Source organism: Lissotriton helveticus, chromosome 2_1, assembly GCF_964261635.1.
Source record: "Lissotriton helveticus chromosome 2_1, aLisHel1.1, whole genome shotgun sequence".
NCBI lineage: Eukaryota > Metazoa > Chordata > Amphibia > Caudata > Salamandridae > Lissotriton > Lissotriton helveticus.
In genome coordinates, this window is record NC_136059.1 from 1,228,391,553 (window position 1) to 1,229,321,688 (window position 930,136).

The window sequence follows — 930,136 nt, forward strand, 5'->3', positions numbered from 1 at the left end:
ATGTATTGCGTGCGCTATGAATCTTCATGAATATTAATACAGTAATTCTCTTGCATGGAGACAGAAAGACTAGACTAGAGCTGGAGATGTTTATACGGTTCAGTAGCTTAGGAATGTGAAGACGGAGAGCTGAACTGATAACTAGAAGCATAACATATTCTTGGCAGACAGGCAGGCAGAGCCAGGCCGGGCACCGCGCTGCGCGGCAGGAAGTAAGTGAAGGGTCAGGGATGCAGGTGGGGGCTGCATCGCTCCTCGGAGTAGGTTCAGGAGACTGGTGCTTGGATCTGGTGTCCGGGCCCTTTTGAGGCCTAGAAACGGGGACAATGCAGTGAATTAACGTGCACACTGTAAAACGTGGCAACATCGGCCTAATACTCGTTGTTTTCACGAGAACTGGAAACTGGCATACTTGAGTTGGACACAACTGTAATTGCGTCTTTAATTGATCATAGGGGGATATATGCATATCGATCATGCACATATAACATAGGGTGGGGAACACGTAGGCACATATAACAAGGCAAAATTCTATTTTCCTCAGGTGCACCATAATCTTGAGTAGTCAGCACCCGCATATGTAGAGGACTGTATTAAAGTGTGATTATTAGAGATGTAGAACTAAATCGAGAATGTTACAACATGTAGATGTGTGCTCATATCATTTGAAGACTACTGTAGTGCTTTAACTGAGAATATGCCTTAAGTAATGCAGAAATTAATGCTTTGTGTATAAAATGTCGCATTAGGATTAACGACCCATATTAGAAGTTGCACGTGTAGAGTTGCCTATTAATGAATAACGGAATGCTTTAACATGAGAAAGAGTAATGCTTTAGAAATGCTATGACTCGTCATGTTTTAGAATGAATTTGAATGTAATGCTTATGTTGAGGGATTAGAAATGCATTTAAAAGAGTACAGGCCTGGGACATGAAAAGTTAGTAGAGGCCTAACTGCAATATTAGCTTGATTTGATGTTGTAGGCTTAAAATGTGTTCTCCTTGGGAAAGGCTCCTTTTCGCAGTTGAATTTGGATTGCAATATTGTGTGTGAGCAGAGTTGTTTCTCACACGTTTCTGTTACAGGTGCAAGGGCACATAGCTTGTTAGGTAGAATAATCCTTTGTTTAGAAGTTAGGATAGTAGGAGCAAGTACGGAGGGAGTGAATCGGAATGCAAAGATGTTACATTTGGCGGAGAAGGTGTCTAGGACACAAGGGCACAGCAACGGTTTTTGGACGGAGAGGGAGTTTGGTGGAAAAAGCCAGGAAGAAGCACCTGCCCGTGTGTTCAGGGCGTGTTTACTGTTTTGGGTTTTTTGTATTAGGGACAGCACCCAGAGGGTGGGAAAGCAGATTTTGAGACAGAAGGAGCAGGACAGGCAGGAGAGGGGTGTAGGAAGGAGCATCTTAGAACGAGCTCTGTAGCTGAGGCTACTTACCTATGGAGAGTGGGTGTACTTCTTAGGAAGTCTTCACTGCTGACACCTTTTTCTCTTGCCTGGGAAGGATGCTAAGTAAGGATGTCACCTTGTAGTTAGTGAGGGACAGACTAACCTTTTCTTTCCTTTTGAGTAAATGCAGTCAAGGCTTCAAGCAGCAACTGTAATTGTTTGCCTGATGCTTCTTGAACTTACGTTGATTTTCATCTTGAGTCGTCTGAGACACTGGCAGAGGATCATGTTTGTATTAGTGCCGGGTTTATTTCCTGAACCTCTTGCTGAGGTGTCTGTATGTTCAGTTATGTTTGGCTTTGTAATAAATCTTTTAGATTTTACTTTGTAGTCAGTGGTCCTTTCGAAATTGGATTTATTTGGTCATTTGAAAATTGCCATAAGTTATGAATTTGGAAATCTTCCCTTTACACTTCTTAGAAGACAACAAAGATTCAGCCGACTACGGATTCAAAGATTGGTAAGATAAAATCTAGAAAAGAATCCAGCTGTAACAGTTGGTAGCAACCGAGGATGGTTGTCTCTAGAGTAAGGGGAGATCTAGATTAGGGTAAGAATTTCCCAAGGCCCATAGAATTCAGGTGATGATTGCCTAGTGGATTACCAGTGGAAGACGGCGTTTCGTGGAAGCCGACGGAGAGTGACGGGGGGGCTGAAAGCAGCAGTTCGTGGGAGAGTGAGTATGAACAGGGTTATATGTTGTTACATTGCGGTGTTTGTGTTGTGATGTCTTGCGAAGTCAGGATGTTCTTAGGGATGGTTGGTTACTGTTGTCAGTGGATTGCCAACTTCTCATTAAAGGTGAAGCCTTTGCAGAGACTGACGCACAAGGATGTGAGTGATTCTGTACCATGGGACAATGACTGTATGAAGGCATTCTTGGAGTTGCGAGAGGATCTTTGTCATTCTTCGGCACTGGGGATGCCTGATTACAACAAGCCTTTTTCATTATTCTGTTGTGAACAAGAAGGCTGTGCACTATCAGTTTTGGTTCAGAATCATGGAGGTGTCTGCAGACCAGTTGCCTACTTCTCAGCTACTTTAGATCCAGTAGCTTCAGCGTTGCCCGGATGTCTCAAATTCGTTGCTGCAACAGGTGTCAGCATTGAAAGGTGTAAAAGTATTATCATGGGTCACCAATTGACTGTTTTTGTTCCACATTCTGTTGAGTTGTTGATGATGAGGACCAAGACACAGCACATGACCAATAATAGGCTCACAAGCTACGAGCAGGTTATCCTTGCTGTGGAGAATGTGACCCTTAGGAGGTGTTCTGTTTTGAATCCTGCTACATTGACGCCATTGCCAAACACACTTGATGAAGATTGTGCGGACCATGATTGTCTTGATGTGACTAAGCTTTGCACCAAACCGAGACCTGACATTGTTGATGAACCATTGCCTGACCCGATGACATTTTCTTTGTTGATGGTTCATGCTTATGAGACAGTGTTGGTCAGTTGAGAGCAGCATTTGCTGTATGTACCATTTCAGGAGTAGTTGAAGCTGCATGCCTGGAAGGAGAATACTCCGCTCAGGTGGCTGAGACCATTGCTTTGACTTGTGCCTGCTTGGCAGCAGACCAGATTCGAATCACCATGTACACTGACAGCCAGTATGGGTTTGGTGTGTTTCATGACTTCGGACAGCTATTGTCCCAGGGAGGTTACATGACATCATCTCGATCACCTATCCTGAATGGGGAGTTTGTGAGGTTGCTTTTAGAGGCCTTTACAGCACCCTAAAGAGATTGCTGTTGTAAAGTGCACAGCTCATGGAAAGGGGACAGATTTCGTGTCACTTGGAAACCCCTATAAAGTCGCACGTTTCTGTGCCGAACAGGGTTGCTCATTCACTGAAGGTCATGTTGAAGGGAGCCAAGAAAGAACCGAGTTCAACGCGATGTTGGCCATGTCAGATACTTGGAATGAGCTCAAGTGCCTGCAGGAACAGGTTTCAGACAAGGAGAAAAATGTGTGGATCAATTCAGGCTGTGTAAAAGGGGATGTGGATATTTGGTTATCAAGTGATGGGAGAGCGATGTTACCGGATGAGTTGTTGAGCCCGATGGCAAGACAGATTCATGGTGCGGTACATCTGGGAAGAGATGCGATGGTGCAAGTGTTCAGACAAACGTGGTACAATCCGCAATTTTGTGTAGTAACTGAGGCTGTGTGTAAGAGATGTGTTGGCCAGAGGCATCTGTGATAGTGGAGCAGATCAATGGGACTTTGAAAGCCCGAATGGCAAACGTGTGTTCATCCACAACTCTGAAATGGCCTGATGCTTTGCCTCTGGTGTTGATGAGTATTCGCAGTACCCCTGACAGGAGAACAGATCTTTCACCTCATGAAGTGCTGATGGGGAGGGCTATGAGGTTGCCAGCGGTAACATCGACAGCCTTGGTAAGCATCACAGATGATCTGATTCTTGATTATTACAAGGGACTAGCTGATGTCATCCATTCTGTGTCCCATCAGGTGTAGGCTGCTGTGGTTCCGGCTTCAAGGGATCTCTGTCACGACCTGAGTCCGGGGGACTGGGTGCTGGTTTGGAAGCACGTGAGAAAGACCTGCTTGAATGTTCGTTGGAGAGGCCTTCACCAAGTCATATTGGTAACGAACACTGCAGTGAATTGTGGCGGATTGCCGAATTGGGTACATGCTTCTCACACCCGTTGAGTTTCAGCACCCTTTGAAGAAACAGCTCCTCTCCCAAATGAAAATCCAGCTGAAGTGGCAGGTCCACAGGAGGGGACAAGCCAAGCTGTGAGGGTGTCTGAAGAAGCTGGTTGCTCACTAGACCGAGCTGAGGAGGGTCACGGAGGCAGCAACACTGAAACTGCCTCAGACAGGGGAAGGGATTATGAGGGTGACCCAGAGTTAGACTCAGCTGAGAGAAGTTGTGAGCAGGGTGAGCAAAGAGAAAGCAGGAGAACCAGCAGAACAGAAGAGCAGTGGCCGGAGAGACAGAGGCGGCTAAAATTAAGACTAGTCTCCGAGAGGGATCTTGCTCTGGTGTCTGCGGAGTCTGAGTCGGACGAAGGCGAAGAAGGGCAAGCTCGTGGACATCTGAGCAGGTCAAGACGAACGAGGGTGCCTTGCCGGAAATACGCAACTCCAGAGTGGACGTACTTTGTGACTGATGCCAGGAGTACTGAGATCGGGGAGACTGAGGTCAGTGACAGTGATCAGTACCAGTCCTAACGTGAAACTGGATGTGGTGTTGGTACCAGGACTTGAAATTGAAGGAGTACTGATCCTCACAGTTCCGAATCCTCCGATATTAAACAGAATTCATAATCTGATTCTGAATAGACTGATATTTCCTACGGTTGGAACTGAAGTGCCATCTCATAAATCTATTGTTCTTCGTCTTGAACTTTTGCAGCATGTTCTAGAAGCTGTTGGAGCAAATCTTATTTTGGATTAAAGAGACATTGTTGTAAATAAGTTGCATTAGATAACCTAGGTCCAAGTGGAAGAAGAAGAAATGTAGGGGCTTTCCACAGAGGATGGAGAAGGGTTAAGGTTATTTTTTGCAGGGTGTAAAGGAACTGAAATCAAAAGGGAACTTCCAGCTTTCTGAGGTGTGGTTCAAGTTGGTGAAGCAGCTGGAGAAGAAGTGACTCTTGAGTGTTGCTGCTGAACAAGAATTGCAATAAGTCCTGAGACCATGGAGGCTGGAAACCCAAATCGTAGGACTAGGTGCATAGTAGGCACACTTGTAGGAGGAGTGATACTCTTCATAATTCTAGTAGTTGTAGTTTCGTATTGAGCACCACATGAGCAGGTAGTGGAGGTTGAGGGAACACCTACTCCTACTACTCCTAGCAAGAAAGAGGTCACAATAGGAGACCAAAGAGCTTTGCTACTAGAAAGGAGTCGTAGGTTTTATGTAAATCTGTCTAGAGGTGATTTTAAGCAGAAATTAATGCTTTGTGTGTAAAATGTTGCATTAGGAATAACGTGCCATATTAGAAGTTGCACGTGTAGAGTTGCCTATTAATGAATAACGGAATGCTCTAACATGAGAAAGAGTAATGCTTTAGAAATGCTATGACTCGTAATGTTTTAGAATTAATTTGAATGTAATGCTTATGTTGACGTATTAGAAATGCATTTAAAAGAGTACAGGCCTGGGACACGAAAAGCCAGTAGAGGCCTAACTGCAATATTAGCTTGATTTGATGTTGCAGGCTAAAAATGTGTTCTCCTTGGGAAAGACTCCTTTTTGCAGTTGAATTTGGATTGCAATATTGTGTGTGAGCAGAGTTGTTTCTCACACGTTTCGGTTGCAGGTGCAAGGACACATAGCTTGTTAGGTAGAATAATCCTTTGTTTAGAAGTTAGGATAGTAGGAGCGAGTACAGAGGGAGTAAATCAAAAAGCAAAGATGCTACATTTGGCGGAGAAGGTGCCTGGGACCCAAGGACACAGGAAAGGTTTTTGGACGGAGATGGAGTTTGGTGGAAAAAGCCAATTGGATTGATTTGGTCATTTGAAAACTGTCATAAGTTATGAATTTGGAAATCTTCCCTTTACACTTCTTAGCAGACAACAAAGATTCAGTCGCCCACGGATTCTAAGATTGGTGAAATAAAATCTAGAAAAGAATCCAGCCGTAATAGCTTCATTGCCATTTTATCACTGCAATCTTTTTGCGGAACAAAGTATTTGATCCAGAGGTTTACTCTACCAAGGGAAACATCCTTTACGACGAAACTTTTACAATGCGGTACCATTACCACGAAGGTTTTACAACGCAAGTCGTTACAACGACTTGTGCTGGAGGGCGCTGTAGGATAGGGAATAGTTTAATTTACTATCCAACACCTTCCCTACTATCCACGGGGACTGGAGTTGGAATAGTAAATTAAACTATTCACTATCCAGCGCCCCCCAACGCATGTCGTTGTAACGACTTGCGTTGTAAAACCTGCGTGGTAACGGTACGCGTTGTAAAAGCACGCGTTGTACCGTCATACATCCCTCTACCAGCAGATAACATTCTGCACTATCTCTCCCCAACGGGAAGTGGACTGACTCTTTTCTCCACCTGAGAAGTCCATAATTATCCCATACCAGGCTCCCAGCTCCTTCTTTCGTTGTGGCCTGTTGATTAAAAGCTCTTCAAATTTGTTGGTACCAAACTTTCTCCTCCCATAGCCCGAACCCAGCTTTGCAGCTGGTAGAATTTAAACCTAGATACCTTCTTCTAAGTTATACTCTGAAACTGATCCCACAAGCAATGTTTCCCACCTTGAAGGATCTGACCCCATTCAATAACATCTACTTCCCTTAGATCTACAGACAGCCTGTCTTTCAAACATTCCGGGGTGCCCGGGGAGTTCCAGTTTGGAGCACATCTTTTACAGTATGAGAGATTCATTGTTTGCCTGATCTGAGCCTGCAGTTGGGCAACCACCTGCAGCCCTTCTAGTCTCACTTTTTTAATGTATCTTAAGTCATCAATTTTTTACACACATTTTGACCCTCCCCCTTCCACTTCATTTAGCAAGGCATCCCATAACTGGTCTACTCCAGACCCACACTTATCAGACCTAAGGGACTTAAAAGAATTTCAACCAGTTATGGCAAGTATATTTTCGGCTTTTATATAGCGCAGCCAAACCTGCATATCGTAGAAGAAACTCCCTGTTTTCACTCCACACAGCTTTTTGGTCACCAAAAAGACCATCGAAATGGAAGGGTTCAGAAGAGGTATGTTGTAAGAAGTGTAGCTTACAGAATGCTGATGTTTGTGCTCTGCCCCAATATTCAGACTTTTGGAAAGACGTTAGTAAGTTTCTGAATGCCATCCTTCATATCCAAATCCAGGTAAGCCCTGAACTGTTTATTTTTGGGTTGTTGCCGGAAACAGGAGACCTTTAGGGCTATGGCAGCAATCTGTTGTTCTATTTATTCCTGCTGGGGAGAAGACAGATCTGTAAGCCAGTGGATTCAACGTGTGCCCTCCTCAAAAGCAGAATGGCTTGACTCTGTGATATATGTATACAGGATGGATGTGAGTTGACCACTTTCCCAAAAAGCAGTAAAGTGGTGGGCCCCATTTACCATCTGACTGTAGAGGACGACAGAATGAAACTTCTAGGGACAAATATGAAGTCAATGAAACTAGTTAGTTTCATGAGTTTGTCCTATGATTTAAGCAGTTTGAGGACACAATATGGCAGTCGTACCCTTCTTACTAAGCTGAGGTCTCCAGTTTTTTCCTCAAGGGCAGAACACTATGGCAGAGGGAGAGTTTGGAGGCCAGCTGGAAGTGAGCAAGGCTAATGAGGACAAAAATAAAAGTGAAAAAAAAACCCCAATAGCATTCTGCTGACTATGGGTACTAATCTCTGGACACACTAAGACACAAAATTGCACAATTTTTCTCTTTCTGGGTTCTCAACATCACTATACTGTCTTAACACCTGAATGAGGTGTTCTTAGTAGGCATGTACTGGCTCTTTATATTCTTTCATAGTACAAGTTATCTTTAACCAATCAATCTCTTTCTGCTGGGCCTGACCCTTCAGGAAAGGTACTACTTGATAATACTTCTGCATGACCTCAGGGGCTTGAGTATTTGTCTGAGCTTTCCTTGGGGCTCTGCATTTGGCTATTGTACTGCCGCTTTACTTTCCGTCCATAAATCACAAGGAGCCACAAAATTGCAGTGGCAGACCTGAGACAGGTTTGAAGGGCTACTTCTGTGACATAATCAGCACTGCAGGCTGGATAGTAGCATTTAATTTATAGGCCCTGGGTATATGGGATACCACTGTACAAGGGACTTACAAGTGAATTAAATATGCCAAGCAGGTGCAAACCAATCATACCGTGTTAATAGGGGCGAGCATGTGCACTTGAGCACTGATTAGCAGTGGTAAAGTGCCCAGAGTCCTAAAGCCAACAGAAAGAGGGTCAGAAAAATAGGAGGAAGAAGGCAAAAGTATGGGGATAACCCTGCAAAAAGGGCCAGGTCCAACAGCCGTGATTAACAATTGCGTCCATTGATGTGCATTTTGCCCGCAAGAGCACAAAAACCTGCCTAGGCCTCTGCACTGATAGACTTATGAGAAGCTGAGGGACAGAGAATGGAATGAACCTATTTTGTGTGAATTGCAATGGATGTAAGGTTAGCGCCTTCTTTGATGTTTAAGCACATTATAAACAGCCTTAATCATAACTATAAAATGCCTCAAAGGGAAAAACTATATGGTTGGCATCACGCATAGTAGTCACTTGGCCTGTGGTATGTGACAGCAGGAGGGACATGGGTGACCAGAAAATTCACAATCTGGAACATTAGGCTTTTGCAGCTGATTTTCCGAACTGTGCTGCACATAGCCATGTGTGTACCTTGCTGCTTGTCATTCTACACGCACACAGAATACCTGCACGTCGGTTATTAGTGTCTATTAGGAATAAAGGTTATAGCTTAGAAACAATATCAAATTCTTTGGAAATTAATTTCCTGTCAGGACAAAGAGTGATAAAAAACAACCTGCGCTTTCTTTCACGGAGACACGAGCCACAGCATTAAAAAATAAAACAGGTCTATACAATAGAATGAAAACGCATTTTAGTGTGTGCATCTATTAAGACCGAAGATGACAAGCAGGCCGCGTATTGATTCGAGGCGCATATTTTTAAGGCAGCCAGCACAGGGGGACCCTACCTGACTCCTTCCGAGAATGAGGCTACGGATACCCCCTGGGGACAAGGGAGAGAAATCACGCTCTGAAGAATAATTAACTTTCCCAGGAACGAGTTGGATAACAAAGGAGGATATTAAAGTAGATTTTCACCCAGACAAGCCTCGCAAATAATGCGCAGGTGGCTTTGTAATTTGAAGTAGAAATGCTGCAAAAGGTCGGGGGGGAACAAAAGATGCTTTATCTTTCTTACAATCAGGTGGAAATGCATTAACTCTGATTAGTGCTGTTTTGAACATGGTTGCCGAGGGATTCAAAATTCAGATGAAAAATGCAGTCTGCATGTAGCTCGAGTGCTGATAATCTCACAATTTCTGGAGATGAAATTGGCTGGGAGGGGCGTTGTTACATAGCTTGGTGGAGTAAGCAAGCATTGATAAAGTCAGTGGGTTAGGCATTTGGAAAGTGTAAACACAGACACAAGCACATGTAGGCGTAGGTGAGCACAGATCGATGAATGGGTTTGCACATATGAAGCAAGGCACCCACACATTCAGGCAACTTTCTCATCGTTGCCGTTTTCCTCTCTTTCACACTCATAAAGATATATGCACCAGTACTAGCGAAAATAGTTGGAGGACTAAAGGGCATATTTACAAGGGGTTATTGTAACCAGAACGTCTATTTTTCTTTAACGTTTTGTTGGTGATAACGCCTTTGCCTTATTTACAAGCCGGTGTTAAGCCACTTGATGTGGCTTAAAACTGCCATTTAAATAACAGGGCTGGCTTTAGCACTGGTGGCGCCCTGTGCGACAATGTTTGTTGGCGACCCCCCCCAACGAACACCTCCACCACAGATTCCCTCCGTACCACCATATGACAGTGCCCCTCAAGTCTCCATAACCACTGTCATTTCGTTTTATAGCACCACTCATGCCAGTTTAAAATGTCAGAAAACTTCACATCACACACGCATTGCACAGAGACAATCAATCTTCGCTGTGAAAATCAGTATATAGGAAATGATACATAAGACACAGGCCTATAAAGGGGCGAAGTCACATGTCGTCCATACTGGTAGGCAGTATAGTTTAAGAATCCTTGCCCTAAATTCAGAATTTAAAATGTAACAATTTTTTTAGCGGTTTTCTTTAATAAAAAGAATTGATTTCTACCCAAATGTACCCCTTTTGCAATATTAGGACAACGAAAGTCTGCGCAAAAAATATAAAGCTCTTATATTTTCCTTGCAGTTTGCATGCAGCTAATAGCTCACTGCTCTATATTAAGATTTTAACTTATAAACTGCAAGTAAGAAAAGGATCTCTGACAAAACCGGTAACCCATTAACCTATTTATATTATATGCACTTTGTGATGTTAATAGGACACCTTCTTTGCAGCTGGCATGTTAACCCTCTGCCCTATGATCAGTCAAAACTTTCAGTAGACAAAGCTCCTGAATCTCTCCAGGAAGAACATTTAATAACTGAAGTTGTCATATTTATAGCGGGGACAAACTACTCTGCATCCAGTGCTTTTAAAGCGATGAACATGGCGCCCACACCCCAAGTCAGCGCCTGGTGCGGTGGCACCGATCGCACCGCCCTAGAGCCAGCCCTGGTAAATAATGTCCCTATCCATGCAGCACTTAACGTGAAAGGGGTAGGCAACGGGCGTTGTGGTGGGCGTTCTGCTGCAACACTACTACACTAGGACAAGTCCACCCTCTGCTGCAACACCCATTGCTTTTTGATGCAGCTCTCTATTCACAAGACCGGCGTAAACATAGGGCAGCGCCAAAATTAAGATCAGGGAAAACCTGGTCCTAAACTGGCGCAAAGAGGAGAAATTATTAATTTCTCCTAATTTTTGCTGTTTCTATGAGCAAATCGCCATTAGGGATTGTTCATGTGCAGAGAGGGACACCTTCCTGCACAGATCAATCATTCCCTGAAACTCAGGCACCCTTGCACCAAAAGTGTGCCTGCGTTGGTGCTAGGCAGCTGAATTTAGCGCCAGCGCTAGGGGAAACGCAGTGATGTGCCGTATTATTGTAAATACGGCGCATCCCTCTGTTTCCAGAATGTCGGAGCACAGCGTTACCAAATGTAGTAAGTAAGCTAAATTAGTATTTTGCTTCCTGATGGTGTTCTGAAAGCACAAAGGCGTTTCATTTTGCAGTTCGTTAAGGAATGGAAGGGTTAACAGCATAACCCCTTCTTCGCCATTTCAGAAATGAAGGGGATGCTGCCAGTAGAATGGAAGTATACAAATATACTGAGGCCAGTTAACCGCTTGCAGTGTTTGCAAATGCAAGCAGCTGCAGCGCTGGGGTACTCGGTGACACCTCCAGCACTTGACTAAGTCCCCTTTATAAAACAAGCATTGGCATAGCCAATAGGTCTCGTATTCTGGACCTTAGAAGTGTTTAGCCATGCAGCACAGTATCCTGGGTGCTGTGCCACCAGGGATTGAAGAGCCATACAATTACTACACACTGGTTCATGAGGTTTGATCCAGGAATACATGCTTGCCTGAGGAAACACTTATGGACACATTCCAAGGCTTTTTAACCCCTTCGCTGCTAGGCCTTTTTCCCTCCTGTGCTAAGGCTTTTTTTGGCGTTTTGGAGTAGTGCGCGCTTAGGCCCTTGTAACTTTTTGACCACATAAGGTATCCACGCCAAATTTGCGTCCTTTTCTTCCAACATCATGTGGATTCTAAAGGCGCCCAGGGTTTGTGGATTCCCTTGGAGGGGTCCCAGAAATTAACCAAAATATAGTGATTTTTTTGTTTTTTTCAGAAAAATGGGAAAAACGGGCTGCAAATGAAAGCCTCTGGGTTTTTCCCTGAAAATGTTATCAAAAAAGGGTTTGTGGGGCTGAAATCTCCATTTTCTCAGCTTTTAGGGAATGACAGTCTTTTGTCAGAGAACCGAAATTCTTCACTCAGTTTTGGCATTTTTCTGGGACATAGCCTAATTTTGCTATTTTTAGAGCTTTCCACCTCCTTCCAGTTAATGGTAGAAATGAGTTTGAAAGCAATAATGGATCCTGGACAGCTTTACATTTTCGAAACGTAGACACAATTCTGAATTCAGAAAGGGGTCATTTGTCTAAATCCACGAAGGTTTCGTTATAGAAACTAACAGTTAGATATTGGAATAATTGAAAATTTGTTGAAAAAAACAGCCTTTTGTCTCAACGTTTTCACCTATAACTTTTTCTAATTTTGACAGCTCTTGGAAAACAATATACCGTTACATCCGTTAGACCTTCCTGGTTGTGGGGATATATAGGACTTGTAGTTTCACCAAGAACCCGACGAACCCAGATCCAAAAACTGAGCAGCAACTTGCAATGGTATTTTTTCATTTACTGGGTATAGAGCACTTTGTCTTGGAAAATGTATACATGGAATAATCTGTATGAAAGACACCTATGTATTTCTGAATTGGGTACAAATTATAGAGTTCAGAAACAGTATATAATTGCACATTTTCAAAATTTGGAATACTCATACTAGCATGAGAATTATTGGTCATTTTTCAAAAAGATTTTTTTTTACACAATGTCTTTCATTGAAAGGGAGAAATGCATGAAAGCTCAATTGGTAATAACAGTTGATTTACAAATCTGAGTTACCCCAAGTGTCCCGATAAAAACGGTACCTCACTTGTATGGGTCGGCCTTGTGCCTACGACAGGAAACGGCGCAAAATGCAACGTGGTCACACCTAAATTTTGCAGTTACAAATTGACCCTTTTTTGGCAAAGTGCATACCTGTAGTTTTTGCACCCTAGCTCTGCCGGCACCTAGGGAAACCTAGCAAACCTATACATTTTTGAAAAGTAGACAACCAGGGAAATTCAGGATGGGGTGACTCGACTGCCTACCCCCAGGTTTTGTTACCCAGAATCCCTTGGAAACCTAAATATTTGACAAAAAAAACACATTTTCCTCACATTTCTGTGGTGGAAAGTTCTGGAATCTGCGTGGATCAACAAATTTCCACCCACCCAGCGTTCCCCCAGGTCTCCCCAAAAAAATGGTACCTCACTTGCGTGGGTAGGCATAGTGGCTGCGACATGAAACAGCGCAAAACGCAGCATGGTCGCACCTCAATTTCCCAGTGATATCTAACACGTTTTGGATAAAAAGACTACCTTTGGTTTTTGCGCCGTAGCTCTGCCAGCACCTAGGGAAACCTAGCAAACCTATACATTTTTTAAAACTAGACACCCAGGGGAATTCAGGATGGGGTGACTCGTCTGCCTACCCCCAGGTTTTGTTACCCAGAATCCCTTACAAACCTAAAAATTTGACTAAAAAACACATTTTCCTCACATTTATGTGGTGGAAAGTTCTGGAATCTGCGTGGATCAACAAATTTCCACCCACCCAGCGTGCCCCCAGTTCTCCTGAAAAAAATGGTACCTCACTTGCGTGGTTAGGCATAGTGGCTGCGACATGAAACAGCGCAAAACGCAACATGGTCGCACCTCAATTTCACAGTGAAATCTAGCACTTTTTGGACAAAAAGACTACCTTTTGTTTTTGCGCCGTAGCTCTGCCAGCACCTGTGGAAACCTAGCAAACCTATACATTTTTGAAAACTAGACACGCAGGGAAATTCAGGATGGGGTGACTCGTCTGCCTACCCCCAGGTTTTGTTACCCAGAATCCCTTGCAAACCTAAAAAGTTGACAAACAAAACACATTTTCCTCACATTTCTGTGGTGGAAAGTTCTGGAATCTGCGTGGATCAACAAATTTCCACCCACCCAGCATGCCCCTAGGTGTCCCGATAAAAATGGTACCTCAATTGCGTGGGTAGGCATAGTGGCTGCGACATGAAACAGCGCAAAACGCAACATGGTCGCACCTCAATTTCCCAGTAAAATCTCGCACTTTTCGGACAAAAAGACTACCTTTTTTTTTGCGCCGTAGCTCTGCCAGAACCTAGGGAAACTTAGCAAACCTATACATTTTTGAAAACTAGACACCCAGGGGAATTCAGGATGGGGTGACTCGTCTGCCTACCCCCAGGTTTTGTTACCCAGAATCCCTTGCAAACCTAAAAATTTGACAAAAAAACACATTTTCCTCACATTTCTGTGATGGAAAGTTCTGGAATCTGCGTGGTTCAACAAATTTCTACGCACCCAGCGTTCCCCCAGGTCTCCCAAAAAAAATGGTACCTCACTTGCGTGGGTAGGCATAGTGGCTGCGACATGAAACAGAGCAAAACGCAACATGGTCGCACCTCAATTTCCCAGTGAAATCTAGCATGTTTTGGCCAAAAAGACTACCTTTTGTTTTTGCGCCGTAGCTCTGCCAGCACCTAGGGAAAGCTAGCAAACCTATACATTTTTGAAAACTAGACACCCAGGGAAATTCAGGATGGGATGACTCGTCTGCCTACCCCCAGGTTTTGTTACCCAGAATCCCTTGCAAATCTAAAAATTTGACAAAAAAATCACATTTTCCTCACATTTCTGTAGTGGAAAGTTCTGGAATCTGCGTGGATCAACACATTTCCACCCACCCAGTGTTCCCCCAGGTCTCCCCAAAAAAATGGTACGTCACTTGCGTGGGTAGGCATAGTGGCTGCGACATGAAACAGCGCAAAACGCAACATGGTCGCACCTCAATTTCCCAGTGAAATCTAGCACGTTTTGGACAAAAAGACTACCTTTTGTTTTTGCGCCGTAGCTCTGCCAGCACCTGTGGAAACCTAGCAAACCTATACATTTTTGAAAACTAGACACGCAGGGAAATTCAGGATGGGGTGACTCGTCTGCCTACCCCCAGGTTTTGTTACCCAGAATCCCTTGCAAACCTAAAAAGTTGACAAACAAAACACATTTTCCTCACATTTCTGTGGTGGAAAGTTCTGGAATCTGCGTGGATCAACAAATTTCCACCCACCCAGCATGCCCCTAGGTGTCCCGATAAAAATGGTACCTCAATTGCGTGGGTAGGCATAGTGGCTGCGACATGAAACAGCGCAAAATGCAACGTGGTCGCACCTCAATTTCCCAGTGAAATCTTGCGCTCTTTGGACATAGAGACTACCTTTTGTTTTTGAGCCCTAGCTCTGCCAGCACCTAGGGAAACCTAGCAAACCTATATATTTTTAAAAAGTAGACACCCAGGGGAATTCAGGATGGGGTGACTCGTCTGCCTACCCCCAGGTTTTGTTACCCAGAATCCCTTGCAAACCTAAAAATTTGACAAAAAAACACATTTTCCTCACATTTCTGTGGTGGAAAGTTCTGGAATCTGCGTGGATCAACAAATTTCCACCCACCCAGCATGCCCCTAGGTGTCCCGATAAAAATGGTACCTCAATTGCGTGGGTAGGCATAGTGGCTGCGACATGAAACAGCGCAAAACGCAACATGGTTGCACCTCAATTTCCCAGTAAAATCTCGCACTTTTCGGACAAAAAGACTACCTTTTTTTTTTGCGCCGTAGCTCTGCCAGAACCTAGGGAAACTTAGCAAACCTATACATTTTTGAAAACTAGACACCCAGGGGAATTCAGGATGGGGTGACTCGTCTGCCTACCCCCAGGTTTTGTTACCCAGAATCCCTTGCAAACCTAAAAATTTGACAAAAAAACACATTTTCCTCACATTTCTGTGATGGAAAGTTCTGGAATCTGCGTGGTTCAACAAATTTCTACGCACCCAGCGTTCCCCCAGGTCTCCCAAAAAAAATGGTACCTCACTTGCGTGGGTAGGCATAGTGGCTGCGACATGAAACAGCGCAAAACGCAACATGGTCGCACCTCAATTTCCCAGTGAAATCTAGCATGTTTTGGCCAAAAAGACTACCTTTTGTTTTTGCGCCGTAGCTCTGCCAGCACCTAGGGAAAGCTAGCAAACCTATACATTTTTGAAAACTAGACACCCAGGGAAATTCAGGATGGGGTGACTCGTCTGCCTACCCCCAGGTTTTGTTACCCAGAATCCCTTGCAAATCTAAAAATTTGACAAACAAATCACATTTTCCTCACATTTCTGTAGTGGAAAGTTCTGGAATCTGCGTGGATCAACAAATTTCCACCCACCCAGTGTTCCCCCAGGTCTCCCCAAAAAAATGGTACCTCACTTGCGTGGGTAGGCATGGTGGCTGCGACATGAAACAGCGCAAAACGCAACATGGTCGCACCTCAATTTCCCAGTGAAATCTAGCACGTTTTGGACAAAAAGACTACCTTTTGTTTTTGCACCGTAGCTCTGCCAGCACCTAGGGAAACCTAGCAAACCTATACATTTGTGAAAACTAGACACCCAGAGGAATTCAGGATGGGGTGACTCATCTGCCTACCCCCAGGTTTTGTTACCCAGAGTCCCTTGCAAACCTAAAGATTTGACAAAAAAACACATTTTCCTCACATTTCTGTTGTGGAAAGTTCTGGAATCTGCGTGGATCAACAAATTTCCACCCACCCAGCGTTCCCCCAGGTCTCCCGAAAAAAATGGTACGTCACTTGCGTGGGTAGGCATAGTGGCTGCGACATGAAACAGCGCAAAACGCAACATGGTCGCACCTCAATTTCCCAGTGAAATCTAGCACGTTTTGGACAAAAAGACTACCTTTTGTTTTTGCGCCGTAGCTCTGCCAGCACCTGTGGAAACCTAGCAAACCTATACATTTTTAAAATCTAGACACCCAGGGAAATTCAGGATGGGGTGACTCGTCTGCCTACCCCCAGGTTTTGTTACCCAGAATCCCTTGCAAACCTAAAAAGTTGACAAACAAAACACATTTTCCTCACATTTCTGTGGTGGAAAGTTCTGGAATCTGCGTGGATCAACAAATTTCCACCCACCCAGCATGCCCCTAGGTGTCCCGATAAAAATGGTACCTCAATTGCGTGGGTAGGCATAGTGGCTGCGACATGAAACAGCGCAAAACGCAACATGGTCGCACCTCAATTTCCCAGTAAAATCTCGCACTTTTCGGACAAAAAGACTACCTTTTTTTTTGCGCCGTAGCTCTGCCAGAACCTAGGGAAACTTAGCAAACCTATACATTTTTGAAAACTAGACACCCAGGGGAATTCAGGATGGGGTGACTCGTCTGCCTACCCCCAGGTTTTGTTACCCAGAATCCCTTGCAAACCTAAAAATTTGACAAAAAAACACATTTTCCTCACATTTCTGTGATGGAAAGTTCTGGAATCTGCGTGGTTCAACAAATTTCTACGCACCCAGCGTTCCCCCAGGTCTCCCAAAAAAAATGGTACCTCACTTGCGTGGGTAGGCATAGTGGCTGCGACATGAAACAGAGCAAAACGCAACATGGTCGCACCTCAATTTCCCAGTGAAATCTAGCATGTTTTGGCCAAAAAGACTACCTTTTGTTTTTGCGCCGTAGCTCTGCCAGCACCTAGGGAAAGCTAGCAAACCTATACATTTTTGAAAACTAGACACCCAGGGAAATTCAGGATGGGATGACTCGTCTGCCTACCCCCAGGTTTTGTTACCCAGAATCCATTGCAAATCTAAAAATTTGACAAAAAAATCACATTTTCCTCACATTTCTGTAGTGGAAAGTTCTGGAATCTGCGTGGATCAACAAATTTCCACCCACCCAGTGTTCCCCCAGGTCTCCCCAAAAAAATGGTACCTCACTTGCGTGGGTAGGCATGGTGGCTGCGACATGAAACAGCGCAAAACGCAACATGGTCGCACCTCAATTTCCCAGTGAAATCTAGCACGTTTTGGACAAAAAGACTACCTTTTGTTTTTGCACCGTAGCTTTGCCAGCACCTAGGGAAACCTAGCAAACCTATACATTTTTGAAAACTAGACATCCAAGGAAATTCAGGATGGGGCGACTCGTCTGCCTACCCCCAGGTTTTGTTACCCAGAATCCCTTGCAAACCTAAAAATTTGACAAAAAAACACACATTTTCCTCACATTTCTGTGGTGGAAATTCTGGAATCTGCGTGGATCAACAAATTTCCACCCACCCAGCATTCCCCCAGGTCTCCCGAAAAAATGGTACCTCACTTGCGTGGGTAGGCATAGTGGCTGCGACATGAAATAGCGCAAAACGCAACATGGTCGCACCTCAATTTCCCAGTGAAATCTAGCACGTTTTGGACAAAAAGACTACCTTTTGTTTTTGCACCGTAGCTCTGCCAGCACCTAGGGAAACCTAGCAAACCTATACATTTGTGAAAACTAGACACCCAGAGGAATTCAGGATGGGGTGACTCATCTGCCTACCCCCAGGTTTTGTTACCCAGAGTCCCTTGCAAACCTAAAGATTTGACAAAAAAAACACATTTTCCTCACATTTCTGTTGTGGAAAGTTCTGGAATCTGCGTGGATCAACAAATTTCCACCCACCCAGCGTTCCCCCAGGTCTCCCGAAAAAAATGGTACATCACTTGCGTGGGTAGGCATAGTGGCTGCGACATGAAACAGCGCAAAACGCAACATGGTCGCACCTCAATTTCCCAGTGAAATCTAGCACGTTTTGGACAAAAAGACTACCTTTTGTTTTTGCGCCGTAGCTCTGCCAGCACCTGTGGAAACCTAGCAAACCTATACATTTTTGAAAACTAGACACCCAGGGAAATTCAGGATGGGGTGACTCGTCTGCCTACCCCCAGGTTTTGTTACCCAGAATCCCTTGCAAACCTAAAAAGTTGACAAACAAAACACATTTTCCTCACATTTCTGTGGTGGAAAGTTCTGGAATCTGCGTGGATCAACAAATTTCCACCCACCCAGCATGCCCCTAGGTGTCCCGATAAAAATGGTACCTCACTTGCGTGGGTAGGCATAGTGGCTGCGACATGAAACAGCGCAAAACGCAACATGGTCGCACCTCAATTTCCCAGTAAAATCTTGCATTTTTCGGACAAAAAGACTACCTTTTGTTTTTGCACCCTAGCTCTGCCGGCACCTAGGGAAACCTAGCACACCTATACATTTTTGAAAAGTAGACACCCAGGGGAATTCAGGATGGGGTGACTCGACTACCTACCACCAGGTTTCGTTACCCAGAATCCCTTGCAAAGCTAAGATTTTGACAAAAAAAAAATATTTCCTCACAATTCTGTGGTGGAAAGTTCTGGAATCTGCGTGGATCAACAAATTTCTACCCACCCAGCGTTTCCCCAGGTCTCCCGATAAAAATGGTACCTCACTTGTGTGGGTCGGACTTGTGCCTGCGACAGGAAACGGCGCAAAATGCAACGTGGTTGCACCTCAATTTCCCAGTGAAATCTTGCGCTCTTTGGACATAGAGACTACCTTTTGTTTTTGAGCCCTAGCTCTGCCAGCACCTAGGGAAACCTAGCAAACCTATATATTTTTAAAAAGTAGACACCCAGGGGAATTCAGGATGGGGTGACTCGTCTGCCTACCCCCAGGTTTTGTTACCCAGAATCCCTTGCAAACCTAAAAATTTGACAAAAAAACACATTTTCCTCACATTTCTGTGGTGGAAAGTTCTGGAATCTGCGTGGATCAACAAATTTCCACCCACCCAGCATGCCCCTAGGTGTCCCGATAAAAATGGTACCTCAATTGCGTGGGTAGGCATAGTGGCTGCGACATGAAACAGCGCAAAACGCAACATGGTTGCACCTCAATTTCCCAGTAAAATCTCGCACTTTTCGGACAAAAAGACTACCTTTTTTTTTTGCGCCGTAGCTCTGCCAGAACCTAGGGAAACTTAGCAAACCTATACATTTTTTAAAACTAGACACCCAGGGGAATTCAGGATGGGGTGACTCGTCTGCCTACCCCCAGGTTTTGTTACCCAGAATCCCTTGCAAACCTAAAAATTTGACAAAAAAACACATTTTCCTCACATTTCTGTGATGGAAAGTTCTGGAATCTGCGTGGTTCAACAAATTTCTACGCACCCAGCGTTCCCCCAGGTCTCCCCAAAAAAATGGTACCTCACTTGCGTGGGTAGGCATAGTGGCTGCGACATGAAACAGCGCAAAACGCAACATGGTCGCACCTCAATTTCCCAGTGAAATCTAGCATGTTTTGGCCAAAAAGACTACCTTTTGTTTTTGCGCCATAGCTCTGCCAGCACCTAGGGAAAGCTAGCAAACCTATACATTTTTGAAAACTAGACACCCAGGGAAATTCAGGATGGGGTGACTCGTCTGCCTACCCCCAGGTTTTGTTACCCAGAATCCCTTGCAAATCTAAAAATTTGACAAAAAAATCACATTTTCCTCACATTTCTGTAGTGGAAAGTTCTGGAATCTGCGTGGATCAACACATTTCCACCCACCCAGTGTTCCCCCAGGTCTCCCCAAAAAAATGGTACCTCACTTGCGTGGGTAGGCATGGTGGCTGCGACATGAAACAGCGCAAAACGCAACATGGTCGCACCTCAATTTCCCAGTGAAATCTAGCACGTTTTGGACAAAAAGACTACCTTTTGTTTTTGCACCGTAGCTTTGCCAGCACCTAGGGAAACCTAGCAAACCTATACATTTTTGAAAACTAGACATCCAAGGAAATTCAGGATGGGGCGACTCGTCTGCCTACCCCCAGGTTTTGTTACCCAGAATCCCTTGCAAACCTAAAAATTTGACAAAAAAACACACATTTTCCTCACATTTCTGTGGTGGAAATTCTGGAATCTGCGTGGATCAACAAATTTCCACCCACCCAGCATTCCCCCAGGTCTCCCGAAAAAATGGTACCTCACTTGCGTGGGTAGGCATAGTGGCTGCGACATGAAATAGCGCAAAACGCAACATGGTCGCACCTCAATTTCCCAGTGAAATCTAGCACGTTTTGGACAAAAAGACTACCTTTTGTTTTTGCACCGTAGCTCTGCCAGCACCTAGGGAAACCTAGCAAACCTATACATTTGTGAAAACTAGACACCCAGAGGAATTCAGGATGGGGTGACTCATCTGCCTACCCCCAGGTTTTGTTACCCAGAGTCCCTTGCAAACCTAAAGATTTGACAAAAAAAACACATTTTCCTCACATTTCTGTTGTGGAAAGTTCTGGAATCTGCGTGGATCAACAAATTTCCACCCACCCAGCGTTCCCCCCAAAAAAATGGTACGTCACTTGCGTGGGTAGGCATAGTGGCTGCGACATGAAACAGCGCAAAACGCAACATGGTCGCACCTCAATTTCCCAGTGAAATCTAGCACGTTTTGGACAAAAAGACTACCTTTTGTTTTTGCGCCGTAGCTCTGCCAGCACCTGTGGAAACCTAGCAAACCTATACATTTTTAAAAACTAGACACCCAGGGAAATTCAGGATGGGGTGACTCGTCTGCCTACCCCCAGGTTTTGTTACCCAGAATCCCTTGCAAACCTAAAAAGTTGACAAACAAAACACATTTTCCTCACATTTCTGTGGTGGAAAGTTCTGGAATCTGCGTGGATCAACAAATTTCCACCCACCCAGCATGCCCCTAGGTGTCCCGATAAAAATGGTACCTCACTTGCGTGGGTAGGCATAGTGGCTGCGACATGAAACAGCGCAAAACGCAACATGGTCGCACCTCAATTTCCCAGTAAAATCTTGCATTTTTCGGACAAAAAGACTACCTTTTGTTTTTGCACCCTAGCTCTGCCGGCACCTAGGGAAACCTAGCAAACCTATACATTTTTGAAAAGTAGACACCCAGGGGAATTCAGGATGGGGTGACTCGACTACCTACCACCAGGTTTCGTTACCCAGAATCCCTTGCAAAGCTAAGATTTTGACAAAAAAAAAATATTTCCTCACATTTCTGTGGTGGAAAGTTCTGGAATCTGCGTGGATCAACAAATTTCTACCCACCCAGCGTTTCCCCAGGTCTCCCGATAAAAATGGTACCTCACTTGTGTGGGTCGGACTTGTGCCTGCGACAGGAAACGGCGCAAAATGCAACGTGGTCGCACCTCAATTTCCCAGTGAAATCTTGCGCTCTTTGGACAAAGAGACTACCTTTTGTTTTTGAGCCCTAGCTCTGCCAGCACCTAGGGAAACCTAGCAAACCTATATATTTTTAAAAAGTAGACACCCAGGGGAATTCAGGATGGGGTGACTCGACTGCCTATCACCAGGTTTTGTTACCCAGAATCCCTTGCAAAGCTAAGAATTTGACAAAAAAAACAAATTTTCCTCACATTTCTGTGGTGGAAAGTTCTGGAATCTGCGTGGATCAACAAATTTCCACCCACCCATCGTTCCCCCAGGTCTCCCGATAAAAAAGGTACCTCACTTGCGTGGGTAGGCATAGTGGCTGCGACATGAAACAGCGCAAAACGCAGCATGGTCGCACCTCAATTTCCCAGTGATATCTAACACGTTTTGGATAAAAAGACTACCTTTGGTTTTTGCGCCGTAGCTCTGTCAGCACCTAGGGAAACCTAGCAAACCTATACATTTTTTAAAACTAGACACCCAGGGGAATTCAGGATGGGGTGACTCGTCTGCCTACCCCAGGTTTTGTTACCCAGAATCCCTTACAAACCTAAAAATGTGACAAAAAAACACATTTTCCTCACATCTATGTGGTGGAAAGTTCTGGAATCTGCGTGGATCAACAAATTTCCACCCACCCAGCGTGCCCCCAGTTCTCCTGAAAAAAATGGTACCTCACTTGCGTGGTTAGGCATAGTGGCTGCGACATGAAACAGCGCAAAACGCAACATGGTCGCACCTCAATTTCACAGTGAAATCTAGCACTTTTTGGACAAAAAGACTACCTTTTGTTTTTGCGCCGTAGCTCTGCCAGCACCTGTGGAAACCTAGCAAACCTATAAATTTTTGAAAACTAGACACGCAGGGAAATTCAGGATGGGGTGACTCGTCTGCCTACCCCCAGGTTTTGTTACCCAGAATCCCTTGCAAACCTAAAAAGTTGACAAACAAAACACATTTTCCTCACATTTCTGTGGTGGAAAGTTCTGGAATCTGCGTGGATCAACAAATTTCCACCCACCCAGCATGCCCCTAGGTGTCCCGATAAAAATGGTACCTCAATTGCGTGGGTAGGCATAGTGGCTGCGACATGAAACAGCGCAAAACGCAACATGGTCGCACCTCAATTTCCCAGTAAAATCTCGCACTTTTCGGACAAAAAGACTACCTTTTTTTTTGCGCCGTAGCTCTGCCAGAACCTAGGGAAACTTAGCAAACCTATACATTTTTGAAAACTAGACACCCAGGGGAATTCAGGATGGGGTGACTCGTCTGCCTACCCCCAGGTTTTGTTACCCAGAATCCCTTGCAAACCTAAAAATTTGACAAAAAAACACATTTTCCTCACATTTCTGTGATGGAAAGTTCTGGAATCTGCGTGGTTCAACAAATTTCTACGCACCCAGCGTTCCCCCAGGTCTCCCAAAAAAAATGGTACCTCACTTGCGTGGGTAGGCATAGTGGCTGCGACATGAAACAGAGCAAAACGCAACATGGTCGCACCTCAATTTCCCAGTGAAATCTAGCATGTTTTGGCCAAAAAGACTACCTTTTGTTTTTGCGCCGTAGCTCTGCCAGCACCTAGGGAAAGCTAGCAAACCTATACATTTTTGAAAACTAGACACCCAGGGAAATTCAGGATGGGATGACTCGTCTGCCTACCCCCAGGTTTTGTTACCCAGAATCCCTTGCAAATCTAAAAATTTGACAAAAAAATCACATTTTCCTCACATTTCTGTAGTGGAAAGTTCTGGAATCTGCGTGGATCAACAAATTTCCACCCACCCAGTGTTCCCCCAGGTCTCCCCAAAAAAATGGTACCTCACTTGCGTGGGTAGGCATGGTGGCTGCGACATGAAACAGCGCAAAACGCAACATGGTCGCACCTCAATTTCCCAGTGAAATCTAGCACGTTTTGGACAAAAAGACTACCTTTTGTTTTTGCACCGTAGCTTTGCCAGCACCTAGGGAAACCTAGCAAACCTATACATTTTTGAAAACTAGACATCCAAGGAAATTCAGGATGGGGCGACTCGTCTGCCTACCCCCAGGTTTTGTTACCCAGAATCCCTTGCAAACCTAAAAATTTGACAAAAAAACACACATTTTCCTCACATTTCTGTGGTGGAAATTCTGGAATCTGCGTGGATCAACAAATTTCCACCCACCCAGCATTCCCCCAGGTCTCCCGAAAAAATGGTACCTCACTTGCGTGGGTAGGCATAGTGGCTGCGACATGAAATAGCGCAAAACGCAACATGGTCGCACCTCAATTTCCCAGTGAAATCTAGCACGTTTTGGACAAAAAGACTACCTTTTGTTTTTGCACCGTAGCTCTGCCAGCACCTAGGGAAACCTAGCAAACCTATACATTTGTGAAAACTAGACACCCAGAGGAATTCAGGATGGGGTGACTCATCTGCCTACCCCCAGGTTTTGTTACCCAGAGTCCCTTGCAAACCTAAAGATTTGACAAAAAAAACACATTTTCCTCACATTTCTGTTGTGGAAAGTTCTGGAATCTGCGTGGATCAACAAATTTCCACCCACCCAGCGTTCCCCCAGGTCTCCCGAAAAAAATGGTACGTCACTTGCGTGGGTAGGCATAGTGGCTGCGACATGAAACAGCGCAAAACGCAACATGGTCGCACCTCAATTTCCCAGGGAAATCTAGCACGTTTTGGACAAAAAGACTACCTTTTGTTTTTGCGCCGTAGCTTTGCCAGCACCTGTGGAAACCTAGCAAACCTATACATTTTTGAAAACTAGACACCCAGGGAAATTCAGGATGGGGTGACTCGTCTGCCTACCCCCAGGTTTTGTTACCCAGAATCCCTTGCAAACCTAAAAAGTTGACAAACAAAACACATTTTCCTCACATTTCTGTGGTGGAAAGTTCTGGAATCTGCGTGGATCAACAAATTTCCACCCACCCAGCATGCCCCTAGGTGTCCCGATAAAAATGGTACCTCGCTTGCGTGGGTAGGCATAGTGGCTGCGACATGAAACAGCGCAAAACGCAACATGGTCGCACCTCAATTTCCCAGTAAAATCTTGCATTTTTCGGACAAAAAGACTACCTTTTGTTTTTGCACCCTAGCTCTGCCGGCACCTAGGGAAACCTAGCAAACCTATACATTTTTGAAAAGTAGACACCCAGGGGAATTCAGGATGGGGTGACTCGACTACCTACCACCAGGTTTCGTTACCCAGAATCCCTTGCAAAGCTAAGATTTTGACAAAAAAAAATATTTCCTCACATTTCTGTGGTGGAAAGTTCTGGAATCTGCGTGGATCAACAAATTTCTACCCACCCAGCGTTTCCCCAGGTCTCCCGATAAAAATGGTACCTCACTTGTGTGGGTCGGACTTGTGCCTGCGACAGGAAACGGCGCAAAATGCAACGTGGTCGCACCTCAATTTCCCAGTGAAATCTTGCGCTCTTTGGACATAGAGACTACCTTTTGTTTTTGAGCCCTAGCTCTGCCAGCACCTAGGGAAACCTAGCAAACCTATATATTTTTAGAAAGTAGACACCCAGGGGAATTCAGGATGGGGTGACTCGTCTGCCTACCCCCAGGTTTTGTTACCCAGAATCCCTTGCAAACCTAAAAATTTGACAAAAAAACACATTTTCCTCACATTTCTGTGGTGGAAAGTTCTGGAATCTGCGTGGATCAACAAATTTCCACCCACCCAGCATGCCCCTAGGTGTCCCGATAAAAATGGTACCTCAATTGCGTGGGTAGGCATAGTGGCTGCGACATGAAACAGCGCAAAACGCAACATGGTTGCACCTCAATTTCCCAGTAAAATCTCGCACTTTTCGGACAAAAAGACTACCTTTTTTTTTTGCGCCGTAGCTCTGCCAGAACCTAGGGAAACTTAGCAAACCTATACATTTTTGAAAACTAGACACCCAGGGGAATTCAGGATGGGGTGACTCGTCTGCCTACCCCCAGGTTTTGTTACCCAGAATCCCTTGCAAACCTAAAAATTTGACAAAAAAACACATTTTCCTCACATTTCTGTGATGGAAAGTTCTGGAATCTGCGTGGTTCAACAAATTTCTACGCACCCAGCGTTCCCCCAGGTCTCCCAAAAAAAATGGTACCTCACTTGCGTGGGTAGGCATAGTGGCTGCGACATGAAACAGCGCAAAACGCAACATGGTCGCACCTCAATTTCCCAGTGAAATCTAGCATGTTTTGGCCAAAAAGACTACCTTTTGTTTTTGCGCCGTAGCTCTGCCAGCACCTAGGGAAAGCTAGCAAACCTATACATTTTTGAAAACTAGACACCCAGGGAAATTCAGGATGGGGTGACTCGTCTGCCTACCCCCAGGTTTTGTTACCCAGAATCCCTTGCAAATCTAAAAATTTGACAAACAAATCACATTTTCCTCACATTTCTGTAGTGGAAAGTTCTGGAATCTGCGTGGATCAACAAATTTCCACCCACCCAGTGTTCCCCCAGGTCTCCCCAAAAAAATGGTACCTCACTTGCGTGGGTAGGCATGGTGGCTGCGACATGAAACAGCGCAAAACGCAACATGGTCGCACCTCAATTTCCCAGTAAAATCTTGCATTTTTCGGACAAAAAGACTACCTTTTGTTTTTGCACCCTAGCTCTGCCGGCACCTAGGGAAACCTAGCAAACCTATACATTTTTGAAAAGTAGACACCCAGGGGAATTCAGTATGGGGTGACTCGACTACCTACCACCAGGTTTCGTTACCCAGAATCCCTTGCAAAACTAAGATTTTGACAAAAAAAAAATATTTCCTCACATTTCTGTGGTGGAAAGTTCTGGAATCTGCGTGGATCAACAAATTTCTACCCACCCAGCGTTTCCCCAGGTCTCCCGATAAAAATGGTACCTCACTTGTGTGGGTCGGACTTGTGCCTGCGACAGGAAACGGCGCAAAATGCAACGTGGTCGCACCTCAATTTCCCAGTGAAATCTTGCGCTCTTTGGACAAAGAGACTACCTTTTGTTTTTGAGCCCTAGCTCTGCCAGCACCTAGGGAAACCTAGCAAACCTATATATTTTTAAAAAGTAGACACCCAGGGGAATTCAGGATGGGGTGACTCGACTGCCTATCACCAGGTTTTGTTACCCAGAATCCCTTGCAAAGCTAAGAATTTGACAAAAAAAACAAATTTTCCTCACATTTCTGTGGTGGAAAGTTCTGGAATCTGCGTGGATCAACAAATTTCCACCCACCCATCGTTCCCCCAGGTCTCCCGATAAAAAAGGTACCTCACTTGAGTGGGTAGGCATAGTGGCTGCGACATGAAACAGCGCAAAACGCAGCATGGTCGCACCTCAATTTCCCAGTGATATCTAACACGTTTTGGATAAAAAGACTACCTTTGGTTTTTGCGCCGTAGCTCTGTCAGCACCTAGGGAAACCTAGCAAACCTATACATTTTTTAAAACTAGACACCCAGGGGAATTCAGGATGGGGTGACTCGTCTGCCTACCCCCAGGTTTTGTTACCCAGAATCCCTTACAAACCTAAAAATGTGACAAAAAAACACATTTTCCTCACATCTATGTGGTGGAAAGTTCTGGAATCTGCGTGGATCAACAAATTTCCACCCACCCAGCGTGCCCCCAGTTCTCCTGAAAAAAATGGTACCTCACTTGCGTGGTTAGGCATAGTGGCTGCGACATGAAACAGCGCAAAACGCAACATGGTCGCACCTCAATTTCACAGTGAAATCTAGCACTTTTTAGACAAAAAGACTACCTTTTGTTTTTGCGCCGTAGCTCTGCCAGCACCTGTGGAAACCTAGCAAACCTATACATTTTTGAAAACTAGACACCCAGGGAAATTCAGGATGGGGTGACTCGTCTGCCTACCCCCAGGTTTTGTTACCCAGAATCCCTTGCAAACCTAAAAAGTTGACAAACAAAACACATTTTCCTCACATTTCTGTGGTGGAAAGTTCTGGAATCTGCGTGGATCAACAAATTTCCACCCACCCAGCATGCCCCTAGGTGTCCCGATAAAAATGGTACCTCACTTGCGTGGGTAGGCATAGTGGCTGCGACATGAAACAGCGCAAAACGCAACATGGTCGCACCTCAATTTCCCAGTAAAATCTTGCACTTTTCGGACAAAAAGACTACCTTTTGTTTTTGCGCCGTAGCCCTGCCAGAACCTAGGGAAACTTAGCAAACCTATACATTTTTGAAAACTAGACAACCAGGGGAATTCAGGATGGGGTGACTCGTCTGCCTACCCCCAGGTTTTGTTACCCAGAATCCCTTGCAAACCTAAAAATTTGACAAAAAAACACATTTTCCTCACATTTCTGTGGTGGAAAGTTCTGGAATCTGCGTGGTTCAACAAATTTCTACGCACCCAGCGTTCCCCCAGGTCTCCCAAAAAAAATGGTACCTCACTTGCGTGGGTAGGCATAGTGGCTGCGACATGAAACAGCGCAAAACGCAACATGGTCGCACCTCAATTTCCCAGTGAAATCTAGCATGTTTTGGCCAAAAAGACTACCTTTTGTTTTTGCGCCGTAGCTCTGCCAGCACCTAGGGAAAGCTAGCAAACCTATACATTTTTGAAAACTAGACACCCAGGGAAATTCAGGATGGGGTGACTCGTCTGCCTACCCCCAGGTTTTGTTACCCAGAATCCCTTGCAAACCTAAAAATTTGACAAAAAAATCACATTTTCCTCACATTTCTGTAGTGGAAAGTTCTGGAATCTGCGTGGATCAACAAATTTCCACCCACCCAGTGTTCCCCCAGGTCTCCCGAAAAAAATGGTACCTCACTTGCGTGGGTAGGCATAGTGGCTGCGACATGAAACAGCGCAAAACGCAACATGGTCGCACCTCAATTTCCCAGTGAAATCTAGCACGTTTTGGACAGTAAGACTACCTTTTGTTTTTGCACCGTAGCTCTGCCAGCACCTAGGGAAACCTAGCAAACCTATACATTTTTGAAAACTAGACACCCAGGGGAATTCAGGATGGGGTGACTCGTCTGCCTACCCCCAGGTTTTGTTACCCAGAATCCCATGGAAACCTAAAAATTTGACAAAAAAAACACATTTTCCTCACATTTCTGTGGTGGAAAGTTCTGGAATCTGCGTGGATCAACAAATTTCCACCCACCCAGCGTTCCCCCAGGTCTCCCCAAAAAAATGGTACCTCACTTGCGTGGGTAGGCATAGTGGCTGCGACATGAAACAGCGCAAAACGCAACATGGTCGCACCTCAATTTCCCAGTGAAATCTAGCACGTTTTGGACAAAAAGACTACCTTTTGTTTTTGCACCGTAGCTTTGCCAGCACCTAGGGAAACCTAGCAAACCTATACATTTTTGAAAACTAGACATCCAGGGAAATTCAGGATGGGGCGACTCGTCTGCCTACCCCCAGGTTTTGTTACCCAGAATCCCTTGCAAACCTAAAAATTTGACAAAAAAACACACATTTTCCTCACATTTCTGTGGTGGAAATTCTGGAATCTGTGTGGATCAACAAATTTCCACCCACCCAGCATTCCCCCAGGTCTCCCGAAAAAATGGTACCTCACTTGCGTGGGTAGGCATAGTGGCTGCGACATGAAACAGCGCAAAACGCAACATGGTCGCACCTCAATTTCCCAGTGAAATCTAGCACGTTTTGGACAAAAAGACTACCTTTTGTTTTTGCACCGTAGCTCTGCCAGCACCTAGGGAAACCTAGCAAACCTATACATTTGTGAAAACTAGACACCCAGGGGAATTCAGGATGGGGTGACTCATCTGCCTACCCCCAGGTTTTGTTACCCAGAGTCCCTTGCAAACCTAAAGATTTGACAAAAAAAACACATTTTCCTCACATTTCTGTTGTGGAAAGTTCTGGAATCTGCGTGGATCAACAAATTTCCACCCACCCAGCGTTCCCCCAGGTCTCCCGAAAAAAATGGTACGTCACTTGCGTGGGTAGGCATAGTGGCTGCGACATGAAACAGCGCAAAACGCAACATGGTCGCACCTCAATTTCCCAGTGAAATCTAGCACGTTTTGGACAAAAAGACTACCTTTTGTTTTTGCCCCGTAGCTCTGCCAGCACCTAGGGAAACCTAGCAAACCTATACATTTTTGAAAACTAGACACCCAGGAGAATTCAGGATGGGGTGACTCGTCTGCCTACCCCCAGGTTTTGTTACCCATAGTCCCTTGCAAACCTAAAAATGTGGGGAAAAAAACACATTCTCCTCATATTTCTGTGGTGGAAAGTTCTGGAATCTGCGTGGATCAACCAATTTCCACCCACCCAGCGTTCCCCTAGGTCTCCTGAAAAAAATGGTACCTCACTTGCGTGGATAGACATAGTGGCTGCAACAGGAAACGGTTCAAATCGTATGGTGGTGAATTTACAATACCCTATTGCAAAACTACCTTGATTTTGGGGGGGGCATCTGAGTTTGTGGCCCGGGGCTCGGTGGTATTCTTTGTAAAGTAGAAAACCCAAACAGTTCTGAAAACTAGACACCCGGGGGAGTCCAGGGTGGTATGGCATGCGTGGGTCCCCCAATGTTTTCCTACCCAGAACTCCTTGCAAACCTTAAAATTAGGTAAAAATAGCACTTTTCCAAACTTTTTGGCGTGGGATCGCCGTGCCGGTAAAAATGTCCTACCACCCAGCGTTCCCCTTGTTCTCCCGAGTAAAAGGATACCTCACTTGTGTGGGTGCCCCAAAGCAGAACACGCCAAAAATGAATTTTGAAAAAAGTAGTATTTAAGTTTTACAAATTAAGCCCCCCAGCCTGAGTCACATGCCTTGGGCCCACCCACACAAGTGAGGTATCATTTTACTCGGGAGAACAAGGGAAACGCTGGGTGGTAGGACATTTGTGCCGGCAGCGAGATCCCACCCAAAAAAGTATGGAAAAGTGGGTTTTTTGACCAAAATCTAAGGTTTGCAGGGGTTTCTGGGTAGGAAAACATTGGGGGACCCACGCATGCCATACCTCCCTGGACTCCCCCGGGTGTCTAGTTCTCAGAACTGTTTGGGTTTGGTAGTTTCCAAAGATGCCCGCCAAGCCCCGGGCCAAAAGCTCAGGTGACCCCCTCAAAAAATAAGATTGTTTGGCTAAAGGTAATTTTTTGGTCTCCACAGTAAGAATTGGGCCTTTTCCTAAAGCAGCCACTATGCCTACCCACGCAAGTGAGGTACCATTTTTATCGGGAGACCTTGGGGAACGCTGGGTGGGAGGTAATTTGTGTGAGCCCAGTGATGCCACGCTTTCCCACACTAAAACGTGTGAAAAAACTGATTTTTTCCAGCTAAAAATGAGGTTTGCAAGGGATTCTGGGTAAAGGAACGTTGGAGGATCCACGCAAGCCATACCTCCTTGGAAGCCCCCGGGTGTCTACTTTTCAGAAATGTGTGGGTTTGGTAGGTTTCCCTAGATGGCTGTCTCGCACGGGGCCAAAAACCCAGGTAAGCCCTCTTGCAAAAGCTGGTGGACTTGACATTGTCACCATTGTCAAATTCACCAGCTTTTGCAAGAGGGGTTACCTGGGTTTCTGGCCCGTGCTAGACTGCCATCTATGGAAACCTACCAAACCCACACATTTCTGAAAAGTAGACACCAGGGGGCTTCCAAGGAGTTATGGCTTGTGTGGATCCTCCAACGTTCCTTTACCCAGAATCCCTTGCAAACCTCAATTTTAGCAGAAAAAAATCAATTTTTTCACAAGTTTTAGTGTGGGAAAGCGTGGCATCACTGGGCTCACACAAATTACCTCCCACCCAGCGTTCCCCCAGGTCTCCCGATAAAAACGGTACCTCACTTGCGTGGGTAGCCATAGTGGCAGCAACAGGAAAAGGTCCAAATCATACGGTGGTGAATTTAAAATACCCTGAAGCAATATAACTTTGATTTTTGGGGGGGGGCGGCACCTGAGTTTTTGGCCCGGGGCTCGGTGGTATTCTTTGGAAAGTAGCAAACCCAAACAGTTCTGAAAACTAGACACCCGGGGGAGTCCAGGGAGGTATGGCATGCGTGGGTCCCCCAATGTTTTCCTACCCAGAACTCCTTGCAAACCTTAAAATTAGGTAAAAATAGCACTTTTCCAAACTTTTTGGCGTGGGATCGCCGTGCCGGCAAAAATGTCCTACCACCCAGCGTTCCCCTTGTTCTCCCGAGTAAAATGATACCACACCTTAACAGAGTTACTCAAAAGTCAAACATTCAAGCACGGCTATCTATTCCTCAAAGACACACACATACAGGTTGGATTTGGCACGAGGGCGAGTGATGGTTCAGTACATAAAATTTTATTAACAAGATATTTCAAAAAAATGAAATGCTCTGTCAATAAATAAATGCATAAAAACCGAACCAGTGACTCGCAACTCGTGAGCTGTAAAGCCACGACAAGGCACCAACCGTTTTACAGGCCATTCACGTACCTTTCATACCTGATACAAACCAGACCATTGACACCATCCGAATGGAAAAGCAACACATAACAACAATCACAATAAGGGACAAGGTACACCCTACTGCAGAAAGAGAAAAAAAACAATTATTACTGCACACCCATCTAATCCGCAAGCACACACACATACTGGTTGGATTTGGCACGAGGGTGAGTGATGATTCAGTACATACAATTGTATTCGCAAGTAATTTCACAAAAATGAAATACACTGCGTATAATTGAAAGTATGATAAACTGAACCACTGACTCACAGCTCGTGAGCTGTAAAGCCACGTCAAGGCACCAACCTCTTTACAGGCCATTCATACACCTTTCGTACGCGTGACACATACAAAACATTCACACCGCCAGCCGCGGACCCATCACATTTCAACACTCACACCAGCAAACAGCGCCATTCAAGGGCCCATCACTTTCACACGCCCACATTTCTGACACTGCAACTACACAAAATGATGGACTGTGTGGAGTGTCACTCAACTAGCAGTGTGTGTAGTGACCAACAGAAAGTAACTACTCACACACCGCCTGCCGAGCGCCAGTCCACCCACACCACCATCCAAGCACCAGACCATGCACACCGCCAGCCAAACACCACTCAGCGCACACCGACAGCCAAGTACCACTCCACACACACCACCAGCCAAGCATCACTCCACGCACACCACCAGCCAAGCGCCACTCCACAAACACAACACCAGCCAAGCACCACTCCGTGCACAGACAGCCAAGTACCACTCCACGCACACCATCCAGCCAAGCGCCACTCCACACACACCGCCAGCCAAGCGCCACTCCACGCACACCACCATCCAAGCACCAGGCCATGCACACCGCCAGCCAAACACCACTCAGCGCACACCGACAGCCAAGTACTACTCCACACACACACCACCAGCCAAGCATCACTCCACGCACACCGCAAGCCAAGCGCCACTCCACACACACCGCAAGCCAAACACCACTCCGTGCACAGACAGCCAAGTACCACTCCACGCACACCACCAGCCAAGCGCCCCTCCACACACACCACCAGCCAAGCGCCACTCCACAAACACAACACCAGCCAAGCACCGCTCCGTGCACAGACAGCCAAGTACCACTCCACGCACACCACCAGCCAAGCGCCACTCCACACACACGACCAGCCAAGCGCAACTCAACACACACCACCAGCCAAGCGCAACTCCACACACACCGCCAGCCAAGCACCACTCCGTACACAGACAGCCAAGTACCACTCCACGCACACCATCCAGCAAAGCTCCACTCCACACACACCGCCAGCCAAGCACCACTCCGTGCACAGACAGCCAAGTACCACTCCATGCACACCACCAGCCAAGCGCCACTCCACAAACACAACACCAGCCAAGCACCACTCCACAAACACAACACCAGGCAAGCACCGCTCCGTGCACAGACAGCCAAGTACCACTCCACGCACACCACCAGCCAAGCGCCACTCCACACACACGACCAGCCAAGCGCAACTCAACACACACCACCAGCCAAGCGCAACTCCACACACACCGCCAGCCAAGCACCACTCCACGAACACCACCAGCCAAAGACAAATCCAAACACAACACCAGGCAAGCGCAAGAGCACGCACACCGCCAACCAAACACTAGACCACGCACACCGCCAGTCAAGCACCAGTCCGCAGACACCGCCAGACAAGCACCAGTCCACAGACACCGGCAGCCAAGCGCCAAACCATGCACACAGTCAGACAATGGACACTACACGCAAACCAACATCATACTTTAGTTTTTTTTTTAAATAAAAGAGAAACAAAAACAAATTGCAAATTGATACAAATCCACTAACTCGACAACTAAATCTAAAAAGACTACACAAATACAAACTTTGAAACTGAACAATAAGTTTTACAGAATAAAGACCAACCAGTTCACTTTACCACTCATTGATACTCCCAAAAATTCTTTTGCGTGTCGTACAATCTAAAACAAGCAGGTACACACAGCCCGGGCTTTGAAGGGCAGTCAGGGCAGTACATACGAAGCTCCTTCCGCAAACCTCTTCGCCAACAGACTCTACATCTCCGACTGGGAAAGTCTTTTGAGGTTGTAGGAGGAATTGTATCAGGAAAGTGGAGATCTTTCAATCTGGCAACATCCTCCACCACTCCAACTCTAGGAACACTTGCCTGTTCCACTAAAACAAGGCTGCCTGTTACAGACTCCTGAAACTTTACAAAAGTCATCTTTGACTGGGGACAAGATTTCTGGAACACAACAAAAGCATTAAAGGTTGCCAAGTGGAAAAGATGGATAGCCAACTTCTTGTACCAAATGTAAGCCTTACGAAGAGCAGCATACGGTTCCAACCTCTGATCTACTCTGTCAACACCACCCATGTGCCTATTATAGTCCATTATGCACACAGGTTTGCACACTTCTGCAACCTGACCCCAAACAGTCACCGGTTCAGTGCTTTCATCATGTATTGTAGTCTCAACATGTAGACATCTCTCCTGTCTGAAAACTTCACAGCTAGAAGCTCCTCACAACGCAATGCACTGCACTGTCCCCGAGCAAGCTTTCGACAAACAAGTTCTTTTGGGAAACCTTTACGGTTTGAGCGGATTGTGCCACAAGCAACAATGTCCACTTTGGCCAATTCCCTGAACAACCGCACACCAGTGTAGAAGTTATCGACATACAAACGATGGCCTTTGTTAAACAATCCACGACCAAGTTCCCACACAATTTTCTCGATCACTCCAAAAGTCGACGGACAACCAGGGGGGTTAATCCTGGATTCCTTACCAGTGTACACCCTGAAATTAGAGACATATCCAGTCTCACTGTCACACAGCATATACAGTTTGATTCCATAGCGTGCCCTCTTACTAGGAATGTATTGCCGAAATACCAAGCGGCCCTTGAACAACAGCAAAGACTCATCCACTGCAATTTCTTTCCCAGGATAAAAGATCTCAGAAAATCGATCAACCAAATGATCAATGACAGGCCGAATCTTGAAAAGACGGTCACAATCAGGGTGATCTCGTGGCAAAGCAAGACTATTGTCAACAAAATGCATCATCCGCAGCAGAAGCAAATACCTATCACGACTCATGACTGCCGGAAATATAGCTGTTGCCATCAAGGGACTAGTAGACCAATATGAAGCCATTGATGGTTTCCTAAGCAAGTCCATCAAAAAAGTTAAACCCAAAAACTTTTTCATCTCCTCCAAATTTGTGGGAGTCCACCGGGTAGCTCTAGCATGCGGCTTAAGGCTGGCACTGTTCACCCTCAAAAAAATTTCAGCATACAAATTAGTCTGCTCTACAATCTCTGCCAAAAACACATCATCCATAAACAACTTGAAAAAATCAATAGGCAAAAAGTTTTCAGTGTTCACCCTACACCCTGGAACACCAGTAAATTCAGGTAATGCCGGCTGCACCATGCCTGGTGCAACCCAGAGGTCAGAACTTTCATCGTCAAGTCTTGCAGCCGCAGGCTGCGGCCCAGCTGCCTCTTGTCTCACTACACCAACTGGAAGTCTAGCTGCCCTAGGCTGCAGCCCAGATGTCTCTTGCCGCACTATTGGCACAGCAATGTCCTCCGCAACCACAGGCACAGCAATGTCCTCCCCAACCACAAGCACAGCAATGTCCTCCCCAACCACAGGCACATCATCCACACCAAAAGTAGCTTCATCAGCACCCAAAGTGTCTTCATCATCAGATGAAGCCATGTGTAGAGAAAACTCACTACCTGAATCTTCACCTCCCACCTCTGGCTCAGAATCAGAGTCAGACTCTGGACCATGGTCAGAGGAAGAATCAAAAAGCATTCCAACAACTTGCTGAGCAGTAATCCGGCGGCTAGCCATTATCCTTACAAATAAAGGAGTCTGCACAAACAACTCAACAACCCCAACACTGCGCAAAGTAAGATAAAAAATGTAAGACTTTTTCACAAAAAACTATATTTAGAAAAAATATACAATTCACTTACAAGACACAACTACACTCACCAGCACCTACTCTGCAAAGACACAGCAAATAGGCAACGATATCCTACTAGAAAGAAGAAAAAAAAACTTACATCTACAGAAGGACACATCAAAAACAAATGCAAAACATGTTTTACAATCACAACAAACAGAAACCAAACATACTTGTATTACTACACACTTTGCAAAATAAACAATTACATTACAATTGAACAAAAAAAAGGTCTCTTACCAATCACATGCAACTACAGAAACAGCAGAACAACAGAACCACCAGTAACGGAACCGCACACTGCAACAATCGAAAGAGAAAAAAAAAACAATACACATTAGAAGAAACAAAAACAACACACATTACAACAGGCTATGTCACAGGGTATGTCACAAATGGGGTGTCTGTCCCCAAGGGGGGAAGATTATAAATCATTATAAACGTGGGCCCCCTGGAAGCAACCCTACTGAGGGCAGAGAGGCCAAATAAAGACACGGCAGAACATACTGAAAACAAATGGGCCTAAGGAAGCAACCCTTGGCCAAGGGGTCGCTCCCTATAAAAAACAAAAACCTGGAGTATAGTGGGCTTTTCTATCCCCCCCCTGGGACCAGAAACTGTAAAAAAAAACAGCCACTCCGCCCCCAGGGGGGGGCAGAATAGTCTACAATATTTATAATGCCCCCTGGAAGCGACCCTTGCCCAAGGGGTCGCTTCCTTTATAAATATACTAAAATCCCTGGTGTCTAGTGGGCTTTTCTACCCCCCCTGGGTCCAGATGTGGCCCAAAAAATGGCTGATCTGCCCCCAGGGGGGGCAGACAAGTCTAAAAAAAATTAAGGGCCACTAGGAAGCGACCCTTCCCCAAGGGGTCGCTTCCTTTACAATTATAAACAAATCCCTGGTGTCTAGTGGGCTTTTCTGCCCCCCTGGGTCCGGATCACGCGCTAACATGGGCGATCTGCCCCCAGGGGGGGGCAGAAAAGTCTACACTACATTTTTATGGCCCTGGAAGCGACCCTTGCCCAAGGGGTCGCTTCCTTTACTAATAAAAACACAATCCCTGGTGTCTAGTGGGCTTCCCTGCCCCCCCTGGGTCCAGATTCCTGAATAAAACGGTCGATCTGCCCCCAGGGGGGGCAGAAAAGTCTAAACAAATAATAAATGCCCTAGGAAGCGACCCTTTCCCACGGGGTCGCTTCCTTTTATCAAAATAAATAATCCCTGGTGTCTAGTGGGCTTTTCTGCCCCCCCCCCTGGGTCGAGATCGCTCGCTAAAACGAGCGATCTCGACCCAGGGGGGGCAGAAATGTCTGACCTGCAATATTATGGCCCCAGGAAGCGACCCTTGCCCAAGGGGTCGCTTCCTTTTCAACAAAAAAACATCCCTGTTGTCTAGTGGGGCATTACTGGCGCAGGATCGCGACACTGTGCGCGATCCTGAACCAGGAATGCCCTGCATTGGGACATCAGGGGAGAGGAAACAGTGTTTCCTCCCCCCTGATGCCTCAAGGCACCGAGTAATGGCCCCCCCCACCCCACCGGAGAGCAGGAAACAGACCTACCTGCTCGACGCGCTGGAAGCAAATGGCTTCCAGCGCGTCTGGCACTTCCTGATGACGTCGGTGTGCGTGACAGCGCGCTGACGTCACCAGGAAGTACGGGGGGGGCGGGGGAGCAGCGTGAAGTCTTCCGCTGCCACCCCCACTACTGCCACCACGATCGGAGCCCCAGGGGGGGAGCGACAGCGCTCCCCCCGAGGGCTGTACTGATGACGGAGCGGTTCCGTCATCAGCACAGCCCAACTGATGCTGATGACGGTACCGCTCCGTCATCAGCATCGAAGGGGTTAACTCACAGAAAGAAAGACAAGTGCCTTGTTGCAAGTCAACAGCATTATACCATTCTGTGTGCAACTTAATTACTAGAGTATTGAACAGTCTATAAAGGTGATTGAAAACTTTCAACAATACAAAGCACATACAATTTGTTGATTTCTCATTTATTCCCTTAAGAGATTAAACAAATCTTATTGGACATCTCAGGTTGCATATAAAAACAGCCACAAGCTTCGAAGGTCAACCTAATGCACACTGGGAAATGTAGTGTGTTTGCTTCCACTGAGCCAATTAGAGAGCAGCAACAGTCATGCTGGCGTTTATTTTGCATTTTAAAAGGTTTTTCTTAAGTAAACAAAATTAATTACATATAAAGTGGCTATACTGAAAGTCCTACTCATCCTTCTTATTTTTTAAAATGAAACCGCATCAAGTATAAGAAAGTAATCTTCAGGTGCACAAACATGAATTGTCACTCAGGTTCCTGCCGAAAATAGACACTGCTAAGGTAAAGAGACCCACAGCAGTAGTGCGAGCAGGACACACTACAGGCAGAAGACTGCTACACCCAGGCTTGCTATCATCAAATGAAACTGAGTCTCACCTGCGCTGGTTCACAGGATTAAAACAGATCTGAAACTTGTAAAAGCTAATACAAGCAACCTCTTTTGTACCCCTAATAAATCAGTGCTTTGCCACCAATTTCTGCACGTCATTGTCAAATTCCTGGCCATTTTCTAGGGACTCATTGTACCAGGTGACTTTTCTCCTGGGAACACCAGCAAAATTACACATGCTATACAGAGTTACAACATAACCCAGTTTACAATTTTGGAGGAAGCTTCTACTTACAAACAAACAGATATTAACAGGCCACTTGGAATGATGGATAGAGACTATGGACAAAACAAATCCATACCCAGGAACCAACACATGAAAATGCATCATTCAAAAGTGTATTTTAACAATTTTGACATCTACATTTTGTGTGGAGAGGCCCTTACCTAGGTGTGGGCCGAGAGACGCACAAACATTAATCTCTCGGTTTCCAGAACTTACAGAAGAATGCTGAATTAATCATACAATGTGCGATTAAGTGCACATATATAAATAAAGCACAATAGCCATTGCAACGGAGCTAGGGATCTTTGGGAACCAGCCCACTTCCAAAAATGTCTCTAATTCAAAGCCCAGTCTCTGGTTGAATAGAAAACCAGCAACAAGTGTGCAGTGAAGATGGGAGCATAAACTAGTGTGTGCCATAGGAAAGGCATGGGGATAGTGTGACAAGGCAGGCTCATGCAATGCACCAACACATAAACCCCTGCCGGGTCACAGGGTAACAGTTACGGACATTGAAAATGGAGTACTGAAAAAGACAGTGAAGCAAACGAAGGGCGGAAGATGGACTCACTTTCCACAAGGACACTCACAAATAAAGCAGCCATCTCTGAAGTGTTCTTTTCAGTTATGGGACACACATTTACAATAACAACCTGCAATGTGAATGGAAAAGATTTTGGACTGCCCAAATGCGGGGACAGAGTACCGAATAGCAGGGAGAAAAACAGTTATTAATTGTCATACAAATGCATTTTTTTAAAACTCTGACCGGGAAAGAGCTGTAGATGTCTTGAAAGCCTCAAATAAAAAAAAGAGGAGGAGAAGCAGAGACTAGCAAAATCGGAGGTGGAGTGTGATAACAAAGAGGGGCCCAAGTTACACAAGATTTACAGCCCTGTTTACAGAAACAGCAGTCCGGGAACTGGGGCTACTGAAAACATCCAGCACTTTTGTGGAGTGCTCCTACACAAAGGGAAAAGTATGCCCTTTTCCAGTTGCTCAAATGGCACAAGTGGAAGGGTACTAGTAATGTGATGCTGCTCCTTGGGAGTGAACAACCCAAGAAAAGGAGGGACAAAAAGAAAAGATTAACCACTTTGAAGCAAGGATTTTTAAAGGACACTGAAATAAACAAATGAAAAGCAATGAGTAGGCTTGAAACCCACAAACTATATACAACATGTCTGTGCTGTCTCTTTGAGACATGTTGTATATACATTATAGGCTCAACCTAAATAGTGTGGGGTTCTGCGCACCTGCTCTCATCCCTGACTTGTCCTCTAATAGTATGCATGTCTTTTAGAGAAAGAGTGTATTTTGCTGATGGTTGCTGTCAAACTGTGATGATGATAACTCACATCTAAGAAAAGAAAGAGGAAAATCACAACAGCCTCACTGTGACATGAGAAGCCCTCTATTATATAAAAACTGCCCTCACACACTAGATAGTGTCATGCTTCTTCATAGGTTTCTGAGTATTCTCTTCACAACTGCTGTATGGGTAGACTAAAGAAACTGCTCTTTAACAACAAAGCTCAGTCTACTCCCAAAGTCTACTCCCTAAACACCAACTCAACCATCCTCTGGGTATTCCTTGATGGACAATTTCATATCAACCATCGAAATGGCGCACTTTTCTACTCCTCGTTCTACATTTACGCTTCTCACTTCAGTAAAGTCTCAGTCACCTTCTTCTACATATAAGAGACTCAAGCATGTCCCCTCTTCACCAGAAAAAAACACCATCTACTATATCATCAGAGATTTTAATCGAAGAAATTCAAGTCCTTCGCCTTTTTGTTGAAGAGACCAACAAACATATCCAACATCTTGATGAGAAATGGTCCCTCATTAAGACAAGGATGTCTTTGGTGGAGCAGTAGGTCAGTTACTTGCATGATGAAACTAATAAAATTGAGATATTGTAGAACGAGGTCACCCAATTCAAGAAACTATCAGAAGATTTGGAAAATAGAAACAGGCACAATTATCTTTGTATTTATGGTCTTCTGGAAGGTAAAGGATGAGATAATTCTGACTCTTTTTTGTTTCTTTTCTTCCACAACTGTTGGACTTACCTCCTTCCATTAATATCAATATACAACAAGCGCATTGACTGGGTCCTCGTCTTTCTTCTTCTGTGCAATCTACTAAACAGAGAGATTATTCTCTTTTGTTGGGAGTTCACAGATCTTTTGAACGTTCTTACTGTAGCCAAATAAAAAAAACACAACTCACATGGTCAGGCAGGAAGATGGATGTATCGGATGCTACAGCTAATGGTTGAAATTTAGGTGCATGCTATGGACTTTTTCATCCATGCCTCTTTAAAGTCACTTACCAGAATAAATCCACCTCGTATGAAGAACCTGTTAAATTTAGGAAATTTATTATCTTTAACCTGGTAGATACGATGTATGCAGCTGAGTCCTCTATGCACTAATATTTTCTGAAATGATTTATCAAGTCTTCATTTTGTGTTTTTAGATGTATTGTTTTTCCTAATTATATTATATCTCTGTAAACAGTTTCTTTCCTTTTTCCTTACAGATTCAGAGAATTTATTTACCTTGTTCACCCCACCTAATTATATACCGTTCTGTGCCATCATCATATTTGTTCTCACCACCCTATTCTCCCTTTTGCCGCATATTCAGGTATGTATCTTCAGTCGTCAGTCTTTGACATGCACTGTCTATTCTTGTTATCCTTTCTTCTTCTTCTTTACCTTACCCCTCCCTTTCTTCTTTTCCCCTTCTCCCCTCTGCATTAACATATATTCCTATTCTCTTTTATCTTTTTCTATATACTACATGATTTCCTCATTGCTAAAATGTCAGTTATTGGATAGTCCTTATAAGTTATTTAATTTCTTTCTTTTTTAAAATTCAGAGTAATTTCATGGAATATAAAATGTTTTATTAGTCCTATCAAACAACAGAGGAATATTATCCCATTTAGCCAAATCAGATCCTGATCTAGTCTTATTTCAAGAAACTCACCTTACCCAGCCCTAAGCATTAAAACTCAAACATGGAGCGGTAGATTCAGTATTTGTGTCTCCCACTGCTAATAAGAAGAATGGTGTTATCATTTTGTTTCAGAAAACTTTAAATCTTGTTGTTTTATCACAGGATGACATAGACAGATGGATTATTACTAAACGTTCAATCAATAATATTCCTTTAACTGTTTTTAATATTTATGTCCCAACACAACCTGATCATCTTTTTTGGCCTGAAGTCACTCAAAAATACACATAATATAATGATGTTTACTTTATTTTAGGTGGTCACTGTAACCATGCAGTCCTCAGTCCAATTTGCTCCTCACAAAATGCGCAAGCGATTTCATTCCACTATTTCCAATGGTTCTTTTATAGATTTGTAGAAACTTTCCGATCCCACTTCTTGAGATTCCATTTTCAATTCTGCTACACACAGTACCCTTACAAGATTAGATCATATTTTTGTTTCCAATCCTTTGACACAACACATAGTTCAATCCTCAATCAGTCCCATAATACTTTTAGATCAACCTGACCCATAGATGGAGATTTAATAACTCACTGCTAAAAGGTACACAATTTTCTGGGTCCTTTACCTTATTTGCCTTCTGAATTCTTTTTGATTAAGGACTCTCTCAACACCCCTTCCCTCTCATTTGGGAGACGTTTGAAACTGCTATACATGGCTTTATCATAGATTAGGTTGCCTAGAAAAGGAAAATTCTGAATAAAGAATACACATCCTTATTATCCTCCATTAAGAGCTTAGAACACAAATATTATTCTTCTAAATCGAATATGAATCTCCAAAATAAGCTCAATGTCAAATTGCACTTTAATACTCTCTTGACAAAAATACACATAATATAATGATGTTTACTTTATTTTAGGTGGTCACTGTACCCATGCAGTCCTCAGTCCAATTTGCTCCTCACAAAATGCGCAAGCGATTTCATTCCACTATTTCCAATGGTTCTTTTATAGATTTGTAGAAACTTTCCGATCCCACTTCTTGAAATTCCATTTTCAATTCTGCTACACACAGTACCCTTACAAGATTATATCATATTTTTGTTTCCAATCCTTTGACACAACACATAGTTCAATCCTCAATCAGTCCCATAATACTTTTAGATCAACCTGACCCATAGATGGAGATTTAATAACTCACTGCTAAAAGGTACACAATTTTCAGGGTCCTTTACCTTATTTGCCTTCTGAATTCTTTTTGATTAATGACTCTCTCAACACCCCTTCCCTCTCATTTGGGAGACGTTTGAAACTGTTATACAAGGCTTTATCATAGATTAGGTTGCCTAGAAAAAGAAAATTCTGAATAAAGAATACACATCCTTATTATCCTCCATTAAGAGCTTAGAACACAAATAATATTCTTCAAAATCGAATATGAATCTCCAAAATAAGCTCAATGTCAAATTGCACTTTAATACTCTCTTGACAAACGATGCCTCTTGCATTTTGTTAAAAAGTAATGCACTTTATAACGAGGGCAGAAATAAAGTTGGTAAATTACTGGCTAATTATCTTAAATTGAAGAACGACTTAAGATAGATTTGTTAGTCAATTTAAACAGCACTTCTTTGAACAAACATAAAGATATCTTGAATGAATTTGTTAATTTCTCTAAAACATTATTTACTCTTGAAACTACTGTACAACATTCTCTCATTGATGACTATTTACAGCAAGCTCACACATCTATAACTTTTCAGCTTGACTTTGACTTTTTGTAGACGGATATTACTCCCACTGGGATTTCCCAGGCCCTAAATTCTTTTAAGAAAGGGAAAACATCAGGACCATATGGTTTTACTGTTGAGGTTTTTCTACATTTTTCAAATAGTATCACCCCACGCTTGCTATCCTTATTTAATAATTTCATTTAATCGGGATCTATCTCAGGTACTTTTCAAGGGTAGTGAGACAAAATATCGAACTTAAAATATCGATATACAATAATATCGATGTTTTAATTTCGATAGTAAAGAATATCGATGTCCAAAATATCGACAGACAGAATATCGTTTTTTTAAGGTATGTATGTTACTAATATCGAAATTTTGTTTAGTGTTATGTATTTTAATGTGTTGTTTATATGTTTGTTAAACATGTTTTGTAATGTATGTTTGAAAATGTGTAAATTTGTTTACATTTTGCGTTTTAGTATCAGAGCGGGTTGTGGATTTATAGGGGAATAGGGTGGGAAGTAATTTAATAATAATTAATTAATTAATATATGTTTGTAAATATTTTTAATTAATACTTAATTGGTAATTAATTAATATTAATTAGTTAATTAATTAATTTAATTTTGTACATATTTTTAATTAATAATTAATTGGTAATTAATTAATATTAATTAGTTAATTACATTAATTAGAGTAATTTTTTATATATATAATTTTTTGTTATTGTTAATTAATTAATTGGGAAACTATAATATTAATTAGTAAATTAAATTATTTACAGCTAATGTGCTTATATATTTACTTTATTGTTATTGTTAATTAATAATTAATTGATAATTAAATAATATTAATTATGTAATTAAATTATTTAGAGTTCATGTGCTAATATATTTATTTTTTTGTTATTGTTGAATAATAATTAATTGGTAATTAATATTTATTAAGTGAATAAATGATATGATTTATTTCTGTGTAGTGGGTTGTGTGTTTATAGGGGGATAGGGTGTGATATATTTAAATGTAATTAATTAAAGAGATTGTAATTTTCTTTGGTATTTATTGTTAATTAATTAGTAATTAATATGTGTTATTTAGTTCTTTTATAATTACATCAATTTAGTAATATCAATTGTTATTAATTGATTAATTGAAATTTATATTAATTGTCTTTTTTATATGTGTAGTGTGTTGTGTGTTAAAGTGGGAGTAGTGTGGGAATTAATTTTTACCCCCATGCTATCCAACGCTTTCCCTACTGTTGCACCCTCTGGAGTGTGAATAGTAAATTTTTACCCCTACGCTATCCACCGGGGAAACAACCTTTACAACGCAAGTTTTACAACGCATACCATTACAACGTAAGTATAGGTAAGTATATAATAATATTTTAAATTTTATATGTTTTAGTTTTTTTAAGGGGTATTTTTAGGGTTCAGGGTCAGTTTTTAGTTCTTGGATAAAGGGGTATTTTTTGGGTTCAGGGTCAGTTTTCAGTTTTTGGGTAAAGGGGTATTTTTAGGGTTCAGGGTCAGTTTTTAGTTCTTGGATAAAGGGGTATTTTTTGGGTTCAGGGTCAGTTTTCAGTTTTTGGGTAAAGGGGTATTTTTAGGGTTCAGGGTCAGTTTTGGGTTTTTGGGGTACAGGCGTACAGGGTAAAAATAAAATAAATTTATATTTAAATTAAATCAATTTAATGAAATTAAAAAAATTAAAATTACATTAAATTATTACATTTTTAATTTATTTTAAATGTATATGTATTCGTTTTAATTTTTTAGTTATGTTTTAATGTTTTTATTTAATATTTGTAAAATTATATGTATTTTAAAATTAATTTTACATTATTATTTATACATTTAAAAAAACGATATTTTTAATTTCGATATTTTTGTACTACGATATTAATTTTTCGATATTTTTGTACTTACCTTTATGAAGATATGACTCCGCTATTTTTGATTTCGATATTTTTGTATGTAGATATTCTGTCTGTCGATATTATGTCATAGATTCCTTTTCAAGAAGTCACAATATGTGTCAGACATAAGGAGGGAAAGGACCCCACTGTATGCAAACATTGCAGGCCCATCTCATTAGTAAATGTAGATTATAAGATCTTTGAGAAGGTCTTAGCAATTTTTTTTAAAATCTTTTCTTCCACATCTTATTGGTAAGGAACAGACAGGATTCATAGAAGGTAGACTAGCATCCAATAATACTACACTATTTCTTAATGTCCTCAGTAAAGTTCCTCTCCTTGAAACTCTGCTTGCAGTGATAACAATAGATGCAGAAAAAGCATTTGACAGGATCAATTGAGATTTATCTTAGAATTTCTAGCCTGGCATGGTTTTGGTTCTAAGATAATTGCTCTCATCTCTGTAATATATTAATCCCCGCAGGTATATATTCTCGTAAATGGTGTAGTCTCTCCATATTTTCCTCTTCAAAGAGGTGTTTAACAGGGGTGTTCTCTCTTCCTGTTATTATTTGTTCTTGCTCTTGAACCTTACATTTTCTGTATTCACCTTAATATGTCCATATCTATTTTTTCTTATGGTGACAGTCATCTAAAATGGTGGCTTATGTGGATGATGTTCTTCTTTTCCTTCCTTCCCTGGATCAATCCTTGAAAAACAGTACTTACTGAACTAACTCTTTTTTTTACTGTTTCAGGTTATAAAACCAACAAAGACAAAACTGAAGTCCTCCCTTTGACTAAGTACACCTTTAAATAGTCCTTCATAGATGCTGGTTTTCACTGGGCTTTATCCTCTCAGATTAAATACTTAGGCATTTGGTTCACAAACTCAGTGAAATACTCCATTACTATTACCTTTCAGGAACTATTTACTAAGTTTGAAAATGTACTCTCTTCATGGAATACCCTTTTTTTATTGTGGGGTCATCTCAACTTCATTAAAATGATGATTTCTCCTCTCTTGCTCTATACGGTCACTATGTTACGGGCATAAATCCCTAAAGCTACCTTTAAGAAACTAAATTGTATGCTTTCTAAAATTTGGTGGAAAAACAAGAAAGCAAGGGCATCTCTATATCTCCCACAAACATCTAAGCTTGAAGGTGGTGTCAATTTTCAAAATTTTAGTAAATACCTTAAAACTCTCAGTTTATGTCAGGCTTCTTTTTGGGCTTCCAAATCTACTTCACCCTTCTTTCCTCTATGGCTTGATGTTGAAAAAGCTCTCCTTTGCCCATTTTCTCCAAAAGAAGTTCTTTCCTTCTCTTCTTTAGCTCCTATAACTTCTTCTTCTCTTCTTAAACGTACTAGTCTCTTGATAAGATCCACTTTTACTCCCACTACATTGACCCCCTTACATATTTTGTATATGTCTACATGGTATTATAAATGTGTTAAGATTCATAACAGAACAATGTTTGGGAGTTCCTGGAAAAATAAAGACCTTATGTAGAAAGCACAGTTATTTGAAAATTATGTCCCTATCTCTTTCCCTCAATTTCAACAGAGATTTCAATGTGCTCCATCTTTTCACACCACTTTCTTTGCTTATAAATGTTCTTTTCTCCTTACAAGACACACCTACTTCTACATTGCATAATACGGACATAACCAATCTACTCATTTCTTACCCTAAAGCATCTATTATATATAACGTTATATTATCCTCAACCCCCTCTCAAACCAATATTTTGTAACAAACAATAGTGTCTCAAATAAGGGTATTATTTGAAGGTCAAATACATGTGGCAGAATTAGTTGCAACGGATTAAATCCAAAGGGGGAGAAGACCAGGGAGACATTTTTTTGTAAAGGTTACATTTATTTCAATCAAAAAGCATGTTGGACATAGAAACACATGGGATGGTAGCACTGCGTTACATTGAATGACATGTAACCTACAAAATACTGTGCACAAGTGCTCATGAAGTTTAGAGACGGCGCAAATGACACATGCCGTGGTATTTACAGCAATAGTGATGGGCGCAATAAGAGACAAGTGGGATTTAAAATTGATTTACATATTTGGGATACCCAGGCATTCATGTATCATGAATACAAAAATTAAAGTGAGTGGGGTATCCGTAAATGGGGGCGCCAGGAGTTCCGCTGTAGAAGTCGACAGCGTTTCGGCCTGCAGAAGTGTTAGGCCATCATCAGGACCACGTTACGGTTTATTTAATTTGCAGTGATGGGGATAGAAGGATACTTACATTTCCATACTTATGCGTTCAATTGGTGGACCAAGAAGGACAGGTATGTCAGAGTAAGAAGTAGTTTAGAGAGGAATTTTGAGCCCAAACTAGGTGGAGGAGAGAGACGTATAAAGGGTGCTGCAGAAAATTACTGAAATTACGAAAATAGGCCGAAACACCTTTGATTTCCACAGCGGAACTCCTGGCGACCCCATTTACGGATACCCCACTCACTTGAATTTTTGTATTCATGTACCAATAACTGCCTAGGTATCCAGAATATGTAAAGCAATTTTAAATCCCACTTGTCTCATGTTGCGCCCATCACTATAGCTGTATATACTACGTCATGTGTCAATTGCGCCATCACTAAACTTTACGAGCACTTGTGCACAGTATTTTGTAGGTTACATGTAATTCAATGTAACACAGTGCTACCGTCCCATGTGCTTGTACATAAGAAGTTTAATATGTCCAACATGCTTTTCAATTGAAATACATTTAACCTGTACAAAAAATGTCTCCCTGGCTTTCTCCCCCTTTGGATTTAATCCATTGCAAATAATTGTGCCACATGTATTTGACCTTCAAATAATACCCTTGTTTGAGACACTGTTATTTGCTACAGAATATTGCCCTAGTCTCTTTGGTGTTTATGGGCTACCTCCTGTAGTTTGATACTGCTCCTTCTCAAACCAAAGTTGAACTCCATTGGGCAACAGATCTTGGCGTGAAATGGCATAATACTTTTTGGAATAAAATATGGTCATGTGTATATAAAATCTTCAGAACAGCTATTATTGCTCAAACCCTTCTTTTTATTTACCACAGACTCTATTTTACTCCCACCAATTGCTTAAAATTTTGAATGCTCATCTAATCTCAATGCTGGTCTTGTGACTTTCCCAAAAGTGACATTATGCATAAGTTATTCTGGTGTCCCAATACACTTTCCTTTTGCATAAACTTTGGTCACAAATCAAAATAACATTCAAATCACAACATTCATTTAACATTCTCCATCTTTTCTTAGGAAATGTAATCAGTGGATTTTTCCCTACCTTTCCTGATTGTTAACTACTAGATATTTTCCTAGCAATTACCTTTCTACAAATTGCTTTTAATTGCAAATGGTCCTCTAAACTTTCATATAAGGTTTGGTGGGATTGTGTTTGCTCTCATCCTAAATTTGCACACCATGGGGCCGATTCCAATCCGGTAAAAAGCGCTCCGAATAGCCGTTCGGGGTGTTTTTCCCGTACGAATCGTACCCTGCAACGTCCCCCGTACGTATGACGAAGTACGATTCGTACCAGGAGCCGTACTCCATACGAGTCATACAGAGTCCGTACGACTCTAATCTCTGTACGATTCTCCCTCGGAACCCGCTGTACGCGACATCGCGGCTGGTTTTGACGACCCAGCAAGTACGATACGTGTCGGGGACGCACCGTACAACCCTTTTTTTACGGGAGCTGAAAACAGCCGTAAAAGCAGAGTTCGCGCCGAAACAGGTACGGAACGGCCCCCCCGGGTATGGTGCGTACCACCCATGATCACAGGGGCACGGCGCGTACCCCTGCGATCATGGGGTATACGCGCGGTACACCCAGCGTACATGGGGTACGGTGCGTACCCCATGTATGCTGGGTACACGGCGCATACCCCCCATGATCGCAGGGGTACGCACCGTACCCCTGCGATCATGGGGTGTAAGCGCCGTACGGTGTGTATGTGATTGTGCGCTTTTCCGTACGAATCGCCCTTACCTAACGTGGACCGTACGACTCGCGTCCTGATACCCCGGTCCCGATCGTTCTCGTCGGGTCGTGCGGCGTGTGAACGAGTCGTACGGAGATGGCTCCGGATACGATTCGTACGGATGTTTGTTTTACCGATCGGAATCGACGTCCATATATATGTCTCAATGCTCTAATTCTCATAATGCTCAATTGTTATGATTACCCTTAACCTCTTTTCTCAATAATACTGTAAAACATACATTGTCTACAAATTATATATTGCCAGTGAACTTCCAAACACTATGAATATTTTATATCTCGTTGTTTCTTCTTTACAGGTTATTATTGTACATGATTACTATTACATTGGTATTACAATTTCTGTGATTCTTTTTATTAGATTTACAGATATGAGGATACATTTCTTATATTTATCCAAGTATTGGTTATTTTTCTTATTCCCTTTTCTCCTATTACCCGTAGCCCTCCCAGAAATCATAATAGACTTGAAGAGGCTGATTATGAGTTTCAGCTGTGTGGAAGCAGGCAGTATACCGCTGCCGCCTGCCCACCAGATTATGCCATTAAAGTGGTATGGTGGCCATGAAGGAGGAACCACCATGACACTGCCTGTGGAGAGGAAACTTCTAATGTGCTTGGTGGGACTGCGGCAGTCCTGCCAAGCATATTGTGGCCTCTCACTGCTTCACCACCTCGGGGAACTTGGTTTCCTGGTGGCGATGGTGGTCCCAGGGCAGTCCAACCACCCATCTTGTAATGGGGTGGGCGGACCGCCAGTGTAGCCTCAGTGAGACCCTCGGTGCTCGGGCCGCCAGACTCATAATTGGCCCTTAAATGTTTTTTCTGATTTCACTTCTCCATTGTAACAGGTTTAAGGTCTCGTCTGCGTGGGCTGCGCACATGCGCAGTCTCGCTGGCAAGATTTTATGTTTTTGAGGGAGATTCAGTATCGGGCTTTAATCCCCGCCCCTCTTTCCTATTGGCCGGCGTCACCATTTATGCTAAACTGTGGCCAGCCATTGGAAAAGAGCTCTTTGTGACGTGTTCTTTTCTCTTTTTCAGATGGCTCACTTGGACGGGCTCGTCTGACTTCCATGTGTCGTGAATGGTTTCTTATCTTTATGGGGTCATGTGTTCAAAACACATGGCCCCATAAAAGCAAGAAATCGGCTGCAACCAGTTTGTCATCTCCAGTTTCTTTTCTCTCCACCTCCTCCCTCTCCCCTCTGTAACTGCCTTCCAGTGCAGCCCTGCCTCCCTCCCTCCTCGCCTCTCTCCCATAACTCAGAGGAGCTTCCAAGCCCGCCAGCCGCCATGTCCCTCCAACCTAGCCTTGCCGATCTCAGGATCTATGGCACACTCCCCCCTCTCTGCCTCCCTCCGCCTCTTTGTTGCCTGGCACGCCGTCTGCAGCCATGGGTGCCCCCCTTGCTGTGCCTCGTTGCGCTGTTTGTAAGGGAGTTGTGTCGACTGAGGCGTGCCCAGTGTTAGGGCATTTTGCACCTCTGTGCTCCGTGAAGGTTCTGCTGTTCCCGCTCTGCGCATCTGCTATAACTCTGCCCGCCTGCTCCACCTCTGCCCGCCTTGCTCCTTAGACTCTGTCGCTGGGATGTTTTCAGAACCAGAGCAGAAGGTAAGATGTTACTCGCCACTCTGAGGGAACACAGTATTTAGGGTATGTGTTTTTTTTTTTTATGTCAGCTGGGTATCGAAATGAGCGCACTGTGCACTCCTTCCTCTGCAGTCATTCACTGTACATTTCCATGTGCGCACAATAGGTACACATACCTTTTAGGCTTCTGTAGTTTACAGTCCTGTGTTTGTATTACTGATTTGTTGACTCTTGTTCTGTTAGTGAAAGTTTTTGTATTATCTCCATAGTATAACTATTCTGGCTCAAAGTAATTTCATGTCATTTGTGTTGAGCGCTCCAAAGAGGCGTCTGTTGTGTATCAGCACTTTATAAATAAATAGTAAACAAAAGACAAAACAATGCGTGAAGTCTCCCTGCAGAAAGCGCGCCGAAGTATGTGTTGACGGGCAGTGCAAATGGTTATCCCGCGGGCTGGGCGCTCTCCAGAGTCCCACCTTGGTGAGGTGTCCCATTCAGGTTTTAAGTCCACGTAGAGAGGATTTTACAGGGCGAGGCCTAGGCAGGGCTGTCCTCTGTGCAGAAACATTACGGGGGCTGAAGCGAGTCAGAGACGTGGGAACAGGAAATCGTTGTGCGTGTTGGATACACTCTTGGTAAGCCTGTCAAGGATGTAGATTGCTTGTCTCTGGGAAACACTCAGCAGCTGAAGGAGAGCTGGGCCTCGGCTTCTTCCCACAACACTCGTGGTGTCACTCTGTAACTACTGCAGCTGCTGCAAGCCTCGTAGGCAGCTACTGCTGCTGTGAAAAAAATGCGTCGTCCCCACGTTCACTCTGCTTTACGAATAAGCGCTTTGAAGTGACAAATGTGCTGTACCCTTGTTTCTAAAACCAAGAAGGGATTTTGTGGGGCAGTGAAGTTTGTGCTTTCCTGTTAGTGATGCTCCTGTGCTGTGACCTTCTCTGTAGCCCATAATAGAAGCACACTTTCAGAGGTCTTTGGTACGGGTCTGTGGGAGAAGGGGGTGTCAGCCTGACCAGCAGAACTCTCGGGGTGCTAGTTTCATGCGCAAGAAGGTCATTCACTGCAGTTGTTTTTCTTTCCAGTATGGGATTTGTAGTGCTGCCTACCCCATTGTAGAACTAGGACTGGAAGTCCCATAATGCACGATACGAAGAAAAAACCAGCTGTAGGTGAGCCACTCGCGCATGGAACACGGAACTTGAGTGGTCTGTGAATGGTCTGTTGGCGTGGAGAGTGGACGCTTTTAAGAGAAAGGCCGACGAGCGGTGCCACCTTAGTTTACTGGCATGGTGAGTGGATGCTTAGAGGAAAAACCATTTGCAATGCAATAGGTCTTGCATGTACGTGAGTTTAACCTATTGGCATTGTAAATGACAATGGTTTTTAATTATGTTTTAAGAACCAAAACATAAATAAAAGACATTGTTATTTACAATGCCAATAGCTCAAACTGCGTAAATGCGAGACCTATTGCATTGCAAATGCTTGTTATGCATTACCTCTATTGTTATTTCTTTTATGCTGTTCAGAATAGTTAAATAAAGTCTTTTAAGCATTAATACTTAAAAGTCACCCCTAAGGTAGGCCCTAAAGGCTCATAGGGCAGGGTGCATTGCATTTAAAAAGTTGGACATGTGATCTCACTTTTATATGGCCTGGCAGTAAAAAATACCTAAAGTCGTTTTTCACTGCTGTAAGGCCTATCTTTCTCATTGACTAACACTTGGTTACCTTTCTACATTTAATAAGTGCTAAATTTGGATTGGGAGCAGAGAGAGATTTTGCTGTTTACACTCAAATAAATGGCAATTTTAAATCCTCTTCAATGGTAAAGTCGTGTTTAAAGTCACACTTCTGAAAATGCGACTTTAGAAAGTTGGCATTTCCTGTCCCAGTGTCTTGGGTCACATAAACCTGCAATTAGGCTTTGTGCATTCCTCCCAGACAGTGACACTAAGGGGGCTTTGGTGTGGACAGGATAGGCCATCATGGCGGGATGACTTGGGAGGGGCTGTACCCAGCCCCACTTATACTTCAAAGGGTTTTGCCGCCTGCCCACACAAAGGATCTGACAGCAGGCCTGCCCTGCCTCTTGTCACCCCAGACAGATTGGAGCCTTGTCAAGGGAAGGGAAAGACATTTCCAGAACCAGATGTGGGAGTGTGACTGGGAGTCCCCCACCCAAAGTCTGGCGGCAGTTATTGATATTGTGCCTCTAGAGCTACTAAACAGCACACTGCTGAACCTGTGGAACAGAAGAAGGACTATGCTGCTGACAGAAGGCTGCCCTGCTACTTCAAAGACTGCTTGCTGTCTGAGAAGGAATATTGGACCTGCTTGCCTTCATCCCAAGCTAACCAGAGTGACTCCAAAGTACAGTGAATCACCTCATGTGTGAGCTACAGGGACCCAACAAGCTTCAGAGGACTTGCTGTAACTGCTCAGCTGTCATGCTGCAACTGGACCTGCAGCTAGACCTGCCTTAGACTTGCTGGCCACTACTAGAGTGAGTCCCTCATCCTCAAGAGGTGCCTCCACAGGTCCTGGACCCTTGGCTGGTATCCGACTGTGCTTTTCTTGAAGTAAAAGTAAAAATTCTAAAGTTTGGTCTCCCTGCGTCCGCAAACAGGCCAGTTTGTGCTAAGACTCTGCCGCCCACGATAGACTGCGAATGTGAAGTACGATGAGACTTGCTCTTTTCCCCAACAATGACTGTCCATGGCGATGGGCAATGAGGGATCTGCACTTTATGCTACAGTTATGACAGCCTGTGATGACTGCCAATGGTAAGCTACAACAAACACCATCTGTGATGCCAGGCCTGCTCTTCGTGCTACAGCAACGTCTTTCTGCGATCTTCAGTCTGTTGCTTGCAGCCTCCTCCAAAATGAACGGAACTCTTTGCACTGGACTTTATTATTATTATTAGATAACTTTATTCAGTATATGAAAAATACCATAAAAGCAACAAATTATCCAAAACAGGTTACAGGTACGAACATAAAAAGAATTAATAATACATCAGTTTAAAATCCTTATGATACAGTTTCAATCAATATGTTAACAGAAAGTACAAATTACATTGCGCCTTTCCCTCATCAATCCAATTCATCTACAGACGTGGAAACCATTCTTAAAAGTAATAGGTGATTGTAACAAGGAATCTACAAATTACCGCTACCCCTTGTATTCCTTAATCTGAATGCAGCCCTTAAAAAAATAATGATACAAAAAAGAGTAAAAGCATCTGGGGCCAATCTTAAAAATAACAGTGCCACTCGTGCCTGTTTGAATCTGGCTTTCTTTAAAATTCCCTTCAGGAAGAAACTCCTGGGATATGAAAAAAAGGGCATAATAGAACAAAATGGAGGGTGTCCTGTGGAGACCTATGATCGCAGCCACAGGGACCCTTCATCTCTATAGACGATGTGAACCCTGCCGGTTCCGCTAAAACATGATGCAAAAGATTCAGCCTGAACCGGGTCATTAAAAATCTGTCATGTGCACTGCTTATGCAAGACAGGTATGGTTCAATGCCTCGGGCTGACCCAGCTACAAGGTATTCCCTCACCGATGGCTTGGTCAGCTCAGTGTCTTCCCGGAGCATTGAGGCATACCTAAAGAACCAGTCCTTAACCAGAGCCTTGTCCTTCATATCCACTTTGGAAGGGTTGGTGAAAAAATCTACAGAACCAATGTTCTCAAAAGTCTCCTTCACACATTTGAGCCAGGGAATTTTTTGCCCATGATCGAGGGAAAGTCAGTCTTCTATAACCTGCCTGCTGAAAGCCGCCTCTTCGTTTGCCCAGATCTTTATCCAACAAACTAAGGGTTTGACCGCCATATTGTCCTTGATATAACAGACACCCAGTTCCTCATGAACAATGTAGGCTGGCGTGCTCTGGAGTGCTTTAAGAAGGCGCCGAAGATACATATTCTCTTCAGTTTGTAATTGAATGGCCTGGGTAAAACCCCACACCTCACTTCCATACAGCACTTTAGCACAGTACATGGCATTATATAATCTCAGGATCTGCTCAGGGGACCAACGTCCTAGCCTATGTGCAAAACTCATTATGAACCAGGTGCATCTAGTCATAGGCCGGCACTTCTCTTCTATTAAATATTTAAAATTTAGTTAATGGTCAAATAAGATCCCAGATATGAAAAGGACTGTACCTTTCCAAGGTGATGCGATCCGATTGTATACTTATAGGATTTACCCATTTTTTTCCCACTTCCATTACATATGACTTTGCCAGGTTGGGGGATGAATCCAGATTCCCCATAAATGTCACAAAACCATCAATTAGAAGCTGCAAGCGTTTGGGGGTGCAGGCTAAAAGTACTGCATCGTCTGCGTAAAGCAGAACAGGGATCCCCCGAGTACCTATCCTAGGATGTCCACCTGTAGCATACTTAATTCATGGTCCAGACCATTTATATATGGTGTGAACAAAAAGGGAGGTTCCGCTAAAACATGATGCAAAAGATTCAGCCTGAACCGGGTCATTAAAAATCTGTCATGTGCACTGCTTATGCAAGACAGGTATGGTTCAATGCCTCGGGCTGACCCAGCTACAAGGTATTCCCTCACCGATGGCTTGGTCAGCTCAGTGTCTTCCCGGAGCATTGAGGCATACCTAAAGAACCAGTCCTTAACCAGAGCCTTGTCCTTCATATCCACTTCGGAAGGGTTGGTGAAAAAATCTACAGAACCAATGTTCTCAAAAGTCTCCTTCACACATTTGAGCCAGGGAATTTTTTGCCCATGATCGAGGGAAAGTCAGTCTTCTATAACCTGCCTGCTGAAAGCCGCCTCTTCGTTTGCCCAGATCTTTATCCAACAAACTAAGGGTTTGACTGCCATATTGTCCTTGATATAACAGACACCCAGTTCCTCATGAACAATGTAGGCTGGCGTGCTCTGGAGTGCTTTAAGAAGGCGCCGAAGATACATATTCTCTTCAGTTTGTAATTGAATGGCCTGGGTAAAACCCCACACCTCACTTCCATACAGCACTTTAGCACAGTACATGGCATTATATAATCTCTGGATCTGCTCAGGGGACCAACGTCCTAGCCTATGTGCAAAACTCATTATGAACCAGGTGCATCTAGTCATAGGCCGGCACTTCTCTTCTATTAAATATTTAAAATTTAGTTAATGGTCAAATAAGATCCCAGATATGAAAAGGACTGTACCTTTCCAAGGTGATGCGATCCGATTGTATACTTATAGGATTTACCCATTTTTTTCCCACTTCCATTACATATGACTTTGCCAGGTTGGGGGATGAATCCAGATTCCCCATAAATGTCACAAAACCATCAATTAGAAGCTGCAAGCGTTTGGGGGTGCAGGCTAAAAGTACTGCATCGTCTGCGTAAAGCAGAACAGGGATCCCCCGAGTACCTATCCTAGGATGTCCACCTGTAGCATACTTAATTCATGGTCCAGACCATTTATATATGGTGTGAACAAAAAGGGAGGTTCCGCTAAAACATGATGCAAAAGATTCAGCCTGAACCGGGTCATTAAAAATCTGTCATGTGCACTGCTTATGCAAGACAGGTATGGTTCAATGCCTCGGGCTGACCCAGCTACAAGGTATTCCCTCACCGATGGCTTGGTCAGCTCAGTGTCTTCCCGGAGCATTGAGGCATACCTAAAGAACCAGTCCTTAACCAGAGCCTTGTCCTTCATATCCACTTTGGAAGGGTTGGTGAAAAAATCTACAGAACCAATGTTCTCAAAAGTCTCCTTCACACATTTGAGCCAGGGAATTTTTTGCCCATGATCGAGGGAAAGTCAGTCTTCTATAACCTGCCTGCTGAAAGCCGCCTCTTCGTTTGCCCAGATCTTTATCCAACAAACTAAGGGTTTGACTGCCATATTGTCCTTGATATAACAGACACCCAGTTCCTCATGAACAATGTAGGCTGGCGTGCTCTGGAGTGCTTTAAGAAGGCGCCGAAGATACATATTCTCTTCAGTTTGTAATTGAATGGCCTGGGTAAAACCCCACACCTCACTTCCATACAGCACTTTAGCACAGTACATGGCATTATATAATCTCAGGATCTGCTCAGGGGACCAACGTCCTAGCCTATGTGCAAAACTCATTATGAACCAGGTGCATCTAGTCATAGGCCGGCACTTCTCTTCTATTAAATATTTAAAATTTAGTTAATGGTCAAATAAGATCCCAGATATGAAAAGGACTGTACCTTTCCAAGGTGATGCGATCCGATTGTATACTTATAGGATTTACCCATTTTTTTCCCACTTCCATTACATATGACTTTGCCAGGTTGGGGGATGAATCCAGATTCCCCATAAATGTCACAAAACCATCAATTAGAAGCTGCAAGCGTTTGGGGGTGCAGGCTAAAAGTACTGCATCGTCTGCGTAAAGCAGAACAGGGATCCCCCGAGTACCTATCCTAGGATGTCCACCTGTAGCATACTTAATTCATGGTCCAGACCATTTATATATGGTGTGAACAAAAAGGGAGGTAGTATGCAACCCTGCCTGACCCCACAAGAGCAGAAAAAGGGTTCTGTTGTCTTCCCCTCCTGACTGTATCTGACTGTTGCTGTGGTATTCGAGTGCAGGGATTTTAAAATGTTAATGAGCCCTGGGTCCACACCAAGCCCACCCATAATAGCCTACAATTTCTCTCGATTAAATCTATCAAAGGCCGCAGTCAGGTCCATGAATGCCAAATACATCGTCCCTTGGTTGACTATTGTATAATTGGCCGAAACAAGGTACAGATTAAGGCATTGGTCAGTGGTAGATTTTCCATGTCTAAAACCAAATTGGAGGTCAGGTATGACCTGAAGCTCCTAAGCCCAGTCAGTCAACCGATTCAAAACCACCCGTCCTAGCACCTTTGTTGACACATCAGTAAGGGAAATCGGGCGGTAACACTGCGGACTTTCCATATTGCCTTTTTTTTTAAATGGGAACAATCTTGGCTGTGGTCCAAGATACTGGCATTACCGTGTCCACTGCTGCGTTTATGACCCTAGTCAGGAATGTTGCTCAAAGATCCACTTTACTAATAAAAAGATCGGGTGGAATCCTATTCGGACCCGGGGTCCTATTCCTGGTTAGGCCTTCGATTCCTATTCTCACCTCTCCCAATGAAAATCTAAGTGGGGATGTGGCATGCTCCCAGTGCTGCTCCAGAGACTGGTTCGTGCTTGGATTATGGTTTTAGAGCCCTTGAAAGTGCTCGTGCCATTGCTCCGGCAGTATATTATTACTCAGTCCTGGTTTGTCAGCCTCTTGAAAGGATGGATTGTTTGTAATTCTCCAGAAGGCTGTAAAGTCCCTTAATGCCACCTCCTCTGATAGATCTTCCCAAGCTTGTATCTGTAGTTGGCTCTTGTGCCCTTTAACCGCCAACTTATAGCTTTTCCGGCACTTGGTCACCCGGTCCCTATGTCTTGGGGACATCTTTAAGGCGTTTTTCAAGTCTCTTAGGGCACGGGAACATTGATGATCAAACCATTTTGGGAAGTCCAAGTTTGCCTTATGGGCTGGGGCTCTCAACAAGCTGTCAACTATTTGGGCAACATCTATGAAAGCATCCACTAATTCTGCCCCTTCCATTTCGGGGTCTAAACACCTCTGGGTAGCATGTTCACCCTCCTTTACAAATGATTCATAAAAAAGCCTGACCATCAACCTGTGTCCAGTGCAGCCTCCTACCTTGATCCGTGGCCCTGGCCACCCCCCCTCCCCACTCCAAGGGGTATCTGGTCTTGGCATACATTAGCAAGTGATAATGCAAGGGGTTTATGGTCACTAAATGCGCTACAATCAATACTAAACCAAGTCAAACAATTTCTAAGTGATGCAGAGACAAAAATGCAATCAATAAATGAGTAACAACCTCTACCTTTAAATGTGGAATTAACCATTTTGTCCTGCTTGATGGTAATCAGATCCATTGTGTGTGTTATCGCATGTATATTTAAAAGGCCACTGAGTTCCTTTCCCTCCTTTGTGTGTTCCAGGTGTGGACCGTCCTGAAGGGTACATGTTGACCAATCCCCAAGCAATGATCTCAGATTTTGGCACAGGTGACAATTGAAATCGCCTGCTAAAACCAGCTGAGGAGCCACCTTCCCGTGTTCCTGTGATCGATTAATTCTTGTATACAATTCATGCAAACTTGCAGAGACCTGTCCATTTGTGTTAACATTATAAAAATTTATTAAAAGTAACCTGTAACATTTATATAAAAATTTCAGCCCCAAGCAACTTCCGAGCCCCAAGCAAGATCTAACCATCTTCCCTGCAATGTGAGATCTACGTAAATAACCAACCCTCCCCTGGCCCTGCCAGACAATGCCTTACGTGCTGGGCAGAAGAAGGGTTTATATCCTTCAAAGAAAAATTGTTATTTACTGGTTCCCAGGTTTCTTGTAAACAGATTATCTGAAATTCTCATATATAAAGTAGCCATTGCTAGTCCTTCCTTTTGGAAGACAGGCCTGCTATATTCCAAGAGACCATATAAATATATTTCCCAATAAGCCTATCTCCGTTAGCAGTTGCCTGTTGGTTATGAGACCTGTGGGTTGGCTTACTTATGCCACTAGCCTCATGGGCGTTTGCCACCTGGGGTTCACAGGAGTCTTGATCTTCAACTGTCCCCAGGATGAGCTCTCCTCCCCTCCGTCCTAGGTCAGTATTAATCACCCAGCAGCTATGTGCAGTATCTGCTTCCCCCACCCAATTTAGTCAGTCGATGTCATCCAGGTCTCTGAATGGAGCAAAGGTGTTACTTATCAACACTGTATTAGCCTGCCAGGAATCACCCTCCTGTCGACCCACATATTCGTGAGGCATGTTAGGGACGACTGAGTGTCTGCACTGGACTTAGAAGGTAACTTTTCAGTAGGACTAACCTGGGCAATGTATTCGACCTGCACACAATTTTGGTTGGCCTGAACTTGTGACTTTCTCCTAGTTTAGCATAACCAGGAGACTGCGAGTGGCACTTAGTGCTTTTAGGGGCTAATTTCCCTAAACACTCTGAAATTTAATATCGTTGGTTCTACTGATTCGATTTTTTTTGTCGTTCTGGTATCATTTTATTTATTATATTTATAATGATATTTTTTGACGTTCTGGTATCATTTTATTTATTATATTTATAATGATTTAACTTACCCCATTTTTCTGAATTAGTTTGAAGATTTTTCTTATGTTGTGTTTTCACTGTATTGCTGTTTGGGTGCTGAATAAATACTTTACATCCCCAGCAACACCTATAGCACACCCCTTTAACACAGAAAGCTATGTTACAGGGAACAATATTTATGAGGCAGCATTAAGCTAAAAAAAGTGGCTTAGAGCTACCTCGTAAATATGGAGCAGGCTTCTTTCCCGCAGAACGTCACAAACTGTGACTTTCCGGTGGCGCAAGGGGCCTCATAAATGAGTGCATGTGCTTCTTCCCTAAACCTGTGTATAATTGGTGTATGTCTGATTGACATTTTTTTATTTTTTTTTATTTTCTTAACTAAATTTTACAAAGAACAGTCGCACTGAGAGTGCATGATAATGTACAGCTCTTCAGAGCAATGAAATACAGTTATGGCAATAAAGAAAACACCCATATCTCAACAATCAAATAGGGTACAAGGGAGCAATTCCTGAAAAAAATAAACAATTATAATCACAGGGTGTTACATCAAATATATCTGTTCATAACAATACCTGCAGTGAATCAAGGCTCATACTACTTTTAGCAATGATTATTTTCAAGCTACCTCATATTTCAATGCCCAGTATAGTATTTCGTGCCACCGCATCTATATTTACACTTCAATTTTCATCAAGGGGGTATGCAATTAGACTGTTCTTCAGTGGTTGCCAAATGTCACGAGGGCGTGAGGTGGGTGGTAATAGTGTGGCATACACTTAACTCATGGTGTCACAGTGGATCATGTCACAGAACCAGGCCTTCACCGTTGGCACGTGTGCTCTGCCCCAGTGTAGATAAATTTGACGTTTTGCAATAAGCATGGCAATTGCAGTGAACCTTCTGATACATTTTTTTAGAGGTTGAACATACCCCAATAATGCTGTCAATGGTGTGGGTTGTACAGTTTGTTCTACCGTGAGGGACAAGTGTTGAATGATTTCTCCCCAGTACGCCCGCACTGGTGCACAATTCCATGCAAGGTGTGGGAAGTTGGCCTCGTGGGTGGAGCACCGAGCGCATGCGTTTGATATATTAGGATCCATCTTTGATAGCCATTTCGGGGTTACATAAACTCTATGTAGATTTTAAAATGTAATAATTTATGTCGATGATTGTTCGAGATGTATTGTGGTTGTGCACAACAATAGTGCCATATACTGTCAGTTATTGGTGTGTCTAGGTCCCGTTCCCAGGCCGCCCGTGCTTTGGTCCCAGCTACAGGGCGAAGGGATAATGATAGGTGATATAAGTGTGAAACCCAGTGTGTACTATCCTGCGAGGCTATGACGAGTGAGAGAGGGGGAAAGTCCTCAGGTTCCGTTGATGCATCCGGTATAGCCTCATTCAGGGATCCCTGGACCCTATGGAGAAGGAATCTATCCATGTATGTAGCACCCCTGTGAGAAATAAGTGCAGCTATCGTACAGGGTTGAGTCTTTAAAGAGGTCTCCAATCTTCTGAAAGTCTATGTTTGGCTAATGTGCGCTTGGTAAGGGCTTCAGTGGTGGGGGATAGCCACGGATTATCTAATGGTATATGTGTCTAAAAACTCTGTCTGTAAATACTGCCGCAACTTGGTCCATGCCCAACATGTCATGGGCAACGTTTGGATCTCAGCGGGACAACGTGGCAAGCTCTGTGGCAATATAAAGGAGAGTGAATTAGGAAATATTTGAGAATGCTCAGGCTTACGATATTGGAGTCGGGCATCAGGGTGATACCAATAACATGTAAAGTGGATTTGAGCAACAAGGTAATACAAATAAAAATCAGGGACTCCGAACCCTACACGCTCATAAGGCATAATTAAAGTGTTCCAACTTATGTGTGGCTGCTTACCTGCCCAGACAAGACGACTAAGTAGAGACCAGAGTGTATCAAAAAATGCTGTGGTTAAAGCAATAGGAATATTCAAGATGGGGTAAAAAAATCGCAGTAGAACCACCATTTTCAGTATGGCAATTCTGCCGGCCATGGAGAGGGGGAGTTTAGTCCACATTTCAACCTGCGTTGCGAGTTGGTCGATTGTGGGACCATAATTCAGACAGATTACCTCCGGGGCACATCAATGTAAGTAAATGCCGAGGTATTTAGGAGAGTCAGCACACCACTTCAGGGGGAACTCAAAATCTTCTTGGGTAGTCGCCGGAGACAATGGAAAAATTTCCGACTTGGTCCAGTTGATAACTAATCCTGAGTACACCCCAAATTGGGCCACCTCTCGCAAGAGTGGGGAAAGGTTCCCTGCCGGCTTCTGTACAAATAGTATAATGTTGACGGCATAAAACAAAGCAGTGAGAGGACCCATGTGTAACTGTAAACCACAGTGGAGATGTCATTCCTGTATGTGAAGCGCGAGGTGGTCCATTGTCACAATAAATAAGAGGGGTGAGAGAGGGCACCCCTGTCTGGTGCCGCACGACAGGGGGAATCGAGTTGTTATTTCACCATTTAGCTTCAGCCGAGCCACAGGGCCGGAGTACAGCAGGTGGACCAAATTTAAAAAGCCATTTAAAACTACTTGCCAAGCCTTAAGCTCCCTTTTTATCACATATAAGTCACCCCTATGTAGGCCTTTGGTACTCCTAAGGGCAGGGTGCTATGTAAGTAAAAGGTAGGACATGTATTTTTATGTTTTGCATGCCCTGGTAGTGACAAACGTTTGTATGATTGTACCACACATTTGATTATATCACATTCCTTAACACCTGGGCTGCTTGAGTTGATCTTCTGCTGTGCTGAAGGTCAATAGAAACGGGTGTGGTCATGACGAGCTCAGCTCGTCATCAGCACACGAGCACTGTGCTGCATGACGAGCTGAGCTCGTCATGAGCATGAAAGGGGTTAACAACGCTGTCTTTACCACGACCGTGCCATTACCATGCATGGCTTTACAACAAATTTACAGAATGTCATTGTAAAAGCATGATTGGTAAAGGCAGTTGTGTGGTAAAGAATTCACTCCACCCCCTCTGCCCTGAGCTATAAAACCTGGCCCAGTCCTGAAATTGACCCAGACCCCAGCCCTAGAAACACCCCACCCGAAAACCCGGACCCCAGCCCTACTCACCAAGCTGCATCCTGATCCTTCCTGTTCCTTTCATTCTCAGGAATTTATTGGAGGAAGTCCCTCAATGTCTCCAAAACCTTACACCCCCACCCAATTGCTCTGAAACTAGAGCGTTGACTGCATTTACAACGCATATGCCTTTACAATGAAAATCGGTGTAAAGGTGTGCGTGTTAAAGGAATATGCGCAGTAAAGGCATAAGCGTGTAAAACCATGCCCGGTAAAGCTTGCGTGGTAACAGAATGCATGGTTCCACCCGCATTGTAAATGCTGTTTTTCGTGACAAATAGCCTATTTCGTTTTTCACTACTGTGAGGCCTACTCCTTTCAAGTGTTAGGATTGGGAATTCCTTAATACACTTTTAAGCTGTTATGCCTGATCAGAGATGAGTAGTTTTTTCATGATTCATATGTGTGGAATGGCATTGATAAATCCTACTTACTGGTGAAGTTGGATTTAACATTACTATTTGGAAATGCCCCTTTTAGAAAGTGAAAGACACAAAGATGATGGACATTTCTCTACACTTACTGCTCTGTGTGCCTGACAGCCTGTCTCCAATACACGTCTGGGGTGGGTGACAGCTACACTTTGTGCATTTCCTCTAGAGAGCCACAACACAGGAACAAAAGGTGTATCTGAGTACCCATCTACATACATCTTCATGGCTTTGCCTGGGCAAAATGGAAGGGAGGGGCTAACATTTCACTAAAATAGGTAGTGCCCTGTTCCCACATAAAGGGATGACTTACACTCTGGAATAGCCTGGTAGACAGGACAGGGCTGAAAGGAGAACCTGTGCACTTCAGATAGCTGCTTTGATGTGACTCCCACATCAAAGGCACTTTTGGGTATAAGTACTGGGTGTCTGACCTTCTAAAATCAGACACTTCTGGATCTTGAACTGAACCTCTGTCCGAACGACTGGTGTCAACTGGACTGCTGGTCTGAAAGGACTGCTTTTCTGTTTGTTGAGACTCAGGGATAACAAAATCTGTACCCTTGGTCCTGTGTCTAGCTCACTGGAAGTGGCCGAGATACTTGCAACATGGATTTTAACACATTTACTGTCTGTATGTAACAGAACCAGTGGATTGACCTGGTTGCGGGAGTAAAGTTGGCGCATCGCATCTAAACCATTGATTTGCCTCCCGAGATCGCCTCATTGGACCACATATCACCCCACGGCAGCTTGGTTGGATCAATGAATCCCCTCAACTGCGTGGTAGAAACCGGTGCATAGCTCTACGCTTCTCGACTTCTGCACCTGCCTTTGGAAGTGTTGCATCGCCTTCACTGCGTGGAGAAGATTGATGCATCTTGCTGTTTGTGACCAGTAAAGGTAGTTTGTTCAAGGGGGCCTGCGTGAGTCCGTAGCCAGCCGGTGCTCCATCGTAGTCAGCCCGAAGTTTGACTTTGTCCTAGTCCAGCATGACTTAAAGTAACCTTTTAGTGCTACTTGCTTCTAAGAGCGTTACTGCATTGATTCTTTTAAAATTCATCACCTCAACTTGTATACACTGGAGTTTTGTCATTTTGGTCTTGTTTTGTTCATAATATAATAATCTATTTTTATAAACCTGTATGGAGTCTTTTTGTGGTGTATTCATTGTGTTTCTGTGTGAGTGTATTGTACAAATACTTTACAGATTGCATCCTTGGATATGCCTGACTGCTCTGTGCCAAGCTATCAGAGGGTGAGCACAGCTAATCTTTCAGTGTGTATATAGCTACCAGATTATGCACCATAGGTAAAACCATTTTATAAATTAACTTGGTGATCCACGTTACCGCGGGTACCACAGGATACACATATGTCATTGTCAACTAGGTTGACTCTATACCAATTGCATATAAATCACATTTATATTCCAATGCAGAAAGTAATTTTGCACCAACAGAAAACATACTGAAAATGCATTATTGTTGTGACTCAGATTCCAGCCTTCGAGGCTGTCACAACAGCCAGATTCATACATGCAAAAGCCTTCTATCCTAGATAGATACAGTGAGGTAACTCATTAACAGCAGAAGACGTAGTCTATGTCTTCAATTCTACATTATAAACACAAGCATACGTACAACATGAGGAAGAATACCCTGTGCCCAGTGAAATCATGCCTCTAGACAAGTACAATATCATAGTTTATGCTGATGGTTCTGCCTAACTTGAAGTTGGAACAAAATACCAATACTCCACTGCTTGCACATCGATAAGGGGTCAAATGATGTATGGAGTCTTCAAACCTCTAAAAACATTCACACAGTCACTAGGTGAATACACTGCACAGCTGGCTGACTGAAAGCCCTAATTCTAGCACTTGAGAATAAGATCCCGAATTCCCCACATGTATAGTTTGTGATTCGTATTATTTGTCTTATTGTGTCCAGTCTTAAAATGAGCATTTACACTATTGGAGGCAGAATGGATTCAGAAATTCTAAAGGGTATACTATTAAGCACAAGTTGCTTTAGTCAAAAGTGACAAATCGTAAAGCAAGTTTTCTGCTGGCTCAGGTTATTAATGCACTGAGCCACCAGTGTGTAGGAATACACGTTTCAGGGAAATTGTTTGCTGATGAAGCCGCAAAGGTATTGGGGCAAACTGCTGTCATAGCTTCAATAACTCATTCCTATACGAGAATAGAAGAACACATCATGGTGGCTGTCACATCCTTCATGCTGTGGTACCCCATTACCAAAGTAATATCCAGCAAAATACTCCTACTTGTTGAGTGTGCAAAACATTCTGTTTGCTCGTATTCCCCGAGTGGGGCTGGAGTTCCAAATTCAGATTGCAGACCAGAATTATTCATGCAGGAAGATGAGGGGTTAGCATCTGACCATGCTGAGGTGGTGGCTACAGTTTCACTACTGCAGCAATGCTACTGGTGGTCAACTCTATACAAACAGACTAAAGACTCTGTCCGTAAATGTGACATTTGTCAACATATAAATGTTTCCACCACAGCAGGCCCACCACAGATACCCCTCTTGATTTCTAACAAGCCTATGGCCTGTGTTTATATTGACCACTGCAGACAGTGAAAACTCCTTGAAATACATTCTGATAGCAGTGGATTCATAATCTCGATTCCTATGGCCACACCAATCTGCTGACATTCAAACTGCCATAAAAGATTTGGAAGTCTTCATTGGGACATATGCGGTTGCTGCGTTCCATTCAGACCAGGGCCCAGCGTTTGCCTCTAGGGATTACTGGGTGTGGCTGTGCACTATTCCTACCCATATCATCTCGCGGTAAGCTCAATAGTGGAGAGGAAAAGCTTTTACTTAAAGCAGTCTTTAACAGCTACAGTATAAGGTTCGGGTCATAGTTGGATCCATCACCTGTATGAGGTTCAGAGAGCGTTAAACAATCTGCCTAGAAGATCCTTTGGTGTTCGGACTCCCTATAAAGTCCTGTTTGGGATCCATATGTGTGTTCTGGACCGCGACAATCCTTGCACAGTGGCGGCGGAAATGCCTTTTGATATCAGTGAGCTTTTGGCCATTGTGCAGGAACTGAAAAACATCTGTGATGAGCAAAGCAATGAGCTCGAGAAATGTTCAGCCGCTGGAGAAATGAAGCTACAAACAGCAACTCCTGGCTGCATTCCAAAAATCGGGGACCTGGTCCAAAGAAAAGGTTGAGGACAAAAAGGAGTATGATCGATCTTACAGAGCGCAGTTGAAGGTACCAGAACTGTACTTTTTTTTTTTTAAGACCTTTATTGTACAATTCTGAAAGACACAATATAAAGCCTACTACCCCAGGGGCCGGCCCCTTTACGTACATTTTCTGCTCAACATTATCGGAGAGACACAGCCCTTCAGCCGACAACCCTGGGGTCCGGCGGCGCAGTAGAGTAAAATGTACATAGATCAGTCGGTTCGTGTTCCGTGCCCGTAGGTCTATGGTTTTTTATGTTTTGTTGAAAACTGTTTCTAGAACACATGATCAATAAAGCTTGAAAACATTACAATCAGTCAAAGGCAATGTAGCAATCCAAAATCACATTCCATCAGACAACGAGACCTCGCGCCCCTAGATTATCCCAGAGCATCATCGCTACAAGTATTCTACTTCTGTGTCAGCGCCCTACCTATCTATCCTTCACTGAATACCTCATCTATTTCCTCATCTGAGCTATCATCATCAAGTTCTGGCAGCGGATCACAGATGTCCCCCCTGAAAGTATTCCATGCAGCCCATATCTTATTCCACTTCTTCGGGCATTATATGGTGGCATATACAGTACGTTCAGTGACCATGGTGAGGTCCATATTTCTGCTCCATAACGACAGCGTCGGTGCCTCCGTTGCTCCCCATTTCTGTGCAATATCTCTTTTGGCAACTATTAGCCCCAGAGTGACCCATATCAGTCCATATCGTGTGAGGTCGTTAGGCTCCCATATGTTTAACAAGCACCTTCGTGGCTCTGGTAAGAGCGACATTTCTGTAACCTGCGAAATGGTGCGAAGTACCTGTCTCCAATAGTGAGTTATTATTGGGCAATCCCACATTGTGTGAAAAAAGGTCCCCTCTTCCCCGCAGCCTCTTAGGCAAAATGGGTGTGCGGCCCTCTGTATTTTATGCAGGGTGGTCCTAGTGTAATATATCCTATGAAGGATTTTAAGTTGCACCAGTCTCAGCCGCGCCGAGATGCCTACCTCCTTGGGTGACGCCAGCGCTTCCCTCCACTCAGGGTCCTCTATGTCTCCTACCTCCCTAGTCCACTTATCCTTCAAAGTTCCCATGGGGTCTGGAAGATTGTTAAGGAGTTTACGGTACGTGAGAGAAGTGGCGCCCTGGGACATATGGTCCGTCAACAATCGATCTTCCAACGGGGAAGCTTCAGGGACTTCAGTGTCTGGTGGGATTGCCGCAATCAAAGCATGTCTTATTTGCAAATACCTAAACTTTTCATTTTGGCCCAAGTTGTATTGTTGCTGTAACTGCGTAAAGGGCAGCACCGCTCCTTTGTCCCACATGTCTCCCACCGTGGATATACCTATGTTGTCCCACTGTGTAAAGCCCTTACACCGCCTCAGCTGGCCCAGCGCCTTGGTGTCCCAGAGCGGCGTCAGTTCCGTGATCACTCCTTTCCATCCTAGCTTGGTGTGCGCTTTATACCTTAGCAGCGCCGTGTGTTTAGTGGGCCCCACGAGGTTCACGACTAGGCCCCTATTGTAAAGTGCCGCCAGTATATTGTTCGTGCCCAGTTGTGCCCTGTCTGCGTTGTACGCCGGATCATTGTGTGGTGCATGTATCCATTGATTTATGATTTTGAGTTGTGCGGCCCAGTAATACAGCTGGAGATTGGGGAGTGCTATACCACCATCGTACCAGCTGCTGTGTAATTTTGTCTGTGCTATGCGAGCCGGGCGGTTACTTCAAAGCAGGATGGAGACTTGTGCCGCTATTTGCTGAAAATATCGGGGCGGTACTGGATCAGGAGTGTTTTCTAAAGCGTATAGAAATCTTGGGAGCGCTTTCATTTTAAATAGCGCCGCTCTACCGGGAAGTGTGAGGGGTAGCGATGCCCAATGCGCCACGTCACATTTTAGCCACCCCAGCGGAGGGGCCAAGTTCAATAAGAAAAAGTCCGCTGCGGCTGCTGTGATATGGATACCCAGATATTTAAATGAGTCTTCTGTCGTCAGCAAAGGACAATCCTCCGACAACGTCGGCGTCGGTCCCCTGAGAACGTACATAACCGATTTAGACCAGTTTATGGTATATCCCGAGAATGCGCCGTGTGTATTACAGATATTAAGTAGTTCTGGTATGCTTCTTTCTGGTTCTGTGAGATAGACCAGCATGTCGTCCGCGTAGAGCGCGACGCGGTCCTCCCAACCCTCCCTCCAAGTAATTCCTTTTAATAATGGGGTTTGCCTGATTAGCGTCGCGAGGGGTTCCAACACTAGCGCGAATAGTAACGGTGACAGGGGGCATCCCTGTCGCGTACCTCGCGCCAGGGCTATTTCTTCTGATATATGACCGTTGGCTGTCACTCGCGCCAGTGGCTTCTCGTACAGGAGCTTCACCCACGCGCAGAACTTGGCGCCAAATCCCATACGTGTTAGGACTTCAAACAAGTACTGCCATTCCACCATGTCAAACGCCATTTTGGCGTCTAGGGACAATATTACTGCAGGAGCTGTCAGGGCAGAGGCTCTCGCTATGACACCCCGTACTCGCCTAAGATTAAGTGCTGTGTTCCTGTGGGGCATAAACCCAGACCGATCCGGGTGTATGAGCTGTGGGAGATGGCCAATTAATCTATTTGCTAATAGTTTCGCTAGGATTTTGCTCTCCGCATTCAGCAATGAGATTGGTCGATATGATGTGCACTCTGCGGGTGGTTTATCAGGCTTTGGGATCGCCACTATTGTTGCAGTCCATTGGTCTATGGGCAGTTCAGCCTTGTTTAGGCTCTCCTTATACATAGCCAGGAGATGTGGGCTCACCGTTTCCGCCATTAATTTGTACCATTCCACTGGTATGCCATTCGGGCCCAGTGCTTTCCCTGACTTTAATGCATGACTTGCGGTTTGGAGTTCTTCGAGCGTCAAATCTGCTTCCAGCTCCGCGGCCGCTTCTGGTGTTAGGGTATTCGTTGCAATATGTCTGAGAGCCTCCCTTATGTCTGTGTCCGCTGGACTACTCGTGGGGGTATATACCTCTTTAAAATAGTCCGCTAAAGTGTTCACTATTTCTTCGGGATGTGACACTAGCGTTTCCACCTTTGTCCGCAACTGCTGTATTCCCTTCACCCCTTCTCCTCGCCTGTCGAGCCACGCCAGCATTTTCCCAGCTTTGTCCCCTACGTCATATACCCTATCTCTGGTTGCAGCAATATTTTCCACCGTCCGCATTTTCAAATAGTCATGAAGTTGTTGTTGGCATAGCTTTAAGGTGTGGACTGTGTCGTGGGTTGGGTCTGACGAGTGTGCTCTGTCGGCAGTTAGAAGCGCCACTTCTAACTCTGTCAACTCTCTGTATTTTTCCCGTCTGTGCCCAGTAATAGCCGCTATCGCCTGTCCTCTGAAGACAGTTTTGTAGGCTTCCCACAGTGTAATTGCTGAGTCTACTGAGTTCACATTTTCGGTAAAGTATAGTTTAGTTGTTTTACGGAGTGACTTTTTTATAGCAGGGACCGCAAGGTATCCCGGGTGAATGGGAAATAGTCGCCTACGGGCTGTTTCCCGACAAGAGAGTGTAAGTAGCACCGGGGAGTGGTCCGATATGCCTCTGGGTTTTATATCCACGTCCTCAATATTCTGAAGCTTGGAATCTAGCATGAGAAAATAGTCGATACGCGATAAACTATTGTGCACTGCGGAGTGGTAGGTATAGTGTCGCGTTCCCGGGTGCATGTGCCTCCATACGTCTATGAGACCCATTGCTTCTAAAAACCCCTGAAAACGTGAAGGCCCAGGTGTCAGTGTCCGGACGGGGAATCTATCCAGTGTGACATCGAGTGTGGTGTTGAAATCCCCTCCTATGATGAGATCCCCTTCTGGCAGCCCCAGTAGGAATTCACTGAGTGCCGGCAGCACCACTGTGTGGAGTGCCGGTGGTATGTAGACCTATATTACATTTAATAGCTTGCCTTCCCACTGTCCCTGCACCGCTGCAAATCTACCCTGGTCATCTAGTTTTGTCTGCCGGACCATGAATGGTGACATTTTCTTGAGTAGAATACCAGTGCCTCTAGAACCTGTGGAGAATTCCGAGTGCGCCAACATTTCGTAGCCCCATCTATCCATTGCCTTGCATGCAGACCCTGTGAGGTGTGTTTCTTGTAAAAGTACTAGTGTTGGGTTATATCTTTTCAATGCTTGTAGAACTAAACCCCTCTTTATCCTGTCACCCAAACCCCGTACGTTCCAGGTTAGGATCCTAAGGGGATTAACTGCAGCCTCTCTTTCCAACGTGGGGTCTTCACCCGGCGGGGTGTTGTGCGTCATGGGTATGGTATAACAGTAATGGATGTGCTAAGGTGGTTACAAGATATCTCTGTGTGCCGTGGTCTTCTGCCGTGAATTTAACTGGGCAAGAACTGAACGTTGCTTCAGCCCGGGCACGTGTGTCGGGGCCATTTGTTGTGAAAGCATCCGAACAGTATCCTCCGCACGTGGTGTATGGTGGAGCCTGGAGCCTATCTGGTGGTCCCTGATCTGCTTTGATTGTAATGTCTGTATCCGCTACTAATATGCTACACAAACTGACTGTTGTTAACAAAATACCAAAGAAACCAACTCTTCCCTCCCTTCCCTTCCCCACCCTCCCTGCCTCCCTGCTTAGCGGACTTTGAACTACCCGCCTCCCCAACTCAGCAGAGCGCTTATTCCCTCCCAACTGCATAATACTTGCGTGTCCGGGGTGTTAGGTGCAGTGGAGTGTCCAGACCTTCAAGCCCCCCAAGGCCGGCCCGACCCACTTCCAGAGCCGCCAGAGCCTCATTATTGCAAGGATAAACTTGTTCTTCTGTGGCCTCTTGGGCGAGTGTTTTTTGGTTCGCAGACTATTCTCCTTCCCCGTGTCCTGGAGATTGCCCTGGATCCGGACGCTCGGTCTGCTGTGAGTCTGGCCAGTCCTGTCCATCTCGTCGGTGGAAGTGTCTAGTTCCGCGGCTGTTGTCTCCCGCTGGACGCCAACCTTCAATCCAGTCCTGTGCCGCCTCTGGAGAGTCAAAGAACCATGTCCGATCGTGCGCCACCACTCTGAGTCTCGCCGGGAAGAGCATAGAGTAGGGTAACTCTCTCGCTCTCAGTTCTTTCTTTACCTCCTGTAAAATTCCTCCTGCGCCGGGACACAGCCGCTGTGTAGTCTGGAAAAAAGGTGACGGTCGAGTTATGTATACGTATAGGTGGAGAAGTCCTTGCGGCCTGTAGAATCGCATCTCTGTCCCAGAAATTAAAGAGACGAGCGAGTACCGGTCTTGGGGGGCTCCCTGCTTCGGCCTGCCACCAGGCACTCTATGTGCTCGCTCCACTGTGAAGAAATTGGAGAGTCCCTTAGGTTTCAACTCTGTCTTGATCAATTCTTCTACGTATAAATCCATTGCCTGCTTGCCTTCTGTCTCCGGAAGTCCAATGATGCGCACATTATTGCGCCGTGCGCGCCCTTCCTGTTCGTCCAGTTTATCCGTCAGAGCTTTATTCTCCTTCTTAAGCTGAGACACTTCTGTTTGTAAGTCCGACACGTCCGTCACCAGGGATTTGGCCACGATTTCAACTTCTTTTACCCTGTCAGCCATTTTATGAAGATCAGCGCGCAGGAGTGATACATCGGTCGAGATTGTGCCAACTGTAGTTTGCACGTTCGTTAGGGCCACCATGACATCTTCCAATGTAATCTTTTTCTGTCCTTCTCCGTCTTGGTGCTTGCTCGCGGACAATCGCCCTTCAGGGTGTGTCGCAGAGTTTTTCTCGAAGGCATATTTCTCCAGCCTAGATTGGGCGTTGTTGCTTTTAGGACCCCTGCCCGCCATAATTCCTCCTGAGGTGGAGTAGGTGTCACTCCACGTATGGGCTCAGTTGCACTGCGCTCCTATGGCGCAGGGGGGGTTACATGGTCAAGGGTCTATAGTCAGTGCAGTCTCTGGGCAGTTCCCTATTTCCCATCGTGTTACAGTGGTGCATCGATAGAATGGCGACGGGAGGATAGGCGCCGTGTGTTCTATATCAAGTGCGCCAGCTGAGCACTCTTGCAAGACTCACTACCACCACTGCGTCCGCCAGCCCCAGATGTGGTAATTTCATGTGAGCAGGGGGAGCAGCCACAAATAATCTAGTGCCTAGGACACTTCATACGCCAGGGTGCACTCTCTGCGGCGCCCTGCACCGCTCCTTTCTTCGTTTGGGCTTCCGCACTTTCACTACCCACTGCGGGGCTCCTCTACGGGTCTTATGGGGTGCCGGATAGCGTCCGCAGGCGCTGCCTCCAGAAGCGCTATGTGGTAACGCTGCCTCCCGTACCCTTAGCCTCAGTCCGTCTCTCTGCTGCCAGTGGGTGATGCAATGTAAGCCGCCGCAGCAGGTTGGCCTCCAGGATTCCCCTCAGCGCTACACAGCTTCGCAGGATCAGGGGGGTGAGGAGGGGGGGAGAGATCACTATCGCCTCCCCCCGGCCTGGAGTATTCAAGTTGGCCACCTCTCCTCCCTCACACCGCCGTCCGGCCCCCTCCGCTGCTCGCGGCAGGAACCTCCACTTCCGTGACTGCGTCTACCGGACAAAAGGCCAGCTTCCCTCCTTACTGTCAGCCCGGTTGCTTCCTCTGCGGGATACGGCGTATCTGTGGGGAGCTCCGTTTCTCCGGAATTGTAGATGGGTGCACCCGGTATTGCCTGCGGTCGTCCCTCTTTCAGGCACACGGACTCTTCGGGTGCCACCCGATTGTCTCATACCCGATATCGGCGCTGGTGGATATTTCAGCGCCTGGCCTCAGCTGGAAGGTAGGCCGCTTTTACACCATCGGGGAAAATCATACTACCCGGCCACAGATTGAAACCGGAGTGTCACCAGCTGGCACCGCTCGACCGCGGAACCTGGCTCCAACACTTGGGGGGTCTGGTGCACTGCGGATTAATGTACGGATGTTTGGAAGGTCCGCGTCGTCCCCGGAGCTCTTAGGCTAAGCGGCCATCCTAGCCGGCTGTCAGCCACGCCCCCAGAACTGTACTTTTTATCGCCCCTTGCTGGTTGTAAAAACACAAGATTTGTGCCGTTAGATCGGATCAAACCACACCATGTGGCCGGTTTTACATAGTAGGACACGAGGGCTTCTGTGTAGTTTCTACCTACTCTCACTACCTTACAGAAAATCCCTTTACAAGCTTTTACCAACATAGATGTTTCTACTCCCCGGCTGGAGATAAGAGACACTGAAATCTTGATAGTTCCAGTTACACCTACTCACCATACAAATACCATATGCAAAGAGGTTCCTGTTTTTGCACAAACTGCCTCTGGCTACTTTGCCAATATTGATGACTTTTAAATGATTGGCCTGATCAAATCACACCATGTAGCCAGTCCTACCCAGTAGGCCATAAGGGCTTTTAGGTAGTTACCTGCCTCCGCTTACTACCATACAGAAGTTTGATTATTTTTCCCCTTCCACTTTCCCCAGTGTTGCTGGCAATAATTCTGTAGACCCAGAGTCTTACTATTATAGACGTTGCTCTTCCCCAGCAAAGAACCATGTGCTTACCACAGGGGATTCATTTTTTGTGCCCCTTTATTTCCCAGTTGTCAAAACAAGGGTACGAATTTTGGAAAGACAATAATGATTTAAAAACTGTTTGGGGAACCAAAGACTGGCAAGTTCAAGGTAACAAGGCTTTATTTAGAGCATGCAAAAAGAACAATTGATGAGCAGAATGCAGAACAATGTCTTACATTCATCCCAGTACAGAGATCTGGGCCTAAATCCATCGTTTTATTTGCTTACCATGCCATTCCAGTTTGGACCCAGTCATATGCAAATCAGTCTTGACCCTGCGCCCAATGGGAACTGTCCAACCCGAACTGCCAGGCCAGGTCCTCCCTGGACTGGAAACAAGCATCCAAGGACCAGTTTTGGGCTTTCAGGGCTCATCAGCCAGGATAACTTGACTCCAGTGGCATGGAGAGCACAGGACCCATGTCTGGGCATCCCCGTCCCACTGCGGGTAAAAAATGGAAAAAGAACAATTGATGGACAGAATTCTGAACAATGTCATACATTCACCCCAGTACAGAGATCTGCGCCTAAATCCATCGTTTTTTTGCTCGCCATGGCATTCCAGTTTGGACCCAGCCATATGAAAATCACTCTTGACCCTGTGTCCAATGGGAACAGTCCAGCCCGATTTGCCAGGCCAGGTCCTCCCTGGACTGGAAAAAAGCATCCTAGGACTGGCTTTGGGCTTGTGTTTGCTTTGTTTAGAGCATATCTAATACCAAGACAGATGATTTTGACGAACAAAACTGTACAACAAATATCCTGCCTAGGCTTATCTAAGATAAAGTATGTGTATACATCAAACATTCCCACATTTGCATGTTTTGAAAATTGGCAACAATTCACAAATCATATAGAGGAAAAAGCTCAACAGTATGCTTAAGAATGGTTCATACAGTTCTTCACATTCCAGTCCAGAGGGATGGCTAGTGTAACCATTAGATACTAATCGTTGTCATGCACATTTTCTGAACAACATGAAGGGTTTTAGAATATATAGACCAGACCCATGTAATGTGCAGACCCAACACTCGGGGTGGGTACATCGTACAGAGTGGAAAAGTTATGCCTTCAATGGCTATGACATTCACATTGGTTGAGGCGAAAGATTTTTGTTAGGTCCTAGAAAGCCATACTATAAACGCTTTTTTATACCATGTACAATAAGTTGTGGAAAATGTCACAACAGGAAGCTGCTGAGCTAATATATGAGTTGGACAGAGTGAATTTAGAAAAGGCTCTAGCAGTAGTTGATAATGGCATGACTACATTATCTACCAGAAATAACATTGTGTTGTCAGCTATTGACATCATACTGAGTGACATGTCCCTCTTACAACAAGGACAAAATCAGCTTAGATCCATCATGGTATTGAGCGGGACTTTGCAAACTCTGCAGAGTGGTCAAAGCTTACAAAACGGAGATGCTTGTATACTGTGGGTCCCACTTGATTTGGGATGCCTCTTGGTGGCCAGACTCTTTGGGGGATTTGCCCATCCCAAAGAAATCCGCAAAGAATCCTGGACTCATCATCAATAACATTAAACCTGGTTAAAGTTACCTGCAGGAAATGTTTTGGAATCCACAAATTACTGAGAAGGGTGTTTAAGTGGTTGCCAGGAGCTTGGCTGAAAATCATCGTCTAAGCTTTGATCACTAGCCACCAGGACTATGGCAATGCCCTCTTTGTGGACATGGCAGATTACTTGTTTTAGACATTGCATATGATTCAAAATGCAATCATTAAGCTAATCTGCAACATAGACAGATCCAGACCCTCTCAGCATGTTTGTCCTCTTGACATTGGCTACCTGTTCAGAAAAGAGCTGGTTTCAAACACCTAGGCTATGTGCATAAGGTCTTGTGTAACACTGGTCCCGAAATTCTACAGGCTAGAATGGAGTTTTACCAACCATCTCGTGATTTGAGATTACGTAATTTAACTTTGTAAAAGCAATCTGAATAAAGAAAGCTAGAACAGGAGGTCGCCCTTTTTCGCCACAGGCTGTACCCCAGTGGAAATTGTTACCCTTGGAGCTTCGCCTTACAGAGAACCATTTATGGTTTAGAAAGAAACTGACAGTTAGTGCTTTTCTGCATATGATACTTCTTATGAGGTTCTCTCGGCTGAACCTTAGGGAGTTTTACAATTTCATGTTATCCTTTAGGGGATGAGTGTTTCGCTTTATAAATATTTAAAATAAATAAATAAGTAGTCGTGTGCCCTGGAAGCACTTGAATATTACTTACTTATTTATGCCCTATAATTCGACCAGAGAGCAGAGAATAATAGGAAAGAAGGACGTGATAAACGCAATGTTAAACATAGAAAATCTAGAGAAATTACCATTCACTGTGGGGGAAACACCGTCAGCTGATTGGATAATTCATTGGTTATATCTCTGCAATTTCATCATTCCACTTTACGACCTGCTTAAAACAGTATCAGACAGACAGATATGAAGGGTTAGGGGAGAGATTGGTACACGAGACTTGGGACCTACTTTTCGACTGCAGGTGTAGAAATGACGAGACTGAGGTATTTCTTAGCGGCACAGACTGCAAGAACACTTTATGCTGTTATTTAGTTTGCAGAGAAGTTACACTTCATGGGGCATGTAATGCGTCAAAGGCAATCTTAGCTTGTTAAAAAGAAGGATTCCCCAGCTGCAGTAATTCGTCCAGCATTCAGATTGCTTTTAATGGAAGCTACTTTATGTTGAATGACTGAGGCTGCTGTGGGATGAAACTAGTAATATCCTTGTGTTGACGGTTTCCAGGGTCATGACCTGTTGTACAAATGTGCTTTTTCCATCTGCCTGTACAGTTAGGAGAGTGATGGTTTGGCCTTTTCAACTTGGGGATCAAGTGTCTCTGTTGCAGAAACAATTGGCTTTCAATTTCCTTTTTTAATGTGAACTTTGAGCAGATTGAAAGCCTTATTGATTCTGCAACAGAGACATTTGATCCACAAGTTGCAAAGGCTTGTTATGTTATGTTATGTTATGTTAAATGGATTTATTGAGCGCAGCTAACACCATTAGGTTTCTTGGCGCTTATACTGAGGGAGCAGGGAAAAAAGCGTAGAGATTTAACAGCTAAGGATAAGACTCAGTAAAAAGAAAAGTTTTGAGGAGGGATCTGAACCTGGGGTACGGGGAGGACAGCCTGAGAGGGAGAGGAAGGGAATTCCAGAAAGACGGGGCTAGAAATGAGAACCTAAGGCCACCGTGCTTCTTCCTCTTAAACCTGGGAACTGATAACAAGGCCATCTGGGATGACCTAAGATTGCGAGAAGGAACATACGGGTGAAGAAGGGAAGAAATGAAAAGAGGACTGTGGCCAGCAAGAGATTTAAAGATGGTGCAGCCAAGCTTGAATTTACAGCGGGCAGATACCGGGAGCCAGTGGAGACTTTTTAAAAGAGGGCGAACATGTTTATCTCTAGGTTGGTGATAAATCAGGCGAGCGGCCTGATTTTGGATCAGCTGAAGTCTCTTGAGTTGGTAATCAGGAATGCCTACATACAATGTGTTTGCGTAGTCAAGCCTAGACAAGACTAACGCAAGCAAAGCCAGGCTTCTACTGAAATACAATGGCTACTACTCACTAACCTCCCACAACAATTCAGAGAACTTGTGCACCACATTGTCAATGCATTTAATACTGTGGGAGAAGTAAATATTTTCAAAACAATTGAGTCTGGGTTTGTTAGCACTTTCCAGGCTGTGTTTGGTGTGATTCCATCTTTCATACACTTGATTTTCAGTGTCTTTGGAGGCAATCCGCTTGTTCAATTTCTGATTGCCTGGATCTTGATTTTATTTTTGCTGCTCTGCAATCGGTGTCCAGCCAGGCAGCCAAATGAGAATAGCACTACTACATGTGCTACTGTGTCGTGATCGCATGATGCAGTGTTCTTGCTTCATGAACTGAATGACATCTGGTCTTTGTCCTTTCGGCCTGTATGGTTACATTGCATACAGCTGTGTTCCACTGAGCACTTTCAAGTGCACCTTGATATATGGCTTGAGATGCAATTGGTCCAATCTACGGATATGGAAGTGCTTATGGGACGTTTAGAATCAATTTGTAAAGATATCCTGCCTGATTGCTGTTGCTGCTAAATGCATATTATGAGCCTTTCTAGATGCATCGGCTCCTGGGGTGCCAATGGAAACATCATCTGTGGAAGCTGGGAACAACATTGTTTCCTCTTTCTCTTTGAACATTTCAACATTCATGCAGTTTCGAGAACTTTTTAATTCAATGATTCTTAACATGCAAAAATGATTCTTTTAAGTGCAGATATTAATTGGGTGTTTTTTTAAATTGAATTGTTAATGCAATTTGGCTTTCTTGATGCTTTATTATTACAGTACAAAGTATTTTGAGACTTTTTAGGTTTCATAATCATTTATATTATTATGCTTTTTTTGAAGCTTTTAAGTCACCTTACAGGCAATGAGTGTGTGTTGTGAGGTTACATAGGCTATGTCCACAAATACTTCTATTGTACATGCTCTTGTTTAAAGATGACATCTTTTTAAACAATGACTTTTAGCACACATTTCCTTGCATGCATGCATGGGATGGTGAACTCAGAAAAGGTTTTCTTACAATTACATTTCCTCGTAGGCACATTATCATACCTTAGAAACATTCTGATGAAGGACCCTGTACACTGCATTTGCACTGACCTTGGTTGTTGTCTGTTTGGTGACAGCTCTGGGTGGGTAGAATCAACCATGACAGCCAGACCAGAGCTCAGGGACAGTACGCATGGGTTGAGCTTATTAAATAAACTGCGCCAAGCCTTTGTTTAGGCACAGGAGTATTTTGATGGATTGTCGAGGTTGCCCTTGTCTGATTTTTAACCCAGCTGAATCTCATCAGTATCCTGAGCAGGACAAAGTCCTGTTCTACACTAGACTAGCTACCACTAGACTAGCTACCAGATGACACATGGATGCAGGCAAATAGGGAGTTAGATCACTCATATGTATTCATATAACCAATGCATGTGCACAATGGTTGAATTGTTTATCTTCTTCACCATTCTTGCACTGCTTGTAACTTTTCTTTGTGTTCTTCTTTTAATCATTGCAGCACATGTATTTTATACAAGAATCCAATTGCTTCCATGAATGTTTGAAATGCCAGTCTGTGTACTTCTTGTGTCTCCCTTTGGGCATGCCAGAGCTAACAACGAAAAGGTAGATCTGTTTCCATGATTTCCTTTGGGGAATCAGGGTGGTCATGTTCTGAGGATGCACACACAATCCGGTACCTAGAAAGGTTTAGAGGTCCAGATGGCACACTGTGAGCTTGCCAGGAAATAGGTCAACATATTCTGATGGTATGGGTGTACTCAGTCCTCCATAGTTTGATGCTTAGCCACAGGACAGCAAACAATCAGTCTTACTGAACTAGAGGGAACTTTACGACACTTTAATTAATCTTAGCTACTGGTAATAACTACGGCCAAATCCCAATTCATTGTTATTTTGCACACCATGTCACCTTAGTTTGGACTCAGCTATAGACAATCAGTCTTGACCCTGCTCCAGTGGGTGTTCAACAAAGAGGAGCAATAAAGGGAAAAGGAAGCGTCAAGGGCACCCTCCACAAACAATGAACAACCAAAGGAATTCCCTTGTACGCATTACACATCTAGTATAGAACTCTGAGGTTCCCTATTTCTCAACACCAACACCCAGACAAGTCTAAAGAAAGTAAGAATGTTGTACTTGTATGTGACCTAAAAGGTTGCTGGAGACATTGAAACGATGAGCCAGGTGGCTACTGATCTTTGTTGTTTAAATATGTTCACGTCTTTTTCCTGCATACTGCTGGTAGGCTCCCACCTCGTAGCCACATGGTCCGGTACACTTAATGGCGGAATGGGAGCTCTCGAGCCCTGGAGGAAATGGCATTAAATGCTTTGGCAATGAAACATGTCTGCTGCTCTTCTAAAAATGGCCTAAACATGGCGCAAGCTTTTAACCATGAGTGCGGGCACAACAAATTATGGAGTAATACACTGTGCTTTCGCAACTCATTTTTAATTTGTAGAGATGAAGATGTTTCTCCTCCTGTTATAGGGCCCACAGAGAATGGTTTTGATGTGCAGTATACAAAACAGATATTTTTAGGTTACATACACATACATAGTTCTTTCTTTCTTTACATTTGTCTGGGTCGTCGTTCTGTTCCCTATATAGGAAGAGTTGCCAGTGATGACAGAGTGAGCAAGTTGGCAAGAACCTGCAAACTGCTCATAGATGACTGTTTACCTGAGGCACTTCCTAGATGTTCACATTTATCCAATTTGGTGTATCCACTGTGAGGCACTTGGATCTGGTTTTAAGTTAACACACTAAATGGGGGGTTCATAGATATGTGCTAGGACCTTTTCCCTGTCCGAAATTTGAGAAATAGCAAACCCAAGAGTTCTATACTAGATGTGTAATGCATACAAGGGCATTCATTTGGTTATTCCTGCTCCAATGAGAACAATCCAGCCTGAACTGCCAAGCCAGGTCCTCCCTGAACTGGTACTCACAAAAAGAAGGGAAAGTGTCTGTATAATACCACTTGTATTCCTTCAGTAGAAATTGCAGAGTGGGAAAACCCAAGGGGTTTCTAATACTGTCCTCACCAACTAAATACTGGCATGCTTCATCATAGGGCTGCTGACACACCCTGCTGCAGACCAACAAACAGAGTGGACCGCAAACATTTGTGTTGATTGTGCTAGGGATCCACTTTGCAGAAGCATAGTAAGTTGGGTCCTTCTTGACAAAAAGTGATGGCTGAAATGCTTGAATTAGCCTCAGCCACTGGTAATTACTCGGGCTGCATCCCAGTCCATTGTTATTTTGCACACCATGCCACCTCAGTTTGGACCAAGCTATATGCAAATCAGCCTTAGCTATGGGCTATTCAGCCGGGTACAGCTTGGTTCCAGTGGCACAGTTTGCACGAAACCCAGGTCTAGGCATACTCATTCCACTTAGGGTGACATACAAAAGCATTAAAAAAATATTGGATGAAATGCTTGAATTAATCCCAGCCACTGATAATTACTTGGACGCATCCCAGTCCATCGTTATTTTGTATACAACGCATCTCAATTTGGACCCGGCTAGCTGCAAATCCATCTTGACCCTGCTCCAATGGGAACAGTCCAGCCAAAACTGACAAGCCAGGCCCTCCCTGTGTCAAAACACAAGCACCCAAGTACCAATTTAACCTTAGTTATGGGCTCCTCAGCTGGGTACAGCTTAGTTCCTGTGACACAGTGTGCACAGGACCCACGTGTTGGAATACCCATTCCAATTAGAGCAACATACTATCATACAAAATTGATAGCTGAAACACTTGAATTAATCTCAGCCACTAGTAATTGCTCAGGCCGCATCCCAGTCTATCATTGCTTTGCACACTGTGCCACCTCAGTTTGGACCCAGCTATATACAAATCAGCCTTGACCCTGCCCCACCGGGAACAGTCTAGCACAAACTGCCAAGCCAGGCCGCTCCTGAATGCGTACACAAGCAACCCAGGACCACTTTCACCTTAGCTTTGAGCTCATCAGCTGGGTACAGCTTTGTTCCAGTTACAAACTGTGCACGGAACCCACGTCTAGGCATACCTATTCCAATTAGGGTGGCATACTAAAGCGTACAAAAGTGATGGCTGAAATACTTGTATTAATCTCAGCCACTAGTAATTACTCGGGCCACATTCCAGTCCATCGTTATTTTGCACACCATACCACCTCAGTTTGGACTCAGCTCTATTCAAATCAGCTTTGACCCTGTCCGAAGGGAACAGTCCAGCCCGGACTGACAAGCCAGGTCCGCCTGAACTGGAACACAAGCAACCCAGCACGAGTTTCGCCTTAGTTATGGGCTCCTCAGCCAGGTACAGCTTTGTTCCAGTGACAGAGTGTGCACAGGGACCACGTCTCAGCATACCTGGTGCACTTATACCGTCAAATACAAAAACAACAAGGCGATTGATGGAATTTCCTATATTGTATAGAAATGTTGCCTGTATTGCAGTTCAGTTTTTCACCCTATAGAATGTGTTTGTTTTTATTTGGTATCCTCCGTAACTTGACAGTAGATTTGCCTGTCAAATAGCTGAGTTGCCTTCTACATTATTGTTAGCTGCTGGCCATAGTCTGGGTGATTTTAAAGTATGGGTTGTGAGTCCAAATTCAAAGCCAGTGGAGGACTTGCATTGAAATTTGAAATTTTGAGGCTTTGTCTACTTGTATCTTGCACACCCACAACCTTGGACACACACAAAACATGTTGTTGTGCTGGTGAAAATGTAAAATTCTAACACACCATATGTTCTCCTACCTGTTATGACCACTCAAAAGTTTATTTTGACTTATTAGGCATTAATAAACAGAAATGTATTTGCTGGGTTGACCCTGAGAATACCCTGAGATATTGCTTGATCAGCTTGTTTTTCTTCTATGCTTCTGTAAGAAAGTATTTTAGTGTTTACACTCACTTGTTATTCATCTCGACTTATTTCTGCTGTCCCTAAATAGTACCAAATAAGTAAGTCTGTAAGCATGTTTAAAAAACGTGGCTTATCGTTAATCTATCAATTTAGAATACTTGAAATAACAGTTAAGCTGACTGAGCATCAGAGGCCGCTTAAATATTAGGACTCAGTATAACCTGTATAAAAGTACTCCTGTCTTACAACTTGATGTCGATCGATTCAAGCCATTGCTATCCTTTGGGAAGTTTCTTTTCCTATGACCTTTAACAATAGATGGTCAACTCTTTCTTCAATTTTACAATAAATTATGAGATTGTATTGATTAAAAAGTGCAAAATATTACATTTTATATGGAATATTAGCATGTTTTTTTTACTTGAGTGGGGATTTCAATATAGAAAGAAGTGCATTTTTTTCCATCTAAACTCACTGATTCTGAATCCATCGAAATCTTAATCTGTGATTTAAAATCTATTTTTCCTGTTGACTCTTATCTGGTCAAAGACCTTCATTTTTGGTTACAATTTGTTTCACCTTGGTTGGCACACACTATAAACTACTCCCTAGAATTGAGCATTATCCCCACTGAATTTAAATGGGCAGTTCTCTCTCTTTTGCCTACTTTTCCATCCAGTAACACTACCATAGTAGGTTTCAGCCAATTTTGCCATCTACTGCTAATATCCTGTAGAACATCCTGGAGAAAGTGATGTCTTCTAATTTTTTTACCTTTTTGGAAATACCAATTTTTTGGGATCCATCGAGTTTAGTTGTCACCCTAATCATCGAACAGAGATCAGTTTACTGTCAGCTCATGATAACTTGTAGACGGCACTGGAAGTCAATTGCGTTGTGCATTGGTCCACTACAATCTTTCACCAGCTTTTGTCAATGTCTCCCATAATATTAAGCTAATCCATCAGAAAAAGACTGATCTTGAAGAATGAATTTTTAATCGATGTAGGTCTTTCACATTTAAAAATCATTAGGTGGTATTTTGCTCCTCTTCTCTTGGACTTGTCCTCTGGCATTTGGAATAACCAGTTTCATCTATGTCAAGAGCTTACCAGAACTTGTGAACATCTAAAAGAAGACATTGCAGCGTGTTGTAGGATGCAGTACTCAGTGCATGGATGGATGGATGTCTTTGCTGCCTGAACAGAGCTTGCCTTTCTGCGAATGTAGTTACAAGATTGACAAGGGAGATTTTTCCCTAGGTTGATTTTCCCTCTTGACTGGGACACTTCTCACATGAACTATTCCGTGCAGGTTGGCAGTTTTGCTACTGTGATGAGTTGCCCTCTCCTCAGTCTAAAAATCAGCGTCCAGTTCTTGACATACCCAAGATTCCATGCTGGCACCAGATGTCTTCAATGTCTGTGTTGTGTCTCTTCCTCTCCTCGTCCACGTGTATGGTGTCCTATTCTTTATGTATGCAGATGACACCCAGAAGCTCCCGCAAGTGAGAGGTCATGTGTGTGACATCACCTGTAGGCTCGAGCTATGCATGAATGAGTTGAAGGACGGGCATCAGAAGTCACTACCTCATATTCAATTGTAACCTGACCAGGACTGTGGTTGTTGGCATTGGCTGCGTTGGCTCTAAGGATCGACCCTTTGACCCTGTGTGGTGGGAAAGTATGATGTTCTAGTGTGGGAAGTCAGGAATCCGTCCTTCAAATCTTCGGCCTTTAATTGAAGATTTAAATCAAGTTGGCAATGTGCTATCCTTTTTCACCACCGCGTTCTAAGGACAATTCTACCCTTTTGGCGCAATCTGACCCCATAGCAGCTATAATAGCCATTGTAAGAGTTTGGCTTGAGTGTAAAAATCCTACTCACCTGGGTTTGCCCCATTATCTCTTATCTATTGTTCAACTCATCTGGAGCATCAGTCCTTGACAGCTTTCTGCGTCCCGCAGGTTCCACGCTTCTCTTCTCATTCACTACCCATGGTTACCAGTAGCAAAGACAATTCAGCTCCAGGCCTTATGTACTGTTTAACTTAGAATTTAGGGCACCACCCCACACTTACGAAAGACAAGATAAAACCATCTGTTCTATTGTGGTCTCTGCTCTTCCAAACCTTAAACTTCTTACTGTCAATTGATTGCGAGAAACACTTTGGAAGCAATTTTCTTTTTAACACCAACAGCCTGAAGGTCATCTCGGCTTATGTGAGGTGCAGGGCGACACGAGTCTGGAGTTGCTTGTGTTCCTGACCTGGCAGTTCGGGTTGGATTGCTCCTATTGGAGCAGGGTCAAGACCGATTCCCATGAAGCTGGATCCAGTACTTAATCTGTAATTGAACGAGTGCAGGAGCCCAAAGTTCTGCTCTGAAGCCTGCGGCCGGTGCAATTAAATGTCAGCGCACCGAATACCAAGGATGCTTAGTCTTGAACTCACCTCAGCCTTCTTCTATCCACTGTCAGACACTCACTGACCCTTTATCTTACACTTACAGGCTCCTGCGTCCTCCATAACTAAGGTTCTTATATCTTTCTCCTCCTCTGTCTTTCCGCTTTGTTTTGTTTTTCCGTGTTTTACTCTCTTTTGCAGCAAAATAAAGGCCTGTCTCCAAAAATAAGTGCTGGTGACCGCAGGCTCACATTAAGCACTCGCTGGGTTCAAACTGAGGTAGCCTGATTGGCAAAAAAACGATGGATTGGAATGCTAGCCGACCATCTGGCAGTGGTCAGACTTATTGCAAGCATTCTTCCCATCACCTTTGCTGTGCTTGCAGCTGTTGTCAGCGCCTATTGTCATTTAGGAAACCTTGAAGGCGGACCTCTTCGGGATATATCTGTAAGACTATTCACTTAACATAATCTACTCACAACCTCTCCTCTCTGTTGATACTGTGGTTCATCTCCTGATATGTGTCCTGTGTTGTGCGTTTTACCCTCTATGCCTCATTTCTTGTGAAGGGCTTTTCTGCCCAAGTAGCTGGGTCTGTGCTATCTAAATACATTTAATAAACAAATAAATGCAATGAACGCCAGGAAATGCCTGGACTTTGCACGCACTAAAAATAGACTTTCAATATCATTCCATGCGTGCTTTGCAATGAGGGCTTATCTCACGCTCAGTGCCCTGATTTCACCTCTTCTGGCAAAAATGTGTTGGCTAGCGGCATTCCTCAGCAGCAGTCTCTGCCTTCTGTGAATATTTTTTTTTTTATTATTAATCATGTTCCTGACTCGCTTTCACCCTTAATTTCACTCTTAGAAAAAGATAGCAATTTCCACCCAGAATTAACTTCTTAAAACATATTAACTCGCGATTCCAGTGACGCGATGGACACTTGATATAGGGCTTGTTTTATTTATGAGGAAGGGGAAGGAAGCGGTAATGCTCTGACGCAGGGCATGAGGAAAAATGTACCGTGAGAAAGCACCTTTTCGTGTTATCTGCTGCTCATAGTACGTAATTAACTCAAGCGAGGACATTTTTATTAACTATGGTGCTAACGGAAAGTAGTAACCGTGTATTTGTGTGATTTTTCTCATAGACTGACAAACGTGAATATTTTTTCAGGGTTCCAGCCAGTGCCTGGAACTCTTAGCTGTATAGACACACACTGTGATGGTAACCTCTGTGGAGGCTCCAGTGATAATGACGTAGGAGGAAGAGGAAGTGGAGTGATGTCAGGGCAAGCCAATGCAGAGCTGGCCTTGTCTTCCTGATATGGCCTGCTAAGATACACAGCCACATTAAGGAGATCCTGGGGCAGATTTACAAGCCCCCTGCGCCACCAGTACATCACTTTTTGCGACATACTGGTGGCGTATTTTCCTGCTCCATATTTACAAGGACAGGAAAAGCCACCCTGTGTGCTTTTCCTGTCCTTGTAAATACGGCCCCTTTACACACAGCACTTTGCGTGAAAGGGGTGTTCCATGGTTGTTGCTGTGGGTGTTCCCGCACAACTCCCGTGGAAACATACTCATTTCCAGATTTACGAGGAATGGTAAATTTCGAAATGCGTGTGAATGCTACGCAACCCAGGGGAGGCGAAGGGAGGCGCAACGAGGAGAAATGAATTTCTCCTCATTTTTTTCCTCTTTAAATGCGTGCTGCATTCTACAGCACGCACTGAAAGATGAAAATGCCTGTAGTGATTGTTTTCGTGCAGGAAGGTGCCCCTTCCTGCACGAAAACAATCTCTCCATGACGCATGGTGCAAGGGTGCCTGAGTCGGCGCTTGCCAGCTATTTGTGCACCAGCACAGAGGAAAGCACAGGAATACGAAAAAGCATTGTAAATATGTCGTATTCCTGTGCTCTGAAAGTGACTCAGTGCGGCGCAGCAAAATGGCTTGCGGAATGCACTGAGTCACTTTCTTGTAAATCGGCCCCCCAGTCTTCATAGCAGAACCCACAATAGAAAGGTACACCACAACTGCTCACAAACAGAATGCCATATAAATAAATATAAGCAGGTGTCCAAGGCAGTAAGAGGGATGAAAAAAGGGAGGGGGTCTCCAAAAAGGGCTTAGCCTATGTAATTAAGTGTGTGGCTTAAACATGTAAACTGCATTTCTAATAGTCCCTTGGTCTGCCACCCATTCGTTATTTTCTCGCCCCATGTGCTTTCAGTCAATGCATCCAGCTATATAACACAACAACTGATATACACCCAACACCAGCCAAGACTATTGGCTTTGTAAATAATCGTTAGCTGTATAAGATAAAGCACTGTACAAGAATAAGATGCCAAACGGAAAAACATATAAAAAGCAACATCTTGGAAATAGCAAGCACTCATAGGGAATACAACATAAAGTAAAACATGAAATATAAGCAGGAACTATATTGCTGACATGTCATGTTATGTCATGTCATGTTTGGTTATGTTATGTTACTTTATGCAGATTTTTAGAGTGCGCTATCACCAGTGTGGGTATCTTGGTGCTGAGCAGGTGTGAGCCTAGCCAAACCTTTGACCTTGTGGCACTACTCAAAAAGCCAAGTCTTCAGCTTCTTGCCGAATTCAAGAAGTGAGGAGGAGGCTCTAGTGAGAAGTGGCCAGTTGTTCCATGCTTTAGGAGTGATATCGGAGACTGCTGAAAAACCGGATCTGGTTTTCTGTTTGCGTGGGATATGTGCAAGTAGGACTAGAGGAAGTGTCTGGAAGGTTTGTGAAAGTAGATGCGATTGTTGAGGTATTCTAGACCAGTGTTATGATGTTCTTTGACAGTGTGTTTGAAGAGTTTGAAATGTGCTCATTTGTGTGTGGGGAACCAGTGGAGCTCCTTCAGTTGTGTTGTGATGTGAGCACTGCGTGGGAGGTTGAGAGCGATTATGGCTATTGAGTTCTGAATGGTCTGCAGCCTTCTGCAGAGTTTATGTTGATCCTGGCCCAGAGGGCGTTCCCGTAATCCAGCGTGCTTGTGACCAGGGGATGCATGATGGTTTTCCAGGTGATGATTGGGAGTGATTTGAAAATCTTGCTTAGCGTATTCAGGGTATAGAAACATAAGGTGGTGATGGAGGTGACTTGGGTGGTCATGTTGAGTTTGCTGTTGATGATGATCCTGAGATCATGGCGAATGTGGTGGGTGGGTGTTGGTCTTAGTTCTGTTGCCACCAGGTGGAGTCCCACAGTGAAGTGCTCCTCCCAAAGATCATGATTTACGTCTTTTAAATATTCCGCTTTAGGCAAATGGCCTTAATCCTGTGGCCAATTTCACTGATGCAGGCATTGAACTTGATCCGGGAACTGGGTGTCCTGTCTGTGAGGGAGAAAATGAGTTACATGTCCTTCGCACAGGCAAGGACGTTGATGTCATGAGAGTGAATGATGCTGGCTAGAGGGATCTGTATGCATTGAAGAGGGTCAGGCTCAGAGAGAATCCTTGTGGAACTCCGCAAATGATCTAGTGGCCATTGGTTCTTTGGATAAGATTAGAAGGCATTTGGTGAGGTATGCCGGTTAAAGTTGGGGTTTGAAGTTGCTGTACATGAGAGTGATTTTGTTGCTGAACAATTGAGAAAGAATGTTGCAGAGGTCCTGGAAGGGGGTGATCAAGTCAACCACTTGTGAGAAGAAATCCTTCACAATGGTGAAGAGTTCATTGCTTCTGTTAGTGCTGGCATTGCATGCAGTCTGCCAGGTCACTTGGTAGTAGCGTCTCAGGATGGATTTCAACATTCTTCTGTCTGAATTGTCATGGCTCATTCTCCATTTGTGCTCCAGTTGTCTGCAGTGGCATTTCATTAGTCTGAGTTTCTCCATGTTCCAACTGGCCTGGGGTCTAGAGTATGTTGTATTATCATGTGTGAGGGAGACAGGGAGCCGGTGCAAGAGGAAATCCATTTGTTGAAATCTGGGGATGCTGTTGCTGTGTTCGGGTTAGTGGGTGTTGTCAGTGATGCTGTTCCAGTTATGGTAGTTTAGTCTGATGGTAATGTGTGTGTTTTGGACTGGAACGGGGATGCAGAACTTCATGAGGGTGCGATCTGTCCAGGAGAGTGTTATGGCCTCGTCAACTATTATACTGTCAGAGCTGGTGAAAATAGGGTCCAGGAGGTGGCTGGTCATGTGGGTAGGTCCCTTTATGCATTGGGTGAAGCCAGGTTTCCAAGGTCTTCGATGAGTGTTTTTGCGTTGGGGTTGGCGTTATCTCCCAGATGAAAGTTCTGGTCTTTGGGTAGGATGTAATTACTAGCATTGAGGGTGAGTGTTGTGACAAAGTCTTTGATGGAGTTGGTGAAGTTGGTACGCAGTCCCAGTGGTCTGTAGATAAAAATGCTGCTTAAGATATTGTTGGCGATGACATGGAGCTTGCAAAACTGGTGTTTCATGATGGAGGATGATGTGTACTTGGAGGTGGTGTGGGTAGCTGAAGGTGTTCTTGTAGATGATGTTGATTCTTGCTCTGAGCTTGTGAAGTATGTCTTGCCTGGCGATCTTGTAGCCAGGAGGTTGTGGGGTTGCTGTGGTGGTGCCAGATGATGATGCAGGGTTCTGCCAGGTTTCCCAGAGAAAAGGTAGGTTGTTGTTGTACAGTATGTCCCGAATCTCTGCAGCGTGTTGGATAGCGAGAGAGTGGGGTGTTGGATCCTCTTGTTGCACCTGCAGTGCTAGGTGTCGGTATTGCATGAAAACTTACAGGAAGCACATGAACACATTCTCAGAGTGTTGTGTGGTGCAGTGATGTAGCAGCAGGTGGAGCAGCAGCTGAGGTTAAGGGCATGGAGGGTCACAGCAGGGTAGTAACGGGATAGTGGAGGACCAGGGCTTCTGGTGCTGGGCGTGTCCCAGGCGTGAATGGGTCCATATGGGGTTGCCTTTGGTGGACCTTTAGTCTGCCAACGATGTGCTCATGCTGCGGCCACCAAGTAGGTCCTGGGAGGGGAGAACAGTGATTTTTCTTCCTCTGCAGATGGATGACCATAGATTACCTAAACGTTTTTTACATTTGTTGTTCCAGAAATTGTTCAGTATTTTTACTAGTAAGGTTAAGGACAGTGATATAGGGCCTGATAGTGACCCATTGCAACATACTTTTTTTTAATGTCTTTCGTGTCTAGGACCTGGATGGACCCGGCCAACTTAAAATCTGCTGGTGCCTAATAGAGTGGAATATGTTATTGCGACCTAAGGCTGTTTTAATGACATCCACCAGACTAGGACAATGATAGGAGCCCTTGATTCAGTCTGTTACTTAATGTCATGTGCTGGGAATACACTTACAGCAATAAGTCTAACCATCATTCAGCAATTGGTGGAAACTAATGATGATATATGCTGGTCATTTGCAACACCCATGATGTTCCTACAGAGGACAGGTCAGGCACATTCACAAATGCCACTGTGCACTGGAAATGGACAATGGCAGAGACAGCATCCTGCGCACTCAAAATGAATCACAACATCAGTGTGTCAATAGATTCGAATTAGCACAAAAAGAAAATCTTGTCCAGCGTCGTTTTCTTTGGAGGTTCGTGTGTCTCTCCTTTTATTTGGTCATCAGATAGGAAAATTTATATACAGCCAGCCGACACGTGTTTCATTGTAGGACTGTACATAAGCAGAAACTACAACTCCTCAGGGCTGGAAAATACAAAAGGAATGACCCAAGTCTCACTCCTGTGATTACAAATCCAAGATAACTACGTTATAGACTCTATACCAAAAGTGACATTTTAGTCTCTCCTTTTATTTGGTCATCAGATAGGAAAATTTATATACAGCCAGCCGACACGTGTTTCATTGTAGGACTGTACATAAGCAGAAACTACAACTCCTCAGGGCTGGAAAATACAAAAGGAATGACCCAAGTCTCACTCCTGTGATTACAAATCCAAGATAACTACGTTATAGACTCTATACCAAAAGTGACATTTTAGTCGAAGGACACCTTCTTATGTGGAACCCCTCAGAAGTTCATATTACAAAATTTTTAAAATTTTCCACATTTAAATCATAACATAGTATATCCTTGTAAGATTGTTCAAATGAGTCTAATGGACCAGAGTCATGCATCACCCGTGTCGCAAATCCAACGGAAATACCTTTGTGTATGTGCACCCAACCAACATTAATTACAATAGTTCAAACAATGCTGGCCACCACAGAAAGAAACACATTGTGCACAATTAAATCCAAAAATAATGGTACCTTGATTGCTGAAATGTCAATACCTAGGCTAGTCTCATTTGAAGAAAGGATACAATAAGGCAAGAAAAGAGAAAAGAGGGGAGGAAAATCAAGAGAAAGAAATTAATCTCTTAAAATCTTCACAATTGCACTTCCCTAACTTTCAGAAATTAAAACCTCCAAGGTGAAACTTACCCCATTTCCGGTGTTAATTTCAACATGGAAGGGTAACCTTATGTAGTACAATCACGAAATCAGTCGCCACTGTAAAATATAGGGTTCAAGATTATAGTAAATCCTAAACCTGAGGTGTGTAAGTCTACTCACACTCTGCAACACCATATTCACACTACATGAAGTCAACCTTCAATAAAGGTCAAGTTCATCACATCCACCAAGTGCTATCGTATTGTTTTCGAAGTAAAAATTGTGGTGTAGTGATGTGAAACCTCACAAGTCATAACGTGGACACGATATTCCACAAGTCTTCACCCAACATGCACATTATTCCTAACACAATGTAAAATCACCGTCCCCTCAATGTAGGATGCCAAAATGTGTAACCCTGGTCTGGCTTACCCGGTATTCTCAAATCCTCGATCTCAATAAGCCATTATTCACTCTTGCCGCTCCAAAGTATCACTCAAGTCCATATATATCCAATGGAAAAAATTTCTGATTAACAAAAAACGTAATCACGGGTGCGTGTGTTACGAAATTCTATAAAGAAACCAAATAATAACCCATCATTAGTCTTAATAAATATATTATAACCATAACCTTATCACCAAAACAGAGTTCTATTAAAAACTCTAAAGACCGGTATTCCTACCTTAGGCAGAATCGCCCTCACGCTACTGGCGTCCAAAACCCGGAAGTGAATCGGGTTTCACACGGGAAGTGGTGTCTAAATAAACAAAACGTGTAAAAGACTGAAACGCTAACTAGTATACTTCAATGTGGTGTCAGGTGTGTGCTGCCCTCGTGTTGCAGTCGTAATTGAAATCCAAATTATGTCCCATTTCTATATTACAGGTAAGATTTAAATATCTGTTCTGCTTGGGTTCTCAGATTAGACAGAACCAGCTCATCAGAGCCTCACTGACCCAGCCAGAACGTTACCCTCTGCCCCTCCCTAGGACCTATTCACAACAGGTATCTACCCCCTAAGGACAGGGAATTCCTAAGATACATACCCTGCACACCTCCTATAATCAACGATCTCGTGGTCCCATACGAACCCAGACCTCTCTACCCATACGGCAGTATTAGAATCGGCGGCCTCGCGGTCCCATTCGAACCCAGACCTCTCTACCCAAACGGCAGTATCAGAATCGGCGATCTCGCGGTCCCATACGAACCCAGATCTCTCTACCCAGACGGCAGTATCAGAATCGGCGGCCTCGCGGTCCCATTCGAACCCAGACCTCTCTACCCAAACGGCAGTATCAGAATCGGCGGCCTCGCGGTCCCATTCGAACCCAGACCTCTCTACCCAAACGGCAGTATCAGAATCGGCGATCTCGCGGTCCCATACGAACCCAGATCTCTCTACCCAGATGGCAGTATCAGAATCGGCGGCCTCGCGGTCCCATTCGAACCCAGACCTCTCTACCCAAACGGCAGTATCAGAATCGGCGATCTCGCGGTCCCATACGAACCCAGATCTCTCTACCCAGACGGCAGTATCAGAATCGGCGGCCTCGCGGTCCCATTCAAACCCAGACCTCTCTACCCAGACGGCAGTATCAGAATCGGCGATCTCGCGGTCCCATACGAACCCAGATCTCTCTACCCAGACGGCAGTATCAGAATTGGCGGCCTCGCGGTCCCATTCGAACCCAGACCTCTCTACCCAAACGGCAGTATCAGAATCGGCGATCTCGCGGTCCCATACGAACCCAGATCTCTCTACCCAGACGGCAGTATCAGAATCGGCGATCTCGCGGTCCCATACGAACCCAGATCTCTCTACCCAGACGGCAGTATCAGAATCGGCGGCCTCGCGGTCCCATTCGAACCCAGAACTCTCTACCCAAACGGCAGTATCAGAATCGGCGATCTCGCGGTCCCATAGGAACCCAGACAACCTACCCAAACGGCAGCTTATCCTATGATTACCATTATACAAAGGGATCGATCTTACTATTCATCAGGGATATAGAACCATAGTATTCCCGAACACACAAGGGTTGCCAATTTAGATAATGTGCAGTATGGTCGTTAAGTCAAGGGGCTCCTCTCTCCCTTATTCAGTTACCACTTACCTGATCAGGATTAGCATCTGTTCACATAGCAGCATCTGACTAGAAGAATAGGTTACCCTCTCATACAAGAACACACAGCACATGTCGGTTCACTAAGAACTGGGGTACTTTATTTCTCATCGTTATACACAAACACATAACACCACGCTACAACACATAGCCTGCAAAGAAAAGTAAAAGATTAGGCTGTACACTCTAATAAGAAAGGGTTGACATCACCTTATTAATATGGAGTCCACAGTCAGCAGTCATCTAGGTTCCCTTCTAGTCTGGGCTTTGGTTCGTCTTGAAGTCACACCTCCGCAATCACGGATACACGGCTGCACCGCTATGCGCTGTTCCCTTCACCCTTCTCTAAGCCCCTGGGACCTTCCTCTCATCAGCTACTCTCCTTCCCTGGCTGGTCTGCTAGGAGAGTGTATGTTTCTCGATTCTTCTCCGCCTTTGGAATGGCGTCTGTCTTCCCTGGAATAAGTGATAGGCTTTCTACTAACGGCCAGATGCCGCCTACAGACTGACTGCACAACTATCTCGGGCTTTCACTAATATAGAAGCGTGTTTCTTCATGGAAAATTCCAGCCAGTAACCTGCCGCCCACCAAATTCTTGTACCTCCCCGTACCAAGGACACGTTCCCAGCCGGCCGGCCTGATGTTGTGTCTTCGGTATGAAGAAAAATACAATCCTTCGACAAGGGCTGGCCTGAACCGGTTCTCTCCAAGCGAACAACACCTCGTAACTAAAACATTACACTTGACCTAGAAGCATCCCAAGCTGCCGGGGCAGAAAGAAAGATGGAGTCTCTCCCGTTTGAGGCCTACCAGGCCCGAATTCAGCATAACTCCATGGAAAGTATACTAATACCCTAACTAAAGGACGAATTATCCCTAATACTAGCGAATCTATCCCCTAGCCTATATGTATAAGCCCTAATCTAGGGAGGAGGATACAGAATCATGTCAAAGTGCCTTGTAAATAGGCTCTATCCACTATTCTAACCCTTGCACTGGAATGATAAGAGACTGAAGTCACCATCAATCACCTTTCCTCCAAAGAGGGCCGGGAAAATCGAGCAGAACATTTCACCCTTGACTTCAGTCTATTATACATTCATCAAACAGAACTAACATCTGTGGACGAGTAATATGAAACAAAACTAACTGATCTATGTCTAATACCGGGTTTGCAGTATTGAAGTAGAGAAGGAATACACTGAATAAAGCAACAAATAGCAATTAAAATGCTAATAGTAACCAGAATCCCCCCTAATATTTGACGCAACATATGTAGATCAGGTAGCCAATTAAAGAGCCAGTCAAACCAGCCCTGGTCAATGTGTTTTCTAACCTCTTCCGTCAAGTCGTGAAGTTTATCTATGTGAGCCTGAATGGATTTCGTATGGTCAGATAGGTTAAAACAGCAAAGACCCTCAAAATCGGAACAGTCATGTCCATGTTTAAGCAAGAGGTAATCAATAGCCGCCCGGTTCTGCAAGATAGCTCTACGTTCACCCTGGGCGTCTAATAGTATGTCAGACAAAATCTTAGAAGTATGATTAATGGATTTTACCATCCAGCAGGCCATTTTCCCGATAGACTTGGCATTATAGACCGCCAAAGCAGGAACACCAACAATTGAGAAAGCTAAGCTAAGGTATTCAGATTTGGAATATAAATGCATAGATGAATCACAGTCCTCTTGTAGCATTACAGCATCTCGGATCACACGGGAATTAGCATGGGGATGTGAGGAAAACATCAACAAACTCAGTCTAGTAATGGCACAAGGGCCTCCGGAAATGTTCGCGGGAATATATGGCCAGGATGTATTACCACAAGAGAAAAGCCAACCAGAGGGTAGCAGCATTGTACGGTAATGACTAGGGGTCACTACTAAACTCTTACAAGTCATATTATTTTGAACAGAAGTACATGATTTTGGCGATCTTCGGAAGCAAAGAGTCCTTTCATGAGCTGTGAATGATGTAGCGCCTTTCAATTTTAAACGTACACACTCAGAAATAGCATTGGGATCACAAGTAAGAAAGAAGCATAAATCACCCTGCGTGATATTATAAGTTATTATCTGGGACTGGATCAAGGGTGTTGAATCGGACACCTCAGTACATAAAGGGCAGTATTCATGTTTAGCAACATCTCCCAAAAGGACATTAGGACGGGCATTCGATACATTGAAAATATGTGCCAAAGTCTCCAATGAAGCAGGGACAGCAACTAAACAAGTCGCTAGAATGTCAGTCACCGACCGCATCGGCGTTAAGCAAAAATGAGGGGCATTGGTCACCCGCTTGGCCAAAGTAGTCCAAAAGTTCGATGATGAATCCCACGCAGCAAAGGAACGCGGCATCCGGGTCCTCAAATCAGCCCGGGTCGATGGATTCCCGCCTCTCCCGTCGTAGCAGTCCAAAAGGAGTCCAACGCCGACACATCCTGCAGCAACAGTCCAGAGAATGATCTGAAAGAGGATCAAAAACAGGCATTATTCATTCTCGTAGGTAACATTTGTCAGCTGGGACAGCTTCCCAGCTATCTTTCCCTGGTCTCATGACAAGAACTGTATTGTCGTGACCGGTTGCAATGATTTCAGCTTGTTCAGGGGGATTCTTAGGCGATTGCACCCAAACTCTACCTCCAGGATTATCCGTGGAGCCGAAACCTTTTTGTCCTCGTACAGTTAGCAACGTTCGGGCAGTGCCTTTTGTGATCTCACCACTGAAAACAGGCATTATCAACAATTGAGCAATTCGGTCAGTTTTATGAATCGGTAAATCAATCTCACTGCTATTCAGCAGGAGCACCTTAATCTCTCCCTGATAGTCACTGTCAATGACTCCTCCAAGTACTTGAATACCTTTTACAGCCAGCCCCGATCTGGGGGCGATTAATCCAAAATTTCCAGTGGGTATACAGACACCAACACCGGTTTCAATGATAACTCGATCTTTACTCTTTATACTAGTATCATTCATGGCATGCAGGTCTAAACCTGCCGACCCTGGGGTCGCTCTGCATGGAGCCAGTGCTCCGGGGGTAATTTCCCAGTATGTCACAGGGTCACTAACTTGATTGGGCTTCGCATCGACATTTGGAGGAAACAAACGCATCAATGGAGATTCAGCATTTAGGAAGGGACGATTATTCAAAATTAACAAGGCCTGAAATAGACAGTCCCTCCAATTATTATAACGGTCGCCGGTTAGCTTACACAGTTGATGTTTCAGCAAACCGTTCATCCTTTCAATAAGTCCCGAGGCCTGAGGATAATATGGTATATGAAACACCCATTCAATATTATTCTCCACACAAAATTCCTGTACCAATCTTCCACGAAAATGGGATGCATTATCAGATTGAATTTGGAAGGGGACACCATAATAGAGCATAATCAATTCCAATGTCTTAATTGTATTCACTTGGGTAGCTTGTTTACAGGGGAGGGCCACTAACAGGCCACTATATGTATCCACAATGGTGCAAATGTATTGACAGTTTTTACTCATAGGAAGCGGACCAATATAATCAATTTGCCAAATTTGAGCGGGCAGTTTCCCGCGATGTAAATGACCTTTAACAATCTGAGGCACTTTTTGCTGCCTAGCATGCTGACAAATGGGACAATGCAAAATAATGTCTTTGATTAAATCTAAAGGAATATAAATTCCTCGATCAGCAGCCCACCTGCTAGTGGCTTTCTCTCCATAATGTCCTGCCTTCTGGTGGGCCCATTTCGCCAATCCTTCCATATCAGAATCCTGCATGTCCACCATTGCCTCAGCAATTTTAGATTGTTCATCTGCAATATTATGAAAAAATTTGTCAAGGGAGTCTATTGGGGTATGAGCATCCACGTGAAAGATTGTAACAGTACTCTGCGGGAGCATGTCCCAAATCTCTTGCCATAATTCTTTCCCCCACAGTTCTTTTGAATGTAATTCCCAATTATGGGAATGCCAAGTCGGTAACCAAACTGCCAATCCATTGGCGGTAGACCAGGAATCAGTAAAAATATGACATGTGCCAGGTAACTCTTGCTTCAGAACTTGATAAACAGCATAGAGCTCAGCAAATTGGCTACTTTTTCCCTCGCCCGTTGTACTCAACAACCTTTGTGTGATCGGGTTATAGGACACTGCCTTCCAATGTCTTTTTGTCCCTATGAACCTTGCCGAACCATCAGTAAACCAAACGTGGTTTCTGTCCTCCAGGGACAAATCATCAAATGGCTTTCCCCACTTGACAGGGGATTCCTGTACTAAAGGTACAGAGCATTCACTCTCTGTCTCGACCAACGGTGCCCGCGCCACTTGCTCATGCAAGGATGCAACTCCCTTTGGTCCCACACGTGCCCTGTCCTGTATGTACCATTTCCATTTAATCACACTCGCCTCCTGAGCATGTCCAATTCTGTGAGTTTTCGGCGAACTCAAAACCCACTGCATGATAGGAATTTCAGGTCGCAGGACCACATCATGTCCCAAAGTCAATTGCTCGGTATCCACCAGAGCCCAATAACATGCAAGCAACTGTTTCTCAAAAGGTGTATAACGCTCACCAGCATCAGGTAACTTTTTAGTCCAAAAACCTAACGGTACTTTACTTCTGCCTTGTTTCTGCCACAAACTCCAATTTGCATAAAGGCCTTGTACAGACACATTCAATAATAATAATAATAATAAAGAGCTTATAGAGCGCTCAGTAACGCCATCGCGGCGTGTCCCCGCGCTAAGCTACCAGTGAAACCAACAAGAAAACCCAGACTCTATGCAGTATATAGGTGTGTTTTGAGCAGAGCCCTGAACCGCAGTTCATTGCCCTCCAGTCTCAACACCGGAGGTAGTTTGTTCCAATTTTGAGCTGCCAGTAGCGCGAAGGACCGTCCACCTATTCTCGCCTTCCTGATCCTGGGAACTGTCAGCAGACCGGTACCCTCTGAACGGAGGGTCCTGGTAGGAACATATCGGCTGACTAGCTCCTTCAGATATGTCGGTGACTTATCCCAGACAATACGGTGGCAGAAAAGGAGGCACTTAAATAGCACTCGCTTCTTCACTGGCAGCCAATGAAGCGCATCCAGCGCCTGTTTCGAGCTAGCTCTCCTGGGTCTTCTTAGCACCAGTCTAGCAGCGGAGTTCTGAATAACTTGTAGGCGTCCTATGCTGCCCTCGGTTGCCCCAAGAAACAGAATGTTGCCATAATCTAACCGCGAGGTCACTAGTGCCTGCGTTAGTGTTCTTCTGGCCGATAAAGGGAGGAGGTCTAAGGTTTTGTTTAGGGTCTTTAGGACTCCAAAACATTTTCCCACAAGGCGCCTAATGTGGCCTTCATATGAGAGCGAGGGGTTCATCCAAATTCCCAGATTCTTGGCCTCCTGACATGGTATGGGGGTAGGGCCCAGACATGAAGGCCACCACTCATCCGACCATTTTTCGCTTTTTCCCCCTACCACTAGTACCTCTGTTTTAGAGCCATTAAGTTTTAAACAATGGGCATCCATCCACTCTGCTAATGCCTGCATACATGATTTAAAATTTTTTTGGGGTGTTGGAGGTATTCTGTGATAGGGAGATCAGCAGCTGAGTGTCGTCAGCATACGACACTAATTCCACCCCAAAGGAGTGTACAACTTTCGCCAGAGAGGCCATGTACAAATTAAAAAGAGTGGGGCTCAAAGCAGAGCCCTGAGGCACTCCTTGGTCTAATGACAACTCCCCTGAGCGGCAAGTCCCCTGCTGAACTTGGAAACATCTCTCCGTAAGGAAAGATTGCAACCAGCCCAGCGCAGAGCCAACGACCCCAGCTTCGTTCAGACACCGTAGCAAGATGGAATGCGCCACGGTGTCAAAAGCTGCGCTTAGGTCAAGCATGATCAGGGCCATTGTGTGACCCGCATCTGCCCCTGCTCTTAGAGTCTCCGTGGCTCTTAGGAGGGCCGTCTCCGTAGAGTAGCCCGCCCTGAATCCTGATTGCGAGGGATGGAGTAAGTTCCATTTTTCCAGGTGCTCAGTAAGCTGAGCATTAACCACCTTCTCGGCTACCTTCGCCACGTACGGCAATAAGGAAATGGGTCTGAGGTTTTCAAGTACCTCCACGCTGACATTGGGTTTTTTCCTTATTGGCAGTACTATAGCCTTCTTCCACTCCCTAGGAACTTGCTGAGTGGAAAAGGAGGTTTGTAGGACGTGTCTAATATGAGGTTCCAAGGCTGTCAGGCCGTCTGATATGACCCAGGCAGGGGCCGGATCATTAGGGGAGCCGGACTTCACACTCCGACAGATGTTTATCAGCTTGTCCGCTGCCGGAACCTCGAAGGTAAGGAGTGAGGAATCCGGGGCTGCCAATGAGCTGTCTGCTCTGAAATCTGTGCCCTTATCTGGTATTTGAGAGAAGGAGGCATAAATCGTCTTAACTTTACTCGAGAAAAAGTCAGCGATTTTATTACAACCCTCCTTGGAAGATATTATGGGGGTATTAGAACTAGAGACCAGCGATATTTCTTTATATATTTTAAACAGTTCCCGCGAGGAGCTCTCGGCATCCTCAATACGAGTCTGAAAGTATTTAGCTTTTGCTCTATGCACCGCATATTGATAGCTCCGGTGTGTTGAGCTATAGCTATTTTTTGCTTGCTCACTCGGGTTCTTTCTCCAGATCCTTTCTAGCTTTTTGCATTTAGATTTAATTTGCTGGAGTTCAGTAGTGAACCATGGAGCAGTGCGTTGTCTGCCATCTCTGACTTTACCTTTACACATGGGAGTTAGCTCGTCCAGGGTGGCAGTAACAAGTAGATTAAATTCCTTGTTCGCCTGATCGCTATCCAGGGCACTTATTAATTGAGCTTTCTGGATGGCACCTGCAAAGTTTTCTTTGGAGAATTGTCTCCATTTGCGTTTCATAGTGAATCCTTCCCCATTGTCTTTAGTCCTAACGGTCTGATAGAAACATTGGAAAGGGACCAGAAAGTGGTCAGTCCAAGGGAGCTGACGAGGGGTAAGTACTTTTATTTTGTCCCAACTCGCAAAGATAGGGTCTAAACAGTGACCCCTCTGATGTGTCGCTGTTGTGCTTAACAAGGTCAGCTGTAGTTCTTGTAATACAAGGCGAACATCCTCTGCCTCATTCTGTTCGGGGTCCTCTAGGTGTAGGTTCAGGTCACCCAGTACCAGAACCTTATTATGTTTAATAGCGGTCTGAGTAGCCCCTTCAAGTAGGCTACTACGGAAGTTTCCCAGGGACCCAGGGGGTCTATAAATGAGAATACCAGAGATAGTGTCATGTTGCGTCAGTTTAATACTAAATTCACCAGCTTCGCAGTCATCAATTTTAGCTGGCTTTAGAATACACTCGAACGGGTGTTTGACAATAATGGCAATCCCGCCTCCCCTTCCTATTGTCCTGTCAAGTCTATGGAGGGTGTAGCCGGGAGGGATGGTGTCCAGTACATCCGGGTCAGAGTGTTCTCCCAACCAGGTCTCAGTAAGGAACAGTATCTGCATGTCCTCATCCAGTAAGAGATCCCACAGCTGAAGAGTGTGTTTGCTGATGGACCTACAATTTAGGAGACCCCCTTTGGCCAGGATCGTATCAGAGTCAGGAGCAACTGGCACTAAGCAGCAACCACTGAATGAACAATGAGGACATGGACCTAGGTCCAAGGGCTCCATCAAATGCTGACAGTGAGTAGGTAGAACAGGACATAGATCTCTCAGCCTCTATCAGATTCAAATCCACATCACCATCACACACAGGCCATAAATCCAAGGCATACTGAATCGCTTCTTTTGCCAAACTAAACGCATCGTGCTGTGGTTTACCCCATTCAAACGCATTCTTTTTACGAGTGACTCGATACAAGGGGGCCAATATCTGGCTCAAGTGAGGAATATGCTGGCGCCAAAAACCAAATAAGCCAATGAAGCACTGGGCTTCTTTCCTATTCCTCGGAACTGCAAAGTCAAGAATCTTTTGTTTTACTTGTGGGATCACTTCTCTGTGACCTTCATGCCAATTAATACCCAAAAATTTTACAGTCTGGGATGGACCTTGTAATTTATCCGGGTTGATTTCCCAACCTTTTTCACGTAAACATTCAAGGATTTTATCTAATTGGGTCTGAACTTCATCTTGTGTTTCACCTTGAATCAGAACATCATCAATATAATGACATATTTGAATTTTCGAATGTACAGGTACTTCAGCCAAATGCTCTGCCACCAGCCGGTGACATATCGTGGGACTATGCACATAGCCCTGGGGGAGACTTCTAAACGTCATTTGACGTCCATTCCATGTAAAACTGAATTGTTCCTGGCATTCAGGGGCAATCGGAATTGAAAAGAAAGCATTAGCAATATCAATGGACGCATACCATGTACCTGGATGCTTTTGAATTCTTTCAATTAAGGTAACAATATCCGGTACTGCGACAGTTAAAGGGGGCGTATGTTTATTCAATTCTCGATAATCAACAGTCATGCGCCAAGAGTTATCACTCTTACGCACCGGCCAAACAGGATTATTCCAGGCAGAGGTAACCGGAGTTATAACCCCTGCATCCACCAAATCCTGAATAGTGGTACTAATTTCTTCATGGCCACCTGGGATACGATACTGCTTCTGGCAAACCACTTTTGTCGCCTGGGGAATCTTTACGGGGGCATTCTCAAACGACCAACCCGTACGGGTCTGGATGATATATAATGTTTAGTTCCAAATTGATAACATCCATCATCCAAATGTAAAGTCATTCCTTTCAAAATGTCAATTCCAATGATGTACTCTACAAGGGGCACGACCAATACAGAATATTCATTTCTAGGAATCCTGCCTATTCTCATTTCAATCGTAGTTTGTACTGCGGGAGTTTCCTTTCCACCCAAACCAGTAATTGTAAAAAATTGGCCTTTAAATTTCTTTGATTTTCCATGAATAAGAGTGGCCTCCGCTCCTGTATCTACCAATGCTCGGGCCCTTTGAATATTACGATGTCTCCAAAAAATTTCAATATCTACATAGGGTCTATTATCTCGATGAGCCCATCTGTGTACGGGAGCTTGACCTACTTCCTAGTCATTTTTACTGCGTTCTGTCAGCCAGGACAAATCAGGATAAAGATTCTCACGTTTCTCAGGTATCAATATATCATGTTCATATCCATCTCCCTTACGAAATGGATTCCTATCCTCCGTATTGTACTGTGAATTTCGATCGGAAAATCTGTGTCGATCCTCCCTCCTCCTCAACTCAGGGGACTGATCCCTTTCATCTCTGCGTCGGTTGTTACCATAATCATCTCTCCCCCTTTCTCTCTCCCCCTCTCTCTCTCTCTCTCTCCCCCGACGAGGGGACACATCACGTACATACCGTCGATCATCACGACGATCAGAACGCACACGATGGGCGTCATCACCGCTGTCATCAGAATACTCACGATCACACTCATTCGTCCGCACACGCCGGGCACCCTCCTTCCGGTCTAAACCGCGCTTGCGAAACAATTCCCACAAACGAGAAGTAGTTTCACCATCAATATCCTCCTTCCTCACACCATCAGCCAAAAGTGCCATAAACATGTCACGTCTAGTAAGCTTATTGTCTCCAGGAGTACGAGTGTCAGGCCGAGACTGTCGCTCAGGTTTAAACCAATCACCCAGCTCACCGAGCTGGCGCACAGATTCCAGTACCATAGATAATGCATTACCAGTCTGATTGATCAATAAGGTCATCATGACCTGCTTATAAGCAACCGGGGAAGAACGAATAATACGATTCCGCACAGAAGACGTTAACAAACCATCAAGCAATCTGTCAGCAGTACTCAGAAAAATCGCAGTTTTCATCACCTCCTCTTTGAGACGTTGTGCAGCATCGCGCAATGTATACCACGGCTTGTCATTCACAGGCCAGTCAGATTCAGTAGGGTACTTTTGATTACACCCCTCAGTCGCCAACTGAAGCAAACTGATTTGACCACCACCATTATAATTACGAAAATGGTCTTGTACAGTAGAATCCGAACTCAAAGAACAGAATTTCAAAGAATCGCCAGCATCCAACATAATGCCAGCAGCGCCCAGTTCATAAAGGCGCACCATCCACGTAAGCAAGGTCTCACCAGCGCGCTGTCGAAATCGCTGCAAAATATCACTAATTTCCTGCTGAGTAAAATCCTCCAAAGAATCTAAAGGAATACCGTTCGGATTACCGGGAGCCTGCTGCAACTTCCTCCGAAAAACAGGATGTGCAGAGACCGCAGGAAGGGCAACAGGAGGAACCTGATCAACAAACCCAGGAGAACAATCAGTAAGAGAAGTATCAACAGAATGCAAAGAGCGATCGCAGCCGCGGGACTCAACATCCTTAGCACAAGAAGCAGATTTAAAAGCCCGTGTAGAGCGAGAAGACTCGCGATTAGTAGACTCCTCATCCGAGGAACGAGAATCACTCGAATTCCAGATATTACCATCCCACTCATCAGGATTCCAATCCAGTCCGGCTTTCGCCACGACCAGTCGCACTTTCCGCTTAAAAACGCGACCCCGACGATTCTTGTATTTATAACGTGCAATCCGCACAGCCGCCCTTTCGGCGATAGTCTGGTACGTCTCAAGCTTGTCGGCAAGCAATTTATTTTGACATCGCAACAACGTGTGATCATTCTGAATTTCAACAAACTTCCGTTCCATGTCAAGATGCTCCTTCTGCAATTTCAACAACCTCTCATGTACAAGTCTGTATGCAGACAAGACAATCCAACCCCTGCGTCCCAAAATAGGAAGCTCATCGCCCTTCGCCACCGGCGCTTTTTGCAAACAAGAAATCACATCATCCGGCTCCGCCAACCCCAGACAAGAATTCCAACTCTCACTCAAACCAGTAGAATCAGCCCACTCGCGGGCCAAGGCCTCATAAGGCGTCGAATCCCAGCCGGCAATATCAACAGGCAACTTAAAAACAGATTTCGACTTTCTCAAAAACATTGTGACAAAACAAAATTACACACACAAAATAGAAAAAGAAAACACAAACGAAAGCACGTATACGCCGAGGACAAATAAAAAGACAACAACGCACACAGGTTTCGTAAACGGTTCGTGACGCCAAATGTTCTGCTTGGGTTCTCAGATTAGACAGAACCAGCTCATCAGAGCCTCACTGACCCAGCCAGAACGTTACCCTCTGCCCCTCCCTAGGACCTATTCACAACAGGTATCTACCCCCTAAGGACAGGGAATTCCTAAGATACATACCCTGCACACCTCCTATAATCAACGATCTCGCGGTCCCATACGAACCCAGACCTCTCTACCCATACGGCAGTATTAGAATCGGCGGCCTCGCGGTCCCATTCGAACCCAGACCTCTCTACCCTAACGGCAGTATCAGATTCGGCGATCTCGCGGTCCCATACGAACCCAGATCTCTCTACCCAGACGGCAGTATCAGAATCGGCGGCCTCGCGGTCCCATTCGAACCCAGACCTCTCTACCCAAACGGCAGTATCAGAATCGGCGGCCTCGTGGTCCCATTCGAACCCAGACCTCTCTACCCAAACGGCAGTATCAGAATCGGCGATCTCGCGGTCCCATACGAACCCAGATCTCTCTACCCAGATGGCAGTATCAGAATCGGCGGCCTCGCGGTCCCATTCGAACCCAGACCTCTCTACCCAAACGGCAGTATCAGAATCGGCGATCTCGCGGTCCCATACGAACCCAGATCTCTCTACCCAGACGGCAGTATCAGAATCGGCGGCCTCGCGGTCCCATTCGAACCCAGACCTCTCTACCCAGACGGCAGTATCAGAATCGGCGATCTCGCGGTCCCATACGAACCCAGATCTCTCTACCCAGACGGCAGTATCAGAATCGGCGGCCTCGCGGTCCCATACGAACCCAGATCTCTCTACCCAGACGGTAGTATCAGAATCGGCGATCTCGCGGTCCCATACGAACCCAGACAACCTACCCAAACGGCAGCTTATCCTATGATTACCATTATACAAAGGGATCGATCTTACTATTCATCAGGGATATAGAACCATAGTATTCCCGAACACACAAGGGTTGCCAATTTAGATAATGTGCAGTATGGTCGTTAAGTCAAGGGGCTCCTCTCTCCCTTATTCAGTTACCACTTACCTGATCAGGATTAGCATCTGTTCACATAGCAGCGTCTGAGTAGAAGAATAGGTTACCCTCTCATACAAGAACACACAGCACATGTTGGTTCACTAAGAACTGGGGTACTTTATTTCTCATCGTTATACACAAACACATAACACCACGCTACAACACATAGCCTGCAAAGAAAAGTAAAAGATTAGGCTGTACACTCTAATAAGAAAGGGTCGACATCACCTTATTAATATGGAGTCCACAGTCAGCAGTCATCTAGGTTCCCTTCTCGTCTGGGCTTTGGTTCGTCTTGAAGTCACACCTCCGCAATCACGGATACACGGCTGCACCGCTATGCGCTGTTCCCTTCACCCTTCTCTAAGCCCCTGGGACCTTCCTCTCATCAGCTACTCTCCTTCCCTGGATGGTCTGCTAGGAGAGTGTATGTTTCTCGATTCTTCTCCGCTTTTGGAATGGCGTCTGTCTTCCCTGGAATAAGTGATAGGCTTTCTACTAACGGCCAGATGCCGCCTACAGACTGACTGCACAACTATCTCGGGCTTTCACTAATATAGAAGCGTGTTTCTTCATGGAAAATTCCAGCCAGTAACCTGCCGCCCACCAAATTCTTGTACCTCCCCGTACCAAGGACACGTTCCCAGCCGGCCGGCCTGATGTTGTGTCTTCGGTATGAAGAAAAATACAATCCTTCGACAAGGGCTGGCCTGAACCGGTTCTCTCCAAGCGAACAACACCTCGTAACTAAAACATTACACTTGACCTAGAAGCATCCCAAGCTGCCGGGGCAGAAAGAAAGATGGAGTCTCTCCCGTTTGAGGCCTACCAGGCCCGAATTCAGCATAACTCCATGGAAAGTATACTAATACCCTAACTAAAGGACGAATTATCCCTAATACTAGCGAATCTATCTCCTAGCCTATATGTATAAGCCCTAATCTAGGGAGGAGGATACAGAATCATGTCAAAGTGCCTTGTAAATAGGCTCTATCCACTATTCTAACCCTTGCACTGGAATGATAAGAGACTGAAGTCACCATCAATCACCTTTCCTCCAAAGAGGGCCGGGAAAATCGAGCAGAACAATATCTAAATTATACAATATACCATGTCAAATTTTCGGGACAAAAAAACAAAAATCAAGTATACATCGTGATCGCATATGGTGTACGTTAAAATCCATATCGAGTATTAACTGGAATTTCGTCACAGTATATATTCTGTCTTACAAATATGACATCAACCTCCTGTTGTTGATATATAATTGTTGATATATCTTGTTGTGGATATATAATTTGCACTTATTCCATGCTTGTTTTAAATTAATTTGAAACGTTTCTGTCCTTCAGCAACTCTACTCGTACTGATCATCTTGGCCTTTTGAGGTTTAATTGTTTTTCTGTCCTGAAGTGTTCACTTGGTGTCTGCAATGTTGGGGTTGGTTATAGTATTTGGATCCCATTTACTTTATACTATGGTCTGGCTTTGAGCAGGTTGAGACATATTGGTCTCTCACACGACCTATGATAGGATTAGGGATGGTTACCTTTGTCCTTCATACTCACATTCTTGAATCTATACCCTTCAATTGCAGTTAATACTCGATATGGATTTTAACGTACACCATATGCGATCACGATGTATACTTGATTTTTGGTTTTTAGTCCCGAAAATTTGACATGGTATATTGTATAATTTAGATATTTAAATCTTACCTGTAATATAGAAATGGGACATAATTTGGATTTCAATTACGACTGCAACACGAGGGCAGCACACACCTGACACCACATTGATGTATACTATTTAGCGTTTCAGTCTTTTACACGTTTTGTTTATTTAGACACCACTTCCCGTGTGAAACCCGATTCACTTCCGGGTTTTGGACACCAGTAGCGCGAGGGCGATTCTGCCTAAGGTAGGAATACCGGTCTTTAGAGTTTTTAATAGAACTCTGTTTTGGTGATAAGGTTATGGTTATAATATATTTATTAAGACTAATGATGGGTTATTATTTGGTTTCTTTATAGAATTTCGTAACACACGCACCCGTGTTTACGTTTTTTGTTAATCATAACATTTTTCCATTGGATATATATGGACTTGAGTGATACTTTGGAGCGACAAGAGTGAATATTGGCTTATTGAGATCGAGGATTTGAGAATACCGGGTAAGCCAGACCAGGGTTACACATTTTGGCATCCTACATTGAGGGGACGGTGATTTACATTGTGTTAGGAATAATGTGCATGTTGGGTGAAGACTTGTCGAATATCGTGTCCACGTTATGACTTGTGAGGTTTCACATCACTACACCACAATTTTTACTTCGAAAACAATACAATAGCACTTGGTGGATGTGATGAACTTGACCTTTATTGAGGGTTGACTTCATGTAGTGTGAATATGGTGTTGCAGAGTGTGAGTAGACTTACACACCTCAGGTTTAGGATTCACTATAATCTTGAACCCTATATTTTACAGTGGCGACTGATTTCGTGATTGTACTACATAAGGTTACCCTTCCGGGTTGGAATTAACACCGGAAATGGGGTAAGTTTCACCTTGGAGGTTTTAATTTCTGAAAGTTAGGGAAGTGCAATTGTGAAGATTTTAAGAGATTAATTTCTTTCTCTTGATTTCCCTCCCTTCTTTTCTCTTTTCTTTCCTTATTGTATCCTTTCTTCAAATGAGACTAGCCTAGGTATTGACATTTCAGCAATCAAGGTACCATTATTTTTGGATTTAATTGTGCACAATGTGTTTTCATTCTGTGGTGGCCAGCATTGTTTGAACTATTGTAATTAATGTTGGTTGGGTGCACATACACAAAGGTATTTCCGTTGGATTTGCGACACGGGTGATGCATGACTCCGGTCCATTAGACTCATTTTAACAATCTTACAAGGATATAATATGTTATGATTTAAATTTGGAAAATTAAAAAAAAATTGTAATACGAACTTCTGAGGGGTTCCACATAAGAAGGTGTCCTTCGACTAAAATGTCACTTTTGGTATAGAGTCTATAACGTAGTACTCTTGGATTTGTAATCACAGGAGTAAGACTTAGGTCATTCCTTTTGTGTTTTCCAGCACTGAGGAGTTGTAGTTTCTGTTTATGTACAGTCCTACAACGAAACACGTGTCGGCTGGCTGTATATAAATTTTCCTATCTAATGACCAAATAAAAGGAGGGACACACGAACCTCCAAAGAAAACGACGCTAGACAAGATTTTCTTTTTGTGCTAATTCGAATCTATTGACACATTCATGTTGTGATTCATTTTGAGTGCGCAGGATTTTGTACTTATGTTGTAAGGGTGTAATTGTTTCGCTCTAATTGAGTTTTTTTTTCAAGGGTCTCCCCTCCCTGCTTGCACCATTACTCTTGAGAAATACGGATTACGTTTACTTTGCTAGAGCGCCTATAGAACCCGTACACTTAAAACCCTCTCTTCTGATATCAATGGCAGAGACAGCAGCTGTACAACAATCATGTAGCCCCTGTACCCTCCCATCTATTCATGATCAGGGGCCTGCCAAGGCAACCGGAATAGTTTACGGATATTGATGGTAGTAATATTGCACTCTTTTACAGTCGATGAAGCCAGTTAATAATCCTGGTGATTCTCTACCTCCCTGATTTGGATCCTTGGATGATCATGATTGAATATGATTGGGATCTCAATAAATAATGTGTTTTTACAGATTTCCTAAAAGTGGGGCTATCTATTTAACTCTGTTACTAAAAGACATTAGCTAGAAATATTATATGTCTGATTTAGAAATTAGGAGACAACTTACACCTTCACAAATGTGGTGCCTATCCCATCCACCTTATTATAAGTGCCATAGGATATAGTGCACTACTTATGTATGGGTCTGACTGAGAGCCACTCTTGTGAATTCCAGATTCTAAATATGATGATTCACTGGTAGGACCTAGCAACAGTTGGAAACAAAAGCACTTACCCAGTACTGCTATGTGGTGAAGTAATTCCTGCTGCTCTGGAAAGGCTTTCACAGAGCCTGCCAGTACAGCACTGGGTAGGAATGGCACAGCTGCCACAGCAAAGGTAAGAAAAGGCACAAAGTGGAGGAGGCCATGTAGTGTATGTCTCCCATATTACTACTCTGTCCCAACATAGTAGTTGAAAGCAGGCCTGGATGATTTGCGGGCCAAACATATCATAAAATTATAGATGAGTAAAAAGCAAAGTGAGGGAATGTTTTTCACCTTGGGGTTCCAAGTGACATCATGGACAACTTGAGCTTTACACAAGTTATCTATTTAATATCACTCAGAACCCATTGATGAAAAACATCACTATAATTCACTGTTACCCATCTATAATTCAATATGGTATAAGGCAGACAGGATATCCCTCATATTTGTGACAGAGTATCACGTCCTCCGAACTCTAAATCAGACTGAAATTATGAAAAGGTTTGTTGTTACTCAGCTAAATAGACTATATTCTTTTAACTCACTTTAAATCTAATGTTCAACATGGTTGCATTATGCATAGAGTGATGCAGAAGGTGTTTTTTTGATCCATGCTGTCAACATGGTGCCTTCTTTAGCATCTTTCAATGCCAATATGAGCTGGTGGATAGGCCCTTGACTGATTTGCTGTCTCTCCTAAATTAAAGTCACAAACAACAGAAAGGGGTCATTTGACTCCAGGTCTCTCCCTCAGTTTTATATAATACAAAAGTCATTCTTGGCACCTAGGTTGTTTACTAGGTATGTGGTGCTACTGCTAGATATGATTTTTTGAGGATGACATTATGAGCCCTATTACGAGTCTGACAGTCCGAGTACTGCTAGCCTCCTGGTGGTGTGGCGGTCTTGTGATCACCACATTACGCCTCTAGTGGTCGGACCGCCCTGGGACTGCCGACTCCACCAGAGAAGCACAGCGGTCCAGAGGCATCTATATGCTTGGCGGGAACGCCAAGGTATTGCCAAGCATATTATGACTTTCATCACTGTCATTGATTTCATGGAGGTCTTTCCTCCATGAAGCCTTCCATTGGAATAGTGACTTTCCGAGGACAGCGCGCCACAGAAACGGAGACAAATCAAAACACTCCTGTTTCTGACTCCTGGGCCACCATGATCCGTGCAGCTGACCCAGGAGCTTCATGCTGATTTCAACCTAGAGGGACACCGCTTTATTGCACACAAAACGCAAGGACTCAAAGACTTTTATCCTCGATCTCCTCCCTCTAAGGGGCGCCAGACGGTGCACATAGAGAACTAAACCTTTGTGTCATCGCCCCCTGTCCATTGAACAGTGCTTGGGAGCCTGATAACCACAGACTATTCACAAAGCCCTGATGAGGGTTCGAATACGTTCTGCTCGAACCTGAAACGCGTCGGCATTACGCAAGAGTACAGTAATACATTAAATGTATCTATGCTAATGGACATTGTGCATGCTCTTGCCCCCTTTTTCACTTCGCTTTGGTGGTTTCAAAACAGGCATTCATATTTAACCATGAATTACTAAATGTGTTAATATTCCCTTTGTGCTCTTATGTATCTCATCAATTGCCATTGTGTATAATTATTGTTTGTATTTGTATAACCATTGTGTTGATTGTGTGGGTTCTTCCCCTTTTTCTGCTTTTGAAAAAAACATTTTGCCCAAAAATTTCAAAAAATAGTAGTAATTGGTATAAATAAATGTACCTTCACATGTGCAATTCAGTTACACGTGCCTTCTTCGAATAATTGTGTACTATTTTGAGGTGTGGGCATCTTCTTTTTTCCTCTATTATAGGCAGGCATTCTTTGGGGGTCAAGATGTCAGACCTTATTATGCCAATGCTTTAGTATGTACATTGGCCTCCACTGCATGCTTCTATCCAGTTTACCCAGATGTGGTTCCCTTGCTCACTGTGCCACTGGAGCCATGCTACATCCAACTGAAGAGCCCCAGTCAGAAGTGGAACCGGTCTTGAGTTGCATGTGTTCCTGGCCTGGCAGTTCGGGCTGTATTGTTCTTATTGGAGAAGGGTCAAGACTGATTTGCATATGCATATGCCCTGGACCAAACTAAGGAAGCATGGTGGGAAAAGAATAATGGTTTGGAATGCTACCCCAAGCAATTGCCAGTGGTTCGAGAAGTTGCAAGCATTCCTCCCATCAACGTTTGTGCATTTGATCTGATGCCCAAAGTAGTCAAGGATATGCCCAGACGTCCCTTGCTCCCTGTGCCACTACAACCAAACTATACCTGTCAAAAGAGCCAAAATCAGGGCAAACCCAGTATTGGGTTGCTTGTGTTCTTGATCAGGGAGGACCTGGCCTGACAGTTTGAAATAGACTGTTCTTATTGGATAAGGGTCAAGACTGACTTCCATATGGATGGGTTGAAACTGAAGTATCATGGTGGGCAAAAGAATGATGTGGATTCTTTGCTCACTCTACCCCTGGAACCAAGCAGCACCCGACTGAAAAGCCCCAGTCAAGCTAAAATAAGTAATGAGTTGCTTTTGTTCTGGTTCAGTGAGGACCTGATCTGGCAGTTTGGGCTGGTACTGTTCTTATTGGAGCAGAGTCAAGACAGATTTGCATATGGCTGGTTCCACGCTGAGGTGGTATGGCAGGAAAGAGAATGATGGGTTGGAATGGTACCCTGAAAAATGACCAGTGGTTAGAGATGTTGCAAGAATTCACCTCATTATCTTTTTGTTTTATGTCACACTCTATGTGGCAAAGGAAATGCCATGAAATGGGACCCATGTCTAATAGTCCTGTGCCACTGGAACCAAGCTATAACTGACTACAGAGCAATAAAAAGGGGAAACTGTTTGGATAGCAGATACAGAGCGCAGCTATTTGGACAGGTAGTAGAGGCTACGAGTGTAAATCTCACAGACAGCATTGAGATTTTAAACAGGGAATTGGGGAGAATGTTTTTACTTGTACCTTGTGTATTGGCAAACTCTTTGGTCCACTGCGGCTGCTGTAGAAGGGCCGTTTGTTGTGGAGAGAGGTTGCGGGCGAGCCGAGGCACATTCCATCAGCGGCCACCATATTTGAGCTGTTAGCATTCTAGTCTGGCGGAGGGGGGCTACAAAAGCGGGCACAGAACTTGGGAGCGCTCCAACAGAGAGCAGCTATTTGGACAGGCAGGAGAGGCTACGAGTGTAAATCTCACAGACAGCATTGTGATTTTAAACAGGGAATCGGGGGAATGTTTTTACTTGTACCTTGTGTCTTGTGTGTTGGCACACTCTCCGGTCCACCGCGGCTGCTGTGGATGGGCCGTTTGTTGTGGAGAGAGGTTGCGGGCGAGCCGAGGCACATTCCATCAGCGGCGGCCATATTTGAGCTGTTAGCATTCTAGTCTCGTGGAGGGGCGCTACAAAAGTGGGCACAGAACGCGGGAGCACTGCAACAGAGAGCAGCTATTTGGACAGGCAGGAGAGGCTAAGGCCTAGATGTATCAAGCCTTTTGCGACTCGCAAAGGCCGAAATTCTGCGAATTTCGGCCTTTGCGACTCGCAAAAGGCTTTTTTGCATATTTTGAAATGTATGAAAAAATCGCAAAATAAGGAAGCGTACAAATTTGCGATTCCTTATTTTGCCACAGCATTTGAGGAATCGCAATTTTGCGATTCCTTAAATGCTATGTATGTAGCATTTTTAAATTGCGAATTTTGTTTAAGAAATCGCAAATTAACACCAACTTGTAGTTGATGTTATTTGCAAATTCTTTTAAAAATGCACAATTTGGCATTTTTGAAGGTGGCATCTGACGCACACACATGCCCATAGGGCATGTATGTGCGCCATATGCACACACACATGTACATTTCAGGGGTGCAGCAGGGTGTCTTTGAGACACCCCTGCACCCTTGAAATAATTCTCAAATTGCGATTAGCGAATTGCGAATTCGCAATTTGAGAATTATTTCACAATCATTCCTATGGACCTCCTGGCCCATAGGAATGCATGGGAAAATATTCCTTATTTGCGAATTCGCAAAATGCAAATTCACAAATAAAGAAGATTAAGGAATCGCAAAAAATTTGCTATTTTTTACATACATTCCATTTTGCGAATTCTAAATAGCGATTTGCTAAAAATCGCTATTTAGGAATCGCAAAATGGAATCTTGATACATCTGCCCCTAAGAGTGTAAATCTCACAGACAGCATTGCGATTTTAAACAGGAAATCAGGGGGAATGTTTTTACTCATACCTTGTGTCTTGTGTGTTGGCAAACTCTCTGGTCCACCGTGGCTGCTGTAGAAGGGCCGTTTGTTGTGGAGAGAGGTTGCGGGCGAGCCAAGGCACATTCCATCAGCGGCGGCCATATTTGAGCTGTTAGCATTCTAGTCTCGTGGAGGGGGGCTACAAAAGCGGGCACAGAACGCGGGAGCGCCGCTGTTGCACCAAAGGCAAGCCTGTCTTTGCCCGTCCACGCCTGGCTGCTGGCTGGCAGGAAGCGCTGCCCGTGTTTAAAGACAGGATGACTCCAGTCACCTACCCAAGAGAACAACTCTTGGGAATAAGGCAAGGATGTGGGGTAAAGAGTCCACATTGCGGCTTGGATGAGGGACAATTTCCTCTAGCTCAACTCCAACAAGACGGAGATTCTCCTCTTTGGAAAGGCGGAAAACTATGGACTGCAGAGTGGTGGCCTTCGGAACTGGGGGATTCTCCCTCCCCCACAAAGCAGGCCAGGAATCTGGGAGTCCTTTTGGACAGCAAGCTATCTTCTGAAGATGATGTAAAGTCACCGTCTAGCTCCTGTTTCAGGATCTTGAAAACGCTAAGGAAAGGTTTTCTTTGGATCCCTCTGGATGCAAGAAAGACTCTCATTCAGCTGTTGATTGTGATTGGCCTGGACTATGGGAATTCCCTACTGGTCCGGGCCAGAGAAGAACTGCTCTCTAGGCTCCAGGTACTGCAGAACACCACAGCTAGAATGGCTTTGAACAAACCTAGACGTAACCCGTCGCGCCCCTGCGGCAGTCCCTACATTGGCTGCCTGTTAAGAAGAGAGCAGTCTTTAAACTTTTGATCCTGGTGTTCAAGGCAAGGCAAGGCCTGGGTCCCGCATACCTAAAAAAGAAGGTAAGAGCGTATGTGCCGGGGCGTCAATTAAGATCCAGTAACCAAAATCTCTTAGCCCTGTGCAAAATCAACAAAGTGAGATTGGGAGGGCGGGCTTTCTCATATCTGGCCCCCTTCCACTGGAACAGGCTACCGAAAGCATTACGGGGCTGTACATCCCTGGCTTACTTCAAAAAGAGCCTAAAGACCTGGCTGTTTTAGGAGCCTAGGCCGGCCAATCGTCCTGTTTTCTCTGTATTGCCGGGCGCCGAGAGATCACCCTGGGGATGATTTATTGCGCCTTACGAATGTTAAATAAATAAAATAAATAAAAAATAGCTATCCCAAGCTATTGCCAGTGGTTACATGCTTTTTAAGTGTTCCTCTGATCACATATTGCATGTTTGAGTGGACAAAGCTACGCTTTTGGGTTGTTTGTGTTCCTGTTCATTTAGTACCTGATCTAGTAGTTTGGGCTGGGCTGTTCTTATTGGAGGAGGATCAATACTGATTTGTATATGTCTGGGTCCAAACTGAGGTGGCATGGTGGTCAAAACAGCGGTGGGTTGGAATGTTACTCTGATCAATTGCCAGTAGGTAGACTTATTGCAAGCATTCCTCCTATCACCTTTTGAGTGTTTGATGTCACACCTTAACTAGGCAAGGGTATGCTCAGACGGGGGTCCCTTGTTCACTGTGCCACTGGAACCAAGCTACACCCAATTGAAGAGACCCAAGTAAGGGAGAAATCGGTCTTGAGTTGCATGTGCTCAGGTTCAAGGAGTTTTTGGCTTGGTAGTTCGAGCTGGACTGTTCTTATTGGGGCAAGGTGAATACTGATTTTCATATGGCTAAGTCCAGACTGAGGTGCCATGATCTCCAAAGGAACTAAAGGTTGGAATGCTATCCTGAGCAATTGCCAGTGGTTAGACAGCAAGTATCCCTACCATAACCTTTTGTGTGTTTCATGTCAAGCTCTAAGTGGCCAAGGATATGTTCAGGTTTGGGATCATTGCTCACTGTGCCAAGTGAACCAAGCTATACCCGACTGAAGAGCCCGAGTCAGAGTGAACCCAGTTTTGGGGTGCTTGTTTTATGGTTCAATGAGGATCTGGCCTAGGAGTTTGGTCTGGGAAGTTCTTATTGGATATTGTCCAAGACAGATTTGCATATGTCTGGGTCCAAATTAAGATTGCATGGTGGGCAAAAGAACGAAGAGTTGGTATGCTAATCGAGCAACTCCAATTGCCTTTTGTATGTTTGATGTGATGACCAAAATGGTCAAGGCAATGCTTAGACGCCATTCCTTTGCTTACTGTGCCATTTAAGCCACGCTACGCTCGACTGAAGGGTCCCAATTAGGCCAAAAGCAATCTTTGATTGTTTGTGTTTTGGTTCTGTGAAGACCTGGGTAAAGATGAACTAATTTTTCACGTAAATCAGGGCAGAAAGCAAAGGTGCTGTGCTGTGTTGCATGAAAGGGAGACTGCAGAAATGTGCCATACCAACTAACCTATGGCACACTTCTGCTTCCTCCTAGCGCTGGTGCAGTCTCTGCTGCCCAGGGACAATGCAGACACACGTGCACCATGGTGCAAGGGTTCCGGCATTGCAGGCAGGATTGTTTTTGTGCAAGAAGGGCTTAATAAATAACAACAAATCATTTTGTGTCTGGACTGTACCACAGGAGTGACAGAACCCCAACACAAAAACTTAGTAAATCTGCCCCCTGATCTGGTGGTTCAGGCTGGACAGTTCTTATTGGAGCAGGATCAATACTGATTTGCATGTGGCAGGGTCCAAATGAGGTGGCATGATAGGCAAAAGAACAATTAGTTGGAATGCTACCCTAAGCAACTGGCAGAGGCCGGACATATAGCAAGCCTTCCTCCCACTGTTTTTGTGTGTTTGATGTGATATTCTAAGTGGACAAGGATATGCCAAGACATAGGTCCCTTGCTCACTGTACCCCTAGAATCTAGTTACACCTGACAGAAGAGTCCCAATCAAAGCAAAACGATTCCTGGTTTGCTTGTGGTCTGAGTAAGAGAGGACTTGGCCTGGCTGTTCGGACTGGACAGCTCTCATGAGAGCAAAGTCAAGACTGATTTGCATATGTCTGGATCCCAGCTGAGGCGGCACTGTGGCAAAAGGCAGTGTTTTGGAACACAAACTACCCCAAACAATTCCCAGTGTTTAGGGATATTGCAAGCATTCCTCCTACAATCTTTTGTGTGTTATATATGGGGAACATCCTTTACGACGCGGATGTTACCCCGCACTACCATTATGACGCGTCTCTTACAATGCAAGTCGTAACCACGACTTGCGCTGGAGGGCGCTCAAGGACAAGGAATAGTTAATGTACTATTCCAACACCTTCCCCACTATCCACAGGGACTGGTGTTGGAATAGTAAATCAAACTATTCCTAAGTCCGCACCCTACAGCGCAAGTCGTGGTAACGACTTGCGTAGTAAAACACGCGTTGTAATGGTACGCGTGGTAATAGCCTGCGTCGTACCATCATACATCCGTTATATAGTGTCCAAGGGTATGCCTAGGCGAAGATCCTTTGCTCACTGTGTCAGTGGAACCAACTACACCCAACCAGGGGCCCCAATCAGGGTGAACACAGTTTCGGGTTGCTTTTGTTCCAGTTCATTGAGGACCTGTTCTGGCACTTTGGCCTGGATTGTTCTTATTCAAGCAGGGTGAAGACTTATTTGTATATGGCTGAATCCAAACTGAGATGGCATGGTGGTCAAAAGCACGATTGGCTGGACCCAGAGTAATTGCCAGTGGTTAGACTTATTGCAAACTTTCTCCTATCACTTTTTGTGTGGTTTTATGTCAGGCCCTATGTGGCCAATGATATGCCCAGATGTGGGCCCCTTGCTAACTGTACTACTGGAACAAAGCTACAGCTGACAGAAGAGCCCCTATCAGGGTGAAACAGATCTTGGGTTTGTTGTGGTCTGGTTCAGAGAGGATATGGATGGGCGGTGAGGTCCGGGCTGTTCTTATTGGAGCATTGACAAGACTGCTTTGCATATGGTTAGTATTACACTAAGGTGGCATGATAAGAGAAAAAACAATGGTTTGGGTAGCTAGCCCAAACAACAATTGCTTGTGTTTAAAAATATTGCAAAAATTCCCACAATAGCTTTTTGCTTATTTGACGTGATGACCTAGGTGACCAAGGGTTGGCGTAGACGTAGGTACTTTGCTCACTGTGCCACTGCAATACATCTACAGCCAATCTTGTGATGGTTTCTTTGTTTTTTGATTCAGTGGCTGTTCATACTGGGCTATTCTTATAGGAACATCGAGACTAATTTGCATAGGGTAGGTCCAAACTAAACTGGCTTGTGCTCTGGTTTAGTGAGAACCTGGTAGGGCATCCGGCTCAGTACAGATTTGCTAAGGGCTGAGTCAAAACTTAGATGGCATAGTGGGCAAAAGAACAATGGATTGGAATTCCACCCTAAGCAATAGGCAGTGGTCAGACCTATAGCAAGCATTCCTCTCATCAACTTTTGTTTGTTTGTTGTCACACCGTAAGTGGCAAAGAATATGCGGGGACGTGGGTCGATTGTCCACTTTGTCAATGGTACCATGGGATCACTGAAAGAATATCGACTACCACAATATCGAGTACCCAAAATATCGAGGTGAAAATATCTACTACAAAAATATCGAGTTTGTATGTACAAACAGGTAAGTACAAAAATATCGACTACAAAATATCGTTTACAAAAATATCGTTGTAAAAAATATCGACTTTACTAAAAACAATGTTTAATTACATTAATATAAAAAATTAATTACTAAAATATAATTAACAATACTTAAAATAACTTTTAATAATTAAATATTTAATGAAAGTAAAAAAAAATATATATTTTTAATCATATTTCTTAAAACATATATATAGTAACAACATTTAATTAAATAATAGGCAATATTGTATATGTACCCCAAAAACCCAAAACTGACCCTGAACCCTAAAAATACCCCTTTACCCAAAAACTAAAAACTGACCCTGAACCCTAAAAATAACCCTTTACCCAAAAACTGAAAACTGACCCTGAACCCTAAAAATACCCCTTTACCCAAAAACTGAAAACTGACCCTGAACCCTAAAAATACCCCTTTACCCAAAAACTGAAAACTGACCCTGAACCCTAAAAATACCCCTTTACCCAAAAACTGAAAACTGACCCTGAACCCTAAAAATACCCCTTTACCCAAAAACTAAAAACTGACCCTGAACCCAAAAAATACCCCTTTACCCAAAAACTGAAAACTGACCCTGAACCCTAAAAATACCCCTTTACCCAAAAACTAAAAACTGACCCTGAACCCTAAAAATACCCCTTTACCCAAAAACTGAAAACTGACCCTGAACCCTAAAAATACCCCTTTACCCAAAAACTGAAAACTGACCCTGAACCCTAAAAATACCCCTTTACCCAAAAACTAAAAACTGACCCTGAACCCTAAAAATACCCCTTTCATTTAACATAATTAGCAATTAATCAATTAAATAAAATTAATTACCAATTACATTTTAATTAATTAACAAACATTTTTTAATTAACAATTAATTAAATATTACTACCAATTATTAAATTAACATATTTAATTAATTATAATTAAATTACTTCCCACCCTATTCCCCTATAAACCCACAACCCGCTAGAGAAAATACATTATTTTAATTGACATAATTAGCAATTAATCAATTAAATAAAATTAATTACCAATTAAATTTTAAATAATTAACATATATTATTTAATTACCAATTAATTAATTATTACTACCAATTAATAAATTTACATATTTAATTAATTATAATTAAATTACTTCCCACCCTATTCCCCTATAAACCCACAACCCGCTAGAGAAAATAAATTATTTTAATTGACATAATTAGCAATTAATCAATTAAATAAAATTAATTACCAATTAAATTTTAAATAATTAACATATATTATTTAATTACCAATTAATTAATTATTACTACCAATTAATAAATTTACATATTTAATTAATTATAATTAAATTACTTCCCACCCTATTCCCCTATAAACCCACAACCCGCTACAGAATTAAATTACACAATAATTAAAAAAATAATTAATTTTAAAAAATAATAAAATAAATTGACACTTTTCACACATATTATAACATAAACACACTATAAATAATTAAATATTATTTAAAAAACTATATTTTTTACTATCTAGATTATATACTTGGATATTTTCACTGTCTATATTATTTACAGTCGATATTACTTCACTTACCTTAAAAACGATATTTTGGCTGTCGATATTCTGTCTAGTCGATATTTTCTCCAAACGATATTTAAAACTCGATATTCTGTCCAGACGATATTTTGGAGTCGATATTATGTCTGTGCACCGGTACCAAGCTATAACTGACTGATGGTACCCAAAGTGGGTTATACGTTCTTGGACTGCTTGTGTTCCGGTTCAGGGAGGACTTGGCATGGCAGTTTGGACTGGATTTGTCTTAATGGCGCAGATTAAAAACTGATTTGCTTAGGGCTGGGTACAGACTGAGGTTGCACGGTGGGCAAAAGAATGATGGTTTTGAATGATACGACAATCCATTGCCAGTAGTTAGTCATTTTGCAAACATTCCTCCTATCGCATTTCACATGTTTGATGTGAAGCCCTAAATGGCCAAGGGTATGCGTAGACAGGGGTCCTTCTCTGACTGTGTCACTGGAACTAAGTAACACCCAACTGAAGAGCCCATATATGGGTGAAAGTGGTCGGGTGAAAGTGGTCTTAGGTTGCTTTTGTTCCTGTTCATTTAGGACCTAGTCTGGCAGTTTGGCTTGGATTGTTCTTGTTAGAGCATGGTCAAGATTGATTTGCATGCGGCTGGGTCCAAACTGATGTTGGCCAAAAGAATGACACGATGGAATGCCACCCAGAGCAAGTGCCAGTTCTTATACCTATAGCTTACCTTCTAAAATCAGTGATTGCATAAAAATCCATGGGTGGATACATGGGAATGCCAATGCCCCACCCACGGAACGCCTTCCAAATACAGAGAAACACACGGCAGCAATTTGCAATACTCTTGGTTTACTAAGTCATGCAGTGCCACATAAGGTGGCTTAGTAAATCCCACTAAAGGTCTTGTGTTGAATTGTATCATCTTGCGTGGCGCTAGTGCAACACAAACCCTCCATAAATCTGCCCCAAATTTCTCTGAAACTCCACCATCCAACGAGATCCCCTCCTCAAGATTAATCTAATCTCACATCTTATTGTAGTAACCAGCATTTAATAAAGCTAGTGAACCTGAAAATGTGCCAAAACCATATACCTGACCCATGGAGGCAGAACGAGGAGACATATCTTTATTTCCTCTTTCCACATGTGCTGCATTCTGCAGCACACATAGAAAGAGGAACATGCCTCTAAGGATTGCTTTTGTGCAGGAAGGTGTTGCTTCCTGCATAAAAGCAATCCTTCATGTAACACTGGCACCTTGAACTATGGTACAAGGGTGCCTGCATTGGTGCTAGGCTGCACACAGTGTGAAGGTGCAACGAGAGAAAAGATGCTTGATATATTCGTAAATATGGAGCATTTCTGCTCCCATCCTTTCCCACAACACCGTGCAGCAACTCTGATTGCTGCCCTGAATTGCGTGACAGATTAGTAAATATGTCCCCAGATGAATAATGTGAGCCACTTTTAAAGCTTCTTATTGTAATTAGGGGCAGATTTACTACGGGTGAGTGCAGGGCAACTAGCAACGTTGTGTAAAACGGAGAGAACAGAAATGTTCCACATCTACTAAGATATGACATAGTTCTGCTCCTGACGAGCACAGATGCACTGTGTACAGTCTAGCACCAAAGCAGGCCCCCTTGTGCCATGCTGTAAGGGAGCATGAGTTACAAGCAGTATTGTTTTTGTGCAGGAAGGGACACCTTCCTTTTTCTGTGTGATGAGGAATGGATCACACATATAAAAAGGAAGTAACGAGGAGAAGTGAAAGATATTTCTCCTCATTACACCTGGATCTAGGAGGTGCACCATTTTGGAGCCATCCCAGGTTCATAGACATTCAAAAATCTGGAATTGCGTCAAAATCCATTGGTGGATGCACAGAAACACCCCTGCTCCGCCCATGCAACGCCTCCATTGTGAAAGACAACGCAAGGCAGCGCTATGTCTCAACTTGCATTATATTTTTTTTAACAAATCTGTTGAGGGTGCAGCAAATCAATCCTTGTGTGGCTTTGTACATTTCTACTCATATTTTGTATTGCCCAAGAAGTGGCGCAGCCTCTAAGCAAAATGCTAGTGAATCAGCCCCCTAATATTTTCTTCACACACGGTCCCAGTTCTGACTTGCTTATCATAATATAGGTATTGAAGGCTGAGTTGGCATTGTGAGTGTCTTGCCACTCAAGGGATATACTGAAAATTGGGCTATCAAAAGTAGAAATTTGTTTCATAATAATCCTATACACGATTTAGTGGGGCAGAACCTTTATTATAGCTTAAAAACTCAGCTGTATCCACTTAAAGGTTCTACACTACTTTATTATACATTAGCAGACTCTGTTCCAGTGTCCACCTTCTCTGCTGCTGCTTATGTGGGCCCTGATCTCTACTAACACAGCTGAGTGATATGATAGATTTGCTGGTATATGCTTAACATTATGGACTTCCTCACTTAGCACTGTGTCCATCAGAAACTAATCAATCCTGGAAGCATACCCACGTTTCTTCTTCTGAAAAGTGTATTCCCTTTTTTCTCCCACCTTCCTTCTGCAGATATCGCATATACCTAGCTCCTATTTCATCATAGTTCTCACTTATAGATTATATTCGGGACAGAATAAGCAACATGGCATGGCACAAAAATAGGATGTATGCAGAAGAATGCAGGCTGATTGAGGAAGCTATGAGAAAGCTGAAAGAAGAATTGGAAGCAAAAATAATACAAATTAACAAAATAAAACGCTTATGCTGAACTGCAGATGAACAGGAATACCATTGGAAGATTGATGGACGAAATAGTAAGGAAGAAGTGGGAGACGGGTAAACTGACCAACTTCGAATATGGAGAGAATAGTGGTAAACAACTAGCGTGGAAGACAAAAACAGACTTTACAAGAAATCTCATAAGTCAGTTAAAAGGTAGAGCAGATGGCAAAGTAATAACTGGTAACAGGGATATTGAGGACGATTTTTTCCAAAATTTCAAAGAGGTATATACAGAATATTTCGAAATTTCTGAAAATTTGGTTTTAGATTGGCTAGATGATCATATTACAAAACTCACTAATGAGCAAGCCAGAACCTTGAATAAAGACATTGAAAAACAAGAAGTGATCAGGGCTATTAAGGATGAGAAGAAATCGAAATTTGCAGGACCAGATGGGTTCCCGAATGAGCTGTTCAGCTCAATAGGTGATATAATAATTATGATCGTGACTAGGTTATTTGGAGAAATCTTCATTAAGGAACTTGAACTCCCTCCCTTTTGGAAGGCATCAACAATCACCCTAATACTTAAACCCAATAAAAAAACTGATTTGAAAATCATATAGATCAATATCCTTACTTAATAATGATTATAAAATATTCACAAATAACCTAGCAAAAAGATTAAGCAGGGTTATGGGATATTTGGTACATGAAGACCAAAAGTGTTTTCTGCCAGGGTAAGATCGCCACAAATTAAACTCATGGGTTTATTGATGTAATTAACATAGCCATAACATTCAAAGTGAACTTAGCAGTAGAAGCAGTAGATGCCATGAAAGCTTTTGACTGGATAAATTGCCTTCCGACCGCGGCGGAAAAGCTCTAATATGGTGGCGGTGTCTATCAGACACCGCCAGCCATATTAGGATGGGGCAGAACACATGCCTTTCCGCGACGGCTTTTCTGCCGTGGAAAGGCATACGGTCTTTTCATTGGGGGCCCGTTGCGGGCCCCCAGGGTGAAGGGGGGTGGGGGGTGCACATGGGGGGTACCACTGCGCGGTGCCTGCCGCTTTGTGCATGCAAATGCAAAGCATGCATATTTAACATTGCGGCGGGTGCTGCTTAAAGCAGCACCCGCCGCAATGTTAAACATAGAGGATGTGACTGCCAGGGTGGCGGTCACATTCTAATTGCACTGGAGGGAACGCCGCAGCCCCTGCGGATGTTCCCTCCACCTCGGGGGTGGCGGACGGACGCAGGTCCGTCCGCCATCCTAATAGGCCCCTTAGTTGGGAACTTCGTTAGGACAATACAACAGATATATAACGATCCATCCACGAGAATTCCAGGAATTGGTGGTTTAACAACAGATTTTATGATTATTAGAAGCACCAGGAAGAGATATCGATTTTCGCCTTTGATTTTCAACTCATGTATAGAACCCATGGTGAATAAATAAAGAAGAACCTGCGATCAGCCCATTTAGATACAATGGATGGGAGATAAATGTGGCACTTTATGCAGAGGACCTATTAATATATACGAATGATCTTGAGAGAGCCCAACCTGAATTAGAAAGAATGATGCTAGAGTTTGGGAGTATCTCAGGACATCGGGTGAACACCACAAAAACAGAGATAATGACGTGGAACTGTTCCAGTAACAACAAGTAGATTAAGGAGATGAGATACTTGGGAGTTTAGATCACACAAGAGGTAGACGGGATCCCTGAAATTATTTTTCAAAAGCATTGCTGGAAGCCAGTAAGTTTTTGAAGAGTTGGGCTCACTTATCTTTAACACTCGCTGCAGGCCAAATTTGATAAAAATGATTATCCTACCAACGTTCACTTTTTATTCAATACTATACCCTTATCTTTAAAAAAGAGTGGTCTGATGAAATACAAGGGAAGATCTCTAGCTTTAATTTACCCAAAAGAGGGGGGATGATATATTGGAAGAAATTATGGAGGAAGAAGGATAATGGAGGCCTTGAGTTACCTGACTGTCAATATTACTCATGGGCTCTGCAATTTAAAAATTGGCAAGATTTTAGTGGGGGAACAGAAAGACCCACAAAACCTTTGAAATAGGTCTTGTTAGTAGCTATGGTGAAGGATATGAGATGGGGAAACTCACATTTCCTTTAGAAGTTTGGAGATAAGAGATTTTTTAAGATGGTCAGGCTGAAAATATTGCAAGCCGTGGCCAGTTTGTGGGCACAGATCAGGAAAGCAACTGGCTTATCATATTATATTGATCATGCCCTTTTATGTGATTCACCGGGGACACCAAAGTCCTTAGAGAATAAGCTTACCAATTCTATGAGGTCGGGAGGAAAATATAAATGTGGGCAAATGCTGAGAGAGGGGCAACTACTACCATGGGACCAACTGATCCACAACACTGGTGATAGATTCTCATGGTATAAATACTAACACTGGAGAGCTGGGTGCAAGCAAAGAAAGACAAGGGGGCATATTATCAAGGGGGTTTATCTCCGCTTTTTTGGCTTTAAAAGCCAAGAAAGCGGAGATAAAATTATCTCCCTATTACCAAGCTGTCGCTAACACCAGTTAGTGACAGCTAATAGGAGATAGCGACCATCTTGGGCCCCGCTTTGCATGTCAGTGATATTTATCACTAATGACATGCAAAGTGGGCGTGCCAAGATGTTAGCGACTGGAAACAGTCGCTAACATCGCTATCTCCTATTACCAACTTTTGGAGATATTCGCGCTAAGCGCGAATATCTCCAAAAGCTAACACCTGCCCTGAGCAGTTCTTCACCATGTTGTAGGAAAGTCGGAAATAATGCCAGAAGCTCGTAGTTAGTTGACGGAGTTTATTTGGATGCTCACGCCTTAAGATCCCAGTTCGTTATGAACAAAACAGATGACAGCCGTAACTGTCTACATTCTACTTATTCAAGTAATAACACAGTACCCACAACACGAGCTTGCCACGAGCAGCCAGACACACCTGAACGCTCGTGACAGCTCGTGTAAGCACAAGTACATTCCCAACACATGTTATCCAATGGGAGGTGGATAACATGGCTAAGAGCATTTGCTCGATAATGCATGAATATCGCTGACTTTTCAGCGACATTCATGCATTGCGGCCGTTTTTTATCGCATTTGCGATAAACCTTGCTAATAGCAAGGTTTATCTGCGATAAAAATCGCCGATGTGCGGCGATAATTTTTGTCTCTAAACAAGTTAGAGACAAAAATTATCGCTAGTTGTTGGTAATATGCCCCAAGGTCTCCTCAATTAATGAGTTAGAGGAACTGATCCTTAGCAAGGCTCAGAAGAAAAAAGAGATGGCAACATGGTACTGCTCGATACTAAACCTGATGGATGGGGATTTTAAGTTAACAACGAAACTATGCAGAGGAAACCTGCCTGAGAACTCAGCAAAGAAGCATGGCAAATATCGATGATTACTTCATCTGGTACAGTCAGACCTGCTTTATTTTAAAAAGAAACCATCTGTTTACTCTGCTCAGGGTATACTGGAATCCAAAAAGGCTGGAAAAGAATATCAAGAGGAATGTTTGCATTTGTGCAGATTGTGGCACAGAGAAAGCCAACAATGTCTGTATGTTCTTGAAATGCCCGTCCAAAAGGTCCTATTGGGAAGATGTGGGTAAGAGTATCACAAATATTTTGTAAAAGGAGATCAAGGTAAGCTTGATGATGGTTACATTAGGATATTTGAATTTCTCAGACATTATTTTTGAAAATAATTATTTTAAATAAATGACACATCTTTACATATGATTGTGGTCAGTGTTTAGACAGTGTAGGGATTGGAATCAGAGGTACTTTGGTATCCATCTTTACAATACAAATCAGTGTAAATGCTTGGCAGAAAGAGTGAGTGACACAAAAGGGATCCCTTCTTGTTTTCATTATGTATTGACCCTGTCCCTTTTTGGCTAGCAGGGCACCTCTGCCATTTTGTGAAGTCAGACATATTGGGTACAGGCAAAACTAAGCTTAATTTTTACCTGACCAGAAGAGATATTTGCAAGAAATGCTTGTCATAGTTTCCACCCATTAAGAAAGATTGGCTGAGCACTGTAAAATGTGTTATGGAGATGGACATTATGAATGGATCAAATAAGAGAACAAGGATGTGACAACCAGGGATTAATTAGGTCAAAGGTTACTTAACCCCGCCAATCTAACAAACTATTGTTAAAAACATTTGTCAGGGAGTGGTGAACACCCTCCCTGAGACTGACCCAATAATTACACCTACCTCCAATTTTGGCACTTCACCTTGATCAAGTAAATCTGATCCATCATCATCCACCACAAATGAGATACAGAACATCCAGCTCCCCCGGATGTGGAAACGAAGGGCCGACTCGACACCTCAGGGAGTATGGTGTTTGTGGCGAATAAGGACAAAAAAAAGCAGAACTTTGCTTGTTGAATGTTGAAATTACCCACAGTAAGTACACACATATTTTATTGGGATCATTCTGGAACAGGCACGTTTAACAGCAAGTTCGGCAAATATTTCTGGAAAGAAAAATGACACATACACTTTATTTAAATCTGTTTTTATTTTTAAATGTGTTAATCGTGGACAGCTGGTGATGTAAAACATCAAGATATATTAAATATAATAGGAATTTCACCAGGCCAGGAAATTTCAATACCCTGCTACTTCTTCATGCATGTCTCTAAATTTATATCTAAAATGAATTTTCGAGTACATTTTGAAGTTTCAATCTATTGCTACTTTTTACATCGTCTTCAGTCCTTTGTCACTAAAAAAATAAAATACAGTCACAAAAATTAATGTTAGCCCGATAGAAAGATTCCGTTTCTCTGCTACCTGAATGGTCATCAATTAGGACACATTTTATGATTTCAGCAGAATATCTTCCTTTTTTTCCTCATCTTTTTAGATCTTTTCAGTTCATGGTCCCTGGCTTGGAGGGCTGACTTCATTATACTTTAGACCTGGTAGGAGTTGAAATTGTCCACAGCATTTTTTGTCCGGTCACTGTTTACAAAAAGAGCCCCATGAAGAGGAACTTAGCTTTTCTCCATGACAACATTTTTCGAAAGAGACTGGTTTAATTCCCTCCATTGGTGGAAATATCCCTATGTAATTCCCAAGCCTAAGCAGCAAGGAGCAGTGTGCTTATAGTGGAGGTTTTGTTTCTTCTTATTGGTACTGTGTATTCCTTGGTGTGTACACACCTTTATGTCTTAGTATGTGCGGTAAGTTTGTAACCTACCTTTCTCAAAAACATGGATGGATGCATGTCCATGAACTCACACACAATCGCAGACACGCCTAACCTTGCACAAACATGTGTGCTCACTCACACTTATTTGGAATATATACCTCTGGACTACATGGCATATGTTTGTCTTAATCGATTATGGGAAATGTAAAGCAGAAGGGAAACTTTGCTGCTGTAACAGTGGTGATGTGACATTTTTCAAATTCCCTTGTGAAAGACAGTAGAAATTTTGTGCAGTAGTATTCAAGCTGCAGGTACAAACAGCTGTGTGCCATGCAGAGAAAATGTGGACATTTTATTTTTAGAATTTGGGCATTGATGTACTAAAGGCAGTTTGGGAACCATCATGTGTAAACAACACATGAGCTAGTTTTCAAACTGCCCTCCATTTTCCAATGTAACCAGGCGCGGCCGGCACAGGTAAGGGCGGTCTGGAGTGGGGTGGGGGGAAGTCAACAGACATCGGGATAGGTACAATTAAATTAAAAAATAAATAAACCCACTTACCTTGCGGTTGTAGCATCGCCTACTTGGCGACGTGGCAAGAGCAAGGTAAGGGGTGCTCTTTCCTTATTTTATTTAAATTTGATCTATCTTGTCGCTTGTTGACGTCCCACCTTCCCCGCCCCACCGCTGTTACCTGTGCTGGTCGCGCCTGAATGTAACAGATGTAATAATTAGTCGCATTATGACATGGATACTCCCAGGAGGTCGCAAAACCCTCTGCCTCATCAACATTAAAGAGGCAGGATGCAACTTGCAACCTCCCTTCCCATGTCTGTGTTGGATGCCCTCAACGCACACAGACCTCCATAACTATGTACGCATTCCCTGTTTGAAAACATATTTTAAAAGCAACTAGTGCCCCTTAAAAGTATGGATGCTGCTTTAACAAGTGTGTCTCCAGGGAAGGAAGTCATCTGAAGAGCATACAGGGGTCTCCGGGACCACTGTCGCTTACCCAGAACCCGCCAGGAATGATTCTGAAAGGTGAAGCTCTCCCAAGGGAAGAGCTTCCCCTTTAGAATCGATTGCCACCCAACCCAGGAAGTGGTTACTCATTAATGCTTTGCAGTCTTAATTGCAGTCTCAAACTACTGACATATACCTTTGCAACTCGTAAAGAGCAAGGCAATCTCTTTCACACCCCTTCCTGTTTGTGATTCGGGCAGCAAAAGCTCTTAAGTAAACAAAAGATTTTGCACCTTGTTAAAAGGCCTTTTGTGAATCACAAGCTTTGCGACTGCAAAAATACTATATACATTTCACAAGCCATCAGCATCTTTAGTTTAGCACTTCTTGCATCTCCTACACAGTGGAAGTCAATCATCCGTTTACTTGTGTATATTATTTATGACATAATAGTGTGAATGCCATTTACTGAATGGCTTCCTTTGTCAGCCTTTTTACTTTCGTTATTCTTTTCCGATAAGTTATTTGGGAGGATAGCTGGGTTGCAGTACACTTTCGAAGATTTTGAGATTTTCTTCTTTTACATTACAAATAATTTTGTTTTGAGTAATCATTAAATAATTACATTTTTCTTTTACTTGCAAAATCATATGTGTCAGTATTAAAGTGTGAGTGTTTTGAAGGAATTTAAATATAACATTTTATATTTTACTTTCTAGTTTAGTATTCGTTGTTACTGAGTGAATGCTCTCAAATGTCCACTGGGTCATGGCTACTCTTTGCTTGTTTGATCTGCTGCTAAATTCCCTGTTTAATCGTTTTTGTTCAAGCTTTCTTTCATTTGTTGTTTCACAGTGTGATTTTAATAAATTGTCATTGTCCTTGGCACTCATTAATTAGGATCAGAATTAAACCAGAAGCATTCCCTAGAGCTGCTTCTCCTAATCTGGACACCAGTACGAAAAAGAACAATACCTCAGTAGCAGCAGGTACTCGGACAGAGGGATATAAAGTCTTAGGAAAGTATTTGTCACATGTAAGAGTGGGACCAGGTGCACCCTTATGCTAAAGCATGGCAGCTCATTCACAAGTCCTGTGCGCGGCCGGAACATCACTTTCTGTGATATTGTGGTGATGCACATGGCTTAGCGATATCTACAAGGCCACAAAAAGCCAACCTGCTTGTCTTTTCATGGCCTTGTAGATATAGAGTGAGGCAAGTCGTTGCGGTGTCCCATACTACGATGAGGAGGCGTGGCATGGGCATTACGGTGGGTGTTCCCACATAACACCTATGGGATTTGATACATTCCAAGATTTACAAGAAGGTGTAAACCTGGGAATGTGTCAATGGACTACGCCTCACTAGGGGAGGCGTGGAGGAAGCGCAACGAGGAGAAATAACATTATTTCTCCATTGTTTATTTCTCTTTCTATGTCTGCTGCATTCTGCAGCACACATAGAAAGAGGAATTCCCCTCCATTGATTGTTTTTGTGCAGGAAGGTGTGCCCTCCTGCACAAAAACAGTCATCCCTACAACGCGGACACCCTTGCACCATGGTGCATGAGTGCACGTGTTGGTGCATGGCAGCCAATTGAGCACCAGTGCAGAGAAAGAGGACAGTAATGTGCTGTGTCTGATAGATACGGTACATTCCTGCCCTTTTATTTTGCCGTAGGGCAGTGCAGCATGAAGGCTTGCGGCACTGCCCTATGGCAAAATATTGTATATGAGGCCCATAGTTTGTAATTGAAAGATGATTTCTCATGAGACCCTTTTGAGTATTTCATGTAAAGTTCTTGAAATTTTGAAGACTCCCATTTATCATTCGTACAGTAGTGCTCATGCAAATACAAGGAAGTAGTATAAAGCTATTGAAATTTCTGGGCACATCTTCTGTGATGCCAAAGAGCCTCCGGGTAGCTAGATATAGCCTACAGCCTCAGGCGCTTTATTGCAGATTTAATCTGCTTCTGCATTTAAAATTCACCATAAAACGCCATCACCTTTAACAGCAGGTATCTAAATAGCTGTCCAAAATCATTGTCCATAAACCATTAATGGATAAGACCTATTTACCTTGTGTAAAGCTCTCTGCTGTCCTATGGACCTGGATTCGCACTATATGTGACTAAAATAACTTAAATAAAATCAATGCAAAACTGGTCCTGGGTTACTTGTGTTCCGGTTCTCGAAGGACCTGGCCTGGCAGTTCGGCCTGAAGTGTTCCTACTGAAGCAGGGTCAAGATTGATTTGCATATGGCTGAGCCCAAACTGTAGTGACATGGTGCACAAAAGAACAATGGGCTAAAATATAGTATTCTGAGCGATTCCCAATGATTAGACTTATTACAGGCATCCTCTCAGCACCTTTTGTGTGTTTCATATGCCCTCACTTGCACCTGTCATTCTGCTTCTCGAATTTTCTGATTCATTCTTCATTACCCTTTGCTCTCAGTTCCACTTCCGGTTCATCTGTAAACCTGCCCGAAATAGGGAAGTACCGCTCCTTCTTTCTCATCTACTCTCTATCATTTCAACCTCATTCTGTATGACCTTTTTCCTGTCTTCCTCACCTTGCTTGTGAAATTAATCAACTTCTTTCGTCACTGTGAGGCCCATTAATGTTGCACTGTTGAGGAAAAAGGGCCTCATTTATGAGGTCTTGTGTCCGTTTTGCGCTTCCGATGCGTCACTTTTTGTGACGCATCGGTGGCATAAAACATGCCTCCGGTTGAACACCATTTACAAAGTGACGCATCTAAACAGATGCGTCACTTTGTAAACCCCTGCGCTACATTATACCTGCGTCAGGTATAATGTATGGGGGGGGGCGTTCCCTCGCAAAAAGCCTCGTAGAAGTGACGCAGTGAAATCTATGAGCTTTCACTGCGTCACTTCTAGGAAGCCGTTGCGTCAAAATCTTACGCCTGCCTCACAGCAGGCGTAAGACTGACGCAGGCCCTTTCACATGGGGCTTGCCCCATGTGAAAGGACGCATTGCTGGAGTTGTGTCACTTTTGTGACACACTCCAGCAATGCGTCACTTTTGCGCCGTACAAATACGTCAGAAATACTGGCGTATCTGTAACTCCTTGCGACATGATGCGTCATACAGTAAATATGACGCATCAGGTTTGTCGCAAAAAGTAGGCACTGAGAAGTGACGCATCGCTGCTTTCACGCAGCGATGCGTCATGTCTCATAAATGAGGCCCAAAGTGTTTTGCACTTTCAGAAAAATGAAAGGAAATGGAAGCTAGGGCGCCATTTTCTTTCCATTTCACTGCCTCGCCAAATACCACCATCTGGAACACTGTATCTCCCTTACTCTAGAAGCACCTTATTAGCTTGCATCTATATTTGGACTGGCTCGAGATAAAACATGAATTCTTCAGACACCTTTAGGACAATAGGAAGGGTATGTGCCGAGTCCTTGCAAATTTGACACGGAACTGTGGGATGTTAAAAGTCTGAGGCACGTCCCTGGGGTCCTGACAGCACTTCAGGATCAATAGCCCACTTAGGAATTAAAAGTGTCAAGAATCATGTTATCCCTTCCAGTTTCCAAGGCAATGGAGCTCCTTGGCATGGGGCCTGTGTTGGATTCCCGCCTGCCTGTTCATCTATTAATGCTTAACACAGTAGTGCCAGCTAACCTTTGAGTGCACTTTTAATATCTGTCTTATAATAAAGCCTCCCTTACACTGCTCGACTGACAGACTACTTACTTAAGCTTTTTCAACATGGACTGGCAGAAGAGACAGCGAAAGAGAGAGTAGCTGTAAGTTAAAACTGGAGAATGGCAATGAAATAAATGATGTAACTGCATGAAGTGCCAGAGAAATGAAATTCAGAAAGCGCCTTTAGATAGGGCGATTTATCATGTAGAGTTTTTAAAAAAAACATGAAATAATACATTTTTCAGAATGATATGTAGCATATTTCGGTACTTCTGAGTAGGATGTATGACGTTACAACGCATACTTTTACATCGCATGCCTTTACAACGCGGTATTTACAACGAATACCATTACAACGCATAGTGCTTTTAGGCGCTGGATAGTGATTTATTTAATTTACTATTCCAACTCCAGTCCCCGTGGATAGTAGGGAAGGTGTTGGATAGTATATTAAATATATTCCCTATCCTAGAGCGCCCCCCAGCGCAATGCGTTGTAATGGTTTGCGTTGTAAAAGTTGCGTCGTAAAGGCACTGAGTGGTAAAAGTTGCATTGTAAAGGATGTTTCCCTCTGAGTATACCTTTTGATAAATTCAATGTTCTTCTTGAGGTCCGGCTACTTTTCAAGTGTCCAGTCAGCTTTAATATATGGGTCCCCTACATCACACCTTTGTTCTTGGTGAGAAAGGGAAAGGCTGATTGATCAAAGACACGTGTGATGCATTGGCGGCTACAACATGGAACTATTGTATGCCTGGTTGTTGGACTTTTTAAAGGAAATGCAAAACGTCTTTGATATCCTAAAAATAGATGAAGAGCGGCTCTATTGCAATATTGCTGTAAAATGATGCTCCAAGTCATACATTTCATGTCAGATCCCCCGCTATCTTCTTACAGTATCAAGAAACCTACTATATTTCATTTCTTTTGAGTGAGAGATGGATTGTGAAACGAGTCTCTGAGGCACATGACATCCAAAGGTTTAATATGTAAAATGTATTTTTGCCCACATTTTAGCCTAGAGGCCCTGTATATGATACCGTAGGAGAGTAAGGGAGCTTGTTGATGGACAGGAGATGGAAATGAATGAGTGAATGCTGGAGTGAAGAGGGTAAAAGATGAATGAGTCGTCCATGGAGTGTAAGAAGTTGAGTACCAGTGGAGGGAGCGCACAAATGTCCTAAGTGTGGACAGCGGCAGCCCGTGCAGGTGAGAGCGGTGGGCCGGGTGGAGGGGGATTTTGACAGACAACGAGGGAAAATTAATTATTTATTTGATTTTCCCTTGTGGTCATCTGTCGAGTCCGCCCCAGCCTGGCCCCACCACCCCACTGCTTTTACCTGCATGGGCCGCTCCTCGGTGTGGGGCTTCAAAGATTAAGAGCTGTGGTCCTGCTGGATGGAAGAGGGAAGAACGGTTGTCTACATAGGTTCAGCTCCAGGGAGGAGGACTTGAACCATTTTCATGAAATGTTACATGCGACCCCGCTGAGATCGTCTTGAATTTTCTATGTGGTTTCTAGGAGGGAAAACATACTGAGAGATCAGCTTATGATTGATGGCACAGTTGATCTCTTAGTAACTCCCTTGCATTCAGCAGCTGCAGGAGAGCACGCACATGGCACCATTAAGCTGTGCGCACAGAAACAATGGTGTTGCTCCTAATGTGAGGGGCGAGTAACTGAAAGGAAGGACCTTCCACTGTTTTCAGAAGGAATGGGGAAGAGAGCTATAGGTAGGACTACGATATTGGAAATTTGCCAATATCATTGGGCCCAATTCACAGAACTAACTTAAGACAAAATCCTAAACTTACTACCATTTTGGTATTCACAGAAGGCATTTACTCATTTTGGTATTCACAGAAGGCACTTACTCATTTCGGTATTCACAGAAGTTAGGAGTCCTAACTTTAGGACTCATAAATGCCTTCTGTGAATACCGAAAGTCTTAAAGTTAGGATTTTTCTCAGTTGAGGAGTCCTAAAGTTAGGAGTCCTAACTTTACTACTCCTAAACAGAAAAATCCTAACTTTAAGACTTTTAGTATTCACAGAAGGCATTTGGGAGTCCTAAAGTTGGACTCCTAACTTCTGTGAATACCAAAATGAGTAAGTGCCTTCTGTGAATACCAAAATGAGTACGTGCCTTCTGTGAATACCAATATAGTAGTAGGTTTATGATTTTGTCTTAAGTTAGTTCTGTGAATCGGGCCCATAGTCCTTACCTCCAACAAAGCCTCTTATTTAATCTCCCTGGGAATAAAAAAAGTACTGGTGAGGCAGGTTGATGATCGGACTGAATTATACCATTACAGTGCACCTTTAATTTATTTCAGTAAGAAGGTTAGATCTCAGACAAGCAATGATGAAGACCCCTCAACGTTGATTCATTTTACAGAAGATAATATTGAGCTCTGTGATGCCGTGGTTTTACGTGGCCTACCTATTTTGAGTAAATTATCCAATTTTTATACGCTCACCTTATGTACTAAGTTTTTGTTAATTCCCCATAACTGGCATGAACATAGTGTTAACAAAGATGGTGCATAAGCCAACAACATATACCTCTTGTGCCTATGTTGTGTGGCAGTGTTTAACGTCACCCATAGGTGAATTAATGCTGTGTCTTGTCTATGTATATCTGTAAACTTCACTACCTTATTTCAGCGATAATATGGAGATGCAGACTCATAATATGGCACTGAGGTGAAATTAGAGAAAATTTAGCCTACACAATTTTATTTATTGCCTTGGAAAAACATGAGAGCATTCTATTCAGAGACAATGGACTTGTTCAAATGAGAAAACAAATGGGTCTGAAGATGTTTGTCGCAGCTAGTTGAAGAAGCAAAAAAACAACATTGTAGCTGTACAGCGAAACCACAGTCAACTCAACAATTCATACTGCATGGTAGTCAATGAGAAAGGAGAGCGCGACCACCACAATTATACAAATACAGTCTTATATATCCTAGCACGGTGAAGATGACTTTAACAGGATGCAAGTGCTTTAGCAGATGATCAAAGTCGACAGAAGTTGACAGCGAAATAATCTGAGAAGATGTGAACACAGTCATTACACATTCTTAACCAATGTCCAGATATTCTCATTTTAGCTGTTTTTCATTGCTGGCAGGTAGCTGGTGTCACGAGATAAAGACAAAGTGTAATTATTGTTAGACTCTACTTTGAACATTTCTAAAAAATCTGCAGGATCTTCCTGTTGTATGCCAATGCCATTGGGTTGACTAAACCAAAGGTATATTTTAAAGCTCTCTTAAATTTTTCGTGGGTAGAAAAAACAGTAACGCTTGCCCACTGTCTATGGATCTCTGTTAATAGGACACAATGAAGAAAAGCATGTGGCATGACAACGTTTTTGTGACATTTTAGACGCCCAGTGGAGAAGAACCAAATGTTAAAGACCAAGTCCCATAGCCGCTGTCCAAACATTATTCTAGATATTTTCGACATTTCAGGTTGAAATGGCTTGTAAATCCCTACTTTTGTGTGATATGCTTCACTTTAAAGACCTTGGGATGGGGTGGCTGAATCAGCCCCATTGTTCTTTAGCCTCACTATTAAATCAATAGCCACATTATTTTCTAGACATGGCAAGTTGTACTTGTGGGTTGCTGTGATGGGGAGGGTTACATTCTGAGATAAGCTTACAAGGTCTACAAGGCTGAGCTCACCAAACCCATTTCACTTTTGCGCATGGTACATTCATTGGCACTATCACTGGCACAGTTTGGGATCAAAGATGTTTACATAAAGTAACTCAATGCCATTTTAGGTAGAGCCACTGTGGTCCCCATGCAGCATGTTCTCGATGAATGGATGCTTGGGCCAGGTTTTGTGTTGACCATACTTAGGATTCTTGCATTCTTGTATCTTTAAGCAAGATTATGGACGCCACAAAATAAATAAAAGTTCTAGTTTTTCATCATGATTAGTCAATGGGTCTCAACTATAACTAACTAGGAGCATCATTACAGGATAGATATCGTTTCCATGGCTTCTTGTCATCAGACCTACTATTTCTCCTTAAACTCTTAATTTTGGATAAAGGTGTGAAAAAAGATGTGTTAATCCAATTGATTTTTTAGGCTAAAAACTAACTTCATGAAACACTCAGAAATATGTTTCAGCAAATTACATGTCACTTTTAGCTGCCTTGCCTCTTCTAGCGAGTTTATGAAATCACACAAATTGGTGGTCCAAAATGTACAGCCAATTCTCGAAGTCACCGATTGATAGTATGTGAAATCTAGCAATATTTTGGTTACGTGTTTTATATATCTTCATTATTTACATTCCCCAAAATCGGGCGTTAGCTTCCTATCCACAGTGAACCTTTGTATTTAGGGATAATACTTGTCTTGAGTTTGGCAAAAACACTGAGATGGTAAACAACGAGCATACTTGAGACTTGCTACATCCAATGTTATTGCTAGCATTGAAGGCAGGGTATTAAAAGATAAAGTAGAATTTCATTTTTTTATCTGCTTAAACAGCACTAAAATCAGCTTTTAGATCATGGGAAGCTCTCTCTTTGAAACCCCAGACCCTTAGTTAACCATTGTATAAAAAGGCTCCCAACTTAGATTTAAACTTTATTACTAGTCTTGTCCAACATCTAATATATAAGAGTTTTTAATCCTATCCGCTCGTGGGATTGTAAAGACAAACTGTGCTACATCTGAGTTCCCGGAAAATTGGCAAAGGTAACAAAAGTACTTTTTGTGAGCTCTATGTTGTATGTGCAGCCTTCAAAAGAAGAAATCGAGTCCACAGCTGCGGCCTGCCGGTAGAATGTGTCTTTCCTCATCTGTGAGCGTTGCATTTGTAGGACTCCATTTTCTACCTGTATCAGTCTAACACAGCAGAAGATGGAGGGTGAACACAGCAATTTGGTCGTCTAAAGTTCTGAAACAGAGACTGGATCATGTTGTTCTGCCTTCCTTTCAGCTTTTTACTCGAAGTGTCTGAGGAGACGGACTTCCGGTTCTGCTTCATCTGAGCTCTGATCATTTTCTCGTGCTCACGAATTTGCCTGGTCAAGTGGTTCTGGATTGCAATGCCTAAAGCCTCTGGGTCCATGGCCGCGCCGTAAACCTCCCATGTCATGCCCTGCTCATCCCACACCACGTCCTTCACACTCTTGGTCTCCTTGGCTTTCTCCTCTATTTTGGCGGCTGCCTGCTTCTTCCCGACCTGCAATTTACCCTGCTCTGGGGTAGCAGAGCCTGCGAGCCGCTGGTCCTTCTTCTCCTCCCGGGCCTTCTTAAGTCGCGGAGTATGCGGGGAGGAAGTATGGCTGAATTCCGACGCTGATCTGGACTGGAGGCTCAGGCTGTTGGATCGCTTTGCTTGTTCATTCTCCTCTTGGAGTTTGTCTTGCTCCTTTTTGATGAAGACCTGGAGAAATTCCTCCACTGGGCCACCGGTTGCTCCAATGTTGCTAGTTATGTCTCTGTCAAAATTCAGAAATGCTGGCTTGTCTTCCTTCTTTGGCTTTATGATGTCGGTGGTGATGATAGCTTGGGTGTTTCCCATTTCGTTTGTGATTTTGAAGTGGAATGGCTTTCTTTCTTCGTCGCCGTTAGCAGCTGGCGGTTCATAGTCTTTGGCACGGTTGCCACGTAACTGGTTACTTTCTGCAACACCGAGAAGGTGGTGACTGGGTCTCTTGTTTATTTCCTGGCCTGCCATGAACTGGGGTGGCTGAGCATTGATTTCGAGGGGTCTTTGAGGCGGTTTGTTCTGGTTATTGGCTTCAATGTTAATTTGATAGGCAGGCTTCACGTTGTGCAAGGTAGGGGCTGCTAATGGATGCTGAGGTAACCCTTGGCTTTGTCTGGCTGCGTTCATTGCTTGTGCTTCTGATTCACTTTTGTACATCCCTGCGGGGTAGCCAGAGATGTCTTTGCCTTGATAGGTAACCTTTGTTAGGTTTGGAGAGATTTTGCAGGACGCGTCTGAGGGCATTCCAGCTCTGCCGTGCAGTCTGAGATATGCAGGATTTAGTACTTCCATTGCAGTAGCCCTAAATCGTACTTTTGGTGTTATTACTGGATTTAGGGACATATCTTTGTGCAAAGCCATAGGAAAAGCATTACCATGCTGTGGAAGGCCTGGCCGAGGGTTCCCCCTATAAATGATGCACACCTTGTCATCCCGGTCTTTTAGTTGAAATTGATTTTCTCTTATTTGAAATTGATTTTCCCTTAAATATGTAGCGAGTATGCTTGGGCTGGTGGACACCGATTTGCTCTCTACGTGGGCAACAGCTTGGACCTCCGCATCATGACTACTGCAGCTATGTGTCATAGTTCCCATATTTTTGTACTTAGAGTCTGTTTGTAGGTCTGGTTCTGGTGTTTCCTCTAGTGCAGGTTGAGGCGGCTGGGTGTCAGATGTGCCCAACTGTGGAGAGGTTTCCTGAGTTATTGAAGAAATATGGCAAGAGAGGCCATCGGCTTCATCTTTTGGCCCTGTTTGTAAATTAGTATTGGAATTCCCCGTTAGTTGACTTACAGTTGGAGACATATTAAGCTCACAATCTCCTATAGATTTGGCTGACTGTGGAGACTCTGGTGTTGAAGTACCCTTCCCAGATGACTTTTCAGCTTGTCCTACTTGCAGAACATTTGACTGAGATACAGATTTACGAGGTTCGTTATCCTGACGCGTGCTCTCTTCTTGGTGAGGTGAGGTATCTACTGATACGTTGGTGACTGTCCTGCATGTGTTTGCTAAAGAGGTGTCAGTTTGCGGTGGTGAGTCAGGATGAGGCTTGTTACTTTGTTGATTCGGCATGGCAGTATGGGTGCTTGACGGGCTATCTGTCAAGGGCACCCTGGTTGTATCACATGCCAGCATGAGTTCTTCAAGGGCGCGTTGTTCCGGTGGCTTGCAAGCACTGATGGCCCCCGTGACAGTCGGGAGTTCTTTTTCTGCAGGGCTAGAGGGACAAGGCGTGACTGCCTGCTCGGGATCATGTTTACTCAAGTCACATGACTGCTGACTCATGGGTGCTTCAATGGACGTACAGTTAAGGTCAAAAGATCCAGATGGTGCAGGCTTGGAGTCTGGGATAGGGACTCCATTGGCATTCTTCTCTAGCTTATGTTGATGATCCTTAGAATGTGGGTCTATTAAGCAATCCTTCTCTTCAGTTATGTCACCTACTGAAGTTCTGGCAGATCCCTGAGGCTCGGGTACAGTCCCCATGGAACCTCTTGGCGTAGCAGCTCGAAGCCAGCTTCTTCCAGTGCGGGACCCTCTTCACAGCATCACCACCAGCATTAAGCAGAATGAAGTCCACAAAACCTGCCTGCAAATGAAAAAACAGAGAAGTCACTAAGGATACTCATAATTGGATGAAGAAAATGTCTCATGAATTAATACCAGTCTTGGAAAATATCTTGAATTTCCTCCACCTATTATATTAACGTTATATTTTCAAACTTGTGCTCAAATATGTTTTCAGATTAATGTAAGCATGTTTTATCAAAGCATTTAATCAGTTTTGTACTGTAAATAAGGCATTTAATCGATAGTTTGATATATTTCTGTGGTGCACACAGTAATATAACAGGTAGGTGACTTTTCTGAAATCGATTTGAATTGAAGTCCATCTAATTGTGTTCAGTTCAGCATCATGAGAAGCCTTGTGTTTCATTATCTGGTGAAATGGGTATTTAAACAGGCTCACAGCGATTGGATGAGTTGACAATGTATACGAGGAGCCCATTTTATCTTATCTTCATACCAGTTGTCTAAGCTCACAGTCTAAATATGAAATTTGATATATTAATTGTATATAGGTTTTTTGTTTATCCCTCTTGAACTGGAAAGAAAAGCTTTTTTGTAAACAGTCATGTTTTTTAGGCATTTTCTCAACTTCAGAAGGTCTGGTTCAGCCCTGAGAAACGGGTTCCATGGGACCAGAGAGGCTCTTCCATCCCTTATGGACAGCTTAGATTTCTTTAAGGGAAATTTCAGGTTTGGGATCTAAGATGGTGAGTGGGAGCATTTTGCAGAAATTGCACAGAGAAACATTTTAGGCTGCTACCATTAAACACTTAATGGATCATTCAGGTCATTTGACCCTGAGCTTCTTGTTCTCATGGAGCCAGTGTAGTTGTTAAAGATATTCAGTAAGGCTATCCGACTTTTTTTTTAACAGAATCCTAAGAATGATATTCTGGGTTCGCTGGAGCCGAGCTAAACTCTTCTTGGGTAATCCTAGTTAAACTGAGTTGCCATAATCCAACCCTTATTAAATACAGGTTAGATGTGCAGGACATCTAACCTGGGCGGCGATAATTTTAACAAGGTTCTTGCTAATATGCCCTAGCGTTTTGCTGCTGTTGAAATCTGGGATTCCAGAGATCACTGGGCGTCCAGGATAGTGTCCAGGATGAGCGCTGCTTTGCCTGGTTTAGGGCAGCGCATTGTCCCCTTTGTTGTGGCTAGAAATGTCATCAAATCAGGTTTTACATTTATTGGTCCTTTTGTTTATAGCAACACATGCTAATAGTACATTGTGAAGAACATTTCTACGACTATTGTTCAGGCTTTGACTATGTGGATACATTCCAAGATCCATAAGGAAAATTAATAAAACATCAATTACACAAACAGTGCACTGTAATTGTGACTCATTTGAAGTGTGGTGTTATACAGGGGTGGCTGGCAAATAAAGTAACATTTTGGGTGCAAATACCCAGCGCAAATCACACAGTGCAAGCAACTCTGAGTCCTCCTCCCGACCCCCCTTCCGGACAGGAGAACATTATGAAACACGCATTTGAAATGCAATAGGTCTTGCATTTACAAGAGTTTGAGCAATCAGCATTGTAAATGGCAATGCCTTTTACTTATGTGTTGTTTTAAAAACAGGTAAATAAAAGTCCTTGTCATTTACAATGCTAATAGCTCAAACTCTGCAAATGTGAGACCTATTGCTTTGCAAATGCGTTTGGTGCCCATGCAATACATTTTTTTAAAAAGCGTTAGGAGAGAGCTTGTCCTCCCTGCAACAGCAGGCAGGACAAAACTGTGTGAGAAAATAATGCTCGGAGGCTGTAATTAAAGCCTACCAAGTAACAACACAGGTCATGGGGGGTGTTGCCAAGGGAGGTTACAAAATAAGACAAGGCGGTACTAAGGAGGGACTTCTAAGCCTATTGACCAATGAACAGCCACAGTTTACAGTGGACAATGACACAAGCCAATGAAAAATATGGGCAGAGTGGGCGGAGCTTCAAGTCCCTACCTGAATACAGCATGCTTCGCTGAGCACCGCATGCGCTGCCCAGGCCCGACCTAAAAAGCATAGGCAGGGCCAATAGGTCTCGCTTATGCAATATCTATTGGATTTCTGTGTGTTTTTTTTTGCCATGTTGTACAGCAGCGAAGCTGCTGTAAACCGTGGTTAAAATGAAAAAAGAAAACATGATATATACTTTTACCCGCGCTGGTGTAGAACATGTCTAAAAAAACATTCACAAAGCCAATATATCTTGCAGTAGGTGAGATCTACAGGTCTTGCCAATGCTTGTTGCTCACCGCAAAGCGATTCAACGCATCACCAGGCATGCTAAACTGTAAATAAATGCATTTACCATCCATTCAATAACAATGCAGAAAGATGGACGATAAATCCACTGATGGCTTAGACACGAGTCGGTGAAAATCAAGAACCTCATTTGACCTATCAGAACTGCCGCTCCTGCACAGGACCGGGAGGGCGAAAAACACAATGTATGGGAAGTGCTCCGACTACCATAGTCATATTTCACAGAAGCGTCAACCCGCATCACTTTTCCAACTAGTGATCACAAACAAAGAAAAGGTATATGGTCTACAGACTAAACTGTTAAATCGTGCACCCTGAGATCTCTGTTCTAATCTCGGCCTCGTAACATGACACATATAACTGTCTAATGCTGGGTAAAACACTTATGTCACCTTGTAAGGGGACCCGCCTGGCCCTATTGTTTTCCCAGTCAGATAGTTGGTCTTACATGCCTGTCCAGGGCAAGTCAGACAAATGATTGACTCTTGCCCAGCCCTATAGGCTTTTCTGAGTCCACCATGGCACGTGGCTGTCTTCCAAAGCCCTTACATGCAGCTGACTGATACTACTGTGCTCGCCTGCAGACATACCACTGGCTTTATCCTGGTCATTCATGCCTTTTAGTAGCCAGACTACCCATGTGACTGACCTTTCTCCAGCCCTAGTGCCTTTCAGACCAGACCCTAGCATGTAACCAATTGGTACAGCCCTACATAACATTCATCGATAGCTCGACTTGACAATTACCCTGCTACTATCCTTTGGGCCTGCAGACGCACACCTGGCATGCCAGTGACTCTGCAGTAGTCCTGCAAGCCTTTCATAAGCGAGCCTGCTAAGCAACTGCAACTGCTGTACCCTATGCGCCAGTTTCTGGAAACTCCGGAAGGTCACTGATTCTGCCCCAGGCCCCCTGCGACGTCTCCGGCCAGTCCACATGTAGGTAGTAAAAAACCCTTTTCACATCAACCACGCTGCGCTCTTGCACCCTCTGGCTGAGACAGCAGGTCAGCAGGTGTCACACATTTCAAATCATCAACAAGCAATGAAGAAAACACAGCATTTCTCCGTCCTAAGATATAGCACCACTCATTGACTGCTTGGAGGAATAGCCAGCCACGGCCGGTAGTAGGTGTAACTGAAGGGCGGTGACGTGGGGAGGGGCAGGGTGGGGGGTAGTAATGTATGGATTAGGGACTTTAACAGGTAAGTAAACATATAAATAAATAAAACGAATTTCGTTGTGTGCACTGCATCGCATTTGGTGATGCAGTGCACATAAATCCGTAATCCCTAAATTACTACCCCCCACCCTGCCCCACCCCCTCCCCACGTCACCGCCCTGCAGTTACACCTACTACCGGCCGTGGCTAGGAATAGCTGACTGGAAAAAAAAGCAAAAAAAGTGCTATGGAGGGATCAGCCGGGAGCGGGAGGGGTGAAGCAACAGTACCTGAATCACGCCAGATGCAGCAGACAGGCACTGATTTACATGAATGAATCTGTGCTTGGTCCCTGCTCCACAGAAATGATCGATGTGACGTTTGTTCAGCACTGGCCAATAAAGGAGGCAACAAAGAAGAGGGACAATGGAGCCAACAAATGATAAGCAACAGGCGGGCTCCAAGCCCTTTTTGTATTCAATATTGTCTCGCAAGCGAGAGCGCATGTGCTAGTGCATGCTCCTGCAGGCTTGACCCTAATAATGGGGCTAATGATTCATTGGACAGTATTGTGTTCTAAATAAAATGACTAAACTGCCTTTGGTTTTAAATGGCATTATAGAGAGGCACGCATTAATTTCCCCAATACTTGCCCCTATTGAAGTCAGTGATGTTTGAGGAGTTCTCCCCTCAAAAAACTTGAACACAATGGAGTCAAAATAGTGTATTTTAGAGCAATAACTAAAAAAAGAAGTTTATAAGTAACTCACACTATCACTGTGTGCAATTCGACAATGCCTTTAGCGTTTTACAATGCAGCTTTTCCCTACATTTATGCATTTAATTTAATTTCCCATCCCCCTTCTTCGTAAGCAGATTATGGGTGAAATATATTAATAGCTTTTCACAATCACAAAGCTCATGCTCTACAAAGTGGCAGGCTTTGTGAGGGTGAAAAAGCAAAAAGCAGTGTTGCAAAATAACACAGCAAGTTGCAAATGTCTATACGACTCACATCATCATTGTGTTTCCTCACAAATAACAAGTCAAACAAGCACGGGCAATGCCAATAGGTCTGACTTTAAAAGAAACGTTGGATAGTAAGGGGTAGCATTTAATGCAGATAGCATGGGAATGGATATGTATTTGTGTTGAAGCAAAGAACTTTATAATGATTTTAGTGTAGATTAAAAGGTCAGTTGCACTGCCAAGCCAGACATAAAAATCCATGTAGGCTATTGGCCGCCCTCCTCCCATCTGTGCAACTCCCAGAGAGAAACACCATCAATTATCTAGTTATTTAAAACACTTTCATAGCATTACAATGTCATGTGTCATGTGTGTGCCCCTGAAAGGTCAACATCAGGCAGTAGGATAAATAAACAAAATTGTCACCTCAATGTGAAGGGCAAGTACTTTATTTTGTGGAAGCACACAACTTCTGCCCAATCAAAGCATGTACCTCTGGCTCCCAACATGTTAGCAGACCCAAGGTCCCTCTCCTGCTGATTCTCACATAATTCTCTTGTGACACCTGCGCTGTCAAGCCAGGCCAAAAGGGGTGCAAAGGATCATTCTCCCTTTTATTTGATTCACAAGGGAATGTATCAATGGTGTGTGATCGCTCCACTGGTGCAAAGCATTGCTACATTACTGACTACCCTTGTCAGTTGGTGGCCAGTCTCTGAATGGAAGTTGTCCATGAAGGCCAATTTCTACTGTGCAAAAGATACAGTCCATTAATAGGCAGTTGCAATAGCAGCCCCTTTAAATATGAATGAAGTAAAGGAGTTCTGTGGTGTTCTGCAGGCCTCCTCTGCATTCAAATCTGGTCAGAAAGATGTGCAGAAAAATCCATGCCTCAAATATTGATGCGGTATGGTTTCTGTGAACCATATTTAACATCCTCTTAGTATTCCTGCTTGATTGATGAATCTGGCACAGTGCAAACAACTGACTAGGTTGCATCGCTTATGCTGTGCAAACATTGCAATGCGATGAAGTCTGACCAATGATGCATTCGGCCCTATCTGTTCTATAATATGACTGAAAATCTCTTTGAAACTGATGGATATGAAAATGGGAAACTTACAAAGATCTAAAAATATCAGGCTTTATAAAGAAGAGCTGCTGCTCGCGTTAGACAGATTTTACAGGCTCAGAGAACAGAGACAGGTCTTACAGGCTCATGCTTCAGAAAGCAAATGTATATGTATGTGTATATATATATATATTTCCCAAAGATTGCCCTGCAAGCAAGTCCGCACTCAAAATCAGGTAGGTTGCACAACAACTTTTATTCCAGATAAAGCGGCATTTTAGTCCAAGAACTCTCTTTTTCCTACTGCCTGACGCGTTTCAGAGAAACATTCTCCTTTATCAAAGGCGGTGTGAAGTTCACACTTTTTCTCCAGCCAACAATTTCCGCCATTACTCTGTAAATTTCAAACCTCCTGTGCGCTCATGCACGGCTTTTTTATATTAGTTAATTAGGCGCTGATGTGTTCGTGCAAGGCATTGTGGTATTTGTAGTCTTTCATCATTTATGTCCCTCCATTGGGTTTGTGTGCAGACTTCATTATTTATTATAAACAGAGAGTAGCCCTCCAGTAAATGATGAAAGACTACAAATCTTGTAAGAGATAGTATGGTTGCATGTAGATGGAATGTTCAATCCGTAGAATTATATTAAACTCATGAATATGCAGAAAAAAGAAAAAAGTTGTTGCAAATACACAATATAAGCAGCATATGGTAAGTCTTTAAAAAATGACTGTCGTGCAAAGAACTTAAGTCAGTTAAAATATAGAAATACAGCCAGAAATGTCTACTTTCTGCTAAAGACTGTTTATTAAAGGTAAACAGATCAGATGAGCCAAAAAAGCTAGTTCTCCCTTTCATTGCGTAAATAACAGTTGTAATCATGTGTCTCGTGACCTTCCCTTCACACTGTCTGCTGGCTCTGACCGAAGGTTTAGGGGCACTACATTTTTACTGTAATACATTTTAACAATAGAGTATCTATGCCATTTTCTTAATACATACGACTACTGATATCACAACTACGCTGGTATAAAGTAACTCAACTGTATTGTACAAGGATATTGTAAGTAACCAAGAAGTTCTATTGCCAAAGGAAATGCTTTAGGATACGATTGCTTTCACCCTTTGCTTTCTGTCAAAGTTTTCTTCTCCTTGTTAAAATAGCATCACGCAAGTTTGGTATGTATATGAAAAACATTGCATAGATACATTCTAATTTCAAGTACTTATTTTCCTCATAAGATACATAATCATAGACCTTTGCCCTATCAGAAACCCCTTTCCAGAGGATTAAAGTACCACTTTTTGTCTGATTATCAACCAGAGGAAACAGTATCTATGGAGGTGACCACTGTTGGTTGCAGCGATTGTGGTAGGGGTACGTTCACCAATAAATTAGATTAACAAGTGATCCATAATATGCTAAGTGGGACCCATGTCGAGAGCTATAAGTGATGGTTAGGGGCATCTAAATCTTTTTGCACAAATGTTTCCCCACTGGCTATTGGTTGTAGTTATTGTATCTGCAGGAGCGGTCGGTGGTGGGAGTAGCTGCCGGGCGGTGGCTTGGGGGGGGGGAGGGGTAGTGTGGGGGGTAGTAAATTGTGGAGTACGGAGAATTACAGTTAAGTAAATACATAAATAAATAAAACGAATTTCGTTGCGCGCACTGCATCACCAAATGCGATGCAGTGCACGCAACGAAATTCATTTCATTTATTTATATGTTTACTTACCTGTAATCCTCCGTAATCCATAGTTTACTACCCCCCACCCTGCCCCTCCCCACGTCACCGCCCGGCAGCTACTCCCACCACCGACCGTTACTGCGTATCTGTAAACATAAAACCAATAAATAGATTTCAACCATAAGGCGTTCTATTTACCCTCAACACTTACCTATTGTGTCTTCCTGCTCGCCACTTCTATTCCCTTCCCAAAAAACAATGTTTTAATTATTGTGTAATGCTTGCCAGCCTCTGGCTTTAAAATTTCACCTCTATATAGTGTGTTATCAATTTTTAAAAATAATATGTTTATATTCTGTATTTGTAATGCTCGTGGTTGTAAAAAAATCAATCTCAGGTGTGACACTTTCAGACAGCCTTGCATTTTTAGCTACTTGCACTTTGCATACTGCTATAGGACCGAAGCCCAAATTTACTATGATTTTTCAGAGGAGTGAAATCATTTTTGGCATTTTTGGAAGACCTCTTTGCTTTGTTTTGTGTGGTTTAGTGAGGTCAAAGAAACACAAGGTAGGGCATTGCTCTGCCTTGTATAGGGTAGGCTGGGTAGGCATTACTTGAGTAAAGCATACGAGATATCATGTATCCTCCAATGTACTTTGATGCAAACCCTGATTTACAAAGACTTGTAAACCTGGGTTTGCACCAAAATGGCGCACCTACCCGACAGAGGAGTAACAAGGAGATATATCTTTATTTCACCTCATTACTTGTTTTTTTGTGTGCAGCATTCTGCAGAACGCATAGAAAGAGGAAAATACGTCTTTGGACTGTTTTGTGCAGGTGGCCCTTCCTGCACAAAAACAATCCTGCTAGTGATGCAGGTACCCATGCACAATGGTTCAAGGGTGCCCGCATTGCCCTGGTCAGCACACAGTGAACCAGCACAAGGAGAGAGGAGAAATGCTGTTTATCTTTGTAAATGTGGAACATTTCTGCTCTCTGCCTTTCGTGCAGCGGAGCGCAGCATTGTAATTTCCCTTCCTGCACTGCGTTGATTGAAATAATAAAAAATATGTTCCGATACTTGTAACAGCAGTTTTTATTTTGTCACATTTGCTGTGAGTTCAAAGACAGAGGTCAAATGTCAGGCTATGTTATATGACAAATTGCTTGCTATTCTTACATGGATATTGTTTTTTACTTTTCTTTCTCTGACTGAAAGGTTAGAGGATTCAAAGTTACAGAATTTTGTAAAGTGAACTATCTGACAATCTTGCTGGAGAACAGGATTGTGAATAACTAGACTGTACGATGTCAGGCTTTCTTAACACATGACATTTAAACACATGCAAATTAACTGTACAAATATTCAAAAATACATCAACAATCATGAAAGCACTAATGAGACACATTTTCTTTGTGATTCTGAAGTGTATCGGGAACAAAGAAAACAATAGGATCAAAACAAACCGAGACACTTTACCTTGTGAAGCAAAGATAAATATTTGCTGAACTCAGATTTCCACACATTATTTATGTTCTATAGAATTTTATCAGTAAACTGCATGTTAGTGCGAATTTTGTTGCCATTTCAATGCACAATGAGCTGTTTGTAAATGACAGTGCACTACCACACAGTACTAATATATTTGCAACAGTGTGCTCCAAAATGCACAGCGGGCTACACACTACACACTTAACACTTTCCTGCTGAATGGGCGTGATTCATTTGATATACTTTTTGTTTTAACCCTGGGCGAGCAACTATGCTACGCTTGCGAAGTTTGCGTAATTTGTGCTTCTTCTTGCTACCCGAATTGCATGTAGCATAATGCAAAATCGCGTAGCATACCGTAGTTGGCATTTTTTGCTCGCTCACGGTCCTCATCAAGTTGCAATCACGAGCGAGGAAAATAAACCTCCCATGAGATTCTCAACGCGGGGAAGTCAGGTTTCTCATTGCGTGTGGTCGCGTATGCTCGCGTCCGCTCGCAATGAGAAACTACCAGTCCGCGTTGAGAAAGCTGCTGCTCGAGCAAAAATCTACTTGAGCGGCAGAAAACGACAGCTCGCACTGTGCGAGATGCCTTTTTCAATGATTGCACAGTGCGGACAAGCATCCAGCACTGTGCAATCATCGCGAACAGCGCACTACACAATTCGCATAGTGCTACGCGTATCTCGCGTAATGCGAAGTTTACTTCGCGTAGCTACGCGTTGGGCAACTACGTGAACTACGCCCAGAGTTAGTTCTTTTGTGTGATGCTAGATGTTTCACAACCCCTGTAACTTCAGTGATCTAACATTGATGCAGCACCACGACTTTGAAGATTGTGCCAGCACTACTGGTTTAAAGAGCACATTATTAGCGAATTCATTGATCTTATCCAGAAATTTATTTTAAAAAATGTAAATAGAAGTCCACATATCACTAGCCATTTCCACTCTACCCCACAGATGCCATACATTCTTTTCACTCTTTAGTTCATGTGGCAGGTTGCAGATTGAACACCAGTAGACATGATTTGAATCACAGTTTCTCCATTTGAATTGTGTGATCCTGGGAACATAGCACTGTATCTTTGATCCTGTTAGATCTGGGGGTCTCTAGTTGGCAGGGGTAGGTACCACTGTCCAAATAGGGACCCTTGCTTCTAGTCAGGACAAGGAGATAACTCTCTGAGATAACCCCTGCTCGCCCTCTAGGTAGCTTGGCCTGAGCAGTCTAGGCTAATCAGAGGCAATGCGTAAAGTATTTGTACCAACACTCACAGTAACACAGTGAAAACACCACAAACTGATTCCACAACAGTTTAGAAAAATAAAAGTATTTAATCTAAAACTACACAAGACCAAAACGACAAAAATCCAACATACACAGTTCAAGAATATGGTTTCAAAAGAGTTCTTAAGGTTGCGTTAAAATTCTTCAAGTTACGGTAAAAATAACCACAGTTGCGTGAAAAGTTCACAGTTGCGTCACGTTTACTCACAGTACCTTTAGTTGCAACAAAGTTCCAAAAGCAGAAGCTGGTGCGGTGGAAAACAAGCGATGCGTTGCTCCTGAGACCCTGGGGAGGCGATGCGACAGCCCCGCTGCAGCAGCGGGCGTGTTGCGACGAATCCGGTCTGTATGGGGAGGAAGGCCACTTGTATGGATTCCGGTGCGTAGGTTCCGTAGGAAGTCTGTTCTCGCAAAGGCACGATGCGACGATCTCGAAGGGGCTGCGACGATCTCCGGGGCGACGATGCGTGGTCCAGCGGTGAGCCTCTCTCTCGCAGCTCCTCGATGCGATGATTCTGCGACGACTCTCGCAGCGACGTGATGCGGTCCGCAAGCAAGCGGTGCGGCGTTCTCACCCAGCGACGACAGGCTCTGCGACGATACTCGCATCGATGTTCGATTCTCCCGCACCGGTCTGGTGCGTCCCGCAAACGAAGGATGCGACGTCTCTGGCAGCGGCGTCAGGCGCTGCGACGATCTCGACCTCCGTAGCGGCGGGAAACTTCTCGCACTGTCAGGGATGCGCTCCGCAAGCGAGCGATGCGACACTTTTCAGATTCAAAAGTCACTCAAGCTTAGTTTCAAGCTTCCCAGCACAGGTCCAACCTCCAGAGGCCCCACAACTGGATCAAGCACTCTAGGAGGGACAGAACTCTCTCAGCAGAGTTCAGGGAAGCTGGGGGTGAAGTCCTTTTGTTCCTGGGACTTCAAAACAGGGAGCCAGCTCTTCTCAGGCCCTTGGAGATTCCTTCAAGACAGGGGACACAGCTCACAGCAAAGTCCTTCCCCTCTCCTTGGCAGCAAAGCAACAGGTCAGTCCAGCAGAGCAACAGCAGGACAATCTTCCTTCTTCAGAGTCAGCTTTCTCCTTGGCAGAGGTTCCTTCTTGATTTCCAGGATGATCTAATGTTCTGTTGTCAGGGGTCCTGTACTTATACCCCTAAGGTCTTTGTTCTCTCTGTGCATGTGGGCCCTGAGCCCGGTCTGAACCAGTTCTGGGTGTTTCCTGAGTACTTTGTTTTGCTGGAGGCTTCTTTCCTTTCAGAGTGAGGGGCAGGGTCCTCAGCCGCCCAGCAGGGGGGTGGAGCCAGCATTGTGGAAGGCAGGCACAGCCCTATTCAGCCCAGGTGCTAACTCCTCCCACCACTCCAGTTGCAAATGCAGTCATTCAGCCTAGTGCTGACTCATCCAGCCTCCAGGGGAATTCCCCAGCCCCTGTGACTCACAAACCAGACAGTCAATACACAAACAGGCCCAGGCACACAGAAGGGTCAGACAAGAGAACAGCAACTTTCTAAAAGTGCTGTTCTCAAACACAGGATTTAAAAACAACCTTTCCTAAAAGATGTGTTATTAAATTCTGAGTTCAGGGATACTAGATACTTATGCCCTATCTTGTTCCTATGGGAAGGAATGCTGTTAACCACTGTAGCCAGCATCCCCCATGTTAATCTATGGAGCAAGATAGCCTTACAATAGTGAAAAACGAAAATGGCTGTAATTCACTACCAGAACATGTTACCTGCACCAGTACATGCTCTACCTTTCACATACACTGCACCCTGCCCAGGGGGGTATCTTGGGCCTTCCATAGGGGTGGCTGATGTGCACGAAAAGGGAAGGGTTAGGCCGGGTCAGTGTGGACACTGACCAGGAGGACATGGCAGTTCTAAACTGCCCATAGGCACTGCAGTGGAAGGCCTGAGACACCATTTTAGAGCTACTCCTGTGGGTGGCACAATCAGTGCTGCAGGCCCACTAGTAGCATTTGTCATCACCAGCCCTGGCACACTCAGTGCACTTTACTAGGGACTTCATGGTGATACAAATATGCCAAACATGTATATCCAATCAGAATAACACTTTACATAGAGAGCATATGCACTTTAGCACTGATCAGCAGTGGTAAAGTGCGCAGAGTCCTATTGCCAACAGCCACGGGTAAGGAAAAATAAGGGAGGAAGAAGCAAAAAGTTTGAGGATGACCCTGCAAGAAGGGCCAGTTCCAACAGATCCCTTACCTCATTATATGGTTCCAAGAGGTGGTTCAGTTTGATGTAAGTGCCAGGCACGAATAATAATTAAGAAATAGCATTTTTAGTCATAGAGCAGGAATAATAACAAAATGCATGAGCAAAAGGGAATGCACTAGGGCATGTTATAGAATGGTTTGTAATATTCGTTTTCACAACTCTAATATGCTATTTTGTAAAATTATTTTTTGAAACAAAAAGAGTGATGAAATGATTGCACATTAGTGATTGGCATTGACGCGTGTGGACATACTTGTCACTGTTTCGTATTAGTACAGGTTTTACATTCCACATACCTTATGGACTCCCAGCTCACACTTAATTCACATTTGAGGCAGGATATGTGTTTTGGTTTCATCAATGGATTGTGTGCACATGATTGTGATGGGGTGCTTGCCACCGTGTTTGCAGGACATTGCTAGTTTTACAGCACACCAGGCTGCCATTATCTAAAAATATATGCTGTCAGAGAAGTCTAGGCACCTCTGCAGGCGCTTGAAAGTCATTTGTCGGACAGTGCCAACCGCTGACACCTGGAAAACCGTGGAAACAGGGCTCCGGAGTCTGAAAGACTTCCTGCTCCACTGCATCTCTTAGTGCTGCAGCATGGTTTAGTTTTTGTTCATCTGGGGTCAACAAGAATGGTTTTAGAACAAATGAGTGTCTGTTGTATGACCTGACTATTCTCTGTTTGTGTCTATTGGACACAATTATGCTCCTAAAGCTGGTTCAGCCCCGGCATCCCAACGCGGTATGCATGTCCCCTCTCAGCTGAGGCTCAGAGGAATATGGCGGCCAAGGAATTGTAAATCAAAGTTGCCTCCTGGGCATGCATAATATTATTATTATTAGTTATATATTTGCTGTTCTGAAATATTCACAAAAGACCTTTTTCAGTTACAAACCCTTGTGATTTTGCAAATGACAGGGACCTAAATCCCCTACGAGAGCTAAAACACTTGGGAACGTGTTATCTAAAGTGCCCTGGGAGGGGGGGGTGGCACTATGGTATCACAGAAGGGGCCGCCGGCGCTTGTGCGGCCCCTTCTGTAATACCAATAGCGCTGGCGTACATAATTCGACAGCACTATCACCAGAGGGCGTTCCCTCATTTCCATGGGGGCGTGCCCCATGCAAATAAGGGAATCCCTTTGCCTCTGCACCCGTGCCGAATTGCAGACGTTGGCGCAGAGGCAAAGAGGCCCTCAGGAGGCGCACTGTCATGCACCCCCTGATGGTAGGCCTCTGGTGGGGGAAAGGCGGTCCCATGGAGCCCCAGACATCCTTTTCAAAAGTGCAGGTGGATTGCCGCCTGCACTGTGAAAACACAGAGTGGCCTGAATGCGCTGTCCTGGGGGCAGCGCAAGCTTGCGATGCCTTGGGGGCAGCGCATTCATCATAATAGGGTGCATTTCCATTGTTTGCGCTGGGCGCACCTTTTTATAGGTGCGCCAGCGCAAACAATGAAAATGCGCTTATTGTGTAATGTGGTCCTTGAAGTACAATCCAAAAAAAGAAATAACTTGATACTTTGACATTAACAAACATTTCCAGGGTAGGAAACATGAACATTGACTCACCAAAATACCAAGGTTAGTGGAAATAAAATTACATGTCCTTTAAACCAATATAACTAAATAAGAGTCCCTGAAAAGACAGGAGCTGCTAGAGGCACAGCGTGTGGGCCTAAGCCTTTATAATGTTCCCAAAGACTTTCTCAAAATTATATGTTTAAGTATCACAGGATTTTTATTCCCATTTTTGTCAACATTTGCAAAAAGAAACAGGATGTATGACGTTATAACGCATACTTTAACAACGCATACCTTTACAACGCTATTTTTACAACGCAGGAACCATTACAACGAATTACCATTACAACGTAAGTATTGGTAAGTATATAATATTTTTAAAAATGTAATTAATTAAATTTAATATAATTTATTTTAATTTAATAATATTTTTATTTTATGTTTACCCTGTATCCTTGTATTGGTAATTATATAATATTTTTTTTCAAATGTAATTAATTAAAATTAATATAATTTATTTTAATTTAATATTATTTTTAATTTATTTTTACCCTGTATCCATGTACCCCAAAACCCAAACCTGGCCCTGAACCCTAAAAATACCCCTTTACCCAAAAACCCAAACTTAGCCCTGAACCCTAAAAATACCCCTTTACCCAAAAACCCAAACCTTGCCCTGAACCCTAAAAATACCCCTTTACCCAAAAACCCAAACCTAGCCCTGAACCCTAAAAATACCCCTTTACCCAAAAACCCAAACCTAGCCCTGAACCCTAAAAATACCCCTTTACCCAAAAACCCAAACCTTGCCCTGAACCCTAAAAATACCCCTTTACCCAAAAACCCAAACCTGGCCCTGAACCCAAAAAATACCCTTTTACCTAAAAACCCAAACCTAGCCCTGAACCCTAAAAATACCCCTTTACCCAAAAACCCAAACCTGGCCCTGAACCCTAAAAATACCCCTTTACCCAAAAACCCAAACCTAGCCCTGAACCCTAAAAATACCCCTTTACCCAAAAACCCAAACCTTGCCCTGAACCCTAAAAATACCCCTTTACCCAAAACCCCAAACTTTGCCCTGAACCCTAAAAATACCCCTATACCCAAAAACCCAAACCTGGCCCTGAACCCTAAAAATACCCTTTTACCCAAAAACCCAAACCTAGCCCTGAACCCTAAAAATACCCCTTTACCCAAAAACCCAAACCTGGCCCTGAACCCTAAAAATACCCCTTTACCCAAAAACCCAAACCTAGCCCTGAACCCTAAAAATACCCCTTTACCCAAAAACCCAAACCTAGCCCTGAACCCTAAAAATACCCCTTTACCCAAAAACCCAAACCTGGCCCTGAACCCTAAAAATACCCCTTTACCCAAAAACCCAAACCTGGCACTGAACCCTAAAAATACCCCTTTACCTAAAAACCCAAACTTATAACATTTTTATTATAATAATATACTTACCAATACTTACGTTGTAAAGGTATTGCGTTGTAAAAGTATTGCGTTGTAAAAGTTTCGTTGTAACGGTGGTTTACCAAAGAAACAATATGCATTCTGTACATTTGTAAATGGTCACACAATATTTTCTTGTGTCATCAAAGTACATAAGTCAAAGAAATTCAACAAGTCAAAAAGTTCAGTCAAACATTCTTATTGTATAACTGTTAAGTGAGTCAACAATATTCTAAAAACCCAATGCATTTCGGGTTCTCCTGGAACCCTTCGTCAGGGGATAGACTAAATTAACAGTTGAATCTTGTATGAATGGCGTCTTTTGATGATGTCTTTTTGAGGATCTACAAAACAGCAACAGAAACATATCTGTATAGTACATGATTCATGATTACATAAATGCTAGCCACATCAAACGGTAACTGGGGAGTGCCGCTGAGAAGAAACCTGAGTGTGAAAAAGAGGAATCTAAATTCAGTGCTGGAACCAATGTAACACACACTCGGTGCTAAAGGTACGAGGATACAAATGAGAGAGGGCAAGACTCTTAATAACCAAGTAAGTGCCCATGACTACAAGTAAAGCGTGTAATAAACATGCATCAGAAACGTGCTAGACCCGAGGACCTTAGTGAGAAAACAAAACATAATGTTTAACTGAAAAAACGTCCTACCAGACGGTCATCCGCAAAGAGTTGGTGTCTTTAAGCTTATAGGCAATACATCAAAAGACCTGGTTGCCTCAAACGTAATGGCCTAAATAAAAAAACAAAACGTAAGAATCCAAGGGTTCAAAACGTGAGTGAAAGACAGATTCAGCTCACCAGCAAGAAAACTTACCGATTGTAATACACTACGTGCGAAGTTTTTATAACCGGATCCCAGGTTTCTGAAAAAAATATAACGAATGCTAAACTGCCGATTCTCTGTAATGACCTTAACCCCTTCGATGCTGATGACGGAGCGGTTCCGTCATCAGCATCGGTTGGGCTGTGCTGATGACGGAACCGCTCCGTCATCAGTACAGCCCTGGGGGAGAGCGCTGGCGCTCCCCCCCCTGTGCGGCGATCTTTTTTTTTTTTGCAGGGGTGGCATCGGAAGACTTTCCGCTGCCACCCCCTGGCCCCCCCACGCTTCCTGGTGACGTCAGCGCGCACAGCGCGCGCCGACGTCATCAGGAAGCGCTGGACGCACTGGAAGCCATTTGTTTCCAGCGCGTCCAGGAACAAGGTCGGTGTTTGGTGCTCCGGTGGGGCGGGGGGGCCATTTCTCGGTGCCTTGAGGCATCGGGGGGGAGGAAACACTGTTTCCTTTCCCCTGATGTCCCAATGCAGGGCATTACTGGTTCAGGATCGCGCACAGCGTCGCGATCCTGCACCAGTAATGCCCCCACTAGACACCAGGGATGTTTTTGGTTGGAAAGGTAGCAACCCCTTGGGCAAGGGTCGCTTCCAGGGGCAAATATTTTTATAATTCAGGCTTTTCTGCCCCCCCCCCTGGGTCGACATCGCTCGTTTTAGCGAGCGATCTCGACCCAGGGGGGGCAGAAAAGCCCACTAGACACCAGGGATTGTTTATGTTTGAAAAGGAAGCGACCCCTTGGGCAAGGGTCGCTTCCAGGGGCAATTATTTTATAATTCAGACTTTTCTGCCCCCCCTGGGTCGACATCACTCGTTTTAGCGAGCGATCTCGACCCAGGGGGGGCAGAAAAGCCCACTAGACACCAGGGATTGTTTATGTTTGAAAAGGAAGCGACCCCTTGGGCAAGGGTCGCTTCCAGGGGCAATTATTTTATAATTCAGACTTTTCTGCCCCCCCTGGGTCGACATCGCTCGTTTTAGCGAGCGATCTCGACCCAGGGGGGGCAGAAAAGCCCACTAGACACCAGGGATTTATTTATAATTGTAAAGGAAGCGACCCCTTGGGGAAGGGTCGCTTCCTAGGGCCATAATTTTTCAATGCAGACTTTTCTGCCCCCCCTGGGGGCAGATCGCCCATGTTAGCGCGTTATCTGGACCCAGGGGGGGGGCAGAAAAGCCCACTAGACACCAGGGATTTATTTCTAATTGTAAAGGAAGCGACCCCTTGGGCAAGGGTCGCTTCCTAGTGGCCCATAATTTTTTGTAGACTTGTCTGCCCCCCCCTGGGGGCAGATCACCCATTTTTTGGGCCACATCTGGACCCAGGGGGGGTAGAAAAGCCCACTAGACACCAGGGATTTTAGTATATTTATAAAGGAAGCGACCCCTTGGGCAAGGGTCGCTTCCAGGGGGCATTATAAATATTGTAGACTATTCTGCCCCCCCCCCCCCCTGGGGGCGGAGTGGCTGTTTTTTTTACAGTTTCTGGTCCCAGGGGGGGGGGGGGTAGAAAAGCCCACTGTACTCCAGGTTTTTGTTTTTTATAGGGAGCGACCCATTGGCCAAGGGTTGCTTCCTTGGGCCCATTTGTTTTCAGTATGTTCTGCTGTGTCTTTATTTGGCCTCTCTGCCCTCCGTAGGGTTGCTTCCAGGGGGCCCACGTTTATAATGATTTATAATCTTCCCCCCTTGGGGACAGACACCCCATTTGTGACATACCCTGTGACATAGCCTGTTGTAATGTGTGTTGTTTTTGTTTCTTCTAATGTGTATTGTTTTTTTTTCTCTTTAGATTGTTGCAGTGTGCGGTTCTGTTACTGGTGGTTCTGTTGTTCTGTTGTTTCTGTAGTTGCATGTGTTTGGTAAGAGACCTTTTTTTTGTTCAATTGTAATGTAATTGTTTATTTTGCAAAGTGTGTAGTAATACGAGTATGTGTTGTTGCTGTTTGTTGTGATTGTAAAACATGTTTTGCATTTGTTTTTGATGTGTCCTTCTGTAGATGTAAGTTTTTTTTTTTCTTCTTTCTGGTGGGATATCGTTGCCTATTTGCTGTGTCTTTGCAGAGTAGGTGCTGGTGAGTGTAGTTGTGTCTTGTAAGTGAATTGTATATTTTTTCTAAATATATTTTTTGGTGAAAAAGTCTTACATTTTTATCTTACTTTGCGCAGTGTTGGGGTTGTTGAGTTGTTTGTGCAGACTCCTTTATTTGTAAGGATAATGGCTAGCCGCCGGATTACTGCTCAGCAAGTTGTTGGAATGCTTTTTGATTCTTCCTCTGACCATGGTCCAGAGTCTGACTCTGATTCTGAGCCAGAGGTGGGAGGTGAAGATTCAGGTAGTGAGTTTTCTCTACACATGGCTTCATCTGATGATGAAGACACTTTGAGTGCTGATGAAGCTACTTTTGGTGTGGATGATGTGCCTGTGGTTGGGGAGGACATTGCTGTGTTTACGGTTTTGGAGGACATGGTTGTGCCTGTGGTTGCGGAGGACAGTGATGTGCCAATTGTGCGGCAAGAGACATCTGGGCTGCAGCCTGGGGCTGCTAGACTTCCAGTTGGTGTTGTGAGACAAGAATTAGCTGGGCGGCGGCCTGCGGTTGCAAGACTTGTCGATGAAAGTTCTGACCTCTGGGTTGCACCAGGCATGGTGCAGCCGGCATTGCCTGAATTTACTGGTGTTCCAAGGTGTAGGGTGAACACTGAAAACTTTTTGCCTATTGATTTTTTCAAGTTGTTTATGGATGATGTGTTTTTGGCAGAGATTGTAGAGCAGACTAATTTGTATGCTGAAATTTTTTTGAGGGTGAACAGTGCCAGCCTTAAGCCCCACGCTAGAGCTACCCGGTGGACTCCCACCAATTTGGAGGAGATGAAAAAGTTTTTGGGTTTAACTCTTTTGATGGGCTTGCTTAGGAAACCATCAATGGCTTCATATTGGTCTACTAGTCCCTTGATGGCAACAGCTATATTTCCGGCAGTCATGACTCGTGATAGGTATTTGCTTCTGCTGCGGATGATGCATTTTGTTGACAATAGTCTTGCTTTGCCACGAGATCACCCTGATTGTGACCGTCTTTTCAAGATTCGGCCTGTCATTGATCATTTGGTTGATCGATTTTCTGAGATCTTTTATCCTGGGTAAGAAATTGCAGTGGATGAGTCTTTGCTGTTGTTCAAGGGCCGCTTGGTATTTCGGCAATACATTCCTAGTAAGAGGGCACGCTATGGAATCAAACTGTATATGCTGTGTGACAGTGAGACTGGATATGTCTCTAATTTCAGGGTGTACACTGGTAAGAAATCCAGGATTAACCCCCCTGGTTGTCCGTCGACTTTTGGAGTGACTGAGAAAATTGTGTGGGAACTTGGTCGTGGATTTTTTAACAAAGGCCATCATTTGTATGTCGATAACTTCTACACTGGTGTGCGGTTGTTCAGGGAATTGGCCAAAGTGGACACTGTTGCTTGTGGCACAATCCGCTCAAACCGTAAAGGTTTCCCAAAAGAACTTGTTTGTCGAAAGCTTGCTCGGGGACAGTGCAGTGCTTTGCGTTGTGAGGAGCTTCTAGCTGTGAAGTTTACAGACAGGAGAGATGTCTACATGTTGACTACAATACATGATGAAAGCACTGAACCGCGGAATGTTTGGGGTCAGGTTGCAGAAGTGCGCAAACCTGTGTGCATACTGGACTACAATAAGTACATGGGTGGTGTTGACAGAGTTGATCAGAGGTTGGAACCGTATGCTGCTCTTCGTAAGGCTTACATTTGGTACAAGAAGTTGGCTATCCATATTTTCCACTTGGCAACCTTTAATGCTTTTATTGTGTTCCAGAAATCTTGTCCCCAGTCAAAGTTGACTTTTGTAAAGTTTCAGGAGTCTGTAATAGGCAGCCTTGTTTTAGTGGAACAGGCAAGTGTTCCTAGAGTTGGAGTGGTGGAGGATGTTGCCAGATTGAAAGATTGCCACTTTCCTGATACAATTCCTCCTACAACCTCAAAAGACTTTCCCAGTCTGAGATGTAGAGTCTGTTGGCGAAGAGGTTTGCGGAAGGAGGTTCGCATGTACTGCCCCGACTGCCCTTCAAACCCCGGGCTGTGTGTACCTACTTGTTTTAGATTGTACCACACGCAAAAGAATTTTTGGGAGTATCAATGAGTGGTAAAGTGAACTGGTTGGTCTTTATTCTGTAATAGTTATTGTTCAGTTTCAAAGTTTGTATTTGTGTAGTCTTTTTAGATTTAGTTGTCGAGTTAGTAGATTTGTATCAATTTGCAATTTGTTTTTGTTTCTCTTTTATTTAAAAAAAAACTAAAGTATGATGTTGGTTTGCGTGTAGTGTCCATTGTCTGACTGTGTGCATGGTTTGGCGCTTGCCTGGTGTTGTGTTTGGATTTGTCTTTGGCTGGTGGTGTTCGTGGAGTGGTGCTTGACTGGTGGTGTGTGTGGAGGGGCGCTTGGCTGGTGGTGTGCATGGAGTGGTACTTGGCTGTCTGCGCACGGAGTGGTGCTTGGCTGGCGGTGTGTGTGGAGTGGTGCTTGGCTGGCGGTGTGTGTGGAGTGGCGCTTGGCTGGACGGTGTGCGTGGAGTGGTACTTGGCTGTCTGTGCACGGAGTGGTGCTTGGCTGGTGTTGTGTTTGTGGAGTGGCGCTTGGCTGGTGGTGTGTGTGGAGGGGCGCTTGGCTGGTGGTGTGCATGGAGTGGTACTTGGCTGTCTGTGCGCGGAGTGGTGCTTGGCTGGCGGTGTGTGTGGAGTGGTGCTTGGCTGGCTGTGTGTGTGGAGTGGCGCTTGGCTGGACGGTGTGCGTGGAGTGGTACTTGGCTGTCTGTGCACGGAGTGGTGCCTGGCTGGTGTTGTGTTTGTGGAGTGGCGCTTGGCTGGTGGTGTGTGTGGAGGGGCGCTTGGCTGGTGGTGTGCATGGAGTGGTACTTGGCTGTCTGTGCACGGAGTGGTGCTTGGCTGGCGGTGTGTGTGGAGTGGCGCTTGGCTGGTGGTGTGCGTGGAGTGATGCTTGGCTGGTGTTGTGTGTGGAGTGGTACTTGGCTGTCGGTGTGCGCTGAGTGGTGTTTGGCTGGCGGTGTGCATGGTCTGGTGCTTGGATGGTGGTGTGGGTGGACTGGCACTCGGCAGGCGGTGTGTGAGTAGTTACTTTCTGTTGGTCACTACACACACTGCTAGTTGAGTGACACTCCACACAGTCCATCATTTTGTGTAGTTGCAGTGTCCGAAATGTGGGCGTGTGAAAGTGATGGGCCCTTGAATGGCGCTGTTTGCTGGTGTGAGTGTTGGAATGTGATGGGTCCGCGGCTGGCGGTGTGAATGTTTTGTATGTGTCACGCGTACGAAAGGTGTATGAATGGCCTGTAAAGAGGTTGGTGCCTTGACGTGGCTTTACAGCTCACGAGCTGTGAGTCCGTGGTTCAGTTTATCATACTTTCAATTATACACAGTGTATTTCATTTTTGTGAAATTACTTGCATATACAATTGTATGTACTGAATCATCACTCACCCTCGTGCCAAATCCAACCAGTATGTGTGTGTGCTTGCGGATTAGATGGGTGTGCAGTAATAATTGTTTTTTTTCTCTTTCTGCAGTAGGGTGTACCTTGCCCCTTATTGTGATTGTTGTTATGTGTTGCTTTTCCATTCGGATGGTGTCAATGGTCTGGTTTGTATCAGGTATGAAAGGTGCGTGAATGGCCTGTAAAACGGTTGGTGCCTTGTCGTGGCTTTACAGCTCACGAGTTGCGAGTCACTGGTTCAGTTTTTATGCATTTATTTATTGACAGAGCATTTCATTTTTTTGAAATATCTTGTTAATAAAATTTTATGTACTGAACCATCACTCGCCCTCGTGCCAAATCCAACCTGTATGTGTGTGTCTTTGAGGAATAGATAGCCGTGCTTGAATGTTTGACTTTTGAGTAACTCTGTTAAGGTGTGGTATCCTTTTACTCAGGAGAACAAGGGGAACGCAGGGTGGTACGACTTTTTTGCCGGCACGGCGATCCCACGCCAAAATGTTTGGAAAAGTGCTATTTTTACCTATTTTTAAGGTTTGCAAAGAGTTCTGGGTAGGAAAACATTGGGGGACCCACACATGCCATACCTCCCTGGACTCTCCCGGGTGTCTAGTTTTCAGAACTGTTTGGGTTTGCTACTTTCCAAAGAATACCACCCAGCCCCGGGCCAAAAACTCAGGTGACCCCCCCCCAAAATCAAAGTTATATTGCTTCAGGGTATTTTATATTCACCACCGTTAGATTTGGACCTTTTCCTGTTGCAGCCACTATGGCTACCCACGCAAGTGAGGTACCGTTTTTATCGGGAGACCTGGGGGAACGCTGGGTGGGAGGTAATTTGTGTGATACCAGTGATGCCACTCTTTCCCAGACAACAACGTGTGAAAAAATTGATTTTTTTCTGCTAAAATTGAGGTTTGCAAGGGATTCTGGGTAAAGGAACGTTGGAGGATCCACGCAAGCCATGCCTCCGTGGAAGCCCCCGGGTGTCTACTTTTCAGAAATGTGTGGGTTTGGTAGGTTTCCATAGATGGCTGTCTCGCACGGGGCCAGAAACCCAGGTAACCCCTCTTGCAAAAGCTGGTGAATTTAACAATGGTGAAAATGTTAAGTCCACCAGCTTTTGCAAGAGGGGTTACCTGGGTTTTTAGCCCCGTGCGAGACAGCCATCTAGGGAAACCTACCAATCCCACACATTTCTGAAAAGTAGACACCCGGGGGCTTCCAAGGAGGTATGGCTTGCGTGGATCCTCCAACGTTCCTTTACCCAGAATCCCTTGCAAACCTCATTTTTTGCTTGGAAAAAATCAGTTTTTTCACACGTTTTAGTGTGGGAAAGCGTGGCATCACTGGGCTCACACAAATTACCTCCCACCCAGCGTTCCCCCAGGTCTCCCAATAAAAATGGTACCTCACTTGCGTGGGTAGGCATAGCGGCTGATTTAGGAAAAGGCCCAATTCATACTGTGGAGACCAAAACATTACCTTTAGCCAAATAATCTTATTTTTTGAGGGGGTCACCTGAGCTTTTGGCCCGGGGCTTGGCAGGCATCTTTGTAAACTACCAAACCCAAACAGTTCTGAGAACTAGACACCCGGGGGAGTCCAGGGAGGTATGGCATGCATGGGTCCCCCAATGTTTTCCTACCCAGAAACCCCTGCAAACCTGAAATTTTGGTCCAAAAACCCACTTTTCCATACTTTTTTGGGTGGGATCTCGCTGCCGGAACAAATGTCCTACCACCCAGCGATTCCCTTGTTCTCCCAAGTAAAATGATACCTCACTTGTGTGGGTGGGCCAAAGGCATGTGACTCAGGCTGGGGTGCTTAATTTGTAAAACTTAAATATGACTAAAAACTACTTTTTTCAAAATTCATTTTTGGCGTGTTCTGCTTTGGGGCACCCACACAAGTGAGGTATCCTTTTACTCGGGAGAACACGGGGAACGCAGGGTGGTAGGACTTTTTTGCCGGCACGGCTATCCCACGCCAAAATGTTTGGAAAAGTGCTATTTTTACCTATTTTTAAGGTTTGCAAAGAGTTCTGGGTAGGAAAACATTGGGAGACCCACACATGCCATACCTCCCTGGACTCTCCCGGGTGTCTAGTTTTCAGAACTGTTTGGGTTTGCTACTTTCCAAAGAATACCATCCAGTCCCGGGCCAAAAACTCAGGTGCCCCCCCCCCCAAAATGAAAGTTATATTGCTTCAGGGTATTTTATATTCACCACCGTTAGATTTGGACCTTTTCCTGTTGCAGCCACTATGGCTACCCACGCAAGTGAGGTACCGTTTTTATCGGGAGACCTGGGGGAACGCTGGGTGGGAGGTAATTTGTGTGAGACCAGTGATGCCACGCTTTCCCAGACTACAACGTGTGAAAAAATTGATTTTTTTCTGCTAAAATTGAGGTTTGCAAGAGGGGTTACCTGGGTTTTTGGCCCCGTGCGACACAGCCATCTAGGGAAACCTACCAAACCCACACATTTCTGAAAAGTAGACACCCGGGGGCTTCCAAGGAGGTATGGCTTGCGTGGATCCTCCAACGTTCCTTTACCCAGAATCCCTTGCAAACCTCATTTTTTGCTTGGAAAAAATCTGTTTTTTCACACGTTTTAGTGTGGGAAAGCGTGGCATCACTGGGCTCACACAAATTACCTCCCACCCAGCGTTCCCCCAGGTCTCCCGATAAAAATGGTACCTCACTTGCGTGGGTAGGCATAGCGGCTGCTTTAGGAAAAGGCCCAATTCATACTGTGGAGACCAAAACATTACCTTTAGCCAAATAATCTTATTTTTTGAGGGGGTCACCTGAGCTTTTGGCCCGGGGCTTGGCAGGCATCTTTGTAAACTACCACTTTTCCATACTTTTTTGGGTGGGATCTCACTGCCGGAACTGGGGTGCTTAATTTGTAAAACTTAAATATGACTAAAAACTACTTTTTTCAAAATTCATTTTTGGCGTGTTCTGCTTTGGGGCACCCACACAAGTGAGGTATCCTTTCACTGGGAAATTGAGGTGCGACCATGCTGCGTTTTGCGCTGTTTCATGTCGCAGCCACTATGCCTACCCACGTAAGTGAGGTACCATTTTTTTCGGGAGACCTGGGGGCACGCTGGGTGAGTGGAAATTTGTTGATCCACGCAGATTCCAGAACTTTCCACCACAGAAATGTGAGGAAAATGTGTTTTTTTGGTTATATTTTTATGTTTGCAAGGGATTCTGGGTAACAAAACCTGGGGGTAGGCAGACGAGTCACCCCATCCTAAATTGCCCTGGGTGTCTAGTTTTCACAAATGTATAGGTTTGCTAGGTTTCCCTAGGTGCTGGCAGAGCTACGGCGCAAAAACAAAAGGTAGTCTTTTTGTCCGAATCGTGCTAAATTTCACTGGGAAATTGAGGTGCGACCATGCTGCGTTTTGCGCTGTTTCATGTCGCAGCCACTATGCCTGCCCACGCAAGTGAGGTACCATTTTTTTCGGGAGACCTGGGGGCACGCTGGGTGGGTGGAAATTTGTTGATCCACACAGATTCCAGAACTTTCTACTACAGAAATGTGAGGAAAATTTGTTTTTTTGGTCAAATGTTTATGTTTGCAAGGGATTCTGGGTAACAAAACCTGGGGGTAGGCAGACGAGTCACCCCATCCTGAATTGCCCTGGGTGTCTAGTTTTCAAAAATGTATGGGTTTGCTAGGTTTCCCTAGGTGCTGGCAGAGCTACGGCGCAAAAACAAAAGGTAGTCTTTTTGTCCGAATCGTGCTAAATTTCACTGGGAAATTGAGGTGCGACCATGCTGCGTTTTGCGCTCTTTCATGTCGCAGCCACTATGCCTACCCACGCAAGTGAGGTACCATTTTTTTCGGGAGACCTGGGGGCACGCTGGGTGGGTGGAAATTTGTTGATCCACGCAGATTCCAGAACTTTCCACCACAGAAATGTGAGGAAAATGTGTTTTTTTGGTCAAATGTTTATGTTTGCAAGGAATTCTGGGTAACAAAACCTGGGGGTAGGCAGACGAGTCACCCCATCCTGAATTCCCCTGGGTGTCTAGTGTTCAAAAATGTATAGGTTTGCTAGGTTTCCCTAGGTGCTGGCAGAGCTACGGCGCAAAAACAAAAGGTAGTCTTTTTGTCCGAATCGTGCTAAATTTCACTGGGAAATTGAGGTGCGACCATGCTGCGTTTTGCGCTGTTTCATGTCGCAGCCACTATGCCTACCCACGCAAGTGAGGTACCATTTTTTTTGGGAGACCTGGGGGCACGCTGGGTGGGTGGAAATTTGTTGATCCACGCAGATTCCAGAACTTTCCACCACAGAAATGTGAGGAAAATGTGTTTTTTTGGTCAAATTGTTATGTTTGCAAGGGATTCTGGGTAACAAAACCTGGGGGTAGGCAGACGAGTCACCCCATCCTGAATTGCCCTGGGTGTCTAGTTTTCAAAAATGTATAGGTTTGCTAGGTTTCCCTAGGTGCTGGCAGAGCTACGGCGCAAAAACAAAAGGTAGTCTTTTTGTCCGAATCGTGCTAAATTTCACTGGGAAATTGAGGTGCGACCATGCTGCGTTTTGCGCTGTTTCATGTCGCAGCCACTATGCCTACCCACGCAAGTGAGGTACCATTTTTTTTGGGAGACCTGGGGGCACGCTGGGTGGGTGGAAATTTTTTGATCCACGCAGATTCCAGAACTTTCTACCACAGAAATGTGAGGAAAATGTGTTTTTTTGGTCAAATGTTTATGTTTGCAAGGGATTCTGGGTAACAAAACCTGGGGGTAGGCAGACGAGTCACCCCATCCTGAATTGCCCTGGGTGTCTAGTTTTCAAAAATGTATAGGTTTGCTAGGTTTCCCTAGGTGCTGGCAGAGCTACGGCGCAAAAACAAAAGGTAGTCTTTTTGTCCGAATCGTGCTAAATTTCACTGGGAAATTGAGGTGCAACCATGCTGCGTTTTGCGCTGTTTCATGTCGCAGCCACTATGCCTACCCACGCAAGTGAAGTACCATTTTTTTCGGGAGACCTGGGGGCACGCTAGGTGGGTGGAAATTTGTTGATCCACGCAGATTCCAGAACTTTCCACCACAGAAATGTGAGGAAAATGTGTTTTTTTGGTCAAATGTTTAGATTTGCAAGGGATTCTGGGTAACAAAACCTGGGGGTAGGCAGACGAGTCACCCCATCCTGAATTCCCCTGGGTGTCTAGTTTTCAAAAATGTATAGGTTTGCTAGGTTTCCCTAGGTGCTGGCAGAGCTACGGCTCAAAAACAAAAGGTAGTCTCTTTGTCCAAAGAACGTAAAATTTCACTGGGAAATTGAGGTGCGACCACGTTGCATTTTGTGCCGTTTCCTGTCGTAGGCACAAGGCCGACCCACACAAGTGAGGTACTGTTTTTATTGGGAGACCTGGGGGAACGCTGGGTGGGTGGAAATTTGTTGATCCACGCAGATTCCAGAACTTTCCACCACAGAAATGTGAGGAAAATGTGTTTATTTTGTCAAAATCTTAGCTTTGCAAGGGATTCTGGGTAACAACACCTGGTGGTAGGCAGTCGAGTCACCCCATCCTGAATTCCCCTGGGTGTCTACTTTTCAAAAATGTATAGGTTTGCTAGGTTTCCCTAGGTGCCGACAGAGCTAGGGTGCAAAAACTACAGGTAGGCACTTTGCCTTTGCATTTCATCATTCCTTTCTCCCTGATAGTGATGTCACTATAACAATATTATTAAATAACAGAAATAAAAATGTAAATAGATGTAATAGAATGACACACAGTCTAAAGCAATCTAGCAAATATAAAGATAGGAAAGGAAAGGAAAAAGGAAAAACAGAAAACACTCAGCGTACTCCCGTACAGTCTAGTTGTTATAATCAATCAATTACAGAAAACAAAGTAATTCATAATGGTCCCTGATAGTGATGTCACTATCAGGGAGAAAGGAATGATGAAATGTTATAACTGCGGCCAGTGTGGCAACGTTATCATGGGGAATCAGTTCACGCATCCACACACAGGTCTTAACATAAAACTAAGACATAATGCTGACTGTAACAGCGAAGGAGTTGTGTATGCTATTAAGTGTCCGTGTGGACTAGTATACGTAGGTAGAACAAGCAGGAAGGTCAAAACACGTATAGTGGAACATAAAAGTCTTATCAGAAACCACAACACCAACTCACCTTTAGCCAGACATTGGGTAGAAGCGAAACACACTATTCCCCAAGTCAGATATACGGTTTTAGAATGCATCAAACATGTACCAGGAATCGACTTTAACACTCTCCTAGCCAGGAGAGAGACGCACTGGATAAAGATATTAGGTACTGTTAGTCCAGGGGGTCTCAATGACCATTATGAATTACTTTGTTTTCTGTAATTGATTGATTATAACAACTAGACTGTACGGGAGTACGCTGAGTGTTTTCTGTTTTTCCTTTTTCCTTTCCTATATTTTTATTTGCTAGATTGCTTTAGACTGTGTGTCATTCTATTACATCTATTTACATTTTTATTTCTGTTATTTGTCTTCTCTCAGTTGTCCAGGTTATTACCTTCATTCCATTGGTAGTGTACATTATAACCCTAGCTTGTGACAGTTCTGTTATCTTCCATACATATCGTTAAAAGCTACCTAACATAGCCTTTTCACTCGTGACACCTCTATTTTTTTAATATTAATAGAGAATCAGTTATCTGCTTTTTATTTTCCATATTCTTTTTTTTTTTTTTTTTCTTCGACTTTTTTACACCCGTTTTAAGTGAGTTGCAGCCACGTTTGAGTCCAGAGTGTGTTTACTCTTGAGGTGGCTTTTTTCCACGCCTAGTCCGTTTTCCAGTTTTGTCACTCTTCCCTTCTTGTGCTAGCGAGTTCCGCACCATGTGATCTGCTGGGCGGACCCGCGTTCGGTAGCACAGTTTGTTTGGCGAGCAAGAAGACAGAGGTAAATTAGGAGGTTCTGTCCCCCTATGTACTTGGTTTAAGGTCATTACAGAGAATCGGCAGTTTAGCATTCGTTATATTTTTTTCAGAAACCTGGGATCCGGTTATAAAAACTTCGCACGTAGTGTATTACCATCGGTAAGTTTTCTTGCTGGTGAGCTGAATCTGTCTTTGACTCACGTTTGAACCCTTGGATTCTTACGTTTTGTTTTTTTATTTAGGCCATTACGTTTGAGGCAACCAGGTCTTTTGATGTATTGCCTATAAGCTTAAAGACACCAACTCTTTGCGGATGACCGTCTGGTAGGACGTTTTTTCAGTTAAACATTATGTTTTGTTTTCTCACTAAGGTCCTCGGGTCTAGCACGTTTCTGATGCATGTTTATTACACGCTTTACTTGTAGTCATGGGCACTTACTTGGTTATTAAGAGTCTTGCCCTCTCTCATTTGTATCCTCGTACCTTTAGCACCGAGTGTGTGTTACATTGGTTCCAGCACTGAATTTAGATTCCTCTTTTTCACACTCAGGTTTCTTCTCAGCGGCACTCCCCAGTTACCATTTGATGTGGCTAGCATTTATGTTATCATGAATCATGTACTATACAGATATGTTTCTGTTGCTGTTTTGTAGATCCTCAAAAAGACATCATCACAAGACGCCATTCATACAAGATTCAACTGTTAATTTATTCTATCCCCTGACGAAGGGTTCCAGGAGAACCCGAAATGCATTGGGTTTTTAGAATATTGTTGACTCACTTAACAGTTATACAATAAAAATGTTTGACAGAACTTTTTTGACTTGTTGAATTTCTTTGACTTATGTACTTTGATGACTCAAGAAAATATTGTGTGACCATTTACAAATGTACAGAATGCATATTGTTTCTTTTTGCAAATGTTGACAAAAATGGGAATAAAAATCCTGTTATACTTAAACATATAATTTTTAGAAAGTCTTTGAGAACATTATAAAGGCTTAGGCCCACACGCTGTGCCTCTAGCAGCTCCTGTCTTTTCAGGGGCTCTTATTTAGTTAGTGCACACACTTGAGGAGCAGGGCGCGCTCCTTCACCACTAGAGAGCACGCCACATAACTTTAAAATAGTAGAACCATTTGATCCTTGATAGTCAAACATTGGAGTGCGAATCCACCCACCAATTCACTTCAAACCAATATGACATCAGAGGACGTGACATAACTCAGTGACAGTCGAGACATCACAGGACATGTTAAAATACCTTTGTGCTGATGATATCACAGGGTGTCACTGAAGTTAAAAATACTACAATAAGTACAAGATTTAAAAAAAAACTACAGAAGTGAAAGTCAGTTTTATTCACTATGCAAACATTATATATGGTGCTGTCAGTGCTGCAGCCTTGAAACAAGAAAATGAGAGCGCTACAGTCATCAGATATCCAAGTATAGTGATTATATGACCAAGCAATATTTCACATGACCATTTAAAGCTGCAATGTTAGCCCAATAACAACCCAGAGTAGCCAAGCTCAACCTTCTTATACCCAGACACAGCCTCGGATTCACAGAGTTAGGTACAAATGTTCATGCATAACCATTAAATGCTAGAATTCAGTCTTGAATGCTCAAATACATCCACAGATCCCTACGCAGTGTATTGCACAACATACTTACAGGCACTGAATCAAGTGACCACCCACACCATTAATCAGGTATATGCTTTAAAACTATAATTATAGGATTTATAGGTGGATAGCAACGCATACATACATACATCAGTGTTGAAAGTCTGGTTATGGATACCAGGCCTGTCCAGGCTCTCCATTCCAATGTACGCTATTACCAGGGCCATTCGAATTATGCAGCAGGGGGGGGATGAAATTATGTGGCAGGGTTGAGTAAATTATGCAGTAAGAAAAGGCAAATTATGTGGCATTATGCAGCACATTTGTGATAGTAGTACTTCATTACTTAGTCTTGGCATTAGTTGTACCCAGCCACGGTCCGTGCAGGTAACAGCGATGGGGTCCTGTAAGGAGGGATTTCGAGGGACGATGCAGAGGGGAAATGATTTATTTAATTTTTCCTCAGATCGTGCCTCAAAATCCACCCTTCACAGCCCCACTGCTTTTACCTGCATGGACCGCGGCTGGTTGTACCTCATTAGTACCAGTTTAACACCCAAATATAGTAATACGCTACAGAAAGATGAGCAGCCAACCTTTGCAAAGGGCCTTCAAATGTGTGGAATTTTTACAAACTTTCGAACCTTTTGAGCTAGAAACAAATTCTTTTTTTGTGAAAATCTGCCGTTTATGTAGCAGATGATGGATTATGTAGCAAATGCGTCAAACCTACAATTATGCGAAAATCGCTATGGCCGCACAATAGCATAGTTCCTGTGGCCCTGGCTATGACAATATAAACTCTAGTCTACAGCTCTGTCTTTGCTAACTCTTCAGTTACTTCCAACAGTTTGTCCATGCTCCTTTTTTCAAATTCAGTTGCTAATTCTTCCCATCTACTTCAACTACTATTTATCATAAACAAACACAATACATACATCTATTTATGCCCTTTCATATTTTATTAGAGGGAAATTTCTGAACACAATAAATCTCATAAATACACACATACATGCTCCTCCTCAGTTACTCTGGTCATGATTCTTTTGTTGGGCTTGGGTAGCAATCAGTGTGCCTTTGAGAAGGCCACCTTTTAGGATAATAAAACAGTGTGTGAAAAGTAATTTTGATGGTTATAAAACACTTTGTTCCACAGTTTTCTTGTCATTAAGAGCGGTAAATAACACACTTTACAATTTACCTAATTTCTTAGCACTTAATTCACCGACATTAGAGGCATGGAAGTTTGAGTTGGCCTTGGTGAGATTCAATCTTGTGACGCGCTGTCCGCAGCCGGCTCTTAACTCACTGATCTACCCTAACATTAAGTTGCCTTGTTTCTTCTGCATGCATTGACCTGCTTAACTTCAGCTGGTCTCTCTGCATGTCATAGGCAATAAACAGACTTGATTTCTTGTAGTGTGACTCATATAATACAACAATGCTTATGATGTATGAAATGATCACAAACTGCAACCTTATTAGCACTTAAATTAGAACTGATATTATCTATCTGAGCGATATTACGGTTAGTCAAAGTCAAAAGTCAAAAAGTCAAAAAGTTTTATTTGTATTGGTACTCGACAGAGGACCACAAAAGATTATTTTACATTTTACATATTTAAAAATTCAATTTTATCAATATAAAGGTAAAAAGGATTTTAAAAATTTGTACAGATTATAACAAACAAATTCATTCGGAGGTTGTTTGCACAAAAATATAAGTTCTCTCACAGTTGTGATTCTACAGGAGCGATAGATAGGATCTAGGAATCTAGTACGGGCTAAGATTACTTTCTGATTCGGACATACAAATAATACATGCTCCAAAGTCTGATCGCCCCCTACACACAATGTATATAGTGGAGATCCTCCCGGGAGCCATCTTGAAGTATATGATAGAACGGGTAGAATGCCTAATCGAAGCATAGCAATTGCCCTCCTTGCACCATGTGTCAGAGTAAACCCAATGTAGGACCGGTTTTGTTGTATTCTATTGAGTCAGCAAAGGGTTTATAAGTAACCAGTTTGTTACAATGTCGAGAGTCCACTTCATAGCTCAATTTTGGGGTGAAGCATTTTAGGAACAGTTTTACTTGAGCTGGTGACCAAGTAAGCAGCAATTTAGTACTAATATTTGCTATACGAAATGCTTCAATCATGTTCTCTAAGAAAATTTGCTTTTTTGCGTCTGACCCAAAAGTCTCTTTTTTCAGCAATGACCTTAAAGTGTTCTCTTTTGCATGTAATAAGTTGTAGGCCCACCTAATTACATTTGCAATTGCTACAGCGTAGGAGCTTGTGACTGATAGTTCCAGTCTCAATGCTTGTACAGGTACAGCATCTGACACTTTCATAATTTTCCTTAAAATATTTCCCTCTTTGCGATCCATAAAGGCCCATTGTTTTATGGGGATGTACTCCGTCGCATAGGATAATACAGGTGGTATTTTTACTCTGTAGATGTTTATCAGTGAGGAAAAATGTCTGTTCCCTGTTGCGCTATAGAGTCTCTGGAGGGCAGCGGCATGTATATCAGATTTCCTTTGTAAGTTTTTCAACTGTGTTGCGTTTGTTAAATTTTTAGAAAGGATCCTGCCGAGATAGGGATAATCATTAACTTCTTCTATTTTTTCTCCTCCTATCCTCCAAGTATGTTTGACGCTTTGTTTCCTCCCCGAGAAGGCTATCACTTTTGTTTTCTTAATGTTTGGAACTAAATAGTTTTCTTTGGAGTAGTTGTGCAAAATATCCAATGATATTTGTAATCCAAAAGGAATGAGGTCCAGTAACACTATGTCGTCCGCATAGAGTAGTGCGTGTATGCTTTGATTGGCGATTTTAGGAGGTAGGCTGGAGCCTAATTGCAGATGGTAACACAAGTCACTTAAGTAGAGGGAGAATAGGATCGGGGCTAAAAGGCACCCTTGTTTTAATCCATTTTCGTTTTTAATTCTTTTCGTATGACCTTTTTCTCCCCCCATTTGAACTTGACACCAAGTATTGGTGTGTAAACTTACTATAGATTGTAGCAGTTGTTCGTGTATTCCAAGCCTCCTCAATTTTCTCCAAAGTGTAGGTCGGTCTACCCGATCGAACGCGGTAGAGTAATCTATAAAAGCTGCGTAAACGACCTGGGTTTTTCGGGTTACATATTTGTCAAGGATGACCTGGATTACTGCAATATTATCTGTTACCGAATGTTTAGGTCTGAAACCTGCTTGGAACATAGGTATCAGGCCTATCGTAAAAGCCCATTCTTTCAAACGATGTAATATTTCTGCTGCAAATACTTTTCCCACAGCGTCCATAAGTGCTATTTGGCGGTAATTGCTTGCTTAGGTTTTGCTTCCCTTTTTGTGAATGGGGATGATGATACTTCCCTGCCATGATTTTGGTACTTGGCCAGTATCAAAGATATAATTGAAAAGGGGACATAGCAGCTGACTCCACTCCTTCGGGGCAACTTGTAATGCTTTGATCGGAATTTGATCCGGGCCAGAAGCACCAGTTGTTCTTGCATTACGTATATTCAGTTCAACCGATATAGCTGTAGTTTTATTTATTGGACATTTATCTTTTCCTTTGTTGTTAACCTCACTACTTTCAGATGATATTATTAAGTTTGCTTTGTAAAGATCTGTCAGAAAAGTTTCCCAGTCGTTCGGAGGGACCGGTATTGTTTGTAATTTCTTTTTTGAACCAGTTAGTTTTGCAATTAGATACCAATATTTGCGCTGATTGTACTTATTCGCTGCTATCTGGATGTCGACCCAATTACGGTCTTGTGAAGCTTTTTTATTTCTTTGATTCTCACGTCTCAATTGATTTTTCAATTTATTTATTTCCTTCTTCACGTATGGTGTAGAGTTCATATATTGGGAGCGTATGCATTTGTTTAACTTTTTCTTTACTGCAGAGTTCTTGATGGTACGCATATTTTTGTCTTTCTTCTTATTGTTGCCTACTGCGTCCGTTGTTATCATATTTAGGATTACATTTTTGAAATCCTTTATAATAGATTCAAAGTTTTCAATAGGATTTTCAGAAAATATTTTTGTTAAAAATTGAGAGTGATCAATCAGAGAAGTAATTTTATCGAGAGTCGAAGAATTCCAGAAAATGCGTCTCTGCTCGCTGTTTATCACTATATTACTTTTATAGTAAATCATATGACAGGCGGGAGAAGATTTAGGTATCCAATCTGTAGTTAAATTCATTAGTGCGTGATCACTTTCTTGGCAAAACTGGTTATGCAGATATGTGACTGTTTCTAGCAGATCCATACTGCTGATGATGTAGTCTATGATGGATAAAGTCCCGTTACCCCGCCTGGTGTAATTTGCTGGAATGTCCCCTTCCATGTTACCATTCACTATTACTCCATTCATATTAGTCAGTGTTGATAATAGCAATTTACCTCTTTTATCAGTTGATATGCCCTCAGGAAATTGCGGGATTATAGTGTCCATACCTTCTTCTAAGTATAATTTCGCCCACTTATTGATTTCTAAGTTGGAGATTTTACTATTAAAGTCACCAGCAATTAAGAAGGATGAATAAAGATGGTTTTCTGTTGTATTCACGATCTTTTCCATAATTTCTAAGAATACTGTATCGTGCTTTTTACCTGGGGGGGCATATACATTAAAAAGGAGAATTGCCTTTGGAAAGGCCGTGTTATTTGTTTTTGCAAAGATTTTAATACATTGTAAGTTTTCTAGATTAGTATCTACAATTTCCTGCGCCCACTGATATTCATCTCTCAGTAAAATGGCCAAACCACCTTTAGCGTGTCCTCGTTTAGTAGGAGTTGCTGGGATTTCATATACATAATAATTTTTGAGAGTAATAGGATCAGTTGCCCACGTTTCTTGTAAGATCAGAATATCTGGGAGATTCCTCAAAGCCGTAGGAAGTTTGTTCTTAACTCTACCTGCGATATTCCAAGATGTAATTTTTAAGCCTGTGCTAAACGGATTGTTGTTGAATGCTCAAGATTTTATCTCTATTCAGAGTCTCAGAGACCCAAGCCCAGGATTTTATGGTGTCGCAGTTGTCGTATTTTTTAGGAGCATGGTACCAAACTGCCCTTTGTCCTTTATCTACCAAAATTTTTAGTTTTTCTGGCCCTACAGAGTGTGTCTCAAAGTCCATATTTTCTAGATCTTCTATCGCGTCATAATTTCTCTGATATCCTTTCACGTGTGAATTAGAAAGTGCACGAATTTGAGCGTTATACCAAATAGGAGTTTTACTGACCATTACTTCCAATTTTTCAACTACATCGTATCTGTATTTGTGCAATGTCTCCTTTTCATTAAGTATGATCCCTGGGAGAACAGACGACCAGAATGTTACCCTTACTAGTTTCATATTGTCTTTATTAGGAAAGATTACTAAATCTAGATCACTACTGGTCATTGATTGTAGAGACTTTATATGACGTAATAGGTGTATGATCCTTCCTCTATTAAGTGGAGCTGAATCAGTGGGAAAAAGTTCCTCAAATTGTAAAGTTTTAGAGGAAGACTCTTTCTCCCTTTGATTGTACCTGTTTATAGCTTCCCTAGTATTTTTATTGTTATTTTGGACTAGTTCCTCTGAAAGTCTAAGTGGGACATATTCTTTTGCTCTAGGATCTAATTGTGGCATCTTTACTTCGAGGTTTTTGCTGTTGGTTGACTTTTTAGTGCTTTGAGATGTTATTATACTGTCTCCATGATCCTCTTCCAAGTTATGTATTATAACTGTTTTTTGAAATTTTAGTTTGCGATTTTTCTTTTTTTGAATCCTTCTTACTGGTTTTTTCCTCCTTTTTTTCTTTCCTTCTGTGTTATTTTCCTGTTTCTTTTTAGCTATTGGTTCTCCATTTCCTTGAGTTGATATATTAGTAACATGTATTTCTTGAGTATCTAATACAGAATCGTTTGCGAGATTATTTGTTTTGGTTGTTTTTGTAAATATTGGGAAGTGTTTGATTTTTTGTTGATGTTTTTCTTTAAAAAGTTTTTTTAGGGAATATATTGTTGAGTCGTTTAGATTATCCGTCTTCTGATTTTGTTGTACTTTGGTATTTGATGTTTGAGTGCCAAAGTCGCGTATTCCTTTCTTCTGATCTTTATTATATTCTTTGGATATGTCATTTCGCTCAAGTTTGGTTTGCGTTGGTATATTATTTTTCTCCGCTTTGAAGAAGTCTTTTTTCTTTTTTTCTTCAACTAGATGTTTTAATATCCCTATTTGAACGTCCAAAGTGTGGTCGGAATTTTCCAAAATGTTTCCCAGAAAAGAAAGAACTGATTCCAAAATCTCTTGTAGTGAGAACAAGGCTTTAGATATAGGTAAGGTTGTGTTAATGATATTATTATTTATTTTGAGATTGAAGGGGTCCAGCGAAAGGTCAAGTGAGGTGATTGGAAAAGATGTTTTTTCCTGTATATTATCGCTTGTCCCAGGTTCCAGCTTTTGTGACCCTGAGTTCAATTTGTTACTATTTGAATCTTCAAATAACATTGAGCTCCCTCGATTTTTTATCGGTGTTGAGGTTTTTAGGGTAGACGTTTCCTGATCAGGGATAAGTAGATCTCTGGGGGTACAAAATGATTTATTGCTTGACTCAGGCTCCAGGTGACCCAATTTAGATTGTGAGTTAGATATCATTGAAGCGCCTTCAGTTTCCCTGATAATTGCTGAAGAGTTGAGAGATATTTCTTTACCTGATGTATGAGATTCTTGGGTATCTTTAGCAGCGAGCGTGGTAAAGTATGTACTAATTGCCGGAGTTTGAGTTATACGACCTGGTTTTATGGCTTTATTTGAGGATTTCCGTATCGCGTTCTCCGTCCCCATTCTTTTCATAAATATGGTGCGAGAGCGCAGTTTTTTAAAACCCATTTATTAACTGATAAGCGCTTGTTAATTTATTTTATATATCGCTCAATTCGCCAATAATTTGATGGATATTCTACTTTTATTAGTGATTTATTGGCTTACCCCAAATCTCTGACGAGAGAAGAACTTTTATTTATTTTTTTTTCTGTAGAGTTGAGCAAGTTGAAAGAGGGGGGGCCCGTCCCGTCCTCGTACGTCCCCGGACGGCCACAGACGGCCCGCCCTTTGCCCGGGCTTCGCTCCGTGCGCCGACCCGCGCGCGTCCCGCGTCGCGGTGGGGTTGATGGTGTTAATGTACGTTTCGCTGGTGGGTGTGTCCGTGGGCGTGGCGCCTGGGGGAAGAGGAACCAGCTGGTCAGTTCAGGGATTGCTGGTCCTCGCAGTCCCCCAGGTTACGCTGGTAGTTGTTTTCCTGGCCTCTGACCCTGTGGACTCCAGCTGGGAGCGCTGAACAGAGCTTGCCGACTGCAGCTCTCGCTCACACCAGCGAGTCCTCGGGGAGGCAGCACCTTCAAATGCACAAAGAGAGTTGCTCCGTCCTCTCACAAAACAGCGGTGATAGCAACAGCAGACAGCCAAGGAAGGTGAGTGGCGCCCGCGAAGCGGGTGTCACGAATTTAATCTCCTATTCGCTGGTGGGTGTGTCCGTGGGCGTGGCGCCTGGGGGAAGAGGAACCAGCTGGTCAGTTCAGGGATTGCTGGTCCTCGCAGTCCCCCAGGTTACGCTGGTAGTTGTTTTCCTGGCCTCTGACCCTGTGGACTCCAGCTGGGAGCGCTGAACAGAGCTTGCCGACTGCAGCTCTCGCTCACACCAGCGAGTCCTCGGGGAGGCAGCACCTTCAAACGCACAAAGAGAGTTGCTCCGTCCTCTCACAAAACAGCGGTGATAGCAACAGCAGACAGCCAAGGAAGGTGAGTGGCGCCCGCGAAGCGGGTGTCACGAATTTAATCTCCTATTCGCTGGTGGGTGTGTCTGTGGGCGTGGCGCCTGGGGGAAGAGGAACCAGCTGGTCAGTTCAGGGATTGCTGGTCCTCGCAGTCCCCCAGGTTACGCTGGTAGTTGTTTTCCTGGCCTCTGACCCTGTGGACTCCAGCTGGGAGCGCTGAACAGAGCTTGCCGACTGCAGCTCTCGCTCACACCAGCGAGTCCTCGGGGAGGCAGCACCTTCAAACGCACAAAGAGAGTTGCTCCGTCCTCTCACAAAACAGCGGTGATAGCAACAGCAGACAGCCAAGGAAGGTGAGTGGCGCCCGCGAAGCGGGTGTCACAAATTTAATCTCCTATTCGCTGGTGGGTGTGTCCGTGGGCGTGGCGCCTGGGGGTAGAGGAACCAGCTGGTCAGTTCAGGGATTGCTGGTCCTCGCAGTCCCCCAGGTTACGCTGGTAGTTGTTTTCCTGGCCTCTGACCCTGTGGACTCCAGCTGGGAGCGCTGAACAGAGCTTGCCGACTGCAGCTCTCGCTCACACCAGCGAGTCCTCGGGGAGGCAGCACCTTCAAACGCACAAAGAGAGTTGCTCCGTCCTCTCACAAAACAGCGGTGATAGCAACAGCAGACAGCCAAGGAAGGTGAGTGGCGCCCGCGAAGCGGGTGTCACGAATTTAATCTCCTATTCGCTGGTGGGTGTGTCCGTGGGCGTGGCGCCTGGGGGAAGAGGAACCAGCTGGTCAGTTCAGGGATTGCTGGTCCTCGCAGTCCCCCAGGTTACGCTGGTAGTTGTTTTCCTGGCCTCTGACCCTGTGGACTCCAGCTGGGAGCGCTGAACAGAGCTTGCCGACTGCAGCTCTCGCTCACACCAGCGAGTCCTCGGGGAGGCAGCACCTTCAAACGCACAAAGAGAGTTGCTCCGTCCTCTCACAAAACAGCGGTGATAGCAACAGCAGACAGCCAAGGAAGGTGAGTGGCGCCCGCGAAGCGGGTGTCACGAATTTAATCTCCTATTCGCTGGTGGGTGTGTCTGTGGGCGTGGCGCCTGGGGGAAGAGGAACCAGCTGGTCAGTTCAGGGATTGCTGGTCCTCGCAGTCCCCCAGGTTACGCTGGTAGTTGTTTTCCTGGCCTCTGACCCTGTGGACTCCAGCTGGGAGCGCTGAACAGAGCTTGCCGACTGCAGCTCTCGCTCACACCAGCGAGTCCTCGGGGAGGCAGCACCTTCAAACGCACAAAGAGAGTTGCTCCGTCCTCTCACAAAACAGCGGTGATAGCAACAGCAGACAGCCAAGGAAGGTGAGTGGCGCCCGCGAAGCGGGTGTCACAAATTTAATCTCCTATTCGCTGGTGGGTGTGTCCGTGGGCGTGGCGCCTGGGGGTAGAGGAACCAGCTGGTCAGTTCAGGGATTGCTGGTCCTCGCAGTCCCCCAGGTTACGCTGGTAGTTGTTTTCCTGGCCTCTGACCCTGTGGACTCCACCTGGGAGCGCTGAACAGAGCTTGCCGACTGCAGCTCTCGCTCACACCAGCGAGTCCTCGGGGAGGCAGCACCTTCAAACGCACAAAGAGAGTTGCTCCGTCCTCTCACAAAACAGCGGTGATAGCAACAGCAGACAGCCAAGGAAGGTGAGTGGCGCCCGTGAAGCGGGTGTCACGAATTTAATCTCCTATTCGCTGGTGGGTGTGTCCGTGGGCGTGGCGCCTGGGGGAAGAGGAACCAGCTGGTCAGTTCAGGGATTGCTGGTCCTCGCAGTCCCCCAGGTTACGCTGGTAGTTGTTTTCCTGGACTCTGACCCTGTGGACTCCAGCTGGGAGCGCTGAACAGAGCTTGCCGACTGCAGCTCTCGCTCACACCAGCGAGTCCTCGGGGAGGCAGCACCTTCAAACGCACAAAGAGAGTTGCTCCGTCCTCTCACAAAACAGCGGTGATAGCAACAGCAGACAGCCAAGGAAGGTGAGTCGGTTTGTATTACATAACATTTGTATTTACATTATAATAGAATTAAATACACTTGTATGTGTTTCTTTTATACAATTTATGCTCGGTATTTTGGGTGAAACTGCTCAAGAAAGACAAAGTTTCAGGTTTCTGAATCTTTTATGAAATAAATCAAATTTACCCTTGAACGAATTAAAAATTCTGACTTCAAGGATGATCACACACCTCTACAGCCAGTGCAATACACATGGTTTTGGAGCTGCTTTCAGAGTGGGAAAGCTGAAAAAGCCTAAAGCAGTGGCAAGGCTGAGAGTTCTCATGCACTCCAGAGCCCCTAATTCTAACTCCAGTGGTGTTCACCAAGTGAGGAAGCTTCATAAACTGGACATGGTAGATACAAAGTAGCAAAAGGCAAAGCAGATGTCTGTAAAATGTTCATTTGCGAAAGTCTGCATAGAGTAGCTCTTAAAGAGGCCTGCTTTCATTTCATTCATGGTTGAACCAGAGGTAGCGAGAACAGTGACGAGATATCAAACAGAAAGCCAGGGGTAACAGATATTCATGACTGTCTCCAATTGATCTTCTTAGGGAACGTTTTCAGAGTTAGACTAGATGTTCCACTTTTATATTTTATTTATTTCTTGATTTAAAAATTACAAACGTCCAGTGCATTAATACATACTTCAGCCATCGCTGTCACATAGAACTCCAGCGGCATTTACCAAAATAGCCCAAGATATGAGAAATATCTGCGACAATTATACTTACTGAGATCCTTACATCGGAATACAGCATTCATCAAAGCACTACATTGGTCCCTTTCATGATCAATTAATACAGCATTAGTTTCTTCATAAACAAGAATCTCGCAATCTCACTATATTGATTACAACAGGGTGTGCTGTTATGTGTTGGCCTCAATATTCGTAGCAGTGGGGAAATAACTTTGAGCTTGACTCCAAATGTCTCTAGGGCATAGTGCTGTAAGGGTGAACAGGAAGTCAGTTCAGCACCTTTAGGTGTGGTGAGATGTGGTCGAATTTTTTTGAGTCTGTTAAGAGTCTTGCGGCTGCGTTGAGACAGGCTTTTTTTGAGGGGGGCCGTTGAGATCTTGGGTAGGTCAGAGAGGGTTGAGCATCCGTATTCGATCTTAGAGATAACTAATGACTGTACTGCCATTTTAAGGTCTGATGTATCTAGGAATGGGTTTAGTTTTCTCAGGTACCTCAGGTGAAACCTGGCATTTTTGGCCGGTGTGTTAATGTGGGCTCACATTTTCAGGTTCTTGTCCAGTGTAATTCCTAGTGATTTGTCTGAATCCACTATGGTCGGGGTGCAGTTGAGAGCGGTGATCGGTTTGGTCCATTCAAGTATGTCAGGGGAAGTTTTAGAAGGGGAAATTAGTAAGAATTCCGTTTTTTACGCATTTAGTTTGAGCTGGTTGCTAGCAAACCATTAAACAGTCAGCTTTAGAGCCTCATTCATTGTTTTGATCTCCTCTAGGGATCACATTTTGATGTAGATCTGTGTGTCTTCTGCGTACATGTGGATAGAGATATTAGCAATACGCAGTATTTCAGCTAATGGTTCCAGATAGAGGTTAAAAAGAGTTGGGGAGAGAGTTGAACTTTGGGGGACTCCGATCATAATCGGAGAAGGGGAGGATGGATTTTGAATAGCTAAGAGTCTTTGGGAGCGGTTCCTTAGGAAGGATTTAAACCCTTAGAGAACGGCTACCCCTAGTCCCATCCTATTTTCCAGACGTTCTAGTAGCTTCTCATGGTTAAATGTGTTGAACGCCGATGATAGATCCAAAAGAATTAGGAGACATGTTTTGCCTTGGTCTAGAGCTTGAAGGGCATCATCTATTATGTGGAGAATAGTAGTTTCAGTACTGTGATCTGGCTTGAAACCAGATCGGCATTCATCTAACAGGTTGAATGTGGCGATGTGTTGGCTAAGTTGTTGTTGCACACATTTCTCAAGTACTTTCGCCAGTAGAGGAATATTAGAAATTGGTCTGAAGTTGTTTAGTTCAGCAGGATTTGGTGTGGCTTTTTTAAAATTGGGGATGACTTGACCAGCTTTTAGAGAGTCTGGTATGGACCCTTGCGTTAGGGTAGCGTTCATTATTATAGTCTAGGGACAGATGTAGGTAGCCCAATACCGGTCGGTAACGGCCGAATTTACCGAATTTCGTCCGTTACTGACCGGTATTGGGCATTCGGGATGTAGGGGACCCAAAATCATCCGAATCGGTAAAATTTCCGATTCGGAAACCTTACCGAATCGGAAAATAGACCGAATCGGTAAATTTTCCGAATCGATAAAGTTTCCGAATCGGAAGCTATAACGAATCGGAAAATTTACCGATTCGGAAACTTTACCGAATCGGTAAATTTACAGATTCGGAAATTAAGAAATGGAAACAATTAATTTTGAGATGTAGGTAACCTTTTAAATACCGAATTTGCATGAAATTCGGTATTTAAGAGTCGGTAATTACCATGGATTGAAATCAGGTGGTAACCAGGTGCAGGCTATAAAAAAGGCCCCAAAATGCAACTGTTTCACCAGAATGGCGGCATTCTATGTCATTGCGAGGCGGCTATGGCTACAAGCAGAAGGAGAGAGGATCTGGAGGAGGGAGGAGCAGGTGTACAGGCAGAGGATCACTCTATTCTAGCTAACTGAGCCAGAGATCCTACAAAGGTACAGATTGGCTCCCCAAACTATCCTGGACCTTATCAGGGACCTCCACCCACTGTTGGACCATCCAACCCCAAGGGCACACGCCATCCCACCCCATGTGCAGTTGCTGTGCAGCCTACACCTGCTTGCATCTGGGAGTTACCAGAGTGTGGTTGCTGCGGTAGGTGGGGTGTCCCAGAGCTGTCTGTCCTGTTTCTTTAAAAAATTCCTTGATGCCATGTTGCAGAGAATGCATCACTATATCAGCTTCCCTGCAACGCATGCTGAACTGCTCAGGACAAAGACAGACTTTTATCAGATGGCGCATTTCCCAAACATCATTGGCTGTATTGATGGTACCCACATACCAATATGCCCACCTGCTGCCACAGAGTACATTTATCGGAACTGGAAGTCCACCCACACCATAAATGTACAGGTGATCTGTGATTCCAAATACATGATCACTGACATAGTAGCCAAATTCCCCAGGAGTACCCATGACTCCTACATCTTCCAAAACAGTGGTATCTACGCACGCCTGGCAGAGGGGGAATTCGGCGAAGGATACTTGCTAGGTAACACACTGTGTGAAACTCCCTTGATACGTATTGCAGGTGGATGTGTGTGTGTGCATGTGAGTAATGTTTTTTCTTCTTACAATTAGGGGACAGTGCATATGCCCTCCGGTCCTTCATCCTCACACCCTACCTCAACCCTACCACACCAAGCCAGAGAAGATACAACAGGGCACACAAGACAACCCGAAACATTGTGGAGCGCACTTTTGGTATGTGGAAGAGCAGGTTTCGCTGCCTCCATAAGAGCGGAGGGGCCCGCCAGGACACACCTATCACCTGCTGCAAGATGATAGCAGCCTGTGCAATGCTGCACAACCTTGCGGTCAAGAAGGGCACAGCAGTGGATCTCTCAGATTATGAGGACCATGATGATGAGGAAGCAGTGCCTGAACCACACACATCTGGAGTTGTAACACCAACTGATGGCAGACACAGACGGGATGAGATCACACGCAACTACTTTTAAGTAAGTAAAGAGACACAGACAGGTGGAGTATGCACCAAATGTAGTTTAATCTGGTAATGAGGTAGGTTATTAAAGCACAACTGTGCAACAAAAAGTATTTAACTGCAATGATGTCAGTCCTGGTTCACCTCACCATGAACTGTAAAAGTAATTTCCTTCCTCGCTTCCCTGTAACACCTGTAGGTTGCTCACCCTGCTCACTGTCTTGCTGGCCTGTGGCCTCAGCGTGGCGCCTGCTCCTCCTTGTTTCAGGGACAAGGGTGCTTCCTATGCTGCTCCTGCTAGTGCTCTCCTCACTTACAGGCACATCCAGAGCAGCTGTATGTGCAGTTTGGGCATTTAACAGCGCCTCAAGAGCACTGGTCATCCTGCCCATGCCCCTAGTGACCTCATTGGTGTTTTGGGTCATAGCCTCCTGCATGTTACTGCTTCTCCTACATAACAGGGATGTGGCAGTGGCCAGGCGGATGATGGCTTTATTTTGGCCATGAGCACGCTGCCTTTCCTTGCGCCTTGCCTCGAAATCAGTGTCTAGTTTGGTGCATAGCAGCTGCACCGAGTGGCTAATTCCGCACATCCCTGCTGCCATCTCTTTGTTGACTTGTACCAGCTCACTGATGCCCTTTACTATTTTTTCTATGTTGCTGTTCAGGGTCCTCATTTGTCGTTGGCATGACTGGATGGCTCTTCCCTGCATCCTCTGTATTCTCACCATGCTCCCCTCCAGACCACGGAACACACTTGGACCCTCAACTGGTGCATCTGCTGGCCTCTCTTGGACGCTGCGGCATCTTGCACCACTATGGGCCACCCCTGCACTGGAGTGCGTTGTACCAGAGCTGACATCTGCAGGCAAGTTGTGTGTTTCGTCCCCCTGAATGTCAGCTGCTGCTGACTCCATTTCTAGGAGTGGGGCCAAAACATGCCTCCTGCTGGGTTGTGATGCAGGTGTGGGATCATGCTGTGATGCTGGCATTTCTGGGGAGGACAGCAACAGAGGGGATTGAGATCTGCCAGGGGACGCCTCGAAATCTTGAGGCATTTCTGAGTCTTGTGCAGGAGGATGGCTACTTGATGCACCTGTGACCTGTGGTACGGTGTGGGTAGTTGGACCTGCTTCCTGACTCTTCTCCCTCTCAGGTGGTGTGCCTTCAGTCTCCTGCGAACGCCTGCGAGACGTTTCACCTGTGGACATATGAGCGTACATTAGCTAAGCGCTACTGTCTCACAGTCACTACAATTAAATATGTATCACATTGGCTATATTCTCTATGCAGTCATTTCCTTCACTAGTTGGTTGTTGTGCTGTATGACATGTTATTACATCTCCTGACTACATATCGCATCATGCATTGGCCCTGTATAGTGCTAGCAGTACTGGACTGGGGTTCACTTGCCCACAAAGGGTATAGGTAAGGATGATGGTATGGGGGGGGAATGCTGTGCATTTGTCTTACCTTTTTTGCTTGCAGCTCTGGCTGAGCTGTCTACTTCTCCCAGTCCGCAGACGCTGTCTGGTTCAATGGTTGAGGCCACCATCTCCTCCAGGTCAGTAAGGGGGGGTGCTGGGTTCTTGCCTCCGCCAGTTTTTGATGCCTGCTTGTGCTGTTCAGCCAATTTCTTTTTGGTTTGGCTCCTGAGGTCATAAAATTGTTTTTTCAGGTCCTCTGTGTCCAGGTGGTCGCCCCAACTGCATTTACTTTGTCCAAAATGTCTAGCCAGATTTTTCTTTTGGCAGATTCTGCCACAGTGAGGGACTGCCTGCCAAACAGTTTGTGGTGCACCTTCACCACCTCCTCAACAAGGACCTGCAACTCCATGCTGCTGAATTTGAGTTTCCTCCTCCTCTCAGGCTGCTCTTTTTCCTTGCTGCTTGCCATTTTACACTTTTAAAAGTGCACCAAACCCTTTCTGCTGCTCAGTGACTCAGCTCGGCTCTAACTGCCTTTCCAGGAGCTTCTAATTAGTTGCAGCTGTCTGTGTAGCCACTTCCTGGGAGGGAGGGGGAGGGTGGTAGCACCTGATTGGCTGCCTACTTAAGTTTCACTTTTGTTTGCTTTCTGATTCGATATTTACTGATTCGGTATTTACCAAATCGGTATTCCCCATGCATTCCTATGTGCCAAAAGGCCAATAGGAATGCATGGGGAATACCGATTCGGTAAATACAGAATCGGTAAATACCGAATCGGTATTTTCCGATTGTCCGATACCGAATTTTACCGAATCTGTATTTTTTACCGATTTTTTATCTACATACCATTTACCGATTCTAAAATACCGATTCGGTGAAATTCGGTATTTTAGAATCGGTAAACTCGGATTACCTACATCTGGCCCCAGATGGGTATGAGAAATTGGTTGGCTGTGGCCTGTGTTGGTGATAGGCAGCCAGAAGTGCGCTAGCACATGGAACAAGCTGAACCGTGGCATATCTTTGTAAATATGTTACAGTTCAGTTCTCTCCTTTTCACATAATGCAGCACAGCAACTTGCCTTGCTGTGCTGAATTGCGGGAACTGTTAGCAAATCTCCACCCAGGTTTGTAAGCCAGTCTTGTTTTACAGGCATTAATCTTAACCCCCAAGCAATGGTCACCCATCTCTTCCCCAATAATAGAGCAATCGCTGTGAATCACCTAATTCCTACAGTGACATCCACAACATAGCCCAATAGCGTGTTGAGTGGAGTAAGTGTCATAATGTGATATAGAATATAGGACAAAGTGGTCCCTATCCAGTGTCTAATTTGAGCAGGTAGTGGCCAGTGGGGGCATCAGCACAAATTTTTGGGGCCAGTGGGACCCACTGGTAGTCATGTTTTAGTTAATTTTTCCTCAACCAATATTTGCCGAGAGCAAGAGAAGGAAAACGCACATCAGAAAGAGAAAGACAGTTAAAGAGGCATGACAATGGTTTCAGACTATGCAAACTTGGTATTCTGCGGCGCTGGTGGCAGCTGCAGGTTTCTGGGCAAAGTTTTGGGCACCGACAAAAATGTTTCGACAAATTAAGCACTATCCGTATCTGTTGTAAGTATGCCTAAATGTCTTGACACAGCCAAACTAAGGACCAAATTTACTAAGGGCTTGTCTCGCTGTTGCATCATGCAAGGTGACACAAGCCCTTAATTCAGATATATTAAGCCACACAAAGCCACCTGCAAGTCTGCGGCACACATAGACAGTGGCAAATGCCTCTGAGGATGACACCTGCACAATCCTACCTGTGACGCAGGCACCCTTGCACCCTGGTACAAGGGTGCCTGCGTTGGTCATGGCAGCCACCAATGCACCAGCAAAGGGAGAGCAGGAATGCACCATATCTTGATAATTATGGTGCAGTCCTGTCCTCTCCTTTTGGGGCAGGGTAGGAAGTTGTCTTTCTGCATTGCCTTATACCAAATGTTATTAAATCTGCTCCTTGGTGAATAAAGTAATCTGGCGCAAGTGATCGTCTATGGCAGTAGGATTACGAGTTGGGCCACTCTTATTAAGGAGTGCTGGTGGGGGCTACATTTCTCTTTAAAAATAAATCAACTATTCCCTTCCGAACTTTTCCCAACTATTTAATTCACCTTTCTAAACTCATGCATTGTAATTTAAAAGTAATAAGTTGACTTTGAAATTTCAACTTTGTGATGAGTTTATGTAAAATATACCTGGCAGGTGTGTCTGAGGTACACTCCAGCAGCATACCCCATTGCCTAAAGTGTGTTGCAAGTCATCAGTGCACCATCTGGGAGTTCATCCTGCAGTCACCTTTGCACTTTTACACATTATGATAACAAAAAAGTCCCTAAGTAAGAAAGAAGTAAAGTTGGGTGTATTAAGGTCAGCATCTTAATTTGCAGTGTGTCAGAGTAGTTAAACGTGCTACTCTGGGAAATACAGCTGTGGCAAATTGTTATCTGCAAAGTGAAGAGAGGTACCATAGGATGAGATGACCTTCCTGTAGAAATACTCATATTTCCTGAAAGAGACAGATTCTAACACTAGACTATCCTACTCAAAATCATTTCAGTCTACCTAATATGCGGTATTTAATTATAATAATAGCTGGCAGAAAATATTCGAATCTGAAAGAGTTATAAACTCTAGCTCGCAGTAAATCTAATTTCACTGTAGTAAGTGGGAGATTGTTTTGCTCAATACGCAGTCGCACCCTTTCATTGCTATAAATGCATTCTGTTGCGAGAACACCCGTGTAACAAGAACAGTACTTCACAGTACTTCACTACTTGCATGTAATGATTTATTTAATGTACGTAATGCTGTCTCAGAGCCATCAGCTCTTTGCAGCACTGTGTTGAGGGCTCTCTCCCACTCCTGCTACCTCAATTGAGGCAGGGCCGTACTGGGAACCACAACCGGCCTTGGCAAAGTGCTTGCCCCCGCCCCCCCTCCCCACTCAGGGGGGATTGACGTTGCCGCCGAGCTCTTTGCTGGGGCCGGTTTTCGCCCGATTTTGGTACAGGGGCGATTTTGCAGCTATGCTGCAAAAACGGCCCTGTAACAAAAACGCCCCCCAGGGGCTCAAAACCGGCCCCCCACCCGTGTGGCGCACCGAGGAATTGCCCGGTGCCCGCTATGGCCAGTCTGGCCCTGACTGGAGGGAGGAGTGATTCTTAAGGAATACTCTAGTCAGAGCAGGCATGCCTGGTATGCTTCTGGTAGTATCAAGCCTCCTACTGCCTCCTACTGCCTCTCATGCACCTCTCTGAATATGGAGAGCCACTGCAAAGCCATACTGACCCCTGCCATACATGACAGACTTGTATCTGTTTCTGTGGTCAGCGGGCGCCTCAAAACCACAGCCACGTGCCTGCGTGCAGCACTGTGTTGAGGGGTCTCTCCCCTCCCTGCTACCTCACTGGAGGCAGGGCCGTACTGGGAACCACAACCGGCCCTGGCAAAGTGCTCGGCCGCAAGAGTTCAAACATTTGGGGTTGGGTGACCTACTTTCAGTTTGTCCCAGGCTCGGAGTCTGCACCCTATGCTTTTTTACATTCTTTACTTTGCTTATTAAATTACATTTTGAACATTCTAGGGGCAGATTTACAAGGAACTGGTGCATCTGCATAGATGCATCAGTTTTGTTGCACCAGTGCCAAATGTCCTTGCTCCACCATGGATGTTCTGTATTTACAATACAGCGCTCCATGGCGCAAGGATTAAAAGATGCGTCAGAAATACTGACGCTTCCGTTGGCACAAAAGTGACGCATTGCCGGAGTTGCTTATGAAATTGAAGCCACTCCAGCAATGAGCCACAGCAGATAAGTGAGCCCCATACAAAAAGCCTTGCGTTATTGCTTGCGCCTGGTCTGAGCAGGCGTAGGGATTTTGACGCAGTGAAGGCGTAAAGTGATGCAGTGAAATGTTGTAAATTTCACTGCATCAGTTCTACATGGCTTTTTGCGTGGGAATGCCAAGCCTGCATATATTATTCCTGGCACAGGTATAATGTGACGCAGGGCTTTACAACGTGACACATCCCCTTAGATGCATCACGTTGTAAATTGGCCGCATTGTTTGCGCCGCCCATTGCGTCAAAAAAAGTGACGCAATGGCGACGCAAGAAGGTGCAAGGGTATTGTAAATCTGCCCCAGGCGTTTCTAGCCCTGCTTTTGGAATCCAAAAGAAAATCTCTATTAAGTAGTAGAATGCAAAGTGAAATCAGGAGGGAATCCATACTAATATTATAAAGAGAGAGCCCAAACCTTTGAGGCGGGTAATCTCAGTAACCACAGCACCAATCACAACACCCAATACAGCGTTGTAAAGGGCAGTTGCAGCAGAAGGACATAGGCTATGCAGACAGCCACCATATATATATATTTTTTTCAGAGTTTTATATAGCGCGAACTTGACCCAAACTGAATCAGGTATCAGAGCGCTTTACATAGCACCAGTTACGTTACATGAGGACACACATTCATTTTTGTTAGGCACGGGGAGATTAAGTGATTTGCCCAGAATCACAGGATGTTTGGCGTCGTTACCAAGACTCGAACCCAGATCCCCAGGTCCGAGGTCGATCACCTTAGCCGTTAGGCCAACTCCTCTATACATTTAAAAGGTAAAAGAACCGTGCCAGCAAAGTACTCCCTTGTGGGCGTGTCTGCGTTGTGCTGTGGGTGTGGGCTGGGGGCGTGACTAACGCTGGGGGGGTGTGGTACGGCCATCACATCGTGGGCTGTGGGCGTGCGCTGGGGGTGTGACAAACGCTGGGGGCGTGACAAACGCTGGGGGCGTGTGTCCGCCCTTCATGCCATGTGAGTCGTACTTACAAGCGCCAATTACGTTGCTGCGCAGCATCAAGGGGCACGCTGGGGGTGTGACACGCTGGGGGCGTGTGTCCGGCTTTCATGCCATGTGAACGCAATTGCGCCGCATCAAGGGGAACGCTGGGGGCCTGAGAAAAGTTCCGCCCTTCATGCCATGTGGGTCGTACATTAATCAGAAGATCGTCTGCTGTGGCCGTGTGCTGGGGCGTGACAAACGTGTTCATCTGGAGGCCTGGTAAGTAACGTTACTGCAGCCTCTCCTGCGCGCTGTTACTGAACTCTCTCATTCAACGAAATTACACGCGCCTGCTACCATCAACCAGGGCTCTAGCCGGGCTCAGGCGGCGGATCAATACACTAATTACACGCGCCTGATAACATCAACCAGGGCTGCAGCTGGGCCTCAAGCGGGGGAACACGCGCCTGCTAACATCAAACAGGCCTGCATCTGGGCCTCAAGCGGGGGAACACGCAAATAAGCGTGTCTGCGAGGACAATTACTGCAGCCTCTCCTACTCGCTGTCACTCAAATTTACCCACGGCTTATAACTCTCTCATTCAACAACATTACACGCGCCTGCTAACATCAACTAGGGCTGTAGCCGGGGTCTGGCGGCGGATCACTACACCAATAACAAGCGCCTGCTAACTTCAACCAGGGCTGCAGCTGGGTCTTCTCCGTCCCTATTCTAATGAAACAAAAAATGTTGTCTCCCGCGAGATTTTAAAATAAATTGCCCTTGCCAAAAACACACATTACTCACATTCTATTTCATACCCGGACAACGTCGGGACGGGCTGCTAGTCATCTAATAAAGCATGACCTGAGACAATCTAGAGCTCTGTAGGAGGGTAAAGACACCCTGATATTATATGAAATAAGCCACTCCCCACAGCTGTACTTGTAACAAGACACTGCAAGAATCTTCGAGTGCTCTGACATTAGAAAGTAATCCGTTTCTGGCAGTGTGCCTCTAAACAGTAACAGACCTACTCAGGGACTCCAAATGTCCCTATTATGTCCAATTTGGGCTAACTTGTCCAGTTTACACAGCAGTTCTTTAAATTTCACTCAGACTCAGTATGGTCTCCAAACAGACATAGGTATTGCATATCAAAGATAAGCACTCCGCAACCAGCAAAAGACGAAATCAGGAAAAGGCTAATACTTTAATTTCATCTACCAAAATGGGTGACCTAAGCAAAACGAAATATTTGCAAAGCCAATAGGACCTGCCTTGGCTGAACCGATGGCAAATGCTATGGGAGAGTGCTCAAACTATGTAAGAACAGGATAAGAGAGCACAGGATGGTAGCAGACACATGATTACATAAGCACAGGGCAGAGAAAAGCACAAAATCAAAAAGAGCATGGCATAGGAAAGTACAGGAAGGGAGGAGCACACATTGAGAAAAAGCACATAGAGAACTGAAGGACAGAATGAGAAAACAGAATATTCGTTGCATGTAAGATCAGAAAATGGACACAAGAGGATCACATAGGGTAGCATAGGATGAGACGAGCAGAGGGTGGGAAAGAACATGATAGGAAAACATCAGACAACATGACCACAGAATAATAGAGAGCAGATCTGATCTGATTCACAGATTATATGCCCATTTCACGTTATGTTGTGAGTTACTCTTAAAGAAACTGTTGAGAGATAAGCAAGGTTGCATACGACTCCCAAAGACTTTCAGGCGTGAAGCTAAATATTTTACCAAAACATTTGTGCCTTGGGAATGCTACTGCAGTAAAGGTAGCCTTTCCAAAGAATAGGAGGAAACTCTCATTGAGTCTAAATGAATGGATGGAAGTATTTTTTTTTGTTTATTGTTTGTTGTATATTGATCTGTACCTGTATTCAATGTGAAATTGCACTAATTTGAAATTGATTTATTCTTTGTTCTTTTTGTATATGGAAAATGTTAATCTCCTTGACTTGCTTGTCAATAAAAATAAAAAATAAAACTAACAAAAGGAAGTATTTTGCAGACACCTTCCACACCAACCTTTACAATGTCTCTAATAAAAAGACAAAGTGCTATTTTGTGTACCTAACAATATCTGTGTTTTGACTTGATTAAACTACATTTCAAAACTCATGTGACTAACCGAGGAAAGAAATGGTAATGTACCTGAAAGACGCAACCCAAGCAGAATTGAATGAGTTAAAGTTACACTCATTAAGCAACATCCTTACAGAAAACCAGCCTTCAACCATTGTGCATGAAGAAGGTGAAAAAGTTATTTAAGGCATCACTTGCTTCATGTACCCCAATGACCAACCTGAACCTCCAAAACAGGAATGGCTGGCACCTAAGAATATCTTATGAAGAGTTCTATGTTAAATAAACACTTTTATCCAACTGTGTAATAGACTAGTATGAAACAGGTTGCAAGCACAGACTACATTAAATTGACAGACCCTGTAATCCAGGAACCAACCAGGTATCCATGAAGCAGAAAAAGTGATTATGCTTAGGCTGCACATCTCACCAGCTGCAATATGTTAATGGGAACGTGCATATGACTGGGACAGGGACATTTATTTTTTTACTGGAGCGCTACCAGCTTTTGTACTTAAGGGTTGACATTTTTTCAAAATAATCTATGGGAAAGAGAGAAAACATGAACTTGAAAGCAGTGAAGAGAGAAAACATGAACTTGAAAGCAGTGAAGAGAGAACACATGAACTTGAAAGCAGTGAAAGAAAATCTTGCAAAGAAGAACATAAAAAAAGAATAAAACTATCAATATGAAAGTTGAACAGGAAGATACCTCAGTCATGGATCAGGTGGCTATAAACTTTCCGTTTTTAGGGGTGTTTAACAAATATAAGTAGAAACCTGTTTTGTTTGTGTGGTCTATTGATGCAGGGTGTTTTACTCGCAGTGAAGAAATCTAAGTTGTGATTTACTGTAAGCACACCAGGAGTGAAACATGTGGTTATTTGCAATAAGACACTGCCCCCTACATGTGGTGTGCGTGCGTGCCTACTGCAAGCGGACTTGCTTATCCTTTTTTACAGAGAGAGAGAGAGAGAGAGAGAGAGAGAGAGCGCCCGCATCTGCATACAACGCACCTAGAGAAAAGATAATCATTGCTGTGGTTGTGATGAACATATTGCTACAGATTTTGGGCCTCATTTATGAAAAGTGACGCATCGCTGCGTGAAAACAGCGATGCGTCACTTTTCACTGCGCCCTTCTTGCGAGACCAATGATGCGTCATATTTAAAGTATGACGCATCATGGCGCAAGGAGTTACAGATACGTCAGTATTTCTGACGTATCTTTATAGCGCAAAAGTGACGCATTGCTGGAGTGTGTCACAATAGTGACGCAACTCCAGCAATGTGTCCTTTCACATGGGGCAAGCCACATGTGAAAGGGCTTGCGTCAGTCTTACGCCTGCTGTGAGGCAGGCGTAAGAAATTGACGCATTTGTGTCCTAGAAGTGGCGCAGTGAAATCTTATAGATTTCACTGCGTCACTTCTATGACCCTGTCTTGCGTCAGAACGCCCCCCCCCTGCATACATTATACCTGGCGTAGGTATAATGTAGCGCAGGGGTTTACAAAGTGACGCATCTACCTAGATGCGTCACTTTGTAAATATGGTGCAACAAGGCACATTTTTTACGCTGCTGGTGCGTCACAAAAAGTGACGCACCGGCGGCGTAAAAGTGACGCACGGCCTCATAAATGAGGCCCTTTATTTGTAAGTTCTCACCTGCCACCATCCACTAGAGCAGTTTGGAAGTAATTAGGATTAAAAGACGTGCAGCACCTCTAGATGTGGTACTCTCCAGTTTATCCATTAAAACACACAGGCGGCACTGACTCTTTAGTGTGATATGTCTGCTGTGACGTGGCATCACTGCCTGAGCCAGCAAAACAGCAACATCTATAAATTAACCAGCAGTGCAGATGCCTGCATTGTTATAGAATAGTTATAAGAATCAGAGATAGAGATGCCAAGTGCATGCTAATTTAGAACCCTGTATGCTGTAGCAATTGGCCAGGAGGTCCCCTGCATTGGGATTGTTTTATTTTATTTTCATGAATTTAAATAGTGCGGACTTGGCCCGTAGGCATCGGAGCGCTTTACAACAAATTTCTATACACAAGCTTCCATGCAAATAAAAGACTTCTAGGTCAAACTTCAGAGAAATCTCTCAATTAAAAATCCTCAAGACCATTACCAAAACCAACCTGTCTTCTCTCTTCTCTGAATCAATTTTGTTTTTAAACTCTTTATTCAAGACGGATTGCATCAAGGTGGCATTTACATACATTTTCATACTTTACTACCATCAGCCCCATTTTTATCTTTTCACCCTCCCCAAAAGCTGAATAGACAGTCATCCGAGCTGTCGCAACCGTGTGTACCTCCTGCTCCACTACATGCGGGGCTGTCTCAAGGTTATGTACCATCCATAAACAATCCAGCATTTTTGTATTTGTGGTTCATGCTGGTACTGTGGGTACCACCTACATTAATCCCACAGCTCCGTAAAACATGTCAAGGAAAAACAGCTTCTATCTCCCTCCCTCCCCTCCCTCCCCTCCCCAACACACCCACCCTGTCCCACCCTTGTCTCCTGGTCGCAGTGATATAGCTATAATGTAGTGTCTTCTGGTTCCTGGTGGGGAAGTGTGGCTCAATGGTTAGAGCGGCAGACCCTGATGCAGAGGTCTAGCCCGGGACCAGGGTTCAATTCCCTCCTCGGCAGGGTCTTGGGCTCAATTTCCTTGGACCTGATATTTCTCGCCTCAGTGCCTATTCTAATCATGGGTCTCACTCTGCAACTCTGGGCAATAGCTTGCTTAATCTCCACAATGGCCCCAACCATGCTAGGACGCCTGGCTTCACCTTGGGGGTGGCCAGGAGTGGGCACTTCACATGGAAAGCCAGGAAGGGTTCCACAGTGGTGTGCGTACAAGCGCCTGAGATACCCCTTCGGGGGTCGATTCGGGCACTATACAAGTACTACTACATTTACATTTCCTCTCAATACTAAGTAAATCCTAGCGTAGGCTTACCTGTGTCCTGTACGCTGCCCTGGGTGCCGGAAAAACTTGTCCTGCCAATTCCACTCTCCTTGTAGGTATCATTCCCTATCTCCTTGCGGCTCTATAAGGTCCACCCTCTCCAGATCCATCAACATTACCTCCCAGTCCTGTACTATGGGGTATTTCCTCTGTCCCTTCTCTTCCTCTCTCCTCAGGGCTGACCCCTCTGCTCGACCCCATTTCACTAGGTCCGTCTGCCACACGGACGTTTGGGGTGTCCGGGGGTATTTCCATCTCATTGTCAAGGCCCTGACCGCTAGTAGGAGCGCCAGATCTATGAATTTCAATTTGGCCTTCAATTGTTTGGGTCTTTTACGGAATCCCACTAAGCAGTATAAGGCTTCTTCCGGTACCGGCATCTGAGTGACTGTCCCCAGTATCTGACAGATCCCTGCCCAGTATCCTCGTAGGCGTGCACAGGCCCAGAGCATGTGGAGGAGTCCGGCCTCTTCTTCCCTGCAACGAGGGCATTCATGTGGGGAGTTCGGGAACATCTTGTGCAGTCTCTTCGGGGTCAAATACGCCCTGTGTAGTACCATTGTTTGTATGAAACTAAATTTAACATTCCGTGAAACTCGCCTGGGGTGCTCTATGATAATTTGCCAGGCCTTATCAGTGAGTACCTCGTCCGTGGCCCGGGCCCACGTATCCCTGAGTGTGTTGAGTGGGATGGCTGCGTGTTCCCTGATCCCTGTGTACAACCATCTTACCAAGTGTCCCCCTGTTCCCATATAGTATAATAAGTGAACTAACTCATGTGTGCGATGGAGTCGTTGTGGCGTCCAAGTGATCCGGATATAATGGGAAATTGCAGCATGCAAGAAATACAGTCGTGGGAGTGTCTCTTCTCTGAATCAATGATGTCAAATCTCATTAAAGACATCAGCTGTGTCGTCACTCCATTCTTGACAACCTGATAAACATCTCTCTAATGAACAACAATCAAGAACCTAGGAGGTCTATGGGCCAAGCAAATAGCTGGCTGAACTGGCAAGTATAACTTTATATCAGTTGGTGCTGCAGTCACCATGTAACAATATATATAAAGAAGAGAAAACAATTGTGTAAGACACGAAAGAGTGGTGATGTCGAAGACTCAATTAGAAAAAACTGGTCAGACCGGATCCAGTACACATATTATTTGTGAATAACCATCAAAACAACCAAGTGATCAGTCCTATCATTTGGTCGTTCACACTGTGACCAGGCGGGTCTTTAGATCATCTAGACCTCATGCCACACAGTCATAGTGAGTACTGGGTATGGTCTACAGTCAAAATTGGAACTACCAATTGTTGGTCTGATTCTGATGGCTCATAAGAGTGGTGAGAATACAGTGCAACACAACAAAAGAGTGGTGAATCTAAAATAGGGTGATATGTCTAAACAAATGCTTTAATAGAGACTGGGCACATCCCCTAATTAAAAATAGGAACAGCGTAAACGACAATATGGAACAATGACTGTCGCAAATCGGGCCAACATGTTTCTGCCAACCGGGCACTAAGTTCCTTGACTTTCATCAGGGCCACTTGAGGGGGGACTGTGTGTGCAGGTGGTAGGAATTTCGATTTCACTCTCAACCCCGTATTCAAGTCATGAGCATCTTCAAGATCCTCCACTTTGTTTTTAAAGAAATAGTGGAGTTTCAATTTTCTGAAGAATTGGCTCAGTTCACATTGAAGTGTGAACGGGTCTCCGTTGTTCGTCATAACGAAGCCTAAGCCTTTGTTAAGGACTTGTTCTTCCAAAGGAGTTAGTGTCTTAGTGGAAAGATTCACCTGTGTGTGGGCCTGTTTGATCCTGCCACTGGACCCCTGGTTGTTGTAAATTCCGGCATCTGCCCCTGGTCCTCCGTGTGCCAAACCCTAAAAAAGGCTGTGTATTAAAAGTGTTGGGGAATGTCCGGGTGGTGGTGGGTACATCAACTGTTGTTGTGGTGGATAACCCCAGGGGTTAGGTGGCCACCATTGTGGGAAATTATTGGGTAGTTGGTTCCCATGTGGGAAACCTCTGTTCCCTTGTCCAAATCCTCTTTGTTGGAAGTGTGGTGGATTGGTGTTATCCGAATCACTATCATCAGAGCTGGAGCCTGAGTAGTTGGACCCAAATCTTTTCTAGTTATTCCTAAACGTAGGTGGGGTGTAGCTGTCGCTTGTATAGGGGTATACCCGCTCATGCTTAAACTTGGAGAGGTCCTTTTATCCATCATTGGGCCCATATACACTGATATTGAGCATAATAGACGGGACACACCGTTTTATACACTGGGAAATAACGGCAAAAAACGAAGGTTAAGTAGTTCCCTTTGCGGTTTCAGTATTAAACTCCACTCCCTCTCCTGATTGGTGCCTCCCCCAAGTCTCAGGCGAGTTTGGTGGCACCGACGGAGAGGTGAGTGTAGTAGTGGAGTCTTTTTGGGCAGCTGACATCAGTAGGGGTCATTATTAAGAACTTCATGATTCTTGCCCTGTTTGAAGCAATTAATTAGCTCTATATTACTTTTACTTAATGATTATCTGCACTGCCATATAGTGAATGCATAATGTCAGTATGACAGTCAGGCCTTTTTACATTTGTCCAGTGGGTACTAGCCAGACTCCAAGGGTGTCTCTCCACCATTGAGTTTATAGAGGGACAGATGTAATATAGTGAACAGGTTATATCATTAGATAGTCTTAGACTCTATATGTAGGATTGAGTTTTGATATCTTTTCCTGTTCGCATCTATCTGTTTCACAGTGCGGGGCCTCGTATACCTGAGCACGGTCCAGGTGAGGTGAGGTCCAGTCCCCTGTCATGCTGGGTGAGCAAGTAATTTCAAAATTTGTATGAATCATTTCTTGCAGTTATAAGAGAAGTAGAGAGCACGTGTGTATGACTTATTAATAGGAGTGTAATATATATGTCTTTCTAGATCACGTTGTATGTCCACTGACAAGGAGGATGTGTAATGAACTGTAGATACAGGTTGTATCGTTCCTACTTTCATATTCTTGTTTCACCATTATTGTTTTCACACACACTTAACAGTAGCAACTATTTGTGAGCAGTGGCCCTGATGAAAGCCAAGGGACTTAGTGCCCGGTAGGCAGAAACATGTTGGCCCGATTTGCGACAGTCATTGTTCCATACTGTCGTTTGCGCTGTCCCTATTTTTAATTAGGGGATGTGCCTAGTCTCTATTAAAGCATTTGTTTAGACATATCACCCTATTTTAGATTCACCACTCTTTTGTTGTGTTGCACTGTATTCTCACCACTCTTATGAGCCATCAGAATCAGACCAACAATTGGTAGTTCCAATTTTGACTGTAGACCATACCCAGTACTCACTATGGCTGTGTGGCATGAGGTCTAGATGATCTAAAGACCCGCCTGGTCACAGTGTGAACGACCAAATGATAGGACTGATCACTTGGTTGTTATGATGGTTATTCACAAATAATACGTGTGTTGGATCCGGTCTGACCAGTTTTTTCTAATTGAGTCTTTGACATCACCACTCTTTCGTGTCTTACACAATTGTTTTCTCTTCTTTATATATATTGTTACATGGTGACTGCAGCACCAACTGATACTTGCCAGTTCAGCCAGCTATTTGCTTGGCCCATAGACCTCCTAGGTTCTTGATTGTTGTTCATGTGATGTTACTGGGGAAGCGAACCAGTAGTAGGTCTTTAAAAATTCATTCCCTTTGACCCCATTCTCCCGTTTTGTTTTTTGATAAACATCTCTCTAAGCCAATATCTCCAGAAAGTCTCACAATAGGGCAAGTAACACGCATCTAAAGATGTCAGGAGGTATTATATATGACCTAAACAACTTCCATCCTCAAATGACCTCAAATGCCTGCCGCAAATTCTAAAATATATTTGGATGTCTCACCATGACCTCAAACTCAAACCTCTGAGACCAAGTTCTTTCTAATTTTTCCTCCCAATTGCAGCATTCTAGTTGAAAATGGCCTACCAACTGCACCCTTCTAGATTTCAATCCAATAATCAGTTAATAAGAAAATTCTCTAGGCTCCCTACTTGACAAAATCCTAAATCTGCAATCATGTATAAATATCAAGTAATCTTTGGAAAAGAGATGGTTAAGATGTGGTAAGAGATCCAGATAATTCAAGACACATCAGTACAGAACCATCTCAGCGCAGTTCAGCTCCTCAAATGCTCCAGAGTGCACTTTCCTAAAGCAGCTACCTTCCAGATTCCACCATGGTATTCTCAGCCAACTAAATCCCAAGTAAAATGCCCAGGGTAGGTAAAAGATAGAAATTAAACAATACCCATCAATCAATTCTAATTTGAAAGTACTACATATATTTTTTCTTATCTTTTAAAAAAGAAATATGAAATCAAAATCAATGATAAATACAATTGACATGGCATACTATAAGAAAAATAGATTAACAGTGTATTAATCTATTCCAACATCATGTTGGAGATAACCACTGCTTAATTTGAACCAGTGATTACCAGTGGGTCCCACCGGCAGTCATTTTTGAGGACCAGCACTTAATTTCTTCATCAGACATCGACTGTAAGCAAGCGAGGGAAAAACACACAAAGGGAAAAGAAGGAGGGAGACAAAATTTAAAGATGGTTGCAAAGAGAGAAAGAAGGAATCACATTAGAGAACACATACTCGCTACCGTTGAAACAGAGAAACCTTAGTGACTGTGTAAGGCACAGTCCTGTAAAACCAAGGCATAGAACTTACCTAATTCATTTTATCACATTCATTCATATGTGCCCGCTGAATGCACTCATTTAAACCCTTTTCATATGTTCCATGTACTCATTCATCTGAGGATGATATATTTCGCACCTGCTGATTCATATACATTTCTGAATTGATGAACTGACAACCTTAATCCGATAACAGATACTCCAGAAATCCCTTCCTTCTGAATACATCCTTAAAGAATTCATCCGCTTTATGAGATTTCAAAACCAGCAAAAAACTTCTGGACACTGGCCCTCTCAATGATGCAATGATTCATTCTGACATCGAAGCTGTAAGCGAGGAGAAGGACATTTTAAGGCTGCTTCTCTGTTTCGGGCAGAAATGAAGGCAGATGGTTTTCCAGAACAGGCTATACACAACTTCAAGTGAGCAAGAAATACTGAATAATTTGGTTGTGTATGTATAAAGGTTCCACAGCACAACGCACAGCCAAAGTGGTGTTAGATTAAAGAGGGCGGGTCCTAATGACATCGTATTGGACCTACAAAGGGGCATGTCAAGAAGGCTGAAACATGTGGACCTTCCTAAAAAGGTTTTGAATAATTTCCCTATATGTTTTAATTATACACACATACATACCTCTTGGGTAAAGGAAAACCTGTTCCACCAGTAGGTAGTTTTAACCTTCCTTTTTATTTTTTCCCTCTCTATTATTAATTACTCACCTACAAAGAGCCATTAGGTAACCACCTCATATACCAATCCGAAAACGTCTGCTGGATAGTTTGATGTCCTGCCACACCCATGTGAGGAGGGGCAGATGATGAAGGATGTCACCACTGGATGGGTGAGGGCTTCTATCATTAAGAAAATATATTCGGAATGCAGAATTTCAGAGGTATGATAACATCAGTTTGGAATTGTGTTACTATTAAAAACTGTGTATTGATGCATGACACTCCATTATATTTTAGTAATCACTTAGAGTCCACATTCTTAGGGCAGGGACAGTTGTTGAAGAATCCGACCTGTACAACTTGGGACAGTCTTTACAGTGAACGGTTTGGGAAGACCAGTGAAGGTAAAAAGCAAAGAAATCACTTCTCACTTTCAACAATGTCCTTCCTGATTTGAACATACCTACCAACGCTAGGAAAGTCATTGTTGGGATTTACCAAAGTGCACAGTGGTGTATTTTATTTATTGTTGATACTTTTGCTGGCCTTTTCTTTGGCGCTCTGGCAATCAAAACGCTTGAAGTGGTATTCATGCTAGTTGTGGAGACAAGGAAGTCAGGGGTGTGGGAAGAACAGCAGTAGGACCCATTGAAACTGACAGTCTTGTGATCAACTATTGCAAAAAGTGTACCCATGAATTATGAGTGCATCCCTGTAGTATGGCACACCATAGGTTCTAAAACAAGACTCCGAAAAAATGTTCAATTGATTTAATTCAAGGTTTCAAACAATGTTCATTTTGATATTTCAATTCATATCATGACGTTTTTTGGACAATACTTTAAAACACACAAATAATCCATGGTATTTCCAAAATGCTCCGATGCATTTCGGGCCACAAAGCCCTTTGTCCAGGAGCTCTATAAACAAAATCGGATATAGTCCATTACAACAATATATGTATAAGTATCTAAATAACCATTCATATACATGACATTAAGGATACACAAAAGTGACTTTCTAAGGTGCAGCATGCGTGCAAAAACGGCGAGTGAAGGGTGACCATACCCCAGGTGTACGACTGAAACTAATAGAGGATAGGACCAGTGGAATGAGAGAAAACGGGCGTCGACTCAACTTACATGAAGCGCTTGAGGCAGAGAGTAACCCTGAAACGAAAGTAGGGAAAATAAATTAAAACGTGCTTCATGGTACACGAACTCGCTCACAGAACGTGAGGGAGGCAGGGTGACTGCGGTCAATAGCGGCCGACTTGTGATCAAGACACAATTCAACGTCACCCAGAGGAGTGATAGCTGATCGTCAGTCAATATAAAATTCTCAGCAATCTCCTTTATTTAAGTGCTTGTTAAGTGCACCATCCCTCGGATCCGCAAGACCTTGGCTGGAGGAAGATCCTTCTCCTACCTCATTGCGAAGACCTGGAATTTGCTGTTTCTACATCTCAGGCAATCACTGTCACTGCCTCAATTTAGGAAGGACCTCAAGACCTGACTCTTCGACTGAACTGCAGATCCCCCAGCACCTTGAGACCTCAATGAGTAGTCACGCTTTACATGAAACCTGACTGATTGATTGATTGATTGAAGCATCACACTTCATAACTCACTATTCGTAAATCCCAGAAAAGAAGCAGTCTAAAAGGTGGGATTCTTACTTTGCAACACCTGATCTGGTAAACTTTGGAAAGTGATTCAACATATGCTGTAAGTTTTTTCAACACCAGTGAAAGCCTTTTCTTGAACATTGTCCATTTAAAAAAAGAAAACACCTTCACCGTGACCTCCCACAAGCTTGACCTGAGGTAGTGGCCCATTGAGCTCTGAGCTGCACCTGATTTCTGCCAGAGGGAGCCAGCCCCTTCAGTCTGGGGCACCAAATGACATTGTCTCCTTCTCAGAACGTTTCTTGTTTTTCAATACTGTTTGCCAGTGCCACACTTTCAGCCCATCTGATTAGTTGTATGAAAACCTGCGATGAAAGCTGTTAGGGAGGACCGATTTATATAATTTCGTAAATAAGTCTGGAGGCACATTTCTACATGTGGATAACTCTCAGCTCAAATAAGAACTCTTCCACTTGCAGATTAGCCTAACATTTGCCATGGTAAAAAAGACCCCTTTCATCATGTAGGCATTTTTTACTTTTCCACCATTTCCCAAAGACTTACATTGATCTTTATGGACTTCCATACGAACTTAAGCAACCACTGATTTGACAATGGCTGATTAATTTAGTTTTCTTTATGTTATTTTTGTAATGTTTTTTAGGTATCTGAAAAGAAAATTCACTTGTACCTCGCTTTTCTTATTGCGTTAACGGTATTGCTTCTTTTAAGTGTTTGCACTTTAAGAGGCATAGGGTAATTTCCAAACAAGCATAGCTTATAATCTAATAGCATTTACTATACAGAACATGTGATACAAGCATTGACAGCTAGGTTTGCTTTTTGTATAAGGCATTCAAACAAAATAAAAAAAATTACAGGCAGGTATAAAGCACACAGAAATGCACATGTGGACACACAACTACAGACACCCTATCAAATAGGCGAACAGTCACAAGCAGGGGCTGATGTATATGATATTTATATACAAGCACCCATGCACAGAGATGAACAGACCAAGAGTCAGGCACTTTATCTCACAGTTCTACTGACGTAAAGTCACTCATGCACACAACCCAACAGGCATACATAACCCTGACTGGTTGTGCATACCGAGCAACGAGCCATTGGGACAGCAGGTGCTGTAAATGATGGGAGCAAATGTGATGTGCAGCATGATTGAACAGTGAGATGCGCATAGAGGGGCACCGTGGTGATGGGCAACTGAGGAGGGCGCAGAAATGTGCCCGCGAACTGGCACATAGTTATGTAGGCCTTGTAGGGCATAAATATGTACCTCAGGGGATACATTGTTATTTTCTTTACTTTTTTTAATGCAGTTTTATATAGCGTGAACTGGACCCGAAGTTATTGGAGTGCTTTACATGAGCACCAGCTATGTTACACAAGGACACATTCATTTTTGGTAGGCCCGGGGAGATTACGTGATTTGTGCCCAGAGCCAAAGGATGTTAAGCCGACACTGAGGCTCGAACCTGATTCCCCACCTCCAAAGTCAGCAGCTCTGGCAGTTAGGCCACATCCTCTCTGTTATTTCCACAATGAGATCACATGGTTATGTACAGGATGGGGCTGAAAGCAAGACAAGGGCTAGAAACTCAGAGCTCAGAAATGCACACAATAAACTAAGTAAATCAATGTTCAGCTAGTGCTTTATCTTTAGAAAGGAAAATAACTTTAGTACCCGCACAACTAAATAATACACACACAATTACAAATATTCAAAAGTTTGCAAGAGGAATTACAAATTGGAAACTTCAAGAAGAAGTCTTACAAAAACATCAGGGCACAAATCTTTTATATTAAATAAATACCACATGCGGCACCTAATGCCATACAGTTTCTATTATCTGTGAAATATCATTGGCCTGATTCACAAAGAGCCTCCGCAGTTGTGGCGGAGGCTCTGCAGCCGTGGTGTAGTCTCCACACTCATGGCGGAATCGCCGCACTGCAGTTCTCATTACAGAGATTCCACCATGAGTGCGAAGACTCTGCCATAACTGTGGAGCATCCGCCTTGACTGCAGAGGCCCTTTGTGAATCAGGCACCATGTATCAATTTTTGAACCATTGAGCCCTAACCCTAAATTAAGCAATGCCCCACTATTGGCATATTGTTTCAACATACGCTGTTTCACAGTCAAAGTTAGACCTACTGACTTGTGAAGGTGTTTCACAATTTAAAATATTTGGCAATGCATTTTACATTTTCAAATCGACCAATTCTGTTTTAGATGAGGGTAAGGTCTCTGCACAGACCAACCTGAAATAGCATTTGAAGAAACCTAAAATAACACGCAACATATATGTCACAAGACCACCTTTATAGGAACATCTACAGGAATAGCCATAATGAAGGAATTAGCATTTCACAAAACCCACAGTAAAATTGAATAATAAGACTACTGAAACACTTTCTAAACAATTCCCAGTAGACCTTGAACTTCTCTAGGCAGCACCATATTTGCATCTACAATGTCAGAGGCATCACAAAGAGCTACCAGAATCAAGGCCTTCTAATCCAGAAGATCCTACTACTTATACAGCAGCACCTTACCAACCATGCAAATAACATTTTCTAATACCAAATCAGCATGAATAAATTTAATTTTCAACAACCTGTAGATGCCACTGCAAAGCCCCTATACTCATTCTACTTGCTGATCATTAAACTTTCTGTTATTCATAAACAGCGTATTTACTAACTACTACCAAATCAACTATTTATAGATAAGACCTCTAACAAAATGCTGCTTTTAGCATTATTAGAAGAAGGTGCTCGATAGATTTACTGAAGCCAGACCAGTCCATTCACCTATGATCTTTTGGGTCCTCCGAAGGCTTCTGCCTCCAATCAATAAGCCTCACTCACTAATGATTCTCAACTACTCAATTGTAGTCAAGTCCATCTCAACCACAAAACAAACAATTTATTTCCAACAACTTCACCAACATTCATTTGTGATCAATTCTGGTCTTTGTCTCAGAGCACAACACCTTTATTCTTACATTTTCTTAAGACTACTTCTGTCATTTCCTTCCATTCCAGCACCTCATTTTCATCCTGTTCAGTTTCAGTAACTGACGACATCCATCAGATTCTAGATGAAGTGGTCATGCCTTCTCACTTTCCTTGACCAGTTAACAGCGTTTGACACAGTTGACCACTGGAAACTGACTGATATCCTGGAACAAAGAATGGGGTTCCACAGTCTAGTCCTAAAATGTTTCTCTTCATTTTCGGCATGCTACAACAAATTATAAAAATTGGCATCCATACCTTTAAATTGATTACATTATCTGTGGATTAACTGAAGGCTCCACCCTTTATGTTTCAATTTATACTTAAAACATATGGTCAACCCTTTAGCACACACAGGAACCAAATTAACCAAAACGTTTCTCTCAACTCACCTGGCAGTTTCCCATTCTTTCCCCACCTTGCTGTTGGGAGAAAACGGCTCCTATGACTTGTCTTTTACATAGATTTCATAAGTTGTAAATAGCGACGTTATTGTTTCCTAAAACTTGGGACTTAGTTCATGAACTTCAGGAGGAAAGAAGACTGACTGAACTTTGCCAGGATTCAAACTCATGGCCTGCTGATCTATACTTTCTTGGAAGAGTAAACATTTGACTCATTGAGCTATCTATCCAACATGCTACATTGTTGGCAGAAGAATGAAGCACGGCAGAACCCTTGAATTAAATGAGCATTTCCCAGTTAAAAATAACACGACCCTTAAAGTTTATCCAAAGTGCTCTAAATATCAGATTAAAGTAGACTGCTAACATGTAAAATTATATCACAATTTTTTTTAAAAAGCACGACAGACAATTATACTTTAAGATTTCATCGCTTCAAGATACCACCACTCTTTAAAATGATTCAGAAAACTACAAGATTGGATGACGTAAAGTTTCTTAATACTAAATCTACAAAACACTGAATACATCCTAATCTCAAAATAATTTAAAGCAAACTCCACTCTGATGTATTGAAAGGACACCGTACAACACAAAGTAAAATCTCTACGACATACTTCGAATAGTTCAGTGTCAGTAATATCACATATAAATAAGTTAGCTCAATCTGCCAATTCTACTGACACCCACTAAAGAAAAGAAAATGCCTGTTCTCTTCTAATCAACTAAAAACAGCAGCTTACAAAACAGTAATACCATGGCTCAATTGTGAAAATGATTTCTGGGCAGGGATCCCATGATTTTCTCTGACACCAGTGAAGGGGATCTTCCACTCTACAACTCATCAAACACAAATAATGCGACTACATTTCACCCACACTATTAAAGTTCACAGGTAACACCTGGAAGCCTGGATCACGTTCATGACCAAATGTCTGCCATATAAAGCCATCCAACTGAACAAGCTGAGTTTTCTGAACAAAGTAGGGAAACTATTTAACAGCAAACGATCACCCAGAATTAAAGAATCCCTACATCTTGAGGCGCCAGACTTCAGACCATCCACACCATGAAGCAGTCTCTTGATGACACAGCAACTAGCATCCAGAACTCTTAACCAACATAGCAAAGAACTCGACCTACTCTAATGTCCTTCAGAGAAGCTCTCACAACTCATCTATTTAAACTGTGTTTGAGCTAGCCTCTAACAACCTGATAGTTTACTCTTCTGACAAGAGAGCTGCAATATCCTTCTCTCTTCCCTTCTCCCAGCGGCGACCCTTTCAAGTAAGAGCAGTGGGGCAGGGTGGGGGGCATTTTGATGGACGATGATGAGGGAAATGTGGGGCATATTACCAAGGACCTTATCGCCGCTTTAGCGGGAATTTTTCCCGCTAAAGCGGCGATAATTTTATCACCCTATTACCTAGCTGTCGCTAACACCAGTTAGTGACAGCTAGTAGGAGATAGCGAGCTTCTGGGTGCCCACTTTGCATGTCAGCGATATATATCGCTAATGACATGCAAAGTGGGTTGCCAAGATGTTAGCGACTGGAAACAGTCGCTAACATCGCTAACTCCTATTACCAACTTTTGGAAATAATCGCGCTAAGCGCGATTATCTCCAAAAGCTAACGCCTACCCAGAGCAGTTCTTAGCCATGTTATCCAATGGTAGGTGGATAACATGGCTAAGAGCATTTGCTCGGTAATGCATGAATATCGCTGACTTTTCAGCGATATTCATGCATTTCGGCCGATTTTTATCGCTTAGGAGATAAACCTTGATAATAGCAAGGCTCCTAAGCGATAAAAATAGGCGAAGCACGGCGATATAAATATAGCCGCTAACCAAGTTTAGCGATATTTTTCGCTTATGCTTGGTAATATGCCCCTGTATTATTTATTTAATTCTCCCTCGTCATTGTCCGTCTAAATCCCCCCCCCCACCCGCGCAGCCCCACTGCCTCTACCTGCACAGGCTGCATCTGCCTTCTCCTTGCTCCTTATCCCTTCATTGAGTGGCTTTTAGACCGTTTTTGATCAATGAATAGTTGTAGTTTTCACCTTTTCCTGCGATTTTTTGAATGATGAATGCATTGCATCCCACTGTGCAGTCATTCTTTTAGGCTTGGGTGTTACATTTGAAATTCACTTTGTTGCTTTGATTTAAAGTGTGCTAATTTCCCTTGGATAGCCAAGCTTTATAAAATTGTTTAAAAAATAAATAAATACACAGGGTGCATCTTGCTGCATATCTCTATCCTTATCATATCCCGTTCTTTCAGTGACTGTTTGTTTTCACCCGTTGCCTTAGGTTCTGTCTGTGAGTCTGTGTGGTTTTCTGTTGACACTACAAGAGAGCACATATTCTTGCAGTGGCCTCTCAGCTTCCTAATATAATCAGTCCACTAGCCCAGTTCAGCATCATCAGTCTCTCTATGTTCAGGTGAACGAGATATCAGCAATGAGTATGAGGCTAAATGATGTAAAAATGAGTAAAAACACAAGGATCCATCTCCTTTCCATGTTGTTTTGTTCAGCTGCCGCATTTGCCTCGCTGTTCATTTTTACATTCCCCCCATTAGCTTACGGCAATAGTTCCACCACCCGTTAATCATACGCTTTATTACTCCATGAATTAATATGAATTCAATGTTGTTATGCATTGTGCTATTTTAAGTCATATCTATCATTTACCTGCCTCTGTGAAAGGTCACTGTGTTTAGAACCAAAAGTGGTAGCTAAATGTAAAAAGTACAAGAGACAGACCCACAGAAACAAAGGCATAAAAACAAAGAATGAGGTGACCAAAGTGAATAAAGGTCACGAGAACTTACACAAGCTATAAACCATATATGCTCTGTGTTAGAGCTGCCAGCCTTAGGGGGGGTCTTCCCCTAAACATGTTTCCTTCTTCCTCCTATTTTGCTGATGTCATTTTTGTTGGCATTAGGGCATTAGGGCTCTATGCACTTTACCACTGCTAACCAGTGCTAAAGTGTTTGTGCTCTGTCTGCAACATGGTAGAATTAGCATACTTAATTTACTTGTAAGTCCCTAGTAAAGTGGTACCTCATGTACAGAGGCTCTGTAAATTAAATGCTACTAGTGGGCCTGAATCACTGATTGTGCCACCCACTTAAGTAGCCATGTTAAACATGGCCCAGGCCTGTCACTCCAGCCTCTGTGTGCAGTTTAAACTGGCATTTTGACCTGGTAAAATAAAACGTTGCCCAGCCTAAACACTGCCTATTAATACATATAAGTCACCACTAGAGTAGGCCCTGAGCAGTCCAGAGGGCAAGTTGCAGAGCCCAGAGGGCTGGGTGCAGTGTAATTAAAAAGTTGAACATGGACTTTTAAGTTTTACATGTCCTGGTTGGGAAAAACTGTAGCATACGTTTCTCAGCACTGCAAGGCCTACCGCTCCCATAGGATAACATTGGGTTTCCTTACTACAATTATTAAGTGATAACTTTCAATTGGGAGCAGGTAGACACATTGAGTTTACCATCTTAAGAATTGTTAATAAAAGCCCTTTATAAAAGTAAACTCTGATTTCAAGTCACACTTCTGAAAATGCTACTTTTAGAATGTTGACATTTTCTTGTCCAAACCATCTGGTGACTTCAGCCTGTTCTTTGGTCACATGACTAGATGTAGCTGGCAGTTGGTCTTTGTGTAGTGCTGCCAGACAGTGAGACAAAAGGAAGTTAGGTGTTGGCAAGATGGGCCACTCTGACTTAACGAGGGGGAGAAGCTGTCACCTATCACACTTGCACGTCACAAAGGCACTGTATGAGCACTCTCACAAAGGATTTGCCACTTGTCTTTTGTGGCCCCAGACAGGGTAGGGAGAAGGGAATGCCTCTCCTACTTGAAGGTAGACACCAGCTATAAATATTTGACTTCAGACCCCAACTCTTCAGTTCACATCTGGACCTGTGAAAGACTTAGAGGAAGGACTGCTGTGCTGCTTTGCTGCAAGAAGGACTGTGACTCTGCTGGGTTTCCCTACTGCCCTGCTGCCTTTCTGCCTGCGCGAGAAGGTGTGGACCTGCATCCTGAACACAGGGCCACCAGAGTGACTTCAAGGGCTAGTTGGCTGAGCCCTGATCAGAAGCCTCAGGGACAGAACAGGTTTTTTCCATTTTGAACCCAGCACCTTGACTCTGCCAACTGTGAGTCCTGCCTTCTCAAGTGGTGCTATCCCAGTCCTGGACCCTTGGAAGTGGACCTGAATGTACTCTCCCAGACCAACTGTGGTGCCAGCAGAGCCTACGCATTGCGGTTCATTACCTCCCAGAAACTCTGCACCAGAGTCACTGCACGGTGCATCGCCTCCCCAAACTCTGCATTAGGACCACTGCATGATGTATCCCCGGGACAGGACTTTGTATCACCACCAGTAACCTCCTAGGAACTGCTGCAGTGTGATGCATCCTCGACACAGGCCTTCGCATTGTAAGACCCTTGTTGACAACATCCTCATCCACGCAACGTATTTGGTACCAGTCAGTGCACTTTGTATCTTTGACGAAGGACTTTGCATCGCAAGCCTCTTATCAACGGCACCCTTGATGGTGACAAAGAACCTCGCATCGCAGCCTCGTTGCTCCTAGGAACCTCCACTGCGTGACACATCCTCAGTGCGGGGCTCTGCAATTCCCTGCAAATAGGATTTAAGGTACTCTTGTTCAATGGGCCCACTGGGTCCCTGTAGATTCTACTAATTAGATTTTTTTTTTTTAGTTCTCATATGCGAAAATCCAATGAAAGGTGTTTGTTATGGTGTAATCAGGATCTGGAATCGAATCATGCGCCCACATCCTGATGGATATTTTCCTGGCCGTGATACACCTACATTCAACCTTTATTTAGAGGCTGTGAGGTTACCCCAACTTACCTCCCCTTGGTTTAGAGTGTCTTAATCCTTGGACCATTGACCACCTGTTACCTAATTGCGGTTGAGTTATGGATTACAAGAGGTTCCCAAGTGCTGACTCTCTTCTCTGTGCCATTTATGCAGTCCAACCTACCAAATCACCAACCAGCCCTTAACCAGGCTTACAAGAAGGCAAGTTGCTAGAAATCCAATTGATGCATATTTCCCTACGAGCAATTATGGTCAGAATTGATCAAAGCTGCTCTAATAATTTCCTGATCTTCCCAATAAAACCAGTGTTATCCAAGATCCCAAAAATAATCAGAGATAAGCTTACCTCTATTTTTCTTTTAAAAATAGCCGTTAATACCTTACCCACATCTAGCCAATAAGCATGATTTCCAGAGCACTGCCAGAACATCTGTACATTGTCTGCTTTTACCAATCCACATTTCGGGCAACACCTGATTTCCCCTCCTATTCTGGACGGTTTCTTGGGACACCAATATACCCTATATAAAGTGAAAAAAATATTCTTCCTTAGTGGAACATCTTTTACAAATTACCAGAGTGAGTTCATGGATATTTTCCAAAGAGATGTGTTAAGTCAGCGTAAGGTAGGGCATCTTTCCACTTTTCCTCCGGTGGTGTGTTATGACAATCTTCCTCCTGAACTACCATCCAATACCATTTAGTGGTCTCTTTTTTTGAAGGGGGTTGCCATATAATGCTGTCTCCCAATTATTCGGGCCACCCCCCTGTGTTTCACGTGGAGCCCACTTTGTTAGTTTAAAATATTTAAATCTGGACAGCTGGTTATTGGTTTTCTTCGATAAATAGTCCCAGGAGATTATATTATGCTCATCCGTTAGTTGACCCCATTTCTCAATTGTGGCTTCTAAGAGTGGAATAGACAATGAGTCTTGTAAATACAGAGGAGTCCCAGGTGATTTCCAGATTTGGGCCAACTGGCTCTAATATTCTCCGGACCTGACTCCAAAGCTTACACGCCGTGTTCAGATCCTTTAGGCAAACCTTTTTGAAAAATTTGAGATGCCCATATTTAAACAGGAGTTAACTGCCTTGTTCAGCAAGGTTATTGGTTAGAGCTCCTTAGCATGGTTGAATTGATTGACAATTTTTGGTTAGCAATATTCTAAGGTTCTCTCGCTGAAAGGCCCAACAGTATAACTGGAAGTCTGGGAGGGCAAGCCCACCTTCTATCTTTTTATGAGTAGTTTTTCCAGGCCATTTTTGGATTCTTACTGGCCCAAATAAAACTTGTCAATTCACCTTGTAGTTTCTTAAACCACTTTATCTCAAAGTGCAACTGTAAGGCATTAAATATAAATGTGAAATTCGGGAGAATCATCATCTTAATCAGGGTTACCCTGCCAATGATCGATAGAGGTAGGAGAGACCACAGTTGTAAAAGCCTCTAGGTTTCTCTCGTAAGCTTCAGAAAATGTATCTGGGCCTTTTCTTCCAAATATTTGACGACCTGGACTCCTAGGTATCATCTCTCTTTTCACGTTTTTTCCAGGGTGGCATCATGTTGTACATTCCAAGCCAATATCTCTGTTTTTACTTCATTGACATGATATGCTGCTACCCTATCGAAGTCTTTTAGTATGTGCATAATACTGAGAAATTATTCTACAGGGTTTTGTGTATATATAATTAAATCATCAGCATAGAGACCTTCTTTCTTAAACCAGCCTTGATGTTGGAAAGGCTGAATCCTCTGCTCAATCCCGATTTTCCTGGCTAAATGCTCAATGTATAAGTTAAACAGTAGGGGGAGAGGGGACAACTGTGCCCCGTGCCTCTACCTATCCTCAGTTGTTCAGTGAAGGAACCATAAATTAATATAGTAAAGATTGGAAGAGCCCGAAAAAGCTGGTAAAACGGGGATAATGGCGGCCGGGTATGGAGTCGGCTGTGAGCTCCTGTCTCTCCAGCGATTCGCTTACTCAAATTGGACAAAGCTTACAGCGCTTAGGAGCACTGAACATTGCTGAGCATCGGAGAACACGCTTACCTTCGCCGTTTCTTCCTCTTTGGGTTGTTTCTCTTCCCCCGCAGCGGTGGGGGAGATCGTTTGAAACTTTGCCTCCTGAGACACCATTCACACACAGGGTTGCTGTGGTTGTCGGCTGCATTGCCTTTGCCTTTTTTCCTCCTTAGGCTATTTCTTTTCCCCCGCCGTGGCTGAGGAGATTGCTTGCAACACTGCTGAAGGAGACGCCATTCAGCATGCGGCCAGTCACGCACAGGTTTCCATGGTTCCTGGCCGCCCTGCAGCTACGCCGGGATCGGCGGGCTGCTGATTGTGTCACTCTCCAGGGGCAAAGTGGCAGAACCAGAACAGGAGTGCAGCCACAACCAATCCCTCCACAATCACCATCGGACCTGCTTGTGCCTGACTTTTTTCAGCACATGAGCCCCAAAAAAGTGCCTGTGTTAGGAAAAGAACTAAAGGCATCAGGAAAACTGACTTCAAACGCTAAGATATTGCAGAGGAAGAAACCAGAGGACAAACAGTCAGTCTTACATGTGGAGCCAAAGGCACAACGGACTAACAGCTACACATTGAGGAACTGATGTACTGATTTCTTAGTGCAAGAAGAACAGAGTAGTGTCAAGGAATCCCCTCCAGTGACCTCTCCTATATTCCAGGCACCCAGCTCATTGTCAGGAGTACCCCATAAAGATTACACCCCTAAACATATTCATAGGAAAAACGAGGTGCTAATATCTCAGGTCCAGCAAGGGGGGGTCAAGAATTAAAATACCGCCTTCATTAAGGTCCTTTTTTTTAAGGTTAGTGGGAATGTTAAACCACCTGCCAGAGACATGGGGCTGCAGATCTCCTGGGGGGCACCAACAATATGAGTCGATTAACGGCTGGAGAGACTCATTAATTACCTGATCTACCCTTGGCTAACAGGTATCAGGTTCTAGAAGAGGGCACTCCATCTTCCGGATCTACGCCCCCCCAATGAGAATGAATCTATGCCGGCGGTGTCCCTGCCAGTTGAGGGGGTGCCCCTACACATTCTGAGGCATGAAAACATAGGGGAGCTACTACAAACGCTCTCTAAGAAAATTACAAATTGATTTGCAATGTCAGAATCAAATCAAGCCAAAATCTGTGATGCTAGCGAGAATCTTGAAAAAAACGTACTGATTTAACTGACAGGATTAGGGACCTAGAAACCTCCACAGAAGACATGAGAAGGGAGGTAGCTCTCCAAGAGAAAATTGAAATGCTAGAGAATAACTCTAGAAGAAATATTGTAAGGCTTCTCAACATGCCGGAGGGAAAGGAAGGTGAGGATTTGAAAGGGTTTTTCGTAAACCTGATAAAAGGATCAATACCGGAAGTCAGGGATTTAGACCTCTCTCAGGACATCCAACGAATTCACAGAGATCCTTTCAGACGGAATGTTAATAGAGACAAGACCAGAAAAAAATTCTTATCAATTTGATCACATTCCATTAAAGAAAAGATACTCTTCGAAGCACTAAAAGCTGGATCTTACATTAAAGATGGATGGTCTTTTCACATAAGCTCTGACCTTGCAAAAGAAACTGAAACACGTCAGTGGGAGCTGGGCAGGTACATACAGGAACTTAAGTCTCTAGGAGCTGCTGCCACAATACATTCCCTGCCACATTAAAACTAATGTGGAATAATGAAATGCATACTTTTAAAGACCCTGTTGAATCAAAAAGCTTTGTCAAGCAAATAAGAAAATAAAGAGGCTAAGCCCATAGACACTTTTAAGATACATAAAGTCTAGATAGACAAGGGCGGCTGGGCAGATTTTATGCCCATTCTTGTTAAAGGGAGGGTTCCCCGGGGTGGGGGATAGTGTGACCATGGCAGAGAAGTTTTGCACACATTATGTAAATAGCACACAGGTTGGGAGCATTGGGAGAAAAACAAAACAAAGATATGGCCCTCATGTGCGAAAATCAAACACATAGTAGGAAAGCACGGGAAGCATGCTAATATAGGAAGATTGCTAATCTAGATAAAAAACCCATCCTGAGGATATTAAGTTGGAACATAAATGGATTGAGAGTAGCAGATAGGAGAAGGAGAATCCTTCAATTTCTTTAACAATCGAAGAGAGGCATAATAATTTTATAAGAGAAACACCTGCGACTAGAAGAATGGGAGTCAATACTAAAGGGACATAAGTGGATCCAACAGTTTGCATGCACTAACCAGAATAGTAACGTCAAAGGGGTAGCAATTCTGATCAAGAAATCTGCCCATGCAAAAATAATGAAAGCTGTTTCAGATCCTAAAGGCAGGTGGGTCATTGTTAGAGTTAGGATTCACAGCACAAAATATTCCATGATAAGCTATTATGGATCAAACATCGATGACCCATCATCATTGCAGGATCTGTTTGAACAGATCTGGAAGGATGACAACCCCATTATAGTGGCAGGAGATTTGAATACCTTGCTCTATCCTGAATTGGATAAATCAACTCCTAGGCCGACATTTAATACCCCGAAGATGAGAGCTTTTATACAGAACATTATGAAGAATCTGGGATTGATAGACCCCTGGAGGCAGAAAGCCGGCAGAAATAAAGAGTTCACACACCAAAATAGGAACTATGGCCATGCTTCACGTATAGATTATTTTCTGATTGACTCTAGATTAAGTAACAAGGTCAAGGTGATTTTACATCAACGAGCTCATTAATCTGATCATTCAGCAGTAAGCCTTGAGTTACTCTTAGACCACGAGCTACCTAGATTTAGATGGACAATGGATAGGTCTCTTTTATGAAAACAAGAGATACAAAAAAACCTGAAACGAGACACTCAAGAATACTTAGAACTAAATGCAGACTCTGCCTCCCTACGGGTTATTTGGGACGCATATAAACCTTTCACCACAGTGAGAATAATTAGCTATGCTACCCATAGGAAGAAAGAAAATGACAAAAAATGAAGGAGATATAGATGAAAATAACTACCGGGCAAAAAGATCTTTATGACGCAGGTGATTCAGAATCAACTAATAAGATACAAGCTCAAATTGATGAGGGGAAAAAGATCTAATGGAGCACCTTGAAGGCATAGTAAAGAAACAATGGTTTGCCAGTAAACTTTCACACTACGAGTACGGTGAGGGATGTGGGAAATTACTGGCATGGAAGACCAGGGGAGACCTAGCACAGAACTCAATCAAGGAACCAATATTTGGGGGGTCGGGTGAAAGCTGCAACGATGACCAAGATATTGGGAATGCTTTCATTGATTTCTTTCAAAATCTGTATAAGGAAGAGAAACTATTGTCTGACAAGCAGTTATCCACTTGGATCTTAGAAGACCCTTTACCAAAACTCACGCAAGACAAGAAACTCCTTCTCAAAAGCCTAATAACACCTGAAGAAGTATCCTTAGCAATAAAAAGCTGAAAAATGGGAAAGCCCCTGGGCCTAATGGAATTCCAGTGAAGTTTATAAGGCCTTGGGAAATGAAATAACTCCTGCATTAACCTCATTACTTAACTCAGCATACATAAATGAAGCAGCTGTCCTTGATTCCTGGAATGATGCCACAATAACCCATATTCTGAAACCAAACCAAACCCCCCAAAGATGTGAGACTTATAGACAGATATCCTTACTTAACAACGACTATAAGCTGTATACACACATACTGGCTAAAAGGTTAGATAAAGTATTAGGAGACCTAATTGGGACCTCACAGCAAGGGGTTATGAAAGGCAGGCAGCTAAATGACTCCACTCATGACTTGGTGTGCGCCATAGACCTGGCTACAGACAAAAACCTTCCATTAGCCATTTTGACTGTTGACGCCGCCAAGGCATTTGACAGGGTTAGCTGGCCTTTCGTCTATGCTATACTGAGTCAGAATGGGCTAGGGGATAGATTCCAGAATGCAATAAAAACATATACAGATGCCCATCAGCAAGAATATCAACTTATTACATTTTTGTCATTTTGGTCTTAAATTAGTTATAAAATGTTGCTCTATATTTCTAAATTGGTGTGGGATTTTTCTTGTTTTGTGTTTCACTGTATTACTGTTTGAGGTGCTGCATTAATACTTTACACATTGCCTCTAAGTTGAGCATGAATGCTTTGGTGCCAAGCTACCAGAGGGTTGAGCACAGGTTAATTTGGGGTTCCCTTGTGACTTCACCCTGACAAGGATTGTGGTTGCTGCTGCAGTAGGGTTTCACCCCCTCAACCAGTAACCCATTTTCTTACACTCCGCAGTCTACATCCACAGATGCGTCCTGTGCAAAAAGGGCCTAGGAGTATGCCTTGCAAGGAGCTTTTGAAAGCAACTCACTCCTAGGAAGTCACATCCCCTTTTCCTAAGTAGATACATGTAAAAACTAAATACGATGTCTTAGAAAGGAGTGCATATTAACCAAACCTGATCTTTATTATTAGAGATTTAATATCTGCACAATTCTTTACAAAGTACCTTCCTATAGGTATTATAGATGAGGTGTTAAATAATTCTGCATTGCTCTTCCCCTGAGAACCTGCATGTATTTAGACTGTAGAAGATAACCTGACTTATTTAGTCTCTCACTCATTTGTTCACTAGTACTTAACCATTATGAGCCTGATTCACAAACTGCACTTTGTAGTATGTTTTGTAGTACTACACAGTAGTACTGCCTAAAATGTTACTTCAAAGTATTTTTACAAATTGCACTTTTGTAGTTAGTTACACTTTTGCAGTAAGTCCCTACCTCAATTATTTTCTATGGAAGAGTTTTGCGCTACCAGTGGGTAGCCTTGTGTAATGCAGAAATTACTACAGACAGATGTAAGTTACTTTAATAGGGCAGGTTGTGGATATCGAAAATTAGTAAACTTACTCAAGACAAGAGTCTGTTACGTTAGTGAATCAGGCCCTTTGTTTTATATTTTGCATTGGCAAGTATTTGCTATCTTTTTGTCAACATAAGGTTAGTAGAATTGTAATGTGCAAATTTACATTTCATTCATGAATTATTCACGATACAAATCCAAAATCCAACAGTACGAAAAGCATATGCAGCAGAGCCTGGAACTGCACAGGAAAACGAATTTCCCCAATGTAAAATTATATGGATAAGTATGACAAAGAGGTACATTAATAAAAATAGCCTCTTACATTGAAATATGTATACTGTTTACACTAACAAGAGTTTTACCAGTCGAAAAGGGTTCAACTGTCCTGTGTGGTGGAACATTTAGGTAGAATTATGATTTGCACAAAATGTATTCTTTTAGTAATTCTAATGCATTCAGATATATTTTTTTAAATGTGAAAAGAAGGGAAAAACATATATTGAAAGGAACCACAAGTACCCTGAAACTGCTATGCTGCACGCGGACACATTTTTGACTATATTACTTGGCAACATATTAACTTCAGCCTTTAGGAGAATATAGGCACTGCCCTCCAGAAGACTATGCTTGAACCAATAAGGTATTAGTAGTTCTTTTTTGACATGTAAAATCTTCTAGTAGCAGATAGTGTGCTTTTCTGTTTTTGTCATTTTCCCCTTCCTTCCTCTTTTGTAATTCGAAAACTACACCCTGTAATGATCTAAACATTGAATGTTTTCTGTCTGATGATAGAAGTGATTCTGAACAAAATGTATTTGAAACACAAGAAACACTTTGACACGTTTTTGTAAGAATATATCCGGACCAACAATTTAATAAAAATAATTGCGATAAATGTCAAATGTGATTTGCAGCGCTGCAAAAAAGAACCTATTATCTTGAAGTCAGGCGAAAACAAATACAGAGGGAAAACGCATCAGCATTCCGTTTAATCATCTCTTCCCTTTAACATCCCCCTTTCGCCTTTCAGTTTTAGTCTAATGGTGTTCTGATTAATTGGAGCTTGAAGTTGTTAATCATTCGTAATTAAATCGGTGTAATGAGATGAGATAGTCTGCTCCAGATATTCATTGGAGTTTACTGACTGACTTAAAGCATAGCCTCGCTCTTGCAAGCTTTGGTTGTCTGAGCTTAGTTATAGGTTAGCCTGGCCAATGACATTATTGCACGGTTCAGCCAGTCCATTTGCTGTGTGCTTAGGAGCACTACGTACAGTGGTCAAAGTGGGCGGGATCGGCAGGGCAGGGCGTGCCCCTACTTCTTCAATTCCAATGATTCCGTTCCCCTACTTTTTTATTTTGAAAACGCGTCCCAGGACGCAAGAAATCGCCATCGCCTATAAATAAAGCTTGGCGTTCCTGGCGTTCGAGGACGATTCAGCTGCCCCACCCCCTCTTTCCTTCTTCCCTCTCTTTCTGTATAGCCGTTCTTCTCTTACTGAAAACCGTGACTTCAAGACGAGGTTCTCACTCTCTTTCCTCTCCTTTCTTTTATATGCTCCCCTGTGAAAGGATCCAAAAAAGACAAACATTTTTGCTGGAAATGCTGTATTTTTCTGACATTTTAATTCCAAATTGCAGCATCTGGAATAAAAGGGTAAAAATATTAAAAATAACGAAATACAGTAAGACAGTGGTAGCAAACTGGCCAGATTGATTTTATTCACACCCAAACACATTAGCACCACTTTTACAGAGTTTGCCAGTGAAGCGCTATTTTTCTTTACTTGTCTTTGTTTTCCCTGGGCTTGCATTAGTGCACCAATCCTGGAGGTACTGCAATGTGTGGATTGGAAAGCAAAATGTGTACTGTGGCTCTGCGTCCAGGGATGTGGTATTTTTAACATACTGCTTACGTTTTGTAAGGATATAAGCAATGGACATTGAAATGGGTCCATTCAGGGCCTTGTAGTCATGTCCTTAACTTTCAGGCAAAAGCACTCACTGATTTCTGAAAAGTGAGTGTAAAAGGGTTAAGGTAACCATGTTGTTCCTGCTTACATTTCACATGGTTTGCTAATTTTTGCATTCCCTAGGAGTGTTTTCTTTTTCCATGATGTTGTTACTTTTTTTTGTAGGCTGCATACTGCTCGTCTAGTCTGTCATTTAAATTGAGCCGCATCCAGGTGTTTATAGCCGGCAACAATTGGTTTGTAGTTGAAGGCAGTGTGAGTTTTTCTCAGTGGGGCAGTATGGTGTTCGTTCGGGGAGAGGATGTGGCACTATGGCCAGAGCTGCAGAATTTGGTACTGGGGAATCAGGTTCAGCCTTAATATCCAGTCCACCAGACCAGTCTCCTGAGAGCACAAGCCCATGCTAGACCTTAGAAGGCTTCACAAGACCTTAGAAGCTCTGGTGTCTTAGCACCAGCAGGTGGACCCTAGCAGTGGCAAGAGTGAGTTAACCTTTAAGGCTTGTCAACCACAATCCATACAAAAGTTCACCTCCAGTCTTGCCGGCAGGCCTATGAAGCAGTACAGCCTAGAACCACAGTGACTCTGTCACTGTGGTCACAGGACCCTTGAGAAGGGCCGGCTCTAGGGGGGTGCGACCAGTGTGACCGCACCGGGCGCTGACTTTGGGTGGAGGCATTATGTTTGCAAGTATATTAAGGTTTTAAAAGTGCCTGCTGCCTCCTTCCTGGCCACCAGCAATTTTCAGCACCAATAAAAATGTCATGATGACTACAGTGTTTAATGTTCTTCCTAGAGAGAGATAATTTTGTCTAGTGGAAGTTTTGATTCACGTAAAGGTAGCTCAGAGGGTTAATGTGCCTGCTGCAATGAACATGTACCATGCAGATCACAAAGTGCACATAATATAAATAGGTCAGTGAGCTACTGCTTTTGTCAAAGAGATCCTTTTGTTACTTGCAGTTTATAAGTTAAAATCCTAACATAGAACACTGAGCTAATAACTTTCATCTAAGAGCTGCATACAATCTGCAAGGTATAAATCAGAGCGTTCTGTTTTCTCCTCCCAGTCTTTGATTATCCTAATGTTGCAAAAAGTGTTCTTTTGCACAGAAATCAATTCTGATTATTAAAGAGAGCCCCCAACCATGGTATTACGTTTTAAATTCTGAGTTTGTGTTTCTACAGACCAATCCCTATTAAACTATACTGCCTACTAGTATGGTTGTTAAGTGACTCCTACATCTTTTAGTCCTTTGTCTTATGTAACATTTTCTATACTGTGATTTACACACATATTGATTGTCTCTGAGTAATGTGTGTGATGTAAATGCTCTGACACCCTACACTGGTATGAGTGGTGCTGTAAACCAAATTAAATGCATCTGAGAGAGTGTGGTTATGGAGATTTGAGGGGCACTGTTAAAGGGTGGTAGTAAGGGAATCCATGGCAGAGGTGGTCATTGGGGGGCAATAACAAACATTGATGCACAGGGCACCACCACTGCTAAGGCCGGCCCTGCCCTTGAGGCCAGTCTGGCACACCCATAGGTACCTCCATTGGCCTTGTTTCAGAAGTAGTAGCTGCAACTCACCAGGGATTGGCAATGCAGGATTTGCACGCACACCAAACTAAGTTCGCAAACTTAACAGTCTTTCTGCTTCATTCACAAGCGCTTTTAAAAAGTGATGCTTGCTGTGGGGCCACTGGAATTAATTATGCAGCAAAGGAGGACACAATTATGGCCAAGTGTTGATTAAATTATGCATTAAAAAAGGGTGTTCATAATGCAGTATATTTTCTGATATTTTATTATTTTGACATGTGTACACATGCTAACTGTCTCTGGAAAGATTTTGCCTTATTAGTACCAGTGTGACATACAAATGCAACAGTGAGAAAGGTGATGAGTCAACCTTTGCAATAAGCCATTCACACCGCAAAACAAGTCACATTTTTTATTAACTTTGGAAACGTTTGAGCTATAAACAATTTATTAGTTTAAATGGTCAGATCATGCAGCAGATGCAAATATGAGAGCCATAATTATATAGAAAACATTTGCAAACTAGGATATTTTGCCATTCATGTTTGAACTGCTGTTGTGGAAATAGGGAGAAGTGCTGATGACAAACTCCATGGCTCGGCGAGAAATGGCTTGTGCTTTCACATTTTAACGTATTTAGGACATTCTGTGATTAAAAGCATATCCCACTTTGTGAATGTGTTTTAATGTCAATAACTCATTATGACCTTAAATAATCATGTGTATACATTGGCTGATTAAACTGGGCAGTGAAATGCCAAACAAATACTAAAAATTGGGATGTTTGTGCTTTCTGACCACACCTCTGGCGCCGCCCACTGATCCAATCCTTGGGTTATTCCTGCCCTCTTATTCTCCGCCCACAGTTCCCCTACTTTTTTCCCCCACTTCGACCACTGACTATGTATATTTGGGGCCAACAATTATAGTGGGAATGGTAAAAGTGCACGTATGACCAGTGATTTTGGCACAACCAGGTTTGGCAGAACGTGACCCTCATGACATGGGCTCAGTTCTCATTTGTGATATGAAAACAAACAAAAATGGAGTTAAGAATTAATTCAGTCCCAATTATTTTCTCTTCAAACTAACCTTAATTGCATGGAATAAATGAGCTCTTATGTAATCTTATTGTAAAATGATGTTTAATGGTCTCATTAGTGAAGCAGAAATTGCACAGAGTAATGAGAGACCTATCAAATGTGCTCAATGTTAGAATAGCATCATGTATGATATACATCTATTTAAAGAGTTTATATAGATGAAAAATTTAGCTTGAGGAACAAAAACAAGACAAGCATAAATAGCAAAATACAATTCAGTCCAATAAAATGTTATTATGTTAGTTATATGGCCTAAAAATAAACAAACGGTAGAAGAGAAGTAGTGCCAAAAGATGGATATGTAAGTGGGTAGGGCTCCTGAAATAAATGAGTCATTAAAACCTTGTGAAAGGTAGTTCAAGAAAATTACTTTGGGAAGATTTGCATCAGGACTATAAAAGACTCCACTCCACGAGTTGGCGATGCTGCAAGCACAAGGTAAGTGGTTTTATTTTCCCTATTCTCTCGTCTGTCGACTCCCCCCCGCCTGGCGCTGCTGTGCGCCACCGCTCTTAACTGCACTGGCCACACCTAGAGGTAGGCCTTGCATGCATGAAACAACAGTGGAGGCCCTTCATACAGGGAATGGCAAAACTCCTTAAAAATACAGTTCTTACCTTTCCAACACCAGTTCCTGTCCAACACCAGTTCCTGTCTTGGTAGCACAGGTCATGTGAGAGTCCAAAGCCTTCTTCTCACTAGAGTCTCTACAACGACCGACAGCTTCAGGGAAACTCACGCTTGCTCTCTGTCACACATGGACGCCTCTCACGAATGGCTGAAGGTCCATACCATCCTCCATTGCCAAATTATATTGACGCGCCCAGCAAGTAACAGGTAAGAATTACTTTTATTAGAGGGTACAATCTCAACCCCCCAGTGCTCTAGCTAACTGTCATTCCTTCTAACATTCTATAACTACTTCTATGGTTACCAGCTAACTTGGATATCATACAGTGGCCCAGCAAGGGGGGCCCGGGATGGTCCGCCCCGGGCTCACGAGTTTTAAATGAGTGAAACGCAGGAATCATCGCCAGCACCCCCTGCTCTTCAGCACGGCAGGGAGGCGAGAAATTCAGAGACTGCCATGGGCGGCAAAGTGCCTACCTACACCACTGATACCATACCGAGTTGCAGTGCTGTGTATGAATGTTTTGTGACGAATTACAGTTACAAAACTTTAATTTTTTACTGACACCTCAAGGGAGGAGGTAACTATTCGCAAATGGAAAGGTGTCCCCATGAGACCCCTTCCCTCTTGTGAATGTTGAAAGAAAAGGGACCACTGCCTGCTCCTAAAAAATGTAATTTAAACGTTTCATTATATTTTTTGCAATGCATCACTCCAAGAAAACCGTCTTCATTTAAAAAAACAAAAAAAGAATGCTTAATTAAAAAGTAATCACAGACATGGTGGTCTGCTGACCCCAGCAGGCCACCATCCCTGTGATGGCGGCAATTCCTAATGGTCCGCAAATTGCAACCTATTTTATTAATATTCATGAGGTAGGTCTAAAATGTGACCCCATTACAAAATGCTATCTGAAGTTTATACATTTTCTTAAATTAAGAATTTAGATTTCCTAATTGCGATTCGGGAAAAATGGCGGTTAAGAAATCACAGTTCCTATTTCTTTGCACATATGGCATTAAATTCCTTGCACACATACCCCACACTCTTCCTGGCTGAAGGTTGATCCTTGACCCTAAAGATCCACAACTTTCCAGCCAAATACACAGTTGTATAAGGAGGCAGGCCCTATAGATGATGCAACAAACCATGAGAAGAATGTGGTTTTGCAGTAGCACTCAAACGAAACAGATGGGTGCTGTTTAATGTTCGGGTGTGAGTAATCCACATAGACCTGCATATCCGCATAGATATCCCAATAGATACCACACTGCCATGGAAACTAATGACACAATCCTCCGGAAAAATAATCAAGTATTTCTATAGACGTAAGAATAGAAGGGAGCCTGTATTGACTTATTTGCATACCTGGTGCTGGAGGCCTATAGGCTTGCTGGTGCCAATCACATCCTCACAGTCTGCCAAGCTAAATTCAGCTACAAAAACATAGGGGCAACATTTCTAGAGTGAAGAAACTTTGCACTGAAACACTTATGATCAGCAGCACAGAGCTCATTTGAGCTACTTACTTTTTGGGAAGAAACAGAAATTTCCCCTTTTAAGACATGCATTGTTCTTCTCCCACGTCTTATGAAATTGTACCCAAAGGAAACTCTCCCTATGACCTAAATCGGATGTATTCTCAGGAGCAACATTGAGCATCATGCTGGAAACTCCTAGGGCTTGAATCACAAAGTTAACTTACACTTTTGAGTACATTTAATACTTTACTGCCCGTTTGTAGTAACTGACACTTTTGTATTAAGTCCAGCACTACACATGGATAACCACTGGAACTGCAACACCCTCCCAAAGAAAATAATGTAGGTAGGGACTGACAAAAAAAATGTATGTTACTGCAAAAGTGTAATTTACTACTAGTGTGAATAACACTTTGCAGTAAGTTTTGTAATACTACTGTAGTACTGCAAACTTACTACAAAGTGCAGTCTGTAAATCAGGCCCTTAGTGACCACCTTCCATATTTGGATTACTAGTCTGTGCAAAATTTCACTTACACTTCCAAAATCTTCAAATTTTGTTTTGGGTGGTGGTAATGAAATTTTGCATTATGCAAAGTTGTGGCATGCTTCTCTTGTAGGAGGATGACTCAAGCAGAATATCCCTCACTGAGAGACATCTTCTGCTTGGATCAATCTTCTGCTGGTATTTCACATGCCTATTTTATGTGAGGTATGTCCTGCTGTGAAAATTTCATGTGTGATACCAGCAACCACGTTTCACACCATTTACATAATTATGTTCTATTTTTATGACATTTCACTGAGAAAAATTACACTACTTACCACCAACTGCAGGTAGTACATTGTCGAAGCCAACTGTGCTCACATTTCCAAATTTCAGGATATATGCTTCATGTAGGGCTAACCCCAAAGTTGTAAAAGTGCCTGTATTTGGGTTCTATGCAATATGAGTGGGCTTGCTAAGTGATCATTACTTTTCTGCATAAATCTCTAAAAGTCTATAAAATGAAATCTGGGAAGCTAGAACTTGTAGCGTCCATTTTGTATGACTATGTGCACTCTGGGCTTGATTTACAATGGTAACTTACACTTTAGAGTAAGTTTACACTTTTGAGTAAATGTACTACTTTTATAGTAACTTACACTTGTGTAGTACATCCAGCACTATGCATGGTCAACCACTGGTACTGCAGCACCCTCCCATAGAAAAGAATGGAGGTAGGGCCTTACAACAAAAGTATAAGTTACTACAAACATGCAATTTGTGGATACTGAAAAGTAGTACACTTACTCAAAAATGTAAACTTAAAGTGTAAGTTACCTTTGTGAATCAGGCCCAGGGTGGGGCGCACATAGTCATAATAAAACTGACTCTACAAGTTCTACCTTTCACAAATTTTTGCAGAACAGTAAAGATCACAGTATTTATTTGGATGCTTACTAAAAAGTGTAAGTTACTACAAAATTGCAGGTTGTGAATAGTATTTTGTAGTACTACAGTAGCACAACAAACGTACAGTTAAGTGCAGTTTGTGAATAAGGCGCTCTGTGTGTGGAGGTATAACCTGCCTCCATTGCTGGCAGGACAGTAATGCTGACTTGTAGCTGTGATCTGTGATGAAACATGAGGTACGGTTGATGACATACTCAGTGGCAGGAGAAGTCATGTGGGAGGAGGAGCAGGGAAGGACAGAACAACTGTTGGAAAAACAGCAACTGCAAACTCCATTAAAAGAAGACACTCATGGGCAGATGCCACTTTGTGCTGACGTGCCAGTGTATTTTACAGGAGTGGGTAGGGCATGCCTTATGGCAAATGTAACCCAGGGCACAGGCACCACCACACTTTTATCCTGGCAGTGCAAGACTGGAGAAGCAGCTCCACTTACATAATGTGCACAACTCCACTGGCACCCATACGCTTTAAGTTGTGTGCAATTGGCTGTTACAGTCAAATAAAGTGTTAAAACCTCTACTTTTGTGGTTGCAAACAACTAATTTACCTACAGACCACTTGCCTCATTTATGGGATTTGGCTCAGGGCAGTGCAGCAGGCACCTTGCTGTGCTGCCCTAAGCCAAAGTGAATGGGCAGGAATACAGTGCATTCCTGTCTTTTCTCCCTGCGCTTGCACCATGTCAGCAGCCTAGCACCAACATAGGCACCCTTGCAATGGTGCAAGGGTGCCTCCATTGAATGCGGAATTGTTTTTGTGTGGGAAGGGGCACCTTCCTGCACAAAAACAATCCTAAGAGGCGTTTTGCACTTTCCATGTGCGCTACAGAATGCAGCACACACTGAAGGATGAAAAAGCAAGTTGAAATAAACATATTTCTCATTGTTACTCCTCACCTCAGGAGGCGTATGGATTTGGCACTTCCCCAGGATTACATGAGTTTGTAAATCTCGGGCAGCGTCATAATCCATGGTGGTTGCGTGGGAAAACCCCCCCACAGCACCCATGGGAAGTCTCCCAGGAGCAGAGTAAGGCGACGCAGGGCTGTCATAAATAAGTCTCTACATGTATTAGAAGTGTAGCAGCTAATCTTGAAAATATTTAACCCCTTCGCTGCGGCCGCGATTTCCCCCGTGTGCTGTAAACAAACGAACAGGGCGGGGCCGTGACGAACCCCAGCCGTCATCAGCACACGCCCACCGCGGGGCGTGACGGCTGGGGTTCGTCACCAGCATGGGAGGGGTTAATATGTAGACTTGTCTATGAAAGTTTTGGTACTGTCCACTGTTGCAAAAAATCCTTGTGTGGGCATACTGTGGTGCTCTTACTTTAAAAAGTCTTCTCTTCAAGAGGACTTCTGAATTCACTAACGGCCTGAGTCACAAAGGTATTTTACTAAGAGTATCTTTACAACTGCGGAGTCTCCACAGATAAACATATCAGACAGTCTTTGTAGTTTCTCTACGCAGTTGTAAAGACACTACTAGGAAAATACTTTTGTGAATAGCAAACAATCGTAAACTTACACAAAAGTGTAAATTTACCTTTGTGAATTAGGTCCTAAATATTCCCTGCCAGCTATGGCCGTTCCTAAATACCGTGCACGTCATACTTTTCAAGAAACGTAGTAACAGTCAGGGGAATAACCTAATGAGAGTAAAATACTTGAACTGGTCCTGTACTATAGTTTTAGGACAATCATGACAAAAGAGCTGCCAGACATCTAAACCTATCTGTAGTCAAATGTTATGAAAGAGGAGTAATGAAACAATGCTACCACCCCCCCACCCCTCCTCCCCCCACAGAAAATGGTATTGTAGGAATGTCCTGCTGAATATTTCCCAAATATGTTCTTTATGTTATACAATCATACTGTTTTTTCAGATTTGTTTCTCGATCGGAGGTACTGCTCATATATAGGTACTCCAATTAATTTTAAGGTGCATTGTTTTAGTTTAACCTTTCACCATGGCTGTATGTGGCTTGAAGTATTTTTTGCTTTCTTTTCTCAGCCCTCCACCGAGATCATTACTCTGGCCCTTGTGAAATTTTCAAACAAGCCTCATAGCAGGAAAACCATTTCCGGCCTTACTTTGCAAATAATTGAATTATCCACAATATTCAGGATTTGTTTTCCAGCAAATTGGAGTCTACATTAATCAGATCAGCATTAAATCCATCAGTTTTTCTGAATTGACCCCTCACCTAGGCAGCCATCTAAAGCTGCTTCCTTTATTTTATACAGGGGTTTGGCAAAACATAGTGCAAAGGTAAATAGCTGTCTCTTTTGGTATTAGTTCAATTATTTCAGGTCACGACCCATGTTCAAGTTGTTTTCCAAAATGGCTACCCTGTGACATATTTTGTCAGCTCTTCCTCTGTAACACGTCTCTTTTTCCCAATGTGCTTTTGATTTCACAAGATTGTTTGCACCACTTGCTACAAGCTTGTCTTGGGAGTTGAGCACAAAATTGCAGTTTTGAATGTCTGTCCAGAGAAGGTTAATGGACTTGCCAAGCTTTGAGCTGGAAAACTTCGGCTTAGTCAATCAAATGATTTGTTTGATTAGCATAACACTTGGGAGTACACTTGGTGGGGCAGCATGTATTTACATATTCATACGCATGTAAATCTGCTACACGTTACCTTAACGTACTATGATGATTTTGGTGACAGGTCTCAGAGTCATTATAGAGACTTATTTAGGGAAACTCTGGAAGGCATATTCATTGTCTTCAAATTGTTGCCCTTCAATTTCGTAGTGGCAAAATTAGGCTGGTAGGTCAAAATATCATAGCCAAGAACATCGACCCACTCTAATATCAAATGCACAATATTGACTTCTAACATATTGCCAAGGTAAGCATAGATCGGGTATAATCAGATTGGTCGAAGCCGGCACAGGCATCTTACCTGGTAGGCCGGAAGGGTGGGGGCAAGTTTTCAACCATTTTTGTTACTGTGGGCCAGATTTTTGCAATGTTGCAAAATCAGCCGATTTTAACAAAAGCGCAGCAGCAATGTCCCTGCACCCTCCCTCCTGTCGGTCAGACGTCATTGCCAGGGCTGGGTATAATATACTTGGTCACTCCATATCATCTTACCTTGGTGACATTTTCGTAGTTGATACTGGCTGTCAATATAAGTGCAGGTCTATGTGAAGACTTTAATATTTGTCAATATACCCCCTTTTTTTTGCTTTTACATTTCTTTTTATTTTTGCACAACTAACTAACCTTGACCTCTAAATATATTCATCATTTAAAAAAAACTTTACTTGATTCTCCTAACGTTTAAACATATGTCATCCAATTCTACATTAATTTATTTATTAACTTTACCCAATCTTTTTGGATTGCTTTACAAATGTATACATAAATAAAAATTCTAATATCAATTCTTTAATTAATGTAAATATGAAATGGATTTTATTAATACCCTAAACCTTTCTTTACAAAATATGCATCATTCATTCAATTTTGAAACAATATTTTTACATAAAAAAATGTTTTTATTAGAATACCATAGCCATTATCTTTTCTTCTATTTGTTTCATTTTATTTAATAACCCAACATTTGGCTTTACATATATTTGATATATTATTTTATTTATTATGTGCCTTTGTAATTGATATATCTCGGGGAACCGCCAAGCCTCCTTTTCACTTAATATTAATAATTATATTCTTTGAAATTGTAATTTATGTTAATTAATAGTCCTGTTTCCAAAACAATACAATTCAAATATTTTTTAAATATATGTGTGTATGTAATTAATATTTATAGGGAGGAACCCAAAACCCTCGTCCTTAATTATTACTTTATTTATGTATTAAATAAAAAGGGAAACTTTATTTTCAGTAAGTGCTCCGAACCACACAATTACTTAATAAAATTTAAATTCAATTAATTTAGTATAGTAGCCATTAATAACTTGAACCTCCTCAAAAAATGTTTAATTACATTTGACAATCTTGTCAGGAATGTAGTGACCCATAATGTATTTATTCTGAAAACATAGTGGAGGGGATGTAAAGTCAGGGATGTAGTGGAGATGAAGTAGTGTGAAAACCTTGGATATTATTCTTCAGGGACAAATGTAATATGTATGAAGAATTAGAAAGATTGCTTCAGGATTGACTGCCACCCTGCAGCTAGACCTTTAAATGTGTCTGAGCAAGCCCTAGAGATGTGCCTTTGGCCAGATTCATTTCAACCTTAGTGATGCACTTGTCAGTGACTACTGATGTAATCCTATACATTAATATATGTTTCCACTGATCTCCATAATTCAGGTCCTGAGGTGTGATTCATCATCTTCTGAGTTATCAATATGAATGATCCCAGAGTGATATCTATAATGACGTCTGAATGAAATTACCTTTGTGCATTCTGTATGATACCTTTGTAAATTTGAAAAGAATGAATTATGTACATTGATCTAATTGCCTAATATTATAAACATTTAAAAGCAAAATAAAGTGATTTTAGTATTTCAAAAATTGTCATATTTAATATAAACCAACTTCAACTAATGATACCCAGTAGGGTAAAGTGCTGATATATAACATTTTGAAGAGACAAAATTAATACAGATATTTTTACAATAAGTATTAGGTGAGCATCATATGTATTATATTTAAGAACATCTTGGAATGTTCTAAGTAGTTTACACATAATGAAGTTTATGTTAAATATATTTCACAGATAAATAATGTAAAATAAGTATACACTGGTACACATTTAAAGAACATGAACCTTTTTAAAGGGCTTTACATACATTTTGATATACATTAATTGACAATCTTAGATCTTAGAATTATTGACTAGCAGGTCTACTCTTTGTTAACAATAATACAATGTCTACAATGTTGAAAGATAGTTTTTGCAAAAAATCAATTAATTGGTGTTGTTGACTGCCTCTAGTTTTCACATGTTTTAGAATATATTTTTTAATGCTGTACGGGCAAACAGGCAGGCCAATATTAGTAAGCCAATATTAGAGGCGACCAATAGTTAAAGTTTATTCGTTTCCGTTTCTTAAAACATGGCCCAATTGAGTTTCAATTGGTGTTGCTAGCTTGGTATGTCATTTGCTCTCACCAGGACGGTATGGAAATGATGACACTCTGAATATGACTATCACGTGCTCATCCATGTGCTGAAAAGCAGTGATGGCTCCTGTTTATTTAAGATAAGCATTGCACACGTCAGCTCCTGAGAACCCTTTTATGGTGGAACATTCTCCTTCTGTCACTAGTTTTTGTGTCACCACCCTAAGGCACTATGCTGTTGAACAGCTCGTCATTCCAGCGTACCGTGATTTTATTCGAGACATCCTGAACAGCGGCCATAACTGTTAGAGGTGCATAGATTAATTTTAATATTTCCCGTGACATCAGTTGATAATGTGTTTTGGTCGCTCTCCACCAAAAAGCGTGTTTCATTACAAATTACAGCCATGTGTAAATAATTCCTTTATGCATAATGCTTCCATGCTTTCTATAACGTAAGATGTTAAAAAGGAAATGTCTCAGAGATGAGATGTTAAGTGGTTGTTTTAATTTCTGGATATTCGATCATTTTTGCTCCACATTCACAGAATTTGTCAATGAAGTCATCGAAAATGTGTGATATCAGGACTGCGTCACTTCCACAAGATGGTTGCAGAAATGAACTTATGATGGCCACAATTTAGGTCTTTCCTACAGAGAGCTTTAACTGTCTGCTTTCTGAATACCTATTGTGTATCATACCACCCTTAGTGCGGGCTTTGAGTCAGCACATTTATGTATTTATTTAAAGGTTTTATATAGCGCTGGCTAGACCCGGGGGTATCAGAGCACTTTACAGGAGTTTGTAGAAGGAACATAGGTTAAACAATTAGTTCAATAATAAAGCATTCACAGCGGTTACACTAGAAGAACAAATTGATTAATACAGTTGGGGTAACAGAAATGCACAAAAAAGATCTATCTACATAAATATTAAGGCTAATAGGTAAACTTTAGCGAGTAATTGGTAATTAGGCTTGGGTATGGGGGTGAGTGATAGAAAGGGGAAGAGGAAGAAGTAAAGATGGAGACAGAATGTGGCAGGGGATTGATAAGAGTATGCTATATCATTGCTTATGATTGGTTGATTTTCTTGTCTGTCTCATTTGCTGGCTTCTTATTGATAGCCTTCTTTTTTGTTTGTGTTTGTTCTTTCCAGGAACATTACTATTTTGCAGTGTTTTTAATTAGATGAGCTGGATCCTTCCCTGCTGGGAAACAGCCTCTACAACGAAGCCGTTTCCACAAATGCACTAACCACGCATGCTTTACAACGCATGCGTGCTTACCACTATAACCTTTACCACGCATTCCTTTACTACGAAATACGTAGTAAAGGAATGTGAGTTGAAGGTCGAAAAACAAAAGGGGGGCTGGGGGGGGTCTCCCCCCCAAAAAACGAACAAACGAGAGGGTTTTAAAAAAAAAATACCTAAAACACGCTGTTCTGTGCCTCTGTCCTTCATGGAAAGAGCCTCCCTAACAGACGTGATTACGTACGTGCGTCTACGTACTGCATCAAAAATAGAGAAAGGACCACTTAAAGAGTTAGAAGAAGGAGAATACCGTCGAAAGAAAATGTAAGTATATTTTTTAATTATAATAATTTATTTGGTTAGGCTTAATTAAAAAAACATATATATATATAGATTTGAACTACATAATCAATCATGCAGTCGGTTTAACATGAAAATGCAGATATCATGCATAGTTAAACAACGAAAAACGTTGTTAAACTATGCGTGGTAAAGGCATTTTCGTGGTAAACCATATGCGTGGTAATGGCATTCCGTTGTAACGCATGCGTGGAAAAGGCATGCGTTGCAACGGAATGCGTTGTAACATCATATAACCTCCCTGCTTACATTAAGGGAACTACTTTTTTACGTTCTGCTCTTCATGGCAGTGCCTTGTGTTTTCCTTCGCTCTTTCTTTCCCTGTGGGCTTGTGCTGTTTCTTCCTCATATTTTCACCCCTTGCTCTCTCCATGTTGCTCTCTCCACCAAATGTCATCATACACAAAATGGCTGCTCTAGTATCATGACACGAATGGGAACCTACATGCTGATGCATGCACATTCATATCTTATCAGGCTGTGGCTCGCCATTTTCTTATTTTCACTGATACAGTGTAGCATTGGTAAAAATAATTTTTAGTGTCTGGCTAGATAAGTGGCGGCCCCTCCATTAGGGCAGAGGAGCGCCACCCCCACTGCTACCACCCGCAAATAAAATGATAATAAAAACGGTTTCTAACCCATTTTATTATCATTTTATTTTAATCCCCCTGGACCTGCCCCCAGGACTCTGAGAGTCTTGGGGGCGGGCCCAGGGGATGACACTGTGGTGGGGGAGTGCTAGTGCACCTTGTCCCTAGACTGCGCATGAGGTATTTGGCCGTATGTCTCAGGCCGACTAAAAATTTGTGCAGTGAAGCTTTCTCCAGCTGCATTGCCTGGGCTGGAGAAAGCAGGAACAGGCTCCCAGTCTGCCATGGAGTGCAAAGTCATAGCGCTCAGGACAATCCTGATGCTGCTTTCCTGCAGCGTCATGACTGGCCGCAGTGCAATCTGGGAGCCTGTCCCAGAAGCCTGAAGAACGCGATAGTGCGGATGGCAGAGGAAGCGGCGATCAGGTACGTTTTTTTTTCTTCTTTTGTTCCTGACCACCCACCCGGCCTTCTCCCCCCAGCTCCCTCCTCCGTTCCCGCCCGCCACTTTGGCAGGGGACGAGCCACGACTGGGCTAGATATAGCTGTAGTTCTTTCTTTGCTGAGCGGCAATGTTATCCAAACAAGGGGACAGACATATCAAGGATTGGTACACAGTTACCCAGTATAATTTTAGTGCTACCGTGAGGCCTATTGTGTGTACCGCAAGCATGCTAATCCTTGTTTTCCACATTATAAAAGTTTTTTACGGATGCTGTCAGCATTGTCAAAAATAAATTTCAAAGACAAGACCTACTTCCTTTGCCAATGCTTGGATTTCTTTGAGTACTGCATGTATGCAATAATTAGGTAAAGAGTGGTGTAATCTAACATATAGTCATTGTTTAGAAGATGTTTCTGAATTCCTTATACACAGACCTACTGCAGGTAATATACAGACTGGCAACGCCCTTAGCAGATTTGTGCGTCTTTGCCAATATTGGTTAAATAACTTGTCATTTTGCTGTGCCGTTGCAGGGTTATTATTTCATACAGTGTCAGACATTTTCTCAACTGATTTTTGTTGTACACTTGCAAAGCTACAGTAAATGATTGAATTTTCTTCCAAAATGTAATTTGTTTGGCAGGAATGCCCAGCCATGGATGTAATTTATGGGTTGCCTGTGATTGCAAGATGTAACCCCTGGCTTGATCCCTGTGTCTCAAGGCACAGCCTTTGAACCCCCGGCTCAGAGGTGGCAAAATCAGTGTGAAGAAAACAGGAATGGGTTGGCCCTTCTTGTTTTTAGCCCATTTTTAATTACCCTGCTGTATATTATTCACTATCAGTGTAATACAAAATAGAGCATCAGGTCAGTAAAAACTATTTTAAATGTATGTCATGTACGTGCTTGTGGGTGACAAGGTGCGTTTATGTGCAATTGTGTGTGTGTGTGTGTGTGTGTGTGTGTAAGTGGCAGTCAATGATTGGAGTGGCAATAAATTCTATTAAATGTCAATATGTGAGTATGAGTGAGTCAGGGTGAGAGAGAATGATGGAGTGAGGGTACGAGTGAGTATCTGTAAGGGAATCAGTATAAGATTGAGTGATTAATCTATGAGTAAGTGTAAGATTGAGTGCAAGAGAGTGAGAATAAATGAGTGCAGTTTGTGAGAAGATTGAGTAGGAGTGAGTGAGAATGAGGGTGAGTTAGTGAATGCTAATTAGAATGAGTGTTATTGTGGTACACTTGGGAGTTTGCTTTTTCCCCTTGCAAAATACTGTTGTTTGCATACTGGAGGCAATTATTAATAGACGGGGACCGGAGATACTACTTAATATATATGAGACATCCATGGAAAAAGGATGGGGAAGGCATACTGGAGGTAATTCTTGGTATGGGACACCCATGGCAAAATGCTTAAGCTAGCATGGTGTATGTGATTTTTGGCATAAAGTATGACAGCCGTGATGTGTAGGAGGGGGACAAACATGACAAAATGCTGGCCATTTCATACTAGAGGTACATTTTGACATAACGGTCACCCATGGTACATGGAGATCATTAATAGCACAATTCCAGGCATATTATGTATCATTGTTAGCATAAGGGGGCACCCATGGCTTATAGGGGATACCCACAGTTAAATGCAGGCCCTGGCTCAATGGAGGTATTTTTGACATATGGCAGCACCCATAGCAAAATTTTTAAAAAGGGAGTCAACTCCTGTGGTACGTCAGGTTTCATTGGGATGGCACACCGTGAAAAGACTTCTATATTTAAGAGTGCCCTTTCAATGCCCATGGCTTTTTAACAGATTTATGTGAAGGTTTTGCTTTAAAATGCATTATTTTACCATTTTTTCAAAATGCTCTTATGGGGAAAATCCCTTACCCCCGAACCCATTTAAAGGAGCCCTGGTTCATTTGCTTTGCTCAGTACAATTTAGGGTAAGTATTGTATTGCGTATACCCTACCACTTTTAAAGGTTATGTGGATCCTGTGGATACATCTGGATCTAAAAGAGTCATTTGTGTTGCATTTTTATATTAATGACACATTTATAAAGTCAAATATTGTGATATCATCCGGGTTAAGGTCAAGTCACATCACTTCCTGGAAAGATTCTGGGTCAAAGGACATATGATGTCACTTCCTTTGAGGTCGATAATGTCAAAGGTTCTGTGATGGGGACCGCAACAAATACGTTCCACACCCTGGTGCACAGCATATTATTTAAAGGATACTAGATCCCCCTTAAGTTCATCCATTTTTTCTCTGAAACTAATTTATCCAACATTTCTTTGATATAATCTTTACGATATTTCCATCCGTTCCACATATCCATCAAATAACGTGTTTTTCGAAACTTTCACTATTCACAGGTGCCCATCCAAGCTTCCATGTAAATATGATTTGTACACGAAAAAGTAGTTCTCAGCAGCATTTTTTATTTTATACCCAATGCATTTCGAGCAATTCCTTGCTCTTCGTCAGGGGTGGCTGCTCGCGTATTCTCTTCAGCTTAACATCCGGGTTCCTCCCTTAGACTTCTAAGGGAGGAACCCGGATGTTAAGCTGAAGAGAATGTGGAGAAGGATCCCACTCAAGATCTACAGAGAGAACTATTTGCAATTGTCGACCAAGGTTTCGAACAAGGATTCTTGGGTAAAAAAGAAAACGAGTATTTGCAAAACAAACATCCACGCATACCTCTTTTTTATGCATTACCGAAAATCCATAAGGATGAGAAAGAACCACCTGGGAGACCCATAGTTTCCGGGTGTGACTCCCTTTTTGAACCGGTCTCTAAGTTCATTGATTTCTTTCTAAAACCTTTCATGGTAAAAGTTAAATCTTTCTTACAGGACACCACTGATTTCATTAATAAGTTGACCTTTCTGCCATTTGAAGAAAACAAAGACTACTTAGATTGCATGGACATCACATCCCTTTATACCCAGATCCCCCAGGAAGAGGGACTGGAAACACTAAGATTCTTTTTAAACATTAGGGAAAGACCCATGCAGGTACCAACCAAATTTATCCTTGACCTAGCCAAATTGGCATTAAAGAGGAACTTCTTTAAATTTAAGGAGGATTTTTTTTTTTCAAATCCGTGGAGTGGCGATGGGATGCCTCTTCGCCCCAGAATTAGCAGTACTTTTCATGAGCCAATTCAAAGAAAAATACATTTATGAGAACAATCCTTTCGTGCAATGGATCGGAGGGTGGCTCCGATACATAGACGACATTTTTTTCACATGGTCAGGAATGGAGGAACAACTATTGGATTTTCATCAGTGGCTCAACAACCGGACTGAGCACATCAAATTTAGCGTCCAACACTCAAAAGATCGACTACCATTTCTAGACGTTGAAGTATATTGTACGGACGGGGTTTTGGTCACTACATTTTATAGGAAGGAAACAGACCACAACAAAGCGCTGCATTTTTCAAGTTACCACCCTAGGAGCCTGAAAGAGAATTTACCCCTGGGACAATTCCTGCGCATCCGCAGGAATTGTTCTTTCAAGGATGAATATATGTTCCACGCGAAAGCGCTAACAGAGAGGCTACTACTTCACGGTTACCCAGCCAAATTACTGAAACGTGCGCTCAAAAGAGCATGGTGGACACCCAGAGATACACTTCTAACAAAGAATGCCAAAACCAACCAAACTAGAATAGTCTGTGTCTCCACATTTTGCCCTACATCGAATTGGCTCAAAAAGGAAATATGTAAGAACTGGCACTTGCTAAAGGATTTGGATAGACAACTAATGGAATTACCGCTCTTTGCATTTAAGAAGGACAAAAGTGTGGCAAACCACATAGTAAGAGCGGCTATGCCGAAACAAACACCTCTATCAATGAGAGAATACCTGAATCTACCACCAATTACAGGCCATCACCAATGCGGAACATGTGTATGTTGTCCCTTAACGATAGAAGGAGATTTGTTCCAGCATAATGGTGTTTCATGGAAACATTGCAAATTTACAAACTGCAAGACGAAGTATGTCATTTATGGCGTCTTATGCCCACGTAACAGACTGTACATAGGGAAGACTAGCCAGGAGGTGAGACAGCGGATCAGCCAGCACAAATCAAGAATCAAAAAGGCCATCCTTACTGCACCACTTGTGCAACACTGGATTGATCACGCGCACACAGAAAACGATATCAAATGGACAGTCATCTCCAAGGTCGAACCCGACCGGAGAGGAGGTGACCTGGAGGCCAAATTATCCACACGAGAGGCAACTCTTATTCTAAAATATAACTCCGCAGTTACAGGATTGAATGAGATGTCCGAATTATACCATCTATGATATGACCCCCACTAGCTGTGAATACACGTTTAATACACACCTCAAAACAGATGATGAACATTTCTTACGAGCAAACGCTCGCTCGAAAATTGACAATGCCCAGCATACAACCTTTGACTTTGGAACCAATACGGCGATATCAAGTTCCCCCGCAAAAACATGTGAAGTTCGGACAATTAAAATGACCATCTACCTTGCGCAAATAGGAATAATAAAGTTGGTTCACTTTGAATCCCGAAAAAACTACAATTGCCAAAGTACTCCACGTTGGACACTGGTGACATCATCCAACAAGTAACCCCTTTGACATTACTCACAAGTCACGACGATCTTGGAGAACCTGACCTCTTTATATTCATTCTTATTTTTAACAAACTAACAGTCACAGCAACATCATTTATTAACCCAAACGTCGGGATTAAGATCCACCTTTTGACAACATAACTACGATCCCCAGAGTTCCCAGCGTTAGCTTTCATGTAACATTACCCGACGTGTTTGATTGAACGCTCAACGCGACGGCAGATTTGCAGACGCCGAGAGAGAGAGAGGAGCAACGTCCTTGAACTAAGGTAGGCTCTACCGATTAGGTTTCTCCGTGCCCCCGGACACACGGGCTCACGGAGCTGTCAAGAAGGGACAGTTTAGGGCAAGTAGTGACATTTGAAAAAGCTGACGGCAATGACTGATTGTCTGTTCCGTTTTGTTGTATGCAGGAACTGAACAAATAATAAATCAACTTCATGTTTTAAGCTGCCAACTTCGTTCCGAAGGTATGTGGCCTTTTTTGTATATTTTGTTGTTGCTTAAGGATTCAGTCGATTATGTATAGAAATGGAGCTAATAGTAAAAAAAATTCCCACAGCATTGATGGGTGGCTACCATTATATTAGGATCAGATAACGGATTTCCCACAGTTGGTGAAACAATTCGAGAAGACAAGGTAATACCTTGGGGTGTGTTTGTCCGCATATAAGTTGAAGGTTCTGCTCAGAGGTTAGGTTAGTAAGATGTTGTTGTTTTGTTTTTGCAGGACTTACCCCTTTGAGGTCCTGAGGAGAATCCCCATTATAAAGGGGTTTCAAAACGCGTCGACCTTCTTTCTTCGATCACATAAGGGCAATCTCTACGATATATGTCATTGTAAATTATTTATCTTGTATATAGGTTAGATGGCCTGACAAACGATGAGTTTAAATACTATGTAAGAACAAGATTAGTACCCCACCATTCTGAGTAACTGGTTCTGTTGAACCCTGGTGAGGATACTCATTGTTTCAAAAAAGACTTGAGCATTTTTCTTTAAAAATCCTTCCCTTCACCATCCTTTGAGGATAATCTTTCCTTTCACCACTCACTGTCTTACCCCAATTTTTGTTTACCCATCCCTGTGAGTTAGAATTGTTGCATGAGAGTTCTCACAGAACAAATGATGGGTTTTTTAATGAGCCTGTATGAGTGGTACCCATCCAACTTCATAATTTTTTTCCCACTTGTGTGTTCTATTTCACACTTTTCTGAAGTTTTAAAATCACTTCCCTCCCTCTCTGTCCTAAAAATAGTAAAAACTAACTAAAAAATTGTGAATAGCTTTCGTATACTTGCAAAAAGAAATAAAAGGATTAATACAGACACACTGTGTATGGTGTTCATGCGACAATTGTTTAATTTGATTGTGCATTGAAAGTAGATAAATTTATTCTGCAGTACTGGCATCTTGTTTTGTTAAGATTGATATGTGGCGCAGCCTTACTGCGTTTTGAGCCAACCCCTTTTGGTACTTCTTCTCACCAGGCATTTTGGTGAATCGAGGTCTATGGGCTCGTCGATTGATGGGACGATGGTGTGTGTAAGTTGACTGGATGCATTTACTCAAGGCTGCATTCTAATCTCACAGTGTGCTTCCCTATGTGATGTTTAAGATTGATTCCCTGTCATTGTTCCCATCTTTTCTTTGCTTTCCCAATTGATTGTCCACCCCTTAACGTTCACCTGATTTTGAGGCTTTTGTGGAATGGAAAAGAGGCTCACATTATTCACCTCCCTAACTAATTATGCAGTACTTAAAGGCCTGCTTTTCAAGGGAGGGTTGGAGATCATAACAATCCTCATTTGTGAATGATGTTTAGCAAAAAGATGTGCTTATTTAGGTATTTTGGAAGCCTAGAACTGGCACAGGCTTAGATTAACGTATTGTTTAAGCCTCGTTCGACTTTCTTGATCTCTTCAGACCATACTCGGGTCACATTTTCTGAGGGGTCCTTCCCATTGTTTTCTTGATACCCAGTCAAAACCTCATGTTTTTAATGCAGAAGGTGGTTTCTCTGATGCCTTTCTGAATGAGTCCTTCAAATATGTCGTGTTTATTGGATCCCTTAAATTTTCTTACCTTGCATCTGGGTGAACTTGTCTCTTGATGAGTTTCCCCATGTTATCTCCAGATGAACATCATTCTGAGCCTTCTCTGTGCTACCAGTGGTAATAATGAGAGAGAATTCCATACGCTGCTACATCACAAATATTCTAGCATTTTATTTAAATTGGCCTTCATCATAGTCATTGTCCTGTATTTTCCTTGTTTCTGTCGTTTTCTATCTTTCAAATACTGACTACCCTCCTACCCAGTTTTGCTATTATTTGGTATTATTGTAAAGGGTTATCAATCGCTATGATAGTTTATTGTGACGTTGGCTCATGGGAAAGTAGTGCTATATAAAAGTGTAAAATAATTAATATAAATTACAGGGGCTGTTGGACCTAACGATGCTGTCTGGTCCATATCCTCTTCCTCGACCAGCCACACCAATTACATCCTACTTGATTCCTCTACCCATACCAGGAGTTATGTGGGATTTTAATTTAATTTGGTTTTGCGATGGACTGTTGCCACCCTGCTAGATCTGATGCTTCCAAAATCTTTTAATGGTTGAGGACTCTGATTGCTGTCATAATAACTGCAACACTTTCTTACTTCTTCGGTAGGTTTATACCTGGGATATCTTGGCATTCACGTGTTATCTCTTTGTAAAACAATCAATAATGTAGATTCCCTTCTTTTTTAGCAGATCAGAATCCCTTTGAATGGTAAATTAGCTCTTTTTTGTAGGCCCTAAGCCATTTATTCGTCTGATTGCCAAGGCTGGCTGAGCATCATGACCAGTGATGTGCAACTATGTTAGAATATGGAGCGTTAGTACAAATTCTCACAGCTTAGTTTCTGAAGAAGTATTCATTTCTCACTTGACTCTTCTCAGTGCAAGTTGTTTGACCGAGAACTTCCCAACACGGTACTCCCGTGCCCTCTCTGTCTGCGCCCAGTGTCACTTCACATGTCTCTGGTAGGGCTCCAAATTCCCTGTCTGTGATTCAAATAAAGCAACAGAAGAAGGACACCCACCACCTGTGTGCTTCTATAATGAATCTTCAAAAAAAGGGATTTTCAAAAGAAAAAATAATGAATCAAAAATGTATGATGATCCATCCCTTCCAGCATTATTTGGTTTGACATTTCAGGCAAGGTTCATGCAATCTCAGGTCTCTGTTTTCCAAATTGCACTCCAACAATGGTGTCGAATGGTGGATGCGTTGAGGACTTAGCCATGGGACTGCGTCAATTTCACATAACACTGTTGACCCATGGAAAGCTGAATCTCCCTTGAGTCACAGAACTGCAAAGTGGGAAGTGGTGGAATTAGGTATTTACCAGCTTATATTGCCTTCAGAACCAGTATTCCACTTCACTTACTGATACTTACTTGTTATGTCCCTTTAGCGCTGGGATACCATCTCATTACTAGTTCATTACTCTGCATATTTTACTAAGAGATTGCTACTCAGTCTGTAGAATTTAAGATGAATTAAAGGGGTTGGCTCTTGGTACAGACAATTCTGAACAACTGTGACGCGTAAAAACTGGCGGGATCGCTTATTCTTTTTTATGTTGGTTCACTCAGTAAAATACAACATATGACCCTACAATCATATTAGATGATATTTGCCTCCCATTCCTTTAACTCAATCTACTTCCGTTTCGGGACTCACATGTACATTTTTGGATTACTTCACATTCCCTCAATGCCCTCAGATTAAAAAAATGTTTGCCTTGAAAAAGCCTCACTGGAAACCCAGTTGTCTGTACTTTCTTAACAGTAGACACTATTCCACATTTTCACTTGCACTGTATTTCTCTTACAGCCTGATTCATGAAAACCGTTTTCTGCGAATTCTAAATTGCGAGTGACAGCGAATTGTAATTTAGAATTCGCATACCGGCATTCATCAAAATATGCGAGGATATAAAGTGATTCGCACGCGGCCGCAAAAAGCATTAGCGATTTTCAAAAATCGCAGGAAAATCGCTATTTCCGTCAAAATCCATGTAGGAATTGCGATATCGCAATTTGCGAGATCGCTAAATGCGATCTCGCAAGTAGCAAGATCGCAAAAACGGGAAGTCGCATTTCGAGCACAGTGATGACATCACAACCAGGAAGCAGGCAGTTCCCACCCCCATACAGAACAGTGAGGCAGATCTCGAGGCTGCATCTCACAGAGCTCCTTCCAGAACACCTCCAAACTTTTTAATCCTCACTTTTGTGACTGCAGCAATGGCAGAGGATGCAGCACCAGGGCACAGTGACACCGGGCGCAAGCGGAAGCTCAAATTTAGTGAGCAGGAGTTGGAGCACCTGATAGAGGGAGTGGTAGAAAACCACCCAAAACTATTTGGAAAGGACTCCAGGAGGGTGCCTGAAGCGGAGAAACGCCGACTGTGGCTGGGGATGGGCGCAAAAGTCAACGCTGTGGGCGTGACACACAGGTCGCTCGAGGAGCTAAAAAAGAGGTGGTACGACCTCCGAGGTCGTGCCAAGGAGAGGGTGGCAGAGAGGCTGGGCGAGATCCTGGCTACTGGAGGTGGAGATCCTACAGTCTCTCCCAACACCCCCTTGGAGGACCGTGTGGAGGACACACTTGAGCCAGAGGCGTGTATAGGGGTCATCACTCTGGACTCATCCCGACCCACCCAAGACAGCCAAGGTAAGTGGCGTGCGACTCCGACCTTGTCCCCGGACAATGGCCATGACCCTATAGCCTTCCATAATCAACCCAAGTCATGCAATCCATGCACATTAGGTCATGCCCAAAAGCATTGTGGTACATGTAGTCTGCCCACAATGTACAAAAACCCCAATGCAGCCAGACATGTCCCAAAGTACGCAATGCCACAGCCAGTCAGGGAATGTCAGCCAGCATGCATGTAGCAACTGCACGTGTGACAGATACATGCAATTAATCCACGTCCACTTCCCCTCACAGGTGGCGCTGACAACAACAGCAGCGACAGCGACAGGCTGCTCATAGACGAGGCACCAGAGGATGCAGAGGAGGTGCCAACAGCCACACATCCTGCACCATCAGGCGCTGCACCAATCCCTGCTGCCAGACCACCACCATCTGCGCCAGCACCATCAGGCGCTGCACCGATCCCTGCTGCCAGACCACCACCATCTGCGCCAGCACCATCAGGCGCTGCACCAATCCCTGCTGCCAGACCACCACCATCTGCGCCAGCACCATCAGGCGCTGCACCAATCCCTGCTGTCAGACCACCACCATCTGCGCCAGCACCATCAGGCACTGCACCAATCCCTGCTGCCAGACCACCACCATCTGCGCCAGCACCATCAGGTGCTGCACCATTGTCAACCGCAACACCACCACCAGCGGGACCCTCAACATCCGGTGCTGCTAGTCCGGTGACAGTGCGCACACCCACTGTGGCCAGGCAGCACAGCAGCCATGGCAGGGTTCGCCAGCAGAGCACAGCACGCAGCGGCAGGAGGGGAATGGCTGTGCGCGTGCCAGGGCTGAGCATAGAGCGCCAGATGCTGCGCATCCATCAACTGCAGGCACGACGCCAAGGGGCAATTCAACTCCAGCTCCACAACATTGGCCGCAATGTCGCAAATGTGTCGGACAGGTTAGAGCGGATGACAACTGCTATGGAGGCGAACAATGTGGCCATCATCTCGCAGCGCAACACCGCCCGCCGCCGCCACCGCCAGCTACTTACGCGGCTATCTGCCTACACGCACTCGAACTATGTCATTGGTAATGCCACCTCCCAGCTCTCACGCCGGTCCCTAGCTATGCAGCTGCAGATGGTGCAATGCTGCGAGGATGTGGCGCGAGTCTTGGAGCAGGTCTCCAGTGCCGTACTGGCACTTCATCCAACCGGCCCAGCCAATGGTGGTGGGGACGACACTAGTGAGGGGAACTCCAGTGTCAGCAGCCTGTCTGCCTCACAGGTTGGTGTGCTACGCCGCAGCAGCAGGCCCACTGCGGGTTCACGTGCCGTCCCAGAGGATGAGCCTGAAAGGTGATTGGGTGCCGCGCGCCGGAGGCGCACTTGACTTTACTGTCCATTGGCAGGGACATGCTGATGATAGAAGCATGTCCTGTGTATGATTAAGAGCAGTATGGCGCAATACTGCTCACATGTTAAGAATTGCAAAAAGTCATTATCATTGTGCCTTCAACAATAATTTTATTTTACCATCGTACATCGGCCTCCTGTCATTATTTCCATTGGCATGCATTTGTGAATTGTTGGGTGAGGGGAGTGGGTGCACTAGAAACTGTTCATTGTGATGTGGTTGCGTCGTCTGTGTCCTTCAGCTGGATTCTCCCCGGGTGCATGACGCACATGTGCAGCTGGCCGGTCGTCCTCTTCCGACTCACTGCCCGAGATCTCTACAGGTATCCGGCGCTTGGTAGCAATGTTGTGTAGTATTGCACACACAGCGACAATGCGGCAGCACACATCAGGACTGTAGTACATGGCCCCACCAGTCTTGTGCAGTATGCGGAATCTGCTCTTTAGTAGCCCAAATGTCCTCTCAATGCAATTCCTTGTGCGTATGTGTGCTACATTGTAGCGCCGTTGCTGTGGTGTAGCAGGGTTGAGGTATAGGGTGAGGAGGTATTCACGGAGGGCGTAGCCACTGTCACCTGAATGAGAGGAGCAGAGGGTGAGTGCCTGTGCAGCGCAGCTACTTCATCACAGTGTAACATTGTGGGCCAAGTGTACTTACCAAGTAGGTGTCCTTCACCAAAGTCTCCCCTGGCCAGTCGTGTGTGGAGGCCGCTGTGCCGGAATATGAAGGAGTCATGTGTGCTCCCTGGGTACTGTGCCACTATGTCCGTGATGTATGTCTTAGCATTGCACACCATCTGGATGTTGAGGGAGTGGTAGGAGTTGCGGTTGCGGTACATGTACTCCGTTTCAGCTGGTGGGCAGATGGGGACGTGGGTACAGTCAATGCATCCTATCACATGTGGGAAATGCGCAACATTGTAGAATTGATGCTTGGTCTCATCCAACTCCTGTTGGCTGGTGGGAAATTTGATGTGGTGGTGTAGCTGGGTCAGCATTGCATCTAGGAAACTCCTTAGGCAGCGGGACATGGTGGGCTGGGATATCCCCCCAGCAGCGGCAACTATCCCCTGGAAGCTCCCGGAGGCCAGAAGGTGCAGGCTGCACAATACCTGGACATGTGTGGGCACGGCATTGCTCCGCCTTGTTGGGTGCTGCATCAGGGGGTCAAGGTCCTGAATTAGCTTGATGATCATTGACCCATTCAGGCGGTACTTTGCGTATATTTGCTCTCTGGTTTGGCCCAGCAGGGTGACCCGCTGGCGGAATATCCTCTCCTGGATCCTACGTCTCCTCCGTGCTGCTCGCTGTAGCCTTCGCCGCCTGACCACCATGTAGAGTCCTGGCATTGTGAGACTCCTAATGCTGCTGCTGCATCTCCTTAAGTGTGTTTGGTCAGGCCAGCACCTGTTACTGATTGGTAAACGGTTTTTCACATATTTTTTTCCTAGGCTTTGATGGTTACCACCTGCTTTGGGTTGTCCTTAATTTGCGCCTCGCAAAAAGCGATTTACGGGTTGTTCGCAATTTGAGATTTTTCTTGAATAGCGATAGCGATTTCGCAATTTTATTCACAGAATCCATGGTTTCTCGCAATTTCCGATTCGCTAATGGGCTCCTGCCGGGATTCTGCAAATAAGTTTGCGATTTCGCTATTCTGTGTTTGCGAATTCGCTTTTTTCCTTCAAGAATACCGATTTTGACAATTGCGCTCGCAATAGCTTTTTGCGCAGCTATTGCGATCGCAATTTTGCTTCATGAATCAGGCAGTTTGTTTCCATTTTCATGTTTACTTATTTTCTCTAGCTAACGTTCAGTCATGTGTGGTAATCCCTTGGCCTCTTTGCTGCATACTCCTTCCACTTCACCTCCTATAACCCTCACACGTCAATGTTTTCTGAGTAACTGTTGGACCTGCCATTTTTACAGGGTTATCCCTAAACGTTTTGCCTTCCTCCTGTATTTTTTCTGATTGTGTTTATTGGCTCTAGGACTCTGGGAACATTAACACCTCTATTCAGTGCTAAAGTGCATGTGCTCTGTCTTTTAAACATGGTATAATTGGCGTACACCTGTTTGACCTGTTAAATATACCTGTAAGTCCTGTACAGTGGTATCCCATATACCATGGGCTGTAAATTAAATGCTACTAATGGGCCTGCAGCACTGCTTGGTCCAACCACAGAAGCAGCCTTTCAAAACTGTCTCTGCCGCTGCAGGGCTAGTGTGCGTAGTTTACTGCCACAGTGACTTGGCATTTAAAGCTACTTGCCAAGCCTGAAATTTCCCTTTGACTACATATAAGTCACCCCTAAGGTAGGCCATAGGTAGCCCTTTGGACAGGGTGCGGTATAGGTAAAAGGTAGGACATGTGCCTTTATTGTGTGGCATGTCCTGGTAGTGACAAAGACTCTATTTAATTTTTCACTACAGTGAGTGCTGACCCTCCCATAAGTGGTAATTTCAAATTTGAAAGGAGTATCGTTGCCTTGATGGATTTTTCATTACTATTGTAGAAATGCCACATTTAGAAAGTGGGCAATTCTATGTGCTTATAAATCTTTGTCCTTTGCAGCCTGACTACAATCGACGTCTAAGCCAGAGTGACAGCTAGGCTTTGTGCATACTTTCCAGACAGCCTTCATACAGTGAGGTTGGATTGTAACAGGGTTGCATCTGTATATTGAATGGCCTTCCTGGTCTGAAAGAGAGGGAGGTGGGGTGCAATTACATTTGAATAGACTGTGTCCTTCCCTCAAGAAAAAGGGTTGTTTACCCCCTACTTATGTCTGGAGCCAGGGCTGTGGTTGAATGGTGGTGTTGCGCAAGTCTACGCTTCTTATGAGGTTACTTCTACATCAAAGACATTTTGAGTATAAGTACAGGGGCTCTGATCCATGATTTTAGACACTGTGTGAGACTTGTAACCAAATGCTGCTGGCTCTACATGCAGCACTTTGCCAGGGAACTGTTGTGCTGCCAGGAGGAACTGCCATTTGGACTGCCTACTTTGTTGTGTGGCCTGCTGGGCTGCAAGAGGATCTGACACTTTCTTTTGCCTGATGTTATGGCCTGCTGCCTGTTTCCCTGATCATGTGCACCAGTGGGGGCTGCAACTGATCGAGGGTGGTGAGGCGGGGAGGAGTTGGGGGAAGGAATAAATAAATCATTTGGTCTGAGTGCCGTGGTTCAGCGTTCAGATGGGGACTATGAGCCTGTGCATGTTCTCCACCCAGGCTGTGCAGTACAGACTGGTGGAGATCATGCAAAGTGAGCATGACTGTTTGACCGGCCCAAGACGGCTGGCCAAACCATCATGTGCACTTAGAAAGTGCTCACCAGTCCTCCCCCTACTCTGCACAGCCCAGCCCAGCCCCACCCCGCTCACACCCAGAACTGAGAAAGTACAAAAAAATGAAATGATAATTATCATTTTATTTTTCCTTTTTTAACTGCTCAGAGGGCAGTGGGGCGACGCTCCTCTACTTTGTGGAGGAGCTGCCACTGGTGTGCTGAAAGGGCTCTCCCAGGAGCTCAGCGTGTAGTGAGAGTTGTGGTCTGTTCTTGGCTTTTGCCCTGTGACTGCCCTTTCTGGACCAGAGGTCAGCACGTGCTGAGGCACTTCCTTGTGTTCTCAGCCCATCTTCAGCACTCAATACCTGACAGCGTGGTGGAGCGCTCCGTTCTGGGCCAGTTTGAGCGACGGATACTCGCTTTGAGAAGCTACACGGTAGAGTGGCCGAGTGCTCCCTTATTCTGAAGACCAGCAAGTGTTTTAGTGCGGCCCTCCAGCTAGTGAACCGTGACAGTCAACCTGGTAGGAGGCAGTGCTGTTCTCAGGCACCCTTTCCCTGCACGTGGCAGCAACATCGCACCTCAAGAGCCCCCCTGAACGAAGCGCGTTGAAGTCCCCGCCGCACTGAGGGAATCCCAAAGCTGTCTCCCGCCCAGAGCAGAACATCAAGAGGCACAGGACCTGGCACCACAACTTCCAGAGCAAATGTCCTGCAGGAGCCACAGGGCCGTCTTGCATTACTTCAGGAGGCAGCCTGGCTCTTTTTCTGTAAAATCAGTGCAAAAGGGCTTGATTAGCTGCTGCGTCGCATGGCCGTGGGCAGCTGCCTTTTCCTGTTTGTGCACGCGGGACCCGCCGAGGTTGCCCTGCAGCATCCTGAAGTTTGTGTGTGTGCCCTCCCCCTTGTTGACACCTACCATCGGGAACACCTTTTCTTTTCCTACGAAGTTGGTAGTACCGGGCAGAAACTCAACGGAGTCCCCTGTGATGTAGATCAAGGAGCTGGTCGCCATTACCATAAAACTTCCTATAGGAGTGCAGGTGCTCTGGGGTTCAGGTTTGGGTGGCACAACTTCTCTTTATTCTTTGGAAATCTGAATAATGGGAAATGTATCATACTGATTTGGTTTTCCAACAGGACCACACGTGATATACTTGGGAATACATGAACTGTGATGTTTGACTATTGAATAACTGACAAAGTAATTATGATCATGTATCTTTTGCTGTAGCCAAACAGTCCAATTGTTATGCCTGATGTTCGCTAGAATGTATGTTGTTTTTACCTTGCACTGTCAGGCTAATGAGTACTAATTCAGGATTGGCATTATATGCACAGTATTTGTGATTCATGTTGTTTTGGTCTACGTTTAATGTACAATATGTGAATATTTGTATATAATCCTGTGTTGAGTCTGTTTTGTGGTGTATTTATTGTGTTACTTGTGTGAGTGTGTTGAGCATACACTTTACACATTGGCTTTGGGATAAGCCTGAGGGCGCATGCCAAGCTTCCAAGGGGTTGTTCAGGGATTATCTTGGGTGTGTATCTCCCTTGCCCTCACTAGAGTGGTGGGTTCTACCTGCTTAGGTGCTTACCCTAGCCAATCATAAACCCCATTTCTAACAGTAACATTAATTGTTGCTCGCCTTTCAGCTTTAATCCCACCTCTTTTACAAGATTGCCTTAAACCTTCTCTTTATCACTGTCCCTCTTTTTGTGTAATTTACCAGGAATAGATATCCACCACCCCTCTCTCTCCATTGCTACATATGCTGTACTGTTAATCAACTAATTCCCAATAATACTACTATGGCATGGTATCCAAACCAGGTAAATTACGCCTCCTGCCCCCTTAGAGTCTCCTCATTACAAGTGCCTCGGTTACTTGCCATATGTAGGCTAACTCCTCTTGTCCCACATATTGCAATTTAGAACGTTGTCATAAATATGCAGTCAAACCTGCTGATATTTATCGGGGGAAATGCTCTGCATTTACCAGAACATCTGAATTTTGGTGTGGTAAGCACCAAAACAGGGACATGTTATGTATTTTAGGGGACATGGGCCAAATGTATTTTGGGGGGCCCATGTTCCGAACAGCATTGGATTGATGATCCAATGTCAGCTCCTTCATGCCCTTTTTGGCCAGGTCGATGACAGTGTAACGGCTCACTCGCCCAAATTCTAAATGTGTTTACATCTAACATTCAGGGCTAGTGACGAGTTTTCAATATTGTACCACAATGGCAGCTCATTAATATTACTGCAAATAATTTCTGTGCGATCATCCCATTTCTCACATGTGAGGTCCTGTTTTGATCTAAAAGATATTTTTTATGGATATTGCATGAAACCTAAACACAACATTTCTCAGCAAAATGTTTGTAATAGACTCTCATACATCACCCACATTAAAAACTAAATTAATGGAAAAACGGTATTTCAAACAATCTGTTTAGGAATTATTCAAGGTCATCAGGGCAAGACACTGCAGAATAGAACTGGCTCTATCAGGGGGTTCCCTGAAAGGCTGGGGCCCTGGGCCAGAGCCCACTTTGCCCATACCTTAAAACATCTTTGCACCAAAATCTGCACATTATACTGCAAAAACGAATAATTGGGTAGTATTTATCGTATCTGATACATTCCATCAGCAGTGTTGGATTTTATCAGGTGTCATAAATAGCATACAAATTACCAGGCCGCTCGTAATGAAGGCCTCATACTTCTCAAACCGCTGTGTAATATTGAGAATTCGGTTCTTTCTCTCTCTCGCTCTGCAAGCTTCAATTGATATGGCAGCTAACTGTGTGCCAACCCCATTAACAATCTAGATGCAATTGATCCTTTGTTAGAATTCATTATGCATTCGTAATTAGTTGAGCTGTCAAGGTGGGCAATTCATCTGAATCCCAATTAAATACCAGGTGCATAAGAGGACAATTTAAGTAGCTCTCTAAAAGCTTTCCAGCGAAAAAATAATGATAACTAATGATAATTGCAATCATTTGCTATACAGAATGCAGTTAGAAGTGTATGAAGCATTGAAACTCCCTGTGCTGCTTCTTCTCAAGAACAGAGCAAAGAAAATGTTTTACATCATTAAGGAGTTGTAAGAGTAAAATGGTAAATGCTGGATTTTGATTCAATTTATTTGCATGTCATACCCACTATGGACAGCCGCGGCCCGTGCAGGCAACAGCGGTGGGACGGGCTGGGGGCTGGGATTTCAACGGGCGATGATAAGGGAAAATTAAATAATTTATTCATATACCCATGTCATTGTCCATCGAAATACTCCACCCCCCTTCCCCACCGGGCCCACTGCTCTTACCTGGACAGGCCGCGGCTGACTTTGGAGGCTATTGCGCTAGTATAACTCTGGGCCACATGTCCCACTACACTTTGCGCTATTGGCTTAAAAACGTGCCCTTGTTCAAAGTTACGCTTGTGACTAGCTGAAAGACAAGCATGAGGTTCTACTACAAAATGTTTATCAGAAAAGCAATAATACAAATATTGACAAAGCCAGTAGGTGTTGCTAATGCAACAAACACAGCTATGGACACATACTGCTTATATACGTTAGCCTACTAAAGTTGCCATTTGGCTTTGTCACTGTTTTGTTCGACATCCTGGGAAGCAGGCCTGTCAGAGAAGATGCTCTTGGTACAGGACCAGGAATAAAAAAACAGCAGATGTAGCATCCACCTCATGAATCCCCTCCAAGTCGAGATTGAAGACCCCTTGTGGAGAGAGACCTGCAGAAACCAGCAATAGGCAGGGGAGATAGGATAGCAGGAGAAAGAGACAGGCAGTGGTGAGTTGTGCTCGTCTGAAGGACAGAGTTTGTTGCGGAGATTTTCCTCAGAAGCAAAACTATGCCTGGGACCAAAGAACATGAGTATGTAAGGACTGGGTCACCATACCATATCAGTACCTACGGGTGCAAATCCGATTAGCTAATAGTGCCTTTCTTGCCCTCCTAACCTTTCCTTCCAGAGAGACAAGTGAATTGGCACCCCAGAACACAATGCTCTAGACTCTCTCAGGGATCACGGTAGCAGGTCATCATCTTTCGAAAAACTCAAAACTGCAAGAAGAGTGTACAAAAAACATATCATTAAAGAATAAACCAGTTTCTTCTGCACCACCCTCGACAATGCGAAAAACAGCCAAAAGAACTCTTCAACATCATCAAGCAGCAAACCTCCAAACCTTCTTCAACCCCAGTCCAGGCCTCCAAAGTTCTATGCGACAACTTCGCAACCTTCTTCAATAAAAAAATCAACAAGATCGAGCAATCACTCAGCACCATCCTCAATCACGCCTCTAAAAACTCAGCCCCAGCAATCGAAACCACCTCTAGCTTGCGTCCCACTAAAACCTGGAGAACCTTCGACCTCGTACCTATAGCTGAGATTCTCAATCTAATCTCCTCCTCCAAACCCTCTTCACACATCCTCGACCCTGTACCCTCTCAACTGACCAAAAAGCTGAAACTCTCCCTCGCACCACGATGGTGCGAAATCATAAACAGTTCCTTAAAAACTGGCATCATACCAGATTGTCTCAAAGTCGGCCAAGTCACACCTTTACTCAAAAAGCCTGGCCTAGACCCCAACGACCTGAACAACTTCAGACCGGTTTCCAATCTCCCCTTCCTAGCCAAACTCCTCGAAAAATGCGTTCTCCAGCAACTGAATCGGCACTTGGACAATATCAACCTGCTAGACCAACACCATTCAGGCTTCAGAAAAGGCTGTAGCACTGAAACTGCGATCCTTAACATCGTTGATTACATCCTCAAATCCCTTGACACTGACCAATGTTGCCTACTCATTCTCCTAGACCTCTCGGCAGCCTTTGACACTGTGGATCACAATCTTCTCATCAAGGCTCTCAAAGACCGAGTAGGTGCAGACGAGGTGGTCCTTCAATGGTTCTCTTCCTTCTTTCACGGTCGCTCCCAAAGGATAAAAATCAAATCCTTTACGTCAGACCCACACCCCGTCAACAGAGGCGTCCCCCAAGGCTCAGTACTCTCTCCTCAGCTGTTCAACATATACATGGAACCCCTCACAACCATCCTAAAAAAAGCCAACATACCCTTCCACCTATATGCTGACGACACCCAGATCTACCTGGAAACCTCCTCCATTAATGACATTCTACGACTCAACAACACTCTCAAAGAAATTACAACAATGGATTGCCACAAACCACCTTAAACTCAATCAAGAAAAAAACGAAATCCTCCTTATCTCCAACAAAGATGAAAACCAGCAAATCATAGAGTGGCTGAAAGCTATCGATGCTCTCAACGGCAATCTCACCCTGGCTAACTCAGTAAAATTGCTAGGAATCACCCTCGACCAAAAACTAACCATGACAAATCACATTAAGACCTCTGCCAAGAGTGCCTTCCTTAATTTGAAGCTCCTCAACAAAATCAAACCTTTCATCCCGCCCACGGACGTCAAACAAGCCACCCAATCACTGGTGTTATCTAGACTGGACTATGGGAATGCAGTTCTCTCCGGTACAGCTCTCTCCCGCCTAGCCCCACACAAAACAACTCTCAACGCGGCTGCCAAAATGGTCACCGGAATCAAAAAGTACGACCACCTATCTCCCGCACTCAGTGAACTAAAATGGCTCCCAGTGGAATTGCGTGCCAGCTTCAGAACTGCCTGCCTTACTCACAAAGCTCTACACACAGGGAAACCAGAATACCTGGCCTCCAAGCTCAAGAAAGCCGGCCAGTCAAGAAACCTTAGGAGTTCCAACACCCTTCTACTAATCCCTATGAAAGCACGCAAGCAAAAAACTGTAGCTCGTTCTTTCGCAAGAAAGGCACCCAAAATATGGAACTCCATCCCGGTTGACATCAGGACTTCATAAAATTCAAAAGACTCCTAAAAGACTTATACCTCAACCGTACCTTCCCAAACTGGTATCTGAAGTGCACAAGCTGACACCTTGCTGCCAACAGACAATTGCTCCAACATTCCCATCCTCATCCACGCCCCTTAACCCCCTACTCTTCTCCACTCCCGGAGGGAGACGGAGCTCAGGACTTTACCCACGGATCGAAACTACCTCGGAACCACTCTACCTCAATGTGCTCCTCGGACGCACAGCACACTGGAACTTTTTTTTTTTTTAAATGTTTTTATTGTTGCATGTTGACATTCATAATTGCATATATCGACAGTCGTCAGTGTAGCTTCAACATTCAGCCACAACCAACCATTATCGCAACTTTTATTTTCTTTTTTATAACTATTAACTGAAAACGCCACTGATTGGATACTTGGCATCTATTATTATAATCATCATTACATTGTTTATGAGCTATGCAGTAGTATAGGCTGTACATTCTATGACTCGTGTAGTCTGTAGCCCCGTCAGGAGATCGTATAAAGTTTTATAGCCTTCCCACTCCATGCACCATCCCTCCTCCCCTTCAATCCCTATTCCTCGTCTTCATCCTCCCCCGAGCTATCTATGTCTTCCTCCTCTGGCAGAGGCTCGCATAGATCCCCCCTATATGTATTCCAGGGTAGCCATACTTTGTTCCATTTACGTGGGTTATGCCTTTGTTGATACACCGCCCTCTCCGTCACCATAAGTATGTCCATGTTCTTACACCATTGAGCCAGGGTGGGTGTTTCCGCTGCACCCCATTTCTGCGCTATGTCGCGCTTCGCCAACATCATGCCGACTACCACCCATCGCCTCCCATATGTCGTCAAATTGTTCGGGCCCCATATATTTAGTAGGCAAATCCTGGGGTCAGGTGTGATGGGGATTTGTAAAGTTTGAGCCATAGTGCGTGTTATTCTCCGCCAGTAAACCATGATGTCAGGGCAAGCCCAAAGGGTATGGAACAGTGTACCCTGTGCTCCGCATTGTCTCAGGCAGTGCGGGTGTTCAGCTCTATGTATTTTGTGAAGCATAGTACGTGTATAGTAGACTCGGTGCAGTATTTTAAACTGCACCAGCCTAAATCTTGCCGATATACCGGCTTCCCTGGGAGACGCCAGTGCGGCATTCTAACATTCCTCATCTAACTCCCCAAGCTCCTCCTCCCAAGTTTCTTTTAGTTTCCGCAATGGGTCGGGCAGGTTATTTATTAGTTTACGGTAAGTGAGAGAAGTAGCCTTGTCCTCCATGTATTCTGTCAAGAGTCGGTCCTCCAGGGGAGCCGACTCCGGGACCGTAGTATCAGGTTCTAATGCTGTCATTAACGCGTGCCGGATCTGTATGTATCGGTATGTTTCAGTTACTCTCAGCTCGTATTGTTCCCTGAGGGTTTCAAATGGCACCACTCCGCCCCCCGTCCACAGATCCCCCACCGTTGAGATCCCAATGGTGTCCCATTGGTCAAAGCCCTTGCTGTGTCTTAGACCACCCAAGACCTTGGAGTCCCATAACGGTGTCATGCGTGTGATCACACCCTCCCATTTCAGTCGCGTCTGGGCTTTATGCCACAGCGTCACGGTGTGTCTAGTGGGGCCTCTCAGTTTCCTAATCATTCCTTTGTTATAGAGCGGGGCCAAAAGGGTGGCAGTGCCCAGCTGCTGTCTATCCGTCATCAACGCCGGGTCATCTTGCGGTCCATGTAACCATCGGTTGATCACCTTAAGGTGTGCTGCCCAATAGTACAGTTCCAGGTTTGGGAGGGCTATCCCTCCACTATACCAGTCCCTGATCAGTTTCAAATGTGCCACTCTCGCTGGATTGTTCCCCCATAACAAGCCAGACAGCTGAGTCGATACTTGTCTGAAGAACAGTGCTGGGACCGTCGCTGGTGTATTTTCCAAGACATAGAGGAAACGGGGCAGTGCCATCATCTTGAATAGTGCTGCCCTGCCTAATAAAGTCAATGGGAGGGTCTTCCAGTGTCGCACGTCTGATTTCAGTCTCTCGAGCAGCGGCCGTAGATTCAGGTCCTGAAAGGTATCATGATCTCGTGTAATATGGATCCCCAAATATCTGAAGGAGACGGCCTCCATTATCAGTGGGCAGTCTGCGTTCAGAACCGGCGGTGTGCCGTTTAACATGTAGAGCACCAATTTCGTCCAGTTTATTTTATAACCCGACGCCGTCCCATGCCTCTCACACAATGCCAGTAGTGCCGGTATTCCCACCGGTAAGTCCATCAGGTAGATTAACATGTCATCGGCATATAATGACACCCTGTCTTCCCATCCGTCACCCCACTGCACTCCTCGTAGCAACCGGGTAGTCCTAATGACAGTAGCTAAAGGTTCCAGGACCAGGGCGAATAGTAGCGGTGAGAGCGGGCAACCTTGTCTCGTACCTCTCATCAATGATATTTCTCTTGAGAGACGGCCATTTGCCGTCACTTGCGCCACCGGGTTTTGGTATAATAGTTTGACCCATGCTATGAATTTTGGGCCGAAGCCCATGTGTTCCAGAACCGCAAAAAGATAGCGCCATTCTACCAGATCAAACGCCATTTTGGCGTCCAGCGAGAGGATTGCCGCTGGCTCCGTTAACAGCGGAGCCCGTGCCATCACCCCATGCAGCCGCCTGAGATTCATCGCCGTGCTTCTATGCGGCATAAACCCCGACTGGTCAGGGTGTATTAGGTGCACCAGATGTGGCAGCAGCCTATTGGCCAGTAATTTTGCCAAGATTTTATTCTCGGCGTTGAGGAGGGATATTGGGCGGTAGGAGCCGCAATCCTCAGGTGGCTTGCCGGGTTTTGGTATCGTTACTATAGTCGCCGCTCGTTGGTCGGGCGGTAGTTGTCCCCGTTCCAGACTGTCCTGAAACATGTTGAGTAGGGGTGTGGAGAGCGTTTCCGACATTGTCTTGTACCATTCTATCGGTATCCCATTGGGACCTAAAGCTTTCCCTGAGTGTAAGGCTGTTATAGCTATTTGAATCTCCTCAGTGGTCAAGTCCACTTCTAGGTCATCTACGTTGGCCTGCGACAAGGTGCGGGTGGGTATCCCCACGAGAGACGTCTCCGCCATCTCCCGAGTAACCTCGGTTTCAGGGGTGTATACTGCCTGAAAATGGTCTGCCAGGAGTTCGACTATCAGGGAAGGGTGGGTCTGCAATCTACCCGTACGATCCCTCAGATGTAATATGGCCCTTTGGCCGTCCCTTTTCCTGTCTAACCAGGCAAGGAGTCTGCCAGCCTTGTCGCCCACATCGTATATCCTTTGTTTTGTGGTCGTTATATTGTCTACCACCCTGCTGCGTAGATGGTCAGTGTGACGCTGCTGGCACAATTGGAGTGTGTGCTGTGTGTCCGTCGTCGGGTCAGCCTCATGGTCTTTACTGGCCTTGTCCAGTTTATTTTCTAGGTCTAAAAGTTCTTGTTTTTGCGTACGTTTATGTCTCGCGATCGCAGAGATGGCCTGCCCCCGAAGAACCGTTTTATAGGCCTCCCATAAGGTAGTGGGGGAGTCCACCGTCCCCTCGTTTTCGGTAAAGTAGGACCTCGTTCCCTCCTTCAGCGTTTTGGCTACCAGTGGTACTTTAAGGTACCCTGGGTAGATCGGGAAAACGCGTTTTCTGGTCAGTTCAGGGTTTGAGAGAGTCAGTGTTAACGGTGAGTGGTCTGAAACACCCCTAGGTCTAATTTGTACGTCATTAATAGTGAGGAGGCCGTGCCCTAGTGTTAGGAAATAGTCAATCCGTGACAGGCTGTCATGGACCGCTGAGTGATACGTATACTGTTGAACCTCCGGATGGAAGTGCCTCCAGAGGTCTACCAAACCCTGTGCCTCCAGGAAGCCATGCAGGCGGGAAGGCCCGGGGTTGTGAGTCCGCACCGGGAATCTATCATGTGTGTTGTGTGCCACTGCGTTAAAGTCCCCCCCCCAAGACTAGATCTCCCTCCGGTAGTTCCAACAGAAACCTCCCCAGTTCAGGGAGAGCAACTGCGTGCAGTGCCGGTGGAATATAGACCGAGACTACATTCAGCGGCCTCCCCTCCCACTGACCATGTGCGGCCGCAAAGCGACCCTGTGTGTCTATTTTCGTGGATCGAACGATGAACCCCGAGGAGCGGTGCATGAGGATTCCTGTACCACGGGACCCCTTAGTGAATTCTGAGTGGGTGATCATACGATAACCTTTCCTGTCTAGGGCCCGTGTAGCTGTGCCCGTTAAGTGTGTTTCTTGCAATAGGACCAAGGCTGGATTAAAGCGTTGTACACTCTGCAGTACTAATCCCCGCTTGACCTTGTCCCCCAATCCCCGTACATTCCATTACATAATGCCTAACGGCGCTACTCGCCTCAATCCCGTGTCCTCCCTCTCAGTCTCAACTTGTGTTGTGCATGCCATAAGTTCCGTATGTGAATGTGTCATTGCGTCGCCCCGACTGAGCTCGACTGTTGTGCCTGATACCTGCTGTGTGATACGAATATGCCATGTATTTCCAATCACTACCAGTGTAACAGTTCTTAAAATGCAAAACCTCCCCATCCCCAACTTCCCCCCACCCTGCCCCCCTGCTCAACGGACTTAGAACTGCCCGCCCCCCCAACTCAGCAGAGTGCCTGATCCCTTCCCAAAACATAGTACTTGCACGCTGGGGTGAAGGACCCTCCGGAGTCAGCGGCCCCCTTCCTCAGTCACGGAGGTCCTCCGCCCAGTGTCCATGGCGGCATGCCCGGTCAGCGCTGCAGTCGGTCTGTAACGGCAGTCTGGAGAAGTCATTGTTCTTCTGTATCTTCTGTTTCTGGAATGTCGTGCAGTGGTGAGCGTTGGTCCGTTTCTCCTCCGGATGCTTGGGAGCTCGGACGGGATTCACCGTTGCTGTGCATGGTCGTCCTGTTAGAACGGAGCGGGCGGGTTGTTGATCTCCAACCCTCCAGCCAATCCTGTGCTGTCTCCGGAGAGTCAAAAAACCATGTTTTATTATCCGCTACTATCCTGAGCTTGGCTGGAAAGAGCATTGAATAAGGAATTTCTCTGGCCCTGAGTTCTTTCTTTACTTCGAAAAAGGTTCTCCTCCTCCGTGCAACCTCCGCCGTATAATCCGGAAAAAATGCCAGCGTAGAGTTTTGGATTCGAACTGGTGGTGAGTTCCTAGCAGCTTGTAGGATCGCATCCCTGTCTCTAAAATTGAAGAGGCGAGCGATGATCGGCCTTGGGTTAGCGCCCTGTTTCGGGCGGCCTCCGGGAACCCGGTGCGCCCTTTCTACTGTGAAAAAGGCAGAGAGACCTTTTGGTCGCAGGTGTTGCTTGATTAGCTCCTCTACGTACAGGTCCATAGCTCTTGTGCCCTCCGATTCCGGAACCCCGATTATACGGATGTTATTTCGTCTTGAGCGCCCCTCCTGATCATCCAGCTTGTCACGTAGGGCCTTATTCTCCTTTGTGATCCGCTCCATGCTTATCTGTAGTTCTGAGACATCCTCTACCAATGATTTGGTTACTACTTCCATCGAGTGCACTTTCTCTGACATTTTATGGAAGTCCGCTCGTAGGAGTGTGATTTCTGTCGATATCGATCCCACCGTCACCTGTACCTGAGCGAGGGCCTTCATAACATCATCTATGGTCGCTTTCTTGCCTCCCACCGCCTCCACTGTCTTGCCCGGTAGTGTTTTTGTATCTGGTGAAGAGGAGGGAACTTTATCATAGGCATATTTTTCCAGCCGGGCTTGTGCGGCTCCGCCTTTTGTCCCTTTACCGGCCATCCCGGTGGTCACCCCCGTCGTGGTGTTCAGGGGTATGATCTTTCTGCGCAGAGTCTCTGATGGTGCGGAGGCTAATGGGAAGCCACCCTTGTGCCGATCCCTCCGGCGTCGTGAGGGCCGCTCTCGTGCTGTTGCCGCCCCGTTAAACCAGCGGTGGGCGCGACCCTCGCTTCTCGTCGCTTGCAGTCAGTGTAGCGGGTATGGTTCGGAGATCGAATTAACAGCGCTCTGTGGTCCGTTGTGACCCTCCGGCCTCGGTCCCCCGGTGCGTGCAGCCCGAGTCGGCACTTCCTTCCCTGTCCCTCAATGGCGGGGGTTGTTGGAGGTACGATCTGTTTTGACGTTGGTTTAGCGTCAGTCACAACAGCGAGGCCCCCACGAGGCCACCTAAGTGATGCTGTGTGTCGCGCCTCGCCCTACGAGGAGCCGAAGCGTAGCGGAATGCACACCCTTACCCCGGCGCTCAAATCCGTGGCACAGTTGTATCCCCCCACTCCCAATGGAACGTGGGGCTCTGTGAGGTCGGGTCTGTATCCGGGAGATAGTGCGTTCTGTTTGGTGACTGGAGTGGGCCAAGCGTCGGTGCGGTACTTCCTGCGTTCGCGCCTCCGTTGTCTGATAGGCGTTCTTGTGTCAGCCTCTTTCCCCACCGGGGAGTTCGCTGCCTACGGGATGGTGCCCTTTGTTCTTAGGCGGCGGCCGGGACCCGTAGAGGCCTGTGCTGTCACTAGTCTTTCTAGGTCCCCGGGCCTCACCGCGTTCGGCGCTCAAGATGGCGTCCTCGGCTCCCGAGTCCGCCTGGGTATCTCCGCCTCTGTCGCCTGGTCGGGTGAGTCAGGTGAGTCTCGGAATCGTGCCGAGTCTTTGCCTGCGGTCCCCGGTCCTCTACACCCGGGTACCTCTAGTCCGGTGTTGGTTCCGCCTTGCTGGCTCTGCTATCGTCCGGGTCTCGCCCCCGAGCGGGCACTTCCGGCGGCGCCTCTCCCCACTCGTTGCACTTCCTGTCCGAGCACTGCTGTAATCGATGCCCCGGCTCCAACCTGTATCAAGGGCCTGGACGGTTTACGCTGTGAACTGCACTTCTCGCTGTCGGATTCAGAATCCGCCGGTCTCCGTTTGTGCCGCCCGGTCCTGGGCTTCAGTACCTGTCCGCAGGCGATGTTTGTGTGACGGATTACTGGTCGGATTTTCAAGGAGGCCGCTTCAACCACGGAGCTCGCCTTCTAAGCTGCCGCCATCGTTGGCTGCTGGCCACGCCCCCCCACACTGGAACTTTTGATCACTTATGCTTTCCTGTTCCTCTTTTATGTGTTTTTCTCCCCTACTCGCTGTAAAGCGCTCCGATACCTTTGGGTCTGGCTAGCGCTATATAAAACCTCTTAAATAAATAAATAATACATAATAAATAAATAAATAAATAAAGGTTACAATAGTTATTGAAATTAATGTGCTCTATCGTGCAAAAACTGTGCTGCAATTAGGAGACACATGAAAGTCAATAATGTGATTAGCACAATTAATAAACATTACACAATGAAAAGCTCTGTCATAGTGAATGACAAATTAGCCTAAGCCTATCCTCCCCACGTAAATGTAATACTGTATCAAAGATCTCTGGGATTAGTCCTAGACCCCATACCTGAGTCTTACTCAGTTGCTCTCTCTACATCTCAGGCTTGTATCTCATACGTCTCAGGACCTCTTTTCTGAAAGCCTCATAGCACTCTGTTTTTAGAACTGCAAGTCTTGGATTATATGAAAAGACTTGCTCTGTTAGAAAAACAGCAGCTGGATCTCTCTATTATGTCTAGGTGTTAGTGTCCGACCACAGAGAAAAACAGGGTACAGTGTTGTTTGGCTTGTACGATGTACAGACTGAATCCCAGCAGAAAGCAGAATAATAAAACATATGCAGCGTATTTCAAAAATAACAATGTAGCACGCAAATAAACATTACTGTGTATCGTGTGCAAAGCAAAAGTGGCCCATTATGTGTGTACTGGGGCTAACATAATGCAAAACTACAGTGGACCCTATAGTTAGCTTTGTAGCTCTAAGGGACCCAGCAGGGGAGGCACAAACAGAGAAGGGACCGGTGGTAAGGATGAAATAAGGGCTTGGCAGGCTAGAATCAGATGGAGATGCTGAGCTCAGGTGGGAGTCCAGCCACCATGGGAGTTAAAGTGTAACTTTACCTTAGGTCTGGTCATGCCCATCATGGTCAAACTGGAGTGGCCAGTGAGTTGAGTAGCACTAAGTATTGACTGAAAGAATATAGTGTTCAATGTTGAGCCAGACTGCAGGGATTTTGGTGTTGATTATGGGTTTTTGTGGGGGGACTTTTTTCCTTAAGAGCACGGTGATTTACAGACACCCAGGTTCAAGAAAGGGCCATTACATTGCTGTGTGAGGAGTCAGTGAATCCCCTGCTATGATGCATAAGGGAAATGCTCTAACTGGAAGGGTCTCTGGATCTGATGCTCCAATTCTCTGGTGCCGCCAAACAAGTTCTTTCTCACTATCGGTGGTGATTTAAGAGCATCAGGCTAGGTACCTTGCAATTCTCTTTACCTGCCCCTCACATGAAGGAACAGGCGTGTGCACCGCAGCAGCACCCTGACTAGCACCAGCACTTGTGCATCTCTCAATGTACCCCTTCAGCACGTATCCTGTCACCAACTGGCCACAATCCTCCCACATGCCTTAACACCCCTTTCAGAGTCATTGATAACCCTCCTGAACATTTTGTGCCAACCTCCCATCATCCACCAGCAGCACATGATTTCAGAAAGAAAAAAGATGGGACAGGAGAGAGAAAAGAAGCAATCAGAAAATGAGAGAGAGGGAAAATTGTTCAAATTGTGGCATGTTGGAAGATCTTACAATGCCGATACTACATTCTAAGATTGTTTGAAAGTGCTGCAAGGTAAAGAAAACAGTAAGGAGGGTGCAGGAAAGACCATAAATGCTTCAAAGGGCTACATGGGAAACAAAAGAGAAAGACTCATTCAAAACCATTTGTCTTTTGTTCGAGAAACAGCAGCTGAAGACTCTGGGGCCTATTCACAAATTGCATTTTGTAGTAAGTTTAGTAGTAATACAAGAGTACTATTAACATACTGCAAAGAGCTATTTATAGATATATGTGGGGAGGTCTACACCTCTGCCCCTAGTATCTTCTCTGTGCAGACATCTCCACCCCAACTGCAGAGATCTCTGCACAGGTAAATATATGAGGTTTTGAATGGAGAAGGCACCCACTCACAAAAGAGTAAGGCTCTTCCTATTTACAAACTGCCCTTCTATAGTTGCTACAGCCAAAAATGCCCCAAAAAGGTCATACATATACTCCAGTTCAGAGCTGGAGTAAGATCAACCCCACTCATGGCCACTCATAGGTACTGCAACATCCTTCCATAGAAGACCTAAATAAAACCCCACTGAAACTAATGTTAAAATTAATTAAGTCACTTGAACTATTTAAAAATATATAAGTATATGTTAATTAATGTTTAACCCAAAGAAAACTAAAAAGAAAAGTTCATTATTAGTTTAAAAATATGTATTGATGTTTTTTACATTTAAAAATGAATGCAACATTAATATTTATTACATTTAATATATTCTATAAAAACACATTTTAATTTAATGCTAAGTTTGTAATGCTGTAACATTTATATTATTTTACATTTAAAATAGTAGAAAATTAAATACATTTATATTCAACTTTAAACTGTTCGACATACTTTATCATGTGGAGATCCTTGTCCCAATAGTGGAAGTGTGCAGAACATCAAATATGGTTGCACAGTCACTACTAGAAGTAACTTTAAGTATTTGATGTTTTACTGACTCCAACCCCTGTTTCAGTGGGTGGGGACATACTTCTACACGTTTGAATAACTTTACAATTGCACATGGTGAATAGTCCTAAGGAATAAAATTACTCAAAAAAGTAAGAGTAAACTTACACACGTAGATTTACTCATGTAAATTTACCTTTGTGAATAGGACCCTATTCCTTATAGCATGATGATGTGCACTCTGCTGGAGTGATCCTGGACCCTGAGGGAAAGGTGCACTGCACACAGGTGGACACATTTCTACTCATTATAATTACATACATTGTTAAACATGTGCTTGGTATACCGTATTTAAGTCAGGGAGGCATAAACCACTGTAAATTTTTGACAGCTATTTTTGCCCAGAATTCCAGGAGCATGTCCCAATAGGAAGCAGCTCTAGGTTTGTACTGGGTTGAGGATGACTCATCAGCCCTGCTTCCTTTTCTTGTGGTGTGGGTTCTTCTTTCTACAGTATTGAGCAGCCATTAAGCTCACCAATAATGAGTGAGGGTTATATGTTCCTCAAATACAAGTGGATGAGAGCGGTCCATGTTTCTTTATTAGAATTTGAGTCCTGCTTTATAGTTTGGCAGATGGGTTACTTCACCACAAATGTGACAGATATCTAGTCCACTGTATTATAAGTGGCATAGCCTATAATGCTCACGTAATGCAGCAAACGGGAGATCCCCATGTTTGCCTTGGAGTCACCCGCCCACCAAACTCGCAATCAGGCCCCTGATTTGGTACTATGACCTCTGTGATTTCCATCAGTGACAAACATTGTTTACTACTCATGCTCAGGGGCCCATTTAGGGTGTATGTGTTTCACCAGGTTTCTTTGGTGCTATCTCTTATTCTGGAAAGGCAAACCTGGTATATGGTGCCTTTTCATTCCCTTGTGCGATCAATTGTATGTTCACAGCACGGTGGGCTTTAGTGTTCATAGAAGGTGAGGGATTCTGTCAGGTAGTGGAGGAACCACACGCTACCGGTGCAAGCCTAATGGGATCCTTTCACTGAAGTCCCTGGCCATTACATATGCTTGAAGTCTGCTCGTTCCTGTAGAAGAAGTGGGTATCAGCCTAAAACAATCTGTGAACCCTGGCACTTGTTTTTTTTTGTTTTTAACACTGAAGTACTTACTATACACAACTAAACACACCAAGTTAAATATAAATATTCTTTATGTTCAAAAGATTTTTATTAGGAGCTGCAAAGAGATTCATCAGTACAGGAATAGTCGGTTCAGTACGAGTAGTTACAGAGCGTTGAAACAATAAAAAGTCACATGAATAGGAATACAGAAAGTTGGTACCAATAAAGCAATTGAGTCCATAAAACAATGAGTCCACCACGTTACACAAGATTCCCCTTAAAATGTCCACATACATTCCGATGATACCTGTTGTCATGTATAGCCTGACCTGGAAGGAGATAGGCACCACCCCACTAGCGCAGAAGCTTCATAAGATGTACATTATCGTAAACCAAACCTGTAGTACATGAGGGAGATGGAATCATCCCTCTGTGGTAAAGATTGTACAAAACATAGACTGGCTAACAAACGGAATGAACCATTGTGTGGTGACACGCTCTAGAACCTCGTAGACAAGATTCAAGGTGGTTTGTATGCAACAAAATGAGTGTCTAGCGAGGACCAGATTTTCCTTGTTGGGGGTCTCCACGGGGTGGAGGTCAAGGATATATTGTCAGCACCTCTCAAGTAAGATACCCAGTTCAACCAGTGAGGAAAGGAGGCTTTGTTCGTGCTTTTCCAGTTATTAAGTATGATTTTAACCCCAGCCGTCAGTAGCAGGTCCAGTAGGGCTTTATCGTTTTCATTGAGAGTGACGGCTTTGGCAAAACCTAGTACAAGCGTCGAGAATTCTCTTGGTAGAGTAATATGGAGGACTTCCTTCACGAAACCAAAGATCTTGTCCCAATACCAGATAACACAGGGGCATTTGAAGACTAGGTGCTCCAGATCTCCTCCCACCCCTGAACAATTCCAACACGTGTCATCGTCTTTGATCTCGTGAAGAAACAACCTCCTGGGTGTCCAGAATGCCTTATGTAGAAGCCAGAACTTGGTTTGAGACAGTGTGGGGCATATTTTGTGGCGGGTGGTGGATTCCCAAGTTCTGGCCCAAATTGTGTCCGAGTTCGGTACGGAGGAGAATGAGTCCCAGTATCGTTGGATAGGTGCATTTAGGGAGGACGCTTGCGGACGCATTAATTTGTACAATCTAGAGACTTGGTGTCCTTGCTTGTTAAGGGAGGGGAATAATGTCAACCAGTACATACATTATAAGATATTTCAGATTTAAAGAAATGTCAGAGAAAATAATCTTCAAATATTCTTCAATGAGGAATTTAATGCTTTTCCGAAAATGTCCACATTTCTTATAGTAGAAGAATATTTCAAGCCTCTGTCTTCTCAAACTTTCAGACTTTCTTGCAAATGTTTGGCACACCTTACTTGGATGTGACCATAACCTGGCCCTGCATGTAGCTGGCAGAAGGCTTTGTAGAACTCTTCTGGGTATCTCATATAAGACACATTACACTTCCTTGATATCATACTTATTTCCCTAAACACATTACTTGGTGGTTATTAGGGAAAGGTGCAGCTTAAACTGCTACGGATTTCATAATGAATCTCATCTTTCAGATGAGCCACCTGCCATTACTGCGAAATCTAAATAATAGTAGGCCATGGCACTATGCCTCATCTTGCCAATTGGATGTGTCCATGTTTTTTTTTTTTTTTAAATTAGCGGACTCTCTTATGCCAATATTGGCTTTGCCAATGTTTGTCCAGTTGAGGCACAAGTATAGCAAAAGTAATGACTCAGCAGTCTGTCTACTTGAAATGCTACATTTCACACTTGTAGCACTTCAAGATGGCCGCCATTTTGTGCTTACACACCAAATTTAGATACAATGCAATGGGCATTTTGAAATGGTACAAGTATAAAAAAAACTATGATTATAAGAGGGCCACTCTCTGTGTTTACATGCAGTTTATCTGCTAACTAAGGAATTCTAATTAAAAAAGTACCAATTCAAGATGGCCACCTGGTGCTATTAACTTTCCAAATGTTTTTGCATCCGTGTGGTGGAAAAATGGCAAACCTGGAGAGGGAGGAAAGCGGTAAGTCACACTTCGAGGGGGCGAGGGGGAGCATCAGTGGAGGCCTTACTGTGATGGGTTGGAGAAGATGAACCAGTGGCAGGGCATGCTTACACAAAATGAGCAGTGAGTGCAGTGGGTGGAAAAAAAGAATTAAGTAAAAGAGCAGGCATGGCAAAGGGAACAACAGGAGAGCACCACTAAGATGCTAAGAGAAAGCAACAAAGGGAACATGTGGGAAAAGAGTTTTCTCATGTAGTGCAATAGGATCGGGCTGGATATGAGGGAGAACACAAAAAGCATAAGGTGAGAGAGCCAATCACACGTGGGCTGAGATAAAATATGATTGGCAATGTCTGGAGTCAATGGCAGAAACAGGAAGAACACAATAAGAAAAAGATTGAAGTGTGGTTTCTCAAAGTGCACTCGAAGTATGTGTTAAATTGCATTTGACACACTGGGGGCCCGATTCACAGAACTAACTTAAGACAAAATCCTAAACTTACTATTCACAGAAAGCATTTACTCATTTCGGTATTCACAGAAGGCACTTACTCATTTTTTCTCAGTTTAGGAGTCCTAAAGTTAGTAATCCTAACTTTACTACTCCTAAACTGAGAAAACTCCTAACTTTAAGACTTTCGGTATTCACAGAAGGCATTTAGCAGTCCTAAAGTTAGGAGTCCTAACTTTACTACTCCTAAACTGAGAAAAATCCTAACTTTAAGACTTTCTGTATTCACAGAAGGCATTTAAGAGTCCTAAAGTTAGGACTCCTAACTTCTGTGAATACCAAAATGAGTAAATGCCTTCTGTGAATACCAAAATGAGTAAGTGCCTTCTGTGAATACCAAAATGGTAGTAAGTTTAGGATTTTGTCTTAAGTTAGTTCTGTGAATCGGGCCCAAGATCTGTCGAAAAACAGACGGTTAAGCAAAATCTAAAGAGTGACTGATGGAGTACCTAAATTAATCTCAGCCACTGGTAATTACTACATTCTAGTCCATCATTTTGTTCATACTGTGCTACGGCGGAGCAACACCAACCATTTGCCTATCTGCTTTGGTCCTGCTTGATTAGGAACATGCCAGGCAAAACTTCTAGGCCATGCCACATCTGAACACAAACAAAAGCAATCCTGTATTGGTTTTGGCCCTCTTGGGTCTCGTCAGGGAGGTGAACCTTAATTTATATGGCACACTGGGCAACAGAATACACTGCTAGGGTGATATGTGTTCATGGTGGCATGGAATAATTTATTTATAAAGTGCAACATTTGATGACGCATTGTGGCACCATAGAATATACCTTCTGATAAAACTGCACTGAGTCCCAAAAAATTAGATGCTCTTGTATCTCTTTGGTCAGTTTGTGCACTTATGCAAACTATGCTTTCTGGTTCATTCGGGGCTATATATTGGTGAAAAGTCTGCATCAATATCTTATTGCAGCCTGATTGAAAAATATGGAGATATTTTAATTGAAAACACTAATCAAGAAAATGTTGCCCTGAACATCTAAAGTCGGGCAATACCAGATATGTGTAGGTTCCCTAGAGAATGTTTTGTGGCCCATCAATTATGTAATATGAACACTAGGCCTGGGAAAAATTTTAGTTATGCTGGGGTAATAGGAGTCATTTTGGTAATTTTGCGTCAGACACAGATGTGGAAAGCAGGGGCGGCTACTTCGCTAAGGCGGAGGAGCTTTGCCCCACTGCTCTTAAAGCAGGAAAAATCAAATTATAATAACAGGCACTTAGGTGAGCAAACACCACAGCAGGCCGGGTGCCCACTCTGGAAATACACCGCCTTTTAATGCCAGGAACTACAGCAAGGCAGACATACCCCTTACAAGTAGCGGTGGCCCGCAAGTGTATGCAAAGAATACATTGTATGTCACCAGAGAGGCCTCCGTACACACCCCTGCTGCCGCTGGTCAGTTTGCCCAAACACGAATACTATTACACACCCAACGCACTCTGCATATGGACGACATGCGGTATCACTGAAGCAGAGATGCTATTCAAGGGGGGACAACTTAGGCCGTTCCAACAACTCATAGACGACTACAATCTCCCCCCTGGACAGTTTTTACACCATCGCCAGCTACTCGAAAGTTACCGACGGTACCACGACCTATCTTTGGGAGAACCAACTACACACCCGGTCATCCATACAATATTATAGATGGGGGTGGGACGACACCTAACCACGTGGCTTTACAAAGCCATACGGGAACTCACAAACAGACCCCTAGAGACCCTACGGATCACCTGGGAGGGAAAACTAGGGTGCCCCTGCATGAGAAAGAGTGGGAGAAGGCACTTGAATTCCCCAAGAAGGTCTCTAGAAACGCACGCTTTAAAAATATACAATTCTATATCCTACACAGGGTGTATCTGACACCGGCTCGCCTCCAAAGATTTTATCCCGATACCCAATTCCTCTGCCCTAGATGTCACGCACAGGAAGCGGATTTTTACCATATGTTCTGGAGCTGCCCCACTATACAAGCATACTGGCGCAATATACACAAATCACTCAGCTCACCGGGCTCACACACCTAACCACTTGGGAATCCTGTGCTCTAGGCATCTTCCGGAAGCAGAAGCAACACAAAGTACCCAACAGGTTTGTCTCATTAGCCATTTTACTGGCCAAACGAGGCATAACCATGCATTGGTGATCCCTCACAGGCCCCCCGATCACGGCATGGGTGGAAGCAGTACTCAAATGGGCTGTGGCAGAGGAAGACACATTGCTCGAGGAGGAGGTGAAAGGGATACGCAAGCTTCCCATTTCCATGGAATGGGCACTGTTACTGCATCAATTCAAACAGTCCCAGCCCTATGATAACCCAGACCGCGACACATATGTGCCTAGGGCCTCACAACCACCGGATCAGCGCACAAATACACACCCCAGATCTCCCCCGTGAGGCGTCCACGCAAAACCACTAGCGCATAGACCCATACATTACGCCACGTCTGAACACCAGATATCAGAACGCGTCAGGCCATGTATCCCTCATACCCCATAGTAGGGCATAACTGCACCGACCAATGTGTATTCAATACCTCGATCCTTCATTTGAAAACAGGACCTAGAATTCCATGAACACCCCCAGTTTTGTACCCCAATTTTACATGGCAATCACTCGACTCGGCGCCCCACCGCTGCCAGAATAACGGACTACGCAGAGGATGAATATTACTGTACCATATGATAATGGAGAGTATTATACTACAATGTACTATATCCAAGTATACTCTGTCAATGTAATCTTTAAATGCCAATAAAAATATGTTTTAAAAAAAACAACATAGTTATTATCATTTTATTTTTTGTAGGTTTGGTGCTGGGTTTGGGTTGGGCGGGGCTGGAGGCACAGAGGTAGGAGTAGTTTACACACTCCAAGTGTGCATGACTGCTTGACTGGCAGTCTTGGCCCGGCCAAACAGTCATGCACACTTTGCATGTTCCCCATCAGGCTGCATTACACAACCTGGTGCCCACGTCCCAAGTCCCCATCTGAGCGCTGATCCTCGGCACTCAGACCAATCACAGCGCTGCAGTGCAGAGATGTGATTGGCTTAGGGGAGCCAATCACAACACTGCATTGAGGCATTGTGATTGGCAATGGGGAGCCTGGGTGCTTCCTTGTTCCGGCACTGCCTGAGAAGCAGAGGAGAGAAGCAACTGGCCGAAGAGGTAAGTGGGATTTTTTTTATTTGTCCCCCCCCCCTCCCGCCCCTACACCCTCATTCCCTGCCAGCTGCTACTGGTGGAGAGAGAATGTCAGCAACTATCTCACCATCTGAAAACAAAACGGGGACTGCGTGTGGTCAGAGTAGAGGTGCCATGCGCAGACTCCAGAAGTTTGGCTTCCGTTTGAGCCTTTTTCTGACATTTTCAGTGATTCGGTTTCTTATCTGATCAATTTCATTCAGCTGAAAATGGCCTGTGCTTGAAATGGAAGTCTGATGGAAACTCTGCACCAAACAGATATTCTTGAATTTTCAACATTTCGCCCTTTTATTCATTAAGACGGTAGCATAATGCAACTGTGCCAGATCTGGCTTTGCATTTTTAGCTGAATAACTAGTCCTCTCTTCATGCATTACATCTGTCCCTTCCTGCTGCATAAATCGGATAACATGCAAACGAAGGTCCACTGTAGAGACCCTGGATGTGAATAACTTGCCTGAACTGTCCTATGCTGGACTCGCCATGCGGGACACAAGGAGATACCCTGAAGGCTTAGCATCAGGAGGCTTATGTTAATGGTGGATGGAAGGTGGAATCGTTAGCTATCCAGCCTGATAAACAACCCGGAGCGAACACAAACAACTTTATAACAGACCCTTTCGGAAATATCATCTCGCCCACCTAAATCCTCCTGGCAGAGCTTAATTTGAGCGGGTGGCTTCCGGTGCTCAGCACCACACTTAATCATCAACACCGGTGCTTTTCATGCGCACTAGTTAAGGACACTTTAATTTACAGGGAGATTAAGTGATTTGCCCAGAATCACAGGATGTTGAACCTGGTCCCCCAGCTCCGAAGTCTGCAGCTCTGGCTATTACGCCACATCCTCTCCCCACTTTTATGGTTAGCAGTTGGTTCTCTTTTAGGGCCGCTAACAGGAGAAATGAGCTGGTACAAGCTGCCTCCTGACGAGAGCCCGGGCACTTAAGTTTTTTTTACAAATTATCCGTAGGCGGTCCCTTGCTACACTCTATGAGCATATTTTCCAGAGATGCTTTTAGCTCCTAGTCCACCACCGTGGCTGTCAACTAATGTGGTGACTAATAAAAGCCCAGTAATGCACAGTAACTATGCCTTAAACAGTATTGACCGTCTGCTGCTTGTGGAATGGAAGACAGAGGTCCCAAAACTTAGTTCAGCTGGCGTAATAGCCTTGCTATAGCTCAGCAAACCTGCAAAATGGTACTCCTGAAGCACTCTCTTTGAAGAGGTTTGTAAAGGTTAATCCAAAAACAATAACACGAACAGGTAGCTCTGGCATAAAAAGGGCTAAATGATTTTTCACTTATTGTTTAACTCCGCTGATCAATGGAGGGGCCCATGGTTTATTTATGAAGCTTTTTAACAATGCGTCTGGGAGTGGTTGGGTTGCTTTCCAGCGCTCCACTGGATGGGTGGCCTTGAACAAAGTATCGATGACAAATACATTAGTTGTTGCTTGCACGGTGGTTCTGAAAATGGAAAAGTCAAGTGGGATGTTTGCTTGGGTGTGATCCTCTCACCCATGGAGTTGCACATTGGTATGATTAAATATTAGTGCAAAAGTAGACCGAATGCCCCATAGACAGGTTTTGGCATCAGTTATTATAACAGTACACTCACAACATGTGCAGACAGCTTTAACAAAAAAAAAACTAAAATCAGTGCTTAATTTGTAAAATAAGTGGCAGGGCCCTGCCCAGGAGGCCACTGCAGCTTGCACCACCCATTTCCCCATCATCGCAGCCAATGATGGTAGCAAAACAACTACTTACCATCCCTCTCGCCTGCAAGGGCGACAGTTCAGATTATTTCAGGTCTTCACAGCTAAAGGAATGCCTGGGGAGGCAGATATTAGTATATTTTAATGTATATCGTATTCATAAACAACTTTTGTTTTGCTCATCTCTAAATTAGATGAGCAGCGCCACCATGTGGCAGAGTGTCATAAGTGTGGTTATGACAATTAAGTGTTGGTGCTGAGCACGGGAAACCAATTAAGTGCCGTTGCCGAGCACCGGAAACCACCGGCTCAAATTAAGCGCTGGTCTAAATACTACAAACATCTAGTATTTTTGAGTGCAGACAAATTGGTGCGCACCCTATTGTCCCATCTGATTATTCAGAACCCTGAAAAGCCCCAGTAGCCCTCACAATCACTGGCAAAGCCAACAAATCTGGTCCTGGCTGTTGACCTTTTAGCAATGCCTATTTTGCTGGTGAATCTTTTTGTATGAAGCCACGCATTGTATGAAAACCTCTATTATCTGAAAGCCATTATATATATATATATATATATATGTAAGCTCCAGGAAAGTGTCCATCAGTTTGGAATTGCACTCGACCAACAGCAGCAGAGAGTCAGACTCTCTTTACGGTACAGGCGGTTGCCGCTTAAATCACTCCGTGCAGGTGTGCCTGACGCGTTTCAAAAGCTCCTCAGCTTTCTCTTCAGAGGCTTTCACGGAGATTCACGCTCCCATTTCAACAATGCACGTCCTCCAATAGGATGATGATATGGCTGAGCATTGTGGGAGCGGTAGTTCTTATAGATACAGATATTGACTCAGGCAGGGGGTTCCGTCTTATATCCCTGCTGTTACCCCACAAATTCGATGAGGTGCCTCCTCCTCGTGTGGTCCCCTTTTTCCTTCGGGGAGGTGCAAAACCACGCGGCAGGACGGCCGCGTTATATGTAAGCTCCAGGAAAGTGTCCATCAGTTTGGAATTGCACTCGACCAACAGCAGCAGAGAGTCAGACTCTCTTTACGGTACAGGCGGTTGCCGCTTAAATCACTCCGTGCAGGTGTGCCTGACGCGTTTCAAAAGCTCCTCAGCTTTCTCTTCAGAGGCTTTCACGGAGATTCACGCTCCCATTTCAACAATGCACGTCCTCCAATAGGATGATGATATGGCTGAGCATTGTGGGAGCGGTAGTTCTTATAGATACAGATATTGACTCAGGCAGGGGGTTCCGTCTTATATCCCTGCTGTTACCCCACAAATTCGATGAGGTGCCTCCTCCTCGTGTGGTCCCCTTTTTCCTTCGGGGAGGTGCAAAACCACGCGGCAGGACGGCCGCGTTATATGTAAGCTCCAGGAAAGTGTCCATCAGTTTGGAATTGCACTCGACCAACAGCAGCAGAGAGTCAGACTCTCTTTACGGTACAGGCGGTTGCCGCTTAAATCACTCCGTGCAGGTGTGCCTGACGCGTTTCAAAAGCTCCTCAGCTTTCTCTTCAGAGGCTTTCACGGAGATTCACGCTCCCATTTCAACAATGCACGTCCTCCAATAGGATGATGATATGGCTGAGCATTGTGGGAGCGGTAGTTCTTATAGATACAGATATTGACTCAGGCAGGGGGTTCCGTCTTATATCCCTGCTGTTACCCCACAAATTCGATGAGGTGCCTCCTCCTCGTGTGGTCCCCTTTTTCCTTCGGGGAGGTGCAAAACCACGCGGCAGGACGGCCGCGTTATATGTAAGCTCCAGGAAAGTGTCCATCAGTTTGGAATTGCACTCGACCAACAGCAGCAGAGAGTCAGACTCTCTTTACGGTACAGGCGGTTGCCGCTTAAATCACTCCGTGCAGGTGTGCCTGACGCGTTTCAAAAGCTCCTCAGCTTTCTCTTCAGAGGCTTTCACGGAGATTCACGCTCCCATTTCAACAATGCACGTCCTCCAATAGGATGATGATATGGCTGAGCATTGTGGGAGCGGTAGTTCTTATAGATACAGATATTGACTCAGGCAGGGGGTTCCGTCTTATATCCCTGCTGTTACCCCACAAATTCGATGAGGTGCCTCCTCCTCGTGTGGTCCCCTTTTTCCTTCGGGGAGGTGCAAAACCACGCGGCAGGACGGCCGCGTTATATGTAAGCTCCAGGAAAGTGTACGCCTGTACCGTAAAGAGAGTCTGACTCTCTGCTGCTGTTGGTCGAGTGCAATTCCAAACTGATGGACACTTTCCTGGAGCTTACATATATATATATATATATATATATGTGTGTGTGTGTGTGTGTGTGTGTGTGTGAGCTATCCAGCTGATGAGGGCTGAAAGCCCAAAACCGGTCCTTGGATTCTTGTTTCCAGTCCAGGGAGGACCTGGCATGATTTAGGCCCAGATCTCTGTACTGGGGTGAATGTATGACATTGTTCTGCATTCTGTCCATCACCTGTTGTTTTTGCATTTGTCACCCCAAGTGGGACGGGTATGCTCAGTGCTCTCAATGCCACTGGAATCAAGCTATCCAGGCTGATGAGGGCTGAAAGCCCGAAACCGGTTCTTGGATTCTTGTTTCCAGTCCAGGGAGGACCTGGCTTGGCAGATCGGGCTGGACTGTTCCCATGGGGCACAGGGTCAAGACTGATTTGCATATGGCTGGGTTCAAACTGTAAAGGCATAGTGAGCAAAAAAACGATGGATTTAGGCCCAGATCTCTCTACTGGGGTATATGTATGATATTGTTCTGCATTCTGTCCATCACCTGTTGATTTTGCATGTGTTGCAGTAGTCTGTGACAGAAAAAGGGACTGGGACCACATTTTGTGCAGATGTGAACATTTTGCATTGGCTGCATGCCGTCACTCAGTCAGGTAAGCTAATGGCTGACATGGTCTGACTCTGTACCCTATGCTGTTTGCTCTAGTGGGTGGAAGCAAATATGAATCAGACTGCAGCAGACCAATGGATGAAGAGCCCTGAGTAAACACCTGTGTAAGTATGTATAGTAAATATATTTTATTGAAAACCTAACCCAAAACTTGAAAAGGAGAATGAATGCCAAAAAGAATGTATAAAACACACTCAGTTGCTGCACTCAACAATCAATCCTGTTTGTGTTCTAGGTGCATTTTCATGCCTCCTTGATATAACTGCTCTTTATTGTGATACATGTGAGGATTTGTGATGTATTATGTATGATATATGGCTACGCACCTTACTGTGAAATGCAGTTTGCAAATCCATCTTGGGACCAATTAGGCTCTTTTGAAAAACCTTTAAGGCAGCTGTGGCTTTGAGCAGCAAGGCTTAAACAAAGGATTAGGGGCCAGATGTAGGTAGGCTTTTATCGGTCGATAACGGCCGAAATCGTCCGTTACCGACCGGTAAAAGCCTTTTCCTATGTAGGAGGCTATTTTACTGATTTGGTAAATAACGAATCGGTATTTACCGATTCGGTATTTACCGAATCATCATTTACCGATTCAGTATTTACCGAATCGGTAAATGAGATGTAGGAAGCACTGTAAACAGTGCTTCTGGGCTTTAAGAATTCGTTATTTACCACCAATTATTAGTTGGTGGTAAATAAGGAATTCCTATGTAAATGCATAAATGTGCATTTACACCTGTGCCATGTGACGGGCATGTTTGTATGCCACATGTGCACACCAGCACTAATCAGGGGTGCAACAGGGTGTCAAAGTGACACCCTGCCACCCTTGAATTTGTCCCAATTTTACCGAATCGGTAATTACAGATTCGGTAATTGACATTCATTCCTATGGGCCTCCAGGCCCATAGGAATGAATGGCAAATACCGAATCGGTAATTACAGATTCGGTAAATACCGAATCTTAACGATTCAGTATTTTTTACCGCTTAATTACCTACATAGGATTTACCGATTCTAAAATACCGAAAATTCGGTATTTTAGAATCGGTAAAACCTTTTTACCTACATCTAGCCCATAGTGTTTAGAAGCACCAAACAACAAAATAAGAAAGTTAAACAACACATAAGAAATCAAACACCAATTTGTAAATATAGATTATATTTTAATGAATTTTTAGAGCCCAAGATGAGAAAAATCCACTGGAGGGTTCCAAAGATATAAATATTCAATGTAAACCTCGGTTCTTTTAGTCACAACCGCAAATAAGCATTTCTTACTATAACTTTCGGAAACTCTTGAAAAGTTTGAAAGATTCATGTTTGGCTACTCTGGCCCAACTAGGATGTTCAAATCAGGCAAGGAGAAGGTCAGGGGGCCACTAGGAAGTGTTTGGACAGTTACCTATTCACCAAAGCGTTCTCCAGTCCACTTCTGAACTTTAGATCACAACTGACAGAGACTTTAACTGAGTGGTCCTGATGCTGAGAATGCGGAAGATGGAGGATGCTCAAGCTTTCTCTATGGGGCTGCAGTTGACTGGAGTGTCCGTGCAGTTACTCCTTGGTCCTCGGTCCATGGGTCAGGTGTAGCGACTTTGGCCACAGAGATCTGGGTCCCTCAAAGTCCTCCTTGAGCCAATAGAAGGTCAGCTGTTGCTAGACCACCGGTCTCCGTTCACAGCAGCTCCAGCGGTAGCCTTTGGTGGAGTCTAGTGTCCCTCTTGGGTGACCAGTCAGGACTTAGACCACACTCTTGGTTCTAGCAGACTTGGGTGCAACTGTTGGCTATTGAGGATCCGTCTCTTGGGGTGCCCATTGGTGATCCGCAGTGATTCTCCGGAATTGGCTATTAACTTGCTGAGCTAGACTGCTTCAGCTCTGATGGACCTAGTGCAGGTTCCAGGGGGTTAGCTGACTGACCCTTGGAGTCAATTCTTTGGCCTGGGGATCAGGAGTGACTTTTCCTCGAGAGAGGAGCCAGAGGCACAGTCCTCTCTTCCCCAGACCAAAGTGTGGCACGTGCAGTACAGCAGACAGTGCAGCCTCCCTTTGCCAGGTCCAGGGGTCAGCAGGGCAGTCCTTCAGTCCACTATCTAGATTCATAGTGATCTCAGGTTCAGGGTGCCAGGGGTGTAATACCTATGACCAGAAAGTGTACTAGGCGGATGATGCCGTCACTAGCCAATGGGTTATTTGGACCCCCCGGCCCGGTGATGACTTCTGGCTATGTGTGGCATCTAGCAATCCCAGGGTGCACTATTCTACCCACTCCCAAGATGTCTGAACCCTTTCTCGGATGTTAGGAGCTTGGTAGCCCATCCTAGAGGTGTAGCTACCTGTGGGCCACACGCTCATAGGAAAACCAGTTTGGCACTGATCTCCCCTCTCTGTTCCTGCTGCCAGCCAGTCTACCTGAACAAACAAAAAAGTGTGATCGTCGTTTGCCCACCAAAGGCAGCTTCGCCTTTGGACTCCCCTTTTGGGCCAACACCCTGAGTGGTAACATATGTCGCTGTAGCAGGCTACCATTGTTCCTTAGCCTGGGAGTCGTTTGCACTACTTTCCAGGAAGGCAGAAAGCTGTCTGGTGGCTAGCAACCAGGTGAGGCCCCTGGACAAACTGGGCTACAGAGAGACAACATTCTAAAACTTGCCTTTCTTTCAAAGTGATATTAAATTCGATTTGGGCTTCAAGTCAGGTTTAATGCCACAATTAATTGCTAACTTGAAAGAAGGATTTAAGTAGTCCCATTAAGAAATTACTCAGGCTGAGGGGTTTCTCTGTGTTAGCCAATAGGACGACTAACATTTCCACAGAAAAACAGCAATTTGGAAGTGTTGCTGTCAGGACAGATTAAAAGCATAAGTCCTACTCAATGATATATAGCTCCCTGCCTCGAGGCTTGACAGGCCTTCATTAGGGGAGACTTACCTATATTATTAAGAGAAGCGGAGGCTTTGCCATTGGTTTAAATGGTAAAGTCGAGCTAGCCGTTTAAAACTGCTCTTTCGGGCTGCATTGACAGGCTGAGAGCCATTCTGTACCTGGACCCACACAGGGTGGCACAACCAGTGATGCAGTCCTGGGAGGACACTTTGTCTCACATGTCTTCATGCAAAAACATACAACGTCCCCATAGTTGGTCCACTGGTTGCTTCCACATGAAATTCAGGGCCGTTGTGAGTTTATTGTATGCAAGTGTTATTGTGTTGAGTCTCTCGTTAGGAAAAGCTGAGCTAGGTATGCACTCACATGCAATCTGCCTATACAAAGTACTCATAGTTCTGCGTGTGTGTTGCTGCTGCATAAAAGTGAAGCGCGTGCTATGTGTGTTGCTAGGTAAGCTAGGTATGCCCTTGCATTAAAAATGCTCAAGAAAGTGCTCACAGTTCAGCATAACGGTTGCTTTCACATGAAAATGAGGACTTTTGCAAGCATTTTCTATGAGTGTTATTTGTGTGGGGTCACTTGCTATGAAAAACCAAGCCTGGTATGCACTCATACGCACAATGCACATGCAAAGCACAAGCAGTTCAGCACAAGAAGTGTTTCTGCAAGAAAATCAGGGGCCGTATCATGAAGAGCTGTGCTGGCTCAGTGTGGCAGTGCCTATTCTTGGTGTTTGAGGTGTCTACAGTTAATACATATAACTCGGAATTTCTCTGAATTCATGTCTGAAATGCAGTCAGCATAAGTCGGAAACAGTCTGCAGGGATAATCTTTGTCTGTTTCTGGCATGTGCTGTCTAAAGTTCATGCATTAACTAAGAAAATGACCAAGTTATACGTCTGAGCTGTAGACACATCAAACCTAAAAATAACAAGCATTGAAAATGCAATAGGTCTCGCCTTTAATTAAGTTAAAGCCATTTGCTTTGCTAATGGTATTGTATAGCAAAGCATATGGCTTTAACTTAATGAAAGACGGGACCTATTGCATTTTTAATGCTTGTCTGCTTTCTTCTTAATAACCCAATGTTAATTGTACCCTTTTGCAAGGGTGCTACGGGCCCTGGTACAGGAAATGCCCCATCATCTCTATTGTGGCAGATCTGATAGTAAAATACACTCAAAAATGGAGTTCAGTGGATGCAAAAAAAGCCCAACGGGGTCCTGTGCTACTGCACCTGCTGCACTATCGATAACTCCGCTCAGCTGCATTTTACCTGACTTGTCACTGTCAACAACACGCACCATTGCGCTTTTGACTGACCATTTCTTACTGAAGCAACATGCCACATCGAAATGTAACTCACCCGCTCCCTTAGCCTTCCCCAGCACCCTTAAAGTCTCTTCTTAATGCCGCACCACTGACCCCAGTCTGTTCTCCTGCCCGGAGTTCAGACAAGGCCTCATATATGTCCCTCACCTGCCCATTCGTGCACGGTCCAGTCCAATCTGAGTGCGGAGGGGTGTGGCAGGGCCAATAGTTATCAGAGTTGTCCTACGTACCCTCAAAATTAGTCTGAACCTCAGTCCATGGAATTCACTCACCTATAGGCTGAGGTTGCCGGGCGCGAAGCAAAGCCCAGGGCAGGAGCCGGGCGGCCATTGCCAGCTCTGGAGAACGTGGTAAAAGACCCGGAGGTAAACTGAAAGTAGCCCTGGAAGAGACCAGTTTGTAGGTGAACTGACTGACTGTAACGACGATGGAATGGACATGCCGGGGAAAGGGAGGAGTCGTTGAGGGAGGAGGAACGGAGCACTGTTGACTGTCACACACACAGCTGCGGGGAGAGAAAGAGAGAGGACAGGTAATGGTACAGTGGAGGTGGTAGGATGAGTGTTCAGAAGGTGAGGAGGGTGCCGAGTGGGAAGCAGGTACACCAGGACGGGGCCACTGCAGCCAAGCTTATTCCTAGTGTTATGCAAAACAAAAGCTGTGACCTTTGAGGTGACTCAAAGGCAGCCACGGTCAAACAAACATATCATATTTTTTTGTTGTAAATAAAATATTTTCCGTGCGAGCACGCAAGCTGAATCAGAAGAAGGCGTTCTGTCGTCTTCTTACGAGCCAACAGAGTATGCCGCTGTACGTAGCTCATCTGACACCTCGCACCACAAATAAATAAACACAAGCTTCAACCTAGGCTGCAGAACCGCTGCATGTGTGCAGTTGTGGTATACAGTAAGTACTGATGTCATCACGGTGCCTGTGGGCAATTTAGCTCTTAAAGAAGAACACAAAACAAAAGCTTAAATGTAACATCACGCTGGTTTCGAAGAGAACCTCCCTGTGATCCACTTGAACAACTTTGACGTGCTCTTACCAAATTAACAAGCGGCAGTGAAATCAAACGCTTTTTCGTTGCTAAGACAACGAAAGCTTCGCAAGATGGCGTTGGGCTGTCCACAGTCCGACGGGTCTCGCATGCTGTCTGCTAAGGCCACATGGCGAGAGCAGCTATGTTTGTCCATGCAGACGCGTGCATGAAGCCCTCCGCAGAATTGATTACAAAAGGTACTCGCAATAGCGAGAAGCAGCGCATGCACTGCTTTCGCTAGGCGAGACCTAAAAACACAGGCGCGCAGCTCTGTGCTTAGCCGGTGCAGCCCTTCATTGTACAGCCCCCGGAGGTATGCAAGTGTTTTTAAGTGAGTGCTATAAGTGTGTAGTCACTTACTAGGAAAAGCTAAACAAAGCTAAACAATACAGAATACTTGCACATTTCCAGCCCTGCACAGACTCAGAGTTCTCGTGAGGTAAAGCTAAGCAAGGTATACACTCACATAGAATGCTTATGATTTACCGGTCTCACAAGGCTGCAAAATAATCCGAAGAAAAAGCTAAGCAAAGAATGCACTTGCATACAAAATGCTTCCGAGTACTATACAAGTGATTGTGCAAGGGAAAATTTGGGAATTCAACATCCCAATAATCAGGAGCCACGCAAGACTAGGCTTGCTTATCAAAAACTGCTCATAGCCCTACAGCATATACACACGCAAATGTCATTTTGGCACTTCAGTCGACAGGGGCGTAGCTTGGTCAGCTAGACTGGGAGGGGGTGTGTGAGCTTTAGCTTTTCCGACAATCCCCCTGGCATATCATGTTAATCAGAATATGGGAAGTAGCTCATGAGGGGGGTTTAAGGGCCAGTGGAAAGGGAATGGAGTGAGGGTTGTGGAATGCACTTAAAACAGAATTTTCTAAAATAACCATTTATTAAGATCTTCAAAATGGAGACAAGAAATGTGTGTCCATATGTTTTTGTCTGAGTGACGGTTTAAAAATCCTCGGCGAAATCGAACATACATCTTACTATACCCGACTGAAAGCTCCTTTACCCAACCAACTTTATATTATTATGAGCGGGATGTAACACTTCAAACACCCACCTTGAAGCACGCCCCTGTCAGTCGATATGAATGCCAAACAGCTGCACAAGTGTAAAGTTTACAAAGTCTGATCAATGGACTTCATATTTTCGATTACTTTAAGATATGACGTTCCAAACGGGAAAGCTTGCATGTCTGACCATGTAACTAACCATTTCCCCGGAGAAGAATATTTCGGGCAGACATGTCGAGCACTGAGCAATACATCATTATACATGAATAACTCCTCAAACTCTATGTAGTGTCACAAAATACAGAGATATGGCAGATCATAGTCACACCCTATCCCATTAACCAAAGAAAGTTAAGGTGAGACCACAGAAGAAGAAGGTCAAGTAAGTGGTGTCCAACCTTTCCTTCCCTTGATCTTCACGCTTCTAAAATAGCAAAGAAGTAAAAAGTAGATTTTTGTGGTGGCTTCCAAATGAGTCTACATTACTCACCCTTTCCGCGGGCAGGACACGTTAGAGACATGAACATTTACCACCACAACATGATCTACATGTTATGGGTTTGAACTGGACCACGAGAGTCTTCCATTGTTTCGAGGTACGTAAATTAAGTATTAATAAATTGGGTAATGGTAATGCATGTTACTTGTAGATATTAGAAAAAAAGAGGGGCACTATGGAAAACAAGTTATGGTTAAGGTTGTGGTCTTTCTGCATAGCACCATTAGTACAACATCTCCTCATAGTGTTGGAGGTTGGTGTTCTCAAGGCACATAAGAACATTTGACTTTCTGGATGTGAAGCCTAGTGTACAGTGCTTGTACTTCTCTTTCTACGCTTTAATGTCCTCAGATTGCATACTATCTCAAAAGCCTCCTCCCACAATATTCATGCATGAAAATCGACCTTGACTTAAAACTATCAATTGTCATCTTTCCTTTCTTCTATCAAATGACTCTCTCCTTGACCGTCATCCTCAGCATGCCTTACTCTCTCTCCATGTAGCCTACTCTAAATCACATACATGTCTGTTGGCCTTACTCGATAATAATGTATTTCTACATATTGCCCACACCTAACCTCACACCCTCCATCCTCAGAATGCTTTACTCCCTCTGCGTGTAGCCTACTCTAAATCGCATGCCTGTTGGATTTACTCTCTATTATTGTTTTTCTGCAAATTACCCACACCTCATAGGTCACAACCTTTCTTTCTATGAAACCATACCCCTGCAAGCAACAATTCCTCTACCCTATTCACTCATACCACCATGCATTTGCAAGAAGTCACTCTAATAACCACACCTAGCAGCTATTCATTTAATCTAGTACCATGAAACTGTCTTAAATGCAGGGAATGATTTCATTGCACAAGACTAATCCCAATAACCGAAAATAACCAACAAAAGTAACCCATAACCACTGGTTTCACCACTAACATTGGGTTCCAGAGTAGCATGCTGTCCGCCGTAAAGCACTTCAACACCTGGTCAGATGTAGTAAGTGCTATATAAATGCAATTACAATGCAACACGATACAACATATAGTTCATAATTAATGTATGATGAAAGCACAACACACAATCTAAATTACAATGATTACACAAAAGTCAGAACATACTTCAAGCAATGTGTCACATGGATCAATGTGGCTCAATATATATTATTTATGTACTACAGATTGTATTTAGCAATCCATGTCACATTGGGGCAAATGGAAGGAGCAAAAGAAGCTGAAGTAAATAAGGCTTTTTAACCAGAAAACCGGCAAACCCATTGAGGAACATGCCAAACGACCTTGCTATTTCTTACAATCTATTTTTTAACACTTAGTGGGCAATGCTAACAAAACCAGCTAGGTTCAAGTGCATCAAAGCATGTGTTCCTTTATTTTTATATAGGATATTGTATAAACTTTATTCGATAAAAATTTCATCATAAAAGTACACAGTTTATACAGTACGTTAAAAAAATAAAAGAGTAGGGACACATCACTCATGTATATTCAACCAATCCTCATATACTACTCAATTTAAATTATCTAAAATCAAACTCACAACTGAATACGTAAAATTCATAAAAGACACTTCCTGCCATAGGGCTGTCCGGCGATTAGGCTAAGGGGGGGTAGGCTTGGCGGTCCTTGCAGGGGTCTGCCATGCACTACCCAGATATTTGGCTACCCTACACGCCATAGCAGTAGAAGATGTATCAGTGCGGAGAACCCGTAGGGCCATCTTATGACATCTAAGGCCCAACCCCATGCATAGTGGTTTTATCCATATTTTCCTAGCAACCCCATAAGCCGGGCAAGCAAAGAGAAAGTGCGCTACTGACTCATTAGGGGCCGCACAGCCAGGGCAGGATTTAGTGAGAACACCTTTACTTTTCCACCCAGAAGAAAAGTCATTCACCGGCAAGGTCCCATGCCTGAATTTCAGGTAAAGTGCTCTATCCAGGGGTTTCTCAATAAGGTCGAGGAAGGGTTCCAATTTTCTTGTCCATTTGATCTCCAGAAATCGCTGGGAGAGGGGCCCCCCTTCACTCCTGCGGATGGCCATCTCCTGTACATAGTCCCAATAGAGCATTTTAATCACTGCCTTGGGAGGCGGAGTTTGGTTCAGCCACGATTCACTTAGGCCCAGTTGCACAACTAACTGTCTCAGGTTGCACAACCACTTGATTTTGTTAGTTGTGTTGAGCAAGATAAGTTCATCTAAAGCTGCAGCATAATTACATAGCTCCTGTGTCCTTCTTAGTCGCACCCAAAAAAGTAGTGGACGCAAACGTACTATGTCTTTAATGGAACGCCTACCCAGATCTAACCGTAGAGTTATCAGCGGGGTGGAGACTGGGAGGGCCACCAGATCTCGCATGAACTTATTTTCCGATGTGGCTAACTCCGTTATGTTCTCAAACCCCCATAGCTCAGAACCGTATAGGGCTGCCGGTAATACTTGGCCATCATATATTGCGAGAGTCGGTGCCACAGGTTTACTCATTGACTCCCGTTGTTCCCTTAATACCACCCCTGCAAGTCTTTTGTGGTTTAACAACATTTTTGCCAGGTGATCTTTCCATTTCATCCGGCTGTTTACCCTGACACCCAGGTAATCAAAGGAGTCGACCAACTCCAAGGGGACGCCATTAAGTAAAAAGTTGTTCCTAAATCTCTTGGAGGGTGAAATGGACATAAGCTTTGTTTTAGAGGTGTTGATGGTAAGCCCTCTATCAATACAGAACTCACTAAAGCGGTCCAGGAGTTTTTGGAGCCCTATGGGGGATTTAGAGATCAAGATGGTATCGTCCGCGAAGAGTAGAGTAGGTGTTTTTTCCCCTGCCAGGGATGGCGCATCAGCCGCTTCCTCCCTCAGATAATCCACCACACCATTCACAAAGAGGGAGAAAAGGGTCGGTGCTATTACACATCCCTGGCGGACTCCACTCCTCATGGGCACCCTCTCTGTCAGTTGCCCCTGGGTGCCCCATCTGATCCTCGCATAATTCCCCTCATGTAGCTTTACAATGAAACCCAAAAGAGGCTTTGGGAAACCCATCGTCCCCAGGATATCCCAGAGCCTTGCTCGGGGGACCAGGTCGAACGCCGTTTTGAGATCTATGAATGCTAAATAGAGACTACCGTTGTTAATGGTCACGGCCTTCCAATAGATTGCAAAAAAGCGGAAGACCTGGTCCATTGTGCCCACCTTCTGGCGAAACCCTGCTTGGAAGTGGGAGAGAACGTGCTCCTCTTCCATCCAGACACCCACCCTAGAAATGATGACCCTGCCAACCACCTTCTGGATCACGTCAATCAGACTGATCGGTCTGTAATTGGCAGGGTCGTCTCTGGGGACCTTTTTGTATACTGTTACCACCTCTGCTCCCTTCCAAGAGTCTGGCACAGGATAGCCCTTGGAAATCAAATTCATTACTAAGGCGATAAGTCTGGCCCAGGCATCAGGATCATTCAGGAGTAAATCTCCCGGTATCCCATCCTGGCCTGCTGCCTTCCTAGGGGTCAGATGTTTAATGCCCAGAATTACTTCAGGGGTCAGAAATGGTTCTTTAAACCCCAATGGAGTTTGGATCCTGGCGTCTGGATCGAGGTATGGTAAACCTAGTACTTCTCTCCCACCATACAAAGCAGAGAAGTGGGAATGCCATTGATGTTCCGTAATATGGTTAGCAATAGGTGGTATACTTTGCTGCCTAGCCTTATTAATCAAATCCCAGAACAGCATTGCATTCTTCTTATTCGCTGCAGATTTAAGATCCTGCCAATGTTGTTCCTCCCACTCTCGCTTAGCCAACACTAACGCCCTCACATAATCCTTCCTAGCCGCTCTAACTAGTGAGGGATCCTTATGAAGCAGGGCGACAGTTAGCTCCTTCCGTTTCGCCTTGCATTCATCTGTGTACCACGGGTTACTGGTTTTAGCTGGTTTATTATTCATACTGTCCCTTTTGACCTGAACTACAAAGTATTGTCCTACCTCCTCTATCGTATTCTTGTAAGCCGAGGAGAAGGCCAACCCTGGGTCACTAATACTTCCCAGTTTAAGATTCTCCAGCTCAAATGTAAATTCTGCTACATGGTCCCTAATCCTCATCAGGTTCCCTTCCTGGCACTGGACCTTATCCCATTTTAGCCTGCGGTTACCATTGTAAGGGATAACTTCATTGGTTGTCCTCACAGGGGCTGTATGCACACTTCCCTTTAATTTGCCCCATCTTAACTTCGCGCATAAGGGGTTGTGGTCACTATCCTGCAAATGTATGACCTCCATATCTATTAAGTCGCGCCACTGTTTAATGTCCAGTAGGATGTAATCTATTCTGGACGGGCCATTAAGCCGGTTAAAGGTCATTGCTCCAGCGCGATCAGAGATAGTCCTGCCATTTAATGCTCTTAAATTATGTTCCACAGTTAGGGCATTGATCTGTATTGCCCTTGATGACCAGTTTCTAAATGGAGCTAATGGGAGAGCCCGGATAGACCATCTAGAGTCCTCCTCCTCTATGCCCAGGGGATCCTCCCTAGATAGGGGTTCGAATGTACAATTAAAATCCCCACCTACTATGAATTTAGAGTTTGGGGGGCATTTGGCTAAAACCTGCTCTAGGATCGCCACTGTACATGGATCAGTATCCCCCGTGGTCCATCTAGAATAGATGTTAATTAGGTGTATCCTACTCCCCTTAGTATGCCCTGCGAATGAAATATGTAGGATATCTCTAGTCACTACTTCATGTGTAGTAATGTCCCAATTCAGTCCGATTTTTTCTCAGATATGGAGTCCACCCGCCGGTCTACCCCTGCCACAGCTTGATGCGGGCACAAAAAAAGTAGCATAGCCAGATTTATACACTGGGAGTAGGCTCAAACAAGCATACATCGTACTTCTCGATGAACGCGTTCCAATCAGGTAAGGCCATCTTTTTTTGTAGCCCGGCCACGTTCCAAGATAGAAAATTAATCACCTTGTGGTTTATAATAGATATGTCAGTGATTACTCCCTTTTCTCCCACCTGCACACAGGGACTTGGGTCACTAACTTCTTCTAAGGGGTTGACTAATTCTCGAGGTGGAGTGATGTTACCAATATCCCCCAGAGGCTTTGGTTGTATTATAACTACATTTCTACAGCTATCATGGCAGTTGGCACCTATAAGGATCTCTTGCTCAGTGCCAAGATTTGTCGCAGCTGTAGGAACCATGTTTTCCCAATTTAAAATACTTGGTGCAATTGCATGTCAATCCACCATATCCAGGCAGCTAAACCTATTCATGATCGGGAAGCCACCCCAATTATCCCTGAAAACTGGCTCTGAGGATGGCTGCTCCCCCCCAAGACTCCCAGTTCCTGCCCCAGTCTTGATTCCCTACATTATGCCAATTGTTGTTTTCTCTAGGATCCCGAGTGGGCCCTCTCATTTGAGGGTAGAAAAAGGAGAGACGCCTAGTGGCTATGCCCTCAAACCTGTCTTGTGTGTCTCTTGAACAGACTTGGGCAGCAGTGTGTGGATCCGCAAAGTTGATCAACACACAGTCTCCCTGTATAGTTTTCCTCTTGTACCCCAACCATGCCACCCTCCGCACTGTCAGGATCTTACTTATACGATGTGGGGGCAAAGGTCGATTTTGCTTAAGCCTATGTCGAACCTTATTAAATAGCGACCGGTTGGATTCCTCATGGTAATCCTCCAGCTCTGGAACCCCAGTCATGACCACCACATATGTATTGGCCTCCGGGGGGAGGTTCACCACTCTTCCTCTGTTGGCTGCTTCACCCATTTTTTTCCCCTTTGACTGTGTGAGGTGTTCCCTGGATGGTGTGGCTCCTGCGCGGGAAGGGACGGGACCTATAATAATTGTACCTTCTTTTTAGGCTTTTTTCTCAACAACAGGGGCCTGGTTGGTATTGGTGTTCATAGCCAGCGGTACAGGGTTTTTGAGGACTTGTGTTATAGCCATGTTAGGGTTTGATTTATTACTCCCCGCCTTTTGGGCCCCAGAAGTTTTTTGAATATGAGGCTTGATACAGAGATCAGCAAGTTTCTTTGCAATATGAGTTAATCTTTTCTCGATGGGAGAGAGGTAGCGTTTAAAGAGATCCTCAACCTTCAATAAGAGTTGGGTGTCAGCAATTTCCCCACTGTTCCCATCCGGGCTAGGTGGGCCGTCTACATTCCCTGTATTCCCGGGCTCTATTATAACGTCACTGGCCTGAGGATCAAGATTTGCATTTCGTTTTGGGGAGGCGGCCTCGGTAGTCTTTTTCTGGTGTCGTCCCCTTCCCTTCACTTTGTTTTGTTTGTGTCGTTTGGGGATGGCACCCTCCTTCCTGCCTCTCAGTGTAGTAACACTTGTGTCTTCCTGGGTAGTATGAATAACTAGGTCCGGGGTGTTTTCCAGATCAGTACTCAGTTCGGATGCACATGATAAGTGAGAGACTGAGAGGTCTACCGTGTTGGGTAAGCTACATCTAGCAGCGTGTACCTCTGCCTGGACATCTATAAGACCCACAACCTTAGATTGGACGGGGGTTTTAGCCGTCGCAAATGGACCCATAGATGATCTTTTCTTTGCCATAGCAAGGTCTTGGGACACCCTACGCTCCATTAGTGTGATCCCTTGATCAATAAAGGTATTAGCCCTGATGATAAAATTGTCCAGGGTGCCCGTTGTTAGAGTCCCTCCTGCAGCAGTTTTACTTCTGGTCGTTCGGGTAGTCATTATGTAAGGGACGGAGCAGCAGGCTATGCAAAAATCCCAGACAATTACACTATGTACATAAACAGAGTACTCACAAGGGTAGGCCGTATGGTGGATGTACGGGGGGTGGCCCGACCCGGCCTTGTCCGGTCTTGAACGGGCTTAAACGGGCCCGCCCTTGGCCCGGGCTTCGCCCCGGCGCTCCCGCGCGTGACTCGCGGGGCGAGAGGCGTTCCACTCTTTTAACGCGCCTCCGGGTGCTCTGCTGGCGTCACCACCGCCGGAGCACCTGGGAGATGGAGTTCCCTGCCCTCACGGCGGTGATGTTGGTGATGCGGCTGCGCTGGTGGGAGGCGAGCCACTCCCCTCACGGCGGAGTTATGGCTGCCCCAGGTATGTCTGCCAAGCCGTTCCCCTCACGGCGCTGTTGTCTCGGTGGAAAATGCTCCCAATGAGCGCTCGGCGCTCCACTCTTTTAACGCGCCTCCGGGTGCTCTGCTGGCGTCACCACCGCCGGGGCACCTGGGAGATGGAGTTCCCTGCCCTCACGGCGGTGATGTTGGCGATGCGGCTGCGCTGGTGGGAGTCGAGCCGTTCCCCTCACGGCGGAGTTATAGCTGCCCCAGGTATGTCTGCCAAGCCGTTCCCCTCACGGCGCTGTTGTCTCTGTAGAAAATGCTCCTCTTTTTATATAGGATCACCAGACCTGCCAAATCACATGGTCCCACCGTGTGTCACATGATATCGGCTCTGCTCACATGGTCTCCCTGGGAGGAGCCTTTATCACATGGCCTGTGGGTTTCCAGTTCACGTTTGGAGGCTGCACACTACAGATTTTCATGGGACTTTTTGCAAACCCCCCCATGATATTAGCAGCAGCCAAAGAAGTTTTGCTTTGAGTTGAGGGTTGAAGCTCATTTATCAGCACTAACGCCCACCTCCTCGCCATGACCCCACCCCCTCACACCTTATAGAAGCAAAGGGCTTACGCCCCTAACCCTCCACTGACTACGATCCTTTAAGCCCCTATCCCCTCGCACGCAGTGACATTTTTCCTGAACGTTAGCAGGTCTGCGTCAAGAAAAGCAGCCTCCATGTCTTTTTCTGGTCCAATTCTAGACTTACAATCCCACAATATGCGCAGACGTTCAGTGTGTTGTGGTAATTGCATAATAGCACGCTGCCAAGAGAGATAGGTTACCTCTTATCCCAAAGACCTTGTAATGCGCAGAGCCTCTGTTGAGAGATGTATGCCAGGATGGCAGATGATCCTCCATACGTACAAACTGAGCAATGGTGTTTTTCAAGCAGCATTGCAGAATTTATCTGAAAGCAAACATAATCAGTAATGAGCAGGGATACTGCTCCCAAATGTATTCCATCTTTCTTCTCAGCACTGCAAAGCATGGCCCTGTCCCATCTTTTGACAGTAACCACTGAGGGTGAGGGGGGAGGCCGACCGACATTCAAAAACCCGCCTCAACCCCTCATGCCCACTGGACGATTGTCGAGAGCAGGAGGCTGGCAGTCCAGTTGTGTTTTCAGTTACTAGAAGTGAGCAATCTATATAACCCTTGGCAAGTACTGTCTGAAATTAGTTCAACTAAGACACGAGGAAGTGTTGGAATTACTCACTCCAGGTTAACAGGGTCTCTCCCCAAAGTGCACTTCCTTTATTTCGAGCTGGTGTGCCTATGTGTATGAAACAACTCAGTTAACCAAGATTTAATTTCATGTGCGAATATATAATCATTCTCCAGGAAACTATGTCAATGTTTCCTTTAACTACAACCTAAGAGGGCACGGAGCCTGAGGGCATCCTGGAAGTCCACCCTTTCTTTCTTTCCTGCGATCTGCTGTCCCTCCGCAGCTGCCCACGGTGGTCAGAGGAGCTCCTGTCCTCGCAGTAGTGGCTCCACTGATGTCCAACAGAGACCAGAAGAGATTGCTGCTTGAGATCTGAGTGGAGCGGCATCTGATAATGAGAACGGGGCCAGCTCTCTCTCTGCTAGAGAATCCAAGATCGTGGCGAACTGCAGCACCGATGCCTGCAGCATCTGAGCCTGCCTGTGGCAGAGGCGGCCATGAAAGAATGCTAGTATGATAGTGGGGCCCAAACCTTGCCCACGATAGAGGGCTTGGAGAAACACAGGAGTTCCTCGGAGTAACTGATACAGAGGCACATCCTGGAGTCCTGACCTTCACCTGGCATGGAGGAAAGCATCAGGAAGGGAAGAGCTCAGTATGAGGAACTATATGGGAAGGAGGACCCCCTGACAAACTGGTACTTGGGGCAACAAGAACGAATGGCGAAGACACAACATAGGAGAGTAAAGAAAGTTTTGATTCACCCCACTGCTTGCAGAAAGAAAGGGATCTAAAATGAGAAAGACGACAATTCTATTAAGGGTTACTTGAGAGAAGGGCAGAGATTCATCAAGGCTGCATTAGATTTGATCCTGTGCAAAGTGGCAACAGTGGAAAACCCACCAAAGAGTAAGGGAAGAGGAACACATTCTCTTTGTGGGCTGCCTCACTATCTGCTGGGATCTCTAAAGTGAACCATAGTTTGGGGAGAGGAGACCGTGAGGGCAAACGTAAGTCAATTGTAATTCTATATGTAGCAGAGAGAACTTTTAGAGCATGCTTAGGATGATAAGTTTAGGTAGACAATATCAGACAAAATGGAAACTTCTAGTATGGAATAGTCGTTCTTGCTAGTAGTGATGACATTTATTAGAAATGATATATTCCATTGAATACGTTCTTGATGAATCGATGTTACAGGTTAACCAGACAACACTTGTTTTGTCCCCTTAGTTGGCACGCAGTCCTTGGGCTTTTTCAAGGCTTGGCATCACAGGATTAATCATAATCAACAGCATTGAAGGTTACGTTCAAGAAACAGATATAGCCAAGCCAAGGAGAGAACTTATAATCATTCCCATAAGACAATTTATAAGGTACAGAAAATGAAATAAAATTAGCAATGACAATTTGAAGAACATGTAAGAAAATTCAATTAAGATAAAGACGGAAGAAAACGAAACAAGAAAATAAGAGAAGAAGAAACCTATAATTATTCATATATAATTAATATTTGGAATAAGTACAGCGATCCAAAATAGCAGTGTATGTGCTGGAGTACCATCAAATATGTTAGGGACTGCGAGTGAGATCGTTTACAGCTAAAGAGCATGTAATAAGGGTCATTTACCTAGTGATAGTAGGTGAAGTAAGAAGATGTCCCTGCAGTCAGAGGTAAGATGAGGTCTTGCTGTGGGTCCGTATTAGACCCTAGCGCTGAGCACAGTGTTTTAAAGTAGCGTGGCATCTAGTGAATGTGGTGAGAGAGATCATATGTTCTGACAAGATGATTGCGATGGCCATATTAAAAAGTAATGCCTACAAAGAAAAGTTATAGGGTTTTTGAGACGGGAAGACCTGTATGTTTTTGATTTAGCGCAAAATTCCCTTTTTCATTTGTAGGGGTGCATCATAATCATGAATATCTGTGCCTGCATATAGTCCTTGTCGTATTAACCTGGGACAGTAGAGTGTGAACTATAATAACCTGAATTGTGATTTATTAGGGATGTTTTCATGTAAACGTGAAGAAATTAACATTACATTGATATGTGTTTAGCTGAAAACAGCGTGCAGAAATTGGGCATGCTGCTGACAATTATTCACATATTTGATGTGCTTATGTAACATGTTGATATAGAAGTGCTCAGAAAAAGTATTCATTTATATGTAATTTCATAATGCCTGTGTGCTATTTCTTATGTAGCTGATTTCTGTAGGCTTGAAATGCATTTTCCCTGGAAGCTCTCGCATTAGATTTAATAGTTGAATTCCATGTGCACGCTGGATTTGTTCTTTCTCACGTTTCTGTTGCAGGTGGAAGAATCATCCTTGTTAGTTAGAATAATGTCTTTGTTTTAGGAGTTAGGCTTAGGGAGAAGAGGATACATTGAGCATTGATACTGATAGTAGAGAACTGTTGTACTTACTCATCGAAGAAAGCCTGGGAATCAAGGTCATTTCACCAAAGTTTGGGAGCAACGCTGCCTAATGGAAAGTTACCTATGGGGAGGTGGCCTGACTGGATGGCGTGATGTTTCAAAGGACCATTGGATACTACCTGTGGTATTGATGTATCGTAATGAGGGAGGTGCCCGGGGACTTCTGCCTTGCCTTGAGAGAGAGAGCATCTAAGCTCTGTAGCTTTATGCGACTTGACCGAACTGATGTGAAGAGACTTCTTGGGAAGACTTCACACAGTGACACCTTAACTGATCTTGCCTTGGGCAATACTATGTAGGGATGCCACATTAGTGCTAGAGTAGAGTAGCGACAGACTAATGCTTTATACCCACGAACTTCTGATGAAGGGGAATTTGGATGTCTGCTAAATCATTTCTGTATCCTGATTCTCAAACTAATTATATTTTGCATGTTGCACCACCTTGACTTCATCCATAGTTTTGCCTTTGTATTAGTTCCTATGTATTTCTACACCCTGATTTTAAGGTGCCTGTATATCCAGTTGTTCTTGGCTATGTAATAAATCCACTAAACTTAATTGGGAATATCTGGTTCTTAAGAATCATAAAAAATTGGAAATGAAATGATTGATCTGCTAACGATTTCTCTCCCTCCTACGCATTCATGCTGAAAAAAAGTCCCATCAACCAGAGGTTCCAGAGCGGATCTAGAACTTGGAACCCAGCTCCTTCATTTTCTAGGGAAAATAGTCAAATATACCATATGTATACATAACATACAAAAGCTATATAAATAAATTAGATGAATTATATTGAGTGACCACAGGATATTTTCAAAAGAGAAGATAAGATGGTCAGGTGGTAAAACACAAATCATGAGATCTCGGCGGGACGTGCTCCGTGACTATGTTGGAACATTTTAACTGGGTTGCAAAAAAACAATGGAATTAATACGAGGAAGACAAATAAGTTTGTTTATTGCCAAATATTCATTTCGTAATGGATGGATGTCATGTACATGCAGCGTAAAACGATTATAATTAAGTGGACGCAAGAAAAGGCATTGTGGTCACATAATCAGGAAAAGGTCATGTGATCCTTATGACTTTTCCTAGTTAACAGCCATTAAGAAACAATTTGATAGAGATGGTGCAATCTATCAGAATAAAGTATTGTGCCATTCAACAATTGTTAATACATATGAAGAGATCTGGTTGTGAGAAAGTCAAATCATTTATCAGGGAAGGTGGCCACTGTGTGGTTTATACACAAGAAGGATGGTCATGTTACTAATTTTAGGGCACCTCGAATATGTTGGTTGCTATTTCAAAGTAGTCTGTGCAATAGCAAAATCAATGCATGAAAGAAGATTTAAAAGAAAGAAAGTTTCATGAGAAGATGGAGACGGAACGGATGTGATTCCTTTAGCTTGTGTTGTTATAATGTAATCGAGCCATTAGTAAGAGTAAGCAACGGATGTAGTAAGCAACAAACTTAATAACTCAATCATATTCAGTTACTGATGTGACAGATCGCGGTGGGAAGGCTATGCTGATATTACTGGATCTCTCAGCGGCATTTGACACCGTCCCTCACAACCGGCTCCTTTTAAGACTCCATGAGATCGGAATCAGAGGGACGGTGTTCAATTGGCTTAAGTCCTTCCTCTCCGAGCGTCAACAAATGATCTGGTCACCACCTTTTTCAGCTACTGTTCCATCACTGGATGTGGGAGTGCCACAGGGATCAGTTTTAAGCCCTACCTTATTTAATGTTTATCTTTCCCCTTTGGCTGAACTAGTGGAGACCTATGGCGCTCGTATTGTGTCCTACGCTGACGATACGCAGCTGCTTTTCACCTGCGATAAGTATTCCGATTTTGCAGGTGATTCCATCAAAAGCTGCCTGGATGCGGTCTTCTCCTGGTTTCAGCAGAACCAGCTCAAATGTAATTCAGACAAGTCTGAAATTCTATTTTTTGGCTGCTCTCCTGATACTCAATGGAAATCTTGGTGGCCGGCAGACATGCATCCTCCTTCGTCCCCTACTGCGGTCGCCAAGAATCTGGGTGTCAAAATTGACAATGGTCTTACCTTCAAACCCCAGATCCTTACTTTAGTCGGCCAATGTTTTTGTCTACTACGCACGCTCAGGAAATTTCTTCCACTATTGTCGCACTGTCATAGGGGAATTACTGTGCAAGCAATGATTGGATCCAGACTCGATTACGCCAATGTGCTCTATTTAGGTCTCCCAGAGTACCTCCTGGCTCGCCTACAGACCGTACAGAACTCTGCCGCGAGGGCCATTTTTGGCCTGAGCCGCAGGTCCCATACCTCGACCCTCCTTGAATCACTCCACTGGCTCCCGTTGAGGAAGCGTATCATCTTCAAGACCCTGACCATGACTTTCAAATCCTTGCATGGTACTGGTGCAGTCTACCTTAGGAAGCATGTTCAGTTCTATCATCCTTCTAGATCTCTACGCTCGGCCACACAAGCCCTGGCTGTCGTCCCAGCTGTAAAGCATGCACGTATTGGAGGTCGCTCTTACAGGGCTTGTGCTCCGCAGCTTGGGAATAAACTCCCCCTTTTATTGAGAAGAACAGACAATCCCCTGTCATTCAGGCAAAGCCTTAAGACCTGGCTTTTTGGCCTTTAGTGTGTTCTGGTGTGTTCTGACTCCCTCTACAGATCTGTACAGCGCCGGGACACTCTGCCCGAGTAGCCGTGCGCTATATAAACCACCATCATAACATAACATAACATGTAAATTAGGATTTCAAAGTACAGTTCTGGTTTATATATTGTGCAACCAGTAATGCATCTCAGCATCTTTATTGAGGCCTTTGTTGGAGGTCTCTAATTTGAAGGTCAATTCGTTTTCACATCTCCTCGTACATAGTTCTCGATTGCCACCACATGAGTGTTCTAGTCCAAAAAATTGAAATGTCTTGGTATGAGGATAAAATATAGTGTTCTGTTAGTGGTGGGCCCATTTATAGTCTGTTGATGCTTCTATAATGTTGTTGGAAGCAAGTTTTTAGAGGTCGAACTATGATTCCCACATATAGTTTGTAGCAGGGGCAAATAATAATATATATGATATATATACTGTTACAATTTCTCAAATCTTTTATCAGGAGTTTTGTCCCTGGTTCAAAGTGTTCTATGTTTTTTGAGCCACAATTTTCATATGTTGCAGTTGTGACAGGTATAGAAACCCACCAATTTGTTTAGAAAAGTGTCTAGTGTTCTCCTTTTATTGGTGTATTAAGACAGTTCCCATACATTAAACCATTAAACCATTAAAGGGAGACAAAGTCCCTGGTATTTACCCCTAGAGTATACTTAGAACCTGTTTTCAGGATTTACCAGGTGTGGGACCACACCCATTACAACCATATGTGTTCCTACGCACATTTTCCTTCAGCTGAAAGCAGTAGGGAAAATGTGCTTAGAAACGAGCCAGTAACCCATTAATTCAGCAAGTTATTCACCATTCTGGATTTGAAATTCAAAAATGGCCAGTAAATGGAGCAGAGATACCAGCCGGAGGCAGTATTTTTTTGGCTCTGATATGTCTACGTCCAATTACCCGTATACTCATAAGGGGGGCCTGAGACTAAATCTTTCTACCAGGACATAGTATACCATTTCCTGCTGACTTCATACGTTTTTTTACATCTGGGTAGAGCAGAAGCAGAGAATTATTCTTTTGAAGCTGAACAAGGGCTCAATGATGAGGTCACTAAAGGGAAAGTCTTCATTCTCCCTTTTCATTTTCAACTCTCTCGGCCTAAAAGAAAACAGTGTCAACAACTGTTTGGGCCCATTCCAAGTCAATTTGGTGTCCAAGATTCTCCCCTCGAGAAATAATGTTTAAAAATGTTTTCAAAGGATTAATTTTACCCCACCATTTTCTTTAAATATTATATTTGTAACAACACACTTTTGTTATCAAATGTTCTGAATAGAAACTTATGACATCTTGTAGTACTATAGAACATAGTTCCAAGGAGCATGATTTAATGGCAGCAAAGAGACTGCTTTCAGGACTATTGCGGGCTATTCTTGTGGTCTGTATGGCAGGCTAGTCCTTACGCCAATGGTATTGCATGTTGTTTGTCATATTGCATGTATTTGTGATATTTTTTTCAAAATATCTAATACTACCACTTCCCATTCTCTTCTTTAAAATTCAGAGATTGGCAGGAGAACTGCCTTGCCTAAATCTGTGCAATTTCATCCAAGTCTGGCGCATTCTGCAGCAGCATGGTCAGTTGAGGTACAAAAAATGCCTTGTCTGTAGGGGACATTTGAATGATCTGCTTGATCACATTTCTGTATACAGCAGTAGTCCACTCGTCTTTCATACAAGCAGGCCACCATGGCTTCCTGTCCCTATCTCGAGGCTAGCAAGGCTTTTTATTCTGGCTCTTTCAGTAGAGCACCCCATTTGTGGCTTTTTTCAGATCCATTCTAAAAGCAAATTCAGCTCTCTGCTGTAATTTTGAGGGTGCAGCCACACCAAGGCTTACTGGAGCTATGGGACCAAGGAACGGGGTGGTTGATGTTGTGTGTGCAATGCTGTATCACGGGATTGTGTTGTCACTGGGTCTGAAAAGGCCACGGTGAGCATTTGTCTGCGCCTGTCGGATTTACATCTGCTGGGCCAAGCCTACCGAGATGTGGTGAGATCTTGGCTGATTTCAGTCTGCCTGGCCCAGGCGGATGAGGAAAACAGGTGACTGCCTTGTGGCCACCATCCACTGAGGGGTTTTGGCAGAATCTCTTGAGTGTCTCCCTACCCGCATTGGACTGTACCTGTCTTCAAATGGAATGTGGTGGCATATGCGAATGATGGAAGGTTTTGATTTGTTTGCTTGGGGCTCGGGTGGTGGAGGTGAGTGGATGGGGTCCATTTACCTGCACTGTATAGGATCCACCCCCTATAGTAAGAGGAGAATCCTCTCCAGGCATAGTTCCACTTGGCCGGTTGTATGCACGAGCTTAGTCTGGCAGATTACATCAGGAAACCACTGTAACATTAGATCTACAAAACCTCACGAGTATTAGTATTTCCTGTGATCCCTTTTCTACCTCTAGGCTTGATCTCTATTTTGCCATGTAAGGAGGCTGGGTGAGACTCTCGGAGGGTGACAAGCTTGCTACTCACTGTGAGGGTTTCCAGTCTGCTGTCCAGTTCATCATATCTGCTCTAGATTTGAGTAACTCTGCCTGTATCTGCTGCGCCAGACATTTTACCTGCTTGCCCCCTTTAGTGTTTTTGTTGTTTTACCCGTTTCCCTCTATAGCAACAAAAAAGGTCCCACTATGCTCCTTTACCAATTCGCTGCTCTGGTGCAAAGTTCTGGAGCCCGAAATAGTGGACGGTTCAACATGGAAGTGGCAGGCCATTCTAAAATCAAAAGAAATCATTGCTCAGAAGGCCAGGCCTTACCAGTCAGGTTTAATGCCCTGGCTGCTCCTTTGCCAAAAAATCGTCATGGAAACTTATGTCGATGAGGACCTTGTGTCAAGCATATATAACCCACTGTGGATGAGTAATGGCCATTTTAGGGATCTGGTGAAATGCAGATAGGTAATCAGGGAACGAATAAGAAATTGCACTTTCTGCTGGATCCTTGGGCACTTTACATTTTCAGATGCAAACCAACTTTGGATTTTTCGCTTTAAGGACGCAAACTTGCCACTGATGATAACATGTAAGAACATGGGAGTATGTTCTGTATTGCAGCAAATTATGATTTGTGACTGGTGCTTGCTGTGAATTACAGGGACCGTGCACCACACGCAGGGTCCTATTATTGCATCTCAAGCATATTTCTTCATATTCATGGTGCTTGATGTTAAAGATGTCCGTGTCCTCTAGGTTGTCATGTTAGGGTCAGGCATTGCTGTACCTGCTTGAAGAGGAAAACAGATTAGAGCCTGCCTAATGCAAAAGCACACTGCGTGTTTCTCTTATTTCTCAGTTTCCCTATGATGTCTGACATCAAATGTATTTTATAGCCTACTTTGCCGCTGAAATGTTTTCACTTCCTACATTGTTTGCTGCGCCTGCTCCCTTCAAAGAGGTTTTAAGATGGGGGCGAGGAGGGTGTTGTAGTCCTGTCACTTATTGTTATGATGTTTTTTTCAGATAATTGTCAAAACTGTTTTATCCCCTGCAGTACGAACTATTGTTCTCTACTTGCCGGCAGATTTCAGAAGAGGGAAAGGTGAGAGAGAAATAGGAAGTTCCTTTGAGGGTGAGAAATTGAAAGGGGGATTGAATAAGGGAGGAGACATATGGGACATGAAAGAGGGCAGACCATGCCGTCATTCAAACACTTATCTGACAGATTAATCAATCCACCCAGCTATCATCCATCAATCCATTCATCCGTCCACCCGGCTGCCCATCAATGTATCCATGCACACAATCATTCATTCATAATCCACCTACAAGTCAAAGAGAGTAAAAGCAGGAGAAATACAATGAGGTTGGAGAGCACCCAGTCGCTCATACTGCAACACCCATGCATCAATTTAATTATTCATTCGCCTGTGGCTTCATGTTTTTATCACGCCGCAATTATCAGTTTAGCCATCTACTCTCGTCGATACATTAATGTATATTGCACCCTTAGCATGTAACCATTGCCCAGCCTCCTTGCATTCGTCCTTCAAATCACATTCATGCATGCATCCATCTATCCACACACACAGGTGCCAGTGGCGGCTGGTGACATTTGAAAGTGGTAAGGTGTATAACAATTGTGGTATTTCATTGTGACGAGCGAGTGTAGCGAGCGAGCCTGAACCACCCACGGCGGGTTCGGGGGGTTTCTTTTCCCTCCGAAACAATTTTGAAAAATGAGTGCATTTTCAAGCAAATTTGAGAAAGCAGGAAGGTGTCAACCACTCTGAGGTCTCATGACAAGGCACCAGAGCCAGACAGCAGGCAAAGCACTGCAAACAGTGGGTGTCCTTGACCAAACCAACTTAAACAGGCAGCTCGAACATGATGTCACCCACTCTGCGGCACAATACTGCATCACTGCTAGAGAGATTCTGCATTTTGGTTTTTAGTGGGGGTCTATGGCACATCCCAGCTATTACATGTATCCCTACTTACACACATTTATTGATTCATACCGCCCTCCTGTATCCCATTACCTCTGTGCCTAACTACACCTCACAACTGATCCTTTTTTCCATACCTATGCCTGGTGCAATTTTCTTCTTTTTGCAATCCCAAAAGCAATCAATTTCTCTACATTCCCACAATAATTTGTATTAAAACTAAATTATCAGTTACAAAAAGACATGCTTTCATAATTACATAATCACAATTCATATAAGCAAAGACGTGTTACAGTTTATCACATTTTTTATAAACCACTTTAACACTCTTATTACAAGGAAAGAAGGATAATTATACGGTTGCTTCTTGTCAAGCAATGGTCTGAACACCACTCTTTTCACGAATATTAAGCGCCCCAACTGATAGAGAAAAGACACTTCGATTGCAGCTGTATTTTCTTTTTTTTACTACAAGTCAGGTTTGTTTTGGCAACAGCACAGGCATTACCAAGATATCCGGCATCTAAAATACAGCGCTTAGAAAGAGAAGACCCTAATAATTATGGCACTTTCAAACTGTAATCTTCTAAGTACGAGCGTCATGTACAGGATTTTTCCTAATCTCGGCATCAAGAAATCCTCGCTTTTTGAAAAGGCTGAGGTGGTAGCAAATTACTTACGAAAAAGTTAAACGTAACTCAAATGTCTGGGGAATTCACTTCTCTTTCCATCCACATTTCAACTGCAAGGCGAAAATCAATTTGGAAAGAAAAGCACACCGCTTACATGCAGAATACTCTAAACGGCGGGACTCTGAACTACCAGACAGACAGGAAAGGGGGGCCGCTATGCACTCACGCACGTATGGTGGGGCCCGGCTTCCCCCCTCCCCCGTATCCTTGATGGTGGGGCGTGCCCCCCCTTTCTGGCGCGTCCTGATGACGTGGCTGGGGGGCACCCCACCACTGATTGGTCCAGGCCTCCACCGTTGACCCGGAAGCGGTAAGAGTGCTTCCGGGTCAAGGGGGGTGGGCAGATAAGTTTAAAAGGCCTGGGGAGCGCGGGAGGCGCCCTCTTGTACCCGCGCTCCCCAGGCTCGCTCTGTGCCCCTTAGCAAGGGGCTGAATAATTTATATTTATTTCCCAGGAGTGCCGGTTTTGTCGTCGCGAACCCACGGACATCGGAGCGGGCAGGATCGACGGAGGCGAGATCGGCCTACCGGCGGTATCCAGCGCATCGGGGGCAGGCAGTGCATCGGAGCAGTGCGGCAGAGAACTGCAAGGCGGCGGACGGCAAAACTGTGCGGTAATGTGGGAGAGCGTGAGGCGCTCCAGGTCGGGTTGCTGTGAGGCGGGACTTACTGGGTCGAGGCCCATTGTCAAAGTCAGGTGTTTCACGGTAAGGGGCCGACCACAATAGAAAGCTATCGAAGGTAGCGTGGGCCCCCGGTTTTGGATTATGATTAGTACTGGGGTGAATGTGGAGGACCAGTCTGAGATTTAACGCTGTCAGGCACGTTGGATTTGCAGTTTCTGTGGTAAAGAGCTAAGGATCTCAGTGATGGATAAAGAACAAAAGGTTTCTGGCAAAAGTCGGGTATTTTCCCCTTTTAAAAAAAAAAAACGAGGTGGGGCCACAGCAGGCAGGGAGGGATAAGAGTTTGTCTGTGGATGCGAAGCAGGGTTGGGCTTGGTTAGTATCTGGATGGGAGACTACATGTGATATTAAAGGGCAGTGCACAACAACGTTTATAGGAAACCACAGGGGTTATTATTAAGGTGCATTACACCACAACAATTGTGGAGGGACTGGCTTGGAGTTACAAGGTGACAAGTACTTTGAGTATCTAATATTCCTTTCATCGTAGGACAATTATCCCAGTAGCAGACGAGAGCCTCGGTGGACTTGGTCAGACGGAGAGCACAGGGGACGTCGCGATCTGAGTACTCAGGCAGGCCTGCATTTCACTGCTTCTGGCGTGCCGCCGGGCTAGAGTACGCTCGCCCAAGCACCCAGGCTAGCTGGTGTGTTGTGGTCACAGTCGCGTGGTGCTTACGGCCAGCCTGTGAGCCTCCAACTTTGGTGCAGGTACAAGGCACATCGTGCCCATAAGTGTGTCATTTGGTGCAGTGTAGGTTTGTGAATCACAGAGAAAGAATGGCTAGTAGGCGGAGTGCAAAAAGTTCTCGCACGGAGCTCATGTTTCAGAGCATGATGCGCAGAATGTCAGCGATGGACAGGAGGTTAGGGAAAGTAGATCAGTTGGGGAGGACCGTGGCGGAGATGAGTCAGAGGTTTGAGGCTCAAGCTGGGCCATCAGGGAGACCCAAGCGGGTGATAGTGCCCCCTCAACCCAGGGGGGAATTAGATGCGTTGCCTAAGCGGGGCAGAGCCAAGAAGAGCACTGTTCGGGCCCCCAAGTCACGGGTAGTAGGGGGGTCACCCGGGACAGTCCCCGACGGAGTGCCCTCATTACCTCAAGTTCCCTCACCAACTCCGCCAACCCAGATAGGTGTACCAATGGCACCGGCTCCAGCCACGCCGCCGGCACCCCTAAACCTAGTGCCACCAGTGATACCAGCAGTAATTCCAGGTGTCCCAGGGGTAAGCCCGGCGCCGTCCACGGGGCACGAAACAGCATCACCTTCCCCAGTCAGTGAACCCGCTGGGGTTGGTCAGGTGCCCCCTGAACTGGCGGAACAGATAGCGGCAGTACTCCCCTGGTTGGGGATTGGGGGGATGTTACCTTCCGCGGCTGATCCCTCGGCGGAGGCGCAAAGAATGGTAGCGAAGATCATGGTGGCTAGGGGTGGTGGTGGAGTGCCAAGCGCACCAATTTCTCCCCAAACAACAGGTTCAGCCAGCGATGCGAGGAAAGACAAGAGCGTAGAACCAACGCGAGTCCCTGAAAATGGTAAGGAGGCTGCTTTGCCGGTATTAGGTGAAGGTACAATACCCTCCAGAAGGAGAGCCTAGCCCAACATGTTTCACAAGGGGTGAAGGAGCTGATTTGGGCGGACAAATATGTGAACATATTTTCATTACTAATCGATAACAGAGAGATGGAGTATGCCAAGTCACAAAAAGATTGGATGTTTCCTAGCGAATGGTGGTCTCCATTGGCTAAATTCAGGGTGGAGGAGACACTGATTAATTGGATTAGAGCCTTTTCTGTATTTATGGCAATCACCACGGAACGTTCACCCAACTTGCAGGCAGAAATGGCTTGTTACCAGAGTAGGATTACAGTGTTCAGTGTCAAACATTGGGGGGATGGATGGAAAGAGTATGACATAGCTTTCAGGAAAGCTAGAGAATTTGACCAATCATTATCCTGGGATAAGGTAGATTCCATTTCATGGTGTGGCCAGTTTTCAGGCGGTCAGTCAGCGGGGGTGGGCGCAAGCGTGAACAAAGGCTATCCCACCAAACCCCAGCAGCCCTTTCGGCCAGCACAGGGGGGTGATGCGACCGGTACGACCAGAGGCAGTGGGGATCGTAAGGGCGTGTGTTGAAACTTCAACAGACGAAAATGCACCAGGGCAGCGGGCACTTGCAAATTCAGACATGCATGTTACATATGCGGCCACTCTTCCCACCCAGAAACAGCATGCCATTCAAAAGGTAACACCTCGGGAAACAGGGGGAGAAGGAAACAGGAATGCGGGGAAACATTGCGGGTCGCTCGCTCACCCATTGACGGGCTGGCTATGATTCCTTGGCTGAACAGGTTCCCAGACCATGCCTCTGCGAGGATTCTCCAAGAACATTTCTCACATGGTTTCCGCATTCTAGCAGGGGGGTATACCGGGACGCCAGAATGTAAGAACCAGCTGTCAGTTAAACACAACCCAGCGGTAGTGGCATCAAAAATTGAAAAGGAGCTGCGCCTGGGTAGGATAGCGGGCCCCTTCACTGACATCCCTGTACCTAATTTTGTTTGCTCACCCCTCGGGGTTGTCCCAAAGAAAGAAAAGGGCGAATTCAGACTCATACATAACCTCCCAGCACCTAGGGGCGCATCTTTGAATGACGCAATTGACGAGGGCATTTGCAGCGTCAATTATGCGTCTTTTGACCAGGCAGTAGAGATGTTGAGAGTTCTGGGTCCCGGGGCATTGATGGCGAAATCAGACATTGAATCAGCTTTACGACTGCTTCCAGTACATCCCTTGGATCAACACCTGCTGGGTTTTTCCTTTGAAAGCAAATACTATATGGATATGTGTATGCCCATGGGTAGCTCTGTGTCATGTGCCTACTTTAAGACATTCAGTTCTTTCCTGGAGTGGGTTATGAGGCAGGCAACAGGGCATCAGCATGTGATGGACTACCTGCATGACTTTCTTTTGCTGGGGGCAGCGGGCTCACAGGAGTGTGCGTGGGCATTTCAGGAATTTTGCCTGCTCATGCGGGCTTTTGGGGTCCCGCTGGCACCAGGAAAAACTGTGGGACTGTCAACATGTTTGGAATTCCTAGGCATTGAATTGGACTCGTTGAAGGTTGTTTCAGGTTACCCAAAGAAAAGGTCACGAAGTTCAGAGCAGCCTTACAGCAATGTTTGGTTAAAGAGAAAGTCACGTTACAGCAGCTGCAGAAGACTGTGGGACAGCTGAATTTCGCGTTAAGAGTTATACCTACGCCCTTTTTCCCACTCAATCGCGCAGGCCACGAAGGGCCTGCGGGACAAACACCATCGCACTAGACTGTCAGTTGATGTTCGCCAGGACATGCGAATATGGATGGCATTCCTGGAGGATTTAAACGGCAGAGTGGTGTGGCGCGGCCCCCCACTACGTCGGCCGAGTTAGGTCTATGGACTGACGCTGCTGGCAGTGTGGGTTTTGGTGCCATACTTGGCAACAAGTGGGTGGCACAACGGTGGCTGGAGTGGTGGAAGGAAGACGGCTTGACAACGAACATCGGGTTTTTGGAGCTCTTTCCAATATGGGTTGCACTAACGGTTTGGCCTGAACAATTGTCCAACCAATCTGTGATCTTCTGGTCAGACAACATATCTGTAGTGGAATGTATCAATCAACAGGCGGCGCGGTGTAAGTTTATACTTCACCTCATGAAGGAGATTGTGCTAAGATGCTTGAAGTTGAATATACAGTTTAGGGCCAAACATGTCTCAGGGATCTTGAACAACGCAGCTGACGCACTCTCTCGCTTTAAGATGCAGGTATTCAGAGAACACCTTCCATCTGCAGAGGCTACACCAGCACACTTCCCAACAACACTTTGGCAAATTGATGCCCCCAACTACAGAACCTCGTGGCAACCAGCCTAGCACCCAGGACCAGAACAGCTTACAAAGGGGCGTTTATGTCTTATTGTTGTTTTTTGGGACAGGACTAGGAAGCTAAGTGGGAGCTGGAGGGGAGTTTTATCTCGTACATGGACACATTGCACAGAGAGGGGCGCTCAGTGGCAACAGCTAGCAGACACAAAGCGGCCGTCTCTTTCTTTGCACAGCTAAAAGGTGTCAAGGATCCCACAAACAGTTTTATAGTGCGGAAGGCATTGAGGGGGTGGCGGCGCCTACAAGCAAGCAGAGCCAATTCCAGACAACCAATAGGTTTGGACCGGTTGGCAGCAGTATTGGATGCCTTGTCTGACACGTGTAGCTCCCCAGGGGAGGTACTCCTATTTAAAGCCGCATTTTCCTTGGCTTTTTATGGGGCATTGCGGGTAAGTGAACTGGTGGCTAACAACAAACTGGACACGTTAGGTGGTCTCCAGCTTGAAGACACTACGATAAGGGGTGAGTCAATGTGGGTAAGCATACGGAAATCAAAAACTGATCAGGAGGCCTGGGGGATAGCCTGGTATTATATCGGGCACAGATCAATCCGTGTTGCCCAGTGTCACATGTAGAGGCATTCATCAGGCAACGGGTGGGCGGGGCAATGGGAACATTGTTAATACATGCAGATGGTACCCCATTGACCAGGTTTCAGTTCAAAAGAGTGTTAGCAATGGCAGTCAGCAAGGCGGGTTTGAACCCCAAAGATTTTGGGACACATTCATTCCGAATAGGGGCGGCCACTGAAGCAACAGCTAGAGGGTTGCATGCCAACAATGTAAAAAGGATTGGGAGATGGTCTTCCGACGCCTATAAGCGTTATGTGCGGCTGCACATGTTGTAAGGTACAACAAAATCACCCTGACACCTGCCTTGTTGTCTATTTATCTTTCAGTTTCTCGAGCCTGTGACTCAGGGCGGGAACTGGTACCGGGTCATCGACAGCATCCATCATCATCACTGCGAACGCAAGGAGACAGAAAGAGGACACATGTAGTATGGGCTGTTGGTCATTCCTATGTTAAACGTGCTAAACCAGTTTTCCTTTCAGGCGAATGTAGACGGAGGGCAGAGCATGGGGGTTTCAAGGCTTCCTTTCATGGTAGAGGGGGGGGCTCTGCCTTAATCAGCTTAGGGGTTTCTTCTTAGAATTACTCAACAAGCACGCTCCACCGCCCTCAGTTGTTATCTTACACCTGGGAGGAAACGATTTGGTAACGCTGGGCAGAAGGGTCCTGTTAGAAGAGATTATCTCTGCAGCGGGTTGGCTGGCGAAGTTGGTCCCGGGCTGCACCATAGTAAGGTCTCAGTTGATACCTAGACTGCAGTGGAGGGGGGGGACTCAGTTAGGGCGTTGAATCACTCGGTAAAGAGGATCAACAACAAGTTAGAGAAACTGTTCCGAACACCTCAATTGCAGAGTATTCCACACGGGTGCATCTGGGGGGATCATTTCTACTTACAGGATGGGGTCCACCTGACTGAGGCAGGCAATGAGTTACTAACGAAGAACATATTGGCATGGTTAGAGGGTTTTGCGAGGTAGGTATGACCTTTCAGTGTAGGAATTTTTTTTGGGGGGGGCCCAGATAGTCAGTCAACTATGCTGGTCTGTGGCGGTAAGGTCATGATCAGTGAGCGGCAATTTAAGGTCCTTAGGGGGCGGCACCATTCTTGAATGGGGTCGCCCAGGGGTAGGGGCCAATGGTCCCTCCTAGAACTTCAGGGGCAGGATATCCGCTTGGTTGGAAGGGTGCGGGTGAGGGAGTCACGCTTTCCTTGGGCTGTTAGCCACCCCGCACATATACTATGTCATCAAATGGCGCGAGAGAAAGGGCCCTCCTTTTTGGTTTAGTGGAGTTCACGGAGCGTACGGAATAACCATGAGAGGGATGTACTCTCCCGGTAACCGGGCCCTGTCGCACATGCGCACTCATACGTGAGGATGTAGCTGGATAATAAGGATCTGACACCGGTTAACGACCTTGCCGTAGGCCCAAAAATGTTAGGATGCAAAATTCATATGTAGGATGTTAGATTTGGTTAGGAACACGCTGTATTAGACATTTGTTAAGGTTAGCCCTTCATACCTGTCTAAATTGCTGTAAATCTAATGTTTTGCATGTTAATGATTCTGTAAATAATGTTTATTTTAACAATTTTAATTTGTTTTCATATTTTAATAAATACGGCCGGGAGGTCGTGAGACCCCCTGCCTTCCAAAGAAAAACTCCTCGCATGGCTAATTACTTTAGGGGTTGATGTGGGTTTTACATGACAGAGAGGGGGTGGCCGGGAGTCCCAGACCATAAGGAAAGGGGGGCCGCTAGGCCCCCACGCACATATGGCGGGGTCCGGCTTCCCCCTCCCCCGTATCCTCGATGGTGGGGCGTGCCCCCCACTTTCTGGCGTGTCCTGGTGACGCGACTGGGGGGCGCCCCACCACCATATGGTCCAGGCCCCCACCGTTGACCCGGAAGAGGTAAAAGTGCTAACGGGTCAAGGGGGGTGGCCAGATAAGTTTAAAAGGCCTGGGGAGCACGGGAGGCACCCTCTTGCACCCACGCTCCCCAGGCTCGCTCCGTGCCCCCCTAGCAAGGGGCAGAATAGTTTTCCCACCCACCAGCCCTGGAAGCAGAAGTTCGGTTTGAACGTTAGTTGGTGTTACTGTTGATGGTACTATGACGCTGTAAATATGTTTAGTGTGGTTTTCTTCCTTAGGCCTTTTTCCCCTTTTTTACAGGCGGTATTATTCAAATGTGAGCAATCTTGTGTGCATTAAGTGTGTATACTTGGTTTTGTCCTTAGGCCTTTTTCCCTTTTTACAGGTGTCTTATTTGTCGTATTTATTGTAATCCTTGGTCAGGCGGTAAGGTCATGATCGGTGAGCAGCAATTTAATGTCCTTAGGGGACGGCACCATTCTTGAATGGGGTCGACCAGGGGGAGGGGCCAATGGTCCCTCCTAGAACTTCAGGGGCAGGATATCCGATTGGTTGAAAGGGTGTGGGGGAGAGAGTCAAGCTTTCTTCTGGCTGTTAGCCACCCCGCACATACACTATGATGTCATCAAATGGCACGAGTGAAAGGGCGCTCCTTTTTGGTTTAATGGAGTTCACGGAGCGTACGGGGTAACCAGAAGAGGGACGTACTCTCCCGGTAACCGGGCCCTGTTGCGCATGCACACTCATACGTGAGGGCGTAGCTGGATAATAAGGATCTGACACTGGTTAACGACCTTGCCGTAGGCCCAAAAATGTTAGGATGCAAAATTCATACGTAGGATGTTAGATTCGGTTAGGAACACGCTGTATTAGACATTATTTAAGGTTAGCCCTTCATACCTGTCTACATTGCTGTAAATCTAATGTCAGAATTTTGCATGTTAATGTTTCTGTAAGTAATGTTTATTTTAACAATTTTAATTTGTTTTCATATTTTAATAAATACGGCCGGGGGTCGTGAGACCCCCTGCCTTCCAAAGAAAAACTCCTCGCATGGCTAATTACTTTAGGGGTTGATGTGGGTTTTACATGACAGGGAGGGAGTGGTCGGTAGTCCCAGACCATACTGACAGAGTTCGACTGTACATAAAAAATGTCTCTCAGGTTATTGTCTCCCTCGCCCCTGCACGCACTTGAGGCAGCTGCATAACTCGAAGTATGCAGCGTTACTAGTACACGTTTCTCTCAAATTAGAGCAAATGATAAATATTTTCTGTTGGCACTTGCGAGAGCCTTTCTAGCAAAACAACAAGCACTATCGTGTGAGTGTGGAAGGCAGGGGGGCGACACAGGGTTCAATAAAAAAAGGATGTAAAATCGAGCGACATACTCTTCCGTGCTCCTATAACCGCGCTGATCCCACATGGTCAGAATATTGTATTGGTATGTATACCAGAAGTGGAGTGTAGATTAGAATGAACAAGGGACGATTGTGTATGTAATAGGGCAGATCTAGCGATACAGTCTGTAAGGCCAAACAGAGGGGGTTCCAGAACAGTAGGTGATGCAATCTCCCTCCATACTTTCACCCCAGACCATGCTTTGGAATGGAGACGTTTTCTTTGTTCCAGCCCCAGTGAGAATAGGCAACAGACGGGGACATATTTTCAGCAAAGCAGGATTTCCTACAGTACAACACATACATGGCAATTGGCAAGAAGTATTTATTCAAACAACAAACTGCCAAAAAGAGCAATACATTTGTCACACGTTCTCAGACTTTGTTGAAATTGAAAAGGTGCACATTACTTATTTTAGCGAAAAGCTGAGAAGAGAACAGAGTCTTACCTGCTTGTGGGCCCGCGCTCTTCAAACAGGAACAGCCGCAACGTCACTGCCAACCCCTCTGATGCTGCTCCAGCAGTGCCAGGATTGGCTGAGGGCAGGAATACTCCCTGCCCATTAGGAGACCGGGGGCTGCGGCATGAAGCAACCCTCAGTCTGCTAAGGGAAAGGCTAGTGCGTATGTTCGGGCTGATCGTAGAAATTACAAGCCCAAAAATGAACATGGGCACTTTCTGTGACAGTTGTCTAGTGCGCTGCTGTCACTCACTCCCTGAGTGCTCCAGGAGTCCTGATTGGAATTAATAGCGTTGGAGAAGTAGAAAGATTAAACAAAGAATTTGAATGGGATCGGCCGTGGCATTGGTGGGGCAATGTCCCAGTGCCCCCAATGGATGCACCGTCACTGACAGGTGCACTCATACAGCCATTAATCCAGCCACTCTTCGTGCCACACGCCTAATTATGCACACCTCCGTTATTACAATTTGAATGTATTACTTTTACATAGTTTCTGAAAACCATAGCAATACAAATTTCTATTACAACGCTAGGATCATAGTAAAATATTAGTTACACGTTTGTAAAATTTCATACCGTTATTACAGAAATTCATGTATTCATTTCCTCACCTACATCAATCCATGTTTTCTCATTCCTCCATTTACCTATTTACAGACTAATCCTCCCATACTTTTGTTTTCACCAATATCTCCAACCATTCATACCCCTAGCTCTATTCACACCAAATGCATGTATTCATCTATGCATCCATAGACACACATATTAATTAATTCATCCAGTCAGTCAACAAAACACATGTATAAATCAACTCATTCATCCACCCACCCCATCCATTCCTCTGTCCTTCCACCAACACCCATGGAGCTATTCACCCACCCCCCAAGCCAGTGTGTTTTCCATCAACCACACCCAAAAATGAATCCTTTCATCAATCACACCCATTCATACATCCACACCCACTAGTTTTATGTTCACACATACTAATGCATTTTTAAGTGAATTATTTATTTAGTAGCCACACATGCAACATTTTTTTTATCAAAAAGCTGTACAATATGACACAGAAAAAGGTTTTACAGTGCTTATTATATATGAATCGAGGTGTCAAATACTCAAAAGTGAGCGATTAAAGTCGTGTAAAGAAATGCTGTCGTATTTCAAATAAAAAGGTGATTCAAAACAATGGACAACACAAATTGGGTTCCACAGGCGACAGATGAGCATACACAAGTAGATATTTCGATCTCTAAATGCATTTGAAAATTGGCATCCATGGGGGTCGCGACTATTCTTTTCTTCTCAAAAGCAAAAGTAGGGACTTGAGGTAATTTTAAAACTTATTGAGTGAGGAACAAGCAAAGATGTAAAACCTACACGAGTGAGATAGTGTAGGGTGGTGGAATGCAAAGGTCTGAGGAGAATAAATATTAAGCAGCTTTGGTACTCTTCAACCCTGGCATTTAACAGTACTGGTGAAGTGATCCAAAGAAAAACTTTGTACCTCTGCACATTTTTTGTTTTGACAAATTAAACAGTGTAGCGACAAGACCAACATCAGTTCCGTCGAACCTATCAATTTGTTCATCCACTCACACACATTTATACATCCATTCAGCCATATATGTATCCATCCATTGAGTTATGCACCCACCCACCCACCCTATCCATTCATTCACATGACTAGGCAGCCATATATCCTGTCCTTCAAACTTGCAACTCACATATTTGCCCATTCACAGGAGTGACTCTGTATCTTATCCATGTGCAGCGACGGCCCCACCAATGGGGTGGAGAAGCACTGCCCCCATGCTCAAATAAAACGATAAAACAGGTTTTAAACCTGTTTTATTATCGTTTTATTTTAATCTCCTGAACCCGCCCCTAGGACTCTGACGAGTCTCGTGGGCAGGTCCAAGGGATGACACTGTTGGTGGGGGAGTGGTAGTGCACTCCCTTCACTGCACATAAGGATTTGTGCGACAGTCTCAGGCCTGCCAAACCTTCATGTGCAGTGAATCTCTCTTCAGCCCCAGCTGAGTTTCTGGGGCTGGAGAGCGCAGGCACAGGCTCCCAGTCTGCCTTGGAGCACAAAATCCCAGTGTTCAGGCCAAACCCATTGCTGTTTTCATGCAGCGTCAATATTGGCCGCAGTTCAGTCTGTGCCCAGAAACTAGACAGAGCACGATGCGGTGGAGGCAGCGGTGTGGAGGTACGTTTTAAAAAAACAATTTTATGCCCAACCCCCCCTCCCCACCTGCCTCCCTCCTCCGGCCTGCTCCGCCACTTTTGCAGGGGACGGCCCGCTACTGTCCATGTGCATCTGTGTGCTTTTTTTTGTGGTCATGTGCTCTCTTTTGTTAATGCATGCTTGTATTGCACTTGCATGGGTGCGTGTATGTGCACCTGTAATTTTGCTGGCTTATGTGCACTGATGTTTTCATCTGTCGGTAGATGTCCATGATTGACTATATGTGTGTTGGGTCAATGTATATGTATTTGTATATGTGTGTGTGTATATATATATGGAAAGGAAAGGAGCACCGCTTCTGCACGCAGGATGTTACTGCTTGTGAGGAGACCATGACGAGGCTACACTGTTTGCCTTGCAGCACGAGACTCAGCGCGACAAATACAGCCCCCCACCCTGCTGTCCTTTCCTACTAAAGGTACTGGTATAACTTTACACTGAGCACAAGAGGCAGAAACCTACTCAAGGACATTACTTTGCCACCTTACGGACTACGTTAACCAGCATGCTGGCTGACGGAAAATTAGCCACACCCACTGAGGGCGGAGAAATTCAATAAAACCCAATTGAATACCAAAGGTGAGCCTCTGATGCCTCTTGTGTTATGAATCCATGATTAAGGGGCGGATGGCCCTGAAACGCGTCGGATCTGGTGATAATTGCGGAGAGGGGGTGAGGAGCTGTGCAAGAGCTGGCAGGCCGGATGGCAGAGGATCGTGGTGTGCCCTTTCAAAAGCTCAAGGGCATTTGGTGGTTTATATATATATATATATATATATATATATATATATATATATATATATTTTTAGCGTTTGTTATTTGGAGGTATTTGTAGATAACAACAATCTCCAAACACGACTCTATAGAAAACCCACAGCGGGGAACGCCGTGTTGCATGCGGCAAGTCACCACCTGAAGAGTCTAATTAAAAATGTTCTTTACGGGGAACTCTTACGCTTGAAGCGGAATTGCTCAGCGGAAGTAGACTTCGAACATGCCAAATCAGATGCCAGTAGAAGGTTCCAAAGTAGGGGTTACTCGAGTAACATACTAAAACAGGCGGCAGAGAAAGCTTCAACAGTGAACAGGAGGGATCTCCTGGTGGTAAAAAGTCCCCAAAAAAAGATGATCAAGTAAGAATGATCACCAATTTTAGCACTAAATCTGGTGATCTGGTCCATATTTTTAAGAAGAACTAGCACATTTTAACCACTGACAACATCCTGAAAAAACAACTCCCAGAGAGGCCATTGATCACATATCGGCGTTGTCAATCACTGTCAGACCATCTAGTCCACAGCCACTTCTCCTCAAAAACCCAGCCCTATAACCTAAGCAACTTAAAGGGGTTCTTCCCTTGTCTACGCTGTAAAGTGTGTAAAAGCAGTAAAAAAGTCCTTGAATATTCAGGTAGAACAGGAGAGGATGGACCAAACAGAAAAATAAAAAAACTCCTGAACTGTAATTCGGAATATACTATCTACTGTTTAGAGTGCCCCTGTAGAAAGCGATATATAGGGAGCACGATTAACCCCACCAAACTAAGGATCCTCGAGCACATGCGGCAATCGCTAATAAGGACAAATCCTATCCGGTTGCCCGTCATTTTGCAGCGTGTCATCAAAGTAATAGGGATCTCCTTAGTTTTTACTGCATAGATCAAGTAAACCGTCTGGAACGGGGGGGGGGAGGGGGGACAGAGAGAGAACACTCCGAATTTTAGAGTTCAGGTACATCATCGACCTAAAAACTATTACACCATGGGGGTCTTAATAACGATGAGGAAATGTGGGTCCACCTCTGAATATGCACATGGGATCATGTGTAACATCAGTCCTGATGACCTGGTAACAAATTTAGAACTGCAGTATTAATGCAATCTCCCAATACCCGTTAGCTCCACAGTAGACAATTCGACTCATGGGATCATGAGATAAATTTTTCGCCCATTCAGGGCCACATAAATCAGTAGGAATGACTAGGAACGGACTGGGAACATATGCATAAAATTAAAAAACAAATATGGGGATACACCCACTGAATGTAATAAATTACAATAACATGACATCAGGATTATGCTATATGCGACCATGTCCGAATTCCCCTTTTAATTATATTGTCAGTATGTACATGAATTGTTAATTGTTTGATGTCACAACAGTTTTTTAATTGAGCACTTAAGCACTTTATTATTCGCCAGGCTAAACAATTATAATGTATGTGGACACATATATTTAAAGATGGCCTCCGTATTTGCAACATTTACCATCTTCTATGTTGATGAATTAAAGAGTGACCGGTGGGGTTTAAAATGGCGATCGATTTTAGACACAAACTGACACTGACGAAGCTGGAATAGCGAAACGTGTCTGTCAGGGGTGAGGGGGTTTGCAATAAACATTGGAATAATTGGATACCTGCGTGCTTGCCGTTTTTTCGACGACACCAAGTTGAAATGTGCTGCAATATATATATATATATATATATATATATATATATATATATATATATATATATATATGCATGTCTACATATGTATATGTTCTGCAATGTAGCTACACTTGAGCATATGTGCCAGCTTTGTGTGTGCATGTATGTTATGTGTCAATTTCTGCACCCTCAGAAACCATATGCTACATTGAAAACTGCCATTCTCTTCTACATAATACTTAACAGGCGGAAAAGACACAACAGAAATGAAATATGACAATTAGCTAACTTCCTGACCGAGAAATCAGCAGGTTTTCCTGGCATACGTACGATAAAGAATGGAGCTCAGGGTTTAAGCGACCCTGCAGCCTTTAACTGCCTGTCTGAAGTACAGTTCTTAAGATGGGATAATAACGGCATTATTATGCAGCAGACTGTGTTCAAGTAAAATAATCATGCAGTGCAGCTGTGTGCTGCGTGGATGTTGGGGGCTAATTGAGGTGAACAGACCTCGCTGGGTGTCACTTCAGTTGTGAGAGCTTACGTGCTGGCAAAGGGAAGTGAGAGAACAAACCACACATTCTGTCATGCAAAATAGCGCATATTAAATCGCCCACGATGCCTGAACGTATATATTGTGGTGCGGGCAAGGGAAAAGGATACTTCTGAATATGTTATCAAAAACACATAATTCAAGGCCTCTTGTACTAGCGGTTTTAGTATTTGCAAATAATCTGTGGCCAGATGTGCGAAGGACTGTTGTGGTCACAAATGGCCCGATTCACAGAATTGGTATGTACAAAGATGATTTAGAAAAACGTTACAAAATCGCAATTTGGTTTTGAGACCAATTACCAATTATCAATTCAGAATTTGGAAGGGACCTGTTGGGGAATGCCTCTCAAATTCCAAATATGAATCGTACGTATTAATGTTTTGCCACCGCAATCTGTCCCCAAAACATTAATGCTTTACCGGCTACCACACTACACAAACATGTAGTGGAAAGCCATTAGCAAACAGGGATGATGGGAAAATTATTTTTTAAAAGGAGGCAGTGGTCACATGAACACTGCCTCTTCTAAAAAAATGTTAGTAACATTTTCTTTTAACAACACACCCTATTTTCCTTTAAGGAAAATGCCTGAATTTGGAGAAAAAAATAGCTTTAATGATAAACAATAATAGACATGGTGGGGTGCTGACCCCTGCAGGCCACCATCTTGGTGATGGCTGCAGTTCCTAGTGTGTCACAAATTGCGACCTACCTCATTAATATTTATGAGGTAGGCCAATTTACGACGCACTAGGAATCAGTATTTAGTGAACTGACCTATTAGTACATAGGTCAATTCGTAAAATATCCCACTGGTCACATAAATACTGGTCACCAGACATTCACAGGTTTTAACGATACAATGGTACAAAAATCTTGACCACATCCAGCATTTTAAACACACATATCACATATGCTCTAAAACCAATTTAATGAATGGAACAAACTGTCAACCAGGGCATAAGTCCTGAAAATAGAAGTGGGGGGACGCTGTCACCGGAAGTGACGTCACGACAGGAAGTGACGTCACAAAAGGTGGCTTACACTATCGGGCTCATTGCCTCCTCTCGCTCACCCCTTAGATGCGATTGCATCTGAGAAGCCAGCGCATGAGCAGCGTGCGATGAGCTCCGATCTCGTCCCAGAGAGGCCAAAGAGTGAAGTCCAGCTGTTTGGCAGGGGGGACGGCGTCCACCTGGTAAAATAAGTGGGGGGACGCCGTCCACCCGCGTGGTACCCCGACTCGAACCCTGCTGTCAACCCTCAAACATAACAGGTCAGGACAGCATTATATCGATCTATAATGACTGAGTACCTGAGAAGTCATGCAGCATAACGGGGGCTTGTTATTGTAAACGAACGCAGGATCTTTGTTTGGTCATTGATATTGTGGCTCTGCACACAAGACTAGCCGATAATCATAATCAACACAGCTAAACATCTTTCTGACAATTTGTTAATTGAGATACAGACTCTGGAAAACAAAATATTAAAACCACTGTTCAGTTGAGAATGTCTAAAAAATGCCTAGATGAGATGAATAAGGTGATCGCAGTGACAATTCAAATACAGTTCCACGTGAACAACAAAAATTCAAAGGGATGCAGCTCTTACCCCCACCACACATACACCGCCCACGAATGCCATGATGACCACCGCAGCCTTGACCCTATGCACTGAGCCCTTTCCACGGCAATGTATTTCCAACATCTACCATGCAGACTCCTTTTTTAGGCAGAGGAAGAGCAAGAGGGATGAGACAAAAAAAGCAGCAGTTGGACTAGAGACTTTCACCTTCACCATGACAGACCATGAGTCGAACCAGACTGCAACAGGCTATGACCACCCAAGAGACCGACTAGTGGTTCATCTCAGTGACAGGATTCTCACTAAGAGGGAAATGAACCTCCTCTATAAAGGCTTTCATTTTGTCCCCACTTAACAAGGTGACAATTTCTCCATTCACTCTGAATTTGCATGTCTCTTTACAGAGATACAACTTGAATGCTATTCTGGCTCCACAGGAAGTGTTGGAGCCCAGCAAGTAAAACACGGTCTCCGAAAGAAATTCATCTTCAATTCCTCGCCACAGAGTATCTCGCCAGAGGTACACACTTTTGAACAGGCTGTTCTCAAGGATGTTAAGAAGGTGGTAAGGGATCACAAGTGTTCCCTTCTGCAATCTTTTTAATGAAGAGATGAATCTTTCTAATAAAGAGATGGGATCCTTGACAATGATCCTGAGATTACTATAAAACCTGAAGACAAGAGTGGAGCTTTAGTTCTCCTATGCACTAAAGACTACAACAGGAGTGCTACGAAAAAATGTACAATAAACAGTTTTAGGGGAAGATTTATAAGGATTGCACAAACAGATTACAGACTTAGCTCAAAGATATGGTAGGCAAAGGCTGACATTGGGCTTGGATCATGGAAAAAGAAGCAGAATTCCTTCAAACCATGAATCCAAGAACTTCCTACTTCCACATACTACCAAAAATACATAAACACCAAACAACACCCCCAGGCAGACCAGTGTTTCCGGGAGAGGGTCTTTTTTTGAGCCCCTCTCACAATTTACCAACTGGTTCTTAGGACGCCTGTTCACCATCATTCCTTCATACCTTAAGTATCAACCTCTTTTAAACCCTACATGTTGACGAGGCCAAAACTGCGGTAACGCCATGCATATTACGAGTTTCAGGACCCCTAGCGGTGTCATGGAGGTTCTTCCTCCATGAAACTGCTGGTGGTCATTAAAAAATAAAACAGGGCCCTACAGGGACCCCTCGTTCTCCATGCATGGCGGTGCATGCGAGAGAGGCATATGTTGTGCTCCTCTGTGTGCATGCACCCCCAGATCCAGCATGGCATGGACCTCACAGCCTATGCCATGCTTGAACGCAGTGTGTCGGTCCTGTGGCAGCACCTTTCTAAGGCATACCTAGGTGCCTCTGAAAGGCACTGCCGAAGGACGGTCAAGCTGCCCACCCCCCAGACCACAAAAAACTTGTAATCTGGCAGGCAGGTGGCGGCCCTGTTTGGTGGTCCTGGAGCGGGGCGGTGGCGTGGCGGCCCACTTTTGGACAGCTAAACTCGTAATTGGGCCCTAAATCTGCCGAATGGGCTCCATCAATGCTTTGTACATCATGGTATGCTCCATAGCCTAAAGATCACACAGTTTTCCTGGCCTCCTTTGTAACATGTCACAGTAACAGATACCGATGGTGGATGCAGACTTCTAGTTATCCTCACAAATGTGACTGACATTGTCAGCTGTACCCCTCACTCAGTTTCACAGGGTAACTTTGACTGTCCAGAAGCTCTTATTAACTATGTATTCTCTCCTATTTCCCTGATATACGCTATACTTACAAGTAACGTTTGCCATGAATGAATGCAACCAACAAAGTATGTGTATGAAAAGTGTTGGATTCTGATTTAGGGTGTGTGTGTACCATGCCCACTGTTCACATACTCTGTGTATACCACATGCATATTCCCCTAGAGCACAGGGTCTGCTATTTAGCTAGTTATATTAAATCAATTGTAATCACCAATTTTGCTAGCATCCACCTACAGCCGCTGAACCACTGTGCAGAGAGGGCGAGGCCTTCCTTCCTTGATAAGGACGTTTGGTTTCCCTATTCATTGTGCTTGGTGATTACCCTAAATTACCTGGGAATATTCTGTGTGGTTTCGTATTTGCTAATCCTCCTTGTACTCCTTTTGTGATTGAAAGCACAGAAGAATAATCATTATGGGGATGGAAACTGTCTGGGAAAACCAGGGAATGCTTCTGGTTGCAGCCGAATGTGGGAGGTTGGAGGGCTGTGAAGGAAATAGTTTATAGAAATAAAAAAAAGTGGGGGAGAACAGACAAGCAGAAATGCCTTGACCCTTCCCCAATCTAGGAAAGAGCTGAAGACACATCTCTTTAAAGAACACTACATTAAAACCCAGTTAACAGTCCACTTCTAGCCTCCGAACTCAGGAGCATGATGCATATTGCTAAAAAGAGTGAAAAGCAATGTAATTCCTGAGTTAAAGTAGTTTGAAGTGAGGAAACAGTCAGAAAATGAAATACATAGAGTAGAGAATCCTAGTGGGAGAAAATAAAGTAGGAACTGGATTTTCTGCAGTGGTAAGGGCATGAAAATAATTGCCTTGATTCCAAGTTATTTGGAGGAATAGATTATATTTATCGCACCTGGTAGATAACAATGACATGGATATGTTATTTAGCAGGTGTAATTAGTAGTACCTAATGTGTACATTTAGGGAATAACATGCAGATTATGATACTTAAGGCCCCAAATTCCTCATGGTATGGAAAATAAAATTCACTTCCCCTGTTGAATTCCAGCAGGTTTTATCTGCCTAAATGTAATGATGGGTGAGAGATTAAACACACCCTGTAATTACCAGATGCAATAAATACCACCCAACTCGGAATTCTGACCCCAATCAATGCTTAATTTGCAAAACATTGGGTGCCATGGCCCTTATCGGTAGGGCACTGTAGCCAGCACCACACATTGCCCTGCCAGCACTGCCAATGACAGTACCAACAGAACACCTAAGCATTGCCACAATTCAGACTAATTCTGGCCACACAAGGCTATATTAATGGTGTGAGAGGCAGATATTATTATTTTTCAATGCAATTTGACTTAATCAGCACGTTTGTTGCGCTCATCCCAAAATTAAGCAGACAGCACCACCATGTGTTGGACTGTCACTAGAATTAGTGCTGACAATTAAGTGCCGGTACCGAGCACCAGAAATCACCGGCACAAATTAAGCACTGCCCCAGTGTAAACAGACGTTTGCAGAGGAGTTGAAATACTCGGCCAACTCGGAATCAGGACCAATGTATTTTGCAGGTTTTGTAACACTGCAATGCGGGATTGTCAGAAGGTTTTGTGGGTAAGGGACAACATCTTTTGTGGGGTCCTCGCTGCTTTGTAATCCAAGGAACACCTCATAATTACAAAAAAACACTGCTGGTGCCACATAGCGGTTTGTCTGCATTAGCTGGATAGCTAAGGAAAAGGTCATACTTGCTTTTAAATATTTTGTACAGGAGTAAGGGGCCACAAATAGCATGGATCCCAGGGCAAAGACCTACAGCTGTTTTCCCTTGTGAGGTCTTTGAAGCAAGACACATTTAAGAGAAACGCTAGAGATTTGTTCCCTAAACAGAGAAATTGGAATCCAAGATCATATGAAGGTTGCACAAAGATAACAGAGCACGAGGAACTGGTGGAAAAAGAAAGATATATTACAGCAATAATAGTTATGAAAAGGAGCATAAAGCTCAGTTTTAGTCGTAGTTAAGGTTAGCGAATTAGAGGACATCCAATAGGCGATAGCAAATAAGCAGGTGGACATTGTGTCATGTAGTGCTGGGTTTAAAGAAGAGAAGCAAACAGAAATATGCGAAACATCTATGTGGAAGCCATAAGATCAGAGAAAGGAAGATGTAATGGCAGAAAGGGAGGGCATCCTGACAGAGATATTGAAGAAGGCCAGAGAAGAAGAGGGTTTGAAGAAGTTGTATATGCCCAATGAACAGAATAAGGATCATTGGGAAGATAAGAAGAGAACCAAAAAGAGGCTTAGACCAAATGGGAAAAAGAGGAAAGAGTGGCAAGAAGAAGAGGACGATCCATCATCTCAAAAGCGGTGGACAGATGTGTTAGTCTAATTATACAATGTATTATGATAGTGAGATTAAAGCTGCTTTGTGATGGTCAGGAGAGCTCTCACTAGAGTTTGCTGAGTGAGCAAAAGATTGATGAAGGAGAAGGGAGCATGACCTATAAAACGCAGTGATGGATGACATATTCTAGTAGTAGTCAGAGTGATAAATGGGCATGGAAATATGGCATAGAGGGAAAAGGAGAGTAAAAGAGTTCTTGAGTTGAGGAAATACAACTGCATCCTTAAATAAAAGAGGTAAGGAACCTGGAGAGCAAGTTAGTTTGAAAATTGCACCAATATGAGGAAAGTGACATGGTAAGATCAGTGGCATAAAGGATGGGTACTTAAAATACAAATGGGTAACAGTAAGATTAGCTCGTTCCCCCCGCCCCCCCCCCCCCTTTTTAGGTCAAGCCTAGGCAGCGAATGTGCATGCTCTGCAGCATGCTGTATTGGAGTATGGAGTAAAAGCCTTGCCTACTCTCTGCCCATTTTTGCCATTTGCTAGTGTCATTGCCCTTCATAAATGCTGGCTTCTGATTTATTAATAGGCTTGTTAGTCCCGCCTTAGTGCCGCCTTGACTTCATTTGTAACCTCCCACTTTTACTTCGGGTGTTACACAGCACGTTATTTTTAGTCTGTAAGCACTATTTTCTTTAATGAGTTTCTCCTACTGCAGTCATGACATGCTTTCTTGCAACATTCAGTGCACCATGGGTGCTTTCATTTTCTGAGTATCCCCCGGACAATGCCTGACGCATCTTTGAATAGATCTTGCATTTGCAAGAGTTTGAGCTATTAGCATTGTAAATGATAATGCATTTTATTTATGAGTTAATTAACAAAACAGATAAATAAAAGGCCTTGTTATTTACAATGCCACATTGCTTAATCTCTCGCAAATGTGAGACCTATTGCATTGCAAATGCTTGTTGTTACCCTTGCTGTGCAGCATCAGCAACAAATAAAATGACAAGCATTTACAATGCAATGGTCTCGCCTTTGCAAAAGTTAGAGCTATTGGCATTGTAAATGACAAATGTTTTATTTATGTGTTGGTTTTGAAAACAGATAAATAAATGGCATTGTCATGAGTAGTAGACAGTGAGTAGCAGAGAGTGAGTAGTAAAGATTGAATAGTAAAGAGTGAGTAGTAAAGAGTGAGTAGTAAAGAGTGAGTAGTAAAGAGTGAGTAGTAGAGACTGAGAAGTAGAGAGTGAGTAGTAGAGAGTGAGTAGTAGAGAGTAGTAGAGTGAGCAGTAGAGTGAGTAGTAGTGAGTAATAGAGAGTGAGTAGTAGAGAGTGAGTAGTAGAGAGTGAGTAGTGGAGAGTGAGTAGTGGAGAGTGAGTAGTGGAGAGTGAGTAGTAGAGTGAGTAGTAGAGTGTGTAGTAGAGAGTAGTGAGTGTGTAGTAGAGTGTGTAGTAGAGTAGTGAGTGTGTAGTAGAGTGTGTAGTAGAGTGTGTAGTAGAGTGTGTGTAGTAGAGTGTGTGTAGTAGAGTGTGTGTAGTAGAGAATGTGTAGTAGAGAGTGTGTAGTAGAAAGTGTGTAGTAGTGAGTGTGTAGTAGTGAGTGTGTAGTAGCGAGTGTGTTGAGTGTGTAGTAGTGAGTGTGTAGTAGTGAGTGTGTAATAGAGAATGTGAAGTAGAGAGACTGAAGTAGAGAATGTGAAGTAGAGAGACTGAAGTAGGGATATTGAAGTAGAGAGTGTGTAGTAGAGTGTGTAGTAGAGTAGTAGTGTGTAGTAGAGAATGTGTAGTAGAGTAGTAGAGAGTGTGTAGTAGTGTGTAGTAGAGAGTAGTAAGTGTGTAGTAGAGAGTGAGTAGTAGAGTAGTAGAGAGTGTATAGTAGAGAATGTGTAGTAGAGTAGTAGAGAGGGTGTAGTAGAGAATGTGTAGTGTGTGTAGTAGAGTGTGTAGTAGAGTGTGTAGTAGAGAGTGTGTAGTAGAGTGTGTAGTAGAGAGTGTGTAGTAGAGTGTGTAGTAGTGTGTAGTAGAGAGTGTGTAGTAGAGAGTAGTGACTGTAGTAGAGTGTGTGTAGTAGAGAGTGTAGTAGAGAGTAGTGACTGTAGTAGAGTGTGTGTAGTAGAGTGTATAGTAGAGAGTGGTGACTGTAGTAGAGAGTGTAGTAGAGATTAGTGACTGTAGTAGAGTGTGTGGTAGAGTGTGTAGTAGAGTAGTGAGTGTGTAGTAGAGAGTAGTGAGTGTGTAGTAGAGTGTGTAGTAGAGTAGTGAGTGTGTAGTAGAGTGTGTAGTAGAGTGTGTGTAGTAGAGAATGTGTAGTAGAGAGTGTGTAGTAGAGAGTGTGTAGTAGTGAGTGTGTAGTAGTGAGTGTGTTGAGTGTGTAGTAGTGAGTGTGTAGTAGTGAGTGTGTAGTAGAGAGTGTGTAATAGAGAATGTGAAGTAGAGAGACTGCAGTAGAGAATGTGAAGTAGAGAGACTGAAGTAGAGATATTGAAGTAGAGAGTGTGTAGTAGAGTGTGCAGTAGAGTAGTAGTGTGTAGTAGAGAATGTGTAGTAGAGTAGTAGAGAGTGTGTAGTAGTGTGTAGTAGAGTAGTGAGTGTGTAGTAGAGAGTGAGTAGTAGAGTAGTAGAGAGTGTATAGTAGAGAATGTGTAGTAGAGAGTGTGTAGTAGAGAATGTGTAGTGTGTGTAGTAGAGTGTGTAGTAGAGTGTGTAGTAGAGAGAGTGTAGTAGAGTGTGTAGTAGAGAGTGTGTAGTAGAGTGTGTGTAGTATAGAGTGTGTAGTAGAGAGTAGTGACTGTAGTAGAGTGTGTGTAGTAGAGAGTGTAGTAGAGAGTAGTGACTGTAGTAGAGTGTGTGTAGTAGAGTGTGTAGTAGAGAGTGGTGACTGTAGTAGAGAGTGTGTAGTGGAGATTAGTGACTGTAGTAGAGTGTGTGGTAGAGTGTGTAGTAGAGAGTGTGTAGTAGAGAGTGTGTAGTAGAGAGTAGTGACTGTAGTAGAGAGTGTGTAGTAGAGAGTAGTGACTGTAGTAGAGAGTGTGTAGTAGAGAGCAGAGTGTGTAGTAGAGAGTGGTGACTGTAGTAGAGAGTGTGTAGTAGAGATTAGTGACTGTAGTAGAGTGTGTGGTAGAGTGTGTAGTAGAGAGTGTGTAGTAGAGAGTAGAGAGTGTGTAGTAGAGAGTAGTGACTGTAGTAGTGAGTGTGTAGTAGAGAGTAGTGAGTGTGTAGTAGTGTGTAGTAGAGTAGTGAGTGTGTAGTAGAGTGTGTAGTAGAGTGTGTAGTAGAGTGTGTGTAGTAGAGAATGTGTAGTAGAGAGTGTGTAGTAGTGAGTGTGTAGTAGTGAGTGTGTAGTAGTGAGTGTGTAGTAGTGAGTGTGTAGTAGTGAGTGTGTAGTAGAGAGTGTGTAATAGAGAATGTGAAGTAGAGAGACTGAAGTAGAGAATGTGAAGTAGAGAGACTGAAGTAGAGATATTGAAGTAGAGAGTGTGTAGTAGAGTGTGTAGTAGAGTAGTAGTGTGTAGTAGAGAATGTGTAGTAGAGTAGTAGAGTGTGTAGTAGTGTGTAGTAGAGAATGTGTAGTAGAGTAGTAGAGTGTGTAGTAGTGTGTAGTAGAGAGTAGTGAGTGTGTAGTAGAGAGTGAGTAGTAGAGTAGTAGACAGTGTATAGTAGAGAATGTGTAGTAGAGTAGTAGAGAGTGTGTAGTAGAGAATGTGTAGTGTGTGTAGTAGAGTGTGTAGTAGAGTGTGTTGTAGAGAGGGTGTAGTAGAGTGTGTAGTAGAGAGTGTGTAGTAGAGTGTGTGTAGTAGTGTGTAGTAGAGAGTGTGTAGTAGAGAATGTGTAGTGTGTGTAGTAGAGTGTATAGTAGAGTGTGTAGTAGAGTGTAGTAGAGTGTGTAGTAGAGAGTGTGTAGTACAGTGTGTAGTAGAGAGTGTGTAGTAGAGTGTGTGTAGTAGTGTGTAGTAGAGAGTGTGTAGTACAGAGTAGTGACTGTAGTAGAGTGTGTGTAGTAGAGTGTAGTAGAGAGTAGTGACTGTAGTAGAGTGTGTGTAGTAGTGTGTAGTAGAGAGTGTGTAGTAAAGAATGTGTAGTGTGTGTAGTAGAGTGTATAGTAGAGTGTGTAGTAGAGAGTGTGTAGTAGAGTGTGTGGTAGAGAGTGTGTAGTAGAGTGTGTAGTAGAGAGTGTGTAGTAGAGTGTGTAGTAGAGAGTGTGTAGTAGAGTGTGTGTAGTAGTGTGTAGTAGAGAGTGTGTAGTCCAGAGTAGTGACTGTAGTAGAGAGTGTGTAGTAGAGTGTGTAGTAGAGAGTGTGTAGTAGAGTATGTGTAGTAGTGTGTAGTAGAGAGTGTGTAGTAGAGAATGTGTAGTGTGTGTAGTAGAGTGTGTAGTAGAGTGTGTAGTAGAGAGTGTGTAGTAGAGTATGTAGTAGAGAGTGTGTAGTAGAGTGTGTAGTAGAGAGTGTGTAGTAGAGAGTGTGTAGTAGAGTGTGTGTAGTAGTGTGTAGTAGAGAGTGTGTAGTACAGAGTAGTGACTGTAGTAGAGTGTGTGTAGTAGAGAATGTGTAGTAGAGAGTGTGTAGTAGAGAGTGTGTAGTGGTGAGTGTGTAGTAGTGAGTGTGTTTAGTGTGTAGTAGTGAGTGTGTAGTAGTGAGTGTGTAGTAGAGAGTGTGTAATAGAGAATGTGAAGTAGAGAGACTGCAGTCGAGAATGTGAAGTAGAGAGACTGAAGTAGAGATATTGAAGTAGAGAGTGTGTAGTAGAGTGTGTAGTAGAGTAGTAGTGTGTAGTAGAGAATGTGTAGTAGAGTAGTAGAGAGTGTGTAGTAGAGAGTAGTGAGTGTGTAGTAGAGAGTGAGTAGTAGAGTAGTAGAGAGTGTATAGTAGAGAATGTGTAGTAGAGAGTGTGTAGTAGAGAATGTGTAGTGTGTGTAGTGGAGTGTGTAGTAGAGTGTGTAGTAGAGAGTGTGTAGTAGAGTGTGTAGTAGAGAGTGTGTAGTAGAGTGTGTGTAGTAGAAAGTGTGTAGTAGAGAGTAGTGACTGTAGTAGAGTGTGTGTAGTAGAGAGTGTAGTAGAGAGTAGTGACTGTAGTAGAGTGTGTGTAGTAGAGTGTGTAGTAGAGAGTGGTGACTGTAGTAGAGAGTGTGTAGTAGAGATTAGTGACTGTAGTAGAGTGTGTGGTAGAGTGTGTAGTAGAGAGTGTGTAGTAGAGAGTGTGTAGTAGAGAGTAGTGACTGTAGTAGAGAGTGTGTAGTAGAGAGTAGTGACTGTAGTAGAGAGTGTGTAGTAGAGAGTAGAGTGTGTAGTAGAGAGTGGTGACTGTAATAGAGAGTGTGTAGTAGAGATTAGTGACTGTAGTAGAGTGTGTAGTAGAGAGTGTGTAGTAGAGAGTAGAGAGTGTGTAGTAGAGAGTAGTGACTGTAGTAGTGAGTGTGTAGTAGAGAGTAGTGAGTGTGTAGTAGTGTGTAGTAGAGTAGTGAGTGTGTAGTAGAGTGTGTAGTAGAGTGTGTAGTAGAGTGTGTGTAGTAGAGAATGTGGAGTAGAGAGTGTGTAGTAGTGAGTGTGTAGTAGTGAGTGTGTAGTAGTGAGTGTGTAGTAGAGAGTGTGTATTAGAGAATGTGAAGTAGAGAGACTGAAGTAGAGAATGTGAAGTAGAGAGACTGAAGTAGAGATATTGAAGTAGAGAGTGTGTAGTAGAGTAGTAGTGTGTAGTGGAGAATGTGTAGTAGAGTAGTAGAGTGTGTAGTAGTGTGTAGTAGAGAATGTGTAGTAGAGTAGTAGAGTGTGTAGTAGTGTGTAGTAGAGAGTAGTGAGTGTGTAGTAGAGAGTGAGTAGTAGAGTAGTAGAGAGTGTATAGTAGAGAATGTGTAGTAGAGTAGTAGAGAGTGTGTAGTAGAGAATGTGTAGTGTGTGTAGTAGAGTGTGTAGTAGAGTGTGTAGTAGAGAGTGTGTAGTAGAGTGTGTAGTAGAGAGTGTGTAGTAGAGTGTGTGTAGTAGTGGGTAGTAGAGAGTGTGTAGTAGAGAATGTGTAGTGTGTGTAGTAGAGTGTAAAGTAGAGTGTGTAGTAGAGAGTGTGTAGTAGAGTGTGTAGTAGAGAGTGTGTAGTAGAGTGTGTAGTAGAGAGTGTGTAGTAGAGTGTGTAGTAGAGAGTGTGTAGTAGAGTGTGTGTAGTAGTGTGTAGTAGAGAGTGTGTAGTACAGAGTAGTGACTGCAGTAGAGTGTGTGTAGTAGAGAGTGTAGTAGAGTAGTGACTGTAGTAGAGTGTGTGTAGTACAGAGTAGTGACTGTAGTAGAGTGTGTGTAGTAGAGAGTGTAGTAGAGAGTAGTGACTGTAGTAGAGTGTGTGTAGTAGAGTGTGTAGTAGAGAGTGGTGACTGTAGTAGAGAGTGTGTAGTAGAGATCAGTGACTGTAGTAGAGTGTGTGGTAGAGTGTGTAGTAGAGAGTGTGTAGTAGAGAGTAGAGAGTGTGTAGTAGAGAGTAGTGACTGTAGTAGAGAGTGTGTAGTAGAGAGTAGTGAGTGTGTAGTAGAGAGTGTGTAGTAGAGTGTGTGTAGTAGAGAGTGTGTAGTAGAGAATGTGTAGTGTGTGTAGTAGAGTGTGTAGTAGAGTGTGTAGTAGAGAGTGTGTAGTAGAGTGTGTGTAGTAGTGTGTAGTAGAGAGTGTGTAGTAGAGAATGTGTAGTGTGTGTAGTAGAGTGTGTAGTAGAGTGTGTAGTAGAGAGTGTGTAGTAGAGTGTGTAGTAGAGAGTGTGTAGTAGAGTGTGTAGTAGAGAGAGTGTGTAGTAGTGTGTAGTAGAGAGTGTGTAGTAGAGTGTGTGTAGTAGTGTGTAGTAGAGAGTGTGTAGTAGAGAGTAGTGACTGTAGTAGAGTGTGTGTGTAGTAGAGAGTGCAGTAGAGAGTAGTGACTGTAGTAGAGTGTGTGTAGTAGTGTGTGTAGTACAGAGTGGTGACTGTAGTAGAGAGTGTGTAGTAGAGATTAGTGACTGTAGTAGAGTGTGTGGTAGAGTGTGTAGTAGAGAGTGTGTAGTAGAGAGTAGAGAGTGTGTAGTAGAGAGTAGTGACTGTAGTAGAGAGTGTGTAGTAGAGAGTAGTGACTGTAGTAGAGAGTGTGTAGTAGAGAGTAGAGTGTGTAGTAGAGAGTGGTGACTGTAGTAGAGAGTGTGTAGTAGAGATTAGTGACTGTAGTAGAGTGTGTGGTAGAGTGTGTAGTAGAGAGTGTGTAGTAGAGTGTGTAGTAGAGAGTGTGTAGTAAAGAGTGTGTAGTAGAGAGTAGAGAGTATGTAGTAGAGAGTAGTGACTGTAGTAGAGAGTGTGTAGTAGAGAGTAGTGACTGTAGTAGAGAGTGTGTAGTAGAGAGTAGTGACTGTAGTAGAGAGTGTGTAGTAGAGTGTGTAGTAGAGAGTGTGTAGTAGAGAGTAGTGAGTGTGTAGTAGAGAGTGTGTAGTAGAGTGCGTGTAGTAGTGTGTAGTAGAGAGTGTGTAGTAGAGAATGTGTAGTGTGTGTAGTAGAGTGTGTAGTAGAGTGTGTAGTAGAGTGTGTAGTAGAGAGTGTGTAGTAGAGTGTGTGTAGTAGTGTGTAGTAGAGAGTGTGTAGTAGAGAGTAGAGAGTGTGTAGTAGAGAGTAGTGACTGTAGTAGAGAGTGTGTAGTAGAGAGTGTGTAGTAGAGAGTAGAGAGTGTGTAGTAGAGAGTAGAGAGTATGTAGTAGAGAGTAGTGACTGTAGTAGAGAGTGTGTAGTAGAGAGTAGTGACTGTAGTAGAGAGTGTGTAGTAGAGAGTAGTGACTGTAGTAGAGAGTGTGTAGTAAAGTGTGTAGTAGAGAGTGTGTAGTAGAGAATGTGTAGTGTGTGTAGTAGAGTGTGTAGTAGAGAGTGTGTAGTAGAGAGTAGTGAGTGTGTAGTAGAGAGTGTGTAGTAGAGAATGTGTAGTGTGTGTAGTAGAGTGTGTAGTAGAGTGTGTAGTAGAGAGTGTGTAGTAGAGTGTGTGTAGTAGTGTGTAGTAGAGAGTGTGTAGTAGAGAGTGTGTAGTAGAGAATGTGTAGTGTGTGTAGTAGAGAGTGTGTAGTAGAGTGTGTAGTAGAGAGTGTGTAGTAGAGTGTGTAGTAGAGAGTAGTGACTGTAGTAGAGCGTGTGTAGTAGAGAGTAGTGACTGTAGTAGAGAGTGTGTAGTAGAGAGTAGTGACTGTAGTAGAGAGTGTGTAGTAGAGTAGTGACTGTAGTAGAGAGTGTGTAGTAGAGAGTAGTGACTGTAGTAGAGAGTGTGTAGTAGAGTGTGTAGTAGAGAGTGTGTAGTAGAGAGTAGAGAGTGTGTAGTAGAGTGTGTAGTAGAGAGTGTGTAGTAGAGAGTAGAGAGTGTGTAGTAGAGTGTGTAGTAGAGAGTAGAGAGTGTGTAGTAGAGAGTAGTAACTGTAGTAGAGAGTGTGTAGTAGAGAGTAGTGACTGTAGTAGAGAGTGTGTAGTAGAGAGTAGTGACTGTAGTAGAGAGTGTGTAGTAGAGTGTGTAGTAGAGAGTGTGTAGTAGAGAGTAGAGAGTGTGTAGTAGAGTGTGTAGTAGAGAGTGTGTAGTAGAGAGTAGAGAGTGTGTAGTAGAGAGTAGTAACTGTAGTAGAGAGTGTGTAGTAGAGAATGTGTAGTGTGTGTAGTAGAGTGTGTAGTAGAGTGTGTAGTAGAGAGTGTGTAGTAGAGTGTGTGTAGTAGTGTGTAGTAGAGAGTGTGTAGTAGAGAATGTGTAGTGTGTGTAGTAGAGAGTGTGTAGTAGAGTGTGTAGTAGAGAGTGTGTAGTAGAGTGTGTAGTAGAGTGTGTAGTAGAGTGTGTAGTAGAGAGTGTGTAGTAGAGTGTGTAGTAGAGAGTGTGGAGTAGAGAGTGTGTAGTAGAGTGTGTGGTAGAGTGTGTAGTAGAGTAGTGACTGTAGTAGAGAGTGTGTAGTAGAGAGTAGTGACTGTAGTAGAGAGTGTGTAGTAGAGTAGTGACTGTAGTAGAGAGTGTGTAGTAGAGAGTTGTGACTGTAGTAGAGTGTGTAGTAGAGTAGTGACTGTAGTAGAGAGTGTGTAGTAGAGAGTAGTGACTGTAGTAGAGAGTGTGTAGTAGAGTGTGTAGTAGAGAGTGTGTAGTAGAGAGTAGAGAGTGTGTAGTAGAGTGTGTAGTAGAGAGTGTGTAGTAGAGAGTAGAGAGTGTGTAGTAGAGAGTAGTGACTGTAGTAGAGAGTAGTGACTGTAGTAGAGAGTGTGTAGTAGAGAATGTGTAGTGTGTGTAGTAGAGAGTGTGTAGTAGAGTGTGTAGTAGAGAGTGTGTAGTAGAGTGTGTAGTAGAGAGTGTGTAGTAGACAGTAGAGAAGGTGTAGTAGAGTGTGTAGAAGAGAGTAGAGAGTGTGTAGTAGAGAGTAGTAACTGTAATAGAGAGTGTGTAGTAGAGAGTAGTGACTGTAGTAGAGAGTGTGTAGTAGAGAGTAGTGACTGTAGTAGAGAGTGTGTAGTAGAGAGTAGTGACTGTAGTAGAGAGTGTGTAGTAGAGTGTGTAGTAGAGAGTAGAGAGTGTGTAGTAGAGTGTGTAGTAGAGAGTGTGTAGTAGAGAGTAGAGAGTGTGTAGTAGAGAGTAGTAACTGTAGTAGAGAGTGTGTAGTAGAGAATGTGTAGTGTGTGTAGTAGAGAGTGTGTAGTAGAGTGTGTAGTAGAGAGTAGAGAGTATGTAGTAGAGAGTAGTGACTGTAGTAGAGAGTGTGTAGTAGAGAGTAGTGACTGTAGTAGAGAGTGTGTAGTAGAGAGTAGTGACTGTAGTAGAGAGTGTGTAGTAAAGTGTGTAGTAGAGAGTGTGTAGTAGAGAATGTGTAGTGTGTGTAGTAGAGTGTGTAGTAGAGAGTGTGTAGTAGAGAGTAGTGAGTGTGTAGTAGAGAGTGTGTAGTAGAGAATGTGTAGTGTGTGTAGTAGAGTGTGTAGTAGAGTGTGTAGTAGAGAGTGTGTAGTAGAGTGTGTGTAGTAGTGTGTAGTAGAGAGTGTGTAGTAGAGAGTGTGTAGTAGAGAATGTGTAGTGTGTGTAGTAGAGAGTGTGTAGTAGAGTGTGTAGTAGAGAGTGTGTAGTAGAGTGTGTAGTAGAGAGTAGTGACTGTAGTAGAGCGTGTGTAGTAGAGAGTAGTGACTGTAGTAGAGAGTGTGTAGTAGAGAGTAGTGACTGTAGTAGAGAGTGTGTAGTAGAGAGTAGTGACTGTAGTAGAGAGTGTGTAGTAGAGAGTAGTGACTGTAGTAGAGAGTGTGTAGTAGAGTGTGTAGTAGAGAGTGTGTAGTAGAGAGTAGAGAGTGTGTAGTAGAGTGTGTAGTAGAGAGTGTGTAGTAGAGAGTAGAGAGTGTGTAGTAGAGTGTGTAGTAGAGAGTAGAGAGTGTGTAGTAGAGAGTAGTAACTGTAGTAGAGAGTGTGTAGTAGAGAGTAGTGACTGTAGTAGAGAGTGTGTAGTAGAGAGTAGTGACTGTAGTAGAGAGTGTGTAGTAGAGTGTGTAGTAGAGAGTGTGTAGTAGAGAGTAGAGAGTGTGTAGTAGAGTGTGTAGTAGAGAGTGTGTAGTAGAGAGTAGAGAGTGTGTAGTAGAGAGTAGTAACTGTAGTAGAGAGTGTGTAGTAGAGAATGTGTAGTGTGTGTAGTAGAGTGTGTAGTAGAGTGTGTAGTAGAGAGTGTGTAGTAGAGTGTGTGTAGTAGTGTGTAGTAGAGAGTGTGTAGTAGAGAATGTGTAGTGTGTGTAGTAGAGAGTGTGTAGTAGAGTGTGTAGTAGAGAGTGTGTAGTAGAGTGTGTAGTAGAGTGTGTAGTAGAGTGTGTAGTAGAGAGTGTGTAGTAGAGTGTGTAGTAGAGAGTGTGGAGTAGAGAGTGTGTAGTAGAGTGTGTGGTAGAGTGTGTAGTAGAGTAGTGACTGTAGTAGAGAGTGTGTAGTAGAGAGTAGTGACTGTAGTAGAGAGTGTGTAGTAGAGTAGTGACTGTAGTAGAGAGTGTGTAGTAGAGAGTTGTGACTGTAGTAGAGTGTGTAGTAGAGTAGTGACTGTAGTAGAGAGTGTGTAGTAGAGAGTAGTGACTGTAGTAGAGAGTGTGTAGTAGAGTGTGTAGTAGAGAGTGTGTAGTAGAGAGTAGAGAGTGTGTAGTAGAGTGTGTAGTAGAGAGTGTGTAGTAGAGAGTAGAGAGTGTGTAGTAGAGAGTAGTGACTGTAGTAGAGAGTGTGTAGTAGAGAATGTGTAGTGTGTGTAGTAGAGAGTGTGTAGTAGAGTGTGTAGTAGAGAGTGTGTAGTAGAGTGTGTAGTAGAGAGTGTGTAGTAGACAGTAGAGAAGGTGTAGTAGAGTGTGTAGTAGAGAGTAGAGAGTGTGTAGTAGAGAGTAGTAACTGTAATAGAGAGTGTGTAGTAGAGAGTAGTGACTGTAGTAGAGAGTGTGTAGTAGAGAGTAGTGACTGTAGTAGAGAGTGTGTAGTAGAGAGTAGTGACTGTAGTAGAGAGTGTGTAGTAGAGTGTGTAGTAGAGAGTAGAGAGTGTGTAGTAGAGTGTGTAGTAGAGAGTGTGTAGTAGAGAGTAGAGAGTGTGTAGTAGAGAGTAGTAACTGTAGTAGAGAGTGTGTAGTAGAGAATGTGTAGTGTGTGTAGTAGAGAGTGTGTAGTAGAGTGTGTAGTAGAGAGTGTGTAGTAGAGAGTAGAGAGTGTGTAGTAGAGAGTAGTAACTGTAGTAGAGAGTGTGTAGTAGAGAGTGTGCAGTGATTTAACTTTTATATCAAATTAAAAACGGGAACAGAACAAACTCATCCCATACATAATTGTGGTAGGTGCCCATGGATATAGGGTTAAATGATGCGTTAGACCCCACAGAACGCACCAACATGCTTCCTTTGTGATAGGTGCGCTATATAAGTCGCAATACATAGGAGAATGCCCAGCATCACGGAGATTTGCTCTCTGCTCCTTCCAGATATTTGTATTTTCAAATATATAGTATTATCCTGCTAAACGACAGACGATACCCAAACTATAAAAGAAGAGGGTTTCACAGATATGTTAGTCCTTCCGGGCAAACGAAATGACCAAAATAAAGATCAAGTCACAGTTTAGAGCTCCAAGTGAGTCTTATAAAATCAGTGTCTGGAACGCATAGCATCTAAGACGAGCGGGGCATCAAACTGTGGTGTCATTCAATTAAAGCTTCAAGGCTTCTGAGCGCTAGCCGATAATTCTTTTTTTGTGAAGCACTAGTCACTGTGGAAGGTGCCCCTGCTATCCCAGATATGAGAAGTCAGTCTGATACGAAAATAAGCAGTATTTAGAATTAATGTATTTGGCAGGGGGGGAGGTGGGGCGGTGCAAGTCCGTACTAGCGAGTGAACAGAAGCCAGATTGTACCGAGTGATTCTGTGTGCATTAGAGTGCATGTAAACAAACCAGGCAGCAGCATGAGCATGCGGCGGGGATAGGGGAGACGCTGCTGTGGAATGCCAAACGTTCCAGAGAGACAGGAGATTGGGAACACGCGCGCGCGGCCGGCTCCGATCGCTTTCCTGAGCGTGCGCGTGCCAGTCTCCTGTCTCCTGGGAAGCAGACCCGGCAACTATAGTATCGCGCCTGTGCGATGCATATGGCTTCGCCATATGCATCGCAGGCGCGAGACCTAAAAAAGAGTGCAACAACATGTGGGTGCACATGATGACTATCTCGCAATGGGCCCCTGAAAGAAAGCAGAGTTGCCTCTTCTTAGCATTGTGCATTTTATGTTCAGTATAAACAGGAGTGATGACTTCAAGAAAGTAATGTTAATCTCTTTTCTTTTCAATTTTGTCACCCTAAAAATTCATCGAAATTTGTTGGCTCGGTTAATGTATATACTGTAGAAATACTAATTTCTATATTTGATTGCTAGGCTCTGTAGAAGCAACAATTAAGTATGAAAACTCATAAAAATCGAGTTGGCCTCTCTATTGATGCTCATTCATAGCAACACTAATTAAAAGCCTTATTTTTGAAAAAAATAACTAATATCGTAACAATGAACAAATCATGACGTTTGTCAGTAACCTCAACTAAAGGCTTTGTTACTCTTTTGAAGACTTTACTCCTGTCTGTATGAAGGTGCACATGCATGTGTATACGTCATGATGCAAAGGCAGCCAAGTGTTATGATGCCTGTGTGCCCAAGCATGTACACATCTGTGCATGACAGTGTCAATTTGTTAATTTTGTTATTTACTGTTCCAAGAAGGTGGAAGCCTCTTGGAGAGGTAAATAAAAAATGATTTGAAAGCACTTTTTATGGTCTGCCTTCACAGCCTAGCTGTCACCAGACAATTATGTGACCATTTCTAGAGAGGGACATTGGCTCCGCCCCCATGGTGGGACCCGAGTACATGTTTTGATTGGGCCGAAGCTGTGTGCTTCCATTAAAAAGTGCTTGTCCTCCACACAGATGTGAACATTTTGTTGATTCATCCAGCTGCCTGAGGTTGATCTTTCAGGGGCACCCATATGATATTCTAATGCTGTTAAACTGTCTTACATAACTAGACAATGTATGGTGTTATTCTCTGGCAGCAGCACAGATGGGAGGAGGGCAGTCAAATGCAACGCGGATATTTCGGTCTGACTTGACTGCCTCATGACCTTTTACCTGCACCAATATTATTTTACAGTTCTTTGCTTCCACACAAATACATATCCATTTCCATGCAATTTACGTGCAATGCTTCACATTACCATGCAACACTCCTTTAAAGCCAGAACTATTTGCATTGCAAATACTTGTTAAAGGTGGAGTAGCCTGCCAAGAAATAGCAGCTGTTGAGCCTTACAGAAATTTGAAAAAAGTTTTTGGGTAATAACAGCTTTGTGGGAGGAGGAACTGGTGTGGGAGAAATTAATGCAGAGAAGGAGTTTAAGGCGGGGGATGAAATAAGAGAATAAAATAAAATACAAAGAAAGCAGGGGTGTCAGAAACGGTGGAAGGGCTGTGGAAGGTATATGGAGGAGGGAGCAATAAGGAGCGTGGTGGGGTTGGTAATTAGGGGAGAAGCAGCACACAAGGGAGATGAGCAAAAGAAAAACAAATAAGTAGTCCCCTGAATGTGAGCAGTAGAAGGATATGTCATTTAATCAAAAGAAAAGGAAGGAATGCCATCAACTAGGAGGCATCAAAATGAGCTTGACAAGAAAGCCAACCAACCGTGAGCAATGGGCAGACACAAAGCCCAGTATAGGTTTTTGTATTGTCAACAACAGACAGCTGAAATCTGTCCTAGGGGATAGATACTAGAAAAGAATATTAGGGTATAAGTGGATGAAACAGACAAGTTATTTTTTGTGGATACATGCTCTCTGACAGATGTCGTTTCTTGCCAGAATTAGAAACAGGAACTAAAATATATTCAAAGAGTACAATTGGACGCCCTAGACTGGAAATCAAGTTTGTTTTGTATCCTTCAATGATTTTTGAGAACAGAGAGTTTTACACAGAAATGTTAATTCTGTATAGTTCTTTTCCAGAAATGTTTGTTACAGAAGGCATATTTGAAGTGTCACCTCTTTGTAAACCTTTCACAATAAAACTGCTTTTGAGAAGGAAAGTAAACAGAGGAATACATTGTGTTAATGTACTACAGTGTAGTCTAACCTAAGGTTAGATGGTGTTGTGAAAGTGTGGAAATTATATTCCCCTTAAGAAGCTGCTTTATTTACGGTAGATACATGTTTTTGGGGTACTCTGTTCTCCCTTCCCTTGCGCTTGGAGAAATCGCTGACCCTTTGCGTAGTAAGGATGTGGTGGGGAGGAGTTTGTGATGCAAATTAACTCATGAGTTGGTGGATCAAGAGAAAATGCCTCTTAATTTGCGTCCTCCACCTCCTTTTGTGCGGTTTACCTCTGAATAATTGTAAACAGTTGGGCCATTCAACTGTGCAATAGTAAAGGCATGTACTCCTCTCCTACCAGTTAGTGCTTAGTGAATAGCTTGTAGGAGAGGTGTGGCGCCGCGGTCAGGGCGACTGACGCTGGAATCTGGGGATCACGGTTCGATCGCCGGCGGCAGTTTAGCCCAGCACCATGTGACTCTGGGCAATAGCTTGCTTAATCTTCCAGACGGCCCCCAGCACCTGGAGACCCTTACGGGTGGTTGTTTTCGCTTTACAAATGTGGATTATTATAGGCCTAATTGGAGCTGTTTTCACCTATAAATGTAGACTAATGGCTATAATTGACTTTGAGGATGGGGCCAAAGATTGTTTATGACTATATACGCAGGGCTGCCTGATGAAAGAACTATCCCATTTAAACCAACTTATATATTTGCATGTGTTTATACACAGATTCCAGTCTGAATAAAATGTCAGCAATCAGGATGCCTATGTTCCCGTACTCGTAGATCCCTGCCCAAAGGTTTGCTCCGCCTCCACATCAACCAATGGGAATTGAGTAAATAACAGCAACTGAAGGCGGCACTCTCCCACTCCTCAAAGAATAATCTTTTTGAAGCCCACGTGGGGCTTGGAAAATTCTTCCTCAATGTCTTAAGAACAGAATAATATGCAGAGACTTCTGGGAAGGGTAGGGCAGGAATACTGGGGCCAAAGAAGAGTGCGCAAAGATGGACTCTTCTGCTTTAGACTATCACTACAGAAGCACACATAAAAAAGCACGAAGCTGCAACTCCAACTTGATTAACGTAATCCTGAAAAAATATAATTGCACTAAGAATATTTTATGGAGTTCACTAAACTAATTATTTTTCTGAAACGTTTCTGCTTGATTTAGATATGACGTAATGGAACATTAACTTTCTTAAACAATTGATCTACTTATGTACAAACACGAAAAGAGATTTCTGATTGCTCCAAAATTGCCAGGGCTGCTTTGGGTTCCCTGTCTGGCCCTGCTTGCAGCAAACAGATCTCTAGGCCCTGCCATAGCAGCCAAGTTTCAGATTTCTTATATGTGAGATTCCATACTTTGTGTGTCAATATATGTGAAACTTTATAGTGAATAAAACAATGGAAAATATCCCTTAAATGTACTTGCACTAAGGTAGTGCTGCATGGCTGCCAATGGGTTGTTCAGCTTGGTTGTGTGTAGCATTTCCAGTTTGACCCTGCACTTATGTGTACCATTTCTATGTCGTAGCTCTGACATATTATTGTAAGGTAAGCTAAGTCGTAATATTGGTGTAACAAAGACTAGAAAGGGACATCAGAGATCTCCCTTTATTGAAATATTTTAAATTAATGCAAGTGAGTGCCTGTCCATTTCAACAGATGCAATTGGACAGCGGGTAATAGAGCCTTCATCTCATCACCTCCCTCGTGTGCATGTATGTGCGAATGCATGGGTGCGTACGTCTGTTAGTGTAAATGGAGCACGGTTTGATCTTTATACAGAGTAAAGTACTAGTTGTATGGATAAAAATACCTTCACATTCAAATCTGAACTCATCCGTAGGCCTGAAAATCCCACATGTTAAAATGGACTGTCTACACATACTAAGTACATTTCTAAAGCAGCCAAGACCTCCCTGTGCCCTGCTGTCCTCGCTGAGAGATACCAAAGAGGATGATGGATGGAGCGTTTGAGCAAATCAAACACCCACCCCCAGTCAACGGATCTGGGTTTATTCCGTCACCATTCTTTAGCTCACTCCACCACCCCAGTTCAGACATGGCCATATGCAAATCAGTCTGACCCTGTGCCTCATGGGAACAGTCCAGCCCGAACTGCAAAGCCATGTGTTCCCTGGACCGGAAACAAGCATCTTGGGGCCGGTTTCGGATTCATAATCCTAATCAGCCAGGCTATCTTGAATCCAGTGGTAGAGTGAGCAAGGACCCACGTCTGGGCATACCCTGCCAACTTAGGGCGAACAAAGCGATACCAAAGGGGATGATGGACCAGTCATCATCCACTTTGGTTTCGCTTTGTCCTCGCTGAGAGGCAGCAAAAGCATTTGCTCGTGTTCTCTGTATAGTACAATCAAGCTTCAATAAGGGCGGGAGGAGAGCGGAAGTGGCACTTAGGCCACCTTGTTAGTATTTATAAATAGTGCTTACTGCTGTGCACTCCACAGAAACTCGAACCTCCGCTGACAGGGAAATATTTCAGATCTATCCAACATTACAATACTTACTCTTTACCTAATTGCAGAGGGATGCTGGCTCCCGCTTCTCATCTCCTGTGCCAAGACTGCTTCATGTGCCTCTGCAAGGTGCATGCGAAGTACCTGGTGAAATAGTGCAACCTCGTCCTGATCCCACTGCTACTGTGCACTCTCTTTAGTTTATCTGACCTCAGACGTGGGCTCACCATTCATACCCGGATGTCTGCAGACAGTTGCTAATGCAAGGGTCTGCTCAGCACAGCTGCTTCAATACCTAAGGTGCCAGTAAAGACATCAATAGCCAGGGAAGCTCACATGCCACCCCAGATGATTCATGTAGTCCCTACTAGCAGGGAGCTACAGTCCGCGTTGCAGACAGAGACAGCCGCGGGAGATCTCAGCTGCTAACAGCCATGTTACGAGCCAGAGGATGACAGAGTGGCAGTTCTCTCAAGCCTGCTAAAATTAAATTCTATTAATTTGCAGACCTGAGAGGTCATTAGTAGAATGGATAGTGAGCTTGCAGCACCAAATGCACAGCACGCGGCGCGCGCTGCTGTAATCGCAGCTCGATGGTTGCAGTCTCTCTCGGCTTTACTCTCACAGCGCAGGTGGATAAGGCACTAAAAATGCGTGATTAAGGTATTTTAATGCAGTGATGCAGAGCACCACTTTAAAATGCGTTAGTCTAATGCCTGATGCGTGGTACTTGGCAGGACTGCCCTGTCCTTTGCAAAACCCATTCAATGAAATGCTATAAAACCAGCAGAAGGCCGATCTGACGAAAAAGAGTAGGAGCTCCTCATTCAGGGGCTCCTTACAAAGGAGGCAAAGACTTTTGGATGATTTATGCATAACTGATTTATATTTTGTTGTTCCTGCACGCTAATCACTGCATAGACTGCTTCTGTTTAGTGCTGGTTTTTTTTTATCAAACCGCAGGAAGTTTTGAAAAGAGTTTGTGAGAGTTGTAAAAATACGGGGAGAGTGCCACATTAGGTCTGCTGCATTCATTGTGCCAGATGGACTATTACCTGCTGGCAAAATACTGGTCACAACTTTTGACCAGTATTTTTGTGACCAGTAAATCATTTTCCAAACTGACCTGTGTGCAAATGCATCGCTTCAGAAAATTCTGATTTGGAGCGAGTTGCCATTCAACATTCCTCATTATAATTCATGATGTAAGTCACAATATTTCACGTGGACACTACCTATTCCTCAACAAACTTATTTTTATTTGCCACAAACGGGAAGGCACTTTTGCAAATGGGTAATCACCCCAATCTGAGGTTTAGTAACTTTTCAATGGTTTATGACTGCTATTTCAATCCTAATTATTTAATACATAAGGATAGTATATCAACAACACACCCCTTCCAAAAAGAAATTATTTATCCATTTCTAAACCCATTTTAGGAGTTGGAAAACAATTACTGACTCCTAGAATGGGTTTAATAACCATACAAAAAGCAATATTTGCAGTCACAAACTCCGAATTGGAGAGTTTGCAACCTCAAAAATGCTTTGAACATCTAGCCCTTTATTCAGGGCTGGGGCATTAGTTGGCATGCTCCTGCAGCAGCTGCACTGTGACCCATATTTATCAAAGGGTTGCTTTGCTTATGCACCACGCAATGGGGTCAAGCGCGACGCAATGCTTAAGTGTGATTTATCAAGGCATGCAAGGCCCCTTGCTTGGCCCTGAGTGGTGTCATAAATCTGGAGTAACGCAACGCAGCACAGGTCTCTGTGTTGCGTAACTGTGCCCCCAGGGAGGCATTCCATGGGAGATGCATGAATGCTCCCAGGCAACACCAATGGATTTTGACTAATGCCCAGATTTACCATTGATGGTAGACCTGGGAATGTGCCAAACCTGCCATGTATCCTCAGGGGAGGCACAACGTGGAGAAATATCTTTATTTCTACTCGATTTTACCTCTTTCAATGTGCGCTGCAGCACACATAGAAAGAGGGAAATGCCACAGGGGATTGTTTTTGTGCAGGAAGGTGCCCCTTCCTCCACAAAAACAATCTTGCTTACAACGCAGGCACCTTTTCATCGCGGTTACAAGCAGCACATAGTGGGCCACCACTGGGAAAAGGCAGGAATATGCCGTATTATGTTAAATATGGTGCCTTCCTGCCATTTCCCTGTCACGCAGTGCAGCAAGGTAGCTTCCTGCGCAGCGTCAAATATTGAAAAATATGCCCACTTTTTTTTATCCTTGTGAGAGCCTCAAACTCCATAGGTTGCACCAGAGTTGACTTAATTATTCTTAGTAAAAATTCCTCATTTGTTATAATTTTTCTTGAATGTAATTCTTTTTACTTGTGAATGTTAGAGTGCTCACTAATCACACTGTTAAGCAACGCAGATTACTACAGAATCTCTCATATTATAGAGAATGTATTAGAGAAGCTCGTAATATTTGTGTTTTGAAATAAGGAATTTAATATCGTTCAATGTAAACAAATAGGGTTTGTCCAGACCTTCACTGCTGCTAAGACCACAGCAACACGAAGGGACAGATATACAAGGCCCTTGTGCCACTTTTGCATAATTTTTAACATGGGAAAAGTGACGCAAAACTGGCACAAGGGGCTTGTAAATATGCCCCTAAACTTTCAACACTGAAAACAGAAGCGTGAGAAAAATTACGAAAAGTATTTTCAGTAAGAAAACATTGAAACTGGATTACTTGCTGCTCCGTGTTTCTAGGGACGTTGTCCCTGAAATTTTGAGGGGGGTCTTTATGGCAACCTCGGGGTCTGGGGTGTATAGAGGACCCTCCAACGGATACTGACAGTTCAATCCCTGTAACTCTGTCCATGTCTGTAAAACTGCACCTACAGCCTAGTGTGGGACTCTCAACGGAGGGTATTCCCTATGGCAGTCACTCCCGGGGGGAAAGGGGGGTGGGATGGTGTAACTGGAGTGCCACTGTGACCCTTGAGGTCCACTCAAAGAATTTTCGCTGGTGAACTATCTGTGTGCCATTGGTGCATCCCTTTACGTCCTTTTTGACAGTAATCCTGTATTATAATGCACTGGCAAAGCCATTACGTCATTTAGAGGGAGCCATGCCCCCGAAAAAATCAGAAAACCCTCACTTTTAATTGCATAAGAACTAACGGGCACATGCATCAATATTGCATTTTGCGATTCCTTAATTGCGAAAAATAAGGAATCGCAATTAAGGAATTGCAAACTGCAATGCATCAAGAAATCGCTAAAAAAATAGCGATTTCTTAAAATTCCTCAATTGCGATTCTCTAATTGAGAATCGCAATTAAGGAATACCTCACCATCCATTCCTATGGGCCTAGAGGCCCATAGGAATGAATGGGAAGACATTCTTAATTTGCGATTTACCATTAGAAATTCGCAAATTGAGAATGCAATTTCAAGGGTGCAGGGGTGTCCAAAGGACACCCTGTTGCACCCCTGAAATCTGCCTATAAGTACATTTTGCACACACACATGCCCCAAGGGCATGTGTGTGTGTAAACTGGAACCTTGAAAAATGCACTTTAGTGCATTTTTCAAAGTTTTCGCAAATTACCATGAAGGTCAATTTCATGGTAATTTGCTCCCCTTATTTGCGAATTAGCAAATTTTTACAGTTTGATGCATTGCATTTAAGGAATCTCAATTTCAGATTCCTTAAATGCAATCGCAATTTAAGAAATCGCAATTTTGCGATTTCTTAAATTGCGAAAATTACAAAAATTATAATGCATCCCAAAAATTGGAATTGCATTCGCAAACAGCCGAATTCTGCGATTTGCAGCATTTGCGAATGCAATTCCCGTTGATGCATGTGCCGCCAAATGTATGTCCACACGCAAAGTCTTTCAATGAGTATCAGACAATGGGTCAAACATACACATATACATCTTTGACCCCCGTTTGTGCCAGCGTGCTAAATTAGATGCAAATATTATAAAAGTTATGCACATATTCACTTCTAGAACCGGACTACTCTGCAGTAGAAATTGTTATGAAGTTCAGGTATATCAAGTGGAATCTAACTGCACCACATTATGCTATTGTGTTGCATAGTATATCAAATAATACCCTGTTGTTTAATGTTTCATTTGGTTCTGAAGAAACGATGTGGAAAAGCCAGTAATTATTAGAATATATTTCTGTGATACCATTCCATTTTTATATCACTGTTATATTTTTATCTAAGCGTGCTGATTCTTAAAAAAAACCATCTGATTGACTAATAATATAGCTACGTGAAAAGTACAAAAGTCAAAAGTTAAATTAAAGCAGCACGCTATTGGGATGGGGCAACCAGAATATAAGGTTTAATCAACAATCAGTGTAAATAATTATTACAACCTCCAGGAAGGTTAAGTTCATCACAAGAAACTGAACTTACTCTAGAAAAACCTCCAGTTCTCAGTTTCACTCTCCTTTCCGAACAAGATGCAGACACTGTCAAAAATGTTTAAAAATGTGTTTGTACCTCCTCATGTGCATGGGTGCCTGGTCAAGTTGTTGAGTGTAAGAGGTGAGGCATGCAGTGTCATGGCTCCATTTCACATACTTCTTCTTACTGCTTCCTGCTGGGCTTCCACTTCCAACATTGTCACGCGCTGCCAGGCCGGGTCTTACAGTGGTCGACCATCTTGTGTCAATACCTGCGGATCAAGTAAATGAAGCTGTATTAGACACCTACTTGTAGCTGCTCAATTCACTGAAATGAGAATTGTAGATCAAATAAAATAACATCTTTGAGTCAATAATTTGTGAACGAAATGGGATACTTCTCTTACTGTTACGTACACAAACCTAAGAGTGGGAAACATCTGTTACCCTCAGGAACATTGGGTCTGATTACGAGTGCGGCGGTCGTAAGTCTGCTGCGCTCGCGGTGACCCGTTCACCGTATTATGACTACATGTAGTTGTAGCAGCAGAGGACCACCGGCTGCACCAGGGAACCCCCGTTCCCTGTCAGTGGCAGAGCTGCACCACAATGCAATATCCTGGGAGGGGCTGGTGCAGTCCCGCTAGGCATATTACGAGTTCCTGGACCGCCAGCCATTTCATGGCAGGAGCCCGTAATGAAAAGGCTGGTGGTGCGGGAATAAAAAGTGACTCTACAGAGCCTCCATGCCACCCCCCCACCATGGGGATACATTCAGAGGGGCACAACATGAGCTCCTCTGTCTGTTCTCCCACAAAGTTCCAGCTCAGCATGGATGTCACCGTCCATATCGTGCTGGAACTTCTTTTGCCGTTCCCATTGCGGTGCCTGTTTTCCAGGCACCGCCATGGGAAAGGCAAAGGACCATCCGCCTTACACCAATTCAACTCGTGATCAGGTGGGCAGTCTTTGCGCAGGTTTGGTGGTGCTGTGTCAGTGAGAGCCAGTGCAGCACCGCCAAACTCGTAATTGGCCCCATAGTTTTTAGTGAGGTGAGGTGAGGTGAGGTTGTTGGAGGTGACAGATATATGTTAATGCTATCAGTCTCCCTATCTGATTAAGTGATGGTTACTAAAGCAAAGGGGATTTCTCATATTTAATAAGTAGGTGGAAGTGTTGAAAAGCCAAAGACAAGTGATAGTCTGATTCTGCCAGTATACAGGAAGTACCACCCCGAGTATAGCGCTGTGGTTAAAAAGCAAATAAATAGCTTACAAATGTTTATAACAATATGTTTCATGTTTGATTTGAGAAAGAGGTGTTGATAAGTATATCTTTCCATTGCCCTGTGCTGCTCACCTTTGGTTCATTGTCGTTCAAAATTCTCGAAATACAACATGTTGCCACACAGTGTGATTATGCCATGTCATGGGCACAATTTTAGCACAGGAGATGACCACAACGTGACTAGCCCAAAAAGTGAGCAGCTATTGTTAATGGCATTTGTGGTTGTTGTTCTCATTTGTTTCACGCAAAATCTGTCCTTGGATCCAAAATGGACTCAAGGATGAATTTTGCGTTAAAAATTTAAATAAAGTTCTAATTGCTGTTTTGCATTTTGTGGTATTTTTGTGAAATTTCACATACATATGCAAAAGCAAACTATACATATTGTGCACAACTCTAAAAAATAAGTGTGAATGAAACTGACAATGTCTGCAAGTTATGAGGATATCACTCCCTACAAACCACATCCCTTGGAAAGAGGGTGTGACCAAAGTTTTCGACTCATCCTGGGGAGCCCTGAGATAAAGCATAACCTGCATCCGGGCACTTGCCACGCCATTGAGATCACTTCTCTTCCTTGCTTTCTCCATTGTGGTATTGGAAAAGTCAATCTTGTGACTTAGAGTCTCAATATTGTGGTTTGCAACCCTCCATCCTGCCAGGTTGGTGGACAGTCTGGCCTACGCTCCTCGGGCACAGCACTGCCCACCACATTTAGAGATGCCTGAGGCAGACGGGGATCTAAAGCCTTCAGCACATTTGCCAGTGTGCTGGATGCACTACAGGTATAGATGAATGCCAAGTGGATGCCTTGCTTGTTTTGCATATTATGGTTTAATGAATCCATCCAACCAAAGCAGGACTTGCTTTCAGTAAAACAAAAACCACAATGGAGTAGGGATGCTCTTCTTCAGGCAGGTCAGGGCTATTGCTAATTTTCCCTGTCCTGGTCCATGGCATGGTGGGGTTGCCAGGGCCAGCCTTAGTGCCGGTGGTGCCCGGTGCGTCAATCATTTTTGGCGCCCCCACACCCCCATGACCGGCTCCTTGGATTTTCTCACCACCATCAGGCAAAAGTCCCCTCATCACTCCAATCATTAGTTATTGCTAAACACAGCGCCCACTCTGCGGTCTGCGGCCCCTCCACAGGTTAGAACCCAGTGTGTCCGCACTGGTCGCACTGCTCTAAAGCCGGCCCTGGGGATTGCTATGATCTGGGGTAGTTACCCTCTTCGCTGTCATCACTTAATCTGGTTAATAGAATTTACCCTGTGGTGAAGAACCCTCACTGTGATGGACTTAAAAGTCAGTTGGAGGTTGCAGAACTCACTCTGGGTTAGATCCGTGACCGTCACCTGCTTTGGAGTTATGCAGTCTAATACAACTTCACACCGCATCCCCAATGGAAGAAACATGACACTTTGCCCCAAAGTTCTTTACATCTGAACAGCACTGAAATTGCGAGTATTGCTTCCTTCATCCACATCTTCTCTGGAGAATAAGCTCTGAGGTCTAAATGTGATTTTAAAACCACTGAACTGTCTATGCCGCTGGCCGAGCGACACGAAGGGGAGCTAAGCGAGACAGCATCTTAGTCCCACATCCCGCGCGAGCAAAACGGTGCGCGTCAGCTTCTGAGCCGCCCCCTATCAGGCGCGTCCAATGGGCGTGGGTCACCGGGTGGGAGGGGCGGCCCCAAGGGGTTTAAAGTTAGCGCGGCAGCGAGGCTCGGTCTTTCCTGCCGTCGTGTTTCCTGGGCTGCTCTGCGCTGTCACAAGTCAGCAGCTAGACAATCTTTGTCTGCTAGTCTTCTGAAGGAGATAGCCTGCTTGCCAATGAGGTGGACAGTAGTAACATTGATATTTTAAAATACTATAAAATAGCACATCATAGCTTCAATTACAAATTGCCCGCCAATTTTCTTAATGTTTTTCCCTGCCCTAGGTAAAAACATGTTTTACATGTTTTTTTCAGAGTAACTTTAGGAAATTGATCTTTCTGTGCCGATTCGGCTTGTTTTATCCATGGTCTTTCAGACATAGCTTTTGGCTGCTTCCGTAATCCAAATAGTCCATGCGGGAAAAAAAAACTTGTAATTCGGATTGGCCGCATAAATCCTGTTACTCCGCCGATCAGAATTTATGTCCCTCTTCTAATGTGAGCCTTTGTGTAGGTGCTATCCAGCCATATTCATATAAACCCTGAAAATATCTGTAACGAGACCAAACTAATTTCCCTCTCAAATAGCGAACAAAAACCATTTACGAAACCATATACCTTACAAATCTTTACTAACCATACACGACTATACATAATACTCACATGCTCCTGAAGGATGGAAAACTCTTGAACCCTATGAAAATTGCACCTAGACTAAGAAAGCAATCTAGTGTCATGCTTATCTTAAAAGGTGCTATACACCTGCTGATAACACAACATATATAAAAAATCAAGGACTGTCACAAGGCAACTTTTATACGGCTATTCAAATGCATGGGGTGAAGTCAGGGTTTTTTGGATTCCCTTGAAGGGTAGACAGAGTATTTCCTAAACCCATGTGAAAATACAGATTTTTAAAATGTAATTTCTTAGACCGTCACATTCATTTAGATCTGTTCATCATACTATTTTATTTGAAATGCATATCTTGGGTAGGCTGATTTTAGTGGCACCAGAAGGTAAAGGAATATTAATGAAAAAAATAAGAGAAGGCTGTCAATGTAATGCAAAATTCACTCACTGAGATGCTGAGTTTATAAACTCAAATCAATGTAGATTCTATCAAAATACAGCTAAAGAAAAGCAAATCTGGAAGATGTTTAAATTAATGTGTGCTGCCAAAGTCAGGCAGAAGGGCAACTACCCCCATGGAAAGTGTGAATCAAGCTTCTAGCTCAGCTCTTTTTTAGAGTCTGGCTACAGACAATTGTAGCTGCCTGTTGGCAGTGCTAATACATTGTATCCTAGCCGTGCTGTAGAATATCACAATGTGTACATTTACCTATGTCACAGGTGAAACTGACACAGTCACATTCTCCTTCACAATTGCAGCTTTCTCTGCCTTCTTTGAGTATGACATGCAAGCGAGATTTGTTGCCTTTGCCAAATACTTGTTGATTTGTTGTGCCTGTGTGTGATAAGGGGAACACCAATGGGCATTTCAGCACCATAAATCAGGTAGATTTAATGGAAATTGTCTAGAGTATAAGTGGCATCAGTCATGTATATCCACTTTGAATAGTCTCTTTAGCCTACATCTCTTCGAGGATTTAGGATTGGATGGCAACCAAAAAAAGTCTTCCACTTATCCTCTCTTGTCTCACACGCCTCTAGGTTCTCTTGAGACGGTCTCATTCCCTGAGGAGGAGAAAAGAGGGCAATCAGGACATGTTTTAGGACTTCTGTGTCTTCCCTGGGGCACTCTTTCTAGCTGCTTTAATCACTCTTTTTTTTCCCACCCCAGTGATAATGAAATTCAATTGATAAGCTTTACATTTCTTGGCCTCTTGGCGCTCGTTTTTCCAATTCTCATATTTGTCGTAGAAAGGGAGATTGCCAAAGCCAGACCTCCTTTAAATCCTGCCTCACTCTTCCTCCCATAACCACTTCTCTCATGACTCCCATTTTGATAGTGATGTATTCTCAAGGGATCTAGATTCCTGTGATTTGTACAGCTGGAGTTACTTTTGCCAGTTTCCTACCCCACCTGACAAAGATGCCATACTAACCACAGAAGCCATCTTTGAAATATATACTTAATAACAAACATGGCATCTGTGCCTCACCGTCTCTACTTGCAATGTCGGCTGAGCTCATAATCATAGGATGAGGAAGCTGCAGTTAATGAGCCAGTAGGGATAATAGTAGTCAATGGGGCAGTTTGTGTAAACAGTGTAACTGGGATACTTGTGGCATTCTGGTTAAATGGTGCAGCTGGGGCAGTCATGGCTGTTGAATAATCACACATTGTTATATTGTGTTCTGAGGAGTTTGTATGGCGCACCTGTTGAGTAGAGTATCTTAATAATTTTTCAGGATTGTACTACTGAATATCGTGGCTAAGAATATTGCGATACAAGAATACAGCGGACTGTAGGAAAGTGCCCATTTTTGTATGCCCCCCCAATTGTTGCTCAAATGCTGATGGCTATGACTTTGACAGTGCACTGGAGTCTGCTGCTTGTGATCTCTCCTAAAACTGTAATGTTTGACTTGGTAAGCCCAAATTGGCAATAGCTTTGCCCCCTTATAAGTCTCTAGTACATGGTACGAGGGGTACCCAGTGCATTGGTGATAAGGGGTCCCCAGGGCTGCAGCATGAGTTTGTGCATGCTGGGTGACCCATACAACCTACTGACAGCAGGCCTGCCATTGCAGAGAGTAGAAGCAGTGCACACTGCTCAAACTCGACTGTGCCATCACCAAGTGCGGCACAGTCACATACACAGCCTTTAATGCATATAAGGCACCCCTAAGGAAGGCCTCTTCAGCCCAGGAGGCAGGAGGCAGGATACATTACATTTAAGGTGTGGACATGTAAGTGCAAGCCTATATGTCCCTATTGTGGTGTTACCCATTGGAAAAAACTATGGAGCATATTAGCAAGGGCGTTATTTCCGCTTTAGTGGCACTTTTTGCCGATAAAGCGGCGATTTTATACCAAGCTGTCGCTAACAGCAGTTAGCGACAGCTTCCAGGCGATAGCGACCGGTTTGGGCCCGCTTTGCATGTCAGCGATATTTATCGCTAATGACATGCAAAATGGGTGTACCCAAACTGGTAGCGACTGAAAGCAGTCGCTAACACAGCTATCGCCTATTAGCAATACCTGCGACGCGATAAAAAAAAGAGCGTTAACCGCGATTAGCGCCAGGATTTTACACCTGGTAAAAACCTGACTTAGCCATAATAGTCTATGGGTGGTGGATTCTATGGCTAAGTCCCCACCTGCCTATTAGCGAGATTTTCCTTAGTGATAGGATTTTTATCGCTGGAAATCTCACATTATAGCTGGGATTCGCCGCTATCGCTGGATTTTTTATCGCCGTGGAGAAGAACGTTGGTAATACTGCGTTATCTCGCAATAAAATCCAGCGATAGGAGGCGATAAAAAAAATTGTGCTAAGCGTGGTTTGCGATAATTTTCACAAGTTGTTGCTAATATGCCCCTATATGTGTTAGCGGTCCAAAGGATAACATGGTCTGCCAACCAGACACCCCCACGATTGGCAGCTCCATGATGGTACCACTAAATATTGATATTTAGAAAAAGTGCCTTCTCACCCCTGACAAGATTCCATGCCCTGGGTGATGTGGCCTGCACCCAGAGGGCACCTTAGAGATTACCTCCTGGTTGCCCCCGCTTTACTGTCTTCGGGCTGATCAGCCTGTGCTCTCCCATGCCTGCCACCACCAAGACAAGATTCTGACCTCCTGCCAGGCAGTGTGGTCACTCTAAAGAGTCAGAGACAAAGGCTGGGCAGGAAGGAAATTACACCTCCCTCCATCCCAGATGACTAGTGAATTGGTACATCAGAGTAGAAAGCTTTAAAGGCTACACTACCCCTGATATGCATCTGGTATGTCCCCCTGAGTAGGAAACAGCACTCCTCTTGCCCCAGGCTTGCTTGCACCCAGGCAAGGCAGGAAACTAGCTATGCATGAGGTGTACACTCCCAGGAAGGCTGGCGGCACTCTAGGGTGTGCAGCCTGGTCTGTACACCTACAATTGAATACTGGCATCTTTAGGAAATTGCGGGCTCTGGGTAGAAAAGGTAACCTACACCACCGGATGGGATCACCTCAGGGGAAGACTAGTTGCAGGGACTAGCTGCTCATTGGCTACTAGCTCCCATAACCGTAACTCCACTGAATCTAGGATTTAAGGGACCCCTCTGACACCAGTACCTTGGATCTAAACAACATCCTGCAAGAAAGGATCAAGGGGAGAACCTTGTCGCCAACAACAGGACTTAGTCCACCAGCACAAAGCAGAGGAGGAATACTTTGTCCCTGAGGCAACAGGCTTGGAACTTAGTGAAGGAACCTCATCCTTGGCTAAAACTCAAAACTCTCAAAGAGAGGGACCCTTGTGGAAGCCAGAAGCACCACCAGTCTCCCCTGGACTACTGACACTAGTCCCCTGAAAACTGCAGGCCAAAATGCTTTCCGGATGTAATAAATCACTGGCCGTTGGGCCCTACTAGGGATCTACCAAATCCAGGTGTTTCCAATGCATTGTGAGAGTTGTAGTCTCACCTGCCCTTAAGTCTCAGGCTTCTACCTTACTCCCCCGGACCCAGTGAAGTTCCCAAAGCATTTCATTGTGCTTACAACTCTCAAGGCTTGTTGGACACCTATGTGGTTATCGAAGCCTGCACTTGACACTGTAGCTTCAGAGAACATCATACAACCATCATCCAAAATCAGCAGCTATCACCGTGCTGTGTTTTTGCATTTTGTTTCTTGCAGCACTATATAAGCAGTAAAACCAGCACCACCCGTGGTTCCTGCTCAGCACCAAGGACAGCCAGAACAGCTCTGTACAGGACTCCACGACTAAGTAAAATTGATTTGACTTTTGTAGCCTGTCCTTGGGTCCACATGACCACATCCCTATAAGGCAGTGGTCGTCAATATTTTTAATATAATTTGAGATGTCATCAAGGATATCATGAGTGATATCACTGACCATGTCATGAGTGATGTAATATGTGAGGTCATAAGCAGTGCATTGCGGGTGTAAGTTATAGTTAGCTCAGGTAACCAAAGCTGTTGAATTTTAATGGTTTTGTACAAGTGAAATCTGAGCCTTACTATAACATCCCTGTAACCTTTGTTTTTTAGTGAATTTCCACGTTATTTTAAATTATATATCCTAACTATAACATCCCTATACATGTAGTTAGATTTTTTCAGTGAATTTCAATGTTTTTTAATTGTATTTCCTAACTGTAACCTGCAACCTTTGAGAGGGGATGTGTGAGTGGCTATATAGGTAGGTGAGTGGGTGCGTGAGTGGCTATATAGGTAGGTGAGTGGGTGTGTGAGTGGCTGTATAGGTCTCTGAGTGGGTATGCGAGTGGCTGTATGGGTGTTCACATGGCTGTGTAAGTGGGTGTAGGAGTGCCTCTGTGGGTCTGTGAGTGGGTGCATGAGTGTCTGAGTGGGTCTGGGACTAGATGTGTGAGTGTCTGAGTTGATCTGTAAGTAGGTGCATGTGTATCTGAGTGGGCCTGTGAGTTAGTCTGTGAGAATCTGACTGGGTCTGAGTGGGTAAATTAGTGTCTTTGAAGGTCTGTGAATGGATGGAGGAGTCTATGAGTGGGTGAGTGTCTGAATGGGTCTGTGAGTGGTTATGTGAGTCTGAGTGGGTCTGTGAGTGGGTGAGTGAGTGTCGGAGTGGGTCAGTCAGTGGGTGCATGAGTCTCTCAAAGAATCGGTGAGTGGGTGCATGAGTCTCACAGTGGTTCTGTGCATGGCAACATGAGTGTCTGAGTGGGTCTGTTAGTGGGTGGATGAGTGTCTGAATGGATCTGTTAGAGCATGCAAGAGTCTCTAAGTGGGTTTGTGAGTGGGTGCATGAGTGTCTGAGTGGATCTGTGCTTGGCTGCATGAGTGTCTGATTGGGCCTGTGAGTGGGTTTGTGAGTCTCAGAGTGGGTATGTGAGTGTGTGTGTGTGAGTCTCAGTGGGCCTGTGAGTGAGCAAATGAGTGCTTGAATGGATCTGTGAGTGGTTGCAGGAGTGTCTGAGTGTATCTCAGTAGGTGCATGAGTCTCAGAATGAGTCTGTGATTGGGTGTGTGAGTGTATGAGTGGGTCTGTCAGTGGGTGCATGGCAAACAAGTAGAGGGAACATGGGAGCAGGTCCTTTTGCCAGCTCCCCCTGTGATGGTCCTTCTGTCCAGCTTATCTGCAGTCCGCTAACCTCTGCTGCCTTTGTTTTTGTGCCTCCTCCAATTGCTCTCTGCTCATTTTTCAGCTTCTTTTTTCCTCACTCTTGCCCTCTATTTTGCCTCTTTCTGCTCATTTTGCCCCTTATTTTGCCTCTTTCTGCTCTCGCCTGACTTTTTTTTGCCTCTTTCTGCTTGTTGCTGACCTTTATTCTGCCTCTTTCTGCTTGTTTCTGGCATTTTTTCTGTCTCTTGCTGCTTGTTTCTCACCTTTACTTTGCCTCTCTTCTGCTCATTGCTGACCTTTATTCTGCCTCTTTCTGCTCATTTCTGCTCTCTATTCTGCCTCTTTCTGCTAGTTTCTCACCTTTATTTAGCCTCTTTCTACTCATTGCTGATGTATATTTTTCCTTTTTGCTTGTTTCTGACCTGTACTCTGCCTTTTTCTGCTTGTTTGTCACATTTATCTTGTCTCTTTCTGCTCATTGCTGACCTTTATTCTGCCTCATTGTGCTTGTTTCTTACCTTCATTCTGCCTCTTTCTGCTCGTTTCTGACCTCTATTCTGCCTCTTTCCTCCTCTTTTCTCACCTTATTTTGCCTCTTTCTGCTAGTTTCTCGCCTTTTTTGCCTCTTTATTGTTGCTGACCTATATTCTGCTTGTTTCTCACCATTATTTTGCCTTTCTACCCGTTGCTGGGATTTATTTTGCCTCTTATTGTTCGTTTCTGACCTTTATTCTGGCTCTTTATGCCAGTTTCTCACCTTTATCTTGCTTCTTACTGCTCATTGCTGACCTTTATTCTGCCTCGTTCTGCTCATTTCTCACCCTAATCCTGCCTTTCTGACCTTTTCCAGGGCTGCAGGGGAAGTTTACAGGCCTCCATAATCTTAGCCTGCTCCCCATCTCCTGCAGGAGCCGGCATTGTTTCTGCATGTGGGGAACAGTTAGTTCCCAGAGTGCAGGAGCAACATTTTCATCTCTTTCCCTGCCCACGTGTCTGCAAGCAGGGAGAGAGATGAAACCTCTGCTTCCAGTGGGTGGGAACACTTTGACAGCTCCTGCTTGCTGGAGTGTTTGCTTTGCCAAGCATAAGCAAACAGCTAAGTCCTGGGGGTGGGTACCCTGGGACATGGCAGTTGTTAGCCCTGGTGGGTGGCAGTTCCCAGGGCCATTATTGGCTCTTGGAGTGGGGTTGCATTGCCCCCTCCTTCTCTTTTCACGGGCTGGCCAGGGGAGGTGGTCTCCGGGGCTGTATATGGCCTGGGAGGGGCCCCTCATGCCCACCCCTCACATGTATTATTTTTGCAGCCCCGGGAGGTGATGGGTCCAGGGACTCTAAAGAGCCCATGGACGGGGGTCTGTGAGGTCCCCCTCCAATATTTAAAATTAAGCCCCAGGGAGGTGGTGATCCCCATGGTTTAAGAGCGCCATGGAAGGGAGTCTGTGTGGCCCACCTCAAATATCAAAAGAAATCCCCAGAGAGGTGGTGGTCCCGTGTGCTCCAGAGCCTTAGGAGGGGGGCTCTGTACACCCCACTCTTTTTTAATAAATGTCCTGAGACCTGGCCCACCCAGTAGCTCTAATTAAAATGAGCTTGTATATATATATTACCAACTAGTAGTTAGCAGCAGGTAGTTACAGTTAGGTCCTACTTTCCATAGGAAAAGCGTATTTTGTTCTGCTAATAACTTTTGTGCCATTTGATGAATCTTCACCAAATTTCAAAAGTTGTTTCACAGTTACTCCAGCTGCTGTCCATAAAGTTTCATGGTGAACTGTCTAGCCGAGGTCGAGAAAAAGGGGGGGGGGGGCAAAAAACACATTTTTTTCCATGCAATTTCCCATAGGGGTTTTAGATACAACTACAGCCCGAACCGCTGAAAGAAATTACACCAAATTTGGCGGAAAGTTAGGTCTTTGTCCAGAAAGAGTGCTTTTTATAATTTGGTGTAAATCTGTTCAATACTTTTGGAAATATTAAAGTAAAAAGATTTATGTATATCTAGCGATGTGGATGCTCTACTCATTCAGGTTGATTCGCGGATCCACATGCCAACATCAATGCCTTGATTCACTGGCCACAACCTGAGGGGGAAGTTGCAGCATTTTGTTCATTGAGACTTGGTTCCCAGTGGGGAAAATTAAATTCAAAAGTGATAAAAGGGGTCGGGGTAGAGGTACCCTGACAGTATGGGACTGATTGAGGGGCCTGTGAGGGATCCCTCATGAGTAGGATATTGTCCAAAATGTTTTGTTTTTAGTGCATGATATCTGCAGTTCCACCCGAATCCTGCGGGATTTAGGTGGATTCGGATAGATTCATGGATCCAGATCAAGATTAAAAAAACACATGTATCCACTCATAGACCCACACACCTACACTCACACACCCACTCACACACCCATACAGCCACTCACACACCCGCTCACAGACCCACACAGCCACTCTCACACCCACACCCACTCACAGACCCACAGCCAGTCACATATGCCACACTCACACACCCACCACACACTCACACATCCACTTAATGCACTCACACAACCACTCACACACCCAGGTTACAGGGACGTTCTAGGTAGGAAATAGCATTAGAAAACTGTAGAAATTCTTTGAAAAAAACAAAGGTTACAGGGACATTATAGTTAGGAAATAAAATGTAAAAACCTTCAAAATTCACTGAAAAAATTAAAAGTTCAGGGCACGTTATAGTTAGGTTCAGATTTTACCCACACAAAACCATAGAAATTCAACATATAGTTATAGTTATCTCAAGTAACTATAACTCGCACCCTTGTCATGCACTGCTGATTACCTACATATTACATTACCCATGACATCATTGATAACATCACTTTAACATTTGCAGTGAAATTATTATGGGAAAGATATGCATGGTGGGACGCTATTTATAGTTACCTTAGGGCATGAGTTATAGTTACTTGAGATGACTGAAACTATAACTGCTGAATGTCTATGGTTTTGTGTGTATAAAATCTGAACCTAACTATAACATCCCTGTAACCCAGAGGTCTTCAATCTGTGGGGCACGACCCCCAGGGGGGCCCTGGAGTCATTGGAAGGGGGGAGCATATTCCCTAGCCTTATTTTTGGGACAAACTGACATCCTGGCACATGTCTCCTCCATGACCTCCAGCAGTGCCTTTGAATCTTGTCATGTCTGCACACGTACAGGACAGGGAATCAGTTTTAAAATGTGTTTAATTGACCTTTTTATCTCCTCATGCCAAATGATTTTCCTTCACGTCTTCCCTTCCTACAGCTGCCTGTGTGAAATATTTGTACACCACCCATGCGTTGAGCACCAGGTTCATCAGCCCTTGACCATATAACATCCGGGGTGAAAGGGTCTCAGGGAAGTTTAAAGACTTAACCAGGCTATGTCCCCTACTAACCAACATGAAATACTGAAAAAACCTGGGAGTCTAGTAGGAGCAGAAATGTGTCCTAACAAGTGATACAACCAATGCCCGACACTTGGGTGCAGAGGAAAAATCCTTACAAGCTATTAACAAGAAGTGCATAATACCAACGCACATAGCCACCAGCAACTGTAGGTGTGTCCCAATGTCCAAAGATGGATTCCCATCAAAGTCTTGTAAATGATCAATACTATCATTTGGTCATCCAACGGTAGGGATAGTAGGTCTCTAGATCCTTGAGACAAAATCCATATCCTCCATAGGAGACAGGAATATACCTCCTGAGTTGCTCGTAGACCATATGTTTGATCACAAAGTGGGAACTAGTGCAGTGCAAAAAGAAATAAGTTAGAATAAAATGAATAGAGAAAGACAGCGAGGTAAAGTTTAATGGCTATCAGTCTCTTCCAGATTAAAACCAAGAACAGTGCAAATATAGCAGTTCAAACAAATAGCTGCTGAGGGGCCGACATGTTTCTGCGAAACGGGAAAAACTCCTAAGGCTTTCTTCAGGGCCTCTGTTCTAAATAAATCTTGCAACTGCAAATGTATAGTACATTTAAATCAATAAACCAAAAGTCATAAGTGAAAAAATCATAAAGGATATACGTGACTATTCCTCCATGTCACTTGGTGTGATGTTCACCTACAAAAGCAAATAGTGACGTCAGTGCGTTGAGCATAGCAACATAAAAGAGAGTTTAAAAATGTATTCAACTCACCTATAGTAACAGGGGATAGGACCTCACCTCACCTGGACCATGCTCAGGGTAGAGGAGGCCACGCGCTAAAAGGCAAGGAAAAAAGAAGGTGCTAGATCCAACAACAAGAAGATAGACCTTCTTAGTTAACCACAGATCTGTGCCACCTATTCCTTTGCTAAACTTCCCATATCTCCTTACAGCTCACTTTCAAAAAACTCATCCACCCCTCACTATAAGGCAGTCCCTCGAGTATGATTATAATTACTCCAGGTATTACGCTTGTGCCCAACATTGGTGACAAACACTGAGCTCCCTACCTCTCCGTCGTTGCCTCAGACTGATCCTGAGTCTGGGGGAGGCAACGAGGCGAGGAAAGGGAAGATATTTTATAAATGTAAGGGACAAGCCCTTGTCCAATCGTGGCATTGCCCAAGCGAAAACGCCATGTTAGTAGTTTAATTAAGGTCAAAAGCAAGTAAACTCAAACAAGAAACTTACTCTGAGAAAGGGTTTGGCAAACGACGATGTCCATCCCTCGATTCAAACCAGTTCCCTGTACTCGCGAGTTCTCGCGATGGAATGCGGGACTTCGACAGAGAATGCCATAGAACTACAAAATGACGTCATGCGTGGCTACACAGTAGTTTATATTATATCGAATGTCCAACTAATACTAACCACTGCGAGTGAATCGATAAAACTCCATCATGTATTTTATTTCTGGGAGTGTAGGAGATTCGCCGAACTAACACTTTCAAATACTAAACAAACAACTCGTATGTGATTACGACCGAGGTAGCGTAATGCAGGTGCAGAATGATATGATGGTATGGAACAATCTAGTCAAGAGGCATGAGTAGGCACTAAGTTGTCATCGTGTAGAGATGTAATGGCGATAAAATCTATCAACACGTAATACTGTTGTGTTGTTTCAGTATTCAATACATGCCAACAAGGTGTGCTAAGCTGTGGCTTATGTCTCTAGAACATCAGGACTAAGTGATGTAATGTTGTTCTATCCGGATACGGACTAGAATAGTATATATTGCTGTGTTAATGATATATACATATTTCTCTTATGGTGGTATGGGAAGTTGATCAGAGGTAAACACAAACACCTAGATTAATTGAGGTTTATAGGGCTGTGACCTCTCACCATACCTCCATAGCTCTCCCACCACCTAGCATAGTCCCCCAAAAAAACTCAAGAGCTGTCATGATGTAACATCCACCATAAGTGGAGGTATACTGTCTTGTCAATGGATTAGGGCTCTGGTCAGCCACAGACATTATCCTGTACAATTTGATGTCCCAAGTCTGACCAAGGGCTCGGGACCTATACTAGTAGTAAATCATACTCTCAAAGCGTAGTCCACGGAATATCATCATTCAGCCCACCAGTGTCAGTGGATAGTTTATAAATCCATTTTTGCTCTTTGGTGAAAAGATATCTGGTTACATCCCCAATGTGTGAGGGTACAAAGGGTTTCTCTAGTACAGTCCATGTGAAATCTGTTTCGCAATGGTTCAGTTCTATAAAATGTTTACTTAATTTAGAAACACTTTTCTTGCACCTAAAAGAGCTCTTGTGTTCCAGCATTCTGGTGTGGACTTTCCTAGTTGTCATACCTATGTATTTCTTAGCACACGGGCATGTTAGTAGGTAGATAACTTCCGAGCTATTACAGTTTGAAAAATTCGTCTGAATCCATGAGCGGTTCGTCCCTATGTCTATCTGTGTGGATTTAGAAGTCTGTGCACACATGGAACAATTGCCACACGGATGATGGCCAGTCACTGCCGCCAGGTCCCGTATGGTACCTACTGCCAGCCTTGGTTTTTCTTGGGGACGGGTATTTATCAGCCGATCGCGAAGATTACTCGACCTTTTGAAGTCAAACAGAGGTGGTTCTATTTTGTCATTGGTACAATTGAGCACACGCCAATGGTGTCTTACGATACGTTGCACCTGGTTCAATTTAGTGTTAAACGTACTTACAAAAGTGAGTCGTTCAAGGGGAGCCTTAGGTGGAGCCACCTCCAGTAAGGCATCGCAGTGATTATTGGCCGCCCTTTTCAATGAACGTTTGATCAGCTGTTTCGGATAATGTCTGGCTCTTAGTTGGTAAGAAAGACCCTTAGCATGTTTATTGAAGGTTTCTAGTGTGGAGCAATTTCTCCGGACCCGAAGGAATTGTCCATAGGGCAAATTATCCTTCAGGGATCTGGGATGTTGACTGTCATACAAAAGCAGAGAATTCCTTGCCATAGATTTCCTAAATAATTCAGTTTGTAAACCTGACGGGGTTACGTAAATCGATAAATCAAGAAAAGAGATTCTTTCTTTACTGCTCTCCACAGTGAATTTCAAGAACTCATTTTGGGAGTTCAGCCACTGGTGGAAAGCCAGAATAGATCTCGTATCGCCTCGCCATATCACAAGAATATCATCTATGTACCGCTTCCACCAGCGGATGTTGGAAAAAAATTAGTTGGTGGAAGTCAGGACGTGCTCTTGTTCAAAAGAATGAACATATAGGTTCGCCAGGCTGGGAGCAGCAATGCTCCCCATACTGGTACCTGATGTCTGTAAATAGATGGTGTTTTCAAACATAAAGAAGTTCTCTTTCATGGCAATTCTGGCTAATGCCATGATAAAAGGGACAGGCGTGATTGATTCCAGGTTGGTGCTCTCTAGGATGGATGTGATAGTATCGAGAGTTTCATCCTGAGGGATGGAGGTATAGAGAGATCCGACGTCGAATGAAACAAGATGGTCTGTTGCTTCATTGAAATCGATCTCAGGGATTACTCGTAACACATCCTTAGTATCCTTGAGGTATGTGGGCATTGTCTGGACCAAGGGTCTAAGAAAGAAGTCCACAAATGCCGACAAAGGCTCCAGAAGAGAACCTTGCCCCGATATTATAGGTCTACCAGGTGGTGGTCTCTGGACTTTATGGACCTTGGGTAAAGTGTAGAAGTAGGGCACAGTGGGATTCTGTGTTTGTAAGAACTGGGTCTCTTGGTTTGTGATCCATCCTTCACTCAAGGCTTCATCGACCATGTATTTAATTTCAGATGTCAATCTGTCTGTAGGATCCTCCATTAGGGGAATATAAGAGTTGGTATTGGAAGTGAAGGATGGATCACAAACCAAGAGGCCCAGTTCTTACAAACACAGAATCCCACTGTGCCCTACTTCTACTTCCAAGGTCCATAAAGTCCAGAGACCACCACCTGGCAGACCTATAATATCGGGGCAAGGTTCTCTTCTGGAGCCTTTGTCGACATTCGTGGACTTCTTTCTTAGACCCGTGGTCCAGACAATGCCCACATACCTCAAGGATACTAAGGATGTGTTACGAGTAATCCCTGAGATCGATTTCAATGAAGCAACAGACCATCTTCTTTTATTCGACGTCGAATCTCTCTATACCTCCATCCCTCAGGATGAAACTCTCGATACTATCACATCCATCCTAGAGAGCACCAACCTGGAATCAATCACGCCTGTCCCTTTTATCATGGCATTAGCCAGAATTGCCATGAAAGAGAACTTCTTTATGTTTGAAAACACCATCTATTTACAGACATCAGGTACCAGTATGGGGAGCATTTTTGCTCCCAGCCTGGCGAACCTATATGTTCATTCTTTTGAACAAGAGCATGTCCTGACTTCCACCAACCCATTTTTTTCCAACATCCGCTGGTGGAAGCGGTACATAGATGATATTCTTGTGATATGGCGAGTTGATATGAGATCTATTCTGGCTTACCACCAGTGGCTGAACTCCCAAAATGAGTTCTTGAAATTCACTGTGGAGAGCAGTAAAGATTTATCGATTTACGTAGCCCCGTCAGGTTTACAAACTGAATTATTTAGGAAATGTATGGCAAGGAATTCTGTGCTTTTGTATGACTGTCAACATCCCAGATCCCTGAAGGATAATTTGCCCTATGGGCAATTCCTTCGGGTCCGGAGAAATTGCTCCACACTAGAAACCTTCAATAAACATGCTAAGGGTCTTTCTTATCAACTAAGAGCCAGACATTATCCGAAACAGCTGATCAAACGTTCATTGAAAAGGGCGGCCAATAATCACCGCGATGCCTTACTGGAGGTGGCTCCACCTAAGGCTCCCCTTGAACGACTCACTTTTGTAAGTACGTTTAACACTAAATCGAACCAGGTGCAACGTATCGTAAGACACCATTGGCGTGTGCACAATTGTACCAATGACAAAATAGAACCACCTCTGTTTGCCTGGATCACAAATCAAGAGGCCCAGTTCTTACAAACAAAGAATCCCACTGTGCCCTACTTCTACTTCCAAGGTCCATAAAGTCCAGAGACCACCACCTGGCAGACCTATAATATCGGGCAAGGTTCTCTTCTGGAGCCTTTGTCGGCATTCGTGGACTTCTTTCTTAGACCCGTGGTCCAGACAATGCCCACATACCTCAAGGATACTAAGGATGTGTTACGAGTAATCCCTGAGATCGATTTCAATGAAGCAACAGACCATCTTGTTTCATTCGACGTCGAATCTCTCTATACCTCCATCCCTCAGGATGAAACTCTCGATACTATCACATCCACCCTAGAGAGCACCAACCTGGAATCAATCACGCCTGTCCCTTTTATCATGGCATTAGCCAGAATTGCCATGAAAGAGAACTTCTTTATGTTTGAAAACACCATGTATTTACAGACATCAGGTACCAGTATGGGGAGCATTTTTGCTCCCAGCCTGGCGAACCTATATGTTCATTCTTTTGAACAAGAGCATGTCCTGACTTCCACCAACCCATTTTTTTCCAACATCCGCTGGTGGAAGCGGTACATAGATGATATTCTTGTGATATGGCGAGTCGATATGAGATCTATTCTGGCTTACCACCAGTGGCTGAACTCCCAAAATGAGTTCTTGAAATTCACTGTGGAGAGCAGTAAAGAAAGAATCTCTTTTCTTGATTTATCGATTTACGTAACCCCGTCAGGTTTACAAACTGAATTATTTAGGAAATCTATGGCAAGGAATTCTCTGCTTTTGTATGACAGTCAACATCCCAGATCCCTGAAGGATAATTTGCCCTATGGGCAATTCCTTCGGGTCCGGAGAAATTGCTCCACACTAGAAACCTTCAATAAACATGCTAAGGGTCTTTCTTATCAACTAAGAGCCAGACATTATCCGAAACAGCTGATCAAACGTTCATTGAAAAGGGCGGCCAATAATCACCGCGATGCCTTACTGGAGGTGGCTCCACCTAAGGCTCCCCTTGAACGACTCACTTTTGTAAGTACGTTTAACACTAAATCGAACCAACGTATCGTAAGACACCATTGGCGTGTGCTCAATTGTACCAATGACAAAATAGAACCACCTCTGTTTGCCTTCAAAAGGTCGAGTAATCTTCGCGATCGGCTGACACATACCCGTCCCCAAGAAAAACCAAGGCGGGCAGTAGGTACCCTATGGGACCTGGCGGCAGTGACTGGCCATCATCCGTGTGGCAATTGTTCCATGTGTCCACAGACTTCTAAATCAACACAGATAGACATAGGGACGAACCGCCCATGGATTCAGAAGAATTTTTCAAACTGTAACAGCTCGGAAGTTATCTACCTACTAACATGCCCGTGTGCTAAGAAATACATAGGTATGACAACTAGGGAAGTCCGCACCAGAATGCTGGAACACAAGAGCTCTTTTAGGTGCAAGAAAAGTGTTTCTAAATTAACTAAACATTTTATAGAACTGAACCATTGCGAAACAGATTTCACATGGACGGTACTAGAGAAACCCTTTGTACCCTCACACATTGGGGATGTAACCAGATATCTTTTCACCAAAGAGCAAAATGGATTTATAAACTATCCACTGACACTGGTGGGCTGAATGATGATATTACGTGGACTACGCTTTGAGAGTATGATTTACTACTAGTATAGGTCCCGAGCCCTTGGTCAGACTTGGGACATCAAATTGTACAGGATAATGTCTGTGGCGGACCAGAGCCCTAATCCATTGACAAGACAGTATACCTCCACTTATGGTGGATGTTACATCATGACAGCTCTTGAGTTTATCTGGGGGGGCTATGCTAGGTGGTGGGAGAGCTATGGAGTTATGGTGAGAGGTCACAGCCCTATAAACCTGAATTAATCTAGGTGTTTGTGTTTACCTCTGATCGACTTCCCATACCACCATAAAAGAAATATGTATATATCATTACCACAGCAATATATACTATTCTAGTCCGTATCCGGATAGAACAACATTACATCACTTAGTCCTGATGTTCTAGAGACATAAGCCACAGCTTAACACACCTTGTTGGCATGTATTGAATACTGAAACAACACAACAGTATTACGTGTTGATAGATTTTATCGCCATTACATCTCTACACGATGACAACTTAGTGCCTACTTATGCCTCTTGACCAGATTGTACCATACTATCATATCATTCTGCACCTGCATTACGCTACCTCGGTCGTAATCAAATACGAGTTGTTTGTTTAGTATTTGAAAGTGTTAGTTCGGCGAATCTCCTACACTCCCAGAAATAAAATACATGATGGAGTTTTATCGATTCATTTGCAGTAATTAGTATTAGTTGGACATTCGATATAATATAAACTACTGCGTAGCCACGCATGACGTCATTTTGTAGTTCTATGGCATTCTCTGTCGAAGTCCCGCATTCCATCGCGAGAACTCGCGAGTACAGGGAACTGGTTTGAATCGAGGGATGGACATCGTCGTTTGCCAAACCCTTTCTCAGAGTAAGTTTCTTGTTTGAGTTTACTTGCTTTTGACCTTAATTAAACTACTAACATGGCGTTTTCGCTTGGGCAATGCCTCGATTGGACAAGGGCTTGTCCCTTACATTTATAAAATATCTTCCCTTTCCTCGCCTCGTTGCCTCCCCCAGACTCAGGATCAGTCTGAGGCAACGACGGAGAGGTAGGGAGCTCAGTGTTTGTCACCAATGTTGGGCACAAGCGTAATACCTGGAGTAATTATAATCATACTCGAGGGACTGCCTTATAGTGAGGGGTGGATGAGTTTTTTGAAAGTGAGCTGTAAGGAGATATGGGAAGTTTAGCAAAGGAATAGGTGGCACAGATCTGTGGTTAACTAAGAAGGTCTATCTTCTTGTTGTTGGATCTAGCACCTTCTTTTTTCCTTGCCTTTTAGCGCGTGGCCTCCTCTACCCTGAGCATGGTCCAGGTGAGGTGAGGTCCTATCCCCTGTTACTATAGGTGAGTTGAATACATTTTTAAACTTTCTTTTATGTTGCTATGCCCAACGCACTGACGTCACTATTTGCTTTTGTAGGTGAACATCACACCAAGTGACATGGAGGAATAGTCACGTATATCCTTTATGGTTTTTTCACTTATGACTTTTGGTTTATTGATTTAAATGTACTATACATTTGCAGTTGCAATATTTATTTAGAACAGAGGCCCTGAAGAAAGCCTTAGGAGTTTTTCCCGTTTGGCAGAAACATGTCGGCCCCTCAGCAGCTATTTGTTTGAACTGCTATATTTGCGCTGTTCTTGGTTTTAATCTGGAAGAGACTGACAGCCATTAAACTTTACCTCGCTGTCTTTCTCTATTCATTTTATTCTCACTTATTTCTTTTTGCACTGCACTAGTTCCCACTTTGTGATCAAACATATGGTCTACGAGCAACTCAGGAGGTATATTCCTGTCTCTTATGGAGGATATGGATTTTGTCTCAATGATCTAGAGACCTACCATCCCTACCGTTGGATGACCAAATGATAGTATTGATCATTTACAAGATTTTGATGGGAATCCATCTTTGGACATTGGGACATACCTACAGTTGCTGGTGGCTATATGCGTTGGTATATGCACTTCTTGTTAATAGCTTGTAAGGATTTTTCCTCTGCACCCAAGTGTCGGGCATTGGTTGTATCACTTGTTAGGACACATCTCTGCTCTTACTAGACTCCCAGGTTTTTTCAGTATCTCATCAGCCCTTGAGCCATAGGTGTAGATGTCCAACCAAGCGAGGGGGTGCATTTCATGGTGTAGTACCTGCAAGCTTGCTTATGAACTTGGGTGTTGACCCCTGGCACTCATGCGCACATGCATAAATTACTCACAGGTGACACCTCCACGTCTGTAACTTAGACAGTTTTATCACAAATTTCTGGATAAAGACGCACAAGGAACAATCACATTGCCAAAATGTACACAAGGCAACTGGTAACATTTCCTTCTGCTTTATTACTCAGCTGTAGTATAGAATACATACTGGACATTTACCCAAGGAGGGAGCACTTATTAATTAACCAGTAGAAAGTCCTTCACTTGGGTAGATATTTTGTGTAAAACTGTGGACTCTTTTTGAATAAAGGTACAGGTAGGGTTCTGTTGTGACCAGTCACTGACACAGCTACGGACACAAAGTAAACACTAGGAGATGATGGATGGAGCTCTCAAACTTTTCAGACACTCACCCCCAGTCACATATCTGGGTTGAATCCATCATCGTTCTTTAGTGCACTTCTTCACTTCAGTTGAGACCCAGCTAAATGCAAATCAGTCTTGACCCTGTGCTTCATGGGAGCAGTTCAGCCCGAACTGCCAAGCCAGGTCTACCCTGAACAGGAAACAAGCATCCTGGGACCGGTTTCAGGGTAACACCCTTCATCATCCAGGCTAGCTTGAATTCAGTGGCAAAGTGAGCAAGGGACCCACGTCTGGGCATACCCTGCCAATTTAGGGCAAACAGAGCAAACACAAGTAGATGATGGACGGAGCTCTGAAACTTTTCAGACACTCACCCCTTATCACAGAACTGGGTTGAAACCATCATCGTTCTTTAGCTCACTTCGCCACCTCAGTTCAGACCCAGCTATATGAAAATCAGTCTTGACCCCGCGGCTCATGGGAATAATCCAGCCCGAACTGCCAAGCCAGGTCTTCCCTGAACTGGAAACAAGCATCCTGGGACCAGTTTCGGGGTAACACCCCTCATCACCAGGCTAGCTTGAATCCAGTGGCAAAGTGAGCAAGGGACCCACGTCTGGGCATACCCTGCCAACTTAGAGTGAACAAAGCAAACATAAGGAGATGATAGACGGAGCGCTGAAACTTTTCAGACACTCACCCTAGTCACAGATCTGGGTTGAATTCATCATCATTCTTTAGCCAAGAAGAGAGCACTTAGTAATTAACCGGCATAAAGTACTCCACTTGGGTGGATATTTTGTGCAAAACTGTGGACTCTTTTTTAATAAAGGGGCAGGTGTGGTTCCGGTGTGGCCCAGACACTGACACAGCTACTGACACACCCACACAGACACTTAGATACCCACACACACACTCAGGCACTCAAAGACCCACTGACAGACCCACTCAGACACTGATGCACTGATTCACAGACCCACTCAGACACTTACACCCACTCACAGACCCACTCACACACACACTCACTGATCTCCTCAGGCACTCTCACACGCACTCATAGACCTACTCAGATACTCATGCACCCACTCACAGATGCAGACAGACACTCACAGACCAATTCAGACACTCATGCACCCTCTCATAGACTCACACAGACATGTACACCCAGTCACAGAACCACTCAGACACTCATGCACCCACTTACACAACCACTCATACTCTCTCACACCCACACACAGACCTACTGATAGACTCATGCACCGACTCATAGACCCACTCAGAAGTGGACACACCCACTCACAGACCCACACAGAGACTCACACACCCACTCACAGACCCACTTGGACACACATGCACTCATTCACAAACTGACACACACACTTATGGAAGCACTCCCAAACCCACTCAGACACTCCCACACTCACTGACAGACCCACTCAGACACTCATGCACCCACTCAGACACTCACAGACCCACTCAGACACTGATGCACCCACTCACACACCTTGTAAAGGCACTTATGCAGCCACTCCCAGACCTACTCAGACACACACACTCCCACTAACACATTCATTAAGACACTCAGACACTCACTAACACACCCACCAAGACACACATGCACTCACTCAAACACTCACTCTCAAAGGTTACTGTTACAGACCTGTCAACTGAAACAAACATTTTGCAGTGTGAGGAGGAGGTGGGGCCATGGAGGGGCAGGGCCTCTTGCCAAGAAGTACCTAAGAGGCACTTTTGCTGCCATCCGCCCTTCAAGCCCCCTCCTCCAAAAAGAAGAAAAAAAGCTTGCTGAGGCGGGTACCAGTGTCCAGGGGTGTTTTCACACCCCTTAATGGATGTCAGCATTTCAAAGCCTCTGAAAATGAGCTGAAATTCACTGTTTACAGTGGTTCTCAGCTTGTTTTCCCTACCAACATGTGATATCAGCTTCTCACCTGGTGACAGTGTGAAAGGGGCCGATATCATGTGTAACACGTTTGCACCATGTGAGTTGGCAGGTATGCAGTTAGGGAATATAAAATGTAAAACACCTTTAAAATTCACTTAACAAACAAAGGTTACAGGGATGTCATAGTTAGAAAATAACATTTAAAAAAACTTAGAAATTCAGTGAGAAAAACAAAGGTTACAGGGATGTTATAGTTAGGTAATAGAATTTTTAAAAACCTTAAAAATGCACTGAAAACTCCAAAGGTTAAAGGGACATTATAGTTAGGCTCAGATTTCAATCGTACAAAGCCAGTGAAATTCCGCAGTTATAGCTACCTGAACCAACTATAACTTACACCCCCACAATGCACTGCTTATAATCTCACATATTATATAACCCATGACATAGTCAGTGACATCACTAATAACATCACTGATGACATCTTAAATAACATCAATGATGACATTACGGATGATATGATCCAATGAGTGTAAATGTTTTGTAAATGTGTCTGAGACTTAAAGAAATATACTAGGCTACTGCATAAGTTAAATTACTATTCTCTTTGAAAAATAATGAGTGATACTGTTTCTAATATATGTTATACTGTGATTATCTGAATCAGTGTGGGAGTGGGTGTCTGAGTGGCTGCATTGGTGTGTGACTGAGTATGTGAGTGGCGGTATGGGAGAATACATCGGTGTATAAGTAGCTCTATGGGTGGGGGAATGACTGTGTGAGTGGCTGTATGTGCGAGTGAGTGGCTGTTTGCCTGAGTTAGGGTGTGTGTGAGTGGCTATATCAGTAGTCTATGGTTGTGTGAGTGTGTATGTGAGTGGCTTTATGGGTGAGTGAGTTGCTATGTGAATGGCTCCATGGGTGAATGACTAGGTATGTAAGAAATGTAAGTGGATGTATGGGTAAGTGAGTGGCTTTTTGAGTGGGTTTATGGGAAAGTGAGTGGGTGTGTTAGTGGATGTTTTGCACAGAATGCATCCGTATGAGTGCCTGAATAGGTGAGTGAGTGGGCGTGTGACTGCTTGTATCGATGTGTGAATGGACATTTAAGCGGTTTTGTATGTGAGTGAATGTGTGAGTGGCTGTATGGATGAGTAAATAGCTCTGTTACTAGCTGTATGGGTGAGTAAGTGGCTGCATGGTTGAGTGAGTGTGTGTGTGAGTGTGTGTTTGGGTGAGTGAGTGTGTGTGTGTTTGTGAGTGGCTCTATCACTGATTGAGTGGCTGTGAGAGTGGCTGTATGGGTGGATGAGTATGTATGTGACTGGCACCATGGGTGAGTGAATGGCTGTGTGAGTGGCTCTATGGGTGAGTGACTGGATAAGTAAATATTTATTTTTATTTATTTTATTTATTTTTTAATGTATGGGTAGGTTAGTGGCTGTTTGAGTGGGTGCATGGGCAAGTGAGTGGCTGTGTTAGTGGCTGTTTTGCACAGACCGTGTCTGTATTAGTGCCTGTATAGGTGAGTGAGTGGGCGGGCATATGACTGCTTGTATTGATGTGTGAATGGATATGTGAGCATTTTTGTGCATGAGTGAATGGATGTGTGAGTGGCTATTTGGGTGAATTAATAGGTTTGTTAGTAGCTGTATGGGTGAGTAAGTGGCTGAATGGTTGTGTGAGTGGTTGTAGGGGTGTGTGAGTGGGTGTGTGAATGACTGTATGGGTCTGAGAGTGGCTATGTGAGTGGCTGTATGGGTAAGTAATTGTGTGAGTGGCTGTATGAGTGTGTCAGTGAGTGTTTGTCTGTAGTTGTAGGCGTTTGTGAATTGATATGTGAATGGTTGTGTGCGTGTGAGTGGGTATATGAGAGGTTGTATGGGTGCGTAAGTGGCTCTGTGGATGATATATTCAGTGATATAATCAGTGATGTCATCAGTGATGTCATTGACCATGTCATGAGTGATGTAATTTGTGGGGTCATAAGCAGTATATTGCGGGCCGTAAGTTATAGTTAGCTCAGGTAACTATAATTACTGCTGAATTTCACTGGTTTTGCACAAGTGAAATCTGATCCTACCTCGCACTCCAGGATGTCAATTTCCCAAAAAGTTTATTTCACGAAGAGTTTATTTCAATCTTGGTGTATATGTATATATATATTATCAACTCCGTTGATTCTTGGTAATTAGTTCACAAACGGATACAGACCACAGTTACGTGCTTCATGAATTCTTTATTGCTCCGTCGCCTTTACGCGTTTCAGCTCTGCCGAGCCTATGTATATATTCCTCCACAACAACGGATCGCTTACCACCTGAGCCACTTTCCACGGTGAGCCATCTGCGGGGTAACAAACCCCAATACATCCATCTGACATGTTGAGTAAATGAAAACCACACACTCTGTGGCTTATCTGCTTGAGCAAGGTCGATTTATTGCAACAATTCACAGACTACACGTTTCAGAGCTATATATATATTATTATTTACCTTTCAATATTTGTCCCTGATATTTGTTGATCTCAATATTCTAGCTTTAATATTTAAGGGTATACCTTTTTCAGACGCATAAAGCCATTTCTGTCAGATACTTCAACTGAAGCATATGATGGAAAAAGCAAAATTACAACAATGCACTAAATATTCTGGACTGTGGATGAGCTGCTCAATCTAAAGTTGTACAAGTTGATATATCTATCAAAGCCATCTTCTATTCTTCCGATTCTCTTCTCCTAACTTGCCTTGCTGGCCGAAAATGACAGATCTCTTCTCTTTTCTAAAAGGAACTAGTTGAAATTTAGAGGCAAACTAGAATTGCACGTCAGCCTACTCTTCACAAAAGAGGCAAACTCTTCTGTGATAACTTCAGTAAGGTGGAGCTCCTACTCAAGTGTAAAACCGTGCTGTTAAAACATGGGCACAAAACGTGCAGCTTCATGCCAGATACTGATTACCAAAATGAAAATCAGTTCAATTTCGATTAACTGTATGTACATTTATATTATGTGCACATCCTGGAAATCTGGAAAGGATTAATGCCTCATGGACCTAAGCTAGATATCCCTACGTCAGAAAAATGATAATTTAAATGAGACTGAAATTGAAAAAGTATGCTTTTTTGAGAACAATATTCAAAATTCTCATATATGAGGTTTTGAGTTTTGCAGAAGCACGTTCTTTTCCTGAGGCTTCAATGGTTCTACGATCATCTTTATAGGATGGAAGAATGGATGAAACCTGTCCTCATTTGCATTTTCATTCTCATTTCTCGCAACGAGATCAATCAAGCTTCAAGCTGGATGTTACCAGGGCAGCAGATATATCTGGTCCATTGAGGATGCGGCGGACCCTGCTGCTGCAAGAAGCCTAACTCCTGTTCCAGTTTTAATGACAATATGACAGATCATGAGTTGCCAAACGTTCACTTTGAGAGATGAATGCTATAAGAAGGACAGTAGTAGGACCATGATCATACATGCTGTCTTGGTTGGGTCGGAAGATGGCTGGGCCACTCAGGCTTGGAGATGGGGAGATGCAGCCTAAGGGCTCTGCATCCAGGGTGTCCCAGCGATGGCAGGGGCACCCAGATTTAATTTACAAAAAGATGCAACTTCTAAAGATTTTTTTTTTTTAAAGAAATAAAAGAACTTCATCCCTAGGCAATGATGTGCATTTTCAAAGCAAATCTCTGAAAGGCAACAGCATGCCCCTTAAGGCAGTAGGGCGCCCTAATATGACTATAGTAAATAGCACCCAGTGCACAGATGGTCAACAGTGTTGGGGGTGCACCATGTAGCACCAATGCCCCCCTCCCTTGAATCCTCAGGAACCTTTGGTCTAAAATTCAAACTCCACCCTAACTCTCCCAGGAGTTGGTCAGTGACCCTCGGAGAGGTTTCCATGTTTTACAAGCACTTTTGGTGTAGGGGCTGTTAGCTTGATTGTTTTTGATTGCATGGGCTGTTGTTGGATACTAAAGTAGCTTTATAATATAATAGCAGCCCGTCCGACATTGTCCGGGTATGAAATGGAATGTGAATAATGTGTGTATTCATATACGGTCATTCGCGTGTTCCCGCTTGAGGCCCAGCTGCAGCCCTGGTTGATGTTAGCAGGCGCATGTCCCCCCGCTTGAGGCCCAGCTGCAGCCCTGGTTCATGTTAGCAGGCGCATGTAATTAGTGTAGTGATCCGCCGCCTGAGCCCGGCTACAGCCCTGGCTGATGTTAGCAGGCGCGTGTCATTTGGTTTAATGTGATAGTTCAGTAACAGCGCGCATGAGAGGCTGCAGTAATTGTCCCCGCAGACACGCTCAGTCGCGTGTACCCCCGCTTGAGGGCCAGCGACGACCGTCTAACAATTAGAATTGTGTGAGTCTTGAATGATTGTTTCCCGCTGTTCTTATTTTTTTTATGACCCACACCGACGCTCTTCGGCCCGAGTGCTTTTTAGACTCACCCAGGACAAGCCACACACTGCGTTCGGCCCTTTCAGACGCACCCAGGCCAAGGCACACACTGCATTCGGCACCCCCAGTATGTGTGAGACAACGGGCAGTCCCCCAAGGGAGTCTTGCGAATGGTTGCTTACCACGCTTCGAGGTGAATGCCTTTGTGACGCCCCCAGCACACGGCCACATTAGACGATCTGATTAATGTACGACCCAGATGGCATGAAGTGCGGAACGTAGCACACGCCCCCAGCGTTTGTCACGCCCCCAGCATGCCCTTTGATGCAGCGAAATTGCGTAATTGGCGCTTCACATGGCATGAAGGGCGGACACACGCCCACAGCGTCTGTCACGGCCCCAGCGCGTCACGCCCCCAGGGTGCCCCTTGATGTGGCGCAATTACGACACACACGGTATGAAGGGCAGAACGTACCACACGCCCCCAGCGTTTGTCACGCCCCCAGCACACGCACACAGCAGAACGCAGACACGCCCACAAGGGACTACTTTGCTGGCACGGTTCTTTTACCTTTTAAATGTATATGGTGGCCGTCTGCATAGTCTATGTCCTAATGCTGCAACTGCCCTTTCTAATGCTGTATTGGGTGTTGTGATTGGTGCTGTGGTTACTGAGATTACCCGCCTCAAAGGGTTGGGTTCTCTCTTTTATAATATTAGTATGGGTATATATATATATATATATATATATCCTCAAACTCCGTGATTTCGTCGAAGCAGCCTGCGACGCCCCCAGCACACGGCCACAGCAGACGATCTGATTAATGTACTGCCCAGATGGCATGAAGTGCGGAACATAGCACATGCCCCCAGCGTTTGTCACGCCCCCAGCGTGCCCCTTGATGCGGCGCAATTGCGTAATTGGCGCTTCACATGGCATGAAGGGCGGACACACGCCCACAGCGAGGACACACGCCCACAGCATTTGTCACGGCCCCAGCGTGTCACGCCTCCAGCGTTCCCCTTGATGCGGCGCAATTACGACTCACATGGCATGAAGGGCGGAACGTTCCACACGCCCCCAGCGTTTGTCACGTCCCCAGCACACGCCCACAGCAGAACGCAGACACGCCCATAAGGGACTACTTTGCTGGCACGGTTCTTTTACCTTTTAAATGTATATGGTGGCCGTCTGCATAGCCTATGTCCTTCTGCTGCAACTGCCCTTTCCAACTCTGTATTGGGTGTTGTGATTGGTGCTGTGGTTACTGAGATTACCCGCCTCAAAGCTTTGGGCTCTCTCTTTATAATATTAGTATGGATATATATATTGATACCCCTCGGTTCCTTTTCGCCAGAATTTGCAGCGCTCTCTCGCCGGTTCGTAAATCCCAGCGGCAGAACCACGCCGCATTTAAATCCACAACCAATTACCCCAGCTGGGAGAAAAATGGGCCGAACTTGCGCTTGTCTTCACTTATGTGCTTTTTTATTTAATCCTCACAGCATGGAGTTTCTCAAGCAGACAGGCACAAATCTACGAGTTTCGGGATAGCATATCCCTTGTTCACGATCAATTTGGCTCTAGGCTCTCAGTCTCAATATAGTGAGTCACATTATAACATCATTTCCTGTTTGATGTTATTTTGGCCCTCGGCCTTCTGGATGATGTAGTTTTTTGCAATTTGTTTAATACATTTTTTTATCCGTCTGCATAGCCTATGTCCTTCTGCTGCAACTGCCCTTTCCAACGCTGTATTGGGTGTTGTGATTGGTGCTGTGGTTACTGAGATTACCCGCCTCAAAGGTTTGGGCTCTCTTTTTATAATATTAGTATGGATATGGATGGATATGGATATATTGATACCCCTCGGTTTCTTTTCGCCAGAATTTGCAGCGCTCTCTTGCCGGTTCGTAAATCCCCGCAGCAGAACCACGCCGCATTTAAATCCACAACCAATTCCCCCAGCTGGGAGAATAACGGGATGAACTCGCGTTTGTCTTCACTTATGTGCTTTTTTATTTAATCCTCACAGCATGGAGTTTCTCAAGCAGGCATGCACAAATCTACGCGTTTCGGGATAGCATATCCCTTGTTCACGATCAATTTGGCTCCAGGCTCTCAGTCTCAATATAGTGAGTCACATTTTTACATAATTTCCTGTTTGATGTTATTTTGACCCTCGGCCTTCTGGATGATGTAGTTTTTTGCAATTTTTTTTAATACATTTTTGTTATCCGTCTGCATAGCCTATGTCCTTCTGCTGCAACTGCCCTTCCCAACGCTGTATTGGGTGTCGTGATTGGTGCTGTGGTTACTGAGATTACCCGCCTCAAAGGTTTGGGCTCTCTCTTTATAATATTAGTATGGATATAAAAGTTGAAAAAAGACTACTGCATGCCACTTTTGAAATGCATTATTGACAACGAAAGAGTGACCATTGAATTGTTACATGTGCTAATATATGTCTATGTAAGATGTTACCCTTCTTAGTGGTTTTAATGGTGTGGTGTTGGCTTATCCTGACATATTTCTGATTTTATTTTGTGGCGAAAACCTGATAAAACCATGCACCCTGACTTTTGATATCTACACTGATTTATAGAGTGTCTAAAACGAGTGGGGGCGTTGTGCATTTTGGAAAGCGGGCTCGCTAGATATGGAAACTCTTAATATGGTGTCACTATGAGTATTTACACATGCCATCATTTATATATTGTTTAATGAATGCATGGTATTGAGTAGTGTGTGTGTAAAAGAGCACTTTTCCTTTTTATAATTAAAAGCCCTGAATGGCTAATGATTTATTGGGAGTTGTTTGTTGTGTGCCTAAGGACTAGGGTGCAAGTTCACACCCCCTACCTTGAATAGACTTTTGGAAGCTCTCTCTCGCTACCCTGAGAGAGTCAAGCACTGCAAAGATGGTACTTGGTTCCCAGTAAAGGAAGATTGTGAACGTATTACTTGTGAAGGACCCACATCCTTTGCAACTAATAACCAGATATCTTCCATTAGTAAACAACAGTGGGGATAAGATAGCGACTCCACATTGGAGTAACTTAGAATTGGGTCTGAATGGAGCCAATCCGGTCTCCCAGCATGGAGCGCAGCCATTTTAAGCTCATTCCTGTGATTCAGATGTGCCGTTGTCTGGAAATCTTTGTAGAATGGTTGATGGTAACAAAAGCTATGCATAAAGCTAGAACTCTGAACTCACAGCTATGTATAAGTCTAATAAGGCCAGAACTCTGAACTCACGCTTGTCAGCTGCTCTTCTCAGATCCTCTAAGGCAGATACAAATACAAGCTCATTGCTCAGCTTGATGGTGGTCAGGAAGAAAGTTCTGTTCCACATATCTATCTAATTGGTTTTAGACAATTTTATCTAGTTGCTGCCCAGAAATAGGATTGGCACTATGGGCCTACTGTTGCTAAGTGCGGTAGATTTTAGGATGTTTTATTTTAATTTTAGTAGTGGCTTTACCAAGGCCTCTTTCCAGAGTTTTCAGACAATATTCTGTGCAATGGAATGGTTGAAAATGTTGGTGAAAACTTCAAATTGTGATGATATTAAACATTTTGTCCATTTTGCTTTATATACAAAACCATAAAAACAAGCAGCTGTGCCTATCTGGCAGGCAAGCTCACCTGTTTCGTGTCTTTTGGTCCAACCCAGGGCCCAAGTCCTAAAAAAAGAAGTAGGGGGACTAACCTAGTTAATCAGAATGCAAGTAGCATCACAGCACGTGACACCACGGCACGTGACATCATAAGAAGTGACATCAGCTCTTAAGCCCTCACATATAAGCCATAAGTCATAAGTCAGATGTTCTTGTAGAGCGCACATATCACCGTGAGGTCTCAGGGCGCTTAGCAGAGAAAAACACACAAACCTTGACGAGGGCTAGGGCCTGATATCGCATTGATTATTTTGGGAAGAGCCAGGTTATTAAATTTTTACGGAAGGATTGGTGGTTAGTAATTAACAAAAGGTGGGGGGGTTATTTATTCCATAGTTGAGGAGCCACATAGGAGAAAGACCGACGTCCATTGCGTGACGTCTGAGCCCGTGGCTGAACCAGAAGAGATTTTGAGCTGGATCTTAATGATCTTGTAGGATGATACCAGACCAGTTTTTTCCGCAAGATATGCGGGTCCGGTGCTGTAAAGGAGTTTGTGGGTCAAACTTAGTACTTTGAAATGGCTTCTTTGGCGGATTGGTAGCCAATGCTGTTGCTTGAGGCTAGGAGCAGAGGCTGATCTTGGGGGAAGGCCTAGCACCAGTCTCGCAACATTCTGCAGAGTTTGCAGTTTAGAGAGAAGACTCTCATTAATTGTTGTGAACAGAGCATTGCCATAGTCCAAGCGGCTTATAATTAGAACCTGCAGCAGAGGCTTTCTGGTTTCTAAAGGTAACCATTTGAAAATTTTACGAAGTTTATGCATGATCCCATAGCAAACGCTGGATACTTGATTAATATGGGTTTTCATGGAGAGAGAGCAGTCTATAGTAATTCCAAGGCCACGTACCGTCTCCTTGGGGATGGGGCAGGGTCCCAATTCTGGGGGCCACCAGTCCTGTGACCAAAATTCTTTTGCCTTGCCAAACAGAATAATTTCCGTTTTACTGCAATTCAGTTGGAGTTTGTTGTTACCCATCCAAATGCTGATGTCAATCATACACTTTTTAAACCTAGTACAGGTTTCAGCAAAATCAGAATTGCAGGTGATGAGCACCTGAGTGTCGTCAGCATACGATACTGTTGTAAAACCATGGGATTTTATTATATTGGCCAATGGTGTCAGGTATACGTTAAATAACAAGGGGCTGAGAATCGACCCCTGAGGGACTCCTATGGTGAGAAGCCGACTGCTGGATACGAAGGTATCAACCTTAATGGAGGTGAGGCGAACCGCAAGGTAGTTTTCAAACCAGGATAGGGCCTTGCCTCTGACACCTATCTCTCACAGTCGGTTTCAGGATGCTGTGAGAGATGGTATCAAAGGCAGCCGACAAATCTAATAGGACAAGAATTGCGGAATCGCCTCTGTCTAGTGTAAGTCTGATATTATCGACAATCTCCACAACAGCTGTCTCGGTACCATGCGCGGCACGGAACCCCGACTGAGAGGGGCTCAGGAGCACATGCAATTCAATGTAGGTTGTGAGAGGCTATTTCACTAGATATTCCAGTACCTTCCAAAAATAGGGAAGTAAGGAGATAGGGCGAAATTTTGTCAGAAGAGTCTGGTCACATATATGTTTAACATGTCTTTCATGAGTACATTGGAGCATATTTCAACTATATAGGGAAACCCTCTTGATTTAGGGAGAAGATTCACACTTTTGTAAGCTACACATTAAACAATGTTGCCGTTTGTCTGCGTAAACTTCCTCTACCCATTGTGCTTTAAAAGAAAAAATAGTAATACTTAAATTATTTCAACGCCTCCTCAGGGGTAGCAAGCACTATATAAATCTATAAATTATATTTATTTTGTGTAAACACAGGGAAAGACCAACACATCTGACATTCTTACAGTAAATGCATATCTTGTAAACAGGGACTAAACAAAGTGAAAAGCTGCCTCTCTTAAGTATGTGTAGTGCTAACAAGGTGTGAGCCTTTTTTTCCCCCTGCTGCACTTGCATCTAAGTGTGAGGCTCCTGACTGCTGCCAGCCAGGAGACTCTAACAAAAGAAAGCCTGATAACCCCTAAGATTCGGTCTTTGTTATGGGCCAGCAGGAGTCGGAACTGAGAAAGCCCTCTCCCCACCTGCATGTTGTTGCGAATCGAAAGCAGACAACAACGTGCAGGCGGTGCAGAATGTGTTCCAGGCCCGGACTGGCAGTTGGGGGCACCAGGCAATCCCCCGGTGCGCCGCAAGGGTGGGGGCCGGTTTTGGGCTCCTGGGGGCCGTTTTTGTTACAGGACCGTTTTTGCAGCAATGCTGCAAAAACGGCCCTGTAACAAAATCGGCCGAAAACCGACCCTGGCAAAGAGCGCGGTCGCACTCCCAACCCCCCCGGGGGTTGAGGGGTCTGGCCGAGCACTTTGCCAGGGCCGGTTTTGATTCCCAGTCCGGCCCTGATGTGTCCCGGTGTTTGCAAATTATACCAGGACGAGTTCAGCATATTTTTCAGTGGGAAGCAACCTCTTGGCAGGGTGGAGGGCGTCCACCCTGTGAAAATAGTGGGTGGATGCTGTCCACCGCGTGTACTCCCGACTCGTGCCCTGGTCCAGCCATCACACCGTCAGAGTGGAGATGAAGTATAAAAAAGAAACAAACAAGGAGAAATGCCTTCACCATCTATGCAACCAGGACAAGGATGTAGTGAACCACCCGATTTTGCAGTGGCAGCGGGTGTAGAGGATTTCCCCTGGGCCACTGTTGGTTTGTCACATGAAATAATTTGCTCACTAAGGGGCTTATTTTCAAGCCCCTTGCGCCGCTGGCACGCCACTTTTTCCCATATAAAAAGTGACGTGCCGGTGTTGCAAGGGGCTTGTAAATAAGCCCCTATATGTGGCCTTCCTGACTTACTGCAAAAAAGCTCATACATAGCTTGAAAGATAATGTTATGGCAGGACTAAAGGGTGAGGATTATTAAATCCAAATAAGGTGAACACAGTGACCAAGAAAGAGTGCAGAATTAATGACACTTGGAAAGAAAAGCAGAAGTGACAGAAGAATGGAAGAGAAAATGTGAGAGAAAGAGATAACGAGAAGAAAATACAGACACAGGGAAGATAGAAATAAATAAGGGAAAATTATAAGTACCATGCAATGGAAGAGGAAAAGAATCAGGGAAAGAAGGAACTATAGACGTAATGTGAGCCAAAGGAGAAAGGCAGAAGCAAAGAACTATCCCCTTGTAGGACAATTTAGGTCACTTGTTTTGTTCACTTTTTACGCTCGAAATAAAATTCAAGGTGGATGATATTTTATTTCCCTGGTTACTCCCTGGTGCCAGTAATGGAAAGGCCATCGCCTGCCCACCAGGGCAGCCCTAACCACCCTCATGGTCCCTTCTGTGGGAGCAGACAGCAGCCTCTGTTGTTTTAATGACACAAAGCGCCTTTCCCACAAGATCTGCTGTTTTTGCGAGGTAGCCCCAGGTGCGGCGCCGGCTCTCACTGCACTCTGCCCTCTCACAAACACGACGGCTCAGCAGAGGCTTGCCGCGCTAGGTACAGGGAGCAGCTTTGGAATTGAAATTCTGCAGAGCTGGCCAGTTGAGAGAAACTCTGCAGAAGGCCATCTGCGCCAACTGGTGACAGCTGGAGGCTCGTGACACACATTTTATCCATACCTGTGCCCTTTGGTGCGACAGCAGAAATACACAGTGAAATGTGCGGGAGGAATGTGTTGCCAAACTAACAAAGCAATTTGTCTTAAGTGCCACTTCACCCCTTCTGAAGGTCTAAGCTTAAAATCACATATAATTTGCTGCTGAGTGAAAGAAAATTGTATTTTGAGAGAACTGAACGGTAATGACAGTGTAGGAAACACAATTAGGCAACTAATGATGCCATTCTGTTAAACAATGGACCACTCTGCATTGTTTGCGCAAACCGAACTCGAGGGCATATTAGCAAGAACCTCGTTAAAATTATCGCCGTTTTAGCGACAGGAAACTGCCGCTAAAACAGCGATAATGGGCTTGCCAATATGCGTTATAGAATTCCAATAGAAGCCCAGGTTAGATGTCCTGCACATCTAACCTGGGCTTCTATTGGAATTCTATAACGCATATTAGCAAGCCCATTATCGCCATTTTAGGGGCAGTTTCCTTCTGCTAAAACGGTAATAATTTTAAGGAAGTTCTTGCTAATATACCCCTCAATGTTTTTTTGGTACTTCCGCGCTCGCCTCCACACATCACTCTGAGGTGCAGGCCTCTTTTACCACTGTAGAGTGCAAAAGAAACAGAAGGTTCGGGTCTGTGAAGAACAATATTGGGGCATATTACCAACCAATAGAGATAATTTTTGTCTCTAACTTGTTTAGAGACAAAAATTATCGCCGCAAATCGGCGATTTTTATCGCAGATAAACCTTGCTATTAGCAAGGTTTATCGCAAATGCGATAAAAAACGGCCGCAATGCATGAATATCGCTGAAAAGTTAGCGATATTCATGCATTATCGAGCAAATGCTCTTAGCCATGTTATCCACCTCCCATTGGATAACATGGCTAAGAACTGCTCCTGGGCAAGTGTTAGCTTTTGGAGATATTCGCGCTTAGCGCGAATATCTCCAAAAGTTGGTAATAGGAGATAGCGATGTTAGCGACTGTTTTCAGTCGCTAACATCTTGGCACGCCCACTTTGCATGTCATTAGTGATAAATATCACTGACATGCAAAGCGGGGCCCAAGATGGTCACTATCTCCTATTAGCTGTCGCTAAATGGTGTTAGCGACAGCTTGGTAATAGGGAGATAATTTTATCTTCGCTTTCTTGGCTTTTAAAGCCAAAAAAGCGGAGATAAAGCCCCTTGATAATATGCCCCAATGTTCCTCCTTGCTTTGAAGTCATAACGTGCCCTGAGATGACGGGTGTTGCTTTATGTTTTATGCTAAGCTCTTTACTTTGCATTTCTAAATAATTAAGGCCAGTAGCGATTCCAGTGTGCTATGGGATATTGAGAAAGGAAGGAAATGGGCCATGTAAGATTGTAGGATGAGGAGTCTTATTCCAAGCGCCCATGGCCTCAGTGGCAGTGTGGGATGTTCCGAGGGCCACAGGACCCAGTGGCAGGGTTAGATTGGGATTCAAAATGGATGTATGACATTACAACGCATACTTTTACCACGCATACCTTTACAACGCGGTTTTTACATCGCATACCATTACAACGCATAGCGCTTTTGGGTGTTGGATAGTGAATAGTTTAATTTACTATTCCAACTCCAGTCCCCGTGGATAGTAGGGAAGGTTATTGGATAGTAAATTAACCTATTCCCTATCCTAGAGCGCCCCCCAGCGCAATGCGTTGTAATGGTTTGCGTTGTAATGACCGCATTGTAATGGTAGTGCGTTGTAAAAGTTTCGTTGTAAGTAATGTTTACCTTCAAAATCGGCCGTGACACGCTAAAAAAAAAGTAGCCCACATTTGCATATTGCCTTTCCTCAAAACACTGCTTCGTGAAATTTTATTAAAAAAAGGGGGAGGGAGGATACAAAAAAATATACAGATTCATTTACACTGGTGACTGAAAACAAGTGAGGCCACTTCTGCTCGGGCCCCCTGCCCTGCTAGGTATGCATACATGAATGGGCCGGCCCTGCGAGACAAAGAAAGTGACACCTCCGCCTGTTGCTAAACGTGAGGTAATGAGCGCCCATCTGCCTCCAGAAAGGCCACTCAGACACCCACTGGGCTGGGCTGGGTTTCACAACAGACGATTAGCAGTGTGGAGCTTATGTAAATGTTTCCATGGAACTTGGAACATGGAATGTGGGGAAAGTTTCATGTGAGCAAGTGTCAGTCGATGTGAGGAGTCGGTGGTTGAGGTGCTCTGATAAAGCCCACTTACCACACCTTGATCCAGTGTGGTATCTTCTTTGAAATGTTACAGCTGGATGATTCTTTGTCGAACGCCCTACACAACACACAGCACCCCTGCATGGCCTAGCCATGTGGCCGGCCCGAGGAACATAACAAATGGCGTTGAGGATGGTTGCCCCGCTCTTGCATCACTGGCCTGCGGTGCTGCACTATGCCGCTCTATGCTTGGCGTCTACTCTCACAGGTGTGAGCCTTCCGACAACCACAGTGCATGGCGCTGACCCGCCCATGCCTCCTGGCTCATGCAGTTTAGCTCAACTGCAGCCTCCTCCACAGTCCGACACTCATAAATCCTGCAACATGTGATTGCTGAGCACACTTTTTGGAAACAATGTACTGGGGCTGCATGACATTCTCCCTGTCTGGGCACCTCACAGTTTCTTTTATCTCCATACATCTTGGTTGGAAAGAAAATGCTAGTGGTGAGGCCTGCCTCTCAATGCTACTGGTGGTTGCAAGCCCTCACCCTCCCAGTGAACATCGGGCTGTGCCTTGCAACATCTGGCAAAAAACACCAGTGTCTAACCCAGGGTGGTGTGGAGTGCAAAAAAACGATGGATTTAGGCCCAGATCCGTGTACTGGGGTGAATGTATGACATTGTTCTACATTCTGTCCATCAACTGTGTTTTTTGCAATTTTCACCCCGAGTGGGCTGGGTATGCTCAGACGTGAGTCCCAGGCTCTCCACACCACTGGAGTCAAGCTATCCAGGCTGATGAAGGCTGATAGCCAGAAACCGGTCCTTGGATGCTTGATTCCGGTCTGGGAAAGACATGGCTTGGTAGTTCGGACTGGACTGTTCCCATGAGGCACAGGGTCAGAGCTGATTTGCATATAGCCAGTGTCTAACCCAGGGTGGTGTGGAGTGCAAAAAAACGATGGATTTAGGCCCAGATCCGTGTACTGGGGTGAATGTATGACATTGTTCTACATTCTGTCCATCAACTGTGTTTTTTGCAAATTGCAACATCTGGCAGCAGGCATTGTGGTCAAAGCAGTCCTGACCTGGTCGTTGTCACAGCCACAAGGACTTGTGGCCTTATAGACTGCTCTTAAATGCACCGACCCATTGGGCCTCGTGAGGGTGATGTTGCTGCTACACTACCTGCTCCCATTCTCCCACCAAGCAAGTGCGCCCCTTCGCTACTCTTCCGAACCCACCTCTCCCCCATGCCCATGCTAGGAGGCGGCACCTATGGCATCCGTACCGACCGTCGAGCCTTTCATAGTTTCCAGAACCCCATCATCACAAGCTACAAAGTGGGCAGCCTGGGTCGATTGCCTTGAAATGAATTTCACTGCAGTGGGGCTGGAAGCGCATAGGGGCTGGCCTTTGCTCCTTCACCTAGGCAGTACCACCATACATAAGCTGTCCAAAATCGACAGGCGAAGCTTGATCGCCCTATACCTATGCCACACTCAAAGCCACCGTGACCGCCGACTTTGAATTTCAAGGTAACCCAGATTACGAGTGTTTCCTCTATCGCCAAGCCTGCCAAATGCCAAAGACTCTGTAGATGAATTTTATGCTAGACTCTGGGAGCTGGGTACTACTTGTACCATGCCTGATGAGCTGGATGAGATCCGGGCCTAGTTCAATAAGGTTGCTCTTCTGCCAAGCTACAAGAACACATACTCCAGGTTTCAAGCATGACCATGGCAGACGTCCTCCCTTTGAGCTGGTTGAAGCAGCTGTTAAGGTCAAGGGGAGCCCACATGAAGGCAACCATTCAGTGTGCTATCAAGACAGAATAAATGAACTAAGTCACTAGAGACATATCACCTTGCAGCAAACGTGACCACCCAAAGATGCCTCAAACCAACATGCCATGCCAGTGGGGTGGTGGTGCCACCTCGCACTCAGGGGATAGCCCTTTGAAAGGGGAGACATTTTCTGCATGTGGGAAGATGAACTACTATGCCAAGGTCTCCCATTCAACACCTCTGTTGAAAGGGCAAAAGAAGAACACAACCAACCATATGGAAATGGAATAAGTGTTCGTAGATGATGATGGTTTGGTAGGCGATGACTCAGAAGGGACTGGTCATGTCATACATGCAATCAAACCGACCCTAGACAGTGCTCATTATGCACCCTACTGCCAGGTCACAATAGATGAACAACCACTCAGTGCCCTCATAGACAGAGATGTCAATCAACATATTGTCCATAGCTCTACATCAGAAGATGCTATCTTCACCAGCACTTCCTCCCACTGCAATCAGAGTGTACGCTCTTGGCTCTACTACATGCCTCCCTCTTGCCAGCCCGTCACCACCACGATCGAACGCTAAGGACAGTCCACAAAAGGAAACGTGTTAGCACCAGAGGTGGATCTGATATGCTCATCAGCAGCCACATGGCTTAACGCCTGGGGTTAGTCCAGTTCACTTTTGGGATCCATTGCAAGCCCAGTGGACTCTTTTTTCAGCAAGTTCAAACACATCTTCCAAGGCATTGACTGCCTCAAAGACTAAGTAGTCCACCTGCATATTGATCAGTCGGTCCATCCCATCGCCCTGCCCCACTTCATCTTCAACCAAAAGCAGAGGCGGAGTTACAGAAGCTAGAGGCGGCAGACATAATTGAGAGAGTGGAGGGGTCCATGCCCTGGGTTCCACTCAGGCTTGGACTCTCTGCGAAGTACATATATGTGTTGACATGAGGCTTCCCAATGCAGTCATAAAGAGGGAAAGACACATAACTTCAACGATGGAGACTTTGTGGGAGAACTGTCAGACTCCTGCTGGTTCTCAAAGCTAGCCCTGTGGTCCAGCTACCATCAGATCCTCTTAGCACCTCAGTCTCAGCGTGTGACAATATTCTCTACCTACCAGGGATTGAGGTGGTACACCTGCCTCAATTTCAACAATGAGTGCTGCCGAGGTGTTTCAGGACATTATCAGGGAAGTGCTGGCTGATCGTCAGGAAGTCTCAATGTCAGTGACAGCATTCTTGCCCACGCCACCACGCTGGAGGAGCACCTTCACAGACTAAGAGCAGTGCTCAAACGCCTCCCATACTGCAAGCTCACCCTGCACAAGGAAAAATGTGAGTTCCTCAAGGAAGAGATTTTTTTTTTGGCTACTATTTCTATGCTGAGGGAGTCACCCCTGACTCACCCAAAGTCTGTGATGTCCAGTCAGCACCAGCGCTGACCAACATCACTGGGATAAGAAGCTTTTTAGGCATGGTCACCTCTTGCGCAAGGTGGTGCTGAACCTCACCCAACTCACTGGACCGCTTTGGGACCTAACCAAGGCATCAACCCCCTGGCACTGGGGTGCTAAGCAAGAGCAAACTTTTCAGGACACCAAGCGGGCGCTGCCAAAGAACACAATGCTTGCCTACTTTGATCCAAACAAAGACACTGAACTGGCAGTAGACACCAACCCTATCGGCCTGGGAACAGTTTTCTCCCAAAAACAACAATGCGGGGAGTGGACCCCTATTGGATATGCCAGCTCTGCGCTAACCCCTATGCAGCAGCAGCATCCCTACATTAAAAAAGAGGCCATTGTGATCTCTTGGGGATGTCTGCATTTCCACATCTACCTACATGGCCACCTGTTTGAGGTTAGCACCGATCACAAACCACTGAAACAGCTGTTCAAGCGATCTGCGTCAAAACTTCCACAACAAATTAAAAAGTGGATGCTCCAGCTTCAAAAATACCACTTCTCAGAGGAGTATAGACCTGGTGCCCACAACCCTACCAACTACCTGCCACAACACACATGACCTTCTGCGCCCTAGGAAGAACAGGTAGCTACCAAATGCATAGTATAATGTAAGGATGGTTGTGGAATGATGCATTCAATTCCCATCACCTAAACCGACATCATAGAAGCCTCTAAATTAAATAACTGCATTCAACAGGCCATAGCAGCAACCCAGGCAGAAAATTTGAATTCCATCACTGCAGAAGGAAGAGGAACATTAATATCCCTATACAACATATGAGATGGGCTCAATGTTATGACAGATGGGTGTCTGCTAAGAAGTCCCCGGCTCATTGTACTGGCCAGCCTGACCCAGCAGATGGTGGACCTTGCCCGCGGGTCCCACCAAGGGATTGTTGGGAGAAGTTGGCCTGATATGTGATGCTCACTATTCTAGTGGGCACCCTGTATCAGTCCAAACAACCCTTATGGTGATGGTTGTAAAGTCAACCTTATAGACCAGCTATCCTAGTGGTAGCATGGACAAAGCAGTCTTAGGCTAAACTCAAGAGGGCATGTAAAGCCAGCTGTTTTACCATATGTAACCCCTTTAATTCCAAGTGAAAGGACACCACACAGGTTATATATTAAAATATAGGTGTATTTATTACTAACACAATCCTCTGAACTCTTTATGAGGTCAGAGGCATAAGCACATAACAAGATACTCAATTATCATACAATAAGTTGCACAAAATACAGTAGAGCACTAGGGGCACGTAAAACCATATACTAAAATAGTGGTATAAGGACCACGTCATGAACAAAGGATAGGCCTAGGGCCTAGGGAATCGCTGGGGCTATGCTGTACTAACAAGAGTTAGGGAGCAGGAGGCCTACGGGATGCGTGTGCAGTGTCTTTACACACAAGCGAGTTACCATAGAGTTAGAATGGGAACGAAAGAATTACAAACTAGTTCTTTTAGGTCACTTCAGGATGGACTAGGAGAAAGCTACGGAAAACTAGGACACTAGGATAGTTAATACCCACAGGAGCACCAGAGTACTCGTGTTACGTCACCCACGGGAAGCGGGTGCATAGGTGTCAAAGTGTGTCGGGTTTCGTCGCTGAATCCTATGGAGCCTTGAAGAAAGATTCTGCAGTGACCAGGAGAGAAGTGTCCGGTTGGATCAGAGGGCGGGTCGAGGCTGAAGAGTACCTGAAAGCAGAGGGGACAGAGTCTGGGTCACTAGCCAGTGACCAGGAAGGAACCCGGAAGGAACCAGGCGATGTCGTGAAGCAATCAGGTGATGTTGTGAAGCTTGACTCTGCAGCCACGTGGACCATGAGGTGTCGACGATGACCAGGAGTTGGATAGGGACTGTTCCATAAAGGCTCTCACTGTTGGCGGCGTCGGCTTCCGGATTGGAGTCAACAGGCCTTGGGAAATGCAACCCACACAGGAATCGAATATTCGCTTAGGTTTAGACCAGCAAGGTCTATGTGGCTTCTCCTTTGCAGGGAAGCAAGGGCCCACCTGGAGCAACCAGGCAGGTAGTGTAGATTCAAAGGTTCATCGTCACAGAGGCCACTAGCCAATGGGCAAGTGACCGGACAGATGCGTCGAGCAGGAAAATGCAGAAGGGCCCCACGCATAACTCGTGGAGTGTGGAGGGCTGATCTTTGGAGCAGTTGGTGCTCGGGGCTGGGGCTTCTCAATCCCTAATGCACAACTTCGAGGGTGCCTCAGAAGCTGCACAAGTAGCAAAGAGCAGGCTTTTCAAGATGGCCGGTCCCATGTCTCTCGTCGCCTCCACGGGTCTCAGCTTTGCAGGGACAGTGGATCGGGGTCAGAGAAGTCTGGAAGTCTGACTCTCGTTGGACACTGTGCTTGGGCTCCGGCAGGAGCATCGACAAAGTAAACCGCTGATCACTGGATGGTGCCTGTTTGCACAGGGTGGTAACTCCTTGACCACAAGGGAGATTCTTCAGTCGTCTTCTGTAAGGAGATCGTCGAAGGTCCAGAGTTTCGTTTCAAGTTTCAGTTCAGGATAAATCTAAAGTCTCTAGACTCAGCTCCTACCTATATACTAATCTGATGAGCTGGATTACCTGCTAGGTCCCACCTATGGGTGGGACCAGGGAAGGGGGTGGTTACACCCCTTTCCCTTTGTCCAGTTTCACGCCAGAGCTGGGGCTGGAGTGCCCCAGCACCGGTTTGAACCGGACTATGCATGGGACACCTTGTGTGCCCCAGGCAGTGTCTCATTTCATTCTGCCCTCCCTGCCCCAATACACTATGGCCTGTCTGGGGTGGTGCTAGCACCTCCCAAGACAGGAAACCTATTATCCAAGCCTCCCGCGCTGGAAGGACTCCCAGCAGCAGGAGGTCAGACTTGTGTCAGTGGCAGCAGCATCCATTTTGTGATGCTGAGGCTCCGGTTAACTTTAACCGGGATTAACAGGAACAACATGTCTTCTCCCTCTAGAAGGGTGGAATGCTACCCCCGTCACCAGAACTGGAGAGGGGGTAGTATTCCAAAGCGTATGACACCTTACACGACATGTTTTGATAAAGCCAAACCAAAGTTAGCATTCAACCGCGAGGATTATAATGCACTTAAGAGTATATGGTATGGCTATATCATAAAACAGCTATAAGGACATGGTTCCGAAAGCTGCAGACAGGCTCAGCTCATGCTAGAGCACCATCTCACATAAAACCAAGCACTATGCCTTCAGGATTGTTAAGGCCTGCCATAGGAGTGACGTATAGGTGCATATGTGTCTATATATAATGGTAGATATAGGAATACTATATCTAAGCAAGGGGTGATTACACAACCTTGCCCAGCTGAGTGATCAGCCAGTTGTGTCAGTTTGGATGGCCAGCCAGGGGTGGCAAAAGATATGCTGCAGCCCCTGGTAGGCCTTGGGTGCACCTATGCCCTGGGTACCTATAGTACACTATACAGGGGCTCATAAGGTGACCCATAATCCAATTAGGTATGTACCTAAAGTACATAGAGTCCATTTTACAGTGAGAGCAGATAGCCTGGGGCCCTGATTAGCAGGATCCCATGCCAACTAAGTCGAAAACCAGCTAAACACAAGGCAAAAAATCTGGGGTAACCATAGTCAGGTATCCACCATCCTACAATTGTCAAGAGCAAAAAAACAACTGTGCAGCAAAGTGTGGTTCCCCGGTTTAGACGACCGAGTTGAACAGACAGTCTGACAATATGGCCCATGCCAAGCAACCAGAGTTCTGGACCCCCAGCCACCTATCATCACTGAACAGATTCCGGAGGTTCTGTGGCACTGTGCCAATACTGATTTGGCAGCCTCCCAGATGGCTGGCATTTGTTAGTATTCATTGACGATTTCTCCATATACCCAGAGTTGGAGATAGGAAGGACCACCTCAATGGGAAAAACAATTTCAAAGCTGGAGAAAATTAAGGCCACTCATTGCCTCATAAATGAGCTCCACACAGACACTGGGCCCCCTTTCAATGATCAGGACCTTACTAGCTACCTTCTGTCCTGAAAGCCAAACACCACAACATCATCTCTTGTTTGCCTCAAGTTATCAGAATGGTCAAGAGATTCATGAGGACTATCACCATGCCCTTCTGTATAGCACAGGCAGAGCAGCAATGCACTGAAAAGGCCATCTACACATTTCTTAGAGACTATTGCCTGACCTCTCACACCACCAAAGGGTTAGCACCCAGTATCCTCTGTTTTGGTTGGAGGGTCGAGGACACAATCTCTCACCACTCAAAGTGGGAGATGACCCCGGCTCCAAGCAGCCAAGCACACTATCCATGACAAGAGCAGTACCGCCAGGTGCCACAGCACCAGGAAGCCAAGACTTCAAACATATGTGTAGGAGAATGGTCGGTAGTGAGGGACAGACAACCAGGAAGCAAGTTCAGACTCCTGTTCAAGCATAACCCACGGTAAGTTGCCAAGTTCCAAGGGACCATGGTGCCAGCGTAAAGAGGTTGAGAATGTGTCCTGCATCATACAGTACCATGGGTGCCCTGGAGAGGAAACAACCTTAACAACACTGCAATACATTCAGATAGCTGCTTTTACAACGCAATTCGTTACCACAACTTGCACTGGTGGGCGCTCTAGACTAAGGAATAGAGTGATTTACTATTCCAACACCTCCCCTACTGTACGTAGGCTGGAGTTGGAATAGTAAATCATACTATTGCTAAGTCTAGCGCCCTCCAGCGCAAGTCGTTGCAACGACTTGCATTGTAAAAACATCGATGTAATGTACCGCAATCTAAATGATCGAGTTGTAACATCATACATTCGCCCAGGCGGGCCACCTACACATGGGAACTTTCTACCAGAGGATTTGCATCTACCAGGAAACCCGGATGGCCATGAGGAAGAGGCCAACCCATTCAGCATTCATCCTGAATGTTCAGCGCCCATCCAGCAACCCATGGAGGATTCTGAACTAACAACGCCAGCACCCAGTTGCCGGCGGAAGAGGTACTGGAAGGTCTGCCCCAGATGCAAAATAGACAAGACCACGGCCTGACCTGGTACAACCTCGGGAGAATCCCCACTCCATCCTTGAAGTTTTCAAGACTATGTGATTGACTAGTAAGACTGGAGACTAGACCCTAGCTGATACTGTTCAAAGTAGCGCATTATCCAGTTTCTTTCTTTTTTTGTCGTTGGTCCCCCTACGGTATGTTGTTAATGTTTTCTATGTTCGAATCAAGTGCTCTGTTTTTATCTGTTTCGTTTTATGGACGTGAAGGAGGAATGGAACATTGTAGGCCGAGGGTTATTATCTCAAGCGCCCGGACTCGGGGGCAGTACGGAACTTTCCGAGGGTCACATGACCCCGAAGTATAAATAAATGGGCGGAGCCGTGCTTAGGCAGTTACGTACCAATCACCAGTGTGCCAGCTGACCCTTTGTTGCACACCCACACCACTCACAGCACCCACTGAGGCCTAATCACGAGGCCGGTCCCAAAGAACCTAACAGGCCTGCTGATTGAATTATAAAATACAGCAATATTCAGGGTTCAGTGCATGCCTCTGGGCCCAGGCACACCTGCACCTGATGCACCAATGGAAGCCACGCCCCTGATTAAGTGTTTGTACACTGACGGAATAAACAGAGACATAATCAGTTTTTGCCATATCTGTCAATTTGGAATATTTCGAGTTCGAAATTAAATCGTGCCAAACCTAATCACTTCTTAAGTGCTAAGCCCACACTATGGGTGTTCCTCTAAATGGACTTGAGCTGCTAATTACGAAATTGCACTTTGAACGTGCTTTTTACAACCTAAAACTGGCATCTGGTAAAACTCTAAAGTGCAACTGATGCGAACCAGGGTAGAGTTAAAAAAATAAAGTGATAGGTTTAAATACCAGGACATGACCTGCGTAATGTTTCGTTTTTTGTTGCTGCTTTTTTTATGCATTCGGTAACCCAAGGTGTGGTAGAAACATGCCAGGTTTTACCAAATGCACATTAGCTTCTGGTAAACCATGGGTAAGGGGGCTTCAGGCCTCACCACAGCCCGGCCCCCCTGAGGCCTGTCAGTCCCAACCAAGCAGCAGCCTACCTTTACCTCGGACGACCTCCCCGACCCGCAAACATGTTCAGTTCTCATTTAGCATCTGCTTTAGGCAGTCTCTAAATCTGTGTGAGTTCATATGGTACACCACCTGATGAAAAAGATGGATTGATCCGCTTTTGTTTATGTTGGCCCCTACACTGCCTACTTATCACATACCTTCCTGAGAAGGTATTCACCGGGATTAAAAGATGACAGAATTAAACCTTGTGCCTAAAGACTGGCTGTACTCGCGAGGGGGATGATACATATTATTTATTCAGCAGTCTCAGTTAATGAGGAATGCAAAACATTGATCCTAGTGCGGGTAATTTTATTTTTCAAATATAAAATGAGGGCAAACCTGTCAAAGAGTAGTAGAAAGGGGAGAAGTAGCATCTGTTGCAGAAGGTTGGCAATTTCTTGAAATATTTTTCAAATTTTGTGTGCATTTTACTGACATCTCTATCTACCGAGCGAAAAATATTTTATTGTGGTTTCTAAATATGCGTTTCATGGGGCTTTAACTGAATTATGTAGCATTACTGGGCTTCGTGGCACTCTCCCTATCAGTTCACCATGATACTTGACCCTCGCATCCAGTACATTTCCGATATGTCAGAACTGGCTACCACTGGCCGCCCAACCATCATTCACCAAACAACACTTACTACACAACACCTTTCCATATATACAGAACATGCAAGACTGACCCCTAAAGGCTTCCTGTTTACATTATAGCATCTAAGCTCTTTAGCTGGCAAAGCATTGTCACTCATCCCCATATAACATCAATATATCTTAGTAACATATAGACAATGTACGCTTAAACATATGACCCTGTCACGCGCACATCACATAATTATTATTTACCTGGCTGGTGTTGCAGTCTTCAAAACAACGTGAAGAGGCTGGTTTATAGACAAGTGACCACTCAGGTGTAACAGGAGAGTCAAGGTCCTTTTGAAACACCAATCGCAACAAACTACAAACATTGTTAACAAGCTCAAACTTATCTTACAATCACATTGACAAACATGAACCACTAAACTTGACATTTAACAAAATTCTACTAATTATGCACAAGATAAAAACAAAACAACAAACACGACCGATCAATGAAAATTCCAAGCCACACACTAAAGGGTGATCAGATTAAGAAAGTGCATTGTTGCCAAACATGGTAGAAAACGCTTACAACATTTACTGTTGACTTAATATGTTTGCTAGCACTCCTGGAGCACTACGATGTGAAGCGTCAAAAAATGCTTTCAACCTCAAAGTAGAGAAAATATAAAATCTTTCTTATTCATATTCCAAAGTGAAAAATTAGAAAATCTAATAATTTTAATCTTATACCTATTAGAAAGTGAATAATTGGAAAAGCATTTAGGGAACAGGCTGCTGCTCGTAGGGCGGTTAGTGAAGGTACAAAAGCCACAGTGTGCGCTTATAGACTCCTCAAAACAAAGGTGGGAATGGAACCCTATTTAGCACTAACACACAATGCCCAAGACAGATTTTATATGACCCGTTTTAGGCTCAACCTTTTACACCACATTTTGGCTGATCCGGCAGGTTTTACGCCAACGGTTGAGCAGAAGGGTACCTGCGGCTGCGACAATAGGTCTCCGCAGGATACCCTTCATTTTGTATTACTATGTTCATTTTATATCTTACCTAGGCATAAGTTTTTAGTGGGTATTTTAAAACAATCAAAGATTAAACATGCTAAGGAGGCATTGTTGTTTCTGTAAAGGGCTAATGATTCCCACACGCTGTTTTGTATAATTAATTTTATTAGGATTTCTGTAAGGTTGAGGACTTCGAAGAGGACAGTGCTGAATGTATTGTTGTATACCTGTAGAATCATGGGGACTATGAATTGTATTTTTTAATGACCTGATCTGTTTTTATGCACGTTTATGGTATTTTTTAAAGATATATTGAACATTGAATAATTGGAACAAAATCTAATGATTTTAGTTTTTCCAGTCCTTTCACCTGAGATTTCTTTTGTGAAATCATGTATGTTGATAAGCGCTAAAGTTAGTTAAATTGATCTCCAATACTAATAAACTGAGAGGTGGCCACCACGTGGTTAGTTACATGAGTGACATTTTGTGGAAGCCCCTTGCTGTTCATGGACTTCTACATACCAAGTGTCAGGGGTAGCAGAAGTAGCATCATACACTCTTTGCCCTCAATGACAAGGAGTGACATCATATGACCGTTGACCCTGAATCCCAGGAATTAATGCTACAAGGACTTTATTTTTTTTATCAGGATAATTGGCATTTACTCATTGACAAAATGTATTAATAAATCACAGGAAGACACAAAAAATGATCTTAAAAAACAACAGTGGTTTCATGACTACCTGCACTAATTCATTGGGATCATATATTGAATATAACATATTTTATTGGTTTGAATTGCTCCTCATCATTGTTAACTAATTTAGTTTTATGATAATTTGTAATGATCTATCATTCCTGTGAATTACAACGGTGACAGATTTATTCAAACACAAAATGTTGTATGCATTGACATCAATGATACAAAAGAAGGTTGCTAATATCATGCTTTTTTAAAAGTATGTACATTTATGTTGTATTCTAAAGAGTACACATTGCTCAGCTCAATATATCTATTTTATTGAACCGAAAGTGCACTGTGCATGTAGGACCTACAGAAAGTAGACAGTGTTCATGAGGATACTGTTTTACGTGTGTTCTTGGCACTGCTTTTGCCACCTCTGAGGCAAATGTTACATAGACCATGGCAGAGTTTTCAATGGGCAATCCAGGTCCACGGGTAGCTTTCGCTAGCCACAAGGTGCAATTCAGACTCTTTCATGACATGGCGAAATGCAGTGAGCTAGAGTAACATTCTTGTCCCTTAAAAAATGGAATCTTGATGAACACAAATGGGACTGAAAACACTAGTAAGAAGACTGCTGCATATTTGAACAAAGGACACAGTCAGTCAAATATTAAAGCTCTTGCTCAAAGCTGCCAACTGACTCCATGTCATGTATGACACAATAGACCTGGAGGACTGTTTATTAGAAAGTCATGCAACACCGCCCAACAGGGAAAGAGCAGGAATGCACGGTATTTAAAAGAATACAGAGCATTCCTGCCTTTCCCCCTGCACTGGTATCATTTTGGCTGCCTTGCACCAACCCAGGCACCCTTACACTTGCCTGCACTGGAAGGAGGATTGCTTTTGTGCAGAAAGGGGCAACTTCCTGCTCAAGAATAATCCCATGAGACCCTGGTTGCATAAATGAAGATGGCCCTTTTGCCTTGTATTTCTTCTCTGCACATCTTCATCTCCAGTTTAAAGGTGTCCTGGCTTGTCCGCCATTTTAGGGACTGGAGGGAGGGGTAGCGTAGGCTAAAAAGCCAAGATTGTGTGAATGTGTCACACATGACGTGGAAACTCTGGCTATTATTTGCTTAAATTCCACCACTGAATTCAAGGTTACTTACAAGCACAATAGCCTATATGTGCAACACCCACCATTTTAGGGCTGGTTTGAGAGCACATCTGTCTACAGACTGAATGTTATTGATTTAAAATATACATAGAGATGAGCTTGGTTCCACCCAGAGGAGTGTTTCTGTCTCACCTCAAGCTACTGGCTGTTTAATATATGATTTTGCTTCATATGGAGTGCTTGCATTGCAATGCATGGGATGGGTTATTTTACTGCTCAACGTACACTGAATTATCAAATAAAAATGTTCCTTGCCACATATATGCATTCTATCCATAAAACAGGGGTGCTTTGATTTTGCACTGTAGCAGGCTTCTATAAAACCTATTTTCGTCAGGACTCAAAAGGCAAACCAGGGTTATTGACTTTCTATATGCTTGAGTTTAGACATGGTATCAGTCATTTATCCAGCCGTACTGGGTTATGGCGCTCTCATTTCTGGTGTCAAGGCACGTCTCACCGCAAAGGGTTGCCAAACACTTTCTGTTGTAAGGTCTTAGCTACAGGATATGTTGCCCTTTGATCCACTGCCATGTCAAATCTATTTCCAGTTGGGAGTCTCCTAGTTTTAATCAACTGCTCTGCTCTCCCTCATGTTTGGGGCGCTCAGTAGATTGCCTGGAGCTGACCGTATTCACAATGCGCATGATTGAGACTCTCACATCAGATCGATGCCACAGCGGTGCTCAAGGAGCACAAGATGTACACAGCTCTCTCTGGCTTTAATCAGAAGGTAGTGGTTAGCCTGCTAACCAGAGGCAAGAATAAGCAAAGCAAAGAGGAAGAGAATAACTGGAATACGCCACAAATACAGCAGATCTGTGTAAGTAGGCAGCAACCATGCTTAATTTGTGTTCTTGTAGGAAGGGTTTTAGGTGAAATGAAAAAACTGGGGGTCTCTCAATTGTGGTGCCCGATGAAATTAAGGGACGTGGCTCAAAAATAGATAAGCTAAAAACCCGTGCTTACCATAGTGTGCCGCCCGACTGGTATTTTGCTGCTTCTGTCATTGTACCCAGATATATAATGCAACACGTAACATTACACCTACAACAAGCCAGGACTATTAGCTTTGCCAATGGTTGTTAGTTGTGTAAGATAAATAAGCAACAACTATAGATTGGTTATATATAATATTGAAAGTGCTTCAGTTCTGAAATGATGAGGCTTTGAAAGAAGTAGAACGAGTCTCTTTGATGTTACCGAAAAGGCAGTTAAGGGTGGAACTACTGCAGAGTAAAGGTGTTTTTTTCACCCTGAGGGTGAGGGCAAAAATAGAGAGCCCGATAAGGACCCTGTTCAGCACCTGCTTTTAAGAACTGCCGGTACTGAGCACTAAGAAAACAAAATGTAGGTGCCAGTACTGATACAGAAATTGTTTAACAATTAAACACAACACCCGAAAAAGGAATTCAAGGCTGGATGCTGATTAGTAGCTTTTATTATTTAGTTCCAAAGAACAACTATATTTTAGAAAAACATATTCAAAAAAATAAGCAATATTACATGCTAAATAGAAAAATTAGGGGTAAGGGGAGCTTTCATCATATCAAGCATGTCACAAGCATACAACATTCAACCATTCAGGAACAACAAAAGTTTTAAACAAGTGCAATATATTACAGTGGTTAATATGTTTGTGATAGACAAACAAACACAGCAAGGCTGGAGACGGCCACGGTCTGCAAAATATTTTTTAAAGAATATTACTAGAGAAATATATACAGAAGTACATTCATCACACCAATTGTGGTATTCTTAGTTTTTTTTGTAGTTTTAAAGAAAAAAGTTAACAGAGTAATGTACAACACTGGTGAAAAGCAACAGAGCGGTTCAAACGAGCTTATCACCCATGCAGACTCAAAGGTGGCTAGGGCCTACGCGTTTCGAATCCTGCAGATGTAGGAGGATTCTCATCAGGGCCTTTAATTATATCTATAACAAGAGAAAAAGAAAAGTTTTTTGAAAAAAGAGTTGATATATACAAACAGTGGATCAACCTCAGATTCCCCACTCAGGTCACCACCCCTCATCCGCCGCTTCCCAAAGTGTTAGGAATACTAAGCCGGAGCGAGTGCATAATAATGGAAGCAGGCTCATGGTACGGGGCCTAATCAAAGTGGCTGAGGTTTAAGGACATTTTAAGATCTTACCTGCCTTGGGGGTAGGCGGAAATGCTATGTGGGAGGCTGCGTCGCTTTGAAGAACAGAACTGGTACCTATAAATAGATGGACACACATTTAATCAAGGCATGCATTTTAGTGAAGCAGCGCTGCAAGTTCTAAGGACCACTGTCTTTACCTATTCTTAAAGTGCCTTTAATTTCGGGTGCGACGTCCGTCGAAAAGGGAATACAAGGAGCACGAAGTCTGTAAACATAACGGAACATAAGCCTTGGTTTAATAGAATTACCTTGAAGCGCTAACTAGTAGAGGAGTAAACGTTGTCATTTCTTACCAAAAAGAATGGGCATTCAAAGGTGAAATTGCTGTACTCGACACCTTATCTGAGTTGTTTTCGGAGACCGTGACTGGTTGCGGGGGGCGTGGTCCACCGAACGCGGTTTGTTAATTGCACACGGATCAGAAGCCCTGCAACGAGCAACACAGTGAATGAAAATGGACCATTTACACGAGTCTGACTTAGTTTGAAAAAATGGTCGGTATATTACCATAAACGCGGCGTGACCCGCTGGTATCATTTTAAAAGAAGGGTTGCTGTAGAAAAAACAACAAAGACCAAGTCAGTTACGGAGCCGAGTGGTGTAACTGGCTCACACTACGAGGCAATACTTATGCTGCTACTTACAAATAAATCACTCGATCGACGGCGTGGGAGGAAGTGAGCACTCTGGCGCGGGCGTCTTAGCTAGCAGAGCTGCTGTGCAACCGCCCATATATGCAGGTCGTTAATTGGTAGACGCCTACTTAGTTTCCAGTGTTCAATATGGAAACAGAAAACCCGGGACGGATTTGGGCTCTTCAGTGGTTCATCAGAAAAGAAGGATTTTGCATGCATAGGGGAAATAAAAATATTCACAGCTTGAATATTTCACTCAGTTCGTTCAGCCCAGACACCGAGGTGTCAAATTTGACTATTAAAAAAGCTTCCCGTTTTGACAAAGCGAGATTATGATCGCCACCACGAGGGTTTTTTTCCACTTTAGAAATTACAGTCCATTTAAGGTCACTCACAGTGTGTTGCATCCGCGTCCAGTGGAGCACCAGTGGGGCATTTTCGACCTTGTTTTTAATTCTCGATTTGTGCTGTGAGATCCGGTGACGGATCTCTTGATTGGTTTTACCTATATACAGCAGGTGGCAGGGGCATGTAATGCCATACACGACAAACTTACTCTTACAGTTACTAAAGGATTCGTGTTTCCAGAAAGTACCGTTGTGCTGGAACAATGAACCCTCGATAGAAGATTCACAGCAAAGGCAAGTTCCGCATTTGTGGTGGCCAAGGATGGGAGGCATCCCCATCATTTGGCGCAATGTCGCCGGTTTGGGTGCTGGCATCGCAGCACGAACAATGTGATTCGCAATGTTATTTTCCTTTTTAAAGGCAAAGAGGGGCATGTCTACAAGGCTTTCATCCAGGTCTTTTACTAGATGCCAGTTCTGCCTTATGACTTTTTTCAGGTGGTTGGCATTTGGACAATACGTCGTGACACACACCTGTCGGTTCAGTTTGGGTTTAATTTTTCGTTCTAAAGTGGTTTCCCGTGGTGTCCATTGTGCTCTCTTCATACAGCTCTTCACAAGTTTCTTTGGATAACCCCTCTCGCACAATTTAGATGTTAATTTGGCTGAATGATGTTGGAAGTCTTCTTTAAATGTGCAGTTCCTGCGGACTCGAAGGAACTGCCCATAGGGGAGATTTTCTCTGAGGTTCCTGGGGTGGTTACTTGAAAACATCAGAGACTTGTTTCTGTCAGTTGGCTTGCTGTATAGAGTTGTGGCTAGTTTCCCTTCAAAAGGGAAAACCTCCACGTCTAGGAAGGCGATCCTCCTAGTAGAACTGGAAATGCTGAATTTTATATCAGCTGTTCTGTTATTTAACCATTGATGGAATTGGTCAAGAGTGTCACTATCACCTGTCCAAGTCATAAAAACATCATCAATAAACCGGAGCCTCGCTCCGATGTATTGAATGAAAGGATTGTTCTGGTAGATATACGCCTCTTCATACATTGCCATAAACAAAACCGCCAATTCTGGCGCAAAGGGACACCCCATAGCCACTCCTTTGACTTGGTAGTAATATTCGCCATTAAAACAGAAGTAATTCTTCTTTAAGGCGAAAGCTGCCAGGTCCTGCATCGGTCTAGGTCTGGAATCAAGATAATGTGTAAGTACTGCTATCGCCTCATCTTGAGGGATCTGAGTATAGAGAGCAGTTACGTCTAAAGCACAGATCCGCACCCTGTGCTAGAACCAGCAGCTAAATATGTAGACTGTTTTTTAAAAGAATTCATGACCAGTGTAAAATCCTATCTTCAGGATACAACCGATTTTATCAACCAACTAGAAAGAATCGAGTTCTGTGAAAACAGAGACAGACTAGTTACTTTAGACGTAACTGCTCTCTATACTCAGATCCCTCAAGATGAGGCGATAGCAGTACTTACACATTATCTTGATTCCAGACCTAGACCGATGCAGGTGCCCACTAAATTCATTGTGGACCTGGCAGCTTTCTCTTGACCAATTCCATCAATGGTTAAATAACAGAACAGCTGATATAAAATTCAGCATTTCCAGTTCTACTAGGAGGATCGCCTTCCTAGACGTGGAGGTTTTCCCTTTTGAAGGGAAACTAGCCACAACTCTATACAGCAAGCCAACTGACAGAAACAAGTCTCTGATGTTTTCAAGTAACCACCCCAGGAACCTCAGAGAAAATCTCCCCTATGGGCAGTTCCTTCGAGTCCGCAGGAACTGCACATTTAAAGAAGACTTCCAACATCATTCAGCCAAATTAACATCTAAATTGTGCGAGAGGGGTTATCCAAAGAAACTTGTGAAGAGCTGTATGAAGAGAGCACAATGGACACCACGGGAAACCACTTTAGAACGAAAAATTAAACCCAAACTGAACCGACAGGTGTGTGTCACGACGTATTGTCCAAATGCCAACCACCTGAAAAAAGTCATAAGGCAGAACTGGCATCTAGTAAAAGACCTGGATGAAAGCCTTGTAGACATGCCCCTCTTTGCCTTTAAAAAGGAAAATAACATTGCGAATCACATTGTTCGTGCTGCGATGCCAGCACCCAAACCGGCGACATTGCGCCAAATGATGGGGATGCCTCCCATCCTTGGCCACCACAAATGCGGAACTTGCCTTTGCTGTGAATCTTCTATCGAGGGTTCATTGTTCCAGCACAACGGTACTTTCTGGAAACACGAATCCTTTAGTAACTGTAAGAGTAAGTTTGTCGTGTATGGCATTACATGCCCCTGCCACCTGCTGTATATAGGTAAAACCAATCAAGAGATCCGTCACCGGATCTCGCAGCACAAATCGAGAATTAAAAACAAGGTCGAAAATGCCCCACTGGTGCTCCACTGGACGCGGATGCAACACACTGTGAGTGACCTTAAATGGACTGTAATTTCTAAAGTGGAAAAAAACCCTCGTGGTGGCGATCATAATCTCGCTTTGTCAAAACGGGAAGCTTTTTTAATAGTCAAATTTGACACCTCGGTGTCTGGGCTGAACGAACTGAGTGAAATATTCAAGCTGTGAATATTTTTATTTCCCCTATGCATGCAAAATCCTTCTTTTCTGATGAACCACTGAAGAGCCCAAATCCGTCCCGGGTTTTCTGTTTCCATATTGAACACTGGAAACTAAGTAGGCGTCTACCAATTAACGACCTGCATATATGGGCGGTTGCACAGCAGCTCTGCTAGCTAAGACGCCCGCGCCAGAGTGCTCACTTCCTCCCACGCCGTCGATCGAGTGATTTATTTGTAAGTAGCAGCATAAGTATTGCCTCGTAGTGTGAGCCAGTTACACCACTCGGCTCCGTAACTGACTTGGTCTTTGTTGTTTTTTCTACAGCAACCCTTCTTTTAAAATGATACCAGCGGGTCACGCCACGTTTATGGTAATATACCGACCATTTTTTCAAACTAAGTCAGACTCGTGTAAATGGTCCATTTTCATTCACTGTGTTGCTCGTTGCAGGGCTTCTGATCCGTGTGCAATTAACAAACCGCGTTCGGTGGACCACGCCCCCCGCAACCAGTCACGGTCTCCGAAAACAACTCAGATAAGGTGTCGAGTACAGCAATTTCACCTTTGAATGCCCATTCTTTTTGGTAAGAAATGACAACGTTTACTCCTCTACTAGTTAGCGCTTCAAGGTAATTCTATTAAACCAAGGCTTATGTTCCGTTATGTTTACAGACTTCGTGCTCCTTGTATTCCCTTTTCGACGGACGTCGCACCCGAAATTAAAGGCACTTTAAGAATAGGTAAAGACAGTGGTCCTTAGAACTTGCAGCCCTGCTTCACTAAAATGCATGCCTTGATTAAATGTGTGTCCATCTATTTATAGGTACCAGTTCTGTTCTTCAAAGCGACGCAGCCTCCCACATAGCATTTCCGCCTACCCCCAAGGCAGGTAAGATCTTAAAATGTCCTTAAACCTCAGCCACTTTGATTAGGCCCCGTACCATGAGCCTGCTTCCATTATTATGCACTCGCTCCGGCTTAGTATTCCTAACACTTTGGGAAGCGGCGGATGAGGGGTGGTGACCTGAGTGGGGAATCTGAGGTTGATCCACTGTTTGTATATATCAACTCTTTTTTCAAAAAACTTTTCTTTTTCTCTTGTTATAGATATAATTAAAGGCCCTGATGAGAATCCTCCTACATCTGCAGGATTCGAAACGCGTAGGCCCTAGCCACCTTTGAGTCTGCATGGGTGATAAGCTCGTTTGAACCGCTCTGTTGCTTTTCACCAGTGTTGTACATTACTCTGTTAACTTTTTTCTTTAAAACTACAAAAAAAACTAAGAATACCACAATTGGTGTGATGAATGTACTTCTGTATATATTTCTCTAGTAATATTCTTTAAAAAATATTTTGCAGACCGTGGCCGTCTCCAGCCTTGCTGTGTTTGTTTGTCTATCACAAACATATTAACCACTGTAATATATTGCACTTGTTTAAAACTTTTGTTGTTCCTGAATGGTTGAATGTTGTATGCTTGTGACATGCTTGATATGATGAAAGCTCCCCTTACCCCTAATTTTTCTATTTAGCATGTAATATTGCTTATTTTTTTGAATATGTTTTTCTAAAATATAGTTATTCTTTGGAACTAAATAATAAAAGCTACTAATCAGCATCCAGCCTTGAATTCCTTTTTCGGGTGTTGTGTTTAATTGTTAAACAATTTCTGTATCAGTACTGGCACCTACATTTTGTTTTCTTAGATACCGGCTCAGCCATACTGATTAGAGCCATCCCTTTTCTGTTTTTTGGTACTGAGCACTGGCAGGACCCAGCCCAACTAAAGCCCGAATTGTATGTGATATTTATTTATTTATTTGACATTTGTATGGTGCGACAAATCATCCCCAAGGGGATCTCACGGTGCCTAGCAGCATGAGAACCGACCACCCGCTCAGCCTGTCCCCTAGAACAGCCACGTTTTTAGGCTCTTCTTAAAGTGACCCAAAGACATACAGCCATGCAATCCTTCCGGTAGCTCTAATTTTTGAGGGCTGGGAATTATTTTGGAGCATCAGACTTTGGTCCAGAGCAAGAAAGACAAGAAAGTGAGAAAGGAGGAGTAAAAGAAAGATAAGAAAACAGTGACAAAGAGCGAAAGCAAGGATGAAACTGTGGTAGACACAAGGCTAGTTGGTCTTAGTATTCTGCAATCCTGGCAGTGCCAGCAGCCTGTCTCTAAGAATAACTTTAGGTCGCTGCACTTAATTTTTTTTAAATGTATCTGTACATAGAGGTGCAAATGAAGTAAAATAAGCACCACACATACATTTAAAATATGCCAACAGACCTCTGATTAGCACCTTTTTTCTATCAGTTATTTCCGAATGTCTGACTGTGTTAGCATCTAGAAACAAAACATTGACAGCTTGGTATACAAAGTCAGAAACTGTCATGGAGTCAGGTGGAGATGAGGAGTACATTCACACAGACTTCAGCCACAAAATAGTTACTATGTATTCTTTACATCACCGCTACTTAATATTCACCGATGTTTTCCTTTGTGTACTGATTCTCTTGCTCGTTTACCTCAAAACAGCATTCAAAGGACTGTGTGATACGCGATGTCGGTCAGGTACCGAAAATAATCATGGGCACCAGAAAAAAAGTGGTCCCATTAGCAAATCAGTTAGCTAAAAAAGTGTTTAACATTTGCAAATCGAGGCAATTTTAAATGTGTGAAGCGATGCTGAGTAGGTGTTTTGCAAGGTATAGGAAATGCATGCTTTTGAGCTAGCTGCTGGTAGGGTAGGTAGTAATATCGGGGAAATCTCCAGTAATAACTGGCCCACCAGACAATAAAAAAGGCCTACAAACAGCCCAAAAAATGGCCCACCCACTGACCAGTCAGACCTGCCCATCAGGCCCTTCCCATTTGACATACAGGCCAGTCAGCCACTGGTGGTATGTAAACTATGATGAATTATCACTCTGAACAATGGATGAGTTGGTTCCAAGAGTATTTTTACACTTCCTGCAACCCCCTCTTTTCAAATTGCCTTGTTTTAGGTGTCATGTGTAATGCGTCTAGAGTAAGAGAAGGAAGCAGACAAAGAAGCCATGCAGAGAATGTTGCGTAACCTGATTGCTGTACAACCTGTGAAAATCACATTCATTTTTTATATCCTCATCAACTCCATCATCAACAGAGCAACAGATCCAAATGTCCCTCACATCAACAGAAGAGAAGTCATTGGTCCTATGTACAACCATGCCTTGCTGCACGTTTGTATCTGGTTTTGAGCAAACATGTTCTACTCTTGTACCAGCCATATCACAATCAGCCTGTGGAAACTGACCTCAAAATACAGACACTCAATAATTAAGCATGCCCACAGCATAGGACATCCCCACTCAGACATAAAGTGTCAACTGCATCAGAATGGTGCACATAAGGCAAATCTATTGGGGCAAATTATTGCTTCTACTCACAAGGAACAATACACCTTCATAACACAAACCATAATTAATGCCAATGATTTCATCTGAGATGCAAATTTCAGTGTGCCAGAGTCCTTCCATAACTGAGATATTTCTCGATGTATGGTCCATATGGCACAGAATGAGGGCTGGCACACTATCTAGGAAGTACAAGATCACAGACGCCCAAAACAAAGAGAACTAGAGCACTGAAGCAACAAAACGCCTCCCACACAAGGCAATTAAGTTAAAACACAGATGACATCTTGAATCATTAAACAATGCATCAGCCATTTGAATGCATCAAATGTAAAGTTGGAATCACAAAACATAATTTGCATCAAGCATAGTATTGCCTTGCAGAATGCAACAAATTAACATCCAAAAACCCAGCAGGCAAATCTGACGGGACAGCACTTGTTTGTCAATACTAACAGAGTGGCAGATAAACCGGAGCAAATCTAATCAAAGGCTGCCTTATGGAAGCACCATGCTCCTGAAGCAGACCTACTTGTTTATGTGCAGAGCTGCCACATAAAAACACACACACACATATAAATAAATAGCAAACCTACATTTCTTAATGAGACACACAGAACAACAGTGTAATGACCATGGTGTAGTGCTCCTCTTTATTATTGTGGAGCGTTGTCCTAATCCACACCCAACCAAAACATTCTGCACATACTCAAGGGGTGAGCCTTTCTTTTACTATGTATCAGGAGGTGTTAACACGTTTCGCAATATTTAAAATAGTTTCTCATCAGCAAATAATGCTCATTTTCAATCCGTAAACATTTGGTCATATTACACACTTTGGTTAGGTCTTTCGTACTTTCTCTCCTTTCCTAGCATAAAATTGATTTTATCTCACTTCATTTACACAGCAGTCATGGTGGTAGTTTATCTGTATTCGAAGAAGTCCCAAGGACCAAGACCTAAAGATCAAAAACAATACAGGAAATTGATGGACTGACTGAAAGGCTGACCACACCACTCTGCATCTCACATCCACAGATATTTCTACTTTGCAAATGTACCTTTCTGGAGCAGCAGCTTTCAGTTCTCAATAATTGAGAAATAGCTAAGAATATCCAAGAATATGACCAGAATGTGAACAACATCACAAGCAAACTACGATTTCAGTCTTCCGTGGTGACCCTAGACCCATGTGGAAAGTCACAGATCTGATTAAAGTGCTACAAGGCCATATATGGCAGTCTGTGAGTTATACAAGTGCCCAATAAGAGAGCATTACATGGGTAAAGTGACAGTTTTCACAGGTGGAAATTGGGCTTGAGTGGCCCTGTTGATGAATCTTTTTAGCACATAAAGCAGATTTTAGAGAATTTTATTAATAAAGAGGAAGGTCAAAAGTTTACATAAAGCCAAGTATGAAAAAAGAAAAACAGTACCAAATATTAAACATACTTTTAGAGAACTACAATCTACATGTCATTCAAACAACTTTCCATTTAAACATGACACAGCGTGGATATTTCTGGTGGTCTCATAAGGACAGAGTATGATTTAAAGAAAAAATGTTCGATCTCTAATGAAGTGCTGTGTGACTGAAATGTAAGGATTGTCTGGTGGAGCACTGGAAAAGACTAAGGCGAGTTTTCCGTGACCAATTGGGGTTATTGATGAGGTCGAACTGTTATGCTATTGTAAAATACTATGCCCTGTGTATAAAGACATTGTCAGATGCTAGTAAAACAAGAAAAATAATCGTCTCCCTGATAACGTGGTTGTGTAGTTAAAACTATGTTTAGAAATTATTAATGAGCACAGTGTGCAGATAGGTTCTGAAGACAAACAAGCATACCTTAGGGAATATAGGCTAGTACATAAAAGAGTGATTTGCCGCCTCCTCAGGCAATGGACAAATAGAAAGAAATGATATGTTAATCGCAAAAAGTGTACAATTGATATTGGCAAGTATTTTTAATTAGTCCAAAATAACTGTAAGAAAAGCCTTGTGGGAATACAGGAATGCTGAGAAGTCATTAGGGTGCAGGACCCCTTTTTAGTTATGAGGAGGTGGAAAGCAGGGACCAGATTACATCAGTAATATTATGGATTACGATGGAAAGGTTGGAAGGAACGATATATAGTGACAAAAAGAGCAGAGAGGACACAGAAGCACAGAGCAAATCAATACAAGCAAAGAAGGCTTTGAAGGAAAAAAAATAAGAAATGAGTGTGAGGATTTGATACATGATATTATAAAATCTATGTTGAAATAAAACTTTGTAAAAGAGGCATGGTGGTTTCGGCCGTCAAACAAGATGAGTTTGGGAACCATGAAACTGTCCCAGAAAAAAGGTGTATGTGATTTTAGTGACTGTTATGTACAGTGGTAATTTAAAGGTAGCATCAGATGGGAGTTGTGTGCTGTGCTTGTGCAATTCCTTGTAACCAAACAAAACAATAACAAAGGGCTTAGAGTCTGCCCATTTCTAACCACTGGTTGCCTTCGAAGTCCCTCTCATTTCCTTTAGTGTTTACTGCTTTCACTTCTCTTCCTGTGTTTGTCATTAAGTGTGGAGCATGCACCAAGTACCGTTTCCTGTCTCAGTCGGTGTCCCTCGTGGTTTTGCACTTCTGTGGTGGTACTTATTTTTTTCAGATAAATAAGGAGCACACCCTACGAGTGCATTTTTTGCAGACCATCTCCTTTCTTCCCCCACTGTTGCTTGCATCCACCTCCTGACCCAATATATATATATATATTTATGTTAGATTTATACAGTACAAACTCAACCCAGAGGTATCAAATTGCTTTACATGAAAACTAGTTGGGTTACAAATGGACACATTCATTTTGTTAGGCACAGGGAAATTAAGTGATTTGCCAGAGAATTACAGGATGTTGAGCGTCTCTGCCGAGACTCGAACCCGGTTCCCCAACTTCTAGGTCGCCATTTCCTGCCCTAGTCATTCCTTGTAATAGCCTCCCTCACCAGTCTCCCTTCCCCATCGTTGCTACTCACACACAACCACACCCCACTCTCCTCCCACTCTATTGCTGCTTTTTTTAAACTTGATGATTTTTCGGTCTTTTAAATGTGCCTTGAAGTACTTGTATTGCCTTTTCTTTTAGTGACACAATACAGTCAACACAGAGTGAATTATTTCTGAAATAATAACAATCGGGTACGCACAAATGTTTCTGTTTTCTGTGGGTGCCACAATACACACAATGGGTTCTAATAGCAAGTATTGGGGGCACAAGGAGCAACTGCCCCAGCAGCTGGGGGTAAAGTAAAGTATGTGGGAAATGGTGAATGGATTGCTCTAATGTTAGGTGTTACCTATGGCACGATAAATCATTCTAAGTAATTCCTGAAAGATCGTGAGGAAGTCTGGCCGGGTGGGCGCTGTAAGGTTGTACGACAGATTAATATTCCTACTCCAGTCTGTGCAACAGTAGGGAACGCGTTGGATTTTAAAGTCCAACACTGCTTTACCGAAGGCATGCCGTTGTAACGCCATGCGTGATAAAGGAATGAATGGTTAAGACGCATTCGTTGTTCCGACCGCATTAAAAAGGCAACGTGTGGTTCGGCCGTCGTTGTTATTGCTGCTTCCCGTGCTATAAATCTCAACGTTTTATTGCTATATGCCATAAGCCATGAATGAAGAAGGCTCAGACCTTCAACTGAAGGCACATTCCAACAAAGCTGCTGTAGCTTCAGCGGCAAACATTCACACTCTTAATTTGCTCTCTCATTTACATCCATGTTTAAACTTTGCCAGGAGCTGAACAAATTGTGTTTATATCACTCAGAAAACTCGGAATGCTCACACACCAGGCAAAGTGATTTGTTTCCAAGTACATAGTTTTGAGAATCATTCTAAATATGTGGAACTGAAATGCTATTTTTTTTTTACATGAAATGGGTTTTCATGCAATAATCAATGTAACCGCACAAATCAATGTAACCGCACCCCCACATTTACATGTCCAAAAGTTCTGACTTGTTTTATTGTTTAACATGGCCAGGGCACTGTGTATGCTGGTGGCAGGCAGGATCCCTGCAACAAATAGTAGCAAAGAGAAGCTAACGCCATAATAGCTACCAGTGGCGTAACGAAACTTGAGCCCCCCCCCCTTGCAAGGCGCAAGGAGGGGCCCCTACCGGACTCAATTGTGTGCTCTCTGGCCAGAGGACCGTGTATGCAACTAGTAGTATCAAACAGAAGCTAACACACCATAACTGCTACAGAGAAATGTAAGAGGTTCTGAATAAGGACTAAACTTAACCCGCGTCTACAGCAACTAATACCTGGCCCGTCTCAAACGTGGTGGAACTCAATTTCAGAAGCTCACATCCTCACTCTTGTGGCAAATGTTTTCCCATTGTGGTTCTTGTGTGTCCCTAGTGAGATTGTTGGCCCGCCATTTTCACCTGAGCCAACAGTTGCCTAAACACAAGGGCTTAGTTTATGGTAGAGAGGGAAATCTAATTAAAAGCCATTATTTAAAATAATAAAATGTGAAGAAATAGGGCAACATCAAATGTTTCCAAATTAATCCCAAGCACGGTGTGTGCAGCCACATCAACTTTTGTTGCTGAACAATTAAGAAAAGGCATTTAATGGACCTGTGCACTGGGTGTGCTAGCAATGCATTGGGAAATTTCTCACCAGAAAGACTGACAATGTGGGAGCTGCTACTGCACTCCAAGTCCCTGTATTCTGATCACGGGAACAACTAAGGCCAGGTTTGAAAAGCAGCATTGCCTATTTTACAGAATACCACCCCTCTCCCACTCCAAATTCATAAATGATGAGGTTTAAAGAAAACAGCAATACTGGTGAGCTCCCTCCGTGTAATTTTGCCGGACTAGTGATTGCAAAGGGCTGAGTTTCAAAAATTTGCAGCGGGCCACCTTTTTTTCATTGGTCTTTGAGCTGAAGCGCACCGATTGACAAAGCCAATAGATCTTGCACAGGGAAAACCTGTTGCCTTTGCCAATGCTTATCTTGTAATGTTCTGTGTATTTAAAAGCACAATTTACCTTCATGCATGGGTCCAATCATTGTTGTAAAGATTGATAATGATGTTTATTCTGACTCTGGTGCCGAATTTAGCAGTGCTAAATTTGAGCCGGTGGTTTCTGGTGCTCAGCACTAGCACTTAATCATCAACACTGGCGCTTTTCATGAGCACAAGTTAAGGACACATTCATTTACGGGGAGTTCCAGTGATTTGGCCAGAATCACAGGATGTTGAGCTGACGCCGAGACTTGAACCTGATTTTGCAGCTCCGAAGTCGGCAGCTCTGGCCATTATGCCACATCCTCTCCCCAAATCCATAGTTCTGTAGATGGTTCTGGTTTAGGCCGCACATACAGGAGAAATGAGCTGGTGTAAAGCTGCCTCCTATCGAGAGCCCCAGCACTTTTTTTTTTTTTTACAAATTAACCACTGGAATTTAGAGTATGGTTCAATATCTTGTGGACAATAGAAGGTGGGGTTTCATGCCGCATGGATAGTGGCTGGTCGATTTGGGCAGAAGTTTCATAGTAAGGCGCTCAATAAAGTGACCAATAATTCGGTAGTATCAGCCTGGTAACCCTGACCGCCACTCAGTATGCTCTTATCTTGGTGTCTCTAGAACCATTTGTCATATCTACTCCTGTGATCTTTGCTCATTTTAAAGGGCAAGTGTCATTTTATCCCATTTTGTAAACAACTGGGCCCCTGCAGTTTCATGCACATTCGGTAAGGAGCAACAAATATACCACTTTTATTGTCTTTTGACAGATATATACACGACCTGAAGTGAGTGGGGAACCTGCCAAGGGGTGATTCATTCCCCTCTCCAGAGGGTCTGTAGGGGCATACACGACACCACAGCGGTGCCTTATAGAATTATATTTTATTTTATTTAATGCCATTTTATATAGCGCGGACTTTACCCAAAGGTGTCAGAGCGCTTCATAATAGAACCAAGTGCGTTACATGAGGACATTTACATACTTACCATTACAGATGCAAACGAGATGGATGAAAACGTAAAATAAAACAATTGGTGGCAGTCACACAAAAATCAAAAACACATTAGGATTAGGGTCGTACAGGCATAGATTACATATATACAACATTGTAAGAACAGAAGTGGGTACAATTTCACAAATTATGGTCTTTGGAATGGCTTCTGTGGAATGTTTCCATGGGTGCTCTTGGAATTAACTACAGAAATAATGTTGTAATCCAGTGGAGATTTTTCCTGTAATTGTCCTGATGAGGAAAGGTTCTGTAATGTATGTACTGGCTCTCAGATCAATGGCATAACAACAAAGATGCTGGGTGCCGCGTGGTGCTAAAGTCTTAGTGGTGGCTTCTGTTAGGGTTGCTGGGGTCGCGACTCACCAGCCATTGTAAACCCGGCCACACAGGATACGCACTCACAGCACTGGAGGCAGTCCAATGCTCAGCAGCCTATCTGTGCCACTTTGAATGAAAACACAAGTTTGTCGGTTCTTGCATCCCCGCAAGATGAATGCATGAAGTGCGCGTGCAAAGCCGAGTAACCTGATGTGAGTGAAAGAGAGCTTCTGAGGGCTCGAGCCTCGACCTGGCGGGATGACGTACATCTGCAATCTGCTGCGCGTACAAGAGTTTGCAGAGGGATGTCTGGATGGTCTATGTGTGAGGAGCGTGATTCAAATAAAACCCGGGCCCTCACAGAAACAATCAATGTTGCCTAGCAGAAGTACTGCACATGCTTCGGGCAGCACAGTACATATGCTGTAATGGGGAAGCCAAGCCAGGGCAGTCAATGGCTCCCTGGGACCAATGGAAAACCAGAGAAAAGTGCAGGGGTGGTGTTGTATGCTGCTTGCGTGTGTCCCAGCACGCAAGCTTCTAGAATGTAGAATGTTCCAACGCTGCTCTGGGTGAGTTGGAGCTGGACTGTCCTTGTGGGCAGTTGGTGGTTGTCAAGCTGTTTCCCTACTTGAAATAAACCTATCTTATGAAGACTACGCTTGGTGTGGACCTCCTATGTTTTACAACATACTGGCGACAGTGGGAGCAACCCTAAAAGGAAAACGAGTCTTCAGGTTGAAGGGGAACAGCGTTCACATGTGTTCCAACTAAGAAGTAAGACTTTAAATTTATCTTTGAGTGAATGCGCACTGAAAGCGCCAGCGGCGGGTTAAGAAAGTTTTACGTGCCTTGATAGCACCTGCGGCAGTGTTTGACCTTCGTTACAAATTTAAATTTAGAGCGAGCGCAAATATTCACCATGTCCCTGCTCAGCGGCGGCTTACAGTCAGTGCACTTGATGGCACCCGCGGCTGATATTTAATTGTAAAACCGCTCGTAAAGGGTTATTCTACTGCAGGGGAAGTGAACATTGGAAAATAAAAACGTTGTGGTATTTCAAGGCCACTTACTTGAAAGGCTCGAGCGCATCGAAATTCAACTGCGCGGTAGAACGTCGAGGTTCACCATTCTCTCCCTCTGCTGCACAGACGTCAGGATCAGATCGCAGTGCATTCTGGGCGTGACGCTTCACATTTTTTTTTTTTTTTGGTTCGGCCTTCTTGGTTTGGGAAAGTTCGAGGAGCATGTTGAGCAACATATAAGTTTACTGTCAAAAAGTGGTTTTTAATCTGTTTTTTGCAACAATTTCTAATTTTACAACGGTGTAGTGCCAAATATATATATTAATCCATTTTTTTTTAAAAAAAAAAAGAAAAAAGTGGAATTTTGTTTTGTTAAAAAAAAAAAGGGAACTTACTTATTTATTCTGTTTCAAAACTCCAGCAGTTATGGCGAATATTATGGTTCCACCACATTTTTTACCAGTGGCAGGAGAGCCTAAAATGGATTGGGATTTGTGGTATCCAATGTTTCTGGCCTATGTCAGTGTTTTAGAAGAGGAAGGGTGTTCGGCCAAAAGGAAACTAGATCTATTACGCTTATCTTTAGGTGGACAAGGGCTAAAGGAGTTATCGGATTTGCCTCCCTTGGAAGACTCTGGCTCTGAAACAGATGTTTTTGAAATTGCTGTCAAGCAACTTACCATTAGATTTGGAAAAAAAGTGAACACAGTAATGGAACGTTTTAAATTTTACTCAAGGGCGCAAAAGGATAACGAATCCATAGAGAACTATATTTCTGCATTACGCGCTCTGGCTGGTTCCTGTGCTTTCGACACAATTAATTATGAACAGGTGCTTAGGGACCAGATCATGATGAAGACTAAGAGCAAGAAGATACAGGAAAGATTGTGGTTAGGAACGGAAACTTCACTTAAGGCTGTAGTCAACATAGCCAAAGGGATCGAACAGTCAGAAAAGTTTGTGTCTGAAATAAGAGGTCAGAGTCAGGGCATTTCAGTCAAGATCCAAGAATCCGTACCAGAAGTTTCTGTTGTCAGAGGTCAAGCATTTCAAAAGAAACCTGTTGTTCCGAATTTTAAAAGAGAAGGTTTCACGAGAGATAACAGGTTTAATGAAGGTTTCACGAAAGAAAATAGGTTTAATAATAGACGCTCTTTCATTATCTGTTACAGATGTGGAAGTTTTGAGCATGTGGGGAATTTTAAAAGTTGTCCTGCTTTAAATAAGATCTGTGTAAAATGTAAAAAGACTGGTCATTTTGGGAAAATGTGTCGTTCACCCCAAAAAGTTAATTGTATTCCTGTAGACGAAGAGGAGTTCGATGCAGAATTTAGTGAGTTCAACTGTATTTCTTGTGTATCCTCTGACGAATGCAAAAGCTTTCCTTCTGCTTTATTTTACATTGATGGTAAAGAGGTTTCTATGTTAGTAGATTCCTGTGCCTGGTATTCCATAATTGGGAAAGATGTGTTTGAAGAATTGTGGCCTAATAGAGAATTCACATGTCCCGATATCAAACCTGGCAGCTATTCTGGCCACAAGATCGAATTAATTGGTTTCTTTTGGGCAAAGGTTGAATTTAAAGACAGGTTCACTCAAGCTAAAATATATATTGCTAACAAAGGGGAGTCGCTTTTAGGCTGGCCCCATCAGAAAGAGATGGGCATTAAATTAGATCCCAATGCCTCACCCCCTGTATATATTGACCCAAGCATTCCATGGCCAGTTTGCATGGTAGCCCCGGGTGACAATGAATTTGTAGATAGCATCAAGAAGGAATTCCCAAAAGTATTTAATGAAAAGTTAGGCGAGTACGCCCTATTCAAACATAAGATCATCCTTAAGGACAATGCGGTACCTGTAAGGCATAGGGTTAGGAATGTACCTTTGGCCTATCGTAGCAAAATGAAAGGGATTCTTGATGATTTAGTTAAATCCAACATCATTGAACCTATTGAGTCTTCTCCTTGGGTTTCCCCAATTGTTTTGTCCTTAAAGGCTAATGGCGAGCTTCGCTTATGCGTGGACCTTCGAAGCCTCAATAAAGAGATATGGTCTGACGTGCATCCCTTACCCAAAATCAATGAGCTTATTTCCACTCTCTCTGGTGCAAGTGTATTCTCTACATTAGATCTTGCCAGTGCATATCACCAGGTTGTCTTGCATGAGGATTCTAGGAATCTAACAGCTTTTGTCACTCCTGAGGGTATGTTTCGCTATTTACGGATGCCGTTCGGCCTTGCCAGTGCTGCATCAGTGTTTCAGCGCTTAATGAAGGAGGTGTTGAATGGATGTGATGGGGCTATTGCATTCCAGGACGACATCTTGGTTTTTGGCAGTAACGTTCTGGAACATGATAAGAACCTCAAAGCTGTGTTGGGGGGGATACAATCAAAAGGCTTGACCCTCAAGTTTGCTAATTGCAAATTCAGACAGGAAAAGGTAGATTATTTGGGACATGAGATTTCCAAGGAAGGGATAAAACCTAAATTTGATCATATTTCCAGTATCTCAGAGGCCCCTTCTCCTACCAATAAGGATCAATTGTTTTCTTTCCTTGGTTTAACTGAATACTTTAGCAAATTTGTGAGGAACTATGCTTCCAAAGTGGCTTCACTTCGTCTGTTACTAAAAAAAAAGTGAAAAATTTGTATGGGGAAATGAACAGCAACTGCAATTTGATGTGTTAAAAAAGGAAATTTGTTCTGCTCCTTTCTTGAAACCATTTGTTGTGGGTCAAGAATGTATTGTTTCAGTTGATGCATGTAATACTGGGCTGGGTGCAGTTCTGATGCAGAAAGGTATGGGTGAAGAGAGTATTATCTCTTATGCTTCAAGAACATTGAAAGGTGCTGAGTGTAACTATTCGACGATTGAAAAAGAGCTATTAGCGTGCACCTGGGCAGCCCAGCATTTCCGACAATTTTTGTGGGGCACAAAATTTGTGCTTAGAACCGACCACAAGCCATTAGTAAGTATGTTGGCTGCGGGTGGTGGTAGGATTCTGACAGCCCGTTTGGCCAGATTGGCGGCCAAACTACAGGAGTATCGATGCACTGTAGAGTATATCCCCGGTAGACTCAACGTCCATGCTGACTGCATGTCAAGGATAGCTTTACCTCATCACGAAGTTGAGCACTCTGATGAGTGTGACGTAGCTTACACCATGAAAGACATTAATGTGGATGATTCAGAGGTCATCAGTGAAAGTCTTTGGGTGGAAGCCATGTCAGAGGATAATACTTTGGGTTTGGTCAATACTTATCTTAAATGTGGTTGGCCTGAAGAAAGGAAGTTGTCGGGCGATTTAAGTTCATTCTTTAAGGTTAAGGATGAACTCATGTGTTCTAACAACATTATCACCAGGGGTGACAAAATCATTCCTCCTTTGTCAGTCAGGGAAAAATTAATTAAGATTGCTCACGAGGGTCACATGGGCATGTCCACCACCAAGAGGAGGTTAAGGGAGTACTATTGGTGGCCTTCTTTAGATGCCTTTGTGGATAGATGGGTCAGGAATTGCGTATCTTGTTCCAATAGTGACAAGAGTGTGAAACCACTGTCCTCCTCGATCACGCCCATTAAATATGCTGAAGGACCTTGGAGAAGGTTAGGCATTGACATCATTGGTCCTTTAAATTTGCCTGGCTGCAAGGAGGTCTACGGGTTAGTTTTAATAGACTATTTTTCGAAATGGCCAGAGGTCAAAATTGTTGAAAGAATTACCTCCAGGCAGGTCATTGATTTCCTTAACAATGTTTTTTGTCGGGAGGGCCTTCCTTCTGAGGTAATATCAGATAATGGAACGCAGTTTACTAGCAGTGAGATTGAAACATTTTTTAAAGATCATGGCATATCTCACAAGAGAGTTTCCAATTATAATCCTCAAGCCAATGGCCAGACCGAGCGCTTTAACAGAGTGGTCAAAGAATCTATTCAGTTAGCGGTCAGGAATGATTTGAATTGGAAGAAAGCATTAAGTGCCACCTTGCTTACATATCGCACATCACCCAATTCGGTGACGGGGTGCTCCCCTTTCGAATTGTTGAGAGGTCGCAAACCTGGATCTAGGTTGATACCTTGGTGGTTGAAATCCAATGGCCCCAGTGTGTCTGTTTTCAATGCCAAGGAAATGGGAGAACGGGTCAAGATTTATCAAGAAAAAATGGGCAAATGTTCTGTGAAAAACGTTTCACGCCACAAGGTCAAAGTTGGCGATCTGGTGCGTGTGAAATTTGGGAGTTCGTCTGCCAGGAATTGGGCTAAGTGGTCGGATCCTGTTAGAGTGGTTGAAGTATTTAGTAAGGCTGTACGTGTTGAAGGGGGGAAAATTTGGAATTTCAGACGTGTCTCTGTTGTTAGATCTGACAAATTGCTTTTGAATCCAAGGAAATGTTTTTCTCACTCTTATGCTGAGGATAATGATCAATTGTTTTTGGATGATTTCAATATTTCGCAAAACTCTCAGGTGTCTCTGCCTATTAATTCTGATGTACCTGTTGTCACCACCCTCGGCCCGCAGGAGATTTTCAATGACTCAGATGGTTTGTTTGATGTCGTTGAATTGAGACCTGTGGCTCAAGATGAGTCTGTGCAAAGAGATGCAGACGTGGTACCCAGAAGGAGTGTACGTGTCTCGCGGCCACCTGCAAAAATGAAAGATTATGTTTGTTCTTAGTTTTTTTTGTTTTGTGTGTTTGGGGGGGGAGGTGTGTTGTATGCTGCTTGCGTGTGTCCCAGCACGCAAGCTTCTAGAATGTAGAATGTTCCAACGCTGCTCTGGGTGAGTTGGAGCTGGACTGTCCTTGTGGGCAGTTGGTGGTTGTCAAGCTGTTTCCCTACTTGAAATAAACCTATCTTATGAAGACTACGCTTGGTGTGGACCTCCTATGTTTTACAACAGGTGGGACCCTGGGACCCCTCAAGCCCTCTCTCTGCTTCTTATAGGAGTGCAACTGTTTGCCCTATCAGAAGATGGGAGAAGGCTCCAGAAGGACCGTCTTATTCTTAATACCACCACCCATGCGGTTTAATCTGCTTTCAAGGCACCTACATTTTGAATTGGCATACTTTGAGCTGCCCATCAAAGAGAGAAAAAAAATCTGGCACGTAATCAAAATATTTCATCAAGGTAAGCAATCAATAAAAGTAAGTGTGTGTGTGTATGTGTTTTTCAGTGAGAGAATCCCTCGAGATCAGAGTTACTTTCGTTTTCTGACTACGTATACTCTAAGATGGTGCATGTAAGTTCAGCATATAATACCCGTTTTTAAGTACTCGAACTTTCAATACGTAAGAGCGCTGTGATTATGGGAAAGAAGACTTTTTGCCCACGATCACGCAGTCTGTTCCAGTGCAGGAGCTGTGATTAGGTGTTTCATTCCACTCCTGGCAATAATGCTAATTAACCTCCTTCTTTTGACTTTAGTGACGTTGACACGTTTTTGTTCTAGAAACGTCTGGATAATGAAGCACAGGAAACGGAGTAATTTATGGTATACTCACCTTTAGATTTAGGATTTGTGAGAAAACACGGAATTAGAGTTGGCGCACATTTCGGCTATAATTGGCTTTTGCTTTTTCTTTTGAGGGACACAATGAAAAGAGTTCCTGCTTGAGCAATTTTTACTGTAATTAAGATGAAAATATGATGCCAGTTCATGCTAGTTCCTTGTGATATTTGAGCAGTATTTGCCCTAGGGCATAGTTCAGGCTAATTAAAACTGAAAAAGACTCCCACCTTGCCATACAGATAAAAGAGGGGAAAAAAGACATGAATTGATTAGTGTCCTATTAGCAGAGCCATAAATGAGCTTAAACAGTATCTTTTTTTACACTGAAAAAATAGAGAATGCTAATAATTCTTCTAAAGAACTTTTCTCCATTCTTAAATCTTTATTCTTGCTATAAAGCAAGACGGCCTCTGCACCACCATCTCTTGAGAAATGCCATAAGATTGCCTACTTCTTTGCTTCTAAAGTGGCAAAGATCTTCCTGTTAGAAGCTCGTAGCTGTATTAATCCAGATACCTCTTTTGAAGAAACATTTAGGGAGAATGGTTCAGCGAATTTAAGACCCCTGCTTTGGAAGATTTTTTTTTTTTTTAAACATTTTTATTGAAGTTATTTTGCAGTGTCTTGAATCGATACAAAAAGTATAAATTTCACCAATATACATTATCATTCTTGCCAACATAACATAATATACAAAATGTTACTTAAAATACAGTCCCCAGATTTTTGCAAACTTTTTTATCCCCCCCAACCCGCTTTGCATACATATGTTCTTATTTCCTGACCCTTTTCATTTTGTCAAACCACGCCAGAAACACCGGAGCCTGCAATGTACGCCAATTCTGCAATAGCAGAGATCTAGCAACAGCCATTGCAATGCAGACCAATTTTGCCAAGTACTCTGAGAGTTTACAATCCGGATCGAAGCCAAACAGTATTAATTTTACATTGCAGGAGATCGGAATCACATATTAGGAATTTAGAAAATCGAAAATTTCGTCCCAAAAAGACTTAATTTTTGGATAGTAGGCCATAATGTGCGACCAATTAGCTTGGTCGTATTGAAGACATCGGAAACAATTGGCAGGCATATTATCGTACATTTTGGCAATAATTGCAGGGGTACGGTATAAAAGCCATTTGCTAAAAAATAACATTCTGCGCCAATTGGCGCCGCGTAGTGAACCAAAGTTGAACCTATTAATAGTTTTCCATATATCGATGGGTAACACTAAATTTTCCTGTGTGTGCCATTTTCGTATAGCCTTGGAGCTCAGCTCTTCTTCCCGACTCTGTGCCAAACAAAGTTTCCATTCCCCAGGTTTCTTTATTGAGACATTTACAAAGAGATCTTCTGCCAACTGGGATGGGAAACTAATATGACTAAGGTCTAGTTGCGCCAGAATTTTATAAATCACAATATAAGACCCTATTAATAAAAAGTTGCCAGGAATTAAACGTGACATTGCATCAACAGAAAGCCAGGACCCATGCCCCATAAAATCGGCTAACGTTTTAAACCCAGCACGTCCCCAGTTTATAATAATTGAGGGTTCAATTTTAATCCTTAAGAAAGCGAAAGCTCCTATTAAGGGAGTTGTTAGATTAAAAAGGGGGAGGGAATATCTCTTAGTCATGGCATCCCGTCGTTTGAAAAACCAATTCAGAATCTTGTATCGAACGAATTTGGGTGATTTAGGCACAAGGAGAGGGGATGGAATCTGAATTTCTAAGCATATTAACTCAAAGAAAAAATGTATAAATAAACCCGTATCTGAAGTTATGTCTTTAAATCTATCTAAGTATTGCGCAAAGTATGCATTGTAATAATCTTTTAAATTTGGTAATGCGAGGCCTCCATATTCAGTTTCTTCATATAGAGTCCGTATATCGATTCTAGGCGTTTTTTTTGCCCAGATAAATTTAGAAAACATAGATTATATGCTAACAAAAAAGACCCAGGCAGAAATACTGGAATAGTAGAAAATAAAAAGTTAAAAAGAGGAAGTATTGACATTTTAATCAGTGCGATGCGACCGAGAATAGATAAAGGTAATGGATCCCAGCGAGCAAACATAGAGGGGACCTTCTGAAGCAGAGGGACATCATTGAGTGTATATAAATCCTGGATTGTAGGAGAAATTAAGATCCCCAAGTATCTTTTAGGTTTAGGATTAATGCAGCTCTTCAAATCTGGGTGTAGTACTGGGGCTGCACCTCCACAAACCAGAATTTCTGTCTTTTTTGTGTTGATGCGATAGCCCCCTTAAACCTCAAATTCTTCAAAGATCTGAAGAGCCAGTGTCTGTGATTGAAGGTCCGGTTTAATTAATAACATAATGTCATCTGCATAAAGTTTTATCTTAGCCATAGAAATGATAGGTGGAATGATCTGTACACAATTCCGAATAGCCTCAGCAAGAGGTTCGATGAAGTGGGCAAAAAGGATAGGAGACAGGGGGCAATCCTGCCTAGTTCCCTGCTGAACTAAAATTGAGCCCGCTGAAAGCTTATTGACAATTATATTAGCTGTGGCACCCGTATACAGATTCTGTATTAGATTGATAATTTGTTGTGGGATCCCGAAATATTTCAAAATCATAAAAAGTGTATCCCAAACTACCAAATCAAAAGCTTTTTCTGCATCTAATAATAAAACCAAAGCCGGAGATCCCCGTGACTAAAAATAATCTAGTGCCTCAGTCAAAAAATGTGTATTTGTGAATAATTGCCGGCCTATAATAAACCCGTTTTGATCGGGATGAATTAAATCCGATGTGGTATTATTAAAACAAAGTGACAGTAATTTAGTGGTAATTTTATAATCCATATTTAATAAAGTGATCGGTCTATATTGTTAGACCTGCCTGGCTTTTTGCGTAGTCCCTCCAATTTATTATTAATTTTGTCCCCTTTTTGCCCCTCATACCTTTATTAATTTTTGTGTCCACTAGCTTTTTCTAGGTGTTGGTCAAGGGGATAGGTGTTCTTCCCCCCCCCCCCCCCCTCATAGTTTTTCACCTCAGGCCTAGAGGCCTTTTCTGACAGGGAAATAGATGGAGTCACAAAATGGTGGCTACTAACTGTCCTAACTGCCAAACCCAGAACCTGTCCCATAGAGTAGAATAGGGCGTTCTAGAACCTTCTGGTCCCTTCTGGACTCCTGAGGGTCAGCCTATAAAAGGCGGAATGCTGGACAGCCATTTTGTCTAACCAGAGAGAGTCAGCTGGAGGACAGGCTGTAGCAAAAGGTGGGGGTAGGATAGTCAGAGGGTTGCCTTACTGATTCACCACCCTTCCTCCCTTGGGTTATTTGTCCTGACCCTGCTGTTTTGGATGGCTGGAGACCCTGGGCGCCTGACTAACCCCTAGCTTAGAAATAGCGGGGTGTCAAAAGGAGAAGGAGACTGCAGCGCTGCGGAGCGCAGTCCTCTGCCCAGCGGGAGAGACTTTTGAAAGGGTGCTCTTCATCCCCAATCTCTACCCAGTACCGAGGGTTAAGAAGTCTCTGAAAGGGATAGAGATTAGGAGCTGACACGTGAAGAGATATAGCTCTATTCCCCATTGCCTTAGGTGTACATCAGACTTGTGGCCGTGTGTCCCTGTGGGACCTTACCAGTCACGCAGACGACAGAACTCCACTTCCACTCAGGAAACAGAGGAAGGAAAGGGGTGCCGGTTTCTAGGAGGCAGCGCTGATCTCGCCGTGTACAGGACCCCGGGGACACCAGCCGCGTTGTTGTGGATGTGCCACTGATTGAGAGGTAGTCGAGCGCTGTCGCGCATGCCCCAAGCGGACCCACTGCTACATTTCAGGCGAGGCCTAGGACCGAGCAGGCCCGTGGGAGAAGCGTTCTTCCTTGGGTGCCAGCGCAGTGAGAGGCGGCGCCAGCGTGGGTGTACCGCGCATGTCAGCCGGAGTAGTGTCCTTTCCCGATCGACGCTGAGGAGAAGCGCCGGGAGCCCACAGCAGCTGGTGAGCGTGTTCTGTCTTCTCCTCCCTGCTCGAGCGCCGCACGGAGCACTTGGCGCGAGCGGGAAGGGAGAGCTGAGGGGCCCGGTAGCGGCCTGGGGGAATCGCTGAAACTGCCTTTGCTTTCCGCTTGAGCGCCACACGGAGGAGCTGGCCCGAGCGGGGAGAGAGAGCTGAGGAGCCCTCAGAGGCAAGAGAGGCTTATCAACATTCGGTTCCTTGGCATTACCGGCCATTTTCCCCCCTTCTTCTGGCGCAGGAGGTTTGAAAGCATCGACTTCACTGGTGGTAAGGAGTTGATCAAGAGGGGGAAGTGACTGCCACAAAAAGAGTAAAACACATGCAAGAGATTGAGACATAACAAGTAGTAAACCAGAGAATCTGTCCCAAGGTGTGCAGTGCCCTTGAGGAATCCCTAAAGGGGCTTCATTGAATGTGGGCCTAATCTGGAATAGCCAGTTCTTCTGTGGTCAGTAGTGAAGGGGAAAGAAATGTGTAATCTTTTCTAGAGGAGTACAGGCTCTTCCACAGGGGAACTATTGTTCTATGATGTGAAAGTGATAAGCTCAGAAAAAGGGGAATTGTGCTCATAACTTTGCGTAGGTTAATAAATGCCTAGCCAAATGTAATGAATTGTTAAATTAAGAGAATTGTTGTGTGACATGATTTGACAACTTCAAAAGCAATATTATCTTACCAGATAGACTGTATCCCAATAAGCTGTGAAAACTACAAACAAGAGAACAGATATTATTTTTATAAAGCAGCTCATATTTTTCCATACTTTGGTGTAGTGTCATTTTTGTGTGTTATTGCGTGGATTTACTGCTGGGTGGTTTGCAACCTTCGCACTTGTGCCTCTAGTATTTATGTCTTACCCTAGGCCAGGCTACCCTAGGTGACCTGTCATCCCAGGTTCCAACAAGTTGGTGGCAGCGGTGGGATCCTGACTGTGGTTGCAACTACTCAGTAGTAATTAAACGTAATACACTAAGCCTACACCAGGAGTTTTCTCCTAGCGGCCCTCCTAATTTTTACTTTTGTTTTTCCAAATTTGTTCCTGGTGGTGGGGCGGAGGTAGCTTCAGGTTGCCTTGCAACTCTATTCTTCTTGTGTGTGTAGCTTTGAATTGCCTGTGGTAGAATGGAGTTTGCACTAGAAAAACTAGACACCTATTCGGTGGCTCAGCTAAAAGATTTCTGTCAACAATTGGGAGTGTTCTTTAAGCGTGGTGCCAAGAAGGGGGAACTCCAGACCAGTCTGAGGGCTTGGGTGGAAGCACGCAATGAGGAGGGAACGGTGGAAGAGGAGGAATCGGACAGAGGTACTGTCATTGATAGGACTGCGGAATGTTCCCCGGGGGTGGGTGAGATGTCAATCAGCCCCAAGGCAACCGCACGGGAGGGCAGCAGTGTGTCATCGAGAGGGTTGTCAGAAACCGAGTTAGCTGACAGGAGAGAGGATAGACTGTTAAGGTGGGAAATGGCAAAAATGGAGTTGGAAGAAAAGAGGGAGGGGAGGAGGTTAGAACAGGAGAAGGAAGAGCGGAGAATGGCTCATGAATTCAAACTAAAAGAGTTAGAACTCCAGGCCCTGCAACGGGGACTCTTTCCAATTCCAAATGGTGGCAGCGAAACCAGAGAACCAACCAGGGAGTCCAGACCCTACCTGCCTAAGGATATAATTGCCAGCTATAGTCAGGGGGATGACATAGCCAAGTGGCTGGCAGCCTATGAGGTCTCCTTAAGAGCCCATGGGATCCAGGAGAAGCACTGGGGGGGTGGGTTGTATAAGTACATGCCTCCTACTGGTCGGGATACCTTGCTGGCCTTGGAATCAGAGGAGCAGACCAACTACCCCACCATGAAGCTAGCATTGGTCAGGAAGTTTGGGCTTACCCCGGAAAGGTATCGCCAGAAGTTCAGGGGGAGCCACAAGTTAAGCACCCAGAACTGGGTGGACTTCCTTGATTATGCAAGAAAGGCATTGGAGGGCTGGGTAAAGGGCAGTGAGGTGAGGGATTATGAGGGGTTGTATGATCTATTTTTGAAAGAGCACCTCCTCGAGAAATGCTTTCCCGAGCTGCCCCAAAACTTGGTGGACAGCAAGCTGACCAATCCCCGGAAGCTTGCAGAGGAGGCGGACATCTGGGCAAGTACCCGGGTGTCCTCAAAGGGGACTGGAGGGGATTCCCAAAAGGCTGGACAGGGCGCCCCCCAGAAGAAGGAGGGGGGAGATAAAAAGAGGGAGTTCTCTAAAGGTCCCCAAAACAATTTCCAGGGAAAGGGAACAGGTTTCACCCCTAGGGCAAACCCGCCCAGAAACCCTAATCCTGGCCAAAGCCAGCAGCCAAGGGTTCTCCACTGTTTTGAGTGTGGTGGTGTTGGACATTATAAGGGAGATGTCAGATGCCCAAAGAGACCACCCCCTCCCACCGGAGGAAAACCACCGGGAGTAGCTAGTGTAGCGCTCGGGGAGGAGTTGCCCTTAGATAAGGGGGGTGAGTGGGCGGGTGTCACCTTAGTGTCCCTGGGAGAGCGGGAGATGGTTCCTAAGATCCAGGTGCCCCCAAATACTGCTAAGTATGGGCAATGGGTCACCATCAATGGCCAGAGAGGGGAGGCTCTGAGAGATACAGGAGCCAGTATGACTATGGTGAGAAGTCAACTGGTGTCTCCAGAGCAGGTGATTCCCAATGTACTCCACCCCGCCGCGATGGCTGACGGCAGAATGGGCCACTATCCAGTGGCTGAGGTTCCCTTTGAGTGGGAAGGGGTTGCAGGTTCACTTCGAGTTGCCGTAAGCCCTGCCGTGCCAGTTGATTGTCTGCTGGGAAATGATATGGAGCACAACACTTGGAGAGAGGTGGAATACCGGACGCACTCTGCGATGCTGGGTACACCTGACTGGGCCTGTGTGAGCACACGGTCTGCGACTACCCGAAGAGGGAGTTCGCCTGGGTTGGAGCCTGGAACAATGGCCCAACCCGCTGCCAAAAAGGGACAGACCCGGAGACAGGAAGAGCCTGCTTCGGCTTCCACGCCCCATGTGACAGATCGGCCACCTGTGGTGGTGGACCAGGAGTCCGTGGAGGGGGAGGTAGACTCTCTGGAGGATTTACCCATCCCTGCTGAGTGGCAGGTTGAGGGAGGACCTACCAGAGAGGAATTCTGTAAGGGGCAGAGGGAGTGCCCTACCCTTGAGGGACTGAGGCGTCAGGCTGAAGCCCAGGCAGCAGGTGATGCTACGGGACACCACCATATTTACTGGGAGGATGGACTCCTCTACAGTGAACCCAAGGTACCCTTACCTGGCTCATCAAGGGCCTTGGTAGTCCCGCAGCAATACCGAGCCTTTCTGCTGGAATTGGCTCATGCAATACCCTTGGCAGGACACTTAGGCCAGGACAAGACCTTTGCTCGGCTTGTCCTCCACTTTTACTGGCCTCAGATGAAAGTGGCGTCCAACACTTACTGTCGGACATGTGTATCCTGCCAGGCCAGTGGGAAAACAGGGGTAAAGCTGAGAGCTCCCCTGGAACCACTTCCAGTCGTTAGCACCCCCTTTGAAAAGGTGGGCATCGACATTGTAGGGCCATTGGATCCACCAACAACAGCTGGTCACAGGTTTATCCTGGTTCTGGTGGATCATGCCACACGGTATCCAGAGGCCATTCCTCTGAGGACTGTCACTGCACCTGTGGTGGCTAGGGCCCTGATGGGGATCTTTACCCGAGTGGGATTCCCCAAAGAAGTTGTGTCTGACAAGGGGGCCCAACTTTATGTCAGCTTACATGCGGGCAATGTGGAAGGAGTGTGGAGTGACCTACCGGTTCACCACTCCTTATCACCCCCAGTCGAATGGACTGGTTGAGAGGTTCAACAAGACCTTGAAGGGCATGATCAGTAGTCTGCCCGAAAGCCTGCGGAGGAAATGGGACGTCCTCCTACCCTGTTTGCTATTCTCTTACAGGGAAGTGCCACAAAAGGGAGTGGGCTTCAGCCCTTTTGAACTGTTGTACGGGCACCCTGTGCGTGGACCTCTCAGCCTGGTGAAGGATGGATGGGAAAAGTCCCCGCCACCTCCAGCCATAAGATAGCAAGAGTAGAGTGCATTTTGCTTAATGCTCGCTCTCTTGTTAAGAATAAAATAATGTTCAAAGAGCTGGTACTAGAGAAAACACCTACCATAGTATTTATCACAGAAACATGGGCTAAGGACTCCTCTGACCCTGATCTAATTGAGGCGGTCCCAGATGGGTACTGTCTGGTCAGATCCGATAGACAGGGTCGAGTAGGAGGGGGCTTAGCGATCCTTTACAAAGACCACTTGCAATGCCACTTTGTACCTCTACTCGACTTCCCTGATAGTTCTCAAGCACTTCATTTTACAATAAAGGAAGGGCAATGTCCTTTTTTTAATGGTATCTTAGTATATCGACCACCTGGCTCGAGAACTCATTTCACTTACAACCTTCTCCAGGCTCTGGAACCCTATTTTGGCCAACATAACTTCTCAATCCTAGGTGATTTTAATTATCACTTAGAACGACATGACTTACCGGATACATCATGCCTTATCGAGGCCCTGGAGTCCTGTGGACTCAAGCAACGAGTCAGAGGAGCGACCCATCGTGCTGGCCACACTTTGGATGGCCTCTTCTCTAATGACCCTCGGCTTACTATTAAGGATTCGATGCACCTATCCTGGTCTGACCATCTAGCGGTTCCTTTTATTTTGGAACACCATAGGTTGGACTCTTGTAAAAGAGGGAATCATGTTTTGGAAACTGCTAGAAATTTTAGGAACCTTAGCAGTGATTCTTTTGTGCCCTGGGCCGCAAGTCTCTCTGTCACTAGCCTGGACAGCGTAGAGACTGCAGTTGGCCATTTTGAGCAGGTCACTACTGAAGCCTTGAACAAACTGGCCCCAGTACAGCTCCGTCGCCGAGCCAGAAAGAGACCATCCGCCCCCTGGTTCTCCGATTCCCTCAGACTTCTTAGGCAAGAAGTGAGACGAAAGGAGAGGCTCTGGCACGCCAGCTGGGACTTTAAGAACAAGGAAGCTCATAAACTCCTTGTTAGGAAATATAAAGCTGAGATTATCCGGGCCAAACAAGATTACTTTGTAACCCTGACCACCTCGCTCTCCTCGCCGAAGGAGCTCTTTAAAACTGTTGACTCTCTAGTCAACCTGCAAGCCCCTGACCCTGTCATTCCTTCGCAGGATCTGTGTGACAGGATTGCCTCCTTTTTCCACACCAAAATACAGGATATCCATCTGGCCCTCGAGGAACAAAGAGTCTGTGTTAGTGCATCTGTCACTTGGGTTGAGATGAATATGAATACTACAGACATCTCCCCATTGTGCACCCTGGACTCCTTTCCTTCGCTGGCCCTACAAGATCTGGAGATCCTGATCAATAAGATCAAATCAGGATCCCCTCTGGATACCTGCCCACTGAAAATCATCAAGCAGTGTAGGGAGACTCTCTTACCACCGCTGCTAGACATAATGAATCTAGCTATCAGAGATGGTATCTTCCCTATGGAGTGGAAGAAGGCGGTAGTCAAACCTCTGCTAAAGAAGGCATCCCTTGATCCGGAGGTCCTAAAAAACTTCCGTCCCATCTCGTTGCTTCCTGCTCCAGCGAAGATGCTTGAGGCACATCTTAACAAGCATCTCGCTATCTTTGTGGAAAGCTCGGGATGCTTGGACTCCTCCCAGCATGGATTCAGGAGGGAACACAGCACCGAGTCAGCCCTCACCATCGTGCTTGATAAGATCCGCACGACAGTAGATGGGGGCCAGACCTCCCTCCTGGTCCTGCTAGATCTAACAGCGGCCTTCGACACCCTCTCCCCCTCAGTGCTTACATCTCGCCTGAAGGAGGTGGGGGTGAGGGGGGCAGCCTTGGATCTCTTGACCTCCTTCCTTACTGGGAGAGAACAAAGAGTCAAGCTGGGAGAGTTCCTATCTCCATCCCGACCAGTGCAGTGTGGGGTCCCTCAAGGGTCGGCGCTTAGTCCGACCCTTTTTAACATCTATGTGACCCCACTAGCCAGATTAATAAGATCTTTCGGGATGGAGGTAGTCTCTTATGCAGACGACACCCAAATACTCGTCTCTCTCCCCCATTCTGATGTGCTTACCGCCTCCAAGTTTAGATCCTGTATGGAGGCGGTTGGCCACTGGATGATTCAGAACTCTCTTAAACTGAATGGGGAGAAGACTGAGATATTGGTGTTTGGGGGAAAAGAATACATCTGGTCAGCCCTTTGGTGGCCTGACTCACTAGGAATATGTCCCTCCCCCACCACGTCTGCTAAGAACCTTGGGGTGATGTTAGATCCAGCCCTTGACATGGGCGCTCAGGTGAGCAGAACTGTCTCTACCTGCTGGGGCCTGATCCACACCCTGCGAAGGATCAGGAAATATCTTTCCCTGCAGGCAAGAAAGCAAATTGCTGTTGCATTGATTGGCTCTCGTTTGGATTACTGCAATGCGCTGTATGCTGGGCTAAACCGGAGCCACTTACAGCGCTTGCAGGTGGTCCAAAACGCTATAGCCAGATTTGTTCTGGACATTCCCAGGCGCTCCTCAGCCACTGCGGCCAGGAAATCGCTGCATTGGTTACCGGTGGAATCTCGAATCCGGTTCAAAGTGCTATGTATGACCTACAGAGCCATCGCAAAAAATAGCGACACAGGTCTCGGCTCTATCATTTCCCACTATACCCCTGGTAGGAGCCTGCGTTCCTCCGGGAAATTGCTCCTTAAAGCCCCGCGTGTACGAAGAGCCAAATGGGGTGGCAGGGCTTTTTCGACGCTAGCCCCCAAATGGTGGAATGACCTTCCGCTTGATTTGAGATCTCTTCCATCTCTACAGAATTTCCGCAATGTTTTAAAAACTCACCTCTTTCGAGAAGCCTATGTGTAAGGACATCTGTTTCAATTTGATCGTATTGTTAGGCGCCTTGATACCTGCGGGTTATTGTTTATGCGCATTATAAATTTTTATCAATCAATCAATCAATCACTCCCAGAAAGCCTCCTCAGGATGTGGTGAGCTACATGCTGGCCTTCCGGAGCCAAATGGCAAAGTTGTGGAAGCAAGCTTCTGACAACTTGGAGGCCAGCCAGGCAGTAATGAAGGAATGGTACGATCACAATGCTCACCTGGTGGAATTGGAGCCTGGCCAGAAAGTGTGGGTGATGGAACCTGGAGAGCTAAGTGCCCTTCAAGATCGTTGGACAGGCCCATTTGAGGTGTTGGAAAAGAAGGGTAAGGCCACTTACTTGGTGGATCTTAAGACCCCTCGACAGCCCCTATGGGTGCTGCATGCCAATCGCCTCAAACCCCACCACGAGAAGCCAGAGGTCATCCTGATGATGGTGACTGATGGTGCCGAGGAAGCAGAAAGCGAGCCTCTCCCTGATCTCTTCTCATCTCAAGAGAAGGATGGGTCGGTGGAGGGAGTGATTCTCTCCCCATCCCTAACTCCTGAGCAGCGAGAGGATTGCCGCCAGGTATTGGAGCAGTACTCTTCGTTGTTCTCCCTTGTCCCGGGAAGAACTCACCTGTGTACCCATGATGTGGACACAGGGGACAGCCCACCAGTGAAGTCAAAGACCTACCGGCTGTCCGACAAGGTGAAGGCTAGCATCCATGGAGAGGTTACCAAGATGCTAGAGCTGGGAGTCATAGAACCTTCCAACAGCCCTTGGTCCAGTCCGGTGGTGCTAGTGCCAAAAGCCGCTCCACCAGGCACCACACTAGAACTGAGGTTCTGTGTGGATTACCGGGGACTGAACTCAGTTACAAAGACTGATGCTCATCCGATCCCTAGGGCGGATGAATTAATTGACCGGCTAGGAGCTGCCCAATATCTAAGTACCTTTGACCTCACTTCAGGGTACTGGCAGATCTCCTTGACAGATGGAGCAAAGGAAAGGTCAGCCTTCTCCACGCCTGAGGGACACTTCCAATTTTGCGTGATGCCCTTTGGGCTCAAAAATGCCCTTGCCACATTTCAGCGGCTGGTGAACCAGGTCCTCTCTGGAATGGAGAGTTTCTCTGCTGCTTACCTGGATGACATTGCTGTCTTCAGTAACAGTTGGAAGGACCATTTGCAACATTTGCAAGCAGTTCTCCAGGCCCTGAAACAAACTGAATTGACCATCAAGGCCAGCAAATGTCAGATTGGGCAGGGGTCGGTTGTGTACCTTGGACACTTGGTGGGTAGGGGGTCAGTGCAGCCCCTGCAGGCAAAGATTGAGGCGATCATGGCCTGGGAACCCCCCAAGACACAGACTGAGGTCCGAGCTTTCCTGGGCCTCACAGGCTACTACCGTCGCTTTGTGAAGGGATATGGCACTATTGTAGCGCCCCTCACAGAGCTCACCTCAAAGAAACAACCTCCACGGGTAGTTTGGACGAAAGCTTGTCAGCAAGCTTTTGAGAAACTGAAGCAGGCAATGTGTGCAGCACCGGTCCTGAGGGCCCCAGACTTCTCCAAGGAGTTCATTGTCCAGACAGATGCATCAGAACATGGCATTGGGGCAGTGTTATCGCAACTAAATGAAGAGGGCCTGGATCAGCCTGTGGTCTTCTTATCCAGGAGACTGCTTCCCCGGGAACAGAAGTGGAGTGCAATTGAGAGGGAAGCTTTTGCGGTGGTGTGGGCTCTGAAGAAGCTGCGGCCATACCTGTTTGGCTCGCACTTCCTGGTTCAGACTGACCATCGCCCCCTTCGTTGGCTAATGCAGATGAAGGGGGAGAATCCCAAGCTGTTGAGGTGGTCCATCTCCCTACAGGGAATGGACTTCCGGGTGGAACATCGGCCTGGAGTGGACCACGCCAATGCAGACGGTCTCTCCAGGTATTTCCGCCTTAGTGATGAGGACTCCCAAGGGGTTGGGTAGTTCTCCCCACTTTCAGCTGGGGGGGACGCGTGTTAGACCTGCCTGGCTTTTTGCGTAGTCCCTCCAATTTATTATTTATTTTGTCCCCTTTTTGCCCCTCATACCTTTATTAATTTTTGTGTCCACTAGCTTTTTCTAGGTGTTGGTCAAGGGGATAGGTGTTCTTTCCCCCCCCCTCATAGTTTTTCACCTCAGGCCTAGAGGCCTTTTCTGACAGGGAAATAGTTGGAGTCACAAAATGGTGGCTACTAACTGTCCTAACTGCCAAACCCAGAACCTGTCCCATAGAGTAGAATAGGGCGTTCTAGAACCTTCTGGTCCCTTCTGGACTCCTGCGGGTCAGCCTATAAAAGGCGGAATGCTGGACAGCCATTTTGTCTAACCAGAGAGAGTCAGCTGGAGGACAGGCTGTAGCAAAAGGTGGGGGTAGGATAGTCAGAGGGTTGCCTTACTGATTCACCACCCTTCCTCCCTTGGGTTATTTGTCCTGACCCTGCTGTTTTGGATGGCTGGAGACCCTGGGCGCCTGACTAACCCCTAGCTTAGAAATAGCGGGGTGTCAAAAGGAGAAGGAGACTGCAGCGCTGCGGAGCGCAGTCCTCTGCCCAGCGGGAGAGACTTTTTGAAAGGGTGCTCTTCATCCCCAACCTCTACCCAGTACCGAGGGTTAAGAAGTCTCTGAAAGGGATAGAGATTAGGAGCTGACACGTGAAGAGATATAGCTCTATTCCCCATTGCCTTAGGTGTACATCAGACTTGTGGCCGTGTGTCCCTGTGGGACCTTACCAGTAACGCAGACGACAGAACTCCACTTCCACTCAGGAAACAGAGGAAGGAAAGGGGTGCCGGTTTCTAGGAGGCAGCGCTGATCTCGCCGTGTACAGGACCCCGGGGACACCAGCCGCGTTGTTGTGGATGTGCCACTGATTGAGAGGTAGTCGAGCGCTGTCGCGCATGCCCCAAGCGGACCCACTGCTACATTTCAGGCGAGGCCTAGGACCGAGCAGGCCCGTGGGAGAAGCGTTCTTCCTTGGGTGCCAGCGCAGTGAGAGGCGGCGCCAGCGTGGGTGTACCGCGCATGTCAGCCGGAGTAGTGGCCTTTCCCGATCGACGCTGAGGAGAAGCGCCGGGAGCCCACAGCAGCTGGTGAGCGTGTTCTGTCTTCTCCTTCCTGCTCGAGCGCCGCACGGAGCACTTGGCGCGAGCGGGAAGGGAGAGCTGAGGGGCCCGGTAGCGGCCTGGGGGAATCGCTGAAACTGCCTTTGCTTTCCGCTTGAGCGCCACACGGAGGAGCTGGCCCGAGCGGGGAGAGAGAGCTGAGGAGCCCTCAGAGGCAAGAGAGGCTTATCAACATTCGGTTCCTTGGCATTACCGGCCATTTTCCCCCCTTCTTCTGGCGCAGGAGGTTTGAAAGCATCGACTTCACTGGTGGTAAGGAGTTGATCAAGAGGGGGAAGTGACTGCCACAAAAAGAGTAAAACACATGCAAGAGATTGAGACATAACAAGTAGTAAACCAGAGAATCTGTCCCAAGGTGTGCAGTGCCCTTGAGGAATCCCTAAAGGGGCTTCATTGAATGTGGGCCTAATCTGGAATAGCCAGTTCTTCTGTGGTCAGTAGTGAAGGGGAAAGAAATGTGTAATCTTTTCTAGAGGAGTACAGGCTCTTCCACAGGGGAACTATTGTTCTATGATGTGAAAGTGATAAGCTCAGAAAAAGGGGAATTGTGCTCATAACTTTGCGTAGGTTAATAAATGCCTAGCCAAATGTAATGAATTGTTAAATTAAGAGAATTGTTGTGTGACATGATTTGACAATTTCAAAAGCAATATTATCTTACCAGATAGACTGTATCCTAATAAGCTGTGAAAACTACAAACAAGAGAACAGATATTATTTTTATAAAGCAGCTCATATTTTTCCATACTTTGGTGTAGTGTCATTTTTGTGTGTTATTGCGTGGATTTACTGCTGGGTGGTTTGCAACCTTCACACTTGTGCCTCTAGTATTTATGTCTTACCCTAGGCCAGGCTACCCTAGGTGACCTGTCATCCCAGGTTCCTTAGGATCTTTCCCCTTTTTTTAGAAAACTAACAACCGTGCCTTCATGAAAAGATGCGTGAACTCTCCCGCCGTCGAGCATAGAATTTAATAATGACAAAGAGAGGCCACAATAAGAGCTAAAAATGCCTTAAAAAACTCAGCAGGAAAGCCATCCGGTCCACAGGTTTTACCCAGTGGAAGATCATTTATGACCACATTACCTTCCTCCCTAGAGAATGAGCTTCGCATGATAAGTTGATCATCCAATGATAGTCTGGGAAGTACTTGTCTCCCCAGAAAATCAGACAATTTATGGTGGTCAATGGAATACTGTGTATTATCGATTTTATGATAGTGGGAGAACATTATTGAGCTTATTTCAACATGGTCTGATGATACGTTATTAGGGACTGGATTTCTTAAAGAATGTATCCTATTAGTAGCAGCTTGTTCTTTTACCTGCAAGGCTAAGAATTTCCCCGTGAAATTACTCTCTTCATAGACTTTTTGAGATTGTTTACGAAAAAACCTCTTCACTTTGTGAGAAATAATGGGCACTAAGTTCCTGCTTAGCTTCACTGAGTTGTTTCTGCACATTGCAATTTGGGTTGGAGTATCGTTGTATTGTTAAGTCCTGAATTTTTTGTAGCAACGAATTCCTGGTATTTTTAACAGCAAGCCAATCAACCGCGTCTTTGCTTATAACGATACCCTGAATAAAAGCCTTCAAGGAATCCCAAATAATGTGTACGGGAACAGTGCCAGTGTTTCGAACAATGAAATCCGTAATCTCTAATTTAAGAGCAGTAACCCATTCTATCTCCTGTAAGTAAGCTTTGTTGAAGATCCAACGCCTAGGAGTTCTAGTATTGTCTCCCACGGAAAAATTAATAACCACCATTGCATGATCTATGAAACCATTATGACAAATTTTCTGAGAGGAAAAGTTTAACTGTCTGGAAGCAAGAAAAAAATCAATGCGGGAGGAAGATTTGAACCTACCCGACCAACAAGTAAAATCAGTTTTCAATGGATTTTTCAAGCGCCATGGATCACATAAATCAAGAATTGACATGTTGTTTAACATAGTCCTTAGAGATTTAGGCTTGGACTGTTTTTTAGAGGGTGAAGTAGAGTCTAAGTTGGGGTTCATAAGTATATTAAAATCGCCGCCTATGACAATATCCCCTCCCACCAGTAACAAGGATTGGAACATAACGTCATAAATCTGAGAATTGTCCTCTATAGGAGCATAGAAGCTGACAAAGGTAATAGGCTTTGGTCGATTTTTGAAACTACATGAGACCCAGCACCAACGGCCCAAGCCGTCCTGTTCCGTCTGAGTAATTTCGGCCTCCAAGTTTTTATTCAGAAAAATAGCAACTCCGCGTTGTGAACTAATAGCGCATGAAAAACCCCGGAAGAAAGCCCAGGCTTTAAACATTGGAAAATACTCCTTTTTAGAGAAAGTAAGATGAGTCTCTTGTAACATAATAACAGCGGGGTTCTCAGTCTTAATTCATGACTCTATGGCTCACATTTTTTTTGTATTATTAAGACCCTTGACATTAAATGAAATTAATTTCAGCTCCCCCATTTAGAAAACATAATACATATTACAATTTGTAAGTGTTAAACAATTCGATATCGTAAGCCATACAATGCGCACATTTCCACTGATAGCAAGAATCCTTACAAGGTACACTTCCACCAAACACAAAACACATCCTACTGCAAAAAACTTTACTATTTTCATCTTTTTTTCCCCCACCCCAAACTTCACCTGTGGCCATCTTCCTGTTGCCCTCGCCCACGCCTGCCACTGGGTCTTTCCCCCTTCCATAGAGGTGTCTTGGTGTAACACCCCTCAACCTCCTGAACAACCCCCCCCCACACCCCTCCGCCCCTCTTCAAAATGCATTCTGAATTATAACATCGTCCTTCAATGAATATCAGAGCGAAAGAAAAAGAAGGGAAAAAAAAGAAGAAAAATAAATAAATAAAAGACAGAGGTGGACTAAACATCTAGCCAGGAGACATTTTGCTAAGTAGATCTTGGGCCTCCTCTACATCTGTCAATAAATGAAATTTGCCTTTAATCAACACCTTTAACTTTGACTGTTGTGCGATTGAGGCTTGGGCCCCCTTAGCTTTAAACAAGTGTAAAATTTTTACGAACTCTTTTCTCCGACGAACCGCTGCAGCTGACATGTCAGAAAAAATCCGACATTTAGTAGTGGCATTTGCAGCGAATTGGCCTTGTTTAAAGGCCCTAGACAGAATAGTTTCTTTAATGCGGATATCTGCAAAGTATAACAGAATAGTACGGGGGAGAGTGGAATTGGGAAATGGCTGAGCTGGTACCCGATGGGCTCGGGTGATCGTCAAATCCCCTTTAAACTCCGGAATGACTTCATGTAACAGAAAAGAGGTGACCCACTGGATCATATTAGATCCCTCAATTTTTTCAGGAACCCCCACTATTCTGAGATTAAAGTTCTACAATTCATCAAGTTTAACTTCCAAAGCCTTGGACGTTTTAGAAACATTTTTAACGTCTTTCTTAACCTCGGACATCTCGTCCTCTAAGCCTGAAATTCTGCCTTCGGCTTCCTCAAGGCGAGGAGGAAATGTAGATACCAGGTCCTCAATTTTATCCAGGCAGTTTTGAATCCCGGCCAACTCTGCCCTCTGGAACTGTTTGACTTCGCGTATTTAGTCCAAAATGAAATTTAGCATGTCTTTAACCGACAGCTGCAATGTTCCGGTAGTCTGAGTCATCTCAGTGTCCATGGACAGGATAGGACTAAGTACATCCATTCCATCCGTCCACCTGATGCATTATAGACATTGGCCGAGGTAATCTTTAAAACTGGTCCTGTAACAACCGGAACAGCCACTGCATTTGAAACCACGGTCATCGAAGGATGAGATGATGTTATGTCAAGCATATTTGATATTACACCACTGGCCTGTGAAGAAGCAATATCCAAGAGAGTAATTGCTGAAACTGGGCTGGGGTCAGAGTCAGAGCCAGGAGTGAATGAAGGAGGGCTGCTGATTGCAATGGAATGGAAACTGTTTTAGAGGTTTTAAAGGTTTATTAGTAGCCGATACCTTCAGCTGTGCAACAGCTTGTCCAGCGTCTTGTCTGAGATCTCCCATCTGCCTTACTTTGGATACTACAGAAACAGTGCCTTTATCCAGAGTCTCTACTAGTGACTTTGTATTAGAAATGTTAGTGGGTATCTCTTCCGTCTCTTCTTCAGAGCTCGCAGAGGAAGCCCCCTCTTTATCCTCTTTGTCCTCCTGACCCACTAACTTTGCCGCTTCTTCTTTAGCTTGAAGGCGTCGGGCTCTCGCCTTGGCACGTACTCCTATGAGTTTGCCCATTAAAGACTGAAGTGCAGAGTAGGTAAAAATAGCCCAAAAAGTCACTCACCGGCAATCTCCCAGCAGTCTCACAGCTGAATATCAGTTATTTTCTCTCTTTTTTTTCCTCAGCAGATGGAGATATGGCGATTGTCGCTAGGTATTGTGGGATACGTAGTCCTTTCCGCGCTGCAGCCACAGTGAAGCAGATGGAGCAATGAGACAACTTTGTCTTTTAAATTCTGGAGAGAAGCGGGGTTTACTAAAGAGCTGGTGACTTCAAAAACTCATCCACAAACTGCCTTTGCTGAAAAATCTCTGTGAAGAAGCCAAGCCAAGCCAAGCCTGGGAAGCGAGCTATCACCACATCGAACTATTGCAAGGGAAATGCTACTATCAGATCTCCAAAAGTCCAATAGGTCTCTGCATTAGAACTACTCAAATGCCAATGCTTTTTTCTAATGCAGCAGCAAATCAAAGATCTCCGAAAGTCACCTCTGCTCAGTTCAAAGCACAGCAGAACAGCGTCTCAGCCAAACCTGGGCTTAGGCAGCGGTTCAAATGCCTCAGAAGCGAGCCGCCATCACAGCGGGTTACTCGCGAGAGGAAAACGCCGCTGCCGAAAACGCTGCTGCCGAGCCCTCGGAATCCTTCACGTTCAAGTTCACCCGACAGTCCGACCGTTGCAATTCTCACAACTCGGATTATGAAGATCAGAAAAGCAAAAGAGCAGCTTCTCGATGCCTGTTTTGAAACGGCACAGCAGCGAGCCAAAGACCACCAAAGACGAGTGAACGCAGCGCAGTTACTGCCATCAGCTGGAAATCGCCATCATTCACGAGGTAGAAGGTAGGAGGGGCAGAGGAACGAGAGCGGGCGCGCAGGTGCTACGTGGAGGCGCGGAACTCCACCGTAGCGGCTCCTCCTGCTTTGGAAGATCTAAAGGGCCTTGCCATGAGCATCAAATCTGGATCCCCTTGATCCAGCCCTCCTAAAATCTTGATGAAAGGAACAGAAATCATTCTCTCCCATGACGGGAAACATCCATCACAACGCAACTTTTACGACGCACTACCATTACAACGCAGGATTTACAATGCAAGTCATTACAACGACTTGTGCTGGAGGGCGCTGTAGGATAGGGAATAGTTTAATTTACTATCCAAAACCTTCCCTACTATCCACTGGGACTGGAGTTGGAATAGTAAATTAAACTATTCCACTATCCAGCGCCGCCCAACGCAAGTCGTTGTAACGACTTGCGTTGTAAAACCTGCGTTGTAAAGGCATGCGTAGTAAAAGCATGCGTTGTGATGACATACATCCCCTATGACCAACTGTTAATAGCCCTATCCTTTTGCCGAGGCGAAATCCCACAAAAATGGAAGCAAGCGAAAAAGAAAACCTTCTGCTGACCCTGTGCTACTAGAAAACGTATGTCCAATTTCTCTGTTACCTTTCTTTGCCAAAATTGCGGAGAAAGTGGTGAATAACCGATTCATAAATCATATCAACTCGAATGATTTATTTCATTCCCCGCAATCCGGTTTAGAGTCTCTTACTATAGGGAGTCAGCTCTACTTCTTGCAACTGAAACTTTGAGAAAATGTGCTGATGAAGGACAAACAGCCACGTTGGTCTTACTGGACCTAAGCGTAGCCTACGATACCATATTGCATAACCTACTTCTCCAGAGGTTAAGTTGGTGCGGGGTCAGAGGTTCAGCTCTACTTTGGATGGCTTCCTTTCTTCTATCGCATAGCTTCCAAGTTGCCCAGCACACGCATATGTCAGAGAGAATTCCTCTCATGCAAGGGGTCCCACAGGACTTCATACTGAGCCCTACTCTATTTAATCTCTATATTGGCTCCCTTGCTGCATTCATAGAAAAACACAATGTAACAATTATGTCATATGCGGATGATACAAAGCTCGTTACTCTATCTCAGTACACGGAGGAGGCTGCAACTCAGTTCCCTTTATATCTAGAGGAACTAGCCTCATGGATGTCCAATAATTGCCTAAAACTAAATGGCAATAAAATGGAAGTAATGTTAGTCAGGAAAGCTCCTTCTATCTGGTCATCGGCCTGGTGGCCTGAGGCCCTGGGGCAAACCCCTGTTTCTAAAGCAGAAACTAAAAATCTTGGGGTCTGGTTTGAGTCCAAACTCTCATTTGAAAGTCAAATTAGGAAGGTAGCCGGCAAGTGCTTGGGGACTCTTAAAATCCTAAGGAAACTCCTAGGCCTACTACCTATAGCAGCCAGAAAAACTATTGTTCATGCCCTGGTTACATCCCAAATAGACTACTGTAACATCCTCTATCTCGGAGCTTCTAAAAGAAATTTAACTAAACTTCATTGAATCCAAAATGCTGCTGTGCGTCTGGTCCTGAATCTCCTGAGAAAAGCATCCTCCTCTAAAACTCTGTAAACTCTTCACTGGCTGCCACTGGGGAAGAGGATTAACTATAATCTATAGCTATCCTTAAAGAGCTCTCAAAACCTCCAGAACAAGGACGGGGACCTCCTTCCGACCCCAAAGCCGACCAGGAGAAATGCCAACATCTGGCTAACTTCTTTCAGGACAAAATCCGACTAATCCTGGATTCAATTCCTCCCTCGAGCCCGAGGGGAGAAATTGCTCTCCCATGTCCGACATCTTCTACTGGTCTGTCCACGTGGGGCCAGGTCGCGATAGACGAAGTACGGGCGATGCTCAACTCCATGAAGAGCGGTTCTCCCAGAGATCCTGCTCCTCTTCGGATCCTCAAAGAGGTAGCCCCTTCTATTATCCCCCCCTCACTCATCTGATTAATACTTCACTCCAACAGGGAGTTGTGCCCCCGAGCTGGAAGAAGGCTGTGGTAAAAGCCTTACTGAAGAAACCCACTCTTGACCCTGAGAACCTGGCGAACTACAGGCCCATTTCCTTACTCCCAGGAGTTAGTAAGATCGCGGAAAAACTTGTCAACAGGAAACTCTCGCAGTTCCTAGAGGCCAATAACAAACTGAAAAATTCCCAGACAGGCTTCCGGCCAGGACAGGGCACGGACATCGCCCTCCTGGCGGCGGTAGAGGAAGCCAGAACGCTATTGGACGGGGGAGGATCAGTGGCAGTGATCCTCCTCGACCTTAGCGCAGCGTTCGATACCGTTGACCACCAACTCCTCATCGAAAGATTGGCAAGAGTTGGACTGGAAGGTACAGCCTTATCCTGGCTTTCATCCTTCTTGGCACAACGATCTTATCAGATCTGGGAGAAGAACGCCCGCTCCTCCGAAATGCCCCTCCAATGTGGTGTGCCTCAGGGCTCCTCCCTGAGCCCCACATTATTCAATATCTATATGTCCACATTGGAGGAGGTTATCACCCCTTTCGGAGTGAGTGTCGTCAGCTATGCTGACGACACACAATTAGTGGTGTCTCTGTCCCATCCCAAACAACAGAAAGCCGATCTCTTCAACTGCCTCACGCAGGTCCATCACTGGATGAACAGGTCAGCCCTAAAACTAAACGGGACAAAAACTGAGGTCCTTTTACTCGGCCCAAAAGGAACCTCACTTTCCCTGGACATGTGGCCAACCTGTCTAGGCCCCCCCCCAGACCCAAAGACAGAGGTGAAAAGTCTGGGTGTATGGATAGATTCTGAACTCTCATTCGCCCCGCAAGCAAAGAAGGTCGTAGGGACTTGCTTTGGTCTTCTAAAGTCCTTGAGGAAAGTCCTGCCCCTTCTTCCTCCTAAATCGCAAAAATTACTAGTCCAAGGTCTCATTATATCAAGACTAGACTATAGTAACGCGATTTATTTGGGCGCACCGGAAGCGACTCTGAATAAACTGCAGAGAATTCAGAACACTGCTGCCCGGATTATTACCAACACCCCGGCCAGATCATCGGCCAAACCCGCTCTCAAACTCCTTCACTGGCTCCCCATAAGGGAGAGAATTAAATTTAAAGCCTTGTGTCTTGTGCACAAAACTTTGAACAACCAAGGCCCCCCAGTCCTTCGCAACTTTATCACCCCTTACATAGCCACTAGATCCCTCCGTTCCAACGCGGAAAATCTCATCAACACCCCAAGATTTAGGAAAGTCCGTTCAGGAGGAAGACGTTTCTCGGTACAAGCGGCCCGTCTTTGGAACTCTCTTCCTCGTGACCTACGTCTTGAACCTCAATATCTGCGTTTTAGGAAGGTGTTAAAGACATATCTCTTTCCCTAGTTCTTATGCCCTCCCCGTGAACTCAGCCTCGGTCCTCAGTTTTACTGTTCTAGGGTTCTCTAGCGCTGGGATACCTCCGGGTGACTATGCGCTTTATAAAAATAAATAATAATAATAATAATAATAATAATATAAGGACATGTGCGACTGCTACAGAATTTAGTGGAACAAGGGCCCGAGCTACCTTCGATCTATGATAACTCCCTACATACCTACACATAATCTAAGATCTGCAGGAGTTCATCCGGTGAAAGTGCCAAGAATCCAAAGGGACAGGATGAGAGCCCAGTCTTTTAGCTATCTTGCAGCCAAAAGGTGGAATACTTTGCCACTGAATTTGATGGCTGAACCTATTGAAAGGACCTTTCGTAAGGGACTAACAACTTGGTTATGTCACCCTTAAAATAGAGAACTTCTAGTTGCTTTCATTCAGTGCTCCAGCTTTCTCTAGCTTAACCATAGTTCACCTTCTCCTTTCCTCTCCACTTCTTTATTAGGGGGCTTTAATCCTAGCACGGGAACACATCATTGGGTGTAACCAGGAGCTTTACAAATGGTAAATGAATACATTTATTTCATTTTCAGCTGGCTATGAAAGAGGTGTTGTTGCATTTGTCCCCATACATTTATTAAAAGAGCCCTCTTCCCCTTACACTACATTTTGAATGCAGAAGTATCTTTTTATGGTTTGGCTTGATAGCACAGCTGTCACCAGACAATTATGGGAGAATCACCAGGAGATGGGCTTCGAATCCACCCACATGTTGGGAGCCAAGAGTGCATGTTTTGATTGAGCAGAAGTTGTGTGCTTCCAATAAATGTGCCTGGCCCTACATACAACTGTGATTATTATGTTTCTTTATCCATCTGCCTGGGCTTGACCTGTCTGGGGCACACACATGACAGTGCAATGCTGTTAAAGTATTTTTGCTAATTAGATCATTTATGGTATTTTTTTCTGACAGCAGCATAGATAAGAGATGAGCAGTCATTACCCTACATGAGTTTTTAGGTCTGCCTTGACAGTGCAACTGTCGCTTGACCTTTTAACCTACACAAGTGTTATTCTACAGTTCTTGCTTCCACACAAATACACATATTTTCCCACGAAATTTACTTGTAATGCTTCTTATTACCATATAGCTTTCCTTTGAAGAGCGATGTATGGGCATTGCCATTGCTTGTTTAAATGCTACGAGGTGTAGTAATTTGTACATGAAGAAGTGACTGTATGGGTTATTTCAGAACGGACGCTTTTGTTTTCCAAGTTGTTTTGCAAACAAACATTTAAAGTGCAGGTTTTATAGCTACAACTGTGTGTCTGGCTGGAAGATTAATATTACCATGCTGTTGAACTAACCACTCTATCCCTCTTCCTTGCTACGCCTGGTATATGTTCCAGCAAAACATACAGATTATTATCATTATAATACTGTATTTTTAATTTTGTGAGTTTTAGACTAATATCCTCTCAGTTTGGGATACTTTTTGGCAAAACAGAGCTAGCCTTAGATTCTGCTCCCAGGGCAGAAAGCCTACTAGACTCCAGGAAAAGTAATGTAATATATACGGGCGGGGGCTGACTATCATGGGCATGACTATGCCTCCACCCCAACTAAATGGTGCAACAGTCTTTGATGGGGTATTTACCCCCAATCCACCCCTAGGGGGCAGAAAGTCCAGTAGAAACGAGGGAATGTATTGTTTTTTTTTCAACATATTTATTTTATTTATTTATTTTTCACATTTTTAGAGCGCACTGTTACCCGGAGGTGTCCTGGCGCTGACTGGCTGACAATAGTGCGGAAGAGCTGAAGGATTATTGCGTAAAAAGCCAGGTCTTTAAGGCTCTTCTGAATGATAGAAGGTCAAGCATCTGTCTGAGGTTTAGCGGCAGTGCGTTCCAAGCATTCGCAGCGCCCAAGGAGAAGCTCCTACCCCCCAACGAGCTTTCCTGACTCTTGGGACTGCCACCAGCCCCTGCTCGGCTGATCTGAGGGATCTTACCGGTCTATACCAGTGGAAGAGCAACATCATACAGTGGGGGCCAAGGCCATCGAGTGCCTTGAAGACCACACACAGTGCTTTAAAGATTATTCTTTTGCGAACCGGCAGCTAATGTAGCTTCACCAGGTTCCGGGCAGCCGAGGCGAGTTTGGGTGTGCCGGTAATCAGACGGGCAGCTGCGTTCTGCAGGATTTGGAGTTTGTTTAGAATTCCCTGTTGCGCATTCAGCAGAAGGCTGTTGCAGTAGTCCAACCGGGACATCACCAGACCCGTGACCACTGTCTTCTTATGCTCGTCCGCTAGAACCGGCAGAATTTTCTGGATGGTTTTAAGCACAATGTGGGTGGTTGAGGAAAGAGCATAAATTTGAGGCCTGAAGGATAGAGCGTCATCCATCAGTACCCCCAGATTCTTTACCATCGTAACCGGTACTGGGGGGGTCCCCATTTCCTCTGGCCACCAGCGTGGGGACCAGAAGTTGTCTCTGGAACCGAACAGCATAACTTCGGTTTTTGCTGAATTCAATTTGAGGCAGTTTTCCGCCATCCAGTTACTAACCTCCCGCATTCAGCCTCTGAACCTATCTGCTGTGCCGTCAGTTTCTCCTGGTAGCAGTGACACCACTATCTGTGTGTCATCTGCGTATGATGTTAAGTTGAAGCCAAAAGATCTGATAACTGGTGCCAGGGTAGAAATGTACACATTAAAAAGAGTTGGACTCAGGGAGGATCCCTGAGGAACTCCGCAGGGGAGCACAAAAGGGTCGGATTCAAAGGTCCCTAAAGCAACTTTCTGAGTCCTGCCGGAGAGGAAGGCGTGCAAGATTTTAAGTGCCTTTCCTTGGATCCCACAGGCCCTCAACCGGTCCACCAGTAACTTGTGGTGGACCGTGTCAAAGGCCGCAGACAGGTCCAGCAGGATCAGGGTAGCTCTGCCCCCTGCATCCATCACCGTTCTTATATTCTCAACTGATTTAGTCAATGCGGATTCGGTGCTGTGCCCTGCCCGGAATCCGTGCTGTGACGGATCAAGACGTTGACCTGTCCCCAGGAAGGCACTCAGCTGAGTGTTTAAAATACCTTCCATGATTTTCGCTGGGAGGGGTAACCTTGCAATAGGTCGAAAGTTATTCAGATCAGTCATATCAAGGTTAGGTTTCTTGAGTAATGGTAATAGGGAAACTTGTTTCCATCGTGAGGGAAACTCCCCATTGTCTAGCATGGCATTGAACAATGGGGTAAGACCTGCGGCCATGGATGCGGGGGCTAATTTAGCCACCGAGGCTGGGCAGGGGTCCGACGGGGAACCTGATTTTATCCTAAGTAATCTGGTCCCGACCTCCTCCTCCTTGATGGTGGTGAAGTTACAAAGCGTCACGTTGTTACTGTTTATTTCAAAGTCGGTTTCTAGGGTTGCGATCTTAACTAGCTTGTCTAGCGGGAGGAAGATCTTTTCCACCTAGGGTGGGGGGCTGCCCGGGATGATCATAGCCAAGCCTCACAAAAGAAAATTGGGCAACACTCTTTCTGCCACCCTGGGGCAAGATGGGGTAATTACCCCATATCTGCCCCCCCGGGGGGGAGAAAACCCACTGTAAAGCGGCAATATATATTTTAATAGGATAATGGGGTGGGCCTTGCCAATCATAACATCAGGCCCCACCCCCACCCCTAAAACCTCAACAGTCTTTCTGCTCCCCTGCAGACTAAAGTGTCCCATCCCAATAGCAAGTGAGAGGCCTGTTGATTCTTTTGGGTGCTGTTTTTACTATGGGAAGGGAGAGTGTGGCTAACTCTCAAACTTGTCCCACTTGCAATGTTGAATGGCTGCACTTTTTGGGCTTGGGGAGCGGCCTGGAAAAAGCTACCTGACCCAGACTGTTCTGAAAAACGAGACCGCTGTGGGACTACAGGGTGGTCTGCTCCCCATGCATCTCACACCATTTTCTTACCCACAGTGCCCAGCAAACCTCAAGTATAGACTAAAAAAACAAATTTTTCCTCACATTTCTGTGAACAAAACTTCAGCAATCTGCGGGGAGATACAAATTGCCTTCCGCATAGTATTCCCCCAAGTCTCCTGATAAAAAGGGTACCTCCCTTGTGTGGGTGAGCCAAGAGGCCTTGACACGAAAGGCCCTAAAGTGCTATGTGGAGAGATCAGCTATAGAGGTAGCTGCAGGAATTTAGGCCATGCTCAGCTGCCACCTACCAAACACAGATATTTTTTTTAAGTAGATGATAAGGGGATTCACGGGTGGTGTGCCCAGGGCCGGACTGAGAACAGAAACCGGCCCTGGCATACTGCTCAGCCGGTCCCCCCTGGGTTGAGGGGGAGTGCAGCTGAGCAGTTTGCGAAGGCCAGATTCGGCCGATTTTGTTACAGGGGGCCGATATTGCCGACCCCCGGTAACAAAAACGCCCCCCCAGGGGCCCAAAACAGGCCCCCACTCTAGTGGCTCACCGGGGAAATACCCGGTGCCCGCTAGGGCCAGTCCGGCCCTGGGTGTGCCTTATATGAATTGCATGAGGTTTTTTTACCCACATTGCCCTGCAAACCTAAAGATTTGCCTGAAATCACGAATTTTCCTTATATTTTGGTGATGGAAACGTCTGGAATCCACAGGAATCAACAACATTCCTAACACCCAACATTTCCCCACTTGTGCCGATAAAAACTCTGTGCCATCTGTGTCGTTGGGCTTAGTGCCCATGAAAGGAACGGATAAAACCTAGGCCGGTAGGAGACCCCACTCATGGACCCCATTAACCTTGGTTTTATCCAACTCCTGTCTCAGGCAGTAGGCACCAATAGCCACCACTCGTGGTGACAGCCACATCGGTCACTCCATCCTGAACTCCCCAGGTGTCTGGTTTTTAAAATGTTGCAGGTTTTCTAGGGTTAGGGCTTAAAATCCACAGCTACCCACTTTGCAAAAAAAATGGTCAGTTTTGAGTGGAAAATAGTGATTTATCCATGTTGAGTTTTAGGCCATTTCCTGTCGTGTGTACTAGGCCTTCCACCACAAGTGATGTACCGTTTTTATCAGACAACTTAGGGAATGGTCGGTGGAAGGAAGGAAGTTTGTGGTTCCCCACAGATTCCAATACTCTCCATCACAGAAATGTGAGGAAGATGTGCTCTTTTGGTCGAAGTGTGAGGTTTTCAAGGGATTCTGGGTAATACAACCTGGTGAGAGTCACACAAGTCGCCCCACCCTGGATTCCCCCAGGCATCCAGTTGTGCAGAATGTGCACGTTTGCTAGGTTTCTCTAGGTGTCTCCTGAGTAAGGGCACAAAAGCCACAGCTACCCACTTTGCAAACAAATTGTCTTTTTTGAGTGGAAAAATGTGACATATCCATGTTTCCTCTTGGGCCGTCTCCTCTTGTGGGCACTAGGCCTACCACACAAATGATGAACCATTTTAACAGAAGACTTGAGTGAATGCTAGTTGGAAGGAAGTTTTTGGATACCCGCAGACTCCAAAATTCCCATCACAGAAATGTGAGTAAAATGTGTTTTTTTAGTCAACGTTTGAAGTTTGTAGGGGTTCTGGGTAAAACAACTTGGTGACAGCCATGCATGTCACCCCATCCTGGATTCCCCTGGGTGTCTAGTTTTCAAGAAAGTAAAGGTTTTCTAGTGTTTCCTATGTGCTGGCTTAGCTAGCGCCCAGAATCCACATCTACTCATTTTGCAAAAAACGGGTCTGTTTTGAGTGGAAAAATGTGATGTATCCATGTTGCACTTTGGGCTGTGTCGTTGCGCAAGCACTTGGCCTACCCACACAATTGAGGTATCATTTTTATCAGAAGACATAAAGGAAACTAGAATAGTAGGATATTTGCTATTACCAATTGGATTTAGCTGCATTTCTACTTTCCAAATGTAAGTCAGTGTGTAAGAAAGACAGCATTTTGAAAAATACCCTCTAAATCATCTGCTCGTACGGGTACCCACAAATTCAGAGCTGTACAAATAACCAATGCTTCTAAACTCCATATCTTGTGCCCATTTCAGAAATACATAGGTTACCTTGAAACCTATTTTTTACTCTACATTTTCACCTTATGAATTGGTCTATAGTCAGTACACAATGAAAAACCCTTGTACTGCGCAGCTCAGTTGTTGGCTCAGGGTACCCCCGGTTCTCAGAGAACCTACAATCCCTATATATCCACAAAACAAAATGGGTGTAGCAAACTTAATGGAACTTTACTTTTGTAAATTCAGCATTGTGACAAAAAGGTGACAAAAATTTACAGATGAAAACATTGTCCAAAAGAACTGTTGTTTCCTATTTGTTAAACAGCTAGTTTCTTTTGAAAAACCTTGAGGGATCTACACATATGACCCCTTGCTTAGTTACTAAGTGTGTCTTCTTTTCAGAAATATATAGTTTACCTTGATCACCAATGGGTTTTACACTGGTTTCCATCACAAACTGGAAGTAGGTTAAAAGCCCCAAAAATAGGGAAAATGTGCTACCTCATTGAAACATGCCAAAACTGTGGTAAAAAATTAGGGTTTGTGATTCAGCTCAGCATGTTCCTGAAGCTGGGATGATGGTGACTTTAGCCCAACAAACAGTTTGATGATGCCATTTTTTCTGGTAAATACAGACACTTTATCCAGAGCACCTTTTTCCTATTTTTCCAAATAAACCTCCGTATATAGCTATATTTTGTCTATTTTCTCAGCTCAGTCCCCGCCAGGGAAATCCACAAACACTGGATACCTTTAGAATTCCCAGGATGTTAGAAAAAAAAGAACACAAATTTGGTGTGGATATCTTATGTGGACCAAATGTTATGGATGTCTAAGTATGAACTACCCCAAATAGTCAAAAAAGGGATCAGCAGTGGGGGCGGAGGGGCAGGGCCATCAGTTAAGGGGTTAAGGTCTCATGAATATCGATTGACTGAAATACCAGCAGTAGCTCAAATAGCATTGCATGTCCTTTGCCCATTGATGACATCACAGAAAGTTGCTTCACATGATCCGTGTCTCTGTTGACATCATCGGAGGGGATGCCACTTGAATGTTTACTACTAATGCAGATGCCCCTATTTATGTTTCCCTCATATGTCAACTAGGGTGCTACCATGATATGCCATGGGCAGGAACTTCACATACAATCATACACCAGTCACAATAAGCCCTAGCACAGCCATACAATGTTCAGGTGCAACCATCAAAAGTATAGGCACAGCCAACTTATACTCTGACACAGCCGCAAATGCCCATTCACATCGCAACAAATGACTGAGCATAAACACAAATGTCCATGCACAGCCACAAATGACCAATTACATCCTCATATGTTCATACCAACCTCACAAAGTAAAGGTATATTCATATAGTATGAGGACCAATTTGAAAAGGGGATCTTTGGAACGCATGAGAACATTGTCCTTCTATTATCCGTTGACAACTTTGCTGTGTCATAACCGTTGGAAGCGTAGGGTCTCTCATTTCTTTTATTTTTACAATTTTATTTAAGCTTTAATGCATCATACTTAATGAGTGAGTATCACTTAGTATCATTTCAAGTGTTCACCTAATATATTTTGCAGACCTTTGAAATAATGTGCTGTTTGATATTTCAGCTACATCCCCAATGCCCATATGGTGTCATATTGTCAAATGTAACTGCACATGTTGTCTATGTAGTTTATCAGTTACACACACTTTCTGTATCATTATTTGCTTCATCTCCAGTCACATTTAAGAGATATGTTTGCAAGGGGTTCCAAAAGTCCTTGTCACCAGGTGCATCATATCTGAGTCCTTCTGAGTCATTCGTTTCATTGGAATAAACCATGTTGTGGATCCTGTCATTATGCTTCGTAAGACGGCCCACCCTCTCCAGCCGCCACACAGCAGCTCTTCTCTGTGCCAGAAACAGTGCCATTGATACAAATGGTCAACATTTTTGGGCACCTCCATGGTGGACAGGCTTTTTATTCCACCTGGTGTTTCCCTAGTGGCCTGGAACCCTGGGTCTTGGAGGTTAGTTTTGAAAACCCAAGGTCCATCCTGGTGGCTCTGTCACTTTCCCCCGATCCCTGAGGTTAACTGCGGTAGGCACAGGCAGGCTTCAAGAGAGAGAGAAAGAGAAGGAGGAAAGGAGAGGAAAGGTAGAGAGAAAACGATCAAAGAGAGACAAGAGTTGGGCGAGAGCAGGAGAGAGAAAGAATACATGTAAACAGAGAGCAAGTGCAAGGAGACAAATGTTGCAGGTTGGATGTCAGCATTTTTGCCAGGGCTGCTTTTGGTTCTTCCAACTCTGGGCACCTTTGCCACATAGTCCAGCAGGGGAACTAATGGGGTGGCTCAAATATCTCGACTCATAGTTTAGCTACTCCTTGGCATTGTCAGACCAGGTGAAAGAACCCTGCACTCTCCATGTCACACCTTGTATGGGTGTGTGAGGTAGTACACATAAGCTGTGAGGTAACAGATATCCTATGCACATGCTTAAAGTGTATTGACGTATGCCGGCTGTTGAATGGCACATGCCTAACCTGTCTGCAGCAGTACTTATGTATGTTTGCTTTCATTTTTGAAACAACCAGTTTGAAGTACTTGACAGAAGTCAGTACTTATAAATCCGATACAGGCAAAAGAAAGTTGAACCTGAGTTAAGCCCCGGGCCAGCTGCAGTGGGGCACTGCAGCCCAAGGAAAACAAGGAATAAGCATCTCCTCCAGACAGTGCCGTAACCAGTGTCTCATGGGCCATGCTGCAATGGCTGCTGTTTGAACTGTGAAATACAGCAATAATCAGCGTTCAGCTGCCCCTTAAGGCCTCTGGCTCCTGGGGCGACTACACCTGCTGCACTAATGGAAGCAAAATCCTCTGTTATGTTATGTGTATTTGTAACGCACACTATCACACAAGAAGGTATATTGGAGCAGAGCAGGCGTGTGTGCCTAGCTCTGCTTAGGGTCGGTTGGTTAACTGAAAATCTAGGTCTTCAGCTTCTTGTGAAATTCAAGAAGAGAGGAGGAGGCTCTGATGTGGCGAGGGAGGTTGTTCCATGCTTTAGGAGCAAAATAAGGGAATATCTGTCCTCTTGATCAGGTTCTGTGTATGCTTGGAATGTGTGCGGGTAGGAGTCTTGTAGAGCCGAGGTGTCTAGGTGGTTGGTGGAAGGACATTTGACTGTTCAGGAAGGTGTACAGTGCCTTTAATGTGTGTGTGAGGAGATGGAAATGAGTGTGTTTGTGTATCAGGAGCCACTGGAGCTTCCTGAGCTTGATGTGATGTTAGCTCTGTGTGGGAGGTTGTAAATGCGTCTGGGTGCGAAGTTATGGATGGTTTGCAGCCTTATAGCGAACTGCTTGGTGATCCAGTCGTAGAGGCTGCTTTCAAAAGAAAGGAGAGGATTCATACTGATGCCTAGATCTCCCGGTCAAAAGAGCATTACCTAACTCCACATGCAGCACTGGCTAAGCCACATTAGCAGCACTTTAGAAGAAGGTTGTGGCTCGTCAGTGAGCAAAAGATAACACCTGCCTGCCAGTTACAATGTTGGCCCTGCAGGCCCATCCGAAGGATGTCAATATACCTGCAAACAACTGTGATCTGGGGACTGGCCCTGTAGACAGAAGGATGAATAAGTGACTTTTCAATAACCCAACACATGGTGCCTGTGCCCCAAGCATCTTTGAACGGCTCAAGTGTGATTACTCATTAGTAGCACAGCACTCCGGGTCTGCGAAATACATCCCATTCCAGTGATGCTGAAAACGAGAAGGCAGTGGAGGCGGGCAAGACAACAGATTTACAGGGAGAGCCAACCCAGAGCTGGGCAAGTGTCTGTCTGGGCTCCAAAGGCCATGCACAAGCCGAGCCCTGAAAGTACTGAGCATGCAAATCATACAATAAACATCTTGTGAAAATACGATAAACTTTCTTGAAAATGCAAAAATGTGTATTTCTTTTACATGCGGAATCGTTTCACCTTAGTACATCTGATTATATCATTGCATTGAGTTGCACTTGTTAAAAGTGAGTTTTTAGACATTTCTATCCCCTTCCCCAGACAACCATGCCCTTGGCAAGCTAAGATGCAAGCCACTTATCATGTGTACACCATAATATATGGCCTAGGTGCATCCTAAACTTGCATATTTGAAACTGCTCTTATATGGGATCATTTGTTATTTTTTTAAAAAGAGGCTCCGTAAAATAAAATATTTTCATAAATCCCACAATTTCATGAAGCAGAGATTGATCCCACGTTTTCTAGTTCTACACTGCACAGTTTAACCCCTTCCGTGCTGCCGTCGGCCGTTGGCCGAAGGGAGCACTACCTCCCCAGTGCTGCCATCGGCCAACGGCCGACGCAGCCCCGCCCACCCTTTAAAACACCCGCACCGCAGCGGAAAAACTGCTGCGGTTAAGGCGTTAAGCCATAAAAAAGTATTTCTTTCTCTTTCCTGTTTTACATCAAAGGTTGCTGCTTTGCCTATGATTAGTCGGTGCACTACATGGGAGCGTGGGTGGTAAACAGAAGCCACATGAAAGCTGTCCTGGCTTTGGGCTCGAGGTCCAAGAGGGCCTCAAGCTGAGGCAGAGCCTGGCTCGGGCTTTCAGTGGCTTGCCGGCCCCTAGAAGGCAGGGTAGTCTGAGTTCCAGGGAGAAGGGCCAGCTTTTGGCATGGATGAGCTGGGCCCATGCCCAGGTTGATAATCTTCAGAGGGGCCAAAAGAACTGTCTGCTTAAAGGTTCTGCAAACAGAAATGCCATCTCCCTCTGCTCCAGTGGTTCAGTTGCTGTTTTTAGTACACTCTCAGCCCCCTACATTGCCCTCCTATATACCTCTCACTCCCTACTGCCACACATCAACACCCCCTCCCCAACAAACAGCTTAGAATCAGTCTGAGGAAGCTATGATCTGGGTGATTGAAGGGAGCTGAGGATGGTGTGGAGAAGTGAGTTATGGGGCAAGTAACTGCTTTGATGTAGCCAGTCAGGAACTGCCTTGTGATAAGAGAGCCCTGTGTCATCTTATTCACCAGCAGTAGCAAGGGTGGCACTGGAGCAAGGGCCGCCCTCTCCGGGAGACATCAAGGTTATTTTCCTGGAGTGAGTCAGGCGCTTATCGTAGTTTAAGCATGAGGTGTTTTCCCTCTGTTGATTGCTGCCACTCTAACCCCTGTACCTGGGGTGCAGGCGTGGTGGCATACATCTCAGGAACAGTACTCCCTCGTCTGGGAGTACCAAGATCAACAGCGTAGCAAGGGTTTTAAGGGCCCCAGTGAAAGTAAAGAAAATGGCATCGCTTTCCCTGCTTCATGGCACAGTTTTGCAGCAATATAAATAACTGTTATTACTAGATCTAGCGTATTTTATTGGCCTCGGAGGGATGAAAGATTGCATTGACCAGGCACGGACCCTGGTGACCTTCAGGTTGAGCACAGATTTCTGGAGCCGAAACTAAACTATCATACCTGGTCCATGTGAACATGAGTATAGCCTCAGAATCTCTTGTTGGACTTCACTCACCTTTCTCTAGGCTAATTTTACTTGTTTCATCTGTGTGATGGATACATTTTCAATTGGTGACGTGCAGAGCTCATATAGGTTTTCAGAGTGTGTAGGACAATAGATGGAAGATTATGTTTAAGTGTCCTATTCCATGCCATGCCACCCGCATCCTGGTCCATCTAATTTATGTGACCTTTAAGTCAACTTTCAACTCTAAGCTCTCAAGAGATCACTCTTCTGGGCTTTAGTCTGTCTCCTTCTCCCAGCCAGTGTCTCACCTCAAGCACTAACTCAGTTATTGTCACCCACTGATCATTTGGAGGCTGCAGTTTTCAGACCAGTGCATTTGCGTTTAATATTTACTAGACACATGGTCACAATTTTCCTAAGCTCAAAGGGATTCTAATATACCCCCCCACATTTGTTCTACCCACAATCACTCCTTGTTTGCTGTTTCCTCGCTAGTACTTCCTCATGGTTCCTCACAGTGTTTAGGTCTTCTGCCTAACTTCCTGCCTTACAACCATTATATGGTTTACTGAAATTAACTCGGGATCCTTTTATTAGCCATCCTGTACTTTCTGAAAGTGGGTAAGGGGGAGCAATTTCCTCAACTGATTTACCCCAATTGGACTATAAGTCTTTTTCCATGACTTCTTTTGCCACCCCTACATCATAGCTCATTCCTGCCAATTACTTGACCCTTCAACGTGTTCTCGACAGAAAAGTACATGTATGCAATTGTGCCTTTTCACTTGGAAAGATCTTCAGATGGTGTGTCCATGAACAGATCTTGCCCCCGCGATGCATTTTGTGTTGTTTTGATGTTGTGTTCCTGATGGAGAGGTGGGTCATGCTACTTGCTGACCCAACCTGTTTGATAGTGTTTTAGGGTTGCCTCTATAGCGTTCATCACAACAGCAGTCCAGGTCTTTGATTCTTCAGAAATTCCACATCACCGAAGGGGTGAAACTCATAATTCTGGGCCTATAAGAGCTTTGTGATCCCAGCCTAGTGGCATTTGTGTAAAATTCAGTATTCACATGCTAATACTTTTCTTGAGCTCAAATAGATTCTAAGGAATGCACAATATGTGGCTCATTGTACTGTGTGCACCTGAGCAGTACACTCTCCAGTACTGAGGCAGTGCTAGCAATCCCTGTGCGGCAATGACACCCAAGTAAAGTATTCGCACCACTATACTAATAAGCGCTGTGACCAAACACAGGGCAAGAGCACCACTCTGGTCACAACACCAACACACTTTCCACATAGACCCCACTCCAATACAACACCCTTCCAACCAAGCACTCCCTCGTGGTGTAGCACGCTACTCATCTGACAGTGCTCTACGGCACCTCGTCAGGGGAATGGAGAGCTATACAAATGCAATTACAAAAGAATACATGCAGTACAATAATGCAGCCGCGGCCCGTGCAGGTAAGAGCGGTGGGGTGGTGGGGCCGGGTTGAAGGGGATTTGACAGACAACCATGAGGGAAAATGAAATAAATAATTATTTTTCTCTTGTCGTCATCTGTAGAAATCACAACGCCCCCTCCCCCCAATTCGGCCCCACCGCTCCTACCTGCATGGGCAGCGGCTGCAATAATGGCGTTATAGGGATTTAATGCCAACATCTATTTGTAATACAATGTAATGTAATGCAAGGTGGATTTGTAGAGCGCTGCTTGTCATCCATGAGGGTATCCAGGAGCTGTAAGACTTCATGAAGGGGAGCGTTGCGATCACCGGTGCTCAGCGCACTCTGTGCGGATCACCAGTGATATTTGCTAGCGTGACATCAGTTTGTGCATGCGTAGGGCTCAAATCTGGTGTTAGCATTTTAGTGCATGCAGTACACCCCTTCACAAGAAAAAAACAACCATGCCGCTTTCCACTTTATCAAAGCCACTGCAGTGAATTACTTTTCTGCACAAACACTGCGAGGTAACAGTCACCCTGGGATTCCAATTAAATGATTTTCTAGAGTCAGACCACAGATCAATACAATGATTTGGGGCCTGTCCTGCCTTCATACAGTTCGGTCATTTCATATGCAAACATTCATGGAAAAAAATAGAAAAAGAATTAGCTAGTTTTACTAGACAGGCCTCCGGCCCATAGATCAAGGGCTCAGCATCCATTAATCCGGCTCACCACAGGATTAAGTATTCTTTTTAAACAAATTTTCATTTGTGCTTGTGTAGGCCCCTCCTGAATCAGCAGAGACAGCAGCGACTCTCATTTGCTGTGCAGCGTGCTGCATGACCTAGACAAAAAGGTGGGGGGGAGGGGACAGAGCTCCCAGGGGGCAGCTGTTGCCGCGTGATATAGGTCAATCCGGCATGATAAAAAAGGGTACGGAGACAGCTGAGGGCCTGCCCACTAACTAGGCCGACCGCTTAACTGCAGGCCACAGTGATTTATTATTCCTAAAGGGGCAGGCTGTGCACTTAGACATCCCAGAATTGGCGAATTCTGGGTAGTCAGGCATGAATGTGCAGGTGTGGACTGACCATTGACCGATAAAGGCAAATGCCTTGTTTTTCAGATATGTATGGGTATAAGAGGGCCATTATTTTCTGATTTCAGGCTGACTGCATGCCTTTTAAAATGAATAATAAAAACGAATAAACATAGAATTGACAGAATTGCAATGTGTTTCATACCTACTATGCCGGAGCACCTTGCTGCCGCAATTGTGTGAATAACATACCAGGTTCACAATGGCGGGTACAGAGGAGGACATTTTATGAATTATACACAGGGTCACTGAAATTATAATTCTGATGGACTGTTGTACTAATGCCCATATGTTTGGGTACTATTTTTGTACTGCCTTTAAAAAAAAAAAACATAAATAAAGTTTTTTTAAAACCACGCATCGCCCAGATGTATTTAACACAGTGCACTCATTTTGCACATCAAAGTATTTAAAAAAAAACCAAACAAAGCAGTAAGTGTGAAAGAGATATCTATGTAGTGGCTGAATTGCACAATGTGAAATCCAGAAAGCTTGCATCAGTCCCGGCTTCCACTTGACCAAATTGTGTGTTTTTTGCAGAGCCGCCTTTTCCTTCATCATCACATGAGAGCACTTTTAAATACATCAGTTCAGAGCCTGCTCTGCACAAAAACAAAAGACTGTAATGTTACTCCAACTACAGTAACATACTAGGGTACATATAGGGGCAAAAGGGACCACTGATGTCCCTCTTGGTTCACTAATAACACCGTCGTTAGAGCAGTGGGGAATGTGCATGAATTCTCCAAAGCTCATGATTACAATCACTTCTATCAATTGCAGCTCAATAGGGGACCTACTAGTTTAAAATGCTAAACTGAAATGCATTTGCAATGGCCACGTTATCCAAAAAGGGAAACATCCTATACAACGCAACTTTTACCACGCAGTGCTTTTACCTCGCAACTTTTACAACGCAAACCATTACAACGCATTGCGCTGGGGGGCGCTCTAGGATAGGGAATAGGTTTAATTTACTATCTAACACCTTCCCTAGTGTCCACGGGGACTGGAGTTGGAATAGTAAATTAAACTATTCACTATCCAGCACCCCAAAGCGCTATGCGTTGTAATGGTATGCGTTGTAACAACTGAGATGTAAAAGCATGCCTGGTAAAAGCATGTGTTGTAACGTCATACATCCTTAAAAAATGTAGGGGCATATTATCAAGCATGGCGTTAACATTATTGCCGTTTTAGCGGCAGAAAACTGCTGCTAAAGTGCCGATAATTGGCTTGATAATACGACGTAGTGAATTCCCATAGAAGCCCAGGTTCACACCAGGACATGGGCTTCTATGGGATTCACAAGGTTGATTATCAAGCTCATTATTGTCGCTTAAGCGTCAGTTTTCTGCCGCTAAAGCGGCGATAATGTTAACGCCGTTTCTTGATAATATGCCCCATACTGTTTTGAATTTTGAAGTCCTTAATCATTTATGTACAGGTTTCTCTGAGCCAAGCAACAGCAGCCCCGTCACTTCTCTTCCCCTGAAACCTTGAATATCAGCGCTGCTCCTGGCGACCCAGCAGAATACAGGAACTAAACAAATACAAAAACAAATGCTTTCGAAGGGAACGGAGCATAGTCTGACTGACAAACTTTAAAACCTGTTTTATATTGTTTTGTAAAGCGCCAAAGCGCTGCTGGCAGGAAACACGGTCGGCCCGGGCCCCAGCAGCAAAATCAGCCCCAGCAGCAGTAACAAGCATTGACAAAGTTAATAGGTCTTGATTACGCAAGCTATTGGCTTTGTCAATGTTTCAGCCATGATGGACCGCAGCACGCCTGTTGCACAGCATTGCTGAAAGTAAAAAAAAAAAAAAGCAAAGCACTAATGAAGCAGCTAGGGCGAGCCACATCATAGCTCTTACTTTCTTACAGCCAGAGAGAGTGGACACAACATGGAGTGCTATGATGTGGACAGTGGTGATATGCTGCATCTAATTGTTTTGCCCTTGTCCTATGTACAGTGCTGTACATAGTTGCCCTTTGTCTCGGTCTACTGTATTCTCTGCTGCCGCAGAGAATTCGATATGGAATGTATATAGTTAAAAGATATTGGAGAATGGCAGTTGATTCCTGATGCTCTCTGTGTTGGTGGTTGGAGTCCCTGTTTGTGAAATAAAACTTTCTTTCTAAACTCTTGCTTCCTGGATATTTGAAGATCTGGACTTCACACAGTGCTATGAGAGAGTCATAGTGCTTCTCCTCCCCTAACCCCCCCCCCCAACACCAATAAAGCAATAACATAGTTCTTGCCTTTGGGAACTATTGGCTTTGCCAATGTTTTTAGCGACGCTGAGCAGCATGGCTAAATAGGAAAACGAAAAAAAGGTGCTAGGATGCAGTCGTAGCAGAAGTACTATTTTGTTGGCATGTGCAGCACGCATGCAGACACGTACAAAATGTGAGGGTTTAAAAAAAAATATTTACTGATCCAAGCTGGATTGGTAATTAACAAAAAACTAAGGGGCACATTACGATCACGGACGGACGCCCTGAGTAGGAGGGAACGTCCGCATGTGCTGCGGCGTTCCCTCCTGTGCAATTAGGATGTGACCGCCACCCTGGCGGTCACATCCTCTACTTTTAACATTGCGGCGGGTGCGGCTTGAAGCAGCACCCGCCGCAATGTTAAAAATGTAAGCAGTGCATTTGCATGCACATAGCGGCAGGCACCGCGCGGTGCCTGCCGCTTTGTGCACACAAAGGCAGGGGGGTACCATAGGTACCCCCCATGTGCACCCCCCACCCCCCTTCACCCCTGGGGGCCCGCAACGGGCCCCCAAACAAAAGTCTGTATGCCTTTCCACGGCGGAAACGCCGCAGTGGAAAGGCATAGTACTCCAGACATCCTAATATGCCTGGCGGTGTCTGATAGGCACCGCCAGACATGTTAGAGCTTTTCCGCCGCGGTTGTAAGCTGCCCGCGGCGGAAAAGCGGTGGACTGAAACCAAGACCCATCAGCCATCCTAATTTGGCGGTGGGTCTTTGGTGGGTCTGCAGCGGATTTTCCGCATCCTCCGGGCCGGCGGTGGCTTCCGCCGGCCCGGAGGATGCAGAAAATCCGCGATCCAAATCGACCCCATAGTACCAAAGTGTGTTTTTTTCTAGTGGCTAGGGTGAAGCAACAGGGAGAGCAGGCGTGGAAGCAACTTGGAGGGCGCCAGTGGGGGCCAAGGATCACAGAGGTTAGATCGGTAGCAAAATAAGTACACAAAACAGGTAACAAGAGTAACGTGGAGTGCAGGGGAACAGAACCACAGTGCTGAGAGAGACAGAGCAACAGGGAACATGAGAAAAGCACACAGATGAGAAAGCAAACTGGGGAAGAAACGCACAAGGCCAAGCACAGCCTGGCGGGCATAGGCGAAAAGGACATAGCCGAGAGCAACATGGAGTGCCGAGGAGGGGGCAAAGAGATTTGAGCAAGGGAGATAACTGGAAAACACATGCACTTTCATGGAGTGCTTATCTAAAAAGAAAAAAAGTGTCTGAAAAGTAAGCAGCAGAAGCACAAAAGTAATGAGGACATATTCCAGGGGTGGGACAAACACAAGAGGAACCAATGCCCACACAACCAGTCTTCAAAGCAGGAATGTCTGCGTTTATTGGCTGCTTTATTAAAAGTAGGCCACCTAATGTGATAAACGCTATGTTTTCTTATTCTCACTGCACAGCAATTAAAAAGTACAAGGCAATCAGATATGAAGTTTATGTAAATGTGAATCTGCCTAAACGAGCACTCGCACTAGGGTTCACAGAAACATCCTACCTTAGAGTTCCTTCTCAATGTTCACATATTGATCTCTGTAGATGAGTCCAACAGGTTGATAGGTAGCTATTGAAGACGTGCAAATGTTTCTTATCCTGTGATATGGCTTAGCTTTACTGAATACCTAAATGCATAGTCTTAGACGAAGAGTAAACAAATGTAAAAGTAGGCCAGAACTTTCCATGAAAACAACAATCAAGTAATGAGTGGAAAATATTTGTTAAAAATGATGTGCGTTTACAGTAATTGACAGCCACATTGAGTGAAAGGGTGGTAGTGGTTAGGGTAGGGAGGTTAGGGTGGTGGTGAATTTGATGGTGGTGATGAGGGTGATAGTGGTGAGGGTGGTGATGTTGGTGGTGAGGGTTGTGGTGGTGGGGTGCTGCTGAAGATAGGATGGTGGTGGTTAATGTGGTACTGGTGGTTGAAGTAGTGGTGGTGAGGGTGGTTAGGGGTGGTGGTGAGAGTAGAGGTGGTGAGGGTGGTGATGATGATGATGGTGATGGTAGTGAAGATGCTGAGGGTGGTGGTAGTAGGGTAGTGGTTAGAATGATGGAGGTGGTGGTACTGAGGGCACTTTTGGTTAGTGTGCTGATCAGGGTGGTGATAGTGGTAAGGGTCATGGTGGCTGTGGCAGTGAGGGTGGCAGTTAAAGTTAGGGTGGTGGAGGTAGGGTAGTGGTAGTGGTAATGAAGGGTGGCTGTTAGGGTAGGGTGGTGGTTATGGAGGTGGTGAAGTTAGCGTGATGGTTACGGTAGCGTGGTGGTAGTTATGGTAAGGATGGTGGGGTTGGTAGTTAGGGTTGTGGTGGTTATGGCTAGGGTGGTGCTGGTGGTGGTTAGGGTACCTGTGGTTATGGTTGTGGGTAGGGAGGTGGTTAGGATGGAGGTTGAGGGTGGTAATGGGAGGTTGGTGGTGGTATGGTGGTGGTAGGCTGGTTAGGGCAATGGTAGTTAGGGTGCTGGTTGAGATGATGATGGTTAGGGAGGTGGTGGAGAAGGTGGTTATGGTAAAGATTTTATGGGGTGCTGGTGGTTAGGGCACTGGTGGTTATGGTGGTGTGGTCTGGTAGGATGGTGATAGAGGGGCTGTGATGGTAGGGTGGTGGTGGTGAAGGTGGTGAATGTGGTGGTTAGAGGGGAGGTCAGGGTGGAGGCGATGGTGGCTATGGTGTTAGTGGATTTTAGGTTGATAGTGGTAGTTGCCATGGTAGAGTGGTGTTGGTTAGAGTAGAGTGGTGGTGATTAGGGTAGTGGTGGGTATGGTAGAGAGGTGATGGTTAGGGTAGCATGATGGTGATTATGTTGGTGGTAGTTCGGGTGTTTAAGGTGGTGGTGGTGGTGATGGTTGTACGGTGGTAGGGTGAAGGAGTGATGGTTGGGGGGGTTAGTGATGGGGTGGTTGGGTGGTGGTAGTAATCTAGAGGGTGGTGGTAGTTAGTGTGGTCATAAAGTGGTGGGGTGGCAATGGTAGCGTGGTGGTGAAAGGGTGGTAGTGGTGGTAGGGTGTTGTGTGCAAGTGGTAGAGTGGTGAGGTGGTGGTGGTACGGTGGCATGGTGGTGGTAGAGTGATGGAAGGATTGTGGAAGGATTGATGGAAGGATTGTGGAAGGATTGTGGCAGTAGGGTAGTGGTGGAAGAATTGTGGAAGTAGTGTGGTGGTGATAGGGTGATGGTACACATACTGATGTAGGAGGGATATGGGAAAACAACGAGGATGACAGGAATGAAGAAAGAAAAAAGTTCTTCATTTCCCGCCCCAGCAGCAAAAGGACACTCTTCAAAAAGAAGTAATCAATACTTGGTTCATGCTCCATGGAGGAGAGAAATGAACGAAGTGAAAGGGAAACTGGTATGCTCTGACCACTTATGAGCCAGCAAATAAGAGTGTCAATGAAGCTAATGAATGGGAAGCAATGGGCTGGCTCTAAGCAGTTTTTAATAAAAAAAAAAAAAGTCTTGTAAGCATCAGGGCATGCGCTGTCCCTTACAAGACCTAAAAAGCAGGGCAAGAGGAATGAAACAGTCAAACAGTACAAATCAAACTAATGGCTTCTATTGCAATCTTCCATCATGTGAGCTCACCGGTACTAATTAGCATTCCTTGTTTGTTTAATTTGAAATACTAATTATGAGCTGGCTCATAGTGTGTGTAATAGCTCTCAACCATTCCAAGAAAAACGAGGGCAAGTAAAAATACAGGGAGGGTGGGAGGGGGAAGCAGGCTAGCAACAATGTGGGTGGGAAGGAGCAAGCAGCAGAGAGGGACAGTAGGTGGGGAGATTGCCTGCAAACACAAGCATTCTTATGGAGTGCTGCAACTAAAATAAACAAGCATTTGCAATGCAATAGGTCTTGAATTACTGATATTGGCTTTGGAAATGATAATGCAATGCCAATAGCTCAAATTTTCAGTAATGCGAGACATAGTGCATTGCACATACTTGCCAGTGAGCCAGGAACCAGCATTGTATGTCTCATTGCAGTACCGCATGATGCTCCTAGAAATCCCTAGTGAGCAAGGCACCAGCACTGCATGTCTAGGAGTAGTACCGCAAGCTATTCCCAGAGGTCCCTAGAGAGCAAGGCACCTGCACTTCATGTCTAGGTGCAGTACTGCAAGATGCTCCTAGAGGTCCCTAGTGAGCAAGGCATCAGCACAGCATGTCTAGGTGCAGTACTGCAAGATGCTCCTAGAGGTCCCTAGTGAGCAAGCACCCACACTGCATGTCTAGGTACAGTACCACAAGTTGCTCTGAGAGGTCCCTAGTGAGCAAGGCACCAGCACAGTATGTCTAGGTGCAGTACTGCAAGATGCTCCTAGAGGTCCCTAGTGAGCAAGGCACCAGCACTGCATGTCTACAAAGTTGGAGTTATTGGCATTGTAAATGGCAATGTTTTTTACCTAGCCATGTTGCATGGTACAGTACCATATGTGGCCATAAGGGGATCCTATTTTGCAATATGGCTGAATTTAAGTCAATCTAAAATCTTTGAATACCTCCGACGTATATGGGTGAGCTCAGAAACCAAAGGCCATATGTACAAAAGCATTTTGCATTTTCTAACAGTGCAAATCACAATTTCAGGCCATTAGGAAATACAAAAATGCCATTTCCGTATGTGTGAAAGGCATTTGCAGTGGTGTAAAATGCGAGTCATATCATGTCGAAATCGCCCTTTGCAATTCCCTAAATAAAAAATTGCAAATTGGGATTTCCAATTAGCGAATCATTAACACTATACACAAAGGAATTAATAGTTGAGAATAGTCACAAAATTGCCATTTAGGAAATGCAATTACCATCAATGTGGATCAGGTGCAACTATAAAAAGGCACCCAAAATGCATCTGGCCCTTTCATGATGGTGGCTTCGTATTTCCTGGCGAGGAGTATTAGGATTTTGGCTGAGGAGAAGACAGGGTAGAATATTTTGAGTGAGGGTCACGCTGTTTGCGCTGATAGACAAGGAGATATATGAGAAGTACAGACTCAGTAGTGAGGTAATTCTGGATTTAATTGCTGAGTTACAACCTTAGCTACATGCCTTAACAGTCAGAAGCAATGCAATCCCCCCACATGTGCAGTTATTCTGTTGTCAGCACCTTTTGGCTTCAGGCAGTTACCCGGGAGTCATAGCAGTGGCAGGGGGAGTGGCACACACAGCTTTTTCCAGGCTCTTTCACATTTTGCTGGACATCATGATTAGCAAAGTTAACCAATGAATATGTTTAGCAAATACTCCCCAATATTTGCAGCAGACAAAATTAATGTTTTACAGGGTAGCACAGTTTCTCAATATATTTGGCTGTGCTGATGGCATGCATATTTCCATATGTCCCCCTTTGCAAATGAATTTATTTACAGAAATAGGAAAAACCCACATTCACTAAATGTTCAGGTAGTGTGTGATGTCTCATGCATCATAACCAACCTTGTAGCCAGATTCCCAGGCAGCACACTCGACTCCTTTATAATAATAAATAATAATAAAGCCATTTATTGAGCGCCTGGTTACACTGAACAGTGTGTCCCCGCGCTATCGAACCCCATCATTAAACCATCAAACCAACCAGATCAGTAGAATCTCTAACCAACCACAGACCGCTAGTCTTTAGGGAAGAGATGCGTCTTAAGTTTCAAACGGAATCTCCTCTCGGAGGGTTCCATCCGCAATTCAAGGGGTAATTTATTCCAATGGGAGGCTGCTAAATAACAAAAAGAGCGGCCGCCCATTTTGGCTTAAAAAATGCGAGGAACTGAAAACAACATACTGCCCGATGATCTTAAGTGACGTTTTGGGCGGTGAATACTGAGGAGCTTGTTTAAATAAGGGGGTCCTTTCCCTTGTGCAATACGATGGGAAATGCACAGGGCCTTAAAAAGTATACGCTCCTTTATAGGAAGCCAGTGCAATTTGGATAAAGCATCCTTTCCTGAAGCTCTGCGTGGAAGGTTGAGAACTAGGCGGGCAGCCATATTCTGGACGCTTTGAAGTTGTTTCAGACCTTTTTGGCTCAGCCCTATAAGTAGGGCATTGCCATAGTCAAGATGTGGGGTGACTAGGGCATGGACAAGGGATTTCCTTGTATTCATCGGAACTAGGTCAAGGACCTTACGCAGGATTTTGAGAACTGCGTAACATTTACCGGTAACCTTTTCGATATGCTTCGCATACGAGAGTTTGGTATCTAGTATCATTCCCAAATTCTTGGCTGAATCCGTAGGAACAGGGGTCTGACCAAGTTCTGCTGGCCACCAGTCTGATGACCACGCTGAAGGAGCCTTACCAATGAGCAACACCTCAGTTTTGTCTCCATTCAGACGCAAACAGTTATTATTCATCCAGCTCGCTACAGCTGAGAGACAAGCTGAAAAGTTGATAGCTGTCTCTTTTCCATCTTGACTGAGTGTAATTATTAGTTGCGTGTCATCGGCGTAAGTTATAATATTAACACCGAAGGACTCAACTATACGTTGAGTCCTTTATGTTCCACCACACTGGAATACATAACCATCTGTCTCAGGTTGAATTTGGCGATGGCTTTTTACATAGTAAGAGAATTGCAAACTCAATTCATAAAGTGTCCAAAAGTGTGTATGAAATGTGACCTAATGATTTCTCAGACTTTTTAGGAGACAGTGCATATGCATTGCACCGTTAGATACTGACACCATATCTGAAACCAAGAACAAGGAAAGGCAGTACAATAAAGCACATAAGTCAACACGATCTATAATCAAACGTACATTTGGTATACTCAAGTCTAGATTTTGATGTCTCCACAAGATTGGTGGAACATGGCCTTACAGACCTGCGACGTATTGCAAAATCATGGCCACTTGTGCAATTCTCCACAATATAGCCATGAGGAAGGTTCTGCACAATATCGACATAGAGCCAGATTCTGACTCAGATGAGGAACTACCACCACTACTGCTATAACAGGATGGGACACATGCAGCAGAGGGTCGAGCTCAATGTACAGAGATCACCAACAGCTATTTTTAAGTTATGAACAATGAGCACATCTGAGAAATAGACAACACACATGAGAGTAATGATTTGTGCATGACTTAAAGATCACCTTTTAGTCAGGTTGCAACAATGTAACTCCTCATCCTCAATTGTATCCACAGGGGATGTACTATTGTGTCAACAGTGCAACAAACTATAAAAAAAAAAACTTTACTAAGTAGCCTCAAAACTCTTAGTGTTTAAATTGTCTATGTTTTACATCCTTTGCTGCCGGTTGCCTTCTCAGCATGCTGTGGAGGAGGGGATAGGTCAATACCTGATGTGTTTCAGCATATCTGCCTGGTACAGCATCCTTCTTGCACAGATGTGGCACTTATGCTATCGCTGACTTCCTTCTCAAGTGACAGCAAAATGTTTGGGTCAGACAGGTTGTGTGTCTGTATGTTTTCAAGGGTTACCTGCACTAGCCCACATAGAACATCTTAGCAGCAGTGTCCCATGTCATTCTGAATGTTAACAATTCTCCTTGCAATAGCGGTTGTTGCAACTGCCAATCGATTTATTGACCGAGTGAAAGCATCATAGCGTGCCATGTACTGCCTGTGCCTGCATCTTTGCAGGCCGTGTTCCTTCTTCATGGCAGCATACCAAGTCCTGGCCCTTCTGCAATTGCAGCACTGACAGGGAAATGCTTTGCAGATGCATATTAAAATTAAGTCTTAATCTGATAGGCTTTCAGGGACTGTACTGGGATGATGGATATATCCAGGCCACCAAAACAAAGGAGGACTTTTTGCCATGTCATCATTGAGGACTGTGGTTTTTGGACTATATTGTGTCTGTGTGTCCTGACCACTTCTGTAGTTGTATTCCTGCTTTGGGATTGTTCCTCAGCACCTTCCTCAAAGTCTGGTAGTGGTGCCATGTGTGCTCTCCGAGGAGTTGGAGTAATGGGCATAGGAGTTGCAATTGTGCTGTCCTCCCTTTCCACGTTTGTGTTTGTGGGGGTGGTCTGTGGAAATACATGTAAATAGTTAGTGTAAATAAATTGTTCATGTTTGTTCACAGTATTGGTAACTGTGAGGTATGTTTTTGGGACTTGTATATAATGCACAGAGATGAGTAGTGTATTTATCTGAACACAGTCCACTATGCAACTTGAATGTAGTGCAACTCCCATAATGCATTGCCATGGTACAGCAAACATCTAAATTGAGTTTTTTTTTAAAGTGTGATGCTGTACATGAGGCATTACAAACAATTTGTTATGTACAGTAATTAAAGGGAAGATGACTTACCCTGGTTGGTGCCTGCAGGATTGGAGGTGTCACTGTCTGACACTTCCACCACTCTTTATGGTTCAAGGGTCCCCCCAATCAGTGTTTCCATAGGAGTGGGGTGTTTTGAGGTTTCACCACCTGTGCCATGAGCCTCAGCCATGCTGGCCATCTTCTCTTTTGTGGGGATCTTAAGTTATACTAGCATTTGCTGATCTTTGGTAGGGTCCTCTGGGTGATACGAAGGGAGCTGACCTTCTCCAGGGTGCTGTTCCATATTTTGGGATTCTGGAACAGTAAATGATGACATCCTAAAGAGCTGGCCCATGTGTGCCAAACATTCTTCTGTTAGAAGCTCCAAATCCTTTTCTGAAAATTTGACTTTGCGCTTCCGGCTGCCAGAATTCTTGTCCCCATCTTCCTTGGACATGGTGTTCTCCAGGAATTGCCAACAACTACTTCGAGTAGTAAGCCAGGAGTACTCCTTTCTTCCAGCACCTTCCTAGACTTCTGGGTTGTGGTCACACCCTGTATTTCTAAACTTCCTAGTCTTACATCATCATTCTACATCCAAAATGCAACTTTTTCTATGTTGAGATTTCCTATATGGAAATTGCAATTTTGCGATTTCCAAAATAGCGATTTCCTATTTGCAACTGCGAATCTGTAGAAATCACTATTAGAGGAATCCATTCCTACCTACATTTTATTTTGTGATTCCCTAAAAGCAATTTCTACAATTTCACTATTTGGAAATCACAAAGCCAAACGTTCGTACATATGGCCCCAAATCATTTCACCAGTTCACCAAGTTCTTTATAGAATCTTTCTTTTCATTATCAACTTTTTTTGGCTATATACCATAAAAGTTAAACAGGTAAAATGACATGAATTAAACCCCATAAAATATGAAGAAAAAAAAACAAATAAATACAATATACATATGACCAGATAAAACTGATTATAGATCATTAATATATTAGTTAAAATAAGCAAACATTTAGAGGCACATCCTTTGCCTAATCCTCCATATTGTAAATAAAAAGTGGGATACAGAGAAAACCAGACTTTGTCTTACTTCCGTTTTCAGAATTCGAAAAGCTATTTGATAATCCCTGACCCCAAAAAGCTGACAAACAGGAATATTCCACTTGTTCCTGCTTTTAGCATAAGCTGGGCAAAATAACAAAACATGCTCTTTCGATTCCCTATCTGCCCCACAGCTAGAGCAGGAATAACTAGTAGGGCTCTGTTTACTTGCAGATTTGCAAGTAAAAGAGGCTATTGGTATGGTGCTGTATCTTAACTGCATGTAAAACATTCAGGCAAGAGGAGGCTCTATTTCATCTAAAAACTGTTCCAAGCTGTAGTGTACCTTGATCATGAGGAGAGAGTTGGTCAGGGTGCAGTATGAGGAGTTTGCCAACAGGTGGTCCATTTTGTATTGCCGGTATCTCCTCTGCCCACAGTTCCATAGACCCTACCTTTGTCAAAGTATCTTTGTTGTATTTTATCCAAGGTATGCTTCCCGACCCTGGGATCCCTAACACTTCTTTATGGCCAGCTCAATAGGAATACAGGGGCATATTATCAAGGGGGTTTATCTCTGCTTTTTTGGCTTTAAAAGCCAAGAAAGCGGAGATAAAATGATCTCCCTATTACCTAGCTGTCGCTAACACCAGTTAGCGACAGCTAGTAGGAGATAGCGACCATCTTGGGCCCCACTTTGCATGTCAGTGATATTTATCACTAATGACATGCAAAGTGGGCGTGCCAAGATGTTAGCGACTGGAAACAGTCGCTAACATCGCTATCTCCTATTACCAACATTTGGAGATATTCGCGCTAAGCGCGAATATCTCCAAAAGCTAACACCTGCCCTGAGCAGTTCTTAGCCATGTTATCCAATGGGAGGTGGATAACATGGCTAAGAGCATTAGCTCGGTAATGCATGAATATCGCTGACTTTTCAGCGATATTCATGCATTGCGACCGTTTTTTATCGCATTTGCGATAAACCTTGGTAATACCAAGGTTTATTTGCGGTAAAAATCACCGCAGCTCAGCGGTAAAAAAATTGTCTCTAACCAAGCAATAGCGATAATTATCGCTATTGCTTGGTAATATGCCCCACAGTTCTGGCGAGGCCCAGATCTGTCTCCAAAAATGTAAGGGCCTGATCCCCGCCCCCTCAGTGATAGGCCTTACTCGTAGGTCGAGTCTAAGTGGTAGTAGTGGTGTGCCATTTGGTAGTCCCAATAGCTGACGTAGGTAGCGGCTCTCACTAAGGAGCAAAGCAGAGATATCCTAGTGCCCCCAGAACTCAGCCTCACAGGGCCGCTCCTACTGCCTGTATTTTATAGATTTGTATTGCTGGGGAAATTGGACAGAAACGGGAGTTGTTTTGTGCTTCTGTCAACACCCCAGTATGTTGGGTTAATTTAAGCCTTCTCTTTTCAATATGACACATTCAATCAAAATCCTCGGTGAGGGTCAGTCCCAGGTAGTCAAAAACATTAACCCAGACTAAGGGAACACCGCTTAGCTTGGGAGTAGCTCGAGTAGAAAGACTGGGATTTAAGATCATGACTTTCGTTTTATCTATGTTTATATCAAGACCCCTCTGGATGCAGAATCTCTCAAAACTACAGAGAAGTTTTTGTAACCTCATGTGTGTTTTTGATATGAGTAGGGCATCGCCCACAAACATCAATGCTTGAATATTAATGTTAACCAACCTTGGCACGTCACCCTCACAATTATTCAGGAAGGAAATCAAATCATTTACACAAAGAGAAAAGAGGGTGGGGGCAAGGAAACAGTCTTGCATTACCCCCAGATCTACAGAAAAAGAGTCCGTCAGTTCACCTGAGGATCCACAGCAGACTTAAGCAAAATTATTGCTGTGTAATCTCATTAATAAAGTCAACCAGTCACCAGCAACACCCAAATTAGCCAAAACCTGCCATAGATTCGTATGGGGTACTAAATAAAATGCCAAATGTAGGTCGACGAACGAAATGTATAGACTGCCTTTGTTTAGGGCCACTGTTTTCCAGAAAATTAATTGGAACTGGAAGACCTGGTCCACTGTCCTAAAACCTTCCCTGAATCCTGCCTGGTGGTGGGGGTAGGGAGGGGTGGGGCAATAGAATTTCTTTTTTTCCAATCCATAGTTGCAACCGATCAAGGAGTATACTACAAAAAATGTTTTTGGTGCAGTCAATTAGAGGATCAGCTGGCGATCCCTTTTTATGAATAGGGATTATCTTGGCCCCTCCCCATGTAGGAGGGATTGGTACTCCACCCAGGATGCTGTTAAATATTAGTAAGAGATCAACCCCAAACCCCAACATCAATTTTACTCCTGTACGGGCCTCCCAGTATTTTTTTTAACCCAGGGGCTTTATTTCGGGCTGTCTTAGAAATTGTCACTCTTACATCCTCTAGGGATATTGGGTTGATGTGAGTCCATGTAAGCATCCTCCCTCCTCTTCCCTGGGTTGAATGCCCACTATCCCTTGCTGGGAAGGGTTTACATCAACTTTCAGAGTAGAGGGAGGAGAAATGTGCAAACCAGTCTGCTGCTAACACATTGGGCGTTGCTGGGTATACACCTGTCAAGACCACATTCCAAAAGGTGCGGATGTTCCCTTTCCTGAAGGCGGCCAACATACCCCCCCACCATTGCTCTCCCCATTCCCTTTTAGCAACAATGATGGCCTGATTGTACAATGCCCTTTGGTCTTTAATTCCCACCTTGTCTTGTTTCCAGATTGCCATCAATAGGGCAGACCAAGCTTTCTGGCTCCATTATACTAAAACTGTGGTGGCCGCTTCCCAAGGGATTTTTTGGGACGTAACAAAAAATATGTCCTTAAGCTTATTAAATAGATTGTTGTGAATTGAAAAGATCGAGTTCCTCTCTATCTACTTACCAAAACCGCTCTCAACATTTAAAAGATCCCTTAAGCCATTGGCTACCAAGGAATAGATTTCCCCCAACCGCTCCTCAGCGTCCTTTATACTCACCCATTTTACTCTGTGCATGTTACTTGCCAAATGCAGCCTGTAATCAAGGGGGGCTTCAATACCAGTGATCTTACTGAGTGCAGGAAAGTCAGCCTCAAGAACGAATGCGCTTTGATCACTATCATATCGCTGCACTACCAGAAAATCAATCACCAGTGGCCAGGCTCTTACACCCACTAGAATATATTCAATGAAACTCGTCCCTGGATCACGGTTAAATGTGTTTGTCCCTTCGGTGTCAGACCTTGATCTCCCATTCACAGCATGTAGACCCATGTTCAAGGTAAAAGCATTCATTTGTAGTGCCGCTCTTTATAAAATCAATATATTAAATGCTTCCACTTTGCCTACTTTGTAGATTGTATACAATTTTCCACACCATTTCTTAGTTGTAAAACTTACTTTTGTTTTTGTTTGCAATAAATATGGTTTCTTTTCCAGATCTTGGCAATTTGAACCGTTCTACACTGAAATTATATATTTTTGCCATCTGTATTCATCATTTTATGCCATTTAAAAAAATATTTTAATTTGTAATTTAATCAAAGAAAAACAAAAAATCTCATTAAGGCAAGCAATAAGAGCTTTTTCATTGGTGTTTCTAAGTTTACAGTGGGTAGGAGGACTTATGAATCTGCCACTCCCTGAGTGCAGTAAAATAGTTTTGAAGTAACTCCTAGGTAGTGACCTGTCTAACAACAGAGTAGTAGTAAGCAATACATAAAATTCAGCGGGGCACTTTGCATACACTCTTAACTATGATCAACGTTGTAATCAAGAAGGATCGGCTGTATGGCCTTATGTCCGCATGTAAAATGTTGTGGACAGTGTGTAAGGCTAACAGGGGAATGTGGGGGAGGGGGTGATGAAATGTAATACTTTGATTGACGAAGAACTAGGGGTGAAAGCTGGCTGTGCTGAGGCCGAATCATGCAGGGGCGACCACAGGGAGTATATATTTGGGTGCCTTCAATATGACTATCTGTAAAGGCTTGGTGGGAGAGGATGAGGATCTAGTCTTCTTCACCTACTTCTTGGAGCTGGAGTAGTAGAGCATCATATTGCATAATTGATCATTTTATGTCAGATTGTGATTGTGGTGCATTTATAGCTGGATGTTCAAACAGGTGTCTTCTTCAAGGTCCATGCTCTTCTCTGCTTTGTAGTCATCCTGCACCCTTCGTTTAGGCACACCTAAAAACCCTCTGATATCACTTCTAAACAACGCTGTTGCCTTAGTACTGCTTAAAGGGTGGAATTCTGTCAGTTTACCTGAAATACTGTCTATTGCATGGCCTTCCACAAGTTTCAGGTATGTGCGCTTCCCACCCCAGAAAGGGATTTCCATACAAATACTCCTATTAGGTTTGCCTGAGAAAACATGTGCCACCTGGCCTTCACCCTTTTTCGCCTTCTCCTCACTTCTAGCTCTTCAGACCTCACATTTCCTTCTCCTCGGGACCAATATTTCATTGAGGATGTCACATGCATTTCAACACTGGGTAAACTAGACTATTCTGCACAATAGCATTCATACATTCATCTGTCATACAGACAAGTACACATAGAATAAATAAAAAAGGCTGAGAAATGCAGCTCCCAAATGGCAGGCATTCCACGGCTGCAATAAAGGCAGTCCACACTAAATAACAATGACACACAACAACCCACCAGTATTACTCCTGCTTTGACAGTTACTCCTATCCAAACACTGAAATCGTTACACTTACTGCGGCTCCATATTATTTTTATTATTATTGTTCCAGTGTCTGGTTTTCTATGAATTGTGTGCACAAGGGGGGTTTGGGGAATGGTGCTGGCAACAGCTCCTCAGTCTCTAAACTTGAGAATGGACATAGTACACAAACTCCTCTGATTATGTGTTCTAATGAATGCGCATGTAACATCCTTATGATCTACGGCATAAGATGATCTGAAACTTCACGTTTGTGAGAAAGACAGATTGAATGCCGCTACACTGGATGTGAGTGAACGCAACAAAAACCTAAGTGGAAAGCTGGAGATTCACAAACATGAATTTGCTTCAAGCCATTTGCTGCCCTCATCACTGCATTTGTCGCTATGTAGGTTCTTTGAAACAGCACCACATAAATTTCACCTTAGGCTAGCAGGAAAGCAACTCAGTGAACTGGTTCAATAACAGGCAGGGGCCCTATTTATTAGCACTGGACGACCTTTTGATTTTAATAAAATGATATGCTTAAAATAGTAAAGGTTGAATATTCTTCAATCGTTTTTTTAAAGAACCATAAAAGTACATCATGTAAATACCATCATCATAAAGAAACCTTAAAATCCATCAAATAGCTTAAAGCATACATTTTCTTGAAAATAGCAAACTACGATAATTTCTTAATCTCTATAGTGCACATGCAAAAATGTTTGACAAGGGTCCAATTTATGGGCAACCCATCTAGGACTGACACATTTCTTAAGGACCTAAGTGCCCTCTAGATGAAACATGAAAGACATCCATCTTTTTCACAGATTAATCACATTTCCAATAGTATAGGTTAACACCAATTAGTACTTCTAGGCCACCATGACTAACGAAAAGAAAAGCATATAGAATCAGTCCCTCAGTATTGAAGCTCTGGGTCCATAAAATGCAAATGTATTTCATTTTAGTAGCATTCAAATTTAGATTTGAGGTCTCTACACTTAGCAGATTTCTTAAAACCGTATAATTCCCTAGATTAAATCAGACAAAATACAATTCGTTCGGATAAAATAATCAGAATCCTAACTTTGCAAATTACTCCCTGTTTTGCATCTCAGTCACCAGGCATACAACAAATACCTAAACAAGGTGAACACTCACCATTCCATGCTATCGCTTTTAAGGATTTTAAGGGTATTCTTCAATTTTCTTGTGGACATGCGACAGATCAGAATTAGCCATACTTTCATGATCTCAATGTACTTGGGGCAGAAGAACAGAAAATTATCCACTGTTTCAGAGTAGACCAAACATGAATGGCAGTTTGAGGAGACATTACAACCCTTCCATCTACTATGGAACTCATTCAATGGTAGCATTCCATATCTAAATTCCAGATACAATGATTTGGCCAGAGCGGGTTCTATTCGGTTAAGACAATCCTCACATTAAATTTTGTCTTCAAAGACCAGAAATCATCCAGTTATCTTCCCAACAGTACTGCAGCAAAGCCACTGTTCAATAATGTAGTCACAGTATCTCTTTTTTAAACAAATTAGAGTTTTTTTCGGAATTCACTCTGGTTTGGGCCACAATTCAATCATCCCTATTCTAATCAGCCACTTCTTGATATATTTAAGCCACGGAATGGTACCCTCGGAATAAAGTGGAATTTTCTCAAGGAATGGTGAATTATTGGTCCATATTGTAATCCAAAATGCTAAAGATTGAAATGCAGCCACATGCGATCTATTTTTTAGGCCATGATCCAACTGGATGGAGAACAGGCGAGCATTTCGAGGGAGTGTGAGAGCAGATCTCATAAAGGTGTTTTCCACTCTTTCAATGCCCCCTATGCTGGTGACAACCCATAGTTCAGCACCTTACAGCACTGCTCCAATTCCTTTTGCCTGGTAAATGTCTATTGGTGGTACAACTGGCCTACAAGAAGACATTTTCAGCTTTTTGGATAAAGCAGAGCTTACATGTTGTAGTGCCAGCTGGGTCTTGGCTATTTGTGTAACCATGGGAATGTATTTGTGAACCTGACCCCATGGTAGTCAAATTGCTTCGCATGATCCAGGTAAGTATTGCCCAATGTAACTTTGCCTCTAAGAGACCTATGTGGGTCGAAAGCCATACATTTTGTTTTACCTACATTGACATCCAACCCAAACATTGAGCAGGAATGTAAAAACTGATCAAGTAAATTTTGTAACCCCATAGGGGATTTCAAGACTAATAAGGTATTTTTAGCAAACAATAATGACAAAATCTTCTGTCCTGCAATCATGGCAGAATCACCATTCCAATCAATCAGTGATTCTATCATCCCATTCATGTATAGGGTGAACAGGGTTGGAGCTGATACACAGCCTTATCGCACTCCCCTGTCCACCCTTCTACATTCAGTCAATTCGCCCCATCTTTCTTGACCATTTTTGTTTGAGTGGAGCCTTATTATAGTATGTAATAGGTTCTGAGGGCCCTCATCTGCCCAAGCACTGGCAACAGTTTTCGTCTGGGAATGAGATCAAGGGCCACATGTAGATCCACAAATATTACGTATATCTGTTCTGTGTTGATGGCCATATATTTCTATAAGATACTTAAGAACCTAAATATTTGATGAATAGTACCAGTGTGATCTCTAAACCCATTTTGTAATGGTGTCTGCTAAATATATATATATATATATATATATATATATATATATATATATATATATATATATATATATATATACACACACCCACACACACACACATATATGTATGTGTATGTATATATACACATAAACATATTATCTATCTATATATCTATATATCTATTTATATATATTCACTGGAGAAAAAAAATAGTTAAGAAATGGAATTAAGAAAACCTTAGAAATCCACTGAAAAAACCAAAGGCTACAGAGATATTATAGCTAGACTCAGGTGTCATGTGTTCAAAACCAGAAAAATTCAGTTGTTATAGCTATCTAAAACTCGAGCCCCCGCAATGCACTGCTTAATAGCTTATACAATAAATCACTCATGATATGGTCAATGATATCACTGATGACATCACTTGGGGCCAACTACCCCTCCTGTTACCTCCAGTAAGTCACACATAGCAGGATTGCTGAGACCTGGTAGGAGGCCACGCCCCTTCCTCCACCACTCTCCAAAAGCACCTCCCGGCACACTACTAGTAGGGGGTTGTAGTCCCCTTGGCTACTGAGGGTCCCTGGGGGTCATCTACATCTCCTGTTACCTCCAGCAAGTCCCACACAGTGGGTTTGCTGAGAGATTTTTGGTGGCCACACCCCCTTTCTCCTCCACTATGCAAAGGCTGTGTATCAGCTCCAACCCTGTTCACCCTATACATGAATGGGATGATAGAATCGCTGATTGATTGGAATGGTGATTCTAGTTGGGTGATGAGCCATAAGGGCGTCCCCGCATTTATTTAATTAAATATCCCCAGGGAGGTGGCGGTCCCCGGGGTTGCAGGGGCCATGCAGGCCCCCTGCATCACTTTTCATATCTTGCCCCAGGTAAGTGGCAGTCCGTGGGGCAGCTGGAGAGCCGTGAGGCTTCCCCACATATAATAATGTGACTGCCCTGGAGAGGTGTTGGTCCCCAATGCTTTGAATAGTCCGAGGAGGGGGACCCGTGCACCCCTCCTAAAGTCACATATGCCACCGAGACCTGGTCCAAATGGGGGATGATTTCAAACGAAGGGCTGGTGTCGGGGCTTCCTTTTTTTGTTTTAAATTTCGACGCAGATCCAGCGTGACTCCTGCCGGAAAGGGTACCTTTTTTTTAATGCTTTTTTGGCCCTGGGGGCAGGGTGTTTCTACCCTGCCCCCTTTTCTTTATTTATTTACGTTTTTTCTTGGAACTGGGTTCAACCGAGTCACAAGATGGCTGGCAACACTATATATATGCACCGTTCCATTTAAATTAAATAAATTCTGACACCAGCTTATTTTCGTGTCTGTGTTCCTGTTTGTGCGACGAGGCACTTGGGAAGCTTGGAATATATATATATATATATTTAGCCAGTCACCTTATTCCATTGGTTAGTTATTTTGTCATTCATGTATTTCTTCTTCACGATACCTCACACAGTATATAGCAACAGGTCGACCCACTTCAGCCTTTGGCTGAGTTCTTCGTGATTGATGGCATCCTTCACTTTCACAAGGAGCACATCTATGCATAAAGTGGTTCTCTTCAGTGCCAGGGACTACATTAGCAATGTGTGCTTTTCGGAGGCCAAAAATATGCTTGCTTTCAGCCAGTATTTTCATTTCTAGAATGATAATGCCCAACAGCTTTCTCAACAAAACCAACAAGAATTGACAAAGCCAGAAGTCTGATAGCCAACTGCAGACCCATTGGCTTTCCAATGCTTGTTTGATTTTGTGTCTGTGATGGCTTCTACTGTTTAACATATTTCATGTTCACACCTAAAGTCTAGATTTTGCCTAATACCTTTGAAAGTGACAGATCATTTCATGAAAGTGGTCTCCCTAAGTCTGTTTTCACATCTTTCAAATGCTCTCTAATGTGATCTCTTCTTACAGCAGTCTGGCTTTCTACTTTATGACCCTGATGGGAGCAGACTTGCAGAAGTGAATGTGAGGCTAAAATTGAGCCCAATGCCATGGGAAAAGTGTGATGAGGTCCATCCCTGGCCAACCCTGGGTTAGAGCCAGGGTCGGACTTGGACATGAAAACGTCTGGGGCACCAACACAAACGTGGCCCACACTAGTGCAAACTGGGGCAGTTTTTAGCTTGTAAAGACACGTTGTATAATTGTTTTGCAAGGTATGGAAGACTACATGGATTTGAGCTCACTGCAGGCAATTTTCGTTTCAATATTAGGGAAATCAACAGTAACACCCATTGACAATGCTGGTCGGTTTGATGATGAAGGGATGTTGTATGGTAATGTAAAGGATTACAAATCAATAGTATGATAAAATATATGAATTTGTGTGGAGGCCAATAACTCTATAATAATATTAGTGTAGGTTAAAAGGTCAGGTGTCAATTGAACTACCAAGCTAGATCTAAAAATCTGTGCTGCTGTAAGAAACAAACAACAACAATTATCTAGTTATCCAAGACATTTGAAAACATTCCAAGGTCACATGTATGCCCTTGAAAGTTCAAGCTTAGGCTGCTGGATAAGTACATAAAATGATCACAGCACTTTTTTGTGGAAATACACACATTCTGCCCAATCAAAACATGTACTTCTGGCTTCCACCATGTGGGCGGAGCCAAAGCCTCTCTCTAGTGATGCTCACATAATTGTCTCATGACAACTATGCTGTCAAGCCAGATAATAAAAACCAGCCCAGCAAAGCATAAAAAAGGCCCTCAAACAGTCAAAAACATGGCCTGCGCACTGACCTGTCCGACCTGCTCATCAGCTCTGCATGATTGCCCTGTAGGCTAATCTGACCCTGTTTCTAGGCCATGTCAATCATTCACCTTCCGAGTCCGACGTCTTTCAGTTAAAAAACAAAAACAGCTTTCTTAGAGAAACTATATATTGCTTGTTATGATTTTTTTTAGATGAGTTGACCCCGGGACACAAGCAGGATATCTCTTGTTTGGTGTTAGGAGCTGTTGCAGTCCTTGCGGTACTCACTCCTGCAGTACTGCTTTCCATTTTCAAAAAGGGTATTGTGAATCACCCACATAGTGTTTAAAACGTGTGTGGGGTGATTTTGGTCCCCTCTGGTCCATAAATGGGAACTTTGCCTTGCCACCAAACAGGGCCTGTGTTAGACCTGGCATCATTGGCATGAGTCTCTCCTCCATTTTTTTCTGTTTGCCTCCTCTGTTTACGATGTTTTTGCTGGTATATGCTTTGGGCACTGTGCCACTGCTGATCAGTGCCACAGTGCAAGTGCTCCCTATGTGAAATTGCTGTATTGATTGACTTCCATGTTTGGCTTATTTGGTTTACTGTCAGTCCCTAGTAGAGTGCACCAGGGGTGCCAGGGCTTGTAAATACAAAGCATTGGAGGCCTGGTTAGAGGCCAGAGACCCCTCTGCCCCGGTGGTGGTACCGACAGAGGAAGGGGAGGAGGAAGTGCCCGTGACTGGGCCTGTATCCCCTCCTGGCAGCAGTGTTTCCTCCAAAGGTCTTTCCCCTGAAGAAAGAGAAGAAAGGGCGAAGGAGCGAGCCTACAACGTGGAAATGGCCAAACTTAAGATAAATGGGCAGTTGGAGATAGAGAATGCAAGAGGCAGGAGAGAAGCTGATTTGGAGATCAAAAGATTAGAGTTTGAAAGAGAGAAGTTAGCTTTTGAGCGTGAGAGAATGGTGAGGGACATGGAGCTCAAAGCTAAGGAGTTAGAATTGAATCCCTCTGGTGGCAGCGTCCCATCTGTGCCTGCAGAAAGTAGGTTTTATTTTCCCAAAGATGTGATCAAAGATTTTCAGAAGAATGAGGATATTGGTCAATGGTTTAAAGCATATGAGTTAGCATTGTTGGCCCACCGGGTCCCTGAGAAGGATTGGGGAGCGGGGTTGTGGGGTCGCTTTGTGAATGAGGGAAGAGATACCCTGTTAGACATGCCTGTTGAGAATAGGACGTCTTATGCTCATATGAAAGATGCTTTAATGTTAAGGTATGGCCTAACCCCAGAAAAGTACAGACAGGCCTTTAGAGAATGTAAGAAGTTGCCTGGTACCACGTGGGTGGAGTATGTGTCATATTTTTGCAGAGCCATGGATGGTTGGGTAAAGGGCAGCAAAGTGGAAAGTTATGGAAGTTTTTGTTTTAAATTTCGACGCAGATCCAGCGTGACTCCTGCCGGAAAGGGTACCTTTTTTTTAATGCTTTTTTGGCCCTGGGGGCAGGGTGTTTCTACCCTGCCCCCTTTTCTTTATTTATTTACGTTTTTTCTTGGAACTGGGTTCAACCGAGTCACAAGATGGCTGGCAACACTATATATATGCACCGTTCCATTTAAATTAAATAAATTCTGACACCAGCTTATTTTCGTGTCTGTGTTCCTGTTTGTGCGACGAGGCACTTGGGAAGCTTGGAATATATATATATATATATTTAGCCAGTCACCTTATTCCATTGGTTAGTTATTTTGTCATTCATGTATTTCTTCTTCACGATACCTCACACAGTATATAGCAACAGGTCGACCCACTTCAGCCTTTGGCTGAGTTCTTCGTGATTGATGGCATCCTTCACTTTCACAAGGAGCACATCTATGCATAAAGTGGTTCTCTTCAGTGCCAGGGACTACATTAGCAATGTGTGCTTTTCGGAGGCCAAAAATATGCTTGCTTTCAGCCAGTATTTTCATTTCTAGAATGATAATGCCCAACAGCTTTCTCAACAAAACCAACAAGAATTGACAAAGCCAGAAGTCTGATAGCCAACTGCAGACCCATTGGCTTTCCAATGCTTGTTTGATTTTGTGTCTGTGATGGCTTCTACTGTTTAACATATTTCATGTTCACACCTAAAGTCTAGATTTTGCCTAATACCTTTGAAAGTGACAGATCATTTCATGAAAGTGGTCTCCCTAAGTCTGTTTTCACATCTTTCAAATGCTCTCTAATGTGATCTCTTCTTACAGCAGTCTGGCTTTCTACTTTATGACCCTGATGGGAGCAGACTTGCAGAAGTGAATGTGAGGCTAAAATTGAGCCCAATGCCATGGGAAAAGTGTGATGAGGTCCATCCCTGGCCAACCCTGGGTTAGAGCCAGGGTCGGACTTGGACATGAAAACGTCTGGGGCACCAACACAAACGTGGCCCACACTAGTGCAAACTGGGGCAGTTTTTAGCTTGTAAAGACACGTTGTATAATTGTTTTGCAAGGTATGGAAGACTACATGGATTTGAGCTCACTGCAGGCAATTTTCGTTTCAATATTAGGGAAATCAACAGTAACACCCATTGACAATGCTGGTCGGTTTGATGATGAAGGGATGTTGTATGGTAATGTAAAGGATTACAAATCAATAGTATGATAAAATATATGAATTTGTGTGGAGGCCAATAACTCTATAATAATATTAGTGTAGGTTAAAAGGTCAGGTGTCAATTGAACTACCAAGCTAGATCTAAAAATCTGTGCTGCTGTAAGAAACAAACAACAACAATTATCTAGTTATCCAAGACATTTGAAAACATTCCAAGGTCACATGTATGCCCTTGAAAGTTCAAGCTTAGGCTGCTGGATAAGTACATAAAATGATCACAGCACTTTTTTGTGGAAATACACACATTCTGCCCAATCAAAACATGTACTTCTGGCTTCCACCATGTGGGCGGAGCCAAAGCCTCTCTCTAGTGATGCTCACATAATTGTCTCATGACAACTATGCTGTCAAGCCAGATAATAAAAACCAGCCCAGCAAAGCATAAAAAAGGCCCTCAAACAGTCAAAAACATGGCCTGCGCACTGACCTGTCCGACCTGCTCATCAGCTCTGCATGATTGCCCTGTAGGCTAATCTGACCCTGTTTCTAGGCCATGTCAATCATTCACCTTCCGAGTCCGACGTCTTTCAGTTAAAAAACAAAAACAGCTTTCTTAGAGAAACTATATATTGCTTGTTATGATTTTTTTTAGATGAGTTGACCCCGGGACACAAGCAGGATATCTCTTGTTTGGTGTTAGGAGCTGTTGCAGTCCTTGCGGTACTCACTCCTGCAGTACTGCTTTCCATTTTCAAAAAGGGTATTGTGAATCACCCACATAGTGTTTAAAACGTGTGTGGGGTGATTTTGGTCCCCTCTGGTCCATAAATGGGAACTTTGCCTTGCCACCAAACAGGGCCTGTGTTAGACCTGGCATCATTGGCATGAGTCTCTCCTCCATTTTTTTCTGTTTGCCTCCTCTGTTTACGATGTTTTTGCTGGTATATGCTTTGGGCACTGTGCCACTGCTGATCAGTGCCACAGTGCAAGTGCTCCCTATGTGAAATTGCTGTATTGATTGACTTCCATGTTTGGCTTATTTGGTTTACTGTCAGTCCCTAGTAGAGTGCACCAGGGGTGCCAGGGCTTGTAAATACAAATGCTGCTAGTGGGCTTGCAGCACATGTTGTGCCACCCACAAGAGCGGCCTAGTAAAAGTATGTCTGAAGGTCTGCCATTGCCAGACCACGTGCAGTCTGACTGCCACGAGGACTGCGCAAGTACACCTACTTGCCAGTCCCTAAACCTTCCCTTAACTTCATGTTAGTCACCCCTATGGTAGGCCCCCGGGCAGGGTGCATTGTAAGCATAAGGTAGGACAAGCCTGACAAGGTTGGCATGTCCTAATAGTGAATTACATCCATAGTCGTTTTTCACTATTGTAAGGTAACCTGCTCTCCATCAGTTAGAATGGGCTGCCAGGATTATTCATGCTATAATCCTAGCGGGCTCGGGGAGCATGGTGCAATGTCGAGTTTGGTATCCCTGAACTCAGGGTTTAATAACGCATCCGTTTGTGTGGATGGTTTTTGGACTCTGTGTTTGAAAATAGCACTTTTAGAAAGTAGCTATTTTCTTGTCTAACTGTCTACCGGTCTCTGCTGGTTCTGGTGTGCGTGTGACAGGAGCTGGGTGGCTCCAGAGAGTCTGAATGAGTCAGTGTGGGATGAGTGGGGCATTTGCATTGAGAGTAGGGGAAGAGTAGCTCTTGATAGCCTGCCCTGCCTGATACAATGTTGGCTCCGCCCCCCTGCCAGGCGACTGATGACTCTGTGCTTGCCTGGGACTTCCCTGGCCCGCCTCCTGCCGGGCAGCTGATGGCCCTGCCCCTGCCAGTGACAATGCTGGCTCCGCTCCTGCTGAGCGGCTGAGGACTCTGCCCTGCCCAGTGAATAGGCCAGGTGCTCTGGCCTGGCAACACCCACAACAAACCCAGGATGGGGGGAAATTCCCCTGCATGGACAAAGGGATCAAAGCCAAAAAGGGGTATAAGAGAAGGACCCCTGAACCAAGAAATCAGATCACTTCTGACAAGGAAACCTGAACCAAGGACAAGAAGCCTGCTGATCTAAGGACTGCCTACCCCTTCTGCCAGAGTGCTGTTTGTTGGGGGAATCCTGCATTGCTTCTTTATTTTTGCCAAGGAACCAGGAGAGAGGAACTTTGTGTGTACTCTCACTCTTTGCTGAGAAAATCTCCAAGGGCTGGAAGAGTGCCAGTCTCCTGTTGAAGTCACAGGGCTAAAGGACTTCATCTGCTTAAAGTGCTATTTGCTGGAGTTTGTGAATCCAGCACCTCTGAAAGAATCCAGCAATCTCGACGCCGACGGACGCCGCCGAATCCAGCTCGACATCGTGAGTAACGGCTCCAGTGTCCCGCTTCCTCGACGCCGGCCGCCGGGCCCGATCGACGCCAGCAGCAACGCCAGTGAGTAGTGAGTTCGGCTCCAGCTCCAAGTGACCCCGTGTCTGCACCGCCGCTGATCGCATCGACTTCGAGCCCTCTCGACGCCGTGAGCGCTGCTCGCTCTTGCAACATCGACATCGACGACGCCGTATCCTGCTTCATCCCGTGAGCGCTGCTCCCGCCTGACTTCGGTCGACGCCGCTGCAGATCGCCCCGACTCCGAGGCCCGATCGACGCCGAAGACGCGACGCCGGACATCTCGACGCCGCTGATCATCGAGTGCTTCACTTTTCCAAGGTACTGTGCTGTTGGGGTCTGTGCGACTCCGGGCTCGACGTAGCGCTCCTCGCGGTCGACGCCGAACCTTTGGATTAACTTTGCCTCGACGTCGTGTGACTCCCGTGTGGGTTACATTGTTGCCAAGAACTGTGTTTTAGAGAAGAAGAGTTGCTTTTGATACTAAAGACTTTGTGCTAAGAAGAAACCGTGCTTGAACTATTATTTTTCCTTCCAAGAGTATTTATTAAGACTGTGGTATATTTTTGTCGTTATTTGGTCTTGTGCTAAGCCTTATATAAAAATCCTTATTTTTATAATACTACTGTGTCGTGTCCATTTGTAGTGTATTCACTTTATTACTGTATGTGGTCATAAATGCTTAACGCACTGCCTCTGAGATAAGCCTGTCTGCTTTGCCAAGCTACCAAGGGGGTGAGCAGGGGTTATCTAAGTGTGTGATCTCCTTGCCCTGACTAGAAAAGGTGTGTCCCTATTTGTCAGAAGTGTATACCTCTGCCAACTAGAGACAGCCGCTTCTAACATTGGTGGGTGAGCGGTGGGATTTTGAACTTTGCATTTATGACCCATGTGCAGTGATTAGTGTGCGCTACATAGTGAAAGCAGACCATAGCGCAGCCACAATCTGTTTTGGTTGGATATTCTATTTTTGTTCTCCGCTTTTCCTGAAGCTTGATTTTTGAAACTGCCAGTTTTAACCATGAGTGATACCGGAGTCACTCCCCTTGTTGTTGTTGTGGAGGAATTTGATAGAGCCAAGATAGGGACATACGAAAAGAAGCAACTGCAATACTTTTGCAAGCAGTTTCAAGTTCCTACCAAAGGCATCTCCCGGAAAGGAGACAGATAATAAAAACCAGCCCAGCAAAGCATAAAAAAGGCCCTCAAACAGTCAAAAACATGGCCTGCGCACTGACCTGTCCGACCTGCTCATCAGCTCTGCATGATTGCCCTGTAGGCTAATCTGACCCTGTTTCTAGGCCATGTCAATCATTCACCTTCCGAGTCCGACGTCTTTCAGTTAAAAAACAAAAACAGCTTTCTTAGAGAAACTATATATTGCTTGTTATGATTTTTTTTAGATGAGTTGACCCCGGGACACAAGCAGGATATCTCTTGTTTGGTGTTAGGAGCTGTTGCAGTCCTTGCGGTACTCACTCCTGCAGTACTGCTTTCCATTTTCAAAAAGGGTATTGTGAATCACCCACATAGTGTTTAAAACGTGTGTGGGGTGATTTTGGTCCCCTCTGGTCCATAAATGGGAACTTTGCCTTGCCACCAAACAGGGCCTGTGTTAGACCTGGCATCATTGGCATGAGTCTCTCCTCCATTTTTTTCTGTTTGCCTCCTCTGTTTACGATGTTTTTGCTGGTATATGCTTTGGGCACTGTGCCACTGCTGATCAGTGCCACAGTGCAAGTGCTCCCTATGTGAAATTGCTGTATTGATTGACTTCCATGTTTGGCTTATTTGGTTTACTGTCAGTCCCTAGTAGAGTGCACCAGGGGTGCCAGGGCTTGTAAATACAAAGCATTGGAGGCCTGGTTAGAGGCCAGAGACCCCTCTGCCCCGGTGGTGGTACCGACAGAGGAAGGGGAGGAGGAAGTGCCCGTGACTGGGCCTGTATCCCCTCCTGGCAGCAGTGTTTCCTCCAAAGGTCTTTCCCCTGAAGAAAGAGAAGAAAGGGCGAAGGAGCGAGCCTACAACGTGGAAATGGCCAAACTTAAGATAAATGGGCAGTTGGAGATAGAGAATGCAAGAGGCAGGAGAGAAGCTGATTTGGAGATCAAAAGATTAGAGTTTGAAAGAGAGAAGTTAGCTTTTGAGCGTGAGAGAATGGTGAGGGACATGGAGCTCAAAGCTAAGGAGTTAGAATTGAATCCCTCTGGTGGCAGCGTCCCATCTGTGCCTGCAGAAAGTAGGTTTTATTTTCCCAAAGATGTGATCAAAGATTTTCAGAAGAATGAGGATATTGGTCAATGGTTTAAAGCATATGAGTTAGCATTGTTGGCCCACCGGGTCCCTGAGAAGGATTGGGGAGCGGGGTTGTGGGGTCGCTTTGTGAATGAGGGAAGAGATACCCTGTTAGACATGCCTGTTGAGAATAGGACGTCTTATGCTCATATGAAAGATGCTTTAATGTTAAGGTATGGCCTAACCCCAGAAAAGTACAGACAGGCCTTTAGAGAATGTAAGAAGTTGCCTGGTACCACGTGGGTGGAGTATGTGTCATATTTTTGCAGAGCCATGGATGGTTGGGTAAAGGGCAGCAAAGTGGAAAGTTATGATGCTCTTTATGATTTGTTTGCGTGGGAGCACTTGTCTAATAACTGTTTTCCAGAGCTGCGCCAGCACCTTATTGATAGCAAGATATCTAACCCTAGAAAACTTGCTGAAGAGGCGGACCGCTGGGTCAGTACCAGGGTCCACAAGGGTCCAGTGGGAGACTCAGCCAAAGGTGGGCAGGGTCCCCAGCAGAAGAGTGGGGGGGACAAGGGTAAACAGAAGGAGTCCCAGAAAGGGCCCCAAAGTAATCCCCAAGGGAACCAAGGGAAGGGTTCCCAGCCTCCCCCAGAGAGGAAATCAGAGGCCCCGACAGGTAAACCTGGTCGTAGGGGCCCCATGACTTGCTTCGCTTGTAAGCAGGTGGGACACCGTTTTTATGATCCTCAGTGTCCCTTGAAGAACTCTAGTGCACCACCCGGTGCACCCCCACGTGCCGCCCCCCGTCAGTTGGCTAGTGTAGCTCTGGGAGGGGAGGAGATGGTTGCCCATGGTGGGGAGGGTCCCGCAGAGATGTCCCTGGTCTCTCTAGGAGACATGGAATTGGTCCCGCCACCCCCTCTGCCTAGTAACACTAAAAAATATAGGCAGTGGGTGACCATTAATGGCCATAGAGTGGAAGCTCTCAGAGACACCGGAGCGAGTGTGACAGCTGTCAAGTGTCACTTGGTGTCCAGAGAGCAGGTTGTTCCCCACGCATTCTACCCTGTGATAGCTGCTGACAACTCCCAGAGAGAGTGTGAGGTAGCTCAAGTTTCCTTTGAATGGGGGGGAGTTTCAGGTACTCTTCAGGTTGCTGTGAGGCCCGCCATGCCTGTTGATTGTCTCCTGGGCAACGATTTAGAAGACTCCCCTTGGGCTAAGGTGGAGAGGGAGACACACTTGAAAATGTTGGGTGTGCCAGAGTGGGTGTGTGCAACCACTCGATCCATGACAGCAAGTAAGGGTGTTGATGGGGTTCTGGAGCCTGAAAGTATGGCCCAGGACCCAGCTGTGAAGAGAAGAGGCAGGGGGCGCGGGAAACCGTCCCCCGTAGTTCCCGTGGTCCAGGAGGAGGCAGACCTTGAGGGGTATGCCCTGGAACCCACAGGTGAACAAGTTGCTGAACTGGGAGACCTGCCCGAGCTGACCCACTGGCAGCAGGATGGTGGTCCCTCCAGGGAAGAATTCTGTGCAGAACAGAAAGTGTGCCCTTCTCTTGTGGGTATGAGGCAGCAGGCCTCAGCCCAAACCTCAGGTGATCAGTCAGGGTCACATTTTGTGTACTGGGAGAACGACCTCCTGTATAGCGAGCCTAAGGCTGCTGAGCCTGGGTCCGCCCGTGTGCTGGTGGTACCCCAGCGCTTCAGAGCCTTCCTACTGGGTTTGGCTCATGACGTTCCTTTAGCTGGACATCTGGGGCAAGACAAGACCTATGACAGGCTTGTCACCCATTTCTATTGGCCTCAGATGCGAAGGGACACAGATGTCCATTGCAAGACCTGTCAGACTTGCCAGGCAAGTGGGAAAAGCGGGCGGAAGCAGAAGGCTCCCCTCCAACCTTTTCCCGTGGTCAGTACCCCCTTTGACCGGGTGGGGATTGACATTGTTGGGCCACTGGACCCCAAGACAGCCCTGGGCAACAGGTTCATCCTGGTCTTGGTGGACCATGCCACACGGTACCCGGAAGCCATCCCTCTCAGAACAGTGACTGCCCCCGTGGTGGGACGGGCACTGATGGGTGTTTTCTCCCGAATGGGGTTCCCCAGAGAGGTGGTGTCAGACCGGGGCACCAACTTCATTTCCAACTATATGAAGTCTCTGTGGAAGGAGTGTGGGGTAACTTATAAGTTCACCACTCCTTACCACCCTCAAGGTAATGGGTTGGTTGAAAGGTTCAACCGTACCCTTAAAGGCATGATTATGGGTCTTGAAGAACCAATGAGGCGTAAATGGGACGTCCTCTTGCCATGCCTGCTGTTTGCTTACCGTGAGGTGCCGCAGAAGTCTCTAGGGTTCAGCCCCTTTGAGCTTTTGTATGGTCACCCGGTGAGAGGACCTTTGAGTCTGGTCAAAGAAGGCTGGGAGCAATCTCCCAGGAAACCTCCCCAGGATGTATACAGTTACATGCTGGCCTTTAGGAACCAGACTAGGCGCTTCAGGGATCTTGCTCAGGCAAATCTGGAGGCCAGCCAGGAGGAGATGAAGCGGTGGTACGACCAGAAGGCCACTCTGGTAGAGCTTCAGCCTGGACAGAAAGTTTGGGTCATGTCCCCTGTGGAACCTTGTGCGCTCAAGGACAGGTGGACTGGGCCATTCGAGGTTGTGGAGAAGAAGAGCGATGTCACCTACCTGGTGGATTTAAAGTCTCCCAGGAACCCCTTGCGGGTCCTGCATGTCAACCGTTTGAAGCCCCACTTAGAAAGGTCCGAAGTGGGCATGCTCCTAGCTACAGATGCTGGAATGGAGGAGGAGAGTGAGCCTCTTCCTGACCTCCTGTATGCAAAAGAGCAAGATGGGTCAGTAGATGGTGTTGTCCTCTCTGACACACTGACCCCTGAACAGCAGCAGGATTGTCGCCAATTGTTGGGACAATTCCCTGATCTGTTTTCCTTGATTCCTGGTGTCACTCAGTGGTGTGTCCATGATGTGGACACCGGGGACAGCACTCCTGTCAAGCACAAGGCTTACAGAGTGACTGACAAGGTCAGAGCCTACATCAAGGAGGAGGTCTCCAAGATGTTTGCCTTAGGGGTGGTTGAGTCCTCTAGCAGTCCTTGGGCCAGCCCCGTGGTCTTGGTTCCAAAGGCTGCAGCGCCTGGTGCTTCACCGGAACTTCGGTTCTGTGTGGATTACCGAGGACTCAATTCAGTCACCAAGACTGACGCGCACCCCATCCCCAGAGCTGATGAGCTCATCGATCGGTTAGGGGCTGCCCGGTACCTTAGTACGTTTGATTTAACGTCTGGGTACTGGCAGATCGCCTTGACCGATGGGGCAAAAGAGAGGTCAGCATTCTCCACACCCGATGGGCACTACCAGTTCCGGGTTATGCCCTTTGGGATGAAGAATGCCCCTGCCACCTTCCAGAGGTTGGTCAACCAGGTCTTGGCTGGACTGGAGGATTTCAGTGCCGCCTACCTGGACGACATCGCAGTGTTCAGCGCAAGCTGGGAGGAACACTTGTGCCACCTCCAGGAAGTGTTGTTGGCCCTGCGCAGAGCAGGCCTCACAATCAAAGCCAGTAAGTGCCAGATTGGGCAGGGTTCAGTGGTGTACTTGGGGCACCAAGTAGGGAGCGGCAAGGTGGCCCCCCTGCAACCCAAGATTGATACCATCCTGGCATGGGCACCGCCCAAAACCCAGACTCAGGTGAGAGCCTTCCTGGGTCTCACGGGTTACTACAGGAGGTTTGTCAAGGACTATGGTAACATTGTGCACCCCTTGACTTCGCTGACTTCCAGGAAGCAGCCACGACTTGTGAACTGGACTGACGCCTGTCAGACGGCCTTTGACACCCTGAAAACTGCAATGTGCACCGCACCCATACTCCAGGCACCCGACTTTTCTAAAGAATTTGTTGTCCAGACGGACGCTTCAGAGCATGGCGTGGGGGCTGTTCTAGCTCAGGTGAATGAAGAGGGCCGAGACTTACCTGTAGCCTTCATCAGCAGGAGGTTACTTCCCAGGGAACAGAGGTGGAGTGCGATAGAAAGAGAAGCATTTGCTGTGGTCTGGGCACTGAAAAAGCTGAGACCCTACCTGTTTGGGACTCACTTCCGGGTGCAGACAGACCACAGGCCCCTCAGATGGTTGATGCAGATGAGGGGTGAGAATCCAAAGCTGTTGAGGTGGTCCATTTCCCTACAGGGGATGGACTTCACGGTGGAACACCGCCCTGGCACAGATCACGCCAATGCTGATGGTCTGTCCAGATTTTTCCGCCTTAGTGATGAGGACTCCCTAGGGTAAGGGTAGTTCTCCCCACATTTCAGCTGGAGGGGACACGTGTTAGACCTGGCATCATTGGCATGAGTCTCTCCTCCATTTTTTTCTGTTTGCCTCCTCTGTTTACGATGTTTTTGCTGGTATATGCTTTGGGCACTGTGCCACTGCTGATCAGTGCCACAGTGCAAGTGCTCCCTATGTGAAATTGCTGTATTGATTGACTTCCATGTTTGGCTTATTTGGTTTACTGTCAGTCCCTAGTAGAGTGCACCAGGGGTGCCAGGGCTTGTAAATACAAATGCTGCTAGTGGGCTTGCAGCACATGTTGTGCCACCCACAAGAGCGGCCTAGTAAAAGTATGTCTGAAGGTCTGCCATTGCCAGACCACGTGCAGTCTGACTGCCACGAGGACTGCGCAAGTACACCTACTTGCCAGTCCCTAAACCTTCCCTTAACTTCATGTTAGTCACCCCTATGGTAGGCCCCCGGGCAGGGTGCATTGTAAGCATAAGGTAGGACAAGCCTGACAAGGTTGGCATGTCCTAATAGTGAATTACATCCATAGTCGTTTTTCACTATTGTAAGGTAACCTGCTCTCCATCAGTTAGAATGGGCTGCCAGGATTATTCATGCTATAATCCTAGCGGGCTCGGGGAGCATGGTGCAATGTCGAGTTTGGTATCCCTGAACTCAGGGTTTAATAACGCATCCGTTTGTGTGGATGGTTTTTGGACTCTGTGTTTGAAAATAGCACTTTTAGAAAGTAGCTATTTTCTTGTCTAACTGTCTACCGGTCTCTGCTGGTTCTGGTGTGCGTGTGACAGGAGCTGGGTGGCTCCAGAGAGTCTGAATGAGTCAGTGTGGGATGAGTGGGGCATTTGCATTGAGAGTAGGGGAAGAGTAGCTCTTGATAGCCTGCCCTGCCTGATACAATGTTGGCTCCGCCCCCCTGCCAGGCGACTGATGACTCTGTGCTTGCCTGGGACTTCCCTGGCCCGCCTCCTGCCGGGCAGCTGATGGCCCTGCCCCTGCCAGTGACAATGCTGGCTCCGCTCCTGCTGAGCGGCTGAGGACTCTGCCCTGCCCAGTGAATAGGCCAGGTGCTCTGGCCTGGCAACACCCACAACAAACCCAGGATGGGGGGAAATTCCCCTGCATGGACAAAGGGATCAAAGCCAAAAAGGGGTATAAGAGAAGGACCCCTGAACCAAGAAATCAGATCACTTCTGACAAGGAAACCTGAACCAAGGACAAGAAGCCTGCTGATCTAAGGACTGCCTACCCCTTCTGCCAGAGTGCTGTTTGTTGGGGGAATCCTGCATTGCTTCTTTATTTTTGCCAAGGAACCAGGAGAGAGGAACTTTGTGTGTACTCTCACTCTTTGCTGAGAAAATCTCCAAGGGCTGGAAGAGTGCCAGTCTCCTGTTGAAGTCACAGGGCTAAAGGACTTCATCTGCTTAAAGTGCTATTTGCTGGAGTTTGTGAATCCAGCACCTCTGAAAGAATCCAGCAATCTCGACGCCGACGGACGCCGCCGAATCCAGCTCGACATCGTGAGTAACGGCTCCAGTGTCCCGCTTCCTCGACGCCGGCCGCCGGGCCCGATCGACGCCAGCAGCAACGCCAGTGAGTAGTGAGTTCGGCTCCAGCTCCAAGTGACCCCGTGTCTGCACCGCCGCTGATCGCATCGACTTCGAGCCCTCTCGACGCCGTGAGCGCTGCTCGCTCTTGCAACATCGACATCGACGACGCCGTATCCTGCTTCATCCCGTGAGCGCTGCTCCCGCCTGACTTCGGTCGACGCCGCTGCAGATCGCCCCGACTCCGAGGCCCGATCGACGCCGAAGACGCGACGCCGGACATCTCGACGCCGCTGATCATCGAGTGCTTCACTTTTCCAAGGTACTGTGCTGTTGGGGTCTGTGCGACTCCGGGCTCGACGTAGCGCTCCTCGCGGTCGACGCCGAACCTTTGGATTAACTTTGCCTCGACGTCGTGTGACTCCCGTGTGGGTTACATTGTTGCCAAGAACTGTGGCCTGGAATGGAAAAAAGAACTGAAGCTAAAGGGGAGGCCTGAAGAAGGATGGGGACTGTAACATGCTTGTAAGGTCTGATGGCAGAACTGAAATGGTTAGTAAAAAACAATCATCCGTGAGTCCAGTGGGTGGTCTAAAACTCAGGAGTTGAGGCTCTAAGGTATTAATATGTTTAGGTGAAAGAATGGGAACAGTTACATATGTGTTAATTAACATTTGTACGGTCTAAGAGGAAGGACCATGGTTGTGTTTGTTTGTAAGCCTGGACATTGTTCTTGGACAAAGCAGCTAATTTCTCAAGAAACATGTTGTTCATAGTATTTTGGGCTACCTGTCCCAGTACAAATGCAGACTAAACCAGGACTCTAGAAACCACTCACACCTGCATTGGAAACTTTTGAGCTCTCATTTTGTTGAAATCTCCATTTTCTGCCAGTCTAACCTCATTCTGAATGGCACTCAATGTGCTTTCTTTTTTATTTGAAATGATGTTGTCTGGTAGTCCACAGTTTTATTTCCTCTAGTCTTCCTTTAATCTTACGGTTTTTAGGAGCTGTTGGTCCCCTCTTTTTGTATTCTCTAACTTTTTTTTTCCTAGCCAGACTGACCCCTGTGTCTCTCTAGAGCTTTACTTGCTCGGCTCCTGACTGTGAGGGTTTATTGGCAAATGTCAGTCTAATTGAAGCCCCTTTAATTACTAAATTCTGCCCAGTGGCCATTGCCGGCATGTGTTTCATTAATTGGTGCGTGCGCTGTCATCCTAGCTTAAGCTCTCTAATGACAACGACTTGTTATTTTTTAGCTTCTCCACACTCACCGACAGTGCCTAAAAATATATCTTATGCTTTTGAAGTCTGAATGTCACCGCTGTTTGATTTATCAATGTCATTTCCTACACCATTTTTCACCCACCCATTCTTATATCTTGATAGTAAACATCCTTCTTTGCTACTGAGGCAAATTAATGTAAAATTCATGGGTACGGTTGCCTTTGTGACATCTTGCAACTATGCACATTTTTGTAGGTTTTTAATTAAGTGTATATTTTTGTAACAATGTTTTTAGAATAATTGGTTTGTGATTACAGACATATGTTTTTAAAACTAAAGCTAATAAGTGTCCTAAGCCACATTCTTTTAGGCTGGAAACAGACTGAATGACAGGTTTCAGGAAGTGTTGAATCAACAGTGTCATCACCGCACATCCGTCTACTCAGGTGAAGCATTCTGGTCCTAAGTCACTGGGGGCTAGTGATCAGTGTTGCTCTTTCTTTTACCATGTCTATTTCTGTGATGCTCTTTTCTTAGTTGGCCACTTATATCCAATGGGCATCCATTGTTTTGTGTGTTGCAGTAATGCTGAAGGTGTCTGGCTTACTCCATTTATAGCTAATGAAATCAGTAAATAGGTACATTTGCGGCTATTTGCGAACGTAACTTACACTTGTGAGTAAATTACATGTGTAATTGACTCTTACACGAAAGGCTCCACAAGAAATTTGATGGTTCAATACCAAGTGCTCTAGAGCACAAAAAGATCTTAAAAAGGCCCTGCATGTAGTCCCTCGTGATAGGGAAGTAATTAGGACAGCGAGACACACCTAAAAAAAGAAGACATAGAAAGGATGAACTCAGAAAACTTGCTTGGGAAGATCTTGAGAGAGCTGGCGCTCTCAATGATTCTAAGGGTTTCTGGGAAGTTATAAATCACCCCCTTTTTACAAATGATGTAAGGAGCATGGAATCAACAATAACTGGTGAGGCTTGGGAGTCACAGTTCTCAAATATATTCAACCCAAAAGGCTTACTACCGTATGATCAAAGAGATAAAATAGTAATTAATTTGGAAACTCAACTTAGTTTATCTATTTCTCTTGGTGAGGTTGAAGGGGCATTGACAAAGGGTATTCCCTCAAAGGCACCAGGTCCAGACAGGGTGACGCTTGATTTGTTTAAAAGTAATCTACAACTATGGGCACCACTGTTGGTAAATGGTTTCAAATCAGTAATAGTGGGCCACATTCCTGGTTCGTGGAAAGAGGCAGTGGTGGTACCAATATACAAAAAGGTAGTAGGCAAGACCCTGTATGCTACAGGTCCATTTCTTTAATTGATGCCACATGCAAGGTCCTGGGAGGGTAATCCTTGCTCGCCTGGAATCGTGGGCCAATGATACTGGTCTAATGTCCTCTACCCAATATGGTTTTAGGAAGGGAAAGGGGACAAGCAAACAGTGTCTTAATCTCTCTTTAATCATGGGTAAGTACATGAAGGCTAGGGGATGTTCGATCCACCTGGCCTTCATGGACTTATCCAGTGCATTTGATACAGTGAGTCAGGGTCAGCTATGGACACTTATGGATAAAATGGGCTTTGAGGAAGCTCTAATTACCCTGTTACGCAGTCTGCATGCATCAACCACTGACTCTATTCGATACGGCCCAGGAGGAGAAAAGACTAGGCCTACTGCCTCAACAGAGGGCGTCCGACAGGGCTGTATCCTGGCACCTTTTTTTAATTTCTTTTCTACACAAATGGGGTAGAGAAATTTTTACTAGACCAGCACCTGGATTATTCCAGTATAGGAGGGCAGTTGGTCCCCTTATTACCATATGCGGATGACACGGTCTTGATGGCCCTAAAGGCCAATAGCCTTCAAAAAGTGTTGATTGCTTTTACGGATTTTATGACGGGTTTGGACCTGAAAGTACATTTTAGTAAATCATTCATCATGATATGTGGTCCCCAGCAGACTAAAATGTGAACATTTGTGGTAAAAGAAAAGATCATTGACATGGTACCCAATTTTACATACCTGGGGAATGTTCTTAATAACAAATTAAATTGTGACCATTTGATTGTAGCCAGGGCCCAACATCCTAGTAGAATTATAGAGGGACTGTTCCGTTTTGCGTCTAAACTGGGACATAAGCTAGTAACAGAAATATTGACTTTATATAAATCAAAATGCCTTCTGATCTCAACATATGGGGCAGGAGTATGGGGCCACCAAAAATCAGTCAGAAACACATTTTAGAAAATAAATTCCTGAAAAGGTTACTGATGATTCCCACTAGCTTTTCTACAAAATGTTGTCACTCTGAAGTGGGTTTAGACTATGTCAGAGATAAAATAAATAATGCTCCATTGATCCAATGGGAAAAGGTATGGACTTCGGAGGATTTATTATTCTCGAGGGCGATCCTTAGAGACTTTATGAATTTGGAAAAGGCCCTGTCTATTCCCTGGCTTTGTTATGTCAAGAATACTTTCAATAGGATTGGGTTGGGAAACTACTAAAATAATCCCGATGGTATTCAACCTAACATGAAATCAATCCTCAAAAATGCATGTTATAATGAAATAAGTACCGTAGACAGGGAAAATGATGCTTTTATTGATGGGTTGTAACTTCATCAGCAATTTTATTTGTCTTTTACTATTCAAACACAAGCTTTTTTCCTTTTGACTAGTCTTTACACTTTGCACTTTCTTGTGGCTTTTCCCAAACAGGCGAGTTGGTGTGAGAGACTGACTCAATGTCCTTGTAATAACTTAGCCCAACAAAGTACTATGCACTTTATGCTGTTTTGCACATTTTATAAAGATACTAGGGCACGCTTTCTTGAGCCTCTTTTAAAGAAAATGTGTCCCTTTTCATATCAAGAAGGTTTTAATTATCTACAATCTGTGTCCATTACTGTAATTTGTAGTGATGTGCTCAACTTCATTAGAACTGCGCTATCAATTAGGAAAAGGTATGTACTGTTACTGGAAAATTAACTTAATGGAATGTCGTATTTTATCAGAATTTGTTTTAAAAATTTAGAACTTTCGCATGAACTCACCCTAAATTCTGTATAGATTTTTTTTATTGTTTTATGCATGTATGGAACACTTTTATGATTCATGTGACTGGAATAAAGTTATTTGAACTGAACGGCCTCTTACACGTTTGAGTATCTTTACTACTTTGAGCTATTCACAAAATCAGAGTGTCAAGTGTACTTATGCATGTATAGACTCTGCAGCCCAGGTGTAGAGTTCCTCACATAAAGAAAATAGCAAAGGAAAGTATGCACAAAGGTATGTGAACAACATTTTGCAGAATGTTTGTAATGCCACTGTATTACTAGAAAACTTACTACAAAATGCAGTTTGTGAATAGGCATCATTATGTGCCTTTTCTGCTCACCCCTAGATATGGGAATTCATGTGATCTGATGCCTTAACAGAGGTGGTGATGGATGTATCAGAATCATAAGGTAGATGGCTTCAGCACATGAAAGTGACTCCAAATTTTCAATCACCTTTTTTCCCAATGCCCCAGCCCATAAACAAAATATAGATACCACCATCACAGATAACTGAGTAAACCAATGGGGTTTTAGTGAAGCACAGACATCCACAATATAATTATGCATAATATACTTAGGGCAGAGCTGGCCTGTGGTCCCATGTCTTGTGTGACACTCTCAATAGCAGTTGCATCTCAGCCAAAATCACTTTGCATTCTGGGAAATGCACTTTTGATATTTCCAATATGATTAAAGGCCTAATTACGAGTGAGTGTTGCAGTCCACAGGATCATCAAACTCACTGTGGAGGTGCGGTGGCAGTCAGGGACCGCTGCAACAGTGGTCTGACCGCCGTATTACAACTACAGCGGTCAGGCTGCCATAGGGCTGCTTGCATCTGCCAGGAATCGCCATGATCCCTGGTGGTGGCGTAGCAGTCTGAGCATGCAATATGCTGGCAGTACTGCTGTGGCATCACCGAACATATTACGAGTTTCCTCACCGTCACAGATTTCATGGCTGTAAGCCCACCATGAAACCTGTGGTGTGAGGAAACTAAGGAGGTCCCCTGTTCCCTCATGTCCTGGTGATGCATTCAGGGGACCACATGGTGTGCCCCCCTGTATGCATGCACCCCCTTGCCTGCATAGCATGGATTGCACAGTCCTTGCTGTGCAGGACTGGGCTTTGGCGGTCCCATGGCGGTGCCTTTTTAATAGGCACCACCATGGGAACACCAAAGAACCGCCTGCAAACCTACGAGCAAACTCGCAATCTGGAGGGCAGCCAGCGGTGAGGTTTGGTGGTGTGGGAGTGGGGCTGTGGCGTTCCGCCCTGCTTCCACACCGCCAAAATCATAATCAGGCTCCAAGTCACCAATGGAAAAGTGATGTTGGCTAAAGAGGCAGGACTGGCTGAAAGTGTCACACATGACCAAGGGCTACTCAGAAACTGTGTACAATAACGATAAGTTTTGCTTGCCAACTGTTCACATAGGCCGATTATTTTGCTCTGAGCTTTTTCCACTCTATGCCAGCTTTTTCTGAGCACCCCACTTGTGTGTTTGACCGAACTGAGAACCTGCCTGGATACAGCTCCCAGACTCATCTCGCTTGACTTTTTTCTTAATACATAAATATTTGAAAGTGGGAAATCTTGACGAGGCTCAACCACCATCTTTGGTCTGACCAGATCTGACCGGATGTGGGTACGCCACACAAAGTGTCCTCATCAGGCTCCCATCGATCACTTAGAGGTTTTTTTTCCCATTGACCATTGCCGTTCAAACATCACTTTTTAACATTTGTTTTCCTCTGTGAACCCTTACTGAACCGTTTTTCTGATTTTCCTCCTAGATGAGTGTTTTTCCTATGAATTTTTTCTATCTTTCTTAATCTTGGTGAGACTCTTTATTTCCTTAACTGTATTTGTTATACACAGCGCCCACACACTTTCTCGATGGATCCAGTTTACATGTGTGGAATCCTCTATGTGGGTGCTCGGCTCGGCTACACATCATATCAAGACTATGGTCTCTTTCTTGCTCTCTCTCTCTCTCTCTCTCTCTGCTTCTCCCTCGATCTTTACCCCTCTCTCCCAATCGCTCCCTAAGCAGCTAATCCTGATGAGAGCTTTCAACTAGCAGACATATTACTCAACTGTGCTCAAATGTGGTGTGTTATTGAATGACAAGTCTGCATTCTAATGCTTATTATCCAATACTATCAGAAATCTTAATAAAGAATCAAAACTCCATCAGGGCAACTTGGAGCTAGTTCAAACTGTTAGTAAATTTGGACCTAAATGCATAAAACAGTGCCTTGGTGGGACTACCCAGCGATGGAGTGTAAAAAGCTGCAAAGGCTTTTTCTCACACATCTACATTAATTCATAATCTTCTTGAATTTCACAGAGTTTAAAAAAATACCAAATGGTGGGAGAAAATGTAATCTAAATGTATGTGAGTGGGGCACAAACTCTATAAAAAAAAAGCGACCTGTAGCAGGAACATTTGATCGCAATCTGATTCTCTCACAAAAATGTTTTCGTGTGGAAACTTTGGGTATTTGTATAGTACAAAAGTACACAGGGTCAATAAGTGCCGTAGAATTCCAACGGCAAAGAATATAATAAGTAAATTGTGAGAGGGAGGAGGGGATGGAGTTGCTGTATTCTGCAAGGGAATGGCGGTCTAAAGCTTAGAGGTTAATGATCTTTCAAGAGGTGTGTCTTCAGTCCCATTATTCTCCTGTAAGTGAAGCTGGATGAAGCTGGTAGAGTCTACAAATTTCAGAACTTCATGAAGTCAGTTCCTCACAATGTCTACGAAGGAGAAGGGCTAAACTGGAGCAGAAGGGACTGTATAAGCGTGAGTACAGATTATACATCCTAAGAATGGCGCGCCATTGCTTAAGTCAAAGAGGGCTGCTCCTGATTGGGAGGACTGCATTGCCAGGGATATCACCCCTAGGGAAGAGGCTTCTGGGAGTTTCAGTGAGTACATCAGGCCATCATAGAAGATCAGGCCTGAAACTACCAGAATAGTAAATATTACACTAATATAAACCTTTTACATACAGTCATGGGCTCCAAGAAAAAAAAGGAATATCTGCAAAGATCAAAAGAAGATCTTACCAGCAGGACTAAAGCACTGACATTCATCCCCGTGACCACAGAGAAAAGGATACTGATGCTTGTACAAATAAACAAGAGAGGGGAGGTAGAGTAACACAGTAGGATTCTTACTCCACAGACTTACTCGAATAAACAAAAGGAATCTTACTGGGGGTGTTTTTAAAGTGTTCGCCACAGTGGTATGGGAGCACTTAGTGTTTTATAAAATACCCCTCACACACCAAAAGGCCCCTTGGTGTCATGCTTCATCATGGGGGTCTTCGCACCCATCTAACAGGATGCGGCGTGTTGCGACCTACGACTACGCGGGAGCACTTTAAGTATGACTATATGTGGTGCATGTGATTGGGGATATTTTATGTGAGTGGTGGGATTTAGTGACAAAAATTAAAAAATACCTGGCTCGTGGGTGTACTTGAATTTTTTTTTATTCATGACCCCGGGCTGGTATTATTAAAAGAAGTGAAGTGCGAGGTGAACCTGTCGTGATTATGGACAGTACCTCATGTGTGCATTGACATGTTTCGGAGACAGAGCTCCTTCTTCAGGACGGGGGCACAACTTCCCCACCTTACTCACGTTTCACTAAATTGTCAAAAAATGTATTTATGTTATTAACAAAAGTGAAAAAAGGTTGAATATATATGTGTATAAAACTAAAGGCTACAATGTGCCTACAGCGGTTTGGCTCAAGTTTATGCAAATTGCATGACCTGAGGAAAAAGAAAAAGAGAGACAATGGTCCCCCTGGTACTGGGTAGTTATGACAGGTGCAGTCACCTGGAACAAACCATGCGCTTATTAGCCCTGTGAAAAAAGGCACTCACATGACAAACAACATAGAAACATAGAAACACTCAAATTAGGTTATAGAAGCTGTGGTCATACTTGTCAAGTTTTGCTTGCTTGTTTCATGAGCATTCAGAAACGGCTGGGGGGTGATTGCTAATGTGCAATCTAAGTGAAAAACAATGTAGGTTTTAGAGTGGTTCATTACTTACTTCGGCTGCCTCAAATATGCTTGTTGAAAACTCTATACTCGCGAACTCGGGATTAGTTTTCCTCCGTCTTGCCCCACACGCTGCTCCGCTGAACTGGCGAGAAATCCAGGGTGCGTGGTATTTATACCTGATTTGCTTGTTAATTGCTTTGCCTCGGTAACGCCTAAACGGATATGAGTTTGTGCCCATACAAGGGTGCTGAATGCTCATGAAGCAAGCAAGCAAAACTTGACAAGTATGACCACAGCTTCTATAACCTAATTTGAGTGTTTCTATGTTTCTATGTTGTTTGTCATGTGAGTGCCTTTTTTCATAGGGCTAATAAGCGCATGGTTTGTTCCAGGTGACTGCACCTGTCAGAACTACCCAGTACCAGGGGGACCATTGTCTCTCTTTTTCTTTTTCCTCAGGTCATGCAATTTGCATAAACTTGAGCCAAACCGCTGTAGGCACATTGTAGCCTTTAGTTTTATACACATATATATTCAACCTTTTTTCACTTTTGTTAATAACATAAATACATTTTTTGACAATTTAGTGAAACGTGAGTAAGGTGGGGAAGTTGTGCCCCCGTCCTGAAGAAGGAGCTCTGTCTCCGAAACATGTCAACGCACACATGAGGTACTGTCCATAATCACGACAGGTTCACCTCGCACTTCACTTCTTTTAATAATACCAACCCGGGGTCATGAATAAAAAAAAATTCAAGTACACCCACGAGCTAGGTATTTTTTTAATTTTTGTCACTAAATCCCACCACTCACATAAAATATCCCCAATCACATGCACCACATATAGTCATACTTAAAGTGCTCCGCGTAGTTGTTGGTCGCAGCACGCCGCATCCCGTTAGAGGGGTGCGAAGACCCCTATGATGAAGCATGACACCAATGGGCCTTTTAGTGTGTGAGGGGTATTTTATAAAACACTAAGTGCTCCCATACCACTGTGGCGAACACTTTAAAAACACCCCCAGTAGGATTCCTTTTGTTTACTGATGCTTGTAAACACCTTCCCCGACACTGAGAAGAGCGCATACAAATCCAAGCTATAGGGATATTTTAAACAAGTGATACCATTACCACCACCCCATGAGAGATATGCCCTTACCACTGTATTTACAAAATACCACCTGTCGCCCTGTCTGAGCAGTGACCTGTACAGATGCCAGTACTACTATAGCGTTTACAGGAAATGGGGTAACCCAAAAACCAGTTTGTGGACCTGGGTACAGTTCGATACAGAAAACAATGGTCCTCAAACCAATCCTTTGCAGATTATAAACTAATTATTTTAATAAAGACCAACAGAGCTCGTACAGTGTACCACTCATGGATTAAATCATCAAAAGAAAAAGAAATGTGCGACAGCCAAATTTCAATGGAAACACGTGGATTTACTCCGTAATTTAAGAAGTAAAATTTGCAAGAAGTATATTCGTAATCAATACAATATCAAAAAAGGTTGGTCCAAGAAAGACGTGCAAAAGAGTACTACTATAGCAGGCAACAATGCCTAAAATTGCCATACCTGGGAACCTGGATAATAATAAATAATAGCGTTGCTTCCTCTGACAATGCTGGTCTGATACTAGGCCCTACTGCATATCTGTGCACAGTCACGGGACAACAAAATGTTACCTTGTATTTATTTTTTGAGCTAATATCATGCCAAATATTGACAGAAATGGAGAATTTCAACATAGAGCCTACAAACGCAATCTGAACAGACACTGTAACTTCCCGTGCAGGAATGAGTCTGTTGGAGTTTGGTATTATCCACTTACTCTAAATTAAGGCTTGACTAAGAGTTGGCATCGCAGGTCAAGCGTTGAGTGTGGTGAAAGGAATTGTAGCATCTTAGGGCGCAATTACGATGTCATCAGGACGGCCTCTGAATAGGACTTGGCTTTTGCGGATCCGATTCCTAGCCCTTTTTTTCGACCGAATCGTACACAGGATCCGTACGACTAAGTACAATGCGAAGATTGCGTACGCGTCGACCAAAATCATTTCCCAACCCAATCCTGAACGTACGACTCGTTCGTAGCCGAATTGTGCCATGCAATGGAGTTGGATTGCAACCGAGTGCGTATGATGAACTATTCGGACAGCAGCATCGACTCGGTCTCAGTGAGACGAAACAGCTGTAGGAATCGTACTTTGGGGGACCGTAGCAGGTCCCCCTTCACCTGGGGCCCTCCGAATCTGTCACAGGCAGGTGCCCATTGGTCCCCCCTATCCAAGCATGCACAGTGTGGCAGGCACGGGTGTGCGCTTTTCCCCACCCAGCCCATTTTGCGATGGGAGCCTGTGTACGCGTCCAGTATACAGGCTCCAATAGAGTTCAATGGGAGTCCAAGCGAAACGACTCAGTAGGCATACATGTGAATCGGACTCGCTCGTCCGGACTTCAGGTGCATGATTCGCTCGTAAAGCCCTCCAGATCTGAGTTGTACGGAGGGCTTTCCTAGCAAGATCGTAATCGGGCCCTTAGTGGAGTATGTGTTTTCCATGTCTTGGTGTCAACATGGCTGGCTGAGCTGCAGGAACACATAGGTTCATGCGTTTGATTTTACCATGCTAAAGCCCTTCATATCCACCTAAGGCCAACAACTCTGGTACACAAGGGGTGCTCATGAAACAAGTACATGATTAATGTCATTGGCTTGACAACAAGCCACCCTAAACTCTTCTAAGAAGAACATTTTTGGAAATTGTTAATGAGTATATCTTCTGTTCATGTGCCTTTCCGATGAAGTATAAACCATCTTCAGTATGGAAACAGGAAACCTTTTCATGAAGTGACTTAGATACACCAATTTTCCAATTTCCCTGAGATTGCAGAATCTTTTTACACATAATCTCTGTTTGACTGTCTGAAGGCTCACTGCCTACTTTTCCACACACGCCCAGATCAGAACCCGGATTCAGGATTGCACCTTAGTAGTCATAGGTGGACTGAGATCTTTAAACGCTTCATATGAATCACTTTGTCAGCATCAGCAGTCACTATTGCTAATCCTTCATGTACGGATGACACTTCTGACTAAACAAAAGCAGGAAAGTAAAGGTATCCCAGAGTGTCCAGATAATTTCTAATAGGAATGCAGGTGAAGTCGTTTTTAATAAAGGCAAACTCTATTGTAGCTCGTCTGATGGGGGCTCACCATTCATGGAGAAAACTATATCAAGGCTCAAACCCACTGTGGAATACCAAGTTTTCTGTGGTAAATGATTGTAGCTTGTTGCTCTTTCAGACCCAGACGCGCAGTGGCAGTCCATGCAGGTAAGCGCAGTGGTGGGGTGGGAGGGTGGAATTCGACATACAACAGGATAGTGAAAATAAAATAAATAAAACCACTTACCTTGCACTCGCAGCATCACTGGCGATGTGGTGAGCACAAGGTAAGTGGTTTTATTCATTTCTTTATTTTATTTTCACTATCCCGTCGTATGTCAACTTCTGCACCTCCCACCTCAGCCCTGCACCACAGCGCTTACCTGCACGGGCCACCACTGCAAACACACAATTCTTATTACACAAAATTACTTCAACTGATAATGCTAACTGCCAATTTAGTTGGTAATGAATGTCATCGCAGCTCCTTACACATCACTGATGAGAACTGTTCAGAATGGTGTGGATCCTAAATATCGGCTACAGAATATCATTTGAAACTAATCTCACAGGCACAATATTGGCAATATAGATATATAGCTTCAATGTATATAGATGTGGAGATAAGAACAGTAAATCTATACTTCAATCTACGCATTGGCCATTCCCTATTTTGTACGTCAATATTTTGTCCACGATATTGGTGTGTCAAGATATTCTTGTACTCAATATTTCAGAGTTAGTCGTTTAGAACACCAGTATATGCATGCTTAGGCAATGACAGTAGAATCCATCAATGCCTTCCTCTCAATCTGATACACATGCACAACATGCCAAATTCTGGACAGAAATCAAGAACACGATGTGTATCGCTCCAGCCTGCCTTGGCTGCCGCCACCTTTTGTTCACAGCTTGTGACCTCGAAGAAATGATCATTTTAAACAGGGATCTAGATACCTTCTTTTGTCTTTCTTGTTACACTTCTCCAATAAATCTCAGGTCAGAAAGCCTTTACTATGACAAGGAATAAAGAGAAAACGCAGATTTGTTTAATAAGCTATTTTTTAATCATTGGGTGGTCTCTCTATGTTGCTCTCAGACTCCTCATGAGAATTCAAATCATTAGGGGCCAGATGTAGGTCGGTCGGTAACGGGCGAAAATCTGTATTTTCGGCCGTTACCGACCGGTATTTCAGAAATGGTATGTAGGGCCCTTAATTTTACAGAATCGGTAAATTTACCGATCGGTAAATTTACCGATTCTGTAAAATACCGAATCGGTATTTTCACCGATTCGGTAAATTTGAGATGTAGGTGGGACTCTTCTGAGTCCCACAAGCCTTACAAAATCGGTATTTTACCATCAAATCCAATTTGATGGTAAAATACCAATTCCGTTCTCTGCCATATGACAGGCAGACCTGCCCTTGGGGCATGTATGCCTGCCACATGGCACCCGAGCCTGTTTTGGGGGGGCCAGAGGGTGTCAAAGTGACACCCCCTGCACCCTTGAGAAATTCGGTATTTACCGATTCTGTAATTACAGAATCGGTATTGCCCATTGATTCCTATGGGCTTCACAGCCCATAGGAATCAATAGGAAATACCGATTCGATATTTCCAGATTCGGTAAATACCGAATCTTAAAGATTCGGTATTTACACATCTGGAAATACCTACATCTCCCCCCTTCATATTTACCACTTCTTAAATACCGAATCGGTAAAATTCGGTATTTAAGAAGTGGTAAATAAGAATTACCTACATCGGGCCCCTAGATGTACAAAAGTTTTTTAAATATTTTTTCACTTTCCTGTGGGTCAGGCAAATCTCCCTTTGGTTAATTATCACTGTCCACATGCTGCGAGCTAAGAAATCCTAAGAGCTTCTTTTGGGGCCCTGTAGTTAGCTGTCAAGTGTCCGGGGGCAGCTGATGCTCCCGTTTCTCCAAACTTGCCTTAACACGCTGCCCCATATTTAAGCTTCCCTGCTTGTCAACTGGGCATGGAGGATCCAGTCAGGAAAAAAAAGACCATGGTGTAAGTGATCCGGCCTGGCAGTAAGGTATTTTTGATGGATATCCCACAACACCCCCTCTAAATGAAATTACATGATGTGCATTTAGGAATACCATTTTGCTTTCACGAATCCTAGGCCCACCTTTGAAGGTGACTACTATTGCCAAAAAACACTAGCAGCATAAACACACTTACACTTTAAAAAAAACATATCAAACTCATGCTGAAGCAAGTTCCCTGTGCTACCACCATCTGCAATAAACACCCACAAGCTCTAAACGTGATCATAACACAAACGTATAGTAATCAGTTTGACTCATTCATAGATAAAGCATAGGGTCAAAGGCACTTGAAAAGCCAGCATCTAAAAGAGTACTGTTATGGAAAAGCAGAGAAGTTATTCATCATGATTTAAAAACTTGAAATGACAGAAGTTCAAGAAAAGACATCACTGCTAAGAGTGGCGTTTTAACATACTCCCGCTTACAGCATATAAACCACAGGAACAGTCAACCAATTAAGCTGTCTAAATGATTCTCCTAATCGATACAGATACATCTGGTGAAAGAATAAGGCCAGCTCAAGGAAGAAAAGTCTGTCAAAGGCAGGATAACAAATAATAAGGCCTTCTGTTTCACAAAAGCCATGACTAGTTACGCAAAATTAAGGTGATATAGAGTCAAAACAGAGAAAACTAAAAATGTTGTCTTATACCTTAAAACTCACTTGCGCCTTAGCTTCTGTATGATAAGTATATAAAACAATGAAGGATGGAATGCTTGAATTAATCTCAACCACTGGTAATTACTCAGGCCACATTCCAATCTATTGTTATTTTGCACAGCATGCCACCGCACTTTGGACCCAGTTGTATGCAAATCAGTCTTGACCCTGCTCCAATAGGAACAGCCCAGTCCAGCCCAAACTGCCAAGCCAGGTCTTCCCCGAACTAGAAAGCAAGCAACCGAAGACCGATTACACCCTAGTTATGGGCTCATTAACTGGGTACAGCGTGGTCCCAGCAACAAAGTGTGCACGGGACCCACGTCCGGACATACTTGTCCCACTTAGTGTGACACAATAACTATACAAAACAGTGATGGATGGAATTAATCTCACCCACTGGTAATCACTCGGGCCGCATCCCAGTCCATTGTTATTTTGCACACCATGCCACCTCAGATTGGACCCAGCTATGTTCAAATCAGTCTTGACCCTGCTCCAATAGGAATAGTCCAGTCTGGACTAGTTACCCAATCTAGCTCCGTGTACCACATCTCCCCAATGTGGAAGATGTGGTCTATTTAGCTATGTTGGGAAGTTTCCACTGAGCATTGCCCATATTTGCTCCCATGAAGACTGGATAATCTCTGTTTCCATGACTCTTGAAGTGGGGAATCTCCAGTTTTCAATCAAGTCATCCTCGATAGAAGGGTTCATATACCTAGCATTTGATCTTGCACGGAATGTGTTCGGATGCATTACTCCTGCTCATTATAGGTTAGTAGTACAACGGTCTTATAGGTCCCAATGAAATCTGCACATCTTGCGACGAAGATGAAACATGTCAAGCTAGAATAGACACACTGGCTCAGTAAATGCCTCTTTGTGTCATGTTTTATTTTTAACCCTATCGCATCACCCTCTTATTGAAGAATTCGGTTAAAGTCCCCTGGAGATATTTTTAAAGTTTACGGTCCCAAGTACCCAGTAAGAATATAGATAATATGATAGTGCTCCCTCCCACTGTGAGGTTAAGCTCACCTGGTGGTGAGCACCTCACCAGGTGAGGACCAAATGATGAAGCATGGCACATGATTAGCATGTGGGTGAGGGTTCTATAAGAACATATATAGTCTGGCTGGTGAGCATTAGAGCAGGACATAGTGACTTCTTGTTTTGGGAGACATTCTTCATTTTCCTTTTATGTATATTAGTTTGGGAAAACAGGGCATTTCCCCATAAATGTTCCCCTCCCCTCTCATTGGGTTGGCAGGTTATGTATAAACTAGATTGCTGGGGTGCCCCATGTTAAGTCCACGAGGGCCAAATCCCTGGCAGAGTTTCAGTATATCAACCTAAAATTAACTTAAAGCAATGAAACTAAATGGAACTCTTTTACAAAGTTAGTGGTTGCTTTGAAATGCTTGCATTAATCTGTATCGCCTGGACCTATGTTGGACACCCCTTAAATAGAGTCTGATAATATTCTGCTGGAGAAGCTATCTTGTTCATGAGTTTAACTTACTTAAATGTTACTACACTATGGTTAAAACAAATTTTGAAGTGCTTTACTTATTTGCAGAAGAACAAGCAAACTCTTTACCCTGCATTTGGTCCAACCTTTAAATTATAAATGTATGTTCTGATCTCCATTCTTTTTATCATCCTAAACTCTTACATGTTGGTACCCCGGTTTAGAAAAGATCCACTTTTACATGCTTATTGAATTTGTACATTTTGTCACAATAATATCATCACCTACAACATACATTAGTGTATAAATGGACTTTAACTGATTGTGGTCTATTGTGTATTTTAAATAAATGGACCATTCCTCAAAGTGTAAAAGATGAGTTTATCATGTGAAGCAGTCTTAACTCAGTATTGTATGTATTCCAGACTTGTATTTGATTATATTTATACATAGCAAATTTACTAAGAATGTTTTCCCACTATCTATCCATACAAGAAATACATTCTGACTCCAGAATTAACTTCTGAAAAACGTAGCATAGTGGTTTCAGGGATCAGAACTAAAGGCAAGATGAGTGCATCATCAGAGTGTCCAGAATTGATAGAGGGAGTGGTCACCCACAAAAAAAATCTTATGTGATATAAATTTTCCATAAATGCAACCATTATACAGCCTTGGCAGGCTTGTCTTCGTTTTGCACTTGAATTCAAATCAAAATATTATAGCCTTTGCTGCTCGGTATGCCTTTTTTAATAAATTCAAAATGGAAATTAAATTAATTTTCATGTCCAGAATCTATTACATTGCTGAACTTTAGAATAGAAACCTTTATTAGTAACACTGCGCTGGGGAAGACATTCCAATGTTCCAGCTTCAATCACATTTAAACCATTTTATATATTTTCAATTATTTTCGAAGTAGCAAGTAACGCAACAACATCTCAGATTTGTTTTCTGTATCTTAACAACCAAACCATTATTAAAAACCCTTTCAAATGTAAAATACCGTTATCAATCAAAACTTCTTTTTTCCCACTCAATTCAACAATGAAATGAAATAACACTTTTTCGAAGTTGAATGATTAAACAAAGTTGTATATTTAGAGAAATGAAATATCTTATTCCTTGAGCTCCCAGAGAGCAAATCAATGTACCACAGTTACTCAACACCTGTGCAGCACAAATAGACTTATACAAATAAATTAGCCATGGTTTTGAAGTTCTAAGCTGTTTTCCCACTAAAAAAAAGGATCTGATTCAGGGCCATCTGTTTCATATACAGTGAGCTCCATGTATCTATCCTATCCCTACATTATCATCCACAAGCATAAACACAATAAAGCAAAATGTTTATGCCCAGTATATATACTGGAATTCCTGCCACATTGCCCAAATACATAGATAATTGTAGGGGCAAACACTCATAGGTAATTAAAAGGGACTAGCTCGGGAACCTCTCTCCTCTGCATCCCTACTATATTTAGCTTGGAATATGTACTTAGTTGTACGTTTCCCCTGAACAAATGCATATTTGTGCAATAAGTATGCAGAAGGACAGTGCCATGATAGAAGACTGTGGTGTAGAGGCAGATGTAGATACTTTTAGGATGTTTCATACCTCATTGACTGGCTCCAGATGATCTGTGGGTTATCGTCAGCTGTATCTTCCGAAGGATTGCGCTTATAAATAACATATCACCAGAGCAGTGGTGCTGAATAGGGTTGTAGATCTGAGGGTTGGTTAACAGACAATACAGTAATGATTAATTTTCCGTCCTGGCAGCGCAGAAGCTCAATGCTTATTAGCAGCAGGATGTTGGTTATATTACATTCCGGGGAGCCAGGCTTGGACCAGTAAGTGTCAGAGGCATTGAGAGAGATCTAGGAGCTCAATCACATCTAAAAACAGGTTAATACTTTATTAATTTGAAATTAGCTCTGGGTAAACTACATTTTTGACTTCTAAGCACTGGAGAAATCTAGTATTTTTCATTGATTTTGACAGAGATGAAAGGGATGTCGAGAGCTGAAGTAAGAGGTCTGCTATTTTTAAAAATTGTCATAAACTACCATGCCTAATGCGGAGTAGTGGCCATAAAACACATGCAGTTTAGCTGCTAAACAGCCTTATGATGATGCTGGAAGGACACTGCAAACAACCAAACAGAGACCGCAGCTCACTATCACTCAAAAGGCCACCATAAGTGTTTAGATATACGCTGTCGAGCAGGGAAGATGTCCCAGCTATGTACCAAGATAAGAATGACAGCGGAGGCCATAATGGATCACACCTGGACCGGGTGCGAAAAGCCCATGTCACCTCTCTGCTCTGGTTGTTATATCTGAAAACAAACTCTCAATAGCCTGGCTCTCCAGAATTCATTTGTCACATTGGTAGATGTGGAAGAGAAGAGTAGCCTCGTTATCTACTGAAAGAGGGACAGAGTTTCGCTCAGATGGTGACAGCTCAGGTGGCAAACAGAAACTGTGTTACTGGTGTTGTGCAGCGGATTGATGATTATCGGACTCCTGATGGGTGCGACCAGCACTTACATTCAAACCCTGGGAGGCTTTGATCGGACGACCCCCCTCCATGCAACTATCCAGGGAAGATGACATTGAATCCTTACACTTCCGAAAGCTAATTTCAATCTAATACATTAAGATGGAATATGAGATTTAGGAGTCAGTATACATGAATATAAACTGAAGTCTCTGACTTGGCTCTATATGCCAGCAGAGGGACAGCAGTAATAAGGCAGAATCTGTAAGAAAACATAGATTAGGGCCCAAAATAAAGATAAATGAGATGCAATTAACAGTTTACAGACGGAATACGGTAACTATTGTAGAATTAATTCAGGGTCGCTCTAGTTTTAGGACTGGAAGAGGTATGTCGAGAGTTTTAATCCAAAAAGCATAGGAGAAGGAGCACTGCAAATGTCTGAGGTTGTTCCGGAGGTGAGGAGCCAGTACTGAGAATCCACTGCTGATTTTCTTCCTCTTAATGCACTTGGTATGAGTAAAAGATTATCATCTGTGGAACGGAGAGGGCGGGGTTGCTGCTCGGTTGATCATTTGTCTTGCTGTATGACAGGAATGTCAGTGCATTTGTCGGTGACGCATAGTAGGTATGCGTGTAAACAAAGGTACGCACTAAATGCTAGATTTGGTATGTTACCCTCATTCCTTATATTAAATCGTATCAAAATAATAGAGTATTAATCAATTTTATGGCTATATCCCACCCCAATTTGAATAGTTCATGTACCTATAAAAGCTCCTAATCAAATGATGTAATTATCCAGTTAATGATTAAGAAATCCTCTTCCTGCCCCCTCTCCTACCCCTCACCCGTGGAAACCTACCCCTACTTCTACTTATCCCCCTCATTTAGTTTAAACCCTCCTGAAATTCCCTCTTCTTACCTAGCGCTACACTGCTTTGTAGCGACATAAAAAGCATATTATGCAAGAAACTACTTGTAACAAGCACTTTTTTATTACATGCTCCAGAATATTGTGCCACGTCATTTAAAATTAGTCCTAACTGAGATTGGTAATTTGTTAAATTGCTTGACACCATTTCCTTTGTAGCATATTGAGCTTGTCTTTTGTCTCATTAATTGTGTTTCACTCTTATTATATTACATACTCCAAGCAAGTAAAAATGGGTCGTTTGCCTTTTGTTGGAAATGTTTATTCTATTACTTTGCTGCAGTGCACTCTTTATATAATGTTATGTGACTTGGCAACAACTGTAATCGCTCGTGGATTCCTGCATTAAATTGTGTTGCTTCTAGAAACAGTAAATTGATGTATGATTGGTTTTTACTCGTTTTGGTGACCATTCAGCATTTTTTTGCGCTCTGTGGAACATTTCTTACAGTTAGTACCTGAGATCTTTATGGGCCAAATGATTTTTTGATTCATCTGTTTATGACTAAAGGTAGATCGCATTTTGTGAGTTACTGATATCAAGTTAAATATATTTTTTAAGAACCCATAAAAGATACAAACAAAAGGTATATAATTTCATGTAGGCAATAAGCTTTTAAGTAATTACACAGCACCAGATAAAAATACAGCCAAATAAAAATAAATCTTTACGTCAGGTAATAACATCAAATAAAACAAGGCGGGATGGACTTGGGTAAAGTGGAAGCTGGCAAACAGTGGAAGTAAAAAACCTTTTCGCACTTTATTTAAAAAAGAATAAAACATTATTAAGTGCAACGTGTCCTGAGGTGAGATGCAATCACATCTGCAGGGAATAAACACATACTCAAAAACACTCCCTGGGAGAATGGTCAACAGGTGCAGTCTACAACGAGTCAATAAGAACCGAAGGTGGTTTGGCATATCCCAGTGTAGGTAGGACTCGATCAGAACAGTAGTTTGCAACATCATTTTTAATTTAACTGAACTTTTGTGCAGTGCCACTCTTTCTCTTTCATTAGTTTTTAAAGCCTTAAAAGCTTTTTTAGTCCAGACAATATCACTTTTGCCAATTAGGCCACCCAAGTTTAGTAAGGCTGGATTTAATATAGCCTAATCGATTGGATAGAGGCCGCTCGATCCAGACTCAAGCACTCTTTTAAGACAAGACAATTAAAACTTTTTTCGGTGTGGAGCTAAACAGATAACCAGAGGAGAAGCTGCTGTAACTGCAAAATGTCCTCCAGCTGCCCAAAAACAAGTTCCTCATGAGCAATAAAAACAGAAATATGCTGGGGAAGGCATAAAAGTCTTAGAAATGTATTCTCAATTACTGCTAGAGATGAAGTGTCCGCATAGCTCCATTTTTCACTACCATAGTCAGCTACAGGGGCACACTTTGCGCTATAAATATCAAGCAAAAATTGTATAGAGTTATGTCCCAGTCTGTTTGCGAAATCAAAGACAGAAGCAATACTCCTAGTAAAACAGACACATGTAGCAGACACCAAGGAGGTCTAACGACAAAGAGGAATCAAATTGGACAACGAGATAAGGAAGAGATGGTGCACGGCTAATAATATTTCCAACTCTCTTAAAATGTCTGGACTTAGTAGCGTGTCTATGAAGTTAACAAACAATTGAGCAAGTGGCCCAACCCAAGGCAGTTCTAGGAATGGGGTCATTGTCCACATAGAGCAATACTGGGATGGAACGGCTGCCAATCTGCAGCAAATCAATGCCACCCTCAACTAATGCCTCCTCTAGATTATTAACATAAAGGGTGAAGAGAAACGGGGCCAATAAGCAGCCTTGCGAATGCCCTGCATCAAGTTAAAGTGACTAGTGCATTCCCCCTGAGTCCCAAATCGAACAGCAACAGTCATGTTAAAATGAAGACCACCTAAAGAGAAATTAAGTTTGATTCCACCCCAAGACGCACAATAATGTCCCAGAAGTTATCGCTATTAAGACGATCAAAAGCGGTGCCCAGGTACATGAAGGTGAAATGCAATGACCCTTGTTTAGCCACAGTATATTTGTGAATAATCAAATACAAATTGAGGCATTGTGCGACAGTTCCTAGGTCAAGTTGAACCCATACTGGATGTCCAATAGAATGAAACCTTCAATAGCTCAATTCATTAGTCTGTTCAAATCTACTTGGCCAAATATCTTAACTGAGCAGATCAGAGAAATGAGGAGATAATATTTAGGGTCAGCCCGGCTACCATTTTTAAACCTTGGACAATCACGGAGTGGTAACAGGAATTGGGTATCGAATGTTTGGCAACCGCATTGAGACAGAGAGTGATCAAAGGATACCAAAGTGCTAAATTGGCTTTAAAAACATCTATAGGAATCCACCAACACCAGGAGCCTTGTTAAAGGGAAGCAACTGTCTAGCCTCACACACCTCATGATGTGAGAATATCAGTGGAACACTAAGATCAGGCAACAAGGGTAAATTACATGGTGTGGAAAGAGAATTAGGCCCAGAGTAGATACACTCAAAATGTTTGACCCAAACCTCAGGCGACATAGTACAAAGTAAAGCCAAGTCCATTTCAGGCTTAAAAATAGGATGAATATTAATTTCACAAAAAAAGGTACTATCACACATCCTGCTACCAGAGAGCAATTCCTCCCATGCCTCATTCCTCAAGGCTTGTTTACGCTCCTTCAATACCCTTCTATACGATCAACGACAAGAGGCAACCCTCAAACGATCCCTAGGGACAGACTTCAGGGCTTAGAGCAGTAAATGTTGTGACTTGGAACAGTTAGCATCGAACCATTCAGATGGATTAGCAGGCCTAGGTCTGGATTTTTAAGTCGAAAGGAGCTTAATATTGTCACAAATAATAGAAAATTAACTCAGAAAATCCAAATCAGAAGAGTCCCTTCTCAAACAACTCAATCTCGGGGTAAAAAACTTGAAACAAATGTAAAAGGAAAGTTTCTGGAATCACATTCTTCCACTTAAGGTGCTGGAGCTAGTGACTAGAAACAACATTTTCCAGAATGCAGCACTTTAAAGAAGCAGCCTGGTGTCCAACAAAAAAAGGCTGTTAGGGTATTATATTCACTCAAAGGGCACCAGGCCACCTCGTAATTCATCAATAAATGAACCAATGGTGAAGACATAAAAATATAATCAATAACACTAACGGCACCTCTCTCAGTAATGGTAGAAATAACTACATCCAGTTTAGGGACGGAAAATACAGTAGAAATAGAGACTAGCTTATACTCAGCCAATATTAGATTAATAAAATTGCAGTTGCATGAATGTAAGAAATATTTAACCTCCAAGGAGGGGTCATCACCACCCCCAGACAGTTAAGACAAGCATTCTTGATAACAAGGATGCAAGTTAAAATCTCTGGCTAGAACAATAACATTATTTCCTAGCAAGGATTTGGATAAACCATCCAAGAAACTGTTTAAAACCTGCCCTTAACCATGACTACCTGTTGGCAAGAATGCATTGTAGAAATTAATCAACAAAATACAAGGAAGGTGGGGAAATATCAACAGAAGTGCAGCTGTATTTGGAGAACTGGCAGGAAATACTTTAATGGAACATCCTAAGGACAAACACACCAAGATAAAAAGGTCCCCTTTTGCCCTCCCATGAGATGAGGAAGTAGCCCGGACGAGACGTGAAGAATACCCATTCAGATGAAAAATTGTATCAGTGTCCAACATTTCCTGTTTTTTTTAAATCTGTTTAGCAGAGAAAAAAACTCATTACCCCTTTTATTGGAGAGACCAACAACATTCCAACTTAAAAGGTAAATACCATTAGAGTGTCTCACCCACCCATCAGTGTTATCCTTGCAAGCAGGCAAAGTCACAGGAGAACGGGATGAAAGTCAATCAATAACCGTCAAAGAGCTTAAATGGGTAAATCTCTTCGAATTGGTAAACTATTTTCCTGGGCAGGCCTCAAACTTACATTTGAGGACACAGGAAAGGGAGTGAGATCTGATTAACACTAGGTCCAAAGTAGGAGGGTCAGGAAGGCTGTGGTTTATAAAAATACCCTAAGGGAAAAAGGCAAATTCCCTCAGGTTGCCTTCCTCTGGCTGCCCTGTTCCCATGATGCACTGGGCCAGGGACAGACTAATTTGCATATAGCCAGGTTCTGAGCTGGGATGGGGCAGTGAGATAAATAACGGTGATGGATCAAGCCCTGATCTTTGGACTGGGTAAGAGTGGTCTGCTTAATTCAGACACTCTGTTCATCACCACCCCCTTTTCTGAATCATAGGGGGGAGTGGCAGCAGGAGGTAAGCTTAGACTATAGGGCACCAGATCAGAAGGTCAGGGAGAAGACAAATCCTTATCAGATACCCCATTACAATGGAAGCTAGATACAGGAGCAGGTAATGACAGTAAACCAGAACCTCCCCTTGATGTTGATGAATCTATAGTGGCCTGTGGTACACAAAACTGCACAGGATTAAAAGGGATAGAGCTTGTATTGTAAAAAAAAATACTGTTTGACTTGGGGCATTATACATGATGACATAGGCGCTCCCTCTGAGGATTGCCAACTGAAGGAAGAGCCCTCTCCCTGCTATCAACTGTACTCACATTCTCACTAACAGAAACGCTAACGGGACGAGCACCCAGGGCGGTTTCATTGACCTGTGGGGCTCCTAAAGTCTCCTTGAGGTTAAGGATGGCCTCCTCTATCCTAGAGAGTCTAGCTTCGAGAGAGCAACAGGAGGAAGCAAATAAGGTTTCGAGTTTTTCAAATATCTTCAACATTTTGTTCATAAGTCCTTCCATAAGTCTTTCTAAAAACGGTTGCTAGAGATCATCAGATAAAAACACAACCATGGGAGCAAAGAGGGGCAGAATGTTTAATTGGAAAAGACTGAGTGCCCTTTGCAGGGAGTTTTTTCCTAGCCCCAACTGTAGGGGATGATATAGGACCACATTAGGAAGGCTGCCCCTCAACAGTAGTAAAATGATCAAGGGCGCTCGTTAGCTATCAGCAAAGCCTGCGTGCTAATGGGAGTATGTGAGCATACAGTAGAACCTGCCACAGCTGCCAATATGGCCAGATCCGCTGCCTTAGAATTACTACATGCCATTACCGTTCACTGGTTAATTGTCTAGGCGCCAAGGCCAAGTTTCACCTCATCCGCACTGATTTCTTCCGTAAGAGCCCCCACCGCTGAGGTCAAAAGCATCAGGATGTCATGGCCATTGCGTTGTCGCTTGCCATCCCCCGGAGCCAAGTTTAATTTTCGCTTACCATGCTCAGGCTGGGAAGATGTAGTTAGGAAATGCCAGACCAGGGAGCCAAGAGAGCGGGCCTGGTCTGGTCCACGCTGGCCATTGACGCGTGCAGACGGGACCACTCTTGGCCCAGGCACGCGCAATTATGCCCTGCGCTGTGGGAGTGCTGGCATCTTCTTAAGCACCCACCTGGTGCTTACAGTGTGACAATGAGGCCTCCACACCACTGAGAATGCTGGAGTATGCAATCCGGGCCCTTTCCTGGGCTACAATAAAGTGCCGCACTGTGGGAGTGCTGGCGTCCTCTTAAGTATCTGCCTGGCGCCCACAGCATGAAATGCTGGAGTATGAAGTTCGGACCCTTCGCTGGGCTACAATAACGACCTGCGCTGCAGGAGGGCTGCGGTCCTCTTAAATGCCCACCTGGCGCTAAAATCGTGAAAGTGCGATCTCCCACGCCGCAGTGCATGCTGGAGTATGCAGTTAGGACCCCTCGCTGGGCTACAATAACTGATGTCAATTCCCCAGTGTTAAATATGGAATACGTTTTAATGGCTTCTTAGCATTGTGAAAGGTACTGTACTAAGTATAACATACATCTATTAGGAATAGGATTCACATTAAACAGAGTTATTATTATAAGAGAATTGCTTAGCTAGTAATCCTATTCATGAAGATTAGAACAGACAAGCAATAATGTGGCGTAGAAGGGAAGTAAGGTAATGTGGGATGATGAGCAGGAGAAACGACTGAAATTGAATATCCTGCCCTCCGTAAAGTAATTCCAAGCTCCCTCCAGGAGTACCATAAAATAATGTGATATAGTGCTGGCCAGATTTCCTATAAGTGCCTGTGGCTGAGATTTGTCTATCTGACCGGAAATTCAAACTCCTACAGGACTGACTCTACCTTTTATACTTCTGAGGTCTGTAAGTAGAGCAACGTGGGTGCTAGTAACACCTGTTATTTAGAGTATTTTGGGAAATCATGCAGGCCCTCATTACGAGCAGTCAGTCGAATGGGTTGGTTGTCACCACCCAGCAAGAGATTTCCTAACCCCAAAGATGGCCATCAGAAAAAGTATTCAGTGTTGGAGTGTGAACTTGATTAAGCATTTCACCACCAAGGAAGAGCCTCAAAATAGTTCATGTGCAAGTCCAGTTCCTGTTACACCAATAGGCAATATCTCCATGCCAACACACCACACCCAACATCTCCTGGTGGCATCTGATACAAATTCCTGGGCTAGGGATACCACAAAAATGGACTGTCCAATGATTCCCTCTGTGAACAATACAGCATCCCAAAGATGATGAATCTTTAGTCTCTGTAGGGCTTCATTGTGGAGTGAGACAGTAAAAATGTACTGAAGGTTACCAGTCTTTCCAATTCCAACCAAAAAAAGTCAGCCTTTTCTTCTAGGCGAACCACATCTCTGCCTTCACGGGTTAGCTTTGTGGCTTGTGGGCTTCAGTTTACTGTCAGTATATCTATCAAGAACTTCAAAAATGCCATGCATTCCTATGGATTCACTCACTTTTACTAGCCCCACTTTAGACACAAATCTGCTATTCATGAAAAGCACAAGGCTGCAGCTGCTATTCCTAGCTTGCCCTTTGGTACCCTTGGCCCTGTCCTTGCTATCACTTGACACCAACCTAAAATTAACAGAGAGTCAGAAAACAAGCAACCACGTACCCAAATACAGATATACAGGAAATAGTTACTAAACTATGCGAGTTCCCATCAGTCCACCATCGAGACCGCCCTTCATCATCTGGGATCTCTGGTGCATAATTTCTGTCACATTAGCGGTTAAAAAACCTCTGCTGGTGGATGACTAAACCAGGCACAGGAAAAACCACAACGATATTTACAGATGTGAATCAGAAAAAGCGTGTCTAGATGGGAACTAAAAATAGCAGTGCGTGAGAAAAAAATGTGTTTGTGAAAGTGAAAGAAAGATGCTCTAAAATTAGGTAGTGGTCGGGAAAACAATTTAATAAACACCCTCACACTCCTAAATCAATAAAAACAGTGCAATAGTGGTTTAACAAATAGCCACTAAAGATGAAAGGTCGACATGTTTCTGCAGACACCCGGAGTCTAGTGATCTCCTGCTGCTTCCTCGGGACCATTAATGCTACTGCTAGAGAAGATAAAAAATAACAAAAACCATATCACCTGAAAGTGTATGTATCAACATCCTCTCATCCTAAAAGTAGGGGAGAAATTATAGTATAAGGGTACAGAGTCATGATTGCATTCAAAAATAACGTGCACTTTGCGTGCCATTATTATGTGCTAGACATAGGCTACCATTGCCAAGCACTCAGACTAACAAACTTAGTCACAAATCACCAATTCAGCAAATTTGTAGATTACGGTTCACTCACCCACTTGATGAGAAGGAACCACTCCACCTCACCTGGCACGAGCTCAGGTAAATGGATGCACCGCACTAAAAATAAACAACAAATCAAAAGATGTATCCACATCTAAATGTATTCCTAAACTAATCGATCTTAGCATGCTCCACATCAAGCATCACATTCCTACCAGCGCCGTGGAACAGCACCTGGTTAGTAAGCCACAGTTAATGAAGGGTAGTTATGAGTTGATGACAGCGCTATCTAAAGTCATCACTGTTTCCAGCAAGTGTAAGCATGCATCCACACTTAACTACAATGCCAGAATGTTACGCGGGCAATATTGCATGTAAAAAACGGAACACAGCCTTTCTCACTCATGCGCATACATCCCCGCCGTCTTACCTCTCCGTCGGTGCACCGGTCGTCCCTCTAAGCTCTATCGTAGGGAGGAACCGACTCGGTGCACCGGCGAGGCAGATAAACCTTTCTCGCTTCCGCATTCACTGCGCATCAATGTCCGACGCCCCCTGCGCGTGATGACATCATGCGCCTACTCGCTGCTTGGTGCGCTCTCGTTGTTGGGAAATGTAGTTCCCGAATACTCTCTGTCCCATGACAGAGTCTGCCGAGACGCCCCGCCAAATTATAGCGTGATTTTGTTCGCTGATTATCTTGTCAATAACAGGGAACGCGTTTTCATAGTGAGTGCGCTGTGTGAACAACAGTTTGTACGATTACAAAATCATATTAATGATAGTTCGGTGAAAATGCGGAATTAAGCATTGACAATGCAAAACTATTTGCATTATGGAGAAGATGTATCCTTCTTTCAAATTCAGAGGAATCCATAATCAAATAGTGAGAAAGCAGGATGATCATCTCACTACTTAGACAATTAGGCAGAAAATTACCAACAGAAAACCAAACTGATCCTGTGCACCAGAACCTAACAGAATTTCATGGTGCCATCGCTTTATATTACAGCCACTCCTACGTACTATGTGGGTAATGTTGTTACCCCAACAAAGATGTCATCTTCTGTATTCACAAAAGTGCCGGTGTTTCATTCCCAAGGGCTGTATACTATCAAGGGAATTAAGGTCCATTATGAAGACACCCCTTCTACCTAAAGGGACATCCACGGGATGGCATCATTCAGCCCACGTTGATCACTACGAAGGCGATAGACCCACTTTTGTTCACATTTAAACAGAAATTTCGCCGTATCAGTAACTGACGGTGGAATCCATGGTTGGTCCAAAACTGTCCACATGATGTCGGTGGGCTGATGACCCACCTGCAGAAAATGGTTTGTCAGTTTGGTAGCTTGTTTACAGCACCGGATAGAACTTTTATGTTCAGAAATTCTGAACTTTACCTTTCTGGTGGTCATCCCCACGTAATTTAATTTACAGGGACATGTTATTAAATAGACCAAGTTGGAGCTGTTACAGTTGGTAAACCGTTTTAATTGCCAAGGTCTATCTGTGCCTATGTCTATGGATAATGTTCTTGTCGTTTGTGGACATGCCGCACAGCCCCCGCAGGGATGGTGTCCGGTGACTGCAGGCATGTCCCAGAGGGTGCCGACAGCTCGAGGAATCATGGTTTTGGGCCTTGTATGGACCAATTGGTCCCTCAGATTTTGGCCTCTCCGAAAGGCAAACAAAGGGGGAGGTATAGGATCACTCCCAGTCCTAAGGATTTTCCAATTCCTCCTCACAATTTTTTGGACTTGGTTTGAGAGTGTACTAAATGTATTCACACAAGTCATTCTTTCTTGTGAGCTCTTTGGAGGTGTTGGTTCCAAAAGACATTGCCTGTTATTGTTAGCTGCACGTTTTTTGGATTTTTTTATAAGATGTTTAGGGTATTTCTTCTCATGCAGATTTCTTTCCAAAGCTTGGGAGTGTAGGGCGAAGGCCGTTTTAGTGGAACAATTCCTCTGAATGCGGAGGAATTGCCCAAAGGGCAGATTGTCCCTCAGCGCCTTTGGATGAAAGCTGTCGTAGCTTAACAGGGAATTCCTAGCCATTGGCTTTCGGTATAGCTCCGACTGTAACCCCCCTCCCGATGCAGAGATTAACAAATCCAGGAATGCTAGTTTGTGTCTGTCCAACTCCATGGTAAACTTCAGAAATAAGTTTCTTTCGTTTAGCCAAGTGTGAAACTGACGGAGTTCCTCTTCCGTCCCCCGCCACACGTGGATACATCTTTTGATTTGTTGTTTATTTTTAGTGCGGTGCATCCATTTACCTGAGCTCGTGCCAGGTGAGGTGGAGTGGTTCCTTCTCATCAAGTGGGTGAGTGAACCGTAATCTACAAATTTGCTGAATTGGTGATTTGTGACTAAGTTTGTTAGTCTGAGTGCTTGGCAATGGTAGCCTATGTCTAGCACATAATAATGGCACGCAAAGTGCACGTTATTTTTGAATGCAATCATGACTCTGTACCCTTATACTATAATTTCTCCCCTACTTTTAGGATGAGAGGATGTTGATACATACACTTTCAGGTGATATGGTTTTTGTTATTTTTTATCTTCTCTAGCAGTAGCATTAATGGTCCCGAGGAAGCAGCAGGAGATCACTAGACTCCGGGTGTCTGCAGAAACATGTCGACCTTTCATCTTTAGTGGCTATTTGTTAAACCACTATTGCACTGTTTTTATTGATTTAGGAGTGTGAGGGTGTTTATTAAATTGTTTTCCCGACCATTACCTAATTTTAGAGCATCTTTCTTTCACTTTCACAAACACATTTTTTTCTCACGCACTGCTATTTTTAGTTCCCATCTAGACACGCTTTTTCTGATTCACATCTGTAAATATCGTTGTGGTTTTTCCTGTGCCTGGTTTAGTCATCCACCAGCAGAGGTTTTTTAACCGCTAATGTGACAGAAATTATGCACCAGAGATCCCAGATGATGAAGGGCGGTCTCGATGGTGGACTGATGGGAACTCGCATAGTTTAGTAACTATTTCCTGTATATCTGTATTTGGGTACGTGGTTGCTTGTTTTCTGACTCTCTGTTAATTTTAGGTTGGTGTCACTTCGATACAGGGGGCTTAACAGTGGGGTCTATAAACTTTCCCCTGGGACCTTCTTTGTGTGTAATTTGTTCTTGCTATCACTTGCCACTAGGATCATGAAGGCAGCAGCAGTCGCGGCTCACATGCATTGCAATGGTGGGGGTGGGTTGTCGCGCAGGGGTGGCGGCCGGGGAAATTCAGAATTAAATATAAAACCAAAACTTACCTCACACACAGCCGGTCCGCGCCACCTCTGCTCCCCTTGGCGCCTACATGAACGAGGCTGGAGCAGACTGGCAGCCCCTCTCAGCTAATCCTGGCACTGCCAGCAACGCCAGGATTGGCTTGGGGCATGGCCTACTCGCCCGCAGCACGCCCACTAGGAGACCGAGGGGCTCCTAATGGGCATGCGCAAACCAGTTGAAACACAAGTGCGCATGAGTGGGCACGGGCTAAAAATTCGCCCTCCGTCCCCACTCATGCGCACTTGAGTTGTGCTGCTCCCTGTTGCCCCCCACTGGTCTGACAATCATGTCAGTCAACATGATGCCAGACCGCCCACCCCCTTCAGTCTCTGAAGGGGTGGGCGGTCCGACGTCATGCTAACTGACATGATTGTCAGTTCTCCCTCTGCGTCTGTGAACTTAAGTAAACTGAGTCAGTTTACTTAAGCTCAGAAACGTCGAGGGAGCTGCGGGCGGGGGTGGGCTACGCCCCCACGCCCCAATGAACGCCAGTTAAAACAACTCTTGCAGTAGTTTCCTCTCTTTGCCCGAGATATAACCACTCAGGAGCAAATATGAAAGCAAAGCAATTATGTTATACTCTGCTCATGTAACTGATGTAATTCGTTGTAACTTGTAATTCGCTCATCCTCATGTAAAGCGCTCTGATTCCTCCGGGTCTAGCCAACGCTATATAAAACTCTGCAAATAAATAAATAAAATAAATAGTGGTGAAGTGCGGGACATGAGGGCAATGCTGTCACATATTCTGGGGTCAAATGGTGCTTGGTACGAATTCCTCGGTCCCTGGTACTTTGGTGATTCAGTGTCCATGCCTAGACATTCATTTACAGGCTACTTGAAGTGTTTTGGGAAAAGGCGAGACTGCAGAAGTTAACAGCTCAATATTATTATTTTTGACATGATCTTTTGCCCTGCAAACAACTGTGCAGTATCTTTTTTTTTCAATCTTCATTGACCCCCAGAGGCTCTTTATTGAAACAGGTGCTTATAGCGATCCAGGTCATTCAAGTTTTTTCTTTGATACATTATTATCACATTTTCTACCCTTTCCCTATTGTGAGCGTTTGCCATGTTTACACTTTTCTTACCTTACTCTCAACTTAAATATATTTCTCCGGTCACCTGTGAAGTGCTTCGCTGCCCATATAATACCACACACATTATAAGCATCAACACAAACTAATATACACATTTAAAAAGACCTCAGTGTGTCTTTCTTACAACTAAAACCTGTGTGGCAGATGTTAAGGAATATCCCTAGGTCAGTGGCAACTCTACTTGATGGTATGCAATCAATCAAACATTTTTTTAATTCTCTAATCCACATCACTAGATAAATCAGCTTTCAAAGGGATTTAAATTAAAGCTGGTTTTATGCTTACTAAAAATAACGTATTCTTGTAACTTTTGGTTTCAGTCAAGTTCAGAATCATACATTAAGGTGCATAAACCCTTAGGAGGGTTGTATGACGTTACAATGCATGCTTTTACCACGCATGCTGTTACAACGCAGTTTTTACAACGCATGCTTTTACAACGCATAGCGCTTAGGGGTGCTGGATAGTGAATAGTTTAATTTACTATTCCAACTCCAGTGCCCGTGGATGGTAGGGAAGGTGTTGGATAGTAAATTTAAACTATTCCCTATCCTAGAGCGCCCCCCCCAGCGCAATGCGTTGTAAAGACATGCGTTGTAATAGTTGCGTCGTAAAGGCCCTGCGTGGTAAAAGTTGCGTTGTAAAGGATGTTTCCCCTTAGGAGTTGCAGAGGATGGCTGATTTGGAAGGATTTGTCGAGGTTGGGCGTAAAATGTTATGAACTAGGAGAAATATATTGTAGGTTTAATGTATTGCATTACCTGACATTAAAGTGACTGCAAAATGGGACTTGGCTGCGAAGAAAGCACGTGGAATTAATGATTAAACAGGGACACATATTGAAACAAATCACATCATATCACATTGCATTACATGGCAGGGCCTGGCCTTTTGCCCAGTTCTAAACTCACAATTATAGGTGTGCAAAAAATGGGCAATTTGCTTTCATGTAATTTTGTGAAATTTAAAGGAAATTACCTGAAATTGGGTGGCTACCCAAAATGCAAACTGTTATTTAGTGCTATATTTGAGTGTGAAATGCTTATCATTTTCACTGTGAATCCACCCCGGGTGTGGCTCAAAGAGGAAGCCTTCAAGTGATCCCAGATGGAAGGGGGTTCAAGTGCAGCTCCATTGCCATGGCTGCAGTGCACCTTACAATAGCACTATAGTTAGTTGGTGGTGAGGGTTCTTTGTGTTCTCAGTTCCCTTGTCAGTGTTAACACTTGCATAAAGAATAAGCCAGGTTTCCTTCCCATTTCCTGTTACAGGGAGGCAGGAGCGAAAACCTGCCTGATAATAGTAATATCTTCTCTGAGTGGAAGGCTCCCAGTGCACAAAAACAATGGTGTGGCACTGAGGACTCTCCTTTATTGTTTCCTGGGGTTGGGTGGAAGGCAGTGAACTCTTTGTAGATTGAAGGCTACTTAGAATTTGGATAAGGAGAGGGCATACTCACGACATTCTTCATTTCACATTTCAAATAGACAGTATCCTGTGTCGCTGTTTCCCTCAAAGATCAGTGACAGACATGAACACCCCAAGGAAGACAACACCTGCTTCCAGGAGGAGAGGTTTGTTGGTTGGGGTGCTTACTCTGGAGAGGATAGGCTTTGACTCATCAGACTAGGCCTAGGAGGATCTTCTCAGTGGCGTAACAAAGGCTCCTGCAGCACCCACAGTGTGGGTGGACCCCGGAGTTCCAGGGAGAGGGCCACTCAGCACAGTAGCCTGGCATGAGAGCTCCTGAGTGAGTCCGGAGGGGGGACCCTTCAATGTACTTTGAAGGGGTCCCCTCAAGTTTCGTTACGCCACAGTATCTACTCCACCACTGCTCCAAAGATGAGGCCGTGATGTCAGGACCACGAGGGGGACTGCCAGCTGCCAAGCCCAATATTCAATAGTAATCTCAGGCCACTGAAAACTGGCACGCCTGTCCAATCACAAACACTTCCTAGTGAGATGAAAAATTAGAGGACTAGCATCAATATCCTTCCTATGTCTCTTCTGAATGAACAAATTCTTTGCAGGATGCTGGTCCCTCAAATCTACTTCTTAATATTGTTTTGATTGACCTCTCTTAGGTATGTGAGTTCCACCTTGGACACCACAGCAAAGAACCTTCTTCGCCCCATACACATGCATTAGAACTTACTTGCTTTTGGTGTTGGTGATGTGTTCATCTACCTCATCTCTGCAGCAGGAGCTTTGTCTGTTTCTCTGTCTCATGGACTGAGGCAGCCTTTTGCTGCGGGATGCAGCACTGAATGAATCCACCTATTTACCATGAGTAAAGAATGCCAGTGGATCACACATGGAAGGTCCAGCCCTTGACTGGGAAAAGGGCAGTATAGTTTAACTACTGTTTCACTGACCAGAGTTAATGATTGTACTATTATCACAAAAATACATTGAGAAACATATTTCCAAAGATCCCTGAGGTAGCCCAAGGTTCATATTTACCATAGGGATCCATAAAATAGATTTCTTTAGAAAGTATATGGCCTCAGCATTACCAAATTATTGGGATCAAATCTCAACCTCAGAAGCTTCTTCTGCTTTGTTATGTTAAAAGTTGCTTATAAAGCACACGTACACCCAGGGGTTTCATGGAGCTACTTAGAAACTACCAAGACCGAGAGGAGTTATGTAGTGTTGATGAATGTTCATAGACACAGGAAGCTTGAGAATAGTTTTATTCAGCTCAAGAGCAGCACAGCGACAGGAACACAGTGCAGCATTCAACTGACAAACTGTCAGCATTCTACTCCCCAGCCTCAGAACTCCCAACACTCAGGGTTCCAACAACCAGTGCCATAGGGGCACAATCACAGAATACTACATTATCCTCATTTCTGCAAACAAAAAGAAGAAAGAAAAAGAATAAAGAAAATACAGAGAAGACAGAGAAGCAAAAGAGAAACGACAGAAAGAAAGAAAACGAGACAAAACACAAAACAAAGTAAACGCTAAACATAGCATAGCAAGGAAGAAAAGTTGAACTATCTGAACCTGGCAGGAATCCTGGGTACTCTCAAACTCCTGCGAAGTGTGGGCGACAAATTATCTTTACAACAATTGTTACCAGAATTGGTGGTTTCAGAAGAGACATTTTTAACTTTGACAACTTTACAGACATTCCACCAATGGTTATTGTTAACTCGCACAGCATTGCCACACACCTTGTTGACAACAACCGGTTCAGAGAATTTACTCCTGCCTTTGGTGACATGAACAGGATTCTTAATGCGAACAACATCACCAGCACAGAAACTATGAGACACCACCCTTTTCCTCTCATCAAATTGACTTTTCTGCCTAGTCTGTGCTCGGATAACATTTTCCCTTATAAAACCATCAATGCCATCTATGACATTCATCTTGACCCACTTGGACATCCAACCTGGACAAATCTTAGTCGACGGTTTCCTCCCTCTTAAAAGTTCGAATGGAGAGAAACCAGTGGAAGAATGTGCGGTGGTGCGGTAGAACCATAACATGGAGCGAACAGCATTCTCGAGCACACATTTACTGGCAATGGCCCACTGCACACAATTATTCAACACACGGTTCATTCTCTCGACAAGACCATTGGCCTGGGGATGGTACAAAGAACTCTTCTTGTGAGAGACGCCACATTGTCTGAGGAAGCACTCGAAATCAGAACTAACAAATTGTACCCCATTGTCGGTCATGACACATGAAGGAAAACCCTCTCTGAGAAAAATGTCTTTCAGGAAAAGAATGACATTTGCCGAGGAAGGCTCATTTATGAACCGAACCTCAGGCCATTTTGAATAATAATCAATGGCCACGATTGCGAACCGTGAGGAGGGGGGTAAGAGGTTAAAAGGACCGACTAGGTCAACTCCAATTTTTTCCCATGCTCTTTCTGGAAGTTGAATAGGTTCCAAGGGGGACGTCCTCACTTTAAGACTTTTGTCGGAATAGTTGCATATAACACAACCATCAATCATTGAATCCACACACGCATCCATTTGAGGCCACCAAAATACATCACGCAACCTGCGTTTGGTGAAAGTTTTCCCTAAGTGACCTTCATGCGCACCATCCATAAGCCGTTCCCTCAAACTCTCCGGAGGAATCAGCCTACCGCATCGTAAAAGGATACCATCCTCTACAGTGAGCTCATCGGCAACCTTAACATATATGTCTGAAACGGTCCAGAGACATACTTCTCCCTCGGCCAACCTGACTTCAAATATTCAATGACACGAGTAAGAACAACATCCTTTGCCAATTCTCCTCTCCATTCAGTTTCATTCACAGCACACATGCCCTCTAAGTCTAGCGCCGCTACAAAACAATCCTCCTGATCGTCTTCCCTCTCAACCTCAGAGTCGTTACCCGAGATGGGAAAACGTGAGAAGTAGTCTGCCCTGACATTTTTTGCTCCTGGCAAATAGGCAATGTCAAAATCATACTGAAGTAGCTTCGTCGACAATCTGGCAATCCTAGGGGTGTGCTCCTTAATCTTTTCACCAGACAAAATTGAGACCAAAGGACTATGATCCGTGCGTATGGTGAAATGACTGCCCCAGAGAAAAGAATTGAACTTCCTGACTGCCCACCAGCAGGCCAACAACTCTTTCTCGATAACCGAGAAATTCATTTCGGCACCACGCAAAACTCTTGACGCATATGCAATGGTGTTGTCAACCTGACCATTCTTCTGGGTGAGCACAGCCCCTAGACCAAACCCGCTTGCATCAACAGTCACCACACATTCCTTATTGGGATCAAAAGCTCTAAGAACACTGTCACTCACTAGTTGAGACTTGATCCATCGAAAAATTTCATCACAGTTCTCATTCCACACAAAAGGTACATTTTTCTTGAGCATGTTGGTTAAAGGTTGAATTTTAGACGCGTAGTCTTTGATGAATCTAGAGTAAAATTCACTCAAACCTATGAAGGATTTTAAACCAGATTTATCCAGGGGGGGAGAGGCATCAACAATGGCCTTTACTAAACCTGGACGTGGTTCAACCCCATTGTATGAGACTACATGACCAAGGAATTCCATTTTCTCTTTGGGGAAAACGCATTTCTCTCTCTTAAGGACAACACCTTTACCTTGCATAATGTCTAACACTTGATTTAAAGAAACATCATGTTCCCCTTTGCTTTGCCCAAAAATTAAAACATCGTCTTGGAAAACGATTACTCCGGGAGTGTCCTTGAACATTTGACTCATTAACCTCTGAAAAACTGCTGCCGCCGAGGCAAGACCAAATGGCATCCTACAGTATTGAAAGCTGCCAAAAGGCGGAAAAAAAGCAGTTAAATGCCTAGAGGACTCGCTCAACACCACCTGGTGATATGCAGATGCTAGATCCAACTTGGTGAACCACCTAGCACCCCTGGTAAGAGACAGTAAATCGGTGATCTTAGGTAAAGGGTGCGAGTCAACCCAGATGTTTCTGTTAAGGCTGCGTAAGTCGACACAGACACGCAAATCTCCATTCCTTTTCCTAGCAACAACAAGGGGAGATAACCACAACGATGACTCGATAGGTTCGATAATTCCCTTTTTGCACAAATCCATAAGTTCCTTTTCAAGGCTCTCCCTGACACTAAAAGGGACACCCCTGACTTTATGCTTGACAGGAATGGCTCCCTCCTTTACTCTGATTTCGTGTTTGAAATCTTTAATCATTCCAAGCTCTTTACTGAAAACAGAAGGAAACTTATTAGCCAAACACACAACATAGTCATCAGTTTCTACAACTGCTAAACTCTCTAAAATAAAACCATCCTCTTCCATCCCAACCTGTTCTTTGGCACCTGGTCTTAAAACTAACCGAAACAAGCCGCCATGGAACCAACCCAGAATGTTAAGCCCCTTGATAGCCATATAAATTTTCCCAAAAATCTTCCTCCCCCTGAACTGAATAACATCCTCAAAACACCCATCCAATGCTATTCTGCGCCCCTCAAAAGATACAGGAGCTCTGTCGGGAGGTTCTAGTTTCCTTCCTGGCCAAGTCTCATTAAATAGCTCTTGGGTGATCATAGTGACCCTTGCACCTGAATCTACTAATAAAGAAATGACTTTATCACCTACACCAAAATTTTCATAAGGATCAACACAATCTGAGGGATCCCCAACAATGACACCATCATCACGCACAGCAATGACCATGTCTTTGTCGACTTTGGTAGGCACATCAATGGGATTCTCCCCCTCACGGACCACAACAACCATGTCCCTAAGGTCATCTTGGATGGTATTAATGGGATCTTGCCCCCTGCTGGTATTTTCATAGCATTCTGCAACGCTTCCTACCCCAGTAGCGTTAACTTGACTCTGAGACCTATTGACAAAACTCAAATTTCCCTGCCTGGGATTTTGGCAAATTTTTGCAAAATGACCATATTTCCCACAGGTGCGACAAGTAGCACTCCTAGCCGGACAGAACTTATTATTCTTATTATGAGAAGGATTCCCACATCTATAACAAATGTCACGTTTAGAAAACAAATTTCTTTCGTTGCGTTGTGGATTGGGAGGATAGTTCTTCTCAAAAGGTTGTTGACCAGGACTAGTTCTGGTTTCTCTGTTCTCCTTGGACCTCACAATGGAGACTGTCTTTTCGTTCTTTCTTTCAAGTTCTTTAACCTCTTTCTTCGATAATTCAATACTTTTGGCTGTGCGGATCATTTCTTCCAGAGTAGGATTTCCTAACGTAAGCAACTTCTGTTGGATAGATTTGTCAGTGTACTTGCAGATGTACTGATCCCTAATCAATTGTTCTCTGAATCCTTCAAACTCGCACTCTGCACTCAATTGTCTCAGAATGGAAACATACGTTTCCACATCTTCGCCTGGGAGTTGATCCCTTTTGAAAAACGTATGTCTGATCACAACGAGACTTGGTTTTACGTCAAACCTCAATTCCAATTTCATCCTTGTCTCAACATACTCATCAATGTCATCTTCGTTGTTTCTCGCAATAGGAGGTAAGTGTTTAAAGATTTCCCTCTCTTCGAACCCCAATGAATGCAACAGAAGACACTTCTTCCTTTCTGCGCGATATCTAGAAGCGCCTATGGCACCCAGATAGGTCTCGAAAGCGTCAAACCACTTCCTCCAAATTATCGGTGGATTCCCTGGTGTCTCCAGGAAAGGAGGTGGAGGCGAAACTGACTGCATGGCGAGAAAAAGAAAATTGAACAACCAACTTTGAGTGAAAAAGAAAAATAAGTTTTGTGATGTCGCTGTGCCAATTGAGAAAACAATGTTAACTTATGAACGTTCTGAGAACCAGATAATAGCTTGGGATGAAACACTGGTTGCTGGCTTGTAATGTAGCAATACTGAATACAGCAGTAAATATTTCAATGCTCCCAAAAAAAAACTCGTTTTTTTTTTCTCTTGCTAGTAGCAGAACTGAATGCAGCAGAAAATACTCGTTTTTCTTTTATTTATTTTCCTTGTGAGCTCTCGTAAACAACCACGTTTTCAATAATTTCCTGAATTTAAGTATATCAGTGCAAGATCGAATCTCCAAAGGGAGTAAATTCCATAATCTGGTGGCTAGGAAAGCAAATCGACGTCCACCTTGTCGTTTCTGTTTATAAGTGGGAGCAGCAAGTAGCTGGAGATGCATTGAATGGAGGTGGCGTGGAGGTATATACCTAGTCAACAGTGTGTTAATGAATTTAGGACTCTTGTCGTGGAGTGATTTCAGAATCAGGTATCCCGTTTTGAATTCTACCCTTTCAGATATTAGGAGCCAATGAAGTTTCTTCAGTAAGGGTATGGCTGAAAACCATCTAGGCTGTTGATGGATTAGTCTGGCAGCCTGATTCTGGACAATTTGGAGCCTCTTAGTGAGATAGAGTGGCAGTCCAAAGTAGATTGAGTTCGCTTAATCTAGGTCTGAAATCACCAAGGCTATCGTAACCTGTATCAGTGCTGCGTGAGTGAGCATGCGACTAATCTTCCTAATTTTACGTAGCTGAAAAAAGCATTTAGAAACCACTGAGCCCAACTTTGGCTCTTAGTGGCACATCACTATCCATAATGACCCCAAGGCTTTTAACCGAGGTGGAGGGAGCTGGTGGGGAGTCAAGTTCTGATGGCCAATATTGTGGTCCCCAGAAATTCTTGCTCTTACCCGTGAGTAGTAGTTCTGTCTTACTAGGGTTGAGCTTTAGATGGTTCTGGTCCATCCATTGGCGGATATAGATCATGGTGCCCTGAAATTCAGCTACTGATTTATGCGAATTATCGATAGTAAAAATCAGCTGAAGGTCATCTGCATAGTTGAAAGTTGTGACATTCATTTTCTTCAGTGACTGAATCAGAGGGAGAAGATATAAATTAAATAGATGGGGGGAAAGAGAGGAGCCTTGGGGGACCCCACATGTTGTTGTTAACTTAGGGGCTGTGAAGGTAGCAAGACGTACTGACTGAGTGCGTCCTTTAGGAAAGGAGCTGATCCAATGAAATGCTGTACCCTGGATGCCCGCCTGTCTGACACGGTCTTCCAGTATACTGTGGTCGACCGTGTCAAACGCGGCCGAAAGGTCTAGTAATACCAGGGCCTGTGGGATGTCTTCGTCCACTTTCCTATGCAGTTCATCAATGACTGCCAGTACTACTGACTTTTTGCCTTGTTCCTTGGATTCAGTGCACTATTGATGTGTGTTGTTAATAAACACCTATTACCTTTACTTGTCACTCCTCTGGCTTGTTAAACCAATGTATTGCATGATATTCATCCGTTAAAGTGCATCTAAGTTCCTAAACATGTTTCATTTCCAAGAATAAGTCTGGCTGCTCGCCCATGCCTATCCTCTTAAGAAAGGATGTGTCAGCACATAGTGAACTGTGCAATAGTAAACAGCCTCGAGGGATACAGAGATATCAGGCAATACTTGTTAAAGGATCCTAAATACTCTTGAATCTCCTATGTTAAGACACAATAGCACCTGGAGCTGTAAAGAAATGTTCAGATTGTACACTAGCACTGTAATAACCTAAGCTGTCCCATAGGGATTTTTATGCCGAAAATGCTTCCACTGGTGTGATGGGAGCACTTTTGGCAAACAAAATGTATTACCATCCGATCTGGCGTGTCATGACGACATGAAGGGCATGCCAACATTATTTTGGGTTTTGAAAGAAAACTCCAAATCAAGGACTTGTCTTTGCAAAAAAAATCAATGGCCTTATGCTTGAAATGTTTCAACAGTGCATTCGGGATATGGTTACTTTTCACCTGCCAGGACTGACGTACACTGCATGGTGAAATCGAGAATCAAAAAATAAACTTCAGAAGCTCTACCCTATCTAGGTGAGGCCTTCTTATGCCATTCAAGCATTCTATCCATCACTGTTTTGTATAATTTTGTAGTGTGTTGTACTAAATGGGATGGGTATGCTCAGAAGTGGGTCATCTGCATACTGTGTTACTGGAACCAAGCTATAACTGACTGATGAGCCCTTACTAGGCTGAAGCAGGTCCTAGGCTGCTTGTGTTCCAGTTCAGGGAGGACCTGGCTTGGCAGTTCGGGCTGCACTGTTCCATTGGAGCAGGGTCAAGACTGATTTGCATATGTCTGGACCCAACCTGAGGTGACATGTTGGGTGAAATATGATGGGCTGGGATATAGCACAGAGTAATTACCAGTGGTAAAGATTAATTTAAGCATTCCATTCATCACTTTTTTGTATACTTCTGATGTCATGGAGCCGGAAAGTCTCTGGTGGCGAACATGCTGGAAACATCTTAGTGCAGCCAATTGAGGCTAAGCCTTGTAAGCTTGGCAATTCCCCCCGCCACTAAATGAAGTGGTAAAAGCAATACCACCATCCACTAAATGACCTTTAAGCCCATGGATGCACTTTTAAATTTCTTCTGAAGACAGCAAAGTGTGATCTGGGAAGGAGTGATATGAACAGAAGAACAGAATCACTTTATTCCATTTAGGGTCTATTCATTAAACGCTACAAAGGCTAAAGAGAGTATGATTATTCTGCAAGGCAAAAGTGAGACAATTAATTGAAAAAAAATACATTTTGGGATCCATATATAATTCTTAAAAGTCGCTGAGCCCAGGGCTATGGGGGCACGCGAGCTGAGCGTGCATTTCTGGGTATGGCTCTCTTGGTTGCCAAACGTAATATCGCCACCGGATGGATGTCACCCGTTTCCCCACCTTGGCGGGCTGGCGATGTGGAGTGGACTGGTGTGAACAACAGGAGCTGGTGGTCTACAAGGCATGTGGCTGCTCCCACAATCATGGACGAGTGTGGGGGAAATGGTTGCGTCAATCTGTTTGACTTTGTTGGTGGAGAGTCATCTATATTGGACTTTCTTCACATGTGATGTATGACTTGAGAGTCAATGCTTTGTATAAATGTCAACTCTTCTCCTGTAGTATGATTGATGTGTGTCAACTGTTTTATTGTTGCCACTCCTAGTGGCTTACAATCAATAACAAACATTTGAAATGCAAAAGGTCTCACATTTACCAGAGTTTGAGCTATTGTCATTGTAAACAACAAAGCCTTTTATTTATGTGTTCTTTTTAACAAGTATAAATAAAAGGCATTTGGGCTGTCCATGAAACTTGCTGTTGTTTTTCTCAAGAGCTGTAAAACATGGAATAAAACAAAATGTTATACTTTCCTGTCAGGCCACAGGAGAAGCAAGCCATCTAACATTCACTGCATCAACGTGAGTAGTCACCCTGCCTGATAGACAATACCTTTAACAACTGACAAATAATTCTGAAACTCAGCCTTAGAGATTAAGTGCAGGTGAATGACTGGTCCAGAATTGGTAGTTGCTATCTAGAGAATTTCAAGAATATTTATAGCACCAGTAAATGCAACATTGTTCAATCGCTACTTACTGGTACTTGTAATGTTCATAAAAATGCTTGGAAAAAAAAGCAACAATAGGGCAGCCAGAATCCTTCTAGAGCACAGGGAAGCAATTCACATATCTTCTAGGTGCTCTATGAGCCCAAAACTCTTTTGTTGAGAAACGATGTATAGCAATAGATGCCAGTAAACACATCTTGGACAACCAGCCATTTAAATATCTCAACCCAGAGCTCAAACACTCATCTGAGATTGACATCCATGGGGCAAAACATTAAAGCCTTCAGAAATTAGACCACCACCATTGCATGCAAAGCTGATGGTGACCACCCATGCCAACGTGACCAGTTTAAGAGGTAGTAGATTACTTCTTTTTCAGTAGCGCTACCGCCTATTGATTTGAGCCTGCAACCCGGGGGCATTTTATGAAGCTAAGGCAGGCATTGGCAATTCCTGCCCTCCAGCTCTAACAAAAATAAAAATCACACGAAAACAAGACACAGAGCAGCTACATGTTATATGGCCTTAAGACAACTTTGGAAAACTTGCCATGTGAAGGTGTTAGTACAGGCTAATTAACTTGCTTGCTCTTTGCACTGACCATGCTGTCCATGAAGGTAGATGCGCATAGGGTACACACTAACGCATACGTGTGCTCTTGGGAATAGTAATGAACATGTAAAGGTGACTGCACGGATATTGAAAAACTAATAATTATTTCAAAAAAGGAAGTCCGAGGTTCCTTCAGTATCGGGCAAAGGGGGACAGCCCCCCTTAACAATTATGGAGCGGATCTCTGATTACCCCCGACTTGTTCCCTGAGCCCAGGGCCGGTCTTAGGAATTGTGGGGCCCTGGGCGAAATGGAAGATGGGAGGCCCCTCTAATTTTCATGTGACATCACATCCGGGGCCGGCGGCGGGGCCCCCCTGAGAAACACACACACACTCTATATTATTAGACGGACGGAAGAATGCACTGTGCTGTGCTCACCACTGCGCAGCGCTTTTCCCCAGGCCATCATCATTTATTATTCCCGCAACTGCGGGGCCGGCGGCGGGCCCCCCTGAGCACGAGGCCCTGGGCAGCTGCCCATACTGCCCATGGCTAGGACCGGCCCTGCCTGAGCCTCCCTCACCACAGTTGAAGTGACATAACTGAAAACAATGGGCTGTAAAAGAAACAAGGTTTTATGTGGCTTCTGACTCCCTCTACTCGAGATGTGATGTTATAGCCGGAGCAGCTGACTATAAAGAATACATGGCCTTGAGTAATGTAACTCGTGCACCAGTAAAGCGCTCCAATACCTTCATATCACTGGTTGCGCTATATTGTAAAAACTACAGAAGTATGCACTAAGAGGTAAAAAGAAAGGCTTACCTAACATGTACTGCAAGATCCGCAACAAGAAGCCTTGTAGCAGCTGATCTCTTCAATAGAGAGTTTTCCCAGAACTGTTTAATTGAGGAGAGCATACTTGCATGTGGAGAGACGTCACTGTAGAAACACTTCAGCTCAAAACGCCCGGTCAAAAACAAACGGTCCTTAGAGATTATATTTTTGCAGCCTACTCATGATGGAGGTAGCTACCATACTTAAATGTGAAAGTGCGCTGTGCCACACACAATTAAAAAACAATTGAAAGTGCGCTGCGCGTCACACACTAATTAAAAACAAGTGAAGCCATACTTCAAAGCACGCCGCGTATATACAAAAGCAGAAGGCAGTGAAACAGCTACCATGCTTATGAGAGAGCACAAGTTTGGAAAAAAATGTATAAGTACGCCATATTTACAAGCACGTAGTTAGTTAAACATGTTTTGCACACGAGTGTTTTATATTCAGTGGTGAAATGCATAGAATGTTTAAGTAGAGTAACAATAATCATAACTGTGTGAGACTAATGTAGAAATGTTTGGGATGAATATGAAAACCTCACGTTCTCATGTTAAAGGAATAATGTAAGAGTTGAATGTAACTCTAAAACCCAGTATATTGTGTAGGCCTCATGGCAATTCACAAGCAAATCTAAACGTGCTGCTAAAATAATGTGAGACAAGGTTGACATGGTTCTTCTAAATGTACTATTGAACTTAGGTTTAAAAGTATATGCTTTATAGATGTGTTATTTTAGAAACGTATGCTAGTTAAGAATGTTTGCTGTTTAAATCAAGTTAACGTTTTAAGAGTACAGGAACCTGCTGCATGTAAATCAAGTAGGCCAGAACAGATAATGTCATGTAGTTTAAATCGTCATGTGCTCGTTAGAGGAGAGGTCGTGAGGTGTCCAGTATGGAGCTCTGAGAGTGTTTTATGGCCTAAGATATGGTGAAGTCTGGAATTTGAGGCCCACTGCAGGACGAGCTGTATGCAGGTGCGAGGGTCCTAATCAGCTCGAATGAAAGGGACTTTGTTCAGTGGCGCCTTGCGCAGGCCTGTAGGAGTTTCCAGGAATTTCAGGGGGTATCAGCGCACTGAAGAAGCCGCCTGGGAACCAAGGCCAACTTTAACGAGGGTCTTCAAGAGTACCATCATGGAGTTTGCCGCGGAAAGATGTACCACGTGAGGGGCGTCCCAAGGGGCGTTTCTATTGGAAATGTGATTTGGTATTAGGGAAAGTGACCCGGGAGGAGAGCAGAGCAGATGATTTTGGGAGCCTAAGGAAGCGGATGGGTAGGCAGATAGGCTGATCAGGAGAGACCCATTATCAGAGAAGAGACAAAGAGAAGTGCGTGATCTTCTTAGGAAATCACCACGGCTGACACCTAGAGGGTTAAGATCTTGCTAAGTAGGGATGTCATTTAGTATAGTGTAGGGACAGACTAACCTTAATTTTCTTTTCTGTAATGACTTTGAGGTTGCAACTTGTATCCATTTTAGCAACCCTGATGGTTTTCGAACTTGTACTTATTATTCTGTTTTTCAGACTCAGATTATTCAAAAAGTTCATGTTCATAGTGATACCGATATACCTTTTGAATCTCATTTTGAGAAGTTTGTATCTTCAGTTATCTTTGACTTTATATTAAATCTTTAAAACTTAATTTTGGTCAGTGGTCATTTAGAGTGGTGTAAGTTCTTAAATTGATTGTTTACTGCAAGATTACCTTTTACTCAAGACAGGTACCAACGATTCAGTCGACAGGAAATGGGATTTGGTAAGATAATTAGTAACCAGTAATCCCGCGTTAGCAGTTGGTAGCAGAGTGAGGATGGTTATCTTCTTGAGGAAGGTAATCTAGAGAGGTTAGTTTACCCCAAGGCCCGAGACGTCGAGAGACGAGCAGCGGAAGAATCGTGTGCCGAAAGGTGCAGACGGTGCGAGAAAAGCAGCAGTATCGGAGAGTGAGTATAAAAAGGGTCATGCGTGAACAGATTGCGGTGTTTTGTGTTGTATTTGTATTGTAATGTCTTGCGGAGTTGAATGCCTGTAGTGTGAAAGAGAGAAGGTTGTGAGCGCGCGCAACCTGGTAAACTGGTAACCTGGTAAACGGGTGAACTGGTGAAATCTTAAGTTCAGGCCAGAGCTTAAGTGGTTTTGGGTGTATCGAACATCCAGGGTAGTTGTCGACCATAGTACGGAGGTCACGAGGTACCATTGACCGCCGTGGATCCAAGATAGGGGGAGTGTAAGAGTGAGTGTATGAGTAACGGACGCTGGTCGAAAGTTACTGCGTGTGAGTAACCTATCGGAGAAGGCGATTGTCTGGAAGTAATCGGAAAGACATTTCGCCAAGTTAGGGTGACAACTACAGAAAGACTATGGGCGTACAGTCAAAGAAAGGTGATCGCTTGGACGGAAGTAATCATTTTTCAGAGTATGAATGGGATGCGTGCATGACCGAGGAGACGAGCTGAGAAAGGAGGGGAACTGCTGCGAAGGGGGACGGGTGACGTCGGCTAGAGCCGCGCTGTGATTGAGCGGTTGGTGTGACGTTAGCTAGAGCCGCGCTCTGGTTGGGCGGCTAGAGTGACGTCGGAGGAAAGTCGCGTACGGATAGGCCAGTTAGTGAGAACGGCGCCGAGATTGGTGGAATATCATCAGGAAGTAAACAAACGCGGAGAAAAGAGAAATCATGAAGTGTTTTAAGTGTTTGAAAGGGATTTTTAAACGTAAACGAAGTGAACATTATTACGGGGAAGAGGCTCCCCCAGAGGGTACGCCAGCTCATTATATGGCAACGAATGTGGGGCTGCATACGATATTGTGGATTGGGGCTTGGAATAAGCTTACGGAAGGAAATGAGGAAATGCAGTTCCCGAAGTATGGAACGTTTAAGTTAGAGGTGTTACATCGGCTGAAAGCAACCATGTCCTCATTGAAACCCTCACCTAGACCAACACAGTTTGAGGCTCTTAATGCATGGATTAAGGCTGCACACGACCGAAATTTGAACAGGCGTCAACAAAGGCTGACGCGATCGGTAAGGGCAGTGCGAGATTCCAAATGGGATGAGGAGGAAAAGCGTTGGAGGGTACAGACTATTGAGGTGGAGAAAATGTATCCGATGAGGGAGGTGTCAGGAGGAGGAAACCTCATGGAAGAAGACGAGGAAAGCGAGTCGGAGGACAATCTGATAAACAGATTGTTAATGGATAGACCACCTCCGAGAGTGGGATTGATAGAAGATAGAGGGCTCGCAAGGGAAGATGGGAATGAGATAGAGGGATATACACCACTCCCTATATCGGAATGGACACCTAGCAAAGGCGGAGAAACACCTCCAAACAACACTGTACAGAGTGTAGTGGGAAGGTTTGTGGTGCAGAAAACGCCAACCACAGAAAGGGTTGAGTCTGTGGGATTGCCAGACGCTCTTCAAGTGCCTGTTACCATAGGACCCATAGTTTCGATCTATAATTCTGAGAGAGATAGAGGGGAACAACAAAGGCAATTGGATAGGGAAAGGATTGAGATGGAAAGGAGGAATAATGTGACGAATGCATGGAAACAATTACCAGGTTCGGTAACGTGGAACACCCCATTAGACACAACTGTCGGTCCCAGTTCAGAACAGGGAGGTCCGAGAGGACCAATGGATCTAAGGGGACCGCGACCAAGACCCTATTCAGAATTAAGAGCTGATTTGAGGGAATGGGACGGGTCCATAGTATCTCCGAGTAACAGGACAAGAACGGAACCAGAGTGGGAAAGCAGGGGTAACGGGACTGTATCTCATTGTGGGGCCAGCGAAAGCAGTCAGGGCCGGGAAGGCCAAAGTCAAGAGAATAGAGGGGATGCATGTCCTACAAATCAGAGAGAACAGCCGGAACAAAATACTAAGATTGTAGAATGTGAGGAAATGTCCCGTCTCTGGGGGAACGGAGGAGATGAGGCGGTACGGGCTTTTCAGAATAGATTTAGGTGCCTTCATCATACACTTGGGGAAGACGTTCAACATTGGAGAAAGGAGAACAGCGATAGGTCCCGCCACGCCTCGAATAATCAGGAATCACAGGGAAGTAGGGAAGAAAGAGGGAGTAATAGAACCTCTTACCCTCTATCCCGTGAAACTAGCCAGGATGGAGAGAGAGAGGCTGGGAGGCATGAAGGAGTGTTTCACCACCCACCCCGAGAAGATGGAAAGGCATGGGACTTAGAGAGATGGGAACAGGGGAGGACTCCCTATAATTCACCAATACCTAAACGTAGATCTCGGAGCTGGGATGGGAGAGATGCAGATGGAGGAGCTAAATTGAGTGTCTTGAAAGCTGAAATAAAGGCAAAAAGGCTTGATGTTACCAGTTTAAAATCAGATGTTGATGAGATAATAGATGGAACATTGCCTTTGGAAAGGATAGAATTGTACGAACAGGAGGAGTTATTGTTCATGGCAAAGGATATTACTAGGAAAGCTAGAGCGTTTCATGAAAAACTGACTGATTTGGCAGACAAGTATGCCGTGGATTTGTCTAGGACAAGAGCATTGCAGAGCAACCACAGATTACAGTACGCAGACCAAGATCTAGATGAGAAGAGAACTACTGGATTAAAAACACACATAAGAGAGCTGGTAACAGGGATAAGAGTGTGGAGAGAACTGGATAAATGGGAAGAAAGGTGGTCGAAAAAGGGCACAGTTAGGCGAAGTACAAATGTGATGACCCCTGAGGGAAGGGTAATGCAGATGGAGGCATTCCCTTTGCGAGAAATATCAAATGGAAATTATGTACATGTGCCCTGGAGTAGAGGAGACTTAGCCGCATTTACCAACTCATTTCCGAAGTTGCGGGACAATCCAGTCGAGTGGTATAAGCAGGTAGAGAGGTTTGTTAAAATTTCGAAAGTATTGTGGATAGATTTGAACACGTTGTTTGACATCGTGGTCCCATCTGATTTGTGGACCCCATGCAAGACTAGTGTCGAATGGCCAAATGCTGAACCATTGAGAGATGTTCGAACTAATGGACCGTCTGAGATTGTCATGCGAAAGTATGAAAGGGTAATAGCATGGCTGAAAGATAAGGTACCACCACAGGACATAGATTGGGTAAAAATAGACCGAACAAGGCAGGAACCCAAGGAGACAGTTCACGAGTTTTATGAAAGATTGTTGAAAACATTCAAGCAATACAGTGGACTAGATGTAATGGATCCTAAAGACATAGGGCAGTTCGTGTCAAAGTTTGTCTTGGGGTTGAGACCTGATATTTGTTTGATGATACAGCAACATTTAATCTGTTGGCAGAACAAACCACTAGATGAGATTTTACGATATGCGAGGTACTGCAGTGACGAGATAGATTCTAAAGCCAAGAATCTAAAGGAGAAATTGATGGTGGTGCAAATGCAGACCGCTGGGAAGGGTGGCCAGCAGAAGCAGGGGATGGGACGAAAACCAAACGGTCAGAATAAGGACAATGAGGAAGGGCAGAGACCTAGGATAGACTTTGCCACTTTAAAAAAAAAACGACAAAGTGTCATCTGTGTCATCAGGTGGGGCATTGGCGACGCGAGTGTCCCTTTAACCCTGAAAACGGAGAGCTAGAAGTAGAAGAGCAGGTCCAAGAAGACCCAGTGCAAAAAGTGACAGTCCCAAGCAGTAAGGTGGCAAAAGGGGGGACTTCGGCTCCACGGGCCCAATTCCCACAGCCACCGAAGATAACAGCTGGAGGAAAGGTCTTTAAACAAATGCCTCTGTTTATCGAGGAGGAAAAATGTTATTACATTGATCCATTGACAGGACAACGGGTGAGCAGTGAAGAAGACTGTACCCTCGGGGCAGTTCTAGAAGTGGATCAGAGAGGGCCATTTGTTGAGGCAGAAGTGGCAGGGTGTCCCACTACGTTCTTAGTGGACACTGGGGCTACTCGTTCGACTCTGAGATCAGCGGTAGTTCCAGACTTGCCAATGTCAGGGGAAACAATTCAAGTGGTAGGAGTCGCAAATAAAAGAATGACTAGTCCCTTGACAGAACCAGTGTCTGTGAAAATTGGAAACCACATGAACGAACATCAGTTTGTGGTTTGTGACTCGAGTCCGGTATGTCTGTTAGGTAGGGATTTGTTATGCAAATTGAATTGCACCATATACTGCACCCCACAAGGAGTGGAGGTACAGACTACCGACGATGATGCTACCTTTAAGGTGGCCAATTCAAAATTCTGTGTAGAACTATATCCTACTCTGACTGTAGAAGATCTTCCACAAGACTTAAGGGATGCAGTGGCGTCAGAGGTGTGGGATTTCACAGGAGAAGATATAGGATTGATTAAAGGGGTAGAACTGGTAAAAATTCTGGTAAAACCAAATGTTGAGTTTCCAAGAACGCCTCAATACAAATTGTCCCAGGAAACGATTGCGGGAATAAAGCCTGTGATCGAGTCAATGATACAGCAGGGAATACTGAAGGAAATCGTGGGCAGTCCTTGTAACTCCCCGATTATGGGTTTGCAGAAACCTAGTGGGAAGTTTAGGATAGTTCAGGATTTACGAAAAATTAACAACATAGTCGTTTCATGTTGTCCCGTGGTACCGAATCCATCAGTAATATTGTTTCAAATACCATGTCAAGCAGAATGGTTCACAGTGATAGATCTTTGCCAGGCTTTCTTTTCAATCCCATTGGATGAAGAGAGCAGGTACCTTTTTGCGTTTAAAATGGAAGATCGCGTTTTAACATGGTGTCGAATTCCACAAGGATTCACAGACAGTCCATCCATCTTTAATCAGTTGCTGAAAAAGAATCTTGAGAATCTAGTACTGCCACAGAACTCGGTTCTGGTACAGTACATAGATGACCTACTTGTTGCGTCAGAAACAGAGGAAGCTTGTAAAGTAGATTCAATTGCCTTACTGAATCATTTAGCTGAAAATGGACATAAGGTATCTCCGAGCAAGTTACAGTATTGTCTGACAGAAGTACAGTATCTAGGGCACAGGTTAGAAAAAGGGAAACGTAAGGTGTCCCCAGAGAGGATTGAGGCGATAATGAAAATGAATGCGCCTACAACTCAGAGAGAGGTTAGAATGTTCCTAGGAATGGTGGGTTACTGCCGACAGTGGATAGTTAACTTTTCACTGAAAGCAAAGCCCTTACAGAAACTGACGCACAAGGAGGTGAGTGATCCGGTACCATGGGATGAAGAATGTCTGGTGGCGTTTTTACAGCTGAGAGACGATTTATGTCGTGCTCCGGCTCTGGGAATGCCAGATTACGAAAAGTCATTTTCACTCTATTGCTGTGAGAGAGAGGGATGTGCTTTGTCAGTCTTGGCACAGACCCACGGTAATGCCCGTAGACCAGTTGCATATTTTTCGGCTACATTAGATCCAGTAGCCGCAGCGTTGCCCGGATGTCTCAAATCCGTTGCTGCAACGGGTGTCAGCATTGAAAGGAGCGAGAGTATTGTGATGGGACATCCAGTAGTGGTGTATGTACCGCATTCAGTTGAATTGTTAATGACCAGGACGAAGACGCAGCATCTGACCAATAGCAGGCTCACGCGTTATGAGCAAGTTATACTTGCCGCAGAAAACGTGACTCTCAGGAGATGCTCTGTCTTGAATCCTGCTACTTTGATGCCATTACCTACTGTAATAGAAGGCGAAGGATGTGAAGACCACGATTGCCTTGATGTGACTGAACTATGCACGAAACCCAGACCAGATATAGTGGATGAGCCATTGTCTGACCCCGATGAAATTTACTTTGTTGATGGCTCATGTTTAAGAGACGATACTGGTCGGTTGAGAGCAGCTTATGCTGTTTGTACCATTACTGGAGTTGTGGAAGCCGCTTGCCTGGAAGGAGTACATTCCGCACAGGTAGCAGAGATTATTGCCCTAACTCGTGCCTGCATAGCAGGAAATGGAAAGAGAGTCACCATCTACACGGACAGCCAATATGGTTTCGGTGTGGTTCATGATTTCGGGCAGTTGTGGTCTCAGAGGGGTTACATGACCTCCTCTGGTTCGCCCATTCGAAATGGAGAATTTGTGCGATTGCTGATAGAAGCATTACAAGGTCCTGTTGACATTGCAGTAGTGAAGTGTGTAGCTCATACTAAGAATACAGATTTTGTGTCACAAGGTAATAGATATGCTGATGAAGTCGCACGCTATTGTGCGGAACAAAGTTATTCTTTCTCAAAGGTGGAAATAGAAGGTGCAGAAGAAAAGACTGAATTAAGTATGATGTTAGAAACTGTAGACACTTGGGAGGATTTAAGGATAATGCAGGAGAACGCACCTGAAACAGAGAAAAAGGCATGGGAAATAGCAGGTTGTGTGCGAAGTGAAATGGATTTTTGGGTTTCAGCAGATGGGAGAGCTGTGTTACCTGAAGAATTAGCTAATCCCATGGCGAGAGAAATACATGGTCCAGTACATCTAGGAAGGGATGCTATGATGAGAGTTTTTAGGCAGACTTGGTATTGCCCGAAATTCAGAATAGCAGCAGAATCAGTATGTAAACGATGTGTTACCTGCCAACAACTGAACGTAGGCAAACGAACACCAGTCACACTGAGTCACATTGGGAGGTCGGGGGGGCCTTTCAATAGAATGCAACTAGATTTCATTGAAATGCCAAGAGTCAATCGCCTTCGGTATGTGTTGGTGATTGTATGCGTATTTTCCAGATGGGTTGAAGCGTACCCTACACGTAGGTGCGATACACTCACAGTGGCTAAATTGTTGCTCAGGGAGTTGATACCGCGCTTCGGGGTGCCTGCCTCTTTGGAATCGGACAGAGGAAAACATTTTAACAGCGAAATAGTGAAGATGTTGTGCTCCACACTGAATATCGATCAAAAGCTGCATTGTAGTTATCGACCAGAAGCTTCAGGAATTGTGGAACAAGTGAATGGCACTTTGAAGAATAGATTGGCTAAAGTAGTGGCATCCACATCCTTGAGTTGGCCAGATGCTCTTCCATTGGTGCTCATGAGCATGCGCAGCACACCTGATAGGAGGACAGGTCTCTCTCCCCACGAGATCCTGATGGGGAGGGCCATGAGACTTCCTACAGTTCCAACTACTGCTCTATTGAATATTACAGATGATCTGATCTTGGATTATTGTAAAGGACTGTCTGACGCCATCCATTCTGTGTCCCTTCAGGTGCATGCGGCTGAAGTTCCAGCAGCGAGGAACCTGTGTCATGACCTGAACCCAGGGGACTGGGTCCTGGTTAAAAAACACGTCCGGAAGAACTGCCTAGATGTTCGCTGGCGTGGGCCCTTTCAGGTAATCCTGATCACGAACACCGCGGTGAAGTGCGGGGGGCTGCCAAATTGGATCCATGCATCCCATACTAGAAGAGTTCCAGCACCTCTAGAAGGAACAGCTCCCATCCCAGACGAAAGCCCGGAAGTGGAAGAAGAGTCGCAAGAAGGGATTGAGGCAGCTGAGGAGGTGTCGGAAGAAGTTGGGAACGCATCGGATTCAGAAGAAGACCGAAGGCAGGACGGCAGTGAGACAGAAGACGCAACTGAAGGAGAGAGCAGAAGTGAATACGACTCAGACTCAGATCCGTATCGGAGCGACCAAGAACCAAGTGGGAGGACAAGGAATAGGAGAATAAGGCTTGGAGCTGCCACTTGGCCAACAAGGAGAAGAAGGCTAAGTTTGAGGACGGCCCAGGAAGAAACGCTTACTCCTATATCCGAAGACTCAGATCCAGAAGAAGATATCCAGGATCAAGCCGAGGATGGTCTTAGAAGATCAAGTAGGGTGCGAGTGCCTAGCAGAAGATACTCTACTCCCGACTGGACCTACCTTGTTGCAGATGTCTGGGAGACACAGAACAGGGAGGATCAGGGAAGTGGAACTGATCAGAACTGACCCGATCATCACAGTGCAAATAAAGTTTCTACTGCCAGGAGCGGAGACCGAAAGGTTGCTGACACTCAACATCGTTCATCCTGCTCTCCTGAGTGGAATAAGAAAATTGCTTTTAGAGACAGTTGAGTTTCCAGTTTGCTGTTCACGATATCCAATATTGGAGGGAACTCTTCTTCGTTTGGAAATGCTTGAGCGAGTAGTAGAAATGCTAGGAGCGCTTATTGTTGTGGACTAATACCATATTGTGAATGTCTTCAAAGGGGCGCAGAACTGGAAAGGTAAAGAAAGTGATCTTGATTAGAACGGACCCCTTTGTAGCTGTGGATGTAGAACTGATAGTACCAGGAGTGGAGATTGAAAAGACATTAACTCTTCATTTTGTTCGTCCCCTGGTCCAGAGTGAAATAAGGAGAATAATCCTAGAGACAGTTGAATTCCCGTGTTGTTGCAAGAATTGCCCAGAACTTGAGGGAATGTTTCTTCGTATGGACATCTATGAGGATGTAGTGTCACTCCTTGAACCATACATAACTTCAGACGAAAATAAGACTGTTGCAAAGAAATTGTAAACTTGTTGCAAGATAACCTAGCGCCGAGTGGAAGAAGAAAAGTGATAGGGGTTTCATTTTAGTGGATGGAGAAGGGCTAGGGTTGTCTATTTTACTGGACTTTGAATTGTTTTGCGGAAATAAATTGTCAAGCTTCCAAGTGTTCCAAGAAAGACATTGTAAGAGAGAAAGACTTTGTTTGAAAAGAAGAGGAAGTGAATGCTGGAAGATAGTCGAAAACTACACTGTTTGAGAACATGGAGGCTGGCAACCCGAACCGCAGGGCAAAATGTATAGCTGTTACATTTTTAGGAGTAGTGGTTTCTCTTATAATTTTAGTGGTAACTGTTTCATTCCTAGCGGGACACGAAGGGGATGGAACCACAGTTAAGGAGGATAAGGGAGTGTCAACACCGAGAACTACCATTATTAAGGAGAAGGGAAACATCAATGAGAAAGACAAAGCGTTGTTAGATGCAGAAGTAAAAAGGTTACACATGGATGAGTCACAGGGGAATTACAAGTCAAATGCTTATGCTAAGTTGCTTTATGAATATGTTGATGCCATGGAAGTAAAGGACTGTTATGTCTGTATGCAATTACCAATTTCGGTGGAGGAGGGTATCAAATACCATCATCTCCCGTTGACATATGGAATAACGTGCAGTTTATTGTTAAGTATGTTTTATGGACGAGACGGATTTGAGTATTACTTCTCGAATTTCGACTCGACATTGCCAGAGGTTCCGAATTTCAAGCATTTGAACAAATGGGACTACTACAAAAGCGAAGACAGGTTACACAAATGGTTTATTCCATGGAGAACGTTAGATACTTCACATGCTCGAATCAACAATCTGACTTGTCAAATATCAGAAGTTGAGAAAAAGTTTATAGCTCAGGTAGATACTAGATACAGGAAGCAGAAGGTATTGAAGGCATCAGGACAAGGAGAAACAGATTGGACCAAGGAGGAAAGGGCACAACAACGAAAAGGAAGTATTGGTCCAATTGCTTTGGATAAGGAGAAACGGGGGAAACTGTGCATTCACAGGAGTTACTCCTATTATGAAAACGTTTATGTAGGACAAGTAAATTGTGAACATGCCTTTCAATTGGAGTACTACTCTAAGAACTTCATGAAAGGGATGCAAGCAATACCAAATGTATATTTTGTATGTGGAAGATATGCCTATGTGAAGTTACCAGATAATTGGTACGGATCATGCTATCTGGCTGTTGTCTTCCCTAAAATATACCATGTTGAGAATTTAGACACGCCTAAGAAAGAAATATCAACTAGATGGAAGCGAGGGCTGGGTGCAGCAGAAGTAGTTGGAGATGTAATAGGTGCTGCATTCCCTTTCTTAGGATTGATAATGAATGACATTAAGATCAGGAGGTTAGCTACAGTCGTAGATAGACTGTCTGCCAGTACTGCAAGATCCTTGATGCTGATAGAAGGGGAGATGCAATCGATTAGGGCAATGGTTCTTCAGAACCGACTTGCTTTAGATGTTCTGTTAGCAAAAGAGGGAGGAGTCTGTAGGGCCTTGAAGGTACAGGAATGCTGTACTTACATTCCAGACAATTCAAAGCCTCTAGAGAAGTATATACAAAACATCACTGCCATACACTACGAAATTGAGGACCTGGCAAAGGTAAATGTGTGGGAAAAAGTAGGCCATGGAATGGGTAAAGTTGGAAGTTGGTTTGCCAACTTAGGAAAGGGTATCGTTTGGTACATATTGAAACCCATCATCATAGTAGTGATTTGTGTAATCACTTTGTGGGGATTGGTGCGTTTGTATCAATGGTATAGAGCAAATAGGTTACAGAGAGCTATGAAGAAACAGGAAGAAGAGTTGACAGCGATGCAGGACACTCAATATAAGAGTCTGAAAGCATTAGAGAGTATGAAAAGAAGTGGTACTGCCCTGTCTTCACTTTAAAGGTTCTACATTTTTAGTGTCTTGGTGATGATGACCCCTGAAGGTCATCAAAGGGGGGACTGAGAGAGCACAAGTTTGGAAAAAAATGTATAAGTACGCCATATTTACAAGCACGTAGTTAGTTAAACATGTTTTGCACACGAGTGTTTTATATTCAGTGGTGAAATGCATAGAATGTTTAAGTAGAGTAACAATAATCATAACTGTGTGAGACTAATGTAGAAATGTTTGGGATGAATATGAAAACCTCACGTTCTCATGTTAAAGGAATAATGTAAGAGTTGAATGTAACTCTAAAACCCAGTATATTGTGTAGGCCTCATGGCAATTCACAAGCAAATCTAAACGTGCTGCTAAAATAATGTGAGACAAGGTTGACATGGTTCTTCTAAATGTACTATTGAACTTAGGGTTAAAAGTATATGCTTTATAGATGTGTTATTTTAGAAACGTATGCTAGTTAAGAATGTTTGCTGTTTAAATCAAGTTAACGTTTTAAGAGTACAGGAACCTGCTGCATGTAAATCAAGTAGGCCAGAACAGATAATGTCATGTAGTTTAAATCGTCATGTGCTCGTTAGAGGAGAGGTCGTGAGGTGTCCAGTATGGAGCTCTGAGAGTGTTTTATGGCCTAAGATATGGTGAAGTCTGGAATTTGAGGCCCACTGCAGGACGAGCTGTATGCAGGTGCGAGGGTCCTAATCAGCTCGAATGAAAGGGACTTTGTTCAGTGGCGCCTTGCGCAGGCCTGTAGGAGTTTCCAGGAATTTCAGGGGGTATCAGCGCACTGAAGAAGCCGCCTGGGAACCAAGGCCAACTTTAACGAGGGTCTTCAAGAGTACCATCATGGAGTTTGCCGCGGAAAGATGTACCACGTGAGGGGCGTCCCAAGGGGCGTTTCTATTGGAAATGTGATTTGGTATTAGGGAAAGTGACCCGGGAGGAGAGCAGAGCAGATGATTTTGGGAGCCTAAGGAAGCGGATGGGTAGGCAGATAGGCTGATCAGGAGAGACCCATTATCAGAGAAGAGACAAAGAGAAGTGCGTGATCTTCTTAGGAAATCACCACGGCTGACACCTAGAGGGTTAAGATCTTGCTAAGTAGGGATGTCATTTAGTATAGTGTAGGGACAGACTAACCTTAATTTTCTTTTCTGTAATGACTTTGAGGTTGCAACTTGTATCCATTTTAGCAACCCTGATGGTTTTCGAACTTGTACTTATTATTCTGTTTTTCAGACTCAGATTATTCAAAAAGTTCATGTTCATAGTGATACCGATATACCTTTTGAATCTCATTTTGAGAAGTTTGTATCTTCAGTTATCTTTGACTTTATATTAAATCTTTAAAACTTAATTTTGGTCAGTGGTCATTTAGAGTGGTGTAAGTTCTTAAATTGATTGTTTACTGCAAGATTACCTTTTACTCAAGACAGGTACCAACGATTCAGTCGACAGGAAATGGGATTTGGTAAGATAATTAGTAACCAGTAATCCCGCGTTAGCACTTAAAGTGAAAGTATGCTGCAAGTAAACAAAAGCAAGCACAGCAACCATAAATAAAGAGAAAGCTTGCAGTTCCACACATTAGCATGAAATAAAAAAAAGTATTCCTTAAAGACCACACAACACTTATGAGTGACGGGAAACTGCAATTTACTGGTGCTCCTTGCGTAAAACCGGAAATGCTGTGTTGGAGCACTAACAAATAAAATGCAGGAAATAAAAGTGATGGACGAGTAAACCAATTACAACAGGAGGTGGGATTACCCTAAGTAAGAGTGATTACAGCAGGTCTTGCAGACACTGCATGCGCACTGATGCTCAACCTAAAAATGTGTTTATCAAAAAAAAGTCACTGTTCCCAGATGAAGACAAGCCAGTTTAATTTATTACATATACATTATTTGATCATATAAGCGCCATGTCAGCTTCTGAGGTGGAAAATGTAAATATTGTATTTTTAAAAAAAGAGTTCCATACTTGATTGCAGACAAGAGTATTATCACCAAACCTATCTAAGGGCATTAGATACATTGCAATTTCCTGTTGTATTTCTACTGAATGTAGGTTGTGGCTGCAAAGTAAATGCCACTTTCCAAGTTCCCACACCTCCAGAAGACAACTCAGGGTTAGGCAACTGGGGGTCACATTACAATGATTAAAAGGTGACAATATGCAAACATAAAACTGTGTAGTAATCATATGAATATACTGTTGTTGTTCTTACTTAGTGCTGGGACCATGAGCAGAGTTCTCTCTACACATTCTCTCTTATAAGTTGTAATGTTTCCAGGGAGCTATTACTGTTGGGGTACCTTCATCTGGCCTCTTCACTACAAACTGCAAACACAAAACTAGCAATGACCAATGGTTTTCATTTGAAAGTGACCATCCTGAAATAAGGATTGGGGTTGCGCGCTCACTACAATGTCACTCGCCCTACAGGAGAAGCAAAGGATAGTTCTTTGAAACTCGAGGTAATGCCTTGTCAATGAAACTAAATATTTAATTATTTGGCAACTCTGTGCCAATCATTTTCACAAGTTTGAATATATCGCACACACATTCAAATGATCAGCAGGAGAAAGCAAACATTTGCGGCTCGTAAATGTTTTTAGATCCGACGAGAAAATATGTAAGCCTGGGTGGATGCTAAACTCTAGAATTGTCACATGAAACAGTCCTTCACAAAACGTGCAGTACAGGCATGTGTAAGCACAGTGGTAATTGCATACACACAGAAAACAACACCAGAATACGAAACAAGAGCGAGGAACCCAGAAAATTATAGCAAAAATCATGTAATCGAGCAATAAGATAAGTTATATTTATTTTACTTGCATTTACTTATTTGGGAGTTTTGTAACGTGCAGTGTATAGCCCTGTGGTCGCTTTGGTAAGGGCATCAGTCTGTGGAAAAGTAAATTTTGCCATGTTGTATGTGCCTACGTGTTCCACACTCTATGTTATATGTGCATGATCGATATGCATGTATCCCTCTATGATCGATTAAAGACGCAATTATAGTTGTGTCCAACTCTAGTATGCCAGTTTCCAGTTCTCGTGAAAGCAACGAGTATTAGGCCTATGTTGCCACGTTTCACAGTGTGCACGTTAATTCATCGCATTGTCCCCGTTCCTAGGCCTCAAAAGGGGCCCGGACACCAGATTCAAGCTCCAGTCTCCTGAACCGACTCCGAGGAGCGATGCAGCCCCCACCTGCATCCCTGACCCTTCACTTATTTCCTGCCTCGCGGTGCCCGGCCCGGCCTGGCTCTGCCTGCCTGTCTGCCAAGAGTATGTTATGCTTCTAGTTATCAGTCCAGCCCTCCTTCTTTGCATTCCTAAGCTACTGAACTGCATCAATAATTTCAGCTATGGTCTAGCCTTTCTGTCTCCATGTAAGAGAAATACTGTATTAATATTCATAGAATATTCAAGCACACGCAATACATGTAGAATAATGCATGCACCAGTCTTAGAGTCAAGTAGCTTTTGCCCTGATAACTTTTGGATTCTATCAACATGTACTCCAAACACCAGATACCAGATATGCCATAGGTACATGTCGTCCTGACACCGCAGACTTTAGTCTCCTCTTCTAGCGCAGAAGTCATAGCCCCCAGTTCTCCCTGGTAACACGTCATTGCCCGTTTGCGCGCACCACTAGGTTAAAGGTCCCAGCTACTCGAGTAGCCCCCTCCATGTTTCCGCCCCATTCATGACACTTACGTGACGTTCATATCACATGTCTCAATGCACGCCCTGTACACGCCTTCTTTCTCCACCCATGCACTCTTATCTTACGTTTGTCATAAGTTACGCCTACTGTATGTAATGTAATTGAAATGTATTACTATATATATGCTGCACTGTCGATGAAACATTGCAGCTGCCTTCCGTCCTACCTGTTTTATTTCAGGCTGTCCCGTTCCAGTCCCTTCCCTTTTGCCTGAATAAATCCTTTTGACTCGGACACATCGGATCCTGCCTCTTATTTATTGAGCTATCTGTTATTGTTAATATAGTCAAAAATAGTCCCGGTATTATTTATTTATATACCACATAAATGGCGCCCGCATAGGGACGAGCCCCTTCCTCACGCGCTGGCGATGCCACGCAGGCCCCCTGACCCTCTGCAGCCGTGACGGCACTCTACTGCGCACCGGCAGATATTTCTGCTTCAAGTCTCCCTCAGGCCCACGGAGGAAACGGAGACTGCGGTCCGACATCCAGACGAAGCGGTGTGGAATGCGGTTCGTCCCGACCAGAGCCCAAGCCGAGAGAGCAAGGTCCGAAGTATCCGGAGGCCCACCTGTAACCGAAGTTTCCGAAGTTCGTAGTCCGACGTCGTAGCAGTCCAGTCCAGTCCGAGGCCTTCCAGTTCCTGCTTCCCGGTGAGTACCGTCGCAGGGGAAGTATCTAGACAGGAGCATTAGTTTGTTCCTGGTCCGATGGGTTTGGGTACGCAGATCCAGTACGAAGTATTCACCTAGGTGGATACGGGTCCTGACGTGTCTCTTTATGGGACCGGTATGTTCTGTACTGTTTTAGCAGTGCATCCAGTAATTCTAGTAAGTTTTGTTCTCGAGAAATTCATGTGTTCTATTTTCAGTGTATCAGGTACTATTCTGTTCAAACTGTTATTCATGTATTTTTATGTCGTGGTATGAGAGTTTTGTTCGCTATTTTATTACTGTGATTATTGTGTATTGTATTCCAAGAATATAACCGAAATGCCTCTGTTCTCGAAATTACGTCAGTTAAAGACCAGAAAAGGGTTACTCGAAGAAGCAGTTCCTGTCCCTCCTAGGGACAGTCCAGGACATTTTTTGTATCACAAGCATGGCTTAGATGCCATAATATATCTAGACTTATGGGCGGACTATACCAAGGAACTAGAAGAGAAATATAGATGGCCCGTATCAGGTACATTGGATGCCGAGTGCATCATGCGAGTAGAAGAAGCATTATGGAAAAAGAAAGCCAGACAGTCCCAGAAAGATGCCATCGAGTTATGGCGCAAAGAATCTCATAAAAGAACCGAAAAAGAATTCAGAAAAACAGAATTAAGTAGGGAATCCTCAGAAAGAGCCCAAGAAAGGGAATTAATCGAAGAAGGTGAACGAGTTAGAGCCGAACAGTCAGACAGACAGAGAAATGCCCTTATTAAAGGCATGTATCCTCTTCTTGCCGAGGGCTTGCCAAAAGCAACCCCGGAAGCACCCTGTAATTTCCCGCCGCCATTGGTCCCGATTAAGCTACGTCATAAACCGACCGCAGCTGATATTTTTCTTTCGTCCTATTTGGACGATACAGTCCCAGAATATGCAAATCCTATTCCGCCTGCTCCCGTTAATAATGTAATTCCTGCTCCTCCAGTCGCTGGTTCCGTGGGTCCAGTTCATGTTACAGCACCTGTTACAGCACCCCCGGCCCAGCCCACAGTACATGCACCCGTTATGCCAATCACTCTACCAGTACGTACAGTATACACCGACGATTCTAGTTTAGGAGCCGCGGGGGGAGGTTCTCCTAGTACCCCGCCTCAACCAAGACGTATGACGCTACATGAACTAGCGTTACAGCGTACGCAAAGGTCCAGAAAGTGGCTACATACGTAGACATCAAGCGAGCACTTACTGAATGTCGTTATGATCCAGTTCCTGGCGATGATTACATGGTCATATATTCATTACGTTTAAGAAGGGTTGCCGGCTTTTTGGAAACCCTGCCCGATATGAGAGAACATCTAGACAGAATATATCGTTTTATCCGTACAGGAGTGAATCCAGAAAGTATTCACGAAGCCATGGTTCAAAGAAAAGTCGAGACTCAGCTCATGATTTTAAAGTTTTTGATTAACTGTTTAATAAGAGAGCAAGATCGTCCAGAACAAGACCAAGAAGAAATGAAAGCCCTGACCAGGTGGAGTGACAATATAGCCGAGGGAAAACACAAGACACAAAATTGTATAGAGGTTATGTACAAGAAAATCCGTAGGGAAATCATAAAGATACACGAGAAACGAGAAGCAAAACAAGCAACCGAGAAAGAAGATGACTCTTCTACAGAAGAGGTAGACGACGAAAATCCCTCCAGAATAGCGTATGTAGGTAGAACTAGACTTTCCGACCGACATTCACGCCCAGATTACAAGAAAGCTTTTCCTCCTCCAGCACCAGAACAGTGTTCTGTTGAGCAAGTATTCCAAGCTACCGATCACATTCTGAAATCACGAATAGGTTATAGTGAGCTCAGTACAATGCATGAACAAGAACTAGCCCGATCAGCAGTCCGGTGGACTACTGATTCTACCACTTTTCCAGACGAAATAGTGGCACAAATGTTTCTGAAACTGCCCCCAGCCGAGCAGCCACTGGTGGGTATGTATATGATCCAGCACCTCATTACGCTGTATGAGGATCAACATTCTGATCCAGGTCCTCTACATGATGTATTGAACGAGTTACTCCAGTACAGATGGAAAGGTCTAGGTACCGATTTAATTAGTGTCATTTTAGAACAGCGCCACAAATACCGAACTTTTCTGAATCCACATTTTGTTCACGTCTCACCCCCAGAAAGTAAACCATTCTACATGGACAGACAGAATCCGCTACGAGAAGTACATCCAGTCAAGAAAGAGGGTGGTGGTCTAGAACGAGTATTTGTTTACACCCCCATCACAAAAATGGAACTCTTAGAGATGAAAAAATTAATACCCTGTCACGATAAAGATCCAGCAGGGTTCCACCGTGAATTAAAGGACATGCTCCGTATGGGAGAATACACATACCCTGATATCATTAAAATGCTAAAGGTCCTGTTGCCTGCGGGCATATATGAAAAACTCAAAGAAAAAGAAGGGGAGGTGGGAGAGAAAAAGATAGATTGGACAGCATTAGAAGCTGAAGATAATTCACGAGTACCAGGTACCGGTCTTGGGGATAAAGCTAAAGAATTGCCCGAGTTATTAATACAAGTCTTGCCAAGATTATTAGCCACGAAAAAGGAAGATTGGGATGCCATCTCAGCCTGTAAACAGAAACAAGACGAAGATACTAGTGATTTCTATTCTAGATTTGAAAAATGTTTTATTATTAATAGTGGTCTGAAAACAAGTAGTGAATCGTACCCTCATCTTTTTGTTACCAAACTAGTCGAGAATTCAAGCCCACAAGTTAAAAATCGAGTACTGAAAGTCGAAAGTACCTGGCAAGCTAATTCTCCGTCACAGATGCTTCAAATGCTCCAGTACCACCAGAACAGAATCAGGGAAGAGCAGGAACACGAAAGGAGACGTATGAAAGACACGAAAATGAAAGTATTAGTTGCACAGTCTGTTCCACAAGACAGTCAGAAGAGGGGTCCGAATCAAGCCAGTCATCCTGCAGTTCCCGTTAAAGGGACATGCAATTACTGTAAACAGCCAGGTCATTTTATAAACGAATGTGCAGTTCTGAAACATAACATAGCTACTGGTAAAACTAAAGAAAGACCACGTCCGCCTAGACAAGAACAAGTTTCACAGACTTCCCAGCCACCACAGAATGCACAACAGACAGTTACAGCACCGCAGCCTATCGCTGCAACACAGCATGTTACACAGCAGATGTACCAGTATGCACAGTCAGAGTATCCAGATTATCAGCCATATTCATGAAACAGCCTAGAGAGGGAGGTAGGCTTGCCTCTCATCGAGATACCTGTAGATCAAGAGGGTCCCTATGTACACAGTCAAGTATTAGGGAAAGACAGAAAGTTTCTGATTGATACAGGGGCAAGTAGGACTACCATCAGTCATGACGAGGTTCCAGGGGCTCCGCTCTCAGGCTCTAGAAATGTTTCCCTTGGATTTTCAGGAAAGCCTATTGTTAATGAAATATCGAAACCAGTTACTCTAGAAGTTGGTCCATTGTCCCGAACTACAGATTTGTTACTCACGAAGTCTTGTCCAGAAAATTTGTTAGGCATTAAAACACTAAAAGAATTAGGAGCAGTTATATGTTGCTCCCCAGAAGGGGTCCGTCTGTTCTTGCGTGATTTTAAAGGTCATTATATATTACGTGATTTTGATCCAAGATTATTGAATGTACCACAGCATTTATGGGCGCAAGGTCCAACTGATGTAGGTTGTATGCATATCACACCCCATCGTGTGACTCTGAAGCAAGGTGTTGTTTTACCACGAATCAGACAGTACAAATTGCCACCTGAGGCTGTAGCAGCCTTATCCAAAATTATTGACGAACTTATTGTTCAAGGAGTGGTTGTAGAAACTGACTCCAATGTATGTAATTCTCCTATCATTCCAGTCCTGAAACGTACTGATCCAAATGTACCTCCAGTTTATCGATTAGTGATTGACCTTCGAGAACTTAATAAGTGTATTATACCACAGTACCCTGTGGTCCCAGACATTTCTTCCCTATTGACAGCCATTGATTCTGAAGCCACGTTCTTCACAGTTATCGATCTCAAGAACGCATTTTTCAGTATCCCCATTCATCCAGACAGCCAGTTCCTTTTCGGTTTCTTTCTAAATGGAAGAAGCTATAAATTCACACGAGCACCTCAAGGTTTTACAGAAAGTCCTAGCATTTACAGTCAAGCACTTAAAAGACAACTAGACAATATTCACATGCCAACTGACACTGCCCTGCTCCAGTATGTCGATGATCTACTGATCACAGCCCGTTCTGAACGTGACTGCGAGCGTGCGTCACTTACAGTTCTGTATTTTCTGGCCGAGATGGGGCACAAGGTGTCCCCTTCCAAATTGCAATTCTGTGTCCAGCAAGTGGTCTACTTGGGACACTTACTGTCCAAGAGGGGTAGGCAGTTGACACCTGACCGTATCCAGTTAATAGCACGTCTTCCACAGCCCAAGACACAGAAGGAGGTGCGAGCTTTTATCGGCCTCACTTCCTACGGCAGACAATGGATTCCTCAGTATGCATTTCTAGCCAAGTCACTGATACAGTTAACGACACAGGAGGCAGCCGTATCGACTGTCCTCCCTTGGACCCAGGAACATACACTTGTTTTTAATGAGCTAAAGAAAGCTTTATGCCAAGCACCTGTCCTAGCAACACCGAACTACAGTAAGCCTTTTACACTTTTTGTCACAGAACGTGATGGTACTGCATTATCTGTTCTCACACAAGATCAAGCAGGACAATACAAGCCCTGTGCTTATTTTTCTAGCACATTAGATCCAGTGGCCCAGGCTCTGCCTGTGTGCCTCAAGTCAGTTGCAGCCACAGCTCTAGCTATCAGACAAAGTGATTCCATAGTGTTAGGACACTCCCTGACAGTACAAGTTCCACACTCCGTGGAAGTTCTTTTAAACCGAACCCAGACTCAGCACTTGACAATTGCACGTTTAACAGGTTATGAACTGACACTGTTTCAGCCACACATAGAAATCAGACGCTGCAACATTTTAAATCCAGCTACACTGTTACCGTCAGTTACTTCAAGTCCTGCCACACATGACTGTGTGGAAGTTGTTAACACCACGACAAAGCCAAGGCAAGATCTGACAGATATTGCATTACCTGATCCCGACCTGACACTTTATGTGGATGGTTCATGTATGAGAACAAGTACAGGAGAACTAGTAGCCGCGTATGCAGTGACTACTGAAACCGAAGTTATAGAAACACATCGTATTGACACCCTGTCTGCTCAAGCAGCAGAGCTTGTCGCTCTGACCCAAGCCTGCATACGTGCCAAGAACCTAAAAGTAAACATATACACAGATTCACGTTATGCATTCGGAGTCATACACGACTTTGGAGTGCTCTGGCAGGAGAGAGGTTTCATGACTTCTCATGGAACCAAGATTCAGCATGGTCTCCTCATTCAAGCTCTATTAAATGCAATACATTTACCGACAGCTATCGCCATCATGAAGTGCAAGGCACATACGAAAGTCACTGATATCATTTCCCAAGGTAACGATCTAGCCGATCGAACAGCCAAGCTTACAGCTCAGACTCAAGACATTCCAGTTAACACGACACAGACACTCACTCCAGAACAGACTACTTGTATGGCAGTTAAGGACCCTACACAAGATGTCATAGACATACAGTTACATGCTTCTCCCGATGAAATCAAGAAATGGTCCGAACAAGGATGGGTGACGAAGGGAAAAGCCACATGGTTTCTCCCCGACTCTATGGTTCAAGTCATTATCAACACCGCACATAGTCCAGCACATTTAGGAGAAAAGGCCATGTTAGACAGTATCCAGAGCCTTTGGTTCAATAAGCATTTACGAGCAGCAGCCAAGCAGAAAGTACGTACCTGTATGATCTGTTGTCAGTTCAATCCCGGGAAAAGTGTCCCGGTGGAACAAGGTGGATTCCATCCCCCTGACCACCCTTTTGAAGTCCTCCAAATGGATTATATTCAGATGGAGCGATGTCGAGGTTTCAAGTATGTCCTCGTAGTTGTATGCGCTTTGTCCAGGTGGACAGAAGCATATCCAGTTCCAGATTACACAGCTACGACCACTGCCAGGCAGTTGGTTCGTGAGTTCTTTCCCCGCTATGGATTACCTAGGGTCGTGTATTCAGATAACGGCCAGCCATTCTCATCCGAGCTCATGAAACAAGTATCCCTTCTGTTAGGGTACCAGTGGAAGTTCCATTGTGTACGCCATCCTGAAGCAGCCGGTCTCGTAGAGAGACATAACCAGACTTTGAAAATCCGCATAGCCAAAGTGTGTACAGAGAAAGGTGTAGATTGGATAGTAGCACTGCCAGTTGCCCTTTTCTATATGAGAATGGTCACTCACTCCCGTTCAGGTCTATCTCCCTATGAGATAGTATTTGGTCGCCCCCCTAACATGTGGGGTACACCTAGACCCCGTAGCATTACCGATATTGACAGTAATATGTTGACAGATTACCTTGCCTCCTTGATGTCTGCACTACAATCTTGTCGTTCACAGGTTGCCGCTGCATTTCCAGACAACACCGAGGTGAAACCGCATGAAGTCGTTCCGGGTGACATGGTCCTTATAAGGAACTTTGATCGTTCAAGTCCGCTGGAGCCCCGTTGGAAGCAGCCCCGCCTGGTCCTCCTCACCACCCGGACAGCAGTGAAGGTCGAGAATCGTAAAGGGTGGCTACATATGAGCCATGTCAAAAAATTCCATGGACTGAAACCTAGAACATTTCTCAAGGACTGCCCCGTTCTCAAGAACTGTCCAGACTATGAATCTCAAATTCCCCTGTTAGAGAAAACTCCGCAGCAGGAGTATAAATCTAAGTTGCGGTCTAGTAAAGTAAGTCAGCCAGTTTAATTGTCTAAGTCCCTCTCGGGTGAAACGGTTAGACAGGTTCCTGACATGTATGAGACAGACCCACACAGTGAGAGAGTTAGTCAAAACTCTAAAAGATGTATTATCGTTCTATTCTTTTTATTGTTCCTGAGTCTTATGGTTACATGCATGAGTTATGCGTTACATTTATGTTTTCCTATTTCACATGTACATATGTTTTCTAATGTTACAGTAGAGCACACATTTAGTGATCTGCCTCCTCACGAGTTATCCTATCGTCTTGCTATGCGTAATAACACTTTTATCCGAATGTTGCACTATTCACACCAGACCAGCAATGCCACTAATTGTTGGGTGTGTGGTCGACTCCCCCCTTTCCAGACACCGAAGGGAGTTCTGCCACTGTTTCCCTATCCGTTTTCACATAATGGTTCGTGTGGAGCATGGTCCACGTTAACGTCATCCTCAACTGATATGTCCCTTCTGAATCAAACATGTTTCCCAGACAAGCAAGGTCTTACCCATAGAACAGGGTTAGATCTAGAAAATGAAGTATATGATTTAGGTAATTATTCCTCGAATTTCATGGTCTTGAATGTCCAGTCCGATACTACTCCAGATTTGCCTGCTATTTCAGTACTACCAGTCAAAGGCGAATTATGTGTCAGAAAGAATGGTTCCGCACATGTAGGACATAGTGATTGTACTACTGTGGTCAAGTATAGTGACAGTGGGAAATCTATTTTCAAAGCCTCACGTCATTCTTATTTTGTGTGTGGTCAGACCGCATATGTCCGTCTGCCCCTCGATTGGGATGGAACATGTTATATTGCCTTCCTACTGCCACCAGTTTTTCTAGCCCCATCTGATTATCACAGAAACACACATCTAGTACAGGTTAGACATAGAAGGGAGACTGAGTCCCCAATTGTCGATCAAACTGAAACTGCTCTAGAACAATATCAAGACTTCAATAAAGGTTTCTTTTTCTTTATAGGTCCTGTCCAGAATAGTAAGTTAATACGTAGGTTAACCAGAACCCTTGAAGCAGTAGTGAATGAGACTACTTCCGCTCTAGGTAACTTAACTGAAGAACAATCTGCTATGCGTTTTGTTGTGCTCCAAAATCATCTCGTTCTTGACGTCATACTGGCCGATAGAGGAGGAGCTTGTAGAGTCATCGGATCTAGTTGCTGCATTTTCATTCCTAATAACGCGCCGTCTGTTTATTCAGCTATAACCAGACTTCATAAAATTGCCCATCAGTTACACCAGAATCCAGGCACCTGGACATGGTCCGGTTGGCTCTGGAGTATCATATCTGCCTGGGGATGGAAAGTATTGTCAGTCCTAGGTATAGCAGTAATGATCATATTCAGTTGCTGCCTCTGTTTACAATGTGGCCCTGCGATTTGCGGCATGTGTGCTACCTCTTGTATTCCTAGTCCTAAATCCCGTTCCAAAACAATTCGAGACGAGCAAATGATGCTATATGAACAGATAGATGGTATCATGAATATTGATGTTTCCTGATGGAAACGTAGGGCACAAGGAGGGAATGTGGAAAAGTAAATCTTGCCATGTTGTATGTGCCTACGTGTTCCCCACTCTATGTTATATGTGCATGATCGATATGCATGTATCCCTCTATGATCGATTAAAGACGCAATTATAGTTGTGTCCAACTCTAGTATGCCAGTTTCCAGTTCTCATGAAAGCAACGAGTATTAGGCCTATGTTGCCACGTTTCACAGTGTGCACGTTAATTCATCGCATTGTCCCCGTTCCTAGGCCTCAAAAGGGGCCCGGACACCAGATTCAAGCTCCAGTCTCCTGAACCGACTCCGAGGAGCGATGCAGCCCCCACCTGCATCCCTGACCCTTCACTTATTTCCTGCCTCGCGGTGCCCGGCCCGGCCTGGCTCTGCCTGCCTGTCTGCCAAGAGTATGTTATGCTTCTAGTTATCAGTCCAGCCCTCCTTCTTTGCATTCCTAAGCTACTGAACTGCATCAATAATTTCAGCTATGGTCTAGCCTTTCTGTCTCCATGTAAGAGAAATACTGTATTAATATTCATAGAATATTCCTAGCACACGCAATACATGTAGAATAATGCATGCACCAGTCTTAGAGTCAAGTAGCTTTTGCCCTGATAACTTTTGGATTCTATCAACATGTACTCCAAACACCAGATACCAGATATGCCATAGGTACATGTCGTCCTGACACCGCAGACTTTAGTCTCCTCTTCTAGCGCAGAAGTCATAGCCCCCAGTTCTCCCTGGTAACACGTCATTGCCCGTTTGCCCGCACCACTAGGTTAAAGGTCCCAGCTACTCGAGTAGCCCCCTCCATGTTTCCGCCCCATTCATGACACTTACGTGACGTTCATATCACATGTCTCAATGCACCCCCTGTACACGCCTTCTTTCTCCACCCATGCACTCTTATCTTACGTTTGTCATAAGTTACGCCTACTGTATGTAATGTAATTGAAATGTATTACTATATATATGCTGCACTGTCGATGAAACATTGCAGCTGCCTTCCGTCCTACCTGTTTTATTTCAGGCTGTCCCGTTCCAGTCCCTTCCCTTTTGCCTGAATAAATCCTTTTGACTCGGACACATCGGATCCTGCCTCTTATTTATTGAGCTATCTGTTATTGTTAATATAGTCAAAAATAGTCCCGGTATTATTTATTTATATACCACAAGTCGGTGGTGGTGCAAATCAGATGCAGGGAAGTTTGGGGACTAGGCGTGTAGTCCAGCAGAAATCATACGTGAAGTTATGACACAGAATAGCTTCAAGGAGCTCATGTGGCTGCTGTCAAATATTGTGATGCCCTGCTAAGTCCCGGCTCTTTGCTGTAGGCACTGGGCTACATTTATAAAATAACTAAATAAATTAGCACGAGTATCCAAAATCTTTCTAAAAAAAAAGGGGCTGCAGACTCTGCCCCTTGGACCATCTCATCACCAACCAAATTATTTTTAAATCTCCTTAACCACTTTGAGTTCCAGGTTCAATCATGAGCAAGAATAACAATTAGTTTTGAAAGTAGTAGTGAGTTTCCCTTACCATACAAGTGGTAGCTGATTATGCTAGCATTTTCAATGAAAATAAATCACTATTTCTTTTTCCGATTAACTGTGAAGTTGATTAATAACGTGCTTGGCCACTTATGGAATTAATTTAGAGAACCCTTACTTGTATGTTGGAATTTTAAAGTGCATGCATGTCTGTCAGGTTCCATCTTTTTTCCGGTCATTACAACCCCTGTTGTTTACTCAGACGCACACAGTTTTCACAACGTTACCCTTGATCGGCAGCACATACTCATTTTGGGATACTGAATGCTTCAGGAGTCGCACGTACGTTCCTGCTGGCAGCACTTCTCTGGAGTCCCATTGCTGCGGGTGCACCACTCAGCACAGTAAACTCATGTTATTCCGTCTGCCACAGTGGGCCCCTACTTCTCCGTTCAGGGTCCAAGGCTATGGAACTAATTATTAATTATTTGCTCATTAACATTAAGGGGCAGATTTATGTTGGGAATGCGCCACGTTTGCGTCACGCAACTGCGGCGTAAACGTGGCGCATCCCTACGACCCATTTACAACGTGACGCATCTAGGCAGATGCGTCACGTTGTAAAGCCCTGCGCCACTTGTGGGCGTTCCGGCGCAGGGTGGGTGTTCCGGGGCAGGTGCGCCTCGCTAAAGTTTCAGGCCAATGCTGCATCAAAACCCTGCGCCTGCTTGAAGCAGGCGTAGGTCTTGACGCAGCATTGTAAAGATGGGGCACTCCCGAGCCTTGCTGGAGCTGCGTCACGCTTGCGACGCAACTCCAGCAATGCGCCACCTTTACGGCACAGATGCGTCACGCATCTGTGCCGTTTTTGCCCCATGGTGCGCCGCATTGTAAATGCGGCGCACCATGGGTGGCGAAGCAGCGGCGCAAAATAACTGGCGCATCCCTGGGGATGCGCCAGTTATCATAAATCTGCCCCTTAGTGCCTGATTATGAGTATGGCGGTCCCAATACAGCCGTACCCGCGGTGCTATCAGAGCGCTTGATCACAAAGTTGGAAAACAGACTACCACAAGCCTGATGCAAGATTGCCGCCACCACCAGGATGCTGGATCCCAACGGGGTGGCAGTGGAGAAAGTGGCCATCTCTGGTGTCGGTGCCTGCTGCAGATTACAACTTGATTTACCGCCGGCCTTTTCATGATGGGGACCCTGCTATGAAAGGCAGGGAAGGGGATACAAAGAGGGTTCCAGAGCATTGTAACCCACAGAGTGTGTGCATGGGGGCACATGTTGAGTCCCCCTCTTCTTGCACTGTTGTGCGTGCACTGTGTGCCATTCATGACAGTGCATGGAACACAGTGCACTGTGTGCATGAGGCGGTGGCACAGCAGTGGCATGTGCTGCAGGTTCTCTCTGAGTGGAAGCATGCTGCTGCCATAGCACCACTGCCGCAACACCCCCAGCCCGGCGGTTAACTCATAATACAGTGGTTGGGAAGCCACCGGCTTGGCGGTGTACTCCCAACCGCCGCAATGGAGGTCAGGTGATTAGAAAGGTAATGTCATAATTGGGTCCTTGGTTCTCTTCCACACTGCTAAGCTTCAGACAGAACATGACGTCTTACCTGTCTCGTTAGGGCAGCACTGGGAGACCCCTACAGGAGGAGAGAGGTGTTCAGGAGGTGTTCGCACATTCATTCGCGTACTCAATCAATCGATGTGCTCACTGCTGTTTCAGTACTAGGATGGTCTGCAAACACCTAGAGCCCCAGTAGTCCCACAACTGCATGTCCCATGAGTACTGCAACCCACCTGTATGTCCCTGCGGGCAGAATTTTTTTTTTTTAAATATAAAAAAAATATATATATATATATCTATATATATATATATATATATATATATATATATATATATATATATATATAGATATATATGTTTTTAGCAAAGAACCTTCATGAAGAAGACGCCGCACACCACTTCGATAGTTAATCTTTAGTTTATTTTCTGTAGGTTCCCCACCTACGCGTTTCGGACATGAACTGTCCCTGGTCACGGTTACAAACAAATGTCCTTCATTTGTGTCTATCATATATAGCTGATGACACCACATGGCCTATTATGATGCATTGTGGGCTCAGTAGTTTTAAATTTAAAATTTAACCAATCATGGCACTGTGACATGCCGGAATGCTGCAGTTCGCGGCACAAGTGAATTTATTATTTGTGTATTTTAGTAATATTCAACATTTGCGCATAATGTAGTCCAACATAAAGTTAGATATCAACATTATTGAGTTTTACACATTCAATAGCGCAAAATCTGTATACAAAAAATAGTGGACTAAGTGTCCATATTCAGGAATTGTGGCTAAGTGCCTGATAGTCCAGTTGTGTCGTTTGTGCCTCACTCACAGCTACCAAAGCGCCATGAAGAATATTTTTGTGTTGTATATATGTCACATGTATTTCGTTTATGTGAGTCATCCACTTTTAGATCAAAGAGAAAGGTACATTTCATTATTGAGTTTTACATTCATTGCAGTATTCAGTTCATATATTCGACAAAAGGGTTCATAAGTGAACATAAAGCTCCTCATCCGCGTTCAATCCCCATGGGTTTCTTGTTTTGAATCTTATTATAAGTTTTGATTCAAGGCGTCTTAGTTTTGTAATTCGATCACCTCCTCTTTCATTCTCACTCACCATGGCGATACCAGCATATTTCATGTCTTTCCAAGTTTTTCCTGGGTGAGTTTTTAAATGTTTTGCTGTCGCATAACTAAGGTCATTGTTCTGGATGGCTCTTGTATGTTCGAGTATTCTCTTTTTGAGTGGGCAGACTGTTGAGCCGATATACTTTTTTCCACAGAAACATTGTTTTTAATAGACCACAAATTGTGATTCACAGGTTATTTTATCCTTTATTTCAAAGGTCCTGCCCTTTGGATCTTTTATGGTCTTGATGTTTTGGCCGATTTTACATGCTTTGCATGTTGAGCACTTGCTAAATCCTAATTGACGTTTCTCTAACCAAGTCATGGTTTTCACTTTTTTGAAATGGCTGTTCACTAAAGTGTCTTGAATTGAGGGAGCTTTGTGGTATGAGATTAAAGGTCTGTCACCAATGAGCGAGCCTATTTCTGTGTCTTTTTTCAGCACATTCCAATATTTCATCAGGATTTGTCGTATTTTATAGCTTTCCTTCGAATAAGTCAGAATCAATCGTGGTTTATCTTCATCTGTATTTGTTACAGATCTGTTCTTTGGTACCAAAGTTTCTGCTCTTGATTTTGCTCTTGCTTTTTGTTCTCCTCTTATTATGTCTGCCTGTTTGTATCCTCGTTTGGAAAAGCGATCTTTAGTTTCTTTGAACTTGTTTTCCATTTCATTTTCTTCGGAGCAATTACGTTTCATGCGTAAAAATTTCCCGTATGGGATGCTTTGTTGAAGGGAGACTGGATGGAACCTTGTTCCGTGAAGCACACTATTTGTCGATGTTTTTTTTCTAAATACTGTCATTTCCAATTTGTTGTTCTTGATATAGATTTTTGTATCAAGGAACTCTATTTCTTTTTTCTGAATATTTGAGGTGAATTTTAGTCCTAGTTCATTTATATTCAGACTATCAATGTACTCAGTAAGTCTTTGTTTTGTACCCTTCCATAGGAGGAACAGGTCATCAATAAACCTGAGCCATACAACCACGTCCGTGGTGTATGGCTCGTTTTCTTCTCTCCAAGCTATGCTTTTCTCCCACCAACCCATGGTGAGATTGGCATAGCTTGGAGAGAAGGAAACGCCCATGGCGCAACCACATGTTTGAGTATAGATGTTTTTGTCAAAGATAAAGACATTATTTTCCAGACAGAAGGTGATCATATCCAGTAGCATGTTTGTGTGACGTAGTTCTGATATGGGTCTTTGATTAAGGAAGTATTTTATTGCAGTTAAGCCTATATTGTGTTGAATTGAAGTATACAACGATACTACATCTATAGTGGCCAGCCAGTACTCAGATTGCCATTCCACTCCCATGATGATTCTTAAAAAGTCACCAGTATCTTTGATGAATGAGCTGAGAGTCGGTACTATCGGAGCCAAAAAGTAATCTACATAGGAAGCAACATTACCATAATGCCAACAATTTATTTACTGCCGAAAATACACAAGACTTTAATCAAACCGCCTGCACGTCCAATAATATCCAGATGCGGATCTTTGTGTGAAAATGTTGCTTCCTATGTAGATTACTACTTACTACAGCGAGCTCCTCTCGCCTTGGGACATTTTCTTATATATATATATATATATATATATATATATATATATATATATATATATATATATATATATATATATATGTATATATATATATATATGTGGCAGAAGAATTTCTTTACACAGGTAGCAAAAGACGAGGTGAACCCAGGAACTGGTGCGTTTTAAATGTATTCAATGCCCAACACCAAAACCGCCATAACGCGTTTCAGCCTAAGGAGGCCATGATCACATGACAACGTTGAAAAGGCGGGATACTCCTTTTAAAGTGTAACCAATCATGACATCTAATTACAACGGCTGCAGCATGAACATAAACCCAGCGTAACTTGCAATGTGTCAAAATTGATTTAAACATCCAGTTAATCAAATGCCCATAGAGTCAAATGAATAATATCACAAATAACAGCAATTTAGAATAAGTATAAAACATATGAATAAATAAATATGTTTAAAATATAAATATTCCTAGATATTCCTGTTAAAAAACTCTGAACTATAAAACCAAACCACACCTCATATTGATAAAAAGTGAGAAAAGTAAAACCCTGTTAAAACCAATAAATACCTAGGATATACTGACATCTCTCAAACTTTTTAAAATGCATATGGGTGGTGTCATCAGGCAGATCTAAGGCAACCTTGTTCTAACTTCGTATACAAAGAACAGTATGGAATATAGCCCAAGTGGGCAAGTGCCTAGTGACTTATTGATATTATAAAGACAATGTGCAAATTACGCAAATAAATACAGTAATGAATTACAGTGCAAACCCAGTGGAAAAAGTGACAATTCATACAAAAGTTATTAAAATTGACCAAAATGGTCAGATGAAGAAGCAGCTAATTCTGTGTGCAGTATGATAAGCATTATTGATTATTGTTCACAGATAAGTAAAACAGTCCTCGCTAGCATTCAATCCATTGGGTGTCATGCAATCTAAGAGAATAATGTGTCTAGTCTCTAATTTCCGTAGTAGTGCCTCTCGGTCACCACCTCTCCTCTGGGGAGGGACTGTATCAATTACAAAATATCTGAAATCTGTAGGGTTTTTGTTATGTTTATATATATAATAAACTCTACAATTCACAAAAAATTCAGAGGCAACTTTGGGATTCTGACTGGTTTGCTAGAACCTTTAATTTCTAGGTAGTGCTGAAATAGTAATATAACACAGATCGATCAGTGATCTATGTAAAATACATTTCTACCTGTTTAACTCGTTTCATGCGCCGCCGATTTTGCGGAAGTGCAGCACTTCCGCAAAACGGGCGGTGCCGCGTTGGCCATTGGCTGACTGCAGCACTGGGCAGGTAGTGCTGCCGTCGGCCAATGGCCGACGGCAGTATGGAAGGGGTTAATAGGCATATGCCATCACCATTGGTCGTAATTCACAATATTGATGGCTGTGGTTGTAGTTTGTAGGCTTGTTTCCTGGCAGTTTCAACGAAGAGGCTAAGGGTGGTGTTATCAAATGTCCTCTGCCCTTCCTAAGCAGGCGGCAAGAGCTCTCACATTAGATGGTGGTGGATGGAAGTTGGTGGGTTGGCAACCTTCAGTGCACTGCACCTAGCCATTTTCATCGCGTGTGTATGGGAAATTAGGAAACGTTCTGAAAAGACAGACGGTTGGAGCAAAGTGAGTTAAAAGTCCTACTTCATCTCACGTGTCTGACGCTGTCCTAGTTTTTTTATTAATGTTTCTGAGCTACTAAGCTGTCTTTAATTTGCGCAGTTTCCCCATTGCTCCTCTTTTTGGATACTACTTTGTCAAGATACATTTATACAAACTACATGCAGTGGCGAGGAGACGAATGTAAACCAGACGCGCGGCCCGTGCAAGTAAGGGCGTGGGGCCTGGTTGTGGGGGGGATTCGACAGATGACCTCGAGAGAATATTAAATAAATAATTAATTTTCTCTCATTGTCATCTGTTGAAATCCCACCCCCCCAACCTGGCCCCACCGCCCCACCACTCTTATAGCTGATGTAAACAAAGTCTCCATTCTCCACTATGATGCATCTCGCTCCCACCACTTTAAACGCAGATCCTACAGTCCTACCATTTCCAGAAGAAGGTTATGGTTGCATGTGCTTCGCCATGGATCGGCTTTCTCTCAGTCAGGGCCGGAGTCTGGCCGTAGCGGGCACCGGGCATTTCCCCGGTGGCCCCCCATGGTGGGGGCCTGTTTTGGGCCCCTGGTGGGTCGTTTTTGTTGCAGGGCCATTTCGGCCCCTGTAACAAAATTGAACGAAACTGGCCCTGGCAAATAGCTCAGCCGCACCTCCTACCCCCTGGGGGAGCGGCCGAGCACTTTCCCAGGTCCAGTTTTGGTCCTGCTCTCAGTGAGCGGATTTTGCTTCACACACCTAATAGGCATCACAGCATTGTTTACAGAGGAAAATGTAACAATCTAAGAGGAAATACGATTGAAAATGCCTCGTGTCTGCAAATTTTTTTCATGAAGCAATAAGGTGTGGCATGGCATGACCTCAGACAGCGAACAGGGCTTGGAAACATAACACCCTCCACCTCAACCTGCACCCTACCCCCACTTACTCAATTTACAGCTGGAATGGCACCACTGTGAAGATGTGCACGTAGCGCCCAGCTCTATAGCCTCCGGCTGTTATCGACAATCTCCATCTTGAAGTGGGCCTGACTAGATTCGGAGCCTTCTAGGTCTCAGTAATGGCTCGAGCTGTCGGCAGACCATCAGCGCTGTGCCATTTATACAGGTGCCGTGGAAGGACAGAAGGCACAAGACTGGTTTGTGACTGGCCCATTCAAGGGAAGGGTCGACTGGAGTGAAAGAGCCTGGCCTTTCCAGAGACAGGCCGGCACAGAATACAGCACAGAACGCGTCACATGTGCGTCACACCCTCGAGCACTCTGCGCATCAATGACAGACCAATTACACACAGGCACTCAAACCGGAGCACCTTTCACCACCAGCGGTTTCAGCTCAACTAATGTGAAGTGGCTCTTCATGTGTGGGCTTAGCTAGGCACTGGAGGGCCCAGTAGTACTACAAATATTCTGCAAAATCCTGTCACAAATAAATAAAATAATATAGATTGTATGCATAAATAATGTACAAGCTATTGCATATGTATTACAAACCATAACAAAGTAATGCATACATAGCAATGCAACACCTACAATTCTTTCATGTCCTGAAGATTAACATATAGTTTTGGGATTAGGCAAACACCGACACAAATAAAGCACGGTCTGGTTAGTGGAGTCCTGCGATGAACCAGACAGCAGTCAAACGACTGAATAAATAGGAAAGGTTTAGATCCTCTCCTATCATGATTGGGAACTTTATGCATTCACTTAAGGAGACTTTAGGCCACATGTACGACCATTTCACTTTGCGAGTTTCTAGTTCCGTCTTTTTGCGACTGGCAATTAGAGACTAGCAAAATAAAATGTACTTAAGTGTCTCAGACACGTTCAGGGACGGCTCCTCCGCTATGGTGGAGGAGCATCGCATCACCGCTTACAAGCAGTGCAGAAGCAAGAAGATACAATTATAATAACTTTCAGTTATTATCATTTTATGTTTGTGTTGCTTTGTGGGCGTGGGGGTGGGTGAGCAGGGCAGTGAAGGAGTAGTTTGGCCACTCCTAAGTGCGCAGTGACTGTTTGGACAGCCCTCTTGGGCCGCCCAAACCAGTCATGCCCACTTTCCCACTTCTCCATGCAGGCTGCATTACAGCCTGCATAGAGTGCATACCCACCCCTCCTGCCTCTGGCTGAGTGTCGTGCCACGGCGCTCAGACCAATCACAATGACTTGTTTAGGGAAGGGAGCCTGGCTGCCTGCTTCCTGTACCTGAAGTCGGAAGCAGGAGAGGAGGAGCACAGACGCGGTACCCGGTGGCGACAAGGTAAGTGATTTGTTTTTCTCCCTCCCTCCCTCAATTGTGACCCCCGTGTGACCCCCACATAACCTCCCCGCCCACCCCCCTACCCTAGAGTCATGCTGGCTGCCACTGGACACATTAGCGATTTCCATCCATCCATAATGAACCTGCCTCATCAATATTCCTGGGGCAGGTGGCAATTTGCGCACCATTGGGAATGGGTAATAACACAGGGAGGGTGACCTGCTGGGGAAGCAGACCACCATGTCTGTGTTTACTTTTAAATAAAGCAACTTTTTTTTTAAATGTAGCCCGTTTTCCTTAAAGGAAACGGGGTTACATTTCAAAAAGAAAAATGAAACGTTCCTGTTTCATTTTCTAAAAGTGGGCAGTGGTCTGTGAGACCACTGCCTGCTCATAGAAAATGCTTTTCGCTGCCAGTCACAAGGGAAAAGGGGTCCCCTGGGCACCCATTGCCTTTTGCGACTGGCTTAGCACCTAGTTGAAGTCGGCGGTAAACTGCGATTGTTTTGAACCGCAGTCCGGTCACAAACAATAGTACATGTCCTTGCGACTCACTATTAGGAAAGGATGCCCATGGCACGCCCCTTTCAAAAACCAACTCACTCACCCTATTTTGCGAGTCAGTAATAAGTTACTGACTCGCAAAATAGTGTTGGTACATGGCTCAAGCCGTTTTAGCGGTTGCAAGCGGCATGATTCTCTGTTTGCAACCACTTAAAACGAAAGTACACCTGGCCCTTTAAGTGAAACAGCTTTTGAAATAAGGCCATAAAGCTGGATATAGGAAGGGGTGTCATAAAGGGTGACTTTCATTTCTAAAGCACCAGAGATGGAAATAGAAAAATGATTTTTCCAAATCATGAGGCAAAGGAGAGGACATTGCTTGGCTCCAATTTACGTAATCAGTATCCCCAAATGTTATTAATAATAAAAGAAACGACAGTACTGCAAACTCGAAGCCATTATTGGAAGAATTAGCTAAATTGTAACACACTACTGAAAACTCTAATGGACTATAAATACATTATAAACAAATTGCTATGGGGAATATTGGACTTAAAAGTCAAATGGAAACATCTAGAAATTAGCCTGGGGATGTACCAATGGTTCATTCAAGTCAATTCAACAACACTTTTGGGATGATGGAAGTGATATCGCAGACCTTTTGACCTCCAGTTATATAGTAGCGTTAATCCCTTGCACCACTCCAATCCACTCAACAGCCTACTATTTCCTGCTCCTCGGCTCGAAGAAAGTGGCAAAATACAGATGGTAAACAGCTCTCTTGGACCACTGTTTACTTTCTGTTAGTGCTGCTGCCTTCATAGCCTCGCAGGTTTGGGGTGGAAAAGCAGTGGTGTAGCAAGGAGGGGTGGCGGGGCGGTGACACAAGTTTTGGGGGCCGCCCTTACCTTTGGCCATCACAGGGATCGCCAGCACCAGCGGCCAAACGTCTAGCTATGCCACTGTGGCAAAGGTAGATCCATAGTATTAAAGGGCAAGCCAGGATAAGAGTAGCTACCTCTGCCTACCCCTATTTGGGGTTCATGCAATGATCAGCAAGACCCCATTTCATTGTGTTGAGATTAACTAATCTTTCATACAGGCCCACTTTCTAATGCAAATGAAAGAATATCAGACAATGCCTAGGCATTACGGGTTTCCAGAGTAGCGTGCTACTCGCCAAAAAAGCGCTTCAACACCCCATCAGGGGTTAGAAGCGCTATATAATTACAAACCTACTTTCCTCTTCTATCCTTCTGCTACCCTTCTGAATCCAAATAACTGACTAACATATCCACCACTTAAAATTTACTTGCATGTTTCACTATACTAATTCAACACTAATGCTCCATGGGTCCTGGAGTAGCGTGCTACTCGCCGAAAAAGCCCTTTGACGCCTCGTCAGGTGTAGTAAGCGCTATACAAATGCAATTACAATACAATACAATACTTAGTGGAGGCAGAAACTACACTTGATGGGAATACTGACTGGAAAAAGACAAAGTCCAAGCATTAACACCATTTCACGAAAATACAAAGGTACACGTTCCAGGGGTGGAGGAATGTAGAGTTAAAGTCCAGGTAGCAGCATGCAGTCAAGGGAGGGGCTGTGTATGTTCTGAAGGAGGGAGTGAAAAAGCACAGGAGTAGGGATGGTGCAGGGTCCAGGGGTCAAGAAGAGCATCTGCTTTTGTGAGGAGTCTATTTACTAAACAGCAGCAGCGCAATACCTAGATCCCCAAGAAGCAGGTGCAGCAGGGAAGTCCATGCGAAAGCCTCATCACAGAAAAAGGCTCAGATTAGACAGCAGAAGTCTCAACTTTTTTTTTTTTGTGCAGAGTTTAATATAGCGTGAACTAGACCCGAACCGAATCAGGTATCAGAGCGCTTTATATAGCACCAGTTACGTTACATGAGGACCCACTTTCATTTTAGGGACGGGGAGATTAAGTGACTTGCCCAGATTCACAGGAGATTTTTGGCGCCGTTACCGAGACTCGAACCCAGATCCGAGGTCGAGCGCCTTAGCCGTTAGGCCAACTCCTCTCTCACTCTCTTCCCACTCTCACACAGCAGATACAAATAAGGTGGGGTTAATGAGACTCCCAGGGAAAGGGAATGGATGTAGCCTTTGTGGCGACAATTTCTTGCCACAAACTAAATGCTGGAGAAAACTAAAGAGAAGCAAACTTAACCTTGCCACTTAGATGGCAGAGTATTTTGTTCTCCAAATGAGAAGGACCTATTTTAGTGAAATGTTTTCTCAGCATTCTTTTCCAGTAGTGGGACTTGAAATTTGGGAGACACGAAAGACAATATCTCTGGTTATTGACTCTTCCTATTTTATAAGAGTGTAGCGGGTGTTTTGGTCCACTTAAGGAGGATTCACTTTTTTCATTTTATGACCTAGAAAGCCCACCAATGCAGAATAGGAATTTTCCATTACAATGGCAGACTTTGAATCATTTAATTTATCATCATTTTCTATGTCCACACTCTTTGCCAATCTACAGTGGTTCACTTGCTCTGGCCACCTGTGGGGTTGTTATTGCTTGCAGAGCATGTACAATTGTTGCTTGACCTATCCCCTAAATCAGTGGAGTATTTCACTGTTCCTGTGGAATTGTTATTGCTTGCAGAGCATGTCCAATTGTTGCTTGACCTATCCCCTATATCAGTGGAGTATTTCACTGTTCCAATTGAATTGACCAAATGCTGAGGTACAGTGCTTGGTAGCTGAAGTCTGTGAGACCCTACAGTTGTCAGGCAAGAACTATTCAGCATCTCGACCTACATAGTTCACAGAAGAACCATCAGAGGAAGTCTAAGATGACTTTATATGATTGAAGATGCTGTGGATGAGACACTTGAAGTAGTGTGTGTGTGTGAGCAAAACTGCTGTGCAATCTTTGTATCTTCATATTACATATTACATTGCAAGGTAATTTTTTACAGGAGACCATCTCTCCCAATTGTTGTCCAAATCAACTGGAGGGTCGGACTAGCCCTGGATCTCGATTCTGCTTATGAAGAGCCACTTGCAAACATTTTTGAACATTTGTCTATCACCACAGACACTATAATAAAGCTGTTTTTCTAGAATTCTAACTTTGTGTGTTACACCAAATACACATAACAAAGGGCAAAAGCAATGATAACGTTTCATAAATTATTCATCCTGCCCCCTATGACCAGCACAACAGCTATATTGAACTGGCCATCATTTTAGGTCATAAGGTGTGTAACCCCTATAAAAGTCAAGGAGTCTGAATTTTGATGAAGAGCTCAGGACTCTGCTGGAGGTACTAGAATCAAGCTTCTACGTTGGTGCCAAGTTGGCCCATTCAAAATGGACAACGATTGTCCAACTTGAAAACTCGGTTGTCTCACAATGAAGATTTGATGGCTAAAGTCACAATTCAAAATATGAGACTAAACATCAGGAAAGCCAAATGGTGATTCTAATACATCCTATTTGTGCAAAACAGAAGAGGAATATTTGCTGGACAAATTCTTTTGGTTGTGCTCGACAAATAAACAACATGCACAGCCACACCCGTAGGCGATGGTAACGTCTCGGAGCATGTAAACATTAGATCACAGAACAAAGGATAACACTGGGGTACCGCCCAGGTCAGCACACAGTCATCACCGAACAAGGTCCAAAACTTCACTATAGGCTTCTGTTAGCAAATATTAAGCGAACCAGTGAAATGCTTGCTCGGACACCTGACCATGTCACCTTTGACTCAAAAGCAGTGCGGGAAGATACACAATGTTGAATGTAATGATGAAACCACTAAATAACTCTTGCAGATCCATAGCGCTTGACAATTTCAAGCAGACCCCTCACTGCCCTGCCACAACCTGTAAGTTCCATGTTGAGGCTTGAATCTAGACTGAATCTGCCTGCAGCAACTAGTTAAATTCAAGTGTGGCTCCAGCCGTTGGTTAATACTCTTTGTCGTTAACTTTAATACAATTCTAACGTTTGTCCAGAGTGCTAATTAGCCAGAATGAGGGAGCCCAATACATATAGATTTAGTACAGGAATGTCAATCCCATTGTTTAACTTAGTTACAAAGAGGGCAGATGGATGTGGTTGGCCACAATAACTGCAAAGACATTTAATTGTGCTTTATGGCAGCAGGTTGTAACAGAATACAATTAGGAGTCAGTGGCTTTATAGGCTACAATTAATTTATACACCTATAAGCTCCATAAAAGTTATGGACCACTGCAGAAAAGGTAATGGGTACCAGTGGAGGAAACAACGAGTCTGACCAGGATCCTCTAGGCATTTGGAGAAATCTGTTGCCCTATAATCGCTTTTTGGTCCACGAAGAAATGTTCCACTTGGTAATCTGCAAAAGTTGAAAAACACAAGCAGCTACAGTTCAGGCAATGCAACAGCCCTTTTAAAATAGAGTATTGTCATATTTTTAATGTTACAATTCTCATTACAGAAGAGGGCCTTTTTAGACCCAAAGGTTGGAGGGTGGACTGCAGCCTGTGCTTGGAGTGTTAGGAGGAACAGGTTAGAGAGAGGGAAAGCAATACAGGAGTGAGTCTATTCTGGATAATATTTCAGGCTCCTTTCTTTGATTGGAACAAATTAATGTGTAGAAACTTTTAGGTTCAGCAGAAATACGAGAAAAATAATTTGCTTCAAAAGAAAGTATCAAGAACTTATTTAAGGTAAAATAATGTACAATGTAACTGCAAAAGGAAAAAAACCACAACTGCGAAAATGATCAAAAAAGTATGCAGAAGGAAAAACCGTGTATATAACGTAATTATTGTTAAATCCCAGTCTCTTTGGAGCTTAGGGCCATATGTATGAAAGTACCGATTTGCGATTCTGAAATAGCGATTTTTAAGAAATCGCTATTTCAGAATCGCAAATTGGTATGTATATACAAATTCGCTTATTTTTAGCGATTTCTTAGTATTCCTTAATTGCGATTAGCAAATTGCGAATCGCAATTAAGGAATACTTTCCCATTCATTTCTATGGGCCCAGAGGCCCATAGGAATGAATGGGAAGGTATTCTCAATTTTGCGATTCGCAATTTGAAAATCACAAATTGAGAAAAATTTCAAGGGTGCCGGGGTGTCCAAAAGACACCCTTTTACACCCTTGAAATATGCATCGGTGCACATGTGGCGCACATACATGCCCTAAGGGCATGTATGTGCGTCACATGGCACTTTGAAAAATGCTGAAATGTGCATTTTTCAAAGAAATCGCAACTTACCACCAACTAGAAGTTGGTGGTAATTTGCGATTCCTTAAGGGCATTTTGCTACTTTTTTTGGCTTCATACATTGCATTTAAGGAATCGCAAAATGTGCGATTCCTTAAATGCAAATGCAAAATAAGGAATCGCAAATTTTGCGATTCCTTATTTTGCATGCAGATTTGCGTGATACATACCATTTACCGAAAATGCGTTCGCAAATGCCAAAATTCTGCGAATTTCGGCGTTTGCGAACGCATTTGGGCTTGATACATATGGCCCTTAATTCGCAAATTATTTGAAGGGTGCAGTTGTGATTCAAGTGTCATTTGGCTTGCCCACGTATTTCCAGAAATAGGGCTTGCATACACACGGAACAAAAACAGACATTGACCAAGCTGTGCTAATCAATGCAAGCAGCAGTTGTGCTTGTCTATGTTTGAATGCATGAGCGCATTAGGCCAGAGCTATTAGCTTTGCAATGCTTGGTTCAATCTGGCTTGCAAGTCCCAGGAACAATTTTCTTCCGAACTTCAACATAAAAACGCTTGATTTGTTCTGGAAAGGCTAAATCGGCACAGATCATCATAAGGAGCTCCATTAACATACAACCACCTAAATACTTAAGAGTATTAGTAGGAACATTTTAAAAAATATGCAACGGCATTTTGAGGCTTCAGATAACAAAGTCATAAGCACCCTTGCCATGGATCAAACCAATTGTATTGCGGCTGTTGGGCTACAGCAATATGTCTCTTGTCTAACACATGAAGATGGCTACAAGGCTGACTTGAGATTTGTTAACAGTAAGGTCCACTTCCCCTCAAATTTGGCCAAATAATTTTCTAATACAGTTTTATATTTTTTAATGGGCTATACCTACTTTTAGTGGCACTATAAACAATTAACCTGTCTTTGTGCGTCCTTGGACTCTGCGACTCTTGTCAATACTCTTTTTAACACAAAATACTCTTCTCCCCTATGTTAACAATCAGTTTAAAGTTTAGACTCAGTGGACAGGGGCAGCACTAAACACTGTCCTCCCAGAAGGAAGAAGGAAACATCAAAGCAGTGGAGCTTTATTGAATATCTCATGGCTGGGGTCTATGCTCCTCTCCAGCGGCCAGAGTAATGCTCGCAATCTGGGACAGAGTAGCTGGAAGACTGGGACACACCTCTTTCTCATTCTCAATTCCTTTCACAACCATTTCATATAACACAGATTTTCCACCTGCACTTACTACCCTAACAATTCAAAGTTTGGCGAGAGAGATGTCTCATGGTCAACTCCCTCTTTGCTGAATAAACAGATCCAACCATTTGAAGACATCTAGTTGAAATTCAACCTTTCAGAATCTGAGAGATTTTCATATACTCAACTCTGACATTGGGAGTTACATTCTACAATGAGAGACGGAGTGTCCACACCACTAACTAGCCTAGAGAGATGGTTCAAAGATGGGCCACATGACAGAACTCTGATCTCTACTCTTTATAAATTCCTCATAAACAGCAGGGCAACAAAGGTGGAAGTGGGAATTGGAGAAAGAACTCAAGCCCTAATCGTGGAGCAAGCTCTTTGACAGGGCAGGGGCATTTGCCTTCGCTGCTTTCCAACGTGAAACTCTATATAAAATTCTGACATATTGGTGCCATACTCCTGAAATAATTGCAGAGAGTGGCAGATGTTGGAGGGGGTGTGGCGCTATGGGTACTCTTCTCCACTTCACGATTGCAGAGAGTGGCAGATGTTGAAGGGGGTGTGGCGCTATGGGTACTCTTCTCCACTTCACGATTGCCCCAAATTGGGAAGACGCTGGGAGGAACTCATCAATTAACTAAATAGGGTGGTTGAAACCCAGATTCAGATGGACCCAGATGTTATCCTAGAAGGGCTCCCCTGTGGCACACAAAAATGCCTAAAATCCCTAGGGGCAAGCAGTTGGCCATAGCTATAGTGGCTGGGTTCAATGCCCCCTGGCACTTTGAGGATAGAGCGACTGCTCTTAAACGGAGCCGGGATTTAGAAGTAGTTAATCATGGAGGGTCACCGCAAGGAATCAGGACCCGGAGGCACGTCTGCAGAAGTTTCACGGGGCCTCCAAAGGCCGAACTGATGAAGAAGTATTGGGGGCAGGGGTAGCACAAGTCCTGTGCTTACTCAGTGGCAACAGTGGTATCCATCGTTATTTGATTGGTTGTGAAATATCCGCGTTGTCAGTGTAGCCGATATTTTATCGTTTAGACAGCAAGAGTTGGTCGAAGTGGCAGAATGGGCAGCCGCTCTGTCTCGTGCCTCGACTGGCTCCTATGCGTCTGCCGAATACGGAGGAGTCGCCCTTGATCAAGAATGTCTATTCAGCAGTTTAATATAGTCACTTTGGCTGTTTTCTTTTACATTTGCATGCTAAGATAAACCATTCCTCTTCCTCCCCTGCATTACCACAAATCAATCAAAAGGTTCAAACAATCATTTTGTCCCGCATTGGGTATTGCAATTTACTTTGTCTTTGTTCGCCCAAACTCTATAATGAGAAGCTCCAACATATGCAAAACACGGCAGCCAGACTATATTTAGGCATCCTTGATTGCAAGCAAGACTCTCCATTTTTGATTAAACTCCATGTGTTCAAGCATATCATTTTCGAAATCTTATGCATTGTTCATTTAGCAGTCTTTGGGCCAGATGTATCAAAACAATGTTTCGCGATTCCCTAATTGCGAATCTTTGCGATTCGCAATTAGGGAATCGCAAAACGGCATGCATGACAGTGTGTAGTACACTTTCTGCGATTCCTAAGGGGTCGCAAATGACTTACTTCATGAATATTAATGAGGTAGGTTGCAATTCACAACCCCCTAGGAATCGCAAAAATAACAGAAATGGTGGCCTTCTGAGATCAGCAGACCACCATGTCTGTGATTGCTTATAAATAAAGCAATCTTTTTTTTTGTAAAGCAGCCCGTTTTCCTTAAAGGAAAATGAGAAGCTTTACAAAAAGAAATATGAAAAGTTTTCTTTTCATTTTTTAAGAGCAGGTAGTGGTCTCTGGGACCACTGCCTGCTCTTAAAAATGCTTTTACAAACATCCCTTCCCATTTGTGAATGTGTTACCACCCACTTGAATGTGAATGATTCGCAACCGCATTCACGGTCACAAAACATTCTTGCATACTGTTAGGATTCGATATTTGGAAGGGACACCCTAAACACGCCTCTTCCAAATAGCGAACAGGTTACGGAATCGCAAATTTGGGTTTGATGCATCGTAGAAGCATTTTTTGCAATCGCAAATGGGCCGATTCTGCGAATCGGCCCCTTTGCGAGGAGAAAAATGCTTGCTGCATCTGACCCTTAGAGACTGGCCCTGTCAATAAACAAACCTGACTCCCTTGCTGTGGGCAACATATGTATAATCCTATTTTGCATTTGAAAATGATGCGAATGCAAAATAGCCTTTCAAGATGTATGAAAGGCTTTGAAAGTGCATTTTAGGTAATCACATTTTTTTGTTATTACCTAAAATTGCAACTACAAATAGGGAATCACAATTTGCGATTCTCTAAGCACATGTACAAAATATTTCCTAAATGCTAATGTTGCTTTCAGGAAATGCTATTACCATCGACTCCAGGTCGATGGTAACCATGTGCAATTTTTGAAAATGCATTTTTTAAAGTGCAATGTAGCACACAGATTCCCCTAAGGCATGTGTGCGCTTTACATGTGTACACATTTTTTTGGGGGGGCTTCAGGGCCATGGGCACCCTTTGTTTTGCATGAGCTAATTCACAATTACCAAATAGGTAATTGCAAATTAGGTCATGCAAAACCATTCACACCTATGGGCTGGCCCATAGGAAGGAATGGAGTAATATTAACTAATAGCAATTACCTATTTACCGAATCACTATTTGGTAATTTAAAGAAATCGCTAAATCTTTAGTTATTCCTTACATACATTGCATTTTGCAAATACCAAATAGTGATTCGGTAAAAATCGCTATTTGGTGATCGCAAAATGCTATTTTGATACGTGTGGCCCTTGTTCCTTGTTGCTCACTACATTCCTCAGCAGCAAACTATGACGTCGATTAGGATGGCGGACAGACTTGCGTCCGTCCGCCACCCCCGAGGTGGAGGGACCGTCTGCAGGGGCAGCGGCGTTCCCTCCATCGGAATTAGGATGTGACCGCCACCCTGGCGGTCACATCCCGTATAGTTAACATTGCGGCGGGTGCTGCTTAAAGCAGCACCCGCCGCAATGTTAAATATGCATGCTTTGCATTTGCATGCACAAAGCGTCAGGCACCGCGCGGAGCCTGCTGCTTTGTGCATGCAAATGCAGGGGGGTACCATAGGTACCCCCCCCATGTGCACCCCCCACCCCTGACACCCTGGGGGCCTGCAAGGGCCCCCCAGAAGTAAATCTCCACATGCTTTTCCACGGCGGAAAATCCGCCGCGGAAAAGCATGTTTGCATACACATCGTAATTTGGCTGGCGGTGTCTTGCAGACACCGCCACCAAATTGCGGTCAACACCCCGCGGATCAGCGGCGGACGGACCTGCCACCTGCCGCTGATCCCACCGCCATCATGATCTGGCGGGGGGTGCTTTCAGGGTCCGCGGCGGTGAACCCGCATCCTCCGGGCCGGCGGTGGCTTCCACTGGCCCGGAGGATGCGGATTCACCGCAATAATAATTGACCCCTAAATTAGAATCCTAATAATATACAAGCACCAAATGGGTGGTCAAGCCTTCTCTATCTTGCAGATAAACATTGGAACAATATTTCTATCACCATTCACTCAGAACCCAACCACATGCTCTTCCGCAACAAACTTTGCTAATTGGGCAGCATTGAGAGGCTCTGTTTCCTTCAGTTGAATTTCCTGTAGCACCAGGACACATGACATAGACTCACAGATGCTCCTGTTCTACATTTAATCCTATTCAATTTACCAACTTCGTCAGGACCGAAGGCTAAGTTGGCCTTGCGAGTACCAGATCCCACTGCGTTTGCCTGCGACAAGTGTTAGCACTATCACACAGATAACGATTCAAAATTATCTAACTGTTCTGATCAGCTGTGGGAGAGTTGGAGAGGTGCCCTAAATGTGACTCTCAGAAGTTTAGCTATGCTTTGCTAGTGTTTAGCTCTCTGCATGTCTGATCTGTTATCGTTCAACTACCTGAGCCATTCTGCCATGGTGTTTTCCAGTTTTATATAATCACATCATATGCAGTTGTTTTTATTATGATTATGAATACATTAGCAAACTTCAGCAAGTTCACCACTTTTTGCAAAGTAACCAACCATTGACAAAGCAGATATATCTGACTTCTATGACAACAGCCACTGGAATAACGAGATACCATAGAGGTGACTTTGTATGCATAATTATGGACTTACTGGACCTGACACGTTTCACCAAATTCTGATTTATTTTACAGTTTTCAACAAAAAAAGTCGTTTTTACATCAAGCAGATCAAAAATTACTGGAAGAAAATGACACTTTGGTGCATTGTGGGATCAAACTGCAAAAGTTAACTGGTCACCTTTCAGTTGTTGATTCAGGTATTGAAGTGGAACAAATGAGCTGTAACTTTTGCCCTAGTCAGTACTAATGTCCCCATGTGATATACAAGGGAATAACTTTTATTTGCACTGCAGAAAGTCCTTACAAATTGAAATGGAATTCAAACAGGATGGAAATTATGGTTCGTTCTTTGTCATGAAAAGTCTGTTTTATTTGTCATGCACACTCTGTTCTCACATCAGCAATTATTTCAAAAGGGTAGTCATAGTGCAGACAAACTTTAAATATATTATTTTTCATTTTTAGGTTTGATGTTTTTTAATCTTACAGTTCCTTCTAGCGAGACACTTACATTATACATTTGTAATATGCAATAGGTTTTTTGCATTTTCCTTCTTAATAGAAGGAGATACTTTTTAAGGTTCATGTACCTTACATAGAGTGTGAAAACATACTTAAAACCTAGTTGTATCATATTCATATACTCCAATGTATTGCAATGGTACTAACCACATATGTAACCCACAATGTGTCAACCATTTAATCAAATATGGATTCTAGGTTATATTAGGTTCAAAACGACCTGGCGGCCATCGCAGACTGGATGACATCCAACTGCGTACAATTGAACGCCAATAAATCTGAGATTCTTCTCTTAGGCAAAAAGACCCACCTCTGGGGAGAACGCTGGTGGCCTTCCACCCCAGGATCCCCTCCGGTGCCCAAACAAACTGTAAAAAAACTGGGCGTCTGGGTTGACGCTGCCCTGACCTACCAGGTACAAACAAAGTCTGGAGTTTGTTTTGGACTCCTACGTGGACTCAAACCACTGCTTGGATTGTTCAATGCTAACACCCGCCAGGTCATCATCCAATCCACCATACTTTTGAGACTGGACTACTCCAACTCTCTGTATCTGGGTGCCAACAAAGCAGGGATACATTGCCTCCAAAGAGCACAAAACGCTGCTGCTCTAATGCTCTTCGGCCACCCCTAATCCTGCTCTACCTCCAGCTTCCTGCGCAAGTTTCACAGGCTCCTGGTGGAGAAGAGAATCAATTTCAAAGCTCTGTGCATTTCTCACAGCATTCTGAAAACCCAAGCCCGCAATATCCAAGCCAATCTCCTCACGCCCGACATACTGAACTGCCACTTGCACTCCTCTGACCAACACCTAGTGTGTGTTCCTCGTGTCTGAAGAGCGAAAGCCGGAGGGCGTTCCTTTTGTGCCTTCTCTCCAACACTCTGGAACGCCCTTCCTGCCAACATAAGAAGTATCCAAGACCATGTGGCCTTTCAGAAGTCTATAAAAACCTATCTCTTTCCTAATTAACTCTACGCCTATTTCTGCGGTCTTCTGTTCCCTATAGGTCTTGGGATTAGCACTGGGATGCCCCATTGCTGGGGCAGCTACGCACTCTACACATCCGGTAACATAACATAACATAACATTAGCTTGAAGCTTCCTGTGACACTGAACATCCTTGCAAAGTTTCATGGTTGTGGTAGGCCCAGAAGCCTAAGAACACAGATTTGTACCATGACGTTTTGCACTTAGCATTCAAAGAGCTATAAGTCAATCTGGTGTAGCGCATTGTGTACAGTGCATCAGTGATGCACACACTTTTGTTTTGAAGTTTAGTGTGTGTTGCTTACACTTGAGTTGCACACACTTGCACAGTTGTAGTGCACACTTTGCCAGTGAAGGTAATAGGCACACCCTATTTGAAGCTAAGATTGCGTACATCTTTTTTTCACTTGTTACGCATACCTTCTGCTCACCAACTACAGGAAGCATTTGTGGTTTGGTGTAAACACATCTTCTGAGGTCAGTGATGCGCACACTGTAGGCAGCATTGGGTAATTACTGACTATATTGTGTATAAGAGGAAGTTGTTTTCCTATAAATATTTCTAGATATTTTTCATCGTTGTCTACAGGTTGCCACGGCTAATTCACAAATGTTCAACCAGCCATCAATATTTCTACAAGTGCCGGTAAACCACTATTGATGTGAAAAAAGTGTTTTAAAACTTACGTGATTGCTAGTGATGGCAAAGAATTTTCACCAGAAAGAAAACTAGCTTTATTATCAACATTTTTGAAAATGTACAACCCATTCCGGCTCCTGGTGGTGAAGGAGTGCCTTGGAATGTGTTTACAGAGGCAGTTGCAATACTTCAAAAATAATTTGCACAAGAACCTAATGCTATGATAGAGCGACATGGTTTATTTAAAAGGAAGCAATTTGAGGGTTGAGTTGGTGTAGGAATATATAGAAGCATTAAGGGTTCTTGCTTCAAACTGTGAGTATGGTCCTAATCAGACCCTCCAGGATTTCAAGATTTGCAACAAAATCAACACTTTTGTAAAAATGCTGCGATTTTTAAAAAGTGCCCGCAAAATTGAAGTAATGCATCTGTTTGTTTCTGCAGCACTTTCAGAAACCAACCACACAGACAACCTCTGCTGCTTAAAAATTCATCCTGAGCACAGGAATCATGTACTGATTTCACCTATTGTGCCATCATTTTTTCCAATCATGGTGCTCCAATAAGGTAAGAAGAGAGATGCCCTTGGAATAGGGTTATCAACTCCATGCCAGTAGGGCACCTTGATTATACATTTCAACGTTTGGAAGCAGAACCCCCCCCGCCCCGCAACCAAATAAAAAAACATAATTGTGAAGTTATTTTCCTCATTAATGTGAACTGAAGAAGAGGCAGGAGAAATGTTAAATAAAGACATTTAGGGCCTCATTTATGAGGCCTTGCGACAGTTTTGCTCTTCCGTTGTGTCACTTTTTGTGACGCATCAGCGGCATAAAACATGCCTCCCGGTGCACCCTATTTACAAAGTGATGCATCCAAGCAGATGCGTCACTTTGTAATTCCCTGCGCTACATTATACCTGCGTCAGGTATAATGTATTCAGAGTGGGCGTTCCCACGTAAGTAAGCCTCCTAGAAGTGACGCAGTGAACTCTACAAGATTTCACTGCATCACTTCTAGGGTGCAAATGCGTCAAATGCATCTAAAACATACGCCTGCTTCACTGCGTAAGACTGACGCAGGCCCTTTCACATGGGGCTTGCCCCATGTGAAAGGACACTTTGCTGGAGTTGCGTCACTTTTGTGACACACTCCAGCAATGCGTCACTTTTGCGCCTGCAGATACGTCAGAAATACTGACGTATCTGTACGCATCCATCATGTCGCAAGGAGGGCGCACTGAGAAGTGTGCATCGCTGTTTTCACACAGTGATGCGTCACTTCTAATAAATGAGGCCCTTAGGCTTTAAAAATGTGCATTCTTCTGTCTGAATCTTAGGTGATTGATGTGGTAATGAATTAAGAGGTGGAGTCACCAGGGCTCACATAAAGTACCAGAATTAATTGTTCCCTTGTGTCCTTGAACTTCACAATTTTGGCGAAAAGCTATTTGTAATCCTGCTGTAAGCTACAAACTGTAGTGTTGGCCCAGCAATTTAAATACAGGCACGATTGGTTAGTGTAATACTCTTAATTGCCGGGTTCATCCCTCTGCAGTTCCTTTTTTATAACAAGGTGACATAATTGTAGACTGAACCATTATTCCACAAGCGTAGGGCAAAATATCCCACCCAACACACCAAAGCCCCAAGTATTTGTGCAAGAGCAAATACTACATTCCTCCCCAACATGCATCAGAGTTCAAACAAAACAAGAAAAGCAACTAGTGATTTACAACAATCAGCCTCAGATTGTCACTGTACAAAGTCACAATATCGCTGTGATGACGTGGGATCCAGCCTCAAATTATAGTGAGGAGGAGTCCTTGATGGGTATCAGTTTGTCGGTCCACTGTTGCTTCAGGGGTTCCAAGGACACACAGGGAGGTGACCCAGCCCCCGCTCTGATCTGGCACCTCTGGCACTCCTTGGCCGTCCCTTTATCTCGAGCTGATGGGGGTGCACTACCCTCCAAGGTCTCTAAAGCTTTACCACTGCATGCTGGAATTGGTAGTGTCACTTTTCCTCTCTGTAAATATGGGCCTACGTCTAGGCCTAAGGTACCAGGATGGTTAGTGCAGAGACTGCTCAAGGCCCTCCCCAATGGTCGGGGTCAGTGGCAGCTTTGAACACTTCATGTGTAACTGGATACCTTGTGCTTGGCAGGGACTGTGCTTGCCCCCCATTCTGGTTTGGCATCAATACTTTGGAAACATATTGCCCCCCCAATTCGTGTGACTCCATCAAACATGGATTTCATAAAAGACCTTTCATAATTTCAGGTCTAAGCACCCCTCCCTCCATGATCTGTTTGTGGGAATTACTGTAATCGTTCACTCTTTCACAATTCCATGCTTCTCTTCCCTGAATCCTCACCCCTCTCCTCTGAGGAGACTTGTGTAAAGAGATGAAACAATTATTTGTGTCGTGGCGTCATGTGCAATGGTGGTACATGCCATGATGTCACCTGCAAACTACCTAACTTGGTTAGTCCCCCCCCTGTTTTTCTTTTAGGACTTGTGCCCTGGAGGACAGGTGGTGGTAGTTGGTTGGTGGGGCGAGAGGGGGGTCAGTCAGGATAATCATGTGTGCAACTTGTTAATTACTACACAGTTTTAAGTGCATGAGCAGCCAGGAGAGAATCGAATTACAGCAAACCATGGTCTAGGCTTGTAAGCAGGGTCAGTGGCGGGACATTGGAAGGGTTGATGCCACTGGTAAGGGTAGGGGTGCCTGCACCCTGTTCTGGGGCGAGAGTAGACAGGAAGCGGGAATCAACGTTGGGCACCAAAGCATCCCCTTTCTTCTTGTTTCGGGACCCATCCGGGGTGCATTTAGGCCTGCAAGTGTGTCTTAGACTCTCGCGGGCACGCCAATTTAAAAGTAGAGAGTTTTGATTGTCCCTGGGATCTTTATTTCCCTTGGGCCATATCGCTCCTGCGGAAGTCAGAGTCCAGCACGTTCTCTGACTGGCTGCCAGCAACATGTGAAAAATGTTGCTGCCAGCCATTACAGGACTCTGGGACTTAGCATAGCAAACACATACTCTCAGACAATTTAAGCCTGAAAAGAAATGATTATGAGTAAGATAAAGTGCCGCAATAATGCAGCTAAATTTCAATTTTTGTGCCGTTAAATTTTCATTTTGGTGCCACAAAATGTTCAAATGTAGGCCGCAATATCCTGGGGGGGTCTGCCTAATGTAGATACTTGCATTAGAGATCAATTTGAGTTTAACTGTGAATCCAAGAAAATCCAAGAGAGATTATTGGTTTGCCACAATCCCAAGCTTTCTATAGTTCTTGATATTGCTAAAAGCACTGAAAGATCTATTTTATCTTCATAAGTGTTAACCGTGGAAGAGACAAATGTGAATTCCCTGGTGTGTGCTTCAGGTTAAAAGAAAAACACCTACACCTAGTAGTCCCTGGTCAGGCGCTAGTTGTTACCCATTTGGTGCAAGATCGCATCTTAGTAATTTTCCAGGTGTCTAGGGTTTAAAAGGAAATGTAACGAGCAATTGCGGCTCCTCCACTAAGACGGAGGAGCGTTGCCCCACTGCGCAAAGAGGAAAAATAAAATGACAATAACGTACAGTTATTGTCATTTTAGTTTTCCTATTGCATGCAGTCAGCGGCCTGTGTGGGACGGGGCTGGCCAGAGCAGGGGAGAAGCGGTTTGCACTCCAAAAGTGCACATGAACTGTTTGGCTGGCCCTCTTGGTCCAACCAAACAGTTCATGCACACTTTGCATGTTCCTACCAGGCTGTATAATGCACCGGCTCCCTATTCCAGTCTGAGCGCCAGTCCACCGCACTCAGACCAATCACAATGCTGCATTGCAGCGTTGTGATTGGCTCAGGGGAGCCTCTGTGCCGGGCACTACCTGCTGCCTCCAGACTGCAGAAAGGAAGAGGAGGCAGGGGAGGCAGTGGCCGGGCCACTGTCTGGCCGTTCCAAGGTAAGTGTGTTTTTTTATTATTACTTAACACCACCCCTGTCCGGTAGCAGCTGCTAATGGTAACAAGTGCAACAAGGTGGGGCATTTTCAGAGTGTATGTAGGAGTGTGAAAACTGGTACACTGGTAAGTGCAAATGCAGTTGAGGATACTAGTGGTGCTTTGCGGAACATGATTCTTACACTATATGATGAGCATAATGATTTCAATGTTAATGCTACTAAAGCAGGTTTGAAATATCCATTGAAAAAGGTAAACATTGGTGAGGTGGCCTTGGATGTCATGGCCAATTTGGGTTCCCCAATCTCCATCCTGTCTGAAGATAGTTTCAAAAATAGGTGGAGTAATGTAAGGTTGAAGAAGTCGGACGTGAATCCCAAAGTATTTGGAAATTTTGAAATGGATATGTTAGGATATTTTGAAGACAAACTGGAGTTTGAAGGACATGACATTTTTACGAAAATATATGTGGCTGTCAATAAGAAGGACTTTGTTGGATGGTACGATTTTGGAAAGTTGGGAGTGATGTTGTGCCCTGGTACTGATTGTCCCATAGTTTTAAAGGAGATTTCACAAAACCATGTTAAGGTGCAACATTCAAATATTGAGGAGGTGGTTGCAGTTTTTGACAATAAGGTTGGGCAAGTGAAAGGTTTCACTCATCGTATTAAACTTAAAAATGGGGCAGTTGCGATGCAACACAAAGTGCGCATGGTACCGTTGGGAACACTTGCTCAACTCAAACAAAAATTGCACAATTTGTGTACTGAGGGTATCATTGAACCCACAGACAGTTCATAATGGATTTTGGCGATTGTGATAGCTTGGAAGAAAAATAGAGATTTATGTTTATGTGTTGACTTGATTTCAGGAAATGCAAACTATAATGCAGGACAGTCACCCACTGTCTATAATTCAGGAGTCAATGGAGCTAACTATTTTTCTATTATTGATCTCAAGTCAGAATATCAACATATAACTTTAGAGGAGGAGTCCAAAGAGCTTACAGAGTTTATAACTCCGTTTGGGGTTTTCATATTTTTAAGGTTGCCATTTGGCTTGGCCTCAGTGACTAGAGTTTTCCAAAGATTAATTGTCACGTTGTTTCAGGATCTGAGAGAAGTACAAGCCTTCCAGGACGACATTCTTACTTTCGCAACACAAAAGAAGAACATAAGAGGTTGTTGGACTGTGTGCTTGGTACTTTGAAAGGTAGAGCAATGACTGTAAGTAAGGATAAGTGCAGGTTTTTAGTGAAAGAAATTAATTATTTGGGACACAGGATTACCAGTGAGGGCATCTTACCAAAGGCTGATTTCGTAAGTGCTATTAAGAATGTCATGAGACCCTATGACAAAGATTCCTTGAGATCTTTTTTGGGACTAGGAAAGCATTATGCAAGAATTGTTGTGATGTATGCCATTTTTGTGGAACCATTACAAGAATTTTTTTGGGAACCGTTTGCATGGACAACGACCTACGACAAGGCTTTTGGAAAGGCTAAACCTTTAATTGCTCAAGCTCCAGCGATTACTACTTTTGATCCCAAAGGGGAGTTTTATGCGATGGTTGATGCTAGTTCCATTGGTGTGGGAGTGGTATTTAGTCAAGTGGTCAATGGCAAGGAGAATTTCGTGTCTTTTATCTCTAGAGCGTTGAGGGGTGTTGAGCTACAGTATAGCATTATAGAGAAGGAAGCATTGGCCTGTGTATGGGTTGTGGAGAAACTTAAAAACTGTATGTGGGGTAAACCACTTGTGTTAATCACGGACCATAAACCTTTGGTGATTATGACGGATGGGGTGAGAGCCCGCAAAGCATTTTTAGGTTGCAGGAGTTCAACTTTGAAATATAGCCTTTTCCAGGTGGAAAAAACATTCCTGCGGACTGTTTGTCAAGATTACCTATCTTGAATCAATACTAATATGTGGTTGCTGTGAGGGCATTGTATCAGAATCAGAGTGGGAAAGAATTTCGGAAAAAGATGAGCAGTCATTGAGAGTTAAGCAGCATGTGATGGAAGGTTGGTCACTTATCAGGATTTTGGATTCAGGGTTACACAGTTTTACTCAAGTCTCCAGTGAATTAAGTTGGGAGAACAATATACTGTTAAGACATGATTTATTTGTACCACCGGTGGGGATTAGACACAAGCTGATAAAGCGTAATCACTATGGGCATCCTGTTATCTCTAGAACCAAGAAAGTACTGAAACAACATTAATAGTGGCCAGACATGGACACCACAGCTGAGAACTTCATTGATGCTTGTCAGAGCACCCCACAGAATCCTTAGGGAAAGGTTTCTATTGATTTTCAGGCCAGTATAATCTGTTAGGTCAACAAAAGAGGTTTTTAATAGTTCTCATTGATAATTTTTTTAAGTCGATTTACCATTCCTTTGTCAAAAATCCCACTACGGATGTGGTGATCAAATTTTTGTAGGGGGTGTTCCAAATTGAAGGATTTCCCAAACTATTTAGGTCAGATAATGAAGTACAGTTTGTATCATATGTAATGGTGCAATTCCTGAACAAGGGTGACATTTAGGCAGAACGGGCACCTCTATATTGCCCTAAAGTCAATGGCCAAGTGGAAAGGGCCAATAGATTCCTGGATGAGGGCATACAAGCGGCTTTGGCTAATAACGAGGAAGCAGCACCATTAATAACAGAAAAACTATGGACCTACCATAACATACCTGACTCAACCACTGGTGTTACTCCTTATCGTCTAATGAGGGAGAGAGAAAGGCGCACCTTTCTGACTCCCAGTGGTGGCAAGCATACTGGAGAAACGGATGACTTTTATGAAGTCATAGAAAATTTGAGTGATGTGCAAATAAAAAGTAAAGTCTCATGACAAGGTTCACCATATAAAACCCACATTTGTTCAAGAGAAGGTTTGGGTGTGTATTACCAAACCAGATCTGGGACGCAAGGGGACTTCAATGCTTTCTCATCCTGTGAGGGTGGAAATGGTATCTGGTAGCACTGTGTGTTTGCATAACAAAGGGTGGTGGAACAAGAGTTCTGTTGTGGTTCTTATACTGGAACAATAGTTGTTTTTCGCAGAAGCAAATTTAGATAGTACACATTTGAATGATGTTTCTGAGCAAATGGAGTCTGGTGTAAACAATCATATAATACATTTTAGTGATGTTTTTGAGCAAAAAGACTCTGGTGTAAACAATGGTATAATTGCATCTTCAGAAAGGGTACCCAGGGAAGAGTTGCGTAAACGTGTGGAGCAAGAAAGTATTTCCTCTGACAAATCAGCTTCCTTTGAGGTGAAGGCGGAGGCTCCTGGGGCATCACCTTGTGTGGAGGTTGGGAGGAAAGACCATGTGGGTCACTAATCAAAAAGGGTTGTGAAGTTGCCTAAGAAATTTGAATATTACGTTTTAAAGTAATACATTTCCTGTAGTGTCCTTGTGCTGTTTGACTTCAACTTCTAAAGTATGTTTATTGTCGTGCATAACTTCATATTGCACAGCATTTATTTGTTTTAAATTGTCTAGTACATAACAAATGAGCCATGTTGTGTACTTAGCATTCAGAGACAGGCCTTGCAGTAGTGAAAAACAAATGTAAGAGTATTTCACTACCAGGACATGTAAAATGCAAAAGTACATGTCCTACTTTTTAAATACATTGCACCCTGCCCATGGACTTCCCAGGGCCTACCTTAGGAGTGACCTATGTCTAATAAAAAGGAAGGCTTGGGCCTGGCAAGTAGGCTAAGATATATCAAATCAGGAAGGGGGAGAAGTAAGAAGCTGTGATCCATTAGGCTTCCTTATTTGTATACCAAAAAATCAAATTGGGGAATGGATCACTTGTCCTGAGTCAGGACAAGTGATCCATTCCCCATTTTGATTGTTTAAGTAGGTTAACATGCCAGGTCGAAATGGCAGTTTAAAACTGCACACACAGCGTCTACAGTGGGAGGCCTGAGACATGTTTAAAGGGCTTCTCCAGTGGGTGGCACAATTAGTGCTGCAGGCCCATTAGTAGCATTTAATTTATAGGCCCTGGGCACATGTAGTGCACTTTACTGGGGACTTATAGGCAAATTAAATATGCCAATTTTAGATAAGCCAATGTTACCATGTTTTAAGTATAGAGCAAATGCACTTTAGCACTGGTTAGCAGTGGTAAAGTGTCTAGATTCCTAAAGCAGGCAAAAACATAGTCAGCAAAAACATGAAAAACAGGTGGTCTGAAGGCAAAAAGTCAGCGAAAACTATGCCAGGGATACGAGGTCTAACAGTGGTCACTTAAGAAGAGGACATCATCAGCATCAGCATATAATGCTATTCTGTCAGAGGCTCGTTCTCCCCACTCGAATCTGCACAACTGGGCAGCCACCCTCACCCACACAGCCAATGGCTCCATAGCAAGAGCAAACAGCAAGGGGGACAGGGGGTATCCTTACCTTATCCCCTGCTGGATCTGAAACGTGTCTGATTGGGCACCAGCCAGTCACATTTAATTTTGGACAGAAAATGATCTGTGAGGTCCAGACCGCATCAGACATGTTGGGTAATAAGGTGAGACTGGGACACACTAAACTCTGCTTCTCTTGTGTATATGTCTTTAAAACAAGGGGTAGATGCCATGGTTGCAATTCATTTTCCAGATTTTACAGATATCCCACTTATGTCCCAGACAGGCGAGATACTATCAGGAGTGGCATATGTCTTTTTAAGGTCTGTCATGACAGCACAGGTGTCTGCAAAACCTATTGTTGCCAGAGTTTTAAAATATACAAAGAGTGGGCTTTGGCTCTGCCCATAGACTTATTTGTCTCTCACCTCATCCTATTGGCTGTTTAATTTATAATTCATCCTCCAAAGGGGTGCCTGCATTGCAATGATTGAGGGACAATTTTATCTCTTAAAACTACACTGAATCACACATTAAATGTTTATCTCATAGATGGGTTGTGTAGACAAAGGGGACCGATTCACAAAGGGACTTACCACTCATAAAGTTACAGAGTGGAATCTTCATACGCCTGAGTGCAGAGATTATGATCTGAGTGTGGAGACGCCCCACTCATAACTTTACGATCATAAGCCCCTTTGTGAAACGGTCCCAAAGTAATTGTTTTTTGGTGTGTTCTTCACTGCAGTAGACTTTTTGGATATTTTAGTCAGGATTCAACATGCAAGCCAGACCTATTGACTTTGTAAGTGCTTACATAGTAGAAGTGGTACAAAAGGGGGTGGTGATGGACGGAGCATCTGAATCAATCAAACACTCACAACCAGTCAAAAGATCTGGGTTTAATCCATCACCGTTCTTTAGCCCACTCTGCCACCCCAGTTCAGACATGGCTATATGCAAATCAGTCTGACCTGTGCCTCATGGGAACAGTCCAGCCCGAACTGCCAAGCCATGTCTTCCCTGGACCGGAAACAAGCTTCCGAGGACCGGTTTCTGGCATTCCAGCCGTCTTCAGCCCAGCTTGCTTGAATCCAGTGGCAAAGTGAGCAAGGGACTCACGTCTGAGCATACCCTGCCACACTTATCGCGGCCAAAAGCGGTACAAAAGGGGGTGGTGATGGACGGAGCATCTGAATCAATCAAACACTCACACCCAGTCAAAAGATCTGGGTTTAATCCATCACCGTTCTTTAGCCCACTCTGCCACCCTAGTTCAGACATGGCTATATGCAAACCAGTCTGACCCTGTGCCTCATGGGAACAGTCCAGCCCGAACTGCCAAGCCATGTCTTCCCTGGACCGGAAACAAGCTTCCGAGGACCGGTTTCTGGCATTCCAGCCGTCTTCAGCCCGGCTTGCTTGAATCCAGTGGCAAAGTGAGCAAGGGACTCACGTCTGAGCATACCCTGCCACACTTATGGCGGCCAAAAGAGGTACAAAAGGGGGTGGTGATGGACGGAGCATCTGAATCAATCAAACACTCACACCAAGTCAAAAGATCTGGGTTTAATCCATCACCGTTCTTTAGCCCACTCTGCCACCCCAGTTCAGACATGGCTATATGCAAATCAGTCTGACCCTGTGCCTCATGGGAACAGTCCAGCCCGAACTGCCAAGCCATGTCTTCCCTGGACAGGAAACAAGCTTCCGAGGACCGGTTTCTTGAATTCCAGCCGTCTTCAGCCCGGCTTGCTTGAATCCAGTGGCAAAGTGAGCAAGGGACTCACGTCTGAGCTTACCCTGCCACACTTATGGCGGCCAAAAGCGGTACAAAAGGGGGTGGTGATGGACGGAGCATCTGAATCAATCAAACACTCACACCCAGTCAAAAGATCTGGGTTTGATCCATCACCGTTCTTTAGCCCACTCTGCCACCCCAGTTCAGACATGGCTATATGCAAATCAGTCTGACCCTGTGCCTCATGGCAACAGTCTAGCCCGAACTGCCAAGCCATGTCTTCCCTGGACCGGAAACAAGCTTCAGAGGACCGGTTTCTGGCATTCCAGCCGTCTTCAGCCCGGCTTGCTTGAATCCAGTGGCAAAGTGAGCAAGGGACTCACGTCTGAGCTGGAATGCCAGAAATCGGTCCTCGGAAGCTTGTTTCCGGTCCAGGGAAGGCATGGCTTGGCAGTTCGGGCTCGACTGTTCCCATGAGGCACAGGGTCAGACTGATTTGCATATAGCCATGTCTGAACTGGGGTGGCAGAGTGGGCTAAAGAACGGTGATGGATCAAACCCAGATCTTTTGACTGGGTGTGAGTGTTTGATTGGTTCAGATGCTCCGTCCGTCACCACCCCCTTTTGTACTACTACATAGTAGAAGTGGCTTATTTCTCAGCATCGAAAGCTGCTACTAAAATGATTTTCCCCAGGACGAAGTATGTGACTTCTTCTGCTTGCACCAACCTTCAAGTTACCTAATCAATCCAACAGCGATGTATCCTCCCTACAAAAGTGCCATGTTCTGAATAACTAATTCTGACCTGGGCTTTGCAACACAGAGAAATGTCACTCTTTTGTGAGTCTTGTTGGATAAATAGGCTAAAATGAAAGTGCAAATGCTGTGCAACAGAAAATATGGCATGACTCCCCCCACGTACTATAACCCTGGCTGGAACAGGAACTAATAGCAGCCCTAGAAAAATATGAAATCAGAGACTAAGGGCCTGATTTAGATATCGGAGGATGGGGTCCTCCGTCACAACGGTGACAGATATCACATCCAACGAAATATAAATTTCATTGGATATAATGGGATTTATATTTCAGCGGTTGGGTTATCTGTCTCTGTTATGATGGAGTAAGCCATCAGCCAAGATCTAAATCAGGCCCTAATTTCTCAGCACAGCTAATGAATTGACTTTCTGATTTGAATAAAGAGTGATATGTTTTAGAGTAAACCTTAAGGAAACATAAGGAAATACATCATTTCAGTACCTGTAACAGTGCCTAGGGGCATTGCTATCATTAGTGCAGCAGGTGCAGTGGCACTGGGGACCAGATACTTGAGGGGCCCATTAAACCTTGGTAATTGATGTATCTTACTATGCCAACAGAAGTCAAAGGGGACGTTTTTCTTATTTGCACCAGGCCCAAGGCATCCTTGCTACGCTACTGACAGAACCCAGTATGCAGCTGTGCTGTGACAGTCTCGTTTCCAGCCTTTGCTAAAGGGATGCCCCCATCTATGTTAGCATAGCACCCCCCTCATCTCTATGTTGCTTCCTAATTCATACCAGTAACCACATTTGTCTCTGCCTTATTTCCCTACACCATTTGTCCTCCCCATGTTGTTCCTTAATTCTGTTGCTTGGTAGCTAAGTTTGCACTATGTACATCAACGTACATATGTCTATGTGTAATATTTATTGGTTGAAATAAATTCTGTTTATGCACATTACAAAAGTGTGTGGAGAGCAACAAATATCTGTGCTGCAGTACCCATTTAATAGCTTATGATTTCAGTAAACATTGTTTATCTATCTATCTCTCTATCTCTCTATCTCTCTCTTTCTCTCTCTCTCTCTAGCTATAAATATATATATCTATACCATATTAATTCAGCAGTTATAGTTATCGCAAGCAAATATAACTCGTGCCCTAAGGTAGCTATCTCACACCCCCACCATGCACAGTTTTCTCATCAATAATTGTACTGCAAATGTTGCAGTGATATTGTCATTGATGTCATAGAAGGGCTGTATGACGTTACAACGCATACTTTTACAACGCCTACCTTTACATCGCAAGTTTTACAACGCATAGCATTACAACGCATAATGCTTTTAGGCGCTGGATAGTGAATAGTTTAATTTACTATTCCAACTCCAGTCCCCGTGGATAGTAGGGAAGGTGTTGGATAGTACATTAAACCTATTCCCTATCCTAGAGCGCCCCCCAGCGCTATGCGTTGTAATGGTTTGCGTTGTAAAAGTTGCATCGTAATGGTAGTGCGTTGTAAAAGTTTCGTTGTTGAGGTACCGGATTTTTAGGAACCCGGGGTGCCAGGGGATAACACCCGAAGACCTCTGAGTTCTCCCTTGTTCCGGACCACAGAAACACGGAGTCTTCTAGTCGCAGTCAGAGATCAAGTTTTATTGGTAGCTACCAAGTAACACGTGTCCCAGAAGTACACCACACGGAGAGTAGGTTCTAGGGAGACTGTTCGTTTTTACAGAACCAGCCGTCTCCTTATATACAAAAATAATAGCTGCAAGCAAGAATTCCTGAGTTTATGATATGGCTATACACATATTTCTACAATAATACAAAGAGCGAAGTCATGTAAGCAAGCCCATATTTTAGATGTCCAGTTCGTTGATGGATTACCCAGTTAGGCCTGGAACTCCCATCAGATATCGATGAAACCTCAATAAAGAAAGGTACAACCCAGTCATAAAACTGGCCATAAACAAGGAATGTGGACAGGTGCATGTTTGCAGAAAGCATGGTCTGTATGTAGTGAATGGTTTGTGGAATGTTATGTATTGATGCTATCGTATTCGGCCACTGGGCGAGGAGCTGCCCAAACAGGTTTGGCCGAAGACAGTGGAGTCAGTTGGGACAGGTCAGGGGAAAGTCACGAAAGGTGGACGTGTCCTTTTTGGATCAAGCTCGACCTTTAATTGACTTATCATGAGGGCAAGATGCAAGATGGATGCCGTTCACAAAATGGAGTTTAAGGGATGGGACGGAAACTGTGATTTAGGGGTGTTGGCAACCCTCGATTGTAACGCAAATACATAGGAAGGATGTCCTAATTATTATCGGTTCATAGACACCAAAATCGTCTTGGTACGTTGAGATTTTGTGACACGGGTATTGGACCTCGATATCGGGAAAACAACAGGGTCCGGATTTTGAGAACCACAGAGTAAAGGCTGTATACCTCATAGAAGATTCATGAGTGATGTAATATGTGGGGTAATTAGCAATGCATGGTGAGGGCATGAGTTATAGTTACCTTGGGGCACAAGTCATAGTTACTTGAGATAACTATAACTGCTAAATTTCTATGGTTTTGTGTGTGTAAAATCTGAACCCAACTATAAAGACCCTGTAACATTTGTTTTTTCAGTCCAATTTCTAAAGCTTTTAAACTTTTATTTCCTAACTATAACGCCTCTGTAACCTTTGGTTTTTTCAGTAAATTTCTATGATTTTTTAATGCTATTTCCTAAATATAAGGTCCCTGCACTGTGGGTGTGTGAGTGGATGTGAGTGGTTTTGTGGGTGTGTAAGTGGGTGTGTGTGGTGAGTGTCTGAGTGTGTGGGTGACTAGCTGTGTGGGTCTTTAGGTGGGTGATGAAGTAGCTGTGTGGGAATGTGAAAGCTGCGTGGGTTTGTGAGTGGTTTTGGGGGTCTGTGAGTGGGAGTGTAAGTGGTTGTGAGGGTGGGTGTGTAAGCCGGTTTGTGAGGGTATGGGTGACAGTGTGAGTAGGTGAGTGGATCTCTGAGTGAGTGTATGGAATTTTTTTACTTGAGGTATGGATCTGTGGATACCCCCAAATCCACCCAAATCCGAGGAGGATCAACTGATCCTTGTGTGGTTAAAAAAAGGTTTTTGCAGAGTTTGTTGCCCATGAGTGGTCACTCACAGACCCCTTCATTAGTCCCATGGGGTCATGGCTCCTCTATCCTGACCCCTTCTATCACTTTTTTACTTTATTTTCCCCGCTCAGAACCAATTCCCGATGAACAAAAAGGCAGCCGCAACGTTCCTTTCAGGTTACGGCCCCCCAGTTATGGCAGTGCTGTTGGCGCATGGATTCGCAAATCCAAGGAGGATCCATGTCCCCTGATATACAAATTTGGATTTTAGTTAATATCTCAAAAACTACTTAATGGAATTACACAAAATAACAAAAAGGGTTCTTTCTGGACCAAGAATTACCTTTCTGCCAAATTTGGTGTAATTCCATCTAGCGGTAGTCGTGGCTAAAATCTCTACGGAAATTAACATGAAAAAAAAAAACACTTTTTTGACCCCCCATTTTCTCGGCCCAAGCATGACGGATCACCTCGAAATTATCCATGCACAACAAAAATCACTGGATACTTTATTTGGACAATTTTGAGAAAATTCATCAAAAGGCGTTAAAGATATAGGAAAAAACGCTTTTCCTATGGAAACATGGTCCGAACTATAACTACCTACTGGTAACCGCCAGTAGGTCATGTATATATATATATACATGAGCTGTGGCTCAAAAGGACGGTCTTGCACTTCATTACTTTTAATAGCCACAGGAACACCGCGCACTCAGGAGTGATTTCTTTATGTATTTTTTATTTTTGCATGTGACTATGACAAACAACAATGGGAGCATATATAAGGAAGTGCACATTTATTCTTTTTTCTCCATATCTAATTAGCTTGATCATGTGGTGCAAGTCGATATTGTGGATCAATATTGTTGCGGGTCAATATTAAAATGTTGCTATTGTGACTCTCCACCTTGCTCGAGTATTCCAGAAGTCTGCTCAATGTGCAAGACTGTTGGTGTTAATCACTGATGCTTAAAAAGGCCCAGGCTGCTCACTTTACTAGGAAGAGGTTCCCTACACAATGTTGCTGTTTGGGCAGCTAGGGTTATTGCGCAAGATAGTTCAATTTATAATCCATAAAATTATGAAAGCTGACATATTTCCTAAGACAACAATGCCTCTGCATGTAAGGTACCACTGCTATGCAAGTTTGATAGAGCACACTATGTACAACTCAATAGTCATACCAATTTTCACAATTCATCAGTATGCTCTGAAGTCAGCCCAGTACCCTCATTTCCAATGCAAGTAAACCATATATATCATCTATACATGGGAGGACGAGGAGAATTCCAGACCAGTATACACTCACCTCTAATCTAGAACAGTAAAGCTAGGGCTATTCTGTTCTACACTGACTAAAGCAGACTCTCAATGGTGTTGGTGTGTGGTCACTGGGAGAGTCTACTCTTAGGAGCAAGTGCCTAAAGGGGACATGCTTCATCGTTGGGCTTGCTCCTCTGTGAGCTGGTGCTGCAATGCCCAACAAGCCGGGCGAGAGGACACTTTCCGGAGATCTTTTAATTGCCAATAGAAGACTGGAGAGTTGAACGTGTTTCCAGTCAGTGGGTGAGACGACTGGAAAACAATGTGGATTAAAATCGATTATAGACCTGATGGGATATCTATTTATTAGGGTTTCCAAGTCTATGTTGAGTTAAAAACATTGTGAGGGACCACTGGACATAATGATCCTCTTCTCTCAAGTGCAAATGTATAATGTCTGATGTAACTCTGGGGTGTGTCAGAGCCCGGCGGGTTGGCTCTTGTTTTTTTTTTTATATATTCGGGTGGAAGGGCATGCTTTGGGCCCCCATCCCCGAGCATCTATGGATCCTAGAGACCCCATTCCTGGGGCTGGAAAACATTTTATTTATTGGAAATTGAGGCCTGTGTGTGGTCCCCTTCTTTTTTTTGGCCCGGTCCAGAGCAAGAATACTTCCTGCCTTGGTTGGGAGCAAAAAGGCTCCCACCTGGAGAGAGCAAGCATGTAGGGGCATATTTACTATTGTATCACAAAATACAGGGCCGCAAGCACAGTTGCTGCATTGCATGAGACAGAATAAGCAGAAATGCACCATATCTACTAACATATGGCACACTTCTGCTCCCTCCTAGCGCTGTTGCACTATGTGCTGCCAAGCTCCAATGCAGGCATGCTAGCACCATGGTACAATGGTGTCTACATCACAGGCAGGATTGTTTCTGTACAAGAAGAAACACCTTCTTGCACAAAAACTATCCTTAATGGCAATTTCCTTTTTCTATCGGTGATACAGATTGCATCACACATAGAAAGAGGAACCAATGTGGAGGAATACAGATATTTCTCTTTGTTAAACTTCTCTGTGGTAGGCACAGGTTTTAGTCTGAATCCCTAGTTTAATGCCCTTAGTAAATCTGGGATTGTGTCAAATTCCATGGATGGGTGCACAGGAATGCCTACCACTATGAAATATAATGCAATAAAGTGCAAGAAGCTGCTTTGCATTATATTTCTTTACAAATCACACAAGGCAGCGCAAGGCACCCCTTGCGTGGCTTTGTAAATCTTGCTGAAATCTTTGGTTACACAAGGCAATTGGAAGCTCTGTAACTCTTGGCTTTACCTTCCTTCCCTGTGGGAGCAGGAGTTGAAACATTTGTTGCTGTTGGCACACAGGATGGGTGTTGGTTGGGGAGCTGATAGGTAGTTTGGGGCCTTGGAGCTCCGCCCGCAGTCCCCCACATTTATAAGAGATGTGGGTGCCCCGGTTAGAACCGGGGCACCCACACAGGAATAAAAATGTCACTAGTTCTAGTTATTTGTGCTAACTATAACTTGTGCCTCAGCCATGCACTGCTTAGGACCTAACATATTACATCACTCATAACATACTCAATGACTTCATGGATGACATCACTCATGACACTCAACAGACATAGTTGATGGCATCCTCCACCATACTGCTGTTCAATTTACTGTACAAACCAGTACAGATTTTGAAATATAAAGCAATCAATCCAAAGTTCTTTATTTCGGTTTTGCACCATAAAAGCAGAAGATAAAATCCCTAAAAATTCCACAGAGACTTTCAACTGGGGAACATGAATTCAAAAGAGATAAGCAATCTAGTTACACAATATCGTTTAGGCTTAAAACAACAAAAGGGCGCATAAAAAGCGTGTGACCATAAATAGATTTTTTCATATACAGAAATAATAGGTCTCAGGGCATTATTATTCAGGTTATCTATGTGGTTTGTGGCTTTTGAAGAAAATCTTAGCCTGAGTAACAACACTGGACCATTTTAGGGTATGCCTATTGTTTGCTGGATCAGTATCCCTGGAAAGGGACACTGGAGGTGGCTTATGGTGTACCATGATATTGGCCATCTTGAAATGAATAGCTTTATAGTCGCTATCAGTGGTGGCTCCTCCGCAATGGTGGAGGAGAGTTGCCCCACTGGCTCAAGACAGCAAGTGAAAAATTAAATGATTTCCTAAATCGTTTTATTTTTCATTTGCCTGCTCTGAGCCAGCGCGTTTAGGGAGGGGCAGGAACAATTCATGGGAGGGGGGTAAGAGGAGTGCTTTGTGCACTCTCTAAGTGTGCATATGTGTTTGGCCAGCTGTCGCAGGCCGGCCAAACACATATGCACACTTAGGTTTCTCCAGCCTGGCTGCATTGAACAGAACAGTGTGGGCATTGCACAAGAAGTCTGTCCCAGTGTATGCTGAGAGCCTGGGACCAGGAAGTGAAGGCGGAGACATGACGTGACACGGGAGGTGGCTGAAGCTCCGGGTAAGTGGGTTTTAAATTTTATTATTAACCCTCAGTGAGCGCTCCCCGTCCTGCGCTCCCCCGTTCCCCCTCCACCCGCCTCACCACCTCTTCATTGTGTCAGCCGCCACTGGTCGCTATCACATCTTGTGACCACACTCATAACAACCACTGAGCTCCAAAGGGGCAGGGATACAAGTACATAGTCGATCCTACTAGTGTGACCATGCCTGTTGTAAGTGTGATGGGCAAAGGAATCTGCCTTAGTGTGGCCATTAATGGCTCGCAGGCCATCAGGACAGTGTGAGTGAGAGGAGCTGAAGAGCTACCCCGTACACCTCTTAATGGGCGGTATGTCCAACAACGAGATACCCCACTCCTCATCCTCAGTTTCTCCTATGGATTCGCTGAGATCACCTAGGGGTTTGAAAGTGGTGTTAAAATCCCCCCCCGACTATCAAGGGGCCAATAGGGTCAAAGGTTTCATAAGTGTCAAAGTCGGAGATTCCTCCACCCCTCTTGTGTCTCTGTTAGAGATGCTATATATATGCAATGAGTGTCCACTCTTACTGGTTACAGAAATGTCTTGTATTTCAGAGAGAGTACTACAAGTGATCTCACAGCTGTGCTTAATGAGAGGCAAACCTATATTATTAGACGACCAGATGGACGTCCACTGCTAGTGTGGTGTGCTATGATGTAAAAGTTTGAATAGCCCTCCCTAAGTACTGGCTCCACACACCATGTCTCCTGCAATAAACAAATATCAAACTGGTCAATAAACTTGCCCCAATCTGGGTCACCTAATTTGTTTTTTAGGCCTGTGACATACCAAGACAAGATGTTGCAATGTTTAAAAACATCATAACCTTATAGAGCCAAAGAACCCTCATCTATGTGGGTCCTTACTGGGTGATTTCTAGAGGACAAAACCCTCATCTGGGTATACCCCCTTAGGTGCTTACTGGAGAGCTCAACTCAGTCAATCAATTTCAGATGCCTCCAATTCTTTCTTATCCGTTGAAACTACTAGGGGAGTGTGAATTGCTTGTAACTGTGAATGAGGGGGGCTATGTTTGCACTGGACTGCAGAACCCGGAGAGAAATGTTTTTGCGTCGGACCAAACCCACAAGGCGTTGCACCAAATGCCCGTGCCTTACTTTGAGCTCAGTGAAATCCCAATTTGCTGCTGATGGATCATGGAATCTAATATCTTGGACAGCACCAGTGTGGATTAATGAGAAACATTTGTAGATATGTCTTATCAGGTGGGTGCATTTATTTATAAGTGATTCCTCATCCTCTTTTACCCTGCTCTTAGCCTTGGGACAAGAAGACGCCTGGGAAGCTGTTTTTCAATTCTCTAAGATCCCAATTACAAACAAGCTATTCCCTTCCCAGTTTTGATTGGGGCTTCCCATCATGAGTGGTATTGCGGTGTCCTATGATGATAGGTCTGTATGGTATCACAGGAGTCCTAGATGCAGGGGGATCTAGCCTTTGTGGTATGCTAGTCGTGGCTAAATGAACATGGACATTAGTATCAAGATTGGATTGCATATAGTCCTTACCTACTCCACCCATTACCTCATTTACTTTTGTACTTTTTCACATATTTTGTTCCTAAATAAGAGAGGATTAAGTAAGATTGGGGAGAGAATTTGGGATATCGCCCCTCTGGATACTTTCAGGGCATTTTAGTTGCCTTAGGACCCCAACTTTGTCAACTAAAGCTATCACTTGGGCCCTCAAATCATTGACCTTTAATTGCTGGTTTTAAACCAAGGTAAGCACTTCCTCCAGCACCAAACCTCCCTTATACAGACCCGTACATGATGCACAGACCCCATTTGCCTCTACTGGTGCTCGTTCGACTGGGGACTTCAGTGCACTGTCAGTCGGCAGACACGAGAAAATCTCCTATCTATTTCCGCAAGCAATAGTGAGTTCCAATACTGAGAAAAACAAGGCTTTTCCCAGTTCACAAGTCGTAAAGGCCTCCTCAGGGGCTTTTCGAGTAGCGCTAAGCGCAGAAGAGTCGATGCCAGCAGATGGTCCAGTGGATCATGGAAATAAATGTTTAGATTTATTTGCAAAGATAGGGGCACTATTTCCATGTGCTTTTGCTTGGGGCTGGAGCCTGCCTTTATCCTTCCCTAATAGAGATTACACTTCCTCTCTCAGGTTATAAATATCCTCAGTTGAGCCCCTCTGTGTTGTGCCAGATACAGCAGAAGTAGTTGTCTTTGAAACTTTTTCCTGGCTAGGGTCTCAACAGCTTTTCCCTTACCCATAGTGCAGAAATGTTGCAGCAGGCAGAAAATCCCCCTTTTCTGCTACTTGCAATGAGGAGGCCCCAGCACAAGAGTAAGGAAGGTGGCCCAGCCCAGCCTCGGTCGGCCGGGGATGGGCGCATTCCACGCTGAGGGAAGTCCGTGCCGAGCTTTATGCTTGTCGGTTATGGGCAGCCCCGCCCCTTACCGAATCTGTTGCAGTGCCTCAAAACACTGAAGACTGTGGGCGTAATAGTCCCTGGCAGAGCTCACTCAGGGTCTGGTCCCCCCCTTTCAAGACCCAGGCAGCGATTGTTGAGGGTCGTGTGGCCCCTTTGTGAAGCAGATTTGTCCTTTGTTGTGGAAGTCTTTGGCGTGCTTTATGTGCGTTGGTTATGGGCCCTTGCCAACTCCATTGCAGCACCTCCAAGCTCTGACGACTTTAGGCCTAGTCGTCCCTGGCAGCACTTGCTTGGGGTCTGGTCCCTTCTTTCAAGACCCAGGCAGTGATTGTTGAGGGGTCTGTGGGCACCTTTGTGATGCAGACATGTCCCACAATGCATTTTAAAAAAATGTTGAGGGGGGTGCAGGTAGTGTAGCAGTCTTCTGGGAACATATAAGAAAAGTTGCAGTAAGTCGGTCATTGAATACATGACCCCAGAAGAGTTTACCTTATTTTTAAATTACTGTGAGCTGGAGTCGTATGCTCTTCAGCCAGAGTGCAGGAATGAAAACCTTGTGGTTGGTTCTATGGATGCATTCTATGACCTGACGAGTGTTAAAGGAAGATTCCAAGACGTGTTTACAAGCTGTTTTGAATATCAATGTTTTATTTAAAATGTTTTTGGAACAATTATTATTATTAGTTATTATTGTGCATGTAACTGGAAATACATTGGATTATAATTGCTGATAAACTATTGTGGGGCTTTAATGACAAAGACCACATATCTAGTTTATATATGTTGATGTGCTAACCCCCTGAAAAAGTCAATAGGCCTACCTTTTTTATTTTAGACTTATAACTCTTTGATAAAGCCAGTAGGGGTGCCTTGCTTAAAATGACAGTCTTTGTATTGTTTATTTTCATTAAACAAACATAAAAAATTTGCTAGAAAAAATTAAAGGTTAAAGTGACGTTATAGTTAAATGTGGTATTAACATCTTACTTAAAAAAAATTTAAAACAGAAATTCACTGGAAAAAAACAAAGGTAAAAGTGATGTTATAGTTAGGTGAAAATGTCAGTTGAAACATAACACTTTAAACTCTAGAAACCACTGAAATTAACCTGTTTTAGTTAAATGCACTGAATTATAACTCACTCCCCTGTCATGCACTGCTTATGACCTCACATACTACAACACTCATGACATGTTCTATGACATCATAGGTAACTTTACTGATAACAACTGAAATGACATAATTAGTGACAACAGGGTTAACTGGGGTGGTGTGGAGTGCAAAAAAACGATGGATTTAGGCCCCGATCTCTGTACTGTGGTGAATGTATGACATTGTTCTGCATTCTGTCCATCAACTGTTGTTTTTGCATGGTAGGAAGGAGCATAATTGTGTATGATATTCTTTGGAAAACTTAAGGCTAGGGCTGTCCTTAGGCTAGAACTAAACAAATGTACACCTCAAGTAAGACCTCAATCTAGTCAGAGATACAATAGCACTGGACACAGAAAGATAAACAACTGTTTTGGTCACTCAATGTTATTGCACTTATCTTCTCTGCTATTATCTAAAACCACTGCCAAAGCTGAGCGAGGGAGCACATAAAGATAACATCCAATGTCCTCAGCATGCCAGCTGTTTTTCAAACTTTGAATCAGACATCCCGGTTGTCTTGTAAGATATTCCTTGTTAAAAGGTGTCATGAACGGAAAGGGTTCTTAAGATCCCAGCCATGCCGTGCTTGCAGAGTCAGCCACGCAGTGACTAATGAATATAGTCGAGCCTGGTTGACATTTTGTCATCTACAACATTGAGTATTTCCAATGAAGCTTCTCCTCTCTAAAAAACATATTGAAAGTTCTGCCACACTGTTACTGATCAAGGTGCTACTCATTAATGCTAGTTATTTTCTCTTGCCATCACCTTTGACTCAACACACAAATTAAGGGTGAGGGTCAATAATTAGTCAACGAGGAATAAAATGCCATTCCACACACATTTAATATACTATGATCCTTCTGTGTATGAGTTATTATAGTTCTGCACTAGTGCATAATATGTTTCCAAATATTTTCTTGAGAAGCCGATAGTTTAAGTAATAACCAAATCACTCCATCACTGCTAACAACATGCAATTTTGCTAATTAGAATAATCTAATGAGTAGAATTGATATCATCATCCACTCTTTATAGTTTACTTCAACAGATGTTCAGTCTGCAGGTGCGAGCACCAACCACCCTTGAGCAGGCTGAGTTACTTTAATTTCAACATTCTTTCAGTTTCCAATCGTTTTAAGACAGATATTGCTACATTTTCTGAACAGAGGAACGCACATTTCTAAATTGCATTGGATACATTCATATCCACCATCTGCCCATCCATTTTAACGTATCAATGAATGAAGGAATAAAACAAATTTTTACGGCGCACTGCTATTTCAGAGATAAGCGCCATATGTAGGCAGCCAAATTGCGATCGCAAACGCTGAAATTCGCAGAATTTCCGCATTTGCGATTGCAATTTGGGCAGTGTGCTATGTAGCAGACAATAACCCACCCGCAAAATAAGGAATCGCAAAATTTGCGATTCCTTATTTTGCTAATGCATTTAAGGAATCCCAAATTGCTAATCCTTAAATGCAATGTAGGAAGCACCCAAGTTCAGGTGGTGGTAATGTGTGATTTCTTTGAAAAATGCACTTTTTTGCATTTTCCAAAGAGCCATGTGGCACACAAACATGTCCTTAGAACATGTCTGTGCGCCACATGTGCACACATGCTTATTTCAGGGGTGCAACAGGGTGTCCTATTGACACCCTTGGAACCTTGAAATTGCATTCTGAATTTGCGATTCTCTAATTGGGAATCACAAATTGACAATGTCTTCCCATTCATTCCTAAGGGCCTTTTAGCCCATGGGAATGAATGGGAAAGTATTCCTTATTTACGTATCTCAATTTACGATTGGCCAATAAGGAATATGTAGAATTCGCAAAACATTTTGCAAATCCTACCTACATTGCGTTTTGTGATTCTCTAATTGCGATTCCCTGAAAATCGCAATTTGAGAATCGCAATTTTTTTTTTACCTACATATGGCCCTAAATGTCCTGCCACTAGGCCAATGAACAAAGCAGAGTACAAGGCTACTGAAAGGCAAGGACCATGGTTTGAGATTCTTCCCGAGGGATATGAGATGAGATGATAACCTGAAGGAAGAAACAGCAAAAGGACACAATAGTTTTGTGTCACTGGCAAAAATTATGAACCGGAAAGCAAAAGATTGAATTATAGCAGGCAGAGAGATGAGATAAAGTTTGAGTAATGCCAGGTTTAATAGCGAAATCTAATAGAAAGCACATAAGGTTTAGCCCTGGCGTTAAAGGCTGGAAGATGGATGCTTTGTGACCTATATAAGAGAAAATAAGATTTTCAGGAAAGTGTGAGACTATGGATACCTACACTATGAATACGGTGGTGAGCACCTGGAAAAGACTGAGCCAAATCCTGCATTCAAATATTGTAACATCAGTGTGACTCTATCGTCTTGATAAAGAAGGAGGTGAAGGTCAACCGCAATATTCACAAGAGCGCCTCTGTAATCTTACTAAATCAAGGAGTGAGTTACTTTCAATAGATTTACATAAGTGACTGTTTTAATGTAGCTGAGAAGGAGAAGAGAGATGGTTCTATAATTGCTCCAGACCGGTAGGTCTTTTGTTGGCTTGTTGAGCAAGGAGACTATGGGGCATATTTACAAGGAATTAATGCTAGCAGAATGTCACTTTTAGTGACGTTCTGGTGGTGTTAACTCCTTTGCCTTATTTACAAGGCGATTCAGAAAAGGGGGTGGTGATGAACAGAGTGTCTGAATTAAGCAGACCACTCTTACCCAGTCCAAAGATCAGGGCTTGATCCATCACCGTTATTTAGCTGGACAAAATGATTCAGAAAAGGGGGTGGTGATGAACAGAGTGTCTGAATTAAGCAGACCACTCTTATTTACAAGGCAGCATTAAGCCAGTTAACGTGGCTTAACGGCGCCTTGTAAATAATGCCCCTATTCAGGCAGCACTTAATGTGAGAGGGGCGGGCAATGGGTGTTGCAGTGGACGTTCTACCGCAATACCCATTGCTTTTTCACACTGCCCCATATTTACAAGGTATGGGGCAGCGCCGAAAAATAAGACCAGGAAATTAGCTGTCTTTAACAGGCGATATGAGGAGAAATGTTTTATTTCTTCTCGTATTTTGCTCTTTCCAAGTGTGCTGCATTCTGCTGAACACATGGATAGAGTAATTCGCCTGTTAAGATCCTTTATGTGCAACTGAAAACAGCAAATGATTTACTGGCCAGTCAAATGTTCCCCTGAATAGCGTGGCATTCCCCCTTTCAGTGCTCTCTTGCAGAACATTTTAGCTGTCACAGTATAACTGTCATTCGCTCACTCACTGTATTACATCTACTTGAAAAAACAGCCCACCCACCTTCTAGATTTTTGTTTAATCCTGTTACTTTTAAAAAACCGACGGCCGATCCTGAACTTCTCCTAAACTATCGTCCTATCTCTCTACTTCCCTATTTCGGGAAGATGTTGGAATCCCTCATTAACCAACAGCTTGTTGACCATCTTGAGAGCTATGGACTCTTATATACTTCACAGTCCGGTTTTAGGGCGGAGCACAGCACAGAGACAGCATTGGTCGAGGTTACTGATAACATCAGACAGGCCTTAGATAAACATCAGTCAGTCATCCTCGTCCTGCTCGACCTGTCCGCCCCCTTTGACACCATCTCCCACAGCATTTTAGAACATTGGCTCTGGGAGATAGGTGTCAGAGGAAATGCCCTTAAATGGTTTAAAAGCTACCTATCTGACCGAGTAACAACTGTCCAGATGGGAAATAGCATTTCATGTGAAAGACCTGTCAAGATGGGAGTGCCAAAGGCCTCTATTTTGAGCCCGACGCTTTTTAACCTGTACATGACTCCACTGGCTAAGGTGATCAGAGCCTATGGATTTGATGTCATATCGTATGGAGATGACACACAGATCCTGATCACCTTAGGCCTAGACCCCATTGAAACCAAGCAGCGTTTCAAAAATTGTGTGTCTCACGTTGATAGACATACCTATGGATGAGATCCAACCACCTTCAATTAAATGGTGGTAAGTCAGAGATCATGCTCTTTGGCAAGGCTACGGAACCTTGGGCACATGACTGGTGGCCATCAAATCTAGGCCCCTGCCCAAACTCTAAGGAAACGGTCTGCAACCACGGCTTTTACATGGACAATCAATTGTCCATGAAAAGCCAAATAAACCATGTCATTGGCACCTGTTACGGTGTAATGCGTAGTTTGCGGAAGGTTTTTAAATGGATCCCTAATGAGGCGCGGAAACCATTAATCCAGGGATTAATCCTAAACAGAATAGACTACGGCAATGCCCTATTGCTCTCAATGAAAACAAAACCTTTAAACAGGCTTCAGATCCTGCAGAACACCGCTGCCAGGCTAGTCCTAGATCTTCCGCACAGATCTGCTCCGTGTTTAAAAGCTCTGCACTGGCTTCCAGTGAAAAAACAAATTATGTTTGAAACCCTTTGTTTGACACATGGAAATTACAGCTGCCTTGTTTGCTATAGGTAGGACAGACTGTACATAATCCTTTAAGCATTAACTTGTGGTCTTCTTTTTGTATAAAACAAATCAGATATCCCAAAATTTTTCAAAAAGACCCACTAGACTTCCTTCTTGGCAAAACCAAAGTACTCATTGACGGTGATAATTATGTCTGGTAATGCTAGTGGTTGTGAAATATAATGAAAAAAACCTAATGAAAAGGTGACCTCGAATTTATAATTAGGCCGATTTTAAGCTACAACACTGCGCTCTTGACACCCCTTTCCTCAGTGTGCTCTTATGTATCACGGTTCAAAATGGACGGATTCACTACACAGACATGGGGTTTTCTAGGGCACACAATGGACTACTTAATCTTATTAAAATTTCTATCAATTCTTGTCTGCGACAAAGGCCCGTCTCCCTTCAATTCGTTTAGCACCTTTCAAAATGTCCTCCAGATTGTTGCTGTCTTTTCAGAACCGATAAGCTACATTATGCAGCAGCTATGTTGTAAAAAATTGAAAAACTTACAGTCTCGTGCTAGCTGGGCACCACGACCTGTCTTTTCTTTCAAACAAGGAGGGCAAATCCTGGTTGGCACTTAGTTCTATTCCATGTTAGCCATTTCCCCATGAGATCTCAATATTCTACAGGTAGTCCCTTGCAAGTCAAACCAACCGTTCATCCTCCAAGGTCGATAGAGTAATCTCTATAGAGTTTGGTAACCTGAATGCAGAATGCCTGTAGTCTACTGAACTCAAAATCTGTGCAGCAATAAACTAAATTAACACGCGTCATTGAAAGCCGATATCTTGTTATGTGCGTTTACTTTGGGAAGATATGCTTGTTGGAAGGGATTCTCCTAACTCTTATATGGGCTGTGATATATTAACTGCTTGTAGTAAGTCAAGAATTTCAGCCCTTAATATGGATCAATTGTTTTTGCTTACCAACCTCGTGAGCTCACCCGTAACAGGGAAGGCCAGTTCTTAATTTGTGCCTGTGGCTGCCGATGGTTGGCTCCAGCACACATTTTTGAGGACCAGGACTTGTTTTTGATCATCAGTCTTTGACACAGAGCAAGAAGGAGAAAGGTAAAAACGAGAAAGGCAAGAGAAAGATAAGAACTAATTCACAGAGGGAGAAATCTGAGTTGCAAAATAATCTGGAAGAATGAGATAAAAAGGCAGCAAGTGCTGGGTGGTAGAATTATATAAGGCATGAGGCAAGGGCATTACGCTGGCCCATGTAGCCTCTGTGGCGCGGGGGAGGGGGGAGGAGCCCAACCACCCAGGTGGACCCCAGACCTTCAAAGGGGCCACATTCATTCCAGAGTCAATTAATATTTATGATAAATGGGAGACTCGGGGGACCCTCATTACATTCTACAGGGGGGGGCATCCTTTTGCGTTAAGCCACTGGCATGAGGTGGGATCAAACCTCGGCGGTCTTGGAATTTGGCAATCCCTGCATTAGGCAGCGCTAGCTGCAAACTCTTAAGAAAATCTTTGAGCTCCTGTACTTATTTTTGTAAAAATTAAGCCCTGTAGAGCACAGCAATACCTAGCTCTACTGCTGTGTGCAGACATCAGGCTCAATGCAACAACCAGCAAGCAACCGCTCAAAGGTCCCATGGTCTTTACAGGTAAACGAACAACTAAGCGACACATCGGTATTGGTCAGAAAGAAAGCTGATAACAGCAGCATAAAACACGCTTAAAGTCAGATAATTTTTTTTTTTTAAAACAGGAGCAACGGTGCAAAGAGAAAAGAGTTCAGCACGACTGAGAGGAATTATTTGAATCACGACGATATAGGGTCATGTGGGATGCAATTAATCTAAGAAAAATTGGAGCGGGAATGGAACTAGGCCACTACTCGATGCGGAGAACCTGGAAAACAAGCTATTAAACACTCCCCCATGCTGTGCCATACAAACAGGTCACATACAATGAGTTCAAACCTATCGACAAAGAAGAATCGTGGCCCACTGTGCTTACATTGGGCATGAAAACCGCAGCACAATAAAGGGACTTTCTCCCGGCAACATCTTTGCTTCTGTCTGGCCTCAATCCCCTCTTCCCTTTCAATCAGACTAACCCAGCAAATCTGGTGCACCTGAAATAGCAGACAATCATTTCAGTTACTCGTGAAACCTTTTTTTCCTTTTCTAAGGAGGGTATTTTATTAGGAAAGAGGCAGGGGCGGTCTGGCCTATAGGGCTATCAGGTAATACCTGGAGTTCTGGTCAGACAGGTCAGTGTGTGTTTAGCATTTTGTGGGCCTTTTTCATAGTTTAGTGGGCCGTTTTTTACTGTAATTCTCCTTAATAGTACTATAAACATTGTCTGCAGCATACACAAATGGATGCTTTTTTTCAAGTTTCAAGTTTTTTATTCAATTGTTTAGACTTTTAGAACCATTACACTAAATTGCATTCATTAAATATTTCGGGAAAAAACAATAATTCTACAGATAATTTGAATATAGCAATGTAAATATAGACAATTATGCAAGATAGAGTTTAAACAAAAAATACTTTGTGTGTCAGGTTTGTCTCAAATGGATGCTTTTTTCAGTACCATCAAAGTACCTATACAGCGTGCTTTAGAAGTTCAAAATCGGTCTGATTTCTAAATGTGGGCTACTTATTTAACTATCTGGTTCACTATAGGGGCCATTTTCATTCTAATATTTCTTTTTTTGTCTCAGTCAAATCCTGGCAAGAGGTTGCTTTCAGACAGGATTCCTTACAGTCAACTGCACACATCAGTTTTAAGAATGTGAAGTTTCTGGCAATAAATTTTTCCAGAGCTCTCAAGTTTCCTATACCAACGAGTGAGTAGCTCATCGAGACCATGTATTGAAAAAAATATTGGGAGTTTTATATAGCCGTAAGTCGACCCAAATGTATCAGAGCGCTTTACGTCAACACCAGTTGCTTACAGACGGGCACATGCATTTTGTTAGGAACTGGGAAATTAATTGATTTGCCCAGAATCACAGGATGTTGAGCATCCCTGCCGAGATTCGAACCTGTGTCCCCAGATTCAAGGTCCACCGCTCTAGCCGCTAGGCCACATCCTCTACCCCTTCTGGGATTCCACACATATCCGCTGACACAGATTTCCTCACACAACTGTCCCAACTTCTGCAAGGTGTCTAAATGCATTGTCTTTGATTCTGAATGTATGTCAAAAAGAGAGGCAGGCGTGTAATTTATTTTTCAAACAATTGACTGTGACAGTGTCTGTAGAAACCATTTCTATTCAGTCCTGTTGTGCACAGTGTATCTCACACAGTGAAATTAATTTCTTCAAAAAGCAGGAAGTTATAATAAAAAAACATCTGGAACACATTTCGACGTTATTTTGTTTGTGGGGCCTGATTCTATTGCTGCCCATGACCAGGAGCCCTAGGGATAAATGTTCAAGAAGAAAAATAAAATGTTAAACTTCAGGTGCTTCAACTTCTGTCGGAGGAGTTTACCTCTTTGAAAAAGGCTGGCATATTAAACAGACAGGGAGGAGGGTTTATATCTCAGAATGTGATACCAAAGTACAGTTTGTTTAAGCAGTTTTTAAAGAATTTTGGCCAGGTTTGAAACATAGACCTGTCTTTGGTGACTTTCTAAATGTCCTTAGTTATGGTTTCATGTAAAAATAGTGAGCCACAAAAATATTGTAGCCAGAACATCAAGTACCAAAATATTGTGTGGCAGGTATAGATTTACTATTTTAACTCAAAGTACTTTGAAAGCAAAATCTCTCTCTCTCTCTCTCTATATATATGTATATATATATATATGTATGTGTATATATATATATATATATGTTCACTGAAAAAAACAAAGGTTACAGGGACGTTATAGTTAGGCTGACATGTCACTCATACAAAACCAGAGACATTCAGCCGTTATAGTCAGTGATCTAACTATAACTTGGACCCTGGCAATGCATTGATTTTGACCTCACATTTTACATCACTCATTACATGGTCAGTGACATCACTGATGACATCTCAAATGACATCACTGATGGCATCATCCACAGAATCTATGATGCACCCACTCACACCACCATATAACCTTTCATACACCCACTCCTACTTCCACACTACCATTCTCAAACCCGTTCACACACCTATACCAGTACTCACACAGCCACACACTGATTCATAGATCAAGACACACATCCCCTCACTCACCTATATAGCCACTCACACACCCACTCACTCACTAATACAGCCACTGACATATTCACTCATACAGCCACTCACACACTGAGTCAGTCACCCATAGAGCTACTCACACATACAGTTAAACACACACTCACTCAGTTACTCATACAGATACTAACACATACTCAATCACCTACACAATCCCTAACATAAGCACACACTCACCCATACAGCCACTCTCACGTTCACGCACCCATTACCAGGGTGGGGAAATGATACTGATGATGAAGCATGACACTATTATGTGTGTGAGATTTCCTCTTCCATAAAGGATGACTTTCTTTGCAAAAACAGCATAAGCCCATGAAAAAGTCTTTGGTTTCTAATCTATCTGTTTCCTACAACAGTAACTCAACTAGGTAGAGAGATCTGTGATATTCCCACATTCTTATTGTTGCCACCGCACTCATTCATGTGGTAAATTTCAGTTCCTAGCAGGGACGTACGGTGGCCTAACCTCCTCCTCTCTCTTTATGTATTTTGAAGTTATAGCACAGCTGGTCTAAGCTGTGAGAGGCTTTCCTAATATAGATCTTCAACTATTCCATGATAATTTTGGCCTGAGGGCCCTGTGTCCTTATGAACATAATGGAGGGACTCTTGTTTGATGATGAGGAGGTGTCAGCTATTCTATTTGCACCCTCCTTGTTCAGAGACACCATCCTAGCATAATCCTTTGCCCAATTAGGAGATTGGGATACCCTCCTGGAAATAAAAAGTGGTGAGGTCAAAAAGCTACTCCATGGGGCGGTGATGACAGAGTATCTGCCGGGAAATGCATCCCTTACTGGATTAATAGTGTCTAACTAACCCAGAATTTTTGGGGATAAGGAGTTCAGAAAAAACTGGTCTCTTGTTGCATGGAAATTCACAAGAGACTGGATGGTCCTTCTGGTAATAACAGCCAATAGGCTTTCGGATGCCAAGACGGTGCACATAAAAGCCAGTGAGAACAATCATCAGGCTGGTTTAAGTACAATGGCCTACAAGAAGGAACTGGAGGAAACAAAGAAAATAATCTCAGAACATAGGGAATACCTGACTTAGCTAAAAAAGAGGACATCTTTAAAATCAAATTGCAAACAGCTGATTCCTTATGGAAAATCAGATTTAAGATGTTCTTTCAAGACAGATCTTACAACAATCAGGAAGCCAACACTGGCCTATAACCAAAATCCATATTTACTCCCCCCACTTCCTCCATGCCACCTGAGGTTTTGGTTTTTGAAAAATATGTCACCAGGGAGGGGACAACGGACTATAAGAGGTTCACCAGTACGTGTAAAGGTGAAAAGGATGGCCCCTGAATCCTTGGCAGCAGATGACTGCATTACAATCAAACCTGCAGATAAAGGGGGAGCTGTAATCCTCCCGAAGGAGATGTTCAGAAATGAGTGTAAAAAACTACTCAACGAGGCCCGTTACTACAAACGACTATCAAAAGATACCTTAGGTGAACTCCAGGAAGAGGTAGCCTACAAAATCAATTAAGGTTTGGAGAAAGGTTGTATTACTAAACATGAAGCGGATGTTCTTATTCAGAAACAACCTCGAATACCGTACTTTTATGTAGTACCAAAGTTATACAAAAAACTAATTTCCCCCTCTGGGAAGACCAATTATCTCAAGGATTGGCTCCATACTGGAACCTCTTTCACAGTTATGCGATGACTTTTTTAGACCACTGTTCCAAAAGATGCCTACTGACCTACAAGACACAAAAGATGAGCTGAACCGGATTAAGGACTTACCCTTTAACAAAATCAACAAACTCCATCTAGTTGTGGAACTCTTTACACAAATATTCCACAGAAGACCACTCTATAAGTCATAGAGAGAATTCTTAGGTTAAGACAATGGGGCTCCATCACCCCAAGGGTTTTATTTTATGGATTTAGCACATTGGGCACTCACTCTGAATTTCTTCGAGTTTGAGGGAAAGTACTATCTACAGGTGCATGGAACATCAAAGGGGAGCACCTTTGCTCCCAGCCTAGCCTGCCTCTATGTGCACTCTTTTAAATCAGATTTTGTCCTAAATTATCAAAACGCATTCCAAGACAAAAAAGTGGAAACGTTACATTGATGACGTCCTGCTAATTTGGACCGGTACCAAAGAGGAAGCTCAAAACTTTGGGAAGTAGACGAATGTCCTGAACACCGATTTGAGGTTTACCATTACAGTGACTGGGACTGAACTCCCTTTCCTTGACCTTCTGGTAAAATAGAGTAATTAGAAGCTGGAAAGTGAGGTTTACTATAAACCAATGGACTGCAATAACCTTACAGTTCAACAGTTTCCATCCCCGCGGTTTGAGGGTGAACCTACCTGTAGGACAGTTCTTATCATTACGTCGTATCTGTTCATAGGTAATGATTACAAATCCCATGCAAAAAAAAAACGATTCACAAGCTTGCAGGTAAAAATTATCTCACTAAATGTGTGAAAAAAGCTGAAAAAAGAGTGTTGAACAACAATTGGGACCAACTCTTCATAACATACCAAAAACTAGTCAGCGATATGTTGATTTGTGTCACTACCTATAGTACTATGTCCAATACTTTTCAGAAAGTTATCAACAAGAACTGGAATATTTTTCTTTTGGGTGGTTTGAATTTAGAAAAATCCATGTGCTCTTTTAAGAGAGCGACAAGCAAAAAAGACCTGCTGGTGTATACTCGGCTCAGAAAGAGTAAAAACCATGATAATCAGTCTACACTTGGAACCTACCATCTCCAGTTGGGCAGTCCCTATGTGGCAAATGCAGCATATGCCATTGAACAAAAAGAGTAAAAGGAACTAGATGTGGGTTTGAAGGCACCTTGGAGATAGAAACATTTAACCAATTGCAATACCAGCAATGCAGTTTATGTTATCAAGTGTCCCTGCCATCTCCTGTACATTGAGATGACGACCAGAAAAGTATGCACCCGCATAACAGAACACAGGAATACCCTTCAGTGTCACAGGATGGCACAAAGCTAACACAGCACTACAGTGACAAATGACACAATGATAATGAAATTGAATGGTATGTACTAGAGAAACTCAGACAAACCCACACATGACGTTACCACTATTAATTTTTAGCAGTGTTGGGTGTACAGGTTACGGACAGATTTACAGGGACTTAATGATGAAATGACAAGGGGATGCCTCGACACCTGAATTATAACAATATGCATTTTCCCTATTCTCATTTAAACTTCAAAAAGTCCTTGCTTAAATAACTCCTACATGGATTCAGCTCATAACTCACACCCCATGTTAGTTCCCTTCCATTGTCTCAAGTGTAGGGTTGCAAAAGAAATGTTTCTTTGAGACATGTTCACCTGATCTACTACTGAGCACAGTAATACCCCTGTAGTAACAACACATCATCCCTTCATCATAGGCAGCCCACCCACCTAATTTTCATCTGGCCCCCTGGGATATACTAATGTCAATTATTACCAGTTGTCACCTTCAGCAATTATCCTTAACTGTAAAGTGATTAAGACCGATTTTTTGCCCTAATGTAGCACCCTGCAATACTCTTACAATCTTAGAGACCCTCTGATAATATTTCAACGCCAATAGGTCAACTATCAGGGTATCGCAATTTAAATTGGAGATTGCTAGATGGCGGGACACTGCGAGGTGACCATCGGAGGATAATTAATATATCTTCAGTTGAGAGTAATTTAGAAAAGACCGCAGGAGTCAGTCTATTTGGGAGGAGCGGGTGGCGTCTCCAGCTTCCAGGCAGGGTGCGCTGAGTGAATGCACAGTGTCCCACCACCTATCGATCTCCAATTTAAATTACGATACTCTGATAATCGGCCTTTCGGCTGCATTGCGTTCTCCTATTACCTTGCCTTCTAATCAGGCACTGATTCTCTCGACTCACTTTAATTACTTCGCTTATCCTGGATCTTAACAAACCACTACTAGACGTCAGCCCCAGCCTTCGTCAATTAAGCGTTTGCCTACACCTTAACTGTGCCTTCGCTAACCTTCTACATTCTCACCGGTTTTCCTTCCGGTCTCAAGAATTCAGCTTGCTCACATACGCTGTGTCCTGAGATGATCTCAAGTCACTGAGATCGAAATGCCGTCGACCCCCTACAACAAGAACTCCTTGCATTTTGAATAAATTATTCATGAGGAGTTCCCCTGCTGTCAATGCGATGTATATATTTTAAAAAGTCACCCTTACTTATCACTTCACGCTTGTTGTCACTTTTTTATGTGAGCACCTGAACTATTTTTTTTTAAATAAATCACATAATTGTTTTGAATTCATTCTTGTCTCTGAATAGATACTTCATTGTTCCCTCCAGCATTAATTGCCTATCTCTAAAATCAGATGTATTGTTCTCATTCCTGGCGCAAATCCCTGGGTCTTTTTCTAGGACCATTTTGGCCACATAGGAACCATTGTCTTCTCAAAACACATTTCCTGAACACAGCATGGCTTGAAGAGCCAGCGCAAGCGCTGCCTAGGCGAGACCTAAAAACCCTAGTCTCAGAGAGGAATTTAATAGATGTGTGAACGTGTGACCTGATGTGATGATGTTTTCTCTGCCACCTAGTTAGTGTAAAAAACTCTTTACATTGTACATCTCACAATGGCTACCTGTATGAAAGAAAGCAATGTCAGCTAATCGCGGGAGTTTGGAGCCTTACCTTAACCCCTCCTGCATATTTAGCATGCCATTGCATATCACATTTGTTTTACTGGTCTTGTGTTGTTTTGATGACATACGCCGCCGCAGTGGCCACACTTAAGGGCCGTGCGCAGCCACCCACCTCCTGCCAGAGGAGATACCACAAACAATAGAAATCATCACTGAACAACTTGTGGTGAATCCTTATGGCTGAGAGCAATGAACTATGTTCACCAATTGTGCTCTTGCTCTCGCAGAGCCTACTTTTTAGGTCGAGCGACCTATCTCAATGCGCATGTGCATTGAGCGGGAGCGAGATATATAGGGGCTTAAATAAGCTTTACCTAGACTGGCGATTGACTGGCGATTTGATGCTGTGCCCGTGCGCTTTTAGGTCAATGCGCAAGCGCATTGACCTAAAATGCGCGTGCACATCATCAAATCGCCAGTCAATCACCAGCAGCACTCCTCCCACACCTTTGAAGTGAAGCTTAGCTTCACTTCAAAGGCCCCGGCTGCTTCAAACCCTCATGCCGCTCTCCCCGCTCCGCCCCCTCCCCTGCCCGCCGTGTCGCATTTCTCCTCCCCCTCCCCACAGCAATGCCCTCCGCCGGCCGTACTTTAATTTTGACGGCTGCAGGCCGTCTCTTGTGTTTCTCCTTGTCTTGTTTTTTAACAGTCGCTATCCACAGAGTGCTCTAACCATGTTAGTAAAGGCTTCAGTGAATAGACTGCAGCAGATTGGGGCTTATACATGAGCCAGAAACAAACGGTTCCAAATATCTGGAGCATGTTAAACATCTCTTACAGCTATTGGTTCAGAGTTTTATATAGCGTCAACTTGTCTCAAATGTATCAGAGCTCTTTACATGAGCACCAGACAGTGCATCTGTAAATAGTACTGTTGTATAATCCATTCGCCGGCGCATCGGTGCTCATGTAGGCTGCGCCTTGTTAGTACGAGTCTTCAGTAGTTAGTACGTAGCATTGGAGTCTGACCCGGAGGTGGGCGCCTCCTGTCAGGCTCCCAGGGTTTTGTAATCATCGATCTGCTTTCAGTGCCTTGAGACCCTCCGGGTGAGTAGTGCGCTATACAAATGCTTTGATTGATTGATTGATTGAGTGTTGGTGCTCGAGAAATGTGCGTCATTCCGCTGGGAAGCTCTGCATCAAGTTGTTTCCCTCACAGTGCTTTCAGGGACAGTGGCAATGACATAGCACGAGCTTTAGAAGCGTTAAAACCCCATAAGCTTTTCTCTATTTTCTTTAGTTATTGATTAATTGATCACATGCCGAGACGCACTGTTAATGTAAGCTCCATATCCAGCAGGCAGTACAAGCTGATACCTGGCTCTTGGTATTTACAAGTCTCCGTGACTTTAGACTGCTTTAGGTCACTGGGGGCCTTTCCACGTGCTGAGAACAGGCGGAAGTGCCAAAGGAGGCTTCAGTTCTGAACTCTGACAACGGAGCACGCTCCCTTGGGCATGCATGCTGAGGCAGACCATGTAACCTTTTTTCCTGTGATCAGGGCTGTTAGTGAAAAATAGAAGTGCAGGGACTCACTTTAGAACCCCTGCTTGCTCCTGAGAAATGCCACATCTCGCAGCACTGCGGAGAAGTGCTTCTAGTAAAAGAATTGCAGGGATTCGGAAGCAGAGAGGACCTACCTGCTCATTACATCACTGCTTGGGATTGCTTGTAACATGCTACATAGAAGTTCTCAATGCACGTACACACGTTCATATTTTGTATTGGCTAATGCAATGTAATGGATAATGTGCTGCATGGCTAAACATGTATAAGGTCCCAAAGCGAGACCTATTGGCTATGCCAATGCTTGTTAACTGTGAGAGGGTTACCCATTTGCACTAATACTTCTCATGGCATAATTCATGTGTTTTGAAACAAATAAACAAAAAAGGCAAGCACCATGGTTTTTTATAGTAGCATGTCAGACACAGTACATTAAATATGTATAGGACGGATTCTTATTCCCCTCCTCCTGATAACTTCACACATGTGTATATTCGTATTTGAACATGACTAATATTCTTACCTTATACATCAAGAGTGTGACTACAAAGGACACCACCCCCTTCAAGACCAGTTAGCTGGTATCCCCTAAAGTCTAGGATAAGGAATAGTAATGTTTTTCTTAATTATTGTTTTAAAGCTGATAGAATAAAAAGAAAATGAACATTGAATTTTTGCATGTGCACTTGTGATGATTACCATGCTATAGCACTTGCACAGTTTTGTTTGCTTTAGTGTGCTATGATATTGCATTTGCATGTCCACTATTCCTATTGCATATATACACTGTGTTAGCAAATTTCCTTTTCATGTATTTGGATTGTAAGAAAGACATTGCTTAATGTTATCCTATTTTCGATCTAGGAGCCTATTGAACAGTAGACTTTGAACCAAGTAGGAATCACCTGGGTTAAAAGGTAGCCCACACCTTTTCTTATAATTAAAAAAAAATCTTAATGCAGAGACTGTTATAAGTCACATTTACTTCACGTAGGGATCCTATGACCCTGGAGATTGCCCCAGACCGTTTTGGCTACTATCATCGGTCAGAAACATGTTGGCAGATGAGGAACAGGTTTGAGCCATTGTCCTCACTATACCCTTTCAGAATTATTTGTAGAGCTACATGATGTAACTCTAAATAAAGTTAATAATAACCTGGCAACACCAATGGATTTTTAATAAGATCTGTATCCTGTTTCATCCAGTTAGTCTTATTCAAGAACTCCCTCCTATCATTTAAGACTTTGAGGAGGTCAAGTCCAACCTGGTGGTATTCATCTACCAGGGTGGGGAGAGGATACCAATGTTGAATCATGACACTATTATGTATGTGAGGTTTCCTCTTATATAAAGGACAACTTTTTTGCAATCACAGCATAAGCCCAAGCAAAGGTATGTGGTTTCTAGTCTGTTTTCTACAACAGTTAGGCATCCAGATAGAGAGATCTGTGATATTCTCACACTCTCATTGATGCCACCATACTCACTCAAGTGGTAGGTTTCAGTTTCCAGGGGGGACCTACGGTGGCCTAACCTCCTCCTCTTTCTTTATGTGTTTTGAAGTATTCTGAGATTTACCAACACTGGTAAACCTGGGAATGCATCAAAATGCTACGCCTCCCCAGGAAAGGCATAAGAAGGGGAAATGCCTTTATTTCTCTTTGTATTTTCCTCTTTCTATGTGGTTTTTGGGTGGAGGAAGGTGCCCCTTCCTGCACAAACCAAATCCTGCTCACAAAGCAGGCACCCTTGCACCTTTGTGCACGGGGCCTGCATTGGCGCTAGGCAGCCAAAAGGGCGCCAGCGTAAGGAAAGGACAGGCATGCATTGTAGTATGTTAAATACAGCACATTCCTGCCCATTCCCTTTCATGTGGCATAGCGCAGCAAGGTGGCTTGCTGTGCTGTGTGGAAGCTACATAAATATGCCGCTAATGTTTCCATGTGTATGCCTGGAACCCTCGCCCAGTCACAGATTTTGATGTGCATTTGTAGAAAATTTGATGAATTGTATTTGTGTACTTGTAAATATAGACATGTATTTTCGAATTATAAACATCAGAAGCAGTACAAATACACTTATTAACTTTTCTTTTGTTCTTCACAGGGAAAATAATTTCTCCTATGAAGAACCCCTTGCCATAAATCCTTACCAATTTTGAGAGAGTTCCTTTGCCAGTCCAACCCCAGTGCCTTTTACAAATAACGACCATGTGTTGTACCGTCAAAACAGTGCATTGTCTATTTGCTGCTCTGTTGTGGTGTGCCACAGAACTCATTTTGCCCAACCTGATAATTCCTTCAGTGCCTTCACAAAGACTGAGTTCAGCAGGAATGTGAGGGTTGGTGGTTCACTGGCAACACTTTGGAAGTGAGACGAACCCTCTCCACTTTTCCCCAAATAGGGGTGAAGTCTACAACATTATTAAACGTAGGGGTGCTGAAGGATCACCTGCACCCACCCCGCTTGTTTCCATTTCCCTCTCTGGGGCATCTGAAATGACATCAACTCTATGCTCATTTTCAGCATGCCTCTCGGTGGCATGATGGTCCCTGCACATGCCTCTATTTTAGGAGCCTGCACAGGAGAAAACTATTTACCTCAATGAAATGGGGCAGATCAACAGAGTATAAGGGAACATCCTCCTTGGGATGACATCTTTTGGATTAATGCTGATGTTACCTTATTACAAAAGGATAGTCCTGCCTCTTCTGTAATAATAATGTACTGATTGCTGTGCAAGTAGCAATGAGTGCTTCTCAATGATGACATTGTTGCTGATGCTGATCACAACAGTGTATGATCAAGGATAATGTGAGACGTGAGGAGTGTTTGTATGTCTTTGAATGGACACAACCTACAGTGCCTAGTGATGGAGCATGATTATTTGCAAAATAATCTTGTTTAATCAAGTCTGCTCATAAGTGTGTTATTAATAAACATAATTAACAGTGTGAAAATTATTAACATGTGAAACTTTCAAAAGACCAACATGAAAATGTGAAAGACAGGACACAACATGTTTAGTAATCAGAAAACGCAGTGAATAAACGTGCAGAAAGCATGGAAAATTTGAGATTTATGAAACTAATGACACGAGAGAGAAAATTGATAAATGTGCTAAGCAAAACATACGTAGAATTTAGAAAATAATAATAATGAAAATGCTTAGAGTAAAATGTATCATGATTAAGTTTTTTTCTTTATAACGAAAGTATTCGATTAAGTAATAACTTACATTTTGAAAGTGGGTCACGCTTGTGAGTCTAATTAGAATAATGAATCCTTAATTGCTTTTTCCTTATGCATTTTTTCTTCATTTCTTAAATAGTAATGTGTGTGTTTTATTCTTTAGAAAAAGGACAATTTGTGATTTTCCTATGAAGGCCTTAAACCCTGCTAGAGTAATTTTTTCTTTTGTTAACTAGGCCTCAAAAGAATGTATTTTTGTCCTTCGTTATTTCCAAAATGCTGATTTATTTTTTTAGCTGAGCATGGCATATTTCACTAGAATTTCCTTTCTACAGTAATATGTTGCAAGCTGATGTGGAAGTGCGGATGAGGACATGAAGAAGTTTCAATTTCCTTTCCTGCTTCCTTGGAGTGATGACATCTTCCTAAATGAGCAATGGACTGTCTTGTTGAAGTTCCGGATGACATAGCCTAGAGAATGATCACCTCATGAACCTAACCAACAGAATAGTGTAGAACTGTGAAAATTAAACATTCAAGGGTTAGATTGTGAACATCTTGGGGTATAAATATTTCAGTGGGAATAGAATTTGGCAATAGCTGTTTCTATGTGAAGTGAGCCTTTTGCTGCTGTATTTTCTCTTTGCTACTCAGGCTGGCTATAATGCAGTCAGGCTTGAGCACAAGGCCTACCTTTTAACTGTCCTTGTATCCAGCCACCTTGCCTATAATTTTGGGCTAGGATCACCTGCTCGAAATCATTGATCCTACGTCCATTGTACCTTCTTGTGATGCTGCTCTTCTGTGCCGCATTGTGTGCCCCCCTCGTCGCCTGCTATTCTCCTGCTTATTGTATCTCTTGCATTGATTCATTTGCCTAGGAATCAAGCGATTATTCTTTTTGTGTATTCTTACTTGATGTCGATATTGGATCTAGGCTCTTCTTTCCAGCATGGTTTGCCCCCCTTCGGAGCCTGTTTATTGCACAACTCTCCCTGATTCATTTGTCTGGGAATTATGCGATTATTCCTGTTTTGTATTCTTACTTGATGTTCGATATTGGATTGGTGTCCTTCCTTCCATTCTTTGTAAAGCGCTATGATATCCTTCAGGATCTTGTTTGCGCTATATAAAACTTTATAAATAAATAAAATAAAATAAATAAAACCTCCTTCGAACAGTCTGCAGTGGGAGGGCCTGACAGAACAGGCCTTATAGCCAGGCAATATCTAGACCGGAGCCACCCCACACAGCCTTCAGCCATACACTGAAGTTGTTGGATGAAAAATGTTTTCTTCTCCAGGCCACACAACCACCCCATGTCCTTTTATGCGTAATTTCCTACTTTTGATTATTCGCTTTCCTTACACCACTTCACAGAGGCGCTATGAAATCCTATAAGGGCCAACCACCAACTCATATTCTAAAAGTAGAAATGCTGACTGAGCTGGTGACTCAATAAAGAACAGTAAATTGAGCCTTCCACTCAATTCAATTCAATTCAAATAATCATTATTCTGAATAAATCAATAAAAGATACACATAGATCGAATTTCATGCCAATTAGGTACATAAAATCAGTATTATATTAAACGTTTTATAGACATGTAATAGACAAATTATGAAGCTATTCTATTGGTGTTAATGGTAGAAAATGTATACATTGAATATCTGTTAAAAACCTGTATAATACCCCGTGAAAATTTACAATGAGAGCTTTTAATCTGGTTCAAAATTTACATTTTCTAAATGGGCATACTTTTTCATTTGCTTAATTGCAAGAGTAATATTGCTAAAAACAACAAAACATATTTCTAATGTATTAAGATTGCATAAATAATTAAAAGCATCCTTAAATTAAACAATTTATGCTCAATAAATGCTTGTTTTAAATCTTGATAAAATGTACAAAACAACAGAAAGTGCTGAGTTGATTGGTCGGTAATCCCATTGCAAGGACATTTAGGTACGTTCTTCTTCCACCCACCCATTCTCGGGAATGCTACTACAAAGTGTAGCAGCCCCAACCGGAGCAGTGTTAGATAAAACCTTTCCACTCAATCACCCAAGGAAAAACATTATTATCTTATGTTCATTTTAGAGTGTGGCATTCATCCAGAAAAATTATTTGAGCACTGGTGTTGAGCTAATATTATCAAAACGACCATCAGGCAAATGACTGTCCACAAGCTGGTAAACACTTCAGCCTGTTAACCTACAGGTAAGCCAATGCAGGAGTGGATGTATCTCACTGCTGAAGGGAGACCTTTCCACAAGCAGCACGTTAATGAAAAGAATGAGCAAGCAATTTGCCTCCTTTACGTGCATCAGATGATTAGTAGATTGAAGAGTGCGTCTAGGGTATATTTGTGGAATTGTCCTGAAGTTTCCAGTTTAACACCTGAGCCATGTTAGACTTATTCTGTACTGTCATTCCCTGAAGAGCCCTGTGAGATGCTGTAAAAATCTCTTGATCATGGACAGCAACACAGTCAAAAGTTAGTTGAGAATTGCGAGCGGTGTCACAGTGATCAGCCTGCAGTGCATGTGGGTGACTACTTAGAGGGTCACTGAGAAGAAAGAGAGGAGATAACAGGAAGAAGGAGCAGCCAGCACCACACTCTGGAGCACCTACTGTCACATCTCTTAGCTCTGCACCAGCATCAAGGACAACTTGCCTTCCATGTTAGTGGTGAAACAGCCATGTAGTGGCGGCTCAAAGCGGAGGAGCATCGTCTCACTGCTTTATGCAGTGTAAAAAAAGGAAAAATAAAATGATAATAACTTGCAGTTATTATCATTTCATTTTTCCCCGTTGCGGTATCTTTGTGGGGCAGGGTTGCTCTCAGAGGAGGGGGGGGAGTGGTTTGCACTTCCTAGGTGAGCATGAGGGATTGGCCGGCCCTCTCGGGCCAGCCACACGGTCAAACACACATAGCATAGTCTCCATGCAGGCTGCATTACAGCCTACGTGTAGAACATGCCCACCCCTTGAGCTCCGTCTCATGGCGCTCAGACAGTTGCGGCTCACAGATGGAGTGCTGCGGGTGGTGGGGTGGGGTGGGGGAGGAGCAGGTTGGGGGGTAGTGGACTCAGACATACGACCGACACAAGTAAGATAAGAAATTAAATCAATAAAACTATCTTGCGTTCGCTGAATCGCCGAGGGCGATGCAGCGACTGTAAGGTAAAAAGTTATATTTATTTAATTACTTACCTTACTCCTGTCCGTTGTATGTCCAAGTCCACTACCCCCGCACCGTGCCCTCCCCCGCCCCACTGCCCCGCAGCACTCCCTCTGCGAGCTGCCACTGCTTTTAGACGAATCATATATGCGTTTTTTATATAGCGCGGACTTTACCCGAAGCATCAGAGCGCTTCACAATAGGGCCAGTAATGATACATGAGGAGAAAATTAAAAGTGAACAAATTACAAATGCTGACGTTAAGTTACGAGGTAAAAGTGACAATTGTGAGCAAACAAAATTCATGAGGCAGCAAACAGTGCATTACAGGAGGAAAAAGTGACATGTGTGCAGGTTACAAAAGAGTACAAAGTACAATTAGAGGTGGTAATACTGCAATATATGCTAGAGACACTCAAGCACCAGAAGTGTGCCCCACATTGCAGTACTGTACTGGAACCCTCGGCTGCTATTCTCATTGTGCCTGCCTGCAGCGAACACCACTCACCGCACTATGGAGCTATCGGGTTACGCTTTGACCTTTGAGTCATCGGCTTCTGCCGCCAACCCTGCTGGACAGCCAGCGAGTGCAACCCACCCCACCCCCTCTCATACCACCTAGGACTCACTCAGCTGGGGGGCGAATGGCATTGCTGCCTGCGAATGCTTCTTGCAGCATCTGCCCCGATACAACGCGGCTGGTGCAGATCGGCCCACAGCTGAGGTCTGAATGCGTCCTCCTCTCCATCGGCTCCCTGAAGCACAGCGAAGGCAACACTGTGCCTCCCTCCTGCCATCATTGCCCACCGGAGACCCGACCCCTCCCCCCCTTCTCCCTCCCCCCACTTCTACTACTTTTATCTCCTCATGCTATATCTGCTCGGCTAGGAAAATGAGCAAAAGTAAAACTGCAGGAATGCCGGAATCCGGAGTACAGTAAGCAGTACAGATAGGCTCCAAATAAATTAGGGTTTAATTCATACTAAAATGAAACTCACAACTTACATGACAGGTAAGTCTCTGTGCGCAGGGGCCCGGTCCGGCGGCCGCGGCGGACGGAACGCCAGCAGACCCGGCGATGATCATTCATGCCTCGCCCTCAAGCACACTAACATGATGCCGCGCGGCCATGATGCTGACCAGTCAGTGGTCGGACCGACGACACAGGCGGCACATCTAGTCCGACCCCGGCCCCGCCACTTCTTCTCCAGCCTCACTTTCAGTTCCAGAACGGACGTGAGGTCACATCCGACCCCGGTGGCGCCACAGAGCTGCCCATCTGCACACGCAACGAGTCACTGCAAATGTGTTACATTGTAGCAGAGCACCAAGGCACTGAGATCTTTTCTTTAACTCTTAGTAGTCTGAGCCTGCCTGGCAAGAAAACTTTGTGCTGCCTGGTGCCCGGATCGGCCGGGTGCACGGTACACAGCCAAATGACAAGGCACCAGTCTGTGCTAGAGCCCGCCGCGGCCCGTTGGCCTCGGCCTCCAGTCAGTCAGTGCCGGCCGCCTCCAAAAAGGTGCCGCCTGGGGCGGACCGCCCCCCCCGCACCCCCTTAGCTACGCGGGTGACTGCTGAGTTTTCATAGCAATTATCTCTCTCAGAATAATGTATGATTTTGTTGACTCCTTGACCTCCTTTCCTAATTGTAATCAGTTTTCCTTTGTGTTTCCTTTCATACAGTGTCTACCTCCATTGCCTTAAATCAGTCTGCTCCCGTGCTTTCTTCATGTTCATTTTCACAGGCTTTTTGCCAGCACAGTTATTACGAATAATAGGCATCTGGGATATTTCTACAAATGCCAGACATTATAGACAATTTAACCCCACTGAAGTGCCGTATGTCATTATAGTTCCCTTCAAGAGTGTCAATCTTGTTGTTGAGTCAGTGAGTCTTTTTTTCAGCTTTGAATAACTGTATTTAGTCTGCCCTCTCATATTTCGGCCTATTCATGTAATGTTCACGTTCACAGGCATTCTGCCGGTGTCCCGCAATCCATTACAGTGGGCATTTGGAACATTACCACACATCTCTATGAAGTGACTTATATCCGCTAGGTAAATTATTAGCCAGCAGGTCGCTTATGCAGGTCCACTCTTATTGTTTCTTAACGCTCAAGTGCACTTGACACCACATGGGCGTGGTCCCTTGTCTGCTGATTTTCTCTTTCTTCAGCAATCTGTATTATGGTTGGGCTACTTGCTCCTTATCAATGTATAAGAGCTTTATTTAGCTCAATTTGTTTCCATATCCTCAAGGCCCTCCTATTATCACTAGGATGGCCACTAGGGTTCACTCCCTATCATCCTTGGTGATCCCAGCCTGATACAGAGTGTTTCACTATTTTACTCTGCATTGGACCCGCTGCATTCGCCGATCAGAAGCTGAGGAGCACTGAGAGATCCGGTGAAGCTGCCAATGAGGAGCAGCGCTGTGCTGTGATGCATGGCTCTGCGTCAATCTGCCTCGGTTTTGGTGAAAGCCTCAGGTCAGCCGGAAGAAGTATACTCTGACTCCAGTCAAGGGTCCAGGACCTTGACAACAGCCCTTTGGGGTCAGGACTCAGTCTCACAGACGCGGCAGGATGACCAGCAACCCTGTGCTATTGTGCTTGGCTTAACCTATGCTCCAAAATGTTACCAAAAAGGAGAATATGGCAAACAAACACTCACAGACACTTTAAACATGCCTATTTCAAAGTGGAATACTCTGCTAAAACAGAGTAATTGATTTATGGGTGAAATGGAATGGATAGGAGTAAAATAAAGTGCCGCAATAATGCAGCTAAATTTCTATTTTTGTGCCGCAAAATTTGAAAATCTATGCCGCAATATTCTGGGGGGTCTGCTTAACACCTTCCCCTGCAGTGCCTGATATTTTGAACATCTCTGATTTGTACCCTGAAAGGCAAGAGTAGTCCTTCGTGCTTAAACTGTACTCTGATAGAGACCATATGCACCATGTCCACTATTTTGTAAGTCACAAAATATTTCTCTATATTGTCAGCAGTGATGATCAGTTAAAATGCTGATGTGGGAGACGGAGGTAAGCTATAGCCATGAGCATATTATGCCCAGTGCTTCTAGAATTATGTGATTCATCAGCCACAGAGTTTCCTGCCTAATGTTGGATTTACCCTACTTGGCCCGTTATCTACCGTCTGCTGCATAATTTGCAGATTTCAGCAAACAAATTGTTTCTAGTCCAACTGGGTCAAAAGTATCTAAAATAAAAGTGGCACTTGCAGTCACATTTCAGTCATATTCAGGTCTTAAACTGTACTAACGATCTGTGTCATTGCATCAACTTGTGTTAAAATGACAAAATGACTGCTAGGCTATGCTGCATAATTACAGTGGCCCTGGGCACACCAATAAAGCTGTGCGATGCCCTCTCTTCAGCCAATGAAAGCAGATTAGGAAGCCACGTGACACTGTTCTCTTCCCTTATCCGCTGGCTGACCCTGATCTTTTACTGCACGAGGGACTCACTGCTGGTAGATTAGAGATTTCACATGCATCGCTTTTACAGCGTCACCACAGCAACCATCCATCATTTCTGACAACAGCAGGCTTTGATTTGTGGTGGATCTGCAGTCTGATTCGAAAGCACCGCCTTTTGGATTCCATGTTATTTTTTTTTTTATTTTCAAGGCCCAGCGGTGTTCAGTCAGTGTGATCATCGTTTTTGCCATCTTCTTTGTGCATCCTGATTCCTGCTGAACTTTTCTCCCGAAACCAAGTCAACAAGAAGCTGAGTTTTGCAACCTCAATAAGGCGATGTTCATGCCAACATTGGTTTATAGGTTTTCCTTGTCGGTGGTGTCCTCACAGTAAGACAATATACTTAAAATGCACCTACCTAGGCGCCTGTGTGAGTTTATCGCACAGTCACGCAAATAAAACGGATACCTTCCTTTATCTGCAGCTGAGTCCTGCCGATACCGTAGGAGATGATAAAAGGGATCCTGTGGGAAGCCGCGAGCGCCAGAGCTGATTGGACCATAAATTGGGTCAGCTGCAGCACACGAGTAAAAGGGATAACACACGGAGCGCTGCACGCGCTGAGTGAAATATTGTCTGCGGATACATGGCATAAAGCAGGACGGCTGGGTGACTCGAGCTGCCGATTAATCATGCACGGAAACCACCTCTCTTCTCGCGACACCACGTCCACGGGGACGCCGGCTGGCGCGAACCTGCAGCAAGTGCGCGCGCGGCCTGCTGTTAGGGGCTGATATGAGAACTCGCCTGCCTGTTGCCTTCAGGAAATTTGGCCTTTATGCTAGGTGGAATATGCAAGGTTCTTACTCAACTAGTGTTCGAGTCGGGGTACCACGCGGGTGGATGGCGTACCCCCACTTATTTTACCGGGGTACCACGCGGGTGGATGGCGTCCCCCCACTTATTTTACCGGGGGGATGCCGTCCCCCCCTGCCAAACAGCTGGACTTTATTTACTCTTTGGCCTCTGGCACGAGGAGCTCGGCTCCTTTCGTGATGTCACTTCCTGTTGTGACATCACTTCCGGTGACAACGCCCCCCACTTCTTTTTTTACGACTTCTGCCCTGTACTCAACCATAAGGCATCAGAGAGCACAACGAGGCGAGGGAGCTGAGCAGGCCACAGGAGAGAAAGTGAGGGAAAAGGGAGAGAGTGGGATTAGTTTTCACCTCACTCGTGTTATGGAGACTGGTTCCCGTCCTGAACTACCCCACCTGCAAATAAGTTTTTCCAGTGGACGAGGGACAAATTAACAGTGCGAGCCGAGCCAGATCTCAGAGCCCGTGCCACCTGCTGAGCTGTGAATATGTTTGCTATGTAAATTATACAACAAACATCACATAAAATATGATAACGTCTTTTCAAAATTCAAAAAAGTGTATTTCTTTAACATGTCAAAGCTTTTGCATTGATAACTCACATTAACGCACTATACTGAGAAGAACGTATTACACGCAATGTTCCCTCTAATTTTTTTCCTCTGTGTGCGGCAGTGTAAGGTCTCTGTGCGCTGCACTCAAGGCTAAGTGCGCCAGGAACCAGACCACGTGTTAGGGTGACCAACTGACATGGGTCCAAATTCAGGTCTGTGAGTGTATAAATTCAGGACAAAGGGTCAAAATTCAGGACAAAAATTCAGGACAGGAGGTCAAAATTCAGGACAAAACTTCGGGACAAAAGGTACGTTTTACGGACACATCAGAGGAGGTCGCGCAATAGTATATAATTAAGTCCATCCATATCCAAACATATTCAGCCATTTGCAAACCTATCCATCGTGTATCCTTACATCAATCATTTCACTCATCCATCCCTCCATCCACCCTTTCACTCATTCATTCATTCATTATCCAGCCATCCACTCTTTCACCCTATCCATCGGTATACTCATCCATCCACTCTTCCACCCATCCATCCACTCACTCATCCATCCAGCCTTTTAGCCTTTCACCCATCCAGCCATCCTTTAACTTACACATCCATCCACCCAGTCACTCATCCTTCTACCCATTCACCCTTTCAGTCATCCATCCATCCATCCTCCCTTTCTCTCACCATCAACCCTTTCACTTAGCTATCCTTCCTTCCAATCATACATCTACGTATCCGCTCATGAATCCATCCATTGACCCTATCAGTCATCCATCCACCCTTTCACTCCTTCACTCATCTATCCGTCCATTTGTCCATCTACCCTCCCTTTCACTCATCCATCCTTACATCCACCCTTTCACTCATCGGTCCATCTATTCACCCTTTCACTTATCAGTTCATGAATCCATCAATCATTTTACTTATCCATCCACCCATTCACTCGCCCATCATCATCCCTTTAACTCATCCCTTCATCCTTTCACTCATCCATCCACCCTTTTACCAATCCTTCTACCCGTCCACCCATACATCTATCTTTTTACATTTTGTCTTATCCGTCCTTCTACACACTCATCCATCCATCCTTTCTCTCATTATCCATCCATTCACCCTCTCATTCATTCATTCATTCACCCTTTCACTAATCTATTCAGCCATTCACCCATCCCTTCACTTACTCACTCACCCACATTTTGATTTTAATTATGAACTGAGCCTTTGTCTGCAGAGTTGCAGACAGAAGAGGCCCATCAAGAACGTCACCCTTACTCTAGTTCCTAAAGCAAGGGGTGGGGCGGGGGAGGGTTCACTATCCCCTTGCACATAGGCAATCTGAGTCATGAGTCACGCATGATGCACAGTGCCAGGCCATGAGGTGACTGTGACATGGTGTTGTTTCCAGGGCTTTAAGTGGGATGAAAAAACTAGGGGGTTTCTCCAAAGTGGATGTTTGATGTAATGAAGGGCATGGCTTTAAGCACCTAAGCTAAAAAGCTGTGCTTAGTATAGTGTACCGCCTGACTGGTATTTTGTGTCTTCTGTCATTGTATCCATATAACACAACAAGTAACATTACACCTGCAACAAGCCAGAACTATTGGCTTTGTCAATGGTTGCTAGTTGCATAAAATAAAAAAGCAATAATCATGTCTTCCTTTAATATTGAAAATGCATCAGTTCTAAAAAGGCGAGACTGTCACCCGAAACCAATCTTCATTCAATTGTATAATGCTTTATTCGATATATAAAAAAAACACAGGAATTAGCCTTGCCAACACGTTGTGTTACTTACAGAAACTTTATCATGGCAAAATCTATCGTCGAAGGGACAAAAACACATATCACATGGCAGTTCCTAGACTATTTGAACTATTAAAAAATCTTCATCATTCCATTGAGTCTCATCAGAATCTGTCGTTTTTCTAGAGGTGTGAACAAGTGCATGAACCACTGGATTAGAGGCGTTCACTGCAGAGGATTAAACCCGAGATGCGAATAATGATTACAAGTTTATTCAGCAACGTGTGGATTTAGATAATTAAAGGTGCACTTTATTGGTCATCACCCATTCCAAACTCCTCCCACTCAAAACTGCTCTACACTCCACTTATCCCATTTTCAGTTAAATTCAGTAATGTCACTGCAAGCCTCATCTAGTTACATTGTCTTATGTCTAGAATAAAATTGAAACTGAGAGCTCCTGCCTACAACACAATCCAAACTAACTCTCCGATTTACCTCTCTAATCTCAAACCAGCTGGCAGCCTGAGAGGCCTCCTGTGTGAAAACAAAACTGTTCTGGAAACGCCAAAAAACAACTCCCCGCACACCGCCCCCTCCCCTCAGGCAGTTTTCTGTCTGACAGAATGGCCTGGACAGAGGTTGTAGGAGGCTGGCCACCACATGCTGTAATACCCCAGACTGCCCCATTCTCATTCTGTATGTGGCAATCAGCCGCATACAGAATGACAATGGGCGGGTGGGGCTGCTCTTGTACTCCAAGGAGGAGTGGGAGGCGGCCCCATCAGGGAGCTGAGGCTTCATGCAGGGAAAAGGGTGTTCCCTGCAATGCCCAAAATTACGGACGAAATGCGCCCGTAAAAGGGATCCTCACGGGCAACGGACCTGAGGTCCCAATTACGGACGGTCCGTGAAATTTACAGACGGTTGGTTACCCTACCGTGTGTGTTGTTGAGGCGTCTACAGAAAGGGACGCGGCCAACATTAAAGTGAAAGTGCCTATCGGGTGCTTTTATAGAAAGTGTTATAAAAATAAATAAAGAAAGAAAGATTTGTAGCATGGCTGCTAAAGTGAAAGCGATCACGCTGCGAATTAAATAAATAAGCGCAGACGCTATAGTCAAAGCGGACCGTGCTGGAAATGAAAATATACATGAGTAAATTACATGATATAAAAGGTAGCAGTGTGCTGCAACGTCGTGGGTGGAATAGGGAAGATCACTAGATCAAGCTCGCCCACTAGAAAAAGCAGACCATGTAAGAACACAATTCAATATTTCACCAAGAAGAGGGCGGCTGCGGGCTGATTGTTGTTATTCGCAGCACCGTCATGCGCTGCCATTAACATAAATATTTTCACAATGGCCCACAATCAACCTGCAGCCTCAATTCATTAAGAAAAGACATGCATCAAGTTCAAAAGCACGATGTGTAAAGTACACGTAGTGCTTTTGGACTTGCTGCATTTCTTTTCTTAATAGAGGGCTGATTGTGGGGCTTTGTGAAAGTATTCCTGTTAATCGCAGCACTGTCATGCGCTGCAATTAACATAAATATTTTCACAATGGCCCACAATCATCCCGCAACAGAGCTCCATTAGGAAATGAAATGCAGCAAGTGCAGAAGCCACTTGCTGCTGAATGTGTGCATAGACCCATGAAAGGGAAACTTACCACTCCAAGTGATGGGAAGGCTCTCGAGGGTTGTGCTGTGTGCATGCTTCACACAGGACAGTGCACGCTTGGGAGGCAAGAGGTGCGCGGGCCCGCATGCGTGCACCTTCCTGGGAACACTGATTACAAGTAATAGGTTCTTAACATAAATGTTCAGTGAACTATGAGACAAGGTAGATATCATGTAAACCCTGTACATGGCCCAGATCCCACTTATATCTCTCCGTGCCTCAACAATCTGCACTGGCTCCCACCCACGCCTGGCAATCTCTCCACAACACTGGTCCAGCTTACCTGCCCTCTCTCCTTAACTTCTACCAACCCACCAGACACCTTTGATCTCTGTCCCAGGCAAGAGCACACCTCCCTTGCATCATTAACCTCTTTGCCACGGGGCTAATTCCCCCGCGGTGCGGGGGGGACGGGGGTCGCGCACAGCGCCCGGTTGCTCGTGACGAGCTCAGCTCGTCATGCTGCACAGCAGAGCTCTGCTCATGACGAGCTGAGCTCATCACGACTCCACCCACTCAATGGAACGCCCCGCACAGGAGGGCAATTATCCCAGATTGGGCGTTCTGCGGCAGTTATGACGAGCTCAGCTGGTCTTGAGCACAGCTCCACTGTGCCTTATGATGAGTTGAGCTCGTCATAAGCGCCGGAGTGGTTAAGACCTGCATTTGAGAACGCTCCTTCTCATACCTCCCAGCCAAGACCTGGAATGACCTCCCAAAATACTTCAGACCCTCCCCCTCCCTCATGGACTTCCGAAAGAACCTTAAGAAAGGGCTATTCCAGATGACACAGGCATGATCTCCTCCTGCCCCCTCAGGCCTGCCCTTCTCAGAGCCTGGATACCCTTGCATGTGATTAGCTGCGCTCTACAAATTCACATAGCACAACATAACAGATTAATATAGAGCAACATTATAGTCTATTGAATCATACACAATAGGTTTTTGTACAACTCTTATTCTGAACTCACATATTTGAAAGTGCTATCATAGGAAACGATGAAGAAAAAAGAGTTTTTGTGAACTAAAATAATTGCCTAAGATCACACAATTTAAGTGGGGAAGCCTCAATTCATCCACGTTTTCTAAATTAACTTTGTGCTAATATTCCAATAAATGTGTATCTATTAGCCTTTCCTTATGTTACTGCTCTGTTTTTACTTTTCTCTATATTTTATATTGTTTGAATTTAGAGTGCTTTACATGAGCAACAGTTATATTAATTGTTTATAGGCATGGGGAGAGATAAGTTGACTTGCCCAGAATCACAAGATGTTGGTCTAATGCTGAGATTCGAAACTGGCTTCCCAGTTCCAAAGCTGGCTACTCTAGTCATAATGCCACATCCTGGACAGAGTGCGGGAGGCAGGAGAAGCCACATGAAAGCTTGGCTTGTTATGGACTTGAGGTTCCAAAACGACTTCGAGTTGAGCCAGACTTCAGGCTCCAGCCTGGCTCGAGCTTTCAGTGGCTTGCACACCTCTAGTTTCCAGTGCCCCTATAACAGAAGTGCCTCAGGGAGCAATGGGCCTTTCACCTGCGTTGTGCGCCCCCGGGGCACTTTGGTATTAGAGAAGGAGCCACAGACATTTGTGCGCCCCCTTCTGTAATACAGATAGCGCTGGCACATACCTTGTGCCAGCGCTACCTCAAGAGGGTGTTCCTTAATTTTCATGGGAGCATGGCCCCATGCAAATGAGGGAATCTCTTTACCTCTGTGCCAGAGGTAAACATGCTGTCAGTGCGCCCCTGATTATAACCCTCTGGAAGGGGTCAAGGAAGTCCTATAAATCCCCCAGACATCCCCTTACAGGTGGGTCAGTCACTTACTGCACCCGCCTTCAAGGGGATCGCTCCACCTACTTTAAAGTGCAGGCGGGTGCCACCTGCACAGTTAAACAAAGAGTGGCTTTGAAGCTGTTGCTCCATGTTTCACTTGAATGTGCTGCCCCTAGGTCAGCAAAAGTTGGTGGCTGCCTTGAGGGCAGAGCATACAATCTAATAGGGTGCACTTTCCCGGTTTGCACCCAGGGCACTTTTTTGAAGCTGTTCCGGGGCAAAAAACAGTGAAAGTGAGCCCTATGCATATAGGCCCCCAGGTTTTGTTAGTCAGGGCCACTAAAATAATTGAGCACAGGAGGGGAAATTATGCGGAAGGGTTGACTAAATTATGGGGCAAGAAAAGACAAAATATTCAGGGTAATGCAGCACATTTTGTGATCATTACTTTGTAATTTCTACACATTTTAACAGTGTCTAGACAAAGTTTTTCTTCATGAGTGCCATTTTACCATCCAAATACAGCAATGATCAACAGAAAAGTGACTAATCAACCTTTGCACATGACCTGCCACTATGCGACAATGCTTCTCGCTGAGTTTTTAGTAACGTTTGATCTGTTTGACCTAGAAATACATTTTAGTTTTGATCAAATTCTGCAGATTTTGGAACAGATTATGGATTATGTGGCAAATGTACAAAATCCATTATTCCAGTGACCCTAGTTTTTGCCTAATTAGATCAATGGAAGCATAGCAACATCACAACACCCATGATGCATTACGTTATCACATAAAGGTCTATGACTAGAAAAAGGGAGGAGATGTAGCATAAAACCCAAAATTGCCAAATTTGATACTAGGGAACCAGGCTTAAGTCCCAGTCTCGGCATAACATCCTGTGATTCTGGGCAAATCACTTAATCTTCCCTGCCTAAGAAAAGAAAAATGGATCTGACCTTGTGTAAAATAATATTGTGCTCATATATGTAGAGTGTGTAGGCATGGAGAGATATTAGGTGACTTGCCCAGAATCACAGGCCCGCAGTGGTGCCTGCCATGTTGTGCATGGAACTGCAGGGGGGTACCATAGGTACCCCTCCATGTGCACCCCCGCCTCCCAGAGTCCCTGGGGGCCTACAAAGGGCCTCCGCAAGCAATTACCGCATGCCTTTCCATGGCGGCAATGTCGCTGCGGAAAGGCATGTTTCCGCCCCCATAGTAATATGGCTGGCGGTGTCTAACAGACAACACCACCATATTCAACTCTTTTCTGCCCGATTGACTTGTCGACCGGGAGGAAAAGCGGTGGAAGGTCTTTCCGTCCGGCGTGGTCCTCCCACCATAGTAATATGGCGGGGGGGGGAGATGGGTGGCGGGCGAGTTCCGATCTTGGGCGGATCGCCACCGCCATGCGGGCGGTGGCGATCCGCCTGAGATCCTATTGGGACCCAAAGTGTCTGTAGGAACGTGGAAGGTGTTGCTCACCCTAGAGTTGGCAAGGAGGATGATGAAAGGGACAGGGAATGTACATACACATTTTCCAGTGATTAATGGAAGATGGTTCATATGGCAAGGGCCAAAAGGTAAGTTTTCAGGCCCTTGTTAACTATTATCTTCAACTCTCACTTTGCAAGGGGTTATGGGCCTGCCCATGAGGTCCAGGATTCCACTTTTTGAATTGAAGGGGTCTGACAGCAGAGTAAAGACAACCAACCTTTTGATACTGAATATTAGGTCGGTCCACTCTCCCAAACCTTTAGAAGTAGATGTTGAGACCTGTTTTTTATCACTTGTGTCCATTGTATCAGTTATTGGTGTCCCATCTCACCAACTCAAAAAACAATCCTTAAACAAATAGGGGCATGTTTGAGGTCAAAATAAACACTGCAGGATTTTTTGTCATTCCTGTAGTCATACCATTATTAGTTAAGAAGTGAATAGCGCAGGGATATTTTTATATATGCAGAAGGGCTACTGGCCATGTATTTGCCAGTATGTATTTGCTTGTATATGTGACTTGTGCATGGCATTCTCGAGTTCGATAGTAACACAATGATGCAGGTGCCTGTGGCCTAATGCTTTTTCTAGGAAACCTATCTAGGGTCCTAGGAATCTTAATGCAGACTGTTCCCATGGGGCACAGGGTCAAGACTGGTTTGCATATAGCTGTGTCTGAAATGGGGTGGCCAAGTGAGCTAAAGAATGATGATTGATTCAACCCAGATCGCTGACTGGGAGTGAGTGTTTGAAAAGTTTCAGCACTCCGCCCATCATGTCCTTGTGTTTGCTTTTTTGCCCTAAATCAGCAGGGTATGCCCCGACGTAGGTCCCTTGCTTACTTTGCCACTGAATTTAAGCTAGCCTGGCTGATGAGGGGTGTTACCCCGAAACCGGTCCCAGGATGCTTGTTTTCGGTCCAGGGAAGACATGGTTTGGCAGTTCGGGCTAGACTGTTCCATGAGGCACAGGGTCAAGACTGATTTGCATATAGCTGTGCCTGAACTGGGGTGGCGAAGTGAGCTAAAGAACAATGATGAATTCCACCCAGAACTGTGACTGGGGGTGAGTGTTTGAAAAGGTTCAGCACTCCGTCCATCATTTCCTTGTGTTTGCTTTGTTCGCTCTAAGTCGTCAGGGTATGCCCAGATGTAGGTCCCTTGCTCACTTTTCCACTGGATTCAAGCTAGCATGGCTGATGGGGGGGGGGGGGGTGTTACACCGTAACTGGTCCCAGGATGCTTGTTTCCGGTCCAGGGAAGACATGACTTGGCAGTTCGGGCCAGACTGTTCCCATGAGGCACAGGGTCAAGACCACTGTTCCCTGTAGCGTGCGTGATTGCGCCGGCACACCCACTACCTGCTCCCAGCACGCACACACTCTCCCAAAGCGTGCACTTCACTGTTCCTTGCAAGAGACAGGATTGTCACTTTCTTGGAATGTGGAATGCGAGGCGTTAAAGGCCGAGTGTATGAGCAGAATGCAGGTAAAATGACTCTGAGAGTCTTTCTCTAGGCTGCACGGTTTTGCCACAGTGTGCCATGGAGCTTGGAGCAGGAATCTGACACACATGCTTTTTGCTTTATTACTTTCAGGGGCCAGGGGGCTTGCAAGGATTCAGCAGTAGAAGAGGCGTCCATAGCCTGATCCAGGAATGTCTCTATTGTTGGCAGTGGTGCTGACAAAAATAATATACAGTATCTGTTGTAAAGCACTGGGTAAAACTGTCCAAGGTCGTGTTATGTAAAACTGTGCAAAATAAACTGTGGATTATGCCTGTCATCAACATCTAATCACACCCTTTAGGAATTAAGCACAATCAATTTAAGCACAAAGCATTATCCTTTGATGGCAGAAAGAAATACCTTTCTAGTAGCTGAATTGCAAATCATGGAACTGGAAAATCTGGTATTAATTCTTGCTTGAGCGACTTGTGTGATCCTAGGCAAATACATTATTTCGCTGAGCATCTTTTTTGTTTGTTATCACATATGAGACCAGCTCTATTACTGGAGTTCAGAATGTGCAATCCTTAAAAAAAATGTATTTCACCTATAAAGGTTGCTCAATCTTTAATAAAAAGCTAGGCTACCTATACTGCATGCATGACAAATGACTTGCCTCTTTGTTCACTTATAGCATTGTCATCAGAGCTGGGGCAGGATTGTTTCTCAGTTCATGTTTAAAAACTCCCACTTTTAATAAATACTTTTCAAATAAACTGATCTGCTTATGTGAAAATCTTTAGCATGTAAAAAGAACACTTTTTCGCATCTTGAAGAGAACTATCATAGTCTAACTAACGTGATGCTTGTCGCACGATTTACATTCCTGGAGCCGGGCCTGCTTCCATTGCAGAGATGGGCTGCTCCCCAGTCTATTTTATAATGTCTCCACCATGCTGCCAGTGAAAAGAGAAATCAAACTTGTCACAACGGCTTAAAGTGGGATGAAAAAAGTGGATAATCGCGAAAATGCGCATGGCAAAAAGAAAAGTTACTTCAACTGTGGTTTGTTGAAGCCTGAACACCAGTCTGAGCCACTGAAAGATATTCTGCTAATTTCACACTTCCATCAGCCTCAACTCCAGAGCTCTCCATCATGGCCCATTATAAATACCTCCTTACAACCTGAGCTTGCATGCATGCATAAATGTCAGCCTTTAAAAAAAAATATCCCAGCATACCAAGTGCTGGCAGGAGGAGTCAGAACTGACATATGATGATTAGGCTGGTCTGTATTAATGCATTTTTCGGTCTACTTTGATCCGGCCTGCTCACAGGAAAAAATAAATGTGTGTGTATGTAACCAGTGCAACACAATTTCATCTCTATGTTATTTGGCAGACTGAATTAAAAGTGACATAATTAGCATTGTAGTTTTTGTAGTTGGGAGCTAGCATATCACTTTCTTTGTATTCATATTTAACAACCAACCCTAATGAGATAGTGAGTACTGAAACACAACAAATTCATCCACTGTAATGTCGGGTATAAAATGACACACTTCTCATGACTAGCTACATACTGCATAGCCTTTTTTACCCTACTCGTTTTCTTGTAGGATTTCAACCCACAATCAAGTTGCATATAGAGACGCCTTATGCAGACACCCAATTTTTAGGTCCAAGGATTACCAGCAGGAGCTTTCAGTAATGCCACAGTCTGAGGCCAGTACACTTTTAAACCTGACTTTGACACCCAAATCAAGCAGTTCTCAAAATGTTTAGACAATTAAAAAATATGATGTGCCCTAGCTAGGACTCAGTGTGATGAGACAATGCTTTCACCTGTGGTCCCTGCTTCGTCGTTGCTCAGCAGACATCAACGTCATGGAAGAAAGTGGTTAAGCTGGTCTGTCTAGGAGATAGGGGACACTGATGGTGTTATTGAACAGATTTTTAAGAACATGGATAGTCTGCAGTTCAAGAAACACAGACCTAGGACCCGTGGAGGTCCTGTATTCCATGAAGGAGGACAGCGTGGGAGAGGTGGCTTGGCGGTGTAAGTGGACTACACTCGGAGGGAGCAAGGCTAGAGGAGAAAGTAAATTGGAAAAAAAATAAACAACGTCATGCCAAGAGCCTGTACTCCTACCTGGCCATGATCACCCTGATGATCCTCAACTTCACGGAGAAGAGGCTCATGCTCTTCCATGTAAGACAATTCATTAGTCCCTTATGACTTGTTTGCCCTTAGGGTCACTTAGGGAGATGTTTTCTCATTGCAAGCTGCTGAAGCTAATATCACCACTCAAAGCCCCATATTCTGGGGCCGCATTACCCAGCTCTACCCTTTTTAGGTCACTGTCACCATGACACTTTACCTTCAGGAAAATCTAATAATCATACAAACATCTGAGTCCTGTTTTTTTACTAAACATGTGTAAGTGCCACTAGAGTAAACAATTTATGTTATGACTGTGTGGCTACATTGCAAAACTGTCGCAAACCCTTATGAGATGTATGTGCTAAATGCAGCTGTTTTCACTGTTGTTGTAAGCAAACGTATGGAGTGGTGATTGCCACAGATTTATTTAGCTGAGCGCTGCACTTGCATGCATGATCAGTTGCTTGGTGCACATAGACTTGGCTGTAGTGCCCAGAGATCTTACACTGCCCCACAGAGAGGAAACAAATTAGATGAAACATTGGTCAAGACTGATGTCTATATAGCTGTGTCTGAACTGGGGGGGCGATGTGAGCTAACGATTGATGATGGATTCAACCCAGATCTGTGACTGGAGGAGAGTGTTTGAAAAGTTTCAGCGCTCCGTCCATCATCTCCTTGTGTTTGCTTTTTTTTTTAGGAATCTTAATGCAAGCGCGGAAAATAGGCCTCCTACCACTCTATTGAATTGGTGAAATACAGCCACAATTGGGGTGCAGAGAGATCCCAGGGTCCTGGTATTACTGCACCTGCGACACTATCTATACCTACACTCCGGACACCCCCAAGTCTTGAGTTGGACTGGCTTAAAGGGCAACCAGGCAGTACCTGATGGGCTGTACTGACTGGTCAGCATGTTGCAGTTTCTGGCGGTTTGTAGCATGTTTTATGGTCTGGTGGGCCTGATTTTACTGTTGATTTTCTGATATTACCACAAACCATTGCCTGCAACAAGCTCAAATCCATGTTATCTTCCGTGCCTTGCAAAACATTTATACAGCATGTCTTTACATACTCAAAACTGTCCGCTTTACAAACATGGGACACTTTTATAGCTATCTAATTCACTACCGGGGGCCACTTTTATTTTGGTGCCCGGGCCAATTTTGTATCTTAGTACAACCCTCCTGGAGTCAACCCTGTGGCCGCCTCAGAGAGTTACTGCAGTATGCTCTTGGGGATTTGGAGACTGTTCTACAAACCAAGCCAAAACAATGCCCCATCCTAGTTTTAAGTAGATGCTTTTTGGTAGTATAAATTAATATAATTAAAATATTAAACAGGTTAATTGCTTCATTGTTCTAGAAATGTCAAATGGTCACATCGCAAACATAGAGGTAAAATATAAGGTAAGCACTGCAGCAGGAAAAGGTCTTATGCTCCTTGTTCCAGTTCCAAACACAGCGCATTTACGTATGTTTGCAGCAGAAGAACTAATGCAGTATGGACTGGCGTGCCATGCTTTTTCCTAGGTTCCAACCAGGGCCAGCTTTTAGGTTGGGTGAGCTGGGCCACGGACAGGGCAGGCAGCGAGGGAGCCATTTTTCACCTCCACCTGGGCCGAATTTAAGGGGCCATCAAACCTTCTTTTGTTTATATATGCTGACTGGGGGCCGTCTGGAACCTTACATTTAAATGTAAATGCCATAGAGGGAAACAAAGGCACGCAGCTTGCCTTCTCATCACAGGTACTTAAGAGAGGCCTGCTTTTGCCTTTGTTCTGTCTCTGTATATAAGTGCAGACACCGTAAGGTTGTCAGATGGGTTAGTCTTTCCCAGTATTTACACAAATAATTTAAATAGCACTATTTTATTTCTTTTATAGCGCATATGTCGCGACGTCATGAGGTCATTCGCATATTGTCTTACTTGGTCAGTCCCCCCACTTCTTTTTATAAGACTTGTACCCTGGTGCAGGAAGCAATCTCCTGGCCTGCTCCAGTGATTCAGCCCACACTGCAATTAATCATTCTCTTTTTTTCTTTATCGTGCTGCAGGTGCCCCTGTTTAGCACTCTCTCCCCCTCCCATTTCCTTTACACCTCCTTGAATGTGATGCTGGATTAAGGAGGGGCGTTAGGGGTGATTCAGGTGAGGGAGGAGTGGGGACGTTTGTTTAATCAACTAGAGCCTGAGTAACTAGTAGGAAAGGCCCACAAAACAAGCCCTGTTGTCACATTTTACCTAGCGGCGGTGGGGATGGGGGTGCATGAGATTGGACAGGACAGCTGCTGAGCCAGGCAGTGAAGGTCTCAGTCTGGTGCAGCCGAACCCTACCCCCTAAGTATTGTTTTCTAATGTAAAAAAAGTTATATCTTTCTGATCAAATAATATTTGCAAAATTGTGCAAGTACCGGGATGCAAAGAAAACATGTATTTGAAAAGTCAATGCAGTTAATTATTTGCACTTTGTTTATCTTTTTTAGCAAGTTGTTGAAAAAAATGCAGGCAAGGTGGGGGTAAGGGTAATACATTTGAAATCATCCGGGTCTAACTAGAGGCCGGCCCTGATTCCAACATAACTTGCCAACAACACATGATGACAACTCAACTTGCCAACACCACATTCCGACAAATCTGTGGCAAAAAGAAAATGGCTGCCTGATATGGCATTCTAAGATGTGAAGCGAATCTTCTTAGGACACTGCAAACCCAGGTCAAACAGGATTACTTAGAAGCCATCCCAGACTCATCGGATGATCATCCAACTACTCTAGAAGTCATTTTCATGTAATCAGACGTCATCAAGCTCTGAAAGTCATCAGCAGAGTTTAGAAACTTGAGCTCGATGATTTGAAGATGACTTGAAAATGAGTATCTGATGACTTCACAAGATGTGATTAACCCTGATGATTTCAGGATGACTTGAAAATGATTATCTGATGACTTCACAAGGTGTGACTGTTCCTGATGATTTGAGGATGACTTGAAACTGATTCCCTGATTACTTCACAAGTAAGATGGTTTTAGGATTGTTTGAAAATTACAGTCAAATTACTTGACTAGCACCACATTCTTCTAATTAAAAAGACTGGTTCATGATAATTTTAGGATGATTTATTGATTGCTTCAGTTAAACGTTCAACATTTTAGTTTATTTATTTATTTTTAGAGACATTCAACCCTTTGGAAGATTTCAGAATCTTCTTTTTACTGCATAATGAACACCATTTACACAATACTGCATTTTCAACTCTGCAATTAAACCTACAGTGCACGCATTAGCGGAGACTTCAATGCTAGAAGGGCTGGGTGCTATGCCAATAGTTCTAACGCAAACAAATGAGAGACCGATTGCATTTAAAATGCTTGTTGGAAGGTGCATTATAGACGGTATCAAACTACTTAAATTGATTCATGCCTTAGCCAGCCTTTGCCCACTGGACCCCTAGATCCTCTTAGTCATACACCAACTTGAAAACCTTACTTGAGAACTCACAAAATGTGTCCGGGCCACACAGAAATGAAAGCAAATAAATTGCAGGGAAAGATGCTGCAGAGAGGACACGGTGACAGACCCCTTAATTTCTTCAGACATTCACTGACTTAGGATACAGAACCACCAGCACCCCCTTATCTACTCCCACCCTACCCCATCTATTCCTTACTATCCTTCTAAAGCTTGCTCCCTGCTTGCCATTCTAGATCAGGCCTAATGCTGCAACGTCCTTTCAAAAAGTTTCATGTTTCCCAAAACCAGTGTGCTGAGAACTCATAATGCCGAACAGTAGTTTCTTCCCCGCCTCCTCAACCCTCTCAGTTCACATGCATACCCCCAGGGCACGAGTTGGGGTTACACGCGGGTACACAGCATTCACCCACTATATTCACAGGGTGGACGCCTTCCACCCTGCCAAGAAGTTGGGCCCCACAAAAATTTGTTGTACTTGTTCCAGTGTAAATTTAAGACACGGGGACACATTCAGCAGCTACTGCATGTTGTCTGCTTACCATTCCCAGCAACAATGTGCAGGCAGCAAGGGGGCTTTTTTTTCACCTCCATCTGTGCTAAAGATAAAGGTAGAAGTTAAGGTGCCATCAGGCCTCCTTTTGAACGAGTATCGCAATGGAGGCGTCCTGGAAGCTTACACTTAAATGCAAATGCAATGGAGAGGAAACAAAAGCACACAGCTTCTTATCTCTTCACAGGTACTTCAGAGATCCATGCTTTTTACTTTGCTTAGTCCCTGTATAGAAGTGTATGCACTGTAAGAATGTCAGATGGGTTAGTCTGTCCCAGTATTTACACAAATAACAGTTTAAATAGCACTATTTTATTTCTTTTATAGCACTACTCATCCCAATGCAGAGTGTTAGAGCACTTAACATAAGATACACATTATCCATTCAAAAGAAATCATGTAAGTGTGCAAATCAATGTAATATACATATCAGAGCACTATTGCATAATTAAGTGATGCATTTATGCTCACAACATTGTATAAGATGCACACCATGTGTGTTGCGACATCATGAATAACAAACCCGAAGAAGGTAGCAACAAAATAGAGGTACAACAATCCCCCCCCCCCCCAAATAACAGAGAGTGAGTTTCAAAAAAATGTATTTGTTGAAGCCCAGATTTTGCGTCAGGATTGCGCCGCTTTTATGGTACAACCCCAACTCCAAATCTCATTTGCTAAATATCATAAAGCACTTAAATGTACTCATGATTAACCTGATAAATATATGTGTGAGATCTTAGTATCTGATGTAATTTCTTGTGATGTCACTTACTGTGATGCTACAAGGAATGTCACACGTAGTGATGGCATGTACTGTGATGGCATTTGTGATGATGTCATTTTCTTACTGCCTAACTTGGTCAGTCCCCCCAATTCTTTTTATAGGACTTGTGCCCTGAATACACCATTGCCAGTGCAGAGCGCTCACGTTTCCCAGGTCCACATATGAGGCGCTTATCTAGACCTAGTCTTCGCTCTTCATTTTGAACTCGTAGGCCCGAGTTTTATAGAGGCAAAAACAGGGCTAGATCATGTGATGAAAACTTTTGGTCTCTGTGAGTTTCTTGCGAAACTTGAGGGTTCTGGAATTGGCTCTTCTGTCTCTTTTATCAGAGAAGTCTTTAGTGGAGAGGCCAATAACTGTAAGGGAAGAAAGTCTCAGCGCTCCTTTAAGCAGTCTAGTCAAGTTTCATTCATGTCACTGCATTTGGTCGTTTTAGCACTATATAATGATTAGACGGCTCACTGTTTCTTTCTGGCTATCACATATGTTTCCATATCCAAAGTTAAATCTGTTTCATTTTTGTACCAAATGCAAACTTAAATGCATCTTTCATTAAAATAAGCACAATAACGCTGTTGGTTCCTTTTACACTAATATAAGTATTGCTTTGAAATACAGATATAAATCACGTTGTCTTACTAGCTGCATACAGAAGGACACATTTTTTGTTGAAACTGAGACCTTAAGGGCCAGATGTAGGTAATCCCAGTTTACCTACTCTTAAATACCGAATCATACCGATTCGGTATTTAAGAACAGGTAAATGGGATGTAGGTAATTTTTCTGTAAAAATTACCGAATCGGTAAGTTTCGGTAATTACCGAATCGGTATTTACCGATTCGGTAATTGCCGTTCATTCCTATGGGCCTGGAGGCCCATAGGAATGAATGGCAATTACCGAATCGGTAAATACCGATTCGGTAAAAGGGGGAAACATTGATGGGTGGCAGGGTGTCACTTTGACACCCTGTTGCACCCCTCAATTGTGTATGGGTGCACATGTTGCAGACATACATGCCCTAAGGGCATGTATGTCTGCAACATGGCACTGTTGGAAGAGCAAAAAAAATGCTTTTTCAAAGGTTTTCATTATTTACCACCAACTTCTAGTTGGTGGTAAATAACGAATCCTTAACTGAGGAATGCACCTACTTAAGTGCTCCCTACATCCTGGATTCGGTAATTTACCGAATCGGTATATTAAGAATTCGGTATTTTACCGAATCCTTAAATTACCGATTCGGTAAAATACTGAATCCTACAAAAAATGCCACCTACATCTGGAAAGCCCAATACCGGTCGGTAACGGCCGAAATTCGGTAATTTCGGCCGTTACCGACCGGTATTGGGCGACCTACATCTGGCCCTAAGTGATTTGCTCAGAATGACTGGATGTCGAGCTGACGCCGAGATTCACACTCGGTTCCCAAGCTTCTAAGCAGCCGCTGTAGCTGTTATGCCACATCCTCTCACTTTTGTTTAAAATATAAACAACATTAAATGAAATTAGAGTTGAAAGGCCCAGTGGTAACACAGTTAAATGAATAAAAATGCAGCACACGCGCTATGCAACCAGATAGGAAAGAAATACCTTTAAAACACTGACAGCTGCCTCTATACAAACATACGAAACATAAATTTATGTAAATGAAAGCTGTTACAAAACATTAAAAAAAGCTGACACATCAGCTCTACTTTATTTACACCTTGAAATATATATATTTCAAGCCTTCTTGCTTTCGATTCATTTTTCACTAATGCTTGACTTCCTAGGCCTCTTCTCGTTCAGCTAGTCAGTGAAAACCAGCCATTACTCCAAGCCCTCCTCCCACACACCAAATTCTGCATAGAAACATGTTGCCGATATCACCAGGCTTTCGACCACCATCACCCACACATTTCGACAAATCCGTGGCAAAAAGAAAATGGCTGCCTAACATGGCAGTCTAAGGATGTCAGGTGAACGTTCAAGAACACTGAAGGGAACAGTTCCAATTTATTAGCAACTGGAAAATGCATTTTCTAGCCTTCTTGCTTTTGATTAATGTTTACCAATGCCTCGGCTTTCTGGGCCGCTCTCGGTTCAGCCAGTCAGTGGAAACCCGCCTGCGCCCCACCCCAAACAACACACACGCACACCCTCCCACCCTCCCAAATCCTGCATAGGAAATTGTTGTCGATATCAACAGGCCCTTCGGCCACCATAGCAGAGTTGAACAGTGATGAGGCGCCGAATGCATCCATGCTGTCTGTTGTGGTGCGCTCTCGTCTCTCTCCTCCACGAACAGATCACATCGTAGTAGCGATAAGTGCTGACTGTCAGACATCATGGTTGCCATGGCAATTAGTATTTGAGAATGAAAAGTAGAGCAAAGAATTTCAGCAGACTCGAACAGGGATGTAGCTTTGTACCAGTGCATATTTACTACTGGAAGGAAGGGTGTGGCAAGGCACAATGGCGTAACGTAAAATGATGCCCCGCCCCAACAGAATGTGAAGATGTCCTCCTGAGTCTTCCGTTTCTCACAGATGTATATTGCCCAAGGGCAGAATGGGGCCACTCTGAAGGGTGTGGGGCAGCGGACGAAGTGCATTAAAAAAAAGTGTGGGAACTGTGATGCCGATGATGGTGGTGGGGTGAGTGGGCATGGAGGCAGGGTCACAGGCAGGGCTCGAGTCGGGGTACCACACGGGTGGACGGCGTACCCCACACTTATTTTACCAGGAGCTCGATAACTGGAGCAAATGGAGCCACACATTCACTCTTTGGCCTCTCTGGGGCGAGATCGGAGCTCATTCAAAACGCTGCTCACGCGCTGGCTTCTCTGATGCAATCGCATCGAAGGGGTGAGCGAGGGGAGGCAATGAGTCTGATAGTGCAAGCCACCTTTCATGACGTCACTTCCTGTCGTGACGTCAGCGTCCCTCTTTTTTTTTAAGACTTGTGCCCTTGTCAAAGGTGTGGTATGGAAACTACATCCCAGTGACTGGTATTATTGGTCAACGTAAGAATAGCAAATCGTTACTAGACTGTATTTATATTTGTACAGTTAGTCATCTGGTTTACAGCTATTCTAATTGTCAGTAGCTGAAGAGAGTATTTGGATGTCACAGCGAGATGAAAGCACCATGCTGAAACAGTCAACGGTCTGCCGGTGATGAGTATAAATCCTGTTGGGACAGATTTGTCTTTTCATCCTTCTAATGTTGATAAAGTGACATTTGTGATTTGTGTAATGGTATATATTAATTAAAGGGATTTAAGTATAATTTAAAGAGCTACAAATAAAATACATACTATGAATTATTGCTGATGTTTACAGAAAGAGCTATCAATAAAAATACAAACTATTATTTATTGCCACTGTCAAGTTTCAAGTTTATCTTTCTTTATATTACGGAGGAGGTCCACATAAAATCTCAAAATACATACATCAAATTATGATTTACAATTGTATTCACATAATAAATACAGATCGTCCCACCAAAATATCCAATAATGATAAAGGACACCAAAAGCTCTAGAAACTAGCAGCAATCTATTATTCAAAGAAATGTGCAAAGTTATTCGTACCATCAGTGCAAATATTAAGAATTGTGTAAGAAGAACTACCAACCTCTATTGCGTACAAACAAATACACCTTAATACAACTTTAAAAAACACTCAAAAAAGTAAAAAATTGTATTACAAAATATTTCATTTGGTGGTATAAAAGAGACTGTAATAATGGTGAAGCGGTCTGCAGATGAAAAGTCTGAAACCTGGTGGGGGACATTTGTCTTGTCATCTTTCCCATGTTGGTAAAGTGACATTTATGTAATGGTATATAATATTTAAAGGGATTTAAGTGTGATAAAGAGCTATACATAAAATACATGCTATGACTTGTTGCTTTTGTTTACAGAAAGAGCTATCAATAACAATACAGACTATTATTTATTGCCACTATCTACAAAACTATTCCATTAGAAAAAGGCAAAAAAAGGATAGTGTTTCTGAAGAAAACCAACACAGCATGTCTGTAAGTAGCCTTTATGTGCTTCCTTGAGCATGCATTTTAATAGGCACGACACATTATAAATGTTTACTAATGCATTAGCATAGTATTTTACTTTTTAGCAGCAACTGATATATAGTGCAGAGACCTTGGTACATAAGAGCTGTTGGGTTTGGCACCAGGGAGTAAACTACTAGATGTTTTGACAGTCAGTATATAGGGTTAACTCAAACTCTCTACCTAGTAGCAAAATGAGTTTAGTATAATTGAGGTGAACTACTGGTTTAGTTTGTGCTCAAGTAGACCACCATCCCTGTGATGGCAGTGACTCCTAGGTGAGACCTATCTCATAAATATTCATGAGGATGTCTATGTGTGACCCATTAGGAAATGTTAATTTAAAAAAGAAATATTCCATACATTTAGATTTGCAATTAAGAAATAGCAATTGTTTTTTTTAAAGCTATTTGGAAATCACTAGTCTAAAAGTATGTACATGTATCCCATTATTTCCCCCTAAGTCGCTTGACCTTTTTGCCAGAGGAGGCTGGTGCTCTGTTCTTTGGGTCCCATTAATATAATTCAAATGAAATGAGTTGCAAACAACCCGCAAGCCTGTTATCAAACTGAGGGCTGAAACACACCAACTGGCATGGCATAACAATATAATGTGTATTTGTAGAGCTCAGCATTCACCCTAAAGGAGGTCTCTTCACCCTATTACTAAAACTCTGTGGCCACCCAACTCGATTGTACTCATTTTGACAACCTCGGAAAGATGAAACTTTGGTTGCACCTAGCAAGATTCAATCCTGTGGACAAAGTCTTTACATATTGGGGGTTGGCTGCTTGTGGAGGAGTGGCTGCAGACCCTGGCCACAGGCTAAGCCCTGGGTCAAAATTGTTCTACAGATGGCTAGAGGTTTGATGGGTTGGGTGAGAGCTTTGCTGGAGCCTAAGTACTGAGTCCAAGTGCTGATGTGGATGGATGTAGGGTTTGGACGAAATGTTACTATATTAAAATAAGGGAGCTCTTTGACTACTGAGAAGCTGGTTAAGCTGAGTAAACAGATATGGAAAGGGGATACTGTACTTTTTCAGACAATTTTCTTTTTAACTATTTTTCGCCTCTTTACAAATATATTGCACCTCAAATTACTAAAAACCCATACACCCTCTCACATTTTTAACCCTCTGGTTTTATACCTACATGAACATCCCAGTGTTCATTTGCTTCAGCGGGCTACTCAGGAAAGGCTTTAAATTCCGCAGCTCTTACTCCAGCAAAATGGTGACAAGGAGTACCTCACTTTTGTTTTGAATTCAAAATGTTAGTGCTCGTGTTGTTCATTTGAAGTCTGTGGTGATACAACAGTTGATTACTGGGTAGTTAAGTGACAGACTGCTGCTGGTATTGGAAGTACATGTTTCACTATGCATGCCAGAATGTATCACTGAAATGGATGGAGATTATATTTGAAAACTGATAAAACAATGTACCCTCATTTTAGATTTCTAGAGCACTAACCATAATTTCTAAAACAAAAAGAACCTCCTCATTTTGTTTATTTAATGCAGTACTCTCTGTAGCAAATTCCTTTCTGTATTACAGCTTTGATTATATCAAGATGATGTTCAGGCGTGCCACCTTTAATCATAAATACAGAATGTTAGCAATTTAGTTGTTCCGTAGAACTCTGTGGTGACGCTGCGATTGGTCACTGGGGAGTTAACTGGCAGTCTGCTGCTGGTGTGGAAAGTATGTTTCAGTCTACATGTCAGAGTGTTTTACTGACATGCTTGAGGTAGATATTTGAGAACTCAGAAAATGTGTACTCATTTCAGATTTCTAGAGCACTAACCATAATTTCTACAACAAAAGAACTCTTTCATTTAGTGTATTTACTGTGATACCCTCTTTAAGATTCCTTTCAGTTTTACAGCTTTGATTACATCAAGATGATGTTAAGGCGAGCCGCACTTTTGTCATAAATACAGAATGTTAGCACTCTAGTTGTTCAGTAGAATTTTGTGGTGAAGCTGCAATTGATCACTAGGGAGTTAACCGAAAGACTGCTGCTGGTGTTGAAAGTAAATTTCAGTCTGCATGCCAGATTGTTTTTCTGACATGGTTGAGGTAGATATTTGAGAACTCATAGAAAAAATGTCCTCATTTTAGCTTTCTAGAGCACTAACCATAATTTCTATGACAAAAGGGAACCCCTTTTTTCTTAATTTACTGCAGTATCCTCTATAGCAGTGTTTCCCAAACTGTGGTCCGCGGACCCCGAGGGGTCCCTGACACATTCCCAGGGAGTCCACAGGCAGCAGTTTTAAAAGCACTGCAAAGTATCTTGTTTAATTAGCAGTTTTCAAAGAACAATAAAAGTGTCAAGATAACAACAGTGATTAATTTCCCTGCTGGAGAGACATGAGAGTTTTTTCCAGTGGCAGCTGTGACTGAACTAATGTAACACAGAGGGTTAATATGCCTACTGCAAAGAAGTGTACAATGCATTTTAAAAAACAGTATTTGATATGCATCGGTCAGTGGGTTACTGCTTTTGTCAGAGAGATTATTTTGTTACAGTGCAGTTCATAAGTGACAATCGTAATCTAGCACAGTGACTAAAAAACTGTCATCAAACAGCTGCTTGCAAACTGCAAGGTACAAGTTAGTGACATGTTTTTTTTCAGTCTTTCAGTATCCTGATGCTTCTAAAAAGGTTTCTTTGGGTGGAAATAATTTTTTATTGTTAAAGTCAATACTAACCACTGTGTTATGTTCTGAATCCTGAGTTTGTGCTTCTCCAGACCAGCTCTCCTTGAGTTTGTGCTTCTCCAGACCAGCCTCCTTGGCTTAACAACACACTCTACTACTTCAGAAACGCAAGGCTGCACCTTATTTACAAGAATATGGTGCAGCCCTGCGTTTCCCCTGTGCTGGCGCTGCATTTAACAGGGGAAGATTGTTTATGTGCAGGAAGGTCCCCCTTCCTGCACATAAACAATCTTGAAATGTCATTTTGTCACTTCTATGTGTACTGCTTAATGCATCACACATGGAAGTTACAAAATGCCTTTTTTTTTAAAGATTGTTTATGTGCAGGAAGGGTCACCTTCCTGAACATAAACAATCCAAGGCGTTTTACAAAAACGAAGAGAAATGAAGCATTTCTCATAGTTTCGCCAAGTTAAGACCAGGTTTTCCCTGGCCTTAATTTTGGCGCTGCTTCCCATTTACGCTGCTCTTGTAAATAGGGGGCAGCGTCAAAATCAATGGGTGTCGCAGGAGAAACGCCCACCACAACACGCACTGCCCACCCCTTTCACGCTAAGCATTGTGTCAAAGCGGGTCTTATTTACAAGGGACCGTTAAGCCACGTTAAGTGGCTTAACGTTGCCTTGTTAATAAGGCAAAGCCTGTATCGCCACGGGAACGTCTCAGAAAGTGATGTTCCCATGGTGATAGGGGCTTGTGAATATGCCACTAAAATCATTAGTAATTTGAGTATTTGTTTTGTGTGCACATGTGTGTTATTTTTTTCCGAATTACTGTTTTAATGTTTCAAATTTAAATCGTACAAATTACTTGGGGGTCCCTGGCTTCCAGTGGTGACTCTATGGGGTCCTCAGGAGTCAAAAGTTTGGGAACCACTGTTCTATAGGAAATGATGGGGCACATGCATCAAACATTTTTGCCTTCGCAAGCGGGCCGATTCGATGCAAATGCAGAAATGCGTTTTTTAGATGCGCCAAACCCTATTTTGTGATTCAGTTACCTGTTACCGAATCGCAAAATGGGTTTAAGATTCGCTTTTAGGAAGGGGCATGTTTAGGGCATCCCTTCCTAATACCGAATAGCATCGGTATGTACGAATGTTTTGTGACCGAAACGCGGTCGCAAAACATTCGCATTTTACCGCCTACTTTAAGTAGGTTGTACCCCATTCGCAAATGGGAAGGGGTACCCAAGGGACCCCTTCCCATTTGTGAATTGTTGGTACAGTGTTTTTTTAGAGCAGGCAGTACTATAGACCACTGCATACTCTTAAAAAATGATTTGAAAACTTTTCATTTTACTTTTTGTAAAGCATCTCATTTTTCTTTGAGGACTGCTTTACAAAAAAAATCAATCACAGACAATTTAAAAGCAATCACGGACATGGTGGTCTGCTGACCTCATCAGGCCACCATCCCTGTGATTTTTTCAATTACTAGGGGGTCGCAAATTGCGATATACCTCATTGATATTAATGAGGTAGAGCGATATGTGAACCCCTAGGAATCGCTATCTGAAACTCTTTAAGTTTCATACATTGTAAATTGTGATTACCTAATTGCGATTCTCAGGAATTCACAATTAGGTATTCGCAATTTACAATTTTTATACATGTAACCCTTCATTTGTTTTACAACGTTGATTCCATCAAGATGGCGTTTGGGTGTGCCACACTGTTGTCATAAATATAGGGTGTTAGCTAGCACCCTATTTGTTCATTAGATTATTGTGGGAAGCTGCAGAACACTGGGCAACCACATAACTAGCTGCTGCTGCTGTTGGAAGAACATGTTTTACTCATAATGCCAGACTTTTTTCTCACGTGGCTTAGAAAGATAGTGTGAAATTTTAGCTTGCGAAGATCCTTCCATAACCTCTATGAGAAAACAATGAGAGAAAATAGTTTTCTCTCAAACATAGTTCATAAAATCTCAGCAGAGCATCAGCATTTTTCTTTGGGTAAAATCACACGAGAACTCACAAGAATTTCTAAAATGAGTAAAACCCCACCAACAAAATATTTACATTGGGAATACAATTTATTTCAACAATTTATGTGCGCTCCTTTTTGTTACCCTCAGAATCTGGCATTCATTACAATACATTTCAATGGGAGCCAAGTCCCAAGCACTGTAATAGCTGCCACAACATCTTGTTCATTTTGTGGCAAGCCAATCAAGGGCACACCCCTGCCCTGCGTGTCCCTAGGAGTTCAGGGTATGCTCACCCTACCCCCTTATATGCTTTTTAGGTCTCGCCTAGGCAGCGCTTACGCTGTCTCTTGAGACATGCTGTATTTAGGATATGGACAGGAAGCTCTGCCAAGTTTCCGGCTGTCTTTTTAATTGTCTCCTGTCACTGTCCATTCTAAATGGTGGCTCTTTACTGGTCAATAGGCTTAGTAGTCCCTCCTTAGTACCACCTTTTCTCTTCTTGTAACCTTCCATGAGGACACCCCCTGTTACATGTGTTGTTACTCTGTACGTTTTAATTACAGGCCTGGAGCACTATTTGCTTAAATGGCTTTCTCCTGTCTGCTGTTGCAGGCAGGACATGCTCTCCTGCAACGCTTATTTTGTTTTATGTACCCAGCGCGGCACGCCTCAGCTGAAATAATGGTGGCCGTGCATTTATTCTGTCATTGCAGCGCCAGAAAGCGGTTGCATTCATTTTTTTCTGTTTATTTTCTTTTATTACAATGCAGCACCAGCGCTTTAGCTTTTAACATCTTAAGCTAAATGACGGGGGCCGCGCCTGCTTTAAAAGTAAATAAATAGAAAAAAAATGTGCTTTTCTATTTCTTTACTTTTGAAGTAATCGCGGCATCATGCAGTGCAATAGCTTTTGCATTACTGAAAGTATGAGCTATTGGCATTGCGTTATTGTTAGCAACGCCAATAGCTCAAACCTACAGCAATGTGATACCTATTGCATTGCTAATGCTTGTTAAAATTAATTGTCAGGATACAAAGACCATGGCCCTGAGACCTGTGAAAGTTACCACAAAATATTGTTCATGTCGTGCCCAGCCAACCAAAATTCTGGACACAAACGGCCCTGATATACCTAACTGTTTAATCCCTTAAAGCCCAACCTGCGCTCCTCTTTAAATGCTAATTTCTACAAAACGACTGAAGGTATTAACGCCAAATCATAAAAAGAAAACTTTCTGCACAAAGATCTAACTTACTGCCAAATTTGGTGTAATTCCCTTCAGCCATTTTTTCTATACCAAAGGCAAATTTTCCTACTGGAATTAACATGGGAAATGCCACTTTTGGGCCCCTGCTTGATGGATCAACACAAAACTTTCCAAGAAGGAGCTGAGGTGGATGAGCTTTTTTGGGAAAGTTTTGTTCAGATTTGTCAAATGGCACCAAAGATAAATGTGAGCTATAAATATACGTTGGTGGCAGCGTCACATTTACTATAAGGGTTCCACCCGGGCTCTGTACCTATTTTCCAGTTCCATAACTTCTGAATGTTATGTAAACCAGAAAGTAGGTACAGAGGTCTGCGTGTTCCAGCCAACCTCTAAAATCCTATGGGCTAAAATACGCTTTTTGCTCTATATGTGTACATGCAGAGTCATTTCAAAGCATTTAGCAACATAACTATCCAGAAATCCTGGGAGGGTAACATGTGGAATGTGTGCGTGGAGTGAGAGTATGCTCCACACGTCTGAGTAAAGTTAAAATAATCTAACCAAATTGATTAAGGCATTAATCAGGGATCTAGCTAGTCCTGATGACAGCCAGGTAACCTATGGAGCAGTTCATACCAGGCTGAAACATTTAGAACAGATGGATGTAGGAGTAGAAATATGCTCCAATTACATCCCTGGTGTTTTTCATCTGCTATGGGTGCCCTTAGAATAGTAAACAAAGAAGAATATCACCAACAGTTATTTTCAACTTTTCCCAGGATCCCATAAAAACTCCATTTTAGTAAAACCGAAGTGATCTCTCCACAAGAATGGGCTTGAACCCACACAGGGCTACTGGCTGCACTGGGTGCGGATTCACTGATAAAGCATGCCTCAGGTTAGTGTGTGGGAGAGAGTCCTTTTAAAAAAGGATAGTGTTTCCTTCTTTGAAGCTGGAAATGAGAATGAAACGCTCCTGTCAGAAAGGCAGGTGTCCTCTTTATTACAGGTGTTTGATTCCCAGTGGAAGCGGGGGGCCTTCCTGTCTCTTTTGGTATAGTCTAAAACTCCTGTCGATAACCGTAAACCATTACTCCTCTGATTGCATCCTCAGGTGTGGAAATCCAAATCTGGTTCCCAATTCCCATTCAAACAAAAAAGGAAACAGAAAGAACCACAGATAACAGGGCCAATATCTCAGGAAGTCTTGAACCCACACCTGAGAAACCAATCCTGTCACAGCCCTTAAGAAAACCTTAAAGACGTGCCTCTTTAAGGAAGTATTCTCTGGCTATCAAGATTAGGTGTGGGCTTCCCTATACTTTCTGTACAAATACATTGGACCATTCCAACCAGTGGTGACTCCTCCACTAAGGCGGAGGAGCGTCGCCCCATTGCAGGAAGCAGCAAAAGAAAGGAAAAAATAAAATGAAAATAACGGAATGTTATTATCATTTCATTTTGTCCTCCTGCTGCAGCAGTGTGTGTAAGGGTGCGGGGTTGCAGAGCAGGGGAGGAGTAGTAGAACACGCCTGTGCACAATGACTGTTTGGTCGGCCCTCTTGGGCAGCCCAAAACAGTCATGCGCACTTCTCTGTTCTCCATGCAGGCTGCATTACAGTCTGCATGGAGAACATGCCCACCCCTCCAGCCCCAGGCTGAGCGCTGTGTCATGGTGCTCAGACCAATCACAACGCTGCATTGTGCTGTGATTGGCGTAGGGGTGGGAGCGTGGCTGCCTGCTTCTTGTTCCGACCTGGAGTCAGACAAATGTGAGCAAGACAGACGACGCGGGACCCGGCGGCGGCAACGTAAGTGTTATTTATTTATTTTTAATGCAGCCCACGCCCCCCCGCAAACCGTGCCAGCCGCTTCTGCGTCCAACTACCACAATTTTGATGTCATGTAACCCATAGCCGGAATATGTGCACGCTGAATAGTGAATCCCTTGTATGAAGGCATGCACATATCGAGAACAAAATATTGATTGCAAAATAACGAAAGGTAAACAAGAATAGATTTACCTAAATCCACATATATGTACCTTGGTGATATATATTCATATATATATCTTCAAAGTATGTAGATATGGAGTTGGAAATAGTAAATCAATACTTCCCTATATACACCTACTGGTCGATATTTTTTCCCTCGATATTCTGTCTGCAATATTTTTGTATGTGGATATTCTTGGCCGCGATATTCATTAGTTTAACCTCATGCGAACTGATCCTTTGACCGTTTAGGCCTAATTTTGAAGAAGACATTCACCATTACTAGACAAAACCATAGGACTATGTGAAGTGGCCACAAGATGACATGCTGTCACATCATAAAACACCTAACTAAATAAATAACTAAGAAATGTGCAGCAGGATGCTATTTATCACCACCGTATAACTCGGAAGACTGATCAGCTTTGCTGCAGATGTTCTTGCAGTGGTAAGTGTTGCAATCCAGCAGCAAATCCAATGCTCATATGTAGGAAAAACACAAAAATTGATTTACACTGCCATACAAAAACAAAAAAACAAATTAAATAGAACCTTATTTAACCCGTTTACTGCGGCCGTGATTTTGTGGCAGTGCGGCACTTCCGCAAAACGAACGGGGCCGCGTCGGTCATTGGCCGACGGCAGCATAGAAGGGGTTAACCCAATTAAATGCGCATTAAAATCTTGTCATTTTGCTCCATTTCTGTTCCTGCCAGTCGGTGCCGTTTTGGGTAACAAAATCAAGCAATTAAATGTTGTCTAAAGCGATACAAAATAATACAGTGATTGGTAGTTTAAAATGGTGCAAACTACAAACCTGCCAACTCCCATGGTGCCACCGTGTGACATATGATATTGGCTCCCGCCAACAGTCTCCTGCGGAGGACCATATCAAATGGTGGCAGGAAAAACGAGCTGAAAACCACAGAAAATAGTGGTTTTCCAGGTCCTTTTCCTCTGCTTTGAACTGCCGAAGTCCATTAAGGTGTGTGACAACATCCCAAGACATCAGCACCAGCCGCAGTAACCATTTTTGTTTGTTTGGAGGAGGGGGTTTGGAGGCAGGGTGGGGGTGAAAGGGCTTGTTAGGTACTTCTCAGCACGATGACCCGCCCCCTCCTCACATGGTGATGTTTTTGTTGGTGAACAACCTTTACAACGAAACTTTTACAACGCACTATCATTACAACGCGGTCATTACAACGCAATCCATTACAACGCATTGCGCTGGGGGGCGCTCTAGGATAGGGAATAAGTTGAATTTACTATCCAACACCTTCCCTAGTGTCCACGGGGACTGGAGTTGGAATAGTAAATTAAACTATTCACTATCCAGCACCCCAAAGCGCTATGCGTTGTAATGGATTGCGATGTAAAAACCGCGTTGTAAAGGCAGGCGTTGTAATAGCCTGCGTTGTAACGTCATACATCCGTTTTTGTTCAATTTGGCAGGTAGGTATGAAACTAACCCCTTTCAGAGGTCAGAGTGCTTTACATAAATGTAGCATTCAACTGAGAGAAGATTGCCAATGTGGACTGGATACATTGAAATTAAAAATGACATACTGGCACAAAAATTAGTTTTTCTTTTGCAAAATAGAATTAAGTGATAGAGAAGGAAATGGAAACACATTTGTATGATGAGTTTTTACTTTGTTCTGCTCGATGAACTATTGTGTTTGATCTGTCAGTTAAGAAAAGGGAACAAAAACGAAAAGATTATGGCTGGAATGTTTGAACTAGTTTCAGCCACTGATAATTGTGAAGGGCTGCAATCCTCTCTTTCGTTTTTTCGCTCACTGTGTCGCAATACACAGGCACCAACCACATGCAATGCAATCTCGGTTCTGCCCCAAAAAGGACAGTTCATCCTGAACCACCAAGCCACATGCATTTGGCGCAGAAAACCAAGCGATTCAGACAGCTTTCCGCCTTGTTGAGCCTCAGCCGAAGGTAGCACAGCGAGTTGTGGGACCCACGGATTGGCATGCCCGTGATTTAGGGTGACTCCCTGAAAAAAACAAAAAGTGATGGATGGAATGCTTGAGTTAAGTTCAGCATCTGGGCCCCATAGCAGTCCACTGTTGTTTTGCACTGTTGTAGTGCAAACAGGGACCAACCAAATGCAAAATCAATAATAATAATTCTGCTCCAAAAGTATAGTTGCCAAGCTATAATACTCCCTCTTTTATCCCTCCATTATCCTCTTCAACCCAAATAACAGACTCACATGTCCACCGCTCAAATACATTTCATATTTCCTTATACTAACTCACCACTAATACTTTTTCTGTTCCGGAGTAGCATGCTACTCACTGAAAAGTGCTTCAATGCCTCGTCAAGGGTTGTAAGTGCTATATAAATGCAATTACTTCTGCTATGGCGGAGGAGCGTTGCCCCACTGCTTTTAAGCAGTGCAAAGGAAAGGAAACCTAAAATGATAACTTTGGGTTATTATCATTTTATGTTTCCTGCTACTTTGTGGGCTGGCGTGCTGCTCTGCTTTCGGAGCATGGCAAGGGAGGAGTCGTTTGCTCACTCCTAAGTGCCCATAACTGTCTGGCCATCTCTCTCGGGCCGCCCAAAACAGTCATGCACACGTTTCCTCTTCTTCATACAGGCTGCATTACAGCCTGTATGGAGAACATGCCCAGGCCCCCATTACCTGGCTGAGCGTCGAACTAGGATGCTCAGACCAATCACAACGCTGCCCCCCCCTCCCGCGCCTGCCACCCATTAGCCATGCTGGCCGCCACTGATGGGGACACAAGCAAAGACAATACTGTTTCAGCTTTGTATGGCCTAATCAGTGAATGGCAGTTTAAGCCCTGTGACACAGTGGGCACAGGACAATGTCCTCACTTGACGTATTGGTCTCACTAGAAGTCACTTAGAGAGAAAAAACAAAAGCGTGGGGCGGAACCGCTTTAAATAACCATAGTCACTGGTGAAAATTCAGGGTGGCTCTCCCTTTCATTTTTGTTTTGCTCACTGAGTTAACATGGAGAGTGCTGAAAGCAAAAGTCTTGCCCTTCAATAGGGCCTCGAGCTACTATTCACTGATGCGGCCTAACAAGGTACTATATGCCCGTGGTTGCTTTTATTTCCATGGGGGGTTGGGGGGGTCTTGCAGTTCGTGATTGAGTATACACCTTTTAGAAGAAAATTGAGGCAAAGTGTCCAATGAAAGGGAGGGATTGCAGAAATGCCTTGAGCGAGGAGTCCTCCAAGGGTGTGACAGCTCTGTGAGGGAAGGAAGAGTAACAAAGCACATTGGTAAACCTAAGGCGGCCAACACTCTTTGTATAAGGAAGAGGCGGCACCAGTACTGTAAATGAGTTCGAACATTGACTCCAGCAGTGGAGGTGTAAGGGGAGGGGTGCTATTCTTAAGGATATGAGAGGGAAGTCTATGGGTGAAGATCAGTCACTGGCTACTGGTGGACTGCAGAGGCAAAAGGCACTTCAGGGGCTCGTTGTGTGAGCCTGGGCAAATTGCTTATTTTCCATATGCTTAATTAAATGCACCTTTCAAAATTAAGAGTGCTTAAAGAAGGTAAACGCCCATATAAGGTACTTTGTACAAGAGTGAATAACCCGGAATACGGGTTTATTACGTGACGTGTTGCTACCTCAGTTGCATGGCACATGTGACCTTACACAACAAGTTTCCCCATTACCAAAGCAAATGGCCTCTATGTACAAAGATTATAAATGTGAGAGGCTGAGACAGCTATATGTGAAATCAAGTATAGGTGCCCTGCGCACTCTACACAGATCCCTGCACCAAGCGCATGAACCCACTGGGCTGCCACCCCTCCCTCCAGAGCAGATTCGGGGCAGCATGAATCAGAACGGTAAGTACTTACATATAAAAAAAAACTGAACAGCAAGAACTAATGCTGCTAATAAAATAGAAACGCACTTTTGCGCTGTGGGTAGTGACAATAAAGCAATCAGGGGCCAGTGTTTTGCTACCACAGGGAGGCCATTCTTTTCTCAATACCCCTCCTAAATTCAACGCAGCGAACGAGAGAAGTTGGGGGAGGCTGATTCAAACCCCTTTACACTGTCACTCAGGGGAAATCAGTGCACAGGTTTTCTGCAAAATTATGTTGATTGATTGGTGAGAATCGCATAATACGTGCATGCACGCAATTTCACCTTGAACACTGAATGTATGCACGTGTTAGCGTATGCATTCTATGTGCATACGTTCTACACATTTCTTCACAGCACAGTGTTATTTTTTTCAAGACAGTTCTCATAATTAACAATTTAACAGACCAGCACAGCGTTCTACGAAGTAAAGAGTGGGAAATATCTATTCTAACAGAGACAGTGGCTGGAGCCGGACCCCAATACACAAACGGCCACCAGGCATGCGTAGGAGAGCCAGCCACAGAGCATGCATTCCAAAGGTATGCCCACAACAGCACCCCTCCCCCACACCGCGAGTTCCATCCTCTCAGAGCCCTCCTCGGAGATCACAGGTGACACGGGCTCTTCAGAGCAATGAGAGGAGGGGGCACGCCAGTCCTCCGTTCTCTGGCTCCATGGTGGAGTTGCGTTGCATTATTACAACTCTCATGACATGCAAATTGGGGAGGGGTCTTTTCTGTGTAGTGTCAACACACAACGCAATTCTCCGTTTATAGACCGGTGGGCCGTCTACCCCCTCGGGGTTACTAAACATTCGTAGTATAGGCTTCCAGAAGTGTAGACGGGGGAGGTGAGGGGGGATGAAAAGGATGGCATGCAGCAGCGCTGACCTAAAGCACCGCAGCCAGGGAAGAGGGGGCGGGTGTGCAGCGAGTAACTGCGATGCACCAGCACCCCCTCTCGCCCTGTCGGTGGGCTCCCAAGGCTGCAGGTGGGCAGGAGAGGGGGCAGGGAAGCTTCCGCTCTTCGCCCTGTGGTACCCTTCCCCAATTCCCTCCTCACGACCTTTTCCCTGCAGGGGTTTCCCATAGTACCACCTATTGTGATGATATACACATATGAGTCAGAAGGGGGAGGGGCGGGGGACGTGGTAAGCAGGCCTCTCTATCGAAAGGTGACACGAAAAAATATCTCTTTCCCCCACTGGAAGGAACGAGTGACAGGAATGCACGGAAAGGAAAAAGATGGGAGAGCTGATGGACAAGCATGCGTGCCAAGGATGGAATGGGCAAGCCCCCCCCCCCCCTCCCAGGGAGGGATATCTGGTAGCATCCTTACTTTCCAGGTGCCAAGAAGAGCCGGTACTTCTCGGTGAAGCTGCCGGTGGTCGCCATGCCGAGTCCCCCGGGTTGGTGATGCCGCCTGGAGTGAGGCTGGTGTGTACCTGGCACGGAGCTAGGCGGAAATGGCACAGGCGCCAGCCAGGGCGGGCTGCTCCTCTGCCCCGCGCGTGCCCCCTGGAGCGCGGCACCTTCCTGCTGCCGCTCCCCCTGCCTTCTCCTCTCACTCCTGCTTTGAAATTCACGGCACGCAGTTTTTGCCCATTGTTTTCATCCCTGGTGTAATCTGAATGCTCAACGCGAACCGGATGAATAAGGTAAGACCAGTCACCAGGGGTCCGCACCTCGAAGCAGTAAGCGAGCAAGAAGAAAAAAAAACAAGCAAAACTCCAGCAGTTAAAAAAATATGTGAAATAAAAATGAAATATCCACACGCCCGTTTGATCCTCTCTGTCTCTTCAGAGAGTGAAATGATTTGCGCATCAGCGCGTGCTTCTTGGGTTACAGCAGCAGGCACCTGTCCCGCCTCTCCCTCTGGGATCCAGGCATCCTTTCACAGTGCACGGCTGGGTACAGCTCCTGCCAGGTGTGCTTTTCTGGGCAGGACGTGCCCTCTCCCCCTGTCCACGGGTATTAGAACGTATGACTGTGCGAGACTGTGGAGAGGATGCTCCACTCTCTGTCCCATAGCCCCCTCTAGCGGCAGCACGCAGACAAACGCCGCCTTATTGAAATGCACCTGTCGTCCCGAGGCCCAAGCCTCCCTTCACCATCACTCACATCTGCACAGCTCGATATAATATGTGCCTGATACTCCTTTGAGTGACAGAGGCCACACTGAAAAAAACTGCTGTTCTTCCAAAGCTCCAGGAATTCAGACGAGGGCTAAGGTTCTTAAGTATTTTTTCAATTTAATAAATGACAAAAAAAAAATTACTTTATCAAAATGTTAGATGGTGGTAGCCAGGTCAAATACAATTTCTTTGACGATCTCCCAATCGCGTACCAATTTTTTTTAAATCACTTATAGGTTTCCCTGCACCATTTGCGAACGCGACACGTTTGTTTTTATGTTTTTTCAGCTTGCCCAACTCGGAAATCCTAATCATTTTGTTACCGCTCAGTACTACAGAAAGTAAAAATTCAGTGCCCCACCGACCCGAGAAATATGATAAGGGCTATGGAGTAGAAGTTCGGATTGGGAAGACGCCCTCGGCAATCTGGCCATATTCGGCCCGCAGACCTGCCCGCAGTCGGCCTGTAATCGGCCCGCTCAACCTCAAATTCCAGACAGGGGAGCGGATGAGGCCGGTGAGTGAGTGAACAGATCACAATCAACGCCCCTGTCAGCTGGCGAGGAAGTTCGCTCCCACAAGTATATCCGTTTGCTCCAAGGAGCATAGCAGCGATAGAGCCCTCCACTGAAGCGGCAGCAAAAATAAGGATCACTACAGGGATCCACAGTAAAAAAAAAACAAGCATTGGGATAGCCCATAGGTCTCGCCTTTGGGACCTTATTATAAGTGTTCAGGCATCCAACAGTTGGCCCTGCGCTGGCTAAAAAGAGAGGGGGTTGAGGTATTGGAAAGAGAGGGGACTGAGGCAGAGAAAGGAGGGAGGAGAGAGAAGGGCTGAGGCAGGCAAGAGAGAGAGAGAGAGAAGGGCTGAGGCAGGGAAGAGAGAGAAGGGCTGAAACAGGCATATAAACCATTTGGCCCCAACACAAATGGCACAAAATATTTGCCTGTCCATTATAGTGACACGTGAAAGCACTTGCATAATTATCCATCCAGCCACACCAACACCACCCCCTCAGCTGTTATGGAAGGAACATGACCACCCATACAACATCGCAAATTGGCAGTAAAACAAAGACACATTTGGAGTGCCACCCCCTTCAGTTTAAATACAACACAATCCCACCTCAACTGATAGCAACAGCCACCCAGCATTCCCCAACCCTTGCCTCACGTTCTCCCATGTGCTTCCCTCACACACACTAACAAGACCAGCCACCATGGAGCCTTGCTCCAGCGTGCCCTGTCAACTTCACAACCACACATCTAACTCTGAACCGACAGTGCCCTCATCTGCAGTGTCACCATGGCTACAACATTAAGTCCTAGTTAGTTCTCTTTCCCAAAAAGTAATATAAAAAACAAAAGGTGGACTACAACACTGTCCTCTATTACCATAGTTGCACTTATATTGGCAGAGCCCGTCATCCCCTCCCAGCCAGTCCAGCGCAGTATTCAGGTACATGTCGATCTTGTGTACTCCATTGGGAATGGTTTTCAGGGTCATCCTCCAGTCAGGGGTCTGGGCTGCTTGTTCTTCTTGGCAATACACTGGAGACACATACCACATATTACAAGCTAGGAGAGCCGACAACAGCAGCCTAAGCATGGTGCCCGACATCAACAACAGCCACGATGTTACTGACAACTGGAGCATTGCTATACTATATGTAAATGTAAATGTAGTAGTACTTGTATAGCACACAAATCGACCCATGAGGGTATCTTGGCACTTGTACGCATACCGCTGTGGAACCCTTCCTGGCTTTTCCCTGTGAAGTGCCCACTCCTGGGCACCCCCAAGGTGAAGCCAGGCATCCTAGCGTTGTTGGGGCCGTTGTGGAGATTAAGCAAGCTATTGCCCAGAGTTGCAGAGTGGGACCCATGATTAGAATAGGCACCGAGGCGAGAATTATCAGGTCAGGGGAAATTAAGCCCAGGACCCGCCGAGGCGAGAATTGAACCCTGGTCCCGAGCTAGACCTCTGCATCAGGGTCTGCCGCTCTAACCATTGAGCCACACTTCTCCACTGTCGGTAAACTTAGCCTAACCAATCAAAGTAACAGAATTGTGAAATCCGGTCTCGGGAGGATAGTCGTTTAATCCGGGTTGCAAAATGGAAAACTGTGCTCTCTGTGTAGTAAAGTAGCAGCTATGGGATTGATACTACTACATATACCGAGTGTCCTACTAGGAAATTCCTTGATTTGTAGCCAAGTTGACGTTTTCCAACTCTGTACAAGTCCTCAGTTCAGACACATCTACAACTTCAGCAGATCAATGGCAGATCGAAAATTTCATCTTTGTGCCATAAAATCTCAACGGGATGTCCAAAATGCTGACATGTATACTGTAAGGCACACCTGAACTATCTAGAAACTAGAGGTGTACCTGGAGGCTTTTGTCGAGGTAGGGCAGTGTGTACTCTATATGTGCCACCCATGGATGGGTCTCCTGCAGATTTTTGACTGCTCCAGAAGAGCCATGGCTTGCCCTCTAGCAGCCTCGTCACTAGTGGGATTAGATAACAATTTGTGTAACCAGGACAATAATGTGTATCAACCCTCAAATTCATTTTGTTTTCTACATTGGAGAGTACAGTTAAGTGGGAAAATACAGCAGAACTACATATCCCAAGATACTAAGCTGGGAAATCAAGCATGATTTTCCATACAAAGGCACAGACGTACAAGGCTCTTATCAAGGCTCTTAACAGTTGTTCGGGCTGGAGGGGGGCATACGACAACCGCGTGGGAAACTGTCATTCTGCATAAGTGTTAGCTCAAAGTTTGCCCCAAAACTTCAGGTACTGACCTGCATTATATCCGGATAAGTGTTAGCGCAAAGTTAACCCCAAAACTTCAGGTACTGGCCTGCATTATATCCAGATTGTAACCACTGCAAAAATTGCGGTCTTTTCAACAAAATGTGACGGAGGCCAAGCGGCAAGCTGATTGGACGTGTAGCGAAGACACTGTAGCGTGCGAGGTTCAACGTGTTCATGCACACATTTTGGATGTCACCGGCTTTGTCCAATCACAAAATCCAAATAATTTCTAACCAATAGCGTTGTTTCATTCTTTGACCAGTCAGAGAAGGTGCAGTATCAGCGCTTATTCCAACTTGTTGTTCCTTAACCTCGTAGTTTATGTAGTCGTTCATCCCTGATTTTTTATCGATCACCCCATCACATTTTTTTAAATTTTTCTGGTTTTATGCATCTCGGATAGGGAGTTTCAGTATTCTGAGATAAGATCTCCCAACTTTTCAAGAAGAAACACAGTGTAGCATTTTGTTACAGAGCGGGGGTGGGGTTGTGTCAGTGGAGTGTATACATAGAAATGGCAGCTGCAGCATCCCGCCTTCCCCATCCACCTTTTGATTTGGAGCGGCACCTGTAGCCAGTCACAGCCTCTCGGAATCCCGGCGTGGTTAGCTGAGCCCACACTATGCGCCCAATATTAGCGCCTTTGTCCGAAGCTCCACACGGCCACTTCACTCCCTGTGGCCTGAGGTTGCAACGCTAAAGGTGACTTCGTGACAATCGCTGCCTCCACCGCCCGACTCCCAGTCCTGCCAGCTAACTCATCCAGGTAGGCACCAGCAGCTGATTCTCATTAACGGATTTGGTAATGTTTTCCTTGGTCCGGCACATGGGACTCCCTGTGTAAGTATCTTGAATTAACTAAACCTCCCAGGCGGGGAACAGCTGTGAACGAGAGTGCGCCCATCAGTGCCCAGTCATCACTCGGGGCTCCCGCCTCGGTGCTGCTTACCCTGTCACAGTTGAGTCCCCCTCATGACGCAGTTGTAAATACATAAAACAAGCACGCGCGCCTCGAGCTGAAAGTAAAAAAAAACAATTTTGACGAGGAGAGGAGGAGGCAGCAGGGGGAGGGGAGAGAGGAGGGGGCCTGCTCCTGTTTCCTTTGCAGGAGCGAGCAGAAACCATTTGTTAATTACAAACAGATGGTACAAAGCTTGCTCCTGCAAGGGAATCGCCAAACGTGCATGCGTTGCGATTGAAAGCAATGCAAAGCATGCACGTTTTTGGCAGAAAAAGGGAATCGATTACTAAAGGTCTCCTCCTAATCAGCGCATGCGCGCTGCGTGTGCGAGACCTAATTAGGACTCGAAGCACCATGTCAGCTCAATTTCAAACCCCACCAGCGGCCCCCACAATTCAGCTTAAAGGCAAAAAGATAAACTGTTATACCCCAGCAAGGTGGATGGGGGAAAACCCGAGTATTAGCGGGCACTAGAGGGGATCACAGTCAGGCTTCAGCAATAGGTGCCCCCCTCAGATCCAGGCTCACAAAGGGGATGGCCGCACTCCAATAGTGCGAAAGAACAACATTAGAGGATACCTAGCGTTGAACGCTAAGGCTGACTGTTAGGAATAAGGGTCTCTAGTTGGCAGAGGTAGGAACCTTTGTCCAAATAGCGATGTGACAGTTTTGCTGCCTGCATGCAGGAGAAGTGAGGCGTCGCGTCCGGTCTGTAGGGGGAAGTGATGCGTCGACTCCAAGAAGATTGTGGTCTGCGGGCGATGCAATGGGAAAACTTGCCGCAGAGGTACGATGCATGAAAATCGGGGATGCGTCAGTGATCGATATGGCGACGTCGAGTGACGCTGCGTTGGTTTCCTCAGCCATGACCCTCACGATGCGACGGTTCTTGCAGCCGCAATAGACGCTGCGGCGGTTTGGCAGTGATGCGTGGAGATTCTTCTTACATGGCAGTGCTGCGTCGGGAAAACAGCTGCAAGAAGAGAGATGCTTCCTGAGGGTCGTGGCTGAGGACAGAACTGGAACAGGCACCCCCTGGCAGGTCAGAACTCTCATCACAGAGTTCAGTGGAGCTGGGGGTGAAACCTTTGTGGCCCTGAGACTTCAGAACAAGGGGCCAGTACACACAGACCCATGGAGATATTCTTCAAGCAGCTACAAGGCAAAGTTCCAGTCTTTGTCCTCTCCTTGGCAGCAACAGCAACTGCAGGCCAACCCGACATAGCACACAGCAAAGGGGCAGTGCTCCTCCTCTCAGCTCTTCAGCTCTTCAGTTTTTCTCCTTGGCAGAGGTTCCTCTTGACTCCAGAAGTAGTCTAAAGTTCTTGAGGTTTAGGTCTAATACTTATACCCCAAAATGTCTTTGTTCTCTTTGTGCAAGGGTCTCTGAGCCCAGTCAAGCCAGTTCTCTCCTCACTGGTGTACTATGACCTATTCAGGTGCAAGAAAATCTCCTCCCACTGCTCCAAATTCAGCCATGGTCTATTCAGCCTAGCTCTGAGTCATCCAGGAAGGGCCAGGCACATCTCAACCCCTACAGTGGTTGTCTACAGTGAATGCACATCCCCAGCCCCTGTCACTCCAAAACCAGACGGCCAATACACAGTAAATCAAATATGCCAATCTGGGAGAACCAATTGTAACAACAATTTACACAGGGAACACCTGCAGGTTGACACTGACCAGCAGTGGTAAAGTGCCCAAAGCATCTAAGCCAGCAAAAACGAAATCCAGCACAGCATAAAAAATACATGAGGTAGAGGCAGAAATTCAGGGGGAAATCACACCAAAGACGCCAAGTCTAACACTGACCCTACCATACAAACACAGGAAACATGCCCAGAGCTCACTGCCTGCAGACAGCAACATGGAGAGCCCTCTGAGGTAACCTTGGGGCAATCAACCAGCTGAGCGATTCCTCTTAGCCTGAAGATTGGGATAATGGGGAAAGAGTTGGCAACTGCAGTCAATGCATCAAAAAATCCCTCCAAGAGAGTGGCCTTAAAAAAAATGATGAAGCTAAACACTCTCTGCTAACTCTGCAGACACCCCTAGTGGCCACATTCACCTCCCTTACAAATAAGAAAGCCAAACCAAGGTGACCTGAAAGATGCAGCAGAGGCTAATGATGAACCATGGGGGAAAGTCAAGTGCTCCATGACCATCAACCTATGCTTAGCCGACCCTCGAATGATAATGAATGGGCTGAAGGTTGGGTCCAGATGGGGCGCTCGACATCCTCAGAAGCCAAGCTGGGGTTATTGCTCCTCACAGAGGCACCAGAGGTGCTATTGGAGGACAATGCTATAACCCAAAAATGTAATCAAGAAGAAAGGTGCTCATTGGCTAGCTGGTGCTCGAGCTTCTCCAGCTCGGTAAACACCCATTACAACAGATCTTTTACCACGACTACCATCACCCTGCATACTATCACAACGCAACTACCATTACTCCGCAATGCCTTTACAACGCATGGCATTACATTTTATATGCTTTTACCACGCATGCTTTTACAACTAAATTCGTTGTAAATGCATGAATGGTAAAATCATATGTTTTTTATATGTAAGTTTAAGGTAAGTATAGGGTTTTGGTTTTCAAGTGTAGGGGTATATGTTTTGGGGTTCAGGGTTTATTTTAGGGTTAAGGGTATGTTTGGGGTTTGGGGTGCAGGGGTATTTTTAGGGTTCAGGGTGGGTTTGGGTTTTGGGGTGCCCAGGGTCTTTTGATGGTTCAGGGTGGGTTTAGGTTTTGGGGTGCTGGGGTATTTTTAGGGTTCAGGGTGGCTTTAGGTTTTGAGGTGCAGGGGTATTATATGGGGTCAGGGTGGGTTAGAGTTTTGGGGTGCAGGGGGATTTTTAGGGTTCAGGGTGTGTTTGGGTTTTGGGGTGCACAGGGTAATTTTAGGGTATAGGGTGGGCTTAGGTCTTGGGGTAAACAGGGTATTTTTAGGGTTCAGGGTGGGTCAGGGTTTTGGGGCGCAGGGGGTATTTTTAGGGTTCAGGGTGGGTTTAGGTTTTGGGGTCCTGGGGTACTTAGGATTTGGGGTACTGAGGCATTTTTAGGATTTATTGTGGGTTTGGGTTTCGGGGTGCAGGTGGTATTGTTAGCGTTCATGGTGCGTTAGGGTTTTGGGATGCAGGGGGTATTTTTAGGGTTTAGGGTGTGTTTAGGTTTCGGGGTGCTGGGGTATTTATGTTTTTGGGAGTTGGGGCATTTTTAGGGTTTAGGGTGGGTTTTGGTGTTAGGGTGCAGGGGGTATTTTTAGGGTTCAGTGTGGGTTTAGATTTTGCGGTACTGAGGTATTTTTGGGGTTCAGGGTGGGCTAGGTTTTGGGGTGCTGGGGTATTTTTAAGGGTCAGGGTGGGTTGGGTTCTGGGGTGCTGGGGTATTTTTGGGGTTAAGGGTTTGTTTGGGTTTTGGGGTGCACATGGTAATTTTAGGGTACAGGGTGGGTTTAGGTTTTGGGGTGCACAGGTATTTTTAGGGTTCAGGGTTTGTTTGGGTTTTGGGGTGCATTAGTATTTTTAGGGTTCAGGGTGTGTTTAGGTTTTGGGGTGCTGGGTATTTTTATGGTTCAGGGTTTGTTTGGGTTTTGTGGTGCAGGGGTATTTTTAGGGGTCAGGGTGGGTTAGGGTTTTTGGGTGCAGGGGTATTTTTAGGGTTGTGGGTGGGTTTGGGTTTTGGGGTACACAGGGTAATTTTAGAGTACAGTGTGGGTTTAGATTTTGGGGTACTGAGGTATTTTTGGGGTTCAGGGTGGGCTAGGTTTTGGGGTGCTGGGGTATTTTTAAGGGTCAGGGTGGGTTGGGTTCTGGGGTGCTGGGGTATTTTTGGGGTTAAGGGTTTGTTGGGGTTTGGGGTGCACATGGTAATTTTAGGGTACAGGGTGGGTTTAGGTTTTGGGGTGCACAGGTATTTTAGGGTTCAGGGTTTGTTTGGGTTTTGGGGTGCATTAGTATTTTTAGGGTTCAGGGTGTGTTTAGGTTTTGGGGTGCTGGGGTATTTTTTGGGTTCAGGGTTTGTTTGGGTTTTGTGGTGCAGGGGTATTTTTAGGGGTGAGGGTGGGTTAGGGTTTTTGGGTGCAGGGGTATTTTTAGGGTTCTGGGTGGGTTTGGGTTTTGGGGTACACAGGGTAATTTTAGAGTACAGTGTGGCTTTAGGTTTTTGGGTGCAGGGGTATTTTTAGGGTTCAGCGTGGGTTAGGGTTTTGGGGTGCAGGGGTACTTTTAGGGATCAGGGTGGGTTTGGGTTTTGGGGTGCACAGGGTAATTGTAGGGTATAGGGTGGTTTTGGGGTGGCAAGGGTAGTTTACGATTTTAGTGGGTATGGGTATTGGGGTGGTATGGGTAATTTAGCAATTTTGGGGGAGTTTAGTCATTGGGCTACAAATGGACATTAATGGGTTTTAGAGGGTGTTTTAAAATAGTTAAATATATTATATATATATATATACATATATACATATATATATATATATATATATATATATATATATAAAATAGTTTAAAAAAAATATATATATGAATATATAACAAATATAAAAAGAACTATTGATGGACAGAATGCAGAACAAAGTCATTCATTCACATCAGTACAGAGATCTGGGTGTAAATCCATTGTTTTTTCTGCTCACCATGCCATTCCAGTTTGGACCCAGCCATATGCAAATCAGTCTTGACCCTGCGCCCAATGGGAACAGTCCAGCCCGAACTGCCAGGCCAGGCCCTCCCTGGAATGGAAACAAACATCCTAGGACCGGTTTCGGAGTTTCACCCCTTTTCAGCCAGGATACCATGATTCCAGTGGCATGGAGAGCACGAACTCACGTCTGAGCATACTCATCCCACTCAGCGTGACAAATACAAAAATAATTATTGATGGACAGAGTGCAGAACAATGTCATACATTCACCCCAGTACAGAGATCTGGGCCTAAATCCATTGTTTTTTTGCTCACCATGCCATTCCAGTTTGGACCCAGCCATATGCAAATCAGTCTGGACCCAGCACCCAATGGGAACAGTCCAGCCCTAACTGCCAGGCCAGGTTCTCCCTGGACTGGAAACAAGCATCCTAGGACTGGTTTCGAGGTTTCACCCCTCTTCAGCCATTACAGCATGATTTCAGTGGCATGGAGAGCACGGGACTCACGTCTAAGCATAGCCGTCCCACTCGGGGTGACAAATGCAAAAAGAACTATTGATGGACAGAATGCAGAACAATGTCATACATTCACCCCAGTACAGAGATCTGGGCCTAAATCCATCGTTTTTTTGCTCACCATGCCATTCGAGTTTGGACCCAGCCATATGCTAATCAGTCTTAACCCTGTGCCCCATGGGTACAGTCCAGACCGAACTGCCAGGGCAAGTCCTCACTGGACTGGAAACAAGCATCCTGGGACCGGTTTCAGGGTATGTCACGCTTCTTCAGCCAGACTAGCTTGAATCCCGTGGCACAGTGAGCAAGGGGCCCACGTCTGGGCATACCCATCCCACTTAGGGTGAAAAGCGTTACAGCATACAAATGATGGACGGAATGCAGACATATGGCTGGGTCCAAACGAGGGTGGCATAGTGTGCAATAGAACGACGGATTTACCTAGATCTTTTGACTGGAGGAGAATGTTTGCATTGTCAGCATTCCGTCAATTATTTGTTTGCTGTAACACTTACTGAATTATAGCACATTTTGTGGGTATATTTAATTACTTCATCGTTACAATTTCAATTAACCCCACAGTTATATTTGTGTGCAATGAGTATATAAATAAATAAATAAATAAATTATTCATTAAATATTTAAATATGCATAAATAATTAAAAGATACCTATTATCACACAAATATAAAAAAATACTAATGTGCAAAACATTGTAAACATATTTATATGGTAATATTTCTGCATAAATGCTCATACCTTATCTACATTTGCTACCCATTTCTTTCCTACCAGCTTAAATGCTGTTGTATTAAATGCTTTTCCAAACCTATGAATCCTTTAGTTTTTATATTTAAGCATGTATATATAAGTCATTTGTATGTTTTTTCTTTGGCGTTACCGAGCAATAATTTCTGTTTCAAGTGCTTTCTGTATATCCAGTGCAAAAAATGTGTTTTTAAAAGATAAGGTGCATAGCGCTTAATTACATAAATAAATAACCCAAAAGTGATAATGCTTGTGCTATTTTCATAATAATACTCAATCCGATGTTAAAAAGCATTTGATAATATCTATTATAATATATATTTAGCTTAACCACTTTTACAGAGTTTATGCCTTCACCACGCATGCCTTTGCGTTGTAATGCCATGCGTGGTAAAGGCATAGGCGGAGTGAAAGTTTGCAGGGTTACTGTATCGCGTTGTAACATCACATGGGTTGTAAAAAATGCAGGGTGATGGTATGCGGGGTGATGACTTGCGTGAAAACGACATTTATTCCTCCAGCTCATGTCTTATTCATCAATAAGTCTTAGACTCAAGCCCAAAACCTGTCAAGGAGGAGTAATATCCTGCCACAATGCTGCAAGCAGAAGTGTTAATAAATCTCTCTAAATAGCATGGCCAACGCAGCACTATTTGTTGCTGATAAACTAGTTGTGCAAATATCTACTCTCCACACCATCTCCACCCTCATCACAAAAATCTGAGGTAAATTGGACCCCCTGAATAGCCGAATAGGTAGGGCTCAGGAATCAGTGCAACTGGAACTGAAGCAAGACTCTTGCGCTTGTGGTCCAACCTTAGAAGAGCTGGTAACCCTGCCTGTAATAATGATCTCTCTGATTGAGGAAATGAAAAGGGAAGCCAGGGGACCAGCCATGGGAAATAAGTGGATTCCAAAGCACAGCCATCTATTTCAATGGCTCCACTATACCCTACAGAGCGGCTCACACCCAGTAGCAGATCCCAACTTGGAGGTTGGTCCGTCGCCAGAAATTAAGGGAACTCTAATTACATCATTAGGCGCTGATCCCACAAACCATCCTCTTAATCTGGTCATTGCAGCCGGGGCCCAGCACCCAGCAACAGAGGGACTCAGAGCAAGAACAAGAGACCACCACAATGTAAACCAACCCTCCAAGCCATTAGCCTAATGCACCAGCTCCCACAGGTGCACATCTCTCAAGGAAAAATAAGAAAAGATTGAAAAAAACTGAAGAAGAGCAACAAAAACAGAAGCTCGAATCTTCTGTGTTGGCTCCAGGCTTATAGCCAAGAGCATGAGGGAACAGTTAATACGCCCACCACAGACCTGAACAGGGTCCTTAACTGCAGCTAAAAAGAATCAGAGAGTGGGGAATGGGAAGCTAACAAAAAAAGATGTGTCAATCCAAGATTCAAACACAGAAGCGGAAACACGCCCATATATGGATAATATGCTCCTACTGCAGGTCTCACACGATCAAGTAAAAACACACCCAAATCCCCTGCCATTGTTGGAAACAAACAATGGCAATTAAAAAAGAACTGGGAGGAGCAGCTGACGCAAACAGTCAATATATAGATAATGGAAGAATAACAGAAGGCCCTAGCACCAGGACAGAGAACTCAGGTAACCTTATGGCCCCAACACCATGGTTTGCCCCACCCCAAGAGCACTTGGATAGGATCTGAAGAGACTAAGGGGCATATTATCAAGGGCCATATCGCCGCTTTTGTGGTACTTTTTGCCGGAAAAGTGTAGAAATTTTTATTGCTCTATTATCAAGCCTGCTTTTAAGCGTTAGCTTTCGCTTTTACCATCGCCTTGCATGTCAGAGAGATTTATCGCTAATGACATGCAAGGTAGGCGTTCCTAATCTAAATAACACGTACAAAGTCGCTAATAGCACTTTGCCATATTACCAATGTTGTTCTGTGATAACAAAATTTGCGCTAAACACATTGATGATAACGATATTTAAATTCGCGCTAAGCGCGCTTAGCGATAATTATCGCTGACTGTTGATAATATGCTCCTAAGCACCATGGAATGAAATCATGCTGAGGGTAACTCTAGGGCAAACAATAGCCTGGAAAATAACAGGGGTGAGGTGCAAAGCAATGGCCAGAATTTCAAAAACTACTCAGATTTGAAAATTGTTCTGTACCCAGAGTACGCCTAAAGAGTAAAGTGGGATATTCTCAACAGAGGGAACATTGTGAAACCCTGTGCCAATACCCCAGGCCTGGAAGAAATCACCTTCACAGATATTGATGGGATGGCCTTCTACCCTCCAGAGATGAGAGAGACAGATGAGCGCACTGAGATTACCTTCATCAGCGTCGGGCCCAGTGAATGCACTGAGAACAAGCATTTGCAATGCATAAGGTCTCGCATTAGGAAAGTTTGAGCTATTGGTATTGTAAATGACACATTTTTTATATATGTGTTGGTTTTGAAAATAGCAAAAATAATAGCTTTGTCATTTACAATGCCAATAGTTATAACTTGTGACACATATAGCATTTGTAATGCAATATGTGTTGTATTCACGTGACTTAGATGTATTGATATTACAAATAACAATGGCTTTGAATTTTTTAAATAATTAATACTTAAATAAAAGTTATTGTAATTTATAATGGCAATAGCTTAAACTTTTGTAAATAACTTTTGTGAAGAATATGTTCAGTGTATTTTATTGTGACGAAAATCCAAGAACAGAAGTGAAATACTAACCTCTTTTTCTGACATTTTTAATAAAGCTTGAAACATTGAGAGATCATATTTGACCCAGTTGTTGGTAAATGGTTGCACAGATTGATGCTGTGGTGGGGCTGAGAGATGTTGTGGTGGCAACTAGTGATGCTGTGGCATTCAATGATCCTGTGGTAGCGCATAGTGATGTTGTTGTGCCCCTTACTGATGCTGTGGTGGTGCTGAGTGATGCTGTGGTGATGCGATAGATAGAGTGAGTGGGATAGATAGATAGAGTGAGGGCGATAGATAGATAGAGGGAGGGCGATAGAGAGATTGAGTGAGCCAGATAGATAGATAGATAGATAGATAGATAGGAGTGAGGGCGATAGATAGCTAGACAGATAGATAGAGTGATGGCGATCAGTATCTAAATAAATAGATAGAATGAGGGTGATAGATCGATAGAAAGATAGATAGAGTGAGGGTGATAGATAGATAGAGTGAGGGCGATAGATAGCGTGAGGGCGATAGATAGATAGATAGAGTGAGGGCGATAGATAGATAGATAGATAGATAGATAGAGTGAGGGCAATTAGATAGATAGAGTGAGGGCGATAGATAGATAGATAGGGCGATAGATAGATAGATAGAGTGAGGGTGATAGATAGAGTGAGGGCGATAGATAGAGTGAGGGCGATAGATAGAGTGAGGGCGATAGATAGAGTGAGGGCAATAGATAGAGTGAGGGCGATAGAGTGAGGGCCATAAGATAGAGTGAAGGCGATAGATAGATAAAGTGAGGGCGATTAGATAGAGTGAGGCCGATAGATAGATAGAGTGAGGGCGATAGATAGACAGATAGAGTGAGGGCGATTAGATAGATAGACTGAGGCCGATAGATAGACTGAGGCCGATAGATAGAGTGAGGGCGATAGATAGACAAAGTGAGGGCGATAGATCGATAGACAGATAGAGTGAGGGCGATAGATCGATAGACAGATAGAATGAGGGCGATAGATAGATAGTTGTGTGTGTGGTTGTGTGTGGTTGTGGTTATGTGTGCGTGGTTGTGTGTGTGTGGTTGTGTGTGTGTGGTTGTGTGTGTTATGCTTTGTTTTTCTATGTTATGTTATGCTATGTTTTGTTGTGTTTGGTATGTTATGTTTTGCTAGGCTATGATATGTTTTGTTATGCAATGCTATGTTTTGTTATGTTATGCTATGTTTTGTTATGCTATGCAATGTATTGTTTTGCTATTCTATGCTTTGTTTTGTTATGCTATGCAATGTATTGTTTTGCTATCCTATGCTTTGTTTTGTTATGCTATGCTCTGTTTAGTTTTGCTATCCTATGCTATGTTGTGTTTTGTTATGCTATGCTATGCTATGTTTTGTTATGCTATGTTTTGTTATGCTGTTTTGTTATGCTATACTATGTTTTGTTATGCTATGCTATGCTTTGTTATGCTATGCTATGTTTTGCTATGCTATGCTTTGTTTTGCTATGCTATGTTTTGTTGTGTTTGATATGCTATGTTTTGCTATGCTATTAAATGTTTTGCTATGCTATGTTTTGTTATGCCATGTTTTGTTATGCCATGTTTTGTTATGCCATGTTTTGTTATGCCATGTTTTGTTAGGCTATGTTTTGTTTTGCTATGTTTTGTTTTGCTATCCTATGCTTTGTTTTGTTATGCTATGCTCTGTTTAGTTTTGCTATCCTATGCTATGTTGTGTTTTGTTATGCTATGCTATGTTGTGTTTTGTTATGCTATGCTATGTTGTGTTTTGTTATGCTATGCTGTGTTTTGTTATGCTATGCTATGTTTTGTTATGCTATGCTATGTTTTGTTATGCTATTTTTTGTTATGCTATGTTTTGTTGTGCTTTATTACGCTATGCTTGGTTATGCTATGCTTGGTTATGCTGTGCTTGGTTATGCTGTGCTTGGTTATGCTGTGCTTGGTTATGCTGTGCTTGGTTATGCTGTGCTTGGTTATGCTGTGCTTGGTTGTGCTGTGCTTGGTTGTGCTGTGCTTGGTTGTGCTGTGCTTGGTTGTGCTGTGCTTGGTTGTGCTGTGCTTGGCTGTGCTGTGCTTGGTTGTGCTGTGCTGTGCTGTGTTTTGCTGTGCTGTGCTGTGTTTTGCTGTGCTGTGTTTTGCTGTGTTTTGCTGTGCTGTGTTTTGCTGTGCTGTGCTGTGTTTTGCTGTGCTGTGTTTTGCTGTGCTGTGTTTTGCTGTGCTGTGCTGTGTTTTGCTGTGCTGTGCTTTGCTGTGCTGTGTTTTGCTGTGCTGTGCTGTGTTTTGCTGTGCTGTGTTTTGCTGTGCTGTGCTGTGTTTAGCTGTGCTGTGCTGTGCTGTGCTGTTTTGCTGTGCTGTGTTTTGCTGTGCTGTGTTTTGCTATGCTGTGCTGTGTTTTGCTGTGCTGTGCTTTGCTGTGCTGTGCTGTTTTGCTGTGCTGTGCTGTGTTGTGTTGTGTTGTGTTGTGCTGTGTTTTGCTGTGTTTTGCTGTGCTGTGCTATGTTTTGCTGTGCTGTGTTGTGCTGTGCTGTGCTGTGTTTTGCTGTGCTGTGCTGTGTTTTGCTGTGCTGTGCTATGTTTTGCTGTGCTGTGCTGTGTTGTGTTTTGCTGTGCTGTGCTGTGCTGTGTTGTGTTTTGCTGTGCTGTGCTGTGTTTTGCTGTGCTGTGCTGTGCTGTGTTTTGCTGTGCTGTGTTGTGTTGTGTTTTGCTGTGCTGTGTTGTGCTGTGCTGTGTTGTGTTTTGCTGTGCTTTGCTGTGCTGTGTTTTGCTGTGCTGTGCTGTGCTGTCCTGTGCTTTGCTGTGCTGTGTTGTGTTGTGTTTTGCTGTGCTGTGTTGTGCTGTGTTTTGCTGTGCTGTGCTGTGTTTTGCTGTGCTGTGTTGTGCTGTGCTGTGTTTTGCTGTGCTGTGTTGTGCTGTGTTTTGCTGTGCTGTGTTTTGCTGTGCTGTGTTGTGTTTTGCTGTGCTGTGTTGTGCTGTGTTTTGCTGTGCTGTGTTGTGTTTTGCTGTGCTGTGCTGTGTTGTGTTTTGCTGTGCTGTGTTTTGCTGTGCTGTGTTGTGTTTTGCTGTGCTGGTAAGGGTATGTGTGAGGGGGTGTGAAGGTGAGGGTGTGAGGGTGAGGAGGTGTGTGAGGGTGAGGAGGTGTGTGAGGGGTGAGGGGGTGAGGGCTGAGGGTGAGTGTCTCCAATGAATGTCACTGCTTGGCCTTCTTTGAAAATGTTCAGTGCTGCAAATAGAGCATGCCGCCCTAATTATCACAGCATGAGGCCCCAAAGATATAATTATCACAGCATGCAGAGAGCCGCCCCACGCTGCTGGAGCACTCAACTGCACATTAATTATAGTTGAGTGCTCCAGCAGCCTGGGGCGCCTGTTGACATGCTGTGATAAGTGGGTCTCATGCTGTGATAATTGTTGCGGCGCCTGAGGAAGTGGAGACTCCTGCTGGGATAATTGGTCTGGCGGGCTTGCAGCGCCTGACGTCCAACAAACGTGCACAAGCTGCTCAACCTTGAAGCGCGTTCACAGACCTGGGTCGGCTCGTGCCCAGGTCTGTATCGGGCTCGTTCACAGCTGTTACTCCCTTGACAGGGAGGAAGGTGATTATAGTCTCGCTGGCGGGAGCGCTTCGCGCTCCAACGCCAGCTCGACCTAAAAAATAAGATGCACCTGGAAAAATGGGGAATGAATGTATTGGCCCCCTGAGGTTCTTTGGTTTTCGACTTCGTTCCACATTTGGCCGCCATTTTGTGTCCCGTCGCCATTTTGTATTGCCTTCACTCAGGCAGCACGGCGATCGGAGTGTTTTTGTCGTTTCCAGCTGCTACGTGTCTCTTTTAGTTAAAAAGTAACCCCCTGCCCTTGTTTACGAAGCCGATGTCAGGGTCTGGCCGAGTCTACTAATCCATGTCTGGGCTGATTGATCTCTGTCTCGACTGACTATTTGGCTCTCCCTATTCTTTCCTTACTTTTTCTTATCCGACTGGCCTTCGCTATTCTCTTCTTGTATTCTCTTGTTACACAACTATCCTTTGAGGCACACAAATACGTCCTGCCACCTGCAAATTAGATTATGGCACTAGCATTGATTAACTTGTGGGGAGGGGTAACACACAGGGTCTGAAAGAAGGGCGTATTTGGGACATTCGATAGCTTGTTTTCCAACTTCTCCTATTGGTTAGCTTTGTATGTATTAGGAGTACATGTCTTAAATATGTGTGTTATAAAAGATTGTGCGCCACGGAATTGAAGTGGCAGTCTCCTGAGAACCTACTTTGTACTTCTGGGACAACTGTGCTTAGCTGCAGCTAATAAACCTTGTTTTCTACGCTTAACAGAGTGTCTCATGTCTCTGTCCGACAAGGCAGGTGAACTCGGAGATTTAAGGCGTGCCCTGCGCCGCCAGGCCCATAAGGCCCGGTTCTTCACCCCTCAGTGATGAAATATCCAGCATTTCTAATACGGGAAATAGCAACTGCTGGGCAGAAGGCTGGAAGGTAACAATAAATTAAGGCACTCTGCCGGCTCCGTCTTGGCTATAAAAAGGGAATTTGACCCCGCCAATTGTAGAGGGGAGTAAATAATAACAGCAAACAAAAGAGGAGATGGCATCCTTTGCGCAGCACGACAGACAAAACCTATGGATTGGGCCTGACTAGCAAGTGCCCTTAAATCCCACCCTTAGCTTAAGACCAGCAGACATTGCTAAATATGTAACACAACCCCATCTGAAAATGACCTTATGGAACATAAGTGGATAATTGACTCCAAGATCTAGAAGGCAGCCATCAATGAGCTAAAGAAACATGACAGCATCGCTCTACAGGAAAAGTGGGCCCTCTGACTACCTAATTGCAATTTTCTGCGAATCGCAATTAGATAATCGCTATTCCTAATTTATGAGACTCATAGGGTATCATTTAGCAATTTCTAGGGGGTCGCAAATCGACCTACCTCATTAACATTAATGAGGTAGGACGCAATTTGCGACCCCCTAGGAATCGCTAAAATCACGGGAATGCTGGCCTGCTAGGGCCAGCTGACTACCATGTCGGTGATTGCTTTTCAATAAAGCAATTTTTTTTATAAATGCAGCCCGTTTTTCTTAAAATACATTTTTACCTCCATTCCCATAGCGGAAGGGGTTCCTTGGGGACCCCTTTCCATTTGCGAATGGGTTACCACCAACTTGAAGTTTGTGGTAAAATGCAAAAGTTTTGTTACTGCATTCACTTTCAGAATACATTTATACATACCAATGCGATTCGGTATTTGGAAGGAATGCCCTAAACATGCCTCTTCCCAATATCTAATCGCAAACTTATTTTGTGATTGAGTAACAGCTTACCGAATTGCAAAATAGGGTTGGATACTTAGGAAAAGCCCTTTTTTATGTTCGCAAACAGGCCGGTTCTGTGAATTGGCCTGCTTGTGAATGCAAAATAGCTTCATACATGTGGCCCTAGGTTCTTCAAACCTTGATTTGTGCTTTATTGTAAAAAACCAAAGGAAGCATTCAATGTTGGATTAGCCTGTTGGACAATCTGGCAGCCTAGAACTTCCAGATGGGTCAGGTTGAAAGGGCCAGTGTGTGGGTGATCGTTTCGGCCCTGTGGGCCTGTGGCAAGACTAAAAATATAGTCGACACACACGCCCTTTGAAGCTGTCTCATCTGGCTGTTCTTGACTGCCTGACAGGCCAACGCAACACACAGAGCGTTTTGACCCTGGATGGTTTTAAGCTAGATCCCTTTCCAGAACAAAGGTCACGTGATTAACGTGAGTGGTGGATGATTGTGCACTCTTCGGCTCTTTTTTTAACCGACCCACTTTAGCACATCACATGATGGTTGTTTTTCTTTCAACAGGTTGGCACCTGACGAAGCGACTACTCAACCCGAAATGCGTTGGGCGCTGTTTCCTTCAAACTTTGGAAGCGCAAAATCATTATATAAATTATTGAAAGTTGAATTTTCGTTTTTTATGTACAATGTACAATGGATTGTTTTGAGTCATATGTTGCATTGAATATCAAGTAAAACTTCTTGAATGAATAGATACAATATTCAGAGTATATGTTGTAATTGATGTATATCTTTTTGTAGCTGTGCACACTTTAGGCCAAGTTGCCCTGGGAACTTGGCCACTACATACGTACAAGGTCACGTCATGACACCGCGATATACTGAGTGAACTGGAAACACTTGATCAGCTTCTGAGGTAGTGTTATAGTCTTGAGCATCATTCCACATGTTACAATCATAGACAAGGTTGTTCTTAGAGATGGGAGTCATTTTGCCAAGAAGGCTGCTAAATCCTTCATGAAGCATGGGTTGTGGCAGGAGGGTAGAATAGTTTTATAATCACCAGAAGTCTATAAACAGCTAAGCCCCATTTGATTGTGATGTTCTTATGTATAGAACCATCTGTCAAACACAATTTGGAGGCATGGCCGGATTTAGGAAATATGAGCATACAACCAACTGGATATTTGGTGTTGTGTTTGTGGTTTTAGGATAGGCGGTCATGTAAGATTGAGGCTCTCTGTGGTGAGCCATGTTTATGTGATGCCAATGATATTGGAGCCTGGAATAAGGCTATTGAGCAAAGTTTTTAATCGTGACTGAAAAGTGTCGGTTCTTACGGCCCTTTGTAACTAGTCTACGAAGTCCATCATGATGCATTTGCTTTGAAAGCAAGCCACAGTGAATCTGTTTCTAACACAACCGCCTGTTGGTTGCACAATGATTCTGATCCCTGTTAATTCCGAGAATTTGCAGAGAGTTAACAAAGAGCTTTCTCTTTGCTGGAAGCTCATGCTCTTGGTGACATTTTACAAGCGGGTCTCAATGGAAGTGATTGAGAGGCCTTCATTCTCTTCACCTGCTTCACCACCTTCATCATGGTGTATCTTGACATCTTGATTGAAAGTCTGTTGTTCTACAATAATTGACATCTTTCTGCATGGCCATGCTCAGGCCATTAGCAAAAAGAAGAGATCATGTATGAAATGATGAACAAATCAAACATTCACCTCCAGCCACAGACTCAGGTTTAATCCTTCATTTTTTCCCACACTACGCCACCCCAGTTTGGACCCAGCCGTTTGCAAATCAGTCTTTACCCTGATCCCCAGGATGCTTGTTTCTAGTCCAGGGAGGACATGGCCTGGCAGTTCGGGCTGGAATGTTCCTATGGAGAGCAGGGTCAAGATTGATTTGCATATGGCTGGGTCCAAACTGGAATGGCAAGGTGAGCAAACAAACGATGGATTTAGGCCCATATCTCTGCACTGGGGCTGAATGGTTGACATTGTTCAGCAGTCCATCCATCAATTGTTCTTTTTGCATTTGTCACGCCGAGTGGGACGGGTTTACCCTGACATGGGTCCTGTGCTTGCCAAGCCACTGGAGACAAGCTAGCGTGACTGATGAAGGATGATACCCCAAAAAACGGTCCCAGGAACCTTGTTTCCGGTCCAGGGAGATCCTGGCCTGGCAGTTCGGACTAGACTGTTCCTATAGGGAGCGGACCAAGACTGATTTGCATATGGCTGAGTCCACACTGGAATGGCATGGTGAGCAAAAAAACAATGGCTGTAGGTCCAGATCTCTGCACTGGTGGCAAATGTTTGACGATGTTCAGCATTCCGTCCATTAATGTTTTTTTTTGCATGCTCAGGCCATTGCAATGCATCCCTACTGCTGAAGTCTTAGGACTGAAATTTGGTGTGCCTCAGGATTTTTTTGAGTAGCACGCTTTATAAACTGCCTTGCTCACAGTGTTGATCTGTTTATTTGGGTTTCTGTTTTACACATATGCAGACAATACTACAATTAATCATTGTATTTATGCCTAACTCCTTGCTCCTCAAATACGTTTTCAAACTGCCTAAAGACACAGTCAGACTGGGTGACCCAGAATGCACTTAAGGGTAATGCTAATAAGATCATAGTCTTCATTGTAGACAGCCTCTCCAATCCCCCGTCTAGCTCCTGGTAGCTTAGTAGTTTGGTTGTGACTCTCATATTCTCAGTTGCTTCTCACAACCTGGCCTGGGATAGTCTCCCAACTAGCACAAGAGCCTTATTAATTTTAGCATTTTTGGAAAAGAGAGTATTTTAAACTTTTTTTTAAAAATTGCTTTTAATTGAGTTGTAACAGGCATAAGATGCTGTACATTTTCATTAACAGGCAATACGTGCTTGGTGATGTGAATATTTTATGGGGTGCAAACATCCAGGTATGTAGCTATCAGGAGCAGGTAACATTTTAACAGTGGACAATGAAAACATATAGCTCATAGTGTTACAATTGTGTGCATGTTGAATGTAGTCCAGTCCATCACATGTATCCTTGTTTCCTCAATAGTGCAAGTGTCTGCTGGCATTGTGGTGTGTAGGTATGGCCGAAGGCCCCTAGATGTCACAGTGTAGTGCCATGTATTTATGTAGTGTTGACTTACGCATGGTGGTGGTTATGGTGTTTGAGTCTGACTGAGGGCACCAAGCTCAGTCTGTCATGACCGTGTATCTCCTGGGTCTGTAGCATGGTGTGTGCGTGGAATATAGTCTGTCTGGGGACATCTCCTCTGATTTCACTTGTAATGCCAGTAACAGTGTGCCCCACTCTGTGAGGGTTGTCCCCTGTCCTGTCTGTCTATGTTTCTGTGTCAACGCAGTAATTTCTGCAGTGTTCCATTAAATCAGGTCCTGGATCCATAGCTTTGTTGTAGATGGGGTGGGAGCCTTCCAGTGCATCACTCTGGCCCGTTTTCCTAGGAGTAGATCTATGTCTATGAATTCAGTAGTGTGTTTTGACTTTGGGGGTCTGGCGAATCAGCCTAGGAGGCATACCATCATTGTGTTGGGTAGCGAGCATCCTGTTAGTTCCTTCAGGCAGTCAAATGTAGCTGACCAATAAGTGCGCATTTGTGGGCAGTCCCAAACCATATGAAAAAAATCTGCTAATGCGTCATGGGACCTCGAGCAGTGTGATGGGACCCCCGTACAGCCCGGATATATTGTCACCAACCTTGCGGGGTACAGGTAGGTGCAATATAAGTAGATAAGTTGTGTGTAACTGAACCTTGGGTTACTACTGACACTTTAAGTATATTCCAGGATAGGTTCCTACTCTTTGTCAGAAATGTCATCCCCTAACTGCTGCTCCCATTTGGTTTTGAGAGTGTAAATGTTCATAAAAAGTCAAGCCAGTGCCTGATGAATACAGCTACTCAAAAACAAGGGGACCCCTGGAGGCAATTACAGGTAGAGGGGCAGGGGATATAAATTCAGACTACAGAAAATGAAACCTCTACCTATATGGTTGAACTATGCTTTATTTTTTTATATATATTTGGTAGAAAATGAATATATCATACTAAGATATCATGCATTGGTGATTGGCAATGCTTATATCGATTCTATGACTCAAAGAGCATAATTATTTTGGCACGCGTAGAGTGGGTTTAAATATTAATTGATGTGCAGCATAGTTCAACCATATAGGTAGAGGTTTCATTTTCTGTAGCCTGATGAATACAGGCCACTACACTATGCTGCATTTCATTTGTCAAGAGAATGATCAGCATCGCTGATTTCGGTGATTCTAGTAAACTATTTCCCCATGTATCATTAATCGCTGTCTGTACTATATCGGTCAAAAACTGTCCTGTCCTGTTTAGATTGCTTACCGTGTTGACTGGTGCCTGTTGCCAAGTCTTTGTGGTATGATTAGCCGCTACCGCCGCCATGTGATGTGGCGCCCACTTTGGGAGGTCTGGGAACTGTGGTGTGTCTACTCACAGTGTTTTAGTATAAGCAAACCTAAAGGCTTTGAGAGCCCGAAGAGTGTGGGATAGGATAGTCTGGACCTGCTTCTGTGCAGCAGAACTCCCAAAAAAATATCACCCTCTAGGATGTGGCCTATGTCCTGCCTTTTAGGGTCTGTCTTTAATGCCAGTCATCTTGCTATCCACACCATCTGGGCCGACATGTATTAGGCATCTATGTTAGGTACCCCCATACCTCCCTCGTCCAATGGGCACATTGCTTTGTCAGTTATTACATGTCTGCGTATGTTTTTCCATATCAAGTTTGAAAGTACGGAAGATAATTTAGGAAAGAAGGATTTCTGTAAACTCAGAGGTAAGGCCATGATGAAAATGAGAAGTCGGGGGAGTTCTACCATTTTAATGATAGTTACTCACTCGCGAGGGGAGAGTGGCAGACGGTCGCAGAATGGAATAGAGTGACAATCCTGGGCACCCTTTTGCCCAAGTTGCCCCCTTACATATAGGTCATGGTCTGTGTGGTAGACTTGTCAAACGCATAGCAGAGCAGCGAGCCAGTTTTGATCTTACTCCTCCCCCTTATCCCAATTTGTCAAATGAAATAATAATAACTTTATGTGCGCACTAAACCCAGCATCTGCCGCTCACAAGGTGCCACCAGGTGGTCAAATCCAATCTGCATAAGCAAATGATGATGCACGGCAACCTCAGCTCAGAGTACATTTAACTATAAGTCCAATCCAAATTGTTCGTATTTCAATGCATCTTTATTTTCAAATTTCATTGATAGTATGGAAATAGACAGCCAACGTGTTTTGTCCACTGTGCGTGAACTTTATCAGGGCATTTAAAGTTATGCATCAGTCCGGTGTAGTCCTCACCCAATGTATGTTCAATCTCTTAATTAGTGGATCATCATGTTTCCTGCTGGTTTTAATTAGGAAGCCAGGACGCCTAACAGGCCTCCAATTTAGACATGTTTAAAAAGTGTCCCTCACCTCCAAACTTTCATAGTGCTATTCCACACGCCTCACCCGTTATGACTAAATGTATAGTGGATGAAACTCGTTGACCGTCTTTTTCCATATCATCAATGAAATTTGAAGATGCACTGGAATACGTACAATTTGGATTGGCTTATATATAAATGGACTCTCAACTTGCAGTACATTACTATTTGTTTATATGTGGTAGACTTTGACTCCTAAGTATTTGATGGTGGTGAGCTCCCAGTTGAGATAGTTTCCTGTGTAAGGGGAACGGACTGCCTGGCGTTTGCTTTTAAGTGGGAGCATACCAGATTTTCCCAAGTTAAATCAGAGTCTCGATACATCTCCGGTTTTATTTAGTATTTGTTCTAGCTGGGGTAGAGCATGATCAGGGTTTCTGAAAACAGCAATGTGTAGTCCGCGTACCATGCTGCCACAAGATGCCTTCCTCCAATTTCAATACCCCATATGGGCATCGGGGTCCTAGAAGGTACACCAGCTTTTCAAGAGCCAGTACAAAGAGAATGGATGTTAGGGGGCACCCCTGACGAGTGCCCCTACGTAGCCCCCGCCTGTACAAGAAACTCTTGCTTGTGTGCACCCTGGCCAATGGGTCTGATATAGTGGTTGTATCCATTTCAGGAGGTTACCTTTAATTCCCATCATAGTCAGCACTTTTGACAAGTATGGCCTGAGAAAGGTGTCAAAGGCCTTTTCTATGTCTAGAGACCAACATCGGCTCCTCTGGATGCCCATCGACCAGGGCCATAATACATAGTTGTTGTCTGATAATCATGTGTATTGCTGGCATGGTACAAACTCAAATTGGTCTTGGTGTATTAGCCCCAGTAACTGAGGAGTAGTTGGTTGGTTACGATCTTCCCATATATTTTATAGTCAGTATTTGGTAGGGATAATGGGTGGTGCGATCCGAAATCGTTTGTATCCAAGGTCCTTTCTCAGATGGATCCCTATGGAGGCCTCCCTAGTAGATTCCAGGAGCAGCCCTAAGTGTAAATCTTGTGCAGGTGGGTCGCTGTAGGAGAGTAGGGTCTGCTTCCTATGGTTACCCCCACTTTTTGCTGTGATTCTCTGTTTTTTTTACTTTAGTGTGGCTGTGGACCTGCTAATCAGGCCCACAGCCCAGCTGTTCTCTCTCTACATTGATACCATGTACTTTAGGTACATACCAGATTGGCTACTGGGTCACCCTGTGAGCCCCTGTATAGTGTACCATAGGTACCCAGGGCATAGGTGCACCCTAGGCCTACCAGGGGCTGCAGCATGTATTGTGCCACCCCTGGTTTGCCTTCCAAACTGACACCACAGGTCTGTTCAAACAGTCTGGGTAAGGTGGTTTAATCACCCCTTACTTAGATATAGTATACCTATATCTATATATACATATAGATACATATACACCTACAAGTCACTCCTATGGCAGGCCTTAACAATCCTGGAGGCAGAGTGCTTGGTTTTATGTGAGAGGGTGCCCTAGCATGAGCTGGGCCCCTCTACAGCTTTCCGAACCATCTCCTTATAGCTGTACTATGATATAGCCATACCATATACTCTTAAGTGCATTATGATCCTCGCGGTTAATGCTAACTGGTTTGGCTTTATCAAAACATGTTGTGTAAGGTGTCAAACACTTTGGAATACTACTCCTCCCACCAGTTCTGGCGTCAGGGGTAGCATTCCACCCTTCTAGAGGGAGAAGACATGTAGTTACTGGTTTACCCGGTTAAAGGTAAACAGAGCCTCAGCATCACAAAATGGATGCTGCTGCCACAGACACGAGTCTGACCTCCTGTTGCTGGATGAAACTCCAGCAGGGGAGGCCTGGACAATAGATTTCCTGTCCAAGGAGGTGCTGGCACCTTCCCAGACAGGCTTTTGAGTATTGGGGCAGGGAGGGCTGCATTCAGTGAATGCTTTCCAGACACTGCCTGGGGCACACTAGGTGCTCCATGCATTTCCCAGTTCAAACCGGTTGCTGAGGCACTCTGCCCCAGCTCTGGCGTGAAACTGGACAAAGGGAAAGGGGTGTAACGACCCCCTTCCCAGGTCCACCCATAGGAGGGACCTTAAGGGTAGTCCAGCCCCTAAACTTAGTATAAGTATAGGAACCCAGTCACTAGGACTTTATATTACCCTGGACGAAACTTTGAAACATATATCCTGGACCTTCGACATTCCATTTCGACTGGAAGACGGAAGACATCTCCCTTGTGGTCAAGGAGTGACCACCCTGTTCAAACAGGCACCAACAGCAACTTTGCCGGTCTGCATTTTCAAGGCTCCCACCGGATCCCGAAGAATCTCGAAGTCGTGCATTGGGGTGCTTGAAGCCCCAGACCCGAGCACCATTTGCACTGAAGCACGAGTGACCCGTGGGCCCCGCTTTTGAATTTCAACTTGACGCGTCTTTGCGGTTCCTAGTCTGTTGGCTAGTGAGCCCCTCAAAGACTAACTTTGGATCTAACTTGTTTTCCTGGTTGCTCCAGGCTTGCTCCAACTTCCCTACAAAGGAGGAGTTACTCAGACCTTGCTGGTCTGCACCGAAGCCAATCTTGCCATCCTGCAGGGGTTGCGTTTGCCAATGCTTGTTGGGTCCAGTCCGGAAACCGACACCGCAGTCAACTAGATCCTTTGAGGGACAGCTCGAATCCAGCTCCTGGTTGTCGTCGACGCCTCCTGGTCCTCGTGGCTGAAGAGACAAACTTCACATCTTCACCTGGAATCACCCGACATCTGGTGGCATCTTTCTATCGCCGCCCTGGTCACTGGCAAGTGACCAAGACTCTGTCCTTTCTGCTTTCAGGTTCTACAGATCTTCTATCCACCCTTGGATCCACCTGGACACTTTTCCTCTGGTCGCCTGCAGCACTTCTTTGCAGCTCTCCATTGAAAACGACGACGAAACCCGACACTAAAAGACACCTATGCACCCGGCTACCCTGGGTGAGGTAACACGGGTATGCCGGTGCTCCCGTGGGTCTTGACTCTCAAAGTCTCTAAAAGGGTTCCCTCATAGTCCATCCGGAAGTGTCCTTAAATTGTAAATTTGTAACTTCTTAGTTTCCCATAGAAAGTCAATGGTAACCCGTGGCTGTGTTTAGACACTGCACGCGTCTCCCGTGGGCCTCCTACTTCCTAACCGTTGGTTGTTTAGAGTAGCCTCAGTGATTCCACAGGCCCCAGGCCTGCTTTCTAATTCTCTTGTGGTTCTTATACCACTATTTTAGTATATGGTTTGTGAGGCCCATAGGGCATAACGTATACTGTACAACTTATCGTATGCTAATTGAGTAACTTGTATTGTACTTTTACCTCTGACTTCATAAAGAGTGCAGAGGGGTTGTGTTTAGAATAAATACATATATATTTGATATATACCTTGTGTGGTGTCCTTTCATTTGGTACTCAAGGGATTATAATTGGTAAAACAACTTGATTAATACGCTCTCTGAAGTCTTAGCCTGAGGACTGCTGGTCCATGCTACCACTAGGATAGCTTTCCATATGGATGACTTTACAACCACCATCAATAAGGGTCAATTAGATTGGTGCAAGGTGCCCACTAGAACTAGTGGACATCATATGCCAGGCTAACTTCTCACAGTCGCTAGTCAAGATTAATATTAAGTGGAACAAAATTCCCTAGGGGAGACCATCTTTACCAGGAAAATTCCCTTTCGCTAATTGATCTATTGCCAATTTAAACTTGTGCACCTCTAGCACCTCCAGGGACACATTTAAAGATTTTGTTTGTGCAGCTGTAATGCCATGGAGTCGTGTCTGAGTTAAGTTTGGGAATTTTCCTTGAAGGCACCGTTTATTTTGGCCTATGATGTGCTCATTCGCCCCGTTAGCAGTCTTATAGCTCCAACAGGCTTCTATAAAATGTCAGCCTTCACCAACCAGTTCAGAAGGTATTCCGGTCTGTCTCCTTCCCCATATTTTCTCACTATATATTCTTTGTAATGTGTGCAGCGAAGGTACTTAATCAGATCACAGTGTGTCTTTGTCAGTTCTTTCAGGCTTTGTCTCTCTATTGGTGGATTCCAATGCGCGGAGGCGAGCCTCTATGTCCACAACCTGTCTCATCAATGTTTTCTTAACAGAGTAGAAGGTTTTAGTACAGAGTCCCTTAATAACTATCTTGAACTCGTCCCATTCTATATTCGAATAGGAAGCCATGCCTTAATTGTGTTTAAAATAGTAATTGATCACCTCAACTAGTGCAGTTCGAAGGCAGGGGGTCTAGGAGTGCATCTGGCTGTAGTTTCCACTTCGGGGTCGACAACAATTGTTTCCCTATTAATAATGTCAATAGCTTTATGGTTGGGGTCTGTGCTGCACAAATATTCTGCAAAAAAGAATAATTGATGGATGGAATGCTGAACAATGTCAAACATTTATCCCCAGTACAGAGATCAGGGCCTAAATCCATCGTTTGAGGGTTGATTTCCCTAAACAGGTCCCAGGATGACATGGCTTGGCAGTTCGGGCTGGACTGTTCCCATGAATAAACAGGGTCTAGACTGATTTACATATGGCTAGGTCCAAAATGAGGGTACGTTTTGAGGAAAAAACAATGGATTAAACCCACCCCTTTGTGACTGGGGGGGAATGTTTGCATTGTTCAGCATTCCGTTCTACAAGTGTTCTTTTTGTTTTTGTTTCCCTAAGTGGGAAGAGTATGCCCAGACATGAGTCCCTTGTTCACTGCACCACTGGATTCAAGCTAGCCTGGCTGATGAGGGGTGATACCACAAAACCAGTCCCAGGATGCTTATTTCTGTTCCAGGGAGGACCTGACTTGGCAGTTTGGGTGGGACTGTTCCCACGAGTAGCAGAGTCAAGACTGATTTCCATATGGCTGGGTCAAAACTGGGGTGGCTTGGTGAGCAAAAAAACAATGGATTCAACCAAGATGTTTGTGACTGGAGGTGAATGTTTGCATTGTTCAGCATTCTGTCCAGCAATTGCTCTTTTTGCAATAGTATTCCACATCGTGGACATGAGGGATAAACAACATATATTCCATAAATCTATCTAGTTGTGTGTGTAAGACATGTACTCTGGAATAGGAGTACTCTCAGTGTGTGGGGCATTTCTCTCCACAAATCTGCCAGTTCCCATCTTGTTGCCCATAGTCGGAATCACTGTGCTAGCAGTTCATGAGTACCCGATGAGAGGGGTGGTGTTGAGTGGTCGAGGGAACAATCCAGCACCATATTGAAGCCTCTCCCCGTAGCCGGTATAATTTCAGGGAACGGACAAGATTTGAGAAAGTGTAGTTGTCTAGCATTGGGCACATATATGCTCGCTATCAAGATATTTGTTCCATATAGTACCCTATCTATTATGGTGAATTTACTGTCAGGATCTAGAGTGACCTTGTGTATCACAAGGGGGACGCCTGGGTGGACCATATCAGTATACTTTTCGCAAATGCAGAAAACACAGTGCCATGTATTTGGCCCCTTCATCAATTCCCTAGTTTTCCGGTTCAGCCGCTGCCATATGTGTCTCCTACAGGCAGTCAAACTGTGATTTTTACCTGCAGAGGAAGAAGTAAGCCTATGGAGTATCATGGGGGTGGCCCAGACCTCGTACATTCCACGTGAGGATTTTGTATCTATGGGACATGCTGTCTAATCAATAAAGGAGCAACAGATTGTTTTCCATCTCCAGGGATGATGTACAGGCTGTGCATCCCATATTAGAAGTCTTAAGTGTGTTGCCTATGAAGGACTGCATGAATAGCGTTGTGCATAACTACGATTATCCCCTTATGTCCCGGTCAGAGCCAAATGGGCTCTGACCATCTCAACTAGAAATATCAAAATCCAAAGCAAAACCAAGCATTCAACATTAGTCCAGATGTACTTTCACATTTGCAGTGTCCTGTGGGGGGTGTTCTTGAAAAAGACATCATAATAGCGTGTCCCCATCTCTGTGGGATAATGAGTATTGACTGCGTGCCACTATCTATCATGTCCAGGCAAAGTTTGCATGGTGTATTGAATGGTCCGAGTTCTGCAAGAGAGTGCTTATACCAAATCATCTGCCAACCTGGGGGTGACGACTAGGCCCCTTATCGAGGAAATCTGGCCACCAAATAATGTTGTTTCTGAGTAGCCCCACTGATTTCTCCATTGCTTGATCCTGTTATGGTGTTTGTTTCACATATTGTGCAGATATCCAAGATTATGGACGCCCGTTCCACCACTGCTCATTCGTTTCTGGGTGTCCCGGTTGACCTCTGTGGTCGTTCTCTTCGGCTTGTGCTAGACTTGCCATAGTGCATCCAGGAGACATCATGGCCTTCATTTCCTAACCATTCCAGACCTCCCCTGGTGTAGTGAAGAAGTATGATTTGTTCTGAGAGGTAAATCTCAGCCCCGCTGGTTGAATCAAGCTATATTGAATCTCCAGGGTCTACAGCCCCTGCTTGACCTTCAGACATCTCTATCTCCTCTTCTGCACTAGAGCCATGTAATCTGGGAAGATATTGATCTTGTGGCATTCCACCTCCCATTGGCCATATGTTCTGGCTCTTTGAATGATAGCATCTTGTTTGCGATGATTGAGTAATCGGGCGATCAGTGGTTTCGGAGGGGAGCTGGGGACGATTTAGTGGGTACCCTGTGTCTTTGTTCCACTGTGAAATATTTAGACTGAGAGTTCTGAACTACTGTCTTGAGTAGACAGTCTTCCAGAAACAACTGTGCGGAAAGGCCTTCTATGCGCTCTGGGAGGCCTACCAGTCTGATGTTATTGTAACAGGATCGTCCCTCCACATCTTCCACTCTGTTCTGCAGGAGCTGCAGTTCACAGTGCATTTTACTCATCTGGGTAGAGACTGAATGTTACAGCGCAGCTGTTGTTGATTCGGTTTCAGATTTATCAGCATTGGTTGTGCCACCCTGAGTAATGCGTGCCAGTGGCACAGGAGCCATGGGCACTTCTGATACGGCGGGATTTCTGATCTATTGCTATAGGTCTAGATCCCAACTCAGGTCGACTGAACCGTTGATACCTGTCAAAGAGTAAATGGCAATCCATTACTAGGTCAATCAATAAGGACTTACACCACTCTAAAGAACCACCTACTACGAATAAGTTTTAAACGTTTATTATAAAGCCAAAGTTAACTGGAGATACAAACATCTCAATATAAGGTTCAAAAGATATACTGGTATCAATACAAACATAAATTTTCTAAATGCTCTTAGTCGGCAGAAGAATATTGCTAAAACCAATTCAAATATCATCAGAGTTGCAAGAATAGACACAAGCTGTAGCTTATGAGTCATTTACAGAAAGGAAGAAAATCCAGATTAGACTGTCCCTACACTAGACTAAGTGACATCCCTACTTAGCAGAATCTTAACCTAAAAAAAGGTGTCAGCCGTGGTGACTTCCAAAGAAGATCACTCACTTCCCTTAGTCTTCGTTGTAAATCGGTCTCTCGCAGTTAACCTATCTGCCTACCCATCCGCTCTCTTAGGTTCCTCAGACCATCTGCCCTAACTCCACCCAGTGGTGCTGTCCCTAATACAAAAATCACATTTACAATAGAAACGCCCTTTAGAGACGCCCCTCACGTGGTGTTGGTTCTGGCATTTTCCATGCTGATACTCCTCTGGGCCCATCGTTAGTGTTGACCTTGCTTCTCAGGCTCTTCTCCGGCAGGACGGTACCCCCCAGGAAATTCCTGAAGCCTCCTCCAGGCCTGTGCCTGGCTCCCTGAACAAAACCCTATTCATCACTCTCTTGATTGGAACCTCCTCGCACCTGCAAACAGACACTTGTACAGTGGGCCCCAAATTCCGGCCTCCACCGTATCTTCTAAGTCGTAAACCATCGAGCAGTCTCTGCAATTAATGCTTAACATGACCTTCCTCTAACTAACACATGCAGATCAAAAGAAACGACCTCATCTATTCAGGCCTTTTAGAATTACATGAAACGGGCCTGTGCACTCTGTCTAAACAGTATTCTAACTTATTACACACAATGTTTATATGAAACACTTCTATAAAATATATTTTTCAGTTCTATGATCAATAATACCTTGAATTATAACAACATTAAAAATCCATATCATGTGAGAGTGTAACAGCACCTTTTCATTCTCTGTGAACTGCCATGTGGCCTACACATTTCTACGTTTAGCAGCATTACATTCTCCTCTACAACAGCCACATAACATGGAATTTCAACGTCATTCTAACATCTCTACACACTTCTACATTAGCTTTTCACACTGATATGCATTCTATTTTAATTAAACACTCTTATATATTTTCACTCTATAAATTCGACACTCTTATGAAATCTTTACTAAACTGATGCAACGTGCTTGTAAATATGGTGCACTTCTACTTTTTCTTGATTTGCGCTCTCTCAGTTCCCCCCTTTGATGACTTTTAGTAGTCATCACCATCACAACACCATCCCTGAGGTATGAACTGAATCATACAGAACTCGTTGCAGTACTCCCTCGTTTCATCATCTCTAGAGCCCTCAGACTCCTGTACTGATTGTCCTGCATCGCAGCTAATCTCCTCTCCTGCTCTCTCATGGATCTCTGCAACCTATTTGATCTATACCATTGGTACAGCCACACCAATCCCCACAAGGTGATTATACAAATCACTATTATGATAATAGGTTTCAGTATGTACCAAATGAAACTCTTTCCTAGGTTGGCAAACCAACCTCCAACTTTACCCATTCCATGACCTACTTTTCCCACACATTTACCTGTGTCAAATCCTCAATCTCATGATGAATTTCAGTGATGTTCCGTATATACTTTTCTAGAGGTTTTGAATTGTCTGGAATGTAAGTGCAACATTCCTGAACCTTCAAAGCCTTACAGACTCCTCCCTCTTTGGCTAACAGAATGTCTAGAGCAAGTCGGTTCTGAAGAACCATTGCCCTTATCGATTGCATCTCTCCCTCCACCAGCATTAATGATCTAGCAGTACTAGCGGACAACCTATCTACAACTGTTGCCAATCTCCTAATCTTGACATCATTCAGTGCTATCCCTAAAGGAGGAAACATAGCACCAAATACGTCTCCAACTACCTCCTCATAGTTTACATCCCTTCTTCCTCTAGCTTGAGTTCCTCTCTCTATAATTTCCAAATCCTCAGCATGGTATATTTTGGGGAAGACAATTGCTAAATAACATGATCCATACCAATTATCCGGTAGTTTCACGTATGCGTTTCTTCCACAAACAAAATACACATTCGGGATCACCTGCATCTCCTTCAAGAAATCCTTGGTATAATATTCTAATTGGAAAGCATGTTCACAATTTACTTCTCCCACAAACACATTCTCATAATAGGTTTTACCCCTATATATACACAGTTTCCCCTTCTTCTCTCGATCTAATGCTATTGAACCATTACTACCCTTTCTTTGGTGTGACCTTTCTTCCTCGGTCCAATCTGTTTTCCATTGGCCTGAAGCCTTCAAGATCTTCTGTCTCCTGTACCAATCATCCACCTGCCCTATAAACCTTTTCTCAATTTCTGACACTTTACAAGTCAAATTATTTCTTCGGGCATGTGAAGTATCTAACGTTTTCCAAGGAATGAAAAATTTCTTTAATCTATCTTCACTCTTATAATAATCCCACTTGTTCATGTGCTTGTAGTTTGGAACTTCTGGTAAAACAGCATCATAATTCGAAAAATAATACTCAAACCCATCACGTTCATAAAATATACTAAGCAACAAACTACATGTGATTCCATAAGTCAATAGAAGATGATGATATCTAATACCTTCGTCTACAGAGGCTGGCAATTGCATGCAAACGTAGCAATTCTTTACCTCCATAGCATCAATATATTCATAAAGCAATTTAGCATATGCATTTGATTTGAAATTTCCCTGTGATTCATCCACATGCAACCTACGAGTCTCTGCTGCTAGTAAAGCTTTATCTTTCTCTGTATTGTCCCCCCTTTGACCAGCAGAAGTAGGTTTCTGTATCGATACAATTTTTGCTTCCTTTGTTGCCTTCTCTTCATTTTCATGTCCCACTACATATGATTTAGTAACTACTAAAACTATAAGAGAAATTACTCCCACTAAAAGTGTGCCTACTATGCATTTTGTCCTGCGGTTTGGGTTGCCAGCCTCCATGATCTCAAGACAGTGTAGTTCTGGTTTTCTTTCACAACACAAAGTCTCTCTTCTTTGCTTACTCAGTCTTTCCGAACCACACCTGGAAGCTGATAATCCCTTCCGCAAGATCAGTCTTTGAGTTCCATAGCAACAGACAACCCTAGCCCTTCTCCATCCACTAAATGGGAAATCCCTAAATTTCTTCTTCTTCCACTTGGCGCTAGGTTATCTTTCAATCTGTTTATTTACAAAGTCTTTAGCAATCTGGAATCAGATGTGTTCCAGCGGCTCTAATCACGTATTCTAATATTTCCAAACGAAGAATGATCTCCTCATGTGTTGGCCTCGTTGAACAAAAAGTCGGAAATTCTATTCTGTTTAAAACCATGTCTCTTATCCCGCTCAGATAAGGAGGATTGGGGATAGTGAGTGTCAGCAACCCTTCGACCTCCACTCAGGATATCACCAACACTATTTCCACTGTTATGATTGGGTCAGTACTGATCAATGTCACTTCCCTCACCCTCCCGGATCTCCGTGCACTGGACATCTGCAGCTAGGTAGGTCCACTCAGGATTAGCGTATCTTCTGCAGGGCACTCGCACCCTCCTCGTTCTTCTCGGACCTTCCTGTTCCTGTCTTTGTGCACCTTCGTCCAGATCCGAGTCTTCAGATATAGGAGCAAGAGTTCTCTCTGGAGTTGGCTTCAAGCTCGGCCTCTTCCTTCTTTCAGGCCAACTAGCTTCTCCACGCCTTGTTCTCCTATTTCTCATCCTCACACTCGGTTCTTGATCACTCTTGTCTTGATCTGTGTCTGAGCCGTATTCACAGCAACTTTCTCCTTCTGTGGCAACTTCAGTTTCACTGTCGTCCTGTCTTTCTTCTTCTGGATCTGTAACACTCCCAACTTCTTCTGACACCCCCACAGCTTGACTGATCCCCTCTAGTGGTTCACCGTCCACAGCTGGATTTTCATCTGTGAGAGGAGCTGTTTCTTCTAAGGGTGCTGGAACTCTTTGAGTATGGGAAGCGTGGATCCAGTTTGGCAGCCCTCCACACTTTACAGCAGTATTCGTTGTCAGGATTATTTGGTAAGGCCCCTTCCAACTTACATCTAGGCAGTTCTTCCTGACGTGCTTTTTAACCAGTACCCAATCACCCGGGCACAAGTCGTGACATAGGTCTCTTGAAGATGGAACTTCAGCAGCCTGCACCTGAAGAGACACAGAATGAATGACGTCAGACAGTCCCTTGCAATAATCCAGGATCAGGTCATCTGTAATATTCAACAAAGCTGTAGCTGGAACAGACGGAAGTCTCATTGCCCTCCCCATTAAAACCTCATGTGGAGAGAGACCTGTTCTCCTGTCTGGTGTACTACGCATACTCATGAGTACCAAGGGCAGAGCATCAGGCCAGCTTAAGGACGTCAATGAACATACTTTGGCTATTCTGGACTTCAGGGTTCCATTTATCTGCTCCACGATACCTGAAGCCTCTGGTCGATAACTACAGTGCAACTTCTGATCAATGTTTAATGCAGAGCAAAGCATCTTCACAACTTCACTGTTGAAATGAGTTCCCCTATCTGATTCCAAGGAGGTCGGCACCCCAAAGCGCGGAATCAACTCTCTAAGCAACAACTTTGCTACTGTGAGTGTATCGCACCTGCGTGTAGGGTATGCTTCGACCCATCTGGAAAATATGCATACAACCACCAGAACATACCTGAGGCGGTTGATTTTTGGCATCTCAATAAAATCTAATTGCATTCGGTTGAAAGGCCCCCCAGACCTCCCAATGTGACTCATTGTAACTGGTGTTCTTTTCCCTACGTTCAATTGTTGACATGTGACACATCTTCGACACACTGCTTCTGCTGCAATCCTGAATTTAGGATTGTACCAAGTCTGCCTAAAGAACCTCAGCATGGCATCTCTTCCTAAGTGTACTGGACCATGTATCTGTCGTGCCATTGGACTCACTAATTCCTCAGGTAATACTGCCCTTCCATCTGCTGAAACCCACAAATCCATTTCACTTTTCACACAACCTGCTGTTTCCCATGCCTTTTTCTCAGAATCAGGTGCGTTCTCTTGCTTGTCTTTTAAATCCTCCCAAGTATCAACTGTTTCTAGCATCATGTTTAACTCTGTCTTTTCCTGAGCCCCACCTACTTCCACTTCCGTGCAAGAATACCCTTGCTCCGCGCAGTAGCGCACAACTTCATCTGCATATCGATTACCTTGCGACACAAAATCTGTATTTTTGGTGTGGGCTACACATTTAACAATCGCAATTGCTGCTGGACCTTGTAATGCTTCTAACAACAGTCGCACAAATTCCCCATTTCGAATAGGCGAACCAGAGGAGGTCATGTAACCTCTCTGAGACCACCATTGCCCATAATCATGAACTACACCGAAACCATATTGGCTATCGGTATAAATGGTGACTCTAATTTTGCTACCTGCTAAACAGGCACGTGTCAATGCAATGATCTCGGCTACCTGAGCGGAGTGTACTCCTTCCAGGCAAGCGGCTTCCACAACTCCAGTAATGGTGCAAACAGCATAAGCTGCTCTCAACCGACCAGTATCGTCTCTTAAACATGAGCCATCAACAAAGAACATTTCATCAGGGTCAGTCAACGGCTCATCCACAATATCTGGTCTTGGCTTGGTGCATAGTTCAGTCACATCAAGGCAATCGTGATCTTCACATTCTTCGCCTTCTATATCATTAGGAAGTGGCATCAATGTAGCAGGATTCAAAACAGAGCACCTCTTAAGGGTCACGTTCTCTGCAGCAAGAATAACTTGCTCGTAGCGCGTGAGCCTATTATTGGTCAAGTGCTGTGTCTTGGTCCTGGTCATTAACAGTTCTACAGAATGAGGTACATACACCACTAATTGGTGTCCCATGACTATATTTTCACACCTTTCAATGCTGACACCTGTTGCAGCAACGGATTTGAGACATCCGGGCAACGCGTCGGCTACCGGATCTAAAGTAGCCGAAAAGTATGCAACTGGTCTACGGGCATTTCCATGAGTTTGTACTAAAACTGACAAAGCACAACCCTCTCTTTCGCAGCAGTAAAGTGAAAATGGTTTTTCGTAATCAGGCATCCCCAAAGCTGGAGCACGGCACAAGTCCTCTCTCAGCTGTAGGAACGACATCAAACAATCCTTGTCCCATGGTACCGGATCACTCACCTCCTTGTGCGTCAGTTTTTGTAAGGGTTTTGCTTTCAGTGAAAAGTTAGCTATCCACTGTCGGCAATAACCAACCATTCCTAGGAACATCCTGACTTCTCTCTGTGTCGTAGGCGCGTTCATCTTCATTATCGCCTCTATCCTATCTGGTGACACCTTGCGCTATCCTTTTTCTATCCGATGACCCAAGTACTGTACTTCTGTCAGACAGTACTGCAATTTGCTCGGAGATACCTTATGCCCATTTTCAGCTAAATGGTTCACCAAGGCGATGGTATCTATCTTACAAGCTTCTTCCGTTCCTGACGCAACAAGTAGGTCGTCTATGTACTGGACCAGAACCGAGTTCTGTGGCAGCACTAGACTTTCAAGATTTTTCTTCAATAGCTGGTTGAAAATTGATGGGCTTTCTGTATACCCCTGTGGGATACGACACCATGTTAAGACACGATTTTCCAGCTTAAAAGCGAAAAGATACTGGCTCTCCTCATCTAATGGAATTGAAAAGGAAGCCTGACAAAGATCTATCACTGTGAACCACTCAGCTTGGAATGGTATCTGAAACAATACCACTGATGGATTCGGTACCACTGGACAACATGAAACAACTATGTTATTAATCTTTCGAAGATCTTGCACTATCCTAAATTTCCCACTAGGTTTCTGCAAACCCATAATCGGGGAGTTGCATGGACTACCCACGATTTCCTTCAGTATTCCCTGTTGAATCATGGAGTCGATTACGGGTTTTATTCCTGCAATCGTCTCCGGGGTCAATTTGTATTGAGGCGTTCTTGGATATTCAACATTTGGTTTTACCATGATCTTCACTGGTTCTACTCCTATGATCAATCCCATCTCTTCTCCAGTAAAATCCCATACCTCTGATGACACTGTATCTCGTAAATCCCAAGGAAGCTCCTCCACAGTCAGGGTAGGATACAGTTCTACGCATACTCTCGAATTTGCAACCTTAAAGGTAGCATCATCGTCTGTAGTCTGTACCTCCACTCCCTGAGGTGTGCAGTATATTGTGCAGTTCAGTTTGCACAATAAGTCTCTTCCTAACAGACACACAGGACTAGAATCACATACTACAAACTGATGTACGTCGGTGTAGTTTCCTATTTTCACTGGCACTGGTTCCGTCAAAGGGTTAGTCATTCTCCTATTTGCGACTCCTACCACTTGAATTGTTTCCCCCGACATTGGTAGATCTGGAACCACTGCCGATCTCAAAGTTGATTGAGTAGCTCCGGTATCTACTAAGAATGTTGTAGGACACCCTGCCACTTCAGCCTCAACAAACGGTCCTCTTTGATCCACCTCTAGGACTGCCCCGAGGGTACAGTCCTCCTCTCTACTTACACGTCGTCCCGTCAATGGATCAACGTAGTAACACTCTTCTTCGTCTATAAAAAGAGGCATTTGTCTATAGATCTTTCCCCCTGTCGTAATCGTTGGTGGCTGCGGGAACTGAGCTCGTGGAGCCGAAGTCCCCCCTTTGGCCACCCTACTCCTTGTCACTGTCACCCCTTGAACTGGAACTTCTTGAACTTCCTCCTCCTCTACTTCTAGTTCTCCGTTTTCAGGGTTATAGGGACACTCGCGTTTCCAATGTCCCACCCGGTGACACTGGTGACACTTTGTCGTTTTTTTCAATGTAGCAATGTCTAGTCTAGGTCTCGAGTTTTCCTCGTTGTCCTTATTCTGACTATTTGGTTTCCGTCCCATTGTCCCTGTTCCCTGTTGCTGCTGTCCACCCCTTCCAGCCGACTGCATCTGCACCATCATCAGTTTCTCTTTTAGTTTCTTTGTTTTAGAATCTATTTCATCACTGCAATACCTTGCGTATCTCAGAATTTCATCTAATGGTTTGTTTTGCCAACAAATTGAATGTTGCTGAATCATCAAACAAATATCAGGTCTCAAACCCAAAACGAACTTCGATACAAACTGTCCTATCTTCTTGGGATCCATTACATCTAATCCACTGTATTGTTTGAACGTTTTCAGCAATCGCTCATAAAACTCATGAACTGTCTCCTTGGGTTCCTGTCTTGTTCGGTCTATTTTTACCCAATCTATATCTTGTGGTGGCACCTTATCCTTCAGCCATGTCATCACCCTTTCATATTTTAACATTACACTTTCTGACGGTCCATTAGTACGAGCATCCCTTTCTGGTTCTGCAGTTGGCCATTCGACACTAACTTTGCATGCTATCCACAAGTCTCCTGGGACCACAATGTCGAATAAGGTGTTCAAATCAATCCACAATACTTTTGAAATCTTGACAAACCTCTCTACCTGCTTGTACCACTCTACTGGATTTTCCCTTAGCTTCGGAAATGAGTTGGTAAATGCAGCCAAATCTCCCCTACTCCAGGGCACATGTACATAACTCCCATTCGCTATTTCTCGCAGAGGGAATGCCTCCATCTGCAGTAGCCTTCCCTCCGGAGACATCACATTCGCGCTCCGCCTAACAGTTCCCTTTTTGGACCACCTCTCTTCCCATTTGTCCAGATCTCTCCATACTCTTATTCCTGTGATCAGTTCCCTTATGTGTGTTTTTAATCCAGTCTTCCTCCTCTCATCTAAGTCCTGATCTGAATAATGCAACCTATGGTTACCCTGCAATGCCTTTGTTCTGGACAAATCTACCATATACTTTTCTGCCAGTTCAGACAGTTTCTCATGAGTTGCTCTTGCCTTTCGAGTAATATCCTTTGCTATAAACAGCAGTTCATCTTGTTCGTACATGTCAATCCTTTCTAAAGGCAACACACCATCTATTATATCGTCCAGGTCAGATTTTAAGCTGGTCACATCGAGTCTTTTGGCTTTTATCACAGCTTTCAGCATGCTATCTCTAGAGAATCCATTTACATCTCTCCCATCACAGCTCTGAGTCCTACGTCTGGGCTCAGGCGTGTTATGGGGAGTCCTCCCATGCTCCCATCTCTCCAGGTCCCATGCAGTTCCATCCTCTCTGGGTGTATAGTGAAACACTTCTCTATTTCCCATAGTCCCACATTTCTCATCCTGCCTGGTTTCTCTAGGTGCATGGTAAGACATTCCATTATTCCCCGTGCCTTCGCAATTCGCCTGTGACCTCTGATCACTCGGCGCATGGCAAGATCCTTCTCGGTTCCCCATGTTCCCACAATTCCACTGCTGTATGTTATCATCAGGTGCGTGGAGAGTGCACTTAAACCTGTCCCTGTACTCTTGTGTCCTTTGGTCTCCCTCACTTTGAATGAGACGAGACGTCTCTCCACACTCCGTACTTCTGCCTTTTTGCTCCTACCCATTTCCGCCGTCAATATGACGTGTGACTCCTCTATTCTCCTGACTTTTACCGTCCCGCTCCTGATTGCTTTCGCTAGCCCCGCAGTGAGATAATTTCCCGTTGCCTCGACTTCCCCATTCAGCTTCTGCTCTTGACCTGTTGCTCGGTGCTTCCGTGGACCTATCCCATTCCTTCAAGTCAGCCCTCAACTCTTTATAGGATTTCGGCCGTGGTCCCCTCAGGTCCATCGGTCCTCTCTGACCCCCCTGTTCTGCTACGGGATCCACTGTTGAATCTAATGGGGTGCTCCACGTTATTGGTCCTGGCAATTGCCTCCAGGCATTTGTCGTGTTATTCCTTCTTTCTATCTCAACTCTTTCTCTGTCTAGCCGTACCTGTTCTTCCTCTCTCCCTTTCTCTGGGTGATAAACCGACACTATAGGACCTATGGTAACGGGTACTTGAAGAGCATCTGGCAATCCATAAGGCTCAACCCTCTCTGTTGCTGGCATCTTCTGCACCACAACCCTTCCGACTACACTCTGTACTGGACTATGTTGAGGTGTCTCCTCACCTTTGGTAGGTACCCAATTCGTTATAGGGAGTGACCTATTCCCTTCTATGTCAACCCTATCTTCCCTTGGGAGCTCAGTACCTTCTATCTCCCTATTGTCCGGAGGCGGTCTATCTATCAACAACCTATTTATTAGGCCATCCTCCGACTCGCTCTTGTCATCCTCTTCTATGGGTCTCTTTTCTCCTGTGACCTCTCTCACTGGGTACAACTTATCCACTTCAATCGTCTGTACCCTCCATTTCTTGGCTTCCACATCCCATTTGGCATCTTGCACTGCCCTTACTGATCGCCTTACCCTTTCCTGGCGTCTGTTCTGATTCCTGTCGTGCGCCGCCCTAATCCACGCATTAAGGGCCTCAAACTGTGTTGGTCTAGGCAAAGGTCTCAATGAGGACATAACTGCTTTCAGCTGATGCAACACTTCTAGTCTAAACGTTCCGTATTTCGGAAGTCAGTTCCTCATTCCCTTCTGTAATCTTACTCCAAGTATCAAGCCACAGTATAGTATGCAACCCAACATTCGTTGCCATATAGTGAGCTGGTGTACCCTCTGGGGGTGCCTCTTCCCCGTAATAAGATTCTCTTCTTTTTCTCTTAAAGATCGCTCTCAAACATTTAAAACACTTCATGTTCAAAATCTACAAAATTTCTATTTTCTCCGCGTTCGTTTACTGCCTGATGACCATTCACCAATTTTGACTGTTTGGTTTTATTGTGGCAACTACACACCAATATTGTATATATGCTGTACCTGGTGTAGTATGCCTGTTTTCGAACAAGTTATTATGTGATATACAAGTTGTTGCCACCGCATTGGTGTCACGTATATATGCTTAAACAACTGATTTTACTGTCACCTAATCCCTTCACTTCACGCTATCCTCACTATCACGTTCCCTCTCCCACTTTGGGGCACTGTATGACGTTAATACAGTTTATTGCATTCTATTATGTGTATATGATACTCTATCCCACTGTGAATTAAACCGTGTGGATCTGAAAACATTTGTCTTTCGAATGATTACTTTTCAATTATTTAATTAGTTCCCTTGATACACTGGGACCCCTTCCTTCTAGTACATATTCAACCCAGGTCCCAGTGACTATACATGGGTATACCCCCTTGTGCATACTCATTCACCAATCCCAGCGCGGTTTTCACTAACTGGCCTATCACAGCGTGGCTTCGCACCAACCGGCCTATCACAGCACGGCTCTCTGCTGATGTCACACCAACCGGCCTATCCCAGCGCGGCTTCACACCAACCGGCCTATCACAGCGCGGCTCTCGCTGACGTCACACCAACCGGCCTATCACAGCGCGGCTCTCGCTGACGTCACTCGTCTCCCCTTCGCAGCAGTTCCCCTCCTTTCTCCGCTCGTCTCCCGGTCATGCATGCGTCCCATTCATACTCTGAAAAATGATTACTTCCGACCAAGCGATCACTTTCCTTGACTGTACGCCCACAGTCTAACTGTAATTGTCACCTTAACTGACGAAATGTCTTTCCGGGTACGTCCAGACAATCGCCTTACTGATAGGTTACTTACACACAGTAACCTTCGACCTGCGTCCGTTACCCACACACTCACTCTTACGTTCCCCTTATCTCGGTCCTGCGGGCGAACAATGGTACCTCATGACCCCCTTTACACTGGTCGACAACTACTCTGGATGTTCGATACACTCGAACCACTTAAGCTCTTCCCCGAACTTAAGATTTTCCCGGTTTGCCAGGTTGCGCGCGCTCACAACCCTCTCTCAATCACACTACAGGCATTCAACTCCGCATGACATTACAATACAGATACAACACAAAACACCGCAATCTGTCAACGCATGACCCTTGTTATACTCACTCTCGTCCGACCCTGCTGCTTTTCTCTCGCACCGTCAGCACCTTCTTCGGCAGGCGATTCTTCCGCTGCTCATCTCTCGATCTCTAGGGACCTTGGGGTAATCTCACCTAGTCTAGATCACCTTCCTCTAGAAGGTAACCATCCTCTACTACCAACTGATACGGCGGGATTTCTGATCTATTGCTATAGGTCTAGATCCCAACTCAGGTCGACTGAACCGTTGATACCTGTCATAGAGTAAAAGGCAATCCACTACTAGGTCAATCAATAAGGACTTACACCACTCTAAAGAACCACCTACTACGAATAAGTTTTAAAAGTTTATGATAAAGCCAAAGTTAACTGGAGATACAAACATCTCAATATAAGGTTCAAAAGATATACTGGTATCAATACAAACATAAATTTTCTAAATGCTCTTAGTCGGCAGAAGAATATTGCTAAAACCAATTCAAATATCATCAGTGTTGCAAGAATAGACACAAGCTGTAGCTTATGAGTCATTTACAGAAAGGAAGAAAATCCAGATTAGACTGTCCCTACACTAGACTAAGTGACATCCCTACTTAGCAGAATCTTAACCTAAAAAAAGGTGTCAGCCGTGGTGACTTCCAAAGAAGATCACTCACTTCCCTTAGTCTTCATTGTAAATCGGTCTCTCGCAGTTAACCTGTCTGCCTACCCATCCGCTCTCTTAGGTTCCTCAGACCATCTGCCCTAACTCCACCCAGGGGTGCTGTCCCTAATACAAAAATCACATTTACAATAGAAACGCCCTTTAGAGACGCCCCTCACGTGGTGTTGGTTCTGGCATTTTCCATGCTGATACTCCTCTGGGCCCATCGTTAGTGTTGACCTTGCTTCTCAGGCTCTTCTCCGGCAGGACGGTACCCCCAGGAAATTCCTGAAGCCTCCTCCAGGCCTGTGCCTGGCTCCCTGAACAAAACCCTATTCATCACTCTCTTGATTGGAACCTCCTCGCACCTGCAAACAGACACTTGTACAGTGGGCCCCAAATTCTGGCCTCCACCGTATCTTCTAAGTCGTAAACCATCGAGCAGTCTCTGCAATTTATGCTTAACATGACCTTCCTCTAACTAACACATGCAGATCAAAAGAAACGACATCATCTATTCAGGCCTTTTAGAATTACATGAAACGGGCCTGTGCACTCTGTCTAAACAGTATTCTAACTTATTACACACAATGTTTATATGAAACACTTCTATAAAATATATTTTTCAGTTCTATGATCAATAATACCTTGAATTATAACAACATTAAAAATCCATATCATGTGAGAGTGTAACAGCACCTTTTCATTCTCTGTGAACTGCCATGTGGCCTACACATTTCTACGTTTAGCAGCATTACCTTCTCTTCTACAACAGCCACATAACATGGAATTTCAACATCATTCTAACATCTCTACACACTTCTACATTAGCTTTTCACACTGATATATGCATTCTATTTTAATTAAACACTCTTATATATTTTCACTCTATAAATTCGACACTCTTATGAAATCTTTACTAAACTGATGCAACGTGCTTGTAAATATGGTGCACTTCTACTTTTTCTTGATTTGCGCTCTCTCAGTTCCTTCGGCTGCACTTCTCGTGATCCATCCCGCACCCTCGGGTCACGTATTGTTATGCGTAGACTTGCTCATGTTCACAGCCAGTGAGTTTAGGGCTCACTCCCTCCCTTACCAACATTGTCACGTTGCAGTACTGGCTTAAAGGGGATCCCTTTCTCCACCCTCCTAGACCTTGGTGGAGTGTTCACATTGCAATGTACGCCCCAAGGACTGTCACGTGAGAGCCACTGTCTTGGCCCGAAGGAGTCGATTTAGTGTGAGAGACGACACATGGCTGGTTTTCTGTGGTCGTAGGGGTTCAAGAGCTGCCAATGGGTTTCCAGTCTCCTACCAGGTCAGTGCCTCAGAGAGTGACCGCGATTGGCCTCCTACGGCATTCTGTAAAAACAGCATTGTGTCAGTGGAGAGAGAGTGCTTCACTCATGTGTCTGCCATTACTCGTGGACAGGCTACGCTCCTGACAGTTTTTTTTTCCTAACATAACTTTTTAGATTTTTTCATTTAGGGCTCTTTTTCTCTAGCAGCCTTTGGTGTTGCAGCTTTGTTCTTGACACTATTCTATTCTATTCTATTCTTCACTATTCTATTCTATCATTGCCACCCTACACTGTTCAATACAGGTAAAACTGGCAGTACTGTGGCTCTCACTGTTAGCTACACAGAGTGTTGATACCACCTCAGTGACTCTAGTGACAAGCACTCAAACTCAATCCTATCTTTAACTTTTCCTTTTCACAAAAGGGAAGTGGGAGCTGCGGCCTCATCAAAGATGTTACTGGGACAGGGGCTAGGGAGAGTTTAGCATGCTGCCAATTCAATGCTTGAGATGGAAATGATCACAGTGCAGGAGCAGCAAAGAAATAAAAATACAAAGGTCTTGTAGAGATAAAGGTCGAAACAATTGAAGCCACCACACCACTCTCATAAAGGCGTATGTTTCCTTGATGAATAGTCTTGTATTTTCTAAAGACACCATCCCATCAACAAAAAGAAAGTGAACAAAGAGAGAGGGTGATGATCATTTTTCGAACAATGATGAGAACAAGGAGTTACAGCCTAGTTAAAGGGACATTATTTACAGACGATGTCAATACAAGGAGGAGCAACTGATCCAGTTCTGCTGCCCTGGTGGTGATGATGAGTCAGGGGAGCCCAGAAACCAGTACTTGATTTTGGTTCCTGAATCCTCTTGCCCAGAGGTAGGGGTGCTTCCAGACCACAGCGAAAAGACCACAACATATCCACATGCTTGACAGCGCACTCAAAGCATCCACAATGTACACAATCCACATCTGATGGTCGCAGATGGCACTGGCTGCCCTTTAAGCATCATCATTGATAAATCTGAATTTGAGGAGGTAGGGTGCAAGGCTGTACTGAGGCTGCAAACCCCAGATCTGTTATTGTAGTGCCACATAAAGATTCAGGACTCTGCTCTGTGGTGACAAGGTAATCTTAAGGTATAGTCACACTATCTGACACAACAGCAGGAACCAGGAACAGAATCGGAGTATTTGCACCCCTAGAACACAAAATGGATGCAGGAAAAGTATGTTCATAACACCACAAAAGATGATGACCATCTCTAAGTGTTGTGACATAGAAGACAATAAAAACCCAGATCTTCCACAGGTCCTGCAACCAGTCTAGCAAGAAGGACAACTATCACCATCACAGTTGATGAGGAGGAATAAGAATAGCGTGACAATAGCCAAGAGTTGGAAAAAGAGAGTAAATAAATATTTCATGGCCTCTTGGAGCCTTCTTGCTCTGGGTGCTGGACACAAATGCAGGGTTGACAGAGAACGCGAACGAAGGGTCAGCAAAGAATGCTTCTCTGGCAGAGGTGGCAGACAGTGTTGGTCTTGTAATATCTCCTCCAGGAGCTCCTGTGCATCTTCCCTGGCACCTAAAGATCCATTGGATATATAGCGTTCCATCTACCAATCAAAAAAGCACTATGTTCTACAACAACTCAATTTATTCAAGCTAAATTAATAATTCTAAACCTTAACCTTAGCCCTATTATTATAGCCATAGCCCAGACCATAAACAGAAACCTAATCATAACCCTAATACTAAACCTAACCCTAATTTGATCTCACACCCTAACTTTAAACCGTAAATTCAACTCTAAACTTAATCCTGCCCCAATTCTATAAGTACATTTAATGTAACCCCCAATTGTAATCCTAATCTTATCTCTATCTCTCTCTCTCTCTCTCTCTCTCTCTCTCTCTCTCTCTCTCTCTCTCTCTCTCTCTCTCTCTCTCTCTCTCTCTCTCTCTCTCTCTCTCTCTCTCTCTCTCTCTCTCTCTCTCTCTCTCTCTCTCTCTCTCTCTCTCTCTCTCTCTCTCTCTCTCTCTCTCTCTCTCTCTCTCTCTCTCTCTCTCTCTCTCTCCCCCCTCCTCCCCATAACTCCTTTACAGGGCGCGTTTCGGCTGTGTTCTCCAGCCTTTGTCACCTACTGACTTCCATTTTTAAAACCATTTATATGCACATTCAAAGCATGAACATAAACAAAATACTCTAAGGTATCTTGCCCTCGTTTCACATTATAATGCTCTAACCTGTCACAATTAAAAAAAAAACATATTATGATAATTGCAGGTTTAAGCATAAACAAAATTACACTCATACAAAATTAATAGATCAACTCATTGAGTCGTCAAGGTAAAATAGCAAGCATATTGTTCCTGCACCGATTAGTAACCTTTAGACTTGATTCCTTTTCTAATTAGCCAGAGTTATAAACACTTTAAATAAACGTAGAATCTGTGGCGCATTAAATAAATCATACTTCGACATCTTTTAAGTGCTTTTCTGGGCTAAGCAGTTTTAAGAATTAATATGCAACTGCAACAAAATGCACTTTTTAAATAAGGAAAGCTGTACCTCAAGAGTCACTAGTGAATTAGTCCATTCTTGTTCGAGCAAAAACCTTCGTAAAGTTTTCGGTTCAAACTGGCTAAAACAACACAGTCTAAGCAGCCTTTCCAATGAATTCATAAATGTTAATAGCTTCTTACTGTCTCATCCGCAGTCCGGTCTGTTGCTGCTGGTATGCGTTCACTAGATAACCTATTCTCTGTTTTTCATCGCTCCCTTTCTTTCAGTCCGCATTGCTATGGCCCGGGAGTCAAGATTGGCAGCAATGCGAATCCCTCAAAAGAAAAGCCATTTTCCGTTTATTCAACATTAAAAAAAATAAAAATCATTGTTTGGCGTGTAACTGTAAAATCAGTAACAGATTTTCTTTCGAAAACATGGCTGTCAGTCGTTGACATGTTTGTGCTGCGTCTGTTCCCATGCGCTTTGAGCACCCTTTTCTGCAAGGCTCAACATAAACCCGACTTGAATTTAATCACAAATGACCTTTGCGCCTGTGCTCCAGAGCGGGGCTGTCGGATTTGGCAATTTTTCCTGCAGATCCGATTTCCACCCTTGCATTGTGATCGTGTCAGCCATTGAAGGGAGCGCTCTGTTATGTTCCCTCGAGCTGGCTCTTTGGAGAGTAAATTAACAAGTTAGGGCTAGCACGGTATTGAAATTGCCTTTTCCAGCAGTGGCGTGGCTGTCATAGCACAGCTGGCGCAGTCACTGATCAAGCAATGCATGTCTTCATCACTCACTGCTTTGGCCACCGAGCATTGCTCTTCTTCAGGTCTACCTGGTGACAGATGCTACCTGGGTAGGGCCACTTTCTCTTCCCTGTTTAGATTGTTACAAGGCGCTGAAGATTTCTGGCATCTCACGTTATGCTTGTTATAAGAAATGCGTAAGATTATACCATTAAGCCATGTCGCTTAATTGAGATTTCCTATGGGGGCTACAGGAATGAAGACAACGTGAGAGGTCACGTTATGATTGATATATTATTGTGGGCTATGGTTCACAATATGGGCTGCTAATCAGGCCAAGATAGTGACCATAGCTTCGGTTAATGGTTACTTTGCACATTATATAGGTCATGGGTACTCGTAAACATTTGCCAGGGCCCACAAAGTATGGTCTGTTGTGTGACCGAGGGTGGCGTTGTGGGGTCCCTGTTGGTCAGGGATTGTGTAAGGAGGTCTAAAAAAATTGTTTAAGTGTGCAAGCATTTACTTGCAGGTTAACTGAAGTTGAGTGGTGCAAGACAACACCGTAGACAACACCGTAGGTACTTCAGAACTTAATTTAACCTGCAAATAAATGCATGCATGTTTATTTAACATTTTTTTCTGAAAATTAGTGCTCAGCAAGTAAACAACAGCTCATGCTCCTGTTCACCAGGAGGGCCGCTTGTAAAGGTTAGAGGCCTGCATGCCCCCCCCCCCCCTCCCGGGCGGTACTTTGAGTATCACTGACATAGGTGGATAACCAGGCCAAGATGGCAACAGTAGTTTGAGTTATTGGCCGTCATCCATTATGTTTTCTGTTTGTAACAACCAATATTGACTTGTTGAGTTTGGTTACTACTAGAAGGGTGAAATTGGTGCCCTTTATTTTCAATACATTGGTAGGATTTGGTTTGGATTCAATCTGTTGTTATCTGCCTATTTTGAGTATGCATCTGGAATTAGCCAAAATGGTAGTCGATTCTCAGGTTGTTGGAGGCCATTTAACTCCACACTTCTCTTGAGGTACTCAGGTGTTGTGTGTTGAACACGTTGCCCTGGGGTTTCATATGGGAGAGAAAAGAAAGGCGACCCCTTGGAGGACGCTAACATTGACACGTGGTGTGTTGACAAGGATGCTATGTATTGCATCTGTTGCTGTATCATTATTTAATTTTTTGGGACCATATTATATTAAAAAATTAAAGGCAATTTCTTTTTGGTAAAATATATTGTGTTTCTATGCTTCATAATAGATTATGACAGAAACTACCCTCTTTTAAGTATTGAATGTAGGTGGCTAATCGGTTGGATGGAAATTAATGTGTGATCTATGATTGCACTCCAATATCAAATAGGATTACTTTAGAAGCCATTCCCAGGGTCATCTGATGATCATCTAACTACCTTAGAAGTAATTTGCTCATCATCTAAAATAATCAAGCTCTTGAAGTCATCAGCAAAGCTTAGAAACTTGTGCCTGATGACTTGAGGGTGATTTGAAAATGACACCACCTGATTACGTCACAAAATAAGACTGTTCTCTATGATTTCGGGATGAGTATCTGATTACATCATAAGATGAGGTTGTTCCTGGAGGATGATTTATAAATTATTTGTTGATTACTTCATGACCACCAACTTTTTGTCTTCATTTGCTATATTTCCAGATGAGTAAACCATACTTTGATGATTACTTCACAAGCATATCACCCATTCTGGCTAAGCTTATGTTAGCAACGCAGAACTTGTGCTGAACATTTTTAATAATAATTTCAAAATACTTCACAATAGGAGCTGTTTTGTATTGTATGAAAAAATAGAAGTGCTGTTGAAATCTATGTGAATGTGCTGTCCACAGGTAACAATCAGATGAAATAGCTAGCTAGGGAAGAGAGAATACATTTTGTTCAGAGACCTTCTTGTAACATGCAGGTACCTTGCATTCATATGCCCGAGTCACAGAAAGGTTGTTCACAGACTTACAGTGTCTGCTGCAGCAGTATAAAGTGATGCACTAAGGTGAAATCTTTCCATGTGTTACAGTAACACTTTTTTGCAATTTGACGAGACTTTTTGTGCATGATGTTTGTTGCACAATTTACTATCAAAACATATTCATAGCTCAGCTCATGCACAGGCTCTTAAAGCTATGCAAGACACTTGTTTGGGCTTTCCTTAACACTTTCTCGTTTAGGCCTAGGGCCTGCCTGCCATGAGGGAATGCCACGTACAGCACCTGTGAGCTGTTCAATGATGTTGAGGAGGTACTACTGCTACTTGTTCAAGAAAATTGCCCACATTCAATAGACTGAAGCAGTGTGGCTAGGGTGGGCAATGCCTATGTTTAACCCCTTGCATGCTGATGACGGCCCCCGGCCGTCATGCATCACGGTGGGCGTGTGCTGATGACAGCTGGGGGCCGTTATGATCCTGCCCACTCTTCAAAATGGCCGCACAGCGCGAAAATTCACGCCACATGCAAGGGGTTAAGGGGTTGCCATTCTGCTGTTTGGCATTTAGGAAGTGTTCAATGGGAAGTCTGCAAGGACGAGACGCCCTAGGATGAGGGACGTGGGACTGGCCCTCCCCACTTTTCTGAACGGCCAGCCACACCCTAATTTTCAGTCCTGTTAATTGTCTGGAATTATGATTTGTTAAGGTTGCAGCTTTTGAACGTCATTTTCACGTTCCCCTCCAACTCAGAAGCAGACTCCACTTCCAAACGTAGCCATTACCAAAATAACTTCCATTCTGACTCATCTCCTTCATATTCAGGAGATTTTAATATATTTCATGCTAAATACGAACCGTTCCCCCAGGCTTTTGCAGGTAAGGGGGCCGAGGTAGATAGAGATAATATAATTTGTATAGTTTGAATGTGAGGAAGCCAGGTCAGCAGTGCAATCTTCCTGGTATTACAGAGAGCAGATTGGGTAAGGGATCACACTCCGGCTCTAAAATTTAGTACTGGCGTACAGACACTTATAGGAAAGAGGCTTTCATCATGTCATTCCATCTCTCTTTATGGGTACAGAAGTTGAACATCCCACCACCATATCAACATCTCCAACCCAAAATCAACGGCATTGAAGATTCTAGGTTTCAACTTTAGAATCAAAGCGATATAGGGAAGCGGTTCAGTGATAGAATATTGAGGTAACAAACATCGATGTTCTAAATATCGAAGAAAAAATATAGAATGCAAAAATATCGACTCCCTATACTTAAACAGCTAAGTGCAAAAATATTGATTCAAAAATATCGGACTAAAAATATAGTTGTAAAAAATATCGAATAAAACATATGTATAAAATAAAATTTATTAAATATATTAAATAAAAATCTTATTTTTAACAAAGTAAATTAAATGTAATATACATTTTAACTAAATATAACAAATACATTTAATAAAAAAAAACACAAACATAATAATTTATACATAAACATATATTTAACTATTACCTTTATTTAATTTGTACATTTTAAAATTATATAAAAATAATATATATATATATCAACATTTTAAAATTAAAAAAATCATTCTGTAATCATTTAAAACATTAAATTGAAAAAAAAATACAACTTACATTTCGCAATACAATAAATGCAACAGTAGGGAAAATGTGTGATAGCGAAGGGGTAAACATTACTATTCCCACTCCAGTGAGTGCAACAGTAGGGTAAGTGATGGATAGTGGAGGGGCAAAAATTACTATTCCCACTCCAATGAGTTTAACAGTAGGGAAAGTGCTGGATAGTGGAGACGTTAAAAATTACTATTCCCACTCCAGTGAGTGTACCAGTAGGGAAAATGCTGGATAGTGAAGGGGTAAAAATTACTATTCCCACTCCAGTAAGAGAAACAGTAGGGAAAGTGATGGTTAGCGGAGAGGTAAAATTACTATTCTCACTCCAATGTAAGCAACAGTAGGGAAAGTGCTGGATAGCGGAGGGGTAAAAATGACTATTCCCACTCCGGTGAGTGCAATAGTAGGGAAAGTGATGGGTAGCAAAGGGGTAAAAATGACTATTTCCACCCCAGTGAGTGCAACAGTAGGGAAAATGTTGGATAGCGGAGGGGTAAAAAATTCTATTCCCACTCCAGTGAGTTCAACAGTAGGGAAAGTGCTGGATTGCAGAGAAACACACATTAGTAATAACATTTAAACAATAGAAACAATTTAAAAAAATCATAAAAATAAATAAACAATATTAAACAAATATACATATAAAAATATTATGCATATATAAAAAGAACACATATTTTAATAAAATTTACAAATAACAAAAAGCTACACATTATGTCAAATAAACTAATAAGTACATTTGAAGCAATAATTATTTAAAAGGTGCAAATATTAACAAACAAAAACATTATGTAAAACATAAATGTTTTACTTATTTCCTACCCTATGACACCACACCAATAAAAAACACTTCAAAAGTTGTATTTAACTTTATTTCCATAATTAACATAATTAAAAATCATTAATTTTTTTATTATTAATAAAAAAAAGAATTCATTGAATACACATGCTTTAACACTATAATATACACAACACATACCTAAAACTAAGTACATAATTACCTAATTTATTTTTAATTAACTAATTTATGTTATTCGTTATGTTATTCGAGATTTGTAGAGCGCACGGCCACCCGGAGGTTTCATGGCGCTAGAGAAGCAGAAGATGGTAAGGAGAGATTTAATCATGCGCTTGCTTGAACAACCAGGTTTTCAGTGCACCCCTGAATTCCATTAGCTCCTTGCAACTCCGGAGAGACAAGGGGAACAAGTTCCAGATCTTTGGGGCCAAATAAGCAAATCGGCAGCCGCCAATGCGTTTCTTTTTGAAGAGGGGCAAGGTGAGGAGGGACAGGTGGGCAGAGCGGAGATTACGAGTCGGTTCATGTTTGTTTATGAGATGGTTAATAAACTTAGGGCTTTTACCATGAAGAGCCTTGAAGGCCAGGCAGCCTACTTTGAAGGTTACCCGTTGGGCTATAGGCAGCCAGTGAAGAGTGGCTAACAATGGTTTCGCCGAACTCCTGCCGTTACATTTAAATATAAGTCTGGCCGCCTGATTTTGCACGATCTGCAGGCGTTTAGACAGAGCCAGGGGAAGGCCTAAATAAATGGAGTTGGAGAAATCTAAACGGGAAAGGACTAAGGCAATTACCACCTGAATGAGGTCAGAGTGCGTGAGAAGATGAGCAATTTTCAATTTTCATTAGTTAACAACTAATTATTAATTTATCAATTAAAAATAAATCACTTCCCACCCTTCCCGCCATTTACACCTATAAACACCACAACACACACCTTAAATTAATTACACAATTACCATAATTAATTACTAAATAATTAATTAAAATTAATTAACAGCTAATTATTGAATCACCAATTAAAATATATTACTTCCCACCCTCCCCACTATTTACACATATACATACTACATACCACAACACACACTTAACATTATTTACAAAATTACCATAATTATTTGCCAATTCATTATTTTTAAAAATTAAAAACTAATTATTAATGAATTCATAAAAAATAATTTCCACATTTAACACCATAATATCTCAATTAAACGAATATTAATAAATATAAAATATTCAGTACATTTAATATAACATAAATTACTTCCCACCCTATTCCCCCATAAGCCCACAACCCTTTACAGTACTAAAAATGCAAAGTTTAAATAAAAAAAGTTAATAACTACTAAAAATATTCAGTACGTTTATTATAATTAAATTACTTCCCACCCTATTCCCCTATAAACCCACAACCCGCTACAGTACTAAAAACGCAAAATTCAAATTAAAAAAATAATAACTCCTAACGTTTTAACACATATAATAAAAATACAAACAATTCTTATGCAGAAAACATACATCACATACATATAAAATATATACTAAAATACACAACACTAATAAAAAAATCAATATTTTTAACAACTATGGGGCCTATTAGCATGGCAGGGGGATCGCCACCGCCCGACTGACGGTGGTGATCCACCCGCCAAAATGCACCGCCCGACGGCCATTTACCCCCCGCCACATTAGCATGGCAGGGGGTAACGCGGCAGACGGAAAGTCCGCCTGCCGCTTTTCCGCCTGCAGGCAATCGTCATGATTGCCTGCCGGGCGTAAAAGGCCCATAATATGGTGGCAGAGCCTTGCAGGCACCGCCATCCATATTACAATGAGTGTGGTAGTATGCCTTTCCATGGCGGAGACTCCGCCTTGGAAAGGCATGCGGAGTTCACTTTTGGGGCTCGTTGCGGCCCCCGGGGGGGTGGGTGGCTGCAATTGGGGGGTGCCCATGGGTACCCCCCTTCATTGGCAAACACAAGGTGGCAGGCACTGTGTGGTACCTGTCACGTGCATGCCAATGCACAACATGCATATTCAACATTGTGGCGGGTGCTGCTTACAGCACTGCCCGCCACAATGTTGAATATGCGGGATGCGACCGCCAGGGTGGGGGTCGCATCCTAATTGCCATAGTGGGACTGCCGCACCTCTGGCGGGCGGACCTGTTCACCGGTACGGTGCCATCGTAATAGGCCCCTATATTTTAACAATATTGAACACTTTGATATTTTAAACATCGATATTACTTACCTAAAATCATTATTCTTGACAACAATATTTTTTCTGATGATATTTCTGACCCACGATATTTTTACCTCGATATTTGTGCAAGTCGATATTTTTACATTGATATTCTGTCTCTGCACCAGGCAAGCAGCGCAGGAAACACTGCAGAGATGAATGAAAGGATGGATGAGTCGGGTGGATGGAAGAGTAGGTAGATGCATAGATGGATGGAGGTTAGAGGAATGGATGGATAAGTAATAGTTGGGTAGGATGATTAAGATGGTGAGTGGGGGACTAAATGAGTGGGTGGCTAGGCTGAACATGAATAGGTCGGTTCTGGGGTCTGATTCTGACTTGCATCATTGCACCCCCCTCGGTCACAAATGTACACAAAGAACACATATAAAGTTGAGACCATGTTTTTTCCCCACCTCGGGCACACCCAGCTTAGCTTTGAGTATTCAGACATATGCCACAACCAGTTTACCAGTCAGCGCATTGCATTAACTTACAACTGTGGTATGGGCATTAATCACATCACCCAGCAGCTTACCCATCGTTATCTTACTCTTATACAACTATGATCTGTACTTTGGACTTCACTTGGTGTATTTTGTTAACACTAGAGTTTAAAGTGGGTACTTCCCCTTGCAAGTCTGCGTAGAAACCTGGCATAGCCAATCCATTACTTTTACACTCCCTCTCCTTTCATTTCCATTTTTGAGAGGGGGAGGGGTGATCCTGAAAGGTGGACATTTATGTATTGTTTGTATAGCACTGCACCCAGGTAGTGACCGCATCAGATCTTTAAAAGGTGAGGGTCCATGGATGCGGACTGACATCTCTTTTGTTGCTGCCTACCGCATGGTCCCACCTGAGATTCCTAGTGCATCAAGAGTGTGCTACAACGCCTGATTACAGCGGAGTGTTTTTTTTTTTAGGAGTTTCTCAAGTGAAGAAAAAGTGCATTAAAATTGCCTCCAGCTTACCAGCCAGTGAAGTGTAAACATACCTCACTGGATGGTAACCTGGAAGCAATTTGAATTCACCTTATCTTCACTTGAAAAACACCCAGCAAAAAAACGCTCCACTTTAATCAGGCGTTGTAGCACACCCTTGATGCACTCGGTATCAAGTCGGACCCCACTGATGAAGCATGTTACCAACTAGGTTAGTGGGTGAGGAGTCTTTTAAGAAAACCTAAAAGCGTTTTTTCACACGGGTGTGTGAAGGACATCTCATGCGGGCAGATAAATAAAGTATGATTGTGTGCTCCCTTTTTTTGATGAGTAGATTTATCAAGGAAGGTTAGCGGGCTCTCTTCTCACTCTCTATTGTTGTTATCCTCCTGATCACAACGGCCCATTAAAATTTGTTTTTGTATTAGTAACTGTTCAAAATGTTTTTTAACTGTGGAATATTAAGCTATTTGCCAAAATCCACACAATGCAGTAAAGCCGGAATTCAGGTAACCTCAAGACGCTGTCAGGTTGTAAATGCACAACATAAATGTCCTATCTCTGGAGAACACATTGTAAATGTCCTAACCCTGGAGAACTGACACTTTGCCCTAACTCAGAGGAATTTCTGGTAATTAGGATGACAGTGGGAATTACCATTTTTGTTATTATACAGTTGATGGAGAGGTCTTATGAAACAGACATTCTAATTAAACATTCTGATGCAAGTAGCAAACCTGTTGGAATGTCATCGAGATAACATACAAACAGGTATGAAAGCAGATCAGAGAATTTATTACTGCTGCGCCCACAGCTAGCAGTCAACTGTTCAAGTGACTCACAGTCTGTCCCTGTTCCAGGACATGGAACCTAGAAGACTACCATGCTAATAATAGACCACCCTTTATGCCAATACCACACGTTTCACTTTTAAATGAAGAACAATAATTAATAAATAATAAACTGTGCTAAATTTAATACTGGTTCAATTAAAATATTACACATATTATAAAGAAAAACTTTAGTGTTAAAAAAGCAATATTGAATATTCCACTAAACAATACTATAAATATACTAACTGCACCATCATGTTCTTCATAGTCCTGGAGATAATTGGGTATCTCGCAAAACCTTTTTGGCTTAACAATTTCGGATATCACAGTTTTGCCACATGAAGAACTATACTCTTTTTGTTTGTGTTTTTCTTAAAACTTAAGCAGGGGCGGCTGCTGCCAATCCGAGGTGGTGGGGTGGGGAAAAAAATAAATATATATATATAACCTTACCTTTCCTGCAGACCGCTGCGATTTTCTATTTCTGCACCATGCTGCTCTTCTGCTCCTATCCTGGCACTACAATTCCAATGGGCACAGGCTCCCTGACCCACTCAATTCGAGCGCTCCTCCCAGCATGTGAGAAGCCTGAGATTGGGCGGAGTGGGTAGTTTTGCACTCCAGCAGGGTCTGGTAGCCTGTGCCTCTGAGCACTAGGATTTCTCCAAGGAACAGCTTGGAGATATCCAAGTGTGCATGTCTGTTGAGCATGCCATGGATTGCTGGCCAAACCGACTTGTGCACTTTTAGTGCCTACCACTCCTTCTCCCCCTGCTGTGTGATGCTGTAACCTGACCCCGCCCTCGACTCGGCGAACTGGAAGTAAAAATAAAATTACGATAATATAGTTTTATTGTCATTTTATTTTACTTCGGACTGCTGCATTTCAGCATTGGGGCAGCGCTCCTCCGCCATAGCAGAGGAGCCGCCCCTGAACTAAAGTACCACTCTATTAAGGTTCCAAATTCATCCTCAGTTTTGATGACATTCCTGAAAATTTTAACAACTTTCCTTGATGCAGTAACCTTTGATCCAGATTGAACTCCCACTGGATCTTTAATTTTTACCCAGTCCCCCACTTTAACATCTAGTTTCCGTTTAACCATCTTCTCACTCTCTTTGCTTCTGGAACTGTCATTTATAGAGACATGCACCCAACCATATTTCCATAAAACCAACCTGGCACCAATTTACAATTGGGGTCTCTCCCTGCCAAAAAGTAAAACGGGGATTTTCCTGTTCTCATATAAGGGGAAAGATGATAGGAAACCAAATAATTCTGCAGCTCTTTTTTCCAATACAGTCCATTGTTCTTAGCTAACTTATATCCCTCTTTGAATGTCCTATTGAATCTTTCTATCATCGAGCCATGCAGGATTAGGACCCGTGTGGTGAAGGAGATTGCATGGAGTAGCTCCTTACCGTTTCCCGAAAAACTACGAGGAAAGGGTGGAAAGTGCTTTTTTGTAGCATCGCTCTTCAGCGCTGTATCTATCGAGACTTGCTCTATTTGAAAATACTTTCGCAGGGGGGAACGCCTGCAATTCTATTGTACCTGTCTCCTACCGTGGCTGGATCTGGATGTTGCAGCTTCTTTGTCGGCTGAGTAGAGGGGTTTTGCCAGTCTGGAAACTTAGGAGTACCGGCCCCCTCCGAACGCTCGGCAGGGCGTGCAACGGGGCGGGCCTTGGATTACTTTCCTCTCAGCTGTGTGTTCTGCTGAGTGAAGACCGAACGCCGCATCTATCTGCACAGCCGCCACCAGAGCCGAGCTTCGCCGTGCCGATGACATCGAGGCAGAATACCCGCTCCACTAGAACTGGGAGAGCGGGGAAGACGGGGAAACCGGACGGCTCAGGTATGATGTCTATCAGCGAAGCTAAAGCGGCATTGGGGAACTCTGTTGTGAAAGCTAAGATGGCTACAGGTGCTACGGCTGTTAATACTGGAGGCAAAGGTGTAGTTAAGGTTACAATTGACAAGCAGTCACCCTGCCCAGTTACACATGATATAAGCGCCAGTAACAACGACGAACTACTGGCTTTCTGCGATGAAATTTTAAACTATCAGATTTTGCCTTTTCAAAGCGAATTAGAGGGGACAGGAATTAATGAAATAATTGCTTTAAAAACAATTAACACTGCCTCAGCCCCTCTTACTATCACTGACACAGGCAAAGCGACCTTTAGGGGAAAAGATAAAGGCAAAGACAAGACTGACAAGGCTGATAAGGCTGATAACGCTGAACTCCGTACAGATGGAGATCTCACCCCTGAGGCTGAAGCTATAAGGGAAGAGGAAAAGGAAAGCGACATTGCAAATCTTGAAGCTGTTACAGTAGAAGGGGGCGCAAATACAAATGCAAAAACAAACGTTTATTTAGACACTGCGCCAGTAATACTTCATGCTACTATAAACACATATGTCGATCCAACTGGCCATATTGACATAACACAGTCTACTCAAGTGGCTGATTCAATCACAGCCGAATGTACACCTGAGAAGCAACTTGGCGAAACTTTACCGGGAAAGAATATCTGTGTGCTTGAATAATGATGAAACGGAGAGGGCGGAGGAAAGCTACAATCCTGACTACGAAGAAATTTCTGAAGAGGGTGAAACCGATACGGAAACCTCCACTAACAGAACTAATGCTTGTTGAGTATCTGGTTTAAGAAAAGCAAAACTGAAAGCCAAAGCTAAACAAAAAATGACAACTCGTAAACTACTGAATAAAGACCCTATTGCAAATAAGAAGGGACGTAAGGCTATAGTCGATGATAGCCCATTGAGGAAATGGATTGAAGCAAAGGGAGGAGTGAAGGGTATGGCTTTAAGACTCTCTGGGGCAAGTCCTGAGGAAGATTTGAATTTACGAGACAAAAATATACCTCTCAGAATGGACACTATAAAAACGAACGTAGATATAATAGCCTCACCAACTCTACTGACCAACAATGGACCTGGTGACTCGTGCTCTATTACAGCAATACAGCCAGACACTTTAGATCCAGCCCTATCTATCAACTTGACGAGTAGTCTTGCAGCTAACGCCACCATTAACCCACAAGTGGATCCAACAAGTTCCAAGACAAACCCAACTCCGATTGAAATTGACTCTGACAACTATCCATCGGAAGTATCAAATGCTGAACATATTGAAATAGCGAAAACAAATACGGGCCCTAGCTGTTTGGGGGCTAGTAATCTGGCCACATCATTAGACCACAGTGACACATCAAGCCAACTGCAAACCCAATTAGCAATACAGGGGGAAAAAATAAAAGCTCATCCAGATATTACATCTACGGATCCAATTATGCAAACTCTTATAGCACAAAGACAAGAAAGTCAACAACAATACTTACAATTAAGAGAGGATAATACCAAATTGCAAGCTTTCATGAGTGAAGTATGTCAAAAGCTTAGAGGGGTCACACAAGAGATGGAAGACTTAAAACAACGAGTTGTGGAAGTAGAAGAAGGCGCCACTCGATTGGACTCAACAACAAGATCCCATTCAATACGCATCCCTAAATTAGAGGCTAAAGTGGAGGACATGGAGAATAGGGCGCGTAGGCACAACCTTAGACTGTTTGGAATTCCTGAAGGCATCGAGGGGGGCGATCCCTGAACCTTTGTAGTGAAACTCTTCCAAAAGGCCTTTAGCGATCTCTCGGATTGGGACTGGGATTCCCAATTACAGCGGGTACATAGATTGCCCCTTTTTGAAAAGAACCAAAACAAAAATTTCCTAGACCATTTTTGATATATTTTGGGAATTTTCTGTTGAGACAAGCTGTGTCCCTTAAAGCTAAACCTAATAGCCCAGTTACTATCGATAACATTAAATTTTTTGTACGCTCGGACTTGAGTAAGGGTACAATGGATCGACGCTGGGAGCTTCGCAAATTGATTGATTCTTTCAAAGCTATAGGCTGCATGGCTTATCTACAGGAACCTGCCCGCCTCAAAGTTATTAGAAATGGCCAGTTATTATTCTTCACTGAACCGGAAGAGGCGATCCAGAATCTAGAGAGATTTACAAGAGAGAAAGACAAATGAAATAATATTGACATTAACAAGATACAACTCTGATTATTTGAATTTAGAAATTATTTGAATTTGAATTGTTAAACGAAGACATGCTTCGGTTAAAACTTTACTTCTTTTTTTTTCACTCTCCTTTTTCTCTTATTCTAACGCTTTCCTTTCTGATAAATCTATGACTTCAACTTGGAAGCGGAAGGGGCAGACTCCATGCTCACCACTTCACTGTGCTGCCCTCTCAGCGGCAGCATGTGATAGAGGGGTGCTCCCCCCTTAGGGACTTGAGGGTGAGAGGGTGGGTGGGAGGGGCCAGGGCTCTGGTGTGGGTGGGGATTAAAAGGGGGAAACATTTTTATTGCAAGAATAGGACATGGATAGAAACGGAAATTAAGGATTTTTAGTTTTTTTATATCAAGCCATATACTATGCAGAGGAGGCCGAGAAACATAAATATAGGTTATGTCTTTTCTTAGATGTTTGGTGTGGAATGTTGCTGGACTCAATAATAAATCTAAGAGGAGATTGGTACAAGAAGAAATGAACATGTATAAACCACATATGGCATTTATTTCTGAAACCCATATTGGATTTCAAGATCGTAAGCTCTTATCACAAATGGGCTATGACCTTGTTGTTTGTTCAACTTTAGGGGCATCAATTCGGGGGGTAGCTATTTTGAAACAAAAATGGTTAAGAATGAATATCATTAAAACCGCCGCTGATGCCAAGGGGAGGTGGGCAATAGCACAGCTGCAATTTGATCAAAAATGCTATGTATTTTGTATTGTATATGGTCCCAATATAGATGAACCCAAACTTTATGAGCAACTAAATATTGAATTACTCGACTGGGAAGGCGAATTGTTGATGATGGGGGATTTTAATTTCGTCATGACCTATAAAATAGATTCTACAAGTAAAGGAAATAGAACCAGGATGGGCAAAGTGAGGACAGCTATAATAGAACTGGCTAGGATCCATAATTTGAAAGATGCTTGGCGTATTAAACATCCCACCATAGCTGGCTTTACATACTATTCGGCTCCACATAAAGCCTGCTCTAGAATCGACATGATATGGGCAACAGACAATACTCTGGAGAACTGCGATATAGAACTTTGCCCTAAAGTTACTTCCGATCACAATCCGATATTGTTTGAATTTAAAATTTTGGATAGTAAACAAACCCCCCGACAGTTTACATTCCCTAGATATCTACTAACAGACTCTAAATTTATTTTTGGTATTAAAAGTCACATAAAGGAATTTATATAATTGAACATTAGTTCAACAACTGTTAATTGTGTATGGGATGCATGCAAATGTAGTATTAGAGGCTATGTACAACAATACATTTTAAGGGACAACGCTGAAAAACGTGGTGTAGAAAAATCGACTACATCCAATATTCTACTAGTTGAACAACAACTGTCTGATGCTATAATAAAGGGCGAAACTAATATTGAAGAGCTAGGTTTAGGATTAGTGTCATTGAGGGCGGCATTTAAGAAAACCCTCAGGGAAAAATATAGCTCCAAAATACTTATATATAAGTTGGCTCAGTACGAAATGGGAGACAGAATTGGTAAAATTTTGGCTTATAAGGTAGCCGATAAAAAGGCCAAAACTACTATAAAAATAATAAAAGGGCTAGACTAAGGAATACAGAAAATCGGAGCAGATTTTAGATCAATTTGCCAAATATTACTGCCACCTATATACTCCAGAAAATTCATCTACTTCAGAAGAAATTAGACTTTATTTAGAGAAACATACACCCGGGAGATTAGATGCAGAAGCAATTAGACAACTTGGCTCAAAAATTACAACCGAGGAAATAGGGAAAGCTATACAAGCACTTCCTTTAGGTAAGGCTGCGGGAGAAGATTGTCTGCCCATAGAGATCTAGAAGATCTGTGAAAAGGAATTACTTCCTCTCTTCCAGCAGGTGATAGACTCTATGGGGGAAACAGGAAGTGCTCCTATATCATGGCGTACTGCCAAAATAGTCTTTTTTTTAAAGAAGAACAAACCACCGGAGGAACAGGGGTCATATAGGCCAATCTCATTAATTAATTCTGATGCAAAAGGGTTTGCCAAAGTTTTGGCAAACCGCCTTGCTCCAATTATGCCATATTTGGTTAACTGTCAACAACACAGGTTTGTGGTGGGGAGAGACACCACTACCCATATTAATACTGCTGTCACAGCTTTCGACGTTGCCGCGGTCACTCTCGCCCCACTCGGAATGGTTATGTTAGATGCAGAGAAAGCATTTGACCGAGTGGGGTGGGAGTACCTATGGGCAACGTTGAGGACATTTGGTATACAAGGGCAATATCTCGGTTGGGTCCAATCTCTATATGAATCACCAACAGCAATAGTTAGTTATCTAGGAGCCAATTCGGCTAATTTCTCAATTAAAAGGGGGACAAGGCAGGGGTGTCCTTTATCACCCCTGCTATTTGCTTTGGCTTTGGAGCCATTTTTAAATGCACTAACAACACAGGATAATATAATTCCCATAGAGCATGGAGGCAAGAGTTTGAAAATCACAGCTTTTGCTGATGATATAGCTATATACACTACCGACTTAGTTTTGGCCATCCCTAAGATAATTGAGGAAGCTAGCAAATTTGGTGCAATATCGGGGTATAGGCTAAATGTGAGTAAAACTCAAGTTATTGCCAACTATAAGCCTATACAACCGATATTAGGGCTTTGCTTAAATGCTACTTACTTAGGAGTTAAACTTACTGCTGATATAGAGAAAATCATAGCACTGAACTATGACCCCCTACTCAAAGAGATTACTGCTACTCTTAAAAATTGGCATAAGATACCACTTAGCCTGGTAGGACGTATAAATATAATCAAAATGAAGATTGTACCGAAAATATTATACTTATTTAGGTCCATCTCTATGCAATTGAATAAATTATATATGAAGAGAATAGAGAGCATATGTAGCAGTTATATTTGGGGCTATAAAAAAGCCCGAAGATCAATGACTGCATTGAAACTCTCAATAGAAAAGGGAGGATTAAACTTCCCGGATCTTAAAATCTATTTTTTTGCTACCTTTATTCAACGCATACGCAGTCTCTTGTCTAAGGAAGGTTCCTTATTCTATCACCAATTTATGTTGGGATCACAAAGCAATCAGTTTCTATTTCATGTGCATGACCAAAATTACTACAAGAGGGTCAAATTTAAGACCGCAAGAAATATTAAAAGAATTTGGGATCAAATTATGAGCACTGACAAAATTCTATTTTTTAATGTGGAGTTACAAATCTGGGGGAATCCAGGGATGCCAGATATTTTTTCTGATGGCGCCTGCGCACAATGGATAGACCATGGTATAAACACTTTAGGCGATCTATATGGACTGGACGGCCTTTTGAGATTTAGTATACTAAAAACACCGTATAAAATTAGTGATGTTATGTATTTTAAATATATACAGATACAAGACTTTTTGGTCAATAAAATGAAAATTGGGAGAGTAGAACATTCAGATATCTTACAATGTATTTATTCTAGCTATACTAAATCGCTTATTAGTAAGAGCTATGCTTGTCTTAATAAAGGCCGAACAGGGGATTGTGCGAAAATGGCGGACAAATGGACCAACAGATTAGGAGTTAATGGGAAACAACCTTTACAACGCAACTTTTACAACGAACTACCATTACAACGAATTTTTTACAACGCAAAAACTTTTACAACGCATACCATTACAACGCAGGATTTTACAACGCAAGTACCTTTACAACGCATACCATTACAACGTAAGTATTGGTAAGTATATAATTATTTTTAAAATATTATATGTTTGGGTTTTTGGGTAAAGGGGTATTTTTAGGGTTCAGGGTCAGTTTTCAGTTTTTGGGTAAAGGGGTATTTTTAGGGTTCAGGGTCAGTTTTCAGTTTTTGGGTAAAGGGGTATTTTTAGGGTTCAGGGTCAGTTTTCAGTTTTTGGGTAAAGGGGTATTTTTAGGGTTCAGGGTCAGTTTTCAGTTTTTGGGTAAAGGGGTATTTTTAGGGTTCAGGGTCAGTTTTCAGTTTTTGGGTAAAGGGGTATTTTTAGGGTTCAGGGTCAGTTTTCAGTTTTTGAGTAAAGGGGTATTTTTAGGGTTCAGGGTCAGTTTTCAGTTTTTGGGTAAAGGGGTATTTTTTAGGGTTCAGGGTCAGTTTTCAGTTTTTTGGGTAAAGGGGTATTTTTAGGGTTCAGGGTCAGTTTTCAGTTTTTTGGGTAAAGGGGTATTTTTAGGGTTCAGGGTCAGTTTTCAGTTTTTGGGTAAAGGGGTATTTTTAGGGTTCAGGGTCAGTTTTCAGTTTTTGAGTAAAGGGGTATTTTTAGGGTTCAGGGTCAGTTTTCAGTTTTTGGGTAAAGGGGTATTTTTAGGGTTCAGGGTCAGTTTTCAGTTTTTGGGTAAAGGGGTATTTTTAGGGTTCAGGGACAGTTTTGGGTTTTTGGGTAAAGGGGTATTTTTAGGGTTCAGGGACAGTTTGGGGTTTTTGGGGTACAGGGTTAATTTGTAAAAATAAAATTATATTTAAATTAAATTAATTAAATGTAATTAAATATAAATTAATTAATTTAAATTAAAAAAAATATTTTTAGGGTTCAGGGTCAGTTTTGGGTTTTTGGGGTACAGGGTTAATTTGTAAAAATAAATTAAAATTATATTTAAATTAATTAAATACAATTAAATACAATTTAATTATATTTTAATAATTTAAAATAATTTATATTAAAAAAAATATTATATACTTACCAATATTTACGTTGTAATGGTATGCGTTGTAAAGGTACTTGCGTTGTAAAATCCTGCGTTGTAATGGTATGTGTTGTAAAAGTTTTTGCGTTGTAAAAAATTTGTTGTAATGGTAGGCGTTGTAAAAGTATGCGTTGTAACGTCATACATCCGGAGTTAATATCAGCTCCAACCAGATTGCAGGATCGCTTAAACAAATAAATCGAGTGGTTCAATCTTCAAATTTGAGGCTGCAATTTTATAGAACGGTCACTCAAATTTACTATACGCCTCAAAGAATAGCTATCTGGACCTCTGGAAATATTTCTAACGAGCGTACTAAATGTCTAAAATGCAATATGGAAGCTGCTGGTATAGAACATATGTTTTATCAGTGCCCGAAACTCATAACATTTTGGCAAGGAATAACTTAATAATAGACACATACAATACCTGCTCTTTCGGCACACTTGATATTGTTAGATATCCAAGATATTAATAGTAACTATAAAGACCTGCTATCAATTGTTTTTGCTTGCGCTAGGTTGGTCATTGCCCGGACTTGGATTTTGAAGGAACCTCCTAGTGTTATGGAATGGTGGAACATTATCCATGAAATACATACAATGGAGCTTTCACTGGCTAAACTTAGGGGCCCTAGGGCATTAAAAGGGAGGGAAAAAATATTGGGAACGTTTATTAGTTAAACATGTAACTGCTTTGAGAGACCAGCATATTAGCACTATTGTTATGATTTAGATACTTGTGCTTGTGAATATTTATACTGTAACCTTCTGTTTCTATCATAATGACAACTTTATGTACAGATACTTATGTAATGATATATGCATAACAAAATATGATTTTTCTTTTTTCTTTGCTTTTTCTTGCAATAAATAAAAACATTTAGAAAAAAAATGAATCTTTCTACCATCACATTGGATTCAGTACGGAATAAGTCTGACTTTTTCTTAACTGAGTTCAGGTAGATTTTCCAAAACATCCTGACCTTCTGTTCCTAAAATATGCAAAAAAGTGCTAATTTACGTTACGCCCTCAAACTAGTGCTGCAAACTCTGGCATTGTTATAGAATATCTTCTTCCACTTAGCCCACTTCATAGGAGGATGATCATGGCTATTTAGGAAGAATGATGGTGGTGGTATGTTGTGCATGTGCATGGTTAACAGAGTACAATGGAATACAATAAGGTAAATTTTGTAAAGAAATATCAGATAAATACACTAATCCAAAGTGCCACTGTAATTTCTGAAATAGTCCCCAATGTCTGTCACAATAGACTTCTCAAGCGATTTGCCACTATATTTTTCCAGGATGTAGTATTTGTTTTGAAATCTAGAACACTGCCATGCTAATAATTTGGAGACTATCCTTTATGGCGCAGTCATGTTAGAAAAATGTGTAAACTTACATTAAACTCGACATGAGCAGGAAATAATTGACCTTCAGAACAAGGAAAGCTGTGTATACATTTAATATTATTATTGTTGTTTTGTCGTTTTTTATAGCAGGAACTGTACCCAAAGCCATTAGAGTGCTTTACATTAGCACCAGTTGCATTATACATGGACAGATTAACTTTTTAGGCATGGAAAAATTAAGATATTTGCCTAGAATCAAAGTATGTTGATCCAACACTGAGGCTGGAACACTGGAACCGGCCGTTTCACCACATCCTCTCCCTCCTTAGAGTCATAACTATTATAGGCAACATCATTGCACATAATAAGAAACCTTTGCAACCTTTTGAGGTCAAATCATCTAATTTCCCGACTCCAAGCCTGCAGTCTATTCATCTTTTAAATGATAGGTAGAGATTCTTGCCCTGTTTCCCTGTCTTCTTGTTACTCTCATGCGCTCTATAAAGTTTGTTGAAATGGAATGGATAAAGGGCTGTTCTGCAACCAACCATGTTGGCCTGTCCCCATCTCCCAGGCTGTTTTGGGTAATAAGCAAGGGAATTGTGATGTCCAAACAAACAATTACTTTCTCCGCCATGACTCGTTGCAGGGCTTTGTTCCACATATTACTGAAAAGGAAGAAATTTGGAGCCGGTGGAGCAGCGTGTATATGCAGATAAAACTGAAGGAATTACATCAGCAGCTCTCTGTGTCACTTTTGAGATCAAAATGAAGAAAGGTGCAGGGTTTTAAATCAAGTACAGTGCTCTGACAGGAAGGGAAAGGGAGTAGGAGAGATCACAAGGAGAGACAAGATGACCTGGGTGAGTAGGACATTGAAGGTACCGACCTCCTAGGCGAGAGCTACACCGGTTTTGTATTTCTTTAATAGGAGGGTATAGGAATGACTCTCACTTTCAGGCTTTTGGCATGCTTCATTTCTCTCCTATCAATACATTTTGCTCTTTGTGTTCCACATCTCACTTCAGCAAGGTATATTTCTATCCACTTTCCATATCTAGACTTTACACCTTGTTCTACATTCCTCAGGCACCCTTACCCTGTAGATCCAGTCTACATCTGATCAATGTACTGCATGTGATATCTACCCTATGGCCACACATCTCACCACTCCACACATCCGCTCTCTGCATCCTTAGCTATCCACATTTCGATCTCTATATCTGCTCTCAATATTCCTCATACACCCTCCACTCGCTTGCTTTATCCACTTTGTACACAAGCATTTCCGTTCCATCTGCTCTTTAATCTGTAGAAGAGTTTTGCACTGTCAGATAGGCTGTACAAACGGTATATCTGCTGTCCCATCTCCACCCTCCAGAGGATATCCACACTCCACATGCACCCTCAACCCTCCACATCTGTTCTCCCGTGTATGTTCTACACTCATAAAATACATTCACCACTGTTTAAATGAATCATATATACTCCACATCTGATCTCCACAGAAATTTTCCACACTCCATTCTTCACATCCAATACCACAATCCACAGTCTCTACATCTGGTGAATGCCCGGTGTTAGAAAGTCATAATTTTGCCCTGTTCAGCCCCATTTCTTTCCTGAATTATACTGGTGGGAACTGACTCTGATAGTACCCTGGGCTCTGCTATCCATATCCAGGGACAGTGCTATGTTTAAAAAGGTACATGTAATAGGGTACACTTATAATTGGCAGTGACAGACCCTATAAGTCCCTAGTAGGTAATAGAGCCAGGAGGGGATTCTACTTATAGTCCCTAGTATGTAACAGGGCGTGGAGGTTTAGAGGCCAAGCAGATTTCCAGGACTTGCAAGTATACACTGCTGTATACCTGCTGGGCCATGCTCAAAATCCCTGAGGGGGTAGACGTCGTCCATGTACTCTCTGATGCTTGCAGTCGGGCCGATATTTCTGGCAGCAGATTCGTAACGAATCTGTTAACAAAAAGACGTAGCCCTCCATCTTGAGATATATCTTGTCTGCTAAAATCCATAAACGTTTCTTCAAAACGGGTGAAGAAATCTGAAACTGCCTCATCCTTCTTCTGTCTGTAAGCCGTTAACTTATCCCAATCTACCTTTTTAGGAGGGATGAGTGAGTGCATATATTTAATTATGCGCCCTGGTAACGCTAATATCTCAGCCTTCGGCTTCTCACCTGGCTTATGTTCCTTATCCCAATCCGTAAATTCTTCCCAAGTACCGCCCAACTCCTCTCTATGTTCTGAACCCTTCACCTGTCTCCACACGTCCACAGGAACCAATAATCCAAAAAAGAATTCAATATCTGCTAAAGTCATTACTGTTGAGGAAGCTGCATCCGTTAGTTCTTTGTAATAAGCCGTTGGATTTTTTCTCGAGTCGGGTAACTGCGCCTTCAAAGCTAACACCTCGCTCCTTTTCCAGGGCGTATACACCCTTGTTCTTGAAAATGAGCATCTATACGAGCTCTAGTCACTACCTGTGTTGTCGGGTCTACTATTTCAGGTACCTCAGGGTGAAATATAGGGTGCACTTCACGCATCGGATGTATCCCAGGGAAATGGGTCTCACCTGCCGCTGTTAACTCATTCCTGTACTCCAACAAGTACCTCAAACTACGGAGTACCTCTGCTACTCCAGTGTTAGCCCTATAAGCATGAGTCTTAATATCACGGAGAATCGCTGGCGCCTCCCCACCATATCCCTGCTCCCACAACGCTATTAGTGTCGTTGACATGTGCCACAAAGCATGCTGTTGCATCAAAGGCTCATAATCTTTCATAGTAGACCAAATATCCTCTAGTGAATAAATATTATTCCTGGCCCATTGACAAGCTTGATTAGCCACCATAGTCTTCTCATCCAATCCAACATTAGCACGCGTAAGTAACTTCCGTACCTGAGTAAATAGTCCGCCTCCCGCTCCTCTAACGGGTGTTAGCAACGTGCTCTGGGGGGTGGCACTGGCAGAAACAGTGGGGATAGCGGGACCAGCGGAGAGCACCGGGGATAGCGCAGCAGACGCAGGGCTCGTCACCGAGAAAGGGAGCAAGGGTGCAGTGGTAGAGGGGGAAGTTAGTCCCGCTGCAGCGGAAGCAGGTGCACCGGACAAGGGAGGGGCACTTACTTGGGGAACTGAAACCACCACTTGTGAGGCGGAATCTCCGAGCACGGGGTACAGGGGTGGTGGAGCATATGGGGGAGGGGGTCGGGTGTTCAAAATATCCTTCATCTCATCTATGTCCCCTTCCTTCACCACATAACACTTGTTATCCAATAACCTAAGACGCCTATCTGTGCACTCAATCCGCAGCTCATTCTCTTTCTTAGTATGTTCCCTAGCCTTCTGCGCCATGGTCTGTGCCGATCTCTTCAGAGTCACCTTCTCCTCCCTCATCTGCCGTTCTCGTGCCTCCTTCTGCCACATCCGCAAAGAATCAAACATACTCTGACGGCTGCGCCTAGCAAACAATTTGTCTTGTAAATAATCTAATTTTTCTCCGTCAAAAGAGCCCAGTAAAGGCCACTGTAAATCCACATTATCCTTTGTATACTTATGCCACAAAGTGGAAAACAAAATGGGAGGTAAGCCATGTTTGACGTACATGTCGAAACTCGGAGAGCCCTCCTTCGGAGCGGGTTGGCTCTCAGCCAATCTAACATCTGAAACCTCATCGCAACACCCGAAACACCGCAATTTACTAAAACACGGCATCTTGTTCTCCTACAATCACACAACGGCACAAAAACCCACACTCATATACTCAGTTACCGACAGGTCACACTCACAGTTTCGATATACATATATTTATTACATAGAATCCTGTACCAAAACACGTGTTACCAAAATGGGACAAGGCCCGTCGACCAAGTCCTGGGGAACCTGGACCCTACCGCAGACCGAACAGCACACTCCCGCTGTTCCGAGACTGGGGAACCAATCCGTCTCCTGGGCAGCACTACAAATCGGCATGCACCACACCACGCGGGACCCGGCACTCTCCCGCAAACCACCGTCTTAGGTGTTCGAGTGAGCCCAAAATCCTCACGTAGCAAGCCGCTCACCAACCTGCAGTATTATCCAGTCGGATTTTTTACAAACCAACGTTCCCCGGTCTCCATCAAGTCTGTCAGAGCGCCATCGACACTCTGAGTTCCCCGGAGCACACTAGCCCCAGAAGCACACCGGCTCCTCCAATCACCAGAGACACACCGGTCTCACGGAGCTCTCCGGCTCCTTCAACCACCAGTCGGACCACTTACCTTCCGTGCGCGGTACCGACCTCTACCGTTCTCCACTTCCGGCTGCCTGGACCAACACGGTCAGCTCCAAAGTTCCGCCTTCTGGACTCCGGCGTAGGATCATGGACCGAGACCTCTTCCGATCAGCAGGGCGGGGCAGCGCTGCGAGAACCAAGCTCGGCATCAAGTGGGTACCCGGGCCCACCGTGCCAACCAGAGGGTCTCCGGCCTTCTGCTACCCGCTTATGGGTGAGAAAGGTCCTAATCGCGGAGTCCCTGTTCGGGCGCCATCTGATAAGCGTGGCTAATTACACCCGAGTGACTTACCTCACTCACCTATAGTTACCCAAGAATAAGTCAGCCGGACAGTGGAGAAGGATAACCAAAGCAAGTTTATTAGGCCACAAACTCCCATATGAGAGGGCCCTATATCGACCTCACCCCTAAGAGTGTGTCGAGAAGGACTGCCTCACATCATCATGGTGATACATTATAATAAGAGAAGGCAGAGTAAAACACGCCCATAATGGAAAAGTACTGGTCCCACAAAAGTGTAGACAATGGCCTCATACAGGAGGCATCTGCACCTGCAATAGCAACACTTGTTATCATCTCCCAAGGACACAGAGCCAGGCCGCTACATCTCCAACACATGAGAACGGCCTGATAAGGAGTTTCGTTAGCAGGAGTTTCAGCTACAGTAATACCAAGAAATGAAAATATGCTGACATGAGGAATTATTCCTATTCCTACGGGAGGGGGAATGAGCGAGTGCAGTTTGCACGCACATAGAGAAATGATTCAAAATGGTGGCACACAAGCTAAGCTAAGAACACCCAATGATGTCATACGCATAAGTGAATAACTGAATAATAAGAACATAAATGTAAATGCGTAATTAGTTAGACACATTCCGCTAACTCATAAGCATAATGCACAAAGGGGCGGGACTTGAAATTGACGCCTATCAACCCTATGTGGGAAGGGTATGCCCAGACGTGGGTCCCTTGCTCACTAGGCCACTGGAGTCAAGATATCCTGGCTGAAGATTGCTGATAGCCAGAAACCGGTCCTAGGATGCTTGATTCCGGTCCAGGGAAGACATAGTTTGGCAGTTCGGGCTGAACTGTTCCCATGAGGCACAAGGTCAAGACTGATTTGCATATGGCCATGTCTGAACTGGGGTGGCTTGGTGAGTAAAATAACGATGGATTAAACCCAGATCTGTGACTGGGGGTGAATGTTTTGCCATTGTGCAACATTCCGTCCATCATCTTGTGTGTTTTGCTGTTCACCCTATGTGGGAAGGGTATGCCCAGACGTGGGTCCCTTGCTCACTAGGCCACTGGAGTCAAGATATCCTGGCTGAAGACGGCTGATAGCCAGAAACCGGTCCTAGGATGCTTGATTCCGGTCCAGGGAAAACATGGTTTGGCAGTTCGGGCTGATCTGTTCCCATGAGGCACAGGGTCAAGACTGATTTGCATATGGCCATGTCTGAACTGGGGTGGCTTGGTGAGCAAAATAACGATGGATTAAACCCAGATCTGTGACTGGGGGTGAATGTTTTGCCATTGTGCAACATTCCGTCCATCATCTTGTGTGTTTTGCAAGTGATATTTCCAACATATATGTTTCATTAACAAAATATTTTACATAGGCCATCATGGTGTAAATGTAAAGATAAACGGCATGTAAGTCTTGGTTTTAAGTATATGGCCTACATTTCCTGCAATGCATTATTTTCAACACTATGAAATCCTTAGACGTAAAAATTTCCCAATTTTCAAGTGCATCTTTTTTTTAACAATACTACTTTGAGTAATTTGTAAACAAATTAAATTTTCCCAACATATCTGGTGTTACTTTTTGACACCTTTTAAACCTAGTGTTTAATGTATTATCTTTTTATGTGTACATTGCAAATACCTAACCTTCAGCATCAGAAATAGGGGCTGTAGTGTCTATATTTGTTACTTTAGAGATGGCTTTGGGCCAGAATGTCATCTCAATAAATTATTCCGTAGGAGTGGGTGGTGGCTCTGTGCTTGGTCCACCACCAGTAGCTGCAGCCTCTTTTCTTCTTGTTGTTGCCTTCTCGTTGGTTCTGGAACACAGTTCATACCAGCAGTTCCTGGTTTATTCAATCAACCTCCATGTGACTTCCACAGCATTAGTCCATTGCTAGACGGTTGTCCATATCGTTTTTCTGTTGTCGCTAGAGCATACTTACGTGCTTTTTCAAGAAGCTTGTCATGCTCTCGAACACACTCCTCCACTAGTATTTCCAGCTCTTGGTCGCTGAATTTATGTTTTTTCTTACGGCCGCCTCCTCCTGCGGACTCTGGCAGGACATGTTGCTTTCAGAAAGACCTGTGGTCTAATAGAAGTTCTCTTTCTGCTGCACAGCTGAAAGTAAATGTACTTCCTGAAAAGGGTGAGGTCCTCGTTGGCTGCCAGTGTGACAATCACAATTTGCAACTCATACTGATTCACAACTTCCGATTCAGGACTTTAAAATATTGAATGCTTACACATCGCTATATGCCTATAGAAAAAGAACAAAATCATATTTAGCAATTTCACATTTGCTTTCTGTATTTGTCATAATTTGGGGAATGCTAAATATCTTTTTTTTATACATCGGAGCCCATATTCCTTCCGTTTTTCATTTCTAAAGCCTATAATTGTTTAGTGTACAGGAGGAATAGGCTGAGCCCCTCTGACCTGTTGTTGATAGATGTTTTGCTAACTCTGTGTACAAAACCTATCCTTACTGAATGGAAAAGCTCTAATCATATATAATTCCACACTCGTTGGGCCTGGCTCTGCTTCTCAAAAGTTATGACAATGCCTTATTCCAGAAATCAGAATCTCAATATCCCGCCAAGGAACTATGGGTGGCATTGACTCTTACCCCCAAAAAATCAACCGCCACAAGTTAACACATCATTTATAAAAGAGAACCAGCAAATCTATACATGGTACTCCTCACAGCCGGACTGATCACACAAACCAGCCCTAGCAATTTAGTCAGACCGGCACCAGGAGTGGGGGGAGGGGTGGCGGAGGGGTGTTGAGGGGGAGGGAGAGTGATGATGGGAAAGTCTGTTGCTGCTTTTGTTACAGGGGGCCCCCAATAACAACAAGCATTTGCAATGCAATAGGTCTCGCATTTGCAAGAGTTTAAGCTATTGGCATTGTAAATGACAATACCTTTTATTTATCTGTTTTGAAAATTAACACACAAATAAAAGGCATTGTCATTTACAATGCCAATAGCTCAAACTATTGAAAATGAAAGCGCACATGGTGCGCTGAATGTTCCAGTTTGTCGTGCCTGCAGTAGGAGAAACACATGAAAGAAAATAGTAGTTACCCCATACAAAATGTACCACTAAACGCTATAAACAAGAGGCACATCAGCTCAAATGTAAACTGAAAGTATAAATGTACAAATCATAGCTAAATAAGTAACTGACAAGGGAGCTCTGGGTCACTGTCTTGCTTCAGTGTCTATAGTTATGTAAGACTGGTGATCATTTTAAAAATACCTTAAAAATAGTCTGCAGTTAAAAACGCTGGGGTCTCTACAAGAAATACATCAATTGAAAAAAATAAGTCATTTGACACAGCTGTAATAACTGGAGTGAAAGGAAAAGAGTTATAACAACAAAACCAGCTACTCCTTCCCACAATTGCCGCTTTGTGAGACACGTAATCAATAAGAACCTTGCCAAATAATTTGGTTATGTGTCTTCATTTCTTTTTTAGGTCTCGTTCAGACATGCAGTATATACTATAGCAGGGATGCTTTGTTTAAGCTCCGCCCACTCTCCAGCCATCTTTTGGATTGGCTTACATCCTAAAGGCTGCATTCTGATTGGTTTTAGGCTTGTTAGTCCCTCCCCATGACAGCCATGTCGTCATTTGTGTCCTTCCATGGCTATTTTTTTTTTTGCAGAGTTTTATATAGCGCGAACTAGAACCGAACCGAATCAGTTATCAGAGCGCTTTACATAGCACCAGTTACGTTACATGAGGACACACTTTCATTTTAGGCACGGGGAGATTAAGTGATTTGCCCAGAATCACAGGGGTTTTTTGGCGTCGTTACCGAGACTCAAACCCAGATCCCCAGGTCCGAGGTCCGAGGTCGAGCGCCATAGCCGTTAGGCCAACCCCTCTCCCCAAGGCTATTGGCCCCTTTACTGCACAGACTACTTTCTTCCCGCCCCTCCCGCAGTCCGTGACTTCTTGGTGGCCCCTGCCCCCCTCCAGGCACTCCCGGTTGTGCTCGTGGCTTCTCGCACCCACCCGCACGCCCCCTTCCAAAGCAATCGGTCTCGCATAAAGGCCAGTCCTATTACATTGCACATGCTTATTTTTCTAACCTCACCTCGAGATTTACCCCCATTAGGTTCGTCCCCCTCTCCATCTAGCCCGCCTCTGCGCCTGCCTCTCTTTTTCAGCCAAGAGTGTGATTGGCCATTTATGCTCAAAAGACATAGTGCAGGCTGTCAACAACCTCCTCTCCCATTGCTTCCTCTGCTTAGCCCCTCCTTCTCCCGTGATCCCCTCTCTGTTCCCCTTCTCCAAGTGCTCCTTCCTGCTCCTTCCACACAGCCCTTCTCTCTCTCCGCCCCCTCCTGCCACTCGCCCCACCGCTCAGCGGAGGCTGAGATAACGGTTTAAGGCTCTTTATACTCGTCTGCAGCCCAGGATCCTTCCCTCAACCGTGGGCAGCTCTCATCCTTTTGCGTCAGGAGTGGAGCCCTCGGGTCTTCATGCCTCCCCCCCCCCGGGCTTAGAGCAGGTGAGTGCCACAACATTACCAGCCCCGTACCACAGACAGGACTTTACCTTCACTGCAGTGATTCCCCCTCGCTGCCCGTAGGCCGCGCCCCCTCTACACAGGAGCGTGCAGCCACCCTTCCTAGTTATGCTGCTTCAGACCCCCAGCCCAGCCACAAAAGCCTCTCCAATACTCCTGCCAAGGGATGTTGCCCCTCACATATGGTGACCCTCTTCCCTGGTGTGCTGCGATCCTTAGGCGCTATGTACCTAGCCAGCAGCCTGTTAGTCCCACCACCAAGGTTTGCAGTCTTAACTTATGTGTGTGTTGCCCCCCCGACGCACAGGCATCTGTCTCTCTTGGTTAGTCCTGGGACCTGGATTAACACCTGTCTCAATAAGTGACTGCTTAGCTATGAAGCTTGGGCACATTCCCTCCCTCTGACTGTTCATCTCTTTCTCTCTGTGACTCTCAGCCCTGGGGCAGTATCTGTCTTTGGGGCTTCCAGGGCAGTATTTGGCTTCTAGAACAGGGTCTGGCTTTGTCTCCTTGCACTGCTTGGCTAAGGGTAGTATCTGTTCTTGTCTATCCATGGGGCAGGATTTGGCTGCCTTGCCCCTGCTCTCCTTGGACAGCTTATTGCCTTGTCTCTTTGAGACGCCTTTCCTCCTAGAATAAGGGGGCCCTTTGCCTAAACCCCCCCCGTATTTTTGGCATTTTCCTTTTGTTTCCTGTCTGTTGGTGGAAAGGTTCTCTCTGCTGCCACCTCTGTGCCCCTGCTGGTTGAGCTTTCCACGGCTCCTCGTGTCTCCTGGTGGCTGTGGTCACCTCTGCTGTCTACCTCTTGATGGTCGAGGCTTCGTTTATTCTGATTACCAGTGGCTGAGGTTGTCTCCGAGTCCCAATAAGGTTCTCTCTGCTGCCCCTTCCCCTTGCTGACTGTGGTTTCTTCTGCTACTCCCCCCCCCCTTTGCTACTGAAGTTCCATCTGCTGGCGCCCCAACCGCCCCTTCCCGCAGAAACTGAGGTTCCCTGTTGTTGCGCCCCCGGGCCAAGGTTACTTCTGCTGTTCCATGTTCGCCTACTGCTGGTTGGTTGAGGAACTCGGTACTTTTCTCATTGTTACAGACCTCTTGTTGTCCTTTGTTTTTGTTATACCCTGTGCTCTGCCAGGCGCTGCCAATCTCATCCCTCCCATTGGCGGGATTTCGATTACCTCTGATTCAACGTCCATTAATGTATTTATTGATTATTGTAGGCGTCCCCTGGTTTATACGTACCACAACCTAGCAGCAGTGCACTTTGTGACCTGTTCACTCAGCACTTGTCAGTAATAACCGCCACGCAGTGACGCACCAAGCACTGCAAAGAGTGATTCATTCAGCACTAGAGGTTGAGACTTGTTTAGTTTTCATGTTCATATGGCGACAGAAAAAAAGCATCATTCCTCCTAGGCAGAGCGTGCCGGTTAGGAAACCCGAGGATTGCACGTTGTACAACACGGTGCAGAGTAGAAATATCGGCGCAAAAATATCGTGGGACAGAAATATCGCCGCAAAAATATTGTGGAGAAGAAATATCGAGAACAAAAATATAGTTGACAAGAATATCGACTGACAGGTAAGTAATATTGATTACATAAATATCTTTGTAATAAATATCGTTTACAAAAATATAGTTTACAAAAATATTGATTTATTAATAATTGTATGTATTTTAGTGTTTTTAATGAGAATTGTTTGTCATTTTATTATGTGTTTTAGAGTTTTACTAGTTATTGATTCATTTTAAGTTTAATTCTGCGTTTTTAGTTCTGTAGTGGGTTGTGGGTTTATAGGGGAATAGGGTGGAAAGTAATTTAATTTTATAAAATGTATTGAATAATTAATGTATTAATTGATTAATAATAGTTTCATAATTAGTTTTTAATTAATTTCAATTAGTCAATTAATAACTAATTAGGTTCATTGTTTAATTAATTTTAGTGTGTGTTTTGGTGTATATATGTATAAATTGTGTGAAGGGTGGTAAGTAATTAATTGTTTTTATTGATTAATTATTAAATTCTTTTAAATTATTTACCATTAATTAATTAGTAACGGTTAATTGTAATTGAGTAAATAATTTTAGGTGTGTGTTTTGGTGTTTACATGTGTAAATGGTCTGAAAGGTAGTGAGCAATTAATTGTTTATTGATTTATCAATAAATAATAATAAATTAATTGTCATTAATTAATTAGTAATTATTATATTTAATTGTGTAAATAATTGTAGGTGTGTGTTGTGGATTTTATAGTGTTAAATAATATGTAATAAATTTTTTGTATTAACTTTGTTAATAATAATATATTTAAATGTATATATTAATTTTGTTAATATTGGAAATTAAATTTAATAAAAATGTTGATGGTTTCGTTTTTTATTGTTTTGGGATCCAGCGCTTTCCCTACTGTTACACTCACTGGAGTGGGAATAGTAATTTTTACCCCTCCGCCATCCAACACTTTCCCTACTGTTGCTCTCACTGGAGTCGGAATAGTAATATTTACCCATCTGCTATCCAGCGCTTTCCCTACTGTTGCACTCACTGGAGTGGGAATAGTAATTTTTACCCCTACGCTATCCAGCGATTTCCCTACTGTTGCACTCACTGGAGTGGGAAGAGTAATTGTTACCCCTACGCTGTCCAGCGCTTTCCCTACTGTTGCACTCACTGGAGTGGGAATAGTAAAATGTTACCCCTCCGCTATCCAGCGCTTTCCCTACTGTTGCACTCATTGGAGTGGGAATAGTAATTTTTACCCCTACGCTATCCAGCGCTTTCCCTACTGTTGCACGCACTGGAGTGGGAATAGTAAATGTTACCCCTACGCTATCCACCGCTGTCCCTTCTGTTGCACTCATTGGAGTGGGAATAGTAATTTTTACCCTTACGCTATCCAGCGCTTTCCCTACTGTTGCACTCATTGGAGTGGGAATAGTAATTGTTACCCCTACGGTATCCAGCGCTTTCCCTACTGTTGCACTCACTGGAGTGGGAATAGTAGTTTTTACCCCTCCGCTATCCCACGTTTTAACTACAGTTGCACTCATTGGAGTGGGAATAGTAATTTTTACCCCTACGCTATCCAGCGCTTTCCCTACTGTTGCACTCACTGGAGTGGGAATAGTAATTTTTACCCCTCCGCTATCCAACGTTTTAACTACTAATGTTTTTATTTTGTTATTAAATGTATGAATTATTTTTTTTAATAGTATAATGTGTTAATTAATTGTAGAATATTTTTGTTTAAATTATTTATATATGTGTTTATTTTATTTTAATATAATTATAAAAGTTTAAAAACTAAATAGTTAATAAAATGTATTAAAGTAAATATATGTATATGTACACTTTTTTGTGTTTATATGTATTAAATTAAGGTTATTTGTTATAATTAGTTAAAATATATATTACATTTCATTTATTTTGTTAATACTATTACATTATTTAATTAATTAATTTTAAGTTATGCTTTTTTTTTAAGTTGATATTTTTTACATCTATGTTTTTTACTTCGATATTTTGAGTCGATATTACTGTACTTACCTGTTTAAGTATAGGGATTCGATATTTTTGTAATCGATATTTTTATATCGATAGTTTTTTCATCTATATTTTTGTAATCGCTATTTAAACATGGAACCGTTCAACCCATGGGGGCAGGGGTGAGGGGTGGGGGCTTTTGCCATTGACAATACATTAATAAGGAAATGTTCTATTCTCATTGGCTGGCGGAGTAAAAAAAAAATCATAGACAGTGACAAAGTATTTGATAACGGTTAATATGTAATTGTAGCCTGCAGAACGTCAACTAGGTGTAAATTATAGGTCCATTTTGCAAATGCCTTCCTGATTACGTAAAGTAATGGTATATGATAACTCTTACTTGCCTTTGTGAATTTGCCACTAAAGGTCCGACACTCTATTGATAAAAATACAAACATTGACTGTCAGTTGGTTTTGTACTAACTTTGTGTGAAGATTCCCTATTTAGGTGTTTTGGGTCAAGTCACAAAGACATTTACAAGTATGTGAAAGCAGTATTGCAGGAGTTTTAGCCACTTTCAGAAAACAAATTCTGTGAAAGTGAGTACTACTGGAATCAGACCGCTGTAGAGTTCCTTCCGTATTATAGGGTGTGGAACGCTATTTGGCGTATGGTAGTGGGTACAGCAGGGAACCTGGGGCAGTTTAGCAGCGAGTGCCTGGAGCATTGTCTTTATTTCCTCAACTTCGATGCAGTAAATCAGCTCCTCTTAGCGTGTGATTCTGCTATATTTCTCGCCCCGTTTACAGTGTGTCGGCTCCCTTTGCAGGTCGCATGGATTGTACACCTTCTACTAGGCTATCCAGTGTATTTTTAGGTGTCTCAATGTGATCAACGGCAGAAATTATGATTTGGACTCTAGAATAAAAGCAGTAGGCAGCTGAGGTGTGGGGCAGTGGGGAGCCCTATAACAAGGAACAAGGGACAAGGCTAAATGCTTATAAGGTCCAAAAGGCAAGACCGATTGATTTGCAGTGCAGTACCACTTTTAATTGTGTTGATTGAGAAGAATTACAGGATATGGACGTGTGTACAGTGATGCTTTGATGCAGTTAAACAACTGTTATTCCCTAAACGTGTGCATGAGACAATGTGTACACATTTTTTAATATAGTTTTGTTGTTGTTGGACATTAGAAACCAGTCAGGGACGCGTAGGGGAAATTGCTGTTAGTATAGGTGTGCAACAAAATCTACAAATATAATTCGGTTACACAATGTAAGAAAATGCACTCTGGGAATGTTAACTCTGCTGGATAAAATTAGTTATTTGTTTACAAGATAGTTTATGTGATTATGAAGTTTGTGTTTAAAGAGTTTTTTGGTTGTAGAAATTGGATATACATTTTAGAGTAGCAGGATCAGTAACAGCTGCTGATCAAGATTGATAACGCTACTGAAGAACGTGGGTAGGTGTAGCACAGACTTCTGCAGAGAGCGAGAAATGTTAAGAATGTAGTTAAATATTGTGGTGGAATCATTAAATTGAAGGGATTTATACAATTTAAAAATGGCCCCACAAGGTCATGTGCTCCTGGTATATTGTATATGTTTGACTAATACGGCTAAGAAATTTGCATTCATGGTGTCATGGGTTAGGCCACTATCTCACAGCTTAATAATTGTCAAAATATGAATGCAAAACATCTCAAGTTCATAGCAGAAAATAGCTAATACTCTATACATAAGCACATTGGATTATAAAACAATAAAGGCTGGCAAGTTCAGCATTCATTGATTTATTTATTGTATTTGCTTTGTTATCCAACATAACAGTACTTAAATGGAATGCTGGATTTCACAACCAATAAGTTTTGTCAATCGTTGGCATGCAGGCCTGGGACAAATTTAACGTTGGGCTGATGATATCTATACAGATGGCTTATCTAGGATGTTCATTACGTCATGAACTGTGCAGTTAGGAGAGACTGTGAATTTGCTCACTGCTATCCTACCGTCTGACAGTAATGCAGTCCAATGTAGGTTAAGGAGCATTTAAGCTATGGGTTCAAGATTTGGTGTGGAAGTGCTGTTGAGCTGTGTGGAGTTTAAGTCCATGACCTGCCTTTACTCCAGGTAAGGTTGGTGTGTTTATGGTTCCATTGGTAGTGCGGTCTGGATCGTAAGGAGTTGTACGCGTATTTATTTTCAAAGCGCAAACACTCATCTCACAATTCCCAAACTCTGAACATTGCAGATTCTGCGAAAGCTTCTTAGAAACAAACAGTGTGACTGACCATGGTTAGGCACCTCAGTTTCAAAGTAAACTTATCAGTACTTGGTTTGTGCACGGCACATCCGGAGCTTGCCACACATATTCTCCACTGTAGAAACAGATACAAACTTTTGTACCTCACAGTATATAGCGGTACATGTGTCAAGACTATGTGCTACTGGAACCCCCTGTGATACTGGAGGAATAAGGTTGCTAAATGTGGTCCTTACAAAGATTGTACACAAGGTATGTGAGAAAAGGCGTTGGACCATTAGATCCTGATCTGAACTCTGAGAAAATGTTGTTTTGTCTTAATTGGGAATAGCACTTTTTGATGAGAACGTGAACTGAAAACACTTGGATTACTCTATTCTTGACCTCTGTGCTGGAACCATAAGAGATTACCGAGCCCTAACGAAGTTCCAATGGAACGAAACGCATTGGCTGAGGCTTTTTAAAGATTGAAAAAAATAAAGGACTGAATTTTGGCATAATTGGAAGCTCTCTGAACTTTGTTCCTTGGTGCACCATCCTTTTTTTCATAAGATTCTGTGATAGCTGTCAAGTTTCAGATTGCCCAGCTCTCCCTTGCTGCTGCATTACTCTCGCCTGCTTTTGTCTAGTTTTTTGCTGCACTACTATAAATTTCACCTCTCTCACGCACTCCCTCTCTCACACACACACACACACACACACACACACCCACACACACACTTTCTCTTTGTCAGATACCACAGTTTCCCAAACAGACCTATATATGAATTGCTTCTTAAGTTGTTTATCAAACACCTTCTCATGCACACATTTTCTCTCAAATGCACGCACTCAATTTATACTCAAACACACATTTCTCTTGCACATGCTTTCAGACACCCCTCCCTTCTCTCACACACAGTTTCACCCTCACAGACACACACCCTCGAACATTCTCAGCTTGCCCTATCTGATACATTCCATCACCGGTGACCCTCGACATTTTGAACAGGTAAAAGAAAATAATACCCTTTTCATTCTTCATACTCCCCTTAAATATGTTGCTTTATTCAACCCCCAAATTTGGGAAGAATGCCATGTTAAAAAACAGTAGATGTTGCAGTGTCCAGTATAATGTGCTGCATGGCTAAATACTTATAAGGTCCCAAAGCGAGACCTATTACATTGCAAATGCTTGTTTTATTTTTGACTGGCCGCTTTCCTTTTACAGACTTGGGCTGTGCTGGCGAGGGACCACTATCACACAGAAGTTAATGGGTGCGGCTTTGACCAACAAAAGAACGCATTTTTTTCGAAACCCCTCCAAGGTGATCCCCAATGTTTACATCTATGATCACCTCAAGTACCAAAATAAGATGACACTCACCAAATGCACCTAAATGGATCCAAGGGATTAAAACGATACTAGGCACTCTTCTACCTTTTTCACACAGAAATTCAGAAATGATCTAATAAAAATATATACATCACGTTTTCACGAGTAGTTCACTGCTACAAAACGTAATGCAAGTGAGCTACAAAGAAGGTTCTGTGAGGGGAAAAACAATAAAACGTGGATTTTTGTTATAAAATGAAGGCGACCCAGGGACAATAACAAGTTCGGAGCCATAGTTTGTTGCACTGGGTCAGGACAGAACCCCCAGTCTCTGGTGAAACTGGTGGAGAGGAAGGCACTCAGACGGCCCTCGGGAGGTGATGCTGCTCATTCTGACCGAGTGGCTCTGGGCAAAGAGTGGCATCACACAGACTGAGGAAAGTAAGTTTTGACAGAATAAAAAGAAATGGGTTTTTTTCCGAGTGCCCATTCCGTGCTTTTATTTTAATAGTGGCCAGGCACCCGCGTCTAAAGAAAGTAGCGCGACGCCATTACGTTAAAGCACGGAATGGGGTGCTTGTAAAAAAAAAATAAGTATCCTCCAAATAAAATGATAAAGGCCTACAGTGTAAGTAAACGGTAGTTGGCCGGTGCTCCTGTCTTAAAACGGAAGTGATGTATCGGGAGCACCGGCCCATAAGGAGCGAGGAAATAAGAGGGATGGGATTGTGAACCAATCGCAAGAACCAGGTGTTGTTACACTCAGAAGAGTGATTACAGCAGATCTTGCAGACAGCACATGCACACTCATGCTCGACCTAAAAATGGTTCCCACAGCTCCAAAACCGCCCCCACCCTGCTGGCCTACCAGGAAAACGCCCGGAGCCCGCTACAGCCAGTCTGGCCCTGGTACTCCTAAAGAAATACCCCCACTGAGACAGACAATACTTGATAGCACAGACCATCCCCTACTTCTTCTTCCCCCTCTCTGTTTATGCTTTCTATTCTCTGCTCTACACTTCTTATCAATCAATCTCCATTTTATTTTCTCCCTCCCATAACAAAATACTCCTGATTTCCCTATCTACTAGATAAGCTATCGATTTAGAAAACATTTGGTAAATTTTTTTCATTTATAATGTTGCCGGCACTTTCCACTTCAATACTGTACTGCTTGCAATACCACTGTAATGCTATTCTTTTATTGTAATAAAAATTATGAAACAAAACAAATTCCACATAAACAAAATAGTCACATGTTACAATTACATCAATTGTGGATAGGTGAGAGATTTGGGCCTTAAGATGTTTTTGACGTTCCAGTAAGAACCAGAACGTCAGTACCAGCTGCACCCGAGTGTCTCAGTTCGTCGTAGAGCCTTTAGAAGGGACGCGCCTTTCCAACCCTCTAACTGCTTTCACTTTTCGCAGAAGTGTGAAAGAAGCCACTCTAAGTAATTTCTAGTGTCAGCCACTGCAAGGAGCAGAACCAGCTTGCCTTCCAGCATTTGATTGATCTGCTGTCGTGTGAACAACATGGACTAAACAAGCTGTTACTGCGGTTCTTGTTGCTCAGTTTTAACCAGAAAGTAGATGTTTGTTAATATCTGGCTGTGGCCCAGTTTTGTCCCATGGCAAAGCATTTTAGAGCCAAGGACACCATCTTAGGCACTGCCTCTTCCCTCCCGAAAAAAGCTTTCAGAAAATAAAGATAGTTATGGATACAAAGCCAAGAACATCTGGCAAGCATGGTATATAACGGCATAATTATAATCGGAAAGGATGCTTTACTATTTGAACTTTTTTGACTGAAATTACAGTTTAAAAGTGAATTGCGTTTCAATGTGTGAAAATGAATGTAAAATAATTTTACACTGACATCCGAGCTGCAAATTGGAGAGGTGTGTCACTGAAGGAATATACATTTAGCCCAAACTCTTCCAGACCTCTGTGACTCCTTGTTTTGCTAGTATATTTGATTACCGAGACAGGTGTACTGGGATGCTCCTGAAACTGTAAAATTTCTTAGGTCAGGACAGGCCAGTGGTATTAATAAATAAGTAGACTGCTCTTTCTTCTTTACCCTCAGGTCCGTTCTATGGTGAGCATCGCAGATATATTTTAAGTGCACGTTCTTTTTCATTCTTCGTCTTTTTCTGCTTTTGCTTGTAGTTTTGGTCTTTTAGTGATAATGCCATGCTAACCTCATGGTGATAGATTTTCAATACACTTCCATGTGATGTGTGCATTTTGCAAGCCACTGAACCCAATGTGCTAAATTAGCTCATAAAAGACAAAGGGACAATACACATTGTTCTTTGGTGTGATCTCGAGGCTTAATGTGAGCAGGTGGGTTTAGGTGAGACGTTCTTTTTAGGCACCAGAAATTCTTTTTCAGTATTATAGCCTTATAGCCCGCCGTAGAGGGCTATACCGGCTATTAAACGCCCTCTCCAGCGTTAAAGGCCCCGAGCCGAATGCGATGGCCTTTAATAAGGGAGAGGGACTTTAATAGCGGTATAGCCCATCTACGAAGGGCTGTAAGGCTATTAGAACATTCTGTCACTAGAGGACAGAATGTTCTAACAAAAAAAACAAAGCCTTTTGGGAGCGTGAAGGGATTGGAACCCCCTCAGGTTCCCTGAAGCCTTTGTTCACAGCCAGAGCTGTGAACAAAGAAACATTGGAATGTTGGTGCTCCAGGCTTATACCAGCCATTATAAGCCCGGAGCACTCCATTGTTTTCAATGGAGCTCCCAACATTCCAATGTTCTAATAGAGCTTAAACCAGGACAAGAAAGAGAAAAGCAGTAAAGGGAGAAATAACTATAGAGAGAAAGACAGGGAAACAGTGACAAAGGGAGAAAGTAGGGATGAAAATGAAGAGTATGTATAAGGGGCAGGGAGATTGTGCTGCTGGATGAAAGAGGCATGAGGTGAAATAAAGACTACAAAGCTTAGGTATTAGGCAACCAGAACGTTGGGCAGAAGAGTCAAGAGGCTTCTTAGAAATATGTTAACTCTGCATTTATTCTTTAACAAATTAGCACTGTGTGACCTGGAAGTAGAGGCAGATATTATTTAGAGCCTGATTCACAGACTATGTGACTGGAAAAACCTGGGCTCAAATCCCGGCTATTCCACTTGGCCAACTGTGTATGTGTATGTGAATCATGACACTTGTAGACATTTAGGGGGAGATTTACTAAGATTTTGCACGGTGTTTGCGCTGGAAATAACGTAAAAGTAATGCGCAGCTTTCCCTCATGTCTAGCATTGTATTTTGCACAGGAAGGGTACCCTTCATGTACAAAAACCCATGCTACACTCATGCACACACCCTAGCCCTGCGGCGCTAAGGTGTGTGCATGGCGCACGGCAGCTGAAATCAGTGCCGGGGCAAGTGAAAAGGGAGGAGAGAGCCATAGTGCCCACACCGCCATGCGCTCGCCCCGCTTGCCATTACACACTTACACTTCCCAAATAAACTCAGGAGACATATTTGTGGGAAAGAACTGCTGCAGGTTTATTTCATACAACACTGGTATGACGTTATGGTGGGTCATCTTACAGGCGATCCAAAGCAGGCAGCCCCTCGCTGACCCGCATGCCTAAGGAGCCATCTTGCACGGCGAGACGATGCTCTGACGGTGCAGCACATTACCATTTCGTTATACTCCAGCCCCCCCTGTCAGGGCGGAGAGGTGGGGCACACCCCCGGTCGGTTCAGGCCCCCCGACCGCCCGAAGGACTAACGGGGCGCCGTCGCGGTTTCCCGGAACCTCCTTCGGCTCCAGGTCCTTGGCTCAGGCACCCTTACTGTGCCAGGCAGAGGTACCCTTTCTGTACCCTTCTGCCGCAGAGGTACCCTTACTGTCCATCTGCTTCCAGATCGCCCTGTGACTCCGCCTGGAACACAAAACAAGACCATTATAAAATTCATAACTTCGCACCGCCGCTCTGCTGCTGGGTCAGGGATCAGGGTGGGAACAGCGCAGAGCCGAGGGAGAATCCTGGCGGGAGAGAGAGGCCGCGCACTGGCGCTGCAGTGCTAAATACCGGAGGGGGCGCCCCTCCTCCCCAGTGAGCCCTCCCCATTGGCTCGTGATAAGGAGGTGGGCGCTCAGGGAGGGGCGCGATATGAGATCTGCTCGCCCGTCGTGTGGGACTAGGGCACTGCTCCGCCCATGCTCCCCTGCGGGTCGCGCGGTCAGCGGCATAGTGCCCACACCGTCATGCGCTCGCCCCGCTTGCCATTACACACTTACACTTCCCAAATAAACTCAGGAGACATATTTGTGGGAAAGAACTGCTGCAGGTTTATTTCATACAACACTGGTATGACGTTATGGTGGGTCATCTTACAGGCGATCCAAAGCAGGCAGCCCCTCGTTGACCCGCATGCCTAAGGAGCCATCTTGCACGGCGAGACGATGCTCTGACGGTGCAGCACATTACCATTTCGTTATACTACAGCCCCCCCTGTCAGGGCGGAGCGGTGGGGCACACCCCCGGTCGGTTCAGGCCCCCCGACCGCCCGAAGGACTAACGGGGCGCCGTCGCGTTTTCCCGGAACCTCCTTCGGCTCCAGGTCCTTGGCTCAGGCACCCTTACTGTGCCAGGCAGAGGTACCCTTACTGTACCCTTCTGCCGCAGAGGTACCCTTACTGTCCATCTGCTTCCAGATCGCCCTGTACTCCGCCACAGCTCTGGAGGAGGCCTACGTCGATGACAGAGCCCCCCACCCACCTAGCTGCTTTCTGTTGCTGTTTAGTGCACCTTTAACATAGTACCCTTCCGTTCTCTCTTCGTATTGGTACTTGCCTAATGAAACCCAGGCCTCTCTTCACATGAACTTCTGCATGGATCAGACGACCCCCTTGCGGGAATGTTCTACCGCTACCGGTGATCTAGCCCTGCGAGGAAAACCTCAGACCACAGGAGCTCTCCCGCTCCCAACCCGTTCCCAGATGAAAGGTGGGGGTATTGTGTGGGGGCCCCCCGTACGCAGGGTGCTGCTCTAGTTTGAGCCTCAAATTGCTTTATTACATGATGGTTACCACGGTTATCGCATGGTAACGCCCCATCTGAACCTGCATGCACTTGATTATGCTACAAGGGCAGGTCTCACTCTCACAGGACTAGTTACCAACAACATGGATCTTGCCACCTTAGGACCTGAATAACCCCTAATTCACTGACTCAGGGCGCCCGCTTAATAGTGTACCTGGCCCAGGGCCCTCCACCTCCTGTGAACCCTGCAGTATGAATTAAGCTGTTTGGCATTACCTGTCCAAATCTGCAAGAGGAGCCACACCCTCGCTTGGTCCATGCTTCTCTGTTGCATAACCTAGATAGGCTACCATATAGCTTCCTTGCCTAGCCGACCCCGCCTCCCCAGCGTGACCAGATCCTTCCCTCCCAGGTGAATAATGGGGATATTGAGAGGACCGCCCCTCCCCACCCTGCATTGCTCTAGCTTGTATTTCAGGTGACCCCATTGCATTCCAGGAACACCCAACAGCAGGATTTGTGTCCTCGCGAAAGCCAAGTTCCATTTCTCGGCTGTAGCCCATTGTACCGACCTGGGAACATAGGAATGGCCCATCACCTACACGCAACAGTCAGCTGTAAAGGTTTGGCCTCCGAGGCAGGGTGCCCTTAGTAAGCAAGTGACCCTGAATTACCCGTCCAGGCTCCCCAGAGGTGGGTGTCATAGCATCTGGGCAATATTACATAAAAGCCAACCACAAAACCTGGGCCAATCCTACCTGCTCCCCTTGACTAAATTTGTGAAATGTAACCCCAGAAAATCGCCTTTTTAGCTCTTTTCCAGAAGCTATTACTTAGTTAGCCTGAGGTCTAATTACTTGCTTCCCCTCACTCTGACAAACATAAGGAGGTTTTTCCAAAGTATCCTATTTGTTCACCTTTCCTATGCTTAATATGTACTACGTTAGCTGTTTTCATTCGGAAACAGTATACAGGGGACCGGCAAGTGACTATTTGCATTATCGTATCAGATGCAATGGACAACCAGTGATATTTGTCCAAGAAAGTAAAGTGGTGTGATTATGAAAGTTGTCACCGTAGCTGTAATAATTGTTACCGTGAATGTCCTGGCAAATCACTGCCAGATCAATACTTGGAATAGTTGAAGCACAGGCTAGCAGATATATTTTAACAGTCAAATTGTTATTCCCGACCATGTCTCCATAATCACGTACCGCATCATAGTTGCTACACCACGCATGCTCCTAACTGCATGTGACCCCTAATCTGCATCGCTCCCAGGAAGCAAGTGTCTGGAACGACGCAGTCACCTAGTAGTTGCTTCCACTTTTCGTCTGCCACGGGGCAAGCCGCTAAAGAGTCCACATTCTGGTGTGTGGTGAGTTTGGACTCATTCCCAGAAATATTGGTGTAAAGTTCCTATTTCCAGACTTCGCTTGTGCCCCTGCAGCAAGCATTATGCACTCCTAATTCTCTTCTAGGCGAACATGACGCTTTAAACTGTTAACCAGACTAGGAGGTTATCCTGTATTCATTTAGAGAGTGTGTGCTAAAGCCATCCCTTTTTATGTGTACTGTTCTGTATTGGCTTTGGCTGTACAGTCATTTAGGGCTGACATGCCATTTATTGCACTTGTTACCTAGTGTTCGGGTTTATGTTTGGCCCGATTCACAATTAATGCAAGGTATTCACAAAATGTGACCCTTCTTTCATAAATCTACTTATTCCTCCCGGTTGTCAATCCCATCCTTCCGTAGTATTTCACCGAGGAATTCCCCACTAGGGATAAGGTCTGTGTGCTTAAAAGCGTGTTCAGGCTTGAAGCCGTATGAACCAATATACGGAAGTACATATTTTCCACACCTTTTAAAACGTACTTTCAATTAAATCGATTGTCCTTATCATTTCATAAAATAATATTGCGGTTAATGTGACATTTTTGTGTGCAGATAAAACTGTTATGGCTTGTACTGGGAAAATGCTGTGTGTACGCCTTTTCAACATACCCTAAAGAGTCATTACATGATGAGTTACTGTGCTAAAAAATTAGATAATCCTTTGTAGCTTCTCCCCAGTTGCTGCGACATGACTCAGAGACTTCTTCTGCAGCGACCTTTAACACTCAGAATGACACATTCATGCTAGGCATGTCTCATGAAGGTGAAGGGCACGCTGACACTGATTACGCCCGCATGACCCGCAAGATACTCATCAAACTAGTGGGTTTGTGCTTCGGTTTTTAGACATATTATGCCATTGTTAGCTGAATGGCGCCCTTAAGCGATAATTAGCAGATATTATAGGGAAATGAGTCTGTTATCATATTTAGGGCACTTGACAGCTGAACCTTCATCCAATCTTATTTGCAACACACTCAGCTCGGAGCAGTACCAGATGACCACAATCCCACTTTTTTAAGCCTGTAGGTGCACAGGATATACTTAAAATGATAAACTGTTACAGATATCATTGATGCATGTTACTGCTCCCTTCCGGAATTCCTGGAGTTCTGGGCATGACCAGATCGCTATCATTGATGCATGTTACTACTCCCTTCCAGAATTCCTGTAGTTCTGGGCATGACCGGATCATATGGAGCATCTCAACTCTTTGCTCTCCACATCTGGGGCATCTCCCATCTCATGCCCCGGATTGTCGCCTATTTTCCCCGGTGAAAGATATACCCAGTGCACGAAGTAATACTTAATTAGTTTAAATCTGGCATTGCGAGAGACCGTATATATTTTAGTTAGCATCTTGGACCAGAGTGATAGAAGGGTCGGCTCTACAATGCCTTCCTCTCATTTCTGGTGGAGGTGTTCATGTTTGTGCACTGTGTGAACTATATGTGGTTTCTTTAGAAATGCTGTTAATATCTTTCCAGATGTCCTTCATTTGCTATACTGCTTGCACTCAGTTATCTTGAGGCTCGATGGAAACACGGGTATAGCACGCCGTAACTAACGACTGTTAGCCTGAATTTGTAGTATTTGTTTTAACACAAAAGGATACCAGATTAAAACAATATTCCACATATGCATTCTACAGCCAACTAGTCCTGTTTAGGAAATCGCAAAGAAGTGGGGTGTTGCGGCAGTAATCCTCCAATTAACGCCCTTCCCATGTTTCTTTGGTTTTAGCACTCGGGCGCCTATGGGCAACCGTGCTCTGTATAGATAAAGTAGGTTTTTACACGCGGGTCCTCATTCTGAATGTCGCGTGTAATCCCAATATTGTGACTTTTCTAGTATTATCGTACACTCGCCATTATACCTTGAGGACATTTGGCCAGGTAAGAAAGGGTGACATGTTTATTTGAGGAAAAAACCCAACGGGTTGGCCTTATAAAGGAGGTAAACCACCTTGTTGTACAACCGCAAGATGCAGTTACAAATTACCTCTGGGCAGTTTTACCACCCAGCAGTCCCGAAAACGTCAGGGCCTAGATATTTATTGTTAGTCGCGCTGATTCACCCTATGTCAGATTTACTGATCGAATCCCGCTCCTGTCCATGCAGTAGATCGGGTTTAATCTACATTGCAATTGTTAAAACGAGCAACCACATAAACAAATGGCTAGCATTTTTTAAACAGAAAACAACTTAAAGCATTGCAACCGATGGGTCATCTGGTAATAGGAGGTGTTAAACATAGCGGCTCATGGAACTGTGGACATACCCTAAAGTAGATGGGGGATAGGGAAAACGAACATTATCCACCACGGAATTCCACATAGAGGAACTGCTTTGGGAACAAAGGACGGGGTAAGTTTTCAAAAGCTGCTGGAGTGAGAGGCATTAGGGTTTGTAACTCCGGGCTCTTTCATTAAGATGTTATGTCTACCAACAAGGTTTCTGCCTCGTCAACAAGCGGTATCGCAAAGGATAATGGGCACAAATGGATTTCACTCGAGTGAGACCAAAGCTAGATTACAGTCTCTCTGAGAAACAAAACACATACGTCACAATTACAGAAATTTAAAGAGAGAAATCCAGAGGATGTGAACTTTATCACACCACTTGTAATTGCAACCACTGCGCTACAGTTGTGCAGGGCCCACAATTTTAGAATGCACTGATAATCGAGGTCCTAATCGCAATATAGAAGGCCATTGAAGTGGCACCTCATGATATCATTTCGTGAAGAATATGACTCAGCCGTAGCTAAAAACAATGCTTAGAGGAATTTAAATTTCTAATCTGTAGAATGAAATAAGCCATTCTCTATGATTCTAGCGCATACCAATCACTTGCTTTCCGGATTGCTATGTATCCTATCTATTTCATGCTGCACACGGTAAATACTCACCTCCGATAAGCCACAATGCCCCCGTCCCCAAAACACAAGACAGTTTGTTTCAAAATGGCGACCTCTGAAGGCTGCAACATCAATGTATAAGACGCTTTTTGATTCGTTACAATCAGACATAATCGATCTCTTCAGCGCCAGGCCCCATGGCACCTACCCTAACAAGCTACTAAATTGTATGCACAAGCAGTTTTTTAGCGGTTCCTGTGAGAGGTCTCACGTTTCCTCCAGGGGATTAGTGTGGGCTTAGAGAGTAGCTAAAACGCCCGATAGGTGCAGAGCCTCGTTAAAGCGTCCCGGAAGTGCAAGGAAAGGAGTGTTATGTTATTTGCTATTGTCCCCATATCGTGCTTGGGGCGCGGAGTCATTCCCACATGTGTTAATTATTGCTATTATCCCCATATCGAGCGCTGAGCGCGGACTCCTCAAGTGCGCCTCATCTCAACAGGTTAATGTAAATAGCAGTACATCAGATAGGGTTAGCATTGTGCATAGCTTTCTTTTGCCACGAAGCGAGTGTGTTGTTCTAATTTTGCACGTGGGTATTGCATATTTTGGCGCAATGTATAACCCATTACGTGCGCGTCTTTGTTGCCGGTGTCCGTATTTACCATTGGTAAATAGTATTATTAGGCCATAAGAGATATTGATCTACATGTATTAGTTGATCGGGTCACGATTGAGGGCTTCCTGGGTGACCCACGACAGTAAAACTGATTTTCGATATTGGGAAATGGGTCATGCCCTGCCTAGAACTTCATAGACTGCCTCCCTGTTTCCTGTGCGAGGTACAACTGCCCTCTGTCATGTTCGCGAAGATAGGAGTGGTATCCTTTTGTGGCGTTCCGTCTCTCTGAGCATCTGTGCAAGGTGACGCACGCCGGTCATAGAGTGTTTGTGCGTCCGCCCTTCCTTGCATGTAGGCACATTGCCAGCTTTCACGTGCGTGGCCTAGCATATTCATGGCCGACATATTGTTAGTGCTTGTGGGGACATTTTATTTATTCATTGATGCGATTTATGTATAGCGCGGACGTTACCCTATGGTGTCCGAGCGCTTCGCAATAGGTACAGCAATGATACATGAGGATGGGGAGAAAATTCAAGCGAACAATTACAAAAGCAAACGCTAATTTTCTTGGGAAAAGGTGACATCGCGCAACCCACCGGGACGGGCGCGCGAAACACGTCAAAGCGCGCACCCAGGAGGTGAATCCCGCAATGAACGTACAGCAGCGTCACCGCCAAGATGGTGCTCAGCTCCCCACCTGTATGTGCACTGGCGGCCGGATACGGCGCCACCCCACCCCAGGATCAACGGATCGCTCACAACATCGTCTAAAATGGCGCCAAACCTGTGCCCTCGGCAGCCAGGGGGCGCATCCCGCCCAAAGAAGACGCGTCCCCCATAAGCGCCAAATGGCCACTTAAACCACTTTTGCTATCGAAACAAAAAGAGGATAATAGAAAGTGAAGAGGTGTCTACCTAACAGTAGGCGCACCGTATGTTCGGTGTTCGCCCGAATACAATTCGACCCGAGCACTTAGCTTTACCTACTGGGGATACCTCGGAAGCTACTAGCAGAAAGAGCGGCCGGTGAGTTCACTTTCGGCGATCGAGATGATTCGCTGCAGTTTCAGGGCATGTGGGGAAGCTTGGGGGCAGCACTGTTGCAGTAGCGTGCTTCCTCCCCAGCGAGGCCGGTAGTGTTCGGCTGCTTCGACATGTGTAGCTAGCTTGTGAACGCTACGTCACCCGTTCTTTATCTAATGGAACGTGTTGACAAGTGAGGCAAATTGTTCAACTATTTTGCAAAGCGTTCTCTTATCTCTCATAATCCCCCGTAGCCACAATAGAGCCTAATCAATAGGCTGTCGGAGCATCGCTTCAATTGAGACGCGACAAAATACCATGCATAAATTCGATCATAAGACCAGTTGATGATCCACGTGTAAAGGATGTGCAATTGCGGCCAACATGGAGCCAGTCGCCAGAATGTAGCCCTAACGCAGTAACCAACCTACGCTGTCGAGTTATGCAGAACGTTCTGTAGCGCTAACGCAGTAACCAACCTACGCTGTCGAGTTATGCATGCAACACGTTCTCTATTACTCATAAGCCCCCGTAGCCGCACTAGAACATAATCAATAGGCTGTCGGAGCGTTGTTTCAATCGATAACCAATAGGCTGTCGGAGCGTTGTTTCAATCGAGACACGACAACATTCCTTACGTATCATATCAGTCAAAGCATTAGTCTGAATCAGTTTAGACCCAAATTGGTCATAAGACCAGTTGATGCTCCACGTGTAAAGGATGTGTGGTGGCGACCGACATGGCGCCTGTCGCCAGATGAACCACTAACCCAGTGCAAGCCGCAATTTGTGCCAATGAACCTACGCTGTCGAGTTCTCCCCTCGCTTCCAGAAATGACCGATAGCGTGCAAAGAATCCCGCATCCTTTCCCTTATGCCGACCATAGCGTGCAAAGCAACACGGGCGAAAACTCTACTCTAACCGGCTGTTGGCTATTACAGTTCATTGTGTGATGGCGGCCGGCTATGGCGCCAACGCGCAAGTTGAAGTGAGCTGGCTACCAACTTTGCCAGGATAAGGCGCTACCCCAGTACAGGCCGAAAATTTGGCGCCAACCAACCCTCGCTTTCGACTGCCTCCTCACTTCCAAAATTCCCCGATATTTAACTGTGATAGTTCCGAAGCACTGAGGCGGTCCGCTGCCGGTCAATTACAAGCTCTGCGTCCCCTAGCTGGATACTCCCTCCTAACCCGATCTAAGTACACACACACGGCTGACGGTCTCGTCCCCACTCAGCCTATCCCGCGACCAGCCACCACCAACCCCCCCCCCCCCGTGGTCGATACCACAGGGTCCCATCAACCTGGTCATATCCAGGGACCGGGCCGGGGGGAGGTTAGTTGGAAGCCACATACCTTAGAAGCGATCAGCCGACGCAACACGACGCGAGGCAACAGCGCAGAGCCGAGGGAGAATCCTGGCGGGAGAGAGAGGCCGAGCACTGGCGCTGCAGTGCTAAATACCGGAGGGGGCGCCCCTCCTACCCCGGTGAGCCCTCCCCATTGGCTCGTGATAAGGAGGTGGGCGCTCAGGGAGGGGCGCGATATGAGCTCTGCTCGCCCGTCGTGTGGGACTAGGGCGCTGCTCCGCCCATGCTCCCCTGCGGTTCGCGCGGTCAGCGGCATATCTTTGAAGATATGGCACTCCCCTGCTCCCTCCCTGTCGCGCAACGCAGCGCAGCTTGGCAGGGGGCTGCGCTGTGTTCCACGACTTTTTTGTAAATCTCCCCCCTTGTCTTACAGGCATTCCTTTAAGCAATTTTTTTTTAATGCACACTATACAGAAACTTCTATTGTATGTGGTTTACTAGACTTCAAATATACAACCAATGCTTGCTATATAAGTAGAGCACAAGAAACTAAATTGTGTCATTTGTTGGTCAGAACATTCCAGTTCACGTTTAGAAACTATTATTTAAAATATATATCGGTATTCGAAGCAATAGTATGTATTTCATTAAAAAACAAATGGTACAGCAATTAACTTTTTGATTGCTAGTGAGCCTTGTCATATTTTTGAATGACATTTGTTGCGTGATGACGTACTTGCACATTTTCATGAGCGCGACTCGGTGGTTGGATCTTGACTTGAGGCCAACCCCTGGTTCTACACTCCTGGCGAACTTCCTGGCTTAAACTAACAGCGTTTGCAACCACTAGCTCTGGCCGCGAGAACCCAACCGAGAAATAGCAGCCTGCCTGGAAACGAAATGAAAAAAATATAATTACATCAGCTTGACAGCCAAACCGAGATTGAATGTGTTCTTTGTTCTACTGGAAACAAAAACAACAACGGAAACAGCACAGAACCCTTAATCGAGTCAAAAGTGGTTGTGACTCAGAGCCTTAGGAAAACGCGCATCCATATCAATATAATTCAGAGGCAAACAAGACGTCACGGGTGGTGGCGTCGTTACGACTCCATTTGGAACTGAACAGGTTGTTTAGTCAGAGCGTGGGTTTCACACAATGATTACAAGTAAAACAAACATGGCAAAGTATGATATCCATAACCTTCACACCTACGCTCGCATAGCAGGAAGTTCAAATGCTAATTGTGTTATGACAGTAATGGTGTAGTTAATGTCACGGTAAAAACACCGCGTCTGCACGGGCGTGTGATTACCGCCGCGCATAGAGACAGACACGAGGGGGTGCAGCTATTGTGCACAGAGACCCTTTTGGGGATGTGGGGATGTGGGGTGGGGGGGGGGGGGGGGGGAGCGGTGGGGCACGTGTCCTCCCTGAGTCGTCATGTAGCTTGAAGGCTACTTTTGGAATCAATATGCAACTTTGTTTCAGCCATATAGGTTTCTTCTGTGAACCTCACCACACAAGCTTAATGAGTGCGCCCTTTTAGCCAGTCTCAATGAAGAAGCTCACCTTTTTCAAACTTTCCTTACCACGTACACATAATAACCTTGTTTCTATTGCGTAAGCTATATCCACTTTGTACATAAACTGCACTAATCCCACTGCCAAGCTTGAAACGGTATACCACTCTGATATTCATGGTTCAATAGGCCAATACGCTGTAACACACCTCTAGTTCTCCTTATGAACTACTCAAGGCACTTTCTATTCAGGTCCATTGGTTATTGTTAGTGACTTTGTAAACTTCCTACTCTAGTTTTTTTCATTTTGAAAGTTGGCAGGTCCTTGACACCTGAGAATCTCTACTTCCAAATGACCAGTCTCTTTACCTCCAGAAGCAGGGATTGAGGCATTGCTATGCACCTTCCTGTCCTAGAAGAGCCAGCATGGAACTGATGGCTAAACAATTTGTGAAGGAAGGCAGATGAGGTTGGAATCAACTCCAACCTTTGTTCTCCCACTTGAGATTCCAATATCTTCGTATTGTTTGCCCCCTAATGATTTTAAAGTTTTTTATTTGATACTTATTGTAAGATTTTTCGAAGCCTTCAAAAGATTTCATCAGTGACAAAAACTCTGCACGTGATCAAAACTTTTCATCAGAAACTCGTTGGCATCTATTGTTCCTTTAGATTGTGTTTTGCATAATAGGTGCTTCAGTTTTTGGGGAGTTTGTTTCTAAAAGATAAAAATGTGCAGATGAGACACATATGTTCATGTATCTGCCATTTTATGTTTGATCAATCACAGTTGTTGCTTGCTCTCCTTGGCATGGCATACACAATGCAAATGTGTTGATGATGATCTACATAATCACTTACACTTCCATTGATTTTTGCAAAAGAATGTGCTAGGGACAACACCAGCTTTGTTTCCTTGATGTAAATTTGCTTTCTTTGAGTGATTGTTTTGAATTTTGAGAATAGGGGGCACATTTAAAGTTTGGTACCATACTTTGTACCAACGTGAGTGCCTGCTTGCTTGTCCATGCCTTCAGTGTATGACCATCGGTACCCAACAGTGGCCCATGCAGGTAAGAGCAGTGGGGCCGAGTGGGGTGAGGATTTCAACAGACGACAAGGAGGGACACTTCATTATTTATTTAATTTTCCCTCGTAGTTGTCTGTGGAATCCCCCCATCCCGGCCGCACCGCCCCACCGCTCTTGCCTGCATGGGCCGCTCCTGTTGCTGCCACAGATACCTTGCAGACAAAGCAGCTTACCTAGCGTACACCAGGGTCCTCATTTACAAGAGGCCTGTGCCACTGGAGCATCACTTTTTATGATGCTCCGGTGGCACAGACCTTTTAGTCATATCTTTGAGGCGACGCATATCTTCCCTGTTTGGCTTTACATGCCTCATAGATATGGAGTGCTGTTACTCTACGTCAAGGAGGCATTCCATGCGCATTACAGTGGGCTTTCCCATGCAGCACCCATGGATTTTGACACATTCCAAGATTTTCAAGGATTTGTAAACCTGGGAATGCGTCAAAACAGTGTGCCTCCCCAGGGGAGGCGTAACAAGGCGAAATTACTTTATTTCTCCTCGTTTTGTCCTCTTTCTCTGTGTGCTGCATTTTGCAGCACACCTAGAAAGAGGAAAACACCTCCATGGGTGGTTTTTGTGCAGGAAGGTGTCCCTTCCTGCACAAAACCAATCCTGCCAACAAGACAGACATCCTTGCACCATGATACAAGGGTGCCTGCATGGGCGCTAGGCACCAATCTGTGTGCTGGCACTATCAGAAAGGACAGGAATGCGCCATATTTAATTATTATGGCACATTCCTGCTATTTCCTTTTGATGCAGGACAGCGCAGCAAGAAGCCTTGCAGTGCTGCCCTGCACCAAAAAGTTGTAAATAAGGCCCCATGTCTTCTTCAGCCCCCCTTCAGGAATGTTATCTCTTTTATTGAAACTACATTTCAAATTCAAATTCAAATATCTTTATTCGGCACTTAAAAAGATACCATTAAAGAACATGAAAATACATACATACAATGTTTAAAAGCATTTTTTTAAAAAAAAGGCATGTTAAAAACAATAAAAATAGGTCTAAAAAGGGGCAAAACGAACCGTAAATCATTGGGGATTTTGTACAGACATTCATTCAGACTATAAATTGATGTGAGCCGATTTTTCCCTAATATTCCTTAATCTCATGGCCACCTTAATAAAACTTATTATACATAACAGAGTATATGGGTCTGAGGCTTTTTGTAAAAAAAGGAGGGCTGCTTTAGCATGTCTCAGTTTTTTATTTTTCAGAATCCTTACTAAAAACCTCTGTCTAGGGTCCGAATAAAAGGGACATAATAAAACAAAGTGAAGGGTATCCTGCGGAGACCTAGTGTCGCAGCCGCAGGTACCCTTCAGCTCTACCGAGCGTGTAAATCCTGCGGGAACAGCCAATAAGTGGTGGAGAAGATTAAGACGGAACCTAGTCATATAAAATCTTTCCTGTGCATTGTGAATCACCGCTAAATATGGTTCGATACCAGGCTGTGTTTTTAGTAAACTATGGGCCACCACGGATATTTTCCCAGTTTCAACGTGGGCCCTTCTGGTGGTTGCCCGGGCAGTAAAAAGTTTTTTTACCAGATTTTTATTCAGGTTGGTCATGGACTCCGGCTCAAGAAACAAATTCTTACAACCAATTCATTCCATAGTGTCTTTTACATATTTGAGCCATGGAATCTCTCCCCCTTTGTCCCTGCTAGGCAATCCTTAATAATCTGTCTAAATCTTTAATAATCTGTCTACATTTATTTTAGTAGGGGAAAAGACCTTGACCATGACTGTTCTCTCTGCGTGCAAGGGCTTTTATTTGGCAGAGAAATCTAGTGACGGTCACCCCATCCTGTTTAGGGCCTACTTCATTGCAACCTGGCAGCCAAGTGGTAGAAAGGCCGGGTGGTTAACAGTGGCGTAGCAAGGTCAGGTGGTACCCGGTGCGGAAAATTTCTTGTCACCCCCGGCTTGACAAAATGGCAAAAATATGTGTTTAAAACACATATTGTTGCCATTTTGTCAACCCCTCAGTGATGACACCTGGGGCGGCCCGCACCCACCGCACCCACCTTCCTACGCCCCTGGTGGTTATGTGTTTCTGATTGTGAAGCCAGCTGAGTTTCTACCGCCGCAACCCATGGGGATCTTTATCTCTAAATTGGGCAGGGGAAGTTTGGTGAGGCAGGAGCATTGCCAATTTATAGCGGTGCACTCATCAAACTGAAAAAGAGACCCTTTGGCTGGGCAAATCCATAAATGTTTGCCTACAAAGGGATTTCTTCATCATAGTCAACACAAATGGGCAACTAGGCTGTACAATCAGAATATGGTCCTGGGGAAATCCAAAGATTTTGGAGTAGACCTCACACACTAAAGAGTAGTCTTCATCATAACCAGTGCCTTTTCAAGTAATCACTTTGTGACATGATCATACTCAGCAGTTATTTTACGTGCCATTGATGTTTTCCTCTCTCTTTATATGCATCTATTTTCTAGAAAATGGTCTTCTGGAGATTTCCCAAAATTTGTAGCAATCTTTATTTTATTTGTATAAAATGCCAAAGCCACAAAATGCACTATACATTAACAGCAAAACATGCATGATTATGAAAATGTGATTTGTTAATATTTATTAAATGTGCATGGCATAAAATGATCAAGATAATGCATTTGGAATTTTGACTCTGATGTGTTCTGAGAAACATTTCACAACGAAATTTCATGGCAAAAAGTTTTGATATGTTCCTGAATTTCAAACAAGCATTGACAAAACAAATCGATGTGGCTTTCATGCAATAAAGCCTGGTAACAGACACATATACAAATGCAGTAATAGTGGTGACAATGATGTCAATGGTGGTGGTGGAAATGGTGGTATTAAACATGGTGGAAGCAGTCAAGGTATTAGTGAACTGGAAATGGTCTTGGTAATAGCAATGGCGGAGTGGTATTGGTGGTGGTGGTAAAGGCTTATATACAAGTCTTGACAAAAACAGCATTAACCAAACCTTGCTACAGACAATCAATTGCTAAAAAGTATTGTTGTTTGTATACAACATGTATGAGCTAAAGATTTGAATGTGGGATGAATGAGTGCTGGTTACATTTGTGAAATATCATGCATGCTCTGCAATGCATGCACTCTTCAGGAGTTGGAATAATATACCAAACAGCAAAGAGGAAGTTGTGAGAGAGTTATACTCCTCTTGGTGGAGCTAAAGCCTCTCAATATATATCTGAAAAGCTTTGCAACAATACATGTCAGAACACTCTTAAAAAGGGGCACAGAGGAAGCAGGAGCTACTGGGCACAAGTGTGGGTGTTGAGGACTTTTCATCCCGATGTCCGAGGCCCAACTTACTATGGGTCCGGAGCAATTGGGCCAAGTACCCCATTAGCACTTGACTCTCAGTGGCAGCGCGGGTTGAGCAGTGTAAGGCTTATTGTTTGGGGAGGTAAATTCCAGGGGGGGGGTTGCGAACACAGTCTCACAACTTAAAGTGCGTTCAATAGCAGAAATAAATGATTGTCCAGTCAAATACATTCTTTTATGAGAAAAGTAAATAAAGTGAAATATGGCATGCACAATCAATACACACATCCCCCTGAGGTCAGGGGTTTAGTGTTCAATAGGCAGGTCCCTGAGTCCCACTTCCACCTCTCATTAGCGGTAGTGGTTATTCCCCATTCACTGTAGGTGACCTTCAGGTTAAGCCCTACTAGTAGTCTGCGTCTCACGAGTCCCATGTGTCCCACTACGACTGTTAAAAGTCGGAAGTGTTCCAGTGCTGAAGCTCTATGTAGCAGAACAAGTTCCTCCGTCGGCTACTGGCCCTGCAATCAGTATTACTCGTGCCTATAAGCAGTAGCGGCCCGTGGAGGGAGTTCCGCGGGGCGGTGGTGTGGATCGGATGAGGGGTAGGGATGGGGATAGTAAACTCTGGCTCACGGCCGACCAGAGAAATATAAGGGAATAAAACGAATTTCATTGTGCGCACTGAAACGCCAAATGCGTTTCAGAGCGTGCAATGAAATTCGTTTTATTTATTTATTCCTTTACATTACCCCGGTCGGCCGTGAGCTGGAGTTTACTACCCCCCACTCTGCCCCCACCTCAGCGCCCCGCGGAACTCCCTCCACGGGCCGCTACTGCCTGTAAGTACGGTGCGACCGGAGTCTACACAAGGAGTGGTTGCTGCTGTTGTTGGTAAGTTGCAGCCATGGTTCTCTGGGGCAGTGGCTATGCATCTACGTGCCTCCTCCCCTGAGAGAGTAAGTTTCTCTGATCCTTCCTAGAGGTGGGGGGTAGGCAGCTCCAGTTCTGATCCTCAGTTGGGGCTTGAGCCTGCATGGGTCACTATGGTAGCTTCTCCTCAAAACAATGGTTTGAACTAGGCAATGGTCCTTGTCCTTTTCGGTTGCCCCACTTGGCATATGGGGTCACAAACTCTTCCCTCAAATGGGCTACTGCCTTATCAGCTTGGCAGTAATCTCACAGGGGCCCCACCTGGCATACGGGGTTGCTGACTTCATTTTATACATGGGCTACAGCCCAATCAGTACACTAGTAATGCTGACTGTGGCTAATGTCATGGCAGCTTCTCTGGCATGCGGGGTTGTCGACTTGTCTTGGCAGTAAAGATGGCACTGGTGTTCCAGGCTCCAGGGGCAGGGAGTCTTAGATGTACCCGGGTGATGTCCCCTCATCTAGTTGGGAGGCTGCCAGGCCTTAGCCTCCAGCTCTAGTCACAGGCAAAAGTCTTGCAGAGCTTTTCCTCATTGCAATCCCTGACTGGATTTTTGGAGTTTTTAGCTCCCTTTCTTATAGTCCATTTCCAGACACCAACTGTGATTTAGGGTCTGAGTCTTTGAAGGTTGTGTGGGGGGTCTGCTTCCTTTTGAAGTGCCCACTCATCTGCCCTGCCCTTCCCTGAGAAAACAGTTTGTTAAAGCAGGAGTGACTCTAAATCTGGTAACCTCCACAACACTGGTTATGGGAGAGACAAGAAGTTCTTATCTGGATGTTAGCCACAGTGATATATGCATCAAAAGGTTGCCCCAGGGCCCCAGCCCTACTATTCGCGATTCTCTTATCAGGCCTATCTCCTTCCTGAGATGTGCCCTCTGCCTATGGTCATTTTTAGTGACCTTTCTCTGAATCAAAGAGCACCCTTTGATGTATACTGAAGACACTGTCTCTTCCTTCTCTAGTGTGTACCCCACCCCGCTCACAAGAATGCAGCAAACTACAAATCTGTCTAGGGGGAATCCTCTATACCGCCTCATGCTCATGCTGTGTGGCATGCACCATGTTGTGCATGCCACACAGTGCACGCACAAAGGTGCAATTCTAGGGGGCACAATATGTGTCCCCCGCACACACCCCCAAGGGCAGATTTGCCCTTTGGGCCCCCTGACCTGTATTTCCTCCATCCTTTTCATGCTGGGGCCCCCACCATGAAATAGACAGTGGAAATGCAGGTCGAAATCTGATCGGCCGACTGCCATCGCAGCAGGATCCTGCATTCCGTTGGAGGCGGCAGTCTTGTGACACTGCCACCGCCACCATCGTAATACAGCGGTTGGACCGCGGAGGTGGTGGCGGTTGGACTGCCACAGTGAGTACGGCGGTCCCAGGATCGCCGTATTCGTACTTAAGCCCTAAGCATCAGCTGTGTCACCATACTTTTTTTTTACCCATGCTGCACAGTAGCTGCAATGCTGTATAGCATGGCTAAAAACATAAATACAGCCAATAGGCCCCATCGCCAGGAACTATTGGTTTTGGCAACGCTTGCACGTAATGCAATGAAGACAATACCTCTATTGGCAAAATGCTTTGGAAGTCAGCACAGCCTAATCTGTAGGTTACGTTTCTTCACCAAATCAATCTGGCAAAAAACACAAATGCAACAGAATATTATCCCAATATACTCACTGCATTGCATATTGAAAGGTAAAGATTATGGGAAACAATTAGACAACATACGCATCCAGAAGTTATTTTTCGCGTAATATACATTCCATATTTTTTTTTTTTATAAGGCAAACATTTTCATTGGAAAGCTTTCCAAATGGTGTAACATATGCTGCTTCTATAGAGACCTCTCAGATGAGAGGGCCAATGGCGCAACACGTGCCTCGCAGCTAGACTCTCATTGACTATTTATAGCCCGTTCCCACAGTCTATGAATATTTAATTGCATGGCTGCTTTAGCACACAGAGCGAGCCGAGGAGGGACACAGGCCTGGAGGGCGGCCTTGGAAAGTCGCATGGAAGCCAGCGTTAAACCACATGTAATTTGCGTATTGATCTGCACGTGCTTTCGAGCGGTGAATAGCATTTGCACATTTCAGCATAACTACCGGAAGGAAACCGTTTGTGAACCATGGTTAGTGCCACTGGGTTCTAATCCGCAGCCTTTGCGCCCCCGTGTTTAATTTGTGGTTTTTGCACCCGGACATTTTGCACTAAATGTCACAAGCAATAGGAACTATACCGGATAGCCGCAGAGCTGTATGGCCCATGATGAAACGATGCAGATTGCGCATGCGCACTCCCTCATTTTTTTTGCTGAATTAACTCTCATATTGATTCCTTGTTTAGACTAGAAAAGGCGGATTGCCATGCATTTCTGTATTGAAAATCACGGGGGAGGGGAGATTATTGTCACCCCTTTAATTTCTCTACTGTTGACATTGCTCTCGGTGGTCTTACATGAGAATCACAACTATACTATAACCAATTTTAATCTTTTCTCGTTAGACGCTCTTTCAGAAAATTGTACTTTGAAAAATTAATTAACTACCTATTGTGCTTTGCAGCTTACTTTCTGTACATGCGTTTGAATCATAGAGCCTTTTCTGTCGTTCTGAAATGTTTTTTCTATAACCCTGAGAGGAGAACATGCCAACGGAAGTGAACCGACTTCAGGTTTACTCCTGAATATCCGTTTATGTTATGTTATGTTATGTTACAGGAGTTTGTAGAGCGCCTGGTTACACTGACCCAGTGTGTCCCAGCGCTAGGTACCAGAGCAGAGAAAACCTATGTCCACAGACAGTACAGCACTGATTATGTCTTTGGGAATAAGTGAGTCTTACATATAAAGGGTAGATACATGTATACGATTCGGTGCTGATACCTCCTTTGTGTTCAGAAATTTTGTAGCCCAATTATAGCACCTAGAATGACAGCAATTCCAGTACTTGCATCGGGGTAAATGTGCACGTCAGGAGTTATGCTGGTACACTAATTAGTGTGTTCATGTTATGTAATCTATGCACCTTTTTGTAGCATTAGCTTGTTTACGAATTCATAATTGCATTTCTCAGGATACTTTGCTGTTTATATCAATTACTGTGTGGCAGATGTCTGTTTGACCACTGTTGCTCCTAAGTTTCTGGAATGAGCCACAGCTGAAGCACCAGTGATGTCATCAATGGACCCTTGGTGCTGATATGAAAACATGTGAGTCAGTTATTTTTTTATTTTAAGGTTTTATATAGCGCTGGCTAGACTCGGAGGTATCAGAGCGCTTTACATGAGCATCAGATTGTAGTTACAGGTTACATCGTTACAATGGTTACACAGTTATTAGAGCATGGCAACATAGTTACTTGTAAGGACGTGATAAAACAATAAGCACAAATATGTAAGGTGAAAAGCAGGCAATGGGAAAGATTCAGCCGATGGGGATAGGAGCTTGGGAAGTCAACAGGTAATGAAGGCGTGAAAGAGAAGGGGAGGGTGAAGGACACAGCATGGAAAGAGGAGGGGAAGGACGACGGGGACACAAACCGGTAGACGAGTCAAAGCAACGTCCAAAGTCCAGTAAGCTGTCATCCCACGGGAAGTGGTATCACTTCCCTATCTCTGTTGCGGAAGGCTCCCTTTACGCAGTGGACTCTCAGAGGTGTCTCTGAGACTCCAAGGCCTACATACTGGATACTTCCCCAAAAAAGGGAGAGGGAGTGCTTTGGCAAGGGGCGCCATACCATACCTCAGCTGTGAGTGGCTCCCTTGGCACAGTGGACTCTCTCAGTGGGTTTTCTGAGACTCCAGGGTATAAATATTGGATCTTTCCCGAACAAGGGGAGAAGTGCTTAGTCAAAGGGCACAAAGGACAGGGGGCTAAGCAGACTAGCAGGCAAGGTGAGAGATTCGGGGGAGAGGGGATAGGAGCTAGGGAAGTAAACAAAGAGAGGAAGAGTAGTAAAAGGGAACATATTTAATTAATGAGTTATTATAAAGCGCTGGCTAGACCCGAAGGAAACAGAGCGCTTTACATAAGGAACAATAATGTTGCAATTTACATCAGTTAAAAGTTACATAAGTATCAAGAAAAGCATTTAAAGAACATAGTGGACAAGGCGAATGGCGCAAGGAAGGGTAAGGGGATAGGGTAAAGGGGTAGGAGGAAGATAGGACGTAGAGACGAGGGGGAAATCTGCCCAAGGTCTGGCTGGGTAGGTGATGGCAGGGGGGGGTGGGAGTTCACAACCCATCTCCTCTTTATCTATATGGTAGCTCCACCGGGCATCAGCCAAATCGCTTGGTCTCTACAGTCTGGGGTAAGTCCCGCAGGTACCAGGTCCTGATGTGTAAGCAGGTTAGGGGATAGGTTCAAGGTCTGGTCAATGTCCAATTAAGAGTTGTAACTATGCAAACTAGTAAATTCACTCAGGGTTCCATTTTCGCAATGATTAGGCTAAAAAACGATTGTATATTACTTTTCAACAGAGTGAACGGAGAAATAGGACCTCCAAGGGGGTAGAGAGAGGGAGGGGAGAGAGAGGAGATAGGTGACAGGAGAGAAGGGGGCCTAGGAGGGGAGAAAGAGATAAGAGATAAGGCCGTCCAGCCGAGGAGCAATGTCTGAGGGTCGGCATGAATAAGTCCAACGGACCGAGGGAGAGGACAAGAAACAACAAAATAGTGGCTCCATTCGGGATCTGCCATTTTGAGCCGTCAGTTCCAAGACGCATCACTGGATCATCACTCTGAGGCATCTCCAGCTATGCAGTGACAGGGCAAACTAAGCAGTCACATGTGTGGGATAAATGCAGAAGAACAAGCTCCAAGGAGGCAATCTATGTCTATAAATCCTCAGATGGAAGGCAGTTCAGGCAGGTCGATTCAAACAAAACCTCAGAGGGTTCCTCTGATTCCTGGGCGTCCCCATCTGTCATTGCTCTTGGTTTACCCATTTGGGAGAAGGAGGTAGATGCAATGGGACTCAGGAGTGACGCAAGGAAAGAGTGGAAGCCAGAAGCCTCCGATATCACATGTAACTCTGACAGAAGCCTCCGATATCACATGTAACCCTGACAGCAGCCTCCGATATCACATGTAACCTTGACAGAAGCCTCCGATATCACATGTAACCCTGACAGAAGCCTCCGATATCACATGTAACCCTGACAGAAGCCTCCGATCTATACTACTATTATAAAGGAAGAACTTTGAACCTTTGAGGCGTGTAAACTCGGGAACCACAGCGCCAATCCACACACCCGATACATCGTTGTAATCGTCAGGGTGTGCAGATGGACATAGGCTATATAAACGTAATAAATATACATTATTTAAAAAATTTACCGAAAAAAAAGTAGTCCCTTGGAAGAAGCGTCGGCCACGACGTGCGTGCCCGACGTGAGGAGCGCGGGGAGGAGCGGCGTCCAGGAGCGCGAGGAGGACCGGCGGACATTGTGCGGGGAGGAGCGGCGGACAGGCGGAGAGGAGCGGCGGACAGGTGGGGAGGAGCGGCGGACAGGCGGGGAGGAGCAGTGAGCGGCGGATGAGGTAGGTTATTTATTTATTTATTTAGGAGCGGTGAGCGGCGGAAAAATGAAGCAAAAATGAAAATCGTGAGCAAGAGGAAGCAAACGGAGCGTTACAAAAGTGAGCAAAACGGTGCATTACAGGAGGAAAAAGTTACGTTTGCAGGTTACAAAAGCGTACATCGAGAGCAAGAGGAAGCAAACGGAGCGTTACAAAAGTGAGCGAAACGGTTCATTACAGGAGGAAAAAGTTACGTGTGCAGGTTACAAAAGCGTAGAAAGTAAACATAGAGGTATAGGAGGAAAAAGTGACGTGTGCTGGTAGCAAGAGGAAGCAAACGGAGCATTAAAAAAGTGAGCCAAACGGTGCATTACAGGAGGAAAAAGTTACGTGTGCAGGTTACAAAAGTGTACATCGTGAGCAAGAGGAAGCAAACAGAGCGTTACAAAAGTGAGCGCGAGGAGGACCGGCGGACATGGCGCGGGGAGGAGCGGTGAGGAGCGGCGAGGAGCGGCGGACAGGCGGGGAGGAGCGGCGGACAGGCAGGGAGGAGCAGTGAGCGGCGGATGAGGTAGGTTATTTATTTATTTATTTAGGAGCGGTGAGCGGCGGAAAAATGAAGCAAAAATGAAAATCGTGAGCAAGAGGAAGCAAACGGAGCGTTACAAAAGTGAGCGAAACGGTGCATTACAGGAGGAAAAAGTTACGTGTGCAGGTTACAAAAGCGTACACCGTGAGCAAGGGGAAGCAAACAGAGCGTTACAAAAGTGAGCGAAACGGTGCATTACAGGAGGAAAAAGTTACGTGTGCAGGTTACAAAAGCGTAGAAAGTAAACATAGAGGTATAGGAGAAAAAGTGACGTGTGCAGGTAGCAAGAGGAAGCAAACGGAGCATTAAAAAAGTGAGCCAAACCGTGCATTACAGGAGGTAAAAGTTACGTGTGCAGGTTACAAAAGCGCACAAAGTAAACATAGAGGTATAATACTGCAATATATGGAGGAAGGCTCCAGGGGACCCACGGACAACGTCAAGGCGGGCGGGGGCCCTGAAGCCTAATTGCTCCCGGAAAACATCGGGACGGGCTGCTACTATCATATATAACCTTGACAGAAGCCTCCGATATCACATGTAACCCTGACAGAAACCTCCGATATCACATGTACCTTGACAGAAACCTCCGATATCACATGTAACCCTGACAGAAGCCGCTGTGCAGATAGTGCCAGAAGTAAGGTATAATTTTCAAGTGACCCCAGGCTTCTCTTCAGCGTATCCTGAAAGAGGTCTGAGATTCTTGAACCTTTAGACGTTATCCTTCGAATCAACATATTTTCCCCTGTAGAATCACTTCAGATAAGAGGAAAAGCCTGGTATAAATAGTATGTCATGTGAACTGTCAGGATCCCTCCCAATGAGTCACACAGGGTAAATGAGTCATTCCGTTGTTATCCTGTAATGGATTGGAGGACTGCTTTTGTGAAAATTAAATCATGGGACTAAATATCTGAATAAAATAGGAGTTTGGGGGACTCAGCTGAAAGCACCTGATTCATAAATAGAACGTCAAAACCTACAGTCTGAGTAAATATTTTAACACATTCCTTTTGTGGAGCCTAGACTCTAGTGCATTCAACCTCTGACTGAAAAAATTTAGCGAGTTCTCCATTTTACACATTTGTATTACTGGTTCCAAAATGTCTCCTTTGAATACGTTGGGGTTATTTTCTCCCTTCTCCCCATCTAAACTTCTGAGTCAAGCAAGAGACACCCATCAATGGGACAGACAGAGCATCGGGGCTTGAACTCTTACTATGGCACACACCACCAGGGTCATCACGGGACTCGACCAGTGCATGCCCAACGCTTGTGAACCAGTTCTCGATCCAGGGATGTGATGCTACTGAGTGGGACCAAGGACGTGGGTCTTGTTGACTCTTGTAATGCAGATTCTGGTGATGTAATTTGTCATGGAGAACACCAAGCGCTTCTTTCAGAAAGTCATTGAGTACCACACCTGCGTTTTAAAATTATTTTATGGCGTTTTGCATTTGAGTGGAATTTGGAGCTAATTCAATTGCTTACAGTGGGGTCATCTGTCTCCTCCTTGCCTGCAGCTAGCTGCAACCACAATTGTTAATGGATGTACGATCTTAGAACTGTGGAGTTAATGGGCCAGACTGGGAACCAAAAACTGGACCTGGCAAAGAGCTCGGCCGGCCCCCCTGGGAGCGGCCAAGCTGTTTGCCAGGGCCGGTTTCGGACGATTTTGTTACAGGGGCTGATTTTGCAGCTATGCTGCAAAAATGGCCCTGTAAAAAAACCAGCCCCAAGGGTCCCAAAGTAGGCCCCCACCCTAGCGGCCCACCGGGAAAACACCCGGTGCCTGCTACGGTCAGACTAGCCCTGTGGAGGAAAAAGAGAAGGACAGCAGTGTACACACTTGGAAAAGTGGAGCAACGAGGGTGCCATTGACTCTAATGCAAGCAAGAACAACGGGTTACCCGTCAGCCCCAGATAAGTAGCAAAAATTATATTTATGTTTTTGCGTTGCCCCACTGCCTTTAAGCAGTGCAAAGTACGAAACATAAAATGATAATAACTTTGAGTTATTATAATTTTATGCTTTGTGCTGCTTTGCAGGCTGGAGGGTGGGCTAGGCTGCTCTGCTCGTGGAACAGGGCATGGGAGGAGTGGTTTGCCAACTCTCGGGCCGCCCACACGAGTCATGCGCTCTTCCCCTTTTGTCCATGCAGGCCATATTACAGCATGCATTTGAGAACATGCCCACCACTCCAGCCCCTGGCTGAGTGCTCTCAGACCAATCACAACTCTGCATTGCAGCATTGTGATTGGTCAAGGGAGCCTGGGTGCTTTCCAATCACAACGCTGCATAGCGTTGTGATTGGTCAGTGGGGCCTGGCATGTGCTTCCTGTACCAAGACGAGCAGGAGCAAATGCGCGGGACCAACGGCAAGGTATGTTTTTTCTTAATATATTCTGCACTCAACCCCCACCACGTGATTCCCCCCTGCTACACCATCCCGCCCCGCCACCTGTGAGCCACTGTTTTTGTGTGCCCCTCGCGTGCTTAGGCCTTGGTTCTGATCCATCTGTTGCATTAATACCAGCAATACCTGTTAATGTTTTTGAATGTTTTCATCAAATACGGCCCACAAATGTATAATTTAGCCCTCTATAAAATGCAGGCTTTGCCAAAATTATAGTCATGAGGAAAGACTACTGGAGTATTAACAGGTGGGTTCCAGAGTCTTTTCCCCGCATGGATGAACAATCAAGAAATCCACACTATATATTTTAAAAGGCTTTAAGTAAAAATAATGGATCACTGACATAACCTCGACAGACCGAATATCGACTGTACAAAATATCGACGAAAAATTATCGACTACAAAATTATCGATTGCCTATACTTAAACAACAAAACACAAAAATATCGAAACCACATTATCGACTAAAAAAAACAACGACTACTACAATATCGACTAACAACATTATCGATTTCTAAAACATCGATTATTTCATCTTTAAATGAAAAACTGACAAAATATCGAATACAAAAATATAGATAGCACATTTATCGTTTTTTTTAAATATCGAAATTACTACATCCTTGAATAAATCACTGTATTATCTTAAAATTTAGTCATACTATTCATATTTATTCACTAATTGTTTCTAAAAAGCTATAAAACATACTATATATTTTCCTAACATTTATAACACAAAATAAATACAAACATACATTTTATAATACATAAACAATGTTTCGAACAACTAAACATTTCTTACTGCAAATTATATATATTCCTCCACTTTAAAAATATAAAGATAACATTACCTATACAAAATAAGGCCTTACACATTAAATAAACGTTAATTGGCGTCACCCATATAAGGAAAGCAATTAGTATAACAGGTTAAAAAATTCAAATCCACGAATTAAAACAGACTATCAATTTAAACAACCAATCCTACTTCAGAAACTATTAGACTAATACTATATAAACAAGATTACAGCAAACTAAAAATGCAGCCTAAATCTCCTAACTAAAGGAAGACGAAACTCTGCAGGATTTCTGAAAGAAAACGTATTGACTTCAACATAAAGACAGCTACACCTATATAAAGTAAGTACTACTACATTATTTTCCATCGAAAATGTAACTCTCAAACCTCACACCTATGTTTAAAAGCCAAATACCTAAAATATATGTTTTTTTTAACTATTTATCCTACAGACAAAAAGAAAATACAGAAGACCTAGACAACACCTGGACATCAAAAGTTAAATATAAATAAGTAAATATATAATTTAAATGTAACTTCGATATTTAATAGATAGGTAACTAAATAGAAACTAGCTAAAAACCTCTACCAAAATATCATAAATAGTTCTAAAATATTTGTACACATTTTCTCAACTTCCACAGGTACAAAAATATATACACAGAAAATAACAGTTTGAAGAAAATCAACACCTGAAAAGAACTACTTGAAATCATAAAAAGATTTACAGGTAAATCAGAAATGTGTTAAACTGTATTATTAGAATACAACATTATTTTTTGAACAAATGTAATGACATTCTCTTTTAATTACCTCCTAGCACTACAATACAAGCATGACTGAAGGAGCTAAATTCATTTATTCACAAAAAGGGAAAATGCTTCTTTGTTACATGGGATACGTCTACACTCAAGAGAAACAAAAAGATTTGAAAGTTTTTTGGAAGTGTACGAAATATTATGCCAACAAATGTTATGGTAGAGCTATAACTCAGGAGACTACTGTTACTTATACTAAGGAACATAATCACCCACCCAATGTAACAGAAATAGAGATTAGACAAATGCTAGATTCCCTTAAAGAAGCTAGTACTAGTACTGATCAACCAACAACTGCTATTCTAAAACACCATTTAAGTGTACTTCCCCAACATGCTTCTAGCCAATTACCATCTATCGATTCCCTAAAAAAAACTATAGCTAGAAAAAAAGAGCAACATGCACTACTCCTCCCACACCAAAAACTTTTGAAGAAGTGCAAATTCCCCCTGAACTCTCTGTAACTCACAATAAAGATGATTTTATACTCTATGACAACAAATGTAAAGATAAAAGAATTATACTGTTTGCCACAGCAGACAACATGACTAAACTTACCCAATGCCAAACTTGGATGATGGATGGTACTTTTTCTGTATGTCCCAAACCTTTTTATCAATTATACACTATCCATGGTCATTTCCAAAATGCTAATATTCCATTCCTTTATGCCCTTCCACCAAACAAACAGCAAGCTACCTATCAAGAAATACTAACTGAAGTCAAGCAACATACTAACAACTATTTTCCCCAAAAAATTATCATTGACTTTGAAAAAGCTATGATAAACACCATCCTTAAAACATACCCACACACAGCAATACAAGGTTGCTATTATCATTTTAACCAATGTATCTGGCGACATCTACAACAATCTACCTTGAGTATCCAATACGCCACTGATAGCACTTTTGCTTATCAAATAAAAAAACTCATCGCCCTAGCCTATGTTCCACTGACAGATGTAACTGAGCACTATAACTTGTTAATAGATAGCCCCTACTATAAAAGAAACGAAGAAAGACTAAGCCCTATGCTTGACTACTTCGAAGACACATGGGTAGGAAGGCTACACAGATCAGGCCATAGAAGACAACCCAAATACCAAATAGCTTGGTGGAATGTCTACCTTAGCACACTAAATAAGGAAGCAAAAACCAACAATGCAGTTGAAGGATGGCACAATGCCTTCCAAGCAACTACAGGCCGAGGAACACCTACCCTTCACAAATTAATACAATCCTTACAAAAAGAACAGAGTTACCAGGAGCTCCGAATGGAGCAATCAGTAACTTTGATCGGACCTAAACTCACCAAAGAAAGGAAAAAAATGTATAACACACTCCAAAGTCAAGTTACCCTCTATCCAACTAGCAAAGGACTAGACTATCTATCAATGATTGCAAAAACTATTCTTTAAAAAATAACATAACTATACACGTGACATTAAGCTTTTTTTTTTGAAAATCCTTAATTTTTACATGTAACAATTTGCAATTAAATTATCAAATACATAATATTAACATATATAAAATGTATTTAGATAATGTATTTACAAAATGTTACATACAACGTAACTAAAGCAAAAATTAAAACAGTTTCCCCACCCATAAAAAGTTTTGTAAAAAATTACCTTTCTGTTGCACCTTCAAACGTAATCCAAATCCAAGCAATCCATACGACACCATAGCAAAAACCCATTCAATCCATGGAAGCCCAAAAAAACATGCAAAAATACAAGCAAATCCATAGCGACTCCTCTCCAATGTAATACACACGTTATACCATTGAAACCCGAAAATAGTCATTTGTAAAAAAAAACGCTCCTGCAAAACGTGAAAACCAAAACATTTGTGTGCTAAAATAAGAGTATATAATACTCGTCACACAACTCTGATCGAAAAAGAAGGACCTCCTCAAAAACAGTAAAACGCGACGATAACCTTGAAAAAATAAAATACATACCCACCCACACAAAAACACCCATACATATATAAAAAGACATATTTATACACCAAACATATTATCTTTGTAACATTTAAACATATTAGCTCACGTCACACACCTACAACTAAAACGCGGCAAAAATTAAATATCGTACACTCTACCTAAAACCGAAAACACAATCTTCTCTTAATAACCCTATGTACAGAAACTTAAACACACCACACATACACTAACACTAACTTCATTAACTTATAAAATACAATAAAAACAAACTTACCCTCTCTAACGCGAAGCAGCATCCAACCGCGATCTGTTGAAGCACCAAATAAGCCTAAATAACATTACGCGGTTAAAAAGTAGTCCCTGTATACAGCAAAAACCTCATTAATTTCTATATTCAACACTTTAAAAAAATACACTGAGTATTATATTAAGTGTAAATAATTATTTAAATTGTAGAAAATTATTTCTTAAATATTTATTACTTTCAAATAATTATTCAACTGTTATCTGTTACTTTAAATAATATGTTATTATTTATATATACATGTAGAAAATAATCTATATGTTAAACAAATGTGAATATATAACCTTGTTACAAATAATTTGTTTATAAAAATAGCTCATATTAGTTTAAACATTATGTATGTATCTAAAAATGTATTTGTGTGTTTATCTATGTTAAAATTAATATTATAAATATGTTAAATATTCATAATATTAATTTGTAAAAAAAATATGATAACTTTGTAAAAAACAAAAATGTTACTGTTATAAAACAAATATACATATTTATCTATGACAATATATTCAATGTCTATGTGAATAACATAATTGTTATTAAATGAAAAGTACATATTACCAATTTGTTTCTTTAACTAATTTAATTACAATATATGTGAATAAACATATAAATATTTAAATATCATTTATTTGTTAAAAACATATATATGCACTTCATATATTTTTTTGGATAATAAAAACTGTTTACTTACAATTTTCAATAGAAATAAAAATACATCTCTACTTGCAATTTATTTTGTATATGTTAATAAACTGTTTTTCATTTATTCCATTTAACCCTGTGTATGTTTCCTTCTTTATTATTCTATATGATTATTAATTGCATATGAAATATTCTAATTAAAAATGCATTTAAAATTTTAATAAATGTAAAAATGTATTTATCTTTTAACTACTACAATAACAATAATTATCATTAATACAATTTTTTTATATGTAATTTTAAAACTATATTATAGTATCCTACCAATAATAGTTATTTGTATTAAAAATGTTTTCTTATTTACACAGCACCAATTATAAACTCACAAAACCATACTACACATTAAAACCATACAAATTACAATTCCCACTTCACCAATTGTAAACTCATGGAAGGTGCTGGACACTGAACCCATACTAATTACTATTCCCACTCTACCAAGTATAACATCAGGGAAGGTGCTGGACACTGAACCCATACAAATTACTATTCCAACTCCACCAAGTATAAACGTAATTTTTACCCTGTACCCCTGTACCCAAAAACCCAAAACTGACCCTGAACCCTAAAAATACCCCTTTACCCAAAAACTGAAAACTTACCCTGAACCCTAAAAATACCCCTTTACCCAAAAACTGAAAACTGAACCTGAACACTAAAAATACCCCTTTACCCAAAAACTGAAAACTGACCCTGAACCCAAAAAATACCCCTTTATCCAAAAACTGAAAACTGACCCTCAACCCTAAAAATACCCCATTACCCAAAAACTGAAAACTGACCCTGAACCCTAAAAATACCCCTTTACCCAAAAACTGAAAACTGACCCTGAACCCTAAAAATACCCCTTTACCCAAAAACTGAAAACTGACCCTGAACCCTAAAAAAAAAACCCTTTACCCAAAATCTGAAAACTGACCCTGAACCCTAAAAAAACCCCTTTACCCAAAAACTGAAAACTGACCCTGAAACCTAAAAATACCCCATTACCCAAAAACTGAAAACTGACCCTGAACACTAAAAATACCCCTTAACCCAAAAACTGAAAACTGACCCTGAACACAAAAAAAACCCTTTACCCAAAAACTGAAAACTGACCCTGAACCCTAAAAATACCCCTTTACCCAAAAACTGAAAACTGACCCTGAACCCTAAAAATACCCCTTTACCCAAAAACTGAAAACTGACCCTGAACCCTAAAAATACCCCTTTACCCAAAAACTGAAAACTGACCCTGAACCCTAAAAATACCCCTTTACCCAAAAACCCCAAACTGACCCTGAACCCTAAAAATACCCCTTTACCCAAAAACCCAAAACTGACCCTGAACGCTAAAAAAACCCCTTTACCCAAAAACCCAAACCTATAACATTTTAAATATAATTATATACTTACAAATACTTACGTTGTAAAAGTACCTGCGTTGTAAAAAAATTCGTTGTAAATACATGCGTTATAATGGTATTTGCCTAGTAAAATTTTCGTTGTAAAGGTAGTGCGTAGTAAAAGTTGCGTGGTAAACGTTGTATACCTTTAATAAATATTATTATTTCCTTCTTTATTATTAAATTACTTCCCACTCTATTCCCCTATAAACCCACAACCCACTACAGGAAATACAAAATTTAATTTAACATAATTAGCAATTAATCAATTAAATTAAATTAATTACCAATTAAATTATAAATAATCAACAAATATTTTTTAAATACCAATTATTTAAATATTACTAACAATTAATAAATTTACATATTTAATGATTTATAATTAAATTACTTCCCACCCTATTCCCCTATGAACCCACAACCCGCTACATGACATAAAATATTTAAATTAACATAATTACCAATTAATCAATTAAATTAAATTATTTACAAATTAATTTTTATATAATTAAAAAATATTATTTAATTAAATTTAATTAAATATTACTACCAAATCATAAATTTACATATTTAATTAATTATAATTAAATTACTTCCCACCCTATTCCCCTATAAACCCACAACCCGCTACATCACATAAATATTTTAAATTAGCATAATTAGCAATGAATCAATTAAATTAAATTAATTACCAATTAAATATTATATAATTGAAAACTATTATTTAATTAACAATTATTTAAATATTACTACCAATTAATACATTTACATATTTAATTAATTATAATTAAATTACTTCCCACCCTATTCCCCTATAAACCCACAACCCGCTACATCACATAAATATTTTAAATTAGCATAATTAGCAATTAATCAATTAAATTAAATTAATTACCAATTAAATTTTATATAATTGAATACTTTTATTTAATTAACAATTATTTAAATATTTCTACCAATTAATACATTTACATATTTAATTAATTATAATTAAATTACTTCCCATCCTATTCCCCTAAAAACCCACAACCCGCTACATGACATAAATTATTTAAATTACCATAATTAGCAATTAATCAATTAACTTAAATTAAGTAGCAATTAAATTTAATATAATTAAAAAATATTATTTAATTAACAATTAATTAAATATTACTACCAATTAATAAATTTACATATTTAATTAATTATAATTAAATTACTTCCCACCCTATTCCCCTAAAAACCCACTACCCGCTCCTAGAAATTATTATACTATTTGAATAAATGTTTATATTTATTAATTGTTTATAATTTTTTTTTCAATATAAAAACATAAAAAAATAACATATATTTAATCATGACTGTCGATAACACAACTTTCGATATTCTTAAAACCGATATTTTGACTTTCGATATTTTTAAACTACTAAAAAGAACGATATTTTTTACTATCGATATTACTTACTCGATATTTTTTCAATCGATATTTTTTAACATACATGAAAATCGATAATAAATACATCGATATTACTTACCTCGACATTAATGCCATCTCGATATTCTGGAGTCGATATTATGTCCAGTCGAAAATAAAAACTCGATATTTAGACTACACACCAAAAATAATGCCCTACCCTAGTGCAAATTATGCTGATACCAGTTGTCAGCAAAATAAGTAGAAGTGTTACAGTAGTAACTAAGATCAAAGTGAAAATGTGAAAAAATGGCAACAGATTTTGGTATTTAATATAATCTGGGGAGACGCAGCGCTGGTACAGAGAGCGGCGAGCCAGCGCGGGGGCTTTTTGAAGAGCGCCTACACTGCCCAGACTGCCACGGGGCCAGGAACGGACTGCCGGCCCCTCCCCCTTGCACCATGGGTTAAAAGAACTTCTCGCGCCTCCCGCTTCGAGGGAGACGCAGCGCTGGTACAGAGAGCGGCGAGCCAGCGCGGGGGGACTTTTTGAAGAGCGCCTACACCGCCCAGACTGCCATGGGGCCAGGACCAGACTGCCGGCCCCTCCCCCTTGCACCGGGGGTTACAAGAACTTCTCGCACCTCCCGCTTCGCGGGAGACGCAGCACTGGTACAGAGTGCGGCAAGCAAGCGCGGGGGGCTTTTTGAAGAGCGCCTACACCGCCCAGACTACCACGGGACCAGGACCGGACTGCCGGCCCCTCCCCCTTGCACCGGGGTGCATTTAATCAACGAGTCCTCACGCAAAACGGGACGCACGCGGGTGGACGCCGGGCGAAGCCCAGCAAAAGGGTGGGCCGTCTGTGGCCGTCAGGGGCCAGAAGAGGCCGGGCTGGGCCACCACTCTTGGTGTTTCGTTCAAAGACCAACGACGACCCAGAAAGTAAGTTAAAATTGCCATCCATTCAAAGCATTGGTGCCTAATTACTATTACACAAAGACCATTCAGTGCTACATGTCAATAATGAGTAAACAGAACGGGGTAGCCGGCACACTGGACGACTTCATCCTAAGGGCTGAATCGGTGCTCATCCATGAGATCCAGGCAACTGAGAGACGGCTATCCCTAGACTTTGCCGTGCCCCAATCACGTTCATCAATCGGGGGCACTAATGATTTTCCTTCCTCTGACAATTTGAGAGTTACCCCCTTCCCTTTGAGCCCCGATAAAGAGGTAATAAACATCCCATCTATCTCCTCTCCAAACATCCTGGACTCACATGTTCCAGCCAGTAACACACGTGGCAGGGTAATCAGACGGAGGACACCGATTGTTTCAGTCCCGGGGGGTAAGAAAAATGCACCTAAACTCAATGAGGCAGAACGCAGAAGAAAGTTAATTGACTCAAACACAGACGTCTCGAGTAGCAATGAAGAAGGGGCTGGCAATGGTTGCCTTGAGACCAGGCTCACTAACTCCATCTCTACCCAGACTGAATTCCTCCCTGCTATGGGCACTAATGCAACCGACATGGGCATTGAAATCCTGGACACCCTAATGGAAGGCTTTGAATCCAGATTAGAGGATCTAATGGGGGTCTTCGCAAAGAAACTTGATGGCCTATGGAAAGAAATGTCTAAAATAAATGATGTAGCAGCAAATATAAAAAGGGTGGGAGAAGGTATAATTGCTTTGCAATCCACACTGTCTGGTTGTATAACGTGTGATAAGGTCCCGCACCCCCAATGCGCAGCCGCTACTATGATACCACCTCAAAAAGTGCCGGGCGACGCACGCGGCGATGGGGGGGGCCATACCATTACCTGACAAAGATGCCACTAATAGCAGTAGAAGCGAAAGGTTGTTACCAGGGAATGTTAACAAAAGCATGTATAAGGAAAAGCAAACCAAAGCAGATCCCCCAAGCAGCCCATAAGGTCAACCAATGGTAGTAATGAAGCAATTCGAGCCTCTAGTGACCCAAGTGCTATCAACAATCCGGATGTTTTACATCTCCCACCGGCATCCGCACCATATGTGCTGGTTCTAAGTGGTGTTCCGGCATTGAAAGAAGGAAAGAGGGAGTCCTGGTTTGACTTGCAAATAAAGTCAGTGGACTGGCTCCAAAAGCATAAAAATTTCGATCCACAAAGAATGGAGGATCTAATTATGGCCAGAAGAGTAGGGTGGGTAGGCCCGTCAAACAAATGCATTCAGGGATACTAGTACCACTGATATTAGTGCACTACCCTTAGGTTATTTTTATAAATGACCACCCATGCTTAATAGAGACCCTAGAATAGCCATGCCCCTTTCAAATAATTACCAAGTTCTTTGTACTTTAGACCAGCAAGACTGACTACCAAAGCCCTAAGACTCATTGGCCGAAAGTATCATGCCAGCCAAATAAAAGTTTTATAAAGCTTTTGGATTTTATTTCAGATTTAGATAACCAATCGGATAAGGGAGATCCCTTGGGTATTTTAGTAGGCGGCGATTTTAACGCAAAAATTAACGGTTTAGGTCCTGATAAGGGGATAGCCTACTATGTACAACCCTCATTCGGCAGAGGGAGAGAACTTAAAAGGCTGATCAATTCTTATAATCTATCTAATGTTATGGACATGGTTGCAGGCTCTGATATGATTAATCATCCAACATATGGGGGAAGGGGTGTAGTTCTACAATAGATTATATTTTTATATGCCCTCTAATTGAAAAACAGTTGGCCTCTGCTGTAGTCATACCTTCCGACTTCGGGGACCATAATCCCATTAAGGTAACATTATATACATCCAGACGGCCTATTTTTCAGACTGAATGTGGGGCTGCAAATTTATTGGTTTCAACTGATAACCTAAGACTATGCTGGAAGGGGGCCGACAACTTGGAAACTTTCAGGACACTGGTAAAGGGCAGCATGCCACTTATCGATTCCTGCCTTTCTCTTGAATCCCAACCAGCACAGGTAATTGCTGATTTCGGGAAAATTTGCCAGACGATTAAAACTATTCTATCCAAACCTCGTCAAAAGGTGGCATCTACCCCAGATGGTTCAATCATGATTGTTCCGAAGCAAACAGGAACCTTCGTAGGGCATTAACTACAACCCCGAGATGCCCCATGATAGTTAAACGGGCCAGGGATGAATATAAGGTGGCCATTAAAAATAGGAAGAATGAAGTTCTGAAGGAACGCTGGGACAAATTGTCCGATGTAGCTAACTTAAAAAATGGTAACATCTTTTGGGCGGCAGTGAGGGAAGTGCTCTCTATGGGCCAGTCACTGACGCCAATTAGCTGCAATATACCTAGCGACGCTTGCGTGGATCATTTCTCAACTATTTACTCCGTTCCATCCCAATGTGATTCAATTCCTATTCCAGGTAATCCAACACCTATAGATATTAGTATTTCAGAAGTAATTGAAGCTATTAATCAAAGTCTAGGCAACAAAGCGCCAGGCCCTGACGGTTTGCCCATAGATTTAACCAAGTGGAACCCGGCCTTTTGGGCCACCCTGCTTCTGAATATATTTAATAACTTGACGTTGGCAAAGATACCTGACACATGGGCTAGAAGTATAATAGTCCCGATTTTTAAGAAGGAAGATAGATCACTTCCGTGTAACTACCGTCCCATCTCCCTAATAGATAATACCCTTAAAATTGTAGGCAGAGTCCTTTATAATAAAATTACGGATTGGACAGAAGCAAATATCATCCTAGACCCCTGTAAGTTGGGTTTCAGGGGAAAGGTGGGCACTAACGAACAATGCCTCAACCTGAACCTAATTATTGGTAAATATGCTATCTCTAAAAAATCCCCGGTCTATATGGCTTTTATGGATTTGTCCACAGCTTTTGACCTAGTAAAGAGGTCCAAGCTGTGGGCAATCCTTTTGGCGGGGGGGCCTGGATGAAACCCTGGTGAATTTTTGGGCTTTTTTGCACAGAGACCTTAAGGCCCAAGTAAGAATTGGGGCGGGTGGAGAGGTCTCGGGCACTATTAATATTGGCAGTGATAGTTGGACTAGTTAACTTAAGCAGTCTGACCGTCTCATACATCTTTGGGTCACTCATGGGCGCCTAGATGCTCCTTGGAGCAACAGTAGCGCGGTATAAAAGACGCATTACATTACATTACATTACAGGGGGTCAGACAAAGATGCGTGTTGGCCCCCCTACTTTTTATTATATATATAAATGTCCTAAACGCCTCTCTGAAACTACCCACCCAAGACGTCCCATACATTAATAAAGAACCCATCCCTGTGCTGCTTTATGCAGACGATGCAGTTCTTACAGGCCGCACACCAAATTCACTGCGCCTCCTTGTCCAAAATTTTAATAGTTTTATGAAAAATTTAGACCTGCGGGTAAATTAAAAAAAAACATTTTTAATGAGTAGTGGCCCGGGCAAGCATGACATACGCCCGATTATAATAGACGTCCATAAGATGACTTTGGTAAAATCCTTTGTCTATTTGGAATTGGCCTTTGCTGCGAACAGCTCCTGGGGTGAGCATTTAGCTCACGCCAGGAGAAAGTTCTCAAAGGCCACCAATTCGATCTTAAGCATACCTCGCCCTAAGACCATGGGTGCACTATTAGCTGTACAGAAAATCTACAAACTTCAGTGCACCCCGGTGGCCACATATGGTGCCGAGATCTGGGGAATGGCCAACTGCTCATCTATACAGCAGGAAGAGAACAGGTTTTGTAGGAAACTATTGAATGTTCCAATCTCAACCCCCCAATATATATGTCACAAAGAGCTTAATATACATTTTATAACTGATTTTATCCGGGCACGTCCGGCACTAATGTGGATTGCAGTATGGAAGAACGAAGCAGCTTCCCTGACACAGTTGATCATTAAGGACTGTTTACGCTGTGCTAAGCACCTAGAAATTCCGTGGTTGAGCGGTGTGCTGAGTAGTTTGCGTAGTATAAATATGGAAAGCATTTTTCGGGGCCCCACACTTGCCGCCTCAGTCGACAAAAAAGTTTTGCTGAATACTCTGTACTCCCTATATAAGAACGAGCGGTAGGCGGCTGAGGCTAGGAAAAGAACTGTGCGCAACTATATGGTCATCGAACGGCACAGTCACCCACTCCACATGTATTTGTCCTTACCAATGAGCCGCTGGGAGACGAGTCTACTGTTTCGTCTAAGAGCCGGCACAATTTGTTTTGCACTCTGCTTTCCACTTGGTATAGCCCAAATTTAAATTTTAACTTGTGCTGTTGTGACGGGAGGAGTAAGCAAACTATCACGCACTTTATATTTTTCAGCAAATACTATATCAAATATTTTAAACAGTTTTTACGCCCATATTTTAACAAAAGAAGACCAATTTTTTTAGAGGTAGCATATCGATCCATGTTAGAACTAAATGATGTTGATCTTATTTTCCGCACTAGCACTTTCTTAAAATCTGCAGTAAGGGCGCGAAGATCCATGATGGACCCTTGATATTATTACAAATAGATTCTGCAATGTTTCTCCCTTTTAGTAATTACATGTATTGATATGATGTATAGCTTCGCACAAGTCACTTTAGTACCTGTATACCGGATATTCTTAAATTATTTTTAATCCTTTGTGTCAATTGATCTGATATATTTGTTTTGTGTGCTTTTAGGGATAATATTGTATCCGAATAAAGTTGAACTGAACTGAACATAATCTGTCTTGAAAATGTTTTCCTAGGTTATTAGCACTAAGCTAAACCTGCTTTTCACCAAAACCCAATGCTGTGTGTTTCTTAAAATACCTTGTAAGAATAAAAAGATGTTTTCTAAACCTACTACTGTTCAGGCAAAGACTAACAGTGTCTTTGCTTTCCGTTCTGTGCTCAGAGGGGCACAGATAAGAGACATTTGGAATGCCAGCCCATGGATTCTCTTTCCTTGTAATAATTGTCAATTCAGCGTTAATATATTTCCAGGCACTATCTTGAAATATCAAATCTCATGGTGCATGGTGCAAACTACTGTAAAATTGCTGTGGTAATGCTGCCACCTGCTTCTATTAGCATATTTGTTCTGTTGCACACCTGTTTCAAAACTACTGATGTTATGCTATCAAAATGACACACGCTCTTTATGAATATCTAATGTACCATGCATATGATGAAGCACTTACATATTTTGAATAAATGAATGAATGAAAATAGGGAAAGCAAATGACAGCGCACACATGGCAGGCATGATACACATATGACAGATCTGTCTTCGAAGCTGAGAGGATGCTTGCCTTCTGCATTGTGATTGGTTGCTTTGATGCTTCTAGGAGAAATCCATAACCTGTGACTTATGTTCTCTAACTAATGTGCTGCAGTCAAAATCTGTAAAATGCAAATGTACTTTACATGGAAGAACCTCTGACCCCAGGCGAATTGTACACTCCTGGGCCTGATCCCCTGTGGCCTCCTTCTCCTGAAAAGAAAGACCCTTACTGACACGCCAGGCCTGATTTATAGTTTGGTTGTAATGGGAAATTCTTAGCCCCTGAGAGGAACATGCTAAATCTGGAGGCATACTCATTGGCTGAAATTTCAATACACCACCATCCACACAAGGGAGGACATTCATCTTGTGACTTTTTCTCCACGTATAGCATTTTCCTCCAGGATCTGACGGGTTTTCCATTCTCTTCAACTACAAATCAGACCTTTAATCAGCTATCCTAAATTTGGAGCATTTCTTGCAGGTTAGCATTGGTATGCATAGACGTTTATGTTAACAGGCATTCCTATAGACTTGTACTTAAATGGTTAAACTCACTTTCTTCAGTTTCTTTTACTCATGTTTCTGCAAATGTTGTTGCATTTATCTACACGGTACATTTGTGTTTGTATGACCTTGGCTTGGGCATTTTATTATATGTTCTTTTAAATTTCTTGCTTATTTTAGCTGTTGATTCTTGCATGTTCCCCAAGTTGCTCCCAAACTGTAAGTGTTTCAGATCAGCATCAGAGGGATAGGCAAGGACAACTTAGGAAGCTACATGGTTTGTTTATGCTGGATTTAGAGGGCAAGGTTGTGTTGGGATCTTTTGTCCTTACTTGTATAAAAATATGTAACTAATCTCCTTAGGCCAATGTTTTAATGGTACATTGAACTCACAGGCACCAAGAGTGATATTGAGACCACATTTGCCGTATTGCCCTGATTTTGCCGTGACCAATAGATACCAGTCACTGGGTACTCTAGATGATAACAAATGACTCAGTCATGACCAGAGCCATGTCAAGGAATTATTGGAGAGGGGACTCTTTAACTGTTCAGGAAAGTCATCTACTTGTAAAAGACCATACATTTATTTCAGAGACACCACCAGTTTGTAGACTGGCTGTAGCTAAGGCTTATAAGGCAACTGGCATTGATAATCCTAGCACTCGTAATATACCTACTTGCGCATCAAATATGGTCTCTGTATGTCAGCGGCTTGAGGGAGGGTTCAAGCTCGCAACATGGAATGTGAATGTGCTATTCAATTAGATAGGGAATGCTGACTGGATTAGTAGTATATCTCGTGACAACACCATATGTATACAAGAAACTTGGTGCATAAGTCCAGCACATGCAGAAGGGTATTCCTCACACTTTGTAGAAGCAATAGGTTCGCAAGCAGGACGGGCTAAAGGGGGACTACAGTTACTAATTTCCAATAAAATCTCTATTAATATCAAAAAGGTTGCATCACATTTTTATAATAATATCTTTGACTCTACACGTTGTAGCGTGGCTACCGCTCTTGATCATACCCTTGAAACCTTTTTAGCACCCATTAATACATATTTTGTACTAGTGTGGGCAGGAGACTTTAACACTCAGGCATGTGCAGTACCTACCCCCCAGGCATGTGGTCCTATTTATCAGGATGGGGAGGGAAACAATCATTTCTGTCATAACAAGAATGGGAAAGTACTAAACCTGATTATTTCCTAATATGATCTCTAATTACTTAGAGGTGGTTGTGGTCCTAGTGGAGAATTAGTTCCAACATTATTGGGAGAGATTTGTTTTCTATTATAGATCACGTACTGGTGTCTGTCTCTGCCAATAATATGTGTAATCTTAGTATCGTACCTTCAATTTTTAGAGGCCACAATTTACTTACACTACCGTTTTTTCTCTGGGGCCAAAGGCAGGCCTAATTCTATCTAGTAAATAATATTAAACCTACCGGGGTAAATGGTGTAAGAATCAAGTGGTCGGGCTTTGATCCTTGTATGAATTTGCAGAAAGTAGTAGTGTCTAACCGCAGGGAATTTAATTACTGTCTCCAGGACGAATTTTCTCCAAATATAATGATTGAAAATGTTACCCACATTACCATTTCTATTAAATCCCTTTTAACTAAGTACCCAAATACATCAGTGGACAATAGATGGTTTGATAGTGCTTGCACAAAAGCACTACAGTCCTCAAATATGCTCTGTCTAATTCCCCACGGGATACATCGAGCATTAAATCCTTTCGAAATAGGTATAAATTAGCTACAGTTGCTAGGAAAAAGACACTCCCGGCCGAAGCATGGGAAAACCTGGCTATTTTTTTGAAAAACAAGAATACCAAACTTTTTTGGGATATAGATAATGCCCCCTTTTTTAAGAATGATGATCTCCTCGAGCTCTGCTTCTTTGTTCCATGTGATAGATGGGTAACTCATTTTTCCGAAATCTTTAACAAAAGCGGTGAGACAATGTTAGGGTTTGACTGGGAGGTGCTTTGTGAAGGGGGCGTCTCCCCCTGAATATCACTAATGAAGAGGTCCATCTGGCTATACAGGCTAGCAACGGGGGTAGGGCCCCAGGCCCGATGGGGTTCCAGTCGATGTTTTCAAATCTGCCCCTGAACTATGGGGTCCTATTTTGACCAGAGCATTTAATTCAGGTGCAATAGATACTATCCCACCCTCATGGGGGGAATCCATCATTGTCCCCATATTTTAAAAAGGGGATAAATCAGATCCCAAACATTACTGCCCTATTTCTCTTTCAGACACCTCAGTGAAAGTAACAAGTAGGGTCGTGTTACTAAGACTAGAGGAATGGGCGCAAGAGCACTTTATTTTATCCCCTGTGCAGTATGGGTTCAGAAAACGGCTCAAGACTATTGAGCAATGTATCAATCTAGAGTTACTTACTGGCAAATACACTAGGGTTAAGTCAGGCACACTCTATTTATGCTATGCTGACTTAAGCATCTGGCCAACTCTGATTTCTATGGGAGCACCTAGGTCCATTGTTGGGTTTCTCTCCAGTTTGTATAAGAATCTAACTAGCCAAGTCCGTTTTGGCCATGGGGGAGAATGCTCAACTAAATTCAAAGTAGGGCAAATTATATGGCAGGGGTGCGTTCTAGCACCAATACTATTTTCCCTTTTTATTAATGGGGTTGATAACCACTTACAGATGATCCAGGCTGATGCCCCTCGGGTGGCTGGCCGCCCAATCCCTGTATTGTTATATGCTTATATGCAGTATTTTTAGCTCGGACACCAGTGGGCCTCCATAGACTGATGAATGCCTTTGCATACTTTATGATGCAAAAGAAAATGGTAATTACCAATCTAAAATATTTACCATGGTCTGTGGGACCAAACATAAAGCCTGCAAAACATTCATTTTTGATAACACTCCAATCACTCCAGTAAACTCCTTTTGTTATTTGGGTTTCTTATTTAAGGGCAATAGCTCATGGTTTAAACACTAGGGCGAAAATGAGTAGGGCTTCCCAGGGATTTTTAAATTTTCCTCAAATCTAGGGAATTGACCCATCAATGAAATGATAGCCATTTATAAGGCAAAAGGAGTGAGCACAGCCCTTTATGGGTCGGGCCTCTGGGGTTATGCAAACAGCATGGCACTTCAAATTCACAAGGAAAGAGCAAACGGTAGACCATGGTCCCGCAAATCCAGTCCACATGTACCTACCTTCGTCTGCATCAAACAATATTGTACATCATGAGGTAGGACAAAAGTTTTTAAAGGATCTTTTATTGGTTAGACCATTGTTAATGTGGGCCTCATTATGGGACAAGGAAGAAACTGCTTTTACTAAATCAATTATTTTAGATTGTTTAATTCTGAATGATGTATTAAGTATTCCCTGGCCACTATATGATAATTCCTCCTTTGTAAAGTTGTTTAATATATCTATTAGATCAGACCCCCACAAAAGTATTGTCTCTTACCAAGAAAACTATCAAAGAATTTTTTTCCAGCACAGACTGAATTGTCGATTGAAGGACGAGCGGAATAAAACAACGGTATCCTTGTCAGTCTGTCAAAATCTTTATTCGGCTGTGTGCCAGCCATAAAAGAATACATCATAAAAACATTTCATAATAATAAAATATAGGCAATAAATATTAATTCCATGGCAATGACAGTTACAGATACCCAGATGTCAATATTTTGGAGCAATTTGATCACAAACAAGGAACTATAATGCCTAAACGTAACAGCATTTCAATCAGGGTAATACCAAACGCAGAGATGACATCTACATACGAAGTACTTGTAAGAGTCAACTTCAATTTCCAAAATTAATCAGTATCATGATTTAATTCCACATAAGGGAGTCTTAAGTCCTAGGCGTAATGATATAATCAGCATACAAAGTGATCATTTTCTAACAATATTCTGATGCCATAGAGCAGTGGAAATATACTTATAAACGATTAAGCAGATAAGTTAATCATTTAAAAGCAATAAATGATGTAGCGAAGCCCGACACTTTCTAATATTTAAAAATCGTAAAAGTGTTTTTAAAAAGGCACATCTTGATTTAGTATAAAGATAACAAAAAAACATAAAATGCAAAGAGCTCTGAACTGACTTTGAATCACATCGACACAGATCCAAATTGGCATCGCAATGCACGTCATGTGGGTATGAGACCAGCAAGTGGGAAATGCCCATCCTGAACCTTATCAAATAAAACATTTTAGCATGGCTGAAATAAAAAGTGAGGTAGGGCTCAATACCTAGGGAGCAAACTAACAAAGAATGATCAACGGCCCTTTTTTACCCCCTCTCCAGGTTAACTCTGGCCAGATAGGAATGAGTTAAGGATTCGCTTTTCAGCCTGGCTCTCGATATTTTGGCTATGTTTATTGGGCTTTCAAGGCAATCTAACAATCCCAATTTCTCAAGCTGATCATTAATATAGGTAATCCAAGGGATTTATTTTAACACAATTCAATTTTAAACAATCTAAAATGACAGCAGGATGTAGGACTGCTTCATCTTTTGCCTAAATGTTGTGCCATAGCAATAGTGGAGCTAGTTGTATGCGAAAAGACAACGGGGTCACACCAAGTTCACTGTGACAGATGGTGGCAGTGGTGCGTTTTGGGACTGTCATCAGTCATTTCACGAACATATTCTCTGCTCTCTGTAGGCCCTTGATGTTACAGGTGCACCAAACTCCAGCACCATACAGAGTAACAGCACACGTGCAGGCTTTATAGATATCAATGATAGCTTTGATGGGCCGAGAGCCTAACTATTTTTAAATCTGAAGATAGCCTCCACATTTTGATTGAAACCCCTAGTCTTTGCCTCAACTAAGTGACACCAGGAACTTTTTTGATCGAAGAGAATCCCTAAATAGGAAAAGGTCGGCACATAAGACAGTTTTTCATTCATTATGTAACATGTCTTTAAAATTTTGAGAGGTTTACCCACCACCATAATGTGAGATTTCGCTGCATTGTTTTTTAAACCAAGATCATTCATGAAGTTGTTAAAACTAGTTAAAAGCCTCTGTAGCCCTTCCCAGTTCTGGACATCAATACGCAGTCGTCTGCGTATAACAGTGCTGGCAGGGACCTACGACGTACCAGAGGGGCATCCACATTCCCTTTTTTAATTTTGCTTTCTAGGTCATTTATGTATAAACAAAATAAAAAAGGGAGCGAGGACGTAGCCCTGACGGACCCAGCGATTCATCCTTATTGGGGCGGTGTGTTCACCACCTGCTCCATGTCAAACTCTCCCCATCACTTCCTGGTGCATAGCTGCTAGAAAATGCATGATGGGCGGGTCAAAGCCCATGGTCAACATTTTCTCTCAGAGACTTCCTCTCTGCACCCAGTCAAAGGCAGACGTCAAGCCCATGAATCCAAGATAGAGAGAGGCTTGGCTAAGGTGTATTTGCCTATGACCAGGTGCAGATTGAGGCACTGTCCCACCCTGTCCAGGCCTTTCCTGAAGCCATATTAAATGTCAGAAAAGCTCCCACTTTCTGTTCCCCAATCCTCCAACCTCTATAATATTACTCGGCCTATAATCTTACAGGAGCAGTCAATTAGAGATATGACTTGATCTTATTTTCTCCACCCCTCAGCTAGTACACTTGAATGATATCCTGCCCATGGGCTGGACTGACCATTCTCTCCTTAAATTCTACATCAACTGTAAGGGGGCTAAAATGCCGGCACGCAGTACCTCCTCTGAATTCATGTACAGAGACTGGAAATCTCTGGAAAGGCGGAGAACTACTGGTGCCGTGTTCCAACTGGAGGATAGTTTCTCTCCAAATTGTCCAGCTCAGGATAACTATGAGGCCTTTTGTCTTAGGATATCGACAACTATTGACTCCCTAGTTCCACTAAACAAATGCAAGCAAAAGGGTAGAGTATCAGCTCCTTGGTTTGATGATTATTTAAAGGTCCTTAAACTGGCCTGTAAGCAGGCTGAAAGAAAATGGAGACAGGGTTACCATGATGCTAACAAGCAACTCTGGAAAACGAAACTTTTGGAATACAAAACTGCGATCATGAAATCCAAATCTGCTTACTTTTGTTCCACAATTTGTACAGCCGCCAACAGTTCCAAAAGTATTTTCCAGATTCTGAACAGCCTTACTCACCCTGACTGCGCTAAAAAGTCAATCCCTCCCACTCAACCCCTTTGCGACAATCTTGCGCTGTTTTTCAAAGAAAAAATTGAGACTATCATTCGAAACCTGAGCATCTCCCCCACATTGGTCGGCCCCACCGGCCCTGAGGTCGTCATCATTGATTATGGAGTGGCGAGCCCAGGGTGCCAGCCTATGGACTGCTTGTGGGAGTTTCCTACCATTACTGAGGCGGAATTCGACAGACTGGCTCAAGGGATTTCCTCGGGCTCTCCTCTCGACCCCATTCCCCCTAAAAACTGGAAGGCATTCGGAGAGGAACTCTTTCCCACTCTCTGCAGGATCTGTAATCAATCCCTGCGCAGTGGCTTAGTTCCTGCCCCCTGGAAGCAGGCTCTCATTAGGCCACTGTTGAAGAAACCCTCTCTGAATCCTGAGTGTCTACAGAATTATAGTCCCATCTCCCTGCTACCATTCCGGCAAAAATTGCCGAGCGCTGGGTGAGCTTGTGTCTCTCCAAACATCTGGAGCAGAATCATTTCCTGGACGAAATACAATTCGGATTTCGTCCAGCCCATGGCACCGAAACAGCTCTACTTACTGCCATGGAGGACCTTCGTATGAGCGCAGACAGGGGCTAGGCAGTAGCCTTGATCCTGTTGGACCTGTCTGCCGCATTCGATACGGTCAATCACGTGATTCTATTGGAGAGACTAAGAGAGGCCGGGGTGGGCGGCACTGCCCTGCATTGGTTTCACTCCTTCCTGCGGGATAGGAAGCAGGCTGTGTCCCTCCCCCCGTTTCAATCGGCCTTCTCCCTGGTGATCCATGGGGTGCCTCAAGGCTCGTCCATCAGCCCGATTTTATTTAACGTCTACCTAAAACCACTGATTACGTTAATAAAATCCCACAGGCTAAAAGCAATTAACTACGCCGACGACACTCAGCTCATCCTCTCTTGGGAGGGTGAGGAATCGATTCCTTTGGAATCGTTTCATGACTGTCTGCGAGACACGGCTGGCTGGCTACACAATAATTCCCTACAGTTCAACGCCTCCAAAACTGAGGTTCTGTTCTGTGCCGGAAGTCGGATTCCCCGCCCGTTCCCGGTGGAATTTTGGCCCTCTGAAACCCTGGAAAAGCCACAGCCGGTCACTACTGTTCGCAATCTGGGTGTTATGATGGACAACAAACTCAGCATGGAAGCCCAGGTTGCGAAAACAGTGCCCACCTGCTCGGCCCTCATTCGCTCTCTTCGTAAGATCTTGCCACTCCTTCCCTCACGGGCCCGGGCCTTAATAGTCAGGTGCACTATTCTTAGTCGCCTTGACTATTGCAATGCGCTGTTGCTCGAGGCCCCGTCCGTGCTGCTAGACAGACTCCAAAGAGTTCAAACAGCCGCTGCCAAACTGGCCCTGGGCTGGCCTAGGAGATCTTCGGCCACTGCGGCAATGGCCGAGCTTCACTGGCTCCCTATGAAACAGCGAGTTGCTTTTAAATCTCTCTGTCTTGTTTTTAAAGCTTTGCATGGAGTCGGGCCCGGCCCCCTGCAATCTATGTTTGACTGGTACATTCCAACCAGAGCCCTCCGATCTACAACGGCCTGTCTTGTTAAAGTACCGAGATTTAAAAAGGTCAGGACAGGAGGAAGATCTTTCAAGGTTGCAGCAGCTAAACTTTGGAATAGCTTGCCTTTGGATGTCCGTCAAACAAGTGAACTTCTCCCTTTTAGGAAACGGGTCAAAACTTGGCTGTTTCCTATATGTTAACTGCTGACTATTCTACTGTTGTCTCCCAGTGCATCTATTTTAGGAGTTATCTCAGCGCCAGGATACCTGTAAGGTGATAGCTGCGCTATATAAATGTTTTAAATAAATAAATAAATAAATATGGGCCATTAACATTTAGGGTCCGACATATTTCCTTTTTAAAAAATGGGAATTTATGTCACCACTCTTCATGATACAGGGGGTGCTTGGGCCACATAGCATTTAAAGATGTTTGCTAGCAGCTGAAGCCACAGAGGAATAATGGCTAAAAACAAATCTGCAGGGATACCGTCAGGGTCCGGGGCCCTGTTCTTCACAGTCCGGTAGCCTTGTATAAATCTTTAAATCTGGAGGAGGGAGGAAATAATTATTTATCATATGTGACCAATGTGCAGCATCGTTTCGTGCTGATACGAATGAGATGTGATATTGTGCACCATCTAGTTGCCATCCTACCTACGAAGGCCCACCCACCCGATACGGCTCCTTTCCCCTATGACAATAGAAGTGAACAAAGCACACTGCACTTTCTATTGTTTTGTAAATTTTACCAGAATTGTAGGTGTTTTTTTTTTATCTCAAACCACTGTTTGTTGCACAGAACATTATGTCACACAAAGTAGCAATGAAATGTTTGGCAACTTCAGATGATCCTTTTATATGCTATAATGTTGCCCTATTTATTTTGAAGCCAATTAACACAAGGGAAGGTATCATGCTTTAGTGCAACAAATGCAATGAATTTTATACCTGCAATTCTAATTGTATGCTGTATCAAATGCTTTTTGCTGTTTTAGATGTGGTGTTTCTTTGTACTTTTATGGCTGTTTTTGTTTGATAGTTGAATAAAGGTTTTGAAATGAAAAACAAATCTTCTTCTACCTGTAACAGGATGCACCCTTTTTTAAGCAATTATGTGATGCCTTCTGCACAATACAAAGCAATCCAACAAATTAAAAAACATTTACCAATTGGTTCAAGCAACACAAAAGGTATAGTAATGTCGAATTAGTCTACATTGGTGAAAATGCACCAATCAGGGATTTTACAAAAAGTAAGACTAAATTGGAAAAAATTAATTGGTTCATATTTGTCGACTCTAAAAGGCTGATCCATGCCTTGTACTCATAACAGAAAAGGGGTCAAAGCTTAGCCACTCTACTAGGTGTGTTACAATACACTATCTTTATGTTCTCAACTGTGGGAGTTGTTCACAAAGATAAGTTGTGAGTAATTTACATATATAATTTCATTTTCACATGTTTCAGTAACTTTTCTACTTTTGGCTATTCAGAGAATCCAAGTGCAAAATTAATTGTAGACTTACTCCTCACCCCCACTGAAAAAAGGTGTGAAGCCAAGGCTACTACTACAAACAACTGGTAAGTCCAGAACAACACATGGCTAACCCTTAGTACTGCAACACTGTCACACAGAAAGTAATGAAGCCTGGGACTTAAATGTAAACCCCATAGAAAAGAATGTTAAGTTAAATGTAATTATTTAAAATTGTTAAAAATATAAATATTTATAATGTAATGCTTAAAATATTTAACAGTAGTGCATATTTTTTTTATTATATTCTAATATATTTTAATAACAGTTTTTTACATTTTTATTTAATGTAAATATACTTTTTCCTAAATATATTTAAAGTACTTTCAATTATTACTAGAAATCACTTTTGAATTATTTTTATTTTAGTTGATAATTTATTTTTTAATTTGAACCTATGAAAAATAATTTTTATATAATTTAATATGTTTACAATTATTCAAAAAGTATTTCCGAATTTAGGGTCCTATTTCAATGTTGGACGGACCACCACCGACAGGCCGTCGGTGGCAATTCGACCGACATCCAGGGCCAAGGTCTGACCGCCAGATTATTATGGCGGCGGTCGGAGCGCTATAGTGGGGGAATGACTGCCGCCTAAGATAGGATCGGAGATCCAGTCAGGGCGTCGTTTGGACTAGGAATCCCTGAATTGTGGTGGTGCCTGCGCAGGCACCGCTTTCAGGATTACGATGTCCATTTCCCTCTGACTTTTCATGGTAGTCCGACTGGCATGAAAAGGCAGACGGTAATAGACTTTGGGGGCACTAAGCAGGCCCCCATCCCCCCTGGGCCTTCATTATGGGCTCCAGGGGGCACACGTTGTGCACTCCCAAACATACATGAACCCTATGTCAGGCACCACATTGTGCCTGAAACATGGTGCCGGGATGTTTGTAAATATGCCTTTTGTCATTGAGGCTTGTGCTACAGCCCTTTTCCGGGATGCAGCACAGGCCTCAATGGCAAAAGGCATGTTTCCAACTGCCTCGAAGGCGGTTGGATCGTAATTCTGTGGGTGGGACCACTGACTACCTGTTGGCCAGTCCTGATCTGGTACGGTGTCGGTCGGATGCTTGTCTGACCGGCATCATAATGAGGGCCATAGTTATTAGTGCTGTAGTATTTTTCCTTAAGCTCTGCATTCAAAATAAATATGTAAAATTAATTTATATTAATAGTTAACATAAAAATATTTTTAGAAAGTTTTTCCAAGTTTATTAAACATTTCAACGTTTCCCTGTACCTTACCAGGCAGCGAACTCCACCACAGTGGTCAAGATCTCCTTATGGTGAAATATTGTGATTATATTTATATACTGCTTTCTACCCCAGAGCTATTCGGCAAGTAGCAAGCTACTCCAGAACCCAAAGGTGGATTAGTGGTGGATAAGTAGAGGGAAATATAAATTGTTATTGGGAGTGGTGGGTGTGGTAAACATGTGCGTCTGTAAGTTGGATGAAAAGAATATAAGATGGAAAGAGGGAGTGAGAGTTTAGAAAGGATTATTTGGTAGTTCATAGTGGTAAAAGAGGTTGAGGAGGAGTCAAGAAGCCCATTAGTGGGAATAATAGGATAAAGGACTGATAGAGGAGGGAAGAGCTTGGAAAGGGTTATTTGAGAGTTCATAGAAGTTAAAGAGGTTTGGGACGAGTTAGAGAGTGGAGATAGGGGATATTTTGGAAGAGAAATAGGATGAGTCCTAGAGTGGTTTGTGAGGTTTGGGGAGATTAGTTAACTTATCATTTACTCTGCAGTGGGAGGCAAATATATAGATGTGTAAATACATAACCACACATAAGAATTAAACATACAAAGAGATTTCAACACAATGTAAATACGGAATATAATCAGAAGATATAAAATTGTGCTAGACAAAGTTCCATATGTACCTGCCTGGATAAATATATTTTTTTTAAAAGGCTTTCCATGTTTGCTGTAAATAAAGTATTTTTTATTGTATTTATTTTTTTATGTATATTTGTCCCCCAATATTTCAGTAGTGAAGAACCTATAGATACAATTTCTATAATCACAGTTACACCTTGTGACATATGTTTTATCACTGGAAAAAAACACACACGTATACACTCATCACCTTATATGTTATTGATCTACGTATACATGTATATAATGATGAAGTTATACATGTGTGTATGCATATATATATATTTAAAAAAAATATATGTTAATTAATTTATTTTTAATTCCTTTAGTCCGTATTAAAAATATACAGAGAGAGATACATAACCATATTATTTTAGTTTTTTTCCACCCATTAATTAATTAGAATGTAAACCCACAAGTATACTCTCATCACCTTATATTTTATTGATCTACTTAAACATGTATATCATGATAAAGTTATACATTTGTGTATGTATACAATATATGTTTTTTAAATATGTTAATTAATTTATTTTTAATTCCTTTAGTCCATATATAAAAAATATAGAGAGAGATACATACCCATATTATTTTTATTTTTTTACACCCATCAATTAATTAGTATTATTTTTTTTATTTCTATTATATTTGATTTATGATTTGTTAAAGTATTAAGTCTATTGAATTGTTGACATTTACACATACTTTCTGTATAATCTTGTTTCTATTTAGGGATATGAGTGATCATAATAGAGTCTTATAAGAATGTAATCAAATACATAAATGTTATTTATGTAATGACCTATGTACATTTTAACATAAAAAGAAGGAATGTATATATTTTCACCGTAAGCAAGATATACATTTGTTAAGCATAAATATCAGAAAGCATATATATTTTTATCCATAAGTAATATGGGCATTTGTACAAAGAAATGCACATATCCGTGTACATACATGTAATAATATGTGTATACATGTATAGAAACAGACATATATACACCATTGGTGTCTTGTGCTTACTATTACTGTACATTTGTATTTTGAATATGGTAGTCATGTAGGGAAGAGCAAACTCTCGGGTCATCTTCTTTAGATAAGATGTTATCTTTGGATCTTATGTTTGGGGTTAATGAATTCCATAAATTGGCTGCTTGATTGGAGAAAGATGTTCAAAACATGTTTTTTTTTCTTGTATGCTGGGATTTTGAGGTGAAGTGCCAATCTGGACTTGAGAATTCATTGCTGCATGCATATGATTTTTCATCATGATGAAAAGTGGTCTTGTTCCATGAATTGCTTCGTGGGTGACACAAAGCAGCTTGACAAGTGATCATCTGACAACTGGTAACCAATGTAGGGCGCATAAGGCAGTGGAGATGTGGGCTTGTGGCTTTATATGTAGGAGTAGTCTGACAGCAGAGTTTTGAATTCATTGTAGTATGTTCATAGTTCATAGAGGTGATCCAAGGTAGAGAACATTTTTCTAATCAAGTTTAGCTATTACAAGAGAGATATTAGGGAAACAGATGAGTGCGTACTCCTCCTTAGTGAGTGTTAATATTCTTTTGGCCAAAAAAAGTCAAAGTTCAATTGATATTTATTTTCTGCTTTTATTCTTCATCTTTGAATCCTGATTCATAAACTATCATCATTCTCCAGAATGTTACAGGGATAGTTTTTTAGACATTCAGCAGCCGACACGTCTTTCGCCCTTTAGCGGTCAGTTGGACCAGGGCTTTCTCATGGCTTTTACAATCTGAGCAGCATAATTGATCATGTAGCGTAGTATTTGACACATATTTTGCATCAAGTAAATCAAGGAAAACAAGCATCTGTGTATGCAGATTGAATCTCTCACCAGGATAATTGGCGTCCACACCACGCCAATTATGATGGAGAGGGATCTATTTTGTTCTGACTGGTGTGGTAGCAGAGGTTGTTAAAACGATGTTCTTGAAGATTTGTGGTGGACAAGGGTGAGAGGGACAGCAGGCGGGCCTCCTTGTTTTAACAAGATCCATGAATCAGTTTCTGATAGTTGTTTGAAGGAATGCTGAGGCAGGGTTTTCCTACCATTGGGGAGGATTATTAGGTGCTGGTGGTTTTCTTGTGATGTAAATAGTAATTCAACATGTCTGCTTTGTTTAGGTAATGATGTGCCAGTTTGTCAGTAAATTCTTGGAAAATAGGATGATTTCCTTCTGTGCATTTAGGTTTAAAGAATTTGGTGAGAATTTGATCAAATTATTTTTTTGCACATTTTGCATTTCGAATTCTGTTTAAATAGTAGCGCTTTTTTGGGGGATATAGATGACTTATGTATTCTGTTATGTTTGTGTAGGCAAGGTTTGTCTTGATGATTGTTTGTTTTGAGCCAGGTCAGTTGCAGCTTTGCAATTTGTTCTTTTTTTAAGCTCTGCATTCATCAAAGGTACTTGTTTTCTTTTGGTATGTGTTGGTGTTTTTAAGCAGAATGAGGATATTAAATGTTTCCAGAAGCTACTCATAGAGTTTTTGGACGGAATGTATTGTGTCCAGATCTGTGTTGAATGTTAGTTGTGATTCTAGCTCCATAAATGTAAGTTTGGTCCAAGGTCTGTATGTGCTTGCTGATAAGGTGACTTCAGGTTTGGGGAGTTGTGGTGTCTTGTTTTGGAAAGCTTCCAGATGGTGGTCTGACCATGTGACCGGAGTAATCCTTTGGGAAGTACCTAGTTCTGGATTGGCAAAAATAACATCTAGGACATTTCCAGCAAGGTGTGTGGGTTTGGGAAAGATCTGATGTAGGTTCAGTGTGACTAGGTAATATAGGGAACTGGAGTGGCTATAGACCTGCTGTGACTATCTGAAGGTGAGATGCAGATTGCTGATATTCAATAGAAAGTAATTGAAGGTCAGACAAGGCTACATGAGCCATGTTAATGGTGTTGAGAGCCTGTTGGAGGTTTCAATGAACCAAGCAAAGATTTATAAGAGCTAGGGTCGGTGAGGTTAATAGCCAGCTGGAGGTGACAGAAGATATGTTGATGGTCGCTGAGGGCTTGTTGATGTATCTGAGGGCAGGCTAAAAGCTTCTGTGGATACACCAAGGGTCACTCAGTATTGTCCATGGTTGAATACTGATGGCAGGCAGACTGGGGCTTGATATGGGAACATGGGACATATCTAAGTGCATGCAGTGGGTCTTTAATGTCCATCTGAGGCGTTTTAATGGTCTGCTGGAGTGACTCTGAGTGGTGTCATAAAGTTTAAGAGGTCATACTTATGTTCTCTAAGAGCTGCTCTTGAGTGTTTGGAGGGTGTTCCAGAAGTATTTAAGAGCTGACTAGGTGTGGCTAAGGGTTGAGGCATTTTTGAAGGCCTTCATGGTGTCCTGGCAGACATGCTATTGTTTCATGAGCCTAAGTGCCATGGTATGTTGAAGTATCATCTGGTTGTGCCTGATAGACAGATATGGCATCTGATCAGTGGCGGTTTCTCTTTGTGGGCGTCGGGGCTCCGCCCCAGGTATATTTCTCAAGAGAAGAGATTTAGAGATTAGATCCCATTTTATTTTATAAAAAATCCCAAAGTAGAACACGGGCACTCCACTGTCTCACTCGGAGTCTGCAGTCTCAGCAATACAGCTGCAGCTCCGCTGTCACGTCACATGACTGATTTTCTCCCGGCCCAAAGAAGCCTGCTATGTGTTTGCCGGGCCAACAACCTCACAGCCTGAAGGCTGTGCTGTCATCAGCTCGGCAAAGACCTAGCTGGAAGGCCCAGTCTCCACCCCCTGATGGCGTGGAGGTTAAGTAAGCCCTGGGCATTATAAATACAAGCCCAGGATCACTAACTCTCCACGTCAATCAGAGAGTGGAGGAGAGCTTGTCATGGTGTCACCCCAGCCCTGACCATCTGCGCAGGCTCGATGACGTCGATCTGACTGCTTCCCACTTGAGTGAGTCGGCAGCTGGAGTGGCAGCCATTTTACACTCCACTCCAGACGGACGGACTACAATAGAGCGGAGAGCCGAGGAGGCAGTGTGTCCTGAAGCATTGTCATGCGACTTGTGCCATTACCAGCAGCAGCAGCTAGTTCATGTTGCATGCTGCCAGGTTGCTGTCCGGAGTAGGGCAGTAGTAGGAGGAAGGACTGGACTAGACTTGTGAAGTCAGACAGTTCACACCAGGTAAGGCCCAGGCGGGTAGTTCTCAACTTATAGGCCTGCCGCGTTACAGCTGAAGCCTGCTGTCCGAGTGATTCACATCGTTTAGTGATGGTTATACAATGCCTTTGCAGCATACTGAGATGAGGTTAAATACATTAATAATGCATTATGAAGCGTCGCACATGGGCACCATATGTCAATACGTTTATGATAGGCTATGAAATGAATACATGTGAGAGAGGGGCTAAGGCGAGATGAGGGCACCACTGAAGGGTGCTAGAGAATCCATGGAGAGGTCATTGTGGGTGAGGGCAGCTGTGGTCCCTGCGCATCGTAAAAGCGGAGTAAACCCGCCCTTCATTTCAGAGACCAGACACTCTTAACATCCATATGGACGACATGTGACTCGTACTGTACACCCTCGAGTCCTTATTGGCCTAAGTAACACTTCCTAAACAATGATTTACACACTTGCATTGATTTCATTGCCTCTGTATATGTGCGACATTTTAAGCGCTCGGACACTGTAAGTTACAATGAGTAGCGCTATGAAACGAATACATGTGAGAGAGGGGCTAAGGAGAGATGAGGGTACCACTGAAGAGTGCTACAGAATCCGTGGAGGAGGTTATTGCGGGAGAAGGGAGGGGTGCCAACCCAGACTGTCGCCCAGGGCGCCACCAATGGAAAAGTCGTCATTGGGGTCACTGAACTCCGTGCATCTGAGCTCTGCATATGCTGGTTCATTCCACACTTTTGCAGTTTGGGGTTCTCTGTTCAGGCTTTACATCATTGCTCTCTTAACAATTCCTGTGGCTCATTTTCAGTTTCGGCGACTGAGGAAGACCCAGCTCTGCCTGCCAGGCCTCGTGCTCACTTGCTTCACATCCTGCACGTGGCTGTTCACTTTACTGCCAGTAAAGAGCTGGTTGACCCGCCCAGCCACGGGTGTACAGCTTATTATTTCAAAGTGATGGAAGTGAAAAACATCATTTATTTGCCACCTCTTCTCTGCATTCTTGCAATGCTCGTTTCTGCGAATTTGTAATAATAATTATAGCGCTTCCTTGCCAGTTTCTTAACTTGTGCCCTGTAGACAGCTGCAAGTGTCATTCAGCTCACTGTGCTACCAGGGCACTTCTCTATTATACATCCATACTAATATAATAAAAAGAGAGCCCAAACCTTTGAGGCGGGTAATCTCAGGAACCACAGCACCAATCACAACACCCAATACAGTGTTGAAAAGGGCAGTTGCAGCAGAAGGACATAGGCTATGCAGACGCCCACCATATACATTTAAAAGATAAAAGAACCGTGCCAGCAAAGTAGACCCTTGTGGGCGTGTCTATGTTGTGCTGTGGGCGTGTGCTGGGGGGCGTGACAAATGCTGGGGGCGTGTGATACGTTCCGCCCTTCTTGCCATGTCTCATATCGTGTGCTGTGGGCGTGTCCTGGGGGCGTGGGCGTGTGCGGCGCGCGGGATTACGGAAAAAAGCGAGCGTTGTGCCCAATATTTCATTGTTTTTTCTTCGCAGGTTCTGTACATTCCAGCTCCGGGTGTGTCCACCCTGCTCCCTTTAAATACCCCTGCACCCCATAATCATAACCCACCCTTACTCCTTAAAATACCCCAACACCCTTAAACACTAACCCATCTTAACCCTATAAATATACCCTGTACCCCAAAACCCAAACCTAGCCCTGAACCCTTAAAATACCCCTTTACCCCAAAAACCAAACCTAGCCCTGAACCATAAAAACAACCCTAAACCCCAAAACCCAACCCTACCCCTGAACCCTAAAATACCCCTGTACCCCAAAACCCAAACCTACCCCTGAACCCTAAAAATACCCCTATACCCCAAAACCCAAACCTAGCCCGGAACCCTAAAAATACCCCTGTACCCCAAAACCCATACCTACCCCTAAACCCTAAAACTACCCCTGTACCCCATAACCCAAAACTATATCTGAACCCTTAAAATACCCAAACACCCCAAAACATATACCTCAGTACCCCAAAACATATACCCCTATACCCATACTTATCTTATCCAAACATTTAAAAAAACATGCTTTTACCATTCATGCTATTACAACGAATTTTGTTGTAAATGTATGTGTGGTAAAAACATATAAAATGTAATGCCATGCGTTATAATGGCATTGCGGAGTCATGGTACTTTCGTAATGAAAGTATGCGGAGTGATGGTATGCGGAAAGAAAGTTGCGGAATATTGGGTGTTTACCCTCCCCCAGTAAGTACATTGGTGGCACGGCGGCCCACATTTCCAGCAACATACTCATATTTTTTCACCACCGATTTGATTTGAAAAATGCACAGGTCTCTCACATTGATGGCCAGCACTGACATACACTTTTAGACACACCTCCCGCCACAAGTTCTAGAATTGCGAACTTTAGAGCTACGTTTGAATCTCGGCATCAGCTCAACATCCTGTGATTCCAGGCAAATCGCTTTGTCTCCCCGTGCCTACCACAAATGAATGTGTTCTTCTGTAATGTAAATTATGCTCATGCCATGTTGTCGAGTTCGCGCTATATAATATTGCAAGGAAAAATAAAGTAGGGAAACTCGAGTTCACACACTACTGAACGCGCACTCTTAAGTGCATCAGCAGTGCACTGTGAATCGGAGCGTTTCACAGGCCTGTCACAGATAAGAAATGCTATCAAAACGAAATACTACAAAACAATATACTACTGGCCGGCAGCAATTCATACCCGGGCAACGTCGGGACGGGCTGCTAGTGATTTATAAAGCGCATGGATGTCCTAAAAAGGTTTTCCAGCGCTAGTTCTAATTCGCTATGTTCTGCAGCAGATGCTCACTTCCACAAGAGGTATCAGTGGAGGCTAGCACTGACCTCATTGGCCCATCTTGAAATGACATGAAATAAAGCAACAGTTGTTTCAGCTCACTGAGGGATCTGCGACCAGCTAAGCGGGTGGAAGTGAAAAGCACATGTAAATGACCCGGGTTTGCTTTACATAAGCTATAAATTTCGCTCGTATGCTCTCTGATTGACCCCAACAGCTGTGCCCTGTCTGTGGCTCCACCTCAAGGTTCGGCCCACCCCACACCTGTAGTACTGGGCAGCTTCTCTGCAGAAGGTGCATTCAGTAGTGTGCGTCTATCTTTAGGTAAGCATTTGTGTAATAACATCAAGCATCAAGTGGTAAAAGCTAGGCACAGTTTCCGTGAGAAAATGGTAATCTGTTTTTCTTCGCACTGGAAATGCTTTGTCCTCGGATTTCAAGCTGTGCCACTGGTGACACACTTTTTCCTTAGGCGACCCTTCACCCTTCTATGTTTTAGAATTCAGAAATTGTTTGCAAACTCATCTATGTGTTTTTTCCGGAGTGGGACCCCTCCCCCTCCCAAAAAAACCTCATATACTTTGCGGCCTTCCCCGTCCATTTAATATACAAAGCACGCTGCTGACTTGCATTAATGCACATGGAACGCACTCTCATACTTGTGACCAAGGCTACGGGGCAGTGTGCAATCCGCAGTCCAGAGTTTTAAAATGTGTTTTCCAACACCATCAAACGTGTGTGATTCTGGACAAATTGTGTTCCTCTGTCTTTATTCTACCGCTCCCGTCTTCGACAGTGGCGAGGGCTGACAGCCTGGCACAGGCTGCAGTTGCTTGTTGAAAATGTATTCCTTTCCTACCTCTTCCCTGAAGTAGCATTTAAACTAAACTCACCGCAGTTAAAAGTGAGCGCCTAAAAGTGAAAATATGTGTGCAACCTGCTGGCACCTTGCTTCTGAGGGGAGCGTTCCAGAGCGATTTAATTTCCCAGGTGCTGCAATGGTTAACATATCTTTACATGTTCTTGCAAGCATACGGCCACTACATCTAGGCAGGTGTGTGTTTTCCTTTCTTTTTTTTCTTCTTTATTTTTGTCATGGTCAGGTCTGTTGGCTTTGACAAAGTTTGTGTATTTATGAATTGCTATGATTACATGATGCTGGTAAGACAGCTAAATCTGTCTCTGAGCGAGACATAAAAAGGAGAGAGGTGAGGTTTTGAGAAATATATCGGAGAACATGAAAAGAGAAAATGATTCAGAGAGAAGCTGAAAAAGAAAGATATAAGTTGAGATCAAAGTAGATGTTTGCAATTCCAATGCAATGTATTGTCCTGTTTGTTTTTTAAACCTGTGCTTAAGATTGTTCCGGAAACGCACTGCTTGATACGAAAACTCCAGCTGCTAAATTATTCTATAGCGTTCAGGGCCGGACTGGAAACAAAATCCGGCCCGGCAAAGTGCTCGACCGCTCCCGCCCGGGGGGTGGGGGGGGGGGGGGGGGATTCCGGGGGGGGGGGTTGGGGGTGCCGCCGAGCTCTTTGTCGGGGCCGGTTTTTGGCCGATTTTGTTACAGGGCCGATTTTGCGGCCCAAAACCAGCCCCCACCCTTGCTGCGCACCGGGGGATTGCCCGGTGCCCGCAACGGCCAGGTGTCTGTTCGGTGCTGGGATTGTTCTCCATAGTAAGGGTCTGCGTTGGAAAAAGATAAGAGGTACAATTCATACAAAAATCTCGAGTGGAAAAAGTAACTGCAGTTAATTGTTTTCGATCACCCCCAGTCCTATATAATAATACAGTTATTTTTTTCTTAAATGTGTATTATGAATTAGACGGCTATGTTGTGTGGCTGTATGAATACACTGGATGAGCTGTATGCCCTCATGAGTGAGGATTGAGTTGAGTGGTTTGAATACACTGGATGAGTGGTGTGCCCTTCTGAGTGCAGGGTGAGCAGTCTACTTTTGTGAGTGTAGGGAGAGCGAAAAAGAAGATGTGCATCTTTGAGTGCAGTGCAGCAAAGGGTAAGTGATGTCTGTGTGAGTGCAGGTTGAGCAGTGTGTCTGTGTGAGTCCAGGGTGAATCATGTGGATGGGTGAGTGCAGGCTTAGTGATGTGTCAGGGAAGGGTGAGTAATGGGTCTATGAGTGCAGGGTGAGTAGTGTGCCTATTTGAATGCAGGGAGAGTGATGTATCTGTGCAAGTGCAAAGAGACTTGTCTGGCTACTCCCAGAGATGTGTTTGCAAACCACCTCTTTCTCAAATTTGAATGGTGGTTCGGGCAAATGTCACCAGCCGCCACGGCATCTGATGGTGAGATGGCCATATCTGAGAATGATCTATAGGTGTCATAATGCCTGGAGGGCTCTTTTACTCATTCTGAGGAGAGACTAGTGATGATTAATGACCAACTTGGGTGTGATAAAGAGAGACTTTCCGAAGGATAATTTTTCTTCATGTATGTGGCTCTGAATGTACCAGATCCATCATTCATTTTCTGATTCAGAAGGGCAGCAAGAAGTTAAAATCATAAAATTGCACTTTCTCCAGACCTAGGTCTGCACTGACAAGCAATGTTCCATAACATAACAATTGTTGCTTACTGTATAAATCTGAGGTGGGCTCTGGTGAAGCCTAGGCTTTCAGTTTCCACCCATAGTCCTGAGTGAAAGTCCTTCTTTCCCAAATATTCATTACAACTCATCTGAGAAATGTTTGTGATTTTCCATCACATAGACAATTCTATGTGTTTCTTTGATAATAAAATCATTTAATAGTTTTTTTGCAGAGAAACATTTCAGTGACATCATAGAGAGTGCACCGTAAAATATTTATGTATATCAATTTTAGTGCTCAGTATAGCTCTTTCATTCTGATTTTAATAATCTGATATTTTTTTATTGCCTGTTCTTGTGCTCAGTTTTATATTGCTCATGGTACATACATCATCCACAACTTAAGTGGGAGATTCACCATTGCTCAAGTTAAAAATATGTGACTTTAGCTTTCTACCTCTTAACACTTCACTCCAGCATAAGTTAAAGCAGAAATCAATTCCACCCATTTTATATTTTTAGATTTCCCTCTCAAATATCCACATATAACAACACTTGTACGGCCTGCTATGATTTGGGTTCACTACCTTTTGTTCTATTTCAAGGTTTGCTATGAATTTTAGGCCATACTAACAAACAAAAGAGAAATGAAAACTTATTGCGAATGCAATTGACTTAACAGCCTGGACTGAGTACCAAACTGGCACATTACTTGGTGGGCCTGATTCACAAAGGGTCTCCACGCTCGTGGCAGAGGCGCTGCAGTTAAGTAGTTAATTTGTAATATAAAACGTGCCGGGCTGTCCTTAGGAGGCAGCGCTAACAGGAGAAATGTGCTGGTGCAAACTGCCTCATGACTAGAGCCCCAGCACTTATTAGTCTGGAGAGGACTTAGCCTAATAGCTAGATCTGCCGATTCTGAAGCTGAGGAACTGGGTTCGAGTCTCGGCATGGCTCAACATTCTGTAATTATGGGGAATATCCCCTGCATTCCAAATGAATGTGCCCTTAATTGGTGGTATGAGCTCCGGTGCTGAGAACTGGAAAGCACCAGCTCAAATTAAGCACTGCTGCAGTTGTGGGGGAGACTCGGGACTCAGGGTGGAATCTCCACATTGAGATTTCTCATTGCCGAGATTTCGCCCCGAATGCTGAAACTCCTCCATGACTGTGGGGCCTCCGACATGAGTGTGGAGCCCCTTTGTGAATCAGGTCTCATGTGTCTTTGCAGGATGTTCTCTACATATATCCTTCACACTTTGAGATATAGCAGTTTGCATTTTATGTGTTAATATTTACGAGGCTGGTGAGATTTTATCTTCATCTTCCAGGTGTACACTGGACCAGAATAGATCTACGGATGCAGAAGTGACAGAACATGTATGTTAGTAAGTGTGCCAGATTAAGGTGTGTATATTGGATTCTCCCTGAGCATCTGATAATGGTTTTTCTGTAACTACTAGTTTGAGGTACTATTTTATTATTTCTTGTGATTGGACAAAGTGGTAATATTACATTGTGTCACCTCATCTCATTTGGATGGGTATTTGGTTAATCTTTAAATATCAGATTTTAAACAATATGAAAGAAGGTTGTGGGACTTTAAAGGGCACTGCATAATTGGATAAAACTAAGTCAGGGATCTCCAACCTTTTGTGTAGTGAGAGCTACATCTGTGAAAGTCGTTTTGAGCGACTTAACCCCAAGCAACTCGCGTATCAACGGCTGTATTAACATAACTACTTTCAAAAGGCAAATAATCAGCCCCACATCCGCGCTATTTAGGAAAGAAATGCAGCAAGTCTACAAACATGAGGTGTGCTTTTGGAATCATCTGAAAGCACACATTTGTGCTTTTAAACTTGATGCATTTCTTTTCTAAATAGAGCGCGGCTGTGGGGCTGATTGTTTGCCTTTTGAAAGTAGTTATGTTAAATGCAGCCCTTGATGGCCACTGCAATTAGCATGAATACGTTCAAAAGGCCCACAATCAGCCCACAGCCGTGCTGCATTAAGAAAAGAAATTCAGTAAGTTTAAAAGCACAATGTATGCTTTCAGATGATCCTGAAAGCACATGTTGCGCTTTTAAACTTGCTGCAAAACCAATAGGCCTAAAAGCGCTTCAGCCCACCATTTCCTCTTCCCCCTCCCCTGTCATCTGCCTCAGCCTGGGCTGCTGCACCTTGAGTTGCTGTGGGCTCAGCTGGGAAGTGTCTGAAACTTTATCTCCGGCACGCCCACGTTTTTCACAGGTCTTTAAATACCATTTGTATATTTACATACCTATGTAAACTGGTTACAGAATTTTAGATTTCTTTTCTGGTTCCAGTGCCCCCTGGGCCCCCACTCTGTCTATTACTTACATTTGTACTTTACATTTAAGGCCTTAGTGTGAAAATGCATTTCATGAAAAGGAATATAAAGTAGGGTTGCCAAAAGAATAAGGCCAGTCATGTGCTGTTTAAAGAGCCTGCAAAGACCTCGCCTTGACACTAAGGGGCTCATTAGTATTGCGGGCAGACTTTGTCCCCCCGCCATAGGCCCAAGAAAGTATGCGGCGGTCCTGCATTAGGCATTAGGATACCCCCGCCATACTGGCGGGACCATCCCGCATTCCTGACATTGCGGCGGGCAGTGCTTTCAGCAGCACCCTCCGCAATGTCAGAAATGCATGTTGTGCATTTGCATGCACAAGTTGGCAGGCACCGCGCGGTGCCTGCCACCTTGTGCACGCAACCCCCCATGTGCACCCCCACCCCTCCAATACCCTGGGGACCCGCAACGGGCCCCCAAATAAAAAACTGCATGCCTTTCCATGGCGGAGTCTCCGCCATGGAAAGGCTCATCTCCACCATTACAGTAATATGGATGACGGTGCCTGCAAGGCACTGCCACCATATTGCCGTCCGTCGTGGTCCCCCACCCATAGTAATATGGCGGGGGGAATGGGTTGCAGGTGGTAACTTTTTGCGGGTGTATCGCCACCGCCATACGGGCGGTGGTGATCCGCCCGCTATAGTAATCACTCCCTTAGTAGGGTTATATAAATAAAAAGTATGTATTCATTTGTAATTTGACTTTTCTGTTTTTTTCCCCTTTAATTATAAGTCATGGATCATTCAGGCAGCCTTAGAACACAATTAAAAGTGCCTTCTATATATATTTGCTGTTCGAAGTATGCACAGAAAAGTGCTGAAAATACTGCTTTAGTTGACTGCTTAATATTGTACCGTCTGGGACATCAAAATAATGAGCTGGCAACTGGAATTATAAGACTGGAAGTTTGTTGCAGGGTCAGCACATTATTAAGGGCTAGATGTAGGTAATAGCAAATTACCGAATGGTAAGTACCGAATTTTACCGATTCGGTATTTACTAATCGGTAATTGCTATGTAGGTAAAAAAATCGGTAAAAATACCGAATCGGTAAGATTCGGTAATCAGTATATGCCATTGATTCCTATGGGCCTTGAAGCCCATAGGAATCAATAGCAAATACCGATTCAGTAAAAATACCGAATTGCCAAGGGGGACAGGGTGTCACTTTGACACCCTGTTACACCCCTGTTTCTGGCTTGTGTGCCATGTGACATGTGTGCCACATGGCACAGGTGTACATGCACAGATGTGCATGTACACAGGAATTCGTTATTTACCATGTAATAGTATTGCATGGTAAATAACGAATTCTAAAGGCCCTGTAGCACTGTTTAAAGTGCTACCTACATAAGAAATTACAGATTCGGTAATTTTACCGATTCTGTCAAATTTACCGAATCAGTGAAGTTACTGATTCGGTAATTTTACCGATTCGGTAAATTTACCGAATCTGTATGTTTTTGCTACCCCTACATACCAATGTCCAAATACCGGTCGGAAACGGCCGAAAATCGGTATTTTCGGCCGTTTCCGACCGGTATCTGGACACCTACATCTGGCCCTTAGTTCCTTCATTCTCTATCCCTGATTAATGCTATAATAGCAATAGTTTATCTAAAACTCTACTCAGCTGTCATCAACAAGCGGAGTTACTTCAAGTGTCTGGGAATGCACCCTGAAACACTCCTCATTCTTGCCCTTCACTTTCCTGCTCACCCTGCACTCACAGTGATCACAAGGCTCTCACACTGATCACCATGCACTCACACCATTCACCTGCTCACCCTGCACTCACAGTGATCACTCTGCACTCACAAGCCACTTGCGCTGTTCACCCTGTACCTTACTTTGCAGTCACACAAGCACACTACTTACCCTGCTCTCATGTGATACTTCACTCACCTGTCCCCCTCACTGCTCAATCTTCAATCTCACTCATACAAGCTGATCACTGACAATGCATTTATTTGTCCCACTCTGCGCTTACATCTGCACCCAAATTCATATAGTCACCCCACTCACCCTGCAGTCCCTCATCCTACCCTACTTTCACACTGTCGCATCGCTCACCGTGCACTCACATCGGCACTTCTGCCACCCACACAGTGCAGAGGGTTAATGTGCCTGCTCCAAAGAACGTGTACCATGCAGATCACAGAACTGAGTGTGGGTGTGAGTAAACTAGAAGCAGCGCTATTAAAAAATGAAATGTTTGTCAGATAGGTGCCATAGAGAGATGAGGTGCATTGTTGGTGAGTGGTAGTGAGGGAATACTAGGAGAAGGAGGAAATAGGGGAGGGGGTGCCAATAAAGACTGTTGCACAATGTGCGACCAGTGCTAGGGCCAGCCCTGGCTGGGAGTGTTAGCCCCCTCTCCCCGAAGTTCGGGTGTAGTTGCTCCCCTGATCACAGCGTCCGTCATGGGCTACATTTAACATACATTCTTTCAAAAGGTAAACCATCAGCCCCGCATTTAGAAAAGAAATGCGGCAAGTTTTATATATTGCAAACCCAACCCAAAATTATTGGAGCGATTTACATGATTTATTCATTTATTTGTATGCATGGGTAGATTAATTGAGTTGACGAGAATCACAGGATGTTAATCTGATCCAAGACTCTAAACCCATCTCCTAAGTCAGCAGCTCAAGCATTAAGCCACAACCTCTACCACAAGAGTGGAAGCATTTTCAATATAATATTCAACTTTATGCAACAAGCAACCATTGACAAAGCCAATAGTCCTTGCTTCTTGTAGGTGTAATGTTACTTGTATTATATATCTGGATGCTATGACATAAGAAGCAAAATATCAGTCAGGTGGCTTACTATGCTAACCACAGATTTTAATTGCATGGTCACGCCCCTTTGAGAAACCCCCCTAGTTTTTTCATCCCACTCAAAGCTTTGGTCTAGACGTGCTGTTAGGTTCTCGGCGCACATAGCCTTGGATGCAGCCCACTGGGACCTTACTCTGCCGCACACAGAGGAAAGAAATTAGAGGGAACATTGACCACCAGTATGTTAGACTGATAGATAGTACAACAAAAATAAATGCATCAGATGTGGCTAAGCCAGGCAAGAGTCAAATGATTCCTGCAGATCATGAACCTTAATTAACACAAACTAATGAAGTTCATAACGAACTCCAAATCCTGCTGTTTGCTGTGCCATAACAATTACTGCTTGTATGCATGCATTTGACCAACTAAATATTCATCTGAAAGATTCCAAAAAAGGACCATTAATAAAAACCCAGTTCAGAGACCCTAGTTCTTGTAAGTGAACCAGGATTTGGATGTAATTTGCTCCCATGCATGGTATCTTCTACTAAAATGGTTTAGGAGCTCTCAAGCCCCTATGCTGAAAGGCATGTTTTTTCATATTACACTAAGGTCACTAAAATGACACCCCTCTGTAAATTAGTCATTATATTCAACCATGTCTTGATCAATATTTAGGGGCCTATTTATTAAAGTTTTGCTTCGCCCTTGCACCACGCAAGGTAATGCAGGGATGACGTAAAACCTAGATAAGATTAATTCAGTGGCTGCTCCCCCACTAAGGTGGAGAAGCACCACCCCACTGCTCTGCGAGCAGATTAAAAAGAAAAAAGAAAATGATAATAACGCAATGTCATTATCATTTTATTTTTCTGTTCCTGCTTAGGTGCTGGGTGGGGCTGGGCTGGCCAGAGCAGGGGCCATGGGGAGGAGTGGTAAGCACACTCTATGGAGCTGATTATTACTTTCCGTCAAAGCTCGCCCCACCAGATTACGATCTACAAGTAGTCTGGCAGGCGGGCGGCGTAGTGGTTCCATGGCGGTGCCTCTTTTAAAGGCGGTGGTGCCTAGAAGGAACCTAAGTGCATGCACACAGGGGGGCACATGTTATGCCCCACCTGTGTGCATGCACATGCTGTTGTGGCACAGGCGTTTCCTCTCTTTCAAGGTTTACATGGAGTAAGAACCTCCATGTAAACCCTAGAGGAAAGGAAACGTCCCGCCAAGCATACTGCTGCCTCCAATCGCCTCTCCTATGCCAGGGATCAGTGGTTCCCTGGCGAAGCCGGCGGCCCCAGGAAAAGTCCAACTGCCCAAATCGTAATCCGGTGGTCAGACAGCCGGTGTGGCTGGATCCACCACCGCTCGCCACCATGAGTCTGGCGGTCCTCAGACCGCCGAACTCATAATAGGGCCCTAAGTGCGCATGATGGTTTGGCAGGCTATCTTGGGCCAACCAGCCAGCCATGTGCACTTTGCAAGTTCAAAGAAAAACCAAAGGGCACTCTGACCAATCACAATACTGCTGTCATGGTAACAGCAGCGTCGTGATTAGCTAGGGGAGACTGGGTGCTTCCGGCTTCCTGCGTGTAGATGACCAAAGAGGACCAGGAGGCGGCTGCCGACCTTCAGGTAAGTGGATTTTTTTATTCCTGCTCCCCCCACCCCGCGACCCACATTAAGCAGCAGTCATAAGTGGATTTACCAACCAATGCAAGGTCACCTTGCATGGCTCTGCGTGGATTGGTAAAACGAGTAACTGAAGGCAGCAAAGTCACTGCCCTGCGGTCTGTAGTTCACTTAGAAAGAGGAATATGCTTCTAAGTATTCTTTTTGTGCAGTAACGTGGGCCTTCCTGCACAAATAATCCTGCCTGTAGAGCAGGCACCCTTGCTTCATTATGCAAGGGTGCCTGTGTTGGTGCTAGGCTGCTAATTGTGCACCAGCGCAGACCGAGGACCTGATGTCTAGAGACCCAGCAGTGAGTCTTATAAGTAATCAGTATGAACAGTGGTTATAACATTGGGTTGGAATTTTTAATCAATAAGGATGCTTTGATAGAGGGTACACCCTAATTGTTGAAGTGAAGTGCACTGACAGTTTCATCTTCACTCCTTTAGGACTCCATTATGAGTATATATGATATAATAATGGAATGGGGGTGCTTTGGAAATTCGATGGTGAAAGATTTCTTCTACTTGTGGCAATGGGCCCATATCTACTTCCAGGTGTGGGTTTTTGTTGTGAGGGACTGCGACTCTCTATGACTATTTCCGGTGATTTGCTTGTAAGAGTCCACCTGGCAACTACCTGGTAACTATATTACTTACATCAAATATTGGGGAATGGAATGATTGATGATTAGATGTAATGTTGTATATCTAATTTTTATGTCTTTTATTTTATAATCAACTCCTGAAGTGGAGTCGAGTCCCCATGACCTGATGAAATTGCCACAAAATTATCGGCAATAAAACTTGTCGGCTGTTCAAGTTAAAATGGTCTAAACATGCCATTATTGCTTTAACTGAGTACAGACACTAGCAAAAATCATAAAGTTCATAACTCAGTTTTAACCTGAGGAGAGTATATTTGACCTCCTTTGCACTACTCAGCATTCATATGTTAGATAGATATCACTTAAATTGATACACGTTTTTCTTTCACTTTACACATGATTAAGAGTTAGGTCACATTTTTGTCTGTCAGGAAAGTGCCAATAATGACAGAGTGAGCTAACTGACAAATGCGTTGACACAGGTGTCCCTTCCTGCACATAAACAATCCAGAATGCTGACTTGAAATTCATATGTGTCCTGCATTGTGCATTATGCACCACACATAGAAGTTGCAAATCAGCATTTTTTAAATGATTGTTTGTGAGAAGGAAGGGACACCTTTCTGCACATACATAATCATTCACAGCGATTTGCTGTTTCTATATGTGCTGCACAATGCAGTACACATAAAAACAGCAAAAATAAGGAGAAAATAATAATTTCTCCTCGTTTCGCCATGTAAAGACCAGGTTTTCCCTGGTTTTAATTTTGGAGCTGCCTCCATTTTACGCCACCCTTGTAAATATGAGGCAGCATCAAAATCAATGGGTGTTGCCACGGAATGCCCACTGCAACACCCATTGCCCACCCCTTTCACGTTAAGTGTAGCTTGAAAGGGGGCCGTATTTACAACTCTGCGTTAAGCCACATTAAGTGGTTTAAATCGGCCTTGTAACCAAGGCGCAGAACTTAACGCCACAGAAAAGTCACGAACAGTGACAATCCTGTGGTGTTAAACCCTTGTAAATATGCCCCTCGGTTTTAAGAATGGCGCTCTAGTGAAACTTGATGTCAGGAGCCGAGCTCTGAGTGAATGGGTGATGTGCTTTTAGATTTTCAATATGGTCACACGAAGAAATGTGTTCAACTGTGCACAGAGATTTTCACTCTGGCATGGGCACAATTGAACCCATTTTAGGGATTCGCAATAATTTCTTAGCTTGCTTCTTGAACTCCGACTAATCACAGCTTCCAGTGTGTAATCTAGGGGACGTCAGTGTGAATCCCTCTTTCATATTTTATGTTCAGATCTACCCATATGTACTTTGAGGAAAGAAAGCATCTATGTGCAGTTGCACGCTTTTTTCATTTATATTATTTTTTACCTCCACTGGGATATATTTCTCTGTACTGAAACTCTTTCCCCAGCAGTCCTACAAAGATTGGTGTTTTTTCATTTTTCTTCCCATTCAAAATATGGATTTGCCCAGTGGGTTGGTAAGAGTAAATCTGCAACCATTCACTTATTGGGAAGGAGTTTGAGAGGAGGCTGAGGATGACAACTAACTCATGTATTTTGGACATTAACAAACTTTCAAGGTGCTCATGTATACAAATGGTCCCTCCCACCCTGTGCATGGCATTAACTCCTGCATAACCTTATGTGATCGCGAAGTAGTAATAAGTGGCAGTAAAAGGATTTATGACAGCAAGTCCACCTTATGAATTACTTGAAGATGTAAATGAATCCATTTGAACTTGTATGCCATGTTTGCACATACACAAGTACGTTTTTGAATGGGGGCCGCAGTGTTTTAGTTAGTCATTTTAAGATCTGTCTTTCAAAAAGACCACAATGTTGAAACTTGTTAAGACTATGAGTTTGGATTCCAGTGGTGATTTCTATTCCTTTACCAGCTCCAGCAGGGTGCTATTAAATAGTAAACTTGTGCTCTATAAACGAGCATTCTGTACCGCATTCTGGGGAGTATTTATTGAAAAGTCACACAGCGCATCAAGCCATCTTGCCGTGCTGCGTGACAGGTAAAGGGTAGGAATGTGCTGTATTTAACATAATATTGTGTATTTCTGTCTTTTGCCCACACTTGCACACAATGCAGGAACTCTTGCACCATGATGTGTCGCTTATGCACCATGTTGTTTGGTGCAAAAGCAACCGCAACCCTATGATAAATATGCCCCTATATTTATATTTTGAAGAACTTTAGAATACACCACTGAACCCCATTACTTCACAGATGTTGCAGGGCAGCATCCGTGGAGAGTCACGGATCTCTGAAAGAAAGTAATGGCTAGTTCTAGAATGACTCGTTAGGAACCATAATTATTTAATTTCCCTGTGAGGTTGGTGGTGTGGGAGGCTGCCTCATAGTGAAATGGCTCACTGGCCATCACCCCCTCTCTGAAAAATCGTTACAGCACCACTGAATGCTGTCTTCACCCCTGACAAGGGGAAGTGAGTGGGTGGTTTGGTATACATGCAAACAGACCCAATGCTGGAAGGAGACCCCAAATGTCTAACGCCAAAACGGCTTTATTTGAGCTATCTGCCACCTAGAATTGCTTCTACTTCAATAGAAGTCAATGAAAAAATAAATGTCTCCGATATTTTTTTACAATATCCCCCATTGTATTTCCAAAATGTTGGGATATATGGGTTGATGTTCCACTGGGCACTCTCTGGGGGCTCGCCTGGCTCACATATTGATTAATATGCGTTTTTGTCCCTACTAAGAACCCCTCCCATCCCCCCCCAAGTATATGGATAGAGTTTTTTTAAGCATGACAAGGGATTCAGGGGCATATTACCGAGGAGTGCGTTGGAAAACGCACAACGCACATTCCCGTATCGCCAGCTAATGCCGGATTTCATCGCCTTTTTAGCGTGCAATTATCAATGCGCATCAGGCAGGCGAACAGAAATCCGGCGATAGCCGGCGATATGGCACATTAGCGCATGAAAACAAACGTTGTTTTCACGCGCTAATGTGGGCCTTGATAATATGGGGCGGTGGATTCAGCTTTATGATCCACACCCCCATGTTATCAATGCCTAACGCCTGGTCAGAGCAGGCTTTGGGAGACCTGCGATAAATGAGTTTATCGCAGGTCTTTTCCTCCCATCGCCTTCCTTGGTAATAGGGTGTTCCCACCTCCAACCACATTTATCATGTGGTTGGACGTGGGAACGCCCACTTTGCATGTCATTAGCGATGTTTATCGCCGACATGCAAAGTGGGCTTGGGACAGGCTTTAAAATGCCCTTGTGAATAGGGCTCTGGCAGTATCGCCGCTTTCTCGGCACAATTCGCCGAGAAAGCGGCGATACTTGCCCTTGGTAATATGCCCCTCTGTTTTTACCGTACAACGTCAGAGGGAGGTTTTCCTCCTTCTCTGTGCACAGCAACAGTATGTCTTTTTCCCTGGCAAACGTGTAGATCAGCAATACTGCTTGCAAGGAGTTTTTACAGGGAAAAATCACTCTATAACATTTGCCAGTAATGGTGCAGTTTACCATTAAGGAAAAGCCCAAAAAATCAATTGTGGTTAAAGCATTAGTAAATGAAAGCAAACCTCACCAAAACCCGCCCCCTCCTATTTGTGCTGCCTGTGTTTTTTTAGGGCGGCAATTGACAGTGTGGCAGGAGCATAGGCACAACACACAGTTATTACCCTTGCCCGTCACCCCTGTACTGCAATGCAGTGCCTGGAGCTATGGTATTAAATGATCAAACTCCAGAGTATCTGCAAGGCCTTTACAGTGCTTTGTGGCTCTCCACCACCGCCCTGCATACAACCAGGGGTGTTTCTTAAAGGGCGGGGGTTGAGGTGTTACAACCCCCCCCCCTAATACATTTATTTTCTGGTAAATAGTTTGGCTCAGGTAGTTTCAGTCCCGTTTGGTGAGGTATCTGCCGGATGTAACCAGGACTTTTCACATACAGACAGACAAAAATGCACACACACACACACTCTCTCCATCTCCTTTTTGAAACTCTTCAAAAATATTGGTTATTTTACTAAATGTGATTTCTCTCACTTAGTACCCCTACCGATCCGCATTGCTCTCCCTTTCCACTGCCCCCCAAGTCCCACTCATGCGCCCTGCTTGTGGTATATTGTATTTTAACATGATACTGTTCAGAAATCTGAAGCTCACCCCCCCACCCCCAATCTTACTGACCAAGCTATGCCCTTGTCCACAAACTAAAACTGGAGGCCTTTGTGGGCTCTTACACGAAAGGCCACACAGTGACCCCTACCTCAAGAGGAACCATGACAAACCGAAAGCGCCAGACAGAACAGATACAATACATGCTCTTTGGCCCTATGTTTATCCCATCCATTCAATGTCCAAATGTTAACACAACTGACACAATGCTCTGTTTTAACCATGACTCAAGGAGGCAAACACGCAAGTATCGGCGCGGAAACACTCTCGAGACAAAACAAAGCAGTAGCAAGCCATTCCAATTGTTGAAGTGGACCATACAAATGTCGATAAGATAACATCTGAGTGCCATATTATCAAGAACGGCGATAACATTATTGCCGCTTTAGCGGCAGGAAACTGCCGGTAAAGCGGCGATAAGGGGCTTGATAATATGCCCTAGAGAATTTCAATAGAAGCCCAGGTTCTGGTGTGAAGGACCACAAACCTGGGCTTCTATTGGAATTCTCTAGTACATATTTTTAAGCCCCTGATCGCCGCTTTAGCAGCAGTTTCCTGCCGCTAAAGCGATGATGATGTTATCGCCGTTTTTGATAATATGGCCCTGAACTTATTATTTCGTGTCTAAGATCCCCATGCGAAGGTCCTATCCTCTTGTAACCCCTCTAAATTTAGCAGCATTCATCCAGGTGTATGAATTGCGCACACATTAGGCCACTGCTGTCAGCAGCTTGTGCTAAACTACACAAGCAGAAGTTAATGGCAGGGCTGCACTGCTGCTGTACGTCTTTGACCTGATTAGCAGCATTGGTTCACAAGGCCTGGAGAATTAAAGCAGTAGAAACGATCTATTAATAAAAATAAAAATAATAATAATAACCTTTTGTTCAAAGCTCACGATCCCCTCTCATTATGCAATTTAATATTTACTTTTTGAAATGTGCATGTTTGATTTAACCTATTGAATTAGATCATTTGTTTTATCACAGGTTTCATATTAAAAAACTTTTGAAAACCCATAGACTTAAAAAAATATCGTTGTTGACATATTGAAAGCGGGAATAAATCACCTCATGTCAATTTACCTGAAGAGTCTTCTCTGTATATAATTCAAATCATAACTATCAAAACCAGCCAAGAAGTGCCTTAAGCAGATTACCCTTTTCATGAAGGGGCTCATAATATGGCCCATGCAATCATGGGGAGTAATTGTGCACCTGGTAAATGCCAAGTGCCTCATTTATGGCATTTTGGCATCGGGCAGAGCAGCAAGCCATCTTGCTGCGCTGCCCTATGCTAAAGTAAAAGGGCAGGAATGCACTCTATTTAAGCGATGTGTTGCATTCCTGTTCTTTCTGTCTGCACTGGCGCTGTTTCGGTATTCGTCAACGTAGGCCCCCTTCCATCATAGTACAAGGGTGCCTCTGTTGCACGCAGGATTGTTTTTGAGTAGGAAAGGGCACCTTCCTGCACAAAAACAATTTTATGAGGTGTTTTCCTTTATCTATGTGTGAATGCAGCACACATGGAAAGAGGAAAAAATTAGGAAAAATAAATATATTTCTCCGTGTTATGCCTCACCTCCGAAAGGCGTACAGATTTTACACTTCCCCAGGTTTACATCACTTTGTAAAGCTGATGCAGCATCAAATTCCATAGGTGTTGCAGAGGAAAACCCACCGCAATGCCCATGGAATGCCTCCCGGGGGGCAGAGTAAGGTGACTCAGCGATTTGTGCTGCGGCACCTGACTAATGATTTATGAGGCCACTCAAAGCCACTCAGGGTGACTTTGCATGGCTTCATAAATCTTTATGAGAGCCCTGTGTCACGCACTTTACATGGTGCAAAATTGACGTGGGCCTCTAATAAATAAGCCCCCGAATGTTTACTGGGTGAGCAAGTATCACACCATTCTGGCATTTAGACCTCAGCATGCAGTATATAACACAAACATACTGCACGCCCTTCTCTTCTTCTGAAGCGTGCATACTCATGACTGATGTGTGCCTGCGCAGTTTTTGCGAGGTTTTTACCTTGTGACAACTTTGCAAGCAAGGTGTAGTTACTATAAAACTGAGAATTCCAAATGGGGTGCAAAGAAAATTGGTGGTCAATCACAAAGAAGCCCAAGTTTTTCATTTAGCATTGATCTGGCCTTCTGACATATGTCCAGCAGTTCATGAGGTCCCCTAATAAACGCTGTTCTAACTTCATAATGGAAGCATGCACACAGGCTGATTAAGCAAACAGCCAGCGGGAACACAAAATTAGGATTTACTTGTTGTCCATGGCTGCATTGATTCTACTGTCATTAAATGTAATGACATACAGCATTCGCAAGGAAAAAACCTCCATATAGGTACCTTATAGTTGCTTTTTATCAGGCTGTGAGTTTCCACTTTTACACACTTTACCATTTTGTACACACAGAGGCTCACATGCAGGGCACTCTGGCCCTCTGTATTGCATCGTTTTGTAACTGCATTTATGTAGCACATACTACCCTTGATGAGGAGTTGATGCATTTATAGCCTGTAGCACTTAACGCCAGACCCCAAGGTAAGTGGTTAATCCAGTGGTAACTGGTTATAGGGATTAGTCTTGTGCTCTCAAGGAAATCATCTCATGTCGTTACCCAGTTTGTTTGTGGGAGATTGAATTATTAGGAGTGAGATAGGATAATTATTGTGGACTATATGAGTTCGTGAAAACGGGTATGGGATGAATAGATTGGTTAGCAGACATGCGACATTTTTAGGTTGCAGGCATATGGATTCAGGGAAGTAGAGGCTGTGATCTATGACGTGAAGTGTGGGCAATTTGCAGAAGTGGATGTACGTCATTACGACGCACACTTTTACAACGCGTTCCATTACAACGCGGTTGTAACAACGCAAGTCGTTACAACGACTTGTGTTGGGGGGGCGCAAATTAAAAAAATTTAATTTACTATTCCAACACCAGTCCCCGTGGATAGTAGAAAAGGTGTTGGGATAGTAAATTAAATGATTTACTATCCTTGAGCGCCCCCCCAGTGCAATTCGTTGTAACAACTTTCGTTGTTATGACCGCGTCGTAATGGAACGGCGTTGTAATGGTTGCGTCGTAAACGTCGCATACCTGCAGAAGTACACTAATTAAGAATAAGGTAGATAGGCATGCTAATTGGAATAGGGTATTCTCAGAGAGAGGAAGCAAGCAGAGGATGGAGGTTTCCCAGTGGGCCGCAGCTTAGAGGTCTGCTTTCTGAACAGACTTTTGGGCTGCTGTGACTCAACCATGCCCCTATGGCTCCAGTCTGTCATGATCTCTTGCAGTGTGGCTCTGGCATTTTTGCCAGAGTTGATTTCCATCTCCAGTCAGGTACTGTTACCTGCCATTTCCTTGCAACAGTTGGAACCTTGTGATGCCTTCACAGCATGTGTTACATTTTCTTGAATGCATAGATTGAATTTCTCAGGTGTAGTGAGAAACTGCTCTTTTTTGCATGGTCCCTGGTTCTGAGTTGTATTGCTGGTTTTTACACTCTACAAATTGGGAAACTGCTTACCAGTGACAAGTGTATGTGTGCTGGCCTCTAACCATGTAGAAAATGGCTAATCCCTAACTGGATTATTTAAATCTTCTTCAAGGCCATAGTATCTAGGATAGATACTACATCATGTGGCATGGAAAGTTAACTGCTACCTGTACACTGCAGCACTTATTGTGCCATCCTCTAGTGTGACAAATACCACATGGCTTCAGGTCAACCAGCCTGACTACTGCAGTGTAATCCTGCAGCCTGACCTGTCAAAATAAATAACCCTTTTGACAGGGGAAAACCCTTCTTTGTTGGGTCCAGCATTAAGAATAATTCAACCATTCTTTTTAGTATTTATTAAAAGCCCAATACAATGGTGAAGTTGGAATGTTACTATCTACTTCAGAAAAGTAACTTTTAGAAAGTTATCTTTCCCCTTTCTGAAGTTCCTCGAGGCTAATTTACATTAACTGTCCAGCAGCTGTAAATCAAGTGCTTGACCTTAAGGCAGTGTGATAACTGAGAATGGCCTGGGAATGGGGAAGTATTTTTTTTTCCTGTCAGGAAGACCAGTTAGGCGTGGGTTCAGAATCTTAATTACCTTCAAAGGGGCCTGTCCTTTTACAAGGACATGCCCGTAGTCAGGCTGGCACAAAACCCAGTGGGAGGCGAGTTTCCCCCAGAACCAGTTTAAGTGACCATAGAGGAAGAGACTGCTCATTACCCTGGCTACACCTCTGGGTGGGCATACAGGCTCTGCACAAGGGGAGTAAGGGGAGAAGGGCTTTTCCATCTTGGATTTTGGGAATAAGGTACCCTGTTGGCTTGTTTGCAGCAGGGCAAATAGGAACTGTTGCAAAACCTGGTAGGGGATACCCCTGGAAATTTTTATCCTATTGGTAAGGGAAGAGTCTGGAGTCTCCCACTCCCACTAGCTGGTGCCAGGCACAAATGTGGAACCCCAAGGCACGTCCTCAAAATGCTCATTGTACCTGTGGAAAAATAGAAGAAGGACTGCACCTCTGGTTTGAGGCCTGTAAGGGAGTCTGAAGGGCTATACATGCTCCCACTTGTACCTAGGGCAAAGAGCAAAGAAGTGGTCTCCAAGGGTCATTTGACTGAACCCCTGTATGGCTACTGGTACACAAGAAGCTGCAAGAGGCCTTTTCCCTGAAGTGGCAACTCAACCTGAACCGGATGCTGCTGTTGGCCTCTGCCTGGGAGTGTGTAAGGGCCTTCCTTTAAATCCTGGGTGCCTTGGAAGTATACTCACGTGTTGGTTGGGACCCAGAAGAAAGCTCAGGAACTTTCCAAAAGTTTTCTTCAAGAGCCCCAGCAGGAAAAAGTATATAACTGTTAGTTCCACAGCGTTGGATTGGATTTCAACTTCGTCCTGCTCATTTATCCCTGCAACTCCGAAAAAGTGATTACGTCCCGTTCTGCATTCAGACGTTTCTATGATGAATCTCCAAAGATTCAGCATACTAGCAGCAGAAACTAACATAAGATATCTAGCCTTCAGTTCCTTGGCGGCTGCCACAGTTTCAGCAGCGACCTGCGCAAGGTGGATGTTTCTTCTCAAAAATTGATGAACTCCCATTCTGCATTGGGACTCAGAAGAAGACATTTCAATGTTTTTCTTCTAGAAAGAGAGAAAGTCCCTTTCTGAAATGGGACTTAGAAACTTTTTTAATCTTTTGGCTTCCAGACCTCCATCAGGATCAACTCATTTGGTGTATTCAACCTGGGCTCCATTGCGGGGAGCCTGCAGTTGCACCTTGTCCCTGTCTACTGCGACCATTGACTGCCATTGGCGTTTTACTTTTTTTTTTTGCACTATTTTTCTTTAAATCCTCTAAAGTTCATATTTCTGGCTCCCCTTATTGGATTTTAGCGATTTTGGTGTAATGTTGTGTATTACATTTTACTCTATTTTATTGTGTTCGGTTTTTTAATTTCTAACTGTTTAGTTATCTAAATGCTTTACACATTTTCATTAAGTTAAGCCTGTCTGCTTTGTACGATGACTGCCATGGATTGAGCTCAGGTTTATATTATTGAAACTTTGATTGGACCCAGCAGGTTAGTGACTTTACTACTTGTGGTTGCATTCCATCCATCCAATTTAATAATTCACTTTCTCACAAGTGTTATCCATCATTAGGGCAGGTGTGCCACTCATGGCATCAAGATGTCTGCACAAGATTGGTGGATGGTTTCATGTCACTTCAATAAGGGCCCTAATTTGCTATGTAGCCTGCATTATTGACATACTCCTGCTGATGTCAAACGTGCTTTGCATTAATAGAAATAATGGCAAATGTAGCTATTTCCACTTTTGGCATGGTACATGGAAGTTTCTGGCATTTTCACATCTGTTTTGATGAGATTTAATATTATTGTTTCGCATAAAAGATGATTGTGGCATGCTGCACAGTTTTCCTTTATGAAAGGATATGATGATGGAGGGCATATGTGGTGTGCTGAGGTGCCATCACATTCATGAATAAAGGCCAATGTCACTTGTAAAGCATGACATCTACTCAAAACAGGCATCCCAGAACTACAGTAAGTAAGAAGAAGCCGTATGAGAGGATTGGCTAAGAGGATCTAAACAGCCAGATCTTCAATCGTTTTTTAAGCAGATTTCATTATCAATGCTATGCAAAGTATTGTAAGATCATTCCAAAGTTTTGCCTCCAGGAGGGCAAAAGAATCCCCACCTTTCCTCACCCGCTTGATCCGAGGAATTGTTGACAGTCGTATGTTAGATGATTTCAAATCCCTGATGAGAAGATAGTGTTTTATATGTTTAATCAGATACCTGGGACCCATAACATGAAAAGCCCAGTATGCATGGACTAAGCATTTAAATTGAAATTTCTTGTTCAGTGGGAGCTACTGTATGGACTGGATATGTGGAGTTATATGTTGATGATGTGGTATCTTACCTCACTTGGTAAGTATACCACCAGGGGTAAATATCTCATGCAGTGAATACCACACCATTCAGAATTTGTATTCCTGCCTACGTTGGATGGGTGCCAGACTTTACCGCCTTCTCACAATCAGCCTAAGTGAGAAGGAAGATCTTTCACTCTCTCATTAATTGATAATCCTCATTTAGGTTTGATCTGAAATGTCTATCACTCACACTAATAAGATTGGTTGGAGCTCAATGTAAAACTTGGGCCAGATAGGCTATTCTGCCACTCCGGTATTTTATCGATGAGCTGCAAGCTAGTGCGGGAACACCGTGGTTCAGGTTTATTTGACCCAGACACTGCATCTACTAAAATTGGGCGATGTATCTGGATGAAAATGTGGCAGAAACTATGGAAGACATGCTGGTATTGTCACAGAAACAGCAATTTCTCTGTGTTATTTCCATCATCTCATAATCAGAAGTCATTTCAATGCCAACTGGCTTTACACAAACTCTAATCTCCACTATGTTCACCGGGGTGGACCTTTATCTCAAACTGAGACTAAAATCATAAATTCAGCAATATATTAATGACAGTGAAGCAGGACTTGCCGGTCAGGAACAACAGAGTAGGGTAATTTGTAAACCATGAAGGTCGTTTAACAAATTAACAAAGTTGCAATCTCAAATTGAATCAGTTAAGCATAGATCAATAGTCACCTGAATATAGCATGAGTGAATATAATCCAAGCAATTCAATTCTGCAAATGCAAGTACCTGTTGTTAAGGGCAGCATATGTTAAATGAAATGACATTGCTGTTCCCTAAAATTGAACTCCCTGATGCTAACCTAAGGTTGTGAGTAAATTGGAAAATTCTGAAGCATCTGCTGTCAGTAAACCTAGCATTTAAAGTGGAACCAAGTTAAGGTTCCAATCAAGAAAAGGACAAATGTACTTGCTCTAGAAAGTAAGTCAATGCACAGAAATATATGGAGCATTGGGTCTCCAGGGAGGGAAAGAGATGTTTGCCTGCAAAGGTAGACAGGGGTAAGCCTCTGTCTAACTAAAATCAGTTTCACACATGAAATTACATCTAAGAAATAGATTCTACAGGTTCTCAACAAGGAATAACCAATCAAAAAGCAATGTTCGAGATGTACTAGGTGTCAGCCTCCTTCTCACCGATCATACAATGCCAGATTCTTCCATCAATGCTGCCTTCAACATATCTTGCAAGGGAGTATGCCCTTCTCTGCCTGCCATCAGGTGCTGAGAATGATCGTCCAAGCCATTAATTGCAACAAACGTGACCTTCACTCAGCAAGCTAACAGAGAAATAGCACATCTAATCAGAGCACGGTTACTCTTGTGCCTGAAACAGAAAAAGTGTTGCGCAAAACATATTAAGCGCAAATAAACGATGATAACTTTGCATCACTAGGTTCAATGCCGCTGTTCAAGGGAACATTTGTAAATTCTGCCCCCGTCTCCAACCACAACTCAAAAGATAATTAAAATACAAACAATTACTATAGGATGTCCCTACTAATCAGGAATGTTTTTATTAGAGCTCTTTAATACAATTGCACACCATTAACAGGGCAAACTGTGCCAGCTGTCGCATCATTAATCTGGAGGGACACTGTGCAAAGGCATAGACCAAGGGCACTCGTCAGAGACTCTTCAGGACGATTTATAAATAGTGCCATATGAACAGTGACGTAGATAGTAAGACATATGGTTTCATCACCAGCTTTAGAATTCAGCTAATATGAGTGGATTGTTACAAGCTGAATTCATCACAAACACATTTTGCCCTAGTAAACACCTGACTCAAACTGTTACACAATGTCATTGACAAAATAATAAAGAAAAAACAACCTTCTTGTTTTTAAATAGCATTAGATGTCACTATAGCAATTTCCCCATTCCATCATAAATATAGGGTATCCTTTTCTCAATTTGCCCACTGTTGTGGTCCTGATTCCCTTTTGTTACAAGGAGTACAGGAGTCTGATGTAGAAATTACTCAGAACTAGCAAAGCTGGAGTATCAGTTCGCAACACACAAAAATTGTTTGCAATTTTCACACATATTTGTGAATCAAAGGGGCATATATACAAATATCGCCACCCACGTCACTTTCAGTGATGCTGTGATGGCGATAGGGGCTTCTACTTATTTACAAGGCAGCGTTAAGCCACTTGACTTGGCTTAAAGCTGCCTTGTAAATAAGGCATCCTTTCATGCTGTAATTAGCGTGAAAGGGGAGGGCAATGGGTGTTGCGGTGGGCGTACCACCGCAACACCGACTGATTTTGACACTGCCCCCTATTTACAAGGGTGGCATAAATAGGAGGTAGTGCCAAAATTAAGACCTGGTCTTAAACAGGAGAAACAAGGAGAAATGCTTTATTTCTCCTCATTTTTGCTGTTTCCATGTTTGTTGCATTGTGCAGCACACATAGAAACGGCATTGCCATTGATTGTTTATGTTCACCAAGGTGCCCCTTCCTGCACATACACAATCAAATAAAAGAAATGACATTTTGAAACTTATATGTGTGCTGCATTAAGCAGCACACATTAAAGTTACAAAACAGAATTTAAAGATTGTTTATGTGCAGGAAGGGAGACCTTCCTGCATATTAACAGTCTTCCCCTCAATGCAGACACCCTTGCGGTGCACTGTGGTGCAAGGGTGCCTGCGTTGGCGCTAGACTGCTAAGTTTAGCGCCAGTGCAGGGAGAAACGCTGGGCTGCACCATATTTGCATGCTGATTGTCCTCTCTTTCATGTTAGGTTTAGCTTACACCCATGATATTCAAAGTGCGGCAGGGGGCCGCATGCAGCCCTCCTGACCTTTACATGCGGCACCCTGAGCAGCAGCAGCACTTGGCTGCTGTTTCCTGGCTCAGCACTAACATTAAATTTTTTTTTAGCTATACAGCATGCACTTAATTCAGGGTTAATTGCAGTTAAACAAAGGGAAGTATCTTGGCCCTTAATTTTAGAAACACCTCAATTTTTTAAGACAGCAAACATGTAAAAATAGGATAGTTGTTTCAAAATTCAAAAAGCGTATTTCATTGACTGTAGAACAATGACACCTTAGTAAATCAAATTATAGCAGTGCATTCAGAAGTAATATTTGCAAGTGATGGTTTATAAACATTAATTTAGAAACATTTATGCCCCCCCGCCCTGACAACAATGCTATTAGTGATTACATCCAAGCAATGGATATGGTTTTGTAAAGCACCCATCCTGAAGTCATGTATTTCGAGGTCCTCATATATGTAATAATGAAGAAAAAGGAGGGGAAATGAAATTAAACAATTGCCCAGGGTCACACAATTTGGTGAAGTGGATAAGCTGCGTTGAGATTCATTCCATGTTTTCTAGTTTTATATTGCCTGTTGAGTCCAGCCAATAGATATATACATACTTCGCTTCCCCTACACCCACTTTACATCCCCCTCCCCCACTGGCATTAGTGCAGCCCTTAGTCACACCAAAGGCCAAACTTTGCGGCCCCTGGAAAAATGTTTCTGAGTACCCATGGCTTACACACTCAAATGTCTTGTTTTTTTATTTACAAATACATAACCTTTTCTGCAGTTTACAAACGTTGGATTTAAACTTATGATAAGACTTATTAACAAAAATAATTTTTTGTAGATCTACTACAATTTTGGGAAATGTGTGTTTCAGAGAGGAATTTCCTCACATCAGTTTGTGCATACTGTTCAAGTTCAAGTTCGAGCATTTGTATAGCGCACTACTCACCCAGAGGGTCTCAAGGCGCTTGGGGAGGGGATCATTATTTGTCGAATAGCCATGATTTAAGTTCTTTTCTGAAGGAGATGTGGTTTTGAGTAAGGCGGAGGTGAGTGGGGAGTGAGTTCCAGGTCTTGGCAGCAAGGAATGAGAATGATCTGCCGCCCATGGTGGATCTTCGGATGAGCGGGACTGCGGCGAGGGCTTGATTGGACGATCTTAGTTGGCGGGTGGGTTTGTAGAATGGCAGTCGAGTGTTGAGGCATTCGGGTCCTAGATTGTAGAGGGCTTTGTGTGCGTGGGTGAGAAGGCGGAAAGTAATTCTTTTGTTGACGGGAAGCCAGTGGAGGTCTTTTAAGTGTCCGGAGATGTGATCTTGGCGAGGGACGTCTAATATGAGTCTCGCTGATGCGTTTTGGATGCGTTGGAGTTTTTTCTGTAATTTTGCTGTGATTCCGGCGTAGAGGGTGTTTCCATAATCCAGTCGACTCGTGACCAGTGCGTGGGTGACAGTCTTTCTTGTCTCGAGGGGGATCCAGCGGAAGATCTTTTTGAGAATGCGAAGTACGTTGAAGCAAGAGGATGAGACTGCGTTGACTTGTCTGGACATCGAGAGAGAGGAGTCTAGGATGAAGCCAAGGTTACGTGCATGGTCTGTGGGAGTGGGTGCTGAGCCCAGTGCGGAGGGCCACCAAGAGTCGTCCCAGGCAGAGGGGGAAGACCCTAGGATGAGCACCTCAGTTTTGTCTGAGTTGAGTTTTAGGCGGCTATGTTTCATCCATTCGGCTACTTCTTTCATGCCTTCGTGAAGATTGGTTTTGGCTGTTTTGGGGTCTTTGGTGAGGGACAGGATTAACTGGGTGTCGTCGGCGTAAGAGATGATGTTGAGGTTGTGTTGACGCGCGATGGAGGCGAGGGGACTCATGTAAACGTTGAAGAGGGTGGGACTGAGTGAAGATCCTTGCGGTACGCCACAGATGACTTCAGTGGCCTCTGAGTTGAATGGGGGAAGTCGAACTCTTTGAGTTCTCCCAGCGAGGAATGAGATGATCCAGTCCAGGGCTTTTCCTTGTATGCCGATGTTGCTGAGGCGTTGTATAAGGGTGCTGTGGCAGACTGTGTCGAAAGCGGCGGAGAGGTCGAGTAGAATGAGGGCCACAGTTTCTCCGTTGTCAAGTAGTGTTCGGATGTCGTCAGTGGCTGCGATGAGGGCGGTTTCGGTGCTGTGTTTGGCTCGAAACCCAGATTGAGATGGATCGAGGGAGTTGTTGGATTCAAGGAATGCGGCGAGTTGGCTATTGACGGCTTTCTCAATGACTTTGGCCGGGAATGGGAGGAGGGATATGGGTCGGTAGTTTTTGAGTTCCGAGGGGTCTGCTGTGGGTTTCTTCAGGAGGGCGCTGAGTTCGGCGTGTTTCCAGCTATCTGGAAAGGTGGCAGAGTTGAACGAGCAGTTGATGACGTCACGGAGATGGGGTGCGATGATGGAGTCAGCTTTGTTGAAGATGTAGTGGGGGCAGGGGTCGGTTGGCGAGCCAGAATGGATTGAGTTCATTAGGCGGGTGGTATCTTCAGTGGTGATTGGGTTCCAATTGCTAAGGATGTTATTTGGCGGATTAGGAACTGAGGGGGGTGGGGAGGGCTGATCGCTGGGGGTGTTCTCGAAGCTGTTGTGGATGTCAGCTATTTTGTTGTGGAAGAAGGAGGATAGCGCATTGCAGAGGTCTTGGGAGGGAGTGATGTCGTTAGATGCTGCGGTGGGGTTGGTGAATTCTTTGACGATGTTCAAGAGTTCCTTGCTGTTGTGGGAGTTGTTGTCGAGACGATCCTTGAATGCTGATTTTTTGGTGGATCGAATCAGTTGGTGGTGTTTGCAGGTGGCTGCCTTGAGGGTGGCCATGTTGCCGGTGGTAGGGTTTTTTCTCCATGTTTTCTCCAGGGTGCGGCATAGCTTCTTGGATTTTTTAAAGTCATCGTTGAACCAGGGAGCCTTTTTGTTGGCTGATTTGATCTGGTGCGTTTTCAGGGGTGCTAATTCGTCCGCACTGAGGGTGATCCATTGCTTGAGATTGGTGGCCGCTTGGTTTGGGTCCAGTGAGAGGGTGGGAGTGTTTTGGTTGAGTGATGTGAGGAGTTGGTCGGAGGTGATTTTGTTCCAGTTTCTTCGAGGGATAGGTTGTGGGCGGTTGTGGTTCACGGTGGTTTTGTAGCTGAAGTGAACACAGCTGTGGTCCGTCCAATGGAGAGCTGTGGTGTGATCGAAGGTGATATGCTTGCTGGAAGTGAAGATAGGGTCGAGTGTGTGTCCGGCAGCATGGGTGGGTTGTCAACGAGTTGTTTGAGTCCAAGGTTGGTCAGGTTGTCTAGAAGGGTGGTGGTGTTGCTGTTGTGTTTGTTTTCAAGGTGGTAGTTGAGGTCTCCTAAAAGAATGTAGTTCTCGGAGGCGAGGGCATGTGGGCTGACGAAGTCCGTGATGTCATCGCAGAATTGAGTGCGGGTGCCAGGAGGCCTGTAGATGAGGGTGCCTCTAAGTGTGGTCCTGGGGTCGGTGTGGATCTGGAAGTGGAGATGTTCGGCTGTTGCAAGATTATCGTCGGAGCTGGTCGTGATTTTGATGGTGTTCCTGTGGATGATGGCGATGCCTCCTCCTGTTTGGTTGGTGCGGTCTTTTCGGATAATCTTGTAAGCGTCCGGTATGGCTATGGCGATGTCGGGTGCTGATGATGTGTTCATCCATGTTTCTGGGAGGAAGGCGATGTCCGGTGATGCAGTGTCGAGTAGGTCCCAGAGTTCAGTGGCGTGTTTGTGGACCGAGCGGGTGTTAAGCAGGATGCACTTCAGGCGGTTGGAGTCGGAGTTGTGTGTGGAGGGAGTGGGTTTGGTGAGGGTCCTGAAGCAGTTGTTATTGCAGGAGAGGCAGGCGAATGGGCCGTGAGTACGTCCTGGGGTGGCTTGGCAGCATTGTGGTGTGCGTCCGGGGTTGAGGGCGTAGAGAGTTGCGGCATCATACGTGGTTTTAGTGGGTTGGGAATGGCGGGGACCAGGGGGACAGGCGCTGGGCGCGGTCCAGGCGCGGACGGGCGTAGACGGGCTTACCTTTGGCGCACCTTCGGCGCGCATGGGGCGCGACCGCTGCGCGTAAACGCTGCGCGCGAATGCATCTGTCATAAATGGATAGTGGTGGGGGAGGGGCGAGGGAGGTACAGCTGGGAGGCCGAGGGCGGGGTGTAGGTCCGAGCAAGGAGGCACCACAACAAACGTGAAAATGGCTGCTAGCCAAATAACCAAGTTGGATTGTGCAGTACTACGCTATGCAAGCATGTATTCACAAACAGTTAAATAGATAAATAAATCAAGGCACAATGCGGACTCGCTGACTGCGCGCTTCACATATGACACTTTCTAGAATCTGGCAGCAACAGACATCAACAAGCGTGTTCGAGTGAAATTAATTCAATTAACTCGATTCTGCAGCGCGGCTAATTAATGGCAGCCTAGTTTAAAATTGTGAGCGATGCGAGGAGGAAGCAAGCAATAAGTGCAGCACAGTTTGAAAGTGTGAGCAATGCGAGTCAGAAATAACAATGAATGCCAAGCGCTACGATATCAAAGCAGTAAATTCAGCACAGTTTGAAAGTACGAGCAATGCAAGGCTCAAATCGCTCTGAAAGCCAAGCGCTACGATACCACTGCAGTCGGGGTGGGGAGCTGCGTGGGGGAGCGGCCGCCTCTGAAAGATCAGGACGGTCACCACTGTCAAATCTTTGTTTCTTTCTGACCCCTTGCGAGCTTGGAAACGGCAGAGGCTTTTCATTTTCTCAGTCGGATGTGAAAGAAAACCCCCATAAATAGTTGGGGTGGAGGGAAAGGGTTTCTCTTTACGAAAAATATTTCCATTGTAGAGAAAATGAATGCAAACAAAAGTGCCATTGGACAAATGGGAAGGCAATGTCCCATGCTCAGTTGCACAATATGCAGTTTACACACGTGACTGCAATTTACACATGTGGAAATGCTTCTATGGGGTCCAATGCCAACATTCACGTTTTCCATGATCGTTATGCAAGAAGCAACGGTGATTAAGAACAAATTTCACCTGTTTGGTTAACACGTTCCAGTGATTCCTTATTTAAAGGGAGAAACTCCAAAATTGCATCAGTCCACAGAGAAAAGAAATTCTGAAAACAAAGAGAAATAGAGAAGTTGAGACAATAACCCAAGAATGAAATGTTTCAGTTCAGTTTGCATTTTGCCTGAAAATGTATATATACTTTGGGAAATATTTACGTTTAAATAGAGGTGGAATACACACTTGGGAAAAAGGGAAATGAATGATTACTGTGGGGAAATAATCATACGCCCTAACTACGTGGACACATTTCATGACCAGGTAGTATGTATCTTTTAATGTTAAAATCAACGACAGCTACAAAAGCATAGAACCAAACGAGAACAACAGTGTTGTGGGAACTTATTCAGAGGTGTCACAGTGATAGTGATTACTGGCCTGAAATTGTGTCAATCTAAGTCAATTCAATTCAATTCAATTAAGCTTTATTCGATTTTAGGATGCAAAATCATAAAAGCATACATTCAGGAATAATTGATAACAGTAAAAACTTTACAATTTAAAATCAAATTTACAAGATAAAAATCATGTATTACAGTTCATAAAAACCAAATGCTATCGAGAAAGCACTCCACGCAGTTCGTTATTCGTTTTATACAGGCGATGTCAGGTTTTGGAAAGAAATTGCATTTATAAGTAAGTATTGAAATTTACAATATTTACAAATTCTTTGTACAATATGTATAGTGTTTCAGATCTCTTTCCAGTATGGGGGAACTCGAATAGAATATTTGTAGTCTGTACTTTTTGCAGCTTATCTCAGCTTAATTGATATATTTTTTTAAAGGAAAAATATGAAACAAATATAAAATGTAAAATCAAATAGGGAGAATAGTGTTCAATAGGAAGGAAATGGTAACCCACAGATAGATCAGTTTATTCACATTTTCACTTCATTTGTTCATTCTAGGTTATTTCTGTGGCGAATAATACACTTCAGAAAGTTAGTGATAATAAAAACCAACCATTCCCCCTCCAATAATTGTAAAAAAAGAAATGCAGGTCGACATCTTCTAAACCCCATTAATTTTAGTAATGGAATAAGCCACATCTTCCTAAACTCTCTGTAGAAGTTGCGAAAAGGATCGCATGTAAGGTTGTCTGGGCGGAGATGTGATCACAAGGACATAAAGGTAGCTCTTTCGCCCAATTGTTTTTCTTTGGAAAAGCCACTAAACGGTGGAAAAAATTTAATCTAAACCTTACCAAGAGAAAACGCTCATAGGTAGAGATGTTATACGTTAAGTAGGGCTGGATGGTCAATGTTGATGGACAGCCAGGTCCGATCTGCACTTTCAATCACTTCCTTTTCCCCCTATGCTCCCTGCTGACTTCTTAGTAGTCCGCTCCCTCCTATCCTCCCCCCCATCACTTGCCTTCTTGTGTACCGTCCTCCTCAGCCCTCACCTTCATTTCTACCAGCTTTTCAAGACCTACTGGCCAATCTGGTGGTCAATTACGCCTCGGTCTTGGTGCTGGGGGATTTTAATTATTGGCCCGCTGACCCACACGAGTGCCCGGCCTCAAAGGAATTTACAGAATCCTTACTATCTTTCAACTTCACCCCACATATAACTGACCCCACTCACTCCCATGGGCACACACTTGACCAGGTTTGGTCGCTCAACCTTCCATTGGCCTCGGTGGCTGTCTCTCCATGCCCCTGGTCCGACCATGCCCTCATCTCCTTCTCCATCCTCCACAACCCTATTTCCAGAACACCGCGTGCCAAAAACACCTGGGCACGGAACTGGAACAGGCTCGATCTCCCCTCCTTGACCTCCCTGCTCCGTAATTCCATTCCCTCCTTCTCTGGCCTATCATCTGCCTCTCAAGCCAAGGCCATAAACACCTGGCTGGCGGGAGGCTGTGACTCAGTGGCTCCCCTACGTCGCATTTCAATCCGTCGACTCAAGGACTCCAATAGATGGTTTAATGACCACCTAAAAGAACTCAAACTGAGCACCCGACGGGCGGAGAGGCAGTGGAGGAAAGATTATAGCCTTTCATCTAAAACTCACTTCCTGGCATCACTGGCTAAATATAAAACAGCAATCCTGGCTGCAAAAACCGACCACTTCTCTACGAAAATAACGTCTGCCGACAACAAACCCAGGGTAATCTTTGGCATTGTGAATGACCTGGCATTCTCGGACCGAACCTCGTCCCAAATCCCTCCCTCCCAGCCCCTCTGTGATCAACTTAACCACTATTTCTTGGACAAAATCACAACTATCAAGGCCAATATCCCTTCACCCTCCTCTGCTTTTGTTGATCCCTCCCCCCCCACTGTCCTAAACCCTCTCACCCTCATCCCTCCCTTTACTCAGGAATCTTTTCTGGCCATACTCCCTAAAGTCAAGTCGGGGTCTCCGGCGGACGTCTGCCCCGCACGCATCCTACAGCAAATATACTCTAGCTGCCCTGATCCCCCTATCGCCTTTCTCAATAGCTCCTTGGCTCAGGGTGTCGTGACCCCTGCACTCAAGGCCGCCACTATAGTACCTCTGCTGAAGAAACCCGGAGCGGACCCGTCCATTTCGGCTAACTTTCGCCCCATCTCCCTGCTGCCCTTCCTGGGCAAGGTGATGGAACGCCATGTCACCGCGGTACTGAGCGCTCACACCGAGGCGAATGGGGGGCTGGCCTCTCGCCAGGCAGGATTCCGCCCTAGGCATTCGACCGAATCGGTCGTAGTCTCAGTCCTGGACAACCTCAGAAAGGGTATGGATGATAACAACCGCCAGGCACTGGTCCTCCTCGATCTCTCCGCCGCCTTTGACACGGTGGACCACACCATCCTACTTGCCCGTGTCAAGGCGGCTGGTATCGGGGGATCAGCTCTGGTCTGGCTCTCCTCCTTTCTGAGGGACCGCACTCAGGCGGTCCGTCTGGGCGATTTCACCTCTACCACTCTCCCTGTCACCTGTGGTGTTCCCCAGGGTTCTTCTCTCTCTCCGTTACTCTTTAATCTCTATATCTTTCCTCTTATCTATGCACTCCAGCAGCTGGAGGTCACTGTTTATAACTATGCGGATGACCTCCAGCTCATCTTTGATCTGTCCCCCTCTCCTCTCTCGGTCTCTAATTTTCAGTCGACTATGACATTCATCAGGGACTGGATGAACCACAACCACCTTAAACTGAACCCCGACAAGACCGAGTTGGTTCTTACTGGTGGTTCATCCAGCCCCTGGAATTCTCTTTTCTGGCCCCTCTCTCTTGGCCCGGCACCATCCCCCTCCACTGTGGTCAAGACACTGGGTGTTAAAATGAATAATCAGCTCACTCTTCACTCACAAATTAGTTCCGTGGTTTCCTCCTGTTTCCTCACTCTCCGAACTATCCGCTCTGTCTCCCGCTTCTTCTCTCCCCAGGCACTTAAGATTATCATAGCCGCCCTGGTCATCTCACGTTTGGACTACGCCAACGCCCTCTATCATGGCATTCCAGCGTATAGCCTGCGTAGACTCCAAACCATCCAGAACCAGGCGGCCAGGCTGATATACGGCCTTCCACGCTATCACCACTCCACCCCCCTTCTAAAAGAGCTTCACTGGCTACCCGTGAAACAACGCTCCCTCTTCAAGATAGGATGCATGGTTTTTCAGGCCCGCCAGGGCACTGCCCCCGCCTTCATCGCCTCACTAATTAAACCCTATGTCCCCGCTAGAAATCTTCGGTCTTCCTCCAAATCCCTTCTTCAGATCCCCCGCTTCTCACGCAAAAAATGGGGCGGTTCTAACTTCTCAACTCTGGCTCCTATCTTCTGGAACTCACTTCCAGACAACCTCCGTTCTGCTACTCAGTATCTCTCTTTCCGTAGAGACCTGAAAACGTTCCTCTTCAGCCAGGCTTTCCCCGCCTAATACTTATTCCACCCTTCCTTGGTCTTTCTCCCTCAGTTCTGAACCTCCAGCGCCAAGAAACCGCAAGGTGTACGCCGCGCTCTACAAGTGTTTTAAATTAGAAATTAAATTTAGCCAAACTGTGTTTGACAGTTGGTTTCAAGACCTCACTCCTGAGACGCAGTTCTTCGAGGTGGTTAAGGCAGTGTATCTAAAAGGCTTTCCTAGATACCTCCCGAATTAGTATAGGATCATGATAATATTTTTCCCATCCCAGATCTGATAGAAACCTTTTCACATAGGATAACCATCTAGATTTACAAATGTTATCCAAGGCCATACAATCTGAGATTATCATCTGTGAGAAGGCTGTTTTTTCTGATGACCAAATTCGGTGCCACAGTAGAAGGGGTTGTATTTTCACTGTGTCTGCTAAGTGGGAAAGTCCCAGTTCAGTGTGACAGACAAAAGTGGTCGTGGTTCTAGGTACTGCTAGAAGATACCACAGGAAGGTATTTTCTACCCTCTGTAGCTCGTCTACAGCCACGGGGCCCCATAGTGCCGCCCCGTACAGTGCCACCGTGAGGCATTTAGCTTTGTATATTTTAACAAGTTCCAAAGGTTTTTTTTCCCTAATTTCCTTGCGAAATTTACTAGAGCTGTAGTGGTTCTAATGAAAAGAAGTTTCCTTGCTTCAGTTGCCGATTTCCAGCAGAGTTTGTGGTCAATCATAATTCCTAAATAAGGATAATTTTGTGTGGTCGCTAGCTTTTCCTCATTCACATAAATGTCCCTTGTTTTACGTTTATTACCAAGCCCGGCTTTCATGACAAATGTTTTCCCAATGTTGATATTTAAGTCCAAATTGGCCATGAAGGTGGAATATCTATTCAGTGCCTTGTGCAGTTCAAGGGGGGTACGGGCTAGTATGACCGTGTCGTCCGCTTAGAGTAACACGGGAATCGGGCGATTGTTTACTATAGGCAGGTCCTGGCATCCCTTGATCATCTCCCTCTCCAACCCGTTGGTATAGAGTGTGAAGAGGAAGGGTGCCAGGACACAGCCTTGCCTGACTCCCTTCTCCACTCCGAACGGCATGGTTAGTTCTCCCCCTGCCCCGAACCTCACCCTTGCAGTCGCATTTGAGTATAATTCCCTCAAAAAAGTCACTAAGTTCAATTCCACCCCCATCTCTAAGAGCACGGACCAGAGTTTGGCATGTGAAACACAGTCAAACACAGCTGATAAGTCCACGTACACCATGTAAAGTGCTCCTGCCTTGACATTTACATACTTATCTATCAGCAATGACAGGTTTAAAGCTTGGTCAGTAGTCCCCAGCCCCTCGCGGAACCCATATTAGAGGTCAGATAGAATACCACCGGCGTCCTCCCAACCCTGCAAAGACTCAAGAATCACCCTGCCTGCCACTTTACCAAGGGAGTCTAACAGGGAAATTGGTCGATAACAGGTTACAGACCTCCGGTCCCATTTTTTAAAAATAGGTACCAGTATCGATTTGGACCATGACTCCATAAGGCCTATTGCACAGGAAGCATTCAAAACCCTTGTCAAAAGTGGGGTCCACAGATCCATATACTCTTTAAAAAGATCTATTGGCACCCCCATTTGGACCAGGGGCCTTCCCATTTATACTTGCTCTCAAGGCCTCGGTAACCTGCTCAATGGTAAATGCTAAATTGATAGGATAAGGGGAAGAAGATAGATCATGTGAATTTTTTACATCTTTATTAGCGACCACTAAGTCATCAGAAAAATGTTTAGTAAAATGCTCCACCCATTCCTTTTCGTCTATTGCCACCTCAATTCTTGGCAAGTTTCCATTATCACTAAGGAAGGGAGATTTAACCACTAACCAGAAAGCGGCGCTGTTTTTATAGGTGCAGCTTTCATGCAGTTGGTCCCAGAGTTGTTGCTTTAACTCAGATTTCCTATCCTTTAATACGGAATTATATACTTTTCTTAAGTATGTAATTTCTTTGGGGACCCTGACTGTCTTCCGTAAAGCCGATTTTAGGTTTGAATAGGCTATTGTGCACCTCTGATTGAACCAACCTTTCTTCTACTTCGAGGTAATATTAGCTTTTACCCATAAAGCTTCATTAATGGCTTTTATCACCGCTCCAAAATGTGTGATAACATCGGCGTCTGGTGAATCCATGTCCAAACATTTCTGGATAGAAGGGTACGGAAAGTAGGGGCCATCAGTGTGTTGGAATTGATTATTTTGTTTGCCACTGCCATATCTAGATCAAACATGATTTAGTTTAAACAGCTGCCTAGTCTCGTGTGTCTAAAATGTGGAATTGAATTGTCGCTCTCATCCTGGATACCACATATATTTCGGGTAATGTCTTGACATGGACTCTGATTAAAATCTCCGCCCCAAATAATGATAACCTCTTTCTGTGACCTCCTTACTCTGGATAATAATAAGGAACGAATCAGGGATACTAAGGTCACTGAGTCTCCCTCAGAGAGATTGTTGTAGAAGTTTACCAAAAGGAAGATTTCTGTCTTATTTGGACGGAAACTGAGTACCTGGAAATTGGGTTCAAATTTTATGGTGGTAATATTAATTGCCTCTATCAAGTTTGAAATATAGATAGTTAGGCCTCCCTTTGCTCAGCCAGAATTAGTTTGTTGAGCAGACGAGAAATACGTTTTATACCCTTCCATATGTATCTCTGTAATCGACCAAGTCTCCTGGAGACATAGGATTTGATATTTTTGTGTAAAACTAATCCAAACGTCGTTTCCTATTTTGGAGCGCTGACCTGCAACCTTCCAAAACAGGACAGTAATATGTGGCTTACTCCCCTCCCCATTATGAGCCACAACATCATTAGAAGGTGTTTCAGCTAATTCTACATTGGTTGGTATTAATGTCTCCCTAACAAGGGGCGATATATTCAGCCCCACATCCATCCCCAAGCACTCTGTACCTTGATCTACAGTTTGTATAGACTTACTAAGGTCTGGGACCAGATTGGAAGATACATTGGGGTTATTACTGATATCTGTTAACCCAAACTCAGCCTCTTTATACCCCTGTGTGCCTTTGAGGCAGGGGAGTCAATCTATTTCCTTTAATCCCGAGAATGAGGCAAAGCGGTTATAAATGGGGATGTTAAAAGTGTGGTCATCTGTGTTACAAAAAGATGGAACTTGAGGCTTTGGAAAGTTTGTTAACAGAGCCCTAGGGTAGAAATAAGTTAGATCATGTGGTGTAATCCTGCCCCAGCCTTTCTCTGGGTACCAATCGGTGATATGTGTGATTGACCTACGGTCTCTAAAGTTGATTATAATTATGTCCCCCGAGATTTCCTTCGGTCTATGTCCCACCCAGCCAAGCCGCTGTACATGAAGAATTTCCCCATTGATGTTAGGAGGAAGTGGTCTGTTGTGCCTTAACCAATGTACGACTTTGTTTTTTAGGTCATAGTAACCTTCTTTTTTCCCGTTCTCTAGTGCCGGGACACCAGTAAGTACCAGAACGTACGGTCCCGCCTCAGCGGGCAAGTCTATTTGTTGTTTATTAGTCATGTGGGTATTTTTCATGGCTCCGTTTCTTGGTGTTTTCAGATAAGGGCTGTCGGGAATACAAGATTGCCCGCCTGTCCTTGTCTCCCTATTCTCGGACTCGGTGGATCCTTTCATCCCTTGTGCCACAATATTGGCATTTGATGTAAGAGATGGGTTGATGCCGATCCCTGAATAAGCTGGAATGGCTTCAGTGGGAACATTCGATTTTATCGGAATGGTGTCTCTCTTAGTTCGAATTACTTCAGGAAGTACCTTTGATTTAGTTGGAATGGCTACGTTTGTATGTGGTGTACTGGGAATATATCGTTTTTAGGTCTCGTCCTGCGATTGCAGGCCAAAGGCCTGCTGTCGCAGAGCGAGACTATTGCAATCATTCTCCCTTTCAAGGACTGAAAGGGAGAGGACAAGAGACTGGCACGCGCACGCATGAAGCAGCCTGCCGGGATCAGGTCGCGCGCGTCAACACGCGCTCCGATTCCGGCAGGCTCTTCACAACACACATACAACCCCCCCCCCCCCTCCCCATACACACACACATACATACAGAACCCCCTCCCCTCCCGCATACACACACGCACGCACACACATACGCAGAGAACCCCCGGCACTTACACACATCCCCTACCTCGTCTCGGCGTCTTCGCACTCCCTTGCCCCGCTCCTCTGTGGTGCGCGCGCACCACAGGTTTCTATCTAAACAGCCAATCAGGAGGCAGAACTCCTTTCAGACATGCTCCCTCTCTGGTCCGCTATCATTTTTAACTGCACGGTGCGTCATGTTTACATTTGTCTAGTCCTTCTTTTGTCTCTACACCTTTGTGTTAATGTTTTACATCTGTTACAAAGATGGCGGGAACCAGCGTCAGTAGAAAACAAAGTGAACACATTGACATACTGTTAAAGCAGGTGATGGCTGGTGTGAGGTCTGCCTGCCATTCCCTGAACAAATGCATGACTACATACGATGAACAATAGCAGAATGGATGTACGTCGCCACCCGGCATGCTGAAGGCAGTATTTCTACGACTGAAATATCCCCTTCATCCTTTCCTCCACAGGGCGATGCAGCCCCGCCGCGCAGTATCAACCACGCACGTTTTTCGAGGCAGACGTGGAGCGGACAGCTCGCGCCCTTTCCTCCAGGTTGGGAACAAGGCAATTTTTGATGCACTGTTAGGTGAGAAATGGGTTTGCCTCGTCTCTGCCACCAGGGCAGATTTCGTAAATGGTACTCGTGCAAAAGTACAAATCTTCCCACCAGCGTAGCTAGGGGGGGGGGGGGCGAGGGGGGCGGTCCGCCCCAGGCGGCACAATTTTAGAGGCGGCAGTGGAGGCCCGTTGCGGCCGCAGCGGCCTTTATAATTTATTTGTGAACACAGAGTCCAGACCCTAATAAATTATAAAGGCCGCCGCGGCGATCCTACAATATGACAGAAATTCAACGGACATGCGCCTCAGCATGATTAATCACCACCACGTTCATGACGTTGTGACGCAGTTACAGGCGGCGGTAGGAGGGCTGCTAGAGTTAAAATAAATCACGGCGCAGCAGGCACTGATCTTATCACTGCGCACGTTGTTAAAATTTCTCTCTGGTAAGCCTAAGTGCGCTCGTTTGATTTCTAAAGCGCCGTACTACCAGGCAGTGGAAAGTGCAGCGCATTGTTTTTTATAATATAAATGTATAAGGTGGCAGGGCATTCACACATTTCCCTACTTTCCCCCGACGGCTGGCTGGTGTGACAGTTTCTCTCTCTCTCTACGGGAGGATCGGGTCGGTGCACAGACAAAGGATTGAGGAGACGCAGCTACTGCATTGCAATTTTGAAGGAATGCTTTATAATGCAAAAAAAGCTATTTAAAACAAACTAGCCCCAAACCTACTTTTATAGAAGTTCCTGGGTGTTATCAGGTCCTCCTTCCCTTGTCCCATGATGTGACAGGATGTATCAACTTCCTGCCCGCCAGCCGGCCCCCAAGGCACCGAGGAATTAATTGCTGTTCCTCTGCAGCCGGTGTTCGAGAATCGATCATCACCTGTTCGCTTCATGACCTCAACACTATCCTGTTTCTGTGCCCTGCCCAGGCAGTCAGAGCCCAACTAGTGTCCCGGATTCACCAGCTTGTAATTTAGGGAACATGAATGCTGGGTAGAGGTAGTATTACCCCATAGTATTTGTAAACCCATAGGGGTCTTGCTGTGCTAGCTGCATCACAGAGGAACATGTCATCTATGATTTCTAATATTTAAATATATGATGTTGTAGAAGCCTGGGGCCCTAAAAAGCCAGGGGCCCGGGGAAAGAGCCCTGCCTGCCTCCTTCTTGTGACAGCCCTGCACATGGTCAAGTAGACCGCATCCAGAGAGAGCAGCACTTCCTCGTAGAGTCTCGTAGTGAGAGCAGGTGGCACAGGTTGAGGATACAGTGCAGGACGGCTCGCTGTCTGACTCTTAAGAGACAGGCTAACGATCTTGCTGTGACACGCAGGCAGCTCCTCTCAGTGGATCATTCTATCAAGAGACCACACCAGGTAATTCAGATATTAATTTAATAATCCGCTCCTGAAATTCAAAATGTTGATTAAGAAAATGGTGAGGGGACTCCAGCACAGCATAGCGCCTTGTAAATGGGTACACTACAGTTGTCTGTGCTGTAAATGCAGGCCATCTCCGAGTTTTTCTGTACTAATAAATCATCAAAACTGCTAGTTTAGTTAAAGGGTTTAATATCTTTGCTTGACAGTGGTGCTACAAGCAGCATGAGACTTGCTTAGTCAGAGATAAGGCAGATGATTAATATCCATGCTGGAGAGAGCTGTCTGTGTCAGACTTTTGTCTCGTGGCTGTTTTCACTCACTATTAAGTAGAGCAGAGAGTTTATATGCATACTGCAAATAAAGTTACCAGCATATTGTATTGTAATGAACTGTATTATATGTAGATAGCTCAGTGGGTTCATTCTTTTGTCACAGAGAACCCTTAGATTTTTGTGGTTCAGCCACACCTGAAGCTGAGGTTGGGGTGGTGGGTGCTGATTATTTAAAAATTAAATAATTGCTTTAAAAGCACATGCTACTGAGTTGGACTTTCTTATTGCTCAAATCAGTGTGGTTTTCGAAATGTGTCTGTTTTCATGGACTCCATTGCATGATTTTGGCCGCAAGAAAGTGTAGCTCTAACTGTCATACATTTAGTTGTTAAATGTCTTTCGTTTCGTAAATCCACTGAATCTATGAAATTTCACACATAAGCAATCTGAAACATTAGCAGCTATGCTCAAATGAGTGTAATTTCTGACATTTGTATGATTCCATCGTCTTCACTGCTTCATTTTTCTTGCGGGAAAGTGTCACTCATAGTCGTTGGAATGTCACTCATAATTACACAGAAATTATGAAAATGTCACTCATAGCAATCTGAAACCTTGGCAGCTATGAGGAGTGACACTTTCTCACTGGCAAAATCTCTCAATAAAGATGAAGGAAACCTATAAATACCAGAAACAGGTGCAAAGCAGCTGATCTTTGCAGCATGCATTTTAACCCTATATGCACAATTTTATGGAGAGTCAAAACTGCTACTAGACAAGTAACTATCAAGCAGGGGCTTTTACACCCATGTCTAAGTCTGTCATCCTGTCTTCCCGCTCAGCCGCAGGTGCGGCTGAACCACAAGTAAGAAAATGATCTCTATCGCAAAAGCAATAGCCCACTGAGCGGTCTACACTAAATACAGTTACTGATGTCCTGATGTCAAGGTACACTTTTATACACAAGCGCACCACCCTGTCTCCCAGCTAAGCCGGAGGTGCGGCTGGACCAAAAGTAAGAAAATAATTGCTGTTAGCGGTAATACTAAGTGTCTCTCGGACCTCTTTCAAGTGCTCGCCGTCCTTTTTCCCCAGCACCCAACCCCCCATACCTCCCCCCCCCCACGGGGGCGGCAATCTAAAGGATAGCCCCGGGCGCCACAAGCTCTAGCTACGCCCCTGAATCTTCCTCACCTCTCAACTCTCACAGATTTATACTTCTGTATTGACATAGGAAACCCACTGGCTCATGAATTTTGAAACTCCAGGACAACATTTGTTCGACTTATATTTTGGCTTCTGGTTTGCCTAATGCTGGAAAATTATGCATTTTGTGGAAGTTATTCGCTCCTCAGTAAATTGGGCTTGAAATGTGCTTTATCTAAACCCATCCCTTTCTTTTTAGCATCAAACATGTAAAATAAATCAATTAACCTATGAAAGGGTACTCTGTATTTGAGAAAACAATGAACTATGAGCCTGCCTCGAAGTGGTGTTAATTTTTGGAACCAACGCACAGTGTAAGAATTTTCGTAGGTAGGGCGCTACACAAAACAAGCATTGCCATAGCTAATAGGTCTTGCTTTTGGGACCTTATAGTATTTAGTAATGCAGCACAATATCCTTGGTGCAACAACATCAACTGTTGCATGGCTAAACACTTATAAGGTCTCAAAGGCGAGACCTATTGGCTATGCCAATGCTTGTTTAATTAAGCTGGTGTTGTTTGCCATTGCTTTTTCAAGTGACTCTAATTGTTGGGCTACTCTTTTCATCCTCTCAATGAGAGGCAGTAAAAGGGATCTAACTAGTTGCTCGATAGTACCCATAAGATCTTTAGTTGGTAAATCCACTAGGGGGTAATATTCAGATTGAATTTTTGTAACTGCTGCATTTGTCTCATTCAAGGGACTCAAGGAGTTTTTTGTTTTTGTAATAGATTTTCCTTTGTGAGTAGCCTCCCCTTCTTTCTTTTTTTCAACGGGGGACCGTAAGCAGTTCTTTTATTTTGGGGCTTCTGTGACGGGGTTTGTGAGGGCGTAATCGCTTGTGCGTGATTCCCTGATGTAACTTCCAATAAAGATAGTGAATTAAAGGTGGAGTTAGTGGAATCAACATTTGATTTATCGGCTATTTTAGCTGGTATGGTAATGTCTTGTAAAAGTAAAGGAGTGCTGTTGTCACTTGATAGATCGTTGGCTAGACTACCCTTTTCTATTATAGGTTGCGGTGAAGTGGCTAACTGGATAGAGCCCAGAGACGAACGCTTGTTATAAAGATGCTCTGCAGACAAACGTCGCTCTGCTAAAACTATTTCCCTTTCTAATACAGAGGTTGCCCTAGTGATAAAACTGTCCAGAGTCCCTCTTACTGATCCTCCGACTAAAGAGGATCTGCCATTAGGAAGACGGGAGGCCATGGTGCAGTTGAGTATGAAATACAAAGACAGCACAACATTAACCAGGGGACAAAAAGGACAGACTATCAACTACTGTAGCCATAGAATCGGCTAATAGTCACTAGTGGTGTTATAGTTTACATAAGCGTCAAGAGTCAAACAAAATGTCTTACTGAATGTAAGTCCAGAGCAGCAGATTGAAGAGACGGGGCCAAGCCCAGCCTTGGCCAGCCTCGGATGGCCACAGACGGCCCGCCCTTTGCCCGGGCTTAGCCCGGCGCTGCCCGCGCGCTCCCGCAACGCGGGGGGGTGATGCTTGTTCTTAGGTGCCACCTGGCGCGAAAGCCCCGTGCGCGGCTTCCGGCCGTGTGGGCCACTGGGGGTTGTAGTTGCGCTGGCCCGCTCTCCACACAGCGGCCGCACCTGGATGGCGTAGGTGTGCGGCAGCAGGAGGCGGGTCAACGCGGCAGCAGAGACGGCGTGCAGACCAAAACACAGTGGTAGCAGGTAGGGTAGGGTCACAATGCAGTTCCTGGATTGTAGAAGACGGCGAGTAGAGCCACAGAAGTTCACCTGTCAAACAGAGGAGGTCCCCGCTCCACCGGAGGTGACGCTTGTTCTTACGCGCCTCCTGGAGCGAAAGCCCCGTGCGCGGCTTCCGGCCGCGTGGGCCGCTGGGGGTTGTAGTTGCGCTGGCCCGCTCTCCACACAGCGGCCGCACCTGGATGGCATTGGTGTGTGGCAGCGGGAGGCGGGTCAATGCGGCAGCAGAGACGGCGTGCAGACCAAAACACAGTGGCAGCAGGTAGGGTAGGGTCACAATGCAGTTCCTGGATTGTAGAAGATGGCGAGTAGAGGCACAGAATTTCACCTGTCAAACAGAGAGGTGCTTTACCACTGGTGTCCTGGGGCTTCACTCTACTATTGTACTCAAGTTCACGTCTTAAGCAATTGCCCGTGGAGTAGGGCAATTTAGACTCCACTCTTACACCTTACAGAAATGTCCTTATGTAACCACTTGTGACTCTATATTTACTGTTTGCCATAACTTTATCAACGTTTGTGAACATTTGGACACATTAATAAAATGTATTTGCTGTAGAAAATAGCGGGCTTATTTATGAGAGCCCTGCATCTCATTTGCACCACGTAAAGTGGTACTTGCGTGATGCAGGGTTCCCATAAAGATTTCTGAAGCCACGCAAAGCCACCCTGCGTAGCTTTGAGAGCCCTCATAAATTATGAGTAAGGCGATGCTGCATAAATTGCTGCATCTCCTTATTCTACACCCGGGAGGCGTTTCATGGGTGTTACAGTGGGTTTTTCCACACAACACCCATGGAATTTGACGCTCTCCCAGATTTACACGAATGCCAAATCCATATGCCTCCAGAGGTGAGCTGTAACAAGAAGAAATAACTTTATTTCTAATTTTTTACGCTTTCCATGTGTGCTGCATTTACCCATGTTTGCATTTGTTCTTGAGTTACATGTGCACAAGTATAACCGTGTATTTGAAGTATATGTTTAAATGTTTAGTTAAAGTTAGCTCGACTAAAGGTCTTAATTTTATATTTATTTTGTTTGGTAAGCATGTTTTTTTTCTTTTGCTGGTGCGTTCTTAAGGTTTCATTAGCTAGAGAAAGGGAGTATTGTTGTATGTTTTAGTTTATTGATAGTAACACCTGAGAAGAGAAATTGTGGCGAGAAATGTGAAGGCCTAATGACTCAGGGAGATGGTATATAATATAATCAACATTACAGGTATCAATTAGACAATGTCCAACCTGTGGTTTGTGATGTATAAGAATTACTTTACTTAAAATTGAAGCATGATATAATACTGTATGTGAACGGTCCAATCACAAGAAATACAAGAAAATCAGGCAGCATGAATATTCTTTAGCAATTAGTGCCATGAAGTGGTCTAAACTAATCCTGTGGGACAACCTCTTAAAATACTTTAGTGACTCTCTCCCCTATTATCTCAGGGGTTCTTGTGGAAGTTCGTAGTTCATTTGGTGTCTGGTAGTTCTGGCAGAGGATCTAGTTTGGTGCCTGATTTGGCTGATCCTCTCCTGCTCACAGACACAGTTCTGGCATTTCCACTCTGCTTGTGTGCATTAAAGGTGCATGATGTGTCTACATAGCAGTTTTGTGACACAACCGTCTGATTGCTGGGTGTGCATCACACTTCCCAGGCATATGCTGAGTAGGGTTCTAGCTGCAGGCCAACTGTTTGGTGGGTAGTCGTTCATGGAGCAGGCTTCAGGTGATCAGAGGCAGTGGCAGCAGTTGTTGCAAAGTCTGCCGTGTTATGAAGTTAGCACACTAGTAGCTGGGAGTGGGAGGAGCTAGGGGGCGAAAGGAAGAGGAGGAGTGAACACAGGAAAGGGTCAGTTAGAGCAGGGACAAGGTAGGAGTGAGATGTAGAGAATAAAGCTCCTGTGAACATTATAATAATTGTTGTGTTTATTGTAGCTGGATGCTACAACTGGCGACGAGGATGGGATTGAGCAAACCCCACTGTGCAGAGCCTCGAACGCCTTGTCCCTAGCAGCTGTCGCGCTGCAAACGCACTGCACACTGGAAGTGTGTGTCCCGAGTGCGAGCCTAAAAGAAAGCAGGAATCGGGAGCCCACTCCGACCCTGTGGAGTGCCCCAGAGGTGTGGACGACGCCCACGACGTGCCGCCAGTAAGCGCTGCTGCGAGCGCTGAAATCTGTGTCCAAGCGAGATTGGACGTCGGAAAACCTCACGCCCGATGCGTGAGGTTTAGGAGGCCATCGGCGGAAGAACGCGGGAACTGCGGAGGCAAGTCGGGAGCCCACCCCGATCTCACCTGATGTCCATGGTGTTGGTGGAGAAGTGAATCCTGGCGTGGACTGCCCCAAAAGCCGACCGCCGGTGAGTGCTGAGTGCCCCCGAGTGAATGAGCCTGGAGAGCCAGCCTCGTGTGTGCCTGCAAGGACGGCGGCCATCTTGAAGTCAGGCGCTGGAGTGAAGACAGTAAGGACAACCCTGTGCAAGGCCACGGCGGCCATTTTGAAGTCAGGCGCTGGAGAAAATAAGCATTGGCACAGTAAACAAGCATTGGCGACTACGAGAAACAAGCATTGGCAAAATAAACAAGCATTGGCGACTGAATGAAACAAGCATTGGTAAAGCAAACAAGCATTAGCGACTACAAGAAAACAAGCATTGGCAAAATAAACAAGCATTGGCGACTGAAAGAAACAAGCATTGGTAAAGCAAACAAGCATTGGCGACTACAAGAAAACAAGCATTGGCAAAATAAACAAGCATTGGCGACTGAAAGAAACAAGCGGTGGCATAGCAAATAAGCACTGGCAAAGACAAGTGAGATCGTTGCAGAATGTCCGAAGAAGATGCTCAACCTCCACCCAGTGGATCACTGTTGCGAGCACCCGCTCCTATCAAGGTAACAACGGAAGGGAGCATGGGCCCCAAATGGCAAGAGTGGCTGGAAGAGTTTGAAGATTATATTGAAGGTTCAGACATCACTGATGAGAAAAAGAAACTGATTGCTCTGCGCAACCTGGCGGGGCGAGAGATAGTCAAGATACTCAAAGACCTGCCCGCTGCTGACGTCGATACTTATGTTAAAGCGTGTGAAGTCCTGAACAAGAAGTTTCTTCACAAGAGAAATGTGGACTATGAACGACACACATTTCACTCTGCCAGGCAAGGGAAGGATGAGCCCATGAGTGCCTTCATGGTGCGTCTGCGGAGACTAGCCAAGTACTGTGAATTCGATTCTTTCTCTACTGACGCTGCCATCAAATCCCAGATAATAGACGGATGTCATTCGGATCAACTAAGGAGACGACTACTGAGGAAACCGCATGGATTGGATGAAATAGAGGAGATGACACGAGCTTATGATCAGGCGGAGAAGTACGCCGCCGTCATGGAAACGGAACACAAAGGGAGTCATGAACAGGCGCGACGCGTACACGCCAGAAGTGACAGTCGGAGAAGCTCCAGAGATAAACAATGGAGATCACACACATCCTCCCGTCAAGAGCAATCAGGCTATCAACGTCGAGAACCATGGAGGAAGGAGAGACGACAAGAAAGAGTGAGAAAGTGCTACCGATGCGGATATGATTACCCTCATGTGGACAGCTGCCCGGCCATGGGCCAGAGATGTCGAAAGTGTGGTCGCACTAACCACTTTGAAGCGATGTGCGGGGACTACAACAAAGAGAAGCGAAGTGGTCACTCAGGTACCACACGATCTGACACACGAAGCAGAGCTACAAGAGTGTCGCGGCCCGACACTCGAAGACACCATGCGCGAGCTGTCCAAGATCAGACGGAGCGGTCCCCTGAATCGTCACATTCTAGCAGAGAGTCACGTCGGTCTCGGTGGGAAAGGAGGTCACCTTCCAGAGAATCCAGACCTTCGTCCCGAGACTCTGTTTACACCATTGAATATCTGAATTTGGCAGCAGACCCGGACCAGCTTAAGAGATACCCTCGGCTGGACATTAAAGTTGGAAATCACGAATCAAAGTTTGTATTAGACTCTGGTGCCTCCTTGAATTACATTCCAGTGACTGAATATGAAAGGATGAGTCCACGACCTCCCCTGATATTCGCACCTGTAAGAGTCTTCACGTGGATGGCTAAGAAGCCACTTCCCTGCCTAGGGAAATTCTCGACGACACTTACACACGACAACACAACCATTTCAGCAGTCATCCATGTTATCAAGGGCCCTGAAGCAGACTGTCTTTTGAGCCTACCAACTGCTGAACGACTCCACCTGGTGGAAATTCTCTTCAGAGTTAGCGACATCCGAGATGTGACTCGCCTGTTTCCCAAGTTGTTTCAAGGCCTGGGCAAATTGAAAGACTGTCAAGTGCGATTGCACATCAACGAACAAGTCAGGCCTGTCGCCCAACACCCTAGGCGAGTACCATTTCACCTACAGGCCGCTGTTGAGGAAGAGCTCCAAGATTTGTTGACTGCGGACATCATTGAACGCACTGATGGCCCGACCCCATGGGTTTCACCGGTCGTCATCGTTCCCAAAAAGGGCACGGCCAACAAAGTCAGACTCTGTGTGGACATGCGCTTGCCCAACACTGCGATAGAACGAGAGCGGCACCCGGGGCCACACTTGAGCGACATGATCGCAGCACTCAACGGAGCCACTGTGTTTTCCAAATTGGATTTAAATAAAGGTTACCATCAACTGGAATTGGAAGCAGGGTCCAGATATATCACTACTTTTGCAACTCACCTGGGGTTGTTCAGATATAAAAGACTGAGTTTCGGTGTGTCCTCGGCGGCCGAGATATTTCAGGAAATGATCCGACAGGTCATTCAAAATATTCCAAACACGCTCAACTATAGCGATGACATCCTTGTCTATGGTTCTGATGTCAGAGAGCACGACATTGCGCTCAATCGTGTCTGCCATGCCCTATTGGCAGCCAATTTGACTCTGAACAAAGAGAAATGCGAGTTTCACCAGGACACGCTGAAGTTTTTCGGTCACATCTTTTCTGGTGCTGGCATGAAACCTGATCCCGACAAAATCATGACATTGAACAACACCAAGAGTCCCCGGGATGTGGGCGACCTCAGGTCGTTCCTGGGAATGGCCAGTTATTGTGCTCGCTACATTAAAGATTACGCTACAATCAGCCACCCCCCTCCGCATACTAACCAAGCAGGGTCAGCCGTTTGAATGGACTCCCCAATGTGAGCAGGCATTCAAAGAAATCAAGAAGGCGGTGGAATCAGCGAATCACTTATCATATTTCAACCCAAAGCGGAAAACCGAAATAACTGTAGATGCAAGTCCGGTAGGTCTGGGAGCGATCCTGGCACAATATGAAAATGACACAGATCAGCGCCGCATCATTGCCTACGCGAGTCGTAGTCTGACTGAGCCGGAACGAGCCTACTCCCAACCTGAAAAGGAAAGCTTGGTCGTGGTATGGGCCTGTGAACATTTTCATGTCTTTATTTACGGAAAGCATTTCACCTTGATCACAGATCATCAAGCTCTCATCACCATCTATGGAAATCCAAGATCCAAGATGCCACCGAGGATCGAAAGGTGGGGCCTACGATTACAAGAATATACCTTCACTATACTTCACAAACCTGGGAAATCTGAAAATCCTGCGGACTACATGTCCCGGCATCCTCTCCCATCATCAGCTTCCCGAGCTTCCATTGCGGAAGAGTACATTCATTTTGTAACGGATCAAGCTCTTCCCCCAGCTATCCCTCTGGAGACTATTCGGGAGATGACGGCCCGGGATGTCATCTTGCAGAGAGTCCTTCACAAAATCCGCAACAATAGATGGAGGCATGATCCTCAAGACGATGAAGCTGATTCTTTGACTCAACGTGAACTACAAGCCTTCCGGCATGTGGGTGGTGAACTGTCTGTCACGACTGATGGCATATTGTTGCGTGATCAGAGGATTGTAATCCCTACACAACTGAGACAGGGAGTGGTTGCTCTTGCACATGAAGGACATCGAGGAATAGTATCGACCAAACGAGCACTAAGGGAACGAGTGTGGTTTCCGTTCCTTGATCAACTAGTGGAAGTCACCTTAAAAGATTGCCATCTCTGCCAACTCACCAGCAAGGGTGACCCTCCAGCTCCTTTACATATGACCAGCCTGCCCAGTGGTGTGTGGCAAGAAATCGCCATAGACTTTTATGGACCCCTGTCATCGGGCAAATATGTGCTGGCCATCATTGATGAGTATTCCAGGTATCCCATTGCCTGTTTTGTGTCATCTACGAACACTGCCAGTACCCTCAAGGTCCTCGATGAAGTCTTTGCAGCGTGGGGAGTTCCCAAGATCGTTAAATCAGACAACGGACCTCCTTTCAACGGAAATGACTTTGCTGCTTTTGCGAAACACCTTGACTTTCATCACCGCAGGATCACGCCTCTCTGGCCACAGGCGAATGGGACAATTGAGAGGTTCATGGCCACCCTCAAGAAGACCTTCCAACATGCTACCGTGGAAGGGAAAGACTTACAAACAGCACTCAATGAAGTTCTTCGAGCTTATCGTACAACTCCTCATGCTACGACTGGCAAATGCCCGGCGACTCTCATGCTGGGACGTCCCATGAGGAATCGCATTCCCACGTGGGATGGAGCCCTGGAAGTATCATTATCTGAGATGGACTCACGGGAAATGAGAGCCACTGATGACCGCAACAAAGGAAAAATGAAGGCCTATGCCGACAACCGGAGGAGAGCACGGTCATTATCATTAAATGAAGGGGACAGTGTCATCGTCAAGCAAGATATGCAGAAAAAGACTGACTGTACATTCAAGGATGAACCACTGGTGGTCACCAGAAGGCAAGGGACTATGGTAACTGCGGAGTCCGAGCAGCGGCGAGTTACGAGAAACATCTCGCACTTCAAGAAATTGCCAACTGATACCTCAAGAACCATGGTTAGTGACACACATAATCCCCTAGTTGAAGAACCACAGTCAAATGGTCGTGAGAACATTGCTCCGATCCTTGAGACATTGAATACTGATGGTCTGAGGGCCAGGTCGCCACGACCTCATCGTGACATACGTCCACCCAAGAGACTGATTGAGGAGATGGACTAAGAAGTCAGTATGCTCTGTTTGTTTTGTTACAAAGGGGGGAGATGTTATGAAGTTAGCACACTAGTAGCTGGGAGTGGGAGGAGCTAGGGGGCGAAAGGAAGAGGAGGAGTGAACACAGGAAAGGGTCAGTTAGAGCAGGGACAAGGTAGGAGTGAGATGTAGAGAATAAAGCTCCTGTGAACATTATAATAATTGTTGTGTTTATTGTAGCTGGATGCTACATGCCGGTAGGCTGCGTTGTTCACACCTTTGTGAAGTGCCTCCTTAATGTTGATTAACGTAATGGGAAGTGCATATGTAAATAGAGGATGTATGACGTTACAACGCATGCTTTTACCACGCATGCTGTTACAACGCAAGTATTACAACGCAAACCTTTACAACGCATAGCGCTTAGGGTTGCTGGATAGTGAATAGTTTAATTTACTATTCCAACTCCAGTCCCCGTGGACACTAGGGAAGGTGTTGGATAGTAAATTAAAACTATTCCCTATCCTAGAGCGCCCCCCAGTGCAATGTGTTGTAATGGTTTTCGTTGTAAAACCTGCGTTGTAACAGCACTGCGTGGTAAAAGTTGCGTTGTAAAGGATGTTTCCCGTAAATAGACCTAAAAGGATGTATAGGCTATCTAAACTGAGCACCATTATTTTCGTAGGTTAGTTCACAACTTTAACTGTATTATTTTTTTAGGCCTTTTCCATACTGCATCCAAATTGTTGTTCCTTCTATTTTCTGACACAATTAGCTGGTTGCCGGTGGTGATTTCTCTAGTATTGTTCAGATTTGTTCCAATGCCCCTATTTTACAAGTGAGTGATTTGCACATTTATAATGATCTGCAATGGGGCATTACTGATTTACAACAAGTGCATGAGGGATGCTGCACAATTTGGCAGGTTGTGTTGTTTTTCCAGAGTAGATGATTAATTAGATGACATTCTTACTACGAGTACAGTTAATCACTGGTGAATTTTTAATTCTTATTAGCACAGTTAGTGAATATGAGAACATTTCTAAAGAACAAGGTAGGAATGTTCATGCTACTTGAAAACATTCATATTTTCTGTAATGAAGCAGGCCAATCAATGACCTCACCAATAGGGCCAGACTGCTGCTGGCAAGTCCTAAGTTCCTGTTAGGGTCAGGTTGTGAGTTTCTTTAGATGCACCCTCACTGAATGACTGCAAGGATTTTGGTTACTTTTAAAGACAAACATTGAGTTTTGCTGTCTTGCATTTTCTGGCCATTAGGATGCATCTGTTCTCCAGAATTCGAATGTTTATTATGCTAGCGTATGGATTAAATACAGTCATTCATTCCAGATGGTTAGTCAGCGTCTCTTTATTTTTTGAGATAAAGCTTCTCAATTGGCACACCAAACTGCATAAGAGCTTTTTGAATTAATCATTTGGGAGTATCATTCGAATTTCATCTAGTTTGAGGATGTTCATAAGATACATTCTTTCTTAAAGCAAATGTATGGTGGCTGTTATGTCTTAGAAGAGTATTCTTATCTAAAGTTTAGTGTATAGACAGGTTAGTAGTTTGTCTTTTTCTATGCAGGAGATGTGTAGATCCAGAAAGTTAATACTGTATTACATCTGTGTGTGAGCTTACTTGAAGCAGCACACATGTAGGTGAAAACGGTGCTCTAAGCCAGAAAACATGTAGGTGGACTCCATGCTCAGCACATAGCTTTGCATCTTAGCAGTTTACCAGTGGTAATTTGTAAAGAAAATATGTGCAATGGTTCTCGTCAGGAGGCTGCCTTCACCATCCCATTTCTCCTGTTAGCGCTGCCTAAAACAGAACCAACCAAAAGAGTCCGCAAACCAGCCAAGTGAATACCAAAACAGCCCAATAGACCATACCAGGACACAGCCCGTCGGCTCGTGCCTTTCAAGCAAGGCAGTTTAGAAACTGCACCGAGGCAGTCAGGAGACTGTATCCAGACACAGCCAGCAGGCTCGTGCCATTCAAGAATGGCACCATTTTCCAAGATTCAAATCACTCACCTGGTGCACTCAGGTTGAGTCAAATTATTCCCCACTCCCGACTCTTCGGACAAAACGGTCAACTCCAAGGTTTTGCCTTCTCAGGACCCCAGCCGGTGACCACTAGACAAGGAGTCGCCCGATCAGACGGGCGGGGCAGCTGGGATAACCGAGCTCGATCATGTGGGGTACCCCGATCCGCTCGACCCATCAAATGCACCCCCAACCCTGCAAATAACCTTGTGGGGTCCCTGTTTGGGCACCAATTGAAGAAAGTTTCCCTTAGTGGCCACCCGGGTTACTTACAACCACGTGCTATGACTTCCCAAGATTGAAGAGTCGTGAGACAGTAGAGAATACAAACTTACGTCTTTATTAGCAATATTCTGTTGAGGAGTCCATAATGACCTGCACCCTAAGATGTCTGCCGAGGGACTGCCCCCCCCCCCAACAGTCTATAGTGAGTAATCGTTCCTCCCGAGAAGCCTCCAACCACACCCACAATGGAAAACTATCGGCTTGGGACGAACATAAACAAAGAGGCACAGTAGGGTGAGCTAACACCTGCCAGATGGGTGCATGTTATTATGGATTCAAGGCTACGTGCAGGGTCTCAGCTTCTCCTAACGTGGGAGCAGAAACTACACATTCGGATAGGTATGCGAGGGCAGAATGACCTATTCATTAGTAAGTCGAGAAACAGCCTTGAGCAGAAGAGAAAATAATAATGAAATACAGTGTTCTGCTAAGGCAAGCAATACCAGTTATAGGGCCTAGTTCAGGCACAGTCTGCACATTACGGGGATCGCTTTGTTCGCCCTAAGTGTGGCAGGGTATGCTCAGACGTGAGTCCCTTGCTCACTTGGCCACTGGATTCAAGATAGCCTGGCTGATGAGGATTATGAATCCGAAACCGGTCCCAGGATGCTTGTTTCCGGTCCATGGAAGACATGGCTTGGCAGTTCGGGCTGGACTGTTCCCATGAGCCACAGGGTCAGACTGATTTGCATATAGCCATGTCTGAAATGGGGTGGCTGAGTGGGCTAAAGAATGGTGATGGATTAAACCCAGATCAGTTGACTGGGGGTGAGTGTTTGATTTACTCAAACGCTCCGTCCATCATCCCCTTTTGTATGGCGTTGTCCAGGTGGCAGTTCCATGACGGAGGGATTCCGTCACAGGGCACGCTCAACATTGCACCATTACAGTGGCAATTGGAAGGATGCCAGTATAACACCAGGTGCTTTTTGCCTAAATACTTTCACCTGCATACCATCCTATAAATTACACTCCATTTCAGACTATGATACTTTGCCACTCCCCTGCATCATGGCGTTTGAAAGGAGAAATTTGCTCACTGAGGTCGTTATATTTTTGCTTTTCCTTGTTTCTTGTCCCTTTTTTCTTCTTTCATTTATTCCCTTGTGGTTAATTAATTTAATTTCATCATATTTATTTGGATAATGGCACTGAGGAGAAATCCCCATTTTCAGAGGGTAAATTGTCAGTCATAGTGAATGAAATCATTAGAGTAGAGTCACAATTGTTTGGAGCACAAGTACAAAATACAACCATATCTCAGAAACAACAAATGTGTGCCAGAATAGTTGACAGGGTGATTGCTGTAGCAAACAACCTTTGCACACAGCAGAAAATTGGGAAGAGGTGGAACGACACTGCAGGGAAGAGTACATTGCCTGGCCTCCAAGCGTCGCCTCGAGGCCCAGAGGACTGGTGGAGGTTCTCCCAGCCACATCATTGCAATTCTTTCCCTGGGAGGAAAAGTTCTTTGTTATATCTAAGGTTTCTACCTTACATCTTCCCTGTTTCTCTGGCTCTGCTGTTCAGCTAGTGAGTGTAGAATGTTAGTGTGAATGTGATGTCATTTGAAATGTTTGGTATGCTGTGAGTGGACTGTCAGTTGGATCCTGGGCTGAGCAGCAGAGAGGATGCTCCTGGTGGGGTTTTGATTAAATATCCACTGGAAAACCTATCTAGCAATCTAAGAAGAATAAACGTAGAATCTGTAACCCATCCAAGTCTCCTGGAACTAATTACCAGGATATAAAAGTCTTGCAGATCCTACATCCTGAATGCTTGACATGCATTCCTAGTGGAGTGGAGACTGGAAAGTTAAACGTTTCAATATGTCACTATACCTAAATGTCCTGGTTGCTTTGAAGTTAGCAGTTGCTAATGTGTTCTGCACGTTTTGTTTTAGATTGAAACCTAAATATATCAGCAACATCTTGATTGGCTTGCTAGTTTGAATGTCTTGTGTTGTGATTAAGATAATAGATTTCAATCTCCATTACATTTCACATGATGTTATGGTGCTGGTAGGTGTTTGTACACAAAACAACAAATAACATATATGTGTTTCATGTAGTAAATGTCTGTTCTCTTTTTACTGCAGAATGTCACTAGGTATGTTCAACTTACAATTTTCAAGTGTTGTGAATGTGTCATTGAAATAACTACAACTACCATGATGGCTTGTTTCTGTTTTGCGAAAATAATATTTGCAATGTAATTTTTTCTTATTCTCCCATTTCTATCATATTTTCACATATGATAAAGTGTCAGTTATTGAGAAATCTCTATGTAATGCCCTCCTTTGAAAATTTGTTTGAGTTAAATTTTGTATGTTGTCCTTTTTTTCTCATGTAATTGAATTAATGTCATTAGTTTCACAAATGAATTTGTTGAGTGAAATATATTAAGGCGTGTAAATTCTTATGCTGAATATAAGTGGTATATGTAAAAAAGTTACTATGCACCATTTATATGATGACTATTGCTAAACATCCTTATAAGTTGTGTCAATGTCTGTTTTTTTTTCCTGCAAGGCCTTGAAATGGTGCATTTCACACCTCTCCTCTTTACTGTGTTGTGTTGAATGGTTAGTACTTCCATGAATACATACTCAATTTTGTTTTCTTTTTAGGACATCTTATTACCTGTTTATTTGAAGGACTTTTGTTTGAACTTTAAACTGTTTGTGAAACTAATTAATTACGATGCCATTGAAAAGTATAATCATTATACTGAATTCCTTTTGCCTTTTAAGTTGCTACATTTTTGCTTAACAATCATTGGATGTGCAATCCACACTTTTACAATGTATTCATTTTTAACATTCATAATAGGTACAACAGCCAGAGTACATGGCTAAACATCTGTCATTGAGAAAAAGTCAACTCCAGTCCAGGAGCAAGCCTCCATGGAGGACTCAACTTCTGAAAGTCTGGATGAGGACGAGCAGCCTGGTCCATCTAGTCTGGCTTTGCAGACAACTCCAGTGAGTCTCACTCAGTCAACACCGACGCTTCTCATCCCAACTGTTAAAACACCTCCAATTTCTGTGTGCAAACCAACATCCTACCGATCTTATACACCCCAGGCCTGGCTGCTTTTGAGATAATACCACTACTACCTCCAGTCCAGCCAGGAGCCAGTGGGATGGAGCACACTGGGCCAAGGGCACAAGGTAGAGGGGGTATGGGTTATAGAAGGGGAATCTGTGGACCAGCATAGTGAGGCCACTGGGTACTCTGTCACCTAGACCACCATTGACCAAGTCTTGGGATCCATCCATCAGTCCCAAGACATGATGGGCCTGCTGCTTACAGAGCGGGAGATGAAGCAGTTTCACAGGAATCTCAATCGTCAGATGGAACATCACAACTCCAATATGAGCTCCGTGACTGGGGTGCTGCATGACATTTAGACATTTACACCCATATGTACAGGGCTTTTCCAACACCATCTTCCCCTATCTGTGGTCCAACAACATCTGGGCCACCTACATCTGCCCCAGAAACGCAGGCCCTGCCACAAGAGGCAACACCTACACCCACCTCAGTCCCAGCAACTGTTGGTCCACCAGCCCTCTTACAGGAGCACATGCTCATGCCGACCACCAGGAGAGAATGGCAAGACCAACACCAAGAGACACAGGGCTTAGTTATGGGAAAGCAATGCAGCGCAGTGCCACAAGTTATTTTGCTGCCCCACACTGCGTTAGTTTTGAGGCACAGGTATGTGACATAGTTACAGCAACATGTCGCATCTGTGTGCCTTTGCCTGGACTGGCGCACAAACTGCTGCCATGCGCCGGTGCAGTCACCCATGCACCATGGTGCAAGGATGCTTCAAACATGGGGAGATTGTTTTTTGTGCAGGAAGGGACACCTTCCTGCACAAAAACAATCACTTGAGGTGATTTCCTCTTCCAATGCCTACTGTAGAATGCAGCACGCATTGAAAGAGGAAAAAACGAGGAGAAATGAAAGAATTTCTCCTCGTTGCACCTGGAAGTGGCGTAGCATCCTGACGCATTTCTAGGTTTACAATTGCTCGTAAATCTGGAAATGCATCAGTGGACATGGTTGTTCCATGGGAACACCCTCAGCAACACCCGTGTAACGCCCCTACCACACGCGTTGCATGAAATGGGCAAAATTTACAAGCACACGTAAAGCCACCCAGGTTGCCTTTACGTGTGCTTGTACATTTCACTCAGGAGGTTGCACCATCGGTGCATCACCAACGTGACGCACCGATGGCACAAGGGGCTCATAAATAAGCCCCTGAGAACCTGATTTCCTCCAGTGTGTGACTACCATTCACTCTGTGGAGTATTTTTTGGACACATTTACCTTTCTGCATTCACTCTGTGGGCTATTTTCTGAACACATTTACCTTTCTGATGCCAGTTGTATTTTGGACATTATCCTCATACAATTTTGGCCTTCAATAATGGTTTCATTCACCATGGCTGATGGATTCAATTTTTGAAATATTTTTTGCTCTGTGGGTTTCATGCTGTTTTAGTTGAATTGTTTTTGCTTAATAAAAGAAAAACTAACAAAGTCAAAGACTGGTGTTTTATTTTGTTCCTCTATTTGTTCATTATTTTCACTCCATCATACATTTTATCATGTAAAAAAGCAAATCTTTGTTAAATCATAAATTAATTGAAAATAGGAAATGTCTCCCTCAACCATGACAACAAAATACAAATACCAAAAAATCACCCACTAGTATTTTATTAAATTTGAAAAATATTTGTCTGTTAATGTTTTCTTAAACATAACCGACCATACATAACACAAATATTCAGTACCATTTTTACATTTCCAGTTCCAGACCTTGTCACCAGGTAAGAAGGGGATATATTCAAAACAATCAGATTCAGAGTCATCAGGCAAAATATAATTGAGTTATGTGATCAGCTGGAGCCAGATCGTCTGCCTCACAAAGGGAATTGCTCAACAATAACACCATAACAACAAGAGTCAAAATTCCAGGCAGTAATCAAAGGATGCTTCCAGTACACTGTTATAGTATCTGGGAGAATATCACAACCAAATTTAAGTGGTGTGCTAGATGAAGTTATTTCTACAATTAGGAGACCCATCAACAGGTTCATACACATAACACAAAATTAGCACTTTGGCAATATGAAGGGAGGTTAGTATACTTTGTGTCGGCTACCACATGTGGTTAGAGCAATTCATTAGCACATATTGGCTTGGAGCCATCATTCAACAGAAAACAAATCCAACTCAATCTTCCAAATTTCCATTCAATCACTGTGCAAGCTGTCTTAGTACAATATATGCACACTCAAAGTCTGTGTGTGTCTTCAGCAGGATCAACCCTTGTTCCCTTTGTACTACACAACAGCAGCATAGAACTGCGGTTGTAACAACATTGAAATGTCCAAGTAAAGATGACATCATGAAGGATCCGATAACAGATAAACTACAACAATTCATTAAATTACATTACACCTACGACACATTACAAATGAGTACTTTTGAGGGCACATTTTCTAAGAACAATCAAAGATAAACATTCTAAAAAAACAACAGTAGTCAACGTGGCAACACTTTGATCATCAAAAATCTTGACGAACATCTGGGTGACATATAGAGGAATGGGGCGTTGATCACTTTTGACACCCTTAGCTCAGAATACGACCTATAGACTGCCCACCAATTACATTATTTCCACCTCGGGGACGCAGTCCGAACACACCTTCAGGAAGGAACAAACTTACCAGACTCCCCTCCTCAGAAGACCACTTGCTCATAGTCCCAATTCCACATAAAGGAGTATCAGTGAGGTCCTGCATCAAGACTACTACCCATGTACTCTGCTGTACAAAAAGGGGCAATTAGCACTCCACAGTGTGTGAGAGGTTGTGAGCTGGTAGGCTCCTTTTACCATATTCTGTGGGAGGGCCCAGTAATTCAAGGTTTTTGCCAGGGAGTGACTACTGTGATGTCGAGAGCCCTCTCAGTTAGGGTGCCAATGGATGTTAAGTGGCTGCTCCTGATGATACAGGATGAAGACGACTGGCCCAGATTCATCAGGCTGTGGTTAGCGCTGGATGCAGGAGTGGCCAAACGCAACATTGCGAGGTGGTGGGGAGCCCCCCTCCCACTGTCGGTGACAGTGGAAAATGGATTTAAACTGGTGCCAAAGGGCAGAAGAGGAAGCATACCCCAGCAGAGGATGCCCAAATAAATGGGAGAAGGTGTGGGGCACCTGGTGGGAATACTGGGGTGAGAATCTGGGAACATGATTTCACCAATGTGCTTGACACTGGTCCCCTCTGCCTGGGTGAATGGGAATAGTGATATTGCCACCCACCAATGTTTAATAAAGAGAGTTTAGAAAAAAATCTTGGCCTGGATTTCACCAACTTGCCCTTTTTGAAAAATGTCCAGCACAGACTGTTCTCTTCATGAGATTAAAAGTTGGTTTAACCCTAATGTCATAATACATTAATGTATACTTACACTGAGGCAAAAAAAGTTGTCTATAACATCTTGACATAAGTCAATTCCTTCTCCTTCACCACTATCATCTTCATTTTGCATTTCAACATCCTCACCCGGTGACTCATCATGGTCTCCATCCTATGTGATGTACGGGATGTTCTGTCACAGGGTTTTGCTGTGCAATCTGTAGCAGGCCATGGTGACTTGCCTCACCTTATCGGGTGAGCAGAGGAGGGCTCCACGAGTCTTGGCCAAACACATGTGTTAGGCAATCTGACCATAACATTCCCCCATCACATTTTCAAAATCCTCATGTCGTAGAAGCTGTTGACGTGTCTCATCTTTGAAGAAATAACTTTTTGTAGCACACCGCTGAAAGTTGGTTGTGACATTCCACCAGATACTCACTGGGTATTGGAATGATCCTATGACCACAAAATGAAGTAGTGCAATGAGTTTGGCAATAGGTGTCATGGAGCAAGGATTCGCACAAAAGGCGACTTGCTTGTACTCAAGAAACCTCAAATAACTTTAACGAATTAATCAATATGTTTGTCTTACTAATTGGCCCTTTTTGTGCATTACCGGGTATCCGAGAGAAGCTTGCTTATGTGTTTTCTAATCCTAATACGCTTGGAAATAAAATGGCTGCTGCTACGCGGGAATTTCTACTGCGCATGCGTCTGTCATACCCACGTGACATGACGTACTCGCAGCTTTGGAGGGAATCTGTTGCTTCTGCGCACTAGAGCTAGTGTGGCTGTTCTGTGTTCTCACATGCGAGAAGCTTACACTGCTGCTTTTGCTAAGCTGTTCGTTCTGCTTAATCCTAATGCTATAGTTTATTATAAAGTAATGGGTATAGTGTAGAGATTCATGGTATACAGTGTATTCATTTATTCTTTGTTCTAAAACTGTTTCTTTTCCATTTTATGTTGCATATCGAAACTTGGCCTATTGTATTATGCTGTACTCCATCTTGATTGAAAAGTCTCCAGAGCAGTGACCTTTGAATTCCGGCCAAGGAGCTGACTGACTGAGAAGATGCTCCTGGGAACCTCACCTAGTGAACTTTGGAAAAATACATTGTAATTGTGAATAGAACATCCATTGTTTTGCGAGTGGAAGACTTCATGAGAGCCTGAATTTAATGGACGTAAACATAAATTTGAATATGAGACGGCAAAATTCGTAATATTAGATGGGGTGATGACCTGCCCTCTTCTTTTTGTCCAATCGAAATTGGGAATCTTTGCACTGGCAACATTGGGGGGTGGTACACTGACCTGGAAAGTAGTATAACTAGCCTAGGTTTAGATAGAGAAGTTGTCCAACTTGTCTGAATAGCTGACCTATCACTGACCCAACGCACTCAATAGCTGATCGAGAACAGAGGTGCTGGGAAGCACTCTGTCAGAAGACTCGCTGACCCAATCGGGGTTCTGGGACCTAAAGTGCTGGCGAAGCACTTTGCTGGGAAATTTGATAGCCCAATCGGGGTTTTGACTGATAGCTGCAGAGAGAGAGTAGCGCAGGCGTTGCAACTGAACTGTGGGTGCTGGTCTCAACTTTCGGTGGTACGGTTCTGATCCAAATCTGGCTTTTCTGTTCTGTTTCTGACCCGCACTTGCTGGCCTACTGGCGTTTGCAACTTTTGGGGTTGCTGTCCTTAACTGACCCGTGGCCAGGGTTGGTCTTCACTCCATATCGGTAAATATAAATCTGTGTGGGTAACAAATAGTATCAATTTGCGTCCTTTTCTGACCCTCCCTGAATTTTGCTAAAGTCTTAGTTGCAAATGTTCCTTTTATTACCCTTCCCTTGTGACAATTAATAAAAACGTAAATCTTGGCGTTCTAGCATGTTCCATTTTTCCGTCCTTCTAGAGTTGAATATTAAATGTTATCCATGAATGTATAGAGGGTTTCCTTTCTTTACCCACCCTTTAAAGAACCTAAAGTGGTTATTCTGAATTATCAGTGTGTTCCATTTTCTTACCTTCCCTATAGCTACATGGTAAAGTTGGTTTTGTCATAACAATTGGTGTTCCTTTCCCCCCCACCCTTTAGAAAGCGATTAAACTGTGACTTATAGCATGTCCCTTATTTTTCCCGTCCTTTAGAAAATATAATTTCAAGTCTGATTTCTATAAGTTCATTTCAGTATGATCCTTGTTCTTACCTTCCCTTTAGAATCCTAAATGGTTGGCATAATATATCTTTTGCATAGTTATACACTGTTCATGATTCTGATTATCGATAGCTTGTTTTTGGCTTATGACTTTTGATGAAGATTAGATAAAGGTTTTCAAAACTTCTTGAGTCTCTGGTTATTATATGAGTACATAGTGTTGTCTCACTACCATACTTATTATGCTAGACTCCCTGATCCCATAGGTTCATAGATACCGATGACCAGGAATGTAAGTCAAGGGTATAGGACCTAGGAAGTACAAATATCTGATAGTTAGTGCCCAGGTTATCTGATCTAAGAAATTGTGGCTAATTTTAGTATGGGCCCAGGTGAGTATTTGGTAAATTTATAGTCGGGTGACCTGCGCGCTCTATCAGGTGTAATAGTTGCAGGATTTTTATCGTAAGTTAGAAGATCTGGCTTCAGTTGGTGTCATGAATCCAGTTTAATTTGCCTATTCAATCAGAATCTTTCAATAATATCCCTTTCTTCCATGGTGACAAAGTCTGGAAATGGTCAGAACACTTGAGACTGTTGTCTCCTCACTCTCCCTGGGTTCATATGTCTGTATAAAAAATAGACAACATTTTAAAACAATAAAAAATTTGTTTTACATAAATGAGACAAACATCATGTTTTGCTAAAAATATATAAGGTTTCTTAACATATTTTAACACAACATGTAAAATTGGAATTTTTTAAAACAAATACAAATTTTATCTGTCTATTGATTTTTAAACTAAAATGGTGAAATTATGCATTTAAAATGGATTATTTACACATTATTTAGTATTTATTTTTTCTACCACAATACCATTAATGGAAATGCGCTACTGGTACATTAAACCACAGAAACACACAACATAATTTTATATTTTTAAAATAATGAGTAACAGTAACATTTTGTATGTGTAAGCTAAGTAGCCACCATTTTTAGTGGTGGTGACGCACTAAACATACACACACTGTTTGACCATCTAAAAAACAAACCTTGCCATCAGGACATTTGGAATTAGATGGCCGTGGTGGAATTTGACCGGTTAGTGGGTGGGAAACTCCACATACGGACACTGCTATAGGCTAACGTGTGTGAAAGCAAAGTACGAAAGCCAATAGCTGTGGCCGTCTCTGTTGATGATTCCATACATTGTGTGCATGTACACGGTGTATTGGAAAAAGCTGACTTGCTTCCTAACACACTTCCTAACACTGCAGCCAATAAAACCACCTGAACTTTTGCTGCTGTTTCTGACCTCTGGGAGCCAGGAAGCCAGGAAGAGCTGGTGTCAGGACACCAACCCTCTCACCAGAGGAGCTTCAGTTGCTGGCAACTGAGGTCCTGTCCCTCTACATCCAGCTCTATGGTTCCTCAGAGGAACAGGTATATGTTTAAAATGTATAAATACATTTGTCTGTTTTTTTTTATTATGAAACACAGGCTAGAATGCCCCATTGAGTTCCTGAGTGAAGTGTAGTGATTGAAGTCAAGTGTCATTTATTTATTTCATTACATAGACTAATGATGGTGTGAATGTGTAAGCACTTTACTTTTAGAGAAAACAACATAATTTGTCTGTGTTATGTGTTGTAAGCCCTACATTTTGTTTGGTGTGTATGTAGAGATAAATCTATGTATATATATGAATTTCAAATGAAATGCAGACATTTCACATCTTGTAAACTTAGAAAACACTTATAAGGTGAGCCTTGCGGTGGGATAGCAAATCCCAAATATCCACCAAAACCTGCAGGTGTAGCTCAATTGTGGTACATACAAGCCACATAAAAACCACAGTACCGCGGCTCAAATGTGTTCTGCATGTTTATTCCAAAACACCAGCAACAAACTCCCACATATCAGGGAATCTCCCAATGCATCCTATGAGAGGGTAATCTCACAGCAGTGAGAAACCAAATAGGCTGTTTGTCACTACCAGGACATGCCACACAGTTAGGCACATGTACTACCTTTTACCTACACCACACCATGCTCATAGGGCTAGCTAGGGCCTACCTTAGGGGTGACTGATATGCAGTAAAAGGGGAGTAACAGATCTGGCAAACACTTTATGTGCCACGTCACAGCAGCAGTAAACTGTGTGCGCAGGCCCTGCAGTCACAGAAGCTTGAGACAGGTTTGAAAGGCTCCTTTGGTGGGTAACGCAAGGAGCGAGGCAAGCCTACCAGTAGCATTTAATTTACTGACCCTGGGTATATGAGATACCACTGTACAAGGGACTGACAGGTAAATTAAATATGCCAGACAGGCATGTTGTACTTGATGCATTTCATAGCATTTTAAATAACAGATATTGCTTTTACTGATGCAATGGCACTCACTATATTTTCCTTTGGAGGATGAAAGACTGCGAGCTCGATTCACAAAGGGCTTCCATATTCATGGTGGAGGCCCCAGAGTCATGACGGAGGGAGGAGCTCACTTGTGGCGGAACCTCCATTCTGCAGTTACCCATTGTAGAGGCCCTGCAGAGAGTGCGGGCCCCCCGCCATGACTGCGGGCCTCAGTCACGACTGTGGGGCCTCAGTCACGAGGTCCCTGCCACAATTGCGGGCCCCTGCCATGAATGCGGGCCCCTGGCCCGGCTGCGGGGCCTCCACCACAAGTGCAGAGGCTGTTTGTGAATCGCCACTTTGTTGGCTGTGTTGGATATCAACCTCAAGGTATGTCAACAGCGACAGCATAATCCTGAAAGCAAACTTTCCATTTTGCTGCAGTTTCAGACATCAAGGGTGTTTTACAAATGCAACATGAATTGACATGTAGATTTTTTTCTAAACTGTGTTATTAACCGTTAGAGTAAGCTTGACATTCCTCTGCAGTAACACTTCCTGTACATGAAAGAGACTCCTTTATATTATGAAACTGTTAAAGATAGTCCTTCATTTGATAATTATTTTCCTATAATGGCTGATATTATAGGAGTGCTACACCACAGACCTGAACGAGCACAGCTCATCTTCCTGTTACTTTTTTCTGTTGTGAGCCAAGCATCTCTGTAGGGGCAGCTTGATTGATGAAGAGTATGCACAAGTGTGAAGAGGTGCTGCCAGAGACAGCTCTTTGTCTTATTTTTAGAAACTCTGACTTGCCGGTGATTGACTGCCCCACAGGAAGCATGCCAACTGCTCCCTACAGGGTACATCTATCAGCTGTCTCAGCCCATCAGCAGATAAGCTACAACACAGTCTAGTCTCACAGCCTGATGACACAAAAGCCATGCTTCACAGACGAGATTGCCCTTTTCCAGCCAGAGCTGAAGTTTTCTGTTCTTCTGATGTGTTAATGTGTCCTCTTTTTGTGTGGGTCACAGCTACACACGTTGTTTTACTAAAACGAGTTTAAGGTTCCCGTCGGCCTGGTGTGAGCCTCAGTTCATTTGCTTTATCCTTATTCGTTTTTGATGCTGCTGTGGCCCATAGACTAGCTGTGCAGTCTGGATATCTGCCTTAGCTCAATGCGCTTCTGTAAATATATTTAATATGGGAAAAAGTGACGTACTGGTGGCGCAAGAAGCTTGTAAATAAGCCCTGCAGAGTCCACACAGGTAAATCGATATTGTTCTAGTTAAAATGCACCTTTGAAATGAGTTTCTCACGCCTGGGTGCACAACATATGTCGCACTTTTCTACTTTCAAAAGCAAGAAGGAATATGCTATCATGTGGCCCCAACAAACCGCAATGCAAAACACTACAGAGAAAACTTCTCAACAATAAGACATCACAGTATGTCTGATCGATATCTTTATTACTAATATTGAAGGAAATGTATTTATTCGCTGATATAATTAGAAATTGATGCTTCGAAGATGGCTGTTATAATGTTTTTGCTTTACTTTACATGATATTTGAGTTACTTTCAAATTTGAATCTAGAATATGGTAGAAAAGTCCAAGGTGTCCAGAACTTACAATTTGCTCATATGTCATATAGTAATAGGAAATATTCTAGTTCACCCTCGAGTGACACTAGAATAACACATAAAGAATTCTTAAGTGACACTTAAGTGAAGTGTCCCTTTATTGCCGCTCAAGTGTAATTCTAGAATCATTCAGGTGTTATTTTCGAATTATTCTAGTGCCACTCCCAGTGCTTAATTTGTAAAAAATAAAGTGGCAGGGCCCTTCTTGGAAGACCACTGCAGCCCGCACCAAGACATTGCCCCTTCCAGCACTGCCAATGACAATACCAATATAACACCTAACCATCGCACTCCTACAAGTGTGACAAAGTCTATTTCAGGCCACAAAAAGCTATAATAATGGCGTGAGACGCTGGTATTATTCATTTTCAATGCCATTTGACTTAATAAACAGAGTGGTTGTGCACGTTTCACACCATGTGGTGGACTGTCACTAGAGCAGGTGCTGACAGTTAAGTGCCGGTGCTGAGCACTGGAAACCCCAGGCTCAAATTAAGCACTGTGAGTGACACTAGCATGACATTCCAATGATTATGGAGTTACAATATGAGTGAATCTAGAGTGACACTAGAGTATTATTCTAAATATTATTCTAATTATTCTAGCGTAACTCTAGAGTGGCAATAGAATGGCACTTGAATAACACTAGAGTGAACCTCGAATGATTCTAGAGTGTGACCTGAGAGACACCAGAGTGCGCATGAGTGACTCTTGAGTGACAATGGAGAAAGCCTCCAGTGAATCTAGACTGACATTATAGTGACACTAGAGTAGCATAAAAATATTATAGATTTACACTCTAGTGACACTAGAGTGACAGAATGATTCTAGAGTGATACTAGAATAACAATGGAACGATTCCAGTGTGAGACTCAAATTATTCTAGAGTGACACTTGAGTGACATTAGAATGACAGATGATTGGCACTTCAGTTATACTCGAATAATTATAGAGTGACACTTGATTGACACTAAAATGACACTTGAAAGATTGTAGAGTGACTCTAGAGTGACACATGAGTGACACTCAACTGATATTCGAATAATTCTAGTGATTCAATCGCAACACTCTGATGATTATATTTTTTGTAATTTTTTTAAATAATTTTTATTTTGTAAAGGAGACAAACACAGAAAATGCAAACAAGAAATACACTATTAGATACTTTTTTTGTGTACATTTTGGTTTCAAGGAGGATAATAACAAAAAAAATTTAAAAAGGGAAAAGGTAGAGATAGTAACTAAAAGATTAAAAGATAATAAACAGTAAAAAAGAATAAAGCAAATTTAGTATATCAATCCTGATTCATACCATGCCAGATAGCATTACAATTTCGCAGTGCCTTAAAACCTCGGACCTTTGGCAGAGCTTTTTCTCGTTCAAAGATCTCGATAAAAATGCTCCACCATTCCATTCCATTACACAGCTTTGGAGAAATCCATGCACGGACTATAGCCAGTCTAGCAGTGACTATTACTATAGCTATTATTGCATCCTTCGCTCGATTAGCATTATCCCTATAGCCCAGCAATATCTCTCTGATCGTAAGGAACACATCCAATCCAAGACGGTTTCTTAAAACAAACATGACCTCATGCCAAAAGGCAACTAGCAAAGGGCATGTGGCGAACATATGGGCAATGTTAGCACCATATTCCCCACATTTAGGACAATTCATCCTATTGCCTAAATATTGAGTCGTTGTTGTCCCCATCTAACTATCTTATCAGGTGTATAGTCCAGCATACAGATAGTTTTAAATTGTTGAAGTCTTAGATTATTAAACCATACTGCATATTTTACTGTAGAAAGGGCAGCCTCTAAAATTGTCACGGGTATTTCCTTAGCAAGGATTGCACTCCATTTCCCAGCTAGAAGAGCAAGAGAATCCAATCTATCCTTGCTAAATAGCTGATACGCAACACAAATTGGTCTTTTCTGAGGAAGTTCATGAAAAAAAGCCAATAGTTGCTGAGGCTCCAGCAACTTGAGCCCTTGCAATCTCACAAAATAATCCCTAATTTGAAAGTACTTATAATAGTGTTGGCTTGGTATCAGAAAGAAATCCTTTAAATCCTGTAAAGTACGAAAGCCATTACCATCATAGAGATCCACTAGTTATCTACCCCAAGGCTAGCCCACTGTTTAGCGGTAGTATCTTGAAATATGTCTGGGAGGAGTGGATTATCCCACAGCAAAAACTTAGTGAAATAAGTCGGTAGAGAATACGCAGTAGCTATTTCCTGCCAAACAGTAGCTAAGCCCCTTAGTGTCTTGAAACGTACTCTCTTAAAGTAGTTTGTGTCGTGTATTCGATAGAGAAACCTACAGCTATCTTGGTTTAGCAAAAGTTTATGACTAAAGTCTTCGTCCTTATTAGAGAAAAGCCTACGGAATCTGCTCGTAAAGGAAGCCCAATAGTACAATTTGAAGTCAGGAAGTGCAAGACCGCCTTGATTAAATGGGAATTTTAGTAATTTAATGGCCCGATGTGCATGCCTATATCCCCAAATGAAGCTGCCCACTGCCCCATCTAGTTTCTTGAAAAACAAATTCGACAATGTCAAAGGGATGGACCTAAATAAATAGAGAAATTTAGGGGGGATTGTCATTTTAACAATTTTACATCGTCCAATGAAACTAATAGGTAGCCTGTGCCAATTCTTAAATTTCTTAACAGTCTCAGTCAACAGTACTTCATAATTTAACTTAATATTATTTTGAATCTGAGGGGGTAATACAGACACCAAGATATGTGGCTCCTAGGGAAGTTCCCATTTTAGGACTGTCTGGATTAAAGTTCAATAAGATCTGAGTTTTATCAATATTCAATTTGTATCCTGAAAAGGGGACAACTCTATCAGCCTCTTGAGTAATTATTCTAAAAATCGAGCTGGATCCGTCAAGAAGATTGCAATGTCATCTGCATAAGCATTAAGTTTTAGTTAATTGAGTCCATGAGAGAGTGGTAGAATGCCTTGATACTTCAATAGCACTTGAATAAAAGGTTCAAGATATAAAGCAAACAACAGGGGAGACAGAGGGCATCCCTGTCGTGTAACCCTGTTTATCCGAAAAATCCTAGACTGTGGACCAGCATAACTTAATTTAGCCTGAGGTGAACGATAGAGCGCCTTTACCCATATCAGAAATCGATTGGGGACTCCTACTGCAGTAAGAGTAGGCTAAAGATAGTCCCATGCCGCCCGGTTAAACGATTTCTCTGCGTCCAATAGTATCATACCTAATTTTACATTAATTTTCTCAACCAGATCAAATGCCGTAATAGCAGTATTAATAAAGGACGACTTATCTCTTCCCATAATAAAACCATGCTGTTGCCCATAAACCAATTACACCATTAATGGAGAAAAGCGATTAGCCAAGACCTTTGCAAACAGTTTGGCATCAGCATTAATAAGTTAAATCAGACGGTACGATCCCTAAGCTGCTGGTGACTTCTTCTTTAGAAGAAACAACATGTTTGTGATATCCCAGGATGGTGGTACCACACCTAATTCCCCTATTTCACAGATAACTTTAATAAAGAGTGGAGTTAGGATGTTTTTTAAAACTTTGTTGAATTTGATCGGAATCTGATCTTCACCAGCAGCTTTACCCGAAGGAAGAAATGATAAAGCCAACCAGATATCCTCAACCGATATCTCTAGGTCCAATTGGGCAGCATCCTGAGCTGGTAGCGATGATACTCGAGCACTACCTAAGTATCGAGAAACCTCCTCTAGTACTGCTGGGTTTGAAGGAGCATAGAGATCTTCATAAAAGAATGCAATGGTCCAAGAACGCCCGGGCTTCAGTGTGTAGAGCGTTATCCGCCCCTTTGATTTCAGTAATCTTACTTTTAGTTTTTTTATCAGCAATTTTATTGGCTAGTACTCTACCCACTTTAGTACTATATTCGTATTGTTCAGAACAACATTTATTAAAGGCAACTGCCACTCTTTCCTTGATAATCCCTAATGCCGCTTCCTTCGCTTCTATTGGTTTAATATAGACTTGTAGTTGATCTTTATCATGTCTCCTAACAGATAGTCCGTGAGAGAGCTCTAAACTAGTTAGAGTCATAAGAGCTGCTTTGACAGAAGCCTCCTTTGTTTTATTTTTAGTCAATATAAATTACTGAGTAATGCCTCTTATGAACACCTTCATGGAATCCCATACCATGTGGGGAGACGCAGTGTCAGTGTTAAAATACAGGAATTTTGCCAAGAGCTTGCCCATATGTAGAGTATACTCGTCATCAGATAACAAATATCGTGGAAAAGAAAAAGGCCGTTCAGTCTTAACAGAGAGTGTCAGCTGGACTGTTAGTAAAATAGGATTGTGGTCTGAAGTGACCTCAGGACAAACCTTCATCTTAGCTGTACTCAGAACTGTATTGCTGGCTGTTAGACCTAGCATATCTTGGCGTGATTACACCTGACTTTTTGCCTCTGCCTCCTTTGCTTTTAGATGCTTTGGGTACTTTGCCACTGCTGATCAGTGTCAAAGTACAAGTGTTCTCTAGGTAAAATGGAATAGTGATTGGTTGGGCATGATTGGTATGTTTGCCTTACTAGTAAAGTCCCTAGTGATGTGCATTGTGTGTGCCAGGGCTAGTAATGCAAAGGCGCGCGGAGAAGGGAATTCAGGCCTGCATTGTAGGCCCTGCGTGCAGAATGCTAAGGTATCATGTTGTCCTGACAAGTGCAACCACTTGTCAGGCCTGACTTAGCCTTTTACATACACATGGGGCACCCCTGTGGTAGGTCCCGGGTAATCCCTTGGCTGGGTGCCATGTCGGTAAAAGGCAGGACATATACTAAGGTGTGTTATGTCCTGACAGTGAAAAACACTCCATTTCGTTTTTCACTGCTGAAAGCGCATCCTGCCCATTGGACAGAATGGGGGAGGCTTGGTGTTGTGTTTGTTAGCCTAGTTTCCTGTCAGTTTATAATGGAAAGGTGAAGTTTAGTATGTATGAAGTCACAGTGTCATAATACATATTTCTGTGAAGGTGGTTTTGTCACTGTGTATTCAGAAACCACTCTTTCAGAAAGTGACTGAGTTTTGTGCTCTAAGCATTTCTGTATGTCACTGCTGAAATGTGGATTGTCTGTCTTGATCTGAAAGGTGAGAGGAGCTAGGAGAGGTCTTGACCCAGGGAGGGGTTGAGATGGCACCAGGCTGCCCTGCATCTAGAGAGTAGGGGGAGGAGAAGCCCAGGAGGTGAATAGGTCTGTGCTGGTGCTATAAACCAATTGATCCATCTCCTGCTGAGTGATTGAGGATCCAGACCCCCAGTATCAAAGGGAGAGAGGTGACACTGGGAGGGAGACACCCAGAACTGATTTAAGTTGTGGCCAGGGACCCATGAGCACAAACGAACTTCAAAGACAGTAAGGGGTATAACTATGAGAGCTAAAACCCCTGAACATGGGAATGAAATGGATATGGAATGAGACTGAAAAGGCTTGGATGCATTCTGTGGTCAAAAGGAACCTCTGCTAAAGAAGGAGCAACTAAAGAGACTGCTGTGGACAGACCAATCTTTGCTTCGTGATCTGGGGCTGGTCTGCAGTTTGCTGATCTATCTATGGAAGAGGCTGTTGGGACTGTGCTTGGAGGCGCTGGGTGCATGTCGTGGTGCAGGTCAGGGCATTGGTGAGGAGCACCTGGTCATTGTGTGCACCGGGAGAAGAAGTGAGACTTGGATGAGCAGAGTGCGTGTTGTGGTACCCGCATTTGTTGCCAGACGCTGTCCTCCGCGAGAAACTGCCCCGACGTCCTGATTCATTCAGACGCCGATCACCCCTGCTGCCTCAAGCACCCAAAATCGCTATCCAGCACTTGACCCTACTCACCAGCCCCTCCATCCGCACGACTTTGCCTTGGGCGGAAATCACTGTTCCCCTGACAACCCAGTCCTGATGACGATCCCGACTGACGGGGATCGAAACGCCGTCGACCACACAGCCTAACTTTATGGCGCACTACTTGTTTTGTACTCCTGAAAATTGACTCATTCTTGTTTTAAGTGATTACAACTTGATCCCTGGAGCCAATACTCTGTATATATTTTCACCAATTGTCACAAACGCGCCTTCCACGCTGTTTCACCCCAGCACTTGCACTACCACCACTATTCACTGTATATATTTATGTACATATCACCTTCACCAAGTGCCACCGGGTTGTCACACCAATTGATTTGTACAGTGCTGTTTAACTGTATAACTTTGCAACAGACCCGCCTTGCTCTTAAAAGTGGTGAATAATACCCGCCTTCTTTCTAAAATTGCAGTGACTCCTTGTTTTCTTTCTTTTGTAATGCATATTGCATACACCTGTTGAAATTGTCTTCCAATTGACACCTGTTGGGAATTGTTCTTATTTACAGCATACACCCATCCCAACTCGGTTTATGGGTTTCCTCCTGTTTATCCTACACGTGGTACAACCAGGGCGTTGGTAAGGAGTGCCTGGACATCATGCGCACCGAAGGAAGAAGTGAGTCTCAGATGCGCCAGCATGCATGTCGTGGTGCAGCCAGGGCATTGGGGAGGAGCGCCTGGTCACCGAGTGCACCGGGAGAAGAAGTGAGACTTGGACGAGCAGAGTGCGTGTTGTGGTACAACCAGGGCGTTGGTAAGGAGTGCCTGTACAGCGTGTGCACCGAAGGAAGAAGTGAGTCTCGGGCGTGCAGAGTGTGTGTCGTGGTGCAGCCAGGATGTTGGTCAGGAGCGCCTGGACATCATGCACACCGAAGGAAGAAGTGAGACTCGGACGCGCAGAGTGTCTGCCGTGGGGCACCCAGGGCGTTGGTGAGTAGCGCCTGGACATCGTGTGCACTGGGAGAAGAGGAGAGACTCAAACGCGCAGGGTGTGTGTCGAGGTGCAAGTGGGGTGTTTGTGAAGAGCGCCGGGTCATCGTGAGCACCAGAGAGGAGGCGAGTCTCGGACGTGCAGTCTGTGTTGAGGTGCTACCTGAGGCGCTGGTGAGGAGTGCTTGGGTTGGGTGTGCACCGAATTGGAAGTAAAGTCTCCACAGTACTGAATGCGGATCTCGGTGTTGACTGAAACCGCCGAAAAGGAGGGCCAAGTCATTGGGCCCTCTGAGTAGACCAGCAGCGGGCCAGACCGGCAGCCCCAGAGGAGCGGAACTGCTGGCCTGAGTTAGCCGCACCCCGTGACGGAGTTCTGGATCAAGGCCCAAGTCGCTGAAGTCGGAGAGGAGAGTGGGGTCGCACCCCCCCAGGTAACGTGGATCACCACCTGGGGTGGGGTGTGGGCCCGGATGGACACTCTCTCGGCCTCTCGCTTCTGTCAGCTGTGCGAGCCTGTTACGTCGGCTCGGATCTCGGCCCGTGCTGGCCCAAGGAGGGGCAGTACTGGGGCCGGAGTGGGAAGCAGTACTTTTGTGTCATCATTTGATCCATAACGGGGGCACTGTTAACGGAGCACCTAAAACTGTTGTATCATACTTTGCATTATTGCTGCTATTGAACTATTGAATTGTCGTATGACCCCTGACCTCATTTGTGCCTGATGAACTACATGGTTGGTGCGCTTTGCACTACGTTATTTTTCCCTTGCAGATTACCTGATTGTAAAGTGGTGCATTGCATTATTTCTTCAGTGCACAGTATCTGATTATAACGTGGTGCAGTGCATTATTTCTTCATTGCAAAGTACGGGATTGTAGCGTGACACATTGCTTTGTTTCTTCCTGGTACAGGGTATGCTGGTAGTGATACGCATTGCATTATTCCTTCAATTGCAAACTACATGACTGTGGCGCTACGTATGGCATTGTTTCTCTGTTGCACAGTAAAAGAGAATATCGTTACACATTGCAGTATTTGTTTTCGTTTTGCAACTTGTGATTCTAGCAATACGACTGGCCTAACCTTTTGGAAATGGTTAGAAGTGAACTTAACTGTTGATTAGAAGCTGTGGTTGGGATTAGAAGCTACCAACCCATCGGAGAGAATACTACCCATTCTTATATGTTGATTTTGTATTGTGTGGTCATATCGTATAATTTCTTATATACAGTTTATACTCATTTTATAAACACTTGTGTGGAGTCTATTTGTGGGGACTTCATTGGGTTACTGCGGGAGTGGTTGCACATACTGTACACTTGTCCCTTGAAGATAGGTCTGGCTGCTTGTGCCAAGCTACTAAGGGGGTGAGCAGGGCTATCTCAGACGGTGTCCTTACTTAGCCTAACGTTGAGGCATTTGGTGGCGGTGGTAAGTGATAAGGACCTCCACTTCCATCACTGGCCCAAGCCATATCCAGCCTTGCATATTGCCCATGTGGGTAAGATTAGAATGTAAACCCCGGGGCATCTGAATACAAAGCCCACCAAACATCTTGAACGTCATGCAAACAAACAGATTCCAAAATTGAAGCCTGTACTTTCAGCCTTCTTGAAGTCGGACGCCAAGAAATGTAATCTAAAATTTTATTTATAACGCAGTTAAAGTCACCCATAACTATTAAAGTCTCCTGAAATTCGAGCAATGTTAGCATAAGTGTATTAAAAACCGCCAGGTTGTCTATATTAGGTCCATAGATCACTACTAAAATATATTTAATGCCATGGACCACCAGTTGAGCAATAGCCCACCTCCCCCTAGCATCAGCTATAACCCGGTCAGTTTTATAAACCCAAAATTTGCTCTAGCTAATATAGCCACACCGCTTATTTAAATAGGTTGAGATGAGCAGACAAGTGTTGTAACCAAGTTGATTAAGCAATGTTTGATCCTTATACGCTATGTGAGTTTCTGTTAAAAATATTAAATGTGGGAGATACATCTTTAACTCTTCACATACAAGTTGGCTTTTACGAGCGCATTTAACCCAGATACATTCCAGCATAAACATTTAATCACTGCCATGATATGACAAAAAAGAACTCAATTAGAACACATTTTCCTAGAGCACATCCAAATGCCACTCCCAAGTAAAAATAATATCCTATTTAGCTCCTTTGCTTTTACCCTACAGCAATCCAAACCCACCCCCACTTCTCACCCACCCTGTGTCTCAAGAAAGGAATCACCCCACTTATTCTGTCCACTAAGACAGCATTTCTGAAGATCGGATACAGAGTGCCTCCAATTAAAAAATGAAATTTCTGAGGCATGTAGAAAAAAAAAGAAAAAACAGCAGACAAAAGAAGAGAGCCCCAGAGAGAAAGTGCATAGAATCATGAAGAATCTATCCATAAACATTATAGCTACGAATACAAATTATTTCTCAGGCTCCTGTCGCCAAGAGTTCAGAACTTCCTGAGCCTCCTGCTCCGTAAATGCTAGCATAGTATAGCCACCCTTTATTATTTTTAAGCTCCCAGGCTCCTGGAGATACACCTGTGCACCAGCCGCCTTCTGGGGATCGATGAGTTGGCGTAGTTTCCAACGCCGATCCATGGTGTCCTTACAAAAGTTAGATCTGACAAAAATTGAGAGTGAGTCCATACGTATAGGGGTAGTAGGCCTCACCTTAATGAAAACCGCTTGCCGTAGTAGGAAATTGCCCAGACAGATTGGAATAGGCCTACGAAAGCGGCCAGGAGGTTCATTGGTAATCAATGGTAACCTATGTGCCCGTTGGACTTGTCTATCCCAATCCCAGTCAGCCAATTCTGGAAAAGATTTCTGAAATAGAATAACAATGTATGTTCATAGACCGCAAGCTACAGGCCAGATGCTAGGAAAGTTCTTGGAGCGACCGCGCTTTATACCAAGCCCAAGTATATGAAGGGCTTGTGAAACATAACGGGGATTAAAAAGACGACGTATCGTTTATTTAACCTTTTGTCCCACATTGTTAAGGACGAGAACAGACAGTTCCCAAATCCTTAGACCTCTTCAAGATGTTTTACGGTGCCGACATTGTAGTGACAGAATCAACGGTGCTACAAATTTTACGAATATCACTCAAATGATGAAAAATATGTTTTAATAAGCGAATGCCCTGCAATTAGATATATGAGGTGGAGGTATAAAGCCCCTTCTGTGAGGAATTTCATATAGCAGCAATATTAGCTTTGGACCATAATCAGTTCTCCCTATCTCGTAAGGTCTTGATTGAAGGGACATTGTGAAAATTTCCAATCGAGAGAATTATAAATCCATACTAATATTATAAAGAGAGAGCCCAAACCTTTGAGGCGGGTAATCTCAGTAACCACAGCACCAATCACAACACCCAATACAGCGTTGGAAAGGGCAGTTGCAGCAGAAGGACATAGGCTATTCAGACGGCCACCATATTTTTTTTTTTTTTTTTTGCAGAGTATTATATAGCGCGAACTTGACCCGAACTGATTCAGGTATCAGAGCGCTTTACATAGCACCAGTTACTTTACATGAGGACACATATTCATTTTTGTTAGGCACAGGGAGATTAAGTGATTTGCCCAGAATCACAGGATGTTTGGCGTCGTTACCAAGACTCGAACCCAGATCCCCAGGTCTGAGGTCGAGCGCCTTAGCCATTAGGCCAACTCCTCTATACATTTAAAACGTAAAAGAACCGTGACAGCAAAGTAGTCCCTTGTGGGCGTGTCTGCGTTGTGCTGTGGGCGTGGGCTGGGGGCGTGACTAACGCTGGGGGCGTGTGGTACAGCCATCACATCGTGGGCTGTGGGCGTGTGCTGGGGGCGTGAGAAACGCTGGGGGCGTGTGTCCGCCCTTCATGCCATGTGAGTCGTACATACAAGCGCCAATTACGTTGCTGTGCAGCATCAAGGGGCATGCCGGGGGCATGAGAAACGCTGGGGGCGTGTGTCCGGTCTTCATGCCATGTGAACGCAATTGCGCCGCATCAAGGGGCACGCTGGGGGCGTGAGAAATGCTGGGGGCGTATGCTACGTTCCGCCCTTCATGCCATGTGGGTCGTACATTAATCAGAAGATCGTCTGCTGTGGCCGTGTGCTGGGGGTGTGACAAACGAGTTCACCTGGAGGCCTGGTAAGTAACGTTACTGCAGCCTCTCCTGCGCGCTGTTACTGAACTCTCTCCTTCAACGAAATTACACGCGCCTGCTACCATCAACCAGGGCTCTATCCAGGCTCAGGCGGCGGATCAGTACACTAATTACACGCGCCTGATAACATCAACCAGGGCTGCAGCTGGGCCTCAAGTGGGGGAACACGTGCCTGCTAACATCAAACAGGCCTGCATCTGGGCCTCAAGCGGGGAAACACGCAAATGAGCGTGTCTGCGGGGACAATTACTGCAGCCTCTCCTACTCGCTGTCACTCAACTCTCTCATTAAACGGATATACCCGCAGCTGATAACTCTCTCATTCAACGACATGCAGAAAGCCAAAATGGTAACTTATGCCATTTGCAAACTAAACGCCACCTTGGAAAGCCCGACCACCATGGCCATCCAACGGGTTTTGAAAGCAAAACTATTACCATCCATCAATTACGGCATACAGGCGTTCCGAGGTAAATTGGGACAAGACCTAGAAAAGATCAACTGCGCAGCCTATAAAAAGTTATTTTGTCTTCCATCTTGCACAAGGAACACTTTAATTCGCTTAGAATTCAATCTCACCCGGCAATCCTTGGAAGAACTGGCAAGCATGGCAAAATACTATTATCTAACAACCATAGCACCAGAGAATTCGATGAAGCAAGTAATAAATAAAATATTCACAAAGTCAGGCAACCCGTGGTCAGCCAGCCTAACTCTAGCCAAAGAGCACCTGGATTTAGCAATAGAAAACTGGGACCCTAATATAATAAAATACACAAACATCAAATCAGTTACGAAAAAGCAAGTAAGAACCTGCTCATGAAAACTAGACATTGAAGCCTTGGCGGTCAGAGGCTTCCACGAGTCCCAAAGCTCTCCGCACATTCTAAATGGCCCAAAACCAGATCTTGTACAGTCGTTGGGCAGGCAAGCCCTTCAAAGGATTCTGGCTGCAAGATTGCACGTGCTCCCCTTAAAACAGCTGTACCCTTCTGTCAACGTTGGCCCGGCGATCACGGAATGTCTCCTCTGTCATTATAAGCTTGATACTTTATCTCACATCCTATTATGTTGTCCTGCCCTGCTGTCAGTTCGTAGAATCCATCTAAGGCAATTTCTTCTCCAACTAGGAGTACGGACGGTAAAAGAGGCAGTTCTCCAATTATACCTGTTGGACACAGTGAAGCACATGGCTAACCGCCAAATTCATCTACCATGCGCGAAGTGCATTCATGGACAAGACAACCATGGTATAAACTGACTTTTAACTGGCGGAAGCTTCCATGTAGTATATGCTTCACAATCACACATTGTTTTACTTAAATTTTAAATATCTTTTTATGTTGATTGCTCTTCTTTATACTAATTGTTCTCTTTTGTATTGATTTTTATTAATCACTCAAATAAAGTATTGTCACTTGAGGATTGTCACTTGTCATTCAACGACATTACACACGCCTGCTAACATCAACCAGGGCTGTAGCCGGGCTCAGGCGGCGGATCACTACAACAATTACACGCGCCTGCTAACATCAACCAGCGCTGCAGCTGGGCCTTCTCCGTCCCTATTCTAATGAAACAAAAAATGTTGTCTACCGCGAGATTTTAAAATAAATTACTCTTCCCAAATACACACATTACACACATTCTATTTCATACCCGGACAACGTTGGGACGGGCTGCTAGTGTCTTGATAAAGATGTTGTAAATATATTAGGGTGTGCCACACTATACTCACTTTCGGTTTCACGTAAATATATTAGTGCCATCGAAACACGTCGACGCAGCTATTTGACACAATTCTGTAGTTGACTGGTCCAACAAATACGTCCAGGCAAATGTGTATCGGGTTCCAGCCAACAGTTTGTTTTTTCTTATGAATGCGCCACAATCTATGACAAATTGCATTGGCTGTTGTTTTTTCTCTCGGTGTGATTGTCAGGATTGATATTGGCTTATTGTCCCTTATCATCCAGCAAGGGATAGTGTATGAACTTGCCTTCCTGATTGTATGTTTCACATAATATGGATTTGATATATTTTGTTTTTAATTTTGTTTTTACGATAATTTTAACTTGAATTGTATAAAAAACGTTTCAAATAAAAATCATTTATATTCACTTCTACCTTTGATATTGATTTCCAGCTTATTGCTTGGGCTTTCTTTCTCTATTTGTCATTTCTATTAGTGGCTTTGTATATACAAAAAATCTGCTTTGGATAGGACGTTATATCGTGTGCATCTGTGGGTTTTATAACCAAGGAATAACTTAACTTTCACAACAGTCCACTCCTTCCAATCCTTCTGGTACCCCAAAGACTCACAAATTATTGCGTCGTTGTCGATTCTCCAAGTCCTCAACCTTCAATAGCATTGTTCTTACCTGAGTGCCATGTGCATCTGTGAGCTTCACTGTTCTGCTCATGTGGTCTTCTGTGTCAGCTACTCTCTGCTGAAGCTCAGTAATATCAGATGTGAGTGAGGCTATCTGGTTTTTAACCTCGGAGAGAGTAAGCTTAATAGCAGAGCTATCAGCTCTCATCTGAGCATAGTAATCCTGACACTCTAGTCTCTGTGCTTATAGTGACTGAAGAATTTCTAGCAGCAATATTTGTTCAGATAACTGACTAGATATTGACAGTATGTCCGTTTGATCCCCTTGTATTATCATAGTAGCCGGTAGGGGTATTGAAGAGGGGGGTCACAAAGCTCGTATCTGACCGCTGATACCCCTGCCACTGGTACTAATGCAGTCATTGCCTTGACTCCTAGTTACTGCCAAAGGATTTAAAAGAGTCTGAGTAATTTCAGAGACCAAGTCAGAGCCAGAACCAGAAAGACGCAAAATTATTCTCTTAACTTCGCCCTTCTTTGTAACTCACTTCCGAAGCAGGCTACTGGTTGCTGCAGTTTTAGCAGAGTTATCACATTGTTTGTCAAGAGCCTTCTTTTTCATGCTGTTTCTGAGTTCTGGGTTTAACAACCCCTTTATTTTCGTCTGGACTCCCTCCCCACTGTGCTCCATAAGTAGGGTGACCAGACGTCCCGGTTTTCCCCGGACGGTCCCCGTTTTTGGTAAAGTGTCCCCGTGTCCCGACCCTTTTCCCAAAGTTAGTCAAATGTCCCCGTTTTAGAACAGTGTCCGGGGCAAACAGAGAAATGTCCCGTTTTTTTACTGTTCTGGTTGCACGCATGCTCTGTTCGCACTGCGTGTGACTGTGACGTCACTGAGGTGAGCGCCGTAGCAGGGGAAATCCTTTGAAGAGACATTTTTCTCTCGGGATTTCCCTTCTTTGTCCACGTCGCAGCACCACCTACGTCATTGTTGCGTTGCACCATCGCACAGCATGACCCTGATTTTACCTTCAGTCAGTGTGGCCCTGCTGTGCCTTAAATCGAGCGAGGGTCGGACATTCTAATCCAGCAGCAGCTTTGTGACTCTTCCCCAGCCCAGTCGAACCTGCACCGTCGGGACCCGCTACCTTCGCCTCAGACCTGCCTCAGCCTGGAGCCAGGATCATATTAAGCCACACAACGAGACTTGCCCTGCCAGCCTGCAACACGAGTATTGTAATCCCCTTCCCCGCAGCAAACCACCTATGCCCGACTTTGTTTAAAGAGATGAAGCCAGAGCCCAGCTAGGGAAAGATTGCCATGTGAATGGTCCAATAAACGTCCTTCTGTGGAGGCTGACTAGTATTAGAAACCTCGAAACTTGGAGTAATAAGCTGTGGGACAGGCACAATCGAATCCTCCCTTAAGATGTCAGTGTTGCCCACTGCACCTATATCTTTTGGAGATATAGATATTTCCGTTTCCTCTTTCCTGTGAACAATTGCCAGTATTTCCTATACATTGAAGGGCAGATTTACAAGACCCATGCATCACTTTTGCGGTGCCGTTGCGTCACTTTTGTGATGCAGATGCGATGTGAAAGTTGCAGCACATTTACAACGTGACGCATCTAGGGAGATGTATTATGTTGTAAAGCCCTGTGTCACATTATACCTGTGCCAGGTATAATGTATCCAGGGTAGGCATTCCCATGCAAAAAGCCATGTAGATTTGGCGCAGTGAAATTGACAAGATTTCACTGCATCACTCTATGCCTTCACTGCGTCAGAATCCCTAAGCCTGCTCAGACCAGGCATAAGGATTGACGCAGGGAATTTTATATGGGACCTACCTATGTTTTCTGGCGCATTGCTGGAGTCGCGTCACTTTTGTGACAAACTCCAACAATACGTCACTTTTCCTCCAACAGATGCATCAGAATTTCTGACGCATCTTTAATTCCTTGCGCCATTGTGCACTATATTGTAAATACAGTGCATCCATGGTGGCGCAAGGACATTGAAGGTGACGCAAGGAAACTGATTTATCTATGCAGATGCATCAGTTCCTTGTAAATCCCCCTGAGTATCTAGTGATGAAACCGGAGCTGTAAATAGGCTTGCATCCTCCTGTTGCTTTTCTCCCCCAAGTGGCAGTACAGCCTCAATGAGTGCACTCACCATATCAGTCTCTGGTGGACAAATAGTTGACCCCCCTGAGTTGATTACTGGAGAGGCTATTCCAGATTGTAACACTTTCAAAATAAGATGACCTACCCATGAGGCAGAGCGCGTTGAGACAAGTTTTTCTCTCACCACCTTCTCTTCTCCTCACTGAAATTACAGTTTCCACAGCTCCAGCGCCAGCCTATACTGTAGCCGAGCGAGCGCCAACACATCCACCCTTCAATGTGTTCGCTTTCTGTGGTCCCATTGCCTGTAGCTAGCTGACGTAGGGTAGCCCAGCAAGAAAATCCCGATATACCTGGAGGAGAAGTTCGCAAGATTGCCCAGGGCACCCGGCGGGAAGAAGCAAACCTGGAGAGGAACACGGTCAGCCAGCAAAATCATGCGGACAAATCCAGAATGTCTCATGGGCGTAGATTTCAAGCTGGAAAGGATCCTTCATTGTTCTTGCCCTACGTCCTGTGTCCTGTGTGCTTCGTCCTTCATCCTGGGATGTCTAGCCAGCAAAAGCAGGAGCAGGTCCGCCCCCCGCCAGTCCGCCAAACCAAACAGCCTCACACTTTGATCATGGAAAATCTGGAGCAGGAAGCAGGAACTGAACAAGTAGTAAGAATATCTCCTCCTTTAAGTTTTACAGCAAAGAACTCCTTCTTTAGTTCCTCATGTTTTCTGCCTTCAATTTTACTCTTGTTATAGCGCTATCGCAAGTGCCTACAAGCCTGGAAGCGATGAATAGCGCAGGAGCAGCTCTGCAAACTACCTCCTAGCGGCTGCGTCAATCCGCCATCTTCCTTTGAGGATTGTAGAGTGACACTCTATTGACACTAGATTGACACTTGTGTGACACTAGGGTGACACTCATATGATTCTAGAGTGATTCTCAAATGACACTCAATTATGCTAGAGTGACCCTTCAGTATGACATTTGAAAGATTCTAGAGTGACACTAAATTGATTCTAGAGTGACATTTTAGTGACACTAGAGAAACACTTGTGTGACATTCCAGTGACACTTGAATGAGACGTGAGTGACACTTGAGGGACACTCAAAAAATTCTAGAGAGCCCCTCGGATGACAATTGAGTGACACAAGAGTAACCCTCAAATGATTCTAGAGTGACGCACAAGAGACACTACAGTGACACATGAGGGACTGTTGAATGAGTCTTGAGTGACAACGGAGTGACACTAGAATGACATGTGTGAGGCACTGGGCTGTTGTTTTACTGGGGTCTGAGCCCTGCTGAAGCAGCAGCCACAATCTCTTGCAGGGTGAAACACATACGTCACTTAATTGGTCTGTGCTGAACCCTGGGTAGCTTGGCACAAAAAGCAGTTAGGGTTTATTTAGAGGCAATATGTAAAGTATTTATGCAACACACAAACAGTAATAAAGTGAAAACAAATCAGAAGAAAAATCTCACACCAGTTCAGAAAAATAGGGTACATTTTGATAAATTATTTGACTTTGAAACAACAAAAATCCAATGAGTAGTACTGGAGTTATGAATGTTTTTGGCAAAAACTAGCACCTAAAAAATGAAAGAGCCAACCACAGACATCTAGTTGCGTAAGACTGGGTCAAGATTGAAACATATCACTAACCGTGATTTAGCGCCAGTTGGATACAAAGAGTGGATTGGACCTGGTTAGTGCTTACCTTTGGATTTAGAAGAAATTTTGAGGAAAAATTTCTGGAAAGGTTAAGTTCAGGGTAGCAAGGCTGCAGGCGGTGTTTCAGGAGGGAGCATTGTCGTTGGGGAGCCTTGGATCGAAGCCAAAGTGAAGATTTCTACATTCAGACTTAGGGTCTGAGTCACAGCTTGGCAGGTCTGGTCCTGCTGTGACTTTTCCATTGGTTAAGCCATCCGCCTACTAGGCGGACCAGCCACGCAATGTAGATGCTGGTTGGTCTATAGACTATAGTCTGTCCTAGTCCCGCCATCTGCGTCAGAATTTTCCTCCCACATCGACAGCCTCATAGGCAAAAGCGGCTGTCAGAGGGAGTTCACCCAGTATTTCTGCTGGGCCAATTACGATATGCCTTCCCATCAATATAACTGTGGCGGGTAAACCGCCACACCTGAGTTGACAGTCTTTTTTTCACTTCCATTTCCGTCATGAATCTGATTGTTCAAGTCCTTTGTTCACTGCTGCTACTTGACACTGCCGTCGCCGGAATCAAAAGTAAGCTTCTTTTTTTACTTGTTTTCTTTTGAATTGTCTGTCTACATTTGCTCTGAAGTCGTGCATATTTAAATTTCTCTTACAGGCAATTTTTTGGAATGTGTAGAGCATATGTGTATAATGATGTTATTGAAGAAATTTAAAGAAACACACCTGTATTTACTTTTTTTTGCTTCACAGTTGGTGCAAGCTCCCATCATCATAATGGACACTTACAAAAAATTTGACATTAATCAAAACTCATAATATGTTCATATAGGTGTGTTTAATTATTTTTCGTAAACTGCCACATTATAAACATATACATTTTTTTTAATAATTAAAATTTTATATAATTTAGTAATTGCACTGGACAAAGTAAAGCTTTTTAAAAAAATGTAAACTCAATGTTAGTTCTTACATAAATCATTTCTTAATATATTTATGTAATATTTCCCCTTGTCTAGTGCATTTTATGTAATTTATTAAAAAACAATAAGGTGTAATGCATATGTGTTTATTTTTTCCCTTATTAGGTAAAAATAAACGCACCTGAATTAACACTTAAAAATATAAATTTCAATTGTTATTTTTGTTGTAAGTATCCATAACAATCGTGAATTCTTGCAACACATTTTTAATGTCCATTACATTTTTTTATGTTTCAAATATATAATTTAAAACATCTTTTGTATTTCCTTTTATAAATGTAAGTAAGAATATGTATTTCACATTTTCATCATTAACTTTTAAAATAATCAGTGAATTGTAAATGAATAATAATGTTAGGACACGCTTTCTAAAATTAACATTTTTTATTTATAATTGAGATAATTCTCTCATTAACTTTTTTTCAATTAAAAAAAAAGGTTTTCCCCAATACAATGTGGCTTTGTTGTCCATAACTTGCCTCCTAAACATAGTCCAATGGGTAACCTCCTCAGGAAGGGACATCTATTGGGCACAGGCAGGCACCTCAAGATTTGTTCTTGGAAGGGGTGGGTTTAGGTTTGGTAGGGGATAAGGACAGATAAGAGGTGAATTTGGAAGGAGCAGAAAGGATAGGAGGGATAGTAGATGATTGACTTTTGGAGGTAGAGGGATCTGGGGAGAGGGGTGTGCTTGTTTCTGTATGTTTCGCAGTCACATGTGTGTCTAGTGTTGTGTATGTTTGGATGTGTGTTTTTGGCTGGTGTTTGACATTCTGGTGAGTGTTTTTGGTTGGTGTTGTTCTGTGTGTAGGTGTGCTTTTGTGTGAGTGTGTTGGTTTTGATGTGTGTTGTTGTGGTGGTTGGTGTGGTCTTGGTTCTTGTGGATGTGGTGGTGGTTGTGGGTGTGGCTGTGAGTGTGGTGGTGGTTGTGGTGCTTGTGAGTGTGGTGGCGGTAGTGGGTACAGTGGTGGTGCTTGTGGGTGTGATGGTGGGTGTGGTGGTGGTTGTGTATTTGGTAGTGGTTGTGGTGGTTATGGGTGTGGTGGTGGTTGTGGTCACTGTGGGTGTGATGGCGGTTGCGGTGGGAGTGGGCGTTGTGCTTGTGGTGTTTGTGGGTTTAATTTCAATAACGTGCGCATATTGTTTGTGTTTCCCTGTGAGTTTGTGTTTATGTGTGTGTTATTGTACAGCTTGTGTTTGTTGGATTGGGTGCCTGCAAAGAAGTGAGTATTTGGGATTGGGGTGGGAGTTTGGATTTGGGTTGAGGAAGAGACCTGAGTTGGGGCAGAAGGTTGGGCTGGTTGGGAGGCTGGGGTAAGTGAGGAGTCTGCTATTTTGGCAAGCAAACTCTGCACGTCAGACACTGAGCTGTGAATGGCATCCAGAAACGCAACCATTTGTTGCATTTGGCAGGTTAGCCCCTGGATGCCATTCGCTATCGTAGTCTAGCCTACAGAGATACTGCGTAATAGGTCAATAGCCTTCTCATTCAGTGCAGCCGGGGTGACAGGGACAGAGGATGAGGTGCCTGTTTCATATGAATTACAGCCCTTTCAGGGGTTGGGGTTTGGCCAACTGGGAGGGAGCAAGAGGGAGGATGAGATGTGCCTCTGGGTGGTCATCAAGGATAAGTATGTTACAGTTCCGGTAGGGGCCACCACCACTAGGGACTGGTGTCTTGTGGAGGCTGCCGGTGAAGCTCACAATGTGGTGGCCTCCATTCGGATCCAATCACCCTCCATGCCACTGTGTCTATCAGTGTCTGATGTTTCACCACCCGAAACACAGTGGCCAGCTGCTACCCCGCATTGTTGGCCAATATCTCCTTCACCTGCTCCTGAAGAAGATGTAAAGACATATACAATAGTTTTATTGTATCTGTGTAAATATAACTAATCATGAAGTTTTTTCTCAAAACATTTCAAAATTTATATATTTTACCTGTTCTAGGCTTATAAACTTTGGTTTAGTTTTATCTTTATCTCACATGTAGGGAACACCTTCAGAAACCAGTTAGTCACAGTTTTGTAATGTTCTATTATTGCTCCTAATTTATTTATGAAAAATTTTCGTAATAATTTTTAATTCTCGCCAGGAACTGTTTTGCACTTCTGAATGGTTCTGATTTGGTCTTTTGAATGGTGAACTTATGTTACAAAAATGTTATATAAAACAAAAATCCGTTTGTACATTTTGTGTACAAGGAAAAAAATGCAGATCTTTTTAATCATAAAAAAAATTAGTCAGTGTGTGTTAATATCTACTGTAATGTAGTGCCAATGTTTGTATAAATGAAAGACTATTTGCTTTGGGCATTTCCCAAAGATAAAACTTACTTTAATTAACTTAAGTATTTTTTAAATGCAAACATTTTTTTTGATTCAGTACTTAAGATGCTTATTAATGTATTGCACCCTACAGTGTTAATTACGAGCATGTGACTCATTACCTCATTCTTACGCAATGATGCACGGCATTGTGGTTCTTGTAGGCGTACGTGGCTAACAAAGTAAAAAATATAAACAAAAGATATACACTTCCTTGTGTTTTGATTACTTGCTCTCCATGTGTCCTCATATGTATAATTTATTTTTGTCACGTCTCGTTACCATTTAGGAGATGGGGACTTCATAAAAGGTATGTGGCCGTTTATATTATTCTGACATGTCAGTTCGCATTTTTTACATATATTTGATAAAGCTAGTTCAGGGAATTTTAGTTATTCGGCAATCAGATTTTCAAGCGTTGTAGCGCTCAGCCCAATTGCCATTCATTTTTTATATTGTTCCACTGTTCTTTTCTTAATTTATCGGAGCTCCGATGTCCTTTGAACGTTTTATCAATTTCGAAAAATTTCAGTTTTTTGGAGTTATGTACTTTTGCTCTCTAGTGGGCACGATTGTATAATCCGATTATTTAGGGATTGTACATGAAATCTGTACATTAGGTTTTGGAATTTAATTTCCTTACTTTTATTTTATTTTATTTTGCTTACTACTCAGCCACATATTTTCAATATGTCATACCTTTTGTTGTTCAATTTAATTGTTGCGATTTTGCCCTCTAGTGGGCAGTTTTAATATTTGGACCATGTCTATTTGTTAACTTTTGATTGAGATGACATTCCTCATATTCAATGTTACCCAAGCCTATTCACAGCAATTAAAATCAAGGTCATTCTTCGTGCAGGTGAGAACTTCACAGACTAAACATTATATAAATTTTCCTATAAATGTACATATAGTTCTTCACTCTGGTTAAGTCCCCAGGGTGTAAAGGTCCCGAAATTACAAATTTGGCGAGATTCTCTCCTCCTTAAATTCTTCTCTCTATCTCCACCTGTTACATGTTGTGGCGTTGTCTCCAGAGCGTAAAACCATAGCAGTTTCCAATCCCCCTTCGTGGTCGCTTTCCATATGTTTCGCAACAGCATTGCTGCGATCCTTGTTAATTGTAGCTCGCACGTGCTCCAAGATTCTCTTTTTGAGTTCACATTTCTAAAGGTCGATGGAAGAATAAATAGGTCAATAAGTGTCTAAATGGATGTTTTTTTTTGTAACTTTCATTGTATAACTGACTTATTAAGTTTATCTTAGTGAATACATATATTAGCGAGTAATATATGTAAATATCTGTATCAGTGTCTCACTTTGTGTATACGTGGCTGCATGGGTTGGTGAGTAGCTACACGAGTGTCTATATGGGTTATTAGTTGGTTTTTTGAGTATCAGAATGAGTGTCTGTATGGTTTGGTGGCAGGTATTACTTAGGGCACAGATGCATTAATGACTGACTCACTGTTTGTATTTGTTTTGAAGACAGCATGTGTGCAGGACTGTACGGGTGGATGAATGTGTGTATGGGTGTGCTAGTGAGTGATTGACTGCCTCAATAGTGTCTTTATGAGTAAGTACATATGTTTTAAACTAGTGTATGTGAGTATTGATGTATATAAGTAAGGATATATGACAGTGACAGATTGAAAAAGTTCCTGCATAATTAAGTATGTGTTTCTATAACTGATTGTTTAAGAGAGTAAGTATGTGTACGTTTCTGTAAAAGTAAGTGTAGCGGTGTGTGTATAGCTGTATATGCAAACAAATGGATGTTTGATAGTTTATTTGCATGTGTGAGTATGTGTGTGGGTAACTGTATGGATGAGTATCGGTGTGTAACAGGATGTATAGCTGTGTGAGTACATATGATGAGTGAGTACATGTTTAAGTGACTATATAGAACTGTTAGTGGATGAGTGGATGTGTATGTAGATGTTGGAATTACTGAATAGGTTGTTGTAACTGGTATTGGTATCTCCATTTTTTTGGAAATGTTAGTATCTATTTTTGAATGTGTGTATTATAGGTTATATTAGGGTGATAGGAGGTCTGCCACTCTTTCACATGGATGATTTCATCAGTGATATCATCAGTGATGTCATTTGAGATGTCATCAGTGATGTCATCAGTGATGTCATTTGAGATGTCATCAGTGATGTCATCAGTGATGTCACTGACCATGTGATGAGTGATGTAATATGTGACGTCATCAGCAGTGCATTGCGGGCGCGCGAGTTATAGTTAGCTGAACTAACTATAACGGGGGTATTTCAATGGAAATATCCAGCTAACTATAACATGGGTTTTTTAAATACTAATACCTAACTATAACGTGCTGAAACTATGGTTTTTTCAGTGAATTTCTAAGGTTTTTTAAATGCTAATTCCTAACTATAACGTGCCTGAAACCTATGGTTTTTTCAGTGAATATATATATGGACTGGAAAACTAAATACCCACTTCCTTTACAAAGAAATGGAAAGTTTTCATCTCTGCAACCTCTCTAATTTTTCACCTTAGTCATCTTCCACTCAATGAACACAACCACAAATAAACACACCTACTTGCTACAATTCTTGCCTAAGCTTATCAATTTTTCTTCTTTAATTCAAATTCAAAGTGCAGGCCCTTTATTCAGCCTTCTTGGTAACTACTACCCGTGAATAGCAGTGGGTAATTTGCACACTTCTGTCCTTTCTTGCGTCTTTTCTACCACACACTGCGACAGGTTTACAAGCCCCTTGTGCCACTTTTGCATAATTTTTCCCACGACCTTGTAAATCTGCCCAACTGTGTGTACTTTATGCACTAGCTTTCTTCCTTAGTTGTTGTACTAGTTTCTCTTGCTCCCACTGCGGAATCCAACACCCTATCTGTGTAATGACCCGGAAATCCAAAGATCCACTTCACTGACAATGCAGTGGATAGTTTGCGTCTCTCCAACCTTTCTTATTTTTCACGTTTTTCATCTTCCACTCAATCTACACATCATCCACACATACACACATCTAATTGCTGCATTCCTTAGCTGGGATTATCAACTAATCTTCTATTTTATATTCATATTCAAAGTGCAAGCCCTTTATCGAGCCTTTTTGTTGTAAATACTGTTCCAGGAATTCAGCTCATACACAGAACTGTGCATAAAGATTTAGGACCTCAGTGAATTACGGTGTTCCAAAACCCACTTTACTACACAAACCCCCTACCAAACTAGCATAGCAATCAGTGACTCATTGGTTCTTCGCCCTAGAGCAAAAACACCAATGACTAGTCAACCCAGAACATGCCACTTAGATTACATGAAGTAAAGTGGATAACAAAAACACTCTTTCAATATAGTCTTACACCAGTCCAAAACAAGATGTAAATAAAGACACGTGCAACTTTGAAATGTTTATTTCTAACGCCATAATCTCATGCACAGTACCTTTGAAAATACAACCAAACATATTATCAGAAACAATGTTGTCAGCATTGTTACTATTCTATGAAATACAAATGGAAAAAGCATCCTATAATGATAAAGGTAAACAAATTTAAAATATACCTACATTTCACCCTCCCTACCTAGCAGATTAGTTTATAACTACAGAAAGTCTCATAGGATTACATGGGCAGACCCATACCTCTGGTACTCAGCAGTAGTGGATCACATTCAGTGCTCCACAAACTGTCAAGATACGAATGTTCTCAAACTGTGTGTAACTTTGCCGCCACAATGGATTATGAAACGCGCAAGTAGAGTTTTGCCACAGCTCCATATGTATTATGGCTCGAATGTGCGAGGATCATTCTGAATAACAGACACAGTATTCAAGATAACCTTGATGTTCCATGTTCTCACTATACACACAAAACTAGCGAGGCAGTTTACAAATCTAGCATACAAAATTATTCTCATATAAAGCAAAATAGTCAGCCTTCTCTAAACAATATCACAAATACGTGTCATGTGCAAAGCAGAGCAGGAAAGCAAAAATAGCGTATAAGCTTCTAATAAACCCATGCTAATTTAACAGGGTGTGAGTGCAACGCTCAGCCCCACGGCACCCATTCTTGATCAAAGCACGTGATATAAATGTGGGCGAATTAGAAACGCAGAGTCCAAGCCTAAAAAGCAGAGTCAAGTTCACATTTCCCAAAAAAAGTTATTCGCTCTTTGATAGAAAGCAGTAAATAAATAATAAAGAATACGTAGACAAATCAAAGAGTCTTAATCCAACAGCGTGTAAGCACAGTATGTAGCAACAGCCTCCAATAGGAAGTCATTGTTCTCATCTGAAAACATTTCAGCCATCCAATTCAATAGTGGGAATGAACATACATGTTTCTCAACGACCGGAGCCTCTATCACCATCGGAGGAAAACTCGGGTCATCTTCAATGTAACTGCGTGTCAAGAACTCAAGCTCCGCTGCAAAAACATTCCAACGTCCCATTATTCCATGTGTCGCTGCTAAGGCCATAATCCCGCCGCCAGAACAGAGCACGTCATGAACCAGTAAGGGCTTATCAGCTGGTCATAATCCGCGTTGGGAGACACCGTGCTGCAGAGACACAAATCCAGGGCCCTGGCGAAATCACAGCTCAGGCAATGGAAGACAGGTTGAACGCATGTGAAAAAGGAGAATCGAAACGATAATCCATAAACTGCACTCAACGTTGCAAGAGGCAGCGCTCCATAGTAACTAATCATTCGGTTGCGAAGCAGCAACAGCCGGGACATATTATCGTCTGCTGCAGGATGTGCATCCATATTTATATAAACAAATTAATAAAAGCACACCGGCAACTAATGCGAGTATTAACGGCAAACCACCAAATATGCTGGAAAAAATCGAATGAAAAAATCCCAAAAAGACACCAAATATACTTTCTACAGAAGTCACATGGCCACTGCTTCTAACTTTAAAAAAGTAAGGTAACCCCGTAGTCAAGGACACATTAAAGATACTCTAAATTAACTCCCCAAAATTCAAGAGCACGTCTGTATTTAATAAATCATGCACTTCTGTGCGGGTGTTTGCTACATGAAGGACAAATGTTTCTGTACCAGATATAAGAGCGACCTCTTTTTGAGACAATAGCGTTCTTATACGACTCATTTGGTTGACTCTGCTTTCAAGGTCGAAATCGACAGCCAGATGGAAACATCCAGCTTCCCATGCAGAGGAGTTAACACAACTTATTTTTAATCAAACCACATGCTCAGTTACCGTAATCATGTAAACGATGCCTGCTAACATTGCACAACAATCTCCATTATTTCAAAGTAAATAACTCCCGTTTCCAGTAAACTGAACGTTGTTATGATAGCAGGTGTCGGACTACCTTTCAAAACTCAGTCCAAATTAGGCGCATCTTGTATACAAGAGCCATGCAATTGTCTGTGTCTACAAATTAGTAGTGATCTGGTACTATTGTGCAATCCTCGCCATTCACATAGACCTCTTTTCCCTCCCTCAGGCACCTATATGTAAATGGTATTAACCAAGCTTCATGCAGATAAGCGCTCCCTAAACATCCATATCTGCCTAAAAGTAAAGTAAAGTCCACATTTGTAAAGCGCACAATCACCCGTAAGGGTCTCTAGGCGCTGGGGGCCCGTCGGGAAGATTAAGCGAGCTATTGCCCAGAGTCACATGGTGCTGGGCTAACCTGCCGCCGGAGCCGGGGATCGAACCGTGGTCCCCAGATTCCAATGTCAGTCGCCCTGGCCGCGGCGCCACACCTGTCCCACAGCATAGTATTTCATGCAAACCTCAAACTTAACCAGGTTAAAAAATAACGTTATGATACTGTGGATAAGCCACACACCTGAATTGGATCTCCAATGAGTCAGCACTTCTAACCATTCTCATAGCGCGCCCTGTGCTCTGATTTGACAGTGAGAGAGTGATCACACCATAGTTTGTACTGCTAATCATTCTCAGCATACGCTACGAATACCCTTTGACGTTACACGTCGCATCCAAGCTTCCGTGTGACGTCATGTACGGCGCCCCGTACAAAAACGACGCAAATGTTTTTAATTGTTTAAAAACATATATTCATGCATTTATTGAACATACTAACAGAAGACTTAATCTAATATAATTATGGAATCATTTTTTTTTACGTTTTAAAAATCCTATATTACTTCTCTATTGTATGAGTGCAGCTGCGTGCCCCTCCGCCTGGTACCCTAGACTCCACCACGCCCAGACCCGGTTCATAAGCACGCGTGATCGACACCACAAAACCATTAGCACGCATATCGCTTTTCCACACATGCTTTTACAACTAGTATGCATTTATCACACATGATAAATGCATACTCTTAATAATGTTTTTTTGTTGACCAACACGTGTTGTAATGCCTGTGCCTTACGTCCTTCAAATTAGTTTCTAGCTATACGTGTGACTAAGTCTGATAAGATCGGAGACCAAGGACAAACACCGTGGTATCTGTGGCACGAAATCTCATCGATCACAGAAAAAATATGCGCAGGGTAAAATGAAAGTAACAGGTATAATAAAAATAACGGAGAAAAACTACTAAAATGGCGGTGGGACGGAGTATGTAATCATATTTTGTTTAAAATAAAAATTGAGCCTAAAGATCCATGTACCATCCCCCTGACCAAGACTATATGATCAGAATGTTTCTACCCTGCCCCCTTTCCTTATTTCTCAATTTTTGTTTACTGTTTTCTTGTGACTCGGCCCTCGCGACAAACAAGATGGCTGCCAACATTTCCTGTTTTGGAGTATTGACAACCAATCAGCATGCAGCTCTTGCTCGTAATTGTACATATTTCCATACGCGTACTCCGCGATTTTCCTTTAAAAAAATAAAAATAAAAAATAGAGCCAAAACATCCATGTATGACCCCCTGAGCAAGCCTAGAGGGTCAGAATGTTTGTAGCCTACCCTGTTCCCTTATTTTTCCACTTTGCTTTACTGTTTTCTTCTGACTCGGTTCTAGCGAGGCACAAGATGGCCACCAACACTTCCTGGTTTCGAGTGTTGACAGACAGTTCACAGCCAATCAGCATGCAGCTCGCGCTCGTAATTGAACAGATTTCCGTACGCGTGCTGAACTCCGTCTCTAGATATCGATATGATTTTACAGAAACTACTGAACGGATTTACACCATTTAACAAAAAGCACAATCTGCGAACAGAACTCTACCTCTCTTCCAAATTCCGTGTAATTTCGTTCAGCTGTTGGGGCTATAGCCCTGGCTAAAGGTCCCTATGGAAAATGGCATGGGGAAAACACGTTTTGGGACCCCCCTTTTTTCTCGGCCCCCACTTGATGAATCACCCCCAAACTTTTTAGGGAAGGAGCGGAACCGAGCAGGCCATTTTCTTGGAGCAATTCACGAAGATTCGTCCACCGGCGCCAAAGTTATCCCAAATAGAATGTTGTGGATTTCCTATGGAAACTAGGTCCTAACTATAACTACCTACTGGCGACCACCAGTAGGCAATATATAGATATATAGGTATATATAGATATATATAGATATTTATAGATATATATTATTAAAAATCCAAATGCAATTTACAATAATTTTTTAACTTTGATACATTTTAAATATTAATAAATGAGTAATTTTTGTGCCTCATTTGGAGTTTTGCAGATGGGGTACTACAACATGTATGTGATGGAATTTTCAGACGTCAGATTCCAGGTGCATACAAAAATATTGCCTTAGGAATAGGTTGGGCATAATATCTGTTTCATTTGTAACGGAACACTCCATCAGTAAAAGTCCCTTTAAGTATAATATTTTTGTTCATTGTTGTTTTTGTATCTGGACACAACAAAGGACATACAATTAATGTTTATTGGTATGTGTTACTCTCTCACTCACGTGTTCACATTCCTGTCAGTTTTGTTTTGAAAATGTATGCCTATAGAATTCATTTTTCAATAAACAGACTGGCTCATGTCCACATTTAGGAATGAGTAAGACATCCTATAAAATTGTCATTTTTAACATACATGTAATTGTTTGTTTTTTTTAAACATAATTTTATTATGTATTTTATCCATTTAATCTTATGTTTTAGTCATTTTAACTCACCTGTTTAATATTGTTTGCTCATAATACTAACTCACAAATGTGAAGTATGGAACAGCCACTGTATCATGAGTGCATTTTATGCTATGACACTTGTAATAGGGTGAAAATAACACCCTTCACAATTGTGACGGAGTATCATACCTGACACAAAAAAAACCTATTGGCCTGTTTGGTAAAACTGTCTCTTATAAAATCTAACAAAATTATGTTTAATTTATTTTAGGTAGGCACATGTTTGCTCAAAACAGTCTTTTGTAAGTGATCAAAATGTTATTGGTATTTCTTGTAAAAAATGTTTTTAAAAAACACATCATGGTACACATTATGCAAAACTGAAACCTTCAAGAACTCTTCTTGTTCATTGGTCATGTGTGAACCTTAATGTTGATGCCAAATTTTGTTGCTGTAACAAAACATCATTTTTAAAATGAAAAACACAAAAAAATTACTCCTTCATGCTGTTGACTTGCTTTCAGCTGCCCATCAAGCTGGGGATAGGTCACCGCAAGTATGCGGGCCATTACAGGGGTTAGGTTGTGGCACACGTGCTTAGGGCTTGATTATGAGTCTGGAGGTCTGAGGACTGCCAGTCACCCCTGCACCGGGAGTCGGACCGCCATGTCACAACTTGGCAGTGCACCACGACAGTTGACAGAGAACCGTCGCTCCCTGGCAGTGGTGCGGCAGTCAGGGCCTCAGTAACATGCTGGTAGTGCCATTGCTGCACCGCCATGCATATTACGAGTTTCAGGACCAAAAGTGGTGTCATGGAGGTCTTTATTCCATGAAAAGGCTGGTGGTCCTGAAACAAAGGGGCCCATTTGCATGGGGTACATCTTGTGCCCCTCTGTATGCATGCACCCAAGTTCCAACACTGCATAGACTTTACAGCCCATACCATTCAGGAACTTTTTTTGGTGTTCCCATTGTGGTGCCCATTTTCAGAGGTACCACTGTGGGAGCGCCACAAAATGCATACCAGACATGAGAAAAATCGTAATCTGATGGGACGGTAAGCACACGCATTCGGCATGGCGGTCCGCTCCCGCACCGCACCGCCAAACTTGTAACCAGGCCCATAGAATGTTGTGAGGACTGCTCAAGCTGGACTTCTGCCGACTTCTTTGTCCACGGTTGCAGGTCCTCCCCTCTCTTGCGACAGTGGATATAATGATATAGGGATCTAAAACATTTTTTGGGGGGGGTTTGATGTAACACAATTTTCAGAAATCAATCACAATCATTTTTTTAAATTAAAACAGCATAGCTTTTAAAAAAATAAAAACATAAAAACATTTGTAGTAGCCTGTTGAGTAACGTTATCCCTTGTTATGTTCTTATTTTTACGAATCTAGGCCAGTGATATGATTTAGGGTGAGTTATCTATCTGTTTATAAATTATTAAAATTAGTTTTTGGTATGCTAATATATATGCACACACATATTACACATTCCCCAAGGCCTTGTTGTCTAGCGAGTCCTTGAGGCACCGGTATACGTTCAAGGGGACGCTCCCTTTGCAAATATCCAACATAGTTTCGGAACAGGATGAACCAGAAAGAATAGTACACTCACAACGGTGTAGCAGCAAATCATGGTTAAATGCAGCAAGTTAATTTCCATAAACAGCACTGCATGGAATGATACCCAACATGTTTCACCGTTTCAAATGCCTTGCTTGTGGAAGCAAGCTGTTTGAAATCTACCTTCACATTGTAAAAATCCTCATTTTATGGAGACTGTACGAAGGTGTTAATGTATCTCATCATTGAGGATTGAACTTCTTGTAGCACACCACTGAAAGTTAGTTGTGTTCATTACACCAGATACTGCAACAGTGTACTGGAATGATTCTGTGGCCACAAAACGGAGTACTGCCATTATCTTCACTATTGGTGTTATTGCTGTTGGATTCCTTTTGTGAGGTAGAAGATCTGGCTCAAGCTGATGACATAAATCAATAATAGTTTGCCCTATTAATTTGAATTTTCCCTTAAATCCTGTTCTTCCATGTTGGTAAGGTCTGGAACTGTAAATGAAAATATAGCAGGAAGTATTTAGATTATGCATGGGCTCTTATGTAATTGAAAAATATGGGAAACAAATCTTTACTCCAGTTTAGCAAAATAACACTTACGATCACGTGGGCACTTCAAACCATTCCGTAGGGTTGAAATAGATGTGCTACTTGGGGAGGGTGTAATGGTCAAATGATGTGGGGGCACAAGTATGCTACAAAGCTCAAGGCAGATTGAGGTTTTGATCAGCATTCAGTAGGTATAGTGTCATTCTGGAATATCACTAATGTGAATGAAGAGGTGGATGGTTTTTGCTGTTGGGTATTATTTTGTTTTGAAGTTGCTGTGAAAGTTTTTTTGGTTGGGGTAAACTGGAGAGCATGATTCGGAGGATGTATAGCTGTTTTTTTACATGCTGTTTTTTCGTTTTGTCTCAGGGTTAGAAGGAATACGGGTGAGACAATTGAAAATAAGGGATAGACAAAAAGGAATTGAACAGAGCGCAATGGGATATACATATAATGATTAGATAATAGTTGCAAAATACAAGTCACATTGATGTTTTGTCTGCAACTTTACAGCTACCCCTGAGGAAGGGCTGTTTGTGATCCTGAAATCATTGTGCACTTTGATTAAGGCTGCCTGGGGCTGCGGAACCCCACGTGCTGGCGAATAAGGCCTAGAGTGGCATGTCACCAGCATTTGAAAAATATGGGATACATGTTGTCTTAAATGAAAAACATTGTGATTCATTTGTGGAATAGAGTGCATGCAAACAAAGGAATACAAAATAAAAAATTGAATATTTGAGTAATAGAGTTTTCTCTGCACTTTCTTTGCTGTATGACGTGTGTGAAATGTATTTAGGCTCCACTTATTTTGAATTTGTTACAATGCGAATGCCATTTCCACGCATTACCATTACCACACATGTTTTTACAACAAATATGCATTTGCCACACACGCCTTTACAACAAATTTCATTGTAAAAGCATGAATGTTAAAGGCATATGTCGGGTAAAGGTTTTACAAGTAAATGTGATGTTTTAACAAGTAAGTATTACCTGTAAAATACTTAAATTGGGGTATTGTTTTGCCAGCAGGTAGTTATAGTTAGGATGCAGTTTCCATAAGAAGAGCGTTTTGTCATTTGCCAATAATTTGACATTTCCAAAATTTACAAAATGAGTTTGCCAGTCACTTCAGCTGCTGTCTTGAAAATGTTGGGATGATCTGTCAAGCGAGGTCTGAAAAAAAGGGGGGTCCCAAAACACATTTTTCCCATGGGAATTTCCATAAGAAACTTTAGACATGGCTACAGCCCAAACTGCTGAACGGAATTACACCAAATTTGACAGAAAGGTAGCTGTTTGTGCAGAAGACACCCTTTTTGTTAAATGGTATATATCCATAATGTAGTTGTAGAGTTATATAAAGATTTTTCAGATATACAGCTTGGGACGTACAGGGTTTGCGACCCCATCTGAAATCTTGTGCTAAGATCTGATTGGCTGCCAACACTTCAAACCAGGAAGTGTTGGCTGCCATCTTGTGACTCGGTAAAACAAAAGGGGGGGCAGTGTAGCAACACCTTGACCCCTTAGGCCCCTTGGGGAGGTCCTCACAGGAACCACGCAGAGCCCAAAAAAGCATTTAAGAAAAAGGTTTTGGCGGGATCCTTGAATTCAAGCTGAAAATGTTTAAAAACTGAAGTGCGGGCTCCCGAGCTTCATTTGTTATCAACCCTGGGTGGGCCAGGGGCATTATGCGACTAAAGGAGGGGGGCAAACAGGCCCCCACTCCTAGGGCTTATTATGCCCCAGGGACCACCAACTCCCCAGAGGCATCTTTACTAATTAATACGGGGCAGGCCCATACAGCCTACCATGCTGCCCTGGGGACCACCGACTCCCCAGAGCTTACTTGTTATTACAAGGGGGGGGGTCCTCTCAGACCCCTCCAGCCCGGGGACTGCCAACTCCCCAGTGCCTAGTATATAAATGTTGCAGGGGTGCTGGGACACCCCCCACAGTGCTATGGACAGCCACCTTCCTGGGGCTTTAGTTACAATTAATGCAGGGGGCCCGTGCGGACCACCCCGTAGTCCAGGGGCCACCACCTCCCCGAGGGCAAAATCAAGAAAGGAGGGGGCCATGCGTCCCCCCGCCTGGAGCCAATATTGATCCTAAGGACCGCCACCCCCCAGGGCTGGCTCCTGCTATGTTCCGGGGTGCCCACCCCAGGACATAGCTGTTTTCTATGGCTTGGCAGGAGATAAAGCTGCCAAGCCATATCAAATTGTGATCCGCTTTGAGCAAGCAAGAGCATTTTACTCTTGCTTGCTCAAAGTGGAGCCCAATTGCATTTATACATAGGGAGCTGCATGTTACCAGCTCCCTTTGTGTACTCCCTTTGTGTAAAAGCAATGCTGGCTCTTGCAGGAGGCGAGGAACCAGCAAGGACCATGGGGGCCTTAAGGTTCCCCCGGCAGTCCCCAGCATTTTTAAGTGGGTGCCCTGGGTGGGTCCAGGGCAAACTCACTAGTGGCCAGACCGTGGGGGGTGGAGTCCCTGGGGCTGAAATAGGCCTGAGAGGGGGGCCCCTCAAACCCCTCCCTGTATAATTTTTTTAATATATTTTATCAAAAGGCCATGCCCCGGGGATGGGGTTCCTGGGCCAAAATTGGCCCAGCCAAACAGGGCATGCGGCGCCCTCTCCCATATAAAAATGTCCTGGCCCCAGTGGATTGGGTCCCTGGGGCAGCAATTGGCCCAAGTAAGGGGGGGGGGCACATGCAACCCTCCCCTGCAAAAAAGAAACAACTGCCACACCCCCTTTCTCTACTATTCTGCAAACACGCCTACTTGCGCACTGCTGGATCAGGGATGAATACCCCTTGGATTCTGAGGTTCCTCGTGGGCCAACAAGCCCTTCTGTTACCTCCAGTAAGTCCCACAGAGCGTGATTACTGAGAGGACTTGGGAGGCCACACCTTCTTTCCCCACCACTCTGCAAACACGCCTACTGGTGCCCTGCTGGTGTGGGTATGAAGACCCTTTGGATGCTCAGGGTCATTGGGGGCCAACAAGCCCTTTTTTTACCCTCAATAAGTCCCACAGAGTGCGATTGCTGAGAGGACTTTGGAGGCCACGCCTCCTTTCCCACCCCTCTGCAAACCGTACTTCCTGGCTCACTGCTGGTTGGGTGATGAAGCCCTCTTGACCCTAGAGTGTCCTCTGGGTCCAACAAGCCCTCCTGTTACCTCCATTAAGTTTCACACAGTGGAATTGCTGAGAGGTTTTGGCAGGCTACACCCCAGTTCTCCACCACTCTGCAAATGCGCCTCCTGACATACTGCTGGTTTGGGGATGAAGTCCTCTTGGAATGTTGAGGGTTCTTGGGAGCCCAGACGCCCTCCTCTTACCTCCAGTAAGTCCGAAACAGCAGGATTCCTGAGAGCTGGTTGAAGGCCCACCCCCTTTCTCCACCACTCTACAAATGCGACTATTAGTTAAAAAACCATAGAAATTGACTTAAAAAACAAAGGTTTCAGGGGAGTCCTAGTTTGTAAATAGAATATGAAAACCTTAGAAATTCACCTAAAAAACCGAATGTAACAAGGTCCTTATAGTTAGGACATAGAACAAAAAAAAGCCTTAGAAATTTACTGAAAAATCAAAGGTTACAGGGACATTATAGTTAGGGCCACATGTCACTCATACAAAACCAGTGAAATTCAGCAGTTATAGTTACCTGAGCTAACTATAACGTATTCCCTCGCCATGAACTTCTTATGACCTCACATATTACATCACTCATGACATGGTCAGTGACATCACTAATGACATCGCTGATAACATCTCAAATGACATCACTGACGATATCACTGAAGACACCATCCACAGAACCACTCACACACACACTCCCACCCCATACAACCTCTTGTACACCCACTCACACACCTGCTCAACCACTCATACCCATTCACAGATCCATACTAGTTCTCACACACCCACGCACTTCTCTATAGAGGCACTCATACAACCATTCAATCATTTATATTGCAACTCATGCAACTAGTCACTCACCCTTATAGCTAGCCACATACCCACACACTGACGCATACAGCTACTCACACACCCACTTATTTACCTATGCAGTCAGTGACACACCCACAAACAGCCGGAAAGCTACAGACCTTTGTCCCTCCTCCCTGCATTTTCCAAAATATTGGAAAAATCAGTTAATGGAAAACTGTCACATTTCCTGGAGGAGAACAATCATTTACATTCTATAGCCAATAAGGGGCTTCAGGGCACACTTCAGCATGAAAACAGCGCTCTTGGAAGTAGTGGAATATGTTAGAGACACCCTGGACATGGGAGGCAAGACCATCCTTGTTATGCTGGATTGATCTGCGGGCTTTGATACAGTTCCTCATCAAAGGCTGCTCGAATGTCTTCAGGCAATAGGGATTATGAACATTGCTTTGAATTGGCTTTCCTCTTTTTTGGACAACAGAAGCCAAGAAGTCTGGCTGCTTTCTTATTCATCCAAAAGGTCGCACACTGACGGTTGGTGTTCCTCGGCTCAGCGTTGAACCCTACCTTATATAATGTCTACCTTACACCACTGGTGGCACTGGCAGAGTCGCTGGATGCGAAAGTAATCTCTTATGCAGAGGACACCCAGCTTCTCTTCTCATGTGGAAAATGAGAGAAGCTAGATGGGGAGGCTATTACAAACTGCCTCTTTAAGGTGTTTCATCGGTTGGCTATAAACCAACTAAAATGCAACCCGGATAAGACTGAAATTGTGATGCTCGGTGCATCTTCCCCTAACCTTTGGAGATCTTTCTGGCCAAAGGAGGCCCCACTTCCAGGCCCCCAGCAGAGTTCTGTAAGGAATCTAGGCATTACATATGATAGTGCCCTCTCCTTTCAACCTCAGATTCAGGCTCTGACAGGCTCCTGCTTTGGAATGCTTCGGATGCTGAAAAATGTCTTCCCCTTTTGTCAGAGTCTGCTGGGAAAATGGTCATCCAAGGGCTAATAACCTCAAGACTGGACTATGGTAATACCCTTTGTCTTGGCCTCCTGGAGTACCTTCTGTGCAGACTTCAGGTGGTTCAGAATTCTGCTGCACCACTGTTAGTCAGTCTTCCCCCTAGATCACACAAGACCGCTCATTTTGAGGCTATTCATTGGCTCCCAATAAGAAAGAGGATGCAAGGCCATGGTTCTAATGCATAAAGCCCTAAATGGCTCAGACGCCGGCTATCTGAGAGAGAAGATCCATGATTATATCCCTGCCACACTTTGCGTTCCTCCTCTGAACAATTGGCTAAAGTCCCTCATGTTTACTGGCTCAGAACAGATGGCAGATCATTCTCTTAATTAGGGATGCTTAACTGAAACAAGCTCCCTAGGGAACTACGTTTAACACAGGACCATCCCGTCTTTGAAAAGCAACTGAAAACTTCGCTTTTCACACAATTTGTATAAGTTCATATGTAGGTGCCGTCTTGCCTATAGCTCAGTGACACTCTTGAGAGTACCTGTTCACTGTATACATCTTCATAACATAACACCCATTCATTCACTCACCCATACAGCCTTACACACTCACTCACACACCCCCACAACCACTTACATACTCATTCACACATCTATAAAAGCACACACACATCTGCTTACTCACCCATATAGCCATTCACACAGATACTCACTCTCCAATACAGCTACACACACACCAACTCACTTAACCAAACACCCACTCAAAGAGTCTCTCATTCACTCAACCAGCTGCTTACATACCCACCCACTCACTCATACAGCCATACAGACACCCACTCACTCACACACACAGTCACTTATACACCTTCTTACCTATCCATAGAGTCACTCACACAGCCACTCATTCACTCATACAGCCACTGACACACCCACTCGCCAATACAATCACTCACACAGCCACTCACTCAACTACACAGATACTCACACACCCACTTATATACCCATGCAACCACTCACATACTCATACACACAAGGCCACATACAGTCACACAGCCACTAACATTATATTTGTTAGAAGCAGTATCACTCAGTAGTAGTGCAGCTAGTGTACTAATTCAACTTTTGTAGTAGGTCAGTATATATGATTAACAATCAAAAACTCGTAGAAAACATTTAGACTCACGTGAGGATGTCATCAGTGGTCATCAGTGATATAATTTGAGATGTCATTGGTGATTTCACTGACCATGTAATTAGTGATGTAATATGTGAGGTCATAAGCAGTGCATTGTGGGGGGTGTAAGTTATAGTTAGCTCAAGTAACTATAACTGCTGAATTTCACTGGTTTTGAATGAGTGAAATCTGAGCAAAACTGCAACGTCCCTGTAAACTTTGGGTTTTCAGTGAATTTCTCAGGTTTAAAAAAATCTATTTCCTAACTATAACATCCCTGTAACCTGTGGCTGTGGGAGTGCCTGTATGGCTGAGTGGGTGGGCGTGTAAGTTGTCTATAGAAGAGTGAGTGGATATGCAAAAGACTGTATACATGAGTGAATGGGTAGGTGAGTTTTTGTATGGGTGAGTCAGTGAGTATGTCATTGGGTGTATGAGTAAGTGAGTGGGTGTGTGAGTATCTGTATGGGTGAGTGAGTGGGTATGTAAGTGGCTGTAATAGTGAATGAGAGCGTGAATCAGTGGCTGTAGGTGTGAGTGTGTGGGTGTGTCAATGGCTGTAAATGGTGAATGAGAGGGTGCATGAGTAGCTGAATGGGTGACTGAGCAGGTGCATAAGTGTCAATGTGGAAAGTGAGAGGATATATGAGTGGCTGTATGCGTTCATGAATGGGTGTGTAAGCGGGTGTATGGGTGTGTGAGTGGCTGTGTGGGTTCGTGAATTTGTGGGTGAGTGGCTGCATGCATGAGTAAGTGAATGTGAGAGAGCTTGTATGGGAGAGTATGTACCTGTCTCAGTAGCAATATAGGTGAGTGAATACAAGTGTTAGTATATGTATGAGTGAGTGAGTGAGTAACTCCATGGGTGAGTGAGTGGCTGTGTGAGTGACTGTATGGGTGAGTAAGTACTAGTAGGTGTATGAATAGCTGTATTGGTAACTGGTTCAGTAGTGCATTGCTGGGGTGTAAATTATAGTTAGTTCAGGTAACAATACCTGTTGAATTCCACTGGCTTTGTACAAGTGAAATCTGAGACTAACTATAACATCCCTGTAACCTTTGTACAAGTAGGTATAAACAGGTTTTCAGTATACACACTCATATATATTTGTATATATTTGAGACCACGGCTCTCAAGCTTGGGGATCATGTGGAGTTGGAGTCCCGATGTTGTGGGTGCGAACACTTGTGGGACATTGTGCTTTCCTCCATGTAACCGACTTGGGGATTACAGTTTCAATGTACACTGCAGTAACGGCTACCATTTAGGATATGCACGAACTACCTAACCCAGAATGCAAAAGCATGAGAAATCCCATTTGGGCGGGCTAAACAGGTATAAGTTCAGCGCAGCTGTGATGGCGAGTGTGCAAAGCCAGTGAACAAGGGCATGTCGCCCGAAACGCGTCTGGCACTTTTCATGGAGGAGTAAGTGCACTGTGTCTCCGCCTGCAATAAAGAAAGGTTTAATCTACCTGTGTTGGCGTTTCCAAAATAAAGGACAGCTTTGTGTGTGGATTCAAAAGTGACAATGTCTTCGTCGCGGAAATGCCCCGCAGCAGAACCCACGAACCACGGCTCTCAAGCTTGGGGGCCATGTGGAGTTGGAGTCCCGATGTTGTGGGTGTGAACACTTGTGGGACATTGTGCTTTCCTCTATGTAACCCACTTGGGGATTACAGTTTCAATGTACACTGCAGTAACGGCTACCATTTAGGATGTGCACGAACTACCTAACCCAGAATGCAACAGCATGAGAAATCCCATTTGGGCGGGATAAACAGGTATAAGTTCAGCGCAGCTGTGATGGCTTGTGTGCAAAGCCAGTGAACAAGGGCATGTTGCCCGAAACGCGTATGGCACTTTTCATTGAGGAGTAAGTGCACTGTGTCTACGCCTGCAATAAAGAAAGGTTTACTCTACCTGTGTTGGCGTTTCCAAAATAAATTACAGCTTTGTGTGTGCATTCAAAAGCGGCGATGTCTTCGTCGCGGAAATGTCCAGCCGCAGATCCCGCGGACCACGGCTCTCAAACTTGGGGGCCATGTGGAGTTGGAGTCCCATGTTGTGGGTGCGAACACTTGTGGGACATTGTGCTTTCCTCCATGTAACCCACTTGGGGATTACAGTTTCAATGTACACTGCAGTAACGGCTACCATTTGGGATATGCACAAACTACCTAACCCAGAATGCAAAAGCATGAGAAATCCCATTTGGGCGGGCTAAACAGGTATAAGTTCAGCGCAGCTGTGATGGCGTGTGTGCAAAGCCAGTGAACAAGGGCCTGTCGCCAGAAACGTGTATGGCACTTTTCATGGAGGAGTAAGTGCACTGTGTCTCCGCCTGCAATAAAGAAAGGTTTACTCTACCTGTGTAGGCATTTCCAAAATAAAGGACAGCTTTGCGTGTGGATTCAAAAGCGCGATGTCTTGTTCACGGAAATGCCCTGCCGCAGAACCCATGGACCACGGCTCTCAATATCGGGGGCCATGTGGAGTTGGAGTCCCGATGTTGTGGGTGCGAACACTTGTGGGACATTGTGCTTTCCACCATGTAACCCACTTGGGGATTACAGTTTCAATGTACACTGCAGTAACGGCTACCATTTTGGATATTCACGAACTAGATAACCCAGAATGCAACAGCATGAGAAATCCCATTTGGGCCGGCTGAACAGGTATAAGTTCAGCGCAGCTGTGATGGCTTGTGCGCAAAGCCAGTGAACAAGGGCCTGTCGCCAGAAACGTGTATGGCACTTTTCATGGAGGAGTAAGTGCACTGTGTCTCCGCCTGCAATAAAGAAAGGTTTACTCTACCTGTGTTGGCATTTCCAAAATGAAGGACAGCTTTGCGTGTGGATTCAAAAGCACGATGTCTTCGTCACGGAAATGCCCTGCCGCAGAACCCATGGACCACGGCTCTCAATCTCGGGGGCCATGTGGAGTTGGAGTCCCGATGTTGTGGGTGCGAACACTTGTGGGACATTGTGCTTTCCACCATGTAACCCACTTGGGGATTACAGTTTCAATGTACACTGCAGTAACGGCTACCATTTTGGATATGCACGAACTAGATAACCCAGAATGCAACAGCATGAGAAATCCCATTTGGGCGGGCTAAACAGGTATAAGTTCAGCGCAGCTGTGATAGCTTGTGTGCAAAGCCAGTGAACAAGGGCATGTCGCCCGAAACGCGTATGGCACTTTTCATGGAGGAGTAAGTACACTGTGTCTCTGCATGCAATAAAGAAAGGTTTACTCTACCTGTGTTGGCATTTCCAAAATAAAGGACAGCTTTGCGTGTGGATATATTTGCATATATACATATATATAATATAGAAATAATAAGACTGAGAATGTAACAATATCAAACAAAACATTCTTGGGATGGTTTCTTTATTCCTTCTTTATTCATTCACTTGGTAAGTCTAACGCTGCACAGCATTCAAACAGAATTAGAAAAAAGGTAAATTCTTAACATTTACGCGGACCACTATGAAGATGGGGATCACACAGTTAAGATTGCAATTTGCATAAGAAAGATCTAGCAATTACTTCCTAACCAAAGATCAATCTAAAGATTGAAACATCCTAATTCCAGAGACTTATTTTATTACATATGTATCTAGTGCTTGACAAGCCTAAGGGGTTTATTACGAGTTTGGCATCTGACCGCCCGAGAACCGCGTCCACGTTGTTCATACCACCTCTGCGCCGGTAATCTACAACCCGCCTTATTACGATTTCTGATGTCTGAAATTCCAACCGCAACCATGGCAGTCTACCCAGCGGGACCGTGGCGGTCTGAAATATCGGCGGTGCCACCAATGACCATGCTAGGTCTGTGGTCCACCAGCGGAGCGTATTATGACTGCGCAGTCAAATTCACGGTCTCACAGCAGTGCTCAACAAACGGTGATTACCCAATAGAAGTTGACCACCATGGTACGTGCCAAAAGAAAAAACAAAACAGTGCCCATTGGATGGATTAAAAAACTACACACCTGATGTGCTTTTGCAAGTGGACATGCCTGCAAATCACATATAAAACACACCCCATCCCTGACCAGCAATCTTTGCTTGCAGACTGCAGCACAGTAAGACGGACAACCACTTACTGCACTTTTAGATAAGGCACCACTTTTTTCATATTCCCTTTTAACACTCTCCACTACCTGTAAGTTTTATTTTTGCACCTTTTTACCTCAATAGCTTGTTTGTTCTTCATTCACATGCTCCCTCATATTTTGGGATTTTTTTCATCATGCCCGCGAGAAAAAAACTAGCTTCACTGAGCAAGTGTTGGCAACCATGGTGGACGAAATCATTAGAGTAGAGCCACATATGGTTGGGTCCGAAGTCCAGCATACTCCTCTCAGTACAGAAATAGCAATGTGAGACAGGATAGCCAACAGCATGAATGCTGTTGGTAACACCCTGCCCACACAGGGATACATTAGGAAGAGGTGGAACGACCTCAGACGAAGGTCTGTACCAAGTACAACAGCCACTACTTGGAGGCTCAGAGGACTGACAGTAGCCCTCCCAGCTCACCATTACGACTTCATTGACTGCCACAATATCACAATGTCCTGTTTGTTCTCAACTCTGCTTTTCCTATTCTGGTCTCTATCTACTTTCCGAACATGCAATACTCAAAGTTTCTGAGATGTTGGTTTGTCTGTGGCAATATGTATTGGTGCATATAAGAGCACATGTATCCAACTCCAAGACATGCCACATTTTGCAATGCTGTCTGTACGTTTGTGCATTCCCATTAAAATATCTATCCAGGGTCCATGATTTGTGTTAATGTGTAAATGATTGGTTCATCCCAAACAGCTAAGAGCTAGGGTATACTGATAGTTTGTCAAGTGTTGCAAAAGTGACATTGAAGTGACTACAACTACCATGAGGCCTTGTCACTTCAACTCTAACCAAGATGCTATATTCCTATTGCCCCGTCTCACTTATCTCCCATGTCACTACTGAAATTCACTACACAAGCAGGTTACCATTACTCAAGTGTTGCTAAAGAGACATTGAAGTGACTGCAACTAGCATGAGGCCTTGTCACTCCAACTATAACCAAGATACTACACTCCTATTGCCCCTTCTCACTTGTCTCCCATATCATTATAGATGCTAACTTATCATGCAGGTTACCATGTGTCAAGTGTTGCTAAAGTGAGACTGAAGTGACTACAACTACTATGAGGACTTGCCACTCCAATTCTAACCAATATGCTACACTCCTCTTGACCCTTCTCACTTGTCTCCCATGTTACAACTTATGTTAACTGATCATGTAGGTTAATATTTGTCAAGTGTTGCTAAAGTAACATTGGAAAGCTACCACTACTAATATGAGGCCCTGTGACTGGAACTCTAACCAAGCTGCTACACTCCTTTTCACCTTCTCACTAGTCTCCCATGTTACAACTAGTTTTAACTAATCACACAGGCTACCATTTGGAAAGTGTTGCTAAAGTGACATTGAAAAGCTACAACTACTACCATGAGTTCCTGTGACTGGAACTCTAACCAGGATGCTACACTCCTCTTGCCCCTTCTCACTTTTCTCCCCTGTTACAACTGATGTTAACTGATCATTAGACCTGGGCAGAGTTTGTGGAGTTTTACTCCACGGAACTCTGTAAAGTGCCGTAAAATTTTGCCGCGCTCCGTGGAGTTCTGCCAGCGGTGGAGTCTGTTATGTGGCACTGCTCGCACTCATTTTTAGCATCAGGAGTTTGTTCCACGCTGTAAAATCAGTGCGAACGGCATTACATGTTGTGCCAGAGGACTCTGCTGCATTCTGCCGCTCGAGTAGATAGTCTACTCAAGCAGCAACTTCCTAAACGCGAGTGGCAGATTTCTCAACGCGAGTGGTGTGACCTGCTGGGACCACCTGCATTGAGACATCTCGCCGGGAGGTCTTGTGCGCGTTTGTTTTTCATGAGCACTCGCCAACTTAATACTGGTGAGTCGCTTAAGTGGAAAAACTCTGCTCTACGTCACTTCGCAGAGGTTTTGTGAACTCCACGCTCCTCACATAGAGTGGAATTGGCAAAATTCTGTAAACTCAACGGCGGAGCGGAATTCTTCACCCACCCCTATTGATCATGTAGGTTACCATTTGTCAAGTGTTGCTAAAGTGAGACTGAAGGTAGTACAACTACACTGAGGCCTTGTCACTCCAACTGTAACCAAGATGATACACTCCTTTTGCCCCTCCTCACTTGTTTGCTATGTTACAACTGATGTGAACTTATCATGCTGTTTAATGCTTGTCAAGTGTTGCTAAAGTGACATTCAAAAGCTACCACTAATACCATGTGACTGGAACTCTAACCAAGCTGCTACATTCCTTATGCCCCTCTCACTTGTCTCCCATGTTACAGCTGATCTTCACTCATCATGGACTGTGCAATGTACAGACAATGCTCCTCTCAGATATACGTATGAATACTTTACTTGAAGGTGTTCTGGACGCACCAACTCAAACTAATAATGGCATTAGTGACACCATAACTACAGTATATCCCTAATATGTGAGCCATGAAGGAAACTTAGGTGATTAGCGGTGCCAGGTGATCTCTGACTGCACTTCTCATATGATGAACAATGCTAAATATATAACCAAGCTGGGTGTTTGCCTTAGACACAACTAAGCCTTGGAATAGATAATTAAATATGTGAGGACCACATTGTGTTTGTAGCAGATTTTGGAGATGTAATTATCCATATAGTCAAAATGCCACATATCCGCATAGCTAATGAGCTGACGAAATGTACTACATCTATTGGATGACTACAAATGTCTAGTAACCAACTTCAACTCCACACAAATATATGACAATACTAATCTCTACCTATTTTGTTCCATTCTAGGTCCCCATTTACCTTGAAACAAACAACGTGGATGTAGATACCTCACTTCCAACATTGACTGTATTCTCTATCTCTCGACAGGGCGATCTACCACTGCACCTGCACAGCAGTTGGGAACCGAACAGAGTTCCTCTCCCCCACAGGATGAAGCTCTCAGTGATGACAATGCTCCTAAACAGGTGGAAGTGGATGACGGTCCTGGCCCATCTAATCAGCCTGGGCTGACGCCAACAGTGGGGCTTACTGTGCCCACTGCAACACTAGGCTCGGGTGTAAAACCCCACCCTGCTCAAGGAGTTTGCAGAATTCAGGCACTCCGTGGAGGAGCATGGAGTTGCTGAATTCTATCGTTTGGGCACAAAGCAGATTTTTTTTTCCATTTGCATGCTCACAATTTGTTTTGGTACTCACTCGCGAACGCCATTATACTCTCAGGCTGCTTGCAAGCGCATGCAACACTTCATGCTCGCACTGCTAGCTGGTGCCTGCAAGACTTCACTCTCACTTGTTCGGCTTCCGACCATGACAGCGTCAATGTAGGATTGCTTGAGCAGATTTTGTGCTTGAGAAGCAACTGAGTGGATTGTCTTCTCCAACTGGCCATTGGCGATGTTATGTAGGCGAGAAGCCTTTTTTTGAAACATTTCTTTCAACAGCGCCCCAGAGACTTCAACTTCCTGTCCCTGTCCAGCAGGCTCCACCCACTGCTTTGTCTAGTGCCTGGCTACTTGTCATTGGGATTTGGAGCTGGATTGATCACTCTCCTTGTCTGCTGCATATATACCATTGGATTTAAGGAATTTGTATTTCAGATTGCATAAGTAAGTTGGAAAACTGGCGTATAAGGGTGTTGTTTGTTTGATTGGGGGAATGCACCAGAAGCTATTTGTACTTTTATTCGATTTTTAAAATGTATTGTGTTGGGTGGCCTGCAGTTTCAGTATGGGTCTAGTTATTTTGTTGCATGTATTTTTTCTTCTTTTACAAAGGAAAAATGCTTCACAGTTTACTACATTTTCTCCATGTGTTTAATAAAAATTAGCAATATTCATTTAATTCACTATGTGGCCTAGTCTGCTAATGGGCCTTCCAGCCAGTAGGCCCAGTAGTAGGTATGGGTACATGAAACAACTGTTTGTGTGGTGTTTGATTAATTGAAACATTGTTTAGGCCATGAATTGCATTGGATTAAATTACGAAATGTGCTTTTTTGGGCGGGTATTTCAAGTTTTGTTTCTGCAAACAGTGTATAGGTGGGGTTATTATATTTGATGCCTTTGGAGGATGTGTTCTTAGCCCAGTTAATTTTTGTTTTTGACATTGCAGAATTAATGGTCTTTTTTCTGTGTTACCATGCCTCCTTTGTCTAGCCATTGTGTGAATGTGTTTGCCATAGGCCACCATTTGTCTTTGCTCCCCATGCCATGTGGCTTGGGGCTATTTTTCTGTATAGTCAGAATCCATTGGCCAGTATATGCTCTTTGATTTCCATGCCTTCTGCTCGTTGTTGTTTGACCATATGACTGGCGGCCAGTTTGAGTAGGCAGTCAGTATGCTTTTGCCACAGGTCTGCATATGTTCTTTGTTGTGGCCCTGCCTCTTTGCTGGTTAATGTTGTTGTGACAATGTGGTTGGTGGTCATTTTGTGTAGGCAGCCATTGTGCGTTTACGATAGGCCTCCATGTGTTCCTTGCTGTGGCCATGCCTCCTTGCTGGTTGTTGTTGTTGTGACCATGTGGCAGGCAGCCATTTTGTGTAGAAAGCCAGTGTGTTTTTGCCATAGGCCTGCATGTGTTCTTTGATGTGGCCATGCCTCATTGCTGGTTGTTGTTGTGACCATGTGGCCATGTACCTGGCAGCCATTTAGTATAGAATGCCAGTGTACTTTTGCCATAAGCCTGCATGTGTTCTTTGTTGTCCATGGTTTCTTACTCAGTGTTGTTGTTGACCATGTGACACCGGCTGCCAGCCATTTTGAGCATCTAGCCAGTGTGACTTTGCAATAGGCTTGCATGGAAGGATGAGAAATCAGTTTAATAATATGCTTGAGGATAATTTGAATTCTTGTTAATTTTTTTAATTGTCATTTTTGTAATTTAAATTTTTTGTAATTTACATATTTTTTTAATGTGTTAAACAAAGTTATTTTTTAAAATGTATTTTAGTTTTTGTTATTTTTTTATTGTAAATTGTTTTTTCCTGTTTGCCTCGTTCGATCTATCACCCATCCATCCATACACCATAGGCGCACAGCCGGGCAACAGCAATCAGGATTTTCGATATACCATTGGACACCCTGGCTGCGGTGCACTTAAGACACTAGCATCATTCATTTAAAAAAAAAAAAAAAAGACTAGTATTCCATCTACCCATTTAGTTCCCTGAGTGCCACATGTATCTCCTTTAGAATATATTGAACATAAAGGAAAGAGCTGTATCATTTTATATATTATGTGTTATATTCTGAAGGGGAATTATGTTATGTTATGTTATGTTAATGGAGTACTTTTATAGCGCACATCTACTCTGAAGAGTATCCCGGCGCTTAAGATCGTCACGGACCCAGAGTGGAAGGCAAAACGGGAGAGAATGCTGAAGCAGAATGGGATGAATTACTGGGAGAAAAGCAGGGTCTTCAGATCCTTCCTGAATGCCAGCAGATTGGTGTTGGATCTGAGTGATAGAGGAAGAGCATTCCACAGCCGAGGGGCGAGATGTTTAAAAGAACGCCCCACGAGGCCCGCACGTCGGGTCACCGGGGTGACCGCCATGGCCTGGGTAGAAGATCGCAAGGATCTAGAAGGCAGATAGAAACTAATCCGTTTCCGGAGATAAAAGGCACCTGTATCATGAAGGGCTTTGAAGGCAATGGTCAAGGCCTTAAAAGTGATACGCTTCCTATTATTAATATTATATTTAATTTTATACAGTGCACAGCTACCTGGAGGTTTCCCGGCGCTAAACCAAAAAGAGAGAGAACAGGGGAGTTGCATAAGGACGGGCTCTAGAAAACATAAAGGGTCTATAGGTTAAATAACCAGGTCTTGAGGTCTCTGCGGAACCTTAGATAGCAGGATTCAGAGCGTAAGGAAAGAGGTAGGGTATTCCACAGGGAAGGAGCCAAATAAGCGACTGAGCGGCCGCCCATTCTGGCTCTCCTAATACGAGGCACCTGATATCTATGTTGAGTCGACGAACGAAGAGTGCGGGGGGACAGTAATGTTGAACCAGAGTGCTTAAATAAAGAGGGGCATTACCTGACTTGATGCGGTGCATGATGCAGAGGGCCTTGAACTTAGAGCGGTTTTCAATTCTGAGCCAGTGTAGACTACGCAGAGAGGCAGAGGTGGAAGAGGTTCTGGGGAGATTGCAGAGTAGACGAACGGCCATGTTTTGAACCGTCTGAAGTTTGCGAGTCACCTACTTGCATGCACCCAGAAAAAGAACATTCCCATAGTCCAGCCGAGATGTAATTAATGCTTGGACTACGGTTTTCTGGGTGTCATGGGGAAGCATCCATATGATCTTTCTCAGCCACTTGATGATGGTAATACAGGTGGCCGAGACCTTGATCACATGTTGCTTCATCGACAGCTGATCATCAAATATGATGCCTAGGTTGCGAGCTGTTTTGGAGGGAACAGGTAGGGGACCCATTTGCTGTGGCCAATGGTGAGGACCCCATAGTGTGGTATTGTGGCCAAACAGGAGAAGCTCGGTCTTATCCCCATTTAATTTAAATTTATTGTCATACATCCAATTAGCTATGTTATTGAGACCAGAGAGAAGAGATGATGCATTGGAATTTTGACCTGTGGAAAGTGAATAGATGATCTGAGTATCATCGGCGTAAGAATAGATGATAAGTCCGGCTTGCTCCGCAATGGTGGCAAGGGGTCTAACATATAAGTTGAAAAATAATGGACTCAAAATAGAGATCTGAGGGACGCCATGAGGAGAGTGGTGGATTTCTGAAGCTGAAGAGGGGGAGAAAACTTGGAATGTGTGGTCAGAAAGATAGCTGGCCACCCAGCCGAGAGCTGAGCCACTGATGCTGATGGACTTAATGGCAGTAAGAAGGATGGAATGGGAAACCGTGTCGAAAGCGGCACTCAAATCAAGTAGGATGAGTGCCACAGTTTCCCCTTTGTCTACCTGGCATCGAATGGTCTCAGAGACCCCAAGAAGGGTGGACTCGGTAGAGAAGCCAGCCCTAAAACCAGACTGAGACTGATGGAGAAAGTTGCCTGCTTCAATGTAAGTGGTAAGCTGTTTGTTAATGTGCTTTTCCAGGATTTTGGAGCAGATCGGAAGGAGTGAAATGGGAGGAAAATTAGCTTGATTGTTGGGATCAGCATTGGCTTTCTTTAGTAGGGGCACAATCAATGCGTGCTTCCACATACTCGGGACCTTGGCTTCTCTGAGTGAAGCATTAAGGAATTCTAAAATTAAAGTGAGTGCATAAGAATCAAGAGTTAAAAGGATTTGTGGGGGCATGGGCTCCAAGGGGGAGCCAGATTTAATGCAACCTAGAATATGCTGCAGAAGGGTGATAGTGAGAGGGTCCCAAGCAGTCAGCTGCGGCGTGGAGGGCGGACACATTTGGTCCCTGTTTCTAATTCAAACACGGACAGACATGACCGGCTCCGGAGAGGATGGATTGTGAGTAGGAACTCCAAAGTTAGTATAGATGGTCTCGATTTTGGCAGTGAAGAATTCTGCCAGGGAGTTACATTGCATTTCATCCAGGCAGGGAGCTTTGGGTAGGCAAGACATGCCTGAAAGTTCCTGCACAGCTTTAAATAGGGCTTTGGGTCGGTTCTGAGCATTTAGAATGGTACGATTAACATGTTCCGCCTTGGCTATGTTACAAAGGGAATGGTACTTGGTAAGAGCATTTTTGTAGTTTTGTTTGGCCCCAGGATCGTAATAAGCGCGCCATTTACGTTCCAACTTTTTACATAAAGATTTCTCACTTTTCAACTGCTCAGTAAACCACGGGGCGGGGGGATAATAGGCAGTCAGTGAAGAGTCCTGAGAAGGTCGCTGGCCCTAGCTCTCCTAGTGAGGCCAAAGATGGCCCGGGCCGCTGAGTTTTGAACAACCTGGAGACGCGCAAGAAGGAAGTCCGGAAGGCCTAGGTACAGGACGTTGGAATAGTCCATGCAAGAGCCTATCAAGGCCTGTACCGTGACCTTTCTATGCTCTAAAGATAAGAGCGGCAGGAACTTCCTTAGCATCGTCAAGATTGAAAAACATTTGCCGGCCAGACCAGCCACCTGGGCTTTGAAGGAGAGGCTGTTATCAATCTGAATACCCAGGTTTTTAGCAGCCCCCGAATCGCTGGCAGGAGGGAACATGGCAGTGGGCCACCATTTCTTCCACCTGGGGTCTGCAGGGCAGCCGAAGAAGAGCACTTCGGACTTGTCGGAGTTGCACTTGAGGCTGTTACGACCAAACCAGTCAAACACAGCCCCAAGGCAACCCCGGATGGACACCCCATCAAAATCGGAGCCCTTGTCGCACGTGAACAGAAGTTGGGTATCGTCCGCGTACGACACGATCTGGGCCCCAAAATCCTCCGCCAGTGCCGCCAGAGGGGTCATATAGATGTTAAAGAGCGAAGGGCTCAAAATTGAGTCCTGCGGAACTCCGACCTCCAAAGGCGGCATTGCGGCAGAGAAAGGGGGGCCCAGACCGTTTGCTGGCGATTTGAGAGAAACGACCTAAACCACCGGAACACCGTCCCCCTCAGACCAATCTCCCAGAGTCTAGAAAGGAGACGGTCATGGGGGACGGTGTCGAAAGCCGCAGAGAGATCAAGCATAACCAACATGGCTTTGCCTCCTCTGTCCAAGGTTTCCTTGACAGCCTCGGTGACCTCGAGCAAAGCTGTTTCCGTGCTCAGAATGGAGTGGAAACCGGACTGCGACTGATGGAGTATGTCGTTCGTCTCAAGAAAGTGGGTCAAGGTGGTATGGACTTGTTTCTCAACCACTTTCGCAAGCGCAGGCAGGAAGGAGATGGGTCTATAGTTGGCATGGGATTTAGGGTCCAGGTTGTTTTTTTTTAGAAGTGGCAAAATTAGAGCCTGTTTCCACGGCTGGGGGACCTCACCCGTACTAAGAGAAAGATTAAGTATTGGGTTAATAAGATGGTTGAGAATAGGGGCCATTTGCGCAAGAAATTTAGCAGGACACGGGTCTAACGGGGAACCAGATTTCAGTTTGGAAAGGAGATCCAACGAGGCCTGTACGGTCAGAGATGGGAAATTCCAGAGGGCAGGGCCCGCGGAGATCGGGCAGGGGCAGGGGGACCGCAAATTCAGAGTAGTAAAGGTGCCTGCAGTTCTAAAGGAGGCTTGGATAGTCTGAATTTTGCTGGCAAAAAAAGTCGGCAAATTCGGAGATTCATGACTCCGAATGCGTGGATCTGGGAGTGCACCAAGGAGGGGAAATAAAGTCCTTGACTATCCTGAAAATTTCCTTACAGGAGCTGGAAGCATCTTCAATCCTTCTGGCCAGATAGGACTTTTTGCCAGCTGTGATGTCGTGGTGATACTCTCTAACCACTGCCCTATAAGTTGGGCCGCCGCGGTCGTGGACTACTTATGTCATCCAACCACACCTTCTCTGTTAGTCAGAGGTAAGAGTTGCTGGGCTCGTAGTGATGGAGGTACAGCTAGAGAGAGATTTTCTATTGTGATAAGTCTAAAGAAAGGTTCTTCTCCTTTCTTTACAGATTCTGGTCCTGATGAGAACTCTATCACCAACAAAGTGTTCGAAACGCGTAGACTATCATAGCCAGAAGTTATATTCAAACTGTTTTGTTTAAATTGAAAAATGTATATATGGCTTTCTGTGAACATTGTTATTCCAGTGTAAAATTGTATGTGTGTCTGTGGTTGTTTTAGATTTAGGGTGATTGAAGTATGAATGAATGTTGATTATAAATGCATTGAACCTCTTTCGTGATTTTTTATGGTTGTATTGATGTAAATGTTGTGTATATAAGGTCCTGTAACTTGAAAAGTTGGTGAAATCATAAACCAAACTCATTCAATAAATAGTTGTGAAAAAATAAAGGATTAATTCTGCTCACAAATGCGAGACTAAAACATCTTATTTAGTTCAGATGTTTTGAGAATATTTAGTTTGAAATCATTCACAGTATTGGCACTTCTTTTGTTATTTATTGCTTGTGGCTAAGCCTTTCTGTTGGGAGCCCTGACCCAGTGGTGGTTTTTTTGATCAGATATGAAAGCACAAGTAAGTAGCAACACCATACAGGGAGACAAGCCTTGCCAAGGTCAGCAAGGACCCACAACACATTGATTGGTTACACATTGTTGAGTTCACTACAAAACTGTCACGCATCAGCAACCATCAAATGCATAATTGACAATGCAGGGACCACAGACCAATGTACGTGACACATAGTCAACCATGTCACGTGCGTCCACCTGTGGATTTGATGGAATAATGGCATTGTGTGCACGATTATGTGCCTTAACCATGTTGCCGCTGTGTACTGTAGAAGTGTTCACGATGAACATTGCCATTGCATGTGTCCCAAACCGCGGTAGCTACCGCCTGGCCCCGGCGGTGTGACACCAGCACCACCCCCTTCACAAGTGCGGTAGTCATTGGCATGGAGTCATGGGTAGATGGCATTGGGCATGCTCCGCCACCCAAATCGTGGTAGCTACCGCCTGGCCGCGGCTGTGTGACACCAGCACCAACCGCTTTCACAAGTGCGGTAGTCATTGGCATGGAGACATGGGTAGATGGCGGTGGGCATGCTCTGCCACCCAAATCGTGGTAGCTACCGCCTGGCCCCGGCTGTGTGACACCAGCACCACCCCCTTCACAAGTGCTGTAGTCATTGGCATGGAGACATGGGTAGATGGCGGTGGGCATGCTCCGCCACCCAAATCGCAGTAGCTACCACCTGGCCACAGCAGTGTGACACCACCATGGGGCATTGCCTACAGCCAATGGGAGCGATGATTGTGGTGGCAGGATGCAGCTTTGAAAATCGCGGAAGGCGTGCTATGCCACACTGGAGGCGGTCATTGGATGGATTTGAAAGATGCACCATCGCGGTAGCGCACACCGGGCCCCTGCGGTGCATCACCGCCATGGAGCATTGCCTACAGCCAATGGGAGCGATGATTGCGGTGACAGGATGCAGTTTTGAAAATCGCGGAAGGCGTGCTCCGCCACTGCGGAATCGCTCATTGGATGGGTTTGAAAAAGGCAGACCTGGACAACCAATTGTTGCAGCGTGGCACCTAAGAAACGATCCCAGGGGGCTATAAATCTGTGGGAGTGAGCCTCACATTTCCACTGCTCACAGAGCCTGCAGCCTTGGACTCTCTTCTGCTGCTGCCTTCAGAGCGTGCTGCCTGGGACCCTCTCACGCTGCTGCCTCCAGAGCCTGCTGCCTGGGACCCTCTCATGCTGCTGCCTCCAGAGCCTGCTGCCTGGGACCCCTCACCACCCACTTCCACCACAGGTGTACCTTGTCCACAGGGATGGCAAGGGCAGAGAAGATCCGTGCCAGTCCATTCACAAGCGAGGAGCTGGAGGTCTTTGTGGACGAGGTGCTAGCACAGTAGCCAAGGCTGTATGGTGCACCCAATGTTGTGGTACGTCATCGTAAAGGGAGGATGTACCCCAATGCCACACACATCACATACACATATGTTCAAAGGACATGCTCATTGAATGCTGCCCAGTCATGCACACAGTGATTCTACACACAGACACGGGTAGATATGTGATGAATGTAGTGGCCAGACGTGCATAGGACTGCAGATGTGTGCAAGCCACTGAGGGGGTTCAGTGCAGTCATACTGCATGTGTGTGAGTTTATCAGGGACCCTGTACGCCCTCATAAATGCATGCACACACATCTTCTTGGCCCATGCAGAGTGCCCTTGTGAGGTGTACCCCAGTTTGGGATGGAAGGAGATTACAATTGGTAATGGGTTTGTGTCTTGCTACTGTACTGATAGATGTTGGTCCATGACACTGTGTCACTGATAATTTCCCCTTCTCTTCTCCCATGCCTGCAGCTCAAGGTACACCAGTGTAAGGCCATGTGGAGGGCCATTGCAGCAAAGGTGCGAGCCCTGGGGGTATCCAACGGACGACGCACCCACTGCCACAAGAGGTGGGACAACATCAGCCGGCTGGCTAAGAACGTGGCAGAGATGACATTGGGGCTGCTACCACGCACTGGGCGTTTGGCAAGGTGCAACATGACACCACTGATGGGCCGCATATTGGCAGTGATTCATCCTGAGCTGGATGCACGTCTGGAAGAGCACCGGCAGCAAGGTAGGGGTGAGTATTTGGGGAGGGTGACTTTGCCTGGGAGCGTATGCATGTGTACAGGGCCTGTGGCAGCGGTGGCCCATGTGATGTTCGTTGGGTGGCGCTGTGCTGTGTCATGTGAGTGGCTGCTGGGATGGGTGCCGGTGTCATGCATTGGCCCAAACTGCCCTTACAAGGGTGAGCCTCCCTGCAGTGCTTTCCCATTGCCAGATGTGTTAGCATCTACATGGTCATTCAGCATTGGGATGGTGTGGGGAATCTATTAGGGGCGAACAGCAGTGTCCACTATCTGAGTGTGACTGCATATATGCCTACTTTGCATGCAACATGATCGGTGAGGCACACACATCAGAAAAGAATGTGCCCCAGAGTGCCACATGGTATTTGATATGGCCTACTTGCCAATGTGGAATGTCATGTCCTAATAGGTGCGTGTGTTGTCCCCTCCTGTTCCCTCAAGGTATGTCAGTGGTAATAAGTGGTGTTCCCACATCATGTCCCTAGGTGTGGGCAGAGCAAGTTGTGTGTCTGGTACACTTCATCCACGGGCAGGGTGTTGTGCTGAGTGGCCTCGACATGGCAGATGTTCAGGGTTACAGGCACTGTTGTGGTCTATGTGGTGTGTAGTTGCAATGTGATTGCAGGGTGTGGTGGTCACCATGTAGATTTCGGCATCTCCTGTACTGCATTGATTGGTTTGCTTTGTCCTGATGATGACACTAACACAACCCTGCATCTATCTCTCATGCAGAATCGAGAGTGGACATGGAGGAACAGGAGCCGGAAACCAGTGGTGACAAGGGTAGCACTACAGCTGCACCGGAGGCCAGTGACACAGAGCCCACCAGCGCATCTGAGGGGGACCGGAGTATGCAGGAGGAAATCCCTGCCTGAGACACAGAGTACACCATCATCTGATGCCAGTGGGGATGCATCCATGTTGGAAGGCACAGGGAATGTGGACTCTGCATCATCTTCTACCACACAGCGGCCAGTGCCCACCCTCCCATCCACTTCCTCTGGTGCTGCCCGTGTCCGTGTCAGTAAGAGGGGACGAGTTAGATTCACACCTGGCACCGCTGAGCCGGCACTTGTCCCCCCTGCTGCCCTCAGTGCTAAGTCTGTAGAGCTCCTGTGCCAGCTTTGTGTGGGCTAGACAGGCCGGATCAATGCTTCATTGACCATGACAAAAATTTAGGCCAGGTGGTTGCCTACATGGAGGGCATACATTCTGACTTGGGTGGGCTACACCGTACAGTTCAGGCTTTGTCATCCACAGTGACATCTGCCATTCATGACAGTGACCACGGTTTCCAGTCACGATACAGCACAAGAAGCACCCAGCAGAAGCAACCCAAGCGGTCCCGCCCACAGACACCATCCCACAGAAGAGCAGAGCCAGTCCAGAATGCAAAGACAAGAGCCCATCAGGGAAGAGCAAGGCAGAAAAAGAAAGGAAGCAGGCATCAGGCTCCCATGCCTCAAAGGCATCACCAGCGAAGGACTCTCCAGACCCTAAAATTTCACGCAGAGCTAGGCGTGCAGTGTCTATGCCCACTGAGGGGGTGTTGTCTGGCAAGGGTACACCTAGGAAGGTCTCAGGGCCACATTCCACCGCCACATCAACTCCAATTCCAAGCCCAGTGAAGCAGGTGAAGGAGGGCACTGTAGGGTCTACCCCAGACAAACAGGCAAAGGAGGGCACTGTAGGGGGACACCTGGCAAACAGGGGAAGCCGTTCCAGAGGCGTAGCCAGACAAAGCGTCACGCAGGATCCAGCACGTCACCAGAGGGAGTGCCAGTGTCTGCACCTGAAGTGGCTCTATTGGTGTGTGTGCCTGTTGTGTCCAGACCAGTTTCCATTAACCCCAGTAAAGGAAAGTCATTTTGCATTCCCAAGAAGTGGAAAGGCACCCCTCCAACCTCTCCCACCCACACTGTGTCACAGGTCTGCATGACTCCGCCTCCACGTGCCACTACACCACTTGGTCCAAATGGCCCTCCAGCTTGCCAAGCCACTGATAGCCTACATCACCTGGGCCTCTGTCTCCCCAGTCAATTGGTCCTGCTGTCCCGCACACACACTCAGCTCCAAGTCCATCTGACAGCCAAGAGTGAGTGTTAGTCCCTCTCATACACCTGTCTCTCATACAGGTGTGGTAGTCCTGCCCATTGTTTACAACCTGGGTGTGTTGCTGGCCATGGAAGGGTACAGTCAAACACACTCACTGTGCAGCTTCTCATGTCCTGACTCTGCACTTCTCCCCGGCCACTGGCCTTCCTGTTCTGGCCTTGCCTGTGCAGCTTCTCATGTCCTGACTCTGCACTTCTCCCTACACACTGGCCTTGTCATTCACTGTGGTTCTGGCCTTGCCTGTGCAGCTTCTCATGTCCTGACTGTGCACTTTGCCATGCCCACTGGCCTTGTCATTCACTGCTGTTCTGGCCTTGCCTGTGCAGCTTCTCATGTCCTGACTCTGCACTTCTCCCTGGCCACTGGCCTTCCTGTTCTGGCCATGCCTGTGCAGGTTCTCATTGCCTGACTCTGCACTTCTCCCTGCACACTGGCCTTCCTGTTCTGGCCTTGCCTGTGCAGCTTCTCATGTCCTGACTCTGCACTTTGCCATGCCCACTGGCCTTGTCATTAACTACTGTTCTGCCCTTGCCTGTGCAGCGTCTCATGTCCTGACTCTGCACTTTGCCATGCCCACTGGCCTTGTCATTCACTGCTGTTCTGGCCTTGCCTGTGCAGCTTCTCATGTCCTGACTCTGCACTTCTCGCGGCACACTGGCCTTGTTGCTCTGCTGTGTTGTACTGTCACCTGTGCAGCCTCTTATGTACCTGCTGTGCCACCTGCCCTGGACACTGGCCCTATTGTTCTGCTGTGGTGGACTCTCCCCTGTGCCCTGGACACTGGCCCTGTTGCTCTGCTGTGTTGGACTCTCACCTGTGCAGACTCTCATGTACCTGCTGTGCCACCTGCCCTGGACACTGGCTCTGTTGCTTTGCTGTGTTGTACTCTCCCCTGTGCAGCCTCTCATGTACTTGCTGTGCCACCTGCCCTGGACACTGGCCTTCCTGTTTGGAGTTTGCCTGTGCAGATTATCTCGCATATGAGCAGCATTTTGTGTCTTGCTCTTGTCTACGATTGTTCTACTGTCACATCTGTGCAATATGTGAATAAAGACAGTTACTCCTGTTGTCTGTTTTGTCAGTGTCCTTACTGATTAAAGTTATTTTGGTGTGTGCATTTGGTTGCCTGTGCCCCATACTCTATGTGTCACTTCAACATTGCCAAGATATTTTTCCGCATCACATTTTTATACAGGGGTGACAGGGTCTTCAGGCCATTCAGACACTGATACTAGTGTTATCTGTGATGGGTCTTTTACCTGTCATGCAGTTCTCTCTTTAGTTGTTTGCTATTGTTGGGCACATTGTTCACATGTCAGGTTGGGGTACACCGCCAGCACAGGGTGTGATGCTGTGCACAGGTTTGCATGCAGGCTGGGCACTGTCATGATATATGTATGTGTGTTATTCCTTTATGTGTGCCCAGCTGTGTATGTGTATGGTCATCCTGTGGTGGCCCTTAGTCCTGGTCCCATGGCCTACATGAGATGTGTGCTCTTGGGTAGTCAAGAGGTGTGCAGTGTGAAGGGTGTGCCTTTGTACTGGGTGTGGATGTGTGGGTGCCCCTGGATTGTGAAAGATACACATGTGTCACCCAGGAGTTATGTGCCTGTTGTTCGTATTGTTGTGCCCTGTGGATATGGTTGTATGCACGTGTGTGAGTTGTCTGTTGTGCACCGTGCAGTGTGTTGGTGTGTCCGTGCTGTTCTGTATGACTCCTCCTTGTTGTTTTGGTCACTTATGAATGTGCAAAGTGTGTGACTTGCACATCAGTGTTGTGTTTGTTTGATCATCAATGTGTCTTGAGTGTGTTTGTGTGGACTGTGTGGCCCTGCTGCTCCACACTGCCATTAGGTTGTGTTTCTCATGCATTGCATGCACATGGTGCCTTTTCTCCTCCTGTGTGGCATGGTGTGTGTGGTGTGATGCCATCCCCTATGTGGGCCACTTATGGCTATCCATTGTGGGTCTGTACTCACTCTTTTTGTGAATGGTAAACCCCTTCCATGTCTACTACTGACAAGCGAGTTCACTTTGATGTCAGCTGTCCCCTTGGTTTACATGTGTGTGTGCCTCCCCATGGCTTCATTTGTGACACTGTGCTTTGTGGTGCAGTTCTTGGGCCAGGGCAAATGTTCAACTCTAGACATTGCTCCAATGGTTTATGTGTGGTGTTCTTGTGCTATTAATCTGCGAGGATTGCTCATGTGCACTTCAGCTGTGTGTGCTGCCCAGTGCTCTGGTCAAGATGGTTCTGCTCTTGTGTCCCAGAGTGGTGCATCTGTTGGTGTTGTGTTGGATATATGTGTGGTATTGCTTCACTTCCTGGGTGTGCTGTTGTGTTTGTGCTGTGCTGAGTAGTGTTGTGTGTGTTGAGTTGTGTCAATCATGTCTGTGTGTGACTGTTCTGCTTGTTGTGCACACACTGTTTGTTGTGCATACAGTGCTGTGTGTATGTGGCCTTGGCATTGCCTGATGTGGATCCCCTGATGTCCTGTGGTGTTTGTTCATTTTTGATTTCATGTGCATCTGTGGTTGGTTTCATGTAGCAGTGTAGTTCTGTGCTGGTGCTCTTGTGTGAATTGTGGTATGTTGTGGTTGTTTTGTTCCTGTGTGATGAGGTTGTGCACTCCTGTTGTGTCTGTGCTCCCATTGCCTTTCCAAAGTGTGGCTGACAGGGTATGTCTGTTTCTGATGTGGTTCTGTGTGTGTTCCTGAAGTGTTTGTGTGTGGTGTTTGGGAAGGCATCTGTTCAGGCATCCCTGTGTGTGTGTGTTCTGTTTATGGATACACCCAGGGTGTGTGTTTGTTTGTGTGTGTATGTGCTGGCAAGAATTGGCAGCCTTCAGTGTGTGAGGAACTGGTGTTGTGTGTTCCTTGTCAGCACTCCTGCAGTGGCTGTCTCCCTGGTTCTTTGTTGTGTGGTGCTGGGTGTGTATTGTGCTTGCTTGTTGCTGTGCTTGTTGCTTGTTGCTGTGCATGGGGGTGCACAGGATGGGCACCTGGCCTGTGACTTGATGGGGTGTGTTGATGTGTGGTTGGGGAGGTGTGTCCCTGTGGTCTTTGTGCCCTGCCCATGCCTTGGAATGGCCCTGCCTTCTGCATTGTGCGCATGTGTTGACCGCTGCGGTGACGTGACTGGGACGTTGCTGCAGGTTCACAGTCGATGTGTGTCCAGGATGCAGTGGGGTGACATGGTGGCAGGTGGGTCATGTGTGGGTGCCCTTGTGGATGTGTTGATGCCCCCAGCAGGGTGTCTGTTATGGTTTTGGATAGTGTGCCAGCCCGGGTGTTGTGTGTTGTATTTGTGAATTTGCGTACTTGGGGCGGCGTCCGCGGTGGCCCATTAGATGATAGTGCTGTAGCAGCTACAGCACCGGAAACACATGTAGTGCTGGGTCCATGGTGGTCGTGACCGAGTGGTGTGGACCGGGTCTCTGCTATCGCGCTCCGCTGTCGAGTTTCCGCCGTCTCTGGTTGGGCGGTGTCTCCGCTGCGGTGTGCCTGCTTGTTTGGGCCATCCTAATTATCACAAAAGCTTTTAGCTTCTCAATTGTAACCATGACAACACGGCTGGATTGTAGGATATGACGAGCATGTGGCCACAACTAGTGAGCCTGCATTGGTGCGTGGTACGGGGAGTTTAAAAACGACGTATCCCAGTCACCCCCCATATCCCAGCATCCATTGCGTGAGTGGGCGCCACACGCGATACAGAGAGGACGTGGGCGTTTTGAAAACGGAAGATTGATTTTCCAAGGTAATCAGCGCGAATAGATAGTTTGGCTGCCATGTGAGTGTTCAATCAAGTTAATGCTCATACAATCTCCCCACAGAGTAATTTACAAATCGGAGACATGGAATAAAGGGTTTTACATTCATCCCAACTGCCATTCAGGTAAGCCTCATCTTTTGAGATTCTATCAGTATGAGTCACATGACGGATCAATATGCACTAACTATCTGCCACTTTTTGGCAGGACACCCTGGTATTGGCACCAAATAACAAGGGAACACATGCACAAGTTCTTCATTTGGTAAGCGACCCGAGGGAATTCCACTGTCACGTGAGGACGTTGCTTGATCTTGACATAAGGTTTAAAGATTATTTTGTGTCTTATGTTTGTCTTTTCAGAATATTGATATCATTTTGGTTCTGAGACGGCAGATTCGGTCTGCGAATTGAATAAGGTAGGCGGTATGCACAGGCTGGTGTGCGCTTTTGTTAAGCAGTGGTTGTAGGTAAATCCTTAAAAAAGAACTGTTCTTTTATTTCTCTCTTTATCGAACTTCATGGTCCTGATGAGAACCCAACAAACAGTTGGGTTTGAAACGCGACGATCTTCTTTACCTTTGTCAAACAAACCATGTTATGTAATTGACTCACTGATGTAATGAACTAGGTCTTGGATGTAGAAACGTGTGTTACTTAGAATCATTTCTGCATGCCAGTTGGAATAGATAGGATCTATTTGGTTGTTTGTCCTTGGGAGTTTGAGTGTGTTCCACCAGGTCTGGGGCCACGTAAAAATATTTGAGTTCCCGCCATGGTGTGATGGTTGGATGATGTGAGTGCCTGGTATAAGTGTTTGGCTGAATCTGTCTGAGGAATGCTTGAAGGTTTGCATTGAGTGTGTGGTGGTGTCTCGGTGTTTTTGTAGTTTGATGAAATTTAGCCTTGTGTATATAGTTTCCCTTCTTTTGTATTTATTGTTGAAGCACATGTTTATAAAGTGTTGTTGGTACAGTAATGTGCAAAATATATGCTAAATAAAATAATTGATGACATAGTAAAAAGTGCGGACCTATATGTTTTACTCATAGGTTTTGGCTATATAATAAAGTTTTGGAGTGTTGCTCAGTATTGGCAATTGTTCTGTTTTGTTGTTATCGTGACTCAGCTTTACGGAGTAGAGTCAAGACCCTCTAGTGTTTCTATCCTAATTTGTGGAGCGGGGCGGACGTCATTCCGCACGGCGGTGAGTCTCCATTGGCTCCCACCGCCGCGGTGGCGGGTGCAATTTGATGGCGTGCGCGTCGCTCCGCGGCAGACGGGAACTGACCTATGTTTTGCTATACCAATATGACGGACGCGAGGACCGCTGCTCGCGGGCGGAAAAAGGCATTTTTCCACCCCGCAAGCACCGCACACACTACATAGACCACAACACCGCCTGCCATCCTAATGGACCCCTAAATGGACTCCTAAATGTTTTTCTTCCTTAAACATAGGCCAACAACGGTAGACCAAGGTTGAGCACTTAAATTCCAAAGTGAAATATCATCAAATTTGGTGCAACTACTTCCAGCATCCGCCATTGTTAGATGCTACAAAGTCCAAAGGAACTCACAAATAGGGAAGGTGCACTCAATGAAGGTAAATCAGAACAAGCAATTATCTTCCAAAATTCTTCTTTAATCTTGTAATCATTAAAAAAGGCAGACACCCTACGCATTTCGTTCCTTATTGCTAAAAGGAACTTCTTTAGGGTTAAGAGTCACTTTGTTTGGAGAATATTGGAACAACAATTATAAGGAGTCCAAAATATCCAGGTATTGGCTTCTGTGTAATACTCAAATGAGTGTGCATGAATAGCACGTCAGAAATTGAGTCTATAATTTACCCGAGATGTGCATAATACTTCCAAAATCTGGGTGGTAAAAACGGTAGTGCAACCACGGAGTACAGTTCCAAACAGAAGTAGCGAATGATTTAGATATCAGTATATAATCGGTATAGAGCAAATGCGACAGGCAGCATGATAACCTTGTTTGCTTTTAGTTGCACTAGAGAAGAGACAGCACCCACAGTACTGAGATACAGAAGGCCTGTGCAGTCACACGTCAGTCCTCCAATCGCTTCCGCTAGTGCAACTTGGTACAACTGCCAACTGAGAGCTTTAAGATGGCCCAAAAGAAAGGTGCTGCCAAGAAAATGGCCAGTGAGAAGAATCAACTTTCAACTTGAAAACGTATGCCTATGGGGAGCAAGCTGGGAGCAGCACTCCTACATCAACAACACCTCCCAAACCTAAGCCCAGGACCATGTCTGTCAGTGAGGCTAGGGCTTGCCTGACCTCACTTCACATTGGGATGCACACAGGGGGCACATCATGTGCCTCTTTATGGGCATGTGCCCCAGATCCTGCTCGGCATGCACTGAAAAGCCCATGCCGTGTAGGAACTGTTTTCGGGGATCCCACTGCGGTGCCCATTTTCTGAGGCACCGCCGTGGGAACGCCCAAAAACAGACCCCCAGACAGTAGGAAACTCCTAATCTAGCGGGTGTTCTGACCACGACTTTGGTGGTATGGCGGCAGAGCAGACCCGGCGCAACACTTTTAAATTCGTAATTGGGCCCTAAATGTTCTTTATATCTCTTCCCATTCCAATGTAGGACAAATAGCCCAGTGTATTTAGTTATGTCTTTTATGTTTTTTTCTATTTTTTTCTACTCACTACACAAGTAATAACAGACCCTTCTAGAATAAGATTGGCACACAGCACAGTGTTAGTTGGCAGGCCTGTGTGCACCTCTCTATAAGGGATTTCTACTGTTATCCTTGTGTTGTACCGTTCATTTTATCCATTAGTGTCTGCGTGTTTGTGTGCCTGTCTATAAATATATCTGTGTCTATATGCATGTGTGTGCATTTGTGAGAGTGTGGTTTTGTAGATGCCATGTGTGTACCTCTTTGTGCATGTCTTGTGTGTGTGTTTGCATGTGCTTGTGTGTATCTATGTGTGTTGGGCATGTTTGTGTATGTCTGGGATTTATTTTTGTGTTATCTTGTGAATACGTCGGTCGGCATGGATTTATGCATGTGCTGCTTACATTCCATGTCCCCAGCTATTGGAGAATCTTCATGTGCTCACTGTCCATTCACAGTCTGCACGACTCGGGAAACAGACAGAGGGACTTGCCCATCAAACATACAAAATGTTCTTTCTGAACTGTAGGTCTCTGTCCAAACACTCAGGGGAGTTAAACTTATTCCTAGCAGATGCCAAACCTGATGAATTATTCTTAACAGAAACCTGAATGCACAAGGACTCTGCACCCAATGTGGTTCGCACACTTCCCCCTGGGTGCAACATCTAGTGCAAAGATGGCGAGAGGAAAAAACGGGGCGGCATTGCTATCATCTTTAAAGACTCCTTTAAATGCCGGGTTTAACTTAACCCCGTTTCTGACTGTGAAAGTTTCTTTTTCTCTATTTCACTCACTGCTACGCTTACTTTCTCAGGAATTCTTATTTATCGACCTCCATTGGTGGGTTGACAATTCTTCAAATCTCTTCCGGAAGTGGCGGTCTCTTTAGCAAGCTCATCCATGAATATTACGCTCCTAGGGGGTTTTAACTTACATTTTGACGACCCAAGTAAAACTGATGCCTTGGAACTCACCCAAGACCTTGCTGAAATTCAACTAATACAAAAATATATAGAGCCCACACATATTAAATGTCCCCATGTCTACTAACAACATGGAGCTGGTAGCTAGGACACCCATTCCCCTACCTTGGTCTGATCACTCACTAATCCCTTTTTCCTTAAAATCTTCCATCCAATGGGATTTTGTTTTTTTTTGTAAATATTTTTATTGATATCATTAGCAGGGCATAAGTTAAGTAAACGGTACACATCTTGGTTTTGGCAGTGCATTATAAAAAACAATGTCAGTACAGTCTGCAAGATATTAAAATGACAGAAATTCGTCTCTATTGGTACATTCTTAGAGTCCCCTACTCCCCCATTTCTTAATCAGAGTCACTTTCCCCATCTGGCATTGGTGGAACGCACAGTCCCCCCTATACTCATTCCAGGCACTCCAAATTTTATCCCATTTTCGAGGGCACCCCCGGTGCAGGTACACCACTCTCTCCGCCAACATTGCTACATCAAGATCTCTGAACCAGTCTCCAAGTGCGGGCACATCCCCGGAACTCAAATATTTGGCAATATTCTGCTTGGCGTACATTATACCAACCCTGGGCAGGGTGGGTAAGATTGTTTGGCTCCCAAATGTTCAGAAGACAGCGCCTTGGCTCCGGCACAACAGATTCCTTCACCACCTGTGACATTGTTCTCATGACCTTAGCCCAATATGCTGTAATCTGGGGGCATTGCCATATGGTGTGGAAGAATGTTCCCTCCTCCCCGCAACCTCTCAGACAGAGGCGGTGTGTGGCCCTTTCTATGGTGTGTAAAGTGACCCTAGTGTAATACACTCGGTGAAGTATCTTCAGTTGTACCAGTCGAAGTCTAGAGGGTAACTCGTAGTAATCTACTGAACATCAGACTGTTTTGATAAGCTGAATACCGCTAACCGTTATTATTAGAAACCGCTTCTGTGTTAACGTTATGCTGTTTTTATTGTTCTGCACTTAGGTTTTAATCTTTCATATGTAACAGAAGAAGACTAATGCGATCCGGTGGTCCCTTATTTAATCATCATCGTTTAACTGATTTTTCTTTTCTCTTAATAATGTGTATAGCTGTTGGAATATTGTGACGTGCTTTTAAGGATATCTTTTATATATCCAAGTAAAGACTATTATTATTATTATTATTATTATTATTATTATTGTCTAGAGGGTATAGCCACTTCCCGCGGGGAGGATAGGGCTGTTTGCCAGTCCGCCTCATCTAAGTCCCCTAAATCATTAGACCAACTGCTCTTTAGTTTCAGTGTTGGGTCCGGCAACTTATTGACTAGTTTGCGATACTTAAAGGATGTTGCTTTTTTGGGCATGTGCTCAGTAAGTAGTCTGTCTTCCAACGGAGTGGATTCTGGCACATCATTACCTGGAGGGATAACCACCCTCAGGGCATGACTAATCTGCAAATACCTGAGTTTCTCGGTGGGTGCTAAATCATACTGGATTTGAAGCTGGTCGAATGGTATTATTGCATCTCCCTTCCATAGGTCCCCCACTGTGGAGATACCTATTAGGTCCCACTCTCTGAAACCCTTACTATTGCGAAGTTTGCCCAATCGTCGTGTAGACCAAAGCGGAGTCATTCAAGTAATAGTGTCCCTGCATCTGAGACGAGTCTGCGCTTCATACCAAATGCCCACTGTGTGTGCCGTCGGGCCTAGTAGGGATGAGGTGCCCCTTTTATAATACAATGTAGGAAGAATTCCTGCCTCTCCTAACTCATATCTGCCTTTTTCAATTCATAGCAGCACTTTTTTTGCTGCACAATGTAAGAATGTATTCGAACACGTGCTTTTAGGTTCTAAGAACAATATACCTTCTTTAAGTATTCTCTGCTTAATCTGTTAGACTCTGACAAACCTGAGGAACCTTTATAATGAATTGAGGCAGACTATTAGAGGCACCGGTCCATACAGTTTATAGCTTGTAGATTCACAAGGTTTTGGGCGTAAGAGTGATTCTTAATTTAGGTTTGATTTACCATTGAACTACAACACTTATACACAAACACAAAATGAGGCAGGAATCCTAACATGAAGGTAGGATTTAATTGTCTCGAAAGGCTAGTGAGAACAGCAGGTTTGCCTTTTTAGGGAAATTGTGGAACTTTGCCTGATTGAAAGCAGGTAAAGTTTCCCTATTTACCCTAAATTTGAAAAGTTAACGTCAAATTCTTCTGTCCTTTCTTCCTGCACGATTATTTGGCGTGGGTATGTAGCCCCAGCCAATCCAGAGTCAGCGCTCAACAATTAGTCACCAAGCAGGTGGGATTTATGGAGATGTTATGGGGCGGAGACAAAATTGACACCTGGGGCAGGGGTTGGAGGGCATCAACAGATCGAGGGAAGGTTTCTAAATGGGCCTCCAGTAGGGCAGAGACAGAGGGTAGCACAGTTCTATCTCCTGGGAGGGAGCATAACACACGGTTCAAGGGCAGCTTTGGGATGCAGTAATACACTCACTGCCCTGAGCGGTGATTCGCTACTGCAGGAATTGTTTCCAGCTGTAGAGAAGGGACACCTAAGCGTCCATGGGGCACATGCATCATTGTAGGATTTTGCACTTCCCAAATTGCGAAAATTAAGGAATCGCAATTTAGGAATTGCAAAATCCTATGCATCAAGAAACCCTAATTTTTTTTAGGATTTCTTAATTTTCGGAAATTGCGATTCCTTAATTGCGAATCGCAATTAAGGAATGGCATTACATTGATTCCTATGGGCCTAGAGGCCCATAGGAATCAATGCCTTTTTGCGAATTTTTTTTTAGCGAATGAAATTTTGATGATGCATTGCAAGGGTGCTGAGGGGGGTTCAAAGGACCCCCCCTGCACCCTTGAAATGTTTGTTTTAGTGCAAGTTTCACACACAAATGTCCAAAGGACATGTGTGTGTGTGTAACATGACACTTTCCAAAATGCATTTTTGTGCTTTTTTTCGGAATTTCGCAAATTAACATGAGGGTCAACCTAGTGTTAATTTGCACTTCCTATTTCAAAATTTGCATTTTTTTAAAAATTCATGCATTGCATTTAAGGAATCGCACAAATGCGATTCCTTAAATGCAATCGCATTTTTAGGAATTCCCCAAAAATGCGGATTTTCAAAAATTGTTTCATGCATCCCAAAAACTTATTTAGGAAGCGCAAACGGCCGAATTTACCGATTCGCACCGTTTGCACTTCCTAAATAGGTTGATGCATATGCCCCCATGTTTTTTAAGAAATACTTGAAACTTGAGAACTGGCTTGTCACCCGACCGGACTTAGCAAGTTCGAACTCCTCACAAACACCATTTAGAAACAACTAGGATAGAATGAAAAACATTTTCGAAAATCGATTATCATAGTTTTCTAAATTCGGAGCAGAATACAAATGAAACACACACAAACTTAAAATATAGCAATATGGTGGTGTTTCAAAACTTTAATACTTTACGGCAGTTAACACTTTTTCTGAATTTAAATTTCACTTTCCCAAAGTTTAAGAATTCGTTTAATATAAGTTGCACTTAAATTCTGAAGTCATGATGCTGTACAAAGATAAAATGAGACGCAGCCAATAGAATCCTGCACATTTTCTACTTAATTCCTAACTGAAAAGGGGAGCTGTAGGAGTTTATTTTTTGACTAAGCTATAGGGGATTTTTGCTTTGTCCAATACTTAGCAGAATAAAAAAACAAGCTTATACACTAACAGCTAGATGCATCAAGCGAAATACCGTTTGCAAAGGGGCAGATTCTCAGAATTGGCCCCTCTGCGACCGGTATTTATGCATTTGGGATGCATCATCCCAAATACAGAAATCGCTATTTGCGATTGCATTTAAGGAATCTCAAATTGAGATTCCTTAAATGCAATGCATGAATGTAAAATAGCTAGTGATTTCGCTGATAGGGGTCGCTATTTACCGTGAAATCAAACTTCATGGTAAATAGCGAAAACTGTGAAAAATGCACTAAAGTGTATCTTTCAAAGTTGTATGTTACACACACACATGTCCTTGGGACATGTGTGTGCGCAATACCAGTGTCCAGGTCAATTTAATGGGTGCAACAGGGTGTCCTTTGGACACCCGTCACCCTTGAAATCACATTCTAAAGTTGCGATTAGCTAATTGCTAATCGCAAATTGAGAATTCCTTCCCATTCATTCCCATGGGCCTCTTGGCTCATAGGAAT

General features: G+C 43.9%; 1 protein-coding gene across 1 annotated transcript; it reads right to left on the reverse strand.

Moving 5' to 3' along the window:
* Positions 1-136,203: 136,203 nt before the first annotated feature.
* Positions 136,204-657,319, reverse strand: GPRIN3 (GPRIN family member 3). The gene is made up of 3 exons (XM_078676116.1): positions 656,738-657,319; positions 341,693-341,867; positions 136,204-140,835 (listed from the first exon to the last, which is right to left on the reverse strand). The coding sequence occupies exon 3, from the start codon at positions 140,730-140,732 to the stop codon at positions 138,369-138,371; it is 2,364 nt and encodes a 787-aa protein (XP_078532242.1). The 5' UTR covers positions 140,733-140,835; positions 341,693-341,867; positions 656,738-657,319; the 3' UTR covers positions 136,204-138,368.
* Between the last annotated feature and the right edge of the window lie 272,817 nt (positions 657,320-930,136).

Bases quoted from the DNA above. Each gene is read 5' to 3' on its own strand.
- GPRIN3 (XM_078676116.1), bottom strand. From the start codon at position 140,732: ATGGGGACTGTACCCGAGCCTCAGGGATCTGCCAGAACTTCAGTAGGT.